Raw genomic sequence first — 1,073,098 nt, 5'->3', positions numbered from 1 at the left:
CTTGGTAAGCGAAATGGCAAATCCAGGGAAAGGACATGAATTTCAGCTGCTTCCCTTCCCCCTTTCAGGCACAAAGACTCCGACCACAGATAGGAAACACTGCAAAGGGAAGACAGTAATTATGACTTTTGTTTATTTTTTGGCTGGTTCTCTCTGACCTTTGGATTTGAATCACCACAGGTGAATTTTCAGTCCAGGTGCCTCCCTAGGTTTGTTTAACCCATTCTTTATCGCCCTACTCTTTCTTCCAGGTTCCTTTGGCTGACTTGCATTCAGTCCTTTACCTTGTCTTTTTCTCTTGTTCTCCATTCAACAACTGTATATTGAGCGCCTGCTGCATAGAAAAGCAATGTGAGGGGTAAAGAGATGCTGGGTGTATGGACCAAGGATTTCATTGGTGGGAGGAAATCCTAATGGGGAAACTCCATTGAGGAAGGATCAAGAATTCCTTTGGAACCTATTGCAATGGTTCTTAAACATTTTTTGTCATGTGTCCAAACTTTTTTGTGTCATGGCCACCTGAATCCTATGCATTCTTTTTATGAGTAGTGTTAACATTTCATGCCTCATAGGAAACAAGGAGAAAATTATCATGCTGGGTCAAGTGTGCTCTAGCTACAAAAATTCATCTCCAAGTATGAATATATGTTTTCAAATGGATAAGATAAATCAATTCCTCAATAAACATGTATTAAGCACCTACTACATGTTAAGTTTGGTGATACAAAAAGAGACAAAGATAATTTCTGCCTTCAAGGAGTTAACCTTTTCTGAGAGGTCAGATGGTTGAGGATAAAGGTAGATTGGACATCAGTTTAATTTCTTTCTTAATTTCTATTGTTTGTATTTGATTTTGGCTGAGTGGTTGAGTGTAACTCAACCTGATAACACAAAAAGGTTGATGCTCAATAGGCTTCCACAATTGCCTTCCTATTTTCCCTTGCAAATTCCTGGTTGATACTGAATTCTGACCGACATAAAAATATAAAAATGTGAGTCCTGTGGAAAGCATATAATTTTCACTAACTGGATCATTATTTGGAGATGAATTTTTGTAGCTAGAGCACGCTTGGCCCAGCATAATAATTTTCTCCTTGTTTAGTATGAGGCATGGAATGTTAACTTCCTGGTCAGGCAGGGTATGTTATTATACCTGCCTGTTTGAGCCACCTCCTTCTGTATATTTTTAAAATATATCATGAAACTAAAGCATTTGGGGGCCAAGTCTTTCCTCTTTCATTTGGTAGTTTTATGGAGGTAAAGAAAATGTGCAGCATTGTGTAATGGTTAGGGAGCTAACCTTCAAGTCGGGAAAACTTGGGTTAAAAGACTGCCTCAGCTACTTTACTTACCCCTTTGCTCCTCAGGCAGTTTTATAAGTTGTAGGTGATGCAAGTTTCTGCTCCGGGAGTTCTTTAGACAAATGATTCCATCAAAAATGTGGTGGTAGTGTTTGAAAAAATTTTATGGGCAATTTCAAAACTAAAATATGTTCTAGCAACTTGAGCTAATGGTGTGTTCTATGTTGATGGTATAATCAGAGCAGAAACCTGAGCTGATACTCATTTTTTTCAAATGATTTTTAATTTGATGGGGAGGGGTTTCTTTGTTGTTAAATGCATAACTATCCATTTCTGCAAAAGATTTAAGAGTGCAAGGTCCTTGAAAGGTGAGAATTGGATATAGATAAAGGTTTCACTGTAGTATAAAAGAACACTGTAGTATAAAAAACCAATTGGAATGGTGGACAAGGAAGTAGGTGAACTCAGCTGCAGGAACATCTGCATTAAGTCAAACTTCTGATATATACCAGTTATTTGACCTTCTGCAAATCACTTCAACTCTCAGTGCCCCAAGCAACTCCATGAGAACACAAACTATAGAACAGTTTCTGATCTGCATTGATAGGGGGAATTTCCTACCAGGGGGTTCCCTAGGCAGAAGGAATCTTAGCCTAGAACAGCATGATAATAATCAGAATTTATGTAGCACTTTAAAGTTTGTAAAGCACTTTACAAATATTATCCCCAATTGTCCCTTGAAACCACCCTGGGAGGTAGATGCTATTATTATCACTCGCATTTTATGGATAAGGAAATGGAAGCAGAAAGGTTACGTGATTTGTTCAGTCATATCACTAGTAATCAGCTAAGGCTGGATGTCAATTCAGGTCTTTGTGATTCTAGATCCAGTGCTCTATCCACTCTGCCAATTACCTGCCCCAACAGTATTCCCATTGGAAATTCATGTTCATAAAGTGAAAGCTATGTACTGTAAACTTTCTATCAGTAAAGGCTGCTTCTGTTCTAGGAAGAACAATGTGTCTATTGGGCATTTGCTAAGATACAACCACACACAGAGTTTCACCAAAGGTCATATGAAGAAGGTGGGAAAATCCTCCATAATTAAATTTCTGAAGGGTCAAAGTATTGTTAACTTCATCATTGTTGTCATGGTTTGGGAGTGATTTTTATAAAACTTTGGAAACTTGGCCCAAAACCACTGGCAGCTCTGTGTCATCTGGGACCTCTCTAAGCCTTGGTGCTTATTCATTTCGAGGAAAGAAAATAAACTGTAGAGATTTTTTTCTTCCCACAAGGACAGAAAAAATAAATGATAGAATTGTGTAGTTCTGTGTATTTCATCCTCAGTAAGAAAAGTTTCTGCCAGAAGATTCTCTCTTTTTTTAAAGTTCCTAATTCTGACAGAATCAGACCTTAATATATTATTAAGCTTTAATATATATATATATATATATAACACTGCCTGTTTCTTATCTGTCATTATGGGTTACGAAGAAAAATTTGCTGGGATTTGTCTTCTTACTCAATTATACATTACAAAATCTTAAGTTGATCTTGTATGGTGATTCTTTTAAAGCTCTGGTGTACATTGATATTTATATGATTTCTAAGTCGTTTGACTGAATAGAACCAAAAAAAAGCAAAAATGCTTGTTGTTTTGTAGTTGTTTCAGGCATGTCAGACTCTTTTTGGCCACATTTGGAGTTTTCTTGTCAAAGATAATGGGGTGGTTTGCCATTTCCTTCTCCAGTTAATTTTACAGATGAGGAAATTGAGGCAAACAGGGTTAATTGACTTGCCCAGGATCACAAAACTAGTAAGTATCTGAGGCTGGATTTGAACTCAAGTCTTCCTATATCTAGGCCTGGCACTCTATCCACTTTGACACTTAGATGCCCTTATTAAGTGCCTTCTATCTGCCAAGCATTGTGTAAAGCACTGAAGGTGATTTGGGTAGAGAAGCAAGTCAATCCCTGCTCTCAAGGAGTTCACATTCTAATTAAGAGAGACAATGCACATAGGAAGATTCCCTGCAGGAATGTTGGAAAGACCAAGTGGTAATTAGGGACAGAACTGAATTTCTGGATATACGTTGTTAGGTATGTAAATCATGAAAACATGGAAGAATAAGTAGAAAAGCAAAATAAGATAAGCAGAACTAGGAAACTCTAGTTAAACTCTGGATAATTAAAATACTCAAACTTTTCCTTGAAGAAAAGAGGAGAGAATGTACCTCTCCCACCTTTGTAGAGGTATAGGACAGTGAAGGTGGAATATCGCATTTACTTTTAGACTCAATCATTGTATTAGTTTTGCTGAATTGAATTACTTTATCTTTTATTTTATTTTTCTTGAAATGGAGGGAAGTGGGGGGGGGAATGATATTTGGAAATAAAGATGATTTAAGAATAAAAGATACCAAAGAATATGGGGGAAAGGTAGAAAACATTTGAAGATAATACCAGAAGAAAAGAAAAAGAAAAGTTCAAGAAAGGGATATAATTGAACTATAAGCAACATTAAATAAAATAATTTCTCCATTGGAAGTCATGCAATTAGCCTTTGTTAAATTTCTACTTGATATAGTCAAAGTATTGAAAGACCAAACAGAACTTTCCCTCAAGGAGCTGATAATCTAATTAGTAGGATAAGAAATATGTGCGAACAATATTCAGTTGTATTTATGTACTCTGGGCTTTGAAAAATGCTTAACTATATATTATCTCATTTGATCCTCATAAAAACCTTCAAAGTCAATACTCCACATACTATCTACATTTTATGGATTTAATTAAAATTGATAAGCATTTATTATGCACATGTGGGCATACAAGTGTATGTGTATGTGTGTAATTGGGAGATGTCTTTTTCCACTAAGAATCTCCAGTCCTGGGCTTGAACATACCAGGTTCTGTTTTAAGGGAATTTGTCTCCAAAGAAAGGAATCAGATGCTCCTTGACTTGCACTTTTCATGACTCATCTGCCTTCTTTCTCTGCCTTTGTGTCCCCTTCTCTCGTTGGTGGGCTCTTCTATAATCCTTCATTCTGAGGAATGGTCCAGAGCTGGCATCCTTAATTCTCTGGATTTTATCAGTATGGCTCAGCCACTTTCTCATTTTGCTCCTGTGGCTCCCTTATCCCAATGGTATATTTTTCATTCTTCAGACTTTAACACCATGTTCTGTGGCTTGCCCTTTTCCAGATCTCTTTTGGATTGTCTTGCTCTAAGAAGGTAAAGGCAATGGAAAGAGCATTTATATTGTTATGGTGGTTCAGTCACATCTGACTCTTCATGACACTATTTGGGATTTTCTTAGCAAAGATACTAGAATGGCTTGCCATTTTTTTTCCAGTTCATTTGATAGAAGAAGGAAATGGAGACATTCAGGGTTAGCCAGGGTCACTCAACTAATAAGTATATGAAGTCAGATTTGTATTCAGATCTTCCTGATTCCAGGATTGGCATTCTATCAATTGTGCCACCTAACTGCCCAAAGCATTGATATCGCACCTACTATATAGGATAGCTTACATAGTGCAGTAGATAGAGAGCCCAGCCTGGAGTCAGGAAGACTCTTTTTTAGTGAATTCAAAACTGATTTCAAATACTAGCTATGTGACTGAGAAAGTCACTTAACTCTATTTGCCTCAGTTTTCATATCTATAGAATGAGCTGGAGAAGGACACAACAATCCGCTCCAGCATCTTTGCCAAGAAAACTCCAAATGGGGTCATGAAGGATTGGACACAATTGAACAAAAACAACATCAACAAAACTATATGCTAGGTGTGCTGTGATACATGCCGTTACAAATATTTTCTCATTTGACCCTCACCAACACCCGTGCAAGGTAAGTTCTATTATTTATCCCCATTTTATAGTTGAGGAAATGGAGGCAAACATATATTGTTATTTGCCTAGGGTTAGGCAACTAGTAAATGTCTAAACTCATATTTGGACTCAGTACTCTATTCACTATGCCTCTTAATTTTTTCATGCAAATTTCTTGAAGTCAGGAACCTCCCTCCCTCCTTCCCTTCCTTCCTTCCTTCCTTCCTTCCTTCCTTCCTTCCTTCCTTCCTTCCTTCCTTCCTTCCTTCCTTCCTTCCTTCCTTCCTTCCTTCCTTCCTTCCTTCCTTCCTTCCTTCCTTCCTTCCTTCCTTCCATTGGATCACCAAAGCTTAGCAGAGTACCTGGAACATTATAAGTGCTTACTAAATACTTACTGATATCTAACCTGGGTCCCTGGGGGAATGATGTAAAGTTTAGATATGACTCTTAGATATAGTCTTCCCAGAAGAAATCATCAGGATCTGTTCTAGAAAGGTACTTAACATTCAAAGTGGATCAGGTATCATATAGTTTTTTTCCATCTTCTGGAAAAGAAATGCTTAAAATTCAAAAGCTCTATAAATATGCAGTGACAAAGATGATACTACACAGTAATGCATAACTCTTACACCTTTCCAGGAAAGTGAGATTTAAAACATCAAAACATGAAATATTTTCTGTTTCTACTGAACAACTATTTGACCTTCATTTTGGCACTGCATTATCTGTATAACTCCTTTGAGGTTTATAATTTTTGTCAAAGAATCCTTGTGCTCATCTTCCTTTTTCCCAAAATCCTTGAGGTAATTTGCATGAAGCACCTACCATGTGAACCTATTGTAAGGGGGGAAATGGGTTATTTTTAAAAGGGTTGGACTGGATTATTTAAGAGTGTGGTCACCAGGAATTTATATTTATTCCAAAGAGATTTATTTACAATTTATTTGCAAAATGTAGAAATAGTGAAGTAAGAAAAATCAGAGAGAGGATAAAGCAAGATATCTAGCTTAAGCACTAAGTAATTTATTTCCAGCCCCTCAACCTGGGCAGGGAGAGTTAGTGCTTAGGCCTCAAAAAAGCTGAGGACCTGGGGAAGTCTCTCTGAAGAGGTAAGTCTCTCCTGGGTTTATTTTTTTCCAGAAAATCCAGCAGTTAAGAGTCAGCTTTTTACTCACCATGTGTCAGTTCAAAGGAAGAGATTTTAGAACAGCCTCACCAGGAACCAACCTCCACTCCAAAGAATGAAGAATTGTCTCCAGTCTCCACTTCCAAAGAATGAAGAACTCTCCCTCATAGGAAGTGACAGCTCCTTTTAAAGATGCTTCTTTTGCGACACTTCCGGTGTCTTCCCCTAATTTTACATCTACCAATCACAGTTGAAGCTTTGCGTTAAGACTGCCTAGGGAAAGTTAGTTTAATTCTGATTTGTCACCCACTATTGTACACAAGGTTCACAGACCTCCCACTTAATGATTAAGTGGGATTTTTATACTTTTGGGGGATTAGATCTAAAAATGGGCAGATCTCCATGACATACTCAACTTTTAAGTAAGATATTTACACTTTTGGTGATTAAATCTAAAAATAGGCAGGGGTTACAATTTTAATCTTCACAGTCATGGAAGAGTTAATTTTAATCTTCACACTATCAATGACTTCAGATTTCTCAAGTCCTTGAGGAAATTACCAAGGCTGGAATTCTCTATCATCTCAACATTCGTATTTAGCCACTTATGTTAAGGGAAAGAAACACAAAGCAAAAGAAGTAGCTAGGTCTTTTAGATTCAGTTCAGGTACACCTGGACAAATGCATGTTTAGGATGTCCTATGTGATTAGTTGCCAAAACTTAAGGGAGCCCTTCTTTCCTTTACATGTAGTCTGTTGGAGAGCTGTCCTTCTACCAAGCCACATACCTACTGAGAAGAGAGAAGGATAAGAACTAGAGTAAAAGTAATCTCTCTAAACTCTATTGAGTGAACAGTTCTTGCTGTTTGCTGGCCAATCCTTTTTGACAAAGTGGGTTGTAATAGGATCAGAAGGATGAATCAGAGGTCTCTGTTTTTTAATGTTCCTTTGCAAGAGTATTTATTAGAAAGGACCACAACTTATGTTCATACTATAGGGGACAACACTAGTCTGGTGGATTAGGGATCAGGCTCCTCTGATTACAATTGTAATATATCTATTTTATGCCAGACACAATGTTAGAGGGTGGGAATATATAAATTATATATATATACACACACACACACACACACACACACACACACTCACACACTATTTTTTACAGTTTATTTGGGGGGAATGGGGCATTAACAAGTTGGTAGTAGAAGGGATAGATCAAGAGTAGCCTCATATACATAGGAAGTGGCACTTAACAAAGGCTTATGGGCTTCTATTTATTCCAGAGGTGAAAAAAAAATGAGGCTCAAAGAGGTTAACATGTCCATTATTATATACTTATTGTGTGATAGGATTAAAATCAGGTTAGGTTCTCTTTAAATGTACAGGTCATTTGTAAGTTTGGGCCTGATATTTGTTGTTTTTTGTTTGGGGAAAAGGAATCAGAATGTTCATGTATTGTTTATTTAATTTCTATTTCTTTTTAAATTTCAGAACAATTATTATTTATTTTTAACATTTTTCTTTTAAAAGTTAAAATTCTAGATTCTCTTTATCCCTCCCTCACCCACTGAGAAGGCAAATAATATAACAATTGTTCAAAACATATTTTTATATTAGCCATATTGAAAGAAAGAGTGAGAAAGAAAGAGAGAAATAAAGAAAGGGGATATCTTTCAGGAGGTGGATTCTTCAGTTTCTATTTTGCCCTCTGGATTTAAGATATTGGGGAAGTTTTCCTTTATAACATCTTAAAATATTGTGAAGATAGGATTAACTCTCCCCTTGTCTATTTTTAGCTAATCAAATTAAGAACTTAAAGTACCCCTACTTAACACTAAGAGAGTTCATGAGTCACTTACTGGAGAAAACTCACATCTCCAAAGGCCATTGCTGTCTCCTGGACAGTGCTAGGCAAATTGAAAGACTGCAATTGGTTTCTGTGAAGAAGGGGGAGTGACAGGAAGTGACATGGAAAAAGGAGCATAAAAGAAGAGACTGGCATGGTCTAGATTTCATTCCTTTCCTGCCATTTGAAGGAGATTTTTTTTCCTAGATCCTGCATCAGCTTGCTGGGTGAGTGACTAAGATTCTTGCCTTGGCTTTGGAAGATACTATGTTGGTGGAACTCTAGCTGAAGACATCACTGGGTCTTCTGGCTGAGGCTTACTGGGAAATCCATGTAGAGCTGCAGACTTAGGGAAGCCCCAACTTCACTGGAGAAAGACTGGTAGGCTTCTTAGGACTCTGTTCCTTTATCTGCATTTTACACTTTCACTCTTTATCTACCTCTTTGTAAATAAAAGCTCCTAAAAATCATTTTGACTTAAGCTTTATTTTAAAATGGGTGACCACAATATTATTTTATAACTCATATTTAGCATAAAAACTTAATTTTAAATCTTACAAGATGATGATTAGGCTTTTTTTTTTTTAATGATGACTTTCAGGTAATATAGAAATTCCCAAATTATCTCTCCTGGATCTATTTTCTAGGTTAATTGTTTTCCAACAAACTATTTCAGAATTTCCTTAATTTTTACTTTTTGATTGCATTTTGTTTCCTCTCATTGAGTAATCATCTTCCACTTAACCAGTTCTAATTTTTAAGAATTTTTCTTCATGGAGTTTTTGTATCTCCTTTTCGGTTTGGCCTACTCTGCTTCTAAAGAAGTTCTTTTCTTTTGTGAGGTTTTATACCTCTTCTATCATTAGGTCAATTTGTTGGTTTTTTTTTAAATATGATATTTTCTTCAGTATTCTTTATTCCTATTGTAATGATTAAAATAGTGGAAGACATAAATTGTGGCAGATAAAAGAGTGGATGAGTAAATTGTGACCGCAGAAAATATGTTTTCAAGACAGTGTCTTGTTTTAAATCAAATATAAGCTGGTCACCAGGGAAATATTCCCAATTATGAAATATACCCAAGTCAACTGGGTTTTATAGAGATTTTAATTCATACAAATGAGGAATTAAAGAAAGTGAGAGAAAATAAGAGAGGAATAAGTATGAAGGGCCTTGGCCAACATGGCCTAGACCTGAGTCTTAAGAGAGAGATCAGTCAGTCTTAAATCACTCACCACAAGATCTGTCCAAGCAAGGATTCTAGTATTGAGAGATACCAGTTCAGCCAGCCATCCATCTCCAGAGAGAGATTCTTCTGTCCAATGTTATCAGATTGTTATTATTTTCTTTAAAATATTTAGATATTGTTTCTATTATCTCTGTTGCATTTATTCATTAGTATAATATTATTTACTCAACATTTAGTTTTAAATAATTTCTTTACATTTCCCCAATCAATTGAGTGTTTTTATTTCATTGTTATATCTAAAGAATGTGTTTAGTATTCCTGCCCTTTTTTGTCTATGAGATTTTTATCTTAATGTCTTGTTAATTTTTGTAAAAATGTCATCCAAAACTTTATTTTTATTTATTTTTTTGAAAAATTTATTTAGTCAATTTAGAACATTATTCCTTTGTTACAAGAATCATATTCTTTCCTCCCTCCCCTCTATTCATCCCTTCCCATAGCCAATGCACAATTCCACTGGGTTTTACATGTGTCATTGATCAGAACCTATTTCCATGTTGTTGATGTTTGTACTAGGATGATCATTTTAGTCTACATCCCCAATCATATCCCCCTAGATCCATGTAATCAAGCAGTTGTTTTTCTTCGGTGTTTCTGCTCCCATAGTTTTTTCTCTGGATGTGGATATTATTCTTCCTTATAGATCCCTCCAAGTTGTTTGGGATCCATGCATTGCCACTAATGGAGAAGTCCATGACATTTGATTGTACCACAGTATAACAATCTCTGTGTATAATGTTCTCCTGGTTCTGCTCCTTTCACTCTGCATCAATTTTTGGAGGTCGTTCCAGTTCACATGGAATTCCTCCACTTCATTATTCCTCTGAGCAAAATAGTATTCCATCACCAACATTTACCACAATTTGTTCGTCCATTCTCCAATTGAAGGGCATCCGCTCATTTTCCAATTTTTTTGCCACCACACAGAATACAGCTATGAATATTCTTATACAGGTCTTTTCCCTTAGTATCTCTTTGGGGTATAAACCCAGAAGTAATATGGCTGAATCAAAAGGCAGACAGTCTTTTAGTGCCCTTTGGACATAGTTCCAAATTGCCCTCCAGAATGCTTGGATCATTTCACAACTCTACCAGCAGTGCATTAATGTCCCAACTTTGCCACATCCCCTCTAGCATTCATTACTTTCCATTGCTGTCATGTTAGTCAATCTGCTAGGTGTGAGGTGATACCTCAGAGTTGCTTTGATTGCATCTCTCTGATTATAAGAGATTTAGAACACTTTTTCATGTGCATATTAATAGTTTTGATTTCTTCATCTGAAAATTGCCTATTCATGTCCCTTGCCCACTTATCAGTTGAAGAATAGCTTGATTTTTTATATAATTGATTTATCTTTATATGATCTTTATAATGATTTTTATAAATTTGAGTAATTAGATCTTTGTCAAAGGTTTTTGTTATGAAGATGGCTTCCCAATTTCTTCCTTCCCTTCTAATTTTGGTTGCATTGGTTTTGTTTATACAAAACCTTTTTAATTTTATGTAATCAAAATTATTTATTTAAAATTTGTGAGTTTTTTATAACTCTTGCTCTTAAAATCTTTCCTTTCCCAAAGGTCTGACACGAATACTATTTTGTGTTCACATAATTTACTTTTAGTTTCCTTCTTTATATTCAAGTCATTCACCTATTCTGAGTTTATCTTGGTGTAGGGTGTGATCCAAACCTAATCTCTCCCATACTGTCTTCCAATTTTCCCAGTGGTTTTTATCAAATAGTGGGCTTATATTCCAAAAGCTGGGATCTTTGGGCTTATCATAAACAGTCTTGCTGAGGTCACTTACCGCAAGTCTATTCCACTGATCCTCCTTTCTATCTCTTAGCCAGTCCCATATTGTTTTGATGACCACTGCTTTATAGTATAGTTTGAGATCTGGGACTGCAAGGCCTCCTTCCTTCGCATATTTTTCATGATTTCCCTGGATATCCTTGATCTTTTGTTCTTCCAAATGAACTTTCTTATGGTTTTTTCTAATTCAGTAAAGAAGCTTTTTGGTAGTTCAATGGGTATGGCACTAAATAAGTAAATTAATTTGGGTAGGATTGTCATTTTTATTATGTTAACTTGTCCTACCCATGAGCAGTCAATGTTTTTCCAATTGTTTAGATCTAGTTTTAATTGGGTGGAGAGTGTTTTATAGTTGTGTTCCTATAATTCCTGTGTTTGTCTTGGCAGATAGATTCCTAAGTATTTTACATTGTCTAGGGTGATTTAAATTGGAATTTCTCTTTCTAATTCTTGCTGCTGAGATGTGTTGGAAATATATAAAAATGCTGATGACTTATGTGGCTTTATTTTGTATCATGCAACTTTGCTAAAGCTGTTGATTATTTTGATTAGCTTTTTAGTTGATTATCTAGGATTCTTTAAGTAGACCATCATATCATCTGCAAAGAGTGATAGCTTGGTGTCCTCAATGCCTATTTTAATACCTCAATTTCTTTTTCTTCTATGATTGCTACTGCTAGTGTTTCTAGTAAAATGGCAAATAATAGAAGTGATAATGGGCATCCTTGTTTCACTCCTGATCTTATTTGGAATGCTTTTGGTTTATACCCATTGCCAATGATGTTTGCTGATGGTTTTAGATATATACTGTTTATTATTTTTAGGAAAGGCCCTTCTATTCCTCTTTTTTTCTAGTGTTTTCAATAGGAATGAGTGTTGTATTTTGTCAAAGGCTTTTTTCTGCATCTATTGAAATAATCATGTGTTTTTTTGTTGGTTTCCTTGTTAATATGGTCAGTTATGTGGATGGTTTTCCTAATATTGAACCATCATTGCATTTGTAGTATAAATCCTACCTGGTCATAGTGAATAACCCTCATGATCACTTGCTGGAATCTTTTTGCTAGTATTCTAGTTAAGATTTTTGCATCTATGTTCATTAGGGAGATTGGTCTGTAGTTTTTCTTTTTCTGTTTTTGACCTGCCTGACTTTGGAATCAAATATGACAATAATTGTGTCATAAAATGAATTTGGTACAACTCCTTCTTTGCTTATTCTGTCAAATAGCTTGTATAATATTTGGATGAGTTGTTCTTTGAATCTTTGATAGAATTCATTTGTGAACTCATCTGGTCCTGGGGATTTTTTCTTAGGGAGTTCTTTGCTGGCTTGTTCAATTTCTTTTTCTGATATGGGGTTGTTTAGGTAGTCTATTTCTTCCTCTGTTAGTCTAGGCAATTTATATTTTTTTTTAAATAGCCATCTATATCACCTAGATTGCCATATTTATTGCCATATATGGGCATAATTGTTTTTAATGATTGCCTTAATTTCCTCTTCATTAGAGGTGAGGTCTCCATTTTCATCTTGGATGGTGTCATTTTGGTTTTCTTCTTTCCTTTTTTTTAAATTAGATTGATCATTACTTTGTCTATTTTATTTGTTTTTTTCAAAGTACCAGCTTCTAGTCTTATTTATTAAATCAGTAGTTATTTGACTTTCAATTTTATTAATTTCCCCCTTTGATTCTTGTGATCTATAATTTAGTTTTTTATCTGAGGATTTTAAAGTTGTTCACTTTCCAGTTTTTAAATTTGTATGCCCAATTCATTGACCTCTGCCCTCCCTAGATATATGAACTCAAGGATATAAATTTCCCCCTGAGTACTGCTTTGGCTGCATCCCATAGATTTTGAAAGGATGTCTCATCATTGTCATTTTCTTCAATGAAATTATTCATTGTTTCTATGATTTGTTCTTTAACTGATTTTGGATAATCGTATTGTTTAATTTCCAATTCTTTATTTAACTCTCCATGTACCCTTACTAATTATTATTTTCACTGCATTGTGATCTGAGAAGAATGCATTTATTGTTTCTGCTCTTTTGCACTTGTTTGCAATGTTTTTATGCCCTAGTACATGGTCAATCTTTGTGAATGTACCATGTGCTGCTGAAAAGAAGGTGTATCCCTTTTGGTCCCTATTTATTTTTCTCCACATATCTACTAACTTTAATTTTTCTAAGATTTCATGCACTTCTCTTACCATTTTCTTATTTATTTTTTGGTTTGATTTATCTAGCTCTGATAGAGGAAGGTTCAGGTCTCCCACTAGTATAGTTTTTCTATCTATTGTATCCTTGAGCTCCACTAGTTTCTCCTTTAGAAATTTGGATGCTATGCCATTTGGTGCATATGTGTTCAGTACTGATATTTCTTCTTTGTCTATACTGCATTTTATCAAGATGTAATTACCTTCCTTATCTCTTTTTACTAGATCTATTTTACTTTTGTTTGTCAGATATCATGATTGCAAATCCTGCCTTCTTTTTTTCAATTGATGCCCAATAGATTTGGCTCCATCCACTTACTTTTACTCTCTATGTGTCTAACTTCCTCATGTGTGTTTCTTGTAGACAGCATATGGTAGGGTTTTGGTTTCTAATCCACTCTGCTATTCGCTTGCATTTTATGGGTGAATTTATTACATTCACATTCAGAGTTATGATTACCAGTTGTGTGTTTCCTAGCATTTTGATTTCCACTCCTAGTCCTGCCCTTTCTCCTTTCATTATTTCCTTCTACATCAGTGTTTTGTTTTTAATGAGTCCCCTTATTTATCACCATTATTTTGCTTCCCTTTCTACCCCCTCCCTTCTTATTCCCCTCTTATTTTCTTTATAGTCTTTTAAAACTGCCCCCACCCTTGCCCTCCCTTGTATTACTTTCCTCCCCACCAGTCCATTTTTTACCCTTCTATTTCCCTATAGGGCACAAATCAATTCTCTGCCCCAATGTATCTGATTGCTCTTCTCTCTTTGAGTCAATTTCAATGCATGTAGGAATTGAGAATTTTCTATCTCTAACTTCTTTACCCTTGCAGGGTATTGATGTTCTCCTCCCTCCCACCATGCACTTCTTTGTGACATATACATTTACCCCATTTTGTTTCTTTTCCCATTTCTCTTAGTATTAATCTCTTTTTTAACTCTAGCTGTATATATATATACACATACATACACACATATATATATTTATGCATACATATATCTATATACATATTTATGTCTTGGCATTTCATTCTATACAGCTTGCCACTGTTCCCTCTAAGTATAATTCTTCTAGCTACCCAGGTGATAATAACAATTTTTAAGAGTTACCAATATCCTCTTTTCTTGTAGGGATACATATCATTTTAACTTATCAGGTCCCTTAAAAAAAGTTTGTTGTTGTTGTTTTTTCACTTTTTTTAATTACCTTTTGATGCTTCTCTTGAGTTCTGTGCTTGGACATCAAATTTTCTGTTCAGGTCTGGTCTTTTCTTTACGAATGCTTAGAATTCTTCTATTGTGTTGAATGACCGTACTTTCCCCTGTAAGAATATAGTCAGGTTTGCTGGGTGGTTGATTCTTGGTTGTAGACCTAGTTCCCTTGCTTTCCAGAATATCTTATTCCATGCCTTTCAGTCCTTCAGCGTGGATGCAGCCAGATCCTGCGTTATCCTCACTGTGGTTCCTGAGGGACTGACAAAGTGACATCTGAATGACTTCTTCTTAGCAACCTGTAATATTTTTTCCTTGGTCTGGTAGTTCTTGAATTTGTCTATAACATTCCTGGGTGTTGTCAGTTGGGAATTATGTACAGGAGGTGATCTGTGGATTCCTTCAATCTTCACTTGTCCCGCTTATTCTAGAATGTTGGGGCAGTTTCCTTGGATAATTTCCTGTAACATGTTGTCCAGGCTTTTTCTTTTGTCATGGTCTTCTGGTAGACCAGTGATTCTTAAGTTGTGTCTCCTGGAATGATTTTCTAAATCTTCTGTTTTGTGAATGAGGTGTTTCATATTTTCTTCAGTTTTTTCATTCTTTTGGTTTTGTTTTATAGTGCTCTACTGCCTTGTGAGGTTACTTGCTTCTAATAGTTGTATTCTGGTTTTTAAAAACTGAATTTCATCCCTGCCTCCTTCTGGTCTGATTTTCTTTGGAGGTCATCTTTCATCTTTGTTGCCTCATCTTTCATTTTCTTTGTCTCATATTTCATCTCCTTTGCCTCATTTTTCAAGCTGATTAATTTTGGCTTTCAAGACACTATTTTCTCATTTTAGTTCAAGTGCCTCTGTTTCCAGATGACTTATGTTGCTTTTTAAGTTCTTTTCCCAGTTGTCTTCAGTCTCTCTTGTGTTTTGAATTGTATTTTGAGTTCTTCCAAAGTCTGTGTCTAATTCGCTGAAGTTTCTGTTCCTTGATCCTCCTCTCTTCCATTTGCTCTTTGTTCATTGCCTGGATAGAAATTGTCAATTATAATTTCTTTTTTCTTTTTCTGTTGTTTGCTCATATTTGCCTCTTCTTTTCTCCCTGTAGTTGTCTGTAGTCTTTCTTCTCTCATTATATGTTGGTTCTGTGGGTTTGGGCTTTTTGTTTTAATCAGCCTTCACCCTTGGAACTTAGCAAGGCTCTCAGAGCAGTTTGTGGGGGTAGGAGTGTTGGAGATTGAGCTTCCCTGCCCTCTGAAAGCTTGATAAGATTAAGCCCAGTAGAGTTGAATTTACAGAGCTAGATGTGCCCTGAGGCCAAAACCTCTGGAAGGGGGCAGGCAATATGGAGTGTCTCAGCTGTGATTGGGCTGCTTTCTTTGAGGTTCTCCTCCAGCTGCCTCCCTGGCACCTATGTTCAAAGCCCTGGACCTGGCAAAACTTTGTCCTCAAGGTACTCCCTCAAGACTAGCCCAATTGCCCACCCAGAGATTCTAGCCACTGTTGGAGGCTCAGTACTATCAGTGGGGGGAGGGGTCCTGGAGCCTTCCTTCTTCCTTCCCCTTAAACCTGAGTGTTCTCGAATTCAGGATTTTGGGGGGTGTACCTTTTAAGTTGAGTCCAGAAGGAGGATTCCTTAGCTCTGTCCTGTTGTTAGATTTGGTTTTCAGTCCCCTAGGAGCATTTTGTTTTTAGTTGGTGAGGAAGGGTTTTCAGAGGTCTGAACTTCTTGCTGCCTTTACACAATCATCTTAACTCTGCCTCCCATTGTCTATCCAAAACTTTAAAAAGGTATATACCTTATAATTTCCATTCAGTAACCACCATAGGTCAATTATGTAACATTTTCCTATTTCCGAGTCTTATTCAGATTCTTAACATCTTTTTAAATTATCTTTTTGGTAGATTTGTCTAGATCTGAAAGGTCAATAAGGTCACAAATAATTATTTTTCTATTTTATACCAGTTTTCTTTTACATATTTGAAATGCTATTTTATTCATTGCATATATTTAATATTGATGTTTCATTAGCAGTAGTGCATCCAAGTATAGTTTTATACTTTTATCTCTTTCTCTTTTCTCTCTATTATACATGTCTATTTATACCTTTGACTTTTGTCAAAATGACTTCTGAAATTATGATACCAACTCTTTCTTTTTTTTACATTCAGCTAAGACATCATCTATATTCACTTTAATAATGTTTTTCTCCAATTACATGTAAGAATGATTTTTTAACATTCATTTTTTAAGGTTTGGGGACAAATTATCTCCCTCCTTTTCATGCACACTCTCTCTCCCACCCACCCTTCTCCTCTTCCCTGAGACAGTAAAAAAAATATGACATACATTTTACTTATGCAATTGTCAACATGGAAATTTAGACATCACTAGTTTATTTAGTTTGAGGGTAGAAACCCCAGGTTTTGACCTTGTCACAGGAGAGGTTTCCCCCTGAGGGAAGGTCCCACTTCACCTGACACTAGACATAAGTAGCGCATCAGTCTCGCAAGCTGAAGGATCAAGTTCAATCCTTAGTAAGGAGGTTGTGATATACTGGGAAAGGCTTCTGGAGATGAAAGAGCTACTTGACTTCTGATGGGAATCCGCCTCCCACCTGAAGTGGATGTCTATTGTCTGGCGAAGTGGAACCTTCTTTCAGGGGGAAGCCTCTCCTGTGACAAGGTCAAAACCTGGGGTTTCCACCTCCCACCTAAATTAAACTGGGGATCTCTAGATTTCCATGTTGACACAATCATATAAAACATGTTTCCATATTAATTATTCCATTTTGTGGAAGAGATCTCAAACAAAAAAAAAAAGTAGAAAGAAAGTGAAATATAGTATGTTTCAGGCTACCTTCAGACTATCTGTTCTTCCTCTGAAGGCAGATGGCATTTTTTTTTCTTGCGTCTCCAGGATTGTCTTGGATCACTGCATTGCTAAGAATAACTATGTCATGTTTGTCAAAAAATATTGCTGCCACTGTGTACAATGCTCTTCTGGTTCTGCTCATTTCATTTTGCACTGGTTTGTTTAAGTCTTTCCAGATTTTTCCAAAATCATCTTGCTTATCACTTGTAATAGCACAATAGTATTCTATCACAATTTCATATCACATCTTATTCAGCCATTCCCTAATTGACAGATAACCCCTTAATTTTCAATCCTTTATTATTACAAAAAGAGTTGCAATCAAGGTTTTTGTACAAATAGATCCTCCCTCCATTTAAAAAAATCTCTTGGAAATACAGACCTAGTAATGTTTTGATGGATCAAAGGGTATGTACAATTTTAAAATTGAGGCATGTTATATTAAAATAAAGTCTGCTTATTTGAACTCTGATTCTTTTTATTTAAGTACTGCTTTCTGACCCATTCTACCACCCTCTTCCATTTTTATGAACAAGTTCATATTTAGTGTTTATAAGTTTTATTTTGTTTTTCCTATACCATCTACTATTATAATATTTCCTTATTTTGCTCATCTTTCCACTCTTTAAAAAAATTAGGACAAAGGGAAGGAATGAAATTTTGTTGCTCAGTCATTTTTTTAGTCATGTCTGCCTCTTGATGACCCCATTTGGGATTTTCATAGCAAAGATATGCAGTGGTTTTTTGTTTCCTTCTATAGCTCATTTGTAGAGACAGGGTTCAAACCCATATCCTCCAGTTCCAAATACAATGCTATCTATCCTGTATCTATCTTTACTCAAGATCCTATGGTTTTTGAAATATGGGCAACGGCTTCGACAGACCGGCCAAACCTTGTGAGGGTAGCCATCAGGTCATCGACCCCTGGTGAACTAATGCTTTGTTCACCCAGCATTTGAAGACTGCTTCGGCTGAACAGACAGAAGAAACCAATAAAAAGGTTCAACGGCTGAGAGGGCGACGCAGCAAAGCACTGTGGAGTGCTTAGGGTGTGTTGGAGCACAAAGGACAACACGGCCATCCAATGCAGCTGAGGAAGTCTCCAGATGTAACGACTTTTCATGCCATTGGACCCAGGCTTCCAACGCCGAGAGAGTGGGACTGTCTCTGTGCATCGACTTTTCCACTTAAATCTCCTTCACCCACAAATGTCTCTGTGTCACACAAAGACAATCGTCATTCTCGGTTACTGAGAGACTACTACTATCCATATCATTATATTTTTTGAGGAACTCAATGATTCTCCAAATACCTTTTCTCTTTCTATAGAAGTTCCAGGTCATTTGTTTTTAAGAGTAAATAAACATTTTCTTCCAATTTGAGGTTCTTTTGATTTCCCCCACTAGTTTTCTTGATATTTCATTGAGCTTTCACGTTGTGTTTATTCACTCCATTTTTCAGTGTACACTACTTTTGGTTTGTCTAATTTCTCTTCTAAGCTGCTTATTCTCTTTTCAAATTTTTCTCCAAGAGCACTCATTTCATTCCTTACCTCTTCCTTTTATCTTTTTTCTTCATTTCTTTTAGTTTTTGCATCTAATATCAGCATGTCATCCCTTTTCCCTCTCTGGAGTTACACTTTATTTTTATGGAATTATTCTTACCTTTAGGAGTTTTATCCTTAACCATAGTATTTCTTTATTGCATTAAGGTTTTCTTGTTTTTGCTTATTTTGTCAGTTTCTCTACTTGATTGGAAAGGGAAATAGTACACCTTCTCCTCCTACTCCATTACTTGTTTCTTTTGAATGTCTCTTGGCTTTGCAGTTACTGCAGTTATTTTCATGAAATTGGTTCTTGGAGACAAAGTGTAGGTCTGCTATTAGTCACCTAAGAATTTCTGTTAGCCTGCAGTATAGAAGCTAGAAAACCTAGCTGTTAGTAGTTTTTGGGTCCTTCTCTATGGAGACAGTCATGGATGAGGTAAAAATTGATCTAGGGTAAAATGGCTTTTGGGCCCTTCCTCTTAGATATTGTCCTCTATGGCAGGGGTCCCCAAACTATGGCCTGCAGGCCACATGTGGCCCCCTGAGGCCATTTATCTGGTCCCCACTGCACTTCTGGAAGGGGCACCTTTTTCATTGGTGGTCAGTGAGAGGATGCATCCTGTGCTCCTGAAGTACCGTATGTGGCAAAGTGCAGCGACGCTCACATACAGCACTACTTCCGGTGACATAATCCTTTGAGTGCTACGCAAAGGATTATGTGGCTGCACAATGGAAGATGTCAGCATGGTGAGCAGCGATCTGGGAGAGGGGATTCCGCACTGTGTATACTGCTGCCCAGTATAGTGGTGGCAGTGATGGGCCTGTGCAAGGTGTGACAGGTCCATCACAGCCAGCGCTGCAGCCTCCGCTATCCCAGACAGTGGGATACAGTGTCACAGACCCTGCACTGCCTCCACTACTGTATACAGGCATCAGATAGCAATGATCTGGCCTGTGACATCAGCAGTGGGCCTCTACTGTGAGAAGCCCACCGCTGTCACTGGGTGTTTTATAAGGCACCCCCTGTTTTGGGGGGGTCAAATTAATGTAAGACAGTGTCATTTTCGGGGAAACAAGGTAATACAATGGCCCTATTATAGGGTCCATCATGTTGTGTATCTGGGGGAGTATGGGGGCCACTGTACTGTATAATAATGTGGGGAGACTTTTGGGCAAAGGGAGGTTGTAGGGGCCATTATGTTGTGCATCTGGGGGAGTATGATTGCCATTGTACTATGTGGGGGAAGGGAGGCATGTGTTTTTCATATTATGGTCTATAATTACAGATCCATAAATATGGGCCACAAGAGGACACACACTAGTGTTGTGTCTTCTTTTTTCCTGTCGTGGGATCTGATCCATGTGATTAGATTCCTGTATGAGTTCACAGATCTCAGTGTGATTCACACAGGGTAGTGTGAACTGGAAAAGTGGTGGAAGAACAGGCTCTGTAATCATGCCAATTCCCGCACCACACCGGGGTGAGCCTGAGGTAAAAGTGGAGTTCCACCTATATGGCCACTGGTGAGGCTGAAATGATGTGGAATGGGAAGGCTGCATTGATGGGCAATGTAGTCTATATGCCTCTGTGTGGGCAAAATTATTGTTGGTATATTGTTTTTGTAGGGATATATATGTGTATATATATATATATATATATATATTACTAATAGCAATTTGGAATTCCTAGGAAACAATGCCATTAAGAAAGAGAAAAATTGACTCAGAGTGTAGGATATTCAAAGAACAATGGATCTTATGGTTACTTTTTCATGCAATACAAGAAAAGAGCTGTGTGTTTGATATGCCAGAATATAGTGTCTATGTTCAAAGAATACAATTTGTGCCAACACTATCAAATTCAACATAAAGATAAATATGATTGTTTGGTCAAAGACATGAGAAAAGATAAAATATTAAAACCGAAAAATAAATTGACAACTCAGCAATATACTTTTGTGAAGCAGAAGCAGCTAAATATTTCATCACTGCGAGCAAGTTTTCAAGTTGCCAAGCTAATAGCATGCCCTTGCAGACCATTCATGGAGGGAGAATGTGTTAAAGAGTGCCTTCTTTCTGTTGCCAAAGAGATGTGTCCAGAAAAGGCAGACTTATTTAGTATAGTTAGTCTTTCAGGATCTACAATTACATGAAGGACTGAAGAAATGGGAGACAATTTGCATCAGCATTTGCAAAATTCCACAAGAAAACTTTCCTATTTTTCCTTGGCACTTGATGAAAGTAATGATGTTTGTGATTCTGCACAACTTCTAATTTTTATTCATGGGATGAATAACAATTTTGAAGTCACAGAAGAACTTGCTGCACTGCAAAGCATCAAAGGAACAATTATAGGAGAGGATATCTATGAAAAGGTTTCCCAAACTTTGAATGATTTGGAGTTGTACTGGGCTAAACTATCCAGTGTGACAGCTGATGGTGCTCCTAGCATGGTGGGGTCTAAGAAAGGAGTAATTGCTTGCATTAAACAAGAGATGAACAAATGTAACCATTCTCATCCAATAGCCATACACTGCCTCATCCACCAATAAGTACTGCTATGTAGTAAATCACTGAATTGGGACTCTGTTATGAAAATTGTGGTATCTTGTATTAACTTCATTAGAGCTAATGCACTAAACCACAGACAATTTCAGGAATTTCTGTCTGAGCTAAATGTTGCCTATGAAGATGTTCTGTACCACATACAAGTTCATTGGTTGAGTCAAGGGAGAGTTTTGAGACATTTCTATGACTTACTTCCACAGATTACAGCTTTTATGCTTTAAAAAAACAACAACAAAGAAGTACCAGAGCTCAATGAGGCAGAATGGAAATGGCACTTCACCTTTCTGTCAGATGTAACAGAGCTACTCAACAGTTTCAATGTCCAACTTCAAGGAAAAGGGAAGCTTATCTGTGATATGTAATCACATGTGAAAAGCATTTGAAGTAAAATTAGACCTCTTTATCAAACAAGTGAAGGGGGAAAATTTCTGCCATCTCCCCTTACCTCAAACTCTGTTAGCAGAAAAACCCTTGATTCCATTCCCCAAAGAAACATGTGTGGATTCACTGGAAAAGTTGCAAAAGGAGTTCCAATTCAGATCTAAAGAGCTTCATCTCCATGAACAAGGCATACAGCTTTTTCATAACCCATTTCTATTGACATTGAAAATGTGGATATAATTTACCAAATGGAACTGGCTGAACTGCAGAATTGTGACTCTCTCAAAGACACATTCAAGTCAAACAGCTTACCTAATTTCTATGCATCTTTCCCCTCTGAGACATATCCTAATCTCAGGAACCATGCACTCAAAATGGCAACCATCTTTGGCAGCACTTATGTCTGTGAACAAACTTTTTCCAGAATGAAACATTTGAAATCTCTAACCAGATCTAGACTAACTGATGCACATTTGCATCATTTGTTATGACTAGCAGTGACAAATATGGAACCGGACATTGACCATCTCATCAGCCAAAAGTAAGCCCATAGATCCCATTGAAATACTGGTCAGTTTGTTGATTTAAATTGTTCTTTATTTTAAATATTGTATTTCTTCCCATTTTGTTTTTGTTTTTTACTTTAAAATAAGATATGTGTAGTGTGTGCATAGGGATTTGTACATAGTTTTTTTTTTTTAATCTGGCCCTCCAGTGGTCTGAGGGACAGTGATCTGGCCCCCTGTGTAAAAAGTTTGGGGACCCCTGCTCTATGGCATAGACACTGAACTGGGGGAAAGTACTCTCTGTGTCTTTCCCTTGTTGTATGGTTGCCAAGAAGTGTTGGACAGTCCATGACTTGTGAAAAAGTGACCTTTAAACTTTTCCTGCTTTGAGCAAAAGTGTCTTCCCAGACTCTCTTTTTAGGCTCAGATCCAAATGGTGGAGTTGAATCCTTCACTCTTGGCACTGGCCCATTAAGAGACCATTAGTGACTGGGGCAATCATGATTGTTTAGTGTCATTACCCCTATCCCTAATCCTATTGAGAACACCTTAAGTTTCTTGTAATTCTTGTCATTTTAAAGTTGGTTTTAGATTCTTAAGGGATTCTTAACCCTAGGGTCCATGGTGACCATCAATAGATTTTCTTGGATCTAAGAACTCATATTGGAAAAAATACATCTTTATTTTTAATATAATTGGCTTCCTTTGGAAGTTCCTCATATATTGTTCTATTAACAAAAATCTAGCTTATTCTTTAAGGAGAAGATAGCTTTCTTTTGGGGGGGATTTTATTCAATTAGTTAATTTAGAATGTTTTTTTCCATGGTTACAAGATTCATGTTTTTTCCCTCCCTTCCCCCCAAGCCCCTCCTGTAGCTGATGCACAATTCCACTGGGTTTTACATGTGTACATTGATCAGGACCTATTTCCATATTATTGATATTTGCACTAGTGTGATCATTTAGACTCTACATCCCCAATCATATCCCCATTGACCCATGGGGTCAAGCAGTTGTTTTTCTTCTGTGTTTCTACTCCCACAGTTAGAAATTAGTGCTCTGCAAATCTTCTGACTTGTGTTCTTAAACTGTCTTTTCTTCTCTATACATCCCTTCTCTTTTTTGTCCATCTCCTAGAAAATATGAAGATGTGTTTCAATGAAGGCTACTTCTGAGAAGAGCAACTTCCTATTTTGTCCTATGTCTCCATCAATTATCATGAGAAAGACATATTGAAGATAGTTTTAAATAAGATATTGCAAAAGTGAATAGACTGTACATATCAAGGATTCAGTCAACATCAATTCAACTCTTACTTGGTGTCAAAGACAACAATGAGAGGACAAAAGTTTTCAAATAGGACTTGTCCGATTTGATGTCTCAGAGGGCTTTTTCCCATTTTTTGCTTCTATTGGTCTAGGCCAAACTTTTATGTATATAAGATCAAAACTAAGTCTTCTTGGTTGCTAAGAGTCAGATGAGCTCATTATCCGTGTTAGACAACCCTTTCTCCAAAGCCAAGATAGAACTGGTCTGTACTCCTCTTAACATTTTTATTCCAGGGAATTCAGCCTCAGCTATAAAACTATTAGAAAGAGGGTTGAGCTCTAAGATTCCATATTTCTCTTGTGCTACACAAAGTCAAGAAAATGAAGCTCTAGGGGATGACTAGAAATTCAGGCTCATGAGTTCTTAGCTCATTTCTCTTCATAAAAATATCTGGATCCTCATTAGAGGGTATGCACACAATATTATATATGTTAAGTAGTATATAGAGTATATACATATAATATACACTTTAGAGGGTATACACATATTATGCGCTATAAGGCATACATACAAAAAGTTCCATTATAATAAAATGGGTTGTTATATGTAAGGAAGCTATTTGTGTGCCCTAAGCAGATGGTGGTGTGCAGCAGAGATGTCAGATACATGACCACTGGTGGCACCCAAGCCCCATGACTTTATTGATTGTAGCCAGAACCAGATTAAAATGTATTCAGGAGGGGGCCGCTGGGTAGCTCAGTGGATTGAGAGCCAGGCCTAGAGATGGGAAGTCCTAGGTTCAAATCTGACCTCAGACATTTCCCAGCTATGTGACCCTGGGCAAGTCACTTAATCCCCATTGCCTAACCCTTATCGCTCTTCTGCCTTGGAACCAATACACAGAATTGATTTCAAGACAGAAGGTAATGGTTTAAAAAAAATAAAAAATAAATGTATCTAGGAAATATTAATTTTCTAAGACAATGCAAGGCTCATAGGGATTCTAAAATATAGTGGCCTTTCCCATTTAAGTTTGATACCACTGGACTTGTCTGTTAAAACAATGTATTGTTAATCTGTTTATGAATTTTCCACAAGGAATTGTTGTCTATTAGATATGTCTGACTCTTTGTTCCTCATTTGTGGTTTTCTTTGCAAAGATACTAGAGTAGTTTGTCATTTCCTTCTCCAGCTCATTTTACAAATAAGAAACCTGAGGCCATCAGGGATAAGTGACTTGTCTCTAGGGTCACACAGCTAGGTGTGCCTGGGGTCAGATTTGAATTTAGGTCTTCCTTATTCCAGGACCAGCACTTTATCCACTGTACTACTTGATTGCCCTTCATAAAGAATAACAGGGAGCAAATGCTTTCTACTTAAAAAAAATTTAAGTTCAGATGTGATTTCAAAAATGGAGGGCATTGCTGTGAAGACTAGCAAAACTCATTTTAAATATATATTCATAAGGCCATAGGATTATAGACATGGAGCTAGAAGGGATATTTGAGGATTCCTCATCCCACTGTCATTTACAGATGAAAAAACTGAAGCTATACATGGAGCAAGTAATGGAGCCACTATCAGGAACCAGATCCAAACCCAATATTCTTTCAGCAGTTCCTTAGAGACTCTGTGCCTGGGGGACCCAGAAGTTTGTGCCAGATATTTGATGGCCACCCATTTACTCATTATCCCTTTTCTTCTGCTATCAGATAGATGGAAATCAGGTTCTCAATTTCTGCTCTTTTCCTTCATGAGAACCAAAGCTGCATAGCTTTGGAAGAGGAAAGGGGTCAGTGGAGGATTCAGTGTTCCTCCTATCTTTTCCCTGAACTTTTATCATAAGGAGTTGTTTTGATTGCGAATTCACTGCAGAGAAGATGAATGTCAGCTCTTGTTTCTATTTTAGTCCTTGGAGACTGGGAGTGCGATTTCTAGCAACATACTTAAGGACAACAAAATTCCATTGTCATGAAATATTTTGGAGTTCATTTTCATGGTCCATTATTAAATAGAAAAGGTAACTAACACCTAGTGAGATTTAAAACTCAAGGAATATTTCTTGTTGCTCACATGTTAATAAATTCTTGGCAAATCATGTTCCTAATGGACTTATGAAGGGAAAGGGATCTTTGCTGGTCATCTACTTCATTTCCTTCATTTTATAGATAAGGAAAATAGAGACTTGAAGGAAGGTATATTGTCTTGCCTAAGGCCAACAGAGTTAGTTAAATGGTAGACAGTATTTTCACCCCAAACTGATTCTAATCCTTCATTCTTTCTACTATCCTGAGGATTCTCAAACACATCCTATCCTCAGTGGCAAGAAGATTTTCTTAGACAGGCTCTTTTCCTACTGACACTGACCTCCAGACTGTCCCACTAACAAGGCACTCCACCCAGCTCCAGGAATTTTCTCTGACTGTTTCCATAACCAGAATGCTCTCCCCTTGTCATCGTGGCCCATTACTTTCCCTGGCTTCCTTCAAGTCCCAACTAAAATCTCATCTTCTATAGAATTCTTTTTACCAACTCCCCTAATTTTAGTGTTTTCCCTTTCTTAATTCTTACTTATCCTGAATATAACATTTGTATATATTTGTTTTCTTGTTGTCCTCCTCCTAATTAGATTGTGAGTCATGAATTATCTTTCTTTTTTTAACCCTTACCTTACATTCTAGAATCAATACTGAGTATCAGCTTCAAAGCAAAATAACATTAAGTTTAGGCAATAAGGGTTAAGTGACTTGCCCTGGGTCACACAGCTAGGAAATGTCTGAGGTCAGATTGGAATCCTTCTCTAGGTCTGGCTCTCAATCCACTGAGCCACCCAGCTGCTTGCCAATGGATTGTCTTTTGCCTCCTTTTTCTATCTTTAGCTCTTAGAACTTAATGCATGCATTGAAGAACTTATGGATTTTTTTGGAACTTTATAATCTTTCCCATGGAGGGCATAGAAATACTCAGTGTCACTTCTTGGCAGTGAGGTTCACTGATGCTTCTTGACCCTCTCTTTAATACTATCTTCTGTTCTTCAGAGGCATTGGCATTATTTGTTCCACATCTTAATGCTATGCAGTAGCACTAATCAAAAATTAATATTGAAAATATGAGCTGCTTGAGAGCAGGGACTGTTTTGTGCTCCCCCCACCCCTACCACCTTTTTTGTAGAGCTGAGCATGGTGCCTGGCCACATGGTAGTTGCTCAATAATAATAATAATAATAAATGCAAATGATATTGACCTTTGCTTTCATGGGAAATTCTGGGTCAGTTAAGTAACTTTGCAATTTGTCAGATTTGATATAACTCTATCTTTTCCCATGTTACAGTGGATTGGATCCAGAACTGAAATGATAAAAATAAAAACATATTTATATAGCTACATACATTTATATAATTTGCAAAAAGCATATAATAATATATTACCTTATATGATTGTTACAACACTCCTGGGAGATAGATTCTATTATTAGTCTAATTTTACAAATGAAGAAACTCATTGAGCCCAAGGGGAACCTAGTGTTAGATTATAACTTTTATTTAAAGTATTAGTATCACTTGGGTAAAACAAATTTATTCATAAATTTTATTCAAGATTCTTTGTAGGGGGCAGCTGGGTGGCTCAGTGGATTGAGAGCTAGGCCTAGAGATGGGAGGTCCTAGGTTCAAATCTGACCTCAGATACTTCCTAGCTGTGTGACCCTGGGCAAGTCACTTAACTGCCATTGCCTCATTCCTTACTCTTCTGCCTTGGAACATTGTACATAGTATTGACTCCAAGATGTAAGGTAAGGGTTTAAAAGAAAAAAAAGATTCTTTGTAATATTTCAGGATCCAGTAAAACAAGGTTGTGCCTCCATTCCCCAAATATCTTAAGCCTTAAACTAGGTACTAGTCATGTTTGTTCTATTGGCAGTCTGGAATATCAGAGCCCTCTCAAAATAATGTTTTAAATACAGAATTACAAGGGAACCCAATTATACTGAAATGGTTGGCAAAAATTCTATTCAAAAAGTTCAAGGACCCCAGTTTAAGAGTATCTACTTTAAAGGAAATCTACAAAAACTGGGATTTTTTTTGGTTTAATATACTTTTTTCATTTTATTGTTTTGTAATTAAAAAATCCAAGGGTTAAAAGTCCATTAAAACTACTACATTTTTTTGGGTTAAGGACGTATTCCTGAAAGGAATATTTGAAGATGGATTCTAATGTTGCTGGCTGAATTCTTGCCATTAAAAAGTAAAAGCTTATTGGCAAGGGTGTTTCAAGACTAGTTATATAGGACAAATTTGTGTAATTTTCTAGTCCCTCTTCATGCATTCTTTGTATAAGCTGAATGGAATTTTCTCCATAGGCTGAATGGTACTTGTAAAAAATGACCTGACAATGATAAAGCCATATTTTAGTATTTTTTCCTGAGCCTTGTGATTCATACTTTACCATACTGTTTTCCTCTGGGATCTCAAAACTAATTGAGGAATAAAAAAATAAAAGAATTTTGGTGGGGTTGCAAGGTTTAGAAGGGGTTCTTCCTTGTTTTTATTTAGTCAAAGGCAGCTCACTAGATGAGATTAAAGTGAATTTTGAAGAATGATATTATAGTTTGCACATGTATGTGTGGTGTAAGAAGGGGCAGATGTACTAGGCACTGGGATATTGTGAATCTTTTAGTACTAAGATTCAAGGAAGTACTTTTTAAAGGCTGCCAAATTAAAAGGAACAGAGGGTAGGAAAATGAGACGAGAAAGTGATGGTGGATAATTTGTATTATTTTTTAAAATTTGTAACCTGTTGAATGACATACTTCTGAATTCTATTAGAACATAATGGAGGAAAAACATGAATATTTTTCCTCAGCTGCTTTTTTTCCTTCCTGTTAACATATTAAGCTTTACATACTCACAATAACCCATAATGAACCCGATGGCTCAAGATTTTATTATATAAACTTGTATGTTTTCCCTCATCCACCCAAATTATATAGTCTCAGATGTAAGATGAGTGAAATAAGAAATTAAAACAGAATATTCAACCCTATTCTTTAGAAATGGAAATTTGCATTCTGATAATGAATTATGGTCATAACAAGCATTCAGACTAAATTTTAATTACCTCAGAGCCAATATCATGATTTTTGTAAAGAATAAGTACAATTAGGTAATACTGTGCTCTGATATCAAGGCTTAGCAAACACAATGCAGACAAAGATTAAATAAATTTGATGGCAGATTTTCTTAAACTTATAGATCCTGTAACAAACTTCCTTGCATGACATACCCCCCCCTCCCCAACAAACACACACACCTTTTTTCTCAAAAGTGATGGCTGAGAGTGTTTTGTCTCTCAACTGATTTAAAACAATTAAACCATCTAAAAAGGACCACATCTCAGACCCAAGATGATGTTATTTATTGTTCTTTATTGTGTGACTTGTGCTTGAATTAGTCAAAGTATTTGTGTTGATTTCGTTTCATCGTTTAGTTTCTTGGTGCAGAAGCCGAAGCCCGTAGGGGGATAGGCAGAAATGTCTAGGATTTTTTGTTGTGCCCCTTTGGTGTTGATAACAAAAGACATGGACAGACGTGAGAAAGAGTCAGGAGTTATCTTGGGGTTGTCTTTTGAGTTGTTCAAATTTCATTGGAGAAGATGGAGATGAAAGGATCTTGTGTTAATTACAAAGGACTTTTTTTGTTGCTAAAAATACAATCTGAAAGAGATAAAAAAAAAACCCGACCCCCAAATTTTAATTGTTTAAAAAGTGAACAGAAAAGAGAATTTAGTAGAGAAATATGCAAAAAGATAAAAAATAAATTTACTTTAAAATGACCATTTCCTAAATGTCTCATATTACCCACCAGATCTACTTCACCCAGAAGAAGATCAGTAATTGTCTTTTCTTCTCAGATATGAACTTGTTCACGGATATCTTTTCATTCACTCCTTGAAGATGGTGATCACTTCCCAAGGAAATATTTTCACTTCCGCCAACTTGACAGTATTTTGAGTGCCTAGACATATTTGATATTATTCTGCATTTTAGTGTGATCTGACATTAAAACAAAAAAACACAAAAGCAATCCAAATAAACTTTGAAAACTTACCTCCACTTCTGTGATTGTATACAGGCCATAGGATTTATTCTATCTTTACTCACAAAAAGTTTTCTTGTCTTCTCAGGAAGTATGGTCTAATGGAAAAAAATAACCATGGAGTTAAAACAGACCTATAGGTTTAAAATGTGTTTAAGGGGGGGAAAGCATTAGCTCTTGAGTAAGAAGGATCTAGATTTTCCAATCTCTTCTTTGATACTTACTGTGTGCAACCTTGGACAAGTCAACTTTTTACCTCCCCTTTGTCCTGTTTCCTCATCTGTATGTAAAGTGAGCCGGTTTCAATAAATGGCCTGAGGTCCCTTCCAAAGCTTGATCTATGAATATGAATCCTTGCTTGTGTTCTTTTTGAAAAAATTGCTTATCTGAGCCTTAGTTTTCTCATCTATAAGAGGGAGATAATGATACCAGTAGTTCCTCTACTCAGACTCTCCCCCCTCCACAGTGGAGGAGTGAAAATAAAATGATAATATATAAAAAAGTATTGTCAACTTTTAAAGCACTAACTAACTATTTTTATCATCTCCAGTCCAGCTCAGTGGCACCATGGGAGCCTCCAGTTAGTGGCAAACTAGGATACAAGGTGGATAAGACTGAAGTCAAGAAGACTACATCATATAGGTAGATAGATGGATTTGATTATGTATATAGTTTTTTATATATGTTATATATACAAATTATTATTGTGCCTGTATGAATGTATTTGATATGTATGCTTAGTATATATTAGTCATGACCTGTAAAGTACACTGTCTGCCTCAGTTTCCTCAACTGTGAAATGAGGATAATATAGCACCTTACCTCTCTCAGCGATGTGAGGATCAAATGAGATATTTGTAAAATACATGGTAGGAAGCTTAATGCTTATTTCTTTCCTTTGATCCTTGCCTCTTCCTTTAAAGTAAATCATTACATCTTTTTCTCTTCCTGAAAAACAGTACACCTACCTCTTTCTGGAATATTTTCACTTTTTTTTGTCCAATCTCTAGAATCTTGGAAACTCTATCTAGATTCCTCTTAGATGGTCTCATTATTTTAATTCCATCTTGTCTTCCTTATTGTGTCAAGTTTCTCTCTCTTCCTTCTGAAAAACATTTGACCTACCTCTTTTTGGAATACTTTTGGTCTCATTTCTCTCTCTGTCCAGGAGTAGCAGAATAAATGTTTCCAATTCATTACATGAATGAACAATTCATTCCTTGGGCCTTTGAAAGGTTTTCTATGCTCCTGAAAATTTTCACCCTCCAATTCTTTTTGGGATGTTTTAATTATTTGAATCCTCTTTTCCTGATCTCTCCATTAAGATTGCTCAAATTTGTACCTGCTCTCTGAGTCCTTTTGAAGAGACCATGTATGGCGTTTCCTAGAGACATTTATTTTTCTCCATTAGATCAATTGCCAAGTCATCTTTCTGAAATACTACCACTTGTACCTTTTTAGAATACAGAAGTTTATATGCATACCTTGCGCCTCTTGAAACACCAACTCTCAGTAGGAAGGCATCAAAGATATTTTCTTTGGATTTAGAGCCTTTTGGAGGACTATCGATTGAACTGAACTGGAAAAACTCACCTTTCCACCATCTTTGATTTCTTTTGCTCTGGGGGTTATGTAAGGTCGCTGGTTTTCCTCAAAGAAATAATTTTGAATTTTCCGCCCCTCTGGACCTTCTTTTCCTACCTTTTATCACACTGAGGACTATGTTATTGGTGTTTGCAAAATTTTCTTCTGTGTCAAATATACCATCTCCTGCTGAATATTTCACATCATCCCTAAGTGTTAATTAAGAGTAATTTGAAAGCACAAATACATTCTAGAAATATCAACTGGTGTTTTACATATTATATCTGGAAAACACACTTGCCTGTTGTGAAACTTTCAGTTTGTAGGGATGGAAGTTTTCATTGAGAGGTGTTCAAGTATTGTTTGTTGTAAATCATATTAAAAGATACACCTCTCCATTTCTTCAAGTATCTTTTTCATTTCTCCTGCTTTATTTCATCCTTAAAATTGTACTTCCTCCTGATGTCAAATACTGCCTCACTGGAAAAATGACTCACCTTAAGTTCTCTTTTTTGAAATGTGTGACATATGAATCTTCCTCTTCCTGACTTTTTTTTACCTTATATATAACAACAAAGCCCTGGGATTATGGCCTCTCCATATGAAAAGAAAAAAAAATTTTAGAGTTACTTCTCTCCCTCCAGAAATCTTCATTTTTGAAGAGTATTCCTTTCTTTCTTAAGTCCCTTTTCTTTCTCTCAGAACTTGGACTTATTCCTTCAGGCTCTTTAGAAGGAATCTGTTCTGACTCTTCTCAATTTAGTAATAAAAACCCAGGTTTTGATTAGGTTTACCTGAGTATGGATAGTTTTGCCTCTCCGCCCATCTGGGAAATTGGAAGTATTTTATCTTAGTATATTTCTATTTAGTTTTAAAGTGATAAAAACTCTGAGGACATCTCAAAATGGCTCTCTGCTATATAACTCAAGGCTTGTCATTTCCAGTCAGGTCTTAATCCGTAAACTCAACAGGAGTGTAAAATAACTCCCAATGAAGTTGTGGGTGTTGGTGTCTGGTGTATCCAATGTGCTGCCTTTTCCTATTTTGCTCTGCCCTTTAGCCCTTTAGCTGCCACCATTCTGGACTTGGGTATGAGGCTTGAGCCAAGTTTTATAGGTTGTTAGTTTCAGTAGTTAGATAAAGGGGTATTAGTTTTGGAAACGGACTATGGTGGGAAATGCTTGGTCTTGACAGAGAAAGCTAATACTTCTGGACAAATACTACCCATCGAGGTTGATCAGGATTATGAGCCTAGATTAGGGCAGGAAGCCACCTACCTTGGGTAATTTGAGAGTTTGTTGACTCCCACATATTTCCAATATTTCCTCCTTCAATTCCCCTAACTCAGGGCCTGAAATTTTGGTAATTAAAGTCATCCCTTTATTTAAGGTATTTTTTCCAGAAGGCAGGACCTGTTAAAATATCCATGTTGACTAGGAGGTTATACAAATTTTATTTTTAGTACCTAATTCATTAGACTTCTGTCTTTTTGTCTATCGAGAGAACAACAGAGCAAAAAGAGTTTATAAAAAGTGGTCTGGGTTGGGGGAGGGAGAAAGGAAAGGTTTCAGGGAGAAAAGGAACCATAAAGGAAATCAGATATTTTGATTATGCACAATTGGGAGGGATAGTTAGCATGCTAATGACCAGTATACTGTCTGCTGTATTCAGAGAGAGATCTATCTACAGACTAGAACTATTGGCAGAAATGAGCAAGACGAAAATCTTACATGAATGCTTCAAGGATCTGTGATTCTATGGCTGTGGGAATTTCTTCCAGTGATAGAAATTACAACCCATCTAGGGAATTTAGTAGATAGTCTTGTAGAGTTGCTTGTGGCCAAAAATATCATCACTCTGCCTGGGCCTCTCTGAACTTAGTTAGCTAGGCTGTTCCTTAGACAACACAAATATCATCAAGCCCAAACTTAAGACCTTTCCACAGCTTGGTAGACAGAGGCAGACAGAACTTATGCTCCATGGCTTAGCCGTCAAAAGTTCACTTCCATTCTGTGTTGAGGAAGGAGGACTTTAGTGAATGAAGAGACAAATATAACCATTTTTGAATACAAATGTCTACGTTGAAGTTAAGAAAAGACAATTAATTAAGCAGGTAAAGATATTAGGGAGACTAGACTTTATAGTAGTAGTTTGTATAAAAACACAAAACTGGAAATCTTACTTAGTTGATTTCCTGAGATGAGCCAATAATGTGATGTGGCATCAAGTGAATGTTAATGGAATTAATAGGCAATTATTATATGTTATATAATACATATATATTATATAATATGTATATAATTCCCAATCCACCTTCCTAATCTTTTCTATCAAACCTTAAAGAGGACATTGTTTCAAAATGTCTCTGGCATTGGCTGAACCAAAAGGTTTAGAACACCACATACTAAAGCTCCCTACTGCGGATAATTTAGGTCAACCTGCACATATTTATTAAGCACTAAAATTGACTTCCCAAACTCTGAAGAAATATGACCACATTTTAAGCAAAGCCCATGACGATCATGAGCCACTTTCCAGGTATGTTGGAGAAGGTAGTCTTGTCTGGGCATATAGGTTGTACTAGAGACTCTGATGTCCCTTTCAATTCCCTTATTCTGTGGTTTTGTGAGATGCCCTCAGTGGCTGACAGATATAACTGATTACCCTTCCCCAGAATAGGGGATGCCAAAGAAGGGTGTACAATAAAACTACATAGAATGACCCTAAACTATTGCAACTATATTGCTTTGTGAACTATCTGAGTATTTCCTCTTTTCTTGCTGGATTGTTCTAAGTCGACACAATTGTAAGGAAGTATATATGTATATATGTCAGATATACCAGGAATGGTTGCCTCACCTCCTTTGCTTAAATACCATGTCTATATGCAAGTCACAGACTGGGCAGAGTTGCTGTCATAACTCTATCAATGAATATGGCTGTTTCTGCTCTCCCTTTCCCCCATGGCTCTTCTGAGTTTCCTAATAGCATTATTAATCATAGTAGAGTGTCCAGATCAAGGAAGGTCAGGGGAGAATATTGGGCACCTGCATCAAAGGGATATGAGTTAGAAATACTGAAGGTGGAGAGTGTATAAAGAAAGAAGAGGCACAAAGAACCCAAGACAAAATGTGTTTACCTCATAACTGCAGAGAGTATCAGGACACACCTTGATAATGTTTGCCATTGACTCTGTTGGTTAGAACATACCTGGAGCACTATAGCCACTTTGGGATGACAATACTTTAAAGGGGACCAACAGGCAAACTAGACTTGTGTAGAGCAAAGTTTCTTCTTAACTCAGGGTCCAAGATTCCCCAGGGAATCCTTGGATAGATTTCAAGGGGTCCATAAAACTTGTGTAGGAAAAAAAATGTTTATTTTCACTAATCTCTAATTTGAAATTTAACATGCCCTTTTGTTATTTAAAAATATTATTCTTTAGGCTTCACCAGACTGCCAAAGGGATCCATGGCATTCAAGTTGATTTGCAGGGATCTGACTGAGATGGTATAGGAATAGGAGGTATAGGAATTATATCAAATGAGAAGCTGAGGCAGCAGAACTTAAATCTGATCAAGAAAAGAATTTGGGGGATGTGAAGGATCACTATAGTTCCTGGGATGCTTTAGGAAGGTTAACTGGGAGCAATCATGAGAAGTCACAAGGGAGATGATTTAATTGCTGCAAATAACAACTTTCTTAATGATGAAAAATTTCCAGTAGTGGAACAGGCAGTCTCATCAGGTATTGAGCTGCTCTGCTGCTCCCTGTTACTAGAAATGTTTAGTCAGAGTTTAGATAATTGTCAATGATGTCATAGGATGAATTCCTGCAATGGGAAAGAGGATGAATTCAAGTACTTCCTAAATCATAGATGAGTGTCTGCAGGACAGAATTATAAGGAGTAGGGTTTGGAGGGAAAAGTAAAGCATAGATAGCAAACATTTTGCCTCATCTAAGACAGAGGTGTCAAACACTTCTAATTATTAAGGGATCCAGAGTAAAATATAATTGAAGAATTTTAATAAAATAAGTAAAACTACAACAGAGCATTTCAATATGCAGTCAACAAGAATCCTTATGTATGGTAGCTGTTTCCCAGTTTGACACCACTGATCTAAGATGCTTGGGAATTGGCAACTGCTGTTAGTGATGGCACTGACCTTTTTCAGGAATAGCTCCAAAGAATACCAGCTTCCTCTTAATCATGAACAGATTTTTTTCATGACCTTGATACTATAATGAAGTTCTTCTCACTTCAGGCCACCTATATCCCTTAGATATCAACACATTTATTTTAAATCCCCCATATTTTTGTTGTTGTTGTTTCATAGGTCATAGTTTCAATTCAAGGTTTTTTTTGCAATATTCATTACTCTAACTCATCTTTTAATAAGAATATAGTTTACTCACTTAAATAGCATTTGGTGGTACTGATGATGTCCATTAATCACCTTTAATACTTGCTTCAATCATAGATCCCTTTCTCAGGGAGTGGGTTTTGTTTTTTTTTTTTGGCATGTAAAAACTTTTGAAACTTTAGGAAAACAGCTATTTTCCTTTCCTTCTGTAAAGTGATAGATTCATCATTTAGATTCACAACTGAATTATGACCTAGGTTAAAGTTATAAAAGTGTGTCTTCTTGGCCCATCCCCAAATTCCTTGTTTTCCATCCCTCATAGCCTGATTTTGTCCTTTCAGTTTCTCTTGGCATTCTTTCATGTCTGCCTCACATATAGGCAGAGAAGATGGATTACTCATATAATTTCTGAAAGATGTAAGGATCTTCCCAATCCCCACCAAATACCCTTCTATACTCAAGTTTCATGTAGAGCTATTCATTCCATGACTTTTCTGCTCCTCCTTAACAACACAAGTATTCCTGGGGGAGTTACACCTGAAGATCAATCAGATTGTTTTCCTCTGTGACAGAAGAGATTGAGAAATGAGAGCATTGTGGGGAAAGGTACCCCTGTCTCTGTTCATGTTAAAGGTGTTGAGGAGGGAAAAGAGGTGGGTAGGTGGGCAGGTCCTGAAATTTTAAAAAAAATCACCTTCAACTGGAGAAAGTCCTCTCTTAATAATACAGAAAAGCTTACCTTCATAGTTTTTTCCAGCTGATAAGTTATGTGTCAGAAGTCCTGATGAGTTACAAATGGTCTTTTTCTTTAATCTCTGTACTGTTCAAGCTTCTTGCTTTCCTTGTGTAGGAAATGTAAAAATCCAAGTGCTGGGACTTGTATTTATGTATGCTTCCCTTTATGATCAAATCCCTGCTATGTTTATGATGTCATGATCAGTGATGTTACCTTGGCAACAGTCAAGGGAAAACGTTGCCTATATATAGACTGTTTCTAAGGTAGTGAGTTTTCTTCAGTGATGATGAATATACATTTCCCCCCTTAAGTGCATTTTGAATCACCCATAGGTGGTACCTTATATTTTGGGTCCTCTTGTTAGTTTTGTTTCTTTCTCCATATAAAGAGGTTCTCACACTCCAAGCATTATAGCTTAAAAATTGCTTCTGTTAGGGACCATTAATGTCATCATAGCTTTGGTGATTTGATAACCTGGGGAAAATAGGGAATTTGGGGAAAATTCCAAATTGCTAGGAATTAGTTCACTCTGAAACAAGTGATTATTTGCTATCTCCCTTAAGACTTCTAAGGGAATGAAAAAGACTAAAGACTATATATGTAGCATCTCTGTAATGTAGAGCTCTAACTCTTTCTACAAGACATCTCTGTCCAGAGATGCAGGAAGGAGGCCAAATATGATTTAGGGTAGTAAAGTAGTAGAAGTAGTAATGAACTTGGGGTCAGAGAACCTTAGATTAAACCTCATTCCCCGATACAACTTTTGTGACCTTGGATGGACACCTTAAAAGTAATGTCCTTGGACCTCAGTTTCCTAATCTCTAAAAGGGATTATATTAGGTAGCCTCTATGGGACCTTCTATTTCTAGATCTATATCACCATGGAGGAGTCAGAACAGAACTCTCAGGTAAAATGCTATGAAACCCCCTTCCCAATAGCCCTAGCTAGTGAGAATTCTATTTAAATTTGGTTTTTAATATTAATCACTAAAGATTTACATTGGAAGAATATCTTAAGAGATCATTTGGCCTTTTTTTACAAATGAGGAAACTGAGGTTCAGAAAGGAGATCTTGCCAAGTTATAGGAAAAATTCATTAAACATAATTTTGCCATTCTTCAGGAAATCTGGTGTTTGACTTTTTCTACTGTTTTATATATATATATATATGTGTGTGTGTGTGTGTGTGTGTGTGTGTGTATGTATACGTATAAATATATGTTCACACACATATCCATATGTGTGTGTATTTATTTTGTATATGTGTCTATGTTTGTGTATTCTCAGACAGGTCAGGGACAGGAGCTGTAATTTTATTGATAGAGAGAACCCTCAGGTAAGGAAATTCCCCCTACCATTGCAAGTTAGCACAAACATTTCTTCACCAGGGGGAGGCTTTAAGGAATAATATTGCCTTTTGCCAAGGTTGGGGTGCAAAGAGACAATGATATAATTGGGGGGCAAGATTTTTGTAAGATAATGGGATATAGTCTATGAAACATGGTCTAGTTTAAAATCCAGTGGCTCTTGCAATCTCTTTCCCTTCCTTAGGCATAGCAAGGACCTTAAGCATCAACATTGTCAAACTATGAGTGAGAACATTGTTGAGTCATTTTTCATTCATATCTGTCTCTTTGTGATCTCATTTGGGGTTTTTAAACTGGAGTTTATTTCCTTCTCCAGTTCATTTTACAGATGAGGAAATGGAGGCAAATAGGGTGAAGTAACTTGTCTGGGGTCAGTAAGTATCTGGGGCCATATTTGAATTCAGGAATATAAACCTTCATGACTTCAGGCTCAGCACTCTATCTACTACACCACCTAGCTTTCCACTGAGAAAATTGAGGCTCAAAGAAATGAAATCATTTTGCCCAGGGGGACAGAACAAATTAGAGGCAGAACAGTGATGAAAACCTCAAGCAAGCTACTTTCAGCAAATTTTTGGCTATTAGAGAAAAACCAACAATGAGCCACATTTACCATATCTGAAGATTGCTTTGAAGTTTTAACAATCATATTAATGTTTCTAAATGACAAAAAGCCAATTTTAAGACAGAAGGTAAAGGTTTAAAACTAAGGGGAAGTGAGGTGGTCCAGTAGAGTGCCACTAGATCTGGAGATGGGAGGGCCTGGGTTCCAGTGTGGTCTCAGACACTGCCTAACTGTGTGACCCTGGGCAAGTCACTTAACCCCAATTGCCTAGCCCTTACCATTCTTCTACTTCTTCTGAATGCTAAAGCAGAAGTTAAGGGTCAAATAAAAAATGATCAAAATCCATTCAAATTTTCTTCTTGAGATCCAAAAGATGAATTTTGCTTATATTTCTGAAATCTTCAATCTTAAAATGTTTTCTACTGTCTAAATGTGTCACTCTTACTGTTGTTCTATCCTCAAATCTGAATTCCTACAGACCAACTTAAATCTGGGAAGCACCAATACACAGGCTCATCAAAATGTTTCTTTGGGATGATGAGGGAAAACAATTTTTTTTAAACTTAAAAATGGCAAGTTCTAGATTTAGCTACCAATAAAGGGCCACTGTATCTCCCAAAACAAACCTATCTTTAAAAGTATGTCATTTTCTTTCTTCTTCATTTTGCTCTTCTGACTAAGTATCAACAGCTTCATTCTCTACTCTAGGAAGACTGAGGTGGACTTGCTTGAGAATGAATGCAACGTTTTGTATTCTTGTCTCCATGGTGATTCTTGCCTTTATGATATCAGAAGTCAGGCTGATTATAGTCCCACATTACCAACTGCCTATTGGTCATTTCAAACTGGATTTCCCATCCACATCTCAACCTCAATATATCCAAAATAGTACACATTATCTTTTCCCCTCAAAGCTACTCCTCCTTGAAACATCTCTATTATTAACCCCGCTATCATTCTCCCAATCCAGTCCCTCATTTTTCACTTGGACCAATACAATACTTTTCCAATTTGTTTCCCTATTTCAAATATCTCCCCACTTCGGTCCATCAATCTGTCTTCCACAGAGCAGACAAAATGTTTTTCTTACCATGTTACATCTCCCCTTCTCTCCAACCAAATTACCCAAATGAGTAAAAATCCTTTGACTCTCTCTTACCTCTGGGATCAAATATAAACTCTTTGGTTTGGTGTTTAAGTATCTATCTTCACTACTTAATCCCTTCATACTTTCCTAGTCTGATTAAACTTTACTCCCCTCTCTACATTCTTTTGTCCAGTCTTACTGGTCTATTTAACTGGTTCTCAAACAGGTCCTCCTAAGGATCTCTCAGTTGTGTTTTTGAACTTGCTGTCTTCCATGCCAGGAACTCTCTTCCTCCTCATCTCTGCCTCTTGGAATCCCCAACTTCCTTCCAGACTGAGTTCAAAAGCTTTCTCCTGGAGACTGTAAATTAGACTCTTGATTATGAATTGATTGTTGGTTAAGATTTTTAGTTAATAGTGAATAAATGTCTGTGGATTAGAGTTAGATTTCATCGTATAGGTCTTAGTAGGAGAGATTGTAAGAGTGTCCCTAATTTCAAAGGCTATATAACCTGCTCCTGTCTCTTGAGGGAGATAAATGGAAGATGAGTCAAACCTGGTCAGGAGATTTTTTTAAAATTATGATATAATTTATTTATTTAATAAGTTTTCCAAGGTTATATAATTCATGTTGTTTTCCTACCCTCTTCCCTCCCCCCTCCTGGAGTTGACAAGTAATTCCACTGGGTTATACATGTATTATCACTCAAAACCTATTTCCATATTATTCATTTTTGTAAGAGAGTAATCTTTTAAAAACAAAACCCCAAATTGCATGCCCAAATAAACAAATGACAAGTCATATGTTTTCTTCTGTATTTCTACTCCAACAGTTCTTTCTCTGGAGGTGGATAGCATTCTTTTCCTGAATCCCTCAGAATTATCCTGGATTATTGTATTGCTGTTGGTAGCCAAGTCCATTACATTTGATTGTCACACAGTGTTTCAGTAACTGTGTAAAATGTTCTCCAGGTTCTGTTTATTCCACCCCACATCAGTTTGTGTAGGTCTTTACAGTTTCTAAGAGTTGAAATTGGTTTTGGTCAAATTAAGAGTTACAAAAAGTTATTGTCATCATTTATAAAAATTAACTCAAATCATGAGCATGTTAGTAGCTTTATTATAGCAAGGTAGAGGTAGTAAAGGGGGAAATGTAGGAAGGAGGTAGAAAATATTGCCTAGCTAAATTCCCTAAGTCCAGATCTGAGTGCCTCACCAAACAGAGTGTCCCACCAAATACAGGAGAAAAGCTGAAAGACCAGTGTCTCCTGCCAGGGTCTCCTCAACCCAAGTGAATCACTGAAGTGGAACTCCTAGAGCCACCAATGCAGAATCTCAATACAGAATGAAATCCATCACAGACATCCATGTAGCAGAGTCCCTCCAATGCAGAAGTCCAGCTCTTCTGTCTCACCTTTTATAGCCTTTTCCCATGTCAGTTCCTGTCTTTCTGGTTTCTACTTTTCACTGTGAGCTAGTCTATCATATCTTAGCAACCAATCATGGTTTCTTAATTTGCCTGGCACTGCCCAGGTGGGACAGTGTTTGTGGGATCCACTTTTGGTCTTTGAGGGTGTGAACTTCCTTTTCTAGTAAAAGGTTCTTCAAGTGTTTGACTAAGTATGAAAGGAGAGGCACTCCAAATTCTTGATTAAGTTAAACAAAGGAGGATAATTCCATTTACACAAGTTCTTTAGGAAATAATCTGGTTCATCATTCCTTATAGCACAATAGTATTCCATCATCATTATATACCACAATTTGTATACCCATTTCTCAGTTGGGGGATATCCCCTCAGTTTCCAATTTTTTGCCACCACAAAAAATGTAGCTATAAATATTTTTGTACAAAAAGGTCCATCTCCATTTTAAGAAAATCTCTTTGTGATACAGACTTAGAAGTAGTGTTGCTAGATCTAAAGGCATGCATTCTTTTAAAACTCTTTGGGCATAATTCCAAATTGCCTTCCAGAATGTCTGGATCAATTCACAACTCCACCAGCAATGCATTAGTACCCCAATTTTGCCACACCCCCTTCAACATTTATTATTTTCCTTTTCTGTCATATTGGCCAACTTGATTTGCATTTCTCTAACCAGGAGGGATTTAGAACATTTTGTCAGATGATTATTGATAGCATTGATTTCTTTATCTGAAAACTGCTTATTCATATCTCTTGACCACTACTCATTTAGGGACTGGCTTGGTTTCTTATGAATTTGACTTCGTTTTTTATAAATTTGAGAAATTAAACCTTTATCAGAGAAATTTGTTATAAAATCCACCCCCCCCCAAGTTTGTTGCTTCCTTTTAATCTTGGATGCATTGGTTTTATTTGTACAAAACCTTATTCATTTTACATCTTATAATGTTCTCTATCTATTGTTTGGTCTTATATTCTTTCCTTCTCTATAGATTTGACAGATATGCTATTCTAGGTTCACCTAATTTACTTATAATATTTCTCTTTATGTTTAATTCATATACTCATTTTGAACACTTCTTGGTATAGTGTATGAGATGTTGATCTAAATCTAATTTTTGCCATACTATTTTCCAGTTTTCCCAGTCGTTTTTGTCAATTAGTGAGTTCTTATCCCACACAGTTTATCAAAAACTATATTGCTGAAGTCATTTACCCCTACTCTATTCCATTGACCCACCCTTCTATCTCTTAGCCAGTACCGGATTGTCTTGATGATCACTACTTTATTATACAATTTAAGATCTGGTACTTCTAAGTACCATCACATTTTTTTTTTCATTAGTTCACTTGTTATTATTGATCTTTTGTTCTTCTAGATGGATTTTGTTATTGTTTGTTCCATAAAAAGTTTTTTGGTAGTTTGATAGGTATGACACTGAATAAGTGTATTAATTTAGGTAGGATTGTCATTTTTATTACATTAGCTCATCCTACTCATGAGCAATTAACGTTTTTCCAATTGTTTTGTAGTTTTGTTCATATAATTCCTGTGTTTTGTCGTGTCAGATAGATTCCCAAATATTCTATATTATCAAGTGTGATTTTAAATGGAGTTTCTTTTTCTAACTCTTGCTGCTGATTATTGTTGGAAATATATAGAAATGCTGATGGTTTGTGTGGATTTATTTTGTATTCTACAACTTTGCTAAAATTATTAATTTTTCCACCATTGTTTTTAGTTGATTTTCTAGGAGTCTCTAAGTATACCATCATATTATATATTGTATTTTGTCAAAGGCTTTTTCTGCATGTATTGAGATAATCATGTGATTTATGTTAGTTTAGTTATTGTTATGGTCAATTATGCTGATAGTTTTCCTGATATTAAACCAGCCCCACATTCCTGGTATAAATTCCACCTGGCCACAGTAAATAATCCTTGTGATATATTGCTGTAGTCTCTTTGTTAGTATTTTATTTAAGATTTTTTCATCTATGTTTATTAAGGAGATTGGTCTGTAGTTTTCTTTCTCTGTTTTTGGTCTGCCTGGCTTTGGAATCAGTACCATAATTATGTCATAAAAAGAATTTGGTAAGGTTCCTTCTTTGCTTATTCTGTCAAATAGCTTGTATAATATTAGAATTATTTTTTCTTTAAATGTTTGATAGAATTCACTTGTGAATCTATCTGGCCCTGGAGATTTTTTCTTCTGGAGTTCATTTATGGCTTGTTCAATTTTTTTTCTGAAATTGGATTACTTAAGTATTCTATTTCCTCTTTTGTTAATCTAGGCAATTTATATTTTTTGTAAATATTCATCCATTCCACCTAGATTGTCAGATTTATTTTTATACAATTGGGCAGAATAGCTCCTAATAATTTCCCTAATTTCCTCTTCATTAGAGGTGGAATCCCCCTTTGCATTTTTGATACTGGTGATTTGATTCTCTTCTTTCTTTTTTTTTTTTTTAAACAAATTAGCTCCTATTTTATCTATTTTAATTTTTTATATAGAACCAGCTCCTACTCTTATTTATTAGTTCAATAGTTCTTTTACTTTCAATTTTATTAGTTTCTCCTTTGATTTTTAGGATTTCTAATATGGTCTTTAATTGGGAATTTTTAATTTTTTCTTTTTCTAGATTTTTTAGTTGCAGGCCTAATTCATTTATCTCCATTTTCTCTATTTTATATGATATAAGCACTCAGGATGCTAATTTTTCAGGGATATAATTTTTCCCCTGAGCACTGCTTTAGCTGTATCCTATAAATTTTGATGTCTCCTCATTACCATTCTCTTCAATAAAATCAGTAATTGTTTCTATGATTTATTGTTTGACCCACCAATTTTGAAGAATTAGGCTATTTAGTTTCCAATTAAGTTTTAATTTGCCTATACATGAATCCTTAATGATTATAATTTTTATTGCATTATGATCTGAAAAAAATTGCATTTATTAGTTCTGCCTTCCTGCATTTGGTTGTAATGTTTTTATGCCTAGTATACGGTCAATCTTTGTATGTGTACCATGTGCTGCTGAAAAGAAGTATATTCTTCTCTATCCCTAGTCCATTTTCTCCAGAAATCTATTAACTCTTACTTTTCTGAAATCTCATGCACTTCCTTTACTTCTTTCTTATTATTTTTTATTAGATTCATCTAGTTCTGATAAGGGAAGGTTGAGGTCTCCCACTAGTATAGTTTTACTATCTGTTTCCTCTTTAAGCTCCTTTAGTTTCTCCCTTTAAAATCTGGATGATATACGATTTGGTGCATATATGTTGAGTACTCATATTTTTTTTTTCATTGCCTATACTGCCTTTTATCAATATCTAATTATCTTCCTTATCTCTTTTTTTTTTAATATTATTTTATTTGGTCGTTTTCATACATTATTCACTGGAAACAAAGATCGTTTTCTTTTCCTCCCCTCCCCTTCCCCCCCCCCCCCGCCCTTCCCTCTCCCATAGCCGAGGCATGATTCCACTGGTTATCACATGTGTTCTTGACTCGAACCCATTTCCCTGTTGTTGGAGTTTGCATTATAGTGTTCATTTAGAGTCTCTCCTCAGTCTTATCTCATCCAACCCTGTAGTCAAGCAGTTGCTTTTCAGCGGTGTTTTTACTCCCACAGTTTATCCTCTGCTTGTGGGTAGTATTTTTTTTTAGATCCCTGCAGATTGTTCAGGGAAATTGCATTGATACTAATGGAGAAGTCCATCACGTTCGATTGTACCACAATGTATCAGTCTCTGTGTATAATGTTTTCCTGGTTCTGCTCCTTTCGCTCTGCATCACTTCCTGGAGGTTGTTCCAGTCTCCATGGAATTCCTCCACTTTATTATTCCTTTTAGCACAATAGTATTCCATCACCAACATATACCACAATTTGTTCAGCCATTCCCCAATTGAAGGGCATTCCCTCATTTTCCAATTTTTGGCCACCACAAAGAGCGCAGCTATGAATATTTTTGTACAAGTCTTTTTGTCCATTATCTCTTTGGGGTACAAGCCCAGCAGTGCTATGGCTGGATCAAAGGGCAGACAGTCTTTTATCACCCTTTGGGCATAGTTCCAAATTGCCCTCCAGAATGGTTGGATCAATTCACAACTCCACCAGCAATGAATTAATGTCCCCACTTTGCCACATCCCCTCCAGCATTCATTACTTTGCATAGCTGTCATGTTAGCCAATCTGCTAGGTGTGAGATGATACCTCAGAGTTGTTTTGATTTGCATCTCTCTGATTATAAGAGATGTAGGGCACTTTTTCATGTGCTTATTAATAGTTTTGATTTCTTCGGCCGAGAATTGCCTGTTCATGTCCCTTGCCCATTTGTCAATTGGAGAATGGCTTGATTTTTTGTACAATTGATTTAGTTCTTTATAAATTTTAGTAATTAAACCTTTGTCAGAGGTTTTTATGAAGATTGTTTCCCAATTTGTTGCTACCCTTCTGATTTTGGTTACATTGGTTTTGTTTGTACAAAAACTTTTTAATTTGATGTAATCCAGATTATTTATTTTGCATTTTGTAACTCTTTCTAATTCTTGCTTGGTTTTGAAGTATTTCCCTTCCCAAAGGTCTGACATGTATACTATTCTGTGTTCGCCTAATTTTCTTATAGTTTCCTTCTTTATGTTCAAGTCATTCATCCATTTTGAATTTATCTTGGTGTAGGGTGTGAGGTGTTGATCTAAGCCTAATCTTTCCCATACTGTCCTCCAATTTTCCCAACAGTTTTTATGAAATAGTGGATTTTTGTCCCAAAAGCTGGGATCTTTGGGTTTGTCATATACTGTCTTGCTGAGGTTGCTTGCCCCCAGTCTATTCCACTGATCCTCCTTTCTGTCTCTTAGCCAGTACCAAATTGTTTTGATGACCGCTGCTTTGTAATATAGTCTGAGATCTGGGACTGCAAGGCCCCCTTCCTTTGTATTTTTTTTCATTAATTCCCTGGGTATCCTTGATCTTTTGTTCTTCCAAATGAACTTTGTTATGTTTTTTTCTAAATCAGTAAAAAAAATTTTTGGAAGTTCCATGGGTATGGCACTAAATAGATAGATGAGTTTGGGTAGGATGGTCATTTTTATTATATTGGCTCGTCCTACCCATGAGCAGTTAATGTTCTTCCAATTGTTCAAGTCTAGTTTTAGTTGTGTGGAAAGTGTTTTATAGTTGTGTTCATATAGATCCTGTGTTTGTCTCGGGAGATAGATTCCTAAGTATTTTATTTTGTCTTGGGTAATTTTGAATGGGATTTCTCTTTCTAGTTCTTGCTGCTGAGCTGTGTTGGAATTATATAGAAATGCTGATGACTTATGTGGGTTTATTTTGTATCCTGCAACTTTGCTAAAGTTGTTGATTATTTCAATTAGCTTTTTGGTTGAGTCTCTAGGATTCTTTAAGTAGACCATCATGTCATCTGCAAAGAGTGATAATTTGGTCTCCTCCTTGCCTATTTTGATACCTTCAATTTCTTTTTCTTCTCTAATTGCTACTGCTAGTGTTTCTAATACAATGTCAAATAATTGAGGTGATAATGGGCATCCTTGTTTCACTCCTGATCTTAATGGGAATGGATTTAGTTTATCCCCATTGCAGATGATATTAGCTGATGGTTTTAGATATATACTGTTTATTATTTTTAGGAATGACCCTTCTATTCCTATGCTTTCTAGTGTTTTTAGTAGGAATGGGTGTTGTATTTTATCAAAGGCTTTTTCTGCATCTATTGAGATAATCATGTGGTTCTTGTTGGTTTGCTTGTTGATGTGGTCAATTATGTGGATAGTTTTCCTAATGTTGAACCAGCCCTGCATCCCTGGTATAAATCCTACTTGATCATGGTGGATGACCCTTCTAATCACTTGCTGGAGTCTTTTTGCTAGTATCCTATTTAAGATTTTTGCATCTATATTCATTAGGGAGATTGGTCTATAATTTTCTTTCTCTGTTTTTGGCCTGCCTGGTTTTGGAATCAGTACCATGTTTGTGTCGTAAAAGGAGTTTGGTAGGACTCCCTCTTTGCTTATTATGTCAAATAGTTTGTATAGTATTGGGATTAACTGTTCTCTGAATGTTTGATAGAATTCGCTGGTGAATCCGTCAGGCCCTGGGGATTTTTTCTTAGGAAGTTCTGTGATGGCCTGTTGGATTTCTTTTTCTGATATGGGATTATTTAAGAAAACTATTTCTTCTTCTGTTAGTCTAGGCAATTTATATTTTTGTAAATATTCATCCATATCACCTAGGTTGGTATATTTATTGCCATATAGTTGGGCAAAGTAGTTTTTAATGATTGCCTTAATTTCCTCTTCATTGGAGGTGAGATCCCCCTTTTCATCCTTGATGCTATTAATTTGCCTTTCTTCTTTCCTTTTTTAAATTAAATTAACCAGTACTTTGTCTATTTTGTCTGTTTTTTCAAAGTACCAGCTTCTAGTCTTGTTTATTAGCTCAATAGTTCTGTCACTTTCTATTTTATTAATTTCTCCCTTAATTTTTAGGATCTCTAGTATGGTTTTCTTCTGGGGGTTTTTAATTTGTTCATTCTCAAGTTTTTTGATTTGCATTTCCAATTCCTTGGTCTCTGTCCTCCTTAATTTGTTAATATATGCACTCAGGGATATGAATTTTCCTCTAAGTACTGCCTTGGCTGCATCCCATAAGGTTTGAAAGGATGTTTCGCCGTTGTCATTTTCTTCAACGAAATTGTTAATTGTTTCTATGATTTCTTCTCTAACTATCCGATTTTGGAGTATCATGTTATTTAATTTCCAATTAATTTTTGATTTGGGTCTCCATGTACCCTTGCCGATCAATATTTTAATTGCCTTGTGATCCTTATCTCTTTTAGTAAAATCTATTCTTGTTTTGGCTTTTTCCAAGATCATGATCACTACTTCTGCTTTCTTTGTCCCAACAGATTCTGCTCTAGCCTCTTACCTTTACTCTGTGTGTCTACCTGCCTCAAATGTGTTTCTTATAGATAACATATGGTCGAATTCTGTTTTTTTAATCCATTCTGCTCTCAGCTTCTGTATTATGGGTGAGGTCATCCTATTTACATTCACAGTTATAATTACCATCTGTGTATCCCCATCTATCTTGATTTCCTCTTTTAATCCAGCCCTTTCTCCTTTCACTCTTTCCCTCCATTCCAATGTATTTCTTTTAATCATTACCCCCCTACCCTCTCCTTTATACTACTCCCCTTCCTACTACCTCCCTTCTTATTCCCCTCCTATTTCTCTATAGGGGTTTTTTAATCATCCTCCTCCAAATTGTCCTTCCCTTATATTATTCCCTTCCCTACCACCCTTCTATCCCTTCTAGTTCTCTAAACGGTAAGATAGGATTCTATATTCTAATGAACCTAACTGTTCTTCCTTATCTGACCCAATCCCAATGAGAGTAAGGTTTAAGCATTATCCATCACCATCTTTATTCTCTCCTTCATTGTAATAGTATCCCCTGCCCTTGCCTTGCACCTCTTTATATTATATAATTTACTCCATTTTACTTCTCTCTTCCCATTTCTCTTGGAATAATACTCTTTTTCACCCCTAGTTACTTTTTTACATATCATCCTAAATAGATTACAATCATACCCTCTGTCTATATATACACTTCTTCTAATTACTATGATAATAATAACAATTTTTAAGAGTTACAGATATCATTTTTCCATATCAGAACATAAACAATTTGACCTTATTGAAGCCCTTAATTTTTTTCTCTTTCTTATTTACCTTTATATACTTCTCTTGAATTTTCTATTTGGACATCATATTTTCTGTTTATGTCTGACCTTTTCTTCAGAAATGTTTGAAAATCTTCCATTTTATTCAATGACCATATCTTCCCTTCCCTGAAAGAATATAGTCAGTTTTGATGGGTAGGTGTTTCTTGTTTGTTAACCAAGTTCCCTTGCCTTCTAAAATATCATATTCCATACCTTCTGGTCCTTCAGTGTGGAATTTGCAGATCCTGTGTAATCCTGAGTGGGGCTCCATGATATCTAAAATGTTTCTTTCTGGCTGTTTGCAATATTTTCTCCTTGTCCTGAGAGCTCTTGAATTTGGCTATACCATTCCTGGGAGTTGTCATATGAGGATTTATTGCAGGAAGTGATCTGTGGATTCTTTCAATATCTATTGAATCTCCAACAATAACCCTCTTGTTCAAGGATATCAGGACAATTTTCTTGTGTAATTTCTTAAAATATGATGCCTAGATTGGTTTGTTTGTTTGTTTGTTTTTGGTTGTGACTTTCAGATAGTCCAATAAATCTTAAATTGTCTCTCCTGGACCTATTTTCTAGGTCAGATGGTTTTACAATGAAATATTTCATATTTTCATCTATCTTTTCATTTTTTGATTTTTTTGTTGTTTCTTGATATCTCATGCATCCATTAGTTTCTATTTGCCTAATTTTGATTTTTAAAGACTGGATTTCTTCCATGACCTTTTGACCTACCTTTTCCTTTTGGTCCTTTCTCCTTCTTGTGGAACTCTTTTCTTCATTGTATTTTTTTTTTTGCTTTTTTTCCCCAGTAGGCCAATTCTGTTTTTTTAAACACTTTTTTCTTCATTGGATTTTTATGCCTCTTTTTCCAGTTGACCAGTTTTTCTTTTTAAGGTATTTTCTTTTTGTATTACTTTCATTTCTTTCCCCCATTTTCTTCAACCTGTCTTATTTGATTTTTGAATTCCTTTTTGAGTTCTTCTAGAGCTAGTACCAATTCCTGTTCTTTTTGGTTGTTGTTGTTGTTGGAAATTTTGCATGTGTTTGCTTGTATTTCTTCTCCTGTTGGTTCTGCTCTTTGCTCTTTCTCCCCATAGAAATTTTCATGGGTCAAGTGTTTTTTTTGTTTGTTTGTTTGTTTGTTTGTTTTTCTGGCTGCTGTTTGCTTATTATCCTGCCTGTGGACTGAGAAATCTGGAAGCTACTGGCCAATTCTGTTATAGCTTCTGGCTTGCAGGATTTTCCCCTGGGGCTGACTTCACTGCTCTCAAAGAGATTTGAGAGTGTTGAGCATTATGGACCTCCAGGTTTCATTTTACAGGGCCTGGGACTTCATGGGCTGGGTCTGCATTGTTCTTTTGTTGGAATCGCTTATAACCTGGGATCCTGAAGTTGCCTATGCTCTGGTTCTGAGTCTGGCCCAGTATGTGGCTGAGTGGTCAGCCAGCACTCCTCTGTTTGCCATTGCTTCTGGTTCTCCCTTATATTGTGAAAATCAACTCTCTCTGCCTAGCTTTCATGTTGTGTTCAGTGGGAGAGCCCTCTAATACATCCTGCTTTGACTTGTGCCTTTTTAAGGTACCTATTAAAGCTTGGTTTGGAAGGATAGTCAGAATGTTTATAGCCTTTCACTGCTTCTAAGCTGCCATCTTGGCTCTGCCCCCTCAGGAGATGTTTTGCCTAGCATTGGATGTCTCTGATGTTAAGTGGTACTTAGCATAGTGTATAATTAGAACCTGTTCCCATAGACTTCATTTCCCAGCATTCAAATTTCCTTCTCACATTATGTGATGATGTGGGAAGGATATGATTTTTGAGTAGCCTGCCTTTCTCTGACTCTTCCTGTGATCAGGTTTGGTGGAGGTGATGTGTAATAATTAAAATTAGTTGGTGATCATAAACTGTAAGAGTTAAAATAGTTGTTTGACAAATAGTTGATTGGCATAAACTGTAGTGATTAAAATAGTGGAAGACTTAAATTGTAGTAGATAAAAGAGTGGATGAGTAAATTGTGACTGCAGAAAATATGTTTTCACTATAGTGTCTTGTTTTAAAATCAAATATAAGGTGGTCGCCAAGGGAAAATTCCCAATTATTAAAATATACCCAAGTCAACTGGGTTTTATAGAGATTTTAATTAATACAAATGTGGAATTAAAGAAAAGTGAGAAAGAATTAGAAAGGAATAAGTATGAAGGGCCTTAAGCCAATATGGCCTAGACCTGGGTCTTAAGAGAGAGATCAGTCAGTCCTTAATCACTTACCACAAGATATGTCCAAGCAAGAATATAGACACCAGTTCAGCCAGCCATCCTTCTCCAGGGAGAGATTCCTCTGACTGTCACCAGCTCAATCCTGAATCTGCATCTCAAATCTGAATGTCTCGGAATGAATCTGAGCTTCTATTTAAAGGGAATTTTCTCCTATGTCTCCTCCCCTAAGTTCTCACATCTACCAATCACAGTAGACTTTTTCAAAGGACAGACCATTCTTAGTTCACACCTGAGTAGACTAATCTTTTGAGTAATTCACACCTGAGTGGACTAGAATCTCTGAGTAAGTTTTCACCTCTTTGCTCCTTGTAAGTTCACAAGTTACCTGACCTTTATAGGTACTTAGCACCCTTTTGTATTATATCTAAAAATAGGCATGGCTTAAAGAAATTTTTGTCTTACTATAAGTATGGGTTTAAGTACTTTTCATTGTTCAGCAAAGAGTTTACAATTTTATCTTCCCCTAAGGCATGCTTAAGTATGGTGAAGTAGAGTTCTCACATTCCTGATCAAATACCTTCCCTGCCCAAGTGGGGAATGGTCCCAATGGGGAATGGTCTTAACCCAACCTTATGAAGTAGGGTCTGAGAAATTTTTAAGGTTCACAATCCTAACCTTATGAAGTAGGGTCTGGGAAATTTTTAAGGTTCACAATCCTAACCTTATGAAGTAGGGTCTGAGAATTTTTTAAGGTTCACAATCCCCCCTGATGATCATTGGGAGACTAGTCTCCCCATTGATCATTTGACATAATCAATCTGTAGTCCTAAATGCACTTCTAACTATAGATATATATACAATATTCAATTTTCTTACAGGAAATTAGAGTAGTAAGGGAGGAATAGAAAGAAAGAAAGCAAAACCAATGTTTTGCTAGGCGCATTGACAGAAAGCCAAATTAGGGGCAGTCCCTTTTGGCGTAAATGTATACATTTACAATAAATGTTCAATCAAAGTTCAGTTCAATCAACCATATCCAAAGTTCATTCTTGATCTTCTTGATGTAGTGTGGATTTTTTGGCATCTTTCTGCAACAATTCATTCTCTGGATTTAGGAGTTAGCAAATTTCTTTCTTGAAGATCTTTTCTTGAACAAAATCAAAATCTTGGATTTTTATAAAAATACAATCTTAAACAAAACATAAAAAATATTGGATTTTAAATTAAAATACAGATGTAAGGTGAGAGCCAGGAGAGTTTTTGCTCATGTGGTTTTAATTTTGTTAGATGATTAGGTATTTTTAATTCTATTTCCTTTTCATTCCTTCTATTTCAAGTGATTATTAATAAACTTTATGCAAATTAGTGTAAAGATTAAAATTTAGGGGAGACTGAGGCAGGTAGAAATTAGTTTCTCTCTGCAAGGAGTATTATATTTTTTAGAGGTTTATTGAAGATTAAGGATTAAAGAAAAGACAGGATAAGAAACATGTGCCTAGGCCAGAGTGGCCTAGACAAGATAATCTCACATCATGGAAGAGAGGCCTCTGCTCCAAAATGGAAGTCCAAAAAGAGACAGAGAGAGAGCCCCACCTAAGGGGAAGACCCTTTAAATAAAATTTTGTTCTCGTCCCAGGTGAGAATTCAGTGAGATTAGAGGGCATTCTGGGAGCTAGCAAGGACTCCTGGGGAATGGAGTCCAGAGTTCAAATCTCAATTTTACATTTCCCCCGTTTGATCCTCTGGGAAGAAGTCCTTCCCCAAAGGATCATAAAAACATAATCAATTTAAAGATTACAATAATTTGAGGATAGAGCAAAAAAGAACAAAACCAATAATTACTGGACGCATTGACAGAAAGCCAGTTAGGGGGCAGTCCCCTATGGCATGAAAGTATACATGCAAATAAATGTTCATCAACCACACCCAAAGTTCATTTTTGTGCACTTGTGGTCTGGAGGCTTCTTCATGGTGGCTTCTCCAACAGTTCAGTTCTGGATTCAGAGAGGTAGCATCTTCTTTACCTAAAATTCTTCTCAAAAGGAATTTAAACTTTGCAATTTAAATAATGATATTTTTTACATTCCCCCCCCCATTAAGAGGGTGATTGAGAAAAAAAAGGATCACTTATGGATGCATGGCTGAGGTATGAGGTATATGAATCAATTGGCAAGAGATATTAAAAAAACATCAGAAAAATCAAAAAGAAAAGAAAAATTTCTGGATGAAAATATAGACTATCAAAGTCTTATGTGTAAAATTCCAAGTAAAAAGAAAAATAAATCTATAACAGGTCCTTCAATCAGGGCCCAATCAAAATGATCTAAGCAATGATGCATTTACCCAGTCAATAGCCAGGACTACAGAAAGGTACCACACTATGAAAGGTAGAAAAGGGGACCAGATTATGAGCCAAGGTTTCCGGAATACTTGTCTGTGAGTATTTTCAGAGTGAGTGTGGACACAAGGAAAGCCTATGTCTTAACAATATGTTAAACACAGTAACCTTGAGTCTTCACACTAGGTTCAAGACCTTTGTATTGGCCTAGAAGTGCATTAATCCATCCTGGATTGGCTTTTCTTTGGCTTTGTGCAATGGCTCTTGTGTGTATATCTTGTCCTGGAATCAGACAGAATCATTAAAGCAAAGTCCCATAATTTATTTAAATAATTAGTGGCATTGTTTTTATAGTCACAAGCTTTTGGGGCATGCATTGACAAATGTGTTTTAAACTTATATTACTGAAAAATCAAAAGGTTAAAGAAAATCTTAATACTGGTGACATGTGCTTCAAATATAAAAGGAGAGAAAAAAATAAAAAAACTGAAAAAGTATATTGCACATGCAAGAAAAAATATGATAATAAAAGTGCTTTAAAATTCAAAAATATAGCTTATAATCATTGACACACTATGTCAGCTAAGAAAATAAAGATTACAAGACTTTCTCACCAAAAATGAGATCCATTTCCTCTTAATATCTGGCCATGATCACTGTGAGTAGAAGGCAAATGAATTGAACAAGGTTAACAATTTTTCATTTTTAAAAATACAGTAGTACAAATATGTAGTTATCAATATCCCCAAAATTCTCAATAGCCCAATTAATTACAATAGCAAGCAAACACACTTTCACATTTCACATAAGTTGCTGTATGGCATTTTAAAAACCTATTAATTGATAGATATTTGTTACAAGTTTTTACAAATGTAGCAAATCTTTCAACCTTGGTAATAAACATATATATACATATATATATACGTATATATATATATATATTTTAATAAGGTAAAACTCATCTTGGGTTAAGAACATAATCAAGAAATTTATATATCATTCTAGTGCAAGAAAAGTAGTGAGCTGAAGAGTATAAATAAAGGGATGCTCCTTTTTTGGAGGCTTTTTTTGGGGGTACAAGTGCCCTGAGATTAACTGCCCCAACTTCCATTCACATATTTAGAAATGCGGGAAAGTTGGGGGTATTTCACTTCAGCTACTGTAATGGGCCTTACCTCGTGGTAGGGGTAGGCAAAAATAACCAGAGATTGTTAAAAAAATTACAAAATCATATTTTAAAAATCCTTAAAATCATTGAGATATTTAGCATATTAAATTTTCCAAGGTTGTTATAGTAATTGTAACCAGTTCTGAAGTCCATCTATCCTCGGCAAAATAGAAAAAAGCTGTTTTTTCATATATGGGCTTAATTACAATAATATTTGTTCAGCACAGTTATAGGGGAAAAACAACAGAATTTCAAAACTCAGTACATTCAATGAACAGTATAGCAGAATAATATTGAATCCAGTAATATATGAACTTAAAATCACAAAGTTATATCTTAAACAAAACAATCAGGAAAAATGCAATAGAGTCAGAGATTTTTATAACCATTGGAGTCTGAAATGCCTCAAAAATCATAACCTCCAGTCTTTAAAGTTCCTTGGGGTTTTGTTTTGTTTTTATCCATTTAAATGTCTATTGTCTGAAGGCAGAGTGGTAAGGGCTAGGCAATGGGGTTCAAGGGACCCGTCCAGGGCCCCACAGCTGGGAAGTATCTGAGGCCAGATTTTAACCCAGGACCACATGTCTTCAGGTCTGGCTCCCAGTTCATTGAGCCACCCATTTGCCCCTTCAAAGTTAAAGTTGAATCTTTGGGCTGAATCTTCTCCCTGATAGGGAGGTGAAGTCAATGAAATTACCAGAAGAGTCAAAAGGTATCCTTTTAAACAGCCCATTGCTTTTTAAGTTTCTGTTTGAAAAGTCTGTTTCTTCTCTCTCCCTTGTTCTGATACCTCCTCCTGCCCCAGTCCCTGTGGAGCCCAGGCCGCCCATGTGGAGCCAATACCCCCATTTTGTTACCAGCTGATAGAAATGAGTCCCGAGCTATCTGCTCCAAGGAACTGGGTTTGTTGGGCAGGCAGGTCACTAGGTGAATGCAATCTTGGTTGAATCAGGTGGGCCAGGTGAGTGAAAGACCACGGGGTGAGCAGGGCCAGGAGCCGAAGCGCAGACAAACAGGGCCGGGAGCTCGGGCACCAGGTGAGAGGCCAGGAGCAGAAGCCGGAGCCGGAGTGGGCCTCAGGCAGGAGCTGATCAAGATGGTTTTCTAAAAAGCATCTTGGAGAAACGTGGCTTAAAAAAATAATTATCTAGGCTAAAATATTTGAGAAGTTCTCATCCAATCTAGTGGTCACCAACTGTAAAGATTAAAATTTAGGGGAGACTGAGGCAGGTAGAAATTAGTTTCTCTCTGCAAAGAGTATTATATTTTTTAGAGGTTTATTGAAGATTAAGGATTAAAGAAAAGACAGGATAAGAAACATGTGCCTAGGCCAGAGTGGCCTAGACAAGATAATCTCACATCATGGAAGAGAGGCCTCTGCTCCAAAATGGAAGTCCAAAAAGAGACAGAGAGAGAGCCCTGCCTAAGGGGAAGACCCTTTAAATAAAATTTTGTTCTCGTCCCAGGTGAGAATTCAGTGAGATTATAGGGCATTCTGGGAGCAAGGACTCCTGGGGAATGGAGTCCAGAGTTCAAATCTCAATTTTACATTAGTACTGGGAGTATTAGATATTGATTTAAATCTTACAATAGGACTTTCCAATGGAGGTTGACTAACTTTTTTCTCCATTGATCTGGATTTGGGAAACTCTTTCTTGCAAGTAAGCATGATTTAGTGAAATGTATAGACCACCTTAGCCTTTCTTATAGACCAATCAAAGTCTTAATTTAGTTTGGATCACTGAACCTTATGTAACTAACTTTAGAAAAAGTTGCTTGGACTGTCAGCTAGGTCTTTGGCTACAGAGGGGGCTATAAACTTCTTTTATTGACAGTTGTTAGCCCTTCTAATAAATTGATTATGCTTGGAAACTTGTGTCTCTCAGTTTTTATTTATCATAGAATTTTTATCACAACAAGGGATTTCTCAGTCTCTTCTCTCCATCAGCTGCTAGATATTACTTCTCATTCATATGTATGTATGTTTTATATACCAATTTTTATATATATGTACATATACATATACATACATATATATATTATATATATGTATGTATATGTATGTATATATATATATATATATATATATATATATATATATATATATATATAGAGAGAGAGAGAGAGAGAGAGAGAGAGAGAGAGAGAAAGGAGAGAGAGAGAGTTCCTTTTTAGAAGAGAAACTTCATGAGGGCAAAAGTTTTTTTCCTTTTCTTTTTTAATGCTTAGAAGAATGCCTGGAACATAGGAAACTTTCAACAAATACTTATTGACTGATTGATTATCTAAATAGCTATTCTCTAGCCTACTGGGTCTGATGAAGTAATAGATCTGGACTCTTTGGCACTGTATAGAAACCTCTGCCCTGAGGCCCCCTTCTCCTGGTAATTTTCTCCATCAACTACTACTTTAGAATGTTCCTCAGTCATATTTTACTTCATTCCTGTCTCAGCTCTGGCCTTTTCTTCCTCATCATCAGCTTTGTTCCCTTTCCTTTGTTAGAATGTAAGTTCCCTTAAAGAGATTCCCTCAATTGGGGAATGGATGAACAAATTGTGATATATGTTGTTAATAGAATATTATTGTGCAATAGGGAATGATGAACAGGATGATTTCCGAAAGAGCTGGAAAGACCTATGTGAACTGATGCAGAGTGAAATAAGCAGAACTAGGAGAACACTGTACATAGTAACATATTGTGGAATGAATATCTGTGCTAGACTTAGCTACTCTGGACAATACAATGATGCAGGACAATTCTTAGAGACTCATGAAAAATAATGCTATCTACATCCAGAGAAAGAACTGTTGGAGCAAGAATGCAGATGGAAGTATATAATTTATTATTTGTTTATTTGGATACATGTTTGGGGGTTTTTGTTTTATAAGATTATTCACTTCTAAAAATGAATAATGTGGAAAATAAATCAATTAACCAATTTAGAAAAGAATGTAAGTTTCCTGAGGGTAAGGAATATTTTTTCTCTCTTATATTTGTATCCCCAGAGCTTAACACAGTGCTTGAATTCAGTTCATAAATGCTCTATCTGTCTAATCTATCAGTATTTACTAAATAAAGACAATTCACATAACATCTAAGTCGGTCAACTTTCTAAAAATGTAACTTGCAGATAATGTACTGATTTGAGCTAATAGAAGGCTTTTATTCATTGGAAATTAACTCAGTGCCTGTCTAGCATAGAGAAGGTACTTCATAAAAGTGTGTTGACTGATTGACTTGACTGTGAGTTCCCTAGAGGAGTGACATGACAAATTCTGTCCTGAAAGGCAGCTAGAAGGCCTTTGGACCTAGACTAAGGAACCTGAATCCTGCCTTAGGCACTGATTAACTGTCTAAACTAGTCTCTTCACCTCCCTTGCCCTTATTTTCCACATCTGTAATATGGGGATAATGAGAGCTCTTATGTTTTAAAACAAATAAGGTAATATAGGTAAAGTGTTTGCAAACCTTAGAACATTATATGAATATGAATTGTTTATACATACACTCCCACAAATGCTTGTATAAACACATAAACTGAGTTTGTTTCAAGATTTAAGCTACCATTAATCTGTGTGGTGGTAGTTTATGTGTGTATGTGTTTGTGTGTGTGTAAACCACTACTGAGCTGTCTTCTGTAGCCTGCAAACGGGAGCTGCCTATTTGAGGGCTGGAGAAGATCTCTGGAAGAGCCAGCCTTTATGTGGGTTGTGGTTGCAGCCCCATAGGGAGACAGAGGACTGGCTGACCCAACCTAGTTCCTTCCATCTTCCAGCCCTACCTTTTGCCACTGGTTTTTAGAAAGGGGCCACTTGGTGCTTTAAATCTAAACTGAAGAAAGGGGAGAGGAGGCAGCTGAGAGATAACCATTGGGATTATCTTGGGCCATCAACACTCTCTTCCTAGCATATTAGAACTATCTTCAAAATTGTATTTATTATTATGAAAAGAGATAAAAAGACACTGGTGTGGGGCTCATTTCTGCCACAGAAATATTTTAATGATTTTTTTTAGCGGCATGTGCCCTTTATTTGGAGGTTCATTTAATTTTTGAACTTCATCCCTAATTGCTTCTCTGTCATGATATGTGCCAATTCTTTCTCTACCTTGATTAATTACTTGATTTTGTAAGCACTTACATTTACTCAGGTAGGCAAATTAATGTCTCCAATTCATGATAACAACTTAGCATCGGATATGTTTTTGGCACATTTACATCAAAAATAAAATTAAGGAAAATTTCCTAGAAAAGTAGAATCTTAGAGATGAAAGGCCTCTCACAACTTTTTTTTATTTAAAAATTTTTATGTTTGTTATATTAAAATGCACAGGAAACTCCCTCCTTCCCTTGCCTCTTCCCCCTATTAGAAAAGGCAGCATTTGACAAAAAAATATATATATATATATTTATTTATATATTAGTATATAAATATATTATCATATACATATATAAATCTCACTATGTCTTGCTCATTTCTATTTATCAGTTCTTTCTTTGGAGGTAGACAATATACAAGTCATCCTTCAAACAATATTTCTGTTGCTTATACCTCTATTCCTACAGAGCCTGCTTTATCTTCTTCATCTTGAAATCACTAAAACAAAGCATGAGCTCTGAATTAATAAAGATAATAGGCTTGAAATTCTGTATAATTCTCCACTTCAGTGTGATGTTTGATCTTAACAGTTTTGTTCTAATCCAAAGGTTGAGCCTGATGAAAAATGGAAACTCAGATGAGGGAAAGTCATCAAAGACCATCTCTTCCAGCTCATTAGCTAAAAATGGAATCAGAAGGGCCAGGCCATTCCCACATCTGCTGCCTTCTCCAGCATCTCCTCTCTGAGGTAAAACCAAGCATGTCCCATGTGCCAGTTCAGGAACTGGGCCTGATGGTTTGGCCTGTCTCTTCCTTTCCCTTTCCAATTCTTTAGGCAAGAGGATAAATCATGAGGAAACACATAGACTCTCAGCGCATTGATATGTCTGGGGAAAAGGACGCTAGGATGATCCAGGCCATGGGGCCTTACTACCTCAGTCTAGACAGGCTTTGAGCTTATTTTTGTCGAGTTTAATTTACAAAACAAATTTATTTACTCCTTGCAGCTGAATAATAAGGGGGAAGTCAGCTGGTACAGTGGATATATTCCTAGTCCTGCCAGAAGATCTGAGTTCAAATCCAACATCAGATACTTATTAGTTGTGTAGTAACCCACAGCAAGTCACTTAACCCTGTTTGCCTCAGTTTCCCCATCTGTAAAATGAGTTAAAGAAAGAATGGTAAAAAACTCTAGGACTTTTGCCAAAAAAAACAACCAACCAAACAAACAAAAAAACAAAATGGGGTCACAAAGAATAGGATGTACCTGAAAAGACTGAGCAACAACTGAAAATGGTTGTAGAGAAATCCCAGCATTGGTTCTGCTTAAACATGCCAAAGGTCTTTGATGACGTTCTGAGAGACTGCCTGGCAGCTTCTACATTGAACTTTTTAACAGATGGTAAATAAATATCACTATATTTTGTACCCAAGTGTCCTCCTGTCTGTTTAGAGACATATCCAAGACCACATCGACCAATCACCACCAACAAGCATTGACGATTAATTAGCCTCTGTGGTGTAGACCATTTCTCTTCTTAGAATGGAACTATCCTATGGAATATTTCTGAGAATGCGGGTGAGGGTTCTGACCTTACTTCAGAGAAACTAGAAGACTATCTACCTTTCAGTATTATTATTCTTGGTTCTCTTTCTCATGAGTAAAATTGCCTTGTAGCACAGAGAGACATGAATTTGCATCTGGTTTGTTAGTTGAGAATTGAACTACAGAGAAGCATGGGCACAGGGAGTTCATCCAAGCAATCGACCCAGAAGACATGGAGGGAAAGAACAGGAAGATAATATCAGAAGGCAAAGAAACTTTGAGGCCCTACAGTACTAGAGGCACTGGTCGGCTTGACCACATGTGTTCCCACAAGTGCTTCATTAACATTGTATTCTAAATACTTATTTTATGTTAGGGCTGGAAGGTACCATGCAAGCAGATCATGTGGTCCAATCCTTTCATTGTGAAAGATGTGAAGAAAAAAAAAAAACTCCTTCTTTAATCTTTTAAAAACTTTATTCAAAGAAAAACAAAAAAACAAACCAGAGTTCCCTAGCTGAAATTAACAACAACAACAACAACAAACCCTACTACTCTGCATCTTCTCAGGTTCACAGTTTTCGAAGTTCTCTCCTAGGTGCCATATTGGTCCTTATATAGACCAATCACTCGCCTGGAAGAGTGAGTGAGTGAGTGAGTGAGTGTGTGTGTGTGTGTGTGTGTGCACGTGCGTGTGTGTGCGCGCGCGCAAGCCCAAGCCCTCCCTAGCACGGGATTGGTCCAATTCAAGACCAATCACATGCCAGGAAGTAGGGGGGTCCCTCCCCCAGCACAGGATTGGTCCATTCAAAACTAATCCCACGCCAGGAAATAGTAGGGAGGGACCCCTGAGGCATGCTGGGGGATGCAGTTTCTCTGGCCACAACATTTAAAAACCCTCAATTGTATGAGTAAGGAAACAGAGACCAGGAAGAGGACCTATGCTATTCAAGGTACCAAACTAGTTAATGACAGAGCTTGAAATAGAACCTGGAATCCTGACTCCAGTGTTCTATTTTTTTTTTCTTTGCCTGAGGCTGGAATACAAGGGCTACTTATGGCTCTATTTTAGGTGGATTAACATTGGAATTTTGACTTCCATTTCCTACTTGAGCTGGTTCACCCTAATTTAGATAACTTAATAAATGGCCTCTTGCTTCCCAGAGGTCCACCATATTGACCCAAACGTTGTGTGAATGCTGATCGATCTAGCTCCCTGTAACCCAGATCAAGAGAGATCCAGCCTTAGCCTCCCCAGTCTTTGGGGTTACTGATGTGTACCATCATGCTTGGGTCACTGTTCTTTGCATTACATTGGAATGTAAAGTCAAATGTGATGCATTTTCCATCACAGTAGGTGCTGATATGCCAACTTCAATCCATTTGTTGTTCAGTCACTAAACTGATTATCTGAAATTGTATATCTGACCATGTTATCCCTCTTCTACTCAGTAAACTCCAGTTGCTTCCTATTGCCTCCAGAGCACATACAAAATGCTCTGTGTGGCATTCAAAGCCTTTCATAACCTAGACTCCTTCCATCTTTCCAATCATGTTTCATCTTACTTTCTAATGAGTACTCTTCAATCCAATAACACTGATCATCTGGCTAACCTACAAATCAGACACTTCTCTTGCCTTTGAACATTTTCTTTGGCTTATTCCCCATTCCTGGAATAATCTCTCATCTCTATTTTAATGACTTCCCAGAGTTCTTTTGAGTCCCACCATCTACCGGAAGACTCCCCCAATCCTTCTTTATTTTAATGCTTTTCTTTAAAAAAAAAGTTTTCTATTTATCCTGTATATAGCTTGCTTTGTATATTTTTGTTTGTATGTTATCTCCCATATTAGATTGTAAGATCCTCAAAAGCATGGATTATCTTTTACCTCCAATACTAATGCTTAGTAGAGTGCCTGAAGCATAGTAGGCACATTTTATTGAATAAATGAACCCTATACTGACTCTCTCCTATAAAATTAAGGTGTTGGTCTGGGTCAATCAACAAATATTAATAGATCACTTACTATGTTCTAGGCACTGTGCTAGGTTCTGGCAATTAGAAGGCAAAGTGGAAACCATTCACACTTTCAACAAACTTACATACTTCTAGCTCTAATTATTCTATTCTATATATATTTTACATAATAAACTATTGTAATCTTATTTTATAAGTCTGTAGTAGCATAGAGGAGGTGATTGGGAAAGAATAGTAGGAGAATGCAATATGTTGTTGTTTTTTTGTTTTTTTAAAGGGCATACAAGTAAAGACATCTGTCATTTCACCTTTGGCTTAGTTGAGACACAATGCTGATGACACTTAATGTCTACTCCTTTTTTCCCTAACTATCAAATAAACTTTACCAGGAAAAGAAATGTTGAGAAATGACAAAATGTTCCTAATTCAGATGAAAAATTCTTTTTTTGCTTTGATCTCTAGTTTGGCACTTATAGCTTGCAGGTTGGGTTCCTGGGGTGGGGTAACAAACTTTAAAAATACTCTGTGGGACTGTGTTCATAGAATTGCAGTTACAATTCTCCTTTAGTGTGCTTACTTTTTTCTTGTTTTATTTTTTATATTTTTTCCAGATGATATGAAGATACAATTTTAATAATCATTTTCTAACATTTTTTGATCCATGTTTTCCCCTTCCTCTTCCCCTTTTCCCTGAGACAGCAAATAAAATGATATAGGTTGTACATGTGCTATCATGCAATACATACTTCCATATTGTCATGTTGTAAAAGACACATATTGGTTATTCTAGGGAAAAAAATTCCTGGAGGAAATAAAGTGAAAAATTCAATCTGCATTAAGAACACATCAGTTCCTTCTATGGTGGTAGAGATCTCTTTTCTTCATGAGTCATTTGGAGTTATCTTGGATCATTGCTGATAATAGTTAAGTCATTCATAGGTGATCATTGTGCATTGTTGCTGTTAACTGTGAATGGCATTCTCTTATTCTACTCACTTCACTTTGCATCCCTTCATGTGTCTTTCCAGATTTTTTGTGATTGTCCTGTTTGTCATTTCTTTTGGCATAATAGCATTTCATTAAGAACATATACCACAACTTGTTCAGCCATTCCCCAATTGATAGGTATCCCTTCAGTTTCCACTTCTTGTTGCCACAAAAATAAATGCTATAAATATTTTAGTGCAGAGGTCCTTTCCCCCATCTTTGATCCCTGTGGGTATTCCTGGATCAAAGTGTATGCAAAATTGTATGGCCCTTTCTTCACGTATGATTCCAAATTGCTCTCCAGAATAGTTTCATCAGTTCACAGCTACATCAACAGTGTATTAGGGTCCCTGTTTTCTCACATGCCCTCCAACATTTATCATTTTCCTTTTTTTTGTAAAATCACATTAGCCAATTTGATAGGTGTGAGGTGGTACTTCAGAGTGGTTTTAATTTTCATTTTTCTAATTAATAGTGATTTGTATCTTTTTTATATGACTAAAGAAAGTTTTAATTTTTTTACCTGAGAATTGCCTTTTCATATCCTTTGACCATTTGTGACCTGGGAAATGTTTTGTATTCTAGGGTGCTTAGTTTTAATAATCAGCCAGTAGACACAATTAACTCAAAGTTACTAGTATGGCATAGAAGAACAGCTCATAAGGTTCTTGCCATAAACCTAGAGTTTATTGTCTCCTTACTTAACATTTGTAGGAAGAGTGGGTTTACAGATTTAGAGTACAATGGCAATGAGACCGATGTGGGCAACATATATGATTGGATCAACTCTTGCCTTTGGTACTCCAGGTTCCTGAAGTTCTTTGCATTCTGGTGGTGTCCTCATGCACCCCCAACCACAATCTCTTCTGGGCAGGTTGTTCAGCTGAAATTCCTGGGTCTGTGTTACTCTACAGCTTAATTCTCAACTGCCAGGATTAATTCTTTTCTGAATTCACACTCAGCTCCCTATTCTGCTAACTAGAGGTTCAAATCTCTTACTCCCTCTAGCAAGAGATCATATTTTTAGAACTAGAAGGAATCTTAGAGGACATTAAGTCCAACCTAATTAAAATTTTTATTTAGAATATTTTTCCATGGTTCCCTGATTCGTGATTTTTCCTACCCTTCTTCTCTCCCCTCTCCTGGAGCTGACAAGCAATTCTACTGCAATCCCATTTTTTTTTTCAGATCAAACTGAACTCCAGGGTTAGGTGGCTTGCCCTATCATACCCTGGCAATATAGTATAAGTGGCAGACCTGTGATTTGAACCCAGGCCTTCTTGCTTTCAATTCAACAGTTTCTTCATTTATCTCTTTCTCAAGATTAATAATATATTATAGCATAATCATTGGAGAAGTTTCTGATTTCAACTAAAGGGCTGACATTTTTTCCCATCAAGTATAATAACACTGCTCAATACTTAGAAGTGTGAATGACATTTCCTGGAGCATATTCTATAGAGGTGATGTTATAAGAGTATATACATTATGGAGAGTTGTTATTTTTCATTTGTGCGTAGGTCGCAGTATTAACATCCCATAGAAAGTATTATTTTTGGCATCAGTGGTAGTTCTAAAGGGCTTAACTTTAATCTGAAGTGTTGATCGTATTCAAAGAATGAATGAGGCCAAAAGGACAGTGAGTTAATTGTATGAGCCCTGCTTACTGATCCTGAAATCACTGAGCTTTTAACATCATCAATTCCTTGTCTAACCTTCTGCATAACTCTAGAAAATGTAGTTGTGTGTTTTTTTAAACTGCTCAAGCCTATGTTCAGGAAAGGAATGATAATACTGTTTGCTCCCAGAAAGCTTTTGTCTCATGCTCTGCTACTCATAAGCAGCCACATCAGCATCCTCAATTCTATCCAGTGCTAGCACTTTTTATTTCTGAAGGAAAGGTAGATTTGTCCTCTCTCCCCTTTCTTCTCTTGTAATCATTCTGTAGCCCAAATTGTCCTCTACAGGGTCCTGGAGAAGTAGTGAAGTGGAACTGAACATGGCCCCCTTGGCCACACGGATAAAAACAAAGAGAGGTGGCTGCTTCAATTAGTTTGTTCAAAACAAGTTACTTGTAGATAACGTTTTAAGATTTAGACAGGGGGTTCTTAATATCATTTGTGTCATAGACCCCTTTGGCAATTTTATGAAACCAAGGGGTTCCTTTTCTGGATGCTTTTAATTGCATTAAAAATTACTGAGGTTACAAGTGAAGCCAATTACATTGAAATATTAAAAAAAATTAAAACAAGTTATGAAAACCAGAAAAGAACTAGACCAAAACAAGCCACTCAACTAAAACATTTATTCTGGCTTTTGATGGGTTACAGCTTTGCCTGTCAATTCATTAGGTGATTTTCTGAAGGGAAGAGAAGCCATGTAAAATTGGCACCATTTTCATGCCCCCCAAGAATTAGCTTAAGACCAGATGCTCAGTGGAAGTTTGGCAGATGCTCAGTGGAGGGAGCCTCTGGGGCAATGGGAATCGCTCTGTTGATTATGCAGCTCAGTTGAGCAGTCTGGCCTTGAAAGATGTAGCCACCAACATGCTTTAGGCTACACCCCTCTAAGTATTAAGTGCTTTAGAAATAGGTCATTGCTGCAGCCCAACAGCTGTCCCAGGAAAGATGCTGACATATGGAAGAGCCTGATTTGGCAAAGAAGGAGGCTTCGTAGTCCCTCTGGCAAGTAGAAATCCCATCCATCTGAATGTATTTTCAGGGGGCAAAAGAAACCCGATTTTGAGTGTGAATGGGAGCATAGCATAATCATTATCTACCATGGCTCCCCTATGGCTTCTTCAGAGATATAAGTGGTACATCATTTTTCTGGACACTATTTGGTTTTTAAAGCTCTCATAACCGGACACCTTGCTACTTTTCTTGCATTCTTATACCTTGTTTTCTTCCATATTATCTATAACCCAAGGACATTGACTTCCTTGCTGTTTGTCCCACCTCAATTCCTTATTCCTTCAAGTCTGGAATTTTCTCTCTCTTCATCTTTACCACCTAGCTTCCTTTAAGTCTCAGCTAAAATTTCACCTTTTGCATGGTCTTTACCAATGTTCCCTTAATTCTAGTGACTTCACTTTGACATCGCCTCCAAGTTATCCAATATATCTTTTTTTTTTTTGTGAGTGGTTGTTTGCATGTTGTATCTCCCTATTAGACTGTGTGCTCCTTCAGGGTAAGGACTGTTTTTCCTTTTCTTTGTATCTCCAAAGCTTTAGTTCAGTACCTGGCACATAGTAGATGATTAATAAAAGTTTATCCACTAATTTATACCAATATATTACAGATCTTTGGGGTACTAAGAGAGGGCTAGAACCTCTGGTATGAAATAAAATAAAGAATTTTGATGTACTGCTTAAAAGAAAGCATATTCTCATGCCATTAAATTTTCTTCAGAGATTTATTAGTTCCAACTTTTCGAAGATTAAATTTATTTACTTTACTTCTTTCTTGTTTATTTTTTGGTTTGACTTATCTAAATCTGAAAGGGGGGAGTTGATGCCTTCCCTAATATAGTACTATTTCTTCCTGAAATTCATTTAATTTCTCCTTTAAAAGTTTGGAGACTATGCCATTTGGTACATATGTTTCATATTGATATTACTTTATTGTTTATATTACCTTTTAGGAGGATGTAAATTCCTTCTTTATCTCCTTTATTCATATCTATTCTTGCTTTAGCTTTGTCTGATATCATGATTGCTAATTCTGCTTTACTCTGTGTGTGTCACTCTGCTTCAAATATGTTCCTTGTAAACAACATACAGTAGGATTCTGTTTTTTAATCCACTATGCTACTCAATTCTATTTGATGAGTGAGTCCATGCCATTCACATTGACAGTTATGATTACCAACTGTGTAAATCCCTCCATTTTATTTTCCTTTTTTTGATCCTGCTCTTTTTCCTTTCACTCTTTTACACCTCACCAATGTTTTGCTTTTTATTAACCCCTTCCCACTTTCCCCTCCCTCCTGTTTCCACCTCCTTCCTTGTCTTATACCCCTTCTGTTTACCTGTAAGGTAAGAGAAACTCCTATACTTCATTGAGTATAGTTGTTATCCTCTCTCTGAACCAGTTATAATGAAAGTAAAGTTTAAGCATTTCCCATCACCACCCTAATACTCCCCTCCACTGTAATGATTTTCATGCCTTTTTATATTATATAATTTACCCCATTCCATCTCTCCCTTCCTTTTTCTCTCAATGCAATTCTCTTTTTTACTCCTTTATTTTTTTTCATATCATATTATAATTAGCTTACTTCCCCACCCTCTAAGTATACTTCTTCTAACTGCTCTACTACTAATAAGAACATTAAAGAATTACAAATATCTTTTTTCCATGTAGGAATACATACAGTTTGACCTTATTGAGTCCCTTAAATTTTATTTTTCTCATTTACCTTTTCAGGCTTCCTTTGGGTCTTGTGTTTGGGCTTCAAATTTTCTGTCTAGGTTTGGGCTTTTCCTCAGGAATGCTTGATATCTTCTATCTTATTGAATGGTAATTTTTCCCCCTCAAAGAATATACTCAGTTTTTCTCCTTGATGTGGGGACTCTTGAAGTTAGCTATCATATTCCTTGAATTTATCATTTGAGGATTTCTTTCTGGAGGTGATTTGTGGATTCTTTCAATTTCTATTTTATTCTCTTATTTAAGAATATTTGGACAGTTTTCTTTGATGATTTATTGCATTTTTTTTGGTCATGGCTTTTTGTAGTTTTTGATCATGGCTTTTGGGTAGTCCAATAATTTGGTAGTCCAATAATTTTTAAATTGTCTCTCCTAGACCTATTTTTCCAGGTCAGTTGTTTTTTCAATGAAATGTTTTGGGTTTTTTTTCAATCTTTTAGTTTAGTTTTATTGTTTCTTGATATCTCATGAAGTCATTAACTTCTAGTTGCTCAATTTAATTTTTAAGAAATGATTTTTTTCATCAGCTTTTGAGTCACCTTTTTCATTTGGACCATTTCTTCTTGCATTGCTTTCATTTCTCTTCCCTATTTTTCCTCTGTCTCTCTTAATTGATTTTTGAAATCCTTTTTGTCCAATTCATAGTTTTCTTTTGGTCTTTGAGTGTGTTTATTTTGCTTTCACTGTCCCCTTCTGTGTCTGTACCTTGCTTTTTGTCTGCATTAAAATTCTCAGTAGTTAGGGTTTTTTTTAATGTTTGCTCAATTATCCAGGTTTTTAAAAGGTAGGCTCTGTTCTACAGGAGGTTAGGGAGTCCTCTTAAATTTCAGTCCTTTCTTGAGGCTACTCAGCCTTATTTCTGGATTTCTGAAAGTTTCAGTTCTTCCAAGATGATATGATGGCTTGTGGGCTGGGAGCTCTGAGAGCCACCTCCTACTGCTGATTCAATTAACCCCTGAGATTTTTGATAGCTCAAATTTGGGCTTTTCCTCAGGAATTCTAGCTGAGTCTTGGATTTAAGGTTCTGGTCTTATTTTGGACTTAATCAGGTCAGGCACACAGCAGATTGTCCTGCCCTGGGGTTCTGTCTTGAGATTTTAGCAAAAGGATTGTAAAAAATGGAGACTTGAATCCAGGACTTCAATCCCCAGAAGTTGCCATCTTGATCATTGCCCAGAATGCTTTATAATCTCACTGAATTCTCACCTGGGTTGAGAGCAAATTATGATTTAAAGGGTCTTCACCATAGGCAGGCTCTCTCTCTCTCTTTTCTTCTCTTCTTGTCTCCACTGGCAAACAGAAGTGTCTCATGATGTGAGTGAAATCTTGGTGGGCCTCATGGCCCACCTAGCATATGCTTCTCTTGCTTGTATTTTCTTTAACCCTTGACCTTTAATAAAACCTCTAAAAATATAACACTCCTTGCAGAGAGAAACTAATTTCTACTTGCCTCTGTTTCCTTGAATTTTAATTTTTACAGTTTGGCTTACCACATCGGGAAAATGAAATACTCTCAATCTTCTGAGTCTTTTCTTTACTCATCTTTAGTTCACCCTTTAATAGCTACTGCCTAGAAATTTTTGTTAAGCCACATTTCTCCAAGATGCTTTTTTTAGAAAACCATCTTGATCAGCTCCTGCCAGCAGCCATCCGCTTCAGACTTCTTGAGCCCTTCCCTCCCACCAGCTCGGCTGCTTCTCCCTGCCTGCCTGCAGCCATCCATTCCAGACTGGTTTGCTGTTTGACCCGATTGCAGCTCATCTGCCCACCCTGGTGTTCTCTCTTGCTCACCTGGCCCACCTGATTCAACCTAGATTGCAATCACCTGGTGACCTGACTGCCCAACAAATTCTAGCGTTGGAGCAGATCACTCATTGCTCAGGACTCATTTCTACAAGCTGGTAACAAATGGGGGTATTGGCTCCACGTGAGTGGATTGGAGGAGGGGAGAGACAAGAGGGAAAGAAGAAAGGTTTTTTTTTTTAAGCAGGAACTTAAAAGCATGGCTATTTTACAAGGATATCTTTTAATTGCATTGATCCTTTTATTGACTTCACCTGCATGTCAGGGTGGATATTTAGCTCTGTACAATCTTTTAGCTAACTTTGGGGAGGCACCTGTGTGTCTCAGTGAACTGAGAGCCAGGCCTAGAGACGGGAGGTCTCTGGTTGAAATCTGGCCTGAGATGCTTCATGGTCATGTGGCCCTGAGCAGATCACTTGGACCTCATTGCTTACCGCTTATCAATCTGCCTTCCAACAATAGGCATCTAAATGGATAATTAAAAACAAACAAACAAACAAAAACAACAACCAAAAAACCCCCAAAGAACTTAAAGAGACTAGAGGTTATGATTTTTAAGGCATTTCAGACTCCAATGGTTATAAAAGTCTCTGTATTTCTATTGCATTTTCCTGATTGTTTTGTTTAAGATATAACTTTGTGATTTTAAGTTCATATATTACTGCATTCAATATTATTCTGTTACACTGAATCATTTTAATGTACTGAGTTTTGACTACTGTTATATTCTGTTGCTTTTCCCCTATAACTATTGAACAAATATCATTGTAATTAAGCCCATATATGAAAAAAAAACAGCCTTTCTATTTTTGCCTTTGTAAATTGTCACATAGAGGATAGATGGACTTCATCAGAATGGGTTACAATTGCTATAACAACCTTTGGAAAATTTAATGTGCTAAATATCTCAACTGATTTTAAGGGTTTTTTAAATATGATTTTTGGAATTTTTTTTAACAATCTCTGGTTATTTTGCCTGCCTCTACCATGAGGTGTAAGGCTCACTCTACTAGCTGAAGTGAAATACATTTTATAACCCCCAACCTTCCCGCATTTCTAAATATGTGAATGGAAGTTGGGGCAGTTAATCTCAGGGCATTTGTACCCTTAAAAAGCCTCCAAAAAAAGGAGCACCTCTCATTTATACTCTTCAGCTCATTACTTTACTTCCACCAGAATGATATTTCTTCATGATGTTCTTAACCCAAGATGAGTTTTACTTTATTTAAAAATATGTTTATTACCAAGGTTGAAAGATTGCTATGTTTGTAAAAAATTGTGACAAATATCCATCAATTCATAGATTTTAAAATGCCATAAGCTATTGTAATTAATTGGGCTATTGAGAATTTTGGGGATATTGATACCACATATTTGTACTACTGTTCTTTAACAATGAAAAATGTTACCTTGTTCAATTTATTTGCTTGTACTCACAGTGGATTATGGCCAGATATGAAGAGGAAATGGATCTCATTTTTGGTGAGAAAGCCTTGTAATCTTTATTTTCTTAGCTGACCCAGTGTGTCAATGATTATAAGCTATATTTTTGAATTTTTAAAGCTCTTTTATTATATTTTCTTGCATGTGCAATATACTATTTCACTATTTTTTAAATTTTTTCTCTCCTTTTTTTATATTTGAAGCACATGTCACCAGCATTAAGATTTTCTTTAACCTTTTGATTTTTCAGTAATATAAGTTTAAAACACATTTGTCAATGCATGCCCCAAAAGCTAGAGACTATAAAAATGATGCCACTAATTATTTTAAAAATTATGGGACTTTACTTAATGATTCTGTCTGATTCCAGGACAAGATATACACAAAAGAGCCATTGCACAGAGCCAAAGAAAAGCCAATCCAGGATGGATTAATGCACTTCTAGGCCAATACAAAGGTCTTGAACCTAGTGTGAAGACTCGAGGTTACTGTGTTTAACATTTTGTTTCGACATAGGCTTTCCTTGTGTCCACACTCATTCTGAAAATACTCACAGATGAGTATCCCTGAAACCTTGGCTCCTATAATCTGGTCCCCTTTCTGTCTTTCATAGTGTGGTAACTTTCTATAGTCCTGGCTACTGACTGGGTAAATGCAACATTGCTTTGATCATTTTGATTGGGCCCTGATTGAAGGACCTGTTATAGATTTATTTTTCCTTTACTTGGAATTTTTACACATAAGACTTTGATAGTCTATATTTTCATCCAGAAATTTTTCTTTTTTTATTTGGATTTTTCTGATGTCTTTTTAATTTCTCTTACCAATTGGTTCATATACCTCATACCTCAGCCATGCATCCCTAATTGATCCTGTATTTTTCAATCACCCACAACATGGGGAAATGTAAAAAATATTATTATTTAAATTACAAAGTTTAAATTCCTTTTGAGAAGAATTTTAGGTAAAGAAAGATGCTACTTCTCTGAATCCAGAAACTGAACTTTTGGAGAAGACACCATGAAGAAGCCTCCAGACCACAAGCTGCACAAGAATAAACTTTGGGTGTGGTTGATTGAACATTTGTTTGTATGTATACTTTCATGCCAAAGGGGACTTCCCCCTAATTGGCTTTTTGTCAATATGTCCAGCAATTATTGGTTTTGTTCTTTTTTTTTCTCTTATCCTCACATTATTGTAATCTTTAAATTGGTTATGTTTTCATGATCCTTTTAGGGAAAAAATTAATTTTTCCAAAAATGATCATATGGAGAAATGTAAAAAATGGAGACTTGAATCCAGGACTTCAATCCCCAGAAGTCCTTGCTCCACTTCCCCAGAATTCTTTGTAATCTCACTGAATTCTCACCTGAGGTGAGAGCAAGTTATGATTTAAAGGGTCTTCACCATAGGCAGGCTCTCTCTCTTTTCTTCTCTTCCTGTCTCCACTGGCAAACAGACATGTCTCATGATGTGAGTGAAATCTTGGTGGGCCTCATGGCCCACCTAGCACGTGCTTCTCTTTCTTGTATTTTCTTTAACCCTTGACCTTTAATAAACCTCTAAAAATATAATACTCCTTGCAGAAAGAAACTAATTTCTAATTGCCTCAGTTTCCCTAAATTTTAACCTTTACAGGATCAAGGAGACCCAGCTTCAGATCTACTAGACTACCATGTCCTTACCACAAGTACAGGCTGGGACTCCTGGTCTCACTCTGGGCCCACACAGATCAGGTTATATATGACAGAGTGCCCTGGGCTGGAATTCTGGACCTCACTGTAGGTTTGCTTGGAACTGTAAGGGCTGTGCATTGGTTTGGTCTGCTATTGGCCTAGGCAGTGTCTCAGGGTCTGGATACCGGCTTGGACTCAGTTTCAGAACCTGGCACAGTACATGTTTATATGTGTGTGTATGTAGGGGGGTGGGGTTTGTTCTTGGCTTGCTCTTTTCACTTTGTTGTAACCTCCTGCTGGCTGTGCTCCCTTCTCACCCCAGTGCCCCACTGCCCCACTGCCCCATCTATTCTCTGCCTACCTTAGATATTGTTCACTTCTTTTTTAAACCCTTTCCTTCCATCTTAGAATCAATATTGTGTATTGGTTCTAAGTCAGAAACGTGGTAATGGCTTGGCATTGGGGGTCAAGTGACTTGCCTAGTGTCACACAGCTAGGAAATGTCTGAGGCTATATTTGAACCCAAGACTTCCCATCTCTGGGCCTGGCTTTCCATCCACTGAGCCACCCAGCTGCCCTCAAGATTTTTCTCTTCTTGAGACTTGCTTCATTCTGTCTCCTTGTTGATTCTTTCACTCTTGCATTCATTTTGTGGCATTATTTTAAGATTGGTTGGAGAGAATTCTCTTAGTGGTTTTGAGCTGCCCTGCTTTTACCCAATGTAATTTTAAGATCATACAAAATTATAACAGATTCAGAGCCCCCTCCAGCCTTAACCCACATTAATATTCTCAGCTTAAACATGTACTGAATGTTTCACTTCCTCAATCTCTTGTACAGTTATCCCTTTTACTATCATATTATGGACTTCTTTCTTCCTACAAGAGATCTCTGATTCACTCTCTAAAACCCTCCATGACTCCAGGATCCCAACATTCCCTTGCACATTTCACTCAGTAGATTCTAAGCATCCTTCCACATACCCAGGCAGGGCTAGTAACTATCTTCTAGCTCTTGCAAACTGTGATTCTAAGGAACTCCCTTGAACTACCAACCTAGCAGACTTATTACAAACTTGCTGACTGATTGATTTCTAAGTACTATGCAAATACAAGATATTATTGTGGTGACATCACCTCCTGGTTCTTCTAGGACTTTGCTCTAATAATTATCCTCTCTCTTACATAATTTCAGTCTCTCCTCTATAGTATGTATATATGTATATAGATATATGAATATATGTGTATATATGTATATACATATGAGAGAGTAGAAAGAGTTTTACAAGACAGTAACAAAATTGCTCTGTATTCCCTACTGTAGTTTTGTTTTCTTCTGTGAATTACAAATGCTTTATTGATGCTCTTTTCTTCAAAACCCATTAACTTACTTCTCCCTATTCCCACTTCCCAAACAGAAGCACTTCATATCAAATATGCATCCTCAGAGAAAATAAATCAATATGTTGACCATGTCTGAGAATACATGCATGTCTTCTTCTATATCTCTGGTCCATTATTCCTCTGCTTAGAGGTCAAAGTATCAATCTTGTGATATTATGATTGGTTTATGTTTTGGGCAGAACTCTGGGAGTCTACGTTGTTTCCTTTCTTATTATTATAGAAATTATTCTCTTTTGGTTCTTTTTGTTTTCTGTCAGTTCTTATAAGTCTTTCCATATTACTGAGAACATGCCATACTTACAATTTCTTTTGATACAATAGTATTGTATTACATTCATGTACTATATTAGTCTACCCATTTCCCAAATAATAGACATATATTTTGTTTCCAGTTCTTTCTTACAACAAAAAACACTGCTATGCGTTATTCTTGTCCTTGCCTCTGTTTTTGATCTTCTTGAACACATATCCAGAATGTTAGTAATGTTGGGTCAAAGGAATATACTTTTTACTTAAATTTTGAGCATAGTTCTAAATTGGTTTTATAGAATGGTTAAACCTCTCAAAGTCTTTAAACAAAGACTATGTGTCAAGCATATTGTAGCAAAGATATTAATGTAGATGTGAGTTGGTGTAATTGGCCTCTTAAGTTCTCTTTAATACCAAGATTCTGTTGTTCTGTGAATATCTTCTTTTCATAGGCAGTAAACTCATAAGGTCAGGAGTGGTCTGTCCTGTAACATAGTGCACTGGGACTAATCAGCAATTAACATATGGAAACTAAATTTAGTTTCACCTTGATAGTTCCTTGAAAATCTAGTACAATATTATCAAGTCACTTAGTAAGTGTCTGTTGAATTAAAAGACAATTCACATTTAAATAGAACATAAAGTTCTATTTAAAGCATTTTTCTTCTCGATACCTATTTGATGTAGGTAATATAAACATTATTTCCTTACAAATGAAGAAACTGAGTCAGGCTGAAAGTATATTTATATACACATATGGTACATATGTACAATTTGTTTCTTTTAAGAAAGAAAGAAGTGCAGGTTTTCTTACCAATCCTCTTTGTCTTTTTGCATATTGATATGTTTGCATTTATTGATGATTGCAAAATTCACCACAGAAAAGGAAAAAATTTTCATTTTTTTATTGCTGTGCAAAACACAATTCCACATAGGTCACGATAAGAGCAAATTCATACATAACCAAAACCCCAAAATAAAGTCCTAAATACACTGTTGTGAAAGACAATTCCAACAGTCCTTTCTCTGGAGGTGGATAGCATTATCCATAATAAATATTTCAAGATTGACCTAGATCATTGCATTGTTAAGAGCAAAGAAAACATTTTAAAAAGAAGTCACACAGCTAATAAATTGCTAGTTTGTCCAAGATCACACAGCAAGGAGTAAGAATATCAATCCAGGTTCTTTGATTTCTTTTTTCTTTTGTCATGAAAGAGGGTGGAAGAAGAGGAAAGGAGGAAGGAAAATACAGTAGAAGGAGAGTGGAGTGGAAGAAAAGATAGAAGAAAAGGGAGGTGGGAGGAAGCAGTGAAGGAAAATGAGAAGGAAAGGAAAAAACAAAGAAGGAAAGAAGGAAGAGGAAGGAAAGAGGGAGAATGGAGGAAGGGAAAATAAGAGGGAAGAGAGAGGATGGAAGAAGGGACGGAAATAGGAAGGGAAAGGAAGAGAGAGGGAAAAGGGAGAAGGAAAAGAGGGAAGAGGGATAAAAGAAGGTGGAGAATTTGAGAGAAAGAGATAGCAGAGTTCATACTTAACATACCTGTCTAGGTAGTTTCCCTCTCCCAAGATGGTGGTGACCACTACCATGAGCCCTGGAGGCTTAGGCTTAGGGGGCATGACCTACTTCCTATTAATCCCACCTCCTCCCCTTGTCCCCTTGGATTTCAAATCAATGTTTCTTTCCACTCCTTCAGCTTCATATCATGGGTTGTTGGGAGTCCTTTTGTTTCTTCCCTGATTCCTCTATTATGGACTCATGTCTTTGGCCCTTTGCACTATATATAACCAAAGCAACACTGAGTCCTGTTCATTTCTCCACAAAACATTTGCTTCATTGAGTTATTCCTTAAATATATATATGCATATATATATATATATATATATTCCTTTACGATATATTTCCTTAGTTCACAAGTGAAGACATTGAGGTAATTTAATAATAATACTTGCTGGTATTTGTATAATATTTTTTAAGCTTTGCAAAGCACTTTGCAAGTACTATCTTATTTTATATTAATAATAACCATAGGAAGTATGTAATATTGTCTCTATTTTGCTTGTGGGGTCACTTGGTAGTGCAATGGATGGATTACCAGGTCTGGAGTCAAGAAGACTCGTCTTCCTGAATTTATATCTAACCTCAGAGACTTAGGACAAAGAATGCCCTCCATCTCCAGAGAAAAAACCGTTGGAGTCAGAATGCAGATTTTCATCATACATATGATTTTTCATGTTTATTTAGGTTTATGTTTTGGGGTTTTGGTTTTATAAGATTACTTATAAAAATGAAAAATATGGAAATGTGTTTTGCATGATAATATATGTCTAACCCACATCAAATCACTGTCTATCACTGGGAGGAGTAAGGGAAATGAGGGAAGGAGATAAATTTGATCATATAATTTGTGGAAATTTGTTATTACATATATTTGGTAAAAAATAAAAATAAATGAGAAAAAAATATATCTGACCTCAGCTACATAACCCAGGGCAAGCAATTCAACTCTGGTTCAATTTCCACATCTGGAAAATGAACTGAAGAAGAACATGGAAAATCCAGTATCTTTGACAAGAAAATCCTAAATGGGGTCATGAAGAGTCAGACTTGACTGAAAAACAATTGAACAAAAACAAATTTTATAGGTGAGAAAATTGAAGCAGAAGAAAAATGACTTTCCTGGGCCACACAGACAGTAAGTGTTGAAGGCTAGATCTGAACTTCCTGTCTTGAGATCCAGTGTTCTGTCCACTACATCACCTAGGTAGAAAAAGGTCAAGCAAATTCTCCATGCAAGCGAATGGAAAAACATCAGTTCTACTGGCTCTGTTCTGTTTTCTCTAACAAATCATGCTGTCTCTATCTTCATTTAAATTGGTACTGCTGATTAGTACAGGCCTACTGCCTGAAAGTTGGGGTAAGCTTAAGTGCAGTTTAATCACTGGCAAAGTTTTAAGTAAATATGAACAATTATACTTAGCAGTCTAAATGTTGTACTTGGTACATTATAAAGGATTATTATCATAAATGAACATATCATCCAAATGGGATAAAGAGTGAAGAAGAGGTTAGTGATAATTGCACTGGCAGATAAACAGGAATTCTTAAGATTTCTGTGAAAAATCCTGAATTTTGATGAATTAACCAAGAAATATTTATCAAATGGTTGCTGTTTTCTAAGTGCTTTGTGATATTAAAGAATACATTTTACTCAGACTGTGCTTATACCATATGCAGAGTGATTAGGGATTTTTGAATCTAGGGCAAGAAGAAGGGATAGTATTAGACTCATCTGGAGTGTAGTCAGAGGATACAGCAAAGTGTATTGTATGCTGCTGAAGGACCAGCCACATCAGTATGATGCTGTCCCCATTGTCTACATTTCAACACTGGAACAAAATTCTAATTGTTCTACCCTAAGCATGTCTCTGACCATATGTCAACCTCTAAAATGGGGAAAATCTTTAGAGTTCTTTAAGGCCTATTCTTTCCATTTAAATTTTTTTCCAAAGAATTCTTTAATTCTTGCAGTAATTTATGAATGGATTAGGCATTTTGTACGCAAAATGTAGGGAACAAGGAATGTCTTCTTTTTCTGTTTGGCACCCTAGATACTAAGATTCTCACAGCAGGGTCTAGTTTGAAGGGAGTTTGTCCTAGAAAGAGAAATTTGGGTTACTTTAAGGGTGTTTCTTCTTGTAGGACTGGATATGATTTGTTTTGATTGGTGTTCATATGAGTTTCAGTGTTCCAAAGGCAAATATAAATCATTCTCTCTATTACCAAAGGTAATTTAGAGGTTGATTGAATTGCGTTGTTTTTTTAATTCCTTGCCTTTCATGTTTTTAGTCTGTAGATTTTAATAATGTCTTCTCAATAGCATAATATCTTTGATACATGAATGTAATTTGGAAGTATATAATTCAGATATAATATACAATTTGGGAAAATCTGTTGCATTTGATATTTTTAATAGCTGAGCCAAATTATAAGCAGGCCAGCTGAGGAGGAAGTGTTTTTGAATGAAGTAACTCTATTAAAAGATTGAAATTATATGTATTTGTGTATGAATTTATATAGATAACTTTTATAACTATATATATTTAGTTGGTGATGATCTAGCTGGTTTGGGTAAAACATCACACTAATTATTTTTGGTCACTGTGTGGATTAATTCTCTATTCTGTTGAATGTCTATAGATCAAACTTCTATTTCTAAATCTCAAATGGCTGACAGATTGTGACCTTGATCATTAACATGGAAATGGTAAACATGGATGGATTGTCTGCTCTTTCTCTATACCCCTTCAGACTTCTCTGAACACTGCAATCTCACCTCCTGATGCCACCTAAGAACTTTGGACCTTGCCATCAAATCTGTCTCTGAGCCCTTGGTTTTCTGGACCTTTCTACCTACCCCACAGCTGAATAGAGATAGTGATAGTACCTATCTCACAGGTTTATTATTGTAAGGATCAAATAGGATAATTATGCTTTTAAGTTCTTTGTAAGTGTGAGCTATTATTCTTCTGAAATCACTGTATTCCAAGATTAGCAATCCTACAGCATTACTAGGAGCATTCTGGTGCAATAGATATGGGCTTTGTGGCAGTGAGCAGCTTGTGATCATGGAAAACGATGGGCAGACTTCTCAATGTAGTCTGCTCCAATAACTTCTTCCCCATCCCATGGCTCTCACTCCTTCCCATGCCATTCCACAAACATTTATTGAACAACTATTATATGTCAGGCAGTATGCTACATATTGGAAATACAAGACAAAGCTCCAAATGACATCTATTCTCCTACTACTAAATTTTGAGACTCAATTTTCCATCTATGGTGCCTAAGATGTATAATAAGTTGGCCAATTGATCATTATTAAGCACTTCTCTATTTCTCTGTCTCTTTGCTCACACATGCTCATTCTTATAGGTGTGTCATAGATTTGGATCTGGAAAGGAACTGAGAGACCATCTAGTTCAACCATCTCTTTTTTTAACCAGTGAGGAAACTCAGGCTTAGTGATTTCTCCAAGAAAAACATGGGTGGTAAGAGTAAGTGCTGGGATTCAAACTTTTTAATCCTTCACTTTAAAATCTGTACTCTTTTCCTTATAACATACATGTCCATGTATATATGCATATCTCTATCCATATGTTAGATTTTCTGATAGTACTAGCAGGTTGACTTAAGGCATGAAGCCAGTGAAATTTGTCTTCAGTGGTATAACATCCATTTTTGGTCCCTTCTCTCTTGTGGGTTCATTCTTTCCAACTTTCTACTCATATGTGGCTATTAAACATCCTTTAAGCTTTCTCCTAACTAACCAGAGAGCCCCATTACTTTATCTATAGTACAGTGAAGAAGAAACAAACAAAAAATCTTTGAGTAAGTGGATTCATGTTCAAATCCCAGCTCTACTATATTACTGTGAGAGGGATACTGGGCAAGTCATTATCTTTTCTGGGCACCAGTTTCTTTTATAAAACTGAACATTTGGGTTAAATTAATTCAGTAATTTAATACACAATTATTATGTACCTACTATATGCCAGGCATTGTGTTATGTGCTAAGACTATAAAAAGAGGCTAAGATAGTTCCTTCCCCCAAGGATCTTACAATCTGATTTAGATACATTCCAGCTCTCTAAACCAATGATCTTCTTTTCTCTTCTTGGTATTGCTCCACATAAGCATAGAATGTTAGAAATGGGAAGGGTCTTTCAGGATTATCTTGTTTAATCCCCTTTATTTTCTTGTGATATAGGGAAGTACAGTGAATAAACTAAGGCTTCACAAGTAGGAAGTTAGCAGAGCCAGTACATAAGTACATTTAGCAGATTTTTCCATATTATATCATTTAAGAGTTATGACAACAGATATTATCACTCTCATTTTATAGATAAGGAAAATAGTCTCAGAGGCTCTGTAAATCTTGAAATTTCTTAGACTTGTGAATGTTAAAAATTTCCACATTGAGGAATCCTCCATTGGAACAAATTCCCTACTGAAAACATTCCCCATTTTGATGTGAGAACTCGCCAGGATCAGAAATGGGAGTTTCTACTCCACCCATACTTAAGACTGCTTTAGGGGAGAAAACTCCTTGCTAAACAATGAAAGTACTTGGATCCATGCTTATGATGAGGCAGGGAGTTCTTTGATCCATGCCTGTTTTTTAGAATTGATACAATGGGATGCTAGGTACCTAAAAGGGTAGGGCAAGTTTTCTCTTAATGAGATTAGTCGACTCAGCTGTGTTTTCTCTGGTTCAGACTTACTGAGGGGATTAGTCGACACAGCAGCATTTTCTCTGGTTCAGACTTACTGAGGAGATTAGTCGACTTAGCAGGAATTCAGATGGGCCGTCCTTTTAGAAAACATCTACGGTGATTGGTAGATGGAAGAACTTAGGGGAGGTGACATAGGGAAAAACCCCCTATATAAGAAAAGGAATCTCTTGAGCAAGGGATCATTAGAGGCTTAGAGGCTTGGAGATCCTTGGATCCTTGGAGATAGATGCTTGGAGAAATCCTTTTGGAGGATCTCTGATGAGGATTGCTTGGGAAGAATCTCTTGAGAGAGGCTCTGGAGAAGGGAAGCTCTTGGAGGACAATCTCTAAGGAGGTCTCGCTGGAGGTCCTCCGAGGGGACTCTGTTGTCCCTCTGGAGCCTCTGGAGAGAGGTCCTTTGGAACAGTCTCTGGCTGGAAGGCTCTTTGAGGAGGACTCTGACTAGAACTCTCTCTGGTGAAGTCAGCTGAGATGGAGCTGGCCTGCTGTCACTAGAATCCTTGCTTAGACAGACCTTGTGGTGAGTGATAAAAGACTGACTGACTGATCTCTCTCTCTTAAGACTCAGGTCTAGGCCATGTTGGCTTAAGGCCCTTCATACTTATTTCCTTTTTCTCTCTTTCTCTCTTTTCTTTAATTCCTCATTGTATTGTTAATTAAAATTCTCTATAAAACCCAGTTGACTTGGGTATATTCATAATTGGGAATATTTCCCTGGCGACCACCTTAAATATTTGATTTAAAACAAGACACTGTGGTGAAAACATATTTTCTGCAGTCACAAATTTACTCACCCACTCTTATATCTATCACAATTTATATCTTCAACCATTTTAACTATTACAGCTCTATGATGATCCCTGATCATACATCTAGTAAATATCTAAGGTAGGATTTAAACCCAGATTTTCCTGATTCATCCTTTTTTACTTAGTCTTTTCCCTCTGCTCCAGTCCCACTGAACACTTCAAATTGGATGTCCCATAGGCATCCCAAAGTCAACATATCCAAAACAGATATCATTACCTTCATTATCTTTTGTCCCAAACCTATATTCTGAACTGCTCTATTACTAACATGGGCACCATGATCTTCTGATCACCAGGTTCACTACTGGTATGTCATTCTCAAATCTTGATTCTCATTCATTCCATATGTCCTTTCAATTGCCAAATCTTATCATTTCTACCTTCCCAAAATCTTTTGTGCATTTCTCTATTTCCACTTCCTAGCTCTTATCTGGCCTGTTACAGTGGCCTTTTAATTGGTCTCTTTACCTCAAGACTCTCCCTATTCCAAGTTATCCCTCACACAGCTGCCAAAATGATTTTACTTGGAGTTAATAATTAAACTTACAGATACTGAGTAGGTCCCAAAGAAAGAGGATATAGAGAGAGAAGATGTCCTGGGTTATAATGATGGGGTACAATGTGGCTAGTGATCAATAAAAGAAAAATTAGGTGAAGTAATCAGACCTATGGGGAGAACCAAAAGAGATAACTGTCATAGATAACTAACAAACTCCAGTGGTTCCCTATTACCCTTAGAAGCAAATATAAATTGTTTTGGGGGGGTACTTCCTCCCACTTTCCAAACTTTTATGACCCTTCCTCTATTTCAGTTATATTGGCCAATTTGTTCTTCATATAGAATCTCTTATCTCCTATCTGTAAGGAATTAAAATTAATGGTTTGACTAAATATATGTGAGAATTCTAAAATAATATGGTGGTTGCTGATTTAAAATATTATATCTCAGGTCAAAATGACTTTCAATAGTTTTTATTTACAAAATAGGTGGAGAGAATGAAAGTTGAGAAATACAAAAATAGGGTAGAGAAGATACTTAGTATATCACACTAAATATTGCTCCAGTGCTCAACTCAGCCTGGCACAACTTGTTAACCCTCAACTATAATTAATCTTTCTCCAGAAGTCAGGAAAGGAAATCCAGCTATTCACTCATGGAAGTTCCCTCCAAGAGGCAATTCGAGCTGAAGACAATGATCTGTCAAGGACGACTCCTGAAACCAACCTCTAGCCCAAGAAATTCAGGGCTTTTATAGTGACTTCTTGTCCCTTCCCCTCTTCAAAGGGGCCAGTCACAGCTTTCAAATTGTCTAGTACTACCCAAGGTGGGCATTGTCTTGAGGGATCCACTTCTCATCTTCTGGAGCTATAAACTCTTATCAAAAGGATTCACAATTTCCTGACTAATTGAATTGTTACCCACTTTAGGAAATAACTTGCGAACACTCTTATTTAGTGTCTGGTGAGGTTCTAAGTAGGGGTACTAAAAGAAAGTCTGATTTACACTTCACAGTCTTAGTGAGATACTAAGTAGGGGAACTTAAGTTAGTGTTAACCAAGTGTTAACTCAAAATAAACAAAGAGAACAAAGAATTCCCTTTCACATATCCCTATGCTTTTGTACTGTATAGAATGCTATCCCTCATCACTTCTATCTGTTAATTTCCCTTTATTCCTTTAAGTCTCAGCTCAAGTAGTACCTTCCATAGGAGATTTTTCATTTTACTCCCAGCTTTTGATGTCTTCCCCTTCTAAGGTCACTGTCTTTCTCTTCTGTATTTATTTTGTGTGTGCGTGTATGCACACACATATGTGTTTATACCTACCTATTTATATAGACACACACATATATACATATATATAAATATATATACAAACACACACTGTCTCATCATTAGAATGTAACCTCCTTAAGAGAAGGAATTTGCTTTTTCTTTATATTCCACAGCTTTACATAACTCTTGGCAGACAGGAGAAATTGAGTCCCAAGTTTAGCACTGCATCCATTACACCCCTCTTCTTGATTTGAATTTAAAGTTCATGTTGATAAAGCAAGCTTTTCCATTTCTTTCCTTCATAAAAATTCTCCACTACTAATCTTTTGTCTACACCTACTGATTTCTTCCTTGCTATTCCACTTGATCCAAACATCCCAAGAAGCTATTGTTCTATATTTCTCCTCCATTTCACATCAAATTTTCTAGAGAAAGCTGTATAAATTGCTTCCACTTTGTCATTTCTCTTATCTCAAACCTTTGCAGTTTGGTTTGTGAACTTGTCATTCAAGTGAAAATGCTCTCTCTAAAATTATTAATTATTTTTGATGACCAAATCTGATGTCTTTTTCCTCGTCCTCATTTTTCCTGACCTTGGGGTACCATATGACATTATGGAATCTCTTTTCCTTCTGAATACTCTCCCCTCTTTGGGTATTCTGGAGTTCTCTCTCTTGGTTTTCCCATCCAGGCCTGATTATTTCATCTCTATCTCCTTTTATTCATCTTTATTCATATTGCACCCCTTAACCATGGTTACATCATGGGACATCTCACTCTATTTTCTCTTTCTTTATGACTTAATCAATTCTTGTGATTTTAATTATCTCTATGCAGATGACTCCTATCCTAGTTAGTCTCTTATGCCTACTAACAAGTACTTATTGATCTGAATTGGCAATTGTATAGGCATCCCAAAAACAATATATTCAAACCGAACTCATTATCTCTCCTTCAAACCCATTCCTCTTCTGAATTTCTCTATTACTTTTTATTCACACTGTGGTTGTCCACACCCCACAGAGTCAATCAGTTTTCAAATCCTATAGAGTTTTGCCTCCATCACATACCTCATTTCTGTTCCCTTCTCTTTCCTTCTGTGACTATTGCCCTAATTTAAGTACTTGTCACCTCTCACCCTAACTATTTCAAAATCCTAATTGGTCTCTCTCTCAAGTTTCTTCTCTCCAATTCCTTTTCCACATAACTGCCCAAATGATTTTCCTTAAATGCAGGTCTATCCATGTTCAATAACTGCAGTGTTCAAGTTAGAGTTTAACAAATGCTTCTTGGATGTTGATTCCTTTTACCTTTTACCTCTAGGGTCAAATATAATCTCTGGCATTTAAAATCTTTACAGCCTGGCTCCAATTTGCCTTTCTAGGCTTTTGCTATATATTTTTCCCCTTCTTGCATTCTATGGTTCAACCAAAATGGTTTTCTTTCTGCTTCTTGCATGTAATACTCCATTTCCTCCAGTTTTGTCTTTATATAGACTCTTTCCGGATAGAGTGCCAGGCATGGAGTTAGGAAGACTCATCTTCCTGAATTCAAATCTAACTCCAGACAATTATTAGATAGGTTAGTCACTTAACTCTGTTTGCCTCAGTTTCTTCCTCCATAAAATGAGCTGGAGAAGGAAATGGCAAACCATTCCAGTATCTTTGCCAAAAAGGGGTCATGAACAATCAGACACGACTGAAACAACTGAACAACACATTCTTGGAATAGTCTCTTTCCTTACCACTATTTCTTTCTTTTTTTTTTTTAAACCCTTACCTTCTGGCTTGGAGTCAATACTGTGTTCCAAGGCAGAAGAGTGGTAAGGGCTAGGCAATGGGGGTCAAGTGACTTGCCCAGGGTCACACAGCTAGGAAGTGGCTGAGGCCGGATTTGAACCTAGGACCTCCCGTCTCTAGGCCTGGCTCCCAATCCACTGAGCTACCCAGCTTCCCCCCCCTTACCACTATTTCTTAGAATTCCTAGCTTCCTTCAAACCTCAGTTCAAATACAACTTTATTGTGAGTCATTTCCTCATCACCCAAGCTGCTAGTCCCCCTTACTGCAAAATAAGTGCCTAATATATATGATGTGTATAGCATATGAACTTGTATATGTCCATATTGTCTTTCTTGTTCTAATGTAAGCCCCACTGAAGACAAAATATTTTATGCTTATTTTCCTATGCCCTGCTCTTAGCACTATTTTTGGCACATAGAAGGCATTTAATGTTTATTGACTAATTATTGATTAATCAAGGTACCAGGGATACTCTTCAAAATAAAAAGAGAAGGACCAAACAGAGGTAGCCTCCAATCCAACATTTATCAAGCACCTGAGATGTGCTTGGTACTACACAAAATGCTGAAGGATACACAGACAAAATAAAAAACAGTTTTTGCCCTCAAGGAGCTTACAATTTACTGAGGAGATATAATGCATAGATAAACAATAGAAAAATAATTTGAGGAGACAATATTAACACTTGGGAGGATTACATATATTTACTGGTACCTCTCTTCTGAATGGACACCATATATGTGTTTTTAAACATATTTTGAGAAGGCTGCTATTTACTTAAACTAGTCATGATTTTTATCCCCACTACTTGTTTAATAAAATGGGTTAGAGTTTAAAAAAAATAAAATATGAAAACCGAGTACTTGTTAAAGGGTTTTCCCCCTAGTATTAAGTTTAAAATTCAAACCACACATTATTTTAATGTTGACATACCACAGAGTGTTCTATGTGGGGTTATTACAACACTTCTTGGGTGGTTTAGGGCATAAGGCCAAGGACTTGTTAAATACACCTAAGACTTATCCTAAAGTGTTTTAATTTTATATTAGAAAAAAGCCATACCTTGCCACTTGAATTCCATGTATCACAATGCTTTAAGAATCTCTCATTCCATCTTTCAACCAATGCAGATCACTGCTCCTCCAGGCGCTGATTGGCTTCCTTGACCCTAGAGAGGTTGGTACTTAGAAGACAGATACGCTCTGACACCAGACCAGTATTTGAAATCCTCTCAGTTTGGCTGGACTTGCTGGAACCTGTGCTCTGCTGGCAGAGCTTTGGAGAAGCCACAGTCACCTTTACAGCACAATGAGGCATCCAGCAGCACATTAGAGTCATGGAGCATTATAATCACATTGCTAAATAATTGGACCACAAATATCTTATGGAAGAATGTGACCTGATGGAAGGATCACTAGCTGAGTTTGAATCTGATTTCTGGTGTTTAATTGCTGCATGGCCATGGGCAAATTTCTGAATCACCATCCTCCCCCCCCCCTTTTTTTTTTAATAAAATGGGATCATTAGATTTTGAAGTCCCTGAAGAGAGGAAATATTTTTGCTTTTATTTGCCTAGAATTAATACTGTAGCTAGAACATAGGAGGTGCCTTATTGACTACTTATCATGTGGGGCTGTTGTCCAGAAAATATTTTATAAAACTTAAAATATTATCAAAATATGTTGTTTTGCTATGCTTCTTCCTCTTTTTAAAATCTCAGTATCATCTGCATGTATGTATATTTATCTCATTAAAGCAACAACCATTACATGGCAGGACTTTGTCGCTGTTTCTATCACTGTTTTTCTTTTCTTTCTGTATGTGTATACACAGACACACACATATACCCTCCCATATATATATATATATATATATATATATGTATGTATGTATATAGTCACACAATGCAATACAACATCTCTTTTTTTGTTTTGTGACTTTTTTGTTTGTTTGTTTTTGGTGATATCATTGGCAAAAGGAGCTCGATGTGAGGGAAATCTCTCTATCAACTCCAATGAAATGATTTGAAATAGGTGGAGCACCAGACTTGAAATCAGAAAGATCTGAGTTCAGATTCTGACAGAGACACTAGATATGTAATCTTAGGCAAATCACTTCACTGCTCTTGGCCTCGTTTTCTCTATAAAATGGGATAATAATACCACCTACTTCTCAGCATTGTTCAAAGCACAATATATTAGATATTATTATCATTGTTACTGATAATAGCTTTATAACTTTCGGGCTTAGAGAATTTACTGGGAAATCTGAGTAAGTTAAATGACTTACCTAAGTTCACACAGCCAGTATGTGTCCAACAGGACTTAAACACAGGTTCTGACCATGAGGTCAGCTCTAGACATATTATCTAAATAAGGAACTGAAAAAAAAGAATAGTTTTAAAATTTGCCTAGGAAAAGTAAAATGATTGCTGATTTCCTTCATTTTATTGACATTTTTGTCCTTCAGAGATTTTTTTTAATGTTTTCAAAGTATTTTATTTTTATTTTGAAAATTTTTTAAAATGTTATTCTAATAAAAAATGTATACATAAGTTTTCCAAGGTTATATGATTCATATTGTCTCCCTTCCTTTTTCCTTACCCCCTCATAGATTTTCAAAGTATTTTAAACATTATTTTTACTCTCTATTTAATGGATGTAAAAAGAATATTTCCATTTACCACGTAGTACAGAAGAAGAGGAATATATGATAAAATGTGAATTTCTATTATGTTACACTCAAAGCAGTCTTGCCTATTTCCTCTGAATTTCCTTATATCCATCAATGACTCTTCTTTCTTTTTTTTTTGCATCCCTATCTGTAACTCTCTTCTCCCTCTCAAATAAAAAAGGAAAATATATTCTCCATAACAAATAACCATAGTTAAGGTAAACTTATCCACATATTTTTCATGTGCCAAAATATCTTATCCTGGATCTTAAATCCATCATGGCTTTCAGTAAATAGGTACGATGTTTTCTCTTCAGTTTTCAGGAGTCTTGACTGATCATTTTATTGATCAGAATTCTTAAGTCTTTCAAAGTTGTTTTCATTTATTATTGTTGTTATTTTGCCCCCTTGGTTCTATTGCTTCACTTTGTACCAGCTCATATGAATCTCCCCAAGTTTTTCTGAAATCATCGTTTTGTAATTTCTAAGATACAATATTTTTATTTCCCATTTCATTAACATATTTTTTCAGCCATTGGACATTCCCTTAGTTCTAGTTCTTTGTCATAAAAAAGAGCTGCTGCAAGTATTTTTGCACATATGGGACTTTCTTTGATATATAGGCCTGATAGTATTATCATTAGGTAAAAGAATATAAAGTTTAAGTGACATTTTACATATAGTTTCAAATTACTTTCCAGAACAGCTGGGCCAATTCACAATTTCATTCACAGAACACTGGTCAAAGTGAAATAATTTTAAGAACCATAGGACTCCTTAAAAAACATGCTAAAAGAAAAAACCTGGACATTATTTTAAGGAATTCTAAAAACCAAAATGAAACCTTCCTATATCTATTAGAACCAATATGCAGAATTAAGACAGAAAATAAGAATCTGCTAGTTCTGTCTTTAAAAAAAAAACCTCACAAATTAAAACACCTAGGAATGTCATAGTCAAAATCCATAGTTTACAAATCAAAGGGGAAAAAACCCCCACTACAATTAACCAGAAAGAAAGCATTTAAGTATCAAGAAAACACAATCAGGAACACTTAAGACCCAGAAGCAATCAAACATTGTAGTAGTATTTTTAAAACCATTTTAACAAGTTTCAAATAGATAAATGACATAGATATAAAAAGTCATGCTATAAAAAATCAAAGTAGCAATGATAGATAAAATGTTTACAACTTTGAATAGAAGAGTCATTGACTAAAAAGATGCAATGAACAATTTTGATTACACTAAGGTAAAAAGTTTCATTGCAAACAGAATCTTTGCAGTTTAATTAGAAGAGAAAGAGTTAATTGAAAGGAAAAAATCTTTGTAGTAAATTTCTTTAATAATGGCTTGATATATGACAGAAGGAATTGATTCAAATATATAAGGATGCTAGCCATTTTATATCTGGTTAAAGGATGTGATCAAGGGAGAAATCTAAACAGTTGAAAACACATGGTTCAAATCATTATTGATCAAAGAAATGAAATTTTTTAAATCTATCAATAAACTTTACTTAAGTAGTTACTACATGCCAGGTATTGATCTAAACAATTCTTTAAAAAAAAAAAACCTTACCTTCTGTCATAGAATGGTTACTAAGAATGAGTTCCAAGGTAGAAGAGCAGTAAAGGCTATACAAATGGGGTTAAGTGATTTGTCCAGGGTCACATCTCTAGGAAATATCTGCGGTCAAATTTGAACTCAGGATCTCTTGGCTCCAGGCTTGGCTATCTATTCTGAGCTCATGGTGCCCCTGGTAAATAATTCTTACATTTTATTTCATACTATCAGATTAACAAAGTTGGCAAAAACGGAAAAGGACAATTGTTTGAGGAACTATGAGAGGATGAGCATATATTAATTCACACTATCGGTAGAGCTATGAATTTGATCAACCATTCTGGAAAACAATTTGAAAATATGCTCCAAAAGTCACTAAAAGTGTGCTTATTCTTTGACTCAGTGATACTGCTAATAGCCCTGTACCCCAAATATGTTTCTCTGGTGTATTCACTTTTTCTGGAATCATCTCCTATGCCTCTTTTAATCCATAATATTTCTTCATCTCAGTTTAGAGGCATGTAGGTAGCAGTGAACAGAACACTGAATCTGAAGGCAGGAAAACCTTAGTTCAAAAACAATCCTAGACAATAACTAGCTATATAGCCTTGGACAAAGCACTTAACCATTGTCAACCTCAATTTTCTTAACTGTAAAATGGGGATTATAATAGCACTTAAATTCTATGGATGTTGGGAGGATTAAATTAGATATTTGTAAAATGTTTAGCACAGTGCCTAGCATATAGTAGGTACTTAATAGATAGATGCTTGCTTTCATTTTCTTCCCTCCCTCCTTTCCTTCCTTGCTTCCTTCCTTGCTTCCTTCCTTGCTTCCTTCCTTCCTAAAAATGTTCTATAAAACATTGCTGACAATCTTATTGATTCAGTAGATCAGATCCTTTAGCACAGTAAACTACTTCTTGATACTTTAAACCACAAGGAAAGGGATAAAGTATGGCAAAATATATGCTCTAATGGAATTTTACAAGACCTAAAATGGGCTATCTTTGGGATGACTAGAAAAGGGCATTAGGTAATATGCACTTGGCTTGTCATGGGAAGTGAATCTGAATTTTATTTCTTTTAAAATCTATTGTTCAGTCAATTAACAAGTATTTGTTGACCACCATACAAATTATTTGGAGTCTGTCCAGTAGCACATGATAGGTGCTATAAGGTCAGGTTCCATTAAATGTTTTCATTCACTTTTCATTCCACCATACTGACTACTTCCTGTTCCCTGAATTCAATTTTCCAAATTCCGCCTCCATACTTGGCACACATTCCCTTCTCACCTTTGTCTCTTAAAATCCTTAGCTCCCATGCTGCCTACCTATTACAGAGAAGTAATAGATTCAGAATGCAGAAGAAGATACACTTTTCCAGACATGGCCAAAGTGAGAATTAATTTTTCCTGAATTATTCAGTCTATTTATCAATTAATCATTTATCTATCTATCCATCTACCTACAACACACAAAACATATATGTATACCTACATATGTATAGACACTCATTTGTATATATACATACATGTATATCTATATGTATATATTTTTACAAGAGTTTTGTCCTATTTTTTCATTTTCTCCCCTTTAAGTTGAGAAAGATGGTGGAAGGGAGAAAGGAATAGAAATACAGTTACCTCCCTGCCAAAAAAAAAAATTAAGTTGATCTTTGAATCATTTTGAATATTCAGAAGGAGAGATCCAAAATAAGGCCAGAAGAAATCACAGACAAGCAGGATAACTTTGAAAGTTACAAATTGAATTTAAAAAGAAAATCAAGCTGTATATAATAGAAGTTTGGTACCTCATGTCCAAACCTCTTCCCCTGTCCTGTTTATATGGAAAGGAAAAAAGGTTTGGACATGGTTTAAGTTAAAAAATTTTTTAAAGGAGAAAAAATTCTTTATTTTCTACAACACTCCCTTTATGTGCCACCTTCTGCAAGAAACTATTCCTTGTCCCTCTAGTTATGAGTGCCTTTTACCTCTTCAAAATGTTTTATATTTACTCAGTGAACCAACTTCCCAACAACTGCCAGTAATTTGAATGTAAGCTCCTTGAGGGTAGGGACTATATTTGTTTTTTTTGTCTTGTATCCCTAGCACCTAGCACAGAGCCTAGTACATAGTAGGTATTTAATAAATGGTTGTGGGATTGAAACAAATTTAGGATAATTAGCAAATTATTCATTAATGCTTTTAAATGTAGTTTAAATATTAGTTGGAAAACTGTCTTGGTTATCTTTCAAGTACTTTCCTTTTTCAAATTGAGAATAGAAATATTTTAACTTGTTAGGACATGTGGACAAAACACATCATTGAGATCCATGTTGTTGCATCATTTCAGTTGAGTCTGACTCTTTGTGACCCTAGTTGAGGTTTTCTTGGCAAAGATAATAGAATGGTTTGCCATTTCTTTCTCCAGTTCATTTTACAGATGAGGAAACAGAGGTAAACAGGGTGAAATTACTTGACCAGGGTCCCATAGCTAGTAAATGTCTGAGGTTGAATTTGAGAGGGATTCCTGATTTCAGACCTTGCACTTTATCCACTGCACATCCTAGCGGTCTGTTAGAGATTTTTAGAAGGCTCCAAATCCAAATACTCATTCATGGCTTCATTCATTACTGTCTGAGCTTGCTATGTTTTTTAGTGGATGAGAATTTTGCCTGGTAAAGGATAGTGATATCAGGATCATGCTAGCTTTGTGGTGTGAAGTTATTGCTTTATAAATTATGGAACCTTCAGAGAATTAACAGTTGATATCTTGTACTTTTCCTGTGAAGTAATATTAAGAGCCCTGTCTCTGGTTAGCATCTCTTTTAAGGGAGGTTTTGTTGCTGAGGAAATGAAACCACTGTGGGAATTAAGCCTCCTCTTCTCATTTCTCCTTGAAAAGCTAGGAAATACTAATTATATATGCATCTAACCTCTGAGAATTCTTGCTTATCTAGAATCTAGACTGCTATATCTTTTAATATATTTTTTAAAGTCCCCAAAGTGTATGATTTTCCTTGACAGCCTCAGTAGTAGGACACCAATAAAAAATAGAATCAATTTTGCTAATAATATCAGTAACCAAAAATAGAACCATCACAATTAAAGTCTTCTTTTGATGTTTTATCTTTTGTGACCATGGGTCCTTGAAAGCTGTGCCTGCTGACTGCGAGTTCAGGGATATTCTCCACAGCAAGACTGACTTTAACTATTGTTGAAATGATGGGGTGTGTGTGTGTGTGGTCTGAGGACTAGATCTACTTAAATATATAGAAGTTCATCATCAGAATTGGCCACAAAGCAAGCGATTTATTTTCCTTCACAGAAATAACCAAGGTGTGAAGAAGTGACATCTATGCTGGAGGGGAAACCCATGTTAAGGAAATCACAGATTCTAGAAATTGTGAAGATAGTGAGAACCAGAAGTAATATAGCACATTTGAGTTATATATTCTTCTGGCGATTATCTGCATTATGACACTTCAGATGAAAGTTTTTAAGTTAAGATCCATATATGCCATGTAATGGTAATATGGCACTCAGAGAAATATTTCCCATCTGATCTCTAAAAACTCATCATTCTGTAAGATGAAATCAGTCCTGCAACTCTCACCTACTCAGATCATTGGCCACCCCAGCTGCCCCAAAGGGAAATAATCTCTCCCCATTTTCCTGATCTTTTCAAGTTTTTTTAATGTGTTGTCTTTCCCCATTAGATTGTGAACTCTTTGAGGGTGGGGATTGCCTTATGCCTTTATTTATATGTCTGTTACTCAGCACACTGTCTGATCCATAACAGACTTTCAACAAATATTTATTGACTCTGCCTTTAAATGTTTATTGACTCAAATGTAAGATGACTTAGACAAACTGATGTATAATGAAATGAATAGAAGCATGAGCTTGATTATAACAATAATGTAAAGGAAAATAAATTTGAAAGACTTTGAAATTTTGATCAAATAATGAACAATAGAAGAATTTGGTCAAATAATGAACAATGAACTTTAGGAGACAGATGGTGAAACCTGCTCCCTACCTCTTTGCAGAGACATAATGTATAAGAGATAGAGTGAGATAGGCATCATCAAATCTGACCAGGATGTTGATTTTTTTTACAAGGGAAGCTTTTGTGTAGTAGATTAGTGGGTGTTGATAAATAATGCAGAAAAAAAGAATTAATAAAACATTTTAAAGGAACAAAAATAAACAAAAAAGTGTATAAGATAAACAAATGGTACAATTTTGCTCTACCTTGTTATACGTGTATATGTATACGGGTGTATATGTGTGTGTGTGTATCTGTGTATACAGTGTCCAAAAGTCATAGTGAAGTTTAAAAGTATTAAAACTTAAAACTTCACCAAGACTTTTAAGAAACCCTGTTTCTACATATATATTTTGTAAAAACAAATTGTATAGAACAGGAGTTTGTGTTGGTGTTGGCTTCTCTGTCAAGTCCCCTTACTACCTGTTCTAGTTTCTGGCTAAATTCTTGTGTAATTTTGGACTAGACAGAGGAGCTTCCTTCTGGATCTTTTCATTTTTCTTTATTATTTTTAAATGATATTTTATTATTTTCATTTACATGTAAATTTTAACATCTTTTTTCATTTACATGTAAAACATTTTAGCATTTAAAAAAAATTTTGAGTTCCAAATTCTCTCCCTTCCTTTCTTTCCCCCTCATTGAGACAGCAATTTGAGAAAGGTTTTCCGTGTGCAATCATGCAAAAACATTTGCATATTAGTTATGTTGTAAAAGAATGATTATCTTTATTATTTCTTTTCTATAATACTTTCTTTTTTTTTACTGAATATTAAGTTCCTAATAGAAAAAAAAATGGTAAAGGAGGCCTACTGAGAGAATTTGGTCTACCTAATGTCAAAAGCTTGATTCCTTTGCCCTTGGAGAGAAATGCCAGCTAGCAGACAAAAGTAGCTTAGAGTTTAATCTCATTTATTAAACACTGTGGAGAAGGATGGGAGAAGATTACTACAAGTGTTGCTTTATAAAATAATGAAAAATAATGGAATCTGAAACAAGCCTAAGGGAAAGTTTGGCATGAGACCCAAGTGAGTTGCCTCATCCCAAGGGCATTTGTAGACAAAACTGGCAAGAGAACAACAAACAAAAAATGAAACAGATGTGTCAGCACTTCTACAATGATTTATTGTCACCATTAATGACAGAGGAATCCTGACATTTGAACCCCAACAGTTTCATATTTGAACAGCTATATAAAAAACCATAAATGATGTGATAGGGCAACTGAATCAGGAAAAGTGGCTAGATCATCTGGAGTTATACAAGAAAAAATTAGCTAAACCACAATGATCCCACTAGTGGGCATGTGGCCCAAGGTGGTTAACCAGAAGGGAAAGAAGGCCCATATGTAACAAAATATTCTGTTATACCTCTTTGTGGTAATAAAGATAAACAAGCAAACAAGATGAAAAACCAAAATGAGCCCTCCATATACCCACATACATGCACCCCCCCCCCAAACCTCAGATTGGAAACAAAATTTGTACTTGCTGGTTGTTGAGTAGCTACCCAAATTGGGGGTGGGGTACATGAATAGTATTTTTGTCAACTGGGGAATGCTTTGTATTTTTTTATAAATTTGATTCAGTTCCTTATATATTTGAGAAATAAGAACTTATCAGACACCTGACAAAAATTTTGTTTCCCTTTGATGTTTTCCTTCTAATTTTATTTATGGTAGTTCTATTGTACAAACCCTTCTTAATTTAACGAAGTCAAAGTTATCTATTTTATATCTTCTAATGTTCTTTCTTTTATGTCTTGTTTGGTCATAAATTCCTCCCTCATCCATAGGTATGAGAGATAAACTATTTTGTGCTCTCCTAATTTGTTTATTTTATCAACCTTTATTTCTAAATCATATCTTCATTTTGATTTTATTTTGTTATATGGTATGAGATGTTGGTGTATGACTAGTTTCTGCCATTTTGTCCTTCAGTTTTCCCAGTAATGTTTTTAGAATAGTGAGTTCTTTTAAAAGTTTTGATTTTTGAATTTGTCAAATACTAGGTTACTATGATCATTTACTACTATGTCGAGTGCCTAATCTATTCCATTAATACACTACTCTAGTTCTTAGCCAGTGCCATATTTTTTGATGGTTGCTACTTTTTAATATAGTTTGAGATCTAGTACAGCTAGACCACCTTCCTTCATATTTTTTTCATCAGTTCTCTTGATATTGTTGGGCTTCTTGGTCTTACAGTTAGATTTTATTATTATTTTTTCAGGTTCTATGAAATACTTTTTGGTTAATTTGATTGGTATGGTAATGAATAGGTAAATTGATTTGGGTAGAATTTTCATTTTTATTATATTAGCTCAGCCTGTCCATGAGCAATTAATGTTTTTACCAGTTGTTGAGATCTGACTTATTTGTGTGAAAAGTGTTTTGAAGTTATGCTCATATAGTTCCTGGTTTGGTCTTGGCAGGTAGACTCCCTGTATTTTATACTGTGTAAAGTTATTTTAAATGATATATCTCTTTCTATCTCTTGCTGTTGGGCTTTATTGGTAGTATAAAGAAATGCTGATGATTTATGTGGGTTTATTTTATATCCTGCAACTTTGCTAAAGTTGATAATTGTTTCAATAGTTTTTTTGGTTGATTCCTTAACATTCTCTAAATATACCATCATAGCATCTGGAAAGAGTGTTAGCTCTATTTCCTCATTGTCTATTCTAATTCCTTCATTTCTTATTCTTCTCTTATTACTATAGCTATCATTCAAGTATAATATTCAATAGTAGGAGTGATAATGGGCATCCTAGTTTCAGTTCTCTTCTTAATGGAAAGGGTTCTGCTCATCCTCATTATATACAATGCTTGCTGCTGGTTTTAAATAGATGTTATTTATTTTTAATAGATGTACTATTTATTCCAATGTTCTGTAGTGTTTTTAATAGGAATGGGTATTACATCTTGTCAAAAGGTTTTTCTGCAACTATTGACATAAGTTGGATAGCATCATATTGCATGCTGTCTTGGGGAGGGAAGAAGGGAAGGAGAGAGGGAAAGAAACTGGACTTAAAAATGTCAGAAAATGATTATTAAAATTGTATCTATAAGTAATCTGGAAGAAATATCATGAAAAATGAAAATAGCTTGTTCAGATTTAGGAAATTTGTTTTGGATATATCCAATCAAGTAATCAATGGAGAACTTAACTGTTCACTATGTGTCATGTAGTATGCAAACTGCTGGAGAAAGGACAAAAAGGAAAAATTCCTTATCATGACACCTGACTCTACTTCAATGTTCTCTTTACCATCCTTTCTGTACCAAGGCTAATTTAATTAACTCACTACAATTAGCGGCAATGTACTAATATTTCCATGAAGTTTCAATCCATCACACCCTTCCTCAGCTGATTCCATAGTGGAAAGAGTTGTATGTTGAGTTTTCCCTTCAGACCTTTGAACTGGTTCTCTTCTGCGTTTCCTTACCTTTAGTCTCAAGACCTGGAGTGTCTGAGAGATGATGAAAACAAAATGAAGTGGGGCAGCTAGGTGACTCAGTACATTGAGAGCCAGGTCTAGAGATTTAGGTTCTGAGTTCATTTTTGGCCTTGGACACTTCCTAGCTATGTGACCCATCACATAGCCCTTACCTCTCACTCTTCTGCCTTAAAACCAAGACACAATATTGATTCTAAGATGGAAGGTAAGGTTTACAAAAAAAGGAAATGAAGACATTTGAGGGCTGGGGAACAAAGCTAGAATCTAGTCATGGAACAAGTAGGTAATTAGACTAATATAATAGGAGTCTAGCCACTGGACCACATGGTGAAAATACTTCATTCTGTGAGATGGAATGAATTATTCAAGGAACAGTAAAGGGGCTCAGTGTCATTGGATCTGAGAGTGGAAATTGGAGAGGCAGGGTATGAAGGACTTTGAACATGAAATAGAGGATTTTATATTTGACCCTGGGGATGATAGTCATTGGAATTTATTGAATGAGAAGAGCTAATAACATGATCAGGTCTGAATGTTAGGACGATTACTTTCATAGTTTTGCAGAGGATGGGCTAGAGTGGAGAGAGACTTATGCCAGGGATGATCTGTCTATCCAATCAATATATGAAGTCAAAAATTGAGATAGTTTTGGGATTAGGTAATTACACCAATTCCTTAGTGTCAAAGAAATAATTTGCACCTAACAAAGAAAGAGAATTCATTTCTTATTCTTTGAGGTTCAGTTGTATCTGATTTATCATGACTCCATTTGGGATTTTCTTGGCAAAGATGCTGGAGAGGTTTCTCATTTCCATTTCCAGTTCATTTTATAGATGAGGAGACTGAGGCAAACAGGGTTAAGTGACTTGTCCAGGGTCACACAGTTCGTAAGTGTATTAGACCAGGTTTGAAATGAGAAATATGAATCTTTTCTACTTCAGGTCCAGCACTCTATCCACTGTGCCACCTAGCTCTCCATGTTACCCTCACCCCAGAGACTTTTGGGTCAGTTTTTTGCTTTGAATTTTAATTTTGTCACTTACCCCTTTTCATAGGATCTCAGGATTTTAGAGCTAGAAAGCAGCCCTCTTCTCACCCTGAGATGATCAAATATACTCCCAGTCACTTTTCAGATGAAGAAACAGGCCTATGGAGGTTTTTTTTTGACCTGCTCAAGGCCAACCAGTAAGTTAGTGATAGAGTTTTGGAGTCTTGTGACTTCCCAGTCTACTTTTATGAATAATGGGTAGAAGTTGCAGAGAAACAAACAGACTAGATATAATAAAAATCTTAATAATTAGAGCTATCCAATGGTGAAATGGATCATCTCAGAAAATAATGGGTTCTTTTTCTCCTGCACTATCCAGGTATCAGTCAGATGGCCACACATTACCAGGGCTCATGTAGCAATACAGGTTGAACAGGTAGGCTCTAAGGTTTCTCCTTTCTATGAGATTCTCTGATTTCTTCCACTGAACTCTGCCCTCTCTTGGCCTTTGAAGCCTTTGATATAGAATATACGGAGAGAAGTCAGGATAACAGTTCCGGTTTCCAGTAATAAATTGTCTGATTCCGGGCATGTCAGATGTGCTCTCTCTCTCTCTCTCTCTTTCTCCAAGTAAAGTCACCCTTTCTCCTTCCTTCACTCTTTTCTCCTCAGGCCTCATTAGGTAAAATGAAAATGATTCCTGCTTCATGCCCCCTGGGGATATGGCTCTGAGTGCATCTGTTTCTTGCAACCTTCTTGCACCTTGGTACTATCTATACTTTTTATCAGTTACAGAAGTACTGCATGAGCTCCTTTGACCCATCTACAGCTTGGGCTATTGGTTAACACAGCTATTTACGATCTTGCCTGGAAGGGAATAACATAATCATAATAATATGTTGGATTTATGCATAGCTTTTCTTTTAAGAGCTCAAAATAAGCCCAGCTGTAGAGATATAACTGATTTAGGTCAGCTTGATTTCTTCCATTTCTACTTATGGATTGAGACTATTAAATATTCAGGAGATAGGCTGTTGTGTGCTACTCACCACCCTTTTCCCCACACAGCAAAGGAGATTTGTTTGTGCTTGGGGGTGTGGTGGGAGGAAGCAATTGGTTTAGGTTTTATTTTTTCTTAATAACTGTTTATGATAATGAAAAGTAAAAGGTATTGGTTTAGACATGATTTTTTTCAAACAACTATAGTTTTTCTTAGCGCAATTCTATTTGGGATAGCTAATTTTAAAATTATTTTTATTTTATTTAAATTATTATTTATTAATATAATTTTATATTATTATGAGAGAGACAGAGACAGAGAGAGAATGGATGCTATAAGATAGGTTATTTCTAATAGCCTTGGTCCACTTCTTCCAAAATCAAGTTTGGGCTTAGAAGAGGGTCTCTTGCTTTCAGACTCTGCCTTTTGGTTACACAAGATGGACTTCATCACAAAGCCAACATAAGGTTCCCTGCTCCCCTTTACCCCAAACAAACTAGTGGATGGTCCCTAGAGGTTTCTAAACCTTCATTTATGTACCCATCAGTCAGATGAAAGGCAAGGCTACTCTGCATGCAGAAGGTACAGTAGGTTGGCCTACAAGAGGAAATGATAAGAGAAGTTTTTTTTATTGGCTAGGGACTTGCCCACAATTTAAGAATAAGGACCTATTTGCTTTAGAATTGGAATTATTTGTTCAGCAGCTTAAATTCCACTTTAAAAGATTACTCTGCTTTCCCACCTTCTCTCCTCACCAATTTCTATTTTGAAGTGTCTTAGGCAGGGTAGGAAAAACTCTTCTTAAGAGCTGAAAGTGCTATATTATTGTAATTTCTGGAACATCAGAGGACAGGCACAGTGAAAATCCTTAACTAAAAAATATTTTTGACATTTGAGTTTTTCTTGTTTTCTTAGCCCTAATTTCATTTCTCAGATTTATTTTTTCTTTTAATAAATGTGACAACAAAGTATGAAACAATTTGGGCCTTTCATTTTTCCAAAGCACAGAGGTGCTCTTACAGAAATCTCTTTAAACCCATAGATTTTTGTTCAGGGAAGAATTGTTTTCCTTTGGTTTCAATCTTGCATATGGTCTGTTTCTTACAGAGCTTCCGTATTGTCTCAAGCTCCACTGGAAATGCAGTAAGGATTCCTAGCACATCCCAGTTGCCATGGCAACAGCAGTCTTTCCCATAATGAGCTGCATCATCTGAACTGATGTCACAGCATCATGCAGCAGGTCAAACAAGGCATCTCCTAGTATTGCATCCTACAGATGTGCCGTAAACATCAAAAGAGAATGGTTAGAGCAGGAGATGGTAAGTATTAAATGTCTGTGTCTTAATTGCACGGCTGTTTTGTTGGTTAGTTCCTGTCTTTCCCAAGGCAGAGATATGGGAAAGCTGCGTGCTTAAAATGGACTGGGAAGGAAGCGACTGCTTTACCTAAATCTGTTTTTCCGGCAGCTAGGCTGAGACAAAGGCCTAAAAGAGTCACATATGAACCAAAATATTTATAATTGTTCTGGTTTCATCTCTGCTGGTTATTTTTGGTATCCTCCTTAGATGGACTCAGATGTATAGGATAATTTACTACGACAATAAAACATTCTTAGAAATAAGTGTTTCCTTGTATTTGACTGGAATCAGAGATACGTATCTCTTTTTAAAATGTGGACTCTCTAAGGAGTTTTTTTTGCTCATAGGACTTATGAAACATTCCAAGGTTTGCGGCATGAAATTTATTTTTTACCTCTATTAGATTTCACTTCCCTTATATCACTCAGGTTGTAATGAACTAGTGCTGAATAAGCATTTCACACAACACTGATGTGAAATATGACCTCCTATAGTGTTCTAGACAGCTTTTTTATTTTTATAACAAAGACCAAATTTGAATTAAATGACACAAGCATCAGGGTTTATGAAGTAGTTTCTCAGAGAGTAGTCTTTATAGACATTCAAAGTAGTTGAAAGAGTATTGTTCATTCCTGCCCTTTTCTGCTTAGGTTACTCAGAAAAACATTATGGAAATTATTTGCAGCCTGACTTTGAGCTGAGAAAGGAACAAGTTTCTTCTCTGCGGCAATTTCAAGGAAAGGTGTAACCCTAGAGATGGCAGGTCTTAAGGGATGGTGTGGCTAGTGTCCCTTGTTTTACCTTAACCAAAGTCCAGGATGCTGAATTTGTACCAGTTTCCTCAATTTTTATGGCCAATCTTTCTCTCTCCGGAATGTCACTGGCTCAGATAGAACTTCCACGAAATTCTGCAACTCTGAGTAAACAGTTCTGCATTTTTATTTCTCTGGGCTCTGGCTCCAGAAGTCTTGATTCGAATATTGTTGTGGTGGTGGTTGTTACTCTAATGTGATGACAGGAACAGAGAAAATAAGGACGGTGTTGTTCTTTGTTTTGGGGAATGGACATGGAAATGGATTTCCCCAGTGGAGTTGATTGCTGCTGAAAGGGAAGAAAGGAGGAGGCATACATGTCAGTTCAATTGATCAATACAGTGCACTCAGAATTAGGGAGTGGTCCGGCTTTTGGCTCAGGGCGGCTCAGTTGTTAGTTCGCATTGGAGGAAAGTCTTGCAGGAAGAGAATTTCCATTATGGCCAAGCTTATGTTGGTGACTTGAAAGCTGTATGATATGGTCGAGGTCAGCGCAGGTTTGCTTCATTTCAGGTCCTTAGGAGTGAGAGTTGTTCATCTGCTTTTTCATATTGTATGACGGGAGCAGAAAGCTCTTCTGGGACTGCTGGGTGTGAGCAGAGCAGGATCTGAAGTGATAAGGTGACTCGGGTAGGAGGGAGGTGATACGATGGGGTAGAGTGAGGGGAACGGTAGATGGGAATCGGGGAAAGGGCTAGTGTGTGCCAGATTAGCCGAATTACCATTCTTGGGGAAATAAACCATTGACTCCTTAAACAACAACGGCCACAACAACTTGGTACTTAGGGGATCATGACAGATTTTGCTTCCTAACATTCAAACCTAGGAAGGAATACAGTGTAACCAAAGGCAGAAAGTGTATCAGCGAGTTTTGGAATTACAATGTTTTCAGCTACTCCTTCCGGTTACTGGAAGTTGCAGAAAACAGATTCTTCTAGGACCGCGTTACAGAAAGTAAGGTCTAGTGTTAACTGTGGGGGAAGGGCACTGATGGGCGTGGACTGATGCAGTTACTTAGCAAAAATAGGTACTTCCGGGCTGTATGAGCATTTGTTTCCCCCCTTCCCGCTAACGTTGGAAATGGAGCCTACATTTCCCCATACTCTTATTTAGGGTAGTGTGCCTTCTTTTTGCTCCCAGAGGATAGAAGTCTCCTCATGGGAGTGGCCGTCACGATCTTAGTTTTCTTTGCAGAGGATGATAGCAGGAGCGACTCCGCCACTGCTTGTTTTAATTATTAGGGCTGGGGCTATTTCAGTTGCTTAAGCTTTAATATATTCCCCAGGGGTGGATAGGGTGTATCTGAGAGTGGGAGGAGGGGAAGGGAAAAGAGAAGGATATGGAGAGGGAAAAGGAGGGGAGAACTCAAAGGAAAAGCAAACAAGCATTTGTCTCCTTTACAGTATTGGTGCATCCTGGAAACTTTTCTAGAACTCGTGTAGTTCTGTGGCTGCTTTTAAAAATACCAAAGAGCCTGCAGAGTAGGAATTTTTAACCTGAGGTTTACCGACGATCCTTAGGTTTTTTAGGGGAAGAAAGAGAGGGGAAAGAGGGTGGGTGGGGGGAATTACTAATTTATTTTCACTAACTTGAAATAGAACACTGTCGTTTCCTTCAGTTATGAACGTAATAAATATTATTTTGAGAAGGGATTCATAGATCTACCACACTGAGGAAGGAGTCCACGACACAAAGATTAAGAAATCCTTCTGTAGAGTATATGTGGGTAGGTTTATTCTTTGGTCCCAGATGATCCAGATCTCTTGGGAGAAGGGGTGCTCAGCCTTACTTATTCAATATGGAAATATGCTGAATTCCTAGTTAAATATGGAGTTTTGGCTCTATGTGTGGGGTGTTTGTGTGTGTGTGTGTGTGTGTGTGTGTGTGTGTGTGTGTGAGAGAGAGAGAGAGAGAGAGAGAGAGAGAGAGAGAGAGAGAGAGAGAGAGAGAGAGAGAAATTTTAATTGCTTTCTCCAATGTAGAGAAGTGTTGGGCATGTGAAATCATACCTATTCCACCCCATTCCACATCCCTATATATAAAGTCTAATATAAAAAAATGACCCATAGGTGGGAATGAAATTTCATCTCTTGCACCAAGATTGAGCCAAAGGCCCTGACAGGCTGTTAATCCTGGTGAGAAATGAATTTATATGTTGTTGCAGAAGGTATATATTTTCCAAAACCGAGTTTAATCTAACATGCCAGCTTTTACTGACATCTTTTATTAGGACATGGGATACTTGGAAAGCTAACTGAAATGGGCATGGAAGGTGAGTTCATACCAGAATCATCCCTGATTAAAATTTGTGGTATTTAGCTCCTGGTTCTTCAGATGCAATTCTTAGATATTTTCGAATGTTAGAGCTGGAACAAGTTTTTTTTTTGTTTGTTTGTTTTGTTTTTATCCAATACCTTCATTTTACTGATAAGGAAACTGAGGCCCAGATAAACTAAGTGGTGAAATGACTTGCCCAGAAATGAATAAAAAAGGTCTGTGATCTGATCTCAGGTTTTAAGCCTCCCAAGTTCAGTACTACTCTTCTCTCTAAACCTTTGTTACACTGTTTACATTTCATCTACCAGTCCCTTGGAAGGAAAAGAAATGGGTGCCTCTTTTCTGTATCCCAGAGGAACTGGTTGCTCAGCTCTGAGAGTCCATCTCAAAGACTGGTTGAAAGAGAACCAATCTCTTAGTTAAATAAAAGATAGACTGCTGTCTTTCTTTAGTAGCAGAATCCAAATTTTGTTTACCTGTAATAGAGTTATCAGAAAGATTATCTCATGCCCCCTCTGGGAAACCATGTATATAATAAGAATTGATAATAATCATCTTTTCTTCTTCTTGCTTATTTAACTCCTCTGCCTCTGATGTCATTCCACACCTGATATATGGGAATCTTGGTATCTTTCTATTGTAGGGGTAATGGACACAAAGATAAATTGATATTGCCTTTGGCATTACTTGAATTTTAAAATCTAGTTCTAAAACTCCTGTGGGGGGAGAAATTGTGAGGTGGCAGTTCAGTTTTGCCCTAAGGAAACCCTCAGGCTTTTTGCCAATGACTCCAGGAGGAGAGGTCTGATGGGAAAAGTGATGAGATCCTCAGAAAGCAGACTAATAAGTCAGCTCCCAAGGAAGGGATGGGGTGGGGTGGGGGTGGAGGGGTGAGGAATGGTTTGCAAGAATAGGTTAAAATTGGTAGTTCGGCTGAAAAGTATTTTTGGGCTCAGTACTGGGAGGAAAGTCACTGTTTGTTTGTTTTTTTTTTTAATTATGGACCAAGTGCATGGTAGTTTGCTTTGAATCCCAGTGGTTCATAGTAAGTTGATTTCTCTCATTCTTTAGTGGTTTTGTATTATATTTGCATTGGTAGACAAATACAATACCAATGTTCTATCATGCCTGCATTTGAGAGAGCATACTTATCCTCCTTATCTCTCCAGAACCTTGAACTCTGGTCTTGGGACATCTGGCTCTAATAGGTGCGCTTTGACCTTATCTTGCCTTCCCAGGGGAATGGCCATCTCTAAATCATGCCTCAGCTCGTGGATCTCCTCCCTCCCTTATGTATTGCCTTCATCCATTAGGCTATATCCTCCTGAAGGGCAAGAGTTGTCTTGCTTACTCATATATGCATCTAAACTCTTAGCCTTGTGCCTAGTGTTTAATTGCTTAATGCTCTGCATGCCTTTTTGCTTAATGATAACATGTATGTCAACACACTGTCTTGAATGATATTTCTTTTTTCTCTAGACTTGTCTGTCTAATTGAGATTGGGATCCTGAGGAGTCGGGACTTTGTGCTCATATTCAGTAAACAATTAGCATATTGTTGGTATGAAGTATAAAAGATCATTCTCTATAATTTTTTTCCTTGTATGTACAATTATAATCAAAAGCAACAGTGATACAGATACTCTATTTACTTCAATTTAAGGGGCACATAAGACTGTCTGGACTTATAGAAATCAAATAATGGTTATTTGCAACAGAGAATTTGCCACTTTAAAGGGGACTCACAATTAGATATTCTCAAGTAGTTTACCTCTTGGGACATGAGTTTCTTCCTGAGTAAAATGAAGGAGCTGGATGATAGAATGGCTTAGGTTAGGCATTTATAATGGGGGTTGTAATTAGATGACTCAGTGGATTGAGAGCCAGGCTTAGAGATGGGAGGTCTTTGGTTCAAATATGGCCTTAGACACTTCCCAGCTGTATGACCCTGGGCAAGGCATTTAGTTCCTGTTGCCCAGCCCTTACCCCTCTTCTGCCTTGGAATCAATACAAAGTATTTATTCTAAGATGAAAAGTAAGTTTTTTTTAAGTTTATAATGATATGACTATATGTTCCTAATGACATTAAAAATATTTCCTACTGACTTATAAGATTTAGAGTTAAAAGAGACTAGATAACATCCAATTCAACTCTCCTTTTGCACATGAAGAAATTAAGGGTCGTTGACTTGTTCAGGGGTCCGAGACAGAAAATAACAGAGCTAAAATTCATACACAGGCTCTCTGAGAGCAAACATTCAATTCTTTCTAGTATACCATGTGGTGGGTGACCTGAAATCACAACAATCAGAATTTTAGAAAATTGAATAAAAATTAATTATTTACTGGGTACCAAGCACTGTACTCATTCCCGAGTGTACAAAGACAAGAATGTTCCTGCAGTCAAGGGACATATATTTTATGGGGAGAAAGATGTCCCTTGGCTGCATATATATATATATACATATATATATATATATGTATACATATATATATATATATAAAGTTACATATATAAGTATACACATAGATAATTATATATGTATACATGCAACTAGCTTTTGCTGTGGATAGATGCTAGACCTGGAATCAGGAAGACTCTACTTCCTGATTTCCAATCTGGACTGACACATATTAGCTGTGTGACCCCAGGAAAGTCACTTAACCTCATTTGTTTCAGTTTCCTCATCTGTAAAATGATCTAGAGAAGGAAATTGGAGAAACATTCCAGGATCCTTGCTAAGAAAATCCCAAGATGGGTCATGAAGAATTGGACATGGCTGAAAAAACAACTAAACAGCAAACATATGTTTACATTTATGTGTACTTCTCTCTCTCTACATATATTCATGTATATACATACATGTATTTATGTGTAACTATATGTGTATATACGTATACATAACACATATATATGCAAAATAGAAAATAAATACAAAGTAATTTGGGGAGTTACTAGCAACTAAAGGGAATATGGGAAAATAAAGGGGAAAAGGGGAAAAAATTTACTTGAAGTGAGCTTTGAAGGAAGCTAGAGATACTAAGAATTAGAGGAAATTCCATCATGCAAATGGTTCCCCTTTAAAAAAAGTTACCGGGGTCTAGATAAATTATTGGTTACTGTATACTGCTAATGGGAACAAGGCAAATGGGTTCAATTTTCATGCATACTCAAGCTTTCCAACGTCCTGCCTATTTGGGTAGCTAGATAAAACAGAAGTTAAGAATGCTGGACCTGCTCAAGGCCATCTTGACCTGAACTCAAATGTGGTCTCACACTCTTATTAGCTATGAGATCCTGGGAAAATCACATTTCTGAGTATCCATTTCCTCATGTGTAAAATGGGAGAAAATAATAATATCTACCTCATAGTACTATTATGAGGTAAAATATTTGTAAAGTGCTTTGCAGATCTTAAAGTGCTATATAAATGCTAGCTATTATTAGTCTTGAACCCTGGTGATCCTATCTGGGGTTTCCTTGGCAAAGAGATTAGAACTGTTTTTCATTTTTTTCTCCAGCTCATTTTCCAGATAAGATAACTGTGGCAAACAGGGTTAAGTACTTTATCCAGGGTCACATAACTAGTACATTTCCATGGCCAGATTTGAATTCAGGAAGATGTATCTTCCTGACTGCAGGTCCAGCACTCTAACCACTGTGCAATCTAACTGCTGCAAGTTGGATTATAGAGAATCATATCATTTTTATAAATAGCTTAGAATTTAGAGATCAAGGTTAGAAAATCATCTTAAAGGATTTTAACCACTAATAACAGAGACCAATGGGTTCATCTCTGTAGTCAAAGATGACATGTTACTTTTTTAAGCTCAAGGAATATGGTAAGTCCCTTAAATTTATTGCCAACATTTCTTGCTGGGGAAGGGATGACATTTTTAAATGTGAACGCATCAATTCTCTTTTTTAAAAAATTAAAAAATTTCCCCCAGTTTACATGTCAATACAGTTTTGAACAATCATTTTCTGATATTTTTCAATCTTTGTTCTCCCCTTCTACCTCTCCCACCTCTTCAAGTTTCATAACAGGTATGATACAGGTGGTATGTGTGTTATCATGCAATACATAATTCCATGTTTGTCATGTTGTGAATGAAGACATACATATCATTTATACTAGAGAAAAATTAATGGAGGAAATAAAGTGTCAATCTGCATTTAGAGGGTCAGTTCCTTCTAGAGTACTGAATAACCCTTTTTTGTCAGGAGCCCCTTGGAACAGTCCTGGATTCTTGTAGTATTGATAGCAGTTAAGTCATTCATAGTCGATCATTATACCCTAGTGTTGTTATTCTGTACAATGTTCTCCTGGTTCTGCTTACTTCATTTTGCATCACTTCATATAAGTCTTTCCAGGCTTTTTTGTTATCATCTTATTTGCCATTTCTTATGGCACAATAGCATTCCATTTCAAGCATATACCACAACTTGTTCAGCAATTCCCCAATTGAAGGACATCCCTTTCAGTTTTCAGTTCTTTGCCTTTTGAACAAGTAGGTCCTTTCCCCCTCTCTTTAATCTCTTTGGGATACAGACCCAGCAGTGGTTTTGCTAGGCCAAAGGGGATACACAGTTTGATGGCCCTGTGGGCATGGTTTGACATTGCTCTCCGGAATGATTGTATTAGTTTGCAGGTCTACCAACATTGTATTCATATCCCAATTTTTCCACCTCCTCTCCAGCATTTATCATTTCCCTTTTTCATCATATTATCCCATTTTATAGGTGTGAGGTAGTACCTCAGAGTTGTTAGCATTTCTCTAATTTAGTTATTTGGTGCATTTTTAGATGACTAAACACAATTACATTTTTTCATCAGAGAACTGCTTGTTCATATCCTTTGAACACTTGTCAGGTGGGGAATGTGTTATATTCTCATAAATTTGACTTAGTTCTCTATGTATTTAAGAAATGAGGCCTGTAACAGAGACACTTGCTACAACATTTTTTCCCAGTTTGTTGTTTGCTTTTTAATCTTGGTTGCATTGGTTTTGTATGCGCAATCCCTTTTTAATTTAATGTAGTCCACATTATCTATTTACATCCTGTAATGTTCTCTGTTTCCTAGAGCTCATTGACTCTTCATCTTCAAGAAGATAAGGTATCAGTTACTTGAAATTATAAGCGGTAAAGTTCATATTTCTTTCGATGAAATATGTAATTTCAACCTATTTGCTGCAATTTAAATCCGTACCAGCTTGTGCTACATGAGAGTCTGCATCTTGGCAGTCATCTAGTTTCAATTTTTCAAATGGGCTCTCCCTGGCATTGTTGACTAGCTGAGGCAGCATTTACCTCTGAGCTACAATCTCTTGCCCAAAGGCAACAAAGACCCAAAGCAGGGTTCTAACATTAGAAGTCAGGCATAAAGTATTTGAGGGAACTGTAGAAAATTATATTGATTGTTTTCAGGCATAAAGAAAAGAAAAAAAAAACAAAGACAACATACAAAATCTCCTGCCTTTGATGAAACCCAACTCCACCTCTGATCTTATCTATCTTCTCCTTAATGTGATTCTTTAGTTCAGAGGAAGAATTTTTTCCCCTTCTTAACTGAGAAGAAACAGAAGCAAACTTTCCATAGTTGATGAGTGGGACTCACCCCAGATCAGAAAGTACTTTTTTTTTTTTGCTTTTTGGTTTATGTAAACAGTATCCCTCAAATCAAACTCCCTCTCAATGGTTTCTCTGTAGTGTTTCACTCTTGACACTTGGATAGAGAGCTGGCCTCAGAGCCAGGAAGTCCTGGATTCAAAAACCCACTCTCTTTCCATCCTTTTTCCACCCACCTTTCCCTTCCTCCCCTCCCTACTTCCTCCCTCCCTCCCTCTGTCTCTCTGTCTCTGTCTCTTTCCCCTTTCTCTTTTTTCTTTCCCTCTGTCTTTTGGTCTCTCAGTCTCTTTCCAAACTCTCTTACATGATGAAATAAAAAATAAATGAGACTGTAATGTGAAATTAAGATAGGAAAGGTCGATTAGGTTCAGATGAAGGATGTCTTAAATACTTGGGTAAAAAGTTTCTATCTTCTAAGTGTTTAGAATTATGTCTTAGGAAAATTAATTTAGGGGTACTTCCCCCCATCCACCCATTCCTACTTGGAATACACTTCCTTCTTTTCTCTGCCTCTTAAAATCTTACTTTTAAGGCTTTTCATCTTCATGAAATTTCCTCTTTGCCTCCTAAGTGAAAGAGACCTTTACTTCCCTCAAATTTTCTTTTAATACTGTGCCTTGAATATGAAAGGTGGATTGATAGTCAGAGACTAGAGGAAGGGAGGCCAGATAAGAGGCTATAGACCAGGAAAGAAACAATCTGGGATTGAATATGTATGGTGAGGCAGAGTGGGAGCCTGGGAGGTGGAGGTAGTGGCTATGTGAGTAGAAAGGAGGGCAGCTATTGGATATAGATATTGAGGGAGAGGGTAGGCAGGTGATGATCCTGTCCACATAACATGTCTATTTCTGTAGGGGTCATGTTAATGCAATTCAAAAGAGGCATAGTAGACAGATTTTCAGTCTTGCCCATTTGACTCTAAGGGAGACTTTGAGCCTTGCCTTGAAGGTAATGAGAGGAAGGGTCACAAAGCTACTACTCTGTTCTCTGAGAGAAGGGGTACAGGACTAGAACTGTATCTATCTGCCCCCCTTTCCTGATCTTTGGCAGCACAATCGGTTCACCCTATAAAGCTGCTCACTTCCTTGGTCACTGTGTCTTAAGGGGAGTTAGGAAGGTCTCCCTTACAGTTACTGGTTCAATTCCTCCCTACCAAATGCAAGTTACACAATCCTGAACCATGAGGTAACCATTTATCTAAGCAAATAGCAAACAAAAATCAGAGAAGTTATATAGGTAAAAATGTACCAGGAAATCTATGGAATGAATGAGCTCTTTCTAGGAGTGAGCTATCTCAGCGCAACCCAGAGAGAAGTCTCAATCTCATCCAAAGGGAAATATCCTTGTCTCTTTGGAGGCAAACTGGAAATCAGGCAGTGCTATGTGGAAGAGCTGATTTTTCCATATCTTCATAAGAGTCTCTTTTTCTCCCTCTGGAATCAATCCCAAAGAAAGCTTAGAAACTGAAGAATGTTTCTCCTCTCCAAAGCTAAGCCTCTCACATAGGCATGAAGCATAACATCAGCAGTCTCTTCTTCAGTTAGTAGAGTCTTATATGAAATGATGCTCCAGGCTTAGCTAGAAACTGGTATCACATTCACTTCATTTATACATGCATAATGTTACTTAATTCCTGTTAGTTTAATACTGGCTTAAAGCATCAGTCTGGTTGCTGTTCTCCATTGCTTCCCTGCAACATTCAACATTGTTGAAAACCTACTTGTTCTGCATTTTTTTTTCTTTTGGGGGTTTTCTGACACTAGAATGTCCTATCTTGGTGAAGAAACTCCTTCTATAGAAGATGATTGGTAACCATTTTGTAACATATAGTCTTAGAGGATTGCTTGGGGACACTGAGGTTCAGTGACTTGTCCCAAGTCACCCTTTTTTCCAGTAATTTTTTAGTCATTTTGGCAGAGATACAGTAGTGGGTTTCCATTTCCTTCTTTAGCTCATTTTACAGATGAAGAAGCTGAGGCAAACTGGGTTAAGAGAATTATCCAGCTTAGCTAATAAGCATTTGAAGACAGATTTGAACTGGGATTTGAATTATCTCTTTTTCCTTCATTGGCTTCACTTCCTCTTCCCAACCCCAGGATTCTATAACTGGCCTTCCTCTCTCTTTCTCCATTGGAAATTATCCATGTCCATAGCTGCAATCATCATCACCCCTAAACTTATATTTACAGCTCTAATTTCTCTGCTTGGATACAGATTTCCACCTCATATTCCTAATTGTCTATTAAATACCTCCAAGTGGGTGACATACTAGCACTTCAAACTCCACATGGCCAAAATGTAGAATACTGTTTTTCCACCAAACCTAATCCTCTTTGTAACTTTCAATGTAATAGCAAAGAACACTACTTATTTAGGACTATTCAATTTCTACACATCCTTTGAGGCTCAGAATTCTTTACTGATTTTCCTAGGATCCTTGGATCTCAAATAATACATCATTTGCACTTTTTTTTCCTTTTTAATTTCTGGACCTTTTACATGGGTATCTCCCAGCAAGGAAACTCCTTCTACCAATGCCAACTTAGCATCTTGGAGATTTAAACAGCACAATTAGGAGTTCGGTAACTTGCCTTTAGTTACCAGCTAGTATGTATCAAAGGTAGAACTTGAACTCAGATCTTTCTAACTCCAAATTCAGCTCTCCATCCATCTTCTGTACTATAATTTCTCCCTTTTATATGTTTTGCTTGCTTAATTTTGTATTTTATTTTTTTTTGTGGGTATTGTAAGATCATTAAGGATTGCGATTGTATCTCATACATCTTTGTATTTGTACCCATGATAATCTCTGTACTATTCGATACAAGAAAAGTTTATTAAATCTCTCTCTCCCTCTCTAACCCCCCCCCTTCTTTTTGTCAGTAGGCTCACTTCTAACTCTGTTTCAGACTTTTAACTGTTTCAGCCCTAGTATAAAATTTTTTTAAATTTCTCTTTTTCTGTAAGAAACAATCGACTTTTTATGTCCAAGCGCTAGGTATATATTTTTGGCTTCAGGTCAAAATGTTTCTCCTTATAGCCATCTAAAACCCAATTCAGTAGATGCCCCCTTGGATTCTGCTTACATAAATTTCATGACTAGCATGACTAGCCCTTCATTTGGGGGGGGGCGAGAGAGAGAGAGAGAGAGAGAGAGAGAGAGAGAGAGAGAGAGAGAGAGAGAGAGAGAGAGAGAGAGAGAGAGAGAGAGGGAGGGAGGGAGGGAGAGGGAGAGGGAGAGGGAGAGGGAGAGGGAGAGGGAGAGGGAGAGAAGGGGAGAACATAATAATATACTCAGCCTTAAATGTGGATTAGTATATTTTGGATTTCTACCAGTTTTCTTTACCGTGTCCTTAATTGAAATGCCTTTCTAATGGATTGACTATCTACTCACACTATTATTGGCTCATCCTGGGATCTTCCCTCTTAAAGACTTCATTTACAACCTAGATTTTTTTCTCCACAGTCTAGCCTTCTAAATCTTCCATCAGATTTTACTACAATCCTCCTCCATGTGGAGCACATTTCTAGGCTCTCAACTCTCCACTATTGTTTCTTCTGCTAGAACTTTAGTAAAAAAAAAATTAAGACTCATTTACATCTTAATTATCTTTCATTTTCTCTGTTTTCAGCCAAAGTAGACATGCTTCTATGAAGAAGACTGTAGCTAACTAACAATAGTTGTGTTAAATTATTAACTCTTCAAAATAGCCTGCCTGGGCCCTTAAAAAGCCAGGTTATTGAGTCATTCACTGAGAGATAGTCAGTTGGTGGTTAATGTCAGATGTGGTTAATCAGAAACAGCTGACACTGTGATACTCTGTGCCTTTACTTGGAAGATAGTGAGGAGCCAGAGAGAAAAGGAAGGTAGTTTGAGATGGTTGTATAGATTGTTATTTCATGAGATTCACATGAGAGAGGCTTAGAGGTTTGTCCAAAAGGTAGACTATTCTAGAAAGTATAGAACTTAGAAAAGGTGAACTAGAACACATGATGCTATCAGAAAAAAAAAATATGCCAAAGATAACCTAGTTTTTAGGATAGCTTTGTAATATAGTAGATAGAGTGCTCGGCATGGAGTCAGGAGGACCTGAGTTTAAATTTGGCTTCATACACTTACTAGTTGTGTGACCTTGGACAAGTCACCTAACCCAGTTTGCCTCAGTTTCCTCTTCTATAAAATGAGCTGGAGAAGGAAATGGAAAAAACACACTAATATCTCTGTCAAGAAACCCCTAATGGGGCCATGAGGAGTCGAACCTGACTGAACAACAAAAGTTTTTATTAATTTGGCGAGTAACAAAGTAGCATCAATGGGATTCCTTTAAAACAGTGGGTTTTCAGAATCAATGAAAATTGGTTGAGTTAGAAGAGATTCCAATAGTATTTTCATGTTCAAGTTAAAAAAATATGTTATACATGTTTTTACTTTTTTCTGTTACTGGATCTTTGCTCTGCTTAATATTGTTTGGATAATGTTTCATAAGTGAGCAATTTATATGTTCACAGCTGAACAATCGCATGTTCGTATCACTGGTGCATTATTTCCCTGGGGTTCCTTAAAGGGCAACATAAGAGTGAGCTGTTATTATTATTATTGTTATTGCTATCTATTTCTAAAGCTCTTTATGCCTAACACTATATGCTATGTTCCCCAATTATGAGGCATTAAAGTACCTGATGGCGGCAAAGGGAGAGGACACATCAGAAAATAGAAAATAGAAGCTGCCTTTAGCACAGTCATTCATTCCATTTCCATTTATTAAGGGCCTACAAAATGTAAAGCACTATAAATGTGCCCCTCACACTTCAAACAAAGGAAAAAAATATTGAATCTCCAAGTCCACAGCAATGTGGGGGACATTATATTCTTCCCCTGCTTCTATAGTTTGGCCCAAATTTGAATGGGCATTAGAATACCTAAAAGTCTAGTGAATAGAGCCCTGCTTGGTTTAAACTTGTGGGTAGATGAATTCATCTCTCCTGTGAGACGTGAGGTAGGAGAAAAAGGAAAATTGTGTTTTTACCACCACCACCCAGTCCACTTTCCTTGTCTGTCTCCTTGGTTCCTTTTCTTTATTCCATAAACAAAGCAGAAAAGACATTCTAGAATGGGATGAAAGTCGAGATCTCCAGAGATGAGTCAGAGTGCCATTCTACTTTATGTCCCATAAGCAAGGAAACCTCCTGTTGTGCAAATAAAGATTTAAAAATAATCTATAATTTGGGGGCATAATCAATGTTTGAAAAATGGATTTTAGGTCATGTTTTTCCTTTATTTTGCACTGATTTTGTTCAAAGTACTAATGAACTTTCACAATTCTTAATATCTTCATTATTTCTTATATAAGAAACCCTTGTAACCAGCAGTTGCAATACTAGATGAATTTAGAAGACTCTACATTACTTTATTAAAATATGCAATATTGCCTAGACAGCTCTGAATATCCCTCTCCTAAATAGATTTGTTTAGGATTTCAAGGGTTTTCACAGGTCAACTGAAATATGTATTGATCTAAATATTGCCCATTCTTTTTACAATTCTTAAGTGAATTTACGTCTCCTTAAGGAACTATGTCTCCTATCCTTTTAAACTGTAAATCCTTAGCACTATATCTCAGTTTGATGGATGGAAAAGGTTTCTGAAAGAATCTTCGATAAAAGCATCAGAGGGGAAGAATAAAAAGCAAAAGCAATGACTGTCAGCTCTTTGTCCCTGCCATTAAAATGTTCTGATGAGAAATAAAACAAAGCCCTGCCTCGCCAAGATGATTTTGTTTGACCAAATGACTCAAAGTGCCTTTTCAATAGGGCATCTGACCATGACTATACTGAGTTAGGGATAAAAGGTCCTCTAACTGGAGATATCGGTAGCTGTTCTTCTTCCCATGAGACAATCTAAATGTACATTGGGAGTGAGGAGGGAGCTTTGAGTAGGGTACTGAGCTCAGGGAGCAGGTGGGAATGCTCTTTCCTGAAATTCAAACCATATTGACAACACTCTATTTTTAGATTTCTCTCCTCTTTAAAAAGCAAAATAAAAACCTAAGGCAATTAGAAAATCAAACCTGTGCATCCTGGGATATGTTAGTTGTTAGAATGTATCAAAATAATGCCAGATTGGGCATGAATAAAGATATTTAAGAATTCGTTTATAATCTTCTTGAGTATGTTTTTGCTTATTTAATATGTACTTATTTGACAAGGTTCCAGACCTTTTCTTTTAAGTGCTTCGGGATGCTAAGAGGCAGAAATCACTTTTTAAAAAATCCTTATGGTGATAATAATCATTTGGTGTTATTATGGCCTCTGTGGATTTGCTCACATCTGGAGCATGTCATAACTGTTTGTGGAAAGAAAGGACAATCAGTAAATGAGTAACTTAGGTCCAGCTAATATTGGTATTGGTAAAGCTAATAATTTGTCTTAAAGGAGTACTGCTAAGATTAAATCCATTAGTACACATAATTAAATGAAACTGTATTTAAATTCCTGTAATATGTTTGCATTCCTTTTGTATTTCACATTAGAGATCTAGAAGGAATCAGCATTTTCATATGCTGATACGTAGTTTTTTTTAGGAGTGTAATGGAACCAGCTCAAACCAAAGAAAGTCTTATTAAATTTTCATCCTGAATATTTATACCTCAGAAATCAGCCAATACTACAAATCTGAACTTGATTGGTTGTTTTGTCGGTTGACTGGGCTTTTATGCAAGTAATGGAGAAAATATTAAAAATGCAGATTAAACTTAAATGGGTATCCTATGTGCAATTTTTTTTCAGAGAGCCAGTTAAAGATTTCCTAGCACACTATTGCCCAAAGTCATCACAACTTAAACCAGAAAGTGATTTCCCTTCACAGAGGTGTAAAGAGATGTGTAATAGCTATAATTCTAATCCTTTAAAGAGTAACTCAGCAGGATTTATTCAAGCCAGAACATTTCCCCTCTTTCTTTTCTTCAGTTCAGAAATGATGATTTTGCATATGAAGGACTCCTATTGCCCTAACCAAACTCTAAGGACATACATTGTGTTTCATTCAGTTCAGAGAATAAACCTAACTTTTAAACTCTGTGTCTTGATTTCAGATCTGTTATTTAATGAATAGGGCAGCTAAGTGGGAGATGGAATGCCAGGCCTGGAGTCAGGAAGACTCATCTTCCTGAGTTCAAATCTAGTCTCAGACACCTAGTAGTTGTATGACCATGGACAAGTCATGTAACCCTTTTTGCCTGAGTTCCTCATCTGTGAAATGAGCTGGAGAAGAAAATGGCCAACCATTCCAGTATCTTTGCCAAGAAATCCCCAAATTGGGTCATGAAAAGAGGGACATAATGGAAAACTACTAAATGCCATCCTGAGAAACAACAAAAAGGTTAGGAAAATATTCTGTGACATTATGAGTAAACCTGAAACTCCTGTGGGGCTGAATTTTTTACAATACAAAAAATAAATGAAAAGGAAAAAAAGATAAATAATTGGGGATTCCAGTTATACGCAGGAAGGAAATTGTGTAGTGGCAGCAGGTTGATACAAGGGATTGAGTGCTGGACTAGGAGTCAGGAAAATCTGAGTGTGAAATCTGCCTCAGCTACTTATTTAACTTTGTGACTCTGAGCAAATTACTTAACATCTTAGTTTCAATTTCCTTGTCTGTTAAATAGGGATAATGATAGACCTGTTTTTCAGGGCTGGTGTGAGGATCAAATGATATATACAAGTACTTTGCAATTAAACTGCTATAGCTACTATTGTTATTTTAATTAGAATCAATCAATTAACAAGTATTAAGCTTGTACACTATGACTGGCACAGTCCTAGGCAATGATGGATACAAAGGAAAAAAAACGAAAGCCTCTAACCTTAAGGAGCATATGGTCTAAAGGGAGAGACAGTAATTAAAAGGGAGCCTTGCAGAAGATCTCATGCCTAAGTGGCATTTCAGCTGGGTATTGAAGAAGATTAGGGTTTCTAAGAGGAAAAGGGAAGAAAAGGCTTTCTAGCCATAAAGGATAGCCATTGGCAAAGGCAGAAAAATGGAAGGCGTGGTGTCACGTATGAAGAACAGCAAGAAAGAAGTTACAGCTGGACTAGAGAGTGGATGTAGGAAAGTAATATGTAATAAGGCTGGAAAGTAAGAATATGGCCAGATTGTAAAGAGCTTTTATTGCTATATAGAGGATTTTATGTTTAGTCCTTGTATTTTTTAGCATTTTTTTCAAGCATCTCTACTGCCATTCTACCTATATTTAAGATTACTTGTGTTGCAGATGAAAGGTCATATCAACTACTGTTACTGAAGGAGGACTCTAAGCTTCTGGAGCCTTCAAGTAATTCTCTTAGTCTACATCAGAACCCTTGTCTCCTGTGTGGTTGAAATACCAATGAGGAACAGAAGGAATTGCCCATTGCTCTTTTATCCTTGTGTTTATTCTTAAAGCTCTTAGAATAACTGGCAACATAAGAGTTTTTTCTCTCTCTGTTGCTATCCTTTATTTACTCTAGGCAGCAATTAGGGATTTCGAAGTATAAATTAGATGATTTTTAAAAATACATGAAAAGCAGTTGTTAGTTCTCTTTTTCCCACTGATTGCACTTTCTTGGGATGGAGCCAGGATTCCATGGTCCTTTGAGATGCCTATAGTCAACCTTCAGTTGATGTAACCATGACAATAAACCTCATATTATTCTTCTCTCTTGACTTGATTTCCAGTATAAAGTAAAGAGATATGCTTGGGGGTAGTCTGAGAAAACACATGGATATCTCTCTATATCTATATATGTATACATATCTTTTTTGCATTTTTGTATTTATCTTTACATATATACATGTAAAACCTGAAGTTATTCCATTGGTGTTTGGGGAGCATATTATATATGTGCATGTGTGTATGGATGTGCATATGTTTATGTGTGTCCTGATTTTTGTCCTGCTGGTGACACAGGAGGAAATATTGAGACTTTGTACAGCTTCGTCTCACTAAATCTAATTCACACACAAGTCATTACCCTGTGATGTCTTTGGTCCTTTTTGAAAGGAAGGATGAACAACAGCATATTCGTTTGTGTATATTTTTCCATACATGTAATTTTTCTGGTACAGGAAACTCCCTCACCCATGAGAGAAATTCTTCTACTTCAATTTGGCATCTTCTTTGCAAACTTGAACGACTTAAAGTTTTAGGAATTTATCTGAGTGTCTGAGAAATTAAGTAACTTGCTTAAGGGTTATAGTATGTGTCAGAGGCAGGACCTTTAACTCAGGTTTTTCCCCAACTCCAAAGTTTTGTCTACTATATGATGCTGCATCTTTGTGAGCCTATTAGGGATGGGGATAGGAACTGGATCTAAGATTTCATTGGTAGAGGGGAAATTATTCAGTGAAGAACCTCCTTCTAATTCAGATTGGCATCTTCTCTGCAATGTGTAATCCTTATTCCCCGCCCCGCCCAAAACACAATTTATCTATGTCTTAGTATCATTTCTAAGACAGAAGAGTGGCAAGGGCTAGGCAATCAGCATTCTAGACCAGAGGTGGTGGACATGCTGCCCACAACCCTACAAATCCAGTGGAAGCAGCATAAAATATAACTGGAAAATGTTTAACAAAATAAAAATTTCAATAAAGCAAGCAATGTTATTTTTTAAAAGTCAATATGCAGCCCGTAGGAATCCTATGTACAGTTTAGTGGCCCACTTGTCTATTTGAGTTTGAAACCACTACTCGAGACAAGTCTTGTAGTCTCAATTTCTTCTGTAAAATGAATAGGTTGGAGATGATGATCTTTAATGTTGCTACTTGCTCTAAATGCTGTGATCTAATGAACAGGAGTAGGAAGGAAAGCAGTTAGTAAATATGGTTATTTGCTTTTATGGATATTACTAATGTAGGTATTTCTTCCATGACTAGAAGTGGTAGTTATTCATCCAGACTTTGTCTAGTTTGATTTGACCTTTCCTAAATTCTCTGAAGGGCCAGTAGATTATATGCTTCCTTCTGTGTTTTTAATATTATTTGGATGCTGATGTAACTGCCCATCTTCTGTTTCTTGTTTCTGCTATGTTATTTGTCTACCTGTTTTTTTGGAAATGGTGTTGTATTTGGAGTCAGAGGACCTGATTTTGAACCTCATTCCTTCTACTTATTACCAGTATTACTTTGGGCATCCAAACTTCCTTGGAGCTTAGTTTCTCAATTAGAAATATATTAATATATATACACATATATAAAACTATCTAAAAAGATGAAACTACATATATTATAGATGTACTAGATGGTTTAAAGCCTCATTCTAGTTCTCTATAATCCCATGATGCTGTCTTTTATGTCTCTTTTTGCATGCATTTTTTCATTAATAATGTGCTAAATAGTCCACTTACACCCACCCTGTGTCTTTCCATTGGATCATCTACCATTTCATTTTTAATGAGATCCTACTCTTCTATAATTTGAAACAAAATACCATCATTTTTAGGAGATTATTGGTGTTAAAAAGATGGACTTTATAAGAGGGAGCCAAATGGGATAATTGAAGGTGCTACTCAGTTTCCTGAATGGGATCTATCTTGTTCTCTTCTTCCTCTTTAATTCAGGGCCCAACTTATTGTCTATTTGAACTGTGTATACAATGTAGATAGATAGATAGATAGATAGATAGATAGATAGATAGATAGATAGATAGATAGAAAGAAAGAAACACACATGTATGTGTATATATGTGTGTACATATATGCATATATATTATATATATTCTGATGGTCAAACTCAGTGGATAAGCATGCTCAATATTTGTCACACTTATTAATCTAAGCTTTATGTTCCCTGTTTTTAGTGTACAAAGCATTTGAATTGTATTCCCCTATTGACTCTGTGTTTTGCTCTTTGTCTCCACAGAAATTTTCTAGGGTCAGGTGTTTCTTTTGCTATTTGCTAATTTTCTCAGCCTTTTATTCATTCATTCATTTATTTATTTATTTTGCCTGTGGATTGGGAATTCTGAAAACTTCTGATTCTGTCTTCTCTGCTGATGGCTGTCAGGGCCCAACATTGTGAGCTATTTTGCTCTAGGACTAGGTCTTCACCATAGTACAGGCTTGAAAGGGTCCAGGGGATATGGACTTCTGGGCCTCACCATGGGGTGGTGCCAAGGCATGGGACTTCAAGGGGTGGGTCTGGGGTGCGGGGTAGTCTGTGTTGGTGTAGGCATGATCCTGGGTTCCTGAAGTTGGCCCATGCCCAGGTTTGGGATCTGGCATAGAAGGTTGGGAGTAGTTGGCCAACACTCCTCTATGTGCACTTTTCCCCTTATCATGTGAAAATTGACTCTCTCCACCTACCTTTCAACTTGTGTTCGGTGGGAGAGCCCCCTCACTCTGTCTTTCTATTAGTTTTTGATTCCTGTCATTTTGATGTACTTTTCAAAGATTTGTTTGGAAGGATTTTCAGAGTGGTTTCAATTTTTGTTGCTTCTAAGCTGCCACCTTGGCTCAGTCCTCTGTATAGAAATTTTAAAACTTCAATAAAACTATAAAACATGTCATTGTATGAAGAAAATAAAGGAATTACAAGTAAATTGAAAGCAACAAACAAATATGAAGTCAGTTAAATTTTGTTATTAAAATCTTTGTGGGATTTTTTCCCCTTCAATGTCTTGCAAGACTGAGTTTATATTTAAGCTTCCTTTTAAATAATGAAATTATCTTTAGAATAAAAATAAGATCTTCTCAAGATGCATTATTGCTCCCAGAAAGTTGATGGCCAATTTCTATTTCACAATATTATGAAAAAAATTAATATGTGATAAGTGATGAATATGGATCCAAATTGCTATCAAATATTTATAAGAATTATAGTGGCTAGAGAGTTGGCCTAAGAATCAGGAAGACTTGGGCTCAAGTGTGACCTCTGACTACAGTATTGCCTATGTGATCCTGGACAAGGCTCCTAAATTCTCCATGTCCCAATGGACTTTCTAAGGCTTTAAATTGTAGAGCAAATGCTTATCTCCACCTGTAGACTGAATTTCCTTATCACAAGTTCCCTCTTCCAGTGTCTGGTACAAATAAAGAAATTACAGATCCTGTACAAATTCATGAAGTAAAAAAGGGTTGGATTATCCAAGAGTACCCATTGGGTAGAAAATGACTGTTAGTTTCTGGAGAAAAGTGTATCTAATAGTGATGACAACAGAAAGCCCAGAAAATGTAACTATTGTGTTGCACCTGAACAGATAAACATCTGGCACAATTAAACATATACAATGCTGATGTTTATGTCAAGCAATTTTAATAACAGATGTAATGTTTTCAGAACAATTAAAATAACTATGAATTAGTTTAAATGTGACTTATCAATGGCCCTTAGATGTACAGAGGAACAACTAGTTAATGGAATCTTCCAAAATGTTCCCACATAGAAACTATTAGAAAACAGGAAAGAGGGAGTTGCCATATAAGTAAAATATTAAGGAAAGAAAACTTATTTTTTCTGTAGAGGGCAAACAGTCCCCAGTTGTTGAGGAGGACAGAAAATTAAGGTCAATATAAAAATCAACTTATGAAAAATTCAGTGTTTGCTTTTATAAACAAGAAAAGGAAGCATAAAATATTAACAACAAAAACTTATCATAAATAGGCTTTCTGTTCCTCCCTCCCTTTCTCTCTTCTTACTTCCCTTTTTCTTTCCCCATTCCTTTATTCCTTTATTTTTTATTTAAAACTCTTACCTTCCATCTTAGAATCACATTGACACATTGACTCTTTAAAAAAACAAACAAAAAAACCCTTAATATCTATCTTGGAGATAATTCTGTGTATTGGTTCCAAGGCAGAAGAGTGGTAAGATCTAGCTAATTGGTTTAAATGACTTGCCCAGGGTCACAAAGCTAGGAAGTAGATGAGGTCAGATTTGAACCCAGGACCTCCTGTCTCTGGGCCTGGCTCTCAATACACTGAGCTACCTAGATTCCCCCTATTCCTTTAAAAAAAAATTAGTTTGGATCTGTACTTTCATTCATGTGGAAACCCTAATAGAGAATATATTTAATCTTAGAGTTCTCTTGTCCACTGAGAAGTTGAGACAGTCAGTTAACAAGCATTTTTTAAGTCATGTGTGCAGCATCTAATATACAAAAGCATGCCACTCCCTGCCCTCAGGCAGCTTATGTCATAATGAAGCAGTAGTCACTAATATAGTTTTGTGTAAAACACAAAAAGACATAAAATTACCTGAAAGGTGTGATAGTAGTACCCAAAGTGACCATGAAAGATGTCATGTAGAAGATAGTATTTGAGCTGAGTTTTGAAGGCTTTCAGGGATTTCAAGAGCCAGTGTGTGGAAAAAAAGGGGAAGCAGCTGAGTGGCTCAGTGGATTGAGAGCCAGGCCTAGAGATGGGCAGGTCCTGGATTCAAATCTGGATTCAGACACTTTCTAAATATGTGACTCTGGGCAAGTCACTTAACCCCAATTGCCTAGCTCTTGTCACTCTTCTGCCTTGGAACCAATACACAGAATTATCTCCAAGATAGATATTAAGGGGTTTTTGTTTGTTTTTTTAAAAAGTCAATGTGTGGCATAGTGGATAGAGAGTCATTTTTGGAGTCAGGAAGCCTTACGTTCAAATCACATCTCTGACATACTGGCTCTAGGCAAATAACTTGGGAAATTCTCTGAGAGCAAGTATTGTTCTGCATTGGAGGAGAAAGCTTCCACACCAGGAGTTCCTTACTGATCAAGAAAAGAATTAAACAAAACACCTGGTAGAACAGGGGAAAGATGTAGACATAGTCTGCCTAGATTTTAGCAGAGTATTTTAACAAAATCTCTCATGTTGTTGCTGTGGAAAAGGGGGGGGATATATATATGAGTTAAGTAATAATACAAGTTGATAGAATCAAAATTGGTATAGCACCCAACAATGGCTCATTGTCATGTTGGAAGGAGGACAAGTGCCCAAGGGATTTTTTTTATTGTTCCTGTGATATTTAACATTTTTATTAGTGATTCAGATAATGACACAGGTAATATCCTTATCAAATGTCCAGGTGACACAGGGCTGAGAGACGTGGCCAAGACACTGGATGACAAGTTTCAAAATCATCTGGATAGACAAATACAGGACTAAATCTAATTAAATGGAATTCATTAAAGATAAATGTAAAGTTTTACACCTGAGGCCTCCAAATCAACTGTGTAGCTAAATAGTTCATCTGGAAAATGACTGTTTTATTTGTTTTTGTGAATAGCAAACTCACTGTGAGTCAGCAGTGGGCCACTGCAGTCAAGAAAGCTAATTTGATTTGAGGTGACATTATGAGAGATGTAGTTAGTGTCAGGGACTCGACTGACCCTGACTGCCTCAGCCAGAACACAACTGCAAAACTGTTCTCTTCTGGGTGTCACATTTTGAGAAGAATCATAATAATTTGGAGAACATCTAGAGAAGGAAAACCAGAATATAATAAAGGGCCTTGAGCTTAAGCCCATGGACCAGCTGAAGAAACTTAGAATAGTTAGAATGGAGAGGGGAATAGTTCTATGGGATGTGATAGCAGTTTTGAAGTATTTGACAGATTATTACATGGAAAATGGATTAGATTTCTAGTTGGCCACAGAGGGCAGAAACAGGAACAATGGGGAGAAGCTGTAATGAGACAAATTTAGATTTCATTGATATAAGGAAAAACTTCCTAAAAAGCAGAACAGTCCAAAAGTGGGATGGACTACTTTCTGGGGATGTGGTAGGTACTCCTTAAATTCAATCAAACAGTAAACGTTTATTAAGTGCCAGATATGTGCCAGGCACTATACTAAATGCTGGGGATACAAAACGTAACCAAAGAGAAACCCTACCCTCAAGGAACTTAAAATCTAATGCTGGATCCTAGAAGTTTTCAAGCAAAGGCTGGATGAATACTTACTTATTGGGTATGTCAGAAAGGGCATTCTTGTCCAGGTAGGGGTTGGAGTGGTTGAAAAATAAACGAACAAAAAAGTATTGCTATGTTCAAAGCAGTATGCTAAGTGCTAGAGATACAAATAAAAAAATAAGACAGTCATTGCCCTTACAGAATTCACCTAATGGAAGAGACCACATGTATGAAAGACTTCAGCTGTAAATCAGAAGGAATAATCCCATAGTTCGTAGGGTACAGTGGCAAAGCAGATGGCAATACCCTCTCTTGAATGCCATTTTAATGACATGACATGTTAAAATAATATCAGTGAGTGAGACTGAAGCTTATGACAGTATCAATTGAGCACTTGGTGGCAAGAACTTTCTTATCTGGGTCTTCAATAGCTGGAGGAGCATTTACCGGTGGAATATATAGCTCCACCAGAGTTGTTCCTTTTCCAAATGATAACCATGGGTACTGTGCTAGAAGCATTGCTATTCCCAAGGCTCTTGGGTTCAGGCCCCTTAAGTTTTCTTCCAAATTGACTATTAGATTTTATGGAAAGGAAGAAACAACAGGAAGGAGAGTATTTCAATACATTTAAAGACTAGTGTTAAATTTAAGACCAGCTGTTTGAAATGTAGTATATGAGTGCTTTATCTACATCTTTTTTTAGTTGTTATTTTTGTTTTTAAAGAGTTTGGGTTTCCAGAAATTAACTTTATTGTGCTTGGGTTCAAAGGAGAGAAATGAATTCAATGGTTGGAACTGATTGAGAGACAGAATTCATCTCAATACAGAATATTTCCAAATATCTAGAACCAGCAGAAAATAGAATGTGTATTCTTTCTTTCTCTCTAAAAATATTTATTTGTTTGTTTGTTACATTAAAGTTCCCAGTTATCCCCTTTCCTTCCCCACAATAGAGAAAGCATCATTTCACAAAAAGATTTATGTACATAAAAACTATGTCTTTTTCATTTCTATTTATCAGTTCTTTCTCTGGGGGTGGACAAACACAAGTTATTCTTCAAACAACATTCCTGTTGTATATAATGTCCTCTTGGTTCTGTTCATTTCACTCTTCATAATTTGGTGTGGGTCTTTTCATGTTTTTAAAAAAATTAACCTGCTTATACTTTCTTATGGCACAATTATAATCCATCATAATCATATACCATAACTTGTTTAGCCATTCTCCAATTGATGGGCATCCCTTTAATTTCCATTTCTTTGCCACCACAAAAAGAATTGCTATGAGGATATTATAAAATATATCTTTTCCTTTTCTTCTCATCGGTGCTGAGTCAAAGGGTATTCGTGTTTTTATAACTCTTTGGGCATAATTCCAGATTGTTCTACAAAATGGTTGGATCAGTTCACAGTTCTATCAACAGGGTGTTAGTGTTCCCATTAGTTTACATCCCTTCCAGTATTTGTTATTTTGCTCTTTTATAATTTTAGTCAATCAAATGATATATCTGAGTTGTTTTGATTGCATTTCTCATATCAATAATGATTTAGAGCCTTTTCTCTATATCTTTGAAATTTTGATTAACTGTTTGGTCACTATTCATAACTCTTCAATTGTTTATCCTTTGACCATTATAGATTCTACTCTACATGATATAGTCAGAGAAGTCTATTATTCTTTGGGTTCCAACTTAGTAACCAGGGAAATATTATTAGGTGATATTAAGCTTACTAAATTTACCTGAATTTCTGGTGGTTCTAAAATTAGAAAGACTCCATTTGATCCTGTGTAAATACATACACAGTGAAATTTATTGTTTCCACAAAGTGTCTCAGTAAGTGAATGAATCAGAAGTACTCTAAGTGGTATCCTAGCTAGACTCTTCTGTTTTGGACAATGCTGAAAAGAATGTGATATGAGCAACAAATTAAAGTTCTCTTTATTACCTCAAAATTCTTTCTATCCTTAAAAAAAACAAACAAGCCAGTTCCTTAAAATGTTTCTGGTAGCATCTAGGGAAAGAATCCAATAACTCATTTGGTTTTACCAAAGTTGCTTATTACTTGATAAGGTTTATGTTCCACAGTATGCCTAGGCTACTTAGGATAGAGCCAGAGGAATTTGATTTCTGACTAATCACTTATTATCAATGGATTGCTCTCTCACAGTTACTGAGATCCAGAAATATGTTTTCAGAGCTTGGTGGTGCAGTGGATAGAATGCCAGCCCTGGAGTCAGAAAGACTCATCCTACTGAGTTCAAATTTTGTCTTAGATAATTACAAGCTGTGGGACCCTGGGCAAGTCACTTAACATTGCTTGCTTCAGTTTTCTCATCTCTAAAACGAAGTGGAGAATGAAATGACAAACTATTTTAGTATCTTTGCCAAGAAAACCCTCAATAGGATCACAAAGAATCAACTATAACTGAAATGCCTAAACAACAACAAAGGTAGTATATTTGGTCAGGGTTCTCCAAAGCCAAGGGAAGGCTGCCTTCCTGACCCCTGTTAGTTATCACAGAGGACTAAACTATTAAGAAAGTAAACCTTCGTCCACCTCAGTTTCTGCATCTATAAAAAGGGGATAATAATAGCACCTACCTCCCAGGATGGTTGTGAAGATAAAATGAGATAGTGCTATGCAAGGTATCCCAAAAGTCATAGACTAAAACTTTTAAATTAACACTAGTATAGCTGGCAGGTGATGGCAGTCAAGAATGTCAAAGATATCAAAGGCATCAAAAAGAACAAAGACTGACCAGAGGACAATTGATTGGGTGGTTAGGAGATCACTCATAGCTTCTGGAGAAAGCACTTTCAGTTAAGCTTTAAGGTTGGAAGCAAGATTTTGGGGAGCTTAGAAGAAAAATTAAAGAAGAAGTGTAGATATCAGTTATATATGACTTGTCCAAGAAGTTTGGTTGAGAAAGAGAAGAGAGATAGATTGGTACTTAGTGGGGATAGTAAAAATGCAGATGGTGCAAAAGATAGAATGCTAGACATGACATCAGGAAGACCTGAATTCACATCTGTCTTCAGACATTTAATTAGCTTTATGACTTTGGGCAAGACACTTAACCCCACTTACCTCAGTTTCCTCCTCTGTAAAATGAGTTAGAGAAAGAAATGGGAAACAATTTTAGTATCTCTGCCAAGAAAATCCCAAATAGGGTAACAAAGAGTCCAATATGACTGAAATGACTGAACAACATTATGAAGATGATAGAATTTAATAAGAATTTTTTTAAAATGGGCAATGCTTAGATGTGTTGGCTGGTAGCAAGAAAGGAAATAGTAGATAAGGGGAAGGTAGAAGATGAGAGACAGAGGAAGTAGTGGTGATAGTGGAGTCATTTACTTGGAAAAGATAGAAAGGGAAAGATCAAGAATGCATGTAGAACTGTTGGAGTTTGAGTGTAGATCAAAGCATGCCATCTTCCACTTTATTTCCTTCATGAGCTTTTTATTGTATATGAGATATATCTTCTCTCCCAATATAAAAACATGGAAATATGCATTGCATGAAAGTACTGGAAAAATCTATGTCAGAGTATTTACTGCCTGGGGTGGGGGGGACACCAGAAATGGAAGGAAGGAGAAAATATGAATTCAAAATGTCAGAAAACAGTTATCAAAAATTGTTTCTTCATGTAACTGAAAAAAATTAACTAAAAAACAAGAATGCATTTAGAGGGGCTGACATAATCTAGAACAAGGGCTACCTTCTCAATAGAGACTGGAATAAAGGAGAAAATATAAAGGATGACATTAGGGAATTATAAGATGAGGAGATGGGAGAATGGAGACTTCTCAGCATATAGCCTCAGTTTTTAAAGTAATATATGAATCTAAGGCCATAGTTACGAGGGTGAGGGAAGGAGTGCATGTGGAGACTCAAGGAAATAAGAGAAGATTTAGCATAGCGATTTTAGAGAGTGAAATAGAGAATTAGAGAGGAGAAAAAGGATTACTTTGCTTCAGTGTGGGCCCAACAGAGATTAAGAAATTTGCAGTGTATTCATTTAGCTCTGTAACAGGATTTATGATTATTATTATCTTAATTTTACTTCTGTACAGTAGCACCTGAGTAGAAAAAAAAAGAGGCAAATGGTGGAAATAAATTAGGGTTATAGTTTGGCAAGGTACATGGTGTTAGGACAAGATTGGGGAGGCATTTGAGAATAGAGGGATATGAAGAGTTCAAATGGTTTACTAAAGGGGTTGAGGTTGAGAAGGAAGGAGATTACAGCTTGAATAGAATTGGCATCCTGGAAAAAATATTGAAGAGAAGAGATGTTACAGATCCTGGGGAGGCTAAAGAATGGGTCTTGGAGGACCAAGGCATAGAGAGAGACACAGTGATAGGAGATTATAATTGCAGAGTTCTTATATATGAAAGTAGAGCAGTTGTTAGTCATGACAAAATCAAAACCATGACTGTCTTTTGTAGAAGAGGTGAAGTGGAGAAATGTATCGTGGGAGCGGAGCTGACGGAAGAATCGGGGAGTTAGAGTATTTGAGAGAACACAAATATGCAGATCTTCTGCTTTATTGAAGCCCGCTTTTATCACATTTTGCCTAATGAGGACATAATAGTGAAATTTCCCATCATCTTTATTAGAAAAGCCTGTAATAAACATGAAAAGTATAATCTCCATATATATATTCATATCTCCAGAGGTGTGCTGATAAATGTTTAACAACCATCTCTTTGGGAAAAAAGCAGAAAAACGTACTTTCAAGTTTAATCTACATTATCAGCATTTTCTTTATTACTTTCTTAAATTTAGGTAAACAATAAATAATTACGCCCTGACCATAGTTTTCGCTACTTTGTGAGATTTAACTGCTCGCTCTGAAAATTTATCAATTGCCTGTTACAATGAGCTAGCTCCATTATATCCTTATCATGTCTCCCTCTACACATGCTCTCCCTTCACTCTAGGTATTCCTTCCCCTTCTTCAGTTGTAATCTATTTTCTCCATATAATTTTCTCGGTAGCCATAGGAACTGTTAAAATTATAATAAAATGAATAGGTCACAACTGATTTCTTAAACAGAACCTTAAAACAGAATTAAGGCTTTAGATAACTAATTATGCCAGTGAGCCTTAGTTTCCTCATTTGCAAAAGGGAGAAATTATACTCTATGTTTCAACAGCCATAATTCTGTGTCTGTGTTCTGCTGACCCAATATGTCCTGAGATCATAGATCAGATACTGAAAGGGGTCTCAGAGGCCATCATATTCAGTCTTCTGGTGGGTAGAATTCTAGACTTTGAGTCCCCTTGTCTCTCAGCTTCAGTTTTCTCATCTGTAAAATGGGTATCATAATAGCATTGAAGTCACAGGATTATTGTGAGGTTCAAATCAAATGAGAATACATTTTTTGCTTTACATGCCTTAAATCCCTATATTGTGGCTATTGTTATTATTATTACCAGGAAAAAACTGAGGCAAAGGGAGGCTAGGAGCCTTGCCTGAGAGCACCTAGAATCTATATCATAGTATAATTCCAAAGTCCTTTTCTTCTATCAGAAAAAAATACCTGTGGGGGAAAATAAGGGAGTAAATTATTCTAGTAAATTGTTCTTATTGTTCTAGTAAATAGTCAGCAGAGACAGGTTTTGAATTCAATTCCCCTGATCTCTGAGCCAGTGCTCTTGTATACCTACTCTGTTCCAGGACCTTTCAGACTCTGGACCCACAAAGAAGCTATCCAGTTCTTTTCTTCAAGAAGCTTGCTTTCTGTCCCATAGGAAAGAAGTCTGGAGAGGAAGTGCTGTTTCAGAGATCAATTCTGATTAACATAATGGCAACCAAGATATGATATTCATGGCAGTTCCCCAACCAATATCTTATTTTTAGTGTTTACTAACTAGCAGGCATAGGGAAACTGGGTGGTGCAGTGGATAGAGTGCTGGGCTTGGGACAGGAAGAGTTGAGTTCAAATCTAGCCTCAGACACTATTTGTATGACCATGAGCAAGTCACGTAACACTGTTACCCTCAATTTCCTCATCTGTAAAATGAGCTAGAGAGGGAAATGGCAAGCTGCTCCAGTATCTTTGCCAAGAAAACCCCAAATAGGGTCATGAAGAGTTGGGGATGATTGAAAAATGACTCAACAACAACAATAATAAAAACAAAACCAAAGATTTAGGCTGTCAGAGAACCTCTGATTTAAGAATTATTTGGTGTATTCCTTCTATTGGTAGGATTACTGATGATCACATAATTTTGCATTTTTTGCAGTAATACTAGAACCAGAAAAGGACCTTAGAGATCGGCTACCTAAAGGCCTTCCCCATTTTACAGATAATATCTTGGAGACATTGCCTCCTCCTAGAGGGCTGCAAGTTTAGAGAGCACATTTGGGCAATAGCCTAGCCTGGTGATCTGGTGATATGAGAGTAATAATAGCGGGTCATTAGTAATAGTGGGTCATTAAAAAAAAATCCCATTGGATTTTCTAGAGGATTGTTATTTACTGTGGATAGAGCAGAAGTCTAGATTTAGAATCTGGATGACCTGGATTTGAATCCTCTTCAGCTGTTTGCTATGAGACCCCTCTTTGAGCCTCAGTTGTAAAATGAAGATAACAATAAGATATCTCACAGCCTTGTTGTAAAGGTCCAATAAGACAATGAATGCCAAGACTTCATAAATCTTGAAATGCTATATGGATGTGAGACATTTATTATTACAATAATAATAATATTAATAATGACATAGCATGCCACTCAGTTAAGGTTTCTGCCCCACAAGACTCCCACTAACAGTGATGATGGCTTTATAGCTGTTGATATAGAAGGGCACTATTTTGCTTACTTTCAAGGTGCAGTTTGATATACTTTATCTTATCTTATTATTATTTTTATTGTGTATGCTTGTTTGGAGGTAGGTTTGGGTGAGCTCCTTTCTCTGCTATCTTGGCTGCCAGAAGTAGAAGTCCCTCTTATTTAATTCTCACAGTAGCCTTGTATACCTTGTACTACATATAGGAACTTTTAAAAACATATCCAATTTATGAATGCTGGAACTGAGTTCCTGAGACCTTTAGTGAATTGTCCATTATCATGAATATGAGCTAGTAAAGTGTCAAAGGTGTTATAAGAAACCTGGTCTTTCCTGGATCCAAATCCAGCCACCAACATGTTTATGAGATCCATGTTCATGGCACACAACATATTTACCCTGATTTTTTAACTGTTCTTTTCTCCCTTCCACTTCCCCCCTTTTCCTCCTTCTGCCTCCCTTTCTTCTTCTCTTTTCTTTTTCCTTCTCCTTCTCCTTTCTTCTCTTTTTCCTTTCTTTGCTGAATCTAATTTGAGGCAATTGAATAGGTAGAATGTATCGATAATTTTCCTGCTAATTGGAAGGAATTTGGTTTTTCTCTTCTTTAGGAAGGAGAATAAAATCCAAAACCACTCTATGTCTCTGATGCAGGGATGAACTAGTTATTAAGAGAGCAATTTTAGGTAAAATCCTCTTACATTTAAATAAGTAGCAGGAACCTTTGAAATTCTGATTAACCAGAGGACTGTTGATACTGATAAACAGGCTTCCCAGTAGGGGGAAATTATGGTTGAGTTTGGCCTGATTCACAGCTGTTGAATCTACACTATAGCATAATTCAAACTTCCCTTTCCTCTGATCAGAAAAGAAAAAATATCTGTGGGGAGAAAAAAGCACAAATTATTTGAGTAAATAGTAAATCACTTCTTATCCTTATCTTTAAGCAAAACTACATTAAATCCTTTCCTTGTGGGACATATTTTGTATCTCCTTTGATTGTCTGATATTTTCCATTTTCTGTGTCCCCAAGGACTGTGCAGAAAATTCAGGGTTCAGCAAATGAGATTTTCACATACATGAGGAACCTAGTTGCTGCAAATGAATACCCAATAAGTAGAATGCCTTAGAGAATACCAGTTTCCACAAATTGTTTCTCTCTCTAGTCAACTTTAATGATAATAGAATGGCAGTCAAAAAATGGCATTCATAGTAATTCCCCAACAACATCTTATTTTTAGTGGTTGCCAATTAGCAGTTTAAGCTGCCAGAGAATCTTTTGTTTAAGAATTATTTGGCATATATTTCTTACATGGGTAGGATTGATGTTGATCACATAATTTTTCAGTTAATTGATAGAATCCTAGAATATTGCGCCTGGAAAGTGACCTTAGAGATTTCCTAGCTCATGCCCTCTCTGACTCCCATTCACTTTAGAGATAAGAAAACTGAAGTCCAGAAAGCTGACTTATCTTGTCCAAGTTCATGCAGTGAATTATCAGCAGAGGGAAGATTAGAACTCCTGTTCTCCTACTCCAGTGCTCTTTTCACCAGGATACAGTAGTCTCCCCATTTGGGAAAAAGAACAGTCAGCTCTTTGGTAATGATTTCATGTGCAGTAATTCTGTTTTCCTCAAATGACAGGTATAATCTTTTGGAGGTCAGGAATAGTGTCAGACACTATTTCTACATCTTAGATTAGCAGCCTTATGGTAGCTATCCAGGAAATAAATTCCAAATCTTCTCACCTGCACTCTGGCCATTATCCTCATCCTTTTTGTTCTTCACTTAGAAACTGGGACCTGGTGTTCTTAGAAGTGAGATTTCATCTTGTCTTGCTTGTTACAAAGCCTTTATTTCATTTTCTTGTTATTTCCAAATTATGTCACTTGTGCACACAATCATCCTCATCATTTTGTCCCTAGAATAGTGGACTCTGGCTTTGATAAGTGGTCTTGTTTTTGTTTTTGTTTTTATCTTATCACACCTAAAATCAAGGTCTTCTCATCACTGCTTTGCCATTTCCTAAGCATGCTGCCTAATGTAAACTCCTTGAGAACAGTGGTTGTTTAGTGCTCTTGTATTTGTATCTGTAGCTCTTGGTAAAATACTTGATACATAGCAAGGCACTAAATAAATGCTTTTTCATCCATCCATCCATTTGTTGCTGGTTGACTGATTTAGTCATAGGGTTGAAAATAACTAAGAGAATGACCATACTAGTCTGTTTTGGGAGAAGGAAAGCAAGTCAAGAAATTTATGCAGGAATGGTTTTCTTTAGGCCAGAATATGTTTCCTTATTGCAAACTCTGAAATAGGGTTAACTCAGCAGGCCTTTATTTTCTTATTTTGAGCCCAAATTCTGTTAGAGTTTTCTCCCTTCAGTTTTTTATAGTTGAGTTGACTAAAAGTTGAGTTGATAGTAGGTAATGTATTGTCCCTGATAATGCCTTTGTCCACAAGCAAGCCTTTTTAGTTTCTATGTTTTAAAAAGGGAATAATAATAATGGTATCATTCCATATTTATAATCCTAATTCATGAGATTATTTTGAGGATCGAATGAGGGTTTGAAGCACTATACAGAGGCTGGCAACCTATGGCCCTCAAGTTAAGAATAATTTTTACATTTTTAAATAAAACTTTATGATATTTAAAAATGTCAGGCAGTATAACAACAGACCAGCCAGATTTGGCCTTTGAGCTGTAGTTTATTGAGTCCTGCACTAAATTAAAAAAAAACAAACCACTAGTTACTACTATTATTGCTACCATTACTGTTATTAATACTTTTTATATATTTTATTTTTATATTATAGCACAAAGACTGGAACATAATACACACTTAAGAAATACCTGCTTGCCTGTAGCATTTACCTTGCCTAAATTTCTCCTACTAGACTTTACCCATTCTTCTACCAGAGAACCAAATAATCTTTATAGGAAAAATGAAAAGGGAAAAATATATTAGCATAACTAGTCAATACTTCAGAAAAAATAAAATCTATGTTGTTCCATCTCTGTAAATCTCTCCTACCTCTGCAAAGGTTTGGGGGTGGGGCTCATATTCTCATATTTCTTCTTTGTAACTGCAACATTCATTTTCAGTTGTTTTGTGGTAGTTGCACTAACCATTTACACTGGTATCATAGACATTCAGTATATTATTTTTCTGGCTCAACTTGCTTTACTTGTCAATTCTTTGGATCTCTCGTTTGTCCCATACAGAGACTTATAGATAGTGGACCCTCATTATGTGTCTCTGTCATTGATGGAGGCACTTTAGGAAGAAGTCTTATAACTGCGTGGGAATGAAAATACTGTGTCTGTGGGGGGATGCATTCTAAGACTTATTGCAGATGACTGAATGTACTGATATAACTGAACATTTGCTGACTCCTGTATATTTATGCTCTCTCCCTCTACTGTTGCTCTATGGCTGGGGCACTCTGCAGCCTATCTCTGTCCTCTAAAAAAAGTGACAGTGTAAGCTGAAGAAACTACCTCTAAAGACAGACTGCTGGCATTTTGCTAAAGGATCTCCAACACTTTGGATTGATCTCTGATAATTGAAAACTTGAATAAGCGGGCCATATTGTATAATACCTGCTGTTGGACCACTTAGAAGAGTCTTTGATTTGCAGAAGGCTAGAATGAATTGGAATTACAGAAATCTTAACTTGACCTAAAAAAGAAATGCTAAGATGTCTCTCATCTTAGTATGTTCATCATACTCCTGACATGATTATAGAGAGAAACTTGATGTTTAAGGATTCTCTTGAGCTCATTTAAAAAACTTTTGTTATTTTAATTAAAAAAAATCCCTTATCTTACACTGTGGTACAATCGAATGTAATGGACTTCTCCATTAGTGGCAATGCAGTGATCCTGAACAACTCGGAGGGATCTAAGAAAAAGAACACTATCCACATTCAAAGGAAGAACCGTGGGAATAGAAACACAGAAGAAAAACAACTGCTTGATCACATGGGTGGAGGAAGATATGACTGGGGATGTAGACTCTAAATGAACATCCCAGTGCAAAAGTCAACAATATGGAAATAGGTTCTGATCAAGGACACATGTAAAACCCAGTGGAATTGCTCATCCGCTGCGGGAAGGGGTGGGGGGAGGGGAGGGAGGGAAAGAAATATGATTCTTGTAACCAAGGAATAATGTTCTAAATTGACTAAATAAAATTTTCCCAAAAAAAAATCCCTTATCTTCTATCTTAAAATCAATACTATGTCTTGGTTCCAAGGCAGAAGAGTGGTAAGGGCTGGGCAAGGGGGGGTTAAGTGACTTGCCAGGGTCACACAGCTAGGAAGTATCTGAGGCCAGATTCTTGAGTACATTTTTAGGGGCAGTAGCTGCTTTGGAGTCCCAGTAGTAGTAGCCATCCATCGCATCTTGTTATGTCATCAATCAACCAACCAACAAACATTTCTTGAGTAATTACTATACGCCAGGAACAGTGTAAGGAGCTAAATACTCAAAAGCATGAGTGAAACATTCTTATTATGGAGGAGGAGATGATGTTATACACATGGTGAAGACTCTGATGAAATTGGCTGAGAATGGAATGAAACTTTGCCCATTTCCTATATTTTCCCATTGTCAAATATAGTGTAAAAAGGAATTCTTTATTCTTTTTTTTTTTTTAATTTAATGGGGGACCTGGAGGTCTTGTTACCATAGAGATGTGTAGGGATTAATCAGCCCATAGTGACAGGAAGGAGAAACCATAGAGACAGGAAGTAGAAACCATAGAGACAGGAAGGAAGAACCATAGAGATAGAAAAAGAGGTAGAAAAAGGGGATAAAAGGGGTGAATTGCTGATAGGTTGGTCTGTCAGTTGCTGACAGGGCTGGCAGTCATGGGGAAGTTGGCTGCTGGGCGTGAGTTGGTCATTAGGGGTTGGTTGCTGTTGGTGGTGTGAATTGGTGATTAGTTGATGGTTAGGACATACACACACACACACACACACACACACACACACACACACACACACACACATATAATATTTTTTCCCCCCTGCCTGGTGAACCGAGCTGAAGGGTGATCAGCTGGACTTTTTCTAACAGCAGTTTTAGGTAGCAATTATAGGTAGTTATAGGATAACTAGTATAGACATTAGGAAATTTTCTTTCTCTACTTCTTTCCTATACTTTTCTCCTCTACTATATTGATTTTACTATATTCTTTTACTATCTCTGCTTTGATTAAACAAATTTATTAATTGTTAAAAGCTGCTAGAAGTTTTCTTTTCTCTGGCTTAAAGGGATAATATTAATTTACAACTTTACTATATTCTCATTAAAACTTAAATCATTAAAAACTGCTCTCTTATTTTGTCAAAACTCCTAATTTAACCTTTCTAATAGGATAGAAAGAGGTGGTAATCCTTTGCAGTTAGTATTCTCACTTGGATTGTAAATATCTAGAAAACATTATTAGGGGAAGACAATCTACCCCTGCAAATCAAATTTTCCAATTTCAGTTTGGATTCATTTGCTGCTTAGTTTTGCTTAAAATATTATCTATGCCTTGCTTTCTTGCATTACTAAGGAGCAAATTATTATTTTAAAATTTCAATCTGAGTCCAATCTCACACTTGAATTGGGGGCTTTTTTGACACAAGAACTATGAACAGCATTTGTACTTATTTTTAATCTGTTTGCTTTGAGGGCATAAGTCTTAAGACCTGTCTCCCTGGAGGGAGGAAATCTCTTATACAGGGTCATACTGAAGGGAGTTAGGTCCCAGAGCACGTGTCCTACTTGACTTGCTAGACAGCCCTCCCTAGGCTCTGACTCAATGGAGGGTATTTAAAGGGTGTGTTCTGTTGGAGGCTGCTTTTTTAGAGCCACATAAAGAGTACCCTGATATTCATGGCAGGCTCTATTGCATCATGATTCTCCAGCTTAGTGCATGAATTATTCATCACATACATTGGAACCCTTTCTGAAAAGAGCAGCCACATTCCCCCCCCCTCCCCCCCCCCCCCCCCCAGCTAGCTGAAGGCAGGGTGGCCTACTGGATACCCCAGGCAATGTTAAAAAGCTGTTTCCCTGTACCATGGAGTCACTGGGACAAGAGCACATTATAGTGCTCTTTTGTTTGTCTCACTGGTTTGAGACATCTGAGCCTTTTTCAAAGGGCCAGATTTTTTTAAAGTCCTTTGACATAAGTGATTTGAGACTTGGATTAAGGATCTGATACAGAAAAATGGTAAAGTCTGGCTTGGTAGTATTTATGGAATGCATGTTTATAAATCATAGGATCATGGGATTTAGAGCAGGAAGGGACCTTGGAGATAATCTCGTCTGACAAAAGGCTCATAGAATTATAGATGGAAAGGACCTTAGGAGAAATATAATCATAGGATCATCGGTCTAGATCTAGAAGATACCTCAGAGCCCATCTAGTCCAACCCCTTCATTTTAGAGACTGAAGCTTGAGGAAGTTTAAGACTTGCTCAGAGTCACAGGGAGTAAGCCTCAGAGGTAGGACTTGAACTCAAGCTCTCTGACTCCAGAATTTAAGAATTGTTTAGAGGATCCAGATGGACATGTTAACACTGCATGCTTCTGCTATATACTAACCACTAATGACTACTAAGGTCTCTTCAAGCTCTAAATATATAATTCTCCAATTCTTTGTACTATGATTATAATTTTAAAATTTTTGTCTGGCAACCTGTGGCACATTGTTCTGGATTCTCTTGTTTTGAGGGAATAAGCCAAAGAAGATGGGGTAAGTTAGCGTACTAAGCTACACTTACTTAATAATTGGAAATGGATCCTCTGATGGGCTCCGGGGCACTTGCTTCCAGTGAGATGCATGGGTGTAATTGCGTGTGGTTAATGATTTCCCTCCCGGGCTCATTTGGTGGGCACAGGAGCCTGCTTTTTAGAGCTCTCCACTAATCTATAGAGCTCCCTTCTCCATTAGCCCTTTCTTAGGTCCCTTTAAATCACGTAGACCTTGAGCAACCTTCTCATCATTGTCTATAGGGGATAGCCATTTCAGGGCCAATTAGCTCTGCTCTGTTCTGAGGCTCTCATCCTGGGTAGCCATTCCGCAAGTACACATTATTGATCACAAGGGAGATTGGGGGTAGGGTTGGGAGGAAGAATCTTATAGATCAGGCAGTGCAGAACTATCACCTCTCCTAGACAAACAACTCTAAAGCACATTCGCTTTAAATGGTGGGTCAGTAACATCATCTCCACATTCAAAAGAGAGCATTATAAAATATTTTCTTTAGCATCGTTCCATTTTCACCTTACAACATGGTCACTCAATTACACTGTGGCCTTTTAGTCTCACAAAAACATGGGCAATGTGGCTTATTTATCAGCCTTCATAGGGGTTGTCATGACAAATGTTAATAAAAGAACATGTGAAACACTTCACAAATGGAAAGTGCTATATAAAAGCTTAATAACCAGAAAAGAATAAAAATAATTACTGGTACTGACTCTCCATAGATAAGGACTGTTTTTTTTTTATGATGTTCAACCATCAGCCAGACTCAGCAATAGTGCAATTTAGTAATAAATGACTTCTATTGATTAATCTGTGAAGAAACGAGTACCTCTATTAGCACTGGTGAAATAGAACAAGGTCTGAATTGCTTGCATAAGGCTATTTTTTTTTCCTGCAAGGAAGATTGGGAAGCTTCCAAAGCTAAGAAAAGCTACCCTTAGAAATCATCTCAAAAAAGTAAAGAAACATCTCAAGATTGTTTTGGTTCATGTACTTTCTAAGGCAGCTCACATACAAGGACCAGGAGAGTATTTAAATGTGATGTGTCATGTCTAAGCTTTTTGTGTGTAATTGCATCCTTTTGCCTCTGTGTAAGGAATATGGAAGTGACTCATCATGACTCCTCGTTTTAGTCTCAGGAGATTAGTGTAATAGTGTCAGTGAATCGTCTTGTTCCAAGTCATGGTTTTTTTTTTTTTAAGTTTTGATTCCTTTTTTTTTTAAAGCAAAGTCATTTCTTGATCGGCATGCCCCAACCTTTCTTTCCCATCTAATGAAAAAAGTTAAACCTTGTATCTGGTAACATATATAGCATTCTATACCTATAGTTCCCCACCTCTCTATTCAGAACAGGGAAAAATATTACATAACCACTTAAAGATATTCTTAATTATTTCTTTGGAAGGAAAACATTTACAAATCTACATAACAATATTGATAAGTGAGCAGGTTCCTATTCATCTAAAATAGCAGCTATAAAACTTTTTTGGCTTCAGCAACTCTTTATGCTCTTACAAATTATTGAGGACATCCCAAAGAGCTTTTGTTTATGTGGGTTATATCTATTGTTTTATTTTTACTGTATTAGAAATTAAATGTCTTACTATTATTATAAAAATAAAAGTCTCCCTAAAAAGACATTGGGTCTCTTAGGGATCCCCAGACTATATTCTGAAAACTGTTGAAAGGAAACTAAAGTTATACCATAGAAATAATGAAAATAAACTGTTGTCTTTTTATATTGTACTGTCAGATATCTGTAAAGTGCTTAGTACAGTTTTGATATATAACAAAGCAATTTAATAAATACATGTTCTCTCTGATTAAAGGATCTAATTCAACAAATACTTTCTGTGAAGATATTTTTAAAGGATAAAATTAGGCTCCTTTTTCCAAGGAGTTTGTAGTCTTATTTGGGGATAAAAGTGAGAAATAATTAAATGCCTTAAAAGAGTGGTAGGGAAAATAAATCATGTAGATATTTAGGTGAGGGAAGACTATTGTGGAGAGGAGTAGAGAGGAGTAGTCAGGAAATGCTTCATGGAAGAAGAGGTTGGATCATAGATGGAGCACTGCAAGGGACATTAGAGAGCTCACTAGCCAACCTTCTCATTTTATAGATGAGCAATGAGGGCCCAGAGAGATTAAATGACTTTGCTGACGGTCACATAGGCAATAAGCAGAAGAGCTGGGATTCAAACTGCCTTTTGTTGATGCCAAGTTCAAGCCCTCAGAATTCAGCACTTCTAGGTTCTCTTGTGAATTAAAGGCCCGTAGGATATTTTGGCACATAATTATTCAGTTTTTAATTTCATATCTTAATAAAAATGAATTTCTAAACCTTTGAGCTTTTCTTTCCAATCTGATGCTAAAACTATTCTCTTCCACTATCACTTCTTATTGACAGTAATCCTGTTGGAGAGCGCTGCTGGAATCAGGGCAGACCTGAGTTCAAATGCTATGTGACCAGGGGCAAATCTTTCAACAGTTCTGAGCCTTGGGTTTTTTATTGACAAGATAGGGATAATAACACCTGTGCTTGTGGCAGACCTGAGAGGTCAAATGAGGTAACATATGTGAAGTGTTTTGCTAACCTTAAAATGCTCTGAAGATTTTAGCTATTATGAATTCTTTTGATGGCATTCAAAGCCCTTCATAACCAACCCCTGTAGCAAAGATTGCTTTGGTTACAGTAAGTTCTCTCTCTTTAGAAGTCTTTAAGCAGAGACTCTATCATTTGTCCACATGTTGCAGAGAAGACTTCTGACTAAATACAGGTATGTCTGTCATATTAGATGACTTCTGAAATGTTTTGGAACCTTAATCCTAGGATCATTCAGTTGGAAGTATTCACAGTGGAGAGGACCATGTATATAGACATATATACATGACCAAAGTTATCTCTCTCCCTCTCTCTCTCTCTCTCTCTCTCTCTCTCTCTCTCTCTCTCTCTCTCTCTCTCTCTCTCTCTCTCTCTCTTTCTCTCTTTTTCTCTCTCTCTAATCTATCCATCTCTCTTTCTCTGACTGTCTAATTTACCTGTTCAGTCTATCTATCTATATATCTCTCACTCTCTGTCTATCTTTTTCTATGCCTGTCTATACGCACATATATACATACACACATATATGCATATATATGTCTTTGTTATATAACCAACTTTGATTTTTGGTTGCATCAACAAAATATGGCTACTTTGTTTGGGAATCTTGATTTTTTTCAGTGCTATAGTCCTACAGTTGGTAATAATTCATTTCTCCATCTTACTCCCCAACTGATATTGTACAGTCTTCCTCAACTTTCTTAATCCCATCTCCTATACATTTGAGTCAGGGATTAAGCATGTGAGTTAGATACAGTATGTAGGCAATTCAATACAATTTGGTCAGCATTTGTAAAGTGCTTGCTACGCATCCGCCCTGGTGCTAGAAGTTAGAATACAAGGAACAGATATTCAAGAACCTATGTTTCCCTGGAGAATACAGAATTTAAATAGACAAATGCAATATAATTTGGGGAGATGACCCCTGAAGAAAGCTAAGGACTCCACAAGGGAAAGAAGACAACCTGAGTAGATGCAGGAAATGAACTGGAAAATTTAGGGAAGAACAAGGAGGTCAGTTGGGCTTGAATGTAGAGTTGATAAAGGGGAGTAATGTGAAGTATCTTAGAGCAGGCTGTAGCCAGATCATAAAGAGTTTGAAATGCCAAGTGGAGGAGTTGGGGTTTTTTTCAGCCTAGAGGCCAATAGGGAACCATTGAATAGGGATGACAAGATTGGACCTGTGATTACGGGAGATTATTTTCGCAGGTGGAGAGGATATCTTGGAGAGATGAAAAATGAGAAACAGAGAAACAAATTATTAGCTGTTGCAGTCTTCAAGGTGAGAGATGATGAAGGTCTGAACAAGAGTGATGGTTATGCGAGAGGAGAGGAGATGGATGAGAGAGATTGCAGAAATACAATTGAAAAGATTTGTCATATGCTTGGAAATGAGGAGAAGGGGGCTGAAGGAGAGTGGAGAATTGAGGATAACTTTAAGGATAACTGGAGGAAAGTAAAGTAGTGATGCCCTCTACAAAAAAAGAGGATATATATGAGAGTGCCAAGTTTAAGGAGAATGTGTCTTGAAAGAGTTGAGTTTAAAGCATCATTGGGACATCCAGACAGTTGGTAATGCAGTACAGGAACTCAGGGGACAATTTAGGGCTGAATAGATAGATTTGGAATTAATCTGCCAGGAAAGGATAATTAAGTTCATGGGAGCTGAGAACCTCACAAAGAGATATAGTGAGAATAGAAGACATTCTAAACCTTTTTTTTTTTGTATGATAGTTTGTTCAAGCCTAAGGGTCCCTTTTTAGAATAATGCTTCTTTGTGCATAAAAATAAAATACATAGACTCTTTTTTCTTAAAGCCTTAATATATGTCTTTGATTCAATACTTTGTATTGGTTCCAAGGGTGAAGACTAGTCAGGGCTAGGCAATGGGGGTTAAGTGACTTGACTAGGGTCACATAGCTAGGAAGTACCTGAGGTCACATTTGAATTCAAGATCTCCTATCTCTAGGTCTGCTTTCAATCCAATAAGCCACACAGCTGGCCCCCTAGAATACATAGACTTTTAGACAAATTCAATTATGTTGAAATTCAGTCATCAAACTATTAAAAAAATTAATGAACTCCAGGTTAAGAACCTCCAATTTAAAGAAAAAAAATTGAAGAGGACCCAGGATAGTTGAGCTTTTGAAAAGACCCATACTTAGTGAGAAGAATATGAGAGTGATCCAGCAAAAGAGATGAAGAAGAAGCACTTAGACAAGAAGAAAGAGACCCAGGAAAGATTAAATTATGAAAACCAAATGAAAAGAGGGTAACTTGTAATTAATTTAATCCTCAAACTGATTTTAGTTTTTGCTTTATTTTTGCCCCCAGAAATAGAAGGAAAAGATTTGCATGGATTTCATTATTTTCAGAGGAATTTCTTCAAACAAGTATGATGAATGTTCTTTGAATGTGAGCTCATGCAGTGATACATAGCTTAAAGCATTCTGGGAGCCTTGTAGAGAGAAATTACTCACTCTAAAAGCCCTATTTCTTGAAAAAAAACAAACCAACCCTTACCTTCTGTCTTAGAATCTATACTGTATATTGGTTTCAAATCAGAAGAGTGAGAAGGGTAGGCAATAGGGGTTAAGGGACTTACCCAGGGTCACACAGTTAGGAAGTGTCAGATTTGAATCCAGGAACTTGGATCTCCAGGCCTGACTCTTTCTGCTAAGCCACCTAGCTTCCCCCTGAAAGCTTTAATGCTTGGGTAGGGGGTAGGAAGGGTGATAGAACTGTGCTTCTGCAGAAGAAAGATTATTCTGACAGTGCTATGATGGATGGATTGGAAGAGATGGAGGAGAGAGTAGAACTGGTAAGACCTGTTAGAAGGCTATCCCAATAGTCCAACTCAGTGGTCAGCTAGGGTGGTGGCCCTGTAAAGAGAAAGGAGGGGGCAAATGTGAAGAGTTTGGTGGAGGAATAATTGGATATAAGAGATGGCATGTTACAACATATTCCACATTAATGTCTCCCCCTTTACCATAGCACCCATTGTCATGTGAAGGGAAAAGAACATTCAGGTTTTACATAATTATTAATGTGTTGAAATATTTCCAGCAAGTCATTGTTTTTAGGCTTGCATCAATGTTGATGAAGTCATTCAAACTAAAGTGTTGCAAAGGGGAAAGAATGCAGAGTGTCTGGGCAGTATTCAGAATGTGGATGGTATTTGTGACCTATGAAATAATAATATAAAATGAGGCATGATTTCCATTTCTTATCCCTTCCCCATATAATATCTTCTCTGTATAAAGAGTTTCCTTTGAAGTCAATACAAAGTCTCTGCTTAATCCATTTTTAAAGCTTCCTTTGAAGTCAGTGGGAGTTCTGTGCCTAGAAGATGAGAAGGGGGCTAAAGATTGCTTGCATGCTGAGGGAAGAGGGCCAGACCTCATCACTGGAGGAGAAATAGTATATAATATATGTGATTTAGCTAGCTCTATACAAACAAATCCCCAAATCAGGCCAATTATCAAATGCCTTTTGAAAATAAAATGACAAAGTAGTACATATTCACATATTCTTCTCCAGTATTATTTTAATTTCTTAAACACCTCTAAGTAACTATTCTTATTTTGATATTAAGCCCCTTGAGGGTAGGCACTTTTTTGTCTTTGTGGTGCCCAGGCATTAGATGGTGCAGTGGACAGAGAGCTGGGCCTGAAGTTAGAAAGAGTGATGAGTTCAAATGTGACCTTAGCACTAGCTGTATGACCCTGACACTTAACTGTTTCCTTCAGTTTCCTTGACTGTAAAATGACCTGGGAAAGGAAATGGAAAACTCTTCCATTATCTTTGCCAAGAAAAGCCCAAATTGGGTCAAAGAGAGTCCAACATGACTAAAACAACAACAAAAAAATCATTAAATAATGCTTGTTGATCAAAATGAAGTTATTCACTTATTGAAGACTTCTTTCACCTGGCCTTGCCAAGGAATGACTGTTACAAATAAATTAATTTTGCTGATTATATTCAATATATTTTAACATTTATAAAGTATCTATTGTATACTATATACTGGACTAGTTGCTGGGGCTAGAAAGATAAAAGAGAGCAACCTCTGTCCTTAAAGCTGTTATATATTCTAAAAGCATTTATTTTTTTTAAGCCCTTAACTTCTAAGTAGTAATCTATACTAACTATTGATTCTAAGGCAGAAGAGATGGCCTTCAGAAATAGGCTTAAGTGACTTACTTGCCTAGTGCATACAGCTAGAAAATGTCTGAGGTCAGATTTGAATTCAGGTTCTCCTGACTTGAGGCCTGGCTGTGCTACTTAGCTACCCCAAACATTTATTTATTAAGTTCTTGCTATATGCCAGGCCCAGTACTAAGCACTAGTAGTACAAATACAATCAAAAGAAAGACAGTCCCTCCCCTCAAGGAGCTTACATTCTAATAAGGGAAGACAACAATTTTAATGATTAAACAGAAGTTGGAAAAGAGTAGGAAAGCACACTCTTGGGGTTCCTATGGAGAAAGTCTGGAGAATCAAAAATGGAGGCCAGGGAGGCATAAAACATGGCTGCCCTGAGTACTTTCCTTAAAATAGAGAAAAAGGAGAATAAATAACTTAAATCATATTTATTATATAAATACGTGAGAGGTCAAAAGAGTGGGGTATGAGAGTTCCAGGAGAGATTTACTTTTAAAGTATGAGTCAGATGCTATTTCCTACATAAGACCATCTTCACCCACCAAATACTTAGCATCTTTGGTGTCCATCTGTCCCCAAGTTCTCACCTATGGCTCCAAGAAGCTATGGCATGTACAGTGACCACACTCCAGTAAAGTCATCTGGGCAGATGAGTTAAACTAGGTTGAGGGCAACTGTCAGACTTGAAACCCATCTGTGACTTGGGGGGATGTCTATCCCAAGCATGTGAAGACTTCCCTTTGAGGCATAGACAGATGAGAACAATTTGTTCCAATGGCCATGACAGTGGCTGAATCAGGCATGGTGGAACTCAGTTGGAAAGCTTGCTCAGACACCGATGATGCTAACCTCATCCACTTCTTCCCTGGTCATCTCAGTCATCCTGACTTACCACTGGACTTCAATGACTCTGGAAGAGAGAGGCTGATGCCCCTGTTAATTATTTTGACCTATACATCCATCATTATGGGGGAACTCCTAATGAGGAAACTCTTCACCCATGCAAATTGGCGATTCTTCTATAACTTATAGTCTTGGAGAATTGTCTTAGGTAACTGGGAAGTTGTATAGTCTTACAGTCACCTGGCTTCTAGGTATCAGAGTAAGGAATGGAACTCATGTTTTTCTGTCCCCAAGACAGTACCAGGCCATGTTACCTCTCAGTCTTCTTATTTAATATTATTACTCTGAGTGTGGCAGAAATTTGCTACATCTGTCCAAAGACAACATGCATGGTCAAAAGGATGCTAGCCCTGGGGGCAGCTATGTGGCTCAGCGAATAGACAGCTGGGGCTGGAGTTGGCAGGATCTGGGTTCAAATTTGACCTTAGACACTGCTGAGTTATATGATCCAAATATGCCACTTAATCCCAATTGTCTAGCCCTTGTTGCTCTTCTGTCTTGGAATTGATACTAAGACAGAAGATGAGTTTTTTGTTTTGTTTTGTTTTGTTTTGTTTTTAAAGAATATTAGACTTGGAACCAGATGGCCTAAGTTGAAGTATGATAAATACAAATTTGTGATTGTGGGTGAACTACTTGCAGTATAGGCCTCAGATTATCTGCAAAATAAAGACATTTTTTTTCATAGGATAATGAGGATACATTGGGTTAATATATGAATAAAAGTGCTTTGGTATATACATATTAAACAATATATATGTCATATGTTTATTATATAAATTATATATAATAGGAGAAATGTTTTCTATACTATATTACATATAATAATATATAGCATCATACCTATATTGATGCATTTTCCCCTTCCTGTGCTGTGATTTCACCCATATGGGGAAATGAAAGGACTTGTCCATGGAATATATTAGAAGGATTTGAACCCAAGCTCCCCAATTCCAAGGGTGGCCCTTTAGCCCGTACATTATTTTTTTAATTGAAAATTTTTATTTAAGTAATTGATTTAGAATATTTTTCCATGGTTATATGATTCATGTTCTTTCCCTCCCCTCCTCCCCCCAAGCCTCCCCACCCCCCCCCCCACCCAGCCAACAAGCAATTCCAAGGTAGCCCTTACATGATTCATATCCATTCTGATGCTGAAAGGTAAGGACAGCTAGGCCTTTCCATTGCCCCTGAAGTTGAACTCGTCATATTTATTATCTTCCTCAATACAAACTCCTTGGGATCACTGGCTTCCTTCCTCTCTCCCCCCCCCCCTTTTTCCCTCCTTCCTTTCTTCCTTTATTAATACAATTAATCTCATTAATCTTCATCTCATGAATAAGATTACTCAAAGTACCATAATAATTTCTATGGGGCATTTAATTACATTAGAGATGTCTGCAGTAGAATTATCACTCTGGCCCTAGTATAGCCCTAGCCTTTACTATATTCTAGACCAATGGTCACTGTTTCTGCCCATAGGACACCTGCACTTTTCCTACTTTAAATCTTAAAAAAAATATTATTGTTTCTATTTGTTGTTAAAGCACAGTCATCTCTGTATATTCCATGGTCATCCCCATTCCTTAATATAGTGAACCTCCCTTTATAACAAAGAAAAGTAGTGAAGCAAAATCAAGGAAAAGAGAAACCATATGGATATATCATGCAACATCCTACATTTACTGTCTCCCACCTCTTCCAGGAAAGCAAGGAGGGAGGTATATATCTCCTTATCTCTAGGTCATGACATTACCCAGCATTTTAGTGTCCTTTTCATTTACTTTATCTTAGTCAATTGTGAAAAAGTGTTTTCCTGGTTGTTTAGTTTAATTTTTTTATCAGTTCCCAGAAGCCTTTCCATATTTTTGTGAATTGCCTTTATTCATCTTTTATTATAAAGCAATCATACTCTATTATATTCATTTAAAAAGTTTGTTCAGTCAAAGAAGCACCTCTACTTTTAGGGCCTGAGAGAGTTGGAGTTCCTGGGAAACCTGCCTGGCACAATAGGAATTTGCTCAGTCTCGTATGTAGGAGATCTATCATGGTTTGAGATTAAATTATGATTTCTAGTGGCCCCTTGTACAATGAAGAAAAGGAAAGAATAAAATCCATGTCAGTATTGGCTTCTTGGCTTGTGAGATCCAAGGGGTGGTAGGTTGGTATCACGCCTGTCAGTTCAATTTTTCTAGCACTTGACACAGAATTGCATGCATGTGGACTCAATGCTTTTTTAAAAAAGTATTTGCATGATGATGGTGGTGATAATAATGAAAGGCACCACTACAGCAACTGATTCTACTTCCAGTGATGGATGCATGTGGAGTTAATGGATTTCTCATGAATATTCCATGCACTTTGATCTGTTTGACATTAGAATGAGCTGCTGGAAACAAATTAGAAATGATAAACAGTTTGGGACTTGTTTCTTTGGGCTTCACCTATTATGGCGCCTGCCGTAAGTCCAGCTATAAATTATATTCTTTCTTTAAGAATTACTCCCAGCTTCTTGACACTATTAGAAAAAGAGAGAAACTGATGAATCTAGAAAGGTAGGGACCAAGCATGACCAATAATAACTCTCATTTCTGCTTAATTGTCTCATTTTTTAAAGGAAAAGGGCAGATATTACAAAACAATTTATATAGCGCTTTACCATTTATGAAGTGAATTTCTTTACAAAAGCTTTGCATTAGGTAGTACAAGGACTATCGTTTATATTTTACAGATGAGGAAGGTATGTGAAAAACATTTATTAAATGTCTACTAAATGCCAGGTACCACACAAAACACTTTATAGATATCATTTGATATTTGATTTTCACAGCAACTCTGGGTAAGAGGTATTGTTATTATCCCAATTGAAAAGTTAAGGAAACTGAGGCACACAGAGGTTAAGTGACTAGCCAAGTACCACTCAGCTAGTAAGGGTCTTAGGCTGAATTTGAACCCTGGGCTTCTTGGCCCAGTGCTCTTTCTATTGTACCACCAATTTAAATGATTTGCCCATATTTACCTTTGAGCAGAGTCTTAATAAAGGAAATCAGGAAAGCCAGAATGCAAGTCCCATCTCAAAGGAATGAAAGCATTCCAGGACTGAGCTAGAGTCAGAAATGCAAACTGAAGGGGCAGCCATCCAAGTAACCAGATTCATGCAGCCACACTGCTTGGCTGTGAGGAGATCTGATTTGGCTCTCCTCCTTCCCCTCATCCCTCCTTCAAGGACATCTAGATTTGCAACCCCAGCAAAGAAATGGTGGCTTCTCACAGTTTCTCTATGCTGTCTGCAAGCACCTAGAGAGTGGGAGGGAGAGCTGTTGGCAGCAGTTGTTGCCTTCCCTCCCTTAAAACTCAATTGTTCTGTGTCCCTTATTGTGGAATGAGACCTAGGAGGCTTCCTAAGGAAGTCTCTCTGAAAGATTATCTAAGCCACATCCTTAGGGAATTGAGCTCAGTGTAGAAGTGGTACCTTAAAAAAAAAAAACTTAATTAAATATCTTTTATTGAAAATTTGTTTGATTATGTTTTATTCTCTCCCACATATAAAAACAATTTTCATGTTCATTTTCTAACATTTCAAGATCCACATTCTCTCCATTCCTCCCTCTCTTCCCCCTCCTTGAGATGACAAGCAATTTGCTATTGGTAATACATTTGCTATCATACAAAACATATTTCCACATTCACTTTGAAGTTGGTAAGACATGGCTTCAAGCCCCACTTCCAATTCCTGCCACCCATGTGATCATTGATCAAGGCAACTCTCTTAAGGCTATAATATGCAGGGAATGTGCTCACCTGCATTGGTAGGTAGACTTTACTCACCTGAGAATTCCTTGTACCAATAAAATCACCAGTTTAGAGTCTATCCCTATCCAAGAAAGCATTCTAGGGCTCCAAAAATAGGGCTATTATGCTAGGAAGATGCTATTAGAAATTGATATTAGATTTAGTTGGAAGTGTTCCTCTCTTCCAGGCCTCTGGTTTTACAGACACATAAACAGAGGTCTTGAGGTTTGTAGATCTAGAGCTGGAAGAGATTTTAGAGTTCATATAATCCAACTCTAATTTTATTGACTTGGGGATATTAAGTGTCTTGCCTAAGATCACACAGAAAATGAGCCTCAAAGCTAGGATCCAAATCTGATAACTTTAACTAAACAAGTCCAAAAAATGAACTCTTTATCCATTCTCCCAAATTCTCTCTGCCTTTCAAATTTTTTTTCTTTTACTGCCAAAGGTGCTTCTATTCTCCTAGTTATCTAGACTCAAAACTTAGGTCACCTAATATGAACTCCTTTCTAAATAGTCCCATATTCATTCTGTTGCCAAGTATTATCAATTTAGTTATTATTCGTCAATCATTTTTCAGTCATGTCCAACAATTTGTGGCCCTATTTAGACTTTTCTCAGCAAAGATACTGGAATGGTTTGCCATATCCTTCTTCACTACATTTTACAGATGAGGAAACTGAGGCAAACAGGGTTAAGTGATTGCCTAGAGACACAACTAGTAAGTGTGTGAGGCAAGATTTGATCTCAAGAAGAATTTTCCTGATTCTAGCCTAGTGCTCTATCCACTTAGCTGTCCCCTATTCACCCTGTTGCCAAGTATTGTCAATTTTACTTTTATAATATCTCTTGCAAATCCTTTTTCTTTCTTCTGATGCTGCCATCAGCCTGACATGAGCCTTTACTATCTCATGGCTGAACCATTGCAAAACCCTCTTGTTGGTCCATCTGCCTTCCAGTCCTTTCTCTCCACTGATAAATGGTCTTCCTAAAGTATCTGGGTCCAAGTTGGGAGCCAAGTCCCAATTAGTAAACTCCAGTGACTACCTTTTATTTCTAGGACCAAATATAACATGCAATTTGGCATTGATAGTCCATCATACTCTGTCTTCTTCTTACCTTTCCATTCTTCTAATGTTTTACTCAACCAAAACATCCAGTGACATTGGCTTTCTTACACTTCTTCACATAAGAACACCATCACCCATTTTAGTGCATTTTCACTGGCTATCATTCATGGTCTTCATTTCCACTTTCTTTCTTCTCTGTCTTCCTTTAAGCCCAAGCTGAAATCCCCACTTCTACAAAAAAGGTCCTTTTGACTCCCCCTTTTAAGTTAATTTTTTTATTTTTTCCAGATTGCATTGATACAATTTTTAATAATCATTTTATGACATTTTGCAATTCCTGTTCTTTCCTACTCTCCCACCTCTCCCCCTTCTTCATAGATACCTTCCCTCTGTTGCTTATCTTAATTTATCCCATCTCTTGTTTATATAGAGTTATTTACCCATTCTCTCTTTATTAGGCTGAGTCCCTTGAGATCAGGGGCTTTTCTTTACATCCCTAGCACTTAGCATGGTGCTTGAAACATAGTAGTTGCTTTATTAATGCTACTTGATTGACTGACAGACTTCAGAGCTGTGCTTTTTCCATTGTACTATACTGTTACCACATTTTCTGAGTTAAATAACTGAGGAGCTAGAACTCAGGCCTCCTAGCCATCCTTTAAAGTCTAATTCAAATGCAAATTTCTCCAGGAAAATTTTCTGTGTTCTCTCAGGAAAGGGGATGTCTTTTCCTTTTTTTTTTTAGTCCTCATATAACACTTTGCTTAGATCCCTTTTGTGGGGAAGTTAGGTGACACAGTAGACAGATAGCTGGGCCTGGAGTCAAGAAAATCTGCATTTGAATCCAGTCTCAGACATTTACTAGCTGTGGGACTCTGGAAAACTCATTCCACCATGTTTACATCAGTTTTCTCTCCTGTGAAATGAGCTGGAGAAGGCAATGGTAAACCACTCCAGTATCTTTGCAAAGAAGACTCAAAATGGGGTCATGAAAAGTTGGATGCAACTGAAATGACTGAACAACAACAGCAATACCCTTTTGTGGTGTAGTGATCTGTGTGGTATCATATTTTTCCACTGGACCATGAAATTCATTAAGGTAAGCACCATGTCTAAACTAATAGTGTGTCTCTCTCCCAATACCTAGCAGAGTGTTGTGCATATCACAGGTGCTTAATTTGTCAAATTGAACTGAATTCTGATGCTTCCTTATCATGCATAGTGAGTAGGAGGAAAAACACTGAAATGAGGATGATAATAATAGCATCTCCTCCCAAGGTTGTTGTGAGGATAAAATGAGGCAATTTTTTATAAAGTGCTTTGCAAACCTTAAAGCATTATATAAATTTTAGCTATTAGCTGTTATATGACTTAGCTGCACCCGTATCATGGCACAAATACCAGATCTCTGTCCTTTTCATGTTTATCAAACTAGAAAAATCTCAGTTGAACAAGGAGAATATGGGAAGTGTACAGACATCCAGGGTTCTTTCTGACAGGTACTATAGAGGTATGAAGATTATCAAGGGGGCTTAAAAGAAATGTGGCAGGAAATGTTGGCTGAGGACAGGCTTTTCATTCTGTGTGTTTTATAAGTTGTTGGTCCTCTCATTCTTGACTATGTACCAGGTAAGGATGGGAAGAACTATTAACCACTCTACCTTCTACTTTGATTTGAGTTTTTTCTTAATGCAGTGATAGATGATTGCATTATATTGTATGTTACCTATATATGTGTCATATCCCTTTATTAGACCATGAGGTAAAAAGGAGTATCTTTGCCAACTAAAACAAAAGACTTTACCAAAGACTCGTACTTGTACATCATTTTCTTGAATGAGAGTGTCATCAAAATAACTCTAGATAAATTTACCTGAAAGTCTTTGGTAAAATCTTTTGTTTTTGTTGTTCACTTATTTTGTCAGTGACCTTTTCTTCATGACCCCATTTGGGAAAAAGATACTGCAGTGGCTTGCCATTTCCTTCTCCAGCTCATTTTACAGATAAGGTAATTGAGGCAAACAGGGTGAGGTGCATTGTCCAAGATCACACAGCTAGTAAGTGTCTGAAGCTGGAATTGAACTCAGTTCTTCCTGACTGTAAGCTTATCACTCTAGCTACTGTGGCAACCAGCCACAGTTGGTAAAGTCTATGGAATAGTTAAGATTAGGGGAAAGGGACTTGACTTGTACTCAGTCCAGAAAAGGAAAAGAAATGGGAAAGAGGTCACCAAGGAGTCTTTGCTCAGTGCAAGGGTAGAATTGTTTCTAGGTTATAGAAGAGGCGGCTAATAATGGAATTTATATGTCTCTGACTGAACCCCTCCCTTTAGTTTTCAGGAATCACTTGTGAACAACAGTCACTGAGTTATTCTCTGGCTCTTCCTTTCTAGGTCCTTTCCTATTTTGTGGAGAGAGATTTTTTTTAACCATTTCTTAGGACTGATAGTGATGACAAATGTAAATGACTTTTCCTATTTTGATAGAACAGATGGCTATGGGATGCTTGAGGGAAAGGGGGGTGTCATCAAATGGATTAAGGTACAGTTGGAAACTGTGAAAGATTTAACTATTATCAACAATTCAAGGATCCAGGACAACTCAAAGGGACTCACTATGAAAAAGACTATCTACCACCATAAAGGGAACTGATGGAGTCTGAATAAAGATTGACATTCCATTCTTCATTTTATTTCCTCCATGAATTTTTCTCTAGTGAAAGCAATATATGTTTTCTTTTCCAACAAGACAAACATGGAAATTTGAATTGTTTGATAACACATATACAATCTATATATTACCTGCTATCTTGAAGAGAGAGGAAGAATGGGAGAATGAGAGAAAATTTGGATTGCAAAATGTCAAAAAATGACTATTAAAAATTGTATCAACATGTAATCTGGGGAAAAAACACCTTAAAAAGGTAATGTTGAGAATTCTAAAGACAAAACATTGGTTTTACTATTTTGCTCAACTTGATATTTTTTTACTTTCAGTTGTGTAAATAGAAAGAATTCATGGGTCATTAGGGGTGGGCATGTACTTTGCTGTAGTAAATAATGAAATGAACTTTGAGGACCTGAATTCAAGTTCTGCTGCTGACACATACTGGCAGTATGATCATATTCAATCTCTTAGAGTCTCAAGAGACTCTCTAAGACTGAGGGTCTAATCAATTGCTAATCAGCATTAGTAGAGGCCATTTTTCTACTAGGGAGCTCCCTTCCTAAATGAAAGGGTTAAACTAAATAACCTTTAAGTTTCCTTCTAGTTCTGAATCTGATAGATTGTGATCTTGTGACATTCTATAGAAAGGGGATTGTGTTGAACAAAAGCACCGGGATGGAAAATCAGAGGACACTTTATGGGACAGCCAGTAGTCTAATTGGCTACAGTTCAGAGTTGTAAAGGGCAACAATATGTCAGAAAGCTGGAAAGAAATAATAGTAGCAGATTTGGGAGGGCAGGCAAAAAAGTATGAGCTTTACTCAGTAGGAAATAAGAAATGACTGAACATATTTAAACACAAGAAGAATATGACTAAATCTAAACATGAAGAAGATAAAACCAATAGTGGGGTAGAAAAATAGATTGCAGGGAGAATATCATGGAGGCCAGGAAATCTGTTAGGGAACTATTGAGACAACCCAGGTGAGTGATGAGGGCTTAGGGACAATTTCTAATCTACACTCTACATCTCTCCCATCACTTTACCTATAGTAGCACTCCATACACAGGTACTTAACAAAAGTTTACTGGTTTTGAACTTGTTAATATATATGAACATAAAAGATACGGTTGCACTATATTAGATGACTAGTAGTTACTCTATAAGAATGTTTTTGGTATTTTATTAGCTGGATTTGTGTTTGCAAATCCTGAGTGTAAATTCTGGGCTAAAACCCATGTGGCATGAAATTCTGGGACATTGGAATAGCTATAAAAATAAAGGAACAGGATTTTAAGATTAAGAGGATCATGAAAATTATTGTCTTTAAGATGCTACTGTACAGTTTTACTCTTCCTTCCTTCCTCCCTCCCTCCCTCCCTTCCTTCCTTCCTTCCTTCCTTCCTTCCTTCCTTCCTTCCTTCCTTCCTTCCTTCCTTCCTTCCTTCCTTCCTTCCTTCCTTCCTTCCTTCCTTCCTTCCTTCCTTCCTTCCTTCCTTCCTTCCTTCCTTCCTTCCTTCCTTCCTTCCTTCCTTCCTTCCTTCCTTCCTTCCTTCCTTCCTTCCTTCCTTCCTTCCTTCCTTCCTTCCTTCCTTCCTTCCTTCCTTCCTTCTTCCTTCCCTCCCTCCCTCCCTCCCTCCCTCCCTCTCTCTCTCTCTCTCTCTCTCTCTCTCTCTCTCTCTCTCTCTCTTCTTCTTTCTTTCTTTCTTTCTTTCTTTCTTTCTTTCTTTCTTTCTTTCTTTCTTTCTTTCTTTCTTTCTTTCTTTCTTTCTTTCTTTCTTTCTTTCTTTCTTTTCTCTTTCTTTCTTTCTTTCTTTCTTTCTTTCTTTCTTTCTTTCTTTCTTTCTTTCTTTCTTTCTTTCTTTCTTTCTTTCTTTCTTTCTTTCTTTCTTTCTTCCCATAGGTGTATTACCAAAGGAAAATGTATCTGGGACTAGTAACAAAAAGGAAAGCCCCACTGGGGAATAATTTGACATACTTGTCTTTTCCTTTCTATGATAAAAATGAACTGGATTCCTCAAAAAGCACACTTTTCCCACCTAATACTGCTGTTACCTGTCTTGCTATGATTCCTTTTCTACTTTACTCTATGTCTGATGGTACCTCTGCACTATTTCTAAATCAGACAAGGAAATGGATTTAAAGTGCTTTATACATAATGGCCTGGTTTTGTGTGTGTGTGTGTGTGTGTGTGTGTGTGTGTGTGTGTGTGTGTGTGTGTGTTTTCATTTTAAACCAATTCTCTGAGATCTCTGTCTTCCTCTTTCCAATCCTTGCCAATTTCAAAATTCTGTTCCATTTCTGCACCAGTAGAAGAATAGAGCTCCCAAGTTCTTTATGTAATGGCAACCCCAATTCTTTCTCCTCAAAGTGGATGGAAGCTGGCATCGCTAGAACAATGTGCACTTTCCATTCAGATATAGATGGGCTTGCTTTATTGGTAGACTATATTCTTAATGCTTATGGTGATTTAGTTGAGTTTTTTGAAAGAGGATTTCTATCCTGGCCAAGTAAAATGAATGCATTGCCCATGTTTTTGTAGGGTGATGTCAACAGACTTTAAAATAGCTTTTGTGTTTCAGAAGTACTGCATGTCTTGTTAACAAATAGCTGTTGTGGGGATGGCCTGGCTTTACAACATGCAGCAATAAATACAAGACTTATTCCACATGGCTTACCCAGCTGAAAGACTAAGCTTGGCCAAATGGCTTTAGTTTCTGCAGCTTGACATGTTCCCCCAAACAGATACTGTATGTGTTTTCCTTCTGAGATGATTTGGAGCAGCTCATAGACTTTCACTCAGATCACAGTGCCTAGAAATGTGACTTACAGTACTTGCAAACACTTTTCTCTGGGATGAATATAACCTAGAAATTGGCACATAAGGATAACACAATTTGGAATTCTTAAGATTGAGAGAGAAGCAAAGAGGAGATGTGCCTTTACAGAGTGCTTGGAAATGGGATTTGTCCAAACTCCTACAACACAGTGAGTCAGCAACAGATTCTAGAAATCCTAATTTCTTCTCCCTATTTATAAACACCTTTATGTTCAGGAGAGTAGTGGTACTTTCCAGGGATCTGAGATCAGGACTGAGAATTTGGACCCAAAATATCAGTAGAAACACAGTATATCATTGTGTAGGGACCTTCTAGGAAGGAAAAAAAAATTCACTTAGTCCTGTTGAGGATATTTAAAAGAAGTAGACACTGAATGGGGTCATTTCAGACAAAACTATCAATTCTATATAGTGTGCAGAGATGGTAAATGAGGACATGGGAGAGAGAAGAGAGGTTATACTTATGAGGATGTCAGGTCAGCACAATAGAGGTGGTTAAGTTAGGTTGCACAGTGCATAGAGAACTGGACTTGGAGTCAGAAAAATCCCTGAGTTCAAATCCAACCTCAGACATTTACTAGCTATGTGATCTTGGGGAAGTCACTTAACCTCTGTTTTTAACACTTCCAGTGTAGTTGTGAGGATCAAATGAGATAGTATGGGTAAAGCGCTTAGCACTATGCCTGGAACATAATTAGTGCCTAATAAGTCCTTCCTTCCTTCCTTCCTTCCTTCCTTCCTTCCTTCCCTTCCTTCCTTCCTTCCTTCCTTCCTTCCTTCCTTCCTTCCTTCCTTCCTTCCCTTCCTTCCTTCCTTCCTTCCTTCCTTCCTTCCTTCCTTCCTCCTTCCTTCCTTCCTTCCTTCCTTCCTTCCTTCCTTCCTTCCTTCCTTCTTTCCCTTCCTTCCCTTCCTTCCTTCTTTCCTTCCTTCTTTCCTTCCTTTCTTTCTTCCCATAATTTTGTATTTTCCTATGCTCTCCTGATTACTCTCCCTTTGAGAACAAAGGTCAGTGAAGTTGGGGAGCTGTATACAACTAGTATTTATATAATATTTTCTAAAAATATTACAGAATCCTTCTCTTTGAGTTGTTCCTCTTCCCTTAAGATGCACCTATGACAGTTATGCATCTCTGACATGTTTGGATGCATATTTGGAGCTGCATGCTGTGTGATAAGTATTAGTATGTGTTGGTCCAAAGGGACACTAAAGGAGGCAAATAAACCTAAATTTCAATTAAAAATATTTTCTGAGGTTATCTATTGAGTTTTAGTGTCTTACAATATGTTAACAACATGGTTTTCCTCATCCACAAAATTAGGGAGTTGGACTAAATGACTTCTAAGGTTCCTTACAGCCTCAGATACTTACTAGCTGTATGACAATGGGCAAGTCACTTAACTCTGCTTCAGTTTCCTCATCTGTAAAATGAGCTGGAGAAGGAAATGACAAAACACTCCAGCCTCAGTACCAAGAAAACCCCCAAATGGTGTCACAAAGAGTCAGATAAGACTAAAAAAACTGAACAACAATAAAAGTTTTCCTTCTAATGTTAAACTTATGATTTTATAATCCTATGGCATAGTAGAAAGGACAATGGACTTGAAATTAGAAAAAAAGACATGTTTGAATTCTGGCCAGGATATTTGCCATCTAGGATCATGGGCAATTTACTTAACTACTTGGACCTTAAGTTTTCACAACTGAAAAATGAGAATAATAGCATCTGTATAATCTACTTTACAATCAGTCAATCAACTAACATTTGCTAAGCATTCAGGGTACTGTGTCAGGATTGTTGTGATAATTAAAAGAAAATGTTTAAGCAATCTTTGATACCCTATTAAATATCAAATGTAAATATTATTACTTGGATAAAAAATGCAGACTAATATGACCAATGGAACTTAAAAATAGGTCTCAGGGGTGTTCTAGAAACTATTCATTTGATCTCAAAAGGGCCAGTTGTTAAATTTTCAGCATGAGTATATATGCTCCAGGATAAAAGCCAACAGTATCCTGTGCCCTATTTTACTCCACTTCCCCAAGCAGAAACAGTAATCTTGACCGGATCAGGACATGGAAACCATAAGAAGAATCTGCCTTCTGAGGGCTGAGAGGGAAAGCTGGGGTTGCCTTGAAATACATTCCAAGCTAGAAGAGTCTTTGGTGAATATTTATTTGTTTGAGTCAGTCAACCACCAAGCATTTATTAAGTGCTGTGCCAGGCACTGAAAGTACTAAGTCAAAGTTGAGTTAGTTTATATTCAATATTGAGATGAGATGAGAAATGGGGGGATAGCAGTGTGAGGGAATTTCCAGGCACCATGATTTTAACTGAAGATACAAAGTGAAAAGTCAAGGCTTGATTTCTTTTATTTATTGTCTACAATAAGAAAGTGATGGAGAAAATGTTAATGGTACAGATCAAACTTTAAATAGGTTCAAACATACATTTTCCTTCATTTCTACCCAAGCGCTGTTTATTAAACATATACTATCATATACTTGAAAGAGGCCCTCTGAAAAGGAAAAGGGAAATAAACCAAGAGAAAATTCTACACTAGAAGCCAATGCTGGGCAATAGGCCCTAGAGAACGCAGTGGTGATTCACAGAATCTAAACCTGTAAAATCAAGGAGCAAAAATTTCAACAATGATTTTTTAAAATTACTTTGTTTTCATTAATAAATGGGCCCAGATGACTTACGAGGAAGGAATAAAACAGAACTTCTACTGAATTCTAGATTAGTTAAGGAGAGTTCATCCCAATTCAAGAAAACCCAAATAATAGCAATTTAACTGCTAATTTAGGAAGCAGGCAGCTAGTGGTAGTATAGTGGTTAGAAGCCAAATTGGTGTTTTGAATTGTGGTACTGAAAAAGACTTTTGAGAGTCCTTTAGACTGCAAGGAGATCAAAGCAGTCGATATTTAATTAAATTAATTCTGACTGTTCACTGGAAGGTCAAATACTGAAGCTGAAGCTTAAATACTTTGATCGCATAATGAGAAAACAGGACTTGTTGGAAAGGACCCTCATGTTGGGAAAGATTGAAGGCAAAAGGAAAAGGAAATGGCAGAGGAAGAAATGGATAGATAGTGTCATATATAATATATATAAACAACATAAACACAAAAAAACACATAGAAACACATAATACCTATGTGTTTAGCACCGTCAATTTACACAATATACAATACCAAAAGTATAGAGGATACTCTCTATCCTTCAGGAACTTATATGGCATAAGAAATCAAGGAACTAGCTTTCTGGTGCCTCTGAGTCCAAAATAACTCCACACCTGAAAGTAAGGGTAGGGGGGTGGGAAAGAACCATTAAGCAGAGACCAAAAAAAAATGACTGATGATGTAAGCATGTTGAAAATTTTGAGTTTACAGTACCCAAGGTTCATTGAGATGTTTAATAGGTAATTGGAAATCAATCAATCAATAAACATTTATTAAGTGCCTACAATGTGAAATACAGTACAGAACTAGGAAGAGTAATACAAATTTGACAAGCATCATCATAAAGGTTATAGTTGAAGCCTTTGGTTTTGGGGGGATTGCCAAAGGAGAGAATCTATCTGAAGAAAAGAGGACTGAGGATAGAACACCCAGTATTTTAATTTTTCTTGGTTTCAGCTCCTAGAATACTGAGACACCTAATACAGATATAATACAGACTTTCAGATTACATTGACACAAATTCTTCATAGCCTTTTATACATATTTAGCTTGCATAATGCCAAGTGGCATTCCTTAAACATCACTTCAAAGGAAAGCCCAACACTCCTCTTCTTGGTGAAGTGAGTGAATCATTCATTTTTTTGGAGCATATATTTCAGATCAAATACCATATACTCTAGCAATGGGAAGGGGGAGGGGTCCTCTGGGCTTTATGCTAAACTGGAAACTTCATTAGTGTTTTCTCCCTCTATACCCTCTTCCTTGGCAATCTCATCTCCTCCCACAGCTTCAACTAATGTCTCTGTACAGATGGTTTCTCAATCTGTCTTTGTTCTATTCCCAACTTTTCTTCCAAGTACCAGATCCACAGTTCTCACTAGATAGTATCTTGCTGGCCCTTCAAATCCTGACTGAATGTTCAGAAATAAGACTCATCTCCCCCTCTTCCTCTACCTACCGAGCAGTTTACCTCCTGATTTCTCCATTTCAGTTGAAGGTACCACCATTCATTCACTTCATCTCTCATGTCAGAAAAATCAGTATTATGTTCTACTCTTCCCTCTCTATTCTGTCCCATGTAGCTCAACAGTTACTAGGATCTGTGGATTCGACTATCATAAAATGTCCCTTGAATCTGTCTTCTCTTATGATACTAAGCCAGTGAAGGAAAGTGAGTGAAGAAATGGAGCATGTGGTCTATTACTACTAGGTGCCTCTTCAGTGTTATTATCATTGTGTTGAAATGGGAGTGGGGAGAGAGATTAAGATCAGGACATAAGGGTTCATTTGGATCAGTGCTGACCAATGAACAAAACTCAAAACATTTATTTTGGAGAAGCTAGATTCTAGTATTTCCATCTAATGAAATTGAGGTTTGCTGGACCAGACTCTGGGATATCAAACAAATTTAAAGAGCATGCCCTCAGTTCTAGCTTCTCTCATATTATCTTCTTTTATTTTCTTTGTTGCTCATAATCAAGACTGTTTCAAAATCAGCAATTTTCACCCCCAGTGAAAGTTCCACAAAATGTGTTGGGGGATGTAGGATAAAACACTCCCTCAAATCAATTTTTAAGACATTCAGTTGTAGAAGAGAGAGACCTTTGGATACCCGGTCTTGTAAGGAGAAAGCCCTAGGATATGTCAAGACTTTTTCTGGGAAGAGTGATACAGGGAGGAGCTCATTTGGAGTATAGTTGCCATGGGGAAAGAGGAAATGGGCCATCTGGTAGCCTCCTATTTTAACAAATCTTTTAACAAAATTTTAAGCTTTGTTGCTATTTTTTTTTAATCTGCTAGAGTAAAACTGCTGGCCTCTAAATGATAGTGCTCTAATACAAAGCTTAGTTGTTCCTTCTTTAGTTGCAGCACTGAGCCTCATTTACCTTACAATTTTTTTGTTGTATCCTGATATTTCACTACCTCTGAGAAATATTTCCTTAACTCCCCCTCCTCAGTTGGGTATACCAGGGTGATAACTACTGAGGTTCAAAGTATCTTGTGGGGTCTGTATTCCTAAAATTGTAGCTCAATAATTCTTACTGGTATCTGTACCTTATTTCTAGTCATCCAAAGTTATCCACAATAAGTTTATAAGAAGCAATGGCATGCAGTAACAAAGCATCTTTCCAAAAACCAGGGACATATTTTCTTAGAAGTATACTCCTTCTCAGAGATAAGAGTGGATGTCCAAAGAATTTACAAGTAAAGAGGCCCACAATCAGGGAACCTGTGTGACTAAGGCACATATGAAGAAGGGCAGCTTTGCTCCCACTAATCTTAGTATTACAGTCTCGGATAGATTCTGTTTTACTGCGTTTCCTAAGTTGCTACTGTTTCCAGCTTCCACCTCTCTTGAAATCCTATCCTGTGGTATTGTGGTGCCTTTTATTCCAAAAAGAGCCAGAACTCCAATTCTAAAAACAGTAGGAAGCTTCCTAGATCTATTCCTTTACAACCTTAACTCTACTTCTAGTCAAGTAGCAAAATCCAACCTTCACATTCTAGAATGGCTGGCTGCTTTCTCTTCCTTCCTTCCTTCCTTCCTTCCTTCCTTCCTTCCTTCCTTCCTTCCTTCCTTCCTTCCTTCCTTCCTTCCTTCCTTCCTTCCTTCCCCTCTTCCTTCCCCTCTTCCTTCCCCTCTTTCTTTCTTTCTTTCTTTCTTTCTTTCTTTCTTTCTTTCTTTCTTTCTTTCTTTCTTTCTTTCTTTCTTTCTTTCTTTCTTTCTTTCTTTCTTTCTTTCTTTCTTTCTTTCTTTCTTTCTTTCTTTCTTTCTTTCTTTCTTTCTTTCTTTCTTTCTTTCCTTCCTTCCTTCCTTCCTTCCTTCCTTCCTTCCTTCCTTCCTTCCTTCCTTCCTTCCTTCCTTCCTTCCTTCCTTCCTTCCTTCCTTCTTTCCTTTCTCTCTCTCTTTCTCTCTTTCTCTTTCTTTTTTCTTCCTTTCTTCCTTTCTTCCTCTTCTGTTTTTTTTTCTCTCTCTCTCTGTCTCTTCCTTCTCCTCCTCAATCCCTTTCTCCTTTCTGTCACTATATCTATGTCAGTGTCTGTTTCTGTCTCTATTTCCTCTTCTTTTTCTGTCTCCATTTCTCCCTCCTTTCTCTCTCTCTGATTCTGTTTCTCTTTGTCTATCTTTCTCTCTTCCCCTCTTCTGCTCCCTCTTCTTTGCTTTCCCCCTTCCCTTCTCTCTCCCTCTCCCTCTTTTATGACAACTTGACTCCACAGCTAGTCTCCTTTGCCATGTGTTTTTAACTGCCACATGCCATGTTTAAGAGGGGAGGGGAGGGAAAAGGAGAAAGAAACTTTGCTTTCTCCAAGAGAATTTGGAGAAACAGTAAAGAACAAGTCTTTGACAGCTGGTTTCTTCCATCAGAGCTAGCTCTCCCCTTAAACCCCCTTCCTCTCCCTCCTGATTTTCATTAAATATATTTAATTATTTTTTTAAAAAACCCTTTACCTTCGACCTAGAATCAATAAAATATGTTTATTCCAATGCAGATGATCAGAAAGGGCTAGGCAATGGAAGTTAAGTGACTTTCCCAGAGTCACACAGCTTAGAAGTGTCTGAGGTTAGATTTGAACCATTGATCTCCTCTCTCCAGGTCTGACTTTCTATCCACTAAGCCACCTAGCTGCCCCCATGACTTTCATTTTTTTTTAAAGGATACCAGTGATATGGTAGGTCTTTTAGCCAATTTGTTGCTAGATATTTCCCTGAACCCCTCAGTTGTTTTTATGCCATGGCCAGTGCCCTAAAATTCCACTAGGCTCATTGAAAAACTTCTTCACATTTTATTGTTGGGTTATAAGAATACTTCTTAAATGAATTCCTGTTCATTCTTCAGAACTTCAGTGACAAAGCAACATCATTTAGGTCCAAACTTCCTTCTGAAATAATATTCCTTGTTATCAAGGCAGGAGTAAGTCACTGGCATTCTAATGGAGGGTGGGAGGGTCATTTATGTACATGTCATAGAGGAACTGAAGGAGCAGCTATGTGGCTCAGTGGATTGAGAGTCAGGCCTGGAGATGGGAGGACCAGGGCTCAAATCTGGACTTAGACACTTCCTAGCTGTATGACCCTGGGAAAGTCACTTAACCACCATTTCCTCGCTCTTACTGTTCTTCTATCTAGGAACCAATACACAGTATTGATTCTTAAATGGAAGATAAGAGTTAAAAAAAAAGGCATTGAGGTAGGGGTGGGGGTGGCAACTGACCTTTTCCCTACAAGGAGAACACAAGACTTAGCATAGCAAAGTGTAGTAGGCAAGTGGTATGAATTACTTACTATTTTTGTAGTAGGATAGTGGTTTGAACTGAGGTTGCAACCTCAGTTTACTCATCCATAAAAGGGGAAAATTCTAGTTCTACTATCTACTTCCTAGGATTGTTGTGAGTGTCCAGTTAGTGTTCAAAGTATGCTGTAACCTAAAATGCTTTATGAATATCAGCCATTACTTTTATTTCTAGATGTGATCATCAGTAGGGCTTTTATGTACAGCTATATTTTTACCTAACCATGATTTCTGACTTGTTCCCTTCCTCCTTTTCTGTGGTTAACCATTTGCTTTGCTGCTTTTGCTGCTAACTCTTGCTGAGTGATGTGTTAATTTATTTCCATTTGGGTGGAGGAGTGGGTAAGAGGGAGAACTTCTTCATTGCATAAATTAAAAAAATCAGAAGCATCATAGAACATGTCTAGAAAGCAAGAAAAATAATTTGGATACAATAAAAAAATTCAAAAAATTCTGAAGATAAAAGCTGCCTCTCTTATCTCTGTTTATTGCTGCTGCTGAATACTATAGAGCAGCAAAAAGATGGAAAAATGGGAATCCTCTTCTAATCTGCAAGTCTAATTTTGAACTGTCTTTAATTTAACTTTATTCAATTTTGAACATTCTTCTGAGTTTTCACTGACTACTAACATTGTATTCTTTCATTTTCATCTATGAAAAAAATAAGCAGAATCATAAGTTAATTATGGGTATCTAACATATTAAATTGTCTTAATCTGATGCTTCTTCATTTTTTATTTAATTTTGGGGATACTACTAACCAGAACCATAAGTAGGGTAGAGCAACTGGGACTTTTATCCAGGGCATTAACATTTAGAGTACACATGTGCTCCTTTAACTATATAGAAATTACTGAACTCAGCACTTAGCAAGGATAGTTAAAATGGACCCAGTCAACACAAAGAGAAGCCATTCATGAACCCACTCAAATTCTGAACTCCTATAGTTAGTCTAACTTTAAAGAAGTGTTATTGACTCGATGAAATGGTGTGCTTCCTTTGCCTCCCTGATACTGAAGACGTGACCTGCTCCCCAGACATAGAGCAATTTTGCTTTTTCTTAGGTTTTTCAATATCCCTGACCATTTCCACTATTTATCTTTTTTTTAACCCTTATCTTCCATCTTAGAATTAATACTGTGTCTTGGTTCTAAGGCAGAAGACTGGTATATTGGTTCCTAGATAGAAGAACAGTAAGAGGAAGGAAGTGGGAGTTAAGTGACTTGCCCAGGGTCATACAGCTAGGAAGTGTCTGAGGCCAGGTTTGAATCTAGGAACTTCCATCTCTAGCTGCCCCCTACACTGTTTATCTTAAGTTGATTTGAGTGAGAATTTCATATTGCTTGAACTGGAATTAGATTTATGATACCTACTCTAAGGAAAGAAAAGTAAAACAAAAAAACAAAAACAAAAAAAAACTACAACATAGTTATGACTATGTTGCTGACATCCCCAGATTTTCAGAAATGTCATTAGGAAATGATAAGAAAAAACAAAACAAAACATTGGCTCTAGACTATAGTTAGCAAAAACAAATTTGTGACCCTCTATAACTACTGCTTACAGAAATGATCCCTCTTTCCATAACTCCTAGGGTTTTACTACCTATAATATTTTTTTAAACCAACACTATTTACATACCTGTAACTCTTGCCCAAAACATTTGTCATGCATATTACCTTACACTGCATTTTATATATGTATGTACTTTATGTCTCCAATTCAATCAAAAGGTTTTGGAGATAAGGAATTCTTGCTTTTTTCTTTTTTTTTTAAATTGTTTCTCTCCTCTCAATCACAGCCTAGTACCTTGGGTACTGTAGGTGATCCATATGTATTGATTATTGATTAAATAAAATAAAATACAAGACCAAATTAGAGCTTCAAGGGATGAAAAAAATTATTTCTTGTTTGGAATATGATTTGATGTCACTGTGTTTTGGGATGGCATAGAAGGATGTGACAAAGTGATGTTCATAAGACCTGTCAGAGGGAAATTTTTGACCATGGGGTCTTTCAGGTGGTTTTTTATGCGATATCAAAGACATTGCCACCCTGTGTTAGAATACACTAGTTTAAACAGTTCAAAATTTCAGTGAGCACTTGTATAGTTTCTCTTTATCTTTTTTCCAATTCCATATGAAACTTTCATTCCCAAAAGAAAAGATTAAAAGACAAATGCCAAAGAAGAGACTCAAATAGCTATTAATCTAGTGACTAAAGTTTCGAGTAAACATATGCTCTACCATTGATATTTGAATCAAAAAATCTTTTCATTTGACAATTCTTGTTCTTGCCTGACTTTCCTCCTTCCCTGGTCCATTACAGCAGGGATCTAAGCTTGATCCTGTAATGTTGAACATTTTTATCAATGAATTTGATAAAAACATAGATAATATGCTCATCAAAATTGCAGATGACTCTCTGGGAGAGAGAGTTAACACTGGATGACATAGTCAGGATCCCAAAAGATTTTGACAAGTCTCAAGGGCTGTGATAAGCCAATTGAAAAGATTTGGGGATGGTAAAGGGAACAGGATCTAGGAGAGGACAGCTGATGTTTAGGGTTGGCTCAGAGAGAAGAGAGGGGGTTTGAAGATTTTCCCCCTTCTGTCTTCCCTCCTTAACTATGGCTGCTCTCCCAGATTTGCTCTTGTCCCTCTTGTCCCCTCTCCACTACTAGAGACCAAAGGGTTTCTTCTTAGGAAGATGTCTCTCCCCTTGATTTGTTCACTCACACTTGATTCACAGCTTGGGAAAAGATAACTTCTTTAATGTCAAATTAACTCAGGGTAACACAAAGGGAAAAGTGGCAGGGAAAAGAATGGGAAAGGAAGGTGGAAAAAGGGGGTCCCTTTCTCTATCTCAGGATATGAGGGCGGAATGACAGTGGCAAGGAGAACTGCTGGATCTCACCAGAGGTGAATGAATATCCATGTTGCAATTAGTGCTCAGCCAGCTGGAGATAGAAAACACTCAACCATTTTGGACAAATCAGTGTAGTGGTGTGCTCTGAAGAAGTGAATGAAGGAAAATCATGGTTAACCTTGGAGTATACTGTTAAAGACAAGAAGAAAACTTATCAAAAGAGAAGGAAAAAGTAGTCAAGAATAGGAAGAAAAGAACAACATAGTGTCACACAAGTCGAGATGGAGAACATTTAAAGGAGGAAGTAAGAGACAGGTGTGTAAGGGAAAGGACGCTGGACTTAGTAGGCAGGTGAGATTTAGCTCCATTCCCAATTTTCTGAAAAATAGTGATTTGACCCTCAACAAGTTAATTTACTTCAATGGACTTTATCTTTTTCATTTGTCAAATGAATATGCTCTACTATGATCACCAAAGTCTCAGCTTTATCACTTTTGTGATTATACTACTTTTTAAGGAACCATAGGCAAGTTAAGAAAGTTTTCATAATTTTGTTAAGTTCTTTTAAACTAGTCTTTATAATTAATTTTGTGTATGGTTGTGTAAAAGACAGTACTTTTTAGTTATAGTTAATTCATGCCCAGCAAATTGGTGAAGATGAAAAAAATGACAATGCTCATTGTTTGGTGGGGTTGTAGAATCATAGGCACACTAATACATTGTTGGTTGAACTGTAAAATGGTATGACTGTTTTGGAAAGTATACTATAATTATGTAAATAAAGTGACCAAAAATGTCTATACTCTTTGAACGAGAGACATTCCAAGGAAGCCTTCAATAAGAAAATTCTTATACAAATGTAATGTGATACTACTGTGCTGTAAGAAATTATAATGTGTGGTGAATAGAGAAACATGGAAAGAGCTATATGAACTAATGCAGAATGCATTAATGGAACTAAGAAAAAAAATATACAAAATAACTACTACAATGAAAGTGTACAACTATATACACCAGAAAATAAAAAGAGAATGTAACAAAATATAAAGATCAGGTATGATTTGAGTAAAGAGATATAAGGATACTCCACCCACCCTTTTGTGGAAGTGGGACATCAAATGTACATTTCACCTGTTTTTGGACTTTTTTCAATGTAATACTATGTTAAACTGATTTTTTCCCCTTTTAAAAAATATTTATTTGGAATAACTCAGAGGGGGAGAAAATAATTGGGAATAGCTGATGATGTAAGAAACAAAGCATCAATAAAAACTTTCAAAAATAAAATTAAAACTAAAGGGAAAAAAATAAAACCCTCTTCCCTCCCTCCTCGAATTTGGGAGGAACTCAGGCTTTGGCAGCCTGAGCCACCTGAGAGATAGTCAGATTGGCTGACCCTGGGTTTGGCTCCTTGGCCACAGTTTAGACCCAGGGCAACAGGAGCCAAGGTAAAGTCTGACAGATTTAAAATGCCTTTCTCGGATTTCTCTTCAATAATCTTTTTTCAATTTGGAAATGTTGGGGAAAAGGATTTCCAGCCACAAGCAGGAAAAGTGGGTAAACCTCAGGAGAAAGTCTTATTCAATCTTCTCTCTTCTGCTTCTCCAGACTGAGAGAGCAACTGCTCTCCAGAAGGAACCTTCCTGCTTCTCCTCAGAATTCCATCCTCCTGGGGCCTCTCCCTGGTCTGAGGTCATCAGTTCCACACACTCTTCAGCCCGGCACTTTTTCTCTAGTGCCATCCTCTGTCACAAATGTAGGGCAGAAATGTCAAACACTTGGGTGTGGCCTGCAACACTCCTGAAAGTAGCCAGAACCAGATTAAAATGTAACTTGGAAATAGTTAACAGAATAAATAAAAATACAATAAAACAGATAAAGTTGCACTTTAATGCCTGTCAGGATCCATATAATAGTCTTTATTATACAAATTTCCAGGCTTTCATACAAATGAAATAAAGTTAGAAGAGAAATTGTCAAGAGAAGAGATTTTTTTATTCAAATATCAGTGACAGAACTCTGATACCAGAGATATGTAGAGAATTATAAATATGTAACTCTAAGAGCTCAACACAAATGGTTAAAGGATATGAAGTTTTCTAAAGCACTACAAACTAAAAATGACCATTTGAAAACATGTCCCAAATCAATAATAGTATGATAAATACATATTAAAATAACTTTATGGTTTATCTTTCCTCTTGTAAATTGTCAATTATAATTAAAAAGACAGTTAATGTTAGAGGCACTATGAGAATTTAGATACATTGATGCACCAGTGGTAAAGCTGTGAATTGACCTGACAATTCTATTTTTTTTTTAAATGAATACTGAGTATCCGTTCCAAGGCAGGAGAGCTGTAAGGGCCAGGAAATTGGGGTTAAGTGACTTGCTCAGGATCACACAGCTAGGAAGGGTTCAAAACCAGAATTGGCCCTATAATTCTTAATAACAATTTACAATTATATATTAAAAATTATTAAAATGCCATATATGTTTTTCAGTGATCCTACTCCTGGGCATAACCCAAGGAACTCTAAGATAGCATAATATATGTCAAAATATTCATATCAACATTCTTTGTGATAGTAAACAACTGAAAAAAGGACGTGTATCTGAGTGAGTACACAGAGCAAAACACATCTCACCATGCATACACTACAGTGGAGAATGGCTGAAAGAACTATGACTTATGAAGGTAATAAAAATTGTTCAAAGGAAACTGCACTCAACAGTTGAAAAGATCAGTTCTTCCCCCCTCCCCAAAGGCAATGAATGAGTTTCCCTTTTCATGGCAAAGAAGAGGGAAAAAACCAGGGCAGAATGTGTCGACATTGTTTCCAACTGTGGCTACTGCTGCAGATATTTTTACTTCATTATTTTTCTTTATTACAAAGAGAAGAGGAAGAGTTTTCAGCCAAAAAAATTATATCAAAAGTAAAATATCAATAAAATTCTTTTTAATGTAGAAATACATAGAACTTCAATATTAAATACTCTTCTAGCTCTAAAGTTCCATAATTGTAGGCAATCTAGGGAAGGATGATTAAGCTTTCAAGGGGGGTGTTTTGACATGGAAGAATGTCATGGTGTGGTGAGATGCGGATCATTGTGTTATGTGACAGAGATGTGTCATCATGTGTTCTCATATGATGAAAATGTGTGTAACAGAGGTGCTTAACCAAGTACTATTACATGGCAGAAGCAGGGTGTTTCATGCCACCCCATGGGGAGGTGTGTTGAAGTGTGTTATCACATGATGGAGGCATGCTGTTGTGTGTGGTCACATGACAGAACACTCATCGCATTGACACATGCTGGGTGAGTGTCATCACATGACATAGGCATGTCAAAACATGGGAACCATGTTGGTGTGTCATAAAATGATAGAGGCATGTTGGTGTGTGATAGAATGTCATGGTCACATGACAGATGCATGCTATCACATGATGAAAGTGTCTCCACTTTATTAGTGTGTATTGTGGTATACTAACACATGATAGGTATGTCTTTTATATGAAGGAGAGGTGTTATTGCTGACATCTATGTTGTGTGTCATCATATAAAGTGGTGCTATCACATGGCTGACTCTGTTGTCACATGATGGAGCTGTGCTGTTATGTTGTCACATGATGCCTGTCACTGAGTGTTAATAAGTGTTATCATACTGATGAAGATGTGTCCTTGCATGTTATCACACAATGGGGTTGTATTGTGACATGTAATCACATGCTAGGTATATGTAGTCACATGCTAGAAGGTACCTTTACATGATGGAGGCATGTTGTTTATGGCCACATGACTAGGCTGTGTCATCACAAAATGGAAACATGTCACAATGATGTAGCATGTCCTCACATGACTGGCATGCCATAGCATTATATTGGAGATGGTCATGTATGCTATCACACAACAGAGGTATATTGTTACATGACAGAGCAATATCATTACATGTTGCCTCATGACAGAGGCCCTTCATATGATGAGGTATCACATTGCATGCCATAGGTATGTGCTTGCAATACTGTCTTATTGCATGACTTTAGCATGTTATTGTGTGACAGGCACATTTTTGCTTGATCTAATATATTATTGACATTTTAAGTTCAAGACATTGTAAGAAGAGCATAGAGGAAGCTGGAGATTGAACAGATAATACAAAATCAAATCCACATAGAGAAGGCACTAGCATTAAAGGGGATCAGGAATGTCTTCTTGTAGATGGTGGAATTTTTACTGGAACTTAAAGGAAACCAGAAAAGCCAGGACGTAGAGATGAGGGGAGAGAGAATTCCAAGCATGCAGGGACAGTAAGTGAAAAACCTTTCAGGGAGATCTTTACGTAGGAACTAGATGACCACTGGTTGTTCATTTATTATTGGGGCTTCCTTTTGGGAATGGCTTTCACTGCACAGCCACTGAAATACCTTAAAACTGTCAGATTGTGTTATTCTATTACTATATTCCAATAATGATTAATGTTGGAGGAAGTATACTTTTCTGGAAAAAAATAGATGTATGGAAGATATCAGATTTTTTAACATTTATTTCTATATTTTTCCTAAAAATTTTCTAGAGCATTTTTTACCTCATGCATATGTTTATTTGTGAATTTATTGTGGTTCCCTTTAGATTGGAAGGTCCTTGAGATCAAGGACTGTCATTTTTCCATTTTTGTCTTTAGCACTTGGCATGGTGACATGCATGTTGGAAGGGCTACTGAAAATATCTGTGAAATGGCTTACTTGCTATTTTGTTTGCTGGTTTGACAATAAAGGATAGCACTGGTAAAGTGTCAACTTTATCCCTGTGTCAACCCAGTGGGATGGGTTATAGAGAGGAGTAGGGAAAATATGTTGAAAGCAAAGACAAGTTTCCTAAAGACTGAAGAAGTCTCAGGGGAAGCACTTCTGCTTTCAGCTGTGTTTAGGGAAATATTTATTTTATAGTCAAATACATTAGTAAATATGCTCGTATCCTGGACTGTGTGTTAGGTACTGATTGTGCAATACACAGGTAAAGAGGTTCTGCTTTCCAGAGTATAAAATTACTGATTATTCTTGTGACATTCAGAAAAAGTATGGCTTGAGTGGAGCATGAAATTGAAAAACATTTGGGGAGTAATTTTAAAAGTGAAGTCATGTAACGAGTGATTTTTCATTGCAGATCTTTTGACTGACCTCTACGTAAGGTAGTTTCCCCTCTCCCCCCCCCCATTAGCATCAATTAATATCATGCCATTCAGAAGGGACATAGTTTCTGTCCTTTTGGAACCAATATTCTAAATAAAATTACCTAGGATGAAAATTCCATTTTTAAGAAACAAACAAGTATATATGGTGACAGCAGGGAAAGAGACAAGAGTTCTAGGTTGAGATAGTTGGTAAGTGGAAGAAAATTTCCTTTTTCCTCATTTATTGAATTGAGAAAGGTTTTATATTATGATGAAAGAAGTTTAAGACCAGAAGTTTGACAAGAATTAAAAATAGATTGGAATTAGAGATGAAAAAAAGATGAAATCACTGATACAACAAATCATGTGACTGAATAGTAGTGAGTCATATATTCTCATAATAACTCAAAGAATTTTTAAGGCTTGCCCCTATTTTTGATAAGAGTACCACTATTAGTCACCCAAATTTGCAACCTCAGAGTCACTCCTCTCTTTTAAACCCTCATATCCAATCAACTGCGAAGCTTTATCAATTCTTTTTATATCTCACAAAAATCTCCTTTTGGCTTACATAGTTACCACTATGTACCACCAAAAGATCACCTTTTTCTTGATCCATTATAGTAGCTCCTCAATTTGTCTTCCTTTCCAGTTCATCTACCACTTGGTTACCAAATTAATATTCTTAATTTATAGGTCTTAATTCCAAAATTCTTCTGGTCTTATTGTATTGCTGTTAGATATAGGACATCACAGTCTCCAAACACTTGAAAATATGATTCTCAGGACAGTGAAGAGGTTTGTGGTGGTTATGAGTAATCAGAAGCATAATAGAAACAGGGAATTATGAAGAAGTAGAACGAAGGATGTCAGAGGCAGATTATGTGGCAAGAGGGAGGGATAGCTTATGTTCTACCTATGTGTTTTATTAGTACCCTCTTGATGTTAATCAGATAAGACTCCCAACATGTTGGCTACATTTTCTGTGGCAAATGTAGGGCAGTTCATGGATCAAAGTTATACAGTATGACCAGGCAAGAAAGAATTGTGATCTGAGTCACTGGATATGATACCTATACTACACATCTATTTGAATGGGAATAGCTCTCAGTCATACTTTCCAGTACAATGTTTTAAAGCAGTAGGTAGAAGTAAATACAATTACAAATGCTGAAAAATAACATACATGCATATGAATTAGATTTTTTGTATTCAATTCTATTTTATTTTCAGTTCCACATTCTTTCTCTCTCTTCCCCTTTACTCATACATTAGAAAGTTAAGAAATACAATATCCATTATACATATAAGGTGATACAAAACATATTTCTGCATTAGCCATGTTAAAAAAAACAAGGATAAAGGAGGAAAAATAAGATTGAATCTGAACTCTGATTATATCATTTCTCTTAGAACATTTATTAACTTCTTATAATGTGCCAGCACTGTGATAAGTGTTAGGAATACAAATGTAAGCAAATAAGATAGTACTTGCCCTTAATGAGTTTATATTCTAATGTATGAAGACAATACATAAAGGGCAACTGGAAAGATTGAGGGAAATTACATGTGTGGCAGCATTATGTAGAGATGATCAGAAAATGTCTGGATTCTGTTCATTTGTATAGTAATTTTCTTTTGTGTCTAACTCTTCATGATCCTATTTGGGGTTTTCTGTGCAAAAATACTGAAGTGGTTTACAATTTCCTTCTCCAGCTCATTTAACAGATGAGGAAACTGAGGCCAACAAAATTAAGTAACTTGCCCAGGATCACACCTAATAAGTGTCTGAGGCTAGATTTGACCTCAGGAAGAGGAATCTCCCTGAATCTAGCCTGAAACTCTATCCACTGGACCACCTAGTATAGCCTTTGATTCTTTTTATGCTTAGCATATTTATGTAAACATGAATAAATTACGTGTACATATTTTACATTGAGCACCTTTGTCACCTCTCCCCACAATAATTAGTATTGTCCTTGGGATGATAGGGTAGGAGTTCATCAGTGAACCTATAAGTGTGAATAAAAGGTAGAGGCCAGGGACCCTAGGCTAAATCTAATCCACAAATATTGGGTATAGCACAGGGAGGGTCAAATACCTCAGATCCTAAGGTCTCTGGAGATTAGCCATGTAGTCTTAAACTAGAATATTTTGGAGGAAAAAAAAATTATGAACAGCCAGAGATTAATTTCTTTAAACTTTCAGCCTTTTAGCCATGTGCTTGCGCATTGAAGGTTGGGTCAGGTTGGTTCATTGCTGTAAATCTCATTTTTTGTTTCTTATGGTCTAATACTGTGCCAGGTGACTCAGTGGAACTGGTCATGCAGAGTGGAATCTGAAGGAGGACTGTTTTACTTGGCCTAAAATGGATTGCCAAAAGCCAGTACATTTGACAAGTGTTGTTTGATGGCAATCCCAAAGCTTTCCAGACAGCTCTACTGTACATTCAGGCAACTCCCACAGTTCCGCATACTCACAAGCTCAAGCAAGCTGCTGCGAGGTCTGACAGCCAACAGGAAGGGTGAATTGGACTAAGGGAATGAGTGAGTTTACCATTAGCATGAGGTCACATTGAAAGCCTTTCATTATTGTCCAGCAGCCAGACACCCTCTCTCACTCACCATAGAAATGAATTGTGATTTGATGCAAATAGTGGGAGATTAGTGGGCAGGCTCCTTTTCTGGAAGGTTAGTGGGCAGAGTATTTTTCAACATTTGTCCAAGTTGTTAGAAATGAGCTTTAAGAAATATTCCTTACTCAGGGGAACAGTTGTGTAAAAAGCTAAAATGAACCAGAAGGAGAAGTCCTGGGGAGATGTGCTGATTAATGAAACATTTGCAGTACAATTGGCTCATGCTGCTAAAATATCAAGAAATGAAAACACTGAGCTATTAGTGAAAGATGAAGAGTTTCTTTAGAAATGTTTGTTTTTCTTTCCTTTGGAAAACAGGGTTTACCCACTGGGTATCCACCAGAGGGCACTCAGAGGCTTTGTTTCTCTCTTGGCATTATGAGGTGGACACTGTGTTGATGACCATTGGGTACTACCTGGATCATGTGATGATACTGATGGCGCCATACTATAGGGGCCTGTGGCCCAGACCCACAAATTCTAGAATATCTCTTGGTGTCTCTGGATTGTTTTCAGCCTTCAGATATGATTCAGTCTTGGCAAAGAAGTTCCTAACCCTTTTTCATATCATGGATGGACTCTATGGTAGCCTGGGGAAGTCAATAAACCCCCTCTCAGAAAAATGCTTTTAAATGCATAAGATAAAGTATAAGGGATTATAATTTTTTTTAAAAGCAAGTTCAGGAATCCCTGGTTAGGAATCCCTGGTTAGTGGCTCTGTAATTACTTTGGTGAAGGTCACTCTGGCTCTCAATTTTTTTCTGGTCAAAGGATGCTCACGATGGTGATTCTCTTGGAGATTTCACATAATATTCCCTGTGCCATGTAAAAAAAAAAAATTCCTGATTCATCCTGGGCTCAACAGAACAGTGCTGACCTAGGGAAGTCTCTAAAAATATGGGTCTCATAGGAACCCTTTGTAGTCAATTCAAATAAAATTGGATACCTACTGTGTTCAAAACACAAATGAAATGGTCGCTGCCTTCAGGGAACTTATCTTCAGTGATAATTAGGCACCTATTATATAACAGAAGACACTAGGGATATAAAGACAAAATGGACAAGCTCTTGCCCTCAAGGAGCTTACATTCTATTGGTGAATACAGCATATAAGAAAATATGGCATAATTTGAGGAGAGAAATGGAATTAAAAATACTCCCAAATGTCATTATAGGTGACAATTGAAATAAACCTTGGGAGAAACTAAAAGATTCTAAGAGGGAGAAGTGAGGAGAGGTTTTTTTGTTTATTTGTTTGTTTTTTGTTTTTCCATATAGGGGAATTGCCTGTGAAAAGGTGCATATTTGGATTTGGAATGCCAGAATCAGTGAATGTAAAGTAGATCATTTTGGCTGGAATTCAAGTTAGATGCAGGGGAATAATGTAAAATGTTTGAAAAGATAGACTGAGTCTGGACTTCAGGTTCAGAGCTGGAGAGTTTGTATATATTATCCTAATGGCAACAGGGATCCAGTGAGGGTCCTTACTAGGTGGAGCAACTTGATAAGAATGGTGCTTAGGAAGATTATTTTGGTAGCTGAGGGATGGATTAAAGAATTCCTCATCTGAAATTGGCCTAGATGGCCACTGAGAGTCTCTTCCAGCTCTGGATCTATAATCCTTTCTTTTCATGTATGTTATAGATTATGGTTTGGACTAGATGGTTGCTGAGGTTCCTTCCAATCTTCAAATTTTGTCATTAGGTATTCTATGATCTCATTAGGAGGCTTTTGTCCAGGTGAGTGGCCTGAATAAAGGTGATAGTCATGTAAATGGAAAGAAGGGAATGGGTAGGAGAGATTTCACCGAGATGAGTCTTTCTAAGAGAAGCAAGCCTTCTGTGGAGCCCATTCACAGAGGCTGATATTCTAAACAGATTCCAGTCTAAACCTGCCCCAGCGGTTGTTCATCCTTTGTTTCTGAAAAGGGCCAGTTACATCATGGGTGATGTCTTGACTTAAGCATGAACTGGATTTAAGTGAGACAGAGTTGTCCAAAGTCATTAGCATCACTCAAGAAAGAGTCCAGTGGCAGGATAAAAGTCAAGATCACCTTTCGGTGATTGCCTGGGATGTAGTGGATGACCTTGGCATCTTTAATGTCTTACACAGCACCTGCTTCAGCTACCTTCATAGCCGTAGGAACAATTTGTTCTCATCTCATTCTGCCAGGGGAGGTCTTCACATGCTTAGGATAGACACGTCCCTAATTCACTGATGGATTTGATGCTTATCAGTTACCTAACTCAATTTGGCTTAGTCTGTTTGCCAACACAGTCTTACCTTGATATGTCCTGAAGAAGGTTATATCCTATGGTGAGACTTTGGGCACTTATGAAGTATTCACTATGTACCAGACAGACACCATAAGTGGTAGAGATACAAAGAAAAGTGAAAGCATAGTTCCTGATTTCAGGAAGCTCCCATTGTAATGTGGGAGACATCAGGCAAACAACACATACAAGATGAGTAGTACCCTGTAAATAAGAGAGAATGTCGGAAGGAAAAGACTATAGAATCACAGATATAGAACAGAGGGATGGCTTTGAGACCATATTCCTAATTCCCTCATTTTGCAGAAAAAGGCTACCTTATTGGTCATCTTATCCTTCACTGGTCTACTCCATTGCACAATTAGTTAGCCCTGCCTTGACAGTACTTTAAAAAATTCCATTCATTTGTCTATCCATGAAGTTAGGGGGCACAGTTGACAGAGCACTAGATTTGGAATTAGGAAGACCTGAGTTTGAATTTTGCCTCAGACACTTCCTTGCTGTGTGACCCTGGACAAATTATTTAAAGCTCTCCCAGTCTCAGTTTCCTCATCTGGAAAATGGGGATAATCAGTATACCTAGCACACAGGGTTATTGTTGAGATTAAATGAGATAACATGCAAAATGCTCTACAAATCATAAAAGTGCTTTGCTAGAGATTATTACTATTGTGATATTAATAATAATTAATATTACTATTATGATAATATTAATAAAAATTAATAAAAATACATTTTAGTCTTTCTTGCTCTGATCCTTCCTCTTCTTAATCTGTGACACCAGACTGCCAAAAATATAGCCATTTCAAGAGAAGAAGCTCTTATTTTCTCTAAATTTGCATTCCTGGGGTTGCAAGCTGATTGCTTTTAGTCTAGAATCTTATACGTTGTTGAAGGGCTTTTGCTTCTCTATTGGTGTTTTTTCTAGAGCCACTGGGGATCTAGAATCTGTTTCCAGGCATATTTTAAATCCATTTCACAGATTTTCCCTTCAAGCCAGATCTGATTCTCTCACAATTACAAGGCTGTCTAGTTGTTTACTATGGGAGCCACTCCCTGCTTGCCATTAGGTCCCTCTGTCCCTCCATCCCCACCCAACCCCCAAAGAATGGCAGGCTGCTAAAAGTGGATGCCTGAATTGTGTCACATGAGCAGGACTGCCAAGTCAATGATATGGAAAAGACAGCTCTCCAGGGAGGGAGCTAGCTGCCACACTACACCTCCATGAGGAGCAGGGGAAAATGAGCTACTTTCCTGCCCCCTTTTAATTCCATTTTGGACAGGCTCTTTATTCTCAGCATCAGAATTGTTGACAGGAGAGTGAAGAGGATGCTGGAGGAGGAGCTCCTGGGATTGCTAATGAGAGTCAGAGGCTTTTATCTCTGAGCCCGCAGAATAAAAGTAAATTATCTGATGGCTTTTCCTGGGCCAAGGGGGATGAAAGGAGTCAAGGGCCTCAAGCCAATTTCTTTTGACTGATATCCTTATCACAGCTAACAAACAGAAGCCAATTTTGATTGGGTTTCCCAGGAGAGAGGACAAGGACTTCCAGAGGTGGGTCCAGCTTTCCAAAGTTGCACTCACATATTTTGGTAAGATGAGATGAGCGTGTCAGCATCTTGACCCTTTGGAAGGAAAATAGGGGGCTTGATAATGAAGGAGAGGATTTGAATGTTTTTCACCAGGCAGTGCAGAAGAGTGGAGAAAGTAGGGCAGTGGGGTGAGTCCTGGCCCTTGCCACTTATTTCCTGAGTCCTTTAGCCTCTATGGACCTTAGTTTCCTCAGTGGCAAAATAAATTGGTTAAACAAGACCCTATGTCCCTGCATTTCTCCACTGTGTATAGGAAAAGAGTCATATTTAAGGATCTGGCCTGTCTGGAAAAGGCCCTTTTTCCCTTCATATATTAAAACCTAGCAGTCTTTTAAAGACTAATGACTTCCACCTGTTCTAGAAAGTCTTTTCTAATCCCATGACTGGAAGTGATTTTTCCATCCTGTGAATTTTTATCATACTTATTGTTCATTTTGGTATCGTTAATACCTGGCATAAAGCTCTGCATATAATAGTACTCACTTAATGCTGATCAAATGAATATTTCCACAGGTGACAGCATGCAGGGATGAAATGGATAAGGGAGCTGGCCTTGATGCCAGGAAAGTCACATCTAACATATGCTATTTGTGTGACCTTAGATCAGTCACTTCAAAACAAAAATGTCTCAGTGCTTTGAGGCAGTTCTTTAAGAATATGAATTGGAAATCAGGTATGTTCACTGGTAAAAAAAATCTGCATTTGTAAAAGGAGTTTCCTTATGTGGAGTTGCATATTCCAATAAAATTCTAGGTCTGGTCCTTGCCTATCCCTGAAATACCCACAAAATTTCTCTGAGTTACTGCTAAGATCTTTGAGGACAACAAACTATCTCCTGAGACTCTAGCATGGTGCTTTGTACAAAAAAAAAAGGCATTCAGTAAATATTTGTTCATGGATTGAAGGGCTTTGTTGAGGAAATATACATCCTTCACTGATGTCCTCCTTAGGTATTAAGGTTCTTGAAGTCTGAGCCATAGGAACACAGCTTCAGCAGGTCCCACTGCAATGGAAAGACTTCTAGAAGAGACTTGGCCATAGACTAGTTTAATTAGGAATATACATTTGGAGATGGGATAGAGATGGATAAATGGGCTAAGAAATCATTTAACCTCCGGAGGCCCCTGTGGTATCATGTGACATTGATCAAGGTGTCCCTGAAGAAGAAATAGAATAAGGATGTGAATACAGGTTATCTGGCTCCAAATATTGCATTTTTTCCATTGTACCATGCTACTTTAAAGAGAATTATGATCCAGTGATTTTTTAAAGCACATAACAACTTAGGAAGCATCTAAGAAAGATGTCTCTCAAATTATTTGGTGTATCCCATCAGTAAAGAAGAAAGAGTCCCACAAATATCCAATATGTGAATAGGTAATTATAAATTATATATGGCCATGTAATTCTGCACTAATAATTATTTATATTATGAAACTTGTTGTTGTTGAGATGTTTCACTTGTATCTAACTATTACCCCATTTGAGATTTTCTTAGAAAATATACTGGAGTGGTTTTCCATGTCCTTCTCCAGCTCATATTACAGTTGAGGAAACTGAGGAACAAGGTTGAATGTTTTGTGTAAGGTCAAACAGCTACTAAATCTGAGGCTAGATTCAAATTCAGGAAGATGAGTCTTCGTGATTCTAGGCCCTATCCAGTGTAGCATCTACCTTCCCCTACAAAAACTTATACCAAAATAGAAGTTTTTAAAGAATTTCATCAAGATGAAAGAATATTTGATCCTTGAAAGGAAGCCACTGGAGTTTATTGAGTGAAGGGAGACTTTTGCTTTAGGAAATTCAGTTTGGCAGTGGTATGGAGGAAGGATTGCAGAGGGGAGGTTATGACAGCTGGAGTAGAATGGTGGCTTTGTGAATATAGAGAAAAGGACCATTTGAGAGAAGTAGAGAAAGAAATAGTAAAATCTGGCACCTGAATGGAAATGTGGGGTGGAGGAGAGAAAAGTAAAAGATGATACTGAGGTTGCATCAAAGGTGACATTAAGGATGAAAATCAGGTGAATTGAAGATTGGAGATGCCCTTGACATAGGGCAAAAGAGAAGTCAGAAGAAGGATGAAGTTGCAGAGAAGAGATAAGGTAATAAGATCTGTGGTTTAAATTACAACCTATTCATTACTTTTCCTCTGGTGGGATTCATTCTACTCTACCCAAAACCCAAAGGGGGAAGGTAGAATGTTTATCACTCGCTGAGCTGACCCAGAGCCTGCTCTGGGATATCTACTTGCCACAATCTCAAGGTGATCTGCAGTAAAGAGAGTAATGATGCTGGGGGAAAAGAGATTTCCCTAGCTGTGTTAAGTAGTTTAAGTCAGATGTGACTCTTTGTGACCTTCTCTCCTCCATTTGGGGATTTCTGGGCAAAGATCCTAAAGATATTTGCCATTTCTTTCTCCAGATCATTTTACAAATAGAAACCGAGGCTTAAAGGGTGAAGTGACTTGCCTAGCGTCACCAAGTTAGTAAGTATCTAATGCCAGATTTGAAGATGTCTTCCTGACTCTAAGCCCAGAACTCTAGCAACTGTGCCACCTAGCTTGCCTGATTTCCCTAGGGGCACCTGTGAGACTACTGCTGTGGGAACCCATAGAGTGTTTGGGGAGAAGGCTGAAAACCTTTATGGTGGAGGTCCTACAGGGTTCTTTGAAATCATATGTTCCCTCTGTCTCAATTTCCTCATCTGTAAAGGGGGTATAGTACCTATACTACCTACCTTATAGGGTGAGGATCAAAAGAAAGTATGTATATAAAAGGTTTTATGAACTGATAAGCCCTTTATAAACATAAACATTTTTCATCTGAATCTGTGATTTATCAATATAGTGATTTCCTACTAAAGGAATTTCTTCTACTAATAGAAATAAAAATGCTTCTATAACTTATAGTCCAAGAAGGAAAGAAGGCAGAAAGCATTTAAATGCCTACTATATATGCCAAGTACAATTCATTTGATCTTCACAACCACCCTGGGATATAGGTGCTGGTGTGATTCCCATTTCATAGTTGAGGAAATTGAGGTAGACAGGTTAAGTAACTTACCCAGGGTCACACAGCTAGTAGGTCTCTGAACTCAGATCTTCCTAACTCTAAACCCAGAGCTCTATTCTCTGCATCACAATGGGCAATGAAGAGTTAAATGGCTTGCCGGAGGTCCTGAAGTTGATATATATCATAAACTGGAATTATACTTAGGTATTCATGGCTCTAAGATTGCCTCTCAGCTATTAATTGAAGTCTAGATGCTAAATGATGTTTTTGAATCCTCACCAAAGTAGAATACAGGCATCTCTTCTAAATCAGGGGGTTAGGATTCCCCATCTGGAAAATCTGTGTAAAATTTTTTGTCCCTCCCTTGTACCAGAAAAGAAGTCTGAATTTTTTCTTTTTTCTTTTGTGGGGTGTTTACTTTGTATGTTTATGGTATTAAAAGATAATACGTTGGTGTTATATACATATATTTTATGTACTTCTGAATTTTTAAACCTTATCTTTGTCATCTTCTGGCCTTCATGTGTCATCTCAGGTTTCTCCAAAACTTCCCCCATAATCCCATTTAATTTCTCATGTTGACCCATTATAAATCAAAACTGTGATGGGGACAGTTTCGATATGGAGGTATACCCTGTGTGTATTTGTAGTAAGCTAACAGCATTTTAAACAAGTGATTTCCATACCCATGTTCCCCTATGACTTTCTCATTTCTCCCAGGCAGGCCATGGTTCTGTTTCTATCCTTCCCCACAATGAATTAGACTCTCTTCTAGGTTAGGTTGTTAAGATCACATGAAAGGTTGATAAGTTGTTCTTTGGAACAACTTCCATTCTTTAACCAGTATAAAACCAAATGTTTGCTCATATGGGGGCTTTGTGGTTTTTTTTTTCCTTGAGTTTGCTCCAACCCTCTGAGGTTAAGATCTTGCAAAAACACAGTTCTGGAAATAGTTTTCAGCATTTTGTGGCAATAAAAGCAAAATCCCCAGGGTCTCAAAGTCCAGGGAATCTGGATTTTCTTTTCCAAATTTTCATTAAATGTATGCACAATAATGACTTTCCATTCTCAAAGAAAGCTTTTAATAAACCCTTGGTCATTTTGGAGGGATAACATAAAAGTCTAAATATGAAATTCAGGGGATGTTGGCAGGTTGAGGTCATTACTATATGGAATTTATGCTTTCTATTAGCTTTAGGATTATCCCATTAAAAATGCTGAAAAGCTTTGATTAATTCCAGAATTTATACATATAATTTGCAGAGATGATATGATTATTGGCTAGTGAGCTCTTGGTTTTCAATTTCTGGAAAAGGACAAAATTATGAAGTGCTTTTTAAAATTTGGAACAAAGTAATTTGTAAATAAGATTTTTTACAAAATGGCAGAATTGCATTTATTTTTTAAATTTATTTTTAACCTCTTTATTTTTATTTTTAAATATTTTTCCATGTTTATATGATTCATTTTCTTTCTCTCCCCTCTTTGCCTTCTCCTCCCAAAGCCAATAAGCAACAAAATTGCATTTCTGAAAAATTTTGCATGCTTAGTATTATGGCAGGATTCTTTTGGGAAGCCCATATTAATAGCTGGTTTTCCTTAATTGATCTAAAAGCATTGAATGTTTTACTCAGTCACTAATAGGAATATTCATTTTCTATGAGTTGAGAGGGTTTAAATATGATGTTTAAATTGTTTCAGTCAGCCACAAGTCCAGAAAACTGAAAATGAAACTCACTTCTTGCTTGCTTGATGATGAACTTGAAAAGTAGGGAGAAATAAACATTTTGGAGCATGACTAATGTGAGAGTTTGTTTTTCTGAATTATGTATGTTTACAATGAAGATTTTATTTATTATTGTTGTTGTTCAATGGTGGGTGGATTTTAATGGTGGACAGATTATTAATGCTAAAAAAAAAATATACCAGCTAGGTGGTATAGTTGATAGAGCACTGGGCTTGGAGTCAGGAAGACTCATCTTCCTGGATTCAAATCTGGCCTCAGACACTTGCTAGCTATGCGACTAAGCAAATCATTTAATCTAGTTTGCCTTAGTTTCTTGATCCATAAAATGAGCTGGAAAAGGAAACCATTGGAGTATCTTTGACTTAGAAAACCCCAAATGGGGCCATGAAGAGTCAGACATTGCTGAATAACAACAAAAATAAATAAATTCATTTTAAACTAGCTTTTACTAGTTTACTGTAGCATTTATATCAGTCATTTCCGTATACTTCTCCTTCTCCACTTCCATGAGATTTTACATGTAACAAAGAAAAACAATACCAACCAATACAGCAACATCAGCAGCAACAAATGGTATATTCCACATGCTGTCCTTGTACTTTGAGCTCCTTCAATGGAGGAACCGTTGAAGGCAGGTGATCTCTAGGAGAGGGAGTGAGGATTTGGGTACTGTGGAGGTTGCAGGAAGAGGGTGAAGGGACAGGCTTCATGGTCCACCTATTGCCCATAGAGCTCCACCTCTCTAATAAATGGAAGAAGAGGCATCCATTTTTTTTCTAGCACCAAAATTGGATGTTATAGTGACAGTGTAATTATAACTTCTTTTTGTTTATCATTTGGAGATCTAGGAATGTGACCATCCATGACAAAAATCTAGGGTCATATAGAGTAAAGATATGAGCAGAAACTAAGGAGCTTTACAAGTCAAGGGGTCCTGGATAATTGCAAACAATAAACATGGAGGAATGCATCATTTACTATCTACATATTACAACCTTTGGCTCCCTTTTATTCCTCATCCTCTCCTAATGTTTTTCATGTAAGTCTTATTTGTTAATCTGAAAGAGACTATAACCACACAATTAGAGACTGTATTAATTCTCTGAGTGAAGCTAGGTGGTATAGTAAATAGAGTGCTGGGCCTGGAGTCAGGAAGACTCAACTTCCTTAGTTCAAATCTGATCTCAGACACTTACTAACTCCGTGACCCAGAGCAAATCACTCATCCCTGTTTGCCTCAATTTCCTCACTTGTAAAATGAGTTTCAGAAGGACATGGCAAACCACTCTAGTGTCTTTGCCAAGAAAACTGTACATGGAGTGACAAAAAGTCGGATATGACTGAAAATGACTGACCAATAAAATTAATTCCCTATCTCCTGGTAGTCCTAGCACACCAGGGATGAACAACCATTGGAGAACACCTAAAACTGAATAAAATGGGACTTCTGCATTTGTCTATAAAGGTTTAAAGAGATGATTACCATTTCATTGCAAAATACCACTTCATAGTACTTGAGGGTAGGCTTGAATACATAGTGTTGCAATTTGCTGAGGAAATTTAATGCTATTTGAAGATAATCCTGATGATCATTTCTCCCAGGGGTGCCCCATTCAGTCTTTTTCCCACTTCTTCCTGGATTTGCATGGGTAGAGCTGATTCTTTTTGCCCCTCCTCCCTTTTTGGCTGCCATTGCTTCCTTATGCTCTCTCCACAGAGCCAGACCTAGGGTTGTTCTGGGAACTTTTATGGTAATCTATGGAAAAAAGATTTTAAAGGCTTCATGAAAATGCTCTTGACAGAGTGTTCAGTTGCCTGGTAACACAGTGAACCCCCTGCCAACTTTATGTTCAAAAGAATTAGACAGATCTTATAAATTCCACTTTGCTCAGAAGGCCTGGGCAGCTTCGGATTTCTAACCAAAGAATGTCAGAGGACACTGTACATCCATGTGCAAGGAAATGCCTCAGATATTGCAGGAGGCAACACTGGAGCTATAACTAGGTCAGTAAAGTCAGGGCTTTGCCATTCATATTGACATCTTGGAGGGAAATGGGTGAGGTATACTTGCTATACTTCTTCCATGTGGTATGGTTCCTGTGTTTTAAGGTTCTCCCCTAACCCAAAGGAGGGAGAGATAATAGAGATATAAGCCAGCAGAGACTGTGGGAGGAGAAAGAGGGACAAGGCTCATCTGTCATCCATTTGAGCTGCCTTCTCTGCTCCCCTTCCCACACACCCCCTTTGACTCCCCCCTTTTACAATGGAAATAGACCTGCTTACTGTGGGCAAAAGCAGGCAGAAGGTAAAGGAATTGTTTTCATATAACAAGTGAAATGCAAGGTCTTAGGAGAAGACATGGCACACATACAGAGCTAGCATTCAGGGAGCTGCTCCGTTCCCCCTCTCCCCAGCACCCAAGGACGTTTTGGATGCCCCACCCCTCTGGCCAGCAGCCCAAAGCAAGCACTTTCTCCCTCAACTCTCTCAGGTAATTCTGGGGTTTACAAACAGTTTAAATTTGCCCTCTGGGCACTCGAACTCAGAAAAGGTTCACCAACAAGGTCTTAGAGTAATACATAAAGGGATAACTAGGACTTCAGAGGCTACCTTGTTCATTCTCTCCCATTCCCAAATTTTATATTTGGGGAATCTGAGGCATAGAGAGTTTAGGAGACTCACCCTAGGTCAAGCAGGTAGTATGTAGTACATTTGGGAATCTACCCCAAGTTAGTTATCTGATGCCCAACTCAAATTCTAAACTCTTTTCAACACTGCCATTCTATCTGACAAAAAGAATGAAGCCTCTCTGAAAGGTAATCTTAGCCATGTCGTGTACAAGTTTAAAGAACATCTAAAGTTAAAACTTAGGTAGACGGAAAAGGTTCATGTACATCAAAAACCATTTGTTCAAGGAATAGCTCAAAGTAACGCTTACTGAGATCCAGGCTGTCACTGTCTTTTGTTTGCTTAGTAATTTTCCGGAGAACATGTATGGGAGATTAAAATTGCTATTGTGATAATAAATCAGCTAAAACATATGGTAAAAGGATCAAAGTAGAGTTATTTCATTTTTTGTCTTTGTATTCTCAGGATCTAGCATAGCATACCAGACATGTGGTAGGTATTTAGCACAGGCTTGTTGATTGCATGGATTAATTAAATTCCAAGCTAGTCTATGCATCTGATGGAAGCTTCTGAAGTCAAATACTTTTATTCATGCATCTATTTGGAAGAAACTTAGATTCTCCCCTCCCTTCTTTCAATACCTCCTTACATTTTTCAAAGAAAACCTTCATTCTCCTCCTGGCTCTGCTTCTGACTTTCTGAACTTGACACCATACTTTGGCTACCTTCTCACCCTTAGATGCCTTCTCACCCTTTTCACTTTGAACATCCTTCTTACATGCCAGCTCCCTTCTCTCATTGGCTAGTGCCTTCTGGTCCTCCATTTTGGGGAGAGGCAAAGGCTAGCCATTGCTCGTTCCCCTTCCAGCTCTGCTTCTAACTTTATAGATTATGCCCCTGCCAGAGTTATCTCTTTTCAAAGCTTTTTAATTCTCTTTTGTGTATTGTTTCCTCCCATTAGACTGTAATTTCCTTAAGGTAGGGATTGTCTTTATTTTTGTTTACATTTGTATCCCCAGTTCTTAGTACAGTGCCTCCCATATTGTTACTGTTGTTCAGTTGTGTCTCATTCTTTTTTAAAAAATACTTTCTAGGGGGCAGCTGGGTGGCTCAGTGGATTGAAAGCCAGACCTAGAGATGGGAGGTCCTAGGTTCAAATCTGGCCTCAGACACTTCCCAGCTGTGTGACCCTGGGCAAGTCACTTAACCCCCATTGCCTAGCTCTTACCACTCTTCTGCCAGATGGAAGGTAAGGGTTTAAAAAAAAAAATCTTTCTTAGCATTTATGCAAGTATTGTTCTGAAGCAGAAGAGCAGTAAAGGTTAGATAATGGGGGGTTAAGTGACTTGCCCCTGATAACACAGCTAGGAAATATCTGAGGCTACCTTGAATCCAGGTCCTCCCTGCTCCAGGCCTGGCTCTCATCCCCTGAGCAATCTAGCTGCCCTGTATCTGACTCTTTGTGAATCTATGGACCATACTGTCCATGGGGTTTTCTTGGCAAAGATATTGGAGCAATTTGCTATTTCCTTCTCCAGTAGGGCAAACCTAGAGGTTAAATGACTTGTCCTCAGACACATAGTGTCTGAGGGGCTAGATTTGAAACCAGGTTTTCCCAATTCCAGATCCAGTGATTGCTCTATCCACCGAGCTATCTAGCAGCCTCCTAGGCAAAGAGGATTAAATGACTTTCCTGAGGTCACAGCTAAGAAGTGTCTGAGGCTAGATTTGAACTCAGATCTTCCTGACTCCAGATGCAGTGCTTGCTCTATCTACTCAGTCATTTAGCTGACATGTTGTAAACCCTTCATAAATGCTTATGACCCTGCCTTGCTTTCTGTACATTACCTCCTTAATGTTGATACTTCATTGAGCCTTCCCTAGTAACATAGAAAAGCCATTAAGAAAAACCAACTGTTGAAGAAGAAATAATATTAATACTATATTCTGCTTTTAGGTTCAAGTACATCAGAAGCAATTTCATTTAACTTAATGTTAATCTAATATCAGAGAATTTTTAGTTTACAAAAAGAAGTTCAAGTTATCATAGTTTGCCCTGTCCTCTGACCTGACTGGACCTCAAGATAATTTGAGTTGACATTTATAGAAATTTTGGACAAGGAAATATGTCTTAAAATATAGTCTCAGATAATACTCAGGAATAATAAACTGGTTACCTGAACTATTCCCTTCACTATGGAGTCTTTGCCTTCCATCTGTTTCTGAATCTTTTCTCAGTGGAGAAAGGTAAGTTCTAGAACCAGCCTATAATGTTATGAATACAGAGTTAAGTTTGGTTAACACTCAATCAATTCCCCTAAGAATGGCTTTAGTTTTTGTTATGCCCACTTTCCTAAGGAAAACATCTAGGAAGGGGTTTGGTTCCATTTTCTTTCCTCTTCCTCAGCCTAGATGTCTCCTGTCACTATCTCCTTCCCCGTCTCACACAAAGAGACGTCCTTACTCCTTGCCAAGGCAAATCCTTCTACCTGCACAAGTGTTCCCATTCCATCATACTTCTTTCATCTTTCTGTCATTTTCACTCACTTATCTTCAGTTTTTCCTTATCTACTGGCTCTTTCCCAACTGCCTATAAACATGTTCAGTGTCACTGGCTTATTTGCTGTTCCTCACATAAGACACTTCATCAGTCAGACCTGGGCATTTTCTCTGACTGTCCCCAAAGATTGGTAGAGTCTTCCTCCTCATCTTCATGGCCTGGTTTTCTTGGCTGCCTTCAAGTCCCAATTAAAATCTCACTTTCTATTGGAAGCTTTTCCCAACCCTTCTTTCTGCAAATTACTTCCTATTCATCTCATATATAACTTGTTTGTATAGATTTGTTTGCTTATTGTTCCTTGCCATTAGACTGTATGCTTCTTGAGGACAGAGACCATCTTTTTCCTTCTTTGTATCCCTAACACTTAGCACAGTGCCTAGTAGATACCTAAATAATGCTTATTACTAATGGACCAATTAATGACAATAAATGGACCAATTAATGACAATAAATACTTTTCAGTGTTCTTCTTTTCATACTGGAATTGATTTTTTTGTCAAGTGATTAATGAGTAAATAATTACTCGGTTCTGTTGTAGTGCTCAGCACTCCTAGCACAGGGCTATGGATTGGAATGACTGTGATTTGGCATAGAGGTCACTTGACTATCTTCTCCCATAAAATGGGTATAGGTTTGGTGCATAGTTTCTCCTACACAAATTATCCCTAGTTGGACTAAAACCCAGCCTGAAGTCTGACTGGGGCCAAATACAACCAGATTAGGCTTTTCACTTGGACTTTTGGCAAGTTGAAAAGTGCTGGATTTGGAATCAGAGAACCTGGTTTTAAATCTCGCTTATAGTTGCCTCAGTTTCCTAATCTTTCAAATTAAGGAATTGGAATTAGATTATCTATAAATTCCCTTATAGTACTCAGTCCATGAACCTATGATTTTTTCCTCAAAGATTCAGTGGATTCCTGGACATTCAAGTCAAGGGATGCCAATGAATGAAGCTTAGCTGGGGAACATCCCATCCTGGTCTCAAATGCTTCAGAAACTTCGAAGATTCCAGAACCATTCTAGCTCTCCTCTCTATGCCCATCCCTGTCCCCCAACCAAATGATGTCATGAATTTCACAAGAGGTTATAGGGTATGTGCAATTCCTGATGCTATGATGGGAAAGTGATTAAAGATGAAGAACCTTCTGAGAAATGATGCTTTGAATCCCTCATTCCATAAGTGTCTGAGTTCCCTCCAAAGCCCAGGGAGCTATTTTAGCTTTGCTGAGTTGCTTCTACACACAAATTAGGTCCATGTTGGTGAACCTATGGCACATATGCTGGACAGTGCTGCTCCCTTCCCCCTCTCCATGTGTGCCTGAGGACATTTCTCATATGACCCACTTCTCTGCCCAGCAGCCCAATGGGAGCACTTCCTCCCTCCCCTGTCTGGGATAAGGTGGGGGGCTCACATGAGGCATGAGGGTTGCAATTTGGGCACTTGATCTCTAAAAGGTTCACCATTACTGGGTTAGGTTAAGCAGGGGCGAAGAGAGGAAGAGGAGGAAAGTTGACTCATGGACCATCAGTTGACTTTTGGAGTAGGGAAGAGCCTTTGATTAGCAAGGAATTGGTATTATTCAGATGGAAATAACTAGGACAAGATGGGCAAAGAGCTGAGAAATATCTTCTGAGAAATATAATTTTTAAAAATGGATGAGGCTTCAAATGTATTTTCTGGGAAAGGACTTATATCCTTTGCAAATTAAACTTTGAATTGATTGATTTGTATGAGGATGGAGAATGAAGATTGGTTAAAAAGAAAAAATAAGAACTCAGGTCAGCAACAATATCTTTTAAACTTTCCAAGGTGACATAGTAGCTGATGGAAGTCTTTTTGGTGAAATATCGTCTCCAGATTAATAGTTGGAAAAACAATGAGAAGAATATGGACATTTCTGTAGAAGTGTTTCCCTAGATTTAATTGTTAATTGAGTGTGATTCAACTGCAGCTTTTTATCTTGATCAGAGCTATTAATTATAGGTTGGGTTTGTTTTTAAACATTTCCAAGAATATGTCAGGAAGGAAAAGTGATGAGTATTGTGCCTGTGATCACTTGTTCTCAGAGAAGAAACATAAGCAGGACAAGAGTAGATTGGCATTGGCATTGGCAGAGGCCCTAGAACACCATGGCCAGAAATGTAAATAGGGTGGGGCCATTGGGGTTTTGCCACAAGGAAGGAAATTTCTGAGTGTCAGAAACATTTTGGAACACACTTCCTCACCCTTGGCTACACTACAGTTGAACTTTCCCCCTTTATTAGCCCTAATTGAAAAAAATTGCCAATTGACATCTTTGGCCATGTCTTTTTTGATAAGTTCTCAGACACAGTGGGGATGCTACTGAGGAAAGGTATGTGGCTTATGTGGGAACAAAGGATATATTTCCAAGACTTCAGATTTTACCTTGTCCTTTTAAAAAAGATAGATCCTTGAATTACTCTGGGTACATTTAGAGGAACTAAGCAGCCAAGTATACTTCTTTTTCAGTGACTACTAGCATATTCACATTACAACAATGTCTCTATTCTGTCTGGGATTTCCAGAAGACTTGGGCCCTCCTTTCCAGGGATGATTGCCCAATTATCAAACATCACAGGAGAACTTAGATAGAGCAAGGGCAATAGATTTGTTCTGTGTAGCTCCAGCAGGCAAAATTGAGTCTATTGGATGGAAAGAAGAGGATTAGAGAACAGAATGGAATAAGCATTTATATAGCACTGATAAAGTGGCAGGAACTGTATTAAGTGCTATTTATAAATAGTATCTCACTTGATCCTCAAACATCTCTATGAGGTAACTACTGTTATTATCCCCACTTTATAGCTGAGGAAACTGAGGCAAACAGAGTGATTTGCTCAGGGTCACATAGCTACTAAGTTTGTGAGGTCACATTTTGATGACTCCTAGTCTATCAGCTATCTCATCCACCACCAACTGCCTCATTAGCTGAGAGCTGATCCCTTCTAATTCTCTGATTGGGTAAAATGATTATTCATTAGGGCTTCATTTTAATTACATTTTAAAATCCAGTGTGAGGGTAGCTAGCTGCCACAGCGAGTGGATGGGCCTGGAGTCAGGACATCCTAAGTTCAAATCTGGTCTCAGACACTTCCTAGCTGTGTGACCCTAGGTACCTCATTTAACCTTGACTGTCTAGCGACTCACTCTTTTATGTTAGAGTTACTACTAAGATATAAAGTAAGGGTTAAAAAAAGATTTATTGTTCAAGTGAATTTCATATTGGGAGAAATGTGGGTATCCTTTCCCCAATTCCTAAAGTAAATTTTATGTGCATGTTGTCTCTCCTGATTGAATGTTAAGTCTCTTTGGGGCCAGAGACTATGTCATTTAAAAAATATTCATATCCCTACCACTTAGTACCATGCCTGACCCACAGTAATCACTTAATAAATGATTGATCAAATTTCAGGATAATAAAAACTGATGCTTATATAGTGTTTTAAAGTTCATAAAGTGCTCATTTAAGCCTCACATCAGTCCTGGGAGAGAGGTAACATTATAAAGTTATAGATTTAGAGCTGGAAGGGACCTTGAAAACCATTAAGCCCAACTCCCTCATTTTACAAATGAGAGAGGCTGAAAGATGAATTAACTTGCCAATGTCACATATTAAGTATCAGAAGCAAAATTTGAACTCAGGTCTCCTGGAGTTATGTGCAAATCTAACCCTGTACCCTCTGTTCCACTTAGCTGCCTAATAGCTGCCATCATCCCTAAATATGAGAGGAAAGAAACCATTTTCATTTTAACTGTATTAAAATATGAAGTTAATGCCCTACTCTATGGGAGGAGAAATTCTCAGTTTTGTTTGTTTAAACAAATGATTCTTTCACATATTAAAAAAAAACAACACTAAGTAGAAAATATTAAAATATGAAAGGTGGTACTGATTCAGAGTGTATGAAAACCTGAAGTGTTTCCTGGAAATGACTTCTTCACATCTATTTTCTGAAGTCATTCCTTTAAATCTTTTTAGTCTACTTTTTGTGGGGTTTATTATTGTACTGGGTTTCCTCTACTGGGGGTGTGTGATTTTTGCAGGGTCCTTCCTGTGTCAACTAGAAATATGCCTATGATTTCTACTGCTTTCTATTTATCTTTATTTTTTAATTGTTATTCTGAACTGATTCTGGTTTATATAGGGTATTAGGGAAGACTAGCACCTCTGTTGTGAGAGCTTGTTGAGCCCTTTTCAGGGCTGCTCATCCACCTTTCACCCAGCTCTTACTATGGCTCCAAGAAGCTTTAGCACAGTGATGGCAAACCTTTTAGAGGGGCAAGTGATGGGAGGAATGTCCTCAGGTGAGGGGGTGGGGAGCAACCTGGCCCTGCAGCTCTCTGGCTTTCTAGTAACAAACAATGCAATAAATAAAGACAAATAGAAAGCAATAGCACATGGGCCCACAGAGAGGGCAAAGGTTCGCCACTATGGCTATAGCAGATATAGGAGTCACATCTTGGTAAAACTGTCTCAGTAGACCAGTTAAACCATGGTAAGGGTAACCAACAGTTCTCAAATACATAGAGAACTGACTGAAATGTATAAGAATACAAGTCATTTGAGAAATGAGGCCTTTATCAGAAACTTGCTCTAAAATTTTTTCCCAATTTTTCTGTTTTCCTTCTAGTCTTGACTGTACTGTTTTTGTTTGTGCAAACCCTTTTAAATTTAAATATAATCAAATTTATGCATTTTGCTTCTCCTAATATTCTCTATGTCTCATTTGGTCATAAATACTTCTATTCCATTTTTTTCAGGCAAATCTTATCCTGTAGTCAATTTATCTTTTTTTTTTTATTCACCCACCATTTTGATTCTTAGATGACAGACACATTATGATTTACAACCACACCAGTAATTGCTAGGAAATGTTAATATTGAAAAAATATTTTTTTGTGTTGTGGAGCAATTTGAAGTCACTGTTTTTGCCCAACCAACTCCTCAGAGCCTTTCAGGTCTACAGTTTCTTTGAGGGTCCTCAGGTGCATGGATGGCCTTTTAACCAATTGCTACCCATCCTCTATTTCTATCCAATTTATGGAACAATTTGTTCCTATCTCTTAAAGGATCAATAAATTGTAAACACTTCTTGACATTTTATGGACTGTGAATGAGTCACTGGTTTTGGTCACTTTAGTGCTAACCAAAGTATCTCACATCATTTGTGTGGTTCAGCTGTGACTATCTTAAAATCTCAGTGTCTCTGTCATCATTACCTGCCCATACATTGTGTGATCTCATCAAGTGAACTGAATGGAATCCAGATGAATAAGGTTCTTGGTCAAACTTCCTGTGATGTTTTCTGTCTGGTATCAGTTTATTTCCTCTCCCCTCATTCATCTGAGTTTCTGCAATGGATCTAACATTTTTTAATTCCTTACTTTCTGTCTTAGAATGAATATTAAGTATTGATTCTAAGGTAGAAATGCTGCAAGAGTTAGGTAATGGGGGTTAAGTGATTTGCCCAGGGTTACACAGCTAGGAAGTATCTGAGGCCACATTTGAATCCAGGTCTTTCCAACTCCAGGCCTGAAACTCTATCCGCTATGCCACCTAACATTTTGTTTTAAAAGTTGTTTACTAGAGCCTATTCAGAAAGCTGAGGAAAATTAATTTTTAAAATATTTTCTGCCTTTAACTCATCCAGTGAGTCTTCTACCTGCTCCAACCTTTCATAAATAGTATTTTCCCTTATTATCTACGATTTCTCAAGATGTCGCTACTGTAGGTTTTACTATGAGCATGACTATCAAGGTAGACACATGATTTGTATCAATCATCTCACCAAGATGGTCCCTTGCTCCTAGTAGAACGAATGTCTTCCTGTATCCAGGAACTTGCAGAACCCTTAATGGAAGAAAGTTTGGCCAGCATTATCTCACTTCCTGACTAAACTTCCTTCACCTAACAGGCTTGGCCAGTTCCTACAATGATGGGTGGGGCCTTATGGGCTACAGTTTTTGGATGTGATATTCTGGGTTATCAGCTAATATGGCAGAAGTGAGGTAGAGATAAAGCTTTATCACGCTCTCTAATTCTTTTTAGATTAAATTCTAAACCATCAGAGGGAAATGCTTTCCCTGAATCCCATTTAAGAGTTGGTGCAGAATAAGTTGTTAGGTTTAAGATTTCTTCATGCTTTAAAAATGAGAAATTATATGGCATTTTTGTTTTCAAAGGGTACATACATACATACATGAGCCTCAGAACAATGCTACAAGGTACTTATTTCAACCTATATTTTCCAGTTGAAGAAACTGAGCATTGGAGATGCAAAATAGCTTTCTCATAGGTATAAAATTAGAGAGAGGATTTGAATCCAAGTCTTTTTGACTCATTGAACCAACACTGTATTCACTGAGCCACTCAGCACAGTTAGATTTTTATGAACTTTTGAAAAATTATTAAAAATCATAGGTATTCAGTCACAAAATTGTTGTTGTTTTTTTAATCCTTATCTTCCATCTTAGAATCAACACTGTATATTGGTTCCAAGGCAGAAGAGTGGCAAGGGCTAAGCAATGGGGGTTAAGTGACTTGCCCAGAGTCACACAGCTGGGAAGTATCTGAGGTCAGATTTGAACCTAGGACCTCCCATCTCTAGGACTGGCTCTCAATCTACTGAGCCATCTGTGCCCCCCCCCTTTTATTTTAAGGTATAGAAAATACATTCTCTCTGTATACAGGAGGTGTTTGATGACTATTTAGAGACTAAACAATTAGCAAACTAAAAGTGGATACTGAAACTTTGGTTTGATTTCCACCCTCTTCTGACACTAGCAGTGGGACCAGGAATAAATCTTTGAAGTCCTTTTCTGTAGGGGGTGGACAGAGAGAGAGAGACAGAGATAGAGATAAGGACAGACAGAGAGGGAAGGAGAGAGATGGAGAGGGACAGAGAAGGGGGAAAGGGAGGATACAGAGAAACAGGCAGACAAACAGAGAGACAGAGAAACAAAGAGACAGACACACAGACACTTTGATAAAGGCTTATTATGAAGTCTAGGGCTATTTGTCCTGGAGGTTTTCCTTTGTCTTTCCCCATAGTAAAGAAAATATCCCCTCATTTAGAGTAAATGTTTGTTTAGAATGCAATAAAAACAACTTATCTTTATTTAGAGATGAAAACCATAGTAAAAGTACAGACAACAAAAAGCAAGATTTAATAGGAGGAGGAAACTCCCTGGCATAAGCAATGCCAATTCCTCAGACAGTAATGAGGCAGTAGAGGTGGGGAAGAGGTAGTAAGAAGTGGAGTGAGGATGAATTCACCAATCTAGTGTAGCTGCAAATTCTATCCAGGCAAATTTCTTCTTAATTGAGCCAGAGATTGCTTCAACTGCTTATGATTACATTCATTTTTGAAAGGAGCAATACTCCAAAACAGCTGTTTAATGCATGTATCCACAACCTGGTTTTCCAAGTTCTGGGGCTTTCCCCTTCTGCCTTCTATAATTCTTCAAGCCCTCCTATTAGCTAGGAAAAAATGACACTTTCCTTCAGCTCCCTTGTCAATGGTGGTATAGTATCCATAGTATCTCCTTTTTTTTTTTAAACCCTTACCTTTGGTCTTAGCATCAATATTGTGTATTCGTTCCAAGGCAGAATAGCAGTAAGGGCTAGGCAATGGGGGTTAAGTGACTTGTCCAGGGTCACAAAGCTAGGAAGTATCTGAGGTTAGATCTGAATTCAGGAACTCCCATCTCTAGGCCTGGCTCTCAATCCACTGAGCCACCCAGATATTGCTCCCTCGTACCAACTTCTTGAAAGGAAACATTGTACATAGTGGATGGAGAACTGACCTCAGAGTTAGTAAAACTTGGGGTTTAGTCCCACCCAGAAACACGACACGTATTGATTTTATCATCTTGGGCTAGTCCCATATTTCCTATGTTTCTCCAAACATATCATCTATGTTGGTAGGAAGAATTTCCTTATTGGGAAATTTGAACACTGATAAAGTCATAGAAGCAGCCAAAAAAACCTCCTTCAGAGAGTTAGTGTGAGGATTAAATGAGGTGATAGTTGCACAGCACTTCATGAATCTTAAGAAGATACATAAACATTAGTTCATCTCTCTGTCTCTGTCTCTCTGCCTCTCTCTCAACAGTGGAGAGTTACTTGAGTTTGGGTTTTAGTGAAGCCATCAGTCAGTCAATAATTATTTATTATGTGACAACTCTGTGCTAAGTTCTGATGATACAAGTATCAGGAATACTTGTAAGGAACTTCCATTCAAATGGGGGAGACAATACGTAAATAATACACACACACATCGGGAAAGATTTCATTCAGATGATGGGGTTTGAACTGCATCTTAAAGGAAGAAAGAGACTGACACAATTATGGGGGTATAGGTACAGGGGTGGCCACTGCAGAGGCATGGCGATAAGTGTCTTCTGGATTGCTGCCAAACTCTTCCCCTCTTCCTCTCCTCCCTTCCCTTTCCATCTTCTCCTTCCCCCTTTTCACCTCCTGTCCTTCCCTTCTTTATCTCTCTTTTTTTCTCCTTCCCTCTCTTTTCCTCCCCCTTCCCTCTCAGACCCAACCAGGATTTTTAAATGACTTATTCATGGTCACGTAGCTAGTTTCAGAAGAGGAAGAGAATCTAACCGAGGTCGCTGCTTCATTATCCTGCTAATTGTTTGAAATAAGGTCGTAATGAAGCTGGAAAGATAGGTTGGAGCTAGTTGTGAAGGATTTTAAAAGCTAAACTAAGGAGGATTTAAAAAAAATGTTAGAGTTTATGGGATGCACTGTTTTGAACACATACATCTCTCTCTCCCTCCCTCTTCCTCTCTCCCTTTCTCTCTCCCTCTCTGTCTCTTTGTCTCTGCCCCACTCCCCCCCCCTCTTTCTCTCCTCCCTTTCACCCTCTTTTTCTCTCTTTGTTCCTCCTCTCCTCTCTCTCTTTACCCTCTGTCTCTCTTGTCTCCTCATTCTACAGTTGTTTTTATCACATACATTTTCAAGAAGTTATATGTAGTTGGGATGAAGAGAGCCCAGGACAAAGACAACCATGGTGGGGTGAGACATAGGGCCACAGGGTTAAGGTCAAAATAGAACACATAGAATCTGGACATGAAGACAGGATAAGGCATTAATCATATTTATCCATTTGGAGTCAGGAGTGAAGAGAAAAGGGTTTAAGGGTTTAAATCGAGAAGGGATACGAAGTTATTAAAACTAGAGTCTGAGAGTTAGATCTGAAAATCCTAAATAAAGTGTGTGTGCGTGGGGGTTGGACAAAAGGGGGAAAAGCAGAAGATTGCTGTTGAATCCATGGGGACTCTAGGGTGTTTTTTTTTTTCTTTTAATACAGCAATCAGCATTGACAAATAATAGCTTAATTATTTGGGCTGGTCGAGCCTGAAGATTAGAGATTGCACCTGGCAGTAAAGGTGGGGAAAAAAAGCCCCAGCTGCTTTTGATGATACAATAGATACATTCTGTTGTGTAATTGCTTAGAAATGCCCCTGTCTTTAAAGGGAAAGGTAGGTTGAATTTCCTCCTTTTGTGAACATGGTGCTTTAGTCTGGTGGATGGCTGAGTTAAATCCAGTGGAGTTTTATCAGGAGAGGAAAGGCATGATCCTAGCTGTTTACAATTGAATAGGGAGGGGAGGGGGGAGAAGAAGTGGAGTTGAAGTTAGTTGCTTACTACAGAGAGATGCCCATGAATATCCCTTTTAAAAAAAAAATTCTCCTAGCCTGATAACATTTGTTAAGATGGCTTAAAGGAGTGAAAAAGAAATCCACTTCAGACAAATTAACTGGTAAGAAAGACAGAACTAAAACTCTGGCCCGGTTTAGGTCTCTCTTTGTGGATAATCTGGTCATAAAAAGCTTGTGAACTAATCCATCCATTGAGCTAACCTTTCTTTTGAGCTGGAACTTGGTGGACCCAGCTGATACTAGTACTAGGCTTGCATTCCAAAGAGGTCAAAGCCATCATGAAGGGATCCAGATGTGGGAAAAATAGTGGTGCTTTTTGTTTTAGCATAGGATTGGGAATGAAGTGGATATTTATGAATTGGGGAATGGATGAACAAATGATTGAATATGTGATCCAAAGCAATCCCAAAGGATTAAAGAAATGCCATCTGCTTCCAGAGAAAGAACTGATAGAGTCTGAATTCAGACCAAAGCAAACTTTTTCACTTTCTTTCCTAAATGTTTGTTTTGTCATGAGTAAGTTACTTTACATTATGAGTATATGTGATTTTCTTTAAAATTTTTTTAAGTTTGTTTTTGGACCTTCAGTTCAAGGCGGGGACTCCAAAATACCTTACAAAAATAGGCCAGTTCTCATTTTCAGTTTTTGTAGCATTGTGAATATTCCAGACTCTAAAATAACAGCAATACTCTGGGATTCTGGAATGTAAATTTAATAGATTTAATCAGATGTTATAAGACAAGTTAGTAAACAGTACTGTTGTCCTCATTTTACAGCTGAGAAACTGAGACAAAGAGAAAGAGAAGTAAAATAGACTTAATTTTTACCAGCACTATTCTAGACATAGAGGGTAGAAAATGTGTCAATTTATTTATTGTGTAAAACTTTTAAGCCAGGACCAAGAGCATCTGGGTATTTAATTAGTATTTTAGCAGGCAACTGGGCAACTCATATGGAATCAGAGTCAGGCCTAGAGATGGGAGGTCCTGAGCTCAAATCTGACCTCAGACATTTCCCAGCTATGTGACTGTGGGCAAGTCATTTAACCCCCATTGCCTAGCCCTTGCTGCTCTTCTGCATTGGAACCAATATGTAGTACTGATTCCAAGACAGAAGATAAACAACTCTTCTCTTCCAATGAATTTGAATGCTCACAGGCAATTTATTTAAAGTATATCTTACATATATATATATAATAGCTTGCTTTGAATCATATGTATAGAAATAGAAGGTTATCTTGGAAGGATTCTAGTCCAACTCCTTCATTCTTTAGATGAAGAGGCCAGCAGAAATGAAGTGACCTGCCTAGGGGTCATATAGAAACATATATGTAGACCTAGAGTGAACCTTAGGGACTTTTTAATCCAAATTCTTCATTTTATATAGAGATAATCTATTACAATCCCTTCATTTTTATGGACAAGAAAATCGATGCCAGAGGTTTGCTGAAGTCAGCTCTCATCAGTTTGCAAGGAGATTGTTAAGTTTTCAGCATAAGCATTTACACCTTGGAAATGGGCAAAAGCTACAAATCAGGAGTTGATTTATTATTTTATTTATGATCTAGACTTAAGAGACTGATAGAGAAAATGCTATTAATATATTCATCTCCCTTTTCATGTCAGTTTTAAAATATTTACTAATATGCCCCTGACTGAATCCCAGTGACTTGTTCAGTTACATAGGAGTAGACTTGGGATTGGAACTCAAGTCTTCTGTCTCCAGATAACTAGATGGTGAAGTAGTTAGAGTGCTAGGTCTGGAGTCAGGAAGACCTGAGTTCAAATTCTACCGGAGACACTCAATAGCTATGTGATGTTAGGAAAGTCACTTAATCTTGTTTGCCTCTGTTTTCTCATTTGCAAAATGAGCTAAAGAAGGAAATGGCAAACTACTCCAGTATCTTTGCCAAGAAAATCCCAAACGGGGTCATGAGAAGTGGGACGTGACTGAAATGTCTGAACAATTTCTCCTTCTCCTGTCCCATTTAGGCACAATAACTCCAATCTAGTACCCTTTCTACAATACTACATTGTGTTCAATGACTCAGTGGGGAGAGAAGGAACTTGAAAATTACTTTTCTCATATTCCAGACTATTTGCCAAGATTTTAAAAAAGAAATTAGGTCAAATTCCCTGGTGAACAATTTTTGATCATAGAATCACAAAGCTGAGAGGTCAATAAGAGGTTATATAATATAGTCTCTACTATATTGCTACTACACAGTAGTGTCATGATATCTATGAACCCATCTAAATTGTTTCTTCTTTTGAATTTCCATGCTCCCTTGCATAATATATTTGAAACTGTGATGTATGGAGTGTTCAGAGAAGAGTATCACCTGTGGTGTGAGGACTTGCTGAGTTCTTTTCAGGGCTGCTCATCTATCTACCTTTTACCCAATTGTCACCATAGCAGGTGAAGCAGCCATATCCCAGTAAACCTTTCTGAGCAGAGAGGCTAAACCAGGTTGATGGTAACTGATAAACCTCAAACCTGATAATGAGTTAGGGCAGTGGTTCTCAACCTGTGGGTTGCGACCCTAGCGGGGGTCATACGACCAAAACATAGGGGTCACCTAAAGCCATCGGAAAATATGTATTTCTGATGGCTTTAGCCGCTGAGAAATCATGCTACTTTACAGCAAGATCTCGGAAAGAACGGGGACCCTGCTGCCCGCACATTGTACTAATATTAGTTACTTATCAGCAGCCCTCTCCCTATGAGGGGTGATGGATTTACCCTGTTGCCTGGAGACCGGACTCAAACAGAAACCCAGAGAGAACACCCTGGCGCTGGCTTCAGAGTGGTTAAGAATGAGTCCTGGAGCGGATAATGGAGCCGAGTAACCCCACCAAAGTGAAGCCTCAGCTCAAGCTGGAGGGAGACGACAGGAAGAAGAAGGCAGCGTCTGTGGACCTCCTCCCCAGGCAGGACTTACCTCCTGCCCCAGCGCTCAGGCTGCCTCCTGCTGGATTAATATTTCTCAACATATAATTAAATATTGTTTTTGTGATTAATCACTATGTTTAAATTATGCTTGATTTGTAGCAATGAGAATACATAATGAATATCAGGTATTTACATTCCAAATCATAACTGTAGCAAAATTACAGTTTTGAAGTAGCCACCAAAATAATTTTTTGGTTTGGGATCACCGCAACATGAGGAACTGTATTGTGGGGTCACAGCATTAGAAAGGTTGAGAACTACTGAGTTAGGGCAATGACTTTCTCAAGCATTCAAAGACACCCCCCTGCCTCCAGAATAATGGGCAGATGAGAACAATTTGTTCCCAATAGCTATAAAGGTGGCTGAAGAAGGCAGATATCAAAGATGCCAAGGTAACTCACTGTATCCTGGGTCATAACCTGCCATCTTGACATTGGTCCTGTCTCTGGACTTGGATGACTCTGGAAGAAAGAGTGAGACTGATGACTTTGTGCAACCCTGTCTCACTTAAATCAAATTTAGGCTTAAGTTAAGACATCATCCCTTGCTATCACTCTTCCTCTTCAGAAACCAAGAATAACAACAATATTTGAAACTAAGAAAAACCATTGTCCATCATGACTATTGTTTTTGGGTTTTTTAAATCATTTCACATTTTAGATTCAATTTTAATTGATATTTGTTTCCAAAATTTTGCTCGTCAAATACATTTATGAATAATGTGGTTCTATTTGTTTTGAGGTAAAATGAACTGAAGTACTTATCTTTTTCCAAAGTAATGAATGAAATAGAAATAATAAAGTGAAATAAAATTGAAAACAGAACTTTTTACTCCTCTGACCCCAAACCTAGAGCTCATTCTCTCATGAATACATATGCCCTTATTGGAAGAAATGGTCATATAAAAGGATTTTAGGTGGGATAAACATACATGAGGGAATTATGTCCAGGGCACCTAGGTGAGTGGTGGAACAAGTCACACCTGTGATTCTCCACAGCTGCTGACATCTTTGGGTGATGCTACTGGCCTCTGTGATATTTCTTCATTGGCTTGCAGCTGGGCAGACATATTTCAATGTGAATCAATATGACAAACACCTAATTTTGGACAGAGAGTCTCACCCTCCATCTTCAACTTTAGAAACAGTGAGCTAAAATTATGGGATAAATAGTATCAATGATAAAAGCAAATTATGTCTGATTCACTTGTACTTGTTAACAAATGATTCAGAATAAATGGGAAATCACAAAGGCAGAAAAGTTGTGCCATCTGAAAGAAATGGTAATGAACTTTTCACCCAAAGAAGCTTTAATTGAAAACATTATATTCCGGTGACTTTTTAGAAACAATTGAAAATAGTTCATTGTTCCTAAATGTCAGAGCGGCTCTGAGTAACTTTTGGTAACAAAGAATTGTTGTTTTTTTTTAATGTTGAGTTATTTTTTTAGTTTGCAACACTCTGAATCATCATTTGATGATTATAACTGTTCTCACATGTTATGTGTGATGATGGCTAGATTTGGTGGGTGGAATGGCTAGTGGTGAGTACAAAATCAAAGACTTGGAAAGGGGAAGATCCCTGAGAAAGTGGTTACCATTGTCCTCTTGGAATTTATAATTTGTCAGAGGATCATAAGGCCAGAAAAGACTTTGAGAGGTCATATAGTCCATTCATACTTTTTTTAGCTCCCAAATGAAAGCTTCTTTCCAGTTGATATTTCAAGATTCTTTGTAGATGGTGGGGTAGGGGAGAAGTGAATGGAGACATGCATATTAATTGGATGGCAAATTTTGTCCCTTTTGTGATTTGGAAGCTGCATTAAAAAAGAAAAAAAACCACTATTTCATTGATAGGGAGATCTAACCAAAATTTCAGGGAGGAGTTAATAAATGATTAATTAATCCACAGATGAAGGATCTACCACTTCTTACCCCCATTCCTTTCCCTTGTTTAAGCCTCTTAAATGAGAATAAATGAGAAAAATACAATCATGCATGCTATGTGAAGTTTTTTTCCCTCAAAAAAAGTCCTTTTCACAAAAGAAATGTATTAGGGTTGGTTTATTAGCATTCAGGATATGCCATATCTAATCAATTAGTTGCCCAACAAGTTCTGTCTATTGTGTTCCAGGTACTATACTAGATACTAGTGGTTGCTGTTCAGTTCTAGCTGACTCTGTGACCCCATTTGGGGTTTTCTTGTCAAAGATACTGGAGTTATTTGTCATTTCCTTCTCCAGCTCATTTTACAGATGAGGAAACTGAGGCAACCAAGGTTAAGTGAATTGCCCAGGGACACACAGTAAGTAAATGTTTGAGAGTAGATTTTATCTCAGGAAGATGTCTTCATAATTCTAGGCAGGGTACTCTATCCACTCTACCACCTAGTTGTGTACCTACTGACAAAAACTGAAATAATTCAAATTTTTAATCAGACACCTGCTTTTAATTTAGGTATCCCCCCCCCCTTTTCCCCTTCTGTCTTGCCCCTCTCTTCCTCTCCTTTCTCCTTTCCTCTCTTCTCCTTTTCTCACCATATCTGTGATTTCATGGGTGGGAAGAACTTCCTCAACCAATAAAAATCAAACCCTTGTCAATAATTTATAGTCTTGTTTCTTGGCCACTGAGAAGATAAATAGCTTGCCTAGGACTACACATTTGGGTAAATATCAGAAGCAGAATTTGAACCTAAGTCTTCCTGACTTCAAAGCCAATTTTAACTACAATACCATTCTTCTTAATTATAAGAATTAAAAGATTTGGAAATTGAGATGTCCATCAATTGGGGAATGGCTGAACAAATTTGGTATATGTCGATAATGGAATATTATTATGCTATAAGAAATGATATGCAAGATGATTTCAGAAAAAGCTGGAAAGATCTGAGGGAACCAAAGCAGAGTGAAATAAGCAGAATCAGGAGAACATTATACACAATAACAGCAATATTGTATGATGATTATCTGTGAAAACTTGGCTACTCTCAGCATTGCAATTATATGGGACCATACTGAAAGACTTATCATGGGGAATACTATCCACCTCCAGAGAAAGAATTGTTAGAGCTGTCTTTCACATCAATATATTTATGGTTTCATCTTGGGGTTTTTGTTATGTATGAGTTTGCTCTTACAACAGAGACCAATATGGAATTGTGTTTTGCATGATAATTAAAAAGAAACAAAAAGAAGAATTAAGAAGAATTCAGTTGGACTGAAGGCGGAATTCATTACTACATTGGCCTCTACATATATATGTTATCTAAAAAAATTCTGAATGTAATTTCATTAGTATGGAGACCCCCAGTGAATAATCTCCCCCTGTTAATTCTGATCAGCCACTATTCTGTGACTTAGAGTCTTAAAGAGTTGTTTGGGTCACTGAGAGATGAAATGGTGCTCAGTGTCATAGCCAGTATATGTCAATAGAATTTTAACCTCAGGCTTCTTTACTTCAAGAATTTTGATCCATGATGATTTTTTTGATATTGGATCTTCTGATCTCAGCCAAGCTGGAAACATTGGGACAGTTTATAGATCTGGTCTTGCTTTGATTGTTGCTGGAGCTTTGCTCTGCTCTGTTTTTTGACCTGAGCTGGTTTGGTCCTCCTTAGGCAACTGGATGGTCTTTGTACCCCCAAGAACTTAACATGTTTATGCCATACTTCCTGTAAACTTCCCACTGCTGTTCAAGACTCCTGCACTCTAGATACCTGCCAGCCTTGGCCTCCCAGGTAGCAGGAAGCAGGGATTATATTCATGCACCACCACACCCTACTCCATTATACTATTCTACTCATTACTTCACAACATCCTCCAATATTCTTTCAGATGTTCTTTTAGAATATTCAGAGATTGTCTAGAAATGCTTGGTTGTCTTGGCCTTGATCTATTCTAAATTAAAGTATTATGAAATACTTTAGGATTTGTGATTTTTTTTACCTTGAACCCATTGTATCCTTCAAAGACAGGCATGCCAGAGACTTTTTTCATTCTCTTTGGAAAATAGGATACTCAGAAAAAAGCTTGATCATAATATACTATTGAATACATTGAGATGATTAACTTTTATTTTTTTTTTGCATGACATCAAAGTATTGGAAAAGCAAACACTCTTTGTAGCATGAAAAGATGTAAGTGACAGGAACAGTCCTGAAAATCCTAACCTTAATGCTAGTGTATTACCTTTCAGATCCCTTTTTGTTTGTTTGTAAAAGAACTGCAATGCTAGTAAGCATTTTGCTTCCTCTTAAGTTGCACAAATAGCAAACCAGATGTGCTGTTGTTTGAAGGAGTCTGGTATATTTGCTTATGTTTTGTCTCAACCTGACCCTTTGTCTTCTAAAAGAAAAGACTCTATTCTTTGAGGAGACTGGGGATTGAGTAACCAGGAAAATTATTTCTTTCAGGTACCCACTTATTCATGAGAATAGTCTTCCACTGAAAGTATTCCTGCCTTCTGCTTTCTCCATGCCTAGTTACTGTTTTGCTATCATGGCATTCATTTTGTTGGTTTTGTCTCTTTTTTTCCTGGGAAGATAGTAATTCTTACACGCTCTCTATGAGCTCTTGCTTCTAAGCCAGTTTCCCTAGATTGTAGAGACATTATGGTTTCTATCAATCTTACTCTCTTTTGATTTTGTTCTTTTTCATTGTGTCCACTGCTTTGTTAAGATTTTCCAGCTATTCTTCTAAGCTATTGACTATTATTCATAGTTTTCCATGAAGTATTCTAAATGCATTTGTTACTTAAATTCTTTAATAAAACAATATTAGCATTCTTACTCTCTACAGAATTGTTACTTTAAGGAAGGGAAGGTTCTTCTTGGTATTCTTCACTATATATATATATATGATGCATATTGTATATGTATATTATATATGTAATATATCATATCTTTATTTTTAAGCGCTTTTCTCTAGAGATTTATTTGTGATACTCCTCCCCCCCCGCCCCCCCATCTTTTGGTTGTTCTTTTAGTTTATTTGTATGTCTTGTACTTTTGAAGTAAAGTGGGAAAGCATGACTTAGACTTGGCCATTCATTTAGTTTCTTTCTGAAAGGCTTTGACCCTTGCTGTTAGGAAATGTGAAAAAAGAAATCTTCATTATCTGCCATTTTGAATACAGAAGATAGGGCAGATTTTGGAATAATGGCCCCTACCAAGCCATCAAGTTTGGATGGATGTGGGTTGGCTATGGAGATAACTTTCAATTAGATGATTCAGTTCAATGCAATATGTCTTTATTAACTGTACCCTATGTGAAGACCACCGTGCTTGGAACTAGGGGGTGGGAGTGGGGCTGTAGATAGAAAAAGATTTAATAATAGCTCACATTTGCATAGTGCTTTCCCCATCCACAAAGTAAACCATACTTTGATGCAAGCACAATAAGTTTTATTTCTGCCTCTTTAGATGAGGAAATAAAGACTCAAAGAAATTAAATGATGCTCGAAGTTATAGAACTAAGAATAGTAGGAATAATGTAACCCTACTGAGCCCAGCTTTCCTGACTCCCAATGTCCTTTCTAGCCTATGTTTGTCTCTCAACAATAATAAATAAGCCCTTACCCTTATAGAACTTAGATTCTAGTAGAGGAATAAAATATATATTGTAGTTCAGTTGTATCTGACTCTTTGTGACCCTTTCAGGGTTTTCTCAGCAAAGAACCTGGAGTGATTTGCTAGCATATTTTACAAATGAGGAATCTGAGGCAAACAAGGTTAATTGATTTGCCTACAGTCGCCAAGCTAGTAAGTATTTGAGGCCAGATTTGAGCTCAGTAAGATAAGTCTTTCTGACTCTAGGACTGACACTATCTACTTTGCCACCTAGCTACTCCCAATTTATGTATAAAATATTGTGGTTAAATTATTCTTCTGTCACATCTGACTCTTTGTGATCCCTTTGGAATTTTTTTGATAGAGATACTGAAGAAGTTTGCCATTTCCTTTTCCAGCTCATTTCATGGATGAGGAAACTGAAGCAAATAGGGTTAAGTGACTCACCCAGGGTCACAAAGCTAGTAAGTGTCTGAGGCCAAACTTAAACTCTGGAAGATGAGTCCTCTTGACTCTAGGCCCAGTGCTCTATCCACTGAGCCACCCAACTCCATATTTCATGTATAAAACATATATATTATATATGTATAATATAAAATAGATAATGATCAATGTATAAGAGAAGGCAAAGATCACCATTGGCTGGGAGTTTCAGAGAAGGCTTCAGGGAAAAGGAATACTTAAGTTGTATTTTTATTTTAATTAATTTATTTTTTGAAACCCTTACCTTCCATCTTAGAATCAATACTAGGTATTGGTTTTAAGGCAGAAGAGTGGTAAAGGCTAGGCAATGGGGGTTAAGTGACTTGCCCAGGGTCACACAGCTTGTCTGAGGCCAGATTTGAACCCAGGACCTCCCATCTCTGGGTCTGACTCTCAATCCATTGAGGCTGCCCCCTTAAGTTGTATTTTTTTAACATTATTTTATTTGGTCATTTCCAAACATTATTCATTGGAAACAAAGATCATTTTCTTTTCTTCCCTCCCGCCCTTCCCACCACCTCTCCTATAGCCGACGCGCGATTCCACTGGGTATCACATATGTTCTTGATTCGAACCCATTTCCATGTTGTTGGTATTTGCATTATATTGTTCATTTAGAGTCCTCAGTCATATCCCCTCCACCCCTGTAGTCAAGCAGTTGCTTTTCATTGGTGTTTTTATTCCCACAGTTTGTCCTCTGCCTGTGGATAGTGTTTTTTAGATCCCTGCAGATTGTTCAGGGACATTGCATTGACACTAATGGAGAAGTCCATTACATTCAACTGTACCACAGTGTATCAGTCTCTGTGTACAATGTTCTCCTGGTTCTGCTCCTTTTGCTCTGCATCACTTCCTGGAGGTTGTTCCAGTCCTCATGGAATTCCTCCAGTTCAATAGTATTCCATCACCAACAGATACCACAATTTGTTCAGCCATTTCTCAATTGAAGGGCATCCCCTCATTTTCCAATTTTTTACCACCACAAAGAGCGCAGCTATGAATATTCTTGTACAGGTCTTTTTCCTTATTATATCTTTGGGGTACAAACCCATCATTGCTATGGCTGGATCAAAGGGCAGACAGTCTTTTATCGCCCTTTGGGCATCTTAAGTTGTATTTTTAAAGATGGGTCGGATTTCAATAAGTAGAAAGAAGGCTAGACCTGTAGAAAGAGTTCTAGATATATGAAATAGAAGGATCAAAAACATGGTGGCTGGGGAACACTGGATTTTCTGAGGGGATAACAAATAGCTCAAGTTGCTTGGAGCAAATGGTAAACAGAAGGGAATTACATAAAATTAGAAGAGAAAGTTAATTTGCTACCAGATTGTAGAGGTCCTTGCATACCAGTCTAAGATAACAGATTTAAAATTGAAAGGGATTTTAGAGGCCAAGCAACCTAATCCTTTCACTCAGAGATGAGAAAGCTGAATTCTAGTAGATTAAGTTATTTGTCTTAATGTCACATAGGCTAAGGAAATTATAGAACTAAGATAGTAACCTACATTCTTGGATGTCAAATCCAGCAGTCTTTTTCTGTGATATTTGCTACTTATCACAAAGCAGTGAGATTTATCCAGAGGCAGTATAATATAACAGACAGAGAAATGGCCTGAATGTCTGGCAGAGCTTGGTTCAAGTCCCACCTGCCATGCATCCTGATTCTGTGACTAGTAGTGAATCACATAACCTTTTAATGTCCTAGGTAACTCTCTAAGGCTATACATAGTCTTATTTTGAGAGGATGAGAACCCACTAAAATAGAGGGAGTTTCCTTACCTGGGCTCCCAATACCAATAAATCATAAGTGCCATCCTTGTCCCTATATCCTAAGCTGTAGGAGCCACTGAAGATCTAGGACAAAGGAAAGACACACTCAAACCCATTCATAGAGAAATTTAATCTGTCAGTTTGGGTAAAGATTAAGGAGAAAATTGGAAGCAAGAAGGTCTGTTAATAGTCTGTAGCAACTGCCCAGGCAGGGGGTAATGTGGAAGTATATTGGGGTAGTCGTGATTGGCAAAGAAAGAAAGGGACCAAAACATAGAGACTGCTTGTAGAATAGAATCTATAAACCTTAATAATTAAGTGACTTACTAACTGTAAGTCACTTAATCTTGTTTGCCTCCATTTCCTCATCTGTAAAATGAGCTGGAGAAGGAAATGGCATACCACTTCAGTATCTTTGCCAAGAAAACATCCAATGGGGTCATAAAGAGTTGGGCCAACTGAAAATGACTAAAAAAACAAAAATGGGACTTGGATCTGAATTCTAATTAGTAACAGAGTACTTATAGTTAGAAGTACTTCCTTCTCAGATAGGTTATCACTGTCCCAACATAAAATCATAACATTAAGAGGAAAAATCCCAGTAATGTAATTTGAGTTGAAAACTTTGGGGAAACAACTTCTGTATTTGCCTTATGCTTGCTTCCTTTGGGGAATTTTACTCATTTTCTTGCTCTAGCATTAGTATACCCTGACTGTACCTATCTAAGGTCTTGGTGTTAGAGTCTCCATACTCTGCCTGGTATGCCAGATGGTTTCAGCTTCCCCATTCTGCTTTGATCAAGTTCCTTTAGTCCATGAGCTGATTTTGGTTAGCTGGCTCCCAGTTTGGAATAGGCAAAATGCCCTTCCCAAATACCCTTAGTGTTTCCATATTTGGATTACCTTCTTCCTCTCAGTCACCTTATTGTTATTACCTACATAACCAAGGATGTATAATTTATGATCCCTAGGTTTCCTCATCCATGAAGTAAGGGTGTAGGAATAGCTGGCCTCTGATATCTTTCTGTCTCTAGATCTGTGTTCCTAAAATCTCCCTGTGTTTCTTTGTGAGACTAAATATTCTCTTTGCTCTCTCTTTGTTCTTTTCTTCCCTATCATCCTTTGAGTGGAACTGACCATTGCTACCATACCATGCATCTCCTGTCTTTGGTGCAGTGTATACAGCATCACCCAACCTGGAGTCAGGAAGACCTGAGTACAAATTCAGCTGTAGAGACTTACTAGCTGTGTGACTCTGGACAAGTCACTTAACCTCTGTTTGCCTCAAATTCCTCATCTGTAAAATGGGAGTAATAGAAGCACTTACCATTTGGGTCGTTGTAAAATGTTAATTGTAAAGCACTTACCACATAGTAAGCTCTAGACAAATATTAGAGTTATCATTATTAGTGTCCTTCAGAATCTACCTCTATCTAGCCTACCTCAACTAAGTGTTAGTATTATAAACATATAATAAATATATTAATCCGACTTGAAATATGATGACTAGGTATAAAAGAACAAGCTGGGGTATTAAGGAAGGTGTTCCCTTGTTATTTGCTTTTTTTCTTCAGTGCCATTTGTTACATTAAAATGCCTACTTAACTCCCGCCCTCCTCCTTCCCCCCTTAAAGAGAGTGTCATTAGACAAAAAGATACATATATGTGTAAAACAATGTCATTTCTATTTATCATTTCTTTTTCTGGAGGTGAACATACACAAGTTATTCTTTAAATAATGTTTCTTTTGCTGTGTATTTTGTTCTCTTGATTTTGCTCATTCTACTCTTCATAATTTCATGTAGATCTTTCAATGTTTTTCCAAAATTAACTTGTTTATCTTATGTTCTAGTGCAGTAGTATTCCATTACAATCGCATGTCACAATTTGTTGAGCCATTCCCCAGTTGAGGGTATCCCTTCAATTTCCAGTTCTTTTTAATAAATAGAAAATGATGGTGGTGATAGTGGTAGTGTGGAGGCAGTTTGGTAGTTTGGTGGATTGAGTGCCAAGCCCAGAGCGCCTATGTCTCACTATGCATAAAACACTTTCCCACAGGTTTATGGATTATATGATTATGTGGTCATTTTAATTCAAATGTAATCTTACTTTCACTTCCTCACCCTTTTGGTTGTTCAGAATTAAACACAAAGTATCAGTTCTTTTATTACTTTATCTTCCAAGTGGTAAAATCATTAAGGCAAGTCATGAATTTTCTAACTTTTATGCATATATCTAAATAAAACTTCTACTCAGATTATCCTTGTCACTATCCTGACTTTCCTTTGTGCATATTTGTATTGGCAAAGCACCACATACATTCTCCATCTAATCAAGCAATTTGCCCTTCCAGGCTTTCCTTCAAGACACATCTAAACTCTCCAATCTTCCTTAATGTTAGTGCTTTCCCTCTGTTGATTATCTCCAATTTTTCCTATATATGTAATTAAAAAAAAAACCCCTTTACCTTCCATCTTACAATCAATACTATGTATTGGGGTTAAAGCAGAAGATGGATTTAATATGTGAGAGAGGGGAAACATTCATTTAGTAGGGGCATGGAAAGGCTTTAATTTCAATTGGAACTTGAAGAAAGTCAGGAAGAGGAGATGAGGTGGGAAAGAATTTTAGGCAAAAGTTGAGAGGTAACACCTTGTGTAAGAAACAGCAAGGAGTTAATGAGACCACCACTACTTGCTTGGTTTTAATTCCCTAATTCCTCTTTAGATCTTTTTCCATTGACTTTACAGTTAATCTGACATCATCAGGTTGTAGTGTTGTGTTGTGTACATTATTACAGATATTATATGTCTTATTCTCATGGTTCTGCTTTCTTCACATTGCAGCAGTTCATACAACTCTTTCTATGCCTTTCAGAATTCCTCACAACCACATTTTATAATGGCACAATTGCATTCGGTTATATTCATATATCAAACTTATTTTGTTATTCCCCAGTTGATGAATATGTATTTTGTGCCCAGTCTTCTGTTATTGCAAAGGGCTACTATGAACATTTTGTTATATGTGAGATATCTTTCTCTGTCATTGATCTCATTGGACTATGTGCTCAGGAATGGGATCACTGGGTCAAAGGTATGAACAATTTAGTGACTTTCCTTACCTGAGTCTAAATTGTTTCTCATAATATTTGGACTGATTCACAGCTCCATTAACAGTATTTCCAAAGTGAACTATTTTTATCTTTCATCATCTTTGCTAATATGATGGGTGTGAAGTTAAACCTCAGAATGGTTTTAATTTGCATTTCTCTTGAATGATTTGTAGCATTTTTATATGGTTGCTGAGAATGTACATGTTTTAAATGTATAGATCTTTGACTATAATCTTTAGGAAATTGTTCTTGGGCTTATGTATTTGGGTTGCTTCCCTATATGGCTTATATATATCAGACTTTTATGACAGATCTTGAGTATAAATGTTTCCTCCACTTGCAAATTTCTTTTTGGTTTAGTTGTATTGATTTTGATGAAAGCTTTTAGATTTTATATTATCAATATTGTCAACTTTTATCTTTTGCCATCTCTTCTATTTTTTGGTTAAGAATTTTTTTCCCCAATCATATATCAGAAAGGTACATCCTTTGGTTCTCTCATTCCTTTAGGTTATATAATCTATTATATTTAACTTTACTGTCCATTTGGTGATTATTATAATGAATAACATAAGCTGTTGGTTTAAACTTCATTTTCAAACTTTATTTTTAAATACATTTTTCAACTGTTTTCAACTTTTCTAAGAAGTCTTAAAGTAAAGAGACCTCCTAATAGTTTGTGTTCTTTAGGGGCATGCAGAGGAAGGAATGTATGTTGTGGAGTATATTATATATTATAGAATATATATTCTAGATTTCTTCATGGATAATTTTTTCCAGTCTTTCTATTCTTTCCAGTAATCCAGGATATAGAAAGACATTCTTCAAGTCTTTTTACATCTTTCCAAAACAGATAAATCAGTTTACATTTAACACATAACTTGGACATGCTTCCAATAAGAAATAAACGGCAAAAATCCTTTTTTTTCTATAGTTATTTAATTTTAGTGAGAGCATGTAGACTTGGGTACAGGGAAATTCCATTTGAATCAAGGGGAATCTTTGGATCATAGGCCCATAAAGAAAGGAACCTCAGCATCTAGTCAGTCCAACTTTCTCTTTTTTCCATTTGAAGAAACTAAATGTTCCAGGGAAGACAGGAGACATGCCTAATGTCACATAAGTAATAATCAGGACTTGAACCCAGGTCCTTGATTCTTAAACTAGCATTCTTTCCATTGCTACTAGGCTACCTCGCTATCATATTGAGTTTATCAAGAAACCACAGAAGAATCTTCTGTTATTTTATTCACCTACAAACAAAATAAAAAGAATAGTATCTAGGATGACAAAAGGCTACTGAAGGCTTCTGAAGGATGAATTTTGAGATCTCTTAGAAGGATTGTTTTTATTTAGAATGTCTGTGAAGACTAAAGTAGAAGCGGCTTTTCCTTTTTAATGACAAAGAAATACTGCTATAGGATACTAATAAATCCAGTTAAGGGGGAAACCTCTGCTTAGATTGGGTAGAACTTCTAAATTGTAAAATAAATCATCTTTTCAGGGTAAAAATATTTCTTCTGCTATACTGCACAATAGTGAGTCCTTTGCTTTGACAACTAGGGACGTGTCAGATAGACTTAAACTTTTCTGGAAAATGTTGCTTCCTTATCTGCTTTCTCTAAGTGAAAATATTATCTCTAATTTTTGTCTTATTTGATCTGCTCTCTTGTTGCTCAAATAGAAATGTGTATAAGTGAAATATATATTTTCTTTTAACATCTTAGTTATTAGTTATTTAATAAATTTCAAAACTTCCAATCTTTTTTGGATGTTTTGTAGCTGGAAAACTATGTTAAATGAGCAGTAACTAACTTATATTTGGAGGTTATTTTTACTAATATGTGACAGAGAAGAGTGACAAATATGAAAATCTCATTAACATTCACTCAGTCCAGTGTCTGCACCACTGATCAATGTTTGGACCATTGGCTGGATGACTGACTGAACCTGCTTAATGAATCTTTGGTGGGCAGGAACCAACTGCTGTTCTGGAGGAAACATGGATGTCCTGATGCCTAGGTAGCTGAATCTGAGCTGTTTCAAATAAACAAGAGGTATCCAAATCATCTGAGGGCAGCAAGGAAACAACAGTGTGGGGCAGCTTTGAGGGCAGGAGATGATTGATGAAGTGTGTTCTGGCTGACACACAGATTCTATGGTTGGTGTGATGGAGCTAGCAAGTGATTGAGTGGGAAACTGGGAGACTGGGTGAGTGGTCGATGTGATTAGTAGAAAGGCAATCAGCCATCTGCTTGGAGGCTAAGCAATACACAATGGAGATATTAAATAGGAAAAAAGGAGAGCAGGAAAAAAAAGTCAGAGGTAAAGCCAAAAGGGTCCTTTAAAACGATATAACTTGCCCTTCTACAAGCTTTTTCTCCTCTTCCCTCCCTTGAAATAATCCTCATCATTGGTTTATAGTCCCAGGTTTTTTTTTTTTTTTTTTTTAATCTGGGGATTAGAAAGTGAGTAGGCAATACTAAGACCTAGAGGGCAAAAGAGAAGTGTCCAGAGGATGGAGGAAGGGCAGCATGAGGTAAAGAGATTTCTGGAAATGAGTTCTAGAAATTTCCCTAGATGCTACTTAAAAGGCAGTAGCTTTCTTATGACAGTAACTGACCATAATTCTTTGTAGTTACATATTGGCTTTTCTCATAAGAGCTTAAATCCATTCACTCTTCACAAGTTCCCTTGACCTCAGGACAATCACAGTGAAATAGGTAGGATGACATATTTAAAACCAGGGAGGTAAATGGCTCTTCATCCTTAGGACAGGCAATCACACCCAATTAGGCAATTTATTAGAGAGGCTCCATTGTATTTAGATTTCTTTTACAGAACCTAATTGATGGAGCATCTCATGAAACAGGTGCTCCTCTTTAGCTTTTTAAAAAAGTATTTTCCTTCACAAAAGAAAAACATAATAGTTAAATTTAGAATTTAGGGGAAATCTCCAGTAATTTCCACATACAAGTTTTGATCCACCTCCCCCTTTGTAATCCTGGCACTGAGCTACTTGCAGGGTGGCACTCTTTAAGTAGCAGCTGTTGATGCTAAAGTGTGTGTGTAAGACAAAAGCAATGAGTCCTAATGATATCTGGCTTAATTTTTCCACTGCAGTTTTGTCTTAACAATAACAACAGTAATAATTTCTATTATTTTCATAGTGTTTTAAAGTTTGTTATCTCATTTGATCCTCATAACAACCCTGTTAGGTGCTATTATTATCATTCTGTTTTACAAATAAGAAAATCGAGGCTGAGAGAGGTTGCATAACTTGCCCAGAGTCATTTGCCCAATTAGCAAGTGTTTCAGGCAGGATGGTTTTTAAAGATGGATCTTTTTTGAAGTTTTTTTTCCCCCTTAATGCCCCTGAGATAAAAAAAAAAGGAGGCAAAAAAGAGGAGAAAATAGAAAGAATTAGAATGAAGTATTTTGGTGTGAAGAATGACTTACATTCTGGATATATTTGTCCTCCAGCTGTATAACTGATAATATTTTTATTTGGAAAAGAACAGTTTCTTCCCAAGAAATGAGAGGGCTTGAATTTACTTGGCTCTGATTGGCTCCATCAGCTGTTCACGTTATGCTCATAGTATGGTTGAAATTACCCTGTTATGGGAATCGTTCTGGTTTCGAACTAATACAGGCTTGGACTTTTTTCTACCCCTTCTGAATGATGTACGCTGTCTGCCCAAACACAATTTTCTTTAGCGATCCTTGTTTTGGCAACTGTCTGCTGATCCTCAAATCACTTACCGCTGTTTGGTCTGCAAAAGATCTCCCCGTTACTGTACGTACATTCACAGTGACTATTCACTTTCCTCCAAATAGGGATTCAGGAGCTGAGTACTTAGACGATCCCATTTGCAAGCTAATAAGGGCATATGAAACAAGTCCCCCGAAGACTTTCCGGTGCCCTGTGGACAGAGTACAGAAAAGACTCTGGAGTTTATCTTGTTTTGCCACAAAAGAAAATTGGAGCTGGAGGTGGGGAATGAGAGAAGAAGAGGAGGAGGAGGAGAGGAAAGAGTAGGAAGGAGTTCTTCTTTCTGGGTGATTGTCAGGGACAAAAGAGCTTACCTTACCGTGAGTACAAAACACCGATTCCTGTTTGCTCCTCATTTAAACAAGAAGCAGGAGGAACCGGTTGGCTTTAGTAACCTTGTATCTGGGGTTCAAGCTTTTGCCTTTGGCTAAAAGACAGCCTCCTGGAGCTGCTGCTGTGTTAACAACTCGGTTTCATTGCTTTCTATCTGCATCACTTTCTCCTTCTTTGGAAGCTGTTAGTGATAGGAAACCCGCTCCTTGTCAGTAACCAATCCATGGTATGTTTTCCTTCTGTTTCTACAGCGCTATAGAGAGCGTTGAGGACTCCTCCCCATGCCTCACGCCTCCCCCCTACCCCCCCCAAGACAAAACCAAAAAAAAATCAGCTTTTTAAATTGTTAGCGTTTCAAGCTTTTCAGTATTCACACTCCAAATGTTGCATCTTACTGTGGCTTTGTAGAAAGAAAAGGATTTAATGGATGTTATTTTTAACAGCAGCTGGGATAAAGGTGGGTATTATCGCTAATACTGGAGAGGCAGCCTCCGGACTCAAGCGTTTGATAAAGAAGGGGGTCACTGGGTTCCTAGAAGCTGATGAGCACTAACCCACCAGCTGCCTTACAGCCCGAGCTATAATTTGGCCTGCATCCTACGTGAACTTGGGTTAATGCCATTGTTTCCTCGCAAAGAAGCCTTTTTATTTACTGAATGCTTCAGTTGCTTTGTGACTGGAGAAGAATCGTGCAATAAGAAGCTGTGCTGTCTGGTTGGGAGAGTCTGTTGAACCCAGAACAGCCAATAGGCCAGGGCTGAATTTCCTACTCTGATCACATCAAAGAAGAGTAATTAACTTGCCCAGAAGGCATCTCAACTTGGTAATGACTCCAAAAAATATATATAAATATATGTCTATGCAGAATGGGTGTTTCTGTAAACCTCCATATTCAGAGGCATTTTCTTTTGCTTGCAGAATGTTTCTTATCAAATAGAGGAATGCAGGAGTCGGAGTAGCTGTGTGTACCCCTTTTTGATTTGAGTCAGTACTGAAATGGGGATTTTATTGGTGGTGCTGAAAAGGTTTAAGAATGGACTTGATGTTGTTTCTGTTGCTTTATTGTTCTGCTGCAACAATACACATGGCATGGATTCTCAAGTTGTAAAGGTGCAGGAAAGAGAAAGTCGAAAAGAGAATAGAAGATTAAAGAATATCTCTTTAGGCTTCATTGCTTTTTCTCATAGCTTTGAATTTGGATTTGGATCTGTTCAGGTATCAGAAACTTCAAGTCAGGTTAACGTTATATTGGGATGAGTCTGATTTGATAGGGTGACCTAGAAAGGAGGCTGATAGGTGATTCTTGTTGTCTACCCATAATATTCGCTTGCTTTTGATATGGCTCAAGTATTTACTGGTTTGATATTCAGATTCTGTTATCTTTCTGTCTTTATTTAACTTTTTCATTTGTTACTATTCGCAATCTTAGACTGATGAGTATCACAGGACAGGGACTGGCTGTCATTCTCCCTGCCATCGATTAATTTAATATTATGTGGATATAGATGATATAGATGATTAAGATCGTAGATTTAGAGCTGCAAGAGACTTTAGTTCAACAACTTCACTTTACAGATGAGGCAACTAAGGCCTAGAGAAAGGAAGTGACTTGCCTAAGGTCACCTGGGTAGTTAGTGGTAAAGATCCTCAATGCTTATAGCTTTGATCAAATGAGATAATATTTGGAAAATGCATACCACAGCTGGCACATAGTAATTGCTTAATAAATTTTATCCTTCCCCTCAACTCTATATCCAGTGTCCCCTCCACTCCCCTAGGGTGCCCTGTTATTGATGAAGAATATGACTTTATCTAATATTTTGGAAAACATTTTTGTAATCTTGTTTCCCTAAATATATAAGATGGGGAAATGATATCTGTGATCCAGTTAAAGTCACAGGATAAATAAAGATTGATAAAATGATACTGAAATCTTTGGATAATTTACCTTGTTAAATAAATGCTATTATAATGTGAGTGCTAGCCACACAGATTATAGGGTAAAGTTGAAATTATAAAGACTGAGCAAAAGATATTAAGATATTATTTATAATAATTAAAGGTATATGCCTTAGAGAAGACATTTATCCAGACTTAGGAGTAGGTTCATGATGCTTCACCTTCATCAGTTCAGTCTACAGTAAGGAGCCTTAGTAAATGCTTATTGGTTGATCAGTTGATCAATTGATTAGGCATTAGGATTTTTACCCCCAAAGAGATGACATAGTGGACTACTCTTGGTTTTTGTTTTTTTTTAATTTCTAAATGCAGTTATCGCTATCTTCTAGTTAATTGATAGGTTCACTCATATCATTTCTAACTTAATGGCTTATGGGCCAAAATATGAGTAATGAGTTTTCACTCACTTGACAAAAGGCAGAAAAGACCATTCAATATTAGCTGAATGGAAGGAGGTAATATATAAAAAACAGATGAATCACCTGAAAGTACATTTATATCACCATTCCTCTGCAGTATCTCCTTGGTGCTGTTAATGGTTTTTTTTTTAAAGTAACATCCCATTAAGCAAATGTTTCTGACATCCCAGTCTGTTGCTATAGAAATGGTAGTGTCAAAAGTTCATCCATGAATGTCCTTTTGAAGAAAATACTAAAACTCAAAAGGACATTTTAGAAGTATTAGAAAGAATTTTTTTCAATATTTGTGAAATCCCTTTGAGATAATAATATACCTTCCAGGAAAAACAATTCTTGAGGTTTTCTCCAATTCAGGTATCCTTTGCTTGTAATTTTGTCTTTAAGAGACACTCCCTGTCCAGTATCTCCAGGGGCTGCAGTTTTGTTGGTCTGGGTATTCTCGATTCTCAGTCAGAGTACAAACCTTCTCTGACATAGATGGTCTTTGAGATTTGCAGTGTCAAAATACTGAACTCTGTCAGGGTCATCCTAGAAACAAATTTCTCCAGGCATAGTTAGGTCAGTCTTTGGACACAGACATAGAGGGTAGAGCTAAGCCTGTATTCAGTCTTTCTAAATATGTAGGACCTGCTGGGACTTGTGTTAGGCTGGCCTAGAACCCGTACTTAACCTCCACACTAGAATGAAATCTCAAAGAAGGACCATAGCAGAAGTCTGACCATACTTCAAGAGTCAAGTGGTTAGCTCTCCTGATTTATTCCGAATCTTATGAGTGAAAAGCATTTTGGCATCAAACTATTTTATCTTCCTACTCTATTCTTGTCATGAAATGGCAATCTTTGGCAATGAATGGAATATCATTTCCAAAATAACTTGAATTTGTAGAATAAGAAAATAAACCAGACGGGTAGGAGAAGTGCACTGTCTTAAACCGTTAGATTAAGAGCTGGAAAGGACCTTTTGGATACTGAATGCAGTTACTCCCCTCTATTTTATAGATGAGGTTATTCAAGCACAGAGTATAGTTAAGTAATTTGCCCAAGAAATTGGGATTTGAACGCAGGTTTTCCAGATTCTAAACATAATGTACTCTCCTTTACATTATATCATTTTCTCTTAGGACTAGAAACAATGTATTTTTTAATAAAATAAAAGACACTAAGGACTAGAATTCTACATTAGAATTACAAATGCTTTCTGAAGAGATAGAAGTTGTTTAGCTTTGTTTTAAAAAATTAACCAAATTTGCAAGTGTATTTATAAATGTATAATTATTTTTAAAGCAGTGGATTAGAAATAAAAAAGTCCCTTAAAAAAGAAACCAAACTACAAACTAAAATATTATTGTTGAGATTATCACTTGCTATATTATTCTCTTTTAAAAGGTAAACCAAGGCCTAGATTATCAAGTAACTGGTGCTCAAAGAGGGAGAAAAAGAAATCAAATGTGACAACAACTGAACCACCCTTCTTCTCTAACTAGCTAACACATTTAAGAAGAGAGCTGAGTATATAATAGTAGAACTACATGCTGAAACATATTTACTATAAAAAGAAATGAAAATTTACTTTTTGTGTGTTTATACTAGGAATTTCATTTTGTCTAACTCATATCTCATCCCTTCTTTTTTTCATTTTAGCTCTTTTGGAGAGGAGTATGGTTTAGAATTCTCCATGTTAACCATGAGTGTAACCCTGTCCCCCATGAGGTCTCAGGAACTGGATCCCATGGCTACTGATGCTTCCCCCATGGTCATCAATATGACCCCTACAGTGGAGCAGGGTGAGGGAGAAGATGAGTTGAAGGAAATGGAGTCTGACCAACGATATGAAAAGCCACCTCCACTTCATACTGGGGCAGACTGGAAGATTGTCCTCCACCTACCTGAAATTGAGACATGGCTCCGCATGACTTCAGAGAGGGTCAGGGATCTGACCTACTCAGTCCAGCAGGACTCTGAGAGCAAGCATGTGGATGTACATTTAGTACAACTAAAAGTAAGTAAATTCTTTGGGCTGTATGTATTCAGAGCATTTAGTAGAAAGCAAAATCCTTGAAGGCAAGAACTGTCTCACTTTTGTTTTTTACTTTCAATACTTCATACAGTGCTTGGTGATTGAAGTCTACAAAAGTTGGCAAGGTCACAAATCTTGCAAATCCTTGCTAGCTCTCCCTTTGTTTCCCTATTAATCAGGCTGAAAGGGCAGTAGACATGCACAGCTTACCCTAATGCTGATCATTGAGGAAGCTTTGACCTACTTTGTTTTTGACTCATGCTGGTTTGCCATTTTCTAGTCAGTCTGGTGGTTCCAGATTCCTGGTAATTCACCATATTGGTGTTTAGTTAGTTTGACCACCATTTTGATTTTAGACCTACTGTGCCTCAGAACTCCTAAACTCAACTGAACCACCAACTTCAGCCCCCTAAAAAATAAGAGATTAAAAGTTTGGGCTACCATGCTGAGTCCTATAAATTCAGAAGAGAAAAACTTCAAGGGGAAACATGGAAGTTGGTCTGGTAAAAATAAATGGGTCTGATGTTGCTTTCCTCTGAAAACTAGCCAGATAAAGGCAAGATTAAACATTTTCTAATTTTTTTCCCATTTATATATGCAGCTATTCTGGAGTAAAACTGAAATGCTAAGAATATATAACTTTATGGAAAGAAAACAAAAATAAATAACTTCTCAAAAAGATGAAAAAATGTTTAATTTTTTTATGTTTAATGTTTAATTAAAACATCAATTTGAGCTTTTTTATGAGCACATGGGTATATAAGTAGAGTACATTTGTCAAAGTTTCTGCCTTATTTTGAGATAATAAATTGGCCTTATGTGGCTAGGGGCACATGTGTTTTCTCTTTAGAATGAGTTTGTCCCCTCAGGTACTAATAATAATGGTGAATTTTGTCAGTGCTTTAAATAAAGGACCAACAGCAAGTTTATCAGATTTGCAGGTGACATAAAACTGGGGGAGGATTAGCTACCAAATTGTACATGGTCTAGATGCCAAAAGATCTTTACAAAGCTAGAGCCAATAGTTTAACGCTAAATACTTTGCACTCTGACTCCAAATGGAAAAACTAGGATGAATGGATGGAAGTTGCAAAAAGGCACATTTAGGTTTTATTAAAGGATAAACTTCCTAAGTGTGTGTGTGTGTGTGTGTGTGTGTGTGTGTGTGTGTGTGTGTGTGTGTGTGTGTTTAAAAAGAGCTGTTTTGGGAAGTAATAGTTTCCCTCTTCTGAGAAGTCTCTAAGTAAAAGGGAAATGACCATTTTAGAGGGGATTCTTATTTAGATTCAGGTTAGAATAGATGGCCTAAGATCCTTTAAACTCTGAGAATCTATGGTTCAAAGTAAAGGTTCTTTCATACTAAGCATTCTAAGGTTTGTTTGCCTCAGTTTTCTCATCTGTAAAATTGTGATAATAATCCCACCTATCTGCTATGGTTGTCATGAAGTACAAAATGAGATAAAAACACTAAAGCTTTTAGTAAAGCACTTTGCAAATCTTAGATTTCTATGTAAATCCTGTCATCATCATCATCATCATCAATAATATTATTTTTGTCATTATTGAACCTTATGGTTTCTGGAATCTTTAAAAAATAACTTAAGGATAGCTAAAATGCAGGTTACTTTCAATAGCTTTGATAACAATAAATTAAGATTTCTTTTCTCCAGTTCAGTAAACATTAGGATCCTTGCCACAGTTCAGTGGAGCTATAATGCCTATATTACATGGAGTATTATATTTTGAATGGAAAACTCCTATAGCATTCTTCTATCTTCCACAATTTTATTTATTAATTTGTTTTTTTAAAACTTTTACCTTCCATCTTAGAATCAATACTATGTATTGGTTCTAAGGCAGAAGAGTAGTAAGGGCTAGGCAATGGGGGTTAAGTGACATGCCCAGGGTCACACAGCTGGGAAGAGTCTGAGGCCAAATATGAACCTAGGACCTCCTGTCTCTGGGCCTGGCTCTCAATCCACTGAGCCACCCAGTTGCCCCCTTCCACAATTTTAGAAGGAAGATAAAGACAAGATATCAAGAAGAATAGGACAAAATAATATTGAGAGGGGTCCTTATAAGGGATTATTTCTTGAATCACACAGTCTCTTCTTGAATGATGAAAGTGACTTTACTGGACACTGATTTTTATATTCATCCAGATAATGAAGCTTATTTATAAACATCCTAGAAAATTATTTATCCAACCTCAATTTTAATAAACATAATAACAAGGAACTCACCACCTAATGAAGCTATGAATTCCATTTTTAGATGGTTCTAGGTATAAAGTTTTTCTTGTTTTAAACCAAAATTTGTCTGCCTATACCTTCTAATTGTAATCTTAGCTCTTCCCTCTGATTCTAAGCAAAACAAATCTAATCCCTCATCCACAGAATAACCCTATAAATATTTGAAGATGGAATTATATAATACACCTTAAATCTCTCTTGTCACATGAAATGCTATAATTGTAGCTTTTTTCTATATAGAAGCAGAGCCCAGGAGCCCTAAGGGGAAAAGGAGAAAAGAAATAAATATTTATATAGCTCTTAGTACAAGAGAGGGTACTGCTTAAATGTTTTATAATTACTATTTCATTTGATTTTCTCAGCAACCCTATGAGATAAGTGCTGTTGTTATATGCCTTTTACAGGTAAGGAAACTGAGGGAAACAGAAGTTAAGTATCTTGCATAGACTAGACATGGGCTCACATCTTCCAGACTTTATCTACTACACAACTTGGTTGCTTCTAAGCCCACTTGGAGGCTCAGAATGGAGGGGGAAATGATTCTTCAGAGGAGGAATTTGCTAAAAATGAATTTCACAATTTTGCCTAAGGTTGACTTTGGCCCAGTTGAGAACTAGTCCCTGAAGGCCATGCTGAAAAACTCCACAGTTATACATTTAAATAAAATAAGCTGGAGAGAAAAGACTACCCACTCTGTAGAGGTCTGAGGTTGTTTGTCCCAAATCTCTTTCATCTTCAGTCTTGACTAAGCTAGAATGTTGCTGTGCTTTGTGTGTCCAGAATTGGTCCAGAGCCATGGTCAAAGTATCTCCTCCTGAACTTTTGTTGAATCTACTCAAACTAGGGGGTCACTTGAGATAAAGCTAGACTCATAGGACAGTTGTAGAAGAGACCTTAAAGGTCCTTGGAATTAGTGACAGAGTCATCTGGCTTTCAGGAATTGAGATGGTGGGACCTAGCTTGAACAAGTGCTTCCCTCAAAGTTTTTGGTCATCATTGTATGATCCTTAAATAGACACCCTTTACTATTTTTACCCTTTATTCTACGGTCATTTGCATGTAATAAGCTTGTCAATATATTGGTAAAAAGGATCCACTGAAGGAAAGCAGGGGTACACATTCTCATGAAATATAATAAAAATTACCTCTTTGAAAGAATTTCCCTCCTGATTTCTTTCTCTTTTGTACATTTTGGACTTATCCTCATACTTTGCTGTTTGGGGCAAGAATTTGCATTTTAATAAGAGATTTCTTTTTGTATAATGGTTCTTTTGGGGGAAAAGCATTATAAGGTAGATGAATTAAAAATATTCATTTAATTTTTAAATTAATGTTAATTGTGGCATTTATTAATATTTAAAATGAATATTCCTGTTAAACTTTAGTGAGAAATGGCAATACCAGCAATATGACAATACTGGCAATATGGATAGAAGCTATGTCATAAGCTACAATTTCATTTGGCAAACTATTTTTAAGTCTATTCTGTTGAAAGGACAATTTCATACACTGTAAAATAATCTAATTGGTATTACTAAAGTGGATACAAATAAAGCAAAATTACTTTTATGGAACAGTATGTTGTGTCTTTTTCTCAACATAAAAGACAAATTTGCAAATGCACACATATTAATGAGTAAGAACCAAATACAGATTGATTTCCACAGCAAGTAATATTTGTAGGCAGATTCATTAATCAAATCTACAGTCATGGGTAATAGTTTGTTAGATTAAATAAAACCTTAGACTTTGATCGCAAACTTCATCAGGTGAAATTACAAAGTCAGTATTATTCTCTTAACGTGAAGAGTTGTTGCTCTATTCCATTCTCCTGTCAGCCAATAAAGTGATTTTCTTATTTTCTTAGACCTGATCTTGCTGCCTGTCTACTCAGTGAATTTCAGTTATTTCCCTTTGCCTTCAGGATCAAATACAAAATGCGCTATTTGGCATTCAAAAGCCAGTCTAGTCCCTTCTTGCCTTTCCATGCCTTACAATGCAGTATATACCTTTCAAACCAGTAATATTGGCCTCCTGGTGGTTCCACCAACAAGAAACTCCATCACTCTAAGAATTTTCTCTGGCGGTTCCCTATGGCTAGAATACTCTCCTTCTTCCACTCTGACTATTATGACATCCCTAGTCTCCTTTAAATCCCAACTAAAATCCTGCCTTCTATAGGAAGCCTTCCCTAATCTCTTGCCCCCCCCCCCATTTATTCAGTACATAGCTTGCTTTCCATATATTTGTTTACATGCTGTCTCCCCCGTTAGAATTTAAGCTCCTTAAGGACAGGGACTATCTTTTGCTTCTTTCTGTATCCCCAATTTAGCACAGTACCTAGTAGGCATTTAATAAATGTTTATTGATTGATTCTTTGATTGGTATAACGTTGAACAGGTTAGTTAAAGCAAACACAAGATTATAAGAAATAAATGTTCTAATTGTTCCATTGTAAAGACATCTTATTTTCAACTCTTGTTGTTCAGTCTTTTTCTGAGTCATGAATCTTCATGACCCATTTGCTATATTCTTGCCAGAGATTACTGCAGTGGGTTGCCATTTCTTTCACCAGTTCATTTTACATGAGAGGAATCGAGGCAGACAGGATTAAGTGACTTGCCCAGGGTCACACAGCTAGTAAGTGTCTGAGGCCAGAACTCTGAGTTCTGTATCCACTGAAAGAGTTATAAAGAGGCATAAAATAATGACCTCAATATATGAAAAAATAATAATGAGTGAAAATTGACCTTTTCTTCAATCTAAAAGCCTTACTTTGTAACCTCCTAGCAACTTCCAAATGATATCAGGCTGCCAAATTCACACAGCAAGCAATTTCGTGTGGAAATGCCTCTTTTCAACATAGAAAACCTGACTTACTAACACTTCCCTCCTCAAAATGAAGTATTAATAGAAGGATAATATAAGAATGTTCTTCCCTACTTAGAACATTGGCCAACATTTGGTCTCTACTTGGAATGCAAATTTATATATGTGTATATATTTAGTGTTCTCAGAATTTTTAATATTCTTTTTCTAACATGTTCCAGAAATATTAAATATAAAGCCCCAAGGAGAACATTTAGGATTGAAGAATTTCTGACTTCTGCATGTGTACCACAACTGGCCTTGGGGGGGGGGGGACCAGTGCATTCACAGTACATTTGCACTTTTGCCATCACTTTCTTCATTCTGAGAATCAACAAAATAATAAATTGAGCCCTAACTTGTGGCTTCTGCTGATTTCTGAAGTATCAATGCTCACATTGAAAATTTAACAATCTGTTCTCGCTAGTCAGTCTCAGCTGGCTTCAGCATTCCTCTTGAGATATGTGATGGCAGTAAGTTTCTCCTCACTTTTATGGCACTGAATTGAACTTATGTTTTACAGCTTGTTTTTCTTGTGGAGTCAGTGCCTTTTCATGGGATTCTAGTATTTAGAAACGAAAGGGACCTTAGAGTACATTTCCTGCAGCCTCCTTATTTTACAGATGTAGAAACTGAGGCCTAATGTGGCTAGGTGGCTTGTGCAAAGTCATTCAGGTAGCCAGTGACAGAAGATTGGAATTTAGATGTTCTGGCTGTTTTCAATGTTCCTTTATATCATGCTGCCTCTTTGCTAAATGGTCCAATGGCTAATTGACCTTTTATGCTGAATCAATAAATAATCTGTCCTCTAGTTAGTGACTTTGCCCCCAGGACTTCAGGGACCAGTGTAATAAACTTTGTCTGGTTTCCTGATCTTCTCAATTGATTTATTTTTCTTATCAAAATTTTAAGGTATGCTTTTATTCTCTAAAACAAACATGTTGATGAAGTTTAAACTTTCCAGTAAATCCCATGGTTCCATATAACCACCTTTGTGCAAATACCTGAAGGCATGAATATTGTAGTTAGTTAAAAAAAAGACAATCCCAAAGAGAATAAAGATTTCAAAAAATTAAATAATTCAAATACATTTCTGGGAACTTTTCCCTACCATTTTCCCCTCCTAGCTTCTTTTAAAAACTGGAAATATTATATGAATACTTTTGCTTCTTATTACCTAAATATTCTTTGCTAAAAATTGTGAACAGCCATCTGGACCCTTTTTAAAAAAAAAAAAAAGAAAGTTATTTTTTGCTTTCAACCTCAAAGCTGCCTTGTTCAAGGAAACCAGACTAAACCTTAAAAGGTTTGGTGTTTAGCTCAAACCTCTGGACTGGGAGAAATGTGTTGTTTTTAAATGAGACATAGTGAATTCCACTTCTTGATTTCTTTCTCAGGGAGTTTGTTATGGTTCCTATTTTTGGAAACGTGGGAGGGAAATATAAACCTTCCATACTTTATTGAAGAAAGAGAACAAACTTTAAAACTATTCATGGTAAATAATAATTCACATTTCTCAATAAATATTTATTAAGTATCTACTATGTATCAGACATTAAACTCTTTGTGTTATATAGAGTAACATTTATAAATACTAGGAAGTCCTTGCTTATAGGCTAGGCTAGTTTTGCCCTAATAAGGTAATGAGAGTTCAGACTACATTATCCATGCCAGTGAAGATGTAGATATAGCAGGCATAGTAGTTTACACCTGTAATCCCAGCTATTGAGAAGGTTGACCATTTTCAGCCTGAGTAAGACGCAGAGACCCATTCTTTAAATTAAAAAAAAAAAAAAGACATAGCATGGTTAAATCTAAAATCCCTCCTTAATATCACTTTGAAAATCAGTTTCTTTATTCCCACCAGAGATTGGTAATGACTTCTTTCCATGCTAAATTCAGGTTCAGAAAGCTATTTATCCCCTTGTCTGGAAGTGATCTGTTCCTTCTTATTTTAGTACTTAAAAATAACTCTTACCTTATGTCTTAGAATTGATACTAAGTATTGATTCCAAGGTAGAAGATTGTTAAGAGCTAGGCAATTGGGGTTAAGTCACTTGCCCAGAATCACACAGCTAGGAAGTATCTGAGACCAGATTTGAATCCATGAACTTTTCTCTCTAGGAATGGCTTTCTATCCATTGAGCCATCCAGCTGCCCCATCTTAGCACTTTTAATGGACCCAGACTTTGTTCCTTTCTCCCTTTTGTTTATAAATATTTATAAATATACATTATTATTCTATCTATGTTGTTGTTGTTCAGTTGTTTTTTGTCCAACTCTTTGTGGCACTATATAGATTTTATGATTTATAAAAATTTAATTAAAAATTCCCCCATTATATGTAAAAATAGTTTCAACATTTTCCAAATATATTGTCTTAAACTCTCTCCTTCCTTCTCCACTCCCCTAATACTCCATGACTTGAGATGATAAGCAATCTCATATATATATATATATATTAAATGTGCAATCATTTAAAACATTTCCCTTATTAATCCTTTCATGGAAGAAAACTTGAATAAAATATAATGAAGGAAATAAAATTTTTTGCTTTGATCTGGATTCATACTCTAACCATTCTTTTCTCTGGAAGCAGATGGCATTTTTCATCCTGAGTTCTTTGGGATAGTTTTAGATCACTGTCTTACTGAGAATAGCTAAACTATTCACTGTTGTTTATTCAACAGTATTGTTTTCACTGTGTATAATGTTCTTCTGGTTCTGCTTATTTCACTGTACTTCAGTTAATATCTTTTCAGATTTTTCTGAAGTTCTACTGCTTATTATTTCTTACTGCATAATAGTATTCCATTATAATCATATAAGTTGCCCAACCATTCCCCAATTGATAGATATCCCCTCATTTTCCATTATTTTGCCTCCACAAAAAGAACTACTTTAAATATTTTTGTATATATAGGTCTTTCCCCTTTTTGCTTTTTATCTTTTTTTGGGATGAAGTCCCCCACATGCCTCTTTTATATAAAATAATGTATCCCATTCTATTTTCCCCTTCCCCTTCCTTCCAATGCATTTCTTCTTCTCAGGCCTTATTTTAATTTAATTAATTTATATAAAAATCCTTACCTTTCATTTTAGAATTAATGTTGTGTAATTGGTTCCAAGGCAGAAGAGTGGTAAAGGCTAGGCAATGGGAGTCAAGTAACTTGCCCAGGTTCACACAGCTAGGAACTGTCTGAGGCCACATTTGAACCTAGGACCTCCTGTCTCTAGGTCTGATTCTCAATCCACTGAGCCACTCAGATGCCCCAATTTTATTTTATTATTATTATTTTTTTACATTCTCCCATCATATTGAACTCATATCCTTGCCATCTGTCTAATATATAATTCTTCCAAATGCCCTAATAATGCTAAATTTCTCATAATTACAAGAATAATTTCTTATATAGGGATGTACATGGATTAACTGTACTGAATGTCTTGTATTTGAATCAGATTTTCCATTCAGCTCTGGTCTTTTCATCAGAATGTTTGAAAGTCCTCTAATTCATTGAATATTAATTTTTTTCTCCTGAAGAATTATGCTCAGTTTTGTTTGATAAGTGATTCTTGTTTCAAGTCCCACCTCCTTTGCTTTCTGGAATATCATATTCTGGGACCTCTGATCCTTTAATGTAAAGGCGACTAAATTTCGTGTTATTCTGAGCATGGCTCCATGATATTTGAATTGTTTCTTTTTTGGCTACTTGCAATATTTTCTCCTTGACCAGGGAGTTCTGGAATTTGACTATAATATTCCTGGTAGTTATCCTTTTGGGATCTCTTTCCAGAGGTATTTGGTTGATTCTTTTAATTTCTATTTTGCCTCTGGTTCGTGAATAAGAGGGCAGTTTTCTTGGATAATTTCTTAAAAGAGAATGTCTAAACTGTGTTTTTTTTAATCATGGCTTTCAAATAGTCTAATAATTCTTAGATTGTCTCTCCTGGATTCATTTTCTAGTCCAGTTGTTTTTCCAGTGACATGTTTCACATTTTCTTCTGTTTTTTCGTGCTTTTAACTTTTTGATGTTTCTTGATGATGCATGGAGTTATTAGCTTTCATTTGCCCAATTCTAAATTTTAAGGCCTGATTTCCTTGAGTTAGCTTTTGTACCTCCTTTTCTATTGGGCCAGTTTTACTTTGTAAAGAGTTTTTTTTCTCCCTTCAGTGAATCTGACTACCCCTTTTTCCATATAGCCAATTCTGCCTTTTAAGAAGTTCTTCCCCTTAAGTGCATTTTTGTAAATCCTTTTCCTTTGGCTAATTCTGCTTTTTTTAGGATTTCTTCTCCTCATTGGATTTTTGTTCATCTGATACCAATTGGCCTATTCTGTTTTTTGAATTATTAATATCTTCAATATCTTTTATTCCTCCTTTACTAAATTGTTGATCCTTTAAAAATGATTTTCCTAAATCACTCTTTTCTTTTCATAGTTTTCTTCTACCCCTGTTATTTTATTTTAAAAATCTTTTCTGAGCTCCTCCATTAATTATTTTTGGGCTTGGAAGCAATTAATTTTTTTCTTTGAGCTTTTGGATACAGCAGCATTGGCTTTGTTGTCTTCTCCAGAGTTTGTATTTTGATCTTCCTTGTCACCAAAGTAATTTTCTTTGTTACTTTTTTTGGTAGTTTGCTCATTTTCCAGCCTTTGTCTTTTCTTTTAATTTAAGAAACTGTTAAAATTGGACTCTGTTAACTCTGGTGAAAGGATCATTCCAAGCTTCAAGTCCTTTGTGCAACTAATTTCAGATCTGACTGAAGATTTATCTGTTTTCAGCTCTTCCATGGTGCTATAATGTAAGGAAAAGTGTATTTAATATGCCTTTGGCTTGTGCTTTTTTCTGTGAGTGATCACAAATGTTCTTTTACCCTTTGGAACTGTGATCAGGATCCCTTGGACTCCTGTGGCCACAAGTGTTGGTATTTGCTAGTACTTCCTCTCAGTCTGAAATCTCTCTCCAGGACTGCTTCCTGGTTCTGTGTATGAGCAATGCAGCCCAATTCTTGTTCCCAGAGCTGGAAAGGGGACCTCTGTAATCTCCTCCTGAGCAATTGTCTAACCCCCATTACCATCTGCAGCTGAGAACTCCAGAAACCTTTGCTACTGCTTGAGCTGTACCCAGGGCCCATTGCTGTGTTAGGAGCTGCCTTGGTGGGCTGCTTTGGGCTCCACTTTAACCCTGGTGCATTAGATCCCATGTTCTGATCTTCTTAGTTGTTTTGGGTTGAAAATTACTTCACCCCACCTTTTTGTGGGTTATGCTGTTCCAGAATTCCTGCTGTGTTATATCATAGGTTTTTGGAGGGTAATTTGGTAGCAACCAGATGAGTCTGTATACTTCCTCCATCAATTTGGCTCTGCCTCCCAAATTTGGGGTTTTCTTGGCAAAGATACTAGAGTTATTTACTATTCCTTCTCCAGCTCATTATATAGATGAGGCAATTGATACAAATAAGGTTAAATGATCTAAGTCACACAGCTAGTAAGTGTCTGAAGTTGGATTTGAACTCGGGTCTTTCTGACTCCAGGCAGAGCAGGATATCTACTGAGCCACCTAGCTACTCCTATATTGCCTAATATGTACTAATAGTTCTTTATCTACCAATAATGTACTTGATTTTTTTCTACCACATTTTAGGTGCTTCATAGATATTTGTTTGAATGGGATTCAGTGGCCTGACTTGAGTTTTATCTTTAATCTTCATCCTATAGAGAAGGAATGGATAGTCAATGAAAGGTCAAAAGTCAGCGCATGAGAAGAAATCAGCTCTCTAATAATATTATTTTTATGTTCTGAGCATTACAGTTTTGAGAAGTTAGTTTTTTTCTCTAGGAGTAATATATGTTTCATTGCAGTAGTGGACAGAGTTAACTTCACAGCCTTTTTCTTTGCATGCTTAGAGAAGACTCCTCTATGAATTGGCAAACAGACATGTAGTAAGAAGGGAGGGATTGAAGTGGTAAAGCATAATTGCTCATAACTTTCCTGGCCTTCATTCAAACTGTTGGGGCTGACAATATTTTCTGTGTAAAGGAAATTTTGCATATTAGGGATATCTGCTACACTTCACATGGACAGATGGCAAAGAGGAATTGGAGTACAGGGAATTTCTTTAAGCAGGTTCCTAGCTTTCAAAGAAAGTGTTCTCTAGTTGCTCATCTATGCAATGAAGTGATAAACATTCTAAGAAATAACTATTGCTATCAAGGGAGGCAAATACATTTGGTAGGATCAGAGAGACTAGATTATGTCTTCCCTTCTGCTCTCAATTATCTTGTCTTCTCACATTTACCAAAAATTCAAAAGCCCCCCCAAACAAAAACAAGGAAATCTGTACATTTGCCCTTTTGGCTAGTGTGTTCCCTTTCTTCTACTTTCTTCCTCAACCAAATCTTTTGAAAATATGATATGTAACCATTTTCTCCACTTTCTATTCATCGATTTGCTTCTTAACTCTTTGTAATCTGTTTTCCATTTCCACCATAACTACTTTTGAATATGACCAATAGTGGTCTTCTTGCCTAATCCAATGGATTTTTCCAAACTTTGTTGTACTTGAATCTATTGGCCACTTGCTTCATGAAACTCTTGTTCCTCTCTTTCTCCTTTTCTTTCTCTCTTTCTTCCTCTTTCTTTGTTTCTGTCTCTGTTTCTGTCTCTGTGTCTCTCTGTGTCTGTCTGTCTGTCTGTCTTTCTCTCTCGGAACAAGTCTTTGATCAGGACAAGGAAGATAATGCTGTAATGGTCACTACACAGAGTCATGCACAAGATACCACAAAGACACAAGTTCTGGGACTCTGGGAACATTATCTCTTGGAAAATATACCTCGAATAGGGATTTCCCCCTCTGTTTCTGAGATACAATTCTTCCTAGTTTCCACTTGATTTTATAAATGTCCTTCTCTGTCTTCTCTTTTGGTACCTGTTCTTTCTCCAGTCGTCTTACTGGAGATACCCTCAAGATTCTGTCTTTGACCCTATTTTATCCTGTTGCTCTATACTCCAAACAGATTGCCTTGGTGAACTCATTCATCCTCCACTACCTCTACTCTTAACTCTTTGTGGCTGACTCTCAAATTTACATCTTCACCAGAGATTTCTTATCTATTCTATTGTTTTTTCCAAAAAACCCTTATAGAAATACATCCATTGCTTTAAAGAACATCTCTACTTGAAAGTTCTCTTTCAGCCATTCAGATGTGTCTGACTCTTCATGACCTCATGCAGCATACTGTCCAGGAAGTTTTCTTGGCAAAGATACTAGAATGGTTTTCCATTTCCTTCTCCAGTTGAAGCAATAGTCTTATCAAAATATATCTGGGTTATGTCCAGTTCTTGTTACCATAACAAATTTTTCTTGCAATATTTTTAAAAGGACTTTGATAATCTAAAGGGGGTCTTAAAGGAGGGCAAGCAGAATGGTAAAAGATCTTGAAGTTATATAGTATGAAAATCATTTGAAAGAATTGGGGATGTATAGCCTGGAGAAGAAAATAATCTATTCAGATTAGACTATATCTAGGGGTATTATCTTCAGTTCTAGGAGCTGGGTTTTAAAAAATTATTAATAATTTAAAAAGGGATCAGAAGAAGACAACTAGGATGGTGAAACTTCTTGAGATCACACAATATGAAAATTGTTTGAAGGCACATTGGGGATGTTTAACCTGGATAAGAGATTTATGGGAGATGTGATAATTACCTCCAAACATTTGAAGGGATATCCTGTGGAAGAAGAATTTGAATTCTTGGCCCCAGAAGAGAATAATTATGACAAATGATGTAAAGTTGAATATATTTCAGTTTAATGTAAGGAAAACTTTTCCTAATAAAAGCCATCCAAAAAGGAGACTGTTCTACCTCAGGAGAGAACAGAAGCCTTCAAGGAAAAGTTGAATGACCCACTTTTTTTTTTTGTATGAGATAATGGGAATTCTTGGTCAAGTGCAGGTGGAACTCAATTCCTGTGTTGAGTTCAAGCCCCCAGAACCAGCACCTTTCTGGGCTCAATATTAAATCTTTATGATTCTAAGTTCTTTCCACTAATCTCTGTTTTCCATCACAACAAGCTTAATCTGTTGAGTAATCATATAGCAATCTAAGGTTTTGACCCTGGGTACATAATTGCTCTTCTTTTGATGTTTATGCCTCTTGATTCCTAGTGCAATTTGCTTTCCAATACTCTATGCAGCCTCTAGCTCAAGCCTTTCCTTCTTCCTACGAGCCTATACCACCCCACATCTATTTCCTGCTCTCAACTATCTGTCATTAAATTGATGTTTGATAATAAATAGTTTAGGATTTCATTGTTATTTAATTACATATTGAATATTAGGAGTCTCTTCTTAAGGGTATATTGCTACCTTTTTTAAAGGCAGGAATCATAATCTGACATTGTTCATTTGGGAATAAAGCTCATGTCAAAGTTAACTGTTTAGAAGATATAGGAAAAGGCTTAAGTCAAATGGGGGAAGTCTCTGAGAGTCCAATTTAGCTACCACAAAGCCTATGATGGTAATCTCATGCACTGCCTTCCTTGAAGCATCTTTTAAACTCTCAGTCTGCATATTTTGGCTGTGAATTCTTATCTCACATATACTGAGTTATTTGACTTTTTATCATATTTTTGTTGTTGTTTAGTTCTTTTCAGTCATGTTAGACTCTTCATGACCCCTTTGGGGATTTTTCTGGGAAAGATACTGGAGTGGTTTCCTTCTCCAGCTCATTTTACATCTGAGGAAACTGAGGTGAACAGGATTAAGTGACTTGCACAGGATCACATAACTAGTAAGTGTCTGAGGCTGGATTTGAACTGAGGAAGATAAATCTTCCTCAATCCAGGTCAACCACTGTATCTACTGTGCCATCTAGTTACCCTTTCACCATATTAAAAGTAAATAGTTCAGTGAACATTAGATACAGCTTGGCATAGTGGGTAGGGCATTGGACTTGGAGTCAGGAAAACCTGAGTTCAAATCCTACCTGAGATACCTGGGCAAGTCATGCCACCTCTTTGAGCCTCAAGTTCCCCATATGTAAAATAAGTAAATGGAACTACATGTCCTTTAAGGCCTCTTCCAGCTCACAATTTGTTGTCCTTTCATATACAAGATCTTGTCTTTAACTAGGGTAAAAAATCCAAAAAAATAAAATAAAATAAAAATAATACTGACCTTCTAGAACTTTTTATTCTCTTAGTGAAATAAGGAATAGTATATTAGGAAAAGCAGGGAGGGGTGGTAGAATGGAAAAAGGAATGTTAAAAGAAAAGGTAGGATCATAGATTCCAATTTGAAAGGAACTCTAGAGCTATCTAAACTCTTTACTTTTGTGGATGAGGAGCTAGATTTAGAGAGATTGTGATTTTACCAAGGTCAAATGGGTAGTAAGTGGTAGTGATAGCTGACAGCCTAACATCAAAGGTGGAGACAAGGTAAAAAGCAGACAGAATTTTTCAGAAAAATACAGCAATCTGGGGCCATTTGATAGGGTTTAAAATATCCTGATGGGCTTCAGTAACTTGTGAGAATGTCACTGTAATATCTCATTATAGTGACTGATGTGCACAATGATGATTCTGAGTCATCAAGAAAGATAAAATTAGGTTTAGTAAACTATTTTTAAAGGCAGGGAAATTTCGAATACAATTTAAAAGTCTAAATCTAGTGAGCTCTTACATAGTAGGCGCTTTATGAGCCTTTGTCTAATTAAATCAAATTAAACAAATAAGAGGAGGAGATAGAAAAGGAACCTTGAGTTGAATATAATAAAATGAAATTTAAAAAGGACAGATATAAAGTTTTATACTTAGGCAACAAAAATGAGCTTTATGTCAACAGGAGTTGTTTTTTTTTTTTTAAAGCACTTGGCATATGCTAATTCCAGGTGTCTTGCTAAATGTTGGAAACACAAAACTAAAAATAACACAAGCCCTGACCTCAGGGCCTCTCTAGTATATCTAGTACACATTGGAGGAAGTGTGACTAGATAGTTCATTTGAAAAAGGCATAGAGATTTTCAGGTTCAATGAGTGAGCAGTGTGAATGAAAGGAGTAAATGGAAACTAATGGGATTTGGGAGTACATCATCAGGATGAGGGATAGAGAGTGGGGAAGAGTTCTACTTTCATTGCCCTCTGCCTTGGTTCTATATCTAAAACATTATCTGAAGTTCCACTGGCTATGTAGGTAGTAAAAGCTGGTACTGTGGAGCATTTAGAGCTTGGTTAGACATCGAGGGAACCAAAGTCATCCATTGCATCCTGAGCCATTGCCATGGGTACCATCACCCAGTACCACTTCTGGTACCATGTTTTAGGAAGGGCATTAGCAAGTTGGTTGTTGTCCTTTGTACTTGAGGATTTCTTTTGACTGACACACAAATTGGATTTAAGTGAAGTAGAGTTGCCCACAGCCTCACTCTCTTCCAGAGCCATTGAAGTCCAATGGCAAGACAAAAGTCAAGAAGACTGATGATGACTAGAGATGCAGTGGGTGACTTTAATGTCTAACTCATCTCTCAGTGCTCCATAGTTTCTACTGCCTTCATGGTCATTGGAACGAATTGTTCTTATCTGCCCCTTTTGCCAGGGAAGTCTTCACATGCTTTTGGACAACCCCATAACTCACCAGTGAATTTGAGGGCTGTCAGTTACTTTCATCTTGGTTTACCCTGCCTACTGGGAAGGTTTACCAGGATGTGGCCACTGTGTATGGTACAGCTTTCTGGAGCCACAGCTCAGAGGTGAGTGGCAGCTGGACATCAAAGGAGGAAAGCAACCCCTGAAAAGGGCACAGCAAGCCCTCACCCCAGAAGTACTAGTCTTCCCTGAATGCCCCATACATAAGCTAGTTAACATCCAAAGGAAGAGAACCAGAATGGTGACAAGTCTTCAAATTAATGCCAAGGGAAGATTGTTTGAAGCCTGTAGGGATGTTTAGCTAAGAAAAAGGAGGTCTAAGTGAGGATATTTATAGGATTCATAATTAGCATGGGGAGTATAATTAATATAAAAATAGCTACAATACAAAAGCAGAGCCCTGGTAGATAAAAGGAGTACAAAGTGCTGTATGAAAACCTTAAATATTAGGATAAAGAATTTTAAAATAATGCATTAATTTAAAATCTGTAAGTCTGACTCTTCTGTCTTGTTGGGTAGGTTTATTACAAAGTGCAACATTGTATAATTTCTCCTAGATGCTTAGCCTAAATTTCATTTTCATCTCATTGATCCTTCCAACTTTATTTTTTTCTTCTTTTTGATACAGAAAATCTCCTTCCACTTTTTGCTGTTGTCACATCTCTGTGCTCAGCTGTGATCATGTCTCCCTAGGTTGCTGCTTAGAACAGCTGTGATTATTTAGAGAAGATGTTCTTTCCATTTAATCTTTCCTCATTAGTCAATCATATTATACTTCCATTATTCATTTTTGTTTCTTTTTTTTTCTGGAATTTTCCCAAGTTTTCAACATCATTATGCTATTGGCATACTCCATACAGAATGTAGTCTTCAAGTTAAATTCTTGTTTGAATAGATGGGCAATGTATTATACCCCATAGGGACTGGCTTGGCAAGAATGCGATGATTGTGAAAAAAAACTTTAGGAATTCTTGCACCTGGGGTAAAATCAGTTGTGGCAAGATGTTACAGGCCAATGCTGACCAAGCCAGGCCCTAAATAGTGTAGGTTCAAAATGGGAAAGTCCTTAGATACCCAGAGTCCATCTAACAGTTAACAAAAGGATAGTATATATACCAAGGAAAAATATTTTATAAAGACAGACATCGGGGATAACCCAGCTCCCCTACCTCTGGTTGTCCATAGGAGTTTGCTGGACAAGTTTCAATTTGGGGCTGAAATGCTGTTTATGGCTTTCTTTACATTTAGGTGATCAGGAAGCAATGTCCAAGCCTTTAGTTGCCTGAGCCAAGTAACTCTCAAGGATAGTTTCAACACCTTTTAAGGCAAAGAACTAGTTCAGCCCACATAGTGTGGGGACTCTGATATATATTACTACTCTATTTCAGGTGGGTACAGGAAGGAAATGTGCCCCCTCAGGAAGGAAGGTCACCCCTGGCAAGATGTTGGCATTCTGGGAGAAAGCTCTGATTTTCCTTTGCTGCTTATACTTCTTATAGCAAAGCAGTTTTTAATCTAAGGGAGTGGCCAGATTGTTCTTATCTGCCTCTTTCTGGTTGCCTTTCTATGGAAAGAGTACAGCTTTTTGTCATTTTGGAAATTCTTCCTGGGAATCGGTTTGTATGAAATCTCTTTTTTATTTTTTTTAATTTTAATTTTTTCCCTTTTAAACATTATTTTATTTGGTCATTTTCAAACATTATTCATTAGAAACAAAGATCATTTTCTTTTCTTCCACCCCTCCCATAGCCGACACGCGATTCCACTGGGTATCACATGTGTCCTTGATTCAAACTCATTTCCATGTTGTTGGTATTTGCATTAGGGTGTTCATTTAGAGTCTCTCCTCAATCATATCCCCTCAACCCCTGTAGTTAAGCAGTTGCTTTTCATCGGTGTTTTTACTCCCACAGTTTATCCTCTGCTTGTGGATAGTGTTTTTTAGATCCCTGCAGATTGTTCAGGGACACTGCATTGCCACTAATGGAGAAGTCCATTACCTTCGATTGTACCACAGTGTATCAGTCTCTGTGTACAATGTTTTCTTAATTCTGCTCCTCTCACTCTGCATCAATTCCTGGAGGTCGTTCCAGTTAACATGGAATTCCTCCAGTTTATTATTCCTTTCTGCACAATAGTATCCCATCACCAACAGATCCCACAATTTGTTCAGCCATTCCCCAATTGAAGGGCATTCCCTCATTTTCCAATATTTTGCCACCACAAAGAGCATGGCTATGAATATTCTCGTACAAGTCTTTTTCCTTATTATCGCTTTGGGGTATGAAATCTCTTTTTTAAAAGAGATTTTTTTCTCCTTTATTTTCACCATTCTGAGATTCTTAATGACATCATCAATTTTTTAAAACAAATGCCATAAATTACAAAAATCTTCTGAAATACAAAATCCACATGATTGTAGCTATATCTCTAAAACACAGTTTTGAGAAGATCTCAGTCAATGATCCAGACAGATCTGGCAGAAATTCAAGCAAGTGTGGTCCAAAATGCATATATTCTAGAATTTTTTAAAAAAATAAGAACATCACATAATTTAGAAATAAAATGGTTACTTATGGCAGGGAAGAATGTTCCAAGCTTTTCAAGGAAAGACCTCAGTGATTTAAGCTACTAATTAAATTCTAGTCTCATGATTTTTATGACATTTCTACAACCTAATTAAAAGTTTTTTTCTTCTCCACTTCCCGTCTCTAGATCTGCCTCTAAATAGTGAAAATTTCTTAATTATTATCGTCATGACATTTCTTGTTGCTCAGACATATGATTTTTAAAAGTGTATCCTTTACCGATCCTAATTGACAGCTTTTTGACAACTTATAATGCTATCTGCTTCAACTAGGTACTAACTGCATTGACAATCCTTTTATTTCTGCCTAAAAGAATCTCTATCTCAGTTTCCACAGAAGCTCTTGCATACCTTCTTTTCCATCCTAAAGTTCCCCATCCTTCCCCAATACCATCAGCTGAGGACCTTGTCTCTCATATTTTACTAAAAAATTAAAGTCATTTAGGGAGTGTCCAACTTTTCCTCCATTTTCTTTATCAAAAACCTCTTTGACATTACCTTCTACTCTCTCCTTTTCCCCCAATCTCTAACAAAGAGGTAACCCTTTTGCTTTCTAAGATCAACCTTTCTAAATAATTTCATCCCCTTCTGTTTTCACGAGCAGATTCAATTTCAGTCATCTTCCCTTCCTTCCAAATCTTCAAACTTCTCTCTTTCAACTGGTTCTTTTCCTACTGTCTTCAGATATGGTCAAATCACCCTATCTCCAAAATGCCTTGGGTAGACTATACTATTTCTTCAAGCTGTCATCTTTTAGCTTTCCTTCCTTTCTCAGCAAAATAAAAAAAAAATTCTGCACTCATTACCTCTTCTTTTTTCCCTCTCATGCTTTAGGGCCTTGAAATTTGATTTTCAAGTTCATCACTCTCCAAAATTACCACCAATTTCTTAATTGCTATAATTATAATGATCTTTTCTCATTCTTAATCCATCTGCCACTTTTGACATTGTTGATCACCTCATTCTGAATATGCTGGGTTTTTGTGATGTGACTCTTTCCTGGTTCTCCTTCTATAAGTCTGAACACTTCTTTTTAGTCTTCTTTTCTAACTCCTCAATCCCAAGATGGTCCCTAATTTTCTACATTCTCTAAGATCCTGTCTCAGGCCTTCTCTCCTCTCTCTCTTTCTCCAAGAGCTATATCTCTAATACCAGCCTGTACCACATCTCCATTTGTAAGCTAGATGTCTTGGAGTCATGTGGAAAACTGAACTCCATATATTTTTAGACTTTCCTATTTCTGTCAAAGAAATCTTTGATATGTTTCTAGTGTCCCAAATTTTTAATATTGCCACAATCCTCGAATTCTTGTTTAAAAAGTAACCCCAAATACCCTGTTACTTATCAAATATTGCCATGTCACAATATTTCTCTCATTCAGCCCTCATCACCTTTCCCTTAGATTATTACATCATCTTTCTAATTAGGTTGCCTACTTCAGATTGTCATCACTTTTGTCCTTCCTACACACTTTTGGCACAGTAATTTTTCTTCAGGGAAGATCTGACTATAAAGCTCCCTATTTGGCTAACTCTAGTGGCCTTCTGGTATCTGTAGAATAAATACAAACTCTGCTATTTAGCTTTCAGAATCCTATGCAACCTGACTCCAACCTATCTTTCCAGCATCACTGGACATTATTCTTCCTCCTCCTTTCTGTGATCCATCTAGACTGGCCTTCTCTCTCCTCCTCGATCACAACATTCCATCTCCTATCTTGACCCTTTCCCCTAGTTTCCTTACCTTCCATGCCTAGAATACACTTATTCTATACCCTCTGCATCATAGAATCCTTTTATTCCTTAAAAAAAAAAACAGTTGAGGCACAATCTTCTGCAGTCAGCATTTTCCTTCAAGTGCACTCTCTCCCAAACTATCTTATTTTAAAATTACTATTAATTTTTATTCACACACACATACATATATAGTAGCCCATATCATCTTTGAGGATACATTCCCAACTCCTGCTCTCACAAATGAGTTGGCTTAGCAGAGCTAGACTACTTATGATGCCCTCTCAGGATTCTAGGGGTAACTCTGAGGGGTCAGTAGATATTTTCCTAATTCTGTCAGCTTAAGAATCAGTTGCTTCCCTTCCCAAGATTATCTGTTGAGAATCAATTAAATCAGTCAACCTTAAGTTACTTTTAGAAAGGAATTTGCTAAAATAAGACAATTAGAAAAACATTTGATACATACCATTCCCCTAAACATCAGTGACATACTTTCCAGTGACATACTAGAGATCAGTAAGAAGGCTATTCTAACAAATGCAGAGGTTAAGGGAAAGTGATCTCAACCTTAGAGAGCAAGTATGGCAAAGGGGTAATTCATAGCTCCTTGGTTTTTGGAAACCTTTTTCTTTCATCTGTGGGATGCTCAGGAAATTCCCTTTAGGCATAGTTTGCTGTCTCCCTTATTGAGCTTAAAGTTCAATATGTCTTTGGCTCCTAATGTAGGTGCTACTACCCAAAGCCACAGTGCCAGTGGGATCTTGCCAGGACTTGAATTGTGAGAAGGGAAGCCCCAAATACTCTAGACTATTTGAAGTTTGAATGGAAGTGGCAAGGAAAGAAACCCGACCAACGTCAAACAAAGGCTTCTCTTTCCCCAACCCTTGCCACATGCTTCTTTTTTTAGGTGATTCAGTTGAATTCCCTTCTCAGTCCAATTTCTGGAATGAATCTTTTGTCAACTACCTTGATATTTTATAAATAACCCCTAGAATGTGTCCAAGTTTCCTTGGCGAATCCAAAGGTGACTTGTGTGTACAATAGAATTCTTGTCTTTTAGCACTTGGCCAAGGGCCTATGAATTATTGACTCATCAAGATCTGTTCCTGCCTAGTTATGTCATCAGGTTAAAATAAGATGGGGTAATTTTCACTCTGGTTTTAGTTACAGTACTGATATATTTACTTGTTTCCTCCATTACAATATAAGCTCTGTATGAATATGAATAATTTTATTCTTTCTTCTGGTAGCCCCAATGTCTAGCATAGTGCCTAGAATACAATAGGTATTTAATTAATGCTTGTTTGATTGAGTAGAGAAATACCTGGGACACTGAGACATTAAATGCCTTACAGAGTATTGTTGTTTAGTCATTTTCAGTTGTGTCTGATTATGACTCCTGTTTGGGGTTGAGGTTTCTTAGCAAAGATACTAGAGAGACTTGCCATTTCTATCTTCATCTAATTATGCAGATGAATAAACTAAGGCAAATAGGGTAAAGTGACTCATTCAGGGTCATATAATGTCTCAGTCAGAATGATCTCAAAGGTAGGACTTAAATTCAAGTCTTGCTGACTCCAAAGTTGACCCTTTGTCCACTATACCAGATTGCCTTTCAGTTTGATTTTATTTAATAAAATGAAACAACATGGTTAAATCATTAAAGAAATTCACAGAAGCTATATTTACCCACCATAGATTATTTAGAAGATAGAGTAGCTATAGCATCTGTAATATATTCATTTCAATAGAAAAACAGCAATGAGATAATGGGTGCTAAATGTGACAGAGGAGCCAGTAGGAAAAAAAAAAGGTGAAGATGGTGTTCTACAAAACTAAACTGGCAAGCATTGTTCAGAATGCAGAAAAGAGAGATTTGAGTCATGGAGATCAGTAAGAAGGCTATTCCAATAATCTGGGCAGTAAGTGCTGATAACCCAACAGGGGGTAACGAAAGTCAGAATAAGAAATATGGGCCAAATATGAAAGAAAAAAAAATCTAAGGGAGAATGAACAAAAATCAGTATATAATTTAATCTGTATTAGGTATGTAATGAAATAACATGTTTGCATTCTTCAATTATACAGTAGTTTAATAGAATTTAATTGCAATATAATTCTGTAAAGACTTTTGCATCAGAACTGGTTATGTGTGACTCATGTTCTCTCCATCATGCTCACTGAACCATAGGGTAATAATCTCTTTAATGTTGTAGAAAGAATGCCAGTGCTGAATACTGTTTTTTTAGGAACTTGAGCAAGTGGATAAAACCTTTTGTTGTGGATTTTCTAGAAAGTCAGCAAAAAGTGACTGAATTTTACTTTACTGAATACTTTACTGAATACACCTATATTTTTGTGATAATAAAAATAACCCTAACTCATGTTCATCATCAAATTTAAGTTAGCCCATAGGTTGAGGAAACTCTCAGCTAGCAGATCTTCCTCTCAAGGAGCACCTTTCCATAGTTTGGCTACCTGTCCTTATAAAGGAAGTTACTTTTGGCACTCTTTGGGAATGGAAAGTCTAAGCCATGGCTGAGTATGATGCTGACATATTTTGTAAATGAGGATGTCAAAGAGAACAGTTCCCCATTCCTAGGTTAGAAATGATTATATTCTCTCATTTAACTATTTCCAGTTTTTTCTTGGCCTCCTGAATAGTTGCAAGAAAAAGAATGATTCACTTTTCCTAATGATTATAGAAATGATCAACTGATTGTTAAATGTGGATATATATGATGCTTACTATCTGTGCCAAGAAAAAATGGTTGACTATTCAGCTTGTTTTTCTTTTTGATTAATTTCTAAGGGTAGAGAGAATGACAAGGAATAACTTGGTTACTTTCATAAAATAAAAGGGTGAAGCCTTTGTTCTTGCCTTAAAGACATCTATCTATCTCTCTGTAGAAGGTGTAGACAGCCTTCTTGGTAGCAAACTGAGATGATTGATGACACCTTCCTGATGGGAGTACTCTTGGGCTAAGAACTTCTTGACCCATTGACATTATATTGAAGGTGATTGATTGGGCCATGACTATTGATTGTAGACCCGAGCCACACTCTTGACCTATGAAAAGTAATGGAGAAGTCTGTTAGAGATGATTATGGATAAAGACCAGAGACTGGTCTTGAGTGCCCTGAGAAGGTACCAACGCTTGTCACAACAGTAAACCACCAGGAGACCTCTTCAATCCTGGAGATAGCAGTTGTGGCAAAAAAGCAGTTAAAGAGTAGGAGTTCCTAGAAATGGAATCATGTAGTTCCAGGGGAGAAGAGAATCACATGGCTGGGAATTCTGGGATCACTGAGTTTTTTTACATGGCCACAGAACTGAAAAAGCAATAAGAGACCACACTACAGTGTAAAATAACAAAGCTGGACCTGGCACTGAGCTGGACAGAGATATCTGTGCATGTATATACAGGGGAGACTGTGTGAATATGAAAAGAGCCACCAAAGACTGGAACCAGGACTTTGGGTTCTGTGAAATTGATTATATTTAGAATCCATTTTATTTCTATTTTAAACCCTTGGTTAACTGGTCTCTTTTGACTTTTCCAGTCTTTTTAGAAATTGCGTAATCTATAGTCAAATGAAACCAGATAGCTTTCTGTGTCTTACTCTTCATGAGTTACTCTTTTGGGGATCTTGACAGAGCTCCTAGAATGGCTTGCCTTTCTTCCTCCAGTTTATTTTACAGATGAAGAAACTCTTTATTTAAAGAGGTTTAAGTGATTTGTCCAGGGTCCCACAGTTAATAAGAATCTGAGGTCAGATTTGAACTCAGGAAGTTGAGTCTTCCTGACTCCAGACCCAGCATTCTATCTTTTGTACCACCTAGTTGCCCATATACAGAGTTCAATATTTTCATTCTGTTCACCTTCCTCACCCCTTGCTTATAGATTTACTTTTTTTTCTGGAGAATTCGCTATAATTCTGGGGGCATCCTTCTGGCCCCTTGACATTGGGTCTTTAATGCTGAGGTAGAACTTCTGCCCAATTTTGTCATGACTGAGTATTCTCTGATCTTTTTGAAAAAAAAAAGAATTATATAATTATATAATATAAGGATTTCAAGTGTTCTACATTGGACAGGATTCCTCAAGACTATGAGATGAGTGAGAAAATGTTGTGGTGGGTGTGACAAGAAGAGATAAAGGATGGGATAAGTACCAATAAAATGATGGACTCAGTGGGTACAAGCTCAAATGGCTTTAAAATATTGTTATTTGCCCTTTGTTTTTAAAAGAGGACCAATGACATCACAGGTCTTGTGTCATGGTAAGCCAAAGCTTTTGATCTCATTCTGAACTTGATCAGGTCAGGTTAGGCTCTTCCTAAATTCAAATCTGGCCTCAAATACTGATTAGATATGTGACACTGGGCAAGTCACATGTTTGCCTCAGCTTCCTCCTCTGTAAAATGGGCTGGGGAAGGAAATGGCAAACCATCCAAGGATATTTTCCACAAAACCCCCAAATGGGGTTAGGAAGACTTGGATGCCACTGTCAAACAACTAAACAAACACATACATATTCCTGTATTATAGAAATGATATAAATTTATATCTAAATATATAAAATAAAAAAAATAAAATGGAATAAATTAGGCAGTTCCAGGGGTGGAGCCAAGATGGTGGAGTGAACCAGAGCTGCTCTGTGTCACCATGAGAATCCTGTCTGACTAAGATTAAAATGTTGCCACAAAATGAATACAAAAGTGAAAGAACCAACAAAGAGACAGAGTAAAACAACTTTTAAGAAAAGAAAAACTCAAAAGGTAGGCAGAGAACATCTGGGGCACTGGAGTGAGAGGAAAGCAGAGCCAGCAAGAGGCTGTAGCAAGGAGGGAAGAGCAAGCAAAGAGCAAACCATGACTCCCCTACACCCCACATCTGCTGTCACAGGTTTGAAATCTAAGTCCAAATCAACTTTCAGATCCTGAGATCCTGCTGGGGCAAATAGTGGTACAAGCCAAACCACACACCTTGAAATTTCAAACCTGTGTAGAAGTCTGGAATCCTAGCCCAGGGCAATCTAGGCTGAAGTGGGCTGATCCTTGTGGACCCAGAGCAAAGCCAGGAATCCCAGTCTGGGCTTGGGATGAGGACACAGTTCACACTTTGGGGTGAGGACATAGTTCACAGGGCCCCTCCCCCCTATCTTTTTGCCCCAAACTAAGGGCAGAGCTCTAGGACATGGCAATCAAGGGTGTGCCTGATTGGACCAAGTACACAGTGAGACCAAAAATCTGAGCTTAAGCTTGGAACTAGAATTTGATCAGACCCTGACCTGATCAAGTTCAGAGTGAGATCAAAAGCTTATACCCAAACCTAAGGCAAGTCTTTAAGCCATTAGCATCTGAAATCAAATCAGCTGGGGGAGGGGGCTCTCAGAACACCGAGCTCTCAGATCATCATATCATCCTGCAAGAACTGAAACTGTTAACAACCCAGAAAATAAGCTAAAAATAGCATCAAGGAAGGACTGAAGTTTAAGAGGGTACCCAATCTTCCCAGAAAAAAGAGCCTACCTATAATTAGATAGGGAAAAATGAGCAAACAACAACAACAACAACAACAAACCCCACCTAACTCTAAAGAATTTTTATTGGGGAGGCATCTGGGTGGCTCAGTGGATTGAGAGCCAGGCCAAGAGATGGCAGATCCTGGGTTAAAACTGGCCTTAGACACTTCCTAGCGCATGACTCTGGGCAAGTCACTTAACCCCCTCACCACTCTTCTGCCTTAGAACCAATACACAGTATTGATTCTAAGATTGAAGGTAAGGGTTTAAAAAACAAAAAAATAAATTTTATGGAGACAAAGAGCAAGGTACAGACACAGAAGGGGACAGTTGAAATAAAGGAAATACACAAAGTCCAAAAGAAAAATATGGATTAGATACAGATTCTGGAAGAGCTCAAAAAAGACTTAAAAAACCAATTAAGAGAGGAAGAGGAAAAGTGGGAAAGAGAAATGAAAGTGATGTAAGAAGAAATGGGCCAATTAAAAAAAGGAGAATCAAAAACTGACAGATGAAAATCAGACCTTAAAAATCAGAATTAACCATCTAGAAACTAATAATTTCATGAGACATCAAGAAACAATAAAGCATAGAGGAATGAAAAAAAAAACAGAGAAAAACATGAAATATCTTATTTAAAAAACACTGACCTAGAAAATAGATCTAGGAGATATAAATTGAGAAGAATTATTGAATTACCTGATAGCCATCATCAAGAAAAAAACCTTGGACATCATATTACAAGAAATCATTAAAGATAACTTCCCAGAGATCCTTAAATAAGAAAATGAAATTGAAATTGAAAGAATTCACAGATCACCTCTAGAAAGAAATTCTCAAATGATAACTTCCAGGAATTTAATAGCTAAATTCAAGAGCCACCAAGCTAAGAAGAAAATCCTTCAAACAGCCAGAAAGAAATAATTCAAATGCCATGGGGCTACAATCAGGTTCACACAGGACCTAGTGGCTTCTACAGTAAAGGTTCAAGAGTCATGGAAAATGATATTCAGGAAGGTAAAAGATTTGGGTTTACAACCCAGAGTCACCCATCTAGCAAAACAGTATATTCTTTCAGGGCAAATAATGGACATTGAATAAGATAGAAAATTTCCAAGCATTCCTGAGGAATAATCCAGACCTAAACAAAAAATTTGAAGGCCAAACACGAGACACAAGAGAAGTCCAAAAACGTAAATAAGAAAGAGAAAATTTAAGGAATTCATTAAGGTCAAAATGCCTATATGTCTAAATAGAAAAAGGATATCTGTAATGCTGTAACAAAGAAGATAGAAGGAATTTACTCAGAAAAAGGATGGGGAAATAAGCTGATTATAATGATATGTATGTAAGTGTGATGATATGAAACTATATATATATGATATTTATATATATTTATATTTATACATATCAATGATATGTAAAAAAATCAATGGGTGAAAGAGAGGTTTGCACTGAGAGATAAGGGAAGAGAGAGATAGAATGAGGTAAATTAAATAACAAAGAGGTGTGAAAAATCATTACAGAAAAGGGAGAATAAGGGTGGTGATGGGCAATGCTTAAACTGTACTCTTATCTTAACTGGCTCAGAGAAGGAAAACAAGTATACTCAGTGGGGTATAAAATTCTATCACCCTACAGAGAAGTAGAAAGGGAATAAAGGAAGTGGGGGTAAATTGAAGGGAGGGGGAACTGATAGGGGGTGACAAAAAGCAAAATAGTGGTGAGGATTAACAGAGTGAAAGGGAATAGAGCTGGATCTAAAGGGGATAATATGATGGAGGGCAATACACAGCTAGTAATCATACTGCTGAATGTGAATGGCATGAACTCACCCGTAAAATGGAAGTGGATAGTAGAATCGATTAATAACCAGAATAGAACTCTATGTTTTCTACAAGAAACACATTTGAGGCAGGGTGACACACACATATTCAAGGTAAAAGGCTGAAGCAGAATTTATTATGTATCATCTAAAGTAAAAAAAAAAGCAGGAGTAACAATCATGATCTCAGTCAAAGCTAAAGTAGAAATTGATCTGATTAAGAGATAATGAAGGAAATTACATTTTGCTAAAGGGTACTATAAACAGTGAAGTAATATTACTAAACTTTTATGCACCAAATGGTATAGCATGTAGATTTCTAAAGGAGAAATTAAAAGAGTTTAAGGAGGAAATAGATAGCACAATCATACTAGTGGGGGATATCAACCTTTCCCTTTCAGATCTTGGTTCAGATCAGAACCAAGAAATAAATAAGAAATAAGTAAGGAAAGTGAATGCAATGTTAGAAAAGTTAGAGTTAATAAATATTTGGAGAAAATTGAACAGAGAAAAAAAGGAAAATATCTTCTCAGCATTACATCATACATATACAAAGATCAACCATGTTCTAGGGCATATAAATAGTGCAAACAAATGCAGAAAAGCAGAAATAATAAATGTAACTTTTCTAGATCATATTGTGATAAAAATTATAATTGATAAATATCCAAGGAAAGGCAAATTTAAAATTAATTGGAAACTAAATAATCTAATTCTTCAAAACTGGTGGGTCAAAAAACAAATCATGGAAACAATTACAGACTTCATTTAAGAGAATGACAATAAGGAATCAACATATCAAAATCTATCAGGTACTGCTAAAGCAGTACTCAGAGAAAAATGTTTATCTCTGAATGCCTATATCAACAAAAAAGAGAGGGTGAAGATCAATGAATTGGACATGCCACTTAAAAAATTAGAAAAAGAACAAATCATAAATCTCCAGACAAAAACTAAATTCAAAATCCTAAAAATTAAAGGAGAAATTAATAAAATTGAAAGTAAAAGAACTATTGAACTAATAAATAAGATTAGAAGCTGGTACTTTGAAAAAACAAATAAAATGGATAAAGTACTGATTAATTTAATTTAAAAAAGAAAGAGAATCAAATTAATAGTATCAACGATGAAAAGGGCAACCTTACCTCTAATGAAGAGAAAATTAAAGTAATTAAGAACTATTTTGCCTAATTACATGGCAATAAATATGACAATCTAGGAGAAATGGGTGAATATTTACAAAAATATAAGTTGCCTAGATTAACAAAAGAGGAAATAAAATACTTAAATAATCCCATCTCAGAAAAATAAATTGAACAAACCATCAAGGAACTTCCAAAGAAAAAATCCCCAGGGCCAGATGGATTCACAAGTGAATTCTGTCAAACATTTAAAGAACAACTAATCCCAATATTATACAAACTATTTGACAAAATAAACAAATGAGTCTTGCCAAATTCCCTTTATGACACAAATATTATACTGATTCCAAAGCCAGGCAGACCACAAACAGAAAAAGAAAACTATAGACCAATCTCCTTGATGAGCATAAATGCAAAAATCTTAAATTAAATACTAGCAAAAAGACTACAGCAATAAATCACAAGATATTCACTATGACCAGGTGGGATTTATACCAGGAATGCAAGGATAGTTTAATATTAGGAAAATCATCCACATAGTTGACTGTATCAATAATCAAATCAACAGAAATCATAGGATTATCACAATAGATGCAGAAAAAGCCTTTAACAAAATAAAAAAACCATTCCTATTAAAAACATGAGAAAACATAGGAATAGAAGAGCCCTTCCTCAAAATAAAAATCAGTATATATTTAAAGCCATCAGCAAGTATCATCTGTAATGGGGACAACTTAGAAGCCTTCCCAATAAAATCAGGAGTGAAGCAAGGATGCCCATTTTCACCTCTATTATTTAATATTGTACTAGAAATGCTAGTGGTAGCAATTAGGGTAGAAAAAAATGGAAGGATTAAAGTAGGCAATGTGGAAACTAAACTATCACTCTTTTCAGGTGATATGATAGTATACTTAAAGAATCCTAGAAAATCAACTAAAAGGCTAGTGGAAGTAATTAATAATTTTAGCAAAGTTGCAGCATACAAATAAACCCACCTAAATCATCAGCATTTCTATATGTTTCCATCAAAACTCAGTATCAGGAATTATAAAGAGAAACTTCATTTAAAATCATTCTAGACAATATAAAATATTTAGGAATCTATCTGCCAAGATAAAAACAGAAATTATTTGAGCACAACTACAAAACACTTTTCACACACTTAAAACTGGATCTAAATAATTGGAAAAACAGTAATTTCTCATGGTTATGATGAGCTAATATAATAAAAATGTCAATCCTACCTAAATTAATCTACTCATTCAGTGCCATACCTATCAAACTACCAAGAAACATTTTTATAAAATTAGAGAAAAAATCATAACAAAGTTCATCTGGAAGGAAAAAAGATCAAGAATATCAAGGGAAATAGTGAAAAGAAAAGTGAAGGAAGGAGACCTAGCAGTACCAGATCTTAAACTGTACTGTAAAGCAGTGGTCATCAAAACAATATGATAATCCCCAGACTAGGGGGTAAATGACCTTAGCAAGCTAGTGCTTGAAAAACCCAAAGATACCAGGTTTTGGAACAAGAATTCACTATTTGACAAAAATGCCTTGAAAATTGGAAAACAATATGGGAAAAATCAGGTTTAGATTAACATCTCACACGCTATACCAAGATACATTCAAAATGTGTAAATGACTTAAATATAGAGTAAAACCATAAATAAATTAGGTGAACATAGAATAGTATACAGGTCCGATCTGTGAGAAAGGAAGGAAGTTAAGACCAAGCAAGAGCTGGAGAACATTAAAAAATGTAAAATGAATTATTTTGATTATATCAAATTAAAAACGTTTTGTACAAACAAAACCAATGCAAGCAGAATGAAAAGGAAAGCAACAAACTAGGAAAAAATTTTGTATAACAGAACTCTCTGACAAAGGTTTAATTTCCTAAATATATAAGGAACTTAGTCAAATTTACAAAAAAATCAAGCTATTCCCCAATCAACAAATGGTCAAAGCACATGAATAGACAGTTTTCACATGATGAAATCAAAACTATCAATAAGCACATGAAAAAGTGTTCTAAATCCCTCTTGATTAGAGAAATATAAATAAAAACAACTCTGAGGTAACAACTCATACTTACCAGACTGGCCAAATTGGCAGCAAATGAAAATAATAAATGTTGGAGGGGTTGTGGCAAAATTGGGACACTGCTCCCAATGCTGGTGGAGTTGTGAATTGATCCAACCATTCTGGATGGCAATTTGGAACTATGTCTAAAGGGTTTAAAAAAAATGCTTTCCCTTTGATCCAGCCATACCACTGTTGGGTTTGTACTCCAAAAAGATAATAAGGAAAAAGAATTGCACAAAAATATTTATAGCCATGCTCTTTGTGGTGGAAAAAAATGGAAAATGAGGGGGTATCCATCAGTTGGGGAATGGCTGAACAAATTGTGGTATCTGATGGGGATGGAGTATTATTATGCTGAAAAGAATGTGAATTAGAATGACCTCCAGAAATTGATGCAGAGTGAAATGAGCAGAACCAGGAGAACATTATACACAGGGAATGATAGATTGTGGCACAATCAAATGTAACAGAAATTTTCTACCAACAGCAATGCAATGATCCAGGACAATCCAGAGGAACTTATGAGAAAGAATGCTATCCACATCCAGAGAAAAAACTGTGGGAGCAGAAATGCGGAAGAAAAACATATGATCGATCACATGGTTTGATGGGGATATGATTTGGGTTTTGACATTAAAAGGACACTCTATTGCCAAAATGAATAATATGGAAACAGGTTTTGAACAATGATACATATATAAACCTGTAGAATTGATTGTCAACTCTGGGAGGGGGGCAGGGCAAAGGGGGTAGGGATCATGAACCATGGAAAAATATTCTAATTAAATAAATACAATTTAAAAATAAAATAAATTAGATAAAATATAAAAAACATCTAAATTATATAAATTAGTTCAGTAAGAGACATATTTACTATAATTCATACTATAATAAAATTTAATCACTAGATATAAAGACCCATTTATTAAGTGAAATTTAATCTTCTTCTCCCTTGGCCCCTGCCCTCCAGATTTTAAATATAAACATTCATTCAACTCTGATAAAGTTTTACAATCTAGGTCAGAGTTCTCTGTAGGCAGTGCACAGCCAGATTTTGAAATATAATGAACACATCCCTGGGCTTCTCCGGAAGAAAAAGAACAAGGCAGGGATGCCCATTACAAACTCCAGTGTAGCTCAAACAATTAGATAGCTCTGAGGGATAGAAGGTTATAAAATAAATGGGTAGGCTTAGGAACCCAATCAATCAGATGGCACAATCTTTCTCTTCTAAGATGAACCTATACTTATTTTATCTAATATGGAATCTGTAAATTCTTTGCATTTATGTTAAGAATTGGGAGAAATCAAAAGAAGATTGAAACTTGTTTTAACTTTCCAAACTGAAAAACAATTCTTCCAGTTGAAGAGATATATGCAGAAGAATGGAATTTACATAAGACTGGAGGGAAATTAGGAGCATCAGAAAACCTACCTCATTTTCAGAACAACATTGTTGAGATCTATATTTTTCTATGGGGTGGCAAGGTGATGGTGTGGATAGAAATTTGGAATCATGAATGAATATTCATCTTCCTGAGTTTAAATCCGGCTTCAGACATTTCCTAACTATGAGATCTTGGGCAAGTCCCTTCAGCTTGTTTGCATCAGTTCCTGGACTAGAGAAGAAAATGGCTAACCATTTCAGTATCTTTGCCAAGAAAATCCCCCAAAATGGGGTCACGGAAAGTCAAATATAATTGAAAGTGACTGAACAACAACATTTTTCTATAACAGTAGATAAATCATAGAACTGACTGAGGGTGAGGTGTAGTGAGTTGGCTATAATTAAGCATCTGGTTAGTTTCAGAAGCTAGATTTGAACATGGATCTTCTTGAATCCAAGTCCCAGTCTTCTAACTACTTGCAGCTCTCTGCCCTCATACTCTTTGAGTAAAAGTAGTGGTTTCAGCAGTGTTTGGCTATATCTAAATTACTGCAGTTTCTAAGGCTGGAATATAATAATTGCTTTGCCAAGTCCTGGACTTTCTTTTAGAAATTCAACAGCAGCAACAAAATGTTAAGAGTTAGAAAGGGCATCCTATGATCATCTCTGACAGCCTTATTAATTCTAGTCACAACTGGACTGCTACATTACTAAGATTTTTTGGTTAAATTTCTTTGACTCATCTGACATTGAGGTTGGATCTTTATTACTCAGTCGTTATGAGATGTTATTACTTTATACCATGATTACAGGTTGGTTAATACATTTATATGTTTTTTTTTTAATTATCAGAGAAGAAAGCCTTAAAAAAGACAACAAGTTCTTAGCTTGGTACAGTAGAAAGTAATAGCTCTGCATTCAGAGAAGCTGATTCAAATCCCACCTTTGATTATTAATTACTATCATGCTATTTGTTAAGTTAGCAAGTCAACAACATGGATTTATTATTTACTTACTCTGTGCCAGACACTGTGAAAAGAGCTGAGGATATTTTATAAAAGGGCAAAAAATCCAAACAGAAAAACCATTCCTCTTCTCATGGAGCTCAGAGTCTAATGGGCTAAAAGTCACTTAAACATCCTAAGTGTCAGTTCCCTTATCTTAAAAATAAAGGTATTGGATTAAATAATCTCTGAGGTTTCTTCCAACTCTAAATTTGTGATCACTTCATTATTTCATGTATTTATTTTTCAAAAGGGAAAATCATACAAGGAAGTGGAAAGCCTGTTTTAAGGAGAGTTTATCCTTAGCATTTACTATGGCAATCTATTTTTCATAAATATTTATCGTGTTGTATTACCAGTACAACAGGATATCCTGAATGTTTTGCATTTTATGATGATGAATTGGAAAAACAAAACTTTATGGGTGTTTCATTTGTATTTTCAGAAATAGTACAGCAGTAACCATTGAGAGAGAAGATTAGGGTTAAAATTAGTAATGAGAGAGAGAGAGCCAGTCTCTACGTCTGGAAGACCTAGATTTCAGTCCCGTTTCTGCCATAGGTTGGTTATGTGACTAGGAGTAAGTCACTTACTCTCTCATTGCTCTAGGTTATTTGCTAAAATTATACCTTGTATAATGGTTGCATATTTAGAAGAAGATTTCTTTAGGGAAATATACTGATCAAATCACAGATATAGATCAATCATAAAATTTATTCACAAATAACATAAAACTAAGATTTCTTCCATAGTATTTTGTAAAAGTATTCATAACCCCAAACTGAACTCATTATCTGTCACCTGAATCTTCCCCTCTTCCTAACTCCCTGTTTGTGTCAAGGGTACCACCATTTTCCCAGTTACTCGTGCTTCCATCCTAGGGTATTATCCTTGCTTTCTGACTCTTTCTGACCTACTCCTCCCATATCCATTCTTTTACCAAGTTTTATTGCTTTTACTTTTGAAATAGCTTTTCTGTAAGTCCCCTTTCCCCCTCTGGCACTGCTGCCATTGTGGTACAGTCCCTCTTTGCCTCACACCTAGAGCGTTAAAAGTCTGTTGGTGAGTGTACCTGCCTCATGTTCCCTCTTCAGTCTATCCTCTGCTCACCTGTCAAAATGATATTTCTAAACTAAAGTCTAACCATGACTCATCCTCTTCTCCAATTCCCCATTCAATAAGCTCCAATGGCTCCCTGTTACTTCCAGGATCAAATAAAAAATTCTTTGTTTGACATTCAAAGCTCATCACAGCCTGACCCTATTCTTAACTTTTCAGTCTTCTTATACTTAACTTCCTCCCAAATAATTTGCCATCCACTAGCTTCCAATGCTGTTTCTCATACAAGACATCCATCTTCTGCCTCAAGACATTTTCACTGACTGTCCCCCAGGCTTGGAATTCTCCCCCTCCTCATTCCTCTGGGTTCCCTTAAGTTGTAGTTAAAATCCTACCTTCTTCAAAAAGCCTTTTCCTATCCACCTTTAAACTACTGTCTTCTCTCTGTTTACACAAAATGTGTAATTTGTCCTGTTTTAGGATAAAACTTTAATTTTTCCCTGTTTAAATGTGTATCTTGTTTGTATAAAATATACAGGATTGTTTGCATGTTGTTTCCTCCATTATATATTAAGCTTCTTGAGATCAGGAATTATCTTTGCCTTTCTTTGTATCTCTAGTATTATATTTAGCAGAGTGCCTGTCACCTAATAGGTTTAATAAATGCTTATTGACTAGGAGCTAGTTTGGAAGAAAATTAATTATTTTTCTTACTTTAGTGACTTTGGAATTATTTTACATTTAATTCATACAGATGGTAATCAAATGGTTAGGAATCATATGTATCTATTTATTCATCATTATCATCATCAAAAAGTATTGATTGGGGCAGTGGCTTGGTCCAGTGGATAGAGAGCCAGGCATAGAGACAGGAGGTCCTGGGTTCAAATCTAGCCTCATATACTTCCTAGCTGTGTGACCCTGGGCAAGTCACTTAACCCTCCTTGCCTAGCCTTTACCTCTCTTCTGCCTTGAAATAGATACTTAGTATTAATTCTAAGACAGAAGATAAGTTTTTTTAAGGTATTGATCAAAGATTTATATGCTACTAATGTGGAGGTGCTAGTCTTTGTCCTCTAAGATATATCATTTAACATATTTAGATACTGTGTATATGACATGTGTATATTTTTATATATTATACATGATTGCATGTATAACTATATATATATTTGCTTTAATGAGACCAAATGAAAAGTCATAGACTTTTAATACATTAGAGTCAGAAAGAACCTTGAAGATCATTTCATTTACCAAGTCATCCTAGTGACAAGGCAATAGTCCCAGAGATTGAGGTGACTTTCTCAAGGTCACTCAGTGATTTATTGATAGAGAAGAAATTTGAACCCACTTCTCCTTTCCCCTTTCCTGGACAGCTAAGTGGCAGTGTCCTTTCTTCTTTCTTGGGCAATAAGGTGGCACAGTGGAAAGTGTATTGGGCCTGGAGTCAGGAAGACTTGAGTTCAAATGTGGCCTCAGACATTTACTAACTATGTGACTCTGGGAAAAACAATCAACCAGTTTGCCTTAGTTTCCTCATTTGTAAAATGAACTGGAGAAGGAAATGGCAAACCACTCCAGTATTTTTGCCAAGAAAACCCCAAATGGGATCACCAATAATCAACTATGATTAAAACAAACATGCCAGACCCTGTGCTAGGTGTTGGAGTCACACAGACAAAAATAAAATAGCCTCTTGCCCTCCAAGAGTTTATTTATGCAAATGGGGAATTAAATATGAAGTGTACAAAAAAAAAGAAATGTAAATGATTAGAGAGTGTAGGAGATGTTAGCAGATGGGAAAGTGGTTGGGTAAGAGGCCTCAGGTAAGAGGTGGTCGTCAAGCTGAGCTTTGTAGGAAATGAGGGATTCTAAGAGACAGGGATGAGGACAGAGCCAGTTCTAGCCATGGAAAAAGATGGCAGATGAAATGTTCTGTGTAAGGAGCAGTTGGAGGACCAGTTTGGCAGGAATGGAGGAATAATAAAATAATAAAGAGGAATAATTGAGAATTCACCAGGAAAGGTAGGTTGAAACCAGGTTATAAAGGGTTTTAAAAGGCAGAGAGAAGAGTTTGTACTTGCTCTCAGAGGTAAGAGGGACTTTATTGAGAAGGGAAATACACAGCTTGATCTGTGCTTTAGGAATGACATATGCTGGCTGTATAGAGAACGGATTGGCTAGGAGAGAGACTTAAGGTCTGGAGTCAAGTTAGAATGTCAGGTGAAAGGTATGATAAATTATTTTTCTATATAATTGGCTTATTTAATAATTCTATATAGTTTATTCTATGTACTTAAAAGATTTATTCTGATAATATTTTGGTTTTTCTAATTTTTCTAAAATAAATCTAAAAAGATTTCTAATTTTGCCAAACTGGCAAAAGGATCATCTAAGAAGCCAAAAAAAGAAAAAGAAAAGAAAAAAAGAAAGGCTAAAAACTGTTCTGAGGTTATCTTTGACTTACTATGTATGTATCTGTTGTTATTGTTTAGTTGATTCAGTTGCAGCTGACTCTTTGTGAACCCATTTGGGGTTTTCTTGGCAAAAATACTGCAGTGGTTTGCCATTTCCTTCTCCAGTTCATTTTACAGCAGAGGAAACTGAGGTAAACAGAGTTAAGTGACTTGTCCAGGATCATGCAGATGGTAAGTGTCTGAGGCCAGATTTGAATTCAGGAAGATGAGTCTTCCTGACTCCAGGTCTGGCACTATATGGACTGCACCATCTACTTGCCTCTTAATATATCTGCTACGCATCTATTTCTTTACCATTGACTTTCCTGTTAGAATAAAAACAGTTCCTACCATAAGACACATTTCTTTGTTCCTCCCTCACTTACTAGAATCCCTGACCCAAGGGTTGTTGCTGGACTGTTTTTTTACTGAATCATATTTATTCCAGTTTTTTTTTTTAAGAGAGTTCTCCTGATGACTCAGATGGGATTGTAAAAAAAAAAAATTATTGCAACAACTGCTAGGGAGATAGAGGAACCAATTTCCCTTCTTCATTGGATTCTGTGAAAAACTGGATTTCATCTTGCCTTAGCAGAAAACTACTAACAGACCCTTTCCCTCTTTCCTTTTTTCCCTCTCCTCCCATCTCCTCAAACTCACTGTTCTTCCCTGGGCATTGTACAACTTTGCTACCATCTTCCCCATTTCTTGTAGGTAAATAAATGTTAAAATTTACAAGGACCAGCATCACATGAAATAGTAGTGGTTATAGCTTCAAACAGGATGTGAACATTGCATCTCTTTACCAATAACTTTTTTTTTCTTAAAATAGAACAGGAAAACCTCAGCTAACTAGAATAGCTAGTTAGAATTTATTAAGTACTTTAAGGTTTGCAGAACACTCAATAAATCCTCATGCTCTCACTGGGAGGTATATGCTATTAATATCCCCATTTTACAGATGAGGAAATGGAGGCAGATGGAAATAAAGTTATTTACTCAGGATCACTCAGCTAGTAAGCATCGGAGGCCAAAGTTGAACCTGGGCTTTTCTGACTCCAGATCTAACACTCTATCCACTGAACCATTTAACTGTTTTCCACAGAGCAGAAATGCTCCTGGAGGAGGGCTAGAGAAGGAGAATTCCAGTGAATGGAATTTTCCTGTTAACTAAGAACTAATTAGAAAACCATTTCTGTTTCAACCTTTCTGAAAAACGCTATTGGATATTATTAAACTCATTGGGGTGGGTTGTATGATTGTTATTAATATTTTGCCTTGGGAATATTCAATACAGTTGAATTTTCTTTTGATAATTAGGGATTTGTGGAGCCTAAAATTATCATCATATTCAACTACATATCATGGAAGTCGTTAGAGGGAGATGATTTAGAAGGCTGATCATAATCTGCACTGACTTTAGTACATATGCTTAAAGTTCTTTTTATGACTTATTCCCTTCCTTCTCTGCCTTCCTATGGTCTGCACCTCCCTAAAATATAAGGGCAGGAGGAGAAAGAGTCTAATTAATTGAATATTCTGTTTGGTTGGTTTCTGGTTAGGGAAGGTTTGACTCTAATTTGATTACTCTAAACCTTGGGGAAATTTTTGTACTTAAGACAGCTTCTTCCATCTGCTGTAATGTCATTTTAATCAGGTTCCGTGAGGCTAGTTTTACCTTACTCTCAGAATGTCTTCAGTGCATTAATCTAGGCTCATACATTATTTGACATTTTGATGTTGCAGTAAATTGACTGTCTCCAAGAACAAATGTTTGCATTAGATTTGCAAACTAGATTGGAGTTCAGCAATGGCTGCTCGGAGACAAATATCCTTCCTGCCACAAAGGGATGGTAAAAACCTAACTAGCAAAAACCTTTGGTATCTACCACCCATTTCCTTACATACAGAAAAATAGTGATGCTATTTTCTTGCTCCTTCATCTTTTAAAAAACACAATGAAAACTTAGATTATCTCAGTTTCCTGAGAGCTGGTGATGCTTGCATTGTTTTGAAGTACTTAAAATATTGTTTTAAAAAATCAGTCTAGTCTTCCTATCACATGTACATAACAATCAATGCTCATTGCTGACTGATTTATGTATTTCCTGCCACTACCCTCCTCTCTCCCTTCCTGCTATAGTCTCTTCTTTCTCTTCATGTTTGTCTATCACTCTCTCTTTGATTTTATATGCCAACTTTGAGCTTCTTCACCTTGGAGCTGTCAAGTTGTTTAGTTTTTTTTTTTTATTCTTGACCAATTCTTTGTGACCCCTTTTGGGATTTCCTTAGCAAAGATTCTGGAGAGTTTTGCCATATCCTTCTCTAGCTCATTTGACAATTGAGGAACTGAGGCAGTGACTTGCTCAGGGTCACACAGCTAGTAGGTATCTTGGATCAGATCTGAACTCAGGAAGAGTTTTACCTAACTCCTGGCCAGGCACTTTATCCACTGTGCCACCTAGTTGCCTCCAAGCTGTTGAATGCATGTGTATAAAAATGTAGAGGAAACACTCAAATTAGTGTAGTATTGCCCACAGATATGAAAGCACGAATACTTTAGCAATATGTGGACTTGATGGTGCTACAACAGTAATTACTAAATTGAAGATTTAGAACTGGAGGAGACCTTAAAGGTCATCTAGTCCCTTCATCTGATGAGTGAGGAAATTAAGGTTGGAAGTTTGTTGTTGTTCAGTTATTTCAGTCATGTCTGACTTTTAGGACCCCATTTGGGGTTTTCCTGGCAAAGATACTGGAGTGATTTGCCATTTTCTTCTCCAGCTCATCTGACAGATGAGGAAACTGAGGTACACAAGGTTAAGTGACTTACCCAGGGCCACAGAACTAGTAAGTGTCTGAGGCCAGATTTGAACTCATGAAGATGAGTCCCCTGACTCCATGCTGAGCATGCTATCCACTATACTGCCTAGCTGCTATACTATACTATTCTAGCACCTTCTAAGTCACATATTTAGAGCTGGAGGGTGCCTTAGAGATCATCTAATCCAATCTCTTCATTTGATGAGAAAGGAAATTAAGGTGGAAAGTATTTAAATGATTTCCCCCTAGAGTCACACAGAAAATAGGAAAGCTTACATTTTAACCTAGATTCTCTGACCCTAAATTCAATGCTTTTTCTGCCGATACCATGTTAAAAATATGTTTGGAGGGCCAGCTAGGTAACACAATGGATACAGTGCTAAGCCTGGAGTTGGGAGGTCCTGGATTCAAATTTGAATTCAGATACTTCCTGCTTATATGACCTTGGACAAGTCACTTAACCCTGTTGCTTAGCCCTTACTGTTCTTTTACCTTGCATCCAGTTGATACTAAGGCAGAAAGTAAGGGTTTAAAAAAAAAGAAAAAGCAAATACATTTGGTCTGATTTCACTGCTGGATGCATAACAACGAAGCCTTGTTATTGATTGATTCCTGTATTTTTTCATGTACATATTAAGCTGTCAGCAAATGCAGAGGGAGAGGACCAAGGAATTTAATGACTGACACGTGGATGAAGCACTCATCCACAATGAGGTGGAAGTGGAAGAAGGAAACCAAAGGGCCTTCTGATATTGCTTCATAGAAGAGTATATCTTGGTATCATAGCTCTTGGGCTAGAAATGACCACAATGGCTACCCAGTTGAGGCTTTTCATTTTATAGGTGAAGAACAGAGGTACAGGGATTTGAAGTGATTCACCTCTAGTCATATGTGTAGTACATAAGCATCACAAGTTCTTTTTAAAACCAGGTCCTCTGATTCCAGAGACAGGGTATTTATTGCTCATCACACTGCACTGGGCACCCCATTTCCTTCTGTGGGCGAAGGCTAATGAATACATAAGTATTTTCAATTTCTAAGCAAGAGAATTTAAGAAAAAAATTGCATATGTTCTAGGAATAATCGAAGGTTAATGATAAATGTGGTCTTAGGCATAATTTAAATTAACCTTTTCAATTTATAGATAAAAGAATTAAGGGAAAAGAGTGACTTGCACCTGAAATCTCTCCTTCCTTTTTATTTATAAATTACTGTTTTTATGGCCACCATTCTCCTGTTTTCTACCCAGGCTTAAACCCATAGAATTATCTTTGATTTCTCCTTTTTCCCCCCATCCCTGCCCCACCCCTAAAGTTAACCAAAGTCCTATCCATTTGACTTCTGTTTTGTAGGAACATTATACGTCGAAAAGAAAAAACCAACCTACAACCTTCCCCCCTCACACACACAAAAGGCTAGATTTTCTCCCTTTTTGGGAAACATTTCAGTACATAATTTTACTTGCCCAAACAGACCATTTACAAATATTAGGTGAATACATTTCTAACGTTCATAAAAATGGAGTTTTCTAATAAAATGCAAGAATCAAAAAGATTGGCATCTAAATGAGAAAAGACAAAGAACAAACTGGAATGAAAGCCTAGATATCACATCTAAAATTGGAATTTTTTTTTGTTTGAGCTTTCATATTCTTCTTTCCCTCTACCATATCCTCCAGTAGTTCCAGGTCCTATTCCTCTGGGGTCCACCCACAGGTCCAGCTCCTCCCTACCCATAGCACACAGTATGTATGTCATTTCTCATCATGGAACCAAGTAGGGCTGTTGGTAGAACTCTAGGGCTGGCTGAAATTTCTGGCTTCCTGATCCATAGGGATCTCCCATATTCATCTCTCTCATATGTTCCCTCTTTATCATCCCTGCCTTCATGGCGTCTGGCTTAGATTATTCCAATAGTTTCCTAAGTGGTTTAACTACTTCTTAATATTTCCTTTCTCTGGTTTTCCACATAACAGAGTTACTCTCTCGATGTAGAGTTCTTTCTGTAATTTCATTACCCAAATGGCTACACTGGTTCCTTATGGCCTATCAAATAACATTCAAACATTTAAGTATTCAAGGCCCTTTATAATTGGGTCTTAACTTGTGTCTTTCCCCTGGATTCTGAAAGAATTCTTTCCTTTTATACATATCTCTTAGGCTAACCCAAGGTCTAACACAATGGTTTTGATTGATACAAGGAGATGTCCAACCCCTGTCCACACTGATTTCTGATTTTCTATTGAATAGAAAGGGTTTTCACCTGTTCAAGGCACCAGATCCAACTGGGGTGACTTAAGTTGCATCTTTATATCTATATCTATATCAATATCAATATCTACCCACCTATTTTTTTATTATGGTACTTGTATAAATGTCTTTCCTCTCTTGCTCAGTTATAAGATCCTCTTGGGCAGAAATTTTGTCTTATTCATTTATGATTCCTATAACGTAGTCTCTTGCATGTAATCACATTTAATAAAAGTTTATTGAATTAAATTGAAGTTCCTAAGGTCAGCCAACTAATTATTGGCAGAGATAGGACTGAAACTCAGTAATAATAATAATAATATTGAAATTTATATAGTTTCTGCAACATGCCAGGTGCCATACTATTTTGTTATTATTGTTGTTGCTCAGTTGTTTCTGACTGTGACCCCATTTGGATTTTTTTTAAACCCTTACTTTCTGTCTTGGAATCAATACTGTGTATTGGTTCCAAAGCAGAAGAGTGGCAAGGGCTAGGCAATGGGAGTTAAGTGACTTGCCCAGGGTCACACAGCTGGGAAATGTCTGAGGCCAAATTTGAACCTAGGACCTCCTGTCTCTAGGGCTAACTCTCAATCCACTGAGCTACCCAGCTGACCCCTTGTTTGTTTTTTTGACAAAGATACTTGAATATTTTGTCATTTCCTTCTTCAAGTTGCTATGCCAAGCACTTTTCAAATATTATCTCATTTGATCCTCATAACAACCGTAGGAGGTAGATGTTATTATTGTGAACTTTAGATTACTCCACCCTACTTAGTCTAACAAAAATAGGAATGTCTACACCCATACTTGAGGATTAAATATTTAGTAGGATGGCCTATGGACAGACATGTGCTAGCAAATGACAAATCAGAAACAACTGACAGACCCCTGGGCTGTCCTAAGTCAAGCCTAAGATATCATTGGTACATGTGAGATGCAGGAAAGTGATGTAAAACTGTCTATATATTTCACGTGACTTCTTCTTTCTGGGCTCTTTGATGGCCGAGAGGTGTCTGGCAGCAGCTTGCTGAGCGTGTTGGCATCTTGGTGCAGTGGCTGCAATTGTCTAGGTTTAGCAGTGAGTTTTCCTTGATACCATGCTGGAGGAAGCCTAGTAACCTAGTTCAGGTGAAGCTCTTTTCCGAGATCTCTAGGAGTTTAGGCTGATTCTTTTCTCCTTTACCTTCCAAACACTATCCTCTTAGAAAAGCCTTGTGGTGGAGGTCTTTGAACTCCTCCCTGGCACAGGCCAGGTGGGAGAAATCCTATACCCTCTTTCTCTCTCTTCTCCTTAATTCCTTTCCTCTATATTAATTAAAAAGCACCATAAATTTCCAAACTGACTTGGGTATTTTATTTGGGATTTTCTCTGGCGACCAAATTAATTTAGATTAGGTCACAACCCTAAAATTATCCTTTTATAATTGAGGAAACTGAGGCAAATATAAGGTATGTGACTAGTTCAAGATCATACTGTTAATAAGTCTCAGATTAGATTTGAATTTAGGTCTCCTAGACTCTGTTCCAGGCTCTATCTATTGCTACTTAGCTTGTCTCAGAGGCACAGAACCTTTCTTATTATGTCTACTAAAAACTACTTGAAGCTATTAGTCATTAATCAAAATAATTAATTGTAGGCAATTAAATGTCTACCACATGTCAGACACTGTGCTAGGTGCTGACACAAAGACAAAAGCAAAAATAATCCTATTCCTCTCCCTCCTCCCCTCAATCTGCAAACTAGTTTCAAATTCTACCAATGATTAGATCATTGGATGTATGGTAGACACTGACTGGAAATTAATCACATACACTATTTAGGTGATATAGCCTGGACATTTGGAACCTAGTCTCCCAAGACCTCATTAGCATGTGTGAAATTCTGGTAGTGTTTTTTTTTTCTTGAAATGGTATCTCAACAAGGCAATTAGGTGGCTCAGTGGATTGAGATACAAGCCTAAAAATGAGAGATCTTGGGCTGTAATCTGCCCTCAGATACTTCCTAGCTGTATGACCCTGGGCAAGTCATTTAACCCATTACCTAGCCCTTACCACTCTTTTGCCTTGGAATCAATACACAGAATTACATATAGTACACACAAATAGTACATATATACATTCATATACAGAAATGCATATAGAACATACAGAAATACACGTAGAATTAATTTTATGCTGAAAGGTAAAAGTTTAAAGAAAAGAAGGAACTGTGTGCCCTGAGCCAAATTGTATAGCTGAGCTGTTCATCTGAACAGCATCCAAGTTAGACTATATCTCTTTCAAACTAATTGTCCAATGAGATGTTCAAATTTTATCTGCTCTACAGAGCTTCCATAGAACAAACTTAACCCTTGAATATACTTCATGATCTTCACATAAGTAAGCAGTAGTAGAAAAAGCCAAAATTTATCCAGAAGATTTTAGGCCACTTGTAAAACGAGCAGGATAATCAGACTTCTCCCTTCAACATTCCATTTTCCTTCTCCTAGTCTTTGTATAGACTGACTGTTCCTCATTCCTGGAATATTCTAGCTCCTCATTTACCCCTCCCAGAATACCTTTGCTCTCATGCCTTCTCTTAAACAGGGCTTTGCCTGCCCTCCCTTCTCCCCAGTTATTAGTATCCTCTCTTCCTTTCAAACAGCAGTAAGCTCCCTAAGGGTAGGAAATGCTTGGTTTGGGACTTTGTATTTCTAGTACCAGGTACTTACATAGTATTTAATAAATTATTGTTCCATGAATGAATCAGTGAGCTTGCCTTTTCCTTATTCTCTCTCTCTCTCTCTCTCTCTCTCTCTCTCTACTCTCTCTCTCTCTCTCTCTCTCTCTCTCTCTCTCTCTCTCTCTCTCTCTCTGTCTCTCTCTCTGTCTCTCTCTCTCTGTCTCTCTCTCTGTCTCTCTCTCTCTGTCTCTGTCTCTCTCTCTCTGTCTCTCTCTCTGTCTCTCTCTCTCTCGCTCTCTCTCTCTCTCTCTCTCTCTCTCTCTCTCTCTCTCTCTCTCTCTCTCTCTCTCTCTCACACACACACACACACTCAATCTTCTTCAATTTCTAATATGCTCTGCACCCTTGTGGTCTGCTAGCTTATAGCAAGAAATAATTTAAGAGATATACTACAAAGTAATAGTACTGTTGTTACTTTTCATTTAGTAACTGGAAAAGGCACCAAGAGACCTTAAAACTGAGAATAAAATTAAACTAGTAAAAAAATGGCTGCATATGTGTATGTGTACACACACACACACACACACACACACACGCACATATACTTAACAAATTCAATTCAGAAGACATTTATGAAGCAAGCCACTGAGCTCACTTAAAAGTACAAAAACTGCTCTTCTCAGAGTTCTCATTCTATTGGGAGAGAGGCAATGTTTCTAAGTAATTATAAAATCTAGGAAATATGGAATTTTAAAACTGGAGCTCATACTATGGAAAATGTAAACAATATATAGGAATGTCTTTGAGATTTACATGGATAGATTATAATCTATATCATTCGAGACAGGACTTATATGTGTATGCAAGTATGTATGTAGCATCTGGGTCTCCCTTCATATATCAGTCCCCAAAATAATCCAGGTTTTAAGTGCATTGTCGAGCCCTTACTGATGTTTATACTTTTATCAACAACCAAAGAGAACAAATTTATTTAAATCAAAATTCATTTAAATAAACAAAAACTTAAGGTAATTGACAAGAAAGATATTCCAATGAACAATGAAGTCTACTCAGCCACAGGTTCCTCCATCCACGAGAGCAGGCATTCACATAGAAAACATTTCTGACCAGGAAATATGCATGAAGGACTATCTGTGATCAAGAATATGTTTGAAGTAACCTATCCCTCAGCTGTCACCTCTTTCCTCTTCTGCTGCGTCTTATTCCCACAAGGACTTTCTCTTCACCATTAGCTCCTTTAAATAGTTGAGTTTAACTGCTTCCTGCAGAATCATCACTAAAGAAAACAATCTCTCTTTCCTCTTCCTTCTTTGTCTTTGCCTCTCCAAGGAATAGTCTAATAGAAGGTAACTCTGTCATGGGTTCTATGTAAAGGAGGGTATCAGAAGGACCTTCTTATATGGATTTGTGACCCTGAATATCATCTCACTCCTCTGTAAAATAGAGAAAAATGATATTTTTACAATTTATTTTACATGGTTGTAATGAGGAAAGTACTTTATAAATGTCCAAGAGCTATATAAATGTGAGTAATTAGTAGACAATTGTTTCACTAGACCAGTGGCATGGTCCATGACTCTTCTGTTTATAGACTTTGGTAGGAAGACCAACACCTTATCTAGAGCAGAGAAGAATTAACTCAAACACTTTTATACGTAGTATAGAAAACAATTGTGAGAAAATAATTATTAATGAAATCATAGATTTAGATTTTGAAGGGAAATTTGAGGCCATTCACCCCCTCATTTCATAGATGAGGAAAATGAAACTGAGATATATGAAGTAGATTCTTCAAGTTCCCTTAGCAGGTAAGTGGCACAGGTGGGATTTGAGCCTTGGTCTTCTGACTACAGTTAGTGAGCTTTCTCCTGTAGTCCATCTGCCTTGTTTAAAAAAATAAAAAGTAGTAGCCAATACACGTATAGGGCAACTGGATGATGCAGCGGATAGAATGCTGGCCCTTATCTTCCTACTTTCAAATCTTATCTTAGACACTTAATAGCTATGTGACCCTGTTTGCATTTGTGAAATGAATTGGAGAAGGCAGTAGTAAAGCACTCCAGCATCTCTGCTAAGAAAACCCCAAATAGGGTCATAAAGAAGGACATGACTGAAAAGACTGAACAACAACAAATATATACATATATTTGTATATGTGTGTGTGTGTATTTGTAAGGGGAATGCCAAAGAAATATTGTCTATTAATTATCAGAATGTACCCAGGAGAAGTGACATGCATAAAAATATTAGCTTAATGAGAATATGATCAAGAACTTAAATGAATTCTGGCCAAGAAAACAATTTTGATTGAAACAACTTAGAGTTTATTTGTCTCATAGCGCCACCTGGTGTTCAGAGGAAGGTAGAAGCCCGCCTGCCTTCCCTCCCAGGATTCTACTTGACTTTTCATTGAGGGAAACTAGGAAAACTGAAAACAGATTCATAAACCATGTCATCATCTTAGCCTTTGTCTGCCAAACATGGTCATGCCAACAAAAGATACCTCTCTGTAATGAAATGCAGATCCCATGATCTCTCCACTTGGAATGACGGATTATAATAGCATGTGGTTTTCTTGTCTTTGGGTATAGAATTCTAAGTGATGTTTTTAAAGACACATAGAGCAGGGTCTATTACAAGTAAGCTCTGATGTATTTTTCTTTTACTCAGAGAAGAGTTAACTTATAGATGTTGAGAAGTTATTAATTTGGGTTTTACCATTTCTTTCAGTTTATCTCTGAATTGCAAAGCATAAACAAGATACAAAATAAAATCAGGAGCAATTTCATTAATCCCTGGATGAACTCTCAGACTCTGCCCCCCCTCCCTTATTTTTCTCCCCACTGAGGGAGAAAATCTTTACTGTCAAGTAATAAACTGTCCAGTTGGGGAAGGAAATGAATTTTGGGACTTCTCAAGTTTGTCCCAGAGAAGGTCAGGTCTAAACCTGTACTTTTCCTTAAGTGAGAAGAAGAATGGCAAAAAGGATAGAATGTCAGCCTTGGAGTCAAAAGAACCTGTTTGAAACCTGACTTAAACAATTACTAGCTATATGACCTTGGACAAGTCATTTAATTTTAAAGCTTCAATTCCCTTATCTCTTGGAGAGACTCATTTTCCTTATCTATAAAATAAGGACAATAATAAAATGTTCCTCATAGGATTTTTTTGTGAGGATTCAGTGAAATAATGGAAGTAAAGTATCCTATGAGCCTTAAACTGTTATACAAAAGCCAGCTATTATTCACAACTTCTTTTAAATAGAAAAACAAACTCTCACAGTATAATTTATGTTTCATTTGTTGATGGGAGCTTATCTATTTTTTTCTCCTAAAAGGGATGTGGTTTTTGTCTCTGACTCATTCCTTAAAAATCATCTAAATTGAATTGCTGCTGTTGTTGAATATCACCCCAGCCTACGTGACACTGTCCAGACAAGACAAAGAAGAATGTGGAGTCCTTCCTTAAGAGACTCCATCAGCTTTGTCTCTGGAGAAATTCATTCAGATGGCCATTTAAAGAAACTGGAAAGAAAGAAAAGAGGAAAATGATAAACACTGAAAGGTTAGAACATGGAAAGGACTCTTTGCAAGCTTGAACAAAGAGTTGAGGACTATAGTGGCTAAAGCCACTAAGCTAAATATAGAGTATTAACTTTGAAAAGATAATAAGATGTGAAGCCTTTATTTGTCACTGGGGGAAGGGAAAGGGAGGAGGGAGTAGGACTGAAATGCTCCTGAGCATAGAAGCCCAATGCTACACTCAGTGGAGGCAGATGTTCAAATTGATGTCTGACATCTTGTTTTAGCATTGGTGTGGAGATATTATTATCCAGAATTAAATAATGCATCAAAGCTGTCTTTTGTGAGGTTTATTTTCCCCAAATAGAGAAATCTGGTGAATTGATTATGAAGAATAGTATTTCATTTGTTGCTGAGGGGACAAAAAGAGCCCCAGTTCTCAGCCTCAGACCTTATCTAAGGAAAGATAACACTGAGCAAGTTCATCTGTATGTTGTAAATGAATCCCTAAGAGAAAATGTTGAGAATGCATGAAGAAATGGTGGTGATGGGTGATGTTGGCAGGGAGGTAGGAAAGAGGTCTTCAGAACAAGCTGTCTCCTGCAGCTGTGAAAAGACACACAAACTTGGCTGCCAACTGTTCAGATCATTGTGCTCCGGCTCAATTTAGTTCCTTCTTATGTCAACTCGTAATTCTGTGTTGAAGAAAATTGGCCTAGTTTGGCATGGGCACTGTCCCATAGCAACTTGGATGGATTGGACCAACAGCTGGATAATTTGATAGCAAGAACTTAAAGGTCATGAAAACTGGATGTAACAGCTGTTTCCATAAGGAAAAAAAAGAAGTTCACAACTGAGGATGATGTCATCCCATTGCTGGAAATGTTTGGAATGTGATTGTCAGTCACATGGGTTAGAACTAGTGAAAACTAGTTTGAACCAGACTGCCCCTTTCTCAGAAAGAGATATTGGCTAAGAATTTAGCCATTAGGGAAGAATCCCACATAGTCATGCTTATCAAATCTCTGTGAAATATTAAAAAGGCAACTTGGAAAGGACCAGCTTTTCAGGAGTTACTCAGCATTTGTTTTCCACAGAGAACAATGTGAAGGCCCCTTATATCTCTATGCCAACAAGTTTTGAAAGAGCAACTCTAATTTGATAGTGATGACATCAATCAGTCATCAAAAATGTATTTATTTAGCACCCAGTATGTGCCAGATGCTGTGTTTAGGTTTTAGGGATTCAAATCCAAAGAATAAAATGATCCCTACTCTCAGAGAGCTTATATTCTATCAGGATAGAGAGTATATATATATATATATATATATATATATATATATATATATATATATATATATATATATATATGGGTGTGTGTATATGTAATACAAAATAAATATACAAGGAGATTGTGCAGTCATATGTCTGTGTGCGTGCAACCATGTTGTTTTAGCATCAAGGGGAGATGGAGTTCTTGCTAGGTATGTGTACTGGAAATTTCTCTGGTTGCTTATAAATTTCTCTACATGAAGCATGCTACATCATTTCTAAACTTCGTAGAAGATTTGTCTTCAGATACTTCTTAGCTGTGTGCTTCTGGGCAAACCATTTAACCCTAATTGCCTGATCCTTGCTGCTCTTCTGTCTTAGTGTTGGATACTAAAACAGTGGAGAAAGAAAGAAAAGAAAGAGAAAGAAAGAAAGAAAGAAAGAAAGAAAGAAAGAAAGAAAGAAAGAAAGAAAGAAAGAAAGAAAGAAAGAAAGAAAGAAAGAAAGAAAGAAAGAAAGAAAGAAAGAAAGAAAGAAAGAAAGAAAGAAAGGAGGGAGGGAGGAAAGAAAAGAGGGAGGGAGGGAGGAAAGAAAAGAGGGAGGGAGGGAGGAAAGAAAAGAGGGAGGGAGGAAGGGAGGAAAAGAAAATAAAAGGAAGGAAGGAAAGGAGGGAAGAAGGGAGGAAGAAAGAAAAAAGAAGGGTTAGGTAGTTATAATGAAGACTACAATGGAGATTTGTAAGGCTTTTCTAAGTGAATATTTAAGGCAGGGTATCCATCTGACTGGAAAGTTTTAGGAGTAGTCCTTGAAAATAGAGAAATGGAAGATGAAACATTGATATGCCTTGAAGTGCTGTAGCTAAGAGACAGAGGAAAATACTAGCTGCATGACCCTGAACGAATCCTTTACTCTTGCTGAGCCTCAGTTTCCTCATCTGTCAGAATGAAGGAGTTGGCTCTAATATTTCTTTTAGCTCTTAAACAAATTTCTCTTTTCCTTTTAGGACTTCAGACTAGAAAAACTTAAAATGCTATTGTTTTTAAGTGAGTTATAATGCCAAAAATGAAAATTCCTAGGCTAACAATATTATCTACAACAAGACTAATGAAAAGGGGAAAAAAGGGGATCAGAGAAGTTAGGAATGATAAGAGACAAAGCTCTTTATGTATAATGAAATCTGTCAGTGTGGCAAGGTACTTGGATTCTTGTGTATTCATAACTCAGACATTTTGCAACTGTTCAGTAAACCTGTCTAGACAGGGCTCGCCTGATAGCATGTGGATTATAGAGGAGGGGACTGTGAATCTGAGGCTTTTCATAGAAGGCAACTGCCCTGTCTTGTTCCTTCTAACAACTAATACATCCACTCAGATGTAGCTTCCATCAGCCCACAGTGGGCAGGAAGCCATTGTTTTCTTAGCATCATTAATGTGAATACATTCATGCTGCCTTCTCACCCTGGTGGGTCCATGGTTAACTGCTGTTAACACAATGAAAAATTCTGTCTTGGCAACCCTTCCTCTGTTCATCAGAACTAAGAAAGTCTATTTCTGTCCACAAAAGATGGTGCCAGATGGTCCTTTAACCAGTCTTATTCTCTGACATGAGCATCTTGAAAAGAGGACATACAGAAAAACTTTGAACTAAATAATGACACCCCTTCATGTGCCAACCCTCTCAAAATAAAATCAACCACCAGCATATGTGTATACACACATATATGTATGCATACATATATGTAAATTATCTGGATTAGAAAAGTTCAAACACCTGTAAGTCTTCTATTCACAATTCTATGAAGAGAAATGAATTAACAAATCCTTTTGGGGTAGGGGGAGAACAGGTAGAGTGGAATAGTATAAGCCTTTTATTTCAGAAGTTTAAGAAACTGTAAAAACTTCTTCTGTTAGAAGTCAAGATCTCAACTAGATCAAATGGTTCCTCAAAAAAGAAACAAATACAAGCTATTTGTAACCAGACTAAATCCCAAATGTTGCATGATTTACAATACTGTTTCTTTGTTGTTCAATCATTTCAGTCTTGTACAAGTCTTTGTGACTCTATCATATATGAAATAGAAGGCAATGGTATTTTTCAGTCAACTATCATTCTTCCCTTGGGAAAAATCTAAGGTCTTTTGCATGGTTTTCCCAGAACATTTAGAGTTGTGTTTATTTTGAAATTTCCATTTGTTTTTACTTATCTAGTCTCCTGAGATTTGTGCCAGTTTCATACTTGTGGGCTAATTCATTCAGCAAACATTTATTAAATACCAACCATGAATGAAATAATGAAGAATGAATGAAAATTGTTTATTGAACACTTACTAAGTCTAAAGCACTAAGTACTAAGTGCTAGCAATACAAATAAAACATCAAGATAAGTCCCTACTCTCAGGGAGCTTGCATTCTAATAGGGAAAGACAAGTAGGGAAGGGAAAGGGGTTCATCTGAAGGATGCAGTAGCAGTGCCAATGGTAAGGGCTCTGAAAAACAAGTATCTGGTGATAGATATCCTTTTTCATCATGAGTCCCTGGTGGCCATAGATCCTCACCTTATTGCTCATAGTAGTAGTTCTTAGTGAATAAGAGTAGGACAGATTGTAAGGCTTGACAATCAGAAGTAACATCATTGTAACAGGCATTGTGATAGACACTGGAGAGAAAAAGACAAAAATTAAAAAAGAAATTCCTACCTTTGAAAGGTTTGCATTGTACTGGAGCAGGAACATATGGTGGCATCTACACAGATCTATAAACAAAATAAAAATAAAATAAATTTGAGGAGGAGGAGGAGGAAAAGGAGGAGGATGACTAGCAACTGGCTAATCAGATTAATCCCAGTTGAGAAGGGAGTTTTGAGCTAAGCCTTGAAAGAACCTAGAAATTCAAAAAAGCAGAGGTGAAGGAATGCATTGCAGGCCAGGAGGACCACCTCTGCAGAGGAAGTGGACAGAAAACTGAATGTGTTAAATGCAAGTAGACCAGTTTAGCTGGAGCATAGATTGAATGAAAGAGAGTAATGTGTAGTATAACACATTTTTAAAGGGTCAGCTAGAGCTAGCTTGTGAAAGGCTTTAAATACTAGAGTATTGCAAATTTTATCCTATGGGCAATGGAGAGCCACTGGTGCTTACCTTCCTGATAACATAAAATATGTTTGAGAACCGAAATTCAAGTCTTGCTCCAGACACTTACTAGCTGTGTGACCCCAGACAAGTCACTGAACTTATCTGAGTCTCAGTCACATTATTTGTAAAATGGGGATAATAAAACCACCTCAATGGAACCTCAATACAGTAGGTGCTATTATTATCCTTGTTTTCAGATGGGGAAATGATGATTTTAAGAGTTTAAGTTCCTTGCCCAGGAATACACAGATATGTGTGTCTGAGGAGGGAGTTGAATTCAGATTTCACTGGCCCCTTACTCTATCCAGTATGACAACTAAATGCTTCATGAGCAATTCATATAGATGTTCCCATTCGTTGACCCTGGAGTCAAGTCTGAAGTTAGCATCTGATCTTTAATCCATTATAATTTAAGTTTGCTTTTAAAATTGTTTCTTTGGTCATACTACATAGTTGGCTGACATTTTTAGAGAGTTTTTTTGAAGTTCTATTTATTTTTATATGTAAATAGCAAATTATAATAAATATGCTTATGAAAGGGAAACAAATCCTCACATTAGTTATATCCAAAAATCTATGACTCAATTTTTTCCCTTCTCTAAAACCCTAACCCCCTCCCAAGAAGGCAGGTAGTATATTAGAGATTGTACATATATTACCTTGTGACATATATTTCCGTGCTTGTAAAGTTGTGAAACAAGACACATATTGCTTATACTAGAGAGAAATTCATAGAAGAAATAGAGACAAGAATAGTATGCTTCCTTCTGCATTTGGACCATCACAAATCCCCTAAAATTGTCCTGGATCCTTACCATGTCGATAATAGTTAATCCATTCACAGTTAATCATTATACATTATTGTTGTTCCTGCTTTCAGTGTTCTTCTGTTTCTACTCATTTCACTTTGCATCACTTCATGTAAATCTTTCCAGGTTTTTTGGTGATTATCTTGTTTATCATTTCTTATGGTACAATAATATTCCATTACAATCATATACCACAACTTGCTCAGCCATTTCCCAATTGATGGACATCCCTTTGGTTTCCAGTTTGCCATCACAAGAAGAATTGCTATAAATATTTTAAAACATATTTTCCCTGTTTTTCTTTGAACACCCTAGGAAATAAGCTTAATAGTGGTTTTAATATTATTAGTAATATTTTTAGACATTGTTAATGATTTTGAAATTTCTAGATGTTTTAGCTCAAATAGTGGTCCAGTGTTTTCTTTCATAGGCAGTTTAGATGGTGCAATATATAAAGCACTGGGGCCTGGATTCAGGAAGATCCGAGTTCAACTACAACCTCAGTTGCTGTGTAATCTTAGTCAAGTCCCTAAATCTTTATTTACCTCCAGTTCTATAGTCATAAAATGGAGATATTAATGCCTCCTAGAGTTGTGAGGATCAAATGAGATAGTAATTATAAAGTCTTTAATATCTTGCTTACTGCATGGTAGGCATTATAAAAATGCTATTTTATTTTATTTTTTAAAAACAAAATGCTATTTTAAATAATATAATATTATAAATTATTATAAATGTAATTATAATATATTTTTATAAATACAATAATTATAAATAAAAAAGAATAAAATGTTATCATCAACATCATTATTATTTTTATAAACACTTTTACCACATATTAGTATTTTAACATTTTCTATTATTGTTTTGAAAAATAAGATTCACCAACATAAGGTGAGGAGAGGGGAGAATAGGTCAGAAAAGCTATGATTAGCTTTGAAGGGAAGGATTGAGGAGGGTGGGCAGTGAAGGCATTAGAAAAAGATTCAGAGATTCTACTCCCAAACCTCCCTCCCAAATCTCTGAATTCTATTAAGGACCTGATCTGACAGGGCATTCCTCCTAAACCCAAAATACATACCTTATCATTACATTACTATTTTGACCAAATATGGCATCATCCACAAAACTGAGCTGAGTTCAGCATTTATATGCTAATGAAAATCACTGATTAGGATAATAAAGCCAAAGATTTAGAACTGGAAAGAAACTTTGAGGTCCCCTAGCCTAATCCTTTCATTGTACAACTGAGAAATTGAAACTCTGTAGACATCCATTCATATTGGTCCCATAAGTGACTGGTTCAAGATCACATAGATAGGAAGAGCAAGAATAGGGATCCAGTGCCATTTAAAATGCTCACCTCTTCCTCTCCTGGTGGATTTAGCTTCAATTATTTCTTACTTAAACATATTTTCCTATTTCTAGCCAGAGGAAAAATGAGTGGCCTGAACTCCCAAATTTAAAGACCTGTCTGAGTTGATACTTCTATACATGTCCCAAGTTTGAAGGCCATTCTGAATCACATAGATAAAACTAATAGAGGGAGAGAGATTCATAGGAAGAAACAGCTGGAATGGAAAGCTCTGGAGAGGACTCTGAATTAGGGCCAATGATGAGAATGCCTTCCTGCTCAAAGCTCAATCCAGAGGCACATTCATCAAGGATCTGTCTACACACCTTCAATTTAGGTGTTCTAATTCTAATTCTATTTTCTTACCACAAGTTCATTTATAGAATATAACTTAAAAAAAAGAGACCTCCTGGTAGCTTTGCAGTTTGTGGTTATGAAAGTCAAATTTCAGTATTTTTTAGTAGTTCAACATTTTCTTTAATAAAAGTACTTTGGTCATGAACTAGTTATTGGTGAATTTGACTCTCCTATTCATAGAACAGAAAATTTTAACCTAGGTGTGTGTATAGATATACATTTGTTTTATTTTATACATTTGAAAACATACAACTGAGAAGGTATCCATAGGCTTCACTAATCTTCCAAAAGGATCCATGACACCAAAAAGGTTAAGAGGTGCAGGTCCAAAAAAGATTAAATAATCATCCTGGGGCCACACAAGGAGCTTATAGAATAGCCAGACCATACTAACAGGCATCATGAGCATTGAATGTGAAAAATAAAACATAAACAACTCTGAGACTCAGGGCAGAGGTATGTGATGTGTTTTGCCATGTATTTAAATCCCATGTGAAAATTCCATCCAGGGTTAAGGACCAAACAGAAGTGAGTTATCACTGCAAAGAAGGTACAAAATAGGGGAAGAGTCTAAAACGGTCTCTGAGCCATTATCATTTGGTTCAATACAATATCATTGCCAACTTTGGCTTCTCAATATCTAAAGAACCATGAGGTTGATGCCAGGGAAAAGAAGCCTCTTCTGCTTAACAGATGTCTGGACAATTAATTAAGTGAACAGTGAAGGGAGAAACTCCAGGTCTCCACTGGAATCAAGGTCTGAAACAACAGCAGCAGCTAAGCTAACTGCCTGAAGGAGGAGAAGAAACAAAGAGATAAAAGACAGATCATGAGAGACCTCTTCCTTCACTAAAACACTAATCAATGTAATTGTATTCTAGAGAGACATATCAAGCACCTGGAAAATGAGATTAAACTTGAAATATATGTCTGCTCTGTCAGTGGACAGATGAGTCAGATGGCTTCTTCATAGGATCAAACTGGAAGGTGCTTTAGGGGCCAACTGATCCAATCCATTTATTTTACAGAAGGCAAGATAGTTGACCGGAGAGTGGTGATGACCCATAGTTGGGAATGAGCATGTGGAGAAACTGAAGCAGCTTTGATTCCTGGATATGAGGTTGGAGGTTGCTAGCAGAATAGCAGAGGAATAATGGTGAGGGAGGCTGGTGGTACAAGTAGAGAGGGTTGTTAAAGTCAGGAAGGGAACTGAACCCATCCATATTGTCTGCTAGCAGACTAGGATAATATGATGAGTAAAATGTGCTGAATTGAGTCAGAAAATATGAGTTCAGATGTTGCCTTGATCTCCTGGCTTTAGTTTCCTCCTTGCTAAAATGAAGGGTTAAGCTAAATGGCCACTGAATTTCCTTGCAGTTCTAAACCTATGATCTCATGACTTTTGACTTTCACTTGATTCTATGCATTGACCTAGTTTAAGTCATGGAGTAAACTGAGAAAAATGGAAGGGAGTAGGAGTAGATGGAATGGGAATCTCCTTGGCTCTTTCTACAGACATTTGCCATGTGCTAAAGGCATCCAAGGCAGTGAGAGGATTTTTCCCAAAGGAATAAACAAACCACTTTGACACTGGAGACCAAGCCCTTGGAGCAGGCTTCTTATCTAAATAAAATGGCCACTTCTCACTATTATCTTTTTCTGCAATTCTCATACTGAGAAAATCCATAATAAGAAAATTAACTAGTGGGAGGTTTATCAGCTTATTTAGCTCCCTCATTAGGGTGTTATATGGATTAAGATATTTTGCAATTACTTAGACTGCTGAATTCTGTGAGCTATGAGAAAATTCTCTCCATAAATATAAAATATATTAAAATGTTTTATTTATATATAATCCTTCCCCCCTAATGAGAAGCATAGTTTTTCCATTGAAGTATATTTGGTAGTTAAAGTTTAAATTATAGGCAGCCCACTTGTTGAGAAAGATAAAATATTATGGCATAAGAAATTTAAAAGGAAGCAACAGAATTAAAATATAGGCATAACTTAGCGATATTAGAGGTTTCATGCTAGACCACTGTAGTAAAGTACATATGGCAATAAAGTGAGTTATACTAATTTTTTTGGCTTCTCAGTGCATATAAAAGTTATGCTCACACTACAGTGCAATATATCTGATGTCCAAAATTATATATACTAATTTTTAAAAATTTTGTTCTTCTTTAGTCATTTCAGTCATGTCCCACTCTTTATGACCTCTTTTGGGATACTGGAGTGGTTTGTCATTTCCTTCTTCAACTCATTTAACAGATGAGTAAACTTAGGCAAACAAGGTTGAATGTCTTGCCCATGATCATACAGCTAGCAAGTGTCTGAGGCTATATTTATACTCACATCTTCCTACTTCAGACCCAGGGCTCTATCCATTGAGCTACCTAGTTGCCCCAAATTTAAAAATACTTTATTGCTTAAAAAAAAGTGCTGACCATCATCTGAGCCTTCAATGAGTCATAATCTGTTTGCTTGTATAGGGTCTTGCTTTGATTTGAGGACTGTTGATTGATCAGGGTGGTGGTTGCTAGAGGTTGGGGTAGCTGTGGCAATTTCTTAAAATAAGATAACAATGAAGTTTGCCATCTTGATTGACTTTTCCTAGCATTTGAATGCTTAGAGGCCATTGTACAGTTATTAATTAACATACTTTCAAAATTGGTTCTCAGGTAATAGGGAGGCCAGAGGAAAAGAAGAGAGATGAAGAACTTCAGATTGGTGAAGTAGTCTCATATGGGCATGGTTTGTGTTGCTCCCAACTAATTACAATAGTAATATAAAAAATTACTGATCACAGACCACCATAACAGATACAATGATAATTTAAAACTTTGAAGTATTGTGAGATTATCAATGTGATACAGAAACATGATGTAAGCACATGCTTTTGGGAAAATGGCGCTGATAGTCTTGCTCAATGCAGAATTACCATAAACCTTCAATTTGTAAAAAACATACTAACGTCAAAGTTTAATAAAACAAAGCCCAATAAAATAAGGTTGCCTGTAATTCTCTTGTAATGCTTGTAATTCATCAAGAGAATGGAGGATTTTTATTCCTGCAGGTTATCAAAAAGTGGGATTATCTATAACAAGATGAACATTTAATATGAGCCATATATGAAATTCTCATAATATGTATACAAGCACAAAAAAATTATGTTAAATTAGAAGAATGAGTTGAACTTTAAGTTCATCAAATTCCTCCTAACTCCAAAATTCTATGACTGTGCCCAAAGTGGAAAACAATCTGATCCTTAGGAATGTTGGGAACATGGCAAACATTGTCTTGTTGGATTGTTGTTGAGTTAGTTTATTGCTTGAGTAGGTTACTGGTGATCTTGGAGAGTACATTTCCTTTCTTTTTAAAAACTAACACTTATTGATATCTTTTGGTTTTTCATTGCCATCATTTACCAGTGTACCTTTTTCCTTTCCCAGAGAGCCACTTCTTATAACTATTTTTTAAAACAGTGGTGGAGGAACAGTTCAGCAAAACTAATCTACATATTGAAAAGTGATAGACTCATAATCTCCACTTCTGCATGTCTCTTCTTTGGGATGAAGCTTACTTATTATGCTTTCTCATGATGTAGTTTCAAGTATTTGTTGTTCTTTTCATTTACCCTGTTGTAGTCACTGTGTGCATTATTTCGTATTTCACTTTGTATCACTTCAAATTGTTATAAATAAAAATTAATTTTGGGAACTAATTACTAGATTTATAAACATTTATTATTAAAGAAAAAGAGAAAAATTGGATTTCAGCCTTTCTAACTTGAGGTAAGAGTCTAGTTCCCCAATGCTGCCAGAACTCTTAGCTGTTGCTTACTGATCAAGAGATCAGATAAGAAACCACTATGGCTTTTAAAGTCAGGTCAGTCAGAGAGATGGGAGCAAAAAAAAACCTCCATTCCTTCCAACCTGGGATTCGTGCCCTCATGCAGTCATGTCAGACACATGACTCTGTGACTCCTCTGTCCATCCATTGGGTGTGGCTTTTTTGGGATTGGACTGGGATGGAGGTCCCCTAAAAATTTACCTCACACGATATGCTTTCCCAAGTTTCTCTATATTCATGTTTATAGTTTATTATGGCTCCTTAGTATTCAGTTACCTCCTGGTGCCACAATTTGTTTAGCAACTTCTTAATTCTATTGTTAGTTTTTGTTGGTTCAGGTGCTAGTATTCAAATATTTCTGGGATCCTATACATTAAAATGGATTTATGATATATTTTCCCAAACATTCTATAATTGAAATGGTAGAAATATAAGAGAGGAGTAGAACTGTAATGTTTGCCAAGATGGCTATATGAATAGAGGTCAACACGTATCTATGCCAGCAGAAGCCTGATATTTATATCAGATTAAATAATGGTGAAGACATCCAAGAAGAGACTTCATTAAGTGACTCCTTTCATTCTAGATCTGCCTAAAAGTCAGAAGGAAACACATTGGCAATTAGAAAGAGGGTGGATGTACCATCAGTGTAGACAAACCCAAGTTTGTACGATCAGATATGTATCAGAGATACATTTAGGCATCTGGGCTTTGTGTTGAGAGGCAGCCAAGCAAAGGGCTTCCATGAAAAAGCCCAAGATTACTTTTAAAACACTAGTAATCTCTGTCCCCCTCTCAAAAAAAGAGAAACTTTGATTTTTTATTAACATGCAAAGAAAAGAACAAAAGGAAATATGGTCAGGCCAATTTTGAAAGAGGTAGAATTTATTATATACTTAAAAAAAAGCAAACTATATGGAATGGAAATTCATAGTTTCTAGATAAAATTTGCTTTGTATTCTGTTTTTCTAGGTAGGAATGTTCATTTTTTTGTTAAGTTCAAAATGGAACATAAAACAATGTTGTATTTCCAAAGACTTCCTTATTACATATTTGCATTTTATTTTTAAGAAATAGTCATAATCATGCTTTCTTGTTTGGAATTTCTTTCCTTGCATTTGTTTGTATTATATAAAATAATTCACATGGCTCTTCTGGGTGAAAACACAAACAGGATTTTGATTTCATATAAACTGTTCAACAGCTCTCACAGAGAATGGGACTAAGAAGCTATTTTAAGACCAGGCCATCTCCCTTCCTCAAATATTCCTTGATTGTTTGGTTGTACAAATCACTCTGCTAGATGCCACATAGTAAAAATTTCATAAGACAAGACAGAATTCCTATCCTCAAGGAACTTAAAGTTCTTTTGTCAATGAACACATCTGGAGACATTATCTTTTGGGCTTGGATAATGACTCCAACAAGCTAGTGCCTAGGTAGAGAGAGGTTTAGAGTGACAGGTTGGCAAATCACTTAATGAAGAGAAAGTGGTTCAGTAGACTGAGGGCCAGACCCAGAGACAGGAGGTCCTGGGTTTGAATTTGGTCTCAGACACTTCCTAGCTGTGTGACCCTGGACAAGTGACTTAACCCCCATTGCCTAGCCCTTACTGTTTTTCTGCCTTGGAGCCAATACACAATATTGATTTTAAGATAGAAGGAGTAAGAATTAGGAAAAAAAGAAAGGGAACAATAATTTGGAAGTTTATATGTGATGAAAAACTTTATAGCCTTGGCACTGAAAGAGAAGACTAGAATCTGCTTTATTGTTATATACTCATTATTTTATAGTAGGCTTTAAACAAATTTTAATTAATTAAGTAGTTTATTTGTCACATTTGTGATTTTTAAATTTCCTCCATCTTGCTTGGTCTAGCACCCAAGAATGTACACACCCACACTACATGGGCATGCGCTAGCTAATGACAGATAAGAAACATCTAACTGCCCCCTTGAGATGTCCTAAGCCAAGCTTGAGCTACCATTGGCCCATGTGAGATGCAGGAAGTGAGGTAGAGAACAGCCTCTGCAGTTCTCGTCACTTCCTGTGGAGAGGCTAGACACCAGTTCGATAATGGAGTTTGAGCTGGGAGGAGGCCCACAGACAGCTTTCCTTCCGATCGGTCACGTGAGTGATAAGGACTGACTCCCTTCTCTGCCTTGGCTCTCCAAGGCCTTAAACTCCCGCTTGGTTCAGCCTGAGCCAGAGTGGTTGAGTTAACCTCTTTCCTTCTCTCCCTCTCTCTCTCTTCCTCTAATAATTTCTTTCTCCTGTTGTAATTAAATTACCATAAAACTCCATTCTGACTTGAGTGCTTCATTTAGGATTTTTATAAGTGAAATCCTTGGTGACTTATAATTAATATAATCAGTCTTTAATCCTAAATTTGAATCTAACACATTAAAGTACCCAGGTAACTTCATTCCTCTCTGCCCTCACTAGAAAAGCCATCATCTGACAAAAAGATATACATATATATAAAACTATATTTTTCTTGTTTCTATTAATCAGTTCCTTCTCTGGAGATGGACATAAGAGTGATTCATTAAATAATATTCCTATAGCTATATATAATGTTCTCTTGGTTCTCCTCATTTCATTTTTCATAACTTCATGTAGGTCTTACCATGTTTTTTTAAATTAACCTGTTTGTCATTTCTTATAATGTGGTAGTATTCCACAATAATAATATGTCAAAACTCATTTAGCCATTTGCCAACTGATGGGCATTCCCTCAATTTCCAGTTCTTTGCCACTTCAAAGAAAGCTGCTATAAATATTTTAGAACATAAAGGTTCTTTTCCTTTTCCCTGATCACCTTAAGAAATAAACCTAATAGTAGTATTGCTGGGTCAGAAGACAAACACAGTTTTATAACTTTTTGCATATAATTCCAGATTGATCTCCAAAATGATTGGACCAATTCATTACCAAATTGGAAATCCTAAAAATTAAAGGTGAGATTAACAAAATTGAATATAAAAAAATCACTGAGTTAATAAATAAAACTAAGAATTGGTTATATGGGAAAAAAACCCCAGCAAAATAGATAAGCCATTGGTTAGCATGATTCTTTTAAGAAAGAGAAGAAAACCAAGTCACTGGTACCACAAATTAAAAGGTTGAATTTACCACTAATGAAGGTGAAATCAAAGCAATTGTTAGGTGTTATTTTGCATAATTATATGCCAACACAGCTAACAATTTAAGTGAAATGGAAGAATACTTACAAAAAATATAAAAGGAGGAAATAGAATATCTAAATATGCCTATTTTAGAAAAAGAAATTGAACATATCATAAATGAATTTTCCTAAGACAAAAAACATCAAGACTAGATGGATTTACAAATGAATTTTACCAAACATTTGAAGATCATCTAATACCAATATTAAATAAATTAAATAGTAGGCTCCTTTGGATGTACTTGTTATATTTGTAGGGACTTGATTCAAGTTGCACATGTCTGTCTGAGCCCACAACTATGTGGCCTTCAGATAAATGAGGACAAGTATGGTTAATTTAAGGCTACCCTACAAATAATAGTAGTAATAATGTTAATGACAATAATAATAATGATAGCTAATATTCTAATAATTGTCTTAGGGTAGCTAGGTGGTGGTACAATGGATACAGTGCCAAGCCTGAAGTCAGGAAGACTCATCTTGAATTTAAATCTGACCTTGGGCACTTACAAACTGGGTGATCCTATGTAAGTCATTTAACCCTATTTGCCTCAATTTCCTCATCTGGAAAATGACCTGGAGAAGGAAATGTCAAACCACTCTAGTATCTTTGCCAAGAAATCCCAAATGGGTTCAGAAAAAGTTGAATGTGACTAAAATGAATGAACAAATATTTATCTTGCACTTTAAATTTTGCAAAGCACTTTACATGTTATCTTGTTTGAATCTCACAACAACCTGGTGAGGTAGGTGCTTTTATGATACATAGTTTGCAGATGAGGAAACTGAAACACAAAAATTAAGTGATGTTCCAATGTCTCATGAATGTCTGAGGCAGGACTTAAACTCAGGTCTTCTTGACTCCCACATCCAGGACTCTTTGTGCTGTGCCAAATACTCTAGATCAAGAGTTCTAACCCTTTTTACCCTCTTAAAAGTTATTGAGGTCTACCCCTCACTCTCAGAACTTTTATTTATGTAGGTTTTAGTTTTCAATATTGATTGTATTTGAAATGAAAATGTCTTAATACTATTATGAAAGTAGTTTTGACCTCATAGTTCCCGTGAATGGGGATCATGCTGCTGTAGGTACTCAGTAACCAGTACACCTTAATCCTATCCCAGGATTTCCAAACTCTGCTTTTTCTAATCCTTTTCGATTCAGAGCAAGCATTTAACCTCCCTGCTTCAACTTTCTGACAACCCCAGAAATTATTCTTCCTTGGACTTTCTTTTATCACTTGCCAATCTTATCAGCATCTAAGAAGGAATCATTTTATAAATGTTCTGCTTCCAGTTGTGCAAAATTCAGGAGTTTCTGTGGCAGAGAGATATAAAAATTAGAGTTTGGTTGCTTTGGGGGTCAAATAAGCAAATCTCCTTTCAGATCTCTGGTAACTCCTGTTTTGACACTGGCACAATTCATTGTATATAGAGTATGAGGTGTTATGGAATCTGGAGCATTGACGACTGTAGATATTTGTTCTTTGACTAGTTCAGAGCCTAACGTTGATCTCTTATCTACCAGAACTAATCATAAACTTTTTGATAATGTGGAAGGTGATTATGAACTTTACCTATCTGCATTTTACTCTCAAGAAAATCATTTTTTACAGAAATAGTATATTTGGGAGGTGATTGCAATAAACCAGATAAAGAGAGTTGATATTGTAATGAGCAGAAAGATTAAAGTATCCTCATTACCAGAACATTTTATGAAGGATACCAACACAATAGGTTCACTGATAGGAATCTTAAATGAATAATAAGTAAAAACCAAACAAACAATTAATTGATAGACAATACAAAATATAAAAGTAACCACTTTGCAGGTGACCATAGGTGACCAACTACTTTGTAACTCCCAAACCAGCCATAATTTTAAACATAATTTTAATTTGCCAGTAGAGAAAAGAATGATTATTGCTCTTCAGATTGCATTTAAAGTGCCTGCTGCCACCAAACTAACTGAATGACATTGGATAACAATGGTTGCATTCATTGATGACCAACTATGATCTGGCCCTTTTTTAGGCTTTGAGAAGGTTGCGGTCCTTACCTCGAAGAGTTAACTGTTTGATGGATAAGACCAATACTCTAAAATAACTTTGACAGGATTGTTAAGAATTTGATGATAAGCCTGTGGATAAGTTGTACTCTGCATCTTTGGAGGCAGTATCCATTTTAGTGAGGTTTCAGATCCTTCAACATCTCAAAGTCAATGCACAGGAAAAGCATACATATCTATGATAGTTCCCAGAGGGAAATAAATGGATGTTAGGTCAGAGGGAGTTTCTTTGATAAGGTGGTACCCAATTTGTGAGAGAGGAAAGATTTCACAGATGGAAATGAGGTAGGTATAGCGAATGACAGGAGGGAAGGTACAAAAAGAGGAAAGGGCAGGATAGGCTTAGAGAAAGGCAAATATTGCATTGTGGCTAGATGACTATGTGAAGTGACATATGTAAAAGTTATGACATACAAAAACTTGGGTGGAGGGTCTTAGATGACAGGCTAGCAAGTGTGATCTTTGTTTAATAGATAATATGGAACAAGTGGAAGTTTCTGAGCCAGGAGAGTGACATGTGATTATTAAAATGTGTATGAAGGAAATTACAAGAGCTTTAAAACTAGACAGAATTTAAAGAGAATCAAGCATAATCTGTTCATTTTACTGTTATGGAAATTGAAGATAGTCTAAGCCTACAACCTCAGACTGTCAGAGTCAGTATTTGAACCCAGGTTTACTGTATTACTATTTTTATTGCCTTTCTTTGATTGCAAGAGGTTCAGTGAATTGGATTTGGCAATTGGAAGTGGCAGAGGCAAGTCTGGAGGCTATCTCAGTACTGCACCCAAGTGGTAACTAGGATGTGTGGGTGTTTAAGGAGGACTAACACCTCATGTGTGAGAGCTTGCCAAGTCCTTTTCAGGGCTGCTCATCTACCTTTGATGTCTGTCTGGCACTCAACTCTCACCTGTGGCTCCAAGAAGCTGTAGCATATGCAGCAGCTTCACCCTGGTAGAACATCTTGGCAGATGAGTTAAACCAGGTTTAGGATAACTGATGGGTCACAAACCATGTTAGTGAGGTAGAGGGGTGTCGACTCCAAGCACATGAAGACTCCCTCTGGTGAATGGACAGCTAAGAATAATTTGTTCCAGCAGCCATGAAGGTGACTGAAGTAGGCACTGTGGAATGCTTAGAGCTTGGTCAGAGATCAAAGATGCCAAACTCATCTATTACATCCTTGGCCATTACTAGTTGTTCTGAATTTTATCTTGCCACTGGACTCTGATAACTCTATAAGAGAGTATGAGCCTGATGACTTTGTGCAACTCTGCCTCACTTAAATCCAATTCAGGTGCCATTCAAGGCATAACACCATGTTATTATCATTGGTTTTCTTCAAAAATGAAGGACAAACAACTACAGCCTATATGAATGTGGGGACAGTGAGACTTTTTAAATTTATTGTAGAGAAGAAAATAGGTTGAGAAAATACTATCAAATTGGACTCAATAGGACTTGGTAACTAATTCAATATGGGATGATGGGTAGAAAAGGCATCAAATATTACAAATTTTGAGTCTGTGACAGGATTAACAGTCATGACATTCATGTGTAACCTGTGATCCAAGACTCAAGTTTTGGATTTGCACAGACCAAGTCCAGTCTTGGTACCCTCTTGATAACCATATTCTCTTTAGCTCCTGTCCCATCCAAGTTTTTCCTGGAAACACCAAAATTTGGCTTGTTTTGCTCCCACTCAGGGTTCCTAAAGAACATAAAAATTTCTTTGGTACTATTAAGACCTCCTAGGAGGTGTTTGGACCTGCTGCTGTCAAGGAAAAAAAAAATATCTCTACATGTAAACTATTTTTTCTTGTAATTCCCTCTAACTTCTCTAGGCTCCATCCTTTTCCTTTGTATCCCACTTGAAGGCTCAGTTCAATATCAGGCATAGGAACTGGCTATAAATCAATTTCTTTGATACTCAGATGAATTTGTGATCTCACCTATATGGTCCCTCCAACAGTATAGATTGCAATCTTTCCAGACTTTGTCATGCCTATGCAACTATTATTCATGACCTCCCCTTAAATCCTCTACAGAGTCCTCTATCTACAGAAATTGCATGGATACAAATACAGTATTATTACTTATTTTCTCTATATGATTAGCTCTTATTACAAAAAAGAGAATGTATTAATTACTGCTAACCCATATAACTAACTTTCTATTTCTATAAATTTTTTTATGAGAATGATGTAACCAAGGACTAATGTTTGAAATTGACCAAATTTTTAAAAATGATCTACATATATCCTAGGGGAATGAAGGTGTAGATAGGGAACAGATAGAATCTTTCACCAATTTTATTCCACGCTAAACTATATTTTTAGAGTAAGGAGATTACAATTTTATCTTTACAATAAAGAAAGAGCTAAGTATCTTCACTGTTACAATCAGGAGATAGCTAAATCCAATCTTCACACCATCCAGCTGCCCCTTGGACTTTTTAAAGTATTATTTTTTAATGTTCTTTATTACTAATAAAGAGGCAGCAAAACATCATGAATAGAGTATTGGGATTGGAGCCAAACAGACTTAGTTTTCATATTCTGCCTCCAAACTTTACTAGCTATGTAACCTTAAGCAAATCATTTAACCTCTAATGTGTTTCAGATGAGACTCTAGGACATTAGAATAAGTTCCCATGAAGAAGTTCCCATTCTGGCAAAATCAGAGATCTTTTAAGTAGTTTCCTAAGCCTATTCTAGGCTCTGCTTCCAAATTTATATTTTTCATCTCTCACCTGAGCTCCATACCCATATTTCAAGTCTGATTGACAATTCATATTTAAATCCAAGACCAAACTAATTCCCTCTCTCAATTTCTCTACAGAATTCTATGAGTAGTGGGTGTTCCCAAACATTAATCTTCTGATTGTAACAATGAAGATATTTAGTTCTTACTTTATAGTGAAGCTAGAATTTTAAGCTACAATCTATTTTTAGATTTTAACTACAAAAGGTGTTAAGTAACTATAAAAGGTGAATTAACCACAAAAAGGTGTTAAGTAACTACAAAAGGTGAACTTAACAAAAGAGGATTTAAGTAACCAGAAAAGATAAAATCTAACCAAAGAAGGTGAGAACTAAAGAATGGACAGTCCTGCAGAAAATCTAAACAAAGAAGGTGAGAAGTAAAGAACGGGCAGTCCTGGAGAAAAGCTTCTGCTGTGGTTGGTAGACTTGAAAATTTAGAGGAGGTGACACGAGAAAATGATCTTTAAATAGAGGGAAAAAAAGATGAAGACAGACAGTGAGTCACCTGGGTTTGGAGTAAAGGATCAGTCACTCGGAGCTGGGGGGAAGATGGGCATTCAGACATTCGAGCATTCGGAGAGTTGGTCACTGATTTGGAGTTGGACTGGAGGAACTGGACTCCTGGAAGAACTTGTGCAGGAAACCTCAGACTGTTTTTCCATTTGGACTGTCACTGTTAGTGAATGAAAAGGCTGACTTAGTGGACTTACTTTTCTCTTCCCCTGGCTGGGGCTTAGGATTCTAACTGGTATCAGAAGAAGCCAGAGTCTGTCTGTCTGTCTGTCTGTCTGTCTGTCTGTCTGTCTGTCTGTCTGTCTGTCTCTCTCTTATTTCTTAATATCTTCCTTTTATTGTAACTATTATAAATAAACTACCATAAATTCCATTTACTTTAGTAATTCATTTTGGGATTTATAAATTAAATCCCTAGCAACCACCTAATATATGTATTCAGAGTTCAATCACAATTTAATTTTAACAATGGCTCAGTAGATTAAGAACCAGTCCTAGAGACAGGCAGTCCTAGGTTCAAATCTGGCCTCAGATACTTCCTAGCTGTGTGACCTTGGGCAAGTCACTTAACTCCCATTGCCTAACCCTTACCACTCTTCTGCCTTGGAACCAATACACAATATTGATTATAAGATGGAAGGTAAGGGTTTTTTTTTTTAAAAGCCATGCATTTTTAGTAATAGAAAAATCTCTTTTCTGAAGCACTTGGAATTTTATTTTGTGACGTCAGTTCATTGTGAATATTCAAAGGTCTCTCTCATACCCCCCACACAGTAGAATAGGGGTATTTTCATACCTTTCCAAGAACCCACAAATGCTTGTTCCACATTCTGTCTGGGAGTCTTTCCAAAGATACAGTGTTCGAAATCCTAAGAATCTGGGAAATACCCAGTGTTCTTCCTTCTCTGTATATTAGCTTCTTCTCTGTGAAATGAAAAGGTTATCTTATCCTCTTCAGATGGCTTCTGCATCTAATGTTTTGTGACTCTAAATCATTACTTTAAAATATATTGTAATTCCCTATCACACTGAAACATGGACGTAGATCATTCTTATCTAAGTTTTTAAAAATCCAAGTACTAGGAGATAATAATTTTTGGTAGAATTTTCCAAAAAGTAAAGAATAGGCTTCCTGGTCAGTCATTTAAATGAAAATTTAAACCATGATTTAGATGGATTTATTTGAATTCAAATGACAAACCATTCTAGTATCTTTGTCTCCTCAAAAAAACACCTATATGAGGTCACAAAGAATCAGGCATGACACTGAAAGTATGAAGAGTCACCACCTGAAGTCAGATGCCCAACTGAAAATAACTGAAAATACAGCTGAGTCCTGTTTAGTGATGATGGCTCTCCTGAAGTCACCACATGTATCAGAATTTGCTCTCTTCAAAGATATTTTGCAAAATATGATCATTGATTCCATCTCAATGGAAATAGATAATGTAAACTCTATAGCCGCCCATATCTTTATAGTAATTGGCTAAAAGGTAAAGAGAATACGAAATCCCACTTTGATGTCTATAAAAAAACCTTTTTCTTTCAAGAGAGGAAAATATCTCTTTAAAGCCACTAATTAGATACTTTAGGGGAAATTAATTATCCAAATGAATCAGTACCTAGTTATAGTCAGTCAAAAGTATCTTTAGTCCTAAAATATCCAATATGCCATTGTTTTAATCACTATCTTCACACATTCCTCAACTAAAATGTAAGGAGATTTTTTTCCCCACTGAAAATCTGCATTTACATGAAAGAATTTATTTGGGAAATTTGCTAATCTAACCCCCCCAAAATATGTTGTCCCTAACTTTGCTGACATGCATTTATTCTGTACAATGAAGAATGCTTATGCATATTTAAACTTTCTGTCTATGTGATGAACTTATAGAAGCAATGAGAAAAGAATTTGAAGAACCAATTTCCTGACAAAAAATTTCCCTAGTAACATGCAGAATTTCAAATAAGCACTTACATTTCAAACCTAGAACTTGTACTTGGGTTTTATTAAATAATTTTGCTTTAAATTCAGAATTCTTTTTACCTCTTGCATGACCGCTACTTAAATGAGAATTAAAAATAGGATCCTCTGAAGTGTATGCCTCTTTATTCTGCCAGGATAGGGCTGCCCACAGAGCCTGGTTTTGATATCTTTCTTAAAATTTGCCACAGGCTTTGCTCTTGAGTCCTAGATAAAGGGCAGGCTGCCAGTTTTCTCTGAGGAAACGAAGCTTTGCAGGAGATAGAATACTGTAAGAGATTTTTCACTACTCCTAATATGAAATATTCCCTTTTTTCCCCATGGATGGAACTTCAAAGAATTTGAAATTGTGTCATCACTTTGTACTATGATTATGATCTGTGATTAATATTTTTCCAATCAAGATGTGTGTGTTCATTTTAACTGTAGTATATATCTTAGAATCATAGATTATAGGATCTAGAAGGGACTTTAGAGATATTAAAAATCATTTAGTCCACTCTATTTTTCTCATGTATTTGACACTCTTTTGTGACATCCCTTTTATGAGGAGTTTCTCACATTGGTCTCACCTAGAAAATCTGGAAACTTAACACTTGACACAAAGCAATTTGTTATCATCAACTCCCCCTTGCAAGCGCAGTATTCACAAAGCTCAAAGAATGCAAAACTTATTAATGAGTGGAAGAAAAAAATAGACTCCTTATTAGAGCTTATGGAAAATATGGATACTGTGATTGAAGAAATTTGGGCAAAGGCAGTAGAATGGATCTGCAAAGCAAGGAGAGCTCAGGACATTGGAACACACAGACCATCAGGGGATGGGAGAGAGAGTTCCATGGAAGTTTGAAAAAAGAGAGAGACAGTTGGATTCCCAGCTGCCTGAGATTCATTCTTCTTCTGCCTGAAGATGGTTGAGGACATACTTTCATCTCCTCTCTGGCCATTACCTTACTTCTTCCACTATGAATGGAAGGAATAGTCAGTCTTGCCCAGAAAAGACGCTGGCAGAGCTATTGCCATCTTATTTCTATTGAAGAGACTTATTTTTTCAAAGCCTTCAATTAGTATTACAATTCTCATTTAGGGACATCCTTTTTTCCTCTTTCCTAACCCCACCCTGATCTCCTTCTCCCCAAAGAATAAATAGATCTTTCAGCTAAATAACTTAGCCTAAAAGGGTTTTGTTACTGGAGAGAAGAATCAACTTAACGTCTGTGAAGGAAATCTCCATTAGGCTAGCTCAGTGGAAAAAGAACAGGAAGTGAAGAGGGGAAGTGCCCAAGATTTAGCTTCTCTCTTTTGCTCACTTCCTGGTGCAACATCTTTCAATTTCCCCATTACATTTCACCAAGTTTCCCTCTCTAGTACAATACCTATCAAAAAGCAGTCCTTCCCCAGACATCTAAGGTGTTGCTTCAGTTCATCAGTACTGGTACCTACCTCGGCTTTTCACAGCATCCAGGTAATGGAATTAATTGTAATAACAATTACTTTTCCCCAAATGTATAGGTCCTCCATATCGCACTGCCTGCAGTTATCCACAGTTCCCAGTAGTTGTTGTCGCTTGTCCTTTCCCCCCAAAAAAGGTCTCTTCTGTCCTGGCCATTTCACCATGGCAAAGGGAGGCATTTTATAATTCCCTGTGAAGGTTTCATCTTAGCTGAAATAATGACCCAGATCAGAATGGTTCCACCTAGAATCATTTCCTTGGTGTCACCCCAAAAACTTGCTCAGCAATACAGTACATGCAAGGATTTGCTGGAATCAGCTTAGACAACCTCCCAAGAGCCAATTGCTTAATTGTCAAAGTGAGCATTTTTGTCTCCCAAACTGGCAAATGTTATAAATAAGGGCTTGATATTTTTTGTTGTTGTTGATTGCCTAGACTTAAGACAGTAATGGAAAACGTGAATGATGCAGATTAAATATAGATGTATGTTGGGCATAATTTTGCTTTTTCTCTGCAAGCTGTTAAATATTTACCAGCATACATCCGGCCCTGTGAATTGCCCCTTTCACTTTGGGAGTGTTTTGGAATTCACAATCTGATATCTTCTTTCCCTTTTCCATCAGTGTGTTCCGTGGATCTAGAAGCATGACAAAACAGCTCACAGTCTCCCTAGCTATTGATAGGGCTATGAGTCTTAGAGCTGCATTAAACTTATTACAGTTATTAAAAATAACTGAAGGGCTCTCCCACCCCACCCCCATTTATAGGTTTAGGGGAGTTTGTTGGAAAAATCAACCACTTCCATGGGAAGAAGAAAAACTAAAGCAATCTCAGCTTCATATACTTGAAGAAATTGAGGTGCAAAAGAGACTGACATCAAATGTTAGAATCTAATTAGTGGCCATGAATGGTGGAACTGTGTGGTGTATTGATATGAGTGCTAGGTTTAGGATGATCTGAGTTCAAATGTGGCCTCAGACACAGTGCCTCTATGAACCTCTGTCTCTCTGTTTCCTCAACTGTACAATAGGGGTAATAATATTGTTGTGTTTGGGGTTTGGTCTTCCTCCAGAAGAATTTATCACATAAGCTTTGTACATCTTAGTCAAAGCTTTTTGGAGGATTATAGGGGAGAAGTGGCTTGGGCTGATGGTAGGAGAGCCAATGCTGCTTTTGACAGAATGGAACTATCTTCCTCCAGGGTAGTGAGGGGTAGGATTTTTATAGAGAAAAAAGTCAAGGTTCCTCTGCCCCCTCTTCTAGGCTAGGCTAAGGAAGATGAACACCCTTGGATAACTCCACACAGGAGGAAACGAAAGGAATTTTTCCTGATGCCTGTTCATTGGAGGGAGCCAAGTGTCCTGACAAGTATCCATGACCTTGGACTGGGGCTCAAGCTGATGCCATTTGATGTTCAGGAGTTCTAGCCCCCATAAGCACCCTTGGCCTTAGATTTGTGCAGGCATATATAGGGCCTAGTCTGATACCACTTGCTGCCTGACTCAGGGGGTCCCAACCCCCATCAATACCACCTATCATTTAGCATTGTTGTGAGAAACAAATGAAATAATCTTTGTAAAACACGTAACATAGAAACTAGCATATGGTAGGTGCTTAATAAATATTTATTTCCTTTTTTCATCTTATGACTTCTAGGTAAATTAATTCTACAAACACATATTAAATGCCCACCATGTCCTATACCTTGACACCCCAAACCAAACCAAACCAAAAACAAATTCTTGCCCTTAAGTAAATTACATTCCAATAAGAGATTGAATAACATATAAACATAACTACATGTGCACTTTAGAAAATGTTGAGGTATATAAATGAGGTCAAGTAGAAAACCCTTTGAAATTTAAGGTAAAAGAGATCAATTTTAGATGGCTGAAATAACAAAGATAATAGTGAATGAGGTGACACTAAACAGGTTCCCTTCTTTGAAGGAAGGATAGGATATTAATGGACAGAGATGGAGAGAGAGGAGTACAGAGGATGATCCAAGCATTGAGGACAGTATGTACAAGGGTAGATTAAGGTTAACCTACAGCTAGACTAGAATATAGTAGAAAGGGAGCAAATAAAATAAAACCGGAATAGAGTAAGAATAAATTATTCTGAGACTGTAAGTCAGGATTTTGGGATAAATCTGAGTTTGCTGCACCTTGTGTCTCCGTTCACAAGCCAAAAGTGGCCATGCCATGGATAGTCAATAGGCCACATGCTGCTTCCTAGCCAAAGCCCATTAGCATGTTGCCCTACCAGGTAGGTTTCCAGACCAGGAGAGAGCCATTTCTTCCTCAAACACATCACTTAAAACCCCCAGAGATGTCATTCCTTTTGAGTTCCTCCAGGTGGAAAGACTTGACCTCAGTCCAGATTGGAGGCCAGTCTTCCTGATGCCAGGAATCACTGGGAAGAAGAGGCAAGCCTCTTCCAATATTCCAGGGAGCCACAAAGCCTCTGGCATTCTCCCATAGTATGCATGCATATCCAATCAAAGGGGTCAATACTGGCCAAAATGGGTTTTCAAAACTCTCTTTTTTAAAAAAGGAAAGAGGGGTAAATTTATATAAAATTCACACAGGATTTGTTTCTGGAGGTAATTGGTGGATTCTTTGAATTTCTATTTTATCCTCTTAGTTAAGAATATCAGGTTAAAAATTAGAAGGGAAGTAACAAATTGGGAAGCAATCTTCATAACAAAAACCTCTGACAAAGGTCTAATTATTCAAATTTATAAAGAGCCAAACCAATTTTACAAAAAATCAAGCCATTCTCCAATTGATAAATGGGCAAAGGACATGAATAGGCAATTTTCAGTCAAAGAAATCAAAACTATTAATAAGCACATGAAAAAGTGTTCTAAATCTCTTATAATCATAGAAATGCAAATCAAAACAACTCTGAGGTATCACCTCACACCTAGCAGATTGGCTAACATGACAGCAAAGGAAAGTGATGAATGCTGGAGGGGATGTGGCAAAGTTGGGGCACTAATGCATTACTGATTGAGTTGTTAATTGATCCAACCATTTTGGAGGGCAATTTGGAACTATGCTCAAAGGGTGCTAAAACACTGTCTGCCCTTTGATCCAGCCAAAGCACTGCTGTGTTTGTACCCCAAAGAGATAATAAGGAAAAAAAGACATGTACAGAAATATTCATAGCTGCGCTCTTTGGGGTGGCAAAAAATGGGAAAATGAGGGGATGCCCTTCACCTGGGGAATGGCTGAACAAATTGTGGTATATGTTGGTGATGGAATACTATTGTGCTCGAAGGAATAATAAAGTGGAGGAATTCCATGGGAACTGAAATGACCTCCAGGAATTGATGCAGAGTGACAGGAGCAGAACCAGGAGAACATTGTACACAAAGACTGATACAATCACATATAATGAACTTCTCCATTAGTGGCAATGCAGTGATCCTGAACAACTTTGAGGAATCTATGAGAAAAAACATTATCCACATTCAGAGGAAAAACTGTGGGAGTAGAAACACAGAAGAAAAACAACTGCTTGAATACATGGGTCGAGGGATATTGCTGGGGATGTAGACTCTAAATGAACATCCTAATGCAAACACCAACAACATGAAAATAGGTTCTGATCAAGGACACAAGTAATACCCAATGAAATTACGCATTGACTGTGGGAAGGGTGAGTGAAGGGGAGGGAGGGAAATAATTTGATTATTGTAACCAAGGAATCATGTTCTAAATTGACTAAATAAATTAATTTAAAAAAAGAATATCAGCTTTCTTTTATTTGGCAATTTCTTATAATATGATGTTTAGCCTTTTTTTTTAACTTCTTAGCTTTATTATTTTTTAAACCTTTTTTAACCTTTACCTTTTGTCTTAGTATCAATTCTAAGACAGAAGAGTAACAAGAACTAGGTAATGGGGGCAATTAACTACTTTATTTTTATTCTTTTTATGTGTATTGTGTCTATACTTATATGTGTACTTGTATAAATCTTCCTTGTTAGAATATAACATTGTACATAAGGATTGTTTAGTATTTATATCCTGAACATCTAACAGACACATAAGAGGTACGTTAGACTGTGAGGTCCTTGAGGGTAAAGACTGTCTTTTGTCTTTCTTGGCACACCCAGTACTTAGCATAGTACCTGGAACATAGTAGGCCCTTCATAAACTCTGACTGAAACACTGTCTATACCTTTGTTAATTTGTTGATAGTGTTTTCTCCACAGGACCCATTTCTATCTGATTCCTAAGATAATGGCCATTTGTTACTTACATGGGTACATTTCTTTGGAGATGTGTGTGGGCGATGACTGAAGTTGATCTTTGAGATTGGGCATATTCCATATCACAATTATAAATACTAGAGAACAATTTCATCCCTCTTACCTCAGTATTCTCAACCTATGTCCAGGACATCATTGTGTCTGTCCCCAGCCCTCAAATATCTCTTTTTTTTAAATTTTATAATATTTTATTTGATCATTTCCAAGCATTATTCATTAAAGACAAAGATAATTTTCTTTTCCTCCTCCCCCACCCCCCATAGCCGACGCGTGATTCCACTGGGTATCACATGTGTTCTTGATTCGAACCCATTGCCATGTTGTTAATATTTGCATTAGAGTGTTCGTTTAGAGTCTCTCCTCTGTCATGTCCCCTCAACCGCTGTAGTCAGGCAGTTGCTTTTCCTCAGTGTTTCTACTCCCACAGTTTATCCTCTAGCCTTTTTTTTTTATCATGACTTTCAGGTAGTCCAATAAAATTCTTAGATTGTATCTCCAGGGTCTGTTTTCCAGGGCAGTTGTTTTTCAAGGAGATATTTAATATTTTCTTCTATTTTTCATTCTTTTCATTTTCTTTTTTAATGTCTTATGAAAAATTATTTCTTGATGTCTCATGAAGTCATTAGCTTCTATTTGCCTCACTATTTTTTAAGTAATGATTTTCTTCTGAGAGATTTTGAACCTCCTTTTCCACTTGGTAAATTCAGCTTTTTATGAAACTCTTTCTTCACTGGATTTTTGTACCTCTTTTTTCCATTTAGCCAATTTTATTTTTTAGCTGTTATTTTCTTCTTGCTTTACTTTCATTTCTCTTTTCCATTTTTCTTCTGCTTCTCTCATTTGATTTTTAAATTCCTTTTTGAGCCCTTACAGAGCCTGAGACCAATTCCTTTTTTTTTTTGAAGTTTTATATGTGGCTTCTTTGATTTCACTGTCCCCTTCTGTGTCTGTGCCTTTTTCTTTGTCTCCATAAATTTTTTTTTTCCTATGGCTAGGTTTTTGGTTTTTAGTTTTTGCTGTTTATATCACAGGCTTGGGGAGGGGCTCTGGGCCTCTCCTTAGGTTTAAACAGGCCAGGCACTTCAGACTGCCATGTGCTAAGGCTTGGAGTCTCACTGCAGCCTTGTGCTAGGACCCAGAACTTCAAGGGATGGGCATGGAGTGCTCTGCTATTGCCCTAGGTAGGGTCTCAGGGTCTCAAAGTTGGCTTGTACCTAGGTTTAGAATGTGGAGCAGTAGATGAGGGGGATGTATTCCTTGGTACCTGGCTTTGCTTCAGGCTCCCCTTTTATCCCAGTGAAATAGACTCTTTCTTCCTACATTCAAGTTGTTTTCTGTAGGAGGGTTACTTTGTTCTATCCCCATGTTGGCTCTGGCACTCCAATATTCATTTTGAAGCATTGTTTTAAGGTTGGTTTGCAAGGATTCTCAGAAAAATTCCAGCTTTCCATAATGCTACTCCACTATCTTGGCTCTGCCTCTTGGTAAATATTTTTATACCCAACATTCCAGGTTCAGATGCAATTTCATCTTGTTCTTTCTTGTATATTGAAATGTTGGTGTTTGTTGATAATAATGCAAAAGAAAGTATAATTTTAAAAAACCTAAAAGGAAATACAGGGAAGAGCCAACAGTTTTGATAGGGTAAGGATGTAGAGAGAGCAAGTAGAGATAGCAGTATAGATTATACTTTCTAGAAATTTAGCATTGAAGGGAAACAGGATGATACCTTGAGGAACGGGAGAGAAAAGTAAAGTCTTCTTAATAATAGGGAGAGTAACTTAACTTTTTAATTCCCTTAGACAACTAAGACTACAAATTTTAGAGAAGTTGGCACAGGTATTTTCTTCACTGAATTCCTCTATCCCAATGACAGGATAGGTCTAGTTTTTTTTTTTTTTAAGTGTAGGGGGTCCTGAGAAATCTAGTATTCTATCCATTATTATCATTTTCAATTTTCCATTTTTTGCATTATTTGATGTTTGCTTTGGTATCATCTATGCAGAGCACAGTGCCTGGTCCATAGCAAGTACATAATAAATGTAATCTGACTCTTTGTCTTTTCATATATTTATCTTCTATATCTATTTCTCATGCAAGCCATTCAGGTTCAATGTTAGGACAAAAATGAGGCACTCCCAAAGAAGAAGGTTTATTAATTTATAGTAATGGAAGTGAGAAAAGGTATTTCCATTCCCAGGGATCCTGAATTCATTTGCCTTGGACCCTACCATTATTGATAGGCTTTCTCTTGGTAGTTGTTGCTGCTGATGATGAGGTAGATCCACTCTCCACAATGGTTTCCCTCTTCAATGTGGGAGCTGATAGGAAGTGGGTCATTTTGATGTGATTTGGTGGGAGCACTGCTATTCCCAAGGTTCCTGGGCCATTTTCCTGAGAGAAAAAGTGGTCAAGATCATGGTGATGCTTTGACTTACCTTTAATTTGCTGACGTCTATCACTCCCTTAGGGACCCTCGCTGCTATAGCTTGACCAACCCTTTCTCCACAAGAACTGCTTGTCTAGATCACAGTTATGAGAGTTGACCTAGAAACAAGACTAGTGGTATGGAAGACAGGGTTTCTTGTGCTTTAGTGACGTGGAGGAAAAACAAGGAAGAACAGTTAGAATCAAAGAGAACCGTGTTATGAAAACTTAGGAGGGGCTTGTGAAGAAGCATCCAACAGTGTCAGATGCTGCAGAGGTAAGAGGATCAGAATTGGGGAAAGCCATTTGATTGGGCAAGTTAAGAGATAACTGTGAACTGTAAAGAAGGTAGTTTCTGTAGAAGATGAGGTCAGAAGCCATATTGCACAGTTTAGAAAAGTGAAAAGAGATGAAACAGAAGCACTGATCACTGTTGATATTCTCTTGGCTATTTTTTGGCACAATAAGGTCTGAGAAGATTGAAAAGTAGTAAATATCATCTCATAAAGTAGAAAGAAGTCATTGAGGTTAACTCCAAGCTAAAGAAAATTTAGCAAAATGTCCAACTAAGCAAAACTATCCAAAGGGCCTTCAAAGATAAACAAACAAACATGGAGAAGAATATAAACAAAAGAAAGTTGGAAAGGGTTAGCAAAAATTATTATAAAGGGGCTGCTAGGTAGCATAGTAGCATACCAGGGTTGGAGTCAGGAGGATCTGTGTTCAAATCTGGCCTCAGACATGCCATAGCTATGTGACCCTGGATAAGTCATTTAACTCCCATTGCCAAATCCTTGCTGATTTCCTATCTTATAATTGTTACTAAGAAGGTGAGGATTATAAAAACATTTAAAAATTATTATTACAAAAGAAGGAACTGTGGTATAGTCAAACTGGTCGTATAGCTGACCATGAATGTAGGATTACATGGGTTTAAGTTCTACTGTCTCTTTCGTCCTCACTGTTGTTAAAATTTTATGGTTGGACCAAATTATTTAATTGGTGGTCTCCAGGGATTTAATTACTAAATCCCCAAATGAATTACTCAAGTAAAATAGAATTTATGTGGTTTGTTTTACAATAGAGGGAAGATATTAAGGAAGAGACAAAAAGGGAGAGAGAGAGAGAGAGAGAGAGAGAGAGAGAGAGAGAGAGAGAGAGAGAGAGAGAGAGAGAGAGAGAGAGACCGAGACCAACAGACAGACAGACAGACAAAGCTTCAGCTTCCTCTGAACCAGTTAGAAATTTTAAGTCACCAGTCAGGGGAAAGGAGTCTCAAGACAATGGGCCTCTCTCAGAGGTTCATACCTCCAGAAAGGGCAAGAAAAAGAAGTCAGCCTTTACACTCACCATGGTGACCATTTAAAGGAAGGCAGTCTGAGGTCTTCTGCACAAGCTCCTCCAGGGGTCCAGTTCCACAGCCAAGTGTCTTCACTCCAAGTCTGAGTATCTGTCTTCTAATCTCTCCTCAAGTGTCTGAATTGTTCTTCACTCCAAGTCTGAGTGACTGATGATCTTCCAGTCTGAGTCACTGAAGATTGATCTTTGTATGCCTCTGTTTCCTCTATTCTCTCTTGTATTACCTCCCGTAAATTTTATGTCTACCAATCACAGCAGATGCTCCTCTTCAGGACTGCCCACTCCGTGTATGAAATGGGTATTCATACCTTTTGTGGTTAGTTAACACCTTTTTGTGGTTAGTTAACACCTTTTTGTAGTTAAAATGGGTAGATCTACTTTAAATACTGAGTTAACACTTTTGGGGATTAAAATCTAAAAATATACAGGGGATTACAATTCAATCTTTACAATAAAGGAAGAGCTAAGTACCTTCATTGTTACAATAGGGAGAATAAATCCAATCTTCACACTGTTGTTTGAAATAAAATAGTGCAGTGGATATATCTCCAGGCTTAGAGTCAGGAAGATATGAGTTCAAAGCCTTCAGACACTAGCTGTGTGACCCTGGGGAAGTCACTTACTTAATTCTGTTTGCCTCAGTGTCCTCATGTATAAAATGAATTGGAGAAGGAAATGTCAAATAATTATAGTGTCTTTGCCAAGAAAATCTCAAATGGGGTCATAAGAAGATGGTCACATAACTAAAATGATTGAATAACAACCACTACTTGGATACAGGTGCCATGAATCCTAGTGCTACCTCTGACATACTGGTACTATGACCCTGGTCAAGTCATTTAATCTTCTAATACTATAAGTAAAGCTTGATGACAATAAATGACAGAGAAGGTGCTGACCTTCATGAGTGGTGGGAATTTCCTCCTGTGAGAGTTTCTTATACTGCTGAAATCACAGATTTACTCCCCATTATTATAACAAACTTTTCTATATCAAGGATAGCAAACATCATACTCGAATCCTAATACTATATAACCCCTAAGCTGTTTATAGGGGAAGTAGAAATGTTAACAAAGAGAGAGAAGTTGGGGAAAACAATTGATTGGGTCTAGTATGAGGTATCCCAAAAGACCTAGGGCACCAAGACTTTTTGGACGACCTTATAAATATAGAGGATGGCCATGTTGGAGGGGAGACAATTCTGAATACTAAAGAACTTGTTTACCAGCTATAGAAAAAGCTAATCCTATAAAATAGTTATAATTGTACAAAAGAGACACAAGTATTTGATTTAGAGTCTTATGAAATTATATCAAGTAGGATTTTCTTTTTCTTTATTTCCTTGAAGGAAACTTGGAATGAATTTTGCTTCTTTAAATGGTCTGTGGTTCTTTGGTCTGCTATTTAATGCAGTTTTTTTTAATGAAACAAAACACAGGGTGTCTCTGGGTGCCCCTAGGGTTAAGAATTATTTTTAAAAAACAGAACTGCCACATGTCACCCAGATGTCTCATATTTATTATATATTCCCCGATGAGTCACATTTCAGACAGCCTTAGTTTTTTTCCAATTCATTTGCTATAAGTCTAACTGCCAGTGGAAGATATTACAATAATAATAGTAACTAAAGTGCAATGCTTTAAAATTTACCAAATATTTTGCATATCTTCTCATCTGACCCTCACAACAACTTTATGAGGTGGGTAATATTATCCTCATTTTACATGGGGAAACTGAGGCCTAAGATGTTAAATGACCTGCTCAAAGGATGCACAGTTTGTAATTGTCTGAGATAGAATTTGAACTTCTGTTTTCCTGATTCCATGTCCAGAGCTCTGGTCACTGTACTATCTAGCTGTTAAAAGACACCATAGACAATCTCAGTCTTTCTCCCCAACTAAAGGGGAAATGGAACCACTTCCCTGGCATTTAAGGAAGCTCAGAAGAGATTGAAAGCTGCCCTCACTGAGTTTTACAGTGTAACTAAGAGACTGTCACATTAGACCCCTCCTTTACCATGCTGGTGGTTCAGCTCACATTCTCCAGGAACTTAGGTCAGTGCCTAAAATAACCCAGCTAGTGGTGAGGGGGCAAATGTTGAGTGAAATTCCAGTCCCTGTCTGTGATCCCTGTGACTGAGGAGCTGAAACGTTATGGTAGTTTCCAATATGCAGAGGGGCCCGTAGGTGGAAACTCGATGAACCTCTAAGTCTGAATGTTGGAGGTTAGGGATTCTTTTCTTTGTCTCTGAAATGATGGCAGTTTACTCAGCACTGGACCTGACATGGGTCACCTTGTCTATTTGAAGCTTCTCTCTTTTGATTTTAATATATCATCTATTTGTGGAATAGCTGGCTGAGGCTGGTGGCTTTGTTGAGGGAAAAGAACTTGAGGCAGCTCATTTAGAACAAAGCTGTGGTTGGAACCCCCTTTTTTACCTGCACAACTCAGGTAGGACTCAGTTTGCTTTGGAATTCTGTATGAAATGTTGAAAATGGGTCAGATCCTGCAGAGTTTGACAGCCTTTCATGAACAGTCCTTCTTTATGGCTTAGCTTGCATTTCATGCCATAAATCTGTGTGGTCATGATTAATTAAGCCACTTCAACTCTCTGGGACTCAGTTTACTCATTTGTAAAAATGACTTAATTAGAAGAGATGATCTCTAAGATGCCTCCCATCTCTGAAGTTCTGTGAATCTAAAAATGGCTTCTTAGATTCTAGGATAGCAAAAGGACTAATAAACAGATAATTAAAAAATAAATAATCATAAATAAAACTCACTTATTGTGTAGTTTATCTGACAATAAATGTCTTTTTAAAAATAATTTTCCTTGCCCACTTTCATTTACCTTGCTTAAAGTCTCATCTAAAAAAATTAGAAATGATTTATCTTTGCAGAAAGGATTGAGAGAAAATATTAAAACTTTCCTGGAATCCCATTCCCAGAATACACAATTTTCATATTTTTTCTCAGCTAGTGCTTGAGTGTTACTTCCTTCTTCTCTAAACACTTCTGGAAAATGTTCATCTGACTGTATGATGTATCATTGTAATCAACATGAGATGCTATGCTGTTATTGTTCTTCCAGCTCAAAGCTAGCCCTATGTTGTTGGGTATCAAATTTAATTATGTCTTTAAAAAACTCTGTCATCTAAAAATAACTCTGGTTGTTGTGTAAACTGACATCCTTGGAATGTTCACATGGGTAGATTATTTTATCATGTAGCTATTTAGCCGAAAGGGTGTAGATTATTTTATATAATACATCTACTTCTTAAAAATTGTGTTTAACCATACATGGTGGAGTATGCCAATCATCCCACCTAGTGGAAAAGTTGAAGCCAGTGGAACTTGTAAGCTCTGGAATTCTGAACTGCAGAGAGCTATGCCAATTGGCTGCCTGCACAATATAGGACCAATATGGTGAGCCCCTGGCAGTTGGAGGCCACCAGGTTGCCTACGGATGATTGAGTCAGCTTAGGTTGGAAAGAGAACAAAACTCCCATGCCAGTTGGAATGGTATTAAGTCCATGAACAGCCTTTGTACTTCCACTCTGGGCAATATAGAAAAAACCAATATTTAATAATAATAATAAAAATAAATTATATCTTATATTTGATAGATCATATTATATTAGTATATTATATCAACATATTCTTATATATCAGTGTAGTGACAAAACATATTTACATAATATGACATTAATTATCATGGCAAGAGAACTAATGAAACTCACTTATCTGACAATGCCTTTTTAAAATAATTTGCCTCCACCTTTATTTATCTTGTTTAAAGTCTCATCTAAGAATAAAAAAGTGTAGTTGGTTTATTGTTGAAGGAAAGATGGGGAGAAAATATAAAGCCCTTTCCTTCATAACATTTCAAGACTCTGTGATATTCAGATTTTTCCAAGCTTGTATTTATTTGGATTTTACTTCCTTCTTTTCTAAATATGTCTGCAAAATGTTCAGCTGATTTTGTGATGTATCAGCATAATCAACATGAGATTCTATAATGTTATGGTTTTAATAATGATAGATTATCAAATTGCTGGATCCAACCAGTGTTTAAGAATAATAATTATTAGTATTAAAAGTGAAACATATATGTTTAAATTAATTATATTTTAAATGTAAAATTGAAATGTAAAAATAAATTTAAATAAATTTTGAATATGAATTGAAATTTTAAACCTAAGAAAATGACCATAAAAGCATGTGGTATTTCCTTTTATAAAAGGGACATGAATGTTTTTGTGAAGCAAATTAGTTCACTTTTATTTGGCTCATTTTTGGGTGGGTGGGGGGAATAGCAAGTTTTCTTAAAATGGGATATAACTCTTTTTTCAGGTAATAGTGTTCCCCCCTAACTTTTAGTTATATAATTCCATACCTATGGCCTTATAGCTAATGTAAAGTATTATATACTGTGATGTAGGACTTCAAGTTAAATGGCAAATTGGAGAGAGTACCTGACCTGAGGTCAGGAAGACTCACCTTCCTGAGTTCAAATCTGGTCTCAGGCACTTACTTGTCTGTGTGATCTTGGGTAAGTCACTTAACCCTGTTTGCCTTAGTTTACTCATCTGGACAGTGAACTGAAGAAGGAAAAAGTAAAACCACTCCAGTATCTTTGCCAAGAAAACCCCAAAAGGGGGTCATAAAAACGTAGACATAGTGGCTGAATAACCACAACAACAAGAGCAAAGAACTACCTTTTAAAAGATTATTATTAAAGATGATTATTAAGGGCTTCTTCAGTGCCATATAAATAGCAAGCACTTTGGGATGTCTATCAGAATTAGCTTTATTGAGGGATCTAGGGGTGTGCTGTCCAACACCTGAGGCTAAGCATGGCTAGTATTGACTGGTGAGAAATTAGTGGAAGAAAGGTGTGTAATCTCAAAGGCAGGAAGGATTTGTTTGGGGAGACTAATATTCTGACCCTTAAAGTAATACACAAGTATGGATTCTCATGATGAAATGGTAACCTTTGCTCTTTTACCTACTGTTTCATTCATAGGAAATAAGTAGGCTAAATATTGTCAGTTGTAGCAGGACAGACACGCTACTCAATACTCACATCCTGTGAGGAAATCCACTAAGCGGTCGCTAATGCCCATATTTTAGTTTTTAACTTTTCTATGCTATCTTATTTAATGACTTAGCCTTTCTGCCAAATGCCACCCACAGTATATGCTAGATCCGGTGATCATGGGCCCATAGCCCGAGGCTGAGAAATGATATTCAGAAGTATTTGTTGTGTTTCCAAGTGGGTTTATGTTTTTGGCTAGCTGACCAGTGACCAAATGCACCTCCTCTTTCAAGAGTGTCTCTATACCTGCTATTTCCCTTTATAGGGTAGAAAGAATCCCTTTTAAACATCAGGCAGTTCTTTAGAGTTATTGCCTGGATTCTCTGCCCTGATCTGTACTGCCAGAAACCACCCCAAAGCTCCTGCAGGTGAGTAATGACCATAAGATATTATTTTTGAAGGAGAGTTGTTTTTTTTTTTTGCCATGAAGACTTAAGTCTTCTTAAATGCTTCATGATCTTAAACAAATTAGTTCATGTCTCTAGACCTCCATTTCTTCACCATAAAAGCATCTGGTAGTGCAATTGTCTTGAGGGCTGGGACTGGAAATAGGACAACCTGAGTTAAAAAGCTGACCTCAGACACTTCTGAACTGTGTGACCCTAGGCAAACCACTTAACCTCTGTTTGCCTCAGTTTCCTCTTCTGTAAAAGAGAAATAGTAACAGCACATACCTCCCAGAATTATTATGAGTATTAAGGGAGGTCATATTTGCAAAGCACTTAGCACCGAGCCTGGCATGGAATGTAACGTGATCTAATGTAATATAATGTAATGTAATGCAACGTAATGTTCAGCGGTTCCAATCATAACTAACTCTTTGTGACCCCATTTTGGGGGTTTTCTTGGCAAAGGCACTGGAGTGGTTTGCCATTTCTTTCCGCAGATCATTTTTATAGTTGAGGAACTGAGGCAAACAAGGTTCAATAACTTTCTTAGGGTCACAGAGCTAATAAGTATCTGAGGCCAGAAGGAAGGCTTCTTGATTCCAAGACTCGTGCTCTAACCACTGTGAACCTAGTAGGTGCTATACAAATGTTAGTTATTATTATTTTTATTTCTAAAGAGATCTCTTCAAATTAGATAACCATGGTATGGTAGAAAAGGAACTGTGTCTGGATTTGGAGAAGGAATCTAATCGTTTTTTTAAAGCCACTGTCACTTAATAACTCTTTATTCTTAGGCAAATCATTAAAATTTGGGGGCTTCAGTTATCTATTCTATAAAATGAGGAAATTGGATTAGATGGTTTCTGAAGCCACCCCCAAAAATCCATGTTTTAATAATCCCAGGATTCTCATTTCTATGACTATAATTCTATAACTCTGTAAGAAGAAAACTAACAATTTAGTACCACAGTATTAGATCCATTGGTCTGTAGTCTTATAGTTTACAATAAAAGCAATAGCCAATACCATTTACAAAATGCTTTAAAATTTGCAAAGCCCTTTAAGATATATTGTCTTATTTTATCCATATAGCAACTCTAGGAGGCTGGCTAGAATACATTTTCCCAGTTCCTAAGAGCAGAGATTTTGTTTTTGTGTTGGTGGGAGGTTACAGAAAAGAGGAGATATGAAGGGAATCAGGTGGAATGGAAAAATTATATGTCTTTTGCAATTGTTATTCCTTATATTTTACTTTTCTTTTTAAATCTCACTAATAATAATTTGTATTTCTATTCTTGGGAACGAAGGTACATCTAATTGTTCAACTCCCAGATACCTAGTTTAGTTGAAAGAAATCAATCCATTCAGATCAGTTGGTTAGAAAGCCAGGCTAATGAAACTCAGCTATGTGCCATGTTAGCTTCCTTTGGGTCTATGACAATGAAGGCCTGAACCCCTTGCCTTAAGCCCAGGCAGCTGTCTCACAACTGTGTGCTCTTTGTCACAAGGAGGAATGGGTGAGAGCCTATGATTGGATTTGTACAAATCCCTCACCAGGCCTAGAAAAACAACCCACGGAAGGAGAATTGCTAGCCTTATCTTCAAAGACAAAGGAGGATATGTTATACCAAGACTATGATGACTTATAAAGGAAAAAAAAACCTAGCAGTAGTAATTGTTGTAATACATGATATGATTTCTTTATTATTTTTCTGTTAATATTAAATGAATCACTTTGCAGAAGAGTAAATTTTGTAAAAGTTCCTCCATCAAAACCTTAATTTCTTTAATTTAGTTTTAGATTAAAAACTGAATTTGATATTCATAGAATAGCAATTGATATTCTAAGTGGTTGAGGTAAATGTATATAGCATTTTTGTTATAAATTCTAGTGAATCCCTGTTACCTTTAGTAACAAACTGCTCTGTTTGTCACTGAGAGCCTCCTACAACTTTGAATCAATATATTTTTCTAGACTTACTCCCCATTATTCTCCTTTACAACACTCTGCAGTTAGTCACCATCCTTCTTGTTCCTCATCCACCATAATCCATACCTCATCTACAGGTTTTCCCACTGGTAATAGCCAATGTCTTCAACAACATCTCTCTTACCTCTACCCCTTAAAATCATTTTGTTGTTGTTGGGTTATCATCAGTCATGTCCAATTCTTTGTGACTCCTGGAGTTTTCTTGGAAAAGATACTGGAGTGGTTTGACATTTCCTTTCATAGCTCATTTCACAGATTGGGAAACTGAAGCAAACAGGGTTAAGTGACTTGCCCAGAGTCACACAGCCAGTTATGTGTCTGATGCTATATTTGAACTCATGTTCTGACTCCAGTCTCAATGCTCTATCCACTGTGCCACCTAGTTGCCTCTTCAAATTCCTAATTCCCCTCAAACATAAACTTAAATGCCAGTTTCTATAGCAAAGCCTCTTGGGAGGTCTATGACATTGCTTTAAAAATATATATCGTATAGATATTTATTTTTAAATGTATATATAATATAGATAAATATTTTAATGTAATTTCTATTATAATATTATGTATTTTATGGTTTAAAACATTATTCTAAAGATTCTTTAGGCTTTATTAAACTAAAAGAAATGATTAAAAAACTCCTCTTCTAACATGAGGTCTTTCCTAATCTAGCCTTTAGTACCATACTCATCCTCCTGTATCCATTTTGAATATGCCTAGGCATGTGCATACTGTCCCTCTCTGATAGTAAGTTTTTTGAGGACAAGGACTCCTCTTTTGTTTTTAAGTTCACACTGCCTAGCACAGTATGAGGCACAGTTTAACAAATGGTAGTAGATTGATAGATTAGTTACTCATTCGTGTTTGCTCATTTTCTCTTTAAAATGTCATAAAAGTTCGGAGATGTAAAACAGAAATTCCATATTCATAATTCCAGGGATGCTATAGCCATTTGGCATCTTCCAAGCCTTATTTTGAAATGATTAATCTTCTTTCCATTTTATGTGTTGTGCCTGAGGATCCATAGTTAGGATATAATAACCATTTCCCCAGGAATGTTACTGGGTTTTTTCTTTAAAATTTTTTTTCTTCTCATTCTCCTCCTACTCATTTTCTTCTTCTTTCCTTTCTTGCTTTTTCTGCTTCTTTTTTTCTGCTTTCTTTATGTCTTCTTCCTCCTTTTCCTCCTTTTTCTTCTCTTCCCTTTTCTCCCCCTTCTTCAGCATTTACTAGGCTGAAATAAAAATGAGAATATAGAGGAGAGATAGGTTCTTTAACAGCAGCAACAATAACAAAAACTATTCTAGTTTATATAGTTTGTTCGAGAATTCACTTCTTTCAACTATCTTGATCTGTGTTAAAAAGCTTAATGGCAGTAAGTATCTCAATTCGAAGCAGCACTAGTTACCTTCATATTAAGGCAGGCTGCCTAAAGGTAGAAGGTAAGATATCTAGGCCCTGATTTCCTGCCAAATGGTTTAATAGGATGTGAAGCATGGACTGAGAGTGGCTAAACATAGAGGCTATATGGGAAATATGCTTCAGCTGTAACCTTGAAACTCAGGTCTTCTGATTCCAAGACCTTTGCTCATTCCAGTGAGCATCCAACCTTGTATAATCATGGCATGATTTTTAGTCTACTTGCCTCCCATTTATACTATTATCCATTAATGCAGAAGCAAGAGGATACCACAGAAAGCTAAAGACTATTTTGTGGTTTTGACTGAAAAATAAAATCCATCCTCTTTAGAAAATCTCCTAGTGATAATGAAATTATTTTAAAAGTTGACTAAATCATAAAATTTATAGACAATTCTAGAATCTTAGAGAGAGAATGTACCTCAAAAGTCTAATCCAGTCTTCTAAGGAATACATGAATTCCTTCTACAATATCCCTGACAAGTGATTTTAACTAACCCTTCTTCAACATTTTCAATTATGGGGAACTTTTTCCTTTTCCAGATACGTCTTTATGATGGCTGAAATCTGCCTTTTTAAAATTTCTTTTGGCCCTATTTACATTTTCTAGAACTACACAGTATAAGTATAAAACAAATTTAATCTCTCTTTAACATGACAATCTTATCTTTTTTTCTGCTCTTTCTCTTTGCCGCACCATTAGTTTTTTTTTCCCCCTCTGGATCAAATATCCTTATTTCCTTTAGTCTTTCTTCCTCTATTATTGTTTCAAGTCGGCTGTCATCCTGATTACCTGCTATTGGACTTGCTTTATTTTTTTTTCCCAGTAAACATTCCTCTTTTTTTAAAGTATTTATTTTATTTCCATACTGTTCATTTTTGTCAGTGAATATAAAACCAAAGCCCCAAAACATATACCCAAATAAACAATTTAAAAATTGTCTGCTTTCATCTGCATTCCTACTCCACACCACTGGAGGTGGATATCATTCTTTTTCATAAGTCCCTTAGAATCATTGTATGGCCAATAACTAAGTCTATTACATCTGATCATCCTACACTATTGCTGTTACTGTATTCAATGTTCTCTTGGTTCTGCTTAATTCACTGTGAATTAATTTATGTATGTCTTTCTAGCTCTTCCTGAAATCATCCTATTCCTCGTTCCTTAGAGCACAATAGTATTCCATCACCATCATATATCAAAATTTGTTCAGCAGTTCTCTAGTTGATGAACATCCTTTTAATTTACAGTTTTTTTGCCACCACAAAAAGAGCAGCTATAAATATTTTTGTATGAGTAGGTTCTTTCTCATTTTTTTCTTATCTCTCTATAGGATACAGACCTAGTAGTGGTATGACTGGATCAAAAAGTATGCGTTGTTTTACAACCCTTTTGATATAATTCCAAATTTCCCTCCAGAATGATTGAATCTATTCACAACTCCACCAATAAAAGCATCCATCTTTAAATTAAATGCTGAGAACTTAAAGCAATATTGTACTCTGCTCAGTGGAGAGTGGGGTAGAGTTATTATCTCCAGATAACATAAGCTTCTATTCATACTATAAACACTTATAATAACAGAAAAAAAGATGAACTGCTGAAAAGGTAAACATTCCCCTGCTATTAACAATTTGGCCTTACTTGACTATAGTCTTTTAAAGTTATTTTTAAAACAGTAATATTTACTTTATCATGCTAGCAAAAAGATTTTCTAGGATTTTTAATAGCTAAAATTAATTACAAAAGATAAAGTGCAAAAACTAGTCAGCCAAAAATTTGAATCTTGAAAAACTATAAATGTGAACCTTTAATATAAATAAAATCCTATAAATTTTACAACTGTAAAGGGACCTCAAAAGCTCATTTAATTAAATCCTTTACTGTCATGAAGAAGTGACTGAGGCCAAGAAACTTGGGACCTGTGAGGCTAAGTGACTTTCCTAGGGTCACAAAACCCTGTTGAAAGAGAAAAGAAATAGAAAACTATAGCTTAGTTATCTAGATTTCTAATTCAAGAGGTCTCCACTATACCACATTTTTTGTTTCTATTACCCCTCCTTGTTGACCCCTTTACCTCTTGACACAAGCTGTTTCCAACGTTCTATCAAATGCTAAAACTTGGTTTCCCAGGACATTTTACCTTGTTTTTATTTGATAGCTATATGAAGTAGTAAGCCTTATCCCATTATTATTCTCTTGAAAAATTGCCTTTAATGCAGCCTATTGAAGCAAATATTCCTTGTTCTAGAATGGCTTTATTAGTATTGCTATTTAAGGTACAACAATATCATTTTAGTAGGCCTGTTTCCTCCAACATGCTGCAGTTGTGCATTTCATGAAGTAGATGAAAATCCTCACAATGAGTAAGGTGCATTTTATATCACTATCAGTCTACTTTTCTCCTCGGCTTTTTAAGATAATTATGAGAATAGTAGTCTAAATACCATTACTGTTTTTTTTTTAAACCCTTACCTTCTGCCTTGGAGCCAAGACTTCTGTCTTGGAGCCAATACTGTGTATTGGTTCCAAGGCAGAAGAGTAGTAAGGGCTAGGCAATGGGGGTCAAGTGACTTGCCCAGGGTCACACAGCTGGGAAGTGTCTGAGGCCAAATTTGAACCTAGGACCTCCCATCTCTAGGCCTGGCTCTCAATCCACTGAGCTACCCAGCTTCCCCCTAAATACCATTACTGTTAAAATTGTTGAATCGAAGAGTTTGAATAGCCTGTATTATTTCTCAAATGAAAAGGATTCTTCTAGATATGGACACTCATGAATGTTCTTCTAGGCATCTTAGCAATGAATAATAAAGCTCAGTTGAATACTGATTCTTTAACATGTATGGTAGTCAGGGGCTGCTCTTCTTTGCATCTTGAAACTCCTTTTTACATTGGGCCCATAGCTGCATCTTTTAGAATTCTGAGTGCCTCAATTAATTTAATTAAAATTAAAATTTAATTTGATTTTTAAGTTTGTTGGAGCTAGTTCTGTTTTTTTTCACAAATATAGAGATACAATCATTTTGGTGACTGAATAAGTGTATGAGTGATTAGTATTTGATCATAGGATTCTAAGAGACCTTAGAAGCCATCGAGTCTAATGACATCATTTTGTGGGATGGGGAAGTTGAGACACAGAGTGACTTAGTCATTTATCTAGAGATATAACTGTAATAAGTCTGAAGTGGGATTTTAACTCTGAGTGAAACTTTCAATTTGCTATACCATCTACCTACTGCTGTTTGAGAATATATTTACTCATTAAACTCATTTTAGGTGATATATGTTTGTTTTAAAAGGTAAAATAGTCATAATTGTTGCATTTTATTGCAAAGAACCTTGAAATTCAGAATGTGGAATGGAGTTTGGACTTCATCCTGCAGACACTGAGGATCTACTGAAAGGTTTTCAAGTATATCTGAGGGTAGCCTGATGAAAGAGGTATTTTAGGAAGCTTAGTCTGGCAGTGGTGTGCAGGATAGATTACAGTAGGGGAGACAGGGACACTTTACAATGCTGTCCTGCTCTGCCCCTGGATTGTGTGAAGGCTCCTGATCTGGGAAGGGCCGTGACTAAGCAGTACCACTCATGCTGATTGATTAAATCCTTTCCCTGCTTGAGAATGGGGGAAAGGGTGGCAGTGTAGCCCAGGAAAAGGTCAGGACTACACGTCAATACATGGAAAAGATCAGAGGTAGTGAGAACACAAAGTCAGGTCTAAGTCAGAAAGATACTATTAAGATTTGAGAGGTCTTAGTCTGCCAATAAGCATTATCACACAGGCACTGTACCAAACACTGAGGATACAAAAAGCCAAAGGCAGTCCCTCTGCTCAAGGAGTTAATAATATAATAAGGAAAATAAGATGTAAATAATGACATACAAAGAAGCTATTTACAAGAAAAATAAGATTATTATTGTTTATCCTTCATTTTGAAGAGGACCAATGACATCCTAGGTGATGTCTTGACTTGCACGTGAATTGGATTTAAGTGAGGCAGAGCTGAATAGAGTTGTCAGCCAGCCAGAGTAATAGGTAATAAAGTAATAAAGATAAACATGATATAATTAACTAAAGGTAGATACTAAAATTGAGAAGGATTGAACAAGTCTTCAAAAAGAAGGTAGGATTTTAGCTGGGATTCTAAGGAAAAGGGGAGGCAGAATTGAGGAAAGAGATTTCCAGGCAAGGGAGAGAGAAAATTCAGGGATCAGAGAGGTGGGGTATTAGAAATCAGCAAGGAAATCAGTGTCAATAAATCAAAGAATATGTGAAGGATTTTGGGGGTGGGGTGGAGCAAAAGGCTTGAGAAAATTAGAAAGGTAGAGTGGGAGCAGATTATGAAGAGCCTTGGACACCTAACAGACCATTTTGTATTTAGACTGAAGGTGATAGGGAGCCACTGGAGTTTATTGACTGTGGTTGGGGGATGACATGGTCAGACTTGGCATGTTTAAAAATCATCCTGCAGCTCAATGAAGCATGGACTAGAGTGAAGAGAGACTTGTGACAAGCAGACCCATCTGTACATTACTGTAACAGCTTGCTGAGGCATGAAGAGAAGAGACACTCACGGTTCACTAAGGCTTCAGGATATATGCTATCCACACCAGTTAATAGATGAATGGATAAATTAAAGAGAATGGTTTCAGGTAGCTAGGGAGGACTAGCCCCTCTGGCATGAGGGCTTACAAAGCCCTTTTTGGGACTGCTTAACCACTTTTGGTGCCTGTCTCCTAACTCTCATCTGTGGCTCCAAGAAGCTATAGCATACACCATAGCCACATTCCAATAAACCACCTTAGAGGGACTAAACCAGGTGGAAGGTAACTGACAGGCCTCAAACCTATAGGTGAGTCAGAGGGGATGTCTATACCAAGCATGGGAAGACTTCTCTTGGTGGAAGAGTTGATGAGAATGACTTATTCCAATGACCATGAAGGTTGATGAAACAAATACTGTGTAGTGCTTAAGGTTTAGTCAGACATGAAAGACACCAAAGTCATCCACTGCATTCATCCTGACATTTGCCTTACCACTAGACTTGGATGACTCTGGAAGAGGCAATGAAGCTGATGACGTTGTGCAACTCTGCCATCTTTAATTCAATTCATTCACAAGTCAATATATCACCCTGTGATGTTATTGGTCTCCTTCAAAACAAAGGATAAATAATAATAATCCTCAGACTTGCTGTCTTCATATGAATTAAATATTCTAGGGACTGGAGTTCTATTTGCTTGAACTTGTAGTTCTGAGTGAATTCTGTCACTAGAATTGGAGATTGATTCTTACTAATATGTCTTGTGTAATGTGGTTGTGGGTCCCAGGAATAGATTAAAATTAAAATTAAAATTAAAATGTCCTCATTATATACCACTGCTCCCTGCTCCAGTTAGATCTCAAAGACTTAAGTTTATTAAGTACTAAAAAAAACTGGAGGGCATTTCCTTGTTTTTCTTTATACATCACATTCTATCACCCATCCCCACATCTTTTCCCTGGTTGTCCTTCATGACTGGGATATTTTCTCTTCCCTTTGCCTCTGAGAATCTCTAGTTTTCTTTGAAGCTCAGCTCAAGCATCATCTTTAATGTGATCTGCTCTCACTCCCAGCTGCTGGTACCTTCCTCTCCCAAAATTACCTTTGTCATTTACTGTTTTTTAGTTGTAGCCAATTCATCATGAACCCATTTGGAGTTTTCTTGGCAAAGGTACTGGAGTGGTTTGCCATTTCCTTCTCCAATGTATTTTATATTTTATATGAAGAAACTGATGCAAAACAGGATTCAGTGACTCGCCTAATGTTCCATAGCTAGTAAATGTCTGAGGCCATATTTGAACTCAGAAAGATGAGTCTACTTTAATCCAGGCCCAAAACTCTATTCATTGAGTCACTTAGCTGCCCAAATTGCCTTGTATTGCTCACACATTATTATTATAAATTGCCTTGTTCTTATATAATAATAATAGCTTTCAGGTCTGCAAAGAACTTTACCTATGATAGTTCATTTGATGTATGTACCTGGTGTCCCCACCAATAGAATGTAAGGTCCTCGAGGTCAGGAATTGATTCATTTATGTCTTCATAGTCCCAGTACCTAGCACAAATAAGGCACATAAATATTTATTGATGAGAATACCTGGCTTACTTTGAGACCCAGCTCAAATGCTACTATGTGATAAGGAACCTTCCTGCCTTCCCCAGTTTCTAGTCCTTTCTCTTCTCAGGCTAATGAAATAGAATATGTAAACTGATGAAACTATTACTTGTAATAGAGAGTAAACTGAGGGAAATTGTTTCTTCTGCAATGACTGATGTCCTCTGGCTTTGACTAGAGAGAGCTGCTAAGGGAAACCCGAGACTGCTTATTTGTAATGGAGGTAGGAATGAAAGATGCTGAGGGATGCTGCCACCTAGGGATGCTGGTTCACAGGGGAACTGCTCTGGGGAATGCTCTGGGGTTTGCCTACTGATCCCTGCTGATGGCTGATGGATCAGTATATCTTTCTATCCTCCTCCCCCCTTCACTCCCTCCCTTCTCTAACCCTCTCCTCCCTTGCCTCCCTCACCTCCCAATTCTTCTTGAAGCCTTTAACTTCTTCCCCCTCCCCCCCTTGAGTAAACTATAAAGATATTCTTTTCCTTTCCTTTTTCAAGTCAAGGGGTTTATTGGGATAACAGGATGGGAAACTGAGGTGAGAGGGATGAGTATGTCCCTAATCTAGAATGAGGGAAAATTGAGGATTTGAGGAAATAGTCTAGTCACAAACTGTGATTCTAAATAGTTAGAGAGACGGAGGACAACAGCTTTTCAATCTTATTTCTTCTTCAAAAAATCAGCAAGGTCTCTTAGCTTAACCCCAGAGAGAAACAAAGTTCAAAATCTCTCCTTCAGCCTGGCTTGTCTCCTTTCTCAGCTTCAACCCCAGAGAATAACAAAGTTCAAAGTCTCTCCTTCAGCCTGGCTTTCCTCCAACTCTTGCTCAGTCAAAATCTCAGAAAGAACAGAGGTTTCTCCTTTGGTCAGAGAACCCCAAAACTAAGTCAGCCCCACAAGGGTCTTTCAGCCAGGTTCAACCTCCAGAGAGAGTGACTCCAAGTCCCCTCCCCCTGGTCAGCTCAATTGCCAACTCCTGGGAACATTCCATTTGGAATCTTCTTCTTGATTGACAGGCAGGTCCCCAGCCCTGGTTCTTGCATCTTGGCCTACAAGTCCTCTCTCTCTCTCTCTCTCTCTCTCTCTCTCTCTCTCTCTCTCTCTCTCTCTCTCTCTCTCTCTCTCTCTCTCTCTCTCTCTCTCTCTCTCTCCATGCCTCTATCACACTACTTTCCATCTACTGTGAAAGTATCATGTATGTACTTATAAGTGTTTATAATGCAATAGAATGTAAATTCCTTGAGGGCAGGGACTGTTTTCTACATTTCCTTTGTATCTTCAGTGATTATCACAGTGTGTCTGGCCCATAGAAAAAGCTTAATGAATTCTTGTTGCTTCTTTGATTGAATTATAGGTTCTCTGCAGACTCAGTTTAATACATAACAATAATCTGTTTTAAGGCCAACAGATTGGGCTGCTAATCCCACATTCTGGTAGTATTTAGGGTCCTATAGTTTCTGTGGACTCTTGGCTACCCTTTCTTCTTCTTTTTTTTCCCTTAGGAACTGTGCAGGAACCAGAAGCACCCCATTGGGGAGGTAGAGAGATAAGTGAACTACCTTTACAGATTTTTCTCCAGAAATTCTAAGAGTTCTTTCTCCTTAAGGCTGTTCAAGGGAAAGTTGTGATTCAAAGAATGAGGACCACTAGGGCCAAATAAAATGCCCAATTCCAGGGTCCTAGGTAAAGGAAGAGAGAGGGTCCATAGCATGAGCTTGTACTGCCAGTATTAGCTAAGTGATGTGGTCTCTGACGCTGATTCTAGAGAGGTACCTTGTCCTACTGCCCTTTGCTCACATTCCTTCAATTTCATTAGTGGTAGGCAATAGCACAGAACCTGGTTGCTCTTGTGTGCTGAGAATTGCCTCAGTTTTAACAAGTCATCTTTCTCAGGTCCAGGACCCTTGGGAATTGTAATGGGTAGTTAGCCCCTCTGGTATGCTGTCTAAAAGAAACTACTGGTATGCTGTTTAAAGGAATCCTGGCCTGGTTAGAGCGGGCTGTGAGGAGCAATGGTTTTGGCATGCGTTCAGGTGGCAGCCAGGTGGATACAGTGGATAGAGCACCAGCCTGCAGTCACGAAGACTCATCTTCCTGAATTCAAATCTGACTTTGGATATTTGCAAGTGACCCTGAGTGACCTGAGTAAGAACTCACCATGCCCAATCAAAAAATAAAAAAATGTTAAAGGCTGCCCCGGCACACGCAGAACAGAATCCCTAGATCAGAGGTCAGAGGACAGCTTTGTTTGGAGAATGAAACTATTAATATAAAGTTCCATCTGAAGGGCTTCTCAGGAGTGAACCCCACCCCCACCCCCATACACACACAAAGGCATCCAGTCAGGCTCATGGCAAGGCATTTTCTTCTTTTTTTAAACTTTTACCTTCTGTCTTAGAATTGATACTTAGAGGATCCAAGACAGAAGGGAGGTAAGGTCGGGCAATTGAGGTTAGGGCCACACAACTAAGAAGTGTTTATTATCAAATTTGAACCAAGGTCCTCAACTCCAGGGCTGGCCCTGAGCCACCTTAGCTGCTTTCAGGCATTTTATTCATGCAAATTATCTTCCTTGTCCCCAAATATAACATTCTTCATTATGTAGCATGAGCTCCCATCCCAGAATCCTGACTTACTAGCTGCCAAATCCTTGTATCAGGATGTGGAAGCCTTCAGCTCTTGGCCCAGTTCCTGGCACATAGTTCTTAATAAACACTTGTTGACTGACTAATTGGAATGCAAGATGTTTGTTATGTTTAAAATCAGCTAATATCAGTGACTGTGAGCAAGGTTCATTGGGCTGATTGAACCTTCCCCTCCTTTAAGAGCATGGAAAAGGGAAGTAGAAAATGTTCCGCCAAGGTGATTGTTTTATTGTTGTTTAGTTGCTTGGTAGTGTCTAACTCTTCATGATCCCATTTAGGGTTTTCTTGGCAAAGATACTGGAGTGGTTTGCTTTTTCCTTCTCCAACTCACTTTACAGATGAGCTAAGTGAGATAAATAGGGTTAAGTGATTGCCCAGGATCACACAGCAAGTAAGTGTCTGAAGTTAGATTTAAACTCAGGTCTTCCTGACTTCAGGCCCAGTATTCTACTCACTATATCCTCTAACTGACCCCAAGACCTGGGGAAACCAGAACTCTAGTCAGGAACTTGACAGAAAAAATTTGAATAATAGCATCAGAGAAAGGAAGCAGTGGCAGAGGCAGAGACACCTTCAGTCAATCAACAGTCCCTGCTCTCAAGGAGCTTACAATCTAATGAGAGAAGGCAATACTTAAAAAAGAAAGTTGAAAAGCACAGAGGAGATGGTGGGGAGTGGGAGAGGAGGTAAGGTCTATAGAGAAGGGGCTAGTAGGAGTCCATATCTAGGTTTCAGATTGCAAGGAAATGAGCAAGGGATCAAGCTAAGCTGAGAAATGGGGGGTGGGGTGGAGGGAGGGTAGAAAGAAGTAGAGACAGAGTCAGAGTCAGAGAGAAAGTCAGAGAACAGAGAGAGATAAAGAGAGAGTCAGAGAGACAGGCAGAGAGACAGACAGAGAAAGAAGATGAAAGACAAGAGGAGGAAAGGAAGAAGGAACAGAGAGAGAAGGAGAAGGAAAGAGAAAGAGATCATAGGTATGGCATGCCATACTTAAGAGGGAGGTGTGCTAAGATATATTAGATTTTTTCTTAATACTTATCTTCTATCTTAGAATCGGTACTATATATTGGTTCTAAGGCAGAAGAGAAGCAAGGCTTAGGCAATTAGCATTAAGTGACTTACCCAGGGTCACACAGCTAGGAGGTATTTGGGGTCATATTTGAACACAGATCCTTCCAACTCTCGTGCTCTTCCACCATGCTACCTTGGTGACCCTAAGACATAAATTTTAAATTCATCCATTGGTAGCTCCATCTTACTATCTTGTCTGGCATAAATTCCCTTCAGCTACAAAGCCCTCAATCCAGTATGTGCATTAAGTAACCTACATGGAATCTAGAAAACTGTGGGCAGACAGTCATCAGGGTGGTTTTTTTTTTTTGCAGTAATTTCCCCATGAGGTGATAGGATCCTAAATCAGGGAAATAAGTTAATAAGTGTTTAACAACTGGATCACCAAAAGAAAGGAATACAGAAGGTTCATTTAAGTTTGCTAGGTGACTCAGTAGATAGAATATTGAGCCTTATTATTTAATCCTTACAACAATCCTGGAAGACCCTCTTATACCTACTTTACAGATGAGTAAACTAAGGGACATAGAGGTTAAGGACTTGACCAGGGTTATGCAACTTGTAAATATCTGAATCTGAATTTGAACTCGGGTCTTTCTGGTGCACCTGTGCACCACCTCGCTGCCTCATAAGGATTAGAACCAGGATTTGAACCGTGCTTTCTCCTAACCCTAAATCCAGTGTCCTTACCAGTATACCACACTTAATTCTACAAGTCAGAGTCAAAGTGAGCCTTTGACAGAGCCCCACTGAGGTCTGGTCTATACTACATGTCCTTTTGAGTCTCTTTCATAGATAATCTTAAGAGAATAATTAAACTTGAGGAAGCATAATTGATCACAGGCTCTACAATCATTGTGTGTGTGTCTGTGTGTGTGTGTTTTCAGGAGGGGAAGAAGCCTAGTTGTACTAGTTTTGGTAGATGATACCATCAGAAGATTAAGTGTACTTCTCTAATAGGCTACAAAGCCAAAATTCTCAGATCCACTTTTATTAAAAGGCAAATAAATTTGGACTGATGCAGGACTAGGCTTTGCTTGCTTGTCGCAGGACTCATTTCAGAACCTGCCCTTCCCTCCTTGGAGGAAGTTTCACTTCAGTGCATGTTACTTGACCCGGTTTTCTTTCCCAGCTGAAGATTCCTGTCCCGGAAATCGTTTGCATTCCATAAGCCCAAGCACCCACCCCAGCGGGGCAGCTGACCTCCCACGATTTGAAAAGCAAAACTTAGCCTGTATATATTAAACATGGCAACTGAGGGAAGTTTTAGGGATGAGATCACATGGTTGCAAAATCTTTGTGGTTTCAAGAATAAAAGGGGAATTTGATCTCAACTACTATCAGAATTCAGGGCTAATTTAGAGAATCATTCTTTTTATTTTCATATCCTCCATGAAATTTATCTTTCTTCTCTTCTTAGCTCTGTGTTATGTATTCATCTTTTCCCCCTCTTCTATTTTTTCCATTTGAATTAGTTTATTTAGTCAATTTAGAACATTATTCCTTGGTTACAATAATCAAATTATTTCCCTCCCTCCCCTTCACCCACCCTTCCCTTAGCCGACATGCAATTTCACTGGGTATTACTTGTGTCCTTGATCAGAACCTATTTCCATGCTGTTGATGTTTGCACAAGGATATTCCTTTAGGGTCTATATCCCCAATCATATGCCCCTCAGCCCATGTAATCAAGCAGTTATTTTTCTTCGGTATTTTTACTCCCACAGTTTTTCCTCAGAATGTGGATAGTGTTCTTACTCATAGATCCCTCTGGGTTGTTCATGATCACTGCATTGCCACTAATGGAGAAGTCCATTACGTTCAATTGTACCACAGTGTATCAGTCTCTGTGTACAGTATTTTCCTGGTTCTGCTCCTCTCACTCTGCATCACTTCCTGGATGTTGTTCCAATTCCCATGGAATTCCTCCACTTTATTATTCCTTTGAGCAAAATAGTATTCTATCACCAACATATACCACAATTTGTTCAGCCATTCCCCAGTTGAAGGGCATCCCCTCATTTTCCAATTTTTGGCCACCACAAAGAGTGCAGCTATGAAGATTCTTGTACAAGTCTTTTTCCTTATTATCTCTTTGGGATACAATCCCAGCAGTTCTATGGCTGGATCAAAGGGCAGACAGTCTTTTAGCGCCTTTTGGGCATAGTTCCAAATTGCCCTCCAGAATGGTTGGATCAATTCACAACTCCACCGGAAATGAATTAATGTCCCGACTTTGCCACATCCCCTCCAGCATTCATTACTTTCCATTGCTGTCATGTTAGCCAATCTGCTAGGTGTGAGGTGATACCTCAGAGTTGTTTTGATTTGCATCTTTCTGATTATAAGAGATTTAGAACACTTTTTCATGTGCTTATTAATAGTTTTTATTTCTTTGACTGAAAATTGCCTATTCATGTTCCTTGCCCATTTATCAATTGGAGAATGGCTTGAGTTTTTGTACAATTGATTTAGCTCTTTATAAATTTGAGTAATTAGACCTTTGTCAGAGGTTTTTGTTATAAAGATTGTTTCCCAATTTGTTGCTTCCCTTCTAATTTTGGTTACATTGGTTTTGTTTGTACAGAAACTTTTTAATTTGATGTAATCAAAATTATTTTACTTATTGTGACTCTTTCTAAGTCTTGCTTGGTTTTAAAATCTTTCCCTTCCCAAAGGTATGACACAGATACTATTCTGTGTTTACCTGATTTGCTTATAGTTTTCTTCTTTATATTCAGGCCATTCACCCATTCTGAGTTTATCTTGGTGTAGGGTGTGAGATGTTGATCCAAACCTAATCTCTCCCATACTGTCTTCCAATTTTCCCAGAAGTTTTTATCAAATAGTGGGTTTTGGTCCCCAAAACTGGGATCTTTGGGCTTATCATATACTGGCTTGCTGAGGTCATTTATCCCAAGTCTATTCTCCTGATCCTCCTTTCTATCTCTTAAACAGTACCAAATTGTTTTGATGACCACTGCTTTATAGTATAGTTTGAGATCTGGGACTGCAAGTCCTTCTTCCTTTGCATTTTTTTTTCATGATTTCCCTAGATATCCTTGATCTTTTGTTCTTCCAAATGAACTTTTTTATGTTTTTTTTTTCCTAATTCAGTAAAAACATTTTTTGGTAGTTCAGGGGGTATGGCACTAAATAAGTAAATTAATTTGGGTAGGATTGTCATTTTTATTATGTTAGCTCGTCCTACCCATGAGCAATCCTTGCCCCCTCTTCTAGAGAGAGAGTACCTTTGCATATAAATTTAGGAACCCTCTATTAGGATTGGAGTCAGAGGTCTTGGATTCAAATTTTGATTCTGCTGCTTGTTGTGTGTGTGTGTGTGTGTGACCTTGGGCAAATTACTAAATCTTTGGACTGTGTCTTATCTCTAAAGTGGAGAGTCTAGACTTTAAACTTGAAATATTCAGCCCCTATAATTATGTATTTAGAATTGATTTGGGGTCCTAGTTCTTACTTATGGGTCCTTGGCCTGGGTAACTTCAGACAAGCCATTAAACTTATCTGGTTTTCAATTTCTTAATCCAGAAAATGGTGGTAGTTGGGGTGGTGGAGTTAGGCTAGATTATCTGTAGGGCCCTTCTACCTCCAAGTCTTATGATTAAACATACATGTATAGCCCTGGATTTAAGTCTGTTTTACTTAAAACACTTATTGTTGGCTTCAGGGGTTGGTGATTAGATATTGGGGTGCCTGCCTGGGACATGAAGTTGTCCTAAGAGCTTTGGAGAAGAGAAATTTTCTTTTTACTTCCTGTTCTTGGATAGAGATAGAGTATGGTAGAGATAACCAGAGGGAGACAGAGAGATGGACAGAAAAGGAGGGAGAAAGACAGAGCGGGAAGAACGAAATGAGAGAGATATAGATAACACTAGAATACTTTGGAAGGCAAACCTGGAGAAAGTCACCTGCCCCACAAAATATATCTGCTCTGAAGAGCAGGAAGCAAGAAATTCTCTCTTCTTCCAAACGCCTTTATGAACTCCACCACCTCAGGAAGGCATCTAGTTCTTAGTCATCATCTATTACTACAACAATAAATTGTTGTTTGTTGTTCATTCTTTTCAGTCATGTCTGCCTTTTGATGACCCCATTTTGGATTTTCTTGGCAAAGATACTGCAGTAGTTTGCCATTTTCTTCTTCTACTCATTTTATAATTGAAGAAATTGAGGCAAGCAGAGTTAAATGTCCAGGACACACAGCTAGTAAGTGTTTGAGGGCAGATTTGAATTCGTGATGATGAATCTTCCTGACTCCAGGCCCAGTGCTTGATCCTCTGGAGCACTTAGTTGCCCTTAAAACAAAGAGAGTATTATGCAAATACACCAGATTTGAATCCCAGGTTACACATTAAATTGAGGAAAGCTGGCCTTAATCACACAGACTTAACTGATTGCATTATAAGATCAGAGAATATGTCTTCTTCCTCTGAGAGCCTCCTTTTTCTGGGTTATCTAGCTCCTATTCCTCTTTATATTTAAAATATGCTTCTAAAGTCCTGTCTTTACTTGGCATTTAGAGCACAGAGCTTGATGACGATTTATTGTAGAGGAAAAGAAGCAGGGGCCATCTCAAATTCATTTTAGATTTTTTTAAAATCTCTGACTACTACTATGAAAAGAAGAGTAAAATATTGTTTGAGTGGACTGATACAATGTTGAAAGATTATTTCAGTGGATCTATAGTCCTCCATTCTGGGGTTTCATTGAGGCATTAATAATGCATGGTATTGAGTCTGCCTCACAGATATATTATCAGGATTAATTTTTAACTCCCAGGAGGCCTCTGGAAAAGGGCAGTGGGAGGTGGATCATAAGCCTTCCTAATGGAATCCAATACTTTTAGTCATTGGCTTGTTTGAGTACTTCTTGCTCAGTGTCCACATGTGATATTCTAATATGGGGGGAGTTGATCAGCCATTTAGCAAGTGAAATAGTGATGAGGTAGATGTTAATAAATGGGAAATAGTATTGTAATCGAAATCTATCACCCCATTGCTGTGGTTTAGATAGTGATGATGCTAAAAGCATAATTTATGCTTTTCCTTCTCCAAGGCCCATCTTTGCTTGTCCTTTGAATGGACGAGATTTTGTTAGTGAGAAATTCCAGGAATGAAAGAGAGTTTTTCTGTCTGTAGAAAAATGTCAACCTTTTATGCAGAGTTATATTCGTAAACTATGCTTTGTACCGTGTCCAAACTGAAACTGGAAGACCAAGTCATTGATTTAGTCCACATATCAAGGAAAGAGGTTGCAGACTGGGTCAGGTTTGAATAGGAGGAAGAGAGCTAGATCACATTTGGAAAACTCTCCTGCCCTGCATCAAACAAAACAATACAAAATAAAAATACATCTTTTTTAACACCAACATTTTCCCAGTTATGCTGTGTTTGTGAATCTCCACACACCACAGTCTCTTAAGAATATTTCTTTGTTCATTCTTTGCTTCCGAAGAGGACCAATGACCTCATTGGGTAATGTCTTGACTTACACATGAATTGAATTTGAGTGAAGCAGTGTTGCACAAAGTCATCAGACTCACTCTTTCTTCCAGTCATCAACATCGAGTAGCAAGACAAGGTCAGAATAAAAGTTGTTGGCAATTCACTGTGACCAGAGTTCAATAGAAAGCTTGTGATGGGTAGAGATTGGATGTAGCCTATTCTCGATAATGGCCTATGTGCATTAGTATTATTAGCATTAGTATTAGATATAATTAGCACTAGATAACATTCGTATCATTCAGGAAATATATGATGGGAAAAACAGGTAGGTTGTTCACGTAGTGGCAAACAACAAGGGATAAATGATGTGAATGTAGCTCTAGTATATATGAAATAATAAAGCAAGATATGTTAATCAGTCATTGATTTCACAGTGTGAGATTGTTTTACATGATTGCTTTCTTCTCCATAATAGCTGAAAAGATTTCAAAGAATGGGAGTTGTGATTTTACTAAATTAGAAAAAAAGAGGAAATATTAAAAAATTTAAAAGCAGAATAAAAAGTCTCACATTTATCCTAAGAAGTGTGTGCTGTTATTTTATTTATATCAGGTTCTTATTGACAGAACCAGCTAAGGAGGTCATGCATTGTCAGTGGGAAGGATGCTGAAAATAGGACTCACTAAACTTGGATTGAAGTCCTATCTTTGCCACTGGCTAGCCACATGACCTTGAACAAATTAACCCCTCTTAGTCTGCGTTTTCCTATTCTTAAAAATGAGATACCTGCCCTCATAAAATTGCTGCGAGAATCAAATTAGTTAGATGGACAAAAACATTTTGAAAAATGTAAAATACTTTACAAATATAACCTTTGCCAAGTTAGGGTAGGAATACCTGATGATTCATGGAAATCTACCAGTCTTGGATCACCCATGCATTCAAGTGATTGAATTTGACTTTCTACAAAAAGAAAAGTGGAGAGTCAGAGAAAGTATCTTCTTATTGTAACAACTGCACTTCTAGTAGCTTTGTTTTTTTTTTCTTTTTAAAATGTTGTTATAATTTATCTGTTTAGAATATTTTCCCAAGGTTACATAATTCATGATTTTTCCCACCCCTCTTCCAACAACTTTGTATGAGGAGAGGGAGGGGACCTTGAAAGCCATTTAGTCCAACCTCCTCATTTTGCTGATAAAGAAATAGAACTGAGAAGTTAAGTGAGTTTCCATTGTCATATGAAGCCTCTTTTTTCATACGTAAACGCTAGTCCTTTTGAGTATCTCATTCTTTATGTGTCCTGACTTTGGACCTAGACTTTGGCTTAATTAAACTTTAGTTAGTTTCTCATCAATTGGTTTAGATCTTGATTTCCTTCTGAGAATTTTTTTTTCTCATTCTCTTTTACTGGGGACCTGATTCAAGTTCTTGGCCTTGGTCTTGAGGCTTGGACAACTTCTATCAGTTCTTGATTCCTGCTCCTATCAGGTTCCATTTCCTCTTCTTACTGCCCAGCCTTGATCCCTGAAAACCTGTCTGAAATGAGCTTATATTATAGACAATATGACACCAAAGGCATGTTGTAATCCTTTCGTTAAACACATATCAACAGCATACCAAGATGCCTGGAGTATTCCCATTGCTCTGTGGAGGAAGAAGGCGGAAAAGCTTACCCTTCGAGCTTGTGCCAGGCTCTTAGCAGGCTGCATTTCAAAATGTGTGTAAGGCAGTCAAAGAGGGTATCAAATAGAGAGGTTGAACTTGCTCAAGGGCACACTATGAATCAGCAACAAAGTCACAAATAGAACCATTTGCCTCTAGGCCCAATATAACAAGCTCTCATTTCTTATTTTCAAATCCAATTTTAAGATATGATAAAGTGTACTTTTAATAGCTAACTAATAATATTTGCTAACATTTAGGTAGCCCTTTAAAGTTTGCAGAGTGCTTTGTAGATATTATTTGGTGATCATATCAACTTTTTGGTAGTTGCTCTTATTATTAGTTACTTTTTATAACCCATAGCTTCCCAAGCTAACCCAAGACAAGAAGCTATGGGTTATTATAAAAAGTAACAACAACAACAACAACAACAATAATAGCAACTACCAAAGAGTTGATATGATCACCAAATAATATATACAAATACAAAAAATAAAATAAAAAAAGTGTGGCAAGAGCTAGGCAAATATGGTTAAGTGATTTGCCCAGGGTCACATAGCTAGGAAGTGTTTGAAACCGGGTTTAACCCAGATTCTCTTGACTCCAGGTCTGGTGCTCTATCCATGGTGCTAACTAGCTGTCCCTAAGCAAGTGCTAGTATCATCTCTTTTACAAATGAGGAAATGGAGATAAGAAAGGATAAGTGAGGGGGCAGCAAGGAGGCTCAGTAGATTAAGAGCTAGGCTTAGAGATGGGAAGTCCTGAGTTCAAATTTGGCTTCAGACAGTTCCTAGCTGTATGGCCTTGGGTAAATTGTTTAATCCCCCTTGCCTAGCCCTTCCTTGGCAACCTTTTCTGAGTTTGAGGCCCAGAGGACAAATTCAAGCTGTCTGTGAGCCACAGGAGAGGGTTGAGGGAGAAAGTGCTTGCTTTGGACTGCTGGAAAGAGGGGTAGGGCAAGCAAAAATGTCCTTGGGTGCTGGGAAGAGGGGGAACAGAGCAGCTCACCAAGTGCCTGCTCTGCACAAGTGCCACATCTTCACCAACGCTGGCTTACCCCTTACCACTCCTTTGCCTTTGACCCAGTACTCAGTATTGACTCTAAGAGAGAAAGTAAGGATTTAAGAAAAAAAGAAAGTATAAGTGACTCCCCAAGCTTATTAGTATTTGAGGTAGAATTTGAACTCAGGTCTCTTGACTCTCAAGTGCTTTACACTCTCTACTATACTAGCTGTCTTAGCTTAGTGATGGAGTACATCAAAATATGCAGAGGGCTTCTGACAGAATTCCCAATACAGTAAAATGGATCTTGGTTATCTAAGAAAATATCTTGATGAATAAACATTTCTGTGTTTAAACCTTCATTTTCATTTTTTACTTCCTCATTGGCAACTTTTATTAAGTCTATTTATATGCAGTGCTATGGTGAGTCCTCTTATACAAAGCAAATGAGTTGAGGAAAGGGGTGCTCTAATGGCTAGTCACCTAACATTAACATGATCAGAGGGTTTATAAAGTTAAATAAACAACAAATATAATATATGGATTAAATAGTATCAATAATATATATATATATCCTCACTGAATTAACACTATTTAAACCTTAATAGAAGCTAAAGCTTAAAACTGTTCTAAGCCTTTTGAGATACCAAATATAAGCAGAGATAAAAATGTATTTTTTTTAAGTGAGGGAAATAAATAGGTAATCTCATGTAGGAGCTGTATATAGGAAAATAGTGTCCTGAAAGTCTTAGTACAGGGTTATTATTTTAGTAATAATAAGAATAATCATAATAAGAAGCATCCATATAGTTCCTTATGGTTTGTAAAGCCCTTTACAATAAATACTGTCTTATTTTAGCATCACTACAATCCTAACAAATTAGTGCTATTTATTGTTGGCTCCATTTTACAGATGAGGGAACTGGGGCTGAGGGAGGTTAAGTGATTGATTGGTCTAGCTAAGAAAAGATTTGAACTCAGATCTTCTTGACTTTTATTTTAAGTCTTGCACTCTATCTACTGCACCATCTAGCTGCTTTATAAACTTAAAATGACATTTGGACTTTTCGGAAGTGAAGAAGGTTCTGATTCAGGAGTCAGAGGACCTGAGCTTGCATCCTGGCTCGTTTACTTTGACTGTCTGACTGGATAAGTCATTTAACTTCTTGAGTTTCAGGGTCCTTCATCTGCAAAATGAAGTAACCTCTAAATTTGTGTTTCCATGACACTATCATCTTCACTTAAATGGTAGAGAAATGGGATAGAAAATAATAAGAACTCCCATTTCTTTAGTGCTTTAAAGTTTGTAAAACATTTACTTATATTATCTCTGGAGTAAGGAACAATTTTGGTTTAAATCCAATCTCTGGTATTTATTGACCACCTCTCAAAATCTTAATTTCCTCATCTGTAGAATGGGGGAGAAAGATGCTTTTAGAACCCACCTCACAGGATTGTTCTGAGGCTTAAATAAATTACATCTACAAATAACTTTGAAAACCTTTAAGTGCTAGTGTGTAGTGGTTACTTGACTACAAAGTGAAGCTTTTTGTACTCTATTTGCCTTGTTAAAGAGAATGATGCTTTCTATCCTGGGGAATGATGGGATTTACCTTCTGCAGTCTTCATTACCAACTTCATTTTTTTTCTGTTCTTTTCAACCCAGTGTGATGGTGTGCATTTAAGAAAAGCTAGAATGATCCACAAAGAATGAACATGTCTTTGTGCATGCTTTTTATGAAAAGAAGACACCTTTCTGTCATGGTGGTGAGCAGGGAATCAGAAGTAGGTGTTAGTGATATTCTTCTTTGGACGTTTTGTCTTTTCTCCTAGTTTGAACTTGTAGAATAAAAAGAAGCTTAAAAAAGAGAGAAAAGCTCCTAAAACTTTTAAATGGGCCCCAAGCCATTCTGATTTATGAGACCAGGGCTAAATTCCCTAATGGGGCACTCAGCATAATGCAGAAAAAAAGCATTCTATTCCAAAGCCACATGTGTCACCTTTAACCCTGACCATCCATCTTGCATAAAAATTCTTGCTACATTCATAAGGGAGACCTAGCAAGGCAGAATTAGCCTAACCTGTCACTGTGCCACTCAAATCTTGTATTCTACTGACAGCAGGTCTCCAATGTTATCTTTGTATTTGAAGGAAGACTCTTTGTTACCTATGATGTAATAGGGCAATTTGTAGTAATCACTTTTAGCTTTGTAACAATTCGTTGGGACCTTAATTTAAAGCTTGCCTAATTTTAATAAGTGGGCTATTTTTGTGTGCTTATGGTATGCTGTTTAAAAGGATTATTAAAAGTGGACCCTCCCAGAAGATATGAAAACACTGAAAGATGACTCATTTTAACGTCCAAATAAAACTTTTTTTAAAGCCTTACCTTCCATCTTAGAATCAATACTATATATTGGTTCTAAGGCAGAAGAGTGGTAAGGGCTAGGCAATGGGGATTAAGTGGCCTGCCCAGGGTCACATAGCTAGGAAGTGTGTCAGGTCAAATTTGAACTCAGTACCTCCCATCTCTAGGCCTGACTCTCAATGCACTGAGCCACCCAGCTGTCCCCCCAACCAGCTGCCCCCCACCAAATAAAACATATTAACAGTTCCTTGAACTGTGTAGGTTATAGTAATATACAGTTCAGCATTTAGCTATATAGATATAATACATATAAGGGAAACTCGAGGTCACTATTCTGTGGCAACTCTCTAAGCAATTTAAAGAGAAAGCATTTTTACATAAATATGTTACTAATTTTCCACATAGTACTGAAATTTTTGGAAATATTTTTGAGATAATTAAAATTTTTGTTAATTATTGAAGTTATTTAATAACTTGAATAAGAATTATTTTAATTAAAACAATTTTAAAATATTTTTGAGAACTTTACAGCCTTGCTGGTATTTTATAGCCTGTCTGAACATAATTACCTCAAACAGGGTCCCAAACCAAATTTAAAACTTTCTTCTAAATTTATCCCACTTTTGGACTTATTTGTTTTTATTAGCACAATACCAAAAATTGAGTCCATGCTATAACCATTGGAATCTTCTTTCTCTTTTCATTTTCCATATCTGATCAGTTGTTAAATTTTGTTGATTTGACCTTTAAAGGCATTTCAATGAAATCTTTATTTTCTATTCTAGCTGTTGACACCCAGATTCAGGAACTTATCCCCATCAGTCTGAACCATTAGGCAATTGCTTTCCCTCCCTTTTTAAACTAGTCTCTTCATTTCCAGTTTATTTTATCTTCTTTGTATTTGGTTACAGAATCTTAAAATTAAGGGACATGTATCTGAACAGAAATCCTTTAGGTTTTCTTACACTTTCTTCTTCAGAAGCCCAAAGATTGTTTTGCTGTTCCCTAGACATGTCACCTCTTGTCACTATGTCTTTGCCATGCCTCCTGCCTCTATTTTCTGGCTTTCTTGGGCTCCTTCAAGACTAAACTCAAATCTCAATTCTTGTAGGTCTTTCTTAGTTCTTCCATCTTTGAGTTCCTTCTTTCTGGAAATACATTCCATCTATACTGCATATATCTTGTACATGCAAAATCATTTTCATATTTTCTCCCCAATTAGAACTAGAGTTCTTTTATTCATACTTTTGAGTTTAATCTTCAGTGTTGACATTTTCATTACTTCTTTTACATTTAGAAATTAGCATAACAATGAATTAAGCCTTGTTTTAGTTTCATAGTTTCCTAATTTGTGTGGTACAAAGACACACTGCAAATTTAGTAATCAACTTTCAAAAGCTGGTCAAGACAGCTCCAACATACCTTGCCATTAACTTTTTTTTAACCCTTACCTTCCATCTTAGAATCAATGCTGTGTATTGATTCTAAGGCAGAAGAGTGGTAAGGGCTAGGCAATGGGAGTTAAGTGAATTGTCCAGGGTCACACAACTGGGAAGTGTCTGAGGTCAGGTTTGAACCCAGGACCTTCTATCTCTGGGCCTGGATCTCAACCATGAAGCCACATAACTGCCCTTGCCATTAACTCTTAAACATAAAATATTTTTCTTTATAATATTGGAAAAATAAGAGTAGTCATAACTTTTTTTGATGTAAAGACAAAAACAGAAATAATAATAGCAAATAGGAGAAAAACTGGAAAAATATTTTCTCATAAGAAGGGGAAAAGAAAAAGGAATAAAGATAGTATAAGACTTCACCCATAAAACCTGGCTCACATTTTCCCACTGATACCTACTGTGTCCATGAGAGAAAGTCAATGCTAAGAGAGGAATGCAGCAAGGAAGAACATGAGTTGGGAAACCCATATGCTCAGGACAACTCTCAACCCTGAACTGAAGACCTTGATGTCTGGTTCTTTCCAGATTTGGCCTTTCTTTGAATCCAGAGGGCTTAGTACATTGCCTAAGAGTTAATAAATGCTTAACAAATGCTTGCTGACTGAGTAACTGACTTCTACAACATATTCAAAAAGTGATTTCCCACCATGTCTAACTGATCACTAGCTTGTTAATGATCTAGTCTTCTATTTTGTATTATTGTCATTTCAGGATTGTATTCTCTCATGATTTTACTGATGAGAGCGAGGACTATGTCTTATTTATCTTTATAGCTTTTTCCACAAGCTTCCTAAAATAGTGCTTAATAGATACACCAAGGAAATGTCCCTAAGATTCATTGGTATAGAGAACCTACAGGTGAAGAAACTTTCTTTAGCAGTTTAGACAGTGACCTTCTCTGTAACTTAAAGACTTAGAGAATTAAGTGGAGCAGTTAGAGATTAAGTGACTTGCCCAAGGTCAGAGAGCCAGAAAGATTCCCAGGCAGATCTTGAACCCAAGTTTCTTGGCCTCAAGGCAAACCCTCTTTGAACTATACCATACTTCATCACCATTATCATCATCATCATCATTTCTACCACTACCATATTTATATAACACATTTAAATTTACAAAACATTTTATGTATATTATTTCATTATATATTATATATTTTATATGTATTATTTCATTTTATGCATGTTATCATTTTGTACATTATCAATAACCCTGTGGAGTAGATCCCATTTTACAGATGAGGAAATTAAGGCATCCCAAGTTGAAGTAATTTATCTCAGGTGATTCAAATTATGAGTTTCTTGAGCTATATTTGCTCGTATTGGCTCCAAGGCAGAAGAGTGCTAAGGGCTAGGCAATGGGGGTCAAGTGACTTGCCCAGGGTCACACAGCTGGGAAGTGTCTGAGGCCAGATTTGAACCTCTAGGTTCTCTAGGCCTGGCTCTCAATCCACTGAGCTACCCAGCTCCCTCCCTCCCCCCCCCCCCCCGCCCCCTTTAGGTCTTTTTTGTCTGAGTTTATCATTCACTGTAAATCCTTCTGCAGATAAAATGATACTTTTTGGGCAGAAGACCAAGTCAGGTTAACTTTCAAACAGATGCAAGGATTGATTTGAAAAGTTGGTAGATTTTGGACTATGTAAGGGTAGGGTTATTTTCACTTTTTAAGAGAATTCCTCTGCTAACTTACAGTGACTCAGGTTGTGGCAATAGCTGCCTGTGATTTCCTCGTCTGTGAATTTTAATTAAGTTTCTGTTCCTTAAGTAGAACTCAGTCTAGAATGCTGGTGAGTATCGATAATACTTGATTGAATAAATCTTCTTCCTACTTCACTAGGGTTGTACTCTAGATTTTCCTGCTCAGAAAGAAACTACAGATTCTAACCAGAGATTTGCAGTGATTCTCTCAATTAATGAATCTGCTGGAATGAAAATTCCCATCTAGAGGAATTTAGTTTTTGTTTGTCTTTGAAAGCAGCTTCTTAAAAGAGCTATACATTATCCAAAGTAGAATTGGGTACAACCCCTATTCTCACATTCTCCCAGTTTCATATTAGAGCTGAAAGGGACATTAGAGCTCATATAGTTAAACTGCTTGACAGTACAGAAGTGGACATTGTGGTCCTAGAGAGAAGTGACTCACCCAAGATCATAGAAGATTCATTCAACTGACTAAAATTGAGACTGAGGAGTGGAGAGGAAGTAGGGAAAAGGTTTGAGGGATACAGTAAAGGGAAAGCTGAATTTCATAGGTTTTTAACCCAAATTATATAGAGGAAGAAACAGGATTAGAGTGTCAAAGTAGGGTACCTAGTTCTCCTGACTCCCCAGGCAACCACTTTTGCAGCAAGGTTGCTAATATATGGTAACTAGATAGCACAGTGGATAGAGTGCCAGTCCTGGAGTTAGGGACTTATCTTCCCAAGTTCAATTTTGAATTCAGATACTTAAAAGCCACGTGACCCTGGGCAAGTCATTTAACCCTGTTTGCCTTTGCTTCCTCATTTGTAAAATGAGCTGGAGAAGTAAATGGTGACCTCTCCAATTGCCAAGTAAATCTAAATGAGGTTACAGAGAGTCTGACAAGACGGAAATGACTGAACAACAAATGCTAACAAAGCATAGGGTCACCTGTTGTTTCTGGATAGCAGTCATTACTTTAATGACTCAGAACAAGTCACTTTAGGAAGGGAGGCAAGAGAAATAGTAATACGTCCTTCTAGCAGGTTGTTTTGGAATAGAATCCCTCCCCCCTTCTATTTCCCTGCTTGAAATTTCCCTGAAAGGACTTGAGATCCCCCTCATCCCCAAACTTACCCTCGGAAAGCCCCATGGCACACTCAAAGTGGCCCTGCTGCCAAGTCTTGAGTCCTGGCCTCAGACAAGTTTGAGAAGCCTGGGAGGGAATAGCTTCAGAAAAAGATAAGGGCCCTTGTATTAGGAGGGCAGAGCCTCTTTCCCCTTGCTTTCCTTCTCTCCGTGGTTTCCATTTTCCATATTACTATGAGACAGCCCTTGGGCTATCTCAGTGGGCATGGAGAAGACCTGCTGGCTAGACATGGGGATGGTTTCCTCAGATGAAGAGAAAAACTTGGGTAATGGCTGGCCTCTCTCTCTCTCTCTCTCTCTCTCTCTCTCTCTCTCTTTCTCTCTCTCTCTCTCTCTCTCTCTCTCTCTCTCTCTCTCTCTCTCTCTCTCTCTCTCTCTCTCTCTCTCTCTCTCTCCCTGTAGGGAAAACAAGAAGTTTTCCTCTGTTCAAGAATCTCACAAGTCAACCAAGCTTTCCACTCCAGTCCCAACACTGGGCATTGAGCCTTAGTTCCCTTCCTTAGCATACAGCGGGGGTTCTTTACTGTTCTTGTGTCATGGACACCTTTGGCAGTCTGGTGAAGCCTTTGAACTCTTTCTCTGAATAATATCTTAAACTTCAGAAAATACAATAGGTAGAAATACAAACCAAACCAATTATATTTAAGTAAGTTGTCAAAATATTAAAAAATACAAACAAGTTCATGTACTTTGGGCTTGGAGGAAACTAATCTCTGAAGGATTTTTACTGGGTGCAATCATTCGCACTTGAATAAAATCCTGGTAGCTTCATCCTGGCTTTGTTATTATTATTCAGTCGTGATTGACTCTTTGTGACCCCAATTGGGATTTTCTTGGCAGTTATCCTGGCTATAGATCTGCATAATGGTTTATTTATTTCTACCTGGGCTAAAGACTAATATCTAAAATAACATTTTATCTTAAGAACCTTGGGTTTTTCCAGAAAAAAAATACTAAAGGAGGGGGGTGTGGTGGCAGCTGGGTAGCTCAGTGGATTGAGAGCTAGGCCCAGAGATGGGAGGTCCTGGGTTAAAATCTGGCCTCAGACACTTCCTAACTGTGTGACCCTGGGCAAGTCACTTAACCCCCATTGCCCAGCCCTTACCATTCTTCTGCCTTGGAATCAATACACAGTATTCATTCTAAGATGGAAGGTAAGGGTTAAAAAAACACACAAAAAAACTAGGGCATAAAGTGTGTGTATACCTATAGATACATATATGCACATATGTATATATTTACCTCTTTATGTATATATTCTTTCACCCATGCATAAATATGCATATCAAAGAACTTGGATATAATATAAAATGTACACAACCTCAATATAAAATATACACAACCACAACGACCCAAACAAACAAGCAAAATCCAGAAAGACCCCTGTAGGGTGTATTTGTATCCTCCCTTGGTTCCCATCAGTGTTTATAACAGGACTACTTTAGTAACCATGGAGGACCTTTGCCTCCCTGACAGACAAGAGCAGCTGTTCAGTGGAGGCTCAGAAGGTGTCTGGAAGCTTGAATGAGAGTGGACATTTGGCCGCTCGGCTTTGCCTATATGATAAACAGTTCTGATCGCAAAATGCTTCAGTACAGTTTATCGTATACGAGTGAGTATGTCTGTGTGTATTTGTGTGTGTGTATGAAATGGAAAGAAGATCTGAAGTCATCCTAGTCACCCCTGAGTCCTTTGGTCTTCTGGAGGGAGTGTGTGAGGGAGGGAGTGCCATAACTCTGAAGGGGCTTGTATGTATTGCCATTTTCTTTCATTCATTCTCTGGATTGTCTCCTTTTCTTTTAGGCTTGCAAGATAATAGCCCTGACGTCACAAAATTTCAGCTGATTATTGTAGTTTTATTAGTGTTATGCCCTTAGATATTGTGACTTGCAATTTCCTAGAAATGAGAAATGTCGAAGGTTTATGATATTCTGAGGACAAAGCAGTCACCGGTAGGATTCTGAGAACATACTTTATTTTTCCAAATACATTAACACATATTTTATTAAGCACAGGAGTCATAAGTAATGTTTGCATTTGAATAGAGCATGTATGATAAAGGTTCAGCTCATGCTTCCACTTTAAAACTGCATGTTTATAATTCAAATATTAATGAGAAACTAGGTCTCTTCTCACATTTATTTCCCATTAGGCTCTGGCGTGAGAATTGCTTTCCCTAAGTTTATAGATGACATGGTTTCTGATGTCTTCAAGTGGCCTTTGAAAGAAGCATCAGTAACAGTTATAGGAAGGTAGCGAAGTGGGTCAGTGGAGAGAGAGCCAGGCCCATGGAGATGGGAAGTCCTGGGTTCAAATTTGATATCAGATAACTTCCTAGCTGTGTGACACTGGGCAAGTCATTTAACCTCAATTGCCTAATTCTTACCACTCTTCTGCCTTGGAACCAATACTTTCTATCAATTCTAAAAAGATAAGGGATAAAAAAAAAGTAATAATGGGTCATTTCACAGTGAAGGTCTATGACAAGGGCACTTTAACTCTTGGATTAAACACACTCATCTGGTCAATTTTTAAAGTTCTTTTATAACCCATCTTCAATCTACCTATCTAGACTTAGTACATACTTGTTTTCCTTTGAACACTCTATGGCCCAGACTTGCTAGATTTCTTGCTGTTGTTCCCACTTACTATTTCTTTTTCTTTTTTAAAATAAAATTTTATTCATATTTTGTTATTTAAACAACCAGAATTCCTCGCAGTATTTTTCCCCTGGTCTTCCCAGAAAATTATCACATATATCAAAGAATATTCTTAAAGAATGAAAGAATATTGTATTAGTTATAATATATAAATAATAAACTATAACCATATATTAATATATTATATTTTTAAATCTTGAAGAATAAAAAGAGAGAAAACAAATCAGTAAAACGGATCAGTGAATTGAAGGAATCTGAAAATATATGTCTTGTATCATATGAGTGACTCTCCTACATCTGCAAAGGAGTGGAATGGGTGTTTCTTTCTAATTTCTTCTGTGGAAAGTGGCTTATTTTTACTAAGTTTTGCAACATTCACTTTTGAATACTTCATTGTTAGGCCTTCCATATATGTCAGTAGAGTTATTATGTATACCAGTTTTTGGCCTCTGCTTTCTTTAGATCTTGTAAATCTTTCCTGTTTCTCTGTGTCCATCATAGTTGTCATTTCTTACAGAACAAAAATATTCCATTCTATTCCTATGCCACAATTTATTTGGTCATTTCCCAGCAAATAGATATTTCCCTTGTTTTGAGTTCTTTGATACAACAAAAAGTACTGTTAGAAATATTTTGGTGCACTATGAGGACTAAATTTTAATCAATGGCCTCTTTGGATTATAAGCCTAGTAAGAATCTCTGAATCTAATGGTATGGAGGGAGAAAAGTGTATTTGCACTTTCACTGGATTATTTTTCTCAGGTCAAAACAACTAACACCCTAACTTTCCAGACTCTCTCTAAGGCATTTCAAAAATTTATTGCATCAGATCATCAGTGTGCATAATATGGCAGTTTTAAACAATTATTATTTTTCTCAAGAGCCAATTTTGGAGTATTACTTGAAGGTATAATGCATTTATTATTTCTCAATGTCACAGGCATTTGTCATAGGGTTCCCTCCCCACCAAATTATAATTTTTACTTATTATTTTTTTCAGTTATTAGACAATATTTGTATAATATTCTAAGAGTCTCTCATTAGTAATAAAATTTCAATTTACAAGCTAAGAATGGTTTTCTGTTTGATTTAAGAGAATTGCATTGTCATTTGTGATGGAGAACTCAATTAAGTCTTAGAGAGTTTTGGCTTATATGAAAAAAATTTAAAATCCCCCTTTCTTTTATCGTGGTATTAATTAAATTTAAAACATTTATTAAGTGCCACATATAAAAATAATAACATCTTTAAAGTAATAAAAATAAATATATAAAAAACATTGTGTCATATATAACATATGCATACATTCAAATATATATAGATAAATATATAAAACACTTAGCTTAAAAAAAGGAAATGGCTATTACTCTCAGAAACCTGACATTTTATTATAAGGGGAGACAATATGTACATATATAAGTATGTTCAGTTGTTACAGTCTTGTCTGACTCTTCTTGACCCTATCTGGGGTTTTCTTGGCAGAGGTCTTGGAGTAGTTTGTCATTTCCTTATCCAGCTCATTTTACATATGAAGAAACTGAGGCAAGCAGGGTTAAATGATTTGCCCATAATCATATAGTAAGTATCTGAGACCAGATTTAAACTCAGGAAGTTGAGTCTTCTTAACTCCAGACCTGGCATTCTATATACTGCACCACCTAGCTGCCCTAACATATATAATAATACACAATTGCATAAGATATCTTGCTGGTAGAAGTACAAACATCAGGGAGTGATCAGCAAAGGTTTCATAGAGAAGATGCCACTACTTAACTTCTGAAGGAAAATAGAGAGTTTAAGAGATAAAAGTGAAAAGTCCGTGCATTCTGGCATTCTGGAAATGGGGAGACCAGTCATTGCCAGAACACAAAGTTAGAATTTCTAGACCAGGAGTTCCTCATCTTAATGAAATCACAAGCTCTTCCAGTCTCCCCCCTCCCAACACACACACACACACACACACACACACACACACACACACACACACACACACCACATACATACACGCAGAGAAACTTTAAACTAACTACCTTGACAAATGGAATAGTAGATGCCACTACCCTATAATAGTATTGTGGAAATGTGGTAGACTTCCCTATTTCTATCTATTAAGGTGAGAGGGAAAGGATAACATTAAATTTAAATTTATGATGCTTTTGGGCAGACATTGATTGAAAAATGTGGCACTGGTTATAAGGAAAAAAAATTCAATCTCCTTACAGCAACACCTTTAGAGTGGCATCTCCAAACCCCTCGGCCATCTCTGAGATCCTTTTGCAAAGAAACTTATTGCTTTAAAAATTATAATTCATCTTACAAATTATGCTCAGAAGTTTAGCATTAGAAATTAGAATCTAATTTTTAAGAAATACTTCTGTGAGACAGTGTGGCAAATGCCTTTTATAGGCAAATTGAGTCTGGCAGGGGTTCTTCTGAATCATTCATTCCCAACTGACTTTTGGAGGACATAAAGGTCTTTCGATGATGATCTTCCTATGTTGGCAAATACGATGCTCACGTTAGCTACTTCACTGCCAACATGCCTAGCAAACATCGCAGTTACTGGCTTCTTTGTAAGATGCCCAAGCAGTAGAGAAAGAACAGGAGAGTCAGCCCTTCATGGTAGCTGACCTTTCGATTTGTCCATCAGAAACAATGACTGGCAAGGCTTTTGTGGTTTTGGAAGAGATCAGTTTACCTGCATGCCTGCTGGGGGCCCAGATCCCAGCCATGTGGACTGCACATATGTATGCTACCCGAGGCAGTAACAAAGACCAAATACCAGCTCTGCAGTAGTGTGAGATCTGGACTGACTTCCATCTTGCTAGGGGATGTCACAGGGAGGGCTGATGGTCTTCTTGTACCTTGTTCATGAACTCAAAATATTTTGTTTCTCTCTCTCTCTCTCTCTTTTTAAATTTTTAATTACAGGACATATGTGAAGACATCTCTGATCACGTTGAACAAATCCATGCCCTTCTAGAAACTGAGTTTTCCCTGAAGCTCCTTTCCTACTCTGTCAATGTGATAGTTGATATCCACACAGTACAGCTTCTCTGGCACCAGCTACGGGTATCTGTTCTGGTTCTGAGGGAACGAATTCTACAGGGATTACAGGACGCCAATGGAAACTACACCAGGCAGACTGACATTCTGCAGGCTTTCTCTGAGGAGACAACAGAGGTGTGTATGGCTCTTGGGTACAAAGAAGCATCCTTTAAAACTTCCCTCTCGGGAAGCGTTTTTTTTTTAAAAAGGGACATTTCTTGTCTGTTAATTATTATATGTCTTTGAGTAAATACCTTATAAACTTTATTATCTTAGTTTCCCCACTTCACAAAATGGAAAGTTGGGGAAAGAGTACAGTGGTTTTTAAGGGTGGTATAAACATCAGAGGTAGCCTAGCATATCCAATGGAGGACCACCCTTGGACTCTATGAAAGACTAAGTATCGGACTATGGGCAAGTCAGGACCCTGGGGACTTTCAGATGCTATAATTTACAGCAAGTTTACAATCTATACCGACAGTAATCTTTTAGCCAGATGAAATGAGAAATTGATGAAAAATAGATCAGTTCTAAAAGGGATTTTGAGTTCTAGTTGAAAAAGTAACACATCTATGTGTGTGTGTGTGTGTGTGTGTGTGTGTGTGTGTATTTTCACATAGAATCACCTGTGAATCAGTGATTAAAGTACTGGAACTAGAGTAAGGAAGACCTGATTTCAAATCCTGACTCAGACACTTCCTGATTGACCTTGGGCAACTGACAATCTCATATGTCTAGTAGACAGCAAGGTGGCTCAGGGGATAAAGTGCTGTACCTGGAGCCACCTGAATTCAAATTAGACTTCAGACACTCACTAGCTGTGTGACCCTGGATGTCTTGCAAGTCACTCAACCTTTATTTGCTTTAATTCATTGGAGAAAGAAATGGCAAACCACTCTAGTGTTTTCGCCAAGAAAGCCCCACAAGGGGTCACAAAGAGTCAAGCACGAATGAACAACAAAGAGGGTAATCAAAATGGAATATGGTAGTAGGCTGACTATAGAGTAAGCTTATTTGAATGTGAATATATATATGTATGCATACAGACACATATATGTATATAACTATTTATGTATAATATACAGATATGTCTATACATATATGAATGTGAGTCTCTCACATAAATTCACATCAATTTATAATTGTCTGATATTATGCTTTCTCCATTGTTTTTGTATTATCTATGCTTCATCTGCCCTCCATCAGTGTACACAACAGTGAGTAGACTCTTAAGTAGGACAGGTCACTGAATAAATGATTAATACAAGACAAAGTACAGCGCCTTGGGTTCTTTGTCTTCTGTTTGCTCTAAGTCAATCATACCTGTCACCACACTAGAATTAGGGGGAATAAGGGAGGAAATTGGAATGAAACACTCAACCAAGTCTAAATAAATTCAGCTGGCAAAAATTTGCAGACAAATGAAGGGGGAAATGGAATAAAACATGCTGTCAAACAAGGATAGTTAACATGCATGATTTAGATTAGAATCATGGGACCTGAAAATTTCAGAGAAGAAAGAATACAGAATACCATTTTTTTTCCCTTAGGAGTATATGGATTATTTCAGAACATCACAGTTTTGTTGTTTAGTAAAACAAAATACATTTCCCCTTACATTTAATTACATATTTGGGACATAAAATCATGGAGGCATACCATCCCTTTGTCCAAATCCATCCCAATAATCAAAAAATTATTTTCTCTGTTATGATGTTAGGTCTATAACTATCAAACAAAGCTTTAAAAATACTTCCCCCCCCAAATTAAAAGATGACCAGTGTGCAGTGGAAGCAAATACATTGTACTGACAATAGAAACATTTAAATATTAATACAGACCAGTGTAAATAAATGTAAAATGTATACTATAATTAAGACTTGTTTCTCTCCAGTAGCTATGTTTTTCATCTATGAATTCAGCAGCATCACTGAAGTGTAAATATTGTATAGCCTCAAATATTTCTTCCTCAAGATGCTTTTCTCTCCAGGAAGCTCCTAGTGTTCCATGTGAGCTAATTAATAATTGTGAAGGCTTTGTGGCATTCACTCAAAAGTTAAAAATGTTTATTAGTTCTTTATTTGCCAACCATAATACTTCTTTTATTTTCTTCTTGTAAAGATTCATTTTCTTATTCAACAAATACCCTGAGTGCTTACTATTTGCCTGAGCTCTGTACTAGGCATTATGTGGCCTGAAAAAGGATAGAAGACATTTTCCCTGTCCTCAAAGAGTTTATTAATCTAGTTAAGGATTCAACATTTATGAAAATGTAAAAATAAATGTATAATAGTATATAACTGGATGATACAAATGATAAAGTTAGAGGAGAAAGAGATCATCGTGATTTGGTGTGGTTAGGGAGGACTCATGAAATTATTCCTCTATCATCATTTCTGTTTTTACTTTGATACTTTGCTAGCACTATAGTTTTAGAGTAAAAGGCAAGAAATAATTTCATTTACAGTGGTAGATAGAATGGGTTCAGGAAGATTTAAGTTTGAATCCTGCTTCAAATATTTGCTGGCTATGTGACCCAGTACAAATCACTCAGCCTATCTGAGCCTCATGTTCTTTATCAATAAAATAGGAATAATAATAGTACCTATCACATATCAGAGTTATGTTTGTGTTCTTTTTAAGTCAGCTTTAATTTTCTACAGGTTGAAATTATATAATTACAGAACATTGTTGTTGACAAAAGTCCTCCTTGTCATCATATTGTGTGGGTCATCTCAGATCCGTATTGGCAAACCTATGGCACATGTGCTGGAGCATGCTTGAGGGGGGCTGCTCCCCTCCCCCTCTCCACACATTACTGAAAACATTTCTTACATCACCTCCCCCTCTGCCCAGCAGCCCAATGGGAGTGCGTCCTTCCTCCCCTGTCTGGGGCAAAGTGGTACAAGAACAGGAAGGAGGCTCATATGCTGTATGAGGGTTGCAGTTTGGGCACTTGATCTCTAAGTTCTCTAAAAGTTTCACCATCACTGCCCCAGATTATCGATGACTCTACCCTGTGGTGTGAAACAAGGAGATATTATGCTTACCTGAGCTGTCAGTTCATGGACAATGTCTTGCTATAGAATCCAAAAAGGTGAGAAACTCCCTATCAATGGCGAAGACTTCCATAAATATCGTGCTGATTCCAGAAGTTTGAAACACAACAGGGAATCCTCCATGGAATCCATGGTCATTTCATAGAAACACTGGAATTCCGAATTGGAAACGATTTCTTTTCGCCCTTCTTTTGCCTTTCTCAAGAAGAATCTTTGCTACAATATCTCACCTCTAGTGAACCTACAATCTCCTGAGGCAGCCCATTCCACTAGGAGATAGTTTCAAATTGTAAGGAAGTTCTACCTCATATCAAGTCTAACTTATTTCCTTTATAATTGTTACCTATTTCTCCTAGTTCTGTCTTGTGGGGCCAATGAGTTAGTTATTTGGGATCACTAGGGTAAAATTTAAATGTTCTGACCTAAAGGAAACAAAAAATGAGGGGATACGTTATTCCATTTTCCCATCATTTCTGATTTTACTTTGATACTTTGCTAGCACTATAATTTTAGAGTAAAAGGCAAGAAATAATTTCAGATAGGCTTGGAAGAAAAAAATAATCCTCTGCTTAAATAAGTGTTTTGTAGTTTATAAAGATCTCTCATATGTATTGCCTCAGTCAACAGCATTTATAAGGATCTACTATATATAATAATTCCTCACAACTGGGAAATAGCATGACCAGTAGAAAGAATCCTGAATTTGGAGTCAGGATTCTAGTTTAAATTCCAGTCCTACCACTTGGTCTATGTATAATCCTAAGCAAAGATACAAACTCTTTTGATCTCAATTTCCCTGTTGGCAAAGTAAAGGAGATGGAGTGGATGGTCCTCTAGCTTTAAATCTTTGGTGCTAAGAATACCATGGGATGATGGGTCATTAGATGATTATTATCTTCATATGAGTCAGTCATGAGGTGTGGCAAAAAAAAGTTAAATATAAAAAAAGCTTATTGAATTTTAGGCTTCATAGAGAGAAACAAGCTATTGTTCAGTTGTGTCATTTGTGTCTTAATTCTCAGTGATTCTATTTAGGATTTTCTTTGCAGAGATACTGGAATGGTTTGCCATTTCCTTCTCTAGCTCATTTTATTGATGAGGAAACTGAGGCAAACAGGGTTAAATGACTTGCCCAAGTCACATAAGCTAATAAATATCTAAGGCCAGATTTGAGCTCAGAAAAATGAGTCTTTCCGACTCCAGACCTGATGCTTTAGCTGTTGTAGTACCCAGCTTCCTGACAGTGGCATAAATTCCAGGAACAGAGAGGTGACTATACTCTGCCCTAATCAGAACGAATCCAGAGTACTTTGTTCAGTTCTAGTCACCACAATTTAAGAAGCTTGAGAGTGTCCAAAGGAAGGCAATCAGAATGGTGAAGGGACTTGAGTTTATTGCATATAAGGTTCACTTAAAGGAACCTGGAATGCTTAAGCTGGAAAAAAGAAAACTCAAGGGGAGTTGAGAGATATGATAATTATTCAAGTATTTGAAGGTCTGTCATGTGGAGCAGGGATTTGGAGGGAGTAAATTAAACAGAAGATGCCATATTGTTCTGTTAAAGGAAATTTCCTATTCTAGGAGTTTCCCTAAATCATAGGTACAGCTCCCATCTCTCATATCACTTTAGGTAACCAAAAAAGGTATTTTTTATCTCCACTTTACAGATGAAGAAATAGAGGCCTAGACAGTTTGAGAGACTTGTCTCAAATTAATTAGAGAGGATAGATAGGGTCAAGAGGGCCATTTGGTTTGGTTTTTATCTCAGAGGACTTTAGAGATTTAAGGAGTTAACCATTTTTGTTTTTTAGTAATTATTTAGTCATGCTCAACTCTTTATGACCTTATATGGGGTTTTCTTGGCAAAGATAGAGCAGTGGTTTGCAATTTCCTTCTCCAGTCCATTTTACAGATGAGGAAACTGGGGTAAATAGGGTTAAGTGACTTGCTTAGGGTCCCACAGCTAGTTAATGTCTGAGGCCAGATTTGGACTCAGAAAGACGTCTTCCGGACTCTAGACCTGGCATTTTTCGGCTCTGCCACCTAGCTGCCCATTACTATTCAACAAAAAGTCTTTGAATGATTTCCCTGTGCTTAATATCACTAGTGACAGATGTAAAATATATTTAAAAATACCCCCCATAAGAATTATTGCATTGCCACAGGGGCAAAAAAAAAAAGGCTGAAAAGATTTGGTATTGAAAAAAATTAGTCATGTAAGTTTTTTTTTTTAATTTGGTGCTCTATTTTATTTTCATATGTCTTAACTTTAAAATATAGTTAGTAATTTCAAAACTATAAGTGACTGAGACCTTTCAGAAAACTGAAATGTATAAATAAGATCATAGAGTAAGGTACTGGAAAAGCCAAGACTATAACAGGGTCTTTTGCCTCTTATGCTACCGATCCCAATAGATCCTTAAAGACACAGATAGTTTTATGTTTTTATTTTGGTATTCCCAGAATCCAGCAGAAAGAAGGCCCTTAATAAATGGTTATTTATTAGGAAATAATTGTTGATGGGTAAGTGCCTTTGTGATAACTGTCCCCCAGGCCTGGAATGTTCTCCCACTTGACCTCTTCCTTTTAGAATGTCTTGTTTTCTTCAGAACTCTCCTCCAGTGACAACTTTGTTATGATATCTTTTCTGATTTCTCCAAATAATAGTGCTTTTATCTCCAGAACCTAGTACAGTTCTTGGAGCCACTGTTGGAGCTTAATTCTTACTTCTTTTTTGGTTGACTAATTTTTTAAAACCCTTACCTTCTGTCTTAGGATTGATACTAAGTATTGGTTCCAAGGTTGGGGTGGAGTGAAAGAAGGTGACTTAGCTCTGAGAATCCTCTCAAACCAAGGCAGAAGAGTGGTAAAGGTTAAGAGGTTAAGTGACTTCCCCAGGGTCACATAGCTGGGAAGTGTTTGAAGCTAGATTTGAAACAAGGACTTAGTTATGACTCTCTATTGAAAGAGCCCCCAGATGCATCCTCACTTAACCTTTCTCATCATACCCTCATTTGTAAAATATATTGATTGATTGATTCTTAAACTGAATGGCATTTTATTAAATTGCTATTGTTTTGGGGTTTTTTTTGTTGTTGTTACACCATCACTTTACACAATGGTTTTTTCCTTACTCGAAAGCTAGCATGATAATTTTGGCACAAACATTTGTTATCATCTTGGATCCTATTTTAGAAGAAAAATATACAAATAATGGAGTAGAATGTGTGTGTGGGAACCAGGAGAGAACTTAATTAGGGCAGCTTGAAATTTGATGCAGAAGTTGCAATGTGTGGGCACTGATAAAGAATTATGCAGGTCTAAGGGGAATCTATGGGAAGCCCCCAATAATAGTATTTCAAGTTCATGTTCACTTGCTAACAAAATTTAGTTTAAAAATGGATCAAGGAAGGGGGTTGAAAATAGAACTTCCCTGGCTTAATAATGAGTAAGGAAGCAACCAAAATTTCTTGCTTCTAGCTAGGAGAAAAGGTTTTCCTTAATATCTAAGTGAAGTTTGAAACCTATAATAAAATGAATAAATTATTCTCTTCTGTAAAATGTAACCTTCATCAGAAAAGCTGCTGCATAATGTATTATGAGGAAGCATATTTTGGATTGAGATATTGCTTGGCAGCTCTGACACTGCTGGCGGCTGAGCACAATTAAATTCGATATTTTCTATGATGAAAAAGGCAATAAAAACCATAGCCTCTTACCTTCATATCCGCTTGGGACTCTACTTCTTGAAAATACTAGACAGCTAACCTGGAGGCTAATCAAGAAGGAGGCTTGAAAACTAGGTATTTATTAATATTGCAAAGTGACATTTTTAAGGAATGGAGGGAGGGAACTCATTACTTACCTGCTCTAAGAAGCTCTGAGACCTTCCTTTTATTATGTAGATGAATGCTTTTGATGATCATTCTTGAATAATTGAAAAGAAATGATGAGACAGGTTAATTTTTTTTTAAAACATGGAAAGGCCTACATGAAGCTATGAACAGTGAAATGAGCAAAACCAACAGAATAGCAACAGAAATAGTGACTTGTGTAAGTTCACCTCCAGAGAAAGAACTGATGAAGAGAAATAAGCAAAACATAGTTTTATTTATACATACATCTGTCAAATGATTCCTACCCTAAATAGGGATTGGAGAGAATTTTAATGTAACAAACAAATAAATGAAGGAATTTGAAATAAAACAAAAAACAAATGCCATGTGGGCCACAATATTCCTTTAGTATGGCCCAAAGCAGATTAAATTGTAGAGGGAATATTTAACAAATAATAAAAATCTGATATAATATAAAAACAAAATAAACTATAGATCCAGTCTGAATTTCCTACAGAAATGGAGGATATACCTTCCTTGAGCTACAAATTTTGGCACATGCAAATATTTGGCTTGTGCCATATTAGGAATGGGAGGGAGTTTTCATGGGGGAGTAAAAGAGTATTTGTTAAGCCATGGCATTACTTAGCAGAGTTACATAGAGCACCTAGTACAGTGTCTTCTCACTGTGGACTATTATTGACCAGAGTAGAAATAGGAAGTCTCTCATATGTACTGCTGGCAAAGGCGGAAATACTTCTCAAGCTATCACATTCTTTTATTAATCAACACATCATATAATATAATTTCTCCCAATATAGTAGTGTTTAGAGTGATGACTTGAAATCAGGAAGACTTGGTTCAGATCTTATTTCTGACATTTATTAGCCATATGACTGTACAGATCTCTCTAAGACTCATTTTCCTCATATGTAAAATGAGAGGATTGGACTTGAGACCCTTTCCAGCTCCTGTGAATAACAGAAATGGTGGTCATGGTTGGATTGCAAGATTATCTCACAAAATCTTATTTCACTCATTTTGTAGCTGAACTCCTAAATTCAAGCAATAAAAACCAAAAGCACTGACACAACAAAGCTGTCATAGTTTGATGACATATCATTGATTTACAATATATATATAATTTATTTTTATAATAAACACATATTTTAAAAGATTTGCTTATTTTCTTAGAAGCATGTTTTATCTCTTCCGCTTCTCTCCAGTGAATGATTTTTGAAAATAAAACCTCATAACAAATATGCATAATACAGCAAAACACATTTCCACATCGGCCATTGTCCCAAAATGTGTATCTCCTTCTGCATATTAAATCTATCACCTCTTAGGCAGAAGGTGGGTAGAATGCCTCACTACATACAGTGCCATATTTCAGCTACATTGTTTACAAACATCCATACCTAACTGACATTTAAAATCTCATTTCTGGGGGAAAATATGCTTGAAGTTCTGAGAATCACTACACATAGAGCTGAAAGGAATCTTGGGCATCACCTACTCAAATTCTAGTGTTTTAAAGGTAAATATAGAAAGACCCAGAAGGTGTGAATCTTCTCATTCACACAGTCAGGATTCACACCTAGACATTCTTTCTCTAAACCCAGTGAACTTTCCACTAGACCACTTTATCCATAAGAAATTTACAAATCTTCTTTTGGAAGATGGCTTATTTGGAAATTTCAAGGACTTCAGAATATACTAATTTAAAATTTCCTAAATTTGGTGTTTTGTTTTGTTTCTTGTTTGATAGTGAGATAGGGCTTCCTATTCCTATAGTTTGCAAGTAACTGACTTGATTATATGAACAAACAAACAAACAAACAAAAGAACAACTAACCATAGGAGCTAGGTAGCACAGTGGAAAGAGTGCCAGGTCTAGAATCAGGAGGGCCTGAGTTAAAATCTGATCTCAGATATTTCCTAGTTGTGTGGCCCTGGGCAAATCACTTAATCCCATTTGCCTAGCCCTTACCCTTGTGTCTTAGAGTTGTTACTAAAACAGAAGGTAAGGGTTAAAAAAAAACCCCAAAGCTATAACTACCTTAGAGAAAGAACTGAATTAAGTGATACTTCCCTTAGATCCTTGTCATCTTGATTAGCATTTAAAATTGATTTATCCTCCATGGTGGATGCATGTTTTTATACTGCTATTAAAAGAAAGGTCACATTCTAAGAAGGTGCTTATTTGACAGAAACTTCAGTCAAGGTAAATATAATGTGACATAGGAATGCTGTTACTTGTTAAAAGTCATGCTTTAAGAGGTAGATAGGTGACTTAGTGGATAAAGATCCAGACCTGGAGACAGGAGGTCCTGGGTTCAAATTTGACCACAGATACATCCTAGTTATGTGATCCTGGGCAAGTCATTTAATTAATTGTGTAGTCAATACCACTCTTCTGCTTGGACCCAATACATGGTTTTGAGTCTAAGACAGAAAGTAAGAGGGTTTTTGTTGTTGTTGTTTTATAATTATTATTCCTTAGCAACTGTTGTAAATATGTAATCGAATTAGTGTCATAGATTTAGTGATGGAAGGGACCTTAGAGGATATCTAGACTAAAACTCTTATTTTATAAATGTGAAAACTTAGAGTCAGAGAGATTGAGTTGCCCAAGGTAAGTAACATACACTTGTAGGTGGTAGAACCATGAATTGGACCCATTTATTCTTTTTTCTTTTTCTCTTTCTTTTTCTCTTTCTTTTTCTCTTTCTTTCTTTCTTTCTTTCTTTCTTTCTTTCTTTCTTTCTTTCTTTCTTTCTTTCTTTCTTTCTTTCTTTCTTTCTTTCTTTCTTTCTTTCTTTCTTTCTTTCTTTCTTTCTTTCTTTCTTTCTTTCTTTCTTTCTTTCTTTCTTTCTTTCTTTCTTTCTTTCTTTTTTGTATCTACCCAGTTTCCCCTAGTTCTTTTTTATTTGGTCAATTCCAAACATTATTCCTTGTTTATAAAAATCATTTTCTATTCCTCCCTCTCCTCCCCCCACCCCTCCCATAGCCAACGTGCAATCCCACTGGGTATTACATGTGTCCTTAATCAGAACCCATTTCCATGTTGTTGGTGTTTGCACTAGGATATTCATTTAGAGTCTACATCCCCAGCCATATCGCCTCGACCCATGTAATCAAGCTGTTGTTTTTCTTCAGTGTTTCTACTCCCACAGTTTTTGGAACATTGCATTGCCACTAATGGAGAAGTCCATTACATTCGATTGTACCACAGTGTATCAGTCTCTGTGTACAATGTTCTCCTGGTTCTGCTCCTTTTGCTCTGCATCACTTCCTGGAGGTCGTTCCAGTCTCCATGGAATTCCTCCACTTTATTATTCCTTTGAGCATAATTGCATTTCATCACCAACATATACCACAATTTGTTCATCCATCCCCCAATTGGAGAGCATCCCCTCATTGTCCAATTTTTTGCCACCACAAAGAGCGTAGCTATGAATATTTTTATACATATATTTTTTCTTATTATCTCTTTGGAGTACAAACCCAGCAGTGCTATGGCTGTGGGCCCATTTTTTTCTGATTCCAAATTCAGTATTCTTCTAAAATTTTTTTTTGGTTACATTAAAATTCCCAGGCATCTCTCATCTCTCTCTTTCTCTCCCTCTTCCTCTCCATTCTTCTCCCCCCCCCCGCCCCGTGTGTGTGTGTGTGTGTGTGTGTGTGTGTGTGTGTGTGTGTGTGTGTCTTCTCCCTCCCTCCCCTTCCTGCACTAAAGAAGGTATTATTTGACAAAAAAGATATATGTACATATAAAAGTATGTCTTGCTTCTATTTGTCAGTTCTTTCTCTGGAGATGAACACACACAAGTCATTCTTCAAACAATATTTCAGTTGTATATAGCATTCTCTTGGTTCTTTTCACTTTACTCTTTATAATTTTTACATAAGTTTTCCCATTTTTTAAAAATTAAACTGTTCCATCATTTTTTACTGTGCAATCATATTCCATCACAATCATATGCCTCAACTTGTTTCACCATTCTCCAATACATGTGCATTCCATCAATTTCCCATTCTTTGCCACCACAAAGAGAAATACTATAAATATTTTAGGACATATAAGATCTTTCCCTTTTTCCCTGATCACCTTAGGAAATAAACTTATCAGTGGCATTGCTACAAATCCAGTACTCTTTAACCAGCAACATCATAGTGTTCTATAATAAATATATTTATACTTTTTGAGTCCATACCTGGGTCATAAGAGAGAAGAGTGATTCCTCTGCTTGTAACTACAGGACAAAACAGTGTAAGGGGAAACTCTGAAAATATTTTCCACCTTCTGAGAGAACTAATAGAAGAATGAATAGTTGTTTTGCTAATACTTGTGCTAACATTCCTCATGACATCCAAGCATATCTCTCTGGCTTCAGACCTTCAGACTTACTATTAACCTCTCTCTTGGATTTGACCAAATAGGAAGCACCCATTGTTGATTTCTTACCTAGTTATATTTAATAAACAAATAAAATTAATATATTAAAAAAAAACAAACTTTCTGAGTAGAGATTACATCTGTTACTTGCCAGGCACTGAGCTAAGTGCTGGGGATACAAAGAAAGGTAAGAGACATTCCCTACCCTCAAGGAGATCACAATCTAATGGGGAAGACAACAGCAAACAACTGTGCACAAACTATCTACAGGAGAAATTAGGAACAATCAAAATAGGGAATATTTTTTTTTTCTGTTGGTACAAATATAAATAGCTCTACTTTGTGGCATTTATGAAGATTAAGATGTCTAATTTGTCTAAAAGATTATATTCCCAGGGAATATTTTATTTGAGAGAAATTAATAAAAGTAGTGCATGTGCGTATATATGTATGACTTTCTAAAATAGAAAATATTCAAGAAGAAATGGTTATATTTGGGTCAGAATGAAAGCATTTCATCTCTCATATTTTTTACAATTCCCCAGTGCTTAAGAAGTTCATTGTACAAAGCTATTCAGGCATTGAATGTTATCCCTCTGATTGCATTTCTCATCTTTCCTCTAGTGTATGCTAACAACTCATCTCAATAGCAATGGAGTGTTATAATTGATGTTGCATTTCCTGAAACCATTTCCATTGTCTGTTCCAGGGTCGTTTGGACTCTTTAACTGAAGTGGATGACTCAGGACAGTTAACCATTAAATGCTCCCAGAATTATCTGTCCTTGGATTGTGGCATTACAGCTTTTGAACTGTCTGACTACAGCCCTAGTGAGGATTTGCTTGGTGCCTTGGGTGATATGACCTCTGGCCAGGTTAAAGCCAAGCCCTTTGATTCCTGGAGTGAAATGGATAAAGACTTCCCTGAACTCATCAGAAGTGTAGGTCTCCTTACAGTAGCTGCTGACGCTGTTGCTTCCCAGGACAGTGAAGCCATTAGTAGTGAGGAGGGGACTCACTTGCCACTTCCCACAGTAGATGAAGGCAGAAGTGATGAGAGCAAAGAAACACCTGTAGCCAAAGAACTTCCTGTCTTGCCTCCTCTTGGTTCAACAGGCTCAGGGGAAAAAGACAAGCCACTCTCTTCTGATGCAGTGACAAAGGAAAACAATTCCTCATCGAAACCTGGTGCAAAAACACATCCTCCTCTCTGTGAAAATGCAACTCCTAAGAGGTCAATAAGAGACTGTTTTAATTATAATGAAGATTCTCCCACCCAGCCTACTCTGCCCAAACGGGGTCTTTTTCTTAAGGAAGATACTTTTAAAAATGAACTCAACGACAGTGATGGGAAGAAACCGATGACTCTCTTAAAGGCTGAAATGAGTAGGAGTACACCTTCGCTGTTGGATCCACCAGACAGGTCAAAGCTCTGCCTGGCATTACAGTCCTCTTATCCAATCAGCCCATCCGCAGTTAGCCAGTCTTATGAGTGTTTGCACAAAACAGGTGACGGGAATCTCGAAAATCCAGTTAAGGGCCACTTTAAAGAAATCTCTTCTAGCCTAGAAAGGCTTAATGAGTACAATCGTAAAGAAAAATCCCTTCGAAGAAAATCCAACAAAATCTCCGAGGCTACAATTTCATGTCAACCACCTAATGAGGGATCTGGTACTGGGGCAGCCAAAGAAGCTAAAAATCTGAAGAACTCAGTAGTGCCGAATGGAATTCCTTCTTGTATCTCCAAGTCCAGAGAGAGGCCAGAGACAGATTCTGCTTCTACATCCTCAGCAGATCTTTGTAATCCAAAAAACCTGAATGTCAAATTGTCCCCAAAGTCAATTCCATCTAATTTACCACCTGTTTCCCAAGGAAATGTCTCTGTAGCTGACTCAGACTCTATCATCTCCCCATTACCCATCCTTTCAAAAAACAAAAGCAAAAAATGCTATTCTTCCTCTCCAAGTCACATTGCTAGAAATGGCCAAGTTGTAGAAGCCTGGTATGGTTCTGATGAATACTTAGCTCTTCCATCCCACCTTAAACAGACAGAAGTGTTAGCTTTAAAGCTGGAAAATCTGACCAAACTGCTACCCCAGAAACCTAGAGGAGAAACTATTCAGAATATTGATGACTGGGAGCTGTCAGAAATGAACTCAGATTCTGAAATCTATCCTGCCTACCAGATTAAAACAAAGCACAAAAGGTTAGGCAGAATATCTCCTAGTTCCTCAAGTGATATAGCATCTTCCCTGGGGGAGAGCATTGAATCTGGGCCGCTGAGTGATATTCTTTCTGATGAAGAGTTATGCATGCCCTCATCTGGCATCAAAACATATAGAGCTGAAAAGTCAGAGACAGCTCCATCCTCTCAGAAAAATGAGAGCTCTGCCTCCAATAAGACAACTTTAATTCAGCAGCTGATGGAAGATATCCAACACCAAGACAACTACGAAACAATCTGGGAAAAAATTGAGGTAAGGCTTTTAAAAAATTAAAAATTGTAACCAGAGTGCTTCTCACAGGACAGAATATTGAGAGATTGCTAGTCATAATGCACCAATCTTATTATTCTTATTTTAGAGATGAAAGACCTAAAACCTATGTTCAACAAAAGAGCTTTTAAAAAATTAGGAAAGCAATCTTGCTATTGTGATAGGCCCACATTTTGTTCTCCTAACTACTATAAAGTGGAAAAAAGAATCATATTTATTATATCAGACCAAAGTAGAGGTCACAGGAACTGCTCATCAATCTTTCAACATGTTGATCACACTTGAAAGGATATATTTGTGATTGGCAGAGCTTTTTGCAATCAATATTGCTTGTACTGAACTGAGATGCTAATGAATTGTGTAGCCCAAAGTAAATAATACGTTAGGTAGTAAATACTTTTTGAACTTAAATACCTGGATCTGCAATTATCTCAGCTATATCAGAATGAAATCATTCCTTTTCCCCTTTTAAGCTCATCTGCTCATCCCCATCCCAGAATTGCTACTTCTCTCCTAGATAGAAACAATAGAGTTCAATTAAACTCTTTGGGAACATGTCTCCTTTTAATCTCTCTACATCATTATATCATTGGCTAATCAGTGTGATTTAATTCATTGTAATTCGATTCAACTCAACACACATACTTTCTAAAGTACCTAATATATGCAAGGTATTATACCAGGTATTAGGAAAACCAAGATAGAAAATGAAAGGGTAACTGCCCTTTAGGAGCTTACATTCCAGATATACCTTGAATCATGCATACATCTCTAGAACATAGAAATGCCATCTGTGCTGTATACATTTGCTCTAAGAATGAGATGTTGGTGTTATTAAATCAAAACTAGCAAAAACTCCATTTCCATGGAATTCTCATTCATACAAGGGCAGATAATCAGAATTCTGAGAACATAGTTTCTTATATAAATACAGTGCAACATAACTTTGGTCTTTTGGGAATGAATAGTCCTGCCCCCAAAGATTATTTACTATTATAGCTGTCATGATCTTTCCTTAAGTAATAGTGTTATATAGAAGATTCATTTGCTGATCACAAGAAAGAGATGTCAGAGATACAGAATAATACCATAGAGTACTAGGGCTGAAGTCCAGAAGACCTGGTTCACATCCCACTTAATTCCTAGCTGCATGACCTTGGGCAACTCACTTAACCTTTACATGGTTCAGGCCCAAGTTTTATCTACTTAAATACATGATAAAGAGTAGAAATCATAGATGAATTGTGGTCTATGGAATTGATAGAGAGAGTTGTCACACTTGGAATTTCCTACCCTGATGAAATCAAAGATCTTTCCTATATTCCTGTGAGAATTAAAAGCTATTAACATAGGTCAATAAAGATACCATATATTGGTTTAGGTCTTTACAGTTCCCAAAGTGCTTTTTTTGTACCTACATATCACTTAATGATTCTAATTTATAATCCAGTGAGGAAGGCAACAAGGATATTTTTACCTCCATTTTACCAATGAAGAAATAGAACCTGAAAAATTAAAAATTTTGCCCAAGATACCATTGCTACTAAGTGACAACACCTGGCACTGGAACCCAGCTCTTTTGCTTCTTTTTACCATGCCTATTTGCCTCAGTTAGGGTGGCTATGAAGTCAATTTCATATAGAAGTTGTATAATTTTAACATATTCATTAAAAAAGGGAAGATAATAAACCTTTTACAATGCCTAATACAATATGCCAGGCACTATGCTAAGTGTTTTTACAAATATTATCTCAGTTGATCCTACCTGTTAAATAATCTTTTGAGGGACATAAAGCTTTTTAAATGTCTGGGGATAAATTTGAACTCAGGTCTTCCTAAATCCAGCCTCTGTACTTTCTCTACAAACCATACCTCTTGGCACCTCTGAACTAGAACTGAATTTGCCCAAGGTAATAATCCTAAGCAGGAACATGATGGGATAAAAGCAATATCTTAGATTGTGCACTCTGCAAGGATTAGAGGAGGAAAAACCTGGAGGTAGAGAGACTAGTTGGGAAATTAGTAGGCTAGTATGAACATGAAGAAATAGGGGCTTTAGGCTAGGGTTGCAGAAAGTTAAAATTGAGGGATATCAAAGGAAGATCCCACAGGACTTATTAGCTAATTTTTATTTGATAATGGGAAAAAAAAAGGGAAGTAACATAGTACCAGACTGGGAATTGTTAAACCTGGGTTTCACTTCTGGCACTATCATTGAATAGCTGAATTAATTGGTACAAATCACCTGTTGTAAGTCTCCATTTCATCATATGTATAATGCACTTAATTATTTCTAAAATGTTTGCAAGTCTTAAATTGAATTAATTCTATGATTTCGTGAAATCCAATCACGGGATCATAGATTTTGAGCCGAAAGTGACTTCAGATTTCACCAAATGAAATGACTTTATTTACAGATGTGGAAGCTAAGGGAGGCTCACAGAAGTTCAGCAATTTACTTAGGGTTGCACAGTTAATAAATGTCTGAGGCAGAATTCAAATCCTGGGCTTCACAACTCCCAAGTACTATGCTGTACTGCTATAGATAGTGAGACATTGGCAGAAATGAAGTCAGGAATGGTAATGTTCTTAACTTGGGAAAGTTATATCTTTAAGTACACTGGGGCCATGAGGGTATACTTATACAAAACATTACAAAAAATTGATCTTGGAAGTAATGAAGCCAGTGTAATTTACTGAATGGAGAGGTAACTTCCACACTTTAGGAGGATCATTTCGTCTGCTGAATGGAAGATGGATTAGAGGGGTGAAAGACTTAATCTCAACTCTTGCAACTCTTTTACAATCAATATTGCTTGTATCGAACTGAGCTTAATAGTCAAGGCATGAGGTGGTAAGGGTATCTACCAGGGTGGTGACTCTAGGAGTAAAGAAGAGTACATATATAAAGGACCTTATGTGAAAATGGCAAAATTGCACTATTGATTGGATATGTTTATTGAGTGAGCGTGAGAATTTAAAGATATTACTGAAGTTGTCATCCTGGGTGACTGAGAGTTTGGTGATGCCTATGACAGTAATAGTAAAGTTGGAAAGAGGAGAGGGTTTGGGGGAAAGATAATTACTTCTATTTTAGTTATGCTGATTTTGAGATGCTTATGAGACATCCATTTCAAGACATCCAAAGGGCAATTGAGGATGTAGGACTAGAGCTCAAGAAAGAGAACTCCGTTTTGGTCTACCTTGCTAGATTTCTCTGTATAATTCCTTTCAAATATCTCCAAGTATCTCCAAAGGTTCTGTCCTGGACCCTTTTTTCTTCTCCCCTCTTTTATCTCACTTGCCGATCTTATCAGCTCTCATTGTTTCAGTGATCATTTCTATATAGAGGACCCCACCACCTAAAAAAAAAAAGGTGGCAGAGAAAATATTAACAACTATCAGTACCTTCACTTCCTCTCCACTCACTACTCTTTTCTCAATCCTCTGTTCTCTGGTTTCCAACCTGAAAAAGTTGGAAATCAAGGCTGGTTATATATTTTTGAGAAAAGCATCTCCATAGAGATAATTTAACCCATGGGAGCTGATGAGATCACCAAGCGAGAATATCTAGCCAAAAAGAGAAGGGGATCCAAGACGAAGACCATTTGTTGTTAGTAGGTTAGATGAAGACTGACTAGCTAGAATTAGCACAGGATACTTTGAAGTGGCAATTCAACATATAGGAAGAAAACTTGGAGAGATCAGTGTGATCAAAACTTAGAGTGAGGGGAGTTTTTAGAAGAATGAAGTAATCAACAGTATCAAATACTGCAGAGGTCAAGGAAGATCATGCCTGAGAAAACGGTAAAATATATATATATATATATATATATATATATATATATATGTATATATGTATATATAAAATAAGGGACGGGTGTTAACTTTGGAAAGAACGGTTTCAATTGAATGATGACTTTGGAAAATAGATAACAAAGGTCTTAGAAGACTGAGGAGAGGAAGTAGAAGTACAGATAATCGTTCATACTCTTTTCACCACTTTGGTATCTCTGCATAGAGATGATCATTGAAACCATGGGAGCTTTTGAGATCTCTATATAAGATAAGATAAAGGAGAAGAAAAGAGGTCCTAGGACAGAACCTTTGGAGATACTCATATTTGATAGGTGTGATATAAAGAAAGATCCAGCAAAGTAGACTGAAAAGAAGAACCTGGAAAGAACTGTGTTGTGAAAACCTAGAGAGAAAAGAGTATTGAAGAGGAATTAATGAGTGAATGAGTGAATCTAAGCATCCTTCAGTGGTTATTGGTGTTCTGCTAACTCTTTCATTATCCATCATGGTTTTTTAAACTCTTAGATTAAATTCCTACATTGGTTATTTAAAAACTATTTTATTTTAACAATCTATGGGGCAATTTTCCTTGTCTCATTTTTAAAAGGCCAAGTATTTGCATATAACAAATCAGTACCTCTATTACCATGACTATTATTACAGTGTTATCAATGGGTTTGTAATGGAAAAGTCCAATAACTAACCAGGTGAATCTTATGTTTTTCAGTTGTTTATCTTCTTGCACAGAACTTGTTCTGCTGACAGACCAGGACTCTGTCTTCCCCAAGACACCTTTCTTTTGTCATAAAGGTCATAAAATAAATGAAAATAAATGAATTAAGGGAATCATGCAATTAATCTACTGGAAATAACACATAGAACTCAAGCCCTTGTACTCTCAGAGATATTTAGATTTTCTTTGACCTGAAAAAAGAAAGAGAATAGATTTGAAATAAAGACATGTTTCCATTAAGCTGGCATTTTTGATGGATATTTAACACTTTTTAAAAACCAATGAAATGTTCTCAAATTAGTGAATAGACCAAAGGATAGTTCTATCCTTACACAAATAGGAACAAAATATGTAGCTTGGCAAAGATCTGCTTAATGAAGATAATCAGGAATGCTTGGTTAACAGGTGAGTGATTAGAGAGTAAAGGAAACTAATGTACATGTACTGAGTGATAACTATTGTACAAGCATTGGAATAGATACAAAGAACTATTATACTTGATCCTTGCCCCCAAGCAGCTTCTAGACAAGGTAAAAGGATGCCATATGGATCTCAAAAGTAAAATTATCCCACAAGGCTATGTTTTCTAAGTTCTTTTTGAATCAGGTTGTATCCAAATTCATCTTCGCATCATCAGCATTTAGCATAGTATCTTATACGTAGTAGGTGCTTAGTCTTTTGAATGTTCGAATGAAATTAATAAATTCCAAGTAAATGATATAGACAAGTGCTACATGAACACAGAGATGAACAATATCTTTGTGGGCTGGGACCACTCAAGAAGGCTGGCTTAAAAAAATACACCACAAAATTGTTTTACATCTTATCTTTTTAGAGACTAGATTTATTCCTCTCAATGCAGATGAAGAGGAAAACTCAAATTCTCAAGCTTTTTTTTTTTCAGAAATGAAACTTTATATAATACATTTGAATGCTTAAATATAAATAACAATCTCCAACATTTAAATAGGACAATTTCAAGTCTCAGAATTCCAGATGAAATTTCACTTTGCTGAAGACTTGTTTATCATGAAATCATATAGGTAAAGAGACCTATAAATGTGATGTTTTACTTCAGAACGTTAGGGTAGCATTAGAAAAAATATCCTTTCAGATATCTCATTGTTAGTTCTCTCATGTCACATATTTTCCAGTCATGCTAAAATCTGAAAACACAACCCAGAGAGAAAATACTTTGTTATCTCATACATGTTGGCATGCAACTAATAACTGGCTCAACTAGTAGTCAAAAGAGGAAAAAATGGCATTCCCTTGAGTAGAAGAAGTCTAAATATCTTTATAAATGCTAGACAAAAGCATTTTGGTAATATGTCAGTCAGCTGCTAGTGGCATTTTTATCCTAACTGAGTATCTGACCAGATCGAAAGCCTCCTCAAGGCCAACTAAATACCATTGCAGTATGCCAGTTATTTCAGTTTCAGTGATACAAATGCTTATGGGAATGCCTTTCCTTTACAGGCTGAATAAAGTGAAATTGTGATCAAGTCAGATCCTGATTTTGTTGTAGCAGGTTTGACCTTAGAAGAGTAGCAGGTAATATTGGTGGTGGGCCTCTGAGATTTTAAACACCAGGTGGGTAGTTTTAAGTAGAGGAGCTTTTTTGCCCAGGGATTATTTTGGTGTGGTATTCAGACAGGAATGTTTCTCCTGACACAGAATTGATTAATTATCAACAGTCTTTTTCTGGACACTGTTCTTTGGCCAGAGGTCTGGGAGCCTTTTATATTTATCAAGACTTTAGGATTGGTTTCTGCATTTTGACTGGTATTTATAACAAATTTGTTCAAATGTCATGCTATTTTTACTAAACTTGCTCACACTGTACTGAATTAATTTCTTACCACACTGCCTTGAGAGCTTAGAAATCTAGGCTGCTGGATGAGCAGTGTTTAAGTTTCTATTAGCATCTTAAAGAGGCAATGTGGCTTAGTGGATAGATGGTAAGCATAGTGTCAGGAGACCTGGGTTCAAGGTCTGACTTTGAGGCCTCCTGCTTGTGTAACCTCAGGCAAGTTATTTAAACTCTCAGTGCCCTAGGCAACTCTCTGAGATTCCAAATTTTAGATGAATTCAGCAATTTATCTGCATCTGGGGAAGGAGTTCTAATACCCGTTGTTTCTTATGCAGCTGAAATCTCAGGTCCAGAACCAGAAAATATTTCTAAAAAACAACTTGTAGAATTTTTAAAAGCATAAGACATGCATGTCCATGAAACATATATGTTATCATGGGTTATCTAAATGTAGCTTTTGCAAGTTACTGATAGATAGGACTGGAGGAGAAGAGGAGAATGAGTAAGAAAGCTAATGGTGAGGGACAGGCAAAATGGCAATGGCATGATTTCAGAGAAACTTGGAAGGATAGACTTACATGAACTGATGCAGAGTAAAGTGGGCAGAACCAGATGAACATTGTATACAGTAAGAGCAGTATTTTTTGGTGAACAATTGTGAGTGACCAACTTATTCTTAGCAATGCAGTGACCCAAGATAATCCCGGGACTCATGATGAAAAATGCCATCTGGCTTCAGAGAAAGAATCTTCCTCTTCTCCTTTTTCTCTTCGAGATCTCTTCTACAAAATGACTAATCTGGAAAAAAAAAGTTTGTATGTAATTTCACATGAAAATCTGTATCAGATTGCTTACTATCTCAGGGAGGGAGGAAGAATGAGAGGGAGAAAAGAAGGATAGGAAGGAGGGAGAGAGTTTGGAACTCAAAATAAAAAAAAATTAAATTGTTTTTACATGTAATTATGTAATTAGGGAAAATAAAATTATTTTAAAAATAATAAAGATAAGGGGCAGGCAGGCCCTTGGGAAACAGTCATTGCTGAAGAAACAGGTTCCCCTCAGTTTACCTATCCATTTCAACAGGTAATAGTTTCCACTCAGTTTACATTCTTTATTTCATCAGGCTAGATATTCTTTTTTCTGGTTCTCCAAGGGAAAACTAGACTAAACTTTATATCTGTTCCCTAAATATTGCTAATCTAGGGGTGTAATAGATTCCAAACAAAAGCCACTTCCATAGTACCTCTTGGGGGGGGTGATTCTTACCCTGTGATTATATTCACAGGGTAATTCATTATTTTTCATTATTCATTAAATTCAATATTCATTAATTTCTGTCTATACAAGAGACTATTGCAAATATTGAATAGCAAGTTGACCTATTTATCCAAGCAAATAGTAAACAGAAATCATAGAAGTTATATAGGTTAGTATATACTAGACAAAGTGCAGAGTGAATGAACTCTTTAGATGGGAGCAAGAAGAGATAACAGCTTAAACAAGAGACAGGTCTTGATATTGGGAAACTCCCTAAAGTTTCTAGGGAGGCAAGCTGGAAATCAGGAATTTGGTTAGGAGCCGACTTCTCCTAAATATCTGGAGTTTACAAAATCAATCAGTCTTTTGGTATGTTTTTCTCTCTGGGTGTCTCTGTCTCTGTCTCTTCCCCTCACCCTCTCCCCCTCTCTCTTCCCAGCCTTCTCCTCAAGATGTTTGCAATCAGATCCCAAATGAGTCTGGCACCATGTGTGTCTTCTCAAAGAAGGAATGTCTGTCCTCTTCAAAGTTCTCACATCAACTCCGCCCTTCATCAGCATTCTCTCCAACAGTCTGGTATCATGACTACTCAAAGGCACAAAGAATGTCAGGGGATTAGCTGAAAACCTGGCATAGAAGTTTTATACTGAAGAAAGCATATTCATACCAGACATATTTATCTTTTTCTCTCTTGCCTTGTTATAACCAATCAGTATAGTGTTAGCTATTTAGTAAAATGTTTGTCTGATATATCTTTTCCCTAGAATTTTTCCTCATGTTTCAGGTGGCCTATTTCTAACTGGGCTATGCTTTCCCCCCCTCATAACTTATAGCTATATCATCTTGAGAGAACTTGAATAATTAATTTTTTAAAAGGACTATGTAAAATATGGATTGTTCTCTAACAATCTGGTCCCCCTCCCTCTCCTTCCATCCCCTCCTCTCTCTCTCTCTCTCTCTCTCTCTCTCTCTCTCCTCTCTCTCTCTCTCTCTCCTTCTCTCTCATAGCAAAGAGGTAACATTGTCAAGATTATTATATTTTATTTTTTGCTTTTTAATTTGCCATTTTTAGTCCTTCCACTTCTGCATTATTTCTCTTAATTCTCCATTCCTTTTTCCTTTCTCTCCTTTTCCTTTCACTTTTCCTAGAGCCATTAAGTGATTTTTCCCCCATTTCCTTTTTGTTTTTCTCTTTCCCTTTTTCTTTGGGCCAACTTCCATTTGCTGATGTATATATATGAAATATGTCTGACAAAAGGATTATCTTTAATCTTGTTTGCTCCAGCCCTACACAGAGAACTTCCTGTCTGTCAAAAGTCTTGAGCACTCCTCTATCCCATTGGACATAGCAGAGATGGTGTACTGCAACAAAGACATAGAGGCTATAAATGGTATTTTGGTAATGTTCAGATTTAATTAATTAATCTCCTATTTATGACTACTTGAAAAAGATATTCAGGAAGTTTGAAAATATTCAGTAGGCCACTAGAGGAAGCATGGTATGGCAGACCTTGAGTACAGGATAATCTGGATTTAAATTCTACCTCAGAGAATTTCAAATTGGGTGACTGGATCAGATATTTAACTTCCCTGTACCTCAGTTTCCTCATTTGTTAAATGAGAGGATCAAATTTCATGGTCTCTAAGATCCCTTGCAACTTTGCGTCTATAATCCTATGATCCTATGACAAGCTTTGTGGGAACAAAAATTTCCCCAAGACAATGGTTGCAGAAAATGTTAGATAGGCCAATCATAGCAATGGAGAATACAGACTAGATCTGTGATTTCCGCTAACTAAGGAACTCCCTAGTGAGGGAACTAGGTCTACTAAGGCAAGTCAGCACCTTCCCAGTAATTTAGAGTCTTAGATAGGAAGCATTCTCAAGTATATCTGGAATCAAATTAAAATCCATTTGGGAAATATAACAAATAAAAATACTACAAAACATTAATTTGTGGTTTTCTAAATCAATACACTGCCTCAGAGATCCATTTCTATTTAAGTTTCATGCCACCTACCTAGAACCTTGAGAATTTGAGTGATTAGTCCAATGTCTCACAGTAAGTATGTGTGAGAAGTGGGACTTAGACTTGGGTCTTCTTGGCTTCAGCTCTCAATCTAGCCATGATGCCTTCCAATAACAATAATTATTGGGATATTTATCTCCAATGAACTAATATTTATAAAGTGCTTAGCACAATGCCTGGCACATAATATAAATCATACAAATACTGTTGTTATGGTTGCTGTTGCTATTGTTATTATTATTCAACAATAGCTGATATTTATAAAATCCTTGAAAGTTTTATAGGATGTGAATGACCATTGAATGAGTTGTCAATGCAGTGCCCTGTCTGAGTCTCTCTGTGAACTCAGCCAACTCTCTAAGATTTTAAGTTAGGGACAAGTGACACGAAGAAACTGCATCAGTGGAGTGAATTTCCAACACTGATGAAATCACAAATTCTGAGCTACACACACAAAAGGGATAGATTGAAAGTAAGGAGAACAATTAAAAAGCTATTGTACTAGTCTAAGTTTGAAGTGAAAAGCCTTGAAGGGACCTGCTGGCAGTGGGGATTAGAACAAAGAGACAGATGCAGGAGACAACACAAAGGAAGAGTAGACAAGAAGATGATTGATTGGATGTGAAGGTCAAAAGAGAGGGGAAGAGTCAGAGACTGCTGAGCTTTCAAGCATGAGATGTAGAATCCAGAGGGTGTAGAAAATCATTAAAACCACTAAGTGGCACCACTTTCTCCTGTTTTTCCTACCTATCTGACCAGGTAGCACGGGTTTCTACCTGGAAGAATGGGCAGATGAGAATAATTTGTTCCAGTGGTCATGGAGGCAGTCAAAGCAGGCACTGTGGAGCATCTAGAGCTTGGTCACATAGCTTAAAAGCCAAGGCCATCCATTGCATCTCAAGCCATCACCTGGAGTCTTGCTTTTTGTTTTGTCACTGGACTTCCATGACTCTGGAAGAGACAGTGAGGCTGATGCCTTTGTGCCACTGTGCCTCACTTAAATCCAATTTGTGCATGAGTCAAAAGACATCACCTGTAACATCATTTTAGTCCTTCTTGAGTATGAAGGACAACAATCAACCTATCTGACCATTCCTGTTCAATCTCCTTTGGAATATCTTCATCCAGCTCATGCTTACTAAATGTGGGTGCCCTGCAAGGCTCTGTTCTCTTATCCCTCTATGCTATTTCAGTTGGTGAAATCATCAGCTTCCATGGATTTAATGATCATTTCTAAGCTGATGATTCTCGCATCTATTTATGTAACCCTAACCACTTTGCTGACATCTTGTTTTGTATTTTCTTCTGCCTATTAAAACATTTCAGGCTGGATATCTTATAGCTATCTTAAACTTTAATCATCTAAAACTAAACTCATTCTCTATCTTCCCCAAACCTCTCCCCTTCCAAACTTCTTTATTCTTGCCTTCTCTCTGTCCACCAGGCTTCTATATAACCTACATGCCATTTTTGATTCTTTACTCTCATGCCCTCCCACTGCTCCCCCTGCCCCAATCCAGTCTGAAGCCAAGAGTGGTCAATTTTACCTTGGTAACATCTTTTGCATATGCTCCCTTCTCTCACCCTACCACCAATCTCGTATAGGTACTCAATATCTCATGCCTAGATGATTGCAATATCCTGCTGTTTGGTGTGTCTGCCACAAGCCTCTCCTCACTACTGTCCACCCTCCACTCAGCTATCAAAGTGATCTTTGAGAAGCATAAGTATGAGGATCTCACTACCCCACTCCATAAACTGACAGGATCAAGTACAAAATCTTCTGTTTGGCCTTTAAAGCCTTTCTCATCCTTCTCCTCCCCTCCCTTCCTATCCCCTCCCATAGGCTTTCAATCTCCTTAACCTTGCACCCTCCTCCCCCCATACTTTGTGCTATTATGACAATGAGCTCCTTGTTACTCCTCACACAAGCGACTTCATCATCTCACTCCAGGCAGTTCACTGTCTGGCCTCCATTCCTGGAATTCTCTTCCTTCTCATCTCTGCCTGGGAGCTTTGCTAGTTCCCTTCTAATCCCTGCTAGAATTCTGTCTTCTCCAGGAAGGCTTTCCCTATCCTTCTTCATTCTAGTGCCCTCCTTCTGTTGATTATTGCCTGTTTATTTGGTAGATAGCTAATTATTTGCATATTGTTTCTGCCATTAAGTTGTGAACTCCTTGAAAGTGGGGATTATCTTTACCTTTCTTTGTATACTTAGAATTTGGCACAGAGCCTGAAATATACTGAGTGCTTAATAAATGGTTTTTGACTAACAGACTGTGAATGACTGTTAGCTTTGAGATCAGGAAGACCAGAGTTCAAATCTCTACTCACATCCCTTCTAGCTCACTGAATCCCTCAGCCTTAATTTCCTCATCTGTAAAATGAGATTAGTAATAGTACTTGCCACACCCTGCTATTGTGAGGATCAAAGTATTAAAATACCATATAAATTCTAGCTATTCTTATTATTTTTAATAAAAATCCCCCAGAAAAGCAAAAGAGAGGAATTAAGACATTTAAAGAATGAAGAGAGAAAAGATAAAGGTCATCATGTCTATGAAGACTGTGGCCAAGAACACAGTTGAAAGGCTCTAAATCAACAGAGATATGGCTTTTACATAAAATTACCAAGGTCTCTTTTAATGCTAATAACCTCTCTTATAGGATGTAAAAAAATAAATCTGAATTCAAATTTCCAATTAATTTGTTGGAATGCCATTTCTTTTTCATGTCAAGAACATTGCTCAAGGTTAGTCAATAAGAACCTTAATTACCCTAAAGCAAATACTGTCTTTTTTAATACAGTGAGAAGTTTTGGATCCTTGGGGCAAAGACAATACTGAGGCTTCAAGGAAACCAAAGCCTGAGAAATGGGAATTTACCACCATCTTGAGGCTGAATCCTGTTACTGCATGTAGCTTAGAGAGAATTAGGATCTTCTGTTTCACATAAAAAAGAATTCTATTCTCTCTTCATTTCAATAAATACCATTTGCAAGAAAGCTAGCTGATAAAATATTATTTTGTTTATTGATGTGGAAACACTCTGATTACATACACAATCTTTTTCTTTTGATAAAGATAATGATAGTCAAGTAGTACCTTTGTAGAGTACTTTAAAAAGAAATTGCATTTAAGAACAAATTCCTCTATGAACAATGAAAACTAAAAGGGAAATTAACTTGATGTTATAGTTCTCAGTACAATGAATATAATGCTTATTATATTAGTGAATTCTCTATCATCCTTAGATACAGAATTCCAGGATTTTTTTTTCAGGTAGAAAAAAGATGTGACCTGGGAGGCAGAAAATCTGAGTGCATTTCAGCTCTAATAAAAATGATCCATGTAATAGGAACAACCAGACCTCTTCACCTTCCCTATTTTCTTTCTCTTCATATTTTGATATTTTAACTGAACTAGTTAAAATCCCTACTTTTCTTTGTCTTCATAGCCTGTCCACATTTATAATTGTACAGATATGGGAGTATAAGACCTATGATTTCATTCCATTCAACACATCAAAATATTTCCTTGATTTAATAGAAAAGTTCTAGAAAGTTGTCTGAAGCTGAGGCACTGAGAGGTTGTAACTTGTTCAGGGCTACAAGATGATATTGCAGATGAGGTTTTTTTTTTGGGGGGGGTGAGGACTTCCCCTTTGCTGCTCTGAAAAAGCACCAGATGGAAAGTTGAATCCTTTCTCAAAGCTAAGACACTGCCCCAGGGCTGGTTCTTTTCTCTGAGGCATATAATGCTTACTGAAAAGCTGCCAAATATCAGAAGCAGGACTTTAAAAATTCCTTATCTTCTGTTTTAGAATTGATATTAAGTGTCAGTTTCAAAGCAGAAAAGCCGAGGGCTAAACAGTTGTGGTTAAGTGACTTACCCAGGGTCACATAGCTAGGGAGTATCTGAATATTTGAACCCAGCCATGGCTCTCTATCTATTGAGCCACCTTGCTGCTCCCAGAAGTAGGATTTTAACATAAGTCTTCTGGACTATTTCCTATGCTTTTTTTCACTAAACCATGGCTCTTATCTTTTTTTTTTAATTTGGTTTATACCTATGATTTTATTGGTGTAGGGAATTTCTGATTAGGAAACATCCTCTATAACTGTTCTGCAGTTTGTAATTCTAGAGTTGCTTGAGGGCATTGAGCAGTTAAGTGACTTGTGACTGAGGGGCTTGCCCAGGGTCATTCATATAGCCACTATTTCACCAGCAGGATACTGAGATCAATGTTTCTTATTTTCTATCTTAAACCCTCCATAGTAGTCTCCCCCAAAATACTGTGACAGGAAAGAAAGACAAAAGGAAGGAGAGAAGAAACAAAGCCAGGGAAAGAATTAAAAAAGTAAGAAAGAGAGACAGAGATGGAGAGGCAGAGAGAAACAGAGACAGAGGCAGGAACAGAGAGGGAATACATTTATTAAATGCTTACAATTTGTCAGCATTATCTTTTTTTTATTTATCCTTACTTTCTGTCCCAGTAACAGCTCTAAGATAGAAGAGCAAGGGATAGGAAAATGGGGGTTAAGCTAGTAAATGTCTGAGGCCAGATTGGAACTCAGGTCCTCCTGACTCCAGGTCTGGGACTGTATCCACCAAGCTACCTAGCTGTCCCACTGTGTTAGCATTATCCTAAATGCTGGGAATACAAATATGAAAAAAAAAATGACAGTCTCTGTCCTCAAGAAACTTATATTCTAGTACATGACAATATACACACTGGGGAGGGATTTTCAAATAGGAATATTTTAGTCTGGAATGTCACAAGGATGGGGCCAGAAGAGAAGTGATTGATATATCATTCCCAGATGGAGGTGTTAACTCAATGAATATTATCAGAGCTAGGAGTAGAAAGGGATGGGATGGCGTATAAGGAGACATTTCTGGAACATGGCTAGAAGTATGGAGTAAAGAAGACTAGAGAGTAATGTAATGGGTATGTGTATGGCAGATGAGGAGAACTCTCATCCATCCTGACCCTAGGGTTCTAGAGCAGGTGCAGGAATGCCCTCACAAAGGCAAAGGAAGAGAGAAGGGGTGGCATGAAGATGCCAATAGAGCCTTTTCACTTCTTATTAAATATCTCAGGCACATAATTAAAGTGTCAGTTGAAGTTCCTTGGGCTGCCCATCTTTTATTTTTGATTTATATTTGATATTTTATTTATATTTGATGCATGCTTTACCCATTTCCTTTTTTTAGTGATACATTTATTCTGTTTCTTATATTGTTCTCTTTATCTTCCACCTGTCTATTTACACAAGCATATCTATCTATCTATCTATCTATCTATCTATCTATCTATCTATCTATCTATCTACCTATCATCTCTCTCCATTATTAATTCATTTGTTTATAAGCTTATATATTTATTGTTTGGATTTATTTATTTAAGAATGGGTTACCTCATCTAACCCAGGCAGAAAGTACAGGGGCTTTTTAGAACTCTGACTCCACTAGTGATTGGCATGAGATCTTTAACCTATTCTTCTGACCTCAGCCAGTTCATCTCACTTTATATAACTTGATGATCCTTAAACCTTGGGGATAACCATATTAATACTGAACGTGCTTTGGATACCTGGTTGGCATAGCCCAGTGCAGCTAAGAATTCTTTAGCTTGTTATGGCATATGATTGCGACAGAATATGACTGCCCCCCAAGAAATGATAAGCAGGTTAATTTTAAAAAACAAACATGGAAAGACCTACATAAAATTATGAAGAATGAGAAAGAACATTATATCTAGCAACAGAAATAACGTATGAAAAATGACTTGTGTATGTCCATCTCAGAGAAAAAAATTATGAATAGAAATAAGTAAGACATAGTTTTATATATACATATGTATTTCTTTCAAATGGTACCTTCTCTTGTGGAGAAAAGATGGGGAAGGTGAAATTAACCTGGGAATTTCAATGTAATCAACAAATAAATTTATTTTATTTGAGGTTTTTTTTTTTTTTTTACAAAAGAACTCCTCGGCTTAAGATATCTATTAAGCCTTAGCCTTCCCAGTAGGTGGGAATTACAGAGCTGTGCTACCATGTCTGGAAGGACAGGTAGGAAATAAACAGGTAGTTTAGGATGCAGACAGGTGGCTCAGTAGATAGAAGGCTAAGCCTGGAGTCACAAAGACCTAAGTTCAAATTCAACTGCAGACACTTTCTAAGCAAGTCACTTAACTGTCAGTAGGATGACAAAAGGATCCACTATATCCACTGGAGAAGTGGTCTAATAGGTCTATCATGTCGAAGAGTCAATCATAACTGAAACAATAAAGTAGTGGCAATATGAAGGATAGAGGTCATATCAATAATAGGTGATGGATAGAGGGCATTACTTGTTGTATATTGTATGCAAAGATATCCAAAAGTCTTGTTCAAAGGATAACAAAGTCAAGAAGATCTGTGATTAAAACTTGCATTTGTCACATACTGACTGACTGTGGACAAGTTGCTCAGTGTCTAGGCAACTCTCTAAGTCTTGAAGTTTGAGAGCAGGTACTACCCTGCTTTGGTAAAGTGAAATAACAGATCAAGTTAAAAAAAAAAAGAGAGAATTAAGGACTGTTCTGAGGCCCTCAGAATGAATAGATAACCTTACCTCGGTGAGCTAACACTAGAGTTGGGTCCTTTTGAACTTATTTGGTGTATACCATTCTATTTTTAGTGTATTCTGTCTTTCTCAGTTTCTTTCATTGTTTGCCTAAGAATTCTGGGAGTGGTTAATATTATCTCTATTTTATGCTTCAAGAAACTGGGGCATAGAGAGCCTGAGGACTTGCCTTGTCAGTGATCAAGTACTAAATGAAATACTTCAGCTCTTGTTTGGTGGTTTGATATTCACTTGTAGGAAACTTTGTGGCCACCTTGAACTAGAGATTTGATCTAAGTCTTGGCATACTCCTTACATGGCTTTACTGAGTGTTTAATCACAAAAGATTTTATAAGATGCTATCTGGTACTAGTTTGTGAAGGTGACCTGTACATGCAAGGCTAGAGAGCTAGATGAAGGAGATATCGTTTTTGTTTAGCGTTAAGGGAGAGGATTTTGCCACACAATTTCCAGGAAAAAGATTAAATGCATAGCAAAATGGAAAGTAAGTAAAAAGAAAGAGAAGAAAAATGGTATCCATGGTTAGTTAGGTACACATGGTGCTCATGGGCCAGAACTTCCCCATGGACTTTAGGTTAACACACACTTGGGACTAACCTAAGTAATATTTTTCTCCTAGGTTCATATGTCCACCTCTGGGGGAATGTCTTTCCTTCTCTCTGTCCCTCCCTCCCTTCCTCCCTTCCTCCCTTCCTCCCTTCCTCCCTTCCTCCCTTCCTCCCTTCCTTCCTTCCTTCCTTCCTTCCTTCCTTCCTTCCTTCCTTCCTTCCTTCCTTCCTTCTTTCCTTCCTCTTTTTCTTTCTTTCAGAAAGTGACTGGATCCAGTTCTCCATCTTTTGAAGCTAAATAGATGATCTTTATCTCCAAGGAATGCCATTGAGATACTTTTCTCTCTATATATCTGGTACCTCAACATTTAAAATTAAGAATTTTAAATTTTGAATTTCATTCACAAGAATACCAATCAAAGGCTAAAAAAATAAATTCTTAAGAATTCTGATCTGGCTTACAAAAGCAAAGAGCCAGGAACTATGTATATAGGAACTTAACTCTTGAGCATATTATGTACTTCTTAAAATTGCCATTTTCTGTTTCCGGGAAGAATGAAGGAATCTGTCCTTCCTCTCTTTGCCACTGTCCAGCCTGTGAGTCTAAAAGGGAGATAACATGAAAAAAAAAAAAAAGACTTTTATAGACAACATGGAAAAGAGTGGCTCTTCTGTCTAGAGTCTATTTCTCTCTGATACCAAGTCACCAATCATCTCTTCATTGGATCAGTGCTAGCTAATCTCTACAGAAGTCCAGCTCTTTCTTGTTCTTCAGTTTTCTTTCCCTCTTTAAAGGGGTCATTTTCTTGGTAATGGTTAGAACCCAGGAAGATAAATTTAGAAACTCTATTAACTGCCAATTGATATGTAGAAAGACCAGGAACAAGCCCTTCATTTTTTCCTGGTCAGGTACAGCATTTTTTCCCCTTTTTCAAATTAAAAATTGTTCATAGCTTTTCTGTGTATTTGGAGCCATTAAATCTGCAAATGGGATTCTAATCTCTTTTAATGACCTTCACATTCTACAACAATTTCCTTCTACTTATTTGCATCAATTTTCCAGTTATTTAAAATTTAGTGTTGATTTATAAGGAGAACTTGCTAATCAGGAAAATATTCAGGGATACTATAAACATATGGCTGTAATAAAATGTTCAAATCTCCATTTCAATGTAAAGGAGCCAGCCCTCTTCCTTGTAACCCTAGACAATCTTACCTACAGAATATGATTAATTAGCCATAGGGTGGGAAGTGGGATAACCTTCAATGGAAGGTAAAGGAGAGGTGGAGGAAAAAGAGAGGACAGAACTGAGAGGTCAGGGAAGAGCAGAGAGGGGCAGAAGCTGAGATGACAGAGGAAGATAAATATTTCTTTAAAAAGGAGTGGGGAGGGCAGGAAAAGGCAAATGAGGAAAATGAAGAATAGAAAGAAGTAAAAGGACAGAGGAGAAAAGTACATATGAGGATTTTTTTTTTAATGGGGAGGGAAGAATGGGACATTAGGTGGTAAAGAATATATGTACTGACTGGGACAGAATCTGTATAATTTGTTTCATTTATTTATTTATTTAATTGTTACACCCTTATGTTTTACCTCAGTCTCAATTCTAAGAGAGAAGGGTAAGGGCTAGGAAATTGGGTTTAAGGGATTTGCCCAGGTCAAACAGCTAGGAAATGGCTGAGGCCAGATTTGAACCCAGGTTCTAGACAGAAACCATTAAGTGGACAAGAGGATCAGCTGTTATTATTTCAGTCAACTTAATCAGTAAACATTTATTTAGTACCTACTGAATGCCACGAACTATTCTAAGCTCTGGAGAGAGAAAGACAAAAGTGAAACAGCCTCCGCTGCAAGGAGTTAGCATTTTACTGTAGGAAATAGCATACATGTATGTCTGTGTATATGTGGACTATACAAGCATACATACACACATATATAAATTTACTGTATGTATATAGATATATCTATAGATGGAGAACATGTTATACCTCTATACACATATACATATTTAGGTGTATGTGTACATATGTATTCTCATTTATATTTGTATCACTGTCTATAGGAAGATGTAGATATTTGCAAAATAAATATAAAATTGGGAGAGGGAGAGGCACTAGTAGCTGCAGGTGTCAAGAAGGGCTTTATTCTTTTTCTTTTCTCTTCTTTTTTTGTAACATTTATTTTTAATATATAACAAAGACATAATATATATATTTTGTTATAAACATGTAATACATTCTAACAAATGTGCATTTTCTTTTATTTAGAAGGAAGCACTTAAACTGAAGCAAAGCAGGAATTCTAAGAGGCAGAGGTGAAGAGTGGGAGGGAAAGCATCATTAGGACTGGGGATTGCTATTGGAACCATGCATTCAAGGGGGAAATGGAAGGTGGATCCCAAATTATATAGACCTGAGACAAACCAGATCTGAGGCTTCAAAGGCCAGGAGGAAATGGTGCAGGGAAAAGCAGGAGAATGTGGTCTCAATACACAATGAATCTTAAGAGAGCCAGGGCAGAAGCAGTTGCTGAAGGCCAGGAAAACTGTATAGCAAAAAGAGCATTTGATGATGGATTTGAATTATGACTTTGTTACCTACTGTCTATATGAGCTTCAGATAGTTACTTAATATCTCTGAGTTTCAGTTTCCACACCTATAAAATAAGGAAATGTGGTTAAATTATCTGTTTAATCATGATCACTGGTCATACTGTGAAGAAGTCTTGGATTCAAATCCTGCCTCAGACTCGGGGCAAATCACTGAATCTTTGAAATGCCTCATTGTCTTCATCTGTGAAATAAAAGTGTTGAACTCAGGTCTCTCTCATGTTCCTTTCAGCTTTAAATCTACTATCCTATAACCATTACCAGCTTTATGTCTTATAATTTAAAACAATGCTTAGTCCCTATGAGGTAGGCTATTTTTCTGCCAATTGGTGCTGAATTTTCTACCCCCCCCCCAGCTTATTAACCCCAGATCTGTGATAGAAACAATGGTGATTTAAGAATTAAAGTAAACAGAGACCTCCCTTAGATATGACAAAGTTTGGAAACTAGGTAAGATTTTGTAAAATGGAATCTTCCCAACAGCACCCAAATAATAATACAGTGAGCCAGCATTTATATGGTGCTTTAAGTTTTGAGAAGCATTTTTCAAATATATCTCTTATTTGATCCTCAAAACAAACTTGGGAGGTAAATTCCATTTTTATCCCCAGTTAACAGTTGAAGCAACTATGATATACAGCTAAGTTAAAGCTACTTGCTTAGGGCCACATACCTATTAAGTATCTGAGGCTAGATTTGAATTCAGATCTTCTTGACTCTAGGTCTTGTGAGCCATGTCGCTGGCTAATCAGAGGAGAGTTAATAGGTAGAGTGATGTACTGCAAAGAAAATTGGGTTCCTCTGTATTGTTAGATGTGTTCCTCTTGAGGTCAAGGCTTCTAGTATGAACTTCTAGTGGGAAAATAACTGATGAGCTTGTTTGCAAGACTAAAATAAGAAAAATCTGACAAATTTAAAGAGTAATACATATGAAGCAGCAAGGTATTATTTCAGGTTCTAAGGATACAGAAACAAAAATGAGATTTGATATTATACAATCATTGCAGTTAGAGCCTTATTATGGACACAAGCATAGGTATGGGTCATCTGGTCCTCATTCTGCTGTTGCCTTGGACTCTTACGGCATGTTTTTAAAAATCTTTCTGCACTTTTTTACTGACTTTATTATCCTTGTACTCTACTGACATTTCCCTTATATTTTTCTTGCATTGCCTTAGGAATGATATACTGTAACAACTGAAATTCTCAAGAGGCAGGATTTCTTAATTTTAAATTAATTTATTAATTGACCAATCAAGACATCTTAGTCTGGTCAGTTGTTTGTTTCCACTATCCAAAAAGAAAAAAGGAGAGATCTTCCCTCCTCTGTCATAGCTCTCTCTCTCTCTCTCTCTCTCTCTCTCTCTCTCTCTCTCTCTCTCTCTCTCTCTCTCTCTCTCTCTCTCCCTCTCCCTCTCCCTCTCCCTCTCCCTCTCCCTCTCCCTCTCCCTCTCCCTCTCCCTCTCCCTCTCCCTCTCCCTCTCCCTCTCCCTCTCCCTCCCTCCCTCTCTCTCTCTCCCTCTCCCAATGTATGATTCATACACATACAGACACACACACACACACACACTCACACACACACACACACACACATATATATATATATATATGTGTGTGTGTGTGTGTATAAAATCTCCCCAGTGAACTCTCTACTGAGTCCCTTCCAAGACAACTCTGATTGGTAAATAGCCACTGAGGAAGTGGACTTAGAGACCTCAATTTTTATATTATTACTTTATTATAAGAGGAGTGTGTCTTGGAAGGGACCTAGAAGATATCAGGCTGTGTCTGTCTTCCTTTGAGCTGGGGCTAAGGGGGAAATTTTATTTCACGATTGAATATATCCTTTTATAAACTCAAAGGTACTCAGTTTACACAATCATAGTATAATATCATCTTTTATTTCTGAATCATGCATCTGTTTTTACTTTATCTTGGTATATGACGTAAAGTGTTGGTCTCTGCCTAGTTTCTGCCATACTGTTTTCCAGTTTTCCTAGCTGTTTTTGCCAGATAGTGAGTTCTTCTTCCAAAAGCTTGCATCTTTGGCTTTGTTAAACACTAGGTTGCTATGTTCATTCATCACTGTGTGTTGACTAATGTAAGGGCCATAATGTAAGGGGTTAATATAGAAGTTTGAACTAGATTATTTAAGAGTAAGGTTGACAGGAATTTAATGAATTCCAAAATGATTTTTTTTTAGCAATTTATTTATAAAATATAGAGAGTGAAAGTAAGAAAATCAGAAAAACGATAGGGTAAGATATCTAGCCTACACACTCAGTATTTTGCTCCAACCCCTGACTCAACCCACACAGGGCTAATTAGTCTTTAGCTGGAGGAGCCTCAGCCTTGAACTGAGGACCTGGGGGTGCAGGAAGCCTTGCTCAAGAGGGGAGGCCTCTCCTGAGGCTAGTCCCTTCAGAAAATCCAGGAAGGGAGTGAACCTTTTCCACTTACCCCATGTGGTAGTTCTAAGGAAAATAGAAGCAGTTTGAGATCCTCAGTCAGAGCTCCTCCAAGGTCAAGTTGAATACGAAAGTCCTCTTCACAGGAAGTTCTGGGCATTTTTTACGATCATTCCTTTTTGCCACTTCCTGTAACTTCCTTCCATTTCACGTGTACCAATTACGGCTAAAGTTTTGCTTAGGACTGCCCAGGAGGCAGTCCGTTGATCCCTGATTCGTCACCTACTATAGTGCACATGGGTCACAGACCTCCCCCACTCAAGTGTAAATGGGGTGTATATGCTTTTGGTGATTAAATCTAAAAATGGGCAGGGGAGAGTTAATCCCATCGTCACAGTACCTATGACAGTCATAGTATAAAGGACTAAAAGGGCCTTTGGGTATCACCTAGGTAAGTCCTTCATTTTATAAATGAGGAAATATGGTGCCATGAAGGTAAGTGATTTGACCAAGTTTATAGGAGAAGTATGTCACATGCCTAAGATTTGACCTTAGGTAAGTAAGCAGGAAGACAACAAGCTTTTTTTTTTTTTTTAACCCTTAACTTTCATCTTGGAATCAATACTGGATATTGGTTGTAAGGCACAAGAGTGGTAAGGGCTAGGTAATGGGGGTTAAGTGACTTGCCCAGGGTCACACAGCTAGGAAGTGTCTGAGTTCAGATTTAAACCTAGGACCTCCCATCTCTAGGCTTGGCTCTCAGTCCACTAAGCTACCCAGCTGTCCCCAAGACAAGCTTTTATTAATGTAACTAGGTGACACTGTGGAGTCTGTGCCTGAGCCTGAAGCTCTGGTCCTTAAGTCAAGAAAACCTGAGTTCAAATTTGTAGCTGTGAGATCCTGGACAAGTCACTTAATCTCGATTTTCTTCCACTTTCAAATGAAAATTATAAAAGTACCTACCTCACAGTATCCTTGCAAGGATGAGATTATCCTTAGCATAGTGTGTGGCACAAAGTAAATGTCATATAAATGTTTGTTTTCTTTCCTTCCCCTTTATTAAGCTCTTACTATGTGTCAGGGAGGGTGGCTAGGCAATGCAGTGGATTAGAGTGCCCTGGCCTGAAGTCAGGAAGACTCATCTTCCTGAGTTTAAATTTGGCTTCAGATACTTACTGGCCATGTGTTACTAACCAAGTAACCTAATCCTGTTTGCCTCAGTTTCCTCATCAAGAAAAATATATGAGGTATTGGGCTCAGTTCTGGAGATTTAGATAGGAGGACAAAGAAAGAGAGTCTATATTCTTGTAGAACTTACATTCCAAATGGAGAAGACCAAATGTGTGTGTGTGTGTGTGTGTGTGTGTGTGTGTGTGTGTGTGTGTATGGAGGTTGAAGCAAAGAAGATACTCCCATTGAGGTATAGACATAAAGTCTTGCAAGTAAACCTGAAAGCCTAAAGGGGAAGGAAATAAAATTAGTCTGAACCCTCCCTAAAATGGAGGCCTGGGAAGGACTCACCAATGGGAGAAGGGAATTGGCATAGCTGAAGGGAGTTCTAGGCTAAGAAAGCAGCTGAATCATGTTGGTAAGGTTTAGGAGAGTCAGGAGCACTGGAGGGATTAACCTCGATTCTCCCTTAATGCTTAAAGTATAACTCAGAACTGCATCCCATTATTCTAGCCAAAAGTGAAAGATCATACAGTTCCAATCCCTTCACTTCCTTTCCTTGTCTGTGTCCACTTGACAATCTCATGCCCTGTATGATCTGATTACTTTATTGGGAGCTTTTCATTTCCTGAAGTCATGCCATTCAGACTAAAGGGTAGTGATGATATCTAGCCCTAGAACTTCAATACTTGAGCCTCTGCAATAGCAGAGTATTTCTGCTGTCTTGTTACTTCATTTTTTTCTTGTTGTCCTCTTTAATCCCTGTATACCATTTCTTCTCTCTTCAAGGAGTGAATGAATAAATGAATAAATGAATTTTAAAATTTTATTAAGTACTTACTATGTATCTGATACTAAATCCTATTGAGTTACAAACTTTAAAAGCAACATTTCCCCCACACTGGAAAAACTTCCATTCCAGTATGGGAAGGCATATAGGGGAATGTTGGTTATTAAGGGATGCTTTGGTTGGGAAATAACAGGGATGATGAGTGGAATTGTTAATCAATTGACTGATACATCATTTCCCAGAATGGTAGTAATAATATGATTATTATTTACAGAGTTATAGGTGGAAAGCATCAGTTAGGGTAGAGGGATAGACAGAGTGGCATGAATATTGCTAGGGAATAACAGCATGATGGTTCTGCATTGGATTAGAAATCATGACATCTCATCAATGAGAAGTCCTGTGTTTCAAAAGGCAGAGGTGGAGTATCAGTTCTGAAGTAAAAGCTGAAGTTGCCAGAACTCAAAAAATGGTAAGATTATTAGCGTTTTAGTGAATCCCACCAGTTATTTAAAAGAAAGGACAAATACTTATAGTGCTGTGGAAGATATGGGCAGGACTAAAAATGATGAATTCATGCCAATTAGAAGCTCAGGTTCTCAGGGTCAAGTAGAAGATGAGAAGTCAGTGAAAGAGTCAGAGAAGAAACAGTAGAGAGAGAACAGGAAAACCAGCAAAGTATATTAACTCTGAAAAAGAGATACTCCAACTTATTCATCATAGATTTCACCACAATGTACAATCACTCTGCTTAAGCAACTAAGCAAAATAGCATAAAGGGTCATTGTGACCATTAGTATATACAACATTGAATTTGTCAGTTTTCCATTTTTTAAAAGTTAGAACATGTGTGTGTGCTTTATAGATTAGTATTAGCCTTACCCAATATTTCAATTGAGATGTGTTGCCACTTAAAGTTGTCTTCACTTATGAGTTATAGTAACTGTGTGTGCTGTTCTATGAGTTCTGCTTTTCTCATTCCGTATCACTTCAAAGAAGTGATACAGATTTCTTTGAATTCTTCATGTTAGTTATTCCTTAAAACTAATGAATATTTTTAGGCAGAGGAGTTAATAGATGCAATTATAGGATCATGGACTGTAGTGTCATAGATCATATATTTAGAGCTGGAAGGAATCTTAAAGTGAGAAGGGAAAAACTAAGAGGGGGGGAGTGGGACAGGGAGTATAAAAAGGGAGGGAAAGAGAGGGAGGGATGGAATTTAGTAGACCCTAAAAACATAAGAAGAAAGGAACAAAAAGGGAGAGGGTGGAAAGGGAAATAAAATAAGGGTGGGGATTTTGGGGACTAATTAAAAGAAAACCACTGGTTTAAAGGGAATTAGCAAAAGAAGAAAGGGCATAACTAGGAGAAGATATCAAAATGTTGAGGAATACAGAGGTGGCATTCATAACTCTGAATGTGAATGGGATGAATGCATCCATAAAATGAAAGCAAATAGCAGAGTGGATTAGAAACCAAAAACCTACCATATGGTATCTACAAGAAACACACATGAGGCAGGTAGACATACACAGGATGAGTGTCAAAGGCTGGAGCAATATCTATTGGGCTTCAAGTGAGAAAAAGAAGGCATGAGTTACAATCATGATATATGACAAAGCCAAAGTAAAAATAGATCTGATTAAAAGAGATAGGGAAGGTAATTATATCCTGATGAAAGGCAGTATAGACAATGAGGAAATATCAGTACTCAACATATATGCACCAAATGGTATAGCATTCAGATTTCTAAAGGAGAAACTAGTGGAGTTGAAGGAGGAAATAGATAGTAAAACAATACTAGTGGGAGATCTGATCCTTCCTCTATCAGATATAGATAAATCAAAACAAAAAAAAATAAGAAAGAGGTAAGAGATGTGAATGAAATCCTAGAAAAATTTGTTAATAGATATGTGGAGAAAAATAAATAGGTACAAAAAGGAATACACCTTCTTTTCAGCAGCACATGGTACATTCACAAAGATTGGCCAAGTACTAGGGCATTAAAACATGGCAAACAAGTGCAAAAGAGCATAAATAACAATTGTAACCTTTTCAGATTATAATGCAATAAAAATAATAAGTAAGGGTAAATGGAGAGACAAATCAAAAATTAATTGGATATTAAACAATATGATTCTCCAAAACTGGTTAGTTAAAGAACAAATAATAGAAACAATGAATAATTTCATTGAAGAAAATGACAATGATGAGATATCTTTTCAAAATCTATGGGATCAGCCAAAGCAGTTCTCAAAGTTTCCCTTTTTTCTTCTAGTTATGCCCTTTCTTCTTTTGCTATTTCCCTTTAAACCAGTGGTTTTCTTTTAATCAGTCCCCAAAATCCCCACCCTTATTTTATTTCCCTTTCCACCCTCTGACTTTTTGTTACTTTCTTCTTATGTTTTATGTTTTTTTTAATGTCCTTGAGTTCATATATTAACACATTAGGGAGGGCAGTGGTCAATGAATTGGGCATGCAAATGAAAAAACTTGAAAGTGAACAAATTAAAAATCCCTAAATGAAAAACTAAATTAGAGATCCTAAAAATTAAGGGAGAAATTAATAAAATCAAAAGCAAAAGAACTATTGAATTAATAAATGAGACTAAAAGCTGGTATTTTGAAAAAGCAAATAAAATAGACAAAGTACAGGTCAATCTAATAAAAAAAAGGAAAGAAGAAAATCAAATAAATAGTATCCAAGATAAAAAAGGGAGACCTCACCTCTAATGAAGAGGAAATTAAGGCAATCATTAAAAACTATTTTGCCCAATTAAATGACAACAAATGTGGCAATCTACATGATATGGATGAATATTTACAAAAATATAAATTACCTAGATTAACAGAAGAAGAAATAGAATACTTAAATAATCCCATATCAGAAAAAGAAATTGAATAAGCCATCAAAGAACTCCCTAAGAAAAAGTGAATTCTATCAAACATTCAAAGAACAACTAACCCCAATACTATACAAACTATTTGACATAATAAACAAAGAAGGAGTTCTACCAAATTCCTTTTATGACACAAATATGGTACTGATTCCAAAGCCAGGCAGGTCAAAAACAGAGAAAGAAAACTATAGGCCAATCTCCTTAATGAACATAGATGCAAAACTCTTAAATAGAATACTAGCAAAAAGACTCCAGCAAGTCATCATGAGAATTATTCATTATGATCAGGTGGGATTTATACCAGGAATGTAAGGATGGTTCAATATTAGGAAAACCATTCACATAATTGACCATATCAACAAGCAAACTAACAAAAATCACATGATTATTGCAATAGATGCAGAAAAAGTCTTTGACAAAATACACCACTCATTCCTAATGAAAACATTATAAAGTATAGGAATAGAAGAGCCTTTCCTAAAAATAATAAACAGAATGTATCTAAAACCATTAGCAAGTATCATCTGCAATGGGATAAACTAGAAGCTTTCCCAATAAGATCATGAGTGAAACAAGGATGCCCATTATCACCTCTATTAGTTAACATTGTACTAGAAACACTTAGCAGTAGCAATTAGAGAAGAAAAAAGAAATTGAAGGTATTAAAATAGGCAATGAGGAGACCAAGCTATCACTGTTTGCAGATGATATGATGGGCTACTTAAAGAATCCTAAAGAATCAACTAAAAAGCTAGTGGAAATAATCAACAACTTTAGCAAAGTTACAGGATACAAAATAAACCCACATAAATTATCAGCATTTCTATAAATTTCTAAAACATCTCAGCAGCAAAAGTTAGAAAGAGAAATTCCATTTAAAACCACCCTAGACAATATAAAATACTTAGGAATCTACCTGCCAAGACAAATAGAGGAACTATATGAACACAACTACAAAACACTTTTCACACAATTAAAATAAGATGTAAATAATGGGAAAAACATTAATTGCTCATGGGTAGGACAAGCTAACATAATAACAATGACAATCCTACCCAAACTAATTTACTTATTTAGTGCCATAACCATCAAACTACCAAGAAACTTCTTTACTGAATTAGAAAAAAACCATAACAAAGTTCATTTGGAAGAACAAAAGATCAAGAATATCAAGGAAAATACTGAAAAAAAAAGTGTGAAGGAAGGTGGCCTAGTAGTACCAGATCTCAAAATATACTATAAAGCATTGGTCATAAAAACAATATGGTACTGGCTAAGAGACAGGAGGGAGGATCAGTGGAATAGACTTGAAGTAAGTGACCTCAGCAAGACAGTCTATGATAAACTTAAAGATGCCAGCTTTTGGTACAAAAATCCACAATTTGACAAAAACTGCTGGGAAAATTGGAAAATAGTATGGGAGAGATTAGGTTTAGATCAACATCTCATACCCTACACCAAGATGAACTCAGAATGAGTGAATGACTTGAATATAAAGAAGGAAACTATAAATAAATAAGGTGAACACAGAATAGTATACATGACAGATCTTTGGGAAAGGAAAGATTTTAAGACCAAGCAAGAGTTAGAAAACAAATTAACAAAATGTAAAATAAATAATTTTGATCATATTAAATTAAAAAGGTTTTTCTACAAACAAAACCAATGCAACCAAAATTAGAAGGGAAGCAACAAATTGGGGGAAAATCTTTATACCAAAAACCTCTGACAAAGGTTTAAATACTCATATTTATAAGGAGCTACATCAATTGTACAAAAAATCAAGCTATTCCACAACTGATAAGTGGGCAAGGGACACGAATAGGCAATTTTCAGATAAAGAAATAGAAACTACTAATAAGCACATGAGAAAATGTTCTAAATCTCTAATAATCATAGAAATGCAAATCAAAACAACTGCTAGCAGATTGACTAACATGACAGCAAAGGAAAGTAATAAATGTTGGAGAGGATGTAGCAAAATTGGGACACTAATGCATTGCTAGTGGAGTTGTGAATTGATCCAATCATTCTGTAAGGCAATTTGGAACTATGCCCAAAGACTGTCTGCCCTTTGATCCAGCTGGGTTTCTACCTCAAAGCGATAAAAAGGAAAAAGACCTGTACAAGAATATTCATAGCCATGCTCTTTGTGGTGGCAAAAACTTGGGAAATGAGGGGATGCCCTCCAATTGGAGAATGGCTGAAGAAATTGTGGTATATGTTGGTGATGGTATACTATTGTGCTCAAAGAAATAATGAACTGGAGGAATTTCATGTGAACTGGAATGACCTTTAGGAATTGATGCAGAGTGAAAAGGAGTAGAGCCAGGAGAACATTATACACAGAGACTGATACACTGTGGTACAATCGAATGTAATGAACTTCTCTACTAGTAGCAATGCAATGATCCAGAACAATTTGGAGAAACTTATGAGAAAGAATACTATTCACACTCTGAGGAAGAACTGTGGGAGCAGAAATGCATAAGAAAAACAACTGCTTGATCACATAGGTCTATGTGGATATGATTGGGGACGTAGATTCTAAATGATCACCCTAGTTCAAATGTCAATAATATGAAAATATGTCTTGATCAATAACACATGTAAAACCCAGGGGAATTGTGCATCGGCTATGGGAGGGGATTGGTGAGGGGAGGGAAAGAACATGAATCTTGTAGCCATGGAAAAATATTTTAAATTAACTAATTAAATAAAATGTTAAAAAAAAGAACTCTGAGCTACTTACCATTTTTTATTCATGGAAGAAGGCATGGATCACATGCTTTTCAATTTTCCATATGACACTGTTCTTTAAGAGGTATCCCATTTATTAAAAGGCAGTGTCAGGTTACAGAAAAAGACCTTCTTTGATGTAGAACAATGATTTCACTCTTAAGATCATATTTAGTAGAAATAAATGTAATTCTTAAACTTGTTTCAAAAACTATCTGTCCAAGTACATAAGGAAGGCTTAGCTAGATAACACTTCTAACTTTTAATCTTTGGAAATTTTAGTATACTACAAATTTACTAAACCATAACAATCTTTATTAATGGATATGTAGATTCAGAAGGAGGTACTAGTTTCTCTGTCTATAAATGGAATTTTCTTTTCAATTCTTAATACCACATTTTAGGAAGGACATTGAAAAATAGGAGTACATCCAGAAAAAAAAGTGGCTCATATGGTGAGGGGACTAAATTTCTTTTTGGGTGAGGGTTAAACTAGTATGGAGAGATGGTATTCCATCATGAGGAGAGAGAGAGCTGGTTTGAAATCAAGGAACCCCTGGGTTAGAATTCCCCCTCTAACACATTATGGCTGTATGCCCTGGGCAAGCCACTTAATTTTTCAATGATTCTGGCAACTCTCTGGGACTCTAAGTTGCAGAGAACAATGCCAACTTTCATTAGTGAAGGTAATATCCTCATCAAGGAAATTTCTCATCTAGGGTAATTTCCTCTGCCATTTAAATCGGTCCATTCCCTATTCCTGTGTTGTGGATTTGTTCACTTCTAATGCCAAGATACTGTGGTTCTGCTCAGTTTCCCTGGACCATGAATAGAGGCAAGGAATGATGGAGTCTGCCATAAGGATTCATAGGCCCAAGATGTCAGAAAGTGTGAAGGGGGTCAAAATTCTAAGGGAGTAGAAACAATGGTGCAGAATATCTAGATCTGGGCTTTGGATGTAAGCAGAGGGGAAATGGATTACTGGCTTGGAAGAATAGGGTTATATTAAATGGATCAAATGTGTTAAGAAGAGAAGAGAGTATGTTTAGTGTAAGTGGGAGAGTCAGAAGGATCAAAATGTTATTTAATAATTGTTCTTAGAGTGCAGTTTCAAGAGATGTCAAAGTCTACAATTTATCCATCTTATTATTAGGCTTAAGTGAAGTGGAGGTCATGAGAATAGAAGGAATTGACCGACATGCAGTCATATTGTTATAAGGGTTACTAATGTCAGTGCTGAAATTCTCAACATTTTATAGTGACCAGGTTGAAGACAGAATGGAATAGAACACTCCAAACCAGATGGGGAATGTGACCTGGTGGTCAGTAAATGACAAGTACATCTAGGGGGCACAATTGCTAGAGCCCAATACTTGGATTTAGGAAGATCTCAATTTGAGTCCTGATTCAGTTACTCAGCTGTATGAAAATTGACAAGGTGCTTGACCTGTTTGTGTCTCAGTTTTCTCATCTGTAAGGTGGCAATAATAATAATGAGGATCAAATGAATTAATATATATATATATATACAGTAAAACACTTTACAAACATTGAAGCACTCTTGTGCTTCCTTATTTAAGTCTTTCTTATCTTTATCATCATTATCATCATTAATTTTTCGTTATCTCTTCTAATAGTTTACAAACTTCTTGGGTGTTCACAGAATCATAGTAATGCACACATTTTGCCTAACCATTTCATTTTGTGAATGTGGAAACTGATATTCAGAGAAAGATTTAATCACTTGCCCAAGGCCACCCAATTCATAGACATGGAAAGTAGGTCTTAGAACCAGATTTTTGACTGCTTCTCTAGCACTCATTCTACTCTACTGTCTCATTGAACAAAAAGAATAAATGACGTTTTGAGACATTAAAGTATTGTTCTGTGAATTATTTTAAATTCAGTTCAATCAATATTTATTGAGTGACTACTATGTGCAGAACTCTTTGGGAATAGCAAGTTGATAAATTTTCAGTTGCTGCCCTCAAGAAATGTAAAATTCTCTCTTTGGAGTTTATATGACTTCTGCCTTTTGAAAAGCAGCTGATGTGACTAAGAATGGTACTTTCCTCTATTGGATTTGTTTTGTTTAAATGCTTTTTTCTTTGTCACAAAGGTAAAGAATGAGTATAATGTAAAAAATAAACATTAAGAAATGGCACAGTGTTTCCTCCTTATTCCTGAGAAGCAGGATGCTATAAGGATAGAATGCTGTAGCCTTTGTCAGATGTGTTTACTATATTTGATTAGTTTTGTTTAATTTGTTTTCCCCCACTTTACAAATGAGGGCTCTGTCTTGAGGAGAGGAGAGAGAAAACTGAGTTTTTTCCTTTTTTAAAAAAGTAAAAGACTGTGATGTAATAACAAAAGTTATCCAGAAAATATATTTTTAAAAATCTTATGTCCATTTTCTCACTTAAATTTCTTTGGCCTGTTTTGTTCTTTAAGGAAGGTAGGCTTTTATATTTTTAGATAAGAACAAACATGCCAACGAAATTATGAAAAAAGCAAGCAGTCTGCGATGCCTGCTGTAATTTCCAAAGAAAATAAAGGCAGATCCCTGTGGGATTAAACAAAGAGTTTTCTTAATGCCATTCCTGGATGAGAGAACCCTTCTGAGTATCCACATTTCAGCACATAGCTCCCTTTTTGAGTTTGATCTTGGTAAATTAGAAATAAAATGTACAATGCTCAATGCTTGCTACAAAACTGCCCATCCATTTTTAAGTACATGGGCTCATCACAAATTCCTTTAAAGAATAGAGCTCTGCCTGATTAAAAGAAGATGGTTTAAAAAAATAGAAATGAAAAAGCCTATCAGATTACCATCTGAAAGCTAGGTTAACTATATTTTAACTGTCAGGACTGTAATATTAGGAGAAAATACTAATACTTAGTGACATCGCTCTCAAGAGAACCTGTCTTAACATGAGGACTTCTCCCCCCATATTTCAGTTTTGGGGGTAATATAATGATATAGTGCTAAAACAAAAGAAAACAAAAATGAATAGAGGAAAATGAGAAAAATCATATCCATTTATTTTTTCAGAGATTAAAAATAAAACAACCTCCATCTACAGTTAATATTGTCCATTCGTCAACTGTCAGTGGTCAACATGCTGAATTTATTTAGGTTCTGCATGACCCTTTTTGCTATGGGTCTTTCAATAATGTGGTATTCTTCTCTCCCCACCATCCCTTCTTAGTAACTCATTACACATTCCCTTCTTTCCTTTTTTGTTACTGTTCAGTTATAATTGACTTTTCATGATCCCACAGACTATAACATGCCAGGTGCTTCTATCCTTCACTATCTCCCTCAGTCAATTCTTAGTCTTCTTTAAATAATTTGATCTTTTCATCTAGGGGATAGACAATTAGGATGTTGGGATTGGAAGTTAAAGGATTATAAATTCAGAGATAGAAGTGACCTTCGAGGCTCTGTGTTCAAACTCCTTTTATTTCATAGATAAGGAAACTGAATGGCAAAGAAGTAAAAAAATGTCTAAGGTTAAAGTTGGCTTGTGTAAGACACTACTTGGTATTTTATACATAAGAGATTATATTTTTAAGTCTCTTTCTGAGTGTCAGTTTTCTCATCTGAAAACCAAAGATATTGGATTAGATATCTCGATTTGCAGTTAGAAGTCCTAAATTGAAATCCTTGCTTTGCCATTGAGTGATTTTGAATAACTGGGCAGCTAAATAGAGCAGTAGATAGAGCGCCGAGCCTGAAGCCAGAAGACTCATCTTCCAGAGGGCAAATCTGGCCTCAGACACTTACTAGCTGGTTGACCCTGGGCAAGTCACTTAATCTTGTTTGCCTCAGTTTCCTCATCTGTAAAATGACCTGGAGAAGGAATTGCCATACCACTCCAGTATCTTCCAAGAAAACCCTAAATGCGGTCATGAAGAGTGGAACACAACTGAACAACCACAACAATGAGTTGGAACAAGTCCCTTAAACTCTTTAGGCCTCAGTTTCTTCATTTATAAATTGGTGGGTTGGACTACTTAATAATGATAATGACATCAATAATAATAGTAGCTAGCATTTATATACCATTTTTGGCATGTTACCTTTTTGCATGTCAATACAAGGAATTAGGTGCTACTGTTATTACCATTTTATAGATAAGGAAACAGGACTTAAGAAGGATTAAATAATTTGTCCAGAGTCACTAAGATAGTATCTATCCAAGGTTAAGATTTGAACTCTGATCTTCCAGTACTCCATTCACTATATTACTCAGCTGCTTAGTCTGTTTCAATTCGTGGTGAATCCTGGGATCTCTAAGTTCTCCTCCAGGTCTGTGATGCCTTGAACATTGAAAGGATATAAAAAATATAGTGTGTGTGTGTATGTATGTGTGTGTGTGTGTGTGTGTGTAAGAGAGACAGAGCAGAGACAGAGGCAGTGGCTAACTAGCCTAGAAGTTGTGTGTGTGTGTGTGTGTGTGTGTGTGTGTGTGTGTGTGTGTGTGTTTTCCCATCTGACCTTGCAGTAGGAGCTACACAGGCAGGAGAATAAAAGAAATGAGCATTCTTTATTTCTTGTGTCAGGAGGCTATTTTCAAGTCTCCTGAATGTGATTATTACACCATAGACACTGTCTACATTTTTAATCTTTGCATGAACAAGTTAAGCAACAAAGCCCTTAGTGACCTTTTCACAAGCCAGTGTACCTTTGTGTGCACAAAGTATTGATGTTTTTCTTTTTCTTTTCTTTTTTTAACACTTACCTCCTATTTTAAAATCAATAGTAAGGATCAGTTCCAAGGCAGAAGAGTAATAAGGCTTAGGCAACTGGGGTTAAGTGACTTGCCCAGGGTCACATAGCTAAAAAGTGTCTCAGGCTCAGGACCTCCCATCTCCAAGCCGGGCTCTCTATATACTGACATTTTTCTTTTTTAAAAATCTTGCCTTCTGTCTTAGAATTAGTACTATATATTGGTTCCAAGGCAGAAGAATAATAAGAGCTAGGCAATGGGGGTTAAGTGACTTGCCCAGGGTCACACAGCTAGGAAATGTTTGAGACCAGATTTGAACCCAGGATCTCCCATCTCTAGGCCTGGATATCTAACCAGTGAGCCACTGAGCTGCCCCCTGACATTTTTCAATGTGCTTCCTTCAAACAGTTTGTTACTTTGAAAGCTTTAAAAGTAAAATGCAATATTTTCATTTTTTGTCCAATTGACTTTACTTCCATAATCACTTATTAAGAGCCTACTATGTGCAAGGCATTGCCCTAAGAGCTGAAAATACCAAGACAAAACCAAAAATAACTGACCTAAACCCAATCTCTGCTCCCCCAAAAAACTGGATTCCAATGGGTAGGGATGAGGGGGTAGGGTTGGGAGTACAACAGTTATACAAATCATTAAAGACAAGGTAATTTGAGGAGCTAGGCACAAAGTGAACAGAATGCCAGCCTGGAGTCTGGAAGTCTCATCTGTCTGAGTTCAAATCTGACTCAAGTACGGACTACTTATGTAATCCTGGGCAATTTGCTTAGCCCTGTTTGCCTCACTTTCCTCATTTGTAAAATGAGTTGGAGAAGGAAATGGCAAAGTATTCCCATATCTTTGCCAAGAAAACCCCAAATGGGGACAAAAAGAATTAGGAAAAAAATGGAAAAATGACAGCACAGCATTTTAGGTGGGAAAAAGTACTAACGACTAGGGAGATTAGGAAAGGCTTCTCATAGAAGACCTCCATGAACTGATGCAGAGTGAAATAAGCAGAAGCAGAAGAACATTGTACACAGAGACTGAAACATTGTGGCATATTCAAATGTAGTCGACTCTCCTACTAAAAAGCAATGTAATGATGAAGGACAATGCTGAGGGACTTATGAGAAAGAACGCTAGCCACAGCTAGAGAAAGAACTGTGGGAGCAGAAACGCAGAAGAAAAACATAGGATTGATCACTTGTTTATATGGGTATAAGATTTGGAGTTTGGGTTTTAAAAGATTATTATAAAAATGAAAAATATGGAAATAGGTTTTTTCAGTGATAGTACATTTGTAACCCAGCGGAATTGCTTGTTGGCTCCAGGAAGGGGAGGGAGAGAATCATGTAACCATGGAAAAATACTTAAAAATAAACAAAAAAATAAAATAAAATATAAAAAGTAAAAAAAAAATGGAAAGGTTTCTCAGAGCAGGTCAATAAGGGCTGAACCTTGAAGCAAATTAGAGGTCTTAAGAAATGGAGATAAAGAGGTAATGTGTTCCTAGCATGGGGAAGGAGGAGCACAAGACTTTGTGAAACATGGACACGAGAGATGGAATCCTCTTTCTTTGATGATCGGTAAGTAGGTCAATTTTATAAGAATATAGTATAGATGAAAGAAAAGTAAGTTGGAGCCATGTTGGGAAGATGCTTAAGTGTTAATCTGAGAAATGTGCATTTTATACTAAAGGCAATAAGAAGCCACTGAAAATTCTGGGGCAGGGGAATGATGTGGTCAAACTTATATTAGAAAGACAATTTTGGCAGCTTTGTGGAAGAAGGCAGATTATTAGAGGGGATATTGAGTAAGAGACTGTTTCAGTACGCTAACAAAGTAATTCTTATCATTTTTTGTGTCATAGACTTCTTTGATAGTCCAGTATTGAATGATGAATCTCAATGTTGTGAGTAGAAAAGAACTTGGACCTTATATTGAGCCCCATACTCAATACCTTGCTCATACACGGCTGTCTTTACCTAAACTAAAAGTGTCAGTTAAGGAAGTAATTTTTTAAAGTTATTTCCTTTGTGCTGGTCATATCCTGATCTTAATTACAATGAAGGTACTTCCCCCTGTCATTGTTTTAGTCATACTGATAAAAAATACAAGTTGCAACAAAAAAGAAAAAAATGCTAAATTTTACATAGAGATAAACAAAAATAGATTTTTTTCTTTCAATCATGAACTCCCTGAAAAACTATCCATAGAACCCAGATTAGACCATCTATACTAGAAAGATTAGGTAAGGGCCTGATATTGGGTGGAAGTCTTGTAAATGGAGAAAAGGGGGTGAATATTGGCGATAATGTACAGGTAGAATTCTTAAGACACTGACAACTGTTTGGATATAAGAAGTGCAGGGAGGAGAAGAGTTGGAGATGACATTAAGGTTGTTAGCCATGGGGCTGGAAGGATGCTGGCGCCATCATCAAAAATAAGAAAGTGTGGAGAGGAGCAGACTCAAGATAGAGGTTCCCATTTTGGATATGGTGATTTAGAGATGCTTTCAAAACATTCAGTTGGAGATTCCAGCAGGTATTTGAGCATGTGTGAATAGTACTCAGGAGAGAGCCTGGATTTATAGAATCCGCTCATGGGAATTGGGGAGATCATCTTCAAATGCCTACGATTTGAAAATGGAATGGATATTGCTCATTGGAGGAGATCAGGTATAGTTTTGAGCCAATCTTTCTCTGTTGTGGTGATTAACATTTCTTCTTTTTTTTTAACCTTTACTTTCTATGTGTTGGTTCTAAGGCAGAAGAGCAGAAAGGAGTAGGCAATGGGGGTTAAGTCACACACCTAGGAAATATCTGATTATCACATTTGAACCCAGGACCTCCCATCTCTAAACCTGGCTCTCTACCCACCAGGACACCTATCTGCCCTCTAGAACTTTGGGATTCTATAGATAGAATATAGATAGATCGATAGTCATTCTATAGGTAATTTTTTTGATTATCCTCTGAGAATCATAATAGTGCTTTTTAATGGACTTAGAATATCATTAAAAAAAAAGGAATGCTTAAACATGTGTGTGTGAACATTTAGGGACTGCATTGTTTCTATGCCTATTCCTGGCACATACAAAATTGCATGTAACATGCAATTAAAATATTTGTTTAGGTGAATTGTTATATTGTTAATGTGGAAGGGAAAAATATGGGAGAAGGACAAGAGAAGCAAAAAGAGAGAACAGACATGAAGGGACAATAAGAAAGATAAGGTTAGAAAATTCATTTGTTCATGATGGCTATTAAATAATAATAGCTGACATTTATATAGTGTTTTGGAGGTTGTAAAGCACTTTACATTCATTATCTCCTTTAGGCCTCACAGCAACCCTATAAAATAAGCACATCATTATTGTCACTAATTTGTAAAGTTCAGAGAGGTTCTAACTTGCCATGCTCACAACTAGTAAGTGTTAGAGGTGGCATTTGAAACCAGATTACTGGACTTGAAGGGCACAAGATCTGAATTCAAATCTTGCCTCATACACTTACTAGCATTAAAGCACCAAACAGTTCACTTAACCTCTCTCTCAGCCTCAGTTTTCTCATGGGTAAAAGAATAATAATAATAGTGCCTATTTTACAGGCTTGTTATAGGGATCAAATAAGATAACACATGTAAAGCATATTGCAAATCTTAAACTTTATATATATGATATGACAAATATATAATAAATATGTTAAAATGCTAACTATATAATAACATAAATATAAGTGTTAGCTCCTAATAAAATAACAATATTTCTACTATACTATTGAATATGTACAAAGCACCCTTTGTTCCAATCTGGAACAGAGTTGGGAATATAACACATTTAAATGTGCACTAGCACATAATAGGATGGATATAGATAGATAGATAGAGATATATAAATATATTTATAAATGATTGGTATATAAGTATATATTTATTTATAAATATATGCATTCACATACATACTTGGGAGCCAGCATTCCATTTTTATAGATATCCTAAAATATTATTTTGTAAAAATGAAATATTATAATCACAAAATGAGTACGATGTGATAGGGAAAGACATTTCAGGGGAAGCTATGCGTGGAGTGGAGAATGCCATTGTAGGAAACCTTACTCTTCTACCTTCTAGGTTCATTTCTTCATTATTCTTCACTCACTCACTCCACACTGCAGCCAGTAGACTTCTTGCTATTCCCTGTGCTTGGTATTTCGTCTCCCACTTTCATAATTATACAGAAACTTCTGGTCTGGAATCTACTTACTCCCTCCTCTCCACCTGCTCTGAGAACTTCTGGCTTGTTTCAAGTCTCGGGTCATGTGTCACCTCCTCTGCAGGCCCTTTCCTGATACCTGTGAATTCTCTCTCTCCCATTTAAATTGTCATGAAGATAATAGCTGTTTATTCCGTATATTCCACCAATAGAATGTGAGCTACTTGACGGAAGGGATTCTATTTCATTTTTTATTTTATATTCCTAGTATCTAGAACAGTTCCTTGCATATAATAAATGTTTAAATACTTGCTATAGAGCATAATAAATTTAGAATTTCTAGGTAAATGCAGATAAATGTATTTCTAGCCTATTCTGACTTTGCCTCCAAAAATATATTCATATGCAATGTGTATGTATATATATCTATATCTATCTCCTTCAATAGAAATCTTCATTTCAGTATCTAAAAATATGACTTTATGAGGCCTTTGTAATAAGCAACATGCAAATACGTCTACTTTTTTGATGATAAAATGAAATGCCTAAATAAATGATCTTTTAGGTCTCTTCAAGTTGTAAATAACACACATGTGTAAATACAAGCCCACATATTCATGCATATCCATTTTAACCATATTGCTCATTATACATTTAAGCATGAAAGGTCACATGCTCAGTGGGAATTACACACAATCTTGCTGTCTCGCTTTGTGAATAATAGAGATAAATATGCTTGTATTTATGTATCAAACTATATAATATTTGTACAACTCAAAGTGCAATGCTTGGCACACAGTAGGCACACTGTAAATGCTTATTTTTGCTCTTTTCCCCTATTTGCCCCCACTTCCCCTTCCCTCCTTTCCCATTATGTGTGTATATAAAAATGAATAATAGTGGTAAAATCAGGATGATACCAACAATGGCTAAATGAAGGAGTTACAGGAATGGAGAGATAATATAGAATATCAAGAACTTGACCCTCCTTTTATTCTAAGTCATGAAAGAAAGAGACACCTTCATATTTTTACCAAAGGCTGAGACTAGGTCATTAAGATTTTTTCTGCTTTGTTTAAACTTATGTATGATTTTATTAGTGAGATTTTTGGAGAATAGAATCTTTGATTTCTTATGTTCCCATTGTGAGTGATCAAATCCCCTTTGAGCAATGTTCTCATCCCTCTCAATAAAAGTAGGGAAAAGGCATGATATAAAAGTTTGTGAGAAAGTTATTCAATTCAGATGCAATACTGAGAAGAGAGTTGAAGGGGAAATTAATTATCCCTTACTCTTTCCACATCCGGTGTCCCTCTAGCCCTACTGCAGTTTATTCTTGCTAGCTATGATACATGGTGATAACTTTCAGAGAGATTGGGAGCAATCTAAATCTTTTAGATCAAGCTAATTTTATAATCATTGCCCAATTATAAATAAGCGTAAGCCTTTCACACATTGCCTTATCAGATATTTGGCTAAATACTAGCAACATCGTCAACCACAATCTGGTTTTGAAAACATAAATACTGAATTTGGTAGGATAGTAATTTGGTGAGTAGCACAAAGTTTAGCAACAAACATTGTGTATGCTCAGTGGATTGTGTGCATTCACAGATTTTACCCTCATAGAGCTTAAATTGAAGTTACCACTCATCGTTTATTTTCCTAAATTCAACCATTTACTTTAAAAAATAATTTGAAGTTTAATCAAATTCTTTTCTTCCTAATAGGTTATTTTGTATATGGATATAACTATCCAAGTCCAAACTCTAATAAATTTCAGTTTTACTTAAACTCCAGGAGAAGAAATTTGGCAAATTATAATACCTAAATGTTTACCCTTAAAAACCATCAGTATGTGAACCCTGATGATAGACAAATATTCTCCATTGGATTTTAAGGTTAGGCAGAATTTATACGTAAGTCATAATAAAGGAATAGACTTTGATTCCCTCTTTTTAAATCTTATTATGACAAATCTTTGCTTAGATGTAAGGGCCAGTCATCTATATCTTTATGAGATAGGAGAAATATAAAATCTGACTGCTAAGAGGATTGGTAGGAAAAGATTCTGGAGGTACAATTTGGAACAGTGTCTACCATACTTAAATAAGTAAGCTCAGTTTTTGGCACCTATGAACTTAAAATAAGTAGGCATTTTGGAGGAAGAAATAAGAGAAAGTAACAAATGATTATGGAAATGCAGAAAATGATAAAGTAAAAGAGAAGGATCATGATTGTGACTTCTTTGTGAATTTTTATGAGTTTAGATCTAGTAATAATAATAAGGAATTTAAGCAATTAAAAAAAGGAGCAGTTTGGTTGCAAATCAGAAAATACATTGTAGGGAACAGCTGGGTGGCTCAGTGGATTGAGAGTCAGGCCCAGGGATGGGAAGTCCTGGGTTCAAATCTGGTCTCATAAACTTCCTAGCTGTGTGACCCTGGACAAGCCATTTGACCCCCATTCCCTAGCCCTTACCATTCTTCTGCCTTAGAACCAATAAACAGTATTCTAAGACAGAAGGTAAAAGTTAAAAAAAAAGAAAGAAAGAAAAAAGAAGATGCATTCTGACCAGAAGAATATTTTAGTGGAGAAGGGTAACAAGTTTCCTATGGAACTGTTGCACCTTTTTTACTCACTGTATTAAAAGCTTCACTTAGAGCAAGGGCTTTTGGGGTGTGTGTATGTGTATGTGTATGTGTGTGTGTGTGTGTGTATGTGTGTGTGAGACAGACAAATCCCTTTGTCAATCTAGTGAGGCCAAGGACTCCTTAAAATACATAAAATAAAATATCCAGAATTGCAAAGAAAACAAAATATACTGAAATAGTTATAAAAAACATGAAAAAAAAAACAAGTTCTTGAACTTCTAAGTTTAGAACTTCAGACCTAGAAGAAGCACAAAGAGGAGATGAATGAAAATGCAATCTCTCCTCTAGTTTCAACTTTGTGCAAAAGTAGGATTTGGGGCGCTATAGAGTGGCGGTTATTAAGTTGGAGTCCATAGGCTCCAAGGAGTCTGTGAAGAGATTTCATGGAATTAGTTGGGGGGGGGGGGGATGGTTCATTTATTTCCACTTCAATCCAATTGAAATTTATCATTTTCTTTAATTATTTTAAATTTAGCTTTGACTTTATTTTTTTTAGTGATCTGAAAAGGGTTAAAAATAGGCTTCATAAGCCTGCCAGAGGGTTCTACCACCCAACAAAGGGTAAGATTCCCTGCTTTAGACTAGCTCATAGTCACATTTCCATTGACTTCCATTTTGGGTTAAGTATCTTCTAAGATAATTGTGACTTTCCTGAGCAGTTTCGTAGCAGTGAGCCAAATGGAAACTGATGTTGTTCATTCATTTGAGGCAAAGCAAATAAGGTGCTGTGAATCTAAGAATGCCATTAAGGGCTAACAGAGAGAACAACACAGTCATAAAACGAGGCAAGGAGATGACTTTTCATCTAAACTTTCGGATTCCCATAGTCTCAAACAAAGATTTCTTCAATTAGGGATGCTCCTTTGTGTGTGCGTGTGTGGATGCATGTGTGCGTGTGTGTGCGCGTGTGTGTTTAATCTGTTCTTAGGATCACACTTGAAAAATGGAATAGATTAAATTGGAAAAATAGCATTGGAAACCATGAGTCCAAATGTCTAAGCCTGCCTGTATGCTTTTTAGCCTCCAGGTGGTGCTGTTTACCTAGATATGGCAAGCAGGACCTTGTCATTATCCATCTCTGAGTCAGGTTCAGGTTGGGCTTTTCAGTTTTTCAAATTATTTTCAGTTTCTGCAGATGTGTTCTTTTGAATGGTTCCAATAAATTTTTATAGCCACTATTTGAAAAATAGTAGGATTATTGTGATTTGTGCTTTCCAGCCAAGAACATTTCTTTATGACCAGGACACCTCTGGAGAGTTAGATCTTCCCATTAGCTTCTTAGACTCTCCTCTTCTAGCCTCATCCCTCCTTCTAAACACCAGCACTTACCCTGAAATACTGGACTATCAGAAAGGCTTCTCAAAGTATTATTTAAACAGCTTTCTGATTTTTGACTAAATTTCTGGCTCTGTATAACCAATCTTCCATTTCACTTAAACCTAAAGAGAATGCTGACTCTTTCCTGGGTTTAGATCTAGTCCCTAAGTATAAGTTCCTATAAGACCTTATGAGATTTATTTCTGAGATGAATAAAAGATTGCAATCTCTAAATGTCTTTTACAATTAAAAAAAAAAAGCTCAACTCACAAACCAGTGCAACCGGAATCCAATGGACAATGTTTGTAGGAATAAGTAAAATGGTCATTTGTAATTTCAGGTCATTTAGATGGGTTTTGTGGGGTGGGCAGAATTAAAATTATGTGCTGCAGTATAGAGGAGAACCAGAGCAGAAGTACCTAGAGTACTTATTTCCATTATTGGTGTTCTCAAGAATTTTTGTTCAAAATTGACTTTTGACTAACCAGTATGCTTTTCTTGCCTTCTTTTCCTCCCTTTTTTATCTTACCAGGCATTTGTAAGCAAGCTGGATGAATTCATTCAATGGCTAAATGAAGCCATGGAAACAACAGAAAACTGGACTCCTCCTAAAGCTGAGACGGATGGCCTTAAACTCTACCTGGAGACACACTTGGTAGGACAAGATTATACTAGTGTTGCTATCAGTAATTGAAATATTTTAGTATGTGGCTTATTTTTTTTTTCACCGAGGGATGAGAGAGGGGGGAAAAAGAACTTCAGGCTTTATGTTAATAAAAACAAACTGTAATGGTGTAAGCTTAAACCGCACAGGCTGAACATTTTCTGTTATTTCAGGTACTACCAAGAAAATGAAACATTCCCTATTTCTAGCTCTGATGTTAAAGCCCTTTTTCCAGAGATGGAACTATAAAGGCAAAGAGCCTTGTAATACCAAAAATATCCCTCGAAAATGATATAGGAACCGTGGCTACCTAAGGCTAGAATGAAAGGTTTTTCTCTCCTTTTTTCTTTTTGAGAGTTTTTTTTTTTAAGGTAATTCCGGTGACCATTCCAACTAAGGCTTCTAGAATCCTTGTAAAATTAATGAACCTCTCATTATCAAGAGGGTCTGCTTTATCTGTTTTACACTGAATTATTTTAATAAAATATTTAAAATGATGATCTCAATCATTTTTGCAGCTCTATAGGTTTTTTTTAATCATATAATTAATACAATTGTCATGATACTTGTCCCAGTCCCTGTGCAAAAGCAAACCATTGAGGAGAAGTGGAAAACACTTGGATGAATATGCTGCTGAATATGTTAGAAGCAAGAATTATAGACTGAGGGACATTTGATGAACCTCATGAGGTTTTTACTGAATGCTTCAAATGGCCGATATCAATTACGAAGGGGTGGAAACCAAGTCCTGGAGCTGTGATAAAGCATGAAGACAAACCGCGTTGTCGTAGGAAATGAAAATTCAAGCTTTAAGGCTCTCATCTTTATTCCCTTCACTGAAAGCATAAAATTGACAAAGGCTGTGAACATGAATCCATGGCTACCCAACTGTGGGGCAGGTTTCTTGCCCTCCCCCCTCACAGACTCGGAATTTGGATTGAGTCTCGTTCTTTAGGCATCCTTAATGAATGAGAGATGAGAAAGTTGCCAGGGTTGGGCTCTGGAACTTGCAAAAGAGATCCTGTAAGATGCTTCTTTGCATTGTATTTGATGTCCTTGCAAAATCTGCCTCCAAATCATGCCTCTCTATAACAATCAGTCTTGTGGGTGGCAGAGCTTCACAAAATCGTGGATTCCAGAAGGAGCTGTATAGGCTTTTCTTTTAAAAGACTGGAGTGGATCTTGCTTACAAATACCAGTGACCCTCTACCTTTCCTTATATTTCATCTTAAAATATCTCTTGTACTGACAATTCCCTACTAGAATAGAGGTTCAATTCCCCCCCCCCCATTTATAAAGGGGGGGTACATTTTGTAAAATCGAGATAAAGATATTCAGGGCTTTGTGATGTAAATTGTATTAATTAGAATGTCAACTTTTCACTGGTATTGTTCTGACAGAGATTCTAATCTGTGTTTAAACAGGAGTATATGAACTTTATTTCACATTAAGCACACTGTCGTGATTTCTCCAGCTTTAATATTTTATGGCAAACACATTGAGTTTTCGAGGTCCCAGAGGGCACGGGGGCATAAAGAGCCTTTTAGCTTAAGGAAATTTATTGAAATCCAAGTCAGGCTAGTACTGAACAAAGGTCTCGGGCCTCTTTGGGCTTTGAGTGACTCGGGCCACTTTGTAACCAATGCATGCTCCCATCCTCAAAGTCACTGTGACAGCACTCCTTCCTCTGTTCCTCGCCGGGACCTCTGCCCAACACTGGCCTTCTAAATTGCAGGGCTCAGGTTAAAGGAATTGCTCTCTCAACACTTAGCATTCATTGTTCCCTGGCCCTGCCCTTGCCCTCCTTATGCCTCTCACTGTACTTCTGTATGTTCCGAAGTGAAATTTAAGAAACCTTACTCATGCAGAAAAAAACCATTATTATTTCAAAGATGGGTGGAATCGCTCAAGAAGAATCTACATTCCACCTAGTTGGTTTTGCTTAAATGTCCATGCAAGGAAGGAAGGAAGGAAAGGAGGGACGGAGTTTAGGAAAAAGGGAAGAAAGAAGAAAAGATTAAGGGAGGGCTGGGAGGGGGGGAGCCTTAGGCTTGCTACATCTTCTCAAAGTGTGCCATCTTAAACATTTCCTCTATACAAATCATTCCAGTTGTGGCTGACTCTTTGTGACCGACCTCATTTGGGGTTTTCTTGGCAAAGATAATTAGATTGGTTTGCCATTTTCTTTTCCACCTCATTTTACAAATAATGAAAGTGGGAGGAGCTGGATGGCTCAGTGGATTGAGAGTCAAGCCTAGAGACGGGAGGTCCTAGGTTCAAATCTGGCCTCAGACACTTCCCAGCTGTGTGACCCTGGGCAAGTCATTTGCCCCCCATTGCCTAGCCCTTTTCTGCCTTGGAGCCAATACACAGTGTTGACTCTAAGATGGAAGGTAAGGGTTTAAAAAACAAAAACAAAACAAAACAAAACCAAATAATGAAAGTGAGGCAAATGGCTTCAAGTGACTTGTCTGAAGCTGGATTTGAACTCATGAAGGTGAGTCTTCCTGACCCCTGGCCTGGATCTTTATTCATTGTGCCACCTAGCTGCCCTGCAGGTAAATTAAGGGGGCAAATAAACCAGTGTAAATTAAAGCACTTTAAAATTATATACCCTATTGTTAGGCAGTCCTTCTTTAGGCAGCAAAACAGAATCACCCTTTACCAGATTACCTGCATTTGCTTTGTGCATTCACTGCCTTAGTCAATCTCAATTGAAGACACACTGAAAAAGTATGACTCATATAAATGAGGTTTGCCAGTATGGTGAGGGGACCTAAAGCCATTTATTCATTCAACAACAACTTATAACTGGAGTTTCACTTTGTGAAGCATTTTGAGGAGAAAAAAATTTTTTTAAACATGGTGTCTGCCCTCATGAGCAGGATGTCATAGGAGTGATGATTGAAGAGCTCAGTGGATAGCGTGCCAAGCCTGGAAATAAATGATCCTGAGTTCAAACCTGGCCTCAGACACTGGGCAAATGCTTAGTATCAATTCTAAGGCACAGGGTAGGTGTTTAAAAAAGAGGGAACTGGAATGAAGTGGATAAAAAGACTTGGGGGAGAAGACATAACAACTGTTTTCAAATATTTGCAAGGTGATCTTATGGAAGAAGGATTGAAATGTATTCTCAGGAACTTTATGAAGGTAAGAACGGAGACCAATGAGAAGGAGTTACAGAGAGACAGGTTTTGACTCAGTAAAAGAAAGAAGTCCCTAATGATTAGATTTATCCCCAAGGAGAATTTGTTACTCCATGAGTAGTGAGCTTTTATGAGTTAATCATTTCCATAGGAGGTGTTCAAGAAGAGACTAGATGGCTATATGTTGGAGTTCTCATAATAGGGATTCATGTACCTATTTAGGAAATGAATTGGATAACATTTTAGACCATTTTCACCTCTGGGATTCTCCTATTCTTTGTAAATTCTAGATTCCCCTAATTTCTAGCCTCATCTAAAACACAACTGAGCTATTTACTATTATGTGCACCTGAACCTGAGACCTGTCTGTCTTCTTTTGTGTGAATTAATCTTAAAGGGACAATCCCCTTTAGTTGAAAGTTTTTCAGTGTTGCAATTTATACACCCTCAATCTCAAAATAGATTTGATGCCTTGATTTTTTGGTGTTTGATGGGGTTTCAGGTTTGATGGGGTCAGTGTGTTTGACTGTGTTCAGCAAAGTACTGAAAATATTTTTTTTCTGTAGTTATTAATCCATGGAGTTGTATAGACATGTAGGGGAAAATTAAAGCCTGAATTTGTTTGGAAAGTTAACATATCTGCATTTGAAGCAATAGATAGGAAACACAATACAAATTTGACTTTTTAAAATGGATTTATATTGATAGCTTTTGTTTTGACATTAAGATTTTCTCCTGTATTCCTTCCTTTCCCCTTTCTAGAAAGCCAGTGCTGATAATAATGAATTTAAGAAATATACATATTTAAAAAGAAGAAGAGAAAAAAGTCAGCAGAAAAATAATCAACACATCGAATAGACAATGTTCCAAGCTCTTGAACCTGGCCTCTAAAAAAGTGCTTTACTAAAAGCAGTCAAAGTTTGAGATAAAAAAGTATGGGGAAGGAAGATGTCTTATATTTCTTTTGTGAGAACAAACTTATCTTAAAAAATAATTTTATAGCATTCTGTTTTGCTCTATGATGGTTCTTTCTAGTTAATTCTTATAGTCTAGAAAGATAGATAGACAGACAGATAGATAGATAGATAGATAGATAGATAGATAGATAGATAGATAGATAGATAGATGGGTAGTTTTTCTGATTCTACATCTGTTCGTATATGTCTTTCTATTCTTCTCTGTATTTATCCTGTTTTTCTTTTCATATAGCCTTATTCTTATATTCCATTCTATTTATGTTCAATGATTTATTTAGCCATTCCCTCAAAAATAGGTATCTACTTACAGTTCTTGGCTACCACAAAACAACATTGACTCTTAAATGTCCTGGAAGTGTTACTCATTGGTGTTAGAAATTTATTTTGCTTTCTTCCTCCCTTCTTTGGAATTGCTATTCTTTAATGGAAATCTGATCCATTTTGAGAACTTTTGCCACTTAGCCCATCTACTTATCAGAAGAATAATCTATATTTTTCCCCCTTCAGAAACTATGTGTACTCTTCATTGCTCAAATGAGGGTATATATTGAACCTTTACTAAAAGCAGTCAAAGTTTGAGATATAGTAAAGATATGCTTTGTTGTAGGGTGTAGGGTAAACTTATTAAAGAAACAATTTCCTAACGAGATCTTAGACATGGCGTCTTGTCTACACTCATTAATTTCAGTACCACGACTATTCTTATGCTAGATCTCATCTGATTCTAGGTTCCTGTATTACATTATAATCTGCTTTCTGGACATTTTATCATGATTGTCCCAGCCTAGTATGTGTAAACTACAAACCTCTTTTCTCTGAATCATTTCTATTTTATTTTGTTATTTCTGTTAGTCATTCTCTTATTATTAGTCACCAAATGATGGTAACCTTCAAATTATTTTTTATTCCTAGTTCTATACACATTGCCACAATCTTAGCTTCAAACTAATTATTCTTTGTCTGAACTTACAATTATACTGCGCCGCATCCCCTCCAATTTCCCCACTCTTCCAATCTGTCATATATATCACTTTGAGTAAATTTCTGAATGCACTTTGAGTAAATTTCTGAATGCACATGTCTGATAGCATTTCCTTGCACTAAAAACTCGAGTAAATTTTCCATTGCTCACCAAATAAAGAAAGGTCAGATTACTTAACCTTGCATTTAAGGCTTTTTTCCAACCTGGCTCCAACCCACCTTTTTTTAGACTTATTTTATGCTTCTTTCATTCACAATATTATGAACATATCCTACTTTTACACTCTTCTCATGAGATTTCCTTCATACAAAATTCTCTATTGATATCCTCTCCTGAGCAAAGTCCATGGCAAAGGTCACCTCCTTAGTAAAGCTTTGCCTGATCTTGTAGGCTAGAAATGATGATTCTCTCTCATCTCAGAGCTATAATCAAGGAGAACAATGAGGGCTTTGTATTAGGGCAATAAAATTTATAGCTTACCCTAAATTACAATTGCATTGCTTTAGAAGCATGGAAACAACTGATCTTTGGACTTTTAGTAAAAATAATTATTTAAAATAGGAAGCTACTAGATGGTATGCTTCTTCCCTTCTATGGTTGTTTTTCAAGTTAACTTTTTAAAAATCCTTACTTTTTTTAAATCTTAGTAACAACTCTAAGATAGAAAGGTAAGGGCTAGGCAAATGGGGTTAAGTGACTTGCCTAGGGTCACACTACTAATGTCTGAGATTTGAACTCAGGACCTTCCATCTCTAGGCCTGATTCAATCCCCTGAGCCACCCAGCTGCCCCCCCCAAAAAAAAAACCTATACACTTAAATTGCATTCACTAATTATTTGTTAGATATATTTACTAATATCTTTACCACTCTTCTGTCTTGGAACCGACCTATAGTATTAATTCTAAGATGGAAGGTAAGGATTTTTTAAAAAAAGAGTATAAGATTGAGACCATAGAGTTCAGATGTTCTAATTAAAGCTGCTTCTTAATAGCTATGTGGCCTTGGTGCCACAGTGCATAGAGTGTTGGACTTGGAGTCAGACAGACTCATCTTCATGAGTTCAAACCCAGCCTCTGACTCTTACTAGATTTGAGGCTTTAGGCAAGTCATTTAACCCTGTTTGTCTTACTTTCTTCATCTGAAAAATGAACTGGAGAAGGAAATGGCAAACCACTCAAGTACCTTTGTCAAAAAAAAACCAACAAAATCATGCCCCAGAAAGTCAGAAATGATTCGAACAACTGTGGCCTTGTACAAGTCACTTGAGTAAAAGAATAAATAAAATGTCGGAAAGCATTTATTGAGGACTTAGTAGGTACCAAACACTTTTCTAAGTGCTTACATTTAGCAATACAAATTTAAAAAATGGGACAATTCCAGTCCTCAAGGAGTTTGCCTTCTAATAGGAAAAAACACAATATTCCTTCTAATCATAGATGCCATCTTGTACTGTTAGCATTTTCAAGAATGTTAGCATTTTCAAGAAATATTTCTATCAATAAAGAAGCATAAAAAAGGTAATTTTTATGAAACTGTCAGCTTTTGTTACGTGTAATTTTTCTAAAATTTATTTGTGACAAAGATAACTTTGGGAATGAAGATGATAGCTGTGATATTTGCTTACTTGCTTAGTTCATTTGATACTTGCTTAGTTCATGTCTTTTCTACAGTAGTAGCCAAATGTGGTTGCTAATCATTTAAAGCTTCCCACTATCTCTTTGAAGAAATGCTATGAAGGTGCTTTATTTTAACTGTAAGAAATACTGTGAAATTGCGATGATACATCAATGATTTTTCATGATAATTAATCATCTGCTTACAACCTAGCTGTTCCTTTCAAAAATATAATTCTTATCTTCCTGGAAAGTGACATTTTCAGGAAAATGTCAGTCTAGAAAGGTATTTTGCAAGTATTGAATATATTGAACATTCCTCTTCTTTGAAAACCACTTTTAATATAGTGCTATATATGTGCCTTTGGCTAATCCAGCTTCCTCTCCCTTCCTCCTTCCCCCACTTCTTGCTTGCTAAAGATACCAAAGCCACCCAAACTCCAATTGCCACTAAAGCGCCATAAACAATATGGCCCCTTCCATTGTTCCTGGCAGTCAGTTTAGATTTTTCCTTTAAGATATAGTATGGTATCTTCAGAATGTCAGTGCTTTCAAGTCAAAGGAGCATAGTGGGTTAATATCATTTCTCTCAGGAGATTTCCTTTTAAATGTATTCACAATGCTAGTTTGGCTTTCTGAACTTATAACCCTGTGCTCCCCAAATTGTTTTCATGCATGCCTAAGTCCCCAAATGGGCATTGGATCATACAGTAATCAGTCACAAGAAAAACAAATAATTTCTAATATCTCAAAAGGGAAATGGGGACCAATCAGAATATCAGGTAAGAGAAAATAAATCAAGTATGTGTCTCATATATATCAAAAGCTAGGGAAACAAATAGAGCATGGATGCCTAGTTTAAAATTGAGTAGGGACTTTATATAGACGACAGCATGATGCAGTATTTTGCAAACAGAAACCTACCCACACCATCCCCTCCTCTCACCTCCACCTATCCTGATGGCCTTGAAAGGAAGATTTGTTGACCAGTTTTGAAAATGAAGAACTAAGGCAAAAGATGGTAGCATCATAATTGTGTGTATACATTTGTCATATACATATACATATACACACAAATCATAATTATATAATTATATATATATACATACATATATATATACATATACATACATACATACATAATATATATATACATACACACATGAAAAAACACACGTGCACATATTTTACCTTGGTGTATTTTGCCTTTGTGACCAGTTTTTGGAATGCTTTCTCCACTCTTGTAGAAGTATCATGAAGTAGGAATGCTGGGAATTTGTGCTCTAAAGTACACTGTTCTGCTAATTCATCTGTCTTTCTCAGTTGAAGGAAGCATATATTGTCAAATCTTTTCTAGCAAATCATTGATCTGATTTATGACACATGCTTTGACATGAGTGAGTGCTTATCTCTCATTAGACATCTTTCTGCTCCCAGCTGTCTCCCTTGAGCTTTGCCTATTTCTGAAGTTCTCTCTTGTTTAGTCATGCATCTTGGGACCAGTCCTTTTTCCTCTCTTTTTATCTCCACCCCCTGAGCAAGTCATGAGTCTTCTTAGAGGAATACGACAGGGAGATCAGGTCCCAAAACTTGTGGAACACAGGAAAAACTCAGAATTTAAATGAAGATAAATTAAGCTTAAGGAAGAGCTATTCTGAGAAGGGTGAAGGCTAGCACTCTCCCAGGAGGTAATGGATTCATGACCAATCACTCTGTTCTTCCTTCACCTTCCTACCAATATTTTCCTCAAGGCTGGAGTATAGGGCATGAAAGAAGACTTAGAGGAACAATCTCATGACCCTAGCTGAGGTTTATAAGTTGATTTCATATATAGGAGACTCTTGTCTTTTTTTTTTGTCTTGTTTTTGTCTTGTTGTGTTATTTATTTACTTTTTTAGCCCTTGATGATGATAGCATCTTCCTTCAGTGATTGTTTCCCTAACACAAGTTAATAACAATGCAAGAGGTATCTAATAATTGACTGAGGAAATAGCTGAGATTAGCTATTAGCACTATATACCAATGTGTAAAGTATGGCTCCGAAAGTGAACTAGAGATCATGAATCAGAAAGGCAAATGTGGTTTAGTAGATTATCATTGAGATGGTGGAATAAGGGGTCAGGGAGGAAGAACAAATATATACACACCTGTATATAAATCCAAAAACCCAAAAGGAAGGTGCATGAGAAAGCATTTGCACATAGATAAAAGGAAAGATAATATTCCATAAAAACCAATATTCTCATCAATGTAGGTTTTCTTTCTATTGCCTCAGATTTCAATCCATCTGGGATTTCTCATCAAGTGTTGTTGACCATGTACATTCCTAAATTCCTTTCTAAAGAGTCTATCCAATGTGCAAGTAGCCTTCCTCTAAGTGCTCTAATTGTCCACCTATGCCAGTTGAACATTCAGGTTATCTATCTGTTATCCCTTACATTTGCTATAGATATGATTTGTTCACTCCCTTTTCTGATCTCCTTTTTTGAGTCTATCTTCTGTGCTACTTCTTATGTGCAGATTGTCATCATTGGTAATATGTTGCTGCCTTTGCAAAGCATGACATGGGTGTCCTCAGTGCATTGTGCAGGGCATTTAATAAGTATTTTTTTGAATTGAAGTAGAATTGAGTCTCAAAATCTAAAGAACACTCTTCTAACCAAGTGAACTCAGAAACATAGGTCAATATAATATGCTGGATATCTCTAACTTTCAGAATGTTTCATTTCAAGAAAGTTTTTCAATTGTCTTCTAAAACCATTATAATCCATACTGTACAAAATGGAAAAAAAATAAATATATGCCATGATCCTACCACCTAACTTGAGGAGAAATGAGAAGTAAAGAGTGATTATCATGCCCATAAACATATAGAACATGACTCATCTATACTTCACCATCTTGTGTGATCCTTGTCCATGTCCATCCAAAATGCTCTTCATCTCTCTAGACATCCTGGAGATACTAGTGTTAGTTACCACACGGGCAACCTTGGTTTCTTTTTTGAGCATACATTTCTCTGATCACATCCTTTATTTTGCTGTTATAGTTTTTAAAAATATATTTACAGATCACTCTTACTCACCATGGACTTTGTCAGGGTCCTTTAGAACACATTCATTTCCCCCCAAAGATTGTATTCTATGTCTCATAATCATAGAAGACCAATTGTAGAATATTGATTGATATTTAAAAGATGGACCTTTGTTTCAGGGAGAAGGTAGAGTTAAAGATAGTTCAAATTCCCAAAGATAATCATGCACTATTAAATTCTGGGCCCTACTGGTTCTAATTCTAAATAATCCTGTGACTCAAGATCAGGAAAAAGTTCATAGAGGAGATGATATTTGAGCTGACCTATAAAGGTTGGGTAGTAGGATTTGTAGCTTCTTTGAATCTAGGTACCCACGTGTTCTCTATCTTGAATGAACATCTCCTGTCTTTTAATTTTCTTTGGTTAGTGTCTAGCCCAGGAAACAAAATGACAAGCGCTTCATAAATGCCTTTTGATGCTTTTTCTTCTTTGGTATTCTAGTTTAGCATAATAACTTAGAAATACATTAATAAAAACAGAATGTTTTCTAAAATTCTTCAAGTAGAGACCAGAGAGTTAAAATCCAAAACACTTTGCTTTGGGGTCATCAAGAGAAATTTCAGTCTCTGGAGGTAGCCTGCTACTCAAAATGAGAATTTTCCTCTAATAGGTACTAATCCAACAAAGGACCCAAGATCTGAAAATTATACGGAGCCCATGAATGTAGCTCTCTGGGCTTTCAAAAATTGGGATCATACCAACTTAATCTCAGCCAAGCAGAATAAGAACGATGAATGTCTGCATTATACATAGTAATTTTTTTTGCTTAATACATTCTTTTCTTAGCAGTCCACCAAGGAAAGTAACTTCCACTTTGTCACTGAATCATATAGATTCCTAAAAGAAGCATATTATTGCTTCTGACTGAAACTTCAGGTTCTGGGCCATCTTGGTCCTTATCCTGCATTGATGGCAGTTCGCTGTGATGAACGAGTGCAGCTTCAAGGTGGCAGACATTGTCACTGGCTCTCCATGGTACCACAGAAATGAAGCAACTGGATGAATTTGCCAAGGTAGATCAACCTTATTCTTAGCTTTGCAGCAGGCAGTGGCAGCTACTGGTTCTTTGAAACTCAAATTGTTTGGTTCACGGCTACCTATCACCTCAGTGGAGTTAAGAAGAAGGCCTGAGGTGGCCCTAAGAAGATGGGAACAAGAGAAACCTTTCATTTTAAAACTCCAAGCCATGAAGAATGAAAAAGGAAGGGGGAGGGGAGACAGCTGAAAGGTGTTTCTGAATTTTTTTTTCATTTATAGTTTAAAAGCTCTGAAGGAAGAATATTGATTTTTTTCATGACACATATGAATGCTATTTAATCAACACTATGATATGAAGTAGGGATCTGAATATCGGTGACAAATGTGTGCCCTGGGTGATGAATATCTGTATTGAAAGCCTTGTCAGCCAGTAAGATTACAACTTGGATCCAATCTTTTTTTTTTTTTTTTAACACTAGGGTAATGTCACAATCTGGTTAAAATAAAATAACCTTCTAAAAAACATTCCCATGGAACCAAAAAGAAATATCACTTTATTTTTACTTTTCTTTTGTAATTTAACACATTCTACCTTATTTACTAGCTATTTGTGTGATTGTCTTTTCCCCATTTCCTTGCCCTGTTAGGCTGTAACCTACTTGATGGCAGAGAGCATATCTAACTTAACTGTCTTTCCCACAAATCCTAACACAATAAGGCAGTCAGTCAGTCAGTTGACATTATTAAGCTCCTACTCTTTGCTAGGCACTATGCTACACTGTGGAGTTACAAAGAGAGAGGCAGGAGACAGTCTCTGCTTTCGAGGAGTTTCCAGTTTATTGGGGGAGATAATGGGCAAACAATGAAGAACAAACAAGCTAAATGTAGCATCCATTGAACATAATTGAAAGGGAATGAAGGGAGATTGGGAAAGGCTTCCTTTAGAAAACAAGATTTTAGTTAGAATTTGAAAAACCTAGAAACTGAGATAAGGAGGGAGAACATTCCAGAGATGGGGGAGAGCCAGTGAAATTATCCAGCCAGGAGGTAGTTTAAGGAATAGGAAGGAGACCATTGCCATTGGATCACAAAGCATATGGAAGGTTGAAAGATGCAAGAAGATTTGTGGGAGATGGGTTATGAAGGGCTTCGAATGTCAAACAGAGGATTTTATATTTGATCATTAAGGTGAGAGGGAACTACTGGAGTTCAGGAGTTGGGGAGAAGAGTGCTGTGATCATATCTGCATTTCCAAGGCAAAAAAAAAATAAAAATAAACACTGAAGAGATAGGTTAGTTGTTTGGGAATTATTTCTAGAATTTGAGAATAGCAGATGCTTCTCAATATATGTAGTTGTTGAGTGAATTTAATTAACTGCATTGGTATAGAGCTCCCAACATAGTTTTCTGGTCTCATGAGAGAATGACTTGAAGTAAAATAATATTATAGGAGTGGTTATCCTATAGAACAGATCCAGAGCAAAAATTAGGAATGAGAAGACCTCTAATAGAAGGTAGGGAGGAGCAGAAGCTAGTTTTATGTGCCTGGGCTGTGGCAATAATTTGTGATTTCATAATGACATTGATTAAGAAGCTAGGTAAAAAAAAATTATTTCTATTTCATTTGATTCAGTTCATTATTCTAGCCTGTCAAGAAAGATGCTGCCTTTGTTATTTAGTGGAATATACCTCTCAGCTTTGTGGCACATTTAATATGTACACTATTCAAGTCATTGCTAAAAATAATGAATGAAGCAGATCCAAGGATAGATCTTTCCATAAGCCAACCAGAAACACATAGGATTATAAGGTTGACACAGAAATCATCTTGTCCAATCCCCTCATGTTCTTGATGAAGAAACTGAGTCTCAGAGTCATACCAACTCTCAGAGTGATTTCCAACTCAAAGCAATTTGCCCAAGTTGTGTCAGTGGCAGTATTTCAACTCAGATCTTTTGTACTCTCGAGGAGATATTTTTTCCTACAGTATAATAACATCTCCAGTTAAGATGAATCCTTTCTGTCTAAACAATCAACCAGTTGGCATTTCTCTATTTTGTCCCCTACGACCATATGGCACATTTTAAAATGCCTTGCTGAAGACCTGATATGTTCTGTTTACAGCATTCTTTTGGTTTACCAAACTGGTATCCTTATCATGAAAGCAAATGATATTGACCAAACATTAGAGGGAACATAGCATAATGGATAGATCATTTATAATTAGGAGGAAGAACTAGACTCAGATCCCACCTCTGACACTATTTGTATGATCAAGAATAAAATTATCTAACCACTTTGAATTTCAGTTTCCTCATATGTCAAATGGAGATAATAATACCATAGTACTTACCTCACAGGTTTCTTAAGAGGATCCACTAAGATAATATAAATTAAGAATTTTATAACTTCAAAGACACTAAAAAAATTCGAATTATTGTTGTGATCAAGTAAAGTCATTCTAGTGCTGAGTGATCATCATTTGCTTTTCTCTCTGTATGTGGATGTGTCTCTGTGTTTAAATAAATCATGTATTTAAGAAATAATTTATAGTGGAGATATAAACTGACACAACTAAGAGCAATCTGGAATAATGCCCAAGGGACCATAAAGCTGTGTTTATCCTTTGACCTAGCAATGCCACTACTAGGTCTATATCCTGAAGAGATTAAAGATGGGGTAAAGAACCTACCTTTACAAACATTTATAGTAGACCTATTTGTGGTAGTAAAGAAATGGAAACTAAAGGGAAGTCCATCAAGTGGGGAATGGCTGAAAAAGTTGTGGCACATGCTTGTAATACAATACTATTGTGCTTTAAGAAATGACAAACAAGATGATCACCAAAAAAAAAAAATCCTGGAAAGATTTATATGAAGTCTTGTAAGGTGCCATGAGCTGAACCAGGAGAACACTGTAATACAGTAACAACAACCATGTATGATAATCCACTGTGAGTGATTTAACTATCATCAATAAGACAAGCATTCAAGACACCTCCAAGGGACTCGTGACAAAAAGGAATATTTACCATAATTGAAGAAACAGAGTCCAAATGCATATTGAAACATACCATTCTTCATTTGATTTCCTCCAAAAATTTTTCTCTGGTATAAGCAAAATATGTCTTCTTTTAAAACTACATAACACATGGAAATATGTATTATATAACATATGAACAATTTCACTGAGAAATTACCTGCCTTCTTGGGGAGGAAGGAGGCATAAGATGGAGAGAAAACATGGATTTCAAAAGAAAGGGAATGAATATTAAAAATTTTATTGACATTAAAAAGTCATCATAGAATGTTGCTAAAGATTGAGGCCTCAAACTTACCCACTTTGTAACTTTTACAACTTATCTTCTTTCCCCTTTTGAAATCCAGACTCCTTGCCCATCTCCAATCTTTCATAAAATCTATTATTTCCTATGATTACTTTAAGATTAACAATAGGAATAAAGTAATTTTACCTTCAAATTCTTTTTTTTAAACAAAAGAAAATTTTTTGATGTGTTTTGGTTTTAAATTACACATATTTACAGATCACTCCCACTTCATGGAAACTCTTTTGTAACCAAGAAAAACAATTAAGTATGACTAATGACTTCATCTGAAAGTGAATGCAACATTTTACATCTGCAGTACCCCTCTATTAAAAAAAATAACAGATATCAGTTTTCTCTCCTATCCTCCACCCGATTAGCAGAAGAAAACAATGAAATTTCTTGTTAAAATTTTGTGTACTTGAACAAAACCAATTTTTAAAATTAAAAACAAAATATGTGTCCTATTCTGTACCCCGAACCCATCACCTCTCTGTAATGGATAGCAGAGTTCAATACTGGTTCTCTCTCTTACAACTTTCAAAGTTGTTGTTTTTACATGTTATCGTATAAACTGTTCTCCTGGATCTGTACATTTAATTCTTCAGTTTATAAAAGTCCTCATTATTGTTCATTTTTATATTATTGATGTTATAATTACCCACATTAGTTCATACTGGGCCATCCCCAATTGTCTTGACTTTTGTCCTGACACTAGACTTGGATGAGTCTAGAAGACAGAGTGAGACTGAAGACTTTGTGCAACTCTGCCTCACTTAAATAAATCCAATCCTCCTGGAAGTTAAGACATCACCTTGGCCTGTCATCGATTCTCTTCAGAAACAAATGACGAGGGTAACTAGATAGCACAGTGGATAGAGCACCATGTCTGGAGTCAGGAGGACCAGGGTTCAAATTTGGCCTTAGATTCTTCTTAGATGTGTAACTCTGGGCAAGTCACTTAATCTCAATTTTCTAGAGCTGGTCACTCTAGGATTGATACTGAGAAGGAAAGGATTTAAGCCAACCCCCCCCCCAAAAAAAAACTGAAGGATGCTCAAAAACAACATTCATATTCATATTTCACATCTTTTAAAACCATACTTCAGTCGATGGACATCCTCTTAGTTTCTAATTTTTAGTATTTTTTGACTATCACAAAAAAGAGATGCTTTCTTCTTCTTTCATTGATCTCTTTTGAGTATAAGTCTAGCTGGCTCAGGGCAGACTCTGAGAAGACTGACACAGAGTGGAAAAGCATGGATGAGGTTTTCTAAGTAATTTGGGTACTTATTTTGTCTTATGAATTTGTGTACTGTTGTTTGGTCAAGTCCACTGGGTTGGAGGCTATGCACAGTAGAGGTGTACATAGTTCCTTTCTTTCTTGCTTTCCCAGATCTCATACTTCCCAAGATTATGTTTATTTTTATGTTAAAGAGTAAGGGGAAAACCACACCATAGAAGAGCCTGCTATGTGTCTGTGACTCTAATGAAATGATGTCTGTTTCTGATAGAACTCTCTGGCTTGTTCCTGGTATTTAAAATGACAACAATTGCTTCATTCAGGGAGCTTTCACTCTATTGGAGGGGTATAGCATGGCCACAAGTAAGTGTAGAACATGTGACAAAATAATACATAGACAACTTGAAGAATCAGGAAAGGCCTTAAGCAGAAACTAATACTTGAGCTGTACCACCTCGCTTTAAGAGAAGCTAAGAATTTCTCCAGAGGAGGACAGAATGAATTATGGTCATGAGAGACTACTCGTACAGATTTTAAACCCTTCCATTTTGGAATCAATACTGTATATTGGTTCCAAGGCAGAAGAGTGGTAAGGGCTAGGCAATGGGGGTTAAGTGACTTCCCTAGGGTCATACAGCTGGGAAGTGTCTGAGGCCAGATTTGAACCGAGGACCTTCTGTCTCTAGGCCTGGCTTTCAATCCACTGAACTATCCAGCTGCCCTCTACTTGTGCAGATATTAGGAAGCAGGAGATAGAACAGGTATCCAGATAGCTAGGCTGAAATGCAGAGTACAGGAAGGGAGAAGCAATATGAAAATAGGGTTAGAGAGGTAAATGGGAACCCAAAGTGGAGAGTTTTAAATGCAAGTTTGAGGAGTTGTAGTTTATCCTAGAGATACTTTGTCCTTATTGGTTTCTATAATTATCATTCTCGGTCACCTAGAGCCTACCACTAGACTTTATCCTAGACATAGGAAACTATTTGTGCTAAGAACCATAGATATTCTTTTAGGAGTGGTTGAAAGACTTAAAATAAATTGTATTGGTGTCCTTCAAAACCCAGCATGATTAAGATTACCAAGTTTTGCAAAGGCTGGATTCAAGGTGGAAGACAAGCAGGTTTCCAAGGCAAATGGTGTCTCCAGCCTATGACCAAACAGATTAGAACTGAGTCACAATTTTCTGGCTTTTGTCTGCGTGATCTGATGACAACAGAAACACCTAGAGTGCTGAAATATAAGGAATGCTTTCTTTGCTCCTTTTGAGGTGTTAATGATGCCATCAGCTCTGGCAAAGGATAGAGAGAAAACTGGTGTGTTAGGAAGGCTAAAAATGAGTCTACAGGTTCACATTGTTATTTCAAAATATGAAGCCTGTATGAATAGTATGTTAATGTTTTGACATCACAAAATTTATTAAGTTTATTTTTAAAGCAGTTTGATTCCCCTCTAAAATGCATGAAGCATGTGGGAGTAGGATTAGTTCTGCCCCAGGCTGCCAAACAAAATTTTAATGGAACTGGAGTCCTCCAGGGATTGTCCCAAATCCACATAATGTTCTTAAGTGCTAATGTTTGCATTGGGGCTGTTACATTAGCAGATGTACGTGTGAATAATATACTTATATCCATCCATCACCCTGGTGACTCCACTTCTGCAGGGGCTGCTACACATCAATTATTCTACCTTGGGATTGTGGTAGAAGATATTTGGTACCTGAACTGGTCCCCTTTCTAATCAGTAATGAACCACAGGGATACAGCAGCAGTAAGTCTGGGAGGCCAAAATGCTGCATTTAGCCAGTACCCTCCCTTCTTTATGGTGTTATATTCTTAGTGTGGCCACACTGTGGAATTGACAGAAATACCTGTGCCAAGCTAGGGACCATCAGAAACAGTAAATAAAGTTGGAGTGGAGAAAAACCGCAACACTCGGGACATCTCCCATGTGGCGTATCCTAGAGTAAGACTAAGAGAAATGGAATCAGTACTATTCATTTGGGGTGAAATGCTTCTTGGAAAACAGTTATGATTGGAGGAAGAACTAAATTCCCTTTCAGTAGGCTTAGAGATACTGAATGCTGTCTCAAGTTTCAGGTTCTTAGAAATATTAAGCCCTTCAGATTTTTCTACATACAGGGGAGGGCAGGAAGGAAGGTTCTTCTAGTAATCAAAGACCACCCCAGACATAAACCTAAAATTATTTTATAGTTATATTTAGTAAATCTGTTTATTACATAATAAATAACATAATAAACATTTAATATTACACAATAAACTACTTAATGGAGCTAAGGTTCTTCAAGAAATTTTAAGTGAATTTAAGTGAATAGAACACCAGGTCTGGAGTCTGGAAGACCTGAATTCAAATATGTCTCCAGATACTTACTAGTTGTGTGACCCTGGACAAGTGACTTAACTCTCTTTACCTCAGTTTCCTCATCTGTAAAATAATCTGGAGGAGGGAATGGTAAAGCACTCTAGTATCTTTGCCAAGAAAATCCCAGACTCATTAAAAGTTGCACATGACTAAGCAATACCCTTCAAATTTTTAATCTTTCCTTATCCCAACTGGAAGAGGCAGTTGGTTGTGGTACCTGAAAAATAAAATCAGTGATAAATGTATACACTTCATTTTATTCAAAACAAATATAGCATTATGGTAAGGAATGACCAATTTATTATTAAGAAGGTTAATATGAACTGGTGATTTGGACTACCTTATCCAGCATATGGATTAAATAACGATTAGCCTTGGATTCTCTAAATAAAAGTAAAGTAATGATTTTGTAGGAGGTGAACATGCTGAGGCTGCATGGAGTTGCACTGAAAGGAGGTAGGTCTTGGGGCAAGGAAGACCTGATTTCAAATTCTGCCTCATATATATAAATACATATATATAAGATTTTTCTTTCAGTATATATATATATATATATATATATATATACTATCCCCATGATCTTGGGCTAATTGCTTAGTGTTTCTGATGCCCCAAGGACTACTCTTTGATTCTTAAGTGTCAAAGCAAGGAGCAATCTGCATTGGTAGAGGAAATTTCCCCATTTGGAAGTTCTCTGCATCAATGAAATCACAATCCCAGTCCCTAGGCATATCTTGGCAGATGTTAGATAATGCTTATGAGTAAAACTTGGGAATATTTAGCAGTTATTCTAAGATGACTAAATATAACAATATTTCCCTGGGACGATGAGCATATTGAAAGTCAGATAGAGGTATGGAGGGTGACTTTGTGAAAGCATTCACCTGCCCTTAATTGAGCTATGGACTGGGAGAGCTACCCATGTTTCATGAGTAACTCTGTTGAGAAACATGGAAAAGCAAAAAGCAGAGCGCCCAAGAGGGACTGAGCTTCTCCTGAGACCTTTTAAATATGAAGAAATTATTTATTTTACCTGTTGTGAAGTAATAAGAAAATTTAGAAATCCTTTCTCTTGAAATCCTTAAGAAAAAAAATACATATCTACTTTGGGTAGTCGTAGAGAAGATTCACCTTATAAGTGAACTAGATGGATTTTGGAAAATGCTTCCTTTTTATGAATGCCATGATTCTGAATAACTAACTAACTATTGCTCTTTACACTTATCATGAACTGATTTGTCTATTACTAAAGTCCTATGAAGCCTTTCTTCCCTAACACTGAAACAAACTAAGAAGATAATTTAGTCCAGTCATTGCTGTGTAGAGGTAAGGAAAATTAAAGCTAGAGAAGCTAAGAGACTTACCTAAAGTTGTCAAGCATCGCCAGAAGCTGAACTGTATCACTTGCAATACAGTTCTTTCCATTGAACAAGGTCTCAAACGTCTTGCTGCAGTTTTAAGTTTTTGTAGCTTTCCCTGTATTTTAGTGCTTCCCATTAGATAAGAATTGTTGTTGTTCAATGGTTTTCCATTCGTGTCTGACTCTTTGTGAACGCATTTAAGGTTTGCTTGGCAGAGAGACTGGAATAGTGTGCCATTCCCTTTTCCAGTTCATTTTCCAGATGAAGAAACTGAGGCAAACAGGGTTAAGTGAATTGCCCAGGGGTCACATAGCTAGTCAGTACTCAGGAAGATGGGTCTTCCTGACTCCAAGCCCCAGTGCTCTATCCACTGTGCAGCCTAGCTGCCCATTAATTGTTAAAAAAGGAAATGTTGAATTACATAAAGATTTTTCTTTCCTTTTTAAATCATTGCACTCCATCTTAGAATCAATACTAAATATCAGTTCCAAGGCAGAAGACTAGGAGACTGAGGTTGCCTAGGGACATGCAGGTAGGAAGTCTCTGAGGTCAAATTTGAACCCAGGACCGCCTGTGTGGAGGTCTGGGACTCTGTCCACTGAACCACCTAGCAGCTCTCTAAAGGTCTTTCAAAGTAACATGCCCAACTACCAGATTACTATTCTAAGGTATAGAAGGTATCTCATAGTTTATCTAAGGGGCCATTTAGCCTGTTCTCTGAGTCCCATTATCCTTAGTAGTATTCAGGAAAAGGAGGAAGGTCATTGCCAGCCTCTGCCAGTAAAGGAGATTGTGAAATAGCCCATCCCTTATCTGTCCCTCAAGAAAGGGAGAGTTGGGGCTCTGCATACACATCAAGGTGAGTCACTGTGCAGAAGGGCAGCAGAGAAGATTTGGCCAACAAAGTGGATGACTTTTAGAATCAGGGGGTTTCTGACAGAACATACCTTGTTTTTCTTGTCCCTTCTAGACAGGCAAGTCTTCCCTTACCCAGGGCAGTGAAAATCCTTGAAGTAGCCCTGTGTGTGAAGGGAAAGTGTCAGCAAGTGCCTGATTCATTATCAGCAGAAGATGCCATCCCTTTCAAATGACAATGGGAGTAAAAGTTCACCAGTTCAATATGTCTTTCATATTTGGAGGCTCTGTAGCCTGACTAATCGCCCCTGGCATCTATCATTAGAAACAGCTAAGTTCCTGAATTTTGACAGTTGCTTTTCTTATGTCCTTATAGGGAAGAAAAAAAAAAAGAAAGAGAATCTCTTCATCCCCTCCCACTCCTGTTTAAAAGAAGAAAAAAAAGATAGTGCCTTAGGGGGGAAAAAACAACGAAATTTAAGAAAAAGGGGGAGAAGGCAACATTTTTGAGAAAGGAGAACTCAGTCATTCTTCCAGCACCTCCCAGCCGACCACAACCACTAAGTGGAATGGTTATTTGGTGTAACTGGATTCCATCTTGTGATCCAGGGCTTCCAAAAGGCTGCTGTTTGAGGTGGAGAGCATCCTGGTAGATCCTTTTATAGAGGAGGAAACTTTGACAGCCAATTTTATGCTCCAAGCCTTTGTACCTGACTGTGCTCCTTTCCTATTATTGTATATGTCAGTGTATTCAAATATATTCATATGGGTCCCCAAGGGTAACTCATTTTGAAGCACTAGGTTGTTTTGTTAGCAAGTGGGCAGAGCGTTTCTTGGTTTTGTTTTATGTTTAAAAGATTCCTGTTCCCCATCTCTCCTCCCACCTGCCAAATTGTCATGCTTAATACTATGAAATGAGCTGATTATAGGATTTTGTGTCACACACATACAGAATAGGGAGATATATGATATATATAATATATATGTATGTGTGTGTATACACATCTCTATAAGTGATAAGCATGTGTGTGTCTGTATGTAATTTATGTGTTTGGGCCCATCTCTATGTGTATCTACACACACTAATTCATACACACGTGTGTGTATGCACATGTATATATGACAGATATCTGTGTGTATATCTATCTATAAGTGTATATATATATATACTCACACGCATATACAGAGCAATATACATAAATACATATGTATGTATAGAGTCTTTTGGTTGATTTTCAGGCCTGCCTGATTCTTCATGACTCCTGTTTCAGATTTTCTTGGCAAAGGTACTGGAGTGGTTTGCTATTTCCTTCTCCAGCTCATTTTATAGATGAGGAAACTGAGGCAAATGGGGTTTTGTGATTTGCCCAAGGCGATATAGATAGTAAGTTTCTGAGGCCATATTTGAACTCGGGGCTTCCTTATTCCTGATCTGGTGGTCTATCAACTGCCCAAATGAGGTATGCCTATATATATATAAAATTTCCACCTGTTACAAAGTGGGAGCATAATCACAGCACAGCCGAGAAACAACAACACAAAGACACATAGAATCTTTCACAGAAACCAGATTTAGCAAATATACAAGTTTATCCCATGGTACGGTATAGTCAAGAAAACATGCTAACATTTTAGCTAAAGTTCTTAACCCAGGGTTGATGAACTTTCAAAAAATAACTATTTTAGTATAATTGATTTCTTTTGTAATCATATGTATTTTATTTTATGTCTTAAAAAACATTATTCTGAGCTTTACCAGATTGCCAAAGGAGGCTAGGAAACAAAAAGGGCTAAGAAGACCTCAGGTAGAGGAATTCCTCATGGCCATTCCCCTAGTTAGTATAAGATGCTGCTTAAAAATTATCTCCCCAAATTTATCTTTTGGGATACCATACTAGTGTCCCAGAAGCCCCAAATTTCCCATAGTTGTTGTGCTTCACATAACCAATGACATGTGAGACTAGGGCGCTTGCCTGTCATAATGCACTTGCTCAAAATTCTATCTTGGGAGAACTTTATAGATTTTCAGAAATATTGTGGAAGCGGCATGGAGGCTCTCGACTATAAGGTATTATGGGGTATTATTAGGCAAGATGTTTTTCAACCGGAAAGGCAGAAATCTCTCACCTCCTTGTTTCATCTTCAAAAATAAAATGAAGCAATCTTGGGGTCCTTTTGAAGTCAGCGATTTTGTTGAAGATCTTAAAGATGGGCCTCCTTAGGGATGCTGCCAAGGAGAGCCATTTGTTACTATCTTGGTTAATGTTATTAATGGTTAATAGGTGCACCTGAAAATCAAGCAATATTGTAACATTTGGATAATATTTATGTTAAATGGTTCTTTTCCAGGGCATCAAGCTGATCTTTTTCCTAATAGTGAATACTTCATCCTTTCCAATTTTCCCATCAAATGCACCCACGTCATCTTGAGACCATGCCAGACCCAGCTGCATCTATTCTATACTCTTGGCTTCAATTATATCCAATTACCCAACCTACTCTTAGGTCCTTTAGGTTCTCTTATGCTTTGAGGCATATGACTGATGCACCTCTTGTGAAGCACATGATTACGTACCATTCAACACAAGTCTGTTTTAAGTAAACAGTAAATTAAATATTGTTAACACCAGCCTAAATTCACAGTTGTGAGGAAACTTCTAGAATAGGGTTCATTCCAGGAAATTGTTGGGTGGGAGGATTTGTCTTTGAATCTTTGGAGACAATTTTGTGCTTCATCTCAAGCTTTCTCACCGATCATCCCTCTTCCTCCACAATTCTGGGGTTATTTTAGATTTTAGTTTTTTTTAACCTTAAAGGCAAATGGAGCTCCAAGACAAAGTACCCAAGGTTGATATTGCCTGTGTTCAAGCTTGACCAAGAAGATCAGACTTTCTAATAACTGTCCTATTTCCTTTCACCTAGTTATCTGCCTATAGGTGAAAGAGGGCAACAGTTAAATGTTCTAAAGAAGCAAAGTTCTTTTTGAATACCAGTAACCTTCTCTCTTGCTAGTCTTTTGGCAAGGTTTTTCAGGGATCTTTCTGGATGTTCTTTTGAAATAGGGACATTGAAATGTGTCCCCACCCTAAAGGAGCTAACATTCTATAAGGGAAAACTGAACCTTATACTACCCAAACTTAAATAAAGGCCTTCACCTTCCTTACTTCTCACCTGTGTAAGCTCTCTAGCTTATCAATTTTGTTGTTCAGGAATTTTCAGTCATGTCTGCTTCTTTGTGACCCCATTTGAAGATTTCTTGACAGTGACACTAGAGTGATTTGTCATTTCCTTCTCCAGTGCATTTTACAGATGAGAGAACTGAGGCAAACAGAATTAAGTGACTTGCCTGGGTTCCCACATCTAGTAAGTGTCTGAAGCCAAATTTGAACTCCGGAAGATGAGACTTCTTGACTCTAGACCTGTTACCCTATCCATTGTACCACCTAGCTATTCCCAAGTTATCAGTGGCCTTCTTAAATTATGACTCTGAATATAATACTGGTCTCTGTTGAATTTTGGTTATCAAATGGCTTTGAATCAAAGCTACTAATTTCAAAGTTGTAAGACTCCAATAATATCCCTTCCATTCTTGACTCCACTGGATCCTTTTGCTTCTCTCTGTGAATTCACATAAATAATCTTTAAAAGAAGCATTTTAATTGTCCCTACTTAGTAAGGTGGTACATTGGATAATGTGTCTTTTTTTTTATTCAAAAAGACTCATCTTCCTTAGTTTGGATCTAGCCTTAGACACTTACTAGCTGTGTGACCGTGGGCAAGTCACTTAACCCTATTTGCCTCAGTTTCCTTATCTATAAAATCAGTTAGAGAAGGAAGTGACAAATAATTCTAGTATCTTTGCCCAGAAAACCCCAAATGCTGATGAAGAATTGAACATGACTGAAATGGCTGAACAATGACAAACTAACTAGAAGCTGGTCCAGATATACAAATCATTCCAGAATTACCAACATTGCTCCCCTTCTGCATTCTATGTATATTTGTTCATTGAAATTCTTCTTATGTTTGTTTTCATATTTATGATTTTTATATCTATATTATTTCCCCAGTGTGATTCTACCTACTTTATAAATTATTCAGAAGCCAGGCTACTTTGTTATACATGCCAGAGCCGTTCAATAAATGCTCATTAGTGATACAATATCTAAGTCTTTTGCCAGTCTTATATAGAATATCCTATGTAGAACTCAAACAAAAAGAGGATTCTCTATGATTCCAGAGGAGCAAGGTTTAGAAATAAGTGTTCCTATTAACAAATGATATGGTACAAAGTGCATTGTACCTTGGAACACAAGAAGCCTCCATAGTGAGATCTGTAATTATTTAAAACAGATCCACCTAGCTATTCATACTAGGAAAATTAAGTGGATGAAAATGCCTTTTGTCCAGATAATGACATGGCTGGATAGCTATTTGAGTTACTCCATCAATATATCTTGGAAAGAGTGTGACAGATGATCAGTGAGCTTGGACCAAATCTGAGTAGTAGAAGAAATCAGAAAACAAGAGGAGATTTCAAGTTCCATCATGAGCAGACCAGGAAACCATTCTATTACATATCTCACTTATAGTCATTTAAGCCTAACCAAGAGGGTCAGACTCTAATATTTGCCATATTTCCTTTCAACTAATTAACTGCCTATTGCTAAAGAGGGCCAGGGATATAAAAATACTTCCAGTGAAGGAAAAGGGCTCCCACTACATTATGAGGTGAACCATTCTGCTTTTGTTCAGTCTTGTCCAACACTACTTAACCCCATGGTCATTGTTCATGGCATCTTCTTGGAGACAATACCAGAGTGGTTTGCCTGGTACTCAGACCACTGCACTACCTAGCTGATCCACAAACATATATTGAGTACCTTCCATGAGTCAGTCTCTCTCCTAGGTTCTGGAATTCAAAGATAAAAACAAAATAGTTCTTGAGTTCAAAAGAACTTATGTCATATGGAATTAAAAAAAAACAACAACTTATTCCCCAAATTGCATGAACTTGAAGCCTTTCATTATTCTAATTAAACTCCAAAAGCTCTCCAGATTATTGATATCCTTTCTCAACTATAGTTCTCAGGAATGAATATCTCTCTCCAGATAGGATCTGATCAGAGCAGAGAGTACAGCAGGACCATCACCTCTATAGTTCTGAACCCTGTGCCTTTTCTTAATGCTGACTAAGATGGTGTTAACTTTCTTGGCTGCTCTATTCAATTCAACAAATATGTGTTATTGTTTATTGTATGCCAGACACTGTTAGGCACTGAGAATACAAAGTCAAAAATGAAATAATTCCAGCCCTCAAGGAACTCATATTCCTCTGGGAGCCCCACATAACACAATTCACTTATATTGAATTTACAGTCCACAGAAACATTCAACTCTTTTTTTTTTCCCCCCAAGACTTTCTTGTACTTATCACAGTGCGTGGCACATATTAAATGCTTACTTAATAAATGTTTATTTACTGATCAATTTTTTTCAAATGGACTATTCTCTATACATGCTTCTTCCATCTTATATTTTTAAACTTGAATTTTTGAACCCACTTTTGTGTTTTGTTTATCTCTATTTCATTTTATCTTGTTTTTGTCTACTGTTTTAGATTGACAAGATCCTTTTGAATCTTAACTCTGTTAGCTATCTCTCTCAGATTTGTTTCCTCATCAAATTGGTAAGAAATGTTATTTCTGATTTTATTTAAGGCACTGGCATTCATGCTGCAAGCATCCAGGAGAAGGCCAAGCATAGATATCCCAAGTGCATGTCACCAGAGACCTTTTTTTTCTAAGTTGATAGTAAACGTTAGAGTTGGCCATTCAGTCAGTTCTAAATCCATATTTTTGTAGTATTCTCTTGTGCCCCTTTCTGTTTTGTCCACAAGAAAAACAGGAGAAACTTAGTCAAATGCTATTCTATAATATAAGCATGTCATACAGCTTTCCCCAATAGCATGGTCCAAAAAAAGAAAAGAAATGAATATAGTCTATTCCAGTATTTCCTCTATGAAGCTAGACTGACTTTTTGTGATCATAGTTTCTGTTTCTAGATTTTCCCTGACTATCCTTTTAATAATTTAAATTTTCCCAGGAATTGAAGTCAAACTCACCATGATTCACTTTTATTTCCTTTTTGGAAAATGAGGGCAATGTTTTCTCTTATCCAAACCATCATTGCCTCTCTTATTTTCTGGGATCCTTTGAACATCTCTGGCCATGGCTCATGAATCATTTTTATCATTTTTTTGCACTGAATGATGTGTTTCTACTTACCAGGATTGTGGGCAGAATTACGTGCTTTCTAAGTCTTCATTTATCTTCAAAGTTAAGGTTCCTAATAGTTATTTTTCTTCTATATTTTCCAGTACAAAAAAATCATTCTGAAGAGAGATCAGAATAGCATCATAATATTTGAGCACTTCTCTCTTCTCTCAGTCAGTTTTCATTGCTTGATCCAGTCATGCTCTGGTTTTCTCTTTTCCAGGCTGAACGTCCTCAGTTCAATTTGATGTAACAAGCAGTTTCTGACTGCCCAATATTTATCCAGTACTGTGTTAAGCTCTAGATATAGCTACTCTGTGTTCCATATGAGGACTGTGGATTCATACTATTGTAGATTTTCTTTTTTTCATTCCCCCAAAATGACTTTTTATAAGCAAAATGCCCCTTATGAATTAATAATTTTAAAAATAAAAGTGTCTTGTTCTTTACTTTTGGGAAATTGAATGGTGTTTTCAGTGATCTCTAGCTGAAAAATAAATCCATTTTTTCTATACTGTTATGGTCCAAGATACCCAATTAATCACTCAATATACCTTTATTAAACACTTAACTTGTGCCAGTCACTGCTAAGTCCTAGAGATACAAAAAGAGGCAAAAGGCAGACCTTACTCACAAGGAACTTACAATTTTAGGAGGAAGACAATATGCAAGAAAATAAAAAAAATAAACTATAAGATAAACAAAAAATAAAAGAGATAGGCAATGGAATTAAGAAGGGTTGGGGAAGGTTTTTCCTTTAAAAGTTAGGATTTTAGTTCTTATTTAAAAGAAGCCAGGGAGGTCAGTAGTTGGAAAAAAGAGGAAGTTAAACCATTCCAGGCAGGAGAAACAGAGAAAAAGCCTAGAGCCTATAAATGGTGTGTCTTGTTCAAAGAAGAGCCAGGCAGTTTTATAGCACTGTGAATATGAATTTAAATCAAAATAGTTTAAATTTCGTATAACACTAAAGACAATAGGAAGGTAAATGTTAAGTACAAATTAGCTTTGGTTTATTACCAAAGAATGATTTGATTAAAAAAAAAACAAAAACAAATGAACTCTTACCATCCATCTTAAAACTTTCAAGGCAGAGAAGTGGTAAGGATTAGGCAATGGGGGTTAAGTGACTTGCCCAGAATCACACAGCCAGGCAGTGTGGGGTCAGATTTGAACCCAGGACCTCCCAATTCTAAGCTCAGCTCTCAATCTGCTGAGCCACCTAGCTGCCCCATGATTTTATTTTTTTAATTTAATTTTATTGATTAAGAAAAATTTTCCATGATTACATGATTCATGTTCTTTCCCTCTCCTCCTCCCCCTCTCCCCCAAGGCCGATGCCCATTTCCACTGGGTTTTACATGTGTCATTGATCAAGACCTATTTCCATATTATTTATATTTGCACTAGGGTGATTGTTTAGAATCTGCATCCCTAATCATATCCAGATCGACCCATATGATCAAGCAAGTTGTTTTTCTTCTGTGTTTCTGCTCCCGCAGTTCTTTCTCTGGATGTGGATAGTGTTCTTTCACATAAATCCCTCCTAATTGTCCTGGATCATTACATTGCTGCTAGTAGAGAAGTTTATTACAATAGATTGTGCTACAGTGTAAAATCATGTAAAAGACATTATCAAAGACCATACACCATTACAAAAGAAGTTGGCCAGTCATAGAGCAAGCATGAGAAATGATACTTGGGTGGCCAGTATCAATGAATCAAATCTCTTACTGTGTTGCAAGATTCAGTATACAACTTGGGTTGTGTTTAGAGAAGAAGGTGGAAGAGAATTGCACAGATTGAGAAGAAATCGAGACATTGGGAATTGTGCAGAAGGCAGGAATATCTATACCAGGAACATCAAGGATACATCTAAATAGCCAAGCAAGAAGTGCTGTAGGAAAGACTTGGGAGGAATCTAGTTAGGAGGACTAAAGATTTTTTGACACTTTGGAAGCTCCACATTGAAAACTGAAAATTAAATGTCTACAGTTCAGTCCATAGGACAGTATTGACTGGTTAAATTAAGGACTATATTCATAACTACAGAACTCTTTATTCTAAGGACTAATTATAGCCATTGGAGCATTGATTAGGAGCTGGAGGAGATTTGGGAAGTGTAACTCCCTTGACTTTACATTTAAAGAAACTGAGGGACAGAGAGAGGTTAAATAATTTGCCCAGGGTCATACATACCCTGTATCTGAGACAGAACTTGAAATTAGGTCTTCCTGACTCCAAATTCAACAGTCCTACCCAATGTGCCTCCATTGCAGTACATCTTGCTGCTATCAATGGCAAATTTTTTGATTCAACATTCAGAAGTTTCACCTGTTCCAACCTGCCATTCTATAAGTGGGAACATGATAGAGAAAATTAAATTGTTGAGCTTTCATGGGGCCCCAACTTCTAGGACAGAGATATTCTTTCTTAATCATCCATATAGTACATTCTTTTTTAAATGGGCAGTTCACTTGTTTCACTTGATTACTATCGCCTGGTGGGAAATGTCACTCCCCTGGATGCTTTCATACCATCTATATTATGTACATCATTGCAATCTGTGTGATGATATAATTTTATTTTTTGCTTTTGGTTTGGATTTCCCTGTGATTTCCCTCATGTAAGAAGCTCCCAATAAGAAAACTTCCTTTCCAAATTAGGATCAGGAATAATTCTGCAACATATAGATTTAGAGATTTGTTTAGGGAGGGGAGTAGCATTGAAATGTTAAATCATTGGTCAATAAACTGACTATATATAAAGGTGAAATCTGAATTCAGGCATTGCATTCCTGAATCAAAGACCAGCTCTCTCTCCATCCTACTATGCTTTTTGTTGTTGTTCAGTCACTTTAGTAATGTCTGACACTCCCTGATACCATCTGGGGTTTTCTAGGCAAAGATACTGAAGTGGTTTGCCAATTCCTTCCTCAGCTCATTGTATAGATGAGGAAACTGAGGTAAACAGGGTGAAGTGACTTGCTCAGAGTCCCACAGCTAGGAAGTGTTCTGAGGCCAAAATTGAATGAAAGAAGATAAAGTCTTGCTGACTTCAGGTCCATTGCTCTGTCCACTAAGCCACCTAACTGCTCGCTGTAGATTCCAAAATAATCATAAAGATTAGAAAAATATTTGACTTAAGTTTTAATGAGATGTCTAAAGACTCCTTGTCTATCTGATTGGGGGGGGGCATGGGAAAAAAGTAGAGAAGAATCAGACCTCTACTATATTAATGGAATTTATATATGTGCACATAAGGCTAATCTATTTTATGCTGCCAATTTTTTATGGTTTCATAAATACTGCTATCACCAACATTAAAAAAAAACCTGAAGAAAAAGAGCTCATATGTTCTGATATAAATTCAGTGTATTTTATAGAATACTGCTACTCTTGATATAGCCTACGGGATGTGACTTTTCATAAAAACCTAATGAATTTCTAGATTTGTCAGCTGTTTCCAAACAGATGCACTTTACTAATCTAATGGAAATGTTTTGAGCCCAGATCCCAAATATCAATAGCTTCTCCTATTGCAAATGAGTTTGTCTGTTGGGCAAATTGGGCTCTGATTCTTGATAAAAAGTAGCAAGTCATTTTATATATGTACTTTCTGGTTAACTCCTACTGAGGACTTGATGTGTGTGTGTGTACATATATAGATACCCACATGTGTTTATATATGTATAAATAAAATATAATGTTAAATATCATCGATTATATATATTTTTTCCTTTTCTTTTTTGCAGAGTTTTAAATTGAATGTAGACAGTCATTGTGCTCTAAAGGAAGCTGTGGTAGAAGAAGGGCAGCAACTTCTGGAGCTTATTGTATCTCACAAATCAGGTAAATCCTCCTGAAATATTGCAAGTCTTTATGTCTCCAGACTATTAAAGAATGAAGAAGCATTGCTGTAAATTACTGCATATATTCACTTCCTTATGTATTATTAATATTTACATTATCAGATTGACCTTCAAGATTTATAAATGTTTCATATACTGCATACAATGCTGTGATACTTATAAAATGAAATACTGCCTCCAAATAGTCTGTTCATTTTATTTTGGTCTTGCTGTTCAGCTGAGTTTCAGTGGAAATCACATCACTGAAAACTTCACGTTGACACGGTCTTTGATGTAGAAGCTTCGGAAATAACATTAAGATAATGAATGAGAATTGTGCATATGGATATTGATGCATATGCATTAGTGTACTTATAGACATATCTTTAGATATAAGAGAGAAGGTATAGAAATAGCTTGATGTTTCTATGCCTAACCATACACGTAAATATATTTTTTAATGTTCTGCTCTGGTAATTGCATCAGTAGGTTTTCTGGTCCTTAAACTAATTCCTTCCCCATTATTAATGCATTTATGAGGAACATATTATAAATTAAAAATAGTTTTGTCATTTGGTTATGCTTATCCTTGTATGCAACAGCCCCAAGATGGGATGAATTACAATTTAGCTGGTATCTTTCGGGCTTACCATGACCAGTTTTAACGAGAATTTTTAATCAGATGTGCCAGCGCTGAAGCTTGCTGTCTGAATTCTGGCTCACTTACTCCACTTCCTATCAGAATTGCTTTGCCTTTTCCCATTCATTTCTCTGGTTATTGTTACTTCTTCCATAGAATCTCTACACAAATGTACATGGGGCCTTCTCTTTGAAAAATGGAAATCAATGAATTATTAACTCTTTATCATGATTTTGTCCAACATATATCCTTTAATAAGTATACACAGAATTTTAAGCAATGACTTGGGTTGGTTGATTATCAGATTTGGGTGTCCTTTGCCTTTGCCCTTCTGGGGATGTAAATGTAAGAATTTCTAATCTATCTTTAGTGACAAATAATAATAATAATAATAATAATAATAATAATAATAAAGCTTGTGGGGGCTGGGGGATATGCTCCAAGGTGCTTTCATGGAAATTAGAAAAAAAATTCCCTTTATTCTCCTCCCCACCAAGTAAAGAATAGTTTCTCAAGATGCAATGAAATCCACAACTTTTGCTTTTTTTCTCCCATCATTTTTGAGAAGGACTGAAGGACATGCTGCAGATGATTGCAAGTCAATGGAAGGAACTACAGAGACAAATCAAACGGCAACACAGCTGGATTCTTAGGGCTCTGGATATCATCAAAGCAGAGATCCTGGCTACTGATGTGTCTGTAGAGGATGAGGAAGGGACCGGAAGCCCCAAGGTAAGTGGCTTGAAGTTTGCCGTATTTCCTCTTATTCCTATCTTCTTTTGAACTAGACACCACTGAAGTTTTCTTTCCACCCCTAAGGCTTTTCATTTCTACTGGGTAAACTTTTTTCTATATAAACAAAATGATATGGCTTACTCTGAAACAATAAAAAAGCTTACAACTTTTCAGTTTCTCAGGAAGATGCCTTTCAGTGTATGGGGAGGAGGTGAATTAGAGTTGGAAGGAAGGGGACATAAAGCATTTAGTAAACAAAACATAAAGCATCTTTAGCATGAATAATCAGAATGGTTTTAAATTGTTTTGTTGCAACTATAAATCACTATAATCAGTGCAATCACTCAGCTCTGACATCCATTAGCCGCTTGGTTACAGCAAATTAACAAAGAAGAGAGAAAGTGATTCATTATCTCATTCCTGTTAATGACTATCAGATGCATTGCCTAATTAGGGGATGGTCATTGTAGTGGGAAGAAGGTCATATGCTTTGCTACAAATCTTTTTGCTCAGAGTGTAAGTTCTCCATAATGGTGCATGCATTGAATACAACTACTTTTAAAGTACCTATTGGCATGTTATAGTTATCCATTTTGTATTTACTAAATAACCAATGAAACATTCACTTGGAGTTTCAGTGCTACGGCTTCTCACCTAGAACGACTCCATTTGCAAGTTAGGGGTCCTTAGCCAAATGGCGGGAAAGAGGATTTTATCCAGGAGCATTTACTTCGCGGTATCTCTCTCTTCTTCCACTTTAGTCTGACATAAGCAAAAGCAAAAAGCCAGGCTGCTAACACACTCAGCACGTGAGGCTTATTGTTACTTGGGGGAATTCATGGTTTCTATTCCTGGCATTGGCAAAGCAATTAAATCATCATCAAATAACATTTATTCAGCACCCATGTGTGGATTGGCACTGTGCTAAATGTTACACAGAGTAAGTTAAACAGATATTCTTGGAACTCATTCTTAAATGCAGACAGACTTACTAACAAACAACTCTACAAGGGGAGACCACCATGGCAAGGGAGCTGGCTGAATCATATTAACATAATTCATAAGCTGAAGGATTTATAAGGTTTCAGAAGTGGAATAACTAAGATGTTTTCTGAAATTAGGGGAGGAATAGAAGAATCCTGACTTCTTTTCAACATGCAGAAGGTATCAGGGAAAGGACTGAATTTTGACAAGTGAAAGAGAAAAGAGAGTTGATGGGATGTTCAAGGAAGGACATTCTGGGAACTTGCTTAAGATTCTACAAAAACTGGATAAAAAGAGGAAGGAATAAGCTTCTTGATGCAAAACTTGAACCAAGTTTAAGGAGCAGGATAAAGGAGAGGCTTCCAAAAAACCCTAAAAGACTCTAGACTGATGGGTGGAGATGAAGGACCCAGCATGATAATACTCAGGATAGAGTGATAGGATTGGACAACAGGTTACAAGTACAAAGGAAAAGATTGTCAAGACTCAGAAAAAATTCTTAGATTTCCTGCTTGGGGAAAATATGCAGTAGCAATATCACCAAAAGCAATAAAGAAACTGAGTAGATGGAAGAGTTTTGTGAGAGAAAAAAGCAGCTCTACAGGTTGTATCAATGGAAGCAGCCCATCATCCAATTGAAACAACTGGACAAATAAAATTATATGATATTGTTATGGGGTTCAGATGTGTACCCTTGGGGTTTGGGAAGGATACCTTGTGCAAGAATGCAAGACTCCAAAATTTAGCTTAAAAACAAAAAGAGAAATTTATTAATTTAGGAAAGTAATGTTGAGAATGGCCAGGAGGATAGCAAGGTGGAACAGCAAGATGGAAGGCTGCTCCCAGAACCCATCAATTCTGGGAATTTTATACTCTTGCAACAAATGCTGTGTCATAGTGTGGATGGGACTCTAGAGTGGTCGTCACTCTGGCATTTGGTGGGGTGGGTTGGTCATCTGACTGGGGTCTGCCTGGAGACATAGGGAATGACCCTCATAAAGATTCCTTAGTTTTAGGGAACAGACAGAGGTCTGAGATACAGCCTGATAGGATCGAGGTGTAGCCTGGAGGTGCATCTCTCTGTCCATCTTAAATCTAAAGGAGGATCAAAGGAGGACAATCATGTCAGGGTCCTATAGGGGTCATTGGATGTTTTAGGCTAGGAGTCATGAGGATGTAAGGGAGCAAAGGAATTTCTCTGATAATAGTTTGCCTGAGCTTCTGGAGGTACAGTGCCCAAGTCAATATCAACTTAGTAGTTGAACTACTAGAATCATCCTCATCCTAAGTCAAGATTGATGATGAAAGATAAAAAGAAATGATGATTATAATAGGGGTTTAGAACTTGGTAGAAAAGTATAGGATCACAGAATCTCAGAGTTGGAATGGAACTTCCAACTGGAAGAAACCATCTAGTCCAAATATACCTGAACAAGAATTTTCCTCATAATTTCTCATCCCAAATGGTCATTTACTCTAGGCTACAAGAACTCTACTGAGGGGAACTTCAATATCTCCCAAGGCAGTCCCTTCTACTTTTGCTGGATTCATTTTTATTATAGTATATTATAGTTATTCAATTTCATTATATCAAGTCTATATTTGCCTTTGTAAAATTTAAAATTATAACAAACTAATCAAAACTTTATAAAGGAAAATTGTATTATTTTGTATTTTATATTATATAACACACATAATAATAGTTTAATATTACAAATATCTTTGTAAACCAGAAAGCATGATATAAAAATGAATTATTCTTGCTTTTTCCAACACTTACTTCTCCTGCCTTAAGGAGTGCATCATTATAAACTATGCAAAAGATTTTAGCAGCTAATTGATGGCAGTAGTGACATTGTCTTTAGGGACCTAGGGAAAAATGCGTATTCTGACCTATTGACCTTAGTCATTCACTTGAAGTGATGGTGCACCACTGTTTCATGCATCTTATCTTCTTCATATTACACCATGACATACTTAATTTTTATGCTTCTCTTCATTAAAAAAAAAAAGACCAAAGAATTCATGATTTTTCCTAGACAGAAAACAGCCACATTTTGTAAAAATCGGCGGACAAATAATATATAATAACAATCGTGTTGTAACTGTTTTCCTACATTTTCTACAGAGATGTTAAGTGAAAGGATAATTAATTACAATCTCACTTTAGGCCCATGACATTGCTGTAAAGTATTATATATAGGGATAGACTATTTTGTCTTTTCACAGATGAAGAATTTGTGTGAGGTATAAAAAGATTTGTGATCACCATCCTCCTTATAACTGCCAAAAAACTTCTTATAGTATAGGTATGGCCATGTCACTCCTCTGCTCACAAATTTGAAATAGCTTTCCTATTGTTTCTGGGAGAATGTTCAAGCTCTTAATCACATCATCTGAGCTATGCTTCCATAAATCTTATAGTATAGTCTTTCACATGCTCTTCATTCTTGCCAAACTAGCTCCCTTTACTTTGGCTCTCTCTCAGGACTACAATGTAATCCTTGCTTATCTCTACCTATAAAATCCTTTTCCTCATTCTAGGATCAACTCCTGTGCTATCTCTTTGTTAAATTTCCCTGATTGCCCTAGTTGTGATTGCCTTTTCCTTCAGATTGGCTGGTATCTATTTATCTGTATATAATTTGCATCTTCCTAACAGAATCTTGAAATCTTGACGCAACTATTTTCTACCTGAATGATCTGACATGACTTACATAAACTCAGTTTACTGAGTTGTAAAATGAGTGGGTTCAAGTACCTCTCAGGTCTCTGCTAACTTTAACTCCTGTGAATAGTGATCTCAGCCTTAACTAGAAGATTCAGGTTAACAGTATGCCAAAAAGGTTTGTATTTATTATATATAATGTTATTATATCATGGTGATATATAGTCATTATTATATACAACAAATACCTTAGGCAGGAAATTGTTTCTACAGTCTGATATCTCATTATATACATATTATATAGACGGCCATTATTCTCTTCTTAAAAAGAATTCTACATGACTTTAAACTGAGCTTTTTTAAAGTGTTCACCAATTTTTCCTTATTGTAACAATAACAACAACAACTACTCTTCTGGTTATTATGAACTGCAAGACTTTCTCCATATGATATGACCTTGTAGTAGGTCATGTAGAAAGAAGGCCATGAAATACGTCTCCAAACAGTTATGATCACCCATTTCATCTTGGAGCTGAAAGAGTAACTAAAATTAAAACATAATAGGAAAAATAACTCTAGAATTCATCTTAAGTTTACTTCAGAAGCTATTGGGAACCTGAGAAGCATAATAGAAAATCTAAGGAATATATCTAGGGGGTATTTTTCTTTTTTACCTTGTTTGAGAGACTGTAGAAAAGGACTTGGTCTTAGAAATCTTGTAAAGAAATAGAATAGGAGGAAATTCAAAGACTCGAGGAAACTTTTCCCTCAGGACCCTGTAGCATACCTTATTTGTTGTATTTCATTTTTTTTTAAAAAAGTGTTTTCCCAGGACTATGGAGTCTTTTATACATGGAAGTGAAGAAACAGAAAACAGAATTCAACAGTTCTAGAAATATAGCTTCAGCACTCACATTCAAGAATGGAGAATTTTCTTGTAATTACACACTATTTTGTGGCAAGTTTTGTGATAGTTTATCACCTGGAATGAGGTTTTCAGTATGTTAAATTTTGAATACCACAAAGGGCTAGAGGGATTTCAAGACACAGTGTATACCTAACCCCTAAGAAACAGTGCCTTCTTTTCTTGACCTTTCATGGTGAAAACAAAAACTGAAAGCTGGAAGGAATACTTAAACTTTGCTTAGTGACAGAACATGCAGGACTCTCAGCCTTAACCAGATGATTCAGGATAACTGTTGGTTTGCCAAACAAGGTTTATAACATAAAAGTCAGAAAAATGTGAGCTGTGGGAGGTTTATACCCCCTTTGTAAACATATATAATGGTATATATATATATATATATTTACATATCTTTTATTTTTCCATCAGCAATGAGCTGCCATTGATATGATATCTTAGAATAAAGGTCAGGACCTTTCCAAATGAAGTTATCCAATGGCATATCACTTTGTATACAGTAGCTCTCTATCACTTCCAAGATAAAATGTGAAATCCTCTGGTAGTCAAAGACTTTCATAACCTGCTTTCTCCACTCCTTCACCCTCCTCTCACTTTCCAATATCCTTACCCTTTTTTCATTTATTTTTCAATCATGTCTGATTTGTTGGGACCCCATTTGGGGTTTTCTTGGCAAAGATACTGGAATGGTTTGCCATTTTCTTCTTCAGCTCATTTTATAGATGAGGAAACTGAGGCAGACATGGTTAAGTGACTTGGCCAAGGTCACATACCAGAAAGTGGCTGACATCACAATTGCACTCAGGCAGATGAATCTTCCTGACTGTAGGTCCAGCACTCTATCCACTGTGCTCTCTAGCTGCCTTGAATCTTATGCTTTATACCCTTCCAAATACTCTGCAATTGATCCAGTGACACTGGACTCCTGTCTATAACTCCAGGCATTTTAATTGGCTCTTTCCTATGCCTAGAATACTCTCTCTCCTCATCTTTGTGACCTAGCTTTTCTGGTTTTCTTCAGGTCCCAGCTAATATCCCAACTTCTACAAGAAGCCTTTCTAAATCTTTCTTTTTCTTTTAAATCTTTACCCTCTGTCCTAGAATTGATACTAAATATCAATCCAAGGCAGAAAAGTGGTAAAGAGTTAAGGGCCTTGCCCAATGTCACATATCTAGGCAGTGTCTGAGGTCACATTTGAACCCAAGACATCTGTCTTTTCCAGGTCTGGCTTTCTATCCACCAAGCCACCTAGGTGTGCCTTACCTCTATTGATGATTTTAATTTGATCCTCTCACTCTCACTCTCACTCTTGCTCTTTCTCTCTCCCTCTCCCTCCCTCTCCCCACCCCACCCCATCTCTGTCTCTTTCTCTCTGTAACTGCCTATCTCTCTCCCCTTCTCTCTCCCTCCCCCACTCATTAATAGTTGGGTTTTTTCATGTTTTCTCCATTTTAGACTATGAGCTCTTTGAGAGCAGGTGCTGTTTTTTGCATTTCTTTGAATTCTTAGTGCTTAGCAGAATGCCTGGCACAGAGTTGGTGCATAATAAATGTTTATTGACTTATAAGCCAGACAATAACTGATTCTCCTTTGAGTTAGAAGCAGATAAGGTTCAATGAAAAATAAAAAGTTCATATTAAAGAATTCAGATAGCATGTTAGGAAATGACAGAATAGTCTTAACCTTGCAAGTACCTTGCTGGAAGGAAATTAGTAGACAGATTGACTGCTAGTTGGAGTTCTGAAATCCTTTCCTTTGACCTGCTTCCATTTATGGTCTTTGAAATCACCATACCCATTGGCACAGAGAAATGCATATACATGTGCATATATATATATTTGAATCACTTTTATTTTTTCCTATGGGCAAGGTAAAGTCACCACTTTTGGGGGGCAAAAAGAAAAAAATGTCACAAGACCCTTAGAAGAGAAGGGTACAAATAGTCAGAAGGCAGTGGAGTTAAAAGCATATGATTAAACTGCACCTAAAAGGGTAGCAAAGGAAGAAGAGACTCAAAGGTACTTCCATTATTTATCTAAGGCTGACAGTGTGCTTAGCCCAAAACATGAGGCAAGGCATGCTTCCTACCCACTCATCTTATCACTGAAATGTAAGCATACCATGTAACATCTTGTCTAATGTATGCTGGGGTATCTTAAATCTAGCATAATAGATCACCTAAGATTCTGATCATCTTAATTAGGATGTTGGCAGATTGAAATGGAGTAGAGTTCTCGATGCAAGCAAATGCATTCCAAATTCTGTTCTAGTCCCCAAAGAAGCCTTTTTAAAAGGCAGTACCTAAAGGAAAGTGGCTACTCTTTTCCTACTGAACTAAATAAACACAGCACTGAATTAAGTGGTGTGGTACCAGGGGATGCCTATTTCTGTCTTTTGTAGATTCTGTACCAGTCCTTGGGTGTTTTTCTTCTCTTTTCCTCTGAGAAGAGCAACTTTTCTTGAAAAGCAGTTTTTAGTAGACAGAAACTAAAATGGGCAAATCAGTTGTGGTTATGAAATTTGTGACCCCCCCACCACACAGGGAAAATTAAAGAATTTCTTAGTTCCTCCAGTCTCCTTGAGGCAACATTAAATTAGCATGTTATCAGATGTTGTGGATAGATCCAAGACGAAGATGGAGACCTATAGATTTTCCCCTCAGTCTATCAACGTGACAAAGTGTTTGAGAAATCATTGAGGAAATGGGAAAAGATAATAGGAAGCAAAACTAATAGGAGGGCCCTATCCAGATATAGACCCCAGGATATCCTGATCGTTCAATCCCGACTGCTATTGCAAGAAGCCTTAAGGATAACATTTGGTGCAGCAAGACTGTGTGAGTGAATTTCATTGGTGTCTTTAATCAATACTAAGAAATGTCAATTACGTGAGTAGGTAGTTTACTTTTCTTCAGTGGAATCCAAGGGTGCCTTGGTGCTACCCCTCTAATATCTATAGCTACAAAGGCACAATAGATTATGTGTGGATTTTAAAACCATGCAAAGCAGAAACAATCCATCAGAAAATTACTTTGTTTTTATAATAGTGTCAGTAATTTAAAAGTCAATGTGATGTGTTCAAGCAGGGTTTTCTAGAATTTTCTTCCTTTTTTTTTCAGGGGCCTGGGGGTGGAGTGGGGGGAGTGGTGCCACATTGAGATTAGAATTCAATGGTTTTGCTTCTATAGGCATTTGTTAAATACCCCAAAAAGGAGAGTGGAACACAGGGAATTGTATATAATAGAACAGTTTAAAATTAATAATCGTCAATTCTTTGAAGGTGTGAAACAATTACCTCAGTATGTGTGATTTACGCTTTTTCCTGGAATGTGTTTTTTCTGGCAAAGAAACAGGCAGAGTGGGGAGAGCATGTGCTAAAGGGATTACTTTGCTTTGACTGCTGTGTTTATTAAGTCACACAGGACTTCTTATAAAATGGCAGCTTTCAGATGAGATGGGTATTTTCACGTAAATGCTATGAATGCTTCAAATGCCTGATTAACTGTTCTCATACACAGAGACTAGAGTCATTATCTCATCTGAACAAGTAGGGCGGCATTACAATGTCTAAGTTCGCCTTTTCACTGGCTGTCCAAACTCAGAACAGTACATAACTATTAATTAGACTGTTGCTGATGTAGCTAAAGTAAATAAGGGTTTCATTTTTAAGGTATTGGAGCTCTCCTTTAGTGACAAAAAAATAGCCTTTTGTCCTGTGGCTACTAAATGAAGATGTTGACTAATGGGAAACATTATTAATTATATTGAAGGAGCTAATTCTATGCTTTTAGAAGCCTGGTTTTTGAGGGTTCCATTTTGCTTTTACCAGTCTATGAAGGGAATTCATTGCTTTTTTTTGCTTCTTTACTAGTGGGGCTAAGTATTTTCTGTGGGTGAGAAGGGGGGGAAAATGAAGATTTTTTTTTTTAGGAAGCGATCAGGATTAGGAGAAGGGGAAAGATAGAGAGGGAAAATAAAAGAAATGAAAAAGAAGCGAAAAAGAAATCCAAGTTAGCTGAGTAATACATTGCCTATTGCCTTAGGTGCTAACTCACTGAGATCCATCAGTATTATAGGTCTCTTATTCCTATAATACAGTAACAGAAGTTGATGGTAAGATTATTTGGAGCTCTATATTCTTCTCAAGATAAACCCTTGTTTCAGAGGTTGAATCAAGGAATGACTTTGTGTTAAGCCATTTATATTTTTCTTTAATGGCTTCATGACAGTGTCTTGTCCTACCAAGGATACTATAAAATAAATGAGAGTTCTGTACATCAGCTATACTCATAGAGCCTAGCACAGTGCTGGGAATGTAGCATTTCTCAATAAATCCTTATGAAATTAAGAAACAAGAAAAGTTTTATTGAGTACTTTGGTATTGTTCCACTGATGTCAGCTTCTTGATTTCAATATTTTCATTAGTGGTGCCTCCTTACTCCTAGTCTCCATATTTCAAGATCATTTTTGATATCTCTCCATCAGTTCCAATAGCATTAATTATCTATACCACGAATTAAGCAATTAACTATGTACTCACTTTAGGAAGGGGCCTGGTACAGTAGAGTAGAAAAAATCCTGAAATTAGAGGACCTGTATTCACAGTCCACCTTGGATGTTTACTATCTGTATAACTGACCAACTTATTTAATTTTCCTGGATTTCAGTTTCCTAATGGGTGGCTAGGTGGCATAACAGATAGAGTTCCAAGCCTAGAGTCAGAAAAATTCATCTTCTTGAGTTCAGATTTAACCTTAGATGCTTAATAGCTTGTTACCTTGGACAAGTCACTTCATCCTGTTTGCCTTAGTTTCCTCATCTGTAAAATGAACTAGAATGGCAAACCACTCTAATATCTTTCCCCAGAAAACCCCAAATGGTTCACAAATGAGCCACAGAAAGGTGGACTTGACTGAAACCACTGAATAATAACAACAACAAAAGGAGAGTATTGAATTAGATAACTTCTGAAGTACCTTCATATTCTAGGTCTTGTTACTTCATCCATTGTTGAATATAACTGGCATTTTAATCTTATAATACTATCTAATTTAAACTCCTTCAGGGAAGGGATTTCTACCTTTGTCTTTTCTCCAGTAGAGAGTAGTATAGTGTCACGTACATACTCTGAAGTCTCAACAAACATTTGTTGATTTGATTTGTCTCAGTCTATCCATGATAATCTCCTTAGAGCCAAAGACAAAATCTTTTTTCTCTTCCTTAACCATATCTTACCAACTTCAAAACCATTTATTATTATAACAGGAAAATTTCTGTTAAATTGCATAAGAAAATATATATGCTATTTCTTAGGGTTTGCAGGGACTGGTAAACTATGTAGATGCCCAAACTGAAAGGCTTCTGGAATAGGCCTGAAGAAAACAGAGGTTCAGATGTGGGCAAAAGCTGAATTGTTATGAGGAAATAAACAGGGAAGAGGCTATACTGGAAAATATACAGGAGACATACCTAAATATTACTTGGTAGTTAGAAGTGTTAGAATCCAAAGTTCAAGGCAGGCAAACATAATGTAAAGCCAGATGACAATTCAAGAAGTTGAGGATCCAAATGAGTTTGAGTTCATATAAATGTTGAATTTCCCAATTTGACTCTCACAGTGCCCAAATTTTGCTTATGCCCCTCTGAGCTCTGGCATTTGGCATTAACCCTTGGCTCCTACCTTTGATCTCTAATAGAAGTTTTATCTATAGATATCTCCACTCCCAATTCTTACCGTCTTAGAAATTCTTGATTCCCTCTAGTTTTGGGCATGCATATCATTCCCTCACATGGCACTTTCCCTTATTTTCATTCTTATCAGTTACCAAAGTGTACATGGAATTGGGTTAGCAAATCAGACTGTCTCAGTTCTTCAGGAGCATCTCTTCTCTACGAGTTGGGAGTTATTTGGGTGACACTGTGGCAAATGTCTACAATATGTGAGATTATGATGGGAAGAAGGAATTCAGTAGAAACATCTGTCCACAAAACCCCCTCCCTTTTTTTTTTTTTGGTATGTCGGGTATATTCAGAAATAGTTGGCAATGATTTCTTCCCCAGTGAGTTTCTTCTCCATTGTGGAAAATTTACTGTTCCTTTAAATAAGACTAGTATTTATCATTTCCAAACCTCTTCCTGTTTATTCCAGAATCTCTAACATATTAAGTCAGCAACTACTTAAATTGAGCTATTGCAGATTATGTATCATCTCCCTACCCCCTTTATGGTGGATGCAGGGGATAATGAGTGAGAAATGTGTCCTCGGTTAACATAGGGAAGAGCAAGATTTGCTTTTTTTTTTCTGTTTAAAGACCTGAATCATCCCAAAGTTGAAATAATGTAAATTTCCTGGCAGAAATTATCATCTTGATCAGTCTAGCTTTTAAAAGACTGAAATGGTATAGGGTTTGCATCTTCTCCACTGCCTTTCTCAATTCTTTAAAAATATATAGCCTTTGAATGTGTTGGTTTATGAATAGGTAAGTATATAGATAGCTAGATGGCACAGTGGATAGAGCACTGAGTTCAAATCCAGCATCAGATTTTTACTAGCTATGTGACAAGTCACTTAACTTCTGTATATCTCAGTTTCCTCATCTCTAAAAAAATGAGCTGAAAAAAGAAATGGCATACCATTCTAGTATCTTTACTGAGAAAATCCCAATGGAGTCATGCAGAGTTGGACATGAATGGAATGACTCAACAACAAGAACAGTATAGGCAGGAACTGAGATTGGGAAATGTTATGTGATCTATGAAATTGATAAAGGTACTCAAGGGGAAATTATATATAATTTTCCTTTAAGTACTTACTGAGATGTATTAACATGAACAAGAATGAAAAAAAATTCATCCCATCCACAAACATAGGGCCACAATATACAATAGAAATGGAGAAAATGGTAGAACACATAGAGTATGTAAGTAGGGAGGCACACGCTTCGGGAACACATATGACAAAGACAATTCATGTTTTTGGCACTTTGGGACTACAGTGTTCTTTATTGTAGTATTCTTATGTGTTTTCTTCTTTGCGGAACATTTCAGCTAGGCAGGTCTCTCAGGTAGGCTCCATAGTCCATTCTTCCTCAAAACTCAGTTTCTCCTGGTTCTCTTCTTATTTGTCTAATCACTTAGCTTTATTCAATTATTCAATAATAATTTTTTTTGCATGCATGTCAGCTATGGATATCCTCAAGGCTGTGAGCTCTGTCTTCTGTTCTCTTTCTTCTCTCTCTTGGCAAATTCCTTCATACCCAAGATTTTGTTTTTCACTTTTGTGTCTGTGACTCCTGAATCTATATCTATCTATAGCATCACTGCATCCTCTTAGTTTGAGCCTTTCTTGGTTGTTTCTATCAATACCTCAAACTCACAAAGTTCAAAATTAACCTAATTTCTTGCCCCAAATTGGCCTGCTTCCTGACTTCATCTTTTTTTTTTTTAATTGGATAGAGCACTGTGCCTGGTGGAAGACCTGAGTGGAAATCCAGCCTCAGTCATTTACTAGCTGTGTAATCCTGGGCAGATCATGTCGCCCCTGTTTGCTTCAGTTTCCTCATCTGTGAAATAGGAATAATAATATTACCTCCCTCATAGGATTAATGAAAGAATCAAATGAGATAAATTTGTTAAAGTTTTAGCACTTATTAAAATGCCTGGCACATAATGGATACTATATAAATGCGTATTTTCATTTTGTTTCCCTTCCTTTCCCATCTTAAAGCCTTTGTAACTGTTTTTGGAGCTTCCCTCTCTTTCTTCCCTCACCTTAGATCTGTTGCTTAATAAATACCTTATTTTCAATCATTCAGTCATTCATTCATCTATTTCCATCACTGTTTTCAAGACCTGCCTCAGGCTACATCCTTTGTGAGGTATTTTTTGAGACTGGGAGTTAGAATAACCTGTGTCCTCCCTCAATTTCTGGATATTTTGGTTGATATGTCTGATTTCATCAATTAATTTATTGACTTGTGTTAGTTACTTGAGTATTTCTGTCTTATTCCTGCTAATACATCAGAAATGCTTTTAAATTGAGCTATTTATTGTTTCATCTTGGTATTTTCCTAGATCACACAGTAAAGAGTTGTAAGTAGTGGATTTTTAGTAGATTTCTGTGTAATTGAAATAAATGTAATTGTTAGGAGGGAAGGATATATGTCCATAGGATGAATATACTTGAATAAGGTACAAGAGAAAGAAGGGTGGATACTCAAGGAAGGTTGAAATAATGATAGCAATGCACATAGCTGAAACAGCCTATCCTTTGCTGTGAGCATAGTTTAAAGATTCATGAACTGATTGTTCTTGCTGAAAGAAACCTTAGTCTATGTCCCTTATCTTACAGAGAAGGGAACTGAGACTAGGTTATGTCCAAGCATCCCCTTTTTAATGAATGGAGTTATCCATTCAATCCAATAAACATTTATTGGAGGCCTATTATGGACAAGGCATTGTGCTAGGCATCCAGCTTAAAGATGAAAGTCATTGATGATCTTTAAAGGACCTTAAAAAGTAACAATGGAAATAGCACCTGCAAAAATAAATGGACAAGGCAGAATACAATAAAAGCAAAGGGAGGGTCTAGATAAAGTAAAAAAAAAAGAATTTCAGATATTGATATTTTGAATTGGATAGGGTGAGCAGAGAAAGCTTCATGGAAGAAGTAGTACCTAAATTAGACCTTGAAGGAAGACAAGAATTATAAAAAGTGAGAGTATGAAAAGAATACATCAAGAAGAGGAAAGGGAATAGCTTGCACAGGTAAAATGCACATTGTAGACTCTCAATAACTCATATTTTGATTAGTACATTCACTTCTAATTTTCATAATTACATACCTTTTTAAGTGTGTTATAGATGTTAGTATCTATACACAAATACAATGTTTTGTGCATATTGTGCTCTTTTTAAAAAAAATGTGCTCTGCTTTGTTCTTGTTTTGGCTTGTACCAATGATTTTTAGTGGCATAAGATACTTCCAGTGAGTAAACCCCTCTGTTAATACATGTTGGCACCTGTTCTGTAACTTTTATAACCTTACAGATTTTCCTGAAGCAGAGATATTAAATGACTTATTCAAGGTCCTACAGCCACTATGTGACTAAAGAGACTTTAACTCATGTCTTCCTTACTCCAGGGATGGCTCTCTGCCCACTCTGCCTCACCACTTCTTATTATTGTTACTTTGAAAATTTTCTATTTTAATTGCAATTTGTCTTTGAAATGACAAATTCTATAGAACAAAATACTGAGCAAGAAATAATGGAGAAAAATTGTAGCATTGCATTTTCCATTTCTAGGGAAAACTTTTTCACTTTGAAGAAAATAAATGAAAATTATAATCATGGGATTCAGACATTACTTGCCAACTTTATTCTCAATAAAATGAACCAATTATCTTCTTAATGTGACTGCTTGTAAGAACTCACAGTTAATAGTCTTCTGGTTGAACCATAGTCTCTTTATGAGAGATGAGGAAACAGTTGTTGTTTGGACCAGGTAGGAAGGGATTTCTCCTCCTCTGAGTGGGGCCCTGTTCAATATCATCTATCTTTTAAACAAAATATAGCTTGTTCTTACCTTGAAATTTTTTTTTCTTCATCCTCAGGAAAATACTTTTGTAACATAATTGTTTTATTGTTCAATCATTTTAGTCATGTCCAATTCTTCATGGCCCTATTTAGAGTTTTCTTGGCAAAGATACTAGAGGGATTTGTCATTTCCTTCTCCAGTTCACTTTACAGAGAAGAAAACTTGAGGCAAACAGGGTGAATTGACTTGCCCAAAGTCACATAGCTAATAAGTGTCTGAGGCCATATTTGAACTCAGGTCTTGTTCTGCCTACTGTACCTAGCTGCCATAACATAAATCAATCTCAGAAGAATTCCTCCCATTCTGTATCTGCATTTCTGGTAGATATCCAAATGGCCATAATAGCTCAATGAAGATTTTTTAATGTATAATGGAGGGGGTTACTTAGGTCATCACTATTTGCCATTTACTCTGGTTTCCATTGTTTCCTTGTTCCTGTGGTAGAGTGGCATCCAGGCACATTGTACTCATTTGCTTGTTATGAACAATGACTTTTTCCAGGGTGTTGGGGGGGAAGAATTATGATTTGGTTCCATCGTCATTTCCCTACCCTTTACTTGGGCAGGGTTATCTGACTTTTCAAAAGTAGATTGCTACAATGAAATATATATGTACATATATATGTGCCTATCTGTGTTTGTGTACACATATTGGTAGGTGTGTACGTATAAACATTATATGCACATGCTCACTTAAACAACTGTTGAAAAGACAGGAAAGGTTACTCCTTCAAAAAGGGGGAGGCAGGAAGCTTCTAATGTGCCTTACCAGCTGACCAGAACAGTGCCTGATGTGATTTGGAGAGTCTTTACATTAAAGCCCCCTAATGAAATTAGGTGAGATTGAACCTGAGAAGCTAAAGGTCTTCAAATTGACATAACTTCAAAGGGCAAAACTTGATCATACCACTATTTGAATCTCTAACAAAGTCTAATGTCTGACATATTATATTTGGTCTACTGTAACCCTTGTACATACACATCTTTCTAGTAAATGATGAATGAGATTTAGCTACCGTAATATGGTTTGTGCTGTTATATACCTTTGTGGAAAACATAGGTTGGGTGAGCTGCTCTCTGAAATGGCCTGAACTATTTTCCCAGAACACCAATCTCAATCAGAAAAACAAGGTTTTCAGGGTTTTGAGTAAGTTAGACAGACATTATTTTCCTGTTGTTATTGCTGATGTTACTCATCTAAGTTCTCCACATATACTGGCTTCCATTAGAACAGAGTTGGATGTGCTAAAATTCTGCTGGATAGTTCCATTTTCTGGAGATTTCCATCTGATTGAAAACAAGGCAGACTAAAAAACTGAATTTAAAACCTTAAAAGTTTGGTTAAAATATCAACTTTGGCTATTTATCAGAATCCTCAAAGGTCTTTACATCACCATTGTGTTTTTGAAAAGGCAAAATGGGATAGCGAGTGGAAACTTACAATTAGGATGCCTGAGTTTACATCTCACCATAGATTTTAGGTCATGTACAAATCACTTAAACTCAGAGCCTTATTTTTCCTTCTGTATAAAGGAGAAAGGAATATTTCCAATTTTCCTATTTTATAGAGTAGTTTGGAAAAACACTGTACAAATCTTAAAACATTACATAAAGTTGAGTCATTATTTTGAAAAGATATTATTTTGTAATTTTATATTATTTCTTCCATTTTATTTTTAGCTGAAAATAAGTTGGTAAAAGAGTAGGAAAAGATCATTATTATAGTATATTCAGCACCTCTGCCCATATTATCAATGATTTCAATGGCGGGAATACATGTAGTTAGTCTAAAGTACAAAATGGTGTCACTTAGATGGAAGCCATTTGACCACTCAGGATATAAACTGTTTTATTTTTAACATTTATAATATCTTTCTCTCCACCCCTCCCTGCTACTGCGAAATTCTTTTGGAGTTATATCTACTTTGATTGACTCTCCTAAGATTCTTGGGTTTTTTTAATTGTAAATGTAGGGGAGTCGCCAATTCTCATTGAGTTATTTATTTATTTATTTTACTAAAGAATTAATAACCAAGAAGAAAACCCAATAAAATCAGCCAGTCAGTAACACTGATTAAATGCCTGCTCTACACCAGACACTCTGACAAGTGCTGGGGGATACAAAGACAAAAATGAAACATTCCAAACAAGAGGTCACATCTCACCTAAAGCCCCCAACACTTAACAGGGCTGAATCAAAGTAATCAATACACAACAAACAAGGAAATAAAATGCCTTTTTTTCCTATCTCCTCTTTTAGGTCTACTTAAAGTTTTGCTACCTTTTATCTTATTTTTTCCCTTTTCACTCTCTCTTTCCCTCTCTCTCTTTTTTCTCTCCCCTTTCTTTCTCCTTTCCCTTTGTCTGTTCTCCTCCTCTTTATCCCTTTCTTCCTCCTTTCTCCCCTTCTGTTATATAGCCATAGGGAACACGATGATATTACTCAGAATCACCTTATATTGGTTTTTCTTTATATGCTTTGTATTTATTATGTTTGTGGCACTAAATATTTTGCTATATAAATATACCATAATATATTTATCAATTTTCCAATTGTTGGATATATAGGTCATTTTCAATCTTTTTTTCTTTTTACACCTAGAATAACTGAATTTTTTCCTATAAATGAGTCATTTTTATTATGTTTTTATGGTAGACTCATAACAATATTATTACTGAATTAAAAGGTATAATCATGTGATATTCATTGTAATTGCTCTCTAAAATATTTACACCAAGGTTTAATCCCACTAATTATGTATCAGAATGCCAGTTTTCACATAGCTTCACCATCATTGGATTATATAAATATTGAGATGGTAATTTCTGCAGTGGGGAGGGGGTTAGCAGTAGTATCTCAGGGTTCTCATGATTTACATTTCCCTGATTGCTAAGGATTTTGACCATTTTTTCAGTTGATTATCAATAATTCGAATTTCTTCCTTCCTAAGTTATCTTTTTATATCTATTACTTTACTAGTATGTTTGTATCCATTGCTTATAGATTTTAGCTATTAGACTTTTATTTAATACATTTACAGCAAAATTTCTTCCCTCTATTTTTTTTCTTTTCTATATATTTTAGATATTCCTTTTGGTTACACAAAATCCTTTCCTTTTAATTTTTTCCCTTTTATTTTTATATAAACAACCCCATCAATTTTGTTTCCACTGATTTCTTATGGGATTTTTCTGACCAATAAGAATTCTGTTCATCTCCATGGTTGGAACAGGTATGTTATTCCTTTTTCCTCCAGTATTTTTTTTTAATTTCAAAAATATTCAATGATTCAACTAATATTCATTGGAGTAGGTCATAGGGAATTTTGCCAGTTTTCATTGATGGAGTTTTCTTCTTTCAGTGCAAGAATATTTTCTTTGGATACTTTATTAGAATAATAGGGCTGAGCTGATAACAGCAACAACAAAAAAGCATTTTCAAAAGTCACATTGAATGGTACTGTCCCTTAAAGAAAAATGACATGCTTTTGCCGCGTTTGTGCATTCAATTAAGTTTTCTCATCTCTCAAGTAAACTAACACTTTTATAAATATTACTGTTTAATTAGGAGTTTAGTATCTGAAATTCTTCTGTTGTGGTTGATGTCTAAGAATGATTAACTGGGTAATAGAGAACAAAAGGAACAAGTAATCAGAACAAAGATGCCATTAGATAAAGGTACATTTAGTGTTCTGAGTATTATCATTCCTTTTAAATTACCTTTATATTTTGTCTACTTGCATAGTAGTTTTGAATTGCATCCCTACTTTAGCCTTGTCACAAATGGTGTCTTCTGACTTTCATCTGTGCAGTCGTTTAGTTGTAATCTGAGCAGTACCTGGAATGCCTAACAACTATTCTCTGTTGGTTTAGTCACAGAGGGGAAATTGGATAAAGGAGTTTGAAGATGCAATTTGTTGCACTTTCCTGCATTTTAAACATGGACATCCTTATAACTGCAGTCCATTGGTGGATGATGAGATGGAAACTTCCATGGGCATAGTTTTCTGAGGCCATCAATGCCAATTTTTCTCCCATTAAATGGGGTGAAAATGATATATTAGGAATTTCAAGCACATCTTTTCTTAAACAGAAAATTAGACAGTGTTATACTAATGATATTGTCATTAGCTTCAAATAGCATTTATTAAGCATGTGTCACTATTTATTTTGGACAAACATATGCACTTTGAGTTCTATGTCAGGGTCACAAACTAATTACTCTAGTATTTGATGATTTCTATTCTCCTCACTCATCTTGGACATCATCCTTTTTATATATCACTCATCCACCTTTGCTGTCCTCCTATAATTCAACTCTCACCTGTGGCTCCAAAAACTATAGTCTGCAAAGCAGCCACACCTTGGTAAAAATAATAGATGGGCTATCTGTCCTCAGGTTCTTCCTAGCTGTGTGACCCTGGGCAAGTCACTTAAACCCCATTGCCTAGCCCTTACTGCTCTTCTGCCTTGGAATCAATACACAGTTGATTCTAAGATGAAAGGTAAGGGTTTAAAAAAAATAATAGATGGGATAAACCAAGTTGAGGGGTGGGAAACTGACTGGCTTCAAACCTATTGCTACGTTGATGGGGTATCTATGCCAAGTGTGTGAATACTTCCCATCCATCCTTCCCCCCTCTCCCCAGCACAATGGATGTTTTAATAGCCATGAGGATGGCTGAAGCAGGCACTGTGGAAGACTTAGAACTTGGTCAGACATCAAAGATACTAAAGTCATCCAGTGCATCCAGAGCCATCTTTCTAGTTGCCCAGGCTTTTCCCCTGGACTTCAGTGACTCTGATAAAGAGAATAAGGCTAATGACTTTGTGCTACTCTGACTCATGAAATCCAATTCACATGCAAGTCAAAACATAACTTCATGATGTCATTGGTCCTTTTTGAAAGTGAAGGTTGAACAACAACAACAGTTTAGCAATTCATCTTGCTAAAATATGGTGCACATTTTCAGGACAACATTGTAGTTGTGATTTGTCCTTGGCAGGATTGGTGTGATTATTTCCTTCCCAATATTATTGTAGAGTAGTTGTATTGCTTATATACCTATTTCTTAGGTTGGTAATGTAACAGATGCTTTCATTAATATATTTGGTGGCCACATTATCCTATTGAATCTGAGATAAAATCTTCTAAAGTCCTCAAATAATTTTTCATAGGAAAGATGATCTAGCTACATAGTTGTATCTCCTTCATTTTATATTTGTGAAATTAATTTTTTAACTCAAGTGTAGTCTATCCTTTTAGAGTTGGTCCATTGCTGTATTCTAAGCAAATATGATTAAAACTATTTTGGGGGTTTAGTCATTAAACCAGCTTCAAATAGAACCAAATCTTTCCACATTACCCCAAATTTGGCAAATACCTTGCTTCAGGAAAGGCTTGGTCAGCAATGGTTATGGCATTTTCCTGATATACCTGTCCAGGAACATTGCCACAAAAAGAAATGATGATAGTCTGAAGTGACTTATTCTTAATAAATACATGCTGGCCTTCAGCAATCAACAATTCACTTTCTAGGCATTAGCCAGCAAACCTTTAATAATATACTTTAGATTTTTAGCTGGAAGTGATTTTCCATTTCTATAGCTGGATCTGAGAAATCTGCTATAGGTTTTAACAATCTCATCTTTTAATCCTTGCCTATGTTTTAAGATGTTTATCATTTTGGAAAATTCAATATGAGGTTAAGTAGTCTATTTCAGTGATTTCCATTCAATCGAAATTTTTTTTCACCATGGTGAAGGGAAAATTAATTTTTACCATTTTATTTTTATTACTCAGATCTTAATAACTTTGTTAATATATTCCATCAAGATCTCAAATTTGTCCTTGATAATAACTAAGAAGTTAACTAATGTGTCAAAGTTAATATCTAGAAAATGAAAAAGAAAGTGATGCATTTGAGTCATGATAAAATACGATTTGGAAAAAAATATTTTAATAAATGGCTTTCATGAATTGTTATATAATACAATATTAGCACAACAAAATGTATTTATATTATCATTCTACTTCAGAATGGTCAATAAGGGGAGGAAGGATGACATCAAAGTGAATTCCAGTCTTAATATGAAAACTTATATGAAGATTTGGTTGAGAAAATCTAGTGAGAAGAATATTATTTATTTTCTGATTCCTATAGCTGAAAGAAAGCTCTCTATTTCTGAACTCCTTTTGTACTTTCTTCCTCTCTTGTTGCACTTTCCCATTCTTTGTGGTCCTACAGTTATTTGTGCATCATAATCTCCTTATTTAGGCTATAAGTTCCATGATGCCAGGAATCATATCTTATTTATAATAGCATCTCTCACAGTGTTTGGCATGGTGATTTCATAGACACTGAATAAATATTTGTTGCCTGATTAGATTAATAAATTTAGACTTACAAAAAGATTTTGGCAAAGTCACATTTCAAAGGAAAAAAAGTCACCATGAGATTAAGAGGAATTTTATTAATTGAAAGTACACTGACATAGAGAGAGGAAATAGAAGTCCAGAAGGAACTACCACCAGGGATTACTTTAGCTAAAGAATTGGAGAACCCTAAGGGATTGATACTATGACCTACCTTTTTTACCCTATTTCAAAAATTTCTAAAAGCACAGTGAATTTTCTGAGGTGGAAAGGACTTACTATACTCCTCAGTTACTGAAATATAAAGCCAATAGGAATCAATTGCAGGAATATCATAGAAGCCTAAAAAGATGGCCAAAAAAGTCCCAAATGAACTCCAGTGTTGGAAAGTGTGACATACTACATTTAAAGAACATAATCCAAAATGTTCTTACATACTAATGATGGGCCCTGACATTTCAGTTTTGACCTAGGATGAAAATATAATAATCACTGCAGATTTTTCTGCTGTTTTTATTAAAAAAGACTAACCAACCACCAAAAAAATTTAAAAGCTGGTCATCTGAAGTAAATAGAAGTCTCCTCTAATAAAGCCATGATGAAGTCATACTTGGAATTGTTCATGTGGTTCTGGTCCCTTTACTCTAAGAGATACATACTAGACCTGGAAGGAGTATAGAAAAGCAGGAAATCATTGTAGATTATAGAAACATTGTAGAAACAACCAATAATTAAGGTTTATCAGTTTGAAGTGGCACAGAAATTGAATAGGATTATAACTGAAGTATAAAACTGTGAATAAGGTAAAGTGAAAAAAATTGTTTATAAAATCCCAGAATGCTAGAGATAAGGCTTAAGTATATGAAAGTACAATGGTGAAATGAAAAGAATAAAAATACTTATTAAGCATTTTCTGTATTCAGGACACTGTAATGGTAGACATGGAAACCAAAATAAATAAATAACAGTCCCAAATTTCAAGGTTATATACTTATAATAAATTATTATATTATATAATAATATTACATAATATAATAAATTATTATATTATATAATATTACATATTATTATATAATATAATAAATTATTATAATAAATTATTAATATTATATCATCCTTATTGAGGAATATGATATGGAGTATTATACACAGTAAATACTACCATTGTTATTTTATGTTGTGGCATAGGCTAAAATAGAAGCTAAAGGCTAAAATAGCCTTGGCTAGAGATAAATTAATGAATTACAAAGCTTAATCCTCTTTTAAAGTTCTACTCTTAATTTTTTTTTTAATAAAAACTCTTACCTTCTGTCTTGGAATTGATATTGAACATCAGATCTAAGGCAGAAGAGCAGTAAGGGCTAGACAATGGGGGTTAAGTAGCTTGCCCAAGGTCACAAATCTAGGAAGTATCCAAGGCCAGATTTGACTCTCGGACCTCTGAGCCTTTACTTTTCTGAGACAGGTTATAAGATATTATGGAAAAAAGCACAAGGCTAGATAATCATTTCAGTCCTAGTCTTGTGAGCTTGGGCAAATCACTTAATTTATGTGCTTCTCAGATTCCTCATTAGGAAAGGAAAAGTAGTTTGGGGTAGTACAGGGTTGGTGGCAGGGATTTAGATTGTATGATCTGTAAAGTGCCTTATGTGTCTCATAAATAAATCATTAGTTTTTGGTATTTCTTTTTCTTGGCTTTTGTCAAGGCCTCTTCAATAAATAGGTTTTACTGTTTGTCTATGTCTAGCTGTCCCTTCCCTGCACCCTGTGTTAATTATCATTTGCTTTAGAAGCATGGACATCTCTTTAGACTGAGTCAACATATCACTCAGAATTTGCAAAACAAATAAATACATGCATACACACATATGTTTAAAAAATGGGAGAAGGAAAACTAGAATAGCAAATTTGGTTGACTAGGAGCTAAAACATAGATAATACTTCATTTAGAATATACTCAATAAGTAGTGATTAATCGACCTGGGGAAAATGTTTACACATCTAGCTTTAGAGCAACTTTTTTTTTTTTAAATTTGAGAGAATCCAGAAAACCATGAACTATTTTTTGAATTATCTTCAGTAGTCTTTAGTAAGGAGTGGCTTGTTTGTCCCCAAGGAAAGGAAGGGAGAAAGAAAAAAAAATGAATCTTGGGTGGATGAGCCCTTAGAAGGACACAGTTGTGGTTGGCCAACAGAAGGGGAGCTGCTGTATAAGCATGCATAAACAAAGACAAAGAGCAGCACTAATAGGACAGATGAAAATATACCATATTAAAAAGATTTGTCTCCTTTTGTAAAATGCTTGGCATTATACACCCTAAATTCATTAAGATATAATAACCTTAGTTTAAAAAAACCCTTAAAAATCAAGAGTCAGCATAGTTACCTAAGCCTATCATAACATTTAAAATATTTAAATTCTCAATCTCCTAAAAAGAAATTAGAATTGTTGAGCAGTCCTTTTGGTGAGTTGGCAATCTGTAATTCAAAGGATGTAGGATCCATAATGTTTATGGAATCGACTCAAATTTAGGCTTAACTTTGCTATGTAAGGATTCACAACATCTCATATATTGTAAAATAGCAATGGATCTAGGTCTGAGACAGGCAAAATAGGCAGGGAAAAACAATAAAGAATACCTCTTACCCTGTTTCATAAAACTATGGCATAGCAACTAAGTAAGATGAACAGCTTTATAATTAGAAATGGAATTATGAGTGGTTATTTCTATTCCAAAGAATCACATTAATAGGCTTGTCTACAGCACAATTATTACTAGGTTCCATTAACTAGTTGGCCCCCAAAAAAACCAGGCTTAAAAATTAGTTTCATATTTCTTTGCCCTAATAATTTTTCAGAAATACATATTCACATGATACAGCCTCTTAAAATTGCCCAATAATAAGCATGTGGCTGCTTCCATATATTTGTGCAGATACATATGTGTGTGTTTTAAACAGAACAGTGAATTTTTAATAATTTTCAAAAAGCACTCAGTGACTAATTAAAATAAATTTAACATTGAATAGGAACATTTTGATTTCCGGTTTGGTGCATGTGAGCAAATTATGATGTTTGTTTTCAATTCCTGAAAAGCATATTAAAATTAACTTTTTTCCATTTAAGTAATGTGTATAACTAAACTTCTTTCCTACTGTGAGACAGTTTCATTTATTGCTATTTGTAAACTGCTTAGTATAGATGCACAGTGGATTGGTCTAGAAACTCCTTGAACAGTTTCTTTTGAAATAACACTACATACGTTAAGCTCAATTACACATCCAAACAGCCACAGCACACTTTTGGTAATTTATTCATTGATTTAACATAGTACCCAGAAGAGTCATGCCTGCTGTCAATTTTGTAATATATTATGTTTTAAATATACTCATGCTCACCCATGCACACCATTAAGGTGTGCATAAACCTGTGTTTTTCTCTCTTGACAGCTATAAATGTTTGTTATTATTACACAAAACATATGTTCATGTTGTTTTTGTCTAAATTATTCTATCTGGGGCTATAAAGTTTTAATGTTATTAGTTGCCCTTAGAATTTTAATGTTTCACTGCTGTAACCTTCTTAGGATTTCTGTGCAATTAAATAGAAACTATTTCAGTGCAGCCTGGAAGAACAATATATTTTATACAAATAATAAAAAAAATCTTCTTGCTCCATTTTCTTCCAGTGTAGTAAAAACGTTTGCTTGACAGTTTTTTGGGGGAAGAATGGGGGTAGGGGTGGGAGTGGTAAACCGGAATTGCACCTGTGGTACTTTCTTTTGCTAAGTAGCATAGGATGCAAGGTGGAGTATTTTGTTTTAGTCTTCTGTTGGAAAGAAATAAGGTGAGTTTCATTGAAATTCCATTGCTTATATTCAGTGGGTGGGTGGTCATAGCTAATTCCTACTACTGTTTCCCCTCACCTTTCTTTTCCTTCTCTTGCCTCATAGGGGCCCATCAAGATCCCATAAAGGATCTAAAAAGGACATAAGTTGAAACTTCAAAATATATCACTTAGCCTTTGGCTTTCCAAACTTTGAAGTGGAAGATTTTGATTTACAAATCAGATAGTATGGAAGTTCTTGACATTTTTTGGTAGATGGTGCTGTAAGGAAAATGGGGTGTTTGCTTCTTCCCTACCTCAAAAAAAATGAGGAATTGCAGAAATAATGTTCTGAAGTTAGCCTCCAGGCATCTTATTCCAAAACTGGTTTTGCCTTCATGCAGGATTCATAAAACCCACTCTAGAATTGGAGATCCCTTTCCAACTTTTAAAGGCCTATGAATAGAAGAATTCGATGTCCCGTCTAACTAGGATGTTTCTGTATTTAAAATTCTCAATGTCAGGAATTCTTTTCTTTTATTTTGCTGACATCTGGCCTCAAGTCCCTCTGCTATGGGCCAAATCCATCTTCCCTCATCTGTGTTCAGAGGAAGCAGAAGCTATCTTGATTTTATCATCTGAATAATAATCAATGGCAATAAAAACTTAGTATGAAATTCAGAAGCAAAAAATACACCAATTTTGAATTAAGCTTGAATGACTCAGTATCCTATGCATCATTAAGATTGCCCCACTGTCTATTTAATTTCAGTTTGTGGTCCACTCTGACCTTCTCCTTTGATTGGTTCTTTGGTGATTTAGAACTAGGATGATTCATTTTCCAGGTTGAGGGATTGGGCCATATGAATAGTATTTTTTTTCTACCAATATATCCTACCTACTAACTAAGAAGTAACCTATAGAATTTTCTTATGAGATGAGTAGGTCCCACCTCTTTCCTAAACAGCTTTCCTAAGATAATCTATATTTGAATAGTTAGGACTTCATTAAAATATTTTTAGAAGCCAAGTCTCCAAAAGACAGCGATTGCTCTATTTAAGGCCAGGAGCCATTTTCCCCCATACCTTCATGGAGATTTTCAAATTGAATATTTCTTCTTTTCCATTTCTCCCTGGTGGATGGTGGTCTTGAGCATAGAAAAGCAGGAAATGAGGATCAAAATGAGTGTGTGTAAGTGGGCTGCCTTGTCAAAAATCATTGCTTTGGACATTCCCTTTAATTGTTCATTTTCCCCAATCCCCACCAAAAAAGTGAAAAGGGTTTGACACCCTTTTCAAAGTCCAGTTAGAAAGGATTTTGGAGAGCCATGTTTTCCTTTCTTTTTCAAGTCCATCAATTTTTCCCCCTTTGTTAGAGTGGTCTCAAATAGTAGAGATTAAAATCTTTCACAAGGCAATAGTCATTGCTCACAAATAGTTTCACACTCCCCTAATTTACACAATTTTAATTAAATCTGAAGTTTTTGCCAATTATATGGTGAACTTCAGCAGGGTAAAGGGGAAAAAACAGAACTTTACCAGCTCTCACTTCTAGGAACAGAAAAAAAAAACCCTCTATCTATAATGGGGGAAAATGCAACATTTGTTGAAGAATAGAGATAACGGAAAACGGAAAACGGTATGTCAAGGTACTTGGTTAAACAATAATCTCCTACAGAGCCCTCATTACTGCTAAATAATTGACTGTGTTGCTAGAAAGATTTCTAAGTGAGGAGAGGGTCAAGAAGGTCAGTTATCTTGTGGTAATGACCGTAGCGGTCATTAGAGGGTATTAATGCTATTAAGAACAGAACTTTAACTTTTTATTGAAGTTTTTATTTAAATGATATTAACTTCAATTCAACTTTTAATTGAGGTGCAACCATCCAAATTCTACAGTCGGATACCAAGAAGCAATGAACATAAAATTACATGTTCTTCTGATAGGATGATGGGTCTTTATTAGAATTTCAAGAGCCTCTACAGAGCTGTTATTAGACACAAACCATTCTGAAGTATTCTATTAGAATTAAGGTTGGGTGAATGATTCAGGGAAATAATCCCAACCTAGACTGCTGAAAGGGGAAAAAACAGGGAGCAAAAGGAAGGTATTTTCTGAGGAGAAAAGAGCCATTTGTATGCCAGATCTATACTCATTCATAAGGCCATTTGCTATAATTAACACATTGGGGGGTTGTGGGGAAGAAGGAAGGGTCTCCGCTAAATAAGAAGGTTTAAGAACAGAGGATTTCTATTTTATTTTATCTTGTTTTTTTTTTTTTAAGTTTTAGGGAGCTTAGCTCACCTAAACAATATGTCTTTCTTGGAATTCAGCACGCCCTGGGTGGCTCAGAAGCGAGTTGAGTAGATGTATGTGTGAAAAGTTAAAATAAGGTGACTCCCCTTTGAGAGAGTCAGTAGACAACTATATTTACAACAAAAAGACACTTAGAGATTTTTTATAAATGAACCTAGATTTAGAGCCCAAAGTGATTTTAAAAATCATTTAGTGAATCTTCATTATATAAATAAGGAAACTGAGGCTCAGAGGAGTTAAGTGACTAAGGTCACACAGGCAAGAAATAACAGAGCCAGAATTTGTGGCCAGGTCCTCTGCCTTCAGATTTAGTGCTATTTTATTGAACCCCACTACCCATTACATTCAGCTTAACCGTAAATGAATGAAAAGAAAGATCAGCTTGAAATTAGGATGCTAGAGTTGGGAGGAGAACTTGGGGGAGAATTCTTCCAATGCCCCTTTTGTACAGACAAAAGAAAAATATTGTAATTTCAAGGTTGGTTATTTTACCCCTATAACCAAAAGAGGAGGCGGCTATGGGTGATGAACAATTTCATAAGCAGAATCTTCCATACTGAAAACTCTTTGTTTCCCCAGAGTCTCAAATGTTGTGAGTATTTGGTATTAAGTTGGTTGGCTGCCATTTTCTAGCAAAGAGATTTGCTAAAGGAACCGATAATGGCTTTTTTCTTGTGGAAAAAGTTATAAACTGCTTTACATTTTTGGTAGGGAGCCAGCATTTTGTCATTTAGACATGTCACATTATTATGAAAACATCATGCATCATAACACAACATAACAATGTGATTTGCTAAGAAGCGAGCTCCTCTCAAAAGGGGGGGGGGGACAAAACAGCAGGCATGTATTTTTCTGAGTGAAAAGCCATTTCAGCCTGTTTCTGCTCCTCCCCCCTTTCCCAAGTGACAGTTGAAGTCTAGATCATATATTTAAAGTTGGAGGGGACTAGAGAGGTCATCTAGTCCAATCCTCCTTTTTCCAAATGAAGAAAACAAGGCCAAGAAAGGTTAGGTGACTTGCCCAAAATTTCACAGGTTGTTGAGTGTAGAGGTAGAATTAGCACTTAAGCTTCAGATTCTAAGTCAAACATTTTATTCACTATACCATTCAGCATTTTATTAGTCCTGCCACTCTCAAAGCCCCAGTACAAGAATAATCTGAGACCCTCACTTTTAAGAGCACAGAGGACCAGAACATTTGATCCTGATTTCTAATATATATATAAATACATAGAGATATATTTATTCACTGCGTATATCATGATATATTTATGCATGTGTGTTATTTGGGAGGTTAATGTGTGTGAAGTGATGTTATTGGCCCTTCCAGCTTAAGTGTATTCATATGGGTCTGTTTAATGATGACCCACAGGGAGGCAAGAATAGATATCTTTCGTATCTCCTCTCCCTACCTTTCATCAAGGGAGACTTTGATTTTTGCTAGGTGGGAAAGCAGGAAGCTGAGATCAGAGGCCAACCACTCTGCTCTCCTCAGAGAGAGGGGGTACTGGGCTAGAATCATAGCTATCAGCTCCCTTAAATATTATTCTGGGATGACGATTTTCTGGTCAGGCAAAACTCTTGATTGCCAAGGAATTCCTGTTCCTTAATAGAAAAAGGAGTATCCTAGCTAAATCCAAAATGCCAGATCCACAGTGAACATACAAGGCAAAAGCAAAGTCAATAGCAAATCAGAGAAAGTATATACAGTACAATGTGTGTATGTATATATAGAATATGATTAACATTATATGCACACATGCATACATATACATACACAATAAATATTGAATAAGTTTTCCCCTGGGAAGTTAGATAACTCAGCTCAACCAAGAGGGAGAGAATGTCCCAGATCTTACCCAAGGGGAAATTCCTCCAAAGTTTCCACTGTAGAACCTTGGAACTGGGACATAAATGAAGTTCTGCATGTCAGCTTTTTCCTAGGATTTGCACTCCCTTCAGACTTGAAGAGAGTTGGAGCTGGACACCTTTTCTTCTGAAAGTGAGAGCCTGAAAAGCTCAGATCTTTCTTTCCAGTTCTCATCAATTCTATTTTTGTTCTCACATAGGATGGAGAGAGCCATGTGTTATTTACCCTTTGAGCCAAGGATTACATCCCCTCCCTGAGCTAAAACTCTTTGTTAACTGGGGCAAATTCAAAACCTGTATATACAAACACAAACATCAACACTTGAAGACAAAGGCGAACTTCTTGGCATCCCAAATAACCAACCTTTTGTACCATTGAAGCTGAAATAAAAAAGTGAACATTAACAGTACTTGCAGTAGACATGGAACTATACGTGGCATCACCTGGGAGGCTACTGCAGTGACAACATGCCCAACTATAGGCAGGACATGCCAGATACACATTTCAGAAGTACATGCAAAGCCTTAGTATGCAGCAATCAATCAAAAGTAGCAAATATGGCCACCTACCAAAGCCATATAGCTGAAACAAGAACAGTATCGATATGCCTACTTATAACATACAATTGAACTATAAGGATTAATGACATGGATTCCAAAGTGTCAGAAAACAATTATTCAAAATTATAACAACATGTAAAAAAATTCAATTATAGTTTAATAAAAAGAATTAATGTATATAGTACACAAAACAACAAACAGCTACTGCTATAGGATGAACATAAGACAAAGCATTAAAATGAACATAACAGCAAAATAAAAGCAAGCCTATCAAACTCACATGCTCAGCAGCAATAAACATGAAGTTATGTTCAAAGCAGAACACACACGTGTAAACTCTCGTATTGCCACCTAGATACATGTGAAATGATTATCATTTACCTGTAATATCATGTGTTTTAGTCTAGTGATTGGTCTCTTTTCACTGACTGATCTCTAAGTCCCTGTTCCAGAGCCAGTAGTTGCTAGTTTCTGACCACCAGGATCATTATAGATTTATTTGTGTAAATCTAGGCTGGCAGCCCTATCAGGTCGGCTATTAGTATCTTACTACTCTTTGGGTTGAATCCAAACTTTAAGAGTCTATGTAGTAGTTTGGGAGAGCTTAGAGCTTTTCCTGGGTTCAATTCTTCTGTCCTAAAATAATATATACAGTCTCTTTCATCAGTTACCTCAAGTTCAATTCTCATATCTACGTTAGAACATTCAAGGGAATCACAAGTTAGTTGACTAACAGAAAGCTAACCTATATAAAGTTATTGAGAAACTGGGCATTGCCTTAGAGAATGGAGGGGCCCTATCCAGACTATTCAGCACAATCACCTATTGCCTTTAGGGGACTTTAGTTGGACTTTTTAATGAGACAAAGAATTGATAGATATTCACCTAGGCAAAGACTTAGAAAAAGAGACTGTCTTCCATATACACAAAGTCTTATCAGGGTGGCTATTGGTATGCTACTGCTCATTGGGTTGAATTTGTACATTAAGTAAATACCCCCAAGTCATGTGAAAGCTAATGGAGAAAATGGTTGGGGACAAGACTCAGTTGGAAGTGCTGGTGTGCCTCCATGACAACATTGTCTTTGGTAAGACACTGAAGGAACATTAAGAGAAGATGATAAAGGTGTTAAGTACTAAAGAAAGCTGGTCTGAAGCTATTAATTAAAAATAAATGTCCATTTTGCAGAGCTTCTGTGGGCCATGTCATTTCCCAATAAATTGTGAACAGAAATCCAGAGAAGATAAAAACACTTTTCAAGTGGCCATGCCCCTATTTTTCTGAGTTTTGGTAGTTAGGTTCAAAAATTTATTAGGTGGTGTGGTGTTAGCATGCCTCATTCAATGTGCTTGCTCACTCTCATGGGATTGTAGGAACTCAGCACCAAAAAGACAAGAAGGGCAAAAATACCCTAACACTTATAAAGGCTTCTGAACATAAATAGAGAGACAAATGTGAAAAGCTTTCAAGGACCTAATCCACTGCCTTAGTCAGGCATTTGTGTTGGCTTTTTTGTAGACACAAGTGAACATCATTTTCTCCATATTAAAGTTACCAGGGAAGGGATAGGAGCTGTCTTGTGCCAAGAGGGTAATGGTCACAAAAAGGCTAATAGAGGTATAAATGACAGTAAGTCTCACTATAGGCACTATAACTTGAATTCTTGGTTTTGAAGTGCGCCAGCACTGAGGACAAAAACTGTATATGCAGCAAAATTTTAAATGTGGGCCTATAACAATTCACTGACCTGTATCTTGACCAGTGCCACTGCCATTGTAGCTATCCCTTTAGGCGGTCAGTCTCACCACCATCTCTGGCTTGGGGGCTGTCCCAGTGTCCCAGGTACACGTTTGTCTGTCCAGCACTAGACCCCTAGAATTGTTCTCCTGTGGAACATGGTTAATGTCTAGAGAAATGGCTAACTTGGAGCCTTTGGTATCTTTCTACTACAGAGAATACAGTCTCAGCCTTATTGACAGATAATGTAGAATTCTGGGACTTAATTTTGATAGTCAGTCTCTGTATGAATGTCTCCTTTTATTAGAAAAGTTTTAAGAGCAATTCTTCATCCTTCAAGAGTTGAAAAGTCTAAAACTCCCAAGAATAGTCTATATTGTCCATTCCTCAGGTATATCTCGGGGGTCAAAATTCTCAGGCATGACAAAAAAAATATTCATTTAAGTTAGAGTACTGATCCTAAAGTAAGGAAGACTTGAATTCAAATTTGGCCTCAGACACTTACCAGCTGGGTGACCCTGGGCAAGTCACTTAATCCCCATTGCCTAACCCTTCCCACTCTTTTGCTTTGGAATCAATACACAATATTGATTCTAAGACAGGAGGTAACGATAAAAAGATAAAGCTGATATAAAAATAAATGCTATAATTTTTACAATTAAAGAGTACTAACATAATTACTCTTCATATGAACCTTTTCCTGCTAGTTGTATGACAGCATTTTCCTCTAGACATCTAAGTCACCATCGACTAGGCTGAAATTCTCAAGGATCACACAATAGTCCTTCATTTTTTACTTTGATTTGCAGTAGATATTGTAATACTACTCCTAAACTATGACAATTTTATAGCATCTTTAAGTTGGCTACTTGGAGCAGTACACAACCTCATGAGATAGACTCTATAGGTTATTATTATCATGATTTTGTAGATGCTGAAACCAAAGCTCAGAATGGTTAAATGTCTTGCCGATATGGCTCATACAAACTAGTAAGTGTCAGAAGTGGGATTTGAACCTGGTTCTTCCTGCCTCCAAGCTGGGATTTGATTCTACCCCTTATGAAATCTAGATTCTGTGGTCATGCTTCCCTCATATCAGTTGACCTTAATTGGAATCTGGAAATCATACATGTACTGGAAATAAAGAAAAGACTCTGACAGCTAGCATTTGTTTTCATTATGGCAAATTCTACTTCCTTGGACATTTGTATTCATATCTGATTCTCCTTCTCTGTGCAAGTTGAGGATTATGTTTCTGGATCACTTCCTGTCCTCTCAAATAAGAGGAACTAAATCTGAAATGGAAGATTTTGGATGCAGTATTTCCACCCAGTCTAATGCCTGACTTTGATTAGAGCTTCTTTCATCATATTCATTTGATTGACTTCAAAATGTCTTTACCTTGAAAGAACAAGTAACTTTAAAAATGAACACAGAAGCAGCTCATTATAGCAGTATTTTAGAAAACAGAGGGTTTATTTATTTTTAATAAATTGATTTTTATACATTTATTATTATTGTTATTCATTTGACAAATATGAAAATAGCATAATGGAAGCTACTCTGTTGCTGCAGTATAAATGAAAAATAATATAAATATAATTTTTGTAGACTTGGATGAAAAAACTGTTCGTTTAGTGGAGTTGGGTATAGACATTGATTTGACTCTCCAGGACATCTCTGTAGTATTTTTATAATAGTTCAGGGTCAAGAAAAACAAGTCAGTGTTGCACTAGAGAGAAAACATTCCTATCAAATGTAATGTCACCAGCTAGCACTGGGATATAAGCAATAACCCCTATAGGACAGAGATTATAACTTGAAAACAACAAGCTTTCATATTTGTTGAGGTTTAAGGTAAAAAGGAAGCCTTTTGATATAACATTTAGAGCCTAGGCCTAAAAACATAGCCCCTCTGGGACCTTAAAGGATTGTTGCTATTAATAATTTGCAGTAGGAGGATATGCTAGGAAATGTGTAGATTAAGGTCAGAAATCTCATTTTAATCAATATGCTTTTGGAGAAGTATAATTACTTCTTTTTCTCATCCCTCCCCACTGGACTCCTGTTCTGCAAACAGTATTTTATTTTGTTTGTGTAGCTTGTGCTTGTATTTGGCTTCCATCAAATTTTACACTCTGGTTGGCTTAGAGTAATTTATTGTTTATTAGGCGTTGCCTTTTAACCATACCCTTAAGCACATGGTACTTAAAATGTCAGTACCCGACTTTGTATGTTTGTGTAGAACATTAGTCATGGTTCAGGTACTTATGTAAATAACAGCCCACATTTCTGTAACACTTTAAGGTTTGCAAAATGCTTTACAAATATTATCTCATTTTATCTTCATTACAACACTATGAAATCCAGTAGATACTACTAAAATCACCATTTTACAGACCAGAATACTGGGAAACAGAGAGGTTAGGTGACTTACCCTGGGTCATAGAACTTCCAGGTGCTCAAGGCAGGTTTGAGATTCAAGATTTCATGACTGCGAATCCAGTACTCTGAAATCCTGATAAAATGACAGATTTTTATGATTTGTCCATGGAGTGACTTTTTGAAGCTCCTTGAAGCCATCACTTTTTCTGAAGGCTAGAATGGACGAAAGTTTAAATGAGGGTCTGCTGTTGTAATAAGACTCAGAATTAGCAAATGCTCTAGAGTCTAGACTACAGTTGTGTAGTTCTATAAAAGAAGGCAAGAATATGGGAAATGCATTTATTGAGCTCCTGAGGGCTCTGATAGCTGCTTTAACAGATGGATTCTATTTCCTTTTCTACCAATGACTGCAGAACATTGAGTGTTGATGCATTTAGTGGCCCTCAGTTTTTCACCACTTAAATGGGGATCGTGTTTGTACCTCATAAAACACTCTGACCTCTATATGCGGGGAGTTGTATTAGGCATCCAAATCATTGAACTGTAGAGTTTTATAACTAAATAAGACCTCAGAGATCATTCAGTCCAGGACCCCCTCATTTTTCCAGGAAAGGCAGCATAATATGCTGGAAAGAACACTTTACCCAAGTCAGGAGACCTGGGTTTGACTCTTGCTTCATTATAATACTATATCTTAACTAGATGTCTTAACTGGAGTAAATCGTGTGTAATTTCTCTGAAACTTATAAAATATATAAAATCGGGATAATTATTTATAGTCACTTCCACACGGTTTATTACTATAGTCATGTCTTATAATTCAATATGTCTAAAATTGAACTCACGATCTTTCCCTCAAACCTTTTCCTCTTCCAAACTCACTTCTTACTTTTGAGGAGTCACCCAGTCCACAGACTTGCAACCTATGTGTTATACTTGATTCCTTATGCTCTCTGACCCACCATATCCAATGTATTGCCAAATACTGTTGATTTTTATCTTTATAACATCTTTTAACTATACCCTCATCTTTCCTCCGACATTGCCACTGTCCTTGCATGGACCTTCATTACTTCATACTGGGTTTATTTTAATAGATTTTTGGTTTGTCCTCTGCTTCAAATATCTTTCCCACTCCAGTTCATCTTTTTATTCTACTATAAAAGTGATTTTGTTAAAAAGCAGTCTGACTATGTAACCCTCCCACTCAGTAAACTCAAGTGGCTCCCTATCACCTTTAGGATTTAATATAAAATTCTCTATTTGTCAAAATCTGGCTCTTTCCTACATTTTCAATCTTCTTATACTTTACTTATCCTCATATACTTTGCGATCCTATGACTGGCTTCCTTTCTGTTCCTCACAGAAGATACTCCATGTCTAGACTCCAGGCATTTTCACTGGTTTTCTCCCCATACCTAGAATTCTCTTCCTCCTAATTTTTTTCCTCTCAAAGAAGTCTTTTTATCCATTGCCTTAATGCTAGGGTATGCCCTAAGTTGATTATCTCCCATTTATCATATATTTTTATTTCCTTAAACATATATATATATATGTATATATATATAAATAACATAAATCCTCTCTCTGTGTCAGTTTCCTCATCTGTAAAATGGGGGTAGTAATTGCACCTATCTCCCAGAGTTAATGTGAAATTACTAAATTAGATAATACTTATAAAGTTCTTTGCAAACTTTAGATTTGCTAAGTAAATGGTAACTTATTATTATAATATCAGATTTTTACTAGCTATAAGCCTGGGCAAGTCATTTAGCCTGCCTCAGTTTCCTTGTCCATAAAGTAGAAAAAAAAATAAAGGCAGGTCCATGTGAAATAAGCGCAAAGGTGAATATAAAATGTGATAATATTTGTTGCTTTATGGACTTTAAAGTAGTATATAAATACTAGCATGATTATCATTGGGTGTGTAGGTAACCCAGTGGAGAGAGCACTGGGAGTGGAGTCAAGAAGACCTGAGTTTAAATTTGGCATCAGACACTTACTAGCTTTGGGATCTGGGTGAGTCACTGCCTCAGTTCTTCATCTGTAAAATGAACTGGAGAAGGAAATGGCAACTACCCCAGTATATTTGCTAAGAAAACCCAAAATGGCTTCATCAAAATTGGACACAACAGAACCAGCTGAACAACAAATCATCATCATGATCATTAGATTGTGAAATCTTTTAACCATTAGTTTACTTCTTGATGTTTTGTCATTCCTGGCAGACATCAAGATGGGTGTTCAGGTTTTGTGTCCTTGGGAAACTGGGAGATCTGGCTATTGTTAAAATACCATTGAAATGAGGAGTTGCCATCTTGCAGATAGCAATTCCATGAAAAGAAGCCTTAGTTCAATGTAGACCAGGTCTGACAAGCAACATTAACCATTAGTGGAGTGATCTTTGGTTATTCACTAGCCATGCTCAGATACAATTTTAGATTTGGCAGGGCTCATCTCTATATCCACACAATTAATTGAACATAAACGATAATCAAACATAGAAAGTCTAATGGAGATATTAAAGCATAAAGGGTCAGGTTTCAGACTAGAGTATTAGGGTGTCTCAGGTCAAAATCGGATGAGCCACAAATGACTATAAATAAGTAGGATAGACTAGGAAAGGAAAGATAAATGGAAGAAATGGACAGAAATCATATAGGTCCAAATACAAAGATAAACTTATTTAAAACCTCCATCTTACCTGGCAAATGCAAAGGTAGGAATGAAATTTATTAACTCCTTAAGAACAGAGATGATCTATTTCCCCCCTTTCTTTTTCTATCCCTGGTCCCTTATGCAGTATTTTATCTATCAGTCACTTAATATGAAGGCAGCTACATTGTGCAGTGGATAGAATGTTGGACTTGGAATGAGGAATGAGGAATACCCGAATTTGTGACACTGGGCAATTGACTTAACCCTTCAGTTATATAGATTGGAGTTATGTAGATTGGAGGTGATACTAACACCTACCTTACAGAGCTATTGTGAGTATCAAATGAAATAATACCGAGATAAGTGCCGAGCAAAAATTAGAGTGCTATATAAATGTTAGCTATTATTAATACATGCTCTTAAAAATTATTGTATCATTTTTTATTATTGAATGATGTGAATACTGGAAGATGAATTCCTCACTACCTCTCATTTGTACCCCCATACATAGCTGGTAGGGTTTAAGGTCTTTTCAACGTATCTGATATTTGCTAGTAGCAGATGGCTCCACTTTGAAAACACTCCTGTATTTAATAATGAAACAAAATGGGGCCTCTGCCAGCTAATGCCCCATTTTGCTTTTTGTGAATTTCTTTTCATGACCTAAATAGCAATGCATTTTATATGGGAGATAGCAGGGGGTAGTAGATAAAGAAATTCCATCAGATTCTGAAAGAATTGAGTTCAAGTTCCATTTCTGACCCATCCCAGCTATCTGATGTGGACAGGTCACACTTATTTTCTCAGTGTCCCAACTTTCTAAGATTGTAAGTTGCAGAGCAGTTACTGATATGCATTAATAGAAGGAGATTTTTACCCTGGGAATTCCCTATATCATAGAGTTTACTATATTCCAGTTGTTTTGTCCACTGCTGGAAGAGGTTGTTTTGTTTTTTGTTTTTTTTTTAACACTCTGCAGGTCTTTCCATTGACCTTATGGTTACTGATATGCATTTTGTTGGGCTATAATTATTTAATTTTTTAAGGCCATGGACTGCTCTACCATATGCTGGATTGTAGTGACTCAGAAACCTCTGCTGAGCAGTGAGACCATGGTTCTTTTTTAAGCATAAATAAGAACTATGAGGACCCACAGCAAGACAGTAAAACAATTCAAACCTGCAGAATTCTCCACATTAAGATCAATACCATTCTTTTTTACTATCTTATTCCTGATATAGACTTGAGGTCTTTGGTCCCAGATGACTATCTGACCAGAATAGAACTTTTCTTTTAATTCTTGTTATATTAATGTTTGTGAGTCTGAATTCCTGAAATCTATTTAATATATTCCATATAAAAAAAAACAAGAGTCTTTGAGGACTTAGAATGATGATCCACATTTCCTACCACCACAATCAAAATACCATATGATTGAAATACAAATGTAGTTGGGGCAATCTCAAATCGGATCCCCTGGCCTTGGCCCTTGTTTCATAATTCCTGCCTATAAATTGTAAGCAACAAAATTGCTTCATTGTATGCTGGATTTTTGAACATCATAGAACTAACTGTTCTTCCTCTACTTAAAACATCAAGTCAAATGTTCTCTCCCTTCATCAATTCTTTCTGTAATCTGTTTCGTAATCTAAACTTATTTTTTTCTTTCCACTTTATAACTTTTACTCTCTAATCAGACTTGTCTTTTTACTGTCTTAAGAATGCATCATTTTTATTCCTATCCAGTGCTATTGTAGTTGTGTCCCTTGTCTAAAATGCCTTTCAGTCATCCATTTTACTAGTCCATAAAACAGAATCCAGTAAAACCTGGATCATGTTTGACCCCTTCCACAAAATATTCCCTAACTTCATATTGATTTTTTCTCCTTTGAATTCTTCTAACATTTTTAACAGTTTTGAAGAATATAATTTAAGACTTAACTATATATTCACAGAACAATAGAGCTAGAAGGGATTTTAGCTCTGATTTCTACATATTAATATTTATTTGTTCTTCAGTGAGATACAAATTTCTTGAATACATGGGGTTATTTTTTTCCATCATCCATCATGTCTAACATAATGCTCCACTTCCTTTTGTCTCAATTGCTTATAAATCCTCTGCAATCTGGCATCTGACATCACATTCAACTAAAACTACCTTCTCCAAAATTATCATTGATCTCTTCATTGTCAAATTTAAAGGCTTTTTCTCAATCATTATCTTTTTTAACCTCTGTCCTGTTTTTGACAGTCTTAAGCTCCCCTTCAGTCTGATTACTTTGTCCTTTTGAGGTTTTCATGACACAACTCTCACCTTACTCTTTTCCTGTCTGACTGCTCTTTCTTGGTCTTCATTGATTGATCTTCCTCCAATTCATGCCCACTAAACCTGGGTGTTCCCTAAAATTCTTTCTTGAGCTCTTTTCTTCCCCCCCCCCTATCATTCTTGGTAATGTTATCATCTCTCATGAGTTCAATCATCATCTCTAGAGAGATGGTTCCCAGATCTTTATGCCCAGTCCTAATCTCTTTGCCTAGCTTTAGTATCCCAACACTGACTGTATTTTAGACATCTCAAATTGGATGTCCCATAGGCACCTCAAAATTATCATGTTCAATCTAGAACTTTTATATTTTTCTTAATATTTTCTCTTCTCAACTTTCTTATTACTATCAAGGGCACCGTTATTCTCCCAGTCACTCAGGCTCACAACCATAGTGTCATCATTGGCTTGCCACTTGTACTTACCCTTACATATCCAGTCTGTTGCTAGTCCTTACTGTCTACTTTCATAACATCTCATATATTCATCTTTTTCTCTACTGACATGACCACCATACTGGACTCTTCTCTTCTAACAACTCAACCACTGCAATAGTCTGCTGGATGATCTTGCTGCCTCAAGTCTTTCTCTGCTCCAATCCAACCTCTAATCAACTCCAATTCTTCATGCTATTAAATAAGACACATATCATACAAACAATAAAAAAATTCATGAAGGAAATTAAATGAAAAATGCCATGCTTTGATCTGCAATCAGACTCTAACAGTTCATTTGTCTGTGGAGAGCATTTTTCATCATAAGTCCCTTAGGCTTATCTTGGAATATTGTATTGTCAATAATAGTTTAGTCCTTTACAGTTGATCATTGTACAGCATTTCTGTTCCTACATACAGTGTTCTCCTGGTTCTGCTTACTTCATTTTGTATCAGTTCATATAAGCCTTTCCAGGTTTTTCTGAACTCATCCTGTTCATCATTTCTTATGGCATAATAGTATTCCATAACAATCAAATACCATAACTTGTTCAGCCATTTCTCAGTTGATGGATACCCTGCAGTGGCTAATTATTTGCTACTGCAAAAGGAGCTCCTAAAAGATATTTTTGTACAAGTAGGTTCTTTTCCCCTATCTCTGATCTCTTTGGGATGTAGACCTGGTAGTAGTATTGCTAGGTCAAAGGTTATGCATAATTATATGGCCCTTTGAGCACATTGTTTTTTTCTATGACTATCTTCCATACTTAAAATACACACCTTCCTTATCTCCACCTCCTGAATTCTCTGGCTTTCTCAAGATTCAGCTTCCATTTCACCTTACACTAGAGGCTTTTCTCTCCTTTCCCCCTAATTCTTATTGCATTCCTTACAAAATTATATTCCATTCACATGGTATATATCTTGCATGTATATCCTAATTGATTGCCATTAAAGGGCAACCTCTGAGGGCAAAACTAGGTTAGGAAATACTCAATAAATGCTTGTTGATTCACTGAATGACTGAATAAAGTAGGTAGTATATTTTTTTAAATTATTTTTTTCAGTCATGTCCAACTGTTTGTGGTCTAAATTAGGGTTTTCTTGGCAAATATAGCAAAGATTGGTCATTTTCTTCTCTAGTTCACTTTACAAATGAGGAACCGAGGCAAACAGGGTTAAGTGACTTGCTTAGAATCTCATAGCTAGTAAGTGTCTGAAGACTGGATTTGAACTCAGGAAGATGAGTCCTCTTGACTCCAGGTCCAACATTCTACCCACTTAACCTCTGTGCTGCTGTGAAATGAGTATTGTCTGCTATAGCTCTCTTCTTGAAAGTATGTTCTCAATATGAAAGGACCCTACAAATATTAATATAGAACTCATAGACTTCAGGGGAAAAAATAACAAGAATAGTAGAGGCAGAAAGGAGCAAGGCCCAGGCAGGAGTATTCATTTTCATATTTAGCTCCTAAGTGGACACTGTATTACTGTGGTCTTATTAGGATGGTTCTGAAGAGGAGATCATTCCTAGCTCAATGAAGTATGTACTCTGCCAAGGTCAAATTTTCTTAAATTTTCTTGAGACAGCCTGGCCAAATACTTTATTAATTGTTTTCAGATTGGGAAATAAAGCTGCTGCCTTTCCAGGAAAGTCTGGTGGACAATTTATTTTGGGGAGGGAATGGGGGCATGGAAAGGCAGATTGCCAATGCTATACAAGCGTGAAGAACAAGGAATTATTGAAACCTTAGTGCATGAGTCATGGCTAGAGAAAAAATTCCTTGCTTCAGGGTATAAAAGGTGTGTGTAAGACATATACAAAATAAGTGAGTAGGACTTTGTGTTTGGATGTTTCATTGTCCATTTTAATTTGTCTCAGTCACTACAGGAAGAAAAAAACTGTGCTAAGCAAACACATCAATGAAAAGGGGGATTCATCTGTAATGATTAAACTGAAAGTAATTTTAGAAAGCACTTCACTTAACAGAGAGCTCTATTATTAATTTAGCTGCAGCTAGTAGGCTATCTTGGAGCTGGGACTGGTATTGTAGATGGATTAGATGAATGAGTTAAAACATAATCTGATTGAAAGAACTTTAGCAGGAACGGATGACTGATAGATTCAAGGTATCTTCAATTATAGTGTGGGAAAAGAATGTTAAACATTTTTATATACCAGAATGGCACATTCTGCAGATGGTGGTTCTGCTCCAAGGGACAAGCTTTTCCTAAATACAAATGGCCAAGATTGTTGAAAATATTTGACTGATAGCCATATCTTTTGTCCTAATTATTTTTAAGTGTTTCCTGATTGTTATGCCAAATATTAAGAATCTGATACTTCCATACAGATAAAGCACATTGAAGACATGGGTGTTGGATCCATTCAGATTATTTTACTTCATTAATTCTAGAAGCTTACCAGAAGTTCAAAATATATCTAAAAGTGCATATTTTGTACTTCAATAATATTATGCAATGATTACCTTTTGTCTGTGGATAGTGCACAGGTTTATTATATTTAAATTTAAAATTCCTACCTCAAATAAAAGTTTCTAATATTTTTACTAGACATTTAAAAGAAAAGGTTTATGTACCATAAACATTGTAGTTTCATAATTTCATAAATCCTCATAAGCATGATATTGTAAACTCACCAACCAACATTTATTTTAAAAAATTATTCATTTCATGGATTGTGACTACTTTGAAACTACTAGCCTAAGCTTAAAAAATTATACAAATGATGGATGCAGTCTCTATTAAAGGCTATTAGCATACCAAAATAGTGTTTGTCAAACCAATGAAATGATCAGTTCTTTTCATTCCAAGATAAATTGAAGAATTAAAACAAGAACATTAATAACACCCTTTTGATACATTATAAATACCTATGCTTCATGTTCCAAAATCAAAATGGTCACATAAACAAATCATTAGTTCCAGAGAAAGAACATCATCGCAAAGTTGATCTATCATAGATTTGAGTGAGAGGAAGACTAGATTAAAATATTGCCTATGATAATTGTTAGTTGAGTCATTCTGAGAATGACTTTTAACTTCTCTAAGCCTCAGTTTCCATATCTGTAAATTAAGGATAATAAAATGTGTAACATTTTCCTGACAGAGTGCTGTGTAGCTAAAATGAAATAACATATAAACATATAAAACACTGTGAAATCTTTAAAGTAACATGTAAATGTTGGCTGGTAATAATAATAATCACTTTTAATTATTATAATTCACTAACCACTGATGATGTATGTTTAACTCTAGAAAATAGATCCCTATTTTAAAAATTCTTCTCTTTTGTATAAAGAAAGAGGTCATTTCACCCTCAATTAGCATCTCAGGAATTGGGGTAAGAAGATATAAGAGATGATAATTGCTCATGGGTTGGCTGAGCCAATATAATAAGAATGGCATTACTATCTAAATTAATTTGCTTATTCAGTGCTTTAACACCAAAACTACTAAAGCTTTATAGAGTTAGAAAAAATAATCATAAAAAGAAAGTAAGCATAAGGGGATGTGACAAGGAAATCACTTTAAAAGACTGATATATTAATTTAAGGTCGCCAAGGAATTCAGCTATGTAATTCCTAAATGAAACTCAAGTCAGCAGTCAACCTTTTATGGAGTTTTTAATTACAAACAGGAGGAAGAAAGGTATTAGAGAGAGAGAGAGAGAGAGAGAGAGAGAGAGAGAGAGAGAGAGAGAGAGAGAGAGAGAAAGGGGAGAGAAGGGAATAGGGCTTAAATAACCCCTCTGTTTAGGCCGGGCCAAAAGGCCCAAGCCCTTAGATAGCTGAGGCAAAGAAAAGAGATCAGTCCCTATCACTCACGTGACCAAAATGGAGAAACAGTCTCAGGGGCCTCCACCTCCAGCTTCCTTCAGAGCAAGCTTCTCAGAGCACAACCTCTCAGAGCAAAACCTCTCCAACCACCTCCAGTCCTCAGACCCCGCTATCTTTAAGGAAAACCATCTCAGTTCCCTCCCCTCAGTTCTCACATCTACCAATCACTGTCCATGTCTTCCCTGTGCCAATGGTGGCTCTAGCTTAACTCAGGACCGCCCAGAGGTCTGTGGCTTTGCACATGTCTGTTGAAGGTCATATTCTCAAATAATTAAATCTTGATCCTTTGCTGCAGCCCTTCCTAAATCCTGTTACCCTGAGCAGGGTGGAGATTGGAAGTTCCAAGACCTGGTTCTGTCATTCCAAGTATCTCTATTGTATCAATTCTAAAATCAATCATGGCTCAAAGAACTTTCTGTTCTATGCTTAAGCATAGGTCAAAGCCCTTTCCATTGTTCAGCAAAAGGTTTCTGTCCTAAAGTAATCTTAAGTAGGGAGGAGAAGGGTCCTTCTCCCATGCCAAGGGGGTTCACATTCCAATAGGCTATTTTTCAAGTATGGTGAAATTTCCAACATTTATAAGTCTAAGAAATTTTAAAGTTTACAGGGACAAAACTCAAATTTTGAAGTAATGCTTAGTGGAGACAATTTGAACAATCAATTAAAATAAGATATTGGATTATTATTGTTTATATTGTCCCAAAGGAAGATTCTAGACAAAAATTTGCTACAAATTGGCTGCCTTTTCCTTTTTTTGATAACTTTTCTCTCCATCTCCTTAAAAATTCTAGAGAATGCAAGCACCTTGAGGGCAGGGACTATTTCATTATTATTAATCTCTAGCACATATCAGAGTGCATAGTGCCTTTCAAGTCTGGAAAAATGTTTCTTGGTTGATTGAATCTAGGACCTGTCTTACTGAAATGCCTATGCCTAAATTACAATATCAATAAAAGTACCTATCTTACAGAGTTTTTCCAAGTTCTTTGCTGTTGGTGTGACTATTTCTGTTTAGAGATCTCATTGACTTTCCCATGAACATGAACAATTGAGAACTGCCACGTGCAGTAAGTATATAGCATTTATATACTACTAAAAATGCATTTCTCAATTTTCTTTTTATCGAATCTAAGTTTTAAAACGTTTTATGTCATGACAAACTTTAGGTTTAAAAACAGAGCCAGGAAGATGATTAAAGGAGCTACAAAATGAGTTAAAAGCCTCTAAGTCATTTTCAGTAAAAGTGCATGTTGACTTTTGGCTTACCCTGAATGTGATTGAAAAAACTGGCTATATTTCCTCTGGAGATGCCAAATATCCAAATGAAAAGTGAAGAAAACATCTAGATATTTGGTGATGTGTGGACAGACTATCCAGATGATGGACTAAATTCTGAATTTTTTGCTCAGATGGTTTATTTTTTATGAAGACCCAGCCAAAGGCACATGCTTCATACAGACAGGAGGGTACCCCTCCCCCCAAAAAAACCCCAAAATGGGACAACAGCAACAACAAAAGCAACAAAATTTTGGTAATAATTTTGAGTTGTCCTTTCCATCATATGGGGAAATGACAAGTCTTCCCTTCACTCATAAAAAAAATAAATAAGAAGAGAAAAAAGATCTCTAGCTATCTTGTTTATCCTAATCAGGATTAGCTTTATCCTAATCAACAATCTTATATTCAACCTTAATGATATTTCATTAGCTTCTCAGAACCACCTTTCCTGTCTAGGTCTAATTATATCTAATGTAATGTATCTCAACTCGCTATATTAAATCATTTTTAAAAAACATTTAAAAAACATTTTAAAATCATTTCAAGGCCTTGGCTTTGGGCCCTAAAAATGATTAAACTTCACTTCCCTCTGGGATCTAGGACCTGCCAGTTTGTCTCATTTTCTTCTTCCAAATGAAGAATATCATAAAGGAAGATGAAAAGGATCAATTTCTTTTTGTACCAATTCATAAATGTCTATATAAATAAAATACAAACATAAACATCTGTTCTAATCAATCCTTAAAGTATGTTAGTTATTAATCAAAACAACTCACTTTGTAGATAGAAACTTTCTTACATTCTTATTTCAGTGTTCCAACTTTAACTCTTACATTTAACTGTTGGTTGCTTGAGGGTGTTAAGCACATTTATTTTATGCACTCCAGTATCCCCACTCTAATTTCCTTAAAAAGAGAAGAGAATACATGTCTAAATTCCATGAATAATTCCTAAGATATAAAGAACTTGAGGCTGAAGAGACAGAGAAAAATAACGTATTCTAGAATATCCAGAAAAAAAAGCAACATAGGGTTATCTTTCAAGATGTTTATAAAAATCAAACTCCAGAGTATGCACAGTAACAGGTAATGGTTTATTGGCTAACATTGTCCTAAACCATATGATACTTTGATTTGACCATCATCTTTTGATTTACTGAATAGGGAAGCATCAGAATTCTTCAGAGAAACAAAGAAATGGAGGAACATTTGTTAAGCACCTGCTCTGTGCCAGGCACTTTGCTAAGGACTTTACAAATATTATCTTGTGGGATCCTCCCAACATCCCGGGGAGATAGTGAATGTTATTATTCTTGTACCATAGTTAAGGGAACTGAGGCCATCAGAAAGTAAGTGACTTATCCATATCCAGGTCCATACAGATAATGAAGCATCTCGGGACAGATTTAAACATAGGCCTTTTTGACTTATTCCAATGCTCTATCCACTGTGCTAACTAATTATATCAGAGATAATAGATATGGTCCCATTTTCACTAAGAGCATGGAAGAAATAGATTGCTGCTAATATCCTCTAGAGGTTGCTTGCTTAGTTACTTGGGTAAGTGATTATTCATTTCTTCACTGAAAACAGCTTTTTTTTTTTTAAATCAGAGTGGCAAATATCTTCCCTCTCCTGAACTTCCCTTCTTTATTAACATTGTGTAGCAAAGAGAGCATCCCATTAAATCTGAACCTGTACAGATTTACATCAAGAGAAGATTAGAATAAGAAATAGATAAAGGAAGAGTATGGGAGATGTGTGGTATGCAATGGCATTTATATATATATATGTATATGTACATATATAACACACATATACAGAAAATAATAGAGAACATAACCATATTACCATACTAGACTAGGCCTTCTTGATGAAAATGTATCATCTGGCTATTGGCTAGATTCAGTATATAAGTCAGCTCCTTACTCTTCTCTGGGATAAAGACTAAAGATCTGAACATCAAAAGTCCCTTTTAGCTTTAGAGTACCAAGATGGTGGCTTTTGGATAACCACAGTTTGGATATTATCTCCAGGAATTGCTGTAGCTATATGAGGCCCCACAAGTTTTATAACTTGCAGAATAAATAGAGCACTAGCACTTAACTCTCCTCCATTGAAACCCTGTCCTACTGGTTCATCTTGACGATGTGATCCCATGAGATTTCAAAGGCTATGTCAAAAAAAATTAGACCTCTAGTTAGTCCAGTCAAAAGGAAAAAGTTTTGAATAGAGCTCTGTGGAATTATCAAATGAGAAAATATATGTAAGAGAACTTTGCAAATCTGAAATCATCATATTAATATTAGTTATGATAACCATTATTATCACTAAAAAGCTCATCAGCAGAAGTAGCCATTACAGAATTATGGGAAAGGAATGGATGGGGAGGGTACTATCTAATAAATCATAAAATATTGTTATCAGTATGGATGGGCTACCCACCCCAAGGAAATCACAGATCATGGAACTAATGACATTAGTCAGAGTATCCAAAGAAAGGGTAAAACTGAAGAGAAGAAAAAAATATGATTTTTGATGCATATCCCTAAGACTTCAGAGAGCATAGTGCAAGAGGTCCCAATGAGGCAAAATGGGGAATGAAACTAGAGAGTAAATGCTAATACTCAGACACTGGAAGTGATTTTTGAAACCATTCCCCAATAGTTGGAGATTTGGGGATGTCAAATTGGCAGATAAATGAAGATATCTTTAAGGCAAAAGGCTGTTAACATTAGTTTTCCAGAAATACAATATCATTTACTTGGAGGAATAGAAATGATTAATATAGTCTTTTTGTTCAGGGAAGCTATTCCACAAGATAAAAGGCTAGTAATCTAATAACTAGCATATCAGTATTATTTTATTTGCTTTTTCCTGTTTGCAAAATAACTTCAGTGCTATCTTGTTATTGTTGTTATACTCGGCTAGTTATACATCTACGATAAGAGAACATAATTAATGTGAAAAATTATACTGCAATGGTTGTGTTTATTTTGTGTCATTTTAGCATTGCCCCTTCAGGAGTGCTGTTCTGATTTTCCACTTGCATTCAATAATAGGCTTGCAGCCAGTGGCATTGTATTTACACAGTTTTTGTCAAAACAATTTTATCTCTAATAGATTTTTATCTACATCGGCTGAAAATTTCTGTTTCTGTTTAAAACTTTAATGTAATTTCTTGCCTCTCTATTTCAGGCAATAGAAAAACTTTTGAACTGATATTTCCTTGGCAGCTGTCTATTTTTTTCTTTCACAAAGTTGATTTATTTTTTTAAATAAGAGGAAATATATTTAAAATTAGAAATCTTGTTTTTAAATAGACCCTGAGGATAGTAACAAATTAGAACATAGTCCATTCCATTCATTCACCAAAGAAGGGAGCATTTAAAAAAAATTCTGAATGATATGACCTTCAGATGATCAGAACTGGTTACAAATATAAATGAATTCCCCATAAACAGTAAATGAACCCCCAAGAAACCTAATTTGAAAATGTATAGGGATATATTTTCATTTTGATGCATGAGGATTTACATGTATGGTTCCCATTAGCATTGCTCAGGTAAATCCCATTAAAAAATGCATATGCCTCAGCTTGTATAAATTTATACACGAAGCACAGTTAAAGTATATCGGTGTTAATATCATACAATGGGAATACAGTATGACGGGGGAAATTGCCAATACAATTAAAGTTCCAAGTTGTATTAGAATTTTTTCATTTGTATAAGAAATTCACCATGACAGTATGATATAATAAATAGAAAATTGTCAGTGTAACTGAAACAAATATGTACATCTCAACAGATTATTCAAGATATGGATGTAATGGAGAAGATTACTGTTCTACACCTCTTGACTCTTTCTGGATTGTGTTATCCTGACTAGTGGTTCAGGGCAGCTAGGTGGTAGAGTGAAGAGAATGCCAGGTCTGGAGTCAGGAAAACTCTTCTCCCTGAGTTCAAATCTAGCCTCAGACACTGACCAGGTCTGTGACCATAGGTAAATTACTTAACTCTTTTTACCTCAGTTTCTTATCTAGAAAATGACCTGGAGAAGAAAATGGTAAACTACTCTAGTACATGAGGCCATAAAGAGTTAGACATGACCAAAACGACTGAATAGCAACAACCAACTAGTGGTTCAAACTTTTAACTTCTGAGGTTGCAAATAGGAGAAATTAGAATGCCTATCTTAAAGATGAGTAATTTTTAGCACAGAGAGATGCAATGTTTAGATTGTGCTTAGAATGAGTGAATGTTGGTACTACAGACATTAACAATCAAGTCAGAAGTGAAGTAAATGTAACGGGAAAGATAATTAGCTTGGTTTTAGACAAATTGAATTAGAAATTTTAGTGGTATTGGTTAGAGGTGTCCTCTAGGCAACTGAAAATGTGGACCTGGAGCTCAGAAAAGAGCTCATGATTGGAGAGAGAAGTCATCTGGTTAGTAAGAGCTACTGTTATATAACATTTTTAGATTATAGAGCAATTTCATATATTATTTCATGCCATTCTCACAACCCTTTGGGAGTAGGTGATATTATTATCTCCATTTTACAGATGTGAAAACTGAGGCTGAGAGAGCTTAAGTATTTCACCTAGAGTCACAGAGCAAGTCAGTATTTGAAATACTCTCTATGTCTTCCTATCTCCAAGTCCAATACTATTCATTAGGTCACCTAGCTATGGAAGCCAGAGTAAATGAGATTGGCAAGGGAGAGAGCAAAGAAATGGAAGAGAAGAACAGAGATGTACTCTTTGCAATACCCACATTTAAGGGTTAGGAAAAATATGAGAAAATAGTGCAAGGAGACAGAAAAGTGATTAGAGAGTTAAGAGGAGACTCAGGAGAATAGTATCTCAAGAGTCAAGGAAGAAGGGAATATGCCATATGAAGGGGAGAGGAAAGAGAATCAAAAAAGGAGGAAAAGCTACAGCGATGACAAAGAAAATGAGTAAATTAGAGAAATAAATCAATTATAGTTAGACTTTCAACATAGGAAGTCACTGGTGACCTTTGTAAAAGCTGTGTTAGTGTGGGTAGAGGAGAAGGATAAAAGGCAAATTGTATAGAGCTAAGGCCAGACTTGGGTTGATGGTCAAATTTTCAAGAAGTTCAACAGTAAAAAAGAAGGGATTTGGGGATGTTAACTGGGTGGTCTAGGAAAGAGTTAAGAAGACAGTTTTCTTTTTTCAAGAGAGATCTGTAGACATTTGTAAGGCCAGTGTAATAGGACCTTAAAGATGCATGAAAAAAGAGGCATTTGTTTCTGGATCAAAGTCCTGAAGGAGGTAGAAAGGAATGGGGTCACTGTTATTATGCCTTTTGAGAAGAAGAAACTTACCAAAGGGATAGTAGGTGACAATTCTGAATAGTTTTGACATGTGGAGAAAGAGAACTGTGGGAACTCACCCTGGTACACAGTCTCTACTGATAAAATATTATATTTTATGAGGTTTATTAAAGATTATTAGAAATCAAGGATACAAAATAATCAACCGCATGCCTAGGGCTGATTAGCCCATTCACATTTTACTTACTATATGTGGCAATCGCTGAGTAGAGGAAGAGAGAGACCAAAGTAGGCGTTATAGCCAGTTTAAATACAAATTGTGATCTCGCCCAGGTGGGGACTCGGGTGAGATTATAGGAAATTCTGGGAAGTATCAAGGACTTCTGGGGATTGAAGTCTGGGGTTCAAATTTCCATTTTACTTTCTCCCCCTGAGGACCAAGGAAGACTAGTCTCTCTACTGGGGCTTGTAAACATACCAACTTTGAAATTACAATAATTTGAGGACAAGAGGAAAAGAGAACAAAACCAATGATTGCTAGGTGCATTGACAAAAAGCCAGTTAGGGGGCAGTCCCCTTTGGCATGAAAGTATACATACAAGTAAATGTTCAATCAACTAAACCCAAAGTTCATTTTTGTGCAGCTTATGGTCTGGAGGCTTCTTCATGGTGTCTTCTCCAACAGTTCAGTTTCTGGATTCAGAGAGGTAGCATGTTTCTTAACCTAAATTACTCTCAAAAGGAATTTAAACTTTGCAATTTAGAATAATAATAATTTTACATCACCTTTACCTTCTCAGTGAGCTATCTATAATACGTGTAGGGGTGACAGAAGGCTGAGAAGAGGGAAAGGCTTTGAAAATGTCTTCATAGGGTGTGTCAATTTGGTAGAATTAGAATGACTTGTTGAGCCAGGGCCTCTGTGAAGTCATTCTATAAATTTTTAGTTGTTGAAATCATTTCAGTTTCATGTTTTGGGTTATTGTATATTCAATAACTTTGGTTAAAAAGTGGAGAGATTGGATGGTGGTAGTTACCCAGTGATGGAGTTAAGATTATAAGATGATCAGGTTAGGGGTGCATCTAAAAGAATTATAGTTTGATAATTAATGAAACAGTCTAGCATCAAACTATGAAGGCAAAGGCTGGGGGTAGCAGAAAGTGAAGTTAGAATTAGGAAGACAGAATGGTAGAACAGTAATGGTAAATGGGTTTGGAGTCAACAAGACTATTAAGGGCCATTTGGTATGTCAGGAATTATGCTAAGTACTGGGGATACAAAAGCAAAACCAGTCCCAGCCCTCACAGAATACTCACAATGGAGGAAGACAGCATATAAACAACTCTGTACAAACAAGATTTGTTGTTGTGTCATTTTTCTGTTGTATGTGAATCTTTTTTTTTAATTTTTAAAACATTATTTTATTTGTTTTTTTTTTAATTTTTAAAACATTATTTTATTTGGTAAGTGGTAAGAGCTGGGCAATGGGGGTTAAGTGACTTGCCCAGGGTCACACAGCTAGGAAGTATCTGAGGTCACATTTGAACCCAGGACCTCCCGTCTCTGGGCCTGACTCTCAATCCACTGGGCCACTCAGCTTCCCCCTGTATGTGAATTTTCATGACCTCTTTGGGAATTTTCTTGGCAGAGATATTGAAGATAATCTTAGAGGAAAGGCACTAGGATTAAGGGGGACTGGGAGAAGCTTCTTGTAGAAAGCAGGCTTGAAGGAATCTAGGAGTCAGAGATAAGTGGTGAGGGCGGTTCAGGCTTGGAGGCTAACCTTTGAACATGGTCAGGTTCAGTAGATGGAGAAGCAAGGAGGCCACTAAACTATAGCATTTGTAGAAAGGAATAAAGAGCAATTTTAGTGGGTGAGAAAATAGGAGAGATAGAAGGGTAAATCTTTAAAGTGTTCTGCCTAATGGCTTTCACCTATCTTTCCAATTTCATTTCCCACAACTCCTTTGCTTGCACTCTGTTTAGTCAAACTGGCCTACTAGGTTTTCCTTGTACATGACATTCCATGTCCCACCTCTGTGCTTTTGTACAGATGATTGTCCACATGTATAATGTCTTTTCTCATCATTTTCACCATGAAAGTCCCTTGGCTTCCTTCAAAACAAAGATCAGGGGTCACTGCCTGCATAAGAACTCTTCTGATCACTGTAAGTTTTAGCTGTATGACATTCTTTGAATATACTTTGGATTTTCATATGATTATACACAGTTTCCCCCAATAGAATGTATGTATGGTTTTAATCTCTCTGAATCCCTATTCGATAGTAGGCACTTATTAAATAGAAATATTTAGATGAATTGCATCAAATTCTGATTATGGTTGCAAAGAGAAGTTTCTAAGTTTCAGATTCTGGAACTATTGCATTTCGGAGATGGTTACAGCTGAAGTGTGATCAGGACAGCATGTTTCTTATTTACATATCTATATAACTTAAAGGAGATTGGATTGCTAAAGAAGTATCGTGGGAGGGGGCAGTACTGCAACTACAAATTGTCAAATAGAACTCAAAAAAATTAAAAAGTTTTTTACATACTATATGGAAACTCTAGTTATACTAAAAATGGCCTCTACCCTTGACATTCATTTAAGTAGCTGTGCAGACAGAGGACAACTGAGAAAAATCAAGTTAAGCTACATGTGGTCCATTTTTTCTTTCATCTAGGAGTTCTTCCCCAGGTTTAAATCTGTTAATACTACTACTCATTGTCTTCTCTTACTTCTTATAGGTGTCTTAGACCTGATTCTGTAGGGATTTCAATGAATCCCACACCTTATATGCTTATGTGTGTATATGTCTATACTAGGCAAATGATTTTGAACTTACAAAAGACACTTGATCAGAATCCCTTGGGGATAAAACCTTCTATGGAGCAGACCATTTCAAACAGGCCATTTGATGTTAAATGGTCTGCTTTAAATTGGCCACCCTCTATTTGCCCACAGAATGAAACAAAGGCATGGCAAGCATCTACCTTCACACTGATTTCAGACTAGATGTGGCAGGGGCCACCCTTCAAGAATGTGAAGTGGAGTCAGGGATGTGACCTTCATGCCCTCCCCAAAAGGCTGTCAAATAATGTCTAGGGAAGTGGTACTTTCTGTGAAGGTTATTTTCCTTTATTTTATCTATGTTAGGGTGCTGAGCAAGCATCAGATGAAAAAAGCTGTCAGTAATTTCTAACCTGGCTGGGTTCTAACTAGTGACCTTGAAGCAGAGAAGCTCTTTAACCCATTTCCCATCATCTGAGCCATCCATTTGATATCTCCATAACTACTGCCCAGGGAGCAGTGCCTACAGGATGTTCTCAAGAGCTGTTAGTACTCTAGGAGGCATTAGGAAGCCCAAAGAGCTCATTGAATTATTATTTTTTTTTTTGCTAGTTTCCTGTAAGTTAGCAAAAAGCCTAGTCAAATAAGACCTTGGAGTGACTTGCTTTTCATTTGTATTTTAACACGGTAAAGAAAAAGTCCTTTAGTCTTTCCACATGAGCTCCCATAGTTTATTTTTTTTCCTAACTACATGTTAATTTTTAATTTTTTTTCTTAATCCTTCAGAAATGAGACATACATTCTGCAACAGTACCCTGTATTTTCCTTCATGTTCTCCACAGTCTCAGAAAAGTGACAAATAAAATTCCATATATCATCCCTCCCTGTATATTTTGTAAGAGATTTCTCTCTTTTTTCTCTCCAAAGTCTCTATGATGTTTCTTGTCTTTGACAATCTAACAGTCATGTTCATTGTAACCAATGGTCTATTCAAGCAAGAAAGTTACAAATGAATCGTCTCTCAGTTGCAGATTTATTCTGTGTGCTCAGCTTATATCTTTTGTTATTATCTTTGCTGTAAAATGTTCATCGGTACATTACTTATGTTTACACTGGTCCCCAGTTAAAGAAAAAAAGAATGTTTGCTTTTCTCAAAGACCTTCTCTCTAAAGGTCAGATGGAGTCACTTCAATTCTGCTCCAGTGTGCATAGGAAAATAATTAGATCATAAAAAAAGCTGTTATTAATTTTTATACCTGATACTAGCATATTTCTTTAGCCCTAAAAGAAGCAAACCAAAAGGAACATAGTTGCATTAAGAGAACTTTGCAATCCTGAATATTTTATTTAAATGCCATTAAGTGATCAAGAATGTTTGCTGCTTTTCTTTTCCCATCATTGCTGATTGCCCGTGTATTTGTGGGTAAACAGAAAATCTCAATCTCTCTTTTATAACTGGCCTCCTCCTACCTTGTTCATTTTTTTGATGACTGTCTAGTGTTTGTGACAGGGAAAATCACTCCCAAGTTGACAAGTGGCTGTGCCACAAATATAGGGCTGTGATGGTGCCAAGTGAATCTTGTAGGAGGAATAGGTAGATTATAAGAAATATACATAAATACCTTGGTTATCAGTGATGGTAATAATATGGCAATAAGAATACTGCATAGTAGTAGGTATTGGTTTCTGCAAGATACTACATGTAGCCAGAAAGATTTGTGGCCTTTTAAACAGAAAGTTCTTGGTTCAATCCTAATTTGATGCTCAAGATACTTTCAATATGAGCTGTTTTTATTTTTGTTAAATGTAGAAACCTTTGATTACATGGGAAATGAATGAACTTCTCAAATTCAAATGAAATGAACTGGTAATAGAGGCTACCACACTGGAAATATAAATAGATATGTGAGTATATACACATATGTATATGTATACATATATATTTATAGATACAAAAATTGCATTTGCATATGTTATATATACTTATATACATATATTTTATATCTAAATACATTTATGTGTTTGTGTACTTTATACTACATACTTGCATGTTTGTATGTATAACTATTTTATAAAATGTATTTATATATGTATATTTATTAGATTGTAGGCATAAATACAAATATCAATGTGGTAGCCTCTATTACTAGTTACGCAGACACACACATATATGTGTATGTATGGTTTTTTCGGTGATTGTCCTGAAAACTCAACACCATAAAACAAAACACCATATTAACTGCCACCAAAATCTTAGAGTTGTAGTTTAAATGGCTTTTTTAAAGATATGAAAGGTATCATCATCAGTTCTGTGGAATAGGTATTGGTAGTAGTAGAGAGGGAGACAAGAATAGGTATCAGAAATAAATGTATGAAAATGAAACCATTGTTTCAATATGTGAGTTCTAACACATGGCCATTGCAATGAAAATGAACACTGTTAACTCTCAGTAAATTAAAAGTAAAAAAATATTCAAAGACAAAACTATAGGAGAAATGAGTGTGTGTGTGTGTGTGTGTGTGTGTGTGTGTATCTTATGCTCATCTTCCTGCTCTGACATGATTATTTCAAAACTGAAACCTCTAAAAAAAGATGTATTGCTGGTGTTAACTAAGAAAACTGAGGCATTCCAACTTTAAATTTTAGGCTGCCATTATTTCATAAATTCTGATAGCTGAAATAGCAACAGTAAAGATGTCCAGGTTTCAATGAAATATATTTCATAAATTAGCTTATCATTGCACTGATTTAGCATGCCTAGCAGGTGAAAGACAAAAACATGTGTTATCTTCCCTAGGGAACCTTCAATGAATGTCATTCCAGCTTCATATGTCTTTCTTCTCTCCCCTTCTTGAACTGATATAAAATTCTAATGTGTGCCCTCTGGTTCCATCTTCATTGAAATCTAGCAAAACCGCTGAAGGTAAGATAGTGGCAATGGTGCATGAAAAAGGGAAAAGGGATACAGTGATTCATAGCATACTTGAAGAAAGTTGCAATTGTTAACAGCACTACTTTTATATGTAGACAGGTTAAAATGTGTCATATATCAGTGTTAAAAATAAAGTTATTCATCTTGGCTAGTTCCTTAAAGTTCAAAGAAAAGGCAGTAAAAACTATAGAAGTATCCATCCCCCTGACTCTGAGAACATGCTAGGACCCTGCCTTCCCAAACAAAAGACGAATGGATGATGGAGGGATATTTGTTGTCTACCACAGTGTCAATATTTTGATTAGTAATGCCGATTTACACCTCAGTAAATACTGACATATGTTAACAGTGGTAAATAGATGACACCATACCTATTTTCTATGTTTTTTTTTAATGCTATGCTCTACACATTTGGTACCTTTTCTGATTTTAATTTTCCATTAGTCCATGGAAAATTTGAATCTCTGATGCAATAATGATTCTACGGTAAATATTAATAGTGTCTTTCATCCAAGAATGTAAGTGTTTTTCAGATTTTGATAGATGTTTCCAAAAGGTATCATTCTCACTTCACAGAAGAGAAAATTGAGGTATATGATGCAATGTTTTCTCTAACTTCCCTAACAAAAACAAAGGCAAAAAATTCCTCTCCTTTCTCTATCACATTTTCTTTCCCCCATACATTGTACCCAACCATTGAAATGTCTCATCAGCCCTAATTTCTCATTGTATGCCTAAGTGGCAAAGGGGGATTTTTGTTTCAAAATACTAAGTAGACTTTGAATCAAAGGTTTCATTGGTATGAATGAGAACTGCAAGTTATGAACCTTGGCCAAAGTTCAAAATTGGTGACAACATGATTTGCAAAGAAAAAGGGTTATTTTCATATTGGGTTGCTAAAAATCTATTAGAGTGTATTCATCATTTGATTTTTGTAGATGTGCATTTAAGTTAAAAATCCTTTTGCAGAGATTGGAGCTTACATGGGTTCAGGTTTCTAGAACAATGGTTCGCTAGTGGTAACTGACAAGATCAGGGCAAATTCCATCATTTAAATTAAAACTTAAAATTATTCAAATGTATAGTAAAAGTAATTGTGAATTAAAAGTTTTATATATACACATATGAGACATGTATATACACACAAATAAATTTCTATGCATATGTGTAAGTATATATGTATATATACACATATATTTTTTTGCTGATCTTCTCTACCAAGAGAGAAAAATAGTTAGCTGTGTACTTAAATGCAGTGGTTTGAATATTCTTCAGGAACTATGAATGAATCATGACTAAACTGAGCAGAGCCAAATTGGTCACTCAACTGACACGGATATATATATATATATATATATATATATATATATATATATATATATATATATGTATATATATATATGTGTGTGTGTGTGTATATATATGTGTATATATATATATACATATATATATCTTTTGTCAAGTTTAGAATAATACAAGTGTGCCTTGTTAGTATTTATTCTCTTCTTTGCTATTTGTGAAGGGGACCTCTCTTTTTAGTTTCTATGAATATAGGAGAATATATAATGTTTCATTAAAAATCCAACTTGGCTACAAAAACTTCTGGAAGAGGTTTTGTTACCAAAAAAATCCTTTAGGAAAATGTGAGTTTTGCGATGGTTTTCATTTTAATATTATATCAGAATATCTTTGATGTTATTCAATTCATTAAGTACTTATTAAGCAACTATCACATGAAAAACACTGTTCTAGGTGCTGGGGAGTCAGAAAAAAAATAGAAAAAAGAAAAACAAAATAAAACTGTCTCTGTCCTAAAAGAGCTTATATTCTATTAAGGGCTACAATATATACACACATAAGTAAATAAATACAAACTGATTTGAGGAGGGAGACAACACTAACTACTGGAATCAGGAGATATTCATGCATTAAGTATCAAAATTTTTATTGTATTATTTTCAAACCTGCTGTCTTTTAGATAATTCCTTCCTTCCTTCCTTCCTTCCTTCCTTCCTTCCTTCCTTCCTTCCTTCCTTCCTTCCTTCCTTCCTTCCTTCCTTCCTTCCTTCCTTCCTTCCTTCCTTCCTTCCTTCCTTCCTTCCTTCCTTCCTTCCTTCCTTCCTTCCTTCCTTCCTTCCTTCCTTCCTTCCTTCCTTCCTTCCTTCCTTCCTTCCTTCCTTCCTTTCTTCCTTCCTTCCTTCCCTCCTTTCACTTTTCCCCTTCCTTCCTACTTATATTCCTCCCTACATAATTCCTACTTCTTCTTCTCTCTAAAAGCCAGTTTATTATCAATCTGCAGAAAAAAACAGAATTTTTTTTTTCTGTATGAAGGCACTCCTCCACTCCATTATCACAGTAACTGGAAAACCTAATTAAAAATGAGAATTCTAGGTGATAGCTTTTCTAAGAATCATTACTGGCATAGTCAGAATATAGATTTCAGAGCTGGGAGGAAACTGTTTTGTAAATATTCAAGGTAATTGTTTTTTAGAATCCTGCCTTTTATGGGACCATAGATGAATGCATTCCAAGTAGAGAAGTACCTTAAACAAGAATGATTGGATCTTCCTTTTCTGTTTTATTCCATTTCCTTCTATGGTATTATCAGTTCTGATGTTTAGAGCAACTGGTTTCCAATTTCCTGGGGATGGTGTGACAGCATTGACAATAGAAGCTATATCTTAACCCATTTGAATCAATGTCATAGACGAGCACAGAGACACACTGAGGACGGCTTTTATGAGGTACATATTGTCAATGTAAACACTGTGAAATCCAACACATTTAGAAGAATATACTCTGTATTTGTTAGAATGATGAATCTCTAATGGATTCATGAGCACAGCCAAATAAACCAAGACCAGTCTTAAGCATATGTAGCCTAATATTCAAATGGAGGAAATCCAATTAAGTTCTAACCCTTGGTAGTTTTTCATTCATGAGGCAGTACCTTTTACAGAAAAAAGCAAATAACTAAAAAAAGTTTCTTTTGCTGAAAAAAGCATTGCATTTTTAAAATATAAGTTTGAAGTTAGTCTTCCACAGATAGCCAATTTAATTATGCTAAAAATGACATTTTTAATTAAACACCAAGGTAAGCATAAATGGATTTCAAAATAATTAATCAAACATCAAAAAATTGAAACCTTTTTCTGCTTGAGCAGCAGAAATGAAAGAGCCAGTCTTCGGGTCTCATAGAGATTCAATCTAATTTAATTCTCTGTCTTCTCTAAATAAACATTCCTAAAACCTTTTTTTCATCTGGGGGAATAAGGATGAGAGGGGTAATCAATATTTCTAGCATTTTAATTAAAACCGTTAGTGGAATAAATCCATTTAATTATCAGTTAATGAAATACAAGGTCATTTACCTGACAGGAACTTTGAAGGTGGATTACTAGCTGGAATAAAGCAGAAGAACCCAATGTCACAGCCATTTAACTTCTGTCAAATTTAAGGTTAAAATCCTTTTAGACTGTTTAACCTATTCTCTACCATTTTTCTATTATGTATGCCAATTGGCAGGAGAAGTACATGTTAAAACTTATTTTACATTTAATTGTGCTCCAAAGTTGTCATTATATTTCTAGAAATTTCTTTCCTTCTCTAAGAAGTGAACAAAAAAGCAACAAGGGATTCTAGTTCCAAATGCTACCATTCCAATGTTTTTATTTCACCAGGATAGCAAAAAAAGCCCATGATGGGTTCCAACACTAAATTTTATCTTTCTGATGTGAGAAATCTTCTCCAGTTTTCAGCTATTATTAATTGACTAGATTATTCATTTCAGCAGTCTATGTTTTTAAGGTACCAACAAGGAAGGTCATGTGAGGGGCTTCTAAATGAAGTACTAAAGACTACTATTGCCCTTCTATTTAAAACTATTTTTTATTTCGGTAGTGGGTTCTTTTATTGACATGAGCTATATAAAAATGTAAGAAAAATAACTGGTTTGATTACTTAAAAAGCTTGCCCAATTGGTTGTAAGAAACATTTTTTAGCTATGAGCAAGCTCATATATATATATATATATATATATGCATATATAAAGTGAAGGAAAGAAATACATGTAAAAGAAAAGAGGAGTCCATTACCTTTGGTTGAGATGTAGTGCTTTAGAAAGTAGAGTTTGCTATTTTATGGATCACTTTTGGAAATACTTTTTATCTGAGAAATCATTCTTCACCATCACCACCACCCCTCCAATAATGAATTCATTTTCTTGAGTGTGAATTTTCATTGTAATATTGTACATTTGATTGTGTATCTTATAACTATAAATTTGAAGGGGAAATAGGTTGCTTGTCTGGATGATTATATCTCATTTTTCTTTCTTAAAATCAAACTACCCAAATATACAGATAGCTTATAAAATAAAATAAATGTCGTAGTTTACTCTGTGCATTTTGAACTGAGTCATCTTAATTTTTAGAGTATCCTAAGCCCCATGTCTTTTGATTTTCAGAGATTCATTCTGATGATTCCATGACAGCTATTAAAATGTCAATTTCATTTAATTGTCAAATGAATATTAATATTTAATACATACAGCTTTCAAAATGAGAACAAAACAATTGAATTGCCCAAATGCATGTTCTTTTAAGAAAAGTGGCTCATTCATTTCCATGAAGGTGAACTGTACCAAACTGAACAAAATCCGTATTGTTTTCTATTAGTTCTCACTGCAGTTTTTAATTTCCATTGAACAAAAAGATGAAAACCTTTTTCACTGAAGGATTTAATGACATTTGGTCTTAAGGAGATGTGTTTATTTTGTCACTTTAGACACACAAAGCCATTGCTATCATGAGAAACTAGAGAATTCTTATAATATTCTTTTTTTCTTGTTTTTATATTCCTAGTGTTTGAATCTAGGCTGCTTGGATTATTTAAGCAAGCCATAAATTTTGCTTCTGCTAATACCTAGCTGGGACATTGGTGGGGAAATGATCTTTGCTACACAAACAAATTATAATTCCAATTTTCAACATAAAGCACAAACTTAGGAACAGTGATGTAGATGCCATCAAAATAACACTGGATTTGGAGTTGAAAGACCTAATTTTATTTTCAGCACAGCTCTTATGCATGTGGGTTCCTAAATCATTCTTTGGGTCTCATTTTCCTTGTCCTTATTATAAGTGTGTTAGAATATATAATCTCTAGGGTCTCTTCCAGTCTTAAATTCTCTCATTCTAAACCCGAGTCTCCCAAAAAGAATGTCACCTGGCACTTGAATGGAATTTTGGACTCTCAAATCATTGGGATTTGTATGGTCCTCTTTTTCAGAGGTCATTCCAAGCCTTATGTTACTTAAGTTGTAATGAGCAAAGAATCCCTTTTGCTTTTTATCTCCATTGGAATTAAGGTAAACTAGTTAGTTATGGTTGAGCCTCAAGAGAGTTCATTTTGTGTCTCTGACATATTCTGCCAGATAATGACCTTAGATAAGTCATTTAACTTCTCAAAGTTCTAAGTCAGAGGAATCAGCTACACTGCCTTCAAACAAAACCCTGAGTGCACCCCAACCAGATTAAAATTTCATTGGTAAATATTTTTAAAAGTAAATAAAAATATCATACAACATAGATAATGTTAGGGTGCAGCAACAAGACTCCTCATATATGGTTTAGTGACCTTTGTTTCTGTTGGAGTTTGACAACACTGCTCCAGGCAATTATCTAAGACCTGAAGTTGCAGAGGAGATGCTTGCTTGCATTGGTAAAGAATAACAAGAATAAAGAAGGAAGTTCCCTCTGTCAGTGAAATCATAGGTCCAGTACCTATCTCCAGTTATGATTGATTTAGTTTTATTTTTCTACCTCAGATGAATATAGTCATCTTGATAATATGAATCCTTTCAACTGTGTTTACCAAAGTTCATGATGGATTTGCATCAAAAGGCAGAAGTTCCAAAGCACTGCCTTCTCCATTAAAATCAACCAGCTAAGAGCCAGGCCTAGAGATGGGAGGCCCTGGGTTCAAATCTGACCTCAGTCACTTCCTAGCTGTGTGACCCTGGGCAAGTCACTTAACCTTTGTTGCCTAACCCTTACCGATCTTCTGCCTTAGAATTAACACAGTATTGATTCTAAGTCAGAAGGCAAGGGTTTAAAAAAGAAGAAAGAAAACAAACATTTCTCAGGCACCTACTATATGCTGAGCACTGTGCTAAGCACTGTGCCACTGTCATTTCATGTGTTCCTCAGAAAGATCCCGAGAAGTGATGCCATTATTATTCTCATTTTGTAGATGAGCCAATTGAGGAAAAGTGAATTTAAATGACTTGCCTAGAGTAACACAGAAAGCAAATATCCGAGGTCAGATTCAAACTCATGGCTTTCATATTCCAGGTCCAGAATTCTATCTATGAACTAAGAGGTGAGGAAATCCAGAGGTGGGGAATGAAATGTCATTTATAGGGAACTGAATGTCAACCAGTTTGGCTATAACATAGACCACTGGGAATCAGGTGCAAGAAGCCTGTGAAGGTAGGCTAGATTGTGAAAGGCTTTAAATATGTGATTGAATTTGTAAGCTCATATCTAGCATTTAAAATAATAATCCTTTTCATGGCTAATTATTAAAAATCTGAATTTCTCCTGAATAATACTCATAACTGTCAGTGGCTAGATATGCAATGCACAGGCTTTTGCTGTTGTTGTTATTTTTGTTGCCCCAAACTTTATTCTCAGTGCTATGTGCTCTGTATATGGCGGGGAGAACTTTGTGAAGCTTAGGACTGGGGCATTAGAAACTCGTTTCAAAAGATTCAGACTTTGAAATGTGGACCATTGACATTATAGGTTTGTTTTCCTGACACAATCCCACAGCATAATTCTCACACCCTAAGGGCTACCCCTAGGGGATGTTCAGAAGTAGAATAAATTGGCATTGACTAAAAGGAGAACTTTTCCTCTGTAAGAATGAGTTTTAAGCAGAAACTCAATCTGAAACCACAGTGAAACATTTTTAAAATGTAGTTCTGCAAGCTCACACATTGAGATGAGGCTTGTTGGGACTGACAGATATGGTTCTTTTCCCCTTTAAGAGGGAAATGTTTTTACAGTATTGTCATCAAGAACACAAATAATTTCATGAACTCAATAATTTATTAAGGATATTTATCAGTTGGCAAAATTATAATTATTCAATGTATATGTATGTGTGTATATATATACATGTGCATGTGCACATATACCTGTAGATATCTACACATCTATGTAGAAATAGCATTTTGTAGTATATATGTGGCCAAGTAAAGCCAAAAGCCTTTTCAGGCATTTGTCTTCATCTTTTTTGAATGAAAAATTTTGTGTTTGTAGTTTTCTTTGGGCAGGGAACTAATTTGAAAAACCAAAACTATGCCATTCATTTCAGTAAAATTTATCAATGGGCAAAATGGATTATTTGAGTGCCTGCCAAGGAATAGAGGAAGTCTCTAACAGATGAAGGAACAGTTTATGTAGAGGGATTGTTACTATCTCATAAGCTCCATCCCCTACCCCCAGCGCCTGTGTAAAAAACATAGGCTTTCCCCTAGATTTAGTCTGATTTTAGGTCATAAAGAGTCCACAAAGTAAAGTGAACTTAAAAATCCATAAACACCAAGGGCAGATTTTTTTCTGTGAAATTTGATACTTGAATTTCACAGTTTGAAACTTTCTGTATAAAGTGAAATTCTCATTTAGTTTTGGTTTCATTTAATATAATAAATTTAGTAGTATATAATGAATATCCGTGTCTTGTAAAGCACTTGCTAAAGGCTCATCTGATTTTAAATGGCTCTCCAAATGGAAAGTGTAACCCCTACAGTCTTCAGAATCACTGCACAATATTCCTCCATGTTTTATCTAAACATAGATTCTAGAAAGCTTCATGTTTTGAGTGTGGATGGGATGGAGTAGTGATGGTAGTGTGTGTGTGTGTGTGTGTGTGTGTGTGTGTGTGTGTGTGTGTGTGCCACTGTGAATTTTAAATCTCCATCTTGCTTGGTCTAGCACCCAAAATTGTGCACACCCACACTACACGGGCATGTGCTAGTCAGTGACAAATCAGAAATAACTAACTGCCCACCTGGGCTGTCCTAAGCCAAGCTTGAGCCACCATTGGCACTTGTGAGGCACAGGAAGTGACTGAGAAAGGAGCCTCTGGAATTCGTTCACTTCCTGTAGACACAGCGAGAAGCCAGTTGGTGTAAGGAGCTTGGACAGGGAGGAGGCCCGCAGACAGCTTCCCTTCAGATCGGTCACGTGAGTCAGGGACTGATTCCTTCCACCTTGGCCCTTTGGCACTAACTCCCTCTGGCTCCCTTTTCTCCTCTCTCCTTCTCTCCCTCTCCCTTCTCTTACTCCTATCGTGATTAAACCACCATAAATTCCATTCTGACTTGAGTGTTTCATTTTAGGAATTTCATAAGTAAATTCCTTGGCGGCCACAGTTTTAATATTATAACAATCTTTGAAGGGTGATAATTTTCATTAAAACACCACACAGGAGCAAAAAAAGAAAGAGAAATTCTTTTGTCACTTTTCTATCCTCACTAAGCCTATAAAAGTCTTCTCTCACTTGAATATGCATTTCTCCCCATTTCCCTGACTACAGTTCCTCATCTGTCTACCATTTAGGTTGTGGACAAAGGAAGGGAAGTGAAGAAGAAAGAAAGAAAGGACAGGGAGGGAAATTAGAATGTGATTTCTGGCTTATGCTTGTTCAAAAGTTAAGAATGTGTGATGGCCATGAAAAAGTGTTCTACATCTCTTATAATCAGAGAGATGCAAATCAAAACAACTCTGAGGTATCACCTCACACCTAGCAGATTGGCTAACATAACAGCAAAGGAAAGTAATGAATGCTGGAGGGGATGTGGCAAAGTAGGGACATTAATTCATTGCTGGTGGAGTTGTGAACTGATCCAACCATTCTGGAGGGCAATTTGGAACTATGCCCAAAGGGTGATAAAAGAATATCTACCCTTTGATCCAGCCATAGCACTGCTGGGTCAGTACCCCAAAGAGATAATGGACAAAAAGACTTGTACAAAAATATTCATAGCTGAGCTCTTTGTGATGGCCCAAAACTGGAAAACGAGGGGATGCCCATCAATTGGGGAATGGCTAAGCAAATTGTGATATATGTTGGTGATGGAATACTATTGTGCTAAAAGGAATAACAAAGTGGAGGAATTCCATGGAGACTGGAACAACCTCCAGGAAGTGATGCAGAGCGAGAGGAGCAGAACCAGGAGAACATTGTACACAGAGACTAATACACTGTGGTATAATCGAACGTAATGGACTTCTCCATTAGTGGCAATGCAATGTCCCTGAAAAATTTGCAGGGATCTAGGAGAAAAAAACACTATTCATCAGCAAAGGATAAACTATGGGTGTGGAAACACCGAGGAAAAGCAACTGCCTGAATATAGCAATTGAGGGGACATGACAGAGGAGAGACTCTAAATGAACACTCTAATGCAAATACTATCAACAAAGCAATGGGTTCAAATCAAGAAAACATCTAATGCCCAGTGGACTTACGCGTCGGCTATGGGGGGTGGGGGAGAGGAAAAGAAAATGATCTATGTCTTTAAATGAATAATGATTGGAAATGATCAAATAAAATATATTAAATTCAAAAAAAATGAAAAAAAAAGAATGTGTGATGGCTATGAGGCAAAATATTTTATGCCTAAAAGATAAAGTATAAAAATTAATAGCATTTTGTATGTGAACAAATGTTTTTTCCCCTCTGTTGTTTCTTATTTTCAATTATATTGACATTTCTGAATTCTAAATTTGCAGAATAAAAACAGTTAAAATTTTGAGGGATATAATATGTATATAATAGACACAAACTTGCATATACAAATAAATGTGTGTGTGAAAGAATGTGTGAGAGTATATAATCAGATTCTCCTATGTTCCATGTCAACTAATAGATTATGACCCAGATCAACATAAAGGAATAATAACCATTCTAGTTCCTCTTTGTTTTAAAAATATGCTGTTTTAATGTGCACTTGCAATTTCCCTAAGTATTAATTACTGTTCTGAGAAAGTCTTCTATTGGTAAGGGCTATAATAATTCAATTACATTAACAATTTTTTTTTTTAGTTTACTAATCTGAATTTCACCAAACTGAATTTCATCCTCTTGTTCTAATCACTTTCCTAACTTGATGTAATTTTGTCCTTAAAGCTGTTATTTTAACCGATAGCAGCTGGGAACTTCATGAAGTTACTTTATATTGCTATGTCAAAGTCACTGATGAAAATGTTGGCCTGAACCATATCTAACACTAAATTTGATATCATACTACAGTGATTTTGCCATAGATTCATTCGGAATATCTTTAAAATATAGGAAATAATCCAGCAGGGTAGAAAACAATTAGTGTGTACAAGATGCCTGACATAGAGATATAGAAACATAGAATAAATGGTCTTTGACTTCAATGAACTGCTCTGCCTATGAAAAATGGATATAAATAATAATGGGCAAATGGGTGGTAGGAAGAAGAACAAGGGAGATCACTTTCTGTTAAGGAAGCCATTGAAGGCTTTGCTACTGTTGAGCTTTATAAGGCTAGGCAGTAAGGAAGGAAAAAGGCAAAACATTTGGGAAAAGGATATTTTTGTTCACAGAACAATGATTTAGGTCATCTTGACTGGAACAAAGCCTTAATACAGATCCAGAATGGGAGATTAGATTGGAAAGGCAGATTGGAACCAGAAAGTTGACTTTAAATGAATGCCATGCTTCTATCTAGCACATTTTAATGGGTAATTGATAAGTCATGTTATATATACCCAAAAGATTAAATAAATTCTAGACTACATAATGAAGTATGTGATTATAGGTTTATAGAATTAAGTTTATATACATGACATAAAGTGTGTATAGGTAGAAAATTGAGTACTTTTCCTAAGCATAAATAGCAATCAAATATTTCATATGGTAACCTTAAGAAGATTTGGAGGACAGAAGAATTAATGATGCAAAAGTATTAAAAACAGAATACTAGATTCAAGGCTTAATTTTTCTTTATTCAAAAATGTGTCAAAAAACTCAGAGCTGACTTAAATACATTCACAAAGAGCTTTTCCCTAGGGAATACAGGACAATATATTCTAGATGAACATAAATCTTTTTACTTTTATGTGACTTTTATAATTTGCCTCCCAAATTCTGCTAATTGTCAAAGGTGTCTGTATTTTAATAAAAGCTTTCTCTCTTAGAAACCCGTTTTCCTCTCCCACATGAACCCACAATAAAATCATAAGGCTCAATTTTTGACATTTCATTCATTTTCCTGGATGTATTCTGTGAGGTGATAAATATAGGATTATGATCCCTCTGTAGAAAGAGGCACAAGAAGCTGTATTAAAAGGAGAGCAAGCTCTCCTTTTAAGGTGTGCCGGCACCTGAAATATTCAGCAACAACAAAGGAAATTGCTTGCTGCTTAAATTGTATTTGTCTTTAGCCTTGCAGCATGGAAAGTCCTCTCTAAGGAAGAACAAGGAGAATTTATGGGGACCGATAAGACTTTGGTGAGGTTCCGTGGCACATTTCTAAAGGTCTTGGCTCGGTTTTTTAAGTGTGTTTCTTTCTGATTGGCTTGTAGTTGTCCTGCACGAGAATAAAAACAATCTGAAGAACAGATAATGTGTATCACTGGCAACATGGCATTTCTTATAAAGATTTTTTTTTGCTTCAATCTAATATTGAGATTAGGGAAAGACTGATAAAAGTGCTTGGAATTCGCTTTAACAGAAGGTAAAGGTTCCCTTGCACCTGTTTCCAGGTTTCTGCCTTCATCACTCATCTCAGAAGTAAGTCTGGCTGCCATTTGTTCCCTGGGGAGTTCTGAGACTAACTTCTTAAAGGAAAGCTCATTTGCCATGTTGTAATAGCTTTGAAGAAGACTTTTCCAGGTCCGCTTGGCATTGATATCCCAGCTTGGCAAATGAAAAAGGAGATTGAAAGTGGGGAGTTAAAGACTTTCCCTAAAGGTTATAGGCACATAGTGGGATTGTCAAAAAAGGACTGAAGCCCAATAACTTTGTAGAAATCATAGAAAAAATAAAACCTTTATTATTTGGTAATAAAATCTAAAGGAATAAAACACCCTAATGGTCCTTCTCTTCAAGAAGGGATCAATACAGTTTTTGAGACCTTTAGTTCAAATTACTTAATCTTGTATTATCTTTTTATACATACACACATACATATAAATAATTTTAACATTCAAACAACAAAAGTTTTCCTTTAACTGAAACTTAAGAAAATTAGCAATATTCAGGTTATAGACTTGAAAGAATTTATTTAGGAATGTATCTCTGTGGAGATCCCATTTCAGCAAAACATTTGTGATTTGGTGAGAAAAAACACTATACATTAAAAGTTAGTAAAAAAAAATGAGCAATACAGGACACAATGAGGATTGGTGTCACTGAAATTTATTATCTGTAAACTTTCATCCACTGAACAGTAACAAAAAGGGAATTTTATGTTTTATATTTATGCTAATTATTGCCCTCTAGTCAGTAATGAATTTCTTCAACAGAGTTCACATAGCAGTTGGATTTATAGGCATCCTTATCAATACTGCAGTATTTTAATGGATTTGCGATCTCATCTCACAATATATAATGCAACGCATCGGATAAACTCTTTTAGATCCTGTACAACTTTTGTCTTTAGCCTTCTGTAAAGCCTCCATTGGAGATTCACTCAACTTTAGAATTCTTGATATGGTGTGGATATTAATCAGTCATGGAAGTGGTACATTAATTATTTCTTGCTCTTTCCTCATGACCAGTCTACCTCATTTTCGACTCACATGTCACTGTGATGATAGCTTTTATAACACCTCTTCTCTGTAACTTTCTATCTTTTATGGCACCCTTTTTCCTATACTTTTCTATCAATAATATAGTATGATATGGCTTCTTCATCATGTCCCTCTCCATTGTCCTTTGGGAGACATAATTAGAATCCATATATTCCATCACTCACAGTCATAGGTATCAGTAGAATTGTGATGTTAAGAAGACATCATGAGGGGGCAGCTGGGTAGTTCAGTGGATTGAGAACCAGGCCTAGAGACGGGAGGTCCTAGGTTCAAATCTGGCCTCAACCACTTCCTTGCTGTGTGACCCTGGGCAAGTCACTTGACCCCCATTGCCTAGCCCTTACCACTCTTCTGCCTTGGAGTCAATACACAGTATTGACTCCAAGACGGAAGGTAAGGGTTTTTTATTAAAATAATAAAAAAAAAAGACATCATGGATGTGGAAAATGTGAACACTAATACATTGTTGGTGGAGTTGTGAACTGATCCAACCATCTTGGAGAACAATTCATAATTCATATATCCAGAGAGTTATAAAATTGTTTATAACTTTAGGACCCAGAAATACCATTGTGGGTTCTATGTCCCAAGGAGATCAGAGAAAAAAGAAAACACTTCTATGTCCCAAAATATTTATAATGGCTCTCTTTGTGGTGGCAAAGAATTGGAAAATGAGGTAATTCTCATCAATTAGGGAATTGATAAAGATTGGGGTATATGGTTGTGATGGATCATCTAATTTAAAGGCTAATTTAAAAAAACCTTGGAAAGAACTATTTGGAAAATGAATAGTAAAATAAGTAGAACCAAGAGAACATCATACAGAGCTGCAGAATTAATACTGGGACAATAAATTGGGAATATTATCTCCAGAGAATGAACTGAAAGTTGAAAACGTTAAAGACTTAACTTGTAGGAATATGTCTGTCTTCTGGATGATAACTTCTATGATGTGGGGAAGGACTGGGACACTTATGGATAAATTCTATTAATAAATAAATATATTTTTTAAAAAGAAGAGAATAGAACATTCAGAAGGAAATAAAGACAAGCAAGAAAGCTTTGAAAATAGTATGTAGTTATAAAGAAAAACATGCTAAACATATTAGAGATTTTTGATTTCATCTAGGTGCAATCTTCTTTTCCTTTGCATATGGAAATGCTTGTTTTATTTGGTTTTATAAAATTTGGAGTAGAAAAGTAAAATAAAAAAGACATATAATACTATATATATATATATGTATATATATATATATATATATTCCTTATCCTCTTATTAAACTGAAGATGCCATGAGCTTATCAAAACTTTGTCACCCTAGGACCTAACACAGTGCCATCTATACTGTATGTCCTTAATAAATGTTTCTGGATTATTGCTGAATGGATGTTAATTGGATTGAATGTTAGAGTTAGCAGAGACATTAAAAAATCACCTCCTTATTATACGATTGAGGAAACCATGGCTTAAAGAGATTCAGTGACTGGCCCAAAATCATACCACAGATCAATAATTTTGTGTAACATGGATTAGGTCATAAATCTCCAGTCAACTGGCCTAGTGCTATCTGCCCTATGCTGCTAAAACTATTTTTTTAAAAGTTGTCTTCATTGAACCTTGAACATGTTCAGATGTTGAAATTTAAAGGTGAGGACATATTAATGAAAGGGAAAAACAAAAAAGTCTTCTGTTCAAAGGTTTAACAGAAATCTAATGTATCACATGGATTGTGATTGGTTTTCTATACACACATGCATACACGCTAATATACATACATATAGCTGTCTGTTTTATATATACAATTATACCTTCAACATTTCAGGGTTGAAGGGTCCCCAACAATCTGGAAAATCCACATAGTACCAGAGAAATCTGAAATTTCCTTTTTCTTTTATGGGGTGTTTAAAATACCTTAATAAGTTACTAAACTTTCAAAGATACCTCTATATTTCTAGCCTTCATGTGTCATGTCATGATTTTCACATTCTTTTAGCAAACATTAACTTTTTACTTATTTTAACTTCTAAAAAGAAATTGTTATGGTATTAAAAGATAAAACGATGACATTATGCAATGCTCTCTCTTCATATATATATATATATACATATATATGTATATTTTATGTGTTTTTGAGTTTCTAAACTTTTTCTGTGTTGTCTTTTGGTGTTCCCATGTCATCTGTGACTTCCACAAAACCCCCAGATATTCCCATTTAATTCCTTATGCCATCTGTGATATATCAAATAGCAATTGGAAAAATTGCAGTGAGGAAGGGATACTTGTATATACATACACACACACACACATATATATATATATTTTATTTATAAAATTTTAGATGATGTGGTTAGGTGGGAAAATAAACTTTAACATCATTTCTGTTAATATAAGTACAAGTCTTTTCATTTCACATTATATTTGATTACTTCCTTCACCTTCTCTTCTACACAATTGTACCTGTGTGTGTGTGTGTGTGTGTGTGTGTGTATGAGAGAGAGAGAGAGAGAGAGAGAGAGAGAGAGAGAGAAGGCAAATGTGACAAAGGTCAGCTCATTCCAAAATGATCATTTGCAAGGGAGGTCATGTATTAGAAATACTATTTAAAATGTTAAAAAGAGTTGTTTTATGTTTTCTTACACCCCCAAACCACATTTCATCATGCTCTATTGAATTTGATGAGGTTCTTATTCATATTGTGTATTATCTGTCTATTTAATCTTTTAAATTTGGTACGCATTTCAAAAATCACTGTTGTGTGATTTATAATCTTGAAAAAAATAACATAGTAGTCATAACTTTGCAGTTTTTTGTGATGCATGAAGATCAGATTTTTTAATGTTGGTTAATGCTTTGCTAATTAAAGTGTGCATGTTAATTAAAGCAGAGGCTAATGTTAATTACCTATATTAATGGAATCTCATGTAGCACCTGCCTGAAGCAATGGGTTCAATTTTCAAAATATCTCAATTAAGGCTGAAACTTTTGATTTGCATCTAGTAGGGTTTCAATTAACTGCATTGCAAACTTAAATAACACACTTAGGGGTGCAAAATATCAGAGATCACATGTAGCACAGTTGGGTAGGCTCACTGATTTTGTGACTAAAGTGGAGATAAGTAGACTCTATTTTATCAATATGAGGCTAACCAGCTGCCATCATTTGTATAACTCTTTAAGTTAGATGTAAAATGGCAATTTGGGGTCTTACCGCAATTACTTTGTCAAAAAAAAATGACATTTGTTCTCAATTAGAACTAAACATGAGCTAGTACAATGAACAAGGTACTTGTTCCAGGTGAAGGAAGTAATCAAATATAATGTGAATGAAGACGCTTGTACTCATATTACTAGAAATCATGTTAAAGTTTATTTTTTCCACCAAATCACGTCATCTATAGACTATCTTTCTTATTTTAGTCATGAACCAAGCACATAGTATAGTGGAAAGAGTACTATATTTAGAGTAAGAAGACCTGGGTTTTAATTAACTCTGGGAATTTATTAACTATAATATTTATCAGCTGTAAGACCTTGGCCAAGTCACTTGCTAAACTCAGAGGTCTCAGAGATGAAAAGGACCTTCATTGGTCATTCAGTAAGTTTGTCCTTTTATGAATATTCCTTCTACTCCTTGATTATATCAGCCTCTCTATATCTGGAGTTACTCTGGGTCCATCCCTCTGAAGCTAAGCAAAAGGACAGTTTCTTTTCCACACAACAGTCCTTGGAACACTTGAAGGCTGCTATTGTGTATTCCTTATGCTTTTCTCTAAATTAAATTTTAATTTTTTCAACTAATCATTTGTTTTTTCTTCCTTTCAACTCCATGCCTCTCCCTCTCAAAGAAAGAAAGACAAAACCTTTGGAGCAAATATTCAAATATGCATAGTAAAGCAAAACAAATCCCCATATTGGCCACATCCTTGTCAGTTACATACATTTCTGTGATTATCATGAATGGAATGATGTGCCAATTTATCTACCATCAAAACAATCATGAATTCAGGAAAAGAAAATATTCCCCCATCCTTACTGTAATTGAAGAAAATAACAATCTTCTAAACGAGTATATACAAACAAGTTACACACTGATTTACAGTCACTGGAAATCATCATCCATAACTGTTGTACCTTGACAGACTTTGACTCTGATAGTTGAACATCATTCTCAGAGGACCAAGATTTGTCTTCATTCAGCTGTAGAGAATATCAAACAAGCATTAGATTACCATGTGTAAGGTAAAACCCAGCAAGTTCACACTAGGGATGAATACTATTTACTGGTCTGATGTTCTCATTGGCACACTGGCTTAAAAAAGTAAAAATAGTAATAATTAAGAAAAATATATTATTTACGCAACAGTGTATATGTTAGCAAGAATTGGAAAGTGAACATTGACATGAAGGAAGAATGGTGAAGACTTCGATATGGTAGTGAGAACATGAAACTATCCTATTACAAAGAGCTTATACTAGCCAGGCACAAAGTTAATGGCAGGAAAATGGTATAAATTGATGACATGAGATAAACATTCCAAGCAGACTTTCACAGGATGACACCAGGGGCATGGTCTTTACAATTCTGTTAGCAAAGCCACCAAAACACGCATTCCCCATTGTGGCACCATGAAGGTGGCAGATGGCAGAGCATTAACAGAAACACATCGATAGCAGCTGGAAAACATCTGGTAGGAAGTGACTGCCCTAATGGATGTGTTGGGCTTTTCTTTAGCATGAGGCAACTCAAATAGCCAATAAAGAAACCTCTATATTTTGGTTAGTAGGAACATAGGGGTGCTAGGGGCACTAAATTCCAACACAGGCTGGTCAGAAAATTCTGAAAAACTTAACATATGAGACTATCAAAAATGTTATAGGGGAATAATTTGTTTTCCTAAAGATCCTGAATAAGAAAACATTTTTTTTTTAAACAGGAGCCTAGGATGAAACACCCTACAGTCTTAGAGTACATCCTGAATACAAAAGTTGAAAAGCTAGTAATCAAATATGTTTTCTAATTTTTATCCCAATGATTAAGGTAAGGATGATAAAATGGGAGCAGCTACCATCAGGGATAAGAGCAAGGCATTTCTTTACTCATGCTTTAAATTCCTTTTGGCTTTACCATAAAGCTAGACTGCCTTCTTTTATAAATTTTTAAATTTTTTATTGATTAATTAATTACAACACAGGTCTGAATCAGAATTTTAATATCTCATAGAGTAATTGAGCACATATCTGGTGTTAGTATCAACCTTTTGTGAAATTCTCTAATTTAGTATCATCAACCATAATAATATAAGGGTCCTAATGATGTAAAAAGAGATCGGATATTCTGAGAAGTTGTACAAATACTACTTTTCTTTCCTACTTGAACCTATTGTTTTTTCTTTCCTTTTTTCCTTTCCTTTCCTTTCCTTTCCTTTCCTTTCCTTTCCTTTCCTTTCCTTTCCTTTCCTTTCCTTTCCTTTCCTTTCCTTTCCTTTCCTTTCCTTTCCTTTCCTTTCCTTTCCTTTCCTTTTTTTTTTAAAAAAAATTACCTTCCATTTTAGAAGCAATACTGTGTATTGGTTCCAAGGCAGAAGAGTGATAAAGGCTAGGCAATGGGGCTTAACTGACTTGCCCAGGATCACACAGCTAGAAAGTGTCTGAGACCAAATTTGAACCCAGGATCTCCCATCTCTAGGCCTGGCTTTCAACCCATTGAGCTACCCAGCTGTCCCCTCTTTTGTCTTTTCTAGAACTAACATAAATAGATGGTGAAGGCTTCTTAATAATTCTTTTTTCCTTTTCCCCCTAGTCTCTTTTTCTCTCTCTATCCTTTCCTTTTCTATCTCTGCTTACTTATCCCCTCTCTTATTAAGATCATATATCTTTATTGAATCCTTTTTCTATCTTTAATATCCCGTGACATATATATATATATATATATGTATATGTATATCTATAGACATAGAGAGAGTATACTTGTTATTCAAAGAAGGATTGGTGATAAAAATTCTCAAGGTAGGCAAGGATAATGTCAATACCTCAAGTATCCCCTCCCTCCATTTTATCCTTTACATAATTGTCAAATTGATATTCTTCAAAGAGGTATGACCATCTAACTATCTTGCTAAAAAATCCCAATGGTTTCCTGTTGCTTTTAGAATAATATGCAAATCTCTTTTTGGTGCTTAAATTCCCCAACAATTTCATTACAAGCTTTCTATGTTTATTGAATATTGTTACTCCCCTTCATGAATTTGTGTTTCAGCCAAATAAGTTTTCTTGATGTTTCCAGAATATGGTATTGCATCTCTAGTCTCCCTCCTTTGCACACGCTGGTCTCTCTTGAACCTCTTAGAACTCCTAGCATATTTAACCTATCAACTCAAGTGCCTTGATATATATGTGGGTGCTAACCTAACCCTTACAGTTGCTAATGCCATTCCTTTCCAAAATTACTCTGTGTGTGTGTAGGAAGATAGATATTTATCTATCTTGTATTTATCTGTGTACATCATAGCAGTACTAAATAGTTTTTAATTGTGTGGAACAATGGCAGCAGTGAAATAGACTAGTTTGGCAGGTAGCTATCAAAAATTCAGTTGTTTCATTATGCCAAATGGCAATCAGCGTCAGGAAATGGAGATGTTTAGCTTGGAGAAGGGAAAAATCAGGGGAGGATGTGATAGCAGTCTTCAAACAGTTGAAACTGCCATGTGGAAGAATTAACACTTGTTCTGCTTGGTCCCAGAGCAGAGAACCAGGAACAATTGGTGGAAGTTGCAAAGAGATAAATTTAGGCTTGATGGTGAGGGAGAGAAAGGAGCAGACTTTTCTCACAGTTATAAGAATCCCAAAAATGAAATTGGAAATGGGTTGCCTTTGGAGATAGTGAGTCTCCTCATTTGCCTTCTTCAAGCAGAAATTTGTTGCTGTGTTGCAGAGGTCATTATTTTTTAGGTATGGATTTGGACGAGATGGTCAATAAGGTGTCTTTCAAATCTGAACTGCTGTGATTCTGGACACCTAAAAAACTAAACTGAGTAGCACGGTCTATGCAAAGTCTTTGCATATTAACATTCTCTGTGTGTGATAGACCAGGTAACTCTACATTACAATCCAATTCAGGCATTTATTAAGCTCCTGCTATTAGTCAGCCCCAACCTACTCAGTGAGAAGTTTCCTGATATATTAAGTAGGCGAGGAGTTTTGAAGAGGTAGAGATGAGATGAGGGCATATTATTGGCCTTGAGGACAGCCTGTGCAAAGGAGGGAGACTGGAGATGCAATACCATGTTCAGGGAACATCAAAAATACCTATTTGACTGCAACACAAAATGCATGAAGTGGAACAATAATATCTAATAAGCCTATAAAGATAGGCTGGAATAAGATTGTTGGAGAATTGAAGCATCAGATAGAGAGGTTTGCATATTACCCTAAAAGATCAATGATAAAGGATAAGCAGTTCATGGTATCAGAAGACATTTTGGCTCTCGTGTTTATACTTTTAAGTTGAAAGGATCATAGAATCCTGGAAGGTACTTCATAAGCCATCCATTTAAGTACTCCATTGGACATGACTGATAGTTTCCCTTTAAATATTTAAGACTTTTATTCAGGTTCACAGAACTTAGATAAACTGGGAGGGGTGGGGGGTGAAGACATGTTTGCTAAAAATTATCGTTTTTATTATTCCCATGTTGTCTTAAGTAAAAAAGTAATTTCTCCTAAGAGGTTAAAATATTAGGGAATGTATTTCTTTTACAATAACAATAGCAATAGCACGCATTTATAAAATACTTTTGCAGCTACCATGTGAGTTAGGTAGTATTTGCACTACTATCTCCATCTAACAGAAAAGGAGTCTTGTTTTCAAGAGAGGGTAAGTGATTATTCATTGATGGCACAGCAAACATATACCAAACTTCAAGTCCAGGTCTTTTGACTCTTAAATCAGGCACTCTTTCCATTCATTTCTTACAGTCATGTCTTTAATGTACAACAAAATGACAGTGCACTTCATTCAGGGATGACTTTAGAAACTGTGTTTTGACAAAAGCCATCATCCCAGAAAGAAACCCCTGGGGAGACGTGATCTGGCAACTGCTTCTGCAGGTGCTAAAGTCCCTGCCTTCTCAGCAGCCACAGCTACCAAAGATCAGAAAAGGAAGTTCTCAACATCATTGTTAACGGCACTGTTAAAGGATTCAAAATCAGAAATCAGTATGATTTTATCAGGAGAAATATCATTTAAGATGATGAATTACCTTCAGTTTCTGCTGTTATGCCTTGCTTGAAATTTTTTGTTTGTTTGTTCTAGCATTTAAAAAAATGCATGTTGACCTGACAGTTCAGGACCATTGGACTTTCCCTTATGCCTTGGGGTTTAAAATCTTTATATGTTATCTTCTCTATTAGAATATGAGCTCTGTGAGAGCAAGAACTATCTCTACTTTTCAATCTGTATCCCCAAATAGTTTTGTCCATACTAAGCATTTAATATATACTTTTTTTGTTCATTCATCTATCAGTTGTCTTATAAATATAAGATTATTAGTTATTTGATATTTACTTTAGGGAAACTGTTTCCTGAATTCAATGGCAAGTATAATTCTAACACACACTATTTATCATATCAGTGTTTCCCTGTTCTGTCTCAGTATCAAACTGAATGGAAATCAGAGGAGCCTTTAAATATCTAATCACAGATATCATCACCACGGAGGACAGAACTATAACAGGACAGCTTGTTACAATTCAATAATGGGGCTGGCATGGGGGATGAAAAATGATATGTTGCTGAGAAGAAGGTTTATAGTAGTTTCCGTAACTTCAACATCGTTGGTAAAAATCTGCTAAAACCACTGTATTTACAAGATTACTGATCTTAGGTCTCTCTAGGCCTTGGTGGGCTCTGAGGCACTTAGCCAATTAAAGCTATTCAGAGGGAAAGAAGAGATTCTGGGTCTTTTTTTAAAGGATTTTTTTAGTGGTATCTTGAGTTCTACTGCGAAAGAAAACAGGCTGGACTGCACCTCTTTCTTGCTTTCATGAAGATCTTTATTATATGTTGGCCATTATAACTAGAAACCTGACCACGTCAGTAGCAAGTTTAACTGTACTCAGGAGCCTGAGCAGTACTCCCTTGTCTGATTATCCTGATTTAATGCATGCAAAGCTGGGAAACATGGCCTAGGAGACATTAAAAATGTTTTCTTCAGTCTATAGTCAAGATTTGCACAAAAGCCAATAATCTCAAGAAATTCCACAAAGGTAACTATTATATGTGTTGGCTACAACCCCCACCCCAGACTCCCACCAAGAGCACAATCCTTAAAAGATAATCCATTTTGCTTCCCTAAACTTGAATGTCTTATTTGGTTTTCTCTTGTGCCACTTGTGTTGAAGGATCACTATCAATCTCACAAGGACACAAAGCCAGTTATCTTGCTTGTTTTCGAAACAAAAGTTAGGAATACTTCACTCAATTGGAAGTCATTAATCTGAAAACTTGAACATAGTCAAAAACCAAAAAAAAAGGGGGGGGGGCTTTTTGACATTTTTATAACAATCTTGGTCTTTTGATTTTTAAGCTCAGGTATTTTGGTTAAGGGTAGAAACTCCTAGAAACAGGTAAAATTGATACTGACAAATTGAATAGAAAGGCATAAAAAAGAACATAAAAAGAATCTTAAGATCTCAGGGTATGATTTGGGACCATTTAGTATAAAGATGAACAGTTTTGTTTGTATATCTCAGTAATCCCAGAGGGCATCACTACCCATTCTCCACAAGAATTTTTTTCTTCTTTCTTCATATCTTCAACCATACCTTACACACATGCCCCTACACATTCACACACATTATGGCAGTCTGCAGCTTCACTAGGAAGACTCTGAGACCATCCAATAGGAACTGCTTATTCTTCTAGTCTTCAGAATTTCTTGGCATCATCCCCCTTCTACTCCTTTCCTCCTGTCTCATCCTTATTATTTAGCATGTGAAATCCTTTATCTGTATACTCCTTCCAAGACCAAAAGTCACTCTTGTCTGCAATAAACATGCTTGGACCTCCCTAATAAAAATAAAATAGACACAAACACCTGAACACATTACCTTTCATTCTTAGTTTGTCTAGTTAATATTCTTTCTCTTTCCACATCTTCATGCTTCCAATTTTGGTAAAACCTTGCCTATGACACCTTCTCTTCTCACTGTTTCTTCAGAGTTTTATCTCTCTCTAATTTCCTATTGCTTAACAATTTACTAGCAAGTATTTATCATCTGATTCTTCAGTTAAGTTACCTTTGGTGCACATTGATGATATATATTTTTTTTAAAAAGTCCTTTCTCTTAAGGAGCATGCATTCTCTTGGATGGGATGGGGGAGGACAAAGATATAACGTACTACACGAAGTACATACTTAATAACTTGAAGACAGAAGCCAGAACACTAACAATTTGTGGGGTGTGTGTGTGATGAAAGGCTCCTCAGTAGAGGTGGCATATAAGCTGAATTTTAAAAGAAGTCAGAGATTTTAAGATGGTAGAGGTGAGAAATAAGTATATTCCAAACATAGAGGACAGTCACAAAGGCAGGAGATGGAATGTCAAGTGTGAGGAAAAAACAAGTAAGCCAGTATGTGTGGAATGTAGAATGTATGAAAGGGATTAATATATAATAAGCCTAGAAAGGAAGTCTGGATCCAGATCATGAAGGATGTTAAATGCCAATGGGAGGAATCAATGAAGGTTTTTGAGTAGGGGGATGGAGAAATAAAATTTATGAAAATTTTGTTAGCGGCTATGTGGAAGATGGATTGTAGAGGAGAGAGACTGAAACTTGGGAATCTAGTTGGAAGGTTATTTTAATTGTCTAATAGAGTAATTCAGCAGAGGAAACTGAGAAGTAGTTTGAGAACTAAATGGGAAACCAAGCTCAAGATAGCAGTGCCCAAACAAACAAAAAAATGAAACAGCCATCAAAATGGTATCCAAGAGATAGGATTGGTCAACAAATAGTACCAAATGATGTAGAGGTATAAAAAATAATGAGGAATTTTTTAAAAAGTCATATTGTAAAGGGGTGAGTAGTGAGTGAAAAGAAAGGAAGTAGAAATAAAAAATCTAGATGGATTTTCCTAGGAGTTTGACTGTGAAAAGGAAGAGAGATACAGGCTTGAGGGAATAGTAATATCAAGTGAGAGTCATCTTGTTTTGTTTTGTTTTGTTTAAGGCTATGGGAAATCTAATAGGATCTCATAGAAGAAACCAGTAGAATCTAAGGCAGAGACTGAAAGTATATAAAGAGGAGATGATTGAGGGGGAAAGCTAGTCTGGAATAAATGGGATCAAGGTACAAAAAGGATTTGGTCTTGGTGAAGATAAACTTCCTTATTGTAAGAAACTGCAGTAAAGCAGAGAATTGAGGAGAATGTTAATGAATTTTACTGTTTAGAATGTGGAGAAGGAGCACACAAAGAAAAACCTTTACTTTTCTGAGTAAAATATGAAGTATATCCTTTTCTGAGAGAAGAGGAAGGTGATTATATGGAAAAGATGGAGGACAGAATAGCTGTTGGGAGGAGGATAATAGAGAATCAGAGAAGAATTAAAGGATTGCATGCAGCCATTGACATTAGATAAATGGCTCAAAAGATATTAGATAAAATAAATTTGTAGTGGACTTATTTGCTACGTAGTATGACATAAACCAGTGTAATTTTATGTCCCCTATACCTCTTCCCTCTGTGCTCTCCACTATATTTCCACCTTCACTTTATATAGAATTACTGTGATACTGACAGGTTTTCCTAGTTCTTCCTCTCCCTTCAAAACTGCTATTCCTTGTATGTATAGCATTATTCTTTTCAAATCTTTTGATAATTCTGTGTCATATTCCTTGAGTTTCAAAGTCCTTTGCTTGGTTGTTGTTGTTCTTCTGTTCTTCTGTTTTGATACTTAAAGGGGTCAGCTTCAGCTATCTAGAAAATTAATTTTTAAGGTGTACCTCATACCTGAATGATGCTAGATAAATAATGAGTCACTATATTATTCAACAACTTTGATAACTGAAGGCCAGGTCATAAATATTTTGGAAGCTCCAAGTGTCCCATTTAAAGGGTTTGACAGGTATTAATAGACAATATCATTAATTTCTTCTAGATAGTTTTCCCAGATTCATACTTTCTTGTCTTAATTATAAAAAGTCCTATGTATTATATACCAGGTCCATCTGAAGTTCAATATCCTTTTTCCTAGTCTTGCCTGAAAGATATCTATCATCAACTTGGTTTAATTGACTATACAGAACTTCTAAAATAAGATGTCATCTTAAATTAAAAATTGTTGTGTGCATGAACTTCAGAACCTTCAGAGGGTTTCCTGTCTATAGATCTTAGTCTTAATTTTTTTCCCACTGGTTTTTCCTGGAGTCACACCATCGCAATCTATTAGGCTTTACTTTTCCCCTAGGAGAATATATTTGACGGTATCCTTTCTCCAGCCCTAGGTTGCATCAGAAAATCCTTCTTTCTTTGTTTTTTTTGGGGGCGGGTGGGGGGATGGTTAAGTTTTTCACATCTTAAACATATGGATTAGTGTCTTTGAAATTATTTCCTTAACACTTAGCCTTTCTTTTTCCTGGTGCTTTCGGCCTCCAAATAAGGGAACTTGACTCACTAAAAACATGATTTTTCCTATATATACTTGGAGAAGGCAGGGATCACAGAGTACAACCTCCTTTTTTTATGAAAAAGGAAATTGAGGTTTAGACAACTTGAAGGACTTGCCCAAAGACACACAGGTGACAGATTCAAACCTAGATCTATTTAACTCAAAAGCTGGTACTCTGTCCATTGTACCAACCTGCTTCCTGTATTTCTCTTGGATTTTCTAAGATATCTAGTAATATCGATTGTTAAATTCAGCATTTATCTTTGGAAGTCCCAGGGAAATAAGAAGGGTAAATGGGAGCATCAATAGGTTTGGGAATATCTATGTCAATATCCATAGTTTTTAAATTGATGAGTAAATCTCAGTCTACTTCTTGAAGACCCATTAGAAGCTCTTACTTCTGATACTCTTAGTGCATGCATACAGAAGTATAATATATTGCCATTAAATAAGGAGTCTGAGTATAGTGAAATAATTAACTATTTAAGAGGGGTTTTCTATTGTTTCTATTTTATAAGATCCCATCCATAAATATACTATTTTTAAAAAATACCTTTTACAGATTTGGAGAATGATGGTCTTCACTCCCTCCCAACTCCTTTAGACATTTCTCATTTATCAGCAGATCACATCTTGGTATAATATCTAGATAAAAAATGTTCCCCCCTCCCTTTTAAATACTTTTATATTCTCATCTGTTTTTATGGCATGTTACTGCCTGTCTCCAGAGGCACACAGCACTTTTATTTTCAAGTAAATTTATATTAGTTACAGTCTCCAGCTGTTTTAGATATAGGATCATTTCCTGTTGGTACTATTTTCCAGGACAATTCTCTCCCCCCTTCAAAAAAAATGAAAAATGTAATTTAACAAAGACATCATATAATTGCCTTTGTATCTAGCAAAGGTATCTAGCAATCTAAATATTATATTTTATTTAAAACATCTGTCTACATAATATCTAGTGACTGTATAGGACTCTATCAGCCTCATGAAAGGCAGCTGCTGCCACTTTTATTTAATTTATAAGGAACCAACACAAATTTCTCTTTAAAATAAAGTCTTCTGCCACTCAGTCATATATGGGGAATTCTGTGCATGCATAAAATGACAATTGCTTGCATTGTGATTAATTCGGCCTTTTTCAGATTTTGAGAAACCTTTGGGTACAAAAACGTCACTATGGAAACATAGTAGAAGGCTTCGGTTATACATTAAGAAATAACATTATGACAAAAATATGACATACTCTTCTCCTTATGTAAGCAGCTCCAAACCAAAGTCATATTTTAATTGCTCAGCTTTTTAGAGTTATTTGTCTATAGCACATTTTCTTTTCATTTGCAATAACATCATGAAATCTTTCTGCTGATTAGAGCAGTCAGATGGAATTTTCTTGTCATTTTTCCCCCTCATAAAATGCATGGCCAAAGATGGCAGTTGCTCTAAAAGCCCTTTGTCTTGTTGGTGATCCTGGATTTTGCTTGTAGTGAAGCCCATTTGTAAACTCCATTTATTGTGCATGACCCCTGGAGCCAAAATTGAAGTGTTTAACTTTTAATAGATCGTATCAATTTAGGCTCCGCCGAATGCCAAGAACAGCCAAGGCATGCAGTAGTCCGTCTAAATGAAAAAAGTTTACCTTTTCCAGGGAAGCAATCAAAATATTCCTTTTTGGAACACTAAGAGTATGAAAAGGAAATGATTATGGTTCCCTACTGACACACTGTTATGATTGACAGGAAAAACCAACATGCATGCCACCTGAGACATCTTGTTCAGGAACTTTCTGGAGGGTAGTAAATTGGTGTTGGCACAAACACAAAAAAATAAAATGACTTGATTCAGCACTTTTCCATTCTAAATCCCCAAACACTAAAGAAAGAAGTAAATATTCATCAAATGATCAAAATTTATATTGATTTTTTTTTCTACATTAGCAGCTCAAAGTCGAGATTCTTGACAGGGTGGATGTCGGTTTGAATGATTCTCTTTGAAATGAGGATATAGGCACTGAGCTGAGGGCTACCGTGCATTCCTTAACCATAGGCACAGATTATTAGAACCCTAGGAGGCTAAATTTTTAAAGGAACGGCATAAAGGCAGACTTGTTCAGTTTTGTTTTGATAACTAAATTGTTATTATTAGTATGTAAAGTAATTCTTGTTGTTCCTGCTTCATTCCTTCCTTTCTATCATCATCTAAGGACAACTATTTTATAGTATTTCAAAGGAACTGGAGTGCAGAGGAACACAGTCACTGAGTTAATAGCAGCATTTGCCAGCATAATTGTATTTGGGAAAGAACTGCCAGTCCTGCGGGGCAAGACAGGCAAAGATTGTATCTTCACATTATACATCTTTAATTTTTAGTTTCTGCCAGAAAGTAAATAAGGATTTGCTAGAGTAGAATTTGGGAGATGGGAATGAGGATGCAAACACAGCATATAAACACAGACTCAATGCCTGTACTCCATCGTGAAGAGAGATTTGCTAAAGAAACAGTAACGGAGAGATAGAAGAAATTCTAATCATCCCCTCCAGTCTATACAATATAATCCAGCTCCCTTCCCACCCTATTGCCAGGCATAAAATTCTGAATCTGTAATGAGCTTAACTACTTACATTAAACAGGGGTGTGCTTCGGAGAGGGAAGGAAGGGGGAGGGGACAATGAAGCTATATCCAACTGCAATTGTGTGATATATTTGTTCCTTACCTTTGTGAGGTACTTAAAGAAAAAAAATCAACACCCCATCTGGCATTAAAATTGCTTTCCTCCTAATGAAACGGGGCGGGGGGGGGGGGGCGGTGTGGTGGTGGTGGTGGGAGGGAAGAGATTTTCTTTATAGTCACAAAAATACTGAAGAAATAAGAGGGGGAAGAAAAAGGGTTCAAAATTTCCCATCTCTGTCTAATGTGTTCACTATTCAGCAGATATCTCTAAAAGCATAGCTTTAAAATTAAATTCTCCAAACATTATGGGTAATGCTTTAATAGCATGCAAATTAGTAGGAAGTAAGTAATAACAAAGATGACCTCTCAGAAATACAAATACAGTATTTTTATGTTGAAATCAGTTATCGTTTGTCATTTCCCTGACCTCAGTGCATATCAAGCCCTTTAAGAAGGAGTTAATAAATAAGGGCTGATTTGCAGTAGTGGGAGACTTTTTTTTTTTTAAGAATTGGTAAAATGATCAGAGGGCTTTTTCAGCCTCTAAAGGTTTTGCAAGAGCACGATAATAATTAGGATGTCAACAGAAATACTCCCTTTGATTATTTCCAATGTGGTTTACTTTAAAGGTGTTGGATATGAACTCAAAGGACCCCAGTTCAAATCCTACCCCTCACTCTTCCTTTGTGGTCTTGGGAAAATCACTCTCCAAACCTCTTCTTCAATATAAAGTTAGAAAACTGAAATAGATGGCCTCCTTTCAAATTTAAAGAAGACTCCTTCTAAATTTAAATCTACAATCCTATCTTCATCCTCTGTATCCTAAATATGCCCTTGACAGATGTGTTTATTGTTTTAAAACGTGTCTTCTTTGGTGTGACAGCAAACTAACTGAATAAATGGCATTTGTTGTTGTTGTTGTTGTTTTTTTAATGGCATTACTTAGGATGGTTTCCCAATTCTGGTAGATTATACAATCTTTCTTTCTTCTCCAGTTTCTTAGAACTATGACTTTTACAGAGTAGGCACTCAAGATTATTTAATGAATGAATGGATGAATCCATAAATGCCTTCAACTTAATGTAAATAAATAATTTTCCTTCTAATAGCCCAACAAATCCCAATCATAGGAAAAGCATATCAAGAGACAACAAAAGGATTCATTCCAGCCATTTGAAAATTAGGGTCTTTAATCTCACTGGATTCCCAGACATCTACTAAATTCTTTAGGTAACAATTTGATTTTCATCGTGGAAAAATGCAGAAATACTGTAAAATAGATAAATATTGTATACACTATACAATAAGGAGGGCAGTTTTAATGTAGTTTATTGTATCTGTTGAATTGTTTTATAGTAATTTTTGTACATGCATGATAAATTTTTAAAATATGATAAAATACAGTGGATAATAGAACTATTAAGATATTTGAATCTTTAAAAATAATTATTGTTTTTAAAGACCTTGCTATTTCTCAATTATTATGAACATTATTTATCTTTGCATAAAAATTAATTACCTGAGATAAGGCATTGCAACCTCTTTTCTGAGGCTATCTGGTTACAGGTTGAATACCTTCAGAGAATTATAAAGGAGAATTGAGCTCTTACTCCTCTTGACTTGTTATGCTCCCACCATGTAAAACTAGGGAAAGTCTTTATGGTTTAGGTTTGCTTTCTATGTAACTAGGTTTTTCCCCAATTAGATCAATATCCATTCTAGAAATTCTAGAAGATCCAATCTTCTAGAAAGATAATTAATAAAAGAATCAGTTCAGGTATAGCAAAGCTATACTGCTATATTTCTCCAGTACTATATTGAACTGTGTAAAACACACAAGATTTATAAGCATGCATCAATAATAAAAATGTGATACACTAACCCATCACACATTACATTCCCTTCTAAGACTGATACTCTAAACATGAAATACTTTGTGGGACTGCTAAGCAGACATTTCATTTTCACCTTAGATCTACATTCCCATCCATATCTTTTGGCAAGCCAGGATATAGTTTAGCTTATCTTTCTAGAGTTTCCATTTCTTCTGAGAAATCATTTCAGAGTTTGCCTTCCTCTGACCAATTAGCAGGTGTATCCAAGAGCTTATTGCCTCTCAGACTCATAAGGCTACTGCTAAGGCTCAGAGTACTCAGGTCAGTGGTGATATTTGATCACCTGTGCTCAGGGAGAGAAACACATATCATAGGCAACTGGGATTTTAAAATCCAGTATCAGGCTCACCTAGGTATACGCATGCTCTTGATGCCATACATAAACATTCCCCACTGCTGCAGAAGAGAGAGAAGAGAAGAAATTCCCTGATCCCCCTCACAAGAAGTCCAAGGGAAAATTGATAGAGTTCCAATCCACTCATTCAGAAGAGAGGGAGAAGAAAGTGTCCTTCATTTAAAACCACAAAGTGGAAGGTTCCTTCTACTCAATGTCTAATTGTTCTTGACTCCGACCCCTGACCCTCAATGCACAGACCAACCAAAGCTTCTAGCTTCAGAAGTACTATGTAATAGGGATTAGGCTTTTAAAAATTCCATACAAAGAAAAAAATTAGCTACTTTTGGGGTATTAGAAAATTTGGAAAAAGAATAAAATTAAAATGTAGGCTATTTGCATGACATTTAAGCAACTGTTTCACTCAGTTTATAATCAGTTTAATATATATTTAAAAAGCAATGATAAATTAACCAAGGCAGTTTGCTACCTTCTTTCCATTGTAGAAGAAGAGAGGTACTCTTCACCAGGGCTAAGATCTCTATGCCCCTGATCCTATTGATGGCCACCTTCTCCTGCACCTTATTCAGTTATCTTGTCCTTTTCATGTGCCCATAGTCTCAACATTGCCATTATTCTCTCATCTGCCTATAAATGTATTCAACTCTCCATCTTAAAAACATACCTAATTTGAACTTTCTAACCCATCAAGCTATCATACCATCTCTCCCCACCTTAATTGCTAAACTTCTTTAACACTTTTCTATAGAATATAGGTGGATGAAGAAAATCTGAGAATTTGGAAGCACATTGAGAAGGAAGGAAAGAAAAGAGAGAGGAAAGAAGAGAGAAAAGCATATACTAAGCACCTTCTTTGTGCTAAACACAGCACTAAGTACCTTATAAATATTATGGTATTCTTGGCCATACGAAGGAAGACAGAACTCAATATTTATATTTTTATAGAAGTGATAGCATTTCTTTTTTTTTCAGAAAATGATGAAGCAAAAATTAAGTCAACAGTGCAGCAAAGAAAGTTATTCCAAAGAATATGGTTAAGTATCACGAAGAAGGGATATAAGGATTTTCATTTTAAATATATGTGGTCCCAAATGCAAGCTGTTCATTGATATATGAATAAATGATTCTGGGGAATGTTTACTTCTGGACTTAAAAAATATATTAAAAATTTGATTCCCCAAATTTCCTTATCTCAGGATGTTGCAAGCCAGAGAGAGATATGGTGGAGGGAGAAGGAAGGAAGGGGTAAAGGAGAGAGAAAATGAAAGCTAGTGAGTACAAGCTTGGAATGAACCCCCATAACTGTAACAAGCTGCGTTCACAATGAAGTACATTCTGACAAGAATCAACTCCAAATACTGTGAGGAATGCAGCCAAAAATAGTGCAGCAATTTCCAAAAGTGGGTTCCAGTCACCCTTGGAAGTCCTTTGTGGTTCCTGCAGGGGTCCTTCAGGCAGAAGGCTTTGCCAGGAAAAGGGGAGAGAAGTAGACAGAGTGCCTGAAGGGAATACTATTGAGAGGAAAGAAAGGGAAGGGGGAGGGGAAAGTGGTGGCAAATATTTGTGAAAGGACGAGGATAAAAGAGCAGAGGCCCAGAGACACTGTAAAAGGAAAGAAACACTGATTGTGGCATTTAAAGGCAAGGAAAATCTCCATAATGGCCATAAAGACTCCTTGGTAGGGGGGGAAAGGTGATTTCTATAGTAAAATATCCCACTGAACTCAACATTTTGGTAGAGCCTTTTTAAATAAGAAACTAGAGGAACTTTTTATTCTTCATTTGAAACCAAGAGCAGTTATTGAATAAAACAAAAACTTTTTTTTAAATGGTAGGTTTTTTAAAAGGTCTGTAGACAACATTCTATAAATGAACAAATGATCCAGAATTCCACTGATTTCCTTTTCCTTCAGAAAATCTCTACTTTGAAGAATGTTGGACCCTAATTTTCATAATCAAATTGAGGTCAGATTTAAATAGGCCCAGCCTCTGCATTGCTTCTCCTTCAGATATTCATGTTTAACTTTCTAAATATATAGAACACGCAGTGGTAGATAAGTCCCAAATAACCAGACTCAGTCTTGGTGCCTAATAGTATTTACAATTTAATCTGAGACCTAGTCAGTTTTACTTTATACTAATATAATAATTTGAAAGGAAGCATCAGAGAATACTACCTGTTGAGGTTTACTTGTTTGATCCTTAGATTTCATTGCCAAATTAGCCGATGGGTACTTTCACCAGGTGTGTGTGTGTGTGTGTGTGTGTGTGTGTGTGTGTGTGTGTGTGTAAAATCTGGACCTAAGGTTTATTTGTGGGGAGCTCCCTTGTATGGAAACTATCTCCCCCACTGCAGATTTATAACTTCCATGTTACTTGTGGTCATAGAGTTGCCTAGAGGATGGAGAGGAAGCTAGCAGGTGCAGTGTATAAAATATTGGACTTTGAATCAGGAAGACTCATCTTTCATGATTTCAAATTTGTCTCAGACAATTACTAGCAGTGTGATGCTAGCTGTGACTCTTTGTGTGTCACTAAATCCTGTTTACCTCAGTTTCCTTATCTGTAAAATGAGTTTGTGGAAGAATATGATAAAGCACCCATAACTGCTAAGAAAACACCAAATGAGGTCCTGAAAATCTGGACACATCTGACAATGACACAACAACAACAATAGCAACAGACAACAATACATTAATGGATAGATGATATGGGATCTTGTTCCATAAATATCCCTTCCACTGTGCACATCAAAAGTCCTCCACCATTCATCCTATGAGTTCCTAATTCTTAGGCTATTCATTCCATCTCCTATCCTATAGTCTTGCTATGGGACCTGCTCACCACATTTCTGGTCATGCATGCTTTGAAAAGTGAGTTTCATGCCCACTTTTCTAATGCAAGTGTACCTCTAAGGACAGTGTAATGAAGCAGATTCAAAGGTCCAAGTTCATAGCAGTTGCATCCTTGTAAGTGAAGGTTTAAAAACATGAATAGCTCATGATTATGCTGCCAATTAAAGAAAAGAAATACTCTAAAATTGGTCTATGTTTGGGATTTTAGCTTTATGCTCGGAAAGGGCATTCTTGGGACACAAGGAGATAAATGCAAAAGATAATCAGCCATGTGTGTTTATAAAAAGCAAAAGGAGATCCATCAGATGCCGTCTTTATCAAAATAAAGTCATACTTGGAAATAAGTGTCAGTCAAACCCAGTTGAATTGAGGAAAGGAAAGATGATAGATTGCTATTTCCTCTACTACAATCACTTGAACAATTACTAGTTTTATACTTTGTTGTTGGCTCCCTTCATTTTTAATTCTCTAATTTCCTAGAGGCATGAATTTTAGAAGGAGAACTGTAGCTGTAACTATCACTGCTTCTTCTTTAGGCTATTATGCTATGTGTCTAGTGGGAAATCTTTTCTAATTCTCCCCTCTCCTTATGTTTTCTCTTTTTTTTTAAACAGGCTTTCCTTTTCATTTTGACCCAATCCTAAACAATATGATTTTTTTCTTGCCTCAGAAAATGAGCAAAAGACTCAAAATCCCCAAAGACTTTGCATATCTGAGTCATTATTCCCCTCTAGTGGAGACGTTACACAAGTCAACTTTAATAATATGTTGTAGCCAACTTGGACCCACTAGGCATGGTTCCATTGCTCTTTATGCCACCTATAATTTTGATTCCTCAGAGATCATGATATTTTAAGGCTCACAGTTATATAACATCTCCAGAAAAAATGTTAATGTTAAAAAGATTTTGGTTTCATAGGAGATAGCTACATATTGCTGGAAGCAATGCCTTTTCTTAAATGCAATGTACCCAGCTCCTTTGTTCCACTCCAGTTAGAGAAGAAATTCATTGTCCATTTGCAGTGCCTATCCAAGAAATAGCAAATGGTATTATATTCAACTCTTTGAACTGGTTATCCCAATGCATGCCATAATCCAAGAAATTAACATTATTCATACATTTGCCTTTTTTAAAAAAATCTCTGTAGATTATATGATGATCTCTCTTTTGAATCTTATGGGGGTGCCTCTGAGGAAATTTCTATGCAATGAGCATAATGTCTTTGATAAACAGGAGCATCTGGAGACTATCACCATCTATAGAGAATCCTTCTCCCATTGTGCATTTACATAGGATGTTCTTTATATTCGTTCTTCATGTTTGTGATAAACACTTTTGGCAAATATCTCCCTGTTGATTGATATTCAAAGTATTACTTAGCAAACTTATGGTCATGCTTGAAACTATCAAGTACTTATATAATCTTAACAAATAAATGGAAGATACTTTGTTAGAAGAGAGCTTTAAGTCGGATTTCTGCTATCCCGAAGGAAAACTTTTTTTTTTGTTCGTTTGTAATAAAAAAACAATAAATACCACAATGTTTTTCTAAGCCCTTCAGTCAAATGTGTGACTGAGGAGATGGTTGCTATGGAATATCATCTTGAAAATTTATCTTTTCCCTACTTGTTTTTATCAAGGATATAAATATGATATAGTGATAACATAATAGGTACTTAGTTTTGTGATGGACTATGGTTTTAGTTGCCTCATATTATTTTGGTATTAATTCTATCTATGAATTTTTCTAATTCTTTTGGAATCTTTCTTTGAAACACTTAAAAATCAATATTCATATGTCCTTAATATTGGCTTGCTGTCTTACTACTTCTCCTGTCTTTATTTCTTTTATTGGCTTCCTAGTTCTTGATTTAGGATTTTAGGCATTTAGAACATTTAACTCAAATTATTGGAGTTCACAAATAGACTATAATCAAGTATGAGAACAGATGAATCTATTCCATTTTACTTTCATTTATAGTCTTTGTTGGAGAAGTTGAATCTCACTGTTTCCTACAGCCTTATTTTCCCCTCTACTACTTTTCTCTGTTTTTGAGATAAAATTGCTTATTATCTTTTGTAACTTTTTCATTTTCTTAGCCCTTAACTTTGGTTCCATTTGGCAAAAAAAGACCAAAGGCCCAAGGTTTGCTATCTTAACAGATTCTGAGATTTTTTTTTGGGGGGGGGGGTTGGACTCCTTGTTTTGGTGACAATTTTGTATCAGTTCAACTCCAAGAAATGGAAGTAATTGGCTAATGTTGTTATTTTTGTACATTTACCATTTTTCAGAGTCTTTACCTAATTTTAATAGTTAGGATTCCAGCTGCATCCACTCTTCTCATTTTTTTCTTCTCCTAAATTGATGTTAATATTGAACTTCACCCTAGCCACTCAGTGATCTTAAGTTATAGTTTACTAAATCTGAAATTATTTCCATATTGATTATGAGTCATATCTGGATTTAATTTAATAAATTATAATTTTTTCCAATGTTCAGAGTATCTAGTCCTTTCTGCCTCTAAAAAATTAAATGTTCTGAGCATGGATATGAGATCCTTTTGAATAATTGATAAAACTTACATCCCCTTCATTTCTTAATACTGCATTAAACTTTCCATCATATTTTTCATTACACTATACTGTGCCTATCTTAATATTGAGATTATCAAGTCATAAGATACACATTGGTTTATTTTTGAGCATGCTGTCAACTTCTTTGAAGAGTTTTTCTACTTCACTCTTTGCAATAAGCATTGGCGGTGTTGGCACCTATGCTGCAGCGGTTTTTGCGGTGGTGCCTCTGTCTGAGTTTATCATGTGCATTATAAGATGAGATGTCCAAGTGCACCATGAAATAATGTTTCTCCTGGCAGATGGTGAAACTGACTTCCTTGACTCCCTTATTTGAATCCCTGAGAATGTATGAGCCTTCTTTCATTTTCTTTTTAATCTTCTAGTTTCATTTATCATCAGAATTTCTTTGTTGTGATAGTTTATTTCCTCTAGTAGACCCATTGGTCATTTAACAAAGATCTCACATTTAGATTAATTTTTGTGGCTGGCCTAAAAATTGTGATTCATAGCCCCCCCCTGCTTGCTTTTTTCATTATTCTGCTTCCATTACTCCAAAAGTATATGTCCACACAAGACTGAAGGCAGGTGTATATTTTTATCTGTTTCTTTATTTTCTGGGGCCAAATAACTCATTATCTCTGCTAAGGAACTGCTTTCTATTTAGCTAGGCTATAGCTGCTATGTAGATGATACAGTGGATTGTTGAGACCACACTTGAAGCTTTTACAACTTTGTAGAATTGTCCAAAACTTGTTTTTTTATTGGCATAGTCTTGGAGAAAGCAAAAATGCTTCTATGGTAGAATGAGTCATTATATATATTAGGTCATTACAAATTTTTATTTTTTTCTTTGAGTAATGGGAAAAAAGTCAAACTTTTAAGATTTTGATACCTATCTTAAAATCCCAAAAGTTAATTATCAAGCATATTATTCAATTTTCCAAGGTATTTAAGTATACAAAAACATTTTTTCCTAATATGGGGAAAATATACTATTAGTTCATTAAGGTCACTGTTTTTAAGGGGTCAGATATGTCCTGTTCTATGTCATCTCCTAATCAATGACTATTCTATTCATTTTTTCTTGATACAATACTTGATTAGGTAAAATTAAAAATGTGGTGATATGTATTGATCATTATAATGTCTAAAATAATCAAGTCAACAATGGCATAGCCTACCATTTTTGGTTAAAGACATTCAGAAAAATCAAGAGAACAAGTTGTTTAATATGCCTAGAAAATGGAACCATTCTGTATATTCTAGGCAAAAAAGATAACAGAATTAGATGATTACTTTCCAGGAATAAAAAATAAAATTTAATTCAGGAAAATTAAATATAAGTTAATTAGTTGACTAGATGAACAAAATTAAATTCAAAGTAGTTTTATTAAGAAAATAAACAGTAAGTTAAATCCATTTTTATCAAAATATGATATTTATTCCTTGGCTATTTCTACTATTTGTTGTTGTAATGTAAAATTCATCACATGGTGAATTTCAAAAGTAAATTAAAATTTTTTTTTCTGTTCAGTACACTTATATAGATTTAGTGTTTCCTCTTTTCTAAGGCTGTCAAGCATTTTGCTCAAAAATTATATTTGAACTAAGAACTAGTGTAAGAGAACACTAACAAATGTTACAAAAGAATTTAGAGTGACAAAGCCATCCAACTCTATTTAAAGGAACTACTATGTTTCAATTACTGTCTTGGAATGCAAAAAAGAATAAATGTAAAAATAGAAATGGCAAAAGAAATTACTTGAACAATTTCATTCATCTCTTCCTTAACCTGGGATCGTTTCCTAAAGTATTGACCTAATTTTACTTTAAATTATAAACATAAATAATTTCCTTCTGATCAATTTTATCATTTTATAGTCATTCTTCTCAGTCATTCCTTTCTAAACTCATCTGTAAGTTCCTCGAGGGAAATGACTGTTGTTTATCTCTTTTTGTATCCCCAGCATTTAACACAGTGCCTGGCACACAGTCAGTGCTCATTGAGTGTTTATCAAATGATAAATTATTCATTTTGTATGTTCATACACAAGGATGACTCTTCAACTTACATTTGTTAGAGAGTTTTTCAGTAATGATGGTTTGCAATGATCTGCCTCTTCTTCTCTTTGATTTTCAGGATGACCAATAACATATTTGTGAGATCTGAGAGGGTTTATTGCGTCAATCTGTTCTAGAAATGAAGAGTTAAATGATATACATATGGGTGAAATCCAGAACTTGGCTTTCTTAGCATGATAATATTATTCTACTGGATTTTCTAACTGGCTATTAAGTAAACAACAAAATCCTTAACATTTCATATTCCTTTGCATAGGGACAACTAGGTGTTGCAGTGGATACAGCAAAAGGACTTATATCAAGATCTGAGTTCAAATGTGGCCTTATACACTAGATGTATGGCCTTGCACAAGGAACTTTGTTTCTGTTTGCCTCAGTTTCCTCAGCTATAAAAGGAGGATAATAATGGCACCTTCCTCCTATGGTTATTATGAGGATCAAATGAGAGACAGTATTTACAAAGCATTTAGCATGGTACTTGGCATATTGTAGGGTCTTAATAAACATTCTCTTCTTCCCTCTTAGTGTGTATATAATTCTCAAATTTATTGTCCCTTTTGTTCAATATCTTGCCCTAATCTTGTTTTCATTAAGTTTTTAAATTCATTATTGCCATCTAAGTTTTTCCATTACATACATATATTCAGTTTCACCTAAGTGAATTTATTATGCTTTTCATCATTTAAAGTTTTCCCATATTTCTAATCTTGTTTGATCCATTGGCATTAATTCTTCATCTTCCATAATGTTTACAAAACTTCTCAGTTTAGAATCCTCTGCACATTTCATTAACATGCTGCTTAACCTCTTATTACAGATCATTTAATAGAGATGTTAAATAAGACCAAACCTAACATTTCCCCTCGTGCCTTCCCACACATACCTCTTGCTGAGTACATGATCATATATCACAATACTTTTGTGTAGCGTTTCAGATCATCCAGAATTTCAGTGATTCTGTCCTCATCTAAGCTAACTCAATCATATGAGAAAGGATTTCTATAGATTGTAACACTGATAGGACTTAAAATATTATTTAATTGAATCATAATAAAGCATTGTGAAGTAACTCTCTAAAATATTGATCTCTTGAATTTTAGTGAAATTAAACTTTACATTTATGGAAAATAAGAGAATGGCAATTATCTGAATAGTTTAGGACCTTGTTTTTGGGGGAATGAATTCTTTTCCTTTTAATACTTTTAACATCCACTTTTATCATAGTGGTTCTGTAGTAGGGTCTCTAAAACTGAAGGCTACATAAAAGTCTTTTTTACCCAGATAGGAGAGCTAGGTGGCACAAAGAGAGTGCTGGGCCTGTAGCTCAGGAAGAATCCTCTACCTGAGCTCAAAATCTAGCCTCAAACACCTATTAGGAGTGAGATCCTGGGCAAGTCACTTTAACCCCATTTGCACTGAAAAAATCCTGAACAATTTGCTATGAAGGCATAATGGAGAAGATCTTATGAATGTCTGGTTTTCTTACGTTAGTGTATTCAGGACAATATACCCTTGAGCAACTGTCTCAGTCCTATTTTCCTTAGGGAACTATATAACTAAATTGAGAAATAATTGTTTTCCAAGGTTTATCAGAAATGGTAATGGACATATTTGATTCTCAATAGAACCTGTTTCAAGAAAACAATAGTGCTTTGGGGCCCAGAGTATATGTGAACTCAGCCTTCTTTTTATAACCTGACCTCCCTCCCTCCATTACCCATGGGGAAGCATGCCTTTGAGAAGACTTCATTCCTAATATCATCTGGTATATTACTGAGCTCCTAAAGCAATCTGATCACCACAGCTGCAATAAATAAAGCATCAATTCCATAAGTTTTCATGCCAAATATTATTCAGCATTCTTTTGGTCTAGCTCATCATTTGATGGAAACCAGCATGGTGAACTTACTGCTTCTTCCTTTCTCTAATGAGTGCTGGAGTGCTGAGTAACAATGAAAAAATAAGAAGTTTGAACCAGAATGTAAACATCACCAATATTTCTCAAATCATTGTATTAAAGTTGTTAAAATATTGACTTTTTTTTTGATGAAGGAACATATTTGGATTGTCACAGTTGAACCTACATATATAACTAGAATTAAACACTATTTTTCATACAAAAAATAAAGGGTTAAAGAGTGGTCTTCTCTCCCTGAAAGAACCTTTTTCTTCTTTGTACCTTTCCCTTAATTGGTCAGAATCTTCATTTTAAGACAAAAAGATAACTAGGCAGTGCTGCTAATTGGCATAGTGGAGAGAGTGCCAGGACTTCAGGAAGGATTCCTCTTCATCTGTTCAAATCTGGCCCCAGACACTTACTAGCTGTGTGACTTCTGGGAGTCATTTAACCCTGTTTGTCTCAGTTTCCTCATCTGTAAAAATCAGCTGGAGAAGGAAATGGCAAACTATTCCAGTATCTTGCCAAGAAAATAACAAATGGGATCTTAAAGAGTCAGACATGACTGAAAGACAACTCAACAAACAATTTAAGAATAATGACCACTTTCACACATTCATTATTCTCTGGACTGTGCATCTGGATCTCTGGACTTCTTTCTTTACCATGCCCTCCCTGGCTATCTTCACCTTCCATACCTTAATTAATTAGTTTTTTAAATGTGTTGCCTTTTCCTGATAGAATGTAAGCTCCTTTAGGGCAGGAAATATAGATACATGTATATATATATATTTTTTTTTGTTTGTATTTCTAGCATTTAGCATATAGAAGGTGCTAAACATATATTTGTTGCCTTGATGTGAGGAAGCTATGCAAGTATGTTTAGATAAGCATCTGTGAAAAAATAAATGCTTCATCCATGAAAATATGAACAAGAATATTTTTGGAATTTTACTGAATCTTTATATTAAATCCTATGATATTATGATCCCAGGAATATTGTGCTATTTAGTGTGTCTTTTAAGGGTTCATTTCATTTATTCAGGTCATATTTTAAGAGGAACATATATGACTCAGATCTAAAATATAATTCTATAATATATCTAGCTGATCTTATTAAATCCAACCAGGAAAAGAGAGGTCTAATGATGTGAACAATCCCTATGTCTTGAGTTGTTACCCACCAAAGCTTTCACTTGAAATGAATTCCTTCTGGATTAAAAGAAAATTTCCTCTTTGTTTCTCTCTCTCTTTCTCTCTCTCTCTAGACTGAGGTTCAGCTATGCTACCTGGAAGCACAAAGGGATGCTTTGGAACAGATGTCCTTAAAGTTGTACAGTGAGCAGTATACCAGCAGTAGCAAGCGAACAGAGGAGTTTGCTGATATGTCAAAAGTTCACACAGGGGGAAGTAATGGGTATGGAATTATTCTTTTTGTTGTTTTATTCTCACTAATCTCTACATTTTTACATGATTTTCCATTGGTAGGTGTTAGCCAAAAGTTTCCTCCCTGATGACAAAGAAACACATAGAAGAATGGGTATTCCCCTTCCTTCCCCTTTCCACACACACACACACACACACACACACACACACACACACACACACACACACACAAATACTGGATTGAAAAATGTGAATGCTTTATAAATTCTTGCCATCAAAACCAGATCTTCCTTGTATCATTCAGTCATTCTTTTCTTTTCTTTCTTTTTTTTTTTTGGCTCCACTCTACTTGTAGGAGATAGGTTTTTGTGTTCTCAAACAGGAACCTTACTCTGGATTACACAATCCTTGGATTATAAAGCTTGACATATTCACACATTTCTGGTTTATCTGCCTCCCATGCCCTTTTACTTTCTGAGCTATTTGAAGGCCTTTTTAAGACCCTTTAAAAAAATCCAGAACCTTGTTGGAAACTTTGAGAAACATCTGCTTAGAAATAATTTTCTTAAATGACTCAGATAATTAATAATTGGTTACAGCATCTTTCCGACTCTCGGCTACCCATTCAGAGCTATTTCAAGCCAACTTGAATCAGAATGCTCTTGAGGGACTTGTGCTCTGTAAAATCTGTAGCAAATGCCACAAATGTGGGCATTTATTGGTTGTCTTCCAAGACATTGCCAAACTGTCCTACTTGGCATTTCATTGTCTGACCCTGGATCATTGTACTGGAGTCCATCTCTCTGTTTGTAATATTTTTCCTTTTCACTTTTACTTCCTGGAACCTCTAGGTCCCTTCATGACTCAGTATATATATTTCCTCACACCCAAGTTTCTTTTAACTGAATGAATGGAGCAAACACACAAGCAACACTTCTTTAATCACTTACTTTTTACCAGGCAGTATGCCAAACGATGGCAATACAACACAATACAACAATACAACAACCCTGTCCTCAAGGAGCTCATATTCCAGTAAGAGGAAGGAACACGTATAAAATGGAATGATATCCAGTGAAGAACTTTTAAAGCTTAAAATAAATTTAAGCCAGTATTTTAACTGATACAATTATGAGTGATTCTATGGAAAAGACAACCATCATATTTCCCTTATACATAGTATTTTAATAGGATCATATATTTAGGACTGGAACAGATTGTAAACTTCAGACAATCCAAGTCCCTCATTTTACAGATGAGGAAAATCAGATCAATCCATAAATATTTTTTAAGTGCCAGGCACTTCACGACATGGTGAGAATAGAAAAAAAAGATAAAAGATAATCCTTACTCTCAAGGAACTTACAATGTAATGGAGAACACAACCTGCAAAACAAATATATACAAAGCAAGTTATATACAGGAAAAATAGGAAATAATTAAAAGGAGGAAAATGCTAGAATTAAAAAGGGTTAGGCAAGGCTTCCTTTAGAAGATGAGATTTTAGTTGAGGCTTAAAGGGAACCAGAGAATTCAGTAACTGAGCAGAGGAGGGAGAGAACTCCAGGCATGGGAAACAACCAGAGAAAATACCTTGAGCTAAGAGATGGAGTGTCTTTTTTGCAATACAGCCAGAAGGGCAGGGTCCCTGGATCAAAGATTCTGTGGTGGGAAATAAGACTAGAAAAGTAGGAAGAGGCTAGATTATGAAAGTCTTTGAATGCCAAACAGAGATTTTGAATTTGTTCCTGGAAGCAATAGAAAGTCACTAGAGTTTTTTGAGAAGGGACGGGTAGGTGGGATAATGGGACCTGAATTTTAGGAAAAACACTTTCAGAGGTTGAATTGAGAATTGATTGAAATCGGGAAAGACTTGAGGGCAGGCAAACACACCAGTAAGCTATTGCAATGGTTCAGACATGAGCTGAAGATGACTTGCACAAGAGACATGGCAGGTTTAGGGAGATTGAGTGACTTGTCCAAAGTCATATGATAAAAAAATAATTTTATGCCTATGATATATCCCCAGTATCTATGTTATACATAAAGTGAATCGATCATCCATGGTATTGTATTCCTAAGTCACCATTGCTTTTACCTTTCTAAAGAAAGTATTAAATTAGAGATATTTAAAATTTTGAAATTTGAAATTAAATTGAAAAATTTTAAATATTGAAAGAAAGTTATGAAATGGGCATTTTACAGAGTGAATAGACAAAGGATTCCAATATACTGCAAAGTATATTTACTGGAGTACTTGAAGGATCTGTGATTTCTTTATCAAGAGTATTCTTCATATGGTATTTCTACCATCAATGCACCACTGTAAGGGTTAGAAGATGAGTCCTAGAGACTTGCCTGAAGAAAACAGAATCAAATTGCTTATTCAGGATCACAAAGTGAATAAATTTCAAAAGTATTTGAATCCAGATTTTTCTTGACCTTAAGTCCAATATTATTTCCATTATATTATGCTTTCAAAATAGAGAGAGAACACATCAAAGTACAACTACAGTAGAGCCCATATATCCTCAGGGGATATGTACCAAGAACTACCTTGGTTGGCAGAGGTCACAGATATAAGCAGATACCTGCTGACCCCCACATATATGTGATTTCTCTCCCTGCTCCTGCCCCTCTACTGCCTTGATCCCTCCAAAAAAAGTGAAAGTGGGAAGAGAAAAGACTGATTGGAGGCAGACCACTGCCCACTGATGCAGGTACATTTCTTATACTTTTGTGAACAAACTTCTGGCCCTTTGCAGGCAGACCTCCAGTGCTTCAGGTTGATTGTGGATAACTGAAACCACAGAAAGCAAAACCATGGATAAAGGAGCCCTACAATATTTTACTTTGAGTTTGATTTAAATTAATAGTCTAGCTATAATAATTTAATTAACCGTGCTTATCCTTTCCTGCTTGGAAGTTAAGAGCAGTTGAGGAATACTTTGAATAGCCAAAGCCACCTTTTAAAATATGTCCAGGAAAGTTTGGCTTAATGGTTTCTTTTCCCCTAGATACAATTCTTTTTAGTAGATCATTCTGAATCATTCTATTGATCTTACAGTTGTGCTCCAAAATTGGAATTCCTGCAACCCTCACATTTCTGAAGGCTTCATTTGTTCTTAAATATATATATATATATATATATATAACTTAAATATAAATATAACTTAAGTATAAAAGAATCTATAAAAGCTACAGACATGAATAAATCATATCTAACCCTATCTATTTTACACCATTATAATCAAACACCAAGCACTAGTTAAGGGGACAGGTACTATACTAGGTATTGAGAAAGGAGTCAAAAGTGAAACAGTGCCTGATAATAAGAAGCTTACATTCTATTAGAGGAGACAAAATGTACATATATGAAATGTGCAAATAGATATAAAGTGATTTGTGGCAGAGGGCACTAACAAAGGCTTTCCAGAGAAGCTTTAACTAACTTTTAAAGGAGGGTAGGGAGTCTAAGAGGTAAAGTTCCAACCATGGGGAACACCAGTTAAAAAGCCAAGAGATAAGAAACATGTGTTTTGTATGAGGAATGGCAAAGGAACTAGTGTGATTTGATTATACAGGATATGAAGGGGAATAATATGCATTAAAGCTGAAATAATAGTTTGGAGTTAGGTTATGAGAAAATTAAATGCCAAAGACAGGAAAACTCCCCTTTTGTCCTATAGATAATAAAGAGAGACACTGGATATTGAAAAGTGAAATGATTTCCCTCTCACACTAAAATTACTTTGTATTTATTTTGCATATATTTTACATTTATTGATTTATTTGTATATATTATTTCTCCTTAGTAACATGTAAGTGCTTTGAGGAGAGGGACCATTTAATTTTTGTCTTTTTCATGGACCTAGGGCTTTAACAAAATGAGCCTAATTGTTGAATTATGTGACACATAATTCAACACTCCAGATCATTTTATAGATGAGGAAACTAAGGTAAACAGTTAAGTGACTTGCTCAGGTTCACACAGCTAATCTATGTCGGAGGCTAAATTTGAATTCATAAAGATAAGCCTTCCTGATTTCAAGCCCATTTTGCCTGCTATTCTACCTAGCTACCCTTACAATTATTTATATTTATTGCTGAAGGCAAATAAGATCTATGGGAATTTGTTGAATAGGGGAATAATAATACAATCAGGCTTATACTTTAGGAAAGCCACTTTGGCAACTGTATAGAAGGTAGTTTAGAATTTGGAGACATGAGATAAGGAAAGTAATTTGTAGATCATTTCAAATGGAATGAAGGTAAATGGTGATTTGAGTGGCCCTGTTGGTGTTAGATATGAGATGTTGTAGAGATATAAAGGAAAATATATGAAAACTGATTAAATATATGAAGTGAGGGTATATAATGAACTGAGGGTAATTCTTAGGTTTTAATCTTGGTGACTAGAAGAATAATGGTGCCCTTTCCAAAAATGAGAACTCAGAAAAAGAAGTGACTTCATAGGGGAAAGAATGAATTCTGTTTTGAGCATGTTGAGTTTGAAAGGCCTGTGAGATGTCCCAAGGAGAACATTCAATAGATCGTGAGAGATTTGTGAGTTGAGCTTGGGAACGAAACCAGGGATAGATGTATAGATCTTAAAGTCATCAGAACAGAGATGATAATTAAACCAAAGGAATCTACTAAGGGTCACTAGGAGAGCATAAAGCATAGAACAAGAATAGTAGAGGACTCAGGATAGAACCTTGAGAAACACCAACAGTTAGGTAATATGATATGGATGATGAACCAGGAAAAGGAGACTGAGGAAGAAAACCAAGAGAAAGTGATATAAAGAAAATACAAAGAAGAGAGAGTATCCAGAAGGAAAGGAACATCTATAGTATCAGCTGCTACAGAAAGGTAAAAAAAAATTGAGAACTGAGAAAAAGTTATAAGATTTAAGCAACAGCTATTTGGGACTGAAGGGATGTCAGGGACATCCACTTAATCAAACGTTTTTGTTTTTCAAATGAGGAAATGTGAGGACCAGAATGGTAGTGACATATTTAAGGTCACACAAGTAGTAAGTGTTAGAGGTAAATTTTAAACTTGTCTTTTGATTCCCAAATGGGTGCTCTTCCCATTGTATCAGACTGACTCCTTATCACTGATCATTTTGGAGAGAGCAGTTTTGATTAAATGACAACATGGAAGCTAGATTGCAGGGAGGATTGTATAGCATTGGGGGAAACTTAAGCAAGTTTGTAGGCAGTAAAGGAGGAACCATAAGACAGAAATATTGGGTATGAAAGACAAGAACAAATACAGAAATACATAGAGAGTCAAGATGCTGGATGATATGGGAGAATATGGCCTTAGTAAGGATGAAGATTACCTCCTAATAAAAGAATAAGAAGGAGAAAATGGTGGATGATTCCAAGGAACTTTGAGAGTAGAAGAAGTTCATATTAAATGGTCTCTACTTTAAAAACAAAAAACAAATTGGGGGGGGGATCTTCAACCAAGAAGCCAAGAGAGGCTTGAAGGAAGTAGAGTTTAGAATAGTCTCTGTGGAATGTGGGATAGAGACTCACTGAGGGAGGAGCAGAAGGATTGTATTCCCATAGTATAGACCTGAATCAGTTAGATAACAAATTGGATGCTGTTAACTTTGTTTCATGAATTTCATCTACCTCCCTTCAGTACCACATGAGAAGAAATGAGCAATCTTCTGGTCAATGAGATCTAAAGTTAGAATTTGGCAAGTTATGAATGTTGATAGGAAAAGAGGAAAAGAGATTTGAGAATAGAAAACATTGAGTTGAATTCGTTAATTATATGGTTGATGTTAGGAAAGAAACTAAGCCCAATTATAGCAGCTGTGATAGTGCAGGAGAACAATGTCTTATGGAGGGATTAGGTTTCATTTAGATGAAGAAGAGATTTTAGAGAACAACATGAGAGGAAGAATGATAGGAAGTTAAGAACTAATTAAATAATTTAGGAATTTTTGATTATGAAAGGTGAAACATGCTTGTGGGTGTTGGCAAGGTCAAGGTTATGACCATCTCTGGTTAGACCTGAGAGAGAATAGAAGAGTAGTATGTAAGATTTGAGGTAACTGAGAAATTGGAAGATTATGGTATGGTCATGGGTATTAACATATTTTTGTTTAGAGGCAAGAGTTGGGGTAGAGAGAAAGATTTTAAGCTAGGAACAAAAATCAGTGAAAAAAGATGAACAAGATGTAAAGAGACATAAATAAATTAGGTGAACATAGATTAGTATACCTGTCAGATCTGTGGGAAAGGAAGGAATTTAAGACCAAGCAAAAGATAGAGAATATTGAAAAATGTAAAATGAATGACTTTAATTATATCAAATTCAAAAGGTTTTGTACAAAGAAAACCAATGCAACCAGAATTAGAGTGAAAGCAACAAACTGGGAAAACATTTTTGTAACAAAATTCTCTGACAAAGATTTAATTTCCCAAATATATAAGGAACTAAGTCAAACTTGCAAAAAAAACCAAGCCATTCCCCAATCAACAAATTATCAAGGGATATGAATAGATAGTTTTCACATGATGAAATCAAAACTATCAACAAGCACATGAAAAAGTGTTCTAAATCCATCTTGATTAGAGAAACCCAAATTAAAACAACTCTGAGTTACCACCTTACATCTAGCAGATTGACTAATATGACAGCAAAGGAAAGTGATAAATGTTGGAGGGGATATGGCAAAATTGGGACACTAATACACTGTTGGTGGATTTGTGAATTGATCCAACCATTCTGGAGGGGAATTTGGAACTATGTGCAAAGGGATTTAAATGAATGCCTATCCTTTGACCCAACCATACCACTGTTGGGTTTGTACCCCAAAGAGATAATAAGGAAAAAGACTTGTACAAAAATATTCATAGCCATGCTCTTTGTGGTGGCAAAAAAAAAATTGGAAAATGAGGGGGTGTCCATTGATTGGAAAATGGATGAATAAATTGTGATATATGTTGGTGATGGAATATTATTGTGCTGAAAGGAATAAAGAAATGGAGGAATTCCATGTGAACTGGAATAACCTCCAGGAATTAGTACAGAGCAAAAAGAGCAGAACCAGAAGAAAATTGTACACAGAGATGGAAACACTATGACACAATTGAATGTAATAGACTTTTCTACCAGCAGCAATGCAAGGACCCAGGACAATCCAGAGGAACTTGTGAGAAAGAACGCTATCCACATCCAGAGAAAGAACTGTGAAACCAGAAATGCATTAGAAAAATTTATGCTTGATCACATAGTATGATATGGATGTGATTAGGGTTTTGATGTTAAAAAAAACTCTACTGCAAATATGAATAACATAGAAATATGTTTTGAACAATGATACATGTATAACCCAGTGGAACTGTTTGTCAGCTTTGGGAGAGGGGAAGAGAGAGTGGGGGAAGAGGAAGAATTATGAATCATGGAATCATGGAAAATGGTCTAAATAAAAATTTTAAAAAATAATATAAAAAAAGAAAAGGAAAAAAGATGGACAATGAACACAAAACTAGTTGTTGGCTGCAACTAAGACCCAGATCAAGTGACAGATTTCGACAAAGTAAACCTTAAAGGAAAAGAGGAATGTGAGGTATGGAAGCATGAAGAGAGTCTAGAAAGGCAATGAAAAGTAAAGAGTATCCTGACTCCACCAATGCTAATTAATGTGGAATACGAGAGGAAGTATAGCCAATGCTGGAGGAGGTCATAAAAAATAAAATTCTATGTAGGAGAAGTCATGTCTTTGGGAGCACAATGTGGTTTGAAGGACTTTGAGAAGAAGAGGTCTGAAATTTGAGGAAATTAATTAAAGAATGAAAATTACAGAGGACACATTAGAAGAGACAGGTTGAATTGGAATGGCATAGTAGAGGGTAGGGTTGAGGTAAATAGGGGTTAGAAAAGATAAATTAGGATTAGGGAAGGGATCCCTGTTCTCAAGAATATGGTGTTTCAACATGGAAGGGATTGAGAGGGAAGAAGCTAGTATGATTCATCTTGCTGTAGAGGATGAGTTTACACAGAGATGTGCTTCTTGTGCTTGTTGGTTTTGAGAGGAAGAAAGGAATGAAGGAAAGAAACCAGTTTTTATTAACTCACTTCTATATGCCAAGCACTTTGCTAGACACTTTCCATATATTTTCTTATTTGATTCTCACCACCAACCTTGGACCTACTATTAGTAGGTCCTAATAATTAGTAGGTCCACAACCAACCTACTATTATTTCCATTTTATAGTTGAAGAGACTGATGCAAACAGAGGTGAAATGACTTGCCCAGGCTCATGCATCCAATAAGTGTCTGAGGTTAGTTTTAACAAAATTTTCCTGACTCCAGCCCCAGTGTGGTATCCACTTTACCACCCAACTGCCTGTTGGCAGGAATGAGAGCAATTCACTTGATGATGGCAAATGTCAATGGCAAACACACCACTCTCTGCTCCATAAGTATATCACACTCTGCCCTCTGGTGGTGATCCGTGAATGGGTATGGAGCTGATCACTGCAATAGCCTGAGCAGGTGCCTGGGAAGCTGAGCTATGGTCTGCATAGGCATACATGAGATTCTTGGAAGAGGCAGCAATGCTTTCCTGAAGGGAGAAATTATTTTCCCAGATTAGTTTGCACAACACAACAATGCTGGGAATAGAGATACTATATATATATATATATATATATATATATATATATATATATATATATATATATATATATATATATATATATATAAAGGCATTTCTTTAAACTCAATGGTCCTCAGTTAGAATTTAGGCTTTGCTAATTCCCACCTCTGCGACCTTGATCAAGTAAACTATCTCTAGGGATCTCAGTCTTTTAATCTAGAAAAAAGCCTCAGTTATAGCAGGCTATCAAACTAGCCATCTACTTCTAAACTACTATGATCTTGGGTGCTGTTCAGAAAGCTATAGCCCCTCTCTACCCTGGTCCCATCACACCTCACCTGGAATATTGTGTTTATTTCAGGGAATTACAGTTGAAGAAGGATAGTGAGACATTAGAAGGTATTTTTATAAAGGAAATGCGGGAACACTTTGAATTCATGACATGAGGATCTGTTGAAGGTACTGAGCCTGGAGAAGACTCTGGGGTAACATAGACATGATAGATCTCTTCAAGTATTTAAAGGACGGTCCCATGAAAGAGGGATTAGGCTTGTTCTCTTTGTCCCCTGGAGCAGGAAAATTCATCTTCCTAGTTCAAATCTGACCTCAGATTTTCTGGGACACTAGGCAAATCACTTAACCTTGTTTGCTTCAGTTTCCTCATCTATAAAATGATCTGAAGAAAGAAATGGCAAACCACTGCAGTATCTTTGTGATAAAAACCCTAAATGGGGTCACAGTCAGACACAACCAAAAACTACTGAATTACCACAGAATGTTCAAATAAGATTCTTGATGGAATTGTGTACATAGGTATAAAAAAACCGAGGCACAGGTTGAAAAAAAATATGGGACTATAGTATATAAGGAAAGAATCACATTCATTCTTTATGGGAAGCCAAAAAAAATGTCAATTTTCCAATCCTTCCCTTGAATATGATTATCTACCTCTCTTTCATCAGTTGCTCTAATTCTCTATCCACTCATGGAAAGTGTTAAAGAATGAGAGAGATGTCTATTTATAAACATGTTCTTATCTAGCTGAGTAGATGCTGCTTCTTAAGTAGAAAGATGTCAACACAAGAAGAAAAGCCAAATTTTGGGAAGATATGCCATAAGCTATTTTGAACTTTGTGTGTGCTTCGATCTCTCCAAATGCCTATGTAGTCTCTGATATGTATTTGAGTACAAACTTTAGGTCATGCTTTCCTATCTCCCCAAGTCCTAGAGACCGAATACTCATTCACCTACCCTTGACTCCAGATTCCAAAGACCCCACCTGAGTTCTTGCTCTGGGCTCCACAAATCATAATTTTACCCATAGGAATTGCTTGGTGAACAACGAGTATTGTTTTAGGAAGTGGGTGTAGGTGAACTTGCCTGATCGCTTTTGTTTGAGCTCCTTAGGGTGCTGAAGGCTGTTCATTGTGCAGCAATTTAACAGCCCATTGAAGAAAAGCTAACTATTTAAGACTAACTACAAAAGCTATCTAACCCCTTCTTTGCTTCTGTTTACATACAGAAAGGCATTGTTGGAGAAAAGTATGTGGGTGAGGTTATCTGGGGTGCCGTGCCCCCAAGACTCTCTGCTCCCACTGTGAAATCCTTCATTCTGAGGCATTAAGAACATAGCCTTTTAAAAATTATCTGCTCCAATGGCACATAAACTTTATAAACCTTTCCTTTTGTTATACAGAAAGAACATTGTTTTGGAAAGTAGATGTGGGCTTAGTGTGGGATTTCCAGGGTCTTCATTCCCTATGCAGAAATCTAATACGTTCAAAAGCAAATTCATGCATCTTTTTTTTTCCATCATTGTCTCTCTCCAATACCTACGTAAATACTAAAAAGGCTCTGTGTGTGTGTGTGTGTGTGTGTGTGTGTGTGTGTGTGTGTATTCTTCCTAGACTCAGAAAATGCATAGCAAGAGCCATCCAAGAATGACTCAGATATAGCGGTACATAGTAATAATTCTATAAGGAGGTTAACCTTTTATTAAACTAAAACTATTGATTAGCTGTGAATTTCCATTCCCTTCTAATATAAATGTAGCATGCACTGATGCAAAATAATCCATGCACAATGATGTGCTATCTTTACTGTGCATTTTCTAAATGTATATTATACTGTCAAGAGACCTAGATGAGGGTCCTCAGCATGTTGGCTGGACCTTCCTTTTGGAGATTTTATGGGAAGATTTGTACAAGAATTACAAAAAAGGAGAAGGCAAGGATGAATTATAATCTGCTCCGTTGGAGAGAAGAGACACCAGTGAGACCACACATCCATCAAAACATGTTATAGCGATCCATAGATATAGTCCTATAAAAATAGGCAGGCATAAGGGGAACCATGAAATGATATGTATTATAACTGCAGTTGCAATTGACCTTTTCAGTTTATTAGATTTCTGCATAGGGAATGAAGACTCCAGAAATTCCACATACTAGCATGTATATGTAAGTGTACATATATATGTGTGTGTATGTATATATTTGCTACAAATTTTACATACAGGTTTTCTTGGCCATGGTAGGTTTTGTAGTCTTAAGCCAGGTGTTTTTAAGTCAAGCTTTTGTACAACTTTGACCAAAAGGAAGTAGAAAAGAATTTCTTAGTGTTTGATAGAGTAATGTACTGCCTGCTAAGTCAGTAACGATTTTAAATATATTGAGGGAAGACCTTTTTGCTTTTAAATTTTATTTCAGGTGAATTTTCTTTAATTCAATAATCCGGTATTTCCTTTTTATTTATAACAGCTTTTCTTTTTTATAAACCTAAGAATGTATTTTTCGACTATATTTTCCATTCTGATTTCATTTTTAGCTGGCAATTTAAGAAATTAGTAGTCTACTAAAAGACCATCAAGATTTGTGTGGAAATAGGGGGAATTTTTTTCTTCTATTTTTAATCAAGTAAATTGAGGAATAGAAATAAATGACTTGTGGAAAGAGAATTATCCCCTGAAGAATCTTTACCATATGCTTCTCATTGCTTTTTTCTTTCTCTTTCCCTTCTCCCCTACTTCTGCCCCCCTTTTATATATACACATATAAACATAAAAACATATATGTATACATCAACCACTTTATGAAATTCAAAACAAAGGAGAGTTTCCTTCTCCACAGTTTCACTTTCCATGGTTTCAGTCATCCATGGTCAACCTGGCATACCAGAAGTCCACCTGCTAAGCTCCAGAAGCCTGCCTACTATGGTGTGTCCTCCCACCCCAGGTCCCTTCTGTTTCGATTTTCACTTTTTTCAGGTTCTGCAGATAGGGGAGCCCTCCTATATAGCAATAAGAACAATGGATCTAGAAGCAAACGACCTAGGTTTCAATCCCACTTTCTCCACTTTCTACTTATAAAATCTTGGGTAATTCACAATCTCCTTGGATCTTAGTACCCTCATCTGTAAAATGAGGCTATGGGACTAGAAGGACTCTTTGGTTCCTTCTAGCTCAAAATCTATGATCCTAATAAATATGAACTATCATTATCATTCTTATCCTCTTCATCACTGTTCCTTCTTGGTATAAGATAAGAGTCAGATTTGAGTTCTAGGACCTCTGTTTGAATCCCAGTTCTAAAAGTGGATTTTTTTTTTTTGCCAAACCAAGCCACTTCATTTTCCTGTGCCTCGGTTTACCCTGCATGCAACAACATGAGGGTAATTCATGGGACCATAGATTTAGAGATGAAAGGGATTTTTGAGGCTGTTGAATCTTAGAGCCTTAGAACTCCCTTTTTTTACAAATGAAGAAATTGAGGCCCACAGAGGTGAATATCCAAGGTTATACAACTTATAAGTATCTGAGGCATGATTTAAATCTAAATCTTGTGGACTATGTTCCAAGTGACTTATCAGATAAACTATGCTTTCTTGCCTTTGTAGTAGGAGACCTATAAGGCACTTTTAAGCTTTATATATAAGCTTTTATGAAGATTTTATTCATCTCCCTAGAAAACTATATCTTCATTATATTCTGAATAGTTCTTGCACTATATACAAACTCAATGTTTAAATAATTATATCATCTGTATCTCAGAAAATTATATGCCCAGCAAATGGAAAAATGCTCAAGATGATTGCAAGTCAGGTTTATGGTCCCAGAAAATTAGATTTTTGAATTAAAATACAGATGTCAGACTCCTTGCCAAGATGGCTATCTGAACAGCAGTCTGACTGCCCAGCTCTTCCTATGTCTACTCTAGCAAAACCTTGAAGTTTCTACTTAACCAAAACACAATCAGGAAATCCAGTGGGGAGCTACAGTTAAGTGACTTTTTCTATCCCTAGATTTCTGCAGAATGTGAAAGATTAACCAGAACCACTTAGGCAACAAGAAAGGGAACCCCCCCCCAAGCAAAGTTTATTCCAATATGATGGAGGAAGGGAAACATGTAGTCTACAAAACTAGGTATCTCTTGGTATCAGGAATGGGGATCTCTCCTGGAAAAGCCCCAGAATAGCAAGTTTGGGAGCCCCAAGAGCACCAGTCAGAAGAGGCTAGTGTGAAGGTACTACAATGTTCAGACCAGGGCCATTCAGGACCAGAGGTCTCAAGGCCCTTTATGCTTTAAGCTGAGATACTGGAGAAGGCTCTGAACGTTTTGCTTTAACCTCAAAGGCTCATTTCCAGGAAGTAGAGGTTAGTGCAAGAACCCAGGAAATCCAGGATAAGTTCAATCAAGGCATATTAGTTCAAAAGCAAAAGATTCCGAACCAGTAGCAAATGTAAGATAATTGATTTCAAACCAATTGTCCTGGAATTCTAGTCAAGGGGAGAAAGAATTAATAATCATTGGACTATAAAACTATGATTAAAAATAAAAGCCCAGACACTATATTTCAAGACATCATAAATAAAAGTCAAATCGATCTAATCAAACCATGTGGCAAAGTGAAGATAGAAAGAAATTACTACTTCTCTCTTGAAAGAATCCCTGAAAGGAAAGGCCCAGGAAGTCCATAGCCATATCTAGAGCTCTCATGTTTACAAAAAGAAAAAAATTCTATAGACTTCCAGAAAGAAGAAATTCAATTCTCAAAGAACTGCAGGAAGAATCACAACAAGACTTAGTAGCTATACAAACATCTTGGAAAACAGTATCCCAAAAAGTAAGAGAGAGAAGCTTACGGCCAGTATACCTTCCCCACAAATTTGAGAAGAGGAAAAAACCAAAACAAATATAATATACCTATATAAATTTGAGGAAATAGAGTACTTATTTGAAGCATTTTTGAAGAAAAAAATCAAAGATATAATGTAAGGAATTTTGAAATACAAAAGCAGAAGTTGAGATAGACTTAGAAAGGTGAGGAAGAAAAGAGAGGAGTAAGAATGAACTTTATACTTATTTTAAAATAACAAAGGATGATTCAATACAGACACACACACATATGAAGTCACTAACAGTTTGATATAGAAATGCACCAGACTCATAGGAAAAACATACCAGGATAGGGAAGGAAAAGTTAAGAGAGAAGATAAAACTGAAGAGGGAATAATAACAAGCAAAACATATTTCCTTATCCTGAAGGAAGCCATAAAAAGGTATAAAAGAAGCAAACAAAGAAAAGCAAATAACTAGAAACTGAATGTATATATCTAAGACAATTGAAGAATGGCCGAACAAAGTGTGATATATGAATATAATGGAATATTATAATGCTATAAAAATGACATGAAGTAATTTTAGAAAACCCTGGGTAGTAAGAACTAATGGACCAAGAGTGAAGTTTACAGAATTGGGGAAATATTTTATATAAAATTTATCTTAAAGAAAAACAGCTTGAAAAGACTTAAGAAATCTGACAAAATAAAGAATTAATCATGTCTCCAGAGAACCTACAATGAGTTATTTTACTAACCTCCTGACAGAGAAGACATCACATGTGAGACATTTTTAGATATGACTTCTGTTTAGAATCATTTTATTTGAGAATGCTTATTTATCACAAGTTTTATTTTTCTTTCTTTCTCTCAGTTAATTGGTGTGTATGTGTACTCTTGTGGTGTTGAAGGGGAAGCCCAAGAAAAGAGGAAGGGGGAAGTAGTAGTAATGTTTTAAAAAAGGGACCACTATAATAATTTGAAATGCGTAAAACAGAAGTTTTACACACAGATATGCAAGGCAGAAAATAATGTGTGGAATTTATTAAATAGTTTTTAAGAAAAAGTGAAATATGAAATTGGGATTTATAGTCTCAAATAGAATCTGCTTTTTGTGTTTATATTCATTTTTGATGTTTAAATTCAGAATTTATGAAACTAAGAATATAACTACAAACCATGGTTTTAGTATTACTATTAAGGAGCATGATTCTCAAAACATTTTTTTAAAAAATGATAAAAATGATAAAAATTATTTTAAAAAATGAAAAAGAATAGAAGATCATTTTATTGAGATCTTAGTAAGAACATTCCTTGAAGTGGTAAAATTATGCTTCCATGGTAACAGTGCCACTAAAAAAATGTATTGTATCATATAAAATCTCTACATTGGATACCTATGTTTGTTTTTTGTAAACCTTTACCTTCTGTCTTAAAGTCAATACTGTCTATTGGCTCCAAGGCAGAAGAGTGGTAAGGGCTAGGCAATGGGGTTTAAGTGACTTGCCCAGGGTCACACAGCTGGGAAGTGTCTGAGGCCAGATTTGAACCTTGGACCTCCCATCTCTAGGCCTGGTTCTCAATCCACTGAGCTACCCAGCTGGCCCCCTGGATACTTATGTTTTTGATTGACAAGTATCGAACCCTATAATGAACAATTATTTTTGGCTTTAAAAAGTGACCAAAAGTTCCTGTTGTCAGAAAATAGTATTTTACTAGTGCAATTAAGTGTTTGAATTTCCCCAATATTATTAAAATTATAAATCACATGACAAACTACAGTTATTTGTTGTTGCATATATATTCTTCACCTTGCTTTGTTTTGTTCACTTTCTATCAGTTCATATAAGCCTTCCCATTTTTTGAGAAAGGATTATTGTTTTTTATTATTCTTTTTTTAAATGTATTTAATTGATTAATTTAGAATATTTTTTATGATTACATGATTCGTGTTCTTTCCCTCCCCTCCTCTCTCCCCACTCCCGTAGCCAATGAGAAATTCCACTGATTTTACATGTATCATTGATCAAGACCTATTTCCATATTATTGATATTTGCACTAGGGTGATCTTTTAGAGTCTACATCCCCAATAATATCCCCATCAAACCATGTGATCAAGTTAATGTTTTTCCTCTGTATTTCTGCTCCCACGGTTCTTTCTCTGGATGTGGATAGTGTTCTTTCTTGTAAGTCCTTCAGAATTGTCCTGGATTGGGGGCAGCTGGGTAGCTCAGTGGAATGAGAACCAGGCCTAGAGATGGGAGGTCCTAGGTTCAAATTCGGCCTCAGCCACTTCCTAGCTGTGTGACCCTGGGCAAGTCACTTGACCCCCATTGCCTAGCCCTTACCACTCTTCTGCCTTGGAGCCAATACACAGTATTGACTCCAAGACGGAAGGTAAGGGTTTAAAAAAAAAAAAGAATTGTCCTGGATTGTTGCATTGTTGCTAATAGATAAGCCCATTACATTTGATTGTACCACAGTGTATCAGTCTCTGTGCACAACGTTTTCCTAGTTCTGCTCCTCTCGCTCTGCATCACTTCCTGGAGGTTGTTCCAGTTCACATGGAATTCCTCCACTTTATTATTCCTTTGAGCACAATAGTATTCCATCACCAACAGATACAACAATTTGTTCAGCCATTCCCCAACTGAAGGGCATCCCCTCATTTTCCAATTTTTTGCCACCAAAAAGAACGCAGCTATGAATATTCTTGTACAAGCCTTTTTCTTTATTATCTCTTTGGGGTACAAATCCAGAAGTCGGATGGCTGGATCAAACAGAAAAGCCTTCCCATTTTTTAATGAAAAATTTTATCTCCCAAACTTTCTTTCCTCATTTATCAATGAATTTTGTACTGTACCTGTGATTCATTAGCATCCATTGGCAGGGCATTCTTGCTAATATAGTTTGTACTTTTTCTTATTATACACATAGAATACAGGGGAGATAAAAAAGGCTAAATGACTTGCCTACGGTCACATAATCAGTATAATATCAAAGATAGGACTTGAATTCAAGTATTCCTAAATATGAGGGTTAATATTTATATTATCCCACAATGTTTAAATCCTAATGTTTATAGTAGAATATATATAATATATATGATATGTGTATATACATATCTGACCTCAATGTTTTTAACCAGAAAGAAGACTCAATTCCCATAGGAAAGAAGTGTATACTTTCTTTAGGAAGAAAAATGCCTCTGGATTTATAATATATGTGTATGTATTGTAGAGCGTGCCCCATGTGTGTTTGTATTCCCAATAGCCCCCGAAGAGACATTATTGGCATGTGAAAGAGAAATAAACTATGTGAAATATTGCTTGATTAAAGATCAAAATTGTTTCTCTCAATTAATTGAGCAATAAAATACACTGAATGATTTTAACCACCTGAGAAGAACTATAATCACCCTGAATTTCATTGCCTCAGGGAAATCTTGTTGGTCCTCTTGAATAACAGGAAGAATAGTACTTAAACTACAAGCTAAATACACATGTTCATAGGATACACATGTACATGTATGCACATGGCCACTTAGAAAAATATAGTCGATAAATGAAATTTTACTTTTAGAAAATTCTCATACAAGCTAAGAGAGAGAATGATATCATAGATAAAAGAAATCCTCAAGTAATTTTTTTAGACTCTTACTTTCTGTATTAACATTAATTCTAAGGCAAAAGAGTATTAAAGAGAAGGCAATTGGATTTTCGTGACTTGCCTAGGGTCATACAGCTAAGAAGTCCGAGACTATATTTGAAGGGAGGTCCTCTCAACTCCAGGTCTGGTACTTTATCCACTAAACCACCTAGCTATCCCAATCTTCAAATAATTTTAAGAAACATACATTTTAATCAGTCATTAAATTTTTTCTCCTATCCCCATTCTTTTTCTCTAATTAAAAATAAAAACACTTTTATTTTTATATCACCACAATTCCTACCCCTCCCCAGTGTCCCTTTATTTCTCTCTTACAAAGGGACATTCTATATAACAAATAATATTTTTCAAAGACAAGAAGAAAAGAGAGGAGGAAAATCAGAAATTCTGAAAATAGGTAAACCATACAATACTGAGAGAAGTCATATCTATGCAAAAGAGTTGTATCTTTTTTTTTGTATGTATAGTGGTTCTTTTCAAGATTCCAATATTTACTTTTGTTTTTAAAAAAATCTTTCTCTTTGATCTTATAATCAATATGGTGTATTAGTTATAAAATAGAATAAGGGTAAGGGTTAGGCAGTGGGGGTTAAGTCACTTGCCCAGGGTCATACAGCTGGGAAATATCTGGGACCAAATTTGAACCCAGAACCTCCTCCTGTCTCTAAGCCTGGCTTTTAATCTACTGAGCTGCCCCTGCAATATTCACTTTTGACTTTGGGGGGATATAGTTCTTTACATTTTGTGTAGACTCTATTTTTGCCTGCATTTCATTCCTCATTACCTAATGTAAACCTTTCCATTATTCTATGTATTAATCACTTTCATCATTTTTCACAGCATAATAATATTCCATTATATTTATGTGCCACAATTTATTGGTCCAATTGATGGGCATCTATTTTGTTTCCATTTCTTTCAGGGAAGGGACTTCAATGGTCATCTAATCCAATCCATATCTCAAAACAAAAACCTAAACCAAAACCCTCTCTCTATTACAAGCCTGTTAAATATTCTATATGATTTTAACTGAAGACATCTAATGTAAGGAGATCCACAACCCTTGAGTAAGACTACTCTGCCCCACTTTTAGATAACTAATTATTAGGTAGCAAAAATGTGCTTCTTTGCAACTTCCTCCCAATCTTTCTACTTCTACCATCTGGGACCAAAGAAAGCAAATCTAATCTGCATTTGAAGTTAAAGTCCCTCAAATACTCGAAAATAACTACCATCACTCACCAACTCTGTGTTCCTTTCTCCTAATTAAACATCACCCTTCCATTAATCCTCATATGACATGAATTTCAAGCCTTCATCCTCATGCCTCATGTTGGATGTTCTCCAAATTATTTTTTCATTTTTAAAAAATTTTCTTAAGATGTGGTATCTAGAACACTATATTCCAAATGCAGTATTCCCAGAGAAGAATTGAAGGATAACACCCCCCAACCCCAGTACTGAATGCTAGCCTTCCCTTTTTTAGCTTTTTAGCTTTTAGGATGCTGTGTATACTTTTGATAATTGTACTATGTGCCATCCATATTCTATTTATGTGACATTGATTTTTTGAACCTGACTTTGAGACTTTACATTTACCCCTATTCGATTTCATTTTTTTAAAATTTTGGTATGATGTTATATAATCTTTCAGAATACCAGCTTTTTTACAATATCATATAGTGTGTACTCAAAGCATATACATTTCTAGTGGCTTCTATCACTACTATAAAATATTCTTCAAGTACTTTGAAGCTAAAATAGTAAATGGCTTTTCATATCAATCCTTACAAGTGAGTAAGTCAGTTCTTCATTAGCTATTTAATCTAGCAGAACTCTTAATTATGTCCTACCACGACCAAATGAAGGCAGCAATATGTAGGCAAAGAATGAATGTGCATTCTAGAAAAAGACCAATTAATTACAGGCTGAGCAGGAAAAACGAACCAAAATCTGGATCAACAGAAGCTCCATTTCTTCTTGCTATTTTACCACTGGACCAAAGTGATTCTGTGGTACTTCACATGGTTATCCATTCCCAACATCCCCCGACTCAAAGAAAACATACAGTCCTTATAACACTTTGAATTCTGTTTTTTCCTATAATTTCATGCTGTAACAATGCACCATTGGCAAACATATTCTAAGACTCCAAGCCTTGCCAGATGATTATTTAGTTGTTATGACATTCTTAGGTTTGTCTCATATGTTTCTGGCAAAGTTTATATACTTAGAGGAAAGCTATGCAGTGTGGGAATTTCCCTTATACCAGTGAGGTGGTTATTGATATACTGTGGTTTGAAACTCTCTGATAAGGTTCTCCACCCCAAGTCAAACTAGACCTATAGTATTTCTTTAAATTCCACCCTTAGAGACTCATGCCTTTGATTCTTGTGTCACTATGTCCTGGCTAAATGTGACTGCCCCTGCAAAGTAAAAATGAAAAAAAATTGTGGGGGAATGGGGTTCACTAAACCTGTGATTGTGATTGTGATTTCATCAGTGAAGAGCTGATCCACATCATGTGGAAATTCCATACCTCCTGATTGGCAATTCTTTTTTAATGCATACTCTTAGACCAGGGGTTATTAATGAGGAGGTCCACAGATTTGAGGGGCCCCATGAACTTGGAAGGGAAAAATTGCATCTTTACTTTTACTAATCTCTAACCAAAATTTAGTATTTCCCTCAATTATGTAGTTTTAAAAGCAATATTTTGAGAAGAGATTCATAGAATTCAAAAGACTGTCAAAGAGATTCTATGCCACAAAAAAGGTTTAAGTTCACATATAGTGATTTGTCCATGATGACACAGTTGGTTAGTACTGGAGAAAGGTTTTAAACTCAGGTCATTCTGACTTCCAAGTGTACCACATTGCCTCTTTGGGAGTGGTGGCAAAGAATTGTTGGTCAGGAGTACATTGTGCTTTAAGTTTGCAAGTAGTTTTTGATGAGGAATAGATGGGTAAGGTTAGCACTCAGGGCATAGCTAAAGTGATAAGTATCTCTGAATTGTCAAGGACCGGGATGAATGCAAAACATATTTGGCAATTGGAAAAGAGGCATGATGGGAAGAAAAGGAGGTGATAAAAGGGTTGTTGAATGGACACTATAGAAAACGTTTAAGCCTCCAGTTTTGTCTTTAGCAACTATCTCTATGCAAATAAGCATGGCTATGGTAGCATTACTCAAACAGTTCTTTTCTTTTTTAAATAAAAGTTTTATTGATTTAAAAAGTTCAATATTTGAAATACTGATTTTTAAAATAATCAATATCTATATGTTGATTTTAAATATTCAATAATTAAAATGTAGATTTTAAGAGTTTAAACTATTAAATAATTTTAAATGTTATTTCCCAGTGATAATATTCCACCAACTCTTATGCTCCTTTATAAAAGAGAAATAGAGTTAAGCAAAATTAAAAAAAAAAACACTTTGGTCATGTCTGACAATTGGTGCTTCATTCTGTACCCATATTCTACCACTTCTCCTCTTGGTAGAGGAGGATATTCTTCACTGTCATCCTCTGAGGTCAAGAAGATCAGGGTTCTGATACATTTCAATCTTTTCCTTAACATCCTTACAAATTGTTCTCCTGGTACTGCATATTTTGATCTGGATTAGAACATTCTAGTCTTTTGAAGTTTTTCTGTGTTTTGATATTCATCACTTTTTAGGGTATGGCAATATTTTAATGCTTTCATAAACTCTGTTTTGTTCAGCCTTTCCACAATAGATGGATACCCACTTTGCTCCCACAAAAATTGTTCTTTGTGTTGACAAATCACATAGTAGGGTACTTTTCCTGAGGTTTTGATTTTAGGATTATACACTGAACTTTTTTCCCAGTCACACATATTCCAGTAAATATATTCAGGCTAATATACAACCCCCAAAATTTCTACTGAAAAAGGAGAAACTCAGATCAGCACATATTCTGAACAGTTTAGACATGAATTTGACATCTCTGACAACCAAACAGAAGGCTCTAAATATGTCCAGAGTTCTACAGTGATATTTTATTATTTTATCATTAATTTGTAGGTCAGAAATTTTGCTTTCTGTCTTCCAATAACATGTTATTGTGAAAAGACCATCCAGCAGATGGTGACCCAGCAACTAGCAAATTTGTTAAGCTTCATTTTGGTTTTTTTTTTTTCTGAGATAATAACATGGTTGTAGGGCTTTTAATTACTACATGAACTCAGTCATAAAAGTAATAATACCAAAGGACAGAAAATGGCTGGTGGAAACCACTCCTTTTCCTTTTATTTATTAATGGCAGAGACAGGCTGGTTTTCTCATGAGAAAGTTGCTCATGAATTTTCATTCAAAATAATAAATTAATGTCCATACTTTAATATGTTTAGAGTGGAAAGGGATTCTCCATGCAACTTTGCATATCATATTCCATGTCTGTGAAGTGAAATTTGACTCTTTAATGATATTATAGGGCTAGATGCTGCTGCTCTGTATCCTTTCTATTCTTAGAGGGCCAAAGAGAAAAGGAAAGGATAGTGCAAGAATAAAGACCATCATTAGTATGGTCTTCTTAGGTTTTTTTTTTTAGCCTGATTAGGTATATTTCCTTTAGTTTCCCTCTTAGAAGAATGGAGACATATATCTTTGGATAAACAAGTCTGGATAATAAGCATTTAATGAATATTTTGGAAGGAAAAAATATGCTGAAAAACCTATGAAAATTGGATCATTTAAAAAAATATCCACATATAAGAACTGATACCTCCAGAGCTGCTCTTGTTAATCTGAATGTGGGGATGTGAATAAATGATATGCTAAGCATACCAAAGGTAGATTCTAAATGCAAAAAGTATCTTCAACCATGGATCAGAAAATGCTGGTTGTTTTTTTAAAAATCTGAGTGCTCTTCTTCTTTGATCAGTAATTGCCCTGTTTTGCTGATTTGTTCATTTGGTTGTCAGTTTCAATCAAAATTCCTTAGTAGACCAAACTGAAACTTCATGTATTCAAATATGCCTCTCATTGACTTCACATCACTAAAACTTTATCATTTAAGCAAAGTTCAAGTTGCAATGTGCAGTTAATGATGCTCATTCTAAATACCGAAGACTGCACAAACCGATGGAATCAAAAACATAACTCATCTTGGAGTTTAGATTAGGGCATATTGCTTAAAATTTGTATGGCAACCAGATCATACCTTAGTACACAGGCTAGCAAAAATTATATTCATCAAGACTATGGAAGTTTAATTAATGAGCAAAAGTATAGACTATACCCATCATTAATACTTACATATGTGGATGTCTATATGCATCCATACATATATAGCTAAATGTGTCTATGTATATGCATACATGTATGTATTTACTTTGGAAAAGGAGCACAGAATAATATAGGGCTAGAAATTGAGGAAATATAGCCATTCTCCCAAATTCTATTCACTCTTTGTTCCACTGAATCATATATGCTCATTGTCTCCACTTCTTTTTCTCCTGTCATCTTCCATTCACTTCTCAATCCCTTGCAATCTCCCTTCCAACACTATCTCATAACGGCAACTACTCTATCCAAGGCTTCAAATGGTCTCTTCATTGCTATAATAGCCTTTTTCTTGTTGTTCTCATCCTTCTTGTCCTTTACAGAATCTTCTTCTAGATCACTCACTTCAAGATACTCGCTCTTTCTCTGATTTTTGTTACTCTGTGCTCTCTTCCTTCTGTTCCTACTTCTCTAATTACTCCTTCTTGGCTGAGCCATCATCTAGTGCCTAGGTGCTGCCATGCATGGCCATATTTCAGGGTTCTTTCTTGGACCTTCTCTTGTTACTCTACACCCAGTGTTTTCACGAGGCCCCATGAGTCCAATTATCATGTCTATACAGATTATTCCAAAGTCTGTATATATGACTTACATATCCTTCTTGGGCCTTAATGCTGTATTAAAAAGTGTCTACTGGAATGTTGGTTGGTTGATTGGTTGTTGCCCTTCATACTTGAAGATGACCAAAATGACATCACCAAGGCTTTAAAAGAGTGGTAAGGGCTAGGCAATGAGGGTCAAGTGACTTGCCCAGGGTCACACAACAGGAAGTGTCTGAGGCCAGATTTGAACCTAGGACCTTCCATCTCTAGGCCTGGCTCTCGATCCACTGAGCCACCCAGCTGCCCCTAGTACTTGTGTTTTTGAGTAAACTCTGAAACTGACTCTGCACAGATGAAATGGTTATTTAGATAATTCAGGCTCCAATTCACTCCTTTATTCTTCTTGGTGCTCCACTTCTGACTCTCAGAACTCCTTTCTCCACCATGCTCCTCTAGAGCTATCTTCTCTCATTTCCTCCATCCTCTCACTTTTCATTTTACTTTTCTATGTTGTCTTCCCACATTATATTTCAAGCACCTTGCAGGTAGAGGTGGTCTTTATTTTGCTTATGTTTGTATTCTTAATGTTTTACTCTGTATTATAGTAAATACCAAATAATTTTTTTGATCAACTTACCAAATCTCTGTTATGGAAGAAATTGAATTTTATTCTGGGGAGGGGGGAGAAATTTTTCCTTGAGACAGCTTATATGGTACAATGAATAGAGTGCTGAACCTGAAATCAGGAAAACCAGAAGTCAAATAAATGTCCAGAGACTTACTAGCTATTTGCCACCGAACCTCTGTCTATCTCAGTTTCCTCAGCTATAAAATGGGGATAATAAAATGCCTTCCTACAGAAAATATTTGAGTGCTTAGTACACTCAGTGCCTGAAACATAGTAGATTCTACCTAAATACTTATTCCCTTCCCTTCCATGTTTCTATATTGATTTTAGAAAGCAGAATGCTCTCTAGTTCATTTGGTTTGTAAAGAAACAGCTTGAATGAAAAGGTACTGAATTTGGGTCAAAGACCTGGGTTCAGATTCTTACTCTGCTACTTATTCCCCTAGTGTCTTTGGAGAAGTCACACCTTCTCTGGATTTAAGTCTCTTCATCTGTAAGAAGAACATTGGACTCTATTACCTCCCCTCCCCCAGCCCTTTCCTGCTCCCCTTCTGCCATTCTTTTTCCCATCCTCTGTTCCCCCCCTTCTCTCTCCCTTCTCTCCCTCTCTCCCTCTCTCCTCTCTCTTTTACTTCCCTCCATTTCCTTCTCTGTCTATTTCTCTTCCTCTTTTTTCTCTGTCTTTCTCTTTCTCTCTTTCACTCTTAATTCTCTCTATCTCTTTCCCTCCTTCCTTTCCTCCATCATCCTTCCTCTCTTCCTTGATCACTCTTCTTCCCTCCCTTCCTTACTTTCTCCTTTCTCCTCTTTGATATTGTACACTCTGCTATAAAACTTCCTCTCTAAATCCATGATCTTATAAATGCCTCCCCACCTACACCTCTTAGCCTAGGGACAAAGACACTAAAACAAGGGATTGTGGATTTAGTGGTGAAGTGTAGAGTAAGTATAACATGAGTGTGTTCAAAGCCAAAGAAAAATGGTCTCGATATAGTGGGGGGCAAGGTAATAGGACTATTCATTATATAGTTATCATTAGCTTACTTAAAGTTTGTCATCAACAGAAATTCTATTTCCCAAATCCTACATTAGATTTGGCTAGGATTTTTTTTTCTCCATGTTTTCCCCAGTCTAAAAGATAAGAACCAAGGTATATATCATGACTTTAGGGTGGTAAAACATAGACGATACCTTCGTTTCAGTTCAGGTAACAACTTTGTAGCAGGAGAAAGTAATAATAAGTGAAGGCATTTCATGTAGGAATTATTAGTGATTCAGGTTGCTCTTTCAGGTATGGAAGAGATATATTGACTCCTGATATTCCAATGAGAAGACTACTTCAATGAATCCCATGTCAAACTGATGCTTCTGCTCTCATACTTTGAGAGCTGAGTTTCTAATCATCTGTTGCTGATGCATTTGTATACTCTTGAATAATAGTCAAGGGGGAAGGTTTGGGATCTTCATATATTGTGACTCAGAGGATCATTTTGTGGCCAAAAGAAGAAAATGTTGTTCTTTTAGAAAGTTACTGAAATTAACTTTGGCTAGTTCCTTTCTGGCATAATTGGAGAGCTTGATTATGGCAAAGCACTTTGAAAATAGCTTCACCAAACATATCTTTACATCATACAGAAAGGGAAAAACAAAAAGGAACAAAATAAAACATCATACATTGGAGGGTTCAGAAGAGAAACGTAAGGGCTAGGCAATGGGTTTTAAGGGACTTACCCAGGGTCACACAACCTGGTAGGTGTCTGAGGCCAGATTTGAACTCATCTCAAGGCCTGCCTCTCAATCCACTGAACCACCTAGCTGCTCCTATAGGGGACCTTTGAATGCCCAAGTTCAAAGAGAAATATCTTAAGTTATCATTTTGAATTAAGACAAATTGAATGTTTCTTCTCTATATCTGTCTCTGTCTCCACATCTATCTCTTTTTCTGAATCTGTCTTTCAGTCTGTCTCTCTCCTTTCTCCTCTTTGACATTATACTTGCCCAGAAAGCCCTGTGCCTTCCATGAAACCACTTCATTTATACTCTATGAAACTTCCACAGATGAATAGCCCAATCTTGAAGTTTGCCGGGACGGAGGGCCATTCTAAGTAAGCATACATACGTTCCATTGTGAGCAGGTGAAGTATGAATCTATCCAGAGTCAATAATGGACCCAAGACCATCACCACTTGTCCACATTATCGTATTTGACTTGTTCCTAGCCTTTTGGAATGAGATACTATTGTGGATTCCACCCCATTGCAAACAAAGATTGTTGGTTAAATCACTTGTAGTGATGGCTTTCATGCACCCCCAACTAGGGCCTATAGCATCATGAAATTTAATATACAAGTGATATTTTTATTGCCCCATTTTGATCCAGCTTCTCCCATCAGCAGACATGCCTTATAATATTTTTGTTAGACCTAGTAAGGTGATGCTTTTTAAATGATGGAAGTCAATTCTCTAGGCAAGCAATCATTTAATGTGTATGGAGAGACCGGAAGAATGCAGTAATAAGATAGTCACTTTCATAAGATCCACATTCATAACTATGGTTTCTGCTTCATTGTTATTGATGAGTTTTTTCTCAGTTACAGTTTGACAACACTCAAGGATTCCTTTTAAGAGATGATTTTTTTTTTTTGACGAATTTGCAGTTTTTCAGCCTCTGCTTTCTTTCTTGGATCACTGTGTTTTAGAAGAATCTCTGCTTTACTTATTCACCAGGCTTTCAATAGAGAATCACATTAATCCTTTTAAGCTCCTTATTCTAATGATTTATTTTGTTGAAAACTGTAGTGATCCTCCTTTGAATTTTAATGATTGCTGGCTATTCAAGGATTCATTGTTTTGACTTCCTGTCCTTACCTTTGTTTCTTACATGTCTGTAGGGAACACCTGTCTAATACTGTATCTGGCCTTAGTTCTCACTGGCTTACCATATTCACTCAAGCCTATCTTAAAGTGTTAAGCTGAAATGCTAGCCATTCATCCATGAAAATAAATGTAGGATATATATTTGCAGAGATAGGCAGATAGACAGCAGAAGGACAGATAAATGGATTGTCATTTTTTCCAGCGGAAATAATAATTTAGGTATGATGCTGTATTATGATTATTGTAGAGAATTTAGTTAAGTATTATGTTGATAATCATAAGTCAGTAAGGGTCCAATATCTATGAAAAATCTAATAGCTGTGGGAAGTTTGGGATATGGTTCCTGCCATGGGGCACTAGACCTGACATAAGCCATTCACTTTCCATTTCTTGGTATGATAAATATAGACAATGCTGGGTGTGTTTTGCAGTTTGTTTTCAAGGGCTGCCAGGATGGTTCTTTTCTTCAAGTGCTCAGAGATCCCCAGAAATAGCTTTGCAAGAAAATCCGTCACCGAATCTCAGGCATGAGTGGTGAAATAATGTGCTATTTTCAAAATCTAGCTCTTTTGTCATTTCTATTTTGTCCAGTCCGTGTAACCACACACAGAATGCTCCCTTCCCCTCCTCCCCCTCACAAATATCACCTAGGAACATCATGAGTTTCAAGAATACATTATTCTAATACAAGATTTTAACAACTACACTGTATTTATGCATAATACATTTTCTTCCTTATCTACAGACTTTTGGACTTTGATTCAGAATATCAGGAGCTCTGGGATTGGCTGATTGACATGGAATCTATAGTGATGGACAGCCATGACCTGATGATGTCAGAGGAGCAGCAGCAGCATCTTTACAAGGTTAGAGCTACCGTTTCTGCCTTTACCTTGCTATAGAAGATCTGATTAGCCTGACAAGTCTTTTTCTCTTAGGATATCGCTACGTTCATTGTATGTATCATGGTGTCTATTAGAATTCCCTTCCCTGTCCCCAACCTCATTTCCATCCCCTGTGTGCTGACAGGCTGCACCGACATCATAATTGCAAGAAAGTTCCCTTTATCACATTCTATTTGGCGTAATTCTATAGAAGGACAAAGATTTATCTTCAAGATGAAGAGCAATAAATGAAACTGCATTAATAAATAGGCCGAAACAAAATGAAGAATAAATGGAATGGTAACATTTAACCAAACGTGTTTTGATTAGAGCACCCCTATAGATAGTATCTACCCCTTAGATCGTCTCAGAAAAGAAAGAAATTTGCTTAGGGTTGGCTTTGGCATTCCCAGGATGCAGTACCCTTCCAATTTAATTTTTATTAATCATACATAAAGGAGACATTGTCATGTTAAGTCGATATGTGGGCTTGTGATTTAAGGAAACTGATCTTGAGCTCATATATTGACTGCAGGCCATGGGACTAATAAACAAATTTGTGTATACAAAGACATTTATAATTTTCTACGTTTGCTAATTTGCACTTAGCCTAGTGGATTTTGTCCCTCCTTCCACTTAACAAGTAGTTTTAGAAGTTCTCACAAAACAGCCATGTGATTTTGACTAAAGAACATGTTGTAGGCTTCCCAGTAACTGAAAAGCTCTAAGGGGGAGGGAAGAGGGACTTTCCATAGAAATATCAGGCTGCAGTAAATCTTCCTCATTTAGGCAATTTTTATTGGAGTAATTCTGACAGTTGTCATCCTTGAATTGCTTTGAGCATATGGCATATTTCAAAGAGCAGATTGTGAATCATAAAAAATAAAATTAATAACTAACCACAGAATCAGCAACAGTATAATGACAAGAAACAACTACCCTCTAGACTTAAAAAAAATTCTTAGAGAATAACTAGTGCATTCAAGGTCAAATTAAAGTTGTTTTCTTTCTTTGCTGTTTTAAGTTATCTTTTCTTGGATATAATACCTGAACTTGCCCTTTACATCCACTCCAAAAACAGAAGTATTTATAATTTTCATAGATTTATTTGACTTTAATTACATTCCCTTGGGAATCATTTTCTTAAAAGAATGTGAAAAGAGACTCTAGGGCTCAATGAATGGAGAAACTTATGCTTTCAGAGAATTTGGACTCTAATAAAATTGATTTTACTGACTATTAGTCTTTTCTCTTTTGGATATTTGTCAACATGAAGAGCAAAACTACCAAATCCATCTTCTAATATAAAACCAAGAGAATGACAATATCATCCTAAAAAAATGAAACCCAGATCATTTAGTACATTTTAGGTCAAATCCAAGAATCTCACATGGAAATTTTTTAAAAAGTCAGTTTTAAGTATGTAAATATTAAAAATTAATCTAACCAAGAGGAAAAGATTAAAAATTATCAAAGGCCATTCAGCCACATGGCCTCAGTCACATTTTGACAGGCCATTGTACTCTGGATGCCATTCACATTAGTCTTCTAGCTCTTTTCCCTATCATGTATATAGTTTACCACACTCTCAGAAATGTACTATTCCTTGTTTTTAAAAAAATGAGATCTAGATAATCTACATAGCAATCAACATTTAATCTTAAAAAGAAAAAGCTATTCTCCTTTTTCACTATGGATTCTCTTGACATTGTTTACTTGAGATCTCATTTTTTTACTCTTCTGGGTCACAGTACTATTTCCAAGTCTTTTTCTGCCTGTGACTCTTTGGTATTTGCCTAAAAGTGTCCCATATTATAATGTACTGAGAGATGGATTTAGAATTAGGTTTAGATAGGTCTGAATCTCAGTTGTGATTTACTACTTGTATAACCTTGTAAAAGTATTTAACTTCTTAGAGCCTTCGTTTCCTTATTTATAAATTGACAGGATTAAAGTGTATGATTAAATCTGGCTTTTTTATAGCACACTAAATTTTTCAAAACATTTGATCATTGTAGCAACCCTGTGAAATAAGTATTGTGGATAATACTATCCCTATTAAAACATTTTATTATGCATTTTAAAACATCAACAAATATGAATATTTCCATATACAAACAAGTACAGAAAAAGATGATTGTACATAAAATTTCAAATCTTGATTATATGGCACTTGGGTTTTTTAAAATTAAAATGAACACAAATTAAATTTAGTATAAATACTTCCCTGCTTGTCTGTTCCATTCTAAGCTTCCTCTGTTCTCTTGTGTATTTTAAAAACATTGAACATGTTTTTATGTCTTTCTTTGTCTTTCTTTGTCTTTATGTCTTTCTTTATCTTTCTTGCTTGCTTGCTTTCTTGCTTTCTTTCTCTCTTCCTTTCTTTCTCTCTTTTTCTTTTCTTCCTTTTCTTTCTTTTTCTAATTGACTGTCACTACTTCCATTACCATCCCTAAAAATTCTTCCCCTATAACCAGATGTATGGCTAGATCTGAAAATTTATATCTCATTCTTTACATCTTGTTCATCATCTCTTAGTTAAGAACTTGGAAACAGCCTTCATCATCAATCTTCTGTCATAATTAGTCCAAGTAGATCAGAGATCTTAAGTTTCACATTGAACAGAATTCTTAAGTCTATCATATGTGACGAGGCTGTCTTCATTTGGCTCAAAGGGAGGCCAGAATAGGTATATCTCTAGATGTATCCTACCCTAATCTTTGTTGAAGGGAGATTTTGATTGCTGCCAGTTTGGGAAGCAGGAGTTTGAGACCAGAGGATGCTCAGCTCTCTTCAGAGAGGGGACAACAGCATAGAATGATATCTCTCTGCTCCCTTAAATATAATTAGCCTAGGGGAAGCAATTTTAAGGTTAGCTTAAATTCTAGATTAGTATTTCTTAATGAGTAAAGGAAGGCTCCAATCTTTATATCCAAGAAATGACTTCCTTCTCACTAAACATCAATTTCACAATGAAAGCAAAAAGTAAAAAACAAAAACAAAAACCAAATTACACAAGTTGATAGCAATAAATAAACAAACAATAAATAAATAAATGAAGATTGAACATATATACCAGACAATAGAGTGAAGGAGCTCTTCTACTGGAAATGGGATAACAGTTCAGCCAAGATACCCCACACCCAAAAGGGAAATTTCTCTAAGTCTCTAGCAATCTGGGGATAGGAACTTGACAGAGATTACCAGCTCCTTTCATCCTGACTTCTTTCCATAGTAATTCTCCCTTTGTGCCCTTGGAAGAGAGGTTAGAATCCTATGCATCTCAAACCTGGAGACCAGCAACCCCTTCAGAGACTAGAAAAAAAAGAGCCCGAAGAGACCTTTTCTCCATCTTGCCCTACCCCTGACACAGGAGAGAGTTCCATTCCAATGGACTTTAGAGCTCAGATTACATATTTTGACATAACGGCTGCATAATTGTACTCATGCATTTTCTTCCACTTATGATCACTTTGATCTTTATTAGTTTATATAAATCTTCCCACATTTCTCTGAATATTTTCTTTTCATCATTTTTTGTGGCACAATAATATAGCATCACATTTATATGTCATAATTTGTTCAGCTCTTTCTCCGTAGATCCACACCAATTGTGTTTCCTCTTTTTTGTTTTATCAAATAGTACTATATATATATTTTTACAGGGGCATCTCTTCCTTTACCATTTGGAGATGTATTCTTAATAATGGTAACACTGAGGAAAAGAGCTAATTTAGTGACTTTAGGGATATATTTCCAAATTGTCTTCCAAAATGGTTGAACTAATTTGCAGACCTCCCAACAATGAATCAGTGTTCTGCATTTCTACAGCCTTTCTTTTTCCATCATCTTTGCCAATCTTATGGTTGAGAAATAGATTCTTAGAGTTATTTTAATTTGTATTTTTTTAAAAACTAAAACCCTTATCTTCCATCTTGGAGTCAATATGGTGTATTGGCTCCAAGGAAGATGAGTGGTAAGGGGTATGCAATGGGAGTTAAGTGACTTGCCCAGGGTCACACAACTGGGAAGTATCTGAGGCCAGATTTGAACCTAGGACTTCCCATCTCTAGGCCTGACTCTCAATCCACTGAGCCATCCAGCTGCCCCCAATTTGTATTTTCTTGATTATTATGATTAAAAGTATTTTTCATATGACCTTTGGTTGCCTGTATTTCTTTCTTTTGAAAGCTTCCTGTTGATATTTATTACCCCTGTTTAAGAAATGGGAAAACTGAGGCTGGAAGAGTTTTAATAACTTGCCCATGTTTGTACATAAATAGTGAACATTAGAAGTAGAATTCAAACCCTAGCCTGTAATAATTTGATTTCCAGTGTTCTTTCCACTACCCCTTTGCTATCTCTATATGATCACTAAAGATTTGCCTAACTATAAATTCAATGGTGATGTTTTGGAAATCTTTTTCTATTTGTATATAACCCATGGAAATAAACATGCATCATTTTTTCCTGAGAGGCAGTGTGGCATAATGGAAAAAATTGATATTAAAAACCAGGCGAAGCCTGGGTTTAATCTCAGCTCTGCCAGTTAGTATTTGGGTTACCAGGACAAGTTACTAAAACCTTCTGAGTCTCAGTGTTCTCACCCAAAAAGCATAATGATGTTTATAGTATTTATTCATAAGATTGCTTTTAGGATCAAAAGTTCTTTGCCTAAAGTACTCTGTGATTTGTCAACCATTATTCTTATTTTACCTCTGACCCCAGTGAAAAGTAGAGGGCAGTTAGGAACCCCAGGCAAGAAGTTGCATGTGCCCCTCCATACTACAATGATATAAAATCTCTTCTGATTAATAATAAATCAATAAATATGTATTACATATCTTGTATATGTCAAGCACTGTGCTAAGCACTAAGCATACAAAACGAGGCAAAATTGAGTCCTTGTCCTCAAATGGTTTAGAATCTAATGAACACTTTGAAGTTATAGTTTCTGACCTGAACTCTTCTGTGACCTTAGGGTCTGGACCGTGCTTAGCTTGTTCTTGATCCAAAGAAATTAGAAACCTAGAATTCTACATTTCTCTTATTATTACCAATATATGTATATATTCTACCACTAGAATATAAACCACTTAAAGACAGATGCTATTTTCTCTTTTACTTTTAATCCCTAACACTTAGCAAAGTACCTGACACATGGTAAACACTTAAAAATGCTAGTTGATTGAGTAATTAGGGAACCAAAATCCAAAGATATTATGACTTGCTCAGGTTGGTCAGGGAGAGAATTGGAACTCTAACCCAGATTTCTTCACAACTATGTCAAACATTTTTTTTTCCTATTTTGTCTCTAAGTGGCAATTTTAGGGGTCTTTTGGGGGAGCATTGATCCACCATGAGGCCCTAGTTTAATCAGTTTTGTTTGCCATATTTTATTTCAAGTATATCTAAACTCTGAAGAAGAATTTGAAATGAACTTGTCCTTCTAAGAGACATCTGAACCTCAAGGGCTAACCTTGAGTCTAGTCAGAAAAGTGACGTCTTGGCACAGCTAAGGGATGTCAGTGTGCCTGCCCCCCAGCTCACATTTTCCTGGATCTTCATTCCTCCCTTAGGGTTCTTCAGCTTCAAAGTGCTTTAGAAGCATCTACTCAGTTCTGCAAATCAGTAAGTTTTTTTTGGCATGAAGCTAATAGGTGGTTAGTACCCTTTAAGACTGAGATTCACAAGTCTTCGTGATTGGCCAGTCATAAGATTTATAAAAGAAAGATTCTAGAGTCTGTGGGGAGGAGAAATCAAATAGTAGATTTTTTTAAAGTGTCTCATCAAGAAATTCAAAATCTACACTTCCAGCCTTACTTCATGCTGACTCCCTATATTCTCTGCTCCCATCTTATGAGATTATTCACTGAATGATATTTTCATCTTGAAAAGACGCCCCTCTTCAAGGATCTAAAAGCACTTTGTTTTGAGAGGCACAAAAGCATAGGGGTAGAAAAATCAGGGAACTTCGAAGCAGGAAACTATTTCAATCGTTATCTTCTGTGTCCTTGGGTGAGTCAGGTAACACACCTCCTAGAATTATTGTGAGAAAATTGCTTTGTATATCCTAAAGATCTCTGGATATGGGAGTGGTTTGGACATTTTCTTTGGACTTCTGGGATAAAAGGGGTCTCTGTCAATATGTACTTAGGAAACATACACATTTATGACATACAATTTTACTTTGATATAGACACATATCATTTAAGTTATACATGTATAATACATAGGGATAAGGATTAGAACTAGATATGTGAATTTATTGGGATAGGAAACTCCCAGGTGAGAAAACTCCTTCCATCAATGCAGGCTGCCATCTTCTCTGAAACTTAAAAAATTAGAGGGATATCTGGAGCAGAGTGGCAAACATTTGGTCCTCAGGCACAGTACTCAGTAACTAGATTAAAATATAATTGGGAAATAGTTAACAAAATTAAAATACCAAAAAATATGTAATATTACATTTTGGAGGGATGCTAACAGTGGATAGGCCTAGTACTTGGGAACTAGATTAAAATGTAATTGATGGAGGCAACTGACTGGCTTTGTGGAAAGGGAGCCAGATCTAGAGATCAGAGGTCCTGGGTTCAAATCTAGTTTTAGACACTTCCTAGCTATGGTGATCCTAAGCAAGTCACTTAACCCCAATTGCCTATTCTTTTGCCTTGAGACCAGTACCTAGAATGATTCTAAGACAGATAGTAAGAGATTTTTTTAATGTAATCGGGAAATATTCAACAAAATAAATAAAAATACAAAAAAAGCAGCATTACTAGACTTGGAGTCAGGAAGATTCAACTTTGTGAATTCAAATCTGGCTTCAGACACATATATCTGTGTGACTCTGACCAAGTCTCTTGACCCTATTTGCCTTAATTTTCTCATCTGTCAAATGAGATAGAGAAGGAAATGGCAAACCACTCCAATATCTCCAGGTGATGAAGAGGTGGACATGATTGACACAACTGAACAACAAAACATTACATTTTAAAAGGATAGATTAGTGGCCCCCATTTATATTGGAGCAGCATTATTCAAGAGCACTGAAGTTTGATGATTTACCTCAAATTATAGTTTGCTTATATGTCAGAGGCAGGACTTGAACCTAAGTCTTCCCATATCTAAGACTGCCTAACCATTTTTCCAGATTGCCTCACAACCATCATAGAACAGATACACACAGCTATACCTATGTGTATATACTGATGTAGGATGACTTAGTGGTTAGGAAACTGGTCTTTGAGTCAAGAGGATGTGAGTTTATGTCTTGAGTCCAACATATTCTGGTTATGTGACCTCTTCATGAATTATTCAATCTCCTGATGCCGCAGGCAAACTTATAAGAATAAAATCACAAAGAAGACAGTCACAAGCAATTTCTTACATGGAGCTTACTACATTGATAAAATAAGTTTCTATCAATATCAGTGTTTTTTTAATGTGTTTATTATTTCAATGTTATAGTATTTGCAGTCATATATGACTCTGACTCTTCATGACTCCTTTTGATTTTTCTTGGCAAAGATCCTGGATTGGTCTGCCATTTCCTTCTCTAATTTTTTTTTTATATTTAGCTTACAATTTCTTCCTATCTTCATAATAAGTCCCATCTGCAGGTATCCCAATCCCTCACTACCTTACCTACTTCAGAAAAGGTGTCATCCAGAAGACTGACATGTTTGTATAAATTAAGTCTTCATATTTTCACCTCTCCAGCTCATTTTAAAAATGAGGAAACTGAGGTAAACAGAATTAAATGACTTGCCCACACTCAAAGAGATAGTAAAAGCCTGGGGCTAGATTTGAACTCAGGAAAATGAGTTTTCCTGATTCTAAATCCAGTGTTCTACCCCCTGTACCATCTAACTGCCTAATATGCCTATATATGCAGATAAACATGTAGATATACACCTTTCTGTATTTGTTATATCAATACAAAAATCTTTTACAAGATAGACTTTATATGGAGTAAGAGTTTCACAGGCATCTGCTAATATTAGCTGAATTTTTACCTAGGCTACAAACATTGATTCTTTTTGTAGATTTTATCTAGCAGTATGCATAATTACTCATATTTTAATTTTCCCTTTTTTTCTGTATTAAAAAAGGAAGGTTAATTTCTACCCCAAGGGGTTTGGCCTTTCAGTATGGGGGGGGGAGAGAGGAGAACTTCTCTTCTCAAAGTGGGGTTCAGTGGAGACAGCTTATGTTTAGGGTTGGCTCAGAGAGGAGAGGGGATTTAAAGATTTTTCCCCTCTGTCCTCCCTCCTTAGCTAAAGCTGTTCTCCCTGATTAGCTCTTGTCACTCCCCCCCCCAACACTACTAGAGAACAAAGTGTCTCCCCTTGATCTGTTCATTCATACTCAGCTTGGGGAACAGATAACTTTTAATGTCAAGTCAATCTGGTAATACAAAAGGAATAACTAGCAGGGAAAGAATAGGAAAAAGAAAGTGGAGAAAGGGGGTCCCTGTCTCTGTCTAAACCCTTTCCCCTCCCTCATTGAGTCTGGGGGAAACTCAGGCCTTGGCAGCCTGAGCCCCCTGAGAGAAAGTCAGGTTAACTCACCCCTGGACAACAGGAGCTGAGGTAAAGTCTGCTCAGGTTTCTCTTCAGAAAATCCCTTAAATTGGGAAATGTTGTGGGGGAGAGATTTCTAGTCACCAGCAGGAAAAGTGGGTAACCCTCAGGAGAAAGTCTTTCCCACCTTCTCTCTTCAGCTTCTCAAGACCTGAGAGACTAACTCCTCTACCAGTCAGTCTTCTCCTCCTCAAGATTCCCAAACTCCTGGGGCCCCTCCCCTATCCAGGTGATCAATTTCACACACTCTTCAGCCTGGCACTTTTTCTTTAGTGCCAGCCTCTGTCATATTTCTCTGAATCTGCAAGTCTTAAAACAAAGTTTTACCTAGTGGAAGACCTGATGGATGACCATTCTCATTTGTGGCATTCTGGGAGAGCAGCAACCATGTCTTATATAATTGGACATCTCACAAAGTTTCTTGCACATTGTGGTCTCTGTACACATTTAACACATTTAGAGTTAATAACTAAATATCTAACACATGAATGAATGACAATGCCTTGCATTTTTTACAGAACTTCATAGTTTACAAAGGGTTTTGAACATACCTTAATCTAACTTGATCTCCAGAATAGTCCTATGAAAGGGATAAGGCAAGAATTTTTATTTCTATGTTCAAAGTGAGGAATCTTAGCCTCCAGTGAGCGACAGAAACTCAAAGCTAAGTTTTTTGATGGCAATTCCAATACTGTTGCCACTGTAAAGTAATTCTTTTTTTATAATACCATAGAATCATACTTTTCTCATGAAAGGGTGGGAGGAATTTTTAAAATTAGAAACATCTACTGAATGGTGATGAAATTCCAGATATGAGCTTCTGCCGCTGTAGTATAAAACCACTGATCCAATAATCTCCCCACTCCAAAGCCATCTTTTGCCAACTTCTTTCCATCTTTCAGCAGTTCTCCAATACAGGGTAATAATAGAGCTTTGGATTCTGAATCAGAATGCTGGGATTCAAATCAGGTCTCGACCATGTATGAGTTGCAAGACCTGGAGAAAGTCATTTGCCCTCGATGAGCCCTAGTCTTCTTGTCTGTAAAATGGAGATAAGTCTTGAATAGCCTCTTTTACAGGTTCCTTAAGAGAACAGCTCTTTGTAAACCATGAAGGGTCCTCTATAGAATTCAATCAAATTCAACAAGCATTTATTTAGTTCCCACTATGTGCCTGGCTCTGTGTGAAGTGCTAGAGATACAAAGGAAAACAAAACCACCTCTGCCTACAAATAGCTCTTTATACTCAATGGGAATAATAAAAAATAATAAAACTTTCAAGATGGAAGGGATCCTAAAGAATATCATATCCAACCTCATCACTTCATAGATAAGAAAGCCAAAGCTCAGCCAAGTAAGATAATTTTTACAAGTTACACAATTATTAAATGGCCCAGTAAGAATTAGATAGAGCAGCTTGGTGACACAGGGGATGAGTGTTGGGCTTGGAATCAAGAGGACTTGAGTTAAAATACAGTCTCAGGTACTTACTAGCTGTGGGACCCTAGGCAAGTCATTTAACCCTGTTTGCCTTAGTTTTCTCATCTATAAAATGAACTGGAGAAGGAAATGGGAAACCATTCCAGTGTCTCTGCCAAGACAATCCCAAGCAGGATCACAAAGAGTTCAACATGTCTGAAATTACTGTACAGTAATAACAAAGGATTGAACCCTGTTTTCTAAATGTGGTATTCAATACTTTTATACTAGCTACCTCCCTCTGTGTATAATAAAAACATAACCTATTATTCTTTTTCTTTTTCAACCCTGACCTTCTGTCTTAGAATCAAAATAAATATCTATTCTAAGCAGAACAGCAGTAAGGAGTAGACAATTGAGGTTAAATGACTTTCCCAAGGTCAAATAGCTAGGAAGTGTGTCTGAAGCCAGATTTAAAGTCAGGACCTCTTATCTCCAGTCCTGGTTTACTGAGCCACCTAGCTGCCTCTGTGAACTATTATTCTTACAGTACTTACCATAGTTCCTGGTACACAGTAGGTGCTTGATAACTGTATTGAATGATTCTACGCATTTGATCTGTTGTATCCTTCTCTATCACTTGGCATAGCAGTTAGTCTCCAATTTCTGATTTAGCCAATAGTTCTCCATTCAAAAACTGTAGAAATGTTGGAATAGAGAAAATACAGGGGGAGGGGGAGCTGGGATGTTTGGCAGACAAAGTTTTTGAGGGAGACAAAAAATATTGTAGTAGAGCCTAAACCTTTGCTTATTAAATATTGTCTCCTTGCATCCTACTCATTATATTGTCTTTTCTGGTGACTGCTCCAAAATCCAATGCTCTTTACACTCTCACTGCTTTCATTGATCCAGAAGAAACCCAGCCCAATCAATTCAGCTGTTTTCCTTGCTGATATCTGTTACATTCATTCATCAGGTCACCAAAAATACCGAATGGCAAGAAGTTAGATTTTATAAAAAACAGTAAAAACAACGATTACATAGCATTTTACCATTTGCATAGTGCTTTGCAAGTATTACCTAATTTAATCTTTACAACAACTTTATGAGGTAGGTATTATTTATAATTCCCATTTTAAATATGAGTATATTTTCTCTGAAAGGAATTAAATAACTTTCCTGGAGTCATACAGCTAGCAACTGTCTAAAAGGCAGGATCTGAACTCAGAACTCCATGACTCCAGGTCCAGTAATCTATCCTTTGTTCTATTACCATCTGCTTTCCAACATCAGATTAAAAAGATGGAAGCTTCCATTATAATAATGTGATAACAATAGTATATAAGTTGAAGTTCTAAACAGGAAAATAAACTAAGATTTCATAGACCATTTTCTTTTTAATAGTATTTTAGTTTCATTAACATTTAATCAAATTGTTTCCACTAGATTTTTGTGTTTAAGAGCCCTAAAAGCATTCTCATTCATCTTAGAAATTTTCTGCCTCATAAGTGATTGCTTCTTTCTATTGGGGCAAATGTCCGTATTGCAAACATCTTTGCTTCATTTCCTTCTCAGGCCTGCCCCAGCTCTGATAATGGATGAGCCTCTGTTGCCATTGTCTAATAAATGTTGATGGTATTGTCAACTCATAAAAACACAAACATATCTTTCTTGTTTTATTTTTAGCCCCTCTCCCCACCTGAGCAACACTTCCAGGAAGGGTTTTCCAGCTCTCTACATGCAGTTTCCCCCTGTACACTCACACACACATACACACACACACACACACACACACACACACACACACACTTACATACTCCCACCCCTTTCCTCTCCAGGACAATTTAATTTGTCAAAAGTAACTGCTGTGATTTTCAAAGTTCAGCTCCTATTTGGACTAGAGTTACAAAGCCAGAATTCGTAATCACAGGGAGCTGTCACTCTGCAGGTCTGTGTGCACATTAACTATTAATGGAGAAATATTTAAAACTCAGTTGCAAAGGAAAAACTCCAATTTTTCATTTCTGTACAGATCAGAGGTAGCATTATTCTTGGGCTCAAGGAAGCTCAAAACCATGACACCTATCCCCTAAATTTTTAAACATCAATTGACTTGAGATAACTTTGGCCATGGCACAATTCTCACCTAGCTTTTTCTTGCTGGTGCTGCTTTTTTCATGGGTGCCTATGGCATGTTCCCATAAGCCCATGCCTGAAAAGTCAGATTGTTCCTATTGCATATAATGCTAACTTTTCTTCACACAAATAAGGTACACAGTGGATAGTGATTCTTTCATAAATGTAGCTACTATCTAAGAAATTCTTGAAAACCATGTGAGACCAGAGTCTGAGGGATTTCTTAATCAGAATGTCCTGATCATGGGGAGTTTAGCTCCAAGGTTACCCATTGAACAATGGAGAGTATTGTCTGGGTATGACCAAGCTGAGTAAAACATTGCATTTACATAAATAGCTCTATGATCTCTGCCTAGTCACCTAAATTTTGAAGGTTATAGTTTTCTCACTGGCAAAATGGGGTTTTTGGATTAGATGACATTCAAGAAGATCATTCTGAAGAGTAGTGAGGAGCATGATTTTTATTGCTACTCTCTGAGTATGGAGAAGAGGAGATGGTGCAGGGAATAGAACACTGGCCTTGGAGTCAAGAGGACTCAGACACTAGCTATGTGACCCTGGGCAAGTCTTTTAACACTGTTTGCCTCAGTTTCTTCATCTATAAAATCGAGCTATAGAGAAGGCAATGGCAAACCACTCTGATAATCCCAAATGGGCTCATGAAGAGTCTGACATGACTGAAAATGAATGAACGACAAACTCATATACAAATCGAATCACACATGGGTGGTTGCCCCTAAATACAGTAAGAATGCTATACAGTGGCCACTCACATGCATACATTTGACAAAAACAAAATTGAATCAGAATTTGGTAAAAACTTATAACTACTTTTGCAAACTGTCTTAGGGAAGGCTGATACTTCATCTGAATTTAAACTTCACTAGAGTATAAGGCAATTTTTAGGACTTCTAATTAGTTTGAGGTAATGTCACCTCACTCTTCACTACCCATATTATTTTCTATACATACTTGCTGATATTACATCCAAGCACAGATCAATCCTCTTTTTAGTGGTTGTCCTCTCTAAGTGCTCTGGAGTAGATACTGAGGTCTCCTTCCCTAACACCATTCAGCACTAGCCTAGTTCTTGGACTTCCCAGATCATCTCCTAGGCGTGTCCATCTCATATAGGTATTTATTCACTTAAGGTCAGGAAAGGATAAACTCAAAAAGAAAACAAACGCAGTGTTACAATTGCCTTAATCAGAACATATGCTTTAGATTCCATATTTTATGACCCCAAAGAAGCCTGAATGGGGGAAGGAGATCAGCTTCCTCTTCCCGAGATGACTCTTAGGAAGCTGTTTGAAACAGTCCTGACTTGATTTTCAGCCAGAAAGGATAAAGGATCTAAAAGGGTAGGCTATTCCCTTTTAAACATCTACAGTCATCAGATCTTTTGACTCTACATCCAGTAATGGAATTCTTCATTATCTTACAGTGTGAACCCTGCAGTGATGTCACACTTGGATAGAGTATCTTCTCTCCTCTCAAAAGTTTCCACCAGGTGTTCAAAATCTAGTATGTCAACATGAGCATTCATCGTGAGGATGCGTCTTCAATATATAATTGCATTATATATTGCTAATACATACTGTCTTCTTTATGTCAGAGAGTCTGGAGATCCATTTATTTTATACAACAGAGAATAAGGATATGCTTCGTGCAATTTTTACTTGGGGGTCCCAAGAATCTAGGTGGATTACTACTTCTTTATCAGTCCAAATAAAAAGTATCTGACCCACAGATTATTTCTAGTAATTGATACCTTCTTTTGACTAAAAGCTGAATGGAAAGGAAGGAAGTGAGGGATACAGTGGAAAAGAGGAGAACAAATTAGGTATAAAAAGGCATGTAATAGAAATGACTAGAAGAAAAGACAGGAAAAAGCAAGACATCTAGATAGAAGGGGAAAGGAAATAGTTGTTTGAGTTTTGTTTTTAATATGAAAGTGAGGCTTCATATGGAATGAAAAAGGGGAGGATAGTGAAAGGATAGAAAGTGCTAAGAAAAAGTAAAAAGAAGGATAAAAGCATAATTACCAATTTAGAAAATTGGGTTGGTGGGAGAGGGATGTAGCAGGGTAGGGCAAGGTAGGGCAAGGCAGATCATGAAGGAATCCCTAAGATATCTGGGAGAGTACCATCTTGATTCATCCTATTTTAACTAATTATTTTGCTAATTACATGTTAAACTCAGGTGTTTCTATACTATAGAAAGAGAGCCAGCCCTAGTTATTTTCATTTGTCATCCAGTCATGTCTGACACTTCATGACCTCATTTGGGGTTTTCTGGGCAAAGATACTGGAGTCCTTTGCCATTTCCTTCTCCAGCTCATTGTACAAATGAAGAAATGAGGCAAACAGGGTTAAGTATCTGAGGCTAGATTTGAACTCCAGAAGAAGAGTCTTCCCAACTTCAGGTCTGGCACTCTATCCACTGTACTGCCTAGCTGTCCCACTCTAGTTATTACCCAGGATTAATTAAATATCTGACAAGGGCTGGCTTATTTAAAAAGAAATGGCTCTTTGGAAAAGAACATCTAAAGGGAAAATGAAATTAGATATGTGTTAAATGAAAACATAAATGAGTATTTTTTTCAAACAGGCTTAAGAAAAGTGGTAAAAGAAGGATAAATAAAATACACTGAGGAGGATATATGGAGTTAAGGAAGAAAAACAAGGCACAGTTGAATCTTCATTTTTGCAATTTTACAACTATTTGGTGCTAAAATGTGATGGTTATGAACTGATCACAGCAGATAAATCTGATTGCCCTTATATTTTGTCAATTCATGTTTTCCAGCTCCTTGGAATAAATGTGCTTCATTTTATCCTGGACCAGATTGATCTAACCAATTTCAGATGTGGCTGAAATCTTGCTGGTTGAACTCCAAGATTTTTGCCTTGGCCTCCCTCCCCCTAATTCTCCAATAAGATTAAGCCTGATTTTACTACAGGTCATAGTAGCTAAGCTTAAAATCCAAGAAACCCATTAGCTTACTTGCATCCTCTTTTGCACAGATGGTACCTAGGATGCCAAATACATGTCAAAGAATTTAAATTACCCTTATGCTGGAATTTGGGTATGGTTTTTTACATCTGTATCCTGAGCATTCAGATAGAAACAAATCCATATTTATTGAAGCTGGGGAAATAAAAATGGAAGTATTACACATAGAAAGTTAATGATAATTCCTTACATTTCCCCAGTAGATTAATTGTAAAATTTAATTGTATGTTAGATTAGAACCCCATTAAAATTAGGATATGCTTGTTAAAATCATTATGATGTGAATAACATTAACTAGTCATTTTTTTTAATTTAAAAAAGTAATAGGAATGAATATACTAGGCTCTCCATTGCTGGTTACAGACTGTTGTTATGGTGGTAATGGTTGGTGGTTTTTATTTTAGCAGAGTTTTGAGGTAATTTAAAATAGCTATTGTGTATACATTTAAGGCAGTAGTTTATTTTCCAAATGTTTTTCTATTATTGATTTATTCATTCATTTACTTGATTACATATTTATCATATATATATATCATATATATTAGGTATAAGGGAGCTAGGTGCTGAAAAACTTTAGAAGACAACTCTGCAGAGTGGGTACTAGGAGTATGGAATGATGGATATAATGTCAGACATAGGATGTGTTGGTCAATTTTGAAGAACTTTTCTCCCTTGTTCTTTGTTAAAAAGATGAGTCTTTCTAAAAGTAAAGAAGAGGGTATTTTGGAAAATATAAGCGATGTATGATCCATAAATTTGGTTTAAAAGGAGAAATAGAAGGCAGCTCTGAGGATAAGGCTTTTGAGAAATTTGTGTACCATTATTTGGGCTTTAAAAAGCCCTCTACTTTCATTGAGATTTTTTTTTTTGTAATGCACATTAAGGGACTCATACAAAAGCAAAATAAAAGTAAAAAATAAAAACAAGTTAATGAGAGTTACTATGTAGAAAGGATATGAGTAGAGGGGTGTCAAGGAAAGTGGGCAGGGAGAGAGGAAGAATGAATCTGACCAGCAGTTTTTGGCTCTTGCTGGTGAGCTACTGTCCCCAAGAAGGTGCTGGATTATTTGTTTTTTTTCCCCTCCCCCCCCTCCCCTTTTCTGGTTGCTACTGCTGCTGCTTCTGCTACTGCTACTGCTGCTACTGCTACTGCTGCTACTACTGCTACAGCGGCGGCGACAGGGGCTGCTGCATTATGGCTCTCTCTGGCTCAGCTTGCTATGGCCCACAGTGGATCAAACAAACCGTGGTGAAAGTTTCCCTCATTTGCATCACTTCTAGACAGCCCTGTCGTACTCTTTGCTGACAGGAAATCACTGTCTTTGTCACCTTTTTTCAGGGCTCTCCTTTTGGCAGAGATGGGCCATGTGACCGCGCTTAATCACAACAGCAGGGCTGGCTCGGAACTCAATGACATGTTTTCCTCAGCACTTCAATAAATGGGGGAGAAGAGTCAGTAGGAAATGACTACATTAATTTTAGAGTGAAAAGATAATTAACACTTGAAGGACTAATGCTACAACCTATGGAATTATTATTCAAATTAAACTTAATTTATTAAAAACTTGTGGAGACTACCTCCTCTAATGGAGCTGGTGGTGGAAAAAAAAATGGAGCTTTGAATAGCACTCGTGTGAATCTATGTGGAGAGATGGAGACAAGATATATCTCTATATATGAGAGGTTGGGAAGGGTGCTTGAGCCATAGCAAGCAGTTGCTTGGTGGAAAAGAAGGGCAAACTTAGGCACAAAAAAAAAAGTTAAACATTTGGGACTGGAGGTTAAAGTATGTAAAGTGCTTACTTAGATGATATGAATAGGATACGGGCAAACAAAAGCAGCAGTGTGCTCCTAGAAAACTGTGCCTAAAGGAGTTTCCTTAGCAACACAAATGCACTTCCAAAAGTAGACAGAACTTTCCTCAGAAAACATACTATTAATAACAACCTTCCGGAACAACTTGGAACAATTTGACGACTTGGCAGTAATAATGCCAAGTGTTCTGCAAATTAATCTCGAACACATAACAGTTATGCTTCCTTTGCCCGTAATTCTCCTGGACTCTGAGACTTAGTCCTGTTCTGGTTGTGGGGATGAATGTGAGAAGTAGTTCCAAATGCTGCTGTGAAGGAGAGAGAGAGAGAGAGAGAGAGAGAGAGAGAGAGAGAGAGAGAGAGAGAGAGAGAGAGAGAGAGAGAGAGACAGAGAGAGAGACAGAGAGAGAGACAGAGAGAGAGACAGAGAGAGAGACAGAGAGAGAGACAGAGAGAGAGAAAAAGAGAGAGAGAGAGAGAAAGAGAAAGAGAGAGACAGACAGACAGACACAGACAGAGACAGAGACAGAGACAGAAGACAAGAAAAGAAAAGAAAAGAAAAGAAAGAAAAAAAGCTAAAATAAGTATTAGTGGCCCTTCACGATCAATGGATATGTTCTCTTTCCTGTAACCCGCAGATGAGATCAGATTAATTAGATTAGATTATTCCAGTTAAAATAGCAGTTGCATTCAATATTTTATTTCTACCTAGCTGCTGCTAGAGAGCAAACTTTTGAAAGGGTTAAGGGTCTAAAAAGTACTGTTCTGTTGAGAACATCTTGAGGGCATTGGTTATATAAATGTAACACTTCACTAAAAATGTGCTGTGTTATTTTTAAATACATCATCATTTCTTGTCAGCCACAGAGAATAAACTAATCTCAGATCTCCTTTTGCCAATGGGAATCATTTAAATTCTCCTGAAGGCAGTAAGTTTACCAGCCAGGAAAGGTAGAGTACTCTACCACTTTGACCTTTCTCAAAGCCTTAGATCTAAAGGTTAAAAGTAATCAATATCTCATTGGGCTGCTTGGTTTCAGGGTAATAAGTAATAACCATCATGTTAAAATCTAAATGATTGCAGATAGCACTTAAGTGAGCTGACCCATTCGGGAACCATTTTCCTTCTTTTTTTCTCTTTCTTTTTTAATTGCAATCAGGATATTCATTAGAGTTTGCTAATAAACTTTTAGGGGGAATTACAGAAATCTGCAGCCTTTATCTTCTTGAAATATGACTTCTGGATGCAGATGGAAGGGTGTAGTGTTTCCTCCTGTGGTAAGTTGAAAGGTTGGGCTGCTCTGCTATTGAGATTTATAGATTTCTCTCTCATGTCTATAAAATAAATTAGGGAAACATTTTAATTCCATACAACGAGGAGGTTTTGTTCGCAGTCACCTCTGGCTTCTGAATTACTTAGTGCAATGTCTGTAGTTCAGATCAATGATTTAACAGAGGTAGCCCTTTACCCATTATTTAGCCTCACCTCTTTCTAAATAGGACTATCTTTAGCTGTTACACTGAAGTTTTTCCCAACAGATATGTAGACTGTAGTATTATAAACTCCACCAATAACCATGGCAATACAGGGTGTTTTCTTTTGTTTGTATTTTTTAAAAAAGAAAGACTAACTTGATCATTGGCAAAGGAACCTTATTTTAAATGAATATTAGAATGTTAGTTACATCCAACTTTTTGAGATCTCCTTTGGGGTTTTCTTGGCAAAGACACTGGAGTGGTTTGCCATTTCTTTTTCCATCTTATTTTACAGATGAGGAAAACTGAGGCATACAGGCTTATGAAGCTTTATTAAGGTTACAGAGCCAGTAAATGTTAATAGCCTACCTCTCAATATTCACAAAGAAAACATAATGTCATGAATTAGCATCCTTTTATTTATCTCATCATCTTTCCAATTTTCATAAATTATTTGGATTACATTCCATTCTTCCCAAAGACAGACGATGACTCCAAGGAGATCTTATAATTTTGAACCAAATTCCTTAGAACACATCTTAGAGTAGATAGCTCAAAATGGATAGGTAAGAAATCATATTGTTTTCACAAGCACAAACACCCATTTTCTTCTTGCAATCACCTTATTACTAGCCTCACCTGATGTGAAATTTAAGTAACTGACTACTCATTGGTTTTGTTTCCCTTAAATCATGACTTCTTAAAGTCAGAAGAGACTTCAGACGTCCAATCTGATATCCCATGTAGGAGCTATATTGGGAAGGTCAGCCCTCTTTCTCCCAGGTCTCCTCAATCTAATGACTGAAATTCCATCAATAAGATTAATTTCTTTTAGAGCATTGATGACTTTAGGGTCTCCAAGAATATCTTGGCAAATTGCAAATATCCTTAGGAGGTCTGAGTTCCAAGTCATTATCAAGTAACTAACATGTAAATTCTTTTCAGTGCTTACTATTTTAGCTGAAAGAAAGAGGTATAGAATATAGCAAAGGTAGGAACAAGAACACTGGGGGTAGGGTGCTCAAACAAGTAGGTGAACATCAGAGACTAACTTAGTATCCCAGGATCATGTGGATTTAGCTCTGCTTGGGACCTTAGATCACCAAGTCCAATTTTTTTGTTTTACAGATGAAGCAACTGAGGTTCAGAGGGGTTAAGCAAACAAGCAGCAAGCATTTTTAAGTGCCTATTATATCCCAGGCATGGTGATAGGCACTAAGACTACATAAAACAAAAGTTAAGTTGCCCTTCTCTCAAAGATCTTCTTATGAAATAACTTGCCCAGTGACACATAGTAAGTCATACAGCAAGTGCTAAGGCAAAGTCAGTTCATCTTGAACTTAAATGCAGAAGTTTTCTACTTTACAATTTTGTTGAAAATTAGCTCTTACCACCATTCTTCTCATCCATATTCCACCCTCTAAACTGCCAATGGAATTCTAACCAGCATTTTTCTTTCGTTACTCATTCTTTTCTTGCTTGGATGAAAGGCAATGTATGGTATATGTTAGAGATTACTTCTAACAAAACAAAAAACCACGAAAGAGTTGGATTGATTCGTTAACCAGTCCTTAGTCTATGCTATGAAATCTTCCAAATTTGAACATGGACTACCCTAGGGAAATATTGCCAGTTTGAGTCACATTGGGGGTGTCCTGTGTTTTGTCAGATTCAGGATAGTGATAGTTGAAAATGTTGTTTTGTTTTGTTTTGTTTTTCTTTTGAAGGAGGGGAACTAAACACAGCACCAACCCAGGAGAATTTGGCCTCATGGATCTTATTAATGCCAATGGGAGTTGCCTAGAAAAGTCCCCATGGAGTGCTGCCCTATATGAAATTCACTCTTGGGGAATTTCTTTGAGTTCTGTCAGGCAACCAATCTTAGCTTTTTGCAACAAGGACATTGCCACACCACAGTTGATATTCCACTTTCCTTTTAGGCATTTGTGTAGCTCATACATTCTAAAACCAGGCACTTCTGTGAAACTCCATCACTAATAAGGCACAATGGGGTAAGTTAAATACAGAGCAGTAGTCTTGCTGCTTGCACTAATTTACATAAGAACACTAAGCAAACAGAAAGTCAGCAAGCCTAACCTTTTTTATAGGTTGCTCTCAATCTCACAATTTTATTTCACCAAACCTGTGATCTCTATTTCTCCAGAAACAGAACCTGAGGCTTCATCTCACTTGAACTTCTTACTTCAATTGCTATTATTTGCAATTTATTACGAATGTTTACAAGGTTTTGCATGAAATTCTGTTCATGTTTTCCATTTACTCTGTTTCATCTCATCCAGTCATCCAAATTTGGGGTTTGGGTACATTCTGTAAACTACAACTTACAGAAAGGATAGTATTTTTTTTTTTACTTTTTGTTTAAGTATTGGAGGCTTTTAATTAAAAAAAAAATCTTTCATCAGGGTTGCATTTGGCCAAGGCCAGATTTCTTGGACTAGATACACTGGTAATCCCAAGACACTTAAATCATGCATATGTAAATATCTGCAAAAATTCCTCCACATATGCCAAGTTTCAGCCCTGAACACATTTTTATGTTTTAAACCTTGGCAGGCAAGGCTTTGCTACTTTCATTACAAGAATATTATCCCTTTAAATACCCGTGAGTGTAATGAGCCAACTTTGCCTGCCCTGGACCAACAGGAACTACCTTGGGGATAGGAGAAGAGCTCAATTGTGAGCATTTCATTAGTTATTAAGTACATAATTGTTAATAATGATGATAGTTTCTGGTCCAACTAAAGTACATATAAAAATCAGTTTTTATCTGAGATGAATCATAAACATCCATAGCCCTCTTCAATGGCTTTTACTCTTTTCAATGAAAGAAACATTGCATATTGTCAGGAGTTCAAAGCTAAGTCTTATTCAATAAAATATTAATTAATCCTGAATTATCCCAGCAATCACAGCATTATGCCAGTCTTTCTCAATGTAATAATTAAATCCCTATGCTACAAAATGGAATCTCAAAGATCCTGTTCTCACCTAACATTACAGATTTAAAAATTTGATTATTAACTGGAAAATGAAAGTTCCATAATGTTATTCCTTAGTAGTTAGGGTACTCTGAATTGGATTGGGCATGAATAATGATTTCTAGTCAGGGAGGGGGAGTTTCTGTCCTGAAATGGTACAATATGGTTACTATAAATCACCATGATCAATGGATAGACTCCAACCACTCAATTCGTACTCCAATGAATTTTTCCACAAATGCATATTTGTATATTTCTGCATATGAATGTCACATGGACCATGAGAACTCCCCCTCCTCCAAAAGATCAGTATGTGGCCTCTTAGGGGTTTTTATGAGAAATTGTATATGTAAATTTATATGTGTATATATAAATATATCATATATGAGTCTCATTAATTTATATGTCAAATTTATTTAGACTGTGTATATATGTGTACTATATATTATACATATAGAATTACAGTATACCTCATCAGTGATAATGGTTGGGATGTTCATAGATATGGTGGAGAAAATCAGGCTTCACTTCTGATAAATGTAGAGAATAGGGAAAAAAGAGAAGAAAAAGAGAGCTTCCATATGTATAGCCTAGCTAGTTCAGGATGTGAAAAAAAGAAATCATATTTCATAGCTGTAATGTCAGGAGAAGGTTGAAATGTGACTTTGAAACTTCCTCCCACCCCCTCATTTTTAATAATAAATTTTACACTAGTCATAGTTTTTTATAACCCTCACATCTGGTCACTTTTAACATTATTTTACTTAAAGAGATTAATTGTGAGCTTTAATAATTTAAATAATTAAAGAAAAGGTTAAAGGATGTTGTATTTGAAAAATTAGCATTTGAAAGATTTGTGTTTGAACTGCCTCTTTCCTCCCATTGAGTCTACCCTTGTCCTCATTTTTGGTTCACCATTTTCATACTTTTTATCTCTTTTTGCTTCAGTTGTCCTCAGTTTTCCACATTTTCCTTGGGTAAGAAAGAATTGTAGAGGTTTGCAAATGCATGAAGAGGACCCTTCTATATATAACTTTCTCTCTTGTTGTTCGCTTGTGTCTGTTGGCATATTACTACCCATTTTTGAATATACAGTTTTCTTTACCAACCAAGAGGGAAACAAACAAACAGGAAAAAGAAAAGAAATTCAAGTCCACTAAAAGCTAAATACACATTAACCTAAAATCTGAGGATTTTTAATTTCCCCCCCAAATTTTGGGATTTAATAAACCAAGTTAAGTTTAATTAAATTATTACTGTCTATGTTTTGAAGGCAATTTTATGAGATCCTGACATTCCAATTTTTGGTGGGGGAAAAGTTTAAAAACATTGTCAAAAAGAGTTTTATTTTGAGTTTGAATTAAAAAGAATGTAGGGAATCCCAAAGCAATATAAGAAATCTGATGTGGGATTTTAAACTCACCAAGTAATCAAATGAGTTTACAGAAATAATTAGAATATTTTAAGTGTTTTTTAAAAAATTTTTATCTAAAAGGCTAAGATAGCAGTCCTGCATAAATGCATCCACAAATTGAATGCTTATACCTGTCCTCTATCTTAGTGGGTTTCAGAACAATATTGATCCAGCACCAGCCACACAGTAGGCCCTCAGTAAATATTTTTTAAATTAAATTGAGTATGCTATTCTTAGCACAATGTCCCATAATATATACCAAAGAATGGATGGAAGGAACACTTCCATCACCTTTCAAAGAGGTAAGAGATGCTACTGCTGGTCTGCTGGGATATGAAAACATTTGAGGATGCAGTAACCACATCCAGGGGCACTGTCCATGTGAAGAATCACAGAATGTTAGTTTAGCTTGTAGAAAGAGACTTGAGGGATCGTTTTGTCCAAATCCTTCATTTTATAAATGAAAAAGCCAAGATTCAGAAAGGGAAAATGATTTGCCCAAAGTGACACAGAAAAGAAATGGTTTTCTATCAGGTCTTTTATACTTCCCTTAGTATTAGTTATTGAAAGCTCTCAGATGATCAGGGAAAAGGAAAGAGGACTTATATGTTTGAAAATCTTTATAGCATCTCTCTTTGTGGTGGCAAGGCACTGGAAATTGAGGGGATACCCATCAATTAGGGACTGGATAAATAAGTTGTGGCTTATAATTGTGATGGAATACTACTGTGTCATAAGAAATAAGGAGCAGGTTAATTTTTTTAAAAACATTGGAAAGATCTACATGAAATTATGAAGAGTGGAACAAGTAGAACCAAGAGAACATTATATACAGTAACAAAAACATTGTTTGAAAAATGACTTGTATTTGTCCACCTTCAGAGAATGAACCGATAAATAGAAATAAGCAAGATATCATTTCATATATACAAATATCTTTTTTGTCAAATGATGCCTTTTCTAGTTTAAGGAGGGGATAGAGGGAAGGAAGTAGGGAATTATATGGGAATTTTAATGTAACAAACAAGTTAATTTTTAAAGAGAGATAAAAATATAGATTATGTTGTCTGATATAAATGTTTAGAAATACTCAAGAAAGAAAGGAAGGATGAATAAGCATTTATTTAAAAAATCAGTTACTATATGCCAGACACTAAGTGCTGGGGATAAAAAACGAAAGACTTAAGAGAATACCCTCAAGGATCTCACAATCTAAAGAGGAACACAACATGCAAACATCTATGTACAAACAAAATATCTATAAGGGAAAAACAGAAGATAATCACAGAGGGCGGGCAGTAACATTAAGGAAACAAACATTGGAGGGGCACTGAGGTAGCACAGTTGAAGAGTACCAGTCCTGGAGTTGGGAGGTCCTGGCCTCAAATCTGACCTCAGACATTTCCTAGCTGTGTGATCCTAGATAAGTCACTTAACCCCAGTTGCCTACACCTTTCAGTTCTTCTGCCTTACAGTTGTTGACATTTCTAGGATAGAAGGTAAGTTTAAAAAAATAAAAAGAAACAAACATTGACAAAGAGGAAAAAAAGTATTTTATTAAAGTAACTTTCATTTTTTGGAACAAAGTATCTCCCCCAGTAGATATTTTCTATCAGAAAAAAATGACTTAAGTTGCTTATTTTCCATTTGGAGCACACATTTTATAACCAGTTTTCTTAGTTCATTGTTTTATATCTGATGATTTCAAATACCTTGCTTTTGTTTCCATTCTCTACATACTCATGTCTATCATAAAAATTTCCAGGAAGTTTTTTTTTAAACCACACAAAAAAAGTAAAAATAACTAGTTGGGGAAAAGACACACCACATTTTAAAGTAACAGTACAGGAAGAAGCAAGATTAAAGCCACTGTCAAAGGGAAGTAATAAAAAGTGGTTGTTACTAGAGAATTAGGAAGGGGTGGTCATGGGAATACAGTCGATTTTTTCTTCTACTGTGAAATCCTCATATAACAGTAGGCTGTGCCAGCCACACACTGGGGATTTTTTCACTATGTTTCTAACTATAAAGTTTTGACTTATGAAATAGATAAAAATATATTTTGAAAAAGAACTTTAAAAGTATCATTGTGACCTGTGATCAGAGGAGGATTTTTGAGGTGGGCAAAAAAGTAAAGAGTGTATTTTTCAGCCAGATCATCTACAAACTAAGAGGAACAAACATTTGTCTTATGAAATCTGAGCAATTTCCCAGTCACTTGGGCATCTTCACTGTAGTACCAGTTAGCACCTGTTATTTGTCACGCTCACATGAGACAAATCTTCCTCATTTTCTTTTCCATTTTGCTTATCATTGTCTTCATCCCCATGCCCTACTTTTAAGCACAGAATTAAATGGTTAATTAGTCATTTCACCACCAGGTGGCCTCCTATGCTGTATTGTTCATTGTGTAGCCTGGCGGAAGTCATGAAGTCCAAATGACAATTCTTATTTCAGTTTCAGCAGCGGTTAATGTGCTATTATAACACCTTCTCCATGGTTCTGAAAATACTCTTGCAAACTCTCAAGTTTCTCTTGGTGACCTGAAAAGGAAAAAGTAATCTCATTGACCCTTTATGTGAGGGGAAAGGCCATGGGCTATAGATGAAAGTGTGAAGGAGTTCTACTACCAGCTCTACTACTTGCTACCTGTATGACTTTGGGCAAACTACTTAACCTTTCTTGGTCTCAGTTTTCTGAGCAGCAAAACAAGGGGGTTGGATTAGATGACCTCTAAGATTCCTTCTGTCTCTAGATCTAAGAGCCCATGACCCCTACTGTCTCTCCCCGCTCTCAGTCTATGATCCTATAAACAGCTATGATATTGCTTTTTTAAAAAAAGAAAGAAAACAAAACACTTGGATTAATGAATCGCATACAGTTCCAAATATGCAAGTCCTTTCTGTGACAGCTTAATAGCTTTACTGGCAAAGCTGTTACACTATATCATTGATATTTCCTTTGACATTAGAAAAGAGGCTAAGGGAAAAAAATGTAACTGTTGTTCAGATGTCAATATATTAATGCCAAGTTCCCATGAGGTGAAAGAATGCATTTCATGCAGTGTTCATGGGCCTTAATTGACTTATTAAAGTTTAATTTATTAAAGTATATGGGCTGCCTCTTGAATTTTTCCTTGATTTTGCATTAAGCTGTGTGTCACTGCCAGGAAGGGCGTCTGTAGATTTGGTGAAAGAATCGAAGGTTGTTCCAATTACAAATGAAATTTCCATATAAAGTTATCAAGCAAAGACAGAATTTGTGGAACTCAATTACAAATGCTAAAAGATGATACTCATGGGTGAATATAAATTTACTGTGGGAAAAGCTTCAATGATAAACACCACTTCTCTCTTTTGGCCCCTATTAGGTTGTGGGGTGGGTCAGGAAAGGAATCATTCCTAGAAGCCTCTTTTGCCTCTGGGGATAATTTTGCTCAAAGCTCTTGCAGAAACAAGGACTTCCAAAGGAGAAGAAACTTCAGAATTAGAATGGGTAAGGATGACTGAAAATGGGACTCTTCCCTGCAAGAACTGGTCTGAAGAAGACACAGACCCTTCAAATTCATAGACCCTTAGATGCCCAAAGATGTAGTAGAGTATCGGGAGTTGGTTATCCCTCTTGGCACTCAGGTCCTATTACATTCTTCTTCTGAATCTAACTCTTCAACCTTGATCAAGTCCCTTCATTTATCTGAATTTTAATTTCATTGTCTATATATTGAAATTTTGATATAGATTCTCCCTGGATGGTCTCTATCAATTCTACATTTCTAAATTCTTTGACTACTCATACAAAAACAAAATTGTGTAAGTATGTGTCCCAAGCACTAGAAATTTGGTTTCATTTTCATTTTTAATTCTTTTAGTTTTCATTAATATAGATTGTGTGATAAAAGACCAGTGGGTTTAGTTAAAAGACCCAATTCAATTCTTAACATTTTTATATACTAGAAGTTAAACTTTAGGGAAATGATATTCCCAAGCCTCAATTTCCACACACACACACACACACACATATATATATATTTATATTTCCTCATCTATATTAAATTTTCTTACATCCATAAAATTAGAGATTTGCTGAGTTGATGTCAGATCAATGATATGAACTTCATATATTGTAAAATATTATGCAAAAAGTCAGGGTGTATGTACAAATGTGTGTACACATGTTTGGAGGTTGTTGAGCATGCAATTTCAGTGATATAAGGATCTCCTGGAATGAAAATTCCCTCCACCCAGGCAGATCACCAATCTATCAAAAAAGCATTGATTATTTAGAGTCAGTGAAGACTTAAGTGACATGACCCTAGTAATACTGCTTAAGTGTTTCAAAGACTGGATCTGAACCTAAGTCTTGGTATCTCTAAGGCCATTCTTCTATTTAGGTTGTATTGCCTTCTCCATTCAATTATAATTATAACAATTATTAGTTGTATTTCTGGAAACTTCAATTACACTTTGGACTTTTTTATCCATGAATAGTTACACCAACTAGTCAGAGTGTTTCTCATTGAAGTTTACTAAATAAGTTCTGAAAGTTCACCTTTTACTCCGTTCTTTTACTCATCCCAGTGGTCTTACCTTTCTGATCATCCTCCTAAGGACCATGTCATAATTGTATGAAAGTATTCACAATGATGTAACACAAATATATACCCTGAATTTTATTTGAAACTATGTCATCCTGTGTCATTGGCAAACTTGTTTTCACCCTTCTGCTTATATTGTAGTCGACATCTCACAGGTTTGTTTTTTGAATTGTCAAATTGTATGTCATGACAAATATGGCTATAGGCATTTAGCTGTCTATGAGAGAAGGACCAAAATGGTCCCTGGGGAAGAACAGGTTCACATTTGAATTCAAAGTCTATCCTGAGAAATCCAATGACAGGCAATCAGTGTAATTCCAAAATCCCTACTGGGTCCCTTTCTCTGGAGAGTCATATGGTAAAAGGCAGATTCAGACTTGCCTAGAAAAAAAGAATTTCAAGCTTTTTAGTATTACAAAGTACACTGATTCCTGTCAATACATTTTTCAAAACAAAAAAAGGTCTCTTGAATAATTTAAAGCATGTTAATCATTTTTCAAGTTTCTACTCATAAAAACTTGATTAACAATGAAATTCTTTCTTTTTCTTGTATGTTAAAATTACATAGACATGAATCTGATGAAAACATGGCTTTCTTAGAAAACAAATAGAGAGAGTGTAGTTTGATGTTTGATCTCCGGTTATGTTATGCATTTGCTTTTTGTATCTGTTTTTAGATGATAGTATCATAGATTTGGAGGTTTTAGAGTGACATTAGAAAACACCTAGCCCAACCTCTTCATCTTACGGAGTAGCAAACTAAGATTCCCATAAAAATTAAGTGATTTGTTCAAGGTCATACTCTTTGTAATGTGTCAGAATCTAAATACAGATTATCTGAAGATGCATTATAGAATTAATAGAGACAAAGTTGAGGACAGTCAGTATATTCTGATGTATACTCTAGACATTTTTTTCAAGTACCTTACCTTCCATCTTAGAATCAATGCTGTGATTTATTCTAAACCAAAGAGGAATAAGGGCTAGGCAAAAAAGGTTAAGTGACTAGGAAGTCACAGTCAAATTTGAACCCAAGACTTTCTATCTGTAGGCCTGGCTCTCCATCAACTGTGCAACCTAGCTTCCCCTTACTCTAGGCTTTTGAGAGAAAGCTTCAAAAAGTTCAGAGAAGCTACAAGTAGTATCTCATACCCTAAGTTTCTAAGATAAAAATCAGCCCCAAAAGAAAGCATTACTTTTAACAATGAAATTGTGACACAAATAGAAAAGTCTACTGAGGGGAAATTAGGCTTTTATCTAAAAAGACCAACGTAGCTGCACTGGGAACTCTTGTCATGTTGGTTTCGTTAAAATGTATAGAGAGAAAATGGGAGTTGGACCAAGTAATTGAGAATAAATATAAGAGAGTAGGATATGCTTATAAAAATATTAGGACCTAAAATCTAAAAATGAACTGAAACATGATAAAAAGGCTAACAATAAGGAAAAGCAGCAGTGGGGGGGGGATTAAAAACTTTATTTTAAAAATGAACCTTATTTCTAAAAATTTCCATTATGACTCTCCTCTACCTAGCAAGGCATTCCAAAATGTATTATTTTTTAAAAACTTTTTTGAAGGGAAGAGGAAAATCAGAAGAGATAAGCCAATAGTTGATGGAATGATGATAATAAAAAATGGAATTTCTCAATTTTTCTTTTATTTCCATTTTAACTACCAAAAAGAAAAATCTGAGAAGTATAGATCAAAGATGTTTAATAGGAACTGGAATCCAATATATTAGAGAATAGGAGAGTACTTTGTTGCCTTCAGTAAATTCAAGCATTCAAGGCTGGATGTACTATGACATCTTGGACTACTGAAAGGACTTCTCTATTCTCAGATTGCTGACCCATTTCTGGTGATCTTTAATGGGATCATAGGATTTAAATCAGGACTATGACTCATGACCACACACAAAAAAAGAAAAATTAAATGTCCATTATTAATGAATGAATGAATGTTTCTCATACACCTTTCCTTTGACAATCAAGTAACTTTAAACAGTTAGATTGCCTCATCTACAATAGTCTCTGTCTAATATCACACACATAGTACTTGGCAGTAGATTTGAACCTACCTTTGATGGCACAATTACATTGATCCCCATCCCCCACTATACTGTCTGTCTTTGAAAAATTCATGACAAATAGAAGGGGTGAATCAGAACTGGAGACTAGGAAATGTGTAATGTAGGCCAGGCAACTTGATTTACTGACAAATTTCTGGCAGGTATTATCAGAGGAATGATTTGTGAACATTAAGAAATCTAAGAAGTGACCACCAAAAGCCAGATGAGTTCATTAAACATAGATCATGCCCGATCATGCTCATTTCCTTTTATTTTTCTTTGATAGAATAGCTAACTTTATAGAGGCATTTCTAGAGTAGGAAGGGACTTCAGGGATCATCTCATTTAACCCTTGCCAGAACAAAATTCCCCTCTTTAACATCCCAAGCATTTGTTTTATCTAAGTCTCAGTTTAAAGACATCCAGGAACAGGAAATCTATCCACTGTCTTTCAAGAAACCCAGTTCCTCTTTTAAGTAGCAATAATTGTTAGTGATATACCCCCAAATAGAAATAAAAGCTCCTTTATGATAGACATTGTTTTTTAATTTTGTATTTAGATTCCCAGTGCCTTGTGCATAGTAAGTGCTTGATTAATACTCCAAATTGAATTGAATTACATCAAACTGAAATCTGTTTTTGCATTTTCCATCCATTTCTGCCCAGTTTGCCCTCTGTTACCAAACAAAACAAATCTAATTCAGAAACCTGTAAATCCAGGAGTAGACTGGGTTATTGCTATAAGCATAGATTTTCATGGCCAACCTTGTTGTTTGTTTTGTTTTCTTAAATTTCTTTTTCTTTCTTTTCCTCTCCTTTCTTTCATTCATTCCCTCTTCACTCTATTTCTCTTTCTTTTATTCCCTTCTCTCCCTCTCTTCCTTCCTTTTCATCTTTTCTTGTGCGGAATTTGCATGAAAGAGGAAGATGGAGCAAAGGAGAAATGCTATAGATATGAAATGAGACTTGAGATAGGCCTTGAATGTTATCAGGATTCAAAGTTCAAGCTAAGAGGCAAATAGAACAAAGAAGAACCATCTAGATGAGAGAATAGCATGCACAGATGTGGCAATGGGTCTAACAATTTCTTCTGACATTAATATTAGCCTTATATAAGCAAAGGATGAATAGTAGGCAATCAGATGGAAATAAGTAGAAATAGTGGTAATACATATCCTTCTTAGAGGCTGCAAATCAGTAAAGGGCAAGAATATTTAGTGGGAAGGAGATGTCCAGCCATTTAAACTCAGATTGATAGCATAACTAGCAATGAGAAAAGTTAGAATGGATGTTGTATTTTTCATGTAATGCTGAGGATAAGGAATAGATGTGTGATTTCATTGATATAGGAAAGTACTTTTATCAATGCAGGTCATCTTTTCTATCATTTATAGTGTTGGAGGGATTTCTAGAACACCAAGAGGTACAGAAAGCCATCATTTGTCTTAAACAGGACTTGAAGCCTATTCTTCCTGACTTTGAGATCACCTCTCTATCCTCTCTACCCGAAAAACTTTCTTGGGTAATATTGTGATGAAATTTTGGATTTCTTTGGTTAGGCTTTTGCCACCTATGCCAGTGATTAACAATGGCTTTGGCTAGAGCCTTCTGTCTCAAAGAGGAAGTTCAGGATAATGATTTTTCCTTCACATTTGTTGCCCCTCTCTTATAATTGCTACCAGTAAGATATAAATTCATCATTCTAATAATGGAAATGGTTCACCTAATATTGGCTATCTTTTAATGCTAATGTTCTGGCCAATAAATGGTTGGTATGGATCACTTCTGTCTGTGAATCTATAAAATATTTTAAAATGACTCTCCAACCTCATAAAGGGGAAAAAGTCAATTCACAACAAAAAAGAAAGACGAGGCTAATATATATATTTGCAAAAAAAAAAAGTTAAGTAGAAGGAAAATGAATTTTCCTAGCTATATCTTTAGGCTTTCATAGGTTTGATTCACTATCAGACTATTCCAGCCTGATGTAATGACACCAATTTCTTCTTACCAACCCCAGATAGTATAGGTGTAGTTCATTGTTTCTGTTAATACAAACAATATAAACCTTAAGAGGAAAGTTGAAATCTTTCTTGTCCAGGAATAGCAAGCCAGAAATATTATTATGCAGGTGAAATATTTAGTAAAAGCTTTTCCTTAGTATTTTTTTTTGGTTGATTTAAAAGAGAGGACACATACAGTGCTCCCCTTAAAAAAAAAATAAAGATACTGGGTTTGCTTGCAAATTATATATTTTTTTCCTTTGCTTTGGGAGTATGGCACTATGGAAAGCTGAGTAGGAATTCTGTCTCATTTATTTAAATAACTGTGTGCCCATAAACTTGCAAAATATATTTTATTTTCTTTGCTTTGAGAGTATAACACTGTGGAAATGTATGTTGGAATCCTGTCTCTTTTATTTAAATGACTGTGTGCCCATAAACTAGTCATCACCTATAAAAGTTTCAGTTTAGGCATCTGTAAAATGGGAATAGTAATACTAAGACTACCTAGGTCACTTAGCTCCTGACACTAAGCACAGCAGTCTCTCTACTATACCACCTAGCTGCCTATTCTTTGAAGAGAATTCATGGACTTATTTACTTTGCATTCACCATCATGCTTCACAAAGTTGTCATTACCATAGGATTTTATCAAGGACACAAGGATCTAAAGATTTATTTTCAAGAACAGTGGGATAACCTACCAAGCCAAGCCATAGACAAGTTCTCAAAAGCTCTAATTTTGATTTTTATCACTAACTCACTGACCCTGGGCCAAACATTTATCCTTCCTGCCTCAGTTTCTGAATCTGTACCCCAAAGCAATATTCACTGTTTCCTCATCAATATTGGGTAAGCCATTGGAATGCTTAAAAATATCTCTGAAAATGGGATAAAAGTACCTGAGTTATGTGTATGGCAACTATCTTACATGCAATTTAAAGCTCTTTATTTCTTACTTCTCTAATTAGCATTACTCTCTCTGGAACTATGTCTGAAGATTTGGGGAGAACTATACCTCTCTCCAAAGAGGAGGACTAGCTCAGGATCCTAAGGACCCAACAACTATATCTAAAGAACAATCTTCTCCTCTGGGTTGAGGAATAACATCAAGTCTTAAGAGGAAGAAGTGACAGTTGGAGTACTGGAAGGACTCAGAAGCAAGAAAGTTTATTCTGCCTCTCAACAATAGCTGAGATCAAAAGGGGAGCAGTGAACCATTTCACTAAAGCTCTTGCCTCTATGTTAACCTCCACCTTTCATAACCACTCTCTGAAGAGACTTACTCTGCCCCTTAAGGAGGCAAAGCCAGGTTACATTCCTCAAGAGGAAAAGAGGGGGAGGTCAACCTTCCCCCCTCCCCTCATTCCTTCAACTATTTCTTTCCCTCTCTCCAGTTCCCCAGTGTATATGTGAGTGACCTTCTTACTGGCCATTCTAAAACTGGCACCCCAGATGGGACTTGAACCCACAATCCTTGGATTAGGCAGTGAGAATATTAAATCACTACCATAGTACTAGATGTTAGAGCCTACTACAGACTATAATCATTGCATTAGGGAAAATCAGTGTGTATTACTGCTGATTTTATCAGCTAGCAATATGGCAGAGTGGGACAAACCTAGATCTACAGTCAGGTGACCATCATCTGAACTATGGTTCTGTGGCATTATTCCAGGTGACCTTGGGAAAAACCAATCAACTTCTCTGGGCCTCAAATTTCTCAGCAAAATGGTGGAGGTAGACTATATGATTAACAAGATCCCTTCCAAATCTAAATCTGATCCTTCCACCAGGATAGAGTAAAATCCAAACTCTTCTTCTTTCTATGGATTCTTGTCCATAGAGATAGAAACTTGACTTTTGATTTCAGTTTGGTTGGAACTTCTAGATGGAAGATGGAGAAACTTATAGTGTTTACAGAGTTGCTAAGAGTCCTTAGAGATTCCACAAATTGCTCAGGATCAGACAGCCACTAGGTGTCCTTGGCCTGGATGGCTATCTGCCATACCATGCTATCTCTCCGTAAAAGAAAACTAAAACTAAAATGTTGTGTTTTGGTGGCAGAGAGCCATTTGTTGGAAGCATTATGTGATTTCCCACTCTTTTTGTTATAGTTAACTCTAGTCCCAGAAGTCCTTGTTGGCCAATAGTGCCTTTCATAGAGCAATGTGCTGAATATAAAATGCAAACTCCTTAAAGGATGGGAAATTTATTTTTTCATCTTGGTATTCTACAGTGCTAGCCTATTTCCTTATAAATATTAAGTGCTTAACATGTATTTATTTGTAGGATAGATCCTTAGGGATCATTGCGTCCAATACCCATTTTAAAACAAGAAAATTGAGGCCTAGAGAGGTTAAGTGATTTGCCCAAATTCATATAGATCATGAGTAGTAGAGCAGGAATTGGAACCCAAGTTCTCCTATTCCCAATCCAGCATTCTTTCAATACTTAGATTTGGTAGAAACCTCAGAGGTCATCTAATATAAACCATATCTGAAGAACAATCCTCTTGATAACATACTCAAGGGGATAGAGAGGTGGTTCAATGGGTAGGCCTGGAGATGGGAGGTCATAGCTTCAAATCCTGCCTCAGAGACATCATAGCTGTGTGGCCTTGAACAAGTTACTCAACCCCAATTGCCTAGTTCTGACCACTCATCTGCCTTGTAACCAATACTCAGTATGGATTCTAAGATGGAAGGTAGGGTTTTTTAAAGCAAAATTAGGTCATTTGTCCTTCTACAACTCCATGTCCCTTCATCTTGGAACATAATTCTCTTAGAGAGACATAATGATAAAGTGAGTTGGGCACTGGATTTGGATTTAAAAAGACCTGAGTTTAAATCTTGATTCAGACATTGGCTAACTAGTTAACCTAGGGCAAATCACTTAACTACTCTTTGCTTTAGTGTCTTCATTACAAAATGAGGGTTGGTCTTAATAGCTTCTAAGGTTCCATCTAGCCCGAAATCTATTCGCCAAATTCTTCATCTATTTTATCTTCTTTTCAGATGATCTGCAGCATAGTCTAATGACCCATTTGCTGTTGGGGTTTTTTTCCTTGCCCCCCAAAGTGTAAATCTTATAGACTTAGAGACTCATACTCAACAAGGACAAGTCATTTCCCTATTTAATTTGGTTGGCAATTCCCTGTTAATATATTTGAACTATCCATTCCAGTTGAAAATTCATTCTTGGTAAAAATCAAAACAAAATATGAGTTGATCAATATGTCTTCTTTATTTTGTTCATTATAATAATGTCCACCTAGAGTTATGATCCTACCTCTAACATTGCTAAAGACAACCTTTTTGTTGTTGTTATTCTTGGCTGTCCTTGTCAACTTTGGTTCATCATGAGTTTTGTTACTTCTAACTATCTTTACAAAAGCATGCCACATTTTCACATTCATGCCAATATCTACCTTTGCCCCCCATCTGCTATAAATATTTTTTTAAAAATATAAATTATTTGAAGTTTCCAATTCACCTACATTGTTTTCTTAAGAAGACTCTACTTTTTTACTCATCATTAGAGTGATTTCTTTTTGCATCTTTAGTATTTAATTATTGAGACCTTCCTATCCCTCAAGGGACAACTTCTCATGTAGAATTTCAATCTGTGAGGTTTAACTTATATGTTCTATGACTTTTGTGGAAAGGAAACAAGACTGACAGTTTGTGGGGGAAGGGACAACTGGGAGTGGCAGTTAGGTCTTGTGACTAGAACTTCCTTCCTGCTGGGTTGGTCTTGCTTCCTGGTGTTGGAGGAGAGAGGAGCTAAGGTACATTTCATACTATGCTTGACTTTCTTTTCTTCCATCAAAAATTCTAATATGGAATTATATTCCCTTACTGTCAAGTTTCCATCATTTTCATTCCATCAGTCATGCTCTCTTTTTTTTTGTGAGATTTAGTTCCTTTTACCTTTTGATTCCTTTTTCTTTTTAAAAAGAACTTTTCATTAAAGAAAGCCAAAAAAATATTAGTTCCTTGGTTTCAGGCAAAGAAAGACCCTCAACTACATCTGGATAATCAAAACCTCTTAAATGATTATTTAATTCCTCCATGCTAAGCTTGTCATCTATTTCCCAAATTTCTCACCTATTTTCTCCTTTTCAGATGGTCTGTGGTATATTCCAATGACAATATCATTTCGATTCATGCCTCCCATGATCTTTACTTAAGATTTATCTGTTTTTCTTCTCTGCAGAAAATAAAAATAAATGTTCCTGAACTTCCTCATATTATCATATCTTTTTAATATAATAAGACTATTATTTCTCCTACTTTTTAAACTATCCTCTTCTTTTTTTTAATAATGAGTACCTTTGCAGAACCAAATTAAGGTTTTGGAATTAACCCAAGTAACGAAAACCAATGGTAGCCTACAACAGATCACCTTTCTAATTGCATGTCAGAAGCTTAGTAATATTCAGTCTTCATCCATTTGATTTTTCCTGTGTGAATTGATGGGCTTATTATCTCTTTTGATTGACTAGTTCTTACATAGTACCATAAATTAAACCAGGCAATAGATATAAAAGCATTACAAAAAGTTAAAAATGATGTCAAATACAATGTAATTGGGTTATATGTTTGTATATACTATAAAATATGTCCAGATGTATGGTAAAAGGGAGGATAAGGGTAAAAGGGGAGAGAAAGGGTGGGTGGCAGGAGCACAGATAGAAGAAAAGAAAAGGAAAGAGCTTGTAAATAGCCATTTAGGTCTCTGTGGAACATAAGGCCTTTTCATAATGTGCTATTGTAATGAGTGATATTTTTGTCTTACATCAAAAGATACCTATTTTTAAATTGTAAAATCTTAGAATGAAGAAAGGATTTGGACTGTCTTCTCTCAACTCCAAAAAATACCACAATGCCTTTTAGTTGCCAGTTATGTAAAAAGAGGGAGGTACTGATCCATCTGTAAGGATTACCTAAGATTACTCTCTACTTAGGTACTTCATTGCTAAAGAAACTTATAAATAAATCAAAAAGAACTATGTCCCAGAAAAGCCATTCCCTCATGGTGAGGAGAGGAAGGGAGGGAAAGGAAAGGAAGAGAAAGAGGAAGAACAAATATGCCACTTTTCAATTAATTTTATCTATCATCTATCTACGAACAAGAAACTCTTTAAGAAATGTTATCAAAAGTGTTAACACAAGCAATATACATAGTCTCTTTCATATGAAAATAATTCTTAATATTTGTGAGGTGTGTAACATATTGGCAACTGTTTGAGTTTAACACACTATGTGATTTGGGAAGTGCACATTGCAGAATTTTTAATTCAGTGATACAAAAGGCACTAATGAAATATGCATGTATGAATTTTGTATCATATTAGTTCCCTCTTTCTTGAAATCTGAATAAAAGCCAAACATCTGGATTATGTTTGAAAAGCCTGAATTTCCCATTTTCAGAGAGATTCAATCTATTTTGACATTGCACACTTAGCCTTAACATTTACAGTGTGCTATTAACATTACTTGCAATTGTAAAAAAAAGTACAGATTTAAACAAACTTGGTGCCTCCTAGCGCTAAAAATATATGTGTATTTGAAAAGACTGTTGCTACACGACCATAGTTTAGGCCTCATCAGCATTTCCATTATAAATACTTGAATTGAAGGGGTTGGCAATTTGGCTTTAAAGATATGGGTAAAGCCTTGATATGTAAGTTCTCTGAAAAAAAATCACTTTAAAAATTAAACGGTGATTCAGGCATCACTTAGTTTGATAAAATATTTATTGATTTAATTTTCTATGAGGAGCCTAGTTATACAAGACACTCTAGGGTACATGACTCCTGTCTTCAGAGAGTTTACTTTTTAAATTTACAACATAAACAAATAGTTTCCCCTTTTCTTCAAGATGTTTGGGTGAATTGTTTTTGGCAGCTAGAACAAAGACAGGATAATGTTGTGGGCATGTTTTAGAAAAATAAATATGGACTTCAGTGTTTTATCATATTTCATCATGGTTGACTTGCTAAAGAAGAATAGCACAGTGTTTCTCTTAGGAAGCAGAAAGAAGTGGTATACCTACATTAGAAACCAAGAAATTCACAGAAAAATTTGTGAATGAAATTTTAGTTAAATACTATTGCCAAAGAAAAAGGAATTTAGTACTCCACACTTCCAAGGCATGCATTATACTCAATTTTGGACCTAAACATTCTCTTTTTCTTTAACAAAGTAAGAAGAGAGACATCATGGGATAATGGGTAGACAGACAGCCCCAGGGAGAACTAGTTCAAGTCCAGTTCTGAGATGGGAACAAGTCACTTAACCTCCTAGTGATTCAGGCTAATCTCTAGATAATAAATTACAGAAGAGCTGTTCTCTAAATTAGTGAAGAAAGTTTCCAGTGAGGAGTTCTCTATACTGATTAAATCCTGAATCTGTATTAAAGAATCAATAAAAATTTACCCCAGATTAGGATACTGAATTGAGAAATGTGTCCTCACTTAATTATGGAGCAGGTTTGGTGTTCCCCCTTTTACCGGTTCAGGCTCTCATCATTTCTCACCTAGAATACTGGAATAGCCTTCGAAAGTTCTCTGAGCCTTAAGTGTCTTCCCTACTCCATTCTGTTTTTCACAAAGATACCCAAGTGATTTCCCTAAAGGATAAGTCTGATCATGACACCCCTTTGTTCAGTAAACTCCTGTGCCTCCCTCTTATCACTAAGATCAAACTATAAAGGTCTCTGTTTGGCATTTAGGGTTCTTCACAACCAAAGCCATCCTAACTGTGAAGTCTTCTCACACTTGACTCTCATCTACTCACTCTGAAATCCAATGGTATATAAGTTCCTCAGACATAATGCTTCACCCTCTTTCTATAAGCATTTTGCTGGCCTGGTGGTTGTCCCACATGCCAGGATTGTTCTCTCCTCATCCAACAACTCTTTTTTTTTCCTGGGTGAGGGGGGTGAAAAATGTTTATTGCCTCAATTATGACATGCCATTTACTATAAAATCTATTGAGCTTTCCCATCAATGTATATGTCTAAGAAACATTATACGAATGGATGACAAGCTGGGTTAGAATTCTGGAGTAAGAAGAGAGTTGGCTGGATTGCTTCATGATATCTGAAGCTCCTTAACTTTCTTTTCCTCTGTCTTTGTCTGTCTTTATATGTATATGTATACATATATATGTAGATATTTAGATAAATACATAGATGGATAGATGTAGATAGGCATAGAGAGATACAGAGAGAGAGAGACAGAGACAGAGACAGAGACAGAGATCTTATTATCTTCTGACTACTAGTAGTCAGGTCAGGCATTATATAATTCCATACCCTCAAACTCTTGGAATCACTATCTTCTTTTAATCAAGTGCTATCTTATTCAAGAAGCCTTCTTCATCCCACCAGTCACTTGGACATTCTTTTCTAAAATTTGGTTTCGTTGTTTGCAGTCTTATCTGACTCTTCTTGATCCAGTTTGGGATTTTCTTGGCAAAGATACTAGAGTGGTTTGTCATTTCCTTCTCTATCTCATTTTACAGATAAAGAATTAATAGGATTATGTGCCACACAGCTAATAAGGGTCTAAGGCTGGATTTGAATTCAAGAAGTTAAGACTTTCCTGACTTTAGACCTGGCATTCTATCTGTGATGGGGTTCAGATGTGTACCCCTGGGGTTTGGGAAGGCTACATTGTGCAAGAATGTAAGACTCCAAAATTTAGCTTAAAAACAAAAAGAGAAATTTTTTAATTTAGGAAAGTAATGTTGAGAATGGCCAGGAGGATAGCAAGGTAGAATAGCAAGATGGAAAGCAGTTCCTTGGGAGGACAGCATGAATGGAAAGGCTGCCCCCCAGACAACATCAGTTCTGGGGATTTTATATCCTTTACAAAAGATGCTGTGTCATGGTGTAGACAGGACTCTAGAGTGGTAAACTCTCAGGCATTCAGTCAGGGATTTGGTCATCTGACTGGGGTCTGCCTGGAGACATAGGGAATGACCCTCATAAAGATTCCTTAGTTTTAGGGAACAGACAGAGGTCTGAGATACAGCCTGATAGGATCGAGGTGTAGCCTAGAGGTGCATCTCTCTGTCCATCTTAAATCTAAAGGAGGATCAAAGGAGGACAATCACGTCAGGGTCCTATAGGGGTCATGGGATGTTTTAGGCTAGGAGTCATGAGGATGTAAGGGAGCAAAGGAATTTCCCTTATAATAGTTTGCCTGAGCTTCTGGAACAGTGCCCATGTCATATCCACTGCACCATCTCACTGCTCCTCTCAAATTACCTTCCTTCTCTTCTTGTGTATCTTGTATATACTTACAACCTCTCCATTTCCTAGCCTATATCATTAGACAGTGAGCTGCTCGAGGAAAGTGACTGCTATTTCTTTTCCTTTGAATCCCCAGAATTTAGAACAGTGCCTAGCACATAGTAATAACTTAATCAATTTTGGTTAAGCAATAAATTCCACGTAGTTGTGTAGTAGTCTCAGAATTAAAGCAAAGTGTATTCTGGAAGGCACTTGTGGGGAGGAAGGGAATAGGGAAGCAGATTAAGCAAATTTTTCATTGGGAAAAATAGGTTTCATAACATTAATTACTATTCTTCATTCTCCTCTGTTCCATCCTGGAACACATGGCATGCCTGTAAAGATGTTACATAATTACATAACAATTCTTGGTATGTGCTGACATGGTATTACAACATGACATGGTGAGTCATAATGACACCGTAATTAGAACAGTCATGATATATTATGGCAGTGATCCACATAGTCACTGAGGCACATTGCTATGCATGGGGCATCCACTGAGATGTGCAAATACTCAACAGAATGCATTAAGACCAATGAAATGTCATGGATTGGAGTAGTGGAAAAAAACTGCAAATAGTCGGAGATAGGAATTAGATATCATGGAAGCCTACATTTTGGCAGGAAGATATTTGTGAGAGCCACGTTCAAATGCTGCATTTCTGTAAACCTCTGCTGAAAGACTGGGGATTTAAAACCTGTCCAAATCACATCAGTTCTCTAATGGGTAAATCGGTGTTTTTTCTACAAGTTATAGGATTCTGATGGTTTGATGCTTGACCTCATTTCATGAACTCCCTAGGCAAAATAGAACGATAGTAGAATTAGGTGAAACATTCAGCTTTCAATTGCCCTATGACTGGTGTTTCCTATCATGATAAATATCAGTGGAGGGCATTTCCCGCTAGATAAAATCCCAGGTCCTTGAAGTTGACATTCTGAAAATGTGGTGCCATGCTAAGTCTCTTTTATAAAGAGCTATTCTGATGGTGGATCCCATATAGAAGGAAATAAATAGACAGATACTCACATATAATCATACTATATGTGTATGGATACATGAAAAATGTTGCTTTATCCTCGATTCTGCCACATTGCTTATTTTGTCAAATCTTTGCGAGAAGGGGCCGGAGGGGTCATATGGCTGATTCTGATTCCATGAAATGAAATTGATATGTGTAGTTGATGTCTTCCTAGGCATTTTTCCCCAAAGAGAAAGCTTAGTTCTTGTGACTGATGAGCTGAATAGTTCTCAAAGAATCCTTTAACTAGGATGCCCATACAGAGATTATCTTTTAAAGGATATAAGTCTCAAAACAACAGAGTGACTGACCCTTAACCACCCTCCCCCCAAAAAATATCTTTTAAGGAATTTCTTAGTGAGGGTAGTGAGGGATAGTAGAGTTTCATCAGTAACATTTTTTCCTATTTTCACTCTATTCGAGGAAAATGGGGGTTAAACCTGTCTGTTCACTCAATGAATGAATACATCTAATGGAAACACACACACACACACGCACACACATGCACACACCTGATATTGTATTGCACACACTTGTATGAATTTAAACCATCAGATTCTTGGTATATGTCCTTAGCAATTTAATTATGTTTAAAATCTGGTTAGTAGTGTAGTAAATAACTGATATTACTACAAAATTGCATTGAGAATATAATGGGATTGAATTTCTATACAAGTTGACACTCAATTAAAATTTCCATATATCCAGTGAATTAGCCAGTTCTTGGCTGCAATGTGAGGGTGGATTCTTTCCTGCTTGCCGAACTCTCCAAGACAGGCAAAGTGCATAATAAAGCCAAATCACAACTTAATGTATGAGCAAAGACTTGGGTTATGCTTATCAAATACGGAACAAAAACAAGAACATGGACCAGAAAGCATCCACAGTTTTTCCCCCCTTAAATTCCTCTATTTATGGTATTGACACTAGAAAGAAAAATAACATATTAAAAGCTCCTTACTGAATTACTGCCCTAAACCAAGGGATCCATGGGGCTTGTTCAGCTAAAAGCCACAACAGACTTTGTAATGCAATGATGTAATCTTGGCTTTGTGTCATTTATATTCAACCTAAAAAAAACAATTTTCCTGAATAGACACGCTGACAACAATATTGTTCAGTGTTGGTTTTTATTTGGATTGTTTCCAAATGGTTCACATGCCTCCACAGTAACACATCATGCCTGCTTAAGTTGTTTTTTTTTTTCATTTGGATTCCAAAGTTTTCCTCCTTTACTTGCATTTTATTTTTCTTTTAAAGTCTGGGTTATGTTTGTAAAACTAACCAGCTCCACCACAAAATTAGGATGTATCTTGCAGAGTGCATTCATTTTACTTTTTGCATATTTTTCCTGAGGTCATGTCAAGGTTAGTTTGAATTCCATCCTACATTAAGACTTCTTTCACAGCTATTTAGCTCTGCAGCCTACTCCCCGCTGGGGTCTGCCCCTTGGGCACGTCAAAGCTTCAGACCTGACAAATCACACACAGATGAAGCTGTACAGTTTTTTAAACAGTTTCATCAGTAACATTTTTTCCCTTTTTTCACTATATTCTTCCATGTTGGGGTTTATTCTCTGGATTGCCATCTCACGAAGGCTGGTTTCTATTTGATACTGTTCTTTTTCAAATCAGAGTTGCAGTCTAGCAATGCAATTAATTGTACAGTAAATTCTATTAATCATCTCCTAGGAATCACCAGTCCTGTAGATACCCCCTTAAAAAAAAAAAAAGAAAGAAACCAAACCTAACAGACCACAGTTCATTTTCTAGGAAAACTGTAATTGCATGATGAAAATCTGTTTGTATAGGGAAGATTAGTGTGCTGAAGATGGAAAAATGTAAAGAAGTTTGGGGACCTGAAAACTGTAAAATCTATATTCTAGGTTCATCTACTTTATAATATGTGTTACGAGTTGCATCTGGAAATGTTTCTCACAGTGCCATTAGTTTGCTCTTATCTGTATTTTAGCAAACTGTGAAACTAATGGTGCAACTCCATTTCCTGTTTAATTGACAAAGTTAAAATGCTTGGCTGCTAATGAGTGTATTAGCAAACAATATACCCTTAACAGGCTTAAGCAGCTCAGGATTTTAAAAAGCAGCTTACTGTCCTCATTTTTATTAGACAAAAATATATTGGCTGCCACAAATTACTTGATCGGCTGAAGAAACGATATAATTATTACTGTTTAACAATGTTGGCAAAGCTGAAATGATGGATTTTATATATGTAACACACATGTATACATACATGTAGAATTACACACATCACGTGAGTGTGTACACAAATGCACATACCCCCACACAAATAACACAAACAAGAAACAATTCTTTCCCATTAGAAAGGGAAATTCCCTTTGGCTTCATAGTTAAAATTTCATTCAACTCAAGAAACACCTGAAGAGCTTAACTATAAACTAACCAGAACATTGAGAAGTGAGAAAACCATCATGTTAAATAAAGCATGAGTGTGCCTTCTACTTCTCCTCCTCTCCTGGCTTCCCAGTTAGTTCAACCTAAAGAAGAGTTCTTCAAGAAGCTGCTTCGTTGAAACTAATTAATATGAGGTCCACTAAATACTCCCCACCAGAAAAACAAGTTAGACCAGTTGTCATGGGCACGTCGTGTTTTGGGACATTCTATGGGGATTTCGGAACTTCTTCTGCAATATTAGGAATAAGCCAAACTAAAACTGCCCGAGGTAGGGAGGGGCACGAGCTAAAATTTGTGTTATTTTTGCAGCAAGATACATGTCAACAGGCGAGCCATCTTGAAGAAATCATTTCAGCGTTGGCACATGAACACATTATGGTGAAAAGGGAGCCCTGTGCTTTTCAGTTGGTGCATTTCAGTCTTCAATTAATGTGAAAGCACTACAATGCCTCTGCAACTTCTCTTGCCTAGTGGTGCACCATTTATCATTGCAGTTTTACATTGACCTTGACACCCACTTCATTAGAATAAAGATTGTCTACCATTTAGGTTACATTGTTCCTCTGCACAGAGACCCCATGCAAATTTCTGTTCAGATAGAAGAGCTGTGAGCCTGTCAGAGGTCATCTGCATTAAATGATTGCAGCTATTTTCCAACTGCTTCTTTTCATTCTACTCAATTCAGGCTAGGAGGATCAATCAAGCCCTCTGCCTGAAACAGTGGGACTGCTGGGAATATAGCTGTTTTTGGTAGTAGTGGATATGCCCTAAACAGTATTAAATATTTAATATAAACTCATTAAAGGGCATGCAAAGGCTTCAAAAAAGATATTAAATTTAAAGGAAACTTTAAATGGCTAGATTTCCCCTTTCTTTAAATAAGCAGAATGCTGAGGATCAATTACTTTTTTTTTCCCCCCACTGCATGTTCAACATTTAGTTCCTCAAGTTAGGGAATCTTTTCTTCAAAGGATTCATTTCACTGGCTCCTGTAAAAAAAGGTCATAAGAGTTGAGAGTTTTCTTTTTGTTTTTATTTTTAATGCAGCACTAAGATTCTTCCCTGGATCAGTTTAAAAATAACATCACAGACCTAGGTATTTGTTATGAAAAAAGAAGAGACCATGGAAATAAGTTGCCAGGTCTCCTGCTTGAGTTTTCTGAGTGATATAATTGGAATTAAATTATTAATGGGAGATACTTTAAAAAAGATTGTTTTATGATCTTCTATTAGAGAATTTGCAATTCATTTTAATATTTGTAGTTTGATTTATATTAAAGATAATGCAATCTATGTCCAATTAACAATACATGGCCAATGTAATATGATTTCCAGATCATGCAAATGGAATAAGCTGGAAGAAGAAAAAAACTCAATTCTTAACCTCAGATGTAATTTGCTGTACGAGTTCTGGCAATTTTAAATGACATTGCACTTTTTAATTTTTCCAAAGGCTCAGCAGCAAATTTATCCCAATCAAGAAAGCCTATTATTAATTTACAAGGACAATTGTAGGAGTCTTTATAATTTCCCTGTGCAATTATTTGCCATAAATTGCTAATGGCAAAATACAAGAACTTTGTAAGATATAACGACTCTTATTTGTCTAGTTAGAGCACCCTTCCTCCATCCTGAATGTCTTCCAGAAGTTTTAGTTATAAAAGCAGCATCTGAAACATTAACATAGATTATAAAATGCTTTGCATTGGTGTTACAAAAAAAAAAGAAAAGGAAAAAAGAAAAAGATAGAAACCGAAGAACTGTTGTGAAGGGTAGACTGGCCTCTAGCAGATTCCTGCACTCTGCTCGTATACAGCTGAGCTTTGGACCCTGGACTTTTGTATAAAAAGACTCTTTGTTCATCACTGAATGGCATTAGGCATGGGCTTCCTAAGGGGCCACCATGAAGCCTTGCATGAAGAGTGCAAACACTAGCCAGAAAGCACAATGTAAGAGTGTACAGATAGCTGATAGGCAGACAAATATCCATATTTCTGTGTGAATATCTTTGTCAGCATGTTATATTTCTGAACCAACCAGCACCAGGGTGTTTTTACAGCCTATTTATTGATGGCTAAAGTAGAAATTAATTTTGAAAAAATAAATCTATATGGCATATATAGTCTTTTACACTTGCCAAGCTTATATACAGTTAGTCTCTGTGTTGGGGTATGGAATGACAGATATGAGTCGGTAGTTATAGATTTAGATAGCAAAAGATGATTTTTCCACCCTTTTAAAAACTTGATCTTAAACTTCTACTTGGATTATTTTACTAAATTGCTGGATATATCACTTATTTTAATTACTCCCAGTGCAAAATGACATGATCTTCTGGTTATAAGCAGAGGAGTCAGAATAAGAATCCTCAAATCCAGACAGCACAGACTAACATAACCCTGTTCTAATAATCAAGAAAACTCTCAATCCTTCTGTCTCTTGTAGCCATAGCTTCACTCTGTGTTCAGCAATGTCTAGTCTCTTTTCAGTATAACCAACAGAAGCACCATACAAAAGTCTTACAATGGATGTCTTAATCTCTCTGTGTGCTTTTAGAGCATTATTTTTGAATTCCATCCTGCAGCCTTTTCTCTTTCCTCTTCTGAAGTTTTATTACAACGGCAGAATTCCCAGGGAGCTTTGGGGGCAAGGTTCACATAATATGGCCCTGAAGTTTTGCTGTAGGGTAGAATCCATACTCCAATCCTGACCATCTTTTGATGATCTTTCTATTTCAGAAAGATTATTCTGGGCATAGAATCTCGTGACATTTACTGTATACAGTTATTGTTGTTGTTGTTGTTGTTTTTTAAATTACTAGATAGTGAGCATGTACAAACCTTTCATGATGATTTCTTTCTCTGACCTCTCAGTGACTAGGCATCTTGTTCTTTAACATTGAGGGAGGCAGAAAAATGCTTGAGTTGCTCAATGTGTGCCTTCTATACCAGTTTCAAAATGGCTTATTCTTCTGGTTTCCATGGTGACAATTAACACTGTTTCAAGGCATTGTTCCAGTCTCCATTTGGGCAGAATTTTCGGGTGTGATTTTTCACAAAAAAAAAAGAAAGAAAAGAAAAAGAAAAAGAAAATAAAGAAAAAGAAAAAGAAAAAAAAAGAAAGGAAAAAAGGTTTTTAGGGGGAAAAAAGCAGCCTTTAGCATAAGTGTCAAAAAAAGTTATCTCAATCAAGTGTTCTTGCAATTCTTAAAATATTTCTTTCAGAAAATCCTGCTTTTGGTTTCTTTGTTTTGGAATTCCCTGATAGCCCTCATGCTTGCAAAGCAGAGCCACTGAGTGACTGAGAATTGGCCAAACTTCTTCAGTTCACATTTTTTGCAATTAGTTGGTCTGAGTTTTTGTTTCTTTTGAGCTTTCCTTATTTTATTTTTCTTTTGGCAAAGGACAGGGGGTAGGAGGAAGAATATCATTATACTTTAATTTAGATCTTTCTCAATTCTGTTAGGTAGATTCATGAACAAAATAAGGAAACTGTGCAGGCAAACACACTTTTAAATGATGTAAATACTCTTCTTTCAGTTTGGCATTTTTATTCTTTAATTTTCTTTTTTGGCTTGGGCAGAGAAGGCCATATAGCAGGTATGATGACAAAATTAAGTACTGTGTGCTTATTTTCCACAGCAGTTCAGACCAGTCATTTGACTCTAACTTTGTTAATCTCATTTTTGGCTATTGAATAGTCATCTATATCATAATATCCCCGGACTACAAGACACAATGGGGGCAGCCTTTGCTCACTTACTGCCTAGGAGAGAATGATTATGAAGTTTAAATTATCTTCTCTCCACCGGATAAAGTAGTCCTACCAGAGATAGGATGATCCAGACTGTTAGATCTGAGAAGCTAATTTCCTTCAGCAAATACTTTTCTAGACAATCTTGGAGAGAGAAGCAAATGCCAAAACAAGAGCAGCAGCAGGAACCAACACTTCCTGATCCCCAACCTCCCATACTTACCCACACAAAAATAAAAGCCAACAACCTACCCAAGAGCATTAGCATCTAGAGCCTGGGGAAATAAATCATAGCTTGATTTGAGGTTCAGAGCTCTTCAAAATTAAAATAAATATTTCACCTTAAATTTATAAGTGACAGGCTAGTGGTCTTCATTCATGTACCAATACATCTAACAATTAACTGGATCCCTCCACTTTTTATAGTTAGAAGACATTGTCTATCAATCAACATCTTTCACCACACTATTTATTGTACGTTACACTGTGACAGAAACAGAAAGGGTGCATCAAAACAGGTTTCTTTTTTGACATATAATCACCCTTTGCATTGGTTGTACTAGTGACTCTGTGTTACATGAAGATAATTATTTTAGCATATCTCCAGTTGAACAGTATTTTTTTAATCATATTAAGAGTATCATAGTTTTGGGAAACACCTGGCCCATTTTTTTTCTCTTTACTAAATTCATACTATTAGAAAATGAGAATCAAGATTTTGGGGAGGGGAGGGTTAGGAGGAAAAGAGATGAAATTATTTATTCACAGGGTAAAAATGATCACTTTTGGTCCAATCTGCTCCATTATCACACAGCTAGAGGACTCCCTCTGTCTGTTAATTTATTTGGCATCAGGGAAGAAGTAACCTAGACAGGATTTCTATGCCTGACTAACATAGAGCCACAGTACCACCAACACTCAATATTATGTAGCCTTACAGAATTAATTATGTAAATCTCTTAAATCGACATCATCTTTAGATTGAAATCTGATTACATAAAGCAGATTGCCATCTCCTCCAATCAGCACTCTGGCTCAATGGAGAAGCTAGCTGGCGCTTCATGGAATACTTGTTGAGCATTTATAGCCAATAAAAGTGGGTGGACAATTTCGTTACTTAGTGCTGGAGTCAAGCAGTTGTAATCATCCGCTTTTAGAAGTCATGAACTAGATTTTCTGTGAATCATCGACCAGGTTCACAAAGAGTCTAAGTCAATCCTTGATTTTTTTAACTATGCATATTCATGTAATCTGGGGTACTCTGATACCCTGATAAACATTCATAAATAATATGAAATACTTTAAATCTCCTCATTGAAAACATTTTCTTCTATGATCCAGAAATGACTAACATTTGGTGGTTTACATAATACAAATGATACACATGTTTAGTGTAAATGAAAGATTAAATTATAAAACTGGGAGTATGCAAACATATGCATACAAATGCTAGCGTTCTATTAGCAGAAACACTCAGTTCTTACCTTTCTTAATTTCTTTGAAGCTCTTTCTAATGGTATTTTAGGGTTTTTTAATCATGTTGCGTTCTAGGATAAACACACCCAAATTCTTGTGATTCTTGGATTCTTTCTCCCTTTTCAAGTTATTGTTCCACTGCTTTGTCTAGTTAATAGCATTTCCTCTTGAGGCCATTAATGGTATCTGTCTTAGTTCAGTTAAAGACAAGGAATAGCAGTTACCTAGTACTGGTTATTGTACTAAGAATGAAAGAAGTTTGTATATTGGATAAGTACTGAATGCACAGAGAGTTCTCTTTCTATTCCCCATAATCTGGATACTCATTATGCATAGATTTGTTTTTATATGAAGTTAGAAGAGTGTGTTTGAAGAATTAGGTAAAATTATTAAAGCTGTGCATTCTATAAGACTTTCTTGCTAAGAAGTTATTTGAGTTGTGTTATCTGAGGAGTCACCATAGTAACTGTCATATTATATAGTTCTTACATTACCTCTAGCAAAATATCTTTCTAAAGAGGTTCACTTGGCAGTATGTCAGGTGTACAACATATATTTTTTGGGGGGAAAAGTGGGTACTTTAGCCAACTGTGAAGTTTTGAGACATTTTATAGAAATTTATGGAGGGGAAAGAACCATGCTATTTTCCCCTGGAAACTATTTGTTTCCATTCTGCTTCATCCTCCCCACCCCTCACCCCTACCTCATCTTTTAAGAAAATGAAAGTGAGTTATTATACCCAAAGTCCAGGAAAGTTTAAGATGGAGTGGATATTGAAACATATAACCTTTAAGGAAAAATTTTTTGGACAATGATGAATGTGGTACTTTCTGGGGCTGGGGATATGGGGGAAATGTTTGGACATAGACTTTTAATTGTCAAAATTTTATGATGTTTTATTATTAATAAAAATGTAATTTTACAATCTGAAATTTTTAAAAATTATGTCAAATTTGTAGTTATTATTAAGTCCTATGACAAAACTCTGACCCTACTAAAAGTAGTATCTCAAGGATCTCCCTCGTAGGGACTCATATATAAAATAGGCCCTTATAAAAGTTTGCTGATATTATGACCATATGTTTGTAAACATGACTGTATAAATGCATATGTATATGTATGTGTCTACATAGATACACATTTGTATGTATAGCTGTTATTTTAAAATAAACCAAACTTATGGTTTGGTCAGTGTGGGGAAATTCCCAGTTTGGAAAGACCCTCAAAACAAATCAGCAATCAGTACTAAGAAGTTACATAATTTAGAGGCCTACCTTCAATTAAGGTTACCTTGACACAGGGCTTGAACCTGGAATTCCAATGTCTAAAACTCCCTTCTTCCCAATAACAGTGTGGCATAGTAGTAGAAATGCTTGACTTTAGAATCAAAATCCTGGCTATTTTACATATTCTCTAGGTAATCCTGGGAAAATTATTCTATAGAAACTTCCAGTCCTAGATCTATGATTCTTTCTATATCTACATTATATTTAAAATATACATAAAATCTATAATAGTTTGTAATAACTCTCAACAGTATTTGTCCTATTCAAGATAACTGGTACATATTAAGATTTACATTGGGAATAAAAACATAAAATACCAGTTTAAAGATGAAAAACAGAATTAGTGTCTCCTCATAAGAATGAGAAATATACTCTTTGGGGTGAGATATTAATAAGAAAATACTTCTCTCTAATGGTAATTCTCTCTTTTTTATTTTAGCGATACAGTGTAGAAATGTCAATCAGGCACCCGAAAAAGATGGCGCTGCTTAGGAAGGTTGAAGATTTGAAGAAAGGTGGTGCTTTACTACCAAACGATCTCCTTGAAAAAGTGGATTCAATTAATGAAAAATGGGAACTGCTTGGGGTATTTGCATTTTTATTACTGTTTGTAGGTTATGTGTACATTTTTTTGTGTAGTGAAGTACTCTATCTGTCTGATTTCTAATTTGAGGCACAAATATCTCTCCCTTTCAATTCACTACCTACATTTCAAACAAGCTACTCATGCTATTATGGGGAGGGGGGGAACCTTGCTTTTCCTCTCCTGTTGATTTTTTTTATTCTGAGCCTGTCTCCTCTCTGACTTTAATAATTTTAGTTCTTTAATACATAAAAAGTAAGTAAAATATGCCATGTATTATGGGTATGCACCAAGTCAACTATAATACAGTATATCTGATATACACTGACTGTCATGCTTGAGTGAATGTTAATAGAATTTATTCTGAAGGTACATGTTAGAGACATCTACTGTTTAACTATTTACTGTACTCTTAAGATGAAAAGTGGGCTTGTCACTACAGATTTCAAGTTATACTCAGGGCTCCAAAACAAAGAGGTAAATTGGACCCAGATCTAGAAATCTGAATCACAGAATTAAAGCAACCTCAATTTTGGGTCCCAATTTCCAGCTTACTTTTAACAAAACCTCCACCAAAAAAGTTTTATGTAATTCATTTCATGCAATGATGTGCTGGGTCTCTGTCAAAGACTGAAGTATCAGAATCTGGACCAAAAAAAAGAGAAAAAATGCAATATAGTGATACGTTACTTAGAGATCAGGGATGGCACTGTGTAGGAGAGCATATTTTCCTATTGCTGGAAGACAGCTGAGAAAGAGAGGTTAAACCCTATTCTTCACTGTGCCATTCACTTTGCTTCTCAACTGCTTTCACTTCAAATCAATGGTAGGGTAAATTTGTAAATGATTTAAATAGTTAATTATAGCTGTTTCATCTCAGTGAAATTCAGTTAGAGAGCATAATTCTGCTAGCCTCCCTTTTCCTTTAAAAAAAAAAGTCCTAAAATGTAGGAAATAAAAAGCTGTCCATGTAACGATGAAATCACAGTCTTTGGTTTATGCCATGTTTAGCCTGTGTACTAATATAATGGCAATTTCACATCTTTGTTTGCTCATCCAAATTCAATTGAATCTGCAAATATGCAAGGTGACTTGAAATGTTAAAAGTTTTTTTCCTGTTACCCATTGGTTCAATACTTTCCAGAAGTAATTGACAATACTCTTCACTCAGTAATATTATGGGTTCGACTGGATTCCACTAATTTCTGCACATTCTAGAATCTAATAAAGGCAAATATGTGATAGAATTTTTAAAAAATCTAGTTCATTTAAAATCAGACAAGAAAAGTTACTTTATGTGTTTTATCAGTTTGATTAGGAGCATAATAATGCACTCGTTTCAGTTATTAGACTGTAATAAAATGTGATACCTATTGGGTCAACCTCTAATAAATAATCTTTTAAAAGCAGTAATAATATAAATGGAAATGTTAAGTGCATCTTTCTTAACAAATTTTTAAAATTCACAACTTGATCCTTAAAATAAAATAGAATATTTAGCTACCCCTTAAGCATTTTTATGATAGATTTTTTAAAGAAGTGGTTAGTTTCTCATGTATAATAAGTAGCATTTGATAGAGGGAATTTTGGAGGGGGAATTTAATAAAAACCTATGCAGAAACTAACAACAGTAGGCATACTGTTTTAATTGGCATGATTACATTTTAATTGGCATGAAAAAAATTAAAGACAAGGATTTTAACTTCTAACAATAGTAAAATAGAGGGATATGGTTTTTAATATTACTTTCATCTAAGGTGAACAGTGTGGAATGGAAATACATTAGAATGAAATGTCAGTGGTGCGTACAGTTTAATCTGTGAAATTTTGTCCCCTGTGCTGCATATTACTCTGTCTCAATTGCATATTAAACAACCCTATCAAGGCAGGCATTGGCATCTGCTGTGCTGACACAAATTGTGAATTAAATGAAATTGATGTCCTCTGTCGTATATTTATGAAGACGGACCATTCTCTGAAGTATTCTGTTTATGAAGAATTTATGATTGCAAACTGTTCCAGAACAAAAAAGTGGCAATAAATTCTTTTTTGTGACCCTACCCTCCAAGGGCATTGATTTCACCTCCTGCTGCCACTTTTGTTACAGCATAAAAACAATAGCTAAATCTGGATTCCACTGAGGGTCTTCAAATTATCAATATTTGCACCATGAAAATGGAAGGGTGTTGCCAGGAAAGCCGATTTTGCTGTTATGATCTCCTAAAGATGCTATTTACAGAACACTACACAGCAGATGAATGTCTGTTGATTTAATTTTATTTGTGTTTTAAAGCTTATTTTTGCAGGTTTAATTTATCATTATAAATCAAATCCTATTGATTTTCCAAACTGTGTGTTTTCAACAGAAAAGCATCCCGTCTCCATTCAGAAAGCACCTTCATGCCAGAGCACTTAAGCTCAACAGACTACCAGTATAGTGGATTGGGTATTATTTTTTAAATGTATATTACAACCAGTAGACTCTAACATGTCAGGTGAGGGATTGGAGGAAGAGCAGTGGGGCTGATAATTTGTAAGTCAGGTAAAATCTAGAATAGCTTTGAGGAGGCCCAACCCACTCTGAGCTCACCTTAGCTGTGAGCTTTAGGGGATTGCCTTTCACAATACAGAAAAGGAATTTAATTCTCCATGCACAATCTATCCTTGGCCTCTTTAGTATATCGATTAAACTTAGACTTCTAGCTCCTGAAAATTTTATGCAGAGGGTTCTCCGTCTGTAAACTCTGTCCTGAGAATCTTAATGAATTTTTATCAGTGACCTGGAGGTGGACTTTTGGGCCAAGTTTCCCTCATGTGGAAAGAAAATATGAGTGAATATAGTCCTCTTAATCCACACGTGTAGCCAAGACAACACCCACCATCTTAGAAGGAAAGCATCAAATGCTATAACAAAACTGAAATTGACTGAATGTCAATAGAAAGCTGAAAATTTCATTCGGATGTCTTACAGGTGGCTCTTGTTGCTAACTAACCTGTGATATATTCTGGTACATAAAGCTAATCTATGGTTTCTTTATCTGATGCATTAGAAAACCCTAGGAGAGAAGATCCAGGACACAATGGTAGGGCACAGTGGGTTAGGTCCACGTGACCTGCTCTCTCCTGAAAGCGGCAGCCTCGTAAGGCAGCTGGAGGTCAGGATCAAAGAGCTGAAGGGGTGGCTGAGAGATACAGAGCTTTTCATCTTCAATTCCTGCCTGAGACAAGAAAAAGAAGGAACAATGAATGCTGAGAAACAACTGCAATACTTTAAGGTAATAAAAAAACAATCAAAGTTGATAAAAAGCTTTCTTTATGGTAAGAATGAAATATTTATCAAGTACATAAAATATTACACCCTCTATCTATGCATCACTGTGCACTTAAATTTCTCCCTGAATTCATAGATATCCTCTATGTTTCTAATACTGAATACTGCACAGTGTCTGCATATGGATATAGCTTCTATGCATATGCATGGAAGGAGAGAACAGAACCTCTTGCAGGGGTGGGGAAGGGGTATTGAGTGATAATTTTTTTAAGACAAAAAAATAAATTATTTGGATTTTTGAAAGGCAATTTTTGGTAGAAAAACTATAAAGAAAAAGGTCATTTTTGCTACAAATATTCTAAAAGAAAATTGAAAGGAGAAAGATGTAAATAATTGATGGGCATCAAGGGGGACAAAAGGTGATAGTGTCACATATGAAGACTGACTTTTTGTAGAGGTAGGCAACAAAACAGAAGCAATTCTCAACCATTAAAGATGTCTAAATATCGCAGAGGTAATTCCAGGACTGCATCTGTGTGAAGCAAGCTATCATGCTATTTAGGCAAGGCATTTCCCCTGCCATTTTATTTCCATTGTTTACTCAGAGTGAAATCAAAAGTAATAGTGGTTCTGATGAGGATGCTTATACTGATGAAACCAGTTTGTAAACATGGGCCTGGCCAACTTGACTTTGATCTGATTTGCTGGCATCACCATCTCGGGAAATGCTCTGGCCAATCTAGTTTGACAAATATTAATTAAGTTGCCTATGCTATACATCATGCTGTGTCTCATAGGAGATACAGAGATAAATGAGATGTAATATTTTTGCTCTCAGGGAGCTTATTATCTAGTAAGGAAGACTCCAGGTACATATCTCTAATCTAAGCTAGAACCTGAAAAAATGTATAGGAAAGGTATAAAGTGTAATAAGATCCAAGGGGAGAAATATTACTTTTCATGCAGGGTGAGGAAGCATGGAAAGCTACAGGGAGGCAGTTGAACCTGTGCTGCTCACTCTTCCACAGGAAGAGAAGGATTTGAAAAAGTGGAGATATGGACATGAAATAATCACAGGACCATAGGAAAAAAACCTTTGAAGTCCTCTAGTTGGATCCCTCCATTAAAAAAAAAACAAAAAACAAACAAACAAACAACTAAATAGTAATGTTCTTTTTCTCCTCTCTTCTTCCCCACTGAAGAGGAAGGAAGGGGGACCCTTCTATCATATAATTATAGTCAACCAAAATAAATTCTTACACTGGCCATGTGTGAAAATATTCTTATTCTTCCTATTAATCCATCATTTCTCTATCATGAGTTGGGCAGCATTCCAACCTACTCATCTTAAAGGTGAGGAAACCAAGGGTCAGAGATGTTCTGACTTGCCCAAAAGCACAAAGAGAATAAGTTATCTGAGTCTTCTGACTCTAAATCCAGAATTTTTTCCATTATGGGACAATTTGAACACAGATGCTTGGGTTTCTTCTAAAACTTGGAATGCTTTAAAGAGCGGGAGGAAAGGGGAAATGTCTTTAATGGCCAAGCAAGCATTTCTCTATTTTCCAAGCAGTTTGCAATTATTACCAGGCTCAGTTACACATGGTTCACTATTGGACCTGAGCTACTAAACAGGTCGATAGGAGCAACCATATATAAAGGTGAGAGAGCACTCCCAATCTCCCAACACATATCCAGTATGTGTTCACTCTTTATCCCCAGTGTCTATCACATAGTAGGTATTTAATAAATGCTTATCGATTGATTTGCATACTATTTTGTCCAGAAATTTCCTGTCTTTGCTACTGAATGAAGACAATCAAATACGTTACGTTGAACTGTCTTGCTAGGGGTGAACTGCTTGTACTTTTAAAAAAGCAGTCTTCATGTTTATGCGAAACGGTTCATTTCTTCAAAAATGGAATTTTGCTTTTAGAAATATACCTATGGACTCTTTGAACCTCTGATATACTTTAAGGAATATGCTTGGTTGACAGTTAACCGAAAGTTTTAATATGAAGTATCTATCTGTATTTTCTATTGTAATGCCACATTTTTTGTATAGGCATGTATATATGCATAACTAGTTCTGAATCATATATGGCATGAAGTACTTGAATTGTAGTCAGGAAGATCTAAATTCCAATCCTTCCTTGGATACTTACTAGATATATAACCATGCATGTGTGATTTAATGCTTTTAAGACTATCTTTCATCAGCTCTGAAATAAGGATAATGTTATTGTCATCAGTAATTATAGCAGTAGTAATAGTAGCAGCAAAAACAACAGCTTTTGCAACATTTATATGACGTAAAGTCTGCAAAATACTTGATAGATACATATATATTAAGAAAATATATGTATTATATTCTCTTAAAATGTCTCTTTTAAATCTCACAAATATTTCTACTCTCAGGAAGACTTGAGTTCAAATGTAGCCTCCTGCAGTTCTGTTTGCCTCTGTTTCCTCATCTCTCAAATGAGCTAGAGAAGGAAATGGCAAACCACTCCATCTTTGCCAAGAAAACACCAAATAGGATCGTGTAGATTTAGACACGCCTGAAAATGACTGAATCTGGAGTGGTGATAGTGGTGGTGGTGGTAGTAGTCGCTATTCACATTTAAACCTGGAGTCTATTGTTATCATGACCATCATATTTTATATATATATATATATATATATATATATATATATATATATATATATATATATATACATACATACATATATATATAGTATATACCATTAAACATTTATCATTGATTACAAGAACATATGACAGAGAAATATGTATTATATGATAATATATGTACAAGCATTATCATATTATCCTATTCCCTGCCTTCTTGGGGAAAGAGGAGGAATAGGAAGAAAAGAGGAAAAGTGAGATGTAGATTTTTGGATATAACTAACATAAGAATTTGTTGCTCTTAGATAAGCATATTTACTAAATTTACTAAAATGTATTCAATATTATTAATAAATCATATGTATTATATTATTGTTATATTACATATTATATTATGGTATATATTAAAAAATAAAATGGTAACTGAAGAACTACTAAGTAGCACTATAGTTGTATACTGAAGAAGGAGCAACGAGCAGATATTCTGCAATTTTTAGGATGCTTGAGGTAGTAAAATCATCTGTTTAGTAATGTTAGAAATCAGAAGGCAGGAAAGAGAAAATGAGAAATGGGGCAAAGAGGAAGAAAAAGAGAGAATATGATTGCCCAAACTGCTCCCTGAGGCCAGAGTAGGCAAAGGATGCCTGTAATCCTTGCTGCTGGGGGAGGCTGAGGTTGGTGGATGGTTCCCTTGAGTTTGAGAGTTCTCAGCAGCAGCAGGGCACTAAAAGTCTATCTGGTGTCAGTGTCGAGTCTAGAACTACTGTGGTGAGCCTAGTCTTCCTGTGGTGGTGCTGGGGGAGGATCCCCCACCCTATGTGGCCTGGTGGGGAACAACCTATCAAAGCTTCTCTGCTGATCAGGAGTAAGGTTGGGTCCATACCCTACTGAACTTCAAGTTTGAAAGAGCTGAGGAGAGCAAATCTCAAAGAACAGATAATCAGAACAGCAACCTGTTCCTTAGGAGTAATTGAGGCCTTTGCGAATGTCTCAGACTCTTTCAAGTAACTAGAATAATACTGAATACTTGATTATTTCAGCCTGAAAAACATGTGTATACTATTATTTTTTTTTAAATTTTCCCCCAAAAGATGACTTTTCTTATCTTGTAACCCCCACCCCCAATCTACATTCCAAATAATTTTAGGTATTAATTTATTTACTGAGAAGACCTGACTCAGCTAAGTCTTATCTCTAACTCCACAGTATTCAAAAGAAGAAAAAGCTCAGTTTCCTTACTTTTTTGTGATAGACAGAAGGTCTCCTCACTAACTACAGATACTTTGCTGAGAGACTGAATAAATTTGGCTGTTGAAGGCCTTGTGATTGTTAGTTTGGATAACTCCAGTTAATATTTTCGCTTCGCATTCTAGATAGGTACTCTGAAGATTTGTTAAGATCAATAAAACCTTCTAAGTTTTTCTCTTGCCTTAGAATCTCAATCTCTATTTTATTTTTAGATTATGTTCTAAATTTATTTGATCAGAGACTGATTGGGTTCATCTGGCTATAATAATTCTTTTTCTCAAGGAATTGCTAGATTTGCCTACTAAAGCCTGAAGATTACTAAAAAATAATAATATTTATTTTGCATAGAGTCAGATGCTTAAATATTTCTGAGAAGTTAATATTTTAGTGCCTAGGATATTATAAATCAAAGGCACTAGGTATGAGAGATGATACACAATAACAGTAATACATGGAAGAAGACAGATGATACCACCATGATGGTAATAAGGATGCATTGAGGAAAATGTCTTACTCCCTGATATACTAAAATAGGACAGTCAGTACCAACAGAATGTGCCAAAGCTCAGGCTTTAAAGGGGTAAGAAAACTTTTCCCATGACATTAAATGTTTAGATAAATCCTTTAGGTAAACAATTTTGGACTGCTAGGCCCCTAAAAGTGATGGATGTTCTACTTTAAAAAAATTCATTCCTGTCTTTTTTAAATACCACTTTAATTTCCTCCAGGATACCATCTCCCTTTTCCCACCCCAAGAGCTATAACAAATAGTATTTTAGGATAAAAAGAAAAGAATCAGTATAACATTAAATATATATCAAAATAGTCTAAAAATCTGCAATAAACTTGTGGACCTTCCATTTCTGCAAAGTGATGGAGGTCCAATTGTCTTCTGATAGCTCTGATGACCTCTGGTCATCCTTGTTCTTTTTTAAAAATTGCTTACCTTCCACTTTAGAGTCAATACTATGTATTGATTCCAAGGCAAAAGAGCAGTAAGAGCTAGGCAATGGGGGTTGTGACTTTCCCAGAGACACACAGCTAGGAAGTATCTGAGGCTAAATTTGAACCTAGGATCTCCTGTCTCTAGACTTGGCTCTCAATCCCTTAAGCAATCCAGCTGCCTCCTCTTATTGTTTATAATTTAGAAAAATTGACTTGATTGTTTTCATGGTTCTTTTCATGTACATAGTTGAAATCACTGTACATTTTATTTGCTTGGCTCTTCTTATTCTTTCTATATTAGTAAATATAGATCTTTCTATACTTCTCTGAATTCAAATTTCTTATGATATTCTGTTTTTGACTGTGTATTCATGAAGTCATCTTTGCATATATTGATTACATAACTCTAGGCTCTATCTTTTTTAACTCTATTTTCTAAATGCTGATCTCTTAATGGAATTAAATCTTCTTTTAATTTAATTTTATTTGTCATATTCTTTGTGACCCTCAAGTGGGACTTTTTTGGTAAGGATACTGGAGTGGTTTGCCATTTCCTTCTCCAGCTCATTTTACAAATGAGGAAAATGAGGCAAACAGGGTAAATTGGCTTGCCAACTAGTCAGTGTCTGAAGTCAAATCAAACTCATGGAGATGTCTTCCTGACATCAGTTCTGGTATTCTATCCATTGCATTACCTAGAATTCTCCTTAATCCTCTTAGAGGCAGTTAGTGGCACAGCAGATCTGGAGTCAGGAAGACCTGATTTTATATATATATATATATATATATATATATATATATATATATATATATATATATATATATATATATATATATATATATATATTTGTGTGTGTATACTATATGCATGTATGTGTATATATATATATATATATGCAACAGCATATGATTCCTATTTGGTACTTTTGTTTAGAAAGTAGTAATTGAGAGAAATCAGTTTTGAATTTGTTTTTTCCCCTTTAATGGGGAGAGAAATGGTAAGTATAAGACTGCCATCACATACACACAAAATCTAGACCAGAGAACGAGTAAGAGACAAGAATCAGTGGATGAAAAAGGATGGGGGTTGGCGAGGGGCACAGAGAAGAAGGAAGAACACTGGGACATGCAAATTAAACAGCCTTGGAAAGGAAAGAAAGGCAAAATTTAAAAGGGGCTGAACACATTTTGTCAACTAAATTTGCTAAAGCACATGGAGATTTTTATGAAGTTACTTTCTGGCAAAAGACTCTTTTGTGGCTGTGTGTGGAGCTGAAATTCCATTGGCTGAAAAGCATTACTTTTTTAACGATGACCCTTCAGAAAGAAAAGAAAACTAATTACTTAATCATATGTTCCTTGTATTCCATAACCAAACTCATTACTCTAAAGGCTCAATTCAGGAGAAATGATCCATTACCAGCCAAAGAAGGCAGTGGAGCTGGCCTCGGCAGTCAGCCAAACTATTTCAAGGGCAAGTTCAAACTTGCTGGTAGGTTTTCTCTTGACATCCACCCAACTCACATTTTATATGCTGCTACTGCTTACCACCCATCAACTTTTTTTAAAGGCCCCTTTCTTTCCCACCCCCAACACCAAAAAAGCTCATTCAGTGGAATTGTTGGTCATAGGCCATGTTTTATTACAGTTAAAAAAATCATTTTGGAAACTCATCACAGTATCACCAAATTTATTGTTCAGGTATTCCTAAAAGGTAAATACTAAAATATTAATAATTGAAATCTAGAAATAGCCTCCCTTTTCCCACTAAAGCTTCCCAATGAAATTCTTTGCTAACCCCTCAACGCTACACTTTTTAAAAATGATCCATCAAAATAAATGGCATGAGATCTAAGAAGTCGGTTCACGAAGTTGGAAATTGAGTACAGAAACCATCAAACTTAAAATTGTAATAACATCTTTGTTTGGTGTTTTACATCTAATAAAGTACTTTCACGTATATTTTCTCTTTTAATCCTTACATTGACGAATTGAGTTAGGAAGCCTGGGAGTTACTGTGCTCATCTTTTAAAGGTTGCAAAACAGGTTTAGAAAGGTTAAGCAACTTATCCAAAGTCATGTGGTTAATAAACGACTGAATTGGAACTAGTATTCATGTCTTCTGCCTCAGTTTATTGCTTTTTCCACACATACATCTTTAACATAAAAATTTAAATTTTGGTTTATAATGGATGAAATGAGTTATACCTATTTTATAAGAAATAGAAAATCCTGTTTGGGGCAGCAGAGTGCCAACTAATGAATACTACTTTCACCTAATCCCATATTCTGGTTACTCGACTTCCAGTTTAAAAGCATTTAATCAAGTCAATACATCAGTTAAACATTTATGGGGAAAAGCTTAATAGTGTTTCAAATTAACTGTGAAATAATAGACATTATCAAATGCCATAATTGCTCTAAAAAGAAAATCATTCACATACATTTATAAAAATAAATGAACCAAACACAGTGAAAATACCCTGAAAAGGGTCTCACAAAACCCTGAGCAAACTTTACAGAAATGAAAATAAAATCCACCAGAAGACTTGGGGAATTCCCTGAAGTGATCTCAGATGGTAGTACAAAATAAAAAAGAATAATGATGCTTCTTGTGACCTTCAAATACGTTTTAATGTTGATTAAGGTGAATGGTAGGGAGCTGGTATTTTGGATCATTGTAGAGTGGATAAATGAAGTAGCAATTCTTATGGGTACTAGCAATTGTTTCTACTCCTACACGCTGGAGCCATTACAATTTCTCTAATGATACTGTTGGCAAAACTGCAAATAAAGAATTAAAGTAATTCAATCTAAATACACCAAAATCATGCAAAATACTTTGCAAATCAACAGATGACAGGTAAATTTAATACTTGTCTTAAAATCTCAGATGATAAAGAGAAATATATTGTGATAACCACTTAGTTTATTTATCAAAAGAGAGCCCTAAATCCGGATATCTCCCAATTTCTTGTTTCTCAGAAATGAAGAACCCACATATACTTGGTTCTAACTCTAACTATTCGATCATCTAGCATTGCTTTTTTAATGAAAACAACAATAACATTTAGCCAGTTAAGGGTAGAAATTAAAGACAGATTCAACTATACATACATACATACACACACACATACATACATACATAAATACATATATATATTTGTATATATATATATATATTTACCCCTGAAAATAAAATTCATGGAATCTTTCTTGACAGTTCCCATCAGGGACTGAATTTTTAAAAAAAGTAACTTCCTTTGCTTTTTTTGGTATGGTTACTAGATCTGTAATTTAGGGAAATGACACTGGCAAAGTATGACTGGATTTCAGTAAGACATTTGAAAATTTTTCTTACTGACAAGATATAAGGATCCCTATACTTATTTTAAATATATTTATATATGTATTATTTATAGATTTTAGTCATCATATCTTAGTATTTTCCTTGAGGAACATATAAATCAGAAAGTTTATGATACTCTGGTTACCTTCCAGAAATATTTTAACTGTAACTATAATATTATAATGTTAATAAATAATTTAATATTAAGTATAAATATTTAACTTAGTAAATAGATTTTATATTGTTATACATCAGCATATGTATGTTATATATTTATTTATAGTAAATGCATGTATAAGCCCATTTTGATTAGGGATTTTTTCATTCTTTATATTTGTATCCCCAGAGCCTAGAACAGTAGCTAGTATATAATAGGTATTTAATTTGTTGACTGATGATAGGTGAACTTTTCAGACTGATTGCCTGACCAAGACCAAAAAAAGGTGATTAATAGAGCAATGTCAGATTGTCAAGAAGTTCAAGTATAATGTCCCAGGAATTCATCCTTGTCCCTGTTCTCTTATTAAGAACTTGTATAAACCCATAGAGATTTATCACATTTTTCAGATGAATGAGCTAGTAGAGATTGTTATTGCTTTATATGACAGAAGTAGGACCCAAAAACAACTCAAGTCAGGAGCAATGGGTATAGCAGTAGAAACAGTACCTAGTTCTCATAAGAATCACTTACTAACTTATCTGCTTTCCAAACTCAAAAATAAGATTACATTTTTTAAGTATAATGTGATATCTTACAATATGATTCAAACATGCAGCTGTAGAAGTCAGAGGCAATGGAAAGAATATGGGAGCTTTGCTGGCCTGGAAGCTCATTTTGAGTCAATAGTTCAATGCTATATGGTGACTGGTTAAAAGAAAAACAGATATTCATCCTAAAGCAAATAAGTCTTGGGGACTCAGAGCTATCTTTAAAGACAGGACTATACTAAAGGACTCTCATTTCTAATCCCTCAAAAGATAATGGAGAAATAAATAGAAGGTATAAGTAGGCTTTATACTAAGATGATTTGACCATTTATACTTGAATAAAAAAAAATTAGGACTAGATCCTGATTAGTGGGAATAAGGAATCCTTAAAGTCATTTCATTATTTGAATTTGTTGTGCATGTTTCCATTGGGATACAACCAATGACCCTATCTGACATACTTATAACTTCAAATAGTGTGAATTTTGATATATGAAACTACTTCTGGGGATTCATTATTTGCATCAGTTAAGACCCAATTATACCAAGGACACATATAAAAGGAAAAGGCAGTAGCCTAGTCTTGGAGCAAGAATGAGAAATAGCGAATGGATGGTTTTTGTACTCTACTTAGTACTTTTCCAGATATCCAACCAATCAGGGCATGAGTGAACCCTTCATGGAGGATTTATAGAAGACATGAACTTTTATTCTTAAATTCCTAAATTTAAAATGTGGAAGATTTCTGTCTGAATCAACAGAGGAAAGAGTGATGAAATCATAGATATGTGTAAGTGCCAAAGCCATGTAGAAGAGGCATTAGATTTCTTTTGCTTGGCTCCAAAGAGCAAATCTAGGGCAAATGGATGGAAGTGCCAGGACCACTGAGTTTGACTTGATTTATTTAAAAATAAACTTCCTAATGATCAGGAATAGCCCAAAATGGTGTGGATTATTTTGAGAGGCAGCAAGTTCTCAATCACTGAAGTTCTTCAAACAGAAGTTAATTGACCGTTTGTACAGGATATTTTAGAGAATATTTCTACTCTGGGATGAGTTGAATTAGTTGGCCTCTAAGACTCCTTCTAGTTCTAAAATATGATGATTTTAGATACTCTGTGCTTCTGCCAGAATAAATTATTCACTTTCCCTGGATGTGACTACATCACCCCCCAAACCACACACACACACACACACACACACACACACACACCAGACATTGACTTTATTCGATATATCTTTTTTTTTTTGGCCTTAAACAACCTTCCAACCACTGATTCCTGAATTCTCATGCATCCTTTAAAGTCCCACTCACATGCAACCTCATCCATAAAGTTTCCCTTGAACTCCCTAGGAAGTATTCCGTTTACCACTTCATACTTCACACAAAATTTTGCTTACTTGTTCCAGTCAGAAACCCCATTTTCCACTTTATACTTTACATAGAATTTTGCTTATTTGTTCCTTTTGCCCTTGCCATCTTTTATTATGTACTCAAATTTTCTATGCCTATTGGACTGTATGCTCTTTCAGGACAGGAATATGATATATTGGAACTTTTTCTTTCTTCTATGATTGCCAACATCATTCTGCATGTAATGGGTCCTTAAATGTTTGTGGAATGAGTAACACATACCTTCAAAGCTACTGCTCCACTGACCCACTGTGAGGTAGAGATGATAGTAGGCTATGTTAGCAGAAATTTACAAATTATCTGCGTTCCTAGGACCAGGCTATTATTGGCTGTCTAGGCACAACCCTAATTAAGTATAGAATTCACTAGTAGGTTGGCAATGATGTTCATGTAACCTTTTGGGGGGGTTCCTGGGGAAACATTGAAATAGATAAACATATGATATGATCCTCAATCTTCTGTGACTGTTTTCTATTCCACAATGATAGTAAAACAGGTAGAATAATAAAAGGTAATAGAAATCATATCTTTTTAGACCTTCCAAAGTCAAGATTCAATTACTGTTGGGACTTTAAAGGCAAGAGCTTTATCCAATAGCTATTGGGTTGATATGCTACTGGAAGAAGTGAGTCACAACAATATTGACAGTCCTGCTATAAATGAAATCAGAAGTTCCCAAAATGTGCCACTACATGCATGTATGATTCACAGATTCTCACCAAAGAAGTAAACAAAGGAGATAAAAGAGTCACCTTTTTTTGTGCCCAAAGGTAAGAAGACAGATCATTTAATGGGGCATTTGGCCATTTCATCTTTTAGTGCACATGATAAGTAAAAGAGATATAAAATAACATAATCAAAGCATTTGCTCTAAGACTTGTTGCATTAAAATATAGAACCAAAAATTTAATTTAGAACTTTATAAGATCTTCCAAACCAAGCCAGCATGTACTTTATGACTCAGAGATTTCAGTGTAAAGATGAACACAGAACAGGGCAGGTTAAAAAATTAAATATTTGAAAATAGGGCTCTAAATTTTAAAGATGAAAGAAGTCTCAGATTTACAACTTGGAAGCCTTGTCCTTAGATATCAAAAATTATTTCTTCAAGAAGAGAATAAGAAGATAAATTTAAACACAAAGCAAGATCCTCCAGAATGAAAATGATTGAAAGCAGAAGAAACAATTGGTTATTTATATGTGAGTCATTTCAGACTCTATTTGCAATTTGATTATCAATTGGTTTCAGAACTTGTCAAAATGTACAGTAAATTGGAACAAATGACAAATTAAGAAGAAAATATGATTAGATTATAAGAGGCCCATCCCAAATTATTTAACCATTCTGTTGATTCTGACAAAGAGGAAAATGGTCAACAGATTGTGATTATCATGATTTCTTGTAGCCTTCTAATAGACATACAACAACTATTGTAAGGAGGATACCAAAATAGAGCAAAAATGTCCTCAGACTACAAGTGTTCAGTTTCCTTTGCACAAATAGTAGAAAAATTATGCCTGATGAGTTTAAGTAGGTGTAGTTAAGAAATTATTATCAACAATAACATGAGAATCAAGAAATGATATAAAATTTATATTTGAAGCATTGCCTGACTGGGAAAGATGGTGGATTAATCTGCAGTGAAAGAAAACAGATGAATCCATAAAAGTATAGAAGGATGAAAAAGACAGTCCCTGTCCTCAAGAAGCTTACAGTTTAGTAATGATAATATGATATTGACAAACCAGAATATAACAGGAGCATAAGATAACCAATATTACTATGAGTTCAAATAAGGAAGCAATCACTATTGGATGGGTTAATGAGGGAGAAATGACTTCATAGCATTTTTAGAATCTAATCTGGGCCCAGAATTTATTTTTTATATTTTAATATGCTTAATTCCTTTTTATTTTTTGTCCCAACAGATAATGATTGGAAGTTGATGTTGGGATATGGGGGCTTTTAGCAGTAGCATTCCTTGCTTAGAGAAGAGTTTTGAATTCAGAAACCTTTTAGCTTCCTAATTAACCTTTCACTAAAACTCCCACTCCTACCCCTTTTTTTCTTTTCTCTATCCTTTGGCTTTAAGCCTTCTTTTTGGAACAAAAGATTATTTTCATTACCTGCTTATCATATATGCTAGAATTTATATAGCACCTACTGTATGCCAGTCAAAAACTGTGCCAAGGCACTTTACAAATATTATCTCATTTGATAGAATAATCTTAGGAGATAGATGCTATTATCATTCCCATGTGACAGTTGAGGAAATTGAGGCAAGCAGATGTTAAGTGATGTACTGAAGGTCACACAACCAAGTAAATGCATGAGGTTGGACTTAAACACAGGTCTTCCTGACTACTCATCAAGGATTCTTTACATTGAACCACCTCACTACTTATATCTATCTATCTATCTATCTATCTATCTATCTATCTATCTATCTATCTACATATATATATATATGAATGAATCAAATATTCTTTTACTCAAACTATAGCTTTATTTTTTCTCATCTTCCTAGACTTCTGACCTCAAAAGACCAACAAAAATTCCTTTTCTATGTTCATGATAATATTGTGTTTTCTTTACTTTATTGGTTGTAATTTCCCTGTCATGTCATTCTTCATATTATCATGATGCCCTCACCAAATTGGCACTATTAAACTTGGGAGAACCATGATGAGTCTTGATAATTTTGTGAGCTTTGGAGAGAATTCTATGTGCTAAAGGAGAATCTTATCTGTAAAATGAAAGTATTAGTAGATCTAATCCCATAGATGTCTAATGTCCATTTGATCTCTAAAATTCAATTATTTCATAATATTCCTTTCTCTCTATTGGTTAATTCATTGTTATACATATATTTATTATATATATGCATATTATATTTTATATATGTATATATATATGTATAAAATCTAGTTGCTTTAGTGTGAGGAAATCACAGAATGAGACCTATAAAGGACCTCAGAAGCCATACACTCCAGCCCTTAGCTGAATAAAAATCCCTTCTACTACACACCTGGCAAGACATTTTTTTTTTCTATGTGGTACTTAAGCACTGAAAATGATGCTTCACCTATTTTAAGTGCAAATTGTAGATCATGACTACATCTTTAAATGCAATTTTATTTCTGTTTTTCTTCTTCCTTTGGTCCCCATTTTTTTTTTCAAAGACCATGGTACCTTTTTCAAATGAACTGTATTTCTGAGCTAAAATAAGAAAAAAGAAAAGACCTTATTAGATAGTTTCAGTAGAGTTAGGATTGAGGCAGGCAACATGAACATATTTTTATGGCTTCATAAATCTACAGAAGCTTTGATGATGGAAGCATTTTAAAACTAGAAAGAAAGGAGCAAATAAAATGTTGAAGCAGTGATGACAAGCAGATGCTCACAGGTCTAAGAGGAATGGAGGATAAGAAAATTCTGTGTTTAAATTAATGCCCAAGTTGAGCAGATGGAGCCACATTTAAGGATTTGAATCTAACAATCTTAATCAGAGATCCTGAAATCCACAAACCTTGTTTCTTTCATTTCCCTTCTCTCAGTTTGCCTGAAGCTTTAAAATCCTTTATATATTAGAGATGTATATGTACTAGATATTCAATATATATTAAAAATACCAATAAAGTTGCTTTTTTGCATATCTAATAAATTCCTCATCTGGAAATATTAAAATGGTAACCCCCCAAAAGGAGTAAAAACAAGTTCAGGATTTTACATTCCATAACTGGTTCCTAGACATAGCAAGTAAAATGATCAGACACTCTCCATTTGAACAATTGTTCAATCATTCAACATTTATTTAGGCACCCCTCAATGCATTGCTCTCAAAGAGATAACAAAGATAAAGGACAAGATTCCTACCTTCAAAGAGCAATCTCTGAAAAGATATGAACAGAAATAGAGATAATGCAAATTAGAATATGATAATATGATTCCAAATTTCTATATGAAATCAGCTTAGGGAGTGATCATTTACAACCGAGGAAGATCAAGGAATTCTTCACTAGAAAAGGTGATGCTTTAACTGTATCTTGAAAGTCAGGTAAGAGGTCAACAGAAAGATGGGGGTGTTGGTGGGAACCATACTCCAGGCAGAGAGAATAATAACATCTACAAAGATGCAGAGGTAAGAAACCACAGTTCACATCCTGAGAGACAAGAAGTAATAATGTTTTGCTGAAACATAGAATAAGAATGAATTCAGACTTGAAAAGTAGTTTGGGGTCAATGTATAGGAAGCCTGGAAAGCCAGGCTATACAAGAACTTGGAATGAGAAGGCTAGGAGAGATGATATTTTAAAACCCCTCCCAGTTATAATTTTGAGTTAATTTAGTGGGGGGGGTGTTGATATTTTTTTGAGTCAAAAAGGTGATCAGATATGTACGTTTGAAAGTTTAGTCTGGCCTTGGCATAAAAACTTATGTTCCTATATAGTACTTTAAGATTTTTAAAGAATTTTTTCTCACAATAACCCATGTCGCTGAGGAGCACAATTACTATAATCCCATTTTTATAGATGAGAAAACAGACTAGATAAGAAGTGGTTTCTCATGGTCCTCCAGCTACCAGAGATAAGATTTGAACCCAGCTTCATAGGGCCAGTTCCAGTGTTCTTTCCATTATACTATCTTGACCTTAGCTGGTATGTATCAAAGGGTCAGGAGAGCTAGAACATTGAGCATCAAGAAGACCTGACTTTGAATCTGGCTTTAGACTAGTTGTATGACCCTCGGAATGTCATTTAACACTGTTTGCCTCAGTTTTTTCATCTGTAAAATGAACAGAAGAAAGAAATGGCAGACAACTAATATCTTTGCCAAGAAAACCCTTGAGTCATGAACAGAGTCATGAAGTTAGACTCAACTGAAATGACTGGAACCACAACAACAAATTCATAAAAATGTCCCATTTTTAGTGAAGTTTTAGGTTCAATAGCTTAGCATAGCTTTAATGACTTAAAACTTCACCAAGACTTTTGGAAAAGGCTATAAACGGGTAAGAGGAGGGTCCTTACACAGGGAAGGTCTCAAATACTGAAATCAGGTTTAGAGGATTACTAACAGGTCATCCCTCTGACAAAGCTTAGTTAGACTAGAGCCCAAAGAATCTCCTAATTTTCAATCCATTTCTTTCTTTTTCATATAATGTTGATTAAATTCATGTCTGATACTGTTAATGGCTCTTTGACTTCAGAAATGCATATCAGATTCCCAGAATGGAAAAGAGGAATATGTCACTTCAAGGGGATGTTATGAGTAATGGTTAAAAAAGATGAAATCACAGACCCCAAAATTTTAAGGGCCTTTATATATAAAATAAATGAAGAAAATTTTATGAGATAATATCTATAAAACCCAGTACAGTGTGTGGTACATAGCACCTAATAAATTTTGTTTTCTTTCTTCCTTAGGAATAATAGTTAATGCTGCAATAGGCCAAGAGTGTGACCAAGTTCCTCCATGGTCAGTCACTGCATGTGTTCTAGTGGGAAAAGTTCTGGATTTTGAATCAAAGGATCTGAGGTTCAAATCCCGATTGCCCCATGGGATCTGAGTGACCTTGAAGCTGAGGCTTAACCTCTCTGGGCCTCAGTTCTTTATCTGCAAATAAGGCAGTTAGACCAGTTCCCTTTCAGTTCTAAATCTATGAGAAGGCAATTCTATTTTTGGTCTGTTATGCTTCATTTTTCTCTGTGCCTAATCCCCAGCCTAAATCAGAATATAGTTTGCAGTCATTTTGCACCTTGTGTTTATGTAACACCTTCCATCCTGGAGCTTAAAGAGCTTTACCAACATTATCTCATTAATCCTCACAAAACCTTGTTAAGGCAGGGAGGGGGCAAGGATCACTATCCCAATTTGGGGAAAAAAAAAAGAAAGATCAAATTATCTCTCTTAATTTCAGCTGATGCTATAAACTGTTGATTAAATCTTAAACTACATCTTACACATTTATAATAGTTTGTTCATATCCCCAAGGAGATGCATTTCTTTCTTTTCTTGAATTAAATGTTCAGAGTGGAAAGTGTGAGAAGAGATTGACAGTCTGAGTGTGGAAAGTCTGCTTGAGAAGCATAGGACAGGTTATACATAAAAGGAAAAAGCAAAAGCTCCTTCCTTTCCTTCTATCATACATGTCCTTTCCCCTTTTACTCCTTTCTACTGCCTCTTAAATATGTTTTTTACTTGGACCAGGGCAGCAAGTTGTAAGAAAGGAAGTCTTTAAGATCTCATTTAAGCAAACATTTATTAAGTACCTACTTTTTTTTTTTTGGCCAGGCTCTGTGCTAAAAGCTGAGCATGCAAAAGGACTCAAAAGATAGTACCTGCCCTCAAAGAGTTCACAGTCTAATGGGAGAGATAGCATGCAAACAAATATATAAAAGCAAGCTATATACAGGATAAGTAGGAAATAATAGAAGAAAGTATTGGGAAAGGCTTCCTGAAAAAGATGGTTTTTTAGTTGAGACTTAAAGAAAGCTAGGGTGACCTGGAAAGGGGAAAGGCTTCCAGAAATGGGGGACAGCTAGAGAAAAAATCTAGTGCTAAGAGATGGAGTGTCTTCTTCATGGAATAACCTGAGGCCAGTGCCACTGGATCTAATATCATATGGTGGGATATAAGGAATAAGAAGACTAGAGAGGCAGGAAAGGGCTAGTTAATGAAGGGCTTTGAATGCCAAAAAAGAGCATTTTGCATTTTATCCTGGAGGTCCCAAGAAGCCACTGGAGTTTATCGAGTAAGGGGGTAACATGGTAAGACCTTAACTTGAGGAAAATCACTTTGGTGGGTGAATTAAGGCTGGATTAGAGTGGGGGGAGACTTGAGGAATGCAGTCTTACCAGTAGGTCATTACAATATTCCAAGAGTGAAGTGATGGTGGTGTCAAAGGAGAAAAGGGGCCATAGTAGAGAGGTTGCAAAGTTGAAGTTGCAGGCCTTGGCTGCAGGGTGGAGGGAAGATAGTAGAGGCCAGGGTGACTACTAGGTTGTGAACCTAAAGGACTAGAAGAATGACAGTGTTGCTCTCCACAGCAATAGGGAATTTGCAGTGAGGGACATTTCAGGGGAAAGATACTGAATACTGTTTTGGTCACATTGAAATCTACTGGATATCCAATGTAAGGGCAAGATTTGAGGTCAGCAAAGAGTTTGGGGCAGGATAGGTAGATTTAAGAATCTTTAACATGGATCTGGTAATTAAATCCATTGGGGCTGATGAGATCATCAAGAGAAGCAGTATAGAGGTATAAGAAAAGAAGACCCAGGATAGAACCCTGAGCAACACCTCTGGTAAAAGGATGTGATCTGGAGGAGTTAGCAAAGGAAACAGAGAAGGAGAAGTAGGAGGAGAAGATGATCAGCAATGTCAAAGGCTGCAAAGAGGTCAGGGAGATTTTGAGTTACTTTGGAGAGATCTGTTTTAGTGAAATGATTAGATCAGAATCCAGACTGTGAGGGGTTCAGAAAAATTAGAGAGGGGAGGAAATGGAAGCACCTATTGTAGATCACTTTTTCAAGGAGTTTAGTCATAAAGAGCAGAACAGATATAGGATGATTGTGAATGGGGATGGAAGGAGCAAGTGAGGGTTTTCCAGGATGTGAGAGATATGGGCCCATTTGTAAGGCAGTGGGAAAGGAGTCATTAGACAAGAAGAAATTGAAAAAATAAAAGAAAAAATGGAGATGATAGAAAGGGAAGTCTGTTGTAGGAGGCAAAATGGAATGGGATTGCTTGAATAAATAGAAGGATTAACCTAAGACCAATTCATCATGTGAGATAGGGGAAAAAGAGGAGATAATGCCAGAGGAGAGGAGAAGAGGGAGCTCATGGTGAATGGACTAAATTTTTTCAAAGCAAGGTTCTCAGCTAAGAGAGTAAAAGGAGAGGAGCCATTACAGGTTTGAAAAGGGATGAAAAGGTTTAGAAGGACCACTATGGAGAGTTGAGCATTGAGTAGAAAAGGCAGGCACATAATTACTTAGCAGAATTGAAGGCCCAGTTGAGGTTGTGTGACATAAATTTGTAGTGGCTCCAGTCAGAATGGTTGCATGATTTTCTCCATCTTCATCTAGCAGTACTTGTAAAGGAGTGAGGGTGATAAATGATGGGAATGATACAGCCAAAGATGAAAATTGGCTGGGTGTAATATAAGGGATATAAGGGATTAGGAATTAAAAGAGGAGGACAATAAAGAGCTGAATTGATTCACTGAGGGCTCAAGATAAATAGAAGATGAAAGAATTAATTGACCTGGTAGATGAGGGGTCAAGGAATAGGAGATCATAGTGCAAAGGAAGAGGAAACAAGCCAATGGTTGGATAAGGGTAATTTGGAATTCTTGAACCTAGAGACAGTACATTTGTGGATGATGGCAAGGTTAAAGGTATGAACATCTTTGTAGTGCTTGAGGTAGGGTGGAGGGATATCTCATGGGAGTGAGCAAGTTGAAGAACCAAATGGTTAGGGTACTTAAGAGAAAGTCAATATGTATGTTAAAGTCCCTTGGGATGTAGGCAGGAGTTGGGGAGGAGATAAAACTGAGTCAGTTATCAAACTCAAGGAAGAAATGGGAAGTGTAGCTACTAGGATTTTGATTGGGTAGTAGATATGAATTACATGAACTTGAAAGGAAGAGAGATTACTGGGAACCTTACAAAAGAAGCAAGGAGAATTCAACTCTCTCTCTCAACCAATGAGCTGAGGAGAATGAGCTAAAGAGATGGTGCCTAGGGAGGCAGAGTCATTAGGGGGAAGCCAGGTTTTAATAAGAGCTTGTAGACAGATGGACTAGGAAAGGAAAAGTTTTAAGATTAAGCTTGTTGCCTATGGAACAGGCATTCCAGAAGGAATAGTGGAACGACTAGGTAGAGTTAGGTTGAAACTTTGAGAAGGGAGGATAGAGAGAGATAGAAATGAGGAACTGGGTGATAAAGAGTAGGAAATAGGATTTGGATATGGAGGAACGATAGGAACAAAGATGGGGAAAGTTGACTAAAAAAGGAAAATGACAACTGTTAGAAAGGCTACAGGAAAAGTGGCATATGAGTATTGGTAGAACTTTAAGTTGGTAAAGCCATTCAGGAAATCAATTTAGAATGATGCCTCAAAAGTCACTGAAATGTACATATTCTTTGACCCAGATATATCACTAGTGGGTCTATATGTACAAAAACACTTATAAAAACTCTCTTTTGGAGTGACAAATAACTGGAAACTATAGGCATGCCCATCAAGGAATGATGGCAAAGATTAGCCAGGAATATACTCAAAATGTGTAACAATAGGTGCTTCCTGCCAACCCCAACCCCCTAAAAAATTACCCATGACACACTTTTAAGTTTTATCTGAGGTCAGATAAGTGGCTCAGTGGAAAGAGTGCCAGATCTGAATTTGAGAGGTCCTGGCTTCAAATCTGTCCTCAGATATTTCCAAGCTGTGTGACCCTGGGCAAGTCACTTAACCTCAACTGCCTTGTCCTTACTGCTCGTCTCCCTTTGAACTGATACCTGAATTGATTCTAAGACATAAGGTAAGGGTTTTTTAAAATCCTAATCTTTATTATTAACAATTTCCCATCACTTTCTTAGGTCAAGACCAAGGATCATCTAACTGTAATCCAGGGGCTACTTTTTGTGCCAGCAACATAAGAATTATTTTTGTATTCAACATGCATAAAACAGGCTGTATTTGGCCCCTGAGCTCTGGGTTGCCACCCTCTAGTCTAAATAATCAACAAGACAATAAATCAAGGCCTGATGTGTTGTATTTGCTAATTTCCAAAATGTAAATGCTCACACTGAAAAACAGAGGCAGTGGGAGCTGGTGCTAGCACACCCCTGGGAATGGCCAAATAAATTACAGTATATAAATATAATGCAATAACATTGTGCTATAAGAAATAAGGAAAGATAGGGTTTTAGACAAACCAAAAAAGACTTAGGTGAACTGATGCAAAGTAAAGTGAGTAAACCAGGAGAACAATTTGTCCAATAACAACAATACTATAAAAACTAATAACTTTGAGTCTTAAGAATGCTGATGAATGCAGTGACCTATGATTTCAGAGGACCTATGCTAAAGGATGCCATCTATCACCTCAGAGAGGTGATAGACTCATATTGCAGAATGAGACATACATTTTTTATATAGCCAATGTAGGAATTAATTTTACTTGACTTTGCATATTTGTCACAAGAACTCTGCTTTTCTTTTTTCATTTGCATCTTAGGGAGGGATGAGAAAGAGAGAAAATCAATGTTTGTGAACTGGAAGGAAAGTTTAAAAAAGAAGATCTATTCACTTATCAGGCATCAGTCTGCTGAGTGCATCAGGAAGTATTTTTTCTTTTAAAAAAACATTTCCTTCTGTCTTAGAATTAATAGTGAGTATCAGTTCTTGGACAGAAGAGCAGTAAGGGTTAGGCAACTGGGGTTAAGTGACTTGCTCAGGGTCACACAGCTAGGAAGTGTCTCAGGTCATTTTTGAACCCAGGCCCTTCTAATTCCAGGCCTGGCACCCACTGTGCTACCTACTGACTGTGGCATTTGCAGAGTGGATGCCATAAACTGTAAGAGTTAAAATGGTTGAGGTTTCAAACTGTAGTGAGTAAAATACTGGAAGATATAAATTGTAGTAGATATAAGAGCGGGTGAGTAAATTGTGACCGCAGAAAATATGTTTTCACTACAGTGTCTTGTTTTAAATCAAATATAAGGTGGTCACCAGGGAAATATTCCCAATTATGAATATTCCCAAGTCAACTGGGTTTTATAGAGAATTTAATTAATAATACAATGAGGAATCAAAGAGAGAGAGAGAGAGAGAGAGAGAGAGAGAGAGAGAGAGAGAGAGAGAGAGAGAGAGAGAGAGAGAGAGAGAGAGAGAGAAAGGAAATAAATGAGAAAAGAATAGGCTGGCCCAGGCAGCCCTGGCCAACCCAGGCCTAAGCCCTAAAGGAAAAGATCAGTCAGTCCTTAATCACTCACCATAAGATCTGTTCAAGCGAGGATTCAGGGGGACAGAGTCTCCCCAGAGGGAGTTCTAGCCAGAGTCAGCCTCCCTTAAGAGACCTCCTTAGAGATTGTCTTTTGAGAGTTCCAGAGATCCTGTTTTTTCATCTTCTCATTTCCTTATAAAGGGAAATTTTCCTTTGTCACCTCCCCTAAATTCTTACATCTGCCAATCACAGTAGACGTTTTCCAAAGGACAGACCATTCTTAGTCCACACCTAAGAAGGTGTGGATTTTTGAGTAATTCACACCAGGAAAGCTCTGAGTAAGTTTTTTCCTCTTTGCTCCTGGTAAGTTCACAAGTTGCCTGACCTTTCTAGGTACTTAGCACCCCTTTGTATTAATTCTAAAAATAGGCATGGCTTAAGTATGGGTTTAAATACTTTTCATTGTTCAGCAAGGAGTTTTTTCCCCTAAAGCAGTCTTAAGTAGGGGTGGAGTCGAGGTCTTCCCATTTTTGATCTAAGTAGAGTTCTCACATTTTAGATCTAAGTAGCTTCACTGTCCAAATGGGGAATGGTCTCAATAGGGAATTGTCCCAAATGGAGAATCCCCAATGGGGAATTTTTTAACATTCACAAGTCTGAGAAATTTCAAGATTCACATGACCCCTCCAGGGAGTATTTTAATGAATGATGGTTAAACCTTGACCTTCTAGCTCTGAACAAAACAATGGAGCAGTAAATTTCAAAGCTGTGTGAAACCCAAGGTAGAAGATATCTTTTCAACTTTTTAGACCAGGCTTATTTATATATATATTTTCCCTATAAAGCCATTTTCATTTGGGTACTGAAGTCCAAGACTACTACTTATGATGTGATACTAACAAAGTTATTTCTTACACTACCATTGCAACTATGATTCATTTGATCATCAAAATAACTTGCTTTGCTGTTGATGAATAGTTAAAAGATAACTCAAATGATATATGATATCACTTGATATGATAATGATAGCAATTTTGAATTTGATAGCAAATTTGAATGATAATAATAGCAATAACACTACCTCAGATTTGTAAAGAACTTATAGCTTTCGAAGGGTTTCAGAGGCATTATCTCAATTGAGTCTTAATGTATAATATCAAGTGTGATAGACAAGGCATGCAATATCCTCATTTCACAGATGAAGATATTGAGCTTAAGTTAGCTACCTCTAGTTATTGATTGGTGGCCTCGGGAAGAAAACACAGATCTTTAAACTGTGGAGGGTAACATTAAAAGTTTTAAACAGGACTTAATAGATCCTGTGGCTACCATCAATATTTTAAACTAGCCTCAGATGATCCATCAATCTAAACTAAACGATGGTAGATGCAATTACTAAGAGGATATTTGTGAACTTTGAAAAATCAAGTGAAATTGAAGAGGTATAACACCAATGTCTTGATTTTTAAAAATTGAAATGAGAGTAGATTCTTCAAAATAGTGAACTTGATTCTAGAATATATTAGCTAGTCTTCAAGCATTTGAGAAAGGAAGTTGTGATTATTTAAAGTCAACCAGGTTCTTGAAGAGTGATCTGAGACTCACTATCTTTATGACATGGTATTAGTCTGGAATAAGACTGGCTTAGACACAATTGTCTCAATTTAAGCAGTCATTTGACAAAATTCCTTATATCTTTCTAGATGAGGAGGGATTTGGACAAGAGGATAATAAAGATTAGGGGGATTTTGGCCTGGTTCTATGACAGAACTTTGAGGGAAGTGATTAATTGATGTCAGTATAGGACAGGGGGTGGCCAAGAGAGATTCCAACATTAGTCCTAATCTAGTTAATAGTTTTCTCAAGGATTTAGATGAAGATGTAGCTGGCTGATATTCATTTTGCAGGTGACACAAAGCTGGGGAGATAATATGTACGTTGGATAATAATCATGCTCTAAAAATATCTAATAAGATGGAAATTTGGTGCGATAAATGAAAGGTCCTATACCTAGATTTTAAAAATCAACTGTAAATTCTACAATAGTTTGAAAAGATCCTTTAGCGATCACCCAGCTCTACCCTCCATTTTAACAGATCACCAGATTCACAAACTAAGACCTTGAGAAGTTAGGTCAATTAAATTGACCTCAACTGACAATTAAAGTAACACATATTTAACTTAAAACCACTTTTGCACAGACCTATGAATATATCTCTATTTCTATTGTATGTTTTTATGTGTCTTTATCTATAGATATCTTTATATTTCTTTATCTTTATCTATAGATATGTATAAGCACATATCTTTCTTTCTTTTGATCATAGGTAAAGAGAACTATAGGCTGGGAAATGATCCCTAATATTTTGCTGTTAAACCTTTTTCTAAGGATCAGAAAATAAAGTATTCCATTTCCTCCTTAATTACCTAGGAGAGGAAAAAAAAAAGAAACAAAGACACTATCCTTTATGGGATATAAGTTTCATCCAAGGAAACATTCTCACTACATTTCCTTGAATGTGCATTTTTTTTTTAGAGCAAAGGACAGTTTCAATATGGTAGTCTTGTTTTCACTATCTTTCAGAAAGATAACTAAGTTTACTTTGATCTAATGTAATATTGTAGCAATTCAGTAATGAGTTAGTTTAGTCAGGAGTTTCTTTAGTTCTTGAAATGAGAAAGATTTTTTAAAAAAATGTTTGCTAGTTCTTTATTCGTTAAACCTCTAAATCTTCTGGGCATTAGGTTAGTGCTGCTTCACATCTGGGCACTCTGACGTCTCAGGAAGTGAGGAGGCTTGTTTTGGACCAAAAACACAATCATTGGCAGAGCTAAGGAACAGGTGCCTCAAGACTCTAACTCATTGGATAATGCATTATCACTTCCCAAGATATTTTGGGGGTGGGGAGGTGGGATGTGATACTCAAATAATTAGCTCTTCCAGTTCAAAGAGCAAATGAAGATGTAAAAGAGCCTTGAGATTTCCTCCCCAGGGCAAAGTTTTAAATGGATTAAAGTATAGTGTTTTGTTTTGTTTGTTCATTTTTTTCTTTTTAGTCATGTTATTTATTTCCTGTTGCCTGAGTCTCTTACCACATTCCAATAATGTCCCTGGAGCTCTTAAATCCATTTATTTCCCATCTGTTGTATTCTTGAACAACAGGAATGTTTCACACACACACACACACACAAACTCGTGGTTCCTTACTGTTACAGTACAAGGGGTCCTTTGAGTTTGGTTTTTTTTTTTTTCAGTGTTTCTAGTTTGAACTCAGAGGGAATAAATTCTATATAGGCTGAAGTTGCCAAAGGATAAGCCTAGAATAGAAGGAGAATATGTGCAGGGAGGATATTTGGAGAGGAAAATACCATATTTCTAGAAGTTTCAAAAATTCTAAGAAGGGTTTGACCAAAGCTGAGTAGATTGCAAGATTAATTCGGTCAGTCACTGGCTGTCCCTCATGAACTAATTACAGATGTCTTATTTTCTCCTTTGGTTAATAGTTTTGTGTCTAATTTTGTTTCATGGGGTTCCTTGTGGGGATCTCCTAATTCACCTTCATCTGATTTCATCCCTTTAGTGTGGCCAAAAATACCTGGTTGAGGCATCATACCCATACTGCAACTTGCCTTTCAGAACTTTTACTTTCCTCTTGCTAATATTTTCCTGGATTTGGGTACTCTAATATTCATATTAAAGATGAGGTGGGTTAAGGTTTTATAGATAATACCAAGGAAAGAAAATATCTTTTTCTATAGTTTTTCTCTCAGTATTGTTTTGAATGATGCCTAGAGCCAATATGAGCTAAAAAGCACAGTGGGTGATGTAAATAGATTTCAAAATTCAATAACGTAAAAATGAATTGTAATTAATGCCTTATCTGCTTATGAAAAGAATGATTTTAAGGTCTTAGAAAAGGTATTTGATAGGATAATGGCTGTTAGTTACATTTAAATCTAATACCCTTTCCCCCTTATTGTTAAAAGTTAGCTTTCAATAATTGCAGACTAGTTTAGAGTTGAGATAACAGATCTTAACAATAATGGACATATTCTTAACAGATTATTGCCAAAAGTGCATTCTTTATTCCAGGGAGACACTGTAATAGATACCAACATTTTAGTAATGATACTAGCAATCTGTAAGCTATTACAGTTTCCTTTGGAGTAACTTAATCTTCATATTGTTTTGTATGTCTGGAATTTTAATAGTGTTCTTAATTTGAGAAAGGAAGTATATCACATATTACTAATTACACGTGAGTATGAACTAAGCATCAGACCACTGAACTATATTCTTAAAAAACAAGCATGTATAAAAGTACTTAACCCAATATAAGGAATGACACAAAGAAATTAAAGAATGCCATAAAGGAATAATAACAGCTTTCATGGAATAAAACAGTGAGAGGCAGCACTTCTAGCATGATTATTGTGTTTTAGTCCACAAAACAAGGCAGGGGGTGGGGAGGATTTAGAAGGAATAAAAGTACCATTTTCCATCCACAATTAATACTGTTTTAAAAAATAGAAAGCAAAGGCAATTAAAACAGAAAGCAGGGCTTTCAAAAAGAATGATGGGTCTTCTATTTGTATTACCTTTTATCCAAGGGTCTCTAAGCACTTAAAAATATTAGTTAATGAAGTCAGAAGTTCTTAGTTATTCTATTTTTCATTAGTGAGGAAACCAGGCAGGATTCAAAGAATTCAACAAACTGGTCAAGGTCCCTTGGTGAGGCTAGATGGGACCAGGAGAAAAAATTAAAATCCTAGTCTTAAATCATTTGGACCTACCTCTCTGCTTATACCTCTATTACAAATAATGGCTATTGTTAAGAAAATGAAAATATTCATAATAGGGTAGTTATATACAATCTCTATTTTCAAATGGGCAAAACAGATTTTAAAGTAGAAAATGAGAATTAAAATGTTATGGATACTTTTTGGACACCATGTAACCCTCTCAATGAAGGAATTCCACAGAGATGGACCCAGTGTACCAATTCAATAAACTACATAGCTATTTCACAAATACAACTTTTGCCTAAAATAAACCATTTTGCTATTTTGAGGGAAGTTAAATCTACTTAAAACTGTCATCCTGTGTTTCTGACTTGCAATTAGATGGTATTTCCAAAATGTCAGACCGAGATTCTATTTCAACCATCACCATAATAAAATGTGACAGCAAAGATATTATATCAATACTTTTTCCATAATTAGCAATAAGGATCTTGCCAAGGGTTAACTAGAAAAGTTTCATAAACGTTTTCCTACAAATGGTCCTGAAGGCAGCATTAAGCATTTTAAAATCGGCCAATGTAGCCAAGACGGGTGACAACTAGGAGACAAATCTATGAGCAAAACTGTTTGGAGAGAATAGTTTTGTAGTGCATGATGTATGTTATGTAAATGAGCTTATTAGAACTCTCATCTATTTTATTATTGGTGACCAATTTAATAGAGGCATTTAAAAAACAATATTTCTGCCTGACTCCTAGAAATGAAGAAGATACATTGATATAATTGAGAGCAAATGATTGCATGTCGTGCCATTTAATCATGTCATTTTTCAATTGCTGTTTTTTTGCACTTCGCTGCATGCTTATAGAATATTTAGCTTCAATATAGATTAAGTTCCAGGGTTTGCTACTGAGCCGAGTTCCTATATTAGCTGACATTTTCTTTTAGGCTGAGAATCAGTTAAAAAGCCTGGCTGTGATTTGCCCATATTTTCTTTAAGAGACAAGAAGTCATCATTCACTTCCTGTCTATGGCGTTTGGGTTTGGGGTTTTTTTTTTGAAGAATTATTGTTATAGAGTTGCCTTTTTGATTCAGTGTTGGAAGTTTGTATATGCAACATATATATGTGTATGTATTTGTTATATATATGCACATATACACATATACTATATAAATGTATCTATATACACACTATATACATATATGTATGTATGTGTGTGTGTGTGTGTGTGTGTGTATATATATATATATATATATATATATAATTTGAAAACACAAGTGGCATTTAAAGAGAATTCTAGGAATTCATAGTTACTGACTCCTGAAAGTTTTTGAAAAGCATTTGTCATCCAGGGTGGCATGGTAGAATGGGCAATTACTTCTGAGTCAGAAATCATGGGTTCAAATTCTCCCCTTTTCCCTTAACTACTTTTGTGATCTTGAGCAAACCACTTAATTTTGAGCCATAGTTTCTCATTTGGAAAATATGTCAATTAGATAGCTTCTAAGGTCCTTTCTCTATCTAATTATTTGAACCTGTGCTGCTGATATGTGGTACTCCATGATCACAGGCTTTTGTCCAAGTCTTCCATCTTCCATCAATTTTATTTTATAATCAAATCCTATTTAATATATTTTTAAAAAATATTTTTCTTCTACTATTTTTTCTATATCTATTCATACATAAATCTGTATTTGATACCATGAATGTTACTAACTTTTTTAGGTGGAAGGAATCAAATGAGGATCGAAAAGTACTTGCATCCTTCAAAAGCATGCAAGGGGAACTTTCCATTCAGTTAATAGTAGCATCACTCTAAAATAAAAATCAACTTCTAGTTCATCTTGGCCAAGTTGTGGCTAATTTTTACTCAGTATAGACTCCCTAAAGAAGTGGAGATGGAATAGTTTCTTAATTTTTCCTAAATGACCTAACAGAGAAAAATAAATTATTTTGTAGGAATATTTTGTTATTGTTATTGTTCAGTCATTTCAGTCATATTTGACTCTTTTTGACCCTATTTGGAGTTTTCTTGGCAAAGTTACTAGAGTGATTTGCTTTTTCTATTCCTCCCTCCCTTCCTTCCTTCCTTGTTTCTTTCCTCCCTCCCTCCCTCTCTACTCTTCCTTCCTTCCTTCCTTCCTTCCTTCCTTCCTTCCTTTCTTTCTTTCTCTTTCTTTTTTCTTTCTTTCTCTCTCTCTCTTTCTCTCTCTCTCTTTCTTTCTTTCTTTCTTTCTTTCTTTCTTTCTTTCTTTCTTTCTTTCTTTCTTTCTTTCTTTCTTTCTTTCTTTCTTTCTTTCTTTCTTTCTTTCTTTCTTTCTTTCTTTCTTTCTTTCTTTCTTTCTTTCTTTCTTTCTTTCTTTCTTTCTTTCTTTCTTTCTTTCTTTCTTTCTTTCCTTCCTTCCTTCCTTCCTTCCTTCCTTCCTTCCTTCTTCTCATTTAAAATGAGAAAACCAAAGATCAGAGTTGAGACATGATTTGCCCTATATCAAACAGATAATAAGTACTGGAGTTAAGATTTGAATCCTGTTCCCTTAATTCCAAATCCAGCATACTTCCTACTGTATAAGGCTTTCTTGAGATGTCAAAGAGTGCTACCTCTGAGTTGATCTTCATGGCAGAATGATAGATCTCATTTGTAAAATTATTTCAACTCTTGGATATGAAATATGGAATATCACACAAAGGACAATAGAAAGACCCAGGAGAGATATGAATAGACTGCAACATATATAATCCATCAGGACCTCTAGAGAGGAATAGGAGTAAAGGATATCATAAAGAAATTATATGACAAGAAGGGATGAAGATGGGTTGGTCACTTGCAAGAGTAAGGGATGGCAGGTGGACAGAATGTTCCCCTGTTTTCCTTGCTATGTTGAAAAAAATGAGGAAGATATTCAATGGTTTGGATAGAACCAGTTGTGGACTTTGGGGAAGTCATGGATGGTCTACAATTCTGAATTATGGATGAGAATTCCCCTGGTGTTGGGATCACAGATCCATTTGAACACTGGAGTATATTTTAGACTCTTCCTTTTGAGATAATGGGATTTAATTAATACATTTAATTAAAAATCTCCTAATTCTCCATTAACTTAATCTTATTTTCCAGAGTATGCATTAATAAATACATGTATGTATATGCACAAAACCCATTTAAAATACTTTTTTGGTTTGTAACAATGATTTTGTTATTGTGGAGAAGTCCCTGGTGTGAATCTTCAAATTTCTCAGACTTGTGAATGTTAAAAATTTCCACATTGGGAAATTCTCCATTGGAACAATTCCCTACTGGGAACATTCCACATTTGGATGTGAGAACTCTACTTGGATCAGAAATGGGAGGACCTCTGCTCCACCCTTACTTGGAACTGCTTTGGGGGAGAGAACTCCTTGCTAAACAATGAAAGTACTTAAACCCATACTTATAATGAGGCAAAAAGTTCTTTAAGCCATGCCTATTTTTAGAATTAATACAATGGGGTGCTAAGTACCTATTTAAGGTCAGGCAACTTGTAAACTTGCCAGGAGCAAAGAGGTGAAAACTTATTCAGAAGTTTTTTCTGGTTCAAACTTACTAAAGGGATTAGTTGACCCAGCAGTGTTTTTTCTGGTACAAACTTACTAAAGGGATTAGTCGACCCAGCAGTGTTTTTAGAATGGGTTGTCCTTTGGAAAACGTCTACTGTGATTGGTAGATGGAAGAACTTAGGGGAGGTGACATAGGAGAAAACCCCCTATATAAGAAAAAGCAGAATCGCTTGAGGAAAATCCTTTTGGATGAATCCTTTTGAGGAAGATCTCTTATGAGGAATCCTTTTGGAGATCTCTTGAGAGAGGCTCTGGAGAAGGGAAGCTCTTGGAGGACAATCTCTAAAGAGGTCTCGCTAGAGCTCCTCTGAGGGGACTGTCCCTCTGGAGGCTCTTGAGAGAGGCCCTTTGAAACAGTCTCTGGCTGGAAGGCTCTTTGAGGAGGACTCTGGCTGGAACTCTCTCTGAGGAGACTCTGTCACTAGAATCCTTCTTAGACAGACCTTGTGGTGAGTGATAAAAGACTGACTGACTGACCTCTCTCTCTTAAGACTCAGGCCTAGGCCATGTTGGCTTAAGGCCCTTCATACTTATTTCCTTTTTCTCTCTTTCTCTCTTTTCTTTAATTCCTTGTTGTATTATTAATTAAAATCTCTATAAAACCCAGTTGACTTGGGTATATTCATAATTGGGAATATTTCCCTGGCAACCACCTTATATTTGATTTAAACCCAAGACACTGTAATGAAACATATTTTCTGTGGTCACAAATTTACTCATCCACTCTTATATCTATCACAATTTATATCTTCTACTATTTTAACTCACTACAGTTTATGACCTCAACCATTTTAACTATTACAGTTTATAGCATTAACTCTTTTAACTGCCACACTGGTGTGGAAATATCTTCTGTACTTAGCACAATGTTTGGAACATAGTGTTACTGTTTTCTTCAGCCATTATCAGTTGAAGCTGACTTTTCATGACCTCATTTGGGCATATTCTTAGCATAGATACTGGAGTGGTTTGCTATTTCCTTTTCCCATTCATTTTACATGAGGAAACTAAAGCAAACAGGGTTAAATGACTTCTCCAGGGTCATACAGCTAGTAAGTGTCTGAGATAGATTTGAATTTAAGTCTTCCTAACTCTTGGCCTTGGTTCTCTATCTATTGCAATACCTTGCTGCCCCCTATTAGGCACTTAATAAATGTTTATTCACTGACTAACTTCAGCAATTCTCTGAAACTTATGGTCTTGGATAGGCTTGGAACCTTGAAAGCTTTATTGGCCAATAAAGTTACTTAGCTGATCTGTGTCACAGGCAAGCCTTGAACCTATGTCTTCCTAACTCCAAGCTCTCTATCCACTTTACTATGCTGCCTGTAATATATATGATTATCTGTTCATTATTATTTGGGAATGTAGATGTACGCATTACATATACATATGTGTTAGCCATATAATATATGTACATATATGTAGACCTATAACAGCTAACATACATATAACATTCATTATGTGCTAGACACTGTGCAAAGTGCTTACAAATTATTATCTCCCTTGATTCTCACAAAAACTCTGGGGAAATAGGGTGCCATTATCATCCTCATTTAATGAAGAAGAATGATGAGGATTTAATGATGAGGAATTTAATCAGATGAGGAAACAAATTGAGGCAAATAGGATTTAAATGATGTCTGAGTTGGATTTATACTTAATTTCTTCCTAATGCCAGGTCCAGAGTTCTACTCACCATGCCATATCTTTATATATGGGTCAGTTAGGTGAAACAGTAGATAGGGTGCCTGGCTTGTAGTCAAGAAGACTCATTTTTGATTCAAATCTAGCCTCAGACACTTTTCTGTGTGACCCTGGGCAAGTCACTTATCTCTATTTGCTTCAGTTTTCTCATCTGTAAAATGAACTGGAGAAGGAAATGGCCAACCACTCCAATATCTTTGCCAAGAAAAACCAAAATGGGAGTCATGAAGTTGGACATGACAGAAAACGATTCAACAGCAACCTATGTATATACATGCATATATATTTTTGTGGTGTTTCAGCCAAATAGGACAGTGATATTGATAAAGATAGCAGTCCTCAAGCCATTATTTTGTCCAGGGATAGATCTTTTGACTCAGTGCCTTGGAGTGGCTTGCTGCTAGGGCTCCATCTCACTCTATGTTGGAGCAGTTGCTTTCTGAATGTCTGTCCTCGTCATCATTTGTTAATCCATTTACTAACCCCTAGATGAAGGTCAATTGCCACCATCAAATCTTACTAATATTATATAATGGCTGCCGGCTGAAATGAGATTCAGAATAGCTTTGATTCCATAGCCTTTGAAGGTTTCAGACTGTTTCCTTCCCAATAACCCTGTGTATTGGTAGGTAGGACAAGTCCTATTTTCCCCTGAGCGCAAAGGTGGTGCACTGACTCCAAAGACACCTGCAGTCATTTCACTAATCACCGGAGATCTGCTCTTATCATCTACCTTGTTTAGCATTATATTTGCAATCAGTTTTAGTGGCAGCAGCAGTATCTTGAATCACCACAACAAGCCCTCATGCTCATAAAACATTATGCCTTGCTTCAGGCATGAGTCAGACGTAGCTTTATATACATAATTTTGGCTAAACTGCTGCAGCTAGGTACTTTACAGCTCTTATTTTTTTTGCTTTCACATCTGAACTTGCTGCTATTGTTACTATTACCATCATTATCATTATTCTGATCATCTAATTGAACTTTTACCCTGTTTCTAAAATATACAATAGATGTGTTTTATGGACCATCATTCGGTTTGCTCCCTACCCCACCCTATCCTACATATCCAAATCCAGCCTTAGGATTGCCTTCATAGAATCAAAGAATCTCAAAGAGTTTGAGGGAACTACATGGGATACTTGAAAAGGAATCATCTCTACAACATTCCTGACGGGTGGTCATCCAACCTCTTTCTAATGACATCCACTGGGGTGAGACAGTGTTACCCTAGTAAATAACACTCTGAAAAAGAAAGTAGTACCTTAGGACACACTTTGAAGCAGAAATAGCATTATTAATAGTCTCTTTTAATTTCTTAAGTCCAGAAAATCAACAAAAAATAAATCAAACCATAATTTGTAGTTATTGCTGATTTCCAAGGTGTAAAAGCTCACACTAAAAATTTAACAATCAGCTTTTCTGAGCCAGTTCAAGCTCCCACATGCCTATCCCTAGATAGGTAGAAGCCAGAGAACTATCTCTGGGTGCATTTTCTTTCTGCCTTTATCAATACTAAAAATTCATGACCCAGTTTAATTTTTACTTGTGCCTTCAAGCTTTTGCTGACTATTCAAATTCACATTGATCTTTCCCTTCTTTGAAATTCTGCAACATTTATAGGTTGCACCATTCTATGTATCATTTCTTATATGCATTCTTAAATTGTTTTCTTTTGCTCTGAGCATCCAAGCCTTGTCTCTGCAATTATAGTCTAAATCACTTCAGAGCAAGTACCATCTCCAACATCTTTTGTACAGTGTCTTGCCACATGGTTGGCCTATGAAGTAGTATTTGTAAATATTTATGAGATAATATTAATGATTATATGACATATAATCCTAGTATATTCTTTCTATTTTATATACTATATATTCTTTATATGATCCAATCTAGCTGTAATAAAATATATCTGACTATAGAATACCTGCCTCAAAACCCAGTCCATCATCTATGTCACGGGGCTAAAGGGAATAGAGAATGGCAAAGGAAGGGTTTACCAGCCAGAGGGTTGTGCCCTGGTGACTCGATGTACCCTAAGAATGCTCTGGTAGAGGTGAAGCCTGAAAGGAAACCATGAAACTCTGGCCAGTTGGATTCAAATGATACTACCAACTGATTTACCACCCCAGTTATTGTAGTGAAAATGCTCTTAAGATCTAAGAAATAGGGGCAGCTGGGTCCTTCAGTGGATAGAGTCAGGCCTTGATATGGGACTTCATGGGTTCAAATCTGGCCTCAGAAACTTCTAGCTGTGTGACTCTGGGTAAGTCACTTAGCCCCTATTGCTTGGCCTTACCATTCTTTTTCCTTGGAACCAATATTCAGCATTGATTCTTTTTTAAAAAAATTTAATTAGTCAATTTAGAATATTTTCCCTTGGTTACAAGAATCATATTCTTTTCCCACCACCCCTTCCCATAGTCAACGCTCAATTCCACTGGGTTTTGCATGTGTTCTTGATCAAAACCTATTTCCATGTTGTTGATGTTTGTACGAGGGTGATCACTTAGAGTCTAGATCCCAATCATATCTCTCTCAACCCATGTAATCAAGAAGTTGTTTTTCTTCTGTGTTTCTACTCTCACAGTTTTCCTCTGATTGTGGATAGTGTTCTTTCTCATAAGTCCCTCAGAATTGTCCTGGATCATTGCATTGTCACTAATGGAAAAGTCTATTACATTCAATTGTGCCACAGTGTATCAGCTTCCGTGTACAATATTCTCCTGGTTCTGCTTTCTTCGCTCTGCATCACTTCCTGGAGGTCATTCCAGTTCACATGGAATTCCTCCACTTTATTATTCCTTTGAGCACAATAGTATTCCATCACCAACATATACCACAATTTGTTCAGCCATTCCCCAATTGAAGGGCATCTCCTCATTTTGCAATTTTTTGTCACCACAAACAATGTAGCTATCAATATTCTTATACAAGTCTTTTTCCTTATTATCTCTTTGGGGTACAAATACAACAGTGCTATGGCTGGATCAAAGGGCATAAAATATTTTAATGCCCTTTGGGCATAATCCCAAATTGGCCTCCAGAATAGTTGGATCAATTTACAGCTCCACCAGCACTGCATTAATGTCCCAACTTTGCCACATCCTCTCCAACATTCATTTCTTTCCTTTGCTGCCATGTTAGCCAATCTGCTAGTATGAGGTGGTACTTCAGAGTTGTTTTGATTTTTATCTCTCTATTGATAAGAGATTTAGAACACTTTTTCATGTGCTTATTAATAGTTTTGATTTCTTTGACTGAAAATTGCCTATTCATGTCCCTTGCCCATTTATCAATTGGGTAATGACTTGTTTTTTGGGGGGTTTTTTGTGCAATTGGTTTAGCTCCTTATAAATTTGAGTATTTAGACCTTTGTCTGAGGTTTTTGTTATGAAGATTTTTCCCAATTTGTTGCTTCCCTCTACTTTTGATTGCATTGATTTTATTTCTACAAAACCTTTTTAATTTAATGTAATCAAAATTATTTATTTTACATTTTGTAATTTTTTCCAACTCTTGCTTAGTCTTAAAATCTTTCCTTTCCCAAAGATCTGACAAGTATACTATTCTGTGTCCACCTAATTTACTTATAGTTTTCTTTTTTATATTCAAGTCATTCACCCATGCTGAGTTTATCTTGGTATAGGGTGCGAGATTTTGATCCAAACCTAATCTCTCCCATACTGTTCTCCAATTTTCGTCAAATAGTGGATTTTTGCCCCCAAAGTTGGGATCTTTGTGTTTATCATGGATTGTCTTGCTAAGGTCACTTATCCTGTATATTCCACTTATCTTCCTTTCTGTCTCTTAGCCAGGACCATATTGGTTTTTTTTAAGTTTTTAAAACATTATTTTATTTGGTCATTTTCATACATTGTTCATTGGAAACAGATCATTTTCTTTTCCTCCCCCTCAATTCCCCCCCCCCTTCCCTAGCCGACGCGCGATTCATCTGGGTATCACATGTGTCCTTGCTCTGAACCCATTTCCTTGTTGTTGGGATTTTCATTAGGGCGCTCATTTAGCTTCTCTCCTCGATCATGTCCCCTCAATCTCTGTAGTCAGGCAGTTGCTTTTCCTTGGTGTTTTTACTCCCTCAGTTTGTCCTCTGCTTATGGATAGTGTTTTCTAGATCCCTGCAGATTGTTCAGGGACATTGCATTGACACTAATGGAGAAGTCCATTACCTTCGATTGTACCACAGTGTATCAGTCTCTGTGTACAATGTTCTCCTGGTTCTGCTCCTCTCACTCTGCATCACTTCCTGGAGGTTGTTCCAGTTCCCATGGAATTCCTCCACTTTATTATTCCTTTTAGCACAATAGTATTCCATCACCAACATATACCACAATTTGTTCAGCCATTCCCCAATTGAAGGGCATCCCCTCATTTTCCAAAACTCCACCAGTAATGCATTAATGTCCCTACTTTGCCACACCCCCTCTAGCATTCATTACTTTCCTTTGCTGTTATATTGAACAATCTGCTAGGTGTGAGTTGATACCTCAGAGTTGTTTTGATTTGCATCTCTCTGATTATAAGAGATCTAGAACACTTTTTCATGTGCTTATTAATAGTCTTGATTTCTTTAACTGAAAATTGCCTATTCATGTCCCTTGCCCATTTTTCAATCGGAGAATGGCTTGATTTTTTGTACAACTGGTTTAGCTCTTTATAGATTTGAGTAATTAGACCTTTGTCAGAGGTTTTTGTTATGAAGATCGTTTCCCAATTTGTTGTTTTCCTTCTAATTTTAGTTACATTGGTTTTGTTTGTACAAAAACTTTTTAATTTGATGTAGTCAAAATTATTTATTTTGCATTTTTGTGACTCTTTCTAAGTCTTGTTTGGTTTTAAAATCTTTCCCTTCCCAAAGGTCTGACATGTATACTATTCTGTGTTCACCTAATTTACTTATAGTTTCCTTCTTTATATTCAAGTCATTCGCCCATTCTGAGTTTATCTTGGTTTAGGGTGTGAGGTGTTGATCCAAACCTAATCTCTCCCACACTGTCTTCCAATTTTCCCAGCAGTTTTTATCAAATACTGGGATTTTGTCCCAAAAACTGGGGTCTTTGGGTTTGTCAAAGACTGTCTTGCTGAGATCATTTACCCCAAGTCTATTCCACTGATCCTCCTTTCTGTCTCTTAGCCAGTACCAAATTGTTTTGATGACCGCTGCTTTGTAATATAGTTTGAGATCTGGGACTGCAAGGCCACCTTCCTTTGTATTTTTTTTTCATTATTTCCCTGGATATCCTTGATCCTTTATTCTTCCAAATGAACTTTGTTATCATTTTCTCTAATTCAGTAAAATAGTTTTTTGGTAGTTCAATGGGTATGGCACTAAATAGATATATAAGTTTGGGTAGGATGATTATTTTTATTATGTTAGCTCGTCCCACCCATGAGCAGTTAATGTTTTTCCAATTGTTTAGATCTAGTTTTAATTGTGTAGAAAGTGTTTTGTAGTTGTGTTCATATAGTTCCTGTGTTTGTCTTGGCAGATGGATTCCTAAGTATTTTATATTGTCTTGGGTAACTTTAAATGGAACTTCTCTAATTCTTACTGCTGAACAGGGTTGGAGATATATAGAAATGCTGATGATTTATGTGGGTTTATTTTGTATCCTGCAACTTTGCTAAAGTTGTTGATTATTTCGATTAGCTTTTTGGTTGATTCCCTAGGATTCTTTAAGTAAATCATTATATCATCTGCAAAGAGTGACAGCTTGGTCTCCTCATTGCCAATTTTAATACCTTCCATTTCTTTTTCTTCTCTAATTGCTACTGCAAGTGTTTCTAGTACAATATTAAATAATAAAGGTGATAATGGGCATCCTTGTTTGACTCCTGATCTTATTGGGAAGGCTTTGAGTTTTTCCCCATTGCAGATGATATTTGCTGATGGTTTTAGGTATATACTGTTTATTATTTTTAGGAAAGGCCCTTCTATTCCTATGCTTTCTAGTGTTTTCACTAGGAATGGGTGTTGTATTTTGTCAAAGGCTTTTTCTGCATCTATTGAGATAATCATGTGATTTTTGTTGGTTTGCTTGTTTATATGGTCAATTATGTGGATGGTTTTCCTAATATTGAACCATCCTTGCATTCCTGGTATGAATCCTACCTGATCATAGTGGATAACCCTTGTGATAATTTGCTGGAGTCTTTTTGCTAGTATCCTATTTAAGATTTTTGCATCTATATTCATTAGGGAGATTGGCCTATAGTTTTCTTTCTCTGTTTTTAACCTGCCTGGCTTTGGGATCAGTACCATGTTTGTGTCATAAAAAGAATTTTGTAGAACCCCTTCTTGGCTTATTCTGTCAAATAGTTTGTATAGTATTGGGGTTAGCTGTTCTTTGAATGTTTGATAGAATTCATTTGTGAATCCATCTGGACCTGGGGATTTTTTCTTAGGGAGTTCTTTGATGGCTTGTTCAATTTCTTTTTCTGATATGGGGTTATTTAGGTATTCTATTTCTTCTTCTGTTAACCTAGGCAATTTATATTTTTGTAAATATTCATCCATATCACCTAGATTGCCATATTTATTGCCATATAATTGGGTATAATAGTTTTTAATGAATGCCTTAAATTTCTCTTCATTAGAGGTAGGATCTCCCTTTTCATCTTGGATACTGTTAATTTGGTTTTCTTCTTTCCTTTTCTTAATTAGATTGAACAGTACTTTGTCTATTTGATTTGTTTTTTTCAAAGTACCAGCTTCTAGTCTTATTTATTAAATCAATAGCTCTTTGAATTTTGATTTTATTGATTTCTCCTTTAATTTTTAAGATCAATAATTTAGTTTTCATTTGGGGATTTTAATTTGTTCACTTTCTAGTTTTTTAATTTGCATGCTTAATTCATTGACCTCTGCCCTCCCTAATTTCTTAATATATGAACTCAAGTAAATAAATTTCCCCTAAGTACTGCTTGGTTGCCTCCCATAGATTTTGAAAGGATATCTCATCATTATCATTTTATTCATTAAATTATTGTTTTTATGATTTTTTCTTTAACTAGCTGATTTTGGAGAATTGTATTATTTAATTTCCATTTAATTTTTGATATGCCTCTCCATGTACCCTTACTAATTATTATTTTTGTCACATTGTGATCTGAAAAGGTTGTATTTATTATTTCTGCTCTTTTGCACTTGTTTGAAATGCTTTTATGCCCTAGTACATGGTCAATCTTTGTGAATGTACCATGTGCTGCTTTAAAGAAGGTATATTCCTTTTTGTCTCTATTTTTCTCCACATATCTACTAACTCTAATTTTTCTAAGGTTTCATTCACTTCTCTTACCTCTTTCTTATTTATTTTTTGGTTTGATTTATGTAGTTCTGATAGAGGAAGGTTCAGGTCTCCCAATAGTATAGTTTTTCTATCTATTTCATCCTTGATCTCTACTAGTTTCTCCTTTAGAAATTTGGATGCTATACCATTTGGTGCATACATGTTAAGTACTAATATTTCCTCATTGTCTATACTGCCTTTTATCAAGTTGTAATTACCTTCCCTAACTCTTTTAACTAGATCTATTTTTACTTTGGCTTTGTCAGATATCATGATTGTGACTCCTGCCTTCTTTTTCTTAGTTGATGCCAAATAGATTTAGCTCCATCCACTTATCTTTACTCTATGTGTATCTACCTTACTCATGTGTGCTTCTTGTAGACAATATATTGTATGATTTTGGTTTCTAATCCACTCGTTCAGCATTGATTCTAAGAGAGAAGATAAGGGTTTAAGAAAGAAGAATCTAAGAAATAAATGGATTAGCATAGTATTGAAGAGAGGCTCTATTTGGAACTATTAATATGATCTTTGATCCTTTGACACAAAGGAAAGCAAAGTGAGTGGAGCCTCTTCCCCTATTTGTATTCTGATACCTTGGAGAACTAAGCTTCATTACAACAAATAAAAAATATCAATATATCACCTGCTAGAAATGCTTTTATGCCTTTGGCAATGACATTGTTGCATGAAATGGATAATGAATATTATTAGCCAATGATAAATGAGAGCAAAATTGGGAACAGATCTTACTAGTTATAGACATGGGCCCTTTATTACTTTTTATTAACATTTGACTAACAAACAGTACTATCGAATTCTTCTCACACAAATATTTCTAAATGAGGAAGAGAAATTATAAAACAAAACAAAAACAAACCCTTTATTCCTAAGCCTAAATCAATTGAAATAGAAGGGGAAATCAAGGTACTATTAAAATCTAAAAAGAAAAATAGTGAAAATTTTGAGGCCATTGAAAATATTCATTTAATGTGACCTCCAAAATTTTTGCCTCATCACAAAATGGATGACAGAGAAGCAACAACAATATTTCAAATAGTTTTGAATAAGAGATGAGTATCCTTAGACTATAATTCCAAAAAACTCCCATTCTTTTAGCTTGATGACATGAATCCAAATAGCAAAATAGTTTTGCCAAAATAAAGCAATTTTTAAAAAACCTAGCATCTACTATAAACATTACGAATGAATTATTTCATAGAAAGTGTCCAAACATTTCAGGACCTGCACATAACAGCATATACAGCAGTTGTTATCATAGTAAGAACCCTGGGAGGAAAGGTAGAGATGTCAAGGAATACTCCTAAGGACAAATGTCAAACACCATCATGGCAGAAGTGATCTGAAAGGTCTATTAAAGATATCTGGAAAAAGACTGAAAGAGAATTTTAATATTAGGGGGTATATGATGTACCCCTGTAATTTCTTCTACTAGAGAGAATCAAGAAGGATCTCAAGTTCAGGATTTCTGATACTTATTGTTGTTCAGGCATTTTAGTCATGTTTGACTCTTCATGACCCCATTTGGTGTTTTTTTAGTGGCAAAGATCTGGAATGGTTTGCCATTTCCTTCTTCAACTCATTTTACAGATGAGAGAATGAAGCAAACAGAGGTAAGTGACTTGCCTAGGGTCATACAGCTAGCAAGTGTCTGAGGCTAGATTCTAACTCGGGAAGAGAAGTCTTGTTGAATTCAGTCCTGGTACTCTATCCACTTAGCTTCCCATTTTTCTAGGATAGGACTTAAGCTGATTGAGTTTCCGTAGCAGAATTAGGGCCATTATGTTAAGTCCTCAGTATTAGGAGATACCAGGTTGCCAGAAGAATTGTATACTAGAAACAGAAAGGATCAAAGCTTCTGTACTAATCAATAGTGTGTGTTCTTTGATTGACTGTGGACATCCAGCTTGGGAGAGTACATAGTACACATAGTAGAAAATTTAAAAGCCATATTTCCCTATTAATGGTTTAAGCAACATAAAGAGTCAAATCAGAACAAAGAACAACATAAACAATTTACTGTCAATCAGAAGTTCTACTACAGAGGCTTTAGAAGTAAAGAAATCAGAGGCAAAGGAGAATCCCTAAAGAATCCCTGCTCTGATTGTCTATTCTATATAGATCCAACACAATGAAAGCGCAATTTGGATCAGATGCAAACTTGTAACCATTAATATAATAAATGATAGAATAATTATATATAAGAAGGCTGATTGAATGGTAAGCATTTCTATAAGACTATAATTGCTGACTCAAATGCTTCACAGTGGCAAATTTATTATTATTAGAAAAGCATTTTACCATCTTACTAATAGACACAAGTGTGATATTGTTTGTTTGTTTGTTTGTTTTTTCAAAAAGGGTGGCACATGTTTATTACCAAAAGATAAGAATACCAGAGATTCCTCTTAATATACGCCAATTTTGCCATGATATAATCTGTACAAAACATTCACATCTTATCTCCCCAAAACAAAACCAAAACCAAAATAAAACAAAAAACACATAAAAGAAAATAATATATTGTCTGACAGTTGAAAAGTTTGAGCCATGAGGTCCCATGAACTAAAAAGCAACTCTTAATAATTCAATAATTTTTCAACAAACTGCACAAAAGTTGCATAACATTTATTTTACCCTTGACTCAGTTCCACACTCATGGCTTATTTATGTACTATAAATATATAAAATATGCCCAGTTGAGTGAAAACTGTATATAGTATTGGTGTCTAATTGGAGACTTTTCCTATTTGGAACATGTCAATATAATAATGTCAAGAACAGTTTATATAAAATGTGGTATTTTTCCAGGAGACTGTTTAAACCCCTTATAATTACACTTAGCCTTAAATCCATTATTATTCCACCTAAATAGATTTAAATATAGCTCCCAAATAATAGATTCTCACCAAAATATCATAGTGATCATTTTATGTATATGGATGGTATTAAGGTTTATGGCTCCATCAAAAAAATTAAATAGTTCTGTTATCTGGTAGAGTCATTCTGCAATGAAGTAAAAATGTTCTTTGGATTTGATAAGAATGCAATTCTTAAGGTATACTAAGGAGATAAAGAGATTCAATGTTTTCTGATTGAATCTGGAAAGCAACATTGAATCGGGAGATGACATCTATGCATACAAATACCTTGGACTTTTCCACCAAGACACTGTACATGAAGATAGATAGCTAAGGGAAGACTGTGGCTACATCCATTGAGATATGAAATTCTGATTATGATTCTGAAATCAAAGCTAAATAGAAAGGATATGTATAGTGCAATTGTACGTAATATCAGTTTTAATGTATACTTTTAGAAATACGAAATGAATCATCAGATACTCAGAAAAACATCTTAACCAAAAACCGTACAGTATTAATGACACAAAGGGCTGGTTACCCTATGGCAGCTCTAAAAATCAATACTTTTTCCACCAAAAATAATGAAGTTTGATCAATATTTTTAGAGTATATGACAAACACATGAAAAAATCTACAGAAACACTTTCAGAACAAGCATACATCACTTTATTAACCCAACTTGAAAACAGGGACATGTAATAATATAATTGTGAAATATAAGAGAAAGGAGTCTACTTCCAAATGGACCATGGGATGATATATCCAAAGGTGGAATCTAAAGGTTCTCCATAAGTAACATGCCACATGAACTCAGTCAGGAACTAACAGAAGTACAGAAAACTTTTCTGAGCATATCATGTTTTTTTTTTCCTCAAAATATGCCATTAGTACTCCCTTTTGGATAGATTAAATAAAATTGAACAAACTCCTTAAATGTCACTGGTTTTGCCTTATACGAACCATTGTAATCATAAACTAACCAGTTCAACAAATTATTTGGTGAATTGAGCATCAAAGTTTAGCTTCCTGGTTTTCTTGCCCTTTGTTCATGTGGCTGATTCTACATAGGGTAGAATATTATCAGAGTATGATTTTCCTTGCCTCTGATTTCTTTCAAATCTGTTCTACTTTCATTTATACATGGTTTTATTATTTCAATAGAGAAACTCCTTGAAAGTAGGTACAGAATCTGTTACACTTGCTTCTCAAGGGTATAACAGTTAAAGTACAATTAATTACAGATGAATAAATCTTCTTGGCTAAAAATAACAGTAGTATAAAATAGAATAAAATCCTTCCAAATAAGATTCAATTTCATCAAGCCATTATAGCAAATAAAGCCACTGAAAATACCCATAAACATAAGGAAACTTTAATGTTACCAGAATTTCATTGGCAGAAAAAGATGAAAAATATCAGCACATACATATAGATCAATAGATAGATATGCATAGGCATATATATATATGCACTATATATGTAAATTTAGCTAAAGGGATGAGAAATCTGAAGTCTAGTCAGAGGCTAAGAGGTGATAAATTGTAGAATTGAAGATTTGAATTGCTGTTTGGAGTTGACATTTTATTTGGAGACACTTGAAAAGGGAAATGATGGTCTTGTCAGTTCAGGAGATTTGATGTTTTGTGCTAATTGGAAAGAAGACAGACTTGGGAGACAAGGAATAAATGTGGATTCTGATAGTGAAGACAGAATTGAATTGATGTTCCTTAGACATTATGGGGGAGAATGAATAAAGGGAAGATAATCTAAATGATAGAAGATGTCAAAAGAGGAACATAAGTATAAACGGCTTGTCAAGAAGCTTTCTAAGATCCCAGGAGGCCACAAATGGAGGGACTCTTTCAGGAGATATATATGAAGGAGATGGGAGGGACTTTGTAAAAATAAAAGTAAATATTTCATAAAGAGTAAAGAATGATCCTTTGTTTTTATAGCATTTCATTGACTTCCCAGGGACCAACATTTGTATGGCATCAAAAAAGAGCTTATGCAGTACAGAAATCGTTTAATAAAACTATGACAATTGACAACCAATATCATTGAAAATGATAACCAAATTCAAATAATTATTTGTTATTGTTCAGTCACTTTAATCATGTCCAACTCATTATGTCCCCGCTTGGAATTTTCTTGGCAAAGATTGGAGTGGTTTGACATTTCCTTACCCATGTCATTTTATAGAAAAGGGAATAAGGCAAAGGGAGTTAAGTGACTTGCCCATGTTCACACAGCTAGTAAGTTTCTGAGTCCAGATTTGAACCCAGGTTTTCCTGACCCCAGGCCTCGTTCTTTATGTACTGCACTACCTAGTTCCTATAATAAATAGTTATTATTTATGTCTCTTAAAAGATACAGAGCTAAGATTAAAACTTTGGTCTTATAATTCTAAATTCAGTGTTCTTATGTGACTAATTTAAATTACTTTGGTGGGAAATAGGTGGTGCAATGGATAGAGTCCTAGAGTCAGGGAGACCTAAGTTCAACTCCTGCCTAAGTCATTAAGTAGCCATGTAATCTTGGACAAGTCATTTAACTTCTGTCTGAATTTCCTTATCTGTAAAATGAGAATAATAATAGCACCTACTTCCAGGGTTATTGAGGGATCAAATGGGATAATTTATTTTAAATGCTTACAAATGTTAGCTATTATTATTATTAATTTTCAATTCTTAATAAAACTCCCAGCAGACTGATCTTCTACATCCTCTAGAAGCTAGTCAGAGAGAGACCCTTGTGGTTGTTCATTTATGTTCAGCTCTTCATGACCCTGTGGACTAGCTGTCTGTGGGGTTTTCTTGGCAAAGATACTGGTGTGGTTTGCCATTTTCTTCTCCAAGTTGATATTAGAAGGTTTTACAGGACTGTCAAGTTCTCTTCAGTGTTTAGTCCCATAACAATTCAGTCCAGACCACATGCAACTCTTTTGTCTAGAAAGCTGGAACAAAGAATTAAGTCTTCCAACTCAGTAACACTAGCAGGGATAAACCCCACCATCATACCCAGGGAAGAAACCTAAAAACTAAAGTAATAAAGGGGTCAGGGCATCATTTTTTGCATACTTGAGATAAAGTGATAATACAAATATTTTCAGATGTCTTTCTTCCCTCGGCATTTTCAGGATTCACTGTTTTAGCAGCTGAACAGCATAATTTTGATAATGACATGGGAAAGCCCTCAAATTAAGACCAATAAACTGCAAAGCCCATTAAATGAAGGAGGGCTCAAATGTCCAAATTTTGTACTATATTACACCACATTTTTATTATTGCTACTTAATCCATTACGGATCCTTGGAAATAATATCTTCTCATGGGTGTCAGCCAAGTGTGATATTTCTAACTTTGCAGCTTTTATTATTCTCCATCAGTGGTTTGAAAATTAAAAATCGAATTGTTCAATGTTCTGAAAGACTCAGCTCTGCAAATGATGAAAATAGAAATTGGAAATATCAATTTAAATTGGTCTGTACAGCTTTCTATAAGAAATTGTTCTCAGCAAACTGCACAAAGAAAAGTATCTGGCCAACCAGACTTGTTATCCAATTGCTAATTATCCCATCTGCAAATGAAATACCTCCCTTAGTCTCTGGAGTCTGGCCCTTAAATACTTTGATATTTTGATAGATCCATGATTTAATTAGTGTGGAAAGGCAGCATAGTGCAATAAACAGAGCAGCTGACTTGGAGTCACAAAAGCAATGTTTGAACCCTATCTCCCACTAGTTAGTTGTGTGACCTTGAACAAATCACTTAATCTATGAACCAGCAAATGCAATATAAGGGATTTTGACACTGTCAGCTAAAAGGCACTGGACTTGAAATCAAGAAGTCTTGGGTTCAATTTCTGACTATCATTTATTTTTGTGATGCTTGGCAAAAATTATAGTTAATAATGATAGCATTTAAATAGCATTTAAGATTATACATTATTTCATATGATCCTCACAATAATTTTGTTATCTCCATTTCACTGATCAGGAAACTGAGGCAGAAATGGGGTTAAATGACTTTCCTAGGGTTGCACAGCTAGTATCCAAAGTGGGTCTTTCTGAGTACAAGTCCAGTGTTCTAACCATTCTGCCCACACAAAGCATCATTTAACCACTTTCTGCTTCAGCTTCCCTATTTGTAAAATGAAGGGGCTGGTCTCTACCAATTCTACATTTGTGATCCTATGATTCTAATGCAGATTGCAGCCTCTTTATACCTTTTCATGTATTGAGATTCTTGACAAGGTCTTTTTTTTTTAATAACCCTTACTTTTTTCTGTCTTATAATTGAAACTATGTATTGATTCCAAGGCAAAAGAGAGGTAAGGGCTAGGCAATTGAGGTTAAGTCACTTACCCAGGATCACATAGCTGAGAAATGTCTACCTAGCTGCTCTGACCATGCCTTTTCTTTTATTTCTTTTCTTTTCTTTTTTCTTTTCTTTTCTTTTCTTTTTTTCTTTTCTTTTCTTTTCTTTTTTCTTTTCTTTTCTTTTCTTTTCTTTTCTTTGCTTTGCTTTGCTTTGCTTTGCTTTTCTTCTTAATTTTAAACACTTGTTGTCTTAAAATTAATTCTGTCTATTGGTTCCTAGGTAGAGGAGTAGTAAGGAAGGGGTAGGTAATATTCATTAAGTGACCTTTCCAGAGTCACACAACTAATAAGTGTGTGAGGGAAAATTTTAACACAGGATCTACTATCTCTGGGTCTGATTCTCAATTCACTGAGCCACCCATCTGCTCCCCAACCATGTCTTTTCATCAATCTTCTACTGGAGTTCCACTTGATAAACAAACTAAAAAAATATAAAAACAAAAATCTATGACTAATGAATTAAAATGTCATATTCTCAATAAAAAATAGGTTCACTCAAGAATTCCTTAAAATGTGAGGAAAACTAAGGTTATGTAGGACTTCAACAGTTACTTATTTCATCTTAAAGATGAAACAGTCTTCAGGTTTCTTCTTAGTGTGAAATCTGTGTCAAGAATGATGTTGGCAATTAATCAGAAGCAAAACTCAGAGTCCTCCACTGGCTCATCTGTAACAGATGTTAGATATTCCCAAAAGATTGATAAAGGCAGTTAGAAGGAGCCCAAAACAAACTTGCACATCATCTTAAAACACATCCTCTGAAAATGAGAAGCACAGTTTATCAGTGCAAGCACTGACAACATTTTCGCGATGTTCTTATATTCCATGAATTTGTGGATTCGTCAATGTTAGTACTCCTTCCAAAGATACAGATTATAGCTCAGTCTGTGTGCTTCTCTTCTAGGTCCTTTCATAAGATTGCCATGAGGTGGTCTCCCAAACTCTGGAGTCCTTCTCTGCATTCTCTTTACACTGGGCAATCCCAGTAAAGCATGAGCACTGTCTGTGTGTCTTCCTTTGCTATTCTTCTGCATCTGGTCCATCTCTGGACATGTGTATCCATACTTGAAATAGTACCCCTGCTCTGTCAGCTTTCACTCAGAGGCTGGACCCCATAGACAGACACCCTAGGTTCAAAGCACTTTTGGGGTCCCCAGTTCTAAAAATTATGACTCATGATCTCCTACCATTTTTTAAAAAATCTTTACCTTCTGTCAGAATCAATACTAAGTATCAGTTCCAAGGCAGAAGAGCAGGAAGGGCTAGGCTATTAGGGTTAAGTGACTTGCCCAAGGTCACATAGCTAGGAAATATCTGAAATTCTCTCTGAACTCAGGACTTCTTTCCATTGAGATAACTACTTGTCCCACTCCTACCATTTTCAATGTTCAATCAATTGATACATTTTATTTGAAAGCAAAGACATTATTAAATAGCACCAATGAATAATAGTGACAAATATTTTACTCTAAATTTAGGATACTCTCACATAAATATAAATGAGAGCAGGAATGATAAGCATACATACACGTAAAGTGTGGAAGAAGAATACACATGGCCATGGAAAGTTACACCTTCAGGTATCTGTTGCCCATGTCATTCTCCTGGTTACCCTGGATCTGTTCCTCCCTAGCATTCCACAGCTTGGACTTTGTTCTCAATGGCCACAGATCCTTTGCTGAATGACTCCTGAATGTCTTATCTAGACCGCTAACTGGCTATTTTAAGGGTTACCAAGTAGAGAAGCTACCCTTTGGCCCATCAGTGACTACTTAGCTGATGGAGAAGTTTATTCATAGCTCCCATGGGAACAATAAAGCATAAACACTTTTTCATTCTTTTCTCTAAAAGCAATGGATGGCCAGGCCACTCTCTATTTTCATCTTGCATTATCTAGGAATAGAATGCTGTGAATCAGTTGAGCTTTAAAATGATGCCTCATATGCTTATGTGAAAAATTTTCCATCCCTGGAAATCATTTGTGATATACCAAGATGTCTGTAGGTGTAGAAGCTCATATTCTGCATTGTTTGAATAGTTAATATAGCTGTCATAGGCATGTTCAATCTAGATTCCTGGTATGCAGCATTCATGATATTTAAAACAAATTTGAATATATGCAGCTAAAATATCTCATGCCATGCATAATACTTGTTATACACAATGGACTCATATATACTAACCAAATATATCAGACATATGTAGAAAGAAATACAGCACTTACCCAAATTACTATGTTCTTTCTTTGCAAGACCCTTAGATATATATCTCAGAAGCATCTATCAGTTGCTTGAGCACTATATTCCCAACATGCAGACCACACCAACTCTGAATTCATGCTAATTAAACAGCCTGCTTACTTTGCAATCTTTCATTACTTTGATCCAGCTCCTCAGAAAGTCCAAACAACTCCTCTTGAGGCAATTGTAGATACTAGGTAGTTTTGATTCATTATTGCCCTTTAGAGCTCTGACCATTCTTGGAATCTATTTTGTAAACAAGCAAGTGGCCCAGGCTCTTTACAAATGTGTGTGGGGTAGACTTCCATCAATGTGCTATCTGGCACATTTCTGTAGAGCTCTTATCACCCAGATAGAGGTCTTGGCAGAGAACTCAAGCATCATTCTGCTACTCATCCCTATCAAAGCTCTTCTAAGTTGATAACACTGCTAGATGGTAAGACTCCTTGTCTATCTCTCTTGGCTGAGACAAACAGGTTTTGACAAGCCCCTACAACTTTCCAGCGGTGAAAGATATTTCCCAGCTTTTTTCTCTTTGCACATTTGTGAATGTTACACAAGGTGTGAGCTACTAGCCTTCTAAAAGGATGAAGTCTAAAATAGGCTTCGCCTCACACCTTTACATGAGTATTCTTTATACTTTTGCCTATTCTTTATACTTTTGCCTAATTCCTTCGCTGTAGGGATCTGCTCATCACATAAGGTTCTTGTGACATGAGAAAAATATGATTAGCAATTATTTGAAAATTCAACACTTCTGTAGTACATGGGGAAGAAGGTTTTGGCATCTTGTTCTGATTTTACTATACTGCCCATTCCTACACTAATGTCTTTTTTTTTAGCACCATGAAGAAGCTAGGAGAGAAAATATTGACTACTGGAAGTTTGCTGGTAGCCAAAATCTATGATGGCCAGCAAAAATAATTTGATAGAATTCCTGATATGAAGATAATTGGTCATTCCCTGAGAAAAAAATTAAATACAAATTGCTTTATTAAAGCATTTGGAATCAAATCAAACCCACTAATTATCTTCTTTATTTAGCATTTCTTTTCTCTACTTCTCCCTTTTCTATTTTATTATATTATTATACCTAAGGTGGAGAAGAGTGATCATGATCTCATCATATAACTAAAAAATTGTTTTATACATTTGTCTAATTTATTTCTTTAGCACACATGATTTGCATGTGTATGTTTGAATGCCTCTTTATAAGTATTTTCTTTTCAAAATGAGTCAAAAATAATTGCAATAATTATCTTATATAGCTGCATTTTGACATTTTGATATCCATATTTTAGCATGGAAATCATCTTAAACAAGCATTTCTAAGAAGTATCATAGCCTAGATGTGCTGGTTTCCTTGGGTACCTGTTTATGATTACAAATAAATATTTTAATAGTTGTCATAGAAACCCCATTATGTAGAAAAAAAATTAGTTTATCAATGATGATATCCTAGATACTTTTGAAATAGCTGTCTCTACATACTGAAAAAATATGTTGACCACGTAAAATTTTCCATTGGCTTTTCATGCTATTAAGCAATTACTTTCTTTTCCAATCTGAGGTTTTGAGTGTGTGTGTGTATGTGTGTTTGTATTTGTATTTAAAAGCTATTAATGGTTATTAATATAGAGTGTAAACAAAGCCTTTGGCATGTTTGAAAAATTTTTAAACAAGAGTAATAAATATCCATAGTCAGATATTGTATGTAAGTGATAATTTTAAAAAAAACCTCAATTTTTGTATTACTCTCTCCATTTAAACTGCTTCATGCTAGAGATTGGGGTAACTAGATGGCTCAGTGTATAGACCCTGCAGTCAGAAAGATCTGTGTTCAAAACTGGCCTGAGATGTTTCTTAGTTACGTGGCCCTGGACAAGTTACTTAACCTCTTTTACCTCAGTCCATTGGAGAAGCAAAATATCAAACTACTCTGGTAACTTTGTCCTGAAAACTCCATGGACAGAATTGATACACTACGGTCCACAGGATCATGAAGAGTTGGACACAGCTGAATGACTAAAAAGAACAACAAGAAGCTAGGGATTAGGTTGATATATGCTGAAGCTTCATGGTGAAGATACATAATCATAAAGATACACGACTATAAATGGTCATACAGAGTCCTTAAAAAATCACATTCAGTGACCTTTAAGAAGGTTTTTAATCATCTCACTTAATCTTTGTGTTTTGTTTCAAAACTGGTATAAAAAATCCACCAGTAAAGTCTTTCTAAATAATTACTGTAGTTTTAGTTCTGCAGGACCCTTTTTGTCCTTCTTTCCTACTTGTTAACTTTATTATGAAATGTTTGTTGATTCTCATCTTCTGTAGTCTAATTCTGACTACATTCAGCTTCAAAGTCAGTTTCACAAGAGCTACTCCTGCTGAACAGACCACTACCCCACATCCTGGCAATTTTAGTTACCTAAATTTGCACCTTGAAAGAAAGGCGGAAAAAAAACCATTAGATTTCTTTTTAAATGCAAACAAATCACTGTTCATAAATTTGTAAAAATCCTCCTCAAATCAAGTCCAATGGCCATAAAATTATTCTTCAGTGCCACAAATTAAAAAATTAAGTTGTATTTAAGTGTGTTTGATAAATAGAGTTAGGGCTAGAATGGTAGCTTGTTATAAGGGTGACTTTATATGTCTCTGGGGGTCTGTGTTTTTGTGGTAGATCAGATCTTCAGTATTATTTTTGTGTAGTGTCTGGGGGTGGAGGGGGTTTCTCGTCATCTAATATTAAACTAATGAATAGCATAAGAAAAGAAATATGTCACACCTGATGGTTTACCAGGAGCTATGTAGGGAAATAGTAATGAACCCTAGGAAAATAAATAAGGGTAAATTCAGGAAACATATGTGAAAATGCAGCACTGGTATAAATTGAATAATAAAATTCCTGGTCATATTTTGCCATAAATAGAGGTTTGGGAATTTGTCATTCACCTTATTTAAAATTCAGAAATATTAAAGGTACAGGGTTCTCTCATTACAGAAATAATAGAATTCTGGCTATTACTGAGTTAGGGTAATTTAAATGGCTATAGAATGCATTATATCAATAAATGGAACATCTGTATGAAATGTCCACCTGCTGATCTACTTCTACTCAGTGTACATTTCAATGAAATGCACTTCATCATTTTAAGACTTCTTCTAATGAAGCCTGATCTGGATTAACATTTTGAACACAAATACTTTTAGGCATTAAAACTCTCTCTCTAAATGAAATTGCATTGTCTTGTTTACCCTCGTTGATTAATAAGCAATCTGTTAACTGTTAGAACAGTCCAATTGTGCCAGTAGAAGGAGATTAGTAATTCTGTGATGTTGGTGGATATAATCATCATTTTTCTTGAAGGCTTTGAATTAGACTATCACTTACACATTATCCGTAGGCAAAGAAAAGATAGAGCATTTTTAGACATGTGTACCCAGTATTTTCACTAGAGTCATTTCAGCCGAGGGTCATCACTGCGGCAGTATAAAAACTTCCTGGGGGGTTGGGCAGGAGAGGCAAAATGGTGTTTCAATGCTTTCATATTCCTTCTAAATTGCTTATACATATCTATTTGGATATATGTAACATTTTTATTTTAAACAAAGTGATATAATAACCTAGTACCTTAATTTCCGTTTTTCATATTTTTAAAATCAAGTTTAGAAAAAAAAACAAGAAAACAAGCTCAATTATCTTCTATTTTTTCTGAAAAGGAATTTTATATATTGAATAGCTTTTAGTTTCCTTTAACTTCTTTCAAGCATTTCAAAAACCTCCAAACCTTTTTGCCCCAAAGCATTTAATGGCAGAGCTACTTCCTTTAATAGTGTTTAATTGCCTTCTGTAGGACTTTTCCCCCTCATTTCAGGTTTCCAGGGGGATTGAATCAAATTGGGCCAGGCTGTGTGCTTGACATATATGTTTCTTGAAAGGTTTCTTTAATTCAATTTGAAAATGTTAAATGACTAAGGCTCAAAGGGGAATAGACTAGCTTTCAGGTACATAACCCAGTGGAGAAGGTGATGAAAGGGGAGAAGAAATATTCTCTTAGCATTACCTGGCAACATGAGATATTCATCAAAAACAGGGGGGTTCTTAACCTCTTTTTGACATGGCATTCTGGGAAAGCCTATGGACCCCCTTTCAGAATAATATTGTAAATGCATAAAATAAAATGCTTGGAATGGCCAAAGAAACTGTGAAACTGCAGGTGTATTTTAGCCTCATTAACCTGCTCTCTCTTCATGGTGATCAGAAACGATGAGGATGAATGAAGAAGATGAATTGTAAGGAAATAAGAAACTAGCAGTTAATTGAATGTTTGAGGGTAAGTGGCAGTACTGATGTCCATGAATTCCTCTCTGTGTTGCAGTCTCTGTGTAATGAAATCAAGCAGCGCAGGCGCGGGGTGGCCTCTGTCCTTCGCTTATGCCAACACCTCTTGGATGACCAGGAGACCTGCAATCTGAACGCAGATCACCAACCTATGCAGCTGATCATTGTGAATCTGGAGAGAAGGTGGGAAGCCATTGTCATGCAAGCTGTCCAGTGGCAAAACAGGCTACAAAAGAAGTTGGGGAAGGAGCCGGTGAGTGATGTGCCCTGGTAAAAAGGCCCAGTGTTCTCTCATTTTTTTTTTCACAGAAGGACCATTCTTCTAGGGTTTGGCAAACATGTTCCTCTTACAAGTAGCTTTGCTAACTAAGGTGCACTTCTGTCCAATCAGTAAAGGAAGCTCGTCCCTCCCCCCCACAGGGCTCAGATCTGCCTGACTAATAAGATACATCTTAGTATGTCTCGATGCTCTGTTTTTAATAGCACACAGATTTTTATTGAACCTCACCAAAGCAAACCATTAATTCACTCACTTCTTTAAATCACCCCTTGCCCAGAGTATCTGTTAATCATACAAGACCCCATGAATATTTTGCTAGGAGCTGGTTCTGCACTTCCTGAGCATATGGGGCAGTGCATATTTTCTTGAAATAAAGTAGTTTTACCTTTTCATTACATGACGTGGGTGCGCTCTGATTGAGACACCAATCCTCCTTTATTTTCCACCTGGGGCAGATCTGTGACAGTGTCACATTGCCACATTTGCTCAGAGAGGAAGTTTCAATTCAGTCTTGGAAGAAATGATTCTTTCTAAGTTGATGCTGAAATTTCTTGTAATTACCCATCTTTCTCTATTACTGTCATTGACCTATGGAAAGGAAGGGATCATGTGTGACTCTGAGTATGACTGTAGGATAGAGTAGAATATGAACATTTAGATCTAAGGTTTTCAAAATGCCGTGCACATCTGATGTCACTGGATCCTCGCAACAACCCTGGAAGAAACGTGCTTTTATCTCCAATGTTGAGGGGAAACTAAGTGGCTCTGTGGCTAGACTGCCAGGCTTGAAGTCAGGAAGACAAATATTTCTGAGTTCAAATCTGTCCCTAGACACTTACCAGCTGTGTGACCCTGGACAAGTCACTTAAACCGTTTTTGCTTCAGTTACTTCATCTGTAAAATGAGCTGGAGAAAGAATGGCGAACATTCTAGTTCCTTTGCCAAGAAAACCCAAAATGGGTTCACAAAGAATCAGACACAACCAAAGGGACTGAAGAACACCACCAAATTCTCTCCAATTTATGGCTAAGAAAGGTTAAGAGATTTGCCCAAGACTAAACAGGGGAGCAAGTATCTGAGAGGGACTTTGAGCCCAAGCCTTCACCCTATCTACTATTCCCTGTTTTTTATTCATGATCTTAGGGACGGCATCCTATTTGTAGAAGGTTCAACACCTTATGTTTTTAAAAAATTGAATAAATAAAAAAGGAATCATTGTAGATCCCCAGTTCTATATTAATGGGAAAGCTGGGAATTCATAGAAATTCTCGTTTTCTAGCAATCAAAAGGAAAAATGCTATCATGGCAAAGTGAAGTCTTCTCTGAATTCCATTTTTAATAGTGCCCTAATATTTGTTGTCTGGTATGTTTGGCATCAGGGACTAGGAACAGAAGGGGCAATGAATGAGTTGGCTTTTTAAGCTCCCTGTTCTTATATAGCTACCCTGAATCTAAAGAGTGCAATATTGGCCTCCAGAGTGCTGTTTAGTTGTTCTAAGCTAAAGTTGTCAAATTGTCTATGATTTTCAAGTTATTACCAATAATTATAGAATGCATTATGTTTTCTTGAGACCACCTGTTATGAAACTACATAGTTATTGTGTTGGGTGCCTTTTAGGAGGAGTGAGGGACAGGAAAGGTTCTTTTCTCTCTGGGGTTGTAGTTTATATCTATGGCAATGGTTATTAAATGCCTGAAACAGGAACCAAATATAGCTCTGTGAAGCCTCGAATGTTAATTCCAGAGTCTGATTTTCTTAGCATTTGCCTTGCTTCGGGGAAGCAAAAGTGGATTTCTTTCGGGATTCAGAAGAAAATAAAAAGATGGAAAGGAGGCAGGAGTAGCTCTCTGAAGAGTAGAGATTAGAATTGTCTCTGAGAGGGGAGCTTTGTGTATCATTTCTGCAATAAGGGCAAGCCTCAGCAGGGGAAACCCCTGAAGCTCTGACTTTCGAGGGCCTAATACAACTTAGCATCAGTTAGTAACTGTGACAAGAACAACATTGATTCTTTGGTGGTTGTTTTCCAGGTAAGAAGCTGCTATGTGAGCTGAGGAGCGGTGGTGTTTGGAAATAAATCCTTGTGGGCTAAATGAGTAGGGAGCCACTGTAAAGATGGATTAGACTTGGGAATGGAATGCATTTCTAGGATATGGCAAGTCGAAGGCACTGAGCTAAAGACTATTTAATGTCTGTGTATCAATGGAGTCTGAAATATCTCATCCTATTTTCTGACAAGATTCCATGGGATGAACTCCAAGTTGGCTTTGCAGAACTAAATTATAGATTCCTGGGTTTTTTTCTCTATTAAGCAATAGCAGAGTTTTACCCTGGTCATTGGTTGGAGATGCTAAGTTGATGGTAATTCTTAGGCAGGATTTTGAGAAAAGGAATGATGTAATTTGTCTCACAGAATTACAGGACAGTTAGAAGGTGCAGTGAATTGAATGAATGCTGGTCATGGAGTCAGGAAGACTCATCTTCCTGAGTTTAAATCTGGCTTTAGACACTTACTAGTTGTATGACCCTGGGCAAGTCACTTATCCCCATTTGCCTCAGTTTCCTCAACTGTAAAAAGAGCTAGAGAAGGAAATGGCAAACCACTCCAGTACCTTCGACAAGAAAACCCCAAATGGATCCCAAAGAGTCTGATGTGACTGAAAAAAATTGGACACCAACAATAAAATAGAATCACAAAATGTTTTGACCAGGAAGGGATCTTAGAGGTCATGTAGCTCATCTTTTCATTTTACAGATAAAGATACAAAGGTGAGGAAAGATAAAATAGTCAGCTTGGCAGAGGCAAGAATCAGATAAAAATCATCTAATTATAGTATTAGGAGACAGATTTGTTTAGTAGATGTTCAAGAGCAGTCTGAGTTAAAATCCCACTTCTGATCAAAGAGTTTTAAAATTTTCTGGGCAAATCCCTTAATTTCTCTGAATCTGTTTCCTCATCTGTACATAATTATTTGTTTCATTCCTAGATTTTTCCCTCCATTTTCTTTTTTTAAAAAAAATTGATATTTTATTTTTTAATATCACATTTATTTTCAAATATATTTCTCCCTTCTCCCTTACCTAACAGACTTTATCTTGTAACAGAGATTCAAAACAAAGATTTACCATATCTATAAAAATATATTCAGTTATTCAAACCCCTAGTTCCCTACATCTGCGAGGAAGAAAAGAGGAAGGTACATTTTCTCAGCCTTTTACAGTACATGACATTTGCTGGCCTTTTCATGAAATTCCCATTTATGCTGTGGTAGTCATTTATTATTTTCCTGGTTCTTTTTATTTAACTCTGCATCAGTTTATGTTGATCTTCCCATATTCTCTGAATTATTCATATTTAGTCTTTCTTATGGCATGGTAATATCCCATTATATTCACATATAATAGTTTATTTTGTCATCTCCCAGTTGATAGGCTTAACCTTTATTATTTCTACATTATATTTCTATTTATAACCAATTATTTCCCATGACAAGTGCTATAGAGAATGTTTTGGAATATAGAAACCTTCTATATTGTATGTCTTTCACCTCCTTTGTGTTTAGACCTAGCAGTGAAATGATTAAGTAAAAAGATATGGACATTTTAGTGACGATCTATATATAATTCCATTCCCCCCCCCCCCAAATGGTTAGACTACTGCCCAGAGACTCAATTAACAGTTTGACATTTTGCCTACCTTACCACATCTACACCAAATTGACTCTTTCCATCTTTTGCAATATTTACTAATTTGTTGGGTGTGAAGTAAAACCAGAGGTGTTTTAATTTGTATTTCTCTTATTGTTAGTGATTTTCAGCAGTCTTTCATGTGGGTGTAAATAATTTGCATTTTTTCTTGTGAACTATTTGTGCATAATCCATTGTGGAATGCCTTTGGTCTTAGATGTTTATTTTGATCTCCCGTGTTTCTAAATTATCACTCCATTTTCAGAAACATATGATGCAAAGATTTTTCCAGCCTTTCCTCTTAATTTGGCAATATTGATTTTAGGTGTGTAAAGAAGCTTTTCAAATACATATGGTCAAAGGAAGAATAAGAAAGGTGAGAAAAAGCAACGAAGTCAGAGGACTTGTGTTTAAAACATATACTTTGGTGCTTTACTATCTTTGAGATCTTAGGTTAGTGGCAACCTCCTTTGCTCTCAGTTTCCTCATCTGTAAAATGAGGGAGTTGGACTAGCTGGCCTCTGTGGTGGGTGAAAGTTGAAATGACAGGAAACAAAGGTTCCGGCTTCCTAGCATATTGATTTATTAACTAATGCATGTCAGTTGCCTAAAAAATCTTGGTCATATCCTTTTCTCAGTTTAGGGCTGCACCCTGATTACAGGGGGAGATTGACTTTTATACATTAAAAACAATTACATAAGACCAGTTAATTATAAGAAAATGGTTAAGTAGGATGAAGTCCAGGATAAAAAATTAGATTATCTGATTTTTAATTGGGGAAGGTTTTTTTTTACTTCCTTATTTTATTTTATTTTATTTTAACATTATTTTATTTGGTCATTTCCAAACATTATTCATTGGAAACAAAGATCATTTTCTTTTCTTCCCCCCACCCCTCCCACCACCTCTCCCATAGCCAACATGTGATTCCACTGGATATCACATGTGTTCTTGATTCGAACCCATTTCCGTGTTGTTGGTATTTGCATTAGAGTGTTCATTTAGAGTCTCTCCTCAGTCATATCCCCCCCACCCCTGTAGTCAAGCAGTTGTTTTTCCTCGGTGTTTTTATTCCCACAGTTTATCCTCTGCTTGTGGATAGTGTTTAGATCCCTGCAGATTGTTCAGGGACATTGCATTGACCCTACTAGAGAAGTCCATTACCTTCGATTGTACCATAGTGTATCAGTCTCTGTGTATAATGATTTCCTGATTCTGCTCCTTTTGCTCTGCATCACTTCTTAGAGGTTGTTCCAAACTCCATGGAATTCCTCCACTTTATTATTCCTTTTAGCACAATAGTATTCCATCACCAACATATACCACAATTTGTGCAGCCATTCCCCAATTGAAGGGCATCCCCTCATTTTCCAATTTTTGGCCACCACAAAGAGTGCAGCTATGAATATTCTGGTACAAGTCTTTTTCCTTATTATCTCTTTAGGGTACAAACCCAGCAGTGCTATGGTTGGATCAAAGGGCATACAGTCTTTTATCGCCCTTTGGGCATAGTTCCAAATTGCCCTCCAGAATGGTTGGATCAATTTACAACTCCACCAGCAATGAATTAATGTCCCTACTTTGCCACATCCCCTCCAGCATTCATTACTTTCCATAGCTATTATGTTAGCCAATCTGCTAGGTGTGAGGTGATACCTCAGAGTTGTTTTGATTTGCATCTCTATGATTATAAGAGATGTAGAGCACTTTTTCATGTGCTTATTAATAGTTTTGATTTCTTTGGCTGAGAACTGCCTGTTCCTGTTCCTTGCCCGTTTATCAATTGGAGAATGGCTTGATTTTTTGTACAATTGATTTAGCTCTTTGTAAATTTGAGTAATTAAACCTTTGTCAGAGGTTTTTATGAAGATTGCTTCCCAATTTGTTGCTAAGTCATGTGTGATCCTTATGGGAGTCCCCCTACATCTGAAGCTCCTCTTCTTGGCTTCTTGTAGGATTTTCTCCTTTTCTTGGAAGCTCTTGAATTTGGCGATTACATTCCTGGGGGTTGTCTTTTGGCGATTTAGTATAGAGGGTGTTCTATGAACCCTTTCTATTTCTATTTTGCCCCCTTGCTCCAGAACATGTGGGAAATTTTCTTCTATAATGTCCTGTAGTATAGCATTGAGGTTTTTGTTTATCTCTGGTTTTCCGGGCAGACCAATAATTTTCATGTCTCTTCTTCCTCTGTTTTCCTGGTCTGTGACCTTTTCAGTGAGATATTTTATGTTTTCTTCTAATTCATTAATTTTTTGGCTTTGCTTTATTAATTCTTGCTGTTTTGCAAGCTCACTGTCTTCCAGTTGCTTAATTCTTGTCATTAGGGACTGGTTTTGCTTTTCAGCTTTGTCTGCCCTTCTATTAGATACTTCCAGCTCTTTCTCCAATTGTGAAGTCTTATCTATCAGACTGCTGATCTCTTTCTCCCATTTTTCTTTCCAGAAGGTTTCCATGTTTTAGATATAAGCTCCAATTTGAGTTCTTCCAGAGCTTGTGGATAGTTTCCATTTGGGGAGGCATGTTTTGATTTTATTTGGATTTCATCCTCTTTCTCTTCTTTTCCTTGGGTACTCCCACCATAAAAGTTTTCAATAGTCACTTTTTTCCCTTTCTTCTTGGAAATTTGATTTTGGGCCGTATGAGCCATTCCTTTGGTGGTTTTATTCCCCTTTCCTTTTTGGTCTGGGGTCTGGGTGGTATGGGCGGGTTTTCTGTAAATTTAGGTTGCCTCAGACTAGTTCTTCCCAGCCTCCGAGGTTTCTTAGAGCGCAGGCCCCTGTGCTCAGCTCAACCGCCCTGTGTTCAGCGGGCCTGCCCCTGTGCTCAGCGTGGCCGCCCCCCTGCTCACTGCAACCTCTCCTGTGTTAAGCGTGGCCTCCGCTGTGTTCAGCGTGGCTGCCCCTTTGCTCAGTGAAACCGCCCCTGTGTTCAGCTTTAGCCTCCCCTGTGTTCAGCGCAGGATTCTCCCATGAAACTGCCCTGAGAGGTCGTTTCCTAGAAGTCTTTAGATCCCAAGGACCCTGGTATGCCCCCCCAGACAGAGACGTTCCTCACTCACTCACTGTCCCAGTGAGCATTCTGATACCTTACTCTGGTTTGGGGGGGGGGGCAGAAGGGCGGCTCAGTTCACATTTTTGTGCAAGCTTTTCCTCCTTCTTATAGTGTGGAAATGTTCAAACCCCACGTACCTTCGTTTCTGTGGGGTACTGGAGAGTCCCTCCGTTCTTCCAAAGGTGATTTTTATGCTCTTTTGAGGTAGTCTATTTCGTTCAGTGCCAGGGAGAGGAAGCAATTCATGTCTAGATTGCAGCCATTTTTACCCGGAAGTCAGGAAAGTTTTTTTAAGCCTTTAATATACTCTTTTTTTACCACTCAGAAGCCACTCCCTTCTTTGTCATATCAATGAGACTTCAGAGGGATGTTGGCACCCAAGTCTTTTCCCTTTGCACAAGCACAACACCCTGGTCAATGTAGACTACGATCTTCCCAAAAGTGTATAGCTGTTTCCCTTCATGCCTTTTCCCCATAATAGGCATGAAAACAATGTTATGTTCCTCAGCCTTTGTTTGAATGGGGTCTTTGAAGTTCATGGGCACAGAACTGGTCACCATGTCTTTGCCTCTCTGGGTCATGTCCTCTGCTTCTCGGGGTTCCTGTATGACCTCATACTGGAAGTCTTTTCCTCCTCTCTGTGTGACTAAGATAAGTATTGTTCTGCCGGGTTCCATGCTGCATATAGGCTCCAACATTGGAAGATACAGCCATATCCATAATATCAAGTGCTTCACTAAATTTGCCCTTGATAGATGGATGTGCTGAAACCTGATCTGAGAACATGAACTTCCAGCCCAGGTATCATTTGGCGATCTCTTCATAATTTGGACTATTTATGATTGAGCCAGGAGCAGCGAACCTGAAGCCATTTAGGAAAGAAATGCTTCTCCAGGAGTCCTACTAGGCTGGAAACAAAGATCATTTCTTCCCAGTCAGTCACCCAATAGAAAGCATCCATGTGCTGCTGCAGGTGAGGGTTAATGATTAATTCATTAAGACACATTCCTAATTTGGGGACAATATTTTTGACCCTGAAAGCCTCCCAGGAGCCAGGGATAAACACATCCTTTTGGGGCTACAGGATAAACTTGGCCAAGGAATTGCAGGGATGCCATTTCTTCAGAGTACTGTATAACTTGTTCCGGATTGGGGAGTACAAAGGCACTAAGCATGACTGCATAAGGGGAAGGAAATGGGAGGGGGAAAGAATTGGTTTTGTTTGAGTTAGATGGAGGAGTAGATTTGGGGATATTTCTATTCTCGGAATGGAGGGATACTGATTAATTGTATCTACCTGCATTTATGGAACAATAGATAATTTATACCATGTATATTACCATAGATGATTTATAGAAAAACAAGATGGAGGCAAATACATGTAGAAGCACAAAAGAAAATCAGTATTCATGAGATAGAATGATTGTTTTGTTTTGTTTTGTTTTTGATTCTTCCACCAAATCACCTCCATTTTGTAGTGGGTCTTTCTTCCATTTCATCTTTAGTCCAGTTTAAGGGAATTGGGGGATTAGGAGGGCCAGTGTTTAATTGTGGGAAATGAGTGAATCACATGGACTCCATTTTTTGACTCAGTTCTAGAGCTAATTCAGTTCCCTTCCTACTCAATGGGTCTAGTTATGGGTCTAGTTCAATATCTATATTGTGAGGAAATTTTATTAATTTGTGAGAACTGGGGGGGAGAGGGGGAACTGCATAGTATTGTTTGAACCTAGCCCTGTGAACTACCTCTACTGGCTTTTTAGAGACCTTTAAATGAGGGCCTAGGTTATGCTGGCCAGCAACCTAGTTAGACCTAAAGAATGATACAAGGAGTTTTTCTTAGTTACAGGAATATTATTTATCTTTACTCTATCTCATCACCTTTAAGGTCCTTTCCAGTTCTGGAGCTATGGTTCAATGGTCATTTTGATATTCAGCTCTTATTTGGTTTAGAGTTCTTTTCCTAGTCAGATTTGTAAAAGATTCTAATCTATTTTCCTCCAAAATTCTAGCAAGCAAATAGGTGGAAAGTGGATAGAATGCTGGTCCTAGAGTTAGGAACACTTTAGTTCAAATCTAGTCTAGCTGAGTGACTGTGGGCAAGTCACTTGGCTTGTTTATCTCAGTTTCCCTCACCATAAAATGGGGATATTAATAGTGCCTACCTCCCAAAGTTGTTGAGAGGATCAAATGGGATAATAATTGTAAAGCCCTTAGCATAATGCCTATCACACAGAAGGTACTATATGGAAGCAATGGATAGAGGGTTAGGCCTAGAGTCAGAAGGACCTGGGCTCAAATTTGTCTTCAAATGCTTCCAGGTATATGACCCTGGGCAAGTCATTTAACTACAATTGTCTAGCCCTAACCACTTTTCTGAATTAGAATCAATACTTTATTGATAATAAGACAGAAGGTTTTTTAAAAAATTTTTAAAGGATACTATGTAAATGTTAGCTATTATTATCATCATCATGACATTTTTACATTTAACTCATGTATTCACTTGAAACTTATTATAGTTAATGGTATGAGGCCATTGAAAGACTCTCCACCTTTTTTGCAAACTTTTCCAGTTTTCTAGTATTATCAAATGGTGAGTTCTTCCCCAAATAGTTTATGTATTTCAGTTTATTAATCACTGAGCTACTAAAACTCATTATTTCTGATTCTTACTTAGTCTGTTCCACTAATCTGCTTTTCTATTTTTTTAGCCAGCATAACATTTTTTTAATTTTATTTTTTAAGATTGTTGACTTAAAATATGATTTGAGGTCTGTAAGCCCTGTTTCTTTTTCATTCTCACTTTCTTTTCTATTTATTCTTCTGAGATTTTGGACCGTTGTAGAATCCCTAAATGATAATTGTTCCAAATGACTTTTGTTATTATTTTATCTGGATCTCTAAAATATCACCTTAGTAGTTTTATATGGTTATAAAAATAGATTAAATTAACTTGGATCATAATTTTTATTATATCAACAGAGCACAACTATGAGCAATAAGCATCTTCTCAATTAATTAATACATTATTTATTTTAAGTGTTTTTTTTTTCCCCCCTAAATAAAAACCCTTACCTTCTAGCTTAGAAACAAAACTAAGTATTAGTTCCATGGCAGAAGAATAGTAAAGGTTAGGCAACTGGAATTGTCATCAGAGTCACACAGAAAGAAAATTTCAGACTTTAAATTTGAACCCAGGACCTCCTATCTTTAGGCCTGGTTCTCTATTCACTGAGTCATGTAGTTGCCCTTTAAAGAATGTTTTTAAATTGCATTTTTAGAACTCTTGGGAGATTGACTCCAACATGTTTTATACTTTTTTCAATTATTTTGAATGGATCTTAAATTTTTTTCTCTTAAAATTTTTTATTGCTATACAGAAATGATGATAATTTTTATAGATTTATTTTCTTTACTGAAGATATTAATAATCTTGATTAGTTTATTTGCTGACTCTCTAGGGTTTTCCAAATAATAGGGATATTTTTGTCTATTCCTTGTCAATATTTGTCTTTAATTTCTCTTTTTTCTTACTTAGAGATCAATCACCCAATAATAAGAATTTTAAAATTAGGCATTGTTCTAAGCCCTTAAAATATTTCTAGGACTGTCAAAGAAGAGTGAGAAAAGAGTTCATTTTAACTTACCCTTATATTTATTTTTTATTTCTCCAAAGCTACTTTTGCTTTACCACCCAAAATGACCCTTCACTGCTTGCAACTTTGGGGGGGTGGTGGTGATGGCATAAATGAGCATTATACTCAGTCAAAGGCTTTTCTTTTCGTATAATCATTTAATGGTTTATTTTAAATATTTATATAAATTATTTTCCTAATTTTGACTCATGTTCTAATCATTGGTATAAATCAAGAGTAGTCATAATGAATGTATAGAGGGATATAGTCACACAGTTCTTTTTTGCTAGAATTTTAGTTGGAATGTTTACATTGCTATTTATTAGTGATATTGGTTTACAGTTATCTTTGTTTTATCCTTCTCTAATTGAAGTATTAGGACTATTTGTTTCAGAAGGAATTTGATGACTTTTTCCCCTAATTTTTGAGAAAAAATGTATAACAGTATTAACTTTTCTTTAAGTGTGTGATTGAATTCAGATGTAAATCCTTTTGGACCTGGGTTATTTTTCTTTTAAAGTTCCTTCATGGCTTCAATGTCATTTGATATATCTGTAAGTCTTTTCAAAGAGTCACATTTTAGTTTGTTTCCATCGTTTTTGTTTTCCATTTTTATCTATTTCTCTTCCAGATATCAGTATTTTCCTTTTTATCTTATTTCAAGTGTTTTTCTTAGTTTTAAAAGACTGTCTGCCTAAGTAGTACATCAATCCCCTTCTTTTTGGTTATATATGTTTTTAGAGATGTATTTTCCCCCATGAAGATTGCTTTAGGTACAATCCAGATATTTTGTTATATTGTTTCATCATTATCAGTTTTTTCAATGGTGATTGCATTTTTATTTGCTCTTTGACCCATGCATTATTCGGGATATTATTATTAAGTCTCTACTTTGGTCTATATATTTTGTGTGTGTTCTCTGTATTAATTTCTTTTTGTGTGTGTGTGTACTACCATAGGTTATGAATATGTATTTTGGTGTTTCTTTGGGGAAGTTGATTTTGTTATTCATTTTTAATTTCTTTTTGACCTATAATGTACTATATTATTTGTAAAGGAATAAAAAATCATTAATGACTATGAATATCTTTAATATTCCTATTTGGAAGGAGCTGTAGATATTCTCCAAAGTTTGTTCATTTATTTCTTTTCTTTTCTTTTTATTTATCCAGCTTCAAAAAAAGAAGAATATTAAAGTCTCCTATAATTATCATGTTACTCTCTTGGTCTTTTTGAAATTCAGCTTGCTTTCCCTTTTATATACAGTACTATGCCATTTAGTTGAGGTTTTTTAATTTAAGTATTTTTCAGTGGTTACATGATTCATGTACTTTCCCTTTTTCCTCCCCCCAATTCCACTGGGTTATACATGTATAGTCATTCAATACCTATTTCCATATTATTCATTTTTGTAATAAAGTAATCTTTTTAAAAACCAAAACCCCACATCCAATACCCATATAAACAAGTGATAAATCAAATGTTTTCATTTTGCGTTTCTACTCCCACAATTCTTTCTCTCAATGTGAATAGTATTCTTTCTCATAAGTCCATTGGAATTATCCTAGATCCCTGCATTGCTATTAGTAGCAAAGTTGATTCCATTTCATTGTCCCACAATGTTTCATTTCAGTTTCTGTGCACAGTGTTCTGGTTCTGCTCATTTCACTCTGCATCAGTTTATGGAGGTCTTTCCAGCTCGTATGGAAATCAAGCAGTTTACTGCACAATAGTATTCTATCACCTATGCCATTTAGTTGTGTATATATTTGGGATTGCTCTTGTTTCATTGTCTTTGGTAGCCTTTGAGAATTATATAGAATATATTTATAGAATTTATATATTTTATAGAATTCTCTATTTCTTTCTTTTCATAATGTGACTTTAAAATTTCATTCCGTATATGTCTGGTTTTTTTTTTTTTATGTATTTGTTCCTTGCAGAAAATTGTTGGGTTTTGTTATTTTACCCATTATTCCCTCTTTCATTATAAACAAAAAAATGTGGCCAAGATGGAGTTTTTTAACTTTTTTCTCTTAACTCATTCCTTCTTTTCACTTTGGCCCCAATAACCACTGCCTGGATTTGGAATTTGAACTTTTTATAACCATCTCTCCTTACTTGTCAATTATTGTCTCTTCATGTTCATTCATTTTGCCTGTATCCTATGATTGAAATGAACTCTTTCTCTATCTCTATATACTGATAGCCTTTTCTTTCTTTAAGGCCCAAGTTAAGGGGCACCTTCCCCATGAATCCTGTCTTGATCCTGCAGATGAAAGTGATCCTACTTTCCTACTTCTAATTCCCTACCCTCAAAAGTGTCTGAGGCCAGATTTGAATTTAGAAAGAGGAACATTCCTAACTTCAGGAATGGCACCCTATACACTGTACCACCTTGCTGTTTGCAATAGGCATTGTTTAGTTGAACAATACTTGTAAAAGTTGTTTCTGAGTTAAAAAAAATCCTAATGAACTCTTGTATAAGATATACCTTTCATAGCTCCAACTACATCTCTCAAATTTATTGCCTTTTGTTGACTCATACAATTGTGTCCTCATTTTTTTCACTGCCCCAAATCTCTCCTTTTCTAATCCATCTTCCACAAAATGGGAAATAATTTTTGTAAAGGACACAGGTCTGACCATGTCAGTCCCCTGCACAATAAACGCTAGTGGCTTCATATTTCTTCAAGGATCAAATATAAACTTCTCTGTTGGGCATTTATTTAAAAGCTTTTAAAACTTGACCCGTACCTATCTTTCCGACCTTGTTACAAATTATTTCTTGCCTTTCATGTCCACTAAAGTCCAATTAAATTAGCCTTCTCATTGCTCTTTCTACCTGATACTCCGTTGTCCTTCTCTTTGATTTTGTGTTTTCTGTACCATTCCACCCCATCCTTCAATTTCCCATGACTGAACAAATTTCCTCCTTTATCAACATCTCTTAAAATCCCTAGTTTTTTTTTTTTAAAGAATTAAAGTAAATAATACCTTCTACATAAAGCCTTTCTGGATACATACAGATGTTAGTGCCTTCCCTCCAAAATTACCTTCTACCTTTGTTTTATGGGGGCAGCTTGGTGGTGAAATGGATAGAGCACTGGTCTTGGAGTCAGAAAGACTCATCTTCATGAGTTCAAATCTGGCCTCAGACACTTACCAGCTATGTGACCCTAGATACGTCACTTAGCCCTGTTTGCCTCAGTTTCTCAACTGTAAAATGAGCTGGAAAAGGAAATAGCAACCACTCTAGTCTCTTTGCCAAGAAAACCCCAAATTAGATAATGAAGAGTTGGACATGATCTAAAATGAATGAACAATAAATAACAAATCTTTAATATACTTATAAGTAGACATGTTGTCTCCCCTATGTAGATTGTAAGCTTTTGAGGGTAGGGAATGTTGAATTTTTTAATTTTGTATCCATAGTGTCTAGTCTAATGCCTAGAACATTAATAATAGCTTAAGTAGTAGTTAAGAGCTTTATAAATGCAGGTTGATGGATGGACTTTATGACTTCCATTTTGACTACTCAGAAGACATCTTTGTAAGTTCAAAGAAATGTTCAGAATATTCAAGGTTACCAAATAAGTAAGATATGTGTACATATATTCATAGATTTATATATGTGTATGAATTTAATATATTAACATATTATGTTAATATATTAAATTATATTAATTTACATAAATACATCTATGTTGTTTATAATATAAGCATCTTTATATACATACCATATATATATATGTTTATATCTAAATATACACACACACGAAAATAAAAAGAGACAACTCAAATATTGTAAATAGTATGGATGGTTGTTTTGGTAGAAGTGAGATGCCAAGGATTGATGGTTACTTGATACACACTGTGAGGATAGGCGTGACAGGCCTACCCACGGGCCCAGTGTGCTTATCTGAATCCAGACCAGTTTAAAAAACAAAGACAGGGTTTTATTTTACCCATGGTAAGCAGGACAGGAGGATTAGGGGATAGGATGCCCTGCTCTAAGAAATTCTAGCTATACCTCCCCCCTTTCTAAGGTACCTGAAAAGGGATGTCTTTGTTTCTTCAAGTTCCTTAGATCCCTTCACTGACTGTCTAAAATCCCCAACTGTCTAACTACCTGACTAAAATCCTCCCAAATAAGTTTTGGCGAGGTATATAGTTTTTTAGATCAGGTAGGCTGACCCTTTATCTCAGGGATCAACCCTGGCCAGTTAAGCCCAAGATGGCTGTTGGCCTGCTGGTCTTCCTTCACTGGCTGGCCAGACACAGAGCTCAGAGCAGCTGGAAACAAGCTCTCAGGAGGCTGGAACACAAGTAGATGGCAAGGTATGACGGATGTCTTCACACAGGATACAGAGCTGGTGGCTTTGGCTTCAAGGGGATAAGAGACAAAACTCCTCCTTCACTTGATAGAGATCCTAAGCAGGAGGAAGTTATCACTTCAGGCTCTCCCAGAAACAAGAAACCATCTCTCTGTGTCCCCTTCTCTACTTTCCCCCCACCTTCCAGAACACAGTCTATACTGTTCCATGGCATGTGCTAAGTCCAATATTGATCTCTGTGAAAAATCTTGCCTGTTTGCACCCATTCTCTCCTTTCCTTATCACACAACTTTTCATTAAACATACAAGTTGTAAGTGTATTTTGAAATAATATTGGTAGGGATGACAAAACAGGGTTGAATGGGAAAATGAGCCATTGCATGATTGGGAGTCTGAAGGTTTTAGTTCTAACACTGGCCACTAACTAATTGTAAGACCTTAGGTAAGTCACTGATTTTTTGAGGCATTAGTTTTCTCAAATGTAAAAAGAAAGAGGATAACTTCGATCTCTAGGTATCATTCTCTTTTTCTCTCTCCCCAACTATATGAATATGTACAGTGTGTGTCTAAATACCCAGAAAACAGAAATTGCACTTTGTTTTATTTTTGCTTGTTTATGCTTTATATAGGCCCTATAATGCTATAGGCATTTAAGAAATAGCAGAAAAGAAATCATTATTAGCATTAGTAATAGGCCTGGCACAATCTTACTTGAGAATTAATTGCAAAGTTCTGTTAGTAACAGAATAACTCTCCAGTGTCTTTCAAACCCTACCATCTCTAATTTGGGTGCTTATATACTGAAAAAAAAAATAGGACTATTTAATCCAGAAAATATTCTGCTTGTTTTTCTGTATATTTATTTTCCACTGGCCAAATATTCTGTGCACATAACTGCTCCCAATTATACAATATGAGCTGTGCTTAGCAGACCAGAGATCTGTAGGGCAGAAAAATTTTGCCCATTTTAACTAACTTGGAGTAGTACTCAGTTTTGCCCACTGACTTAGTACTGAGATAACTCTTCCGATAAATTCTAAAGTAATTTTTCTTAGTTAACAGGAATTATTCATCATTAGAAAAAGAGTTCCCAAATTCAAGTGTCAGCTTTTATGTTTTTAAAAACCAAGATTTTAAGCAAAAATATCATCTGGGTTCCTTTGAGATTGTCTCAGTCTTGTTGGGTATATGGAAAATATCCCCATCTTTGAATCCTTAGTAGTTTTAGTGTTTCTGTTCTTCACCAAAGTGTTTTTTCTTTTTTTTTCTTTTTACCCTCTTACCCTGTCACTCGAGTGCCCTAGTATAGAACACAGAATTGTGTCCAGAAAAACCCTGCACTCATACTGGCTTTGGAAGTATGCTCTACATCCAGCCACATAATTGAAAATAATAAGGCCACGATAAATGGGATGGCCCCAGGGTATAACACCCAAGGGATTCAATTGCTGTCACTTTTCATCAATGTCCATGCATCATGGTAATTGAGGTAACATAACCAATTACCACATTTTAATTAGAGTTCTAAGAACTTGGGAAAATTTGCAATGGTGAGACAGCTCACTTTAAGTAAAAGAAAAAAAAAAGACAACCCTCTTCATGTTCCCCGGGCTTGTTCCTTGGGTGCTTATTTCTTAGAAGCAGAAGCACATGAAACACTGGTTTGTCAATCTCATCTTCCTTCTTCTCTCACTCCCCCTACCTCTCATGCATTCATTTGGTTCTGATGCATTTTCAAAAACAAAATAATTATAATACTATTCCGCTGCCAAAATTATATCTCCACTCTCATCATTTATAATGTTAGGAAAATACAAATGAAGATGCCTCTTAGAGTGCTGTTTTAGGGTTATTAATCAGTTCTCTCTTACGAAAGTGTTTTTCACCACATAACTTGGTGGGGAGAAAGGCATGCTTAATACGCTAAATCATTTTAAGTTAGTTACTGAAGTTTGTGGCTTTCACTCTCTTCTGAATTGGGATTGCAAATTATTAACAAAAAAATCCTACATTTCACCCCAAAATAAATACATACACATGGATATTCACATAAATAAATAGGCAGACACATAAATATACATGATAAAGACACATAAATATGCAAACACATTGAGAAAGAAAGACAGACAGGTTGGAATCATAGAAAGTCAGCCTTGGAGTCAGCAGGAAATCCCATCTTTGCCATATACAGACTTTATGGTCCTGGATAAAACTTTGAACATCTCAAAGCTTCAATCAATACTCTAAGACTCTAAGTTGCAGAATAGATGCTGATCCATATTGGTAAGTGGATGTTTCCTCATTAGGAAATCACTGCTTTGGTCCAAAAAAGTAGGGAGTGGCATGTCCATATTTATATAATGTAAAAGATCTCATTTTCAGTGATATCTCTGAGCTCTTGTATTTCAAGTCTGATCCTTTGGACATCATGATTAATTGTTGTCACCTGTTCATATATAGAGATCTGTCTTAAAATGAAGAAACAAAATGAAATCCACCAGGATGAATTGCTTCATTTAGTAAATGAATTTGACTAAGGCAATTATTTTTATAAAGCTAGAGTTTAACTAGAAAACTCCTGTAAAATTTTAGTGCTGCTACATAATCAAGTAATTATGTAATTACTTACACTTAATTACTTACAAGAGAGATTTTTTTTTTAAAAAAGAAACTCAAAGTAAATCAAAAGTGGCTCACTTCTCCTTTAGAGTATTTCCTATCCATTCTTAGATGCCATAAAGTATATTCAATAGCTATTTATTGGTAAGAAAGTAATTTTTCCATTTAATATCCTTTGCTATTCCTATTCTCCTTCATCATCTACTTAATTTCACTTCCTGGAATACGTGGTTCTGGTTTTATGAAATGCCCACATGCTATAAGCAAAAAAGATATCAAGATAGGCTTGACCCTCATCTCTAAGAAACAGGTTTCAGATACAAGAAAGGATTGTTATTTGAATTGGGAAGATCAAAATTGGATTATAGATAAGAGAGAGGGAAAGCATTGATATTTTTTATTTTGGGTAGCTAAGTTCATTTTTTCCCTAGTTTTGAACTACTCCAGGCTGTATATTTCCCCATTCTTGTGTCACATTTCTCTCTTATTCCTTTTTCTCTTTCTTCATTCCCTTTTCTTCTATTTTTCTTTTTCCCATTCAGTGCTGGGCCACAGATAAATTTCTCCACCTCGGGCCACTAAGCAGAAGATGAAGGTTTTATATTGTAACCGAGAAATAAAACTCTATTTACCTAAAAAGTCCTAATATCATCACCCTGACTGTGACCTAATGGACATCTTGAACATGTTAAGATTTAAATTAATATCCAATAACTCCAAATATGATATTTTATAAGATTTGTTAATAACCACTTGAAGCAGAAGAAATAAAAAGAAATTAATAAAAAATTAGAAAGCCTAAATAAAGAACATGTAGGTAAAATTCTCTTATCTGACTCTTACCCAACCTCCATAGCCTCATAAGCTCTCTTCTGCAAGAAGAGAGCAAGGGTGGAGCTATGTAACATAGATATGTAAATGGGATTCTGGGAGAGCTAGTCCCTGGGGAGAAAATCCTATTTACACAAACAAAAAGAAAAACTTAACTAGAAATGACACTCCATACTTTTTTGTTCACTTTATCACAGAATGGATTGTACTTTAGCTCTGGTTTTATTCAGGTCTAGTATTTAGTCCTTTATTTTTTAGCTTTACCTGAATTCTCTTTTAAGGTTTTCTAACACAATTGCCAAGTTTTCTCAATGATATGGGAAAAGTTACTTGTTTATTTAACCAGGAAAATGAAATCAAAATTAAAAAAAAATCTCTTGATCTAGCAAAAAACAAAACAAAACAAAAAACATCAGATCTAGATCTGATTTTGCATGACAATACAACTGTGCAAATTATGACAAGGCCATGGATATAGGGTCCAAGAGAAATTAGAGTGCTGCCAAATAAAAATGTAATATTTAAATACTTCAGTGGATCTGTGACCTTACTGGAATGGACATAAGGACATAACTTCCAATAGTTTAGATCAACCAAGCAAACAATTATTAAATGCCTAGTCTGCACTGGGCACTGTGCAAGGTTACAGATTCAAAGAATGACCCCATCCTTCTAATCAGCTGTGATTCTTGTTCACGTTTTCCCAAAATTTTTTTCTGAAAGGAATCCTCCATTTTACACATGGTCTGCCACTTTGTGGACCCAAATGGAGTGGCAAGAGTCGTCCAAAGTTTATCTGTTTAGTCTCTCTCTGAACATAATACAAAATAGAAATTTGACTCATCTCTGATTGTCTTTCATGCTTAGTCCTACTAAATATATTGGGGGGGGGGTATTTTTTAAGGCACATATTGTACTGATATTCCTGCAAGTCATTTTAAAAGCAATTTATTAGTATATGCTAATAAATAGGATCACTAGGTCACACTTGACCTTCTGTCTTCAAGCAGAAATTAAGGAAATGTTTATGGGACACCTACTATTTCCAAAGTCCTGTTCAAGATTCTGTGGAAAGATATAGAAGTAGTATAGAATATGATCTTTCCCATTAAAAGTTTATAGGCCATTTGGGGATATAATACTAACATATAAGAAACAATGTTGAATAATATATAAGAATAAACATAATTAACAAATTTTATGTTTGAAACTATAAATTTTGTAGAACTTCAAAAAGAGATGTAAAGGAGAACAAAAGCAACATAAGATATCATAAGTAAAGTGATATTTTAACTAGGCTTTGAAAGATTTGTGTACTTTAAGATAGGGATGTTACAGATGAAGAAAATAACAAATAATATGGAACTTTCTATTGGCTTCTAAGACATTGCACTCTTATGGATCTCCTTGGACCTTCCTTCTCTTTCCCATTTTTTAAAATCCTCTTTTTTTATCCTCTTCTAGATCTTAAATATGGATGAGGACTCCTCTTTCCCTTTTACTTACTCTTTTATCTGCTTACCTTAACTATGAATGACTATTAAGGTTCTATCCCATGTCCACTTCTAGTATATTATCTCCTTTAGTAATCTCATTCATCATGACTATGTCTTCAACTATTACCTTTTATTAGTAGATTATTCCAAAAGCTCCACCTCCATTCTCAACTTTTCTTCAGAGAATTCTAGTTCCACATTTACAAATTGTTTCCAACACATACAACACAGTATAGCTAAAGTTTAACTAATTTTCTTCTCCCAAAGAAAATGGCTTTCCTCAACCCTAACGTATCTGTTTCACTTTATGGCACCAAAATCCTTCCAGGCACTCAGTTTCATACCTTTAGAGCCATCTTTAGCTCTCCATCTATGTCACTTGCTACATTAAATCAGTTGCCAAATCTTATCAATTCTTCTTCAATTATATCTTTCATATTCAATTCCTTTCTTCCTTCCATGTCTAATACAGTTATAATTCAGATGCATATCTCTTCTTGATTGGTTTCCTAACCAGCTTTCTTGGCTCTGTTCTATTTTCATTTCATCTTTCACATTGCTGACTTTTGTAGATACCCTAATGCACTATTCTAATCAGTTACTCTTGTTAAAAAATAACTAAATACATTTTTTCTTGACAAAAAAAAAAACCTACCAGTTTTGGTTTTTTCTCATTGCCTACTGAATAAAGAATAAACTTACCTTGGCATTTAAGGCTCTTCATTCCTCCCACATTATCCTCTCTGTCCTCAAAGAACACTGCAGAATCATATAATTTAAGAATTAGGAAGGACCACCAGTTAGACCCAAAAGAGAATCTATAATCTCTTCAACAAGTGGTCCTCCAGCCTTTCCTTGAATATCTCCATACAAGGGAAACTCTTACTTCCTCCCCAGGCTGCCTATTTCACTTTTAAATAGCTCTCATTACTGGGGAGTTTCCCCTAACATCAAGCCAATATAAACCTCTCTGAAATTTCTACCTATTATTCCTAGTTCTGACTTCTGATGACAAGTAGAACATGTCTAGACTTTCTTTTAATCTTTTAATCAATCAGTAATCATTCATTAAATGCATATTATGTACCAGACACTTTCCAGGACTTAGAAATACAAATTCAAAGAATGAAACAATCCTTAATGTCAAGGAGCTGCCATTCCAACAGAGGAGACAATCAGAATATTCATAACTGTATATGTATGTATTTGTGCACACAAATAAAGAAAATAAATTCAAAGTTGTTAAGTACAGAATAGTTTGAGAAGGGCACTAACAGGGATAATCAGGAAAAGCTTCATGTAGAAGGTAGTGTACAGGCTGAATTTTATAGGAAAAGAATGATACAGGCAGAGGGACAGAATGCAAGTACAAGAGCATTCCAGATTGGGGGTGTGTGGAAGAGAGGGTGGCTAGTGTGAAGGCAAAAATTCTAAAAATGAAGTATCTTGTCTGTGGAACCGAAAAAAAAAGGACAATTTGGCTGGATCAGAGTTGGGGAGGGCCAATAATATATAACAAGTCTGGAAAGTCAAGTTGGAATCAGGTTGTGAAGGTCTTTAAAAACTTTCAGATACTTAAAGGACCTGTTTGAATTTTCTCTTCATTAAATATTTCCAGGTTCTTTCACTAATCCTCATATGGCATAAACTTGAAGCCCTTCACCTTCTTGATTCCACTCCTCTGGGCTTTTTCCAACCTATTCATATCCTTCCAAAAATGTGACATCCAGAACTATAGAATCTTAAAGATGTGATCCAAATAGAGTAGATGATAGTGAATTAGCCCTATAAACATACAGTACCACTTTCCATCCCTCAGACAAATCCTGCCCTCTTCCATCTCAATGCATTCACTCACTTCATTTTCTGTTCCAGGAATGAACTGCCTATCAGAGACCAGTGATATCTCCCATCTCTCTCTCTCTCTCTCTCTCTCTCTCTCTCTCTCTCTCTCTCTCTCTCTCTCTCTCTCTCACACACACACACACACACACACACACATATATCCCTTCACCTTCTTTCCTATCTCCATCTTCTTTTTATGTATAACTCAACTAATCACTTTTTTCCTGACCCCTGAAACTGAAAGTTATCTCTTTTTCCTCAAATTTCTCCATCACTCCTTTAAGATACTTTATAAAACTTTCTGCTTTATCCTCTTTATTTGTGAATAGTAGTTGAGATTATAAACCTCTTTAGGTTAGGGTGTGCATCTTACCAGGCAGTTAGGTGCCATAATGGATAGAACACTGAGCCTGAAGTAAGGAAGTCTCTAAGTTCAGATATGGCCTTAGATACTTACTTGCTGTGTTACCCTGAGCAAGTCACATAACCCTGCTTGCCTGACTTTCCTTAACCATAAAATGACCTGGAGAAGAAAATAGCAAATCACTCCACTATCTTTGCCAGCAAAACCCCATAGAAGGTCACAAAGAGTTAGATACTATTGAAACAACTAAACAATGTGTTTCATACCTACCTTACTTGGTAACTTGCATATCGCAGGTGCTTAATATATTTACTAACTTGAATTAAAATTAAGTAAATCTAATTGAATTAACAAAGCACTGTGGGAATAAGCATGGAATACATGTGAAGTAGTGAGTTGACTGAGCTGACTGAATTGGATGATGTATGTTTGGAAGAGAAAAAGGAAATACAGTTGGAGGGATAGGGTGTATCTAGACAAAAGAATTTGGATTAGAAAACTGGAAGCTATTAAAGGTATTTGAACAGACAAGTGACATGATTATATGGATGAAATGGTGTTTTAGGAAGATCAAAGTGCAATAATATAGATGACTACCCACAAAAATTGTTCATTATTCCTGTTAAAAATTTAAGGGATGAAGTTTCCATGATCTCCATTAATAACTTATTACAATGTTTATTATTCTTACACTCAAGAATTCTTCTTTGTGTATTTTACATTCCATTTTGTCTCTGATCCCATGGAGGTAGGTAACACTGTTTCAGATGCTTTCTTTTCACAATCTTTCATATACTAAAGGCAATAAATCTCCTTTATAGTTAAATAACATGAATTCCTCCCTTCTTAACACAGTTTGCTTCCCATCAGTTAGTGGGCGATGGTCAATTATTAGCCTATTGTCAACCTTAGAAATGTCTTACTAACTAGATTTCTATGTTCTACTACCACCCTAATGCTTTCACATTTATATTTGAGTTTAAGAATAGTTACTATATAATATATATTATTATATATAATAATTACTTTAATTTTAATTTTTATTTATTAATTTTAATTTTATTTAATTTTAATAATTTTATTTTATTTATATTTAAAATTTAAATATATTTATTTTTCTTTAAAATTTAAAAATTTTAATAAAATTTATTTATTAATTTTGATAAAAATAATTATATATTATATATAATATATGAAATAATTATAAACAAGTTCATTAATCAAGGAGACAGAAGACTGTAAGATTGAGGATATTTCAAAAATTGTTGAATATCAAACAAACAATAATCATGTATAAGGTAGTCAGTTTATCCTATCAGTTAACCCATCCCATTAAAAAGTTAAATAAAAAAATATAAATAAATAAATAAATAATTTGTTAGTTGAGAATACTCTGTCACTTAGTAGTGTCAACTAGATGTGAACAAGGCCTAGACATCAAGCTTTGGATTGAAAGCAAAAAAGTCTTTGATAAATTCAGAAATTCTTGAAAACCATTAGACATAATAGAATGATGCCTTTTGGGAATAGGTATAGACTGGTTGAAAAAAAAAAAACTGGTCACATCCTTTGTGTTTTAATTTTTTTTTAAATAGCAAGCAAATTTGGAACCTGAGGATTCCATATCTGTTGCTTAGCATTGGGAGCCTTTACTCTAAGCCCCTAAGAATGAATTCCTCAGAGGAGGTGAAGAGCCCTGACCCCAGCCTCAGTCTCTTCCCTCTCTCCTTGGCCAGATGAGGAACTCAAGAAGATTTAGAGCTTTTAAGTGTCATTTTAGCATTATCCTTGAGACTACAATAGCTGATGGAAGTGTCAACATCAGGAACCATGATCAGACTGAGAGACTCAATGAGAAAAAAAAAGTTTCAAAGCTCCATCAAGAATCTAGCAGGAAAACTACACCATAACTGAAGAGAACATCTTGAGGACTTCAGCAAAAAGAAAACCAGAAATTGTCAGTTCCCCGTCTTTGTCACACACGCTCTCCAGTCTTGAGTACACTTTCCCCTGGACACTGCATACACTAGTAGGAGAGTGTGTTACTGATTTTGGTGGGGTGAGGTATGGAGTAGGGCGATATTTTGTACCCCTTGTTCTGATTAAAGTGCCTTAGCAAATACTCCTTTCTAAAAACTAATTAAATCTGACCAAATGATTGGTATCAACTGATAATTAAATGAAGAAGCACATCAGTGGGAACTCATGAGCTATATTATTTAGAAGAGAGCCTTAGCACCTCAGGGTTATCCCTAGAATGTTCAAGCAAAATATAGTCACCAAGCTCTAGGAACTCACTTTGTCCTCATGGACGGGATTAGGAGAGTGGCTCCAGAATATTCCCTATGCCAGTGAGACTTTAGGTGGTGTATCTGTGTTTTTCAATAGTGTGCTAAGAAAAAGCCTTTTGATTTCAACTTTCTTTATCTTTAGCATCGTAACATGGATTTTTATGACTTGACATCCTCCATAATGGATAGGATTAGCCAAATTTTAATTCTGGAAGTCTCCCCTCCTACCCTGTTCAACTCAATAAACATCTATTAAGTGCTCACAATACACTCCAGCATGCTTCTAGAGAGCTGATTCTTATCAGATCACTAATGCATCTCATTTGTTTGGACTCGCATTAAAACTGATTGAACTAGTCCACTCTGAAGGGACAGAAAACCAGTGGATCCATAATCATTTCTGTCTTTTTTGTTGTTGCTGTTCCATTCTCTCCATCAGACAAGACTAATCTACTTCACCTACCAAAGGGACTTCTAAGTCACCCTCAATCCCTCCCCTTTCAGGGCTTCACTTCCATACAGTAGCAGTGGTAAAATAAACAACAATGTGTTGGATTTTGTTTCTCTTTATCTATATGACATTTGTGTCATCACCGGAGCTCTAATCCATATTCAGGTCTTCGTGTTTGGTGTGCACTAATATGTAAATTATCTAGCCAGCTGCATTAAGCAGCGTTTGTTTGTTCTATTTCTTTTGGCACTGCATAGAACTGAATTTCTGCCAAAATGGGGCTGCTTCAGGGAACACTAATGCTGTAGAAGGAAGTTTTGAAAGGAAACGTGCATCCTAAGTCTTTACTCTGTGAAACAGCAAAATCAAAACAACCTTTCTGTTTACTCAAATATCGGTATTAAGAATGTAAAATAATGTGTTTGTTAAAATATAATGAGCACATTTGCCTCCCTCCAGGATGTTCTGTTTACATGAGTTTTGGAAATGAGGACACAATGCTGAGGGAGCTGGTGCATTTTTAGACTTGGAAGGAGAGTAGGTGAAATGAAACAGAGGCCAAATCCAGAAGTTTAAAGGATGGGGGGTGGGGAGGAGTGGAAATCAACATGGCATATTAATCTCCCCATAACACATGGCATTTACATGCATTTAAATTTAGACAGCTGTGGAGTTTAAGTGTTAAAAAAAATTGCATTAATGATGTATAGAAGCTATCTACTTGTGTTGGCAGTCTTTTCAGTCTTCCAAACTGACACTTTCTTTTTTTTTTCCCTTATCCAGAAAGCTAATTTCCCCTCTTTTGTGAGGAGAAACTGTTTTCACACTGCTGCTTACCCAGCAAGCCTCCTTATTGTTTCATGGTTAATTATCTTCTTTAGCTTCACCTTCCCAGCAAAGGGATCAGGACTGTTCCTCCCTCCCCCGGACTCCACTTCCCCACCTCAGCTCTAATTTAAGCTGGGTTTTATGGATGTACTGTGTAAATAAATGCAGGGTCTCATCAGGCAACATAATAAATGAGTTCCTAAAATTTATGGAGTCACAACTCATCTAGTGGGTTTACTAAATAATAGAGAAAAATGATGGATATTTTTAATGTTACAATTTTGGGGGTGGGGAGCTTGCGGATGTGGAAAAAAATGGTGGCCAGTCTGCCAAGCCAAGAACTCACTTTAAAAAGCACACTCTTCATCTGAACAGCTCCAAATAAACCTAACCTGATTCTTTCTGAGACTTTCCCAGTACCTCCTAAAAATGGACAAAATAATTAGCATGGTAGGCAAATGATAAATATTTGCTGAATTGATTTCATAGGTTTGTGACAACCTGACATGTCATCACACTGCTGGACAAACTTGCCATTCACTAAAAAGAGAAAAGCTAAACAAGTTTTATGGGCTAAACAGGACACTTTTTTAGATGGTGTCTATAGACCACCCACAATTAATTGTAAGTGACCACTAAATTTCATGTTCATTTATAGGTGACAAGTTAAGCCCAATAAATTAGCTAGAATCACATATGGAGTTGCAGCAGTATTATCAATCCCAAGAATTCAACAAGGAGTCCACAGTTTCAGTTCTTTAGACTATCATGTTAGAAAGCCATTTGAAAATGGGAAAGTGCTGTTATTAAGTATATGTTAGGTATAAGGCTGTATGCTATGTGATGAGGACACAGAGGACACAAAAATAAGGGAGTTCTTGCCTCCAGAGAGCTTACATTTTTAATGATACAATGAAACGTGCCCACAGATAAATTAATTCAAAGCATATACAAAGTAATTTCAAGAGGGAAAGTACACTAACTCCTAGAAGGATCAGGAAACATTTGACATCAGAAAGTGACCCTTCATTCATGCTTGGAAGCTCTATAAAGGGTGGTAGAGAGTGAGTTTGTAATGCATTCCAAACAAGTGGAATCATCTCTGCAAAGGAATGGAGGCTAGAGATTATGGTATCAAATAGGAACAGCTAGAAGTAATTAATGTATGATTGAATGAATGAAAAAATCTATTAAGCACTTACTATGGATTAATCACTGGGGATACAAATAGAAAAAAAAAATGATATTGTCCTTGCTCTCAAGGAGCTGACAGTTTATTTGGGGGAGATAGCACATAAAAGAATTCATCTGAAGGGTACTTAAAATGTTTCCCAAATCCTGAGTTCTCTTGTGGGGTAGATGACAAGACCTTCGGCTCCTTAAGTGACCTACTAGTGTAGATCAGATGATAGTGTCTATTGGACTGGAGTACATAACAGCAGGGCAGGTGGCAAGGCCTAGAGGATGTTATGATGCAGTGGCCAGGCAGATGGCAAGTTCTGGCAGAATTCCATATCTCTGGAAGGCTTATAGTTGGCATTTCTCAGCTCATTCAGGTAATGCAAGTAATGTAAATATCTATGTCTTCCCAATTGGGGAGTCTCATGGAATTTGAGAAGTATAAGATCATTGGGGAAAAGGAAGGAAAAGCTAGAATGAGGAATACAAGAAGGATAACCACAGGAAATTAAAATGGCAAAGGACATTACAGCCATATTGTGAAGGGCTTTAAATGTCAAGCTAAGTATTCTATATTTTATTCTAGAGTTGATGGGGAACCACTAACATTTTTGAGTGGGGATATGCCATGCCAAGTAATATGAATTGTTCTCTGAGCTGATAGCTTTCAAGATAAGAGTGTTGCTGCCTTGCCCATGGTCCTTTATCCAAGAAGGTGAGGTCTGATGTTCAAATGTTGGCCTAATACATTTTGCATTGGGAAATGATTATTAGGGGACTAAAATGGTGCCATACTTACAAGGATTTTTATTTTGCTGACTGAAACATTGATATTTTCCTGGATATATTACTTCTATTTTCTAATTTTAGACTATTACGATTGGGCTATAACACATATGGCATGAGTCTAGGGGCAATGAGTCCCTAGAATGTAAAATTTTTGTGATTTTTCTATGTTGAAATCTCAAAATCAGAATTTTTAAAATTGGAATCATAGAATTAAATAAGTCTAAGGCACTCCGCCTCCTTATATTGCATATAATAAATCTGAGATCTAAAGTAGAACAAATTAATTTTAGTACAAGACAAAGATTTTGAGTTTAGTCCAGATTTCACTATTTAATTTTTTCCCCCTCTAAGATCTCAAGGGGAAAATTTCCCAAAAGTTTGAGGGAAGTTAAAATCTAATGAATCCAAATGTTGGAATTTCGTATTTAAAATCTCTATCCAAACAAATCTGAGAGCCTTTTGTTCTAAGAAAAAACAACTTTTGATTCTAAGAAACTTTTCAAGTTTCAAAGGGAAGCATACAAACTTCAAGAACATTTTTGTAAGGAAGATTCTGGGATATCAAGAGAAAAAAAAGAAGGGACATCTGAGATTTTTAAGCCTGCATGGCTCCTAATGGGGAATTTCTTATGGGGGAAACTCCATTACATGATTCAAAATGGAAAACCAAGTTAAATCAAATGGAATAAGGGAGAAGAGGGCTTCAAAAAAAAGGGGGGGGATCCTAGGGTTGGATCTCTTGAGGAACCATTATATGATTAGTTGACATTTGTTTTTAAAAATTATCTTCATGTATTTTTCTAGTTACATGTAAAAAGAAATTAACTCATTTAAAAAAAAATTGAGTTCCAAATTTTCTATTCTTCCTGCTCCTTCCCCGTTCTTTGAGAAGGCAGACATGTAATATCAATTATACATATGAAGTCATGCAAAACATTTGCCATACTGTGAAAGAAAACACAAACAAAATGAAACCAAAATAAATAAATAAAGGAAAGCATGCTTCACTTTGCATTCAAAATTTATCAGTTCTCTCTTTGTTCTTAAATAGTGTCTTTCATCATGTGGCCTTTGGAACCATCTTGATTCATTGTCTTGATCAGAGTAGCTAAGACTTTTTCTCAGTTTATCATTGTACAATATTGCTGTTATTGTATTAAAATATTCTCTTAGTTCTCCTCACTTTGCCTAAATTCATGTAAGTCTTTCTAGGGTTTTCAGAAAGCATTCTGCTTGCCATAGAGTATGTCATCACAATCATATAACAGAATATATTTAGCAACTTTTACCAGAAACTTTGTCAAATGGTGTATTCCTCCTTACAAAGCTTAGATCTATTTGACTGACCTATGACTCATTTCTTGGCCAGTACCAGATTCTTTTGAAAATTATCACTTTGTAATATATGGTACTGCTAGGCCACCTTTCTTCATATGTTTTCATTGATTCCCTTAATATTCTTGACCTTTTGTTCTTCCAGATTAATTTTATTATTTTTTTCTATCTTTGTAAAATAATTCTTTACTAGTTTGATTGGAGTGGCACTGAAAAAGTAAATTAACTTGGATAGAACTGTCATTTTATTATATTGGCTTGGCCTCCACATGAACCATTAATTTCTCCAATTTTTTAGATCTGTCTTTATTTTTTTGAAAAATTTTTTGCAATTGTGTTCATATAGTGCCTGGATTTGTCTTGGCAGGTAGCTCCCCACATGTCTTTTGTTATCAGAAGTTATTTTAAATGGAATTTTGCTTTCTACCTCTTGCTACTAGATTTTATTGGTAGTTATAGAAATGCTAATGATTTATGTGGATTTATTTTACATCCTGAAACTTTGCTAAAGTTGTTCGTTATTTCAACTAGTTTTTTTAATTGATTCTCTAGGGTTTTCTAAGTGTACCAGTGTATCATCTGCAAAGATGATAGGTTTGTTTCCTCGTTGTCTATTTTTGTTCCTTAAATTTCTTTTTGTCTTACTCTATAACGAGAAATTCTATTAAATGTTGAATAATACTGGCAATATTGGACATCTTTGTTTCATTTTCCAATTATTGGGAAGACTTCAAGCTTGTTCCTATTACATATAATGCTTGCTTGGTTTCAGATGGCAGCTACTTATCATTTTAAGAAAACCTCCATTTATTCCCAAGTTTTCTAGTATTTTAAATTGAAATGGGTGTTGTATTTTGTCAAAGGCTTTTTCTTCATCTGTTGTAATTTTTTTTTATTGACATAGTCAATGACACTGATTTTTTGCATCAATATTCATTAGGAAAATTGGTCTTTAGTTTTCTTTTCCAGTTTTTCTTCTTTTCTCCCAGATAAGATATTGGCACTATATTTGTATAGTAAAAGGACTTTTGTAGGACTGCTTATTAACCTATTTTCACTGCTTCTAAGGTAGTGTAATTTGAAGAGAGGTGTGGTCGCTACTCTCTAGGTCTGCACTTTGTTCCATACACAGGCAGGGTCTCTCTGATCCCTTGGGATTATAATCGCATTGCTACTTAGGGTCTCTGATCTCTTGGGGCCAGAAATAATACCTTCTCTACAGGTTTCCACTCCATCTTGACTAAATGTATTCCTCCTTGCCCTTGAACTCTGATCCAGAAGTGGATATAGGCAATGTGTCCAGTGCTAGCACTTTAATGTCTTTCTGACAAGTTACCTGGTGATGATTACTGACTTATCAGATGTGATAAATCTCTGGTTTGATAGCTCCTAAAGCAGTTGTTGCTTCTGTCACCATTACCTAGTCCCACCATTGGTATTTCATCCATATGGGTTCTAGGTCAGCCTCTCCACCCTCCTTCCCCTGTCATAGATCAGTCTTTCCTAATTCCTAAATTGTCTCGGGCTGAAAAATGTCTCATTATGACCTTTTGTTGGCGTTACCTCTCTAGAATTTGATTTGAGGCATTATTTTAAAATTATTTGGAGGGGAATGTTAGAAGGGCTCAGCTGAGCACTTACTCTCTACCCTGCCATCTTGGCTACACCTCCAGAAGTCCAGGTTGCATCTACTGTAGACCAGGGGTCAGGAGGCCAGTCCCTTTATAATTTAGATATTGGAATGAAATGAGAGCATCACAGTCAATCTAATATCTAATTAAAGGAGATTTACTTACCCATAGTAGGGAAAGGATATTCTACAAACCTAGGCAATGAGGACCTCATCTTGATCAGATGAGCATAGCTCTCCTGCCTCTGAGCTACCTATGCTATCAAGGCATATGGAAGGCATTGGAAGTCCCCATGACTTTTTGACTCAAGGATGATTTCAATATTTTTTTAAGGAAAAGAATTAATTCATCTTATAAGGCTTATCTCTTCTTACTCTTTTCTTGACTCTCTTTACTCTGACTTCTGACTTCATCATGCCACCAAAACTATTCTCTCCATAGTTACTAATGATCTTATAATTGCAAAAATTAATGGTCTTTGCTTAATACTCATCCTTCTTGCTCTCTCTTTAGCCTTTGATATTGAGGATGATCTTCTTCTCACCTTAATACTCTTTTCTCTGTAGGTTTTCATGACACTACTCTTTCCTGGTTCTCCTTCCATCTATCTAGCCACTTCTCAGTTTCCTTCATAGGATTTTCATCCAGGTCTCTCCTGCCAAACTTTGGTGTCCACCAGACAGGGCCCTTCTCTGACTCTCTTCTCCCTCTATACTAGTTCACTTGAAGGTAATGTTCCACATGTTCAATTATAATCACTGTGCTGATGATTCGCAAAATACTTATCTAGTCCTAATTTCTATTGACCTCAAATCTCAAATCTCCAGCTACATTACTCACTATGTCCAAAACTAAATTTGGTATCTCTCCCCCCCCACCCACCCCCAAAAATCCTCCTACCTTCCAAACTTCCCTGTTACTATCCAGGGCACTACCATCTTCCTAGTTCTCCCAGCTCCTAACTTAGGTGCCATCCTTGAGTAGACCCTGAGGACAAAAGACAAAAATGAAATAATCCATGTCTTCAAGAAGCTTATACTCTATTGAAGGTGACAACATGTGCATATAAAAGTATATACCACAGACTTGTAAACAGCCTAAGAACCAACCCGTGCCTTGCCAGTTATAATAAACATTAGTGTCATTAAATTTTCTACTTATGCGCTCCCTCAGGGACAAAGAACTGATAAAAGGTTGTGGGAACTAATACATGCTATTCATTGTTAAGGTAAAACTAACTCGCAATACAGATGAACCATATTATCTCATGCCTGGGGTTTCAGACCGTAGCAGTTTGACAAATTATCCTTGGTAGTAACAGGGACAATTGCTATTCTGAGTGTCTACCCAGAGTCTTGCTGTTTTTAAAGTTCAGTTTGAAAGGTGGGCAGGAAGGGAACCTCGCTGAATTGTAATCTATCTCTCAAGGAATCACAGAAAACTGGACTGGTATTATAGAGATTTATGTGGCTTCCAGGTGTCAAGATGGTCTAGAACCTTACTTTGCTCCTTTACATCAGTATGCTTTCTCGGTCTTTTACTTCCCAGTATAGAATTCATGTTAGGATCTTTATCACAATGGCTGTGAAAGGGAGGTGGGGGAAGTACACAATTTCTGTCCTGGCCAAAATGATGCAGAAATGACATTTGGGAGCACAGAACACCCTGTCATGTCTCCTCTTGTCAGACAAAAAGGCAACCACAAAGCAACTAGAACAAATGCCAGCAAAACGTGCCATAGAGCCAGATGTTATCATTAGGAAAAAAGCCACTTACACAACTTGGCATGTGGGTCTATCATTGTCATCCAAATAGGCTTACAATGTGGTGGAATAAAGAGAATGTCACCATTTCAAGGTTTTGGATTTGCTATTCAAGCTAAACTGAGATTATTATTTATGTTTTCAAATCACTTTATTTATAACTCAATTAAATCCAAATATTGCTGGAGAGACAGATAGGTTGTTTTTGTTTCAGATCTCTTTTAGAAATTTTTGTTTTTTAATTTCTTTTTTCCCTCTCATTATACTGCTGAGCTTAGACACTTTCTTTAAAAGGTGACATGACTCTTTGGAGCTGCAGAATAGTGACTGAAGGAAGGAGTAGGGGGAGAAATCAATTTTTCTATTCAGTCTGCTCTTGAATTATTCTGAAGAGCTTAATATGCTAACATATAACATCCCTGTCAAGGGAAATAAAGGAAATTCCTATGTTAATGAAAGTCACTACAGTAGATGTATTTCTTTAGTCGCCTGTGATAAAACATAAAATCAGGGCAAAAAATAAATTTGACTTATTTAAGTGTTATTAAGGGACAAAAGAGGACAATACTACACCTATCTTGGTCACTTAATTATCAATGATGATCACCTATCAAAACATTAACCTGTCTTATGAAAACAGAACCTGATGAAAATTATTCCTATTTATCCAGCCTTTAAAACTACTTAACCAATGGAAGGCTTTGTAAAGAAATTATACTATATAATTTTATTCATTAGTTTACATAAATTTATTCTTAAGTTAATTGTATGATTATATAAAACAATGAATACAATTATGTTATAAAATCCCTATACAATGTCTTGAACCTAGCAATTGTTAATTAAATAGCTGTATTTATCAGTACAGATAATATTGTTATATAGAAGTGAGTTGTATGGAGTTTAACTATGCACACATGCTAAAAGTGCTCTCTCTCCTCACCTTATGGTCTTGGAATGCCTAGCTCCATTCAAGATTGAAGTACCACCTCCTACATCAATTTCCCTGATTCCTACCCTTTTTCTGGCTCTGCTTTCTCCTATGATCTCCATCCTTGCCAAAATTAGAGTCTGTTTATCTTTGTACATATTGTGTGTTTTCCATTAGTAGCTTCTTAATGACAGGAACTCTTTTCTTCCCTTTTCTAGTTTGTCACTGGAACCTAGCACAATACCTGGATGCATGTATAATATATACATAATAAATATAAATTGGCATGAATTATTGAATTGAGGAGAAAGGAAAAACTTTATTATAGCATGTGATGATTTTATCTTCATTTTTCCTATGGATTACTTTCTTAGCATTTTAAGAATATCATCTACTGAACACTAAAAGTTTTGGGTTTCCATCTTCACTCAGAAAATGCTTCAATATTTCATGGTGTAATGAATAGATTCTAGATTTAGAATCAGAAGACTTGGGTTCAAATCCAAGCTCTGCCATCATTATCTGTGCCACCTTGTCCTTGGTTTCTTCATCAGTTAATGAGATCAGTCTAGATTACACCTAATGTTCCTTCCAGCTCTAGATGCTCTGATTATGATGATAAAGATAATAAATCAACATATTAAAGATATATGAAGAATTGATTCAATAAGGCATAGTTCATAAATCTGTAGAGTACATCTAGAGTTGATTTTTTAAGATGTGTTAGAAAACTAAATAATATCCTATAGGACCCCAAATAATCCCCTTCAGCCCTACTGCTGGATTGCAGAAAAATTCAGAGAGAAGGTAGAGATCTGTCTTTCTTTATTTAGCTTATTACAGATTTCAGTGACCTTGCCTCAGCTTGATCCTTATTGTTCAATTGTACTTTTCTTAAAAATAATAGCCCACTTCGTTTTTTTTTCTTTCAATGCCAAGATCCTTTGAAAGTATGCCATCACATCCCTTCTTTTTTTAAATGTATTTTTTGCAGATTACATATTAATATAATTTTTAACAATTGTTGTCAGACATTTTATAATCCATGTTCTCTCCCTTCTTCCCAACTCTCCTTCCTCCTCAAGATGGCAGGTAATATGATGCAGTTGGCACATAGTACTATCATGGAATATATGCTTATCAAGTTATGAAAGAAGACACATATAACTTATACTAGAGAAAAATTCATGGAAGAAATAAAATGAAGAATGGCATACTTCAATCTGCATTCAGACTCTATCAGTTCCTTCTATGATGATAGATAGCCTTTTTCATCATAAATCCCTTGAAGTTGTCCTGGACCATTGCATTGCTAATAATAGTCCAGTCATTCACAGTTGATCATCATGCATTAATTGTTGTTGCTGTGTGTAATGTTTTCTTGGTTCTGCTCACTTCACTTTGTACCACTTCATATAAGTCTCTCCAGGGTTTTGTTTTGGTTTTATTTTTCTGATCATCTAGTTTGTCATTTCTTATGGCATAATAGTATTCCATTATCATCATGTACCACAACTTGTTCAGCCATTACCTAATTGATGGACATCTCTTCAGTTACCCATTCTTTGGCACCACTATTGCCTTTATAATTTATAATGCCCTGTATTCTATAGCCATTACATTGCTAATATTTTCCTTTTCAAAATTTCTGCTGATTTTCTGCTTATCAAATGTGGTGTTTGTTTCTTCCTTAGTTCTTATATCCATTGTCCCTATTAGGTATTGAATGCTACAAAATCTTGCCTCTTTCGACTTTCAACGCCAAAGTCACAGAGGGAAGGCTAATTTAGTGCAGATTTGGAGTTTTCTTGTTGAGGGTGGGATTTTATTTAACAAGACTTTGTCAGTCATAATTGAAAGCAACTCAACAATGACAAATTTTTCCTATTCCTCTCAACAACTAGTACATCCTATTTTCTGTCAGAAATTTCCCAATTCCCCAATACCATGGTCACATTAATTTTTTAAAAAATTCTTTTAACTCCTATTATTCATAATCAATAGAGCTTAGCATTTAACTGTTCTCTAATTGATCTGTGTGTGCCAGTTTTCACCCCATTTGGTGGGTTCACTTGTATCTTTGTGGTTCATTTTTATCTACCAAAGCATCCAGCACAATGTGAGCCATTCAGTATTCACTTTAATATGTCAAAAGACCTGTGACTTTCCTGCTGTGGAAGGATATTCCTAAGAGTAAAGCAAATAATAATACTTCTGCAACTTTTTACTAATGATAGTAACTCACATGCATATACAATAGTATTTTAACGTTTGTAGAAGACCGTATATGAGGTGGGTGATAGTATTAGACCCCATTTCAGGAAACTAAGACTCATAGAAATGGTGGTAGGGTTGGCTAAAATATACAGAGAATTTTAAAATTTATAAAGCATTTTACATACATAGTTCTGTCTTCAGGGATAACTAATCAATCCCTCTCACACTGGCAGGCCTGATAGGAAGAGTGCTGTGGATTACATCTACTAGGAGTAGCCTGGAGGGGGCAGAATTTCTAGAACTTTTGCTCATGGGTCCCCATCTAGCAAGGGGAATGTTTTCAAAAGTGGAGAATGTTCTCAAAAGTAAAGACTATACATGGCCAAAGGTTAAAATCACAGCTTTAATAAAATCACAAAGGGTAAAATCACACTAGAAATCTTTTTTCTTTTTGCAGAATTCTCATAATTTCCCTTCTCTATTGGTTTCTAAGTGTGGGTTGTCTTCTAACGTCGAAAAGCTGCCTTTCTTCAGTGTGTCTCTCAGCTCTCAAGCCAGGGGGGTCATTAGCTATTGCTGCAGTGAGGTCACTGCCGCTGGCTCTGGTGGATGCTATTACTGACTTCAGATCACTGGTGGGACCTCTGATTACTCTGACAGATTTCCTAAACTCGCTTGGTCAAGGGAAGGGTGGGGAAGAGGAGAAAAAGAAACTCTTTTTCCTCCTCCCAGATAGACAGAACTTCTCCAACACTACAATGGCCTGGTGCTGGAATGATGGCATCTGTTTCTTTCAACAAATCAAATGGCATATCTTTTTCATCGGTCTTTATCCAAAGACCAGAGCACTTTATTTCTGCAGAACTGATTAAAGCATGTTCAAAAATAGTTTATATCCTGTAATTCAGATGACTTTACCTTATCCCAGAAAATTTTTCATCTTAGAAGATCACTTTAGCCCTGGAATTCATACCTCAGAAAATACCCTCAGCCCTTCTGACCCTTCCCTACAATAATTAACTGGCTCGTCCCAGAAATTTCATTTAAGGGTGACTCCCCTACCTCAGACCAGTCAGCTCTTCATTTTTCAACTCAGTAGAGTCTAAACTACTCCACAATACCCATTCCCATTGGAATAATTTCTTCCCAAATCTTCAGGTTCCTTTTAAGTGATATCTTTCCCCATTAGAATACAAACTTCTTGAAGGTAGGGACTGTCTTTTTGTTTATATTGTATATATTATAATATATATAATAAACATATTATATATATTCATACATATATATATAAGAAAAATGTGACTGATACATAATAAATGTTTAATGACTGATTCAATTGAGTAGTCTAGGCCTTCTCTGATTACATTAATTGGGGTGGGATAAAATAAATCAGGAAGGAAAAGAAGTTTTGTGTGATATATCTAAAGACACACATATTATCATAATTGTTCCTCATGACAATCCTATGTGGTAAGCGCTATATCATTCCCATTTTATAGATGAGGAAATAAGCTAAAATAGTTAGATCACTTGTCTGGGATCATAGAACTAGTAAATATCTGAGGCAAGATTTGAACACACGTCTTTTTTACTTCAATTCCATCAGTCTATCTACTATAAAAGACTTTCAAAAAGTACTATGACTCAGCAATAATAAAGACTCACTTTTTTACAAACCTCTCTAATAAAGGCTTCATTTCTCAAATACATAGAGTGAGTCGAATATGTAAGAATACAAGTCATTTACCAATTGATAAATGGTCAAAGGATATCAACAGGCAGCTCTTAGACAAAGCAAAAAATGCTCTAAATCACTATTAGAGAAATGCAAATTAAAACAATTCTCAGATACCATTCTACACTTACCAGATTGGCTATTATGACAAAAAAAGGAAAAAGACAAAACTTAGAGGAAATGTAGGAAAATTGAGACAGTAATACATTTTGGGGGGAGTTGTGAACTGATTCAATCATCCTAAACAGAAATCAGAACCTATGCCCAAAAGGCTATAAACCAGTACATATCCTTTGACCCAGCAATGCTATTATTAGGTTTGGATTCCAAAGTGATAGAAAATAAAAGGGGAAAAAGACATGAATGTACAAAAATATTGAAAGCAGCTTAGGAGCAAAGAATTAGAAAGTGAGGGAATACCCATCAATTTGGGAATGGTTGTGTAAGTTATAACATATGATTGCAATTAGATATTATTGTGCTGTAAGGAATAACAAGCAAGAAAAGTTCAGAAAAACCTGGAAAGATTTATGTGAACTGAAGCAGAGTGAAATGAGCAGAACCAGGAGAATGCTATAAACAACAACAAGCATACTGTACAATGAACAACTGGGAATAATTTACCTATATTTAGTAATATAATGATCCAAAACAATCTCAAGGGACTTATAAAAACTGCCATTTCCTTCCAGGGAAAGAACTGATAGAGTTTGAAATCAGATCAGAGGAAAATTTCACTTTCTTTCTTAAAAAATTTTATGCAAGTTTCTGTTCACAAAAGAATTAATATGGAAAAATGATTTGCATGATTGCACTTGTAAAATCTACATGAGATTGCTTACCATCTCAAAATGAGGGTAGGAGTAGGGGATTAAGGAGGAAGGGAGAGAATTTGAGACAATATTCTTTGAAAAATGTTGGAAACTCTTTTTACATGTAATTGGAGGAAAATAAAATGAAATTTTAAAAAATTGCTATGCTTGAAAATGTCACTCTCAAGTCAATTTGGCCAAACAATAAGTAAGATTGGCCCTGGGGAATTATTGTCCTAGAAATATTGTCTTAGTGAGACCTGTCAGAGTTTGAGTTTTTGGCAGGCATAGTAGACTTAAGAAGAATTTTGTTGATAAATAATATAGAAGAAAGCTATGTAAATAGTTTTGTGGGTTTTTTTTTTTTTTTTGGTAATATAGGAGGACTTAGCATATATTTGTTTGTTGAGTAGTCCTAATTTGAAGATATTTTTCAAAACTTTACATTCCATTAAAATAATTTTATTGTTATCATTTGGTTTTGCATTTTTAAAATTTTATTTCCAAAAATGCCCCTTTCCTCCCCCCACCTTTGCCCTGCTCTACCCAGAAAGACATTCCCTGGAACAAAAAGGGAGGAAAAGAAGAGAAACGAGCCAACACATCACCTAAGTCTACCAGAATTCAGTTTGGCATATCACTGATTCTTCCTCTATAAAATGGGGATAGGCTGTTGCATGAATCAAATGAGAAAACATATGGAAAGCACTTTGCAAATCTTAAAAGTGTTTTCTTAAGGCAAATTTTACCAATTCCAACCTGAATTTTAAGTTTTCACTAACTGCTTAAGTTTACAAATTTCCTGCCAAGAAAGTTTTTGGCTACTCACCATCCCTTTTTGTCATTTTCTTTTGCCCCCACTTTGCCCCCTTTGTTTGAACTCTTCCTCATATCCTTTCATCAACCTATTTCTGCCTATTGAAATCATTCCCTTCGTTCAAGGCTTAACTCAAGCCCCCCTTCCTCTGTGAAGCTTTCAGCTAAATTTAACTATCAATTGATCTTCTAGTTTTGCATAGAACTATCTGAAACTATTCAGTCATGCATAATATAGCAAAAGCTTAGGTTCCACCTCACACTCATCAGACTGAAAAAGTTGATCAAAAAGGGGAAATGGCAAGTACTAGAGGGCCTGTGATAAAACAGGCACATTAATTGCTAGTGACACTATGAACTGGCACAGTCATTCTACAAAACCACATGGAAATATGTTCCCCAAACTACTAAACTGATTATAACTTTGACCCATGATACTGCCACTTGTGCTACATGCCCAAAGAGATAAAAGAAAGAGGAAAAGGCAGCCCTTCTGTGAATCAATGTACAAAATAGACTCTTTTACAATATTTACAAAAATATTTGTTATAACTCTTTTTTTTGTGATGGCAAAGATTTGTAAACTGAGAGGATACTCAGGTGACTAAACAAATTTTGGCATTTGTCTATGATAGATTCTTGTATGCTATAAGAAATGATGGAGATTTAAAAAAAAAACATGAGATTTTTATGAATTGACTTAATATTCAGTGAGCCGAATAACATTTTATGCAATAACAGCAATATTGTAAAGATAAATAACCTTGAGAGGTAGGAACTCTGATCAACAAATGACCAATCACAATTTGAGAAGACTCAAAATGAAACATGTTACCTACTTCCTAATAGAGAGGTGATGGACTTTGGGGCACACACATATGTATATGTTTATGTGTATATAATATATGTGTGTATCACAGTGTGTTCATATATGCATTTGTATGTGTATATTATATATGTATGTTATGGACATGAACACATGTTTATCAAATATGGTGATTAGGGGAATTTGTTTTGCTTGTTATTACATTTTTTAAACAGTTTTTTCCTTCATTTCTCAATCTCTCAAAGTGATGGGGGAATGAAGATCTGAAAAAAAAAATTTATTTTAAAAGACTTTACAAAACCATAGGATTTTAAGATTTAAGATGAGCTCTGCTCACAGTAGCACTTCAGGATTGATATGGCAAATACTATTATCTCTCTTTCAGAAATGAGGAACCTAAGGAAATATTTAGAGAGCTGGGACTTGGAATTCTAGACACCTGGTGCCTTCTCTGATGATTGTTCCCTAGGCATAAAACACAAGGCTCTATAGAGGAGGAGCTTAATAAATGTTTGTTGAATATTTATCTTTCTTTAGTACCCAAGGGGAGCCTATTATTCTGCTCTTACATATGCAGAATTTTCATCTTGTATAAAGGAAATTAGATGTGAATATGATGCTGAATCAGTAGAGTCCTTCAAAGAAGGTTGGTGCTTCATGCTTCAGGCAGGTCAAAAAGAATGAAGATTGAGAAAAGGTCTTTAGATTTAAGAATTAAGTGACCATTGGTGATAATAATTTGAAGAGAATAATTTCAGTTGAATGATAAGATTGGAAGGAAGATAATGAAAGTTTGAGTACTGAATGAGAAGTGGAGGTAACAAGAGTAGACAGTAGACAGCCATTTTTTCCCAGTAGTTTGTGAAGAAAAAAGAATATATAATTTAGCTTGAGGGGATAGTAGAGTAAAGTAAGTCCCCCCCCCTTTTTTAATAGTCCAAAATACATAAGCATGTTTATAGGTAGCAAAAATGGAGTCAATGAAAAGGGAGAAATTAAAAATCAGAAAATGAGAGGTGATCATGGGGGTAATTTGCCAGAAAATATGAGATAAAATAGGATCAAGAGCTTGGAAAAAATGCAAGAAAAATAAGAGTTTAATTACTAAAACATAAAAGATTAGGGAAAAGTAAAAAAAAACAGAAAAAAATTTAAAACTGTGTAAAAAATCTACTTTTAAAAACAACTGCTCAGGAATACAGGGCAAAGCATGATAATCTAGGATTCATTAAGGTCCCATAAAACATGGTAAAACCGAAAGATAGAATTCTATATTTCAAGAACCTCTACCCTCTCCCAATATTGGAACCAGAAGATTAACCAAATCCATAGATCATAAGAGATATAAATCTAAGCTATAACCCAACTGGAAATGTGGTAGTCAAAATGGAGGGCTCCTGCAACAAAGAAAAAATATATTACATGTAGTTAGGAAGTTATGTTCTGTAGGACCTAATAGGAATACATGGGACTACACATAGGCTACAAGGTAAGAAAGAAAAGATTGGAATACAGTATGTTGAAAGGAAATGAAAAATAGCTTATAACAAAATTAAGAAGTAGTAGAGAATAATTCTACATAGAAAAAAAGGACTTTTAAAGGAATTTATATTTCTAAACTATGCTAGTGAAAAATTCTGAACTAGGCAGAAAGTTTGTAAGGGAAAAACAATGGAGAAATATATATGAACAAATATGTTTCAGGCAATGGAATGCAAGTTCCTTCAGGGTAGCTACAATTTCATTTTTATTTTTATATCTCTAGCTCATAACAGTGTTTGGCACATATTCTGCACTTAAATAATGCTTAATGATTTACTGAAAAAAAATTTAATACAATTTGAACTGAAATTGCTTAATAGAGATCATGTTTATGTCCTAATAAGAAGAGAATAAATTTAAATAGTCTTTCAAAAGCTCCATGATCTCCAGAGGTCAATTAGAGAATATAAAAGAAAAATTAACTGCTTAAGTGTTGTGTTGTTTTTTTTTCTTAAGATGCTGCTATATATGAGAGAAACTCCAGGGAAGGAAAGAGGATGAAAATGAAAGAACTTACTATTTCATAAAATTGAGCTGCCAAAAGAGATTCAAATAAACACATGGATTATAGGGAAAGTAGAGAATCTCATCAGCATCACTCTTATTTGGGGCAGATAAAGGAAGTTTATATTTTTCTTGAAATGAATTTTATATATGTGTATCTATCCAAATATTTGCTATATAAATTATACATTTATAAAATTTAATGTAAATCTATATTTCATACACATATAAATTATACATGCATATATGTGGAGGCAGATAGGTGGCTCAGTGGATAGAGTGCTGGGCCTGGAGTCTTGAAGACCTAAGTTCAAATCTAGCTTTGAATACTTATTAGCTATGTGACCCTACATCAGTCACTTAACTATGATTACCTTAATCCACTGAAGAAGAAAATGTCAAACTACTCCTATATCATTTGCCAAGAAAATTCAATTTGGTATGCTATGGTCCATGGGATCACAAGAATCAGACATGACTGAACAACATATATGTATGTATATTTGTACATACATGTATATGTGCATACATATCTCACATAAAACACTAAAATAAATAATGCCCATACTAAGTAGGTCCTGTTGGTTCACTGGATAAAATGAAAACTTTGACACATTACTAAGATAGTTTCCATTCATGCACCAATAAGAACATTTTAAGCCCTGCAGGGAAACTGATGCCTTGAGAGTTAAAATGGCCCTCCTAAAATCATATTCCCTTTTTCATCCTAGAAAAGTTACAATCAATATTATATAGCCATAGTTTGACATTATTATTTTTATGGCTCATATTCATTTATATAACATATATTTCATTTCTTTTTCCTTAGATTATCTTTTATTCTTTCTAATTCCTCAAAGACCTCTGGATCTCTGTGTGAAGAGCTTTGCACAAAAAGCTTTGCGTCCACTCTGGTATAATTAATAAAAAGCTATTTTTGCCATAAGCCATGGAACCCTACCACCTCCCCCCAGCATTATTACAGTAGCAGTCATTCATTCTTCCCGTCATTTCACACCATAAAGAGACTTAGACCCACTGAACTAGAATTATTTTAGTCATTTGATGAATGTCCTGGGCTCCATAAAACTGGTAAGAGAACCAGAAAGAATGGAAGGTGGAAAAGAATGTGCTCTTGTTAGTTGTGAGGAATGATATTCAAAAGTTCAATGCCCTGATATGGGCATTACTAATGGAATAGATTTGATTTGGAAATTTATGGCAAAAAAATGTGGCTCTGCATGGAAATCTTGGTTATGATAAAGGCAAACGGCCATATCCCAATGCTAACCATACTATTTCAGTGTCTGATCCTAGAATAAACAAAGGACAATTTCTATGATTAACTGCCAGAAAGTGTTCTCCTTCCCAATTGGAAAGGATCCAAAGTTGAAATCCTGCATACTGAAGTCCATAAAACACATGGGAAGAAAGTAAATTTGAAACATCAGCCCATGTCTGAGCCCCTATTGGCTTTTATTCTGTAAATAGTAGCTGCAACAGTAACTTAAAAGTCATTGGAGATTGGAACTATTTGTCATGCTGCAAGTAAACACTTATTACAGGGAAATCCCAACAGGTCACAAAACCTTTCTTTTTTTTGTTGCTTCTGAGCTCTTTGACCAAGAACTTCTACTGATATTGGAACTGATTGACTTTGCTATAGTTTGCTAGGCATTGCTATATGTATCTATCTGGATTAGATGTTTCTTCTTAGTTAACTGTCAAAAACTCTCAAAGTCATTGATCCCCAGTTTAGAAAAAATTATTTATATAAGTAAAACATTTCTGGTTACTCATAGCCAACATATGTATATTTTTAAAAATAAAAACTGTACATGTGCATATATATGTGTATACTATTAGACTAATATAAAATATAGAAAAAGAAGTTTAAATGAATTAAAATGAAATAAATAGTATTTTAAAAATTAATCTACAAGTATATTTTTGCTCTCACTAAAAATATCATGCACAAATCATTCTCCAAAATGCAAAACTGACACTCAAAGGGACATTTGTGTAGCCACAAAGTATTCTGAGAATCACGGCGTGGTCTTATTGGAGAAAGAGTTTTCCCCGGAGTCTTGAAAGCTCATCACAACCTGGCCCCTTCTGTCTTTCAGTCCTTCTTGTGGATTCCTCATTTGCTTTATTGATCTGCCATACTGGGCCATATTTCCTATTCTTCATCCATAATGTTCCCCCTTCCATCTCCATGACTAGAATGAATCAGAATTCAGCTCACGTGCCTCCTTCTGCAGAGGGGCTTTCTTGGTCTCTCCAGCTACTGGTGCTTTCCCTCTAAAATTCTTTCCATTTTCTTTATATGTATAGTTTATGTATCTTTTTATGTACATGTTATTTCCTTCCTTAGAATGAAAGTTTCATGAGGGCAGGAATTGTTTTTGCTTTTTCTTTGTTTCACTATCATCTGTGAATTTTAGTATTTATCTCTTGGATTTAAAGAGGAAACATTTGTACCTTTCAAAAAAAATACCAGGATTACACATCTGGTAAGTATCTGAAACCAGATTTGCAGGGCAGTTAGTTGGTGCAGTGGATAGTACTGAATCTGGATTTGGGATGACCTGAATTCAAATCTGGCCTCAGACACATCCTTGCTATGTCACCCTGGACAAGTAATTTAACCCTTTTTGTCTCAATTTCCTTATCTGTAAAATGAGCTGAAAAAGAAAATGTTAAGCCACTCCAGTACCACTGCCATGAAAACCCCAGACAGGGTCACAGAGAGTCAGATGTGACGGACATGATCAAACAACAAAAAGTTCTTCATTGATGACAGGGTTGGACTAAATGACCTCTCAGTTCCCTTCTATTCCTACAACCTATGAACCATTTGCCTAACCATTTAACTCTAATGTATTGGATGACTGAATTGGAATTCATATCATAAGAGTCTAAAATAATAGACTTGAACTAATAAGATAATATTTAATAAAAAGAAATATAAAATCCTACACTTGTGTCCAAAATTTCAGCTGTACAAGTATAGGATGTGAAGGATCTTACCCAGATAATTCTTCTTTTTTAAATCCCTTACCTTCTCGCTTAGACTCAATACTATGTATCGATTCCAAGGCAGAAGAGTGGTAAGGTCGAGGCAATGGGGGTTAAGTGACTTGCCCAGGGTCACACAGCTAGGAAGTGTCTGAGGCCAGATTTAAAACCAGGACTTTAGGCCTGGCACTCAATCCACTAAACCAACCAGCTGCCCCCCTTCCCCCAGATAATGTTTTCCATGAAAATGATCTCAATATTATTTTAGATTATAAACTCAATTTAATCAGTGTGTCATAGCAGCTAAAAACTCCATTAATAGAAATAGTTTCAATGGTGCTTTCCAACTCCTAATACAAACCAGCAAATGAAGTTTCGCTTACAGACTTAGATTTCACAAAGGACCACAAGAGATTAAGTGATTTGCCCAGGATCATATCTCCTGTGTGTCACTGAAGCACAAGTCAGACCATGTCTTCCAAGTGCTAAGGCTGGCTTTCTGCTTAGTAAACATGATACTGCTCTCTTTCAATATCATGTGTGTGCGTGTGTGTGTGTGCAGACACACACCCATGTACACTTTTTGTGGATTGAGTTTAACCAAACCTCTTGAAGCAAATAGCTGAGTCCATAAGTACCTCTCCAAGTCACTTATAGACCAAATTCCAGTTGCTTTTATGGATATCAAGTTCATGGAATAGTGTGTCTAAAAATGCATCCACATCATATGGGGCACCATTAGAAATTGTTCTGGCAAGTGGTAAATTCTCTCAGAATGACTGGCTTGTCCCCCCCACCCCAGCCCCTGTTTTTAAATGGAAAGACTGGCTCAATTATTTATTAGCACTTCCTTAGAGTACAGTGTCAGCACAGACAATATTTGGAATTAATATACTATTTGATTAGACTGATTGATTGTTCTTACAGCTGAGGATTTTAACATTCATTAACCATGCTAACCAGTCATTAGTACTTCCTTTATCAGCAAGCAAAGAATAAACAGAAATTCTAATAGGAATTCATCACAGAGAATGTACTCCATACCTAAGCAAGTGTTATGACTGCTGGTGTATTAGATTAACTACTATAATATTGGCAGCATGAAAGATTTCTGTTATAAAATTTAAAAATATCCTTTAATTAATGTTTACTTTGTAACTGGACTCTTTTACACTTAAGTAGGCTATACAGATAATCTCTTACATATCCAGTATAATAAAGTGCTAATGGATATTTTATACCTAATATGTTTGTGTGTGATCCTTTAACTATCACTTTTCAAGAAGGATTGAAGACTTTCTTCTGCTTCAGAAAAATCTTTTTTCCCCACTACTGAAGAATTAAAATATTGTGACCTATTTTTCCCCCAGCCAAAGCATTGAAAGATCTTTGATTCATAATATAAAATGCTTATAATGAAGCTTACAGTGAATGGATAGGTGACTAGAATGAACAAAAAAAATCACATTTATTATGTGCTTACCATGTGCAAAATACTATCCTAAAAATCAAAGATACAAATAGAAAAGCATTTAAGTTCCTGCTCACAGGGACGTCACATTCTTTTTGGGAGAGACAACACATTTGGGAGGTTTCAGGGGCAAGTTGGATGGAAATTCTTGTAGTATTCAGGATGCAATAGAAAAGTAAATAGTAATATGTCTCCTTTAGTGTCATTTCTACTGATTACATCAGATCCATTTCTAATGTCAAACTATTTGAAAATGTCAATGACTTAGATAGTAAGAATCTTCTGAATCTTCAGTGGTTTTGACCATTGAGGAGGCAATTGTCAGGTCAAATCTCCATAAAAGTTAATTTCTTGCATGGTGGTGTTGTGGCTAGATTGGAAACAAGGTCAATGGACTTGAGGATAGAGCCATTCCCCACCAATCTTAAAGGAAATGATGGTTGAGATATTGGCGGTGCTTTGATTTACCATATGCTGCTTTTTGCTTCTCCCTCAAGGTCCCTCATTGTTTTGGTTAGACTGGCTGGCCTGCCAAATGGGTGACAGGTGAAGCTAGTGAAGATGTGTCCTCTCTTCCACAAAGCTTGCTCATCTGGATTATGGCTCCTGTTGGGTTTACTCGCCCCTTGATAGAAGTTGGTCAGCCACTGGTATTGGTGGTAGACGTGGTACATTCTCCACAAGAGATGATGATGGCTGAAAGGCCAAGACTAGAACCAGGGTCATGGAGTACACTGTTATTTCTTGGGTTTAGATCCTGAACTGTTTCCATCAGGGTCTGAGGAAAGGTGTTATTCAGAGTGGTGGAAGTAGTCTGATTTGCCTGGAACCTGCTACCTATTCTCTCTCCCTCAGACTTCCACAGCTACTTTTGCTAGTTGAGCTTGTCTGTTTATACATACACATATATATGGACATATATACACATATGTGTATGTATATGTACATATTATATATATCTTACATAGCAATGTGGCAGAGAGAGTAGCATAGTGTAATAGGTAGAGAACTGCTGTTGGATTCAGGAAGATCTAGGCTCAAGTTCTACTTTGGGTACCTCCTGACTATGACCCTGGACAAGTCACTTAACCTCTGAGTATACTCAGGAGATTCTGTAAAACTCCTAAGTTTCAGAAAAGGAATTGGTCTTTATGGGTAGAGAAAAACACTTCTCAGGAGCTCCCTATATTGGTTAAATTACAGACTAGATGAAAAAAAATATTCCTTTCCTACTATGAATGAAGAAGCAGACTACAAATAGGATGCCCTTCATGGATACAGTCACCCTTTTCTACAGAAGTTCTGCACACAAGTGCCAATATACCAGCATAATCCCATTTGGTAATATAACATGCTTTGTGAATATAAATACTATACCGGGCATCCCAAAACTCTTCATGTAGTTTTAAGCTATTAAAATTAATAATAGCTTAAAACTACACTAAGACTTTGGGATCACTCTTATATATGTGTTATTTTTGATTCTTGTTTAAGAGGAAAGAGTTGAGAGTGCTTTTCCCCAACATTAGCTGCAGAAATAAATATTTCTGTGGACTCTGATGCTGGAAACAGAATTTAAGAAAACAGATCTATCATACTATATTTGTCTTCATTTATGCTATCAGTTTTGACTTTACCTATTTCCTTTTAAAAATAAAGAAGCACAAACCTAAAATTATTTTTTTAAAACCCTTACCTTCCATCTTGGAAGCAATAGTGTGTATTTTTTCCAAGGCAGAAGAGTGGTAAGAGCTAGGCAATGAGGGTTAAGTGACTTGCCCAGGGTCACAACTGGGAAGTGTCTGAGGCCAGATTTGAACCTAGGACTTCCCATCTCGACACCTGGCTCTCAATCCACCGATAAACCTGAAATTAACTCCAAATATAAAAATTAACTTCTATGATCTTAAAATTCAATTTCTTTTACTTCCTTGTATGACAAAATAACATTGGCAGAAAGTTTTTTTTTCAAAATCTTTCAACCATACTCTGAGGATAGATAGATGGAGGAAAGGAAAGGAGCATTTATTGTGTGCTTATTATGCTCCAGATACCATGCCAACCACTACACAGATATTTTCTTATTCAATCAGTCTTCACAACAACCCTGTGAAGTTGGCACCATTATGATTCTCAATGTTCAATTGAGGAAATTAAGGCAGGCAGAGATTAAGTGACTCCCCCATAGTCACACAACTACTAAGTTTCTGAGGCTAGATCAGGTCTTCTTGACTTCAGATCCAGTAGATCCATTGTGCTGCATTTCCTGAGCTGGATGAAACATTCATTGTTTACTATGTGCCAGGCACTGTTGTATGTGGTTACATATACAAGCAAGCAAGACAGTCTTTGCCTCAACAAGTTTACATTCTAATAGGAGAGCTGAAAATGGGAGGGCAGTAGAGAATACTTCCACAGTGGCAAAGTGTGGAGATTCTTAGGAAGAAGCACTAAAGATCTGGTTCTACGTATAATTTAAAAGTAAATAAAAGACCACATTTGGTCTCTCTTTTTTTTTTTTAAAATAAAACCTTTACCTTCCATCTTGGAGTCAATACTGTGTATTGGCTCCAAGGCAGAAGAGTGGTAAGGGCTAGGTAATGGGGGTCAAGTGACTTGTCCAGGGTCACATAGCTGAGATCAGATTTGAACCTAGGACCTCCCCTCTCTAGGCCTGACTCTCAATCCACTGAGCCACTAGCTGCCCCCTTGCCTTGCCTTTTAACATCATATTCATGATGAATTTTTCCTAGAAAGAAGAATCTGGTATTAACCAATTAAGAACATTTTTCTTTTCTTTTTTCTCTTTTATTTCTTATAGGAGGTTTTAAATGTGATTGACCATGGCCTGATGGATCTAAATGGAACAAGTGAAGATGCTCTAGAATGGGATGAAACAGATATAAGTAATAAATTAATCAGTTTAAATGAAGAGTCCAATGACCTGGATCCAGAACACACCCATGCACACACCACGTCAAACTTGAAGCCTGAGTTGGAGGATGTAAGCAGTGAAGACCGAAGTTACGAGGAATATGCTAGTGACCATGGAGGATCTCACTATGGTTCTAGTATCACTGCCCCCTCTAGTCCACATATCTACCAAGTTTATAGCCTTCACAATGTTGAACTCTATGAAGAGAACCACATGCCATTTCTGAAAACCAGCCCCCAGCTCTCCACAATAACCCAACCTAAAGTTTTAACAAAAAGTCTTAGTAAAGACTCTTCATTTTCATCTACCAAATCATTGCCAGACCTTGTAGGTGGGATCCCTTTGGTTAAGCCTTGTACATGTCATGGAAAAGACATGAGCCGGCATTCAGGGAGCGAGAGTGGAATAGTCAGTGAAGGAGACACTGAGACCACAACAAACTCTGAAATGTGCCTGCTGAATGATACGGATGGACTCCCAAGTAACCCAGAAATGGAACACCCAGATCCTCATATGGGTGATGTAGTTAGCATATTAAAACAAAAAATTAAAGACGAGGAGGAAGATGTTAAACTTCCAAATAGTTCTCAGTCACCCATATCACCAATATGTTGTGCAAATGAAAAAGATGGAGACTTAAACAGTGTTACCAAGCATACCCCTGATTGTTTGGAAGAAGAATTACAAGGAAAACATGATGTGTTTACATTTTATGATTACTCATACCTCCAAGGCTCAAAACTCAAATTACCAATGGTAATGAAACAATCGCAGAGTGAAAAAACACATGTGGAGGACCCATTGCTTCATGGTTTTTATTTTGATAAAAAACCCTGCAAATCTAAACATCAGGCTACAGAGTTACATCCAGATGCAGCTCCCCATGAATGTATTTTGGCAAGTGGACCCCATGAAATGGATACCAATTCCTGTAAAAGTGGCAATGGAGAGAAGACATTGCCTGGCATGCAGAATGCCAAGCAACTCCCCCTCTTCTCCCAAAGCTCTTCCTTAGAGTCCCTTTCACCTAGAAGTGACTTATTTGGATCAGGCATCTTGAGAAATGGTGATGGCCTTCAACGGAGCACATCACTGGAAAGCTGGATAACATCCTATAAAAGCAATGAAGATCTTTTTAGCCGTCACAGCTCAGAGGACATCAGTGGAAGTAGTGGCTCAGTGGGAGAACTGAGTAAAAGAACTTTAGATCTCCTGAATCGATTGGAAAACATCCAGAGCCCCTCTGAACAAAAGATAAAGCGTAGTGTTTCTGACATCACCCTGCTAAGCAGTTCCCAAAAGATGTCTTTCACTGGCCAACTGTCATTGGACATAGCATCCTCTATCAATGAAGACTCAGCCGCCTCTCTCACTGAACTCAGCAGCAGTGATGAGCTCTCTCTTTGCTCAGAGGATATTGTATTGCACAGAAACAAAATTCCACAGGATTCAAATGCATCATTCAGGAAACGTCTTACGCACTCAGTGGCAGATGAAAGTGATGTCAATGTCAGCATGATTGTGAATGTGTCCTGCACGTCGGCTTGCACTGATGATGAAGACGACAGTGACCTTCTCTCCAGCTCTACTCTTACCCTGACGGAAGAAGAGTTATGTGTCAAAGATGAAGATGATGATTCTAGCATTGCAACTGATGAGGATATTTATGAAGAATGCAATCTAATGTCAGGGTTGGATTACATCAAGAATGAACTGCAGACCTGGATTAGACCCAAGTTTTCCCTCTCAAGAGAAAAGAGGAGATGTAACCTCAGTGATGAAATTCAGTGCAGCAAAGATAGAGGCAGCAGTGAGACATCTAATGCCACAGACACTTTGAATATTGAAGCCCTTCTGAATAGCTCCATAAAGCGAATGTCAGAAAATAATGGAAATAGCAAAAATTCATCTAAAGTGCATGAGTTTGGGACAAAAAGAGAAAATAGGAAGAACATTTCCAAAGCCAATAAAGACCCATTTGTGGATGACATGGAGAATGGAAATGTCGAAAGTGTTCCAGAAAGACCAAAGGAAACACCAAATGGAATTCCAAAGGAATCAAAAGATCTTGTTCCAAATGAGGAGATGGCTTTAGAGAGTGAGAGCTGCATGTGTGAAGCATTTACAGATAGCTCTGATGATTCAAATATGGATGGGAAGGAATTTGTTCCTCCATCTTCCAGGAACTCCCCAAAGGAATGTCAAAACCACTTGCTCTCTGAAATTCAAAGTGCGGCTTCTATTCCTACTGACAAGTTTTGTCCGGAACATGCCTCTGAAACCAGTGTGCTCAACAAACCTAATCCTTCACTACTGAAGTCTTCATCTGAGAAGGCACCCAGAACAGCTGAAAAGCCTGCTGATCACTTCCCAACCTTGGAGTCCAGTGAAACAGAAGAAAATATTGCTCTGGGTGACAGGATTTCCTGTTGCAACTGTGAGGCAGATGCTTTACATAAGCAAGATACAGAAGACTGCTCAGTACATAACTTTGTTAAGGAGATCATTGACATGGCTTCAACAGCCCTAAAGAATAAATCCCAACCTGAAAGTGAGGCAGCCACTCCTACATCATTAGCTCAGATCAAGGAAAAAGTATTAGAGCATTCTCACCGGCCCATTCAGCTCCGAAAAGGAGACTTTTATTCCTACCTCTCCCTCTCATCTCATGACAGCGACTGTGGAGAGGTCACCAGTTACACAGAAGAGAAAAACCACACTCTAGTGCCACCTGACTTCCCTGAGTCAGGTCTAGATGAAAAAGAGGATATCGAGTGTTTCTTTGAGGCTTGTGTTGATGATGAGGAAGGCGAACAGCAATGCTATTTCTCCAGTGAAGTCCCAAAAGAAGCTGCGGTGCCAGAAAGAGATTCAGCTTCCCCAGAAGGGACTAAAAGCTCCTCTAACTACAGTGGGTTTTCTTTCTTGAGTGATCGAACCAACACAGATATTCTAAGGCCCAGTCCCCCCAAAGAATCCAACATTGGAGAGGAAAAGTGTAATATGTTCAGTACTTCAAACAGCTGTGAGGTGAGCTCAGCCCTACCTGCCACCGCCGCTGCTGCTGCTGCTGCTGCTGCTGCTGCTGCTGCTCCAAGCCAGAACAATGAAGAGAGTAAATCTGGGGAGCCAGGTGGGACTGGAATGCTAGAAGATGGCATTGCTTCTTTAGCCAAAACTAGAGTTCCAGATCTCCCAATGAAGGCAGAACAGCTGAAAGACCAGGCTGTATTGCATCCTAACAGTAAAACATTAACCTGTGAAGAAAACCTACTGAACCTTCACAAAGACCGGCATATAAATATGCACAGGTAGAATGTAATCCTTCCTGGGCACATAAATCATCTCATTAAAAGGTATGTGCAGTTTTTATGTGATTAGAGATACATACATTTGTGAAGGGGACTGAAACTCCACGGGGCCACCATTTACCATATGCAATTCCTATAAATGGCTTGTTAAATAAGTCTATAAATATAGTAATGCAATTTTGATCCAACTCAACTAGGTTAGAAGAAAAAGACTAAATCAAGTTGACTGCATTTGCCATCATGATTTAGGCATAATTAGCTAAAATAATTCTAGTATAAAAGGAAAAAAAATGTGTTTTCTAAATTGACATTTTAATAAGGATGTGATATAGTGAAAAGAGCTGCATTTGGGATCAAAGGTCATGGGACTGAATCTCAGCTCTGTGCCTTACTCGCCTATGTGGTCTTGGAGCAGGCCATTTAATCTCCCCAGGCCTCAGTCTCTTCATCTGTAAAAGAAATGGATTGAACATAACTTCTAAAGTCCCTTCCCGATCAAAGATATTTTTTCATATCTTTTTCTTTTTTTTAATACCTCATGCTAGCTAAGGGAATTAGACAATTGATCTAGTTAACATGTGAATGACTTAAGTTTCTCAAAGTTCTTTAAACATATTGCCTTGTTTGATCCTCACAAGAATCTTAAGAGGTACTGTTATTATTATTGTTTCAGTTTTACAGATGAGAAAACTGAGGCCTTAAATAACTTTCCCAATGTAACATAGCCAGTACTTGTCTGAGATAAGATAAGAATGGAAACTTTCCTGAATTTTACTCTAGTGCCTTAGTCACTATTCTGCTTAGCTTCCTCAGATAGTTAGGGGTAGCGAGGTGGTACAATGGATAGTGTGGGACCTGGAATCAGGAAGATCTGAGTTCAAAGGTGGACTCAGAAACTTACTAGCTGTGTGACTCTGGACAACTCACTTATCCCTGTTTGCCTCAGTTTCATCATTTGTAAAATGAACTGGAGAAGGAAATGGTAAATCACTCTAGTATCTTTGCCAAGAAATCCCAAATAGAGTCATGAAGATTCAGACACAATTGGAATGACTGAATAAACCTAAGATAACTATCTGAATGATTCCACTCTTCTTTTTTCCAAATCTGATGTTGAGAGAGAGTCAAAGGAGTATCCAAATTATGATTTATTAACTATGATCAAAAAGATGTAACTACTGATTTCACTTTTGCTTCTGTACACACCACCAGTTTGTTAAATCATTTTTCCCTTTATACTAACATCTTAGTGCCTTCCCTCAAAGATTATCTCCAATTTTTCCTATATAGTTCTTGATGTGTTTCTCTCTCCCCCATTAGACTTTGTGCTCCTTAAAAATAGGAACTATTTGCCTTTCCTCATATCTTCAGCATTTAGCTGGCACATAGAAGGCATTTTTTAAAGGATTCTCGGGAGAAAGGTGGGGATGCTTTGTAATGAGCAGCATTTAGGTTCTAGGATCATGCTTCAGCCTGATTGCCTTCGATGCTGCAACCCACTGCTGCTTTTATCATAGGTGATTTCCCAAGTAGCATGTTATACTTTCACAATTACTCAATAATGACCATGTTTGAAGAGTAAAATAGAGAAAGAGCAAATTGATGGTATTTGTTTTCAGTTTCGTCTTAAGCTGGCTTCTGACTTTACCCCCAAATACCTCAACCCCCAAAATACAATGCAAAGAAAGAATGGGATAGGTTAATAGAATTTGGGCAAAACCAGAATTTTTAAATTTGGCCTGAAGATGACAGGTTGGTTTCCATCATTAAAATAAACTTCCGTTTTAAAATTCTACTCTTCCTATTTAACAAGACAGTTATTGATTGTTAAATCTGAGATATTATATCCATAAGTGACACAAAGATTCCACTTTTCCCCTTTTCAAAAACCCAATGATGAATGCTCTGTCTCAATCTAGTTTAAAGAAGGAAAACCTGAGCTCCCTAATGTGGGAATTGTATTTCATGAAAGTATGAGCTCCCAGTTGGCCCCCCTTTAGAAGCTTAATGTTGTAACCTAAACTCGTGCTATAGGAAATGAATTACAGAAGCAATCTACCCTAATTTGTTAACTTATTCAAATAACAGTTATTATACTTAACTATGCTAAAGATTATCTTTTTTGTGGCAGATTGTTTATTTTTTGATGAGCCTAATTACTGATTTTCTAAAGGTAATTTACATTTATTACAAATACATCTTTTAAAATGTGACAGATAAATGTTGTTCCCATAATGTATTATGAAAAAAGTTACTATTTAAAAACACATTATTTAATTTGAAAGATGAATGGCAAACATCATTATTTTTTCCTGTTAACACCTGTGCCCTAAACTCATTAAAATGTGTGATTCTGTGTAGAGCTGTAGGAGTTGGAAGTGGGGGTAGGGGGAAATCTATACCATATATATATACATACCCTAAAAATAAACTCAATCTGCAAAATTGAAGAAAGATACTTGACTTAGTAATGTAGCTCAACTAATTTTATACTGTTTCAGGCTCTATTTACATTGTTTCAGAATGAGAATAAAAGCAGTAAGGAAAATGTATCCTCTATGAAATGTGTCTACACTGTAATCAATCACATTCTTTAACAGCATGCAAGAAAACTGACCAATAGAAGAAAGTAAGCAATTCCATAAACTCCTCTAAAACCACCTCGATTAGAGATTATGCTGCTTGCTTTGCCAGCTATGGAGGGACTTATAGAGCCCAGCTGAATCTCTTTTTTCAAAGGATATAAAAGCTTGAAAGAAACTCCACGCTTAGCATGACATCATGTGACTATGACCCCCAAGGCACCAGTCACGCTGGGATCTGGAGGCTCTTACTCGGCACACGAGAAACTCTCAGCACTAAGGAACCCCATTCCCCATCAGATTGGAAGCACAGACTGCTACGTCTTGTGATCTCTTAGGAGTTTCTGCCTGTCCTTCTTAAGGAGCAGGCAATTTCAAGTGGTGGCAAGCTCTGTCTTTGAAAGTGGGGAAAGCAATCTTCTGATATGGTCCTAGCATTCTAAAAGTAAGGCCAATAGAAAACCATCTAGTCAAGAGTGCTTTCGAAGTAGGGATCATTTTGTTCTTTGCATTTGTAGGCACTTAGTTAATGCTTGCCAGTTGGCTGACTAGGTACCTTCGATGGCCATAACATGCTATGTGCATAGCATAGATTAAATACATAGCAAGTATGCATATGCATGCAAAAGCATGGCATACATATCAGGTACCTTTTACAGGCAGAGCAGACAGCAGGCGAAAAGGAATCAGGTCTCCATTATGTTTAACAAAGAAACAACAATAACAACAATAATGCCTGGCATGTATATGATGCTTTAAAGTTTGCAAAGCTCTTTACATTTGAGTTTTACAGAAATCCTGGTAGGTAGGAGCTACAGGTATGATTTTTGTTATGATCATTTTTTTTAGTCCCTTAACGACTACTATCTTCAAATCAATATTAACTATTGGGTCCAAGGAAGAAGAGTGATCAGAGTTAGGCAATTGAGGTTAAGTTAAGATAGTTTGGAAATATCTAAAGCCAGATTCCAACTCAGGACCTTCCATCTCCAGACCTGGCACTCTATCCACAGGGCCACCTAGTTGCCCCAGTATCATTTTAGAGGGGAGGAAACTGAGGTCCAAAGGCTTTCTCATGGTTACAAAGTTAGTAAATGTCAGAAGTTGTATTTAAACTCTTGTCTTCTTGATGGCAAGTCTAGCACCATCCTTTGCTCTATGCCTAAACTTTTCTGTGTCATGGGCCCCTTTAGTAGCCTAGTGAAGTCTATGGACCACTTATCAGAGGGATATTTCCAAATGAATGCATAAAACAGACAGGATTACAAAGGAAACCAATTTTAAATTATCTTTAAAAATGCACGGAGTTCAGGTTAATTCTTGCTCTAAAGCTATTTTTTAAAAATAAACATTCATTCATTTTTCAGTTGTGTCCAAACCTTCATGACCCTGTGTGGGGTCTTCTTGGTCAAGACAAGTGTTTACTATATGCCAGGCACTATTCTAAGAACTGAGATGCAAATGGAAAGTGAAAATATTAAATACAAAGATGCCATAAAAATCCATTTGCATTAGGGCTAGGAACTTTTCCAGCATTGTGTATAGCATCTGGAGGATTGAATTTTTCAGTTTTCATGCCATTGTCTGGGCATTGTAGAATTACATCCATAGGCTGTGTATGCCAATTCTGCCCTGAAAGCACGGTGACCCAGAACATATTATTTAACCTCTTTATTCCTCTCCTTTCTCATCTGTACCCCCAGTGCAGAGGTGCCTTCAGGATTAAGGTAATGAATAAATAGTAAAAATGACCATAAAATCTTTAGAAAGTAGAAAGTGCTATGTATATAAAAGCTTAATGATCGTAATTGTTCTTCCCAGTAGATGCAGTCAAGCAAACGAAGAAAGCTGTGCTTCCATTTAGACTGTTTGAAAGGCAGTCAGTCAGAGAATTCTTTTACCAAGACAGTGTTTTTACTACACCAAATTCAATTTGCTGGCTTTTCCAGAAATAAATTCCGAGATCATAAAAAGTCCCTATTTTATAATGTCATTCTTGGAAGTCTATAACTTAGGAGATCAGATACAGCCTGCAAACAGGTAACCAAAGAAAACCTTTTACCTATGAGGAATCTAATTAAAACTCACCCTCAAATGATTTAAGAGAAAACTTGATCTAATCCAACCCAGTATGTATGATGCAGTTGTACTGGTTTCCAGGCACACTGCTGTGCTTTTCACCATCTTCCCCTCTTTGCCATGTTTCCATAAAAATAGAGAGGTCAGTTACAGCAAATCACATCAAAGGAAAAGGTAACTGGATAGATCCAGATATTTCTGCCTAATTTGGAAGAGGCACATAATGCATGTCTGGAGTGCCTCCTAGGAACTGCCTAAGAGATGTACTTTGCACTAATCTTTTTGCTGTATTCTGACAGTTATTTCTTCATAATCCTCATCATAAGCCTCTGCTCTTTGATGAATAGTTTAACCCTAAACTTCAGGCTGGATAAATTCTAGGGTTTAAAATTTTAACTCATTCCTTACAGCAGAAATATACTCCATTTTAGACTTTACTTTCTCAGGGAGCCTTTCTATCATTTTCCCTTTGGCTGTAATTGCACTCCTTTCTTTCTGATCAACAAATACAGGAGCTGGTAGTCTATTGGATGGATATTTGGGGTATATGAATCTCTATCTGTGTATGTTTTGTAATAATCATGATAGCCAACATATAGTACTATAGTGTATTCTCTATATGCTTGCATATATGTTACATATATTTAAAATACATATTGTGTATAGTTTATAAAAGCACAAAATCACTTTCAAAGAAATTACTACTAAGCAGCTTTAGGTAACCAGAAACTGCTTTTCAAAGCCGTTCCATCTGTCTTAGTATCAATTCTAAGACAGAAGAAGGACAAGAGCTAGGCACTCAGGGTTAAGTGACTTGCCCAGGGTCACATAGCTGGGAAGTATCTGAGGCTGTATTCGAAACCTGGGGCCTCCCAAGTCTAAGCCTGGCACTCTATCCACTTTGTTACCAAACTTTCAAAAATCTCCAATGAGGAGAGGAGAGGGAGGGTTGGTATTCAAAGGGCAGTTAGCCATGCCTAGAACTCCCAAATCCTTTCACAGTTCAGGACAAATGCTTTTTCCCCGAAGGGGTCTTTCATGATGATCATCCAATTCACCTGTTTGCTGCCAAAATCACTTTGTATACATCCTCAGGAGGCAAAGGAAATGAGAGGAGAGAACAGAGATAGATTTGGTCCAGACCTATTATTTAGGTATTCCTTGAGCCAAGGATCCCCTCCCCACCCCCACCTACTAATATTCTGGCCTGCTGCTAAGCCCAAGATTTAGATTTCCTTCTGTCTCAGCTGATGCTTTGGCTCATTTGCAGATAGGTAGGCAAAATGCTATTTTTATAGATTAGTATTCAAATCAGAAAATGTAAGAACTGATCTAAATCTCTCTCTTTTTTAACTTTTCACAATGTTTTTTACAGCTTGACCTCTTAGTTATGAGCAAGTAGTTATTTTAGTTTGCTTTCAAGGATGCGAAACACATCAACACTAATCTCCACATCCTATATATATAGTCTGGTAATAGACACTTATTTGCTCAACTCACGTCTAATCAATAAGAATTTACTAAGCTTGCTCTAAAAAAAAAAGATTACATTCTACTGGAGGAAGACTAACATGTGCAAAGATTAGTCAATAGAGAATATATAGTGATGTCACTGGTGTAATGGACTCTCAAATGAAGAATTCCTTCAACAAATGTAACTTCTTGGAAATTTGTCACCTTAGAAAGTTGACTAGAACATTGAGAGGTTAAATGACTTGTCCAGGGTCACACACATGGCCAGTATGTGGCAGAAGCAGGTTATGAGCTCAGGTCTTCCTGGCTTTAAGGCCAGCCCTCTGTTATAACCCACTGCCTCCTGGGGGTATGTAAAAAAATCAACACAAAATGATTTTGTCAGGGGACAGGTGAATCAGATGAACATCAAAAAAGGGCCCCTTCAGGAAAAAGCATTTGTCCTGAACTGTGAGAGGATTTAGGAGTTCTAGGCATGGATAACTGCCCTTTGAGTACCAACCTACAGATTTAGGAGATGGAATGTTGTATGTATGGAACAATAAATAAGATAGTCTGAATGTTCACAATGTGGAAAAAATAGGTCATCAGCCTGGAAAGATATACTGGGGCCAGTCTTTGAAGGGCTTTAGGTACACAGGGGACTTTGCATTTTATTGTAGCACTAAGGGGAGTCACTGAAGCCTCTTAAAAAGGGATATGACATTCTTTTTTCCTCTTATGAGACTCATCCATATATCCTCATCTAAATCCTCCACTAAGTCAATGAAGCTACACGTTAAATTCAGGAGTCCACTTTGCCAGAAAGAGAGTTTAGTCTGGAACCAGGGTGAGTATTCCCTATCCCTTTCTGAGTAACTGGGCTTTAGCAGCTTCACATTTTCATATTGATTGGAGCATTTGTGTGTGTGTGTGCTACAAAAAAGCCAGTTCACAAGCAGTGATGTGAATGAGACACAGGTAAAGGTCAGATTTGATGATTTTCCTTGTTTCTTTGAAACAGTTTTGAAAAAGAAAAAGAAAAATCAATAAATATCCCACACTAATTCTAAGACATCGTTGACACTAACATGAGGTTGTTGAAAAACTCTCCCATTCATACCCATTGGATTCCTACTTTTGGAGAAGACCACCAGCAATTCCAGGATAGCTGTCCCCTCGTAATTCTGTTAAGGGGTTGTGTGTTGCAAATGTACTTTCTGAAATGTGTAATTACTTTTTTTTTGTTTGTTTCCTTTCAGAAGTCTGGTTGCACTCCAGGTGCAGGCTCATTCTCGTAACCCTGGGATGGCCTTGGGTTCCATTGTGTCACTGCCTTTTGTTACACTGACTCCTCCCAAGATAAATATTCCTTCCAAATGCAATTCTTCCATGTGGGCTTTGTGATTTGGCTGCGTGGTGCGCTGGTCCTCTTTAAGATGATTGTTTCTTCTTTTCTTTTCTTTTTTTTTTTGAAGTATAGCAAAGCCATTTGTTTTCACCAGGATTCTTGTCCCAAGCTACCTCTACAGATCCTGTGTTCCTCAGTTGGACATTTCTCTTGGCTTCTTCTCCTGAATGTTCTTTAAAGTTCTACAATTTACCAAATTGCAAGTGTATTCAATTCACCTGTCTAGAATGATACCTGCCAATGCTTCCTGATGTCATATTTCATATTTAACAACTTTCTGGTATAATGCCTATGCTCATTAGGATGGTTTGACCTCAGTAAATATTTAGTTTGATTTAATTTGAGTGGAGTAAAGAATCCATATTCTTTTTTTGGTTCTGACCATGATAAAATAAAGTAATTTTTTAAAAGCACCCTTTTATTTATTTCATTAAAAAAAACTATGCAACACTTCAAGAAACAACTACAGTGTTGTATGTTATAACTGGTGACATTCTACTATTGAATTATGTACAACATTTTGGTTTTTTATGCTTCTTGAGGTGGTAATGAGAAAAAAAGTTTTGTTTTTTAAAATGTGTGCCTTGCTGTATTTCTTATACCATTTATTAAAAAAAAAGCTGCTTTCACAGTAAAATTATGTTGGTTTGAAAGGAGGAAATAGCAAGGTTAAGATGTGTGAATAATTTCTGTATATATGTATAACCAAGTGCAAACATTGATGTATAATGACAGTATAAGATGCTTTCATGTTTTGTGATGTCTAGTGATGTGGAAAATATAAGCCTTAAATTCATTAGATTGCATGGTAATTAGAACTGGCATAATAAACTTAGTTTATTGGGGGAAAAAAGCCAAAATAGTGATCTCTTCTACCTGTGCTCCTTTAAAAAGAAAATTCTTCAATCTGTCCTAGAAATAATATACACTTTTGAAATTTCAATACTTGGCAAGAGGCTTTTTAGTTACTTTACCTAAATCAGGGGTTGGAAATGGAACCTCCAAAGTCTCAAGGTCTTCCTGATCATACACATGTACAAATCACGACTCAGCAACATTCAACTATAAACTTACTGCACCCCCCCCACTACCAATTAATAAATATTTATTCAAGACTTTTATTTCTTCTTCATCATTAATTGGTTGTTGATTCATTTCAGGGTTCCTACTGCCTTTAAATTCCACTCATTTATATAGTTCCCCTGGAGAAATTTCATGTGTACAGAGAGACTTTTTCTTTTTAAACTCTTATCTTCCATCTTAGAATCAATAGTATGTATAGGTTCCAAGGTAGAAGAACAGAAAGGGCTAGGCAATTGGGGTTAAGTGACTTGTTCAGGGTCACACAGCTAGGAAGTATCTGAGGCTAGATTTGAACCCAGAATCTCCCATCTCTAAGATTGACTCTCAATCCACTGAACCACCCAGCTGCCCTTCCCTCTAATAATATAGACATTTTAGAAAATCTGAATCTATATCCAAATTATATCAGTGTAGACAAATCCACATGGAATGTTCCTCTACCAAGGCCATAACTTCATAGAATCATAGTATTTAAGAACTAGAACATACTTAAGAAGGCTTTCAGGTTCTCAGAGATGCTAAAGAAGACAAATGACTTGCCTAGGGTCTCATAGACAATTTATATCAGAGGCTACACTTGAACCCACATCTTTATATCTTGGAAGGTGGCTCTTTATGCACTCTATTATATTTGTTCATCATTTATTTTTCCCCCATTGTACCATATCTCCAATTTTATCAGATAGAAAACTTCTCAGAGCAAACTTCTTTTTACTAATGCAGATCATCCTTGTTCAGGAAGACCTTAAAATCTTAAAAGGTTGTCTGAGAAATTGAGAGAATGAGTGACTTGACCAAGGTGACTTAGCTAGTATGTGTCAGAGGTGGAATTTGAAGCAGATCATCCTGACCCTAAGGCTCTCTATATACAACTTCTACTTCATGAAGCCTTTCATATCATTTATCACATGCAGTGTGTTCATTAATATATACATAAATATGTCTATACCACATGTATATTTATGGAATGGGAATTACATGTATGTCTCTTTGTACATAGAGATACACATAATATTCTACATGTTGAGAAAATGGTAAATACTTCTATCTATCTAGGTAATTATATGCATAGGGACACAAATATTTTTATAGTTGGGTTTTTCACTGATTTAGACCTCCCTCCTCAACTAACTATATCCTGTCCACACTATATTAAAGGAAAAGAAGACAATGTATTTCCTCTTCACTGGTGCTTTTCAGATCAGGTATTTATAAAACACCTGCTGTTCCAGTGGCAGCAAGGTAACTGGTCATAGATGCCTGCGACTGGGGTAAGAGAGGTCTGGGTTCAAATATTGTCTTAGATATTAGCTAGTTATGTGACACTGGTCCAATCACTTAACCACTCTCTGCCTCGACTTCCTCAACTTTAAAAATAGTCTTACCAAAAAAATGGCCTGGCATATAGAAGGCATCAATAAATGCTGGTTCCCTTCACTTTCCCCACCCTCACCCCAGTTATTTTATTGAAAGCCAAAGAAGCCAATGGTTAGAAAGAGAAGACATACATTTGGGGGAGGAAATGTAGAAACCAACATGGTACCTTATGTAAACAAGCCTTAGGTGGCAGGATGACCAATAAATGTTACAAATACTTTCAGAATGAGAAAGATCTTTGTGAGCTAGGGAAAGTGCTATAGAAGTGTTCTTGTGAGCCTTAAAAGGAAAAATAGAGCTCATATTGGTAATGAGGGAAGGGGTGAGGGCAACTAGTGTAAGAGAGGAAAATCGGACTCGGCATGCAAGAAAAGCAACCCAAGCAGGGGAAGAGAGCCCTTAGGGATCTCCTACTTCCCACTTCCCATTGCCTTATCCAACAATCCTTATTACCCTATTTTGTTTAGAATAAGTAGTTATTCCTTAGATCAAGTGCCTGCTTCATAATATCCAGGGAGAGATACCTGAAGCTTGAGGAGAAGAGCTATACTTTCTCCTCAAGGAAGAAAAATCAGTTTTAGTCCTTGACTTTACATTCAACCCAGTCTCTGAAGGGATATATTCTGTAATTCTGAGGACAACTCGTACTGGTTTTACTAAGGAAAGAGAAGAGAGGAACAATCTGTTCCCGCTTCTCCACCTTCTTGCTCCATTCTCTCTCTCTCACTCTCTAGCCTCAAAGTAAACATAGTGGGTGGCTCCATTTCCCCATCCATTATACTAGGTAGCACAGTGGATAAAGCAACAGACGTGGAAGCAGGAGGACATCTTCCTGAGTTCAAATCTGGCCTCAAACCCTTACCAGATGGACACATTACTTAATGCTGGTTGTCTCAGTTTTCTCATCTGTCAAATGAGCTGAAGAAGGAAATGGCAAACCAATCCAGTATCTTTGCCAAGAAAAATCCCAAATGGGGTAACAAAGAGTTGGACATGACCAAAAAGCTTCTGAACACCACCACCACCATGAGGCAAGAGCAGAGAGAAAAGAAAGAGAAGTCTGACTGAGGTGTATGTGTGTATGAGCATGTGCTCATAGCTGTGTGTACATGATGCCTGTATTGAACAGTAATGACAGTTTAGATAAGGTTATGGTGAGTGTTGAAGGAGGACCCTGAATATGGCTGAAAAGTTCCACCTTCGTTCGTTAGGTAATATAGGTCCTGTTCATTCATTGCTTGCTTATTCATTAACACCAGGCTGGAAGTGCAGTGATTGCTTACAGGCTTAATCTCTCCAATGAGTATCACCACAGCTTTAACCTATTCTTACTTTGCTTGGGCTGGCTAAGCCCTCCTTTAGACACCCTAATGGGAGTCTTCACAACATTGATGTTGGCCAGACTTAGGGCAGCCACCAGATCAATTTCTCCCACTGCAACTCAAAACTTCCTCTTACCTTGGGACTATATTTGGCCATGGTAGGTTCTTGAGTAGGAAACTGATATGATGAAAATAGAAGAGGGGTATAGACTGGCTTGAAAAAGGAATAGACTGTGAAGGGAACTAGTTACCAGGCTATTGTAGTAAGTCATGTATAAGGCATTGAAGACCTGGAGCAGATTAGTGGCAGGGGGGATGTAAAAAAAGGAACAAAGATCACAGAGTTGGTGCATTATTAATGGGTCCATTTGTGCTTCTGATCTGATCTTATTTTGCATAATTAGAAGGGGGAGGGAAGCCTGTGATCCTGGGTTAGTCTATATTTATAAGCAGAGCATAATCAAAAAGAATGATTTCATCTTTTGGTCACACTCATCATTGTTGTATGTATACTGACATCAGACCAAACCAAGGACCATGTATTAATTTGAGGAATTGCAATGTATTCGATCTTGGCATCATTGATGCTCAACAATGAATCTTAGAGCTGGAAAGGGACTCCAAGGTCATCTAGCACAACTTTCCATCCCAATCAGGAATTGTTTCAACAATATACTTAAAGATCTAATGGACATTATAATGACGCGCTTGCTATTTGCCACTCTATTCGCTACATACACACTACTCTATTAATGTATAACTCTAATGTGTTGGAGCATTCTTCATATTAAATGAAGATCTGTATTCTTATAACTTCTACTAATGGCCTTGTTTTGCCTTCTATAAGGTCTATTCCATTTTCTACATAATATCTCTTCAAAGTTTGAATATTGCTGTCATGTCTTCCTCACTAAATTTTCTCTTCTCGTTTCCTTCAACCATTATCAAATGCATCAGAACAAGAAAGGCCATTTTCTTTTAATTGGTTCTTTTCAGGTAAATTATTTATTTATGTAAAACCTTTACCTTCCATCTTGGAATCAATACCATATATTGGTTCCAAGGCAGAAGAGCTAAACGGGCTAGACAATGGGAATGAAGTATGGCCCAGGTTCACACAGCTAGGAAGTATGTGCAGCCAGATTTGAACATGGGATCTCCAGTCTCTAGACCTGGCTCTCAATCCACTGAGCAACCCAGCTGCCCCCAGGTAAGGTATTTATTAAGTAATTACTATGCCAGGCTTTTTGTTGAATGCCAAAGAAAGCCTAAGGCCTAATTAGGGATAGGACACATACATTTGGGGAAAAAAATTGAAAACAATGTAGTATAATATGTAAACAAGCCCTAGAATGCCTGCTACCAATTGATCTTTTAAATACTTTTAGAATTAGAGTTCTTTGTGGACTGGAAAAAGAAAAAAAATGGTAGAGGTGGGGCTTATCGTGGAAGAATGGAAAGAATATTAGACTTGAAATCAGAATACCTAGGTTTGAGTCCCAGCTCTGTCACCAAATACCTATATGACATTGGCAATTCTATAAAATAGGTATTATTCTGATACCTATATTATACATGAGGAAACTGAGGCAGAGTGAGGTTATGTGACTTACCCAGGATCACATAGAAATTAGCCTGGAAGACTTTTAAGGTTCTTTCTAATTCCATGGTTCTTTAACCTTTCTTTTCAATAAGGATTTAAGTTTCATTGAGAATTCTCTGTTTGTATTTACTTCAGGCATATGAATTCAGCTGTAACATACCTTAGCAATTTTTTTTGCATTTAAAATATTAATTCTATCAGTTCAGTTTTAATATTTGGATGGTTCTAAAACCACTGAATAAACCAGACAAGAACTCAAGACTTTATCTAATTAAATCCTCTATATACAGGCTTGGTCAAAGCAGATAATTGTCTATTCTCATCTAATGAAATTTCTTTGTAATCCCATGGTGGCTCGTCTATTCATCAGTCTAGTGCTCAATGAGCTTCTCTTTATGTACAAATCAATTTGCCATTTAAAAAAAATTAAGCCCATTTGTTTGGTGTTTCCTAAATATAAGATTTTTTTTAATAAACAAGAAACACCACCACCCTTATCATTTGTTTGAAAGTAATAATCAAATTTTGCTCTTTAGCTTTCTGTTCTCCAAGTTAAACAACTCTAATTCCTCTTCTTCATAATTCATATTTTTTTCTTTCTTTTCTTTTTTAATTATTTTGGTCCTGCAGTTTCTCCATGACAGTTTTTAAAAGGCAGTGATAAAACAATAGGATAGCAAAGAATAACAAACTATTTCCTGTGTTTAAAGGAAATTAGTTGAGAGAATTACTTGCATTCTAAGCTTTGGTTGGTTGGTGAGTAAATAAGCACTTTAAACAATAAAAAAACTATTTAAATTGGCATAATTTTTTTCTATGTGGAATTGGATTTTAGTACATGGAGTTGTTGATACTGTTTTGTTCAATTTCTACTAGTCAATGTTTAGAGTATTAGTCAATATTTCTTTTAACAATAGTTTGTTCATTTAATAGATTTATCACTTCCTTATTGTGAGTACTTCCCTCAATGATGCTTTGTCTCAACACCATTAGACCTCATTCCCATCAATTCTTGTTCATGGCCTTTTATAAATTTTCCCAGAGGAGCTTCCTGTATGTTGGATGCCTCCATCAGGTTTTTTACTATCTTGGGACACCATTGTAGTTGGGCTGTCTATTGTCTCATTTTTCTTCCTTTCCTAGCCCACTTTCTTTTCCAGATATTCTGGGCCTCAATGTCTTGTACATAACTTCTTGAACATAAATTATCATTGTCATGTCACAGCATATTTATACCCACCATGCTTGTTTCCATTGTTCACTGGGTTATCAATAATTTTTATTCTTCTGAGATCACTGTCACAGCAAAGCTTATAAATAACTCCTTAATATTATTTTTCCTTAACATGCCCTTCTTGGACAACAACAGCAATAATAACAACAATAAAACAATAGCTAGCATTTATATAGTGCTTTAAGGTTGCCAAAGTGGCTTGGAAATTTTTGATCCTCACAATAATCCTATAAAGTAGGTGCTACTATGAAACTCATATTACATATGAGGAAACCAAAGAACACAGATGTTACAAGAGTTGCCCAGGATCACATAACTCTTAAGTATGTGAGGCTGGATTTGAACTCGGGTCTTCTGTACTTTAGCAACAACACTCTATCCACTATGTCATTTGGAAAGGCTTGACAGCCTCTTCATCTTTCCACATGGATTAGGCTATGTCTACATAACCGAGAACAGAAGCTTTAACTCTGTTGTGTATATCTTGCCATCCACTTGAATCATCAGAGTCATTGAACAAAAGTATTCTCTTACTAGCCAGAGTAGACCTAGACTAATCAATGGGATTTCTGGCTAGGCTTTGCTGGTCAGAGCAAGATGGATTTGGATCTCACCCTCTGGAATGGTCATTAGCAGTGTCATAGACTGTTCATCATATCACCATCCAGTGTGAGCTTGTGTGCATATTCTAGAGAAAGTCATAGAGTCTTAACATTGACAGACTTGTCTAGAGAGTCGTAGACACAGTATAGAGAAACTATATCTTAGAGAGGCTTCTTGTTTATCACAGTGGGAAGTGGAGCACTAAATGCATAAATATTAATAAAGTTTGCTCTTATAGAGTACAAAAGTCAAACTGAAAATGCCAGCCCCAGGTTCTCCATAACCATCATTTGATGGAATTTTATATTGATGATTATTATTTCCTTTAGAAAAAAGCGAATCCATAATAAACTGAATCATAACATACAACCTGAATCTGTCTCAAGTAACTGGAGAAAAGGCCAAGGATTGTCTTGTCCAGGTAATTCATTCTCATCTACTACATGAAGCAGTATATGGAATTTCAGGTAGAAAAGGCTCTTCCTTAGTCTCTTCCTAGCACTCAAATCACCCCCATTCGCCACCTAGGCATAGTGTATTATTAAACAGCTAGGTGGCAGTGAATGGAACATTGATTGAACTTGGAGTGAGAGAACCGGAACTCGAACCTTGACTTGGACAATTATTAGCTGGTGATCCGGGGTAAGTCATTTAATCTCTTGATGCTTCAGTTTCCTCATCTGCAAAATGGGGATCAGAGTAACACCCACATGATAGGGTTGTTGTGAGGATTAAATGAGATATTTTTGTAAAGTTCTTTGTAAACTTTAAGGTACCGTATAAACTGCTAGTTATTTATGATTATGATTATGATTATATCAAGGACCTATATTTTCATTCATTTTATTACTCCTTCTACTGATACTGATTGCAAGTGGTCTATAAAGAGAATTCTCTAAGGTTCAGAGTAATTAAATGATACCCATCATCACAGGGCTATTAAGTACCAGAGAGGATTTCAGCAGAGGCTTTCCTGATTCATCAGAAAGTTATATTATTCTGAAGATATGATCCATAAAATACACCGCATATTCTGTGGACACATGATCTAATGATACAGCAGATGCAGTATTTGACACTTTCTCCCAGGTTGCCCCCTTTCCCCACCCCACTCCTAAACTCCTCACTAGGAGACACATTCCAATTGTTTTTAATAAGAATCATCATGAAAAATTCTGAAATATTCCCTTTAAAAACCCACTGCTTTATATGAGTAAATACAATATTACCATCATGGCAAAAATGTTTCCCATGACTCAATAATTAAATGATTGAAGCCACTGTGGAAAATAAAAACTTATAAAATGCAACTTGAAATCCACATATTTCCCAGTTACTCGTTCATCAAAAACAGTGCATATTTTACATGTAATATGAAAAAATATATACAAATTTGAAAGTATACTCCTCCAAATAATATATATTGTAGAAGTATCCTGGTCCTATTAATTAATCAAGTTGCTTATGCTAACTTGGTGATTCATGACAAATATAATTGTGGAAGATATGTATGTGGGGTGTGTGTGGGTGTGATCACACACTTGTTCATGTATTTCATTTATTTCAAACTTATTTAAACTTTCCTTACCTTTTTTTTTTCCCATGAGGAGGAGAAGTATGCCCAAGATGTGAAAAAACAAGCTTAGAGGATAAATAAAAACAAGTTAAAGCTCCCCTGGGGATCAATGGTGGGGATTGGCATGTAAAATAATTGCTACACTTATAGTGTGGTCAGATAGGGAGACCAAGTTGCAAAAGGGAGAAAAATAATATTTTAGCATTTGATTATTCAAAGGACACTTCAGGATTCTCTGCTGGAGGATTGGACTTCTGAATATTAGTTATCATTGTACAGTACAATAAATGCAGGAATTATGAGAGATTAGGGTAAACCTATAGACATGCCATGGAAGATGGCTTTTTGAATAACATCCAATAATAGCTTATTTACCTCTTATTAGTTATTTTCTCAAAAGGCAGAGAACATTTTAAAAATCTGTTCATTTAAGGATTTACTTGTTTGGAATTTGGATTAAAAATACAATCACACATTCTGAACACATCTGAACATTCATGAGTATGTTGTCAAACTCTTTGACTATCTCCTATCTCATATGTTGGAACCTCTGATTTATGCTAGAACCAAGAAGGGGCTTTCATTTTTTAAAATCTTATAAAAATTCCATATGAAGAAGTGATAAGTTAAATTAGCACTTGAAAAAGGCCAAATAAAATTATATACTGTATATAATTATGCCTCATTATGACCTCTACACATTTTCCAGAAAAGTTAGACATTAAAAACACACACAACAGGAACACTTTAAAGGTCAGAGCCTGATGAAAGAAAAATGTAATAGTTAATTATAAAGGACGAGATATGCTCTACTAAGAACATATTTTTATCGTTATATTTTGCAGGAGAAATAACCCAAAACATGCAATTTCCTTCCATTTATGATATGTCTCATCCAAAAGGGATAAGAATACCTTGTACAAAAGTACCTTCTATGAAAAGTACAATTTCATCAAAATTATATTATAGAAAATTATAATTTTATAGCATGTAAATTACAATTCATTGGCCCCAAATAAGCTTCACTTCTTCATGGTTGCCTAGTTTCCTGGTATCTCATCTTTCAATCATTTTCCATGGAAATTTTATACTGGTTTCAAAAGATTCTCAGAGATCAACCATTTAAAAGAGTAGAGCATCAACGCCCAAGCATGTTTATTGATCTTATTCTCTGGATTTCCACCACAGATGACCTACAGAGCAGAATTTCCCCCCCACTGTGAAACAGAGCCATTTCACAATGACTCCCAACATGTAGGTATTCCATGAAAAAAATGTGGTTTTGATTCAGCTGATGGCTACACTGTGGCAGAAAAGTGTTTTGGAAGTAACTAAAGTAACATACATAAGCTAGGGAACCAATTTCCTAATGTGGAACTAGATTCAGCCTAACGAGTATTTTATTAACATGCTGGTTTAAAGCCACCACTACATACTGCGAGAGGTTTCCAGCCAAAATATCTCCTTACTGGCTTTCTGAGTTCATGAATAAATAATAGATAATAGAGCTCATATTTCATAGAGTGTTTTAAAGTTTGCCAACTTTTCTACATATATTATCTCATTTGAGCCTCAGTACAACCCTGTGAGGTAGGTGCTATAATTAGCTCCATTTTGTAGAAGAGGAGACTGACATCCCAAGAGTTGAAATAATTTGCTCAGAATCACGCAAATATTATCTAAGATAACATTCAAACTCAGTACTTCACTCCAAATTTTGGACTTTATCCACTAACGCATACTGCTTCTCTCTAAATGACTAATAAAATAGGAAACAAATTCTTCCCCAGGCAAGTCACTTAACCCTGTTTGCCTCAGTTTCCTGAACTGTCAAACAAGCTGCAGAAGGAACTGGCAAATCACTCCAGTATCTTTGCCATGAAAACCTTAAATGGAGTCAGTTGAAAAACAACTGAGCAATGAAAATGATATTAAAGAAACAAAAAGAAAAACATATTTCATGTAAATAACCTCAGAAGGTTATTTTACAGAAACATAGAAATTGTACATGAGGGCCAAAAAAATTACATTCAATCAAAAAGAATATAAATATACTCAGCTTGGTGTTTGTGAGTCATAAAATAGAAGTATAAAATTCAATACCTACCCTCCCAGAGCTTACAGTCTTTTTGAAGCTAGAAGTCTTATTACACAAATGAAATTCTGATCACAAACTTAGATACAAATCTATGTGGTATGGAAAATAAAGTCCCTAGCAAGGTGACAAGAAGTAGGAAATATTCAATCTGAGCCTGAGTTGTCCACAAAGGTTTCATGGGGAAGTTTGGAAGGATTAAAATGGATCTTGAAAAAATAGATAAAGTTTAGAAAGGCGAAAACAGTAGCAGGGGCTTGCCAAGATCAGAAAGAAAAAAAGAAAAAAAGCATTAACCAAGGTTTGCAGATAAGAATTGAGAATGCATGGACATTACTGGAGTTATGCACTCAGTAAGAGAAATAGGGTCAGTTTAGGGAAGTCTTTGCATATCAGTATGAGGAAACGGATCTTGTTCAAGTGTAGTTAATTCTTGAACAATAAAAGAATATCATAAAATCACTATTTTAGAAAGATTCTTCTGGTGGTGGCATGCAGGAGGGATAGGAGGATGAAGAAGCCTAGTAAGCCAAACATTATAATGATTTAGGCATAAAGTGAAGAGGGAGAGATTCAAGAGGTGGGCAGTACTAGAAAAAAAGAAGGCCATATTCCATTGGTGGAGGGATCAAAAGTTATCAATGGATGAATTTTATTAGTCTGAATCAGAGGTTATTTAGTATTCTCCCTTAGGTCAATCATTGCAAATTGATTAAAAATGGTTTCCTCACATAGATAACCAGGAGTGTGCTGCTAAATGTTTAATAATTAGCTCTCAGAAAAAGTATGCATGACACTTCTAGGTTTAATTTGCATTATCAACAATTTCTCCATCTTTTTCTTAAGTCTAGGCAATCAGCAAAATAAAAAGTGATTGATAACATTTGTCCATTTATGAAGTGCAAATGCACTCAATGGTATTTTTTTCAAGCCCTTACCTTCTATCTTGGAACTGATGTTCTAAGGCAAATGCGGTAAGGGCTAGACAATTGGGGCTAAGTGACTTCTTGAGGGTCATATAGCTAAGAAATTTCTGAGGCCATATTTAAACCCACAACCTCCAGTCTCTAGGTCTGACTATCCACTGAGCCTCCCAAATGTCCCCTTACAATGATAATTTAACAAATGAAACTCCTGAGCTCAAACTAGTTCCAAAATGCCACTATAAAACCTCAGAAAGAGTCACATTGCCTAAAGATTCACCTTAAAGAAAAAAACTCTAATTCACATTTTTTTCTATCGAATTTGGTGATGACATTGGAGACTTCAATTCTACTGGGAAAAAAATAATAAAATGGTACTGTGGATAAGTGGATAGTGTAGAGACTAAAGGCATGAAAATTCATCTTCTTGAATTCAAAAGTGGCCTTAGACACTTACTAGCTATGTGACCCTGGGAAAATCATATAAATTCTGAGGATTCTGATCCCAATTCCCACTCTCACAGTTAAATCTTGGTTCATGGATCAAAACCATTGCCCCCTTCTGGATTCTAGGGGTGCCCCTTAAGAGACCAAGAAATTTTCTAATAGCATCAGCTTGAGTACCCAGTGGTATGTTTCTCCCAAAGATTGAGATAAAAATCATTTTATTTAAGCTTTTGGAAATGGATATTTAGTAAGGAGGTACAGTAAGGACAGTTGGTCCAAAACATTTCCCCCCTAAAATTATGACACACGTTCTCACAAGTATTTAGAGTCCAGGAGAGGAGTGGGTGGTTTCAACTTTAGAAAGCACATATGGCAAAAGGACAACTCCTAACTTCTTATCTTTGAAGGTCCTTTTCTCTTGCTCTTAGGGTAATCACACAGTTCCCTTTAGGCATGGTGTAGATTCTTTGCTGAACTCCTTGGGGAGATATTCAATTCAATGAACATTTATTAAGTATCTATTATATACCAGGCACTGTGTTAAGTGCTGAAGATGAAAAAAGAGGCAAAAAGACAGTCCCTGCCCTCAAAGAACTTAAAATCTAATGGGAATGAAGCGGTATCTATCTACTGTAGCATTGGCTCCCAATATAGACACTGTTGTCAGCTCATCCAGGAATACCTCTGGAACCCCAAGAGTAGATAGAAAGTCTAATATCCTCCAGACTCTTCAAAGTTTGCAAGCCTCTCTTCCATCTAAAAGGGGATGGGGAAGAATATTTATTTATTTATTTATTTATTTATTTTTAAACCCTTACCTTCAGTCTTGGAGTCAATACTGTGTATTGGCTATTTAGCCAATACACAGTATTGTGTATTGAATATTTAGAGCAAGACTAAAGCCAAGTTTATTTCTCTCCTTCCTCCTTCCCCACCTGGTGGTTCCTACTACTCAAAGGTTTTAGTTCAGGGACTTTAGTTCCAAATTAGCTTGATAGTTTAAAGATGACTCTTAGGATATGACCATGTTTTCTCTCCCCTATGTTAACATAATTCCTATGTAAAATCCTCTTAGTTCCAACGACACTGCATTTAGTCTAAAGCCTAGATTGATGGGTGGAGACCAAAGCTTATGATTGAGATTGATTATTTTCATATGGTGAAGATACCATGATACCATGGCCTCTTAGGATGTGCTTTAAATTGCTTGGAATAACTCAACTGATCAGTGGTTCTTAAAATGTAGTCTGGGGTCATAGGAGCCCCAAGGCCTTTTGAGGTTGTCTTTGAAATCAAAATCATTTCATAATTGACATGGGCATTGTACCCCCAGAAACCCAGGCCAACTATTATCAGGGAAAACTCCTTTGCCCTTGCATCCTTGTGACTCTTAACCTAGAAACACCCAATAACCCCACCCAGGGTCCTGAGATGTTTACTCTCTTTTGTCCTCTAGATTTAAGGTGGACAAAGAAATGAATCTTTATGCCTCCAGGCAGACCCCAATCAGATGACCACCTCACCCCCACCAAATGCCTGAGGGACTAACACTCTAGGTCAGGTCCACACCAGGACATAGCATCTAAAGAGTATATAATCCCCAGAACTGATGTCGTCTGGGGGACAGCCTCTCCATCCATGCTGTCCTCATGGAGGAACAGCCTTTCCTTTCAAGCTGTCCTCCCAAGGAACTGCCCCCAACTTTGCTATCCTCCTGGCCACTCTCAACATTACTCTCTAAATTAATAAATCTCTTTTTGTTTTTACTCTCTAAATTAATAAATCTCTTTTTGTTTTTACTCTCTAAATTAATAAATCTCTTCCTTCCCGAACCCCAAGGGTATCCTTCCACACCCATAACGATAATGATACAAAGATGCTGTAAAATAATAAAATTAAGATCATAGAGGGGTTCTGTGACTCCAAAAGTATGAAAACCATTGGAGTAAATCAATCAGCTTTACTTATATGAGATTAATACAGTGTAAAGAAAGTTACTTCAGAGGAAAGAACAATAGCAGTTGGGAAACCATGAAACTTCTTCAATGGATGTTGCATTTGAGCTGAATCTTTAAAAAAAAAAAAACATGATTCTAAGAGGCAGAGATAAGATTGGAGGAGTATGCTGGAAAATGTCAAATGACCAGTTTTTCCAAGAAAAATGTATGAATGGTACATTTTAAATTTTGTTGGCATTATTATTATTATTTTCCCCATCCCATTTAATCTAGACAATCAGTAAAATAATATATCAAATCCTGATTTATGGATTAATAATTTCCAGAGTATAAATGCTGACACCAAAATCTAACTTTGATTTTTAAGATTTAAATGGAATTAATATAATTAATTAGATTTTTATATTTAATTTTCAAAAATCTATCAGCAGATCTGTTTAGAACTGGCTCTAGCACACCCCTGATATTAAGAGGTTATATATAAACTCTTTCAGGTTCATGACCATATCTTATACATTCCTTTCCCCCACAGTATCTTTATTTATTTTTTAAATTATTCTCAGTGCTTGAAATTACATTCAGCCAGGGAAAAACTCCTAATTGTGAAAACTCCTGCCACCAACGTAGATGGACAACTTGTCCATAATTTGTCATCTTAAAGCATTGTCTAGAGCAGTGGTGTCAAAGTCAAATAGAAACAAAAAGAGCCCATATTGACTTAGAAAACCACAAAGTAACACTATCTATATTGTATTGCTTTTTTATTTATTTTGTTCTTCATGTATTTTAATCTAGTTTCAACTATATCAATAACTCTCTTGCACATCTCTACCAAAAACTTATGCTGAATGAATGAATGAATGAATGACTTGGACTAAGAAACAAATTCTAAGTCCACAGTCAAAGCTCAACAATTCTGAAATATAAAAGGGAGAGGAAAAAATATACAACAAATTTATAATGTAATCTGTGCACCACAATTGGAGAGAAATGAGAGGGGCATTTTTGTTTCATGTTCCTAAAATATAAATCTAAATTCTTCCTTATTTTCCAGTTACATGTTCCTAGAAATGGTAAATGCTCTATACCAGTCCTAGAATTATGAACCTTTCCACAATGGCCAACTTTGTCCAAAACTGATGTTGGATGACTCTAACGTACTCTTTCATGTGTCAAACCCTAAAAAAAAATACATAAAAGTTCTGAATATAGTTAAATGCAGCCATCTGACTCTGTATGATATTGCTATGGGGAAAATATTACTATTGGCCTCTCTGTTTTTTATTAATATCCAAGTGTAATGCAATCCCTTAAACTTAATTTGCATGATCAAATAAAAGCAAGGTCTTATTTCCTTAGAGATATTTTTTCTTTCTATGTACTTTCAAATTGATATGAGAAATGATAACTGACATTTATATAATGATTTGAAGTGTATAAAGTATATATATGTGAGTATATAAATACACACATATACACTATGTTGGTCCCTTATAACAATGTTGAGGGTAGCTGCTTTGAATATTATCCCCATCTTTCAGATAAGAAAAATGAGATTATGTAGTTTTTATGTTTTATTTGTTTTTATATATTTAAATTTCCCTAATTTAACATTTTTATAAATTTTGAAAAATTTAAATATTTATGCCTCAAGATTTGCAAAGTACTGTGCAAATACTCTGATTTTATTTTCACAACATCCCTGGGAGGAAGATATTGTTACTATGTCTGTTTTATAATTGAGGGAACTGAGGCAGACAAAGATTAAGTGCCTTACCCATGGTTAAAAAACTAACAAGTGTCTGAGGCTGGATTTTAACTTGGGTTTTCCTGATTTCAAGTCCAGTGCTTTTTCTACTGTGTCACTTAGATATAGTTTAGCCTAGCCTAGGTTAGGAGTATTGTCTGTGGCCACACACTTAGTAAATAAACATCAGAGACAAGAATCAAACCAAGGATCCCTTCTGTAGAACCTCCAGCATTCCTTGAGTTACAATGCTCCAATGCTATCTTCTAATCCAACTCCAACCTCCAGTTATTAGCATATATCATTTAAAATTACGTCATTTATTTGTATATCTATATATCATATCTCTATCCTCAGTAGTATAAGCAAGGACTCTTTGGATTTTGAATTTTTCTTCTAGGGAAGTTTTCTGTACGATGTATATAGTCTATAATTATTATTAAGTGTTGGGTTAATTAAACTATATTTAATTAAATCTGTAAAATTAGGGATTTTTTTAAAAAAGATTTATTTACTTTGTGAAGATTGGATTTGGCTATCTCCTGATTGTAACAATGAAGGTACTTAGCCCTTCCTTTATACTGAATATAAAATTGTAATCCCCTGTCTATTTTTAGATCTTAATCCCCAAAGTGTTAACTCAGTATTTAAAGTAGATCTACCCATTTTAATTACAAAAAGGTGTTAACTAACCAAAAAAGGTGTTGAACTACAAAAAAAGTGTTAACTAACCAAAAAAGGTGTTAACTAACCACAAAAAGATATTAACTAACTACCAAAGGTATGAACACCCATTTCATATGTTGAGTGGGCAGTCCTAGAGAAGAGTGCCTTGCTGTGATTGGTAGATATAAAATTTAGGGGAGGTGACACAAGAGAAAAAGATCTTTAAATAGAGGAAACAGAGGCAATTGAGAATTGGAGAGATCATTTCAGTCACATGGAGTTGGACTGGGATAGATCAGTCACTCCGGCTTGGAGTGAAGAAGAGTGACTCGGAGTTGAACTGAAAGACAGACACCTGAGAAGAGCCTGGAAGACAGACACTCAGACTTGGAATGAATACACTTGGCTATGGAACTGGACCACTGGAGGAGTTAGTGCAGGAGACCTCAGACTGCTTTTCTTTTAGACGGTCACCCTGGTTAGTGAAAGGCTGACTTAGTTCCCTGCCCTTTCTGGAGGTGTGAACCTCTGAGAAAGGCCCATTGTCTTAAGACTCCTTTCCCCTGGCTGGGGCTTAGAATTTCTACTTGGCTCTGCAGAAGCCAGAGCTTTCTCTCCTTCCCTCTCTCTCCCCCTTTCTCTCTTCCTTAATATCTTCCCTCTATTGTAAAAATAAACTACTATAAATTCCATTTTACTTTAGTAATTCATTATGGGATTTAGAAATTAAATCCCTGGCAACCACCAATTTAATATTCAGTCCAAACAAAAAATTGGACAATTTAAAATATTTTTCCATGGTTACATGATTTATGACTTTTTCCACCCTTCTTCCCTTCCCCCCTCTTGGAACTGATGAGCAATTCCACTAGGTTATACCGGTATCATTGTTCAAAATTTACTTCCATGTTATTCATATTTGCAATGGAGTAATGTTTAAATGGCAAAACCCCAGTCATATCCCATCGAACCATGTGATCCATCATACATTTTTCTTCTGCATTTCTACTCCCACAGTTCTGTCTCTGGATGTGGATAGCATTCTTTCTCATAAGTTCCTTTGGATGTACAAAAAATCAATCCATTCCCCAATTGATAAATGGGAAAGGGACATGAATAGGCAATTTTCAGATAAAGAAATCAAAACTATCAATAAGCACATGAAAAAGTATTCTAAATCTCTTATAAATTAGAGAAATGCAAATCAAAACAACTCAGAGGTACCAACTCATACCTAGCAGATTGGCATGTGGCAAAATTGGGACACTAATGTGTTGCTGGTGGAGTTGTGAATTGATCCAATCATTCTGGAGGGCAATTTGGAACTATGCCCAAAGGGCTTTAAAAGAATGCCTACTCTTTCATCCAGATATAGGACTGTTGGGTTTATACCCCAAAGAGATCTTTGTTCGAGTATATTCATAGCTGCTCTCTTTGTGATGGCAAAAAAAAATGGAAAATGAGGGGATGCCCTCTAATTGGGTAAGCAAATTGTGGCATCTGATGGTGATGGAATACTATTATGCTAAAAGGAATAATGAACTAGAGCAATTCCATGTGAACTGTTATGACCTCCAGGAATTGATGCATAGTGAAAGGAGCAAAACCAGGAAAACATTATACACAAGAGACTGATACACTGTGTTATAATCTAATGTAACAGACTTCTCTACTAGCAGCAATGCAATGATCCAGGACAATTTGGAGGGACTTATGAGAAAGAATGCTATCTACATTCAGAGAAAGAACTGTGAGAGTAGAAACACAGAAGAAAAACAATTGCTTTATCACATGGGTTGATGGGGATATGATTGGGGATGTAGACTAAACAAGCAAACTAGTGCAAATGTCAATAATATGGAAATAGGTCTTGATCAATGATATATGTAAAACCCAGTGGAGTTGCTCATTGGCTAGGAGAGGGGGGTCAGAGGAGGGAAGGGAAAGAACAAAAATCATGTAACCATGTAAAAATATTCTAAAATAAGTTCCTCTGGATTGTCCTGGATCATTGCATTGAAACTTGTAGAAAAGTCTATTACATTTTATTGTGCCACAATGTTTCAGATTCTGTATATAATATTCTCTTGGTTCTGCTCATTTTGCTCTGCATCAATTCCTGAAGGTCTTTCCAGTTCACATAGAAATCCTTCAGTTCATCCTTCAGCACAATAGTATTCCATCACCACCAGATACCACAATTTGTTCAGCCATTGCCCAGTCAATGGACACTCCCTCATTTTCCAGTTTTTTTGCCACCACAAAGAGTGTGGCTATAAAAATTTTTGTACAAGTATTTTTCCTTATTATCTCCATGGGGGTACAAATACAGCAGTGGTATGGCTGGATAAAAGGACAAATAATATTTTAAAGCCCTTTGGGCATGGCATGGGCATTTTACCCCTAGAAACTAAGACAAACATTTATCAGGGAAATTCCTTTGCTCCTTTATACTCTCTGACTCCCAACCCAAAACATCTGACCCTGAGAGGATTATCCTTCTTTGATTGTCCCATTGATTTGAGATGGACAAAGAGACACACCTCATCCATCTGTCTCCAAATCAAAGGAACCACCCCATGCCTTTGAACAAACCCCCTCCCCCCAACCCCATGCTCCAGAGTCACATCCTCACTGCTCTAAAAGAATATAAAAACACCAGAATTGAGGCATTCTGGGAGCAACCAGGTTGCTCTATTCATGCTGTCTTGCTGTCCTAAGAAGCAACTCTTCCACCTATGCTGTTCCACCTAGCAGGGAGGCTTCCACCTATGCTGCCTCCTGGTCAGATTCAACATTACTCTCCAAATTAATAAATTTCTTTTTATTTTTCAGACAAGGTTTGGAGTCTTGCATTCTTGCAAAAGGTATTCTTCCCAAACCCCACAATAGGCATAATTCTGAATGATTGCATTAATTCACAACTCCACCAGCAGTGTATGTGTCCCAATAAAATGACGATATTGAAACGTGATACGATTTTTGACAAGGTAACAAATATTTCTGGAGGAAGAAAAATTCACATATCTTTATACCATATACTGTATTATTTAGAATCTTGAACCCTAGAAACACATTTCCCATAATCCCCTTTTCTTTTTTCTGTACATGAGTCATTGGTTAATTTGGTATTCAGTTTTGGTTTGTGGCACACAGGCTTTTTATCTGGGCTCCCTGGTGGGACCCACATGGAGGTAGGGAGTGACTAGCTAGGCTTCTCTGGATTTTACTCTCCCTTTGCTCTAAGTTGATTTTAGTAAACAGTATTAAATATAAAACTTGGCGTATTGGATATTAATTTTAATCTTTACAATACCTTTTTAAAAAAATCAAACCCATTTCTAGAACTAATTGCTCTCCACTAAGTTGTTTCTCTACTGACTTTTGTAGACTGATTTTCTCCAGCAATTGGTCCTACCAAGACCCAAATAATTAAATTTGGTTTTCAGCAATTGAGTATTTACTTTTGTGCTTGGCTCTAACTCTTTCTAGGTGTGCAACATTCTTCTTATGGCATATATCATAAGATCATAGTAGTAGTAGGAGAGAAGTTATCTGACTCTAGCAGCCAGACAGAACAATACCTAACCCATATATGACAGAGATCATTTATTGTACTTTTAAAGATCTCCAGATAACTCTTATACTACAAAACTTGCCTGACTCAGTCCTCTTGTTCTTTAGGCTGATTTCCTTGAATTCTTTTATAGAGATAGGGAGCTACAGGTCAGTATCAGCATTCACCCTAAAATAACTTTTCACATATGAAGACAGTTATTAAACCAACAGCCTTCTAGTTTCTAGATAAAAACATTCCAACTCCTTGGACCTTGCTTTCTGAGATATTTTCAGCCCCTTCCAATTTTTCCACATTCCTCTAAAATCTAGAGTTCAAAACTAGACAAGAATTAGGGCAATGTTAGGTGTTGGCTTTGTTTCTAGCTTTTAAATATTAAATTCCTTAACATATTTCCAATGATTGTATTTGTTTAATAATAACTGATAAAATGGCAAAAAGACTGTATTTAGTGATAGAGAATCCAAGTTGGAATTCAGAATCTGCTATGTATTGCCTATGTCACTTCTGGCAAATTATTTAACTCCTTTGAGTTTAATGTTTTTTCATTTGTAAAATGGGGTAGGAGTTTCACAAATAATATTCTTCCAGACTCTTAATCTATGACTGCCACACATTCATTGCTTGGCCCACTCTAATTCTCAGAAAATTCCAAAGTAGTAATTTTTTTGTTTCTAAATGTTTCTAAAAGTTGTCCCTACTAAGTTCTGACAAAATGAGCAAAAAAAAAAATCAAGGAACAAGAAGAGAGTAAATTTCAAAGTACTGTGTGAATTGTACATCATAATGAATAATGCATATATTCTAATAGTTAGTATCATGTAAATGACCTACTATAAAAGACAATTTTTAAAAATTTCAGCATGGTAGGATTTTATTTTAATAAATTACCTCTTCTAGTTCAATAACTGGAACTTTTAAGACATGAGGAAGAAACCCTAATTGCATCTTTATATTGCCCTCTGTGCCTTGTGCATGTGTTATAGGTCAGAGTCTGTTGCATTTGATGAGTTCCTTAATCTACTTAATGAGATTATAGGATTTGGACCTTTGTTGGAAGGGCACCTCCCTTGGAAATACACATGTATCTCATCCTCTTTTTAAGAAGACACTGTAGTACTCTCTTGATTGGTTTTCCCTGACTAGGACCTGCTCCAAAAGATTGGCAGCTGAAAGCCAAGGGACATGGTCTCAGACTAGAAGGGTCATCTTCCCCTGTGGCTCATAAAAGGATGATAAGGTTCTCCCCTTTCCATTCCAGAGCTTTCTTTTCATTTGGCCTCCAGATTAAAGTGCAATAAGGTGGTTGGGGAGAGTAAGTCGACAATTTATTGCCCTTATTATTTGATTCCAAGGTAAAAAAATAGGGATTTGGAGAAGTACATGAAGTACACTGCCCAAGTGAGCTTTGAAGTACAGTTCTGAATAGAAAGCTAGAATTGGAGTCATGATAATATAGATTCAAAATCTTCCAATATCTATTAGCTATGTTACTCTGAGCAATTTATTTAATCTCTCTGTACTTCATGTACCTCTTCTATAAAAACCAAGGATTTGGACAAGATCAATGTTGGAACTTTTGGCATGCATGCTGGGGTTTGGGGGGAGAAACTCTTCCCTTCTTCCTCTCCATGAGAGCCTGAGGACATTTCTCATGTAACTGACCCCTCTGTTATCGGCTCAATGGGAGCACTTCCTCCCTCCCCTGTCTGCGGTAAGGGGGGGGGGGCTTACATGCAATTTGAGGGTTGCAGTTTGGGCACTTGGTCTCTAAAAGGTTCGTCATCACTAAACCAGATCGTCCTTGAGGTCCCCTTCTAGCTTTAAATATATGATTCCATAACTTCCAGTTTGGAGTTGTCTTTTTTTTCTTTCCATTTACATTTTTGAGAAAAGATTAGAACATAGGAAATAGATGTTTTGATCTTTGGAGATAACCTCATTATCCTGATTTCATGAGTTCTTAAATTTCCAAGTTCCCAAGAGACCAAAAGTTCCTAAATTCTACTAAAAAGTACTGGCTCCCAAGAGAGAAATAATTTCATCTATGTACCTGACCCATCATGGAGAAGGATCCTCATCAATAAATCACTTTACAGAGGAAACTATACTCATCACACCGAGCAAGGGCTCTTCTGATAACCTCCATTGGAAATAGCAAATGTTATATAGAGCTGAATGATGCAAATAGCATTAAAACAACAGCAAAATCTATTTTGGCTTCAACTGAGGTAAAATAAAAGCGAGATGAAGAAATAGCAAAAGTAGAATCAATAATGAAGAGGTAAATATGGAAACTACATTTTGCTGAAAGATACCATAGACACTGAATTAAATATCAATACTAGACATATATGCACTAAATGCCATAATTCTGACATACTTAAAAGAAAAATTAAATGAGTTATAGAAACAAATAGTAAAACTAATTGCAAGGAATCTTAATTTATTCATTTTAGATTTCGATAAATGGCTGGGGGAAGAAAAAAAGTTTGAGAGATGAATCAAATTTCAGAAAATTTAGATATGGTATACCACTGGAAATTAATGAATGACAATAGAAAAGAGTGTACATACTTCAAAGCTATGAATGGCATGTGTACAAAAATTGATCATTGGGACAATATTGGTATTAGGTGATAAAAACTTCACAAACAAATTCAGAAAAGCAAAAATATTCAATACATTTTGGACTACATTGTATATGTAATAAAAAGTCACTGAAGAAGAATCAATTGAAATTAATTAGAGATTAAACAACTTAATCCTAAAAAAAGGTAAGCTAAAAAAAATCATAGAAATAATAAATAATTTCTTAAAGATAATCAGAACACCAAGATGACATATCAAAAATTTGGTGATACAGTCATAGTGATCCTTAGGGGAAATTTACATATTATATTAATAAAAGGCATCAATGATTTGAGTAGGTATGTAAAAGAACCAAAACTAGAAAACCAACCATTAGAAACTCCCAGATGAACATTAAAATAGAAATCTTGAAAAATGAAGGAAGAGATTAACAAACATAAATAAATAACACTAAATTAATACATAAAACTAGGATCTGTTTTTAAAAAATAACAAAATAAATGAACTTTTAACTAATTTGACTTGTAGAAGAAAACCAAATTACCAGTTTCAGAAATGACAAAGGTGAATTCACCACCATTTAAGAAATAAAAGAATTAAAATTTATTTCACCCAATCATACACCAACAAAATTGATAATTAAATGAAATTAAATTAAATGAAACAAAAATAAAATATACCCAGATTAGGAAAATAAGAAATATTAAATTTAACCCATACTCAGAAAAAGAAATTATATAAATCATAAGTAAGGTACTATAGGAAAAAACTCCAAGACCAAATGGACTTACCAACAAATTCTGACAAACATTTCAAGAATAATTAATTACAATGTTCCACAAAGTATTGGGAAAAAATAGGAAATCAAATTATTTATTTGATACAAATATGGTCTTATTATTTAAGCCAAGGAGGTTAAAAACACAAAAAATGTTATATACCAACATTCCTAAAATTACAGTTATTCTAAAATTTTAAATATATTATCAAAAAGACCATAGCAACATATTATGAAGATTTGGTTCAAGACCACTAGCATTATAAACATAGTTGATTATAATGATAACAAAAATGATACTATTTTATTTATAGATGTACAAATATTTTATGACTTTATACAATATCCACTACTGTTTAAAAAGAAAAAATATATATTCAAAAGGATAGAAATAAAAATCTTTCTTTAATATAAGTGATATCTATCCCAAAGCAAGAGCCAACATGATATGTAATAAAGATAAACTAGAGACCTTTCCAGTGAGATTGCAGGTTAATCAATGACATCTATTACCTTTACTATTAAAAACAGTATTAGAAATGCTACCTATAGCAATGTGATTGAGGGAATAAGCAGAGGTAAAAGGAAAACAAAATGATCACTCTCTGTAAATAATTTAGAGTCAACTAAAATTAGATGGAAACATTTAACAACTTTAAAGTTATTAAATATAAAATGAACTCATATTAACATATATTAAAAATGAAATCCAGCAAGACAATTCAGAAAGAGAAATTAAACTTAAAATAACTATAGAAATTATGCAATATTGGGGAGTATATCTGCCAACATATACAGAGGAATTATATGAACACAATTATACAGTACTCCTTACATAAAGACAGATCTAAATGATTGAAGAAATATTAATTGCTTCTGGGTTGGCCAAATCAATATACTAAACATTTTAGTTCTACCTAAATTAATTTTTTAGTACCATATCAAGTAAACCGCTAAAGAACTACTTTATGGAGTTGGGGGGAGGGGGAACACCTGGAGGAATAAGAGGTCAAAAATCTCGAGAAATGATGAAAAAAAGTGAGAAGGAAAAAGGCCTAGAAGTACCATATCTCCTATTACACTACAAAACTCTATTCATCAACACAATTTAGTACTGGGCAAGAAAGAGAAAGATTGATCAGTGGAATAGGTATTCAGAAGTAAATGAGAATAATAGTGTTGTGTTTCATAAATCTAAAGAGTCCAACTATTGGAATAAGAGTTCACTATTTGACAAAAACTGTTGGGATAATGGGAAAGTAGCATGGTAAAACCCAAGTCTAGACAAACATTTCACACCATTTTAACATGAAATGGTTATATGACTTAAATATATAATGAATGCATTATAAACTAATTATAGGGGCAAGGAAAAAATTACCTATGAAATATATGGATAACTGAAGAGATTGTGGCAAAATAAGAGATAGAGAAGAATAAAGAACTTAAAATACATATTTTTGAGTATGAACATTTTAAAGTTTTTGCACAATAAAACCAGTATAGCTAAAATTAGAAGAGAAATAGGTAAATTGGAATAATAGTTGGAATAAATTTCTTTGATAAATATATAATTTATAACATATTCATATATGTATAGAATGTATTCACAGTTATAAGAATGAGAATCAATACACAATTAATATTCATAAGATATGAATAGACAGTTTTCAGATGAAGAAAGTGAAGCTATTAATAGTCAGATGGGAAAAAATGTTCCAAATCATCTTAAATTAGAGAAATAAAAAATTAAGTCATCTTTGAAATTATTTTTTTTAAACATTATTTTATTTGGTCATTTCCAAACATTATTCATTGGAGACAAAGATCATTTTCTTTTCCTCCCCTCCCTCCCAGCACATCTCCCACAGCTGACGCACGATTCCACTGGGTATCACATGTGTTCTTGATTCGAACCCATTTCCATGTTGTTGGTATTTGTATTAGGGTGTGCATTTAGAGTCTCTCCTCAGTCATATCCCCTCCACCCCTGCAGTCAAGCAGTTGCTTTTCATTGGTGTTTTTACTCCCACAGTTTGTCCTCTGCTTGTGGATAGTGTTTTTTCTCCTAGATTCCTACAGATTGTTCAGGGACATTGCACTGACACTAATGGAGAAGTCCATTACGTTCGATTGTACCACAGTGTATCAGTCTCTGTGTACAATGTTTCCTGGCTCTGCTCCTTTCTCTTCCTGGAGGTTGTTCCAGTCTCCATGGAATTTGTCCACTTTATTATTCCTTTGAGCACAATAGTATTCCATCACCAACATATACCACAATTTGTTCAGCCATTCTCCAAATGAAGGGCATCCCCTCATTTTCCAATTTTTGGCCACCACTAAGAGCTCAGCTATGAATATTTTTGTACAAGTCTTTTTGTCCATTATCTCTTTGGGGTACAAGCCCAGCAGTGCTATGGCTGGATCAAAGGGCAGACAGTCTTTTATCGCCCTTTGGACATAGTTCCAAATTGCCCTCCAGAATGGTTGGATCAATTCACAACTCCACCAGCAATGAATTAATGTCCCCACTTTGCCACATCCCCTCCAACATTCATTACTTTCCTTTGCTGTCATGTTAGCCAATCTGCTAGGTGTGAGGTGATACCTCAGTGTTGTTTTGATTTGCATCTCTCTGATTATAAGAAATTTAGAACATTTTTTCATATGCTTATTAATAGTTTTGATTTCTTTGACTGAAAAATACCTATTCATGTCCTTTGCCCATTTATCAACTGGAGAATGGCTTGATTTTTTGTACAATTGATTTAGCTCTTTGTAAATTTGAGTAATTAAACCTGTGTCAGAGGTTTTTATGAAGATTGTTTCCTTCTGATTTTAGTTACATAGGTTTTGTTTGTACAAAACCTTTTTAATTTAATGTAGTCAAAATTATTTATTTTACATTTTGTGACTCTAAGTCTTACTTGATTTTAAAATCTTTCCCTTCCCAAAGGTCTGACATGTATACTATTCTGTGTTCGCCTAATTTACTTATAGTTTCCTTCTGTATGTTCAAGTCATTCACCCATTTTTAATTTATCTTGGTGTAGGGTGTGAGGTGTTGATCCAAAACTAATCTCTCCCACACTGTCTTCCAATTTTCCTAGTAGTTTTTTTTTTTATCAAATAATGGATTTTTGTCCCAAAAGCTGGGATCCTTGGGTTTATCATATACTGTCTTGCTGAGGTCACTTACCCCAAATGTATTACACTGATCCTCCTTTCTCTCTCTTAGCCAGTACCAAATTATTTTGATGACCGCTGCTTTATAATATAGTTTGCAATCTGGGACTGCAAGGCCCCCTTCCTTTGTATTTTTTTTCATTATTTCCCTGGATATCCTTGATCCTTTGTTCTTCCAAGTGAACTTTATTATGGTGTTTTCTAAATCAGTAAAAAAAATTTTTGGAAGTTCAATGAGTATGGCACTAAATAGATAAATAAGTTTGGGTAGGATGGTCATTTTTATTATATTGGCTCATCCTATCCATGAGCAGTTAATGTTTTTCCAATTGCTCAAGTCTAGTTTCAGTTGTGTGGAGAGTGTTTTGTAGTTGTGTTCATATAGTTCCTGTGTTTGTCGTGGGAGATAGATTACTAAGTATTTTATTTTGTCAAAGGTGATTTTGAATGGGATTTCTCTTTCTAATTCTTGTTGCTGAGCTGTGTTGGAAATGTATAGGAATGCTGATGACTTGTGCGGGTTTATTTTGTATCCTGCAACTTTGCTAAAGTTGTTGATTATTTTGACAAGCTTTTTGGTTGAATCTCTAGGATTCTTTAAGTAGACCATCATATCATCTGCAAAGAGTGAGAGCTTGGTCTCCTCCTTGCCTACTTTAATGCCTCTAATTTCTTTTTCTTCTCTAATTGCTACTGCTAGTGTTTCTAGTACAATGTTAAATAATAGAGGTGATAATGGGCATCCTTGTTTCACTCCTGATCTTACTGGGAATGCATCTCGTTTATCCCCATTGCAGATGATGTTAGCTGATGGTTTTAGATATATACTGTTTATTATTTTTAGGAATGACCCTTCTATTCCTAGGCTTTCTAGTGTTTTCAATAGGAATGAATGTTGTATTTTGTCAAAGGCTTTTTCTGCATCTATTGAGATAATCATGTGATTTTTGTTGGTTTGCTTGTTTATATGGTCAGTTATGTGGATGGTTTTTCTAATATTGAACCAGCCCTGCATCCCTGGTATAAATTCTATTTGATCATGGTGAATAACTCTTCTGATCACTTGCTGGAGTCTTTTTGCTAGTATCCTATTTAAGATTTTTGCATCTATATTCATTAGGGAGATTGGTCTATAATTTTCTTTCTCTGTTTTTGACCTGCCTGGCTTTGGAATCAGTACCATGTTTGTTCCATAAAAGGAATTTGGTAGAACTCCCTCTTTGCTTATTATGTCAAATAGTTTGTATAGTATTGGGATTAGCTGTTCTTTGAATATTTGATAGAATTTACTTGTGAATCCATCAGGCCCTGGGGATTTTTTCTTAGGGAGTTCTTTGATGGCTTGTTCGATTTCTTTTTCTGATATGGGATTATTTAAGAATTCTATTTCTTCTTCTGTTGGTCTAGGCAATCTATATTTTTGTAAATATTCATCCATATCACCTAAGTTGGTATATTTATTGCCATATAGTTGGGCAAAGTAGTTTTTAATGATTGCCTTAATTTCCTCTTCATTGGAGGTGGTGTCCCCCTTTTCATCTTTGATGCTGTTAATTTGCTTTTCTTCTTTTCTTTTTTTAATTAGACTGACTAGTACTTTGTCTATTTTGTTTGTTTTTTCAAAGTACCAGTTTCTAGTCTTATTTATTAGTTCAATAGTTCTATCACTTTCAATTTTATTAATTTCTCCCTTAATTTTTAGGATCTCTAGTTTGGTTTTCTTCTGGGGGTTTTTAATTTGTATGCTTTCAAGTTTTTTTTATTTGCATTTCCAATTCATTGATCTCTGCCCTCACTAGTTTGTTAATATATGCACTCAGGGATATGAATTTTCCTCTGAGTACTGCTTTGGCTGCATCCCATAAGGTTTGAAAGGATGTCTCACCATTGTCATTTTCTTCGATGAAATTATTAATTATTTCTATGATTTGTTCTCTAACTAACCGATTTTGGAGTATCATATTATTTAATTTCCAATTAATTTTTTATTTGGCTCTCTATGTATCCTTACTGATCATTATTTTTATTGCCTTATGATATGAAAAGGCTGCATTTATTATTTCTGCTTTTCTGCATTTGTATGCCATGTTTCTGTGACCTAGTGTATGTTCAATCTTTGTGAATGTGCCATGTGGTGCTGAGAAGAAAGTTTATTCCTTTTTGTCTCTATTTATTTTTCTCCATATGTCTATTAACTCTAATTTTTCTAAGATTTCATTCACTTCTTTTACCTCTTTTTTATTTATTTTTTGATTTGATTTATCTAAATTTGATAGTGGTTGGTTCAGATCTCCCACTAATATGGTTTTACTGTCTATTTCCTCCTTCAATTCTCCTAGTTTCTCCATTAGAAATTTGGGTGCTATACCATTTGGTGCATACATGTTGATTAGTGATATTTCCTCATTGTCTATAGTTCCTTTTAACAAAATATATTTACCTTCCCTATCCCTTTTAATCAGGTCTATTTTTGCTTTGGCTTTGTCAGATATCATGATTGCAACTCCAGCCTTCTTTCTATCAGTTGAGGCCCAGAAGGTCTTACTCCATCCTTTAATTCTGACCTTGTGAGTGTCTACCGGCCTCATGTGTATTTCTTGAAGACAACATATTGTAGGGTTTTGGATTCTAACCCATTCTGCAATTCGTCTACATTTTATGGGTGAGTTCATCCCATTCACATTCAAAGTTATGATTGTGACTTGTGAATTCTCTGGCATTTTGATATCTTTCCCTAATTCTAACCTTTCTTCTTTAGCTCTAACCTTTTAATCCAGTGATTTACTTTAAATCAGTCCCCCTTGTCCCATCCCTTGATATGTTTCCCTTTCTAGTCCCTCCCTTTTTGTTCCCTTCCCTTCCCCCCTCTCCTTCCCTCCCTTTTTGTGTTCCCTTCCCTCCTTCCCCCCTTGGTTTTCCCTTCTCCCTTACCCTGTTGGATAAAATAGAATTCAAGATCCCAATGGATCTAGATGCTCTTCCCTCTCAGAGTTGATTTCACTGAAAGTAAGGTTTAAGTAAAAACTCTCTTCCTCTCCTTCTTATAGGAGAATTCTTCCCCTCCCCTTCCCATGTGTATCTTTGTGTGAGAATGATTTTTCTATTTAGTTTTTTTTTCTATTTCTTGGAGTATATCTTAGTATCATCAATGATTCCCCCCTCCTCTTCTTCTTTCTATCCCCTCCTTTCTCCATATCATCTTGATGCCCCAAACTTTCCCTATGCGTGATTTTTTTACTACTCTAAGCATACAGTTTTTGAGAGTTACACATTACATTTCCCCACATATTAATATGTATAATTTGATATAAATGTAGTCCTTATAGAAGAGAGTTTGAACAAAAGAAAAAGATAGTATTTTTCTCCTTTTCCTTTTCCTTCATATTTCCCTTTTCAAGTTTCTCTTTCTCTTTGTGGTTGGATGTCAAACTTTCCACAGAGCTCTAGTCTTTTCTTTACAAATACTTGGAAATCTTGTATTTTGTTGACTGTCCATACTTTCCCCTGGAAGTATATAGTCAGTTTTGATGGATAGCTGATTCTTGGTTGAAGACCCAGCTCTCTTGCTTTTCTGAATATCATGTTCCATGCCTTACAGTCATTCAGAATGGAAATTGCTAGGTCCTGTGTGACCCTAATTATTGTTCCTTTATATCTAAATTGTCTTTTTCTGGTTTCTTGTAAGATTTTTTCTTTTGCTTGGAAGCTTTGGAATTTGGCAATTACATTCCTGGGAGTTGTCTTTTGGGGATTTAGTGTAGAGGATGTTCTGTGAACTCTTTCAATTCATATTTTGTCCCCTTGTTCTAGAATCTCTGGGCAGTTTTGTTTGATGATATCATGTATTATGATATCAAGATTACTGTTTATTTCTGGCTTTTCTGGTAGACCAATGATTCTCAGATTGTCTCTCTTTCCAGGTCTGTCATCTTGTCAGTGAGATATTTTATGTTATTTTCTAATTCTTTAGTCTTTTGACTTTGCTTTATTAATTCTTTCTCTTTTGCAAGATCATTATCTTCCAGTTGCCTGAGTCTGACCTTTAAAGACTGGTTTTCCTTTTCAGTTTGGTCTGACCTGTTTTTTGAGGCTTTGAGCTGTTTCTGCATTTGCATCTTTTTGGTCCCTCAGATTGCTGAATTCCTTTTGCATTGTTTCCCTTTTTTCCTGCCAGAAGGCTTCCATATTTTTGATAATTTCCAATTTAAATTCTTCAAGCAAGAGCTTGTGGAGATTTTCCATTTCTTTTGGAAGGTATTGGTGCATTTGTTTGTGTTTCCTCTTCTATCTCCTCTGTATTTGGTATTTTGGGTCCATAAAATGTGTCCAAAGTCATCCCCTTATTCTTGCTTTTCTTGGTGTTTGGAGGCTATTGTACCTCTGCACTGTTTGCCATCTCTATGGTTTTATTCTCCCCATTCCAGTCAGAAATCTGAGTGAGGAGGACTGACTCTCAGTGTATCTGTCTGATGATCTGAGGCTTTAGCCCCAGGCAAATTGTCTGTACTCTGCAGCTGAGATGTCTTCCCAGGAAAGCCCAGGGTCTGCCCTTCCCTGCCTGCCGGCATTTCGGGTGTACTGCTCTCAGTTCTCTGCAGTTGCTTCTCCTCTGCCTTACTTCCATGCTCTGAGCCTGGCACAGCACTATCCACAAGGTACCCCAGTGCCTTTGCCCACCCTGAGGTTCCTGTCCTTTCGGACACCCTGCATTCTAGGGGGAGGGGTCCTGGCCTCCTTGAGCTCTGAGGGCTCCTGATGGGATTAGGTTCCACTGGGTTGGTTGGGATGTGCCCCGAGGCAAAAACCTCTGGTGAGACTCTGATGGAAGGACCCAGCCTTGGGGCTACAGGCTTCCCCTGTCTCTCTCAGGCTGCTTCCCTGCCATCTGTGTTGGATGCCCAGGGACTGGCCCAGGTTGCTTTCAAGGTGTGCCCTTCAGAACAGCACATTTGCTGGCCCTGAGGTTCCTGTCCTTTCAGAAGGCCCTGCACTCTAATGGGGGAGTGGTCCTGGCCTCCCTGAGCTCTGAGAACTCCTGATGGGATTAGGTTCAACGGGGTTGGTCTGGATATGCCCTGAGGCAAAAACCTCTGATGAGACTCTGATAGAAGGACCCAGCCATGGGGCTACAGGCTCCCCCTTTCTCTCTCAGGCTGGTTCCCTGCCATCTGTATTGGATGCCCCGGTTGAGACTGTTGGAGACTGTTGGAGACTGGCCCCAGTTGCTTTTAAGGTGCGCCCTTCAGAACAGCACCTTTGCTGGCCCTGATGTTCCTGCTGCTGCTGGAGGCTCAGCACTCTGGGTTGGGGGGGAGGGGTCCTGGGACCTTCCTTTTGCCTTCCCCTTAGACCCGAGTATTCTAGGATTCTGGCTTTTGGGGGAACGTACCTTTTGATTTGAGTCCAGAAGGAGGGTTCCCCAGCTCTGTCCTGTTGTTAAGTTTGAATTTCAGTCTCCTAGGAGCATTTAGTTTGTGATTGGTAAGGAAGGGTTTTCAGAGGTCTGAACTTTTGCTGCTTCTAAGCCGCCATCTGGACCAGAAGTCCACATCTTTGAAATTCTATCACATATCCATCAGATTGGCAAAGTTGATCAAAAATGGAAAAATAAGGGAAAAAGTGGGAAAGAATTTGAAACTGAGGTGGAAGTGGTCATCAACTGGGTGATGACTAAACAAATTATGGCATAGGGAGATTACATAATGCTGTTGTGCCATAAGAAATGAAGGGAATAATTTCAGAGAAACATGGAAAGATTTTAATAAGCTGATGCATAATGAAGTGAATCAGAGAAATAAACAATAACAATAAAGACAACAACTTTAAAAGCCCTAGGAACTCTAATCATCAAAATTACCAATCATGATTCCAGAGAATTAATGATGAAGTGTGCTACCCACCTGCTGTGTTGGATTCAGAATGTAGAGGTAGTTATGTGTGGACATGCCTAATTTGGGAATTTGTTTTGCTTCACTATAAATGTTTGTAATATGAATTTTGTTTTCTTTTCTTTTCAGGTCAAGGGTAACATAAGAGTAAGAAAAGATATAATTTCATTCATTGAAAAAATAAAATTTAATTAAAATTTTAATTTAAAACATTCTATTTAAAAACATTAAATATGTGTCAGACACTGTGTTATGTGCTGGGGAAACAAAGAAAGACAAAAACTCAAGTCCTACCCTCAAGGATCTTATATATTAGTGCATGAAAAATGTCAAAAATAATATATAAGATATATTCTGTGCAAATAGGAGATAATCTCAGAGAGGGATAATACCTGGCAAGGTGGGTTGTGTAACTGCCAAAACATGGTTGCCAAAACTATGAATGTTTAAAACTGTAAAGGCCAAAGTTTAAAGGTTTTGGCCAAACTGGTAAAGATAATTTTTAGTGTTTTGACTTAAAATCTAAAATAAGTGTGGAAAGGAAATTAGACTGACAGTTTGTGGAGGAAGGGACCAAGTGGGAGTGGCAGTTGGGTCTTGTGACTAGTACTTCCTTCCTGGCCATGTGGTCTTTTTTCCAGGTATTGGAGGAGAGAGGAGCTTGTTCAACCCCGTCTGGAGTGGCATGCTCTTCTTGGTTCAGCCCGAAGATACAGGCTTCTGAAGGTTAGAATTGTTCTTGTTTGCTTTCTTTCTACTGCTAAGATTCTGAATTAGAACAACGAGAGTAGACGGGAGTGGGACAAACCCTCTGCCAGCCTCTAGGGCCTGGCCCTATACTCTGAAGCTAAGGAAAAACTCCAATTCCAACTGGATTATTAAACGTTATATTATTTGAATTCTCAGTCAGATAAGTGGACTATCTTTTCTGGTCATAGAGGGACCTGAAAATCAGTTCAGTCATCAAGGCAATAAAAGACCTTATCAGACCCCTGCTGTTTCCTCTCAGCAGGGCGCATCTCCCTCCCTTGCCTCACCTAGCACTATTCCCTCTATCTCCTTACCCCTATACAAACCTCCCATTATTCCCCATTTATCCCCATTTTCCCAATCCTATTTCCTTTCCCAATAAATATAACATAAATGGTCACCATGGGAAATCCCCAAATATGAAAATACCCAAGTCAGCTGGGATTTATGGAGATTTAATTAATATAAATGAAGGAATTAAGGGGAGGAGATAGAGAGAGAGATAGATAGATAGATAGAGAGAGAGAGAGAGAGAGAGAGAGAGAGAGAGAGAAAGAGAGAGAGAGAGAGAGAGAATAGCCAATCAGTAGAAAAAGGGCCTAGGCCAAAATGGCCTAGGCCTGAGCCTAAGGGAGAACAAGTCAGTCTTTATCACTCACCACAAGATCGTCTCCAAGCAAGCTCCAGTCCTCACTTCAACTCCGAACTCCAATCACTAACTTCAACTAACTGACTTCCAATCCAACAACTGCATTACCTGAACTGACTTTTCCTTTTAAAGAAATTTTCTCTTATGTCACCTCCCCTAAATTTTCACGTCTACCAATCACAGTAGGTGCTTTTTCCCAGGACTGCCCTTTGTTAGTTCTCATCTTCTTTTGTTCTCAACTTCTCTGGTTAGATTAAATCCTCTGAGTACTTCACACCTCTTTTGTTAAGCTTTCCTTTTGTAAGTTGCTTGATCTTTTAGTGATTAATTTAACCTTTATAGGTACTTAGCACCTTTTTGTATTAGATCTAAAAATAGACCTAGCTTAAGGTTCTAACTTTACTATAAGTATGAGTTAGGGACTTTTCATTGTTCAATCAGGAGTTTGCAACTTTACCTTCCCTTAAGGCACTGTCTGAGTAGGGTGGAGTAATTTTAAAAGTTCTCAATACATTCCTGATCAAGTACCTCCATTGTTAAAAATGGGGAATAGCTTAATCAAATCTTCTGAAGTAGAGTCAGAGTAGTTTTAAGATTCACAGTTGGAGGAGCCAGGAAATACCTGAAAAGGAAATTCTTTGAGCTGAGCTTAGAAGGAAGTCTGAGGATGAAGTGAAAAGGAAGAATTTTCCTGTTAAAGGGGAAAGTCAGCAAAATGACACAGATGGAAAATAATGTCCTATATTCAAGGAAGAGCAGGGGGCCAGTGTCACTCAGTCTTCAAATAGGTGGGAGGGAATAAAAGAATTAAAAAGACTGGAAAGATGGTATGTTCTCTAATGTTCTTGACAATTCTAACTCCAAGTACACATAAGTATCTTCCTTATGGTAAACTGAAATTTGCATCCCTATAATTTCCAACCATTGGTCTAATTCTCCACTGTAGTAAAAAAAAAAGATGACTAAATATATTTAAGCATCACAAGTTATAGACAGTTTAAAATGGTTATCATTTCCCCACATAAGTCTTCTTTGGGCAATGTATATTCATTCCCTTCAGGCATTTCCTATATTATATGATTTCAAGTGATAGCAGCATGCTGATTGCCTTATACTGTACAAGGTTTCAGAACTATTGTCAATGTCCTGCTTTAAAAAGGAGATCCAAAATTGTGTGTAATGCTTCATGTGTGAATAATACAGTGTACAAGTAGAATGATTTTCACCCTGAAATGAAGATCATATTTTCATTAATGTGTCTCGAATCATATTGTCTACCTTAGTAGCCATATCACCCAGTGATGTATATTGATCTTCCAGTTAATTAAAACCCATTTCTTTCTATTTTTTACATATCTCTCTATTTTGTTCTCATGTCGCTGAATTTTCTTTATCCCAATCGTAGAACTTTACGCTTATGCCTATTAATTTTCATCTTAGTAGGTCTGAGCTATTATCTTAACCTATCAAGACTTTTCAACTTCCTAATTCTGTCATTCAGTGAACTAATTATTTCCTTCCAATTTATGTCTTTTGCAAATTTGATAATCATGTCAATTATGTCTTCAATGAAGTAACTGATAAAATCAAAAAGTGAATAAGACAAGGCAAAGAAATGGGTACCATAGCATATAATGAGTTATAGTTGATATTTATAAATATTCTTTGGGTATAAACATTCACACTATTTTGAATCAATATAACTAATCCAGTTAACCCCTATTTCTCTAAATTTCTTCTAAAAAATACCATAAATGTTGTTAGATTCCTCACTGAAATCCAAGTACCTATGTTATAAAGAAAACATTTCTCTGCTTTGCCAGTCTAGTAACTTTTAAATATATATATATATTTATTTTTATCGTTAATTTTTATGTTATGCATAGAAAAAAATTTTAATAATTGTTTTCTGACATGTTAGGATTCAAATTTTCCTCCTTTCTCCCCACCTCCCCAAGAGAGTAAATGGTCTGATATAGGTTAATACAAGTGCTTTCATGGAATACATATTTCTATATTACTCATGCTGTATTAGAATACACATATTGCACATATAACAAAAAACTCATGAATGAAGAAAAGTGGAAGATGACATGCTTTGATCTGCAATCAAACTCTGGTTCCTTCTTTGGCTATGGCATTTTTCATAATGAGTTCCTTTTGGATATCTTGGGAACTTGTTTTCCAGGTTTTTCTGATCTTGTCCTGATCATTATTTCTTAAGGTATAACAGTATTCCATTTCAACCATATACCACAACTGGTTAACCCATTGCCTAGGCTGTGAACAACCCTTCAGTTTCCAATTCTTTGCCACTGAGAAAAGAGTTGCTAAAATGATTTTTGTACAAGTAAGTGTTTTTCTCTTATCTCTGGACTTTTTAGGATACAGACCTAGTAGTGGTATTACTAGGTCAAAGGTATATATAGTTTTATGGCCTTTTGGACATAGTTCCATATTGCTCTCCAGAAAAGTTATCAGTTCACCGTTTCACCAATAGTGTTTGAGTATCTCAATTTTCCCATGCTAACTCCAACATTTATCACTTTCCTGTGTGGTCATAGTAGGCAATCTGATAGATGTAAGAGGACATCTCAGATCTCTAATCAAAAGTGATTTGGAGCATTTTTTTTTTCATAATGATACATGTAGTTTTAATTTCTCCATCTGAGAACTTTTCCTTTATAACATTTGACCATTTACCAATTAGGGAATGACTTGTATTCTTGCAAATTCCAGGCATTTCTCTCTCTCTCTCTCTCTCTCTCTCTCTCTCTCTCTCTCTCTCTCTCTCTCTCTCTCTCTCTCTCTCTCTCTCTCTCTCTCATATATGTATATATATCAGGCCTTTGTCAGACACTATAAAAATTTTCCCAAATTTGTTTGCCTTTTACTCTTGCTTGCATTGGTTTTGTTTATACAAAACTTTTAAATTTAATTTTTCATAATGATCTCTGTGTCTTCATTTCATTGTAAATTTTTCCCTTACCCATAAGTCTGACATGTAAACTTTCCTACATTCTCCCTAATTTGTTTATACAATCACCCTTTGTTTCTAGATCAAGTGTCCATTTTTACTTTATCCTGTTGTATTATGTGAGATGTTAGTCTATGCCTGGTTTCTATATACTCTTTTCTAGTTTTTCCAGTAGTTTTTGTCAAATAGTGAGTTATTCCCTCAGAAGTTTTGGATCTTTGGGTTTATTGAACACTAACTTGCTGTAGACATAAACTTCTATGTAGTTGATTATTTATTTCATTAATCTACTACTACTCTATTTCTTAGTTAGATTGTTTAGATGACTACTACTTTGTACTATAGTTTGAGATCTGATACATCTAGACTTTCTTCCTTCATATTTTTTTTTCATTGATTCCCTTGAGAGTCTTGGGTTTTGCTCTTTCAGATAAATTTTGTTATTTTCTTCTAGCTCTATGAAATAATTTCTTGGTTATCACTATTGGCGTGGTACTGAATAGATAAATTAATATAGGTAGGATTGTCTTTTTTATTATATTGGATCAACCTTTCCACTAGCAATTAATTATAATTGCTATATATATATATAAATATAAAAATATAATAAAAAATAAAAAATTAATATTTTTCCCATTGTTCTGACTTTATTTGTGTGAAATTTTTTTTGTAATTTTGTTCATATAGTCGTTGGATTGTATTGGTAGATATATACAGCTTTATTTTAAAGGAATGAGGTCATTTTAGTAGGGGCTGTTCTTAATGGACCCATCCAAGTCCTAGTCTTCACTGTATCCTTTTTTTAAAAAGTGGCCACAAATTATCAACTTAATAATGTACGTTAGCCTAGAGTTACCAGAACACCCTTTAAAATTTTTAGAATATTTTTCCATGGTTACATGAACAATGATCCTTACCCACTTTTCTCCCCCTCCTAGAGCTAAAGAGCAATTCTATTGGGTTATACATGTATCATTGTTCAAAACCTATTTCAATGTTGTTCATATTTACAATAGAGTGATCTTTTAACATCTAAACCCTAATCATATATATCCCTATCAAACTACATGATGGATCATATGTTTTTCTTCTGTGTTTCTGCTCCCACAGTTCTTTCTCTGGATGTGGATAGCATTCTTTCTCAGAAGTTATTCAGGATTGTCCTGGATCACTGCATTGTTGCTAGTAGAGAAATCCATTACATTTGATTGTGCCATAGTGCATCACTCTCTGTGTACATTCTTCTGGTTCTGCTCCTTTCCTTCTGCATCTTTCCAGTTCACATGGAATTCCTCCAGTTCATTATTCCTTTCAGCACAATAGTATTCATTCTATCACCATCAGACACCACAATTTGTTCAGTCATTCCCCAATCAAGGAACACGCCCTCATTTACTAGTTTTTTGCCACCACAAAGAGTGTATCTATAAATATTTTTGAACAAGTGTTTTTCCTTATTATCTCTTTGGGGTAGAGACCCAGCAGTGGTATGGCTGAGTCAGAGGGTAGGCATTCTTTTAAAGTCCTTTGAGCATAATTCCAAATTGCCCTCCAGAATGGTTGGACCAATTCACAACTTCACCAGCAGTGTATCAATGTCCCAATTTTGCCACATTCCCTCCAACATTTATCACTTTCCTTTGCTTCCATACTGACCAGTCTGCTAGGTGTAAGGTAGTACCTCTGAGTTGTCTTAATTTGCATTTCTCTAATCAGGAAGGATTTTGAACACCTTTTCATGTGTTTATTGATATTTTGATTTCATCATGTGAAAACTGCCTATTCATGTCCCTTGACCATTTGTCGATTGAGGAATGGCTTGATTTTTTGTAAATTTTACTTAGTTCCCTATATTTTTGGGAAATTAAACCTTTGTCAGAGATTTTTGTTATAAAAACAGAATACACTTTTCACCTCCTTTCTTCATGTTTCTTAAGTGCCTCAAGGTCAGGAGCCCCACTTCAAATCTTATTTCAACACCTCTGACCTTTGTCATACTAAACAAGTTACAATTTCTCTAACTTCTGTTTATATGTAAAATGAGGTAATAAGAATTGCCTTACCTTTTTAATGGAGTTGTCTACAATAAAGTGCTTTTAAAATATCAAAGTATATTTTAAATAAGAGATTTTGTTGTTATTCATTTCATCTGGGTTGGGAGACTAGAACTAAGAATGACTAAAGTGTTCTCATACTACCTTCTATGCACTCTAGAGTTTTTTTTTTCTTAGCCACATTTGCTTTTATTTTTACTTTTTTTTTTCAAAGTGAGGAACATTTTCTTTGAGGAGATAAAAGAAAACTAGTAATCAAATATAGCAGGGAAAAGCACTGGCTCTCAGGACCAAGGTTCAAAGCTCATCTCTGATGATTACTCCTTGTATGGCCTTGGGCATGTCACTTAACTTCCATGGCCCATATTAGACACATAACACACATGCTTTTCCTTTCCTTTCTATAACTTTCAGTAACTATGGTTATTGCATTTAGAGGGCTCTGATGTTCTATCCAGCTCTAGATCTATGGTATAAGATAGAATTTCAATTTCCTTTGCACAAAAAGAATATACTATGTATTTCAGAGACCCTAATACTTCCTTTTTTCTTCTTTTTGCTCTGAACATAAATTTTGGAAAGTCTTTTTTGATATCCTTAGTATTTTTAACAAGCCTCAGCTCATTCTAGGTATTAGCTTTCCTGAATCTATTTTTATATTTTTTGACATTCTTTTGCATTCTTCCTTAGTTATGTGCCCCTGATTCCATATTCGTAGACTTTCTTTTACTATATAAGCTCACAGGATAGCTGACTGTGCAGCCAAATCCACCTTATCAGGGACTTCACCCAATTTTTCTTTATTGGGATCATCTGTGATTATATCATAAAAAAATTTCATTTTTGAGAGTCTCCCATCTTAAGTAAGACTCTCTTGAGAGTCTCTCTTAAGCTGCCTTCTATTTTAAAACTAAGCCATAGGATCAGGGAACTCATTGACCAACTTAGATTTTAAAGACATAAGGAAAAATGGAAGCAAGGGCAGGTAATAGAATATGAATACAAAAGCATGATATGAATATTTGGAGAGTGAAATTGCACTTAGGGTCAGCTGAGGTACATTAGGAAATGTAAGGACAAAGAAATAGTGATGGTCAGAGGAAGGTGTTATATTGGTGAAAAGAGGTGAATAAAAAAAGAGTAGGATAATTGCTTGGGTTGGATGGCATGGTGATACCAAATTAGGGAGAAAAAAGTGGAGCTGTTCAATTCTTCTTTTGCTTAGGTTTGATCTGAGAAAATATCCTTGGGACTGGACTATAAAGTAAAGAAACAAAAGCATCTATAGCATATAGTTGAAAATTAAGATGTCAGGAGAATTCTCTCCTCATATGCTCATCAATATCCTCTTCATAGAATTAAGATAGCCTTTTCTATTTACAGAGTACTTTGCATAGGTTATCTCTTTTGATCCTCAAAACAACAGGAGAGGTAAGTGCTATTATCCCCATTTTACAGATAAGGAAACTGAAGCTTGTAGAGGTTATACAACTTGTTCACAGTCAGACTAAGTCTCTGAGGTTTGATTTTTTAACTCATGTCTTCAGTCTCCAGGGCTAGCACTTTAAGGCACTCTACCATCTAGTGCCAAAATAATATTAACATTGCAAACTATTTCATGGCACCAGTCAGATGGTACTGAAAGAAACTATTAGACAGTGTTATTGGTGAGAAGTTGGCAGCGATCTTTAAAAGATTCTCAAAATACTACAGGACTAGAGAAGGACAACTATGAATCCATTTATAAAATAAGGAAAGATAGTTAAGTTGAGATGTTTAGTAAACATCTGTTAAAGGAAACAACCACAAACTGCTTCTATATCTTCATCAAGAATAGATCATGCCAAAAAAAAAAAGAAAGAAAGAAAAAAAAGAATAGATCATGCCACTCTAAACTGATTTCCTTTTTTTTTTTTTTTGACAGTTACTAGTCTGGTAGAGCAAGGAAATGCTACAAGTATAATTCACTTGAATTTTAGCAAAGTCTTGATGAAGTATACAATCTTATTCTGGAAACAAAATGGGGAAATATAAAGCAGATAAAAAAGTGGAAGAAGAACTGGCTGAATGTCTGAAAGGGAGTATTCACTAATAGTTTGATGTCAACCTGGAAAGTAATCTATATTAAAGGACATGAGGAATATGTGCTTTTACTCAGAGTTGCTCAACATTTTAATCGATTATTAGAAAAAGGCTGGGATGATACGCTCATCAAATTTGTAAGTGAAACAAAGTAAGGATAGTGAATTAGCCTTTTTAATAACAATTATAATTATCCAGAGGTGTTATGGGTTTCCCATGGGAAGTTTTGAATTCTCCCACTGGAAGTCTTCAGAAAAATGCTTTCTACCCTGTTTTCCCACTTAGGTTTACAAATTTCCAGATAAAGCTACCTTGAAACAAAGTGATACTCCAACCCTATCCCCTCTATTTCTTTTAGGCATTCAATAGCAAATCAATTGTAACATCTCAATTATGGACCTCATTTCATCTATAGTAATTTTAATGGTACCTATTGGCATATTCTTTTCATTGCAACCTCAAATTCCACTCCCCCACTAATTTTGTAAAATAAAAGCCATAAATATGGTTCCTTATCCTCTTTCTCATTTTTCCAGAGAACTAGAACTCCTCCCCTTTTTACTTTTTTATGTCATCTATATGTATATTTAGTTTTTATCTGAGATTTTTTTTTATCATCCTCCATTTCAACTTAATTTTCTTGATCATATCACTAAGTCTTCAGGAAATACATTCTTTCTAGGCCTCGTGAGATGCATTCCATTCTTATCTATGGACTCATAATTCTTATGTCAAGTCACAATCCAGAAAAATTGTAGCATACTTTTGAACACCAGTTTTATAGTCAGTTATTCATTTCCCAGGCCCACTTTTCCTTCCTAATATCACTGCCTGAAAGAAGAGATGAAAATGTTATTTGTTAAATTCAAACATTTTAAGTTCCTTCTGTCTTCATTATTAGAGATACTTCAATTCCTTGTTATGGCATTGTTCATCCTTATATAATAATCATTGATATTTATATGACACTTTAAAGTTTCTACAGTGTTTATATTTTATCTCATTTGACCCTTATAATAACCCAGTGGGGTAGATATCCAAATATCCAAATATGACAAATAATAAGACTACAGCTCAGAAAGGGCTTGTGATTTGCTCATGATCATGTGTCTAGTAATTGAAGAATTTGAATCCACTTCATACAGACCTTCCCATATACCTTTCTATCTGCTAAAACCCAGAAAACAGTTCATGGGCACAATGAAACCCAAATAGAATCTCTCTGTGTATCTCTCTGTCTCTATCTATGTCTTCCCTCTGCCCTTGGCTAAGGGTTAAAGAATAAATCTCTGCTAGGATGTACTTTCTGTTCTGCCATTACCTGTAGATGCATTCTTTATGTCTATGTGCATCTCTCTTCTGGTACTTTGCTGTTCTCCATTGTTACATACTTAGGTAAATTGTAGCTAATTTATGGCATTTAGCCCACTGCCTCAAAGATTATTTTAGTTCTTTTATGATTCAAACAGTATCAAATGCTTCTAGCCAGCTGGCAGATGTCCTTTAGGCTTAAATTGACTGTCTTTAAATTGACCTGACTTCATCATGAGCTGATGTTCCTTGTTCAGTCTCTTGTTTGAGTAAATTCCTTTCAAATTCTCATCATACAGTTATTTCTTCCACAACTTGGGGATTTGAGGTGCAGTGACTCTGAGATTTAGAAAATCCATGTAAAAGTTTTGGCTCTCCCTTCATATCAGAAGTTTGAATTTTTTCTTTTTCTTTTATGGGATATTTACAGTATCTTATTATAATTGTATTTTTGTACAGTAGCATATTGTAAGTATTTGGGGTTAGGTATGCATTTCTGCATTTCTAAACTTTTTCTATGTCACCTGCTAGCCTTTGTGTGTTGTGTCTCCAAAATTTCTCATTTAATTTCTTGTGCCAACCTGTAATGTATTGAAACCATGATGGGACAATTCATGATACTGAAGAAATAACTAATTTTCACAAAGGGACCCAATTTAGTGATCAGGAGTTTCCTTTGACAAAACTAGACATAAATAGCTGTAGTACTACCATTCAACAGGCACAAAAAGTACTGCTCTCCTTGCATATCCATAAGAAATATCCTTTTGTTTGTCTTTTAAGGAAAAAGATGTTTCTACTTTCAGAACCTGTTTTAAACACCCAATTTGGGAGTTGGCAGTAAATAAGAAATCACATTCCTATTACCTTCCATTTATATATTGCCTCACACTTAGCAAAAAAAAAAATTATTATGAGTTTCTAATAACTATTGCTATCTCGCCTCTATTGCAATGCACCCAATCTGGCTCTATAGTAGCATTTACACTTTGTGGTTTGATATTTTATGAATTATATTTTTCACTAGAAGAACATCCAACTCCACCCAAAACATAAAATGTATTAATTGTCAGGAATGGTTCTAGAATAAAATGCTTGCCTATTTCTGTTTTTGGTGTGGTCTGATACTTTATCTGTTAATGTTGCATCTTTAAAAATCCCATTCTCTAGGACTCCTGGGTAAACATGGCATCAGTCTAGATGCAGGGCTCTTCCTCTCCTCACCATCTACCAATACAGACTACTTCAAAAAGCCAAAAAAAAAAAACACAAATTCATATGAACGAAGGGACTCTAGAGTAGAGTGCAGCACTGAAGGTACATAGGATTTGGGCATTTCCACATCATAAAGGGGTGAAAAATCTTCCACCAAAAAGTAAGCTGATTCAACCTCCCCCACCCCACCTACGGAGTCAGAGTCAGAGCCAGCACACGCTAGAATCAGTGAGTGAGAGAGGGGCACCTCTGGGTCCTTGGCAGCTGACTGAGACCATCTAGGATGTACCCCTGAGAGCAGCTAGATCTGAGGCTCCAGCAGGCTGAGGAGCGCAGACTGTGGGCACCAGCAGGGAGATAGCACAGACAGAGGCAGCAAACAGTGGAAGCTGCAGAGACTCAAGAGGTGGCTTCAGCCAAAATCCTTGCTCCTTAGCTTCATACACAGAAAGCCTGTCCATCTCACTCAGATTTCTAACTGGAAAGGGAAGGAAAAAATACCACAGTAATGGCAATCAGTGCCGAGGAACGACAACTTCCCAACACCAAGAAACACAAGAAGAAGGGGTTGACCCTAGATAATTTTTACAGAGGGAAAAACCCAGGCTACAGAGGAAACAGAAGATGAAATACAAATAAATGCACCAAAACCTTAAAAAAAATGGAAATTGTTCATAAGCTTTTGAAAAATTTAAATTGGAGGTTATCAAAAAGATGGAAGCCTTCTGGAAAGAAAAGTGGGAAATAGTTCAAAAAGAAAATTATAAAGGACAAGAACTCCCAATTGGAGAAATAGCTGGAAGTCACAAAAAGCAGGATAGACCACACTGAAAAGGAAAACTAGTCATTAAAGACCAGAATTAGGCAATTGGAAGCCAATGATCTTGAAAAACAACAAGAATTAATAAAGCAAAGTCAAAAGACTGACAAAATAGAAGAAAACATAAAATATCTCACTGAAAAGATGACAGATCAGGAAAACAAAGAACAAAGAGACAATTTGAGAATTATTGGTCTACCTGAAAACCCAGAAATAAACAGAAATCTTGACATCATAGTCAACAAGACATTGACAACAAGAAATTATCCAATAAAACTGCCCTGATGTTCTTGAAGAAGGGGGAAAAATAGACATTGAAAGAGTTCACAGAACACTCTCTTTACTAAATCCTCAAAAGACAACTCACAGGAATGTAATTGCCAAATTCAAGAGTGTCCAAGTTGAGGAGAAATTTTTACAAAAAGCCAAAAAGAGACAATTTAGATATCAAGGAGGATCCAATCAGGATCACACAAGATCTGGAAGCTTCCACACTAAAGGACCACAAGACTTGGAATATGTATGATATTCAGAAAGTCAAGAGAATTGGGTCTTCAACCAAGGATCACCTATCCATCAAAACGGACTATATACTTCCAGAAGAAAGTATGGGCATTGAACAAAATAGAAGATTTCGAAGTATTTTTAAAGAAAAGAGCAGAACTAAGTGGAAAGTTTGATATCCAAACACAAAGATCAAGAGAAACATGAAAAAGCAAATAAGAAAGAGAGGGAAAGGGGAGGGGGAAATGTTTTTCATTCAAACTTTCTTCTTTAAGGGCTTCAATATGATCAAATTATTGATATTAGTATATGTGGAAAGTGGTATTTGTAACTCTCAAAAATTATATTCACTATTATAGTAATTAGAGGAATCATTCATAGGAAGAGATTGGGGTAATAAGTGCTATAAGATGATATGCAAAAAAAGAAAAAGTGAGGGGGAAATTGAAGATGGCACCAAGAGATACTTGAAGAAATAAAATAAATAGGATAATCTTTATCACACAAAGATACACATGGGAAGGGAAGGAGAAGAATACTGTTATAAGAAGGAGAGGAAGAGAGTGCTAATAGGTAATACTTAAACCTTACTCTCAGTGAAATCAATTCTGAGAGGGAAGAGCATTTAGATCCATTGTGGTATTGAATTCTATCTTACCCTACGGGGAAAGTAAGAAGGGAAAATTAAGGGGGGTAGGAAGTCAACAAGTACAAAAAGGGAGGGAAAGAGAGGGGGGAGAGAACTTAACAGACCCTGAAAAAATAAGAAGGGAACAAAAAGTGAGGGGGCAGAAAGGGAAGCTTATTAAGGATGGGGATTAGGGGTCTGATTAAAAGCAAACCACTGGTTTAAAAGGACATAGTAAAAGAAGAAAGGACAGAACTAGGAGAGGATATCAAAATGCTGGGGAATACACAAGTGGCAGTTATAACTTTGAACATGAACGGGATGAATTCACCTATAAAATGAAAACAAATAGAGTGGATTAGAAATCAAAATCCTACCATATGTTGTCTGCAAGAAACACATTTCAGGTGGATAGATACTCACAAGGTTAGAATTAAAGGTTGGAGCAAAATCTATTGGGCCCCAACTGTTAGAAAGAAGATAGGAGTTGCAATCATGATATCTGACAAAGCCAAAGTAAAAATAGATCTGATTAAAAGGGATAGGGAAGGTAACTATATCCTGATAAAAGGCAGTAGAGACAATGAGGAATATCAGTAATCAACCTGTACGCACCAAATGGTATAGCATCCAAATTTCTAAAGGAGAAACTAGTGGAGTTGAAGGAGGAAATAGATAGTAAAACTCTACTAGTGGGAGACATGAAGTTACCACTATCAAATTTAGATAAATTAAATTTAAAAATAAACAAGAAAGAAGTAAGAGATATGAATGAAATCTTAGAAAAATTAGAGTTAATAGATATATGGAGAAAAATAAATAGGGACAAAAAGGAATTCACCTTCTTTTCAGTAGCACATGATACATTCACAAAGATTGACCACATACTAGGGCATAAAAACATGGTAAACAAATGCAGAAAAGCTGAAATAATAAATGCAACCTTTTCAGATCATAATGCAATAAAAATAATAATCTGTAAGGGCACATAGAGAGGCAAATCAAAAATTAATTGGAAATTAAATAATATGATTCCCCAAAATCAATTAATTAGAGAACAAATCATAGAAACAATTAATAATTTCATTGAAGAAAATGACAATGATGATACCTCCTTTCAAAATCTATGGGATGCAGCCAAAGCAGTAATCAGGCCAAAATTTATATCCTTGAGTTCATATATTAACAAATTAGGGAGGGTAGAGGTCAATGAATTGGACATGCAAATAAAAAATCTTGAAAACCAAACAAACCATAATCCCCAGATGAAAACTAAATTAGAGATCCTAAAAATTAAGGGAGAAATTAATAAAATCAAAAGTGAAAAAACTATTAATTTAATAAATAAGACTAGAAGCTGGTATTTTAAAAAAAACAAACAAAATAGACAAAATAATGGTCAATCTAATAAAAGAAAAGGAAAGAAGAAAATCAAATTAATAGTATCATAGATGAAAAGAGAGACCTCACCTCCAACGAAGAGGAAATTAAAGTAATCATTAAAAACTATTTTGCCCAAATATATGGCAACAATATGGCAATCTAGGTGATATGGAAGAATATTTACAAAAATATAAATTACCTACATTAACAGAAGAAATAGAATTCTTTTTTTTTTACTTTGTAAAAAAAAGAAAAACCAGGGGTTGGGGGTCATTTTTTTCCTCTTCAAATTCCTGTTTTGAGAACAAGTTTCAAACATCAGGGTGTTTCACATGAATAACACACAATATCAACTTTAGAAAACAAAGTGTGTTTAAAAAAATATGAGCATACACTAATTCCTCTTCTGAATGTACCTTTTAATGCATTTATACTAACAACTGTCATTCACAAAAAAAGGTTACATTTTTGTAGTCTTACACTGTAATCCTAGATAGAGAGAAGACATTCAAAAGTTCTCAGGTACAGGGAACTGAATTATATGAGACTGCCTTTTCACTTTTGGAAGTAGCAACCAGTCTTATGCTTGAATTAAAAAGAACTGGTGCTTACTCCCTGCATAACAAGAGATTCCTTTTTAGACAGCTGATAAAAACCATACATCCTTTTAATTGTTAAGTCATAAAGAGGTATCAAAAATAAAAGAGCAAAATTACAGGATACTTAATGTAACTACTAGGAGAACTGAAAGAAGTAGGAAAGGGACTAGGCGCAGGGCAGAATTAATGAACATGGGAAGGATAAAGTAGAGTACAACAGTGAACATGTGCTAAAAGATACTAACAGAGAGGATCTGGTGAAAAGTTTGCTCAAAGACAAGCATCTAGATAAAGAAATAATGGAATGAGAGTTCTAAAACCCCAATATGTGCTTAATAGTCGTCCAGTGCCATTGGCCCTATCTCTGTCATCCTCTTCTTCTTCAGCTTCTTTTTCATCATCCTTGATTAACTCTAGCTGGTCATCCTCCTATCTTCATTATCATCATCATTCAGTAGGTCCTCCTCCTCAGTAGAGACATCTGCACCCCCCTCAGATTCCATCTTCACATTAGTCTCATCTTTCTTCAGGGAGCTGCTGCTCTGCTTTTCTTCTGACGTATGATTCTTCATCTCTACTGTTTATTTGCTTTGTTCTTTCTCAATTTTTTCCAGGCTCTCCAATAAGGAATCCACTTTCTGTTTTATCTGGGTCAACTCCTTCTTAATTGTCTGAAGATAATCACCTTTCAATTTGCCAGATTTTGATGAAGAGCCCCTTTGCCCACTCTTGGAATTAAAGCTACTTTTGCCTCTGTGGGAAGTGTTTCCTGACACACTTTGGCATTTTGAGGGTACCACTGCCCAAGCAATGGGAGTACATGTGCTGGGTAGCTGTACATCCTGTCATAATAATCTTATTGAAAATCATAATCCAGGTCAAAGGAAGAGCTGAGTAGAGGGGACGGAGAAGGGTATTCTGGTACTGATGCGTACATCTCAGCTGCAGAACACTTCACACCTGCTTTTCCTCGGTTCACTTTTGGCTCTGCAGCCAGATTAATATCTAGTACCTGGCCAGCAATCATTCTGCCATCTTCTCCTGCCACAGCAGCACAGGCATTTCGCTCATTAACATATGGAACAAAGGCAATCCCTTTATGAACAGAGCAGTCCACAATCTTGCCATACTTTGAGAAGATGGCCTCAACATCAGTTTTCTTAATATCTAGAGTGTTGAGATTTCCAATGAAGACACGGGAGTTCATGGAACAAGGATCAGTCTTGCTGGTGATATTGCTGGCCATGGTGTTTGATGGCAAGGGTCAGACAGCCACAAGTGCAGCTGAAGATCAAAAAAATCTTACCGGTGGGGAGAGGGAGAAAAGGATGGGTTCTGAATCTCCACCTCCCCGATATCTAAAGAAACCGACTTCTGCTTCAGATCACCTCTTCAACCACTACTACTACTTCTCCGTCCCCATCTCTGTCTCCTCACCAAGAAATAGGATTCTTAAATAATCCCATATCATGAAAAGAAATTGAACAAACCATCAAAGAACTCCCTAAGAAAAAATCACCAGGACCTGATGGATTCACAAGTGAATTCTATCAAACTTTCAAAGAACAACTAATCCCAATATTATGCAAACTATTTGACATAATAAGCAAAGAGGGAGTTCTACCAAATTCCTTTTATGGAACAAATATGGTACTGATTCCAGAGCAAGGCATGTCAAAAATAGATAAAGAAAACTATAGACTAATCTCCTTACTGAACATAGATGCAAAAATCTTAAATAGGATACTAGCAAAAAGATTCCAGCAAGTCATTACGAGGGTTATTCATTATGATCAGGAGGGATTTATACAAGGAATTCAAGGATGGTTCAATATTAGGAAAACGATCCACATAATTGACCATATCAACAAGCAAACCAACAAGAATCACATGATTATCTAAATAGATGCAAAAAAAGTCTTTGACAAAATACAACATTCATTCCTATTGAAAACACTAGAAAGTATAGGAATAGAATGTCCTTTCCTAAAAATAATAAACAGTATTTTATCTAAAACCATCAGCAAACATCATCTGCAATGGGGATAAACTAGATGCATTCCCAATAAGATCAGAAGTCAAAAAAGGATGCCCATTATCACCTCTATAATTTAACATTGTACTAGAAACACTAGCAGTAGCAATTAGATAAGAAAAATAAATTGAAAGTATTAAAATTGGCAATGAGGAGACCAAGCTCTCACTCTTTGCAGATGATATGATGGTCTACTTAAAGAATCCTAGAGAATCAACTAAAAAGCTAGTTGAATTAATCAACAACTTTAGCAAAGTTTCAGGATACAAAATAAACCCACATAAGTCATCAGCATTTCTATATATATCTCCAACACATCTCAGCAGTAAGAATTAGAAGGAGAAATTCCATTTAAAATTACCGTAGACAATATAAAATACTTGGGAATCTATCTGCTGAGACAAACACAGGAACTATATGAACACAACTACAAAACACTTTCCACACAATTAAAACTAGATCTAAACAATTGGAAAAACATTAACTGCTCATGGGTAGGACAAGCTAAAATAATAAGAATGACCATCCTACCCAAACTTATTTGGTGCCATACCCATCGAACTACCAAAAAACTTTTTTACTGAATTAGAAAAAAAAAGTAAAAAAGTTCATTTGGAAGAACAAAAGATCAAGGATATTCAGGGAAATAATGAAAAAAATGCAAAGAAAGGTGACCTAGCAGTACCAGATCTTAAACTATACCATAAAGCAGTGGTCATCCAAACAATATGGTGCTGGCTAAGAGACAGAAAGGAGGATCAGTAGAATAGACTTGGGGTAAGTGACCTCAGCAAGACAGCCCAAAGATCTCAGCTTTTGGGACCAAAATCCACTATTTGATAAAATTGCTGGGAAAATTGGAAGGCAATCTGGGAGAGATTAGGTTTGGATCAACATCTTACACCCTACACCAAGATAAACTTAGAATGGGTGAATGAGTTGAATATAAAGAAGGAAACTATAAGTAAATTAGGTGAACACAGAATAGTATACATGTCAGATCTTTGGGAAAGGAAAGATTTTAAAACCAAGCAAGACTTAGACAAAATCACAAGATGTAAAATAAATAATTTTGATTACATCAAATTAAAAAAGATTTTGTACAAACAAAACCAATGCAAGCAAAATTAGAAGTGAAGTAACAAATTGGGAAACAATCTTCATAACAAAAACCTCTGACAAAGTTCTAATTACTCAAATTTATAAGGAGCTAAATCAATTGTACAAAAAAAATCAAGCCATTCTCCCATTGATAAATGGGCAAGGGGCATGATTGACAATTTTCAGTTAAAGAAATCAAAACTATTAATAAGCACATGAAAAAGTGTTCTAAATCTCTTATAATCAGAGAGATGCAAACAAAAACAACTCTGAGGTACCACCACACACCGAGCAGATGACAGCAATGGCAAGTAATGAATGCTGAAGGGGATGTGGCAAAGTTGGGACATTAATGCATTGCTGGTGGAGTTGTGAATTGATCCAACCATTCTGGAGGGCAATTTAGTGCCCAAAGGGCACTAAAAGACTGTCTGCCCTTTGATCCAGCAATAGCTCTGTGGGGTTTGTATCCCAAAGAGATAAGGAAAAATACATGTATAAAAATATTCGTAGATGCACTCTTTGTGGTGGCAAAAAATTGGAAAATGAGGGGATGCCCTTCAATTGGGGAATGGCTGAAAAAATTGTGGTATATGCTGGTGATGGAATACTATTTTGCTCAAAGAAATAATAAACTGGAGGAATTCCATGTGAACTGGAATTACCTCCAGGAATTGATGCAGAGTGAAAGGAGCAGAACCAGGAGAACATTGTACACAGAGACTGATACATTATGGCACAATCAAATGTAATAGACTTCTCTACTAGCAGCAATGCAGTGATCCTGAACAACCCAGAGGGATCTATCTATGAGAAAGAGCACTATCCACATTCAGAGGGAAAACTGTGGGAGTAGAAACATCAAAGAAAAGCAACTGCTTGACTCCATGGGTTGAGGGGGATATGATTGGGAATATTGACTCTAAATGAACATCCTAGTGAAAACATCAACAACTTGAAACTAGGTTCTGATCAAGGACACATGTAATACCCAGTGGAATTTCATGTGGGCTACATGAAGGGGAGGGGAGGGGAGGGAGGGATAGAATACAATTCTTGTAACCAAGGAATAATGATCTAAAGTAACTAAATAAAATTTAAAAAATTGAAAAACAAATCTTAAAAAATCTCAATCTCATCAATTAAATGTAATTTTAAGCTATAATGCTATTATATTTTATTTTGGGTCATATGTAATTTGAAAAGAGATAAGAGACTTAGTGAGATGGAGGCAATATGTACCAGATATAATGAATTTATAAAATATTATATGTTAATAAGTTTGTATTTTAAATGCTAGATTGAGCTGAGAGTAATCCAAGTAGGATGGAGAAGAGAGGTCTTCCAGATATATGCACAGAGGGCTAGTTCTATAGTCTGTCTGTACAGAAAGGAAAGAGATCAAGAATTCATTAAGTTAAGTTCAGAGTAGCACTTGGTGACATCCTAAGATTGAATATTGAGCAGCTATCCTAGACCATATTCCTGGGAGGAATGTGGGCACTGATGCTCAGTCATCCATATTTTTTATTTGTTTAGAGTTCATGTAAGGTATAAGGTATAATATAATAAGTAAAGATGAAAGCTAGCCTACATTAGACAAGCAGCAGGCTCTTCTATCTATATAGATATCCATTCCTCTCTGCCCCTTTTATCATCATCCTAGGACATTTTATCTTTACTTGTCATTTTATAGCCATTTATGAGGTCCCTATTCTACATCAAAGGCAAGAATAGCACAGTGAGGATCCAATAGGGTAGGATGTAAACTCTAATTTCTAGCCCAGAAACCTTTAAAAATCCATATCTCCTCTTACCCTCCTGTGACCCAAAATCACCAAAGACCAGTCTATGCTGTCCCCCCTTATGGAAACTATTCTTTTCTAAGGATGAAATGCCTAGACTGTAGACTGTGAATATGAAGAGCCATGGGTAACTTAAGAGGACAAGTAGGACCAGTTATTAGAGTGAATTGAGGCTCCAGAAAGTTGCTCCCTGTCCCTACATTGCACTCAAACAAGGTAAGTTATCTATAACAGGATATCTTAGACTTTGAGGAAAGGCAAGATCAAGATATCAAAGATAATTAAAGGTCAAAATTTGAAATCACTAAAGTTTGACTTCAGTAGACCCAACTTCTCCTTCCTCAGCAAGTAATATCAGAGAGGAAATCATCTGGTAGACTCACTTTCATTCAAAGCTGAGAGACTGAATGTACTTCCTCTTCTAGAGGAAGCACTTTTAAAAAAGGGCCTTGTGAGGGCAATGGTGAACTCAAGAGAAGGGGTTCCTAATAGGTGAATTTCATAACTATGGTAGCCTAGTGGAAGATTTATTTTGGGTGCCATCAACCTTGATGAAAGTCTTCTCACCCTCAAATACCACTCTTCAAATTCATTCCTCTTGACAAAAATAATTTTTTTTTAAGTTCCTGCCTCCTTTTTTGTATATCTTAACAGCTCACATATTGCTTTGCCTATAGTTGGTGTCTAATAGATGCTAGCTGAATTAAATTGAATTTGTTGTTCTTCATGAGTTATGGCAAAAAAGAATATTGATTGATACTAAACCCTTTGGTGATAAGTTTCTCCAAATTTAGCAAGGTTGGTTCTCTCATGACAGACATGCAATCATAAATTCATAGATTTAGAAAAGGTAATTTCAAAGCTCATTTAGTTCACTCCTGTCATTGTACAGGTCAGGAAATTGAGGATGAGCAAGGTAAAGTGTGTTATTCAAAGTTTTACAAATAGTATATGGCAGAACAAAGATTGGAATCAATTACATCTCCCTCTCTGATGTACCATGCTTCCTCTATAATCCATCTACTTGATGCTCTTTGAGCTTGGTGGTATCCTATCTGAAGGATATATAGTATGAGGCTTTTCAAGCCCTTTTCAGGGCTGCTCATTGACCTTTCACCCAATTCTAATATCACCTGTGCCTCCATTAAGCTGTAGCATGTATAGTGGCCACACCCTGGTAACACTGTCTTGACAAACAGGTTAAATTATGCTGAGGGTAACTGATAGGTCTCAAATCTATTAGTGATTTAGGGGTGTCCACCCCCAAACATGAGAAGATTTCCCACAGTAAAATGGAAGGATAAGAACAATTTGTTCCAACAGCCATGAAGCTAGCGTGAGGAGACACTGTAAAGTGCTTAAAGTTTGGTCAGAAATTTAAGATGTCATGGTTCTTGACTGCATCTTGGGCCACTGTCAGTCATTCTGACTTTTGTCTTGCCATTGGACTTGGATTACTCTAGCAAAGAAAACGAGGCTGACAACTTTGTGTAATTCTGCCTCACTTGAATCCAATTCACATGAGATTCAATTCATCACCCCATGATGTCACTGGTCCTCTGAAAAATAAAGAATGAACAACAACAACCTATCAGAACACATGCTTTATTGGCAAGCTTTAGGGACTAAGTCAGTTCCATAATGAGGCATTTAAATTAGACTTTAATAGAGGAACATTTTATTTATTTTTTGGATAAATGGCATCAATCACTGGAAATCTTCTAGTGACACAATCCAATCTAACTCAAAAAGTATTTTTTAAGTATCTACTTTCATAACACCATGCCAGGCCCTAGAAGTATAAAAAACAAAAATTAAATAGTCCTTGCTCTCTAGGAGCTACCATTCTTTTGGGGAGAGGGGAAAGGAGATTCTATTGGAACACAAACTTATCCAAGATGGGCTCCATGAGCAGAACTATGGCTCTTGGAAGTGCCCCACAGAACAACTCAAGTATATATGCAGTTTCCCAGATGTAGTGAACTGTGATAAATGATATCTCGATAAAAAGCCACTCTTATTCAAAGCAAGTTGGAAAACAATATTTCAGGAGAATAACCCTTCTTTAATCATATACTTTGATGGAGGAATGTTCCTATGCACATCAGCTCAGCCTTGATTCCTTCCAGAAGGACTGACATCTTAAACGGCTCTAAACAATGAATCACCTTGTCAAATAAAGTGCAAAATGGAAAACCTGTTACCAAACTCATCTGATATAATGACATTTACAACAACATGTTTGAGGTGATAAACCGACAATAATAATTATATTTCCTTTAGACTTTGATTGTACTTGGAAAGTTCGATGCAATCATACTTTCTTCCTTCAAGAAAATTTTACATCCCGACATTTAATTTCTGAAACTTCAACCCATCTATGAGCATGCAAATCACAGCTGGCATTAAACTAAGCACTCTCAGCTCCCTTTTGGAAAGACTGGAATAATGATGATGATGATGCAAACAATGGCTAAGTATAGGAGATTTTTCCTGTAATTCAAGGTTGATGGAAGTAATACTGTTCAGAAATGACAAATGTAACACTTTTTTTTACCCTAGCAAAAAGCCTTTGCTGATGAGCCCCATTGTGTATAATAAAAAAGGAGTCTAGTACACTGGAAATAACCCAGAGCCTAGTTATTAGCACAATACCTTGTCCACATTATAGAGTTGTAGATTAGAAGTAAAAGGGATATTAGAAACCATCAACTCTAACCTCATTTTGCAGATGAGAAAATTGAGAATCATATAGGTTAAGTGACTTGCCCAAGGTCAAACAGGTAGTAGATGGCAAACAAGATTTGAACTTAAGCCCACTAACTTCAAGGTCTTTGCTCTTTCTACCAAGACAATATGCCACCATTCTACTAAGGATTCAGGAAATATTTGTTGAGGAACTAAAGAATGAAAGGGAAAGGGACAAAGAGAAAAGGAAAGAAATAGAATGAAACAAAGAAGAAAAGTCTGAGGGGGTGGGAAAGAGCATAAGAAGGAAGAAAATTCTAGAAATGTTCTACATAATTCTTAAAATTAAAGAATATCTCAGGCATATACTGAAGTCTTATAATATGCAGCAAAAGAATACTAATTGTCAAAAGGACAGTAAGCAAAAAGTTTCAAAAATAATACCTGTTCTCCTTCAGCCATACTCTAGTGATGCACAAAAGGTATTACCCCACTGGGCATTAAAACATTAAACTAATGTCCTAATTCTATCTAGTATATACTCAGACCCAGAACCCTCTTTGATATTCCTAAACATTTCCATGAAGCAATGCTTTCAATAATATTTGATCTTACACTCAGTCTTGCCATATCATCAGTTACTTGTCAGTAACTCTGGTAAAAAGTTCAATAAGGGAAAGGGTTAAGACTGTGAACCTTAAAAATTCCCAGACCCTACTTCATAAGGTTGGGTTAAGATCATTCCCCATTGGGACCATTCCCCATTTGGGCAGTGAAGGTACTTGATCAGGAATGTGAGAACTCTACTTCACCATACTTAAGCATGCCTTAGGGGAAGATAAAGTTGTAAACTCTTTGCTGAACAATGAAAAGTACTTAAACCCATACTTATAATAAGACAAAAAGTACTTAAGCTGTGCCTATTTTTAGAACTAATTCAAAGGGGTGCTAAGTACCTATAAAGGTCAGGCAACTTGTGAACTTACAAGGAGCAAAGAAAGTGAAAACTTACTCAGAGATTCTAGTCTACTCAGGTATGAATTACTCAAAAGATTAGTCTACTCAGGTGTGAACTAAGAATGGTCTGTCCTTTGAAAAACGTCTACTGTGATTGGTAGATGTGAGAACTTAGGGGAGGAGACATAGGAGAAAATTCCCTTTAAAAGGAGAAGAGAAACTGAGAACAGAAAGTCTCTTGAGAACAGTCTCTTAAGACAGTCTCTTAAAGACAGTCTGAGGGAGGCTGACTCTGGCTGGAATTCCCTCTGAGGAGACTCTGTCCCTCTGAATCCTTGCTTGGACAAATCTTGTGGTGAGTGATCAAGGACTGACAGATCTTTCTCTTAAGGCTTAGGCCTGGGTTGGCCAGGGCTGCCCTGGTCCAGCCTATCTTTTTCTCATTATTTCATTTTTTCTCTCTTTCTCTCCTTTTCTTTAATTCCTCATTTATATGAATTAAAATCTCTATAAAACCAAGCTATCTTGGGTATATTTTAATAATTGGGAATATTTCCCTGGCGACCACCTTATATTTGATTTAAAACAAGACACTGTTTTGAAACTATATTTTCTGCGGTTACAACTTACTCATCCACTCTTTTATCTACTACAATTTATATCCTCCACTATTTTAATCACTACAATTATGATAACCAACTATTTAACTCTTACAAGACCCTTAACTAAAATGAGACATGGACATTATTAATGGTTTTCAATTACCCATGCAGATTTCCCCAAATGATCAAGAGTTGGCCATACATCTCATTCTAGAATATTGACGATCTCCAAATCTGTATATGATTAAATGTAGTTCAGAAGCCAGATGACAGTACACACACACATGTGTTTATAAACACATATGCACATGCATATGTTGACATACATTCTCAATAGCTTAGAAAAGGTCTGTTTTGTTTTTCACAGATTTTAAAAATTTTTTTAATTAAAAATTTTTTTTATTTAGAATATTTTTCCATGGTTACATGATTCATGATTATCCATCCCCCTTTCTCTCCTCCCTCCTGGAGCTGACAAGCAATTCCACTGGGTTATACATGTATTATTGTTCAAAACCTATTTTCATGTTATTCATATTTGGAGTAGAGTGTTCTTTTAATGCCAAAACCCTAATCATATCCCCATCCAACCATGTGATTTGATCATGTGGTTTCCTTCTGCATTTCTGCTCCCACAGTTCTTTCTCTGGATGTGAATAGCATTCTTTCTCATAAGTTCCTCTGAATTGTCCTGAATCATTGCATTTCTGCTAGTAGAAAAGTCAGTTACATTTGATAGTGCCATAATGTATTAGTCTCTGTGTACAGTGTTCTCCTGGTTCTGCTCCTTTCACTCTACATCAATTCTTGGAGGTCTTTCCAGTTCACATAGAAATCCTCCAGTTTATCATTCCTTTCAGCACAGTAGTATTCGATCACCATCAGATACCACAATTTGTTCATCCATTCCCCAATTGAGGGATTCCCCTCCCCCCCCCGTTTTCCAATTTTTTGCCCTTACAAAGAGTGTAGCTATAAATATTTTTGTGCATGTTTTTTTTCCCTTATTATCTCTTTGGGGTACAAATCCAGAAGTGGTGTGGCTGGGTCAAAGGGTAGGGGTTCTTTTAAAGCCCTTTGTGCATAGTTCCTAATTGCCTTCCAGAATGGTTGGATCAATTCAAAACTCTACCAGCAGTCTATTAGTGTCCCAATTTTGCCACATCCCCTCCTACATTTATCACTTTCCTTTGCTGCCATATTGGTTAGTCTGTCAGGTATAAGGTGGTACCTCTGAGTTTTCTTAATTTGCATTTCTCTAATCAGGAAGGATTTTGAACACTTTTTCATGTGCTTATTGATAGTTTTGATTTCATATTCATGTCCCTTGACCATTTGTTGATTGGGGAATAGCTTGATTTTTTTTGTAAAATTAACTTAGTTTCGTATATATTTGGGAAATTAAACCTTTCTCAGAGAGTTTTGTTATAAAAATGTTCTCCCACTTTGTTGCTTTCCTTCTAATTTTGGTTGCATTGGTTTTTGTTTGTAAAAAACCTTTTTAATTTGATATAATCAAAGTTATTCATTTCATATTTTGTAATGTTCTCTGTCTCTTTCTTGGTCTTAAATTCCTTCCTTTCTCACAGATCTGACAGTTATATTATTCTAAATTTATGTAATATATTTATGATTTCACTCTTTATATTTAAGTCATTTATGAATTTTGAATTTATCTTGGTATAGAGAGTAAAATGTTGATCTAAAACTAATTTTCCCTATACTGTTTTCCAATTTTCCCAGCAGTTTTTGTCAGATAGCAAGTTTTTTTCCCCAAAGCTTGGATCATTGTGTTTATTGAACACTAGTTTGCTGAGGTCATTTACTCCAAATCTATTCCATTGTTCCACCCTTCTGTCTCTTAGCCAGTACCATATTGTTTTGATGACCACCGCTTTATAGTACAGTTTATATAGTTATATAGTTATAGTACTGCTAGGCTCCCATCATTTACATTTTTTTTCATTCTTTCCCTTGATATGCTTGATCTCTTGTTCTTCCACATGAACTTTGTGATAATTTTTTCTAATTCTATAAAAAAAAGGTTTTTGGAAGTTTGATAGGTATGACACTGAATAAGTAGATTAATTTGGGTAAGATTGTCATTGTTATTATGTTAACTCATCCTACCCATGAGTTTTTCCAGTTATTTAGATATAGTTTTAATTGCGTGAAAACTGTTTTGCAGTTGTGTTTATATAATGCCTGTGTTTGTATTGGTAATGATCTAGAGTGATTTTAAATGGAGTTTCTCTTTTTAACTCCTATTGTTGAATTTTGTTAGGTATATATAGAAATGTTGATGATTTATGTGGGTTTATCTTGTATACTGCAACTTTGCTACAATTGATTATTATTTCCACTAGCCTTTTAGTTGATTTTCTAGGATTCTTTAAGTATACCATCATATCATCTGCAAAGAGTGATAGTTTAGTTTCCTCATTGCCTACTTTAATTCCTTTAATTTCTTTTTCTTCTCTAATTACTATCACTATCATTTATAGTATGATATTAAATAATAGAGTTGATAATGGACATCCTTGCTTCACTCAGATCTTATTGGGAAGGTTTCCAACTTGTCTTCATTGCAGATGATACTTCTTGATGGTTTTAAATACATACTGTTTATTATTTTGAGGAAAGGCACATCTATTCCTATATTTTCCAGGGTTTTCAAAAGGAATGGGTGTTGTATTTTGTGAAAGGCTTTTTCTGCATCTATTGAGATAATCATGTGATCTCTGTTGGTTTGATTATTGATGTGGTCAATTATGTGGATGTTTTGGTTTTTTTTTAAATATTAAACTATCCTTGCATTCCTGTTATAAATCCCACTGGGTCATAGTGGATAATTCTTGTGATCACTTGCTGAAGTCTTTTGCTAGTAGTTTATTTGAGATTTTTGCATCTATGTTCATTAAGTAGATTGGTCTGGAGTTTTCTTTCTCTTTTTTTGCTCTGCCTGGCATTAGAATCAATACCATATTTGTGTCATAAACAGAATTTGGTAAGACTCTTTCTTAGCTTATTTTGTTAAATAGTTTGTATAATATTGGGATTAGGTTTTCTTTGAACATAAGTGACAGAATTCACTTATGAATCCATCTGGCCCTGGGGATTTTTTCTTAGGAAGTTCCTTGATGACCTATTCAATTTCTTTTTCTGAGATGGGATTATTCAAGTGTTCTATATCTTCTTTTGTTAATCTAGGCAATTTATATATTTGTAAATATTCACCCATTTCACCTAAATTGCCATATTGATTGCCATATAATTGGGCAAAATAGTACTTAAGAATTACCTTAGTTTCCTCTTCATTAGAGGTGAGATCACCCTTTTCATCTTTGATACTATTAATTTGATTATCTTCTTTCCTTTTTTATATTAGATTAATCAGCACTTTATCTATTTTATTTGTTTTTTCAAAGTACCAGCTCCTAGTCTAATTAGTTCAATAATTCTTTTACTTTCAATTTGATTAATTTCTTCTTTAATTTTTAGGATTTTGAATTTAGTTTTTGTCTGGGTATTTTTAATTTGATCTTTTTTTCTAATTTTTTTTTAAATGACAAGCCCAATTCATTGATCTCCTCTATTTTGTTATTAAGGGACTCAGTAACGCAAATTTCCCCCTGAGTGCTGCTTTGGTTGTTCTCATAGATGTGACTGCGAAAATATGGGTTTCAAGATTTTGAATTGCCAAAAACTGTAAAGCTAATTTTAGTGTCTTGAATTTATATAAAAAATAAGTGGTCACCATGGGAAAAATTCCCAAATATGAAATACCCAAGTCAGCTGATTTTTATAGAGATTTTAATTAGTACAAATCAAGGAATTAAGAAACAGAGTAAGAGGAAATAGTAGGAAAAGGCTAGAGGCTAGGGCAATGGCCTAGGCCTTTTCTCTTCAAGAGAGAAACTAAGTCAGTTTTTAATCACTCACCACAAGATCTTTCCAAGCAAAACTCTAGTGTTCAGAGACCCAGCAGCCTCCTCTGACTACTGACCTCCAATTCAGCTACCGAAGCTGAACTAATTCAAACTCCCTTGAACTGGTTCAGACAGTTCCTTTTAAAGAGAAATTTCTCGTGTCACCTCCTCTAAATTTTCACATCTACCAATCACAGTAGACACTTTTCCTAGGACAGCCCATTCTTAGTTTTTGTTCTCACCTTCTCTGGGTAGATTATATCTTCTGAGTACTTAACACCTCTTTGTTAAGCTTGCCTCTTGCAAGTTGCCTGACATTTTAGTGATTAATTTGACCTTCATAGGTACTTAGCACCCTTTTGTATTAGATCTAAAATAGACCTAGCTTAAGGTTTTGGCTTCACTATAAGTATGAGTTAAGTACCTTCACTGTTCACTAAGGAGTTTTAGAACTTTATCTTCCCCTAAAGTATGCCTAAGTATGGGTGGAGTAATTTTAAAGTTCCCAATACATTCCTGACCAAGTACCTCCATTGTTTACATGGTGTAAAGATTAAAATTTAGGGGAGACTGGGGAGACTGAGACAGGTGAGGCAGGTAGAAATTAGTTTCTCTCTGCAAGAAGTATTATATTTTTTAGAGGTTTATTAAAGGTTAAAGATTAAAGAATATACAAGTAAGAAACATGTGCCTAGGCCAGAGGCCTAGACAAAATAACCTCACATCACGCAAGAGACAAGCCTGCTCCAAAATGGAAGTCCAAAAGGAGCCCAGAGAGAGAGCCTCTCAAAAGCCTTTGAATCAGCTTAAATACCTTCTCGATCTCGGCCCAGGTGAGATTACAAGGCATTCTGGGGAAGTGGAGCAAAGGCTCGTGGGGATTGTAGTCCTGTATTCGAGTCTATTTTTTACATTCCCTCATTTGATCATTTTTGGAAAAATTAATTTTCCCCCAAAAGGAACATAAAAACATGATAAACTTAAAAGATTACAATAGTGTGAGGATAAGAGAAAAAAGAATAAAACCAATAATTGCTGAACACATTGACAAAAAGCCGTTAGGGGGCAGTCCCCTTTGGCATAAAAGTATACATACAAATAAATGTTCAATCAACCACACCCAAAGTTCAATTTTGTGCAACTTGTGGTCTGGAGGCTTCTTCATGGTGGCTTCTCCAACAGTTCAGTTATGGATTCAGAGAGGTAGCATCTTCTTTACCTAAAATTCTTCTCAAAAGGAATTTAAACTTTGCAATTTAAATAATGATATTTTTTTACATTCCTCTGTGTTGTGGGTGATTGAAAGATTCAGAATCAGTTAGGGATGCATGGCTGAGGTATGAGGTATATGAATCAATTGGCAAGAGATATTAAAAAGACATTAGAAAATCCAAAAGAAAAGAAAAATTTCTGGATGAAAATATAGACTATCAAAGTCTTATGTGTAAAAATTCCAAGTAGAAGAAAAATAAATCTATAACAGGTCCTTCAATCAGGGCCCAATCAAAATGATCTAAGTAATGATGCATTTACCCAGTCGGTGGCAGTACTACAGAAAGGTACCACACTATGAGAGGCAGAAAAGAAAGGGACCAGATTATAGAAGCCAAGTAGGAGCCAAGGTTTTGGGGATACTCATCTGTGAGTATCTTCAGGGTGAGTGTGGATACAAGGAAAGCCTATGTCTTAACAATATGTTAAACACAGTAACCTCGAGTCTTCACACTAGGTTCAAGACCTTTGTATTGGCCTAGAAGTGCATTAATCCATCCTAGATTGGCCTTTCTTTGGCTCTGTGCAATGGCTCTTGTGTGTATATCTTCTCCTGGAATCAGACAGAATCATTAAGCAAAGTCCCATAATTTATTTAAATAATTAGTGGCATCATTTTTATAGTCACAAGCTTTTTGGGCATTCTCTGACAAATGTATCGTACACTTGTAGTACTGAAAAATCAAAAGGTTAAAGAAAATCGTAATGCTGGTGACATGTGCTTCAAATATAAAAAGGAGAGAAAAAATAATAAAAAAAACCTGAAAAAGTATATTGCACATGCAAGAAAAATATAATAATAAAAGAGCTTTAAAAAATTCAAAACTATAGCTTATAACCATTGACACTCTGTGTCAGTTAAGAAAATATAAAATGCAAGGCTTTCTCACCAAAAAATGAGATCCATTTCCTCTTTGTATCTGGCCATGATCACTGTGAGTAGAAGGCAAATGAATTGAACAAGGTTAACAATTTTTTCATCTTTAAAAATACAGTAGTACAAATATGTAGATATCAAAATCCCCAAAATTCTCAATAGCCCAATTAATTACAATAGCAAACAAACATACTTTCATATTTCACATAAGTTGCTGTATGACATTTTTAAAACCTATGAATTGATGGACATTTGTCACAATTTTTACAAACATAGCAATCCTTCAACCTTGGTATTTAAACATATTTTTTAAAACAAAGTAAAACTCATCTTGGGTTTAGAACATAATCAAGAAATTTATACATCATTCTGGTAGAAGTAAAATAGTGAGCTGAAGAGTATAAATAAAGGGGTGCTCCTTTTTTGGAGGCTTTTTAGGGGTACAAATGCCCTGAGATTAACTGCCCAACTTCCATTCACATATTTAGAAATGCGGGAAGGTTGGGGGTTATAAAATGTATTTCACTTCAGCTAATGGGCCTTACCTCATGGTAGGGGCAGGCAAAAATAACCAGATTGTTAAAAAAGAAAATTCCAAAAATCATATTTAAAAAACCCTTAAAATCAAATCATTTGAGGTATTTAGCACATTAAAATTCCAAAGGTTGTTAATACAATTATAACCAGTTCTGAAGTCCATCTATCCTCAGCAAAATAGAAAAAAGCTGTTTTTTCATATATGGGCTTATTCACAATAATATCTGTTCAACACAATTATAGGGGAAAAACAACAGAATTTCAAAACTCAGTACATTCAAATTAAATTCAATCAGCCTTCAGTTCAAGCAGAATAATATTGAATCCAGTAATATATGAACTTAAAATCACAAAGTTAAACCTTAAACAAAAAATGCAATAGAATACAAAGATTTTTATAAACCATTGGAGTTTGAAATGCCTTAGAATATAGCCTTTAGTCTCTTCAAAGTTCCTTGGGGTTTTTTTTTTTGTTTTTAATTATCCGTTTAAATGTCTATTGTCCGAAGGTAGAGTAGTAAAGGCTAGGCAATGGGGTTTGAGTGTTATGCTCGGGGCCCCACAGCTGAGGAGTATCTGAGGCCAGATTTTTTTTTTTAAACCCTTACCTTCTGTCTTGGAGTCAATACTGTGTATTGGCTCCAAGGCAGAAGAGTGGTAAGGGTAGGCAATGGGGGTCAAGTGACTTGCCCAGGGTCACACAGCTGGGAAGTGTCTGAGGCCAGATTTGAACCTAGGACCTCCCATCTCTAGGCCTGGCTCTCAATCCACTGAGCTACCCAGCTGCCCCCCTGAGGGCAGATTTTAACCCAGGACCATGCTCTCAGTTCGCTGAGCCACCCATTTTCAAATTCAAAGTTGAATCTTTGGGCTGAATGTTTCTTCTGGCACGCAGGTGAAATCAATGAAATTACCAGAACAGTCAAAAATCCTTTTAAACAGCCCATTGCTTTTTAAGTTTCTGTTTGAAAAAATCTGTTTCTTCTCCTCTCCCTTTTCTCTCTCCCCTGCTCTGATCACCCTGTGGTCAATAACCCCATCCACATGGAGGCTTAGCCTAAGGGAAAATTGCCCATTCTCCTTTCCCTCTCCTCTCTCCCCTCTGCCCACGTGGCCAATACTGTTACCAGCTGGTCACAATGAGTCCTGAGCGAAAGTCATTTCACTCTGTCTCCTTCTTGGTTCTTTCACTACTGTATATGTTTTGTGGCAATATTTTAATCTTGGTTGGGGAAGATTATCATGGTGGCACATAGCTGCTGAGGATTATTCTGTCATAATGGTTCCACCCTCAGAACTCAGATTATTGATTTTTTTAAACACTATTAATTATTCAAAAGATATTCTGAAGAACATGAAAATGAGGTATTTCAAGCTGTGATATTTCAGAGTTTAAAACAAAACAAATAGTTTTCTCTCTTGATGCCTATAACTTTTTTTTTTTGTAGCCCAACATGGACTGAGATAAAGATCTGGGATTGGACAGGGAAGGGTTTTTCTCTTCTATAGGCTCATTTGAGAAGCATTTTAAATGGTGACTAGAAGGGGAGAGTATTATATATGCTTTCTAAGCAAAGAAGGAGGTTCTATTTGAACTTGAAAAGGGAAAAAATAAGGGTATTTTAAGAAGTTTGGTCAGATAAGATAACTGGGGAAGGGATAATTAAAACACACACACACCAGGAAATGAGAGAAGTGATATAAAAGTATTTAGCATATGCATATGTTGAGGGGTGGGGTGGGTAATGGGAGGGCCTTGCTAATTAAGAATCAAGTAATTTAATTCCAATGGGGAAGACGAGAGCAAATCAATAGAGGATTCAGAAAATAACAAGTATGGGGCATTATTTCATCAATAGTTTTTGTTTGGGGTTTATTTTTATTTTTTTCCCTTTTGGAGAGGAATCAGAAGTCTGGTTTTGCCTAGGCTTATAATTTCATCCCTGTAGGAGCTCCCCACACAGAATCCCCCCTTTACCAATTTAGACAGGGAAATAGTCAATAACTTATACTTCCACAGAATCCATTGGGGCACTAAAATACAAAATGATTTACCTACAGCCAGTCTGTGTCAGAAGCCTAGGCAACAACTGTCTTAGTAAGAGAAGCTCAATATAATGATATAATCAAATACAAGCTGATATGATTTTGGTGAGTTCAATGATAAGCACTGTTTCTGTGTACATGTGCATGAAAATAAATAGAAATGAAACTAGTGAAATAAAGAAAAGAATAACTCTTTTCCATTATCTAAAACAATATGAGATTGGTGGCCACATGTTAAAATGGTTATGTTCATTCCTTTCTCATCAGCATCACTATTTGTAAAAATACTTGGGAGTCTACTGTCCATGAAAAATACACAAACCATATGAATGAAATTACAAAACACTTTTTATACAAATCTAAATAATTGGAGTATTGTTAATAACTCCTGGATACTCTGAGCTAAAATAACAACAGTAAAATAACAATTTGCCTAAATTAACTTATTCAGTGACATTCCAATCAAATGATCAAAAATATTTTATAGGAGTAGAAAAAGTAATAGCAAGATTTACTGTAAAAAAAAAAGTCAAGAACATCAAGAGAATTATTTGGGGGTAAATGGAGGGTGAGGTAGCTGTTCCAGATTTCAAAGTATATTATAAAACAGTAATCATCAAAACAATCTGGTACTGGCTAAAAAAATAGAGTTATAAATTATTGGGATATCGTATACAATACATAATCGGTAATGACCTATTTCTAGTGTTAGATAAACCTAAAGATCCAAGGTTTGGGACAAGAATTCACTATCTGACAAAAACTGGGAAAACTGAAAAGCAGTTTGACAGAAACTAGGTATTTGTAGACCAACAGTTCATATCATTTACTGAGATGAACTCAAAATGGGTATATTTAGATTTTTTTATTAATTAATTAATTTAGACTAATTTTATGTTTAGATTAATAAATTAGTCAAGGATCATAAATTTTACCTATCAGACCTATGGATGAGACAAGAGATAGAGAGCATTGTTGTTCTTTTTCAGTGTTTCAGTCCTGTTTGACTCTTTGTGATCTCATTGGGGCTTTTTTGGCAAAGATACTAGAGTGGTTTGCCATTCCCTTTTCCAGTTAATTTTACAGATGAGGAACTCATTCAAAGAGGGTGAGGTGACTTTCTTAGGGTCCCACAGCTAGTAAGTGTCTGAGGCCAGATTTCAACTCAGGAAAATGAGGCTTCCTGACTCAAGACCTGGTGTTCTATCCACTGCACCACCTAGAGCATTAAAGGATATAAAAGGTATAATTTTGATTACATAAATTTTAAAAATTCACAAACAAAACTAACAAACGGAGATTAGAAGAAAGAAGAAAATGTGGGAGGAAGCTTGCAGACTTTATAGTATGTTTCTCTGATAAAGGCCTCTTTTCTCAAATATATAAATAGTTGAATTAAATTTATAAGAATATGAATCATTTCCCAAGTGATTAATGGTCAAAGGATATGTACAGGTAGTTCTCAGGTGAAGAATTAAAAACTATTTATTGTCAAATGAAAAAATGCTCTAAATCATTATTGATTTGAGAAAGGCAAATTAAGACAATTCTGAGGAACCATTTCACACCTCTCTGATCAACTTATATGACAGAAAAGAAACACAATAAAAGTTGGAGGGGATGTAGGAAAATTGGGATGCTAATGCAATGATCATGGCGTTATGAACTGATGCAACCATTCTGGAAAACAATTTGGAACTATGCCCAAAGAACTCTATAAATATGAATACCCTTTGTCCTTGCCATTACTATTACTGGTCTGTATCACAAACAGATGAAAGAAAAGGGGAAAGGACTAATTTGCACAAAAATTTTTGTGGTGTCAAGTAATTAGAAATTGAAGAGACACCCATCAATAGAAGAATGGCTGAATATGTTCTGATATATGATTGTAATGGAATACCATTATGTTATAAGAAATGATGAGCAGAATTACTGGCAAATTTGTAGCATATAAAATAAATCTAAAAATTATCAGCATTTCCACATACTAATAAAACCCAGAATAGGAGATAAAAAGAGAAATTCTATTTTTAAATGACCAAAAAATATATAAAATACTCAAGAATCTACTTTCCAATGTATACACAAAACTATGTAAATACAATGATAAAAATTGCTTAATCTACTATTTAATAAACGCAAAGACTCAAACTACTAGGATAAAGAAAGACCCATTGTTTGACAAAAACTGATGGGAAAATTTAATAGCAATATGGAAGCTATTACAGGTAGGTGGCACAGAAGATAGAGTGACACTTGGTCTTCCTGATTTCAAATCTTGCCTTGGACACTTACTAGCTGGGTGACCCTAGCCAAGTCCCTTAACACTGTTTGCCTCAGTTTCCTCATATGTAAAATGAACTGTAGAAGGAAATGGAAAACCACTCCATTTCCTTTGCCAAAAAAATTCCAAATGACTAACAACTAAAACAATGATGGAAGAGATTAGATTTAGATTAATACTCACATTTTAAATAAAGATAAGCTCCAAAACATCCACGACTCAGATATAAAAAGACATATAGTAAATAAACTAGAGAAATGTGGGAAAAGTTACTGATCAGATCTATGGATAGAAGGAAAATCTTATGACCAAAAAAGAAATAAAAGAGCATCATAGAAGATAAGATTTTAAAACTTTTTGCATGAAAAATCTAATGAAATTATGATTAAAAGAGATACTAATAAATGAGGTGGGGGAGGGGGGAGACCTTGCAGCAATTTCCTCTGATGAAGGTCTCATTGCCAAGATATATGAGGAACTGATTCAAATTTAGAAGAAAAGAGACAGTCTTCAATTGATAAATGGTATAAGATATAAACAGAGTTCTCAGGAGAAGAAACCCAGACTATATGTAGCCATAGGATAGGGATATAGTTAGGGATAGAGTGGTTTCAAGGCTTAGTTAAGAGAAGGGAATTTTGATATAAGTTTTGGGAGAGGATTTTGGGAAGGAGAGAGGAATTGTGGGAGTTTGAACTGACAATAACTGATTTACTTCCTTCTGGTATTTCCATCAAACTGGAGGGAGGTTTTGCTCTGAGAGATTTTCCCTAAATAGCCATAATTTCATGGAGAAATTATTGACTTCTTGGTAGAGAATCTACTTTTGAGAGAGTCATTTTCCCTGAGTACAGAGATCATCTGACAGCGATCCATCTGCCAGAAATCCTCTTGGGTTAAGGTAATCCAAAGATTTTCATCTGGACTTTGGGTTGCTTAGTACAGCCAAACTCAGGTTTTCCCTTTCTGTTTTTTTTTTTAATCACTAGTGGGCAGATCAGGTTAGAGTCAGATAGCATGCAGGTTTTTTTTTGTTTGTTTGTTTGTTTTTAGATAGGGCAAGTTGTTGTAGGCAAGACCCAGAAAAGAAAAAGAAGGGTCTCCTTTTGCTGGAGACTTAGAAGTTGGATGAAGATCAGTTTTAAGAGTGTTAGAAATCTACCAGTTTCCCTTTCTCCCATTATAAAATAAACTTTGTTTTTATAAGCCAAGGGGTTTGTGTTTTACTGGCCCTGGGGAGTTCCTAGGTGGGTTGTATCATCTCACTTCCCTCTAGGACAGTTCCCTATTACAATAGGTTACAATGGTTGTGAATAGGTGCAAACAATCTGGAAAGCAATTTGGAATTATGCATAAAATTTACTTAGTAATATATGTCCTTTGCTCCATCTATACCATTGCTATGCCATAGCACATACCAGTCCAAGACATCAAAGAAAGAGAAAAAAGATTCTTTATGTAGAGATATATTTATAGCATCTATTTTTGTGATGGCAAAAATCTAGAAACTAAGAGGATGTCCAAAAAATGAGGAATGAATGAATAAGTTGTAGTATGATGCAATACTATTGTGTTATAAAAATGAGGAAATAAATTTGAAGTAATCAGAAACTGATAAATCTTGATATTAAAAATACAGTCATAAGATGATCCCCAAAAAAAAAGACAATGGTCTAGGGACAGTTTAAAACAAGCCATAGTTGCAAAAGCAATTTTCTTGTTGTGGTTATAATAAATAATTTGCATGATTGATGAGTTGAAACCTTTTAGTATCAAATTCATTAGATTTAAAGAACAAACTTATTCTAACTCTTTCTAAAAAGGGTACATCCTCTTAGCTACCCTAAGAAAAACAACAGAGTAAGCAGATCCTTATCTACCAGCTTCCCAAAAGTCACATAGCAATCAGTTTTCATTATCTGCTTAAAGCACACATCTGTAACAGCAGGAGAGGAACATTATAGATAGAATATAATACAAGGAAGATTGATGAAATATATATTACATCATTACTTGCAGGAAATAGGTAAGTATGGCGCTACATTTTTAGAAACAGCAAAATTAGGCATGAGCATCCTTTCCCAAAAATCTTGTATTATCTATGAAAACAGAAGTTGTTACTTTCAATGGACTATTGTAATGCCAATTCCTTAATCTCATTGGTTGTTTTACAAATATAAACTGAATCCTTAGCTTCTGCAAGGTGAAGAAGCCTCAGAGTTACTTCCCATATGGGTCTTTGTGTATTCCTTCTACTTTCCACTTTTCTTTCCCCCTTGCCCTATGTTTTCCAGTCTATGGTTTCCCTCCACAGATTAAAAACCCATGTAAGTTACTTCAGGGAGCTATAGGATGACTTTTATGAATTGATGCAGAGAAAAAAGGAACAGAAGAAGGACAACAAAATGTTTAAAATGAACAATTTTATGGACTTTTGTGAATTAATGAAGAATGAAGTATGTTTGTCATACTTTAGGAGAACAAATAAATACAGTGACAACAACAGTATAAAACCAAATAATTTTGAAAGTTCAAAAAAATAGCAGCTCTCTTTGTGGTGGCAAAGAACTGGAAATTGAGGGGATGCCCATCAGCTAGGAAATGGCTAACCAAGTTGTGGCATATGATTGTGATGGAATTCCACTTTGCCTTAAGAAATGAGAAGCAGGTTAATTTTTTTTAATGGAAAGATCTACAAGAAATTGTGAAGACTAAAAAAAAGCATAACCAAGAGAACATTATATACAGCAGAAATATTGTTTGAAAAATGATTTATGTATGATTTCCTCCAGAGAAAGAATTGATAAATTGAAATAAGCAAAACAGTTCTATATTAACTTTTTTGGTCAAATTATGCCTCTCCTCTAGTGTGGGGAATTGAGAGATGGAGTTATATGGGAATTTTGATGTAACAATTAAATAAAAATTTAAAACTTGTGTAATTTATGATAAATACAATGAACATTCCTGATTCTAGAGTCAATGATAAGACAACCTATCCATTACAGAGGGGTAATGGACTTAGTGTGTGGAATGACACCTATTTTTGTGTAGTCATTAGAAGAATTTGGCTTAATTATATATATTATAAGAAATTTGCTTTTTTAATGCTTTTAGGGTATAAAAGAGAAAATAACTATGTTAATTATTTTTTAAAATTGAAAGGTAGGGATGCACCAGATATAAAATATTGCATGCATTTTTAGATACTATCCTTGTAATATTAATTCTGCTTAACTGCTTTACTAATTACAAAAGATTTACCATACAAAGGAAGTAACTTATAAGTTTAAGGATTGTAAATGCAAAATACAACAATAATAAAACTGAAAGCAACCCCCTCCCAAAAGACATATAACCTATTGTCAGGACAATTTGTGAAGTCTTTTGAGTTTGATAAAATCTGCCCACATTTGTAGATTTTTTCCTTTGACAACCTCAATAATGGGAGAGCTGTAGCTTTCCAAAAAGAAAATAACCAAGTTATTGCTTTGTTTACTGTTTAAAAGTTTCCCTTTATTTCTTTTTGTTTGTAAAGATGGATGGGCCTTTACAATTAAAATAACTTCATATGATAATTCTATTAATTGAATTCCAGTTTTTTTATGGATAAGCAAAAGCATAAAAATACCTTGAAACTAAAGTGACTTATATGTTGTATGTTCACAAAAGGATCTGGTGGTAATGAAACCCAGGTTTCCATCCAACACTGAAGAATTTTGGATGAAACTCTCCTCATTAGTGGAGAGAATGCTAATGCAATTCCCACATGACTGCATTAGAGTGTTGTTGGTAAGAAAGCTTTAGGGAAAAGAGATATTCTTCATTTCTTTGAAAGAGAGGACATAGGTGGTTCCAGACTCTCTTCAGGACTGACTCTAGAGAGTAAAAAGAGAGACTTTTACAGTAAAAGAGAGACTGTTACAGATGTGGGAAATCTTGCTACTCAACATGTCCTTGATTTCTCATTTCTCTCTCTCTAGAGGCTTTCAAAATTTGTATTTCAGGGAGACCTGGAGTCTCTTTTGGTTGAGTGAAACCTTATTTTGGTCCCATGCAAAGAGCATCTTCATTCTCCATATTTTCTAGTATATTTTATTTTGTATAAGTTGTCTGATTTCTGCTTATAATTTGCTTTGCTAAATGGGTTTTCTTGCATTTCACTATTTGTAATGGTCTTTTATGTAATCAGTATTTGGTGGGTACATGCCAAGCCAGTGGTTGTAAGTTTGAAATACCACCTCCACATTTGGGAGTGATTGGGAAAGTGTTTTGTTCTGAATCCACTGTATGACCAACAGTATTTGGTGGTAGGGGGACCAGAAGTTAGCCCAGGACTTCTCACAGTTAGCTAAATGCTCCACAAAGTGGCCAGTCTTGAGACCCTTCTCCTTTCTTCAAGTCAGTAATCACAAACTCCTTTGGAGAAGAATAGATAAGATACCAGCAATATCTATTAATGTCACTTTGCTAGTCACTTATCCAAATTTTTAGACAACCCAAGTGGATAAACAAATTGTGCACAAGCAGCCCCACACTTTATAGTAACATATGCCAATAAAGCAAAGTTCTACTTTTTGGTTATAATTATTAGTATAAATAATATTATTTGTATGGTAATAGATTTTTTTAAAAATGAGCTCCTTTCCCTATTCATTTTGTCCTTCAAGAGAGGTAGGGCATGCAAGAGTATTTCTGTTTTCACATATATAAAACTATAGATGTTAATAAATGTTTTTCAAACTTATTTATTCTTTCATTTATAGGTGGAAGTTAAGAAGTCAAGGCATCACTTTGGATTATACAGGATTAGCAGTTGTGGAAATATGATTAAAGTCTACATTATGTTCATGACTTAATATTTTGTGAAGATTGGATTTAGCTATCTCCTGATTGTAACAATAAAGATACTTAGCTCTTTCTTTATTGTGAAGCTAGAATTGTAATCGCCTGATTGTAACAATGAAGGTACTTAGCTCTTCCTTTAGAGTGAAGCTAGAGTTTTAAGCTACAATCTATTTTTAGATTTTAACTACAAAAAGGTAAGTAATTACGAAAGGTGAATTAACCACAAAAGGGTATTAAGTAACTACAAAGGGTACTTAACAAAAGAGGTGTTAAGTAACCCAAAAAGATATAATCTAACCAGAGAAGGTGAGAACTAATGAATGGGCAGTCCTGAAGAAAAGTGTTTGCTGTGATAGGTAGATATGAAAATTTAGGAGAGGTGACAGAAGAGAAAAAGATCTTTAAAAAGAGGACCAAAAGCCAGAAGATCATTCATTTGGATTCGAATCATTCATTCGGACTCAGACATTTGGACATTCAGAAATATATTCAATCCAAGAGTTGGACTTGGAGGAGTGGCTGGAAGACAGACCCTTGAGGAGCGACCAGAAGACAAACACCCAGACTTCTTTCCATTTAGACTGTCACCATTGGTGAGTGAAAAGATGACTTTGTGACCCCACCTTTCTGGAGGTGTGAACCCTCCAAGAAAGGCCCATCATCTTGAGATTCTCTTCCCCTTGCTCTCTCTCTCTCTCTCTCTCTCTCTCTCTCTCTCTCTCTCTCTCTCTCTCTCTCCTTAATATCTTCCCTCTATTGTAAATAAACTACCATAAATTCATTTTACTTTAGTCATTCATTTGGGATTTAGAAATTTAAACCCCTGGAGACCACCTATTATATATTCAGAGTCCAATCAAAAATAAACTTAACAATTTGTCTCTAACACTCTCTTCTGCCACTACCACTGCCATTTCTGTTCGCAATTCTGCCATTTCTTGTAGTTGATAATCTTTTCCTGAATGCTGAATCATATCAGTGAATTCTCACATTCAAAAAATTTATCTTATTTTTCATAGATAATTGTGTGGTAAATCATAATAAAGACAGACAACATAGCTTTTCCATTCAATATCAGATCTACTATTTTTTTTAAAGTGCAGGAGATGGAGGAGAATACACGCATTAGAAAGATCTTAGAATTATAAATTTGGATTTGGAAGAAATCTCCAAGAACATCAAATCTAAATTTCTCATTTTACAAATAAGGAAACTGAAGGCCAAGGAGGTTAACTGACTTAACTAAGACTACAAAAGTATCACAGGTAGAATCTGAACCCAGATCCTGACTACAGTAAGCATTCTACTATGCCAAATACAATTTCCTCAGTGTGGATATATTTTATTTGCACCCATCAAAGTACAGTCCTGTACCATGCATGGCTTCATGCATTTCCATGAATCATTCATGGAGGATCCACCCAATCTCTTGGCTAACATTCTCTGGTCATCTTAATGCCTCAGGATTCCCAGTATTATTACATTGAGGTCATCTATCCATTGCCTTTGATTCATTTAAAAACATATCTCAGAGAATAACAGCAATTAACTTAATTTAATAGGGCTAAAATTATATCCATTCAAAGAAAAAAAATATTTCACTATCTGTAAGATTTCTCTTGATATACCTATTGGTAATAATATTAATATTAATAATAATAACTAACATTTATTTAACAGCATTTTGAAGTTTGCAGAGTGCCTTACACATATTATCTCATTTGATCTTCAAAACAATCACTTAAAGTAGGTACTACTATTATTCCCATTTTACAAATGAAGCAATTGCAGTTAAGTGACTTGTCTTGGGTAACACAGGTAGTATCTAAGGCCAGTATTTAAATCCCAAATCTAAGGCCAGATTTGAACTCATGTTTTCCTTACTCCAGGTCCAGTGCTCTATCTATTGAAATATCTAGATATGTTATCTTTTCTTTATTATCTATTTGATTTAGAAATTTATTTTTGTATAGCTGAGCAATATTGAGTGGAAAGGCCAGATAAATGATTTCTGGTCCAGACCCTTTGGCTCATTGTGTCACTTTGGGGAAGCCCTTCCATCTCTCTGGACTTTTATTTCCTCATCCCTGAGATGACAGTCCTGCTTCATTATCCCCTGCCCTCCATCCATGCTAAGCATAGACTTATGCTTAAGTCCCTAAGCTCAAAGAGTTCATGGTCAAGAGTAGACAACATGCAGACAACTATAAATAAACAAGAAGTATACTACATAAATTAGAGTGTTTTCAGAGGTAAAACATTAAGATTAAGAGGAGCTAGGAAAAATTCCTTGTGGAAAATAGTACATTAGCTACCATAACTTGAAAGAAACTAAAGATGAGGAACAAGAGAGGCATAAAGAACAGTCAATGAAAATATTCAGAGTCAAGAGAAAGTATCTAAGGAGAGAAACAATGAGGAAGCCAGTGTCATCACTATTTCTCAGAGTATGTGGAACAGAGTAAGATGTAAAAAGATTGGAAAAGTGGAGGGAAGCAATTTCTTTTTTTTAAAAAGTGTGTATATTTATGATATTATAAGTTAAATATGTTAATATTATACAACACCATAAAGATATTTTCTGCATTTCTGAGTTTCTAAACTTTTTCCGTGTTATCTGGCCTTCATATGCCATCTACAGTTTCTATAAAATGCCTCTAAAATTCCCATTTAATTTTTATACCAACCTATGACAGATAGAAACTGCAATGGGGAAAGTTGCAATGTGGAGGGGATACCTGTATTTTTCGGTAACTCCTCTACCTATATCTCAAAGTGCCATGAAATCGTTATGACTGTGTATACTGCTTCCCATGAGACTGATCTCAATTCCTGCATACTTTCCCACACTTTAAGACTTCTCTACCATAAACACTCTACAGAAAATCAACTCAAAATACTGGGGGCCCTTTACCTAGATCTTTTGGCACTGCATGGATACATATAGACTAACCCATCATTTTTCATTGTTTTCTTCTCTGATATCATCATTTATATGCCTTTTTCTTACAGTTTTTCAATGACCCTTGTTGTAGTATGCTGATATCTACCATGTACCTATCTATTGCCCTCTGAATAACCTTTAATTTTACTTTTTCCTGAATTTTTTAAAAAATTTGGACTTAAACACCAAATGAAATGCAAATTTCCAAATACATAGCAGAATGGAATAAGAGGATTATACTGGAAGCTAAACATTTTATATAGGATTTACTTTTCAAGTATAAAATAAATTCAACATATAACTTTCCTTTTTTTTAAACCCTTGCCTTCTGTCTTAGACTCAATATTGAATTTTTCATGGTGAAGTTTGAGTAAATTAAAAAATCCTGTTCAATTCAATTTCTCACATTTAATTCACAGTTCTTTTCAGTCAGTCAACAAGCATTTATTAAGCAATTTCTAATTACTAAGTACCAGGAATACAAATGTAACTTTGATTCACATCTATGAAGCAGATTTAGATAACTAGAGAAGAATTCATAGGGATTCTGCATTTAGAGGGGTAGTTATGAAATGGTTCATACTTGTACTCTTAGCTAAAGAACACATCTCTCTAACAATGGGCTAGAGGTTGAATTCCTAGCCCTGAGCTAGGAAAAGTCCCTTTCTCCTCTTTGGCTCCCATCATGAATCTCCCTCTCCTTTGTGGGTTCCATTACACCCTCATGCCTCAGATCAAACAAAATAGGTCAGTCAACCATAGGTATTCATGATAAATAATATTAAATACAAAGAATGCATTCTTTAACAGAATGAATTTAAGAAAATACAAATGGAAGTAAAGCTGGAGTGGGGTAAGATTCCCCCTATTATAACTTATTTTTCTCCATGATACTGCTCTTAGGAAAAGGAACATCTGAGACAAAATACACACACATGAACACACAGAGTTTCAGTCACCTCCCAGTTTAATCATTCAGTTAGCCTGTTTTCCCACTATTTCCTACTTTTTTCTTTTTCATCATCTTACAGAAGGAAACTGCAAACATGGTAGGCACCAGCTGCTGCTTTGGTCTCATGGTGACTACTTTGGAACTATAAGCCCCCACTCCCTTCCTTCTCCTTCCCCTGGAGAGTAACACCCACTCCCTGATAGCCTCTTGCCAAATATATGTGCAGGAAGGAAACTTCCACCCCACCCCTGTCCAAGGTTGATCTTGCATCAGTTTCTCCTCTTTCCAAACTGGGAAGAACTATAAAATGTTGGAGTTTTGTGGTTAGCCAACCCTTTGCAAGGGGTTGTTAATTAAGGAAAGTAAAAACGCAAAAACAAAGAATAAAAAAAAACCCAGTTCCTTCCCTCAAGGAACATATTTTCCAATGGAGGAGACATATCAGTACCTAAGTGCAAACAACCTATTTACAGACTACATGGGAGTTAATGTCAGAGAACAGGAGTTAATCTCAGAGAGCAGTTGCAGGAGTAGGAGGGTGGGAAGGGGATGAGACCTGGGAAATATACCTAGTAGAATGTGAGTTTTGAGTTTAGTGGAGATGCTAAGAGGCAGAGGTGAGGGAGCAGAGCCTGCTAGGCCTAGGGGACAGTCAATAAATAGACATATAATCAAAATATGGATGGTCTTGTGAGAAAGTGGAAGCACGGCAGTACAACTAGATTCATTTTAGTGTGAATAATAAATCTTCTGAAGTGATCACATATTCAAATTCACACTATTCAAAACTAGAATAATATAAAATCTGGCATTTACTTATTTCATTGTGTTTTTTAATTATATTTTATTTTGAGTATTTATATAGTTTTATCCAAGTAAAAATATGGGTATAAATTCAAATTATGTGACCATTTTTGGTGTGGAGAAATGGAGATTTATAATTCACACTAACCAGAAACTATAACTAAATCATAGCGTTCATGGGCAAACCACTCCAGTATCTTTGCCAAGAAAACCCTAAAATGAGGTTAGGAAGTGTTGAACACAACTAAAATGACTGAACCCCCCCCAAAAAAAAGGTCATGGAGGGCAGGAAAGTGTAAGAAGGCTAGAAAAGTGGGAAGGGAAAAGTTATGAAGAGCATTGTTTTTGTTCAGATATCTATAAGACATTGATTTTGAAATGTCCAAGAGACAGAGATGCATAACTGGGTCATTAGAGAGATCGGTACTGTAAATATAAATCTGGGAATCATTTACATAAAAATAGTGAATACTAGGGAGCTGATGAAATCCCTAAGTGAGACAGGACAGAGGAAAAATGGAAGGGGGCCCTGGACAGAAGGTTAGGAGATGTCCACAGTGTAATGGACAACATATGGTGTGAATAAAAAAAAAACAGTCAAGAAAACTTAGAAAGAATAGGAATATAAGACAGAAGAAAGAGCATCCAGAAGGTGATTGAAAGTGCCAAATGCTTCAGAGGCCAAGGATCAGAATTGACAAAAGTCATTAGACTTGGCAATAAAAAAGCATTGGTTACTTTGGATTTCACAGCTTTAATTGAATAATGATATTAGAAACCAGATGATATAGGTTTGAGAGTCCAGTAAGAGGAGAGGAAATGTAGAAACCAATTATAGATTTATTTCTTAAAGAGTTTATTATCCAAGGAGAGAAGAGATAAAGAGTGATAGTTAGTGGGGATGGTCAGATCTAATGGAGTTTAATTGTTTTAGGAGGGGAGAGATGGGGGTAGTGTTTGCAAGCAATGGAAAGAAACAGTAATGATTGGGGTGACAGTTTTCTGGAGAAGGTGGGAGTAGAGAGAATCAATGGTGCATGTAAAGGGGCTTGCCACAGCAAGAAAGATCACCTTCTTTTCTGAGAAGAAAGTGAAGGAGGAAATTAGTGAAAGAAGATGCCCACATTATTTGAGATGAGGAGACAAGGAGAATGAGAAGCTTTTAGAAAATTGTCTCATTTTTTTCAGTGAAATGAAGCAAGAACCTCAGCCAAAAAGGGTAATGAGAAAGGGTAACATGGGAGGCTTGAGGAGAGAAGAGAAGGATTGGAATAACCACTGTGGTTTCAAAGATAGTGAGTCAATTAGGGGAAATAGATTGCCTTTTTGCAATGAGGGTCCAGTTGAAACTGCATAATAAATTTATTGTTATTGTTTTCTTCATGATTTGCTTATTTCCTCCAGTTTCATTCAGTGCCATGTAGGTAGGAATTGAAGAGATAAATTGTGGGAGCAATCCTAGATTGGGAACTGGTCAGGATGGTCAGCATGCTTATTTTTGACATCTAAACCATCAATAATCAAAAGCCATTACTTGAGAGGCCTAGACCTTTTGTAAAAGAACTTAAAAGTGAAATACAGGAGTTTCCATTTGCATTCTAGACCTATAGGGAGCCACTGGCCTTAATATTGAACGGAGAAAATAACTGCACTTGGGAAAATCTGCTCCGTAGCTATGAAGAAGATGGAATAAGCTAGAGGCAAGAAGACCAGTTAGAAGGCTTTTATAATAGGCTCAGTCAAGTTCTCAGTTTTCTCTCCTTATGGATTAGTTTAACTAGTGAGGAAAGAAAAAGTCTTAAAAAATATAATGTCTTCTATATCTGATGTGTTTCACCTTGGAAGTCTGAAGTGAGGGTGAGAACAATACGGATAAGAAAATCTGTAAATGGTGTAGCTTTCCAAAAGCTCTCATTTTTTAAAATAACTAATCACACATTAAATTTGAGTATCCTATTGCCAAAATTTGTGGGCTGCTTGCTTAGCTTAGTGCTTTTGTTGTTAGAAGACATCAGAAATGATATAAGTATTCCCTCTTCCTCCTGAACTGAAATTCTTTCAACTTCAGAATGTTTTTTGGTTCTTGCCATTTGAAAAGGTTAGTCCTCAAAAACCTTATTCATTAAAAAAAAAAAGATTATAAGAAAGGGAAAAGTGTCCAAGTGTCTTGAGGCCCATTGATGCCTTCTTTGAATTGTCATTCTATATATTTCACTTCCATTTTATTGTTATGTAATGGAGGTTCCCCTTGGTTCTCAAAATCTGTCTTTCATTTGATGACCAACATAATTAAGTTCAGAGGGGGTCATCTCCAGAAGGTTGGCTACCAAGTGCCAAATATTTTTTCAGTTATAGCCAACTCATGTTAACAGTTTAGTAATAAGTCACAGAGGTATTATGATTGGCATTGATGGAAGCAGTAACCACATTTTTGAAAAACTCCAGTTTCCAAAGGATAATTTACTTAGAATGCTTAACAGTTGTTTTAGAATTATAAGCTACTTCCTGTCTTTTCTTCTCTGCCATATTTTTCTGACCTCTTTTCCCATCACCCATCCCATTTGTACACTATAACAGAAGTGTATATATGTTATTTGGTTAACGGTACTATCTATCTGAACATTTTGATTTCAAATTTGGCATGCAAAGTTTATATTTAGCTGTTAGTTTAATATTTCTTCCCAAACTTCCATATATATATATATATATATTTACATAAAATTATTTGGTCCATCCCTGTACTATTATGACTCACGAGGTAAATATATTCTTTTTTCTTTCTTTTTAAAAAGTTTTAGTAGTCATGTAGTAGTAGTCTCTCAGAAGCCGAGAATGACGATCAAAGACACTTGTGTGTGAAGGAGATTTAAGTGGAAAAGTCGATGCACAGAGACAGTCCCACTCTCTCGGCGTTGGAAGCCTGGGTCCAGTGGCACAAAAAGTCGTTACACCTGGAGACTTCCTCAGCTGCATTGGATGGCCATGTTGTCCTTTGTGCTCCATCACGCCCTGAGCACTCCACAGTGTTTTGCTGCGTTGCCCTCTCAGCCGTTGAACCTTCTTATTGGTTTCTTCCGTCTGTTCCGCCTAAGCAGTCTTCACATGCTGGGTGAGCAAAGTCCTGGTTCACCAGGGGTCGACGTCGACCCGATGGCTGCCCTCACAAGGTTTAGCCAGCCTGTCGAAGCTGTTGCTCGGAGTGTGGCCGCTGCCGCATGCTAGCAGCTACTGGGAGCCACAAGTGAGAGCTGGGTGTCAGGTGGGGGTCAGAGGCTGGAGAGCTGCCCTAGGAGGGCATGACAAGCCCTCCATACCAAGGTGCTACCCCTCCTGAACACCCCATACACCCCAAGTAGTCATGAAAGATGCCAAATTGACAGAGGCACAAGTTCCTTCTCTTTGCACCAATTAGGTACTATAGCAAGAATAAATCTTTTAGCTTAAAAAAAAAAGATATCAGAACTATCCATCTATTTGCCCCCTGCTAGGAATTAGCCAGATCAGTGGGGTAATTATATAGATAGAGATAGAGACAGAGACAGAGATAGATATTATATACATATATATGTATATTCTGTGTCATAAAATAGGAAGAGAAGTTCTCTATTTGTGATGCATCTGAGTGCCATTGAAAGTCCAACTTGTTGAAAAATATCTCTCTCCTATAGCCAGGGAAGTATTAGAATCAACTTGAAGGTACTTATGAGAGCTGATTGTTAAATTTCTAGAGTGAGCTTTTACATCTTGAAATCAGCAAATCCTGCACATCATGGCTTAATTCATTGCTCTACTAATGGTATAAAATTAAGAAAATGATAGAGAAATGTTAATAATGAAGATTAACCTAAAAATATTTACTGTGCTCTTCCTAGAGAGGCAATTGTTAAACATTTACCAGGATACTGATTACCATTTTACATTGGTATAAGGACCAGAATTGTCATATCATTGACTTACAAAGCTCCCCAGTGAGAAATGATTTCTACAGATGCCTTACAGTATATACTCTTAGAAAGTTGTCTCAAGCTCTAAGAGGATAGTAAGTGTTTGCCCAAGATCACAGAACCCATATATGTAAGAATCAGGATTTGAATTCAGGTCTTATGGGACAGTTCTCCATAAATCAAACCTTACCAAAGTGTTCCAAATACCTTTAGTTTAAGGCTTTGTTCCTAGGAATGCCTGTTAAAATGCAAATGCATCAAATGCATTCTCATTAACAAAGGAATCCCCACTAATTCACTTTATTTGGAATTTCAAACATTTTTCTTTTCCCTTCAAGATAGTGGTTCCTCATAGTTAAGAAACTTGTTATGAAAAGACAAGTAAAATCTTGTCAAAGGTTAAAAAAATTGAGAGAAAATAGTAAGCAAAAAGCAGAGTGAACAACCAAAAGTACAATTCTCAGGATTATGGGAAATTGAACACTTTACATCTTCTGGATTTATTGAACAGGTTATCAGAGCAGCCCAAGGAGATGACATGTAGAACAAGGCAGCTTTGACAAAGGGCACACTTTGAAAACAAATCTGGTTTATGAGGCTCTTCCAAGGAAAATCAGGCATAGATGTGGCTTGGTGAACTAGAGCTCTGTCCAATGTCAGTGAGAATTAAGTAAGTCAGAGGACCAGGGTTCAAATCTTAATAAACTGCTGATGCTTATTTCTTATGCGAACTTCAACAAATTAGATTACTTCCTTGGACTTTAGCTCTCATGCAGAAAATGAGAAGATTGGGTTAGATAACTTGAGAGTTCACTTCCATTTGAGATGATGTATTGAATAAAGGAGAATGCAGGCAACAGAAACCAAAGATAAACTTGGCCTAACTCATAATTTTAAAAAAACCCAAACATTTTTATTTTCTGTCTTGGTAACAAGTCTAAGACAGAAGGGCAAGGGGTAGGCAAATGGAGATTGAGTGACATACCCAGGGTCACACTTCTGGAAGTGTCTGAGGTCAGATTTCAGCACAGGTCCTGCCAATTCCAGGCTTGGATCTCTATCCACTGTGCCACTAACTGCCCTCCACCCCAGTCCAAAATAATCACTCTCTCCTTTATATATTTCTCATTGGCTAATATTGTGCCAATGGTCTGTTTAAGGAACACACAGTGGAATATAAAGGAGTGGAGGTGGATGCAGAATAGTGAAATGGAGAGATACCTGCCTCTAGTCTAGAGAAGCTGGGTTCAAATTCTACTTCTGTGACTTTCACTAAGTCATTTAAACATTGGCAGCCCCAGTTTCCTCATCTTACAGATGAAGAAGTGGGACTGGATAGCCTCTGAGATCCCTTCTGCTCTATATGTATGATCCATGATATCAAGTCTAATGCCATTTCTCCATATGCATAACCTGTGTAGAGTTGAGTGAGTCATTTTGACATGGGCACTGTACCCCCAGAAACCCAGGCAAACTATTATCAGGGAAACTCCCTTGCTCCCTTGCATCCTCCTGACTCTGAACCTAGAAACACCCAATGACCCCCCTAGGGTCCTGAGATGTTTATCCTCTTTGATCTTCCTCTAGATTTAAGATGGACAGGAAGAGGCACCTCGAGACCACACCTTGATCCTATCAGGCTATATCTCAAGATATCTGTTTGTTAAGGAATCTTTATGCCTCTAGGCAGACCCCAGTCAGATGTCCACCTCACCCCACCAAATGCCCTTTAAGCACTCTAGAGTCATGTCCACACCATGACACAGCATCTGTTGTAAAGAGTATAAAAGCCCCAGAACTGTTGTTGTCTGGGGGACAGCTTTTCCATCCATGCTGTCCTCCCAGGAGCTGCTCCCCATCTTGCTGTTCCACCTTGCTATCCTCCTGGCCATTCTCAACATTACTTTCTAAATTAATTAATTTCTCTTTTTGTTTTTAAGCTAAGTTTTGGAGTCTTGCATTCTTACAAAAGGTATTCTTCCCAAACCCCAGGGATACCCATCTGAACCCCATAAAATATTATTCCCATGGGCCTCAGTTCCCCTATCTGCAAAATAAGAGTGTTGAACTAGATGATATTTGTTTCCTTCTATATACCTTGTGGTATGAGTCAGTGGTGTTCAAAGGCCTTTTCTGATACGCTCCAGGTGGAACCAACAACCAATTGTGTTAAAATGATGCTAAAATGTATGAGTCTTCTCCTTTTCTAGATTTTACCTTCTCTCTGTTTCATGTTTCCATTCTCAGATAAACCATTAGTCACACCACTCAGCACCAGCACCATCCTCAACTTGCTAACCACTATCACTTACTACCCTGTGCTTATCAGCAGATTCTTTCATCAGATTTTTAGTTTTTCAATCTAACAACCTAACAATATGCAAATCCATTTCCCCTTGATATCCTCACAAACTCATAAATTGGAACAGAGGCAAATATATAAAGAGACAGAGTCAGAAAACACTGTCAAAGGACCTGAAAAGAAAGATGAAACAATCATCTTTCTGGAAGTAGCATCTTGGAGTTAACAACTGGAAAATAGAAGCTTGTGGTTCTTCCAAATGGCCTGGTTAAGCCTCCAATGCTTTCAGGTGGTATTATTTCTGACAGTAGAGTAGTGTTTATTACGCCCCTCAAATATTCAGCAGTCACTAGAAGTGAAGAGCATCCAAGATGGGCAAGGTGCCCAGGGGCATTTATCCTGATCCCAGCACCATACAGAACATATCCAGTCACAAGCAAGCTCAAAAAGATTCTGCCAAAAGAAATAAACTTCACCCACTCAGAATGTTAACTTGCAGCTGGTAACTTGACCCTAGGAATTCTTGGATTGTTTGAAATTACTTTTCATCTGCTGAATTCTTTCATACATTGACTCTTACATATCCTTGTATTCTCCCCACCTCCCCCCAAAAGTATGCAAAAATGTGATACCTGAATAATTAGCAAAACAAACAGAAGTGGATCTTCCCCCCCTATCCAGTGAAGAATGGGAAGTGTCTCAGGATTGCTCATAGGATTTTGCTATGAAAATACAAAGACCTCTGGTACCCAAAGGCAACCCCATGCTGATGGTGGCAACCACATGGGGGGGGGGGGGAAGAATAGGATGGAATATGAAAGGGAAGGAATGGAAATGAGCCTAACTAATGATGATGATGATGATGATGATGATGATGATGATGATGATGATGATGGTGTGATACTTTCCTAGTTCTTCAGCATTTTCAAATCACTTTACATTATTTCGTTTGATATGCTAACCAACATTATGAGATAAGTAATAGAAGATTATCCCCATTCTTAAACAAAGAAATCAAGATTCAAAAAGTTTCTGACTCAGAACCCAAGGATCCATAAAATCACAGCAACATAGATTCAAAACAGGAAGCAATCTTAGAGGCCATGTAGTCCAACTCTCATTTTATCAATGCATAAACTGAGTTTCAGAGAGGTTAAGGTGACTTGTTCAGGGTCACACAGCTGGTGTCAGAGGTAGGATTTGAACCCAGGGTTTGCCCAACATATATAAACTCATCATTCTTTTATCCACCTGAGAACAATTAAGGAGGCTTCCAAATTCAGCTGTCTCATAATTCAGGGGACTGTGTGAGATTGTGCACATTTCCTGAATGCTTGGAGAGGTCAGTGTAATGGAATGGTGCCTTCCCTCACTATTTAGTAAGGCATGTTGTACCCATAAAAGCCACATCATGGCAGTGAATCCATTAGAAAAGGCAAGCAGTTTTCTTGTTGAAATGGAATGAAAGGGTTATTTTGTTAACTTTATTGGCATCACGGATGATGAGCACTAAACATAGCAATGATTAATATACAATGCTGAAAGGACTGTATTTATTTTTTCAAAAAGCTATCATGCCTAAGGTTCAGGAAATAGCAGCTAACTTAAAGAAAGCCTAGGATCTTCATAGTTTTTGCAGAGAAGAAAATATTACATAAATGCCAAATCTGGTTCAAATTAAGGCAGTCACTTTTTCAAAGAAAATGCTGAAGAAAAAAATACCTTTCTTCCTTCGAATTTTAAAAATTATTTGTGGAGAGTAGCTTTATATTCTTTCCTTCGTGAATGACCCATGGTCCTTCTCCAAAGCTAGTTCATATTTTGTGCTCAGATCAGCATAATTCATTTCCCCTTTTTAAAACTATAACCTTATGTCTTAGAATCAATATTAAGTATCAGTTCCAAGGCAGAAGAGTGACAAGGGCAAGGCAATTGGGGTTAAGTGACTTGTTCAGGGTCACATAGCTAGGAAGTATCTGAGACCAAATTTGAACCCAGTTCCTCCTGACTCTAGGTCTGGCATTCTATTCACAGTGCTACCTAGCTGCCCCTCATAATTCACTTCTTAGGGCCCCTTTTCCATAAGATCTAAGATTAATATTAATAATGATGTTGAAAAAAATAAAAGCTAATATTTGTAAAGCACTTGTAAGATTTAAAAAGTTTATTACATTCACTAGTTTACTTGATTCTAAAAACACTCTTGTTAGAATTACAAATATTCTCTTTTTATACATAAGAAAAATTAAGTGACTTGCCCAGAACTACTTTGAAAAAAAAGAGTTTAATTTGAAGTCAGAGAACCTAGGTTCAAATTCTACCTCCACTATGTACAAACTGTGTAAATGAATGAACACTTTAAGCATCTTATTTGATTTAATTCTGACAAGGACCCCATAAAAAGAGTGTGGTCATTCTTATTTTTCAGACAAGGAAATTTAGTGATCTACCCAGAGGTACATAGGTGATAACAGTCTGAGGTAGAATGTGAACTCAGATTTTCCTGACGTTGTCTGGCATTCTATCTACTATACTCCCAGTTGCCTTAATAACAATTCCTACCAGATGTTCTATTCCCCTACCCCTTACCCCAATTTTATCTGTGCTTCATTAAGTTGATTCTATGCTCTAAATGGTCTAGGTTTGTAGTGGGCATGTAAATCTTGAGTGATATGCAATGGATTCTTTTTGTAGAACCATTTCAATTTATTTCTTTCCCCAAAGGGTTTTTCTTTCTCTATCTCTCTCTCAAAAAAAAAGTACTGTTATTATCTGAGAAATTCAGAAACTTATTTTTATCCAAAAGGCATTTCATCTCAACAACGTAATTTGGACTTGTATCATATAGGTGTGTACACATATGTCAATATTATTGGACAAAGAAAGGGTGAACTGTGAACATTATACTTAGAGTATGTAGTAAAGGCATAAAATGATAGTCCCTTGGTGTTTTTAGGATGAAGTTGGGAAGATCATGAAAATATTTTCACAGCAGTTAAGTGAAGGGCAGACTAGTTTTCAACGATTTTACTCAAAACCTCTTTACTTGCAATTTTCAGAACCACACAAAGTACCTTCTGTTAGTACTTTCAGAATTCAGAAGTACAGTTATTCATTTGAGCTCCAAAATAATTGCTCTCTCCCTCACTAACATGTAAGATGGGGGTGGGGAATGAACTACCTTAGAGTTTAAGAAAGAATAAACCAAGCTTGGCAAGCCAATGAATGGAAAAGTGAAAGAAGGGAATAACTTTCAAAGCCTTACAAACTACAATATTTGTACCTCTGTGCAAAAGTCATCACTACCAGCACCAAAAACATGTCAAAACAAAATTAGAGTCTCCTTTCCAAGCATCTCCTCAGAGAACGCAGCCGAGGTTCTGGATTCTGTAACGCTGTGTTTTGATCATTTATTTACTCATGGAATCTCAGCTCAGATGCACCATGGGTTCTCGGCAAGGCCCTGCTGTTTAACTTGAAGCATGTCTTTTATTAGAGTTTTCTAGATGTGCCAAAATAAAACCCATAGTGAGTACTGCTATGGTTCCCTTCAAGAGTATTATTTTTTTTTTCTTCAGAGAAAAAACTGAAGCCAAAGTATTAAACTGGACGATAACCTCTAAACTCTTAAAATCTTGAAAAAGGGGCTGGGGATAAATTTAAAACAAAAGCAAAATATTATTCTTTTAAGTAATTGAGTTGAGAAGCAACCTGGTTTATGGGAAGTTTCATTATAAACAGTGTCATTCTGAAGCTCTTGTGAATTGTTTTTAAACATTAGTTACCTTTACACATCGACTTGCCTGCATGCATTGCTTTCTGTGATTCAATTTAACAAGCATTTATGAAATGTTTGCTATGCACCAGGCATGGAGAATGAGGAAAACTAAAAAGAAAGAGTCCCTGTTCTCAAGGATCTTACATTCTAGGGGCAGAGGTGGGAGGCACAGAGTTTGAGAGAACAATGTGTACATGAATAAGTAGGAAGAAAATAATGTAAATGGAACATAGGAGCAGCTAGGTGGCTCAGTGGATAGAGCTCCTGGCCTGGAGTCAGGAAAAATCATCTTATTTCAAATCTGGTCTCAGACTTAGCAGTGTGACTCAGCTTTGTGACTAAGCAAGTCCTTTATTCCTGTTTGCCTCAGTTTCTTCACATGGAGCTGGAGAAGAAAATGTCAAACTACTCCAGTATTTTTGCAAAAAACACACAAAAGCAAACAAAAAATGATATTACAAAGAGTCAGACACATTGAAAGACATATGTATAACAACAAAAAACAGGACATAAGTTCTTGACAGAACTATCTCATTTTTGTTATGACAGGCAGAGACAGTCTTTTTATTGTTTCCTCAGTGCATAGTATAATGCCTAGCACATAGTCGGCAATTAATAAATATTTATTGGACTAGATTATTCCTGGAGTCTAATAAGAATCTGACAGAGAGTAAGAACTTAATAGGTATTTGCTGATTTATTGATTATCTAAAAAATATTTCAGAGGAGAAGAAAGTACAAAAAACTGAGGAAACTAGGAAAAGTGGGGTGTTGAAGATGATACTTAAACTGAAAATTGAAGAAAGTTGGGGCTTCTAAGATTCAGTTATTTTGAAATACCTTAGTTACCACTTGAATGTTCCATTACCAGTTATTTTAATCAATCCACACATCTTCCAAGGTTTTGTAAACATATGGCCTTGCATCTCTGTTGCCTTTTGTTCAAGAATAACAACAGATGTTCTTTGGGGGTCTTGGGGATCTCCTGTTTTAGTTTTTTCACTTAGGAATATAGTAAGAGTTATATAGAAGAAAGAAAGAAAGAAAGAAAGAAAGAAAGAAAGAAAGAAAGAAAGAAAGAAAGAAAGAAAGAAAGAAAGAAAGAAAGAAAGAATGAAAAGAAAAGAAAAACCGACCAAATCATGGTAATGTCAAACGTTATGTATCTATATGTATATGTATATATAATCCCTTAAAATTTTCAATAGCTCTCTGAGATATGTATTACAGATATCTCAATTTTTCAGATGAGGAAGTTGAAACATAGAGAAGTTAAGAGACTCTCTAGTGATTAAGAATTAGAAAAAACTTTGTCCATCTCATGCCCAAGAAGAAATCCTACTGTAGCATATCCAATAAATGATTATCTAGATTCTACTTGAAGATTGCTTCTAAGTTCCTAAGGCAGACGATCTCACTTTGGAACAGTTCTAATTATTAGTAAGCTTTTCTTGACCTGATGCTTAAATTGGCCTCTTTAGTCCCAGTGCTCTTGGAACTACCTTTTAGGGACAAACAGAACAAATCAAACTGCTTTCTACATGTTATTGTTGCTGAGTCATTTTAGTCATGTCTATTCATGACTCTGATTGGGGCTTTCTTGGCAAAGATACTGGAATGATTTGCCATTTCCTTCTTTAGTTTATTTTATAAATGAAGAAACTGAGGCAAGTGGGGCTAAGTGACTAGTGTGAACCTTAAAATTTCACAGACTTATGAATGTTAAAAATTTTACTCCACATTGAGGAATCTTTAAATTCCCTACTGAGAAACATTCCCCATTTTGATGTGAGAACTCGCCAGGATCAGAATTGGGAGGACCTCTATTCCACCCGTACTTAAGAATGCTTTAGGGCAGAAAACTCCTTGCTAAACAAAGAAAGTACTTGGATCCATGCTTATGGTGGGACAAGGAGTTCTTTGAGCCAGGCCTGTTTTTAGAATTGATACAATGGGATGCTAGGTACCTAAAAGGGTCGGGCAAGTTTTCTCTTGATGAGATTAGTTGACTCAGCTGTGTTTTCTCTAGTTCAGACTAACTGAGGAGATTGGTCGACACAGCAGCATTTTTTCTGATTCAGATTTACTGAGGAGATTGGTTGACTTAGCAGGAATTTAGATGGGCAGTCCTTTGGAAAGCATCTACAGTGATTGGTAGATGTAGGGACTTAGGGGAGGTGACATGGGAGAAAAACCCCTATATAAGAAAAAGCAGAATCTCTTGAGGATATATCCTTTTGGAGAAATCCTTTTGGAGGATCTCTGATGAGGATCGCTTGGGAAGAATCTCTTGAGAAAGGCTCTGGAGAAGGGAAGCTCTTGGAGGACAATCTCTAAGGAGGTCTCGCTGGAGCTCTCTCTGGTCAGCTGAGATGGAGCTGGCCTGGTGTCACTAGAATCCTTGTTTAGGCAGACCTTGTGGTGAGTGTTAAAAGACTGACTGACTGATTCTCTCTCTTAAGAATCAGGTCTAGGCCATATTGGCTTGAGGCCCTTCATAATTATTTCTTTCCTACTCTTTCTCTAATTCCTCATTATTATTAATATATCCTCATATATTATTAATTAAAAATCTCTATAAAACCCAGTTGACTTGGATATTTGAATAATTGGGAATATTTCCCTGGCAACCACCTTATATTTGATTTAAAACCAAGACACTGTAGTGAAACATATTTTCTGCGGTCAAATTTACTCACCTTCTCTTATATCTATCACAATTTATATCTCCCACCATTTTAACTCACTACAGTTTAAGACCTCAATCATTTTAAATCTCACACTAGTCCAGGGTCACATAGATATTAAATATCTGAGGTTAGATTTGAACTCAAGATTTCCTAACTCCATATCCAGCACACTATCTGGTATCATTTTTGGATCCTGATTCCATAATTCAGCATGTTAACCAACTATCCCAGATTTGCACCATCTATAAATAAATTAATAAATGAAAAAGCATTCACAAGTCAGCTATTATGACCCAAGCATGTGTTAAATTTTAAGTGTGTATTTTAAAAAAGGAGACAGTCTTAGTCCTCCTTGAGGTTATAATCTAATAATGGAAGCCAACATGTAGAGAGAAGAAATAATTAGGAAAGTAAAGAGTAGAGGTCATATGTATAACAACTGGCAAATACTGAAATGGTTTGAGTGGATAGCTAAATGGTTGGATGAGATTTGGACTTGAAGCATGGTCTGGGACCAGCCACTAGATATTAGTAGGGTAAGTAAGCTAGTTTACACCCACTTGGTCACCTATCAACTTGTTGGCCCCCTAGGACAGGAACTACAAAGATAAATGGATTCACTTTCCCAAGAATGAGGACATTGATAAAGGTGTTAAACAGAGGACTCTAATCCATGGACCCTTCCTGGATTTCAAGTTGACATTAAATCCTTAACAACTACTCTTTGAGTTTGGCTATTTCAGAATCTATCCAATTGTATTAACAGTCAATTCCCATCTGTTCATGTTTTCTATAAGAATAATATGTTGTAAATCACATACTTGGCTCCAATAAAACTGTTTTCATAGCAGTTTCCTAATCAAATAGTTTAGTTATATTGTCAAGTAAGAAAAGATTTGTCCGGTATGACCTATTTTTGGTGGAACCATGATGGCTCTTTATAATCATTTTTTCTATTTTCTCACTTTCTCTAATTTTTGCAGAATTTTTAATTTTTCCAGAAATCAGTATCAAGATCACTGGTCTGTTTTCTTTTACTTTTTTTTTAATTAGGAAATTTGTCTTTCTCTGGTCCTGTAGTTCTTCTTCCATTCTCATGGGAAACAAATAGATCTGTGAATTATGAATTAGGTCAAGTTTGGCTACTATTCCCTGAATTCTCCTTTACTCAAGGCATCAGCTGCAAGTGATCCAACTCAATTGGAGAACTCTGAGTCAGAGTTTATTATTATTTAGTAATTTGTTATTTTTTATCCTTTTCTTCTTGTTCTTGTTGTTTCTTTTTTCCACCTCTTCCTCCTTCCTTCTTCCCCTCCTCTCCTCCTCCTCCTTCTCCTCCCCCTCCTCTTTCTTCTTCTTCTTCTTCTTCTTCTTCTTCTTCTTCTTCTTCTTCTTCTTCTTCTTCTTCTTCTTCTTCTTCTTCTTCTTCTTCTTCTTCTTCTTCTTCTTCTTCTTCTTCTTCTTCTTCTTCTTCTTCTTCTTTCTTCTCCTCCTCCTCCTCCTTCCCTCTCTCTTCTCATTCCTCCTAGTCCTATTTTTCTTCTTTTCCTTCTCCCTTTTTTCTCCCTCCTTCTAAGCCTTTCTTCTTTTTCCTTGAATCAGCAGATCCCATGGGATTAACTATTATCTCTATACAAATGACTCCCAAATCTGTATTTCTAATCCCAGTCACTCCTCTTAGCTCCAATCCTACATCATTTATTTCCAGTTGGACATTTCAACCTGGAAGTCCTGGAAATATTTTAATCAACATGTCCAAGCTGAACTCTTTTCCTATGAACCTTCCCTTCTTCCAAAGTTCCCTGTGAACATTGAAAATATCAATTTGGCCTACCAGGTTCAGAACCAGAACACTATCCTAGACTTTTCAGTCTCCCTTTCATCATAACCTTAATCAGTTGTCATTTTTCCCTTTACTACATCTCTCAAATCTGACTCCTTCAAACACATGGCTACAACCTTTGTTATGCCCTGTATCACCCCTTGCCTGGATTATTGCACTAGCTTCCTAATTGGTCTCTCTGGCTTATGACTCTCCCCACTCTAGTCAGTAAATAAACATTTATTACATGCAAAGTATGCACCAGGCTACACTAATGTCAATATATTGGTAAATCTATGGGGATACAAAAAGAGATAAAGGACAGTTCCTTCCCACAAGAAGCTCACAATCTAATGGAAGAGATAAGAAGCAAACAAATGTGAACAAACAAGTCAGAAAAGATAAGGAAGATATAATTAAGAGAGGGAAGAAGGTCTCCCTTTCTTCTTCTTTTAAGAAAATCTCAAGCATCATTTTTGCATCAAGCTTTTCTTGATCCTTCCAACTCTGCCCCTTCTAAAATTAATTTGAATATAACTACTTCACATACCTTTTAATTTCTTTACTTTATGTTTTATATATTTCTCTTTGTACTTGTCTTCCCCAGTAAAATGTGAGCTCTTGCTGAACATAAAATATTTTATTCTGTGTATTTGTATCCCAAATGCCTAGCACATAGGAGGCATTTGAAAGCATTTGTTGATTGACTCATTTACTTTAAGTGCCAAGGAAAGGAAGATGGCAAAACCTGAAAGTCCCCCATCTCACCAGAAGGATTAGAATTGTTGATATCCACCTCATCCAAGAGATATAAATAAAGAACATATCAAGTTACTGTAAAGATAGTAGGAATTTCAGGGAAAGGACAAGACCTCTGTTTGGGTTAGATGGGACAATGATAATTGATAAAAGGGAGAAAGTTGAAATGTTGTTCAATTCTTTTTAGTCTTGTCCCTCTCTTCATGACTCCATTTTGGGTTTTTTGGGCAAGGATCCTGGAATAGTTTTGCCATTTTCTTCTCCAGATCACTTTATAAATGAGGAAACTGGGGCAAACAGGGCTTAGTGGTTTGCCTCAGGAAGGAAGGGAGGAAGGAAAGAAGGAAGGAAAAAAGGAAGGAAGGAAAGGGCAAAGGAAAAGAAAGATTCCTTGTCCCATTGTCCCACATTAATAAATAGTTCACTGTTTCCTCCTGTAAGCTTAAAATTTCAATATGAATAATAACAACAAAATTCTTCAGTATTAATATTATGAAACTATTTATTTTTCTCTGGTATATACATTGTAACTTAAGAGTGAAAAGGTGCAAATATGTGTCTTCTGGTATTGGGTACACTGTTTTTCTATGGGAGATTCTGGAATAGCAGCTTATATACAACCTCTAATGGCACCAAGCATCTTTTCTCAATCTATATTCACATCAGTTCCATTTTCAAATGAGTCAAATAGGAAACTGAAGTTAGCCAGTCAGAGCTTAACTCCTCTGATTTATGGTCAGAAGTATCTTAATAGGATCATTCATTTTCCTCTCCTCGTTCCGAACATCTGATGTTACAAGTTTCTAGAAATGTTCATGCATCCTCTGGTTCTGCAAAAAATATAATCTTTATCTCCAAAAGTGACCTTCAAATGTGCAGGAAATGAAAGCGTGCCGTCTCTTTCTCAGTCACCTTGCCTGGCTTTATTGATGTGTCATAATGGAAATCTTGAGAGCCAGAAAACGCAGAATTATTATGATATTTTAATCTTTTTAGGCTAAGTGTGAATGTGAAGGTGGAGGGCAAAAAGCATTAGTTTAGTCTCAGTCTTATGAAACATCTCTTTTTCTTCCCTTTTCTTTTTTATTCAACTGCCTTGTAGGTTTATTCCCTTCTCATGCTGACCTCAGTTTCTAAGGTGTCCATAAGTATAATCTCTTACTTCTTATATCCTTGCAAATGGTAGCCAGGTATGGTGGATAGCAAACCAGACTTGAGCTTGAATAACAACAGCCAGATAATTGTGGGTTCAAATCCTATGGACAAGTTACTAAAACCTCTCTAAACCTCAGTTTCCTCATTTGTAAAATAAGGATATTAATATCTGTGCACTTAAAAAAAAACCATTTACCTTCTGTCTTAGAATTAAAACAAATGATAATTTCAAGGCAGAAGAACAGTAAGGGTTAGGCAATTGGGGTTAAGGGATTTACCCAGGGTCACAAATTTAGGAAGTGTTTGAGGCCAGATTTAAACCCAGGCCTGGCTCTCTATCCACCAAGCCACCAAGATGCTCCATACCTATACATATTTTTGTGTGAGGCTTTAATGAGATAGGGTTGAGGAATAAAGTGCTTTGCAAACTTGAAAGGACATATACTCTTTGACTGGTAGAGATAATTGAAATAACTCCCTACCTTGCATGTTTGCTCTTTTCCTTCATCCAACTTCCTTAGACATTGGTTCTTAGCCCCAACTTTATAATTTTGTGTTATTGCCAACATCCCTAATAGTTATCTTTCATCAAGGTTGCATTCTGATGTTCTAACTCTAAAATAAACTTGTATTGAACTATTTTGTATTCATTTGTATTTAAGAGAAAGCTGGTGGTATAGTGGATAGAATACTAGCCCTGGATTCAGTTGTTACTGAATTACCAACTGTGTGACCCTGAGTAAGTCATAAAATCTCTAAGAAAACTCTCCAAGTTAGAGAGAAGACGCTAATCTGAATTGGAAGGATTTTCCTCACAAAGGAATAAAGTGCAGTGAAATCACATATGGTTTCATGATATGTTTGTGTATTCCACATATTCATGGATGTATGTGTCTCTATACATTGGTGCTGAGCACATTATACAAGCCTCAATACCCCCACATACACTAATGCACATTTCCCCACAATATATGAACCCATTTCATATACATATACTAATAAATATATGTATATTTTCTTGACCTCCATTAGAATGGAAGCTCCCAGAAAGCAGAGATTTTTTTTCATCCTTTGTATTTGCATCTGTTGCACATAGTAGGTACTTGATAATTTTTTCTTAAATTTGATTGATTCGTGGTTCTTAGTCTCCCCTATCAATACCAAGCATTTGTTAAGAATCTGTATTGTTCTATTTAAGACTTCACTGTGGATGTCTCAAGATATGTCTCCATCATAGCACAAATATTTCTGACTTTTTAAGTAGCATAGACTACTGATACTCCTGAAATCATGATCTAAAATTTTGTTGCTATTCCATTTATGGACAGTTCTTTCAAATTGTCACTCACTGACACAATATAGCTTTTCTGTAAAAGATTTATCTTCGCAATATTTGCTCTCAGATAATCATTTTTGATAGTAATGCACATTTGGAAATTACCACTTAGTTACTTGCCCAGGATAAGTTTATGTTTGTTGAAGGGAAATGACTCATTGTAGAATCTTAAAGCTTCATATTTTCTGATAGCTGTAAAGAGCTCTTGGAAGTCATTAAATCCAAGCCTTTCATTATATAGAAGAAACTGAAGCATAAAAAGAGGAAGTGACTTGCCCAAAGTCACATGAAAAATCATCTGACAGAACCTGGTTTAGAATGCGGCCACCAGGCTCCTAGGCATTTTTAATTTAACTTTAAAACAAAGAGTTGTGCTTTAAAAAAAATGAAACTGAATGCTTTATAATTATAACAAATTTTGACCCCATTAACGACATAAAATGCACCTCCCTCTTTCTCTGGAGAAGTGGGGTACTAGTGACTATAGAATAGTGCAAATTCCGTCAGTTTCAGTTGATGGGTTACTGAATTTTGCTATTAATTTTTCACCTTATTTTTGGTTCATTTTGGTAATGGATGACTCCCTGCACCAGAAGAGAGAAGAAAGGTAGGCAGAGCAAAGTGATTTGCAAACTTAAAAGCACATATATTCTTTGATTAGTAGAGTTCATTAGGATAAACTCCTACCTTACATTTTGGTTCATTTTATTCATTCAAATTCAATATATTGAGGAAATGAAGGGGGCATAAAAGCAAAGTTATGTTCAACTAAATTTTTAGTTTTAAAAAATTAACCAATTTACAAGGCTTTAATAGCAAACATCGTTGTTGAGTAATTTCAGATGTGTTCCACTTTTTGTAACCCTACTTAAGTTTTTGGGGTGAGTGTGTGTGTGTGTGTGTGTGTGTGTGTGTGTGTGTGTGTGTGGTGTGTGGTGTGTGTGTTTGTTTTTTTGTTTTGGGTTTTTTGGGGCAAAGATAGGGGAGTAGTTTGCCTCTTCCTTCTGTAGCACATTTGGCAGTTAAGGTAGCTATGGTAAACAGGATTAAGTGACTTGCCCAGGGTCACACAGCTAGTAAATATCTGGTGCGAGATTTTAACTTAGGAAGAAGAGTCTTTCTAACTCCAGGCCTGGTACATCATCTATTGTGCCACCTAGATGCCCACCAACCATAATCAATCCAATAGAGTGTCTTCCAGTTTAATAATACAATGATTATTGGATCCAGCCATACCTAGAATTCTATTGAATACCAAAGTCTAGTATGAAATATTCTAGATAGCTAGATCTTTTGGTGCACAGTATGAGTAACAGTATGATAAGGAGAAATTCCCAATATAAAATTCTTCTGTAATCCAGCTTTGATGTGTCAACTTTTGCAATGTCCCCTTACCCTTATATCAGGCATACTTTTCAGCCAAAAGACTATAGACTGTAACTACTACTAACTAGTGGAAACTTCCATTAAGCTTCACTCAGCATATCAATCATACAGTTGACTTATATTAGATAAATTGGAATATCCCACATAATACAAATGTAAAGCTTCAGGAAGATTTTTTTTATCAAATTTAATAGACTTTCTTTTTGGGAAGTTCCCAAATTATGGAAGTAGAGCTTTTGTTTAAATAGTCAATTTTACTTGTAAAAAATATTCATAGCCTCAGTCTTTGTGGTGGCAAAAAATTGGCAAACAAGGAGATATCCATTGATAAGGGAATAGTTGAATAAATGGTGGTATCTGATGCCGATGGGATACTATTGTGCTGAAAGGAATAATGAACTGGAGGAATTCCATGGGAACCTCCAGTTCCTCCAGGAATTGATGCAGAGTGAAAGGAGCAGAACCAGGAGAACATTGTACACAGAGACTGATACACTGTGGTACAATCGAATGTAATGGACTTCTCTATTAACAGCAATGCAATGATCCAGGACAATCCAGAGGAACTTATGAGAAAGATGCTATCCACATCCAGAGGAAGAACTGTGGGAGTAGAAATGCAGAAGAAAAACATATGATCGATTGATTGCATGGTTCAATGGGGATATGATTGAGGTTTTGGCATTAAAAGATCACTTTATTGCAAATATGAATAATATGGAAATAGGTTTTGAACAATGATACATGTATAACCCGGTGGAATTCCTTGTCAGTTCTGGGAGGGGTTAGGGAAGAGGGGTGGGAAAAATCATAAATCATAGAATCATGGAAAAATATTCTAAATAAATAAATTAATTAAAAAACAAATAGTCAATTTTCCATTTTAAACTTGCTAATTATATTCAAGTATATCTTGTCAACTCCATCTTATGCCTCTCTTAATATTAATTTTTATAATTTTGTTGGATTGGTTGAAATCTGGAGCCATTAGAGAGCAAGTATCACAGGTATTTCTTTGTATCTGAAAAAAAGTTAGCTGATGTCTTGAAGCCATGAGAATTTACTGGTTATACCTCTGGAATGTTGGCAATATAGTAAAGATATAAGCAGCAAGAAAGTTGCTGAGAAATGAAGAAAAAAAATCCTTCTAACCTGTAGAATTCTGTGGAGAAAGAAAGCAGTAGGACTGGGGATGAGTTCCAGGAGATATCTTATTCTGGAACCAAATGTTTGATGGAGAAGAAAAGGGGGGAAAAGTGTTAGGGTAACAGTAAATTGTCAGTCTTCTAAATGATGCTAAATTTCATTTAATGTGAAATTGGCAATGAAGGAAGAGGGTTAGGCTTTGGTTTTTACCACTTCCAGGAGGTTATATGTTTGACACTACAAAGTGGGATTTCATTTTTTTTTATTCCTATAGATAAAAGAATTGAAATATGTTATTATATAATTGTCCCAAGTCAGAATACCTTCAAACTGGTTCCTCTCTGTGGCTGGAGGTCTGCAGTTAAAACCAGCTATATTTCAGCTCTTTGACTATTTCCCGTTTTATTTTTATAATCTCATTTTTTTTTCAAATGCAGTTCACCTTTTCTGTTGTTAGTGGCAAATAGAGGCTGTTAAGTTTCCCACTGTCTCATAAATAGGGACCTAACAGAAGACCTGCCTAGTTTTTTTTCTCCTTTTTTTCCCCTGCCTCCTCAGAATCAGAGTCAATAGTCAGCAGTTTGCACTAACATAAATCTTGTTATTGTTTATACCAGCTCACCCTTGCTAATGCTGTTAGAACCACAGTGGACAGACACCCTGGAGATTTGCTCATCTTAAAGCTCTAAAACGGCACTGCTTTTATGACAACAATAAAGCCTTGAGCTGTCACTTTACCCGGATGACTGTTATTCACAGTGATTACTGACGTTCCTCCCTTGTACCTTCCTTTTTGATGCCTTCCTCTCCACCCACCCCCAGTTTGATTTTTTTTCTTAACAAGAAAAGATTTTGAACAAATAAGGTAAAAAGAGGAAAGGTCAAATCTTGACCACGGCGAAGTCGTGTGAAAATGAATCTTCCTCATTCCACTGGAGAAGTGGGGGACTATGGGATGGGGAATGTCGAATACACTTTCACACGTGTTCAGAGTTTTGCTTTGTTTTTAGCTTAATTGTTTTCTCTGTTACAAGAAAAGCTTTGCTGGGTATGAAACATACAGAAATGGTTTAAAAACAGAATGCAACAATTGAACTTTAAAAAAAAATCTAGTTATCCTTTGTTGAGAAACATGACTATGTGTAACTTGCAAGACATGGATGAATGCCCCATAGTAGATAGTCAAAGACTTATCCTTTCATTGATAGTCACTATTTCTTTCTTTCTTTCTTTCTTTCTTTCTTTCTTTCTTTCTTTCTTTCTTTCTTTCTTTCTTTCTTTCTTTCTTTCTTTCTTTCTTTCTTTCTTTCTTTCTTTCTTTCTTTCTTTCTTTCTTTCTTTCTTTCTTTCTTTCTTTCTTTCTTTCTTTCTTTCTTTCTTTCTTTCTTTCTTTCTTTCTTCTCCATACAAAGGACATTAACTTTAATTCTATGCAAAATTATACATGTGGATATTATATCACATTTTAAACATTGCAAAGTCCCATTTTACTACTGCTAGTATTATAATCCCTAGTGGGAGAGTAGATAAAATGCTAGATCTGGAATCTGGAAGACCTGAGTTCAAATTTGACCTCAGGTGCTTGGTACTGATTGACCCTGTTTTATTGACCTCAGGTTCCTCACATTCCCCCCAGGGTTATTGTGAGGATCAAATGAGATAAGATAAAGTAACTAGCCCCAAGATCTCTGAAACCTTAAGTATCTAAGGCTAGTTTGATCTAGGTTTTCTAGTTCTGATTCCAATGCCCTTTCCACTAGATCAAGCTAATTCTCCTAATTCAATTTGAGTTGACAAAGGTATTTGAACCACCATTTTCCAAATTTGAAAAAAAAATAATAGTAGGAATTTGGGCAAGTTGTATAATTGTGGTAGTGCTAAAAATCCAAACAAAGGTTTCTCAATTAGAGTATTTTATATGATATACTATGCTGCTTCAAGCAAACATTAATAATAACTAGTATTTATATACCACATATTTATATAATAAACATTTATTATATGTATTTTAGTATAATAAATATTTATATTTTATATTATATATTTTATATAAAAGTTTTCTTTACATATAGTATACCATTTGAGTCAATCACTCTATAGGGCAGGTGTTATTATTATTCCCATTCTTAACCCTTCCCTTCTTTCTTAGAATCAATACCAAGTATGGATTCCAAGGCAGGAGAGCAGAAAGGGCTACGCAATCGGGATTAAGTGAGTTGGACAGGGTCACAAGCTAGGAAGTGTCTCATGTCAAATTTGAACCCAGGACCTCTCATCTCTAGACCTGGCTCTCAATCCACTGAGTCACCTGACTGCCCTTATTGTTCCCATTTTGATAGATGAGAAAACTGAGGAGAGAAGCAATATGACTTGGCCAGAGTAGAATGGCTAGTAAAAATAATCACAATAAAAATAATAATAGTATTATTATATTATTGTTATAATTATTATTTTACAGATAAGGAAATAGATGCTCATAGGGGTTAAACAACTTCCCCCTTGGTTATTCAGCCAATATCAGCTAAAAAATAGATGCATTAATAGAGTTAGTCTATTTTTTAAAAGAGCACATTTCCCTCATGATAACTTTCTTTACCCTCCATTCTATAAGCAATAGTATGTATTTATAAGTGAACCTTGTTTGGACACAAGTCGTGAAATGTACCTTTCCATTTAGTTGCTGGGTAAATCAATTTCTCTGTCTTCTGGAAAGGATAAGGATATTTTTCAGCTCTGTTTGAAGTAGTCCTTTGGATCTATTTGGATCTATTCTAGCTAAAAATAATGTAGATCAAGTCAATCAATATTTTTTAAATGTGAATAGGATTCATTTATAGTCCATTTAATAGGCTTTTTCTGGGTGCTTACTCTGTGTAAGGTAATAGGTGCAGAAAACAAAGATAAAAATGAAACATTAGTTACTCTCAAGATGCTTACCCTCTACTGACAGGATATATACAAGAGGTTCAAAAATAAGTACCTAAAACATATATTTATATGGGCAGTTAGGAGATGAAGTGGATAGAGTGTCAGGCTTGGAGTTAGAAATTACTATGTTCAAACATGGCCTCAGATACTCTCTAGTTCTGGGATCCTGAGTATATTGCTTGACCCTGTTTGCCTCAGTTTCCTCATCTATAAAATGAGCTGGAAAAGGAAATGGCCAACCACTCCAATATCTTTGCTATGAAAACCCCAAGTGTGGCCACAAAGAGTCAGACATGACTATAATGACTGAAAAATACATATATACATATCATATATACATACTATAATTTTTATATATTTATATGTTACTATATGTTTACACACATATATTTTTAAATATAAAATTATTTCTGGAAGGGGAAAGAACTAAACGGATTGGTATAGTAGAAGGCTGGCAGGAAAAGTCCTGTCAAGATGTAACAATTGAACAAAGCCTTGAAGGAAGATGGAAATTCAGAAGTAAATGTGAGAGGAAAGTATATTCCAGTCAGGGGAAAGTATGGAAACAGGAAAGGCAGTATCTTATATGGAAAGCATGAAGCAAACTACTTTGTCAAAGAGTACATGGAGGCTAGCAGCAGGGCAGGGAGGCAATGTGAAATAAGTCTAGAAAAGTAGGCCAGTGCCAGAATCTAAAAGGGGATTCCAAACAGGAGAATTTATATTTTATCCTAGAGGCAATAGGGGGCCAGGGAAGCTTCTTGAGTAGGGGAGTGTCATCATCAGACCTAAGCTTTAGAAAGAATTTTTGGCAGCTGTGAGAAACGTAGATTGAAGAAAGGAAAACCTGGAAGGAGAACAATCAATTAGTATGAAATCATCTAGAGTTATTGGGAAGCAATGTGGTGGAATGCTGCTGATCTTTGAGTCAGGTAGCCTCATCTTTCTGAGTTGAAATCTGGCCTTAGACACTAGCTATAAGACCCTGAGCAAGTCACTTAACCCTCTTTGCCTTAGTTTCCTCATTTGTAAAATGAGCTAGAGAAAGAAATGGCAAACCACTCCAGTAACTTTGCTAAGAAAGCCCCAAGTAGGGTTGTAAAGAATGGGACATGACTGACAAATGACTGAACAACAACAGTGTGGTAGAGTAGAAAGATCATTGCCCTGGAAGACAGGAAAATTTTTTGAGTCCTGACTGTTACTGGTAATTTACCTTACCTTTTCAGAACCTCAGCTAGCTCATATATAAGAAGAGAATAATAATACTTAAAAAAAAAAAAGCCCTTACCTTCCATCTTAGAATCAATATTGTGTATTGGTTCCAAGACAGAAGAATAGTAAAGGCTAGACAATAGGGGTTAAGTTACTTGCCCAGGGTCACACAGCTAGTAAGTGTCTCAGGTCAGATTTGAACTCAGGTCCAATCTCTAGACCTGGCCCTCAGTCCACTGAGCCACCCAGCTGCCCCCAATAATAATATTTTCAACAACCAATTCACTGGATATTTGTGAGGGAATCAACTTGTAAAATTGCTTTATATTCATCTATAAATTTGCAAATTTATTATTATATTTAGTAAAATATTTATTCGTGTATTGATATAGCTATCATCTTTTGCCTGAGTTATATAGTTTCACAGACTGATTATTTAGAATAGCTATAGCTATCACTTACACATGCTTTAAGGATTGCAAAGTGTTTCACGCAGATAGTAACTCAATTTATCCATAAAGCAACTTTATGAGGTAGATGCTATTATTATCCTTATTTATCAGATAAGGAAACTGAGGCTAATAGAGACTGTGACTTTCCCAAGCTCACATAGCTAATAAGAGTGCCTGAGGCTAGATTTGAACTTCCATCTTCCTGCCCCTAGGTCTAGCATCCTATCCACTGAACCATTTAGCTGCCTATAATCCTCTATCAAATCTACCCTGAAATCAATCCTGAAAATGAGGATTATATATCAACTGCTCCCTGACTTACTAATAATTTGTTATTGAAAATTAATTTGTATCAGTTATTTGAAACTCATACTATGTTCTTTACAATAATAAAATACACAGTATTTACAAAATACTGTTAGAAACAGTATTTTGAAAAATTAGAAATAGTAGTTCAGTACCTAGCCAGCTTGCATAAGCTTATTTAGTTTAATAAATGCCCTGCACTGTAATTTCAACAGGAATACTATTTAAACTATGCCCAACCAATTCAATTCAACCAACTTTGTTTATTAGAAGTGCCACCTTTGGGTAATGTACTCTCCTAGGTTCTCATTTTATAGGAAAATGCATTCCAGATTCTCTTTCACTATTTCTGAAACACATTTCCTTTCTTTTGCAGCATCAACTACCCCTATAAAATTACCAGGGGGATGGACATTCCTTCTAGAACCCAATCCTAGACACCAGTAACTCAGAATCCTAAATTTAGAACTAGAGGGAATCTTGGAGTCCATCTAATTCATCTCCTTCTTTTCATAGATGAGGAAACAAAACTTCACAGAGGTTAAGTGACTTGCTTAAGATTACAGTTAGTGAGAAGCTATGGAGAATTCAAACATAGCTCCTGTGGATAGAAATCTAGAGGGTTCTTTTCCTCATTTCTCTCTGTTACATATATACTATTGCCTCTATTTTATAATTAAAGAAATGGCAATTTATTTATTTTTTTAAATAATTTTTTATTTGATCATTTCCAAGCATTATTCACTAGAGACAAAGATCATTTTCTTTCCCCGCCCCCATAGCCGATGCGTGATTCCACTGGGTTTCACATGTGTTCTTGATTCGAACCCATTTCCATGTTGTTGGTATTTGCACTAGAGTGTTCATTTAGAGTCTCTCCTCAGTCCTATCCCCTCCACCCCTGTAGTCAAGCAGTTGCTTTTCATTGGTGTTTTTACTCCCACAGTTTATCCTCTGCTTGTGGATAGTGTTTTTTAGATCCCTGCAAGTTGTTCTGGGACATTGCATTGACCCTAATGGAGAAGTCCATCACCTTCGATTGTACCACAGTGTATTAGTCTCTGTGTACAATGTTTTCCTGGTTCTGCTCCGTTCACTCTGCATCACTTCCTGGAGGTTGTTCCAGTCTCCATGGAATTCCTCCACTTTATTATTCCTTTTAGCACAATAATATTCCATCACCAACATATACCACAGTTTGTTCAGCCATTCCCCAATTGAAGGGCATCCCCTCATTTTCCAATTTTTGGCCACCACAAAGAGTACAGCTATGAATATTCTTGTACAAGTCTTTTTCCCTATTATTAAGAAATGGCAATTTAGAGAGATGTTGGGGTATCTAGTTGACTCAGTGGATAGAATAACAGATGCGGAATAAGAAAGACTTGAATTCAAATCCAGCCTCCAACACTTGCTAACTATTTGATCTTGGGCAAACCATTTCACCTCTTTTTGCTTCAATTTCTTCTTCTGACAAATGGGGACAAATAATATTATTTTAAAATTTATGTTTTATAAAATGTTAACAAATTATAAAAATTTATTATTTTGTAATAAAAATAGGGGTTGTTTTGAGGATCAGATGAGATGATATTTGTAAAACACTTAGCATGGCGTCTGACACATAGGAAGTGCTACAAAAATGCTAGCTCTTTATTATTCTCATTACTGATCTTTGTAGTAATTACTCATGCTTAGGATGTATTAGAGGTGGAATTTGATTTTTTTAATTTGAAATTTTTATTTAATTAATTAATTTAGAATATTTTCCCATGGATACATGATTCATGTTCTTTCCCTCCCTCTTCCCACCCCCTTCCCGTAGTCAACATGCAATTCCACTGGGTTTTACATATGTCACTGATCAAGACCTATTTCTATATTATTATTTGCACTAGGGTGATCATTTAGACTCTAAACTTTAGAGTCTGCATCCCCAATCATATCCCCATTGACCCATGTGATCAAACAGTTGTTTTTCTTCTATGTTTCTACTCCCACAGTTCTCTGTCTGAATGTGGATAGTGTTCTTTCTCATAAATCCCTCAGAATTGTCCTGAATCAGAGCCAGAATTTGAATCTAAGTCTCACCAGTCTCCAGGTCCAGTATTTTTTTTTCTATACTAAAGCTACCTTGAAGTAGGACTCCTGCAATGCCTAATTGACTGTACATTGTGCCTTGTTGTCTGTCCTTCACTTCAAAGAGGACCAATGACATCACAGGGTGATGTCTTGACTTGTTCGTGAATTGGATTTAAGTGAGGCGGAACTGCAGAAAGTCATCAGCTTCACTCTGTCTTCCAGAGTCATCCAAGTCCAGCAGAAAGACAAAAATCAGGACAACTGGCAACCGACACTGTGCCTATTCTTAAGTCAAACATATAAATCAATGCTGACCATTTGTCCAGTCCAATGGCAAAAGTGGAATACTATGAATTTGTGAGTAAATATGCCTTTAAGCCAACTTACGTAAGATCTGAATGGTAGCCACTTGGCATTTTGAATAAGTTGGCAAGTAAGGTTACAGAATTTATAGAAACCAAGGGAAAATGATTTTTAAAAATCTTAGAATTTAGAATTGGACATTTTAATGATTTCTGTTAAAAAGCAATGTAGCCTAGAAAAAATCAGCACTAAGAAAATCATATGCTACATTCATTTTTCAGTTAGGATAAAAGATAAATTTGTAGCATCATTTTAAAACATTTCTGTATTGAAATAAAGAAAAACTTTTTTTAAATAGAGTTTACATGCTTTAGGGATTTATGTCTAACAGATGTTCTCTAAAAGAGGACAAATCAAAATTTACTGGTCTCACTAAAAGCCGTTGAACTTGGAGGATGAATTACACTCTTGGTAAAGGGTAACTACTGAGGAAATAATAGCTAACATTTATATAACTAACACTTATGTTGCACCTACTATGTGCCAGGTGCTCTGCTAAGCATTTTACAATATTATCTCATTTGATCCTCATAACAACCCTGGGAGATAGTATAATGTTATTAACCCATTCTACAGCTGAGGAAACCGAAACAAATAGAAGTTGAGTGACTTGCTTATAATAAAGCCAAAAAAATAATAAAAGCCAATACATATCTGAGGCAATATTTGAACTCAGGTCTTCAGGCTACCTCGCTTTTCAATAGGAAGCTGAGGCTTGAGATTGTGAAATGCAACATACACACTAGCAGAAATTGTGGTTGGGTTTTAATTTGTTCAAAGAAACAGTTCAACAGGGCAGGGTACATTAAAGAGAAATACCTGTGGAGTCCAAACAAAAGATGGCAATAAAATATAAAAAGAAATTACTGTTCTTCAAACGTGATGTTAGACTGACTCCAATATAATTTTTTGGGGAGGGGAGAGAAAACCATTAAAAATTGACAAGGATATCTGGTGACACAGGCAAAATAACTCCATTCAGATCTCAACCACAGATTCCTCTTTACAAAGGTTCTAGGGGTATTATACCCAAGGCCAAAAAAGAAATTGATTCCCATGTCAAAAAGAGAAAATTAAATGAGTCCTGGAATTCAATGCTTATGTTTTACTAATATTGTCATATATGCTGCATAGAGCATAATGCTATTAGAATGATACTGTGTTTAGGCTCAGCATGCCAGGCTGAGGTTGCTGGGCTCATCTCAGGCTCCAGGATGACCTCACAGGAGGGCATACGGCCACATGGGCTGTGGCCTTGAACCAAATTACTTAACATGTGGATCTTTGTGTTTCAGAGTATTAACCAGATTACAGGTCGTAATCTGTAAAAGCTCCCCTGCCATTGCCCCGCTTGACTCCTTTCCAGATGAAATCTCTTCAAACAAATCCTGGATCACAATGATAGTCTGTTTTGTGTCTGGAGCCAAGGGGGTGGGGGATTGGGGGGGATGATGCATATAGAAAGACAAGTATCCTCCAAGGGTAAAGAGCTAGATTGATGAGGTTCTGCGTTTATCACCTCTGGAAAAAAAAATTGTTCCTGTAAAAGAAGCCAATTGCAACATTTAGGATGAAGTAATTCATCTAGTGAATCTTCTTCCATTTGAACTTTTCATTTCCTTATGCTCTTTTTATGGATACAGCGTTTGAATGTGTCCAGATAAGGACATGACTTATTTATTGGCACTAAGAGCTTTTTATAAATTTAATATAATTTATGGGCCTTAAATAATCGCTCTAATTGTTTCTTTACATGAGTTATCACTTTTTTAAGACAAATTTCATTTGTTTTATGATGGCAAACCAATGGAAGAGAAAATGGAGGGTTAAATTTTAAACATTTTGAAAGTTCTTTCCCTTGACAGACCACACAGCTTCAAACTCATAAAATTCTCACCAATGGCATTAGGCACCTTCCCTCCTTCCTCCCACTCCACCAAATCTAGCAGAATAGCCAGGACTTAAATGTTCATTTTTTTTCTCTAGACACTTTTCATAAGATACTAATAAGAAAGCAACTATGTCACCGTTAACACCGCCCCCCCCCCCCCCACCTCTTTCCATTCTCATTGGGAAGGTCTGGAATTTTGCCAGGTTGAGGTAATCAAGTTTGCCAAATACTTTTAATTTTTCAGAAGCATCTTCCTCTCTAATTTAGGTCATTTTTTCAAGGGATTAACCTTCTAACTCAATTTCCTGTATTTTAAAAAAAATTTGGACTTATTTTATTTCTAAGGATTGCAGCCAAATACTATTTTAAAAAAAATAGTTCATCTACTTAGGACTGACCCAAGGCCAGATTGTGATGCAGTCCAAGTTTGTGTCTGCTTACTTCTTTCTTCTCAGCACATTCATTTTGTCTGGCACATCTTTGACATCCTTGTTGCTTTGGGAAATGCCTCTTTCCATTGTCAAAAAGCACCACCCAACTATCCAGGGTCACCTAACTTCTTTGTCTTCTTATACTGCCCAGCATATCTCTCTTGCCACTTTTCTAAGGCAGAACTGCTGAGAATTCCTGCCCACATGTCCTCCCATTAAAGGTCCTAAGAATTTCTTCACCCTGGGCTATGCCTTTTGCCATTCACTAGAAAGCAGATATGAAGTTCCCCTGCCACATCCCAGCAAAATAAGTGATGCTCATGATTTCTTGAAAACCCATCATAAAAATTCAATTTGGTCCGACTTAGTCTTTCTGGTTAGCATCCACTCTGCCATGTTCCTGACAATTCTAGCATCTCTATGCTAATTCAATTAGAGGAAAAATTTGCCTAAAGACTCTAACTTGTAGGTTCAAGTGATTAGATAAAGTAGGAACTTCTACCCATAAATAGAATCCAACTTGATTTTTAACCACTATAGTCTAACTTCCTGACCTCCTGTATCCTGTACACTGGACTCATAGTAACATAGATATAAAGTTTGAAGGATCCTTAGAGGCCATGGAGTCCAGGGGCATCTTCATTTTACAGAAGAGGAAACTGAATATAGAAGAAAATAAGTTGTCCTGAGTCACAATAGTCAGTGTGTATCAATAATTCTAGCACTCTATTTACTTTGTTACCTAGTTTCTGATTTGATATTAGCTACTGACTTTCCTAGTTTTGAGCTTTTTGTGTGTGTGTGAATGAATGAATGAATAAATGAATGAAGAATGAAAAAAGCATTAAGTAAGACCATACTATGTGCAAAGTGTGATACCCAAAGTCAGATAGACAGCAAGAAGCTGAGGCCAGGGTCATACTGTTAGTAAGTGTCTAAGGCCAGGTTTGAATTCAGGTCTTCCTGACTCCAGGTCCAGAGCTCTATCCACTGCTTTATCTAGTGCATAAGCAATATCCAAAGCCAGATAAAACCCTCTGGTCAGAAGGTAACTGATAGACTTCAAACCCAAAAGTGAGGTAGAGGGATGTCTACACACAAGCATGTGAAGACTTCCCCAGATGGAAAGGACAAAGGAAAACAATTTATTCTAATAGCCATGTAGGCAACTGAAGCAAGCACTCTATTAAATCAAACAGTTTTAGAAAGGGTAGGAATGGATTTTCTATTTGATCCAGCATTCTCAACAACCATTTGTTTATTCAAGGAGTTATTAAAAGAGAGACTGATAAGAATAAGCTACAGGGATTATAGAAATCATCTTATTAAATCATCTAGTTTTATAGATGAAAAAATGGGAAGAAAATGTATTTTGTTGGAAAGACAATTGAACTGAGAGACAGAAGATCTGAGAGGCAATTGGTATGGTGGAAAAGAGATGTGGATATGAAGTCAGCTTAAGTGAGTTTAAATCCTGTTTCCATTACTTACTCCCTTGATGACTTTGGGCAAGTCACTTAACCTCATCTGGAAATTGAGGGGTTTAGACTAAATGACTAAATTATTAAGTGGTCATTTCCACATCTGACTCTATGACCCTATAATCTATAATAAAGTATTAGTTCTGCCACCAATTCACTGGGTAACTGGGAGAAAGTAATTGCCCTCAGATTTCACAAATGTCAAAAAAAGAGGAGAGAGAGGATAAATAGTTGTTCAGTCTTTTTGCTTAGTAGTATCTGACTCTTCATGACCCCATTTGGGGTTTTCTTGGTGAAAGTACTGGAGGGGTCTGCAATAGTCATTTGGAAAACCACAAATTAGCATTATCTATGTCTGTATTTTTATTTATTTTGTTAATTATTTCCTAATTAGATTCATATCAAGTTCAGCATTAGGAAGTGTGGTAGGCCACATGGCATAGGCATGTTGTGTGCTCGATACCTCTAATCCAGGGTAGTAATTGAAGCTTCTTAAGTAATTGAGTTTCTCAGAGTTAAATAGTGTGTGGCAGAGCTGGAAACAAGATCTTTTTTCTTCATTTTTTTCAAGGTCATAACTTCTGCCTTCATTCTTGATACCATCTTCTCTAAGAAATTGCTCCACTGAATGACACCATACTTGCTTGTATCTTCCATTTCTTTCTTCCACTCTGCCTACAAATACGTTCATTCCAACTTCATTCTAAAACAAAGCAAAACAAAATAACTTTTCTCTTTCTACCTTCTAAGTTATCATATTATCTTTATCTATCCTACCCTGGCCACTGCCAAATAGGAATGGTAGTTTACACTGACAGCTTCAAATTCCACAATATCTAGTTACTCATCAAGTCCTTTGTATTTGCCTTCTCTTCCTACTAATCTAATGAATCCACTCTCAGAGGTCACCAGTGATCTAATTTCTAGCTAATTCCTTAAGCTTTCTCCGTCATTTAATTTTGACCACCTCTCCTTACTAACTTTTTCTTTCCCCTTTGCTTTTAAGATGGTGTTTTCTCTTAGTTCTCTGTCTACTTCTGTCTGTTCCTTACTTTTTTAATTGATTCTTGCTCCTTCTTCTTTCCTTTAAAAAAACTGTCCCCTGAGCCTTCACTTTCATCCTCTCTTCTCTATGTGGAGGCAGCTAGGTGATATAGTGCATGGAGCACTGCACTTCATAGCTTGTCTCTTGAGCATCTACTAACTGTGTGACCCTGGCTGAAATAATTATCATTTATGTAGCTAAGTTTCTCCATCTGTAAAATGGGATAACAGTGCCTTTCCCAAAGTCTTATTGTGAGACTCAAATGAGATAATACATGTAAAGTTTTATAAGTCTTAAAACTTTGAAAAAAGTTTATTGTAATAATAATTTTATTAATATTAATTTTTCTTTTGTCAGATTCATCCACTTCCACAATTTGAGTTATCACTTTCATGTAGATGACTTTATATAACTATTATTTCTTACAGTCTCACATTTCTAAGTGCTTGCTGTAAACCTCTACCTATTTGTTTTCTTGGCACTTCAATCCCAATGTGTTGAAAATTGAGCTCACCATTTCTCACTTACACCCCCCTCCAAGTCTATACCTTTTTCTATCAACCCTCTATTTATGGAAGAGACTACCATCTTCCCAGTCACCCAGATGCCATATCTCAAATCATCTTTGATTCTTTGGTTTCTTCCTCACCTCCCACAGCCAATTAATTGTCAAATCTTTCTACTTCACTTCTATAATAAGTCATGCATCTCTATTCTTTCTAGTTCTACTGCTACCACCATTAGTTCAGGCCTTCATTAACCACCATTTATAAAAATATAATAGCTCTTCAGCTAGTCTCCTGGACATTCTTTTTCCCTCTCTCCTCCCTAGTTCATCCTTTATAATGCTGCCCAAAGTATCTTTCTGACACCCCTCTGACCATTCCCCCACTAAAAGCTTTCACTGTGAACCCACTGCCCAAGAATGAGAACTTATGTCCATTTCTTACCCTATTTGTTTCCTTTCTCTCCACAATAACAGAGGCTGTACCTCTATATCATAGCTTCCTTCTCCAATGAAGCTTTCCCCAATCCCTCCCAGATTTGAGTGGTCTCTCTTATTTCTCTGTTTGGCTTTTTCCCTAGCACTTACTACATTCTAACTTATAATAGTCATTATAACATATCTTACTACTTACCTGCAAATTCTTCAAAGTAGTCACCATATCCCATTTTTATCTCTTTATCTCCAGGACACAGTGCAGTGTCCTTGATGTAGGAAGTATTTAAAAATATTTGTTAAAAGAATTGCTAATACTACATTCATTGACTCTCTCCTGCATTAAAGTCCTACTTTGAAGACTAATCAAAACACTGAACCAAGCCGGAGGCTCTTGGAAAATGGTGTCACCATAGTGAAGACTCTGAAAGTTCCTACAAAGAAGGACACATTTTAAATACAGATAGGACAATATATTGTACATCTTCCACATAAGGACCAAATATTTAAAAGTAGAAAGAAACATAGACTATAAGATGGTAATTTTTTAAAATTACAATAACTTATGAAGAAGTCTTCTAAGGTTTGGAAGGATTGTGACCTGCTCTGGGTCTTTCTCTGTATCTTTTATTTCCCTTATTTCCTGACATTTTCTAACTTGTCCTTGCCCTTCTCTCATATAGACTTGTTCAATGTTCACTTCCTCCTCACATTATTCCGGAAATGGTCCTTAGCTTTCATGTTAGCTAAATGTTTTATTTTCTGGGATAGATGGATGAATAGGATGATACTGGACCTGTGATTTCATTGGTACAGGGACCTTCCTCTAAAAATGAAGATCCACAGATTCTCTGAAACTTAGATTCTTTGAGTTGCCTAGGGGCACTGACGGGTTAAGTGATCTTCTCAGGGTCATAGAGCCAGTAAGTGTGGGAAGCAAAACTTGAATCCAGGCCTTCCTGATGGCAAGGCCAGTCCTCTATCCACTATATCATTTTGCTTGTTCTCCTTGATTTATTAGGAATAAATATTGTAAAGGAAAATCTTGTGATAAAAGGAAGGCAGAACCAGATGACCTAAAAAGTCTTTTGTGATCTCAGGTTTCTATGATTCCCAACTGAATGTGTCTTCTGTGTAAATTCATTCAGTGCAATAATAATTTGAGTTTTGGTCAAATGTCAAACCATGTAAGTCTTAATTTTAGTCCTGCTGTCTGGCCCAGCTTTGACATGACTGATATGTACATACAGCTTGTAACTTGGCAGGTCCAAGGACTAACACTGAAGCTATTTTCTCCCGTTTTGGGTTCTATTTCATTATCCAACACACATGCTTCTCTGCAACTATATTCCCATTAGTTTATAATCTAAAACTCTGAAAGAAAAGATATACCATATCTTTTTTTAATCCAGATATGTGACTTTATCAGTAGAAGAAATGGATACTAGCAACTATTCTTTTCTTTGTAATCTTATTAAGTCTCCTAAAACAATGAATATGTCAGCGGCAAGATTTGAACCCAGGGTTCCTTGACTCCCATGCCAACCCTCCCTTTTCATTATCTAATGCTGCCTCCCTTACCAGAACTGAGACCACAGAAAATTGGATACTACATTATTATTATTGTTGATGTTGTTGTTGTTTAACACTTTGTTAATTAGCCCATTTACATTTTCAAAAGCTTAAGAGTCACAGTAATCTTGCGTCCCAATGTAGAATATTTGTAGGACTATATCTGTTTAATAGTTGTGTTGTTTTACTATACATTTGCTTAAGATCTTGACACTTTCCCCCCATGAGTATTACTTAGTATTTCAGAGTAAATGTTTCTTCTTATTAACACTTTTAGATAGACCGAGCTTGTATCAGGCTTAAAGAAAAACACTTTCACTGAAATAAAAACAAATTAGATGCCAAGAAAAGGGCAATACATATGAATGGGAATCGAAGTGACATTGAGGGCAGGATATAAGATGACATCAGCAAGTTGGCAAGAAATAGAGATGAATAGAGAAGCTAAACTGTCTGATATTCTGCATAGTTCAGGACAGGTGAAGACAAATATCAAATATAGTACAAAATGTCTCTAAGTAGCTAATGTTCCTCTACCTCAGTTTATTTTCCTGTGTAGAAGATATTTCATCTATTTACCTATCTATGTATCTATCTAATTTTCTTTTTTGTTCTCATACTATTGCCATTATACTATAAAACCATATGAATATATGTGGTACTTGACTAGTTTTGCCAAGTGGAACCATATCAAAATGGTTGAAGTCCTCTAAAGGATCACTTGATCTCTCTCTGGTCCCAGACTTTTATCTGATTTCTAGTTCTGTACTTCTACCTTGCCTCTTGGAAATTTTATGTGGATATATTACTCACTTCAAACTCAATAAAGTTGATTGTGAACATCTTTATTCTCTATCTCTGTCTCTGTCTCTGCCTCTTTCTGTGTGTCTCTCTGACTGTGTGTCACTCACACAATACACATATACACACATTTTTCTTTCTTCCTTATTTCTGCCAACCGGATCACTAATTGTCCCAGATCTCTCAGATTAAATATCTGTTGTTCCAGATTTCTCTCTCTGTATCATGCAATATAACCACTCAGTGAGTGATTCCTGTCAATTTATTATTCTTTTCTTCCTACTGCCATCATCTAGTAGCAGTCATTACCTCCTTCCCTAACTTAGCCTGGTTCCTACATTACCAAAATAGCCTATCACCTCTTTTCTTTAAACAAGTATATCCTCTAAGCAATAAATCCTTCACACTACTGCCTTATGAGTTTTCCTAAATACCATTTCCATCACGTGCTTAAGAATTTTAAAATGTTTCATATGCACTCTGACATACACATATGTTTATTATGTATCTCTGCTTGGCCTATATACTCTCTTATTTCTCACCATTATTTAACTAGACACCTCCTCTTCAATTAGACCAGTGCCCTGCCTGCCCTCCAAATACACATTTTTGTCTACAAATCTTTGCTAAGATTCCTCTTCTGGAAGTCTTTTCTTCTCCATTCGCCCTTTCCAGAGCCTATCCGTATTTAACAGCTTACCTCCTAAGGAAAGCTTATATTTCTTTCTTCATTTTCCTTAAGCATAGGTCTGAATATCTCTGCTCAACTGACTCTATTACCTCCAGAATCAATCAGCTTATCAACAAGTATTTATTAGGTACTTACTTTGTTCCAGACACTGTGTTAATAATGGAGAAAACAAAGAAAAAGAAATAGTGCCTGTCCTCAAGGAACTTAAATTCTAATATTCCTATGGAAGAGACAAATTCAAGAAAAAGTAGTTGAAAGATATCATTAGTGAGAAAGACACCAATAGCTAGGGAGACATGGAAGACTGGAATGGCTTCTAGAGAAAGTTACATTTAGCCTGAGTCTTAAAAGAAGCCAGAGATTCTAAAAGTTGGAGGTGAAGAGGGAGAGCATTGTAAGCCTGGAAGATAGACATGTCTGATAGTGTAATCAATGTTCTGCACTCCTAGTTATTCTCTCTAAGGAAAGGAAGGAGATATTTTCCCTGAATCACTTCAGTACCAAGCTTAATCATTATGGTTAGAGTTTTTGGCCTCATTTTAGGGTTCATTTCCTTTGCAAGATTGATTATATATGTATATGAATATAAACACATATTTCTATCTGGGTACACAGATATACATACATATATACATATAAATATATGTGTATACATATATAGCTTTCTTGGTTCTGTTTATTTCACTTTCCGGTAGTTCTTACAAAATATCTCATCCTCTGATTTCCTCATTTATATAGTTTCTTTTAGCTCATTAATATTCTCTTATATTAACATATTGTAATCTATTTATTTAACCATATCCAATGGATGGCACCTATTCTAGCCAGTTCTTTTCCTACCACAAGAAAGCTTGTGGTAGCAAAATGTGACTATTTTACTATATGAAACCTTTGTTTTTGTCTTTGATTTCCTTAGGGCATATGACTAGAAATGGAATCTTCAAGTTGAAGAGCATAAATATTTTATTAACTTTTTTAACCTTGTATTTATGTATTTAAATTTTTTTATTTATTATTTGTTTGTTACACTAAAATTCCCAGGTATCTTCCACTCCTCTTCCTCTTCTCACACTAGAGAAGGCATTATTTAACAAAAATATATATGCACATATAAAAAAAAACAACAACTATGTCTTGTTTGTTTCCATTTGTCAGTTCTTTCTCTGGAGGTAGATATGGACAAGTCATTCTTCAAACAAAATTTCTGTTGCTTTATATAATGTTCTTTTGGTTTTGCTTATTTCACTCTTTATGATTTCATATAGGTTTTTCTATGTTTTTCTAAAATTAACCTGATCATCATTTCTTAGGGTATAGTATTATTTCTTCACAATGAAATGCTACAACTTATTTAACCATTCCCTAATTGATGAACATCCCCTCAGTTTCCAGGACTTTGCCACAACAAAGAAAGTTGCTATAAATATTTTAGAATATGTAGTTTCTTTTCCTTTTTCCATGACCACCTCAGGAAATAAACCTAATAGTGGTATTGCTGGGTTCAAAGGTATACACCATTTTATAACTCTTTGGGCATAATTCCAGATTGCTCTCTCTCAAATGGTTGGATCAGTTCACGGTTCCAGCATGAATTAGTGTCCCCATTTTTCCACATGCACTCCAGCGTTTGTAATTTTGTTCTTTTATCATTTTAGTGAATCTGATCAGTGAGATGATATCTCAGAGTTGTCTTGATTTGCATTTCTTTAGTCAATAATGATCTAGAGCATTTTTCATATAGTTATATATACACCTTTGCTTTCTTCATCCAAAAACTGTCTGTTCACCTCTTTGACCACTTATCAATTAGGGAATGACTCTTACTCTTATAAATTTGGCAAAGTTATCTATTTACTTTAGATATGATATCTTATTTCAAGAAACTCTATAGATTCCCCATCCACACAAATTTTCTGCTTTCCCTAGAGTCCTGGCTACAATTGTTTTATTTGTATATAATCTTTATCAATTTTTTAACTGATCAAATTCAAAATTATCCATGTTGCAACTCACAATGCTTTCTATCTCTTGTTTATTCATAAATTCTCCCATCCATAAATATAATTCATAATGTGTTTTCTGTCCTCATTTGCTTATATCTCCCTTTACACATATCCTTATTGAGCTTTTCTTGGTAAATGCTGCAAGATATTTGTCTATATCTAGTTCCTTCAGATTGCTTTCTAGTTTTCCCAAGAATTTTTATCAAATAGTGAATTCTTATCCAAAAACTTGGATCTTTATTTTTGTCAAACCCAAGGTTATTATATTTGTTTACTATTGTTCATTACATGTCTGTTCTGTCCTAATTATCCTTCTATTTCTTAGCTAGGATCAGATAGCTTTTATAATAACTACTATCTGGTACTACTAGACCATGTTCCTTAACATTTTTTTCATCATTTCCTTTGATATTCTTGATCTTTTGTTCTTCCAAATGAGTTTTGATATTATTTTTCTAGTTCAATAAAATATTCATTTAATTGGGATGGTATTGAATAAGTAGATTAATTGAAGTAAGGCTGTCATTTCAATTATGTTGGCTTTGCTCACCCATGAACAATTAACATTTCTCCAATTATTTAAATATGACTTTATTTGTATAAAAAGTGTTTTATTACTATGTTCCTTTAGTTCCTGAGTTTGTTTTGGCAGGTATACACCTAAGTATTTTATTATTTGTGGTTACTTTAGATAAGCCATGTGTTACAGTCTCCATTTTTTTTCCCCTTAAAATTGCTAGGGCAACTCCACCAATGGTATGCTTGTATGCCTTTATTTACCACAGTGCCACCAACACTTATTAATTCCATCTCTGATCCTCTTTACCAATTTGAAAGGTGTGTAATAAAATCTGTGTTATTTTTATTTATGTCCTTCTAATTATTAATGAATTAAAGTGATAAATATAGTTGATATTTAATAAGTTTCTAATTCTTTTAAGGGCTATTTTTTATATCTTTGTCCATTTCTATTGTAGAATAATTCTTGGTTTTACATAATTGTGTTAGGTTACTGTATTACATAGATATAAAAACTGGGTCACCAAGTTTGATTGTATCATATTCTTACTTATCTCATCTGTTCTAGTAGTCTACTTTTCTTTTTTTAATCAGTATTAAATAGTTTTGACAATCTCTACTTTAAGATATCATTTGAAGTCTGAAAAGTTGTGAAGTCAACAAATCTACATGAATGCAGTGCTCACTTTGAGCCCAGTTATGTGCCAAGGAATAGGAGTACAGAGAAAGGTAAAAATCCCTGTCCTCAAGGAGTTCAAATTCTGCTGGGAGAGGAACCACATAAGCTATTAGGTTATATTCAAGGTTGCATAATTTTTTTTTTCAAATGACATCAAGTCCTGTTCATCTCCCCTTTTTTTCCATTTTCAGCCTATCTCACTTTTTTGTATTCTAAATTTTAGAAAACAAAAAGGAACAAGCATTTCCATATACAAAGTAAAAGAAGATGGTATACAAATGAAACCACAAATATCCAATATTTTTAGGTTACTTTTCTTCATATGTACATAATAAATCCCATTCATTAGTGTCCCAGCCCCTCCTTAATCTCCTTGCACCAAAAAAAATATCATGGTTTCTTTTCCTATTTCCTTGATCTCTGTGGGAAACAGACACAGCAATGCTATTGCCAGGTCAAAGGGCATACAAAGTTTTATAACTCTCTGGATGTAATTTCAAATTACTCTCCAAAATGGTAGGAACAATTCACATTTCCACCAGCATGTCATTAGTATCCCTATTTTCCCACATCCCCTCCAATATTTGGTACTTTGCTCTTCTGTCATTTTATCCAGTTTAATGGGTATGAGGTGATATCTTGGAGTTGTTTTAGCTTGCATTCTCGCTAATAAGTAGTTAATTTTGAGCATTTTTTCACATACTTCTATATGACTTGGGTGTCTTCATTTGAAAATGATCTATTTGTATCTTTTGCTCATTTATCAGTTGGAGAATGGCTCTTATTCTTATATATTTGACCAAGTTCTCTATATATTTTATATATGAGACCTCCGTCTGGGAGGCTATCAAAATTTCCCCCCAATTTTCTGGCTTTTTCTTCTGATCTTGGTAGCATTTGTTTTATTTTTATAAAAACTTTTCAACTTAATGTAACAATTTTTAAATATTTCATAATGCTCTTGATCTATTATTCTTCCAAATGGATTTTATTATTTTTTCTAATTCAATAAAATATTTTTTTGATAATTGGTATGTCATTGATAGGTGGAGTGGTTTAGGTAGGGTTGTCATTTTAATCATATTAGCTCTGCACATCTATGAGCAATTATTATTTCTCCAATTATTTAGATGTTACTTTATTTGTATAAAAAGTGTTTTATCATTATGTTTAAGTAGTTTCTGGGTTTATTTTGGTAAGTATACTCCTAAGTATCTTATTGTGTCTGTGATTATTAAAAATGGAGTATCTCTTTCTATCTCTTCTTGCAGGACTTTGTCAGTAATATATAAAAATACTAATAATTTATATGGATTTATTTTGCATCCCAATACTTTGTTAAAATTACTGATAGTTTCAACTAACTTTTTAGTTGAATTTATAGGATTTTCAACATATACCATCATGCCATCAGCAGAGATAGTTTTATTACCTCTCTGCCCATTCTGTTTCCTTCAATTTCTTCTTCTCGGATTGCTGTTGCTAGCATTTCCAATACTATGTTAAATAATATTGTTGATAATGGGCATATTTGTTTCACTCCTGATCTTATTGGGAAGGTTTCTATTTTCTCCTCATTACATATACTACTTGGTGATGGTTTTAGGTAGATGCTTTTTATCATTTAGAGAAAAAAATACATTTATATCTGTGATTTCCAGTGATTTTTAAAGGAATGGATGTTATGTCGTCAAAGGCTTTTTTTCTTCCATCTATTAAAATAATCATATGATTTTAATTTATTTTGTTATTGATCATATTAATTTTGTTGATACTTTTCCTTACATTAAATCCCTGCATTCTTGGTATAAATCCTATTTGGTCACAATGTATTATCTTTGTAATATACTGCTGTGGTCTCCTAGCTAGTATTTTGTCTAGGATTTTTTTATCCATATTCTTTAATGAGATTGGTCTATAATTTTCTTCCTCTGTTTATGTGCTTCCTGATTTTGGCATCAACACCATATTTATTTTATAAAAGGAGTTTGGTAAAACTTTTTATTTACTTATTATTTCAAATAATTTGTTTAATATTAAAATTAGTTGTTTTGTAAGTGTTTGGTAGAAATCTCTTGTAAATTCACTTCATCCTGATGCTTTTTCTTAGGAAATTCATTTATAGGTTCTTAAAATTATTTTTCAAAAATAGGTTTATTTTCTTGCTTTGATAGACTAAGGAATTTACTTCTTTGTGTTATTTTTCTTTCATTATTAAATTTTTATATAATTGAGAAAAATAACTCATAATAATTATATTAATTTCATCTTTATTGTTGCTATATTCACCCTTTTCAGCTTAAATTCTACTAGTTTGGTTTTCTTCCTTCTCTCTTTTTTTAATTAGATTAGCAAATGGTTTATTAATTTTGTTGATTTTTTCAAAAAACCAGCTCATACATTTACTTATTAGTTCAGTGGGTTTCTAACATTTAATTTTTATCAATTTCATCTTTAGTTTTTTAGGATTTGCAATGTGGTGTTTATTTGAGGATTAGCTCTTTTTCTAGTTTTTTAAAATGTACTCCCAATTCATTGATCTTTTCTTTTTCTATCATATTAATATAAGGATTTAGAGATATACATTTTCCTCTACTTACTGCCTTTGCCATATCACATAGGGTTTGGTATGTCTCATTGTCATTCTTTTTACTGAAAATATTTATTATTTCAATAATTTGCTCTTTAACCCACTCATTCATTAAGATTAAGTTATTTAGTGTCCAATTAATTTTTACTTTTTGTTTCTATTGTCACTGATTTATAATTTTTATTACATTATGATCTGAGAAGGTTGAATTTAATATTTCTTCTTTTCTTCATTTAACTATAATATTTTTTGTGCCTTAATATATGGCCAATTTTTGGAAAGGTGTTACCTGCTGCTGAGAAGAAGGCATTTACTTTTCAGTTCCCATTCAGTTCTCTACAGATATCTATCATATTTAATTTAAGATTCTATTTATCTCCTCGACTACTTTCTTATTTATTTTTTATTAGATTTATCTAGTGCTAAGATGAAGAGATTAAAGTCTCCCACTCTTCTTGTTTGTTTGGTTTTTATCCACTTCTGCCCATAATTCCTTTAACTTTTCCTTTTAAAAATTGATGCTATAACATTTGGCGCACGCAGATTTAAAATTGACAATGCTTCAATATCTATGGTACTTTTTAATATATAATTTCTCTATCACTTTTAATTACATTTCTTTAGATTTAACTTTGTCAAGATATCATGATTGGTAACCCCGCTTTCTTTGTACCAGTTAAGGCATAGCACATCTGCTCCAGCTCTTTATTTTTACTCTTTATATGTCTCTTATTTTTAAGTGTCTTTCTTGTAAACAACATATTGTCAGGTTTTTGTTTTTGATCCATACTACTCTCTGTTTTCATTTTATGAGTGAATTCATCTCATTCATATTCAATATTATAATTAGTAGTTGTGTCTTTCCTTACATTCTGTTTTTCCTTTTTTTTTTCTGTATCTCTCCTCAAATGTCCAAATTCTTCTGTCTGCTATCTTTCCAGTTTGTACTCCTGTGTGGAAATCTTCCTTTTCCTCTCCCTTTACACTCTTATTTCTAAAATGGCCTGCTTTTCTGAGGATCCCCCCCCTTATCTTTCTCCCCATACCTTTTAGTTCCTGTTTCATCTGCCTTTCCAAAAGTCCCTTCCTTATCCCCACTATCAGGTCCTACTATTTCTCATCCATAGTCTCTCCTTTATCCCCTAAACTTAATCCTATATATTTCTTGATATGTATTCCCTTCTAAGTATCCCTCAGAAGAGTTTTTTTTATCCCCAAGTCCTCCTTTCTCTTAATCTTCTCTTCCACCTCTTAGTTTCATGATGGCGAACCTCTATGACACACGTGTCAGCACTGACACAACATAGCCATTTTTGATGACACGCAGCCTCATTCAGAGAAGTATGGGGTCACATGCTGAGAAGGACATTTCATCCTCATCTCCTGCACAGCCAGGTGCAGTAGCCAAGGATAAAATATTTGCTATAGTATAGTGTAGACACTCTCTGCCGTAGGTCTGTAGGTCAAAACAACAGAACTCTGGCACAGAGCATCTACTTCTGGGACTTCTGGTTAGGCCATTAGGAGATCTTTGACCTCACTTCTGACCAGCAGAGCAGGGAGCAGCAGAATGTCAAGGGGGGCACATCTCTGGGGGCCCTGTGATCGCCACATTACCAGCAACCACATAACCACAGCAACTATCATCCAATCTACTGCTCTGGGGTGTCGTGGATTTCTAATTGACCATCATTACTGAGATAAGTGAGGGGGAGACTGGGAGAGGTGAGGGCCTGTGCTATGGGTGCCATTTCCCACCATTAGAAATAGTGGCAGCCATCTTAATTTACATAAGGAATGCCATCTTGCAGCATAGTGCAGATTCCATTTCACCACTATTACTGTTGTGCATCCTTATTAACCCCTATTTCTGCTTATTAACCCCGCCCTTTCCTAAAAGATAGTTATATGTGCCATCTTGTGGTCAGTTAGGCTAGTTAACCCCTAATTGCCTGCAGGGCCAACAGGCTATCTATAATTCTTTTGTCACTGCCCCCCTGATGGAGAACCCCCAAAATAAAAAAAACAAAAACAAGGTTAAATAAAGGAAGTGGTAGTAGCAGTAGCCGACCCTTTCAAGAGACATGGACCAAGATGTATGGAATTATAGAAAAAAATGGCAGATCATTTTGCGTTCTATGTACTGAAATGGTAGAAAGCAGAATGTGGAATATAAATAGACATTTCGAAACTAATCATTCCAAGTTCTTGAAAAAAATGAAGATGAAAGGAAGGAATACGTTTCCAGGCAGCTACACCTTTATAAGAGTCAGTCTAATTCCATCCTTAAATTTGTAAAAGGCTCTACAGATTTAACATCTGCAAGTTTGGGCATTGCTCATTCCATAGCTTAGCATGGCAAAGCACTCAGTGAGAGAGAATTTATTAAAGAAACTCTCCTAGCATGTGCAACAGTTTTATTTCATGATATGCAGAATAAAGATGGAATTATTAAGAGAATATCTGAGTTACCACTCAGTAGAAATATCATAAAAGACTAAATAATGAGACAAAACATACAAAATCAATTATTTTTCTGTCTCTCTTGATGAAACTACTCATGTCACATGCTCAGTTCACCATTATTGGTCAATATTCTGATGGTCTCACAATGAGAAAAGAGTTGATAAAGTTAGTATCAATGCCAACAAGTACATCAGAAAGCAAAATATGTAAGGTTGTTATACAAACATTCCTTAACCTAAGCATTGATATCTCTAAAGTTGTATCAGTGATGACAGATGACGAACCAAACATGATGGGGAAAAAAGTCGTAGTTGTCAAATTGTTTACAGAAGCTATTGGACATCTGATTGTGCCTTTTCATTGTATTCTCCATCAGGAGGCTTTATGTGCCAAGGTAGGATTCATTGACTTAAACAACTTAATGTCCGTTGTTACAAAAATAATTAATTTAATAGCTGCTCACCTCTTTCACAAGCGAGAATTTTCTGCACTTTTACTGGAGGTTGATTCTACCTACAGTGGACTGCTGATGTACAATAATGTAAGATGGCTGAGTCGAGGCAAAGTTCTTGAGTGCTTTGTGGAGTGCTTTGAAGAAATTAAGGTATTTCCTGAGGATAAGTATCTGGGAAACTTTCCTCAGCTCAATGATGATAAGTGAGTCAATACCCTGATGTTTTTTACAGATCTCTCTGTTCATATTAATGAACTGAACTTAAAAGGTTTTGGCAAAAAATATTGACATTAGCTTTTGAAAGTAAACTTAAAAATTTTCAAGCGAGATGTAGAAACTGAAACTTAAAAGTATTTTTCTTGAGTAACAAAGTATTTTGAGAAGGCCAGTGCAGCTGTACAAAATGAAATGGAACCCTTGCATTTAGAGTACCAGAATGTTTTAGACTCATTACTTGACCAATTCAATGATAGATTTAATTAATTTAGAAGCCTAGAACAGACCATGAAAATAATTAAGTATCCTGATGTAGAAGGCTACAATAGTTTGCAATTAAATTGTTTCCAATGGTTACAAATTGATGATTTGGAGATGCAACTTGCAGAATTTCAAGACAGAGTCTGAGCTCAGGTGTTTGTCAACTCAAGGTCAAATCTTTAGCATCTGGAAAGGTGCTGCTTGGAGAATCAAAAGGAGTGCCATGAGGAACAGGAAATTTGGATGCCTAGAATCGATTACCAGACACTTTTAACACCCTGAAAAATATAGCAATGGCTTCACAATTTTCCCCTCTGCATGCTTTTGTGAGACCTTATTCTCAGCATTATATAATATCAAAACCAACAAAAGAAACAGAGTGACAGATAAAGTTAGTAGCACTTGCTTGGGCTTGAAGTGTACAAAATACCAACCTTCAATTGAAGATTTAGCCAATGAAATTCAGCAACAAAAAAGTCACTAATAGGCAGGTTAGTTAAAGAATCCCCCCTCCCTCTCACTTATCTTACTTCATGGCACCCCACACAAGTTAAATACTATCAAGACCAATAAAATAAACCGACTGACAGTTTAACAAAGAAGTCACTAAGCAGGTAAGTTAAATAATTAGTTTTTGGTTTATTAAATAGTTATATATTACAATTATCCATTTTTGTTATTTAAACTATAAATATCGTGAAATTACTTTTTTTTTTTCTCAAATTGACATGCCACCTGAGTTATGCTCATTTTGGGGGCAAAATTTGACATACCAAGCTCAAAAGGTTGCCCATCACTGTCTTAGTTCCTAAGTCCTTTAAGGGCTTCCCTTTTCTTGGACACTCCCTTGTACTATTCTAGGCCCTCCTTTGTCCCCTCCCCCTTTCCTCCTATGTCTCTGTATGTTAAGAAAGTCTCTTTAAAAATTTCTACTGAGTTCTATGTTTTTCCCCAGAAAAAATTGAAATTTCTTAGTTCATTGAATATCTTTTTTTTACCTTTTATAATTATGCTCAGTTTTGCTGGATATGGTATTCTTGGTTATAAGCCCAGTTCTTTTGCTCTATGAAATGTTGTGTTCCATAGCCTGTATTCTTTTAATATGGCTGCTAAATCTCATGTTATTCTGACTGTAGCTCCACAGTATTTAAATTACTTTCATTCTTTTTTTTGTTATTGTTGCTTATAGTTATTTTTTTCTTGACCTGGGAGTTATAGAACTTAGCAATAATGTTCCTGTGCATTTTTATTTTTTAGTCTCTTTGAGGTGGTGATCAGTAAATTCTTTCAATTTCTATTTTACCCTCTGAATCTAGAATTTCTGGAATGTTTTCCTTGATGATTTCTTGGAGTATGGAGTATCTAAACTTTTTGTTTGTTTGTTTTAACTTTCCAGGAGGCTAACTATTCTTATTTTGTCTCCTCTTGATCTACTTTCCATGTCTTTTTTGATAAAATATTTCATATTCTATTATATTCTTTTCATTTTACTTTATTATTTCTCATTGTCTTAGGAAATCATTAGCTTCCTCTTGTTCAGTTCTAGTTCTTAACTGATTATTTCCTTTTTGAGTTTCTGGATCTCTTTTTCTAATTGCGTAATCTTTATTTCATAATTTTCTTGATTTTTGCACATTACTCTTATTTTTACTTGTTTTTCCTTAACCTCTCTTAATTGGATTTTGAGGTCTTTTAAAAAATTAACTTTATTTATTTAATTAATTAATTTAGAATATTTTTCCATGATTATATGATTCCTGTTCTTTCCCTCCCCTCTTTCCACCCCTTTAATAGCCACAAACAATTCCACTGAGTTTTACATGTGTCAATGATCAATACCTATTTCTATATTAAATAATATTTGCACTAGAGTAATCATTTAGAGTCTACACCCCCAATAATATCCCCATCAAACCATGTGATCAAGCAAATGTTTTTCTTCTGCGTTTCTGCTTCCACAAATCTTTCTCTGGATTTGAGGAAGTCTTTTTAAGCTTTTCTAAAAGCTTTTTTTTGAGCTTGTGGACCTTTCTTGTATTTCTTTGCTGTTTTTAAAGTAAGTGTTTCTTGTTTATTGTACTCTTAGTTTGGAACAAGGTCTTCTCTGTTCCCAAAGTAGCTATCAATAATTGGGTTCTTTCTTCTTTGGTGCTTTTTAAATTAAATTATTTTTTTTATTTTAGCAGCCAGGACAATAAACTTGATTATTGGATTTTTGGTGGGTTCCCAGGATTCCTATGGCAGTGAAGCATGTTACCTTGGGTTTGAGGATTTTTTGGTGTTTGTTGTTGTGTTTTGTTTTTTCCCCTATTTAGTTATGCCAATTTTTATAGTCCAGGATCTGATGTAATCCTGAGTCCTCTGCCCAAGACCCAGTCTGAGATTGGTCTCAGATACTCCATCAAAGCCAGCAGGCAGTTCTGCCACTACGATTGCAAGTAGACAGGCCATGTCCCTGGCAGCAACCAGGTATCCCAATCCCACTCTCTTGGAAGTTATCACAGTTTGTGGGGCCTTAATCCCTCAGGTTTTTGTTTTCTCTGTTCCTGCCTCCAGGACCTGTGTTATAGGACTGAGATCAGGGAAGTCAGAAACCTTCCTCCCTAGTCATCCTTGGCTATTCAGCTTCACTCCTGACTCCTATCTGTTTTTGTTGCTTTTAGTACTGATCTTGTGGAGTTATTTTTGGTTGTTTGTGAGGAGTATTGGGAGGGCAAGAAAGCAACACACCCTACTCCTTCATTTCTCACAATGTAGCCTATCTCACTTATTTTATGTGTTTGTCAAAGATATATACGTTGATTAAATAATTAAATGAGATGCCTATCCAACTGTATATCATATTCTGGTCAGTATTTTTCATTCATTTGTTTTTCTGTATGTGTTATGCTATTTTCTTTTTTAGAATAGTCATAGATCTCATCAAGGAGACTCTTTAGTATTACTGCTGCTAATACAAAAGAAAATTAAACAGTTACTTCCATGGGTTCATCAATAAAAGAAATATTATATGATCCTAACCTCTGTATGGGAGATACATTTTTGTAACAAAGCTTTAAAATCTACATTTTCCTCTATCAATTCCATTTTTGTTATATATATTTTTATAATAAAATAAATAAATGCAACAGATATACCTCTTTACAAAATCCTTTAACAGGAAGCAACTAGATGCCTCTAAATATGTGGTATACTGTATAAAGTAGCTTTTTAAAGCCTGATTTTTTTCCTTTCCATATTTTCATTAAAGCTACATACCCCAGAGACATGTGTAAATGAGTCTTTTAAAGATTTTATAGAAGATTTATAGCAAGGTGTCCAAGTGAAAGGCAGTATCTAAGACAAGCTACCACCATAAACCTCTCAAAACAACAAGAAATTCTCCAAGTAATTTAAAAGAAACTACAAAAAGAAGACAAGAAAAGTCTCTCCATAAGCTAAAGCCAGTAGAAAAACACCACCACAGTGCCAAGTTACTAGCTCACCACTGCAACTCATATGCAGCAATCCCTTGTCCAGGTTATTTGGTCCTTTGATAATTCCTTGTAGTTTTCCCTTGGAAATGACCCAGAAGGACCCCTGTACCATTTAATAAAGGAGGTCATTGAACTTGTCTAATATTGGTCATCCAAACAGGAAATAGTATGTGGTCATTAACAGAGAAAAGACAAGAGCTGATCCATCATGATCTAGTATAGAAGGTAAGGGGATTCAAACAACAAAAAAAGAGGCTTTGGGAGAATTGGGTATAAGCCAATCCCTTTCCAGAAGCTTTAAAAGAGCTTAAAAGGTCGCAAATTAATTTCCTAAAAGAGGAAAACAACTAAAAAGGAGAAAAGAAAGATCCAGAAATATGGATATGTGAGATGTAATGTCTAATCCACACACATTTCTATCATCTCACATTAGCTAGCAATGCACAAGAGTGTAAAGATTCAAAACTCAGATCAGATATCTTCTACATGATGCCTTTCCTGATTATCTTAGATACTAGCTCTTTTCCCTTAAAAATAATTTATTATTTTACTTATTTATTATTTATTATGTGAATAATATTATTGAAACATGCATGTATATACACACAAGTATACATAAAATCACATACACATATATGATAAACATTTATGAGCATGTTGCCTCTCCAAAATATGTCATGGAGCATTTCTCTTTTGTATTTGTATACCCAGTACTTCAAACAGTGCCTGGCACATAGAATATTCCTGAGAACTGATTTTTAAAAAGTGTTCTGTTAAAACAAAAATTAAAGGCCATAACATATAAACCAATAATGAAAATAGAGAGGAATACTTAGCTCATTTAATGAAAAGGGACCCATAAATCAATCAATATTACAGAAGTAAAGTGACACAAGAAATCTCAGACAATGAAAGAAAAGCAAAGAATTATATAAGATGTCATAAGAATTTATAAATGAATAGCAAGAAATTCTAAAGTAGAACAAAAGAGAAATAAAATAATTTAAAGAATATTTGGGAGAAAAAAATCAAGATGAAAATGGAAATATGAATTATACTTCTTAAAGAAGAAACCAACCAAACAAGAAAAAATGCAATTTGGAATTTATGATTCAGAATTTCTTCAAAACCAAAGATATGAAAAAATATTAACAAAACAAACAAAAAATAATGGAGATATCACACGAGTTCTATATAAGCTAAAATAAAATAATATTAATTAAAATGACAAAATATACACAGATAAACCAAGGACAAAAGTTCTTCCATGAAATGAATAAGAAATAAAATTTCCAAACTTTAGATAAGCCACATATTAATGTAATATTTATGATATTAACAGAAATAAAGTCAGTTTAGTTCATAAAGAAATATAGTACTCAAACTTCAAATTCAAGGTCAAACATCAAATAATAACAAGAGAAAGAAAATCAATACAAAGCACTCAAGAATGATTCAATTAACATTTAAAAAATAGAATTTGGTATTTCAAAATATAAGTATCATAGGTATGGAGAGAAGAAATTTTGAAGGACATATATTTTACAAACAGAAAGAAGTGATGAAAAAAATAGTAAAAGGGTAAAAATGCAACAAATTGTATAAAATGTTGTTCCCAAAATGGAAAGACAGCAATAAAGTTTTGAATGATTCAAAGGAGAGATAAAATAACATTTTTATATCACCATGGTAAATAACACTTATTTAAAAGTTCTTTACTTCTTTCCTTTTTATTTTTTGGTTTAATTTATCTAGTTCTGATAGGGGAAGGTTGAGGTTCCCCAGTATTATAGTTTTACTTTCTATTTCCTCCTTAAGCTCCTTAGTTTATTCTTTAAAAATTTGGATGCTATACCATTTGGTGCATATATGTTAGGTACTGATATTAATTCATTGTCTATGCTACCTTTTATCAAAATGGAATTTTCTTCTTTATCTCTTTCAATCAAATCAATTTTTGCTTTAGCTTTTTCAAGATCATGATTGCTACTTTTGTTTTTTTAAATTTCAGTTGAAGCCCAATAGATTCTGCTCTAGCCTCTTACCTTTGTTCTGTGTATATATCTATCTGTCTCAAATATGTTTCTTATAAACAGCATATGGTAAGATTCTGATTTTTAATTCAATTTGCAGACAACTTCCATTTTATGTGTTAGTTCATCCCATTTATATTCAAAGTTTTGATTACTATCTGTGTATTCTCCTCCAACTTGATTTCCTATTTTAGTCCTGTTGTTTCTCCTTTCACTCTTTCCCTACACACATGTGCTTTGCTTTTAATTACTCCCCTCTTTCTCCTTCCTTTAAATTACTCCCCTTCTGACTATCCCCTTTCATATTCCCCTTCTACTTCTCTGTAGGGTAAGATAGGATATACCCCAATGAATCTGGCTGTTCTTCCCTTTCTGAGCCAATTTCAATGAGAGTAAATTTTAATGATACTCAGAAGGCAAAGGAGCTAGAATTACAGCACAGAATCATCTATCCAGCAAAACTAAGTATGATACCTTGGGGTGGGGGGAGAGAGCATTATGGATGTTTAATGAAATGGAGACATATATCTTTTAATAACTTTATCATTATTTTAAAAATATCTTAATAACAAATTTCTACATGAATTTTCTAAAGTTACATAATTCACATTATCTCCCTCCTTTCTTCCCTCCCCCTCCCAGAGCTGGAAGGCAATTTTATCTGGGCTACATATGTATTATCATGCAAAACATTTCCCCACAATATTCATTTTTGTAAGTGAATCATCTTGTAAAACTAAAATCCTAAAACATATAACCAAATAAACAAGTGCTAAATCATATGCTTCCATCTGCATTCTTACCCCAATAATTCTTCCTCTAGAGTTCAGTAGCATTCTTTATCATAAGCCCCTCAGGATTGTTCTGGATCGTTGTATTGCTATTAGTAGCAAAGCCTATCACATTTGATCAAAGAACTTTATCATTATGGAGACAGTTAATGTAGACAGAAAATGAGTGAAAGTATATCAATTGTGTTTGGATATTAAAAAATGAATAGGTAAAAATGAGGGGCATTCTGAAAAAAGAGAAAGAAAGGAAGAATGAGGAAAATCATATCATAAAAGAGGCATTTTTACAGTAGAGGGGGAAATGATGGGAGCAAGGACAATCAATACTTGAACTTCACTCAATTCTACATTGATTCAAAGAAGGAAATATATACATATTACATAGTATATATTATATACATTGATCTAGCAATATCAATACTAGTTCTGTTTCTGAAAGAGATCAAAAGAAGAGGGGAAAGGCCTATTTGTAATATTTATAGTATTCATTTATAACTGCTCTTTCTGTGGTGTTAAAAAATTGGAAATTGAGGGGATGTCTATCAATTGAGGAATAACTGAACATCCTATGCTATCTGATTGTATTATTGTACTACAAGAAATAATGAGCAGGATGGTTTCAGAAAACTTATATATTATTTTTTTCATATTAATATAGCAGTGTTTTAGAATCATTAATTTGAATCTAATATTGTATTATTTATTAGAGACACTGAATTTATCTTATTGAATTTAACATGTTTGATAAGGTCCTATGCCCTTCCAAGTAGTCAATTTTTGTAAAGGTACCTTTTACAGTCTGAAAGTATATAAATTATTTTGTATTTTCATTCAGCAATTGTCACATATACATATGCATATGTATATTAAAATTTTCTAATTATTTCTAATATTCTATTTGTATCCTTAACTTCTTTCTGGTTTATTTTTTTGGTTAGACTTATCTATGTGTTGATGATAATAGTGATAAAAATCTCTAACATTTCTATAGTAATTGCTGTGTCAGGTACTTTGATATTTTTGTTCAATCTTTTCAGTTGTATCTGACTCTTTGTGACCCCATTTAGGGTTTTCTTGGCAGAGATACTGGAGTAGTTTGTCATTTCCTTCTCCAGCTCATTTTATAGATGAGGAACTGAGGCGAACAAGGTTAAGTGACTTGCCCAGGGCAAAATAGCTAGTTAGTATCTGAGGCCAAATTTGAATTCATGAAAAGGAGTCTTCTTGACTCCAGGCCTGGTATTCCATTTATATGCCACATAACTACCCATTGCTATACAATATTTATCTTATTTGATCTTCACAAAAACCTTGAAAGACAAGTTCTATTATTTTCCTCATGTTATGGATGAAGAAAGTAAGACAAATAGAAGAAGAAACAGACTTGCTCAGTCACAAAGTGACTGAGGCTAGATTTGAACTCAATTCTTCATGACTGCAAATCCAACCCTCTTATCTACTACACACCACATTATATCCATTAATTGCTATTGTAGTTTTACTATTTCTCTATTCAATTTGATTGACTTTTAGACTCTCAAATTTTTAGATTTTATGCTACTTACATATTTTAAAAGTATATATTAAGTAATAACAATGATTTGTTACCTAGCATTCAATTAAGTATAACAAAATTTCTCTGCTTTTTTCCCCTCATGTTTATGTTTACTGTAGCCTTATCAGAAATTATGATTCCTAGCTCTGACTTTTTGCATTCAGCTTAATCATATTATCTTTTACTCCAATGCCTAAACTTAAATTCATTTGAATCTATTTTTTAAACCATTATCTTTCATCTTAGAATCAATACTATTTGTTAGTTTTTAGGCAGAAGATTGGAAAATGCTAAGCAATGGGAATTAAGTGACTTGCTCAGAGTCATATAGCTAGGAAGCATGTGAGGCCAGATGTGAATCCAGGACCTCCCATCTGTCTGGTACTCCCATTTGAGGCCTGATACTCAATTGACTGAGGCACTTAGCTGCCCCTAATCTATGTGAATCTTAATGTTTCAAATACATTTCTTATAAAGTGTGGAAAGGAAAACTGAAACAAGTTTTGATCTTTCTGTCACTTGGGTGGAACAAACAGCAGTTGGAATATTAGAGAGAAGATACTGACAAGAATAACTGTTGGTGGGGGGAGGGGAACTTGGAGAGTGACAGTTGGTCTGGGACTCTCCTTCCTGGCCCTTAGACTAGAAGGATCCTCTCTCCCTGTCTTGGGATAGAAGTACCTCTATTCCTGGTTTTCCCAACTGTGTGCTCTACCTGAATTCCTGCGATTGTGTCATCAAACAAAAGGATTGAAGGGGAATGGTTTGAACTATAAGGCTGGTCTTCAGGGGTTTCAGTCTGAAGAGATAGGCCCAACCAGCTCTGAAGGTCAGAACCTTTTCTTCCTCTTGCTGTCTACTGCTAAGACTTTGAACTTAAGAAAACTAGCACAGGTTAGCATAGACAGGAATAAAAGTAACCCTCTACCAGCCTGTGAGGCCTGGCCTCAGCTCAAAAGATGAGAGAGACTCAAACCCAGTCTAGGGAAATCCCGATTCCCTCTACCCTGATACCTCCCCAATCCAAACTTGTTATTGAAATTCATCTTTATTTAAATAAAGCACAGTCAGATAAGAGGACTCTTATTTCAGGGGAACATAGAGGGAGCTGAACCTCAGGACAACCTTTCAACTACAAATGGTCCTTATTGGACCCCTGTTGGGTGACCTTGGTCTGGGGAGAGGCTTGTTCCTTAGTGGGGTCTGTGCTTAACTACTCAATATTAATCAATAGAGAAAACATCCCCTCAGGCTATCATAGTTGGTTTATTTCTGGGGTTCATTCATTTTTCAACGATAGCCTCTCAGCAGAGGGCATCTCTCTCCTTTTACCTCACCAGTATTCATATTCCCTCTGTCCCTTCAACTCCTCCATTCCCTGTTACAAAACCTTCCTTTATCCCCTGTCCCTCTTCAATCTTCTGCAATTTCCTTTAAAAATTACACATAATATTCAATTCTGTTTTCCAATCCATTCAACTATCCTTTTGTTTTATGGGTGAGTTCATCCTATAGTCATTTATAGTTTTGATTGTTAATTGTGGATTTCTCTCTGTATTATTCTTCCCTTCCTGTGGCATATTTTTTCTCTCTGATTTGGGGATTTAAAATTTTTTATAATGTTTTTCCCCAATAAAATATAAAAACAATTTCCAAAATGTAAGTTTTCTTTTAAAATTTTGAGTTTTGAATTCTCTCCCTTTCTCTTCCCCCCTCCCCCCTTCATTGAGAGAGGAAGCACTCTGATATAGATTCCTCATGTACAGTCCTGTAAAATATTTTTCATATTAATTCTTTTGTAGAAGGAAACTTGAACAAAAATAAATTAAGAAAGTGAAAAAAGTATATTTTAGTCTGGATTCAGACTCCACTAGTTCCTTCTGTGGCATTTTTTTATCATACGTCCCTTGGTATTGTTCTGGATTATTGTATTGCTGAGAACAGCTAAATTATGCAGTTGTTCATTGTATAGTATTGCTGTTACTCTATACATTGTTCTCTTGCTTACTTGACTCCTGTGATAGAGGCTGGCACTAGAGGAAAAATGCCAGACTGAAGAGTATATGAAATTCACTCCTGGGGCCCCTCCTCCGTCGACTCTGCATCAGTTTGTGTAAGAGTTTCCAGGTATTTTTGATATCCCCTTGCTCATCGTTACTTACAACACAATTATATTCCATTACAATCATATACTACAACTAACTCAGCCATTCCTTCAATTTCCAATTCTTTGCCACCATAAAAAGAGGTGCTGCAAGTATTTTTGCTCATGTAGATCCTTTCCTTTTTTAAAAAATCTCTTTGGAATACATACCTAGTAATGGTATTTCTGGGCCAAAGGGTATGTACTATTTATAGACTGCTGGGCATAGGTCCAAATTGCTCTGCAGAAGGATTGATTCAATTCATGACTTCTCCAACAATGCATTACTGTCTCAATTTTCCCACATCCCTTTCAAGTTTTGTCATTTCCCCTTTCTGTCATAATAGCCAATCTGATAAGTGTGGAGTAGTACCTTACAGTTGTTTTAATTTTCTATTCTCTAATTAGTAGTGATTTAAATAATTTTTTTCACATGACTATAGATAGTTTTAATTACTTTGTGTGAAAACTTCCTGTTCATATCCTTTGACCATTTACCAATTGGGGAATGACTTATATTCTCATGCATTTGACTCATTTTTCCATGTATTTAAGAAATGAGGAGAGAGACTAGTAAACATTTTTTTCAACATTTTGATTATTGTGTATTACTGTGCAGCCTATTTCCAACCTCCTCTCCTGTTTATCCTACTCTCTTCTCCTTTCATTCTGTCCATCCTCAAAAGTGTTTTGCTTCTGACCACTGCCTCCCCAATTTGACTTCTTTTCTATCAGCCTCTTTACCCCTCTCTAATCCTAATATCGTACCAACCCTGAATTCCTGGCATGAATCTCTCCTGGTCATCGTGTATCACTTTTGTGATATATTGCTGTAATCTCCTTGTTAGTATTTTACTTAAAAGTTTTGCATTGTTTATTCATTAAGGAAATTGGTCCATAGTTTTCTTTCTCTGTTTTTGCTCTCCCTTGGTTAGGCACCAAAGATATAGTTTCATCATAAAAGGAATTTGGTAGTACTCTAGTACTTTGGTAGTACTTTTTTTTCAAATTGTTTAAATAGTACTAGCATAAAATTACATAGGATGGTTCTTTAAATGTTTGGTAGAATTTTTTTATAGAAAAAATTTTTTATAAATTATTACTAAGTTATAACAACATATTAAAAAGACATCTATGACCAGGTTGGATTTTTATCAAGAATGTTGTGGTAGTTCAACATAAAGAATATCATAAACATGAAAAATTATATTAATAACATAAAATATGGAAAACACATTATATCAACTGATGTGAAAACATTTTTACAATAACCAACACATTTCTATTTAAGAAAAAACACTTAAAATCAAAAGAATAAATTGATATTTCCTTCATACAGTAAATAATATCTATCTAAAACCAAGTGTAAACATTGTAAATAATGGATAAAAGTTAAGACCTTTATATCAAGACTGAGGATGAAACATGTAACCAAATATCATTATCACCAATGCAATTTAATAGAGTCAAGGAAATACTATCTATAGAAATAATATATGGAAGATAAATTAAGGAAATAAGCATAGCAAAGAGGGAAAATGTTTTTTGCAGATTATGTAATGATTTATTTTGAAAATCCTCAATAACAAAGCAAAAAATTAAATGAATCCATTAGTAAATTCAGCATGTTTGAAGGATACAAAACGAATCCACATACATCATCACCATTTCTGCATATTACCAGCAAAAGTAAAAAAAAAAGAGCTAGAAAGAGAAGTCCTACTTTTAAAAGAGTATAAAAGCATAAGCTACTTGGTACTGTGGCTACCAAGATATGTATGGAATCTATATGAAACCAACTACAAAAACACTCTTTGCAGAAAGAAAAATGGATTTAGTCAATATATTTAAATGATAAGAATGCCTAAATTAATTCATTTAGAGTCATACAATAAAATTACCCAAGAATGATTTCATTAAGCTAGAAAAATAACATCAAAAGATAATATCAAAACATATGGCCAAAAACATCATAAATCTTAAAGATAAATAATGTAAAAAGTCAGAAGGAACATAGTTTATCAGTACTAGATGTCAAACTATGCTGTTTTTGTTTGATTACTTTAGTCATGTCTATTCCTTTATGATCTCATTTGGGGTTTTCTTGGCAAAGATACTGGAAAGGTTCACCATTTCCTCTTCCAACTCATTTTACTGATGAGGAAACTTAGGCAAACAGGATTAAATGACTTGAGCAAGATCACACAGCTAGTAAGTGTCTAAAACCAGATTTAAACTCAAAGTCTCCCTGAGTTCTGGCCTGGCATTCTACCCACTGTGTCACCTAGCTACACCAAACTATGTTACAAAAAAGAAATAATTTTTACAATAATTTATACTACTTAAGAAAATAAATAGAGGCTGATTAATTTTTAGATATAAAATAGATTATATATAGTAGATGCAAAAGAAAAAGGATAATATAGTTTTTTGTTTGTTTTGTTTTATTTTTTTTTATCAATCCACAGACACCAGTTACTGGAATAAGGACTCATTATTTGACAAAACTGTTGGGAAAATTGGAAAACACTTCAGGAGACATTATTTATAACAATACCTTACACTGTATACCAAGACAAATTCCAAATAGATATATTAGATATACCAAAAAATGTTATGATATGAGCAAATTAGGGAAACAGGCAATAAATAACCTTTCAAATATATGTACAAGGGAAGCATTTGTGGCTAAGCAAATAATAGAAATGATGACAGAGGACAAAATGCATGTATTAGATTATATAAAATTCAAACATTTTTGCATGAACAAATCTAGTGTACTTTAGAAATAAAGGAAACTATTAAATAGGAAAATCTGCTCCTTAAATTTTAAACTGCAGTAGATTTGTTCATGCAAAAATGTTTAATTTTTCATTTTTTAATTTCTTTTTTTTGTTTTTTTTGTTTTTTTTTTAAATATATTTTATTTGATCATTTCCAAGCATTATTCGTTAAAGATCATTTTCTTTTCCTCCCCCCCACCCCCCATAGCCAACGCGTAAGTCCACTGGGCATTAGATGTTTTCTTGATTTGAACCCATTGCTTTGTTGATAGCATTTGCACTAGAGTGTTCATTTAGAGTCTGTCCTCTGTCATGTCCCCTCAACCTCTGTATTCAGGCAGTTGCTTTTCCTCGGTGTTTCCACTCCCATAGTTTATCCTTTGCTTATGAATGGTGTTTTTTTCTCCTGGATCCCTGCAAGTTGTTCAGGGACATTACACCGCCACTAATGGAGAAGTCCATTACGTTCGATTATACCACAGTGTATTAGTCTCTGTGTACAATGTTCTCCTGGTTCTGCTCCTCTCGCTCTGCATCACTTCCTGGAGGTTGTTCCAGTCTCCATGGAACTTCTCCACTTTATTATTCCTTTTAGCACAATAGTACTCCATCACCAACATATACCACAGTTTGTTCAGCCATTCCCCAATTGATGGGCATCCCCTCGTTTTCCAGTTTTGGGCCACCACAAAGAGCGCAGCTATGAATATTTTTGTACAAGTCTTTTTGTCCATTATCTCTTTGGGGTACAGACCCAGCAGTGCTATGGCTGGGTCAAAGGGTAGATATTCTTTTGTCGCCCTTTGGGCATAGCTCCAAATTGCCCTCCAGAATGGTTGGATCAGTTCACAACTCCACCAGCAATGAATCAATGTCCCTACTTTGCCACATCCCCTCCAGCATTCATTACTTTCCTTTGCTGTTATGTTAGCCAATCTGCTAGGTGTGAGGTGATACCTCAGAGTTGTTTTGATTTGCATCTCTCTGATTATAAGAGATGTAGAGCACTTCTTCATGCGCTTGTTAATAGTTTTGATTTCTTTATCTGAGAACTGCCTATCCATGTCCCTTGCCCATTTATCAATTGGAGAATGGCTTGATTTTTTGTACAATTGATTTAGCTCATTATAAATATGAGTAATTAAACCTTTGTCAGAGGTTTCTATGAAGATTTTTTCCCAATTTGTTGTTTCCCTTCTGATTTTAGTTATATTGGTTTTGTTTGTACAAAAGCTTTTTAGTTTGATGTAGTCAAAATTATTTATTTTACATTTTGTGATTCTTTCTATATCTTGCTTGGTTTTAAAGCCTTTCCCCTCCCAAAGGTCTGACATGTATACTATTCTGTGTTTACCCAATTTACTTATGGTTTCCTTCTTTATGTTTAAGTCACTCACCCATTTTGAATTTATCTTGGTGTAGGGTGTGAGGTGTTGATCTATTCCTAGTCTCTCCCATATTGTCTTCCAATTTTCCCAGCAGTTTTTATCGAATAGTGGATTTTTGTCCCAAAAGCTGGGATCTTTGGGTTTATCGTATACTGTCTTGCTGAGGTCGCTTTCCCCCAGTCTATTCCACTGATCTTCCTTTCTGTTTCTTAGCCAGTACCAAATTGTTTTGATGACTGCTGCTTTGTAATATAGTTTTAGGTCAGGGACTGCAAGGCCCCCATCGTATGTGTTTTTTTTTCATTATTTCCCTGGATATCCTTGATCTTTTGTTCTTCCAAATGAACTTTGTTATGGTTTTTTCTAAATCAGTGAAGAAGTATTTTGGTAGTTCAATGGGTATGGCACTAAATAGATAAATAAGTTTGGGTAGGATGGTCATTTTTATTATATTGGCTCGTCCTATCCATGAGCAGTTAATGTTTTTCCATTTGTTCAGGTCTAGTTTTAGTTGTGTGGCGAGTGTTTTGTAGTTGTGTTCATATAGTTCCTGTGTTTGTCTTGGGAGGTAGATTCCTAGGTATTTTATTTTGTCTAAGGTGATTTTGAATGGGATTTCTCTTTCTAGTTCTTGCTGCTGAGCTTTGTTGGAGATATATAGAAAAGCTGATGATTTATGTGGGTTTATTTTGTATCCTGCAACTTTGCTAAAGTTGTTGATTATTTCAATTAGCTTTTTGGTTGAATCTCTAGGATTCTTTAAGTAGACCATCATGTCATCCGCAAAGAGTGATAACTTGGTCTCCTCCTTGCCTATTTTGATGCCTTCAATTTCTTTATCTTCTCTAATTGCTACTGCTAGTGTTTCTAGTACAATGTCAAATAGTAGAGGTGATAATGGGCATCCTTGTTTCACTCCTGATCTTATTGGGAATGCATCTAATTTATCCCCATTGCAGATGATATTAGCTGTTGGTTTTAGATATATACTGTTTATTATTTTTAGGAATGACCCTTCTATTCCTATGCTTTCTAGTGTTTTTAATAGGAATGGGTGTTGTATTTTATCAAAGGCTTTTTCTGCATCTATTGAGATAATCATGTGGTTCTTGCTAGTTTGCTTGTTGATGTGGTCAATTATGTGGATGGTTTTCCTAATGTTGAACCAGCCCTGCATCCCTGGTATGAATCCTACTTGATCATGGTGAATGATCCTTCTGATCACTTGCTGGAGTCTTTTTGCTAGTATCCTATTTAAGATTTTTGCATCTATATTCATTAGGGAGATTGGCCTATAGTTTTCTTTCTCTGTTTTTAACCTGTCTGGTTTTGGAATCAGTACCATGTTTGTGTCGTAAAAGGAGTTTGGTAGAACTCCCTCTTTGCTTATTATGTCAAATAGTTTGTATAGTATTGGGGTTAACTGTTCTCTGAATGTTTGATAGAATTCACAGGTGAATCCATCAGGCCCTGGGGATTTTTTCTTAGGAAGTTCTTTGATGGCTTGATGGATTTCAATTTCTGATATGGGATTATTTAAGAATTCTATTTCCTCTTCTGTTAGTCTAGGCAGTTTGTATTTTTGTATATATTCATCCATTTCTCCTAAATTGGTGTATTTGTTGCCATATAATTGGGCAAAGTAATTTCTAATGATTGCCTTAATTTCCTCCTCATTGGAGGTGCTGTCCCCCTTTTCATCTTTAATGCTGTGAATTTGCTTTTCTTCCTTCCTTTTTTTAATTAGATTGACCAGTACTTTGTCTATTTTGTTTGTTTTTTCAAAGTACCAGCTTCTTGTCTTATTTATTAAATCAATAGTTCTATCACTTTCAATTTTATTAATTTCTCCCTTAATTTTTAGGATTTCTAATTTGGTTTTCTGCTGGGGGTTTTTAATTTGATCGCTTTCGAGTTTTTTCAATTGCATTTCCAATTGATTGATCTCTGCTCTCCCTTGTTTGTTAATATAAGCTTTCAGGGATATGAATTTGCCTCTGATTACCGCTTTGGCTGCATCCCAAAAGGTTTGAAAGGATGTTTCGCCATTGTCATTTTCCTTGATGAAATTATTAATTGTTTCTATGATTTCTTCTTTAACTAAACGGTTTTGGAGTATCATATTGTTTAATTTCCAATTGGTTTTAGATTTGGTTTTCCATGTACCATTACTAATCATTATTTTTATTGCCTTGTGATCTGAGAAGGCTGCATTCATTATTTCTGCTTTTTTGCATTTGTGTGCTATGTTTCTGTGACCTAATGTATGGTCAATTTTTGTGAATGTGCCATGTGGTGCTGAGAAGAAGGTGTATTCCTTTTTATCCCTATTTATTTTTCTCCATATGTCTATTAATTCTAATTTTTCTAAGATTTCATTCACCTCCTTTACCTCTTTCTTATTTATTTTTTGATTTGATTTATCTAAATTTGATAATGGTTGGTTTAAGTCTCCCACTAGTATGGTTTTATTGTCTATTTCTTCCTTCAATTCGCCTAGTTTCTCCATTAGAAATTTGGGTGCTATATTATTTGGTGCATACATGTTGATTAATGATATTTCCTCGTTGTCTAGAGTCCCTTTTAACAAAATATAATTACCTTCCCTATCCCTTTTGATCAGGTCTATTTTTGCATTGGCTTTATCAGATATCATGATTACCACTCCTGCCTTCTTTCTATCAGTTGAGGCCCAGAAGGTCTTACTCCATCCTTTAATTCTGACCTTGTGGGTGTCAACCCGCCTCATGTGTGTTTCTTGAAGACAACATATGGTAGGGTTTTGGATTCTAATCCATTCTGCTATTCGTCTACGTTTTATGGGTGAGTTCATCCCATTCACGTTCAAAGTTATGATTGTCATTTGTGGACTCCCTGGCATTTTGATAGCCTTCCCTAATTCTAACCTTTTCTTCTTCGGCTCTACCTTTTAGTCCAGTGATTTACTTTGAATCAGTGCCCCTTGTCCCCTCCCTTGATGTTTCCCTTTTTAGTCCCTCCCTTTTTCTTCCCTCCCCCTCCCCCCTCTCTTTCCCTCCCTTTTTGTTCTCCCTCTCCCCCTCCCCCCCTTGGTTTTCCCTTCTCCTTACCCTTGTTGGGTAAGATAGAATTCAAGATCCCAATGGATCTGGATGTTTTTCCCTCTCAGAGTTGATTTCCTTGAGATTGAGGTTTAAGTAAACCCCCCCCCCTCTTCCTCTCCTTCTTTTAGGAGTTTTCTTCCCCTCCCCTTCCCATGTTAATCTTTGTGTGAGAACCATTATTCTATTTGGTCTTTCTTTACCCCCTATTTATACATTACATTTTCCCCACATATTAGCATACATAGATTGATATAAATGTGGTCCTTATAGAAGAGAGTTTGAGTAAAAGAAGAAGATAACATTTTTCCCCTTTCCTTAATATTTACCTTTTCAGGTATTCCTTGCTCTTTGATTTTCGGTATCAAACTTTCCACAGAGCTCTGGTCTTTTCTTTGCAAAAAGTTGGAAGTCTTCTATTTTGTTGAATGCCCATACTTTCCCTTGGAAGTATATAGTCAGTTTTGCTGGGTAGCTGATTCTTGGTTGGAGACCCAGCTCTCTTGCCTTTCTGAAGATCATGTTCCATGCCTTACGATCATTCAGAGTAGAACTTGCAAGGTCTTGTGTGACCCTGATTGGCATTCCTTTATATCTAAATTGTCTTTTTCTGGCTTCCTGTAGGATTTTTTCTTTTGTTTGATAGCTTTGGAATTTGGCAATTACATTCCTGGGAGTTGTCTTTTGGGGGTTTAGTGTAGAAGGTGTTCTGTGAGCTCTGTCAGTGGCTGTATTGCCCCCTTGTTCTAGAATCTCTGGGCAATTTTCTTTGATTATATCTTGTATCACCATGTCCAGTTTGGTGTTTATTTCTGGCTTTTCTGGGAGTCCAATTATTCTTAAATTTTCTCTTCTCCCTCTATTTTCCAGATCTATCACCTTGTCGGTGAGATATTTTATGTTCTCTTCTAATTTCTTGGTGTTTTGGCTTTGCTTTATTAGTTCTTGCTTTAAAGCCTGGTTTTCTTTTACAGTTTGGTCAAACTGGTTTTGTAGATGCATGAATTTCTTTTGCATTATTTCCCACTTTTCCTCCCAGAGGGCTTCCATCTTTTTGGTCATTTCTGATTCAAATTCTTCATGGGTTTGTGGAGAGTTTCTATTTCCTTTGGAAGATTTTGGAGAATTTTCTTGTATATCTTCTTCTATCTGCTCTGTATTTTGTATTTTGGCTCCATAGAATGTGTCCAAAGTCGCCCCTTTCTTCTTATTTTTCTTGGTATTTTGGGGCTTCTGTGCTTCTGTGGAGTTTGTCATCTCTGAATGTGGAGGATTAGCTTTTCTTATCTCTGGTGATCCGAGGCTTTAATCCTGGGCCGATGTTGGTTCTAAGAGCTTTCCCTGGGTTAAACTGAATATGCCTCACTGGAGCTGGAATGGAAGGGTCGGACCACGAGGCCACACTCTCCCCCCAGCTCGCTTTCAGGAAGTTGCCTTCAGAATCGCTGGCCGTGAGGCTGTTTCCTCGGCCTGCGGGGGGGATGGGCTGCAGCTTTCCCAAGCTCTAGGGCAAGGACTTTCACTGAGACTTGGATAGCAGGATCCAGCCCGTGAGGCTGTCTTGCCCGCCCTGAGGGTTGCTGTTGTTTCGACCAGCTCTCTGCAGCGGAAGCCCCAGGCAGTAACTTTCACTGGGACTCGGGTAGAAGGCCCTGAGGGTTCTGCTCTCTGAGCCCGGCCGGGCTGCGGCTTCCAGGAGCCTTGTACTCTGCACTCCTACCCCTGAGGTCCAAGTGATCTCGGGTTCTGGCTTTTGAGGGGAGCCGTACCTTTTGAACCGGGTCCAGGTCCAGGAGGAGGGTTCCCAGGGTCTGTGCTGTTGATCGTTTTGAATTTCGGCGCCTTAGGAGCTTATATTTTGAGATCGGTCGGGAAGGGTTTTCCGGAGATCTGAGCTTTAGCTTTCTCTAAGCCGCCATCTTAACTGGAAGTCCATTTTTTAATTTCTAAAACTTTTATTTAATTGATTAATTAAGAACATTTTTCCATGGTTACATGATTCATATTCTTTCCCTCCCATTCCCCTCCTGTAACTGACAAGCAATTCCTCTGGATTATACATGTGTCATTGATCAAGACCTATTTCCATATTATTGATATTTGCACTAGGATGATTGTTCAGAGTTTATATCACCAATCATATCCCCATAGAACCATGTAATCAAGCAGTTATTTTTCTTTTGCATTTCTACTCCCACAATTCTTCCTCTGAATATGGATAGTGTTCTTTCTCATAAGTTCCTCAGAATTGTCCTGGATCATTGCATTGCTGCTGTGGAGAAGTCCATTACATTCGATTGTGCCACAGTGTATCAGTCTCTGGGTACAATGTTCTCCTGGTTCTGCTCCTCTCACTCTGCATCAGTTCCTGGAGGTCATTCCAGTTCACATGGAATTCCTCCAGTTCATTATTCCTTTTAGTACAATAATATTCCATCAGCAGTATATACTACAATTTGTTCAGCCATTCCCCAATTGAAGTACATTCCCTCATTTTCCAATTAAAAATGTTTAATTTCTATATTAAAGGGAGGCACAAGGTATTCAAGTGACTGTTTGCTGGATATGGCCCAGGTTACTATCCTACCAGGGATCTCAAAGAGGTACATGAAGGCACTCCAATTTCCATAGGATTCTTGTTAGGGCAGACAAGCATCTTCTCTAAGTTAGAAATGGGTAGAAGATCTACTATGTGGGACATAGTTGTGGTGGTTAATCAAAAGAGTGTTTTTTTTTTTAAACTCTCTGCCTTAAAATCAATACTAAGTATCAGTTCTAAGGGAGAAAAGTGAGGACTAGACTGTTAGAGCTAAGGGATTTGCCCAGAGTCACTTACCTAGGAAGTATCCAAAACTAGATTTGAACTCAGGTCTTCCTGACTCCAGACCTGACACTCTATCCATTGAGTCATCTAGCTGCCCCAAAAGGAGTGGTTTAAGGGCTATGGATTATGAACTCTTGGAAATCAGTACGAGAATGGGTCCTTTCAGCAAACTCTGTATTCAAGTTAAAATGAAGAAGGCAGGGTCTGTCTTTCTTTATGCTTCTATTGGTATTCATCACATTTATCACAATGCTGAGGCCTAGTAAAGGCTTAATAAATGCTTGTGAAGTTGACCAAAGTAAAAGAAAATGAATTTATAAGTTAATGCTCTTAATTAGTTATAAGCAAGTCATGTAATGCTACAAAAATATTCTCAATAAAAGAGAAGTCTCTTTACCGAAAGCTTTATTAGACAAATATGATCCTTATATCTGAGATGTAGAAATAAGGCAAAGAAATAAAAATAATAGCATATATTTATATAGTTATTTAAAGATTTTAAAGTGCTTTACACATATCCCATGAATTTAAACAAGATCACAGAGACCTGGAGTGTCCCAGGTTGCAGTGATGTTTGAATAAATTTGTTCTGCATGGAGCCTGGTCTCTTTGGATGTGAAGTAGTCCTAATCCAGGAAAAGAATATGAGATTTAGCTTAATTTCAGCTGGCTAGGTTCATCTCCCACCAATGACATATTACACAAAAAATAATCTTGGACAGCAAGCAAGTATAAATATTGAGGCAAATAATGAAGTAATAACTGGAAAAGTTTTACAGATTAGATTAGACAACAGAAAATACAAAATTCAGGGCTCTACAACTTGAAAGGTGAAAACTTGACTCAATTAAGAGAGAAAGATCTTGCTGGAGAAAACTGTTTTTACCAATCTCTTAGAGTGGCCCTGGGAATCAAGGGATATGTTGGCATGCTGGCTTTTCTCCAAATGCCAGTCATTCAAAATCCATACCTTTACCTTTCTAAATAGCTCCATATTCCAACTTCCTTGCTTCCCCCCTGCCCCCTTCTCTCTGAAGCCTTCCAGTCTATCAGGAGTCAGGTTTCCCTTTGTGTATATAGAGCTCAATGTCATAGAACTGTCCTACAGCATTCAATGAAGACTCTCTGGATAGGGTGATAAAACTGTATATCATTTTATCCTCACAAGACTTGACATATTTGCTACAGTTATCTTCATTTTAGAAGTGAGAAAATCGTCTTGCAGAGGGTGAGTGTATTCCTTAGGATCACATGACTAATAGATGTCTGATGTGGGATTTGAAATTAACCCTGATCATCCTAACTCTTAAGTTGTGTCACATTGCCTCTTGAAAGAAAGAGAATTATAAATCAATTCTATGAACAACTATTGAATGGAAAAATTGTGTGATTATATCTATGTATGTATATATGTGTTTATGTGTATGAATTGGTATCCCTTTCAATCCCAACTTTCCCCATCACAGTATTGTTATATACTGGGTTGACATAAGAAATTAATTGAAAATTTTGAAGTTCAGATGATACATGAAGCCACTACATAACACAGGAAAAGTTTAGAAATGCAGAAATGCATAAGATTCATGCATAACATTGTATATGATCAATATATTTCATCTTTTAATATCTTAAATAAAAATAATTTCTTTATCTAAGTTAAAATAAGTACAAAGTTAAAGTTTATGAAAAGAATGAGAAAGCCAGCAGATGATGCACAAATGCTAGAAAGGTAGAGATATCTTTAAGTTTAATGACTCATAAATGCATAAAATATTTATATTTTCATGTAAAACATTGCCTGTATAATATATTCAATATTATTCTTCTCAAGTTTGTTTTATTTTTAAAATGTCATACTTATTTTATATTTTAAAATCATTTTCATATAGTATTTTTACTTAACATTAACCTAAATATGTAGTCTGTGACCAAATTCTTAACCTAAATATTACAATAAGGTACCAAAAACATTCCATAAAGAGAGAAAAAATTCAGACTTCTAATCTGGTACAAAGGCAGGGCCAAAAACTTTTATGCAGATTTTCCAGATGGCAGGGGCACTGAATGTCCCTAACCCCCAAGATGTGGAAGTGATACTTCTATGTATGTATGTATATGTATGTGTGTGTCCCTAGGACTCACTAGTCTGGCACTGCACTTCATGCAGTCATTTGACCAGCTTTACCCCACTGCAGTTCAGGAGAACCGAGTTCAAGTGATTCACCAGACCAAGTCAACTAAACAAGCATTTGTCAATTACTCTCTGAGTTCTCGACACTATACTAACTGATGAGAGTACAAATTTAAGCAAAAAGAGATCCCCTGGCCCCAGAGGATTTACATCCTAATGTGACAAGACCATAGCTCACCATCTCATTTCTTGAGTAGCTGCTCTTACTAGAAATCTCCATATATGGGATCAAAATCTCTCTCTCAACTTTCACCCTGAGGTTTTCTGGAATGACAAAAAGTAAATCTAAGCCTTCCAGCTACATGAAGACAGCTATTTTCCCACTAAATTTCCCTTCCTAAGTCCAAATATTTCCAGATATTTCAATCATCCTTCATATGACATAGTTTTCAAACCCTTCACCATCCAAATCACTCATTCAATTAAATGCGACAACTACTTATTAAGCATTTACTTAATAAGGCACTTGATAGGCACTGGACATATTCCAGTCTGCCAACATCTCTTTTGAAATGTGGCACCCCGAGCCAACACAATATTGTAGAAATGGTTTAACAATTACAGAATATATTCCAGGTTAAGATGGACAAATGAAAAGATCATAATTAAACCCAGATCCTCTGCACAAACCCCAAGAAATAACTGAAAAGAACACTAGATCCCTATGGCAAAGAAAACTGAAGAGAAAACAGAAGCAATTCAGTCAAGTACTACAACAAAAGATGGCAAAAAAAAAAAAGAGAGAGAGAGAATGGGAGAAGAGTCATGCCATGGATGCCAGAATAAGATCCTGTAATCAATCCTGACACTAGTCAGTATTCTGGACAGGTGAGGTTGAAAGTCAGTATGAGCTCCAGTTAGAAGGGGCCCACTCTACTGTGGGAACATAAGCAAAGTCCAGATGACAACATGTCAAAAATATTGTACAGAAATGATGGCCCTTCCAATGGCCATAAGTAATTAAATAACCAATTCCAGAGTTTTCCAGAGATTGTTATTATTAAAATGTACACTAGAATATATGTTCTTTGAGGACTATTTTATGGAAAAACTTGAAAATGTAGGGAATAGCCAATTATAATTCAATTATATATTTGGGTTTTATTTTTGGTTAATTCCACATACCAACAAAGATAATGTAGATTGCATAGATTTATACTTAAAAGACGAATGTAATTTCTATGTAGTCAATACTGTCATTTAGACACAGAATTATTTCTTTTATAACAATGTAACAGATAAAATGAGATCTTTGGTAACATAGTAATTATAATTTCAATAATGTATCTACAACTACTAATTTGCTAATGATTCTACAACTACTACCTAGATACTAAATTTTTGTAATTGAAAGAATGAAATTTTGCAACAGTTTATCCTAGCATTAAATCACTCATCAACCCATATTTACCCAGTTAGATTTCTTTTTTTAAAGTATACTAAATATAAATATTTCAACCGGTGGACCCACGTGATAACTGTGTAATCTACACACAAGAAAATTCAGATTCAAATATATGATAAAGAAATACTGGAGGAAATAAACATATCTTCTGAACCTAAAAGTTGAAAATGAGTCTAATCATTTAACTTTCTATTGTACTGAATTAATCAAGTGATAAATGATATTAACCAAGCTAATAAGAACACTTGCTTGGGGAAAAATGCGATTGAGCTTATCATGTCATGTAGTAAGAAAGAACAGAGCAAATTGGATGGTATGCTGCAAATGAAGGCAGATATACACCCTAGTTTGGCTGACAGAATAGCCAGTTGAGGACAGCCTGAACTAGAGAGACAGGTCACATATAGGATCCCAGAATGTTAGAGGTGAGAGGTACAGGAGTTTATGAAAGTTCAACCCCCTTCCTTTTTTTTAAATGAGAAAAATGAAGTGTTCCAAGCTCTGCTTTAGGTTACTACTATAGATAGACCATGGAAATCTCTGCATTGCTTTGGTTTTTTTTTTCAAGCTCTTATCTTCTGTCTTAGAATAGATATTGTGCTGGTTCCAAGGCAGATGAGCTGTAAAGGCTAGGCAATTGAGGTTAAATGATTTGCTCAGAGTCACACAGCTATGAAGTATCTGAAGGCAAATTTGAACCCCAAACTCCCTGTCTCCAGGTCTGGCTCTCCATCCACTGAACGACTTGACTACCCCTATTGTATGTTAAATGGCCATATCTCAGGTAATAACTTAGATGATAGTACATAGAGTCTTAGTGTTGGAAATTCATCAAGAATTTTTAGTAATACTTGGCAGAATACCTAAAGTTCTTGGTCCAAAGTACTGTGGACTTTTCTGCTGTGGAGAAGTCAAAAAAATTCTGATACAAGAAATAGGGGAGAATCCAGGGACCAACATCCTCATTGGCCTTATTGAAGTTAGGGTTTCTTGAATTGTTTTTACCTGATTGATGATATTTGGGGATAGCAATTGACTCAGATTATGTCCATTAACCTTTTTCTTTTTCACAAATTGTACTATAGTTTGCGAAAGAGAAAGTTGAAAACCTCCCCCTGACATTCTCTCCCTTCTCTCTCAGCACCCCACCTCAAATCTAATCAGATGGATGATCATTTTTGTGAGATGTTTAAGATCCAAAAAATCAAGGTCCATCTTCATTTAATCACAATTTATTTATGCAAGAACTTGTTTTTATGGTATGACACTGGTAATGATTTTCTTAAAGTCGGCCCTAAAAACAAATGTCATAAAAGAATATTTTGGAAAGGCAAAATAGGCCTCCATATCACTTATCAAGAAATGCAGGCTTAAATATAGTATCAACACTGTTTTGGCATTCAAGTGCCCATAATCCGTAAGTGATTTCTGACAATGCTCAGAATTCAGAAATAAGACTGTTAGCACATTACATATAAAAGAAAGCATTCATTCCCCCCACACTGCTACTCGTCTTCTGCATCATTTAAGAGTATTTCATCCAGTTTCTCTTAATGTAGCTCTTCATTTATGAGAAAGGATTAGAAAGATTCTATCAGATGAAAAAGAGGTTGGCTTTTGGGGGGAGGTGAAGTCATTTAGTTCATTTTTTATTTTAATGGGGAAATTCTGTCTAAAGCGTAATTGTTTTAAAGGTGAAGGGTCTGCCTACCTGAAAAATTATTTCTCATTTTCTTTCTTTGAGATATTCCTCATTAGACAAGTAGAAAGTGAGATAAAAATAAAATACAAATATTAAAGCTGTTCCACTGACGTAATTAATTTGTAATCCTCCCAAGAAGCTACAAAGACACTTCTCAACCACTCTGCAACCTCTTATACCTTTATTTAAGTAAGGTGGGAAGAAGTAAGTTGTTCATAAATTATATTTTGAGGTACATATGGATTTTTAATAGATTTAGTCCATCAACAACCCAGCAAACTATCATCAGAAAAAAGTATAATGATTGTTGTTATCTATTAGTATGTTCCAAAGCCACTTTTAATCGTTTCATCAACTCTTGCCAATTTAGGTCATGGTCAGAATGTTAAACAAATATCTGAACAAAAATAGGCAACAATCTAAAAGATGAATATAAGAACAAGCAAATGAAGAGACAGAAGCATTAAGACCACAGCTCTCTTCTGGGCAAATAATAATGTTCCAATACTTTGTTAAATAAATGTTCAGGTGAAAGAGATTAGTTTACATCTCTGAAATGGAAAGCATCATAAAGGCATGTGATCTTGGGTAATAATAACTGACATTTACTGGGCACTTTGAACATTTTTTGATACATTTTATCTCATTTTTTTCATTGCAGCAATCTTTTGAGACAGGGAATATAAGTATTGTCATTCCCATTTTATAGAGGAGCAAGCCAAGGTAGAGAGATGGACCCAAAGTTCTACAACTGCCAACGAAGCCAGTATTTTGAATGTATAATGTCTGTCCACCAATTTTTACTTTTGTTACTCTGTCAAAATACTTATCCATAATGTAATCTCTGTCTACCACAGTTTTCTTATCTATAAAAAATTATTAGGATTGACGATATAATCTCTATGATCTGGACTTCCAGGATTAAGATGGCCCAAGAGTAGAAGCTCTTCTTCTCCTCTCCACCAAACGAGACATAGTGCCTCAAAAGGAAAATCCCAAAGAACGAAAGGAGTTCCACAGTAGGACACAACATGGAAGGTAGGCAAAGTTAGGGCATTTCCAAGCTAAAAGGAGGTGAAATTACTCCCACCAAGGGGTGAGCTTATCAACCCTTCCCCACTCCACCTATGGTACCATAGTTGGAGTGAGCATGGAACAAACTTCTAAGTTCTTGGAGGGAGGCTGACTAAGGTCAACACAGACTTACCCCTAAGAGAAATGAGACTTGGGACCCCAGGAGTCTGAGGAAATGTGGAGATAAGACAAGGAGATTGGGCAGAGAGGGGTAGCTCACCTCAGATTCTGCAGAGACCTGAAAAATAGCCTCTGGGCAAAAACCTCTCCAGGGTTCAATAGAGAGATTTGCCTATACTCCACACACAGACCTCTATGGGGAAATCTTTAAGTCCTCAGGATCTAGACGTGCCTTTAAGAGCAGCGAGAATTGGTTCCCCCAGAGACTGAGGAATGCAGAGCTTGGGTGAAGAGACTCCAAAGGGCTGCCCACAGTAGATACTGCTGGGAACTCAAAAAATATCCACAGGAAAAAAACCTCTCAGGAACCCAATACAAAGATCACCCACATTCCACACTTAGACTTCTGACCAGGAAGGAACAAGGCAATGGCCACCAACTCTCAAGAACTACAATCCACAATCACCAAAACAAAAAACAAGAAGAAAACCTTAACCTTTGATAATTTTTATGCAGAAAAAATCCAGACTATAAAGGAGACAGCAGAAGACAACAAACAAGTAAACATACCCAAACCTTCCAAAAAAAATGGAAATTGGTCACAAGTTCTTGAAGAGTTCAAATCTGAGATTATGAGAAAGATGGAAGAGATTTGGCAAGAAAAGTGGGAAATATTTCAAAAAGAAAATAACAGTTTAAAAGACAGGATCTCCCACTTGGAAATCAAAGCCCATAGATCAAATGAAATTAAAAGCAAATTGAAGATCAGAAATGACCTGCTAGAAGTCAAGAAAAGTAGGATAGACCCAATTGAAAAGGAAAATCAAAAGATCTTAGCTGAAAATCAGTTATTAAAGACTAGAATTGGGCAAGTAGAAGCCAATGATCTCACAAGACATCTAGAATTAATAAAGCAAAGTCAAAAGAATGATGGATTATAAGGAAACACAAAATATCTCATTGAGAGCGTGGTTGACCTTGAAAACAGATCTAGGAGAGTCAATTTGAGAATCATCGGCCTATCTATGATCCCCTATAACTTTAAGATTTTATTGCCTCTTTTAATTATTTAATATGCCTCTTCTTACTCATAATTTAATATTGATTGGCCCCCTTTTTCTATCTTCCTTAATAAGCAGTAAATTAGTGGCAGGTAGAAGAGTGGACAGGAGGTTCTAGCTGCCCAAATATACTATCTTTTAACTTTTGTTGAGTTCTACAGATACTGACTTAGCTCAGGACAGGAATAGATTATTTTGCCAACTTAAAAATGAAAGTAATCAGGGAGAGGCCCTATCTATAGATCTTAGTTTTTTATATCTGTAAAATTAAGAGAATAGAATTAGTGAATTACAGCCTTTTATTCCAGCCTAAAATTCTCTGCTGATACTATATCTCATTTGGATATTATGGCATGTATTCTGGTATATCAAAGTCAGTGAATTAGCAATAGTTTTATTAGAAATAAAAATTCTTTTTTTTTCTTATTTCTGATTTTTATAACTGGAATGTATGATCTTTATCTTAGTGTCATTTGCATTTATAATAAATGATTAGGAGATAAAATTTAGTACAAGACTTTTGCTTGCCTGTTGTTCAACTTAATGGGCCAAAATTCATTTCTCAGTGAAATATGATCCTATGTATCCTCTCTGTTGAGTTTAAGTTATCTTCCCCAATTCCCACCTTTTATATGATTCCTTTTTTAAAAGTTACAGTTTATTACAATATTTCATAATGCCCGCCCTTTATTTGAAGAGAAACTGGGTCAGGCCAGAAATATAGTAGCCACCTTTTGGCTCAGTCCTATTACTGATAACCAGAAGAGTTTTGATTTGCCCCATTTCTGACCTGGGCTGGTCATATCCTCCCCTCTTGGGGACTTAACCATATTGATAATAAACTTAGCATGGATAACTGAATGTAGTATACTACAGCCCTGAACTCCTGATCTACTTGACTTAGTGGCAAGGATAACAAATATATGATGTCACACTCAGCTATAATTTTTTAAACAGAAGAACTTATATTAGATGACTATGTTAATTAACATTTTATTTGGCTTCCCTAATAGGCCTGTCTTATTTATTTGAATAGGCTAGTTCATTATTTGGGGAAGACTTGCTCGGGTGATGCAAGATTGTTCATCACTTATTACAGTTGGAAATTTTTAGGATTAATGTTAAGGAGGTTTTTGCATCTTGTATTATTATTCATCTAATATCTGATGTTTGGAGAAAGGGATTCACTCCAATTATGTCTATAGAAAATTAAAAAAATTCAGCTCACAAGAATTTTGTTTGATGTTGAACATCAGTGATAGGGAAATATACATGAGGAAAATTAGTATAGTGTATTGGGGAAGAGCATTGAACTAGGAAACTTGAGCTCTTTGTCATACTTTTTGCTCTTTACTATGTGTTCTTGGGTAAATCATTGGATCATGGATTTTTTTTCTGTGTGCTATCTTCTTTATTTTTTTTAAATCAATTAACTAATTTATTTAGTCAATTTAGAACATTATACCTTGGTTATACGAATGACATTTTTTCCCTCCCTTCCCTCCCCCCACCCTTCCATAACTGATGCTCAATTCCACTGGGTATTACATGTGTCCTTTATCAAGGACATATTTCCATGTTGTTGATGTTTGCACTAGGATGTTCATTTAGAGTCTATATCCCCAATCATATCCCCTCAACCCATGTAATCAAGCAGTTGATTTTCTTCTGTGTTTCTACTCCCACAGTTTTCCCTCTGAATGTGAATAGTGTTCTTTCTCATAAATGCCTCCAAGTTGTTCTGGATCACTGCATTGCCACTAATGGAGAAGTCCATTACATTCAATTGTGCTACAGTGTATCAGTCTCCATGTACAATGTTCTCCTGGTTCTGCTCCTCTCACTCTGCATCAATTCTTGGAGGTCATTCCAATTCACATGGAATTCCTCCAGTTTATTATTCCTTTGAGCACAGTAGTATTCCATCACTAACATATACCACAATTTGTTCAGCCATTCCCCAATTGAAGGGCATCCCCTCATTTTCCAATTTTTTGCCACTACAAAGAGTGCAGCTATGAATATTCTTGTACAAGTCTTTTTCCTTATTTGGATCATGGATTTTGATCTGGTAGGAAACTTGTCTACAATTCTCATGACCTGTTTGGGCTTTATTCTTTTTATCTTTAAAATAGTTGAATTAGTTCTCTGTGGTTTCTTTGAACTCCCCAATTATTTTATGATAAATTTATTGAAATATTTCATTCTTATATCACCTATATTCATGAAGATATCCCTCTTTCTTTCACTGCAACAAATTAATTTTTAAGAAGCAAAAGAAAACTGTTTGGACAAACTAATCACCTCAACCAAATATGAGAGTATGTGCAATATTTCATATTTATCATGTACCACCTTTCTAAAGAAGCAAGTATTGTGCATTTACTCAACCCTTTCCTAGAGCTAAGCTTTTTGGCCTTTATTTTCAGAATTCAATTTCATTTTTTGTTCTTTTACTTTATATTTTTGCAGCTATTGTATATGTATATATTATTTATACTTCTTTTACTCTACATTACTGTATATGTTCTTCTGTGATTTTCTGAATTCTTCATACACAATATTTATTAAAGCATAGTAAAATTCCATTAAATCCATATACCACCATTTGTTTAGCCTTTCTCCAGTTTATGAACACCTACTTTGATTCCAGCTCTTTGCTACTAAAAAAAGTCTAGCCTTAAAATTTTATGATTCTGTGTATCTGTTTAGAAATTGACTCCATCTTCTTAGACATTCTGCCCATCAGCCCACAGCTGGTATAGTTTAATACAATTTTTCAAAGAAGGTTTCTTTAAAACTGGTCCTCAAACTATGGTCCATGGGCCACATGCAGCCCCCTGAGGCCATGTGTCTGGCCCCCACTGCACTTCTAGAAGGGGCACCTCTTTCATTGGTGCTCAGTGAGAGGAGTGCTATATTTGGTGGTCCTGCAAAGCACAGCATTGCTCATGTACAGTACTACTTATGGTGACATAATCCTTTGTGTAGTGCCATGGAACAAGGCACCCTGCAAAGGATTATGTGGAAGATGTTATGGTGAACTTTTATCTGGAGGAGGGGATTCTGCACTGTGTATACTGCTGCCTGGTTAGGATTAGGGTTAGGTATTTATAGTATGGTCCTCCAACAGTCTAAGGGACAGTGAACTGGCCCCTGTGTAAAAAGTTTGGGGACCCCTGCCTTAACACAATATGTATATGAATTAAAAGCAAATAAGATGGAGGGAGTAAAAAGTAAAGTAGCTGCTTCTTTTATCATTTCCTCTCATTTGCATCAGAGTACAAATTGCAGGAGTGCCTGTTTTCACTATATTTTGGAATCATAAGCCAATAAGAAAATGTCTTAAATAGCATACCAAAAAATGTCTCCATTGTGAACCAAATGCACAAAGTCTAAACATTAGTTTAAAAATTCATATTATTTTCTAATTTTCACATAAAAGTGTAGATCTTATTATTTAGGTTACACAGTTATTCTCCAGAATGATTTTTCTCATCTTTCTTTTACAATCTAATCTCTGAATTTTTACATTTAATGTGCAAGAGAAGCTCTTTCTTATGTTCATTTCCCATTAGCATCACTGTCAACTACCTAGTGACCATTTGTTTTGCCAATATTTTTAGGTGACACTGGCTATTTTACTTGAGACTTGAAAATTCTGTTCATTTCCTTTCTAATCCTTTCATCAACACTTAGAATTTTTTCTAGACTGCCACAGACAAAAAGTAAAATTAATAGGATTTTTTCTTTATTTCTAGGTGGACTTTTTATACTTAATTTATGTTCTCAGTTGTGTAGCCCAGGGTAAATGTGTGTTCATGAGGTAAAGAGTGGGGAATGAGATTAAAGAGGACATAGAAATAAACACTTCTTCTGTGAATATGACTTTAGTGATGGCCTTTTAGAAATGTAACATTATAAGTAAAAACATTTTGTAAGTCAGAAGTCATAGTAAATAGAAATGGAGCAGTGAGAGTAAACATTTTCTATAAGAAGAAATTTCAGGGAACATTTTTGGAGAGAGAGAGAGAAAAAGAAAGAGAGAGAGAAAGAAAGAAATAGAGGGAGGGAGGGAGGTGAGAAGGGAGGAAGGAAAAAAGGAAGGAAGAATGAAAGAAAGGCAGGCAGGAAGGAAGAGAAATAAAAAGAGAGAAAGTAAGAAAAAAAAGAAAAAAACAGTATGTTTCAGTCTACATGAAGATCTCCATCACTTGTTGCTCAGAGGGAAGATGGCATTTTTTATCATGAATCTCTGGGATTTTCTTGGATCATGGCACTGCTGAGAATAATTAGATCATTCACAGTGGTTCATCATGAAATATTGCTGTCACTGTTTACAATGTTCTCCTGGTTCTGCTCACATCACTTTGCATTAATATAAGTCTATGTAGTTTCTTCTTTTTTTTAAAACTCTTACCTTCTGTCTTAGAATCAATACTATGTATTGGTCCCAAGGCAGAAGATCGGTAAGGGGTAGGCAATGGGGGTTAAGTGACTTGACCAGGGTCACACAAGTAGGAAATGTCTATGGTCAGATTTGAACCTAGGACCTTCTATGGAGAACCATCACCCCTGCTGCCTGACAAAGTCACAGTCTAGGGAAATGGAGACTGCAAAGCAGCCCCCAGAAAATAAGGCAACCACTGAATCCCCTTCTGTGTGACTTCTCTTTCTAATGGAATTGTTATGGTTATTATTCTTTGTTCTCTCCCCGATATAGGAGAAATAATATGAGAGCAAATACTTATAGGGTTAACACACATATATCCCACCATAATACCCCAAGATTATTACCCTAAAAGATTACATTCACAGAATTAAAACCTAAAGATTACCCCCCCCCCTTCCCCTCTCCACAGAGTTACATTCACTCCCATCACAAGCCAGGCAAATCAAGAACATCAATCACCTTCAAGCCCAGGTCTACAGGACACACTCCACTGATTTGTTACATAACAACCAAGCAACCTTGCCAGGTGTCTGAATCAAGCACAAGAAATATACAATTTGGAAATTGAGGACAATCTTAATTAAGACAAAAATGTCTTAAATTACCCTCTAAACCTGTACCTAGCTATGAAATGTTTTGTTACCCATCTCCTAAGTAATTGTGATTGATTGTGAAAGCTGATCAAAAGTAACAATGATTCCCCTAACTGGTCATTCCTTAGGTCAGGAGAGACTAACCTCCAAATCACCCTGTTTATGTCATTCAACTATTTCTGTTATAGCAACAATGTTTCATTGACTATCTCCTTAGGCTTTGTCTCTGTTGTTAGGTTCTATGGAAACATGTATGTTGAGAAATGTTTGTGTGCCAAAAAAGTATATACTCACTGAACTTATAAAATAAACCAACCTCTGTGCCATGGCAGAGCACTGTGTTATGCCTGACATGGGATTGAGCATACAGTGCCTCTCATCATTTATCTGACTGAATTGCCACACTCTAGATAGGAGGACCCTCCCCCTCAGAGAGACCACTGGCTATGCTCTCAAAGACCTCCCATATCCAGGCTTGGCTCTCAATCCACTGAAGTACCCAGCTTCCCCATGCAGTTTTTTTCTAAAACCATCCTGCTCATCATTTCTGATAGCACAATAGTATTCCATTGCAACTTGTTCAGCTATTCCCATTGATGGACTACTCCTCAGTTTACAGTTCTTTGCTAACATGATGAACATGGAAATAAATATGTATTATGTGATACTATATGTACATCCTACATTATCTTACCTGTCTTCTTGGGGAGGGAGGGGAATGGGAGGAGAAAGAGAACATAGATTGAAAAATATCAGAAAACAAATATTTTAAAATTTGTATTGATATGTTAAAAGTCATAAATAAAAATAAATAATAGTAATCATAGTCAACATAATTACTAATAATTACATAATATTAATTAATCATAAAGAAACTATAACTATAATAATAAGTAAAATAATACATGCATAATTGTTTATAAGAAGAGGTGATACTTATTATGAAAAGCTTGTACTGATGTGCTTAGGTGATAATGCTATTTCCTTATATTTATTTACCTGTAAATAAATGATGCTAATGCTGTATCACTATTCTACTAGTAAAATAAACAATCCCATGAGACACTATCTTATTTTTATCTTTGTATCATCAGCATCTATAACAATTTCTTGTACTCAATAAATACTTAAATATATATTGATCTGAACTGAAATACTTAAATTTTTGTTGATCTGAACTGAATTCTTATTTGGGATTTATTTACTTTAGCTAACTAACTTGTTTTGTCTTATATATGAAAATATTATGTTAAATATATAAAATGTGTAATCTATTATATAATTACTCATTTTTATAATAATAACTCATAATGTCAGTAAATAGAAATAGAATTGCCATTCCTTAGTTAAATCATTAACTGAATAGATAAATTATTTACTTTTCAAAATTTAGACCAATACTAAAGTACAGCCTAAGGAAAACTAAAGCTGTTTCTAAAAGATGACAAACATCAGGTGTAAAATTTAAAAACAGTAGTACAAAAGCATGGTTATTTAATTGATAGACCTAAAATATCTATATTTTTGGAAGTTGTATTTTTACTTGATACTTTCATATTTATCCAGATGTTGGTCATAATATAGGCATAACAATAAGCTGACAACGGTGATTACTATAGAAACATCACATTCTAAATATTAACTCATTTAGTCAAATTTCTTATTCATAAAAATGTATACATTGTTTTAGCATAGCAGATAAAAATCTAAAATTCTACCAACATTTGCATTTGTGTACCAACATATAACACAACAGCAAAACAAATTAATTGCCTAAGATGTGCAGATTCCAAATAACAATTCAATTCCACAAATATTTGCTGAGTACCTCCTATGTGCAAAGTACTTTACAAGAGACTAATAGTATTTTCTTCCTTTAATTAATTCACATTTTTAAGAAATAGGGAATGATACAATATGTGCATACAAGTATGTGTATGTGTTTGCGTTTTATTTGTAAAAAAATACATGCAAAAATCCAAGAGAAGGTTACTTAAAGTTTTAGCTTTGGCTGATTTCTAGAGGCTTCTCAAAAAGAGGGAGTAGAAAACTCTTCAAAGTAGGATGCAAAACAGTTATAGGACAGTTATTTATTTCCTCTATACAAAAAAGAATGCTAAAAACATTTAAGATTTGAAAGCAGACATTGCCAAAAAATTTAAAGAAATTAATAGTAGTTTAAACTATCATTATACTTTGCTGGGAATTTGCTACTTAAAACATGAAACCATGAAGCAGCCTTGTCTTAAATGTTTTAACTGTTCATCTCAGGCTCATTGATCAGTCACCCTGAGAAATCTCCACCATGGGTCCTTCCTCTGCTGTTTCTTGACTCTCTACCTAAAAATCACCATTTTAAAAAGGGCTCTAGGCACATTTCACTGAACTTACATAAAGGCTTTCTCTGGAACTCCCATCCCCACAGCATTATCCTCCTCTGGTTCCCCACTTCCCCCTTTAAGCTTCCCTTTATTTGTTGTTTTTTCCATTAGAATATAATTATCTTGAGGGTAGGGACCATTTTGCTTTCTTGCATTTGTATTTCAGTGCTTTACACAAATATTTCCTCCCTCCATCTCTCTCTGTCTCTGTCTCTGTCTCTGTCTGTCTGTCGGTCTGTGTCTGTCTCTCTTCTTTAGCTTCTCCTATTCACACATACCCCATATCATCATTTATGTCAGTCTTGATCTAATGATTTGAAGAGGAAGGTTAATAGAATATAATTTCAGGAAATAAACTGAGAAAACAAACATAGCTATAAATATGCATACATGTAAACATATAATATGTGTGGACTTCCTTATAATTCTTTTTTGTTGTTGAAGTTAGTGGAATTTGGAAGCCATCAGGTTGAAGTGAGATGCTGACTCTAGGTATTAAGTCATATTTTATTTGTAAGTCTTGGTTAGAGAATGACACAAGAAACAGAGAAGATAAATAAGCAATATCAGAAAATATTGAGTTAATTTCAATGGCAAGATATAAATTTTTGCAATCTATCCAAGTGTGGATCAGTGGATAGAAAGATGGCCTCAGAGACAGGAAGATCTTGTTTCAAGTGACACATATTGGTTATGTGACCTTAATCAAGTAGATTAAACTTTCAGTGTTCTAGAAAATTCTCCAAGACTTTAAATTTTAGGAAAGGTTCTTAACCTGCTTTGGTAAAGTGAGTTTCTTCACTATGGTAATGAAATCATAGGTCTAGATCCTATCTCCAATCACAAACAACTGCTTCCCTCATAATTCTGATATTAGCAGTCCCCTAGTAAGGAAAAATGGAAGGTGACAAAAAACTTTTACTTTCTATTGCTTGTGAATTTCCTCCTTTCAAAATTGCAGCTGTAAAGAAATTCTTTAAACATCTTTTCTTCAATGATCAAGACCACTACTATTATCTGGAGAACATTTTCTTTTTTTCTATCTCTTAATTTTTTTCCACATACTTATTTCCACATACTCTTTCACTGCTATTATTATGCTATCCTTTACTTTATAAGGTTGGGAGAATTTTTCCTTTAAAAAAGAAAGCTTGCCCAGTAGTCAGTTTTGTATTTTTCCCCAAGATCTCACTACTCTAATCTTTTTTTTCCCATTTCAAATGAGAATGAGTTTTAGCAAGAAATTGACTTGATGTTAGAACAGCATCTTCTAGAAGCTCTAATCTTAGTGACAGCCTTAACAAACCAATCCCATTTCTCCACTCCTTCTCCTACATATTGAACAAGAACTGGTCCTTCAACCCTTCAGGAATGAATATAAGTTTCTAAAGTACTCTTTAGGGGTTCACTAATAGCTCCTCCCTCTGAGTGTTTCTTTTCTAGTTTTAAAATACAAGACTTGCTTGGGCATATAAACGTAGCATACCCTTTGAGGGAAAAATGAGTTCTGCATAAGATATTAACAAAATGTTATATATGTTTGATATATATATATATATATATATATATATATGAGTACTGCAAAATTTCTAAATTTGAGTTACTTGAAAATTTCTTATAATGTAGAGGTCTTAAAAGTAATATTCATTTTTCACAGAGATTGAAAAAGAAAAAAGATTGTTGATTGGTTAGAGATGTTCTTGCTACAGAGAAAAATATTATTAAATTTCTTTACATTGTCCTATCCACTGTTTCTGATATAAGGATAACATTTTTAAGAAGTTTGGGTATCCTTTTCTGCATCAATCAATTTAATATCTTAAAGTCACAGGCCTATTACCCATGAATTTACTTCTTTTAATAGGTATTTATTTTGTACTCCAAGTTCTATAATATTTTCTATTTGCTACTTAGAATTATAATTATTAGAAATCACATTTGGAAAAAAATCAAAGTATCTAGCTTCATTTAGGGATAAAGAATTATTATTATGTGAAAGTATAATTTACTTAATAATCTTATTTGTAATTATATTCTCCATTTTTCTAAAGAAGTGGGTATTATTAATCTGGAGGCAACATGGTAAAGTATAAATTATGCTAGATTTGATGTCAAAAGACCTGCATTCAAATCTCTTATGTGACTTTAGGAAAATCGTTTAAGCTCTTTGAATCTCATTTTCCTTAGATTCAACTAAGCTACCCCACAATCTCTTTTTGAAGTTTGGCATTATTAAAAAGAGAATGCAGCAGGAAAATATGTTAACAGTAGTCATTAATTAGCATGAAGCCCTTCTAGCACCTGATAAGGCATCTATTCCTATTACCCTAATTTCGTAGTCTTTTCATAGACCCCAGGCATGACTCCTAGCCATAGTGTTACCTATGAATATGGGTTTCCAGTTGGAGGGCAAATTCTTACATTCTTGTAAATTAAAATGATGCAAGAGAACTGCTACTCATTTGGCATTAGTTTTATTTATGTGAGTATTAAAGATTGCTGCTAAAATATCTCCCTTCTCTTTGATCAATCTTTTCTAGATCTATCACTTAATGCCAGCTTCAATATGGGTCAAAAATAGATTTCCTACATAAACTGTAAACTTAGTGGATATGAAATTGTAAGGAAAATTATACTAGGTCCAAATTTTTTTTTAATTTGTATAGCTTTGATGTCAGTAATACTCACAAAATTGTTGTTGGTAACTTCACCATTCTGAAGAAGTGGGCATTACTAATTAGTTGCCTCAAATCTCTTACTACCCTTGTGACCATAGGCAAGTAACTTAATCTTTCTGGCTTTCATTTTTCTTACCTATAACATAACATTTGACTGTAAGAACCCCCAAATCCTTCTATTTCTAAATATTTGATCTTCTTTTATCTTATCATGTTTTCCCTGCCCTCTTGCCATTTACCCATGACCATTTCTTCCACTTGTCCTTGAACCCAACATCTGAGGTCTCCACTGAACAGCTATCACTGCTACTATTTATTTAAGATTCTAAGGATAAACCTTAGATTCTGGATTACTATTGCAATTGTTCATGATCCCCTACTGATGTGCATCTCATTAATAATGAGTAAGTCAGATTTTAATTAGCTTTTAGAAAAAGTACTTACTAAGATGGTATAAGGAAGGTATAGCCTATAGAGTGCCAGAACTGGATTCAGGAAGACCTGAGTTCACATTCAGCCTTATATGCTTACTTAGCTGTGTGACCCTAGGTAAGTCACTTAACCCTGTTTGTCTTAGTTTCCTCATTTATAAAAAGACCTAAGGAATAAAATGGTTTCACTCGAGTATCTTTGCCAAGAAAACCCCAAATCGGGGCACAAAGAATTGGACACAACAGAAACAACCGAACAACAATAGTAAATATAGTTGTTATAAAATATTCATCTTCAAAGCCTGTGCCACATTCTGCTGAAATTCATATAGAGTCTAGGTGAAGAGTGGGTTTTAACTCAGAATAATGATGGTGAAGGACACATATAGAAAACATTCATGATGAAAAAGTAAACACAACTGAGGGTTAAAGGAAATTTTAGTTAAAATTTTTGAATGATTCATTAATAGATTCAATAGATATGTGTGGCCTTTTATAATTTTATTAACTGAAATGGGTTAAAAATTTAAGGACTTTATATACCATGATATTATTTTATGTTGGGGTTTTTTTTTAATATACTTACACCTCTAGTGTTCCCAGGTATGTTATTATATTAGTGTCTTCTTTAGTGGATACCCTAAGCTATTCTTCAGACTTTATTTCAGCTTGAATAGTCATTGGCAGATAATTTCATTTAGTAATATGCTGTAAGATGAAGTGCCAGAGAAATTTGAGATGAGATTGTAGAGTGCTTATATTGATGCAAAATATCTTTCAGAATGTAGTATAGCCTTGGTTTCAAGCTGAAGACATTTTTAAAATTGCAGCTCTCCTCAGTGGTGGAGAGAATGATAACTCAAAGATATTTGTGTGTATATGTCTCTCCTTTTCAAAGCTCATGCACCAATTCTACCTCTTATGCAGGCAGTTACCTTCAGGTCATCATTCTTGGAGAAAGGATTAACATTGCACCCAGCATCATTACCTCTCTCTGATTTTTGGTTTCTCTTATCCAATGGTTCCTTCTCTGCTGCCAACAAACATTCTCAGTCTCCATGATTCTTTTTGTTTTTGCCTTATTTTGAATATTCATTTTAAAATTGTGATTTCCAAATTCTCTCCTTCCTCAAACCCCCTCCAACACCCATTGAGAAGGCAAGTAATATGATAACCATTATACAAGTGAAGTCATGTAAAGTATATCCCTGTATTAGAAGTATTGGGAGGGGAGCAAGAAAAATAAAACAAAAAAGTCGTTAATCTGCATTGAGTTCATCAGCTCTCTCTTTGGAGATGAATATCTTGTGTTATCATGAGTCATTTGGAATTATATGGATCACTATATTGATCAGAGTAGTTGTCTTTCATAATTAATTATCATTTCAATATTGCTATTACTAAGTATGATGATCTCCTGGTTCTATTCACTTTACTTTGTGTTAGTTCATATAAGTCTTCCCAAGATTTTCTGAAACATTCCCCTTATCATTTCTACTAGCACAATAGTATTCCATCATAGTCATATACCACAACTTTTTCAGTCATTCTTTGATTGTTGGATTTCCTGGGAAATTTTTTTTATTAAGGAGCTCATTTATGGCTTGCTCAATTTCTTTTACTAAGACAGGGTTATTTAAATGTTTTATTTCCTTTTCTGATAATTTGGGGAATTTATTTATTTCACTTAGACTATAAGTTTTATTGACATATATAATTGGGTCCCCTCCAAAAATTACTTCATCTTAATTACCTCTTAAGCTATCGAATCTCCTTTTTCAAGTCAAATTTCTTGAAGTAACTGTCATTATTCTTTGCATATATTTCTTCACCTCCTATTCACTTATCTAGCCCTTGTAGACCAACTTCTGACCCCTTCAGTCAAAGGAGTCCACTGCCTCCAATGTCACCAAGGATTTCTCATTTCTGTTTACTCCAAAAGTCTTTTTTTGACTTTCAGTTTTCATCCTGCCTAGCTTTGCTGCAACTTATGGCACAGTCATCAGCTTTCTTTTTTTATCTTAAAAATTCTCTCATCTCGTTTTTCCTTTTAATTTTTATTTATTTATTTATTTTAGTCAATTTAGAACATTATTCTTTGGTTACATGGATCGTATTTTACCTCCCTTCCATCCCCCCACCCTTCCCGTAGCCAATGCTCAATTCCACTGGGTATTACATGTGTCCTTGATCAGAACCTATTTCCATGTTGTTGATGTTTGCCCTAGGATGTTCATTTAGAGTCTATATCCCCAATCATATCCCCTCAACCCATGTAATCAAGCAGTTGTTTTTCTTCTGTGTTTCTACTCCCACAGTTTTCCCTCTGAATGTGAATAGTGTTCTTTCTCATAAATGCCTCCAAGTTGTTCTGGATCACTGCATTGCCACTAATGGAGAAATCCATTTCATTCAATTATACCACAGTGTATCAGTCTCTGAGTACAATGTTCTCCTGGTTCTGCTCCTTTCATTCTGCATCAATTCCTGGAGGTCATTCCAGTTCACATGGAATTCCTCCAGTTTATTATTTCTTTGAGCACAGTAGTATTCCATCACTAACATATACTACAATTTGTTCAGTCATTCCCCAATTGAAGGGCATCCCCCACATTTTCCAATTTTTGGTCAATACAAAGAGTGAAACTATGAATGTTCATGTACATGTCTTTTTCCTTATTATCTCTATGAGGTACAAACCCAGCAGTGCTATGGCTGGATCAAAGGGCAGACAGTCTTTTAGCACCCTTTGGGCATAGTTCCATATTGACCTCCAAAATGGTTGGATCAATTCACAACTCATAATTAACAATTCACAATTCACAACAGGAATGCATTAATGTCCCAACTTTGCTACATCCCAGCCAGCATTCATTACTATCCACTGCTGTCATGTTAGCTAATCTGCTAGGTGTGAGGTGATACCTCAGAGTTGTTTTGATTTGCATCTCTCTGATTATAAGAGATTTAGAACACTTTTTCATGTGCTTATTAATAGTTTTGATTTCTTTAACTGAAAATTGCCTATTCATGTCCCTTGCCCATTTATCAATTGGAGAATGGCTTGATTTTTTGTCCAATTGATTTAGCTCTTTAAAAATTTGAGGAATTAGACCTTTGTCAGAGGGTTTTGTTATGAAGATTGTTTCCCAATTGGTTGCTTCCCTTCTAATTTTGGTTGCATTGGTTTTGTTTGTTCAAAAACTTTTTAATTTGATGTAATCAAAATAATTGATTTTACATTTTGTGATTTTTTTCCTAACTCTTGCTTGGTTTTAAAACATTTCCTTTTCCAAAGATCTGACATGTATACTATTCTGTGTTCACCTAATTTACTTATAGTTTCTTTATTTATATTCAAGTCATTCACCCATTCTGAGTTTATCTTGGTGTAGCATGTGAGATCTTGATCCCAACCTAATCTCTCCCATACTGTCTTCAAATTTTTCCAGCAGCTTTTATCAAATAGTGGATTTTGGTCCCAAAAGTTGGGATCTTTGGGCTCATCATAGACTGTCTTGCTGAGGTAATTTACCCCAAGTCTATTACACTGATCCTCCTTTCTATCTCTTAGCCAGTACCAAATTGTTTTGATGACCACTGCTTTATAGTATAGTTTGAGATCTGGTTCTGCAAGGCCACCTTCCTTCACATTTTTTTTCATGATTTCCCTGGATATCCTTGATCTTTTGTTCTTCCAAATGAACTTTTTAATGTTTTTTTCCAATTCAGTAAAAAATGTTTTTTGGTAGTTCAATGGATATGGCACTAAATAAATAAATTAATTTGGATAGAATTGTCACTTTTATTATATTAGCTCATCCTACCCATGAGCAGTTAATGTTTTCCCAGTTGCTTAGATCTAGTTTTAATTGTGTGGAGAGTGTTTTGTAGTTTTGTTCATATAGTTCCTGTGTTTGTCTTGGCAGATAGATTCCTAAGGATTTTATATTGTTGAGGGTAATTTTAAATGGAATTTCTCTTTCTAATTCTTGCTGCTGAGATGTGTTGGAGACATATAGAAATGCTGATGACTTATGTGGGTTTATTTTGTATCCTGCAACTTTGCTAAAGTTGTTGATTACTTCCACTAGCTTTTTAGTTCATTCTCTAGGATTCTTTAAATAGACCATAATATCATCTGCAAAGAGTGATAGCTTGGTCTCTTCATTGCCAATTTTAATACCTTCAATTTCTTTTTCTTCTCTAATTGCTACTGCTAGTGTTTCTAGTACAATGTTAATAATAGCAGTGATAATGGGCATCCTTGTTTCACTCCTGATCTTATTGGGAAGGCTTCTAGTTTATCCCCATTGCAGATGATGTTTGCTGATGGTTTTAGATAAATATTGTTTATTATTTTTAGGAAAGGCCCTTCTATTTCTATGCTTTCTAGTGTTTTCAATAGGAATGAATGTTGTATTTTTTGTCAAAGGCTTTTTTCTGCATCTATTGAGAAATTCTCTCATCTCTTGCCTTCCATGATATTGTTCATTCCTTAGTTCTCATCCACATGTCTGAACATTCTCATTCTCTTAGATGAGATTATCAACCTCCTATCCACTGAGTGTAGCTATCTCACAAAGTTCTCTTCTTTTTTTAATATTCCTTTTTATTAAAAAAAATCTTACCTTTCATCTCAGAATCAATGTTGTACATCATTTACAAGGCAATGGTGGTTAAGTGACTTGCTGTGGGTACTATAGCTATTAAATGTCTGAGGCCAAATGTGGACCCAGGATCTTCTGTCTCCAGGTCAGGCTCTCTATTCGCTGAGCTACCTAGCTGCTGCCTCTCTATATATTCTTTATGGATAATCATAGAAGCTAGATTGTCTCCACATGGATATTCCATAAGCATCAAATTAACATCACTAAATGAAACTCCTTATGTTTTCCCACTTTTGCCCCCAATTTCCATTGAGAGTTTTTAATTACTCAAGTTTACAACCTCAGAGTTATCCTTGACTCTTCATTCTTCCTTATATCCCCACCCAGCCAATCACCTTCCAAGTTTTTTTGCTTTTACCTCCATAACATCTCATTTCCATTACCTTATTTACACTCAACTTTTATCCCAGTCCAAGTCCCCATCACTTCTCACCTGTATTATTGCAATAGGCCATTCTATCCATTCTATATGACTAACAAAGTAATCTTCCTAAGCACAATTCTAACCATGGAACCCCTCCTTTCAAAAATATTTATTAGCTCCCAATTTTCTATAGGTTAAAATATAAAATACATAGTCTGACACTTATAAGTATTCACAATCTGACCCTCATCTATATTATCAAACTCATTTACTTTATTTTCCTTCACTTAATATCCTTTTCACTCAAACTGGCTCATCATCTATTCTCTATTTATGACATTCCATATCATTTCTCCATGTTTTTTAACAGATTCCCTATCCCCAAGGTGTACTTCTTTCTTCTTTTAAAATCCCTAGCTTTCTCCAATGCATAATTTATATATTATTTCCTAAAAGAAGTCTATCCTACTCCCCTCCCCACCCCAAATTCAGTTCTTTCTATATTTTGAAATTAATTTGTGCATGATTCATATCAACTCATCTCTATGTATGATATATATCTCCCTAGTATATAAGTTCCTTAAGAATGAGGATTGTTTCATTTTTTTCTTTATATCATCCCCAGGGAATAGATAAGACCTTATAAATAATTGGTCTTTTATTGAATTGAAGTGAAAATAGGCCAGCCATGTTATATTAAGAAATTATTATAATTTCTGTGTTTCAAGGTATTTGATCTATGATATATTTGAATAAATGTCATAATGAGTTATGACATAATAAAGTTCCATTATAGTCTTTAATTTTATTTTAAGTACATTTATAGGAAGACTTCTCACATCTTTTCTTGAAGCTTTCAAATGTAATGGAAATCATGTCCAAGTAAAGTTTGTGATCTACATGCAAATTAATTAAGAGTCAAATAAAATTATGTAATTAGGAAAGTTATGTACCAAAAATATCCACTCTTAAGAAGTTGTACAAGGAATCAAAACATCCTATGGACAAATCCATATTTTCACTTAGGGCTACATTATAAAAGGTTCAAAAAACAGAAATATTCAAAACATATTTCTGTTATTGTCCAAATGCTTATTGACTGCAATCTTTACATCATCAGATGAATGTGTCTATTTTCCCTCTGAGAATTGCCTTCCCCTCAAAGGAAGCACTGACTAGAGAATAATCTTAGAATTCCTCCACAAGGTACTTTCTCCCCTCTATATTATTCTTAATTTGTCATTGAAATTGTTTATGGTCTATTGCAGAGAGCATAGAACAACATGTAAGTTTAATATTTATCTACTTTTAACTCCAAATTGCACTTTATTGCACCAAATATCCTGTTGTTAAGGAATCTTTTAAAAGTTCAGTTCTCTTCTTTATTAAAGAAAATGGAGCACTTACAATCACCTTTCTATCAGTTAAACTCTGAGAGCTTCTTCCTTTTGACTTCAATGGCTTGCTATCGGAAATGAATCTCTATTTGCATCAATGGAAACTCACTTCTTAAACTGATAACATTAGCCCATTGACTTCAATGAAATACTATTGAAAATTAATCTTCATTCACTTCAATGGAGCTTTATTTCTAATAATGTTAGGCCATTGACTTCAATAGCAGGCTATTGAAACCATATCTCTAGATACTTCAATGGAAAATGCATTTCTGGTCATATTAGTCCAGTTTCTTTAGTAGAACATAATCAAGGACTACTCTCTAAGGTGTAAAAACATTTCAAATGAAATTCATAAATACATTTTTTATTTCAATTCTTATCCTTACTAAGTCAGAAAATGTGGTGAGGTATAATTAGCCATGATGGTAATTAGGAATATTGGCAGCAGGGAAATTTCAAAGTGAAAATATCTTTCCTCAGTCTGCAAAAACAAGCACAATGAGGTTGGCAAATCCTTGAAATTTGTGCAGTTGATTTAGATGCAATGGGTCCTAGTCTATTTTTATAGCTTGCTTTGTTTGGCTGTGAAAAAGACACAAATCATTTTAAGGGAAAAGGGAGTAATTTCTCACCCTAAATGACCAGGATTCAAATGGAGTTTTGTTAGGCTCCCAGCTATGAACAAAGACACAATAATAATGTATCTCAGATACACATCTTGCTATGTTGCTCCCAGAAGCATGGACACTAAAAAGTTGTCTCCATAAATAAGGTAATTTGGATTCTTCCTTCATGAAATGTTCAGAACTGATGCCTTTGCATGTCTTGCAGTGATGACAAGAGTTTATTCAATGTCCTGAATGAAAACTTTAAAAGCTTTATCTAACCATAATTTGTCAGAAAGAAAAGTTGGCCTTTTTTTCTAAGATAAATTTTTGATTGCCCATAATTATCAATAGAAACTTAACTTTTTTTTTCCTTTTCAATTATTCTCTTCAGATTTGGTAAGAGTACTGAGCAGCTGTCCAGGGTACTTAGATAGCTATATACATTTATAATGTCTACTTAAATCTTATCTATATCAAATAACATTTAATTATGACTACATTAAAAAGAAATGATCAAATACAAAACAATTAGTTAAACTGCTTTGCATTATTATGTGCCCCCACCCTACAAAACCCTACAACTAAGGTCAATTGAATTGAGTTCAATAATTTTTATATTGAGGTCACTGAATTTGTTCTGTAGACATAGTCATATTTAGACATTTCATTTTTTAAATCTTAATTTTTTTCTTTCAAGTTTATACATTTATCCCAGTTGGTTTGCATTTATTATTAGATTGTCACCCATGATTTCAAGAAGGTGAAATTATTTTTCACAGAGGTTGAATATTTTTTCATTTTTAAAAAGTCTTAGAAACCTACTTTTAAAAATAGTGATAAAATAGGCAGAAAATCTTTGATTAAAATTGATTGTCAAATCATATTACAGGTATAATGTTCAGATCAAAGTATTATTACATATTATCTTTTGCTTGCCACATAAAGATGATATAATGAATGGTTGGACTTATATATTCACAAACCACTTTGATTAGAATCATAGACTTTTTGAGTTAGGAAAGATTTTAGAGTCTATCAACTATACACTCAGTTTCTTTTACACCACACTTTTAATGTGTCAATGTGGTCTCTGCTTAAATATCTCTTTTATGAGGTAAAACCACTATAGCTCTCAAGAAAACATCAGGTATCATGGTCTCTAGAATAGAGATTATCTCAGTAGGAAAAGGAAAGAAATAGTTTGATTTCTTTGTATGTAAGACAGCAGGAGTTGTCTATAGGTTGAAGGCTGTCAGTTGACTTTGAGAGAGATGTGTATGACATTACCTTATAGTTCTTCCAATTCAGCATTACAAACTCAGTCCTGGAGGGGGCAGGAGTTATGACAGTTTTTCCAATGCTAATGTAAGAGCAGGACCTACCTAGGTACCCAAAGGTTGAGAGGTCAAGAAGTAGAAACATCATCTCTAAGAGAGGGAGGCAATAGTTCCATCAGTCTTAGAGAATACAGTGTCTAGGAAGCACTATAAGTCTGGCAATACACAAAGGGCAAGCAATTGCTTGCTCTGGCCCCTGTGACAGATGTTATGACTCATCACATTTGTGGAATTGTGAGCAACTAAAATTGTGAGGTAGTAAAAGCTTTTGAACAGTAAAATGCCATGATCATCATGAGCATAGCTGTTTATTAGGAAGAATAATCTTGGAGGAGTTTGAAGGATGAACCATAGAGAGAGGGACAGAGATAAAAAAGAGAAATAGAGAGACCAGAGAGACAGAGGCAGAGAGACCACTAATAAAGAGGGAGACCTGAAGGAGGGAACAAATAGGAGAGACATAATTGCAGGATAGAATAACAGGATTAAAAATCTGAATGAATGAGAGAGAAACAGAGAAAAAGAGAAACATAAATACAGTGCTACAGAATTTAGAGATTCATAGATGCCACTGAATTTTAAACATGGCTAACAATGGTTATGGTAGTGTTAGTGACAAAAAAAAGATATTAGAAAGGTTTTCACAAAGAATTAGAAGAAAAAAAATACTTGACCCTAAATTTCCAAAATTAGTGATATCTGGTATGATATGAAGGTAATATCCATTTTCATATTTTTAGAGTCAGTATGAACCATAAAACTATCTACTTATATATTTAAAGTAAACAAGAACTATGAATACCATGTCCTAGACTTTTTAATTTAATTTTTAATTTATTTTTTATATTTTTTCCATATTTCCATGATTCATTTTCTTTCCTTTCCCTCTTCCCTCCCTCTTCCATAGCCAACAAGCCCTTCCATTGAATTACACAAATGTTATCACATATCTATTTCCATATTATTCATCTCTGCAGTAAAGCAGTCTTTCAAAAACAAAACCCCAAATCATATACCCATATAAACAAATGATGAGTCATAGGTTTTTCTTCTGTTTCTATTCCCATAGTTCTTTCTCTCAATGCAGACAACATTCTTTCTCATAAGTCCCTTGGCATTGTCTTGTAAGAGCAAAGTCCATTACACTGGATTGTTCCACAATGTTCCATTTTCTGTGTACAATGTTCTCTTGGTTCTGCTCATTTCACTCAGCACCTAGATAGCATTCCTATCTACCTACAAAAGCAAAACAATACTGAATTCCTTAAAAGAAGAAACAAGCTACAAAAGAGTGTTTGATATATTGTGATCCATAAGATAGAATAAAAATACAAAAACTTCTCAAATGAATCAAATATAGGGTATATACATAGCATTGATATTAAGGGATATTTTTAGGAGGACATAGTTACACTCTCAGATACCAACTTGTAAAGCTGATGAATACAAAAGATTCTAATTTATGTTATATAGCTATGATATTTGTAGCCTTCAGAAATTTAATAAATTCCATAAATGTATGACTACTTTTTTGGTACTATTTCATGTTGTTTGTCTAATTTTATACCCTCCAAATTTCAAGGGGTGGTCACTAAGGTTTCTTTTTTTTAATCCTTACCTTTCATCTTAGAATCAATACTGTATATTGGTTCCAAAGCAGAAGAGTGATAAAAGCTAGGCAATGGGGACTAAGTGACCTGCCCAGTCACACAGGTAGGAAGTATCTGAAGAACCCAGATTTGAAGTCAGGACTTCCCAGCTCGAGCTTTTCCCATCTTCTGGTTTTCAATCCACTGAGCCACCTAACTGCCCCAACAAAGTTTCATTTTTTTTTTTGGTATAGTAAACTGCTCTATATCATTTTAAAGAAGTATTTATTTTAAGAATGTCTTTTGTTTTCATATCCTATTTACTTCTGAATATATCCCTTCTGCCTTCCTTGACCAGAGAATATTTCCTTGTAATAGTGATTTTAAGAGAAAGAGAAAATGTAGACCAGAAAAACTAACACATTGATTTTGTATGACAGTACATATAATAATATTCCACACCAATAGTTCTCCATTTCTGTAATGAATGAAGAAAAGTGCATTTTCTCTGTGTTTTTCCCTTGGACCAAATCAGTCATCTTCCTTTATTCATTCTTTCCACTTAAATTGTTGCAATAATTCTGTCTATAGTCTTTCTGGTTCCAATTACTTTGCTTTGCATCAGTTTACAAAAATCTTTCCATCCTTCTCTGAATTCTTCATATTCCATCATCTTTTTTACTGACCAATAATATACCATGATATTCAAATACCACAATATATTCAGCTATCTTCTAAATTTTTGGGCACTCAGTTTGTTTTCAGTTTCTATCACAAAAAGTACTTCTATGACTATCTGGATCATTTGGGAATTTTCTTTCTTTGATCTCTTGGAGAATACACCTAGAAATGGGTTTTCTGAGAGGGCAAATATATATATGTATATATATATACACACAAAGATATATACACACATATATGATTACATATATAGTCACTTGCTATACTTAAGCTCCTTTATGTAGTATCCTTCTGGAGATTCTGGCAAAGTGATATACACATTACTTTATGAACAAATTAAATCACAGTTCTAAACAAAAAAAATTATTAATCTGAGGACTTAAGTTAGCCAACTGACTCATCTCATCTTCTAAAAATTTGCTTGATCTGGTTGTTTCTTGATTTTTTATGGTTGTTGCTGTTTGATTTTCACTGCTTAGCCTTGGCCAAAATAATTGAGTCAGTTTAAGCATATAGACAGATCTTCAGTGAATAAAGGAAACAAGGGTCTATTAAACACCTAATATATGCCAGGACCTTTTCATATATCAACTGATCTGCAGAACAACCCTACAAGGCAGTTGATATTTTTATCCCCACTTTACTATTGAGTGAACTGAATCCAACAAAGCACAAAGGTTAAAGTGACTTGCCTAAGTAAGAATCTGAGACTGGATTTGAACTCTAGTCTTCCTGATTTAAGACACAGTGCTCTATTTACTGTGCTACCTAGACACACACTATTGTTAAGCTAAATAGTATCAGAGTGATCATTTTAATCCAATATTTTATTTGTTGTTGTTCAGTCATTTTTCATTCCAGCCGTGTGCAACTCTTCATGACTCCATTTGGGGTTTTCTTAGCAAAGATACTGGAGTGGTTTGCAATTTCTTTCTGCAGCTCAGTTTACAGATGAGGAACTGAGGTAAAAGTGATTTGCCCAGGGTCACACAGCTAGTAAGTGTCTGAGCCTGGGTTTGAAATCAAGAAGAAATATCTTCTTGATTTCAGGCAGGCACTGAGGCACTCTATCCACTGCACCATCTAGCTGCCCACTCTTTGTTTTGCAGGAAGAAAATAAGTCCTGGAAAAGATTTCCAAGATTGCTCACTTAGTTAGCAGTGAGCTGATATTAAAATTCCATTTTCCTGAATCCCAGTCCTCTTTCATAACTATGCATATGTATAAGAATAAAAGTGTTCAGTAAAAACAGAGATTGGGGAAGCACTGAAAAGATAGTGAGTCTTTTTATTTATTTAGAATGTGGCTGTCTATACAGTGTCATAACACTCTGTCAAGAAGTGAAAAGTTCAGGTAAGGATTCATATACAAATTGATTGGAAAATGAAAAGTTCAAAGCAAACATTCTATTATGTTGAAGACAAAAAAGTTACTAAAATGTCATCACCTGCAGTAAAATCCAATTATAAGAAAATAGTTCACGAACATAAGTGTACCTCTATGTGTAACCAAATTTACCAGCATTCAAATCAACTTAAATAAAAGCTCTTAGTACATTATGATCCAGACAAAAATGCACATTCTGGAAGTATTTTGTTTACCAGTTGATGTTCTTTTGGACATAGTGAGAGTTATAGACTATGTTCCTGATAGACAGGATTAAGGGCAAACAAAACTAGGTTTGGGTCCCCATGTTATTAGTATGATCCTGGAAAAGTCCTTTTACTTCTTTGATTCCATATTTCCTCATTTGTAAAGTGGGGACTGTAATGCTGGAATTATATATCTTATGAGGAAGCTAAGTGAAGAAGTAGATAGAGCACCAAGTTAGGAATCAGTAAGATCTTCCTGAATTCAAATCCAGCCTCAGACATTTACTAGCCATGTGACCCTGGACAAGTTGCTTAACTCTGTTTACCTCAGTTTTCACATTTGGAAAATAAACTGGAGAAGGAAGGCCCCAAATGGGGACAGGAAGAATCAGACACTACAGAAACAACCTGAACAAGAGCAAATATGTCTTACAGTTGTTCTAGGGATCAAAAGAGATGGTGTATAGCTCTGTGAAGTGTTACATAAAAGTAAATTATGTTTATGCTTATAGCAATACCTGTTGAATTACATTGGAATAAAGTCTTTGGTAATCTCTTAATACTGGACTTAATGGCAAAGTTAAAAAAATAGCCCCAAGGAGAAATCTATGTTCTGTAAGAACAGATACATTCATAACTAACAGTAAACAGAAGGCATGGATTCTTTGTATAAAGACAAATACTTTTTAAGTGAAGATTTAGTTATTTCCATTTTAGTATAAGCTACAAACATAATTGTTAGCTAGATTCCTTAGCTTTTGTAGACTTGGGAAAACTAAAATATATGGTAAGTATTTTAACTAGAAAAAGATAAAGATGGAAATAAATTAATTCTGAAAATCCTCCACTCCTTACCATTAAAAAAAAATATGCTTCTCTTCTAGTGTCCACTGCTGAGTTGAAAAATAGTTAAAGGATTTTCTTCTTTTCTTTCTAAATCTCTTTCTTTTTCTTGCCATGCATTTATAAAGTCCTATGAGGATTTGTTTAGCATAATACTTGAGATATTTCAGTATCTGTTATGTATGTAGTATTAATATGAAAATATCTCTAAATTTTCTTTACTTACACTCCCACATAGAAAATATACAAAGAAGCATATACATAGAATTTATGTGACTACAAATGTACATATTTTATGTAAGGAATGATTTTTTTTGTCATATTTAAAGATCTTCCTTCTAAAACTTCATGTGCTACTTTTTTGCCTCCCATATGACACTTTTTCTTCCCTGACGTCCGGATATCTCTTCTAGGAGGAAGGGACACATATTGGCAATAATGATGAATATGACAATGAGAGTTCAGCATTTTTAAAAAGAAGCAAGTATGTAAAATTGCATAGATTAGGTATTTAACACCTTTAAGCAATAGAATATCATAACTCACTAATAGAGAGTGGCCTAATTTTTAGTTCATCACTTTTTTCTGACTATGCTGCTATTACAATACTCAGTTGAAGATAAATAACATAGCCTACAATGACACAAGTTCCTTTATATGGAGTAAAATTTGTTTAATTTTTCTCATTATCGTATTATTGGCATATTTTTAAAAATTCAAGTTTGGAGATAAAAGGCAGTTTACTGTGATGCATTATATGCCCAATTGCTATTCGATTTCCTCTTTGTTTTGTTCTAGCTCATCCTGTTCTATATACAGTATTTTACTTTCCTCTAAATGATATCTGACTAAAGTGAAGAAAAAATTAGATGATACAATGAAGCTTTGTAGCATCCTCTCTAGTACCTGTCACAGGCTCCTTCCCACAGCAGATAATGAAAATTCAAAGTCAAACCATTTAACTTTAAGTAAATGGAAATGAATTTCTAGGGAAGAGATATTTTTCTTCTATGAGAAAAAGGTGCCATAGTGCATTGACAACAACGATGAAGATGTAAATATGTAATTGTGATAAGTGTGTGTATGTCATCAGCATATACTCAATGTTGTTGCATTATACAGGCACCATATGCTCTTGTGTTTCTAATTTTTGTTTTTGTCATTAAAAAACTGGAATGTATTAGGTTTCCTCTTTCAATAGCACTGGTCAGTTGGTACAATGTATAGCTTAATCAATATAAAAACAAGTTCAGAAATCTATTTTAACACTATCTGGCAATCTGACAAAAAATTTTAGCTGAACAACCAGAGAAAGGATGTATTTGTGACTAATGAAGATATTATAAACTAAACTTTTGTGTAGGGCATCTAATGAAGATCATGATGCTCTGAGTGAAAAGTTTGTGTATGGATTCAGGAAGGAATTTTCTCTAGGCTTTTATCAAAAAATACAAAACTATATATTTGGCAGTAAAAATGTGACATAGCCTGTTTAAGTGCTAGAAAATGAAGTGTCTTCAGAACAAGTACTATGCTAGTTAAAAAGGGAAATATAGTTCATAGCAGAAACTTTGAAGAACTATTTCCCATTTATATAGTACTTTGACATTTATATTGGTTTTTCCTCACAATAATTCTGACTAGGTAATGCAAGAGTCCGCTCCTTTTAATAGATGAAAAAAACTGAGCCTCAGAAAGGTCAATTGCTTTGTGTGTGGTCATACCCTTAATAAAACTTGGGACTCAAAACTAGGTCCTCAAAATTCCAAGTTGTGTTTAGTTGTGTGCATTATTTTTTTCTAGTTTGTACCAGTGACTTTATTCAATGTAGCAAACTCCCTACATAGATTTAGATCTTCAATTTATCATCTTAAGGAATTTGCTGAGAGGTTGTGACTTTCCCAAAGTCATATGGTTAATAATGTGTCAGAAGCAGGAACCAAAACCAAGAATTTCTGACTCAAAGACAGTACTACTATCCTGCCTCTCATTCATGAATTATTATTCTGATAATCAAAAATATACTTGGCATAGCTTCATCTAGACTCTCTTTGCATGTCTAACAATATAGCTTCCCTTATTTCTACTTGGAGAATGTTCATAAACTGACAGTAATTTATGGCTTTGCCTTCTCTTTTTGCCAAGATAATTTTTGCTTGCCCAACTTCAAAGGCAAGAGGGAGAAGAAAATGTATTTTAGAATAACCATCCATTGTGTAGTGGCTAGTCCCGAAGATTCAGGAAGATGTGATTTCAAGTCCTGCCTCTGACTGTTAATGGCTGTGCAAAGTTGGGGAAATCGATTAACTTCTCACTGCCCTGGTAATAAGTTATAAGTTGGTTTTAGAACAGCAGGCCTTGTTAAAGAAGTTCCCTACATCAAAGAAATGACAGGTCTGAACAAATTTATATCTATATGGTTAATATATCTATCCTTCCTCAGCATGATATAGATGAAAGAACCGTTTACTACAGTCAGAATTCTAGGATCAATTCTGTCTGTAACTGGCTATATGACCTTGGGAAAGTCTCTTAAGCTCTCTGGGTCTTAATTTTGTCACTTATAAAATGAATGTCCCTTCTAGCAATAAGGTCTTAGATACTTACGCTTACAAATTGTTTTTATAAAGTGGCAAAGATACATAATGTCTAGCCTTTGTATTTGTAGTATTGTGACAATGTTAAAGGTCCCCCTTTTTTTTACACTGTGCTGAAATGATTTAGTGAAACTCATTTGATAGAATTTGCTCATTTGACACATCATACTGCCTGTGGATCAAGGTGATCCTGTTTGGAAACTTCCATTCCATTACAGAATTCAAAATACAAATGGGGAGGCTAGGCCTCTTGCTGCAAAATGTCATTAATTAGTTAATCCAAATATAGGTTGTTAGACTTCTAACCTTTGGATAATGGACCAATGATTCAGACAAATGTTATTTTTTTTAAAAAGCACATTGCTCTCATTTGGTGTTAATTTTGGACTTATTTCAGTTCCTTTACTGTGATGGTTTGGTTTTCATTTAGTGCTATGGAGTAATTCAGAAAAGAACTCTCCTTAAGTCCTAAAACATCCCTTACTTTTCCAGATTCCATAAGCTGTGGTGAACCTGGTCAAATAATTCCTATTTAATTTACCAAGATTATGACAAGCAGTCAAAACGGGTCTGTGAGGGACTTGCCCATCCATTAAGTATCCAGGATGCTTAGAGAAACATTTAGGGAGAGGAGGCTGGTCTCCTGAGCCTCTCCTATACCTTTCCTTAAGCCATGCTTATTTTAATGGTAGTTTCAAAGAGAAGTTATGCCTGTAACAATACCCTTTCAAAAACAGCTCTTTAGCTTGTATCTAGCCTGAAAGACTCCATATTTTGGTACTTAAACAACTGGCATCCCCAAAGTATAAACAAGGTTGGATAATGAATATCAGTGGGCTAGAAAATTAATCCTCCTTGTGTGGAAAGAGAGAGAGCCATAATTCACTTAGGCACCTCAGCTCTTAGGTTATAAGATCTTCAGCTAACTCGTGGGATCTATTTCATACCCCACAGATGCTCATTATGGATTCTTTTTATGTGCAACATGTGGGGACTAACCAGTTTCATATCTCCTGGTATTATCTGCCGTCCAAAGCATTTTGTTTGAGAATAAAATGGAAACGCAGCTGCACTCTTGGCGAGAGGCAGTGTGGGGGCTCTCTTGGGCGGCGCGCGGGGGGTGGGGGTGGGAGGACTCGGGGTTAGTGGGTGGGGAGATCCTTCTCTAGTACCTCTGGGGTCCGAGAAGGTTTGGCGAGCTGAGAGGCTGACCAGGACAGTCTAGTGCTCAAACGAGCAAGAGAAAGAGCCTTTGTGCAGTTCTCATTTTCCTCATAGCAGCAGAGGGGAAGAATATCCTCTAGCTCCGGTCCTAGGTGAGAGGGGACAGGAGTCTGAATTACAAATCTTTTCCAAATGGTCGGGATAGAGTAGGGTCCCTCTAGCTCCCGGCTCTTGAGACGTCTTTCTGTCCAATTGGTCCCTTCCTTCCGCTCTCTACGTCTCCTTACTGCTTCCCATCCCTCACCCCAGCCTGCTCAAAGGGTTAAGCAGGTGCAGCAGAGTTCCAGACTCTATTGGTATTCCGCGATTGGTTGAGCTGCCGGGGCACTCTGGTCTCGGTCACCGCGCTCCGCCGAGCCTAAGTTGTGGCTCACGAGTCGGACGCAAATGCCACTTCTCTGCTTCGTCTTCTCGCTGCATTCCCTCATCAACAATACCCCTTTCCTCTGGCCCACTGTAGCTAAAGCAAGAAGAAGCGGGGAAACAATATCTGCAACGGAAAAACTACGGGCTGGGGGCAGAGGGTGAGCAGTGAGTATGCCTTTGGCAGGACGGTTGAAAATACAGTCTCACGCTGCACCACAGTCGACCTTTTAGCCCCAAGAACCAGCCTCCAACCCCTAATCACCTCCCACCCTTCTACTCCTCACTTGCCCATTAAATAGACAAACCACTTGCATGCCGGAAGAAAGAGAGAGGAAGTCTGGTGATAAGGGGTCTGGGTGGGGGTGGGCAGAGAAGTCAAACCCCCCTACCACCCACTTACAATGTAAGGCACTTCAACTCATGCCACTCCCCCTCCCCCTCCTACCTCAAGAAGTGTCTGTGTCATTGTATAAGTACTTGCCTCCCTTAAGCTTTTAGGTACCCCATCACCCTCAAACTAGATGTAGAGAAAAATCACGGAAAAATCGAGATTTATGCGTGTGCTATTGTCCTCGTTTCTCGGGTGATATAAATTTGCAGTTCACTTAAGTTCTGGCTGTGCATATCCTATTTAATCAGTAGAAATGAATATCTTAGAGGGTGGAGTTGGGGTGAAAAGGTTGTTATCCGGGGCACACACTGCCTCCCCGTCCTCATACATACAGACTACGCACCTCACAAGTTTGACTAGCAATAACATTGCTGCACACTAGGAGGGGAGGAGAGCCAGTTCTTATAGTGGGAACAAACTCTACCGCTGCACAAAAGCGGCTCCTTTTAAAATTTCCCCGTTTGCAAACCAGTAAGTTATTGAGAAGAACTTCGGCTACTCAAGCCTTCTCATTTCCATTGCCTCTTTTTGCGGTGGAAGGGGGATAGAGAAGAGAACCCTTGGGGATGAAGGGAGTGGGTTTTATGCCCAGTTCCTACACACAGACTGTAGCCCAGGTTGTCTGCTTCAGCGACAAGGTTTCTAGATTACTGTTATTTCCGTAGAGAGAAACCTTCCTAAGACTTGCACTTTTGGTAGAGAGCGCGCGTGTGTTTGTGTGTGAGTGAAAAGAGGGGGGCGGGAAAGAAAAAGCAACCTCGTTGCCCATCATTCCCTTACACCGTCCAAGTCATTGCAAAATCTCTCTGTACATCCTTCCCACCATCACCACCACCTCCCCCGCCTTCCCCCCCCCCCCCCCGCCCCCGTCTCCTCTCAGCTGGGATCTGGCGTTAGAGCAATTGCAGCTTCTGGTAGCAATACCACTAGAAAGAGGGGGACAGGACCAGCCTTCCCTCTTTTCCCTCCTCCCCCCCCACCCCGAAGAAAAACACCCTGACACGTTTCTCTGTTTGTAAGTCGCCAGGATCCCCTCCCGCTCCCACCCCCCCCCCCCCATTCCTAACCTCCTTCTCCCAGCACCCTCCACCCTACTCGCTCAGATCAAAGCGCCTCTCTCCCTCTAGTCGCTCACAGTGGCCGCCGCTCACTAATGGGATTGCAGGCTGGTGCCTGGCTCCGCTGCTGCTGCCGCTGCCGCTGCTGCTGCTGCTGCTGCCGCCGCCGCCGCCGGAGGGAGAGTCGCTGTCAGCTTTCGCCTAGACTCGCCGCGCCCGGGTGCTGAAGCCGCGGGGATGATCAGAATCTTCCCGGATTTCAGCGTGCAGGTGACGGCCGCAGCAGCCGGCGGGGCAGCTGCGGGGGTGCCGGCTGGGGCAGGCATGGGAAGAGCTACTACCGCAGCCAACGGCAACCCGCAAAACGTCCAGGGCATCACTTCCTACCAACAGCGGTGAGTAGTCAGGACAAGAGGACTGGGATTTTATTTTTCAAGGTTGGGGGGTGGGGGTGGGAGAGTGGGCGACGACTCTAATATTCACTTGCTTCTGTTTTGTTTTCTTTAACATAAATGCATATCTACATACATCAACAAGCTCCTAGCTATATGTGTATATATGTATATATATATATTTAATATAGAAAAAGGAGTGGGTAAGTGAAGGGGGGGATTCCGATTAAAAAGCACTCCAGTGTATTGTAGAAGTAAAATGGTCCCCCTAATACTCTTTTACCACCAGATCTCTTAGTCCCCCTTTCCCCTGCAAAGTAATCCACTCTCAGTCAAGTACTAGATCCGGTTCCAGGTTCTTGGCAAAGTTTAGGATCCCATCCCCTTCCAGTGGAATTTCTCAATGTCAGTTCCCGGGACAGGTCCCGCTCTAAGTGGCAGTCAGGGGTATAATTGATCACGGTAGACTGATTGATAATTTGTTTTCAAACAGAATAGGAACGATTTTCACGTGTAGCTGCAGACTTGCAATTCTGCATAATAGTGTTATCATGTCACCTGTTACTACGGGGAAATACAGCATGAAATCCGAGTCTACTCTGCACTGTGAAGTATTCATCTTAAACGCATTATAATGCAAATGTATAAGATGCAGAGACAGGGAGTTAGGAAGCAAATCTTCCCAAGTTAGAATAAGTAGTAAGTGAAAATGCAGTTGAAAGTCATCGTTGGTTTGATTTTTCCTTAAACCGTTATAGGTTTTTGCCAGAAACATCTCAAAACCATTTAACATTCAGTTCACCTTAGAAAGGAAAGGGGTAGGGGGAAATTCAGTCAACTGGTCCAGAACACTTAAGTTTTCCTTAAAAAGAATTTAGGTGGTCCAAGGCTTTAACGAAAATGTAATTCACAAAAGTGCAGCTGAAAAAACTAATAATACAGAATTAAATTTAAACATTCCATGAGATGGGAGAGTGCAGTTTTGTGTCCTTGAGATGTAAGAAGGGGGGGGGGGGGGAAGTGAAACTAAATATTTTTATTTCTACAATTGCATAGATATTGGACAAAATATATTCAATGGCATGTAACTTTAAACCTATAAATGCCACATAAATCAAAGAACAACTCTCTTTTAAAAAAAAATACACTACTTTAAACTTCACTGGTTTAGGAACCTTAGTTAAACCAACAGAATTTAAACCAAAAAGATAATGTCATTCTCCTTTATTTTATTTTTCCTACACAAGAATGAATGGGTTAGATCAGGCTTGGGGGCAAAGGGCAATTGAGTGTTTTCTAAGTTGATGTCCACTATATCAAGAATACTTCAGGAGACTTTTGTAAATACTTTTCTTATTACAAAATAAGTTTTAAAAGACATTCTTGGAAATAACTCAAAAGGATGCTTGGGTACTTTTCCTAGCCAAAGGGACTTTGGATTCAAATTTTTTCAACCTTGTTTCACTCCAGCGAACACCGGGACATTTAATACAAAAGATCTGGGAACCTTTCAAATATAAAGGACCAGAAAAGAGTTGGGTTAGTGGTTTTCCTTTTCATGGTCCCTGTATGATTTTTTTTTTTGGTCACATATAAGACATTTAAATGACAATAGGAACTGGCGGTCACTTTAACTAGGAAGTACAGGCAACAATCACAATAGTTTGGTCTGTGAAGTGGGGAAGTCAAGGGTCAGAAATGTCAGATTGGCTTTTAGACAAATGAAAAGAGTCTCTGGAGTGCTTAAGCTACCCAGTAATGTTCCAATTGGACAGCAAATGTATTTTCAGTGTGTTAGTTTGGTTTTTAATAGTCTGGTGCTGCCAGTTGTTTTCAAAATGAGGACAGAAATATAGTCATAAAAGAACAAAATTCTAGCTCAAGTTATGAATCTAATTGGTGCTCCTCTACTTGCTGAGATGTATTAAAGTTGTTGATCAGATTCCTTAAAAAGATTAAGCATCTTATGTACTTGAAACTGTGACTTAGCCCCAGATCCCATTTGCAGTTAAGAATTTATAAGACACAAAAACCCTAAATACCTCTTTTGCTCAGAATATACTTTTAACTATCCCCCTTTTGGGAGGGACATTATTCCTGAGGAACACAACCACATCTTTGAAATCTGTAGCTGTCTTGGTTACCTTTTTTCTGTTCCTGACCAAGCAGGGATGACACCTGTTACTTTCTAGTTTTATCTAATTCCAGGAAGAGAATTAGAGTTTCTGTAAAACAAATAGAATAAATTATATAATGTGCTTTTGTGTGTAAAGGGGGGAAAACAACTCTACTGTCCTCTGTCACTTCATTTGGAATTCAAACAAGCAAAGGGTCAAGCTGTCCAGTGAAGTGCAAAAGTCTGTCCTACTTTATGAGCAGGCGTCTCATAGGATTATTTTCTTCTGCTAGTCTTTTGGTGTGTAGAGGCAGCTTATGTGTACCCAAATTGATGGTAGTATTTTATTTACCTAAAAGGGTTGGGGACTGAGAGAAAGCAAATAGGAAGAAGGAAGGGAGGAGGAGACTTATTGCAGACCCCAGATAAAAATTCAAAAAAGTTGAGGCCTCTCCCTGCATTGTCACCTTCTGTGGAGGGAAAGCCTCTTTTTGAAGGGCTAATGTACCCTTGGTTCCTATGGCCAAAATTCCTAATTGGCAACTTTTTTATCCCCCTGCTGACCCTGGCAACTCTAATGTTCTGCCAACCCTATGATATTTCTTTAAATTTCAGAGTTACACTTCATCCCATCATACCTGTAAATTGTCTCCCTAAAGAAAATCCAAGTAGCATGAGGTCTAGGAATTGAAATACCATCTGCAAATAAAACATTCACTCTAGTGAAATCTCTCTCTCCCCAAGCCCAAGAATACAATTGAGTGACTTCTTAGATTTGAACTAAAAATTTTAAATCCTAATAATAGGAAGAGAATTGCAGATGTTTCTTTAACCTCCTCAGTCTTCTCTCCCTAAAAGAAGAATGTTACTCAAACCTCATTTTGTATGTATGGTGCCATATGACAACTGCACCCTCCGTGCAACAAGCTGTTCATAGTGTCCCAATTGCTTCTCACCCCCACCCACCCTCCCAGTTTGCATCTAAGTTAGATAGAATGTACTTTGAATTTCACAAACACAAACTTGCCTTTCCAAGCTGTGCCCAAATGCATACAATGCAGAGGGACACATGGGCTTTGGGACATGCCATTTATTTATCCTGTTGGGGCATGTTCTTACAAAGTGTATGTACTCTACACCGTATGGACAAAAGTATCTACTCAGATTGGCTATAGGTGATTTTTTTTTTATGTCTACATGCTTAGATATATACAATTATACATTTATTTTCTCTGCCTTGGAATGCATATTTGGAGCATGTGTCTCCCATTTCCTTTCTTTCTCTGTTGTTGCCTATGAGTCTCTTTTTTTTTTCCTACCCCTACCCCCCTATCCCCCTGGATCTGACACTCCAAAGAAGGGAAGTGTGTAAAACTGCAACTGAGTGGCGTTGTTGCGCCGGCAGCGGAGCTTCCCCGTCCCCTAACACATGGGAGAAAAAGGAGAGCAGAGAGTCAGCAGTGCTGGGGGGAAAGCAGCTGGAAAATGCCCAGAAATACTTTCACAGCGGTCAAGCCAGAAAACCCCTGACTCTGTCCTCTCCACCCCCTCCCCTAGCTTTCTCCACGCCTCCCTCTTACCCCCCCTCGCCTCCGGCCTAGGCCCCAGCTGCACCCCGCCGGTGGCGTGTGTGTCACACCTGCTGCCAAACCAAGGGTGTGTGTGTGCGTGTTTCTGTGTGTCTGTGTCAGTGTGTGAGAGGGGGCGATGTCCAGGGCCGGGCTGCCCGCGGGTGCTGCGCGCCTGCCTCCCCCTACTGCCGCTGCCTCCTCCGCTGCCGCTGCCGCCGCCTCCTCCTCCTCCTCCTCCTCCTCCTCCTCCTCCTCCTCCTCCTCCTCCTCCTCCTCCTCCTCCTCCGCCTCCTCCTCTTCCACCACCACCAACACCACCGCCGCCGCCGCCGCCGCCGCCGCCGCCACCACCACCGCCGGTCGCCTGTCTCTGCGCTGGGCATGTCTCGGGAGCCGGAGCTACCCGGGTTCTTTGCGCTCCGTGGCGCATGGACGGCGGCGGCGCTAAGCGAGGAGGCAGCAACCTGTGCCCGGGGGCACTTGCACCGCGAGGGGACCTCCGGCCGCCCGCAATGCTCTGGCCTCACTACTTTTCCGTAGCCTTCCAGTCCTACCACCATCGCTGCCGCCGCCTCTGCTGCTGAGACACACACACACGCACACATACACGCACACATACTTACACACATACACCCACCCTCACACACACCCCCAAATCAGGAGGGGGGGAAGAGAGAGGAAAAAAAAGTAAGAGGAAAAAAAATCAGGAAGATGGCGCCCACCAAGCCAAGCTTTCAGCAGGATCCTTCCAGACGAGAACGGTAACACTTTTCTGTTTATTGAACCTGCTGCTGTTGCTGCTGCTGCTGCTGTTGCTGCTGCTGCGGAGGCGGCCCCAGCTGCTGAGGGTGCTTCTACTGGTGCTGCTGCTGCCGTTTCTGCTGGGGCGGGCGCCGTCCGCTTTGCAGCTCCCCTTGTTGGGCCAGGAGCTCCTGGGGAGGATGTCTCTAAGCTCGCGGATAACCCGCTCGCTCGCGGGGCCAGTTAGCTTGAGCTCCCCCCCACCCCCCTCCAGTTCTCCAACCCCTCCCGTCTTGTCTACCGGGGCTGCGGCAGCGTATGGTGCAGCAGAAAGCGGCGGCAGCGGTAGTGTCAGCGGCAGCAGCAGCAGAGGCAGCGGCGGCAGAGGAGGGAGCAGCAGCGGCAGCAGCAGTGGCGGGCGGCGGCGGCAGCAGCAGCAGCAGCAGCAGCAACAGCAGCAGCAGCAACAGCAGCAGCAAGTAGCTTAGCAGTCGCACCTCCCGGCTCAGCGAATAGAGTGTCATGCTGAGGGAAAAAAAAAAAGAAAAGAAAAGAACAGAAAAGAAAGAAAGAAAAAAAAAGGAAGGGGGGGTGGTCTATGCGCAAGCAGCGGCAGGGGATGGGGGAGAACCTGGGGGATCCCCGGGGCCGCCGCCTCTGGTCCCTTGGCAGCTGCTCTCTAGGAAGGGAGTGGGGCTGGTGAGGGAGGAGGGAAAGCAGAGAGGAGGAGTGCGAATGGGGGGCGGGGGAAAGAGAAGCTTGCACCAGGCCCGCAATGTCTTTCTAAGGGGCCGTCTCTGTTGTGCCGTTCAAGTGCAGCTAGGCCAAGCTGAAGGAGATTGAGAGCTGTTCTGCTCAGCTCAACAAACTGTACCCTTAAAACCACAAAAACAACAAAATCAAGTTGTAGGTTTCCCAGACCTGCTCTCCACTCCTATTCTCTGCTCTTTCCCATATCAATCCCCCTACAAAACAAATAAAGCAAAAATAAAACACCAAACTACAAAACACCTCTGGCAACAGTTGGAGCATAAATTTCTCCAGTCCCTTCCATCACCTCTCCACTTTAGTTACTGTTTGGGGAATCCGTTTTTCAAAAAGTTTCTTCTGAGAATTCTATATCCAGATACGGAGCTCAGCCCATCTCTGTGAAGTTAGTTAAACTAGAGTACAAAAGGGAAAGGAGTTTGATTTCAAAATATAGGAAAATATCTAAGTCAATATTATTGTTAGACTTCAGTGACTAAGCTTCTATCTCCCCAGTGGTTTTACTCTTCTGCAGTCCATCCAGACTACTTTGTTTGGAATCCCATTTGCTATTAATTGACCCCATTAATGACATTAATTGCATATAGCAGATTGAGTTGAGCAAAGTGAATCTTTCTCACCCAATTTTGGAGGAAATGCTCAGTGGAAGCTATTTTGAAGTTAATCTGATGCTACCCTTTTATTCAAATAGCACATAACATAAATAGCAAATAGCATAAATACAGGCAAACTATATACCCATACAGACCAAGAGAAGAGTGATTGTTTTCCTCAGAATTAATTACATGTGAACTCAGGAAATCCTGTGGTTAATTGTAAAATTTAATTATCAGAGGACAGTTTTTATTTTTTGGTCATATGGTCTCTAATGTATGAGGTTCCAACAAAAGTTAACAGGGAGACTTCGAAATGCTTTAAAGACCTTTTATTGCATTATTTTATTCTTAAACTTGTCTCTTTAGGAGTTTTTAAAATCTTAATAGTGATATATATATTTATAAGTTCAGAAGTAGGTGTATCATCAATTGACTATTTTTGTGCCCTTGAGGACCACAGTGTAAAACATATTCTTGGTCGTATATGCAACTATATACCTATATGTGGGTATGAATATGTATGGACATACTATATACATGCACATATTTATTCCCTATTTCAATGTTTGCATGATCGATGTAATTGTTTTACTTAAATATCACTTGTTATTAGGTAACATGTCTTGATTTGAAATTTTTTGCTTCATAAGAAGCACTAAAGTTTTTATAATTTAGAAACCATAAAATCAACTTTTCTTTAGTTATCTTTAGATGTGAGTCCATCTTTTTATTTGAATAGCATTATTATATCAACATGATGAATTTTTTGAGAACAAAAAAACTGTTTGTAGACTATAACTTTCCTACCTTCATATCTTCCTTCCTTCTTCCTTTAACTTCACCCTTCCTTCCTTCCTTCCTTCCTTCCTTCCTTCCTTCCTTCCTTCCTTCCTTCCTTCCTTCCTTCCTTCCTTCCTTCCTTCCTTCCTTCCTTCCTTCCTTCCTTCCTTCCTTCCTTCCTTCCTTCCTTCCTTCCTTCCTTCCTTCCTTCCTTCCTTCCTTCCTTTTTTCTTTTTAAACCTAGTGTTCTATTAGTAGTGAGTGTATTTGCTGGGACAGCTCCAGTAATCTCTCCAGCAGAAGCATATTTGTGTGCCATTTTGGGAATTTCTCTGAGATAGGAATCTTGAAGATAGAATTAATTTCTAGGGGAAACTTCATAGCCTGTGCATGAGTGCTTTCTTTATCACCTGTCTCCATTTGGCATTCGAAGAAGGTAAATCAAAGTGCGCGATTTGTTATTCTGCTCCACTTGAGAGCTGAACTAAATAACACTTGGTCTGAAATTCTGATTGAAGTTGTAGGAGGATATACTGTATTTAATTTAATGCCCTTTAATAGCATCTTCTTGTTCAGCTCTGATGCTGTCATTTTAAAGGTTGGATCAGAGTAGGCTTACCCTGTGGGGAGTGGGAGGAGTAATAAAAGGGAAAAGGAAGGGGTGATGTTAAGGAAAGGAAAGAGTTGTAAACTACATTCTTAAAACAGCAATAACTACAAACTTGGCCTGCCATAGCCAAACAGTTGTGTGCCCTAAGGGCTCTCTTTGTGATTAGGGTTTAAAAGGTTCCTAACACTTTAAGCATAAACATTGCTTGTGTCAGTTGATTTGATTTTTGTAAAAAGAAATGGGATGTCAGATGGTTTGTAAAGTATCAGCTTGCTCTTTGTAGTTATTTGCTACAGCAAAATATCGTCTCAACATTTATGGCCATCTTCTTGAAACTTTAATAATAATTCAGGACAACTGTTGCATTCAAGTATGTCTTTAAAAAGACTACTTATGTGCTAGTTTTAGGTTCTGTTCTGTGCTTGGCAGATGAAAGATGGCCCCAAATTAGAGATTTCATAAAAGTTTCTGCTTTAGTAAACATTTATTACTGTTCAAATGAAGTAATCATCAGAAACCTCTAGAGGAAAAAATTGCTTTAAAATAACTTTTCTTTATTTATGACGGGAAAGTATTAATGCACCACAAAAGACTTTTTCTTATTTATTGATATGAACCAAAATTTGGATTAAAGTGTTTTCCTATGTCATTGTCCTTGGCTAAGGCAAAGTGTAGCTTAATTTTTTTCTTGCACATTCATGTTACCTATGCAAATCCCAAAAGAACAATTTAAGAATTTATAAATGTAAACAAGAATGGATTTCTTTTCAACTTCAGTAGGCTGCCGATTATACAACTTTAGACTAGATTCCCCTCCCATTATGTGGATGTATAACCACGAAAATTGGAGAGAAGTATCATATAGATGATATGCTACTAGTTTGCAAAGCATATCACATATCATAGCACTATTGGTTTAAAGTAAAGGGAAAAAAAACCACCTTTTTTTGGGTGGTATTTCTACAGCATAAGCTTAAACACAGAAGTGATAAATGATGATATGCATTGTCTAACACTTGCTTTTATATAAATAGCTCCACAAGATTGCTTAAATGATAATCGAAAATATGAAATAGGGTGGCCTTCATATCACAAGGCCAAGGGTCTACAAATGGAAAAAACTGAAATAATGAAATATTTCCAAGGCAACAGACTGTCAACAAGAACTGTAATGCATGAGCATATCATAGAGCTAGCTACCAGAGAGGATATTAGATCTTATAGCTTTAGAGCCAGGAGTTATAATGACCTTTATTAAATAGCACCCTCCCACATTACAGCATCCTTTCTGATTTCTGATTTATGGATTTCTAGTCATAGAGCTATACAAAATTTGAAATATGTCAGCCTCTGGTCTTGATTTGTTATTAAAAACAACCCTAGAATTGACATTAGTTGGGGCTTATATTTGCTTAGGATTTGATAAAGACACAATGTATATTGGGATTTTTTCAGTGCCTAATGGGATCCAAAGTAAATTTTTGTCCTTAGTGACTTTTTTCACATTATTTCACACATAACTTTTTTGTTTCTTACTAAGTTATGTGAAGTTCATATCTCTTTCAGCAACAAATACTGTGAGAAATATGTTGCATAGTAAATATGTCCCAGGAAATTGAACAATTTGATATTTTAGGGATATTAATTTTGAGTTTCTCCTTCAATGTGCTACATTAATTTTAACACAGTGTCACAACGGTAGCACCCAGTAGTAGAGCTATTTTTAAGAGAATGTCAGAATTTCCATTAACCCCTTGACTCTTTTCTCTCTGCCTCAGTTTTTAGTCTGTGATCCACTGGAGATTTCAAATCATATTGGTTTGAAACTGGACATTAGGAATGCCAGTCATATGGAAATTTTGTTTCCCTGTCAGACATGTTATATTCTTTTAAAAAATTAGTTTGAGCATTCAAACAAGTCAATTCTTTTTTTTTTTTTCAGTTCTGCAGACCTTTATCTTTTGAGATACAGAAAGGGAACATTGTCCAATTTTTTTTTTCAAAATCACTTTATAACATGTTCCCTGACAGGTCTTCCCACAATGCACTTTATAATAACATTAAGTACTCAACTCTTAATTTTCTTCTTATTTCTCTATATCTCTTGTGATACTCTCCCCTATGCCAAGCTCCACTGAACTCAAGTCAGAATTAAACCCAGATCAGAACAGAGCAACCAGACCCTTATGTCCTATTGGCAGAGTCTTAAGAACTAGTTGAAAGGTGAAACATGTGGTGGAAAATATTTGGTTGTGAGCCTATGCAACTGCAACTAGCCACTTTGACTATGCATTGCTGTTATGTTGACTAAACTGTCAGACCACTTATTTAGGTGTTGTATAGACATATCTTAATTGCTCCAATTGAACGTGGCTGGAACAGTAAATAAAATTATTAAGTCGGAAAAAGATAAAATAGTTTTGTTTTAAATCTACTTTTAAAATTTAAACGTTACAAAAGTTTGTCATAATGGAATTTCAGATTTATTATTTCAAATAAGTTATACATGTTTGATTTGAAAAAAAATTTTGAGTTTAGGGAAAACATGTTAATGTTTGCTTTTTACTTAATGCCAATTTTGTATTTTCAAAATAATGATGAATCTTTTTCATCATTGGATGTCATAATAAACCAACTGTAACTGAATGTTATTTTTATTGCACCAAGCCCCATTAGTGTGAATAGGATGTTTGGACTATTAAGTTTGATAGAAACTTACATAGTTAGAATAATTTGTAGTAATATTAGTAAGACTACAGTGCATAAACAGGATTGGCTTGGTAAGAGAAAAGTGATTGCTTGTATGTCCAAAATACCTATGGTAATGACAAGACCAAACACTCTGTATAGAGTTCTTGTGTAGCTAGATTTACATTGTGGGAAAAGTTCTACTTATTTAAATGGGATATGTGTGTCCTTGATTTTAAAACTCTGAAGAGCAAGAAAGTATTCATTATTTTACACAGTGTCCATAACATAAGTACTTAGCATTCATTCATTCACCAGAATTTATTGGGCATAGTATTATGATAGATCCTAGTGTATGCTTAGGGTTTCTTTCATCCCAGGAAAATATCTACCCTGAATGCAAAGTTGTATTATTATTTAAAATATAAATAAATACAGAAAGGCAGTGGATATTCTTCTCTTTCTACTTGACTGTATTATGAAATACTCACCAATTATCTCCTAAAAGAGATCACAACATGAAAATTCTCAGGAATATTTTAGCCAAATTCCAGAGCTCCCAGATAAAGGAAATAATATAGTAAGCATCTAGAAAGAAACAATTCAGATATCATAGATCCATAGTCAGGATAACAAAGAATTTAGCAGCTTCTACATTGAAGGATCAGAGGGCTTGGAATGATGGTAGTCGGGATTATTACCTTCTGAAATTGGCTTTTTATGCCAATGGTCAATGTCATCTAGGAGTAGTTCAAGTAACTTATACTTTAGGTTAATATTTGTTTACAAAGCTGACTTGAGATGTTTTGGCAGAATTAAGGAGAATAGATTCTATATAACTAAGCAAAATAATAGTGAATGGAAAGGATTTTGTGATAGGAACACCTTATACAAAAATAAGTAGTGTATGCAAATATGAAAGTTACCCCAGTGTAGCATGCACAGTCTGACAGATCTCTCAAGCCAAGGATTTTTGAATGAAAGGTGAAGTGCTCACAAAGGCTTTATACTATATTATACTAATACTATAAGTACTGATCTAGCTCTGCTATACATTGGTCCTGGGAGGGCTTTCAGAAAATCAGATAATCTCTTTGGATGCCTGAAAGTAATAGTTTTACAAAGTAATAGTGTGAATCCATGTTGTACCAGAGATAGGAGGCTACTGTTCGCCCCCTTTGTTTTGGTGTCATTGCTATATCATTTACTATTAATTTTCTTGCTTTGGTAGTAATGAATTAGATGCTTGGGGTGTTTGTTTTGACTCCTACCCATTTCTATATAGCTGCATTTACACACTAACTGGCAAAACCAACACTTAATTAATTTAGTAGATTCATTAATCATGCCCATTTCCAAGACTTTGTGGTCAAATTGACCAGTATTTTGGTGAATACTACTAGTGCCATAAATAGTGACTCATCATTTTGTATGAAAGTTATGGCTAGAATAGTTGGCCACCAGCAAACTGAAATACCAACTACAAAGCATGAGCCAAGTAAAAAAATTATAAACAATAACTTTAAATTTCCTCTCTGTGTACCACTTGATTGTGTATCAACTTATGACCAATTAAGGTTAGTCAGACATGGAACAAGCTTTCTAAGTTCTGATTTAGCAGAATTATTTTTTCAGAAAACTTTTTGATACCTGACTATATATCTCTGTTCACTGACAAATAGAGATTAGACATGTCATTGTTGAAAGCATTTGCATTTCTCAGATGCAATATTGGCAATCATATTTGTATTTCTTTGACAAAGTAATATTTAAAAACACTTTTAAAGGGCACAGGATATAGATAATTACCTTAGCATCTGAAAGTTCTGAATTTTATTGATATACCATAATTAAAGAATCATGTTTAAGCCAAGAAAACCAAGCTTTCATATATAGAACCTTGGGTCACCCAGGGTTTTTTATAGTCATAAAACCTTACTGGGATTCTTCATCACCTGTATCATGAAGGACCTCAGTAAAATGTTAAGGGAAGAGATGGAACAGCTCTACAATAGTCAGTAAGAAGCATGAGTAAAAGATGGAAGGCAAAATTTTAAAGTCCTTAGATCTTCTTAAAATAAACAGTATCTGATTATGTTAGTTAATTATCATCCATCTTTTTCATGCAGGGTGAAAATGATCTGACTTTGATACATAGGTTAAATACAACTAACACTCAAGAAATACACTATTTGTTTTAAAAAGTAGCATAACACAACATTACTGGATCTCTATCCTTAAGTCTAGGTTATTGAGTGATATCCTTTTTCTTTTTTCTTTCCCTTTTTTGATGATGGCAGCTTTGCCTCATAAGAGGCATGACATATATTCCAGCATTTATTGAAGAGGAAACTTTCACAAATACTTGATATAACAACCATGACATGTGAAGGGATTTCTTTCTAAAATATTAAGTTCAATCATAATCTGCCAAAGAAATCTCTGTGAGTTCTCATTTTCCTGAAGTAATATTTAAGAGTTTTCTGAACTCTAGATATCCTTATTTGTTCATTAGAATTGCACAGAGTTTCTTTGATGAGGTCAAATCACAAGAAAGAATATTTTAGAGAACATATCTACTTGGTCTTCAAGAAATGAAACATTCAACAAATAAGACAATTCCCAATTAATTATGTATTGCACTGATTAAGGGAGAAACATTTTGTACATAAAACTGCTTTCCTGGAAATGTCTCAAGATAGGACACACATCTTGTTTCCATGTGACTTTTGCATGTGGCTTCTGTAATTTAGATACATGCCTGTGTACCATATATACAGTATTGTTGATGTTTACTTAAAAAGGGAAAGGATGTTACAACAATAACTTCAGCATGCTGTAAATGTCTCATTTTAGATAAAGTTAAATTTAAATATGTGCAGTGGAATGGTGACTTTTTTGTTTTACTAATGCTGTTAGGAAAAAGTAGGCTCATCATTTTTTTTGCACATTTTTATTGTTCTGTGTAAATGTAATTTGTTAATCCTGTGAAATTTGTCATAGATAAATTTGCTTGGATTATCTTGTCACCACCGTATCTGCATTCTTTTGTTCATTGCTTATTCATAATTTAACAGTCTGGCAGCGAGCCTTTTTGGGATGCTCACAAAAGATATATGACCTCTACCAGCTGCTACTATAACCTGCAGAATGCACAGCAAGACATTAGAAACGTGAGGATTCCTCTACTGATGAAAGTGCTCTTCATTTAAACAGTCTGTTCATAAGAATCTCAGGAATCTCTGCGAGTAGCACTTTTGATTTTTTTCACTGCCTTGCAAAATTAGTTCTAACAGTTCATTTGGTGTGAATTTTTCAGATGGGCCAAAGGAACTTAAATTCCTTTTTAATATGGTATTTCCCCCCGGGTAACTGCATACTTTAAAATACATTACTAGTTGAGGTTGAAAGTTGTCCAGGGGTGATTTGATGGGCAAGGATAAGAAAGAAAAGTGAGGCTGTCAGGTAAACAATATGAGATCCTGATTTACTGGAAATCTGACTTATTTAACCCTGCTCTAGCCCAAGCCCTTTACAGTTTGTACTGTGTAAATACTTAGTATTATATAGTACAGGGAAGATATTAAATAGAATGTTACTTGAAGTGTAACAACATTTTAGATTTTCATTATTCTCCTGACTTAGTTTAGCATATAAATTTATTCCCATTTTACTTTACTTTTTTTTCCTCTTCAGATCTGCAGATCAGCCTTTGAGTAATGGCTAGTTTTTTACCTCTCTTTCATGCAGGCATATGATTATAGTTCAAAATAATTCATTGCTAATCCATGCAGTATTAGTTCATCTCCATCATTCTGTTTTGTGATTAGAGCCCGAGGCTGCTGCATAGTTTCTTGCCCTGATTTTCTTTTACTGCAACCCTTGTTTTAATATAGCTCAATAGCCACCGTACTCTCCTACCCATCCTTTTCCATTCCTCATCTGTATCGATTGCAGGAGATTAATATTTATTTGAAGCTATTTTTCAAGGGTTTGTGAAAAATATATTCATTTCCTACAGTGAATCTCCAGATATAGTGAGAGAAGTATGTAACCCATCTGATGAAGTTAACTGTTGCTTTTACATTCTTGATACCTTGCTGTGACCAATTTTTTTCTTTCCATATAAAGCAGGATGTTAAGATTCTTTTAAAACATGCACATTGCTTTAATTTTAAAAATACCTTTAAAGCCTTTGCAGACTAATGATAATACTTGAGTTCAATACCATTTGTTTTCAGTAGTTCTAGAATGACAGAGACTCATTATGATTTCATATATCATCTAAACAGGTACTGTATCTAGTATAATCCTCATAATACATATTGATCAGCCTGTATTAGATGCTTCCTGATCATGCCCCTGATCTGTTATTTTGTTTAACATCGAATATTGCCAATTTTACCAGAAGGTCATCTAAAAGATTTTTAAAGACTTTGTTTCAGTTCTCAGTAGTCCTGTGTTCCTTTTAATAATTACTTTCATCTCATTGTAGCCGTGTGTTTGAAAGTGTAGGTCAATGAGGATGATTGCATTCAGAATTTCATGATCTGTGTAGTGGAACAAATTGAAAGCAAAGCCTGTATCAATCACTGTGAAGGGAGGGTTAATTGTTACTGCTTCTCAAGCCTCTGGACAGATAAACCAGTAATGAAATACTTATTGCTCTGATATGTGAATGCTAAAAGACGAAACAATGGGAACAGAAGCAGCCTTCAAAGATAACACAAAAAAAGGCAAAGAAAAAGAATAAACTCCACTAAAGTAAGATACCATATATGATCTGCATTAACTCTTTTAAAAGTTATATTATTTAGAGCTACAACTCTCTTTTAGTGTCATTTTAGAGGAGTGGTGGATGACAGATTGCTATAGCCAAATAAGAATGTGAAAGGAAAACTCTTCTTAGGGGAAAAATTTAGTCGGTATGCTTTATGCTAATTCTAGACTTCAGTGAAAAGTAACATTTTATTTACCAGTGAATGACAGTTCTTGTGTGCTATTGATGATACCTTTAAAAAAAGAACAATAACAGCATAATTTTTTGCCCCAGGCATGTATTAAAACCTTTGTGTTTTGTTGTCTTTGAAAGGATTTGGGTACTTTGCGGCCACTGCAGACAAAAAGTAAAAAGAAGAAGAAAAAAAGAAATAGGAAGAAAAGAATTAGTGTCACAAATTATGAGATTATAGTAACTACATTTAACCATTTCTTCAGTAGGAACTTAACATTTACACATCTGTTAGTTACTTATATGTTGAAATATATGCAAAAATATTTAGCCAAATTGAAGTCTTAGGCCCATGACAATCATCTCAACACAGTGGGTAGTTCTGAAAATTAATGAGAATGATAATACTGTAAAGACTGTTCCAGAGTTTGCCCAAATTCATTATCTAAGACTCTTGTTAAGAACATCTCAAAGAATTTTAACCAGGAAAATATATTAATGGTTCAAAAGCATTTTCAAAACCCTGATTTATAAAAGTATAATGGAATTATATATGCAAGAGTTAGAGTTCTCAACCCAAATAGCATAGGACATTATAAAGGCATATTTTCCAAAAATCTTGCATTGTGGGTTCATGTAGAATTTTTTACCTAATTTATTATTTTTTTTGTAAATGTGGGAGGAGAAATTGAATGTAATTAATTTTTTTAAGTAACATTGAGTTCTTATTGAAGGAGAGAGGTTTATACCTGCAAAAAAGTTTAAATAAAGACACTCTTACAAGTAATCACTTAAAGTTTGATGTAAATATCTGTCAGACAATCATCGGAAAAGAGCTGTCCCACATCTTGAGATTTTTCTTCAGAATGCTAAGAATTTCCTGTGGCTTGTTTCCTGACAGGATTGGTGCAGCTGTGCATCATCTGAAATAAAAGAACTGAGCACTGTCCCTATTATACAGAGGTCCTATATTTCAGGAAACATGCATGTTGATTTGGGATATGTTTAAAACAATTATAATATTAATTAAATTCCATGGAGTTCCTAAGATTTTTGAATCAGGATATTTTAAAAATTCCTTTTCAACATGCCACCCAGTCTTAATTTTGAAATAGGTGAAAAGTGTTGGTCATATACCATTGTCATAGTTTGGGTTAACACACATATACAATTTGTTATGACATAGTATTAAATGCTTGGGGGTATCGATAAGCAAACATGGAAGAAGGAGTAGTTTTCATTTTTCTTTTTCATTTCATACTTTAATAGATCCATCATTTTATCTATGTGGTTACTCCTTCAGATGATGGAGATCATGACCTATCTATGTCTTTTCATCTGATCTATATCCTTCAGTAAACACTCTACAGGGGTGGGTCACCCAGCCTTCCAGGGGCCTCTCTATCTAGTTCTTTGGATAATAGATGGATTAGATGAAACACAGGACCTATCTCTCACTCTGACCACATAACTGGCCCAACTTTTTTTCCACTCATATTTTCCACTCATCTACTCTAATAATACCCTTTAGGTCAACTCTCCCACACGACTCTTAGTTGGTAACATGCTGCCCTTTGAAATCAAGTTGGTTTAGGCAGTGTGTCAAGTACCTTCCCATTATCCTTTGAGTAAGCTTCAACTTTAATTCTCAGTCTCTGAAAAAGTTCTTTTCATTACTCAATAACAAATAGTGTTTTAATTTACATAACAGCATTTGGTGTATTTCCTTTCCTTTTCTCTATTTTTATAGGAATAATCATTACCGATTTCAAAATTGATTGTTTATTAAACTTATTAGGAAATAAGGAAGTCTTATTGGTTGTAAAAACCATGCTATTTGTTACATCTTCCAATACCTTTTAATAAGGTTCAGTTCCACATATTAAGTACCCATTACATTCAAGACATTGTTTTATAAGAAGGTATACCTTGAAGGAGTCTCTTCCCACATTAGGGCCTCAGTTACCTACTCTGTAAAAAGATGACATTTTCATTTTGTTTAGTCCCTTTGTGACTGTCTGTATATCTATTATTACTCTATCTATCTAATATACACATAGTGTCTCTTTCATTAGAATATAAGCTTTTTTCTTTCTCTCTCCCTTTTTTGTAACCCCAGGACAGAACCTGACATTTAGTGGTTGCTTAATAAATACTTTTGATTAATTGATTGATTCTATGAATTGAGTTTTGTGACCCAAGGATTCTGTTGCTATATTGGTTTTTCTTTTTTTTTTTAACCAAGTGATTTTAATATATTTCACAAATATTCTTTAGTTATGAAAATGTATAAAGTAGATTAAAGTTTCTTACATTAAGTATGATAGATAGCATGCTGGCTTCATTCAATAAAGATGCAACATTTAGTTATTTTTCTTTTATGAAAACCTCATTGAAACGAAACTTCTTGTTTTAAGAATGTCCTGAGGGATCTTAAAATGAAAGCTGTAGTGTATATTAAGTTATATTTTAAAGTGACATACTATACATATGACTCAACATAACACTAAACAAAAACTATTCAGATTATTATAGATAAATACATTTGCTAGTTGAATTCATTTGAGACACTATTGAAATTCTTGAGCAACACCACAAAGAAAGAAGTTAGCAGAGTCAAATTTGATGGATAGACAAGAGCTTAGAGGATTAATTTGAAATTTTCATATGTTCCTAAAACATTTACACTGAAGGAACTTTCCATGGTGAGATGTTATCCAAGCTATACTATTTAAAAATTGTTTTCAATAGAACTTAAAAAATGTTTTTTTTTCTTACTATTACAAAGGTTCAAAGTTTATAGTTACAAAAAAATCAAACAGGAAAATAATTGTTGCTGTTAGGAATAATGCATTAAATAAAGTCTTTATCAAGGTATTTTCAATCCAACATGTATTTATTTAATACCTACTGTGTTCTGGGCACTGTGCTAAGTGCTTAAACTATAGAAATATTTCACATAATCAAGGAGCTGACTTTTCCTTGAGAGAAAAAAATATGTATATTCAAATTTAAAACAAACCAGAAAAATGTTCTACTGGGAGGTAAGGACCTGATTCATTGTGAATGGCAGTTTGTTGCCAATACAATGGGGATTCTGGAGGTCATTATGGAAAGATAGGAAGGAGTGAGATAGGGGTATGGAAGGAATGGGGTTGACATGATGTGTATGAGAGAGGTCAGGGATTGAAGATTAAGCTTAGGTAACCTGCAACACAGGATCACAGAAATCCCAAGTCGAGCCAATAGAACAATAGATGATCTTGTCCTATGAAGTGGCAGTGGTAATTAAAAAAAATCAGTTCCTGGTGGGGCAGCTGGGTGACTCAATAGATAAAGAGCCATGCCTAGATATGGGAGGCTCTGGGTACCAGTATGACTTCAGATACTTCCTAGCTGTTTGACCCTGGGCAAATCATTTAACCACAATTGCTTGACAGTTAAGACAAGAATTGATAGAATCATGGATGTGGGTTTGATGTAATCACCTTCCAATTCTCAGCTAGATTTGCTCTGCCTCAGGGTCTTGCAGATGTCTAGTAGTTTATCTCCCCCACTGTAAGGGGCTTAGGAGGGATGATAGTTCTGGACTGGTGAGCTATGGGGAGAGAGTGAGATGGCAAGGCAGAATCATCCACACAATAGTCTAAATGGGGAATGAATATAGTAGAGGAGATAAGTCTAGATTTAAAGACATTTCATTCCTAGCTCTCCTGCATACTAACTTTGTGACCTTGGGCAAGTGACTTACTTACCTGGGCCTTTGGTTTCTCATACAAAATGAGAAGGGTAGATAGAATTATATCTAATATCCTTCCATATCTAAATCAATGATTCTATGACATTAAACCAGCAACTGCCATCACTATCACCATTCAGTTAACATTTATATTATTTTTGAAATCACTGTGGCAATTGTTGTATTTTCCTGAAATTCCTCGAGACTGAGAACTGAAGATTTCATCCTCATTCCACAGTTCATTCAGGTTTGTTTTTGTGAGCTGAGCACCCACCATTTATTTCTGGCCAAAAGACCTTACGATATTTTTGTTTCCTTTAAGAGTTTCAAGTTGTGCAAACTCCTTAGATATCCCAGATATTAATTCCTTATCAGAGATAAGTGATTTAAAGATTTCTTCTCCAACTCAAAAAACATCTCCTAAAATTAAATTCATTTTGTAATATTTCAGCATTCAAAGAAGCAAAAATATATCATGCCAAAGTGATATTAGCAATTTAGCTCTACTTTTGTCTACTGACTGATCTTTCCCCCATTCAAAATCTCATTACCTCAATGTGGGAAATATGAGTTAGGCATCAGAAGAAAATCTGTTTAGGTCAATTCAAAGGATTATATGAATGGTGCTCACTTTCTTTTAAAAGCAGAGTATTAAATTATAGTTATCTTTAATGAAATGTGTTGGGAAGATATTTTTAGATAGAGATGCTTTTCTGGTGTTCCTTTTTTCTCTTCTTCATGAAAGGGAGATAGGCAAGGTAGAGTAGCTAGGGAAACTACTAAAAAATGTTGGTAGCTTGGCTCCCCAATTCTGAAAAGTTCATCTTAGGTATGGATATTGTTTCACAATTCCTGTTTTAATTCTACCCTATAATTGGAAGAATAAATGAAGGTAAAAATTATGAATTGTGGTCCAAAAATCCTGCTTCCAGATTTCCAGTGGTCAACACATTTATCTTTCTATTCAGTAACCTCCCACCAAAGCTATCACAGCTCTATCCATATCTGGAAACTACCAATGTAGGTTACTTTTGACGTGAAGTTGAGTCAACAGGACTGAGAGAGAATTTGAAATAAAAGTTTAGGGTTAAGGAAAATTTTCTGCTGGACTATGGTGAGTTTGGAGTATATACTTTTAGGCATATAAGTTGTGTTGAGACCAATTTAATTGGATCTGATGGAGAGAAAACTTGGAATAGTAATTAATGGTTAAGGAAAACTATTCTGTTGGACTATAGTGGATCTTAGGAATATAAGTTTTGTTGCACCCAACTTAATAGGGTGTGATAGAACCCATCACTTGAAATTAGGTTGGTTCAGGTAACCATGCCTATAATATTTATGTCTTTTCACTACAGCATGGTGATGTAGATATAGAGCCAGACTTTAAGCCAGAATTGCTTCTGACACATATTAGCTGTATGACCATGGGCGAATTACTTAACTGTAAAGCGCTGTAGTCAACAATCTAAATGTCCTATGTTACCGAACTTGCCTTGGCAGAAGGACTTTTCTTACCTTATGACATTGAAATCACAAGTCTAGTTCTTATCTCTTCTCTATTCCTATTTTTATGTGCCAGGTACTGGGGTTTTAAAGAGAAAGGTGAATCAGTTGCTTTTCTAAAGAAGGTTATATTCTATCAAGGGAGAAAACTTGTACACAAGGGATACAAAATAAATACATGGATGGCAATTTTGGGGAGGAATCATTAGTTGCTTAAAGGATTGGGAAAGGCCTCATATCAGACATGGCTTTGGAGCTGAGCCTTGAAGGAATCTAAGAATCTAAGGGAAAAAGGGATAGAGAGAGGCCATTTCCAGCTTGAAGGATGGCCTGTACAAAAGTTTGGAGATAGGAGACAGGAGTGTTTTGTAGAATGAACAGTAAGAAGGCTGGTTTGGTTGTACTCAAGAGTGTGTGAAAAGGAATCTATAATAAGCCTGGAATCAATATTGGTAGGACTTCAAAAGACATAGGGGTTTGAGAGTAAGTCTATTCAAGCCATAGGGAAAGGCATGAGCAAAAATTCAGAAATGGGAAAGTCCATAGTATGAATACGGGTCGGAGAGTTGTACAAATTGACTAAAATATAGAATAGAGTGTGTGGAGCAGGATATATAATGGGAGATCACATTTGTCATCATGCTATATTTTTATCTTTCTTGGCATTTCACTGATTCTCTAGTCATCATTTTAATTATAAAGCACAACTTCTGCAAATATTTGCTAGGAAGTTGAATGCTTATTGAAAGCAAAGTAAAATGAATTACTTAAAAGTCTCAATTTTTTCCTCTTTATTTTGTGGTGGATCAAGACTTTATGCCACAACATCAGCCCATTTCTTGATTAATTTCATCTAGTCCAGAAACATTCACAAAATCCCAGTATTCCAAAATTTGAGAACTGAAAGAGATCATAGGAGCCTTTAGTCCAACTGATATACAAAAGTAATCTCCACTAGAACAAATCTGGCAGTGATTGTTTAGTCTCTGCTTGAGGACCTCCAGATTTTTGGGTTCCCCCATTTCTCAAGATAATTCATTCCACTTTTGGAAAGCTGAAATTGTTAGAGACACTTTCCTCACACTGACCCTAATGGGACTCTGTGATCTCCATCCATTGCTTCTGATTGTTCCATCTGGGTTTAAGTGGAACAATTCTAGTCTGTGTTCAACATGATAGTTTTCAAATACTTCAAGACAGCTATCACATCTCTTTTGATTCTTCATATCTCTAAGCTAAATATTCCTAGTTCCTTAAGCTAGTCTACCCATGCTGTGGATTCAAAGTTCTTCAGCATTTTAACAATCCTCTCTTTAAAAAAAAAAAAAACATGCTCCAGCTAATCAATGGCCTTTTAAACTAATATATAGAGAACTGAACTCCAGATAAAGTCTAACAAAAGCAGAATATAGAATATCCCTATTTCTGAAAGGCGTGATCCTCAATACAGCCTAAGATAGAATTAGTTTTTGTTTTTGTTTTGTTTTGTATACTACATCACATTACTGACTCTTAATTGAGCTATTAGATCACTAATACTCAAAAGTATTGATTAATTTAGGGATCATTAATTGCTGCCTCTCCATGGCTTCTCCATATTATAGTTGTGAATTTGATTTTTGGTACCCAGGTACACAACTTTACATTTATCTCATTTGAAGTTCATTATATTAGATGTAGCCCAATGCTCTAGCTTATCAAGCTCACTTTTGGATGATAACTTTGTCATCTAATGTGTTATCTACCTCTCCCATCTTTGAGTCATCCAGAAATACACTTGAAATTTATGCCTTTGTTTAACTTATTGATAAAAATGTTAAATAGCACAGGGCCAAACATAGTTCCCTGATGTACTCCACTGGGGATCTCCTGCTACATTGACACTGAATTATTGACAACTGTTATAGTCTGTCCATCTAATTCTTTCTGAGTTCATCTGATTATATTATCATTGTCCTCTAAGAAAAATATTAAATGTCATATCAAAAGATTTGTTATATCTGTAGCATTATCTTTAAATAGCAGTTAATTAATCCTGTCCAAAATATGTTAATCGGTATGACATTAATCAATAAACATTTTCAAAGTACCTACTGTGTGGCAGATACTGCTCTAAGTGCTAGGGATGCAAAAAGAGAGGAAAGAAAAGATAGCTCCTGTCTTCAAGTGATATTCTTGGAGAAATTACACTGGCTCTTTGTAATCAATCCTCTTTCTGGACATTCATCAAATATGTCTTTAATTGTTAATTCTAGAATTTTCTTAGGAATTAAAGTCAGCCTCACTGGCCTACAGTTTGTAGACTCTATTCTTTATTCATCTTCCCTCATTTAAAAAAAATCAGAGTATTCTTTTCCAAACTTTTGGTAACCCTTTCATTTTTCAGTATTTTTTCTGACATCGCTGAGTGGAACAGTTCTCTTAAGACCTAAGGATTGCATCTTGGTTAGGTGACTTGAATTCAGCAAGGGCAATTAGATACATTCTTACTAATTTCTTAGTTTTCATTTCATTCAAATAGGTTAATGGATGACTCTTAATGTTTTGATATACAATTAATTAGACAGGAATGACCCAAGTTATGGAGGGGATGGGATTGCATTTTTAATAGATGGCATTAAATTTTCACTAATTGCTACTTTTTTCACCTTTAATAAATTTCATGTTTCCATTCTTCCTGGATTCCCTCCCAATATTTTCTTCCTTTATGACATACAAACTATGACAATACAAGTAAACCAAAACAAACACCAAATAACAATCCTCTACAATGCTTATTTTATATTCCTTATATCCAAAAACTGTAGTTTTCAAAAGATGCATTGATTCCAAGGTAAGGTACATCTATTCAAAGCCTTATTGACTTGGTTGTCTGAGTAGTTAGAATAATAAATCCTCCACAAATATGATCAAATTATATATTTATATAAGGGTTTTTAATAGCCTAAAATCCTTTGAAGAAGCTTATTCTTCTTCCTAGTATTCATCATCACGATCATTTTTTGGTTTTTATCTTATGGAAAACTAACATTTTAAAAAAAGAAAAACTAAATCTGATTCATCAGGCAACACATCTTGTTCTGATGTAGGATGCTGATATCATCATCAGTTACAGTTTCATTACTGGAATAGCTCCTTCCTCTCATGTAACATAATCTTATTGCTGGTATATTTAATTCCTGCTATATCTGTAGCTACTTAAAGACATAAAGAACAATTTTTAAGGCTTAAATACAAGAGTAGTGACAACCCTCTGTAGATTGTTAATATTTTGCTAATCTTAAATATTTAATATATATGCTGGGTACAAAAATCCATGTCAGGCATGGGGTCCTATGGGATGTGAAAGTTGCTCTTTATTCTACCTGGCAGATCATAGTTAGCATATTGCCTATAGTTTGGGGCACTAAATTTTAGAGAGGACATTGGCAATCTGGAGAAAATTCTGAGGAGGATGAGAAAATGCTGAAGAAGTTCTAGATTATGTGATGAAGATATTAGGAATGTTTTGACTGTAGAAGAGAAGACACAGAAGTTGGTGTATGATACTTATTAAGTACTTGAGTGGTTGTCATATGAAAGATAATTTAGATTTCTTCTATTGGTCCCAGAGAGCATTGGAGGGACAATGTCTAGAAATGGCATAGAGGAAGATCCTGTTTGATATGAGGGAAAACTTTATAACAATGAAAACTATATAAAAGTAAAATGGATTGCTTTTGAAAAAATAGTGGGCTCTCATTTCATTGAAAGTCCTCAAGCAAAGGATGGATAATTGCATGTAGGGTTATTAGTAAGTATTCTCCTTTTCCTCTACAGTATCTGGAGTCCTTTACAACTTTGAGAATCTGATTCAGTCAGATGTTCTATGTCTATTTGATGCATGTGTTTTCCAATTATATCTTCTGCAGGATGTGCACTAAACCTCCATGTTGGGTATCAGGTTTTTAGTTCATCCTGTTTGCAATAGTATGACACTATTCCCTTTCAGGGACTCATATCTTGCCTCTATTCCTTACAAGTCAAGTAGTGCATAGTCAGACTCTTAACTCTATCTATATAATGCATAAATTGCATATAATAATATTTATATTACCCACCAGACAGGAAGTTTTATATGTTGTAAAGTGCTATATAAATTTGAACTCTTTATCAGGTGTATGGAACCATGAAAACCCATAAGTAACAAATGTACCATTCACAATTTATTCATTTCCAAGTGAGATGACCAAATAGATAAATTCTAGAACAATGGAACATTGACAATTAGGATTATATTAGACTCAATTTCTATCTAATTATATTTCCATAAATTTTGAATTCCATCAAATTTATATTTGCAAAATTATACTTGTAATAATTCAAATTGATTTAAACCAAAATGGCTAAATTCAATCACATAAAATCAAAGAGGTTATAAAATGAAATAGCATTTTCTCATTTATCTCCCCCCTTTTGAAAGAATAGCTGAGTTACCCAGTGTGCCTAGGTTAATATTTCCCATAAAGAAATCCTCTGGCACAAATATAAATAAGCACAAAGGTACTAATATTTGTGATGTTTTCCCCTCTGACTGATTGAGAGCTGTGTACATTATTATTTTACTTTAACCAAAATTAAATGACAATTGAATTCACCAGACCCTTATTATATCCACTGAGTACCAAACATTGTGTTAGATCTTCCTGAAAACCTATAGGGAAATAAGACCTAGTGGTCACTTTCATGGAACTTATAAGTAAATGGGAGGAATATAGCACATACCTAAATGAGCAAATACAAAATGGGATCTGGGAAGAATATAGGAAATGTGAAGTGCTATGCAAGGTATGAGGAAAAGAAAGATGAATTCTGGCAGAGGAACCAGAAGGCTTTAGAGAAAATGGGTCTTAAAGAATAGGTCAGATTTTGGCAGACAAAGACACTCTGTCCTGGTCTGACCATGTCTGAATGATGTTCATTTCTGGGTACCACATTTTAACTAGTGTATTCATAAGCCACAGAATACTGAAAGGAGAGCAGCCATGTGGCAGAGGGCCTTGAGTTTGTGACTAAAGAAGACTGGTTGAAGCAACCAAGGTGCTTAGTCTGGACATGATAGGTATCTTTAGATATTTAGATGATGTGGAACTGGGATAAGATTTATTTTGATTGGCTTTAGATAGAACTGAGGGCACTGCATGGAAGTTATGAGGCCAACTTTACATTTGATGTATGAAAACACTTCCTCAGAATTATAGTGGAATGGGCTGCCTTTAGAGAGATAGTATGTTATCTTCACGGAGATTTTAAAACAAGTTTTGAGCTAAGCAGCGCTTTAAAGCTTAGAACAAAAGGGAAAGAAGTAGACAATTTCATGTACGGTTTGATGAGACTAATTGTCATGTATAATGTAGACTGGATTCTTGTTTCAGTATTGACTAAACTAGATAGGCTTCCATATCTGAGATTCTGTAATCCTGTGATCTCTGAAAGCCTCTCCGCTTTATATTAGAAACTATATTTAAGTACTAGTATTTAACTATAGGTATTTTAATTTTTCCTTAGTGAAAATAGTAATTTTTTTTCTCATATAGGCTTAGGTTCACCTAAGTATTGGTGAACCTTTTAGAGATTACATGCTGAAACTGTACCTTCAAGCTTCTTGTGAGCCCCTGCATTACTCCAGAGCAGGGGTCCCCAAAATATGGCCCATGGGCAACATGCGGCTCCCCAAAGCCATTTATCTGCCCCCCACCACACTTCTGGAAGGGGCACTTCTTTCATTGGTGGTCAGTGAGAGGAGTACTGTATGTGGCAGAGCCTCAAAGCACAGCATCACTCACATACAATACTATTTCCATTGACATAATCCTTTGCCTGGCTCCTTGTTCTGAGAGTAACTGAATGAGAACAAGGCGTCTCACAAAGGATTATGTGGCTGCACAATGGAAGACATCAGCCTGGTGAGCAGCGATCTGGGGGAAGGGATTCCACACTGTGTATACTGCTGCCCAGTATAGTGGTGGCAGTGATGAGTCTGTGCAAGGTGTGACAGGCCCATCACAGCCAGCGCTGCAGCCTCTGCTATCCCAGACAGAGGTATACAGATTTGTTCATAATTTTTTTTTATAGTCCGGCCCTCCAACGGTCTGAGGGACTGTGAACTGGCCCCCTGTGTAAAAAGTTTGGGGACCCCTGCCCCATAGAATGGAGGAAGTGCTTGCATTGATCTGCTGGACAGAGAGTGGGACATGCAAAAATGTTCTCAGGTGAGGTGGATAGGGTGAATGGAGCAGCCTCCTCCAGAAAGCCAGGGCATGTGTGCCATATCTTTGCCAACATGGACCTACACCCTTAAACCATTTCCCGTAAAAGTAGAAAATAAAAAAACATTGGAGAGGGGGCAGTAGTTTGAGAGTCAGGTTCAGAAGTGAGAAGTCCTGAGTTCAAATTTAGATCAGACACTCACTAGCTGTAAGATTTTGGGCAAGTTACTTCCCATTCCCTAGCCTTTACCACTGTTGTGCCTTGGAAGCAATATACAGTATTGATTCTAAGATGGAAAATAAGGTTTTTAAAAATAAAAGTCAATGGAAGCTTAATCTTGCTTAATCTATTTTAATTCATTTCAATGTGACAAACATTTATTAAATGCTTACCGTATACCAAATTTTTATGTAAGATTTAAGGATAAGATAAGGATACAATGATGAAAAAGAACATAGCTCCTTTCCTCAAGTTAAAATGTAGTAAGGCTCACACAACCTATGTGAAAAACAATACAATACAAGGTAAATTGTGATTGGGCAAAGACCTATAGTGCTCTAGGAAGATTGAGACATAGGAAGATTTGAAGGAGAGATCCTTTTCAGTTGAGAGGCATCAAAAATGCTTTCTTAGAGGAAATGATATCTGTGTTGGTCCTCAAAGGAAGAAAAGGATTTCAGTATATAGAAGAAAAAGTAATAATAGGAAGAGAATATAATAATAGTATTAGCTAGGGTCAGTGGGATGATTTAGTGGATGGAGAACCAGACCTAAAGATGGGAGGTCCTGGGTTCAAATCTGGATTTAGATGCTTCCCTAGTTGAGTGACCCTGGGCAAGTCACTTAATCCCAGTTGCCTAGCCCTTACTGCTTTCCTGCTTTGCTTGGTGCTTAGTATCAATTATAAGATAGAAGGTAAAGGGTTTTAAAAATGAGTGATTGTAATAGCTGACATCTAAGTAAATTTTAAGGTTTGTATAGCACTTGAGTGCCTTTTATCTCATTCAGTCCTCAACAGTAAGCTTTGAGGTAGCCTCTATCTCATAGGCATATCATTTTGCCTGTTTTACTGCTGAGGAAACTAGAACTCAGAGATGTTAAAAACTTGTTCAACATCATGCAGTGTTTGAAGCAATAGTCAAACTAAGGCCTGTTCTAATATAAGTTCAGCACTTCATCCATTGTTCCACTGAGGTGACCAAATATAGAGTGCTCTGAAATGGTATAGAATGATGACCTTTTTGAATTAATGGAGATGAGAAGAGCACATGACAGAAAGATACAAATTCATATCTAGGTTAGCTAGAACATAGTTGGGGAAGGCCAGCTGTGTCATAGAAGGCTGAAAAACTAGATAGTAGTTGTCACACACATGAGGCTGGAAAACAAAAGAGATTATGATGAGCCTTGAATTCCAAGAGAGAGTAACTGAAGAGGAGAGGAGATGGATGTAAGTAGAATGAACAGAATTTGAAAACCAGTTGTTTAAGAACATGTCAAGGATGGCATTAGATTTGACATTAAGTCATTAAGTCATTGATTATATAGGAAGGAGTAGTTTCAATATCTTAGTGATGTCAGAGTCCCTAATACAAGAGACTGAACAGGGACCAGTGGAGGTGATGAAGTAGAACCAATGAGGATAGACTATTCCTTCGAGAAATTTAACAGAGAAGAGAAGGAGACATGAAGATAACTTGAGCCCATGACAAGATAATGTAAGCTTTTTTGGGTCTTCATTTTCAAGATCTTGGGAGATATGAGCATTATGGTAGATAGCAGAGAAGGGATTCTTAGAGATGGAGATTGGGTTAAGAAAGAAAATTAAAGATCTGTGAAACAAAATTCCAGAGGAATCTGGAAGCAAGAAAATCAAGGGCACAAGTGAAAAGAGAAGATTGTTCCATCTTATAGAGTAGCAAAGAAAGGATAAGATAGGTGAAAACAGAAAATTTTTAGGCATAGAGGATGGATGGGAGATTAGGAAACTCATGACTGATACCTTCAGTTTTCTTAATAAAGTATTTGGATGGTCATCTTGTGAGTGAGAAATAAATAGGGAAATACTTGTAGGTTCAAAGATATAGGATATTCAGAATGGCTACAGTGTGGAATGTGATAAAGGGTTGTTCTGCAGTACTAAGGGTCCAGTTGAGGTTAGACAGAATGGTTTTGCAGTGGAGTTACTCAGCACTTGTATAGCGTTTGAGGATGATGAGCAGATTTAGGAGGAATTAAGCAATATGAAAAGTGGAAGAAATGTGAGAAATTTAAGAATTTTAGGATCATGGGGATGGAGAAGCTTTTTGTACTGGGGTTGGAAATATGATTATCCTTTGTGGATAAGGATGTTGAGAAGGCTGATGAATTGAGAGGATAAGGCATTACTATAAGGGTCATTTCTGTGGATATTTAGAACGAATCTGTAGTCTAATTGGGAGTGGTGCTGTTTTTTATGCCTGACCCAGATTCTGAAGTGAGACCTGCTTTGCCCATTGAGATTTGTTTTCCACTTTATTAAGACTAAAACTTGAACTCTCACACTTCTTTTTTGAAATATCCCAAATCTTGACTCATCACTAATCCTCTTTAAGAAGATATTTCCAGAGTAGTTTTTGAGACATATTTTAAAGATTTTATCAAGTGATCCATAAATAGTCATTGACATATTACAATACTAATGTATAAAAGAACTATTGTAACTGAAAGAAACCCTTAGACTCAATCTTCACATAGTGGAAAAAAACAGACACCTAATCATACATAGGCTTTGGATTTTCCTAATGTTTTACAATTTTTGAACTTTTTTTCTGATATAAAAAAAATCTTGCACAATGTGAGAGTATTGCCATATCAGTCAATCATCAACAAGAATTTATTTATATTTTCCTACATATATATCTACTCACATATATTAAAATTATCTAAGGTTTATGACATACGGATAAAATATTAATTATGAATAACAAGCTGTCTAGAATGAATTCCAGGGCTCCTATTGATGTCAGAAGAGATTGGTATGATGCTTCTCCTTAAAATTGCCTTTATTTTAGACCCAGATTAACCAATATTTACAAGCTTAGGAAGGAGAAAACTTTACATTTCTCAACAACTGTTTATATCCTAATTTTATGTGCTTTAATTACTAGGAAATATAAAAAAGTTTCCATAATCAATATTAGAGTGTATCTATAATTTCGCTGATGTGCTTTACGAGTATTATAGACCACAATCAATCTATGGCCTTTCATTCCATGTTACTCTCATCCATCTTTGCTGATAAATTCTCCAAAGAGTGTCCACTCAACTAGAAGAAGTGGGGGTCAGAGTCAGAAGAGGGAACAATATCCTCCAGTTCTCTCTTACGAATACCAATTGAGTGCATGAACTTGGCCATCAAGTTATACATCACTCCATTACTGGCCAGTATTCTTTTTTTAGTCATGTATCTCTCTGAAGAATACCAAGAATAGAGGCTTTATATAGACAACACATACAAATGTATCTGGGTAAATACATCATTTTATACAAAAGAACAGAGACATTCTATGAGAGACTAATTCATAAGCTTTCTCTAAAATTTCCAGAGCAATATGAATCTTTATTCATGTTTTCCGGGAAGTATATATGGACTGAAGAATTATTCCATGTATTTTTCTTGTACTGTAGATTAATCAAGGAGAATGTTGAATGTTTCGATGTATCTTACACAGTATATGAAGGGAGAGGAGTAATGGTGATCATAGAGTACCTAAACATCTGATTGTATCACTTTTGAAAACCTTATTAGAAGGAACTGTTAGAGGTTTTTTATTGTAGAGAAATACAATTCTTTACACTAGCCAACAAAAAAAAACCCAATGTCACATTGCATATTTTTTTGGTAGAATGTCTTTTGGCCTGTGAGCAGAATAATATTGAGATTAGGTATTAACATACAGAGTTAGTTCAAAGAGAAGAAAAAGATGGAAACTAAAGAGATACCTAGTGCAGTGCCCTAAAGGTGAGTGTATTAGACATGAGGCATAAGAGTAGGAGAAGAAAAAATTCTCAAGCTATTACACCAAACATGCTATTGTGTAGTATCAAGCTATAACACCTTGGGAGAGATGAGTTAATCCATATAATATTTCAGTGCTTATTAGCTCATCAAAGGGAAAAGCAGAGATGCCTTTTTACTATATCAAGTAGTCAAGTTTGTAGGTGAGATAATAAAATAGTGTTTTTTAAAATGTCATATTTTAGCATGAAAATTTTTCTTCCCCAAGAGGGAAAAAAAGGTCAAGAAGGATTTACATCTCAATGCTTGTGTAATTCAGAATCTACATAGTTTAATAAGTGCAAGCAGATATTATAGGAAGTAGAGAAGGACCTCTGTAAAACATAGCTTTGATTGCTTAGTAAGGAACATGTACAAAATGAAGCTCTGAAATATGGTACAAATGTTTTCTTATTCATTTGCTCATTTGTCTTGACTGCAAGTGGATTTTTGCCAAGGATATTTGTTTGGAAATGTAAGTCTTTGCCAACCTCTGGAAGGATTTAGAGAAATGCTTGGGCTGTCTTCATTCCCGCAAGCAAATGGTAATTTCATGGCAATTCTTAAAATAAACATCTTCAACCTGAAAATGTTTAATGAATATTTCCATTTTGGAAACCAACATTTACAACTAAAACTAATATTTGGCATGTAAAGATGAAGATATTTTTATTTGTTGGAAATACTTGTGAATGCTAGTGCTACCATATTGTGTTGCTTCTGTGGCTTTATCCTTAGAACTAATATGGATGACCTTCCATAAAAAATTATTTTGTATTCCAATTTGGAGATGATACCTGATTATTCCCTACATCAATAGAATGTCCCATTCCTATAAAATATCAACTGCTATTCATGGAACTATCTATATGTGACATCATTTGAAATGATCTTTGTCTAAACAAATAACCAAAAACCATTGTCATTTGTTTTTATAGAATCAAAAGAAATTAGAAAAAAGAAAATGAATTTGTAGTCATTTCCATATACTTTATACACTTATAAACAAGCTTTTATTTTTTGTCTTAATTTGAGTCTACTATCCTGATTAGATCAAAGTGAGCTCGGCAAAATCATGATAGCTCTGAGTAATTTTAAAGAAATTGCACTCAGTCTATACAAGAGAAGGACAAAAGAGGCATTTTGTTGTGCTAATATCGGGTGGATTCTAAATCTCTGGTACCAAGCCTTTTGTTTTCTAAAACTTATTCCACTATTTTTGTAATTATTGAGCACTTTAGATTTATTTCTTCTGTAGGAAGTTGCATCATCAGCATAAACATAGAACTAGATCCACTATTAAATTAGTAAAAGAAGAAAAATATTGGCCTAATAAAAATGTCTGAGGGATTATGATGTGAATGAAGGTGTTTTAAATGCAAATATTAGTGAGGATAACAATTGTAACCAGTATATGAAACCTAGATATGTGCAAACATTTAATTGAAATAGTTCATTAGAATTAACCTGCCCCTAAACAAAATAAAACAAATACCAATAATGTTAGTAAGATTGGAGTACTAAGTATGGAACTGAAATAGGTCATCTCTGCTAATGGTTAACATTCTAATGGTGAAGAATTGACTATCCCAAAGGAGGCCTATGTAGTATTTATTTAATTAGCAATCTGAAGATTTCTCTAACTGAAAAATTCCCCTTTCTAACTTAAATAGCCCAACAAGAATAAATAAGAACATAGGAATAACTTTTTTGGCATTTTATTTAATAGATATATTATCAGTCTTTTGGATTTTAAATATTTAAGTGCCAAATAACATTTAATAAGTGAACTTTGCCAAGTGGAAAGGAGGTAGCTGATAAATGTACTAAACTGAAATAAGCTGCTAAGTTAAAATGATGGGTTAGAATTTCACAAGGTTTCTTCTGACTAGAAGAAACAGCAATTAGGAGAGATTTTAAAACAGTAAGATTCCCAACCTTTTTCAGGGTAAGATCTCCCTTTTTACTTGCCTAATCCTGATTGTCAGTCTACTGCTGGGAAGGGGAAATAGTTGATGCTGGCACTGACTATAGGGTACCCTAGCTGAGAATCAATATGCTCTCAAATACAGATTTGACTGTTGGAGGAGGAATGGATCATGTTCACAGTTTTCACCCACATCCCTTTCACCAGTGGAACGGACTGTGGAAAAGGGGATATTTGCCATAGCTTCCAACCAAGGCCCTGTAACCACTGTGGAAACTCCCAAAAGTTGTGGGTAGCTTGTGAGGCCACAGTTGACTTGGGCTGGCCTTGATAATTGCCCATTTAGGGAACCCTGCTTTTTACAAATTTTAGTTGAGGATAAATATACTTAAGTGAAATCAAGAACCACAGCTGAGTTACATGAAAAAATATAAATAGCTATGAACCTCAACTGTCAGAACTTGGGTTAGCAGTGGAGCAAAAATGCCTAGAAAGATGTGGGGGGAAAGCTAAAGCCTAGGAGGCAGCAATGAAAATCTTATCTGATGGAATCCTTAATTGTTTTCTTCTATTGTCCTTATATTTTTTCCCCTTTAATATACTTAAAAGTAATGCTTCGAGAATCAGAAAGGACAAATTTAGATTAATGGAAGAAAGATCTTCCTAATAATTTAGAAGTGACCAGAGATAGAATGAGATGATTTGGAGGGAAGGGGAATTCTTCTTGCTAGTGATCTGGAACAAGTTTTGGCTGACCCTTTGTATAAAAGAATAGCTTCTCTATTCTGATTTCAATTAGGTGATCTAGTACTCAGATTCTGAGATTCTATATTTTTATGTGATCCTCTGATCAGTCCCAAGCCCACTTAACTATATAGTTTTGGAACAAAAGGACCACATGTAATTACAGAATAAAATGAAAAGGAGCTTATCAGATATTTTAGATATATGGGCCATAAAGACAGTCCCAGATTGATACTTCAATTGGTGATTGAGGGAGGCAGTCAATTATATAACCAGCAATCTTCTTAGTTCATATTTTTGAATCTTTATTCTACTTTGTTTGCCTGACCTATTATATTGTTATTTAATATTTCTTTGGTATTTTAGGTAAATATAAGATATTTTAGAAGTCTAAGAATGTAACTCACAAATTGTATATGCAGATTACAAGCTTAGATGTAAACATCTTCACTCATATATGCTGAACTTTAAATGATGACCAAAAAGTATTTGAAAATATGTAGAGGTTTAGGAAATTCCCACTGGAAGCTTCCATAGTCCATCAGTAAAACAGCAAGCACTTATTAAACATCTACCAAGGACTCTGCTAAGATTAGGTAGAATACTTAGTTTAGTCAGTGTCAGAGTTAATAATAATTGGAGAAATATTAGGGAAACCTATTTTGTAAGACATTCCGGGTATTGCAAAAGATCAAGTTACTTCAGATGTGATCATTTTAATGTATGAATTAGAACCCAAACCTCTGCACTTTGCTATTTTTCTTGAGGCATTAAGAAGTTGTATATTTCAACACATAGATATATGAATATAATTAAAGTATGTTAAAATGATTAAAGTACTAGGTTCAGAGATAGAAAGATTTGTCAGGAATATCAGGACACAAGCTATACAACTCTGGGAAAGTCATTTAGCCTGTAAAGGTCTCAAGAAACTCCTTAAAATTAATTTCTAAATCATAAATAGTCTACATCCTTTCTTTGGAGGGAATTTGGACACCAGAAGATCACTACACTCATCATACGAGAGAACTTTCTGAGTTTTTTTGTATATTACTTTTAATAAAAGAATTTTCTAAAAGTATCTCATTAGGGAGGATTTACCAAACACACCAATAAGTTTCCTTGTTTGTTTGTTTTTTTCAGTTGTGTGTGACTTTTCATAACTGTATTTGGAGTTTTCTTGACAAAGATCCTGGAGTGGAGAAGTTAAATTACTTGACCTGGGGTTCATAGCTAGCAGATGTCTGAGGCCAGATTTGAACTCAGGAAGATGTGTCTTCTTGAATCCAGGTCACTACACTCAAGTCACTGAGTCACCTCGCTGCTGAGCTTAGTGCAATTCACTACTTAAAAGTTTAAGAATGCAGGGGCAGGGGCACCTGGCTAATTGGCACTGAGTCAAGAGGATCTTAACTCAAATCTGGCTTTAGAAACTTCCTAGTAGTGTGTCCCTGAGCAAGTCACTTAACTCCAATTGCCTAGCCCTTCTTGCATTTCTGTCTTAGAATCAATATTGAGATAAAAGATAAGGAATTAAAAAAAGATAAAAATCAAAAGAATGTTGAGTCATAGATCTTATGCCAAAAATGAACGTGGGAGAAATCTAGCCCAGGGATGTCAAACAACTATAGAAAAAATGATATCCCTGCAGGCTGCATATTGTCTTAGAAAAAGCACAGGTTAACATTATCTATGTTCTATTGTATTTTTATTTATTTTGTTAAAATATTTCCCAATTGCATTTTATCTAGTTTAGGCTCACTCGGATTTATCCCTTTGATCTAGGTCAATCCTCTTCTTTAATAGATGTGGACATTTAGGACAAGAGAAGTTAAATTTCTGACCCAAAGTCACAGGTAATAGAGGCAAGATTTGAACTTGTCTCTTCTGACACAATGACCTGGTGCTTTTTCCACTATATCATTCATCAAAATATTTACTTTATGTAATGATAACTGATCCATAGAATGATAGAAATTGTCAATTTAATGCCTTCAGAAAAATAAAATTCAAAAATGATTCATTTTAATTATGTAATATTCTTTCTTTATAATATTTCTAAAAACAATCCCATAATATTGCCCCTTCAAAAAAAATAGAAGTGTTAAAGGAAGTGGGTTAGCAAAAAAGGTCTTTGCAAAGTGTTTTTTTTTACATAATCAGAGCTCAAGATACTCAAAATAAAATGGAGGATGAATAAGCAAATGGATTATTCTGTGAAAGAATAACAATTTTTAGAAAAAAAATTTGTGTTGAAAAGTATTTTACAAAAAAGATTATGTAAGAAATGACATTCCACAACAACCAGTTAAATGACTGACTTTTTAAACTTTTCCACTGGTTGTGTTGGCATAATGAAGCCCAAGCCCCAGATTCTTTTCCAGAAACTCATAGTTTTTGGAGAAAGCCAAGAGGCCTGAGGATTTTATCCATTACAAAATTTCTTCTCACTTCCTTCAGCTCTTCCATTTCCCTCATATTCTTCATTTTCATTAGTTTTCATGAACAGAAGCCTAAAATACTATATCCCTTTCAGTTACCTCCTATATCTGGAGTCTTTTCATTTACATTTTAAAAATGAAAGTTTTAGCCATTTTTCTATAAAGCAAAGAAGAGAAATTATAACCAGGACCAGGGCTTCTTCTCTATGCTCTACCTTCCTTCCAAACAAAACCCAAAATATTAAACCCTCAAGGAAAAGCAACAGTAAAAAATGCCTCCCTCTCGATACATGTTGGAATTTATTTTAAATAAATACTTATTAGGAAAAACAAATATAACCCAATTCCAGGAAAATGGCAAAAACAAAATTTTGGCTTTTCCACATTGGCTCTCTGGTTTGTATTTTGCAGGACATCTTCTAAGGTGGATCAGTAAAAGGCAGATTAAAAATGAACAATGAATAGCCACAAAACTTCATAGTATATGCACTTTGCTGAACAATTTTTTCCAATTTTTATATGATTAAAAACTTAAAAAAACTTATTAAAAACTCAGGTACACACATACCCAGGATATATACCCGTATGGATTGATCTGCCCATTGTGAAAGTACAGTCAAATCAAGCAGGTTACTTTCTTTAGTGCCAGTTCCTTGTTTGTTTTAAGTAAAATGTTTTGCCTTCATTAAAGGCATTAGGCCTCTGAGTACAGACAGTCCCTGACTTACAAATGACCCATGACTCACACATACAAACAACCTCCTCCTTGTCAGTTCTACTCCCCCCAGACAAGCAGAGCCCAGCTACCACTGCTATTATGGGAAGAAAAGAAACAAGAAAACAAACACTCAAAGTCTTGTAGTTTTTAGGGAATCTGTGGTTTCAGGAGTAGAAGAAGCAAAGAAATTGTGTAAAATATGAAGCAGTTCAGAAACTGATTCCAAGGGTAAACTTCCCCATAGGATTTACCTGACTGTTCTCTTCCAAAAATGTTGCCCCACACTGCATGAAACACGTTTTACTCTAATTGTTAAGTAATTTGAATTAATGTGAATCCTATTTTTAAAAAATGCAAATATTGCAAAGAAGGTTATTTGGCCATCTGTCCATCATATTTTCATATAAACTAATTAAATCCCATTGCTTTTACTCCTAACATCTTAGGTGTTTGTGGTAGGCATACCAGCTACAGATGATGCTAACATTCCTTTTGCCTTGAAGTCATGATTCCTGTGCCCTAGTTGGGGAAGAATAATGGGAGTTTTTGATGGTTGGGGAAAGGATGATAAGGCCAGTTTGGAATGTAAATCACTTGAAGGCATGTGTTTGGTTCAGAATGGAATGTCTCAGGAGCAAAAGGTAGCAGGAAAGTACTAATTGCCATTGAGAAGACATATCATCTGTAGGATGTAGGAAAAAAATGTAGAGAGGGAAATAGAGAGCATATTAAAAATAAAAAAAAAAACCTTTGTCTCCTTGTATAGTATGTTGAGTGCCATTTGGTTCCCAGGAAAGTGAATTAGAGTTGGAATGAAGTAGTAGTTCCAGTACCTGTATTATAAAGTATTTCAGGATGAAGAAATTCCTTCTACCAATGTGCTTTGCCACTGTGGTCTTAGAGAACTGAGCAGAATAGTGAGCTTGTAAGTGACTTGTCAAAGGTAGAAAGACCTAAAGCCAAGCTGTCATAGTTTATTTCCTTTTTTTAATTTCCATGCAAAACTCAGTTCCATAGTAGTCATTGCTGTAAGAGCACACGCATCCTTAACCCAAACCCCAAATAAAGCCAAAGACACAGTGATGGGAAAGACGATTCCAGCAGCCCTTTCTCTGGAGGTGGATAGCATTTGCTGTCTTAAGTCTTTCCGAATTAAACCAGATCATTGCATTGCTGAGAGTAGCCAAGTTTTCACAGATAGTCATCATCCAGTATTGCAGTCATTGTGTACAATCTTCTTCCAAGTTGTCATAGTTTTGAGGTCGGTTCTTTATCCATTGCACTGCACTGCCTTTGGAATGAGGGTTTCTGAGGCCCAAAGAGATCATTTGTTCCGATTATCAGCTTAGTAAAAGACAAAGCCAAGATTTCTTATTACCAATCCAGTGCTCTGGCAGTAAACTCTTCTTCTCCTCCAGAAACTTTTCCTTTGTCCTAAAGGAAGGAGGAAATAAGTATTTATTAAGTACCACTTATGTCCCAAATGCTGTGCCAAGCGTTTGACAAATATCATCTTGTTTGATCCTTGGACAAGGCTGGGAGATAGGTGCTATTATGATCTCTGCTTTTTCCTATACTGCATAACTCCAGCTCCCAGGACCAAGAATTCAGATTAATAGAGATGATAAGGAATTCTGGACTTAGAGCAAGAAGACTTGGGTCCGGTTCCCAATATTCTCATTAATTACTAATTGGGGAAATTACTTAACTTCTCAAGTGGTCTGATTTCCTCATCTGTAAAATAAGTTACCTTCTGTCTCTAACCTTTGTGATTCCGTGATATTTCAGTGCCGGTATGCATTAAATGAGTGAGTTGGCTGGGAACCTAAACATAATTTATAATATTGGCTCGATGGGAAACTATGTTCTGAATGCCAAATAACAGAGTTCTAAACTTCAGGAACAGCAACAAAAAGCTGAGAACTTCATATAAACATACACATTTCCATTTGCCCAACCATGTTCCACAAGTATGTTTTATTTTACTCATCTTTCATTCTCTACTAGTGACCTAGGCTCAGCCTCCCCTCTAATAACTGATGCTTGCACTCAAGGCACCAGGATATTCTTGAAGTTAACAAGGGATTACTTTTTGTAGTAGATGTATATAAACAGACTCCTCACACACAGGCCATGGCCAAGGCCTGAACACTGGGTACCACTGAGATTTGAGACTGGCTAGTGTCAACAACTGGGTGAAAAACAGCAAGTAAAGATCATTGAATTAATTGCAACAGCAAAGGTCTGTATAATTCTTTGAGGGGAGAACCAAAAATGCAAGAAGAGGAAGAAAGGTTGTTAATGATTATATTATTGTCCTTTTTCTACAAAAGAGTTATAGAAAATCTGCAATGAAGATATAAGAAAGGCATGCATATATTTATATAAATATATATATGCATTTATATTTATAAATCTTTACTTTCTGTCTTAGTAACAGAAGATCAAGAGCTAGGCAAACATGATTAAAATGACTTGTGTCTCTATCATATTTTCCGCCAATTATATTTCAAAACAGTTTCCAACATTTTAAAAAAGAATCTTCAGTCTTGAATTCTCTGCCTCCCTCATCCTTCCCCCAAGATGGGAGCTAAAAAGTTTCTAAGGCTAGATTTGAACCCAGGTCCTCTTGATTCCAGGACTAATTCTCCATTCATTATGTCACTAGCTGCCTTTAATCAATTAATTTCTCTGTCTCTGTCTGTCTGTCTGTCTCTCTAATATATATATATATATATATATATATATATATATCTACACACACACACACACACATATATATACATACCTGCATATATAGTAGTATACTTATACATACATAAATATATATGTAAAATGTGATTTTGGACAATTCTTAACAACCCTTATTGTATAAGTGTGTTTCTTACCCCCGCCCCCCATCTTTTCTCTGAAGCTCATGGAATCTGTTCATTTCATGTCCAAGTTTTGTTAACCTTTAGTCTTTTGACTAGATCTATCTCAGAAAAAGCAAATATAATTAGCTAAACAGCCAGTGCCCTAAAATGGGCATACATATGGAGCCTAGCTAAGAAGACCTCCATTTTTGTACCTCCTTGCCATGATCTCTGCCCACCTCCTTCTGTATGGTCATTCTTATCCCATTACAGATTTTACAGGTCTGGACCACGAAAATATTTATCATAATTATTATTACTAGTAATAATAAGAGAAATAATTTGTATTTGTATAAGCTTTATGTTTTAAAGTATAGTACTTTCCTCATAATAATCTGGTGAAGTATGTATGGATGAGTATAATCTTTTTTTAAATTCTTAACTTCTGTCTTAGAATTAAGTATTGGTTCTAAAACAGAAGAGCTGCAAGTATTGGGCAATTGGAGTTAAGTGATTTGTGCAGTCACATAGATGTTGGAGGTCAGATTTGAACCTAGGAAGATCTGAGTTGCAATCCTGCCATAGACACTTACTAGCTGGGTGACCCTGGGTAAATTATTTCATATCCTTGAAATTCAGTTTATTTTTCTGTAAATGGAGAGAATGATATCTATAGTACCTGCCTGACAGGATTTTTGCAAGACTAAAATTAGATAATATAGATAAATCACTTAGTGAATTTTGCAGTGCTAGCTGTCAGTCATCATTATTATTGTTGCTAATAATAATAACAAATCAGTCTCATTGTACTTGATGTAGATCTGACAGAAATTATTACCTATAATAAAATCCACATATGTAATGATTGAATTCTGACCAGTAATCCAAATTGCAGTTAAAGAGATGAAGGAAAGAGTTTCATTTTATTCAGTAAACCAGGCTGTGCAGAATTCTACTAATGATTATAATTTGGTCAGACGCTTTCACTTAAATGTCACATTAGCCTTCAGAACAAAATCATAAACAGAATTATAATCTATTTCCTTTTCATTCTTATCCCATTGTTTATTAGTCAGAGTTTGCTATTAGCCATTATATAGACATACATGAGCACTGCTAGATATACCAAAGAATTCTAATCGTACACATTTTTAAGAAAAACTGGATTTATGAATTGGATTAATTTCACCCCAATTTACCCTCTTTCTCTTCTGTCACAAAGAAAACTTGATAGGCAACATTTCCACTTAGTACTAAGCAAATGAGCCTTTCCCCTAGTTGAAGTTTTAGATTCTGGAAGATTTCTATGGAATGTTTTTAATAAACATTAGCATCATCCCCATAAGCATAATTATAATCTTTTCAGCATGCTCTTGTATAATTCTAGGGGTAGGATATTATCAAACTCGTTTTGAAATATTTTATCTCATTTTAAAACAGTATGTGACAATCAAAGTTACCATAACTTTTCATATTCAGTTTGTTTAATTTTATCTCTAGTCTTTTCAAAGACTATTCACTTTGCAGGGGAGCAATAAAACAACTAGTCCATTGATTCTAGATACCAGGAAAGAAGAAATATGTTTTAAAGAAGAGAAAACATGAGGATTTCTAGACTTTGAATCTCTTATTATGCTGCTTAGTGGTATCAGATTGACCATCTTGATTGAAATATCTAGCCCAATTTAATCACATTATGACCTTGGATAAGTTATTTCAGTCATATGGTCAGTCTTGTAGACTTGATACTCAGTCTCAAAGAATTGAGATTGGTGTATTTTACCTTTTTTTAAAACATGTTTTTGGGGACTTATTACTATGATGACAGCCTCAACAGGAGGCATACCACCTGGTTCCACATACATAGTCCATCAAATCCCAAAACTTGGCACCACACCAAAAAACAATCAATAAATCCAATGAGAAGCTGTAATAAGAGTTATCTTCTACACAAGAATTGTATAAAAAGTTAGCCAGAAGCCTAAAGGAAATAGGAAGGGGGACTCTTCCATCAAAGCAAGTCCCTACATGAACAGAGACAATATACATATAGCTTGTAAGCCTCTGTGTCTAGAGGCAGCAAAATTGGATGGCTGCCCTGAGAAAATCCACAGATGGTCAGATATCCCAGTGTGGGAACTTTGGAAACTCTAAGGAGTAGAAGTGGGCAAGGACCAGCATGGTGCAGACCAGAGCAATAATATAAAACTTAATCAACAGCCAAAGCCTAAGGGATTTGAGGTTCTTAACATTCTGTCCTGAGATAACAGAGAGAGAGGTCCCTGAAGATATAACACCATGAACTACAAAAATCGGGGCAGGGAGGCTAACCCTGGGAGATTGAGGTCTATGCAGGAGCTCAAATGACCCAGAATGAGATGAACCAGGGCCAGGTACAGCACCCAAAAGTTTATCAGGGAGCAGATCCTGGCCCAAGCAAAAACCACACCATTTAGTATAAAAGATATTGTCAATCTAAATCCATAACAATTGCAAGCAAAGCCTCAAAGGAAAAATGATTTTTTATAAGAACTATGTGAGTAACTAGAAGAAATGAAGAAAGAGGAAAAAAGTGAAATGAGCTTTAGTGGAAAGAATTACAAATAGAATCATGCAGCTTAGAAGAGAAGAGATGGTAGTAAACTTTCGTCAAGTGGTAGACTCTGAAAACCAGAATAGACAAACAGAAACCAAGGAATTCATGAGTTAGCAAGCAATATTAGAACAAAATCAGATTAAAAACAGGATAAAATATGTTATACAAAAACTGACCTCAAGACAAGTCAAAGAGAGTAAATTGAAGAATTGTTTAATTCTCTGAGAATCAAAAAGGTCTAAATATTATTTTAAAGAAATCACAAATGAAAACTTCTCAGATCTATTCAAACAATGCATCGATCATTTCCTCAAAGGAACCCCCAAAGGAAAAGAACCAGGAATTTCATAGCAAAAATCCAGGGATATAGCACCAATGAAAAAAAGTACTGGAAAGATGAAGAAAGAAGCAATTTGGTTGCCAAAGAACACGTCAAGATCACACAAGACTTGGCAGTTTCTATTAAAAACCAGAGGAGATCTTGGAAGCAAAAGATCTAAAAGCAAAAGAATATACAACCAAGAATAACTTACCCAGCAAAGTAGAGTATAAACCTGTAGAAGGAACAAAAAAAATCTTTAATGAAAGAGGAATTTTTAGCATTTCTCATGAAAAGACCAGAACTGAATAGGAGCTTTGAAATGCAAATGCAAGAATCCAGAAAATTTAGAAAGATAAATTTATTAGAGTAGTTGAAAGGAATAGTCAGATTATAAAGTTTTAACATTCCAGTAAGAAAGGAAATAAACTTCCTTTCAGAACTTAATGTTTTCAAAGGATATGGAGAGATGGTAGGAGGAAGGGTGTTTATGAAGGAAATAATACTGGGGAGAAAATGGCTATGAGCACAAAAAGTTTCCTGAATCTGAAATTGTGATGAAAATAGTGGAAAATGAAAGTAAAAGAACTAGAATCTAATGAGATACCTTACATTGCTTCTTAGACAATTGGGGATTGACTGAACATATTGTGGTATAGAAATAAAATGAAATAATATTGTTCCTAAGAAAAAAATGAAAGAGATAATTTTTATATTATTTATTTAGAATATTTTCCCATGGTTACATGATTCATGATTTTTCCCATCCCTCTTCCCTCCCCATTCCCAGAGCTGACAAGCAATTCCACTGGGTTATACATGTATCAGTGTTCAAAACCTATTTACATGTTATTCATATTTGCAGTGGAGTGATTTTTTTTAACATCAAAAACCCAATCATATCCCCATCTAACCATGTGATCAATTATATTTTTTCTCCTCCATTTCTGCTCCCACAGTTCTTTCTCTGGATATGGATAGCATTCTTTCTCATAAGTTCCTCTGGATTGTCCTGGATCATTGCATTGCTGCTAGTAGAAGTCTATTATACTTGATTGTACCTCAGTGTATCATTCTCTGTGTGTTCTCCTGGTTCTGCTCCTTTTGCTCTGCATCAGTTCTTGGAAGTCTTTCCAGTATAATCACATAGAAATTCTCCAGTTCATCATTCCTTTCAGCACAGTGGTAATCAATCACTACCAGATACCACAATTTGTTCAGCCATTCCCCACTCGAAGGACACCCCCCTCATTTTCCAATTTTTTGCCACCACAAAGGGTGCAGCTATAAATATTTTTGTATATATCCACTGAGTCACCCAGCTGCCCCAAATTCCAACTATTAATAGAACCTACCTTCATGGATTGTTAGAGGATTAATATTATACATGTAAAATACTTTGCAAATCTTAAAATGTTATATAAATGTTAGCTATTATTTAGTAGTAGTAGATTTGAAATGGCATTAGTAGATATAAGTTTCATATGAATCACGCTTTCTGGAAAACTTTGTAAGTGGTATATTTAGGTATTCTATGACTAAGTATGAACTCTATTTAATTTCCAGTTCCTTTTGGTTTTTGGACTGATACCAATTAATTTAAAAATAGGGAAGGAAATTAATAGTAGGTTGCCATTTGTTATTAAGCTCAAAATTGGAGTTTGTATTAGTAAAAAAATAACAGTTGATTATAATTTTGAACATACTCTCAGAGATTTAGACAATTCACTTGTTGATGTTTTTGCTTTTTCTGTGAAATTGCAATTAATAACCTATTGATCTAGGATGTTTGTTTTGACAAAAAGGAAAAATCCTATTTTAACTAGAAAATCTATTTCTGGGACTTGGATGGCTTTGGATTTATCTGACTAAAACTCACCTTAAAATTGTTTGGAATCCAGGTTAAGAAGTAGTTGTAATTCCCTACATAAAGAAAAGAAGCAAATATTTCATTTAGATCTTATAATCATAATAATAATCATAGCTATTTAATTTTAGCATTTCTTTTGTAGCATATATAATTGACATTTGTGTAGCTCTTCAGGCATTTCATTCAACTCTTTGTGACCCTATTTTGAATTTTTTTGGCAAAGATTTGTTTGATTTAATATTTCCTTCTTCAGCTGATTTTACAGATGATGAAATTGAGGCAAATAGGCTTAAGTGACTTACCCATGATTTGCCCAGGGTGACACAGCTTAGTAAGTGTCAGAGACCAGATTTGAACTCAGGAAGAGGAGATTTCCTAACTCCAGGTCATACATTATTCACTATGCCACTTTGCTGCCCCACTTTTTAAAATTTAAAATGCTTCATAATGCATTATTTCATTTGGTCTTTACAACCACATGAGGTAGTTAACTACTGGCATTATCATCCACATTTGACAACTGATGAAATCGAGGACAAAGATTATATAACTATCCTATGGAACCTTGAACTTTACCGACTTTAAGTCCCACATGCCTTTAATTACACTGTCTGCTTTAGCAACATTTGCCTCAGAAGCCAGGAAAAATTGACACAGGCACCCAAATTTCGAGACATTACTGATTGACAGGTCTCCATTCAGAATAAACAGTTAACTTAAAAGGAGAATTTCAGTCACAGAAACTGAATTCTAGTTGAGAAAATTATCCTCTGTGAACTGATGATTGAGTTTCCCATTAATAAAGTAACCTCCCCACTCCAACCCTTCTCTCTCAAAATCTTAAACAACCTTACATTAATTTTTCGGGGAGGTAATAGGTAGTAAATTATACTACCAAGTCTGGAGCAATTAAATTGTATTTTCATTTTGATTTTGTTTCTTGTCTGATGCTACAATTTCAGAGGAGCACAAGCCATGTGAAAGTCTGAATAAAATTCAGGGAGTAGCATCAAGGACTTCTGAGCTCAGGAAACTGAGGTTGGCAGCGCTAATTTGTATTAAAGTTGTTGTTGCATGACAGCAGGAAAAAGATTTAATGCTTGCCACCTGAATCAAGGCACGGAACATTGGTTTCTATAACTGCCGTGAATTTGAATCGAGGCCAGTATCTCTAAATTTGAAATAAACCGATACTCTGTCTTGAAAGAAGATACAGGCCACTTAGGTTTTGGAAGGTATTTAGAAAATAGTATTTCAATTTAATCATATATAATATATTAAATATATAATTATAAAGGTAACCATGTGTGTTATATGTAATATCACATATATCACAGTATAATAATACAGTATATATTTCTTTATATAGAAATATATAATTATATAGAACATATGTGGATATATATACACACATGTATTTATTTGTATGTGTGCATGCATACACACAGACATAAAATTGTTAGGTACCTTAGCACTGTAAGCTGTAGTAGTCGTTGCTTTTAGAGGTTCACACCAAAGAACTGAGAACTCCTTGCAGCCATTTATTATCCATGCTCAAGCAGGAGAGCTGGCAGCAAGTTTGCACTAAACTCCTGGTTTTGGTTTTCCTCTTTTTGCCATTGAGGAGCTGCTTACTTCATCAGAAAGTCATTATCCATCTTGGATGTCACTATGGTTCAAAGTATTACTGTATTGCTTTAGGAATTTAGATTTTAGCCCAGCCACCCCGCTGTGGTAAAAGCTCAGAGGCAGCAGATGCAAAATCCATTCCCATGCCTAGCACAATAAAAAATGAGGAGGAGGACAATAATTCATATCTTGTATTTGCAAAAAAAAAATCTTTCATCTAGAGAGCCTTTGTAAACTTCACGTGTATCTTGAGAATAATTTATAGAGAGTAGTCTAATGGTCTACTGCAAAAATGAATCCACTTCTGGGATGAGATGTAACCATCACCCTTTGCTTACAGCAAGATTATACACAGGTTACTTAGTCATCTAAAGTCCTTAGAGTGATGGACTTCAAAGAAAGACCTGAGTTTGAATCTTTCCCCACATAATTATTTACTGTACAACCCTGGTCAAGTCACAACATCTTGGCTTCAGGAGTTTCCTTATCTGTAAAATAAATGCATGTGATAGTAGCACTAACCTCCCATGCTTGTTATGAGGATTGACTGTATACTGCAAATCTTAAAACACTATATAAATGTTAGTCATCATCATCATCATTATTATCCCAAACAGAGAGTATATTGGCAAGTCATATCAAACTCAAATAGCATTGGATCTCTCAGGACTGAATATTGACTTAGAAAGCCACAAGTAAACATCATCTATGCTGTATTATTTTTTATTTATTTTGTTAGATATTTCCCAATTACGTTTTAATATGGTTCAGGCCACACTCAAGAATTTTGCTGAAGTGGGCAGATGGGTTTAACACCTTTGTTAGAGAACAGAGGGCCAGCCTGGGAGTCAGGAACATCTGGTTTCAAGTTCTACTACAGTTTAGGCAAATTACTTAACTTCTTAGTGCCCATAGGCAGTTCTTTAAAACTATAATTGCAAATCTATATAGGTGGAAAGAATTCTCTATACAGCTGAAACCACAGTCCTTGATTCTCCCCCCCCCAAAAAAAAGGCCAACTCACCAAACCAAACTAAATCAAACAATTTTTTTTATTTTTCCAGATTATACATTTATACAATTTTTAATATTTGTTTTCTGACATTTTGCAATCCATAATGTCTCCCTCCCTCCTACCAATCTCCCCTCCCTAAGATGGCAGATAATATGATATGGATTGTACATATGTTATCATATAATATACATTTCCCTGTTCATCATGTTGTGAAATAAGACCCATATAGCTTACTAATTTTATTTGTAAAAGGAAGAACCCTTTTGTAAAACAAATGAGTCATCTGTTTTATAAATTCAGATTTTTGTACAATCTTATTTCTTAAGAAAAATGCACCTGGTATCATGGGGAGGTACAAGAAAGAAGCCTTACTGATTAGGAGAACTAAATCTATAGTCCTTAGGAGTTAGTTCTAATAAAAAAATGTGGTGCAAGTAAAAGTTGAAATTATTAAGTAAACTAAAGGAGTTTGATTGTCTTACTACCAGGGGAGGATTTGACCATTACTCTTGAAATGCTGCCTTTTGCATCATTTTTAAGGTAGCCAGATGGAGTGTTCTTGATCATGCTACAAAAACTTTAGTGTTCCTGTAGATTGTTGAAGACAAAGATATCTTGTGGGGATAAAATTCCCCAGGGAAACTTCAAATCAACTTGCACAGTGAATAGATTCTCTTTGACCTAATCCACATCAACAAGTCAAGACACTAATTCCCAACTTGCTCTAAAAATTTATCTTGTATATTCATGTTTTATAAAATATTTAGAGCTGTTTTTTATAATCATCATACTAAATATGTTTTTGGGGGAGATGGAGCAGCTTAATAGACTAAATGTCCAGTTTAAATTCCTAATCTCCTGAGGGGAAAGTCTACTCTAAAATTATTAATTTTCCAAGATGACTACTTTCATCTTAGCATTGCATTTCTGAACATGTGTTTTTGTCTTTCCAAAGTAACCTTGAATACAGAAAAATTCTCTCTTAAGCTGCTAAATAGTTTACATCACTATTTACACAAAAAAAGAAAGAAAAAGGAAAAGGAAAAGGAAAGTCCTTGCCAAATACTTTAAGACATAAGTCTCTGGCTGCATATCTCAGATGGATTAACCGCTTCCTTCTCCAGTGATAGTTGTAAATGAGTGATGTTATTTTTATGCAATTTATATGGGTCTATTGAATAAAATAGGATTATTAGAAATTGTTCAGAGTAACCCTTATAGAAGGGGAAACAGTTTGACAAATTTTGATTTTTTAAAAATAAAATTAATACAGTCCAAAATTGAGATTACATCATTTAGAAAATCTATTGCACATTGTTTCTGTATGAATTCTATCTGACTTGGTTTGTAATAGTTCACCTGAAGCCCATTTATTCTTTTAATCTCTCCAAAGGACTTGAAGAATTAAATACAAAATAAGAATCCAACAAGTCTCTCATTTTTACTTCAGTTAGGGCTCTTTTATTTGGACTAGACTGACTCCTGTGAAATTTATCATTGACATACTTATGGATACTTATGGAAAGAATGTGAGAATTGTCAGTGGTGGGGTAAGAGTCAGCAAAATTGATCTGTAGTAGATGTCATATATTATTCTTGAAATGTGATTTCTTATGAATTTTTTAAAATGTGAAATTTCAGAACTGTCTTCTATATATGTAATGCCATCTTATCTTGATTTTGGTATTTTTACATGAATTGCACCAGTGTTTTATTGTTCTTTCTTATAGTAACCATATAAGCAAAGCCAATGGTTTCTGTGATCGAGTGCAGAATATTGCTTTTTAGTCATGTCCTTTGTAAAGGATGGGACTCCTTCAAAAATTCAGAACAATGGAACCACAATAGTAATTCTTTTGTTCTTTCTCAACAGTAGCTCCATTTTTCTTTTGGAGAATGGAAATGGCTGATGTTGATTACCCTTACTTTGTCATGTGAATCATCTGTCTCCCTGCTCTCCCTCTCCCCCCTCCTCTCTCTCTCTCTCTCTCTCTCTCTCTCTCTCTCTCTCTCTCTCTCTCTCTCTCTCTCTCTCTCTCTCTCTCTCTCTCTCTCTCTCTCTTTCTATACTCCACCCAACCCCACAGTGGCTAGGCTACAGAGACCATTATGCTGAAGGTGCTCTAATTAAGGTACTAGAACTCATGGCATATATTACATTGGAAGGGTAGAATGTAGGAGAACAATATATTGCCCATTTTCCTGAATTCATTCTATAATTGTAAAGGATTCAATCCAGTATGAAACTGTGCATTAGGCATGGGGAAAAGGAACAAAGTAGGTATGTTAGGGGTTTGAGCATTCATTATAACATATGTGACTTGAAATATGGCAACATGGGATTTCAGAGTCAGATTGGATCTCCAAGGCCATTCAAGCCACTCCAAAACTGAAAATGAATTTCTCACCTTTACAATATTTCTCTAACAAATGATCATCTTTCTTTTTGAAACTCCTGATGAGGAGGAATGCATTCTTTTCAAAAGCAGGTTGAGAATTAAATAACCAAGTTAGGAAGCACTTCCAATAAAACCAAATCTACTTCTTTGCAACATATATATATATAACATATATATATATATATATATATATATATATATATATATAGTGTGTATGCAGTTTTCTGAGGTCAAAACATATTAAACATAAAATAATATGTACAAATATTTCAATTTTATCTTGTTTTGTCTTTATGTTGATACTACATTGACCATGACTGGTTCCAAATCTGGCTATCTGATTATATATATAAAGAATTTCAGAATTGACTCATTGTAATCTTACCATAAAAGGAAGGAATCTCAGTCTTGTCAATAATTCAGTATGAAGTGTGACTTTAGATAAATAATAGAATTCTTTGGGGCTCCTTTCCTGATTTAATATAATTAGTAAGGTTTCTTTAGCTCTAAACATCTTGTGAAATGTAATAAGAATAAATATAAAGATCTATACAGGTTCAAAAAATCGGTTGCAGATGTATAGATTAAAGGTATTTAGGCTCAGTTTTTCACAGCTCATATGAAAAGATTTTCAGTTTTACTGGCTTGCCAACTCATTATGTGATAATGCTGGCAAGAAAAAAAGCTAATTCAATTTTGAGTTGCATCAAAGGAAACAAAGATTTGTTTATTGTGGAATTGTTTCCTTAAGAGGGAGAAGATATGACTTGTTCTACTAGCTTTGGTCATTTTATTTCTATATCTTGCTCTAGGTACCACATTTTAGAGAGGATATGAGCAAGATGGAGTGAATTCAGAGGATGAGGACAAGGGTGGTTAGGGGACTTGAATATATTCCTTGCAAGGAGCAGTCAAAGAAAATGGGGATGTCTAGCCAGAAAAGAAGATTTAGGAGAGGACAAGAAAGTAGTCTTAAAATATTTCAGTGACTGTTTTGTGGAAGAGTGAATTAAGCTTGTTTTCCTTTTCTGGAAAAGGCAGAATTAGGAGCATTATATGAAATTTGAAGAAAGGTAGTAATTAGTTTATTATAAGGCAATCTTTTCAGCAATGAAATTGGTCCTAAAGTGAAATAGTCTACCTCAGAAGTTAGTCAATTCTCATTTACTCCAGTTTTTTTTAAGTGGAAGCTAGATGGCCTTTGGATGTTTAGATACATTTTATTTAAGTGATGTTTGAGAAAACCCTTCAACTCTGAAATTCTGTGATTTTTGATGAAAGTTTTCAAATAACCCTGCTAAAATTGTGAGATTATTTAAAAAAATAAATACACATACACATTTATTTATGTGTGTATAAATGCAGACGGTATATATATCTATGTATGTGTGTATTTATATACATATATGTATGTGTATACACATATAAGATAGAGAGAGAGAAGACAGAGATGGAGATAGAGTCAGAGAGAGAGGTGGAGACAGGGATTAAAGGAGTGGAAAAAGGATAGAGAAAGAAGTGAGATATAGAGACATACAGAGAGGAAATAGGATCTGAAATTTTGACTAACTAGCAATGTGACAATACAGAAGAGATTCCTTTTTATGTAAAAGGAAGGAGTTTGAGCTCCCTGATTTTTAAAGTTCATTAAATTCTCAAATATTATAATTACCTGATTTTTCTGACAATATTTATTGGGGAAAATCTTAGTGCTATATAAAAAAAATTATCATGTTTAGGTAAGTTCATAATCAAAATCAGACTTAGATCATGTTTAAAAGCATGTTTATATAAACTGAAAAACAAAAGAAAAATACAATAATTTTCATGATATGGTCTTCAGAAGTAAAGAGAATGAACTTAGAGGGAAGATAAGTTGGTAATGATCATTGGTTCAAAGGATTTAGAACAGGAAAATACTTTTAGAGATTTATTTTGTCCATTCACCTCACTTTATGGATGTGGAAATTAGAGCCCAAAGGAGGGAAGTGATTTGCCTAAAGCCAAACAAAGAGCAGATGACAGAACTGGCATCTTCTAAATGGTTTCAGGAAGTTTTCATGAATGGGGAGATTCAGAGGAAGGAAGAGACCTGTAGCTTGGTGACTAGTCATCATTTTCCCTTTATTTTATTTTATTTTATTTTAATTTTTTTCAGCTAACTTGCAATTATTCTGGAAATGACCAATAAGTACACAAATAGCATGCTTTTTGCCATTCATAAAGAAAGTGATGTCTGCCCTGTTGCTGTATCATCATGAGATGGTCCCTGTAAACATCAGATCTTATGCTTTTTTCTGTACATGGAGGCTTATTTGATGTAAAGGACAGCTGTGTGGCTCAGGGGACAAAGTGTTAGAATTAACATTAAGAAGACCGTTTGGGCCGTGCCCCCAACACTTACTCCCTGACTCTAGGCAAGCCACTTAGCTATCTTGGTTTTTCTTTTTTTGTATGGTGGGGATAATACCAGCACCTGTTTGTAGAGTTCACATGGCAGTCCACTGAGATAGTGTTGAACATGATTTGCACACCTTAAAACTCAAGTAAATGCTCACTGCTGCTGCTACTGTTATCATGACTACCACTACTCCTACTACTATTGTTACTATTACCACCACTGTTGCTACCACCACCACGGCCACTACTATTGCTACTGCTATTACTATTGCTACCATGACTACCACTTATCCTACTACTGCTACTACCACCATTATCACTATCACCAGTACTACCACCATCAGAACTACCACTGGTACTTCTATTACTACCATTACTGCTGCAACTACTACCATCACCACCACAGTAATTACTATAGCTACCACCACCACCACAAGTGCCACCACTACTACTACTATTGCTTCTACCACCACCACTACTACCACTACTCCTCTTCCTCCTCCTCCCATCACCATCACTACAACTATTGTTACTACTACCACCAATACTATTACTATTGCCACCACTACTACCACTCCTCCTCCTCCTACTGCTTCCACCTCCACCACTACCACTACTTCTACTCCTACTGCTATTACCACCACCATCACTACTACAGTGAGTTTCAAAATGTTGTGGGTGAGGAAACTGCATCCCCCAGCATGCCCAGGGGTCCCGTCTTTCTACTTCCTGGTGTGGGATTGGTCTTAAATGGACCAATCCCATGCTGGGGGAGGGACCACACCCCTACTTCCTGGCTTGGGATTGATCTTGAATTGGATCAGTCCTGTGCTAGGGAGGGACCACGCCCCCTACTTCAGGATTGGTCTATATAAGGACCAATCCTGTGCCATGGCGAGTCTCCATCTTTTATGAATGAGGTGAAGTGAAAGTGATGTGTTGATTTCAGCTGGAGGAAACTCCAGTTGCTTTTATTTAAGTATAGCTTTGGAAAGATTAGAGTGAGGAGGAATTTTCTTTTTAGCTTTTTTCTACACTACTATTGTTGTCACCACTACTATCACAACAATTTCTGTGGCCACCATCATCACTACTGTCACCACCACCACTACTGCTACTACCACCACCTTTACTACAATAACAACTGGTACTACTACCATGACTGCCACTACCACTACTTCTAACTACCCAGAGTCTAGAGCATTGAAAATTTCCTGTTTTGTTTCATAGCCTTTCCAGGAATGATGCCTTTTCCTGTGTAGTTCTAGGAATTATGCTATGGGAGGGTATCACTGTGAGTGTGTATGTTTGGGTATATAATATGTAAAGGGAAGGAAGGGCAAAAAAATATGTAAAGCTGTAACTTCCATAAGAGTTGAAAGGTGCCTCTGAGGACAAGAAATGAATAGTAACTTTCCATAATCATTTTACAATGATTTTTTTCATGGCTCAAATTCTGTCAACATTCATGGCAGCTGCATGGCTCACAGTAATACAAGGGAATGGCTTAAAAAAAGCTATAAAGTTCTATCATGTCATGGATTGGTGAACTAGAATGGATTTACATGATCAAGGATATAAATGGCTTTGAGTGAGTCATTAGTCAGAAGGTCTATGATTTCTCATAATTGACACCTCCTTCCTGTGTCATTCAGACAGGAGCAAGATAATGGAAGTGCTGCTTTTGTCACAACAGCCTGCAATATACGTGGACTTCTGCTCCTACGTTATTTTAGCATTGGCCTAGATTATAATCTGAGCATAGAAGAACATAATATGCCTACTGAATCACATGTGTGTTGGGGTGGTTTAGATTATTTTTGCATCTTTAAAAAATGGCCTGTATTATCATTTTGGGTCTTCCTTTAGCATTTTGTAAGATCAATTACTCTTTTAATGAATAAGCCTTTCTAAAACACCTACTCTATGCCAGGTACTAGGATAGACTCTGGAGATACAAAGACAAATGAAAATTCCTTTCCTCTAAGGATTTTACATCCTTTCAGAGGAGACAATGGGTATATGTAAAAATAGGTGGACCTTTTGTATGAAATAAATAAGATCATTTCAGAGGTGTTTTGGGGAGGATTTTGGTGTTTTTGTTTTTTTTTTGGTGGTGGAATATGGGAAGGGGTTGTGCATGTCTTGAATTTGAGAACTTGAAAACACATGTAGATGCATCTTATTCAAGAAACATGAGTAGTTGGGTGGAAATTAGCAAATACTTCCTATAGGAAGTGGGAATTGAGTTGAGCTTTGGAGGAAACAAGGGATTCTAAGAAGCAGAGGTGAGGAAGGAGTGCATTCTTGGCTTGGGAGCAGTCTATGCAAAGGCATGAAGGCTGGAGATGAATTAAATCAGGAGAGGAACAGTTAGAAGACCAGTTTGGTTTGGACCACAGAATGAGTCATATTCATTATTTACCTAGAAAATAAAATTCAAACCATTCTATTTACCCGATTCTAGGGAATGGTTGTAAGGGAAGCGTTTCAGATCATAGAAGCTATGTGAGAAAAGACAGGGAAACAAAAATGGATTTGGTGAATGGAGAGAAGACAGATGACTAGAAATATTTGAAAGATAGAAGTGAGACAGTAATTAACTTGATGTGATGCAAGAGGGAGAAGGAAGGGGAAAGTTTTGAGCCAGTGACTTGAGAGTTGTTAGTGGCATTAACAGAAACAAGGAAGTGAAGGAAAAGGAAAAGAAGATGGTTGTGGTTTTTTTTTTTAGGGGGGGTTGCTTTGTTTTTTGTTTTATTGGTGGAGGGAGTTGGGGAGGGCTGATAACACATGTAGGTGCATATATTCAAGAAACAGTTTGGAATATGTCTGATGCTTAATGAACTATAAATAGCCCCCAAACATTCTGGTATTTTCCTCTAATTTGAATGCAGAGTGATGTGGTTTGAGTGTCTATTTGGATATATTCTAACATCTGGCCTTTGTGTTTTGGAAACTTTCATTTTAATAAGGGGAAAAGATCCTGCATTCAGTGTTAAAACTTTTGTTTGGAAACAACCCTAGCTCCCTACTATTCGGGGATTATTTATTAAATTATGATTTGAATTTGTAAGCACTGTTACTTTTCTCCTCCATAGAAATAATTAAAAGGCATTTGCCAAAATGGAGAGAGAAAAAACTTATACATGTGTAGATTTACTTGTATTCATGTCAGTAGGAGAGGTGAGAACTGAGGTTTCATTACCATGTGTCAATCAACATATTTTTAAGATGTGGATTAAAAATAAAAATAATGTCAGTTTATCCAGCTCTAAATTTTTTTTCTATTAAAACTTTAAGTTCTTTCTGGTGTCCTGAATATTGACATATTCAATAGAGGTACATGTGGTAGTGTTAAAAAATGTAGCTGGTGAGTTGTGTTATACAAGATTTAATAGAGGAGCAGTGGTATAGCTTTGATGAAGCTGGACTGTGGAATTATGGTCTTTCACTTTGGGACAGATATGATTGTATATATACAAATATGTTATATATGTATGTGTGATACACATGTGTATTTACCCACACACACACACAGTTTAGGGTAGAGAAATGAATGAGGCATACTTTCTTGTTTTTCACCTAGGCCAAATGGTGGACTTTTCAGTGATGTAACCTATTAAGATGGAGAAGCTTTTCTGTGTAGCTGCCCTGCAGTGCTGAGAATAAGTTATGAATGCTGTACTGTTTAAATGCAGAAAGGTTTGCCTGGAAGAGAGCGGTATGCCTGGGCCCCAACTATTGAGAAGATGCCAGTCAGGAATGAAAACGTCTTTCATGAAACTATAGCTAAATTCCCTGTGATACAGTATAATAATGCAAAGAATTTTTTAACTTAATAATGGAAAAAAAGAAGCCCAATATCTTAAGTAAGGAGGAAGCCATCAATCTAAAACCCACATCTTAACTGACAATATTTTAGAAAATGTCCAGGTTTCTGATGGAATTTCCTCAAATGGATTAGTTTAAACAATTTGCCTTCTTCTCCCCTCACCCCATCCAAATCTCTGATTTCTTTTGCCTTTTTGCTACAACTACAAAAGCTGTCTTTAGAGACAAATGCTTTGAGCATGACATCAGGATAAAGGAATGTACTCCCCGTCCAGCATGTTTCAAAGTATCAGCTGCTTGAAATAATGTTACATTTTTCAAGATGGATTAAAAAATTAAAGATGAACAGAGGGAGAACTAAAGTTGAACAGACTTTTACAGGCTTTTAATTTTTAATATTTCCATTGGTCAGAGAGAGACCAAATGTGGGAGTGAAGTTTCAGATCCTAACCACAGGGTATTGCTTTCTTCAATTTATGAGTATTGCTTAAAGTTCCTTAAATCAAAAATATCAATAATATATGTTGTTATAACTAACCAAACTATACCCTTATTTTAAATAGGCTATAATTATAAGAAATTACCCTGAAAGCACCATGATTAAATATGTATGTTAGGTTAAAAATGTTGGTGTTCCAAAGTTTTTATTGTCACTTAATTTGGAAGCTGTTTGTGAAATTACTTATATCTTAATAAATTCAATATTTGTTTCCTTCTAAATTCATCATATGTAGACGATATTACTCTTTTCTAAATATCATAGTATGAATTCATATTCTAAAATTCCAAAATTGAAAGCAAAAAAAATAGGATGGTTTGGCATGTGAAAATTACACTTAAATATTAAAAAAATGCCAGTACAAAAATAATTTAAAACAGACTTTAGAAGTCATTGATTTGGTGCTGGGATTTAGAGTCAGTAAATGTAAGAATTTCTCTATCTATGAGCATTACAATGGAAACATTTTTTTTTCCATTCAATTACTGCCTGAAGTATTAACCATTATGTAGTAGATAGTAAAGCTGTTTACACTTAGGAAAGTAGTCATGGATCAATGGATTTCTGTCTGCATGGAAAGAGAAAACAATAAGGCAGACTGCAGGAGAAGGGAAATGACTGGGTCATGTAGGCTTAACACGTGAGTGGATAGTGAATGCTTTAAGTATAAACCATAGCAATTCAAGGTAGAATGTGTCTCTGGAGAAGGAAAGAGGCATTATTTGCAAGGAGAGTTTGCCTGCCTGGTTAGGACTTATGCCTTCTACACATCTATCTGTCTTTGATGAAATTGACCCAACCCTGATAACTAGAGTAGTGAAGGTTTTCACTCTTAAGTATACAAGTTAGGAAGAGGAAAAAGGAGGCATTTAGATATGAAAAAGGTGGAAGGACCAAGAAGACAAATCTCCATCTTTAAGATGTGATGTATTTAATTACTGCATTTGAGAGCAAGCACATATATTTATATTTCAGGGCTTTAAGAATCAGGGGTTTTGTTGGGGTGGCTTGTTCTTCTGCCAACATAGATTATAGTTCCCATGACTTAAGAGGTGGTCTTTGAGAGTTACAATGAAAAAGTAATCATTCTGCAGTTAGCCAGGTTATGAGCCTTTATATCCTTAGGCTAGTTCTCAGACATCAGAGTTAGTCTGTCGTTGAATCCATTCTCTAAACTTTTTTTTTTGCCTTTTTAGGACCCAAGAGAACTTGCACTCAATTCTTATAGTCTTTAAAATGGTCACCTCCACATCATCAAATTAGGGCTTTTAATGGACCCTCTTTTTAGGTAATGTAAATAGAAAAAAGTAATGAGGAGAAGAGTAGGCAGCTAGGTGGCACTCTAGTTGGACTTGAAGTTATGAAGACTCTTCTTCCTTAGTTCAAATGTGGCCTCTTACTAGCTGTGTGACCCTGGATGAGTCACTTAACCCTGTTTGCCTCAGCTTGCTCATCTGTAAAATGAGCTTGAGAAGAAAATGGCAAACCCTTCCAGTATCTTTGCCAAGAAAACCCCAAATGGGGATCACAAACATAATTATATGGGGTCATGAAGAGGTGGGCATGATTAAATAATAGCCAACAACGACAACAATGAAAAACATAAAAGACTGATTGATAAAAATTGAAAAAAATTGAAATTTCTAGCTAAAAAGTTCATTTAAACTATGGATTTGTAATAATTCCAAATATTTCCTAATTCCTTTAGCATTTCCTCATCCTTTAGGCTTTTACAGTGATAATGTAATTCTCTCCTATCATATTTCATAATTTATTTTAAAATTTTTATAATTCTTTGAAAGATTGTTAAAATGGAATATAATCTAGGATTTCTAAATTGGGTGAATAAATTAAGAAGCTTATATTGTTGACTATTTACTCTGAAAATAATTTCTTAAAATTACCTGCAAATTTCCAAAATCTAAGTTATGTATTTTCAAACAATGGCTCTAATACCATCAATTAATCAGGATTCTTACTCATTGAAAAATCTATAAATACTGAAATACACTTTTGTCTTTTTTTAAGAAAAAATTTTAGAGGCTAAATGACATTTCACATATTACTAATGATTCATTATGAAAGCTTTGGAGAGAATGGAAGCAGCATACATAAACTGATTTTGTATGTTAAAGTCATATGATTTCATCACTATTTCTCTCTGTAATCATTTCATGTTGTGGCCCCTCAAACACCTTAGTTGGCAATCTATCACCCATATTCTTATAGTATTAGTGTAAGTGTCCTAGTTCCCTACTAGCTTAAAAAGCTTATGAGGGCAGTGATGATATTTTATCCTAATGTTGCATTTTCCCCAATGTCTAGTAAAGGACTTTGCATATAACAGGTCTTTAAGATATACCTGTTGAATTTAATTGAAGTTCCATAAAGTAACAATAACAACTACTGCAAAACAGAGAGTCTTAGAATTGGAAATGGAGTCAGAAGAACTGAATGTAAATCTCCATTAGATTGAAAGGTCCATGAGGACAAGCATTGTTTTTCATTTCTTTTTAATGTCCCCAGTGCTCAACAGTGTCGGGCACAAAGCACTAACTTAATAAATATTTATTTTATTTTTATTAGTAACAACTCTAGGACCAGAGAGTGGCAAGGACTAGACAAATAAAGTTAAGTGACTTTTCCAAGGTCACACAGCTAAGGAAGTGTCTGAGGCCAGATTTGAACTTAGGAGCACTTAACTCTAGGCCTGACTCTTTACCCACTGTGCTGCTTAGCTGCCCCTTAGTGAATATTTGCTGAATTATTGAACTTTGTGATCTTGTACGAATCACTTCACTTTTTTGGACCTCAGCTTGCTCATGTTTAAAATGAGATAATGATCATCTATAAAGCCTCTTATAGCTCTAAATATTATGACCTATGGCCCAAAATGTTATTTCCTTATTATGGACTATTTATTTTAAGTATTTTGTTTTTAATAAGAACTTGCTATAATTTTTATAACATGGGAAATACATGATTGATTACAAAGCTGCAAAATAATATTTTTGTCAAAAGATTAGATTATTATTATCATTACTACTAGATATGTAAGAAAATTGGTTTGGGCTAGTGCCTTAGGGCATGACAGCCAAACACTGAATCTGCAGCATCTAAGAATTTTGGTTTTTGCCTTGTTGGTGAAAGAAATCTTTGAGGAGGAAGATTTTGCTAGATAGTGAAAGATGAACAAAGATCATTCATGTACCATCTCAGAGTCTCTCTAATCTAATTACAAAAGTTTATTAGGTTCAGTGAGCTAATTTTTGTTTCATAACAACCAGGAAGCACCCTTCTCCTTATAGAAATTTTAGGAAGAAACTCATGCTTCATTCCTACTACATTTCCAACTGAACAGCTAAGGAAAATTATAAATAGTTGTTGCAAGATCCTAACCAGAATTGAGGATGGAGAAAGATTTTTATTGATATAAATTAATGCCCCTTTGAAGATTTGGCTTTTGTTTTCCTGATTTGCCATTTCCTTTATTCCTTTTATTTAGTCAATCATCAAATCCTAGAGATTTTTCTAATTCACTAAGTCTTATGTTCATTTTTTTTCTCCATTTTTACTATCCTTGTGCAATTCTAGGTCTACCTCTCCTTCTATTTGAGTTGTTATGAAATTTCCAACTGTCTAAATTTAAACTTTTCTGCCTAGTTTTTGAAGACACCCATGATATGATCTAATTATACTCATCCAATTTCATTTTCCACTCCTGATCATCACTGTTCCTAAAACATAACAATACCCTCTGTATCTCAGCCTTCATTCATCTTTTCCCTTTAAATAATCATTGCTTATTCTCTTCTCACTTGTACATGTAGTCTCCTGATCCTCTGAGGTTTGGCTGTATCATAGCTTCTTCTAAAAAGTCTTCACAAACATAGTCTTTTCTGGAAATGTCTCCCTTTTCAAATCTATCCCAAATACTAAACTACATTGTTTTATATAAATTTTAAGTTGTTTCTTGTATATAACTTGTCTTTACCCAATTAAATTGTTAATTCTTGGAAGTCTTGGATTTCCTCATGTATTTTCCCCCTCTACCAATAGACTGCCTAGCTTGATCCTAGCTATTCTGTAAGAATATTTGGTTGCCTAATTGGGTAAAGTCATATAATGACAAAAATAGCTATATCCTCAGATTTGGTTCTGCAACATTTATACTTGGGATTCAAGCTCCTAGCTAATCTGTTATTGATATGAGAAGAATTACAATATGTTGTATTTATATAGCGCCTTTCTCCTGAGGACTTCAAAAGCATATATTAACTCACATTTACATATATTATCTCATCAGTCTTCACAAGACCCCAGGAAATTAGGGAGGTGGTAAGAATTATATTCTTTACTTACATCTAAGTTCCGCTCTTGTCCTCACAACCCTGATTCCTTCTGATGGCAATAGAGGAGCAAGTTGAGGAAAGATTATCCCTCCTTTATTAATGTCATATTTTTCTTAGAGTCTCACCATAATCTGATGATATAGGAATAAGTGAAATAACAACACAGTATTTTTGTTTTACAGTTGAAGACATGGAATCTTATAGTGATTAAATGAGAGGACCCCAAATTTCTTAGAGCTGATGTAGGAGAAAAAACCCTGACAAAAATTTTACATTGTGGCATATTATCCTAGTCAATTGTGGCTTCAAAGAAAAAGAAAATGAGAAAGAGAAGTATTGAAAAACCACCAAATTCTAATAATATCTTTTTGTTGCTGACTTGTTTCAGTTTTGTCTGACTCTTCATGGCCCTGTTTAGGGTTTTCTTTGCCATTTTCTTCTTCAGCTCCATTTTTGTAGACCAGAAACTGAGAAAAACAGGGCTAAGTGACTTGCTTACAACTCCATAGCTAGTACATACCTGAGGCTGCATTCTAACTCATGATTCCAAGATGAGTACTCTATCTACTGTGTTACTATTTCTGTGGATTGACTAGACATTTAAACTCTTTCCTGAGCAAAAATAGCATAGGAATTTATTTTTCAGGCCTTTATCCCCTTGACTTTCAAAGATATGTGAGAAGCTATTTTTTAAGCTCTGGAATGCTTCATCACTGAATCCTAGGCTGTGATCTTTGTCATTAGACCATTCATTTATTTGTGTTGACACTAGTTGATTCCTTTCTCCAGAAATGTGTCACTGAGTATATTTGTACTTTTTCATAAAATTTCTGGCAACTCATTTCACATTCCCTGAAAGTAGTTTTGCTGTGGCATATTCATAGATTATTTTTCATTATATCAAATATATTTAGAGTATATGGAATGATATTTTTGTGCTTTGGGGCTCAGAGGTATTAAACATTACTATAAAAGCCTGGAATTTTGTTTATATAATGGGATGCTTGGTGGGTGGTCATAGGTGTTAAACTTGTTTCAAATTTTAGCTTCCTTGATACTTCTTATTATGACAAGTTTAAGGTTAGAAAAGTAGCTGTCAAGATCAGCAAGCTTCTGAAGGTATCTCTAAGTAATTATTTCTAGTAGGAGAATAAAAATAATAAAAAAAGATGGAGGTAGACTAATGTGAATATGAAAACATCTCAAAACATCACACATTTTCTCTTATTTAATTTGGCACCATTTTGGGTTGTATTTTATAGGAGCAGAGTAATGTGCAAAATGAAGAGTGAGTATTTCTCCCTGTGTTATGACCCATTGTAGCTAATAACTATATTTTACCATTGATCAGAGAAACATCTTTATCTATATCTTTGTATGATGGTTGCATCTTAACTTAAAATGTGTGCAAAGTATAATTGAGAGAAATGGATTTGACCCTTAAGGTTGCTACATACACAGAAGAAAATATATTTACACTTTTGTTTGGAGGTGGAAGTGAATTAGCAGTGGATAAGACATCTCTAGAAAGTCTGGTTGTTGTTCTTGGATCCTATTGGGGGTTAACTTACCTTTCCTAATTTTTTCATCATTTGTACAAGGAGTTATTGTTATCCAGCCTGACCATATTAGAAGATTAGGCTTAAATCTAGTACAGTTAGGAGATCAATTTGTGACTACATGACTAGATAGATGAATAATTATTAACTTGTTATTTTAATTCAGTTACCTATTTCAATCTTACTCCAGTCTGGCTAGAAAACAATAAATTGAGCATAGTTTATGACTAATTTGGTAACTGCTTATGGACAGAGCCATGCAGAATTTTCTCAGTCTTTTTGCATTGTACCCTTTAAATGAATTTAGAGTGTGTATCAAGGACATATTTCCCATCTCTTGCCTTTCCACACAACTTATTGGTTTGTGTTCCCTTTGTTATCCTAGGAGTTAATACCTCATTTTTTTCTTTTTCAATGTCAGATTTTTATCCAAACTTGTTCACCTCATATCTATAGTTGTTTTCCTTTGGGCATACCTCCTGTAGAAGCAATATAGTCATAGTCTTTAAAGAAACCAAGAGATAAATAGCAGGAACCTGTTGCATTGATCATACTTAAATGAACAATATGAATACAGAAGGAAATTAATAAATACATTGAAATATTTAAATCAATAGGTGAATGTGTAGACTACTCATTGATACATTATATTTTAAAAATATCTGTTATGGACTTGTATTAATTATTTTACAACTTAGAGCATAGTAGAAGGCATCAGAAGCATTATTCAGATATTGAAATTCAAGCAGTTATAGTCATTAGAATTGTTTGTTGTTGTGTTGTTTTCATTTTTTGACTGATTCCTTGTGATCCCATTTAGGATTTTCTTGGCAGAGATACTGGAGTAGTTTGCCATTTCCTTATACAGATGAGGAAACTGAGGCAAATCGGGTTAAGTGGTCCTTGCTTGTGGTCCTACAGCTAGTATGTGTCTGAGGCTAGATTTGAACTCAAGAAGATGAATATTTTGACTCCAGACATAGCACTTTATCCACTGCCACATAGTCATTAGGATACTTTCTCCCAATAAATAAATAATTTATAGACAGGTAGTATTTTTTCTAGTTGTTCTTAGAGTTCTAGAAACATCATGTAGGTATGTATGAATTTTAAAATTTAACATGTAAAATTAATTGTTATATCTTATCCTACCATTATTCCCTTCTTGGTCTTCTCACAGAATGTGTACAAAAGACTCTAATTTTCAGTGGGTTGAATATGGAAAATATGCATGATGTTTGGAAAAGGTTGTTACTAAATAATAAGTTGATTTGCAAATAATTGAGAAATGAGAGCGTAGAATCCTGAGTAAAGTGATCAATAGGGGAAAATATTTTGGTTGAAACATGAAGTTTCTTGAAGGGGCATAAATTGATGAAAAACTAGGATTGTGGAGAGCCTAAATGCAAGGCTTAGGAGTTTTCATGTTCTCAAATTGGAGAGCTACAGAAAGTTTCTGAACAAAATAGTGACATCGCCTAATCCATACATTGGTGTAGTTACTCTGACAGGAGTTTAAAATGAATGCTTTTTTTTAAAGTGAGAGAGTGAGGCTAGGGAGATTTAAAGGATAAAACCTAAAAAATTAAATTTAAAAAAGGTCTTTAAACAAAGACTGAACACTGATGCTAGAGAAGGATTTCTGTCCTGTTATGGGTTAGATTTAACGGTTTCATGAAATCACTTATAGTTCTGATATTTTGTTATTCTTTGATTCAAAGAGTCAATTTACAAACTTTAAAGCAGTATAAAATGTCAACTTTTGTTTCATTTTTTTCAATTTTATCTGACTCTTCATGACCCCATTTGGGATTTTCTTGCAGAGATACTGGAGTAGTTTGTTATTTCCTTAAGATTTCAATTACTTTTATAAATTTGTCTTGCTTTTGAACTTTGCTTTAATTAGTTGATAGTTCAATTGTACATAGGTATTTGATATTCAAAAGTAATTCCTACAAAACCAGTACCTTTCCATATCCCTTTCACTGGTGCTATTGTTATTCGGTAGCTGTCATTCAATGTGTTTGGATTGACATAAATCTGTTGGGCATGACAAATGTGGGCTTTTTTTACTTGACTATGCATAATTGATATATGGATTTGTTTTCAATGTATTGGAGATGGAAGGGAGAGAGTATAAATGCTTGTTAGTTGAGGAAAAATTAATTGCAATAAACACGTCTGAGATTCCTAAAGCAACTATTAGCTTGTTGACCTCCTCCATTTCTTAGTCTTGGGCCATATTTTCTAACATAATTTTCTGCCCACTGCCATGACTGATTTCATGTTGAAGTCATCAGTATCAGTGACTTATTTTGGGAGATGTAAGACTTTTTGTAGAATTTCTTTACAATTTCTCTTGATTTTGTCTTGATGTTGATCAATATCTTTTCAGCAAGACTGATAGTCTTTTGTATCAAGGGAATGTTATAGACACAACATATAGATTCCAGTGAGGCACTTGACAAAGTCTTTTGCAATATTCATGTTGGAAAATATGGAGATCCATTTTGCATGAGACTACACTTACGTGCATTGTAAACCACTTGATGTCCCAGACTACCAAAAAGTGATTAAGCAATCTATGTTAACTGGACAGTTGGAGAATAATCAGAAGAGAGTAGCCAAGATGGCAAAGGGAGTCATGATCATGCCTTATCTGGACTGGTGGAAGGAACTGGTGAGAATATAGAGAAGAAAAGCCATAAAGGAAAGATAGTAACTATAAAGTTCTTGAAGGGCTCTCCTGGGAAAGCAAGATTAGCTCCTGGGAAAGCAAGATTAGCTCGGTTTTTGTTTATCCCAGAGGACCCAACTTGAAGCATTCAGTAAGGTTGCAGAAAGGAAGATTTTTGGTACAATGGTAATATTTTTGGTACATAACAGGTAAAAACTTATCAACTATACGATTATAATTCTCCAAAAGTGACATGGGAAGGAGGGCAAGAGGCAGGAATCATAGATTTCAGAGCTAGAAGAGACTTAACAGGCTATCCAATTCAACCTTTAACTGAGTAGCGGGTAACGAGTTCCTGTCACTTGATATCTTCATGTGGGCATTAAATGAACACTTGTCAGGGATGTTCTGGTCAAGTACCATTTGGAGTAGATGAACTTTGAGAACATTCTATTATCTTCATGATCTTTTAACAGTACTAGAGAAGTTCCAATGAGGGTTGAATTTTTCCCAAAATCCATTCTTCTCCCAAACTTTCCCAATATTGAGGGAGCACTACCTTCTTTCTAGTTACCCAGATTCACAATTCTGAACTCCTCTGACTTTCCTTCACTCTATATATCCATTCACTTGCAAAATCTTATTATTTCTGTCACTACAACATTTTGGTCTTTCCACTCACATAACCAGCACCCTAATTCAGGATTTCATTTCCTCATTAAAAAAAAAAACACTCAGCTGTTACAAAACCTCTTAACTTGCCTCCCTGTTCAAAGCCTATATGTACTCTACTCCATCTTTTAATATGATTTTCTTAAAGCTCAGGTCTGACCATGTCACTCCTCCTCCCTTTTATCAATAAATTCCAGTGGCTCCTTTTTTACCTTTAGGATCAAATAAAAACCTCAACTCTAAAGCTTTTCACAACCTGGCTCTTTCCTGTATTTCTAGACTTCTTAGACCTTTTCCTATACTCGCACTCTGTGGTTGCACCATCTGATCTACCTTCTGTTCCTCTCACAGGATGTTCTACATCTTGTTTCTGTATCTTTATGTTGATTTTCTATTATGCCTAGAAATGCTCTCTCTTCTAATGTTCAAATCCATGGCTTCTACTTTCTTCTGGAGTCTATTCCTGGTCCTCTCTGGTCCCCAGCTTCTAGTTTCTCCCCATTAGGTTGTATTGCATCTACTTTGTATGTATCTTCTATAGACCTGTTTATTATATTCGTGCTTCCTCTCCTTAAAACTCAATTTCTTTGAGGTTAGGAACTATTCCCTTTTTTTAAATTGCTATTGCTTAGCATAGTGCCTGATAGTAATAAATGTTTATTGATCTATTGAATTAAATAAATTGGTGACAGGTAATTATAATGGATAGAATTATTGTATATCTAATTGTATCTAAACTCATTTTATTTTATTTTTTAAAAACTCTTACCTTCTGTCTTAGAACCAATGGGGGTTAAGTGAGTTGTCCAGGGTCACACAGCTGAGAAGTTTCTGAGGCCAGATTTGAACCTAGGACCTCCCATCTTTAGGTCTGATTTTCAATCTACTGAGCCACCCAGCTGCCCCTTTTATTTTTTTTTTTAAATATATTTTATTTGATCATTTCCAAGCATTATTCGTTAAAGACATAGATAATTTTCTTTTCCTCCCCCCCCCACCCCCCATAGCCAACGTGTAAGTCCACTGGGCATTAGATGTTTTCTTGATTTGAACCCATTGCTTTGTTGATAGTATTTGCATTAGAGTGTTCATTTAGAGTCCATCCTCTGTCATGTCCCCTCAACCTCTGTATTCAGGCAGTTGCTTTTTCTCGGCGTTTCCACTCCCATAGTTTATCCTTTCCTTATGAATGGTGTTTTTTTCTCCTGGATCCCTGCAAGTTGTTCAGGGACATTACACCACCACCAATGGAGAAGTCCATTACGTTCGATGTTACCACAGTGTGTTTGTCTCTGTGTGCAATGTTCTCCTGGTTCTGCTCCTCTCGCTCTGCATCACTTCCTGGAGGTTGTTCCAGTCTCCATGGAACTTCTCCACTTTATTATTCCTTTTAGCACAATAGTATTCCATCACCAACATATACCACAGTTTGTTCAGCCATTCCTCAATTGATGGGCATCCCCTCGTTTTCCAGTTTTGGGCCACCACAAAGAGCGCAGCTATGAATATTTTTGTACAAGTCTTTGTGTCCATTATCTCTTTGGGGTACAGACCCAGCAGTGCTATGGCTGGGTCAAAGGGTAGATATTCTTTTGTCGCCCTTTGGGCATAGTTCCAAATTGCCCTCCAGAATGGTTGGATCATTTCACAGCTCCAACAGCAATGAATTAATGTCCCTATTTTGCCACATCCCCTCCAGCATTCATTACTTTCCTTTGCTGTTATGTTAGCCAATCTGCTAGGTGTGAGGTGATACCTCAGAGTTGTTTTGATTTGCATCTCTCTGATTATAAGAGATGTAGAACACTTCTTCATGTGCTTGTTAATAGTTTTGATTTCTTTATCTGAGAACTGCCTATCCATTTCCCTTGCCCATTTATCAATTGGAGAATGGCTTGATTTTTTGTACAATTGATTTAGCTCATTATAAATATGAGTAATTAAACCTTTGTCAGAGGTTTCTATGAAGATTTTTTCCCAATTTGTTGTTTCCCTTCTGATTTTAGTTATATTGGTTTTGTTTGTACAAAAGCTTTTTAGTTTGATGTAGTCAAAATTATTTATTTTACATTTTGTGATTCTTTCTATATCTTGCTTGGTTTTAAAGCCTTTCCCCTCCCAAAGGTCTGACATGTATACTATTCTGTGTTTACCCAATTTACTTATGGTTTCCTTCTTTATGTTTAAGTCACTCACCCATTTTGAATTTATCTTGGTGTAGGGTGTGAGGTGTTGATCTAATCCTAGTCTCTCCCACACTGTCTTCCAATTTTCCCAGCAGTTTTTATCGAATAGTGGATTTTTGTCCCAAAAGCTGGGATCTTTGGGTTTATCGTATACTGTCTTGCTGAGGTCGCTTTCCCCCAGTCTATTCCACTGATCTTCCTTTCTGTTTCTTAGCCAGTACCAAATTGTTTTGATGACTGCTGCTTTGTAATATAGTTTTAGGTCAGGGACTGCAAGGCCCCCATCATGTGTGTTTTTTTTCATTATTTCCCTGGATATCCTTGATCTTTTGTTCTTCCAAATGAACTTTGTTATAGTTTTTTCTAAATCAGTGAAGAAGTATTTTGGTAGTTCAATGGGTATGGCACTAAATAGATAAATAAGTTTGGGTAGGATGGTCATTTTTATTATATTGGCTCGTCCTATCCATGAGCAGTTAATGTTTTTCCATTTGTTCAAGTCTAGTTTTAGTTGTGTGGCGAGTGTTTTGTAGTTGTGTTCATATAGTTCCTGTGTTTGTCTTGGGAGATAGATTCCTAGGTATTTTATTTTGTCTAAGGTGATTTTGAATGGGATTTCTCTTTCTAGTTCTTGCTGCTGAGCTGTGTTGGAGATATATAGAAAAGCTGATGATTTATGTGGGTTTATTTTGTATCCTGCAACTTTGCTAAAGTTGTTGATTATTTCAATTAGCTTTTTGGTTGAATCTCTAGGATTCTTTAAGTAGACCATCATGTCATCCGCAAAGAGTGATAACTTGGTCTCCTCCTTGCCTATTTTGATGCCTTCAATTCCTTTATCTTCTCTAATTGCTACTGCTAGTGTTTCTAGTACAATGTCAAATAGTAGAGGTGATAATGGGCATCCTTGTTTCACTCCTGATCTTATTGGGAATGCATCTAGTTTATCCCCATTGCAGATGATATTAGCTGTTGGTTTTAGATATATACTGTTTATTATTTTTAGGAATGACCCTTCTATTCCTATGCTTTCTAGTGTTTTTAATAGGAATGGGTGTTGTATTTTATCAAAGGCTTTTTCTGCATCTATTGAGATAATCATGTGGTTCTTGCTAGTTTGCTTGTTGATGTGGTCAATTATGTGGATGGTTTTCCTAATGTTGAACCAGCCCTGCATCCCTGGTATGAATCCTACTTGATCATGGTGAATGATCCTTCTGATCACTTGCTGGAGTCTTTTTGCTAGTATCCTATTTAAGATTTTTGCATCTATATTCATTAGGGAGATTGGCCTATAGTTTTCTTTCTCTGTTTTTGACCTGCCTGGTTTTGGAATCAGTACCATGTTTGTGTCGTAAAAGGAGTTTGGTAGAACTCCCTCTTTGCTTATTATGTCAAATAGTTTGTGTAGTATTGGGATTAACTGTTCTCTGAATGTTTGATAGAATTCACAGGTGAATCCATCAGGCCCTGGGGATTTTTTCTTAGGAAGTTCTTTGATGGCTTGTTGGATTTCAATTTCTGATATGGGATTATTTAGGAATTCTATTTCCTCTTCTGTTAGTCTAGGCAGTTTGTATTTTTGTATATATTCATCCATTTCTCCTAAATTGGTGTATTTATTGCCATATAATTGGGCAAAGTAATTTCTAATGATTGCCTTAATTTCCTCTTCATCAGAGGTGCTGTCCCCCTTTTCATCTTTAATGCTGTGAATTTGCTTTTCTTCCTTCCTTTTTTTAATTAGATTGACCAGTACCTTGTCTATTTTGTTTGTTTTTTCAAAGTACCAGCTTCTTGTCTCATTTATTAAATCAATAGTTCTATCACTTTCGATTTTATTAATTTCTCCCTTAATTTTTAGGATTTCTAATTTGGTTTTCTGCTGGGGGTTTTTAATTTGATCGCTTTCCAGTTTTTTCATTTGCATTTCCAATTGATTGATCTCTGCTCTCCCTTGTTTGTTGATATAAGCATTCAGGGATATGAATTTACCTCTGATTACTGCTTTGGCTGCATCCCAAAAGGTTTGAAAGGATGTTTCGCCATTGTCATTTTCCTCGATGAAATTATTAATTGTTTCTATGATTTCTTCTTTAACTAAACGGTTTTGGAGTATCATATTGTTTAATTTCCAATTGGTTTTAGATTTGGTTTTCCATGTACCATTACTAATCATTATTTTTATTGCCTTGTGATCTGAGAAGGCTGCATTCATTATTTCTGCTTTTCTGCATTTGTGTGCTATGTTTCTGTGACCTAATGTATGGTCAATTTTTGTGAATGTGCCATGTGGTGCTGAGAAGAAGGTGTATTCCTCTTTATCCCTATTTATTTTTCTCCATATGTCTATTAATTCTAATTTTTCTAAGATTTCATTCACTTCTTTTACCTCTTTCTTATTTATTTTTTGATTTGATTTATCTAAATTTGATAATGGTTGGTTTAAGTCTCCCACTAGTATGGTTTTATTGTCGATTTCTTCCTTCAATTCTCCTAGTTTCTCCATTAGAAATTTGGGTGCTATATTATTTGGTGCATACATATTGATTAATGATATTTCCTCATTGTCTATAGTCCCTTTTAACAAAATATAATTACCTTCCCTATCCCTTTTGATCAGGTCTATTTTTGCATTGGCTTTATCAGATATCATGATTACCACTCCTGCCTTCTTTCTATCAGTTGAAGCCCAGAAGGTCTTACTCCATCCTTTAATTCTGACCTTGTGGGTGTCAACCCGCCTCATGTGTGTTTCTTGAAGACAACATATGGTAGGGTTTTGGATTCTAATCCATTCTGCTATTCGTCTACGTTTTATGGGTGAGTTCATCCCATTCACGTTCAAAGTTATGATTGTCATTTGTGGACTCCCTGGCATTTTGATTGCCTTCCCTAATTCTAACCTATTCTTCTTCGGCTCTACCTTTTAGTCCAGTGATTTACTTTGAAACAGTCCCCCTTGTCCCCTCCCTTGATGTTTCCCTTTTTAGTCCCTCCCTTTTTGTTCCCTCCCCTTCCCCCCTGTCTTTCCCTCCCTTTTTGTTCTCCCTCTCCCCCCCCCCCCTTGGTTTTCCCTTCTCCTTACCCTTGTTGGGTAAGATAGAATTCAAGATCCCAATGGATCTGGATGTTTTTCCCTCTCAGAGTTGATTTCCCTGAGATTGAGGTTTAAGTAAATCCCCCCCCCTCCTCTCTTCCTCTCCTTCTTATAGGAGTTTTCTTCCCCTCCCCTTCCCATATGAATCTTTGTGTGAGAATGATTATTCTATTTGGTCTTTCTTTACCCCCTATTTATACATTACATTTTCCCCACATATTAGTATACATAGGTTGATATAAATGTAGTCCTTATAGAAGAGAGTTTGAGTAAAAGAAGAAGATAACATTTTCCCCTTTCCTTAATATTTACCTTTTCAGGTATTCCTTGCTCTTTGATTTTCGGTATCAAACTTTCCACAGAGCTCTGGTCTTTTCTTTGCAAAAAGTTGGAAGTCTTCTATTTTGTTGAATGCCCATACTTTCCCTTGGAAGTATATAGTCAGTTTTGCTGGGTAGCTGATTCTTGGTTGGAGACCCAGCTCTCTTGCCTTTCTGAAGATCATGTTCCATGCCTTACGATCATTCAGAGTAGAACTTGCAAGGTCTTGTGTGACCCTGATTGGCATTCCTTTATATCTAAATTGTCTTTTTCTGGCTTCCTGTAGGATTTTTTCTTTTGTTTGATAGCTTTGGAATTTGGCAATTACATTCCTGGGAGTTGTCTTTTGGGGGTTTAGTGTAGAAGGTGTTCTGTGAGCTCTGTCAGTGGCTGTATTGCCCCCTTGTTCTAGAATCTCTGGGCAATTTTCTTTGATTGTATCTTGTATCACCATGTCCAGTTTGGTGTTTATTTCTGGCTTTTCTGGGAGTCCAATTATTCTTAAATTATCCCTTCTCCCCCTATTTTCCAGATCTATCACCTTGTCGGTGAGATATTTTATGTTCTCTTCTAATTTCTTGGTATTTTGGCTTTGCTTTATTGATTCTTGCTCTTTTACACGATCGTTGTCTTCCAGCTGCCTGATTCTGGCCTTTAAAGCCTGGTTTTCTTTTACAGTTTGGTCAAACTGGTTTTGTAGATGCATGAATTTCTTTTGCATTATTTCCAACTTTTCCTCCCAGAAGGCTTCCATCTTTTTGGTCATTTCTGATTCAAATTCTTCATAGGTTTGTGGAGAGTTTCCATTTCCTTTGGAAGGTTTTGGAGCATTTTCTTTTATATTATCTTCTATCTTCTCTGTATTTTGTATTTTGGCTCCATAGAATGTGTCCAAAGTCGCCCCTTTCTTCTTATTTTTCTTGGTATTTTGGGGCTTCTGTGCTTCTGTGGAGTTTTCCATCTCTGAATGTGGAGGATTGGCTTTTCTTGTCTCTGTCTGGTGTTCAGAGGCTTTAGTCCTGGGCAGATGGTTCTATGACTTTCCCTGGGTTAAACTGAATATGCCTCACTGGAACTGGAATGGAAGGGTCGGACCACGTTGCTTTCAGGAAGTTGCCTTCAGAATCGCTTGCCGTGAGGCTGTTTCGTCGGCCTGCGGGGGGATGGGCTGCAGCTAACCCAAGCTCTGAAAGCAAGGACTTTCACTGAGACTTGGATAGCAGGATCCAGCCCATGAGGCTGTCTTGCCCGCCCTGAGGGTTGCTGTTTCGACCAGCTCTCTGCAGCGGAAGCCCCAGGCAGTAACTTTCACCGGGACTGTAGAAGGCCCTGAGGGTTCTGCTCTCTGAGCCCAGCCGGCAGGGCTGCGGCTTCCGGGAGCCTTGGACTCTGCACTCCTACCCCTGAGGTCCGAGGGATCTCGGGTTCTGGCTTTTGAGGGGAGCCGTACCTTTTGAACCGGGTCCAGGTCCAGGAGGAGGGTTCCCAGGGTCTGTGCTGTTGATCGTTTTGAATTTCGGCGCCTTAGGAGCTTATTGTTTGAGATCGGTCGGGAAGGTTTTTCCGGAGATCTGAACTTGAGCTTTCTCTAAGCCGCCATCTTAACCGGAAGTCCCAGCTGCCCCTTTTAAACTAATTTTATTAATAAATGAACCAAATAATCTTCTCTACCATAGTAGTTCAAAGAAAAATAAAATTTTATTCTCATTTATTGAATTTTAAAATATTGACCCTGAGCACAAAGATTGACCCTGAACAAACAGCAATTGATGGGTACTGCTAATTACATAGTTTTATGACCTTGGCTAAGTCATTTTCTCATTTCACTTTGATCATCTATAAAATAGAAAGATTAGACTAAATAATTACTGAGTTTTAAAAATTCCAAAAATTGATATTTTTTTTATTCCTTAAGTTAGCAAAATCTAACATCCAAACCATAATGAAAAGATCTTTAAAAATCTAGTAAGAGCTTTTTTTAAAAAGTTAAGTCATTCCCAGAAATCCATGTGTATATTTAAGGAAGTAACCAAGAAGACCGTTTTCTTTGGCCCTCTTTCAAAAACATCAGTAATATAGATTTCCTTTACATTATTCCAGAAGCCTTTTTTGTTTAATAGTAATTGGAATATATTTCCAGTTATTATAGTATGATCTTTTTAGCATAGCAGATAATGACTCTCCAATGTTATTAAAAATAAACTGTGCTTTCCTCTGCAGAATTACAGATTTCTGAGTCACAGGGTTGTACTCCTTTTTTAATACATAATCCAACCCTTAGCTATGAAGGTGGTACCCATATATAGGTTAAAAAAAAGTTCCTTATATATATTGGAGGTCAGAGTTAAAACTACACATGATAGGTTTTGCATGATTAAAATGTTTTAAATAAATTATTACTATAACTGAAAAGGATAAATACATGTATAGACATATATATGTATATATACATATATACTTAATATAACCATCTAATGAATGTACATTTCTTAAACATTCTATAAGTACTGATTAGTATTCTTAGAACAGGAGTATATGAAAGGGAGTACATGACAATCTCTATATGAAAGGTTACATTTTCATTGAAGAATTAAAACTCAAAAAGGGACAGCACTGAAGAATATAAGACAATATAGAATATGTGGTACAGATGAAAAGGAATCTGTAAACATTCAGAGCAGAATGAAAACAATGGAGGTTTAAGAAATCAGAGAAGACTTCATGGAAAAGGTAGAATTTTTAAGTTGGATCTTACAGGAAGGTCAGGGTCTGTTGAGGCAGAAATGAAGTGGAAGTCATTTCAGGCTGGGAGAATAACATGAATTAAAGCACAGAAGCAGAAATAAGCATTTTGTCTTTATGGGACAAGGAGGAAGCCAGCCTCACTAAAGAATGAGTCTTAGGAGGTAGTAGAAAATATGCTTGGATAAGCAGAGTGAGCCACGTTGTGGATGATCATGAAAGTTAGACTGAGGAGTTTAGATCTAATACATTAGGAAATAGGAAGTCGTTAAAAGAGTTTGAGACAGGGAAGAATAACCTGGTGGGAAAGAAATGTTTGTGGACTGTTAGCTTCATAGGAAAGAAGAAGAGACTAGAGTCAGCAAGGCCAGCTGGGAGTCTGTTATATTAATATAAGGGGGAAAAAGTGATGAGGCCTGCAGTGAGAATAGAGTGGAAAGACTGGATAGAAGACACATTTCTAAGGGAAAATGTCTAGCACTTCATAAATGATTGGATGTCGAGGGATGAAAAAAAGGAATCAAACAAAAATTACTCCAAAGTTTTTGACCATGTATGACTGAGAAAATGGCCATGCTATTGAAAGTGACAGGAAAATTTTGGATAGGCAAGCAGAGGAGAAATGAAGAATTCAATTTTAGATGTGTTGAATATGTGGTAATGACTAGATGCATCATTAAATTATCCATTAGGCAGTTGAAGATATGAGTCTAGAGACTTCAACAAAAAGTTAGGACTATAGATGGCAGGTTTACCAGCCCAAAGATGAGAGTTAAAACAAAGATAATGGATGTTCTATCTGAATCTTGGGGAAGATCTATAGATGGGAAGCAGAAGGCACAGACAAGGAGCAGTCAGAGAGTTTAGAGGTACAAGAATGCAGGAAAGGGAATGGAAAAGAGAACTGCAAGAAAGGGAAGGTGGCCAACAGTTTCAAATGTAGCTGAATGATCAAAGAGAATGAGGAGAGATAAAAAGGTCATGGGCTTTGATAACAAGGTCATTAATAGCCATGGAGTGGGAGCACTTTATGTTCCATCTTAGATGTTTAAAACATCCATTAACTATGAAATATCTTGAACTTACGTGGCTGAAATTACTTTCAATTAAAAGCATTATACCTTTTGTTCCCTACTATAAGTTGATCATTCTTCTCCAACTAATGTTACTTTAACTTGACTATATTTTAAAGTGAAGATGAAATGGTTTTAAAAATAGAGGAGAAAGGGAATGGAACTTTGTTTTCACTGGTATAGGAAATTTCTTTTTGAGATAATTCCTTCTATTGTGCCCTTTCTCTATAATTTAGTCTCAGTGACTTGTGCTGGACACTGAGAGGTTAAGTGACTTTCCCAGGGCCACACAGCCAATATGTGTCAAGAGGTGGGACTGGAACACGTCTTCCTGTCTCTGAGGCTACCTCTCCACCACTTGAGCACAGTGCTTCCAATGGAAGAAATAAATCAAACCATCACAAAATGAAAGATATTGACCCTTTCCAGATTTGTCTTTCTGACTCCACAGGTACAATCAGTTCTTTATTATTAAAATGGTGGATCAAATGCTCCTTTCAAATTCTTATTACTTTTATCAGTGACTCCCTTTAATTAAGTACTTTGTTTACATAAATAGGATCTCAATTTATTATAACTCAGCAGGAGTTGGAAAGGAAGGACATTTAAGCCAAATTAATTACCTCCATGCCCCAGGGAAGGTGTGAACCAGCATGTGTAAGAGAAAGCCCAAGCTCTACTTTAGCATTTTTCCGCATTCTGAGAAATAAACAGTCTGTTTCAACCATGGAGTATACAGTGGGATTTGAGAATTGAGAAACAAGGATGATGGCTCTGGATAGTCATGCCTTTTTAATATGATTTCATTGTTGCAACTATTATGAGTTCCCAGAAAATAATGGATGCTCATATGAAAATATATGTTACAAAGACACAGTCTAAAGAAAAACTGCTAAATGGCTTTTGGATTATCATTCCACATCACTGCTCCCCTCTCTTTGTTTGGATAATTGAGAATTGACTACCGAATGTGACAAATTTGTATCCTCTTTAACGAACAGTTAAGAAAAAGATAGGATAGCAACAGGGGGAAAAATCGGTCAAAAATTCTGGCAGGCTTAAAGACAGACTTGGAAAACAAAAGAAAAACCTGTCTTTGATAGAGGCTGCAAGATAGTTGGTGCATTTATAATATTTACTATTCCGACTCTCATATATTTATATTTGGTTTCACCTCTCAGCCTTGAGCTATTAAGATTTTAAGCATTTAGAGTCCATTGGTTGAAAATGATCTATGTGAAATAAATGGTATTATTATTCCATGAATGAAACTGCTCAGGATTTCATTTTTAAATTAATGATACAACCAAATTATTCCTTAGGAATGCATTTTTAAAAGCAGTTAAAAGAGTGGTTATTATTTTAACTAGTTATAGTGTATGCCAAAATTAATACAATATTTTTTCTTATTCTTTTGCCCTTGGGGAAAAACATATAATAAATTGGGAAAGTGACCTTTTCTGCTCATCCCCTAAGACAAATATATATATATATGACAAATATTATATATGAGACAAATATATTACATATGGCAAATATTATATACACACATATATAATATTCCTGACATAATATGTAGCCAGAAAGTTAAAATATCATACTTAAATTATGAAAATGCAAATAGATTGGTTTTTTTCTAGTTTTTAATTCCTGTACCTTATGATAATATATATTTTTCCTTCTTTGTATTCTCCCCAGTGGAGCAGTTTTTTTTATTCATTTTGAAGAAATGAGAGAATGAAACTTCAGCAATCATTAACTATTATTTGTGAGGCACTGGGCTTGGTGCCTGATATGTAACGATGAAATAAGGCTAGTCCTCCAGGAGCTTACATTCAAATAGGAGAGTGGGAATAAGACAAGTCTCCCTGCCTCAAATCTTTCTCCACTGCTGTCAATATATCCTCCACTGAGCTGCCTAAGAGAGCTTTTTAAAACTCAGGTTTGGTCATGTCACCTCCCAACTCAGTAAAATACACTGGTTCCCTTTGATCTCCAGGATCAAATATAAATTCCTCTGTTTAGTTTTGAAAGTACTTCACTCCTGGACACTTTCCTACCTTTCCAGGCTTCTTATGTTTTTCTAGGGACATTGACCTTTTTACGGTTTCTTGCTCTGTCACTCTACCTTTAGACTGTGCTTTTTTCATTGTCTCCATTTCCTCCATTCTGAAATTCTCTTTCTCTTCACCTCCATCTGCTGACTTCCCTGACTTTTTAAAATACTCAGCTCAAGTCCTGCCTTCAACCAGAAGCTTTTTTAGGTCTCTCACCTGATAATGCTCTTTGAGGTTACCTTGATTTACCCTAACTGTGTATATATATATATATATATATATATATATATCTCATATGTACATAGTTTCATGTTTTCTCTCTCCTTTCGAATGGGAGTTCTTTGAGGACAGGGGTATTTTCCCTCTCTTTGTATCCCCAGGGCTTACCTTAGTGCAGTGCTTTGCACATAGTAAAGATTAATAAATGCTTGTTGACTTGACTCATTGACATAAATGACTATGATGTGTGTCACAGTGTGACAATATGAGAAATATAGCCTAGAGATCTGGAAAAATATGCTCTGACAAATCTAAGCAATATCACTTTCACTGGGACGGACAGTAGGGTTGAAGGGGAGGAAGATTAAGAGGATGCTTCTTAGAGGAGGCTGAATCTGTTGTAGGTCTTGAAAAAAGGTGGAATTTCAAAATATGAAGATTGGGATGTGGTAGAATCAGTTCTAGGATTGAAATAAGGCAAAGAAATGGAGAAGAACAGGATTAAATGAGGATATGTCTGGTGAAATGTAGTGTTTTTGAGGAAGGGTAGTATGAAATAAGACTGAAAAGGAAAATAGGAATTATATATATGCCATTAAACTATGGAGTAGTTTCCATTTTTGGATTCCATCTACATATATGCTCATTTGTACACATATATTCTAAACACTTAGATAAATAGATATATGTAGGTGCATAGGTAAATAGGTAGGTAAAGAGATCAATTGACAGTCAGACATAGATAGATAGATAGATAGATAGATAGATAGATAGACATATAGAGTTCAAATAATTCTTGTGTTTTTTATACTAGAGCATTGGTTTTCTGGCATACATGTTATTGAAGAATATTTAGAGATAGAAGTTAGCAGGCTCTACTTTGATTCATAGAAACATGGAATACAGTGATGGGAGTTTATTATACATAGATATAGGCAAGGTTCTAAATCTACCTCCTTTGTCTAGGCAAAGGATTACCCATAGCAAGTAGTTGTCTGGAGCTAAAAATGGTTAAAGTGGTAGTTAATCTGAAGAGTGATTTCTCCATTTTGGGATCAGGTATTGAGTACATTCCCAGGGTTGTAGCAAAATGAAAAGGACCAGAAGAGCTGTGGTGGCTAATGGCTAATGACTTTCTGCAATGTATTCAAGCATTCAGATACCAATGCATGTATGCATTTTTTATTCTTTTTTGGATCTGTGATTTCATCAGTTTAGGGAACTCAATGTGAAAAATCTCTCCATCAAAGCAGAATACGAACTCATTTTTAACTTAGAGTATTTCTTGGGAGCCCTGAAAATGTAAATGATTTGCTCATGATCCAATATGTATTGGAGTCAGAACTTGATTAGCTCGACCAATAGGCACATAGTCTTTCACTAAGTCATACAACTTTTGTGAACATTAAATTATAGCAGCCACTGAAAACATTTTACTTGTACAGAGCAAACATAAAGTGTCTCACAATGGAAAGAGTTTGCATTCTTCCATCTGTAGTTTATAATCAGAAGCAACAAATACAAATCAGTATAAAGCATAAATATGAAAGTAGAGACATAACCTATTAGAGCTGGATAGAGATATTTACGCAAGGAAGGGTTCATGGGAGAGAAGTACTATATGGCTGCTGGAATGATTGGGATTACTGTAATTAAGTGGAGTTACAGAATATTATAATATAGGTTGTAAATCTTATGAGAAACTTTTAAAAACAGGAAGAAGTTGGATTAATGTAGGAAAAGGCATTTTGCAAAAGACTAATGGCATGAATGAAAACAGATGGGAACAGGCAAGCTATATGTAGGTTTATATTTGCTTGTAATAGATATGAACTGTGATGTCTTAGAAGATAACAGCTTTCTAAAGTTTTATCCAGTCTTCTGGTTTCAGTTATCAATTTTATGTTAATGAATACTAAACATAAATTGTTTTCACAGGATTCTCATTAGAATTTCAGTTCTATATCTCCAGCTTTTTATTGGACTTTTCCAGTTGGATCACTTGAAATGGAATATATCAAAAGTGGAACTCATAGTCTCTAGAACCTTTCCCATTAAAGTTACTTTCCATGTATTCAACATGAATCTTGTAGAACCTATTTATTTACATATTGTCTCCCCCATTAGAATGTTGTTTTCTTGAAATTAAGAACTGTTTCTTTCTTTCCCAAGAATTTAGCATGGTTTTGGTATGTGCTTAATAAAGGTTTTTATTTTGGTTGATGGCTTAAAACCACCCCTTCCCTAAGTGAGCTCTCTTCCTTAATGTCTCATTTTTTCCAGTGTTACCACTCTTTTCACAGTGAATTGAGGCTATAGCCTCAATTATATATATATATATATATATATATATGTATATATATATATATGATATCTAAGGGCCTTTTTAACTTTAAATCTTTGAACATAGGATCCTATGATATTCCTACTAAGGGTTTGTGAATTATAATGGAAGGTACAGTTGCCAGACATGGTCATATTTTTAACAGTAAAGTGCCTTAAGAAATTTTGAGATCACTTCAAGGTAATTTTGAAAATATCACAGAGTTGATAACAAAGGAGCTTGTAAGGGGTGAGATTTTAGGGTAAAAATGATGGGTTGATTTAAGATTTATTGAGTTTAAATTGTCAGCAGGACATCCACATTAGTGATACTCTTTGGCTGAAGATAGCGTTTTATAGAAGAAAGAATACAAATCTAGATATCAGGAAACCTGAGGTTTAGTTCTAATTCACTAATTACTAACTAGCTGTGTGATCTTAGAAAATTCATTGTCATTTTTCAGTTGTGTTGGACTCCTGTGACCCCAGGGCTATTCTTGGCAAAAATACCGAAATAGTTTGCCATTACCTTCTCTTTCTCATTTTGCAGGTGAAGAAACTGAGGCAGACAGATTTACATGACTTGTCCAGGTTCACACAGCTAGTATATGACTAATGATGACCTCAGCTGAAAAAGTGAAATTATCAAAATCAAGAATGTTAATGACTGTAAAAGGTGATAGATGGGTCATAGTAGTGAATATGAGTAACAAATGGACATAATGCATGAAATATTGCAGAACATAGAATCTATTAGCATTAAAGGAGCCAACAGAAGACTTCTAGTGTGTTGGTTAAATCTTGTATGGAAAATGTATAGAAAGACCTGAACATCACACAGGATGAATGAGCTTGAATGAAATGCAGTTGGATCAATGGAGTATCTGATGATAGAAATAGATTCACTGAAATCTGTGTAAAATTGGAGAGAGTAACAATTTGGACTGTGCCATGAATACAAAGGCAGGAATTTTTATCTATTGAATATAGAGTAAGGAATGTAGAGGTTGTAGGACCCAGAAAAAAGAAACTGTGTAATTAAAAGGTAAAAGGAACATCTTGCAAAGGAAACAAGGTACTTAAAGAACTCTAAAAGGTCTAATAACAGAATGTGCTAAACAGGTTCAGAAATAGTAATGAGGAAAGTGGATAGTCACCATAGTCAAAGATGATGGAAAGGTCCCGAAAGATTAGAAGGGAGAAAAGGTCACTGTTGCCCAGGAGGAAATCTTTTATGACCTTAATGAGTACAGCTTTATTTTAACAATGAGCATCAAAGAAGGAAGGCAATGTGATGAGGAATTATAAGGCCACAGGTATCAACATTACATATACAAAAAAAGTATATGATAGCAAAAAGTACAAAAGGCAGAGAATAGAACCTATATTGGGGCCCTTCACTAATGAAGACTTTCATAACTGGTGGAAAGATACCTGGACTAATAAAGAATCATTTCACCTAGCAAATATCTGTATTGTGTCCATGCAACATTACAGCATGAATGCGAACCTCTAATGGATTCGATCAGATTGTTTTCTAGATTTTCTTCAACATCATTTGACTACTTGACAGCAGATGATGGGGAAGATCCAATGGATTCAGGGGACAGGTATGAAGGGAAATAGAAGAGTCAAGCATGGAATGGTGTCCCATGTGTTGGTGCACAAGTCAAGAAGTAGTAATGTAGGAAGAGAAGAACTATAACTCAAAACCTAGGACAAATATCTTTTTTCTAAGCAAGATTTAAATAGTAAGAATTTCTGTTAATCCATGTCATTGCTTAGGGCAGGAGTTTTTAACCTGTGGTCTGTAAACTCTCTCTCTCTCTCTCTCTCTCTCTCTCTCACTCTCTCTCTCTCTCTCTCTCTCTCTCTCTCTCTCTCTCTCTCTCTCTCTTTCTCTGTCTCTCTCTCTGTATTTCTCTTTATCTCTCTCTCTCATATTTATATACTTATATATTTATTAATTATATTTTAATGTAATTTGTTTCCTTTGTCATATTATGACTCATTCAATGGGAGGTTCTACTACTCTGTCAAAGAAGTCCATCACACACAGATATATACTCTCACACACACACACACACACACACACACACACACACACACACACCCCTTGGGGGATGGGGGCTAGATAGTGCCTGGACCTATGATTTCATTGATATAGAGAACTCTAGCATGAAGAAATACCCTTTTTCAGTGCAGGCATTTTTCCTTCTCTGAAAGTTAAAATCATAAAACTTACATATCATTGCTAAGTGTATTTAAAAAAGTAGTCTCTTGGTCTACTCGATGGACTAATTCTCTATATGTGCATAATTTTACATTGTAGAATGAGCTTGGAAAAATCAGTTATTTTGCCTATCTTTATTTAATTTCATGCTATGTGAAATTCATTTTTAAAGAATAGACCTCTTTATGTGGCTTTTAGGTTTCTAGCATATTAACCGTTTCTTTTCCACTTTCATGACTTTGACTAAACATATCTTGCACCTGCCTCAATACTAGACACTGAGTTAAGTACTGGGGATACAAAGACAAAAATGAAAACATCTCTGCCCTTAAGGAACTTACATTCTTTTGGAGGAAATGCCATGTACATACATAAGATTATACAGAATATGTATGAAATAAGCAAGGCAATTTCAAGAGAAGGGGAAGGAAGGAAACTAGCATTTATTATGTACTTACTATTTTCCAGACTCTATGCTAAGTACTTTATGAATATTATCTCATTTGATTCTTACAACCTTGAGAGGTAGGTATCATCACCTCCATTTTACAGATGTGGAAACTGAGGCAGACTGAGATTCAGGAATTAGCTCATAGTCCAGTCCCATAGCTAGTAATTGTCTGGATCCAGATTTCAACTCAGATTTTTTTGACTTAGGTCCACTGCACAATACCACCTAGTTGCCTTTTGAGGGAAGGCAATAAAACAATAAAATCCATAAAATAATCCTCTTGGAATCATGTATATAAATAAATATTTTATATTTTGAAATGAATGGACAACAATAAGACATAATAATAGCTTCTTTTGAAATCTATAGCTTCATGGTGACAAAAATTTAATTTAATTTAATTTGAAAAAAGAAAAGTCCCCTCATCCCCCCACCCCCCAAAACCTGGCAGAGCAGAAAGCAGGAAGCTACAGGTTTATCAATTTGAGCAGGCCAACTGCACAACTAAATGCATGTGAAACTTAACAAATCCCTTCGGGAAAGCGACTGTAGGAATTTTCTAGTCTGTGTCGAGTTACTGAGGTGAGACATGGTGGGTTGAACTTTAATGCCTTAGGCAAGCACAATCAAATAGAGACAGCTTAGGATTTCCTGGTGCCCATGAAGGGATCTACTGGCCAGGACCTAAATGAAGCTTTCAGATAGGATGGCAGTACTATCATGAACTCTTTTCCTTGAATGGCTTGGTTTGTCATTCTGGTTTAAAAGAAATCCAAGTAAGATTTTCTTAGTCTAAGCTTCATATCTGTTGAAAACAATTTTAAATTATGTTTCATTTCACTAGAGAAAAGGAAAAAAAAGAGATTTCCATAAGATGCTTTTTAACTTTTATTTTCAAAGGAAAAATTCTAGTACAGCATATTCTATGTATGGAATCACTTTGGAAATTGGTGATTTGATTCTATTAAAACAGCAGATTCTATTAAAAGGTGACCTTCAAAAACAGCCAGAAGAGAGCTTCCCCTGTCCCCCATTCTATACTATAATTTCTCTGAAGTCAGTATTGCAGATATAAAAGTCTCTGATTACTCTGTAATTATCCAATACTGAATCAGCTCCACTGGGTTCAAGGACCTTGAACCCTGCAGTGTCAGAGTTCCTCTGAGTAGCACACTACCCAACCCTTTGCCAATGCCTGTAGCAGTAAAGAAGAGATTGGGTTCTAGGGTTCAAAGGGCATTTAGATGTTTCTAGATTACACCAGCTGTCAGTAAAGGTACCTCTATTAGAAGATATAGTCCAGGAACTTGAATAAACGATGAGTGAGGAATTTTTAAAGCCAAAGAGACTGGTTAGTCAGGACAGCAGGACAGGACATTTCAGAGTAATAGAAGCCTTCTAGATGTTGTCAGAACAACTACTTCCATGGAATTTTTCCAGCTGCCCAGACAATGGGCTTCAGAGCACACTATTGCAATAATCCTTCAACTCCAAATTCTGGTGCTGCTATATTGATTCCTGTATCGATTGCCCAAAATCTCTGAACTGTTTTCTTAAAATAATACTCAGCTTCATATATTCAGCTTCAATAACCCTCGTTCACTGAAGCTACTGGTCACTTGGTGTAGATTTAGAATCTGACTTCACAGAGTGCCTTCTGCTCTCAGACTTAGGCTAATTCTTGGTTTGTTCTAACTTTGTGTTTTAAACTTTTCAGCTGCCTTAATGGTTTTAGCCACCAATACTACTTCTTTCATCCTGGATTCACTCTGCCTAATGTTCCTGATGATACAGAATGTGGTCATTCCCTTACCTTGCTACTCCTAACCTAAAGCAATTATATAACAGGATATTTTAGAGCACTTTTGCTATTAATAACTATTGTGGAATGCCAGGCTTTCTATTCATAAAGCAAAGCACCATTTAAAAAATTTTAGAAGTCAACCTTTTCTTTCCATTTAAATGTAGAGGGTATAAATCCTAAATATTTTTTACTTTTGATTGACATACTCTTTTGTTTGAAGTAAACTCAGTCAGTTGTTGAGGCTAATTTTACCTTTCAGGACAAAACTTGGCCTCTTTCACCTGACATTTTAGTATTGATGAGAAGGTTCTTCATACCTTGTGATGGGCAGTCTGATTATATGAGAGGTGGAAGCCACTGTCATTATTTAAAACCATTCATCTCTAGGGTTAGTCTCTGCTACCATCAAATATCTTCCAATTTAACATTTTCTCATCACCTACTTTGTTCCCTCTCACATATTCTATTGGATCTGTTTTCAAGTTCCCTTTTCTGTATGAAGGACTTAGATTATTTCATGATCTGATAAAACAAATTGGTTTTATTGCTCAATGAATGGTAATAGATTGAACCACTAACTCTACAAGTTTCCTTCATTAGACTTTGATGTATTCATCAGACTTATCTGACTTCAGCCTAATCTACACTCTAGAGAATATTTCTTCTAAAATTCTTGTTCACAAGAGAAAAAAAAATGTCTTTAGTGACAGTAACTGATAATATATACAAGCAATAGCATTTTTTTCTTGCACAAGTACCTTGGTCTTCGCTTTAAATAATGCTATAGATATAATATGTAAATGATGCAGATATAATATATGAATGGTATAGATATAATGTATAAGTGATAGCTTTAAGAAACCATAGAAACCTAGTCTAAAATAAAGAGATAGTTCTAGTATTAGAATAGTTATCTTCCAGCTAGTTGTTGAAGAGATAGAGAAGGTGAAGCAGCATTAACCATGACACAAGCATGCTTATTTTGTCAATTAGTTATTCAGCATATATTTCTTGGCTTCTTATTAGATAAAGATAATCTCAAATTGAATTCATAATGACCTATCTTAGTCCCTGAGAAGAGATGAGGATAACTTACTTTGTCCTTTTGTTGGAGATGGTGGAGTGATGCATAAAAAGATAGGAGTCGATGTATCAGTTTTGCTTAATTAAAAAAATTGTTATGAGAGAAGGCTTAATAGGGAAGTGGGGTTGTGCATTTGGAAATAACTGTTGATGTTAAAACAAAAAATATCAATAAAGCCTAAAAATTTCAAAAAGCACTTGTTGAAATAACTGCTCACTGTAGGACCTTTTCATCTCTCTTCCCCTTACAATCAACAAATTCATCTCCCAAAACAATGCATATAAAAAGGAAATGGAAAGGCTTAGAATTAGGCAGGTTGTAAATTTATGAAGTCCTTGTAAGAACCATTAACCATTTATCACTGACATTTTCAGTTTGGTATTTAAATGACATCTCTAATTCGGAAAAACTAAAAGTCATCATTCCAACATGCACATTTTGCACATATTAATAACATTAAAGTTACTTGGATTTTTGCATAATGACTGAAATAAGTGGTTCATTGTGTTAATGATTATAGAGTAATAAGTTCTATACAAATCTTTTTTTTACATTGATCCTAAAATGTAAAGAGCTTAAGATCTATACTTTCATGGTTGACTTAGGTTATTATTTTCAATTTTGAGCTAAATATTCCTATATTGAAAGCAAATAAGATGATGGGTCCAGAATAGAACTTGACCATAAATATTGTTTGCAATTTGAATGAAATAGTCACTTTTTACAAATATATCTTGTTGAATAAGTGGTTCTATGAATGTTGTACTCCTCTCAATAAGCACAAGTAAATAGAAACTATGGAGGTGGGCCAGATATCCTTCCTTTCTTTACTTCCCCTGCACCTCCCTCCCCTACTGTCAGCATAGAAACTCTCAATGTGAGGATCTGCTAAGCAGGCACATGACAATAGCACTGGCTGTCCTTAATTATGCCCCCAGGGACTATTATAGATATGTGAAAAGACAACAGCAGAAGTCCACTATACTGATGATTGTCAAAATAGTCTACATTGTCTCTGGAGGGGCATGACAGTAACAACATTGTTCAGATATTCTTCCAGGATTGCATTTTTAAGATGGATTGAGGTATTAATATACCTTTTCCATCCAACTCCCATCCCACCCAGTCCAGTAATTCTTGGCATCTTGTACCTATTTTATGTAGTTCTCTGTAATTTCCTGCTGTGGGAATCAACCATAAGAGGGAGAAGCTGTCTATTGGCTTTCTGGAAGAGCAGAAATCCATAGTTAAAAGAGGAAGGTCAGGTACTCATCCTTGGCCAGATTGATCATCATGGAAATTTGCTAATGAAAATAAATGATCTCAGGCTTTGAGGGTTACTGCACCTTCCAGACTTTTCTCTTTCTCTCAGCTACAGATGATAACTCAAATATTCATGGAATTTTGGAACTGGAAAATTAGAGATTTTCTTGTTGTTGTTGAGTCATTTTTTCCAGTCCTGTCCAACTCTATGAACCCATTGGGGTTTTCTTGGCAAAAATACTGGAGTAATTTGCCATTTCCTTCTGCACATTTTACAGATGAGGAAACTGAAGTAAACAGGGTTAAGTGCCTGGCCCAGTGTTACCCAGCTAAATGTCTCAAGCTGCATTTGAACATGTGAAGGTCTTCCTGATTCCAAGCCCAGCACTCTATCTACTCTGCCAATTAGTCCTAACTTCTTGCTTTTTAAATAGAGAGCTAGAGATATGAGAGTTAGTCAAAATGTCATAGGAAGTTACTTAACTCAACAAAATAAAAAGATCTCTGTAATCTCTACTCATGATGCAAATTTCAAGACTTTAAAAAATTATACATATTTTAGAAATCATTTTCTTTTCAAATGACTAAAGAAACCATAACTCAAACATGAAGCTTATCTTTATAAATTTTAATAGTGTATCAAACTTCATTAAAATCAGCTAACTTTTTAAAACTTAAAAGAAATTCTTTTTAAAAAAGTTGATATTAAGGATTAAGGATATCTCACAGGGTGGGAATGGAAGAAGAATATATTCAGAAATTAAGATAATATAAAATATATGTCAACAAAAATTGGTAAGAACAAAGAGATATATGATGTAAAATAAGGAATGCTGAAGTACTGTAGAAAGGCCTTACTTTTCTCAGTCAGATATTCTTATGCTCCTGTACCATACAAGAAGGCACAGCTGTAAATGTTTTACACTTGAAACTGAAGACTCAACTGTGACCTTTTAAAACACATATAATATAAATGGAAAAAATTCCCCAAAGAGGAAATTTCAGGGATCTAATATAATGTATGTCTGCAACTTTAGGATAAACAGGGGTGAAAGGAATGCTTGAAATTTATTCTGCTTAGTAATGGGAAAAACCTAGTATTTAATTAATTGATTATGGAATTGATTGCAATTGTGTATACATGCTCAATAATAGTCTCTTCAACATTCTGCGTCTATAATTCTGAAGATTTGAGGATTCAATCCTAAATTAACACAGGACAGAAATTCTACCTATAGTAGAATTTACTGAGTGTGTAAGCCATGGATCTATCAGAAAGCCTGAGACTACTTAGCAATCACCCTAAGTAGCAAAGGCAGCACACTGACCAAAAAAGTGTCAGCAGTTTACAGGCTATCTTTCAATGCTATGAACAGTCTGGTTTTAGGAGCTCACAATTGGGGCCTGTGGAGTTTTCCATTTGAAACAGACACTGAAAATGATCTTGCCATCTATTACATTCTTGAGTCAAATTTGTTCAGAATTTATGTCAATGTGTCCAGTTTTAGTATGGTCACAGATTATGGAATGTGACTATTGTGAATTAAAGAAGTGGAAAAGTCCAGAATGGGGTGGGAAAGTTGAAGAATATGGACTATTCATCATAAATGGAAAGATGGTATTCAGTACCCTGTGAGAAATCTTACTGAGCAATAAAATAATTGACCATTTCTTTAAAGAACTTAAAATGTTACCACAGATAATGTATTAGGCATACACAAATGACAATGTCAAATCACTTTAAAACACTTCATTTAAAAAATAGAAAAACTTACTTGAAATTATGAAGAATAGAACAATCAGAACCAAAAGAACATTATATACAGGAACAGATATATTCTTTTAAAAATGATCTGTTTATATCTACCTCCAGAAAAAGAACCAATGAATAGAAATAAGCAAGACATGGTTATATGTGTGTGTGCACATACATATTTTTGTCAAATGATGTCTTTAATGGAGGGAAGGGAAGGAGTTACCTACTTATTTTCATGTAACAAACAAATAAATTTAAATTAAAAAACAGTATGCTGCTAAATGCCACCAAAAGTTGGCTTACATTTATTTTTGAGGATATTTTGTATGAGAGATAATTAGTGTATTGTGACTTGGACTTAGATCTAGGAATACCTGAAAGTATCCTGATTGTGTGTCCAGTGACAAGTCATTTAGCATCTTCATGTTTGGGAAATTTTCTTAATCATACTTTCAACAGGAAGGTGGGTGACTCAGTCAATTGAGAGTGAGACTCTGAGACAGGATGTCCTGAATTCAAATATGGCCTCCTATATATCCTAGGTGTGTAATGCTGGTCAAGTCACTTAACCTCCATTGCCTAGCCTTTATCACTCTTCTGCCTTGGAACCAATCTTGATTCAAGTACTAAGACACTAAGACATTTTTACATATATAACAGATAAGGCATAGAGAAGCTAATATGTTAATATTTATTAGAATTGATTAAACATTTATCTATTTGAGAGTGGCAAGATAAAATTAGAACATAGGAGGATTTGAAATAGCCATTTTGGAAAATATACATCTTGTTTAAAATTTCATAATTCCAACTAACTGACTTATACCTTCTTACATCTAAATACCATAAATATTATCAGGTCTGAATATTCTTCAACTAAGCTGATTTTTAAATAATAAACACCTAAAATATAAAACCCATGAAAGTATACAATTATTTATAACAATTCAACTCTTACTATATAGTATAGAAAAAACCCTCCAAAATGATGATCTTTTATCAGAAAACCACCTCATGCTATTAAAACAATGCATTAGATGTTTTTCTTTTAAATGAATAGATTTGATTGACTGGGGGAAAGAGAGTGTGAACATTGGCATTATCTTAGTGATAGTACTATTCTACAATGAGTCTGATAAGAAATAGAATCTTTTAAAATAATGAATTTACTGATGGCAAATATAATAGATTTAAGGATATTTCCAGGTGAACTTTATTATTTCAATTCATTTTCTAGAACATGAAATGAGTCCCAAGTTCAAGGAAATATATGTGTTTTTTCCATTTTGAAAAGTGATGCTTATTTCAGTGTTATTGGGAAAACCATGATTTTAAAAATAAAATACAGAGCATTGATTTCATTATGTTACAGAAAGGACAATTTTTATTTATAATTAACTGTAGGTATTTCTTCTTCTCTTGAAGAAAAATTACATGTTCAGAAACCATCTCTAAGAAGTTAAGATAGCAACATTTCTTTGAGATTTACATTGCAGCCCTTGGGTAGCTGGTACAAAAATTTTGTAATCCAATAAATAATAACTTGCACCAATGTATTTTCTCCTCTGGATGTATGTATATGTCATAGATGTCTGGCAGTTTGTTCATAGAATCTGTGTGATTGTTATAGTACATAAGTAGTTCTCTTAATCATTAGTTGCAGGATTACTTGGTCATGTTAGTAAAATTAAAAAGTAAGAATTTTTCTCAATGAGTGTGTGCAGTTTCAGCAGTGAAATATTTTGTTTACTTTGCTCTGAAACCATCTCACTGGTTGTAAGGTTGGCCCAAGCTGTTACCACACAATGGAACTTGGTGTTGGACCATAACTGCATGTCTCACTCAACAGGCAATCAGCATTTTAATTAGCGATGAAAGGAAAGTCATTGTCGTCTAGTTGCTTTATCACAATAGCCCAATAATTTTCCATTGAATAAATAAATAATGTAAGGGAGAACCTTCCCTCATAATGTCATTAAGGGCTCCATTTCCCACCTCATTTGTATTTGTATTAAAACAGAGCCTACTTGAAAAAAGAACAATTATAATAGCTCTCTGACAGTAGCCTTTGCTTTTTTGAGTAGTAGACTGTTCCCTTTTCTAGTACTAGTATGCACTGCTTGGTTTGTTTTAAGGTTCAAATAAAGGAAACTCTTGGTGACTGGGTGTCTCTCAGAGGTGTGTAAAAGTGAATGATTGATTTGCTCTGTGCATCCTTGGAACTAGGTAACTTGCATTATGACTCTGATGTACTGTGTAATTGATGCAAGTCCTTTCATAGCATTCTGAGATTGAAATCAATATTCATTTGGAGTGCAACAACTGTAATAAACTACATTCCTTTTGTAAGCAGTGGTCTAGGGCTTTTGTTAAGGATCAGTTAGGAATGACAGATTAACATTTCGGTTTGGTTAGGAGACTGTTTGAATGGAGAGGAACAATGTCTTCAAAACAATTCCGTTTCAACACCTGGTTGCACGGAATTAAGTTTTTGATTTTGCAACATAGAAACTTATCTTGCCTTTTCTCAAGATCGAAGTTACTCTTTCATCTGTCTTCAAATCCTGACTGAAAGGTGATTTTTTAAAATAAGTGTTTATTCACAATCACTAATCTTATTTGCAAAAGAACTGATTGTATGAATTCTTATAATGCTATAATTTGCTTGAAAGTTAATGAGTAATTACATCTTTAAAATTTGGGGGGAGGGCTTATATCACCTTAATTTCTAAATAAAACCTTTCCCCCATTCAAGCATCTCTTCTAATAGGAATAAAAAAAAATAAATGGAAGAAAAAGGAATTCATTAAAACCCACCAATCATTCCTCCCTCCCTCCTCCATTCTTTGTATATAATTCCATCCCTCCCTTCCTTCCTCCTTCCTTCCTCCCTTCCTTCCTCCTTCCTTCCTTCCTTCCTTCCTTCCTTCCTTCCTTCCTCCTTCCTTCCTCCTTCCTCCTTCCTTCCTTCCTTCCTTCCTTCCTCCTTCCTTCCTTCCTTCCTTCCTTCCTTCCTTCCTTCCTTCCTTCCTTCCTTCCTTCCTTCCTTCCTTCCTTCCTTCCTTCCTTCCTTCCTTCCTTCCTTCCTTCCTTCCTTCCTTCCTTCCTTCCTCCCTTCCTTCCTCCTTCCTTCCTTCCTTCCTTCCTTCCTTCCTTCCTTCCTTCCTTCCTCCTTCCTTCCTTCCTTCCTTCCTTCCTTCCTTCCTTCCTTCCTTCCTTCCTTCCTTCCTCTTTCTTCCTTCTTTTCTTCCTTTCTTCCTTCTTCTTTCTTTCTTTCTTTCTTTCTTTCTTTCTTTCTTTCTTTCTTTCTTTCTTTCTTTCTTTCTTTCTTTCTTTCTTTCTTTCTTTCTTTCTTTCTTTCTTTCTTTCTTTCTTTCTTTCTTTCTTTCTTTCTTTCTTTCTTTCTTTTCTTTCTTTCTTTCTTTCTTTCTTTCTTTCTTTCTTTCTTTCTTCCTTTCTTCCTTTCTTTCTTCCTTTCTTTCTTCCTTTCTCACATGTCCTGAAAGGCTGCTTCTTGCTCTAGATTTATGATCCTTTACCATAGAATTCTTTATATTATCATGTAAGAGGATCTAGCTGTGTCCTAAGGTTTCATTTTGGCAAAATCTTCTTTCTGTTCAAAAATCCACCTTTTTCACTTACTAACTGGGTGTCTTGGGGCAAATTACTAAATTTCTTCAAGACTAGGGAAATAGTAAATCTGACTATCTTATAGGAAGAACCTTTTGAAGTACCAATAAGATAACAGATGTGAAATGACTTTGCAAATGGCAAAATATTATCCAGATGTAAAGTATTTATTTATTTTCTTCTAGACAGATATGTAAAAAATGAAAAATACAGGTAAAAATGGAAGCAATAAAAAGCACCTTTTTCCTTCATGACTTCTGGGTTGTCAGAATCAAATATGGCTACCAGTTCAGATCTCATCTCTTTGACACAAGCTTTTTGACAAGAAGCAATCTGAAGGGTTTCAGAAAGAAATATATCTGTGGTAGTTTGTGTGATATAAACATTACAAGGTCAAATTCATTTTTTTTCCTGTAAGGCACAATGTTAACCTTACTCTTGGATTCAAAGCTGACCCATGGCATCACTTTTGGAATGAATATCTTTTCCATTGGAAGGTGTGACCTAATCTCCATATCTCTTCTCTGTATCTTATTTTCTAATTTGACTTTGAGTCTGAATCCCTTTTTTCCTCCACATGTATGTTGATGCTATTCACTGTTAGTAATATATCCCCAAGCTGTTAAAAACACCGTCTTTCCTGATAAAAAAATCAATTTTCAATCCATTTGATTTTTGAAGTTTTAGAATAGTTTTTTAGATTTCTATTAATGTGGATGGGGTGGAGGAGAGTCAAGATCATTTTTTATTGTATTCATTTTTAAGAATGTCACAATAAGGAATGAAACACATATATACATTCTCCACATACTTTCTCTTTATCTAACTCAGTATCTAGATAAAAATCTTCATTCTTTAACTTTGAAATGTTTATTGTATGTCATCTGCTTTTGAATTCATATTTCTAGTCTCTTTGCTTGTCAGTAATATTTGCTAATAACATTGTAAACTCTATTTACATTGCCCAAATACCAGATCTGCCATTTTGAATTTCTAGTTAAGCAACAATAGCAACATTGTAATAAGTGAGATCAAATTACATCATTAAATAGACCAGTAATCTTATTATATAATAGTATACATTGAAAATTCTAACAATATTATGTTGATTTCTTTAAAATGTTACAATTCAATTCAGCATATTTTTATTGAACATATTCTGTGTGTAAAGTACTGCCTTGGGCACCATTGAGAATACAAAGATAAACAGGGCACTCTTCCTGACTTTATATATGCATTATAATAATACATACCACAGTGTTTTAAGTATTGGAGGTGAGAGGTTCAGAAAAGGCACTGTAGAAGTATAGAGGGAGGACAGAATTTCTAGTTGAAAGGAATGGGGGGAATTCAAAGAAAGCTTGATAGAGAAGAAAATATTTGAGTTGCATGTAGGACTTGAAGCATTTAAAATGGGGAGGAAATGCACTTTAGGAGTAATGCATTTGAGTGGGAACAAAGAAATGGAAATGGAAACGTGGAACTGGGAATAGCTAGTAGGGCTGCTTTACTAGAGCATAAGGTATTTAATGGTAAGTAGTAGGACAAAAAAAAAAGCCTGGGAAGATAAATTTGATTCATATAATAGAAAGCCTTGAACATCATGCTAAATTATTCATTCTTTATTCTGCATACATTGGTGAGTTGGAGAATCAGAGCAGGACAGTGATATTATTAGAACTCTATTTTCAGAAGATTATTTAGAAATGTGTAAGATAGCTTCAAGGTAGAAGGTACTGTAGGCAGAGAGATCGATTTGAGATACTTGGGGGCCTCTAGATGGACAGATCTAGCAAGTCTTTGTCAGTCAGGCAGTCAGATATATATTAAGCTCCTACTATGTGCCAAGCTGGATAATGTAGATTTGGTAGTTATCTGCATAGAGATAATAATGGAATCTTGGAGAATTGATGCTATCATCAAACAATCAATAAACATTTGAATGTAGACAGAAATATGGTGAATGAAACAAACTCTTTCTGGAGGAACTCAGGTTTTAATAGAGGAAAGCAAGTACATGCAGAATAAGGTAAAGTAATAAATCCAAATAAATGCAAAGTAATTCAACAGCAGATAATTTGGAAGGGAAGGCACTAGCAATTGGGGAAAAGCTTCATGTAGAAGGTTGTTCTACATGACTGCATCTTTAAGAAAAAGGATTCTCTGAATTGGGGAGGAGGCGGGTGTGCAGGTATGTGGGATGGACAGTGAAAAGGCAGGGAGCTGGGAAATGGACTGTCATATGTGAGAAATAGAGACAAGGTATATTTTGGAAGATCAAAAGTCAGAGGAGTGATGGTATAATGTTCAACGAGGCTGCAAAGATAGTTTGGAACTAGGTTGTGCAGGGCTTTAAAAGCTACAGAAGAAAGTTCATAGTTTTTCCTAAAGACAGTAGGAAGCCCTGGGAGTTGATTGTTTAGGGAATTAACATGCACAGATCTCTAAGATGCTGTAGAGAAAGAAGTGAAGAAGGCTAAACATGTAAGGTATTTAACATATAAAGCATTTCACAGAAATAGGCCCATCCTCTTTTGGGTTACTTTATTTTAATTAAGCCATATATGTACCTTGAATTTTAAGGGTCTGGTCATTATGTGTGTGTTTATGAGTTTTGGTCAAATAAAATTTGGTTGAGGGAGGGGTTTATAATTATTTATCTGTTTACAGTTTAATATTTATGTATTTCCATCACGTTTTTATTTCTGAGCTAGAAGAAATTACTTTGACATATCAACATTATATAGCAGACAGCATCTTAAGGTTTCTTGCTAGCATGGGCTCAGTTTTCTCACCATTCAATCTTCTTTGAAATTCTGTGATTCTGGTTTATCTCTTTACTTGCTTTTGATGTTCATTATGATTTGATAGTAGCAAATAAATTTTAAAAAATGCTCCCAGGAAAAACGAGGCTTCTTGAATCTAGTATTTGAGCCTCCTCATATTTTCCTTGCTACTCTTCCTTATGCTTTTTCAAACTCTACTATAAAAGTCTTCCTCCTATTACAAATTCAAGCAAGAATTAATTCTTTGTAGCTTCATGCCAAGAGTTCTCTGAGGACCTGCCAGCTCAATGGAAGGGGTAGTGTTAAATGTGATGTTGTTCATGCCCTTCCTTCCTGCACATTAAGTATAAGTATTTTCAGCAGTTGACTCAGCTAGCTCAGGTTAGCATAATGCCTCTGATTTCAGAGTCTGACTTGTGTCAAACTTGGACCACCCTCAATGGCAGTGGATTGGGTCAATGCCAGGTGCCTGGATGAGCTCATGGAGAGATATAAAACAGTTATGTGTTTCTTGGTTTCTGAGTTGGGCACTATTCTTACACTATCCTTTTCCTACCACGTGGTTTATATGGATGGAAAGCAAATTTTCTTTCTGGCAGAATAGTAGAGTTGTTCATAGAAAGACATATTTGGACCTTGGATTAAGAGGACTAGAAATCATTTAAATAATGTTTTTAAAAGATTCTATCTACTCCTTTAAACCTATTTCCTCCTATTTTATTTAATTTTGTTTTTTATGCAAAATGTCTTAAACAGTTTCAAGACTATTCCTTTTTATTTTATGAAAAATGTAAACAAAAGTTTCCTTTGAAGTTTTTAATGTATATCTCAATTTTCAGTCTAGATTAGTTTTAGTTGGTTTTACATTCTTTTTGTTAATATTCCTAAATAGCATTGTATTTATTTGAGAATCTAGGAACTACTTAATTTCATAATTATTTGTTGAAATAAAGTAATTATATTTAATAGATATTTAAAGCACTTTCTCTGCATTCAAAATGTGATATTATGCTCCAAGGTAGATAACAAAGATATATGAGAAGTAGCCCTTGACTTCAAGGACCTTATAGCCTAGTAGGAGAATAAGATATATGCAAACAGAAATATCCAAAGGAGCCCAGGAAAAGCAAATAGGAAAGGTAAAAATAGTAATGAAAGTTTAAAGAAGAGACACACACACCTTTTTTTTTTTAAATATATTTTATTTGATCATTTCCAAGCATTATTCGTTAAAGACATAGATCATTTTCTTTTCCTCCCCCCCCCACCCCCCATAGCCGACGCGTAAGTCCACTGGGCATTAGATGTTTTCTTGATTTGAACCCATTGCTTTGTTGATAGTATTTGCATTAGAGTGTTCATTTAGAGTCTATCCTCTGTCATGTCCCCTCAACCTCTGTATTCAGGCAGTTGCTTTTTCTCGGTGTTTCCACTCCCATAGTTTATCCTTTGCTTATGAATGGTGTTTTTTTCTCCTGGATCCCTGCAAGTTGTTCAGGGACATTACACTGCCACTAATGGAGAAGTCCATTACGTTCGATTATACCACAGTGTATTAGTCTCTGTGTACAATGTTCTCCTGGTTCTGCTCCTCTCGCTCTGCATCACTTCCTGGAGGTTGTTCCAGTCTCCATGGAACTTCTCCACTTTATTATTCCTTTTAGCACAATAGTATTCCATCACCAACATATACCACAGTTTGTTCAGCCATTCCCCAATTGATGGGCATCCCCTCATTTTCCAGTTTTGGGCCACCACAAAGAGCGCAGCTATGAATATTTTACACACACCTTTTTGATTTAAAATGTCTACATGAAGGAGACAGCAACAGAACTAAGCCTTAAAGGATGTATAGGATTTCTATTGGTAGAGATTGAAAGTGAAACCCCCCCCCCCCAAAAAAAAAACATTGGATTTCCACATAGGGAATGATGAGAAAAAAAGACAAGGCAACAGGGAGAGGTGGTGAGAAGTGAGGTTTGGGTTTTGTTTACCAGGTTTAGAAATATGGAGTTCATTTGATAAAAAATGGTGAGTCATTAAAATTGATGTTTAGTGAAGTGATGAGATTCGCTAGTTCAGGAAAATTCATTTTATAGTGGTATGAAGAAAAAAGTCAGAAAATAGAGACCAGAGAAGTGGAGAAAGACAGTTGGGAGTTACTCACATATAGGTGGCAGTTAAAGTAAAAAGAGTGGAAGAAATATTCAAAAAAGAGAAAATTAATGAGGATGGAGTCTTGAGAGATGTTTACATATAGGGAACAGGAGAAGGAAGATCAATTAATGTAGGGATTCATGTGTGTGTATGAAAATGAGTCCTAGAAGAAAACCATATCATGGAATCCAGGGGAGGAGAGAACATTCAGAAAGAAAGTGTGTAATAATAGCACCAAATACCTCAATTATTTGTCACTTAGTAGTCCATTGTTGGTCTTTGAGAGAGCAGTTATATTAAAACAATGGGGACAAAAGATAATTTTAGTCAATGACTAGTGGAGATGAGGAAGTTGGAGCAAGGAGTTTTGAATGCTCTTTAAAGTATTAAGGACCCTTCCATTTGCAAGTTCTATGAAATTCTGTGAAGTTTAGCAATGAAGAGATGAGAGAGAGAAGAGTAGGAAGAGTAACAACTCACAGGAAGAATAAAAAATAAGGAAACCTGAACATGTAAATGGAAGGGAATGAGCTAGTAGAAGGGGGAAATTTAGAAACAAGAGTTGTGGGCATAACTTGAAAAAAAGTCTTAAAGTTGGAAGAATAAACTGGAATTGAAGGCACAGGTGAAGAAGTTAACTTTGACAAGGAGAGATATTTTCCTTTAAGGTAGTAAGAAAAAAAAGAAAGAATGGATGAAGAGAAGAAATATTTGGCAGTATCAAGATGAGGAATTGAAGGAATTTACATGCTAACTCAGTAAAGGAGGAAATGATTGTTATCTCTTTGGGAAATTCAATGTGGGGAATATGAGGTATTAATAAGAGATAAATAAAAAGATTTTGAGCAGCTTAGCTAAAGTTAAGACAGCACGAATTTATAGCAGGCTAACAGCGCAATTATGACATTTGCTAGTAGTGTATTTCAGGCTGACACCAAGACAGAAGAATTGGGGAGGCATTGCACTGGGTGGAAGAATATTCAAGGGGTCAAAAGATTCTTGGGAGGTAGGCAAATGCATTGCTGAAATGGCTAATCAAGATAGGTAGGAAGGTAAGAGAAGACATATTTGGGTAATAACTAGGAAAATAGGGAGTGGCTAGGTAAAAGGAAAAACAGATAGGTGGCCTTGTGAAAAGCATGCTGGTCCTGAAGCCAGGAAGATTTATCTTCCTGAATTCAAATCTAGCATCAGACACTTACTGGCTATGTGACCCTAGGTTTGCCCCAGTTCCTTATCTGTAAAATGAACTGGAGAAGGAAATGGCAAACTCCTCCAGTATCTTTGTTAAGAAAACCCCAAATGGGGTCATGACAAGACAGACACAACTGAAACTACTGAACAATGAGAAAATAAAGTGAAAGGAGGCCAGAAGGAATACCTAATACCATTTCATAGGCATAAAGGAATGGGAGATCTGGTAAGGTTTATGATTAAAAAACCAAAATTCTAGAATTCAAGTATTAGAAATAAAAATTAATATGTTTGTACTCTCTAACCAACCCACAGTTATTTCTTACTATTATATAATTAACATTCATTCATAGATGGTTCTATTACACATTTTTCCCTTATACTATCTCTTAATATGTGAATTTGAATAAGAGTAGAATTTGAAGAAGCAATGTATGTATTTAGCAATATACAGCACTATCTTGAGACTGGAGGTCAGGGGACTACCACTCAGGGGGAAAAAGTTGACACAAGTATCCATCCTTGATTATGTCTCATCTTTCCTTCTTATAGAATACTATAAAGGCAAACACACACATACACCATACATAAACTTATGTGCACACACACATACTTACATACGTTTGCAAACCACATAAATGGTAAATAGCTTTCAAATGAGCAATATAGTCCTGTCCCTCCCACTCCCCACCCCTTTGGGCTTTCCACTTTTTTCTTCGCTGGCTATTGTATCTTTTTGCCTCTCTCTTTGAGATATAGGAACACGATTTTGTACACTGTAAAATGTGAGCTTTTTCTTGATAAATAACACAAAGTTTTACCAGAGATGGAAATACTTCCCATAGTTCTTTCACCTAGAGACTCTTTTGGTAATGTTATTTTGTGTTCTTTGTTTTGTTTTTTAGTAAAGCTTCTACTATCCTCTAGTTATACCAATATGTTTAGACTACACATATTCCCAGACTATGGGTGCCATTGATAATTTTGTGATCTATTAATGTTCTTTTTAAAAATCCCTTGTCATTAGTTTTTCTTGATTATTGCATTACATCACAATATTTCTTTTTTTTTTGATGCTAGTGTAAAAGAGAAAATAAATCAGAAACAACTAAGTATAAGTTAGCTAAGAGTTAATAGCTAAAAGTTTATAGTTAAGCCTATCTTTAACTATAAACAGATGGGATCTTTTCCTCTTTCTCTGCTGGACTGCATCTCATCAGCATGTAATTAATTTTATTTTTTAGTTGGACTTTTATTAATTTTATTTTTATTAATCTCCTTTTTTGGAGGGTGGTGGTGGAGATAAGCAACATTAGTAAGGTCTACAGCAATTGGAATGCATGCTTTCCTTATTAAATGACTAATTTTCACTCTTCTAATCCACTTCAAAATTTGTCCTTTATTTTTAAATCATTAGTTATTTACCATTTAGCAAGATATCTAATAATATACTAGAATGAACTTCATTGATAATTGAGGAGAACATGCTCAAAAGTGTCATTCATTGCTCGGAAGAAGCTAGTTTTTAAAATGGATTTAGGAGTGAGGGAACAGGAAGAGAGTATATAAAAGAGTCAGACCTTTCAGAGTTCAAGATATTGGAAGTAGAATGTGCAAGATATAACAATGGCAACAATAATAAAGTAGTATTTGTATAGTGCTTAAGGGATTAATGTGTTATTTCATCTGGTATGTCTTCTATCCTTCTATCAAGCCACTAGTCCAGGTAGATATAGCTTTTTCAATTGGATTTAGTTACTTGAGAAGTTTGTGGAGGAAGTGGGGTAAGGAAGTCTGTGAAGTGGATCTTAGATTTCAGTAGCATTGATTACTCCTAATGCGTACACTCCTTCTACTCATGCAGATTGGTGCCCACTCTGCAACTGGGATTTAAGTAGTTATTTGAGGGATGGAAGGTCTGAAAGGTCACATGACTTGTCCAAGGACACATAGCCAGTATGTCAGCCAAAGGCAGGGCTTGAACCTAGGTTTTCCTTATGCTAATGATGACTTCTTTTCTCCATAAATGTAGAATTATTTGATCAATTCAATTTCTCAATAATAGGTCTCCTTAACAAGGATATTTTTTCCTTGAAATCATCTTCTCATACCCCACCCAGTGATCTTGTTTGTCACTTTTGATCTGTGGAATGAGATGTCAAGGTTAGTGGTTTCATTTATATTATAGTGGTTTTCTTATTCCTAATTCTCTACTGCTATCACTCTGGTCCAGGATCCTTGAAGAAATTGCTTGTTCTACTAATTCTTCTAGTCAACACTGAAAAATGGGCACACTAGGAGTCTAAAACAGATTAGAATAGTGACCTCAGAGAAGAGATGGAGGTACTGTGTATGTTTTATGTGTGTGTGTGTGTTTTAAATCCTTACCTTTTGTTTTAGAATCAATACTGTGTCTTGGTTCCAAGGCAGAAGAACTGTAAGGGATAGGCAATGGGGGTTGTGACTTACCCAGGGTCACACAGGTAAGAAATGTCTGAGGCCAAACTTGAACCCAGGACCTTCTATTTCTAGGTCTGGCTTTCAATCCACTGAGTCTCTTAGCTGCTAATGTGTGTGTGTGTGTGTGTGTGTGAATCTAGACACACACAAATATACACAAACACACACACCCCAACATAGGAAAATAGTTCCAAATTGTGTATTAATTAATGTTATTAATTATATATTATATATATAATATATAATAATGTTATTAATGTCATTTATCAAGCATTCACAATGTGTACCACTGTTGATCCAAAGATATATGAGGTACAAGACTCTGTCATAATGGAGCTTATAGTTTTATCAGATGATTATATGACAGGAGGTATTACTAAAGAGAACTGAGATTTTTCACATTGAACAAACCAGTTTGTGTTTGTTTTAAACTCTTAAGCTTTCTAATGGAATATGCAAAAATATATGAAGTTCTTACTGACTGCAACTATTTTGTGGTAGTAAAAACACTACTTAATTTCAGAATCCCCTAAATGATGCATTACTTTCCATGTTATGCCCTTGATGCTAGTGGTCTTTCTTATCTGCCTTAAATGAATTATAGCATCCTTCAAATATGCCTTTAAAAATGCAAATCTGAAGCACAGCTTCAAAAATATGCGTATCATCTGGCTGTTGAGAGGTGCAAAGAGTAAACCTACACATTTAGACTTCAACCATTGAAGCAAAGACGGAAAGATGATTGAATTCAGTCTTAAATTTTATAGAACTAAATTTAATGGTGAGCACAATCACACTCTGTGGTGATTGTTTTCAGTGCTGCCTTATTAAGTTATATAATGGCAAGAGTTCAAACCCAGCGATTGTTGAAATGGTAAATTTAAGGAGTATTTCAGACTGCTTGCCAATATGCAAGGATGAGGGTTTTCAGGATGCAGAAAACATTATTTCCACCTCACCATTTCTGCAGCATATAATTCTTATTTGAATAGTTTGGAGGGTTGAGATTTAATATGCTGCTTTTTAAAATGTTTGAAAAATCTTGTTTTATTCCCCCAAGATTTGTTTTTTGCTGTTGCGATTAGATGATGACAGCTAGCTGGCTTTTAAAATTGATCAGGAAGTAGCCTGGCAGTCGTTGCGTGTTGTAATAGCACTTTAATGGATATGAGCTATTCACCCAGATCAGGCTCAATGTCAAAACAGGCAAAAATACAGCTGTCACTCTGGACAACAAGATACACATATGCAAACAGCTGCTTCACACACTGGAGAAAAGCAGCTTTTTAATAATTTAAAGGTGTGGTTTTACCTGTGTGTGTGTGTGTGTGTATTCTGAGGGGTATATGTACAGAGAAGAGTGCAAGAAATGTACCTTTTGATACCTGTACACGGGAGGGTTTAGCCTATGAGATGTAACCTGCTGTATATTGGGAAGAAGGATAGGGGACAGGGATTTTCCTTAATAAAGAACCGTTTTTTGTTAGGTAAACAAATGCCCGTGGAAGGGTAGCTTACTTAGCATACATTGCCAATGAAGCTAAGATCACTGGAACCATCTCTTCTCAGGACAATTAGCTCCATTTTGTAACTTGGCCAAATACATTTCTCCACCCCTGGCTTGTAAATGTATTCTGTTGTAAGGACAAGAGGATAGAATATTCCTAAATAAGCACAAAATCAACAGGGTTGTAAGGAAAAACAAAACAAAACATGCAATACATCCTTTCTATTGACAGTGGATTATGTGAAGGGGAGATATTATGTTTAGATGTGGAAACATCTTTAATGTTTTAAAAAATCTTCAATTCTTTCCTATTATGTGAAGAATAAAGTTAATCCCATCTTTGCCTGACATTCAAGGCTCTCCACAATTTGTTGCTTTTCTACTTTACAGCCTTTTTTATTACTATTATATCTCCCAGGAACATGTTTTGTATTCTGATTCTGTAACTTTGGTCACACTGTTCCTCATGCTTGGAATAGCTTCCCTTTCTCTCTTCACCTGTTGAATTCCTATAAGTCTTTCCTAAGAGTAACTTAGATGTAAATTGTTACATAAAACCTACCCTGATCTCCCTTATCCATGATAATCCTCCTAGTCAGACATCAGATAATATTTTAGTTTTCACTTTTCTCAATTATTAAACAGGATATGTTGTGAATTATATTTATTTGAATTTGTGTCTTAAACATTCTAACAGTTATTAGCCATCCCCACACAGTCACTTTGTCTTTATCTTCTGTTTTATTATCTGTGTTCATGTTTTCCCCACTATGAATGTAAGCTGCTTGAGGATAGGAATTGTTTCACTTTTATTTATGTATATCCAGTCCATAGTATAATGAGTATCACTTAGTAGGTATGTCATAAATACTTACTGAATTGAACTATAAGTATCCTGAGGGCTTAGATCATATATTCTTTAATGCTACAGAAAATAGAGGACCTGGGTTCTAGTTGCAACTCTGATGCTACTTATGTGACATAAAAAAAAACCCAGTAATTTAAAAATAATAGTAATAGCTAGTTTAAGATTTGCAAGGTGGATCAATTAGATGGCTCAGTGGATAGAGAGTCAGACCTAGAGATGGGAGGTCCTAGGTTCAAATGTGGTTTTAGATACTTCCTAGCTATATGTCCCTGGGCAAGTCACTTAATCTCTGTTGCCAAATCCTTGCCTACCTTTGGCATTGGAACTGATACTTAGAATCTGTTTTAAGGCAGATAGTAAGAGTTAAAAAAAAAGATGTACTAAATATATTATCTTATTTGATCATCTCAGCCAACCTGGGAAGAAAGTACTATTATATTACTATTTTATAATTGAGCAAACTGAGGTAGACAGAAGTTAAGTGATATGCCTTTATTTCTAAGGTTGAATTTGAACTCATATATTTATTATCTCCAGATCCACAACGCTCCACTGTGTCATCTTGCTTCCTAGCTGTCACATATGTGACTTCTTTCCTGTCATTTAGTCTCTGTAAGATTCAATTGTGTGTAAAATGAGGGGATTTGTTTTTGAGGTACACATTAGCTCTAGCTTTATCATCCAGTGATCTCCTAAAGCAAGTCTTCAGCATATAGTAGTAGTTTAATATATGCTTGCAAAATTTGAATAACTGTTATCATTATAATTTCCATTTATATATGGATTCATAATTTTAAGAATGCTTTTAAAATATAGATTTTGATCTTTAAAATCATATCTTGTTATTGGGAGGGCAGGTATTATCCCCATATTACAGATGAGGAAAATGGTAAAAAGAAAAGTGAATTGCCTGAAGTCATAATAATAATTTGTGGCAATTATATCCCAAATATTCTTTCCATTTTATTCTACCCTCTTTCTCTCTCTCTGTGTATACACACACACACACACACACACACACACACACACACACACACACACACACACGAAATCCATGCAAATAATGACTTTGTGGAACTATCAATTTAATTAGAAGCCAAAGAACTAATTTTATCCTGCCCATCTTTATTATGTACATAGGGCATTTCAGAATGAGAACTTTCACTGACATCAACTTTAAATTCAGACTCAAAGGAATAGCCCTCTGACTGACCAAATCCCTCTAAGTTAATTTAATACCTCCATGGGGACAAAACAGTAGATTCACATAAGATGTATAATTTGTAAAGGCTTGTTCTGTCTATATGATGCCAGATACCAGAACATTTGAATGAAAAGGGAAAGGTTCAATCAGGGCATCCACATGTGCATATATATCTATAAAACACACATACACATATCTATATTCTGGTATATTTCTCCTAAGGCTTGTTATAAGTAAAACATTGCCAGGTTTATAAGGAAGCAATCAACAGGAATTTATCACATGCCTATAAGGAAAGTGCCATGCCTTTCTTACGAGATATTGAATGAATCTCAGACAGAATATATGATTATAGGAAGATGGAAATGTATGTGTATATGTATATGTATGCATGTATTGTAGGGCTATGAAGATAGGATATCTGATATATATGTAATATATGTGTATAGAGTGTTATAAAGACAAATTTGTTGGACTTCTGAGTTTCTCACTTTCTGTATGTATACCTACAGAAATATATATGTATATAAAAATATACATATGCATATAGATATATCATAAATGTAGAGTTTGTGAATGAGCTAATAATGTCTATCAGTGATGAGAAAATTGCTAGATGAACTTTTTTTCAGTCTATTTATTTATTTTACTAGTGACAACTATCCAATAGTAGGAATTATCTTAAGCCACATACTGTATTTCTTTAAATAAAGGGCACATTTCCCCCACATCAGGCTTTTATATAATTTGAATGTCTTGTATAATCACACTGAAGACTAGAGAAACTCTGAAAAAAGGTGTCAGCAATAATGATATTAGGAACTTCTCTATAATACCATATGAGACCCACTTCTGTTGGTCCAACTTAGGAGAGGCAAATGCTTCCTGCTCACACCTTTTAAGGGAGTCTAGTAATCACTTCCTCAAGTCTCATAGAGTTAGGGGTCTCTGCAAAATTTGCTAATTCTTCAGCCCCTTCTGCCATCCAGGAAGGATTACTATTATTAAGAGTGTGAGGTGTAGCAGATATCCAGGAATCCTATTTCTTTCCTTCCATATGCTCCCCATCCCCAAAGAATCTACCCTTTATCCTCAACTTAGAGTTGGGGTACTCTTTGTGCCTCAGTTTACTTATAAAAAGGAGATCATATTAGATCCCACATCACAGGATTTTTGTGAGGATCAAATAAGTTAACATATGGAAAGTACTTTTCGAATCTTAAAATACTATGTGAATGCTATTACTAATACCATCACCATTACTACTAGAACTTAATAGATAATTATGTATGTTTTTTTCCCTCCACTAACAGTATGTAAAATCCTTGAAGTCAGAAGCTGTTTCATTTTGTCTTTGTATCCTAGTACATAACAGAGTACCTTTAATTTATTAATTACTTGGGACAGCTAGATGACTCAGTAGATAAAGAGCCAGGCTTGGAGAGTGGAGATCATGGGTTCCAATTTATTCATAGACACTTCCTAGCTACGTAACTCTGGACAAGTCACTTAACCCAAATGGCCTAACCCTTACCTCTCTCTTCTGCCCTGAAACTAATACTTAGAATTGATTGTAAGGTAGAAGTTAGGGATTTAAAGAAAAAATATTATTAAACATTTTTAAATGTTTGTTGATTGGTTTCTCTGCTGAAGGAAGTGGGGTTATTTAGACCGGAGAAGATAAGACTTAGGAGGACCATATCAATAGCTGTCTCAATGCATTTCAAGGATAGTCACATGGTAGGACCAAATAGCAGATACTGAAAGCTTCAGAGATAGATTTCAGATTGATGCAAGGAGAAATGTAGTACCTTTTAGAGCTGTCCAAAAGTAGAATAGATTCTCTCCAAAGGCAGTCATTTACTATGACTTTAAGCAAAGGTCAGATAATCATTTTTTGGTAATGTAGAAGAGGGGATTTTTATTCCTGTATGGTTTATTCTTTGACCTAGGGGATAGGTTGGAAAAAAAAAAGGTTACCATAAGTACTAATGCTTATATACTAAACATTCATGGCCATTATTCAGTTACATGTGCTATCTATCTATATTCATGTTATATTCTCTTTAGATAAATATAGATATGACAAATTATCATAGTGACTGTTTTAAACAATAGTGGTATTCCCTCAATATATCATAAAAAACAATTTAATACTGGTAATGTGTTCAAGCAATCTCTTAACCACTACCTCCAAATGATCTAGCTCTAAATGATCTAGAGTTAGAGATATTGAGAGATTGGTTGAGCACATTATCATCAATAAATAATATTTTATTACAATTTAAGATGACATCACCATTGTAGAAAATAGGCAGTCACTCTAAGTAGTTCCAAGTATTATAATATTAAAAACACTTGTTTCATTTTCTTGCTGTGCTATTCATGGAATTTTTTCTCTTTGAATTTATAGGTAGGCCTTTTTATTTGGTAAAATAATCATTTTTTTGATGTCTTGGTTTTCTTTTTTGAAAATGAATTTTTGCAATTAAGATGTGACTTTCCTCCTGTGATACATATGAAATAGGTAAAAATTGAATTATAGTGGAGAAAAATGGTCCCCATAAGGTAAAAACAATTTAGTTTGAGACTGTTGGTTTTAAAAATTTTTCTTAAAAATAAGATTTGAAAGGGTTATGTGGTATTTTTAAATTTTTTATTCTTATGTTACTGTTCCACTTTAACCTCTCTGGATACTATTTTCTCCATTTTTTTAGTATTAAAAATCACAATAAAATAGCCTTAGTAATTTATGTAAATTATGGGATGTTGGGGATTTAGTTTGTAATATTTCAGAGTAGTTCTCTGATTATTATTACTTGGGTTTTTAGAATGTCATTGTATTTGCCCTAAAGACTGAACTTTTTTTTTTAAAGGAAAGCATAAAGTGCCAAACCTAAGCCCTCCAGTTCTTGGGTTTATAGACATTTGCCAACCAATCCAAGTGCCAGGATTGTAATGTTCTGCTGAATTTATTAAACTGTTTTGGTATTGTGTAAGCATCTTAAAAGGGCTATATAGTTTCAGTTTACTAAACACTGAGTACCTACTATGTGTGAGGCATCTTTACAGAGGTTTATAGAATGCTGCACATAAATAAATCTAGTTAGTTATCTACACTTGGCTTTTAAGCTGTAATGAATCTTAGAGGTCATCTTGTTCAGATCTCTCATTTTATAAATGAGGAAATGGAGTCCCACAGAAGAAAAGTTAATTTTTATCAAACAGGTAGCAATAAGCAGAAATGGACTTTAATTCAAGTTTACTGATGCTAATTCTAGCATTTTTTTTGTCTTTATTACAATGGCACCCCAACAATGTATAAAAAAATTAAAGAATCTAATTTTCCATGCCTCAGTTCTATTTATGTTACCTAGATGAGTATTTTTGCCTCTTTTAATAGACTGACTTGAAAACTAAAAATGTCCTCAAAGATAGTCATTTTGTGGGTTGCATTTCTTGAATTAGTCTGAATCATTGTTGGTTAACTTCCTGTGCATAATTCTTTATCTGCCCAGCTAAACTACAACTTTTTTCCTCGTATGACACAATTTAAATGATTTAGTAGATATTCAATAAATATTATTTCATTTCAGAATTAGTTTTAGCCATAGTATCCATACCTGCTTTTAAGACTCTATGATGATAGGGATTAAGAACATTGACTCTGAAGTCAGCAGTCTGAGTTTAAATTCTTAATATTCTTATGAACATAGGCATATTCAATCTCTTGCCCTCTTAATTTACTGCAGATGATAGGTTTGGACTGTATGGTCTTGAAGGTTCCTTCTGAGCATCAAGCACATTGGGTGGATAAGTTACAGCAAATTTTTGGGAGGGCATGGATAAGAATTATACTGGATGGAGTAGGTATGGATAGGCTATGCTTTGTATTGTTGGAGGGAACATCCAAAATGATGAAAATATGGACCTATTTAAGTATTGGAATCATGTGCTATGTGGCTTTATAAAGAGCCTGTCTTCAGTGTCTTAGTTTATTCAAGTTGTTAAATATGCCACATATGTTTTGCTTAAAGTGGTTACTTTGGGGGAAATTTGAATATGGCCTGTGTGTGTAAATGTGCACTCGTTCACTTGTGTAATATTTGTACCTTACTGACTTTCAAAAAAAGACTTCATTGGGTTTGTAAGCTAAAACAGGATAAGATAATATTTAAAGATAAAACAAGTAGAGACAATATGACAGAAATACAGGAATGGATAGTTTAAGGGATTTGAATTTAGCAGGTAAAAACACATTGTGATGTTTCTCTATTTGAGAAGTACTGGGGAAGGGAGGAAAGGACACTGTAGAACAGAATTGAAAGTCCTGTTGCTCATTTATTTTAAGTGTAACTCTTAGTAATGCTCAGTAGGATATGGTTGCAGAATGGTTGTGACCTTTAGCAAAAAGCATGCAATGAGCTGAAGACAGAGTTCAGTGTTGTACACTTGGGTAGACTGCCACATTCATTGTTTGCATTTATTTTAATAAATATAATAAGAAAGACAATGTCAGCAGCAACAGTTTAAATGCATTATGGATCTCCTTATCCTTAAATCCATTATTATCTCACTTAAATAGAACTTAGTATATCTTCTAGATTAAGGAGGGAGTTGAACCACATTATCCTATTAATCACTTGACATGGATGATAGCCAGTAGAAGATTTCACATTAAAACATATGAAATACTTTTTTTTTTCTAAAATTCTTTTCCTAGTAATATCAAGATGCCATTTGGACTGGGTAAGTGTAAAATTATTATGGTGCACCAAGGAAAGCTAGAGATTGAAAACCCTAAGTTTGAGTCCATAGGTCATATTGAAGAAGTGGATGATGGCGATTCCTAAAAATACCTTAGTCTCCTCCATTCAGGAAACATCAAGCATAAAGATATCAAAGAGAATTATGTAATTAAATATTTTAGACGCTTATTGACATAAAGAAATCAAAGTTAAATGAGAACATGTTTAAAGCTATTAACACTTGTGTAATATAATTTTAATGTAAATTTGCAGAGATGTAAAATGAGCTACAACAGAGTTGGAAAGTATCCTTTATTCTTTTAAAGCTATTTTATTTTCCCAATTACATATAATAACAATTTTCAACATACATTTCTCCTACCTTACCTTCCCAGAGATAGTAAGCATTTTGATCTTCATTATACATGTATTATGCAAAACACACTTTCATATTGGTCATTGTTGTGATAGAATACTAACATAAAACCAAAACTCCACAATAAAACTATAAATAAAAGTATGTGAAAAATAATATGCTTTGATTTGCATTATGACTCCAGTAGGTCTTTCCCTGCAGGTGGATAGCATCCTTTCTCATAAGTCTTTCAGAACTGCCTTGGATCATTGTTTTGTTGAGAGTACCTAAGACTTTCACAGTTGATCACCATATGATATTGCTGTTCCTATGTACAATGTTCTCCTGGTTCTGCATATTTTGCTTTGCATCATCAGTTCATGTAGGTGGAAAGTATCTTTTAAAAAACATGTATCATATTAGTGAAATGTAGGGTTCATCACCTTAGGCAGATGTAGAAAGATTAATGCTCTTTTGCCAAAAGGAAGGAAGTAGATTGATATATATTTATAGAATGCAGGATAACTATATCGAAAACCTATAGAAATACTGATAGCAATTGAAGCTGCTAAGACACATGTCCATTGAATTTGATGACTATAACTAAAAGTGATTTGCCTGCATATGGGGTCTATCAATAACTGAGATATGTTATCTCTGTAAAGACTCAGTCAGCAATTTATTAACAGAATAGTACATATGTCTGAGTCATATGAATTTGTGGAAAAAGGGAGCTTTATGATGACCATTTAGGACCAGATCACTGACATGAGAAATTATAGAATAGCGATTTTTAAGGAATCTGGATATAGGTATCAATCTAGATTTTGTAAGAAAATGGTAAAAAATCACTGTAGGTTGTATACACATAACACCTACTGAATAATTATTAAGAATACCTAGTGGCTAGAATTATACATGAAAAGCTAACTTCTTTATATGGGCTAACAGATTACAAAGCTCCATACTACAAACAGAACCCATAACCAATCAACTGGTATAGAATTGGACCATGATTATAGTATGATTTTTCATTCACCATTGCCCATTTATAACATTGATTCACAAAGGAGCTTAAAGAAAAGCATGTTTAATAGATGTCTCCATACAAAAACACAAGATTTTGCTTTGAAACAGAGAGTTTACAAAATAAAAAGACCTTACAGTGGCAAAAATCATATTGCTCATAATGAAAATAATAAAAACAATTGTTAATATTAACTAACAGTTTTATAGCAGCTATTATACCCTAACCACTATAGAAACTTATCTGATTTAATCCTCACAATAATATTGGCAGGGAGGTTGCATTATTATTCCCATTTTACAGGTGAGGAAACTGAAACAAAAAGAAGTCACTTGCCCAGAGTCACACAGGTAGTAAAAGTCTGAGGCTTGATATATATATATATATATATGTGAAACATGTTTCCCTGCATTACATACCTCTCCCTCCTCTCGAAATAGAATCACCCTAAAGTAAATCTATATTGATAGAATTATATTGATATAGGTGGTATATATGCTTATATTATGGTATATAGATATAGGTTATCCCTATTGTCCTATCTACTGCTGGTATGTTTGAGTAAGCTGACAATGGATGAGTCTACATCTTAAGAAGTACTTTATTCAACTACAAAATGCAGTTATTTTCTTGATCTGTTCAATAGTCTGTGGAACATAAAATATTAAAGAATAATAGTTAAGTAGCATCTTGTCCCAGGACTATTTCTATTTGAACTCCTACTGAAAAAGATGAGAATCTGATCATCAGAATAGCTTGTATTAATATAGGGCTTTAAGGTTTACAAAGTGATTTTCATAAAATATCTTATTTAAAGGCATTGGAAATATTCTTGTAGTAAAATTATTCTGACATATATTTTTATAGAATTCATACTGATGCCAAAATATATGTCATTGGAAGATCTGGATTTGAATCCTAGTTTGGCTTCTAATTTATCTGTGTGACTTTGAGCAAATTATTTCAAAATGTTCAGATTCAATTTCCTCATACATAAAATAAGAAAATTAGAAACACTGAACAGATACATAGAGAAATAGTCAGAATCAAGAAAACAGTAAGAGCAATGACCACAGTAAAAGAACAATGAAATGAAACTTGAATGTCATGATATTATTATGATCAATCTTGGACTTGAGAAGAAATGAGAAAAATTATCTCCTTATTTAGAGAGGCATGAGAATATAGTTATATATAATTTCACATATACTGTCAGAGACAATTAGTATGTAGGTTAGTTTTGATGAACTATTTAAAAATATCTTGGCTAAAATGAAGGTGAGGAAAAAGTAAATCTGGAAATTTGACAATTTAAAATAAAAAATTTTCTTAAATGAGGAAGTTGGATTTAGATTATCTCTGAGTTCTCTTTATAATTCTATGATGTTATTTTCAGAATCATAGGTAATGTATGGAGGAAGGGTAAGGACTAAATGTATCAATTAACTTTAAAACATGATTTGCTTGCTACATATGTAAATTCAATATTTGTTGAACTTATATGAATCTCACAAAATTGATATCATGCAGTAAGATAGGAGCTTGGGATGGCTCTTTTTCTCGAAATAAATATCCTAGCTAGACAAGTGGTTTGTAAAAACATTGATTTCTATTATAAAAGTTAAAGATTCAATATAAATACATCATAGCGACACAAACAATTCCATGAATGGGATGGAGAAGTTGTATTGATATCTTGGAACAATTTGAAGGAATGAACAGCAGCTCACCTATATTATATAAATAATTTAAATGGAAATCTCTTTTGCCATTTATGTCTCAAACTTCTTTATCTTATGGAGTGTCACTGGATTCTCTTTACTGAGAAAGTCACTAGTCACTGATGGGTTTAGAGATGGCCTAATAGAATATCGCAGTCCTTTCCTCTTACTTTTCATGCCATATCCATACTTGTTAACTCACACAATATTTATTTTTACTCTTCACATTCTTTTATGGTTCCAAACTAACAAATAAGCAAACACCTTCAATTCTTTATATTTCCTTCTCTTTCCTCCTATCCCAGTGGAAGAGATAGGGAGAATAAAGAAGGGAGGAAAAGTATTTTTAGCTTTTAAACAAGGAATTCTAAGAATGGATGAAATTCCCCCAAAAGCCAATCAAAATTCCTTCATTTTCATACCTTTTCACTCTTTTAGTTGGAAAGAGTTTTTTAAAAAAGAAATTGAAAAGGAAAATAAATGAAGAGAGAAAAATTGATGCCTAGGAACAGCTTAAAAGAAATCATGATTTGATGGAGAATACAAAAAATATTTTGAGAGAAAATCTGATAAACTTTCAGTGTTCTAAAGTGTGGCATTCCCCCCCCCCCCCCCCACACACACTTTTTAAACTTAAATTATCTGAAAGCGTTGAGAAAATATAACTAACCCTAAGCAGGAAACAACTAGATCTAGCTACATTAAAAAAAAATAAAGTATATCATAGCAAAAGGAGTAAAAGAAAGTGGGATAGCCCTATTACTTCCCCAAAATAGACAAAACTTTCTCCAGGATACCTTGGTAGCACTAATGGTCTGGGAATCAATTTTATAAAATACAGGCAATACACATTGGAAATTAAGCTTCCTAAAGTTGGAAAGAAAGAGAACAAGATTTTCCTGTTAGCCAAGTTGTTTAGTTCGGAAACACTCTCCTAGCTGTTTTATTTTCCTCTGCTCATCTAAGTGATTTGAGTTTTTGAAGGTGGACAAAGGCTGATAGTGAGTCAGAGCCAAGACCAAGAAACAAAGCATCTTTGTTAGAGTTAGTGTATGGCATTTGTCAGGAGAGTTAGTGCATGGCAAAACAAACATTGGACTGCTGGAACTGGCTCAGAACAACTTGGAGGCATTGGGGAGTTTGGTGCAAATTGCTTCCTGTATCTTATTTAAATATGGGTTTCGTTCAAAGACATGGGAGAAAGTATGAACTTGTACAACTTGGTTATACCACGTGTGATTTTTGCAGCTCAGTCATAGTCACATCATTGCTTTCGAAATTCACCCCTTTGACTATGACCTGCAATGGTCTTTTTTGAGAGGGTTATTTCTCTTCATAGGTCCTTTTCATTGAATGGTCAGTAGTATTATTCAGAACATTTAAATTATATTTATTATTACCTTATGCTGTGGTTTAATACTTTCTTGTATCTGTACATGTTACATTTTTAATGAAAAGAGGAAATGAACTTAGACATAGTTGCCTTTTTAAAGGGTTGTTTTGTTTGTTTTGTTTTGTTTTGCTACCAGTAGAAGCCTAATTTCCATTGTATTCACCTGGCTAAAGAAATAATGTCAGGAAGGAGATATTTACTGGAATACATGAGTCTAGAATTCATCGCGATTCAGTGTGAAATCCACTCGCCCTCTGCTCCCCACCCCCTCTTGAATTGGAATGAAATGTGCCTTAAACTGAAGTGAAATACATCACATGCAGCAACAGTGGGCCCTCGCTTTGCCTCTATTCCTGGTGTGAAATCGATACACTATCTTTCCTCCTGACCTGTTCTGTGACCTCCATTGCCGCCTTCATGCTGAACAGCAATTGCTTTGAACAGCCTGGGTCTGCTACAGCTCACAAATGATTCTCAGCTTCTGTCTAAAACTGGTGCTGATAACAAAGGCTCGATTTTAAGTAATGTAGTCGTAGTTGTCTTCTAATTATGAATTACGTGAAAGTGCACGTTCTTTTACTATTAAATACTCCAGCAGCAGGACAGTCCACATAGATGCAGACTCCAGGCAGGAGCAGGATCCTGGGAGTTGATTTTTAATTTCCCTTGGCAAAGTTTCATTGGACAGAAAAGAGAAAAAATGTACAGTGTAGGTTTGTGCAAAAATTTCATACATTCTATCATGAACATGGTTGGTTGGCATTACTTTTAATTTTCTCCTTTTTTAATAATATTTTTTCTTTGCAAAAAATTGTATTTGAACCTGAGATTATAAGATCCCAAAGAAGAAATGCTTATTGGATACATATTTGCTTCTCGAAACAGTAGGCTCTCAATTTACTGAGATGAGATTATGAAAATAATCTACCCATGCATCAAGAGTATTCTTGTTGAAGGAATGTAAGAAGGACAGGGAGGCTTTTGCAAACTATATTTGACAGCAGACTGCATCTTAACAGTCATGAAACTGACAGTTGGAGAAAATAAAGCATTCCCTTCCTCTTTTCCTTCTCTTCATTTCTCTCTCCTCTCCCTCCCTCAATCTCTTTCTTTATTCCTTAGCCCTCCCCCCCATACCAAGCCTATAAAAAGCATTTGATTTGACAGAAAACACTACTTTACAGACCTTCCTTCTCTCCTTCCCTCCCTTCCTCCCTTCCTTCCTCCCTCCCTCCCTCCCTCCCTTCCTTCCTTCCTTCCTTCCTTCCTTCCTTCCCTACTTCCTTCCTTCCTTCCTTCCTTCCTTCCTTCCTTCCCTCCTTCCTTCCTTCCCTCCTTCCTTCCTTCCCTCCTTCCTTCTTTCCTTCCTTCCTTCCCTCCCTCCTTCCCTCCCTCCTTCCCTCCCTCCCTCCTTCCCTCCCTCCTTCCTTCCTTCTTTCCTTCCTTCCTTCCTTCCTTCCTTCCTTCCTTCCTTCCTTCCTTCCTTCCTTCCTTCCTTCCTTCCTTCCTTCCTTCCTTCCTTCCTTCCTTCCTTCCTTCCTTCCTTCCTTCCTTCCTTCCTCCCTCCCTTCATCCCTCCTCCCTTCCTTCCTTGCTTACTTCCACTTATAGCCTATAAATAAGCTCTTGACTTAATGGAAGAAAACCCTGTCTTACAGACTTAATCTTCACATCATGTCTTCTATTATTATGTATGTCAAAATTGTACACATTTCCTTGAAAGAAAGAGATACGAGAGCTATATCAGCAGTGATACCTTTTGTTTGATAACTTTTATTATTAATATCTAGTGAGACATCACCTGGGGATAGTTATGTTTGTTAAGGGTTTTCCTTCCCTATAATGGCCAGCACAGAGTCGAATGGACCGATGCCTTGAATATTCCATTGTTAACCAATAATCAAAAGAAATATAAAAGACTTTCAGACCAATAGGTAAATCACCATTGTTGGACTTGGATAACAGTCCTATCTGAGATGAGGAGGTATGGATGGATTGTGATCTGTACAATGGAACCATTAATTACCCACATTAGTGGAATCACAGATGTAGCAAAGGAAATATCACTACCTTAAAATATTTGAAATGAAATAGTTAAGCATTTGAGATTCTGATCAAATGAGTTAGTCCACATAAAGTACTCTTCAAACCTTTAGGGCACTCCCAAAATCAATGATGATGATAAGCAATGGGAGATTAATTTTTGGTTTCTTTATTCAATTCTTCTTAACATTTCAATTAGGTAATTTGAAAGCCCCATTTTATTATTTATTAACAAACAAATCTATATCTTCCACCCAGATATAACTTTGTATATTTTGTACTTGCTTATATGGGTACATGTTTTTCCCCCAACAAAATTTAATCTCCTCAAGTGTAAGTCTATTTCTTTTTGTCTTTGTTTAACACCTAACCCGTGGCCTACTATAGATACTTAAAACTTGCTTCTTGAATGGAATAGAATTATAGGTTCATTCATATTCTCCCTTCAGATCAGTACCTAAATTTAGTGAATATTAGAAATTTGTGGAATTGTTTTTTAGACATTTACCAGATTATTAAATGGAAAACATATTAAAGAGATAAATGATAGTTTTGCTTGTAAGAAGACATGGTAGTTTTCTAGATTCCCATTTTCTGTGGGATTTGACATCTAGAGACTGCCAAAAGCTGTAGTTTTTTGTTTCTTTCTACATTTCTTTATAGAAATTAGTATTCCCAGAAAAAATTCTAGCACATTTTATTAAAAGGTGGTGTGTGTGCACATAGAAAGGAAAGTTTTGATCACTAACAACAAGAATGGTCACTGAGTTACCCTTTTGACTGATAGAGAGGAGGTGCAGACAGAGTGCAACTGGAATTTAAGGAGTAAGGTAGTTGGTAGTATCTCTCATGCATTCTGGTGCTTAAGAAAAATGGAAACAACTGGACTAAATAAATAGTACAGTTAATTGGGTTTGGAAATCACCTAACAAATTCAAATAGTGATGGTCAGTGTCAAGTTAGAGGGAATTTTGAAGTGGTTTAGTACCTAACTTTGTCCTCATCCTTGTTCTATTCCTTTTTTTGGCCAATGATTTAGGAAAATATAGAGGTGTTATATTTAGCAATTTGTAAGCATTCTTCAACTGTGAAGGGTAACAAATTTGGGAGTTCATCCTTATTATCACAGTATCTACATGTTTTCCATTTCATTCTCTACAAACCTGTTTGTGTCTATCCCATCTTTAAGAAAATTTTATTTGAACTTGCCCTCTTCTGTCTTTTATGCCCACATTCAAAGACAGTTATTTAAATTTATTACTCTTATTTCCTAGCTATTTATTTACCCACTTCTCAGGCCTTGAATGAATTTCTCCAAAATTAACATTGATCTCTTAATTGCTAGATCTAATGTTCTTTTCTCATTCCTCAGCATAGGATGATAAATTAGAACTATAAGGCATTCCTAAGGCCATCCAATATAACCTGTTAATTCCATGAATGAGGAAACAGCTAGAGAAGTTGTTAGCCTATATATCTAAGGGAACAGATATAGTAAGCAGCAAAGTAAAAATTCAAATTCAAATCCTATAACTCCAATTCCAGCACTCTTTCCACTATACGTAACATTTTCTTGTATGGCTATTGATAGCTCAGATTTCTTCCTTGGAAAACTGCCTGTTTATAACCTTTGATCATCCATCAATTGAAGTATGGCTTCCATTCTTTTAAATTTCACTCAGTTCTCTTTTTCTATCTTAGAAATTAAACTTTTATTGAAGAAACTGGCTGTAAATTTTTTTCAGTTTCCTGCTTCTCTTCTAATTTTAGTAGCATTAGTTTTGTTAGTACCCAACCTTTTTTTTTTTGTATACAATCAAAATTGTCTATTTCATCTTCTATGAACATTTTCATCTCTTGTTTGGTCTTGAATTCTTCTTATCTGCCCATAGATCTGAGAAGTAATTTCTTCCATGCTTCTTCAATATATTTGTGACAACTCCTTTTATGTCATGTAATCCTTATAATTTTTTTCACAACTCTCCAATTGATGGACACTTTTTTATTTTACTTCTCTGAAGCTTCTGATATTGTAGACCACCATGTCTTCCTGCTCATTAATTCCCCCCTTTGGCTTTTGTAATCCTTTTTCTTTTTGGTTCTCTACCTGTCTAAAGGATCCTTCAAAGTGTCCTTTGCTGAGTCATATGTATTCTATCCCCTTAAATCTGTCCTGGATCTTCTCTTCCTTCTCTGTGTTCCCTTTCTTGGAGACCTTAACAGGTCTCATGGATGTGAATATGATTTTTATGCAAACAAATCTATGATATATATGATATATTACATAATGACTTTCAACTGCCTTTGGGACAATCTAGGGAAGAATAGGACTGGATATTTGTCCTAATCTTCCCTATATTCTAGTCATACACCCATAACTCCTGCTGGCTATGTCTTGAATGTCCCAAAGGCAGTTGAAAGTCATTATGTACAAAACAGAACTCATGATTTCTTCTCTACCCCAGACCAAACCCATCCTTCCTTCAAATATCCCAATTTTATTTGAAGATACTTACACACACCCAATCATCTAGATTTGTAACTTCAGCTATCCTCTGATCAATCATAGCCAGTCAATTGTACAATTTTATCATTTCTAGCACTACAACACTTTCCATATTTGTAATTACCTTTTTGCCCAGACTAGCATAATAGTTTCCTCACTGTTATCTTTGCTTCTAACCTATCCTTTTCTACTTCATCCTATACCTAGCTACCAAAATGGTCTCTTAAAGATAAGAATTTGGCCACATCATTCTCCTTTGCAGATGATTTTGTGACTTTTCATTGCTTATAGGATAAAATGTAAACTCCTTGATTTAGCATTCTAAGGGTTTCCATACATCTTCTTGTCCCTCCCACAACTGACACCTTGGTGCATTGCCTCTTTCCTCTAGACCAGTGCTTCTCAACCTTTCTAATGCCGTGACCACGCCATACAGTTCCTCATGTTGCAGTGACCCCAAACCAAAAAATTATTTTGGTGGCTACTTCGAAACTGTAATTTTGCTAGTTATAATTCCGAATGTAAATACCTGATATGCATTATGTATTCTCATTGCTACAAATCGAGAGGTTGAGAACCGCTGCTCTAGACTATTTTAGTAATCTTCTGGTTGATATTTTTGTCTTAAGCCTCTTCTTATCCCAATCCATCCTTTACTCTCTTGCTAATGTGATTTTCTCAAGATCAGGTCTGACAGTGACCCCACTCCTAATTGCTCAGTGAACTCCAGTGGCTCCCTATTACCTCCAAATCAAATACAAAATGCCCCCCCCTTTTCTTTTTTTGGAATTTAGAGTCTTTTACAATCTAGTTCCTTTTTGCCTTTCCAGTCTTCTTATACATCAACAGTGTCTGATACATAGTAAACATTTAATAAATGCTTTTGCCTTGCCTTGCTCTCTACATACCTGATCTATACTCCATAAACTTTCTCTTCTTCCACATAATACTCCGTTCCTGACTCCCTATAATCTGGAAAGTTTAGATTAAATAGATTAAATTTCCTCATAAGTAGATACTTGGAATTTACTTAATTTTTTAAAAAAAGCAAATATATGTATGTGTACCCAGGCACAGAAACATATATGTGTATATATATATATATATATATATATATATATATATATATATATATACACATACATAAATAAACACTCACTCACATACTGGAGATTCGTAATCCCAGAAGCATGCCAAGGCCATAGTCTCCATTTTTTACTAAGAAGAATGTTGTAATGATGTAACAAAGGGATAATCTAGGTGCAATGACACTGGGTCTCTCTTTTTGAGTATTCATGGCATCTTCTATACAAACAAGGTTATTCCTTATTATGTTATTGTCTCGCAGTTGATTTGGAAAGAAATTATTTAAATTTAGTTGGATATTCACTTTAATCATAATTTTTAAAAAGAAGAAACAAAATTGTCGAAGAAATACATTTTTTTTTCCACATCAAATCCTGCTTTGTAAGCCTCCATAATGCTCAATGTCAGTGAGTATTTTCAATATGGTAGAAGTTTCATATGCATTCAGCAAGACCTTTGCCATTTCCATTGCATTAAACACAAATATTTAGGAGTCCTTGAATTAGTTTATTGTAGGAAGTAACTTTATAAGGGACAGTTATTTTGCTTTCTTCTTCCTCATATACTCTATATCATAGCCACATTGGACTGTTACTATTTCCCATATACAAGATTCCAATTTCTGACCTCCATGGCTTTGCAAAGAATATTCCTGAGGTCCAGGGTCCTCCTAAAGCTTAGTTCAAGTCCTACATTTCCTTTTCTTCTCTATTCTTTTCTTTTTTCTCTTTCCTTTCCTTTCCTTTTCTCTCATTTCCTTTCCTTTCCTTTATTCTTTTAATGTTTAGTGATCCCTAATCTCCCCCACTCCCCAAATTACTTTGAATTTACTTTGTATGTAATCTGTATTGACTTATTATATATGTTGTTTCCATACCATTGAATGTTAGTTCCATTAGGTCAGATACTGTTTCAGTGTTAATTTTGTTACTACTAATAACAGCTAACTAAGTACCACTTTACAACTGATCCTGAAAACAAACCTGGGAGGTTAGGTGCTTTAATTATTATCTTCATTTTACAGATGAAGAATATAAGGCAAATGAAGATTAAGTGACTTGGTCAAGATCACAAAGCTATGAATTATCTGAGTTTGGATTTGAACTCAGGTTTTCCTGTCTCCAAAAGCATACTATGTCCATTGCTCCACCTAGCTACCTTTTGTCTTTCTATCTCCTTCTAGGACATGGTATAATCTTTGTATATAAGTGGTACTTCAGAAATATTGAATTTAATGTAATTGCTTATCCAAAAAATACTATTAAGGAGACTATATGGGCAAACATATTCAACCCTTTTTTGCTACAACATCTTTGTACCTACTTTTTCCTCTGCCATAAATGTCCTTTCTTATACCTGAATCCCTTCAAGGCCAAGTTCAAATGTTGCTTCTTCCACAAAACCTTCTATCTCCTCTATATTCTTTTAGCTTAGTGTTTGTACATCATTTATAATACTTATTTCATTTTCCCTTTAATTGTAATTTTGTGCTTACCATCTCTCCTACTGCATTATAAGTGCTTTGGGAAGGGCCTGGGTATTGCTCATAACTATGTCTTCTTAAATGCTTTTGAATGATATCTTTTCTATAGTATGCACTGAGGAAATGGTTGTTAAATTTAAATTTAAATAAATTAATTCTAAAAAATATTTGTAATTAAGGTAGAAACCAGTTGATTCTGAAATTATTTTGTCTTTCCTCTTCTCTTGGATAATTTATATAAAGCATTGCTTTTTAAAAATTTCTAAATTGTAGTGTCTATAGAATATTATCAGTATTTTGCTTGTTAGTATTCTTTTATTTAATATTTCAATTTTAATTTCTTAAATCAAGGGCCTGAATTATTATAACTTTAAAAGCTTTCATAAGGGAATAACTTCTAAAAATTAAATTCCAATTGGCATTTATTTTAATTCACTTCATTTTTTAAAAAGTATTTTCTTTCTAACCCTTTTAGAATAGGGTTTTAGAAACAGAAAAATACAAACTTTTTTTACAGAGCCCATTTTTTCTTTAAAAAGGCAGTTCTAATAAATCTTGTTGAATCAAGACCTTGAAAGAAACTGAAAAATATGTACAGATCTCAAATATATCCAAGAAAAGGTATTTTATATTGTCTCGCTCTTGCTGCTTCATAATGCACTGTTAGTTGAATGTAATCTTTCCCACTCAAATTTATTTTTGAGAAATCACCACACTTTAAGTTGGCCATTCTTGTCAGTCCGAATAAGCACAAGATCAATATCTTTCCATTAATTTGAAGAGTCCACTTTATTTTAATGATGAAAGACTTACTATGAGACCATCCAAAACTAAAGTCTGACTCCACCAAGATTAATCTTCACTAAGGTCTCTGTCTGATGCCCTATCATGACATGGATGTAACCTTGTGTTCTAAATATCTGTGCTAGTTGAATACAAGCTTTTATTGGGTCATCCTTTCAAGCTGAGAAGGGTTTAAATATGAGCCTGCTCTATTCCTCAGACAAGGAACATGCTAGCTAGATCAAGTTTTGAGAAACTCAGAAGTTTGGTCACCAAGGGATTATTAACCTCCCCCTGCTCCCCCCCCCCCCCACTACAGTTCTTCCAAAGCCTGTGTCCAATTCACTGGAGTTTCTATGCTTTTGTTTGTCATTCCTTGGTTCTCCTCTGTTCCATTTGTTCTTTGTTCATTGCCTGGATAGAAGCTGTCAATTGTAATTTCTTTTTTCTTTTCCTGTTGTTTCCTCATATTTTTTTTCCTTCTTATCCCCCTATAATTGGCTATAATCTTGCCCCTCTGATTATTTCCTGGATCTGTGGGTTTGGGCTATTTGGTCCTGGGGGGCTTCTTCTCTGTGCTATTGATTGACTAGGTTAGGCTGATGGTATTAATGAGCCTTGAAGTCAGATCTTCCCCAGCTGGTAGCAGAAGCTGAAAGTGTATGTGAAGGTGTGAAGGCTAAAGGGAGCTGGGATTCCAACCCTGTTATCAGGGGAGAGGTATTGGAGATCTAGCTTCCCTGGCCTCTGAAGGCTTCTTATCTGTTCTATTGATAAGATTAAGCCTTGGTGGAATTAATCTCCAGAGCTGGATGTGCCCTGAGGCCAAAACCTGGAGAAAAGTGTGTGTGTGTGGGTGGGAGGGGGAGAGATGACTCTTTTTGGCTGCAATTAGGCTGCCTTCTCTTAGCTTATCCTCCAGCTGCCTTCTTGCCATCTGTGTTCAACACCTTGAGCCTGGCACAGCTGTGGTAGCAAGGCACTGCCTCTAGACTAGTGCCCTTGTATGCCCAGAGATTCCAGGGAAAGCTAGAGACTCAGCACAGTAGGTGGGTGAGGGGTCCTGGGACCTTCTTTCCTTTCCCTTGAAGCTGAGAGTTCAAAAATTCAGACGTTTTTTTTTCATACCTTTTAAGTTGAATCCAGTGGGAGGGTCCCCCAGCTCTGTCTTGTTGTTAGATTGATATGGAAGAGTTTTGAGAGAAGTCTGGACTTTTATTGTGCTAAGTGACCATCTTCCCAGAATCCTCCTTCCCCCTCCTCCCACTACAACAACTATAGAATAGTTTTTATAGCATAGAAGAACAAGGGTTGCTGGAGAAGAGAGTACACACGTTGATAAAAGCATGGATCACAAGCATTAAAAAGAACATGCCAATATGCTTTACATAGTGTTGATATTAGGAAACTGCTTTTGGAGTCTAAAGACTTAGGATCAAGCACCAATTCCAAGAAAGAACAAGTATTATTCTGGGCAATTTTGCTGCACCTTCCAGATGGGCATTGGGGAATGCAATTATTATTTCCTTCACTTATAAACTTATAAACTCCTAGACTAGCACTTTTCCAGCCTAGCCCATAGGATTGTGGTGAGATTGAAATGCAACGTTAAACATTTTAAATGCTACACAACTATGAATTCATAAGTTCATATATTAGGAACTGGAAGGGATCTCAAAGTTCATGTAGTTCACATCTCTTTTTCAGAATAAGACAATAAAGACCAAGAGAGATTAAATCTCTAACATCATTTCCTTTCAGAAATTGTTATGGTACTTTAAATGCAGTGGTAAAAAACTTCACTAAAAGAGGCCATAATAGCTACCAGACTCCAGAGAACTTTTAAGTGTTTGTTGCAAACAAATTCAGGTCCACAAGTATTAAGTTCCTACTCTGTGGCAGGCACTAAGCTAAGCAAGAATTAAAAGCAAAGAATACTTCCAAAGTGGTCCAGCCCCTTTCAAAATGGTCTAAGATGGGATTTGAACTAAGGACTTCATGACTCCACATTCATCAATTAGATATTACTGTTATTGATATATTTGGGAGAATACTGTACTTGCAATTTCAATGGTATAGGGAGCTGTTAGGATAGAAAATTCACTCATATATATCAACTCCATAGTCTCAGAAACTTGTCTAGGGAACTAAGTTTTTAGGGACTTATTTCTGAGTTCCGATCTAGTATGTGTCAGAGGCATCACTTGAATCCAAATCTTCCTTCATTGTTGTAATTATAGTGTGTTAATATTAAATATATATATTTATATCTATATATAATATAAATATTATAAATATTAAATAAAGTGTATATAGGGGATATAATATTAAAGTACTTCTAACTTTAGTTTGATAGTATTTGTACTAAATTCCTATCACAATTCCTTAAAAATTACTTTTAGTTTTCTTAAGACATATTCCTTCTAATGAAAATGTTGTCAAAGTGTGGTCTTCAGTGGGCCCCTGGGAGTCCCCTATACCCTTTCAGGAGTTCATTAATGTCAGAGATATTCTATAATAATATTAACACATTATTTGCTTTTTCAATTCCCTTGTGCTCCTGCTTTTCCTACTACATACCTTTATGAAACTAGATTTTCTTTTTATACTTCAGCCAAAACAACATATCACAACAGATTGATTGCTGATCTAGATAGTAATCAGAGATTAGAGAGATGGACATACAGAAATATGTAAAACAATGCCACTCTTCTTACTAATATTTTTGTCTCCAAGATAGAATTATTTTTCACAGAAATATATTATATCATCACATAGGGAGTTAATTTCTGCTACTTAACTAAATTAATGAATTTTTAAAAAATGATCATTTTAATTTCTGATATAGTAAATATAGAAAAATATAACCAGCATAAGAATATCTCTTTGGGGTCTGCAATAATTTCTAAGAATGTATAGAGGACTCTTGAAACCAAAAAGTTCAAGAACTGCTGCTCTAATACACTGTTGTATAACAAGAATTGATAGTAATTCTGTTTTATACAAATTCTGAAATCAGGTAATTTATCTTCTAAATAATACTCTTGAGTACTAAACCTGAAATGTTTTGGCTTCAGCCCAAATCAAACTTGAAAAGAAAGTAATTCTCCAGAGCACTTCCCTAACTCAGTATATTTAATTGTTATAATGAATAGAATGCATGTGTCAAGATGATTTGGATTTTTAAGATAGAACTATGCAGCTGGCTGGGAAGGAGAGGGCGAAAATCCTCTAAGTGATTGGAAAAAATAAAACATAAACATCAATATTTAAAAGAAAGTAATGTTTAGTATCCTTCCAGCTAATTATGTCAGGACAGAACAAATGGGAACTTTTATTTTTTAGCTGTGACTCCATAACACTGAAACACTCCAATGAATGGCCAGAATGCCAGTCAGCCTGTAAATATTTTATTTATAAGGCATTCAACTTTCTGTTAGTTGAATATCTAAACGTCTGCCAGCATTATCTCCTGCTTCATACTCTTGTTTTAGAGACACTGTCTCCTCTTCAATTTCCTTTCCTACACACTTCCCCAAATCTGATATACGTCTTATATTTGTCTCTGGCCATGTACTTTTTGCAGGCTTATGAAATTCAATAAAATAGCTGAATCTACCCAATATCTGGGTAATTGGCATCTCTCTAACAGAGAGCAGGCAGGAAAAAATAAACAGGGGAGCACAAGGTAACTAATTTTTGTCATTTGTTACAATCCTTGGAAAGAGAATTGTTTGGGGCGGAGGTTGAAACTACAGTGATATATTGGGAGTATGTTTTAAATTGTCTGGATTGCTTCATTTCCCAGGGAAGGGGTAATAATCATACTAGTTTTAATAAGTTTAAGAGTAATAAATAATAATCATTATTATTGCTAATATTAATATGGCATAGCTTAGCAGAGGCTATTTTTTTACTTTTATTTTTCCAATTTTAGTAACCTTCAGCAACCCATAATCCTCATTGCCTCCTTACTCTAATATTCACTTTTAAAATGAGATATAATTATATTTCACCAACATTTTTTTAAAATTTAAAACACTTGCCTTCCATTTTAGAATCAATATTTTGTATTGGTTTCAAGGTAGAAGAGCAGTAATGGATAGGCAATTGGGGGGGGGGGGGAATGACTTGCCCAGGGTCACATAGCTAGGAAGTATCTGAGGCCAGATTTGAACCTAGAACTCCTGTCTCTAGGCCTGGCTCCCAATCCACTGAGCCACTCAGCTACCCCTTTTCACCAGCATTTGTAATGGGTCATCCAATATTTCTTGAAAATTTCAGATTTCACATAATGTAGCATAATCCTGATTTCTACTTTGGTCTACAAAAGGTTTGGAATAGGACTTATTTTCCTTTATATAATTCCTCATTTAGAGCTGAAATCTATCAACATTTTCTTTTGGTATTTCTTGCCTCTTTTATTTAGAGTAAATCTCATGATATATCTTTGCAAACTCTAATATATAACTTAAGTGCCAAGTATCATTATTCTCATTTTGTTCTCAGCCCAAATGTATTTAATTTTAAGTTATTTTTAGCCAAAGTTTCATCTGGGGACAGTAAGTTATAGAGAAGGGTGAGGACTGACCACCAGAAAGATAGAATTTATGCCAAGCATTAGGGAAAGAGAGAAAGAATACCATCTTTACTACTCAAAAAATAAGCAAAAACAATTCCTATTTTCAAAGACTTAACATTCTAATGGGGGAGAAAGCATGTAAACAATTATATATAAATACAAGAAATATATATCAAATATCACATCATAAATATATATATGTGTATATATGAATACACAGATTTGTATGTATAATAACTTGGAGATAACAGAGGGAAGGCACTTGCATCAAGGAAGATCATAAAAGGCTTTTCATAGAAGATGAGATCTTATTTGGCATTTGAAGGAAGTCAGGGCATCTTGGAAATACAGATGATAAAGAACACAATTACATGCCTGGGGAACAGCTAGTGAAAATTTCCTTGCTTAGCTCATTACTCAATTTCCTTTAACCTAGAATATTAGTATGGAGAGCAATATGGGAAGAATGAGGGAGTATGATGGTTGGTTGAGTGGAGTCTTGATTCCCCACAGCACATTCAAGAATGAAATAGCTTATCATGCCTAGCTTCCCCTGCCTAGGTATGAAGTTTCTTCAGTTAAGATCAGATCCTGGAGATGGGGATGAGTTAGTGCTAAATACTTGTGCCCTCTGATTTTGGCATGGCCTGCGTCATCTGATGGATCTTTGTTGAGTTTTATGTGCTATGTAGGTATAGAGAAGATGGAATTCAGGATACAAGGCATAATCACTTGGGGGGGGGGTACACTAGGGAACAACTTTGTACCTTTTGCTATATCCATTTTAGTAGGATTTTAATTTTCAGTATAGTATTATACTTTATTTTTCATAATATAAAATGATAATAACTATGTAGTATGCTATCTTTTATAAAACATTTTATCTTCATTTTCTAAGTAGATGTCCACAAAACCCTGTAAAATAGACAGTGCAATTGACATTCCCTCCATTTTACAGGTGAGGAAATATTGGACTCGAAGAGAGGTCAAATGACTTACTTTAAGGTTGCAGAAATGATAAGTGATACAGCCTAGATTTGATCTTAACTTCTCTGACTACAAATCCCTTGTTCTTTCCACTACACTGTTCTATGAGATTTTATATTTTGTTAAAACAAAATGAATTAAAACTTTAATATAATGAAGATCAGAAGGCTCAGCTTTAACAAGATATATATTTGGCTGGCTGTTTGAGGCTAAAACACATCAAGTTAAAGTCTTTAATTTAGGAAAAATACTCTTTGCTCTATATTAAATTGGTATGTACTAATTTTCAAGTCTTTGCACAATATTAGCAACTTAAATATTAGCTTATCTCTAAATCTATGTAATTTTTTCCAATGCAGCATCTTAGTTCACAAGTCTGGTTAATGGCTAGTGGAATTAAATAGATCTTGCAACATATCTTTCAATGTTTTCTTTCTTAATGAGAATTTTACTTTGACTATCATCCATCCATTTCTAGTACCTACCTCCCAGTATCAATCAATCACTCAGTCTGTCTGTCTGTCTGTCTCTTTCTCTCTCTTTGTCTGTCTATCTATCTCTATCTCTCTATCTGCTTTTCTATCTTAGCTTTCTAGTCATCTGGCTATTTTGCAATCTTTTTTTCCTTGAAATGCTTTCAATGATTGTCATTAAGTTGTAGCTAATATTTAGCTACATAAGCTATTATTTAGGACTAAAATATGAAGTTTCCTATAGTTGCATGTCTTAGAGCAGCAATGCTTCTTTGAGACTATGAAATGAATTAAGCCAGGACTTTCTGTAATGTTCTAAATCAATATGCTTTTCTCTTGGTGGGAAAAGCAACAAATTATAGAGACTTAGTTCCAACTGAATTTTAAAAGAACCAAGATTTTCAGCTTATCCACGAAGCAACACAAAACTTGGAAAATAAAAATGGTTCAAAGTTAAATATCAAGTACCTGGTAACTTAGTCATGTATGCTTGATTGAAGTTTAGGTTCATGTATAAATGTGTGGCACACCAGCCATCTCAGGATGGATGCATAATAGAGTCTACTCATCATACTTAATCCTTTAAATATTCCTTTGATTCAGTGTTCAGAATAGTTAATTACCAAAGAGTTGAGAGAGTATTTGAGGCATCATTCATGGCTTAGTGGAAAGAACATGGATGTATAGGAATATAGATTTCAGTCTGAAAGGGATAATGGTCAGCTATTCCAACCTCCTTATTTTTGTAGATGAGGAATTTTAGGCCCAGAGAAGTTTATTGACTTACCCATGATTATACAGCTAAAAAGTGGCAGAGCGGAGATTTTGCAAGATCCTTTAGTTCCAAATTCAGCACTTTCCCCTCAATTCCCTACCACCCCTAGCACTCAAAGCAAAAGACTTTGGTTTGAAACATAGCTACATTACGGAATAACTGTATAGCTTTAGGAAAAAAAAATCCACTTCTTCTTTTTAGTCTTGTTTCCTAATCTTTTAACTTAGGGCATTGGATTAAATTACCTTTAAAAGACCCCTTTTAGATATAAAATACTTTGATTCTCTGGCTCAGACATATGAAAGTCCCATTAAAAAAAAAAAAACTTGGATTCATTACTAGCCAAATAGTTATATTTTACATTAGAAATATAGTTATCTCTGTATGAAAGGATAAACTATGAGAGATTATTTACATTGGAATATCTGCTGCTTGGTCTTGTCCTAACCTTATTCATCTCTTTGAATTTGTGTAGGTCATCCTTGCTGCTAATGATGTATATCTTTCTTATCTCAATATGTTCAAATCATTCTCTTCCTTTAGAATTTGACTATTTAGCAATCATCTCATATAAAATAAAAACAAAAACAGATCCAATTAGAAGAGATAAGAAATTGTGGCCCATTGGAGTTAATCATTACATGTATCTGTCACACCAGGACACTAGCCAAACATTTTTAGCACTAACTAAAAGGCAACAACTTCTTTTTCTATACTTACTTTCCCTAAGGGGGAAAAAAGGGATAGGGCTTAGACCTGTGATATAATTTGTAAAGGGAGATCTCTACTGTGTTGCTCTCCCCTTGCAGGACAATACCTTTTTAATAGTGTTAGATAGTTGCCCAGAACATTGAAAAGTGCCCTGACTTGTTCAAGGTCACAATCTTTGTATCCAAGTTGGGGCTTGATCTCAGGTAGCCTCACTTCAAGGCCAAGTCCTTTTCCACTCCAGCAGCCTTCCTATAAATACCTTTAGTTATTATTCTGCTTAGAGTTGACTATGAAGTACTTATTATGATAATTTGTTTCATAAAGACATAGAAACATAGAGATCAGATGAAGCTTGTTAGGACCAGGAAAATGATTACAAACCTCTGAATCCCAAATTATTTTGAATCCACATTCATGGACATTTCTAGGATTCCTATAGTTCCTGAAGGTACTTTCCCCAGAGTGTTCCAGAATCCTTTACAGAGGCGGGATAAAGAGAAGGAGGGAGAACGAACTTTAATCCCTTATCTCTTGTTACTGATTTGGAGGAATAGAAAATTGTTAAATAGTCAAGCACCTTCTGGTATATCCTTTTACTATATTTTATATTTTTATTTCTTTTATATTATTTTAGCCTAGTAGTTATTTACCTTTCTGACTGTTGTCCAGTCATTCAGTTGTGTCCAACTCTGTGTGACCCCAGCCTTGCTGGTTACCTTACCAGAAGTGGTAAGAATGACAGGAATGTGACAAAGGAATTGAGGAGAGTAACCATTTTGTAGAAGCAGTCAAAGAAAAACAAAGATTATGGATAATGTTCATAATAGCATGCTTTTTAAATTAATGTTACTACTTTATTTGCTTCCTATATTAGACGCTAGTCATTATGAACAGATAGGCCATTAGGAACACAACTGGTCTTCAAGATGAAATTAAAAACAGGGCAGGTAAATCTCTGTTGTGAGAGTCGTGTTTGTCATTTCACATAAGAGACTGTAAAACCAGAAAAACTGAGGTCTCAGGTAAATTGATGCTGTCTATATTTACTTCATAAGAATGTGTCCCAAGCTTGAATCCAACAGTTTTTACCCATCTATACATTTTTGAGTAAGTCTATTAAATTCCTCAATTTCCTAATCTATAAAATGGGAGAAGTTGGATCAGATACCATCTTTACCCTTCCGGATATAAATCCTTTAAATCTGTGATACTATATGATTGAATCTAGAGCTAAATTGTGATACGAGACAAGATTTTTTAAACAGCCTAGCTTTTTTTCTTTTAAAAATGTTGATACTTTTTTTTCATCATCTCTATTCCCTCTTTTCCTTTCCCAATCCCAGAGAACTTTATCATATAACAAAGGGAAAAAGAAAGAATAGTAGTTCAAGAACAACTAAACAACATATCAAAACAGTCTGATACTTTATGCAGTATTCTGTTTCTATAGCTTTCCATATCTTTAAGAAGCAAGGGAAGTATCATCTCATATTTCTTCTTTGGGGGGCAAGTTTAGTCATAATTTCATAGCATTGTTTTGATTGTTTTATTGTTCTTTCCATATGCTTTCATACAATCACTGTATATATTTTTTTCTGGTTCTGTTTACTATAATCTGCTTTGTATCATTTCTTATAAATCCTCCCACACTTCTCTGTATTCATCATATTTGTTGTTTCTTATAGAACACAAATATTCCAATTATATTTATATAGCACAACTTGCTTAGTTATTCACCAATTGAGAGAGAAATACATTGTTTCTGATTGTTTCTATAAAAAGTTCCATTGCTGAGCTGGTGAGATTCACCGAAGTGTTGTTTTTTTAAACATCTGAAAACTTATTAGGTCTTTCTTCTTTATACACCAAAGTTCACTTTCATTATATAGCATTCATTACCCTACACAAATAGGTTGCCGCTATAACCCCACAAAGAGCCAAGGATGAAAAACTTTGGTTGATGATTCATGGACATCAGCCAGAATAGCTTCTTCCTTCCTTCCTTCCTTCCTTCCTTCCTTCCTTCCTTCCTTCCTTCCTTCCTTCCTTCCTTCCTTCCTTCCTTCCTTCCTTCCTTCCATCCTTTCTTCCTTCTTTTCTTCCTTTCTTCCTTCCTCTTTCTTTCTTTCTTTCTTTCTTTCTTTCTTTCTTTCTTTCTTTCTTTCTTTCTTTCTTTCTTTCTTTCTTTCTTTCTTTCTTTCTTTCTTTCTTTCTTTCTTTCTTTCTTTCTTTCTTTCTTTCTTTCTTTCTTTCTTTCTTTCTTTCTTTCTTTCTTTCTTCCTTTCTTCCTTTCTTCCTTTCTTTCTTCCTTTCTTTCTTCCTTTCTCTCTCTCTCTTCCTTCCATCCTTCCTTCATTATTTCTCTCTCTCCCTTCCCTTCCCTTTTCCTCCCCTTCTCTCCTCTCCCCTCACACCCCTTTTCTTTCCTTCCCTTCCCTTCCCTGAAAATTCCCTGACACTGAAATTTATCATTTTAAAGATTTGTCTGGATACTTAGAGGTTAGGTAACTTGTTCAGAATCTTACAGCTATTATGTGTTAGAGGTAGAAGTTGAACCTGGCACTTACTGATTCAGAGGACAACTCAGTAGCCACTATTTAAATTGCTTTTTAAGTGTCTTGTAAAGCACTATGAACATGAAAAGCCAAAAATACTACTGGTTCCTTTTAGTCAGTGAACCATTGATTCTATTTGTGATGAGTTTAAGTGAAAACATTTTTGTCCCTCCAATCACTTTTCCTATGGTGAAAGAGATGTTAAAGGAAAAAGAAACAATGAAATAACCACTGCTCCATCCAAAAAAAATCCTTATAATTGAAAATTGAAATTTTTTTGGAGGAGGAATTTATTTTGTAAAAAAAAGCAAATAAAATAAAGGTGTATTCAACAAGATTTAAGCTGAATTAGCCAAACTAGATTGCACATATCTCTCAGCAGATAACAATGTATAACATGTGATAGGTATAGAGAATGTTTTTTGGAAGGCTCAACCAATTAAAAAATACCAACTGTTTTCATTTCACAGTGTTTACCCCCCCCCCTTTTTTTTTTCCAGAAAAGGTGACTCAGTATCATTTAAACCCTTGTTTGTGGGGAAAGTAAAACAATTTCAATAAAAAATCTTTAGGAGTATTCTGTTAGGTTATCTTATCTGTTAAACATTTTAAAAAACTTGTCCTGTTGATGCAGAACAGGGATGTCTTAACAATAATAATAAAACAAATGATAATATCAATAGTTGGTATTTATATAAGGCTTTAAGGTCTGTAATGCCCTTTATACATTTTCTCCCATTCTATCCTTACAACATTTTAGGAGCTAGGTACTATTTTAATCCCAATTAACAAACTAGGAAACTAAGGTTAGGAGAAATATGAAGGACTTTCTATGGGTAAGTGAGGACAGATTTGAACTCAAGTCTTCCTGGCTGGAGGTCCAAGCACTTTAAATACAATGCATAATTGAGCTGCTGACCTTGGTTAATCAGTTAGACTGCTATTACATCTCAAAGGGCTTTATTATAAATTCGAAAAAATCCAACCAAAATTATTAAGCATAATTATTTTTGGTTAAGTAAAATTGCTTAAAATATCTTAAAAACGTGTGTCTTAGTAGTACTCACAGGATTATTGAAAAGTACTATTAATATATGACCAGTGAGCTTCCTAAAAGGAACTTGAATCCTTTCAATAGGCATACTCTAAGAGGATGTTCAGTGGTGATGCATTTTCTCTCCTTACGGTCCTGGTCCTGCGGGTTCAACTCTCATGCTGACTTAATTGTTGGCTTCTGTTTTGCAATGATACTGCCAGCAAGAAGGTCAGTTTGTGCCAAATTTGCCACAGGAAATAACTCACTTTGCTAGGAACCCTGCAATAAACTGAGTACAGCAGGGTGAGTTCATGGTGATCTATCACTTCCGACTTTTTGCCTGTGATTCAGAATTTGCTTGCTTTTGTGACTTTTAAGTCAGTAATTTACATCCCCCCCCATACCTTTTGTGGTTTAATATCTTACTTATCACTGAAAACCAGGGTCCAGTTAGTTAAGGTTCCAGTTGAACGTGAAATGCGACTTTCTAAGCTTGTCATGCATCAAACTGTTATGGCTTGCAATTGTTTAAAAAAATTCATTTTGTTATGAACTAGCCTGTTTTCAACTGGGCTGTTCAGAGATGGATTGCTTTCTGGAGTTTTTGACAGGTGTAATTGTTAAGGCGTCATCTGGTCTTGTTTGCACAAAATACATTTTAGCCAACTGTAGGACTTGCCCGCTAATCTTTCTCACATCATTCCATTCTTTGCTTGCCACTAGACAAATCCCCTGTTATTTGACCAGATGGTGGAAAATCCATTCTCATGATAAGTTGCTTCTAGTTTGCATTTAGATTACCTGCAAAAATGGAACAATTTACTACTCTGCCTCTAACCATCTCTTTCCTCCTTTTTTCCCTTAGTTTGACTTCTTGTAACTAATTATTTAAATTCTGCCCTGTGAGTTAAAATTAGTCATAGCTTACATGTTTCACATGTATGTAAATGCACTTAAGTCCTACCTCAAGCTGCATGATGGGTCCATCTAGAGATGAAGTGACATGTAGGGATGGGAAAATGGCTTATTGGATGCTCAAATGCAGCAGTTCATAATAGTTTCAAAATTGAAAGGCATATTTGAACTTTTTTTTCCTGAAAGAAAGTATTTAACCTTTAAAACAAAATCCAGTGAAGAAATGCATATGACAGATAGGGAGGGGATAGCATGCTAGACTAAGGGATTTGGGGTACAAAATATTAAGTAAAGGTGACTTGGTGGAAGCGGGAGCTAGTTCATACAGATGTTTGGGCTGCTGGATTTTTATCCTAGCAATTTCATTGAACTGGATGCAAACTAAAATTTCCTTATAACCTTTTGTGCTGTGAACAAAAGGGCAGTTTTACCTTGTCCCAAAGCTCTCCAGAGTAAGTTGGTTTTCTAGCTATTCAGAATGAAACTAATATGAGGTGGGTGTTAACCACTTCAAATTGATCATACTCAAATACTCTTCAGTTCTTTAATTTTTAATGTAGGTGCAAAATACAAGAAATCAATTTGAAAGCATAAAATGACATAAAATAGAAATATAGTTTGAGTACCTAGAGTAAATAGGCAGTAGGCAATCTGATCTCAGACCCAATCATTTAAAATATTTTTTCTAGCCTTTATATCTGCTGACACTGCTGGCATCATATGTTAGAGTATAAGTTTAAAGGATTCATTTAGGTGCAGTTAAAGTAGAAAATTAATTTTTTTCAGGTGGAACCTATTATTACATCTAATAAACCTGCCTGTAAACTAGCACTTCATTTCAAACTCATTTCTTATTTCTTGGTTTTTCTTATCAGCTTTATAATAAAATACCATATGTGCTCATGTAAAGATTTGAAATTCCAGTGAAAGTTAATGAGCATGGTGGAGCTTACGTTATAGCACTGAGCAGAACAGTGTAATCAACATAGATCTTAAAATCAACCTTATTAATGAGGGGCAAACATTTTACTGTAAATTCAACTGCTTGACTGCCATTGGCTTTGAAGACAGCTAAAAGCTAAGCAGCAATTGAACAGTATTCTCAGAATATATAAAGAATAATTTTAATTACAAGATTGGTAAATGGAATATTAAATTTTATTTAAAAATTTTGTATGGTCATAGATTTAGAGCTGTAAGGGACCTTGGAAGTTATTGAGTCCTATGTACTCATTTTACAAATGGGAAATTTGAGGCCCAATGAGGTTAAGTGACTTGGCTAAGAACACAGAGGTAGTGTTTGAAGTGAAATTCAAAATCAGGTCTTTCTAACTCTAGTTTCCTCCCTCTTCCCATCATGCCACATTTTTGATACTTCTATTTTTTAAAAAAATATTATCAGAAGAGGTATTATGTATTATAAAATATTAAGCAAATGTATACTTAACATCTATGTAAAAAATCCAACCTGTTCATTGCAGAATTTATCAGTTTATTACCTTATCTCAGTTTATGCAGAACATTATAAAACTTTGACAATGCTAGAACTCATAATTAAGAAGTTATTAAAATATGAATTGTATTAAGAAAAATTTTAGATAAAATATCAGCTTTTTCGAAGGAATGATATTTGAGCTTAATGCCTGGTACCCTCATTCATAATGTATTTTAACTAAATTATTTCCCATCCCTTTTCAAAATAGAATATTTTAGAGTATTAAAATGAATGTCTTTTACTACTCCCAAAGGCTAGAGTTTCTTTTTGGAAGAAAAGATGTTTTTCATTCTTTTTTTCTCCCTTCCTTTTTCTCTCCCTCTTCTCTCCCTCCCTCCGTCCCTCCATCCCTCCATCCCTCCCTCCCTCCCTTCCTCCCTTCCTTCCTCCCTCCCTCCCTCCCTCCCTCCCTTCCTTCCTTCCTTCCTTCCTTCCTTCCTTCCTTCCTTCCTTCCTTCCTTCCTTCCTTCCTTCCTTCTTTCCTTCCTTCCTTCCTTCCTTCCTTCCTTCCTTCCTTCCTTCCTTCCTTCCTTCCTTCCTTCCTTCCTTCCTTCCTTCCTTCCTTCCTTCCTTCCTTCCTTCCTTCCTTCCTTCCTTCCTTTCTTCCTTCCTTCCTTCCTTCCTTCCTTCTTTCTTTCTTTCCTTCCTTCCTTCCTTCCTACCTTCCTTCTCCTTCTGCATTTTAATGTATCAAAAAACTTACAAATAAAAGTCTGGGCTTTCTTTTCGTAAGAATGCAAAAACTATGCGATTTGTCTTTTATCATAGAGCCAAATTGTGGTAATAGACTTTTCTCAAGTGTCTGGTAATATGTAATAATCTTTTATTCCCTTTAGATGTTCTATTTTAATACTTAACTTCTAATTTATATCATGTTTTCTCTTGCATGTTATTTCCAATCCTATTTGGAAGTAGGCTTATTATAAGTCTGATATTTAAACTCAGAGATATTGACTTGCCTCCTATTCTATTGATAAATTATAATCATCTGGGTAGAGTGATGTATTCTTGAATTCATGACAAATTGGTAACTTCTAGAGCAATAAAGGCATTGGTTTTAAAATAATTTGGATAGTAATCCCTTGAATGGTGTAAATTGCTGATTAAGTTTTGGGCCATATACATTTCTTTACCTCTTTCACTGTTACCATTTTGAGGCAAAAAGAAATTGATTTTGATGGAAAACTGAAAAAGTACAGATTTCTAAAGGTGAAAGTTTCTGTTCTTGGGTGTATGTGCACATTGCAATTGTGTGTAGAGCTCAAAACTGTAAAGAAGCAAAATTTATTAAATTTCAACATACTTATTGTCCTGCATTCCAGTTGACTGTAGAGAATCTCTAGTCATGTCTATCTGTTTTTGATACCTCTACAGAATAACTGTCCAGCATCCTCTGCCCAACCAATCAGAATGTAGGAAAATCTACAGATATGACGGCATCTACTGTGAATCTACCTACCAGAAGTATGTTGAAATCTTTGTGAGTCTTTTCTCTGGCTCGTGCATCAGTACTTGTGGTTGCCAGCTATTCAAACATATACATGTATTGAAACCTTATTTTTCTCTGATTAAATGGGAAAAAGACAAATCAAAGAAAAAAGTACCTCTAAAACCAAGCTAGAAAAAATGTTAATTCTTTTGAAATTATGCTAAAAGTTTTTTTAAATGACTTTATTAAAGCTCTTAGGTAAGCTGCTGTATATTGCAATAAACAAGTACTTATATGCAAGAAAATCTAGGCAAAATACAGTGCACAGGTGCTTCGCATCTTAGGGATTTGAAAGGTGTGTTATGTATAAATTAGCTGTCACTTTTTTTCAATCCTGTAATGGAATGATGAGTTGTAATTTGCATAATCCTTTAAGAAGTCAAATTATACTGTCATGTAGCAGACTTAACATGCTAGCTAAGATTTCATAGCTTTGCAGCTAATTAGTATGTACCTTATAGGACAGTTAAATTGAAGATGAGTCCTCTTGCTTTGCAGTCTTTTGCCTTTGTCCGTTATTTAACAGAAACTGCATTGTTAGTAACAGGCTGTTATAAGTATTGTAGAAGAAAGTATCCTGGATAGGAGGAATAAAAGGCATTTTAATATAATATAGTTTGACTTTTATTGCCTTTGCTGTGGGAAAAGTTTTTTTTTTCTTTTAGCATAATCCAGATTAGATTTTTGAGAACAGCAATGATCTCTAATTTATCCTTATATCCCTCTCCATGGTATTTAAGATAGAGTATTGGGCATAGTGAATATTTGATAAATCTTTGTGGAATTGACTATAATTCTAGATGAGATTGAGATTTTTCTAGAATCATTAAGAAATTCTTAAAGCCAAGTGTGAACAGTTATGGTATTGACAGCTTAAAATAATTATGTAAACGAAGTCATCATTATAACTATCACTTGCTAATTTTTATGTTTTTATATATATATATCACTATTTCAATCTTCATATTCATATTAACATGTCTGGTTCCACAGTTTGTTTTTAAAAGGTTGATTTTTTTCTTGAAGAGTGTTTCTTTATTGATAGTTGATATGAAGAATTGATTTGACCATAGAGTGTAATCTGTTGGGTTCTCATTTCATTTCTCCTCTGTCCTCTCAATTTCCATTTTCTCTATAGATTTTTTTGTTTTTGTTTTGTTTTATTGTTGTATTCTGTCCTTTAAAGTAACCAAGAAAGCCAATGAGGACTTTTACTCTCAAAGGGCACAGAAGATAGTTTGTTATGTTGGACATAAGGAAAAAATTAGATCTGATTTGTTTAGATCTGAGAATTTCATTGTGCCTTTAATAACTTATTCACTATGAGTTTTATTTCTTGATATTCTCTTGTCTAATGAACACTTTTCTCTTCATTTATAACTGTTTGAATTACATTGTAAACTTCCTTCATTTTAAGCCTAATATATACAAATGTGTTGTTGTTTGTATACATACACAATCTATACATGTGAATGCATGCATGTGTATATGTATACATGTGTGTATATACATGCTTTGTGTATCTATACATAGAAATATATGAATACATATGCATGCAGGTAGATAGACAGACAGATAGTTTGATAGGTAAATAGATAAACAGATAGACATAATCTTAGTTATCTCTCAATTGCTTTTCATTCATTCTTCAGCTTCCAGGCATTTTTGATTGATGTACTTAGACTAACTGCCCATATCTAAATACAGATATTTTGCAAAGGCTATTCAACAAGAAGTTCAATGTATCTCTCCCTTTTGAGCAGTGTTGGTCTATTGTAGACCATTTTAGTCATTGTGGACTTTGTTCAATTGCAAAGTAGCTCATAGTGCTGACATTTGTTTCAGGCTTGGAGGTTATTTGGTTATTTGGTGTCAATGACTGAGGCAAGATTGTCAGGACTTTGCTACCACTGAAGTCACTTTAACCCTGGGGATCATCCCTAGGGATTGCTCTTCAGGAGCTAGTATTCTTTGTAGTCAAAGTAGACACAGTAGGTAGCACAGCTGTGACTGTCAGGGATGAGAGTCTTTGGGGGGATATTCATAACGAAGAAATATTGGCAAATAAATGATGAAGAAGGGGAGAAAATCCCCAAGATGTTAAATCAGAGCAGTGTCACTGAGATGATTAATAGTGTTGAGTATTTTTCTGATTCTGCTCATTTGAATTGTCTTGAAACTATAGTATACATTTAATGATTCCTATAAAAAGCTTGTGGCTAATTGAGCATATGAAAGAAAATAGGTATTAGATCAAAATGTGTGTGTATGAAGTTGAGCTATTTACTTAACAGACATCTTTGAATGAGAAATCTGGAATTGATACCTACCTTACCTAGAAGTTATTTTTATTATTTTTATAACTGTTGTTATTTATCTTAGATAACCTTTTTTTACTACAGGACTAAAAGTATTTTTTTAAAATAGATAATTATCTTTTTTAACACCCTTGGGAATAGGATATTACAAATAAGAATGAGTAATAAATTTCCAAAACTCAATTTCAAAAACCTTAAATCAGCCCAACAAAATCCCAACAGCCATAGACCAGACTGTCATCAAAGAGAGCAATCATGGTTATCACTGAAAGTTCTCAGTTAATTTCTCCTAGGCATTAAGGTGAAAGTAGACAGGAACCTATGATGGTTGCTCTTTTGTCTCAAGTTAATCATGGCTGCTATGGTTCTATAGAATGTTTACATTTTATTGTGAAACACTACTTTTCTTGTAACAAAATTAGATCATCAGTTGTGTATAGAGTTCAGTGTTCATATAATTATAAATTCTTAAAATTATTAGGCTAATTTCATTTCAGTGCTAAGAAATTTTACAACTAACAAAATCACTGTTTCAAAATAAGCCATCATCATTTTATCATTTCATAATATTGTAAACACTTTTGTTAGATGCCATACAAAACCATTAAAAATACTTCCTTTTGTGATTATGAACTTTCTCACATAAGGAAGAATTGTTAGGCTTGCAAACATCATAAATTTATTTTGAACCAAAATATCACCAAGTAATATAGTTCAGGTATTCTCTCTCTACGAATTCCATCTACTCATCTCCATTTTTCTCCCAAAGCTTGTTTACATCAATACTTTAATAGTATAATTTCATAAAGAGATTTTTGGTCAGATGAGAGAATAAAAAAACAAAAGGTCATTAGCTATTCATTATATATGAACAAAGTAGATATTTTTAAAATAGCATTTCCTTTTTGATGGATTGCATAGTCAGTATGCTCTAAATTATACTCCAAATACATTTTTTTTAAATTAAGGAACAATTACTGAGTTTCAACTTTGGTGGGCAACTATGAAGAACAAGAGGCTAGAAATTTAGGAGAAGATATGAGAAAATTAAATATCCTACAATGTAGGTACAAAACTGTTGGTCAATTATCATTATTAAGTATCTTATGAGTTCTAGGCAGTGGTAAACATTGGAGATACAAAGAAAAAGGAAAAGCCAGTCCCTACTCTCAAGAAACTCTCAGCCAGTTATAAAAACATATGAAATATTCATTTTATGTCAGTATATGTGGATATCCAACATGGTTACAGTGAGATTAAGCTCTCAATTTCTTGATAGTGAGTGACCCTTTGCAACTAAGTGAGAGAAACTTTTAAGGTAGAAGACATTTTGAGGAAAGACTCTTTGGCATAATGGTAGAGGACTGGGCTGGGAGTCATTAGAATTACATTCTTGCTCTAGCTTTGCCAATAAGTGTCTTAGTAATGTTGAACAAGTCACCTACACTCTCTTAACTCTGGTCATTTTATCTAATGAGGGGGTGAGATTAGACAATTGTTATTATATCTCCCAAACCTAAAAAATATATTAATTGTAATTTAAAGACAGATAGAAATTAATAGTTCAGAGGGAAAAGATTGCACAAAGCATGTGGAGAGAAAGATGTATAATAGCAGGTAGAAAGATTTGCCTTAAGTATTGAGCAGTGGAGTTTAATAATAAAGTAATAGAAGTAAGTGATTGACTACTTGGGTAAAATGTTGATAAAAAAATTCTCAAAGCCAATGATCAAAATTTAGACCAAATGAAGAATTCTGAGTGGAAACACAATGTTAAATCCATAAGAAACTTTAGGGTTTAGCTGGTCCAGTTTCTTCATTTTACAGATGATGAAATTGAGGCCAGAAGAGAAGTGACTTGCCCAGGATCCTACAGTGAATTAGCGAGCCAGGACTAACACCCAGATTTTTCCACTGCACTTTTACACTGGATCATGCCTCCTTCCTAGTGAGGAAATATAACAAAATGTATGAAATCATTGAAGTGGCATGTAAGAATGACTTTATAGAGCAATTTATGTCAGAAAATGGTTAGAAGAGTTAGGACCCAAGAGGGAGATGAATACCCACACCTGCACACACATATACTATATGAATCTGTATATAATAATATATGGATGGGTGGATAAATATATATATATATATGTATATATATTTCTATATAATGGGCTTATATGACATATATACATACATATATATGAATGTACATATTCATATGGTTGTACATATATGTAGATGCATAAATATATACACACTTATCCTTAGACAAAATTTTGAGGCTCTCCGTTACCTCTTCCCCATTAAATCCCCTTTATTCACTTTTCAATTCCATTAAACACTTTACATCCTCCTCAGGCTACAGGCATCTAGATGTGTTAGTATGTAGAATATTGCACCTCAGATTAGGAAGACCAGAGTTCAAATTCAGTTTCAGACACTGACAACCTGTGTGATCCTGGATAACTCTTTGAATGTCTATCTGTCTCTGCTTCCTCATCTGTAAAATTAGAATAATAATAGCATCTTCTTCCCATTATTCTTATAAGGTTGAAATTGAGATAATATTTGCTAAAGCACTCTGCAACTCTTAAAGTGCAGTATAAATGTTAGCCATCACCTTTGGTGGCTGCAGTGGTCTTTGTCCCACTGTCCTACTGTAACTTATTCTTGCAATTTATAAACCTAAACTTCAGTAAGTTGTTGAGGGTTAATGGTTTTTGCTATTCTTCTTCTTAAGGTTGCATGAATTTTAAGAGGAGATTGCAGAATAAAGCACATCCAGACCAAACAAATGATTCCATGATTGTAGTTTTAGGCACTCTGGAAAATAGTTTTGAGCAAAGGTCAGTTTTTAGGTACCATTAAAATCTTTCTAGATGGACAGCATTTTTGAATGCCTCATTAGTAGTTATTAGCTTTGACATAGAAAAAAATAATCTAGTTATGGAAACATAAAGGAAGAATTGGATTAAAAAATTAAAAGTGAAGTGTCAGCAAGATTTGATCAGATGATGAAACAAAGAAAAGTCTGAATTGAAGGAAGAAGGGGACATTTAAGAGGATAGTGATGAAGGTATAAGGTCTACCAGGAGAGGAAACAGGGCCCATGCTTAATCAGAAATTGAAGCCAGGCAATAGGCTAAGGAAACAGACAGTTGTGTTGAATGCAAAAGAGAGGTCAAGGAGGATGCATTTGCACCAGTGAATTCATTTAAGGATTGCTTTAGCCTGATCTGATTGATTGATGGTTATGCTATAGGCTTCTTATCCAAATTGAGTAATTTATGCCTGTTGTGTTTAGATCAGTAAATAGCCAAGTATCGAGGGGAAGAGGAAGAAATACATAATGAACTTGAGAAAGAACTCTAAATGAATCTGTATGTTAAATAGATACCAAACTTTGCAGCAAGAAATGCTTCAAGCATTTCAATATCTAATTTAATTCCTATTTTCAAGTGATGTCTTTGAGGCATCTTTCTGGGCAGTTTTTACTAGTTTACCTCAATCAATTCTAAAGCCAAAGAAGATATTTTGACAGGAAATTACCTGGGTATTGTAACTTAGATGCAATGGATGGCTCCAAAGTTAATTATTTAGGGTCATAATCACTCATTTTAAGTGAGTCAAGTAATGTGATATGATGTCATTCTTTATTCCTCTTTATAAAATTTCCTTTATATTCCACTTAAACTTAAAAACTTGGAATTCACTTATTTTATACATACAAACAATTTCTATTTAAAAATTTGTTTGAAACTTTTTGTAAAGTAGTTAACTGTTTAATTGGTCAATATGTAATTGAATACTGCTATTGTTCAATAACTGTGGTACTAGGGTATAAGATACTCCTCTCCTCCATTTCTTCCCTCATCCAATAAAATTCTAGAGAAACAAATATCAGGGAGCAAAATTGAGCAAGCATAGGCAGCATAGTTTATTGAGAAAGCAGATTAACTGGCTTCATAAATTTTCATTTTAAAATAAAAGAAGTATTCAGAATCTTCCAAGAATAAGTTGTTAACAAAACATCTGCAACATAACAGTATATGGGAACTCTGGGAAACTGGACGATATTTTTTTAAGTGAAAGTGGAGGTAAGGAACAACAAAGTTACAGTGAACCTTTATAGTCATATTGCAAAAGATTCTATTAAATGACAGACCAAGTAACTTCAGAAAGACAATCATAAATGACATTTGTTATTGGTAACTTACATTACATAAGGATGAGCTATAACACATATTATGCTACCATATGTAAACCAGAAATTTAATTAATATTGTTCCATTGTTGTTCTGAGTTGATTTTCTAATATACTCTTAGAAGCAAAATCTAGACTTCAACAAATTATGAGTGAGGCTCTCAATCTTTGAATACCAAGTGTACTTTTTTTGGGGGGGAGGAGAGTCCAGTTTTCATCCCAGAATCAGCATTAGTATCATTGTCAAAGGAAACAAAAGATAAATCTCAATCCTTGCAATATTTTGGATGAGCCCTTTTATTACTCTTTCATTGAATTGGCACCTGTAAAATGGGAACAATAAATTTGTCCCTAAAGAGATTAACTTAATCACAATAGAAATAGATGATGAAGCCAGTCCAGGTCTGCAGAAGAAAAAATTAGCCATCAGAAATATGATTATTTTTATCTTTATTATTACAACTAATTTCAATTTAATGGAAAATGGGAGAAAATCATCTTAATTCTATTTAGAATCTTACTTAAGTCATGTATTTGAAGATGTAAAAATTGATTTGTATTCAGGGGCTCTTCTATGAGAAATTGTATTTTTATACCTTGAAAAAGGAAATTTGAGATGAGGATTTGCTTCAAATTTAGGACAAGGTTAAATATAACTTGATTTATGACAAGCGCTTAGAAATAGTGTGAAAGTGTTATTTGTATGCAAAGTCTTCTAGCCTGGATTGTTGATAAAAAGGCTGCACATATAATGCTCATCCAACACAAAAAATATATCAGACCTTCCCCTTTATGATGAGAAAATAGATTATTTTCCCATAGTACAGCAACCAAATAAAATAACTTGGTTAACACCAAGGGGAAGACTGTTCTTTCATTCTTTATTCTTCCATTCCATGCACTGTATAATATTAATTAGGTATACTTAGCTTGTTTGGTTATTTGTTTTTGCCATTTTATCAGTAGATGAATAAGTCACAGTTCTTAGCATATAGTAAGTTCTCTAAATATTATTTTGAACTGAATGAGGTGAAATCTCAATATTGGCTAAATGACCTATATTAAATACAGTTATTAAGGCTTAACTTTTATAAATTTAAGCTACTCAAGTATAGGGGCTATGTCTTCTGTGTTTATATAATAAATAAATGAATAAATATTTTTCCTCCAGATATGAATTGTTATTCTGATTTCTAAGTCACCAAAGACTTCTGAGTCCCTAAGCTCAGTTCATATGGAAAACAGAAGTTGTACAAGAATGACTCTAATAGTGAAGCACACTTGACTGAATTGGGTCAAGACAGCTGCCTGCAATTAAAGTTGGCTTTGGTCTCTAAAAACAAGATAGATTATTATAATGAAAAATGTAAATCATAACTTTATATTTGGAAAAGAAGTCATTGTCCAGTACAACAATGTAGTTTATTGGTGAGGAAGCTGAGACTCATGAAGGTTAACATACTTGTCCAAGGTCATACAAATTTAGTAGCAGAATCAAGATTTGAACCAAGTCTTTGAAAATCCTTTCCCTCTTTTTTTTTTAAACTCTTGTCTTCTGCCTTAGAATTGAGACTAAATATCAGTGCAAGGGAGAAATGCAGTAAGGGCTAGGCATTTGGGATTAGCCTAGGGTCAGACTGATAGGACCTGTCTGTAGCCAGATTTCCCTCTTATTTTTAAAGAAAAATTTCCCTAAACTTGCCAAAGATAATCAAACACGAATATTTACATATTCAGAAAAGAACAGAAAAAAGGATCAAATATTAAACTATAAATCTCTACCAAGTTTAACTTAAAAAAAAATTGAATTCAGCATGGCAATTCCTCCACTGTGCACTTATCTGTTTCTTCTGAACTCCCTTTGCTCTCTTTTACTTATTTAATCAATTCATTTCTTTTTTCCTTTTTATCTCAAATATCACAATCACTAACCCCTCCCTCATTTACCTTTCCCATAGAAAACTAAAGTTTAAGAATTCCACTACTTTCCACTGGCTCCTTCCATCTGAGTATGTCAATGTAGATTAATATTTTTGATTGAATATAAATAAGAATGTTGCAGAGGTCTGTGTCAGTGCCATTTGATATTTATGAGACACATAATCATTTCTTATACTACAGCATTTAGGTGGTATGGTGAATAGAGCACCAGTCCTGTAGTCAAGAAGACCTGAATTCAAAGCTGACTCCTGACCCTTAATTGCTGGGTGATTCTGGATAAGCCACTTCACCCCATTTGCCTCAGTTTCCCTATCTATAAAATGAGCTGGAGAAAGAAATGGCTAACTATTCTACCCAAGTATCTTTGCCAAGAAAACCCCAAATGGGGTCATGAAGAATCAGAGATGACTGAAATGATCTAAGAACAGCTAGATATTTGTAGTCCAAGAGGGGACTGAGCAATTAAAGAATTTCCCAGGATCACTCTGGCAGTCTGTGCCAAAGGTGAGACTTGAACCCAGGCATATGTGTTCACACACCCACACTTTCTTGGACCCTCAAAAATTGTCTGATGCAGTCTCCTGGAATTCTGTAGCTCATTGGTTGACGCCAGAATCTCAATTTCAGTCTTATCTTGTTTCTGGAGAAAACATATGCAGCCCTTGGAGAAATCTCTGACAGTGGAGAAACCTTTCAGTTTCACTCTCTAATAATTATTTTTCTATTGTATTTGGTTACCTTAGTGAAAACCCATCATGTAAGTATGGAATTAGTTTGGATAGCCATATGGGGTAGAGGGTAAGGCTCCAACAGAATGTGACCCCTTAGTAAGTATGAAGTAAGGAGGCCAAGTTTTGTTTGATGGTCTCATCACAACTCAAAATATGGTATCCTTAGTTTACTAAATTCTCAGTTAAGATGATAATTAAAAAAAATAACAACTTGTGTGAACGAACCGTAATGTTTAATGTTCTCAGTATTGATGTCTTATATTTGTTTCTGAAAGTAATAAAATGGAATCCTTTTAGAACTTCTTGCTGTGGCCAGTCTGTAAAGGGAATCTTGTCTTGGGCTCTTTTTTGCTCATGAAAAGTGGAGAAGGTAATGATTCACAGAATCCTTCTAAAAGTTCTTTGAAATCAGAGTCTTAAAAGTTAGAGGGGTAACCATTCTACTAGTCACTCTTTTTTAAAGTTGAATTTTTTAACATATTCCCCCTGTAGCCACTTAACTCAAACCTGTTTGACTTTGGACAAGACATTTGAAATCTTTTGGCTTCAGTGTTCTAATCTGTAAAATCAGGAAATCAGAATAAAAATTTATGGTCCCTTTCTGCTCTAAGTATATGTAACCAACTAAGGAGGACCTATGTGTTTCAACAACTCCCAATAATTCTCAGGAAAGACAGAATACTCCAATTTTTGCTTTTTCTACTCCAGCCTTCTAAAAACTGCCATAATATTCCTCATCAGGTTTGCTCAAAGTGAGTCAGAGCAAACTGTATGCTCTAGCCTCAAGTCTTAAAGTTGCATACATATTTTCAGATAATTCTTAGATTTGCTCTCTCCCCAACAAACCCACCCACAGAATTGAACTGGAAGTGGAAAAAATCAAGTTAGCTTGGCTCAGGCAGACACAAAGCCCTCATGTTTGCTGAAGGCATCATTTAGATCTCTGAGATAAGAAGCACATTTTACAGTAATTACAGTAGGATCTCTGCTTGCTTCCAGGGGAAGCAGTAAGCTTTTATAGTCACAGCATCATTGCCTGATTACTTGCAAGGCAAAGACCCAGGGAAAATAGGAAGAAGCCTTTCTGATCTGATTCATATCACTGGTTATGTGTGTGTGAGAGGAGGGGTTGTCTTCTCTATGTGGCCTGAGCTTTGCCTTAATATCAGTGATAACTGTACTACTGACATCATCAACCAAAGGCAGAAATCCAGAGAAACATCCATGGGGGTAGTAGGAAGGGGAAGAAGTACATCCCTGAGCTGTTGTAAAATTCATGATCAGTAAATTCATCTGATAGCAAGATTGTTTACTCATGCCTTGCTGAAGGTTTCTTGCTCACGGCCAGTGACAATTTATGTCAGGCTACTAGTAATAAAGAATGTTGATTGTGTGTGTGTATTTGTGTGTGTGTGTGTGTGTGTGTGTGTGTGTGTGTGTGTGTGTATTATGGTATTTGTGAAGTGCCTCCAGGAAGGGATGGCTGAGGAAAAAAATATAAACTTAAAATTTAAGGGTAAAGATGAAAAGTTGATTGAAAGTTAGGGTTATCAATACTATATTGTAGATAATTCTACCATCTTTTTTTGTTAATCTATAATAAATAAATTAGACCACATTATAGCAGATACCTCTGTTTGCCTTAATACATTAGAGAAGGGAATGACACAAAAAAACTCCATGAAAATTATGGTCCATGGGGTCATGGAGAGTAGGACATACCTGAATAACTGAACAAGTTAGATACTTCTGTGGACAGATTTTTAATTTAAAGTTATTGTTGTCCCATGGGAGAACATAGTCAAGAACCATACAGGTTAACCAGGCATAGATGAGTTCTCTCTTCTCATCAGCCTCAACATCCACATTGATGAGATGCCAAATTCATGGCAATATGGAAGTACCATTATAGTAATGATAAGGATTTATAAACTTTTTTTGGACAAAACTTAGTTGTGTGTGTGTGTGTGTGTGTGTGTGTGTGTGTGTGTGTGTAGATTAGCAAAACATATTTCATTGCTATCAGAAGGGAATGAAATCTATTTGCATTCATTTGTTAGGAGCCCAATGTACAAAACAGAAGATATGTAGCCTCTGTATTTAATGAATTAAAAATCATAAACATGAAGACTTTAATGAGTCATTTCATCAGTAGGATTGAATGCTTACATCTAGATCGAAGGGTTGAGCTAGGTAAATGCTTTGAGATGATCTTATTTGACCCCTTAACTTTTTATGTGAGGAAACTGAGATCCAGAGAAATTGAGTGACTTAAGAATAGTTACACAGTTAAGCTAACAAGCATTTATTAAGCCCCTACTATGTTGCACGTAATGTAGCAAGTTACAGATCTGTGGATTTAAACCTTAAACCCTGTTTCTCTGATCCCATATCCCTCATTTTCTTTCCTCTTTAATATGCTGCCTTACTTATTACAATGTTTTCTCTCTGTCTCTCTGTCTGTCTCTGTCTTTCTGTCTCTGTCTCTGTCTCTCTGTCTCTCTGTCTTCCCTTCCACCTCCCTTCTCTTTTTGTTCCTCCTCCCTAATCTCTCTATGAAGGCTAATATCATTCAATTCAAGTTCACCAGCATTTATTGATTACCCACTTTGTGCAAAGATACAAATCTCATATCTTGGGTCAATAGAATATTTTCACGGTATTTCAGAATATCAATTTTGAGAATGCTTACCACACAGTGCCTGGAACATAGAAGGGGCTTAATAAGTGTTTATTTGATTAACTGAGTGCAGGTACCTCAAGAGTCCATAGGGTACCACTCACAACTGAACTTATACAATATTCTAACTTCTAACATCTCTTCTACTATGTCTTCTACAAGTCTTTATTCTTCTGTTGGCTTGAATATTTACACAAACACATACACATACATATCTTAATCTAACCCTAGCTGTTTGTTTTCTTCAGCATATTCTATAAACAACTGCCAGAATTATCATGTCCATGCGCAAGTCTAAATAGGGAACTTCTCCTCTTCAGTATTTCTGTATTACTTATATGGATTTGTAAATCTGACATTTAGGGAACTTTGTACTCTTAGCTTTATTTTTCCTTTATTTAGTCACCAGAGGACTTCTATGGGAATTCAAAGGGATTCATTGGGAATCTTTCAATATAATCTGTTGCTGTATTCCTTCTCTTTATGATGAATAGATAACTCCCAGTCCATACTTTTAGAAACCCTTCAATCTATACTTTATCCTCTCTGTCCTTCTTCCCATCAGGGAAATTAATCTACCCTTTTTTGGAACCCTGCCTTGGAACTAAGTTATTATTAACTGGTGAGTGAGTGTAAATTCACCTTAACTCATTAATCTCATCCATCAATTTATTAGGAAACCCAAACTTACCCAGAGTTGACCTTTGCTATCTCTCTAGCTGCCATGTATATGCTTACCTCCAACTTTTGAACCTCTTCCTTTTACTCTAGGAACAAGGATCTTACCTCCTCTACTCTTTCATATAAGCAATTTTCTGCACCATAAAAACATTCTTTCAAATCTCTGCCTGTGGAAATTCCCTACCTTCAAGGTCTAGTTTAGGAACCACCCCCATCATAACATCTTCTACAACATCATCCTTAGTATCTTTAGCTGAAAGTAATTTTTTATACTTCAAACTTCTAGTAGCACTTTGTCAAGACCTCTTTTCTGGATTTATACCATTTGACCCTATATCATATTTGTCTAGTTTGCCTTATTCTCTTATTAGACTGTAGACCCATTGAAGGCAATGATTATTATTTTTTTATTCTTCATATTCAAAGGTCTAATAATTTTCCTTGAACATAGCAGATGTTTAATAACTATTTCTTGAATCAGTTGAATTATTATCTATGAACCTTTAAATCCCTTTATCCAACTTTTTTTTTTTAATCTGTGAGTTTTGCATAATAAAAATAGTTCCATTCCCTTACATGGCCAATCCTCCACTAAAGTTCTATTCTAATCTTTCATTATGATAAAGAGGTGATCGCGACTTCTCAAAGGTTATCTTAATAAAACAAAAGCTCTAGCAGGTCCTTCCAAACTGGAAAAAACTTGGAATAGAGATTGAGTAACAGACTGTATATCTGTTATCTGTGGAACAACTTAACTAAATTGAGAGGGACCTATATGCTATATCCTTTCCCAATATGTACCATTTCTAAAATGGAAGTCATGATTTTACAACAAAACCATTCCCCTCATTCTAAATTCCCTCTTTCCACTGATGCACCATTATTTTATTAGGCAGGCAAAATGTGTATTAGGTTCTTTAGTTATTTCACCTGCTTCATACTCCAAATATAATCAATCTACAAGTTATGTCAGAATTGTAGTATGACAGAGTTGAAACTTTTATAACATCTTCTGCATATGACTCCTCATTTTATTCTCCCTTACAAAACCATATTCTAAATATTTATCCCCTCATGCCAAGATTATTGCAGCACCCTCTTAAGTAGTTTCTTTGTGTCTGGGATTTCCCCCTTAGAACCATTTGACCTATTGAACTGAAATTAATCTTCCTAAGATTCTACTTTCAATTTGTCATTATCCTTATCAAAAACCTTCACTGGGCTACATTCCCCACAGAATAACATCTAGACTTGGTTAAATATATAAGATTGAACTCAGCATTGCTCAATATTGCAACCACTATTAATGGCAACTTGTTGGGTTTTATTGTACTTAAGATCCAAATTCCTAACATCATAACTCTAGACTTCACTTTTGTTCTGCTTTGAATGTTTGGGTACTTACTTACCACTCTTATCTGAAAAGCAAGCATTTTTACTTGCTTCCTCACCATTGCTTGGCATGACTTCTACATTTTGGTAATATATTTAAATTTCATTCAGTTATTTAAATATTGTAAGACATTGCCATGATTGATCTTCCATAGATTTAGGTCTTTTTTCCTCGAGTATATCACATATTTGAGTAAGTGGGGTTAATCACACCCATCCTTTAAGTTCAGTCTGACCTCCTTCTTGAAGCCTTTGACGATGACTGTAGATTAAGATGATTTTCTCTCTTCTAAATACTTAAAATATATATCTTTCATATCACTACTATGCCATATTTATGTACATATATTTGAGTTTTTTCTTTGTATTTTTATATATAGGCATGTGTATATTATATATATGTGTGTGTATGTAGTATATTCATACATAGATGTATAAAAATGGTAGGAGAGAGAGATGTAGGATTCTGTTTCTCAATTTTCATAATATACTGAGATTAGGCTTCAAAATAAATCTGGAGGTCAGCAGGTTATAATACATAATAAAGTCTTAAGTAAGAGGGAGAGCTGACCAGGTGAGGGCTGTTACATATCGAGCCATTTTGGGGAGAGGTTGAGTCCTTCAGGAGAAACTTGGGAAATGAACTAGAAAAAATGAGTTAGAGTCCAGACTGAGCCTTTCATAACAGCGACCCAGGGAAAGAGAAGATATGGCCCATGTATGCCAGAGGAATTCACATTAATTCAGCACATATTCATCAAGCACCTACTATATACAAGGTACTATGTGAGGTTTTAAGGGATACAAACATGTGAAAGGATACAATCTTTACTCTCAATGGAGTTTATAATCTTATAGGGGAGAATGAACTCTCATATTCTTTCTGTATCTTCTTGGGGAAAATGAAATTGGATGAACCAGTTTGAGAATGGTGAGAATATTTTAAGTGAGTCACCAAAGCTTGTGGGCAGGTTGGACGTCTTCTTTTCATTGGATGGGGGAAAGATCGCTTTCTGAGGGGCATCTTTACTTGCTTTCTCACCATTATTTGACAAGGCTCATACACTGTTTTAATATCTTTAAACATTCAGATCTACTTGAGAATTCTAATACACTTTATTGATTGTATTTTAGGTATTTTTTAAAGGGAAGCAACACTATTTAGTATTTCTTTTTATCTTCTACAATGCCTAGAATTGTATTGGCTATGTAGCAAATTCTTAATAGTTATTCTATATATACTATATTCTTCACACATATAATATATACATACATACATTCATATATATATATATGTATATATATATATATATACATATATATAGCCAGTCTCTCCACCTCCCCCTGCAAAATGAAAGTTCTTAAAGGGCAATGACTTGGATTTTTTGTCTTTGTATCCTCAGTGCCTAGCACAGTGCCTGTCTCATAGTAGACAATTAAAATGGCTTTCTGACTCTGTTGAAAGGCCAAATTTACAATTCAAATATACAGAGTTAACATCTGCCTGCTCTCAGGTCCATGGAAGCTAGTATGAACAAATGTTCACAGGATCATAGAATTTGAGCTTGAAGGGAACTTAGAAGTTATATGGTCCAATTCAGTCTATCAATAAACATTCATTAAATACCTAGTATGTGCCAGGCACTGTATTAAGTACTGTGGATACCAGAAGAGGTAAAAGGCAGTTCTTGTCTTTAAGGAACTTAAAATCTAATGGCAAAGACAACATGCAAACAAATATAGATAAATCTGCATAAAAAAATAAATCATTGAAAGAGGAAAGGCACTAGAATTAAGAGAGGTTAGGGAAGACTTCCTCTAGAAGATGAGGTCTTAGTGTGGATTTAAAGGATTCCAGGGAAATCAGTATTTGGAGTAGAGGAAGGAGAGCATTTCAGGTATGGGAAACAACCCAAGAGAATGCGGAGAACTTAGTGTCTGGGAAGTAAGGTGGGAAAAGGTTGGAAAGGTAGGAGGGAGCTGGGTTAGGAAGGGCTTTGAATGTCAGAGAATTTTGTATGTGTTCCTGGAAGCAAAAGGAAGCCATGGGAGTATATTGATTAGGGAGTTGACATGATTGGGTCTGTGTTTGAGGAAAACCATTTTAGTGGCTGAATGGAGGATATTATTAGAATAGGGAGAGACTTGAAGCATCAATCATGCTTCAGGGCTTTATGCAAGAAGCAATAATCAAGGCATGAGCTTATTAAGACTTGCATTGGAGTAGTGACAATGTCAGAGGAGAGAAGGAGACATGTTTGAGAGATGTTGCAAAGTTGAAATCAATAGGTCTTAGCAGCAGCTTGCATATTGGAGGTAAGAGATAGTGAGGAATCTAGGATCATTCCTAGTTTGAGAGCCTAAGGGATTGGGAAGATGATGTTGCCCTCTACAGTAATAAAGAAGGTGGGAATGAGAAGGGTTTAGAAGGAATGATAATGAGTTCTGTTTTGGACATATTGAGTCTTAAGATGTCTAATGGATGTCCAGTTGGGAATGACAGAAAGGGAGTTGGAGATGTGATATTAGAGGGACAGAATTAGAGAGGCTAAATGATTTCTCTAATATCAAAGAAGTAGTAAATAGCATACCTGGAATTTGAACTCGTCTTGACACTTGAGGATCTTTTTCAGCACTATTTCCACAGTCAACACAGAGCTCCTAATCTCTCTCCGTATTATGTGTGGAAAAATAGAGAACCACAATAATGCTTACTCATCCATTATAGTGTTTTCTGTACAACAAAAGAATTATGTATAAAATTTAGTCTTTTTACCTTCCTTTTTCATACAGATGGTAAGCTTTCAGTCCAGGTGTTTCTGACAAGTTAGCAAATTGTGTTCAGATGATCTAAAGCATAGAATTATTACCATTCTTTGTTATTATATTTAGCTTAAAATTTTCAATGCATATTAAAATTAGAAAAATAATTTTCTGAGCAGATATGATTTGTCCCTATGGCATACAAGCAGTGAGATCACATCAATAAGGGAATATTACTTTTTTTGTCACAATACAGGAAATTACTGTTTTTCACTGTCCATGTTTAGAGTTTTAAGACCTAACAACTCCCATCCTCTTGTTTTTGGTGGTAGCTCTTTTGACTCTTCTGATTATCAGGAGGCTATTTTGCCTCTAATCCAAGGAATGAGTGAGTTGTTTCTATGGAGCTCACACAAACATCTTGAGTGACAGAGATATTTCAAAGAATAAAAATTAATGTTCTTTCCATATATCTATGGTTGCAGACATACTCAATTTCTGTCTTAGCCTGGTAAGGCTGATCATATCCTCTGCATCCTAGATAGCAATGCAAAGAAAGGCTGTTCATGACTAACAGGTAAATATTGAACAGTGGTGAAACCCCTTGATTAACTCTGTAGATCATTATTTGAGAGAAAAGCACGCAATAGCAATAGACCTGTCACTCAGAAATATACCACATGGCTTCATGGCATGGTGGTCAGCACATGAAGTGCTTGGCAGTCAGAAATTTCAGCATGTATTCCTGACTTCCTTCCGGGGTAATAGATTTTGTTAACCGAGGTACTTTGCTTCCCTGTGAACACAGTGGAGACATACTTGTTTGATACAGGATGACTACAAGAGGTTGATGGGCATAAAGAAGACATAAATATCCCTCTTGGATGCACAAGAGGAGAGTATTCTATAATGTAACTCATATATCAGAGATTTAAAATTTGGGCACATGTCTTTTTTAAGTAAGCTTTAGTAACCTATTAGTTATATGTAATCTGAGATTCTATAAGAGTATGTTATTTGGGTTACATTAATTTATTACAGAAGGAATTTTTTCACTTCTCCCAATACTCTTCTATACAAACTTTAGTTTTCATAACACAACTAAATTCACTGGACATGTAAATCCAGATAAATTGGTAAAATTAATGTAAAGTATTATGCATAATCTGATCTAGCCAGTGGATTAAAGACTATTGATCCTTGATATCATTATCATCATCATCATTACAAGAAATATTTAGAAAAAAGAGTATATAACATAATTCTTAGCTCCCAAAAAGCATATGCAGTAACAACATAGATTTGACAATGATAAAGATGTATCAAGAATGGTGTCTCTGTATTTTGTAGAGAGGACAAAAAGTATACATCTTCCTTCTGCTTTGTATGTCTAAAAAAATTAAAAATTCTTAGACTTTGGCTTGAGAAACTCAGAAACTTTATGTTCTAGAGAAGAATCAGAAATTGATCTTTGATAAGGATGGGGAGCAAATACTGAGGAAGCAAATCAGCCTCTGTCTTAAATACCTTCAGTGGTAGGAGGAAGAATGGATATTTTAAGTTGTTTCCATATGAAACTAAACAAAAAAAGAAACTAACTTCCATCCAAATTGACGATTTATAATAGTTTTATTTACACTAACTTGAGGAATATTAAGCAAGTATCTGACCATTAAGCTTGTATTTCCTAGCACCCTAGATGCCACGTCTTGGGGTGGCTTGATTGAATTGACTTATCATTTACTTGCCATACTAATCCAAACCTAATATCCATACTAATCCAAATTAATATGGTAATCACATGATAAAATAATTCTGAAAAGTATTTTGAATAATAAGTCTGCTATAAAATAGTGCTAATTAGAGTTGCTTTGAAAAATATTCTCCCATAAGACTGCTGGGAGAAAGTTGTGTTGTGTATATGTTTAAATTTAGGGGGTCTGTTTTGTTTTTCAACAAACATTGACTAAAATGAAAGAGTACTGATTTTCATATCTTCTAATTCTGATCTCTAATCTTATTGATAAAGAAGATCTCAAGACCCAAAAGCATAGAGAAGTAAATAAAAATCACATTGATTCATTCATTCAATTATTCATTGAAAAAAACATTCATCAAATATAGTAAACAACTCAGAAATAGTAGAATCTACCATCCATTAAACAGTAAATTTGGAATCAGTCTTGAACTACACTTTTGCATTTTATAGATTGGTTAACCATGAAGACATTACCTATATTGTGTACATAAGTTTTCATTTGTACTTTTATATATTCACTTACATATATATATACACACCTAGATATCTCTTTGTAACAAGACAAATGCTGCTTGGCATTCCTTTTAAACAACACAGTGGGCTAATGCAGTCATTTCTTTCCCCAGGGCCTAGGATCTAATTTGGATTAGGTTCCAAGTGAACATGTGTTTGGTGGTCCCAACCTAACCCTGACTGGGTATTTCTCCACACCACAAAACTGGTACATAATTTGACATAAATCTTTGTTTAGCACTGAAATAAGAGGGGGCGTTTCAGGTCAGGATGGAATTGGCAGGACTGTGCAGAACATACTCCCATGGCATAAAGTCTGGCTGTATCCACTACTTTCAAGACATTGGTTTTCTAGGGAGTTAGTATTGGTGATTCTACACCTCTGACTTTCTAGTTTCAGAGAACAGAACAAGGAATTTCCAAATATCCATACATGTGACACTTTAACATGGATTTATTTATGGCAGATGAGAAAATGAGAATTTAGTTATCTTTTTTCTATTTGTCTTTTAAAAAATCTAATAATGTTTGTGATATGAAGATGTTTCTATACTGTTTTCCTGGTTAAGGTTGATCAAAATATTTTAGACTTAATGAAAATGTAAGGAGAACAGAATTCAGTGAAGATAAATTAAGGTTCAGATACACATGGTTTAACTTCTCTTCCTAATCCATCATTGAGGTATCAACAGTTATATAGCTTTTAATTCAATTCAGTAAATTGATATGTAGCACATAATGTGTGAAAGTAACTGAGGGGTACAAAGGCAAAAAACAAAAGAGTCTGCTCCTAAGAGGTTTAAATTTTGAATTCTGGAAAGCCAAATGGCATTTTTAAGATTTGGTGGTAAATCAAGCATTTTTGGGGTCATCTTGTAAGTTTACAGTATGGTAGAGGATATAAGATACATTTACAAGATAACAACTGATAAATGCATTAAAATAGAGATAAATTTTTTATTAGAGTTCACAAGAAAGAACAGATTTCTGGCTGGGAAGTGAGGAAGGAGGGGGCATTTAATTTGAGCCTTGAAGAATTAGTAGATTGGGTAAGAAGAGGCTGAAATTGAGGGGGATAGAATTTTTCTAGAATAGACATGGAAGGGAGACTGTTACTTGATATGTGTGAGGAATAGCCAACATACAGGAAAATATTAAGGGTTCTTTGAGCTAAAGTTAATGGGGTAGGCTAGGATAAGAGCATGAACAGTTTTAAGGTTAGAATTTGTCAAGAGTCAGATTGAAGCTGGATGTGATACTAACAATTAGAATAGTCCAAAAGTGGAATTGATTTTCTTAAGAGGTGGTAGAATCACTTTCAATGGATATTTGACAGATCTTGTTTTAGTGGAGATTCCTTTTGGGTAGATAGTGCTGTGGATGGCTAGAGAAGTCCCTTCCAACTTTAAATTCGATGATTCTATCAGGTCTATGAAGAATTTGAACTTGATTTATTAGAGGATGGTGAGACATTGAAGTTTGTCTGAGTGAAGGAGTACCATGATCAGATATAAACATTAAAAAGTGAAGTTGGCATGATGGAGAAAGCAGGGAAAATTAGTTAACCTTATTGTAGTAACTCAGGTGAAAGGTAACAATAGCCTGAATTAATGTGGCATCATTAAATATAAAGGAAGAAATGAAACTCTGCAGAAGTAAAATGTGCTACTAAATTGATTTGATTTTGAGGGCAAGGAAAAGGAATGAGTCAAGGATGGCTCAATACTAAGATCTTAATCTGTTGCCTTTAACTTGGACAGCAAAGTCAGGAGGAGGAGCTGGTTAGCTGGGAAAGATGATGTCTAGTTTTTGCCATGTCAAGTTTGAGGCTTCAGTGGAGTATTTACTTCAGCAACTCCAGTAAGCATTTGGTCTTGAAGCTCAAGAGACATTTTGGTATTGAGGGTATAGATTTGGGAGTATTCTTCACAGTAGTGGAAGTTGAAACTATAGAAGCATAAAATTGCTAATGAAGAAAATGTATACACATGAAACAATTAGGGTTCATATTTTATCTATTAAAATTTTCTCAATTTAGGTTTTGTGAAGATCTTTAAATGATTATAAAAATTACTAATTTATCCTGAGAGAAACTTCTTTTTTTGCCAAGTCAAAAATAATGATATAGTCTTAAGTAGGAAGCATACTTTAGCAAGAGAAAACTATTTAAGAATTCATTCATGAGAAAAATTCTATTTATAATACTGTGAGGTCAGTAAGGCCTAAATGCTGCTCATAAAATTTCAAATGCCTTAATCTCATATACTTAAAATTGAAAGAAAGAGATAAGTGTGATTGATTTTTGTAGAATAATTTTGACTTTGCCTCCTTTCATTTTGTTATAAATTCAATCAATTAACAGTATTTAATGTATAATAAACTAAGAAGGGCAGGATGGTGGAGGGGATTTTTTAAAAAAGAAGATATTGTATCTATAGAGCCCTTCCTCTAAGGACTTTATAGTTTAGCTGAGAAGAAGAAAAATATTTAAAAATCCATTTTTCAGGTATCTATGAAATGCAAAATAACTTTCAAGATACTGGGGGTGGACATAAATATAAATAAGATAGTCTCTTCCTTCAGGTAGTATGGTACAATGACAAAAATACTTAACTTGAAATTAAAGAGCCTACTTTTGACTACTTTACAAAAAATAAGGGGATTGGATTGATTAACCTCAAAAGTCCTTTCTAGCTCTAAATCTATGGTCCTATAATCCTTAGGAACATATTCTTTGTTAGAAGAGACACACATAAAAAATAAAAAACTTAAGAACATTTAGCAACATCTAAGTAAAAATAAATATAGCATAGATAAAGTGGAAAAGTCAAATTGTAATAGAGTACATTAATTACAAATTGCTTTCAATTAAAGGAAGAAGGGTAAGTGCAAGGATTTGTGGATAAGAAAGGAGAAAAGACTTTCAAGGTGTGAAGTTATGAGCAGAAGTAGAGAGGTGGGAATGAAGGAGCCATTTTCAGAGGATAGAGAGAAGTCACTATTGAGAATTAACTAGAAATGAAAAAAAGAGTGGGCAGTTTAATAGAGAGCATTGAAGGCCAGGAGACAAATTTGCATTTGCCAGACTAAGTAACAGAGAGAAATTCATTTGACATTTATTAACTGTTAATTATATTCATGGTACTATATTAGGTACTGGAGGGAATTCAAAGAAGAAGGAGGCACAATATTTGTCTGAATATTGCATATTGGAAAGAAAACATGTATTAAAATGAACAGAACTATGAGAAATAAGTGATGATTTCTAAGAAAAATTTTAACAATATATTATGAGAGGTCAACAGGAGAGATCAGTTATGCTTGGGAAAATTATGGATTCTGAAAGATGACTAAGATTTCATCAATAAGAAGTGAGAATAGGGATGTTCATTTTCCCAGGTGATTTTACTAGTAAGTGTCCAAGATGAGATTTGCACCCAAATCTTCCTGATTTTTGACTCCAGGCCCAGGATTCTTTCCAAATTGCCACGCTGCCTCTAGATCTTATAGTTAGCCATGAAGAAATGCTCATATGTGGCTGAAGATACAAGTCTGATTCCTAAATCAGTCAGGGTTAGAAAATTTGGTTTGGAAGTTTCAAATGAGCAATTGGATTTTTTTAGCAAGAAAGCATAAAAAGAGAAGGGACTCAAGTAAAGCGTTTGGAGATACATCCATTAGGGTAGGGGTAAAGGAGAAGAAAATAAAATTTGAAAATGGGAAAAATGAATTGATACATAAGTAGAAGAGTCCAGTGCCTAGAGAGTTAGGTCTCAAGGAATTGAGAGGAGGTGAGATTATTTAGGAAGATCTAGGGGGCAGCTGGGTGGCTGAGGGGATTGAGAGCCAGGCCAGAAGGTTCTAGGTTCAAATTTGGCCTCAGACCCTTCCTATCTACGTGATCCTGGGCAGTTGACCCCCAATTGCCTAGTCCACTCTTCTGCCTTGGAACCAATACACAGTATTGATTCTAAGATGGAAGGTAAGGGTTTAAAAAAAGGAAGATCTGGATAACTATCGGGGTGGTGAGGTAGGAGGTTAGAGAGATTTAAAAAAATCAAATTTTCAATTCAATAAACATTATTAAATGCTCTGCATATGTAAGTACATAAGAGACTAGCACAATATACTGAATAGAGTTTGCCATGTGCAGTTGGGAAGAACTAGGTTTAAATTCTGCCTCTGACAGTACATGTGTCAGGGGCAGGATTTAGCATGGCAGACACTTAAACTCTATGACTTTTGAGTAACACACTAAGAGTAAGTTCCAGTTAGGTTGCAATTTGTGGGATGAGGGAATTTCTACCCTGGTGAAATGATGGGTCTTTGTCTTACTGACTTATGTGCAAGAAATTGTGTGAGAGTTTGAGTATAGAAAGGTGAAAATGAAAAACCACTCCTTTTCTCAAGGAACTTACATTGTGTAGGGAGCTATAACAAATAAATACTACATAAATTGAAGAGACTTCTGGTAGGTGGAGGTACATGAACTGAATCTTGAAGGTAGGTCAGGATTCTAAGAGGTAGAAATGATGGGGAAGTACATTACAGGCAGAGAGAAAATGTATGCAAAGGAGGGATATGGAGTGGAACAATAAGTAGGCCAATTTGGCTGAATCATAGAAGGATCATGCAAAGGAGTAATGGGAAAGAAGTCTGTAAGATAGGTTGGAGCCAGATTGTGAAAAGATTTAAAAACCAAGCTAGGAATTTTGCATTTTATTCAAAAGGAAATAAACTATTTTAGATTCTGGAGCAGAGGAGTGATGTGGTTTCAGAAGAAATATTTGGCAACTACCTGAAGACTGGAATGGAGATCTGGAGATAGATTAGAAAGCTATTACAGTAACTGAGAGATGATAAAGACTTAAACTAAGATGATGTTCAGAGAATGATAAGAGAAAAATTTGTAGCTAGAATTGACAAAGTTTAATAATTAACTGATTATAAATTACACTTGTTTACTTCTAAAAAACTGTAACCTATGAGTACTCTTCCCATTAATAATCAGACATTATGCTGTCTGCTGTATGCAGTAGACCTGATATGCTCTTAGCAAAAGCATTTACTGAAAGCGCATGGGAAAACTAGTAGCTACAAAACATTTCCCCCATAAATCTAGAGCACACACACACTATCCCACAAATACACATCATATGCACAGAAAAAAAAATGGTTTCGAACTTAGACCACAAAAGTGAGGAACATGTGAGACAAGGGCATTTCAAAACTCCTTATAGTGCAGTCTTAGAAGTCCTTTCTCTCTTAGAATTCTTATACAGTTTTTCTTGAGTTCAACATTTGTGAGACAGATGGTCAGATGAGTTCCTGGAATTTATTCCTCTCTATAACTGGATTTCTTCTCTTCTGTAGTAGATCTCATTCTTTGAAACTGATTCATCCTTCTAAGGATTGTCTATGTCTCTGTCTCTATGGAGTGTATAGTCTCTGTTCCTCGTTAGTTATAACATCTCATACATATCCAGTAGCTTCCCTTCAAAAGTACATAGCTGATGTTGGAAAAAGAGAGAGATATTCTTTCATCCTTCCCCTTTTCATAGACATCCCTTGGTTTGTAATTTCTCTCATTATCAGTGTACTTAAATTCATTTAAGATTTTGGTATTTAAAGTCTAAGGGGCTTGATTAATTTGTTTGCTTAGCCAATAACAGTTCTCATTTTTTCAATCAATTAGAAGACTGTTTATACACAATACATGTATATTATACCTTGTTAACAAACTGAAACTTCAGCATATGTGACTACATGAACTGATTTGGGAAGAAATACATCACTCATTGATTACAATAGTAAACTTGTAGTTCTGTAACATAAGAAAGGAAGAGGTATAGTTAATGAGTGTTATTTTAGTTCCAGATGACTAAGCATCCAAATTCTTAAAGGAAAAGTTAAATGAGTTCATAAGGAAATAGACTGTAAAACTATACTAGCAGGGGAACCCCAACTTTTCTCTCTCATCACTAGAGAAATCTAAAAACAAAATAAAAGAAAGTTGAGATATATAAAATTTTAGAAAAAATAGACACAAGAAACTACTGGAGAAAATTAAATGGGAATAGAAAGGAGTTTACCTTTTTCTCAGCTGTACATGGCACCTTCATAAAAATTGATCATGTATTTGGGCATAAAAATCTCACAACCAAGTGCAAGAAATCAGAAATATTAAATGCTTCCTTAGGAGACTATAATGTAATAAAAATATTTTCAACATAAGGTCTTAGAAGCAAAAATTAAAAATTAATTTGAAACTTCTTTCACCTGGCTATAGAATATCCAGAGGGAGCTGTCCAAAAGCATGTTATTTGTAGAGGAATCACATTTAGGGAAGACATTAGTGTCAGATGTGTGTAGATTTGAATAGTTATAAAAACTGTAATCATAAAAACTGATAAGATCACAAAGAAGCTGTAAAGAAAAAAAGTAAGAGAGTTCATAACTGAACTTTGAGGGACTCCCACATTTAAGGGAAGGATATGAATCATGACCCAATAAATCAATCTAAGAATTAGCAGACAAAAAGGAGAAGAATGAGGAGAAAACTGATACAGAAACTGGGGGAAGAGGGAGTATTCAGGAGAAGTCTGGATTCAACACTGACAAAAGCTGAAGAAAGTCAAGATAGATGAGGACTGAGAAAAGCCATTAAATTTAGCAATTAAGAGATCATTGATAACCTAGAGTTTTTTCCAATAAAGTGTTTTGTTTAGAAGCAAAATTGTCAGAGACTGATGGGTGAATGAACTGAAGATCATAAGGAATTAGAGTCAATAACTGTAGGCAGCTTTTTTTCCTCGTAGGGTTCAGAGATATTGGGGGAAAGGTTATTTCTCTATTTTGATTGTTTTATTTAGTTTTGTATTTGCTTTAGGAAATTACAGAAAATAGTTTCAAGAGAATAGTAAGAATAGAAGCAAGACTTCAAGATAATAAGGACTAAGTACTAAGAAGTAAGTACTAGTGCATGTAGCTTATAGTTTATGGAAGTTCAGTAGTGAATGGAAGTGGAGCATAGTTGACATAAAACATGCTCCAGTTGTGCCACTGAACCCCTTAATTAGCCATTACCAGGAGAAGGACAGATTCTAGTAGTAAGTACAGGGATATGCTGGCATAAATAAGTATATACTGTCCATTCTAAAAGAAGGCAAGATATGTTAGTTTAATAAGGTAGTAGTACAGTGAGGGATTTTTTTCATGAGGGCATGGGAGGTCTAAACTTTTTTGGTAAATGTTGGAGAAATAGTCAGTGATGAGATCATTGGAAAAAGAATTAATGATAAAGTAAGGTGCTGGGAGAGACAAGGGCACAGATAAAGGTCAACATGGCAAGGAGGATTATCTTTTTAAAGAAATGAGATGATATGATGAAAGCAGTGTTTTCACAGAGAAAGATTGTATCATATCTATAGAATCAAATAGGGTCAATTTGGAGGCAAGAAAGGGGGTATTATGATAATTAGACATGAGGTACTTAGGGCTTTGGATTTCCTATTTGAGTTGAAATTAAATTTCATAAATGCAAATTGTAATAGGAAGAGATTTTTACTTAAACCTATTGTAGCAGCACTGAACCAATTTTTGTCTTACAAATTAATTAAGAAAACTGACTGTTAATAACAATAAAACACATACAAAAATCATTAAATCATCTAGATTTTTTTATAAGGAACAGTGTCTTACATATAGTGGTGCCCTAATAATGATGCTTGGATTGTGTGTGATACCAGATTTCATATTTACTAATGTTTCATGAAATTACTTTAAATTTGTAGAGCATTTTATTTCCATAAAATGTATGTGGTAAGAAAAATACTATTTGCACTCCCTATCCAAATGAGAGTTCAAATAATATTTTTCTTATAATATATATCATATATTACATATGTAACAGATAAAATAAATGAGAAAATGACAAAGATTTGTTCATGATGTGTATTTTGGCTTCACAGAAATTCTCAAAATTGTGATTCACTAATGGATAGGAAGGACATCCTAGATGATCTGCAGTCTTATACAAATTCAAGGGTATAGGGTGCCAGTTTCTGTCTGAGTTTTCCTTGGAATCTTTTAAATTATTTAGTCCCAATTTGTCATTTTGCAGATGAGAAAATTCAGAGGATAGGGTACTCTCATATAGGGTAGAAAGACAATGTAAGAGGAGTTTTTATTACATTTAGTTTTTTGTGTATTAGAACTCTCAGAGAGAAAAAAACAATATTGCTTCCACTTATGCTAGTTTGGATGAGAGGACACATAGTTGAATCCCATCATCACTCAACTCTACCATGTTACCCATTTTTTAATTTTGCTAACTTTTTTGTCTATTAACTATTAACTATTGAATGTTAGAGTAAACCCCAAAACTGTTTAAATGTTTCTGTTTTCTAGAGGGGAAACAATTTATAGAAAAATGTCTGAACCAAAAGTAGCAAAAAATTGAAAATAACTCAAGTGCCTCCAAAGAGGGGAATGATTAAGCTAATATGGAGTGCAATGATATGATGGAATCTATAGTTAACTTAAAATTAGAAGTATGTGGACTATGCTGATCAATGGAAATCTAAAAACAAATTAATGAGAGTATGGAAATAGAAAAGAAAATATTTATAAGTCAACTAATCAGTCATCAAACATTTATAAATATTTGAATTAATATATGAAGAAAAGAAAAGAGAATAAGAATAATACATACCATGATTATATTAAAAAATAATAGCCATAAAATCAAGAGAAAAAGTATCAAAGTAAAACAAACCCTAAGGAAACTCAAAAGCAGAGGATGTTTATATTATATAATTTTTATTTTTAAACAAATTGTAAACAATTTGGAGTTTGTGTTCTTGCACATAATATTTTTGTTTATTTGTTTATTTGCACATTTATTTAGTTAAATTTCTTCAATGGAGGTGGTTACTTAGTATATAATACAAATTTTAAAAAGAAAAAAAAACTCTTTAAAAAGTATCTCATAAGAAATGACAAACAAGATGAAAGCACTTACTCTATGCCAGAAACAATAATAATTGCTGGGCAAACAAAACAAACAAAAAATCATGGTCCTTGCCCCCCTCAAAATCACCTTTTAATAGAGAACAGGAGGCCACTTTTAAATTACTTTTTACAGACAAGATACGTATAATGTAAATGGGAAGTAATCTCAGGAAAATGACACCAACAGTGGGAAGTGGAGGAGTCAGAGGCATGGAACCAGGGAAGACTTGCCATATGGTGGAGGTGAGAAGGCAGAGCATTCCAGGCATGAGACTGTGAACAGAAACACATAGGAAGCATCATGTGTGAAGAATAGCAAGTTGACCTGTATTGCTGGATTGCAGAGCATGTGAAGGGGACTAGCATATCAGAATACTGGAAAGGTAGAAAGGAGGCAGGTTATAAAAGGGTTTAAAAGGCAGACAGAGAGTGTCATATCTGATTCTAGAGGTAGCAGGGAGTCACTGGAGTTCATTGAGTAGAGAGATGACATGGTATAAGATTATGCTTGAGCAAAAATCCCTGGCAGCCAAATGATCAGTGGAATGAGAGGGAGAGAGACTTGAGGCAAGAAAATAAACCAGAAGGTGGTCAAAGTTGTTTAGTCTTGAGGTTCTGAGGTTCTGAATTAGGGTGTTGAGTGTGAGTGGAGAGAAGGGAAATTGGTGAAAGATTCTGTGAAGGAAGAACTAATGAGACCTGGCAGCAGATTGCCCACATAGAAGAGGAGAGAGCAAGTCAGGAGATAAAGAGGATAACACAGATATTATGAGACTGGGACCCTGAGAAGAGAGTGGTCCACTTGACAGTATTGGAGAAACTGGGAAGAAGGGAAGGAGTGGATAGAAAGATATTGAGTTCTGAGTTCTAGATATCTGAAAGACATCTAGCTCAAGAGGTCCAATAGGCGAATGTTGATGTTAAGACTAGAAGTCAGGAGAGAGGTTACAGCTAATGGTTACTGAGAGCAGCTATGTAAAATTGCATGTATCTGCATTTTAAAAAGTGAGAATTTGGAGTGAGAAGAAATGAGTTTAATGATTATTCCTGTAAAGGTAGGTTTGCAATATAATATTTAATCTATTGATCTTAATATTTAAGTTTCTAAGGCTATGAAAGAAGATCCTTTTTGCAATTTCAAAAATTAGATAGTATCTAAAATTTAAATCTTTTGGTGGGAATTGACTATCATTATTCCAGGTAGCTCTGATACCTAAATCAAGACTTTCCTTGACCCTGTAAATGCCTTTGTTTGGCAACTAATGCTTTCCTTTCTATTTTGTATCCATCCTCATAAGAATTCTTTCTTACCTTAATTTATAAAATGTGTTCTATAGAGCCTTTTATCTCTTCCCTTACTAACTTGTAATGCTGATACTACTGTGGTCCATCTGAGAGTCTTTTCTCTTACTTAAGCCTGCTGCAGTCTCCCCGGCCCAGCTGTCAATCCTGAAACACATTTTTTTAAAAAAAATAGTGGGTTGTGTCAGTAAACACAAATATTTTGAAAAATGCAGTCTTTAAGCTGAATGTCAGCTTGAAGAGCTGCTTGTTTAAATAGGAGATCTGACAGTCCTAAGTTTATTAAATCCAAATGTATGTATACATGAATGTATACATGTGTATACAGATGCTTGTATATCTATTTGAATGAGTAGAGGTCTATAATGCATAATGGTGAAAGCGTATAAGTATTCATCAGAATTCCTATTTTGTAGTTATTGAAGTCCCTTCTATTTTTTTCAAATGAGGTTTGGTAGAATGGAGCTACTTTTTAAATGAAAAGTGACTGAGGTTGTGCATTAAACCACAAGGCATGATAATTAATACTAACTGTTTCTTCATTGGTCCATTTGTCCCTAAAATAATCTCAGCATTTGTCTTTAAAAGCCTCACATAATTACACATTCATAAAATGCCTGTAAATGTGAAATGTTATTTTTATTGGGCGTTGTATAGCTCAAATTCTTACCAGAAACCAAATACCATTTAATTGACAGTTAATGAAATTTCTCTTGTCCCTTCTTTTTCATCTTCTTCTTCTGATGTCCTTCCCATCCTACCCCTCCCCCCCACCAATGCCAACAAGAAAAATTGAAAATGTAAGTGCATGGGAACCTGGCCATCAGTAACAGAACTGGCAGCCAAGAGAATTTGAACAAAACTCAAAATATCATACTTAAAAAAAGAGAAACCTTATGAGAAAATTATAGAAGTGAATGGAGTTTTGTATAGTAAATTTTCTAACAGGAAGTCACTAGCCTCTCACTAAAAAGCCACATGAAGCTCGTAAGTCCAAGAATATCACTGTCCTATAAGTCTGTTGTTATATCAAGAGCAGGCTTCTTTGATAGCTGATAAATGGAGATTAGAATCATTTACTAGGCTATTTTTATGGCACTTATTAACAATATTTACCTTCTTACATTGATTCAGCATAATCCTTGTTGTAGATTTACCTCATCTTTGGATGACAGATAGATAATGTGCTACTTATGTGGAGTCTTACAAGTCACCAAAAGACTAGTTTGCCTTAGCTGAATAAAGCAGTAAGATTATATTAACATAGACTCTGGAACATTTGAGTTCCCATAGGGTATAGCGTGTGGTTGATATGACATGACGTGCCTTCAGCAGTTGTTTTAACAAGATATCCTTCATATAAAAATATATTGTGCTGAAAGGCATATCTGAGTAATGTTAGTAGGAAACACTGTTGGCAAAGTTCTTTGCTTTCATCCTTATCTGATTAATCCAGAATTATGCTACTTAAAAAATATTTTCAACCAAATGTGGATAAGATAATATTTATTTCTTCCAATTGCCTATTATTTTTTGAGAAATTTTTTCTTGTTGTTAACTTTAATAAAATAAGTCTGCCACAGGAGCTCATGTCCCCCTTTTTTGGGGGTATTCCTATTTGACATAAGATAGAGGAAATGTGACATAAGGGAGAGAGTGCTAGGCTTGGAGACATGGTTAAGGTCCTTCCTCTCTTATTGTGTGACTCTGGGCAAATCACGTTAGATCTGTGTGCTTCACGAATCTTCCTAGGATGTCTTTACTAAGTGATAGTAGGAGCAGCATGGAATTTGGATTCATATCCCAGAGTGGCCACTTACTGTTCTAGTAACCTTGTAATATTGAGTGAGTCACATCCCTTCTCTGGGACTCATCTATTAAAAACTTGAGGTTAGACTACATTATCTCCAAGGTCCTTTCCAGGTCTGGAATGTATGATCCAAAATTATAGGTGGTTGATGGATCCTAAACTTTATTGAGACAGGGGATACCTACACTAGATTGTTTTAACCACAGATCTTAGCTTTTTGGGGGGGGAACATTTTAAATAAGAAAAATAAGATAAACAGGATTTTTAGCTATTATAAAGGCACTTTGTTGTATTAAGGATGTAGTGGTGTTAGTTAGTCATTTTTGGTCATATCTGAATGTGACACTACTTTTTTTGTGAGGTCATTTCACTTCAGTTTTTCTTGATGAAGATACTGGAGTGGTTTGATGTTTCCTTCTCCAGATCATTTATAGATGAGGAAGTAGAGGCAAATAGGGTTAATTAATTTGCCTAGGATCACATGGATACTATGTGTCTGGTATTCTATCCATTGTGTCCCAGGAAAGTAGTTGAATAAAGGAAAATATACCTAGATTTGAAATTATAAGACCTATGTTTGATTTCTATCTTATTATTTCAGTGACCTTGAGCAAGTCACTCAATCTTTTTAAGCCTTAATTTCTACATCTACAAAATGAGGTGAAACAGTGTAATAGATGGTCTCTCAGAGTCTTTCCAGCCATTGCAATGTAATATACTCTTTTTATTGTAAGATTTCACCTATAGCCAATTTAAATCATTACCCAGGCTTTTCTGTTCTTTATTTCTGACTTGATTTTTAAACTAATGCCTTTTGTCTATTCTATTAAACTTTTAATCTTTTGAAGAGTTTTCTTTAAAACACAATAAAAATCTCCTTGTCTTGAGCTCTTTGGGAGAAAAGTAATTGGTACAAAAACAAAAATGAGTAAGTCAGGTTTCTGTAGATAATTCATATTGCACATATTTCTGGAAATTGGCCCAACTCCTATTTTCTGAAAGCTTTTCTCTTCTAAAAATGATACTCTTAGTAATTTCCGAATTAACACTTTTCTTCTACTTAGCACTTTCAACACTCAATTTAATTACACCTTCGGATACCTTAAATGTTCTATAACAATTCAACACTATTATGTTTTGGACAACCTAGTAAGTTTAATGCATTCTTTTGGTTAGAAACAGTTTATACCCAACCCATTATTTACTTTTGCTGCTAGGATTCCTCTTTGGAATTTTGCAACTACATGTAACTAGCCTGATGGATCTGAGACTAATCAGTGGAATATTACATGAGCATTTTGTTTCACAATCTCAGGAATGGATTTGAGCATCCTTTCCTCAGTAATGTGCAGAGAATTGTGGATTTGGTTCCGGTCTTACAAATAGAACTGAGCATGCACTTCTTTTCATCTTTATTCAATCTGTTCTGTGGACTGTGTTATTGAATTGGCTCCAAAATATTCAGGAGAAAGTATCTCCGGAGAAGAGACCTGCATTCGTCTATGAGAGTAGTTAGAGTAATCAAATACTTGAGAATAGATTGGAAAGGTATGCGACAGAGTCATATTAATAAGTGAAACAGCATCATACTTGCCTTTTTCTTTCAAAGAAGAGTTAGCAGAGGGATAGGAATAGACTGTGGGAGAGAGAAAGGAAAAGGAGATTTTGTTTAAACCATAGGGTAATTTCTTTAAAATTCCCATGGGTTGGTGCTGAACTAAAGTGGTATTTGGCTTATGGTACAAATTGTCATCACTTTGTCAGCATGTTTTGCAAAACAAGGTAGAAATAACTAGAGAGCATATTAATCATCCCTTATAGGGATTTTCTCTTCTTCGTGGAATTTAGGTAGAAACAGCAGGTAGTCTGTACAGCCACTATGAATAATGAGTGGCAAGGGGAGTTCATTAGCTTAAATGGCTAATGTGGCACTCTTCATGTGCCCTGATCTTGGCAGCTTAAGGAGGCCTAGAGTTTTCATGTGTTTTAGGAATATGGTTGGGTACTAAGTTATGTCAGAGAATTGAGCGATTGGAATGACTTAATAGGGCAAATTTCCCAAATAGATCATACCAGGCCCTCAGAGTTACACTTACCAAATATGAATGCATTGCTACTGCATTACTAAAAGTATATAATTGGAGTGTGAGTCACAGACCCTGATTTGCACGTGCAAGTAATTCTGTGTGCACATTGGAATATGCTATATTTGGAGGTTGCCTTTGAAAATTTGTCCATTCAATTGCCTGTTCCCTCTTGCTACCCTTGAGGAATTATTTGTGGGAATATTCTTCACTGAAGGGGAAAATTATCACTGCAGCAAATGCATTTCTTTTAATTGTCCAAGTTTTCCCTGCCTCCAAAATGGAGTACTCTCTCTGTCTTTCTGTCTCTGTCTCTGTCTCTGTCTCTGTCTCTGTCTCTGTCTCTGTCTGTCTCTCTGTCTTTCTATCTCTCTTTGTCTTTCTTCTTCTCTGCCTCTTAATTTCTATGTCTGCCTCTCTGTCTCTGTCTCTCTTCTCTCTCTGTCTCTGTCTTTCTGTCTGTCTCTTTCATCCTTCCTCTAATTTCCAGTAGCTAATTTAATTTGACTCATTTGTAAATTGGGAAACTGATTCCAAAGAGACTAAAAAACTGTGATAGAATTCAGTGATACTGAAAAGCAGAGTATATGAGCAAAGGCCTAAATGATGAGACTGGTAACAAATTCTCTAAGAAGGGAAGGAAGGAGGTTAGTGGAAACTGGAGGAGGGAGTAGGCGGAGCTCAATCCCAATTCATTGGATATTTAGGAACCATAGATGCTCAAAAAGTTGACATCAAGATTTAGCACTGTGCTTTATTTGTCAGGCAATAGGAAATTGTTAGAAGTTTTAAAGTATGCCAATAAAATAATGAAAACAGTAAGGCATATTATCCTGGCAGAAATGAACAGGAAAGAAATACTGAAATCAGGAATAACAATTAAGAGATTATCAAAATATGTTCCTACATCCCTTTTTTTGTAGAGGTAGAGGATTATGGGTCAGAAATATTAACTGTATTGTTGGGCTGAGTTTCAGTACTGTTTAGTTCTGAGAAACTAGGTTTTTGTCTTTTTATGTTTTTTGTCTTTTTTCCTTAATTTAAAAATTTCCTGGATTGTACATGTACACAAAACATATTTCCATATTATTCACTTTTGTAAGTGAATAATCTTATAAAACCAAAACCTCAAAACATATACCGGAAGACACACATGATAAATCATATGCTTCCATCTGCATTCCTACTGCAACAGTTCTTTCTCTGGAAGTGGATAGCATTCTTTTACAAAAATCTTTATTACAATGAGTCACTTTCTGAGTAAAGGAGGGGAGGGAAATTCTTTGAAATAAAGATCATGTAAAAATAAAAGCCATTAGTATTTTCCCCCAAAAAAGAGACTATCAAGACATGATTTTTACAGGGGGAATAATATGCTCTTTCCATCCTTCACTTATCTTTTTGTCTGACAAACCACTGCTACTTCATTTCAGTGCATTTACAAAAACAAAATACTGGGGATACTCTTCATTTTCTAGCATGAGTCTAGTTTATGTAATGATGATGATGATAGCAGTCATTTTATATAGCATTTAACTATGTTCCGAGCATTGTGCTAAGCAATTGTTTTTTCATTTTGTCCTCACAACAACTCTGGGAGGTAGATACTATTATTATCCCCAATATGCATATGGGGAAACTGAGGTAAACCGAGATTAAGTGACTTGCTCTGGTTCATATAGCCAGTAAGTGTTTGAGGCTAGATTTGAATTTATTCTAGATTCTGCTCTCTGTCTACTGCACCTCCTCTTTCCCCTGTTCAGAGACAAGATAGTAGTAGGGACTGACATAAAAGGTATCCAAAGAAAATAAAGATGGACACTAGAACAACAGTTTATGTGAGTATTTCAGAGGTGAAATGAAGGGAAGCCAAGTGAGAAATATTTGAGAAGTAACATGAAAGACATTATCAAAGTCATAAATGACTAGAAAGGGAGGCAGAACTTGTCAAACAATAAATAATTTAAGTGCTACTTTGATAAGTCTGAGTTTGGGAAAAAAAAATTAGAAGAGGGCCTCCAGCAGAAAGTTTTTATAGAAAGTCATTGTATTATAATATAAATCACAAAATATAAAGCTACAGAGAGGGTTGTAATGTGTGTCAGTCCCTTAATGCCTTGACAATTATATCCCATCCTACATAAATCTCTTTTAAATAAACTTGATCTAATCTAGCTATTTTCCCTAATGGTCTTTAAAGCCATTTCTATTGCTTCTGTGATCATATGTAATATTTCAATCTTAGGATCAATGCTTATTGATTCATTGTCCTTTATGGAAAAGAAAACATTTATATAAAAATAATTTTTGCAGATCTTTTCCATTTTTCTTCAGTTTGTAGCCTTCTTTCCATTTCAGTCCTTTAATTAACTGAGGATAAGTTTACTGAGTTTGATAATTTATCAAGCTTTATTTGAACTGGCTTTACCCAGTCACATATACACTTACCTAATTAGATACTGTATACTCTCAGTAGAATGTAAGCCTCTTGAAGTTAGAAACTGTTTTTTCTTTTTTTTTTCTTCTTCTGTTTGATATAGCACAGTGCCTGCATATAAATACTCCTTTGAATTTGACTGAGCTGTCCAGAGGGCTGCGTCTGATAGAGTAAAGGGCAGAAGGAGGATATAAAGTATATTTTGATTAAAGAGGGAAAATGGGCAAATTCAGGTGAAATAATGATAAGCAAAGGTAGATCATGGTAGAATAGGAACTGAGAACTCTCAAATGAACCTGGATAGAAAAAAGTAGATGAAATGTAAAAGGATCTTTTCCCCATGTGCAGTCCAGCATATGAGCAGTCCTAGAGAACATGGCACTCTTCATGGTGCTGACTTTTGCTTATGATAAGAGATGTTCCTCCTTAGATTAATTTTTCTTACTTTACTTACCTCTAAAGATGTTTTTGCTGATGGAAAGACAGGATATGATGAATAAGAAAGGTATCTCTTTTGTGTTTTCTTCTAGTGTTTTTGATGCCTAACCACCATGGTATTTGTTTAGTTGAGTGAAATTTTTCTTTTGTATATGTATATAAGGAAGAGAAAAATCTGTGAGGAAAAATGAATCAAACCTTAAAACAGGTACATCCTATTTTGACAAATGCCGAAACCATCCAAAATTCTTTCTGTAGTTTCAGAAAGAGATGCATTTTTTTACATCCTACCTACACAGTGATTGGATGTTAAACTTGAGTTTGTTGTAATCAACAAATGACGATATGATTCTTCCAGAATAAATTCTACTTTGCTCAATCTTACCAAAACCTTTTGGAGTGCTTACTCTGGCCATGAGCAAAGCAAAATCTCTTCCCTTCTTCCATTAAGTCTTTGGTGCATAGTCGCTCCAGTGGATGAGTCATATGATTAAACTGAAAGGTTTGTTGATCTCTACCACAGGCAGAATTTCTTTTCTTCCATTGATTTATGCTATAGAAACCAAAGTATTAAAATATTAAGTGTGTAATTTTTCTTGGGAAAAGACATTTTATGTTGATATTGTTTCATCGTGTAATGAAGTAAGCTGCAACAACTAACACTGGCATGCGGGTAAACATTTTGAACTGAATTCATTATCTTTTATTTTAGATTTATGTTGAAGTATTATTACAATTGAAAGTATTATAGTTACTTTCACATGAGTTAAAACTCAGCTGTAACAATTCATTGACTAAATATTATGATGGTAGTCAACTTTCAGTTGGAAGTGTTAATTATTCACCTCATAATGTACTCATAAAAAAGATTTACCAACAGTCTCCTAGGAGTACAAAGCATATTGTCTCTTGGCATATTTTACAAACATGCCTTCGCCCTTCTCCCAGTGCAAGATTATTACACTTTCTCTTCTGAGACACTCATGAGTATAGATAGATACTCATGCAAGATTGGACCTTTCTCTGTTTGTTAAGAAAATGATGTACATTCTGCTTAAGTTTAATGGGAATTAGAGACTTTGTTTAATTGATTTCATTAGATTAAGGGCAATTAGGTTAAGCAATTGTAGGGAATGTGAGTATGCACTAATATGAATGAGAAACTATATAAATGTTTCTTTATAGAGTCCATTAAAAAAGAATACTGCATTTTGCTTTTATGATAATTTGAAACTTACTTAAACAAAAGTATGATTTTGTTTAAGAAAAAATTTTCTAAGGCTAAATTTCTTGACCAGCAATGGTAATAGAAGGACTCTATAATATTCCAGAAGATTCACAATACGATGAACATGGAAGTATGTGTTACAAAATGTCATATATGTATATATAATATATTCCCTATATCATATTCCCTGCCCTTTCAGGAATGGGGTGGGAAAGAGTATGGGAGAGAATATAGATTGCATAATATCAGAAAATGATCATTTATTATTATTTTTAGTGTTATTTTTATTATTAAAATTGTATCTATATGTAATTGGAGAAAATATAATAAAAGATTGAAAACAAAAAAAGATTTTCTGATAAGATAAATGTTCCTTTTCAGAGTCAATCCTTCTGATTGACATTTTTCTATCATATGTAGTCATGGAAATCCAGAAGTCTGATTTTAGAAATTTAATCAATATATGATATTCAATATTTAGTCACATGGATTGGTAGAAATGATTTTGTAGCTTTAAAAATGATTTTTTTTCTCACTTGTCTGTGTGGGATCCTGATTGCTTGTGGTGGATCACAATATCCAGAGGCGTTAGGACCTTGGTTTCAATACATATGATGAAATATGTGATTCCTTTATTTCTCTTCACGGACTTTGTCCTACTATGGTATAATTCACTATTTATTGCAAGCTCCTTGAGCCAGGCAATATGTTGCATTTCATCTTTGTAGCTTTTGTTTGCTCAATTTTTTGCACAAATTAGGCATTTAATAAAACATTTGTTGAGTTAAAATGAGTTGTGCAATGAGGTGTTACAGTGGAAAGTGTGACAGGCTTACTCAAGAATACTCATTTTCCTCAGATCAAATCTGACCTTCAGACACTAGTTGACCCTGTCAAGTCACTTACTTCTGTTTGCCTCAGTTTCCTCCTCTGTAAAATGAGCTGGAGAAGGAAATGACAAACCACTCCAGTATCTTCACCAAAAAAAACAAAAACAAAACCCAAATGGATTCACAAAGAGTTGGGCACAACTGAACAACAGCAATAAAAACAAAACTGAATTACTAATGGACATCTTGGTGGTCTTTGATGAGAGACACAGAGAGAAAAGGGACAGAGATCCCCTGTCACAGAAAGATGGCAGAAAGATTCAAGCCACTCCTTGCTAGAGTAAGATTTCAGCAAGTAAACTGCTAAAAAAGAAGCCACGGTATTGTAGGAGAGATTGGATGTGTGGAATGAAGAGCTGAAATGAGTAAAAGAATCTTCCAAATGAAATTCTCTGAGATCTATTAAGCGGATTTACAAACTCCTTTTTAACAGCCTTGTGCTTTTTTATTGCTCTTATTCTGATATGTAAAGCATATTCCACATTCTGACCTCAAAAGCTAGCCTGTCATTTGCTCTCCAACTTTTCTTCCCGGAGATACAATCCTCTTCCCTTCTCCCACCTTAAAGCCTATGACCCTTCTTATTACTATGGCAGAGTGAATGTAGGCATTGATCTGAGAGATTATCAGAGTTAGAGAAGTTGTAGTAGAGGTTTGTAACTTCTTTTAATTTGCTAATCTTCCATGCATAGCACAACATTTCCAGCATTACCTAGAGATTGAGCCCAAGGGGCAGGGGCAGGGCCTCAATTTTAGTTTGCTAGTGATAGTCATACTGTGGTTAGATCCAGGGCCCCGCTCTGGACAATACCCTGTTTTTTCAATTTAAGTTTCAATAACAGTAGCAAAATATTAAACAGGGAGAGAGAACATGGATAAAAAAATGATCATTGCAAGAAAATCTTTTCCAGTGGGGGGAAGGGGATGTTTTAACATTTGTGATGAAAAATAAAAACCTGACTTCCCTCAGAAATAGAGGCAAAGGCAAAATGAATATGGTATGTTAATTTGATATGAAATGTTTGTTTTCTGATGATGTGATTATTAATGAGTGGGGAACAAAAAAAAGGATAATGATTTTGGTGCAAATGATTGCATTAATGTTTAGAAATGTAATAAGCACGACACTTTACTCCAATACAATTTTTAATAGATTTTTGTTTACTCTGATGATTAACTGGTAATTCATTCACATTAGGTTAACTGTTTTAAAGTAGGCCTCAGAAATAATAATCAGTTTATTTCTTAAAGGGACTTTTGAAGAAAGCAGAAATCCATTTTTTGAAATAACTTCCCACTGAGAATTATAAAAATTTTCAAAACTATGAGGAGGAGTATCTTTCTCCTCAGAACCACTAAGGACCTTTTGAAATGTAGGCTTCACAAAAGGATGAAACATGAAAAGCTCTGCCTTCCTAAAGTTTGTATTATAAGATACCAATAAACGTGGAGAAATGTACATAAGGGATTGATATTTAACTGAGCAAACACTGAACCATCCTGCAAATTAAATACTTGACAAAAAAGGAGAAGTGCAATTTGTCAGGTGATGACTAAAGTTATGGGGGGCATGAAGTGAGATGGAGTTTTTGCATTCAGAAGTCCATATACCTGTTGTTGACTTTTTAATTAATTAATTAACTTGTGTGTCACGTTTAAATACCCAGTTTACTCCCTCCCTTTTCCCCTCATTAGAGAAGGCATCATTTGACAAGAAGATATATGTATATATAAAACTCTATTTTACTTATTTCAGTTGATTAATAGATAAATAAATAGTGCTCTGGCGTGGAGAGGACATACACAAGTCATTCTTCAAATGAATTTTCTTTTGCAGAATGAATGTTCTCAATTCTGCCCATAGTCATCATAATTTCATATAGATTCTTCCAAGTTTTTCCAAAATTAATTTGTTTAATATGCTTTTATATTAAATTATATATACATATATATGTATATATATATATATATACACCTGTTTAATGATAACTAACTTTTCTGTATTGGTCAGTCAAGCAACGAATATTTAACAAATGAGCATTATAAGGTGAGACACCATTCTATGAACCAGAGATACAAATACAATAACTCATAAAGAAAATAAGTTAAGGATTTTTATAGAAAGTAATGGTATATAATATTATCAGACCTTGAGCCCCTGTGACTTATGTGATACACTAGCTATTCTGTCCATTTGATAGAGGAAAAAACTGAGGTTCAGAAAGACTATAATAAAGAACAGTAATCCTCAGAGCAGGGACTAAAAACAGAAAAATATTTTCTGATTCAACACAGAGCATACCTTCTGTTTTGTCACAGTGCCAAGTATGAGAACTCTTCCTTTGGAGATTAGTTGTTTAAATATAACACTAGAGGGGAAAATCACAAAACCAACTAATTTAATTGCTTTTTCCAGTGGCTGAAAAATCCAATGTAGTCTATGTTATCATTCAGTCACTTCAGTCATGTCCCTATTTGGGGTTTTCTTGTCAAAGAAACTGGAGTTCTTTGCTATTTCCTTCTCTAGATCATTTTATAGAGGGGAAAACTGAGACAAACAGGATTAAGTGATTTGCCCAGGGTCACACAACTAATAATCTGTGGCTAAATTTGAACTCAGGTTTTCCTGACTGTAGATCCAACTTCCTATCCACTGTGGCTGCCCAGATGAAGTCTTAAGCTTTATTAAAAAAGGGTTTTGCTTTACTTTGGAGGCAGGCAAAGGGGAGATATTAAAAAATTAAATTAAAATAAAGAATAATTAATACCAGCATGAGAGAAAGGAAAGTGTACCTGAGATACTATGTGTCTCAGGGCAAGGAAAGTCCTCTGTATATTGTGTTGGCAACATATATCTAGAGAACTATGTTCACTTGAATGCTACATTTTAGGAAGGACAGCCAAGAGGTTAGCCACCAGGATAATATATCCTGTCTTGCAAAGCTAGTCTATGGGAATGAGAGCTTTTAGCCTAGAGAAGGAGAATTTAGTAGGGTTATAATATCTGTCTTCGTATATGTGAATGACTATCAAGTGGATGAAGGATTAGACTCATTTTAATCCCAAAGCATGAAACAATGAGTAGTGGTTGAAAAAAATAAAGGAGAAGAAAGAGGAGGAGGAGGAAGAAAGGGAGGAAGGAGGAGAATTAGGAAAAGGATAATGCTGATAATGATTTCTTGATATAAAGAAAAATTCTTAACTAAGAGAAAGATCCTCAAATGACAAAGCATCTGACAGGAAGCTGTATGATCAGAAAGCTGCATGTTCACTTGTTAGGCATATTGTAGAAGGGATGCCAAGGATCCTCCCAATTCTGGAATTCTGTTTCTGTGGAAGAAAGAAAAAAGAATATAAATGTATAATCCCCAGTGCATTTCTTTAGAATTTCTGGTATGCTTATCTTTCTTAAAATGAAGTTATCAGATATTTATTTAGCTATTAACATGAAAAGTATTGATATAAAGTCTCTTTGCAACCTCTTAGATTTTATTTGAAAAATTATAATGATTAATAATGTGTTATATCCATAGCATTACTAAGAAAATATATTGGTAGTATTGACATTATTATTGGCAGTGATTATTAGTAAAATATTTATTATTACTAAATAACATTAATGTAGATCTTTAAGGTTTATAAATTGGTTACAAGTATTATTTAATTTTTCAAATGGAAATTTGTTCATGTTTCCCTGTGTAATTCAGATGAAAGTTCATTTTGTTGTAAATATTTGTAGCAGCATGACTACCAAGTAGTTAACAGAAAGTCTTATATGAGAATAATTCACTAGTATTTATCCATAATTATTTTGTGATCTTAGGATGACCTCCTTCAGTCAACACGTTTATATGTATTTTCTTCTGATTCTCCTTCCAAAAAAACCCCAACATTTTATCTTATATAAAATTAAATGATTAAGAAAAAAATCATTTCTTCACAAAACTTCACAAAACTCAGCAACATGAAGTTGCTCTTGTCATTGAAGTTTATATATCACCATGCCAAATAATGCAGCCAGAACCTTGTAGAAATTGTACCTCAAAGTAC

At 35.9% G+C, this 1,073,098-nt stretch overlaps 2 protein-coding genes, 5 long non-coding RNA genes and 1 pseudogene across 22 annotated transcripts in view; 2 read left to right on the top strand and 6 right to left on the bottom strand.

The window, feature by feature from the left end:
- Nucleotides 1-29,131: 29,131 nt before the first annotated feature.
- On the bottom strand, nucleotides 29,132-39,078 carry LOC103100076 (uncharacterized). Of its 2 annotated transcripts, XR_008914911.1 has the most exons (6): nucleotides 39,064-39,078; nucleotides 36,845-36,979; nucleotides 36,509-36,718; nucleotides 29,834-29,919; nucleotides 29,588-29,740; nucleotides 29,132-29,439 (listed from the first exon to the last, which is right to left on the bottom strand). It is a non-coding gene; the product is annotated as an uncharacterized LOC103100076 (long non-coding RNA). The 2 variants fall into 2 exon arrangements; XR_001629327.1 differs by having other exon boundaries at nucleotides 36,509-36,979.
- A 60,212-nt stretch (nucleotides 39,079-99,290) lies between these two features.
- AKAP6 (A-kinase anchoring protein 6) lies at nucleotides 99,291-716,260 on the top strand. Of its 8 annotated transcripts, none has more exons than XM_007472509.3 (14): nucleotides 99,291-99,775; nucleotides 218,686-219,043; nucleotides 336,873-337,124; nucleotides 348,996-350,762; nucleotides 393,656-393,778; nucleotides 423,768-423,864; nucleotides 425,072-425,235; nucleotides 521,186-521,334; nucleotides 548,819-548,939; nucleotides 599,199-599,345; nucleotides 602,393-602,617; nucleotides 655,118-655,333; nucleotides 704,191-707,660; nucleotides 714,991-716,260. In XM_007472509.3, the coding sequence occupies exons 2-13, from the start codon at nucleotides 218,720-218,722 to the stop codon at nucleotides 707,617-707,619; spliced, it is 7,014 nt and encodes a 2,337-aa protein (XP_007472571.2). In that variant the 5' UTR covers nucleotides 99,291-99,775; nucleotides 218,686-218,719; the 3' UTR covers nucleotides 707,620-707,660; nucleotides 714,991-716,260. The 8 variants fall into 8 exon arrangements, with proteins under 8 accessions (XP_007472571.2, XP_056666376.1, XP_007472572.2 ...); XM_056810398.1 differs by lacking the exon at nucleotides 714,991-716,260 and adding an exon at nucleotides 712,019-714,975; XM_007472510.3 differs by lacking the exon at nucleotides 99,291-99,775 and adding an exon at nucleotides 214,119-214,654.
- LOC103098941 (uncharacterized) lies at nucleotides 241,992-287,459 on the bottom strand. Of its 2 annotated transcripts, none has more exons than XR_457173.3 (4): nucleotides 287,022-287,453; nucleotides 286,218-286,385; nucleotides 270,886-270,941; nucleotides 241,992-242,220 (listed from the first exon to the last, which is right to left on the bottom strand). It is a non-coding gene; the product is annotated as an uncharacterized LOC103098941 (long non-coding RNA). The 2 variants fall into 2 exon arrangements; XR_008914910.1 differs by lacking the exon at nucleotides 241,992-242,220 and adding an exon at nucleotides 263,974-264,830 and having other exon boundaries at nucleotides 287,022-287,459.
- Nucleotides 553,918-559,252, bottom strand: LOC103099113 (uncharacterized). The gene is made up of 3 exons (XR_457175.3): nucleotides 558,094-559,252; nucleotides 557,870-557,979; nucleotides 553,918-555,360 (listed from the first exon to the last, which is right to left on the bottom strand). It is a non-coding gene; the product is annotated as an uncharacterized LOC103099113 (long non-coding RNA).
- On the bottom strand, nucleotides 573,345-595,207 carry LOC107651939 (uncharacterized). Its single transcript, XR_001629332.2, has 3 exons — nucleotides 595,085-595,207; nucleotides 584,590-584,692; nucleotides 573,345-574,357 (listed from the first exon to the last, which is right to left on the bottom strand). It is a non-coding gene; the product is annotated as an uncharacterized LOC107651939 (long non-coding RNA).
- A 46,790-nt stretch (nucleotides 716,261-763,050) lies between the features above and the next one.
- Nucleotides 763,051-764,128, bottom strand: LOC100013764 (heterogeneous nuclear ribonucleoprotein C-like; annotated as a pseudogene).
- Nucleotides 764,129-895,084: 130,956 nt separating this feature from the next.
- NPAS3 (neuronal PAS domain protein 3) overlaps nucleotides 895,085-1,073,098 on the top strand; it is a 1,104,268-nt gene continuing 926,254 nt past the window's right edge. For 2 of the 6 annotated variants that reach the window (XM_056820382.1, XM_007472506.2), the window contains exons 1-2: nucleotides 899,409-899,876; nucleotides 1,030,754-1,030,843. In XM_056820382.1, coding sequence (XP_056676360.1) covers nucleotides 899,827-899,876; nucleotides 1,030,754-1,030,843 — 140 coding nt within the window. In that variant the 5' untranslated portion in view covers nucleotides 899,409-899,826. Of the gene's footprint in view, nucleotides 895,432-899,408; nucleotides 899,877-1,030,753; nucleotides 1,030,844-1,073,098 lie in introns of those variants that run through there. The other 4 variants (XM_056820400.1, XM_007472508.2, XM_007472507.2 and 1 more) reach the window with 3 other exon arrangements.
- Nucleotides 930,541-940,397, bottom strand: LOC103097916 (uncharacterized). Of its 2 annotated transcripts, XR_457166.2 has the most exons (4): nucleotides 940,107-940,397; nucleotides 939,262-939,305; nucleotides 937,597-937,617; nucleotides 930,541-933,046 (listed from the first exon to the last, which is right to left on the bottom strand). It is a non-coding gene; the product is annotated as an uncharacterized LOC103097916 (long non-coding RNA). The 2 variants fall into 2 exon arrangements; XR_457167.2 differs by lacking the exon at nucleotides 937,597-937,617 and having other exon boundaries at nucleotides 940,107-940,396.

This window comes from Monodelphis domestica, chromosome 1, assembly GCF_027887165.1.
Source record: "Monodelphis domestica isolate mMonDom1 chromosome 1, mMonDom1.pri, whole genome shotgun sequence".
Classification (NCBI taxonomy): Eukaryota; Metazoa; Chordata; class Mammalia; order Didelphimorphia; family Didelphidae; genus Monodelphis; species Monodelphis domestica.
This window is presented reverse-complemented; position numbering and strand designations above follow the sequence as displayed.

Coding starts and splice junctions, on each gene's coding strand:
- AKAP6 (XM_007472509.3), top strand. CDS start 218,720: ATGTTAACCATGAGTGTAACCCTGTCCCCCATGAGGTCTCAGGAACTG. Junction 521,335..548,818: donor CACACAGGGGGAAGTAATGG/GTATGGAATTAT, acceptor CCTTATCTACAG/ACTTTTGGACTTTGATTCAG. Junction 602,618..655,117: donor AACAACTGCAATACTTTAAG/GTAATAAAAAAA, acceptor TCTGTGTTGCAG/TCTCTGTGTAATGAAATCAA.